At 38.9% G+C, this 832,824-nt stretch overlaps 5 protein-coding genes, 2 long non-coding RNA genes and 2 other non-coding genes across 54 annotated transcripts; 3 read left to right on the top strand and 6 right to left on the bottom strand.

Annotated features, from left to right (window-relative positions):
• Nucleotides 1–15,359: 15,359 nt before the first annotated feature.
• On the bottom strand, nucleotides 15,360–15,466 carry LOC145508023 (U6 spliceosomal RNA). Its single transcript, XR_014055293.1, has one exon. It is a non-coding gene; the product is annotated as a U6 spliceosomal RNA (small nuclear RNA).
• Nucleotides 15,467–22,245: 6,779 nt separating this feature from the next.
• Nucleotides 22,246–51,557, bottom strand: VAMP4 (vesicle associated membrane protein 4). 14 transcript variants are annotated; one of them, XR_014053423.1, is made up of 10 exons: nucleotides 51,401–51,557; nucleotides 48,519–48,635; nucleotides 42,439–42,485; nucleotides 39,106–39,156; nucleotides 33,121–33,221; nucleotides 31,458–31,537; nucleotides 28,440–28,491; nucleotides 26,182–26,328; nucleotides 22,938–23,005; nucleotides 22,246–22,842 (listed from the first exon to the last, which is right to left on the bottom strand). XR_014053423.1 is itself a non-coding variant. In XM_081489477.1 (9 exons), the coding sequence occupies exons 2-9, from the start codon at nucleotides 48,582–48,584 to the stop codon at nucleotides 22,813–22,815; spliced, it is 495 nt and encodes a 164-aa protein (XP_081345603.1). In that variant the 5' UTR covers nucleotides 48,585–48,635; nucleotides 51,401–51,557; the 3' UTR covers nucleotides 22,246–22,812. The 14 variants fall into 14 exon arrangements, 9 of the variants coding, with proteins under 9 accessions (XP_081345603.1, XP_081345604.1, XP_081345600.1 ...); XR_014053422.1 differs by having other exon boundaries at nucleotides 22,246–22,421; XR_014053424.1 differs by having other exon boundaries at nucleotides 39,106–39,153.
• A 17,408-nt stretch (nucleotides 51,558–68,965) lies between these two features.
• On the top strand, nucleotides 68,966–84,419 carry METTL13 (methyltransferase 13, eEF1A N-terminus and K55). Of its 3 annotated transcripts, none has more exons than XM_081489470.1 (9): nucleotides 68,966–69,353; nucleotides 72,505–72,804; nucleotides 74,556–74,747; nucleotides 76,125–76,320; nucleotides 78,453–78,620; nucleotides 79,910–80,125; nucleotides 81,407–81,418; nucleotides 82,342–82,473; nucleotides 83,950–84,419. In XM_081489470.1, the coding sequence occupies exons 1-9, from the start codon at nucleotides 69,201–69,203 to the stop codon at nucleotides 84,222–84,224; spliced, it is 1,644 nt and encodes a 547-aa protein (XP_081345596.1). In that variant the 5' UTR covers nucleotides 68,966–69,200; the 3' UTR covers nucleotides 84,225–84,419. The 3 variants fall into 3 exon arrangements, with proteins under 3 accessions (XP_081345596.1, XP_081345594.1, XP_081345593.1); XM_081489468.1 differs by having other exon boundaries at nucleotides 72,505–73,264; nucleotides 74,548–74,747; XM_081489467.1 differs by lacking the exon at nucleotides 81,407–81,418 and having other exon boundaries at nucleotides 72,505–73,264; nucleotides 74,548–74,747.
• A 7,719-nt stretch (nucleotides 84,420–92,138) lies between these two features.
• Nucleotides 92,139–746,026, top strand: DNM3 (dynamin 3). Of its 17 annotated transcripts, XM_081489455.1 has the most exons (22): nucleotides 136,213–136,543; nucleotides 238,867–238,940; nucleotides 313,186–313,335; nucleotides 314,790–314,993; nucleotides 351,064–351,162; nucleotides 351,747–351,907; nucleotides 357,453–357,595; nucleotides 360,879–361,014; nucleotides 363,297–363,364; nucleotides 366,815–366,953; nucleotides 389,138–389,224; nucleotides 396,165–396,235; nucleotides 410,799–410,850; nucleotides 411,680–411,709; nucleotides 463,091–463,204; nucleotides 580,784–580,893; nucleotides 634,705–634,816; nucleotides 706,695–706,859; nucleotides 715,707–715,933; nucleotides 716,503–716,739; nucleotides 744,695–744,739; nucleotides 745,840–746,026. In XM_081489455.1, exons 1-21 carry the CDS (start codon nucleotides 136,383–136,385, stop codon nucleotides 744,714–744,716), a joined length of 2,562 nt encoding a protein of 853 aa, XP_081345581.1. In that variant the 5' UTR covers nucleotides 136,213–136,382; the 3' UTR covers nucleotides 744,717–744,739; nucleotides 745,840–746,026. The 17 variants fall into 17 exon arrangements, with proteins under 17 accessions (XP_081345590.1, XP_081345581.1, XP_081345587.1 ...); XM_081489464.1 differs by lacking the exons at nucleotides 136,213–136,543; nucleotides 411,680–411,709 and adding an exon at nucleotides 92,139–92,320; XM_081489461.1 differs by lacking the exon at nucleotides 411,680–411,709.
• Nucleotides 111,670–111,742, bottom strand: TRNAY-GUA (transfer RNA tyrosine (anticodon GUA)). Its single transcript has one exon. It is a non-coding gene; the product is annotated as a tRNA-Tyr (tRNA).
• Nucleotides 474,570–478,477, bottom strand: LOC145505985 (uncharacterized). The gene is made up of 2 exons (XR_014053435.1): nucleotides 477,715–478,477; nucleotides 474,570–476,140 (listed from the first exon to the last, which is right to left on the bottom strand). It is a non-coding gene; the product is annotated as an uncharacterized LOC145505985 (long non-coding RNA).
• On the bottom strand, nucleotides 715,027–716,735 carry LOC145505987 (uncharacterized). Its single transcript, XR_014053437.1, has 2 exons — nucleotides 716,655–716,735; nucleotides 715,027–716,019 (listed from the first exon to the last, which is right to left on the bottom strand). It is a non-coding gene; the product is annotated as an uncharacterized LOC145505987 (long non-coding RNA).
• A 2,641-nt stretch (nucleotides 746,027–748,667) lies between the features above and the next one.
• C5H1orf105 (chromosome 5 C1orf105 homolog) lies at nucleotides 748,668–822,372 on the top strand. Of its 15 annotated transcripts, none has more exons than XR_014053430.1 (10): nucleotides 748,668–748,851; nucleotides 761,507–761,592; nucleotides 765,425–765,515; nucleotides 773,613–773,687; nucleotides 775,881–775,948; nucleotides 778,145–778,212; nucleotides 781,110–781,360; nucleotides 789,268–789,350; nucleotides 796,420–796,455; nucleotides 796,757–796,896. XR_014053430.1 is itself a non-coding variant. In XM_081489490.1 (8 exons), the coding sequence occupies exons 1-7, from the start codon at nucleotides 748,831–748,833 to the stop codon at nucleotides 796,449–796,451; spliced, it is 456 nt and encodes a 151-aa protein (XP_081345616.1). In that variant the 5' UTR covers nucleotides 748,668–748,830; the 3' UTR covers nucleotides 796,452–796,455; nucleotides 796,757–796,896. The 15 variants fall into 15 exon arrangements, 7 of the variants coding, with proteins under 7 accessions (XP_081345616.1, XP_081345610.1, XP_081345617.1 ...); XR_014053428.1 differs by lacking the exons at nucleotides 796,420–796,455; nucleotides 796,757–796,896 and adding exons at nucleotides 784,273–784,366; nucleotides 784,960–785,097 and having other exon boundaries at nucleotides 789,268–792,106; XR_014053429.1 differs by lacking the exons at nucleotides 796,420–796,455; nucleotides 796,757–796,896 and adding an exon at nucleotides 819,695–822,372.
• PIGC (phosphatidylinositol glycan anchor biosynthesis class C) lies at nucleotides 757,973–759,249 on the bottom strand. Its single transcript, XM_081489471.1, has one exon. It carries the CDS (start codon nucleotides 759,145–759,147, stop codon nucleotides 758,254–758,256), a length of 894 nt encoding a protein of 297 aa, XP_081345597.1. The 5' UTR covers nucleotides 759,148–759,249; the 3' UTR covers nucleotides 757,973–758,253.
• Nucleotides 822,373–832,824: the final 10,452 nt, after the last annotated feature.

Below are 832,824 nucleotides of genomic sequence, written 5' to 3'. Positions count from 1 at the left end.
TGTTTCCCAGACCACGTTCTTGAGAGATTTGACTGGTTGATCTGTTTCTCTCAAGCCAACCATACCAGTCAGAGGTTGTCCAGTAGCCTATTGAAGTTCTGCCCTTGAGACAGAAACTCAAATTTAATCCATTTAATTATGTTTTGTAGAGGGGAATGAGGGGACTATTGAGAATAGAAAAGCCTACTGGCAAAAAAGATTTCCTTAGAAGGAGATGAGAGTTAGCAAGAGATAGCTAGCAGTTCTTGTTCAGTAATACCTTTCACACTGTGTTTAGGCAATATTTATTACCATGGAAGTAATCTTGGAGAGACAGGGGGGTATGTCCCCACTTAGTATGGAAGTTTTGACCCCCAAAGAGCCTCCCTGCACATGTGCAGACAGGGAAGTTTTTCTTGACCTCAGGAGTGGTTATCTTATCTCTACTTCGGCAGAGCTTGGCTTCTGCCTCCAGCTTTGTCCTTAAAGTGTCTGAATGAGAACAGAGCTTTGATTTTACTCAGCATGACAAACAGCAGCTGGGGCCCATCTCCCTCCCACTTCAGGAGGAAAAATGGTGGGACATTCATCTAATAAATATTCCAGGGCCTTCTGTGTGCCCAGTACTGTGTTAGATGTGGGACAGATATTTCAAATTTAGGGGTTAAGAGGAAGACAGAGACAACTTCCTGATGACTTGGACTTTTCTTTTCACCCACAAAGAGGGGAAAAAAATCAGGTACCCAATAGCCAATAGAAAGAGCATTGGTAAAATAGACTTTTATGAGTTTCAGGGGACTCTACTTATTATTTACATTTTTCCATAGGGAAATGCCGAATTCTCCTGGCTCACATCAAAGAGAAAAACATGCTTCTTTTTTGCTTTACTTTTATTTTTTATTTTATTGAAGTATAGTTGATTTACAATGTTGTCTTAGTTTTAGGTGTATAACACAGTGATTCAGTTATATATGCTAAAAGTTTATAAACTACTAATGGTGCATAATCCACTTGTGACATTTAGGGTAGAGTCAAGGTGGTTCTTGGGGCTATTATTAATGGTACTCAGTGGAGGGAGGATGAGAGTCTCAGAGAGCCCCATGCTGCAAGAGCAACACATTGGACTGAGCTTGGTGTATAAAAACACATGAACCAAATCTGTGGGCTTTTGAGAACATTTACAAATAGATAAAATGTTGCCTTTTCTCTCTAAATAGTACCTTTGTACATAAACATAGTTTTACATGTACCAGTTCATTTTTGTCTTGAACCTTATGATCATCCTGATAAGTGCCATCAACCCCATCTTACAAAGGAGGAAACTGGAAATTGACTAGTCAATCCATGAATGGGTTACAGAGTCTAGCACCAGCCCCCCCACCCCGACCCCACTAGGGCATCTTCCATGCTCTTCTGTGTTACTGCTCACCCCTGTTCCACTTCATCAAAATCATATAAAAGTTAAACAATTTTAGCCCTGATCTATATTAAGTTTATACTGATTTTTCCTGACAGGTAATTAGTAAATATAAACTTTGTTTTCACAGAAAAGCAGAATATTTTCAATAGACAACGATAAAATGTTATTAAAATATTCCCATTATATTACTTTTAGTCCAAGAGTGGAAGATTAACCATCAACCCGAAATGGTTTTAAGTGATTATTAAGTAACTTAACATTTTATTTAGCTTCTTCCAATCTTTTTATTATTCCTTATATTTCTGCTCTTCAGAAGTCAGTGCGTGCATGCTCAGTTGTATCTGACTCTTTGTGACCCCATGGATTGTACTCCTCCAGGCTCTTCTGTTCATAGAATTTCCCAGGCAATAATACTGGAGTGGGTTGCCATTTCCTTCTCCAGGGAACCTTCCTGACCCAGAGGTCAAATCTGCGTCTCCAGCATCTCTGGCATTGGCAGGGAGATTCTTTACCACTGCACCACCAGGGAAGCCTTGGGAGTCAGTATATTATAGCAAAAGGAGGCTGGGACCTAGATATTTCCACACTGTCTGTTCACTCCTGTGTCTCTGGGGCAGTGGTGAACTGACTGTGCCTCAGTTTCTCCGGATTTAAAAGGCTTCAGAAAGTTCTTGTGAAGATCATATGCCAAATTAGACTGAAAGCCTTTAGAGCATATTATTAGGATCTTTAACGCTGGTTATTACTCATTCGTACCTCTAGTGGAGCAAGGAGACCCCATAAGGATGGAAGTTTCTCTTGAATTCTTTTCATGAGACGTTGCTGGATAATACAGGAGAAAAGAATCATTTCCTACTAAAATGGCCCTGATCACACACTAGTTACAATCGTCTTTCAACCACCCTATTAGATGCTTAGTAATTTCCCCACATGACTTTTGAATAAATCCAGTTTCTGAGTTTCAAAGAAAAACACATTTGGTGCAGAAGGGAACTGGTATATGCACCCAACTCTTCCCCAGAGTGGGCTCCCTGAGTGGCTGGTTTATTCCTCATATGAATGAAGTTAAGTAAATTTACCAGTCGATAATTCGTCAGTGTACTAACTGTACTAAAGAGTGGGATTTCATTACTGGAACATTTTCAGCCATTCGTTTCCTTTCTGAATTCTTTTAGTCCACAGAGAACAGAAAATCTCTTTCCTGCCCATCAGTTAAATCCATGGAACAGATTTCAGTAATGATTCAAAGGGTTTTTAATTAAGAAATTATTGCAATCTATTTTGTTTTTAAAGAAGGAACTATGATCTCCCACCAGCAAAACTGAGAGATGAGAGAATGCCACAGAGGCAGGCACCACATTCAGTTACAGTATGCAGTCTGGGTTTAAGTGAGAACAGTTTGTCCTTTAAAATCTCAGTGCTGGTAGGGTATATCCAAAGTTTGGATGGAGGGGGAGGGAGCGCAAAAGAAAGAGCTATCTTCTTTGTGGCTTTTTGTCCTTTGTGAAAGTGAACAAGCATCCAGTATGGAAAATTAGGAAATGACTTTATGTCAGTGACCCCTGAGCATTCTTCTGGGAATGCTGTGCCTTGCAGATTATCTGTGTATGTATTTCATATCCAGCGAGCTTCCTAAACAAACTCCCAATCTCTCGGGAGTCTTTTCCACAAAATCGAGCTAGCCCATGGTCAGGGAATTCAGAATGATTTTACTGTTAGTACCAGAAAGACTGAATAAAAAGGTAAATCTGCTAAAACAAAATTAACATTAAAACCAAGAACATAGCGCCATCCAAGTTAAATGTAACTTTGCTTTCTTTTTTTAAGAGTTTATAATCTTTTCTATCATTGCAGCATTTGATGTTGATTCTGCAATCTTTCTGAAATATTGCTTTACTCTTGTTGCACGAACACTGACCTTCCCTGGGTCTCCTATGACCCTCTGATTGTTCCTCGTCTGCCTTAGCTGGGTTCTTTCCTTCCTTTGCTCCAATCTGTGGATATGAACTGCAAGTTATAACGCACTTTACATTTTAGGTAATAACTATATCTCACCTGCATTGAGTTTCTGCAATGTTCCAGACATTGTGCTGTGTACCTTACGGGCATTGTCTATTTTAACCTCACTGATGTTATCCTGCAAGGCAGCTCTTCTCACCCCCAGTTTATTGGTGAGGAAGCTGAGGTTCAGAGATGACAAGAAATTTGCCCCAGGTAAACACAGGATTTGAAAAGATGATCCTCTGGCTCTTAACCTCCTGCCCATCCCCTGTGTCATGTGCTTGCCCTGCCCCTGGGCTGTGGTCGGGTGGGTGGGATTGACTCCATAGGCCATTGACCTAGGCTCTGTGTATGCAGCTATGGGCTTCCCAGGTGGTGTAGTGGTAAAGAATCTGCCTGCCAATGCAGGAGACACAGGAGACATGGGTTCAATCCCTGAACTGGGAAGAGCCCCTGGAAGAGGAAATGGCAACTCATTCCAGTATTCTTGCCTGGAGAATCCCAGAGACAGAGGAACCTGGTGGGCTACAGTCTGTGGGGTCACGAAGAGACTATTGAGCAACTGAGCACTGCACCCTGTGTGTGTGGCTAGGGGCAAGGTGGAGGGTATGAACATAGACTTAACAGGCGAGGTAATATCTAAGGTCTATTACTTTTTTTAAGATGGAAAAAAACTTGATGTGTTTATATGCTAACGGGAAAGCGCCAACAGAGCAGAAGGGCAAGTACTGATGATAATAACAGCTGGCAGTTATTAAGCACAGCGGTGTGCCAGGGGCCAGGTTAAACGCTTTAGCAGGATTACATCACTAATCTTTCATAACACACTTATAAAGTAGGTACTGTTATTATGATATTTTACAGATGAGAAGAGTGAGGCTTTGTCCAAGATCACCCAATGAGGGTGATTTAAACAGAGGGGATCTGATTCACGAGGCTCAGGAATGCAGAGGTAGATACCTTCCCTGGTATCGGAGCCAAGCTTCTGTTTAAGAAGCACCCAGTAAATGCCAAGACATTATTTACATTACTTTAACACTTAATGATACCCCTCAGGGTAGGTAGATAAATACTTCCATCCCAATCCTCATATTAAAGTGAGAAACTTGAGCCTCTGTGGCTAATGACTTTTTCCAAGTCTTCATCTCTTCTCTTTAAACACACTGTCATGAATGATGATAAATGTGGGGCTCTACATCTTCACTTCATTATCAGTATTTGTTTCCAACACTTCTCATCCAGGGAAGGGGAATGAGAATTCCTAGCTCAGGAACTGATGTTCTTGGAGCAATAGTTTAGGATAGTTTGGCTGCACTACCCTCTTAAGAAGGTTTGACTCAACTGTTGGAATTGAGATGCTCCTGGCAATTGTATCTTCACTTTTGACAGTGGAATTCTTTATTTGAAATTTATTTTATTGAGATAACAACGTTGTGTTAGTTTTTCCTATATAGCAAAGTGATTCAGTTATATATAGATATATATTCTTTTAATATTCTTTCTATGTGGTTTATCACAGGGTATTGAATATAGTTTGCTGTGCAATACAGTAGGACCTTGTTGTTTATCCATTCTCTATATAATAGTTTGCTTCTGCTAATCCCAAACTCCCACTCTACCCCTCCTCCTCTCACCTCTGGCAATCAGTCTGTTCTCTATGCCTGTAAGTCTGTTTCTGTTTCATAGATAAGTTCATTTGTGTCATATTTTAGATTCCACATATAAGTGATTCTAAGATATTTGTCTTTTTCTTTCTGACTTACTTTACTTAGTATGATAATCTCTATATCCACCCATCTAGGTTGCTGCAATACATTATTTCATTCTCTTCTATGTCTGAGTAATATTCCATTGTTTATATATACCACATCTTCTTTATCTATTCATCTGTAGATGGAATTCATAATCTACTTTTAATGATACAGGTATGGTACTGTTTATAGCACTCATTTCACTCAATAAGGCAACTGATTTTATTTATTTTCTAAAAATTGCAATGCACAGTATATTTCAGCTTAATCATAAAAAGTTTCTGGGAATAATCAATAAGTACTAAATAACCAAAAAAAATGTTGAAAGAGTATAAGAAATGTAATATAAACTTTTGATGAATGAGAAGCTTAGAGAAAGAAAAAGGATCTTGAGTAAAACAGCCTGCATGCTATTAATTTTATATTTAATTGACCAGCAACTAATATCTGAAATGTTTATATTGGTTCCCATTTTCCAAAGCACAGTTCCATATATACCTCATTTGGCCTTCACAACAACTGACCTGTCAGTTAGGAATACTTTCATCTATGAATAACAGGGAACTTGGCTTGAATAGATGGAGCTTGTTTTTCTCATTTAACAAGAATCTGGGAAGTGGCATTCTGGAACTGATGTGGAGCCCAGCGGTGTCATCAAGGATCCATGTTCCTTCTACCTCCCACTTTACCAGCCTGAAAAAAATGTTGGCCTCTCACCCTCACAATGTGACAGTCGTTCCAGGCATCACACAGTAGTTCAAGGCTGGAAGAAGGAGGAAGAAAAGGAGCAGGTACCAAGGGCATCTTTGCTTTCATTAGAAAAGCATAAACTTTCCCACTGGCCTTTCATTGGTCAGAACTGTATCACTCAGCCGTCCTAGCTGTAATGTGAAGGTGAAAGTCGCTCAGTTGTGTCTGACTTTTTGCAATCCCGTGGACTGTATAGTCCATGGAATTCTCCAGGCCAGAATACTGGAATGGGTAGCCTATCCCTTCTCCAGGGGATCTTCCTGACCCAGGAATCGAACCAGGGTGTCCAGCATTGCAGGCGGATTCTTTACCAACTGAGCTACTAGGGAAGCCCTAGCTGCAAAGGAGAGTGGGAAATCAATTATTTAGCTTTTCCAGCCCATCTCCAGTGAAGGTGAGCAAGAGTGAAGCATTTTGACAAAAAAGTCTGATTAACCAAATAGGGAAAAGAGTACGTCAAGGCTGTATATTGTTACCCTGCTTATTTAACTTATATGCAGAGTACATCATGAGAAACGCTGGGCTGGAGGAAGCACAGGCTGGAATCAAGATTGCCAGGAGAAATATCAATAACCTCAGATATGCAGATGACACCACCCTTATGGCAGAAAGTGAAGAAAAACTAAGGAGCTCTTGATGAATGTGAAAGAGGAGAGTGAAAAAATTGGCTTCAAGCTCAACATTCAGAAAATTAAGATCATGGCATTTGGTCCCATCACTTCATGGCAAATAGATGGGGAAACAGTGGAAACAGTGGCTGACTTTATTTTTCTGGGCTCCAAAATCACTGCAGATGGTGATTGCAGCTATGAAATTGAAAGACGCTTACTCCTTGGAAGGAAAGTTATGACCAACCTAGACAGCTTATTAAAAAGCAGAGACATTACTTTGTCAACAAAGATCCGTCTAGTCAAGGCTATGGTTTTTCCAGTGGTCATGTATGGATGTGAGAGTTGGACTATAAAGAAAGTTGAGTGCCAAAGAATTGATGCTTTTGAACTATGGTGTTGGGGAAGACTCTTGAGAGTCCCTTGGACTGCAAGGAGATCCAACCAGTCCATCCTAAAGGAGATCAGTCCTGGGTGTTCATTGGAAGGACTGATGTTGAAGCTGAAACTCCAATACTTTGGCCACCTCATGTGAAGAGTTGACTCTTTGGAAAAGACCCTGATGCTGGGAAGGACTGGGGGCAGGAGGAGAAGGGGACGACAGAGGATGAGATGGCTGGATGGTATCACCAACTCGATGGACATGGGTTTGGGTGGACTCTGGGAGTTGGTGATGGACAGGGAGGCCTTGAGTGCTGCGGTTCATGGGGTCGCAAAGAGTTGGACACAACTGAGTGACTGAACTGAAGTGTGGGCCGCATAGTATTCTGTACAGATGGGAAAGCTAGCATGCATGCTTATCACTCAAGCTGGGGCACAAACTTAGGTGGCCTGGTCTCAGCACCTAATTTCCACTGTTCTCCTCAGTCTCTCTAAATTCCTCTTAGGAAGAAGACAATACTTAAAAGTGTAGAGCAACAGGGATATATTCTAAACAGATCAAATTCAAACCAGTAGCTTTATATTAATATAGTATATGATACCTTTATCATTGTTGCTTAATAGACATCATTATTATTCTCTTTTTATAAATGTATGTAATAACTAAGGTTTGATATTGATTGAAGGATTGTTTATAATGGCAAAACACTGGGGGGAATTCCTTAATTTTCTTTTTAAAATTTTTTATTTAGTTATTTTTTTAAATTTTTAATTGGAGGATAATTACTTCACAGTGTTGTGTTGCTTTTTACCATACAACAATGCAAATGAGACATAACTATATGCATCCCTTCCCTCTTGAGCTTCCTTCCCACCTCCCCCATCCCCCCTCTAGGTCGTCACAGAGTGCCAGGCTGAGCTCCCTGTGTTATATAGCAGCTTCCCACTAGCTATCTACTTTGCACATGGTAGTGTATATATTGTCAATGTTATTCTCTCAATTTGTCCCACCTTCTCCTTCCCTCACAGTGTTCACAAGTCCATTCTCTATGTCTGCATCTTAATTTTCAACAAGGGGGTTGATTGAAAAAATCATATACCATAAAGTAGAACAGTCAGGAATAAAGTTTCAGAAGAATATTAATATTTACAATATTTTATTATATGAAAATTGAATTATAACATTGTATATATAATGTGATGCTAAGTTTATAAACCTATGTTTTATATATAAAAGCTAGACATATACCAAAATGTTCATAGTGATTATATTTAGGTGATGAGATTATATGATACTTTGGTTTTCATTTTTGTATTCTTTTGCAATATAATTTAATTTTTAATAGCCAGTCTATTGAATGTGAATCACTATGTTATACACCTGAAACTTATATAATATTGTAAATCAAGTATTCCTCAATTCTAAAAATATTCTAAACTTAAAAATTAGACTTAAGAAAAACAAAAGCCAGCCTATTGAAGTATAATTTACACACAGAAAAATTTACCCTTTTTATGTGCATGAGTTTTAACAAGTCAATTGGCATGAATGCTTTTGAGGTCATCCATGTTGCTTCATGTATCAGAAGTCCATTCCTTTTTATTATTGAGTAATATTCCACAGTACAGATGCACCATTATATGTTTAACCTTTTACCACCTGGTAGACACTTGGGTAGGAGAAGGCAATGGCAACCCACTCCAGTACTCTTGCCTGGAAAATCCCAGGGATGGAGGAGCCTGGTGGGCTGCCATCTATGGGGTCACACAAAGTTGGACAAGACTGATGTGACTTAGCAGCAGCAGCAGCAGACACTTGGGTTGTTTTCAATCTTGGACTGATAGTAACGTATTGATTTACAAAGACTGCCATAACAAAAGTACCACAGACTGTGTGGCTTAAACAACAAAAGTGTATTGTTTAATACTGAAAGAATGACAAAAGAAAAAGAAATTCACCAACTCAAGGAAATGAAAGGAAGCTTGAGTTTGTTTCCTGAGAAGACTTCTGAGGAATTGAAACTGTCTTTCATCTTGTACAGATTTGAGGGTTGCCTTGATAGTACCTGAGTGGTCCAGAAAACCCACAAGGTGAGAAATAATGTAAAAATGGATTCCTCATAATATTCTTAGAATGCTTGGCAGAAATATAAAACCAGAAAGCAATTTCTATGGGGTTCCCACAAGAAAAAATATCCCTCCTAAAGATAATTTACCAATCAGTTCTCAGTTCAGTTGCTCGGTTGTGTCCAACTATTTGCGATCTCATGGACTGCAGCACACTAGGCTTCCCTGTCCGTCACCAACTCCCGGAGGCTACTCAAACTCATGTAGGCAGAGCCCATTAGGTCCACTGCAGATGCTTGTCAGGTTGTGTGTTGCACACAGCAGGGGCACATGCGCAATGATGAGAACGAAGCTCCTGGAGCTGTGTGTTGTGGTGGCCCTAGAAATCATCTATCATCAGTAAGAACCAGCAGGCACGGCAACAGGGGGAGGAAAGCCCAAGAACTTCATACTATTGTTTTAACAAAATATGACTTAACTAAAACTATGTCTTAAAAAAACAAGTATTGTAAAAATAATTAAAAACTCAAAAGACTGGAGATCTTAAGAAAATACCAAGTTATTACTTTTTCAAAAAAGAATAGGCAGATTTGAAAAATAAACATAACCTCTAAAAAATGACAAATATGGTCAAACTAAAACCTGAAATATATAGGTTAAATAGCAATCAGATATAGATGAAGAGAAAGCTGATGAGCTGGAAAGCAAATTGGAAGATATTCCAAGGTGGGCACCACAGAGAAATAAAGAGATAGAAAATGAAAGGGAAAGTCTGTCAGTTGTGTCTGACTCTTTGTGACCCCATGGACTATACAGTCCATGGAATTCTCCAGACCAGAATATTGAAATGGGTAGTCTTTCCCTTTTCCAGGAGATCTTCCCAACCCAGGGATCAAACCCAGGTCTCCTGCATTACCGGCGGATTCTTTACCAGGAGCCACAAGGGAAGCCCAAAAATACTGGAGTGGATAGCCTATCCTTTCTCCAGTGGATCTTCCCAACCCAGAAATCGAACTGGAATCTCCAGATGTGGCTTCTTAGCAGTTTTTTCATGATATAATAGAGACTATTATAAGGCAATAATTTCCTTAGTTTTCTTTATTTGGGGAACTAAAAAAAGAAAATAACCTAGAGAAAATGTCTCCCAAAGAAATATGGACTAAGAATATCAGATTGCAACCCCATGAAAGGGCCTTTTATTAGAGAATTAGAATTAATAGCATGGTGATTTTTCTTTACATGTAGTTCCCGCATCTTAATTTTTTATTTATTAAACTTTTTATTTTGTATTGGAGCATAGCTGATGAATGGGTTTCCCAGGTAGCTGAGCTATAAAGAATCTGCCTGAAATGCAGGAGAGCTGGGTTGGGAAGATCCGTTGCAGGAGGGCATGGCAACCCACTCCAGTATTCTTCCCTAAAGAATCCCCATGGACAGAGAATCCCCATGGACTGAAGGCGGGCTTCAGTCCATGAGGTCGCAAAGAGTTGGACATGACTGAGCGATTAAGAACAGCACATAGCTGATGAACAATGTTGTGATGGTTTCAGGTGGACAGCAAAGGAACTCAGCCATAGATATACCGGTGATTAAATGAAGAATATAGTTGCTGTGAATATAGTTGCTATAATTAGGACAGACAGAATTTATATTTAGGCATTTGATATCCAAACTCTAAATGGAAAAAGTTAAAAAAAATTTTATGGGAGAATGGGAGAAATGGTAGTTAAGTGATGATCTTTAATGCTTGGGTTTAATGTGAGAAGAGAGCCTAACTTGTACCTTGGTGAATAAACTTTGTCTTACTCCAAATATTTATTTATATTAAGCAAAATAGTTACAGGGAAATGGGAAAGTTATGCTCATATTTGTACTTTTTGTTATTAAATCACTCTGATTATTACAGTCACATCTGGAGCAAGTTTACGATTAGGGACCCCTGCCAAACACTGGGATTCAATGTTTACTTGGCAATATCAACTATAATCACAAGCAGAATGCCAAGAAGGAAGTCATCAGTCTTTTCAGAACTGACTTGTATTTTCAGTTATTACAGTACAACAAGTATCACAATTTCCTTCATACATAATATAAACTACTGATGGTTGGACCAAGGCAGGAGATACTTAGGATGAAGGCTTTTAGTAAGAAACAACATATTTACAGACATAGGACTGGGCTGCTTTTGGAAGTCGTCAAGCAACAATGGCCTTCAACCAAGCTTTCTTGGAAACTAAGGAAGGAAGAAATCATTCCAAATCTTAAAAGTAGATTGGTAAAGATGTTAGCAACGTGCTTCTGGAAAAGCTATTTTCTCTCCCCATCACCTCCCCTCTTAAAGTAGGGCATACTGTTCAGAATTCGAATCTGCTGGCCAAGTTTCTAGGATAAACAAGACTTTGTGGTGCTAGAAGGAGCCCTGTCTCGAAAGCTGACTTAGTTTGGAAACAGGGGTAAAGGGAGAGAAAGAGGAGTTCTTAAATGAAAAGGGATATGGAATTTAAAATTAATAATACCTGGATTTCATTCCTGGCACCAGTATTTCTCCAGGCGATTTTAGACATGTGTTATAAAATCTGAGTCAAGTTGGCTAAGCCCAGACCTGGCTGTAGATCTGAAGAAATCTCAAGTTGAAAGCCATCAAGAAGTGGGACTAGGGCTGAGGGTATAGAGATGAGATTTAGACAAGAACATAAGCTTTTGGGGCAAGTAGGATAATATATACTTTGGGGAAAGCAGGATAATATATTCTTTTGGGGAAATGTAATCTCTTTAGGAAGGGCATAGGAAAACTTACACTACTTAAGATACAGAATAAGAAAAATGTTCCATTGAATAAATCAGATAGAAGAGTAGGAGGTTAAGTACCAGCAATGAAAGAGCAGAAAGAAAATAACTGGCATTTTTTTTGTTGTTGTTGGCTAATATTTGCTTGAAATAGAAGATTTTAAAACTTTTCTTTTAATTCTGCCTTTAAAATGATGAAAAGGCCCCTTGATTCAATGGAAGATAAGCAATAAGCATTTCATCTTAAAAAAAGTTAACAGGTTCAGTTTAGTGCTTGTCAGTAAAATTGAAGGTTAAAAGGAAAAAGTTAAAAAACTATGATATTTTCCCCAGCTTTTTATTTTTATTTATTTATTTTTTTTCAAGGGCAGTATTCTTTATTTTTTTTTTTCGCTTTTAAATTAGTTTATTTATCTATTTTTTAACTTTACAATATTGTATTTGTTTTGCCATACACTGACATGAATCCACCATGGGTGTACATGTTTTCCCCTCCCAGAACCCCCTTCCCACCTCCCTCCCCATCCCATCCCTCTGGGTCATCCCGGTGCACCAGCCCTGGGCACCCTGTATCGTGCACCGAACTCCCTAGCTTTTTAAAATAAAAGAAGCCATTATTCATTGAGCTACTGTTTTTTAATTAACAAAATTATATTTTTTATAATGCTGAAAAATCTACTTTTTGGCAACCTCTAGGTCCATCCATGATGCTACAAATGGCATTATTTCTCCTTTTTAATGGCTGAATAATGTTCCATTGTGTATATGTACCACAACTTCTATATCTATTCCTCTGTAGATGAACATTTAGTTTGCTTCCATATTTTGGTTGTTGTAAACAGTGCTACAATGAACATTGGGGAGCATGTATCCTTTTGGATCATGTTTTTTTCTGGATATATGCCCAGGAATGGGATTACAAGGTCATATGGTAGCTCCGTTTTTAGTTTCTTAAGGAACCTCCATACTGTTCTCCATAGTGACTACCAATTTAAATTCCCACCAACAGTGTAGGAAGGTTCCAGAAGGTGAAGTCTTAACCACTGGACAGTCAGGGAGGTCCTTAAGATTTCCCTTCTAACTACAGTAGAAATATAGGTAAGTTTTTTTTCTTAGTTGACATTCTCAAGAATAAAGTGTTTGTGACAAAGTGACAGGTATTGAGATGTTGTATATAAAGCACCTGGACTGTGCTTGGCATGGCTTGAGTACTTAAAAAATATTAGTGATGATAATGATGGCCCCGAAGATGACAGAAAGAGAGAAGGGATGGGAGGAGGGTAAGAGGGAAGGAAGGAGAAAAGAGAGAGTGAGAGGATGATGAAGACAGAGCATATGCTGTATTTCTCATGCTCAGAAATGTGTGACACTTGAGTGGCCCTGGGTCAGAGCCCGTGACCAGGAAGAAGACAGAGGAAAATAGGGCAGTCAGGTGGGCATAAAAGAATTTGATGGGGATTTCTTCAAAATATTGGTGTTCTTTGTTACAATCATGTCTAGGGTTTAATTCCTTTACACACAGGGCATTTTCTGGTCCTAATTAATATTGAATTGGCTTTGTAGGGGGAAAGAAAAACACCTATCAGACATGTTGGATTTATTTCCAGGGCAGATTGAAAGTAGATCTAGTTATTCACTGATTCAGTTAATGTTTTACACTGCCTCTTAGAATATTTAGATTCTCTTGATGTCCACACCCATTTTGCATATAGATTCAAAAAATATTTATTGGATGTAAGGCACTCAATAAATGTTAATTGCATGTATTTTTTAAAATTCCATTTTATTGATGAGGACACTGAGGCACAGAGAAGTTAAATAATTTGTAAAGATCACAAAATCAGATCTGTCTGCCTACAGAGCCAGTATATTGAGCCACCACGTTACAGTTTCTGCATAGGCTATCTTTCCATGTTATTATACTATTTTAGTATTCTTTCTTTGAAAATGCCAGTGATCATACAAAGTTTTTGATGACTGCAAAGTAAAACCAAATTCAGTTAGTATGACACATGTATGTCATGAATCAAATGCAGAATACATTCAGAAAGTTAACTAGAGTTTGCACTGGATGGTGTGTGTGCAGTTTAGCGGACTAAAGAAGGAGATTAAAAATGACAACATTTTGATGGCCTTACAGATAAAGCTATTTGTTTTACTTTGTTGCAAAGTAATAGACTTAACTGGCAACCCAGTTGGTTTCATAAATATATGGAAGACACAGGATTTGGGCGGAGAAAATGAATAACTCATAACAAATCTGTTGTTTTCTCTAAAAAGGAAAGCAAAGTTTATATACCACTGAGGAGGTAACAATAGTTGCATGCAATTTATGAACTTTACTGCAGTGAAGAGTCTTCTGATGCGAATGTTGTCCTGTGCATTTAAAGAAGAGATAGGAGACTCAGAAAATGTAAGCAAGTGAGTTAAGCTAGTTGGGCTTCCCTGGTGGCTCAGACAGTAAAGAATCTGCCTGGAATGCAGGATACCCGGGTTCAATCCCTAGGTTGGGAAGATCCCCTGGAGAAGGAAATGGAAACCCTTTCCAGTATTCTTGCCTGGGAAATCCCATGCACAGAGGAGCCTGGCTGGCTACAATCCATGGGGTTGCAAAGAATCGGACACGATTAAGCGACTGAGCACACACGCACAAGTTCAGCTAGTTAAATGAGTAGGCGAGGCCAGGATTATCCTCACATGTGAGCACAGGTCTTCCTTGTCACAGGCCCACAGCTCTTCCTGCCACCCCACAGCTGCTCCTTGTGAACTGTGTGCTTAAAACTCAGCACAGGTGAACCACAGCTCCTGAGAGATGGCAGACGGCAAAATTTCTCCTCACACCTCTCTGGTCTCTCTTTTCCTCTATCCCTCCTTTTCAGTCCCTGAAGCCTCTCAGTAGCATACTGCTGCTCGCTTATCAGAGGTCAAGAGTTCACGTGGACTTCCACTTGAGTCACCGAGGTTCTGAGGTACAACCCTTCAGAGAGGTCTAAGCAAGGTGACTCCATCTTGGTTTTGCATCCTCCAAAGAGAAGCAAATGGACTCACCACATGGCAGCAGGACCTTGCCCTCTTGCCAGGCTGTAGATGTGAGTACCACTCTATTGATTTGAAATTGTTGACATATTTTCTTCTCTTTGGTGAATAGCTGTTGGCCTGAAACTTTGAGGGTTCCACCCTGATCCTGGGCCCAATCCTCTCAAATATTTTAAAACAGTTTGAATTTTTAGAATATATTGCTCAGGCTAGTGTGTTTAATTCTTTTAGCTAATGACCAAGTTCTAATAAAATAAATTTCAATGAGCTTTGCAGGTCACACCAAGGTGAGTGGAATATTAAGACAAACTTGCCAGTCACATAGGATAAATGGCTAGTAACTAATGGGTATTGGTTTCAGAGGAGTGGGGTAGAAATATGGCAGTAAATTCTCTGCACTTTGACATTGATGATGATTGCCACTCCTCATCCGTGCTCCAAAGGGCAAGGTGAGTGGAAAAATGAGAAAGAGGAGAGTGCCTGGCTACACAGAGTCGTGTTCAATACATATCTGTGACTGAATACTGGACTGCATGACAAGTAGAAGAACTACCTCAGGATATTCGTTTGTTTTTTTTTTTAAATATGGAACGCTTCACGAATTTGTGTGTCATCCTTGCGCAGGGGCCATGCTAATCTTCTCTGTATCGTTCCAATTTTAGTATATGTGCTGCCAAAGTGAGCACGGATATTCGTTTTTATGAGGGTTAAACAAGATAATTAATCGATTGTCATGCAACAAATGTGAAGCAATTGCTCTATGTCAGAACTAAAATCAAACTGTAATTTTGGTGATTCTGCACACAAGAGAAAAGCTCTTATAATTTGCATTTAAAACTGGCACTGCCCATAGAGAAGAGATGTGGGGAGATAGTGGGGGAAAGAGAGGGAGGGACGAATTACAAGAGTAACATTGAAACATAGACATTACTATATGTAAAATGGATAGCCAGTGGTTTGTGAGTACCGCTCGATTGATTTGAAATTGTTGACATATTTTCTTGGCTGCACCAATTTACATTCCAACCAGCAAGGATTCTTTTTCTCCACATCCTTGCCAATATTTCTTACTTGTGGTCATTTTAATAGCCATTCTGACAGATGCAAGGTGATGTATCGTTTGGTTTTGATTTATGTATCTCTGATTAGAGATATCTTTTTATGTGCCTGTTGGTCATCTGTATGTCTTCTTTGGAAAAATGTCTGTTCAGGTCTTCTGCTCATTTTTTAGTCAGGTCGTTTGGCCTGCTATGCAAAATCTTTTAAATTTAATTAGGTCCTGCTTGCTTGTTTTGCTTCTGTTTTCTTTGCCTTAGCAGACAAATCTAAAAAAATGTTGCTATGATTTATCTAAAGAGTGTTCTGCTTATATTTTCTCCTAGAAGTTTTATGGTTTCTGGTATTACATTTAGGTCTTTAATTTATATTGAGTTTAGCTTTGTATATGGTGTGAGAAAATGTTCTAATTTCACTCTTTAACATGTAGCTGTCCAGTTTTCCCAGCACCACTTATTGAAGAAATGGTCTTTTCTCCATTGTAAACTCTTGCCTCCTTTGTCATAGATTAATTGGCCATAAGTGCATGGATTTATTTCTGGACTTTCTATGCTGTTGCACTGTTCTGTATCTGTTTTGATTACTGCAAATTTGTACTATAATCTGAAGTCAGGGAACATGATATCTCCCCTCCAGCTCTGTTCTTTCTCAGAATTGCTTTGGCTATTCAGAGTCTTTTGTGTTTCTGTACAAATTAAAAACTTTTGTTGTTGTTTTGTGAAAATGCCACCGGTATTTTGATAGGGATTTCACTGAATCTGTAGATTGCCTTGGGAAGTATGGTTATTTTAACAATATTAATTCTTCCAAAATAAGAACACAGTATATGTTTCCATATATTTATGTCATCTTCAATTTCTTTCATCAGTGTTTTATTGTTTTCCAAGGAGGTCTTTCACCTCTTTAGACTTATTCCTAGATAATTTACTCTTTCTGATGTGATGGTAAATGCCATTGTGTCCTTACTTTCTTCTTTCTGATAGTTTGTTGTTAGTGTATGGAAATGTGACAGATTTCTGTGCTTTAGTTTTGTATCCTGCAACTCTATCAAATTCATTGAACTCGAGTAGTTTTTTGGTGGCATCTTTAGGATTTTATGTGTATGCAAACAGTGATAGTTTTCCTTCTTCCTTTTTAATTTGGATTCCTTTTATTTGTTCTCTGCTGTGACTAGAATTTCCAGGACTATGTTGAATAAAAGTGGTAAGAGTGGGCATCCTTGTCTTTTTCCTGATCTTAGAGGAAGTCCTTTCAGCTTTTCACCACTGAGTATAATGTTAGCTCTGGGATTAACATATATGGCTTCTTATTATGTTGAGGTACATTCCCCTGTACCCACTTGTTAAGAGTTTTTATCATAAATGGATGTTGAATTTTGTCAAAAGTCTTTCTGCATCTGTTGAGATGACCGTATGGTTTTTATTCAGTTTGTCAGTGTGGTTTATCACATTGATTGATTTGTGAATATGAAAAAATCTTTTCATCCTTGGGATAAATCCCACTTGATTACGATTATGATCCTTTTAATATATTGTTGAATTTGACTTGCTGATATTATGTTCAGGATTCTTATGTCTATGTTCATCAGTGATACTGGCCTGTAATTTGTGTGTGTGTGTGTGTGTATGTGTGAGATGTTTGTCCCATTTTGGTATCAGGGTGATTCTGGCCTCATAGAGTGAGTATGGAAATATTCCTTCCTCTGCAACTTTTTGAAATGGTTTGAGAAGAACTGATATTGATGCCTCTCTAAACATTTCATAGAATTCAGCTGTGAAGCTCTCTGGCCCTGTACTTTGCTTGTTGGGAGAGTTTAAATTATTAATTTAGTTTTATTAATGGTAATTGGTTTGTTCGTATTATCTATTTCTTCTTGGCTCAGTCTTGGGAGCGGAGAAGGCAATGGCACATCACTCCAGTACTCTTGCCTAGAAAATCCCATGGATGGAGGAGCCTGGTAGGCTACAGTCCATGGGGTCGCTACGAGTCGGACACGACTGAGCAACTTCACTTTCACTTTTCCCTTTCATGCACTGGAGAAGGAAATGGCAACCCACTCCAGTATTCTTGCCTGGAGAATCCTAGGGACGGCGGAGCCTGGTGAGCTGCCGTCCATGGGGTCGCACAGAGTCGGACACGACTGAAGCGACTTAGCAGCAGCAGCAGTCTTGGGCGATTGTACCTTTCTAAGAATTTGCCCATTTCTTTCAGGTTGCTCATTTTACTGGCATATAATTGTTCATAGTAATCTTATGAGCCCTTGTATTTCTGAAGTATCTGTAACTTTTTAATTTCTGATTTTTTAAAAATTTTTATTTATATTTTCTGGCAGCGCTGGGTAGCTCTTCATTACTGCACACGGGGCTTTCTCTAACTGTGGTGAGGGGGGCCTCCTCTGTTGCGGTGTGCAGTCTTCTCATCGTGGTGGCTTCTCTCGTTGAAGAGCACGGGTCCTAGGCACACGGGCTCAGTAGCTGCAGTTCACGGGCTTTAAGTGCCGGCTCAGTAGTTGTGGTGCACAGGCTTAGTTGTTCCGCAGCATGTGAGATCTTTCTGGATCAGGGATCAAACCTGGGTTCCCTACATTGGCAGGCGGATTCTTAATCACTGGACCACCAAGAAAGTCCCTAGTTTCTAGTTTTATTGATTTGGGCCCCCTCACTTTTTTTCTTAATGAGTATGGCTAAAGGTTTATCAATTTTATCTTTTCAAAGAATCAGCTCTTAGTTTCATTGATCTTTTCTATTGCTTTTAAAAATTGCTAATTTATTTCTGCTCTGCTGTTTATGATTTCTTTCCTTCTACTAATTTTGGGTTTCATTCGTCCTTTTCCTAGTTCACTTAGGTGTAAGATTAGGTTGTTGTCTTCAGAATTTTGTTTACTGAAGTAGGAGTATATTATTACAAAATTCCCTGTTACAACTGCTTTTGCTGAGTCCCATAGGTTTTGGACCATTGTGTTAATTCTTTTTGTCTCTGGTATTTTTTGATTTGGTTTCTTCAGTGATCCATTGGTTGTTTGGTAGAATATTGTTTAGCCTACATGTATTTATGCTTTTGGCAGTCCTTTCCTTGTAGTTGATTTCTAGTCTCATTTTGTTGTGGTTGGTAAAGATGAATGATATGATTTCTATTTTCAGAAAGTTACTGAAACTTGCTTTGTGGCCTAACATAAGATTCATCCTGCAAAATGTTCCATGTGCTTTGAAAAGAATGTTTATTCTGCAGCTTTTGGATGCAATATTCTATATATATATATTAAGTCCATTTGGTGTAATGTGTCATTTAAGACCACTGTTTCCTTATTCTTTTATTTTTGTCTGGATGATCTAGTCATCCAGAGAGCTATACGAGCTATATGAGCTTTAGAGCTGTATGCTCTAAAGGTTCCCGCTATGTGGGCTACATGGATCCTTCTCTGGTGGCAGGCTGACTACTGTGGGTGACCAGTTGGTTGCAGGCCCTGCCTTGTGCAGAGGGTGCAGCTACTCACTGGCAGGGCCAGGACACAAGGTGGCTGGCTGTGGAATCTTGGGTGGGTGCAGGGCTAGTGCTGCCCTACTGGTGGAGAGAACTAGGTTCTCAAGTATGTAGGTGCAAGGCCAGTGTTCCTGGATCTAGTGTCATCCTGCTAGTGGTTGGGACTGGTTCCCGACATGGCTAGCTGTGGGTTTTGGGGTGTCTCAAAGCTGATGCTGGCCCACTAATGAGTAGGGCTGGATCCTGGGGCAGCTGGCTGAGGGATCCAAGGTGTCTTAGAGCTGTTGTGTTGACCTGATAGTGGGTGGCGCTACGGCCTGGGGAGCCCTCAAGTGGGTGCTGACCTGCTGGTGAGTGAGCTGGGTCCTGCCATGGCAGGCTACAGGGCTATGGTGGTCTTGGGGCTGGCGTTCACTTGTTGGTGGGTGGGGCTAGGGCCCAGGGTGTCTGGTTCCTGCCCACTGGTGTGTGATGTTGTTCCTGAGGCTAGTGCTGGCTCACTGGGCAGAGCCATGTCCTGTGGTCTCCTGCCAATGCATTTTGGGTGGGGGACTGGGTCCTGGGCCCTGTGCCCTCTGGTGGCCAGCGTTATGTCCTAGACAGGCTGTGGGCTCAGGGAGTCTTAAGGTAGCTTCCTGCTGGTAGGTGGGGTTGTGTCCCCACCTGGCTAATTGCTTGGCCTGAGGTCTCCCAGTACTGGTGCCAGCAGGCTGGTGGGCAAGGCCAGGTCCCAGTGCCAACAGGCTAGAGGGAAGATTCCAAAATGGTGCTTGCCAGCACTAGTGTCCACATGCTAGAGCAAGCTGCCCCAAATGGCTACTGCCAGTGCCTGTGTCCCCAAGGTGAGCTCCAGTAGTGTCTCCCACCTCTCCAGAAGGCTCTCCCAGATAAGCAGGGAGGTCTAACCCAGGTTCCTTTCAAACGACTTCTACCCCGGATCCCAAAGCATGTGCGATTTCTGTGTGTGCTCTTTAAGGGTGGAGACCTTATTTCCTACAGACCTCTGCTTCTTCCAAATGTCAACCCTACTGGCCTTCAAAGCCAAGCATCTGGAGGCTCATCTTCCTGGTGCAGAACTCATAGGCTGAGCACAATATGGGGCTCAGACCCATCACTCCTTGGGGGGAACCTCTGCGGTTGTAATTATCCTCTTGTTTGTGGGTTGCCTACCCAGGGGTGTGGGTCTCAACTTACTGCAATTCTTCCCCTCCTACCCATCTCATTGTGGGCCCTTCTTTATAACTTTTCTTGGAGATAGTCTTTTCTGCTAGATCAACAGTTACTCTGTAAATACTTGTGGTTTTGGTGTGCCTATGAGTGGAGATGAGCTCAGGGTTTTCCTACTCTGCCATCTTGGCTGAGGTCCTCTAGAATATTGGATAAAGTCTGTATTCAGAAGTCAAGCAGGAGACATAAACTTGGGATTCATCAGCACGTAAATGTTATCCAAATTATGAGATTAGATAAGATTACCAAAGGGCATATGTGTGGTTCAGACCAACAGTGAATCCTGGAGCAGTCCAATGTTAAAAGTTGGGAAGAAGAGGAGCAACCAGTGAGGTAAGAACAAACCAAGCCCAGGTAGCAACCATTAATGAGAAAAGAGCAATCAGCTGTACCATCAAACGCTGCTGGCATGCACGGAAGAAGGCTGAGAGTGGACCTTCAACTTTAGCAATGCAGAGGTCACTGGTGATCCTGACAAGAGCTTAAGTTAGGAAGCAAAAACTCTACTGAAGTATTTAAGAGAGTGAGTGAAAAAGAACTAGAAATCATAAGCATAGGTATTTTTTCAAGGACTATTGCTATAAAGAGGAGCAAAGATGGGTGGTGGAGGCTAACTGAGGAGAGGTGTTTTTGTATGTTACAGGGGATATATAGGCTTCATATGTATCTTTTTACACATCCTTAGACAAGATCCAGTCTTTTTACTCTATACACATGGTGAGTGCACTGTGCCTGGCCCTGCTCAGTTATGCATCTGGCTACTAGTCAAACCTCTTCTTACACCTGCAGCTGAAAAGCAAAGTGCTGCTCACTGCTCCACAGAAGTTTCCAGCATTGGATAGGTATTCATCAAGTGTGACTGTTGGATTAAGAGAGGATCTGACCTCTCTGCCTGGTTCTCTCATACAATGACTGGTTGGATTACATTAAATACCATCATTCTCAGAATGCACAAACCTGAGTCCTTCCCATCTCCATTCCTGACCACAGTCCTCTATTTGTAGAGACTATACATTTCTGGGTACAACGTGCCCCCAATATCACTCCCTCCCACACCTTTCTGGAGTATTAAAGAAACAAACTTTAGTTTCTGGGTGGAGGGAGGTTGAAGAGAATGAAGACTGCTCCAGTTGCCTCTAGAAGCAGCTCATGCAGCTGAGGGGTGGATGCCAGGTTTTCTGATTGGAATACCTAGGTGTAAATGCAAGAGAAATTTGTCCCCCCTTCCTCTCTTTCAAAAGCATGAGTATTCCAATTGTTTTTTCTGCAGTTGAGACTCTTAATTTTATACTGAGACATTCTTACCAGATTCTGTCAATAGATTGGGCACTGGGCATGGTTTTTGGTGACAGGATATCTTCTATTTATTTTTCATCCATGTACTTTATTGGAAAACTGGGATGGACTAAATCAGGGTGAAAGTGAAATCACTCAGTCATGTCTGACTCTTTGCGACCCCATGGACTATACAGTCCATGGAATTCTCCAGACCAGAATACTGGAGTGGGTAGCCATTCCCTTCTCCAGGGGATCTTCCCAACCCAAGGATCAAACCCAAACCTCCCGCATTGCAGGTAGATTATTTACCAGCTGAGCCACCAGGGAAGCCCAAATCAGGTTAGCCAGATGGTATTTCAAATAAGTTACGCTATGAAGTTAACACAACAGGTAACACATACTGAATAAGCCAAAAAGTGCTTAATTTTGTTTTCTATGAAATAGTTTATTTTACTGTTTACTATGGAGAGACTACAAATACATATCTGACAGCAACACCGAGGACTAAGATTTGCAACACTGGTGAAAATGGTTATGAAGACTTGAGAGTGTACAGCATAGGGTGCAGGCCATTTACATTGCTCATCTCCCACCATACATCTGAAAACATCAAAGGCACTTATCAAAATGATTAAATAAAGGAGTGTGGAATTTAAAACAATGACACATACCCCAGGCATAAGATCAAGTGCTTGAGTTCTCTTAGAGTTTGATTTCTGACATTTGACTGATTTATGCAATTTACTTTGTAGCCCTAAAATATTTAATAGATGGTCTGATTTCCAAGACCATTTCAAATGAAAAGAACCTCATGAAATAATGTAAAATCAAAATTTTTCTTTACTCATTATAAAAGAGCACTACTATCTCCTGGTAAAGGCAAAAGACCCACAGTTACGTCAGTCCCATCACCTCTGCAATGAGGACTGTAAACGTTGACGCTTTATGAACGAGCACACCGGTGTCTCTGTGATTTCCTAGGCACATGCCTCTAGCCAGGTGCACGGCACTGGGCTGGATGCTGTGGGGACAAGTACGATGTGATCTGTGTTTTCCCAAGCTTACATTTATCCTCTCAATTGGGTTGGCCATGCCTTCCCTTGAATTCCTACTGACCTGTTCCAAGCAGCTTCTTAAAACAGGAGCCAGAATAAAAAGATTGTGTCCCCTATGGTTCCATTTGTCTACAATATGGAAAAAACAGTGGATGGATTGAGAAGCAGGGCACCTTCCAGCTCCTTCAGACTCAGTATCTTTACACGGCCTTGTGGCAACTTCCTACACAAATATGAGTACTCTACTGCATTCTAAAACAAATGTATAAATGTTTTTCAACTGATTTATGTTCTAACTCCTCACTCACAGAAAAATAAAATTGACTTCAATGGCGCCAATCACATTTCCACATGAAAACACACAATCAGACTGAGAGTTGGTTTTCCTAGACTTAGGAATACTGACTCAATACAGTTAGCTTCTAATGGCACTCATTCTCAACATGAGAAAACAATTGCTAGCATATTTTTTAATCATAGTATGCATACATATAGGTGTATAGAGTATAGATAAAAATGCTGACAGGCCATCTAGCATGTTTAAGAGTATACTGATAAGAAATTTCAATTTTTTTCCTTCTCAGTTTGTACATGTATAATCATCTCCAGGATACCCACATGTCATACAAAATTGAAAGATGCCCAATTCTGCTATAAAAAGAAATGCTGAAGTTGTAATTTTTTAATGCAGAGTGACTGCACCTAAAGACTATATAGAAGCCATCCACAGGAGTGCTAACAGAAGGTATTTCTGAATTTGATGTGTACTATTACCCATCCTCCATTTTATAATGTTCCATTTTCAGTACTGAACTTTTCTTTAGTCAAGAAATCCCCAAGTTTATAAAAACCTGAGGGTGATTTCCAGGGAGCTTTATCAGGATAGAGAAGCAAAAGGACCACAGGTATTACTGGATCATATCTGTAGGAAAAACTAATTAATCAGCATTATCACAAAACTACTGTAGGGCAACAGGTTTCAGTAGTTGAACATAAATCACAAGGGTCTGTTTCCGGCATTATAAAAGGAGTGACCTGTTTTCACTGGGGTATCAACTAGTATTTACAAAGCTACTTGAATTTTTCTGTTGCTCTTCATTGTTGTTAAATACTGAGAGTTTTGATGATGGGGAAACTTCATTTTTCAAGTGTAGGATGATCTGAGCTGAATGAGAAAAAGAATGATTAAGGGAGGGAAGGCAGGCAGGCCTGGCATCAATTTGAACACATTTTTCTTTTTCCTAAGGCGCGTGTCTCCAAGGTTATGATAATAAAGTCATAAACATGTCAGTCACTTTAAGGGTCTTAGTACTAACGAAGACTAAGAAGGATGAAATGATAAACTGAGCCAGGCTACCACTAGTGCAAATCCCTAACAGAGTAACATATCCACCACCAGTATTCTGAGCAGCAATATATTTAAATACAAAGAGAACTACATATATGTGATATTATCATATAAATATTTCCTTTTATTTTTTCATTGTTAAAATTTTTATAAATTGTTTTTATTTCTTTAAAAGCACACTTTATTAAAGAAACGCTGGAAATGTGGATTCTTTTTGAGAAATAATCATCTTCATTGATAGATGATATGAAGAAACCAAATTTCTATACTAACCAATAGAAAACTAACCATTGGTGAGTCTAGTTCCAATCCCAAATGAAGGACACACAAAATAAACATGTTAGGATTGATTCTGTACACTCAGTTAAAACATTTCCATTCCTGAACTATATTAGCTACTGCAATTCTAAAAATGCTCATTTTCCTGGGTATCCTCTTTTGTCAAATGGTTTAGTATTTATTATGTTATTTACAGTAACTGACATTTACAAAGGATGGAGAAACCAGAGAACACACTCCGTAGTATGTAAGACCTTTACCTCTTTTTAAATGTTCTTAGTGGACTACAATGCTAAGCAAAAATATTTAGACCTTCATAATTTGCAGGTGTATTGAATATCTCTTAATCTGCTCTCTCCCTTCAAATGTCTTTTCACTCTAAAGAGAACATTTTTGTATCTTAGTACTAATCCTGTAGAATTAAAAAAAAAAGATCCTATGTTTCATACATTTTGAATGGAAACGACCAAAGAAATAAACCCTACATGGACTATTTTTTTTCCTATTTAAATATTGCTACTTTCTATTAACCCTATTTCAAATTTAGAGTTATATATACATTGTGAAGACGTCCATGTACACAAGTCTCTACAGAACCTCCAAGTGTATTATAAAACTTCCTCACACACACACCAGAGAACTGTATTTTCACTTTCACATGTTTAAACAACCCAAGAAGGTTGGCACATTTTAAAGTTAACACTTTATATCATTATAAAAACACACTGAGATTAATGGTAACCCTAGCATTTGGTTACCGACTGACTGATTAGCTAGGCTCCTGACTTCTTATACTCATTATTATTGGCTAATTACACATTTGATTGTATGTATAACATGCATTTCCCAGGAGATAATCAGGGAATGCAAAAATCAAAAATCCTAAGCAAGTGATCTTGCTACTTTAAGCATTTCTGGTAAAATAGCTAGTTGAAGTTAAAGAGGAAAGCTACTAATAAACAGAAAATTAGGGGGACAAGTTACCTGTGGATTTCGTTTACTCACATTAGGACTGGTCCTCCTTATTGGAGGCTAACTGAAAACAGACTGGACCATGACTTTTAGCTGTATATTCAGCATTTTCAAATACTCTGATGATGCTCTCCAATAATTTTATTACCTCCAGTTTATGACGCCATATTATGCTTTCACACTTTAAATTTCCCATTTCCATAATCCAAATGTCAAAAAATTACTACACATTCCCTTACACAATCAAAAATAGGTTTACTGGGATGTTTTTAGTTATAGCTGAAGGCAGCAACATTTACAACATTTAGCTTTTGTTACATCTATAAACATGTGAACACTGCTTGCAAAGCAATTGTTAATATGAGAAGAATCTTGCAAATATCGATGGAATGGTTACACACATCTTTCAGCATAACGATTTGGTACTCTGCAGAGGCTCCCTGACCACCAGCCTGATCCCCACCTCAATGCAATAAATTCAAGTCCTTATGCCATTAAAATAACAGTATGAAATATCCTCATCAGTGTTTAACTATATATACAATAGTGAGTTGGCAAGTATCTAGTTTCAAATTAGACCCTTGGAATATGGCAAAATCAAGGCTGGTTATCTTTGCCTCAAACATAATTATTAAAAGCAACATTTTGTTGGAAGGGAGGGAGATAATTGGACATTCTCAATGCTCCAATTTGAAGTGATACTTGCCTCTTAATTTCTTCAAAAAGAAGCTTTGAAAGTTATATACATGGGTTTCATTTAAATTATGCAGCAACCTTTTATTATTATTGTCCCAAATTTTGTTTAATGAAGATCTGTCATCAAATCAAGTATGGTATTTCACAACTATAAGAACTGCAAGAGAAAAAAATGGAAAAGAAACATCAAAATCAGATTCATATGCTATGTGAGAAACAATATTCCTGAACGTAGTTTCCATTGTGAAAAGAGGTAAGTAACGGGGACAATTTTTATCTGAAATGATAGATAATACATGGGAATGGAGAAGCAAAAATGGGACAACCTAAATGTCTAATATTAGCATTTTGATCAAACATATTAATACAAAATCATAGTATAAAGAGGCTAAAATATTTTTAAAATATTTAATAACATGGGAAAATATTTAGAAAATATTTATTAGAAAGTATACATATGATCTTAGTTTTTGAAAAACATGTTTATATACTATTAACAGGAAAAGACTTAAGGTATATACAATAGTTATATTAATAGTAGCTATCTCTATGTGCTAAGAGAACAGCTGGATTTTATTTTCTTCTTTATGCCATTCAGCATATCACTGGCTGATTCTTGGTACTGGCAGTAGTTATATTCTATAAAGTCACCACAAACACTGAAAGAGTGGATACTGAACCACTGCTCTGAGGGCAAACATAGGCTTAATTAAATTCCTGCCAGCCTCTGGCTACAACGTTTTTGACAACCAGTCAGTACAGAACCTTGTTTTATAAGTTTCTGGGTAGAGACACCTTATTTACTATACAGTGTTGACTCATTAGCCCTGAACTCATGGCCAACAGGACTGTGACTTATGCCTGAATGAAGCTTATCTAACACACATATTTCCTCCTCAAGGCACGTTACAGCCTTGTACTCTGCAACACTAGACAGCACTGGAGCACCACTACACCTGGGGGCCATTTGAAACAGCAAAACCATTAACAAGATTGACAGAAATGTGAGCAATGTAGCACTGAACCGACTCTGAAGGACACCTGTTTCCTTCATGAGGTGGGACTGAGGCAGAGCATGACATTAGACATCAGCTGGGAATATGCACATCAAGAGATCCAATGTTTTCACCTTTCTGACTGCATTGGCCAGTGACTCCAAAAGCACTGGGGTAAATGATCAATGCTAACTAGCAGATGAATTTACAAACACAGAATCCACAAATAATGAGGACTGACTCTGTCTTTGAAACAAAACTTTTTTTTTTCCTGTTTAAAAGTAGTATCACCATGGAATTTTTCAAACGGTTATTCTGAGATACTTTCCAGATCTTTATAAAATCCCTGTAAACACAGAGCAAGAATTTTGGGAGAAAAGGAGATATTAAAAATGATCTGACCAGAAAAGGACAAATATATGATATAACGTATATGTGGAATCTAAAAAGTAATACAAATGAATCTACATACAAAAAAGAACCAGACTAACAGTCATAGAAAACAAACTTCTGGTTACCAAAGGGGGAAGGGAGAGGGAAGGGATAGATTAGGAAATGAGATTAACAGATACAAACTACTATAAATAAAATAGATAAGCAACAAGGACCTACTATACAGCATAGGGAACTATGTTTAGTATCTTGTAATAACCTACAGGGGAAAATAATCTGAAAAAATATATAACTGAATCACTTTGTCATACACCCTAAATTGACACAGCGATGTAAACCAACTATACTAAAAAAATTTTTTTTTAATGATCTGACTTTAAAAAGGATATTAAGGGGAAAAAAAGGAAGGGTAGGAGTTATGCTTCAATGATGGAAATGAAGCTCAAATCCAAAACAAAAATTATCATCTAGAGAATTTATCTGGATTTTCTTCAAACACAGTATTATGAAAGGAAGTTGTCAAACCTAAAAGTTAATAGTAAATAGAAAATGAGTGTTATGGTCTTGAGTGTAACAGTAGCCATAAATGGCCTCAAACAAATCACGCAGCCCTGTCATTCTTGTTGAGAATCTGATGAAAGATAAAGACTCTCACTATAAAAACGTACATATGCATACTCAGGTAAAATTTTATATACAATTTATATGCATTTTCAGAGTTACAGATTCTAGGTTAAGAGTTCCTGTTTGGGGCCATAAATCATTACTCAATCCTGACATCAATCATACTAGGTCAACTGAAAATAAATTAAAAAGGAAATACTTCAAAACTTCAAATCAAATGATACTCCTCCAAATTAATAATCCAGTAAATACTTACTGATAATCACTAACAAAAGGATAACAGCAACCAAAGCCATGATGGCTTTTATCTACAACACACAAAAAAACAGAAGAGATTAATGTTTCACTTCTTAATAAAGAGTATCTGTCATTCTATTTACCACATTACACTATCACATCAACAGACAATCTCCTTCTATGAAGGGTTTCCAAAATTTTTTTTCATATAAACTTGACTATTTGCATCTTTCTGTAATAATCAGAGTTCCCCAAATTTGAAGGGTTATGCTTGTGTAGATTTTATTGTTCAAGGCTACAGAGTAAACAGTAATAATCAAAGCCTTCATGGGCCTGGTCTTTTTGTCTCTGATTTCACACATATTTCTAATGTAAGGCTAGGAAAAGAACAATCTTTTAGCAACTCTGTTAAAAAAGGTCAGGATATTATAAATACCATTGGCATCCAATACAGATATTTCAATATATATAATATAAATCAGCATTTCTTATAGAAATTATTCTCTGTATTAATATATTGGAATTCTGTTAATTTGTGCTCCCCTTGTTTTCTTCTTAGCATTTTTATCTCCATTTTGAGGAATATAATTTAAATTTTCATGAATAAACCCCATTTAATAAATAACTTGCCTAAGAGCATTCTGTGTGTCAGTTTCACAGATAGGAGAAATCTTAAGATTAGTCCTTAGCTACTTAATATTTTAGGTCCACATCAGCTCTCTCTATAAAACTGTCACATTCCTCATCTAATCCTAAAATGTATAAATTATAAATTGATTTGATTTGAATTCAAATGAAAGTGTTACCATCAACATTTTCACAGATAACTGATTAAAGATGGTTCATTCAGAAAAAAGGTACCCAGTTGTTATGAACACATGAAACATTCCAGTGGATATCACAAATAGCAACTAGAAGTAGCTAATGAAATGTTTCTAAGATAAAAATACTGCTGACATTTTAGTGGCATTACATTCATGACAAGAACAAAGTGACCAAGAGAATACATGGAAGCTTTGCAATTTGAATAGCAGGGACCTATCATATGATAACCAAAAAATGTAGACACAGACTCAGATCAAGTGAATATAGGTACATTTTCAATAGGTGTCTGGGTCCACATTACACTATAAAGTACTTTAGTGACAAAAGTGATCCAGAGAATATATGGAAGCTTGCTTTTTTAAACCTGAAAACATTTCTAAAGTAATTTGGAATTTTACAATAGCTTTTCAAATTTACCAAAAATACATATTAATTTGTGCTAGGCTTAACATTTAGAAGATTTAAATGGAAATATTAATAACAATTTAAAAACACCTAACTAAACAGTTTCTAACGCTGGCCAGGAAATGTTTACAACCAAAAATGGCAGTATTCATGCGTGTCCAAAGTGCACTTCTTCCAAACCGATATGGATATAAATCTGTTTCTCATTAAACATGTTCACTTATTTATGTTAAAAGTCAGGTTAATTGAGAGATACTTTACATACAATAAAACTCACCCTTTTAAAGTTCATTTTGATGCATTTTGACATCTATAGTTGTCAACCATCACCATCGCAGTTGAACGTAAGACACTTTCATCACTCAGAAAGTGCCCTCATGCCCTGCTGTAGTCAATCTCTACTCCTCGACCCTTAGCCAGTGGCAACCTCTAATCTGTTTTCCATTTCTATAGCCCTTTTCTTAGTCCTTCCTAAATAATAATTATGAAGTTAAACCAGAAAATGGCAGTGATGTAGAGACTATTAAAAAATATAAATTAAAAATATACTCTAATTTTTCCCCTTAAAGAATGCTATTTCTTTGATCTGGACCCCAGAAAGTACAAAATGAAAATCTTTAGCTATGGTTAAAAAAAGCTACACAAAATGTACATTACCATTTTTTTAGTGGCCATGTGAATAAGTCATATGTATGTATGGGGAGAGGAGGTTAATGGCTCATCGACTTTTTGTTCCACCAAACTAATTTGCAGAACAGAACATTTGTATAGAAATAGAAAATTTACTCATTAAAAAAAGCCAGAAAATTTAAATTATAGACAAGAGGAGCAATGAAACTTGTATCTTCCCCTAAGTTCTATTTCTGAAAATAAGAGGATTCAACGGGTACACAGACAAAAAGAAGTAAATCTAAGGAAACTCTTGGAATAAATCCTTAGCATATGTCAACATCATGTTTTGAAAGTTATTCCTAAACTGGAAAATGAGAGACTTTAAAATGATACAAAGTATCAGGAGGAAAAGATGAGATGTGCTCATATGACATGAAATTTTCTATAAAATCTTAAGAGAAACATTTTTCTGCTTGATAAACAGTAGCCATACTTGATTTAAGAAGTAAATTTATTTCCATAAAATGTTTTGCAGTAATATATCAGCATATAATAATTCCTAATTTTTTCCTTGTTAAAATGTTTTACTTCTTATTCCTCTTATCCAAGTACTAACCAGGCCTGACCTTGCCAAGCTTCTGAGATTAGGCAGATGGGTACAGGGTCATATGGCAGAAGACTCTCTAGAATAATGAGGGACAGTGGGATTTTTTTAAGCCCCCCATTTGCCATATGAATTCTGACACATTCAACTGCTTTTATTTTTTTCCTCCTTTCCAAGAGAAAATTATATTTCTCTCTAGCTTGTATTCTATCTTTTAAACATCTGTATGTAATGGTATAGGCTGCTCCAAAAAGGTACTAATAATAAATTATAAGCTAATATTTCTTACAAGAAAAGTCTAGAGGAAGCTAAATTATTAATAAAATGTGGGTTACTCTCTATGAAGAAACGTATGAAAACATTCTTTCAGGCACTGCTTGATTCCTTTAGTTATTTTTAACCCAAAAGATATTAACTTGACAAATATTCCAAGTTCCACTGTGTCTCAGGCTCAGAATATATAATAATGGGCAAGAGAGTTGTAGCCCCTGTCCTTACAGAGCTTATAATCTAGAGGCCCTTTTTCCTTCATGTCTTTGACTACCACTGGATATGCTGACCAACCTATCCAACATCTTCTGATTTACTTACTTTGCATCCACGCCACCACATTTGCCTTCGAAGTTGTTTGGATCTGTTGCTAAAAGCAGTTGCATTATCCGATAAGCTTTCTATATCACATAGAGGATGGAGAGAAGGATTAAACGACATAACAGGATTCTTTTATCTAGTTACACAAAGACAAGAAAATATTAATTCCTACTTCTGCAAATTTATTCCCCTTTAAGCATGAAAACAACATCTTTCCTTTCCTCTACCCACAAACTGTGGCATTCTGTATTCTTAAAAAAAAAAAAAAAAGGAAAAAGTGGCTGCAGGTCAGTTTGCTCAATCTACTTTTATGATAAGAATAAGAGAAGTCTTCTAGAGTCTCAATGCTTTCACTAAACTTATGAATTCTGTTAGAAAATATTCCTTAAAAACTCAAATACTTGGCAAAACTATAGCAAAAACCTACGAGTGGAGAAGGCTAGATTCTTAGATGGTATCAAAAAGCGATTCTGAAGCAAAACAGTACAAATTTTAAAAGTGGTTAAATAATTTGTTTTGTTAAACAAGTCTGTCAAGGATTAATCAGATAGTCAATCAGCTATTCATCATTTAAAGAATATGTGAGTGCCTAATAAGTGCCAGAAACTGTTGTAAGAACAGAGACTAACATCTGTCAGTAAAGAAAGGTTACTAAGTCACCAGACAAAGCATGAGATAAAAACACTGGATAAGTTTGAAATAAGTTTGAATAGAAGTGATTAGACCTATTTTCCATGAGATCAGGAGAGATACAAAGTACATCAACATAACAGGACAAAAGAAAAAAAATACTCTAATTCTTCAATAATGAATTTTTAATTTTTTCATTCTCAACCAATCAATTAAAGCAATAATACAACAATAAGATGTTTCAAAGTAAAGGGAGCTAATATATACAACTTAACAATGAAGTTTCAAATAACCCAATTGAAAAATGGATAGAAGACCTAAGTAGAAATCTAATTTGTGGTTGCCTAGGGTGGGCAGGCTATGGCACCCCACTCCAGTACTCTTGCCTGGAAAATCCCATGGACGGAGGAGCCTGGTAGGCTGCAGTCCATGGGGTTGCTAAGAGTCAGACACGACTGAGCGACTTCACTTTCACTTTTGTGCATTGGGGAAGGAAATGGCAACCCACTCCAGTGTTCTTGCCTGGAGAGTCCCAGGGACGGCGGAGCTTGGTGGGCTGCCGTCTATGGGGTCGCACAGAGTCGGACACATCTGAAGCGACTTAGCAGCAGCAGCAGCAGGGTGGGCAGGGGGTGGGAGGCATTGGGGAAGGATGGATTGGGAATTTGGGATTAGCAGATGCAAAACATTATGTATAAGATGAATAAACAACAAGGTCCTAGTGTGTAGCACAGGGAACTACAATCAATATCCTGGAATAAGCCATAATGGAAAAGAATATGAAAAAGTATATATATACATATGTGTATATATATGCTGTATATATGCTGTACAGTAGAAATTAACACATAAATCAACTATACTTGAATAAAATAATTTGTTTAAAAAGTAAAGGGAGCTAAAGTTAAAACATTAAAACCATAAATACCATTTTTCCTAAGACAAGATTCCTAAACTTTGGCTAGAAAAATGGGAGAAGTAAACTATCAAAATACTGATTAAGAATGTCAAGAAATATATGAGATATCTGTACCTGATTTGTCCTGTAGTTCATCTAGTCTCTCCCCTCTTTCTATTACCTTTGTAATATTTTCTTGCATGACATCAATGACTTCATCCACCTGATTCTGAACACTAGTTTAAAAAAAAAGATTAAAAAATAATGTATTCTTTTGAGAATTTTACAATTTTTGAAAATTTCATTAGACACTATAGAAAATAACAAGTTCTCAGAATCATTCAAGTCTAAAGTTTTTAAGTTTAAGGCTTGTAGCAACATTCCTTCCATTTGTGGGCTTGAGTACTCAGGAAATTAAAAGACAAAATAATATAAATAAAAGTAATATTTAACTTAAAGACAGTTTATTCTTAATCCTGTTTCTACAAATTAAATGCATTGTCAGAAAGCTCAGTAACTGCCTATTTGGTTCATTTTTGTAGCCCCAGTACCTGTTACACTGCTTGGGACAGAGTATGTACTTAAGGCTTAGTTCAGTAAGTGAACAATTTGGGTATAAGTCTTGCCAAGCACATTCAGCTACTTGAGAAAGAGATATAAGGCAGTGAATGTAGAGATCTGCATTTAACTATAATGGAAGCAGAGCTACTGTTCATCAAGGACCAATCTTGAAATTTCCAGGTAGTTGTCTTCCATCATATGCAAGAGACATACAGCCTAAATAAGGCACAGCAGGTGGAAATGGACAAAATGTATGGCAGCTCCTACACATGATCAGATTATAGCTATTCTTTATATCAATATACCCACACTATATGTGATTTTAAAACAAAACCAACGTAACTCAAGGAATCGTTATGATCCTAGAATCCCTATAAACAAAAGACTCCATGGATAAAGACAGATTAATTGGAATAGAACTCATAAAATTCCAGATTCTTACTAGATGATCATAAACCTAGGGATATTATCTCAACAGTATGATATACATGTAATCTCTATGGCTAATGGAAACTACCCAACATTTTAATTTTTCTACCAAGTGACAAATAAATTACTGTAATGCTCTCCTTCAGATAATACTATCCACTGGTATAACCTTCTTAATCTAGCTACTGTATAACTCTTATCCAATACATTCAATACAATACACATTCAATTAGGATAATGGAAAATCTCATGACTGTGCTTCTATATTTCAAGATATTTTCATGCTCAGAACACAACTTTTATAGAAAAAAATTATATACTTATTTACTTTAATAGAAAGGATTTAAAAAAATGTAAAAACATATTTCCCCATGATATTTTACATTTCGTAGCAGTTACAATACTTTGATTTCTATTTGTATTTTATGTTGGTCTTATCTTCATTATTATACCATCAGTTCAGTTCAGTCGCTCAGTCGTGTCCGACTCTTTGCAAACCCATGAACCGCAGCATGCCAGGCCTCCCTGTCCATCACCAACTCCCAGAGTCCACCCAAACCCATGTCCATTGAGTCAGTGATGCCATCCAACCATCTCATCCTCTGTTGTCCCCTTCTCCTCCTGCCCTCAATCTTTCCCAGAATCAGGGTCTTTTCCAATGAGTCAGCTCTTCGTATCAGGTGGCCAAAGTACTGGAGAGTTTCAGCTTCAACATCAGTCCTTCCAATGAACACCCAGGGCTGATCTCCTTGAGGATGGACTGGTTGGATCTCCTTGCAGTCCAAGGGACTCTCAAGAGTCTTCTCCAACACCACAGTTTAAAAGCATAAATGCAGTAAAAACAGAAATTGTCACACTCACTCATCTGTTTCCCAGGTCATGTGAAATGTGCCTGGTAGAAAATAGGCATTCAACAAATATTTTCTGATCTGAATTATGTATTTCATTTATTCAAAACTACTTACTAAGGAGTTATTGTCATGCTGTTCATTGTGGACACCCATGTGAATGTTTTGAGCCTGATCCTCAGCAAGATCACAGTCTAGCGGGGAACACTGGTAGCCAGGATTATACTACCATATGTTAAGTGCTATAATGGAAGGAAGTCCATGGAATCTGTCATGCAGCCTAGATCAATCCAGCCTGTACCAGAAATGCCATCCACATCCTGGTGCTAAGTTTTAAAGGGTTAAGAGTGAATTGGGCATAGTTAAAAAAAAAAAAAGGTGATAGATGATGGGAAATTTCTAGGCTAAAGGAATAAGATGAGGGGATATTTCAGGAACCAATGATTAACTGGATATGGGTGAAGGAGTTAGGGCAAGAAAAGGGTAGAGAACTTCTAGATTTATAAACTGAGCAACTGAGTAGATATAGATGATGGTCATTAACTGAAAAAGAAAATTAAGGACTCAAAGGAAAAGCAAGTTTTTAAAGGAAGGGGTGGAGATTTATCTCATTTCCAATTAAGGAGTCATGTGGTAGAAGAAAGGACACAAGAGAGAACCTACCCTGGAAAATATAAAGGCACACAGAGAGAAGATATTTTAACATTGTTTCAAATCTTCCTTAGAGTCTGACAGCACTTGTGCTCCTGAAATGTCTCTCATTATCACCACTACAGGGGAGCTGCATGGTGCAGGGTAGAGAGCCCAGGCTCTGGGTGCAGACGGATCTGGGTTTGCAATTCAGTATCACCACTTACTATGTATGTGGCTTTGCAAGTCATTTTGCAAGCCTCTTTGAGCCTCGTATTTTCTCACCTTTAAAATGAAGATGATAATCTTTCCCTTATGAGAATTATATGTAACAGTGTTTTTTAAACACTTAGCATGGTTCCTAAGGTTTAGTGTGTGTTTAATGTCAGTGTTCTTCCATTAAGAAAACAAAACTCATGCTCTGCTACACACATCCATCCCTTATTTTACAAAGAAAATATTTATTTGCATAGTTAACACCCCATCTTGTGGCCTCTTAAGGTACTGATGACAAAAGTTTTAAAGGTCTGTTGTATTTTTGCAGTTTTATATTTTTGCTGCTCATCATGGAACATTCCTTGGGGACCTTATAAAATTAAAACTGTTTAGACCAAGGCGATATATAGTTAGGAGATTTCCTACCCATGGAAGAGAATGTCTACAATTCACTAGAGTGGCATTTATAATGCTATTATTTAATTTAAAAGCAAAGGAAACATTCTAAAGCGAATCATAAATTTTTATATAGGCATGTGAATATTTAAGATCTTTCCCAAAAATCTTCCCTAAAAAGTGACACTGGAATACTAATAAACCCATTAGAAGGACCTACTGTATAGCACAAGGAACTATATGCAATATCTTGTAATAATTTATAGTGGAAAAGAATATGAAAAAGAATATGTATACTTTTTCAGATTCTTTATATATATATATATATATATAACTGAATCACTCTGCTGTACACCTGAAACTAAACACTGTAAAACAACTATACTTCAATAAAGGAAAAAAAGGGACACTGGGCATTTTTTGTGGAATTAATGTTATCAGTATGTCAACCAAATTTGAACAAAGCAACAATGCTGCTGATCCACACCTTGTATGGAAATGTTACATGTTAAGTGGTAATAACACACCTTAAAGAAACTCACCAGTGCTAGCAATTTTAGTTACTATTAATAAACAAATACCAGGTATTTGTCCTTGGGCAAGTGGTGTGGCATGCTGTGCTCCACCATTTTAGGCCATTTTGGACACACGTTTGAGTCATGCCCTGGTTAAATAAGTACACATGGGGTTGTGCCATAAGGTTTAAATTGTGTGTTTTGATGACTGATCACCTTCTAAGTAAATCTTATAAGCCTTCAGCTCTAGAGTAAGAACTCAACCGTCCCTTACTGTTCTAAAATTCTGTGATCAAAGTTATTGTGATAATTTACTATGCACATATCCATATTCACATGTATGTGTGCTTGGCACTTACTAATACAGACATAGTCTGCAAAGCCCACTATGTACAATCGACACTGGTTTAGGAGTTCAGTCGGAAAGTCATACTGAGAAGACTCACTGGGCCATACTCAGTACCAGGCTCACTCTGGGGAAAGATGTCAGACAGGAAATGAAGCACATTGGCAGGGAAAAAACATGTGTCATCAGTGGAGTCCTCTTCTCCAGTGGCATGTAAGGTATATATGTGGGTGGACAGAGAAATCACTCTGGCTCAGAGAAGGAAAACCTCTCTGCCGTGGTATCCTCACAAACTTGAATGTGTTGTGGTACTTCTGGAACACGAGAGGGTGAGTGACTTGTGAGGCCATCTCTTACTCACCTCTCCATCTCCCTCTGGAGACTGTCATGAGACAGTCTGATGACACATGAAGCTTTCTGCAGGCTACATCTGCAGACTGTAAACCCCTACAAACCTGGGCTAGAACTGGCTCCTTTGTAACAGGGTATCTCACAACTCAGACGGCAGCCACCTGAACCCTCCTATAATCATTTCTGGTGTATAGGACAAGAACGCAAGGAACTGGCACCTTTGGCTACTCTTCCTTTGACAACCTATGTGAGTAATAAACTGTTTGGATCTAAGTGGCTCATTGTATCTTGACTGTTGAAACAGACCCTTGAAGCAGCAGAGACTCTTTTCTGCTGGCCTCGAAGGAGCAAGCACTGTGGGTTCTACAGCTGCAAGGAAGTGAATCCTAGCAACACCTACCTGAAATTGGACAGGAACTTCAGATGAGATCAAAGCCCGGGCGACGCCCTGATTTCAGTCTTGTGAGACCCTGCACAGAGGGCCCAACTAAGCAGTGACTGAACCCCTGACCCATGGAAAATGTGGGTTGATGAATGTGTGCTGTTTCAGGCTGCTAGGTTCAGGGTAACTTGTTATGCAGCAAGAAAAAATGAAAAATCCCATTTAGTATACCAATTTGTTGGTACCTTGATTCTGTATTTCAGAATCCATCAACTAGGATTTGGCTAAGTGTGGGCCTATTTCTTCACTTCAATGGCTATGTGACTAAAACCCAAGTATCTCATCAATAACTTGACACCATATTATAGCACCCTTCTCACTATGTGCCATCTACATCCAGACTTAGGGGAGCAACCACCCCTCCTTAGATCTTGAACCGGGGCCATTCAGTTTATCTTTTATAGCTTGGTAAGTTTCCAGGGCTATTTCACTTCTCCAGTTATTCCTTCTCCCTTCTTGTCTGGACTCATGTACTTCCTACATTAAATACATTCACTATAGCATTACCCACCATCCACAACCAATAATATACATAGAAAAGCTTTAAACTGAAAATTAATGAGCCATAAAACTTAGATCAGGGCTTCCCTGGTGTCTTAGTGGTAAAGAATTCACCTGCCAATGCAGGAGACATGGGTTTTATCCCTGATCTGGGAAGATCCCACATGCCTTGGAGCAACTAAGGCCGTGTACCTCGAGAGAAGGCACCATGACGAGAAACCTGCCCAGCAAACTAGAGCAGCCCCCGCTCAGCACAACTAGAGAAAAGCCCGCGGAGCAACAAAGACCCAGCACAAACAAAAATAAATAAAATTATTAGAAAAAAACACCTTAGGTCAATAAATGGGTTAGGATAAGTAATAGATATGAATACATTCTGGCAGTATATAAAAAAGATACTGTACTTCAGAAAACAATCTATTATGTTGCTTTTATTATCATGCTGAAAATGGGAATCATGTTAGACTAGGTTTAAAACAAAAATAGACCTTGAGATTATGCTAAACAAATGAAATTTGATATATAGTAATCAAAATCAACAACCAGGAATTGCATTTCCTTAGCTATAATTAAGAGGTAGCTCTGTGAAAATAAAAAGAATGACTGGGTTTTTACAACCTAGAATATTAGTTTACATCAAGGCTCAGCAAATTTTTTCTGTAAAAGATAAGACAGAATAGTTTTTAGATTTTGTGGATCATAAAGTCTCTTGTCACTACTACTGAAATCTGTCATTATAGTTTGAAAGCAACTAAGATAACAGGAATGGCTGTTTGAATAAAACTTTATAAAAACTAGATTTGGCCCATAGGTTGTAGCCTGCCAACCCCTGGTCCAGGTATAAATATGATAATCATTTAAACAAATAGTATCTCACAAACTTACTGCTTAATTTTATCATTTCTAGGTCCAAATCTTGGTCCAGATGGTCCTCTTCTGAAAAAAAAAAAAAAAAAAAACACCAAATACAATTAATAAGGAAAGCATTAAAATAAACACCAAAGCAGAAAATGTTGAATTCTAAACATGGATCATTCATCATAAGGAACCAGATTTTACTAGTATTGATAGAACTTAACAATATAATCATGTCTGTACTTCATTGGTACTTAGTACAGGCTGTCACAACTCAATTCTTCTGAATGTTATTAGTTTCGATATAATTCTTAGTTACACACAGATATTCTAATCATTAAACTTTGAAATACAACAACCAAAGTGCCAGGGGTTATGAATAACTTTATGATCAATTACAAAATCCGCCTGCAATGCAGGAGACCCTGGTTCCATTCTTGGATCAGGAAGATCCCCTGGAGAAGGGATAGGCTACCCACTCCAGTATTGTTTGGCTTCCCTGGTGACTCAGACAGTAGAGAATCCGCCTGCAATGTGGGAGACTTGGGTTCGATTCCTGGGTAGGGAGGATCCCCTGGAGGAGGGCATGGCAACCCACTCCAGTATTTTTGTCTAGAGAATACCCATGAACAGAGGAGCCTGGCGGGCTACAGCCCATAGGGTTGCACAGAGTCGGACACGACTGAGCATCTAAGCACAGAGAACACTCTAAGTCCAATTACCTTGAATTTAGGCTCTAATGAAATGCTAATTTTCAGGGATGAATATAGAGAAAAATCTATTCAAAACACTAAATTTTTTCAAGTATGTGTTTTGATTACTCATCTTAAACTTAGCAACACAACTAAAGGGAAATGTAGGAGTCTATGAAAATATTAACATTTCTCAAATTATCTCTCCATTATAGTCAAGTGTTGTATCATTTAAACCAATCCATTTTAATACTCTGGAAATAAAAATTTTTGGATATTTTAAGTAATTTTCCTTCTTCTGATGATAGAAAATAAGGTATAAACCACAAAACTCAAAGAATAGGTTCTGACCAATTAAACATTAATTTACCATTTTCCCCTACTCCTAGCTCTTGGCTCTACTTTGTGTCTCTATGAATCTGACTACTCTAGGTGTCTCAGATAAGAAGAATCGTGTGAAATGTATCCTTTGTGACCAGCTTCCTTCACTTAGCATAATGTCTTCAAGGTTCATTCATTTGTAGCGAGTTTCAGAATTTCCTTTTTAAGACTGAGTACTACTCCATTGTATGTACATACCATATTTTATCCATCTAGCCATTGACAGACACTTGGGTTACTTATACCTTTTGGCAATTATGAATAATCCTGGTATGAAAGTAGTGTTGAATAATCTTTAAAAATTATTTCGGAATTTTATTTGCTTTGTCTCCCTTTCAACACACAGACAGAACCACAGTGTATGAGAGTTGATTTTAAATAAGTGTGCCGGTTTTGTCATCAGGGCCTTTGGAAGTTGTACAGAATAATTTGGGAGTACACCTCCAGTGTACAGAGTTGGCCTGAAAAGTTTGTTTCTCACTTACATTCAGGTAATCATTTATTTGGCCAAAGCATCTGACCTTCTTTTCAATAATGAGTCCTTTGTTCACAGGTAGCTATTGCTGTAGTCTAAGGCTTCTCAGTGTAATTGGCACTGTTAGCAATTAGCTTTGTGACTCTGGAAATTTTGTTACCTGTAGGAAATATTCTTCCCACTTCATCTGACCTTCCTGCCAAAACCGATACTATTTCTTCTTATTGGATTTGCTTTCCATCCTGTAGGCTCTTTTTGTCGATTGCCTTATGGCTGTCAATTACTTTTATAAAGTGTTTTTTATTGGGGAAAAAAAGCCTTTACAAAAAACTCCACAACATTATAGCAGAGGGAGGTAGATGCTTCCTCCCATGCTTACCCTGCTACATCAACCTTCAGAGAAAACTCCTGCAACAATATGTCATCCTTCCTGTCTTTGCAATTAAAACTCAGGCCCTTTCTAATTGTAACTGCAAAGGATAAATCAAGTTAATTAATTCTGACAGAGCATCAGGGCAATTCAATGGGGAAAACATAATCTTTTCATCAAATGGTGGTGGCACATATGCCCCTTGATCCCCCCCTAAAATTATCCTTCACCTTTACCTCAACCATATATAAAAAATTAATGTACAACATATTATAGACCTAAATGTAAAGCCAAAATGTTAAAACTTCTGGAAGAAATCAAAGAGGAAAATCTTAGAATCTTTGAGTTTGGCAAAGATTTCTTAAATAAGCAAAAACAATAAAATAAAAAATTTAATAAACTGATTAAATTAAAACTCTGCTCTTCAAAAGACAGTTATAAAAATGAAAATATTAAATTACAGACTAGGGGTAATATTTGTAAAAACATTTATCTGACAAAGAACTTGTAAAACATATTAAAAAAAACTCTTACAACTTAATAAGACAAACTTAGAACTGGGCAAAAGATTTTAACATATACATCATGAAAGAAAACATGAGAATGGTAAATATGCACAAAAGAAGTTGTTTAGCATAATCTGTAGTTAGGGAAATACAAATAAAAACCATTATGGGATACCACTATACACCAACAAGAGTGGCTAAAATTAAAAGACTGACCATATACAGTGGTGATGAGGATTTGGAATAACAAGAACTCCCGTACAATGCTGGTGGGAATGTAAAGTGGTACACACCACTTTGGGAAACAGCTGTAAACATATACCAGCCATTTAAACATAAATTTAATGTTATGTATGTTAAGTAAACATACTTACCATCCTAAGTATCTACCCAAGAGATATGAAAGCCTAAGTCCACACAAAACCTGTACACAAATGTTTACAACAGTTTTATTTATAATAGCTAAAAACTAGAAACACCCCAAAGATCCATCAATAAGTGAATGGGTAAATGTTCATACAATGGACAACTATCCAAAAATAAAAAGAGACAAACTATTGATACATGGGACAGCATGGGTGAAACTACTAATACATGTGACCGCAAGGGTGAATCTCAAAATAATTATGCAGAGTGAATGAAGCCAGTAAAAAAAAAAGAGAGGTATACTGTATGATTCCATTTATCAAAAAAAATCTAGACAATACAAACTACAGTGATAGAAAGCAGACCAGTGGCTGCCCGTGGACTGGAAAAGTGACAGATTACCAAGAGGTTTGCAGAAACTTTTGAGGTGATGGCAATGTTCATTATTTGATTTTTCTAATGATTTCACAGGCATAGAGTGGATATGTCAAAATGCATATTGTACACTTTGCGTATTTTACTGTATGTCAGTTATACCTCAATAAAGCTGTAAAACAAACAAAAATAACTTACAGAAAAAAGTCCTCTTCTTCATCTGAATCATCTTCTAAAAGATTTCTCTGTCAAAAAAAGAAAAAGACTTGAGTTTTCAGATTCCCAGGGCTTATAAATTGTCAGGGACAGTGCAGTGAAACAAGTTCTATCCTGGTGAAAATTCTTAACTCCAAGCTTTCAGACAGAGGGAAGAGTAATTACATGTGCTTCACCAGAAGCTAAAAGATATGGAACCGCAGTGCAGACTTTCTAAGAAAATGCTTATAACACTGAATCCTTTGACTGACTGACCGACCACAAGGTAGAGAGAGGTCACTGAAGCTGGCGTGGGAGTAAGGAATGCAGGCAATCAGGAAGGAGCAAGTCCTTTCTCCTCCCTCTCCCTTCAGTCTCTATTTACAGAACCTAAGGAGTCAGGAGGCAAAGGAGAAATGTACTGCAGTTGCAGAGTCCAACTCCAGCATCAGAGAGAGGAGTAGGAGCAGATAAGGTAGGTTTTGGAGCTCAGAGACAAGGCTAAACAACTGGCACAGTCCACCTAATAGCAACTCAGCCCATGAACAGCCCTCTACACATACTTGAACTTCCAAACAAAAACAACTTTATACTTTTACCTTGTAAGATACAACTGTTTTTCTTAAAATGAGGAATACCTCACCCAAAGGCGAAGATACAAAGTTCCAAAAGGAGGCTAAAGAAGAGCAAAAACGAAACCTTTTCAGCATACAAGACCTCCAACAGTATAGACCTTGTAGGGAGAATAGTGCCTCCCCAGAGATGTCGACATGCTAATCATGGCAGCCTTGACTATGTTCCCTTGCATGGTAAAACAGACTTTGTAGAAGTGATGAAACCAAGGATCCTGAGGTGGGAAGGTCAATACGGATTAATCATGTGGGCCAAAGTCATCAGAGAGTTCTTAAAAAAGAGAGAGGCAGGAACTTCCCTGGTGGCTCAGTGGTAAGGAACCCACTGGCCAATGCAGGAGACAAGGATTCGATCCCTGGTCTGGGAGGATTCCACATGCCCCCGAGCAACTAAGCCTGTGTGTCACAGTGATTGAACCCATGCTCTAGAGCCCATGAGCCCCAACTACTGAGCCCGCATGCTGCAACTACTGAAGCCCGTGCGTTCTATAGCCTGTGCTCCTCAAAAAAGAGAAGTCCCCACTTGCCGCAACTAGAGAAAGCTCACAGGCAGCAACGAAGACTCAGCACAGCTAAAAACAAATAAACAGATAAAAGTAAACAAACAAACTTTTAAAAAAAGAGACAGGGAGGCAGAAGTGAAAGAGAGGCAGGGGACACTGGAAGATATTACACAGCTGAATTTAAAGATATAGGAAGGGGCATGAGCCATGCAGGGCATGCAGCCTCTAAAAGCTGGGAAAAGGCAAGGAAACAGCCTCTTTCCTTGTCTCCTGAAGGAACACGGTCCTCTCAGTGCCTTGACTGTAGCCCAGGAAGATCCACTTTGGACTTCTGGTCACTAGAACTATAAGATAACAAGTTTGTGTTGTTCTAAATTTGTGGTAATTTATTACAGTAGCCATAGGAAGCAAACACACCACCCATGTACCTTTTCTGAGAAAATTACCCAAGGAATTACACTGGCTAAGAAGAAAATTCGATCAGAACAAAGATCTTAAGATGGAGATTGATATACTCAGTATGTCTAATAAAATGTGTGGTCAAATCTAAAGGGAAGATGATAATGTGATTGTGAACTATAATGCACAGCTATTAAAAAAGAAAACATGTAATATAAAGAAAAACTTTAAAAGAATCTCAAACTTTTCTAACAAAACCCCAAAGCAGGAAGTGGAGAGTAAAGTGAGAAGTAACAGCAAAGTGACATGCTCTTCTTGGTGGGGAGAGGACTGGAGCAAGGGGGAAGAGGCCTAGAATGAACAGTCCGGAGGGGCATAGTTCTCAGCATGTTGACAGAAAACACAAATTTAAACATTATTGCTAACATGTACGGGTTTCCCATGTGGTGCTATTGGTAAAGAGCCTGCCTGCCAATGCAGGAGAGATGGGTTCAATCTCTGGGATGGGAAGATCCCCTAGAGAAGGAAATGGCAATCCACTCCAGCATTCTTGCCTGGAAAATTCGATGGACAGAGGAGCCTGGTGGGCTAAAGTCCATGGGGTTGCAAAGAGTCGGATACAACTGAAGCAACTTAGCATGCACACATGTTAACATGTAAAGTTAGTAAAAGAGAGAGAAGGAAAAAGGGAGAAAGGGAAGAAATTTTTTAACTGTCTAGTGGTCCTGTGGGCAGGGGAAAAGTAAGGAAAAATAATCAACTTAGCAAAAGAAGTTAGCGAAACTTGGGAAAACCTAAGAAATATAATGAAGGACTTCCCTGGTGGTCCAGTGGTTAAGAATCTGCCTGCCAATGCAGGGGACGCAGGTTCTATCTCTGGTCCAGGTTAGATCCCACACGCTGTGGGGCAACTAAGTCCACGCACCTCAAGGAGAAGCCCTTGCTTCTTGAAGAGAAAGCCTGTGTGCCACAACAAAGAGACCATGAGCTTCAACAAAAACCCAGTACAGCCAAAAAATAAATAGATAAAAATCATATCATGAATATTATTATCTCTGTATATTATTATAAATAATACACAAAGAGCAAGAAAAATGAAAAGAGGATTGTTCAATATTCATTTAACAAATATGTTTGAGCATCTTCTGTGTACCAGGCACTGTTCTAAGGACCAAGCACCAGCTTTGAACAAGACAGACAAGATCTGAGCTCTTATAGAAAAACATCTGATGGTGATAAAAGTTATGCAGAGAATTAAAACAGTGATGGGATAAAAAGTGACAGGGTGACTAAATGAGATTAGGCTGTCAAGGAAAATCATTCTCAAAAGGTGAAATTTAGGCTGAGATCCAAACAATATCAAAGAGCCAACCAGAGATTAAGGTGCGCATTCACTGCCAGCAGAAGAACCAGCTAGTGTAGAAAATGTCCAAATAAATTAGTTATCACAATAAATATGAACGGTCTGAATGCTCCTATTAAAAGTAAAAACTATATGCAAAGTTCAAAAAAATTCCAGCCAGTATCTGTTTATAAGAAATTGACCTAAAATAAATGTCAAATAAAGAATGGAAAAAAGAGAGAGATGGAAAAGATATATTAGCAAATTCTAACAAAAAGTAACAGACTGGGAAAGAAATCTGCAACATACTTTCAGTCTAAAGGGTCTGATATCTCTATTACATAAAGATCTCTGACAAACCAATAAGAAAAAGACACATGACAGAAAAATCATCAAAGGAGAGAAACAGACAATTCCTAACAGAAAAGAAATGGCCAATGACCACATGAAAAGATGTTCAAAGTTAATAATATTTAGGAAGATATATTAGTGATTTCTTTCAACAAATATTTCTAGAATGCTATTGTAGCTAATAAGTAACAGACAATCATTACATTTATAACACAGCTTATTTGCTCTGTTTATTAAAGGGCAAATTTATTTATTTGTTTATTAAATTTATTTATTTTTTTATTAAATGGCAAAATTATTTGCCCTGTTTATTAAAGATACAGTGTTTATTATAGTTGCCCAATGAGAAACACAATGAAAACCAATGTCTTTACACTTATCCACTGAACAAACACAAGTGCTAAGTATACTTTATCACAAAAAGGGTAACGGGATACAATGAGATATCATTTCACACCCACTAGGCAGATAATAACAAGTGTTGGTGAGGAGAGATTGGTGGTGAGGAGAAATGCAGAGAAATTAGAACTCTTATACATTCCTGGGTGTATACATTCCTGGGTGGGAATGTAAAAACTGTGCAGCCATTCTGGAAAACAGTCTGGCAGTTCTTCAAAAGGCTGCACACAGAGTTACTATAATACCAAGTAATTCTACTCCTAGATATTTACCTAAGAGAAATGAAAATATATGTAATGAAATGAAAACAAAACTTGTATGTGAATGTTCATAGCAGTAGTATTCTTCATAATAGCCAAAAAAATGTAAATAAGCCCTAATGTTCATTAACTGATGAATGAATTAAGTGTGGGATATTCATATAATGGAATATTATTCAGCAATAAAAAAGAATGAAGTACTGATACATACTACAACATGGATGAACTTTGAAAACATCATGCTAAGAAGCCATTTACAAAAGACAACATAGTGTATGCTCCCATCTGTATAAAATGTCCGGAATAGACAAAGCTATAGATCTGTGGTTGCCTAGGGTTGAAGGGATGAGGAGAACAGGGGTTGATAGTTAAAAAGAACAGAGTTTCTTCTTGGAATGATGAAAGTGTCCTAAAATTGACTGTGGTGATGATTACATAACTCTGTACTAAATATTAATTACTAAAATCCACTGAATTGTATACTTTTAATGAGTGAATTGTATGGCATGTGAATTATGTCTCAATAAAGCTATTATCAAAAAAGTGTAATAGAAAAGAGGAACAAAAGTTAAAAAGTTTTATAAAAGTGATTTATAAATTCTTAGAAAGTTATCAAATGTCATGATCTGATAAATATTCAAAAGGAGGACTCTATTTAAATAGCCAATTTTGTTCAATTCTGGTATCTAATATCCTATTTTTACAGCAAATTGTGGTAGTAGTCAACCAACAATGTAGAAAGGAAGTACCATTCTTTGTAGTAGAACTGATTGAGACTATGCTAAGTCGCTTCAGTCGTGTCCGACTCTATGTGACCCCACAGACGGCAGCTCACCAGGCTCTGCCGTCCCTAGGATTCTCCAGGCAAGAATACTGGAGTGGGTTGCCATTTCTTTCTCCAGTGCATGAAAGGGAAAAGTGAAAGTGAAGTCGCTCAGTCGTGTCCGACTCTTAGCGACGCCATGGACTGTAGCCTACCAGGCTCCTCCGTCCATGGGATTTTCCAGGCAAGAGTACTGGAGTGGGGTGCCATTGCCTTCTCCGCTGATTGAGACTACATATCTTATATTGTTGAGTATACACATAAAGTTTATTTTAAAAAGTTTATTAGCAATTTGTCTACTGGTGGATTCTATCCCCCTTCAAGCAAAACAAAAACAAAAACTGCACAAAGAGTTAGAATAAAGGGATGACAAATGATTCCTATACTATACTTCAAGATACCTCTAAATCATAACATGCTGGACAGAAGTTCTTTGTGCGAAAAAGGAGTGTGTAAAACGAAGTCAAGTAGACTATCAGCTCTATAGAGGAGAGACCATGCCCACCAGTTTTTAGCACAATGCCTATCACATAATAGGTAGTCAATATTTATCTGTTGCATGAATCAGCAAATAAAGGAACGGCAGGAAGACAGGAAGCGAGGGAGGGCTTCAGGTGGATGAATTAAAAAGAACAGCTCTCATTCCTTCCCTCAATAAATCCTTATTGGTTACTTATTCTAAAAGAAAGCTATCTACAATATTCGTATCAATGTTGTCTTCCAAAATGCTGCATAATTTCTAGATTTATACAACTCTGCATAGAATATTCCAAAATAAACAAGAAATTGAACATTATATAAAAGCTACTGTGGCTCTGAGCCAACTGCAGGACCAGAATCCTTTATCTGCAATTCCAAAATCTAAAAAGTTTTGAAAACCAGGAGATTTTGTAAGTTTTGGAGTCAAAACTCACTTGGAGGAAAAGCTGACCTGAATTGATATTAGCTAATTTATTTATATACTTAGTTAGAATAACCAGACATTTCACTGAAAAACATTAGTATGTTTGGAGGTGCTGCTCTAGACTCCCCCAGAAGACTGTTGTAAAATGTGCACTAACTACCTTTGTAAAACTGGAAAAATTCTGAGGAACTCCAACCACATTTGGCTCCAAAGTCTGAAAGAAGATATTGTGTATTTATACGAAATTCCCTTTGAAAGACTAGAAAGAAGCTGGGAACAAAATGTGGTCACTAATAGAAATAGAATTTGGCTGATTCCCAATCTAACTAACATATACTTTTTAATGTTTACTATGAAGTAAACATATAGGATTCAAATATAGCCATAAACATTAGATTTTTCTAAAATTATTTACAAAGGAAAACAAATCTTGAATCTTTCCCTTTTAAAGATTAAGATTCTGAACTTACCCTTTCACTTTTCACAGAACCTGTGACATCATCATCATTTAGGTGGCGCTTGAACTTGGGAGGCATCTTTTTTAATGAGGTACTCTTCTACTTCCCAGCAGGATGAATCTTTACCACCTTAAAGAGAAAATAAATTTCATCATATTTGAAACTTTGGCGTGCAAGCTAAAGTAGTAAAAACAGCACACAAGGCCCAATGTGGTGGGGCCCCCTCCACTTCTCTGACTTCAGCTGCTCTCTCTCACAGGGTCTCCACACCAGTGACCCCAGCCTCCCTCCACGCAAGGCCTCAGTACACAAAAAATAGTTAAAACCCTGAGAAAAATGGAGGTAACTTTTAGAGAACATGTGGAGAAAATCAGTGACAACATTTTTATAAAATGAAACAGAAGACTGCACAGGAGAGGAGGGAAAAACAGGAGGTTGTCCAGACATCAGATGCTTAAAGATTTTAATTTGGAGTCAGAAGACAGCAAACACTTCAAATTCTCTCACTCACTTTTAGTGAGCTGCATCAACAATGATTCCATTTCCTCATCTGTAAAATAGTGATTTCTAGGCTTCTGCATGGAGTTGGGACGGTCATATCAGATTAATACATACATGCAAAAACATTCTGTAAATTATAATGCCCTGTTCCAATGCATAATACTAGGTGCTCCAAGGAAATGGATATGTTTGCTAAGTACTGGGTTAAACAAAGTCAGGTTTTGTTTGCTATAGAAAGTCTGTTTTTAAAACGCTAATTTGCATTGGGTTTTTCCAGCAAAATGCTTGAATATGCAACATATTCAAAATTTTCTTGAGGAAAAGCTGACATATGCAAATAGAAGTTTTCAGTATCTTGGACAAGAAGATGGATGATAATGAGAATAGCTAAGGTGTACTGAATATTTTACTATGTGTTAGGCACTGTGCTCAGTAACTTACACACATTTTTTATTCTTTACAACACTCCTTTGAAGTAAGCACCAAGAAACCAAGAGAAAACTAAGGCTTGGTAAAAGATAAGTAACAGCATTAGTCACTCTACTGATTGAAATAGCAGAAACATAGGCCTGAATTATTAATGACTGTGCATGATCAATTTTAGTATTTACTCAATAAGTTGTCTATCAGGTTACACAATTTTGTTCTATAAAGACCATTTCCCTGTAACAACCCAGCAGCCCTCTTTCCCTTTGCACAGAACAACCTCTAAGATCTTTAAGCATAATTAGACATCAGTTTGGTGGTTAATATCATTCACTTAAAAAAGAATAAACAAGCCCAGAGTTCAGTTTCATAAACCAGATAAAATAAAATTTTAAGTTGACTTCCCAACCAAACAGATTGATACAAACACTTTTCTTTGATAAGAAATAATTTTCCAAACCAGAAACTTAATCACTTGTAACAAAAACCAAGTACTTGCTACCAAAGTAACAACTCGAGAGTTCTTCATTCTACAATATTTCTGTCACGTACATCCGGCATCTGACCCATTTTATTCCTCATACTTCGATTTCAGAACAATTCATCATGCAGAAATGTTACAGAAAGTATGGAGAAATAGATGACAAAAGAAGCAACCAAAGGACTCGAGCTTTTAATTATACCTGTATTTTATTTATGTTTTAAACCCTACTAAAGGGCTGCTTCAACATCCAAAGGCAAACAGCAGGCAGACTTACATAACATCTTTGTGAAACGTACAGTAAAACTACAAGTTTAACGATGAACAAACCCAAATTCAGGGCGCATAATCCAAGAATCAGCTTCATGAAGGCAAGAAATCAGCGACTGACAAACATAAAAGCCATCAGCAAAGCAGCAGGCAGATTATTAACTGCATTTGATGAACGACAGGGCAAACGATGATATTTGCACCAAACGACTAGTAGAAATAAACCATGTTCAGAAATTAGACTTATACATATTCTTCCTAGATCTCTCCTGCCCAAAATACATATAAATTCAGGTGTTTGTGTCTAGGTATATATGTAAACAACAGAACATTCAGTGATGTATTTCAACATCACCAATACATTTTTATAATGTCACATCACCATAAGCTTCTTATGCCATCATTATACGTTCACAGTTTTCTTTATTTTTTGAAGAGGCAGTACGTAATATACTTCTAACCTGTTGTTTAGTAAATGTTGGCTTCTTTTTTGCTTTACGCAAACAACAAGCAAACCAAAACGCCTACTATTTCGTTTTACAAAAAGCTTGAAATCTGTATAGAGGGTTCCCTTTTCCCAGCCTCTGTTCCCTTCCTGATTCCTCTTCCTCAACTCTCATCAGCAATCTTGGTTGGTGCAGTTTCACGGAAATAAGTGACTCGGATGGACACAGCCTGGAGATGTTCTTTACAAAAGCTGTCAAAGTGTTAATGATTCACCTCACCCTTCCGGTCATTATAAACGCAACAGGATTGGCGCGCGCTCTCCCGTCTTTGAATAAAGAAACAAATCCATCCCTCCAGCAAGCAGCCCCGTTCACCCGCCCCCGCATCAGTCACACCAGGTCACGTCCCCCGGCATCTGCTCCCGACTCTACTCCTTTCTGTCCCAAGATACGCACTCACATTCCGGGCTGCCTCCCACTCTTCTCCCGTCTTCCCTATCCCCGCCGCTGTTGTCCTCCCATCTCCCCAGAGCACCCTAAACAATTCCTATTCTTCTCCCCCTTAACAGCCCCTTATCGCCCACCCAGGTCCTGATCGTTCTTCCTCAGGGAACCCGCCCGTCCGACCCCAGCCTTTTCCCACTAGGCGACCCCCGAGGCCGGCCCCTCAGCCCGACGCGGACGTTGGGGGCTGCGGGGCACGGACGTCGTCTCCTTTTCCTTCCTCCACACATCCGCCCCTCCCGTCGGGCCCAGGAGGACGGCCGTACCTGAGTCTCCCGGGGAGCTCCCGGCAGCTCTCCCGGGCGGGCGACGCTGGAGGGGCGGGGGAAGGAGTGGGAATCGGAAGAAGAGAGCGGGGAGGGGGAGACAGTGGGCGCGGACCCGGCGTCGGCCGCTTAGGCGCAGCTGCTCCCCCCGCTCATCGAGCCGATCGGCCCTCCGCAGCCTGGCTCCAGGCGGAGGGGGCGGGTCCAGGCCGCGGAGATCGTCGAGGGAATCGATTTCTCCCTCAGCTCTCCTGTTGGAGGCCGCGGCGGACTGCGAAGCTTAGGCCTGGATGCCCCAGGTGATTTTCTGTGTTCAGGGAAGACACACAGTCGCGGGTTCCCGGGTCCCAGCCGAGGTCGGGCGTTCCGGGGAGGTGGAGGAAGGTCTGAGAAGTCACCCAGCGGGGGGCGCTGAAGGCCTGCTCGAGACTGGGGTTGATGAGGCGTTAATAAGGCGGTGCTTTGTGGGAGGTCCATCCCCCGAACTAATGCCGATGTGCCGAAAAACCGGGACGGCTCGAAGCCTGAGGACTGTCCTTTTCTGAAGGAAGGAGATCTCTGTGATCCCTTGTTTGTAGCATCAGAGTTAGATGTGTAGATCTTCGGGGTTACTAATCCCGTCTCCTTATTTTAGACTTTAGGAATCTCTCGTACTAAGAGATTTCCTTGAGGTTGCCCAGCTCGTTGGACAGATTTGAGTCTAGGTAGGACTCAGTGTCCTCTCCCCAGTATGCTGTAGAGTTCTAATCTAAAATGCCTGGGTCCAGACACCACGCAGGCACCGGAGCCTTATAGTGGGAAATCAACCTTGCACATCCATTCTCCTGTTCTCTTGACTCGGCCCACCTGTTCGCCCCCCGAGTTAGTGGCTTATTTAAGCCGATAGTGCCTGGGCATAGTAATCCAAAACGGTTCCAGTATTGTTTTTGTTTTGTCTTGTTTATTATCTATTCCTCCCAGATACGGCCCAGCTGGATTGTTCTTAATCTTTTTTTCTATCAATTTTTTTTTCTACATGTCATTTTTACCAAATATTTTTAAGTTCTTTGTTGAATAGTGTTTTGATTTAGTGCATATTTAAGCCAAACAAACACTAAGTGAAAGATACCTTGGTTGTCACTGTGCACCGGGGGGCTGGGATCCCTGTGTTATATATAGCCGTTTCCCACTAGCTATCTATTTTACACATGGTAGTATGTACATGTTAATGCTACTCTCTCAGTTCATCCCACCCGCTCCTTCCCCTCTGTGAAAAGTTTTTTTTTTTTTCCCTTCATGTGTGCACAAACCTTTTGAGTCTGCACTAGATCTTAGGATTCCAGCACTGAGACGCGGCTCCAGAGATGCAACTGAGTCACGTCCTGAGCCAACGTCAGCATCTATGTGCACAGACGTAGTTCTACCTGCTCTTGATTTCCCAGACTGCTCTTGATTTCAGTGATTGTATTTTTTGGTTCCAGAATTTCCATTAAAAACAGATTCTGATCCCCTGGAGAAATTCTTTAATCTTTTTGTCATTTGGGGGAAAATTTTTAGGGGGGTGGCTGTACTGTGTAGCATGTGGGATCTTAGTTCTCCGACCATGGATTGAGCCCATACCCACCTGCATTACAAACATGGAGTCTTAACCCCTGGACCACCAGGGAAGTCCCATTTTTGAATATTTGAATCAAAGTCCTTGTCTGTTAATCTAATATATGAATTACCTGTGGGCCGGTTTCTATTGTGTATTTTTTTTCTTGGATTTTGGTGCTATGACTCTCATCTCTGCTGGGTAGGTAAAGATGCTAAGCAGAAAACTTCTGAAAAAACAGTGATTTTCTCATCCTAACCTCCTACACCAAGTATTACAGCTTCCTAATTCAGCAAAATTTTGAGGGGAAACCATCAGTGTCCCTCAGTTCTTCCTTCCTTCCTTCTTTCTGAAATCCTGGCTCTCCAAGATTTCAGTTTTGTCTCTTCAGTCTTGTGAGAACCCAAAATATAACTGCTTTTTTTTCTTTTGCGCCCCCCCCAATGATGACCCTTGACCCAGGCAAAGCCCAGGTGCTCAGCCTTCTACAGAGAATCAGTAAGCACCTCCAGCTGCTGCTGCTGCTGCTAAGTCGCTTCAGTCGTGTCCGACTCTCTGCGACCCCATAGACGGCAGCCCACCAGGCTCCACCGTCCCTGGGATTCTCCAGGCAAGAATACTGGAGTGGGTTGCCATTTCCTTCTCCAGTGCATGAAAGGGAAAAGTAAAAGTGAAGTTGCTCAGTCGTGTCCGACTCTTAGCTGGCCAAGGAAAAAGCTCACCATTTTGCAGTTCCCCCTCTGGAATCTTGGCCCTTCCAGCCTCAATGCTCTAGCAGCTCTTGGATTGCTTTATAGAGATGCTGTCTGTATTTATCTGGCTTTTCCATTTATTCTTAGAGAATTGGTGTGTCTCAGTTTACTCCATCAGACCTGAAAGTAGAATTATATCCAAGCCACTCTTACACTACTATAAAGAGATAAGCTTACTTGCCATGACTACACAAGAAAATGGGAAGGAGGGGTTTCCAAAAGGAAGAATTTCTTATGCCCTCTCACATACAGGCGGGTACTTAGAACTCATTACTTATTATAGACTCTGACTTGGGGAGGGGGAAGGGAGGATGAAGGGGGGTGAGCCAGAATGAGAAGATTCTGGTTTCTTTAGGCAGTGAAGGCACATTCAGTCAGCATAGTTTAATCAGAAATACTTGGGTCAGCTCCCCTTCTGCCACATACTACAGAGTTGGTAGAAAGACAAGTAGAGTTTCCTTTTACTTTACATTTTTCTCTCTCTATATATATGTATAGGGTGTATCTAAACCTTTTTGTGCATAATACATACACATTTATCATTCCTATTTTCCTTTATTAGACTTCTGAATGTTTTTGTTTTTCATTTTTAATCTTTTTTTTCAGCAAAGCAAATATCACGTACTTGGCTCATGCTCACTTCAAAGCCTGTAACACAATCCATGAAGTTGGTATCAGAGTCACAGTCACACTTCACTGACATCAGAAATCACAAGGGCTCCTTTATCATAGTTCCTTGCTCTAGGTGCTATTGTCACAAGTGGCATCTGAGCAGTTATTTAGAAGGAATGAAATTATGCCATCAAAATACCTCAAACAGATACATTTCAAACTTTCTTCAGAGGATGAAAAGTTAAAGTGAAAGAAATCTTTCCGTACCAATTTTTTTTTAAATATAGTCAAGTTTTCTCTATGGATCAAGTTGGCTTCTCTTGTTTATTCTTTACATAATTATAGATTTAAGGCAGTACCAAAAGGAAAAATTCTCATGACCATGAATCACTCAAGGCCCTCCTATTAAATGAAAGGCACTGTGGATACCAAAAACTTGGCAATCTTGTGAATAGGGACCCCTTATTATTAATAAAATATCCCTAAATGCCTCAGAATAAAATATACAGAATTACAAAGGAAGGAAATTTATAATGTTACAAAACATTTTAAAAGCAAAATTTGTGATATGCAAAGGTATATACTTCTTTATTAACTCAAATTTTAAAAAATCTAGTGTCAGGACTAACATCTACCATTATTTTGAATTAGTAATGAGCATAAACGGTGTTTCAGGATATCTGATTGTAATGTGATATGAAAATCTTAGTGATTTCTATTGGTGACACAGTCACTAGCACTACTGAGCGGTTTTGCTAAGCTGCTAAGTCGCTTCAGTCGTGTCCGACTCTGTGCGACCCCATAGACGGCAGCCCACCAGGCTCTGCCGTCTCTGGGATTCTCCAGGCAAGAATACTGGAGTGGGTTGCCATTTCCTTCTCCAGTACATAAAAGGGAAAAGTGAAAGTGAAGTCGCTCAGTCGTGTCCGACTCTTAGCGACCCCATGGACTGTAGCCTACCAGGCTCCTCTGTTCATGGGATTTTCCAGGCAAGAGTACTGGAGTGGGGTGCCATTGCCTTCTCCGGTTTTAAGGGGCTCCTTTTATAGTTGAAAGTGAAAGTGAAAATCAGTCGTGTCCAACTCTTTGCATCCCCATGGACTACACAGTCCATGGAATTCTCCAGGCCAGAATACTGGAGTGGGTAGCCTATCCCTTCTCCAGCGGATCTTCTTGACCCAGGAATTGAACCAGTGTCTCCTGCGTTGCAGCTGGATTCTTTACCAACTGAGCTATATAGTTGAAGGAATTAATAATTTCTGTTAAGAGATTACTGAAAATAAAGATGTAATTTCTTTCCCATCCAAATTCACAGACCCCTGAATTCTATCCATGGGTCATCAAGGGTCCCCCAGTTTGGAACTCATGCTTTAAGTATTTCATCCTCTCCTGCAGAGTGGATGGCACTGAGGGTACCTCAGTTTCTGAGCAAAGAATAAACAACTATTTCTGCTCTTATACACCCAGGCACAGAACGTTGACCCTCCTAATTAGAATACTTATCAACATGCTTATAGCTCTGCCTTGCCCAAAGTCCTTGCACCATTCCTGAGAATCTTGGAGTCTAGTATAATAAAAATATCCCGCCCTGAAAATACAGGCTGAGTTCTTATTAAGTATCAGGCCCCATGCCGTATACATTATGCACCAAATTATCATGCAACCCCATGAGGCAAATGTTATTATTCCCAGTTTACATAGACTCATTTGTAACTCATTTTTCATTCCGAAAAACTATATTGAACATCTGTTGTCTCTGTTGCTAAACTAGGTGCAGTGGTTTAAATACAGACACAGTTGCTGTCTTCAGACTTTATAATATAGCAGGAAAGACAGGCAGAAATAAATTACATAATTACTAACATGATGTAAAAGAACACTTGTTTTGAAAAGAATGAACAAGTGGCTGAGAATGAAGGGGACCTATTTTAAAAGTTAGGATTGTCACAAGAGTGGGTAACATTTAAACTGAAACCAGAAGTATGAGAGAAACCAGTCACGCATAAAGCAAGAGAAAGAGTATTCCAGACTGAGAGAATAGCAGGAGCAAAGCTTATTAGGCAGGAAAATTTGGCATTTTTAAAAACAGTTTTTAAATTGTGGTAGAAAATGCATGATACAAAATTCATCATCTTAACTGTTTTATACTGTATAGTTCTGTAGTGTTAACTGCATTTACTTTATCGTGCAGCAGATCTCTAGAAATTTTTCATGTAAAACTTAAACTCTGCACCCATTGAACAACTCCCCAGTTTCCCCTCTCCCAAACCTCTGGCAGTGAAAACTCAACTTTGTTTCTATGCATTTTGACTACTTTAGATAACTCATATAAGTGGAATAATATGATGTTTGTCTTTTTGTGACTAGCTTATTTCACTTAACACAATATCCTGAAAGTTCATCCATGTTGTAGCACATATTAGAGTTTCTTTTTTAAAAAACACTAATACTTTTTAAAAAAGTGTATATAATATATCACATTTTCTTTATCCACTCATCCATTAGTGGATGTTTGAGTTTCTCTACCTCTTGGCTACTGTGAATAGTGCCACTGTGAACATGAGTGTGCAAATATCAATTGGAGATCTTGCTCTCGGTTATTTTAAATATAAAACCAGAAGTGGGATAGCTGGATCATATGGTAATTCTATCTTTAATTTTTTTTTTTTTTGAGGAATTTCCATACTGTTTTCCATAGTGGCTGCACCAATTTACATTCCCACCAACAGTGCACAAGGGTTCCAAATTCTCCACCTCCTCAGCAATACTTGTGAGAGTCCAGGCTGCCCAAGCCCTGCTGAAGAGGTGCATATTGCACAGGTACATGAGGTGAAGCTCAAGGTGGCCAGGGATCTGGAAGAGGGCAAGGGTCTGGAGAGACAGGTCAGTGTGAGCAGCATCTTAGGGATCAAGGCATATACCTAATCCCAAGCCCTAATCTACCAATTGGGGTATTCCCTCAGAAGACAGATTTCCAGGTGACTACTGCTTTGGGAGGGAAGGACTGGGCAGACTGGCTAGAGTATCATTCAATCAAGAGACACCTGGGAGCTCTGGTTGCTAGAGAGGCCTGGAACCCATCAGGCACCAAGTCCAAATGGGGGCTGACTCTCACCAGTTTAAGGCTGCCACCTCATAATGATCTTTAGGGCGTGAGCTTCTTCCACCCTGGAGGCTATGCAGGTGGTGGGGATGATACTGTGCAGGGGCCCTGTGGGGCTCCTGGTCACAAGGCCTTTATGTGTCCCCTGTTTTTTGGATTACAGGAAACAGCCTTCATTCAGCCTCCCTGACCTTCTCTGAGTTCCAGTGGGCAGATTCAAGCAGTTGTTGATTAGGGAAGGAAGGGGATGAGAGACCAGGGACAAACTGTCAAGAACATCCTTGGGGCAAGGTCCTCTTTCCACATCAAGGGATATACACAATATCTTTGAGCTATACTGCAGATACTGAAAACCCCTCCAGTTGGGAGAAGTTAACAATTAATGATGGTATGCTGTCCACAAGCATGTAGACCCTAGGCCAGTTGGACCTGAAGGTTGATGATGCTCCTACTTAACTCACCACCAACCCATCAGAAGAATGTCTGTGAGCTGACCACACCCTCTTTGAGCAATTACTGTAAAACTTCTCACCGTTTTCTCCAAGTTGGGACTCAGAGTTTTGAGGGCATTAGTCTGCTGTGGCCCCCTTTGCCTGGCAAGGTAATAAAGCTATCCTTTTCTACTTCACTCAAAACCCTGTCTCAGAGATTCAATTTGACACTGGCGTACAGAGAAGCTCAACTTTCAGCATCTGGCACTGGCCAGATAGAGCACCACAGACCTGGAAGCCCTGAAAGAATCCACACAAGGACTAAAAAGGAATATTGTTCCAATTCTGAGCAAACCACACTCCTGTTCTCAGATGAGTCATGAATATTTCTCCCTCTCTTTACTCAATTCCCTCTCTTTTACCCTGACCCACCATAAATGTGGTGTCTCAACCCAAGTTGAGTTGAGAAGTTGATTTCTGAATTAGCTTCCCGCCTCTCCATTCTCTGGCCACTGAAAAAAGCTGTGCTGTTTCACTCTCACCATAGGTTTTGTTATTGGCTGTTCAAATCTAAATGGAAAGAGAACCTTTCAGGCAGGGTGCTTTGACTGAGCTATGGGCCAGGTGGAGTTCCATACAACCAACTCAGTGACAGCCAGGAATCTGGAACAAGGCAGGTGTTAGGAGACGCAGGTCAATGGAGTGGGCTCTTAAGGATACAAGTCATCTGCCTAATTCCAAGCTCTAACCTACACAAATACGCATATTCCCCCTGAAGGTAGAGCTAGAGGAATCTGGTCTTAGCAGGGTGTGGCTGGGCAGGCTAGCCAGAGTATCCTCCAATAGGACACACTGGGAACTATGTTTGCTGGAGAAGCCCAGGACCCCATAAGGCAGCAAGTCCAAATGAGGACTGAGTGTCACCAGTTTAAATCTGCCACCTTAGAAGGGTTTTCCGGTGGTGGCCTCCCTTTACCCTTGGGATTATGCAGGTGGTTGGGAACTGGCCTGAGCTTTATGGGCCTGGAGGGCTCTGGGTGCCTGAGGCCAGGTGAAAGGGTATGTACTGGGCATGATCATTCAGCAAGATCAGCTTGGCCAGGAACCTGGAACAGAGCAAGTGTTAGGAGTGGCCAGGATATTAACCCTCTATCAGACATATGACTTGCAAGTTCCCTGTCCCCCCAATAGGTTGCCTTTTCACTCTTGTTTCCTTTGATGCACAGAAGTCTGATGTAGTCCATTGTGTATATATCTGCTTTTGTTGCCTGTGTTTTTGGTGTCATATCCAAGAAGTCATTGCCAAATCCAATGTCATGAAATTTTCCTCCTATGTCTTCCTCTGGGAGCTTTGTAGTTTTAGGTCTTAACTCAAAATGGATTAAAGATGTAAATGTTATTTTTGTATATGGTGAGAATAGGGTCTGATTTCATTCTTTTGCATGTGCATATCCAGTTTTCCCAATACCAAGGAGTTTGGCATTTTTGTGGATGATGGAGCAGGCCAGTGTGTCTGAGTGAGTGAGTGAAAGTCACTCAGTCGTGTCCGACTCTTTGCGACCCCACAGACTGTAGCCTGCCAGGCTCTTCTGTCCATGGAATTCTCCAGGCAAGAATACTGGAGTGGGTTGCCATTCCCTTGGTAAACAGAGTGGTAGAAGAGGAGATTGGAGACGTAGGCAGGGTCTGGGCCATGAAAGAACTTTATAGAACATTCAAAGAGTTTAGATTTCAGTCTCAATGCATTGCGAATCTACTGGAGAGTAACATGAACAGGTTTATACTTTTAAATGATCATTGTTTTCCTCAAAAAGTTAAACATAGAGTTATCATATGACCAAGCAATTCTACTCTTAGATATATATCCAAGATAATTGAAAACATACATCCATACAAGAACTTGTACATGATTGTTCATAACAACATTATTCGTAATAGCCAAAATGTGTCAACAAACCAAATATTCATCTATGGATAAGTAGAAACACCACATTTTGTTTATCCATACAATGAAATATCATCCAGCCAATAAATGGAATAAAGTACTGTCACATGCTACAACATGGATGAACCTTGAAAACATTATACTAAGTGAAAGAAGCCAGTCACAAAAGACCACACACTATATGATTTCTTTTTAATGAAATATCCAGAATAGGAAATCTATAGAAAGGTTAGATTAATGATTGCAAGATGGTGGAAATATTTTGAAATTAGATGGTGATGGCTGCATAGCATTGTGAGTATACTACAACAAAAGTATACATTTTTAAATGGTGAATTTTATTATGTGAAATATATCTCACTGGGAAATTTGCTACATATTTTTTAAAAAATTACTGTGGCTGCTGGGTGGTAAATGGACTGAGGTCGGACAAGGGCAAAGAGGCAAAGGGGGCCATTAGGCAAAGGATCAGAAGGCTTGAGGTTTGACTGAATTTACGTACTGAGAGACTGCTAGATCTTTCTGATTCTAAATCCCATGTTCTTAACCTCTGTACTACCCAGTTTCCTATAATATGACAGGGGTTAAATTTAGCCAAGGGTCCCCTTTCCTGCCATCTCTCTCCAAAAATGCCCACACCATATTTCCTAAGAACATTTCTCTGTCGAGTTTTCAAAACTAGAACATCTGCTTGGATGAAATTTCCACATTCTGGGGAAAAATTTTCCCTTCTTAGTATCAGAACAATGAGCAGGTATACTGCTCAAAGATGAGATGGATTAAAGACAGTAAAAAGTTTTGGCACCATTGTTTGAGATGATTTTTAGGGGCAGACCTTCCTTGCATTCTCATGGTAAGAAAAGTATTTTAGAAAAAGATTACATATAACTTCTTTGTTGTACTAGAGGGAATTTTGTTCTCCTGGTTTTTTGGAAGTTCTCTGGATCTGAATGTTTTTTAAAAATACTTTAGGTGGAGCACTTAAGAAATCTTTATTTATTAGATGTTGTTTTAAAATCCTTTTCTTTGGTGGTGGAAAAGTATTTTGTTATGGGTTGAGAACAGAGAGCATCCAATAAAATGGGATACATGAGTTGCTCATGGTAGGGTAGGTGTGCTGAGTGCTAGTTTTATACAAAAATAACTTATTTTCCAAGGTTTTTTTCTTTTCCTGCAAAATAACTGAAATTTAGGAATAAAATTATAGAGAAAATATTAAAAAAGTTTTATTGGAGTACAGTTGATTTACAATGTTGTGTTAGTTTCAGGTGTACAGCATAGTGACTTAATTATACATACACATATATTCATTATTTTACCATATAGGTTATTACAGAATATTGAGTCGAGTTCCTTGTACAATATAGTAAGTCCTTGTTGGTTATCTATTTTATATATTTTAGTACTTGCTTGTTAAGTCACTCAGTCATGCCCAACTCTGCAACCCCATGGACTATAGCCCACCAGCCTCCACTGTCTATGGAATTCTCCAGGCCAGAACACTGGAGTGGGTAGCCACTGCCTTCTCCAATATATATTAGTGTGTGTATGTTAATCCCAAGCTCTTAATTTATCCACCCTCCCCTCCCCCTCACCCAGACACAAACCTTCCATTTGGTTACCACAGGTTTGTTTTCAAAATCTGTGAGTCTGAATGGAGAAAACATTTTAATGGTTTAACCTTGTAATCTTTCCCAGTATCCAGATTGCAAAACACAAAGGCAGTATCCAAAAGGAGGGCTTTATGAGCCTTCTCATGTAGGGGTCCAATGCACAGAGACAGGCCATTGTCTTTGGCATCATTCCCTCATCTTTCCTGGCTTTCTAGTTTCAAAATGTTATAGCCTGCTGGCCCTGAAGGTAAACAACTTGCCATGTACACTATGCCCTTTGCTTTCCCCCCATAAAAGTGGACATAAATACTTTGTAGTCCATGCATATCAGAAAACTACAACACAATGGATGTCTACAGTGACAGAGCAGGAAACTGTCAAACAAATAAAATCCTGGGAATCATGTATTGTACCCAGAGGCAGGCATGGCTGAATTTACTCAGTCACGTATAACTTTTTCATTTATTTTTAAACAATTGGAATTTTGCCTTAGTTATGTGTGTGTGTGTGGTCCCATCACTTCATGGGAAATAGATGGGGCAACAGTGGAAACAGTGTCAGACTTTATTTTTTTGGGCTCCAAAATCACTGCTGATGGTGATTGCAGCCATGAAATTAAAAGACGCTTACTCCTTGGAAGGAAGGTTATGGCCAACCTAGATAGTATATTTAAAAGCTGAGGCATTACTTTGCCAACAAAAGTCCGTCTAGTCAAGGCTATGGTTTTTCCAGTGGTCATGTATGGATGTGAGAGTTGGACGGTGAAGAAAGCTGAGCACCGCAGAATTGATGCTTTTGAACTGTGGTGTTGGAGAAGACTTTTGAGAGTCCCTTGGACTGCAAGGAGATCCAATCAATCCATCCTAAAAGAGATCAGTCCTGGGTGTTCATTGGAAGGACTGATGTTGAAGCTGAAACTCCAATACTTTGGCCACCTCATGCCAAGAGTTGACTCATTGGAAAAGACCCTAATGCTGGGTAGGATTGGGGGCAGGAGGAGAAGGGGACGACAGAGGATGAGATGGTTGAATGGCATCACCAACTCAATGGACATGGGTTTGGGTAGACTCCGGGAGTTGGTGATGGACAGAGAGGCCTGGTGTGCTGCAATTCATGGGGTCGCAAAGAGTCGAACATGACTGAGCGACTGAACTGAACTGAACTGAACTATGTGTGTGTGTGCATGTATGTATGTGTCCATGCCATGAATTCAAAGTAATAGATAAGAAAATTCTTGGTAAATTGCAAGTGATATTTAACCTAAAAAATACTGTTATGATCATCCCAATCTTAGGAATCCAGTGTCAGCTAAAGAATGACTTCTCAGGTCAACAATACCTTCAAAAATGGTTGATGCCAGCTAATAAATTGGTACCACGTTATCCTAAGATGTCATGTGTGCCTTTAATTGTTCAAAGACATAGGAAACCATTTATTTCTTAACTTCTCAAATGTGGAAAACAAACCCATTCACGAAGGAGATTTCTAGTGTAAAATAGTTTCCAGCATTATATGAGATACTCCCTGTACACCAAGGAGAAATTCCCTTTAAACAGTTTTATATCCCACTCATGAAGCCTTTTTACATTTTGGACTGCTAACTCCAATTGAATACCACTGACAGAATTTGAGAAGGGTATGAGCCCCAGGATAGGCATGCAGGGTGGGGAGACTGGCTTTTAGCTCTGGCTCTGGGTTTTACTAGTGTAGTGACCTCTAAATTCCTTGTAACAACAGTTCTACACATAGAAAGAAACACTCCGTTTCTATAGATGACTTCCCCAGTCATCCAGAGACCTAGGTGGAAGCCACTTTGAGTCCCTCAGTCTTGTATCAGTTCAGTTCAGTCGCTCAGTCATGTCCGACTCTTTGCGAACCCATGGACTGCAGCACACCCGACCTTCCTGTCCATCACCAACTCCTGGAGTTTACTCAAACTCATGTCCATTGAGTCAGTGATGCCATCCAACCATCTCATCCTCTGTCCTCCCCTTCTCCTCCCCACCTTCAATCTTTCCCAGCATTAGGGTCTTTTCCAGTGAGTCAGTTCTTTGCATCAGGTGGCCAAAGTATTGGAGTTTCAGCTTCAACATCAGTCCTTCCAATGAATATTCAGGACTGATTTCCTTTAGCATGGAGTGGCTGGATCTCCTTGCAGTCCAAGGGGCTCTCAAGAGTCTTCTCCAACACCACAGTTCAAAAGCATCAATTCTTTGGCGCTCAGCTTTCTTTATAGTCCAACTCTCACATCCATACATGACTACTGGAAAAACCATAGCCTTGACTAGACGGACCTTTGTTGGCAAAGTAATGTCTCTACTTTTTAATATGCTGTCTAGGTTGGTCATAGCTTTTCTTCGAAGGAGCAAGCATCTTTCAGTTTCATGGCTGCAGTCACCATCTGCAGTGATTCTGGAACCCCCCAAAATAAAGTCTGTCACTGTTTACACTGTTTCAACAGTCTTTTATAACCTATATATATAATTAGTCATCAAAATGCTTTCATTCTTCCTAAGAACATCTCTCATATTATCACTTCTTTTCAACTGTAACAAACCTGGTTCTCCATTGGCTTCTTGCTGCCAGATAAGTTCAGTCCAAATGCCTGGAACAGAAGAATTCTATTCTTCTCAAAACCTGACCTTCACTTTAGTTTCTAGCTTTATCTTCTGCTGCTCCCCTTCCACTGTTAACTTTCTGCCCAACCACACACTTCTCTCATGTTTATGCTCTGTTCTTTTCCTGTTGCTACTGTAGCAAATTACCAAAAACTTGGTAACTTAAACAATACAAATGTATTACCTTATAGTTCTGGAGGTCAGCATCTTGAAAGTATGGACTAAAATCAAGGTGTCCACAGGGCTGTGTTCCCTCAAAGACTCTAGAAAATAATCCTTTTCCTTGACTTCTGCAGCTTCTAGAGGCACTTACTTTGACTCATGGTCCTCCTCCCCCATCATCAAAGCTAGCCACACTAAGCCAGTCCTTCTCCTCATGCTACCCACCTATCTGGTTCTGCCTCCCTCTTCCACTTCTTCCACTTTTAAAGACTGTTGTGATTACACTGGGCCCATGTGGATAAACTAGACTAGTCTCTATTTTAATGTGAGCTGATCAGCTTACCCTTTGCCATGTAACCTACCATATTCACATTTGGGGAATTAGAACATGAACATCTTTGGAGGAACATTATTCTGCCTACCACAAGCTCTCTCCCATCGTCTGCCCCTTAAATCGTCAGAAGTGCTTTTAATTATCTATTCCTCATTTTGCAACAATCAATTAATTGAATGTTATTACCAAAAACCTTCTGTTTCAATTAAGTAAGACTAACTGCAAATTACACATTCAGAGGTCTGGATTTATATTTTTAGGGAAAAAAACTCACAATATTGAATGTCTCTATCTAAGCTCAGTTTACATTTAAAATCATACTGGTTTGAAAAGACATATGCACCCCAATGTTCATAGCAACATTATTTATAATTGCCAAGATATGGAAGCAACCTAAGTATCTATTAACAGATGAATGGATAAAGAAGATGTAGTGTGTGTATATATGTATATGTATATATATATATACGTATATATATATACACACACAATGGATGGAATACTAAGTCATAAAAAATGGCAGTGAAATGTTGCCATTTGAAGCAATGTAGATGGACTTGGAGGGTATTATGCTAACTGAAATAAATCAGAGAAAGACAAATGCTATATAGTATAACTTATATGTGAAATCTAAAAGGTACAACAAACTAAAGACTATAATAAAAAAGTAGACTCAGAGATGTAGAGAACTAGTGGTTACCAGTGGGGAGAGGGTGGGGAAAGGGAGGAGAGAGGGGAAAAATAGCAGTACAGGATTAAAAGGTACAAAATATTAGGTATAAAATAAGGTACCATGGATTTGCCTGGTAGTCCAGTGGTTAAGAATCTGCCTGCTAATGCAGGGGACACAGGTTCAATCCCTGCTCTGGGATGATGCCACTTGCCAAGGGGAACTAAGTCCGTGTACCACGACTATGGAGCCTGTGCCCTAGAGCCTGCAAGCTGCAACTACCAAAGCCCACAGGCGTTAGAGCCCACGCTCTGCAACGAGAAGCCACCACAAAAGGAAACTCGTGCATCACAACTAGAGAGTAGCCCCCACTCACTGCAACTAGAGAAAGCTGGTGCACAGCAATGAAGACTCAGGGCAGCCCAAATTAAAAACTAACTAATAAATAAGCTACAAGGATATATTGTACAATATAGTCAATATTTTACACTAACTATAAATGGAATATAACTTAAAAAAGCTGTGAATCACTGTATTTTATACCTGTAACATATAATGTTGTACATCTATACTTCAGTTTAAAAAAAAATCATACATACTGGTAACCACTTAGAGGATCCTAATAAAAAACAAAATGTTTTAATATCTAATTGGCTTAAATTAATTAATGATACCATGATAACACACCTACTAATTACATTTCATTGGCAAAACTTGAAAGAAACGTTTTACTTACAGGTATTTAAAAAGACAGTCTAGTGTTATATCTAAAGTATTTCTGCATTAGTCATTCAAATGCTTTTAGGAAACTTCCCTACATGTTTTAAAGTGCTTTGCTTGTTACTGCTTTCCTAAGCTTAAAGAAGGGGGCAGGCACACAGATGGAGATAGGTGAGTTACTTCCCCTCTTGGTCTTAGACACAGTGCAAAAATTAATTGTATTTTTAGGGCATTAAATAAGGGGCTGGAGCTTGGGCTGTGATCGAAATCACTTCCTACGACCTTTTCCAATATCATTTCCTTATAAGAAAGGACAATAGAGACAGAGGGAAAAGAAGCAGCCAAAGGTTCCTGAAGAGACTTCCAGCGGTTGAGACTACTTCTTGGTTCTTTCCTATATCATCCTGATACTACTGGAATAAGTTTAGGTGTGCAATATTTACCGAAGCAGTAAGATTACAAAATCTTTTAAAATCTTTTTGTCCCTTCCTTAGGAAAGCCTTCTCTAGTCACTCCCTAAATAAAGACATTTCGAAAGAGATCTACTTTCCTGGACACTTATACTTCTCCTTCACAGCACTTACCCTCAGATCCTCATTCAGTTCAGTTCAGTTCAGTCGCTCAGTCATGTCTGACTCTTTGCGACCCCATGAACCGTAGCACACCAGGCCTCCCTGTCCATCACCAACTCCTGGAGTTTACTCAAACTCATGTCCATTGAGTCGGTGATGCCATCCAACCATCTTATCCTCTGTTGTCCCCTTCTCCTCCCCACCTTCAATCTTTCCCAACATCAGGGTCTTTTCAAATGAGTCAGCTCTTTGCATCAGGTGGCTAAAATAGTGGAGTTTCAGCTTCAACATCAGTCCTTCCAATGAACATCCTGGACTGATTTCCTTTAGGATGGACTGGTTGGAACTCCTTGCAGTCCAAGGGACTCTCAAGAGTCTTCTCCAACACCACAGTTCAAAAGCATCAATTCTTTGGCACTCAGCTTTCTTTATAGTCCCAACTCTCACATCCATACATGACTACTGGAGAAACCATAGCCTTGACTAGATGGACCTTTGTTGACAAAGTAATGTCTCTGCTTTTTAATATGCTGTCTAGGTTGGTCATAACTTTCCTTCCAAGGAGTAAGCGTCTTTTAATTTCATAGCTGCAGTCACCATCTGCAGTGATTTTGGAGCCCCCAAAAATAAACTCAGCCACTGTTTCCCCATCTATTTGCCATGAAGTGATGGGACCAGATGCCATGATCGTAGTTTTCTGAATGTTGAGCTTTAAGCCAACTTGTTCACTCTCCTCTTTCACATTCATCAACAGGCTCTTTAGTTCTTCTTCACTTTCTGCCATAAGGGTGGTGTCATCTGCATATCTGAGGTTATTGATATTTCTTCTGCAATCTTGATTCCAGCTTGTGCTTCCTCCAGCCCAGCGTTTCTCATGATGTACTCTGCATATAAGTTAAATAAGCAGGGTGACAATATACAGCCTTGATGTATTCCTTTCCCTATTTGAAACCAGTCCGTTTTTCCATGTCCAGTTCTAACTGTTGCTTCCTGACCTGCATACAGGTTTCTCAAGAGGCAGGTCAGGTGGTCTGGTAGTCCCATCTCTTTCAGAATTTTCCACAGTTTATTGTGATCCACACAGTCAAAGGCTTTGGCATAGTTAATAAAGCAGAAATAGATGTTTTTCTGGAACTCTCTTGCTTTTTCGATGATCCAGCGAATGTTGGCAATTTGATCTCTGGTTCCTCTGCCTTTTCTAAAACCAGCTTGAACGTCTGGAAGTTCACAGTTCACGTTTTGCTGAAGCCTGGCTTGGAGAATTTGGGGCATTACTTTACTAGCGTGTGAGATGAGTGCAATTGTGCGGTAGTTTGAGCATTCTTTGGCATTGCCTCATTACAGATTCTTTTTTGTAACTGTTTGATGTGTTCTTCCATACTGTTGTCTTGCTTACTACTGCATCCTTAGCTTTCACCACAGAGATGGGCTCATATTACACCCTTAAAATGTTGAATCAGTACTCGAGGGGAGAAGGCAGAGGCTATGTTGTTTTGTTACTTCGGTATTGGGGAGCAATTCAAGCACAGTGTCCTCTGCTCTTAATAAGTGCTCTTTGAAAGAACTGACGTCACATCCATTAGGAACCCTGCATGCTGCCGTAGCTGAACCCTCTGAGGCTTACCTAAGACAAGCCTCCTTCCAGTTCACCTTATCTTAGGTAGAGAGGAAATAATGTGAACTCAGCAAGTGGTACATGAAAATACATGTTTTTTCAGATTCTCGTAGGGGGCTTTTAGATAGTCTCTTAAAATTGTGGAGTTGGAAACTTCCATTTTGCCTCATCTCTTAACAGCAGTTCTCAAAGTGTGGTCGCTGGGTATCACATCGTTGGTATCACCGGGGAACTGGTTAGAAATGCAAATCCTTGGAGAAGGAAAATGGCAACCCACTCCACTATTCTTGCCTGGGAAGTCCCATGGACAATGGAGCCTTAAGAAAGAAAAAAAAAAAAAAGAAATGCAAATCCTTGGGAAATACACCTGGTGAATCGGCACAAGCCCCTTCCTTCTAATCTACAGGATTTTCCTTTCGGAGGTCCCCTCCTTCAGCGTGCGCACCGCCAGCGGCGCTCAGCCCTTGGGTGGCTCTTGATTAGAAAGAGAGCTCAGAGAGGAAACACCGAGGTCAGGAACACCGAGCTCGGGCGGAGCTCTCTCCCAGAGCTGAGAAAGCTGCCCCCGCGCGGCGCTCACTGGGACAGCCCGGCTTCCGCCCCGCCTCCGGCCCGAGGCCCCGCCCCGTTCCGGCTCACGTAAATAAACGCGCGGAGCCAGCGACGAAGTCGCGGGTGTGAGGCGAGGTCGTTGCAGCCACTTAGGTGTCAGGAACGAAAATCACTGACCAATGAGCTGCTGGGATGGTCTGGACAACCGGCCAATCGCGAAGCCTCGCACCCGGATATGATAGCCGGTTCTGAAACCGAACTCTGAAAAAGTGTGGGGGCCTCCCACGTGGGTTGGGAGACTGGGCGTGGATCAAGGGGTGAACGTTTATTAGGGTCAGTGTCTCGCGGATGCGGTGAGCGTGTAAGGATCATCCCTTTGGATTTTGAGTTGGGGACAAGTAAATGAGGCTGTTTGTCCGTGGAAAGAATTCCCGCAGCTGTGTCCCAGAGCCAACGTGTGGGGAAGCGCCTCTGATGGTACCACACAGGGAGCAGGAATCTTGAAGACGCAGCTCGGGTAGTGGGAATATGAATCTCTTACCTAAAAGCTCTAAGGAGTTTGGCTCCGTTGACTACTGGGAGAAGTTCTTCCAGCAGCGAGGAAAGAAAGCTTTCGAGTGGTATGGAACCTACCTGGAACTGTGCGGGGTGCTGCACAAATACATCAAGCCCAGGGAAAAGGTAAGCGCGGCCTGGCAGCCCAGTGTGTGCTCTGGAAAGTAGGAACTGAAAACAGAAATCCTGCATTTGGTAGACCGTTACCGGCGTGGGGGCTCTAACTGGGCCGGTGTTTTCAGGATTTCATGCAACATTCAGGCTAAAACGTAATTACAAAATATCCTTTTACAGATTTTCAGATAACAGCTTCCACCCCCAGATCATTCTTGAATTAGTAATTTCGCAGGAAGAATGACTTATTAAGTAGTGCAACCTAGGTAGCTCCTCCTAGTGAAGGAAGTGTGCTTTTCTGTCACTGTGAATGCCCGGGGAACTGGTAGCATCTGTGGCTTTACTGATAAATTAATCTGTTATCAAATAGTTGTTGTGAGCCCACACTTTCAGGCGCTGTGCTCATCCCTTTAGCGGCAGATGCGTTGATATATAAACCCTGGGCACATTTCAGAAGTGATAAGTACAGTAATAGGTTGGACAGCGATGGGGTTGTACTGGAAGTAGGGAAGGAAAAGGATAGAAAACAAACATTCAAGGAGGAAACTCTAAGAGCCAGACTTTATGCTGGGTGCAGCGTGTGTCTGTGTGTGTTCAGTCACTGAGTTCTCATAATAAACTTCAAGGTGAGTGATAGTACACAAATTCTACAGATGAGGAAACTGAGTCTCTGAGAGTCAGTCTCTTGCCCAAGATCATAAATGTAGTAAATGGTCATGTGGGGATTTAGACTTAAGCCCACCTAGCTTAAAAGCTTATGCAGTTGTCACAGTACCATGCTTTTCCAGAGATGGGGCAGAATTTTGAAGGATCAATGGGAGATTGCTCTGTAGAGAGGGAGGCAACAACTTGTGTTTTAAGTTTGGCTTCAGGAAATAGCAGAATATCATGAGTTGGAACCCAAGGCATGAGTGGAATAGGATTATGCCAGACCTAGATTTTTATTTTTTTTTAACTTTTTGTATTGAGGTTCAGTTCAATTCAGTTCATTCGCTCAGTCATGTCCAACTTTTTGCAAAAAAGCATGCCAGGCTTCCCAGTTCATCACTAGCTCCCAGAACTTGCTCAAATTCGGGTCTGTCGAGTCGGTGATGCCATCCAACCATCTCATCCTCTGTCCTCCCTTTCTCCCCCTGCCTTCAATCTTTCCCAGCATCAGGGTCTTTTCCAATGAGTCATTTCTTTACATCAGGTGGCCATAGTATTGGAGTTTCAGCTTCAGCATCAGTCATTCCAATGAATATTCAGGACTGATTTCCTTTAGGATGGACTGGTTTGATCTCCTTGCAGTCCAAGGGACTCTCAAGAGTCTTCTCCAACACCACAGTTCAAAAGCATCAATTCTTCAGTGCTCAGCTTTCTTTATAGTCCAGCTCTCACATTCATACATGACTACTGGAAAAACCATAGCTTTGACTAGATGGACCTTTGTTGGTAAAGTAATGTCTATGCTTTTTAATACGCTTTCTAGGATGGTCATAGCTTTTCTTCCAAGGAGCAAGCATCTTTTAATTTCATGGCTGCAGTCATCATCTGCAGTGATTTTGGAGCCCAAAATAAAGTCTATCACTGTCTCCATTGTTTGCCCATCTATTTGCCATGAAGTGATGGGACTGGATGCCATGATCTTAGTTTTCTGAATGTTGAGCTTTAAGCCAACTTTTTCACTCTCCTCTTTCACTTTCATCGAGAGGCTCTTCAGTTCCTCTTTGCTTTCTGCCATGAGGGTGGTGTCATCTGCATATCTGGGGTTATTGATATTTCTCCCGGCAATCTTGATTCCAGCTTGTCCTTCATCCAGCCCGGCATTTCACATGATGTACTCTGCAGGGTGACAATGTACAACTTTGATGTACTCCTTTCCCAATTTGGAACCAGTCTGTTGTTCCATGTCCGATTCTAACTGTTGCTTCTTGACCTGCATACAGATTTCTCAGGAGGTAGGTAAGGTGGTCTGGTATTCCCATCTCTTGAAGAATTTTCCACAGTTTGTTGTGATCTACACTGTCAAAGGCTTTGGTGTAGTCAATAAGACTGAGGTAGATGTTTTTCTGGAATGCTCTTGCTTTTTCCTATGATCCAACGGATATGGGCAATTTGATCTCTGGTTCCTCTGCTTTTTCTAATCCAGCTTGAACATCTGGAAGTTCACGGTTCATGTACTGTTGAAGCTTGGCTTGGAGAATTTTGAGCATTACTTTGCTAATGTGTGAGATGAGTGCAATTGTGCAGTAGTCTGAACATTCTTTGGCATTGCCCTTCTTTGGGATTGGAATGAAAACTGACCTTTTTCAGTCCTGTGGCCACTACTTAGTTTTCCAAATTTGCTGGCATATTGAGTGCAACACTTTCACAGCATCATCTTTTAGGATTTGAAATAGCTCAACTGGAATTCCGTCACCTCCACTAGCTTTGTTCGTAGTGATGCTTCCTAAGGCTCACTTGACTTCACATTCCAGGGTGTCTGGCTCTAGCTGAGTGATCACACCATCATGGTTATCTGGGTCATGAAGATCTTTTTTGTATAGTTCTTCTGTGTATTCTTGCCACCTAGGCAATTAACAGTTTTGCAATAGTTTCAGGTGAGCAGCAAAGAGGACTCAGCCTTACATATACCTTATCCATTCTCCAAACTCCCCTGTCATCCAGGCTGTCACACAACATTGAGAAGAGTTCCATGTGCTATACAGTAGTTTCTTGTTGGTTATCCATTTTAAATATAGCAGTGTATACATGTTCATTGCAAACTCTCAAATTATCCCTTGTCCCCATCCTTCCCCTTTGCAACCATAAGTACCTTCTCTAAGTCTGTGAGTCTCTTTCTGTTTTGTAAGTTACATTTTCAACAGTAAAACAAATAGGAGATTTCAGTTGTAACTACTGTATTTGGATTCTGTGATTTTCTATCAATTCTTGAGTAGTAAATGTTTGATTCAGAGAAAAGAACAACCATGATTAGTTTGCTCCTGCACTTGATTAATAAAGGCTTGTTTCAGAGAAAAGAACAACCCTGGTTAGTCTGCTTCTGTGTAACTTGCATTGTTATAGCTAAATGTGATTTGTTACTAGTGAGTTCCGATAGAGCATAGAATCAACTCTGTAATGGTGTTCTCATTCCTTTGCCTTGATCACCTCCATCTTGTTTTTTTGTTTTTCTTCCTAGGTGCTAGTGGTTGGGTGTGGTAACTCAGAGCTAAGTGAGCAGCTGTATGATGTGGGCTATCAGGATATAGTGAACATTGACATTAGCGAGGTCGTCATCAAGCAAATGAAGGAGCGCAATGCCAGCCGACGGCCCAGGATGAGCTTCTTGAAGATGGACATGACACAGATGGAGTTCCCCGATGCCTCGTTCCAGGTGGTGTTAGACAAGGGCACCCTGGATGCAGTCCTGACAGATGAGGAGGAGAAGACCCTGCAGCAGGTGGACAGGATGCTGGCTGAGGTTGGCCGTGTCCTGCAGGTGGGCGGTCGCTACCTCTGCATCTCCCTGGCTCAGGCTCACGTCCTGAAGAAAGCAGTGGGTCACTTCTCTAGGGAGGGGTGGATGGTGAGGGTGCACCAGGTGGCCAGCAGCCAGGACCAGCTGTTGGAAGCAGAGCCTCGGTTCTCCCTGCCTGTCTTTGCCTTCATCATGACCAAGTTCAGGCCGGTCACTGGCTCTGCCCTTCAGATCTTTGAGCTGTGTGCTCAGGAGCAGGGCAAACCTGTGCGGCTGGAGAGTGCCGAGCGGCTGGCTGAGGCGGTGCGGGAGCGGCAGCAATATGCCTGGCTGTGCAGCCAGCTGTACCGCAAGGCCGGGCTGGGGAGTGTGTCCCTGGACTTGTGCAGTGGGGACACGGGGGAGCCACGCTACACCCTCCACGTGGTGGACAGCCCCACTGTGAAACCATCGCGGGACAATCATTTTGCCATTTTCATCAGTGAGTTGGGATTGCTCCCTCTCTTTCCTGAAGGGGGCTGGCTTACAGGGGCTGGATCTGGGGATTTGGTGGATGGGTATGCCTTGGCTGGCTTGATCTTGCAAGGGGGTGGTACTTTGAGAGGTTAGACTGGCCACTGCATAAGGAGAGGGGAGTTGCCTGCTTGAATCTGAGGTTTATGTCTTTCCATCTTCCATGGCAAAGGCCTGATGAAGTGTGAGAATGGGGTTGGTCGGGAGGAGGGAGAAGTAATACAGATAAATTTAGGCAGGTCCCGCTGTTGTAGAGATGTTACTTTGTAACAGTAGTAGAAGCAAGGAGCCTTGTAGCCTGTGAGCAGCATGACCCGGGGAAGTCTCTATGCTTCTCTGCTGAGTTTATGCAAATAGGACTGAGTGGCAGCTGAAAAAGACAGCTCTGGGACCAGGCTGGTTTCCATTCCTGGCTCAGTCCCTTCAGGATGCTACTGGACGAGTTAATGTTCTTTCCGTGCCTCAGTTTTCTCCTCTATAAAGTGAGGTCGTAACTGTCTTCTGTAGTTGTGAGAAGCGTAAAAGCTCTAATCATGCCTGGCACATGATAAGTTTTACAAATGTTAGTGTTATTATTGAAAGGGGTAAATGATACCAGGTTCACCTTAGTAATGATCAACAGATAGTATGAGGAAATGCTTTCAAAAGTGGAATATTCTAGACAAATGTGAAGTATTGATATGTCATGCTGGTAATTAGTTTCCTAACATGGAATCCATTTTTCCAAGTATTCCCTTATCCTAACTGTCCACCTGTGGGAACAAATAGCACAGTAGATGTGAGCATAGATTCTGGGGCTGGACTGCCTGGGTTTGAGTCCTAGCTTCGCCAGTTACTAGCTGTGTGAACTTGGGCAAATACAGTAACTTCTGTCTTAATTTTCTCACTTATAAAATGGAAATAGTAATGATGCTTCCTGCATCTTGGGCTGTTGTGAAGATTTGATTAGTTTCTGTTTGTAAACTGTTTGGAATCATGCCTGGCATGTAATAAATGTTACCATTATTACTCTTTTTCTTACACTTGGTACTTGCCTCCCTACCCTTACACGCCCACACTGTTTTTCCACACTGGGTCCTGCCTTGGGTCTGCTGGCAGTGGGCCTTGTGCACTAGGGAATTGATAGCCCCTCAGTAGGTCACAGTTGGAAGGGATGGCCTGGACAAGGGCTGGCTGTCTGCCACGTGGGGCATGTTGGTTGTGGGCTTGAACATTTCCCAGGACTCCCTGTCAACAAATGCCTCTTTCCAGTCCCCCAGGGTCGGGAGACCGAGTGGCTCTTTGGCATGGAGGAGGGCCGGAAGCAGCTGGCAGCCAGTGCAGGCTTCAGGAGGCTGATCACAGTGGCCCTTCACCGAGGTCAGCAGTATGAAGGCATGGACAGCATCCAGGCCGAGCTGTCGGCCAGAGTCATGGAGCTAGCCCCGGCCGGGATGCCCGCCCAGCTGCAGGTAAGAAGGCTTGGGTAGCAGCTTTCAGGGTCTCCAGAGAAGTTGAATTAACAGTCTGGAAGGCAGAGATTGTCTTGGAAGAAGCTAGGACTAGGGTCTGTGACCCTAGACTGTTCCCGGAGGGTATATTGACAGCTAAGAGTAAGTGGGTAGAAATTATGTCCTGGGCAGTGAGTGGAAGGTGATTGCCTTTATTGAGACCCATAGTAGCATCTCTCTGCAGGGCCTCTTAGATAGCATGAAGGAAGTCTCCACCTCCAGCTCCTCACACTGTGGATTACTCAGACAGTTCTCCTAATGCACTTTGCACAGGATTTCCTTGGCCATTTTGCTCCTTAGAACCATCATTGTATTAGGTAGAATGGGAAAGGGCCAAAAGAGCTCACCTTAATTTTCAGAATATTAACTCCATAGGTTTGATGTTTCACTAGGAAGGAAACTGAAGGTTTTTGCCAAAATGGTGATATGATATTATCAGTTGACACTGTCTGTCTTGTGCTGTCCTGGTCATAAGACAGGGTGATTGACTTTACTGCAAGGACTTTATAGAAAAAGTTTATCCTTATTGATAGATGGGAAAGACAACCTACCTGGAGTCTTGGTGAGTAACAGACCTGGAAAGAAGAAGCCAGTCTCCTGGGTTCTCAGCCTGTAGTTCTGCCCACAAGGCTGACTTGTGCCAGATTAGTAAGTCTGTGATGCTTCCTGAAGACTGGGGTTAGTGTCATTAGAGAGACCCAGAGCTTGTGGGAAGGTTCTTTTGTGAATTTTCTCTCAAAGTTTGGAGTCCCTCATGATAATTAAATACTCTTGTAAGTCTTTAAAAAGAATCAAGTGTGAAGATTGGGAAAGGAATGGAAAAGTTTAGGGGGAAATGTATTTTTTTCCTCATTTGTTTTTTTCCTGTTTAGTAAAATGCAGGAAAAAGATGAGAATTACTGGGAGAAAGGAGAGATTTCTTCAAATTTGGAGAGGTTGCTTTGCCCATGGATTTTTATCCCAGCTCACATTCCTTCTCTCATGATTCTGGTCCCTCTTCAGAGTTGCTTCTCACTTTCATTGTCTTGGACTGTTGAAAGTCCTTTTAGGAATTACTCTTGGGAAACTCCTGTTTTTCTTGTGGAGAACCAACTGCATTTCACTAATGGTTTGGGGACATCTTTATTCAGTTGGTTTTCAAAAAGATGGATTAAACTTTTTGAGATCTAGTCAAATGCCCCAGAAAAGTACTTTGACGGAGTGGCGAATCTTTGGAGTCGTTGCTACACAGGACCTTGGTGTGGGGATTCCTCACAGAGACACAAAGGCAAGGGATTAGACTTTCTCGTCTTTCTCAATGGAGCTGGCATTTCGACCACAGCTCTGCTGTTCCTTCAGGTGCCCTTCCTGTCTGTGGGTGGGGACATTGGGGTCCGGATTGTTCAGCACCAAGACTGCAGCCCCTTGAGCGGCGACTACGTCATCGAGGATGTGCAGGGAGATGACAAGCGCTACTTCCGGCGGCTCATCTTCCTCAGCAACAGGAATGTGGTGCAGTCAGAAGCCAGGCTGCTGCAGGATGTATCTCACAGAGGTGAGGCATCGTGGACGCGGTGGCGGTGTCCCTGTGGATGTGATATGGACAACGTGGGGTGGCCAGAGAGACTTGGGAGCTTGGTGAAGTGGTAGGACAGACCTGGATATCTGTGAACAGAGGCACATGGCTCTGTGGGTCATCCTTTTATCTTCTGGGCTCTTAGGGTGTGAGTGGTGATGAAGAGAAGGGAGGTCGATATTCTCTTCTTGAGCAAAGCCTGGCTCTAAAATGATAAGGAGGGGGTTGTGGTGGTTTACCAAATAAATGTGATCATCGCCTTAATGCCTGGAGTTCAGAGACCATCTATTTTATAAGTTGCTCCATATGTGTCTGTATATTAATTTATTAGGCCTGCTCTCCTCACAGCCACCTCCTAGTGCCTGTTTAGAGGATTGTAGAGTTGGTGGGTGCCCTGGACGTCACCTAGTCCAGTGCTGTCCAGTAGAACTTTTTGCAGTGAAGGAAATATTTAATACCCAGTGTGGATGCTGAGCATTAGGAACATGGCTGTTATGACTAAAAAGCTGCATCTTTAATCTTATTTATTTCCAATGAACTTATATTTCAATGTAAATGGACACAGGTAGCCAGGATTACAGGCTTGGACAGGGTAGATCCAGACCATGTTCTCTAGGATCCCTTTTAAGTGATCTCCCAGGTGCTGCTCAGAAACACCCCTTAAGGGGGAAAGCAATCATTTGTTTCACCTGCTATTTTCTCCGGTATATATATTTGTACTTCAAAAGCAATACTTGTTTATTGTAATCAGTTCACAAATCAGATGTATAGAGTAGAAGTGAATGCTCCTCCCCTCCACCTCTCCAGTATAACTTCCCTTTTGAGGCCCAGAGACTCAGGCTTGGAATCTGAAATTGGCTTTTCTGATTCTTAGAAGTTTCCTTCGCCTGAAAACCATGCTGTCCTGTTGGCAAGGCCATCTGGAAGGAGAGTGAAAAGAGAGAATTCAGAACCTCATGAGGTCCTGGGTTTGCCCAGGGCTCAGGGTCAGGTGACTCTCTGCAGGACAGTTTTCTCTTGAGGGGTGTCCCCTGGTCAAGTGCACCTGTGTTTGCTGGGTTCCCGAGCTGTCATTGGGTCACTTGGGGTGCAGGTTGGTTCAGCTTCATCTCACCACAAACTCAGTAAAATTGATTCAAAGAAGATATTCCCCTCCAATTTGGGTTTCATGTTTTTTTCCCCCACTGTTGTCAAGATCCTAGTCTTCTTACTATCACTTAATTCTCATGGGAAAGATTTTCCTAAGGGAGTATTGGTGAGAGGAGGGAAAATGTGTTAAAAAGTGATTGAACCTTTCTGATTGTTATGTTAAATCAGGTTGCCCCTCACACATCGCTGCCCAGTGCTGCTGTGGAGTGCAGCTGGTCCCTAGGAAAATGGCAAAACCAGCTGTTCACTCTATCCTGGTGCAGTTGAGAGAGTAGGGAGAGGAAATGTAAAGGGACCTTTTATAGAATTTTCCCCCTTCTGTGAACATTTGTGATATCCTTGTCCACTGGGGTGGTGTGCATTACCGTCTGTGTGATACAGTTGAAAGATGGTTGGTGTTGGAGACAGGCAGTCCCACATTCAAATCCTAGCTGCACTGCCAGATTTTCTATCTGCTGAGAATTGGAATAAGAGGATTGTCATAAAAGCTACAGGAGTAAGAGTCCTGGTACGGTAGTTGGCACAGAGGCAGTAATTAGTAACTTTAAGTTCTTTTCCGCTTAAAAAAACTCATGAATAAACTCCTCTTCTGTGAGCGGCTTTATGTTTCCTAAAGAAGTACTAGCACCCCTCTAGTATTCCCAGTGTTCTCAGTTTTTGGATGTTTTCTTTGCCACTTCCCTTTTCTGACACCCTGGCACATGTTAAATGTTGGACCACCAACTCTTTGGGGAAAAAAGCCACGAATTGTAGTATTTGCTAATTTCTGTGCATGAAAATGGCCACCACGGCCAGATTTCAAGCTACCAACATGTCAACCAGTTCACAGAATGCCTGCATATTTCACCATTGGTTCCCGAGTCTCAGTCAGCCAGCTGCAGCACACTGCTGCTTGTGTGCCTTACTTTCCAAGGAGCAGCATACCTCACACTCAGCCTCATTCGTCTCTGTCTCTGATCTAGCCCAGAAGAAACGGAAAAAGGACAGGAAGAAACATTGGCCTGCTGATACCCCAGAGGACCTCTCTGCAGCCCTGGGGCAGTCTATTGATAAGAGTTACCTGTGCTGCGAACACCACAAAGCCATGATCGCCGGCCTTGCACTGTTGAAAAACCCGGAGCTGCTTCTAGGTGAGGAGGTCGCCACAGCCTTCCACAGTAGGAAATGTGTAAGATTACAGATGTCATCAGGGTTGGCTGCCTTGCAGCTTAAGAACCATGATTACAGATCAACAGATACACATCTATTCATATCTTTCTTATTCCCAACTGTCTTCCGCATCATTCATGAACATCCAAGTAACTTTTCCCACAAACTTGAATTGTAATCTTGAAACAGACATATGTGCTGATATCTATATTTTTTCTTCTATTCATTTATTTAAAAATTAGTGTAAAATTAACTACAGTTTTAAAAATTAATGTATAAAATATCTTCAGTGAAATCTATAAAGTGGACGAATCTTAAGTTGTTCAGCTTGATGAATTTTTGCATATCCATATACCCCTGTAACCAGATGGAACATTTAAAAATCACATCTCCGGAGAAATACCTGTGTACTTTAGGAAAATTTCTGGCTTTTCAGTGATGCATTATATGAGTGCCAGATGTAATTCTTTCTTGAATTTCTGCTTTAAAAAAAATCCATAGTGTAGGTAGTACAGTCATAGCCTTACCACTGATAATAGGTTAGGATCTGACCACAGGAGCAAAAATACTTGTTTCTGTCCACTCTTGTAACTGTCTTCCCCCAAAGTCCCTGAGTATGTCCTGTTGAAATACCCTATACTTGTGATCTATCTTGGTGCTGATGTGTGTCCCCAGATTCTCAGTTGTTACATTTGATCCTCAGGGTTTCTCTCTTTTTGGTGATCCTTTCTTGTTTCATATCTTCTTTAATCCCCTGTTTCTCTGAACTTGAGGGTAGGATTTGGGCCTTTGTGTTCCTGTGGCTTCTGGAACTTGGATGGATTTCCTTCACTTGGTGGATGTGTCTTATTAAAGGTAGCTGTGGCCTTTGAGTTGGAAGCTGGGCAGAGGGCATCACATCTACACACCCTGTGATCATGGACAAGATGTTGCCCATTGTCCCTCCCATTTCCTAGAGGGGTTTAATGATGCTGATGGTAGGGATTATTGCTGTAATGTCAGCTGAGGGCTTTGTGATGTTTAAGGAACCATAATAATAACATACTGATTGCTCTTCTGGAACTGGTAAAGGAAGGATCATGAGACCAGGGTTGAGTTTACACATGTTAAATTGACTCCTGAATTTCTAGAAAGAGACAAGGGAGGCCAAGTCTCTAAATCTTGTATCTTCTGGCCAGAGCGAAAAATCTGTCTCTTTTGTTCTCCCTAAGGCTGGTGCAGAGCTTTAAGTGAGCAGATGGTAACATAATGCTTTTATTCTTTATTACAGAGACCCCACTGGCACTGTTGGTGGTAGGCCTGGGCGGGGGCAGCCTCCCTCTCTTTATCCACGATCATTTCCCAAAGTCCTGCATCCATGCTGTGGAGATCGACCCCTCTATGCTGGAAGTGGCCACCCAGTGGTTCGGCTTTTCCCAGAGTGACCGGATGAAGGTCCACATTGCAGATGGCCTGGACTTTATAACCAGCCTGGCAGAAGAAGAAGGTACTGCTGTTGGAGAATTTAGAGGGGTGTTGAGGAAAGATTGATCCAAGGTTGTCAGGCCTGCAAGGGCCTGTAGAATTTGTCTCTAAGAGATATGAGCATCATCCCAGTCTTTCACCTGTTCATTTGTTCCCTCATTTGTTGACATGTTTATTCAGTAAATATAGAGTGTCTATCATATGCTCAGCGCTGTTAGGGGTTAGGCTATGGCAACAAGTAGAACAGACTGTTTCCTGCCCTTATCGTGCTAAAAAATCAGCGCGCTCCTCTTCTGAATCTCTTCTGACCCTGTGACCTTGCCACCACCTCATCATCCCAAGAAAGTCAGTGTCTGGAGCTGAGTGAGGTAAAGGGGAAGAAATGTTGGGGGTTTGTGTTGGGAGATGTGTTCTGTAAATCTTTCAGCTCGAGGTGAAGCCAGAAATGGAGTAAAACATCATTCATGTAGATGAGTGGTTCTAAGCCCCAGGGGCGTTTGGCAATGTTGGCAGGCATTTTTTGGTTGTAAGAGCACAGCCTACCATTAGGTAGGGGTGCTTCTGGCATATAGTGGATGGAGACCAAGGATGCTCTGCTAAACATCCTACAATGCACAGGATAGCTGCTGATGATACAGAATGATCTGGTCCAAATGTCAACAGTACTGAGGTTAAACCCTGATGCAGGTGTTAGTGGGAATTCCAATAGCCCTGCTGCTGCTGGGATTAAGGCTCCATTTTTCTCTAATAATTTGTATCCCAGACTTGGACAAAAGGCATGTTAATGTGTTCTAATAGCTCTGCTGATGCTTTTGCAACTTAATGTACAGGCTCCTGGTGACTGATGTTTTGCAGAGTGTGAGCCCCTTAAGGAGAAGTTAGGTTGGTTCAGTCCTGTGTGAACCTGGGGAGTCCAGGCCACCCACCCTTCCTAGTCTGCTCATTCTGTAATAGTTGCTCTGGTTCTCACTGGGTTAGAGCATTTTCTAGGAAGGGTATGGCAAAACGGGATGCCTGGGGTAAGTATCTTGGTGCTGGGATAGACAGATGCTGCCTTAATTGCAGAGTGAGCTGAACTCCATCAGAGTTTCCCAGATTTGCTCTCTGAGGTTGGTGCCAGTGTGGGGGCCCAGACCCAGGATAGCTAATACATGTGAAAACACTTAAAACAGTGCCAGGCATGTGGTAGGTACTCAATCCAGGATGTGCTGCTATTGTTAGGACCTCTAAACCAGATCTGAACAGCCCTGGCCTTTGTCTCTAACAACAACATTTCAGGTTGTTGGAGGACTCAGTGCCACAGGTGGGGGCCATGGTTGTCCCTGAACTTTGATGAGCCAACATGTTCTGCTCTTGAAGAAACCAAAATCAAATCTGTGCTATGAACAGTGATGGGCATGCTGTAGTCCTAAGTAAATATATATTGATTATTGAATAATCATTAGCACTGTCTCAGTTTGCTAAAAACCAGTCGTTCATATTGTAGGCTTACCCCTTGCAAAAACTAATATTCTAGTAAGGAGTGGAACAGATTCATCATCAGTTCTTTCTCACCCGTTGAACAAATCCCTTCTTTCTTGAGCCAATAATTGTTCAAGTAACTAGAAAAGATTTGCTGACTTTAATTTGAGAACAGTTTTCTCCTAGGAGGCAACATATGCTGTTTCCAGAGTTAAGTTAAAGATACCATGTGCTGGGTCGGCCCTTACAGGCAGAGGCAGCTGCTGTGTCTAGACCAGTGGTTCTCATCTCTGTATTTCGAATCACCCGAGGAGCTTAAGAAAAGTACCAGGGGCATCTCACTTCCCAACCCATCTGTTCTTCTCCACTCCAGAAGTTTTTAACTCCGTTGTTCAGGAGTAGAGCCCAGGTTCTCTGAGTATTTAGAATTTTCCCATTTGACTCTAGTGTCCTGCCAGAGTTGAAAATCACTGGTATAGATGGACTCTGAGTAATGATCCTGCTGGAATGGACCCAGAAATCTGTGGAAAGGGCTTTAAAATGTAGAAGAAGATGAGATGATGGCCCCGTCTTAGACATGGGCACTCCCAGCAGAGCCCTGATGAGGTAACTGCTCTGGACTGTGACTTTGGTACCTTTAGGCACCACATCCTCCATGTCATTCCTGTTGACTTAGCCACCTGTGCCTACCACAGGTCGCAGAGGAAATGTGGAGGAATGTAAATGGTGTTATTTTATCCAGCAAAAACCAGAGACTTGTCTGCTTCTCTTTCCCAGCACGGCCTCACTACGACGTCATAATGTTCGATGTGGACAGTAAGGACCCAACCCTGGGGATGAGCTGTCCACCCCCAGCATTTGTGGCCCCGCTTTTCCTGCAGAAGGTCAAAAGCATCTTGACTCCTGAAGGTATGAAGAACAGAAGGTGGTGAGGGAGAAGGGATGGGCCCTTTAGGAAGATTTTCTTTTTAATGAAAAATGGACATAAGTGTGTAGCTTGATTGGGTTCCCCAGATTGAACTTACCCGTTTACCAGCACCCCTACAAGTCCTCTTACCTCCTTTCAGTAACTTGTCCTCCTCTCAAGGATAACCACCAGCCTCACTTCTTTTTTAATAATTTTATTTATCTGTTTTTGGCTGCTCTGGGTCTTCATTGCTGCGCTTGGGCTTTCTCTAGTTGCAGAGAATGGGGGCTGCTCTTTTTCGTGGTGCGTGGGCTTCTCGCTGTGGTGGCGTCTTGTGTTGTAGAGCACGGGCTCTAGAGCACAGGCTCAATAGTTGTGGCGCGTGGGCTTAGTTGCTCCACGGTGTGTGGGATCTTCATGGACCAGAGATCAAACCCACATCCCTTGCATTGGCAGGTAGATTCTTAATCTACTGAGCCACCAGCGAAGCCCACCATCCTCACTTCTATCAGCACAGCTTAGTTTTGTCCATATGGAATGTTCTCTCTTTTCTTTCACTCAACATGATGTTTGTGAGGTTCACTCATGGTGTCGTGTTGACATTGTTCCTTTTTATTGCTCTGGTGTATCACTGGGTGACTACTGCAATTAATTTATCCATTCTGCTGTTGGCATTGGGGTTTTTTCTTTTTCAAGGATTTAATAGGAAATACTGCCATTAACATTCTGGTAGATGCCTTTTGGTGAAGTGTGTGTGCAGGTCTATTGGGCATAGACGTGGGGTTTTAATTGTTGGATCACACATTATGCATTTATTCAGTTTGTAGATGCAATCACACAGTGTCACAAAGCAGTTGTATTAATAGCACTTTATATCGCTGCCAGCATGTGATGCTAGCAACCCCACATGTCCTGGACTGGGCAGTATGCTTTTTCATCTTCAGAGCCACCTGTTTTCAGGTTAGGAAACTGAGGTAGGGACTTGCCAAAGTGACACACGATTAGACTTAGGGCTCCAACCCAGGTCCTTATGACTTAAAAGCTGGAGCTGTTAATCTGTATGTTCACAACCTCCCAGGTGTTTTGATTTGGCTTGCAAACAGTTGATTTAGAACCTTTATTGTCACAAATAAAGGTATGTGTTATACATGTCAAGAATATAATTTCTCTCTGAAATTGGTATTAATTACTTGGGGGTATTAATTTCTTCTTTCTCAAAGCAATTCTTTGTGAAACAGAGGCGTGGTGAATGGTCATATTTGTTAGCAGCACAAGAGAGCAAGAAGTGAGCTTGAAGCCTTCTTATGGTTCACGCATTCCCTTACTGTTTCTCTTTCTTCATATGCTGTGCGTTCTCAGCACAGTCACGGTGTGTACCTTGCTCCACCTGGATCAGGAATGGCTGTATTCCTCAGAGCAGAACCTTGTCTCCTGTGTTCCCTGAACCATGGTCATTCTCTTCCTTTCTCACCTGGCAGGTGTCTTTATCCTCAACCTTGTGTGCCGAGATCTGGGGCTAAAGGACTCAGTGCTGGCTGGGCTCAAGGCGGTGTTCCCCCTCCTGTATGTCCGGCGAATTGAGGGTGAAGTCAACGAGATCTTGTTCTGTCAGCTGCACTCTGAGTGCAAACTCGCTACACCAGAGCTCCTGGAAATGGCCCGGGCCTTGGAGCAGACCCTGAGGAAGCCCGGAAAGGGCTGGGATGATACATATGTCCTGTCAGACATGCTCAACACTGTGAAGATTGTGTGAGTGTCCGGACCAGGCAGTCCTCTCAGCTTCCTGCCAGACTGACCTCAGGCTGCTGGCCTGCCAGAGACTGAAGAAATACAGTGTATTAAGCCTCGTATTTTTCTTAGTTTCATACTCATCTACGTGCGCCCTCCTGCTCGTGAGGTTGCCTCATGGTCTGGGAGAATAAAAGTCTTTGCTGTGCTGTCTTCTTCAGTACTGCTTAGGTTGATCTAAGCAGTGCCACGTCCTTGAGTAGATTCCCTGCTGGAGCTCCAGCAGGCGTGATGTCTTAACAAGTGTGTCCCAAGCTCCTTAGGACTGGAGACATCTCATGTGATTACCGGTTTGCTTTGCTTTTTCCCTCTCTTGGTCCTATAGGAACCATCTCAAATGAGATAGACAGTAGAGCATTTTGTACCAAAAGACTATAAATAGGGTAGCCTCCCTATAGATGTGAGACAGATTTAAGAGAGCATCTACTTTGTCTTCCTGGAGATGAAACTGCTGCTGACATGCTCCTACGATTTAAAAATCTGGTAACGTGCTCCTCTATTTTTTTCAATTTTTTATTAAACTTTTTATTTTATATTGGAGTATAGCCAGTTAACAATGTTGTGATAGTTTCAGGTGGACAGCAAAGGGACTCAGCCATATACATATAGGTATCCATTCTCCCCTAAACTCGCCTCCCCTCCAGGCTGCCACATAACATGAAGTAGAGTTCCCTGTGCCATACAGTAGGTCCTTGTTGGTTATCCATTTTAAATATAGCAGGTGGTACCTGTCCATCCCAGACTTCCTAACTATCCCTTCCCTCATCCTTCCTGCTGCAACTGTAAGTTCAACCCACTGTAACAACTTTTCTCATAGCCCAAGCCATCTATTCTGTTCCCCTCAGAGGGGGTGAATGTACCTGGCCCCATGACCTCGTGTGTCAGAGTCTTAGCAGTCTGAAGTCTCTGGTATTGGTTTACTCACATTTACTGAGTGGCAGCTACATACCAGACTCACTGTAAAAAGTTGTAGTGGAAGTAAAGATGTTTAAGAATGGCCAGAAAGCACAAATTAGTAATAAAAATGAACATGTTTCAGGAATATTTCTAAGTGAGTGATTCAATACACTGTCTCATGTAATTTCAGATAAAGGATAGTTAAACCAAAACTGCATCTAACCCAAATCTCACCTGAGCCAGTTGAAACTATTATGCCAATTCATCTCTTCTAAGTAAGCCAAGACTGACTTAATAGCAGTGCTATGGGAAATCCACCACCCCAGCTTCTCTCCCCACAGGCCCTTTAAATGGACTCTACCCTCTCAAGGCAAAGCATATATCAAAACTGTGTTGTCATCCTTACACAGTTTGCAGCCCGTTGAGAAGAAGTCAGTTTGTGCAGAATAATGTTTTTAGATCACATCCATTAGAAATACTAGGTCTTCTTCAGGAGAGGGTCTTCCCTGGCACCATGTAACGGGAAGGTTATCTCTTGGCTTGCCTTCTACCCCAAGGGACTCAGCTTTGGCATCCTCCATCGTTTTCTAGTTTGTAAACTCATCCGGTATTAGGATAGGTTATAGAGGGTCTGAGTTGGAGGGTCCCAACCACCCTCTAGTGCTGTGCAGACTTTCAACAGCACACTTGGTGGCATAGCCAAGCTAGAGAATTACGAGAATGATGATGAAGTCTCAACTATGTCTTAGGAAGAGTAGTCCAAGGAATTGGGCTCACTGGAGAGAAGCATTTGGAGGTGAGAAGAGGCACTCAGGGGCAATGATAATCGTTTTAAATTTTTGAAAGACTGGGTATGTAAGATGAGTAAGGTTCGTTACATGTGTCTCTCAAGGCTGAAGGCTTCCCTGGTGGCTCAGACGGTAAAGAGTCTGCCTGCAAAGTGAGGGACCTGGGTTCAGTCCCTGGTTGGGAAGATCCCCTGGAGAAGGAAATGGCAGCCCACTCCAGTATTCTTGCCTGGAAAATCCCGTGGATGGAGGAGCCTGGCAAACTACAGTCCATGGGGTCACAAAGAGTTGGACACAACTTAGCAACTAACACACTAAAGGCTGAAGAAAGACCAATGGGCAGAAATTATAGTTGGGCATCTTTCAGCTTAATTTCCTAGAAGATTTGTGCCGATAGAGACCATTGTGTTCACCAGGAGATGTGATTCAAGGTTTTCTCAAAATGTAGACTAACTTTGCTCAGTGTGGCTCGCTAAGTTGTGAGGAAAGGGTTTTGTGTGTACAAGGCAATGCCATTGGCTGTATACCATCTTTCTCTTTGGAGAGCTATTCACTTTTGTGTGGGTGTATGTGTTCGTCGGAGTGGTGTTTCATTTTATTACATATTTTTAAAAACTGAAGTGTAACTGACACAACATTATCCTACTTTCAGGTATACAGCACAATGATTCAATATTTGTATATATTGTGAAGTGATCATAGTATGCTATTCACTTTGGCATTGATGCAAATGGGTCTTTATAAGAATTTTGTCTAACTTAGGCATATGAAGGGCTTCCCAGGTGGCTCAGTAGTAAAGAATCCATCTGCCAAACAGGAGATAGGTGTGATCCCTGGGTCAGGAAGATCCCCTGGAGAAGGGAATGGCAACCCATCCCAGTATTCTTGCCTGGACAATCCCATGGACAGAGGAGTCTGGAAGGCTACAGTGCATGGGGTCACAAAGAGTTGGACACGACTGAGCGACTAAACAACAAAGGCATATGAACTCTGGAGGATAGGGAAGTTTGTAAAGTCAAATTCCTTTTAGATCAGGCAAGTAACAAATGTGTGAAGTGAGCCAGGTGTAAAACAGAAAGGCTCAGATAAAGCCTACTGTGAACCAGAGAATAAATGCCCCATCGAAAGGCGGCAGCTGTTCTTCCAGCTGAGCATTGTCTTGCAGGAGTGTTAGATCTTTTAAGAGACCCTAGAAATCCTGAGTGGATATGTGTGTGTGAATATTAAAGTGTTGGCCAATCAGAACCTGTCTTCAAGCCATATTCATCCAGTTGGCCGGTCACTTTCCACTGCACAGGACAGCCTGCGGAGCCAGTATACATACTGGCTGGTATACATACAGTGAGCATAAAACAAAGAACAAGCCGATAGCTACCAGTCTTAAACTTCTGGAAAAGTTGCATCCTGTGTTATGACCTACATTTTCTGTAACTGCTATTCTTCAGTGAGGCTGGTCCCCGTCACCTCTGGGATAGTATACAATTAAAGTTCCCAGTTTAAACCAGTCAGTCCTAAAGGAAATCAGTCCTGAATATTCATTGGAAGGACTAATGCTAAAGCTGAAGCTCCAATACTTTGGCCACCTGATACGAAGAACTGACTAATCAGAAAAGACCCTGATGCTGGGAAAGATTGAAGACAGGAGGAGAAGGGGACAACAGGATGAGATGGTCGGATGGCATCACTGACTATGGACATGAGTTTGAGCAAGTTCCAGGAGTTGGTGATGGACAGGGAAGCCTGGCGTGCTGCAGACCATTGGGTCGCAAAATGACTGAGCGACTGAACTGAATTGAAACTTCCCGGGACTATCAGAGAAGTGAATGTGAGTATATCACATGACACCACCACCACTTCCCCCACCAAGACACATTCTGCAACAATGTAAAGTTGCTGAGGCTGGCTGTAGCTACCCCCACCCTCACCCCAACATCAAGTTTTCAATTTGTGTCTCCAATCTGCCTTCATGGCTCAGCTTGGTGACCGCTACTTCTTGAGTTCCTCTTCTTATAGATTAACCAGTAGTTCTCAGCTTCATGTTGATGGCAGAACGCATGGTCAATCTCAAGGTTGTGTCTGGCTTTTTGTGACCCTCATAGCCTGAAGCCCTCCAGGCTCCTCTATCCATGGGGTTTTTCAGGCAAGAATACTGGAATGGGTTGCCTTTCTCTCCAAGGGATCTTCCTGACCCAGGGATAGAAACTGCATTTCCTGTGTCTCCTGCATTGCAGGTGGATTCTTTACCTCTGAGCCATCGGGGAAGCCCAGAAAAATGGTCCCCAAAGACGTCCTCGTCCTAATTCCAGTAACCCGGGAATATGTTACATTACTTGGCTAGGGGAATTAAGGCAGCAGATGGATTTGACGTTGCTAACCAGCTGACTCTAATATATGGAGATTATCCTAGATTATCCAGGTGGGCCTAACATAATCACAAGAGTATTTAAATGTGGGTGAGTGAGGCAGTAAAGCCAAATCAGTGTGATGTGAGCAATGCTTGGCTGGCTTTGAAGATGGAAGGAACTCAGAAAGCCTCTAGAAGCTGGAAAAGGTAAGAAAGCCATTTCTCCTCTAGAGCCTCCAGTAAGGAACGCAAATCAGCCAATAATTTAGTCCAGAGAAATTTATGACTTCTGCACTGTAGACCTATAAAGTAATAAGTTTGGGTTGTTTGAGCCACTAAGTTTGTGGTAGATGTTATAGCAACAATAGGAAACTAAGAGAAATGTGTGTGATATGAACTTTTAAAATCTACTCATTTGGCCACTTTCAAATATGCAATACAGTATTATTCCTGGAGAAGGAAATGGCAACCCACTCCAGTATTCTTGCCTGGAGAATTCCATGGACAGAGGAGCCTGGGAGGCTACAGTCCATGGGGTCACAGAGTTTGGACACGACTGAGCAACTAACACTAATACAGTATTATTAACTATGTTGTACATTACATGCCCATGACTTGCTTAATTTTTTTGACTTGCTTACTTTTTAACTGGAAGTTTGTCTTTTGACCCCCATTTTACCACCAATGCTGCCTCTTTTCCTCTGCCCCTCTGCCTCTGGCAAACACCAGTCTGTCCTCTGCATCTATGAGCTTGTTTTCCTGTTTTGAGATTGCATCTCTAAGTGAGACTACATGATAATTTATCTTTCTTTGCCTGACTTATTTCACTGAGCATAATGCCCTCAAATTCTGTCCTTGTTGCAAATGGCACTACTTCATTTTTTTTTTAATGACTGAATGATATTCCATTGTATGTGTGTGTGTATCTCGTGTCTTTATCCTTTCATTCATCAGTGGACACTTAGGTTGTTTCCATGGGTTGGTTACTGTTAAATAACACTGCAGTGGACATAGGAGTACAGCATCAGAATTTTAAAAAAGCTTTCTAGGTGATAATGTTGTACAGCTGAAGTTGAAGCCCACTGAGGGGAAGGTTCTATGAGTGGCTGTGTTCTGAGGTAAGGAGGAAAGTTAGTTGCTCAGTCGTGTCTGACTCTTTGTGACCCCATGGACTATAGCCCACAAGGCTCCTCTGTCCATGGAGAGTCTCCAGGCAAAAATACTGGGGTGGGTTGCCATTCCCTTCTCCAGGGTATCTTCCCAACCCAGGACTGAACGCAGGTTCCTGTGTTGCAGGTAGATTCTTTACCATCTGAGCCACCAGGGAAGCCCTAACTGATGGGACGTTATTCTCATCAGTGAATATAGCTTAGCTCTGAGATGCAAGCAGCAACTGTCACTTGGTAACTGGACTGTGGTCTCCCACCTTGTCTAGGAAAAACAACCTGTGGTTCACCTTTACTCACATTCACAATACTCTGATATCACGTGTGCATCCCCTCCCCCCCATACTTAATAGTTCTCCAACTCTGACACCAACTCTGTCATACAATTCAATTCAAATCTGATGCTGTCTTTCTGGGGTTAGTGCAGACCACACAAGACTGTCCCCTGACCCCGCTTCAGATCCCGTCTCCACATTGCAAGTCCAGGTTGTCACCTGTGCTTCTGATCAATTAATGGGCTTCCCCGATGGCTCAGCAGGAAACACAGGAGACTCAGGTTCAATCTCTGGATTGGGAAGATCCCCTGGAGAAGGAAATGGCAACCCGCTCCAGTATTCTTGCCTGGAAAACCCCTGGACAAAGGAGCCTGGCAGGCTATAGCCCAAAGGGTCACAAAGAGTTGGACATGACTAAGCACGCAGGTGTGGCAGTCTAATCAACTGGCTGTACATGGAGGTTCTTATGACCCTCTCCTCGGGTTTGACCATTGGTCAGAGTGCTTCACAGAACTCGGGAAAACAGTTTGCTTAGATAACCAGTTTATTATAAAAGAATACCACTCAATAGCTGGATAGAAGCGCTACACAGGGCAAGGTTTATGGGAAGGGGTGTGGGGCTCCACGCCCTCTCTGGGCAGCCCCCCTCCTTGTATCTCCATGTGTTCACCCACCCAAAGGCCCTCAGAGCCTTGTGCTCATGGGAGCTTTTGGAGCCCTCATCATGGAGGCACCCGAGATTACTAACCCTCCATTCCCCAGTGGGTGGGAGTGGGGCTGGGGCTGGGGATGAAAGCTCCTAGCTTCTATCATATCAAGGCTTTATTACTGACCCAGGTTCTTGGAGTCTTTAATCAACAGAAATGAGTAGGAGGCCTGACAAGAATTGCAGGCGAGTCTTGACTGGAACTCGTGCTGCAGCAGGAGGGAGCGAGGACAAGTAACAGGTGCCTGGATCACTCTCCAACAGGGCAAGCTGGCCTCTTGAAGAGGGTGAAGTTTGGGGCTGATGGCAGGTCAGGCTGGAGGGATGGCTTAGGTGGTCTGCCCACCCCTTGGTGGGGCTGTGTGCAGGAATCATCCCCCTGCTTCTGCTCCTGGCTCATCAGAAGTGGCCTGTTGGATTTTGGTCTTTTTGTATCTTGTTAATAATTTGCCCCAACTGCACATGTAGGCAGTTATTCTTAGTTTCTTATAGTTTCTTTGTATTCTGTTGCTCCAGGAGATGTGTGTCCAGGTGCAAGCACTGCAGTTAAGGATCCTGGGTCCCAGCCTGCCTCAGCTTGGTCTTTCTGATGTCTAGCTCTCATCCAGGTGCCTACCAAGAGTCACCCCTTAGATTGAAAAAATTATCCTATCACCCAGGAAATGGCAGAAGTTTTAGGAACTCTATGGCAGGTCACAGGCCGATATGAGTCTGTGTGTGCTCAGTCCTGTCTTAACTCTTGGATGCCCCATGAACTGTAGCCCACCAAGCTCCCCTGTCCTTTGAATTTTCCAGTATGAAGACGAGTGGCTTGCTATTTTCTTCTCCAGGGAATCTCCCCAACCCAGGGATCAAATCTCTCGAGTGTCTTGCATTGGCAGGCGGATTCTTTACCACTGTACCACCTGGAAGGAGGCTTATATTACTATTTCACACACCTGTACACTGGTGCACACCTCAGCTCTTTGCCCTTTGAGTAGAGGACAGTAGGATGAGAAGATTGGCTGTGCTGGGGGTGATTTCCTCCATGGGGCACAGTGGCCACTCTCTCAACTGTAATTGGGCCTCAGCGAGCATCCTAAGGACTGCTTAATAAAATCCAAAGGCTTGAGCAGAGTAAGTCACAGGTAATCCAGTTTTCTCTTGTGGTTTGTCTTACCATTTCGTTTTTTACAAATTTGTCCACTAGTAATGGTCAACAAGAAGTAGAATTCTTTTTTTTTTTTTAATTATTTATTTGTTTTTGGCTGTGCTGGGTCTCTGTTGGTGCATTCGGGCTACTCTCTAATGGCAGGTGTGCAGGCCTCTCATTGCAGTGGCTTGGCTTGTGGAGCATGGGCTTAGTTGCCGTGCAGCATGTAGAATCTTCCCAGACCTGGGATCCACTCGGTGTCTCCTGTATTTGCAGGAGGATTCTTAACCACTGGACCACCAGGGAAATCCAGAAGTAGAATTCTTTTTGTTACATTTATTTTTAATTGAAGTCAAATTGTGTTACAGTATTGTGTTAGTTTCTGCCAAACATCAACAAGAATCAGTCATAGGTACACATATGTCCTTGAATCTCCCTCCCACTTCCTTTCCTACCTTGAAACTCCCTCCCACCTTCCTTCCTTCCCACACCTGCTAAGAAGTAGAATTCTTAAGTTGGGATTTTCTTTTTTATACTCAATAGGCTTTTTTTTTTTTTTTTTTTTTGAGAGGCTGGTCTGTGCCAGACACCATGCTCTTGGTAAGGATCCGTGGAGGAAAGAGATACAACTCCTGTTGTTACAAGCCTCACTAACATTGCAACACCTGGATGAATTCTGGAACCAGCGCCCTGCCTCCCGTTCCCCCATGTACTTAAAGAGTGAGGAATGTACAGAAGACAGCCAGGTGTTTGGTAAGTCCTCTTCGATCCTTATTAGGACGGACAGGAGAGAATCAACTCTCGGTAAACGCGGCCCCCTTAAAATGACTGAAGGTGTGGCCAACTGTTTCGTTTTTTTCTAGCTCCCGTCTGAGCTGGTTCCTAAACTTCCCAGTAGATGGCGCTAGAAATCACATTTAAGTTCTAGGTGGCTACAAAATTTCCTTGGGAAAGGCAGATCTCTTTCAAGGACTTGTTCTACCCAAACCACATTTCCTGCTTTTTTTCTCTCGTGTCTGAGGACAGACTCCTCCGTTGCCTGCTTTTCTCTCTCTACCCAATATCCTACCCACTCTGCTCTTTCATCTTTTTTTTTTTTTTCCCTTCCCATGGATAAAGAGAGGCTGATTTTTCTCCAGTCAAGGAGGTCTGCAATGGTGGAGCATTGCATAGAGGGAGGAATCCCTCTGCCCAGCATCCCTGATTTTAGAAACAATGGTTGAAAGTGGAGCAATGGGATAATTCTAACAGCTTAAAGCTAGGAAACGTATAAGAAATAAAACTGTAACAATACTTACCTGGGCGTGTCAAATTTTCTGCCAGATGTCATTTCTATTATAGTAGTAAATTACTAGATAAGAAAAAGGTTGGTTTAAAAAAATCAAATTTGATTGAAATAATGGTTTGGATATTTTTTAATGTAAACCTGCCTGTAGTGGGTTGAACAGTGGCTCCCCAAAAGAAACTTCCAAGCCTTAACCCCTGGAACCTACACATGTAACTTTATTCAAAAAAGGGTCTTTGCAGCTGTAATTAAGAACCTGGAGATGAGATCATCCTGGATTGGGGCAATTCTAAATCCTATGACAAGGCCTTAGAATAGATGGGGAAACAGACAGAGAGGGGAGACACACAGGACTGAAGGCCATGTGAGGACAGAAGCAGTTTGGAGAAATGTATCTACAAGCCAAGGGATGTCAAGGATTATAAACAGCCACCAAAAGTGAGGAAAGAGGCATAAAGCCATTCTCCCTCAGCCTCCAGGAGGAACCAACTGTGTCAGCACCTTGACTGAGGACATCTGGTTCATAATTTGAGAGGATGAACTTCTGTAGTTTTAAGCCACCTAGTTGTGATAATTTGTTTTGGCAGCCTCAGTAAATGAATGTTGTTGTTGTTTAGTCACTAAGTTGTGTCTGACTCTTTTTGACCCTATAAACTGTAGCCTGCCAGGCTCCTCTGTCCATGGGATTTTCCAGGCAAGACGTACTGGAGTGGGAAGCCATTCCCTTCTCCAGAGGATCTTTCCGACCCAGGGATCAAACCTGGGTCTCCTACATTGGCAGGCTGCTGCTTTCCTGCTGAGCCACCAGTAAATTAATACAATGGTCTAACAGGGTTTTGTCCCTGCCACGCTACAGAACCAGAGATTGGTCTCTGGGCCACGTGTTACCCGCAGATGTGTTTAGTTTAGCCTTCACAGGACATTTTATGTGAAATGGATTTCTTTGGAAAATGTAGAAGCTCTGGTAATGCTATGCTCACATTGACCTTTGACTAGAGCTGGTAAATATCTGTCCCTTTTAGATCAGTCATACTTGCTGCTGTCCCCACTGTGCTCTATCTCCCCCTCATGTATCTATGCTACACACCTGGTCTTGCGGGGATGTGAGATTGTAGCTCCTATATATGCATCAGGCTTGGTGTGTTAAGAGATCCAGTCCTCTCCTTTAGAATAAGAGGAAAGAAGCCCCTGATTTTGCAGTCAGTGATTATGGAAGGTTTTTATAAAGCAACACAATGTAAAAGGCTGTTCTGAAATCTGGTTGCTCAATAAAACTACCTGGAGACCATTTTCCATATGCAGATTCTGGACTGAATCCCAGACCACCTACATCAGAATCTTGGCTATGTGTAAGGTGATAAGAGTAGGACAGGAGTAGAGACCAGGAATCTGCATTTTTCAAAGCTCTCAGGTGATTCTTGAAGTATGAATTTCCTATCCCACTGGAGATCTTTGAAGCTTGTTTTTTTTAAAAGGCTTTTCCCAATAAAATTGGAATGATTTGCAACATTTTGCAGAACTAAGGGTTTGAAATGTGTTAAATTATTTGTATTTAAGTATCTACAAGTGAAGAGTGGCCAAACAAAGTAATTCCTTTTAATAAGAGCAGAAGAACAACAGCTAATTAATATTAGTGATATATTTTATTTATCTAGACAGTATTTCATAAAACCTTTTTTCTCTGTTTTGGTGGTGAATGGGAACAAGCTGAGGTCCTTACTGAACTGCTGATGGGGCCTGTAGAATACCATATTCCAGGGATAATACTGGTTAAGTTGAGATGTAATTTACAATTCTGAAACAACTATTTCTAGCTTTTCTTCTTTACGATAAGGCCTGTATCTCTACCAGTCTCCTGGGGATGCTAGTAGACCCCCTTGAAGGGATGAATAAGGAAATGTGAAGGTATTTAAATAAAATTGTTACCACAATTTTGGTCAAGGAAATTTACATAACTTTGGCAATTCTCCAAAGCATTGCATACAAACTCAATTGACAAATACCTTGTTAAATGATTCTTTCATTCAATAAACATTTATTGAGTGTCTACTATATGCCAGGTACTGTTCTAGTTCCTGTTCTCATGAGCCTTATGTCTGAAGAAAAACAAGCATAGCTTCATTAATACGTGGCAGATGCTTTTCACAGGAAGCATGCTTATTATATGGATTATATTAACTTTTTTTTACATTTAAAAGTTTTATCATTATTTACATATTTTTATTGACATATAATTGACTTACAATATTGTATTAGTTTCAGGTGTACAACATAGTGATTTGATGTCCTTTTACATTACAAAATGATCACCATAATAAGTTTAGTTATCATCTATTACTTTCAATTCAGTTGCTCAGTTGCGTCTGACTTTGCAACCCCATGGACTTCACTCCAGGCTTCCCTGTCCATCACCAACTCCCGGAGCCTACTCAAACTCATGTCTATCTCCTTGGTGATGCCATCCAACCATCTCATCCTCTGTTGTCCCCTTCTCCTACTGCCTTCAATCTTTCCCAGCATTAGGGTCGTTTCCAATGAGTTGGTTCTTCACATCAGGTGGCCAAGATATTGGAGTTTCAGCTTCAGCATCAGTCCTTCCAACGAATATTCAGGACTGATTTCCTTTAGGATGGACTGGTTGGACCTCCTTGCAGTCCAAGGGACTCTCAAGAGTCTTCTCCAACACCACAGTTCAAAAGCATCAATTCTGCAGCGCTCAGCTTTCTTTATAGTCCAACTCTCACATCCATACATGACTACTGGAAAAACCATGGCTTTGACTAGATGGACTTTTGTTGGTAATGTCTCTGCTTTTTAATATGCTGTCTAGGTTGATCATAACTTTTCTTCCAAGGAGCAAGCGTCTTTTAATTTCATGGCTGCAGTCATCATCTGCAGTGATTTTGGAGCCCAAAAAAAGTCTGTCACTGTTTCTATTGTTTCCCCATCTATTTGCCATGAAGTGATGGGACCAGATGCCATGGTCTTAGTGTTCTGAATGTTGAGTTTTAAGCCAACTTTTTCACTCTCCTCTTTCACTTTCATCAAGAGCCTCTTTAGTTCTTCGCTTTCCGCCATAAGGGTGGTGTCATCTGCATATCTGAGGTTATTGGTATTTCTCCTGGCAATCTTGATTCCAGCTTGTGCTTCATCCAGCCCAGCGTATCTCCTGATGTACTCTGCCTGTAAGTTAAATAAGCAGGGTGACAATATCCAGCCTTGACGTACTCCTTTCCCAATTTGGAACCAGTCTATTACCATACAAAGTTATTAAAATAGTAATAACCATATTCCCTGTGTTGTACATTATATCCCCATGACTTATGTATTCTATAACTGGAAGTTTGTATGTCTTAATCCACCTATTTTGTCCTTCACCATGCTATTCCCCCTCTGGTGACCATATTTGTTCTTTGTATGAGTCTGTCCATGTTATGTTTATTAGCTTTATTTTTTAGATTTCACGTATAAGTGAAATCTTACAGTGTTTGTTCTTTTTTTAAAATTAAAAAAAATTTTTTCGATCGTACCACATGGCAAGTGGAATCTTAGTTCCCTGAGCAGGGATTGAGCCCATACTCCCTGCACTGGAAGTGTGGTGTCCAAACCACTCAACCACCTGGAAAGTCCCAGTATTTGTCCTGAAATCACTGCTTTAAGTATGGTTGACTATTGGTTATTTTTAGATACCTTTAAGTAAGTTAAAGACTATTTCTAGTTTCTAAATGTTTTCAAAAATAATAAATGGATATTGAATTTTATTAAATTCTTTTCTTATATCTGAAAGTGAAAAGTATTAGCCGCTCAGTTGTGTCCGACTCTTTGCAACCCCATGCACTATAGCATGCCAGGCTCCTCTGTCCATGGGATTCTCCAGGCAAGAATACTGGAGTGGGTTGCCATGCCCTTCTCCATGTATTAATTTAATTTTAAAGGCACCTATGTCAACATGTCCTGCAGAAAACCCAACTTGACCTCTCACTGAAAATTAGTTCACAAAAGCCATGAAGTGCAATTTTCAAGTTTAATTTCTCTCAGCCGTTTTATAATTTAGAATGCACAAGTATTGTACAGATTTCTCTCTAAAGACTTTATATTTTTAATGCCATTGTAAATGGATCCTGCATAGAAATGGGAAGGATTCTCTCTCCTGTACTCAGCGGTATTTCTTCATCTTCTAAAATAGTGCTGCCGGGGGCCAGGTCAGGCCTTTCAGAAATTCATCAGCTTCTGCCTGAAATGCCCTCGGGTGGCACCAACTTCTCTGCGTCAACTTTGCCCTCATAGACCTACTCTCTCCTCACATGCAAAGCCATGGCTGCAGCCTTGAGCGCTCCTCACCCATATCAGATGTACCTAGGATCTTCAGTCTCCTCTTTACTGAGGTTCTGCTGGGACCTATATTAGATGGAGGACCAGAGGTCACCGTGCAGGCACACAGGAACAGGGATAGAAACTTTGATATTTTCTTTAATATCTTCTCTCAGCATTTATCAAACACTAGCTAAATACCAGACACCATTCTGGGGCAGTAGGATATATAATCAAGACACTTGCATTTTGATAAGCCATCAAATTGGGTTAGGTTGTCAAAGACCATGGCTTTGGGAGGTGAGGGTGGCGAGAAGTGAAGCTGGGCTGGCCTCTCTTATTGCCTGGCTCTCTAGGGCATTGCTGATACAGAACTGCCAGCTTAGGAAAATGAAAGGAAAGATGACTGAGCAGTTTAGCTTTTCAGAAACTGTTTCTGCCCTTTTTCTGGTGAAAAAAGAGCTCCCCTAGCCAGGAATTAAGGTCTTATTTGTCCATAGTTGCAAAACATAATTGTTAAAAACTAACATTTATGGCCCACTATGTGGGGGGTTCCATACAAATATGTAATTTTTAAGAGGCAGCCTTTTGGAGGTATAATTGGCAAGCCACAAACTGCACATGTTTAAATCATACAATTTAATCTTTTATAACTTGTATATACCCATGAGACCATCACCACAATCAAGATAATGACCATAGCCATCACCCTCAAAATTATTCTTCTGTCTCTTCGTAATACTTTGGTTCTATTTCTTCCCACCCTAGGTCTTATCTTCAAGCAACCAAAGATCTGTTTTCTGTCACTATAGATTAATTTACATTTTCTGGAATTTTATATTAACAGAATCATACAGTATGTACTCTTTATTTGACTTTCACTCAACATAATTAAAGATTCATCATGTTGTGTGTGTCAGTAGTTAATTCACTTTCATTGCTGAGGAGTATTCCATTGTTTGGATACACCACAAGTTGTTTATATCCTTTCATCTATTGTTTATGTCATTTACAGTTTTGATGGTTAAAAATAAAGCTGCTATATTTTTGAATGGACACATGCTGTCATTTCTTTTGGATAAATACCTAAGAATGGAATGGGCTGTGTCCTATGGTCAGTGTATATTTCACTTTTTAAGAAACTACTAAACTGTTTTCCAAAATGATTGTATCATTTTACGTTTTTACCAGCAATGAGGAGAGCTCCAGTTGCTCCATATCTCTGCCAACACTTAAGTTTGGTCAGTCTTTTTCATTTCAGACATCGTTAATAGGTATGTAGTGGTAGTAGCTAATGTTGGTGAGTATCTTTTCATGTGTTTATCTACCATGTGTGTATCTTCTTTGGTGAAGTATCTCTTTGAATCTTTTGCCTGTTCAAATAGTTAAATTATTTTCTTATCATTCAGTTTTGAGAGTTCTTTAAGTATTCTATACTTGTGTCTTTTATCAGATGAGATATTTGCAAATTTTCTGTCTGTACCTTATCTTTTCATTTTCTTAACAGTATCTTTTAAAGAGCAGAGATTCTTTATTTTGATGAAGTCCAATTTATCAATTTACTCTTTTGTGGATTGTGTTTTTGATCCATATCTAAGGAATCTTTGGGCTTCCCTGGTGGCTCAGTAGGTAAAGAATCTGCCTGCAATGCAGGAGAGCTGGATTAAATCCCTGGGTCAAGAAGATCTGGAGAAGGGACCAGCAACACACTCCAGTATTCTTGCCTAAAGAATTCAATGTACAGAGGAGCCTGGTGGGCTACAGTTCATGGGGTCCCTGAATCAGACACGACTGAGTGATTAACAGACACACAAAGAATCTTTGGCTGTTAGCCCAAGGTCACAAAGATTATCTTCTCTTTTCTCTTCCTGAAGTTCTGTAGTTTTAGGTTTTATATATAGGTCTAGGATTTATTTTGAGTTAATATGATGTATGGTATGAAGTATAGATCCAGTTTGAAAAAAAAATATATCCTATTCCAGCACCATTTGCTGAAGACTGGCTTTTTCTTTCTAAATTGCCTTTGCACTTTTGTCAAAATCAATTGTCCAGATATGTGTGGGTCTATTTCTGGACTCTGTTCCATCAAACTATTTGTCTATCTCTATGCCAACATCACTCAGTCTTGATGAATATAATTTTATACTAAGTCATGAAGTCAAATAGTATAAGTTCTCCAAAGCTGTTCTTTTTTAAAGTGGCTTTGGCTTGTGTAGGTTTTTGCATGTCCAAATGAATTTTAGAATCAGATTGTCAATGTTCACACAAACAGGAAAGTCTGCTGGGATTGTGATTGGGTTTGCATGGAATCTATAGATCAACCTGAGGAGAGTTTATATAATTAGAAGTACTGAATCTTCTAATCCATGAACACAGGGTATGTATCTTTCCATTATTCACTTGTGCTTAAATTCCTCTTAGCAATGTTTTGTAAATTTTAATGCACAAGCATTATATACCTTTGTCATATTTCTCTCTAAATACTTTATATTTTCATGCTATTATAAATAGCATTTTAAAATTTCAATTTCTGATTATTTGTCATCAGCATAGGGAAATACATTGATTTTTGTATGTTGGTCTTATATTCTAAAACTTTGCTAAACTCATTTACTCTAGTAGCTTTTCCCCTCCAAATTCCATAGGATTTTCTTCATAGACAATCATGTCACTGGTGAGTAAAGAGCTTTACCTCTTCCTTTCCAATTTTAAACTTTTTGTGTTTTTATTGGCTTATTGGACTGACTAGAATCTCCAGTACAATACTGAACAGAAATGGTGAGAACAAACATCCTTACCTTGTTTCTGCTGAAGGGAAAGCATTCAGTCTTCCATCAAAAAGTGCCACTGGCTGTACGTTTTTCATAGATTTTCAGGTTGAGGAGTTTTCCTTCTACACAAGTTTACTGAGATTTTTAAAAAATCAGAAATGATGTTGAATTTTGTCAAATACTTCTTTAGATTTCTTGTCCTTTTTGTCTGTTAATATGGTGAATTATACTGGTTGATTAAAAATATCAGCCTTGCATTTCTGGGCTAAAGCCCACTTGATTGTGATGCATTATCCTCTTAAAATATTGCTTGATTAGTCAGTGAAAATCATTCGTGTCCGACTCTTTGTGACCCCATGGACTATACAGTCCATGGAATTCTCCAGGCCGGAATACTGAAGTGAGTAGCCTTTCTCTTCTCCAGGGGATCTTCCCAACCCAGGGATTGAAGCCAGGATCTCCTGCATTGCAGGTGGATTCTTCACCATCTGAGCAACCAGGGTAGCCTATTCCTTCTCCAGTGGATCTTCCCGACCCAAGAATTGAACTGGGGTCTCCTGCATTGCAGGCGGATTCTTTACCATCTGAGCAACCAGGGAAGCTCCTTGCTAAAGTTAATTTGTATATCAATGTTCATGAAAAATAGTCAATAATTTTCTTGAAATGTTTTCACTGGTTTTGATATCAGTGTAAGGCTCACTTTGTAGAATGAATTGGGAAATATTCCCTTATTTCTGGGCTTCCCTAGTGACTCAGATGGTTAAGAATCTGCCTGCAATTCAGGAGACCTGGGTTCGATCCCTGGATCAGGAAGATCCGCTGGAGAAGGTAATGGCTACCCACTTCAGTATTCTTGCCTGGAAAATTCCATGGACAGAGGAGCCTTTCAGGCTGCAGTCTGTGGGCTCACAAAGAGTCAGACACGACTTAGCTACTTTTTCACTCCCTTATTTCTAATTATGTGGAAGCATTTCTGCAGAATTGGAATTCTTTCTTCCTTTAGTGCAACTCATTGGTGGATTTTCTGGGTCTGGAATATCCTCTATGGAACTGTTTTAATATACATTAATTCCATTTCTTTGGTAGATATAGAGATATTCAGGCTTCACAAATTTTTTTGAGTGAGCTTTGGTAATTTCTGTCTTTAAAGAAATTTCTCTCCTGTATTTTGATGTCTCCAATTATGTATATGTCAGGATTCTTGAGGTTATTCTACAGCTCGATGATGCTTTGTTTTTTTCATTTTTTCTGTTTTACTTCTGATAATTTCTATTGTTCAGTCTTCAAATTCACTTATTATTTTCTGTAATTTTCAACCTGCCATTGATCCCATCCACTGTATTTTTTATCCCAGATATTATGGTTTTTTACCACTAGAAGTTTGGGTCTTTTTATATCCTAAAAGTCTCAAACATATTTAATCTTCCTGTAAGTTCTTAGTTGTGTGAAACACAATTATAATAATTATTTTAATGTCCTTGTCCACTAATTCTATCAGTTATGCTATTTTGTGGCTGATTTTTTTCCCTCCTCATTATGGGTTGCATTTTTCTGCTTCTTTAAATGCTTGTTGATATTTGATTGGATGCTTCACAGTGTGAATTTTGTGTTTTTGAGTGCTGGATATATATGTATACCTGTAAATATTCTAGAGCTTTTTTTCAGGACAAAGTTAAATTACTTGGAAACAATTTGACATTTTGGTCATGTTTTAAGCTTTGTTAGACAGAAACACAGAAGTGTTTCAGTGTAAGGTTGATTTTTGTCTTACTATTGAGGCAAAATCCTTCTGAATACTCTAATGCCCTATGAATTATGGAGTTCTCTACTCAGGATGAAAGAATTATTCCTGATTTTGTGTGAACTCTGGGTATTATTTTCCCTGATCTGTAAGTCCTTTACTACGTACTTAAAGTGACCCTCAACCTTGAAAATGCTAATTAATTGATCTCTGAAGTCTAATCTCTGTGTCTTCAGAGTTGAACAGGCTTCACGTTGACTCCATGGCCTGGGAACTCTCTGAAAACAGTAAGCTGGCTCAGTTGTGGGACTCACATCATTTATTTACCATCAATCTTGATCAGGTGCATCACTGGGCAGGCTGGCCCTGGCTGCAGCTGGAGTATTCCTTTGTCTTTAATTGCTTGATGTCCAATGTCTTAGAAACCATTTTGTTATATATTAATATTTTGTCTTGTATTTCAGTTGTTTCAAGTGGGAGGGAAAATTTGGTCCCTGTTACTCCATTTTATTGGAAATGTAAATCACAGTGTATTACTTAATCCTAACAACCTCATTTTACAATGAGTATTTTTTTATCCTTATTTTCACACAAGAAATATTTTGGTTCAGACAGGTATGCTGCTGCTACTGCTGCTGCTGCTGCTGCTAAGTCGCTTCAGTCGTGTCCGACTCTGTGCAACCCCATAGACGGCAGCCCACCAGGCTCCGCCGTCCCTGGGATTCTCCAGGCAAGAATACTGGAGTGGGTTGCCGTTTCCTTCTCCAGTGCATGAAAGGGAAAAGTGAAAGTGAAGTCGCTCAGTCGTCCGACTCTTAGCGACCCCATGGACTGTAGCCTACCAGGCTCCTCCGTCCATGGGATTTTCCAGGCAAGAGTACTGGAGTGGGGTGCCATTGCCTTCTCCGTCAGACAGGTCTAGCTAAGCTAATTAAAGGTAATCCCAGGGCTTAAATCCAGGTGTTTCTTTCCAAAGCCTGAATTCCTCTCACTGTGTTAGGCTCATGATGTTGTCAGAACGGCATTCAGGGCTTGGATTTAGGTCAGTCTCTGACTTCAATGATATCTATGATCTTAGTCAAGTCATGAATATTTTCTGTGTCAGGGAACCCAAGGGAAACTTTCAATTGCTCTGTTCCAAGGCTACGCTTTAGGCCATGACTAACTTCTCTTCCTATAGGCCACAGTTTTCGGCCTGATTTTCTGTCCCCTTTAACCCAACCTGTAAAGTTAGTTTCCTTTAAAACTCCTTTCTCTCTCAAATGCTTAGCGCAGGGACTGGCACACAAAAAAGTCCTCAATACATGCTTATTGAGTGAATAAATAAATGGGTGCATGTATGATTGACTAAAGAGAAGAGTACTGTCCACTTCCTTGTCTTCTCCCAGCAACCACAGCAGGAGGGTCCCTGGACACCAGTGGAATCACATTAATATCAGCGACCCCCAGAGTTTGGCTCCACTCAGTCAAGCAGGCCCTTTAGCTCTCTTGAAACTCTTCCCCCATCCAGTAACATTATTTCTGATTTTTTAAGAGTTCAGAAAGGAATATTATCCAGTATTTTGAACTGTTGGGGAAAAAAGGCACTAATTATAGTTACATAAATAGAAGGTGGTCATTTTTTTGTTTCATCAATTCATGAACCAAAGTCTGAAATTCTGATTGTACTAGTTTTGGACTGTAAATGTCACCTGTCAGCAAGAAAGTCATGAAATTCATAAAAGGACTTTTTCCCCTAAGATCCCTCTGGCTTAAATAGCTCCTGCTGACCAGGCAATGGGATGAGTCAAGGCCCCTGTCTGGCACACTTGGCCATTACCAAGAGCACTCACCTCCTTGGAGACAGCTGAGTGGGCTGTGGGATGAAGAGGAGGGGCCAGAATAGAAAGTTCTGCTCAACCCCCTGCACACCTCTCTGTCCTTCAGGCAAGGGACATCCCCATTTATTGCTGAATTCCACTGAACGGTTAGTCTTAGAGGCTGGCTTTTAGGATCCTTGAGAATCCAATGAAGTTTAACCACTGTCTATGGACCATATGCTGTGTGCTCAGCTTGGTGCTCTTCTTGAGGTGCTCTTTGGCTTTCTGTTTGGTAGATGGCTCACTCCTTAATTCTTCTTTCCGAGGAGAGAACACTGAGGGAAACACGCTGGGGCCTGGGAGGATCAGTTATGCAAAGGGACTGGTAGCTCCAATAACGTAAGGGCCTCTGATAGTTTGAGACATGCCCAGAAGGTTCTCTGCCCTTTCTGATCCCACCCTGCTCCCTACTCCCATCCCCCGAAAGGCCTGAAAATGCTACAGTGTTTGGAAATTAGTTGAAGTAAATCCAATGAAACACATACTGTAAGTGCTTTGATTTGTATCTTAATTGCTTATTAAAATTCACACTTAAAAGTGGATATTTTATATGTGTTACTCATATCTACATGTTTTTCATTTCATACTTACAGTAGTTATTTGAGATAGATACCAGAATTTTCTCCATTTTCTTCAAATGAGGAAACGGAAAAGGGTTAAGGCATTTACCAAATAGGTTAGAAACAGAAATGTAATTAAAATTCGGTCTGCTGATTCTAGCTCCAGTGTTCTTCTCACTATACCCTTTCCTCTCAGAGGGACCTCTTGATGGGCCAGTAACATTTGTTTTAGTTCTTGGATTTACCTGTTGATAGTGAGCAGCATAGGTAAAAAAAAAAAAAAGCCCACTAACATTAGCTTTAGATAAACCTTATTTTAAATCCTGGATCTATCACTTAAAAGCTTTGTGACTTTGGGCAAACTGTTTAACTTCTCTGACTCTGTTTCTTTAGAATGAAAGCACTTGCCTTCCCGGGTGATTATTTTGAATACTCTGAGACATTATGTATATAAATGCCTGCCACACGAAATACACTGGGAGTAACTATTACTAGACATACAGTTCCCATTTCTTTCATAGTGTATCCTCTCATCCCACTTGAAGCTTCAGTCCATCAAACCGTCCCTAATTATTTCAGACCTCGTGAATCTGTCTTTTCTGAGTTATTTCAGCATTTACAACCCCTGCGGAGAAGGTAATGGCACCCCACTCCAGTACTCTTGCCTGGAAAATCCCATGGACAGAGGAGCCTCGTAGGCTGCAGTCCATGGGGTCGCTAAGAGTCGGACACGACTGAGCGATTTCACTTTCACTTTTCACTTTCATGCATTGGAGAAGGAAATGGCAACCCACTCCAGTGTTCTTGCCTGGAGAATCCCAGGGATGGCGGAGCCTGGTGGGCTGCCGTCTATGGGGTTGCACAGAGTCGGACACGACTGAAGCGACTTAGCAGCAGCAGCAGCAGCTGTTCAATTTAACCATTAATTACTCCTTTATATTCTTAGTCTCTGTCCCTGACCAGTGTGGAAGCTCTGGGGAGCCACTGGACGATGTCTGAGCTCTCTGTTCTATGGTATTGAATACATTCTAGGTGTGCAATAAATACTTGATGGAGCGCAACGGCTTAGATTCTTTGGGTGGTTATGTCTTATAGTCACAGTAGAAGGAAGAAGGCAGATTATCCCAGTGCCACTGGCTTGTGCTAACACATCCAGCTCATATGGTAGAGGCTGAGAGGATAAAGACAACATTTATAGGTGCCAGTTCACCTGTCTGATAAGTGATTTTGGTTATGTATCATCTCTCCAGGTTGCCCAGCCCACAGTGACCTTTGCACTGAGTCAAACTGGCCGTGAGACCAAACCATGAGTTTCAGAGCATCAGATATTTATTCTTACATTCATTCTGACAATCTTTGGGTCCTTGGGCAAGTTTTATCAGCCCTCTGAATCTGTTTGCTCATGTTAAAAATGGGGATAATGGTTGTTTGCCAGGCTGTTATAAAGACAAGTGACGTGAAAGTCGCTCAGTCATATCCGACTCTTTGTGACCCCCATGGACTGTAGCCCGCCAGGCTCCTCTGTCCATGGGATTTTCCAGGCAAGATTACTGGAGTGGGTTGCCGTTTCCTATGAGCTTTACAAGTGCAAGTGTTGAGTAAATGGTAATGTGCTATAAAATCTTTTAAAAATTGTTTTTAGTAAGAAGGATTTGGATCCTTGTTTTTACTGTTTTACAAAGACAGAGAAGAATAAAATGAAGTAAATAAGAGAGCTAACTTGGAGGTACTCATTTGTGCTTATATAGAGTCAGGGAAAAAAGGTGAGCAAGACAATTTGGGGAAGGACACTTGAGGATACTAGCAAGTTTATGAGCCAAGTGCAGAGAAGGATCATAATCAGAAATAAAAAGGCTTGCTTTTTCAGAGGACTAGAATATTGAGAGAGTTAAGATGGTTTGGGATGTGGGGTGGAAGAGCAAGAAACAGGTATGATCTTGAGGGGTCAGAGATACAGAAAGCACCCAGTAGCAGGAGTAGAACCTGTGCTCATCCAAGGGGCCATGTGCCACCGATTAGCTATTTACCAAGCATATATACACCAGGAACCGTGGTAAGTATTTTCCAGTCTGTATCATTTGATTTTCACAGCAACCTCTGAGGTAGGCAGTACTGCTCTTCCTGCTTTACTGGTGAAGAAACAGAAGCATTGAGAAGTTAAATCATCACAAGATCAGCTCTTATTCTTTTTTAATTTTTATTTTATTTATTTTTGGTTGTGCTGTGTCTTCACTGCTGTGTGGGCTTTTCTCTAGTTGCAACAAGCAGGAGGCTACTCTCTAGTTGTGGTGCACAGGCCTCTCATTGTGGTGGCTCCTCTCGTTGTGGAGCATGGGCTCTAAGGCACATAGGCTTCGGTAGCCGCAGCACATGGGCTCTGTAGTTGTGGCTCCCCGGCTCTAGGGCACAGGCTCAACAGTTGGGGCCCATGGGCTTAGTTGCTCCACAGCATGTGGGATCTTCCTGGACCAGGGATCTAACCTGCATCTCCTATGTCGGCAGGTGGATTCGTTACCACTGAGCCACCGGGAAACCCTCAGATCTTGTTCTGCCCTGACTGCAGATCCTAACTCAGAAGCATTATATCCTACTCTCTAGAAATTGTGAGCTTATGTCTCCACTTAATTTGTTTTTCTCCAAATATTTCACTCTGGAATACAAACTCCTTCTGTAGGTGAACACACCAGGTGTGTGGTATTGTGGTCTGGGTTGAGAGCTTCTTGCCCTGGAGAAGAAGTGGAGAAAGTCCACAATCCTGGAGACACACACATACACACCTCATGTTCGTTGATTTCCTGGTCATTCCCTGGCAGCAAGAATTTTCCAAAGGCAATGTTGGAAACCCAGATGAGCAGAGAGGAAGGGTGGGTGGACTGGGAACTGCTCTGCAGGGGCCCCATTTCTTTTCAACAGTGTGGGTCACGATTGCAAGCTGTTCCCTAAAGCACATTCACCTCTTCCTGAAACAGTGCTTATTTCCAGGGCTCTGCAGGGCTTCTTCTACATCCTGACCATCTCCTGGGATGTGACCCTAATATTTCACTCTTCGTACTGCTTATTAACTGAACATGACAGCCTAGTTGAGCAGGATAGGCCTGGGAGAGAAAAGATTTTTTTAGTGGCTTAAAGAATCATTTAATCTCAATATGAAAAAGATGGCTCAGTTTATGCCTCAGATCTTTTCTTGAGTCACCTCTTTATGGCAATCAACAGTACCCGGTATAGAGATGAATAAGAAACAGCCCCTAGGTCTAATGTAAAATTGTAAATGTGACATATTGTGATTATTACTAGAATAAAAGTTTCAACAATTAAAACTTCCCTAATTTAGAATAGATTACAAAGTCAAATCAGAACTTTCCTGTCTCTGTAAGTTTCAAGCAGAAGCTGAATAACCATCTGGTCATGACTGGATTCTTGCATCAGATGGGGACTATATGACCAGGAAATAGTCTCTCGATGGAATGCTAAAGACTATTATTTCATGCAGCAGCTACAGTGTAGTGGTATTAAGGCAGAAATGACTCAGCAGATATTCCTGGTTGCCTCCCCCCAATTTATTCCCTTTCTTAACTAAGAGAAATCTAAGTTTGTCCCAATTATGCCCAGCTTTAGCTACTCAGCTTGCTACTAGGGGTGGCCTTGTTACATAGTTCTGACAGTGAGATGCAAAATCAAGTCACCAAGTGGGTCTTCTGAGACAGCTTGTTAAAGGAGGCCAAGGCATCTGATAAGTGCCTTTTTGGCTTTTACATTTTATCTTTTGTCCCCTCTCCAACTTTTATTTTACGCTAAGACCATGGCTGTGATGCCTGGAGGTAGAATAACCATTTTGTGACAAAAACCACTTTGCTAAAGATAGTGAGACAGAAAAAGAAAAACCTGTTGTATCTGGTGCCATTCTAGATACTCTTTACCACTCTTGATTCCATACATGGGAACTTTCTGTCCCAGGAAGAAATAAACCTCTATTTGGTTAAATCACTGTAATTGAATTTCTGTTACTTGTAGCGAGATATACTCTTAGCTGATATACACAATATAGTGAAAAACATTACCTGAGTTTAAATTCTCTTTTCATCATTTATTTAAGAGATATTAGGCAAGTTACATGGATCTCATGAAATGTCAATCTTTAAGATCAATGATACTTATCTTACAAGGCTTTTGAAAAGATTAAGTGAAATAATATGAATGAAATTGTCCAACACATTGCCTGGTACAGAGAAGGACCTCAATAGATGTTTCTTTGATTTTTTTTTTTTTTTGGTAGTTGGAGATCTTACATGTGGCCCTTGAGACCATTAGAAAAGATGCTCAGTTTATTGATAGGCAGATTCCATAGTAAGGATGCACAAGACAGTCCACTTATGTGTGAAAAGAAAATATTAGAAATTTAAATTCTATTTAGATCTGTTTGTATCTTAACTTTTTAACATTTCTCTTTTGAGTGCATTTTATCTATAAGTATAGAAATATATAATTTAAAAATAAGAAAATAAAATGCTTGTAGTGCATAATGAAAGGGGCTTCCCAGGTGGCACTAGCAGTAAAGAACCCGCCTGCGAGTGCAGGAGACACAAGAGGCAAAAACTCGTTCCCTACGTTGGGAAGATCCCCTGGAGGAAGGCATGGCAACCCACTCCAGTATTCTTGCCTGGAGAATCCCATGGACAGAGGAGCCTGGTAGACTACAGTCCATAGGGTCACAAGGAGTTGGACACAACTGAAGTGACTTAGCATGCATGTGGTGCATAATACAAAAAGGTTTGGAGACTACTGCAATCATTACTTGGGTTGCTTGTTTAGAAAAGGAAATTTCTGGTCCATTCATTGTGATGAGATGACTGCCTTAATGTGGTATGAACAAAAAGCAATTGGAGCACAGGGAGAATGTATCTAGGTCCGTCTGGGGGAGGCAAGGACAGCTTCCAGAAAAGCCATCACTTGAGCTGAAGGATGAGGAATTTGCTAAGAAAAAGAAGTGTGTTCTAGGCAGAGGATTCAGCTGGGCAAAACCCCAGAGCAGGAGAGCTGGCGGCCTCTAGAGACTTGAAGTACTTTGGTTTTTTTTCTGTATCATAAGGTATATGGTGGGATGGTCAGGAAACATGTCTGGGACCCAACCATGCCACACAAATGTTTAGGTTTCATGTTCTTAGCAATTAGGAGCATGGAAGTATTTGAGGCAGATAGACACCATTGGATTTGTGTGTTAGCTCACTCTAGGAGAAGGGAGAATAAATGGCAGGAAACATCAGCCTAGAGAGAAAAGGACCTGTGAAAAAGCCAGTGTTTTTGACCAGGTATGTTGGCATATCAAACAGATAATGATGAGGGTCATTGAGGGAGCTAGTATTGGGAATAGAGAGGAAAGGATAGGTTTGAAATATAATAAGAGGTTCATGCAAATAAGACTTGATATGCTTTGTGATTGACTGGATATGGGACTTTTTTTTTTTTTTTTGCTTAAGTAATTAAGGTGAATGCTTGGGCCATTTCCTCAAAATAGGATGCTGAAGGAGGAGGCATTCTCCTGGTTCTGCCACTAGCTGTCTGAAGTTGAAAAGTTACTTGATCTTTTCATTGTCATTTCTCTTCATCTATAAAATGAAATTGTTGTCAGCATTAGATATAATGGTATGTAGGAGGAACTCTATCCATGAAGGCTAACAATAACCTACGAAAATCATTCTTTCAGATGTTAAAATGCATAATATTATATTTTCCCAATTAATACATATGCTTTAGCATAGTAAAAAATGCATGCATCTTCAGGAAGTCTTGAAATGTGTGTGTTTGTATAGTTGTATTCACTTACTTGCATAAAGCAACAGAGAAAGGATATAAAATAGAGTTATAAATACTTACCTCAGGGATGGAGATGGGAGTATGGGATGTGGGAAGAGTAGATGGGACAATGAACAGAGACATGGGAACAAGATTTTAAAATGCATACCCTTTTATATTGTCCTAATTATGAATCTCACATGCTAGTAGAGTAATGCTCAAAATTCTCCAAGTCAGTCTTCAACAATATGTGAACCGTGAACTTCCAGGTGTTCAAGCTGGTTTTAGAAAAGGCAGAGGAACCAGAGATCAAATTGCCAACATCCAATGGATCATTGAAAAAGCAAGAGAGTTTCAGAAAAACATCTATTTCTGCTTTATTGACTATGTCAAAGCCTTTGACTGTGTGGATCACAATAAACTGTGGAAAATTCTTAAAGAGATGGGAATACCAGACCACCTGACCTGCCTCCTGAGAAACCTGTATGCAGGTCAGGAAATAACAGAACTGGACATGGAACAACAGACTGGTTCCAAATAGGAAAAAGAGTATGTCAAGGCTGTATATTGTCACCCTGCTTATTTAACTTACATGCAGAGTACATCATGAGATATGCTGGGCTGGATGAAGCACAAGCTGGAATCAAGATTGCCGGGAGAAATATCAATAACCTCAGATATGCAGAGGACACCACCTTTATGGCAGAAAGTGAAGAAGAACTAAAGAGCCTCTTGATGAAAGTGAAAGAGGAGAGTGAAAAAGTTGGCTTAAAGCTCAACATTCAGAAAACTAAGATCATGGCATCCGGTCCCATCACTTCATGGCAGATAGATGGGCAAACAGTAGAAACAGTGTCAGAGTTTATTTTTCTGGGCTCGAAAATCACTGCGGATGGTGATTGCAGCAATGAAGTTAAAAGATGCTTACTCCTTGGAAGGAAAGGTATGACCAAACTAGACAGCATATTAAAAAGAGCAGACATTACTTTGCCAACAAAGGTCCATCTAGTCAAGGCTATGGTTTTTCCAGTGGTCATGTATGGATGTGAGAGTTGGACTATAAAGAAAGCTGAGCGCCGCAGAATTGATGCTTTTGAACTGTGGTGTTGGAGGAGACTCTTGAGAGTCGCTTGGACTGCAAGGAGATCCAACCAGTCCATCCTAAGGGAGATCAGTCCTGGGTATTCATTGGATGGACTGATATTGAAGCTGAAACTCCAATACTTTGGCCACCTGATGCGAAGAGCTGACTCATTGGAAAAGACCCTGATGCTGGGAAAGATTGAGGGCAGGAGGAGAAGGGGACGACAGAGGATGAGATGGCTGGATGGCAACATCAACTTGATGGACATGGGTTTGGGTGGACTCTGGGAGTTGGTGATGGACAGAGAGGCCTGGCGTGCTGCGTTCATGGGGTCGCAAAGAGTTGGACACGACTGAGCAACTGAACCGAATTTTGAATCTTGACTGTGTTTTAAAAACATTAAAGTAAAACAATTAGAATGGATAAACAACAAGCTCCTAACGAATAGCACAGGCATCTATATTCACTATCCTCTGATAAACCATAATGGAAAAGAAAATAAAAAGAATGTATATATGTGTAAAACTGAGTCACTTTGTACAGCAGAGATTGGCAAAGTATTGTAAATAAGTGAAGTGAAGTCGCTCAGTCATGTCTGACTCTTTGTGATTCCATGGACTGTAGCCCACCAGGCTCCTCCATCCATGGAATTTTCAAGGCAAGAGTACTAGAGTGGGTTGCCATTTCCTTCTCCAGGGGATCTTCCTGACCCAGGGATTGAACCTGGGTCTCCTGCATTACAGGCAGATGCCTTACCATCTGAGCCACCAGGGAAGCCCGTTGTAAATAAACTGTACATCAATAAAAAAAAATCCTGGGTGACTTTCAGTTCAGTCAGTTCAGTTGCTCAGTTGTGTCCAACTCTTTGCCACCTCATGGACTGCAGCATGCCAGGCTACCCTGTCCGTCACCAACTCCCCGAGGATGCTCACACTCATGTCCATTGAGTCGATGATGACCTCCAACCATCTCATCCTCTGTCGACACCTTCGCCTCCTGCCTTCAATCTTTCCCAGCAGCAGGGTCTTTTCAAATGAGTCAGTCCTTTGCATCAGGGGGCCAAAGTATTGGAGTTTCAGCTTCAGCATCAGTCCTCCCAACGAATATTCAGGACTGATTTCCTTTAGGATGGACTGATTGGATCTCCTTGCAGTCCAAAGGACTCTCAAGAGTCTTCTCCAACACCATAGTTCAAAAGCATCAGTTCTTCGGTGCTCAGCTTTCTTTATAGTCCAACTCTCACATCCATACATGACTGCTGGAAAAACCATAGCTTTAACTAGATGGACCTTTGTTGGCAAAGTGATGTCTGTTCTTTTTACTATGCTGTCTAAGTTGGTCATAGCTTTTCTTCAAAGGAGCAAGTGTCTTTTAATTTCATGGCTGCAGTCACCATCTGTAGTGATTTTGGATCCCAAGAAAATAAAGTCTGTCACTGTTTCCATTGTTTCCCCATCTATTTGCCATGAAGTGGTGGGACCAGATGCCATGGTCTTAGTTTTCTGAATGTTGAGCTTTAAGCCAACTTTTTCACTCTCCTCTTTCACTTTCATCAAGAGGCTCTTTAGTTCTTCACTTTCTGCCATAAGGGTGGTATCATCCGCATATCTGAGGTTATTGAGATTTCTCCCGGCAGTCTTGATTCCAGCTTGTGCTTCATCCAGCCCAGCATTTCTCATGATGTACTCTGCATGTAAGTTAAATAAGCAGGGTGACAATATCCAGCCTAGATGTACTCATTTCACGATTTGGAACCAGTCTGTTGTTCCACGTCCAGTTCTAACTGTTGCTTCCTGACCGGCATACAGGTTTCTCAGGAGGCAGGTCAGGTGGTCTGGTATTCCCATCTCTTTCAGAATTTTCCACAGTTTGTTTTGATCCACACGGTCAAAGGCTTTGGCATAGTCAATAAAGCAGAAATAGATGTTTTTCTGGAACTCTCTTGCTTTTTCGATGATCCGTCGGATGTTGGCAATTTGATCTCTGGTTCCTCCGCCTTTTCTAAATCCAGCTTGAATATCTGGAAGTTCATGGTTCACATACTGGTGAAGCCTGGTTTGGAGAATTTTGAGCATTACTTTGCTAGTGTATGAGATGAATGCAATTGTGTGATAATTTGAGCATTCTTTGGCATTGCCTTTCTTTGGAATTGTAACGAAAACTGACCTTTTACAGTCCTGTGGCCACTGCTGAGTTTTCCAAATTTGCTGGCATATTGAGTACAGCACTTTTAACAGCATCATCTTTTAGGATTTGAAATAACTCAACTGAAATTCCATCACCTCCACTAGCTTTGCTCATAGTGATGCTTCTTAAGGCCCACTTGACTTCGCATTCCAGGATGTCTGGTTCTAGGTGAGTGATCAAGCCATTGTGATTATCTGGGTCATGAAGATCTTTTTTGTATAGTTCTTCTGTGTATTCTTGCCACCTCTTCTTAATATCTTCTGCTTCTGTTAGGTCCATACCATTTCTGTCCTTTATTGTGCCCATCTTTGCATGAAATGTTTCCTTGGTATCTCTAATTTTCTTGAAGAGATCTCTGATCCTTCCCATTCTATTGTTTTCCTCTATTTCTTTGAATTGATCTCTGAGGGAGGCTTTCTTATCTCTCCTTGCTATTCTTTGGAACTCTGCATTCAAACAGGTATATCTTTCCTTTTCTCCTTTGCCTTTCACTTCTCGTCTTTTCTCAGCTATTTGTAAGGCCTCCTCAGACAACCATTTTGCTGTTTTGCAATTCTTTTTCTTGGGGATGGTTTTGATCACTGCCTCCTGTACAATGTCACGAACCTTCATCCATAGTTCTTCAGGCACTCAATCAGATCTAATCCCTTGAATCTATTTGTTACTTCCACTGTATAATCCTAAGGGATTTGATTTAGGTCATACCTGAATGGTCTAGTGGTTTTCCCTACTTTCTTCAATTTACGTCTGAATTTGGCAATAAGGAGTTCAGGATCTGAGCCACAGTCTGCTCCCAGTCTTCTTTTTGCTGACGATACAGAGCTTCTCCATCTTTGGCTGCAAGGAATATAATCAGTCTGAGTTCAGTATTGACCATCTGGTGATGTCCATGTGTAGAGTCTTCTCTTTTATTGTTGGAAGAGGGTATTTGCTATGACCAGTGCATTATCTTGGCAAAAGTCTATTAGCCTTCGCCCTGCTTCATTTTATACTGCAAAACCAAATTTGCCTGTTACTCCAGGTAACTCTTGATTTCCTACTTTTGCATTTCTGTCCCCTATGATGAAAAGGACATCTTTTTTGGGTGTTAGTTCTAGTATGTCTTGTATGTCTTCGTAGAACCATTCAACTTCAGCTTCTTCAGCATTACTGGTTGGGGCATAGGCTTGGATTACTGTGATATTGAATGGTTTGCCTTGGAAATGAATAGAGATCCTTGTCATTTTTGAGATTTCATCCAAGTACTGAATTTTGGACTCTTGTTGACTATGAGGGCTACTCCATTTCTTCTAAGGGATTCTTGCCCACAGTAGTAGATATAATGGTCATCTGAGCTAAATTCACCCATTCCAGTCCATTTTAGTTCACTGATTCCTAAAATGTCAATGTTCACTCTTGCCATCTCCTGTTTGACCACTTGTAATTTGCCTTGATTGATGGACCTAACATTCCAGGTTCCTATGCAGTATTGCTCTTTACACATTGGAGTGTACTTCCATCACCAGTCACATCCACAACTGGGTGTGTTTTTGGTTTGGCTCAGTCTCTTCACTCTTTCTGGAGTTATTTCTCCACTGATCTCCCGTAGCATATTGAACACCTACCAACTTGGGGAGTTCATCTTTCAGTGTCCTTTTTGCCTTTTCATACTTTAATGGGTGAATATCAAGCATGTGTCCAATGGGTTCCAACAAAAGTCCTAGGGGTTCTTACACGTCTCTTTGGAAAACTCACCTCTTTTCTGGAATTTCCCTACTAATCACCCCCCCCCAACTTCCCTTCTACCTTGATTAACTTAGTTTTTCCTTCTTTTCCTTTCTTTCTATTAATACTTCTCTCTCAGCCTCCCTTCCTCCTTTCTTTTTCTCTAAAATATACACATATGTTATCACCTATTCTGTTATCTCAGTCATAGAGTAAGAAGTAGATATCCCTCAGCTATGAGACTGACATAAAAGGCAAAAACTCACTCATACATAATACCAGGGTCAAAGGGAAACCAGAAGGCTTAAAAAAAATTCAGAAGCTCTTCCTCATATTGTGAGCTCTTGGAAAGCAGAAACTGTCTTTTCTACCTTTGTGGCCCTAGTACCTTGCACAGTGGCTGGTACACAGTAGGTGCTCAATAAATGAGTATTAAACTTAACTGAAAAAAATCCAAAAGGGCATGTGCTTCCTTAAGAGTTTTTGTCTGGAGAAGAACTCTGACTTTTGAAAATTAAATGATGACATATACACAGAAATAGAAAAATGGTTAAGAGTAGGGAACTGAGGGACAGGTAGACCTGGGCTCAAATTCCTCTCTTTTTTTTTTTTTAACCAATAACTGTGTGACCTTCGCTAAATCACTTCTCTGAGCCAGTTTTTTAACCTGTAAAACATGTGTGCACACATGTATACACACACAGCAGTTTCAGATAGTTAGTAAGACAATTGAATGGGAAAACAAAGTAAAGGCCTTAGCACAATGCCTGGCACTGAATAATTACTCAGTGTTGCTTCACTGAACATGTTATTTCTGAACGTGATAACTACTTACTATAACAAAACTTCTGCAAGGTCAGATTAATGGTATAGGTCTCAAACTCATGAAACTTGAGAAAGCCTCAACTGAGAGAGGAACTGAGGTAGAAAGATTGGATGAGAAACCTGTCAGCAGAGGGTACTTGCCTCTTAAACCGAGTTCCTTGCTGAGGCTATAACCGGAAGACAAGAGAAAGTGACTTTGGAGCTGTGGATTCTGTGTGCCATAAAATGATTAGAGCAAAATGCAGTGTTGGCTGGTGGCCTTGTGCTTGTTATCTCAGAAGTGCAGCCCTTGTGTACCTCTATCTGATTCATTTTCAGCAATGTGCTTTTTTGTGTGCGTGGGTTGGAAAGAGGAGGGACGATAGAAGGACACTGAAGGACTGATGGGGGAGAATATTTGAGGACAGAACCAAATAGACTCAGATTTCTAGTGCTTTTTACCTCACTAATTGCCAGGAACCTGGATGAGGCAGAGCGTTGGTTTATTTAGCTTTTATGCAGCTCAGCGGACTGTTAACAAATGTGTCTGAGTCATGGGGGGTCAAGTGACTGCAGCTTTTCTGATGAGTCATTGTCTTGCTTCCACTAATGCTGATGGCCAGGGCTGACTTGTTTACTGAGAGCAAGCTACAGCTGTCTGCAGGTACAGGCTCCTATGCTCCAGCCCTCACCAGCAGAACCAGCAGGCTCCATTTGGGAGTGTTTGCATTCCTGGAAGGTCCTGATGTGGAACAGGTGGTAGGGGCAGCCCTATGTGATGTGATAATGCCCCACACTTTGATTTGATATTGCTGTGAGCAAGCGTTTAGACTGAGAACCCAAAGGATTGAGCAAGAGGTAGAAGGTGTGAATAGTACTAATTACATCGCTGAGGATCCTAGCAAGGAAGATGGAACATTCACACTGGGCAGTTGAGGAGCACTTGAAAGATTATTTACAAGGTGTGGCCTGGGTTCAGGGAAACAGCAAGGATGGTGTGGGGTCTCTTGGAAAGCAAAAGTGGGGAGCCATCATCAGGTTGAAGAACCAAGGAGAGGGAGTGGTTACTGGAGTTGTGAGGGAGGGAAAGAATGGAGAGGGCTACCTGAGAGGAGCTGTTGTCCTATTTAAGGGTCACAGCTGATTTCTGATCAACCAATAGGAAAGGAAAAAGAGAGATAAATACCCAACCTTGCTCTCCTTCTGCTCTCTCTCCTTAGATCCTTCCACTGGCCAACTTTAACTGGAAGCCAGTGAGCAAGGGGGCATTTGGGGTAGGTCAGCCTCCTGGGAAAGGGAGCAGGTGGAGAAAGGGGAGAGACGATCTGGAAGGGCAAACAAAATAGTACAACCTCCTAGCTAGACATACTAGTTTCTTCTCTGCTCTTGGTTTTGTTCATCAGTAAAATGGGGAAATCACACAACCTACTTTGTTGTGAGAATGAAATGAGATAATGTAGGTAAAAAGTTTTGAAAAGCCCCAAATGGTTTTGTGAAGGTTGACTATGAAATTGTTGAATAGCTGCTGTGTTTCAAGGAAGAAAATGTCAGTGAGCAGAGTAATTTCCTTACTTCCAGGTTGGTTTACCAGCCCTTAATTTTTTTTTTTCATTTTGCATGGGAGAATAGTTGATTAACAATATTGTGTTAGTTTGTGGTGTACAGGAAAGTGATTCAGTTATACATACACATGTATCTATTCTTTTTCAAATTCTTCCCCCATTTAGGTTATTACAGAATATTGAACAGAGTTCATTGTGGCATACAGTAGTAGGTCCCTGTTGGTTTTCTGTTTTAAATGTAGCAGTATGTACATGCTGGGTAGGATTGGGGGCAGGAGGAGAAGGGGACAACAGAGGATGAGATGGTTGGATGGCATCACCGACTTGATGGACACGGGTTTGGGTAGACTCCAGGAGTTGGCGATGGACAGAGGCCTGGCGTGCTGCAGTTCATGGGGTTGCAAAGAGTCAGACACGACTGAGCGACTGAACTGAACTGAATGTACACGTCAATCCCAAACTCCCAATCTATTCTATCTCTCCCCCAAATCCTTCCCCACGGGTAACCATAAGTTTGTTTTCTAAGTCTCTGAGTCCATTTTGTAGATGAGTTCATTTGTATATATTTTTTGATTCTGCATATAAGTGATACCATATGATATTGTCTTCCTCTTCACTTAGTATAATAGCACAAGGCTTCCCTGTTGGATCAGATGGTAAAGAATCTGCCTGCAATGCAGGAGACCCAGGTTTGACTCCTGGGTTGGGAAGATCCTTTGGAGAAATCAACCTACTTCAGTATTCTTGCCTGGAGAATTCCATAGACAGAGAAGCCTGGCGGGCTACAGACCATAGGGTCACAAAGAGTCGAACATGACTGAGCAACTAACACAGCCAAACACAGCATAATCTCTAGGACCATCAGTGTTGCTGCAAATGGCATTGTTTCATTCTTTTTAATGGCACCAGCCCCTCTTGAGACCCTACTAAGTATATATCCCACACCTGATGCTGAACATGGGAACAAAGATGGGTGGGCTATAAAAAAAAAGGTGATGACAGATACAAGGCATAGCCACTTCTCCCTCAAAAGCCTGTACTATAGTTAGAAAGATATGAAGGTGCCTGTGCATGTAGTCTTTTATCTATATATGGAGTGCATAGAAAGAGATGATGATATCCATGTCTATCATGTGAATACATACACGCACACAAAATAATACAGTCACATATACAAAATGAAGCAATACAGTTAGAGATGACTAGAGCTGGTTAGGGACAGTCAGAAAAGGGGTCCAGAAGAATGGAGTTTGAGTTGGAATCTGGATCCTGAGGTGCCAGCCTTTGACCTGTCCAGGTTGTTGACTTGTTCTTCCATGTTTAGAAATAGATCTTTTCAAAAAGAGAATGAAATATTTGAGTTCTTTGACTTGTCTCTTTTGTTTCTTTTATGTCCAGTGCCAAGGCATGGTATTCTGAAGGCCCTCAAGGAATGTTTATTAATTGAATCAATAAAGAAATATCTGGTATTTGTGCTATTTTATTAAGTAAGAGAATACATATGATAATAGTACTCTCTTCAGCTCTGGGCTCTGAGAGTTCTTCCAAGGGTGTTTCAAAAACCACTGCATGCAAAAGAGGAGCCACAGTGAATGAGTTTAGCATATGCTTTTGATAAGTGATTTGCATAAGATTAGTGTGTGCCTAGACTGCAATCTTAAAAAATTTCCAGACAGAAAATGATTGCTCTCAGGAAGATGTTTAGTTTATTAAGAGCCTTATGACATGTCAGACATGTTTCCTCTATTCTTTATTTCTGGGACTCAGTAGAAAGAGATAAGTAAGGGCAGTGATAGTCTTCTCAAATAGCTGTCACATTATTGAAAAGCTTAAAAGCAGTGTTTAGCCCTCAAGCACTTGTCCCATTTATGTTACTGGTCAAGAATTCAGGATGTAGGAATGAGAAGGAATGTTAAAGTAACGTTGTCCAAACTTGTTTGTGCAAATATCAGTGGAAATGATACTGATGTGGAACTGCTCAGAAACACTGCAATGAGTGCACAAAGCATTGGCACTGAGCTCTTGGGGACACAACCTGGACACCCTGGAGCCATGCCAAGGCTTCTTGGGCTTGGAGATGAGTCTGTAGCTGGTAGGAGCTCTTGAAACAGGCTGAAGGTTGTGGAATAAAAGCACAGCCTGCACTTCCTGTCATCTCTCTGAAGAAGAAAGAGGAGAACATCACCCACTCAGAAGATTGGGGGTCATAGAGGATGTTTGTTTCAACCCCAGCTCTCCCACAGGCTCAGGGCTGAGGTTGTGGGGGCGTTGACATCAGGCCTCTGGTGACCAGAGGATGATTTGTGCCACAGCTCCACCTAACATATGAGACTGCCAAACCCTGGTAAAGGACCACAAGTGACCAGATATATGTATATATGTGTGTGTGTGTGTATGCCTAAGTGGGCCCTGCCTGTTTAATTTTTTCCATTTATTTTTGTTACACATAAGATAGAATTAACTTTTATTTATTTTTTAAATTGGAGAATAATTGCTTTACAATGTTGTATTGGTTTCTGCTGTACAATGCAAATGAGCCATAGTTTTATATATATATATATATCCCCTCCTTCATACCCTTCCCCATCCCACCCCTCTAGGTCATCAGAGTGCTGGGCTGGACTCCCTGTGTTATACAGCAACTTCTTACTAGCTATCTATTTTACACATGGTGGTATTTAGTTCAGTGGCATTTAGTACACTCACAGTGTTGTATAACCATCACCATAATCTAGTTCCAAGACATTTTCATCATCCTAAAAAACACTCCACACCCATTAAGCCTTCACTCCCCATTTCCTGCTCTTCTCAGTCCCTGGTAACTGCCAATCTGGGTTTAGTCTCTATGGATTTATCTATTCTGGATATTTTATATAAATGGAACCTATAACATGTAGCATTTTATGTCTGGCTTCTTTTTCACTTAGCATAAAGTTTTCAAGGGTCATCCCTGGTGTGGCATATATCAGTACCTCATTCATTTTTATGGCTAAATAATGTGTTTATCCATTCATCAGTTGATGGAAATTTGGGTTGTTTCCACCTTTGGCTATTATGAATAATGCTGCTATGGAATTCATATACCAGGCATTTTTGAATACCTATTTTCAGTTTTGGGGGCTCCCTAGGAGTGGAATTGCTTACTGGGTAACATGATAATTCAGTGTTTAGCTTATTAAGGAAAATAGCAAACTGTTTTCCATAGCAATAGCACATTTTATATTCCCATCAGCAATATAGGAGGATTCTGGTTTCTCCACATCTTCACCAAGACTTATTTCCCATTAAAAATTTTTGGCCATCTTAGTGTGTGATTTTGATTTGCATTTCTGTAGTGACTAATAATACTGAGCATCTTTTCATTTTCTGTTAGATTTTAACTCAACAGAAATATTCTAGAGCTGTACATTTCTGCCCTTTGGTGGATCTGTACTATAATTTACATGATAAATTCTCTCATATAGATTTACTTAGCTCTCTTTAAGTCATATGGAGTAGGCTACTATTTGCAAATAGATCCTAATAAAAACTTCTGGATGGTGGTGTGGATATGGAAATAGATGAAGAAACTTTTTAAAAGCAATATTTATTAAAACTATGTAATTATGGTTTTCCCTGGTGACTCAGTGGTAAAGAATCCCCTTGCCAATGCAGCAGATGTGGGTTCCATCCCTGGGTTGCAAAGATTCCCTGGAAAAGGAAATGGCAACCCACTCCAGTATTCTTGCCTGGGAAATCCCATGGACAGAGAAATCTTGTGGGCTACAATCCATGGGGTCACAAAGGGTCAAACAGGACTTAGTGACTAAACAACAACAAATGCAATTAATAGAACATTAAATTTTTTGGCTCTGAAGTTTTATTTAAAATCTACTCTAGAAAACAAATGAGACAGATAGCAAATCTCCCACTTCATGGGCTTGAATGTCTCTTAAAATGGGGCAATTGAAACTCATGAGTTTCAATCTTGCCATTGTTGCTGAGCGACCTCTGGCATTTGACAGTACTTCTGACTTGTATTCTATATTAAGACAACCTTCTGTGCTTAATATAGAATTTCCCATTGGCTTTAGTGTGGGGGATAATGATGAGCTCCTATAAGTATTGGTAGGTCCCTTGAGAAATTTCAAAAAGAAACCCACAAGTGAACTCATTGTGAGTTGTAAGGATCTTCCCATGGAAGCCATCCATTTCCATACATCTGGCTTGGACTGGATTTCTCCTTCATTAGGGCCATTCCTTCTTTTCATGCCAACTTCTTGAGGCAAATGGATAGGGTAATGTGTATCCAATTAGAGAAAGAGGAAATTTAGCATCCCCAGAATAGTTTCATATCTAGTTTCATATCATCCCCAGAATAGTTTCACAGCTAGATTTGTTAGCTACAAAAATAGACCTACATTAAAACAATGTCGAAAATGATATGAAAATAGAAACCATACTGTGTGCTAGTTTTTTTGATAAGTAGGTTAAGTTTTTAGAATTCTTAGATTTAGAAGAGATTAAATAAGCTAAATAATATAGCATTAAGCTCCTCACTTGATTTGGTATTGGACCAGGTATTAGGGTCCTGTCTCCAATCAGACCCTGATTAGGTTTATCTTGACTGTAATTTTTTCTTTCGGCTAGAGCTCAACTTCTTATCCACAACATTTATCTTTTCCTCCAAAAATTGGGAATATTCTGAAATGTTTTTGAGAGCCAAGATTGAATTTTTAAAAGAATTATTATTTATTTTTTAAATTTTTGGTTGCACTGGGTCTTTGTTGCTGCATTCAGGCTTTTTCTAATTGTTGGCAAGCAGGGGCTACTCTCTAGTTGCAGAGTGCAGGCTTCCCATTGTGGTGACTTCTCTTGTTGTGGAGCACAGGCTCGAGGGCTCACAGACTTCATTAGTTGCAGCATCCGGGTTCAGCAGTTCCAGCTCTTGGGTCCTAGAGCATGCAGGCTTCAGAGTTGTGGCGATGGGCTTAGTTGCCCCATGGCATATGGGATCTTCCCAGATCAGGATCAACCCTGCCTTGGCAGATGGATTCTTACCACTGTATCACCAGGTCCAAGACTGGATCTTTATACAAATAGCATTTCAGTCTCACTCTCAAAAAGAATGATATTCTTCTCATTTTGTCTCCTAAACTCAGCTTTCTCTAAGTTAATCACCTAGTCGGTAGGGTCGTTGCTGGGGGCATCTTGTAGGCTGAACATGCCTGCCTGAATGGAAATTGTAAAAATAATCGTTTTTTTCTGGAGGCCAGATATGTCAAAATGATTATCTTAGTCAGGAGAGGAAATCAGATAAGGAGAACTGATTGTGTCCAGGTCATGAGAAGTTTCCTAAAATCTGTTGTCATTTCTCGGCTATTTTCTATCTCTTGTTAGCAACATATAAGGTCATTTTGCCAGAAAAATAAATCAGGTCGATAAATAGTTACTGGATGAATCTGCATTAGATGCTTAGATGATGATTTTCTATGGATGAGTTACAAGGTCTTTCCAGATATGATCATTATCTTGAGCAGAACTAGAGACTTCATTTCCATTTCTTTGTAGTTCCCTGCTTCTGTGTTTTTATAAGTGAATCTTACCATTCCTCTGAGTCCTCAAGTGCAATCTGCAATTGCACTGATTTTGAGTTGTTGTATCTGGTCTTAAGTATTCTGAGACTGGGACATGGCTTTTAAATTTTATATTGGAGCATAGTTGATTAACAGTGTTGTGTTAGTTTCAGGTGTACAGTAAAGTAATTCAGTTATACATTATCTATTCTTTTTCAAATTCTTTTCCCATTTAGATTATTATAGAATATTGAGCAGAGTTCCTTGTGATATACAATAGGTCCTTGTTGGTTATCTATTGATATTTTAAATATAGTAGTGTGTAGACATCTATCGAGACTGTGACATATTAAGAATATATAGTGAGATATCATTCCTGCTTCTCTTTTGGATACTATTTGTTCAACAGAAATGTTGTCTTCTCCTTGTAGGATTGCAGAGAAATACAGGATACACTGTTTTGTTTTATAGTTTACCTAAGACTGGCAACTCCACTTACTGGGCACTTAGCTGGGTTACACTTCCCAGTGTTCCTTACACTTGGGGCTGGCCATGGGACTGAGTCCTACCGGTGGAATGTTTGTAGAAAGTGGTGTGTAGGACTGGCCCATAAAAACCTCCCACATGTGCTCTTGCATGTTTGTTTCTTTTTGTAATTGGCTAAAATGGGGAAACCTTCTATGGTGACTTTGGAAACCACATATTGAATTTAGTGGGGCTACTATTAGACTGACTGCACAGAGGAAGACCACCCCATAACTTGCTCACTTTTCTATACAGTGTGAGCAAAAAATACATTTTTATTGTAATTGGATTATTATGTAGTTTGGGAATCTATCATATTTGATACATAAATAGTTTACTTGACCAATAAATATATGCAGGGGGTTAAATAATTTTATTGGTAACTTAATTGCTAGAGAAAGAACTTAGTATGGAATAGCTAATTTAAGATGGGAATTATTTGTGTCTTCCAAAAGTAATGTTGTAAAAGTGTGACAATAGGTTCTTGCTATATAATCACTGACTCTAAAACTTAGTGGATTAAGACAACAACAACGATCATTTTATTGTCTCTCTCAGGTTCTGTGGGTGAGAAATTTGGGAAGGGCCTGGCTGATCAGGATGTTATACATACTGAAGTTCTATTCAGTTAGTATTTAATGTGGAAACTCAGCTTGTGGAAGCCATGATTTGTGCTGTGGAGGGAAGTCAGAAAAGTAGATGGCATAATTCTGAACATTACGAAGCTTACAATACTATCAGACTTGCACACACAGATAGGTATAAAATAATATAGAACACCTAGTTAAGGTATTAAAATCATCCATTCAACAAATACTTAAATAACTACTCTGCTCCAAGCACTCTACTAGAACTGGATATATAACTGTGAACAAGATAGACACATTCCTTTCTTCATGGGGCTTACTTTCAGCTGTGTGTGTGTCTGTGTGTAACAGATAACAAAGAACTTAGAGTTAATTGTATAGGATATTAGAAGATAAAAATGTGATGGAGAAAGGGGAAAGGAAAGTAGAATTGTGTGTGAGGCAGTACGATTTTAAATGCAATGGTCAGGTAAAGTAATATTTGAACACAGGTGTAGAAGTGAGCGGATGAGCCTGTGACCATTTGAATTGAGTGTTTCAAGCAGAGGGAAGAGCAAGTGAAAAAGTCCGCATGCAGGAATGTGTTGGGTGTTTCCAAGGAGCGTCGAGAAACTCGGTGACTGTAGTAACAAAGCGAGTAAAGGGGAGAGTTGGAAATAAAGGCAGAGGGGAAGCAGGGCTGGGCTGGGGGATCAGAAGTGAAGGGCCTTGTAGGTCTTTCAGGCTGAGTAAGATGGGAAACCAGTTGAGAGCTTTTTGAGTAAGTGGGGCATGATGGGGTCTTTGTTTAAAAGGATCACTTTGGCTGTTGCATTGGGAATGGTTAGGAGGGTCAGGATAGAAGTAGGGAGGCCATACAGGAAGCTGTTATAATAATCTAGGTGCTAGATGGTGGTGGCTTAGATTAGAGTGTAATAGCAAAGATGGTGAAAAGTAGTCAGGTTCTAGATCTGTTTTGAAGGTAGAGCCAATAGGATGTCTTGATGGACTGAATATGTGGTGTGAGAGAAAGCCAGAATTCAAGAATGACCTTTTTTTTTTGCTTATTCAACTGGTGGAAGGAGGGAGTTTCCACCAACTGAAATAGGTAAGAAAAAGATAATTATATGCTGATAGAATGATCCAATAGAAAAATTAATCATGTGGTATAGAAAAGAGAATCGTTGTGATTGAATTAAGAAGAGAGTAGATCTAGTGTGTATGTGGAGATCCTGTCTTAGGATTTTCAGTAGTCCATCTATAAAAAACTAGGGAAGGCAGAATATATGGTCAAAAAATAGGATATAATTCCTCATTGGAGAATGAGGGTGGGGAAGAGATGGAGGTCAGAGGAGCCTGGCAGGCTACAGTCCATGGGGTCACAAGAGTTGGATACGACTTAGTGACTAAACTACCACCAAGGATAAAGGAGAAAATATGAAATTGGCATCTAGATGTGTGAGAGTGAATGGGCTATTGAAAGGCTGTAGTATTGCCAGGTCTATTTGAGGTTCAGCAATATTAACATAAAGTGGTTCCTTATCAACATGATGGTATGTTTGTTTGCTTGTTTTTCCTAGCCATTTTTCAGCTTCTTGAGTGCAGGCCCAGAGTAGCAGGAGAGTTGGATTTTCCCAGGGCTGGGTTTTGTTAAGTGTGATAAATTGAGAGAGAAGCAAGAGGATGGAGGGTATAAGTAAGAGAGTGTTTATAATGACAAATCATGGCATTTAAACAGGATAATAGAAGCAAAGACATGATGGAGGTGAGGAACAGTGAACAGATGGTAGAATTAATTGACTGTAGGTCCTAGTGGGGCTGATGGATTATTGCAGGTGGGCACTATAGATTCTACGGAATAGAGAGTGACCTGGAAAGAGAAGTGGATGGAGGTCTGAGTGTGGGATGTTTGAATCTGAGATTATGGTAATTGTAGATGTGGTAATGACAAGGGGAAATGGACTGAGATAGGGTAGAGGACAAAATAATCAGAGGAGAGAGGATGGAAGAGCAAAGAGGACAGTGTTGAAAGTATCCACAGCATGGAATTGGAATCACTAAGATTAAGACACGCATGTTGTTAGAGTGGCAGTGCTCTTGAAACATGAGAGAGAATGACCAAGAAGTGGGTAGATGTTTACAAAAGGGAGGGGAGGTGATAATAGATCAAGATACAGATTCAAAGCTGGAAAATTTTAGGGAAAGGGAAAGACAATGATTTAGAAATAGCAATGAGGAGCATTTAGTCCTAAGAATTTAGGTCACTTGAAGGAAACTACCACTAGAGACTACTGTGGGAGAAGGCGAGGGTGGGATGATCTGAGAGAATAGCATTGAAATGTGTATATTATCATATGTGAAACAGATCGCCAGTCCAAGTTCAATGCGTGAGACAGGGTGCTCAGGGCTGGTGCACTGGGATGACCCAGAGGGATGGGATGGGGGTTCAGGATGGGGAACCCATGGCTGATTCATGTCAATGTATGGCAAAAACCACTACAATATTGTAAAGTAATTAGCCTCCAATTAAATAAATTAAAAAATAGAGACTACTCCAGTAATCTGTAGACAGTGTCCTCAGGGCAGACTAAGGTTTCTATTAGTAACTTTGGAGAAAAGTTGAAGGTGAAAGAGAACTTACTGCTAATAGACTGCGGGGTGCAGAAGGCACAGTGGAGGGATTTCAGGAGCAGGGGGAGATGGAGGTAGAAGAGATGAGCAGACTTATGAAAATAATATAGGTTCCATATTTAACATAAAGATTATCGATGATAGCATGAGAAAGCTCTTTCCCTCATTTGTTTCTGACTATTTCTATGAAGTGGGCTCTGCCTGCAGCAGGTAGTAGATGTCCTAGTTCTCTCTTGTCTAAAATGGATCTAATTTTTGGAACAGGGAGAAGAAGCAGATAATACAAAAGCCCTCAGCCAACAAGACTAGACTTAACTGTCCATCAATTCTCTAACCAATTGCCCTACAAGAGACTTCTCTGATTTTCTTCTGTTTGGATCAAGACATCTGGATAGGAAAGAAAAATCTTTGAAAAGCCCATCTCAATTGCATGAAAGACTTGGCAATGGGAAACTTTTCCCATTTATGGCCATGTCTAGCCCCTTTGGATTGTGAGAGAAATGGTGTCAGTGGATGGAGGGCCACCACCAACACTACGGCCAGATCCTTCTCTAATGAGTCACTGTTGAAGACTGATTTTAAAAAGAAAAATAAGGAAAAAAGAAAAAATTTTATTAAGATAGATGATAAATGCCTCATCTGAAACATATGCACGCTCATTCACAGAAAACAATTGTTTTCTTGCTGCTTCCATGGCCTCCTTGGTGGAGCTGTCATTTTGCAGATGTCAATGGCCTGAAGGGTCTCAGTGTTTGTGTGTATGTGTGACAAATTCCTGTCCTGCAGCAGGATATAAGTAGAGCATGCCCTAATGGAATCAGAGGCATTGTACACTGAGGTTGGGATTCAGTTTTCCCAGTTGAAATTTTTTTTTCAGAACATATTTCTTCAGCAATAAGGTATTTTCTGAATTTTTCACCAATAGAAATAAATAAATTACATAAGATGGAGATGGGGTCCAAGCTGCCTATTACTTTTTATGTGATTTCTTTTCTTTCTATTCTCTCAGCACATAATAGGCAGCATTTATACTCCTAAAATTTATGTGAGAATGAAAGGAAAACAGAAAAAATTTTTTCTTCTAGCTACTCTAAAAGGAGAAGATTTTGAAGGTCATATAGGAAAGCACAGAGAAGATTTTATCAGAATGACTGGTGCATGGAATAGTGATGTGGTGGTAAAATCAAGGGTGTACTGTTTTGATTTTGTTTTTTCCAGGTTCAGAACTGATACCTTAAAGTATTGACTTCTCACAATGAATTGCTCTTTGGCAGCATGGATACAGGACTAATTCTTAGATCTGCAAATATTTTTTGAAGAGGTGAGGATGCTAGCTGGAGGAGGGTCTGCAGGCTGAGAGTAACAGAGTTGAGTGGAATTCCTTCTTGAATGGTCATTATGGAAACTATAAAAGAAGCCTCCACAGAGAGTGGGAATTTCTGCAGATCCTTGATTTCAGAGATACTGTGTTACTTTGCCTACTTTTGACTGAGAATCTGAAAATTCTCAATCTCACACAAAAATATCCTTGCGTCATTGCCTGTCTTGATTCTACTTTAAGCCCTTTTCAGCTATACCTGGAGAACAACAGAAGCTGTAAAGCAATTAACTTAGTTGTAATTTCTGCATTAAAGTCAATCTTGGCTCATTTTTGCCATCCAACTTGTTGCCTCCAGGATGTTCTTATCTGTGAAAACTCATCTTGGTTTCCATTACTTTGTCATGCTTGATACCTAGTAAATTGTTACTTTCCCATACACTTCCCATTTGGTTATTTCTGGGCTCTTCCTAAGAGTGAACTCTTCCACAATTCTTATTTACCAGATGAAAGAATCCTGAAATTGAGATCCATGAATAGTAAGATTCTTGAAGGTATTTTCTCATATAGATCTTTTTTTACATAAGTCATTTAAAAATTAGTTAATGAAAAACTTTTTGGTAATTAATAAAATATATATATAATCCGGAGAAGGCAATGGCACCCCACTCCAGTACTCTTGCCTGGAAAATCCCATGGACAGTGGAGCCTGGTAGGCTGCAGTCCATGGGGTCGCTGAGAGTTGGACATGACTGAGCGGCTTCACTTTCACTTTTCACTTTCATGCATTGGAGAAGAAAATGGCAACCCACTCCAGTGTTCTTGCCTGGAGAATCCCAGGGACGGAGGAGCCTGGTGGGCTTCCGTCTATGGGGTCGCACAGAGTTGGCCACGACTGAAGCGAATTAGCAGCAGCATATATAATCCCTGTGTAGGTTTGGATAATTATAAGTAAAACATCTAACAGTGATTTGGTACTGTGCAGTTTATAGAATATTTTAATGTTCATAATTTATTTGATATCACAATAGTTCTATGAATTAAAAGGAATGGACATTAATATACCCATTTTACACATGAAATTAAGGGCGAGGAGGGTGGATCACACAGGAAGTAGGAACTTGAACCCCAGTATGCTGACTTAAGTTTGTGGCGATTGAAATAATTTATGTAAAGATAAAAGCTGTTCTTGTTCACAGACAGTACTTTGCTGTGTATTCTTTAAAATTTATTTTAAAATTTTTTATGCAATTTTAAAGGGTATACTCTGTTTACAGTTATTGCAAAATATTGGCTATGTTCCCTGTGTTGTACATCCTTGTAGCCTATCTTATACCCAATAGCTTATGCCACCCACTCTCCTACCCCCTCTTATTGCCCCTGCCACCCTCCCCACTGGTAACCACTAGTTTGTTCTCTAGATCTGTGAGTCTGCTTACTTTTTGTTCACTAGTTTGTTGTATTTTTAGATTCTACATTTTTCAATCTCAATATTAGGTTGGCAAATTCAGGCACTAAATTTTCCCTGTTTCAAGGTTTTCACACAGGGATCCACGTATGGCCCCCCTGAAGCACACACAGGAAGCATCTCTGGTAGTTCTTAGCTGTGTAGCACTGGCCAAACCACCTAAGCTCTCCAGGGTCTCTGTTTCCTTAACAGAAGAGGGAATGGTGGTGCTATTTGACTGTTAGTTATTACTTCAAAGGCAGCTACGTTGGTCTAATGAAATATAATAACTGACATGAAAATGGTTTGAGGCTATAAAGCAGTACACAAAAGCTGTCAGTGTTGTTCATCACTACTGTCTTTGGCAAAAGGTCCCGGAGGGAGGGAACTGGGGTTCAGTTGGGCGTCGCGTGTGTGATCAGGGATGAACTTTTCTGAGGTTTACACTTCTGTAAAATAAGAGAGAGGAGATGTGGTAAACCAGGCAAAGCTGTCTTAGGGCACTCTCACTGTGGGGTGTTCGTGAGCCTCTCTCCAATCTTGTCCCCCTACCCCATTTCCAGACCCCCACTTCTGAGCTGGCACTACTGTAATATTTTCTGTGCTGTGTGTGCTCAGTCATGTCTGACTCTGTGACCCCATGGACTGTAGCCCACTAGGCTCCTTGGTTCATGGGGATTCTCCAGGCAAGAATACTGGAGTGGGTTGCCATGCCTTCTTCCAGGGGATCTTCCCAACCCAGGGCTTCTGCATTAAGGCAGATTCTTCCCTGTCTGAGCCACCAGGGAAACAGATAGCTAATAATGGCTTAAGGTATTTTTTTTCCCATTTACAAGTGATGTTTTCCCATTAACATGATACTCCAAAATCTCTTAAGAATGCCTCTACATTGGCAGAATTTTGGAGTCATTACAAGCTTTTGGGGAGAGGTAGGTATGTTTTTATTTTGGATTGTGGCTATCATTTGGGTTGTCCCCAGACTATCATGCTTTATAGTACCATTTCATAAATGCCAGAAGTTATTTTTTTTATTGCAGTATAATTTATATAAAACCAAATGCACCATTTTAAGCATACAGTTCAATGAGTATTAACAAACATACAACCAGGTGACCACTATCACAGTCAAGACATAATTTCCACATATCCACCCTCAGTTTCACACTGCTTTCTGTCAATGTAGATTAGTTCTGCTTTGTCTAGAATGTCATATAAATGTATTTATATAAAGTGTAGTATTTTATGTCTGGCTTGCTGATGCCATAGATTATGGCCTATGCTTTAAGCAAACCAAATTCAGTGCATGTAACTACTTTCCTACAGTTGTGAATACTCTGCACTTTTGTGTACGGAATGAACTCTTGGCTAGTGGTAGTCCATGGGATCATGGTGGCCTGGGCTTGTGACATTTTTTCTCTTTAAATCAGAGAGAAATGTTTCCCCTTTAAAAATTTTACAGTTAGCTGGTTATCTGCTGTCAGTGAATGGCAAAGTTTTGGGAATAGGGGGGCTTGCAGACTCTCCTGCTTCTATTTGCAAAGGTCTTTTAACCTTCCATTATGCCACTTCTGTTTTTGGTACAGTGGTATGTATATAAACCATTATGGTTCCATCAAATGGCATTTATTCAACTTTTTAAATTGTAAGAATATGCTCATTATAGAGATTTTGAGAAATAAATGGAAAAGGACAATAATTTTTTCCCATACTTTCTCATAGGGAATAACATTAAATTTCTGGGCATATTTCTTTCCAGTTTTCTTTTCTAGACATGGTCTTTTATGTAATATGATAATACATCATAGAAAAATTTGTACCCTGCTCTTTAAATTTAATATTTCAGTCATAGCATTTCTTTGTGTCATTAAAAAGTCTTCACAAACACCTTAAATGGCCATTTATAGCTTATGAAATATGTATTATTTTATTATAATTATATATATGCACATTTGTATGTAGAGAGAGAGATTTATAATTCAATACATGAGAATTTAAAAGCACTAGAGGGACCTTCACTTTTAAAAAGAATCCTATGTCCTAAAAAAAAAAAAAGGAATCCTATGTGATTCCTATTCTAACGTTAATATATAGGGATTATATTTGCAGGAGAACACAGTTATACCTACTTGATAGACGGACGCACAAACTGGCTACTAAATCAGACTTAATATAGAGAGTTCTCCTTAACCCTTCTCTTATACTTGCCTATTGGTATTTCTGCTCTGCATGTGTGTAGATTTAGCCATGCTTCTGTGAGATTACTGGTGAGTTTCCATCTGTCAGATCTCAAACTGACAGACGTTATAGGTATAGGAGATTGGAATGTGCTTCCAGAGTTATTTTGCTTCTTGATGACAGCTGATAAAAAATATGGACAATGAAACTGGGAGTCTTTGCCCTCTCATCACCCCCCAGGCTAGAGGAGAGAAACCCTGAGAGGCATAAATGTCAACTACGATGGCTACAGTAGTAAAAGTCTGTATACCTATATTGGATGTTCACTGGGTTTAGTAGAACTCAAAAGATGCCCTCAGACAGGCTGATATTGCAGTAAGATCTAAAATCCATCTATGAGATAATCTTTCGAAGGACCAGGATAGGTCTTAAATAGTACACAGATTAAGAATATTATTTATGCAATGATGCTTAAAATGGACAACATGACAAATGCTTAAGTTTTTATTCAGTTCTGCTTCATAAATATTTATTGGCCACCAAGCTAGGCACTGTGAGAAATATATGGAATATGATTTTGCAGAAATGTGACTGATTTAAAAAAATGAATTCCCGAATTCATATATTCAAGTGTGTGGTGTTCTTTGAGAGGTTAAACATTTTTCTTGGGATGTTTTTTATCATTTCAAAAATTTATAACTCCTCTCTTAGAGCTTGCCTTCAAGCTTATAGCATATTTTAAAAAATATGTGTATAATATGTGTATACAGATATATATTTAATTTTTAAAATTAGCCAAAAGTTATTTGGTGCTAAGTCCTATGAATGAGATAGTAGATAATTGTGGCTAACGTTCTGTTCATCTAAAATGATGAGTGACTGTGGAAAACTGAGTTTGATCTTTGGGGTAAGGTTTGTCAATTTCAAAAGAAGAGAAATGTGGTATTATTGTAGTAAGCTTGTTGCTTCTCAAAATGACCCTGAAGAAAAATATTCATTTAAATATAAGAGTTCTGAAGTGTTTATAAATAATTCTAATTTCTTAGCTAGAGAACCACACCTAGAGAAGGCTGTCAACTTTTGGAATGTTCTGCTTTGCCAAGAAGATGGCATGGAAGCAAGTGAAGAGTTAGAAAGTAGAAGTTGGCATTAATTACTTGTTGCTGAAACAGGGCTGAGATATCTTGTGATACAGTCAGGAAGCTGGGGTGCCTGACAGGGCTCCCCTTTCCAGCTTTGCACTCACCCTCAAAGGTGTAGGTTGTCCTCTGTCAAAATTTCCCCCTGCTTTTCAAGTTTTCCCTTGCTAGTTGTTTCATCCAGATTAATTTATGCAAAAACAATGTCGAGTGTGTCTGTATGTGTTTAATTTCTCTCAGTTGCAAGTTATTGTAGGATTGACTCTGGAAATAGGAAGTAAAGAAGGAAAGCAATTAGCAAGAGTAGTTCAGGATGGTTTCTTGAAGTAGATAGGTGGGGCTGACTTTTACTAAGTTCTGGAGCATAGAGATGGCATGCATCGCTTCACCATACATGAGATTCAAATGTATATGAGGACGATAGATGTTCTGTCTAGTGCATGTAACATTGTCTCCTATAGTGAAGTGCAAGATACTTGAAGCACAGATGAAGCAATCTTTTATACTCCTCACAGCATACAGAGTGCAGGATAGACTCATTAAAGCTCACCTCAACAGTCACCTCTTCACTGAAACTTCCATGATGCTCTCCAGATAGAATTACTGCTTTTCCTCTCGTGTTCCTTTAACCAAACCCTGTGTCTTAGCTTGGGCTGCCATAACAAATATAGACATGCTGCTGGCTTAAACAACAGAAATTTATTTTCTCAAAATTCTGGAGTTTGGAAGTCCAAGATTAAGGTGCTGATCAATTCAGTTGCTGGTGAGGATCCTCTTCCTGGCTTGTAGATATCTGTCTTCTCACTGTGTCCTAACATGGCACAGAGAGAAGACAAGCAAGCTCTCTAGTGTCTCCTCTTAGAAGGACACTAATCCTATTGGATCAAGGCTCTCCTCTTATGACCCTGCTTAATCCTGATTACTTCTTTACTCCAAATACAGCTACACTGGGGGGTAGGGCTTCAGTTATGGATTTTGAGTGTACAGTTTAGTCCACTTCACCCTTAGAACACTTAAAATATTGTGTTATAATAATTTGTCTGTCCCCAATAGACTGTGGTCTTTTTAGGTACGAAGCACTGTGTTAGGCATTGAGAATCACAAAGGTAAATCTTGCCCTCAAGGAGCTTGTCATTAGTTGTACTAGCTTTCTATGGCTGCTCTAACAAATTACCACGGACTTAGTGGTTCAAAACAACACAAATGTATTAGCTTACAGTTCTGTAGGTTGAAAGTCCAACGGTGGTCTCTCTGGGCTGAAATCAAGATATTGGCAGGGATGTGGTTCTTTAGGAGGCTCTGGGGGATAAAGATAATTTGTTTCCTTGCCTTTTCTAGCTTCTTGATGCTGCTTGCATTCCTTGGCTTGTGATCCCCCCTTTCTCCATCTTCAAAGCCAGCAAAGTTGCACCACTCTTCTGTGATCATAGAAGACATAGCCAGGAAAAGCTTTCTTTTCTTTAAGTGGGCCCATCTAGATAATCCAGCATAATCTCCCCATTCAAAGCTATTTGATTTAATCACATCTACGAAGTCCCACTTGGCCACGGCAGATAAGATGTTCACAGGTTTGTAGGGATTCGAATGTTCCAGGGGTTAGAATATTTTGGGGCCCATTATTCTGCCTACCAGGTTAGTGGAAGACAAAGATGTAAATTAGAGACTCAATGCAATGTGTCAAGTGCCATGTGAAGATCTATCTCTTTAGGGTACAGAGACTTGGGAAGCATAGAAGAAGGTGGCTGTTCAACCAATGACAATAAAAAATAAGGCACTGAGAGCAGAATTGAAGAGGAGAGAGGAGATGGATACCAGGGAGGTATTAGGTTGTTACTAAAGTAACTGTGCTTTTGGATCATGAATTTTAAATCATTATAACTAGGGTGAGACATTTTTATTAATCAAAATAGGAACCATTACAATCAACACATTTTTGCCAACAAGAAATAAGTTTGTTTATTCCTATAGCATAAAAATCTGTGTTTCGGGATTTGATGAACCCTTTGAAAGTATATTCTGCCTCCTGCTGGTTGTGGAAGTTATCCCTGCAAAAAGCTGTCAAGATGCTTGAAGAAGTGGTAGTCAGTTGGTGAGAGGTCAGGTGAATATGGTGGATGAGGCAAAACTTCGTAGCCCAATTTGTTCAACTTTTGAAGCGTTGGTTGTGCGATGTGTAGTCGAGCATTGTCGTGAAGAATTGGGCCCTTTCTGTTGACCAATGCTGGCTGCAGGTGTTACAGTTTTCAGTGCATCTCATCGATTTGCTGAGCATACTGAGAGATGTAATGGTTTCGCCAGGATTCAGAAAACTGTAGTGGATCAGACGGGTAGTAGACCACCAACCGGTGACCATGACCTTTCATTGGTGCAAGTTTTGCTTCGGGCAGTGCTTTAGAGCTTCTTCTCTGTCCAACCACTGAGCTGGTCATTGTTGGTTGTCGTATAAAATCTATCAATGTATGCATATATCACACTTGTTTTATTCATTCGCCTCTTGATGGACATCTGGGTTCTTAGTCTTTTGATTTTAATGGGCATTTTTATACAAGTATTTTTATGGTTAGAGGGAAATTTATAGCATTAAATGCTGAGACTAGAAAAAATGAGTTCAAATATGAATAAATTAAGCAGAAGTACTTGTGGGACACTCAGGCAGTGAGGTCTAGGACCAACTTGGAATACAATCTAAGGCTCAGAAGAGTTATTTAGACTAGTTTCTAGTCATTACGTGTAGTTAGTGCCATGGGGAAGTCCTCAGGTAGACTAAAATGTTCATGAATTAAATCCTGAGTAGTATGAGTATTTGAAAAGAGGATCTGTCCAAGGAGGCTGAGAGAAGCATGGCCATTTATCCTTCTGTGTCTCCAACACAAAGCACAAGATCCAACGCAGTCACTTAGTTCTCTAAATTTAAGAGAATGGGAGCAGAATACATGGTTATTGATAGAGCCCATAGGAGGTAGATTAGGAGGAGAAATGGAATGAAGATCCGCAAAGGACAGAAGGAACTTGGTAGACTGAAGAGGGCGAGTGGGGCCGGGTAAGCACATTAGACTCGACCTTTGCTTCTGCAGGGCCAGAGGAACCCAGCGGTTCAAGTTGTGTGATTAGGTAGGGTCAGAATACGCAGGGCCTGAAACGGATGTCAGATTGAAGAATTTCGACTCCAAAAGGCTGGTCACCCCAAGAAAAGCCAAGGTTCTGGAGTGGGCCGTGAGAACAAGAGATTTCCTTTCGGGAGGTGCACTCTGGAGGTATTGCACTGGTGGTGGCAGCTGAGCTGCTGCTGCTGCCGCCGCTGGCGACAGTGCTGAGCTGTAACCGGTGGAGTGCTTTCCAACTGGACTTTTGCTTACAGTAGCTACTGAAAGCCAACAGTGCTGTCAGCTGGTGCTGCTATTTCATGCCATTCCCTGACCAAGTGCTGTTAACTCTACCTCTGAACCTTGGCACCAGACGACAGAGGCGGTGGCATCTGGCCGCAGCTGGGAGGCAGTGCGTGCGCGCCGGGCGGGGATGTCTGGCTGCGAAGCCTAGCCTAGTGCACGGCAGCCGCCCTTCGCGGCGAGGGCGGGGCGGTCGTAGAGTCAGGCCACGCCCCCACTCGCCTGCGCAGGCGCGCTTCGGGGCCGTTGCTGTCAGGAGCGCACTAGAGGCCGGACCGTGGCGGGATCCGACGTCTGGCTGGACCCGGCTGACTGAACCCAGCGCAGCAGCGGCGGCGACCGCGGCGCGGCCCCGGCTCCCTGCCAGGTCGCAGAGACTAGCAGGGACTAGCGGGCAGCCGGCGGCGCAGGCACAATGGGGAATCGGGAGATGGAGGAGCTCATCCCTCTGGTGAACCGTCTGCAGGATGCCTTCTCCGCGCTGGGACAGAGCTGCCTGCTGGATCTGCCTCAGATTGCCGTGGTGGGCGGCCAGAGCGCCGGCAAGAGCTCGGTGCTCGAGAACTTCGTGGGCAGGTGAGCACGCGAGGGGGAGGGTGGGAGGCGGGGGCGACCCCACTTCAGGCCGCTGGAGTGACGACGGCAGGAGCCAGAGGCTGGACCAGGGGCTGCAGCGGATCGGAGGGAAGAGCGGCAGTGTCCGTGAGGGCGGGCGGGGTCGTCCCGGCTCCGGGCATCCTCTGTCCCTCCCCGCCTGGTGGCCCTCCTGTCTGCCTTTCATCCTGCGATACAAAGCCATTTCCTCTGCGTCCTCCGGTCTGGGAGTCGGGGAGGGGGTCCGCCCCAGGATTACTTCCCCCTCCCGCCCGGTGCGCGCCAGCCCGCGGACAGCCTGAATGCGTAGCGCTCCTGGGCGCTTCCCAGTCCGCTTTCTGTTTTCCCGGCTCAATATCCTCCTCCTTTTCCTGTCAGCCTCCCCAGCCTCTCCGCGAGGCTGTGGGATTCGTTTCCCCGCCCCTCCCCCCTTGGAGATGCTTTCCTTCTCGCCCTGGTTCTCGGCTCCTGTCAGCTGTCTACAGTTCGAGACAGTCGTCGCCTGCCCCTAGCAGGGGAGGCGGGGTTCGAGGAGAAAGAAATCGTTTGTTGTGTTGAGGCTTTAACCCGCGACGCTTCCCCACCGTTCTCCTCGCTAAGGAGTCCAAGAATAAAAGGTGTTTGTGTTTGCATGTGTACCTACTCACATCTCCAGGCATATGTGAGAGAAACCGAGGCAGAGACTCTGAGAGGGGGGTGCACGGGGACTTGTGTTGTCCAGGTGCCATGTCATTCCTGCATCATCTCGGAATGGACCAGCATCTTTCTCGCATTCTCTCTGCGCCCCATTCCCCAGCATCATCTTCGATTCCCTAAGCTTTTATTTGTCCTGCGAACCCTAAAGTTAACATCTGAATTGAAATTATGGTTCCAGGTTTCGTAGTTACTCATAATTCAGAAAAACCCAAAGAATTCATTTTTAAATTGGGAATGAGCACCCGTCCGCACCCCCCCCCCCAACTCAGCAGTGCATGAGAGATTAAGTTACCTTAACGGCCTTGCCTGAGGAGTGCAGACATTTGCTAAGAAAAGCCCATTGGAAAGCATTATGAAAGCTGAAATCTGTTTCCTAGTAATAAAGTAGATAGAAATGTACAACAGCTGAGGGAGGGGGCCAGCGACGTTCGTTACAATACAGACTGTACTTGACTCTTACTGTTTGACTGGTTAGTGATTTGGAATTCAGAAGGTTCGTGGTTGGTTGGTTGGTTTTTTCTTTTCTTTTTTGTTAGTGTTTGTGTAAAGTTTAAATATTCCCACATCTTTGGGAAAGGTAGTATCCATAAAGTGTGTATTCTTTTCTCTCAGATGATGCTCTGTCTCTCAGATGAGACTCTTAAGGATATTTTTTTCCTTCTTGTTTGAACTAGAAAGCTAAGAAACCTAATTTTAAAAAAAGTGAAATTGCTGACAGTTGGCTGTTATCTTTGACTAAGTCACTTAATCACTTTTCTCAGTTTTATCATTAATTTTAGTGGTGAGAAAAGTGATGGTAAAGCATTTTGCCTACGTCATCATAGACTTATGGTTAAGTAATGGCTGAATATGTGATTTCAAACGTGTACACAAAACAGTCACATACATAAGGGTTTTACTTTCTTTGATTTATTGTCAATGAAATTCAGTAAATTTAAAGTGGTATCTATAGTGAAAGTGAGGTTTGGTGAGGTTTTTTTGGGTTTACAAACTCCAGAGCATTTAACACGATGCCTTAATAATCATTTAACTACTTTTTTTTAACAAATACTTAAAGATTAAAATTGTAAGTAATTCAAATGCAATGACCATATTTTATGCATCTTTCATATATTTAGTTGGATGAATCTGTTTTATAAATGCACTTTTTGTGGCAAGAACTTTTGAACCTGATGTCGATTTTATGCACATATCTTAATTCTTCTGTTCTTCAGATTTTCAAATCCTGAACGTAGTTACTGATGCTCTAATAAAACTGTAAACATCTTTCCTCACTAGCTGTCCTCTTTCCAAATGAGAATTTAAAAAATCTGAAAGAGTAAAATACTTTAGCTTGAACAGTCTTTATGATAGAATGAAAAATAGGGACATTGTAAATATTATGTACACCAGAGCATTTATCAGAATACATTAGTAATTTATTATGCTCTTTAAAACTTTACCAACAATTAAATACTGTAAGAATGTCAAGTCAAAGGAAAGGATGGGCATAAAGGAAAAAACTAATTTAATAAATATAGCAAGGCTTTATTATCTGTAGAGATGGCACTTGCCAGCAGAACTTATATATTAGGTGAAAATTTAATTTAAAAAGTCATTTGATTTTAGTAAAGGTTTTAGTCATTGAATTATTGAGGAATCTAATTTCTAATTATAAACGAACCTTAGGGAAAAAGTAGTTCTCTATTTTGTTAGGAGATTCATTCTAGGTGGAAAAAACTGCTCATATTGTACTGTAACCTTTTATCTTTTTATTATCCAGAAAATTTTCAATAAAGATAAGATTTTGTAAGAATGAAACTTTCCTCTTTTACATAAAGCTGTTTTCATTTTAAGGCTCTGACCTCTATGCAGTTATTGAATGCAGTCATAAAACAAGGGCTCATTACTTGGGTAAATTAGTAGCATTTGTTCACCATTTAAGCTTGTCCTCTTAAATAATGATGCATTTTCTCCTTAACATTTAGCAAGCCATGTTTAGTGGACTGTCTCTTTCTCTCTTTGTTTATATTGATTTTTTTGACACCACTGAATGAATTTGGATGTGAATTTGTTTACTTCATTTAACTATAACTCTAAAATCCAATTTTGGATTGACAAGTTTTGAGACTGTTATGAATAAAATGAGTCATGAATGAACTACTTGTTTGTGATTTTCTTGTTAAAGTGATGAATTTACATATTAATGTAATGTAATATAGTGTGAGAAACCAGATTGTTCTTTTGGGTGTTCAAATGAGATATACACTCTCAGTGAGAGGCAGCTTAAGGTCTAATGTATAGAAGCTGAGACTCAGTGGTCTGAATATAGGGGTTCACTAGATGGCATGGGGTCTGTCCATTGGTCTGGCTTGTGTGTAGAAGAATTTATTCAACTACTTTTATACCCCCCCTTTTTTTTAACAGTGCAGTGAGATGATGGTAATGGTCATTGTTTATAGATTACTTGTAATGCATCAAGTGCTATTTTAGGTGCTTTTACATAGATAATCTCATTGAATCCTCCTAACCTCTCGCAGAAGGGGGTACTCTTAAGAGTTCCATTTCACAAACGAGGAAATTGAGATTTAGAGAGTTTGAGTAACTTGTGGAAGGTGATTTTTTTTTTTTTTTTAAATTTGGAGTATAATCGCTTTTGGAGAAGGAAATGGCAACTCACTCCATTATTCTTGCTTGGAAAATTTAAAGGACAGAGGAGCCTGGTGGGCTACAGTCAGTGGGGTTGCAGAAAGTTGGACAAGACTTATTGACTAAACAATAACATAATTGCTTTACAATATTGTGTTGGTTTCTGCTATACAACAACGTGAATCAACTATCTGTATACATATATCGCCTCCCTCCCGCTGCCCCCTGCCCCATCCTCTCTTTGTAGGTCATCACAGACCAGAGCTGAGCTCGCTGTGCTATACATCAGCTTCCCACTAGCTAGCTATTTACACATGGTATGTATATATGTCAGTGCTACTCTCTCAATTCATCCCACCCTCTCCCCCTGCTGTATCCACAACTCTGTTTTCTACCTCTACAATCTCTATTCCTACCCTGCAAATAGGTTCATCAGTACAATTTTTCTAGATTCTACATATATGTGTTCATACATGATAATTTGTTTTTCTCATTCTGACTTATTCGCTCTATATGACAGACAAGGTTCATCCGTATCACTGTGAATGACCCAATGTCATTCCTTTTTATGGCTGAGTAATGTACCATTGTGTATATGTACCACATCTTCTTCATCTGTGGGTGGGCACATCCATTCATCTGTGGGTGGGCATTTAGGTTGCTGCTGAAGTTGAATTTAATTTAACATAAAATCAATGGAGCTGGGATTCAGCTTGAGGTATCTGGGCTTTATTCTTGTGCTCTAAAACCTCTGGGCTATATTGAACTCCTCCATATTGAGATTTACCATTTTCTCTGATAAATACTTCTGACTTCTTTCTTTGATCACACTTCAAATCACCGCCTAAAATAATAAGAAACTGCTATATTAATAATTTCTTTTTTTTTAAATAAATTTATTTTAGTTGGGGGCTAATTACTTTACAATATTGTAGTGGTTTTTGACATACATTGACATGAATCAGCCATGGGTTTACATGTGTTTCCCATTCTGAACCCCCCTCCCACCTCCCTTCCCATCCCATCCCTCTGGGTCATCCCATTGCCCCAGCCCTGAGCATTTGTCTCATGCATCGAACATGGAATGGTGTTCTGTTTCACATATGATAATATACATGTTTCAATGCTATTGTCCCAGAACGTCCCACCCTCACCTTCTCCCTCAGAGTCCTTAAGACTGTTCTATGCATCTGTGTCTCTTATTCTGTCTCACATATAGGGTTATCATTACCATCTTTCAAATTCCATATATATGCATTAGTATACTGTATTGATGTTTTTCTTTCTGGCTTACTTCACTCTGTATAATGGGCTCCAGTTTCATCCATCTCAATAGAACCGATTCAAATGTATTTTTTTTAATGGCTGAGTAATATTCCATTGTGTATATGTACCACAGCTTCCTTATCCATTCGTCTGCTGATGGACATCTAGGTTGCTTCCATGTCCTGGCTATTGTAAACAGTGCTGCGATGAACATTGGGGTACACGCGTCTCTTTCAATTCTGGTTTCCTCGGTGTGTATGCCCAGCAGTGGGATTGCTGGGTCATATGGCAGTTCTATTCCCAGTTTTTTTAAGGAATCTCCACACTGTTCTCCATAGTGGCTGTACTAGTTTGCATTCCCACCAACAGTGTAAGAGGGTTCCCTTTTCTCCACACCCTCTCCAGCATTTATTGCTTGTAGACTTTTGGATAGCAGCCATTCTGACTGGTGTGAAATGATACCTCATTGTGGTTTTGATTTGCATTTCTCTGATAATGAGTGAGGTTGAGCATCTTTTCATGTGTTTGTTAGCCATCTGTATGTCTTCTTTGGAGAAATGTCTGCTTAGTTCTTTGGCCCATTTTTTGATTGGGTCGTTTATTTTTCTGGAATTGAGCTGCAGGAGTTGCTTGTGTATTTTTGAGATTAATTGTTTGTCTGTTGCTTCGTTTGCTATTATTTTCTCCCATTCTGAAGGCTGTCTTTTCACCTTGCTTATAGTTTCCTTTGTTGTGCAAAAGCTTTTAATTTTAATTAGGTCCCATTTGTTTATTTTTGCTTTTATTTCCAATATTCTGGGAGGTGGGTCATGGAGGATCCTGCTGTGATTTATGTCAGAGAATGTTTTGCCTATGTTTTCCTCTAGGAGTTTTATTGTTTCTGGTCTTACGTTTAGATCTTTAATCCATTTTGAGTTTGTTTTTGTGTATGGTGTTAGAAAGTGTTCTAGTTTCATTCTTTTACAAGTGGTTGACCAGTTTTCCCAGTACCACTTGTTAAAGAGATTGTCTTTTCTCCATTGTATATTCTTGCCTCCTTTGTCGAAGATAAGGTGTCCATAGGTGCGTGGGTTTATCTCTGGGCTTTCTATTTTGTTCCATGGATCTATATTTCTATCTTTGTGCCAGTACCATACTGTCTTGATGACCGGCCGTCAGGTCCTGGCTTTGTAGTAGAGCCTGAAGTCAGGCAGGTTGATTCCTCCAGTTCCATTCTTCTTCCTCAAGATTGCTTTGGCTATTCGAGGTTTCTTATATTTCCATACAAATTGTGAAATGATTTGTTCTAGTTCTGTGAAAAATACTGTTGGTAGCTTGATAGGGATTGCATTGAATCTATAGATTGCTTTGGGTAGTATACTCATTTTCACTATATTAATTCTTCCAATCCATGAACACGGTATATTTCTCCATCTGTTTGTGTCCTCTTTGATTTCTTTCATCAGTGTTTTATAGTTTTCTACATATAAGTCTTTTGTTTCTTTAGGTAGATATATTCCTAAGTATTTTATTCTTTTTGTTGCAATGGTGAATGGTATTGTTTCCTTAATTTCTCTTTCTGTTTTTTCATTATTGGAGTATAGGAATGCAAGGGATTTCTGTGTGTTAATTTTATATCCTGCAACTTTACTATATTCATTGATTAGCTCTAGTAGTTTTCTGGTAGAATCTTTAGGGTTTTCTATGTAGAGGATCATGTCATCTGCAAACAGTGAGAGTTTTACTTCTTCTTTTCCTATCTGTATTCCTTTTGTTTCTTTTTCAGCTCTGATTGCTGTGGCCAAAACTTCCAAAACTTTGTTGAATAGTAGTGGTGAAAGTGGGCATCCTTGCCTTGTTCCTGACTTTAGGGGAAATGCTTTCAATTTTTCACCATTGAGGATAATGTTTGCTGTGGGTTTGTCATATATAGCTTTTATTATGTTGAGGTATGTTCCTTCTATTCCTGCTTTCTGGAGGGTTTTTATCATAAATGGATGTTGAATTTTGTCAAAGGCTTTTTCTGCATCTATTGAGATAATCATATGGTTTTTATCTTTCAATTTGTTAATGTGGTGTATTACATTGATTGATTTGCGGATGTTAAAGAAACCTTGCATTCCTGGGATAAAGCCCACTTGGTCATGATGTATGGTCTTTTTAATATGATGTTGGATTCTGTTTGCTAGAATTTTATTAAGGATTTTTGCATCTATGTTCATCAGTGATATTGGCCTGTAGTTTTCTTTTTTTGTGGCATCTTTGTCAGGTTTTGGAATTAGGGTGATGGTGGCCTCATAGAATGAGTTTGGAAGTTTACCATCTTCTGCAATTTTCTGGAAGAGTTTGAGTAGGATATGTGTTAGCTCTTCTCTAAATTTTTGGTAGAATTCCGCTGTGAAGCCGTCTGGTCCTGGGCTTTTGTTTGCTGGAAGATTTCTGATTACAGTTTCAATTTCTGTGCTTGTGATGGGTCTGTTAAGATCTTCTATTTCTTCCTGGTTCAGTTTTGGAAAGTTATACTTTTCTAAGAATTTGTCCATTTCTTCCAAGTTGTCCATTTAATTGGCATATAGCTGTTGGTAGTAGTCTCTTATGATCCTTTGTATTTCTGTGTAGTCTGTTGTGATCTCTCCATTTTCATTTCTAATTTTGTTGATCTGATTCTTCTTCCTTTGTTTCTTGATAAGTCTGGCTAATGGCTTGTCAATTTTGTTTATCTTCTCGCAAAACCAGCTTTTAGTTTTGTTGATTTTTGCTATGGTCTCTTTGTTTCTTTTGCATTTATTTCTGCCCTAATTTTTAAGATTTCTTTCCTTCTACTGACCCTGGGGTTCTTCATTTCTTCCTTCTCTAGTTGCTTTAGGTGTAGAGTTAGGTTATTTATTTGATTTTTTTCTTGTTTCTTGAGGTACGCCTGTATTGCTATGAACCTTCCCCTTAGCATTGCTTTTACAGTGTCCCATAGGTTTTGGGTTGTTGTGTTTTCATTTTCATTTGTTTCTATGCATATTTTGGTTTCTTTTTTGATTTCTTCTGTGATTTGTTGGTTATTCAGAAGCGTGTTGTTTAGCCTCCATATGTTGGAATTTTTAATAGTTTTTTTCCTGTAGTTGAGGTCTAATCTTACTGCATTGTGGTCAGAGAAGATGGCTGGGATGATTTCAATTTTTTTGAATTTACCAAGGCTAGATTTATGGCCCAGGATGTGATCTATCCTGGAGAAAGTTCCGTGTGCACTTGAGAAAAAGGTGAAATTGATTGTTTTGGGGTGGAAAGTCCTGTAAATATCAATTAAATCTAATTTGTCTATTGTATCATTTAAAGTTTGTGTTTCCTTGCTAATTTTCTGTTTAGTTGATCTATCCATATGTGTGAGTGGAGTATTAAAGTCTCCCACTATTATTGGGTTATTGTTAATTTCCCCTTTCATACTTGTTAATATTTGCCTTATATATTGTGGTGCTCCTATGTTGGGTACATATATATTATATTAATAATTTCATTCATAGTTTATTATGTAGGTCTGTCTTGCCTCATTTCACAGAGGGTTTGAGGCAACCCCTTAAGTAGAAGCAACATGAGTTAAGAGATAAGTATTTTTCTTTACTATATTAGACTTTCTTGAAGGGAGCTCTAAGATATAATTGGATTATTTATTTAAGTATGTGTTGAGAGGGAGTATAACTTGTTTATAGAGGTGTTAAGTGAAAACTGTACTAGTTGCTAATGTGTAAATGCTTTTTAATGATATACTTGTTAGAAACATTAGTTCTTCAATGCTAATTATGTAGGCAGAGGATTCACATTATTTTATTCTAGCCTAAATGGTAAAATAGACTTTCAGTTGTGCACAAGTAGGTTTCTTGATGAGTGAGGGTCAAATAAAAGATAAAGTGAGTATGTTGAGGGGAGTTCATTTCAATGTGAAAATGTCATATAAGGTATATTTATTTAGTTGTAAAGCTTCTAAACATGGGTATGTTGATTTATCAAATTAGAGTTGTTTTGCTGGAGAACTTAAAAGTGAGCCATTTGATGCTGTTGTTGAATAGATATGACCAGATAATTTTTAAAAAATTCAAAGTCACTTATATGTCTTAGATACTAATTTATTCTTAAATCCTTTGATTTCAAGAGAGTTTTTAAAAATTGAAGCAGTAAGAGTTCTCTAATTGCAAATAAGATTAGGCACACAGCATGCATTTTAGTGAATTTATTAATTCAGAAATAGTTTTATTTAAAAAAACATCAAAGCACCTGAATTAGTGAATATTTTTCAACAAATGGCTTCCAAGTTTTAAAGTTATTAGATAAATGAATGCTAACAATTAAAATGTGATAATTGTTTAAAATCATACTTCTGGTTCCCAAGAGCCTATTTAAAGTGTCAGAAACATGAACTCTGTTTTATCCAACATTTAATTGCTAAAACCTGAAATTACGAAGATATTTTCATTGTATTCACATTGTGCAATATACTTTTAGGTTATCACAAATTCAGTTGGTAGGATTTAATTGTAACAATCAATTTTTAATAATTCCTGAGAAGCAATATACCTAGGTGAACTGGACTGGATAAGATATCTCTGATTTGAAATTTACTTATGATTAACAGATATCAAAAAATGCACTGGATTAACTTCTTTAGGAATGAAGTTGGGCAGATGTTGTCACCCAAAACTTTGAAGGAATGGGAACTTAATAATTAGCTATTCTAGAGAGTAGGTTCTTGGGTCCTTTACCAACGGGACATACATTTAATAAATTGTTTGTCTTAGGTAGTCAGTACTTTGTGCTGGGCCTAATAAGTAGAGTTAAATTATGATGTTTTGCTTAAATTATGATTAACTTTAAGAAAGGACTGCAAGCAGTTAAAAGAAATAAAAGAGTTTTTCTTTTCCTCTTCCACCAGAGCCACATCAAGAGAACTCTGTGCTACTGTACTGTATAGAACAATCCATTTATTTTCTAGATGGCCAAAGTTTTGTCTATGTCTGCTTTGCTTTTTTTTCACACTCAGCATTAATTTAAAAATTCTAAAAGATTATGTTATAGTAAAAATGAACATTATAAAGTGGAAGGAAGAAGGAGGCCAGTATTTGCTTCGCCTTACTTGTTGGCAGGCATGGATGCTGTTAGACATGTTTTATGCCTTCTGTACCTTGTTTTCACATCCCCATGTTAATAAGGAAAGAGATTCAGGGTTAGAGAGACAAGTAATTTGTGCAAGGTCACATGACTAGCAAGTGTCCAAGCAGGGATTTAGTCTTGGGTGTAATTCTTGTTGATACTCTTGAGAACTGTGGGCTAATAAAGTCAATGAGCAGGTATTATTGAGTTCTAGGTATCCTGGGTAAGAATGTAGAAGGAAGTATGAATGCACAGAAGCTGATGTATATATAAAAAGCGAATTGACAGCTTAAGATATGAGACCACAACTTTCAAAGATTTTGCAAAATGAAGATAGTTGGGTATAATGAAAACTAAATGGGACAAAATAATTTGTCAATTTATTCCTACAAAAAAGAAAAACTTCTGAAAAACTATAATTATGAAATTGAGTTGCGATATAGTGGAAAATAGACAGTATTGGAGATTTCAGTGTCATTTGGCAGACAGTGTCATTTTAGCTCAAGGCTGCATGTACTGAAGTATCAATGTCAAAGCAGGGAGGTGGTAATGTGTGTCTCAGTGTCTGACTTGACAACAAGGCATTGAATTTAGATTGTCAGTTTATCACAAAGAGACACTGTATGTTGCATAGGGCCTGTGAGAAGAGTAGCAGGAAAGAATTGAGGTTGGGGAGATTAAAAATATAACTGGATACATTGAGGGTGGGATGGATCAGATCAACTAAGGACCTTAAAGGCACTAATACTTAAGGGAGATGGAATTCTATTTTTTAAGAATAAGGCATTTAGTTAGTGGAGTAAGTGGAAGATAAAATGTTAGGGAAAATGTTCTAAGAGCAAACTTGAGAATAGAGTGTATTTACAAAGGAAGTTACAGGCAGAGGGAAGGTTGATACTAAGTGATTTGCATTACTGAGTTAAACACCATTCTAGAAAATTAGAAGGTTTATTAATACCAAATTGGTGTTTGGGTTTGGTTTTTTTGGGGGGGTCAGAGCTGGCTTAGCTTTTTTAAAATCAGTAGTGAAGATAGGCATTTCAGTAGGTTCTATAAGAAACTTTCTTCTGGCTTTACTTTTACTCACTTCTTGGAGCTACATTAGGATACAGAGAAATAAGAGATTTGCCCAAGGTCAGAGATAGAATCAGAGTTGAGTTTGGAACTTGGTGTTTAGAAGTGGGAGCCCTGTAGCAGTTCATCATCTTCTCTTTCTCCTCTTATCGTTTTAAAGTACCTCCCTCTCATCCTCACTACCTCCTTTTCTCATTCCTTTCCATTGGACCAATCTTTCCTCCTCCTTGTTACTCCTCTCCATTACTTTTCTTGATGGTAGACCAGCAATGAATTTTTTTTCCTCCATACATAATAAGGTCAAGAGACAGGGAACAGGATGTTTCTCAGGCTAATACACTGGTCCTAGTGGCAAAGAACCTGCCTGCCCATGCAGGAGATGCTGGAGACACAAGTTCGATCCCTGGGTTGGGAAGATCACCTGGAGGAGGAAATGGCAACCCACTCCAGTATTCTTGCTTGGAGAATTTCCTGGACAGAGGAGCCTGGTGGGCTGTAGTCCATGGGGTCGAAGGGTTGGACACTACTAAGCAACCAAACACAACACATACACTAGAATAAATTGTAACTTTTAGGAAACGGATGGGCCCAGGAAAAGACTATATGAAATAGTGGATATTTTCACACTTTATTAATATCTTCCTACCAGCTGTGCATATCTAGAAAGTCGTGCCTGGGTTGATCACTGATTGGCCTTGCTTAAACTGGGGAAAGCTTCTGAAATGTTGTGTGTAAGTTAAGTAATATAATGGAAAGGTTACTATTTAAGAAGTGGGTGAGATTTTTGAGAGAAAGAATGACTTATTTAATCCATGAATTATATGAATGATACAGTATTGCTTTCGATTTTGTCTTTCCTGTAAATATCCCTGCTGAAGATTCTCTATTTCCAGGAGTTTGCAGTGTGTGTCTCAATGCTTCTTTGTGATGGTGTCTTATTTTCATTTCCCACAGCTTAAAGGTCATGCTATCTCTGGGAATAATAACACATTCAGACCTATTAGAAGTGAGTAGGGCTTCTGCAGGACTTTACTGTCTGTTGTTTCTGTGGCTTGAAATTGGAAAGACTAATCCATTTAAATAATTTGATGGATGCTTTATCTTACTGAAGATATTTGTTTTCTTAGACCCTGAAAAAGCCAGAATTTGGAAAAAAGTCATCATATTCTGGTGATTGAGGGCAGGCTTTGCTGGTAAGCACATCAGTCCCACCTCTGACTCCATAATGGATACAAACATGGTTTCTCAGCAAGGCATTGAACTTCACTGAGATTTAATTTCCTCATTTGCAATATAGAGACAGTAATACAGACTTCATTGTTTTATGTGCTTTTGGGTTCCAGGTAAGATGCTGTAAAGTGTGTGACCCATAATAATCATTTAATAAATGATTTCTATGATATCGTGATTTATTAGAAAAACATGTATTTCATCATTCACATGACCAAAATATAATTCTCAAATATATTTTGTCTGTGTTCATAGTTTCTTGCTTATAGCTCCTCAAACCCTTGGAATTTCCTAAATTTTGAAAAATGATGTCTTCTGTTAGGTTAATGAGGTGACTTTTGGAAAGCACTCAAGCATGAGGGCCCTTTGCCAGTGGAACCAACCTTGTGATTAGAGGGTTGGAACTCTCAGTCTCATCCCCGTGCCCTCTCCTCCCCCCCCCCCCCACAATCTCTAGGGAGAGGAGAGGGGCTTGAAGTCAAATCAGTTACCAATGGCCAGTGACTTTTTAAAAAAATTTTTTTATTTATGGCTGTGCTGGGTCTTTATTGCTGCATGTTGGCTTTCTCTAGTTGTCGTGAGTGGAGACTGCTCTCTAGTTGCAGTGCATGGGCTTCTTATTGTGGAGTATGGCCTCTAGGGCATGCAGGCTTCAATAGTTGCTGCTTTTGGGCTTAGTTGCACCATGGCATGTGGTATCTTCCAGCACCAGGAGTCAAACCTGAGTCCCCTGCATTGCAAGGTAGATTCTTAATCACTGGATCATCAGGGAAGTCTGCCAGTGGCCAATGATTTAATAGATCACAACTATGTAATGAAGCCTCCATAAAAAAACCAAAAAGGGCAAAATTCAGAGAGCTTTTGGGCTGGCAAACACGTGGAGATTTGGGGAGAGTGGTGTACCTGGAGAAGGCATGGAAGTTCCTCGCCCTTTCCCCATACCTTGTACTATATGTCTCTTCCATATGGCTTCCTGAGATATATATATTTATAATAAAACAGTAGTAAAATAAGTAAAATGCTTCTCTGAGTTTTCTGAACTGCTCTAACAAGTTGTTTGGACCAAGGAGGAGGTCGTGGGAACATCTAATCTGTAGCTAGTTGGTTAGAAACATTTCTAACAACCTGGGCTTTAGATTGGTGCCTGAAGTTGCAGGAGAGGGCGGTCTTGTGGAACTGAGCTGTCAACCTGTGAAGTCTGAGGCTTTCTCCAGGTAGATTGTGTCAGAACTGAGTTGAATTGTAGGATACCCAGCTGTTGTCCAGAGCACTGCTTATTGTTGGTGTGGGAAACCACCTCCCCATGTTGGAATTAATACTGGAATCCATTTGTTTAATGGTTATTAGTTTTAGTCTTTTATCTAGAAATGGGCAATTTCTAACTATTTTTAAAACAAAAGTAAATCTAGGAGAGAGGATAGATAGTAGTGTTTAATGTGCATGGCCTGTAATAGTACATTCAATAAATGATTGCTATTAGTTTTAGTCTTTTATCTAGACTGGTCATTTTCTGAAACAAAAGCAAATTTAGGAAAGAAAATAGATAGTAATATCTTTTTACAATTTTTTTGTGCATGTTGGAAGATCACAGGTGCATCAAAATGCTAACTTTTAGATTTAACTTGAAGATTTAAAACTTACAAAGTTTAGTTTTAGATCTTAAAGTATATTTGGATCTTTTTAAAAGAAAGCATCACCCACATTTAGCATCACTCCAGTGTATATTTAAACAGATATACACAGGTCCAGTTTGTATACTCTTCCCTCCCAAGAGTTTCAAAGTACTTCTCATTTATTTTTATTAATCCTTATGGTATCCCTGAGAGTACAGTAAAGGCATGTTTTATTAACTTCAATTTAGAAATATGGAAGGTTGAACTGGAAAAAGTTAAGTAACATGCTAGTGAAGAAGAACTAAAGAGCCTATTGATGAAAGTGAAGGAGGAGAGTGAAAAAGTTGGCTTAAAGCTCAACGTTCAGAAAACTAAGATCATAGCATCTGGTCCCATCACTTCATGGGAAGTAGATGGGGAAACAGTGGAAACAGTGTCAGACTTTATTTTTTTGGGCTCTAAAATCACTGCTGATGGTGATTGCAGCCATGAAATTAAAAGATGCTTACTCCTTGGAAGGAAGGTTATAACCAACCTAGATAGCATATTTAAAAGCAGAGATATTACTTTGCCAAAAAAGGTCCGTCTAGTCAAAGCTATGGTTTTTCCAGTAGTCATGCATGGATGTGAGAGCTGGATGGTGAAGAAAGCTGAGCACCTAAGAATTGACGCTTTTGAACTGTGGTGTTGGAGAAGACTCTTGAGAGTCCCTTGGACTGCAAGGAGATCCAACCAGTCCATCCTAAAGGAAATCAGTCCTGGATGTTCATTGGAAGGACTGATGTTGAAGCTGAAACTCCAATACTTTGGCCACCTCATGCAAAGAGTTGACTCATTGGAAAAGATCCTGATGCTGGGAAGGATTGGGGGCAGGAGGAGAAGGGGACGACAGAGGATGAGATGGTTGGATGCCATCACCGACTCGATGGACATGGGTTTGGGTAAACTCCGGGAGTTGGTAATAGACAGGGAGGCCTGGCGTGCTGCGATTCATGGGGTGGTCGCAAAGAGTCAGACACGACTGAGCAACTGAACTGAACTGAGGATTTGAATGGCAAATACCAGAGATAATGAACATAGTAGAATTAATCACATAGAGATAATACAATTAAAAGAATTTTGCTGAAATTATTTTCAGATAACTCTCCTAGAGAATGAATTTTAAGCAAAGTATTTAATTCTGTGATATTGATAAGCCATTCTTAGCATATCTTTATCTTTTGGAAATGTTAGATGAAGTTGTAGGCAAAGATGGAGGTAAAAGTGGGAAAAACAACTGAGTCCGACTGATGAAGCAGGACTACTTAGCAAGAATGTTAGTGAAGGTCAAGGAAGAGAAATGACCTATAGCCAAGGCATCAGGAGGTAAGATAGAAAAATAGTAGTGTCAGGTGCTATTAGACCTTACAGAAGTATCAAACTTCTTGAAGTAGGTGTTGAAGTAATACCCAATGACTTTGTTTTCAGTGGAAAGATTCATATCTTGAGTTGATTGACATTTTCACAACTTGTTAACCTCCAGTTTTAGCTCTGAGCTAGTTAACTGGTTCCATTTGGAATTACATTTTCTTTGTGTTTCTAGGTATGCCTCAAGCTTTGTGTAAGAATAGTTCTGGATTATCCAGAGGAAAAATTAAAAAAAATTTTTTTTAAAAAATTGAAGTATAGTTGATTTACAGTGTTGCATTAGATTCATGTGTACAGTATAGTGAAGTGAAGTGAAAGTCTCTCAGTCATGTCCGACTCTTTGAGACCTCATGGACTATACAGTCCGTGGAATTCTCCAGGCCAGAATACTGGAGTGGGTAGCTGTTTCCTTCTCCAGGGGATCTTCCCAACCCAGGGATTGAACCCAGGTCTATTGCATTGCAGGCAGATTCTTTACCAGTTGAGCCACAAGGTACAGTGTAGAGATTCATTTTTTTCAGATTGTATTCTAAGTTATTATATGATATTGGATGTAATTCTCTTCCATTTTCTTAATGATAGAAATCTACTTATGATTCTCTATTTTGTCATCTCCCCTCTTTAGCTATGTTGGCTTAGCTCTTTCCTTCCCTATCTTTTCTTTTTTAAAACTTTTTGGCAGTGCCTTGTTGGCGTGTGGGATCTTAGTTCTGCGACCAGGGATTGAACCAGCACCCCTTGCAGTAGAAGTGTGGAGTCTTCACTGCTGGACCACCTGGGAAGTTCCCTATCTTTCCAGCCCTTGCTATCTGAACTCTTGCTGAGCCCAGGAACAAATATATTTGAATTGCAAGGGATGATTATATTTGAAAGGTTGGTCCATCTCAGCATTGCAAAAGCAAGTACATGTGTAAATATATGTGTATGGTTTACTTGAGGATTTTGTCAAAATATGGGTTCCTGGGTTCCACTCATGGAGACTGACTCATTGGGTATGGTGTTAAACCAGAGTAATCTGTGTTTTTCTAAAAGCTCCTTTAAAGTCTGGCCGCTTAGCACTTCGGCAATTTCTATTATTTCTGCAGCTGTGGATAAGGAATGAAATGTATCTTCATTTCTCATCAGTACACTGAAACTTCCCTTGCCAAGGTCCCCGACCTCCAAACAGCTTTACTTTCTAAGTATCTCTAAAATTCATCACCTGTGCTTCATTCTTACAACCAGTGATGCTTAATTCCTACAATCATTGACTGAGTTCAAGTTAGCATATTTTATCTTCTGGATTATAGGGATTTACTTAATGCTTTCCCCATTCATAACCCTTCAATCTAACTTCCACATAGCCATGGTGTGATTGATACAAAATTAAAATTAAAAAGGTATCATTATCTGGGTGAAAACTTTTCTTTTTTATAATTTATTTTTAATTGAGGATAATTTGGACCCCTATCTCAAATCATATACAAAAACTAAAAATGTATAGAAGACCTAAGTGTAAAAGTTTAAACTATAAGACTCCTAGAAGAAAACACAAGTGTATATCTTAATAATTGTAGATTTGGCAGTGGTTTTTAGCTGTGACAATTAAAATATAAGTGAACAAAAAAAAATTAAAAAATATAACTTGTGCTTGCTTCATCAAAATTAAAAACTTTTGTGCTTTGAAGGACACTAATAAGAGCATGAAAAGATAACTCAGAGAATGGGAAACTTTTTTTTTTTTGAAAAGTATATATCCAATTAAGGACTAGTAACCTAACAATAAGACAAATAATCCAATTTAAAAATGGACAAAGACTGTTTACAATAGCCAGGACATGGAAGCAACCTAGATGTCCATTGGCAAACGAATGGATAAGAAAGCTGTGGTACATATACACAATGGAATATTACTCAGCTATTAAAAAGAATGCATTTGAATCAGTTCCAATGAGGTGGATGAAACTGGAGCCTATCATACAGAGCGAAGTAAGTCAGAAAGAAAAACACCAATACAGTATATTAACGCATATATATTGAATTTAGAAAGATGGTAACGATGACCCTATATGCAAGACAGCAAAAGAGACACAGATGTAAAGAACAGACTGTTGGACTCTGTGGGAGAAGGCAAGGATGGGATGATTTGAGAGAATAGCATTGAAACATGTATACTACCATATGTGAAATAGAGCACCAGTCCGGATTTGATGCATGAGGCAGGGTGCTGAGGGCTGGTGCACTGGGATGACCCTGAGGGATGGTATGGGGAGGGAGGTGGGAGGGAGGGCCAGGATGGGGAACACATGTACACCCATGGCTGATTCATGTGAATGTATGGCAACACCCACCACAATATTGTAAAGTAATTAGCCTCCAATTAAAATTAAAAAAAATAAATTAAAAAAAATAAAAATGGGCAAAGGATTTGAATAGATATTTCTCTAATAAATATATACAAATGACCAATAAGCACATGAAAAGATGCTTAATATCACTAGTTATTAGGGAGATGCAAATTAAAACCATGATGAGAGGTCACTTCATGTATACTAGAATGGTTATTATTAAAAAAGAGATGAGCAATAACAAGTTTCAGTGAGGATATGGAGAAACTGGAATCCTCATACATTGTTGGTGGGAGTGTAAAATTATGAAGATACTTTGGATAACAGTTTGACAGGTTCTTAAAATTGAAGATAGTTATCATAATATCTAGCAATCCCACTCCTATGCGTTCACTGACAAGCATGAAAACCTAAGTATACACAATAACCTGTACATGAATGTTTATAGTAGCATTACTTGTAACAGCCAAAAAGAGGAAATACCCCCAATATCTATCAGTTGATGAACAGATAAGCAAAATGTGATATATACATAAACAAAATATGGTATATCCATAGATGAAACTTTATTCAGCCATAAAAAGAAATAGAGTACTGATACATTCTACAATGTGGATGAACCTTGAAACCATTATGCTAAGTGAAAGAGGCCAAACACAGAAGACCACATAGCATATTCCCTTTATATGAAATCTCTGGAATAGGCAAATGCATAGGGACAGAAAGCAGTTTAGTTGTTGGCAGGAGCTAAGGCAGGGTATGGAATGGAGAATGACTGCCAATGGATATGGGTTTCTTTTTGGGGTGATGAAAATGTTCTGGGATTATAGTGTTTGTTGGTGGTTGGTACAATATTGTGAATATATTGAAAATGACTGGGACTCCCCTGGAAGTCCATTGGTGAAAACTTTGCCTTTCAGTGCAAGGGATGTGGGTTCAATCCCTGGTCAGGGAGCTAAGATGCCTCACATTCCTGCCTCCCCCCTGCCAATACCCCAAAACATAAAATAGAGGAAATAGTGTAACAAATTCAATAAAAATTTTTTAAAAAGGTCCATGTTTTAAAAAGTGACTGAACTGTACACTCCCAAAGGGTGAATTTTATGGTATATAAATTGTATCTCAAGTAAAAGAAAACCTTCGGGACTAGATTAAATCACTTCAGGAGAGACTATGGGAAAGAAGGGGAAAAGAAGAAAAGCAGAAGAAAGACATTCTGCAAAGGGAGCCAAGAAGGAGACACCAAAGAGGTAGGAGGTAAATCAAGAGGCTGTTTAGAACTGAGAGTAGAGAGCAGTTTTACTGGAGTGGTAGGAATCTCAACTTGGAGCCTACTTGGAGTGAGTTGAGAAGAGAATGGGAAGTAAATGGGGATAATGTGTGTAGATAGCTCTTCTGAGAAGAAGCTGCAAGAAGGTCTGAGAAAGACCATAAAGAAGGCTGAGCGCTGAAGAATTGATGCTTTCAAATTGTGATGCTGGAAAAGACTCTTGAGAGTCCCTTGGACTGCAAGGAGATCAAACCAGTCAATCCTAAAGGAAATCAACCTTGAGTAGTCATTGGAAGGACTGATGGTGAAGCTGAAGCTCCAGTACTTAGGAACCTGATGAGAAGAGCCAATTCATTGAGAAACATCCTGATGTTGGGAAAGATTGAGGGCAAAAGAAGAAGGGGGAGGCAGAGAATGAGATGGTTAGATAGCATCACCGACTCAATGGGCATGAACTTGAGCAAACTCTGGGAGATAGTGGAAGACAGAGGAGCCTGGCTTGCTGCAGTCCATTGGGTCACAAAGAATCAGATACAACTTAGAGACTAAACAACAACAACAAAGGGCAGTTTTGTTTGCTGGTGGGAATGATCCAGGAAAAGACATAGATGATACAGGGAAGAAAGACAGGAGAGAGGGTCAGGAAAGTCTTGAGAAAATGCAGTGGGATGGAGTCCAGAGGTTCTGCTGTGGAAAGGCTCTTAAAGAGGAGGAGGGGCACCTCATCTATTGGGACTAAAACATAAAGAAGCTGGTGCAGGCATAAGAGGTGCATAGAGTTGAGAGGGGGAGGATAGGGAAGTTCAGTTTGTTAAGATGACAGCATTAGCTCATGATAGAGTGAGGAGGAGAGGGAGGAATAGAAAGAAGAAAATGTAGGCAAAGAATATCTGAGGGAATGGGAATGTGAGTTCAGTAGAGAAATATATTCAAAATGTATGTGAAATTGGCCTTTTCATAAGTCGAAAACAGTTAAGTGGATTCTCTAAAATGCAAGTTTTATCAAGTTACTCTACTGTTAAAATCTGTTACTCAACTTTTTAGTGCAATATACTGTTCCCTTCATGACCTGCCATCTGCCTCTGTCTATTCTCCTTTCTTGCAGCTCCTCTTATTCACTATGGTGTTTAGTCCCACTGCACTACTTGGAGTTCCTAGAATGTATCAAGCCCTTTCATGTCTCCATGGCTTAACACATGTTTCTATCTGCCTGGAAAGCTCTTTGGGTTCTCTTTTGTCTGCCTTACTTTTCAAGAGAGAGCTTTCATCTCTTCTAGGAAGCCTTTACTAAGCTCACAGCTAGAAGATATTCACTAAATGTATGTTGAAAGACTGGAGATGCTTAGAGCGCTGTTGAACTGATCATGAGCTTTTTGAACACAGAAGGATTATCCAGAAAGGCAGTGTTGTGTGCACCAAAAGCCAAGGGCTCTTGAAATTTTATGGCTTTCTAAGTTTGTTTCTTCATTTGCAAAGTCTATGAAGTGGGTTCTAAATGTCTAGGACAGAGACTCCTCAATAAATGAGAGTTTTAAAAATAGTGCTTAAGCAAAGAATTACATGTAGCCCAAGAGTGTTGCCATGCAATGATCACAAGGATACTTGCTTTATTTAAAATGCTACATTTTCTTGGCATGACATTTAAGACAGATTTTGAAAGACCTGTAACTGAAAGCTGTTTTTCCAAAAGGTAATATTTCTTCAGAATGACTTGTAGATTTCCTGGTTTGTACCTGTGGATGGGTGAATGGAGGAATACATTTGGTGTAGAAGAAAAATATGTATATTTGGACCTACCCTGTAAATTTTCCATTAAAGTTTCCAGCTGCTAGAGGATTAACAAGTTGTGCTAGTGAGGAGGACAGGACATGGTAAGTGGTTAAAAGAAGCTAACGGAGCTTATGCTGAGGCTTTGAGGACAAACTCTCAGTTGTCTATAGAACAGAAAGGACTTGTGGAAAATAGTGTTAAGTGGAGGCCCCCTGGGAAAAGGGACTTTTTCTATTAGGCTAGAACCAAGAAAAGCACAAAGAGGTCATAGTTTATATACATAAGATACATCCACAGAAACTCTTATTTGGAATTGGGTGCAACATTTATTATTGAAGAGTCATTGTGTGCCTTGATAATTCAGCATCTTTTCCCTTTAAAAATGGTATATAAATTGAATATTTGTAAATTGTTTTCTTAACACTTTGTATTATCATATTAGAGATGCTTTGATTTTCAGATTTTGCTCTGCAAAGGTTTCTAATTTTGCTTGAAAGGTTTTTCTTAGCATGTAGTTTGGAGTTTTAGAGTGAGAATCTTTGTGAGGCTAAGTTGTTTTATAATTGATCATTCCTTAATTTCTCTTTTATAACAGATGTTTAAAGTCTAGAAGGTTTTCTTAATTGGTGAGAAACATTCCTTATAAGAACTTAGCTATCATCACTGCAAATAAAACCATTTAAAATTTAGATTTATTTATATCCTGTTTTTCCACAGAGGATTTGAGGCATTAATAGCTTCCTATATTCATTCTTTTTTTTTTTTTTTACAAATAATGCCAATATTTATTGGAAAATTATCTAGCTTACTTCAGTATATTATCATTAAAAGAAAAGACTATCATTATTTTTTTTTAATATATTTTTCAATATACTATCGTTAAAAGGACTGATGCTGAAGCTGAAACTCCAATTCTTTGGCCACCTGATGTGAGGAACTGATTTCTTGGAAAAGACTCTGGTGTTGGGAAAGATTGAAAGCAGGAGAAGGGGACAACAGATGATTAGATGGTTGGATGGCATCACCAACTCGATGGATATGAGTTTGGGCAAACTCTGGGAGTTGGTGATGCTGGAATGTTGGGAAGTCTGGCGTGCTGCAGTCCATGGGGTTGCAGAGGGTTGGACCCAACTGAGTGAACTGAAAAGAAAAGAGAAATTGAAACAGCAGAGGATACATCACCAAATTGAGTTTTGACAAACATCCAGATTTAAACAGTGCTGGGAAGTCCTGTGTCACAGCACATCTGGGGTCCCAATTGGAAAAGGGTCCCAGGTAGTGGGTCTTCTCCAAGGGTGAGACTTCAAAATTTGCAGTTTGGGGTTCCTGCTTAAAATCCCAGGCCACAAACCGATGTCATCATTGGTGTTTGAGCTAATTGCAGCTCTGGCTTCACATTAATGTAGTTTGTTTTGTCTTGTAAAACTTAGAATGTTGTTAGGGCTGGGGATTGGTTGGCCAGTCCCTCTTCAGGGATTCAACAGTCTCAAGATCCATCCCCTATCTTATCTATGGTGCCCCGCAGCTTGCACTCACAGCAGGCAGATTCAGTCATGTCCAACTCTTTGTGACCCCATGGACTGCAGCACACCAGGCCTCGCTGTCCATCACCAGCTCCTTGAGTTTACTCAAACTCATGTCCATTGAGTCGGTGATGCCATCCAACTATCTCATCCTCTATCATCCCCTTCTTCTCCCGCCTTCAATCTTTCCCAGCATCAGGGTCTTTTCAAATGAGTCAGTTCTTCTCATCAGGTGGCCAAAATATTGGAGTGTCAGCTTCAGCATCAGTCCTTCCAATGAATATTCAGGACTGATTTCCTTTAGGATGGACTGGTTGGATCTCCTTGCAGTCCAAGGGACTCAAGAGTCTTCTCCAACACCACAGTTCAAAAGCATCAGTTCTTCGGTGCTCAGCTTTCTTTATGGTCCAACTCTCACATCCATACATGACTACTGGAAAAGCCATAGCTTTGACTAGACAGACCTTTGTTGACAAAGTAATGTCTCTGCTTTTTAATATGCTGTCTGGTTATACCATTTTATACCACATCATAATATAATATAATTTACTTCTGTTCCTTTTACAGTGTATCAGATCTTTTAGAGCATCATCAGAGAAAAGTTAGCATTCACCAAGCAAACTCACTTCAGAGGAAAAATATACCTATTTTATGCCATCAAGCTTAACATTAATTGTTCAAGGAAGCAGCACCATTAAGATGCACTCATGTAGAACTTTACTTGTCTATGTAATTATTGCCTGTCAATTATGTCCCATCATTAAGCTTTTTTTTCTTAATATATATATTTTATTGAAGCTTAGTTGACTTAGTGTTTCAGGTGCACAGCAAGGTGATTCACTTATACATATATGGTGTATTATTTTTGAAATTATTTTCCATCATAGGTTATTACAAGATATTGATATAGATATAGTTCTCTGTGCAACTCAGTAAACCTTTGTTGCTTGTTGCATATCTATTTTTTAATTAGCAATCTAGAATTCTATTCATAGTAAGTCAAACAAGTGGAATCAAAATGTCATAAATTTTTTGGTTAGGCAAAAGTTGATATAATGGTATTAAGTGAATAATAGTTACATAATCACAATAGTAATAGATGTTTATCAGTTTTCACAATCATTAGCCAGATAAAATATAAAAGATAATTACAAATGCAACCATAATGGAAACATGATTAACTTAACAATATAAAATAATTACACATAATTTGGGGGGGACATCAAGCAGAGTGAGGTGGTAAGTGGAAGTGCATACATGCACATGTGTTTACCCACCCAGACAGTCTATGTCTTGGTTGGTACATTTAATCCATTTATATTTAAAGTAGTTATCAGTATGTATGATCCTATTACCATTTCCTTAATTGTTTGGGGTTTTATTTTCTGTAGGTCTTTTCCTTCTCTTGTGTTTCCTGCCTAGAGAAGTTCCTTTAACATTTCTTGTAAAGCTGGTTTGGTGGTGCTGAATTCTCTTAACTTTTGCTTGTCTGGAAAGCTTTGGATTTCTCCATCAAATCTGAAGGAGAGTCATGCTGGGTAAAGTATTCTTGGTTGTAGGTTCTTTTCATTCATCCCTTTGAATATATCATGCCATTCCCTTCTGGCTTGTAGAGTTTCTGCTGAGAAATCAGCTGATAGCCTGATGGGAGTTCCCTTGCATGTTATTTGTCATTTTTCCCTTGTTGCTTTTACTATTTTACCTGCCTTTAATTTTTGTCAGTTTGATTACTGCGTGTCTCGGTGTGTTCCTCCTTGGGCTTATCCTTCTTGGGACTCTCTGTGCTTCCTGGACTTGGTTGACTATTTCCTTTCCCATGTTAGGGAAGTTTTCAGCTAATATCTCTTCAAATATTTTCTCAGGTCCTTTCTTGCTTCTCCTTCTGGGACCCCTATAATGTGAATGTTGGTGCATTTCATTCTGTCCCAGAGGTCTCTTAGGCTGTCTTCATATCTTCTCATTCTTTTTTCTATGTTCTGTTCTGTGGCAGTGATTTCCACCATTCTGTCCTCCAGGTCATTTATCTGTTCTTCTGTCTCAGTTATTCTGCTATTGATTCCTTCTAGTGTATTTTTTGGAGAAGGCAATGGAAACCCACTCCAGTACTCTTGCCTGGAAAATCCCACGGACAGAGGAGCCTGATAGGCTGCAGTCTATGGGGTTGTGAAGAGTCGGACAGGACTGAGCGGCTTCACTTTCACTTTTCACTTTCATGCATTGGAGAAGGAAATGGCAACCCACTCCTGTGTTCTTGCCTGGAGAATCCCGGGGATGGGGTAACCTGGTGGTCTGCTATCTATGGGCTCACACAGAGTCAACTGAAGTGACTTAGCAGCAGCAGCAGTGTATTCTTAATCTCTGTTTGTTTCTTCTTTAGTTCTTTTAGGTCTTTGGTAAATATTTCTTGCATCTTCTCAATCTTTGGCTCCATAGTTTTCCCCAAGATCCTGGCTCATCTTCACTATCATTATTCTGTATTCTCTTTCTGGAAGATTGCCTATCATCATTTCATTTATTTGTTTTTCTGGGGTTTTATCTTGTCCTTTCATCTGGGACATAACTTTCTCCTTTTTCATCATGAGTAACTTTCTGTAATATGGTTTTTATTTTAGCCACTGTGAGACTGTGCTTCTTCTTGCTTCTTCTGTCTTCACTCTGATGATGAGGCTAAGAGGCTTGTGTAAGCTTCTTGATGGGAGGGACTGGCAATGGGAAAAACGGGGTCTAGTTCTATGGGTTCTTTTATAGGGTTAATGGTGAACTCCAAGAGAGTTTATGCCAAGGAGGACCTTCCTGTCCTGCTGCTGCTAGTGCCCCCGTCCCTGTGGTGAGCTCTTCCTGACCCATGTCTCCACAGGAGGCACTCCAACACTAGCAGGTAGTTTTGGTTCATTCTCCTGTGGGGTCGCTGCTCCTTTGCTCTGGGTCTTGGTGTGAATAAGATTTTGTTTGTGTTCTCTAAGACTGGAGTCTCTTTGTTTCCCCCAGTCCTATGGAAGTCTTATAATCAAATCTCGTTGGCCTTCAAGGTCAGATTCCCTGGAAATTCCCAGTCCCTTTGTCAGATCTCCAGGCTGGGAAGCCTGTCATGGGGCTCAGAACCTTCACAACAGTGGGAAAACTTCTTTGATGGTATTGTTCTCCAGACCGTGGGTCACCCAACCCGCGGGTATTGATTTTGTCGTGAACTTGCTCCTCCTACCATTTTGCTATGGCTGCTTCTTTGTCTGTGGACATGGGGTATCTTTTTTTGGTGCATTCCATCATCCTCCTGTCAATGATTGTTCAACAGCTAGTTGCAATTTTGGTACTCTTGCAGGAGGAGATGAGTGCAAAAGCAAAATATGATCATTTAGTTTTATTATCAGAAAGGAGGAAGAAACATTCATATCTATACACTTTCCTCTCGAGCTAAGTCAAGAGTATTTTCTCATATTTTATAGCAACCAGTAGTAGATTCCTTTCTCTGTGATCTCATCCATTATCGGAGTTCAGCTTGGCAGGTGACTTTGGAATATTGAGCCTGGATCTCATTTCCATATTGCAGATGCCTGCTGAAATTTCCACTTAAATGCTCATACTTTCAGTAAGAGATTCATCATCTTCCCCAGATGGCTCATTTCCTATGTGTGTTAATGCATTTCTGTTCTCTTAATCAACAAACCTTAAAACTTCCATATTTTCTTCAACTCTCCACTCCCCATACCAGCTAAATGTGGGGCTTCTATTTCAGTGGTGCTTTTGCATTCTCTTGGTGTTTTTCCACTTTTGTGGCTCAGTTCCGAACTTATTTTCCTCTTGCCTGCTCCATTACAATAGCTTGTTTAATAGCCTCAGTTCTTCCAGTGTCAACCCCTCTCTAAATCATCTTAAATAATCTTGCCAGAGTTCTCTTAAAGTACAACTCTCATCATCATTAGCTCTTTTTTCCAACATAATAATATCCTAACTACTTGGCATGACATTTAAAGCTTTGATGACCTGGCCACCAACTGCTTTCCAGCAGAGTCTTCCATTCCTCTCACTCACACACTGTAGGTACCACTCTCTGGAATGTTCCTTTTACATGTTTCATTCCCTTGCATCATTACCCATACTGTTTGCTCCATCTAGAATGCTTTTGCTTTTCCTGTTCCTCCCATTTTAATTCAACTCATGAAAATTTTCCTGAGTCTTTGTCATAAACAATGGATTGTGCTAGCTATTGTGGATTCAGAGATAAGATGATTACTCTTTCCCTCGAAGACGTCACAACTGTTTACAGAGGAATCAGTAAGTTGAAGTTTACATGTTGCTTCCTCTATGAAGCCTTTCTAATTTCCTAGCTTTAATTAGCTTTACTTTCTTTCATGTTTTTAAAAGTCCTCTCTTTTTTATTTTTCAAACTTTTTATACAGCTTTAAGGGTTACTTTCCATTTACAGTTACTATAAAATATTGACAATATTCTCTGTGTTGTACAATATACCCTTGAGTCTACCTGTCTCATACAAAGTATACCTATCTTATACCCAGTAGTTTGTGCCTCTCACTTCCCTAACTCTGTTGCCTGCTCCTCATCCCACTTTGCACTGGTAACACTAACTTGTACTCTGTATCTCTCACTTATATTTTTTATATAGGCCTTATCTTATGGATATTCTAAATATTATTGTTTTATATGCTTCATTATGTTATAAGCTTCTATGCATCACATTACCTGCATCCTTAGGTCCCTATGCATAACACGCTATAACTTTCATATGGTAGGTGTTCAATAACGTTTTGCAGGGTTGCGTACGTGGTCAGTTGGCTGAGATGATGCATAGGGCCTGAAAAGTAGGTATCATTGTCTGTCAAAGTACCCACAGAGGGTATTCTTAGGATCCTGTTTGAAAACTTGCTTTTAGGTCTTATCTTAAAAGCTTAGGTGAGTGTAAGTTTCAACAAAGGCCAAACATTTAAAAAGTTTTCCACCATGTGTGTAACCACACATGGAGCTCAGGCTTTGAAGTCAGCAGGAACTCTACACAGCATGTGGAGAAGAGCCTGAAATAATTTGAACATGGAAAGGAGTCAGACTTTCAGAGAAGGCCTCCCAAAAGGACAAGTGAGCTGAAGATCAGGCTTGGAATGGGTTTGAACCAAACTTGTATTCACGTGAGAGATGATGGCTTTTCAAATTTGAATTAACTGACTAGTCTGTTGTGGAAATGGTTACTGGTTTAGTAACTGAAGAATCCCCCTCTTCCTATCCCTACTATGATTACTTTATTTCATTAAAAGAAACCTGTATTTTATTTTTTGAAATCATTTATTTTATTTCATTTTTTATTTTTGCCTGGGCTCCATGGCATGTAGGATCTTAGTTCCTTGACAAGGGTTTGAACTCCTGCCCCTTGCAGTGGAGGTGCGCAGTCCTAATCACTGGACTGCCATGGAATTCCCCTAAAAAAACTCAATATTTTAATATGGCTGTTCACATTTTGAGACTCCAATATTTGAAATATAGAGGTCAAATCTGTGTTAGGTTTTACTGGGTTGTATCCATGATTCATCCAGCCCAGGATTCTTCTGCTAATAGATACTGAAGTATTGTGCTCTGGGGAGATACTGGGCACATGGCCTCATTTTCATATGTTAATCCCAAACTAGGGTTAGATGTACCCAAAGTATTTTCCATATACTTTTCATATTGTACTTTTTCTGCGTTTTCTTTGAATTTGCTTTTATTTAAACCTAACTTCTTCGTGGAATAATGTATGCTTCATGTGTATAATTCACTTTGGAAATTATTATTTTTTCTCTTTCAATTGGAGGATAATTGGTTTATAATGTTGTGTTGGTTTCTGCCATAAAACAATGCAAATCAGCCATAATTATATATATATGTATATCCCCTCCTTCTTGAACCTCCCTCCCCACTCCCATCCCACCCTTCTAGGTTGTCACAGAGTGCCAGGCTGTGTCATATAGCAGCTTCCCACTAGCTGTCTGTTTTACACATGATTGATTATTTTTGGCTGCACTGGGTCTTTGTTGCTTTGAGAGAGCTTTCTCTAGTTGCGGCGAGTGGGGGCTGCTCTTTATTGCGGTACATGGGCTTCCCACTGTGGTGGCTTCTCTGGTTGTGGAACTCAGGCTCTAGGTGAGTGAGCTTCAGTAGTGATGGCTCGTGGGCTCTATAGGGTGGGTTCAGTGCTTGTGGCACACTGGCTTAGTTGCCCCAAAGCATGTGGAATCTTCCCGGACCAGGGATGAAACCCGTGTCTGGCCAGGTGGATTCTTATCCACTGTGCCACCAGGGAAGTCCCACTTTGGAAATTATTAACAGGCCCCAAATTTACATGCTTAAGTGTTGAAGGAATTCTTATCATCCCAGGGTTTGCCATTTTTGGATTCTTACTTCAGTGATTACCTTTGATCATATATGGCACGTTTATATAGCTCCTATATGCCGTCAAAGATACCACAATTTTAAGATGCACCACTATTTTACATACAGTTAAAAAAAAAAAAAACCACTGTTATTTAAACACATACTTTCCTGTGTTTTATACTTATTGGAAAAGCTCTCAGACTTTAGAAAAATAATTTTTATCATATGTCACTCATATGTATATGTAAGTTGTAAGAAGTTAATAAAATAAATTGGTTAATTATTCCCCAAACTTCATATTAGCTCTAACTTGTGAATTACTCTTCAGTGCATGACTGATGTTTGTGTTTTTCCACCCAGTATCATCCCCTGTACTGTTAAGAATGTTGGTGGTGAAGTATTTCTTTGAAAAGTGCTTCTTATACGATATTTGTATATATATGAAATCGATGGTACTGATGACCCTTTTTGCAGGGCAGAAATAGAGACACAGAAAACAGACTTGTGGACATACCGGGGAAGGAGAGGGTGGGATGAATTGAGAGTGTAGCATTGAAACGTGTACATTATCATGTATAAAAGAGATAGCTAGTGGGAAGTTGCTGTATAACATAGGGAGCTCGACCCGGTTCTCTATAACAACCTAGAGGGGTAGGATGGGGTGGGGCAGTGGGCAGAGATTCAGGAAGGAGGGGACATATGTATACTTTTGGCTGATTCACGTCATTGTATGTCAGAAACCAATACAACATTATAAAGCAATTATCATCCAATTAAAAATTTTTAAAAAGTGCTTCTTGGTTGAATAAATGTTGCTTCCTAAGATGCAGAAACTTTTAGAGCTAACGAGTTTTAGAATTCTTTGGTTCACTCCCTGGGGCCCACCCTCCATGGTGAGAGTGTGGAGTGGTGTCCTGAGCTCAGCTCATGGCATGCCAGGCATCCATCTTCTCTCTGGCTTGCCCAGGCCAAGGGGTAGAAACTGAAACACCCTGAAGTACTTGGTGCCAAGCCAAGTGATTTTTCCTGTTTTCAACCTTGACACTGTAGTCTCCGCATTGCGTGAATGAGTGGAAAATTTTGAGCAAGAAATAACTTCTTGCCAGATCTATTTGAAATGCTCAAATCCACCTCTTTAATGGCATCTTTGTATACATGCATAATTGAGTTAGAGATGTCATAATCTAGGCAATTTTTTCAGCCAGAAAGGAAAAAAGAATTAGCTCCCTTGTAAGTCAGTACTTATTGGCAACTATGGCTTGTTTTATTAAGCAAGGAGTAGCCTCTATCTTTTGAAAAATGTAATTTTTAATTTTGTCTTTCATTGATAGAGCAATTGCAGTATGAGAAAAGACAAAAGAACCTTCTTGGTGTCCTTTATATAATTTCTCAAACTACAGTTGCAGGGGCTAATTGTTACTACTTGAGCTTTTTTTTAGGCTGTGTATTTGAACATCATGTATTTGGTCTTATGGAAAAAAAAAATTTGTGAATGCTTTTAGCTACAAACTACCCCTTTCCCCTCACTGCTTGGCCACATAGGATCTTAGCAGAGTTCGAGTTTCCCAAGATCTCCCGTGTGTGAATTTCTCTCTTGCTTGAGTTTGTCTCTTCATAGGCATTTCCTCATAAGGGAAGCAGATAGTTGTAGCTGTCATTTGTAGTTAACTATTGAATTGCACCGCTTCATTCTGGAATCCCTTTTCTTTTGTTTATTCTAGCCATGTTTTTCCTGCACCCATATCTACAAAGAAACATAAGCTCTTGACCTGAAATTTTCTGGTTGTTTATTTTCTCTTTTTCCATTTACTTAATTATAAATGGATTCATGTCATAAATTATAATCATTAGTTCTCATGGTGATTTGATGCTGAGTTATTATCACTAAATATTTTACTGTCATACTTTATTTTTATTGTTTGAGGAATTAAATGGTTATAGGTGATAAATGTTTTCTGCTACCTCAGGATAGAAATCAACTTATTAACAATTACTTTCAGTTTAATTTAACCTTCAACTAGTTAAAGGTGGAAACATAACTTTACATAGGCTCAAGTTAATTTTTTTTAAATTGTAGTTGATTTACAATGTTGTTAGTTTCTGGTGTACAGCAAAGTGAATGCTATATATGTGTACATATATATTCTTTTTCATACTCTTTTCCGTGAGGGTTTATAACAGGATATTGAATATAGTTCCCTGTGCTATATGGTAGGACCTTCTTGTTTATCTATATTATATGTAGTAGTTTGTGTGTGTGTATGTGCTCAGTCACTCAGTCATGTCCAACTCTTTGTAGCCTGCTAGGCTCTTCTGTCATGGAATTTTCCAGGCAAGAATACTGGACTGTGTTGCCACTTCCTACTTCAGGGAATCTTCCTGACCCAGTGATTGAACCTGCATCTCTTGCATCTCCTGCATTGGCAGGCGGATTCTTTACCTCAGCCTCCATCTGGGAAGCCCATATAGTAGTTTATGTCTGCTAATACAAGTTAATTTTTTTAATATGGAAAGTCCTGACATTTTCTGTAATTTTAGGTACAGCAGCTCATATCTGATATCCAGCTTTCTTCACTATTCATTTTGATCATAAAGCCATAATTAGGCACCATTGGTGGGAGTTATTAGAAGTGAATATGTATTAATAGTATCTAGGAAGACATAAATGTGCTTTGAAGAACTATTTTTGCTATTGGTTCTGATGGCCAATAGCAAAATTTAAATACATGTATATTTGCTATCACTATGTTTTCCATTATTATGAAAATATTAAATAGGATCCGTTTGACATAAATTGCCCCCTGTATTCCTTACTGGTTTAAAGTAAAATTGGTGACATAAATATAATTTTTGTGTACTCTTACTATATCCTCATTAAGAAAACATGACTGAAAATGTTAGGTGGAACCAGTTGAAAACTAATGTGTTTATATTTTAATTGTGAACTAGCTGATGATCTGGGAATCTTTTTCTCATTTGGGACTTGTATACTTTTGAAGTCTCTTGTGCATTGTTCACTGTTCTACAGAAGGTTCATGCTAGTTGTCTGAAATAGAAAGTAAAGAGTTGAGCTTCAGTAAAATGGTTTCTATTATATACCAATTACTTTGCAAAGCAGATTATGTATCAAGAAGAGATATAGAATGGTTTCTGCACTCAAAATTATATGCTATTAATAAAAGTAAAAATATCCAGTTTGCAGTGGATATTGTCCTAAGTGGTGGAGCAGAGAGGGTTGTTTGGGATGGAGGTTTGGGGTGGAGGTCAGGGAGGAACTGGTACCCATTGTTTAGAAATGAGCAATACACAGTTGTGTATTGTATTCAGTTCAGTTCAGTCGCTCAGTTGTGTCCGACTCTTTGCGACCCCATGAACCACAGCACGCCAGGCCTCCCCGTCCATCACTAACTCCCGGAATTTACCCAAACTCATGTCCATTGCATCGGTCATGCCATCCAACCATCTCATTTTCTGTCGTCCCCATCACCTCCTGCCCTCAATCTTTCCCAGCACCAGGGTCTTTTCAAATGAGTCAACTCTTCGCATCAGGTGGCCAAGTATTGGAGTTTCAGCTTCAACATCAGTCCCTCCAATGAACACCCAGGACTGATCTCCTTTAGGATGGACTGGTTGGATCTCCTTGCAGTCCAAGGGACTCTCAAGAGTCTTCTCCAACACCACAGTTCAAAAGCATCAATTCTTCGGTGCTCAACTTTCTTTATAGTCCAACTCTCACATCCATACATGACTAATGGTTTTGCCATTAGTCATGATGCTATAATTTGTGAAGACACTTGACAAACTTTAACTCACATTTTATTTATAACTCATTTATTTATAACTCACATGTTGTACTGACTGGATGTGTTTGGATATTTAAAGATACAATGGAATACTCCTTTAAGAAATCAAGTTGAGTCATACTTCAAGGTGAAAATATCTTGAATGAGCTTTACTTGCTATGAAGTTACTTGATCTCTGTAGGTGACGTGTTTCTCATTAGTAAAATGGTATGCATTTCCCCAGCCTGTTAAAGAGTTTTTTAAATGGATATATGGCGCACAGCTTGAAGCCTGACCTGTAATAGGTTCCACATTTCCATACATGCTTGCCATAAAACATTACTTTTTTCTTTTTTCAAATAAATTTATTTATTTTAGTTGGGGGCTAATTACTTTACAGTATTGTAGTAGTTTTTGCCATACATTGACATGAATCAGCCATGGGTTTACATGTGTTCCCCTTCCTGGACCCCCCTCCCACCTCCCTTCCCATCCCATCCCTCTGGGCCATCCCATTGCCCCAGCCCTGAGCATTTGTCTCATGCATCGAACCTGGAATGGTGTTCTGTTTCACATATGATAATATACATGTTTCAATGCTATTCTCTCAGAACGTCCCACCCTCACCTTCTCCCTCAGAGTCCATAAGACTGTTCTATGCATCTGTGTCTCTTATTCTGTCTCGCATATAGGGTTATCGTTACCATCTTTCAAATTCCATATATATGCATTAGTATACTGTATTGATGTTTTTCTTTCTGGCTTACTTCACTCTGTATAATGGGCTCCAGTTTCATCCATCTCAATAGAACCGATTCAAAAGTATTTTTTTTAATGGCTGAGTAATATTCCATTGTGTATATGTACCACAGCTTCCTTATCCATTCGTCTGCTGATGGACATCTAGGTTGCTTCCATGTCCTGGCTATTGTAAACAGTGCTGCGATGAACATTGGGGTACACGCGTCTCTTTCAATTCTGGTTTCCTCGGTGTGTATGCCCAGTAGTGGGATTGCTGGGTCATATGGCAGTTCTATTCCCAGTCTTTTAAGGAATCTCCACACCGTTCTCCATAGTGGCTGTAGTATGCCACTATGGGAGTTTGCATTCCCACCAACAGTGTAAGAGGGTTCCCTTTTCTCCACACCCTCTCCAGCATTTATTGCTTGTAGACTTTTGGATAGCAGCCAAAACATTACTTTTAATGTTATTTAAAACCCCAATTCAACAGATATTTATTGAACACCTACTATGTAACAGACAATATTTTAAGAACTAGAGAACAAAGCCAATAAAGGGATCATAGATACTTATTTTCTAGGAACTCAGATTCTAACTGCAGAGATGAGTAAGCAATTGATGTAATAAATAAGTAAATTATATGATAGATTACAGGATGGTTAGGTCTATGGACCTAAGGAAAGGTGAAGCAGGGCAAGGGGGATCAGTAGTGTTCAGCGGGAAGAGACAAAGCCTTGGAGATGACAGCGTTAATTGTGTCTCTTGAATTGAGAATTGCCATTGCAAATAGCAACATAAATTACTTAAGTTGTGAGAAATTGGTCCCAAGCAAAGAACAGGTAGTTTTGGGAGTGAGAAGCCTACATCTGCTAAAGAAGTATTCAACCCTTTTGTTCTGAAGAGCAGTTGTTATGCTCTAGAAGCTGTAAAAATGCCAGATGTTCTTAACTATTAGGCTTAAAACATGTGAAAAGTTATACACTTTTCTTTTCTCCAGAAAATAAGAAAAAATAGTATTTTTTATCTTTTCAGTGACAGTAAAATAAGCATTCCTCATAGTATTATCAAATGTTTCATTTAGGAGCTATTTCATTTACTTCCTAATGGATTTTGCCCTAATCCAAGCCAGAGGCACATTTATGTTAAACCTCTCATTATATGACATTATTGCCGTGTTTTCAAAAGTAAGAATGTTTCTGTTTTTCTCCTGAGTGTCACTTGACTGCAGGAAAGGAATGTGAGAAGGCCTCTTATCACAGTTAAAGTAGTTATTTAAGTACATTATTCAGTACTTTATGGTAGACAGTTCTTTTTCTGGAACTCACTTTATTTTTTTATTTTTGACTTTATTTTTTTTTTTAATAAATTTATTTATTTTAGTTGGAGGCTAATTATTTTACAATATTGTAGTGGTTTTTGCCATACATTGACATGAATCAGCCATGGGTTTACATGTGTTCCCCATCATGAACCCCCCTCCCACATCCCTCCCCATCCCATCCCTCTGGGTCATCCCATTGCCCCAGCCCTGAGCATTTGTCTCGTGCATCGAACCTGGAATGGTGTTCTGTTTCACATATGATAATATACATGTTTCAATGCTATTCTCTCAGAACGTTCCATCCTCACCTTCTCCCTCAGAGTCCATAAGACTGTTCTATGCATCTGTGTCTCTTATTCTGTCTTGCATATAGTGTTATCGTTACCATCTTTCAAATTCTACATATATGCATTAGTATACTGTATTGATGTTTTTCTTTCTGGCTTACTTCACTCTGTATAATGGGCTCCAGTTTCATCCATCTCAATAGAACCGATTCAAATGTATTCTTTTTAATGGCTGAGTAATATTCCATTGTGTATATATGTACCACAGCTTCCTTATCCATTCGTCTACTGATGGACATCTAGGTTGCTTCCATGTCCTGGCTATTGTAAACAGTGCTGCGATGAACATTGGGGTACACGCGTCTCTTTCAATTCTGGTTTCCTCGGTGTGTATGCCCAGCAGTGGGATTGCTGGGTCGTATAGTAGTTCTATTCCCAGTCTTTTAAGGAATCTCCACATTGTTCTCCATAGCGGCTGTACTAGTTTGCATTCCCACCAACAGTGTAAGAGGGTTCCCTTTTCTACACACCCTCTCCAGCATTTATTGCTTGTAGACTTTTGGATAGCAGCCATTCTGACTGGTGTGAAATGGTACCTCATTGTGATTTTGATTTGCATTTCTCTAATAATGAGTGATGTTGAGCATCTTTTCATGTGTTTATTAGCCATCTGTATGTCTTCTTTGGAGAAATGTCTGTTTAGTTCTTTGGCCCATTTTTTGATTGGGTCGTTTATTTTTCTGGAATTGAGCTGCAGGAGTTGCTTGTATATTTTTGAGATTAATTGTTTGTCTGTTGCTTCATTTGCTATTATTTTCTCCCATTCTGAAGGCTGTCTTTTCACCTTGCTTATAGTTTCCTTTGTTGTGCAAAAGCTTTTAATTAGGTCCCGTTTGTTTATTTTGGAACTCACTTTAAAACAATGTAATGTGAACTCAGTTTTTTAAATTCTTAATCAGATATTAGTTTTTCTGTATTTTAAAATCATACATCACATCCATATACAGAGTATACAAACACTTATGTATTTTGCAGATACCTAGGTGCTCAGACATAAATTTGGATGCCATTTATATATTTGTATATATAGTGTATAGATATGTATATATACATATGTAAGCATATTTTAGTAATTAAGTTAATTCAGTTACTCTCTTGCTTGAAAGAATTGGGAAAACCACCAGATTCCTTAAAAGTAAATTAATTGTGGCATTTGTTCAAGTCAAAATAATGTTTCAGTAGTGTCTGAGAGTTCTTACATTTCTGTGTTGCAGTGAGAAGGTATACAGTGGTATAATCGATAAGGATGGATTTTCAAAAATAGTTTGAGAATTCCATGCTTTTGTCATCAAAATATGATGTTCAAATAGTTCATTACTTGTCAAATGCATATATATAATTAGTGAGTCTGAACGACTTGCTATTCTTGCATTTATTCAGCAATTTCTAGAGTTCATGATTGCTTTGTTTGAATTATATATATTATATATATATTTTCCTTTTTAGTACTAAAGCTACTAAAAAGGCCAGTGTTATTCCCTTGGAATAAGCAAGTAATTGTATATTTTCCTGCTTGGTGGAAGGACTAACTGTCTCTTTTTGAAGACAGGTTGGAACATAGGATGTAAAAATGATCCTTGCCTAAGTATGACTGGACTCTGAAGAAGTAAACCAAGTATTTACTGGCAGTATAGAGTTGTGCAATGTAGAAGAGCATTGATCTGAACTTGAACACTGGGTTCAAAATTTTGTCTTGCTACTTTCTAGCTGGCCAATCTTGGGCAAGTTGCTTAATCTTCTGGGCTTTAGTGTCCTCATCTGTGAAAAGATTGGAATAATAGTAACTACCTTCTAGGATCATTTTGAGGATTAAATGAATTGGTATCTGTAAAGCACTTAAGACAGCTTGTTAAATAAATATAAAAACATGTATCACAGTAAGTAAAAGAAAACGAGTCTTTATCTTTTAAAGAAATATACTGGAATCCTTACTGGTAAAATGATGTGGTATCTGGGATTTGCTTCAAAATAATCTCATAGGAGAGTGGAACATGGGAATGAGTGAGAAAAGGGATGAAACAAGGTTGTTCATGTGTTGGTAACTGTTGAAGTGGAATGTAGGTATGTGATTTATTACACTATTCTTTCTAATAAAAGCTTCAAATTTTCCAATAAAAAGTCAAAACAACAGAAGAGGGCACTTTGCCCCTTCCCATTTTCTTTTTCCTTCCTTCCTCCCTCCCTCCTTCTGTATCACTCCTTGTCTAAATCTGGTATACCAGTTCTGTCTTTTCTGTTTTGGTGTAGTTCAAATGCCACTTAATGTGAAGCCCTTCTTGGTAACCCCAGCCCCATCCCACCTCTTCTCTTCTGACTAATTTAACCCCCAGACCCCTCTTGGACCTGCCTGTGGCATGCTGTGTGGCTCTGGGATTGTTCCCATCTGGATGTTTTTCTCCTAGGCTTAAACTCCAAGGGGGCTAGGATAATCATGTAATTCCCATGGAAAACACCTCATATATCACATCTTTGTAGAACAAATGGCATTTGTTGACTATAACTGAGAAGGAATGTAAAAACTTGGTGCCACAGTTTTTACTAAGTACTGTGTTTCTGGATGAAAGATTATTATTAAGATTTTCTAACGGTAGTTCCAAATAGAGATACTTGTGACTTTAAAGTATTTTTGTCTTTGGAAGTATTTCCTTTTATCGTTTCAAAGATTTCATTTGGAAAGTTAATGTTTTCCCAGGTTATTAGCTAACTTACAGAAATATCCATCTAATTCTGGAATACAGGGATTCTGACATGTGTGATTTTTGTTTTCTGTTTTGTAGTTATGGAAAATAAGATTTTCTTTTCATCTGTGACCCACATTATTTTTTCTGCTTATAGGCTTGAATGATACAAAGAAGAGTCTGGTATGAAATTAGATAAAGTTAATGTTGAAAACCTAAATCATTGAACTTTGTTTTGCTTCTGGATAGGCCCTGCAACCATAGACATAAAATAACAATAATTTTAGTCATCTAGCTCCCCCCATGACACATGTAAGGTTTCCTTTAGGTATATTCTTGAAATATGTAAAACATACAAAATACATTTTGTTAAGTTAAAGTGTATTTTATTATTTTAAAAATTATTTATTGACTTATTTGACTGCACTGAGTCTTAGTTGCAGCACATGTGATCTCTGATCTCATTGCGGCATGCAGGATCTTTAGTTGTGGCATGCAGACACTTAGTTGCGGCATGTGGGATCTAGTTCCCTGACCAGGAATTGAACCTGTGCCCCCTGCACTGGGAGTATGGAGTCTTAGTTGCTGTACCACCAGGGAACTCCCTAAAGTATGCTTTAAACCCAAAGATTTTATGTCTGTTAAACAGTTGTAACTGGAATCTTTTTTATAAACCAGAGACTATTTTAAAGCAAAGAATTATAATTAACCTCTCATTTAAGTGTTTTAAGTTTGTTTGTTTTTAAGTTGAACTTAACCCAAGGTGACGATTCCATTCATCTTAGTCTTTTCTTTACAATAAATCTTTCTTGCTGAATTTATTGGCAGGTAGTGAAATTGGTCTACCTTGAATTTCAGTTCAATTTCTTTTTCATGTATTAATACATCCTCTATAGAGGTGCTAATCTCCAGTGAAATGGTTAAAAGAAGATGCTAACAGCAAAAAGAAGCGCTAAGGACACCAGCAATCTATAAAGTAAATAATCATGTTTCTAAAAAAATTTAAAAGTGAGATCGTATTGCCTAACAGCATTTTTACTGCTTTGACTTTCTCACTTGCAGTGGAGAGTAAAGAGTTTCTGCCTTTGATTTTCTCCACTCACTGCTGCATTGCCACCCCAGTGACATGTTCTCATTAACCCAATTCCTTGACCTTTTAGCTACTGCGCTAAAGAATTCAAGTTCACAAGAGTTGAATTGCCTCATTCATATGTGCAAGGTTCGAATCATGGTTAAGTTTTAGGCGGGTGTCTGATTATGAACAGGCTGCAAGTGAGAGTGGGTGTTCTATAGTGAGGATCTGTGCTTGCTAAGCTGTATCATTTCCATTCACTCCTTTGCTCATTTAGCTTTTCCTTAGCACTAAGGACAGTGATTCTCACTGTAGGCATTGTGAAACATTGTGCTATCTTTGGCTGACTAACGAGGTTCTGAGACAATTTTAAAAAAAGTTTTCATTTAAAAATGTCACATGAAGTTATTAAGAAGAATGAAAGAGTAAGTATTGAAGATAAGATGTCCAACAACTCCTCCAAATAAGGATTACTAACAGTTTGCAGAAGTGTTAATGATTTTTTTTTTTCTTTTTACGTAGGTGAAACAAAAGGGTGCGAGAGCTTTTCTCTCTCATGCTTTCTTCGGGATAGAGACCTTGTTCCCTATTCCGCTGAATCTTTACTTGGCAATTAATAAAGTGCTTTGCACAAATTGAACATTCAGGAAATTCACTTTCATTTGGGGCTTCCCCCATGGCTCATTGGTAAAGAATCTGCCTGCAGTATAGCAGCTGCATGAGACTTGGGTTCGATCTCTGGGTCAGGAAGATCCCTTGGAGGAGGGCATGGCAATCCACTCCACTATTCTCGCCTGGAGAATCCCCATGGACAGAGGAACCTGGCAGGCTATAGTCCATGGAGCTGCAAAGAGTCAGACATGACTGAAGTGATTTAGCACACACGGAGGCTAAAGGTACTGGTACTGTTGGGACCTTTCATCAAACAGATTCTACCTACCTCTGTCAGTGGATTTTTGACCTTAAAGATCAAGTTATTTTTTTAATGGAAAAAAACATAAATCTGTGAAAAACCAGAAATATCCTGAGGAAATTACCCATTGATGAGATCCTCTGTCATTCTGGGAAATTACGCTATAACAACTTTTGTAAAAATTTCCTAAAATTTTAACATAGAGCCCCCTATATTTTCTGTCAGATTGTTTCTAGTTGTAAAATAAATAGATTTCATGCTAATAATTTTATCTGTAATATTCCCACAATTTAATGTGCTGTCTCCAGATCAAAACTAATGTACTTTTGGCTTATCTACTAGTTTGAATCACCTGTATCATTCTGCCCAAAACTCAGTTGAAAGGCATTGTTCTAGTTGTTCAAGGAAGCAAGAGTTGGAAGTAGTTAGGATGTCCTTTCTTTACTACAATTTTCAAACATCAAATCATAGTGAGTTTGAATGAAAAAGTGACTCACTCTGTTGAGTAGCTGTGTTTTTAAAATCTAGGCTTTATTTTTGTTGTTACAGATCAGAGAAGAGAACAAAGAATTATATGATGTGTGCAATTAGTGCTATCCACTGAGAGTCTGTACCACTTTAGATTACTTTGGATATTTGAAAGCATGAAGGCTTTCAGACAGGTGTGTTGGAGTTGCAGATAATGGAAACCACTCTAGCTATATAAGCAAAAAAAAAAAAAAAAAATCTGCCAAGGGAACTGCTGAATTGCTACTTTATTAAGTTTAGGAAGCCGGGGCTCAGAATGTCTCTTTGCTAATTTCTGGTTTGACCACTTTAGTCACAACCAGTAGTCACGAAACAACTTTTGCCTTTTGGGATGGTCTACTTTTAGGCGTGATTCTCAATCACATTGCTGCCTGCACTGTTAGCTTCAAAGCTGTCTGCTGCTTTCTATTGGTTTAGCTAAAAAGTTTGTTTGGGTTTTCCTTACCATCATATGGAAAAACTCAAGGGAACTTTTTGGCCAACCCAATGGATCTAGAGCAGCAAACAAAACAAAACACAACCTTGAGTGCTGCTTCTCTCCTACTTAAATTGATTCTGAATTCAGGTGAAATTCAGAATGGTGAAACCTAAACTGCATTGGGAATGCTAATTACAAAGGAGTCTGGAAAACAAGGCTTTGGCATTCTAGCCTCTGCGGTATAGGAAGATAAATAAGTAGATTGGAATAGAAGTTGAGTTAGCTGGTTGCTTTCTCTACCACAAATGCTCTTACTATTCCCTGTGATTTCTAGAAAATAATCTTAAATTTAGAATTTGACTAAAGGAAATGATTTTCAGATATAGACCTGTATTGTGTATTTACATCTCTATGCAGATTTTTCATTATTTATTTTTCTGGAGAGTTTGGGTTTTTTTTTTAATATAAATTTCTTTATTTTAATTGGAGGCTAATTACAATATTGTAGTGGTTTTGCCATACATTGACATGAATCCACCACAGGTGTACATGTGTTCCCCATCTTGAACCCCCCTCCCACATGCCTCCCCATCCCATCCCTCTGGGTCATCCCAGTGCACCAGCCCCAAGCACCCTGTATCATCCATCGAACCTGGACTAGCGATTCATTTCACATATGATAATATACATGTTTCAATGCCATTCTCTCAAGTCATCCTACCTTCGTCCTCTCCCAAAAAGTCCAAAAGACTGTTCTATACATTTGTGTCTCTTTTGCTGTCTCGCATATAGGGTTGTCGTTACCATCTTTCTAAATTCCATATATATGCGTTAGTATACTGTATTGGTGTTTTTCTTTCTGGCTTATTTCACTCTGTATAATAGGCTCCAGTTTCATCCACCTCATTAGAATTGATTCAAATGCATTCTTTTTAATAGCTGAGTAATATTCCATTGTGTACATGTACCATAGCTTTCTTATCCATTCGTCTGCTGATGGACATCTAGGTTGCTTCCATGTCCTGGCTATCATAAACAGTGCTGTGATGAGCATTGGGGTACATGTGTCTCTTTCAATTCTGGTTTCCTCGGTGTGTATGCCCAGTAGTGGGATTGCTGGGTCATATGGCAGTTCTATTTCCAGTTTTTTAAGGAGTCTCCACACTGTTTTCCATAGTGGCTGTACTAGTTTGCATTCCCACCAACAGTGTAAGAATGTTCCCTTTTCTCCACACCCTCTCCAGCATTTATTTCTTCTACAAGAAATAATAGCAGCCATTTTGGATAGCAGCCATTCTGACGGGCGTGAAATGGTTACCTCGTGGTTTTGATTTGCATTTCTCTGATAATGAGTGATGTTGAGCATCTTTTCATGTGTTTGTTAGCCATCTGTATGTCTTCTTTGGAGAAATGTCTGTTTAGTTCTTTGTCTCATTTTTTGATTGGGTCGTTTATTTTTCTGGAATTGAACTGCAGGAATTGCTTGTATATTTTTGAGATTAATGCTTTGTCAGTTGCTTCGTTTGCTATTATTTTCTCCCATTCTGAAGGCTGTCTTTTCACCTTGCTTATAGTTTCCTTCGTTGTGAAAAAGCTTTTAATTTTAATTAGGTCCCATTTGTTTATTTTTGCTTTTATTTCCATTACTGTGGGAGGTGGGTCATAGAGGATCCTGCTGTGGTGTATGTCAGAGAGTGTTTTGCCTATGTTTTCCTGTAGGAGTTTTATAGTTTCTGGTCTTACATTTAGATCTTTAATCCATTTTGAGTTTATTTTTGTGTATGGTGTTAGAAAGTGTTCTAGTTTCATTCTTTTACAAGTGGTTGACCGGTTTTCCCAGTACCACTTGTTAAAGAGATTGTCTTTTCTCCATTGTATATTCTTGCCTCCTTTGTTGAAGATAAGATATCCATAGGTATGTGGATTTACCTCTGGGCTTTCTATTTTTTTCCATTGATCTATGTTTCTGTCTTTGTGCCAGTACCATAATGTCTTGATGACTGTGGCTTTGTAGTAGAGCCTGAAGTCAGGCAGGTTAATTCCTCCAGTTCCATTCTTCTTACTCAAGATTGCTTTGGCTATTCGAGGTTTTTGTATTTCCATACAAATTGTGAAATGATTTGTTCTAGTTCTGTGAAAAATACTGTTGGTAGCTTGATAGGGATTGCATTGAATCTATAGATTGCTTTGGGCAGTATACTCATTTTCACTATTTTGATTCTTCCAATCCATGAACATGGAATATTTCTCCATCTATTTGTGTTCTCTTTGATTTCTTTCATCAGTGTTTTATAGTTTTCTACATATAGGTCTTTTGTTTCTTTAGGTAGATATATTCCTAAGTATTTTATTCTTTTCATTGCGATGGTGAATGAAATTGTTTCCTTAATTTCTCTGTTTTCTCATTGTTAGTGTGTAGGAATGCAAGGGATTTCTGTGTGTTAATTTTATATCCTGCAACTTTACTATATTCATTAATTAGCTTTAGTAATTTTCTGGTGGAGTCTTTAGGGTTTTCTATGTAGAGGATCATGCCATCTGCAAACAGTGAGAGTTTTAGTTCTTCTTTTGCAATCTGGATTCCTTTTATTTCTTTTTCAGCTCTGATTGCTGTGGCCAAAACTTCCAAAACTATGTTGAATAGTAGTGGTGAGAGTGGGCCTCCTTGTCTTGTTCCTGACTTTAGGGGAAATTCTTTCAATTTTTCAGCATGCAGATTTTTTAAATAGATTTTTTTTTTTAAATAATCTAAGTCTTCAGAAGAGTATGTGGTAATCAGCAGTTACGTGGTCAGATGTGCCAGCTGGAATCATTGAAGTATCTATAGGTGTAGTCATAGTTTGTATGCAGTGTCTTCTCCTTAGAACTGGGCTATCTTTTGAAATTGAACTTTTCCCACTGATACTTATGCTAGTGAATTTAGTTAAAATTATTATTATTTTTTGCCATAGAGAGCATCAAATAGAGCATAAACAGTATTAGTTTACTAACCTCTTTAATTTTGTGATCTTGATATTGAATACACATTAAGTATAGTGTAGAATATTCGGCCCCAGGACACACAATGGCAGCGGAGAGTCTGGGTGCCTCTGTATTCTTAAGTAGAATATACTTAGAGCTCTTTCTTTCTGGAGGAACTTAACATTTAAGGAAACGGACAATATATAATGCTTTTTGATCTGAAAATTCTTCTATCCAGTATTATATTTTCATGTAGAACTGAGCAGAGAGGCTGAGGGGTGTGGTTTTCAGCTGTATTTTGGAATACTTATGTGACTGTGAAATTTTCAGATGAGGTAATACTAGATTCCAGGCAGAGGGCCAGGCCGAGCCATAAGTGGCACCATAGAACCAGGCTGGGCCTGAGAGAGCTGTGGAGTCAGCATGAAGGCCATGGGGGAACTATTGTTCTGTGTATGTCACTGAAATGGCAGCCTTTTTCATACAGTATATATGTGTAAATACCAGCACCCAGAGAGCCCTACTTTGATATGTTGCCAAGCACCTTTGGCCTTTAGTGGCTACTTAGTGGGGAGAAATTCCAGCCTCAGTCAAAGCATCTGTTAGTGAAAGAATTTGTCCATCTCCTACCTTAGTTTCTCCAAGGAGACAGTTTGTTATTTGACTTGAAAATGTTACATAATGTTTTAGGAACAAGATCTTAGAATTTCCTGGAAAATAATGAATTTGCAATACCCATCAAATGTTGGTATAATTCTAGAATTATAATTTTTTACTTTATTTTGAAATAATTTCAAAATAGAAAAGTTACAAGAATAGTATAGAAAAATTCTGTATACCATTCACCCAGATTAACCTTTTTTTAATGTTTTGCACACATATATTGGAGAAGGCAATGGCAACCCACTCCAGTACTCCTGCCTGGAAAAATCCCATGGACAGAGGAGCCTGGTAGGCTGCAGTCTGTGGGGTCGCACAGAGTTGGACATGACTGAGTAACTTCACTTTCACTTTTCACTTTCATGCATTGGAGAAGGAAATGGCAACCCACTCCAGTGTTCTTGCCTGGAGAATCCCAGGGACGGAGGAGCCTGGTGGGCTGCCGTCTATGGGGTCGCACAGAGTCGGACATGACTGAAGCGACTTAGCAACAGCAGCAGTGTAAAAACACTTCTGTGTGTATTTCCTAAGAACAAGGACATTCTCTTAATATAACCACAAGGGTATATAGTCCCTATTAAAAATTTGCCAGTTGTCCCAATAATATTCTTTACAGCATATTTCCCTGAGATCAAGGTTCTAAGTCAAGATCACATACTGCATTTAGTTTTCGTGTCTTTTTAACTGTCTAACCTGGAACATTTCCCTAGCTTTTCATTTTCTTTCATGACACTGATATTGCTGAGGAGTATAAGCCAGTTATCATTAATTTTGGCTTGTGTGATTCAATTTTTAACAAATAAATGCTTTTATATTTTAATTTGAAAAACAGAAATATATGAGAAAGAAAACATTCACCTATGATCCTGCTAATCCAAGAATATAATTGACATTGATGTATTTCCTTTCTTTCCCTATGAATATATTTTCTAAATTATTGAGATCATTCTGTATATGTAATTTTTTATATCTGATTTTATGAGAATTTCCCATCTTATTAAATGCTTTTTGAAAGCATATTTTAATGACTCCCTTATATTCCTTATTACAGTTATAGTAACATATTTAAATATTCTTATTGTTGAACATTTAAATTGCTTCAGAAGCTCAGGACATTCCCAGTCTGACTTTGGAGTAAGATTTGCTTATTCCCAATGTGCCAGTGTACCTGTCTGTTCAGAGTGCTTGTCACACAATCTGTAGTGATAGTGTATTATCATTTTCTCAGTTTGCCTGCTGGGAGATCACAGGGAGTTGAATATAGCTGAGTCAAACAGATGTTCAACTCGAATGCATCTTCAAAGTCTTATCTTCTTCCAGTCCTGAAAAAACTTCTTGGACTCTGAGAGAAAGAGAAAGCTTCTGGTTGAAAGAACACCCCATAGTTTTTCGGTGGAAATAGCAGCCCATGGATTCCAGTTTGCTTCTGGTGTTCCCTTTGAGGATTTGTATCAACGATGAAAGAAGCAGAGGTTGACTGAGTCTGTTGCCTCCTGAAGTGCTTTTTCCCCCTCCTTCAGAATAAAGAATATGCATCATGTTCTCTGTGATTTTTTTCTTGACACTCCTGTCCAACTCTCCACGCTGGACCCAGCAGGGTTAATCACCCTACTTCTGAGTTATCCGTGAATCCTGTCCTTAGGTCTCTTACTGTAAGCCCTCATACTGTATTATATACAAGTCTGGCTCCCCCATAAAGTTTTCAGTTTTCTATCAGTTAAACTTTGCCCTGTAATGAACTACCCTAAAAGTTCGTGGCTTAGAACAGTAGCCATTAAGGTAGCTCATGACTTTGTGGAATCAGCAGTTTGGACTGTGCTCAGCATGGCTCAGTTGATTTTTGCTAGGATTGACTCTTACAGATGGCCACTGGGTTAGCTGGGGGCTGGCTGATTGATGACTATCTGTTATTCTCTTGGGGTCTCTCATTCTTAAGCTACTTGGGCTTAGGAATCCTAATAACCTTTATCTTCTAGGTAAAACATATATACTTTTATAGTTATATTGTACCCTTGTTTTTCTTAAAAAGATGTCCATGATGTTTATTTTAACCTGATCTGTGAAACTATTAGGCTGTATTAGAGGCTATTAGGCTGTATTAGCTGTATTAGAGAGCATAGAGCTGTCTTTAGACCATATCCTATAGAGTCAAAGCCTCTGAAGAAGTCTTGAAATTTCAAATAGCTAGAAATTGTTCCTCCTTTAGATCTATGCATTGGGGGCCTCTGTTGTAGTCCTCAGACTTTAGCAGGTCTGACTCTGTGCTTCCTCTGGCTTCATGGCACTAGGAGTTGGAGGGGTCAAGGATGTCCCAGGGGTCACATTGCCACCTAGAGATTGTAGCCTTCCTCCTCCTAAATTATGTTCCAGTGACTCAGACTCCAAAATTTTCTGTTTTCTGTCTAAATGACCGTCAGTTGCTTTCAAGACCAGTGTGGACCTCTTTGCTTTTCTCCTAAAGGAAAATAGCGTCAAAGTATACTCCTGAGGCCCAAGAGATGGCCAAGGCATAGCATTTGCACAGTGAGGGGCTAGGGAGCAGATGGATCCTGGACTCTGGGTTGGGGTGCCCATAATCATGCTTTGGAGGCTCCTGAGGGTGTGGGTTGGAACTGGGTATATGATGAGATGTTGACAGGTCCTAGGCTAGGGGCACTTTGCTTTGAACTGCAAAGATTGTGGATGATCTGATCAGGAATCTTGAAAGGCTGTTTGTTGACAGTAGTTGAATATTCTAGAGTAGCAAGAGCTGGACTAGTCTCTTTGTTTTTGTTCGTTTTGTTTTAATTGAAGTATAGTTGATTTTGTTGTTGTTCAGCTGCTCAGTCACATCCAACTCTTTGTGACCCCTTGGTTTGTATCACCCTAGGCTTCCCTGTCCGTCCATTCACATGTCCATTGGCACCTGGGAGATAGTGACCATTGAGTGTCCACTCTCCCTCATGTCTATTGAGTTGATGATGCCATGCAATCATCTCATCCTCTGTTGCCTCCTTCCCCTCCTGTCCTAAATGTTTTTATATATTACTAGTATACAATATAGTGACTCATAATTTTTAAAGATTATATTCTACTTGTAGTTATTATAAAATATTAGTTATGCTCCCTGTGTTGTACAGTATATCCCTGCAGCTTATACCCAGTGGTTTGTACCTCTTAATCTGTTTCTCCTGTGCCCCCCTTCCCTCTCTACTCGGGTAACCACTAGTTTCTTCTCTATATCTGTTATTTGGCTTTTCTTTTATTTATTAATTTGTTGTAATTTTTAGATTCCACATACAAGTGATGTCATACAATATTTGCCTTTCTCTGTGTGCCTTATTTCATTTAGCATAAGGCCCTCCAAGTCCATCCACGTTTTATAAATGGCAAAATTTCATTGTGTTTTAAAGGGTGAGTAGTATTTCATTAGAGATGAGAGTACCAGACCACCTTACCTGTCTACTGAGAAACCTGTACGCATGTCAAGAAGCAGCAGTTAAAACCGGACATAAAACAACTAACTGGTTCAAAACTGGAAAGGAGGACAACAAGGTCATATATTGTCACCCTACTTATTTGACTTATATGCAGAGTACATCATGGGAAATGCTGTTCTGGAGGAATCACAAGCTGGAATCAAGATTGCTGGGAGAAATATCAACAATGTCAGATCTGCAGATGATACCACTCTAATGGCAGAAAGTGAGGAGGAACTAAAGAGCCTTTTGATGAGAGTGAAAGAGGACAGTGAAAAAGCTAGCTTAAAATTCAACATTCAAAAAACTAAGATCATGGCATCTGGTCCCATCACTTCACGGCAAATAGATGAGGGAAAAAATGGAAACAGTGACATACTTAATTTTCTTGGATTCCAAAATCACTGCAGATGGTGACTGCAGCCATGAAATTAAAAGACCCTTGCTCCTTGGAAGGAAAGCTATGACAAAGCTAGACAGCTTATTAAAAAGCAAAGACATCACTTTGTTGATTCATATAGTCAAAGCTATGGTTTTTCCAGTAGTCATGTACGGATGTGAGAGTTGGACCATAAAGCAGGTTGAGCATTGAAGAATTGATGCTTTTGAACTGTAGTGTTAGAGAAGACTTTTGAGAGTCCCTTGGACTGCAAGGAGATCCACCAGTCCATCCTAAAAGAGATCAATCCTGGGTGTTCATTGGAAGGGCTGATGCTGAAGCTGAAGCTCCAGTACTCTGATCACTTGATGCGAAGAGACAACTCATGGGAAAAGACCCTGATGCTGGGAAAGACTGAAGGCAGAAGAAGAAGGGCATGACAGAGGATGAGATGGTGGGATGTCTTCACTGACTCAATGGACATAAACTTGAGCAAACTGTGGGAGAGAGTAAAGGACAGAGGAGCCTGCCAGGCTACAGTCCACAGGGTTGCAAAGAGTTGGCCATGACTTAGCAACTGAACAACAACAAAAAGTATTTCATTTTGTGTGTGTGTGTGTGTGTGTATAATGAATATGGCTTCCCTGTGGCTTAGCTGATAAAGAATCTGCCTGCAATGAGGGAGACCTGGGTTCAATCCCTGGGTTGGGAAGATCCTCTGGAGAAGGGAAAGGCTACCCACTCCAGTAGTCTGGCCTGGAGAATTCCATAGACTGCAAAGAATTGGACATGACTGAGCAACTTTCATAATGAATATATATATATATATATATGTGTGTGTGTGTGTGTGTGTGTATGTATGTACACACACCATATCTTTATCCATTCATCTATTGATAGGCACTTAGGTTGCTTCCATATTTTGACAATTGTAAATAGGAGTACTATGACATTGGGCTGCATGTATCCTTTCAAATTAGTGGTTTTTTTTCTGGATATGTGTATAGAAGTGGAATTGCTGGGTCAAATTGCAGTTCAATTTTTAGTTTATTAAGAAACCTCTAGGGATCACCCTGTTGGCCCAGTGGTTAAGACTTTGCCTTCTAATGCAGGGGTTGCTGGTTCGATCCCTGGTTGGGAAGCAAGGATCTTGCATGCTTTACAGCCAAAAAATCAAAACGTAAAAGAGAAGCAGTATTATAACAAAATCAATAGACTTTAAACAACAATGGTCCACATCAACAAAAAAAAATATCTAAAAAGGAAAAGAAACTTCCATACTATTTTCCAAGTGACTGTATAGACTGGTCTGTTTTGAATTCTAAGAATTTTGCTAGAAATCAAAAGACTTCTGAGATATTATGACCTATACACTGCTAATAGATGCTTAACTTACTATACTTTAGGGCAGTAAGTAAATTTGTTTTTTCTTTTGTGAGATCATGAGCTGAAAGGTTGGTTACTGTTAATATGTATCAAAATTATGAGTTTGTATTCTCTTTTAGGAAAACTGTCAAGTTGTTAAGCTACTTTTCCTCAATCAATGGTAAAATCTTTTATTTGCGGTCCAAGTGATTAGTGTATGAAGACTGATAGATAATAATGCAGTAAGTACCAAGTACTTGAGACTTTAGTGTTTGTTTATAAGTCAGATGGTAATTTAATGGGTACATAATGGAGAGGTTCATCATAATGAGGCATTTAAAATAGTTTTAAGAAATAGAAAGCATTTTAAGGGCAAAGCAGATATAAGAAACAATTTAGGGAACTTGGGTGACTAAAATAAATTTTAGTGATGGCTTTTATGTGTCTCACCTGACCTGCCTCTTGAGAAACCTGTATGCAGGTCAGGAAGCAACGGTTAGAACTGGACATGGAACAACAGACTGGTTCCAAATAGGAAAAGGAGTACGTCAAGGCTGGATATTGTCACCCTGCTGATTTAACTTATATGCAGAGTACATCATGAGAAACGCTGGGCTGGAGGAAGCACAAGCTGGAATCAAGATTGCCGGGAGAAATATCAATAACCTCAGATATGCAGATGATACTACCCTTATGGCAGAAAGTGAAGAAGAACTAAAGAGCGTCTTGATGAAAGTGAAAGAGGAGAGTGAAAAAGTTGGCTTAAAGCTCAACATTCAGAAAACTAAGATCATGGCATCCGGTCCCATCACTTCATGGCAAATAGATAGGGAAACAGTGGAAACAGTGGCTGACTTTATTTTTCTGGGCTCCAAAATCACTGCAGATGGTGACTGCAGCCATGAAATTAAAAGACGCTTACTCCTTGGAAGGAAAGTTATGACCAACCTAGACATCATATTAAAAAGCAGAGACATTACTTTGTCAACAAAGGTCCGTCTAGTCAAGGCTGTGGTTTTTCCAGGGGTCATGTATGGATGTGAGAGTTGGACTATAAAGAAAGTTGAGAGCTGAAGAATTGATGCTTTTGAGCTGTGGTGTTGGATAAGACTCTTGAGAGTCTCTTGGACTGCAAGGAGATCCAACCAGTCCATCCTAAAGGAGATCAGTCCTGGGTGTTCATTGGAAGGACTGATGTTGAAGCTGAAACTCCAATACTTTGGCCACCTGATCCAAAGAGCTGACTCATTTGAAAAGACCATGATGCTGGGAAAGATTGAGGGCAGGAGGAGAAGAGGACGACAGAGGATGAGATGGTTGGATGGCATCACTGACTCAGTGGACATGGGTTTAGGTGGACTCCGGGAGTTGGTGATGGACAGGGAGGCCTGTTGTGCTGCGATTCATGGGGTTGCAAAGAGTCAGACACGACTGAGCGACTGAACTGAACTTTATGTGTCTGCCCCTCTCTTCTGCTCTTTTTTTTTCCCAAAATCCCCATGGTCAGTCACTTTGCCTTTGCTATTTTCCTTAGGATTTTCGGAATTTAGAATAGTGTAGGAATTCTTTATAGAAGAGCTGGAATCAAAGCTCATTGTTTCTGACTCTGGCTTGAATTTGAAATAAGAAAGGGCATACATAGAAGTCTTAGTCTTTAAAACATGAGTATTAGATTAAGTCATTAGTCGTGAACATATGTCTAGTAATTTCATTTACAAGGCATTTCATTAATGACTATAAGCATTTCTTCAGATTTACATAGCTCTCTTAAAGCTAAAAAATTTTTTGGAAGTTACCACAGAGTTATTATCTTTTCTGGTTTAATATTTGAGTCATTATACACCTTACTAGAAAGTTATTTCCTCTCAGTTATAGTAGAATTATATTTTAATGTGTTGTGGTTGAATAATGTATTATCGTCATATACAAGGGCAAGAGAAGGTAGATTTATCAGGCAATTGAAGTACTGGAGATGTAATTGCTGTGAGGGAAATCCTAATTGCCTGTGGGTTGTAGACAAAGTGCTTCCTATTTTCTACTGGAGATCTTAAAATTGATTAGATTCAGGTCAGCAGACTTCTGCTGTTACTTAAGGAATCACAGAATTATAGAGATAGAAGGATTTTAGAAATCATCTAATCCAACATCCTCATTTAAAAAGTAAAGATATTGAGGTGAAACTTCTCTTGTTCTAAGTTACACTGTAGTCAGAACCCAAGGACAGTAGTCCTGAGCTAATGATCGTTACTTCTAAGTACAGAGAGTGTTTGCTCTTTTTTGATATTAGATATAGATTCTAGTTCAGTTCAGTCGCTCAGTCGTGTCCGACTCTTTGTGAGAGGCAATGTCTTTTTCAAATGTTTATTTAAAAGGTTTTCTATAATTTTCACAGATGCATGATCAGTAAAGTCAGTTTTAGCCTGTTTTTACAAGTTCTTTGGCTTGCCTTTATTATCGCTAGGGTTTTTACAGAAGCATCCCGTTCTTTATGGATCCTTTCCCATTGATTTGTGGTACCTGTTAAAAAAGGTAAACCTTGTACTTATTTTTATTATGTTTTATTTACTTTACTAAATAGACAATTCTTTCACAAAATATCTGCTGTTTAAACATTTCTTTGATTATATATATATTTATGCAACCTACATATATGTATGCTGTTGCTGCTGCTGCTGCTAAGTCACTTCAATCGTGTCCAACTCTGTGCGACCCCATAGATGGCAGCCCACCAGGCTCCCCCATCCCTGGGATTCTCCAGGCAAGAACACTGGAGTGGGTTGCCATTTTCTTCTCCAATGCATGAAAGTGAAAAGTGAAAGTGAAATCGCTCAGTCGTGTCCAACTCTTAGCGACCCCATGGGCTGCAGCCTACCAGGCTCCTCCGTCCATGGGATTTTCCAGGCAAGAGTACTGGAGTGGGTCGCCAGTGCCTTCTCCGATATATGTATGCAGCCTGTTAATATCAGAAAAAATTTGGGGTTTATTTCATTCATTGTTAATTTATTATAGCTAGATTGCTAACTTATTTTAAAGCATCATCTGATATGTAGGTTTTTTTTTGCATTGTCTTTTATTTCACAATAGGAACACATGGAACCTTCAGGATTTATGTAAAACAATATTTATAATCTGATTTTTAGAAGTCAAAAAGGATTGTGATTCCATTATGCTCTCTGTAACCTGTCTTGTATTTTAATATCCATATGGTCAAGAAATTCTTGATTATCTGCCACTTAAAGTTTTTTCTTTATTTCTTAGTTTTCATTTTTTTTCTTATTCTATTTCTGTAGTTAGAGGTCAGCTAGTTAGTCTCATTATTTGCTAAGAATTTAGAGGAATTTTTGGTTCTCTTTATGATTAGAAATATCATTTGTTGGTTAAGTGTGAAGAAATAATAATTTTTTTTTTTTTTTGCAGTAGTCCTGAAGCCAGTTCCCAGGGCTCTATAGTGAAAAGATAGTGGAGCTGGGAATAAAACCAAGGTCATATGAAATTCATTTTTTTTTTTTTAGAGAAGAGGAAATATCATTTTCCCAGAGAGTGAATTCTCTAGCTATTAGAAACAATTAAGAGTTCTTAATATAGATTATGAAACTGGCATAGATGCAAGAAATAATAGTGATGGGAAACTTCTAGCATTCCTGATGTTGGCTGAAAGTCTAATTCTGCTAAAAGAAGAGGAAGGCAGCATAATGGAAAGAACCCTGAAATAGGTTCCAATATCTGTAATCATTAACTGTTTCCATCCATGGGGTGTTAACACCTTTCTTCCAAACTTCTAAGGTTATTGTGAAGATCAAATGTGGTAAGGCATGTGAAAGTACTGAAAACAGTACAGTGCAGATGTGAGTTAGTGTAGAGACAGAGCATCTGATGGATTCTTGTCTCATATTGCCAGCAGTGTCATCTCTTTGAAGGTGGAAGAAGCAGTGGAGGGAATTGTTATCCTGTATTTTTTAACGACTGACAAAGAATGTATTGGTGATATAGCTTTAAAAGAATTTGGGGAAAGGTGACCTTAGATTTTATAATGTCAAGGCAAGACACTACTGGATCAGTTCAGTTCAGTCGTTCAGTCGTGTCCAATTCTTTGCGACCCCATGGACTGCAGCACGCCAGGCTTCCCTGTCCATCACCAACTCCTGGAGCCTACTCAGACTCATGTCCATTGCGTCGGTGTTATTGTTGGATGGCAACACTACTGGATATCATTTTTTAAAAGTAGATTTTAAGAAGTTTAGAGAAAAAGTAGGTATTTTGGAAGGGACTGTGACTCATGAAGATGGTTGATAGTAAAAAAATGAAATTCTGATGATTTACTTGTAAATTATCTAAACAGGAGAGAAAGGTGTATGGGCAAGGTGGGTTATCTTAACAAAGCCAGTGATAGAGATAATTCTCTGCGCACAAAGTGTATAGAAAATATACCAAAGGGAGGAGCATGTAACTAAGGAAAATTACAAGCATAGAGTTTATTTAAAATGAAATTAGTTAGTTTCCTGTAGTAGAATTAGTTTTAAAATATGCATTTACAGAACATATTTCAAAGTTAAGACAATGGCTATTGCCTACTCCTTAACTCTGACTTTTTGGAAAAGAATTCGTAAGAAGAAGGTTTAGGCAGGATGGTGTCATATTGCCTTAAACTGAGAACTAGCTGAAGTTTATGAAAAGATTAGAGCAAACGAAAATAGGCTAAAGATAGGAGAAAGGGCTTTTGGCTTTTTAAAATTAAAGCTTCTTCTAGATGCTAGAGAAGGGGATAAGGCCACTTACTACGGAGGATGGAAAGCCTCAAAGTTATTCTTTACTGAAAATATATTAACAGAAACTGAGCATTTACCAGGGATAGCTGTAGAAGAAGGTGCAAGATTACTACTTAATGTATTAAGTGTAGCTGCTTTGCTTGCATGGATGTCTAGATGTGTTGTAAACGTCCTAATCTGAGTTTAAGCCTCAATTTGTCTTCTTCTAATTAGGTGCCATTTGTAGCAATTTGTAGTGATATTGAGCACACAGAACTAAGATGTATGGAAATATTAATGAGAAAAACTACAAGGGTACCAATTGTTATTCTCCAAACCATCCCTGATTATTTGCAGTAGGCTCAATGAATCAAAGAATGCTCTTGGGTTCAGTTCAGTTCAGTTGCTTAATGGCATCTCATTCCCCACAACACTATGGACTGCAGCATGCCAGGCCTCCCTGTCCATCACCAACTCTTGGAGCCTGCCCAAACCCATATCCATTGGGTCAGTGATGCCATCCAACCATCTCATCCTTTGTCGTCCCCCTTTCCTCCTGCCCGCAACCCCTCCAAGCATCAGGGTCTTTTCCAATGAGTCAGCACTTCAGATCAGGTGGCCAAAGTATTGGAGTTTCAGCTTCAGCATCAGTTCTTCCAATGAATATTCAGGACTGATTTCGTTCAGGACTGACTGGTCTGATTTCCCTGCAGTCCAAGGGATTCTCAGGAGTCTTCTCCAACACCACAGTTTAAAAGCATCAATTCTTCGACACTCAGCTTTCTTTATAGTCCAACCCTCACATCCATACATGACTACTGGAAAAGCCATAGCTTTTACTAGATGGACTTTTGTTGACAAAGCAATGTCTCTGCTTTTTAATATGCTGTCTAGGTTGGTCATAGATTTTAATGTCTTTTAATTTCATGACTGCAGTCACCATCTGCAGTGATTTTGGAGTTCAATAAAATAAAGTCAGACACTGTTTCCACTGTTTCCCCATCTATTTGCCATGAAGTGACGGGACTGGATGCCATGATCTTAGTTTTCTGAATGTTGAGTTTTAAGCCAACTTTTTCACTCTCCTCTTTCACTTTCATCAAAAGGCTCTTTAGTTCTTTGCTTTCTGCCATAAGGGTGGTGTCATCTGCATATCTGAGGTTATTGATATTTCTCCTAGCAGTCTCTATTCCAGCCTGTGCTTCATCCAGCCCGGCATTTCACAAGATGTACTCTGCATATGTACAATTCTTCAAATAACTCTTTTCAAACAGTGTGGGATGTGTTGAGGGCCAGAGAAAGAGAGGTATTTGAACATTAAGGATACCTTGTAGCTCTTGCCCAGGGATCCTTAATCAGACCTCTCTTCCAAAGCTGGTATGTAGTGCCTTAAAATGAGCTGTTTCCTTTGGCTGTGCTTTCTCATTTACATTTTATGTTCAAATTCTCTATAGTTCATGTCAGAAGAGAAGAATGGAGCCTGGGTAGCAACCCCTTTTGGATATATTGAAAGCTTAGTTTGATATTGTACTATAAGAAGGGTGCTAAAATAATGATCATAGTGAATCTGTTTTACAGTTTTAAGATTCGGCTTTTTAAAACTATCTTCGGTCTTAAATGGAAGTACTTAGTCTGTAAATTTGTATAGAAGTAGCATTCCTAGCCAAGTAGAAAAAAAAGACTGATTTGTTTCTTTTCCTAGAAAACTAACAGATGCTTTCCTAGAGATAAAATGTAATGAAATGTATTTAAAATTGAGTCGGTGACTTTCCTATAGTAAAATTGGCTTTAAAATATGCATTTAACAGAACGTATTTAAAAGTCAGAACAACGACTACAAGCTACTCTCTGAGCCTTTTATAGTAGAAAGAATTCATATGCAGTTTTAAATGTCAGTTGAATTAACTTATAAGCAACATGCAATGGGGAAAGAAATTGCTAAATTGACCCTTTTTTCTTTTGACTCTGCTCCTGCAAAATAAGTTTCAGAATTATAAAGGTGACATAGTTTATGCTAGAATAGTAACTTCCAATTCTGTAAGTGTGTATGTGGAGGGGATAGGCGAGTATAAATCTATCTAGAACATCGTTTTGGTCTTGATTGTTAGATACCCATCACATCAGCAAAAAATTGTCATGATTCTTGAAGGTAAAATAACAATGGATGTAGTTTCTAAGAGTCACTCCATGTGGTTATTGAAAAATCTAATTTTAAAAATATATTGATTTCTGAAAATTTTCCCATACAATTGAGTTTGTATGGTTTTGCAACCAAACTGTGCTGAGCTTGCCAACAGCCCACCCACAAGAGGAAGAGCATCAAAGTGAAAGGGCCAAAGTGGTTAAAACATCAGATCTAAGAGTTTCCCATTTAGAAAGCTGAAAGTGGCTGATGTCAACGGACAGTATTTAAGATGAGTCTAGATGCATGAATTTGGTAATCATATGCAGTAAATATCTTCTCTTGTCCCAAATTGTTTTTAAGTAAACTTTTAATTTTAGAATGGTTTTAGATTTACAGAAATATTGTAGATATAGTAAAGAGAATTCTAATATACCCCACACTTAGTTTCTGCTATTATTTAAATTTTATATTAGTATGGTATATTGATATACCAAACTGACACTGATATAATTTTTATTAAAGTCTATATTTTTTTCAGATTTCCTTGTTTTTTTTATCTCATGGTCTTTTCTATTCCAGGATCCCATCCAGGGTAGCATTCTGCATTTAGTCATTGTGTCTGTTTAGGTTATTCTTGACTTTGACAGTTTATCAGACTTTCCTTGTTCTTTTTTTTTTTTATCACATTGACAATTTTGAGCAGTACTGGTCAAGTATTTGGTAGAATGGCTTTTAATTGGGATTTGTTTGATGTTTTTATAATGGAGTTATGTGTTTTTTGGGGAAAGACCACAGAGGGAAATTGCCATTTTCATGACATCATGTCAAGGGCACAAGCTTTCAAAATAACTTATTACAATTTATGTTGTCCATTATTTCCTGACTGAAATACTGTTTGCCAGGTTTCTCCCTTTGCATACTATCCTCTTAGGAAAGACATCACCTTGTACCACCTACACTTAGGGGGTGTAAGTTTTGTCCCACTTCCCTGAGGGTGGATTCTTTACATAATTTATTAGGAATTCTTTTGAATGGCAGATTGGTTTGTGCTCCATTTATTTTGTCACTAAATCGTTTATATCAGTATGGACTCATGGATATTCATTTTATACTTTGAATTACAAACCAATACTCCTTCATTTTGTTGTTCAGTCTGTTCCCTTGGGAGCTCTTTCAGTTGGTTTCAGTGTCTCTTTGACCCATCGCTTGTTTCATCTTTGTGTGTGTATGCGTGTGTGTGTTCTGAGCATTCCATTACTTTCTGCCAGTGCAAAATGCTCCAGGATCAGCTTTTATATTTCTTGCCTTAGTCTCAAAGTCAGCTATTTCTCCAAGGAACCCTGGAGAATGGTATTAGAAACCAAGATATGGATGTTAGCTGTGCTCATTACTACTGGGATATAGTTGCTTCTTGACCTTCCCAGCTGACAGAACAAGGAGATATGTATACATATATACTAACCTATGTATAGTATAGACATATGCTGCAGTCCATGGGGTCGCAAAGAGTCAGACACAACTGAGTAACTGAACTGAACCTATGTATACACACATAAGTACCAATATAGATATTTTAGTGTGTGACCATCTGTACCTATGTTAAACTAAACATGGGTTCATACTGATGTCAGCTGTAATCTATTATTTTGTGGATAATTTACCCTCTTCCTCTTGCTTATTTGTAGCTTCCCCATTCCAACAATGAGAACCTTGGCTCCTGTTTCATTTATTTACTTATTTTAAGTTATCATAAATATATCCCATAATCTTAAATATATAGTTATATTTTACATACTTGGTGAACCTCCTTGGTGACAAAACTCTTCTAATTTTTGCAATAAATAAAAGTTGTGTTAAATAGTTGCATTCATTAATCCTCTTCAAATATTTGTATTTTCAAAGAAGAGTACATACTAATCCAAATATATCCTACCAAGTCTTAAACTTTTAGGCAGTGTTAACAATGACTTAAAAACTTGTAGGCAGGGTAGGGAAATCTTGCTCTCTAAGGCCAGCCTTCCTTAATGTATTATTTCTTACTTTGTTTTGAAACTTCTTAGAGTTAAACTTTTTAAAGTTATTCTCAAGCCACATCATCTTTAGGTAACAGGATTACATTTCTTCATTCAACAAATATGTTTTTGAGCATCTTCTGTAAGTGTGATACTTTGTTAGGGGCAGTGTTCCAAACTGTAGATCAGCCACATTCTGGGTGGCTAAAATGCTCTTGGAACCAGTGGCTCCAAGACTGCTAAATTTTAAGAGACAGTTAAAGAAAAAATGGCATGGATATACTTACCACTCTTTTATTTTGTCAAGTCTGACCGTTAAACACGAACAACCAAACAAGCAAGACTTTGATCAGGTAGGATTTGTTTTGCTCCTTCTGAAGGTCAAATTTAGATTTCATATTAGGTACTTCTCTCTAATTAATAAAAGCTTTTCATCCTAATCCACTTTTATTTGAAGGTTGTTTTCTAAAACAACTTCAGCTATTATCCTACTCTACAGATGTCAAGGGTAGACTTTTAATGAGTAGAATAGATGTCAGAAATTTGACAGTTGTGAATAATCATGTCTATCTCTTGTCAGTCTTTGGATTCTAAGGAAGGGAAATGCTTTGGAGAATTGCTTCTTTGATTGGAAACCTAGGTTAACACATGGTATTCCATAGTGAAAGCTTAGTATGAATGAAAAAATGAACCTTCTCAAATCATCCGGTTCATTAATATGGAGGTATAGAATCTAGCATCGGACAAGAACTTCCTTTATGTAACAATCTGGCATTTTCTACATTTTATAGATGAACATAATAAAAGCAAGATATTTGCCCTAATTGATGAGTGGTAGAATTTAACCTTGATTTTCTGACTTTGTCTTAACTTCTTTGTAATAAGACATTATTTTAAAGTTAGTACATTTTTCATTCTCATTTTGATTTTGAACTTAGTTTCACAAGTAAGCCTTTTATTGGACATGAGAAGGCACCATTTTGTGAACCTAGTGATCCTACAAATCTTGTGCCATCACCTCTGAGACCTAATAAAGCTAAAAGAAACAAGTTGTTTTAAGTCTTTAGGATATAAATAAAAATCAAATATATTTATGAAGATATATAGAGATTTATAGAATTTAATCAAGAGGTGAGCATTTCATTCTTTGAAACTAGTTTTTTTCTCCTAAGTATGCTCTTTGAAGAACATTTAGAAAACACATTAAATGATAAGAAAACAAAAATAACCAATAGTCAGCTGAAAGTTAACCATTTTTAACATTTTGGCATAGATTTAGCTTATAGTATACTGTTACACTATATGATTTAAAATGTAATTTATATGTTTTTATTCTATATAGAATTTTTTCATATTAACTATTTTGTTATACTATGAAAGTGAGAAGTATAAGAAGTGAAAGTGAAAGTGAAAGTTGCTCAGTCATGTTGGACTCTTTGCAACCCCATGGACTGTAGCCTGCCAGGCTCCTCTGTCCATGGGATTCTCCAGACAAGAGTTGAGTCAGTTGCCATGCCCTCCTCCAGGGTATCTTCTCAACCCAGGGATCAAACCCAGGTTTCCCACATTGCAGGTGAATTCTTTACTATCTGAGCCATTAGGGAAGCCCAAGAATACTGGAGTGGGTAGCTTATCACTTATCTAGGGTATCTTCTCAACCCAGGAATCAAACCAGGGCCACCTGTACTGCAGGTGGATTCTTTACCAGCTGATCTACCAAGGAAGCCTCTTAATAGTTACTAATATTCCATTATGTGATAAAGGGGCTTCCCTGTTGCCTCAGTGGTAAAGAATCCACCTGAAATGTGGGAGATATGGGTTCAATCCCTGGGTCAGGAAAATCCCCTGGAGAAGGAAATGGTAACTCACTCCAGTATTCTTGCCTGGGAAATTCCATTGAAACAGTGAAGCCTGGTGGGCTGTAGTCCATGGGGTCGCAAAAGACTTGAATACAATTGAGAGACTAAACAACAACAACAATTGTGTGCTAGGTCCCCCTTTTGCATGTTTGTATTATTTCCAATGACAATTTCACTTTAATTCTTGTTAATTCGGTAGGAGATTATGCTATTGAGTTTTTAAGAGAAAGGGAAGATGAGTTGTATTTTGTTGTTATTGTTGTAGGGCAGCAGTGCCCTTAAGTGCTTGAAATCACTGCTCTGGGATTTGTTCAGTCTGCTTGCTTCCCTAGTTGGGCTGCAGGCTGACCGAGGCCTGTTTGCTGTTAGCCCAGCTGAGAGAGCAGTGGCCTCAGTCGCGTCAGCAGGAACAGAGCGGACTTCATCTCTGCTCTTTGTCTTGGATTTGGTGCTGGTGTGTTGTCCCCGATGCTGCCATGTGATGGCTTGTAAGCAGCACTACACGCAGGATCTGTAACTCCTTTTGAAAGCTCTATTGTGAGATGCTGCTGAGTTTTAATGCAGAGGAAGTTTTTGCTAGCGTTTTGCTTTTGATTTCTTTCAAATGTGAATATGCCTTCCTCTAAAGAATCCTAAGTAAGGAAAGCATCTAAAAGATGAATTAAATTATCCTCTCCTTCAAGAGAAAAGTGAGTACTCAGATTTCTTTCTCTGTTTTGCATTGTAGTTAATCACTATGAAAGAGGTGAGAAACATGAGTGGGGGTGGGAACTAGGGAAGGTTTCATAAGTGAAATGATACTTAAATAGCCTGATAAAGAATGGGTAGGACTGTTGAGAGTAGAAACAGATGACAAGCACAGGAATTTGGACAGTGGAAGTTACTCAGAATTTTTTTTAATTCATTCATAAAATTTTGAGAGTCTGTGATGTTCCAGGAATTATACTAAATGTTGATTATACAAGGATTAATTAGATATGGTTTCTACTTTCTAGGAGTTAACAGTATGGTTGGGAAGGTAGAAAATAGATAAGCATATATAGATGGCTTTATAATGTAGTTCTCTGCAAATATAATAATATGGAGTTCAGAATAGGGATATCATAGCCCAGCTTAGGCAAAGTAACAAAAAGTCTTGGAGGGCTAATACCCGAACTGAGTCTTGAAGGATCTGTGGGCAGGGAGTGAGGATACTACAGGAAGAGAAAACTGCATGTGCAAAAGCAAGGATGCAATAAGATAGATGGAATCTTCAGAACACTACAAAAAGCCCAGTGTATAGCAAAAAAGGATACTGTGAGGTGGAGGAGAATTGGCAATAAGTAATTTATGAGGGGTTGAGTTAAGACAGATGGGGAGAAAATCAAGGATGATGTCTCATTCTTTTACTTGGTTGATTGGTTGGTGGTGCCATTCACTATTATAGGAGATAAAAAAGGAGAACTAGATTGGGACATCACTGTGTTTGGATTGGGACAGGATGAGTTTGGGGTGCTTGTGATACAAGTGGAAGTCTGAGCTCAGAAGATAGATCAAGATTGCAGAGACCTGATTGGGAACCATTAGCAAGGAGTGGACGGAACCATTAGCAAGGAGTGGACAAAACCATTGAAGGAGAACGTGTGGAGTGAGAGGAGGGCTGATAAAAACCCAGGAAGGACTAGACAATGGAAGACACTGAGAAGGAAGAGAGAGATTGGAGGCAAAGCAGAAGGGAATAGAGTGAGGGAAGTTAGCTGAGAAAGCATCAGGAAAGGAGATGTAAAACAAGGAGAGGATGAGAGGAGAAAAAAGGAGAGGAGTGAGAAGTCAGCAATATCAAGTGTTGCTGAACAAAGAAGGAAGGTAAATTCTGGGAGTCCCATCATTCTTAGACATAAGAAGATCATATCCATCCCCAATTCCCTAAGTAGCCCTACCCCCAGCAACCATGAGTCTGTTCTCTAAGTCTGTCTCTTTCTCTTTTGTAGGTTCATTGGTATCATTTCTTTTTAGATTCTACATGTAAGGGATGGACAAGTACACACTGCTATATTTAAAATGGATAGCCAACAAGGACCTCCTGTATAGTACATGGAACTTGGCTCAATGTTATGTGGCAGCCTGGATGGGAGGGGGTCTTGGGGGGTATGGATACACGTATATGTATGGCTGAGTCCCTTTGCTGTTCACCTGAAACTCTTACAACATTGTTAATCAGCTATATGCTCCAATACAAAATAAAAAGCTTTTTTTTTAAAAAAGGTCCTGGTGATCTTGGTGAGGGCAGTTTTCAGGGTGAAGTAGAAGATTGACTTGATTTATAGTGTTTGAGGCATGCATTAGAGGTCAACGAGGCATGGTTTTAGAATAATCTTTTTCAGTTTTTTTTTAAATAATTTATTTATTTTAGTTGGAGTTTAGTTACTTTACAGTATTGTGGTGGTTTTTTGCCAAACCCATCTGTAGAGAGAGTGGTGAGGGATAGAGCAGGTGGGAGGGGATGAGTGAAATAAGAATTGAGAGAGATGATGGTGTTAGTTTGCTTGTATTTTCCCTGAAAGGATGGCAAACTGGAATATTTTTTAAGAGCCAATTGAGAGGGAAGGTTGCAAATGTAGGAGAGAGTCTGAGAGGATGGAAATTGCTGGAGAGAGGTCTCAGAGGGAGGGAGGGGGATTATGAACACAGATCCATAATTGTACTGAGATCTTTTTTTCAAAAATGTCTAAGTCATGTTAAATATACACATACCAGTACACAGACTTTATTCTAAGTGGGATCTAACTCTGTCTGTGTGTTTTCCTATTTCTCCATCTCTACTATTTTGTGCACCCCCAAAAGTATGAGATCTGAGCCATTTAGTTTTTGCTGTTATCCAGACATTTGTCCTCTCTCTACTTTAACCTGTGATGTAAACAATTTCCCCCTAATATCTACTGGATAACCTTTGTAAAAAGTAAAGAATAACATTTCTTGACATATACTTCTTGACCTATTAGGGACATGCTTTCTCAAGTGGTGGAGAATCCCTGGTGAGAGAACTTCATGGGTAAGGCAACTTCTTTGGGAGACAGTAATTTTAGAAAAAGTAAAGGCCTGGAAGTTAGGCTCCAGCCCCAGCTCTGTCACTGGTCAGCTCCTGTGACATTTGTAAGTCCCTTAACCCCTCTTTGTCTCTTTCCTCACTTGTAACAGTTGAGTAGTAAGTGCCATTGTACTTACCATCTTCTCTGTTGAGAGAACTGAAGTAGATAATATATGTATATTATTAATGCTTTGAAATGCATAGAATGCAATACATATGAAAGATTATATTATCATAGTTGTTTCTTACCTGGATAGAATTCAGAAATCGAAAAATTCAATGATCCCTAGTATTGATAGTTTAAGAACTTTGTGCATTATGTGGTAGAAAGCATTTTCACATCCTTGGTTTTCCATGTAACCCTGAAAGAAGACAGCTGTAGAGAAACAAGAGGTGAATTAAATAGGCTCTGTGTAGCCATGGTGATGTAGCAGAGTTTTCTAGAGTCCCCTCAGGTGAGCAATGCGGACTGTTGCCCAGAACACACTCGCTTCCACACAACTCTCATAGGTTGGGTTTTTTGACATCTATACCCAATATGGAGTAGGAATTGCAGACTAGGAACTAAGAGGAAAGAATGGTTAAGAGCAGGCACACTTATGGCAGGGTGATGTGATACCCAATGTGTAATGCCTCCTAAGGGGACAATAATAATAATAAAAGCTCACAACTGTGCAGGATTATCAGGCCTTTTAAAGATCTGCTGTGGACATAGCTATGTTTTAGCTTAATATAATAGGTGATGTTTCAAATGAAGACTTTATAAAAGAAATATTTTAAAATTTAATATATTGTATGTTAAGAATGCCAGGACAAAATATCAACTTTATTTATAGTTATTCATTAAAATAAAATTTTGACAATTAAAGTGCCAGCTGGGGCCTTTCCCAAAGGGTCTCACTCTACTATTATTTGAAGAATGCCAAAGAGTTAGTGCTCCTTATATAAATTGCTGAGAGATAGATCTGGTTTCTATCTCTCATGTATGTGGTAGATGGTATACAAAACCTGGTGATTTTTAAAGGAAATATCAAGGAAGCTTCATATTGTCAGTTCAAGTTTATATTTCCATAGCACATTTTAAAAAACATCTGAAGTATATATTGCCCTATGGGGTCATAAAAAAGTTAGTAGTCAGGAGTTTTCAAGAATAAAACAACCATATCTCAGACTGTATTCTGGAGACCCTGGAGAATATATTATCAGCATTGGAGTAGCAATTATTCATCTCTCTAAATCTGAGATATAGTGTTCTTTCCATTTAATATCTTTAATTGAAATAGTGACCTATATTAGAAATTGTGAAAGTCAAATATGAAAAATTTAATTAGATTTGTTTTATCAGTTAAATGAGTATTTTTAATTATCCTTTGAGAATGGCCAGTGATCAAAATCAATCTTCTGTAAAATGAAAGTAAAAATGTTTATTATTGAATTGTGGTAGCCCTGTTGATGTTCAGGAAGGACAAGCCTTGAAACCTTGTAAGATCCCAAATTCTTGCCAAGAGAAATGTTTTTGTCTTTTATAAGCAAGAGTCTGAAATCTGGGCAATGGCTTAATATCAAAGTAATGACCTGAGTGTTGTTAAGTCAGAAGGAATGTGTTCAGGAGTGATATCTTTGTTAAAAAGGAGAGACTATTTTTTAAATTGAACAAAAACTTAAGTTTATCATTATTTTACTAGCAGTTGGTTTAGTGAATATTTGCTACTGTTGACTTGCTGAACATTCGGTAAGTTCGAGAAGTTGACTTGCTGAGCATTAGATAAGTTTGAAACAAAGTCGTTGTGTCAGAAGCAACATATTTTGGTGATTGACTTATCTGCTGATGGTGGCAGGTTGACAGGTGTTAGGGACTGGACATATAAAAGTACTTTTAGTGGTTAATAGCTACTTGTATTTTTCTGTTCTCTGAGTGGAAATATTCTACAAGTTATGTTAAGAAAAGTGTTTTTCTCAATACTTGTGATTTTACTGGAAAAAAATTTAAAAATCAGTAAATACAAAGAATTTTACAAGAAATGCGAATGTACTCATCACCTGGAATTAGTAAGTTGTTAATATTTTGGCTTTACAGATGTGAATGGCATTACGAATATGATAGATATTACGTATGGTGATGTCTTCTCTGTTTCTTTCTCCAGCCTCTTAGCCCACAACTAATCACCACCTTAAACAAATTTGTGTTTGTCCTTCCATGTTATTTTTATACTTTTACTTCATATATGTTAATAAACAAAATGCAGAATAGTTTTGTGTGCTTAAAAAATTTGCATAAAAAGCTATCAGTCTATACCTTTCTTTTTTCAACTGAACATTTCAACATTTGTTGAAAGTTATCCCTGTTGAGTCTTCCAAATCTTGTTTATTCATTTTAATTGCTGTGTATTGTATCCCACTGTATGACTAAACCATGACCTACTCTAAGAAAAGCCTTTTATCAGGTTGAACTGGGGTGAAAATGGGGTGATACTGTAGGAGAAGTACTAATTGAGAGACTAGAGATAAAATTTTTGTGGTATTGATTTATCCCTTGTACTTGGTGCTTTCTTTCTGAGTTTTATTTTTCTGGAGGTAATTTTTTCATTTAAATTTATGCTTCAAGGTGGATGTTGACAATAATACTGACTTAATTTTTTTTTCATTTCATGCTACAATTTTTAGAGAGCTTTCCGAAGCATTATTTTATTTGCTAATGCATGACATGAGTACTACATTGATGAAAGGCAAGTATACTGTTGCTATTTTACGAATGAGAGAACAGGTAAAAGGGGTTTAGTAACTTGTTTAAGGCCCTAGAACTAGTATCAGGACCAAGCCCTTTCCTCCTGGTAATTAATCCACTGTCCTTGATTTGTAGGACACTGTTAATGTGGGAATTGATGAGAGGTTGGAGATTTTTTGTCTTTCTTTTTTAAAATTGATTTATTTTTTAATTGAAAGATAATTGCTCTAGAGAATTTTGTTGCTTTCTGTCAAACCTCAACATGAATCAGCCATAGGTATACATATATCCCCTCCCTTTTGAGCCTCCCTCCCATCTATCTCCCCATCCCAACCCTCTAGGTTGATACAGAGGCCCTGTCTGAGTTCCCTGAGCCATACAGCAAATTCCTGTTGGCTATCTATTTTACATATGGTAATATAAGTTTTCATGTTACTGTTTCCATACATCTCACCCTTTCCTTCCCTCTCCCCATGTCCATAAGTCTGTTCTCTATGTCTGTTTCTCCATTGCTGCCCTGCAAAGAAATTCTTCAGTACCATTTTTTTTAGATTCTGTATATATGTGTTAGAATACAATATTTATCTTTTTCTTTCTGATTCACTTCACTCTGTATAATAGGCTCTAGGTTCATCCACCTCATTAGAACTAGCTCAAATATGTTCCTTTTTATGGCTGAGTAATATTCCATTGTGTATATGTACCACAACTTTTTTATCCATTCATCTGTTGACTGACATCTAGGTTGCTTCCATGTTCTAGCTATTGTAAATAATGCTGCAGTGAACAATGGGATACATGTGTCTTTTTCAATTTTGGTTTCCTCAGGGTATATGTCTAGGAGTGGGATTGCTGGGTCATATGGTGGTTTTATTCCTAGTTTTTAAAGGAATCTCCATACCTTCTTCCATAGTGGCTGTATCAATTTACATTCCCACCAACAGTACAAGAGCATTCCCTTTTCTCCACACCCTCTCCAGCATTTATTGTTTGTAGACTTTTTGGTGATGGCCATTCTGACCGATGTGAGGTGATATTATAGTTTTGATTTGCGTTTCTCTAATAATGAGTGATGTTGAGCATCTTTTCATGTGTTTGTTAGCCATCTGTTTGTCTTCTTTGGAGAAATGTACATTTAGGTCTTTTTCTCACTTTTTGATTGGGTTGTTTGTTTTTCTGGTATTGAGTTGTATGAGCTGCTTGTATATTTTGGAAATTAATCCTTTGTCAGTTGTTTCATTTGCTATTATTTTCTCCCATTCTGAGGGTTGTCTTTTCACCTTGCTTATAGTTTCCTTTGCTGTGCAAAAGCCTTTAAGTTTAATCAGATCCCACTTGTTTACTTTTGTTTTTGTTTCCATTACTCTAGGAGGTGGGTCATAGAGGATCTTGCTTTGATTTATGTCATGGAGTGTTCTGCCTATGTTTTCCTCTAAGAGTTTTAAATTTCTGGTCTTACATTTAGGTCTTTAATCCATTTTGAGTTTATCTTTGTGTATAGTGTTAAGAAGTGTTCATTGTCATTTGTTTCTAGAAATTTTTTGATTTCCCTTTTGATTTCTGCAGTGACCTGTTGGTTATTTAGCAATGTATTGTTTAATCTCCATGTGTTTGTGTCTTTTACAGTTTTTTCTTCTAATTGATACCTAGTCTCATAGTGTTGTGGTCAGAGAAGATGCTTGATATGATTTCAATTTTCTTAAATTTACTGAAGTTTAAATTTGTGACCCAAGATATGGTCTATTTTGGAGAATGTTCCATGTGCACTTGAGAAGAAGGTGTATTCTCCATTTGGATGGAATGTCCTGAAGATATCAATGAGGTCCATCTCATCAAATGCATCATTTAAGACTTGTGCTTCCTTATTAATTTTCTGTTTTGATGATCTGTGTGAGTGGGGTGTTAAAGTCTCCTACTATTATTGGGTTACTGTCAATTTCTCCTTTTATGTCTGTTAGTATTTGTCTTATGTATTGAGGTGCTCCTATGTTAGGTGCATAGATATTTACAATTGTTATGTCTTCCTCTTGGATTGATCCCTTGATCTTTATGTAGTGTCCTTCCTTGTCTCTTGTAATATTATTTATTTTAAGGTCTATTTTTTCTGATATGAGGATTGCTACTCCAGCTTTCTTTTGCTTCCCATCTACATGGAATATATTTTTCTATCCTCTCACTTTCAGTCTATATGTGTCTTTAAGTCTGAAGTGGGTTTCTTATGGACAGCATATATATGGGTCTTATTTTTGTATCCATTCAGCCAGTCTGTATCTTTTGGTTGGAGTATTTAATCTGTTTACATTTAAAGTAATTTTTGATATGTATGTTCCTATTGCCATTTTTTTAATTGTGGTTGATTTTGTAGATCTTTTTCTTCTCTTGTGTTTCTTGACTGTATAAGTCCTTTTAACATTTGTTGTAAAGCTCATTTGGTGGTACTGAGTTCTCTTAATTTTTGTTTGTCTGAGGAACTTTTTATTTCTCCATCAATTTTGAATGAGATTCTTGCTGGGTACTGTAATCTTGGTTGTAGATTTTTCCCTTTCACTACTTTAATCTATCTTGCCATTCCCTTCTAGCCTGCAGAGTTTCTGCTGAAAGATCAGCTGTTAAATGTATGGGATTACCCTTTTATGTTATGTGTTGCTATTCCCTTGCTGCTTTTAATATTCTTTCTTTGTGTTTAGTCTCTGATAGTTTGATTAGTATGTATCTTAGCATGTTTCTTCTTGGGTTTATCCTGTATGGGACTCTTTGTGCCTCTTGGGCTTGATTAACTATTTCCTTCTCCATGTTGGGGAAATTTTCAACTATAATCTCTTCAAAAATTTTCTCATACCCTTTCTTTTTCTCTTCTTCTTCTGGGACCCCTATAATTTGAATGTTGGTGCCTTTGATATTGTCCCAGATTTCTATGAGACTATCCTCAGTTCTTTTCATTCTTTTTACTTTATTCTGCTCTTCAGTAGTTGTTTTCACCATTTTATCTTCCAGCTCACTGTTTTGTTCTTCTGTTTCAGATATTCTGCTATTGATTCCTTCTAGAGTGTTTTTAACATCAGTAATTGTGTTGTTTGTCTCTATATGTGTATTCTTTAATTCTTCTAGTTCTTTGTTAATTGATCCTTGCATTTTTTCCTTTATGTTTTCAAAGTTTTTGATTATCTTTACTATCATTATTTTGAATTCTTTTTCAGATAGTTTGCCTATTTCCTTTTCATTTATTTGGACTTCTGTGTTTCTAATTTGTTCCTTCGTTTGTGTAGTATTTCTCTGCCTTTTCATTATTATTATTATTGTTGTTTTACTCACTTTTTTTGAGGTCTCCTTTTCCCAGGCTTCAAGGTTGAATTCTTTCTTCCTTTTGGTGTCTGCCCTCCTAAGGTTGGTCTAGTGGTTTATGAGATTTGTGCTGAGTTTTTTTGTTTGTTTGTTTATTTCTCCTCTGATGGGCAAGGCTGAGTGAGGTGGTAATCCTGTCTGCTGATGATTGGATTTGTATTTTTATTTTGTTTGTTGTTTAGATGAGGCTTCCTGCACAGGGTGCTACTGGTGGTTGGGTGATGCCAGGTCTTGTATTCAAGTGGTTTCCTTTGTATGAGTTCTCACTATTTGATACTCCCTGGAGTTAGTTCTCTGGTAGTCTTGGATCTTGGAGTCAATGCTTCCACTCCAAAGGCTCAGGGCTTGATCTCCGGTCAGGAACAAGGATTCCAGAAATGGTTTGTTAATGGCGTTAAGTGAGATTAAAACATATACCCAAAAATGAGAAACCAAAGATGAACCCCAGACAAATGGGAGTTACACAATCAGGCAAATAATCATTAAAATAATGGAATATACACACATGTATATATATACCCATAAGCAAAATCAAAACAGTCCAACAAAAATAAAGTACAGTAGACTGACCCAGCGAACAAAGGAAATCAAAAATTATACCTACCAGTTAAGAACAAAACTAACTAAAGCACAAACTGGAAAACAAAACTAAAGCAAGGTGCCAAGTGGGGAATAAAGCAATGAAAACAAAACTAAGAAATATGTTGAGAGGAAAGAAAAGAAAGAAAAGAAAGAAAGAATAGATATGCAGAGTTAAACAGAGGTAAATGAAGATTTATATACGTTAAAGATCAACTGAAAGGGGAAAAGAACAGTAGGAAAAACAAACAAAGGAATAAATGTAGAAAAAATAATAACAGGTTTAAAAAAATTAAAATTAAAAAAAGAGAGAAAAAAAGAAAACTCGACAGAACTGCAAAAGCCCAATGCAGAGGTAGAGGTTTATAACAATAAAAAATGTGACTGAGAAAAGAAAAGCTCAAAAGCTTAATCAGATTTCATAGAGCCAATCAAATCGACAACTAGAACAGAGGAGGGGAAAAAAAGAAAAGATAAGGAAAAAAGTGAAAAAAAAAATCCAAAAGAATTTACAAAACCAATCAAAACAGAAGAATAATAAATGTTTTTCTTGAGTCCCTGCTGTCAGAGTCCTTTCCGTTGCTGGGAGTCACAGTCCACCTCACCTCCCTAGGATGCCTTCCAACACTGTGCTGGTCTCTGGACCTGGTGTGGGGGCATGTCAGATTCTAATCTGGTCCTACTCCTGTGTGTTCTTGCCTCCAATGTCTGCAGCTATCAGAACTAGTGCATTTTCTTTTGTGGGAACTCTCAATGTCTTTTTATATTTTCCATAGACATAGAGTCTGCCTAGTTGATTGTATGGATTTAATCTGTATCTTGTACAGCTGGTGGGAAGGTTTTGGGTCTTCTTCCCTAGCCACACTGCCCCTGGGTTTCAATTGTGGTTTTATTTCCACCTCTGCATGTGGGTCATCCACTGGGGTTTGCTCCTGAGGCTGCCCTGGAGGACTTGAGTCTGCCCCAGTGAGGGCCAAGTGTGGAGGTGGTGCAGGTGCTTGGGTTGCAGGGATTTTAGCAGCACCAGGTACTCAGGGGAGTTGGTGGCTAAGGCAGCAGAAAATATAGTGCTCTAGAAGGGTATGGCAACCAGTATTGGCCAATACACTCCAGTATTCTTGCCTGGAGAAACCCCCTGACAGAGAAGCCTGGCAGGCCACAGTCCACAGGGTCACAAAGGGTTGGACACAACCAAAGTGACCCTGTGTGCATAGACTCGAGACATTTTTTGCCTGTAGCAGCTCTGCTCCATTGAGGGTTGAGTGTGAAGGTGGTGCAGCTGCTTGGCTTGTGGGGACCCTGGCAGCGCCAAGTGTGCAGGGACATGGCCTCCGCTGCAGGAGTTATGGCCCTTTCAGAATCTTTTTTCGAGCCTTTTGTAGCTGGTGATCAGAAGGCCTCTTTGCCCAGTCTTTTTCTGTAGCTCTGCCTGATTCAGGAACTTAGAGGGCTCCCTTGCCTGGGGTCCTTTTGTTTTGTTTGGCACATCATCATATATAGAGGGGGCCCGCTGGCTGGGGCCCTACTCTGTAGACTGGCGTGTCAGGCACTTCTAGGAGCACCCTGGGTGAGGTCCTACTCTGTAGTTCAGTGCATCAGGTGTTTGATGGGCCAGCCTCTCTATTGTTCAGCTGCTGATTCTGGCATGTGGGGAGAGAGGCTATGGTGATGGCTCCACCCTCTATGTGTGACTCAGCAATATCACCCTGCTTCCATGGCTGCCTGGCTTTCCTTCACAGACATTTTCCACCACAGTATCTTTCCTCATATCCCCTCGATCTGTCTCTCTGCAGTCAACAGCAGCCCTTGCCCAGGGATTGCTCCACAATCCCTAAACTCCAGCTCCCAGCCACTGTGGCTTCCAGGGAACCTGCGTCCCTGTCTGGGGTATGTATGGCTGCCCCAAGGACTGTGTGATTCTCATTCCATTTAGGCTGCCACAGATCAGCTATTTCATTCTCAGCCTTAAATGTTTCCCTCTGACTCAGACAATTGTCCCCATGTGGGGATTGGACCCCTACTTCAGTTCCCCCACCTGCTGAGGGCAGGTCCAGTCCTACTAACACTCCTGTTCTTCCCCCTAGTTCCTTTGTCCTACTGAGTTTTGCATGATTCTGTATATTCTTTTCTGCTGATCAGGTACTCCTGTTCACTTTCTGCATGCACTTCTGTATCTGAAGGTGTATTCCTGATGTATCCATGTCAAGAGATGTACTCCACGTCCACGTACTCCTCCGCCATCTTGTTCTTCCGATTTTCAAGGTTGGAGATCTTAACTGAGCTTGGAATTTGATTACTTACCTTATAGACTTGTCAGTTTTAGAAAGAGGGGCTACAGTTCAGTTCAGTCGCTCAGTCGTATCCGACTCTTTGAGACCCCATGAATCGCAGTACACCAGGCCTCCCTGTCCATCACCAACTCCCGGAGTTTACCCAAACTCGTGTCCATTGAGTCGGCGATGCCATCCAACCATGTCATCCTCTGTCGTCCCCTTGTCCTCCTGCCCCCAATCCTTCCCAGCATCAGGGTCTTTTCCAATGAGTCAACTCTTCGCATGAGGTGGCCAAAGTATTGGAGTTTCAGCTTCAACATCAGTCCTTCCAATGAACATCCAGGACTGATCTCCTTTAGGATGGACTAGTTGGATCTTCTTGCAGTCCGAGGGACTCTCAAGAGTCTTCTGCAACACCACAGTTCAAAAGCGTCAATTCTTTGGTGCTCAGCTTTCTTCACCGTCCAACTCTCACATGCATACATGACTACTGGAAAAACCATAGCCTTGACTAGACGGACCTTTGTTGGCAAAGTAATGTCTCTGATTTTAAATATGCTATCTAGGTTGGTCATAACCTTCCTTCCACGGAGTAAGCATCTTTTAATTTCATGGCTGCAATCACCATCTGCAGTGATTTTGGAGCCCCAAAAAATAAAGTCTGACACTGTTTCCACTGTTTCCCCATCTATTTCCCATGAAGTAATGGGACCAGATGCCATGATCTCAGTTTTAAGTGACCTTAAATTAAAAGGAGATAATAGCTGATATTTTACATAGGTCTTTAAACACTATAAAATTTTGCTTAAAATCTATTTAAAATGAACCTAAAAATAAAACTACCATGTGACCTGGCAGTTCCACTCCTGGGTATATAGTGAAAAAACCCCCAAACTCCCACTAGTTCGGAAAGATACATGCACTCAAATGTACATAGCAGCATTATTTGCAGTTGCCAAGATATGGAAGCAACCTTAGTTTCCATCAACAGATGAAAGGATAACACAGTGGAGTACTACTCAGCCATAAAAAATAACGAAATAATGCTATTTGCAGCAACGTGGATGGACTTGGAGGGTGTTATGGTCAGTAAAAGAAGCCAGAGAGAGAAAGACAAGTACTGTATGATATCACTTACATGTGAAATCTAAAAAAAAAAAACAACAAACAACTAGTGGATATAATAAAAAAAAAAAAAGCAGACTCACAGATATGGAGGACTAGTGGTTGCCAGTGGAGAGAGGGAAGAGGGAGGATTAAGAGGTACAAATTAGTATGTATGAAATAAGTTGCAAGGACATATTGTACAACATGGGAATTATAGCCAATATTTTATAATAACTATAAATGGAGTATAACTTTTAAAAATTGTGAATTACTATATCCTACACCTGTAGCTTATATAATATTGTACATCAACTATTCTCCAATAAAAAAAGTTTAAAATGGCCTATTAAAGGCAAAATCATCATAGAACTAGAATGCATTATCCATTAGATATGGGTTCATATGCCCTGTGTTTATTGTAACTAACTGGTGCTTAGTAGAGGGATAATTGTGGAGAATATTTTATTGACCAAGTTTAGAGTCTTTCAGAGAAACAGATTTGATTTACGCTTGTAGATAATGTGACTCTATTTTAATGCTGGAGTTAAAGGATAATCCTTATATCTATTCTATAAGCTTCGTAACATATATTGTACCTAGCTGTATTTTAAGGGACAGATTAACTTCTGATATGTCAAAAATAGGGGATTATGTAATGGTCAGCTAAAATATACCTAGAATATATATGAGTGCCAACCATGGCAATTATACTAGGTGCCTGTAGTCTAGTGGGAGGAAAAAAGACTTAGTTACTTATATATATGTAATAGAGCAACTTATCAAGAATTCACTAAGGCATGGTAGAAAAACACAACTTTGTTGTTTGTTCTGCATTGTTAAGAGACACATGCAGCCTGTCCTTAGGAATGGGAATGATACTCCATTCCTAAAGATGGAATTCATTTTTTAAAAAATTTACTTGTTTTCAATTGGAGGATTATTGCTTTACAGTGTTCTGTTGGTTTCTGCCATAACACAACTTTCATTAATCAGCCATAGGTATACATATGTCCCCTCTCTCTTGAACCTCTCTTCTCCCACCCCATTCCACCCCTTTATGTTGTCACAGAGCACCAGGTTGAACTTTCTGCATCATACAGCAAATTTCCACTGGCTATCTATTTTACATATGGTAATATCTATGTTTCAATTCCACCCCTCCTTCGCCTGCTGAGTCCACAAATCTGTTCTCTATGTCTGTATCTCTATGCCTGTTCTCTATGTCTGCCCTACATATAGGTTCATCAGTACTATTTTTTTAGATTTCATATATATGTATTAATATATTTGTTTTTCTCTTTCTGACTTCACTCTGTATAACAGGCTCTAGGTTCATCCACCTCACTAGAACTGACTCAAATTCTTTCCTTCTTATGGCTCAGTAATGGCAGAGGATGAAATGATTGGATATCATCATCTACTCAATGGACATGACGTTGGGCAAACTCTGGAAGAATAGTAAGGCTCAGGGAGGCCTGGCATGCTGCCGTCTATGGGGTCACAAAGAAACATACATGACTTAGCGACTGAGCAACAATAGCAGTAATATTCCATTGTATATATGTTCCACAACTTCTTGATCCATTCTTCTGTTGATGGATATCTAGGTTGTTCCCATGTCCTGGCCATTGTAAATAGAGCTGCATTGAACACTGGGGTACATGTGTCTTTTAGAATTGTGGTTTTCTTAGGGTATATACTCACTAGTGAAATTGCAGTTTCATACAGGGCTTCCCAGGTGGCACAGTAGTAAAGAATCAGCCTGCCAATGCAGGAGATGCACAATGTGTGGGTTCGATCTCTGAGTCAGGAGAATCCCCTGGAGAAGGAAATGGCAATCCATTCTAGTATTCTTGCCTGAAAAATTCTATGGACACAGGATCCTGGCGGGCTAAAGTCCCTGGGGTTGCGAAGAGTCAGACACAATTGAGCATGCATGCATATGTATAGTAGTTATATTCTTAGTTTTAAAAGAAAGCTCTGTACTGTTCTCCCTAGTGTCTGTATCAATTTACATTCCCACCAATAGTGCAAGAGGGTTCCCTTTTCTTTACATCCTCTCCAGCATTTATTGTTTGTAGATTTTTTGACCATGGCCATTCTGATCAGTGTGAGGTGATGGATACCTCATTGTAGTTTTGATTTGCATTTCTCTAATAATAATCTCAGATATGCAGATGATACCAACCTAATGGCAGAAAGTGAAGAAGAATTAAAGAACCTTTTGATGAAGGTGAAAGAGGAGAGTGAAAAAACTGACTTAAAAGTCAACATTCAAAAAACAAAGATCATGGCATCCAGTCCCATCACTTCATGGCAAATAGATGGGGAGACAATGAAAACAGTGAGAGACTTTATTTTCTTGGGCTCCAAAATCACTGTGTGTGGTGACTGCAGCCATGAAATTAAAAGACATTTGCTCCTTGGAAGAAAAGCTATGACAAACCTAGACAGTGTATTAAAAAGCAGAGACATTACTTTGCTGACAAAGGTCCATCTAGTCAAAGCTATGGTTCTTCAAGTAGTCATTTAGGTATGTGAGAATTGGACCTTAAAGAAGGCTGAGCGCCGAAGAATTGATGCTTTTGAATTGTGGTGCTGAGGAAGACTCTTCAGAGTCCCTTAGACAGCAAGGAGATCAAACCAGTCCATCCTAAAGGAAATCAGTCCTGAATATTCATTGGAAGGACTTATGCTGAAGCTGAAGCTCCAATATTTTGGCTCCTTGATGCGAAGAGCCGACTTTGGAAAAGACCCTGTTGCTGGGAAAGGTTGAAGGCAGCAGAAGAACTGGACGACAGAGGATGAGATGGTTGGATTGCATCATCTACTTAATGGACATGAGTTTGAGCAAACTCCAGGATATAGTTTGGACAGGAAAGCCTAGTGTGCTGTAGTCCATGGGGTTGCAAAGAGTCAGACAGGCCTGAGCCACTGAACAACAAATAATTAGCAGTGTTGAGCATTTTTTCATGTTTTATTAGCTAAAGATGGAATTCTTATTCCCAAGGAAGGTATCCATGCTCTTGGATGGTCCTAGAATTCATGGTGTAGGTTTTTAGGACCGTCTTGTGTCTAAAGTCTTTGAAAGAACAACTAAATCCCATTGTTGTTGAAAGAGATTGGGAAAGAAATGCCAGTTGTCTTCAGAAGATGGGCTGATACTCTTCCAGGGAAGAAAGACATTGAGTGGAAATCAGAGATAGTCCATTTTTGTGGGAAGCTGAAGCAAGTACCCTAGTTGAAGCAGTTCCTTGGAGGTTTCAAAGTGGGTATGGTTATGTAGGTACAAGGGAGGACGAGCTCTGAGACGACTTTGACATCTACAGTGAAGGTCCTCATGCCTAACTTGGTGCAGAATAAGCAATGGTTGCTACAAATGGTGCTAAAGTCACCTTCCACAAGGCTGTGAGGGTTTAGACAAGGAGCATCTCTGGGGCGGGGTTGGGGTGGGGTGGGTGAGTCATCATGGGTCACTGACTACAGTCCTTGCCTTCCTTTGTCTTCACTGCATCACCTTTACTGTCTTATGGCTTCACTGCTTGGCTTGTGGGACCTTAGTTCCCTTACCAGGGATCAAACCCTGGACCCTGGCAGTAAAAGTGCTCAGTCCTAACCACTGGACCACCAGGAAATTTCCAGCATCACCTTTAGGGTCTGATACAACTTAAGAGGTGAAGGAAGAAAGAGCCTTTAAACATGTGCCATGTTTTAGATCTCTCACTAACACAGCTGAATCATGGGCTTGAAATCAGAACTGACTTGAGTTTGAAAAAACCAAAAAGATGTAATTTTTCTTGCATCTCTTGTGTAGTAAAGCAGTTCATAGCTTTATATGCATGTGAATGTATATATGCATCTTTTTCATACCTCCTTAGCACTTATACATTTGTCTTGACATGTCTTCATCCCTTGTTCAACCACCTGGAAAATGCTTACTAATCATTCAAAATTCATGTCAAATATCATTTCTCTTTGAATAAGCAGAGAGTAGGGAGTCTAAAATAATTCTTGGCTTCCTAATTTGCAAGATAGAGATAATGCCTGCCTTGATTTAAATCACAGACTGGTTGTGAGAATTTTATAAAATGACTTAAAGAGACAGAAGGTATTAAAGATTGAGGGAAGCATACAAAAGCATGAGGAATTTGGTGTGCAGAGAGGCAGGGCTCTAGGGAGACCTGTCTCAATGGAGCTGAAGATTTATTTTTAATTTTTTTTTTTTAATTTCTGGGTGTATGTGGTTGGGAGGAGAATGAAAAAAATAGTGTGAAATTGGATTTAGGGGAGTATCTTGAAAATCAGGGAGAGGACTTTTAATAAAATGAAGCAGTTATCAGGAAACATTTTCTTAATAGATGAGGGAGCATTTCAAGTCAATTTAGTTTAACATAAAATTAAGTTTATTGAAGAAAGAAGAGACGGAAGAGATAGGAAAATCAATGTGGATACAAGTAGATTGTTAGGGTAAAAATCATAAGTTTAAAAGCACAGTCTCAATACTGAAAATATAATGGGCTGCTTTTGAAGTAGAGATTTTTAAATTCTAGGAGATGAGTCACCTTCTAAGTTTATAGGTAGTATATAATTTCAGGATATGAGGTTGATAAAGGATGGATGTACTAGATTGAATTTCCTGGCGAAGGGACTATTACTGGATTGTTTGATCTTTTCACAATTCTGGCAACAACGTAGCTTTCAAAGATTAGCCGAAGAAATGAATGAAGTAACTTGTCAAACATTAGTAAAATATTTTTAGGTGCAGTTCAGTTGTACTTTATAAAAAAGTACATTTAATTCCTTCTTATTTTATATTTTTTATTGGAATACAGTTGCTTTACAATATTGTGTTAGTTTCTCCTGTACAGCAAAGTGACTAGGCTATATGTATACATGAGTTTCTTTTTAAATAACTTTCTCCCATTTCAAAGATCAAGAAGCTGCTCTTCATGTTCCACCGTTAACCCAGTCTTAATGAAATGATGAACCAGACTGTCAAGAAACTTTTGTACAAAATCCAGGGTCTGACATAATTCTGAATCTACTATTTTTGTTTTTTAATAAAATGCACTGTGATATAATGATTTATAAGAAGTATACATTTGGTCATTCAGATAACCAAAATATATTCCTCTTACATGTTTGGTCTTCATCCACATTTTCTGGTTCACAGCTTCCAAAACCCTAGGAATTTCCTAAGTGATGAGAGCCTTAAAGATACCTTTTGTTAGGTTAATAAAGTGACATTTGGACCTCACCTAAGGATGGGGACTGATTGCTAGAGAAACCAACCAAGTCATCCTGGATTGGAACCTTTAGTCTCCCCCTCTCCCCAACCTCTGAGGATGAGAGGGGGTTGGAGATTGGAGCAATCACCAATGGCCAAAGATTAAATTGATCATGACTACACCAGGAAGCCTCCACAGAAACCCAAAAGGACAGGGTTCAGAGAACTTCAAGGTTGGTGAACACCTGGAGATTTGGGGAGGGTAGTGCACCTGGTGAGGGCATGGAAGCTCTGTGCCCTTTCTCCATACCTTGCCCTATGCATCTCTTCCATTCGGTTGTTCCTGAGTTATATCTTTTTATAACCTAGTAATCTAGTAAGTCTTCTCTGGCGGCTCAGTGGTAAAGAATCCAACTGCAATGCAGAAGACATGGATTCTATTGCTGGTCAGGAAGATCCCCTGGAGTAGGAAATGGCAACCCACTCCAGTATTCTTGCTTGGGAAATCCCCTGGACAGAGGAGCCTGGCGGGCTATAGTCCATGGGGTTGCAAAGAATCAGACACGACTGAAGCAACTGTGCAATCTAGTAAGTAAAATGTTTCTCTGAGTTCTGTGAGCCCCTTATAGAAAATTAATTGACCCCAAGGAGAAGGTTGGGCTTCCCTGGGCTCAGACAGTAAAGAATCCACCTGCAATGTGGGAGACCTGGGTTTGATCCCTGGGTTGGGAAGATCCCCTGGAGCAGGGCATGGCAACCCACTCCAGTATTCTTACCTGGAGAGTCCCCATGGACAGAGGAGCCTGTTGGGCTATAGTCCGTGGGGTTGCAAAGAGTTGGACATGACTGAGTAACTAAGCACAGCACAAGCAGAAGTTTGTGGGAAACTCTATTTTATAGCAAGTTAGTCAGAACTGGTAACAACCTGGACTTGTGACTGGCATCTGAAACCAAGGGAGAGGTTATTAGAACCCACAATCTCTAGTCCTGTAGGTCAGAAGCACTGATAATAATAACCTAGGCTTGCAATTGACATATAAAGTGGTAGGGAGGGGGTGGGAATCTTGTAGGACTCAACCCTTAACTTGGAATCTTATGTGATCTGTGGGTAGATAGTATCAGAATTCTGTTGAATTCTTGGGAACTCTGCTCATGTCAGAATTGTTTTTAGTGTGTGGACCCCCTAACCTACCCTGTACACATAGGAAATTGACTTTCAGAACACCAAAAGATGTACTAATCTTTTATATTTTATGGATATCCCCCTTTTTTGGGAAACTTATTTTGGTCAAAAATTCTTTCAGGAAATGTCCACCAGATGTGACTTCCTATGCTTTCTGTGTTTTATTTTATTATTTTATGTTTATTTTTATTTTTTTTTTTTAATTTATTTATTTTAGTTGGGGGCTAATTACTTTACAATCTTGTAGTGGTTTTTGCCATACACTGACATGAATATGTCTCTAGTAAGTAATAATAATAGCAAGAAAAGGAGCTCACGTTTATGGAAGCTCCTTATGTACTCTATGCATATTATTTAATCCTTTCAACAACCCTCTAGAGTATGTGATGCTATTTTTCTTATATAGACCTCCACCCTGAGACTTAGAGAGCTGCTAGCCAAGGTAATGAGCAGTAGAGCTGTTACTTGAAAGCAGGTCTTCTTGGAAACAAAGTCTGTCCATGTCCCACTACATTGTGCTACAAAGGCAGAAATAATTCCAGGCAGGCCTTAGGTTTTTAAACATACCTAGAATCTGACCCGGAGAAGGCAGTGGCACCCCACTCCAGTACTCTTGCCTGGAAAATCCCATGGACGGAGGAGCCTGGTAGGCTACAGTCCATGGGGTCGCTAAGAGTCAGACAAAACTGAGCGACTTCACTTTCACTTTTCCCTTTCATGCACTGGAGAAGGAAATGGCAACCCAGTCCAGTATTCTTGCCTGGAGAATCCCAGGGACGGCGGACCCTGGTGGGCTGCCGTCTATGGGGTCGCAAAGAGTCGCACAGGACTGAAGCGACTTAGCGGCAGCAGAATCTGACCAACTCTCACCACCTTCACTGCTACCACCATGTTTCGACTCTATTCATGTTTTGCCTATTTTACTTTAACATCTACTGCTTTCCATACTTCTCTCTGAACCCTGGTTTATTCTTAATAGCTGAAGGGATCCTTTAAAATATTAGATCAGTAGTTCTTGATTTCATATAGAGAAAGGACCCTTTCTCCCTCTGACCTAATCTCTGATTTCTTTCCTTTGCTTGTTCCTTTCTAGCAGGCCAGTCACACATCTCCCTAGGATCTGCACAGCTAATTCATTCCATCCCTTCAAGTCTTTTTCTCATTGCAGATGGACTACCCTGACGGACTATTTAAAACTGGAACCCCAATGGGACTTAATATATAAAAATATAGGGTATTCAAGCTCTTGATGACAGTCTTTAAAACTCTAAAATTCTTGACTTTAGTGTTAAACCATAACTCTTTTAATGTTGAAATGTGGAATTGGAATATATGTAAAATATCACAAACATACATAGTCTTAAGTGGAAGAATGAAGATGCACCTGGTATTTTTCAAACATTGACTGTATCTCTTTGTTAGAGATACATTTTACATTGTGACCCAGTGGATGTTTATAAAATTGGAACTGAAGTTTTATGAAATGCTTAACATTTGTACATGTGATGTACTGGGATATTTTCTATTGATTTCTATTCCTTTCCATTATAAAAAAATATGTCATGACCTATAAAATCGATTTCATCACCTACCTACTGGTCACATCCAATAGTTTAAAACATATTGACTTACTGCATCTCAAATCTCATTGACTCAGGAGAAAAGATGTGACTCTTGAGCATGGACTGAGAGTGACAACTGAAACTTCACTTTACTTTTGAGTTATTGGCATGTGACTAATAGTGAACATATATGATATTCACATTCATGTTAACAAAATAGATTTAGTAGCATAAATATGTAATTAAATAATTTAAAGTACTTCTGTTTTGTTAATATTGTGTTAATGTTGATATTGTTCTAATGTTAAAACTCTTGTGTTAGATGCTACTTTTATTCAATCAATCAAGAGATTTCATTCTGTCTCTCTTTTCTTCCCTCACTTTCATTTTCAATTGATTGACATTTACTTTTCTACTTATATTGATATTGCAGTGCGTGTGTGCTCAGTTGCATCTGACTCTTTGTGGCCCCATGGACAGTAGTCCACCAGGCTCCTCTGTCCATGGGATTTTCCTGGCATGAATACTAGAGTGGGTTGCTGTTTCTTTTTCCAGGGGATCTTCCCAACCTAGGGAATCAAACCTGTGTCTCCTGCATTGCAGGCAGGTTCTTTACCTCTGAACCACCTATTAAATACTAACAATGAGGGAAAGTATTTAATAATGAAAAAATAATTTATGCTTCATTAAAGTATCACAATAATAATTCATAAATACATAACCCTATATAGTCTATCACACGGTAAGTTTTTTAGTATCTTATTTCTGAGGACAGAAAATATTTAATACATATTATTTCTATAATATTTTCTGACATAGTATATTCTCTAAATTTAAAACTTCCTATTACGATCTTTCTTAAAAGTAAGAAATCCATATGCCAAGCTCTCTTTAATTTCCCCTTTATGCAACTCCCAGCCATAATAAATTATTCAACCGATCCCTTTCTCCCTCTCTTCCTCTCTTTCTGCCTGCCTTCCTCCCTTTTCTTCTTTCCTCTAATATTTTTGAGTACCTGCTATGTGCCATGCATGGTAGTAGGGAGAAAATAAAAGACATAATCCTTTGCCTTCACTGGATTTCAACTGAATACCAATATCCCCAGTTGTGGAAGTGAAAGCAGAAAGACTTAAGATTGCTTAGAAAGCCAAGGGTGGGATTAGATCCTGTGTATCTTGATTTACTTCTAACGTCAGAGACTGATAGAACATTGTAAGTAGCAGAGGCATTCAAAGACATTAGTTCAGTCCTCACATTTTAAAAATGTAGAAAACTGAGTCTCTTATAGATTAAATGATGTGTTGAATTCACAGCTGGAACCTAAGCTGTTTTTTTTTGACCAGTGCTCTTTTATACCACCTCCTCTCTCTTTTTTCTGTGATATTATTGCCTGTCCAGATCCCATGTTGTCATATATTTTTATATGTGGTTTGTGCTGTTAAAGACCACTTTTCACAATGCACACATTGAACTATAGGCTTTTACCATTACTGGTTTTGTTACTTGAAATTATAATTGGAACAATTAGAGATGTGTCAGTGGAAAGGCAATGAAAGAGGGCCATTAAGTGCTAATAAATGCCTCTCCTCATGGGAATGGAGGTCTTTTCTTTTCTAAGTATTTGAGCTCTTTTCACTGGTGCTTTTAAGTGGCTAGAAATAACACTTGCCACACGCTTGTGGAATACTCTAGATGCCAGGGGATTCATTTCATTCTGTATTTGAATTGAACACACTATAGTTGGAGAATGTTTGTTGGTTTAAGCTTTCATTCCATGTTTTACATTAACCTTTCTCATGGAAAGCAGTTGAACAATACTGAGAGCTCTTAGAGAATGAAGTCCTTAGATAGCTAATGACTTTTCAGGAAGCAGATGAAAAGGTTAAAGTTATAGGTGTTTATTTTGATATATTTCCTTTTCATATTACCCAGAACTTTCCATACAATGTGACAAACTGAATCTAGTTTACCCTAAAGTCACATGCCTGTGGCTAGCAAAAGATCATCACAGATACTTGTTGCTATGGAGATACATATTCTGAAACAAATTTGGGTAATTAATTACTAAATAGATTTCAGAATAACTACTGTTTTTGCCTAAAATAATGATAAAGATGATGGTGGTGTTAATGATAGCAGCTAACATTTTTTGACCACTTACCATGTGCGAGGTGCTAGTGTACTCATTTGTGTCTGACTCTTTGCGACCCCATGGACTGTAGCCCGCCAGGCTCCTCTGTCCATGGGATTCTCCAGGCAAGAATACTGGAGTGGGTTGCCACTTCCTTCCCCAGAGGATCATCCCAACCCAGGAATCAAACCCAGTCTCCCACGTCACCTACATTGCAGGCAGACACTTTACCTGCTGGGCTGTCGGGGAATGATACTATAAGTACTGCACTCTTCTGTGTACAATTTCGAATGCAGAATCCTCTGAAAAGGAAGTATTTTTGTAATTCATTTTGCAAAACTTATATTGACCTAAACTCATTTACTGGCGAACTTTACCTAAGTGATGTGAGGTTATTCATAGTTTGTCTTTATCTCTGTTAGTGTGAATATTCATTTGTTTTGCAACATATTTATTAGTACAAAATATAAATTTGATATATTAGTCCGTTTAATTTCAGGATGCTGTTTCAGATTTCATGATACGATATAAGTTTCATACATCATTTTACTGTTTTCACATCAGAAAAAAATTTTTTTTTAATTGAAGTATAGATTTACTTACTTTCTGGTGTACAGCAAAGTGATTCAGTTATAAATACAAATATATTTCATATTTCCCACTATGGTTTATTACAGGATATTGAATATAGTTCCCTGTGCTATACAGTAGGACCTTGTTGTTTACCTATTTTGTATACAGTAGTTCTTCCCCCACCCTCTTCCCCCTTTGGTAACTATAAATTTGTTTTCTGTGTCTGTGAGTCTGTTTCTCAAATTAGAAAAAAACTTGAGTTATGTCTCACGTATGGCCACCACAGATGAAAGATTGTATTATCTCCATCCCCACCCCAACTTACAGATGAGGAAACTGAGCCAGTTTGCAGTGGATTCTGAATTTAAACCCAGGCATTTTTAGTGCTAGAATGTGTGCTCTTAACCACTGTACTATACTGCCTTAAAAATAAGTACTTAAAGATATTTCACAGAAATAATTATTATATTATATATCTAATAAAACTCCAATAAAGATAAATTCATGTAGGAAATAAAACCCACTGACCCAAACCCTAAGAATGGACTTGGGAGAACCGAGATGCAGAGAGAAGCGCGATTTAATGAAGGCCTTGCAAGATCGAGTGTCCGGTGAACAGGCACACCCAGTGTCATTACAGCAAGCAGTTTATTCCCTAGCACGCAAGTCCCTCCCCCAGTTCCTCATTGGCTGACTACTGTGGGGCAAACCATCTTCTTGGACTTCGTCTTATTCTCTTCCTGTTTATGCACAGGCCCCTTCCTGACCTCTTGGTTTCCGCTTTCCTGGGCACTTAGTCCCATTCTTATGTTTCAAATTCACCAATGGAATGAGCCCGTGTGAAACCCTAGGCATCCTATCTTCCTTTGTTTGCCTGGACTTTGCAGTTTTGTAACCCTTAAGGTTGCTACATTAGCAACAAGTCATTATTAAAGCTAGCTATTGGTAGGTAGTTCCTCATTTTTAAGTTAGTATTTATTCTTAAAAATGGACCATTAAACATTAATGTTTCTTATATTCAGATTTGAAAAGAATTACTCCATTAATATCTCTCTGTTCTATTTCCTGTGTTAAATGCTGTCTTAAGCACTAATGGCCTTTGATTTTTTAGTAGATTCTGTCAGCTTTGATTGTTTTATCTTGAACCTAATGATCTGTTCTCCTTTGGACTGCTTAAATTTTCAAAAGCTTGTGTGCTTGTTTTTCAAGCATGCTGGGTCTTCAGTTCAGTTTAGCTCAGTCGCTCAGTCATGTCTGACTCTTTGCTACCCATGAATCACAGCACACCAGGCCTCCCTGTCCATCACCAACTCCCAGAGTCCACCCAAACCCATGTCCATCCAGTCGATGATGCCATCCAACCATCTCATCCTCTGTCGTCCCCTTCTCCTCCTGCCCTCAATCTTTCCCAGCATCAGGGTCTTTTCCAATGAGTCAGTTCTTCACATGAGGTGGCCAAAGTATTGGAGTTTAAACTTCAACATCAGTCCTTCCAATGAACACCCAGGATTGATCTCCTTTAGGATGGACTGGTTGGATCGCCTTGCAGTCCAAGGGACTCTCAAGAGTCTTCTCCAACACCACAGTTCAAAAGCATCAGTTCTTCGGTGCTCAGGTTTCTTTATAATCCAACTCTCACATCCATACATGACCACTGGAAAAACAATAGCCTTGACAAGATGGACCTTTGCTGGCAAAGTAATGTCTCTGCTTTTTAATATGCTATCTAGGTTGGTCATAACTTTCCTTCCAAGGAGTAAGCATCTTTTAATTTCATTGCTGCAGTCACCATCTGCAGTGATTTTGGAGCCCAGAAAAATAAAGTCAGCCACTGTTTCCACTGTTTCCCCATCTATTTCCCATGAAGTGATGGGACCAGATGCCATGATCTTAGTTTTCTGAATGTTGAGCTTTAAGCCAACTTTTTCACTCTCCTCTTTCACTTTCATCAAGACGCTCTTTAGTTCTTCTTCACTTTCTGCCATAAGGGTGGTGTCATCTGCATATCTGAGGTCATTGATATTTCTCCCAGCAATCTTGATTCCAGCTTGTGCTTCCTCCAGCCCAGCGTTTCTCATGATGGACTCTGCATATAAGTTGAATAAGCAGGGTGACAATATCCAGCCTTGACGTACTCCTTTTCCTATTTGGAACCAGTCTGTTATTCCATGTCCAGTTCTAACTGTTGCTTCCTGACCTGCATACCGGTTTCTCAAGAGTCAGGTCAGGTGGTCTGGTATTCCCATCTCTTTCAGAATTTTCCACTGTTTATTGTGATCCACACAGTCAAAGGCTTTGGCATAGTCAATAAAGCAGCTGATGCTGCTGCTAAGTCGCTTCAGTAGTGTCCAACTCTGTGCGACCCCATAGACGGCAGCCCACCAGGCTCCACCGTCCCTGGGATTCTCCAGGCAAGAATACTGGAGTGGGTTGCCATTTCCTTCTCCAGTGCATGAAAGGGAAAAGTGAAAGTGAAGTCGCTCCATCGTGTCCGACTCTCAGCGACCCCATGGACTGCAGCCCACCAGGCTTCTCCGTCCATGGAATTTTCCAGGCAAGAGTACTGGAGTGGGGTGCCATTGCCCTCTCCTCAATAAAGCAGAGGTAGATGTTTTTCTGGAACTCCCTTGCTTTTTCGATGATCCATCGGATATTGACAATTTGATCTCTGGTTCCTCTGCCTTTTCTAAAACCAGCTTGAACATCTAGAAGTTCACGGTTCATGTATTGCTGAAGCCTGCCTTGAAGTGCTGGGTCTTACAAGAACATAAACATTGTTGCTGAGACAAATGACACTTTGAGATACTATATACTCTAAACCAGAGTCCTCAACCTTTTTGGCACCAGGAACCAGTTTCATGGAAGACAATTTTTCCACTGACTGGGAGAAGGGAGATGTTTTCGAGGTGTTTCAAGCACATTACATTTATTGAACACTTTATTTCTATTATTGTTTTATCAACTCCACTTCATTTCATTAGGCATTAAATCCTGGAGTTGAGGACTCCTGGTCTAAATAGCCGAGGAAACCACAAAGCAGTTTAGTGTAGCAAATAATTTGTGCAGTAAAAAAAAAAAAGTCACCTTAGTCACACACTCAATTTGCTGATTGTTGGTGGATATGTTGGTTACATATTACTCTTGACATACACAAATAAGCAATATAATCTATGGGTGTACCCGGAGAATTGTATATAGAGAATATAATTCTTAAATTTACTCATTAATATGCCTTCTTCAGTCAGCAGAGTTTATTGAGTAGTAAGCAGGAGTTTATTGAATTCTGCTATGTGCTTCTAATGGCTATTTCTAGTACATCTCAGGACTTGGAGTATTAAAAGTATTTTTCCTAAACTTTCATTGGGAATATAGTTTCAAAGGTAACTTTTAAGAAAAGAAATAGCTAAATATTTATTACATGTATATATAAAATATATATGCATGTTTGTATATATAAAATCATCTCTTCAAGATTGAATCCTTTTTCTCTTTCCTTAGTTCTTTGATTTTTAAAGTTTTCATAGTCAATGTTATAGGATCACAGAAAAAAGTCAATTAAATAGACAAGAAAAAGCACATTTCAGGTAAGAAAATAAAGCGATAGATCACATATATGGTACCTTTATGGCTATATCTTTAATATGGCTATATCTTTAATATGGCTATATCTTTATAGCCAGAAAAAGATACAGCCATGGCTATATCTTTAATTATGAATGTGTGTTTTTTTAAAAAAATCACCCATTAAAATTGATCTTCCCAATAAATTCAGTTTTAATTCCTAGAATTGCTGACTTAATGTGTTTATGAAGTCACCACTGAGCACTTTCTTTATGCCAGGTGCTATGCTAAACACTGGCCTTACAGAAATGAGGTTCCTATACTAGGGAACTTGTCTAGGAGAGGGGATGTGACTAGAGTTCATGGTACTTTGGAATACAGAGGAAGAGCATCTCAAGATACAGTTATATGAGGAAATGGTTCCTGTACATAGGAAGCTGTGCCAACAGTGTATCCTTACAGGTGAGATGAGTGCAGAAAGGTGCATTGGGTAAGGGCTTCTGTGGTAAAGAAGTCAACACAGGGGTCTGAATTTAGGGTGAAGTCACTTGGGAACCATATGTTCTGCAAATAAAATGTTTATTAGGGGGAGTAGTGGATGAGGCTTCTAGAGTGTTGAACTGGGTTCAAGGATTCACTTAAAGCTGTCCTTAATGATTGGAAATCTGGTTCCTATTGGCAAAAAAAAAGAAAAAAAAATATGATGTGGCTGTGGCTCTCTGTTTTGTTCTATGTGAGAAAATGACCTATACTTTTTGACTATTTTCTTCTTCCAATATCTCAGAAAAAGTGAACACAGAAGAGTACAGTATTGGCTAGAGAAGCTTCTGCTCTTACTCATACTCTTTCCTTCCATCTCCCTGCCAAGGAACTGGTAATATGATACACATTCAGGACCAAGGACAGTAATTGGGCCACATTTCTCCAAGTTATTCCTTAGTAGAGAAGGGGTTGAAGTGAGCTGCCTAGACCAGCCTTACCCTAGTCATTGGGGAAGTGTTCTCTCATCCTTGTTTCTCACTGGATGTGGCCTTCCGCATGGGCCTTTCCCACTCATCCTGGTATTAAAGTTAAAAGGTCTAAGGTTCATAAATGGGTTTCATGGAGAAGGGGAACAGGATGCCTTTCAGTTTCTTTGATAGCCAAGTTTTAGGCCTGCCTCTTAACTTAGCCAAATGAAGGTTACATATGATCCAGCCCATGTCTCCAGGGTTGTGAAGGGAATGTACTGGGGTTTGAGGCAAAGGTTGTCTGACCTTGTTATTTCCACAGTGAAGGACAGAGAAGCCTGGCTACAGTCCATGGGGTTGCAAAGAGTCAGACATGACTTAGCGTCTGAATGAAAATAGCAGGAAAGGATGACCAACAGAAATGAATGTTTGTTTAGTTTCCTGAGTTCTCTTATTCTTCTTTGATCTGTAGTGAAAAGTGAAAGTGAAATCGCTCAGTCATGTCCGACTCTTTGCAACCCCATGAACTGTAGTCTACGAGGTTCCTCCATGGAATTTTCCAGGCAAGAGTACTACTAGAGTGGATTGCCATTTCCTACATGTTCTCAATGTGGGTAAGAGCACCCCAGATGGGTCAAAAATTGATTCTCACAGGTCAAAAAAGTCTTGTTATGTATAAAGTACACTCAGAGTATATCTGTGGTATTAAATTTAATAAAGGGAAAATTAATGGGGAAAATGGCTAATAAGGCCATTATTAGGCCTTATTAGGTACACAATAGTAAAAAAAAAAAAAAAAGTTGAGAAACACTTCTAAAGCATGGGGTCTCTCTCTTTTTTTAAAAAAAATTATTTTTTTAAACTGAAAGATAATTGCTTTACAGAACTTTGTTGTTTTCTGTCAAACAAACCTCAACATGAATCAGTCATAGGTATACATATATCCCCTCCCTCTTGAACCTACCTCCCATCTCTCTCCCCATCCCAGCCCTCTAGGTAGATTCAGAGCCCCTGTTTGAGTTCCCTGAAACATAACGGCCAGTTCCTATTGGCTATCTATTTTACATATGGTAATGTAAGTTTCCATGTTACTCTCTCCATACATCTCACCCTCTCCTCTCCTCTACCTGTGTTCATAAGTCTATTCTCTATGTCTGTGTCTCCAATGCTGCCCTGCAAATAAATTCTTTGGTACCATCTTTCTAGATTCCATATATATGTATGTTAGTATACGATATTTATCTTTCTCTTACTGACTTGCTTTACTCTGTATAATAGGCTCTAGGTTTGGTGTCTTTCTTTTTGTTTGTCATTCTCTTTGTTAGGCAGTACAGGGCTAGTTCAGTGACTCATAATAACACCACTATTCTTGAACCTTTGTCTTTTTTTGCTCTGCCATTCTTAGCACATAGCTTTCATCTTCAAGGTTGCCTTGTGCTGTGAGATGGTTGCAGGAGCTTTGCTATCATGTATAACTGACAGGGAGAAGAAGGAAGAGAGAAGGGCAAAAGCTACACCGCTGCTGAATTAGATCCTATAAAGGAACTGTCTGTGATGTCTCACAACCACCTCTAATTACATCTGACTAAAATTTAATTGTGTTGACACCTCATTTGTCAGGGAGGCTGGGAAGTGTAGGCTTATTTATTTACCTGTTTTAAGTTGGGCACATTGCCATTCACAACAAAATAGGGATTCTGTTAATAAGAAATAATGGGCAAATGAATATTGGGCAGGCAACTAATAGTCTGTTTAGTTGTTCCTTTGTCATCCACTTGCACAGCAGCTACCGAGGGTGAGGTATAATCTGTGATTTAAAACAGAATGACAACTAAGTGCCTCTGCTTGATGCTAAAACTCATTAATCTGGTGCTTTAAATTCTTGAACAAACTGCCTTTGTGAATAAGCAAATAAAATGGATTAAATATGAAGGCATTACGTTCTTAAGAGCATTTCCTAATGGGGCGAACACATGGTATTTTGAAGTGAGAACTGGCTTCTTCATTCAGTTTACAGATCTCTGGCTCAGAAACTTTTGCATTTTGAATATTGCAATGGGAACCATTAATTATTGGTTAACTATATTTAATGAAAACATATTGCTTCCCCTAGCAGAGGGCTTGGCAGCCTACTCTAGTATTCTTGCCTGGAGAACTCCATGGACAGTAGAGTCTGGTGGGCTACAGTCTGTGGGATTGCACAGTCGGACATGACTGAGCGACTAACACTATTGCTTAGAAATTTTGAGTTTTGTGAACAAAAGGTAAGTTTTGAAATTTCCTAGATGTTAGTAAAAAATAAAAAATAAAAACATTATGTTTCTTGCATTTGGATTTGCAACTGTTTTTTGAACAAAATGCTGGTGTTGTTTATTGAATACTACAAATTATAGAGTAAATGATAGCAGCAAAATGTGATCTTTTACAAATCTGTAAGTGCAAATATTCTTACTGTGTGCCAAGAATTTAGGGAAAAAGGAAACTGCAGTGGAAAATTTCCAATTAAATGTGTGGATTTTGGCATAATTACTTCCTTCAGCAATTAAAGTGGCATTGTAATGGCTGGCAAAGCTTCAAGATTAGGGCACGCAAACACAAAGCTGTTTTAACAGCGCCATTGTGTTCAGTGTGTGGAATACATGACCTCAGTGCTTCTTAGCATAGGGGCAGGCAGTATTTGGCAGTGACCTATCTCTATTTCTCTCTGTTTTTCTCTGTCCCTCTTTTCTCTTTTCCTTTTTTCTAAAATTGGGTTATCATTTTGAAGGACCATGAGATAATCTGACAGGGACTATTTTGGAGCACATGAAATTATATTTTGAGGATAATTTTTTGGAAGAGACTTCTCTGTTTTTAAGGAATGATTTAAAAAAGTATATTGGTTCTTGGATTAAAAAATTTTTTTTTCCTTCAAATTCTATTCTGTGTCTTCAGTTACTCAGTATTATTGATCTCTATGATGTGTATTTTGTACTTTGGTGAGTACTGTCAGATCTTAAACATTCATAATAAAGATATTAGTTTAAATGGTCTTAGGAAGTTACTGGTAAATTGAAAGCTATCTTGTCTGTTCTTTCTGTCCATGTAAAATGCCTGTTGTTTGCCTCTTTGGGGATTAGATATGGAAAAGTTTTCCTTTCATGTTTTGAATATATGGGCAATGAGAAAACATCCTCATTGAAAGCAAGATGTTAGAAAGTGTTAAAAAATAATACTTGGGCACTGAAGGAGGCGTTGGGAGGAACACAGGGATGAAGGAGCACGCGTGTAAACAGACCAGTATGACAAGTGTGTATTCAGAGCTTAAGTAGAGGCCATGCACAGGGGGATTTCGAAGACGGCTTCTCAGAGAAGGTGATGTGGACCTGAGTATTGAGGATTAAATAGGAGTTGGCTAGATGAAGAAGTGAGGAGAGAGCACCCATGAGGGAGCATGGAGTGTGCCAATGAAGGTTCCTGCGAGCCCAAGTGAATACGGAAACTTCCACTAGGAGTAAGGACCTTTTTTTCTGCTCTGTTTATAGGTTGGGTTTCATGCTAAATACAATGGGGAGACATTTAATGGTTTAGAGTCTGGGAGTGATGTAATGGGACTTATGTTCCTGTTGAGGTTGAACTGGAGGGTGCTCAAATTGGATGCAGGGGAATTAGTTGGGAAATTATTGTGGTTGTCTGTTTGAGACTTGGAGGCACCTGAAATAGTGGTTGAAATAGAGTAGAAAGGATGCTTTTAAGTCATATTAAGGAAGAACCAGCAGGACGTGGTGACCAATTTGAAGCGTGAAGATAGAGGAAGATGGTGGGTGGATGATTTCCAGGTGCTTGGTTTGGCTGACATGTATGGATGTCACATACATGTATCACATGTCACATGGATGTTTGGCTGACACATCATCAACATCATGTGGATTGTGATTGAGAATCAAGGAGGAGAAACATGTTGGATGGATGATAATGAGTTGAATTTTAGAGACTGATTTTGAGACATCTAAGTGGAGGTGTCTTAAAAGGCTAGTATGACTGTGGGGATACCTCTGACTTCCGATATTTAACTTATTGCTCTGTGCACTCTTTCTCAGTCTCTCAGTTTGCTTCTTTCATGTGCTCATTAAGTGTTGGTGTTTTCCAGAGTCCATATTAATCACTCTTCTCCACACCATTCCTACTCATCTGTTCTCTTGGCTTCAACAGCCTTCTCCATTGAAGACTCACAGATTTTTATCTCTAAACAGAACAATTATCCTGAGTTCCAGTTGCTCAGTCTAACCGTACTTGTTGTCTTAATCTAGATACTCTCTAGGTATCTAAAGATCAGCATGTCCTCATTTTCTCCCATTACTTTTATAGTGTAGCACAGTCGAATGCTCAAGAGCACAGATGCTAGAGTTGGACTTTCTAGGTTTGAGTCTTAGATCTGTCCTTTACTAGCTTTGTGACTTTGAGAAAATTATGTAGCTTTTCTGTGCCTCAGTGTCCTCCCTGGTGAAGTGAATATAACAATAATATCTAGCTCATAGGGTTGTTATGAGGATCAAATGAGAATGATGCCTGGTACATGGTAAACATATCATCAGCTATAACTAGATCTTTCTGTATTTTCTTTTCTGGTTAATGGCACCACTCTTCAATCAGGTCCCCAAACCAGAAATGTGAGATTTATCTTAACTCCTTCAAATCATTTCATTCCACATGAAAGCAATCATTAAGTCCTGTCAAGTGTCTGTTCTCTTTGTTGTCTTCTCTCTGTCTTCACTATCACTGCCTTAGACTTAACTTTTATTATCTTCTTCCCCAGTGACCTAGACTGGTTAATGACTAGTCTCCCTATCTTTTGTCATCCCCCTTTTCAACATTCTCTGTAGAGTCCCCCTTTCCAACTCTTTTCGACCCCATGGACTATAGCCCACCCGGCTCATCTGTCCATGGGATTCTCCAGACAAGCATACTGGAATGGGTTGCCATTTCCTACTCCAGAGAATCTTCCTGACACAGGGATTGAACCTGAGCCTTCTGCATTGTAGGTAAATTCTTTACCACTGTGCCACCTGGGAAGCCTGTGGCTTTTTTTTCCCCTTTGATACAATATGTAGTATTTTACAAATTAAACATCCAGCGTGCATACAAAATCAGCACACTGCTCTAAACATAGGATTGGTAGATTGATCAAAGCATGGCAAGTCAAATAAATAAAATGCATTATACTAGACCCTAAGGAAGTGTGTCCCACTGTTAGGTTATTTTTTAGCATAATTTTGTTCAGCAGAAGACTATGTTCTCTGGTGGCATTTATAGTTAATTTTTCAATCATGAAATTAAAATTTATCTGTAATTTGATCAATTAAAACTCTTCAGTGCCCTCTTGTTTTCATAGGAATTAAAAAAAAAAACAAAAAACTGAAGCCTCTAAGGTCTTTTCCAGACAGTTCTCACCTCATCCTGACCTTTCTTTAATACTTACAGTTCCATGATGTTCTGTGTTATGTAGATCTCTCTCCCATGTCTTTATACCTCCTGATCTCCTGTGAAGTCCTTCCTACCTCATGTGTTTCTGAAATAGTTTCTGACTAGTACCCCAAGAAGAATAGATTATTCCCTATGGTATGTTGGTACCTCACCTTATCAATCATAGAACTTAACCATAGAGCTTGTTATGCTTATTGTAGTTATTTGCATGTTATTTCCCACCTGCCACCTAAATATCTACTTCTGCTTCATTTACTATGCCAAAGCCTTTGACTGTGTAGATTACAACAAACTGGAAAATTCTTAAAGAGATGGGATTACCAGACCACCTTACCTGCCTACTGAGAAACCTGTATGCAGGTCAAGAAGCAACAGGTAGAACTGTACATGAAACAATGGACTGGTTCCAAATTGGGAAAGGAGTGCATCAAGGCTGTATATTATTACCCTGCTTACTTAACTTATATGCAGAGTACACCATGCGAAATGCTGAGCTGGATAAAGCACAGACCGGAATCAAGATTGCTGGGAGAAATATCAATAACCTCAGACATGCAGATGTCACTATGCTAATGGCAGAAAGCGAAGAGGAACTAAAGAGCCTCTTGATGAAGGTTTAAGAGGAGAGTGAAAAAGTTGGCTTAAAACTCAACATTCAAAAAATGAAGATCATGGCATCTGGTCCCATCACTTCATGGAAAATAGATGGGGAAACAATAGAAACAGTGACAGACTTAATTTTCTTGAACTCCAAAATCACTGCAGATGGTGACTGCAGCCATGAAATTAAAAGACACTTGCTCCTTGGAAGAAAAGCTATGACCAACTTATACAGCATATTAAAAAGCAGAGACCTTACTTTGCCAACAAATGTTCATATAGTCAAAGCTATAGTTTTTTCAGTAGTCATGTATGGATGTGAGAGTTGGACTGTAAAGAAAACTGAGCACCGAAGAATTGATGCTTTTGAACTGTGGTGTTGGAGAAGATTCTTGGGAGTCCTTTGGATTGCAAGGAGATCAAAACAGTCCACCCTAAAGGAAATTGGTCCTGAATATTCATTGGAAGGACAATGCTGAAGCTGAAGCTCCAATACTTTGGCCACGTGATGGGAAGAGCCGACTCATTAGAGAAGACCCTGATGCTGGGAAAGCTTGAAAGCAGGGGGAGAAGGGGATGATGGAGGATGAGATGGTTGGATGGCATCACCAACTCAATGGACATGAGTTTGAGCAAGCTCCAGGAGATGGTGAAGGACGGGGAAGCATGGCATGCTACAGTCCATGGGGTCACAAAGAGTCAGACATGACTGAACGACTGAACATCAACAGCCTCCCTCCGAGACTAAGACCATTTGAATGGATCAGTTACTTGAATTAACTTATTGGAGGTTAAGAGTTATACCTCTTAGCTTTAGTCAAGGGCAGATGTTAAACATCTATTTATTGAACAGACCATCTAGTTAGTCATCATTACATCTATATTGAACAAAAGCATGTTCATAATTTATTTGCTAAGAGGGAGAATTCTTTTAGCTTTTCTGATACAGCCATTGCTCTCTTTTTAGGTTTCTGAAGGTCACTCATTTTGTAATTGAACAATGATCATATTTCTTGGTAACTAAGTTTCTGGAAGAGCCAATAAGAAATGTTATCAAAGTGGTTCTTAGACCACAGCATGGAAACTGTTCTCCCCTTTTTGTTCAGGAATCAGGAAACCATGAAAGAGAATTGACTTATTGCCTGGAGTGTAGCTGTTAAGACTGCATAAATTAGTGTTTTGTTGAGATGGGCTGAGAGAGAAGAAAGCCATTTGGATTGTGGCTGCTATGTGGCATGGAGAGGGAGGCACTACTCCTGCCTTAAAATCTGTACAGTCCAATCATAGGTGAGGCATTCAGGCTAAAGAAGGGAGTCAATTTAATACTACATCTCTCCAGATTACTCTTCTCACTTTAGCTTGAAGGTCCATTTTTGAGGAAAATGGTACATAATTTATATCCACAGTAATAGTAAAGGCACAGTCATTTTTCCTGCATTAATTCAATGAAGTAATTTTTCCATTAGATCTGCTTTCAGGAGAGCCAACCACCTGAAATTCAAATGGATGGTTGTACTTAGTGGCTAATGAATTATTCATGATTCTTATATCAGTGACCTGGCTCCCTTTCGATTGAGGCTGGAATAAGGAACTGAGATTTCCAAACCAGTGCAGTTGGTCAACATCAAGGGGACCAATGGGGTGGGGTCTCAGGCACTTCAGCTCCACATTTCATTCATGAAATGTTAAAAATTGTCAAGGCTGTTTTTTGTAGATGAGAGAATGCTAAAATATAAGGGAAAACATCCCATAGCTGTATTGTAGCAATAATAATAGTACTACTTTTTTCTGTGGTGCTTTGGTTTTTAAAGATTTGCCATGTGTTGCATTTCATTTGATTTCATAGAATTATTTCAAATTAGTAGAAAAGGAAACTGAGGTTTAGAGAATTTTGCCCATTCCGTGGTAGAATTGGGGCTGTATGCGAGGTTCTCTGTGTTTCATTTCAGGGTTCACCCCCTCAGCTCTTCACAGCAGGAGTGTGCTGGGCATATGGTTTTCATGCTGCTGTATCACCAGAATGACATGAATCTTCAGGGAGCCAGATTAATCACTCTTCAGAAGAAATTTCTCTCTGGTGCTTTGTTGCGCTCAAATCCTGCTGTGAAGTCAGAAAAGACTTTGAAATGGCAGGATTTGGTTACCAAATCTTTTGACTTTTGGTGGGAATGTATGTGTTGCAGGTAGAACTGGTTAGAGCCATGAAGTGGGTACTTGAAACCACTTAATGAAAAGTTCTGTTTACTTAATACAAAAGTAGAGATAAGTGTAAGCTATATCTGTTGGCTTACTTTTTAGCCAAACATATGATAATTATTTGCTATTTAAAATGTATGATACATTCTCTTTTGCTTTAATAATGTTCAAAGGACTGTTACTACATCTACATTATAAACATATGGTCACAAGCATGAGTTGAAACAGATCCCAGCACAAAGGTATTAAGTAACTAAAACTCCTTTTTTCCTTCCTCATTTCATCCTTCTTTCCATCTTTCTTTCTACCTCTTTTTCTTAAAGAAAATACTTTATTGACTTGTTATACACCATCATTGAGACCTGTGTATTTTATTTTTGGCATCTATATATACTAAAACCTCATTCATGGTCCTAATAACTCAAACAGATGGCCTCTAGCTCTTTGCTCTGGAGTTTTGTTTTGTTCTCCCTTTATCCATTTTGATTCTCAAATTAATTTTCTCTTTTTAGGCCTTGGCACAGAGTAGGTCTGATTTTCTTAAAGTGATTACTGAAAACATCCAAAATAGCAAATATTCTATTAATAATATAGATCCTGGAGATTATTAAAAGAGTCTCTAATTGTATGTACTTAGATGTTTTTAAAAAGACAAAATGATTGTCTGAGGAGGCCTAACAAATAGCTGAGAAAATAAGAGAAGCTAAAGGCAAAGGAGAAAAAGAAAGATACACCCATTTGAATGCAGAGTTCCAAACAATAGCAAGGAGAGATAAGAAAGCCTTCCTCAATGATCAGTGCAAAGAAATAGACGAAAACAATAGAATGGGAAAGACTAGAGATCTCTTCAAGAAAATTAGAGAAAACAAAGGGAGCATTTCTTGCAAAGATGGGCACAATCAAGGACAGAAATGATATGGACCTAACTGAAGCAGAAGATGTTAAGAAGAGGTGGCAAGAATACACAGAAGAACTATACAAAAAATATTTTCATGACCCAGATAACCACGATGGTGTGATCACTCACCTAGAGTCAGACATCCTAGAATGCAAAGTTAAGTGGGCCTTAGGAAGGACCACTATGAATAAAGCTAGTAGAGGTGATGGAATTTCAGTTGAGCCATTTCAAATCCTAAAAGATGATGCTGTGGAAGTGCTGCACTCAATATGCCAGCAAATTTGGAAAACTCAGCAGTGGCCACAGGACTGGAAAAGGTCAGTTTTTATTCCAATCCTGAGGAAGGGCAATGCCAAAGAATGTTTAAACTACTGCACAATTGCATTCATCTCACATGCTAGTAAAGTAATGCTCAAAATTCTCCAAGGCAGGCTTGAGCAGTTCATGAACCGTGAGCTTCCAGATGTTCAAGATGGATTTAGAAACGGCAGAGGAACCAGAGATCAAATTGCCAACATCTGCTGGATCATCAGGAAAGCAACAGAGTTCCAGAAAAACATGTACTTTTGCTTTGTTGACTATGCCAAAGCCTTTGACTGTGTGGATCACAACAAATTGTAGAAAATTCTTAAAGAGATGGGAATACCAGACCACCTGACTTGCCTCCTGAGAAATCTGTATGCAGGTCAGGAAGCAACAGTTAGAACTGGACATGGAACAACAGACTGGTTCCAAATTGGGAAAGGAGTACGGCAAAGCTGTATATTGTCACCCTGCTTACTTAACTTATATGCAGAGTACATAATATGAAATGCCAGGATGGATGACCCACAAGCTGGAATCAAGATTGCTGGGAGAAATATCAATAACCTCAGATATGCAGATGACACCAGCCTTATAGCAGAAAGCGATGAAGAACTAAAGAGCCTCTTGATGAAAGTGAAAGAGGAGACTGAAAAAGTTGGCTTAAAACTCAACATTCAGCAAACTAAGATCATGGCATCTGGTCCCATCACTTCATGGCAAATAGACGGGGAAACAATGGAAACAGTGACAAACATTATTTTTTTGGGCTCCAAAATCACTGCAGATGGTGACTGCAGCCATGAAATTAAAAGACGTTTGCTCCTTGGAAGAAAAGCTATGACCAACCTAGACAGCATATTAAAAAGCAGAGACATTACTTTGCCAACAAAGGTCCATCTAGTCAAAGCTGTGCTTTTTCCAGTAGTCATGTATGGATGTGAGAGTTGGACTGTAAAGAAAGCTGAGGGCTGAAGAATTGATGCTTTTGAACTGTGGTGTTGGAGAAGACTCTTGAGAGTCCCTTGGACTTCAAGGAGACCGAACCAGTCCATCCTAAAGGAAATCAGTCCTGAATATTTGTTGGAAGGACTGATGTGGAAGCTGAAACCCCAATACTTTGGCTACCTGATGCGAAGAACTGACTTGTTGGAAAAGATCCTGATGCTGGGTAGGGCTGGGGGCAGGAGGAGAAGGGGAGGACAGAGGATGAGATAGTTGGATGGCATCATCGACTTGATGGACATGGGTTTGAGTAAGCTCCGGGAGTTGGTGATGGACAGGGAAGCCTGGTGTCCTGCAGTCTCTGGGGTGGCAGAGAGTTGGACACGACTGAGTGACTGAACTGAACAGACTGAGATGTTTTTAAAAGAATGTTAGTCTCTCTTTTCTGAACTATAATGTATTTTATCTGGTCCCTTCTAAATGGTTTTCTATGTGCATCCATGTCTCTTCGTGTTAGATTTCATACACTTAAGTGCAGGCCCATGGCCACAACATCTCTCTAGGATTTCTTAGTTTTTCAGTGAATTTTTTGATAAGTAAGTAATTTTATTTACTCCAGTAGAATTTTTTTAAGAGTAAAACAAATCTGTAATTTCACTATTCTCTTTTAGTCACATCAGTGACATTCCGAATGAAACAGCCTTTGGAGTCAAGGAGTAAATTCATTAACCTACCTAGGAGGCTGTTAGAATTTACACTAGCGCTTGCAAAGTAAATTAGTTAAAAGTGGAGGAAATTTTGCTCAGTTTTATCCCTGTAATGCCCTGTTTTAAAGTATCAGTGGAGCTAAAGCCTTGGGTTTTGCAGCCTTCTCACTGACCTTTACTGGTTGTATAAGCTGTTGTTTACTGAAATCCCATCTGTGTTGAAGCTGTGTTCTGCCAATTTTCCTACAAAACTGATAGTAGTTCTATGCCATTCAGTTCAGTTCAGTCACTCAATTGTGTCCAACTCTCTGTGACCCCCTCGACTGCAGCATGCCAGGCCTCCCTGTTCATCACCAACTCCTGGAGTTTACTCAAGCTCATGTCTGTCGAGTCAGTGATGCCATCCAACCATCTCATCCTCTGCTGTCGCCTTCTCCTCTCGCCTTCAGTCTTTCCCAGCTCAGGGTCTTTTCCAATGAGTCAGTTCTTTGCATCAGGTGGCCAGAGTATTGGAGCTTCAGCTTCAGCATCAGTCCTTCCAATGAGTATTCAGGACTGATTTCCTTTAGGATGGACTGGTTGGACCTCCTTGCAGTCTAAGAGATTCTCAGGAGTCTTCTCCCACACCACACTTCAAAAATATCAATTCTTCAGTGCTCGGCTTTCTTTATAGTCCAACTCTCACATCCATACATGACTACTGGAAAAAGCACAGCTTTGACTAGACGGACCTTTGTTGGCAAAGTAATGTCTCTGCTTTTTAATATGCTGTCTAGGTTGGTCATGGCTTTTCTTCCAAGGAGCAAACGTCTTTTAATTTCATGGCTGCAGTCACCATTTGCAGTAGTTTTGGAGCCCCCCAAAATAAAGTCTGACACTGTTTCCCCATCTATTTGCCACGAAGTGATGGGACCAGATTCCATGATCTTAGTTTGCTGAATGTTGAGTTTTAAGCCAATTTTTTCACTCTCCTCTTTCACTTTCATCAAGAGGCTCTTTAGTTCTTTGCTTTCTCCCATAAGGGTGGTGTTATCTGCATATCTGAGATTACTGATATTTCCCCTGGCAATCTTGATTCCAGTTTGTACTTCCTCCAGCCCAGCATTTTTCATGATGTACTGTGCATTTAAATTAAATAAACAGGGTCACAATGTACAGCCTTGATGTACTCCTTTCCTGATTTGGAACCAGTCTGTTGTTCCATGTTCAGTTCTAACTGTTGCTTCTTGATCTGCATACAGATTTCTCAGGAGGCAGGTCAGGTGGCCTGGTATTCCCATCTCTTTAAGAATTTTCCACAGTTTGTTGTGATCCACACAGTCAAAGGCTTTGGCATAGTCAACAAAGCAAGAGTAGACATTTTTCTGGAACTCTGTTGCTTTCCTGATGATCCAGCAGATGTTGGCAATTTGATCTCTGGTTCCTCTGCCTTTTCTAAATCCATCTTGAACATCTGGAAGCTCATGCTTCACGTACTGTTGAAGCCTGCCTTGGAAAATTTTGAGCATTACTCTACTAGCATGTGAGATGAGTGCAATTGTGTGGTAGTTTGAACATTTTTGGCATTGCCTTTCTTTGGGATTGGAATGAAAACTGATGTTTTCCAGTCCTGTGGCCACTGCTGAGTTTTCCAAATTTGCTGGCATATTGAGTGCAGCACTTGCACAGCATCATCTTTTAGGATTTGAAATAGCTCAACTGAAATTCCATCACCTCCTCTAGCTTTGCTCATAGTGATGCTTCCTAAGGCCCACTTGACTTCACATTCCAAGATGTCTGACTCTAGGTGAGTGATCACACCATTGTGGTTATCTGGCTCATGAAGATCTTTTTTGTATAGTTCTTCTGTGTATTCTTGCCACCTCTTCTTAATATCTTCTGCTTCAGTTAGGTCCATACCATTTTTGTCCTTTATTGTGCCCATCTTTGCATGAAATGTTCCCTTGTTATCTCTAATTTTCTTGCAGAGATCCCACGCTGTTATTACCCACTAAATCATTAAGGAACATTTCCTATGGTGAGGCCAGTGATTCTCCATCCATGGTGAACATCAGTCCCCTGGAGCTTGTTAAAGAGTCTAGATGCTGCATCTTCCCCAGATGGATCCTGGGTGTCTGTGGTCAAAATACTTGCTTGTGATCCTGGAGCTACTTTTTGGGAAACATTGCCATTGGGTCTGAAATTTATTTTGAATGGAATTTTGTGATTTTTAAAATTATGACCCTTCTAAAAGTTGTAAAGCATTCTAAGTGTGTTTAAAAGCAGTGTTACAGATATGTTTATGGATTTTCTTTAAAGTTGCAGAATCTCTACTGATTTATGTGGCATTGTAGATGTAATTATAAAATACTCTCTTTGCTGTAGTTTTATTGATCTAGTGCATATTAGCATGCCATTTTAAAGAAAATGTTTATTTGAAAAAAATCCATTCCATGTTCGATGCATGAGACAAGGGCTCAGGGCCGGGGCAATGGGATGGCCCAGAGGGATGGGATGGGGAGGGAGGTGGGTGGGGTGTCCAGGAAGGGGAACACATGTAAACCCATGGCTGATTCATGTCAATGTATGGCAAAAACTATTACAATATTGTAAAGTAATTAGCCCCCAACTAAAATAAATAAATTTATAAAAAAAAAAAATTAAAAAAATAAATAAAGAAAAAAATCTATTTAATAAGCTCCTGTCAGGAATGAAAACAAAAAAAATCAAGTTGCAGTATTTTTTCTGCTGTTACTTCTTACATAATGAACATTTATCTCCACTTAATCACATATTTTGTGTGACCGTATTGGAGAAAAATTTTAGGTATTTAGAAGATACAGTTTAATGTGCCTTTATTACCTCTTACAATGGGCAGTATTTGATGGTGTTAATATTAGTCTTGAAGCTGGATGAAGCGATGAATTTTTTAATTACCAAAGCATTTAAGGATTAACTTCCACATCAGATGTTTTTCTAAATGTATGTTCTCTGAAAACAAAAAATAATACACAGTAGTCTAAGGCAAATTTTTATTAGTTAATTCCAGCTAAATGAGTGAATCAAATATTCCAGTGAGGTCATTATAATAATGCATTGTAATAATGTGTTAATATTCAGTATAAGGACCCTTGCCCACTCCTCCTTTTTTATTTCGCAAATACCTCTTTTATCAGATGGGTCTTGCATTGAAAGGTTGAGAATTAGAATTACTATGGATATTGGTTTGTAAATTGATCAGTGATAAGAATTCCTTTAAATGCCCTAATCTAGTCTTTCTTTTTCTTTTTTTCTTAGGGACTTTCTCCCTCGAGGGTCAGGCATTGTAACTAGAAGGCCTCTAGTGCTGCAGCTGATTACTTCCAAAGCAGGTAACGGAAAAGGATGTTTGTCACATGGATGAATGTATCTGTGGTACCTGTTGTCTCATTGCTGGGTTTTGGGTTGTAGCAGCAGAAATATTTTGGTGATCATTAGCTGCCTATATGTCTCTCTAAAATACTCTCTTTCTCATTGCTTTTTAAATTCCTTTTATTACATTTAAATTCCTTTTATTACATTTATTCTCATTGTAATATACTGTAATTTTACAGTGTAGCATAACTTCTAATACCCCTTTGGTATGCTTTCTTCCTGCTTCTGTGTGTGTGTGTGTCTGGGAATGTTTTTAAAGTAATTTAACATCTATCTGAGGTTAAGAGATAGACAGGCTCCAGGTTGGACATTTACAGTCAGCCAGTCTGACTGGCTTTGCATTTTCTGAGGCAAGGGATAAGCGAGCTCCAGGTTGGAAATTCACAATTAGCCAGCTTCCCCTTTGCATTTCTTGAGACAAGAGATAGGTAGACTCCCGTTGAGGAATTTACACCAGCCTCCCGTTTGCTCTCGAAAATGGATATAACAGCAGAAACAAGGTAAATAGCCAGTCTTTGTCTCTTGTTAACACCTCAAGGGAATAATCATGGCAAGGACAAAGAGAGGCAAAGACCCTTCTGAGAAAAAAGATAAGGGAGTTCAGTTCAGTTCAGTCCCTCAGCTGCTCAGCCATGTCCGACTCTTTGCAACCCCATGGACTGCAGCACGCCAGGCTTCCCTGTCTGTCACCAGCTCCTGGAGTTTGCTCAAACTCATGTCCATCGAGTTGGCGATGCCATCCAACCATCTCATCCTCTGTCTCCCCTTCTTCTCCCGCCTTCAGTTTTCCAGCATCAGGGTCTTTTCCAATGAGTCAGTTCTTTGCATCAGGTGGCCCAAGTATTGGAGTTTCAGCTTCAGCATCACCCTTCCAATGAATATTCAGGACTGATTTCCTTTAGGATGGACTGGTCGGATCTACTTGCAGTCCAAGGGACTCTCAAGAGTCTTCTCCAATACCACAGTTCAAAAGCACCAATTCTGCGGCGCTCAGCTTTCTGTATAGTCCAACTTTCACATCCATACATGACTACTGGAAAAATCTTAGTTTTGACCAGATGGACCTTTGTTGGCAAAGTAATGTCTCTGTTTTTTAATGTGCTTTCTAGGATGGTCATAGCTTTTCTTCCAAGGAGCAAGCATCTTTTAATTTCATGGCTGCAGTCATCATCTGCAGTGATTTTGGAGCCCAAGAAAATAAAGGCTGTCACTGTTTCCACTGTTTTCCCATCTATTTTCCATGAAGTGATGGGGCCGTATGCCACGATCTTCGATTTTTGAATGTTGAGTTTTAAGCCAGCTTTTTCACTCTCCGGTTTCACTTTCATCAAGAGACTCTTTAGTTCCTTTACGCTTTTTCCCATAAGGGTGGTGTCATCTGCATATCTGAGATTATTGATATTTCTCCCAGCAATCTTGATTCCAGCTTGTGCTTCATCCAGCTCAACATTGTGCATGATGTACTCTGCATATAAGTTAAATAAGCAGGGTGACAAGATAAGGGAGACACTACACATTTGCACAAAATCTCCTTGAAATCAAAAGTCAGAGGATAATTCCAGGGCATAATGAGTCTTGCTTCTCTCAGAAACCTTCACTTCGAGGTTCATCTTGACTGAGGGGTGCATGCGCACCCTAAGGGAGGGTCCCAGGTTAGGTCAGGTGTGGTAAAAGAAACCAGATAACTGGCCTGAATGAAGACAAAGACCCAGAAAAACTGCCTTATAAAAATGACTAACAGCCTCTTTGCTGTGCTCCTCCTCACTAGGCGGGATGCCCACACCCTTTCTCCAGGTCTGCATCTCTGCCTTGCTTCTGTCTCCACTAAACAAGCTGTTTTTCTATGTGCTCTCCCACTTGTTGTGCTGTGTCTCTAATAATAAACATTTTACCTGCATTTACAGTTTATGCCTCTGTGATAAATGTATTTTTCACTGGGGCCAAAGATAAAGGGAAAAACAGCTTGTAGCCTCTAGCCCTTGCTGGTTTGATGGCTAGGATTCCTGGTTTTCATCCAGGCTACCCAGGTTCAGTTCCTGGGCAGGGAACTAAGATCTTGCTTCATGCCACTGTTCCAAAGAATAGCAAGGAGATATAAGAAAGCCTTCCTCAGTGATCAAGGCAAAGAAATAGAGGAAAACAATAGAATGGGAAAGACTAGAGATCTCTTCAAGAAAATTAGAGATACCAAGGGAATATTTCATGCAAAGATGGGCACAATAAAGGACAAAAACGATATGGACCTAACAGAAGCAGAAGATATTAAGAAGAGGTGGCAAGAATACACAGAAGAACTATACAAAAAAGATCTTCAAGAGCCAGATAACCACGATGGTGTGATCACTCACCTAGAGTCAGACATCCTAGAATGCGAAGTCAAGTGGACCTTAGGAAGCATCACTATGAACAAAGCAGGTGGAGGTGGTGGAATTCCAGTTGAGCTATTTCAAATCCTAAAAGATGATGCTGTGCAAGTGCTGCACTCAATATGCCAGCAAATTTGGAAAACTCAGCAGTGGCCACAGGACTGGAAAAGGTCAGTTTTCATTCCAGTCCCGAAGAAAGGAAATGCCAAAGAATGTTCAAATTACTGCACAATTGCATTCATCTCACACGCTAGTAAAGTAATGCTCAAAATTCTCCAAGGCAGGCTTCAGCAGTTCATGAACCGTGAGCTTCCAGATGTTCAAGATGGATTTAGAAAAGGCAGAGGAACCAGAGATCAAATTGCCAACATCTACCGGATCATTAGAAAAGCAACAGAGTTCCAGAAAAACATGTACTTTTGCTTTGTTGACTATGCCAAAGCCTTTGACTGTGTGGATCACAACAAATTGTGTACAATTCTCAAAGAGATGGGAATACCAGGCCACCTGACCTGCCTCCTGAGAAATTTGTATGCAGGTCAGGAAGCAACAGTTAGAACTGGACATGGAACAATAGACTGGTTCCAAATCAGGAAAGGAGTACATCAAGGCTGTACATTGTCACCCTGTTTATTTAATTTATATGCACAGTACATCGTGAGAAATGCTGGGCTGGATGACGCACAAGCTGGAATCAAGATTGCCAGGAGAAATATCAATAATCTCAGATATGCAGATGACACCACCCTTATGGCAGAAAGTGAAGAGGAACTAAAGAGCCTCTTGGTGAAAGTGCAAGAGGAGAGTGGAAAAATTGGCTTAAAATTCAACATTCAAAAAACGAAGATCATGGCATCCGGTCCCATCACTTCATGGAAAATAGATGTGGAAACAGTGACAGACTTTATTTCTTGGGGTTTCAAAATCACTGCAGATGGTGACTGCAGCCATGGAATTAAAAGGCGTTTGCTCCTTGGAAGAAAAGCTATGACCAACCTAGACAGCATGTTAAAAAGCAGAGACATTACTTTGCCAACAAAGGTCCGTCTAGTCAAAGCTGTGGTTTTTCCGGTAGTCATGTATGGATGTGACAGCTGGACTAAAAAGAAAGCTGAGCACCGAAGAATTGATGCTTTTAAACCGTGATGTTGGAGAAGACTCCTGAGAGTCCCTTGGACTGCAAGGTGATCCAAGCAGTCCATTCTAAAGAAATAGTCCTGAATATTCATTGAAAGGGTGATGCTGAAGCTGAAACTTCAATACTTTGGCCACTTGATGCAAAGAACTGACTCATTGAAAAAGACCTTGATGCTGAGAAAGGTTGAACCTGTGAGTAGAAAGGAATGACAGGGGATAAGATGATTGGATGGCATTACCTACTTGATAGACATGAGTTTGAGCAAGCTCTGGGAATTGGTGATGGACGGGGAGGCCTGGCAAGCTGCAGTCCATGGGGTCGCAGAGAGTAGGACACTACTGAGTCACTGAACTGAACTTACTCATGCCACTGTTCTCTGCTGCCTTGCCAAGATCACAGTGAATATCTGTATGCGTGTCGTTGACTGAAAAAACGAAAAAACACGCACATGCAACCTAACAGTTGAGTGTTGTCTTCGTGTGTGAGTTGGAAAAGAATTTCCAAACTTGAGGTAGAATGAGGGGAGAATAAAGTTTATTAGAACAGCAGGCCAGCTCAAGGGAGAGCTGACCCCTTTCATGGGGTAGTAGCCAATTTTTATAGCCCCAGGACAGAGAAAATTCCTACTGGAAGGGTAGCATTTGGTGATTGGTTAGATTGCTATAAGACAGGTGATAGGGTATTTTACCTAATATATAGGATCAGGTTAACTGGCTAGTTTAGATCCCGAGGCTCATGGCAACAGTTGCTATGGAGCTGGTGGTGCCAGAGATTTTTGTTTTGTGACCTTGGTACAGGGATCCACACATATGACCTTGGTGTAGAGCTCCACAAGTGTTATGTTTTTTTTTTTTTTTGCTGGGAATTTTTGCGATTTCAAGCTCAAGAGACAGCATTTCAAGTGTCCCTGAGATAACTGCTCCAACGAGGCAAGGGGGAAGCTATGACACATGGGAATTTTGCAACAAAGGGCAGGTAGAAGGAACAAAGACTACTGTTAATAAAAGAAAACTAGATACCTCAAGTGTAAGGAATTTAGGGCTTTTCTATGTATGGGAAGATGCAAGAGTCTGGGCTCAATGAAATCATTTCTTTGACATGCACCTCAGCTATCTGGGGCCAGTATCCTGTATTTTCACATCCTGAGTTTCCTCAGGGCTCATCTGTTCACCCTCTGGTGGTGGCTGCAATCACTGATGACTGTGACATCCTTTGTTTACTGATATGGCACACAATATTCCATTTATCAATATGCATAGTGTATGTGTTATTCAGTCCCTGGGTTGGGAAAATCCCCTGGAGGAGGGCATGGCAACTCACTCCAGTATTCTTCCCTGGAGAATGCCCATGGACAGAAGAGCCTGGGGGGCTGCAGTCCAGTGGGTCACAGAGTTGGACACGACTGAGTGACTAAGTACACACACACAACACAGATGTATTTGTATCTATATTTGTATCTATAGTTATATCTATGTATGAATTTATATCTAATGTACTGTTTTGGCCCTCTCAACACCGTAATAATTTGATAGGCAAATGAGCTTTGTTTTCATTTTTTTGTTTCTCTGTAAGCAATGATGTGGAATATTTTTTTGTGTGTATTTATTTGGTATTTGTATTTCTTCTTTTGTGAATTGGCTGTTTTTATTTTTCCCCATTTCTTTTTGAGGATTTTGCTACTTTTCCTAGCAATTTCTTTAAATGCTTAAGATTGAAGCACTTGTAGTGTTTATGTCTCATAATTAGTAAACACCAAGGTCATGGAGATTTACCCTTATGTTTTCTTCTAATAATTTTATAGTTTTGCTCTTACACTTAGGCCTTTGATCCATTTTGAGTTAATTTTTATAAATTGTACAAAGTAAGAACTCCACTTCATTTTCTGCAGGTGTAGTGTCTAAGCACCATTTGTTGAAAAGACTATTCTTTCTCCATTGTATGTTTTTTGGCACTTTTGTTGAAAATCAATTTGCCATAGATATATGGGTTTATTTCTGGACTTTCAAGTCTATTCAGTTGATCTATATCTCTCTATTTGTGCCTGTACCATATTCTCTCCTTTTTCAAAAAATTTATTTATTTATTTTCAGATGCTCTGGGTCTTTGTTGCTGCATTGCAAGCTATCTCTAGTTGTGGCAAGTGGGGGTTACTCTCTAGTTGCAGAGCATGGGCTCTAGAGTGTGCAGACTTCAGTAGTTGTGGCACATGGGCTAGTTTCCCCTCTGTAGATGGATTCTTCTCAGAGCAGAGATTGAACCATGTCCCCTGCTTTGGCAGGTGAGTTCTTAACCCCTGGACCACCAGGAAAGTCCTCATACTCTCTTAATTACCTTTACTTTGTACTAAGTTTTCAAGCTGAGAATGAGTTTTTCTACTTTGTTCTTTCTTTTCAAGGTTGTTTTGCTATCCTGAGTCTTTTAAAATTCTATGTGAATGTGAGAATTGGTTTGTTTTATCCCAGCAATGCAAGATTGATTTAATATCTGAAAATCAAGTAATGTATTGTATTACATCAATCAAATGAACACAGAAGTTAAAAGATCATCTCAATAACCTTAGAAAAAAAGCTTTTAAGGAAACCTACACCCTGTCATGAAACACGTGTCAAATTAGGAATACAAAGGAACTTCCTCAACTCAATAAAGGACATGTATGAAAAACTCACAGCTAATATCGTGCTTAATGGTGAAAGATTGAATGCTTTTCCTCTAAGACTGGGAACAAGACAAGGATATCCACTATTGTCACTTCTGTTTAGTGTTGTACTGGAAGTTCTAGCTAGGGCGGTTGGGCAAGAGAAAAAATAAAAGACATTTATATTGGAAAGGATAGAGTAAAATTATCTCTATTTGCAGATGATATAATGAAGTGCATAGAAATTCTTAAGGAAATCACTAAAAAACTATTGGAACTAATAAATTCGCTCTGCAAGGTTAGAGAACACAAGATAAAGATACAAAAATTAACTGTATTTTTACATACTTGCAATGCACAATCAAAAAATTAAAGTAAGAAAATAATTCTATGTACAATAGTATTAAAAAGGATACACTACTTAGGAATGTAGTTAACAAAAGAAGAGCAAAATTTATACTCTGAAAACTACAAACTATTGTTCAGATAATTTGAAAAACATCCCATGTTCACTGATTGAAAGACTTAATGATAAGATGGCAGTACTTTACAATTTGATCAGTAGATTGAATGCACTCCCTGTATCAATTCAGGGCTTCCCAGGGGGTGCAGTGGTAAAGAATTTGCCTGCCAATGCAGAAGACTCAAGCGATGCAGGTTTGATCCCTGGGTTGGGAAGATCCTGGAGTAGGAAATGACAACCCATTCCAGTATTCTTGCCTGGAAAATCCCATGAACAGAGGAGCCTGGCAGGCTACAGTCCATGGGGTCTCAAGCAGTTAGACATGACTCTTTGAGCAGGTAAATCATAATTCAGCTGACCTTTTGGTAGAAATTGTAGATATTTTAACACATTTTTTAATGTAAAAAAAGTCCAAGTTTCATCCAAAGGAATGGACTCAAGTAATGTCATTTGGAAAAAGTAAGTTGCTTGTAAATCTACAATGTACCAGATGCTATTTGAACTTCTGGAAATATAGCGGTGGCTGACCAAAGTCTCTGCCCCTCTGGGAATTTATAATCTGGTTATATCATTTTTAATGTATAGAAGGTTTACTCTTTTTGGTTATGAAATATAAACATTTATGTTTAACAAAAAGTAAATATTTAGCATAATTTTTTCCTTTCCATACTTAAATTTTTTTTTTAACATTTAGTTCTGAGATTTATTTTCACGTATGAAGAAATAATTTTTTCCCAGTCTCCTTTATCTTATATTCTATTCTTATTGCAATCTATTTCTGACTATCTTATTAGTTTCGATGTGCCAACACTACAATGTTGGACCACGCAGCATGTGGACTCTGTTCCCCGGCCTAGGTCCCCTATAGTGGAAATGCAGAGTCTTAACCACTGGACTGCCAGGGAAGTCCCTACAGTGTTTTATGTGTAACAGGTTTATAATTTGCTTTAATATCTATCAGGGATATAGTCCTCCCCCCATTATTTATGGGTTTTCTTCTGTTGTGTCAAAGTTTAGAATAACTTGATAAAGATAAAATTATTGCCACTATTATTATTTTAGCTTCAATAGATTCATTTAGAGAATAATTTTTTTAATTGAAGTATAATTGCATTGCAATGTTCTGTTAGTTTCGACTGTACAGCAATGTGAACCAGCTGTAAGTATACATATATCTCCTCCCTCTTGAGCCTCCCTCCCACCTGCCATGAGAATAATCAGTATCTTTAAAATATTCTTTATTTTTTCCAATACAGGGACCATGCCATATCATTTCATTTGCTCAAATTTTATTTTAGTAAAATTCTAAAAATTCTAATTCTAAAATAGCATCCATTCTTTTCTAGTTAGGATGTTCATATTTATTTTTGTTGTTCTTGCAGTTTGAATATGGTTTTATTCCATTATATTTTCTGATTCTTCATTGCTAATCTAAGTAAAGGATGTTATTTTTAATTTTAATTTTTAAATTAAGCATCTTACTCTACATTTGACAGATTAAAATATTTTTAATTGATTCTCTTAGGTATTTTAGTTATATAGTAATTTCATTTGCATTTCTTAATTTATTCAACAAGTACTTATCATGCAAATACTGGAATGGCTGAGAAAAGAGACTTATTGACCAGAATGTTAATAAGCTTTGTTGCAGTGGGCTTTTTGTTGAGTATTGACAGGGAAAGATGTTCTTACACGTTGGACTCTTTTCAGGAAGAACATCATGTGGTTCTTCCTTATAGCCTTTTGTCAACAGTCTCTCAATCTTGTCCCTTATAAGCCCCTGATCATTTGGTTCTTTTACTACTTCCCGTTAATCAGTGAGGATCATACCTCATTCCCCTCCTCTCTCTTCTTGTGAAGTAGACTAGAAATTCTCCCTTCATGGAAAACTTACTGTCCCCACAATCCTTTAGGAACCTCAAAATGAGACTTTTTCATTGCACTACTCTAGCTGATGCCAGCTGAGAACTGCCACCTCCTTTTTTTTTTTACCCTAAAGGCACACTGTTCATAGAGAAGTCTGGAGTATGACTATAGGCTTGGCTTGATGGAAGTCTAACGAAATGACAAAAAGAAAGAAGGGAGTATATATGTCACTGTTTATGGAATTTGCTTGTACCTTCATATCCTAACTGGGATAAGTTCCATAAATAGTATTTTGTCCTGTTAGATGCATTCATTCAACCAGTGTTTATTGAGTAGTTTCTGTATACCAGACGAATACCTTTGTCATCATGGAGTTTGTGTTCTTAGAGAGAGACCAGCAGCAAGTGCCAAAAAAGGCCAAACAAACAGAAGGTTAGGCAATGAAAAAAGTGAGCATTCAAGCCATGATGGTATTTGTGTAGGCATGCCAAAGCCTTTGACTGTGTGGATCACAATAAACTGTGGAAAATTCTGAAAGAGATGGGAATACCAGACCATCTGTCTCTTGAGAAACCTGTATGCAGGTCAGGAAGCAACAGTTAGAACTGGACATGGAACAACAGACTGGTTCCAAATAGGAAAAGGAGTGCGTCAAGGCTGTATATTGTCACCCTGCTGATTTAACTTATATGCAGAGTACATCATGAGAAACATTGGGCTGGAAGAAACACAAGCTGGAATCAAGATTGCCGGGAGAAATATCAATAACCTCAGATATGCGGATGACACCACCCTTATGGCAGAAAGTGAAGAAGAACTAAAGAGCGTCTTGATGAAAGTGAAAGAGGAGAGTGAAAAGGTTGGCTTAAAGCTCAACGTTCAGAAAACTAAGATCATGGCATCTGGTCCCATCACTTCATGGGAAATAGATGGGGAAACAGTGGAAACAGTGTCAGACTTTATTTTTTTGGGCTCCAAAATCACTGCAGATGGTGATTGCAGCCATGAAATTAAAAGACACTTACTCCTTGGAAAGAAGGTTATGGCCAACCTAGATAGCATATTAAAAAGCAGAAACATTACTTTGCCAACAAAGGTCCGTCTAGTCAAGGCTATGGTTTTTCCAGTGGTCATGTATGGATGTGAGAGTTGGACGGTGAAGAAAGCTGAGCACCGCAGAATTGATGCTTTTGAACTGTGGTGTTGGAGAAGACTCTTGAGAGTCCCTTGGACTGCAAGGAGATCCAATCAATCCATCCTAAAAGAGATCAGTCCTGGGTGTTCATTGGAAGGACTGATGTTGAAGCTGAAACTCCAATACTTTGGCTACCTCATGCCAAGAGTTGACTCATTGGAAGAGACCCTAATTCTGGGTAGGATTGGGGGTAGGAGGAGAAGGGGACGACAGAGGATGAGATGGTTGGATGGCATCACCAACTCGATGGACATGGGTTTGGGTAGACTCCGGGAGTTGGTGATGGACAGGGAGCCCTGGTGTGCTGCGATTCATGGGGTTGCAAAGAGTTGGACACGACTGAGCAACTGAACTGAAGGGAAGTTAGGGGAGAAGGCAATGGCAACCCACTCCAGTACTCTTGCCCAGAAAATCCCATGGACAGAGGAGCCTGGTGGGCTGCAGTCCATGGGGTCGCAAAGAGTCGGACATGACTGAACAACTTCCCTTTCAATTTTCACTTTCCACTTTCATGCATTGGAGAAGGAAATGGCAACCCACTCAGTGTTCTTGCCTGGAGAATCCCAGGGATGGGGGAGCCTGGTGGGCTGCTGTCTATGGGGTCGCACAGAGTCAGACACTACTGAAGAGACTTAGCAGCAGCAGCAGCAGCAGCAGGGAAGTAATTCTAAGGTAGGAGCTGTTTATTTGTTTGAAGTTTAACAGAGGCCAGTAGGAATGGAGGTGGAATGAATGAAGAAGGGTAGTAGGAGGTGGGGTAAGGAGAGACAGTGTTGCTGAAAAAGGAAGAAAGCTGATTGGGTAGTGTCCTGTGGGCTGGGACCTTGAAAGGGAACATGATAGGAAGATTAGAGCCTTAAAGTAGGTGCCATTGAAAGTAATAGAAAGAAATGATAGAGTGATTCTGGGACTGAAAACTAGGCAAGGATAATTCCTGTACTCTTGACAAGGATGAAGGAATACCTCTTCTATTCCTACCAAATGGAAAGTGGAAAATGTGAGGGAAACTGCAAGTAAGTCTGTACTTACTGAGGAGTCCTCCTTTGATGACTTCATTTTCTCTAGAAGTGGGAGACAAAGTATTTGCTGATAATGATTAGTTTATCTTTTTATTTCTACCAGTATATCTTTAATTTCTCTTTAATGCCCTATTACAGAACCAGGTTGTGCTCCTAGTTTGATGAAAATGCCTCTTGTTTTAAATCATGCATGTGCTGTTTGCTGTTTGTTTTTTCTTTTAATACTATCTAATAGTTCCTATTAAACTATCAAATAGTTCCTATTAAACTATTATTACTACTTAATGGTTCCTGGTAAGGAGCTATTTTATTCCTAAATTTTAAAAGATTTTAAAAAATAACAAATATATAATTTTATTGAGTTCATTTTGACATTTATTGAGATGACCTTTTAAAACACTCAGATATGTTCACCCTTGTGTGTGCTGTGTGAGCTCAGTTGCTCAGTCATGTCTGACTTTTTGTGACCCCAGGCACTATAGCCTGCCAGGTTCCTCTGTCCATGGAATTTTCCAGGCCAGAATCCTGGAGTGGGTTGCCATTTCCTACTTCAAGGGGTCTTACTTTTATAGATTTCTACGTTTATTTGATTATAGTAACTTAATTCTTTTACTGTACTGTTGAAGTATTTTCACTAATTTCCTTAGGTTGTTTACATTTATCTCTATACACATCTATCTTGTAGATGTTATAGTGTTATCAAGTGAAAGCTATACTAGTCAGAATAAAAAAATTGAGTAACATTCACTGTCTTTTGACTTCTATTAGCTAGTGGGGGAAGGAGAGGGTAGGATAAATTGAAAGAGTAACACTGAAACATATAAATTACCATATGTAAAATAGATAGCTAATAGGAAGTTGCTATATAACACAGAGAACTCAGCCAGGTACTCTGTGATGACCTAGAGGGATAGGATGGATTGGAGGGTGGGAGGGAGGTTCAAGAGGTAGGGGACATATGTACACCTATGGCTGATTCTTGTATGGCAGAAACCAACACAGCATTATAAAGCAATTATTGTCTAATTAAAAATAAATTTAAGAAAACTACCACTAGTGATGCATTTTGGTTTCTGTTTCCAAAAACCAGAGAGGCTGCTAATGTTGTTTATTGCAGAGGATTATGCCTTCGCCTCAGGGGTTTAGAGACAGCAGCCATGGGCAGTTAGAACCTGGGCAAGGTTAGACTTGAGACTGTGGTTGTGCTGGATACTGAGACCTGGGTGTCATGCACATGAGAAATATTAAAAACCATGAGGGTACTTAGTGTTCTGGTGCAGAGGTTTTCCTGCCATAACTATAAGCTTTTATAAAAGGATTGCTAGCCCAGGACAGTGACTGTGGAAAAACTAACAATTTGCTCCCATTTTTGAGTGTTAATTATGTATCAGCACTATACAGTTTGAAGATACTTTATTTAGTTTTTACAAGAATATTCTGAGATTGATATCATGATTCCTATTTTAGAAAAAGAGCCCCAACAAGGTTAAGCTATTTGTCCAAAGCTACACTGTTGGTAGGAGTGGGGATTGTTATTAGTATAATATCTTGCTGACACGGTTAATATTGCAGTTTTAAGATAAGAAACTTGACGTGCTTGAATTATATTTTCAGGACACACTTTATATTTTTATCAGGCATTTTTAATGTTAAGAAATATAAATATATGAATAATAAACATAGAAATTGTTTGGTTAATTATTGTCTAATTTCCAACATAATGCCCATATAGGGATATTTAACTGTTTGTTTCCACCGACTGTTGTGTTAGTTGCTAAACCAAGCCAAAAATTAGTTAAAGGCATTATGCCTTATTCTATGTGATTTGTTTTAGGACAATTAGTATTTAGCACAGAGGGCATTCCAAGAAATCACTAAGTGTTATGAGAAAGGGGAGGAAAATCACCATCTCTGTAAACATTTTTCAGTGATAAAGTTATGGTAGTTTGGGTTTCAGAGAAAAGTATACCTGAAGGCATGGCTTGGGAGGACAAGAGTTGGACAAAGCATCAGTAAGGTGTCAGATGAGGTCTGCAGTGTCAAGAGCAAGGCAGTAGGGAGCAGATCTTCGTAAGACAACACTGATTCTCTAGGCAAGACAACACTGTTTTCAGTGTCTGGGGCTTTCCTCCAGTGCCAAGCTGGATCTGGGTTATGCCAGCTCCCTAGATCAGGCTGTGTACCTGTCTTTCCATCTCTATCATCAGTGACATCATGGTGGTAACTTGAAGTTGATCATGGTGGGAATGTTTATGGTACTGTGCTGTGCTTAGTTGCTCAGTTGTGTCTGACTCTTTGCGACCCCATGGACTGTAGCCTGCCAGGCTCCTCTGTCAATGGGGATTCTCTAGGTAAGAATACTGGAATGGGTTGCCATGCCATCCTTGAGAGGATCTTCCCAATCCAGGGATCAAACCCAGGTTTCACACATTGCAGGCGGATTCTTTACTGTCTGAGGCAAGAAATGGGCAAATGCTACAAATCAGGACTTCCCACACCAGTGAGCCAACTGTTAAATATTTACCAGCATACCACTAGTTTCCTTCTTTTCAACACCTGATCTTACTATTTAGTGGTTAAATAGCATGTCAGACTGTCATTTATGTCTGAGTGTAATATTTTGATGAACTACTAAGTATACTGAAAGTGTCACTACTCTAAGAAGTGATCTATTTGGAGTTTAATATTCCCCCTGAAGGAGAGTTGTTTTTTTTTTAAGACATCAGACCCCAGATCATTCTCTGCATTAAAAGTCATTATTAAGGATGTATGTAAATAAAGTCTGTAGGTTATGGTTAAGGACAAGTGATTTTTGTCTCCTGAAGAACTTTTCTGTTAAATATTTCTCTAAATGTTATTATAGTCCTCCTTCTCTAAATGTTGTTATAATCCTTCACTCTCCTTTGTTTCAATAACATCAATGTGAGAAAGAAAGATATTAAAAATCAGAAATTTTCAAACTGGATTCATTAAAGTTAATTGTTTAAATTACTGAAGCATTCTTTCTTTTGTGGAAGATTTTCTTGCTGCTTCCATGTGTCAAATATAATAGTTCATCAAAGTTTGATTTAACACCCTTATAACATGCCTATGTTTTAAAACTGCCTAAGACTATTTACAATTTATCAGAGAATTATTATTGTTCAGTATTTTGGGTCCTTGATTAGAGTTTCTATAAACAACAGTTTTAATAAAGATGCTCAGTGACAGAAATCAAGTAATTTGTTTTCAAGGCACCAGACAACTAACAGGATGAGGTGGAGGGCACTTAGTTCAGGCAGCAGGCCTGAGAAGCAGCAGAAAGGCTTGCGAGGGTGGAGCATCACTGTGTTCTGAGTGATGGACTGCACACTGGGGTCCATCTTCGCATCAGCACGGAGAGCACTATGAGTCCTGGTGGAACTGAGCCAAAGGGCATTTGAGGAGACTGCTTCCTACTTCAACAGCCAGGGAATCATTAGCTCTAGAGAAAAATGTCAACTTTACACAGCTGAGATGTTTTAAAGAAGTTTGTACATTAGTTAGACTTTAAATCCTGATTTATATACAGTGGTCAGGACTTGTTTTCTAGTTTCATAAATTAGACTGACACATCCTTAATGGAAACATTCGAGTACCATTTTGAATAACAACTTGAAAATATTGTAAAAAATACCTCTTATTTTGTTTTGCATTTAAATATTTGAGGTTAATTAAACTTGATATTGTAGTATAAGATAGTCTGTTTTTGCAGAGGATGAAATGTTTATTGTTTTTCATCATAACAGGTTAACCACATGGAAAACACTTTCTTAACTATAGTTTTGAGCCTGTTCTGCTCCAGTGCTGGTTCCCCATTGCTTTCTGTATAATGTACAGGTTACCACATATAGTGCAGATTCATGGTTAACATCCCTTGAATATAGTTACTCTTAAATTTTAATGTCCATAAAATAGCATGTGGATTCCTGAGCATCACTCTCAGAGGTTTTGATTCAGTAGGTCTGGGGTACGGCTCAGGGCTCTGCATATTTTTTTTTTAATTGTTTATCTATCTATTTTTAAACTTTACAATATTGTATTTGTTTTGCCATACACCGCTATGAATCCACCATGGGTGTTAGGGTTCTGCATTTTAAAGAACTACTACAGAGTGCTTCTAAAGCTGTTGGTCTTTGAGTCACACTTTGAGGAACACTTATAACAGTTTCATCTAATTATTTTAACAGTTGTTATCATTTCTCTTTCTAGATACCTTTCCTTCATCCATATAGCAGGATCTTTTTGTTGAGGAATTGCCTATTGTTCTTTAAAAAGTTGTCCAAATTTTTGGTCATGGAGTCTTTCTGTAGGAATAAGCACCATGCTTTGAATGTAACAGGCATTCATTCCATGCTGAACTATAGCCTCCTCCTGATGCCTAGGCATCTAGCTCAGACACCAGCACACATGGCCCTGGTATTTTAAGAACTTCAGGATCTTCAAAGACCAGCAGAGGTTAAGCTTCTAAGATCTCCAAGTTTTGTTGTTAATATAACTGACTTTCCTTCCAGGTGTAAATGTAGAAATATAAAAACCATCCAGGTGAAATCTCCACTCATCCCTTGGAGCTGGGGTCTTCCTCCTTGATTTCCGATGAGCCCAGGAATTCCCATGGACCCCATAGAATGTCACATAGTTATCAAGCACATAATCTTAATTCTGGAAAATGTAACTATCAAAAATAAATTAGAAATATTTGGTGGGGGAGTTGGACAAGAGGGGATCTTAGGTTTTCCAAGAAGTTTGATCACTAGTATAGAAGGGATCAAAGGATTTCACTTTTCTGGAAGATACACTGGGTTATTATTCCATGGATATTGGACAGATTATAATAAATGAACTTCCAAAAGTCCTTGGTGGAAGAACATTCTTGTTAAATGGATAGAGATGTAGAGACTGCAAACATGTGTACAGTAGGGCTGTATTGAAATATCTCCAGATTTATAAACTACTTCATATTGAGGCCAAATGGTTCTCTTTCAGGGTCCTTATACACTTTGTGAGGGGGAAATAAGGTAGGTAGTACTGTTTAGGACTTTCAGCTAGACCTCCTTTAAATCTGGTTTGGTTGTTCTTTCAATATCCGTATAACTCAAGACATCAACCTTGTCCTTATGTATGGTTATTATAATCCCACTTTGAATTACTGGTTATGTTCATTTATTTATTTTTCTTTCTTTGCTGACAACACTGTGAAACTTATTTTCTACCAATTTCCGCATTACCCTTTTTTCTCAGTTTGCTGCTGCTGGGATGGAGGAGCCTGGTAGGCTGCAGTCCATGTAGTCGCTAGGAGTCAGAGACGACTGAGCGACTTCACTTTCACTTTTCACTTTCCACTTTCATGCATTGCAGAAGGAAATGGCAACCCACTCCAGTGTTCTTGCTTGGAGAATCCCAGGGACGGCGGAGCCTGGTGGGCTGCCGTCTATGGGGTCACGTAGAGTCGGACACAACTAAAGCAACTGCTGCTGCTAAGTCGCTTCAGTCATGTCCGACTCTGTGTGACCCCATAGACGGCAGCCCACCAGGCTCCCCTGTCCCTGGGATTCTCCAGGCAAGAACACTGGAGTGGGTTGCCATTTCCTTCTCCAATGCATGAAAGTGAAGAGTGAAGGTGAAGTCACTCAGTCGTGTCTAAATCTTCGAGACCCCATGGACTGCAGCCTACCAGGCTCCTCCATCCATGGGATTCTCCAGGCAAGAGTACTGGAGTGGGGTGCCATTGCCTTCTCCTTTTTCTCAGTTTAAATATTGGCTATATGTTTATTAATAGACTTAGAGTTTCTGGTAGCTCAGTTCTGTACCTTCCAAATACAAGTTCAGTTCAGTTCAGTCGTTCAGTCGTGTCCGACTCTTTGCGACCCCATGAATCGCAGCACGCCAGGCCTCCCTGTCCATCACCAGCTCCCAGAGTTTACCCAAACCCATGTCCATCAAGTCGGTGATGCCATCCAGCCATCTCATCCTCTGTGGTCCCCTTCTCCTCCCGCCCCCAATCCTTCCCAGCATTAGGGTCTTTTCCAATGAGTCAACTCTTTGCATGAAGTGGCCAAAGTATTGGAGTTTCAGCTTCAACATCAGTCCTTCCAATGAACACCCAGGACTTATCTCCTTTAGGATGGACTGGTTGGATCTCCTTGCAGTCCAAGGGACCCTCAAGAGTCTTCTCCAACACCACAGTTCAAAAGCATCAATTCTTCGGTGCTCAGCTTTCTTCACCATCCAACTCTTACATCCATACATGACCACTGGAAAAACCATAGACTTGACTAGATGGACCTTTGTTGGCAAAGTAATGTCTCTGCTTTTAAATATGCTATCTAGGTTACAAAGTCAAGAGCAATTTTTACTCAACTCTCAACATTTAGAGAAAAGTCAGCTATTCTAAGCAAACTTGACCCAAATTTTGTTACTTCTTGCTTAGATGACTGCCCTTTAACAACACATATATTTCCATTTAGGAAGAAAGGTAAATAAAAGTATATTTTTTTAATAAAAATAAATATATATTTCTTCTTAAAGGAAATGAAGAAATAATACATTTCAATAGGATTACCACTCCTAGTTGTGAGGTTAAGATGACTTTTAAGTTGACAATAATTGGTTGTTTTTCAGGTCTCTACTCTGTTAATATTTTAGGGAGACCGCATTGAGGCTTCTATCTACCTTGAGTTTTCAAACCAAAAATTATAGTCCTCTAACTTTAGACCCTTTTGGTTTATCTAATATTTACTCTAGGCTTATGTCTGCTTAAAGTGGTTAGACAGCAGAGAGACATCAAGTTCCATAATTTTGGGACTTTTCTTTCTTTTTATTCCCTTCCTTGCTCCCATTTTTTAAAAAATGAGTTTTCTTGAATTATTGATATTGAAGACCAAAATGATAAGCTGTGAAGTTGTGAATACCTGTTTAAATCTGAGAGGAGGAGGTATGAATTTTTTAATAGAAAAAAAGTGAATAGACTTGTTTTACATCATGCTCATGGCTATAGCCAATGAATGATTACTACTCAACTGCCCTTTCCTGCTCTCATTTTTTTTTTTTTTTTGCCTTGGGCTTCTAACAAAAAGAAATCTAAATCAAGGATGTCATGTTTGCATGACATTTGCATTTGTTAGATGAATCAAGTAGTTTAGAATGCATTTTCTCTGCCTACTCCTTCTCCGTGGGTCTTGTTTTACCCTTCCTAGTGCCACAGTCTGAAGCCTCCTCTCTGTGTAACATTGACTTCAGTAGTCACTTGACCCTGCTACTGTTGAATGGTATGGTCTCCAACTTGAAGAAACTGGTTGTTGTCTGAACAGCATAGGGAAGATCATAGTTGAGCCACCCTGCTGATTTGTAAGATGCTTTTGTACTAACTGAAGGTGTTTCCTTTGCAAAATGAATGAAATTAACATTTAGTACTTTTTACTTAATGGTGTTAGTTTAATTTTAACGATCTCCTGCAAATCTGTGAAATTTCTCTTCATTGTTTTCCCCAAAGTACATTTGTTTTGTACATTTTTATCTTCATGTTTTTGCAGTCATTCATTCATTCATTCATCTGTTCGTTAAACAGTGTGCCACACTGAGAAGTTGCCAGTTTGTGTCCTGCATACCATGGTTCTTCAGTTTTCCTATTATTTTCATCTTGACATATTTAAAGAAACTGATTTTTTAATCTCTGCATAAGTAACACAGTGGATGGAATTGTCTTTCTTATTTCAGTTTTTATTGTTCCGTTATGTAGGGATTTGGGGTTAGGCAATATGTTACAGATGTTATGAAAACGAAAAGTAAGACTGAAGCACATATCTATGTAAGGTGTGTTGAAAGCATTTTGAGTCTCTGTCCTTTGGAGAGTCATTAAGGCATGGCCAAATGATTTTCTGTTTTAAATATCCATGTGCACTTGTTACTCTCATTGCTCATCAAAACTCTTTTTCTTGACATGTATATGATATATCTAATGCTTCATCATTGTATTATTTTAATATTATTTTAACATATATTCTGCTGTATACATATCTACTAAAGTCTGTATTGTATTAGACTCTTTGTAGGCTTTTTATTGACCAGGTATTAGTGCATGATTCAGAATAAATACAAACATAATATAATACATGTATTTTGTTTATTTTGACTCACAAGGTAGGTATAATCTTGGGAAGTTGTCTAAATTGTTCCTGGCCTTTTAAATCTTTTAATTATATTGTATCTTTGCTAAATTATTTAAGTTGGGTATTCATAGTAAAAGTAAATGCATAAAGAACACCTATTCAGTTCAGTTTAATCATTCAGTTGTGTCCGACTCTTTGCGACCCCATGAACCGCAGCACGCCAGGCCTCCCTGTCCATCATTAACTCCCGGAGTCCACCCAAACCCATGTCCATTGAGTCGGTGATGCCATCCAACTATCTCATTTTCTGTTGTCCCCTTCTCCTCCTGCCCTCAATCTTTCCCAGCATCAGGGTCTTTTCAAATGAGTCAGCTCCAGTGGTCATGTATGGATGTGAGAGTTGGACTGTAAAGAAAGCTGAGCGCCAAAGAATTGATGTTTTTGAACTGTGGTGTTGGAGAAGACTCTTGAGAGTCCCTTGGACTGCAAAGAGATCCAACCAGTCCATCCTAAAGGAGATCAGTCCTGGATGTTCGTTGGAAGGTCTGATGTTGAAGCTGAAACTCCAATACTTTGGCCACCTGATGCGAAGAGCTAACTCACGTGAAAAGAACACCTATTAGACACGTGTTTAGTGAGCACTTTTTCTCTGTTCATGTGTGAGCTATTGGGCTTCCCTGACAGCTCAGCTGGTAAAGAATCCACCTGCAATGCAGGAGACCCTGGTTCAATTTCTTAAGATTACTGAGAGGTCTACAAAGAGATATTAACAGTGTGATTATTCTCACCTATCTCACAATTCTTTTAATGTAGGAACTGGGTTATATATATATAACCACCAGGTCTTAGCTACCAGGGAAGCCCACACTTTGTTTTATTTACATATTAATTAGAAAGGACATTTATTGATATTAATGTATTATCCTCATCAACTTGCACACATTTCTTGCACACATATATATATGCATGCTAAGTCACTTCAGCCATGTCTGGCTCTCTGCGATCCCATGGACTGTAGCCTGCCAGGCACCCCTGTCCATGGGATTCTCCAGGCAAGAATACTAGAGTAGGTTGCCATTTCCTTCTCCATACGTATATATATATAAAACTCAGTCCCTACACTAAAAGAATAGTGTGATGAGAATAATCACACTGTTAAATACTTGGTGGATAGTATAATAGCAGAGGGAAAACTATGGGCTAAGAAGAAATTATCTGACTGAAGAAGGTCTACATACTGCAACTACCAAGTGAGACAGAATAGTGGAAATGAATGTCTAGAGGCTGGACTTGGGGAACATTCTTCACAGGAAAAGTTGGCCAGTCCTTTCCTTGGGTTGCCCCATCTTCACATTTAGACTTCTGTCATGGAATTCATCATGATGTATCAATAACTGGTATAACTGTGTCCATCCTTCTATAATGTTTGTTCCTTAAAGGTAGAGACCAGTGCATGAAGCATGTCATTCTCATCTGTAGTAACCACACTTCATTTTATGTGCGTGCTTAGTCGCCTAGTCGTGTCCGACTGTTTGTGACCCCAGGGACTTTAGCCCGCTGGGCTCCTCTGTCCATGGGGATTCTCCAGGCAAGAATACTGAAGTGGGTTGCCATTCCCTCCTCCAGGGGATCTTCCCAACCCAGGGATCGAACCCAGGTCTCCTGCATTGCAGGTGGATTCCTTACCGTCTGAGCCACCAGGGAAGCCCACACTTTGTTTTACTCACATTCTAATTAGAAATGACATTTATTGATATTAATATATTATCCTTCATCAACTTGCACAGATTTCGTATTTCTATGTCAGTGCGGTTTTTTTTCTAGTTATCCCCAACAGTAGTGACTTCTAATATTTATATAATAAAACAGTTTCTTGTGGTCTTGTGGGCAGAAATGCATGCATTTATAATCATTTACATTTTGCATAAGAAGAATTTATGCTGAGGAATGCTTACTACAATTTGTATTTTGAATTTTTTTTTCTCTTTTTATTGGGGCTGATCTGTTTGTATTTTTGTTATACAGATATATTTGGATTTTTTTGCTCACTTACTTGAGTTGAGGATGCATAGGTTAAGGACTTACAAGAGAAATGCAGAGTAGATTTTGCACAGGTGGCTTGAGTTTTACTTGGTAAGCTCTTGGGGAAAGAGATTTGATGTCTTAGTCCAGAATGTTTTCTTTTTTTTTGTTTTTTAATAAATTTATTTATTTTAGTTGGGGGCTAATTACTTTACAATATTTTAGTGGTTTTTGCCATACATTGACATGAATCAGCCACAGAATGTTTTCAAATGCTGGTTGCTTGATTTTGTTTTAAATGGCATAATACACCTGACAGTATTTTTCTACTTGGAGCCTGGACCTTAGATGTGTGATCCAAGTTATTGTCCCCTGAATTCCTGGCATTGAGTTTAACCTCTTTTCAAGGAACCAAAAGTTCTAGTTGTTAAAGTAAAAATAGTAGAGATATATAGCAAACTTTTATGTAAAGAAATAAGTGAAATGCGAAACTAAAACACTTAAATAGTATAACCTTAAAGAAGTAAAATGACAAATGGTACAAGTTCAAGGGGAAATATTGGGTAAATATTAGATTAATTAAAATGTCATTCATTCATTCCACAAATATTTATTGAGAGCTTCTCTGTACTAGACATGTAGTGACAAGGTGGGTCACCCTGATCTTATGGGGAAAAAGGATGATGCATGATTGGAAAAAGCATTGAATTATTTGCATTTTTAGTTCATAAGGTTTTATTTAGGTAAGAATTTATTAGACAATATACAGCAGGGATATATGGGTAGATAAACAATTCAGAAATAGAATTAATCATTAGAAAAAGTTTGGTGAGATGACAAAATGTTTCTTAAAGGGGGTTTCAGAAAATGAATTTTTTCAACCCATACATTATTGTTAATGTCAATTTCTTAAAGATATTAGTAATTATAAGAGGCTATTTCAAAGATTTAAAGTTTGTGATGTATCTTTATTTAACAATGGAAGAGCACAGGAAGTTGACAGTAGAAGCAAAGAGATGAACTGGTAGATGTTAGATTTTTTGGTGGTCTAAGAGCTTTTTTTTAATGGTTTGAAAACTACTAAAAAGTACATTTCTAAATAATTTTTATTTATTTTTTGCTCTGAAACAAGGGGATAAGATTGGGAACAATGGGAGTTGGCAGTGCAATGGTATGCTATGGTGCGTGTGTGCTTGGACGAGTCTGACTCTATGACCCCATGGACTGTAACCCACCAAGCTCCTCTGTCCATGGGATTTTTCAGGCAAGAATACTGGAGTGGGTTGCCATTTCTTCCTCCAAGGAACCTTCCTGACCCAGGAATCTAACCTGAGTCTCCTGTGTCTCCTGCAGGTAGATTCTTTACCACTGAGCCACCTGGGAAGCCTGGCAGTGGAATAGTCTGCTGTTAAACTTTTCCAGTGTGGTTTTTGTTTGAGATACCATGTTTTTCTAAAGTTCATACTCGGTAATCTTAACTAGTTATTGGACATGGTGAATTTCATGTTGTACTGGATATTGTTTTAGTAATTTTGAGCTTTATTCTCATGTGCAGTTAACACGTGTCCATTTGATCTTCTTGAGGCTTACTTTTAAAATTTGTTAGTATGGGTTCAGAGAAGCCTTTAGTCAAAGGAAAACTTGACCTCATTATTGACTTTATTTGAAGATATTAGTAAGCATTTCCACTCTTGCACATTGGAACACGAACTACTCTATGCTTTTTGTGAGCTCTGGACATCATTCTCTCTGCTCCTCTCTGGTGTTTCTTTCCTCCAGCCTCAAAACTGTCCTTACATGTGTTCACTGATTGGTACTCAGGGGACTTCTCTCAGGGTCTTGGGAACATTCTCTCTGTGTAGCCCTGTTCTCATCAGTGTTTCACACCACAAAATTCTAGCTGCCTTTGCTTCCTTGAACTCTTGAGTTCTGTCTTTTTATCTTAGTGAGAGCATTGAGGTCGACCTGGTTCTCCTCTCTGTGCTGTTGCATTGACATTCTCTCCAGGCAGTGCGCTGGAGCAGTTGAAGCACTCACCTTGTTGATTTCTTTTGAGAAATTACTGTCTTGATTGGCTCTTGACCAGGGTCTGAACATTGTCCTTTCCTGTATTTGATCACATTTTCTAATTGTTTAAGGTGGGAGAGTAAATCTGATTACTGATACTCTGTCATGGTGGGAAGTGGAGGTGAGACTCAGTTAACCATTAAATCTGCTTATTAATGATCAACACTGAAATCACATTGGTTTGCACTGCTTATGAAAACATTGCCAGGGTTATTTTTAGGCATTGGTTTACGGCTCTGATGTGATGAAAAAACCTTACAATTATACATCTAGGTAAAAAGTTTACCTCAAACTATTTCTTTTACCTGTTCTCTTGTTTTTTGGTAATACATCTCTCAATTATTGAAACTACCAAAGAAATACAGAATATCAAATGGCAAAAGGCATTTTCTCCCAAGTTAAAAACACTAATTTTGCTATAGTCTTGATGCCTTCTGAGCTGCTATAAGGATGTAAAGTCCGGATATCTATATGTAACAGAGGCAATTTTTACCAGGGTACAAGGTAGATGTAAAAGAGATCAATCCTGGGTGTTCATTGGAAGGTCAGAGTTTGAAGCTGAAACTCCAATACTTTGGCCACCTCATGCGAAGGATTGACTCATTGGAAAAGACCCTAATGCTGGGTAGGATTGGGGGCGGGAGGAGAAGGGGACGACAGAGGATGAGATGGTGGGATGGCATCACCGACTCAATGAACATGGGTTTGGGTAGACTCCGGGAGTTGGTGATGGACAGAGAGGCCTGGCGTGCTGCAATTCATGGGGTCGCAAAGAGTCGGACACAACTGAGCAACTGAACTGAACTGAACTGAAGGTAGATGTGTTAGCAGGGGCTTTGAATTGAGAAAGGACTTGGATTTATGGTTGTCATTTTTAGAACCTCAGCTTAAAATTTGCCTCCGTTAGACTCTGCAGATGGTTACCACTGATATGGCCATGTTTTTCAGGGAAGAGGTCAATCTTAGAAAAATATTATCAGGACTATTTATTGGTACTTGCTTCATCAGCTCTTGGCTGTTAAAAAGACTGTTCCAAAGTTGGTCTTCTAAGGAATAATGGAATGTCTAGTAGGGAAAGCTAAATTAGTTCATGAGACCTCTCCTCACTCTAGGGATTATACATCTACCTGAAATAGGTGGCCTTGCTTCAATCCTTCTAACTAGAGTGGAAGTTAAAAGTTAGATGATACCAAGACTGAGAACCTCACAAGGGTTGTTGTTTAAAGGTGTAAACACATTACATAAATGTGTACTTCACATCTGTAATTTTAAGTTACAAATAAATTATTTTAACTAAATGCCTTTAGCTAATTAAACAAGAAAGGGATTATTAGAGAGATAGGAAAGGAAGTGAATAGCCCTTCAGACTTAAGCGCCATCTCATGTAGGCCACTGGTACCAGGAGTCCTCACTTGTGTATTTCCACAGACCTCAGGGATGTTAGAGGTGCTATGCTAAACTAATGCTGATTGATAAGCATCCTTTCCCTGCTGACTTGGCTAGATAATAGGGTAATTGTGAACTTGTGGTAAGTATGTCTGTGAATATGCTCAATACTATGCAGTTCAGTGAACTATCTCTTACCTGTCCATTTCACTTGGTGGCAGTGGTGTGATTATTGTGCAATGACATCTATTAAATGTGAGACAAGAGAACAGGGAGCAGATACATGTTACTCTAATGGCAGCATGGTGGTAGACAGCATGGTTGGTTTGCAGTTCTTGGGGTTTGTGGATCAGGGGCCTGCATTTGGACTGAGGCTTCATTTCTTCTCTTTATGCCTCCAACCTTATCCTCAGCTCGAGAGTTGTACTTAATAGGATTTTTGCATGTGTGTTTGAAAGGACTTAGGTTAATATCTTATGGCAAATTTTGTGTATATGTATATTGGGGAAGGAGGTGTGCATTATCTGTCAAGGCTTCTAATTTGACTGGGTCCAGGTATTTTAAAAAAGTACCCATAATTTAAGGGTTTTTAATTTCATTATAACAGGCTGAGAAATCAATTTTCTTAGCAAATACTGGAGTTTTTATTTGACTTTAAGAGGTTTATAAATAATAATTTAGGCATATTAATAATAATAACTTTCCTTAGTGTTTATGTATAATTTCAAAATATATCTAAGATACAGTAATAAAGTAGTTAAGCAAATTAAATTTATTTCCTTTGGCTCCAGTCTGCCATATCTACATTCATTTTTACTCCTTATGTTATCTCTCCCAGGTCCCTGAGTTTTCATATCTGTTTAGCACCTGGAAAGCCTTTCCAAGAGCATCTGATAAGTTCATTTACACTCAGATACAAGTAACAGATACAGTTTAAAGTATTTATATCCCAAAGGTCTGTGCATTTTAATAGAAAAAAGTGAGAATCCTTATGTTATAAAATTTAATCTCTACTAGTGAAGTTTTCTATTGGGAAGAGGGGAAGAGTTTCTGTTTGTTTTTAATCTGTAGGGGCTTTTTCAGGCTCTTAAAACCACACCAGCCAGGTGGCTACAGCTGTGCTTCTACCCAAGGTTAGCACCTTAAGGTAATTCCATCTTCAGTTAGTTCAGAGTGCTTTATAAATTATTTCTAATCTTTAAAACATTTCACTTGTAGTGAACAGACAATATTTTAATATGTTTGACAAGGGATGAAACAAATACACCGTTATAGAGAAGTAGGATAACATATTTGAAAATACTTAGAAAAGGGTTAACACATTTTATAGACATACATTTTTTGTTGGTAAATTGTTTCAGCCCTGACAATGTAAGCAGTCTCACTAAATTTTTAATCAAAGTACTAATTTATAATGGATAAGGAAAGTAGAAGTAAACACTGAGATGTTTTAAGGATGAGCTGTGTTAAGAACTCTTATTTCTTTGAGTGCCTAAATTAAACCATAAACCATCATTTTGGTTTTTAGGATTCTGGGTGTTTGAACAGGGAAGGGTAACATGATAGAATGTCAAATGGTCAATGTCAAGGTGAAAATGTCCACCATATGTATATATATATAAACTCACATCTGAATGAGCTACTCATTGATCTGATCACTTTTAGAAAAAGGAAAGCAGCTCTTCTCTGATAACATGGGAAACTGAAAGAAGTGCTGCCAAGGAAAACAGCTACTACATGTTACTGGTTCTGCTAGAACTCCTGTTAACATACTTCCTTAAAAAGATGCATTTCCTGAAGGAGCCAAACTCTTAAGTGGTAATCTGACCAAAACAGTGTAAGTCACTCTTGTGTGTAACACAGAATCCATATAGAGGAAGTACTAAGGTCAAGATTTGTAAACTACAACTAAATTATGAAAAGTATTCTATTTCCTAGTATTCATGCATTTAAGAGCTCTGAAAAATGCAGCATTATGTGACTTCCTCAATTATGTAATTTGTTTAAGCATATTGGGTAGGAAGTGAAAATATAGCTACCTCGCTTAGATTTTATCTGTTTTTTGTATTAAAGAGGATATTCTTATTTACTATGAAATTTTCAAAAGAGAAAAGCATCAAAGTTACTAAAAACTCAAATCATGTTATTTTTGTAATTAAAAGGAAATGAATTTACTATTTCATGAAATAAATGGCTGCTGCATTTATAAAGTGCTATTAATATGGAAATTATAGAATATATTTTTAAATATTGTAATATATTACTAATTGTACCAGTAATGGAAGCACATTATCCTACCAATATTTGCTCCTAATTTTAGCTAAATGAGTGAATAGAAATGTTGCTTGTGATTCTCCATGCAGGGACAAAGACTAGTAATTTACCAAGGGTGGGGTGGTGAGAGTAGAACTGTGGGTTAAGGAATAAGGAAGGATGGAAAATAAGTAAATGAAAAGATGCTCAACATCATTAGTCCCACTAGGGAAAGAGAAATTAAGATGGAAGTATCATTATATACCTATTAGAATGTCTAAAGTTAAAAAGACTGGTCATACAAAATGTTGACTAGCATGTAGAGGAATTAAAAAACTCTCATGCTCCATTGGTATCTAATGTAAAATGGTACAACCACTTTGGAAGACAATTGGCACTTTCTTTAAAAGTTAAACATATACCTGCCCATATGACCAGCCAGTCCACTCTTAGGTATTTACTCAAGAGAAACAGATCCTTTCATCTTTACAAAGACTTGTACACAAATAGCCAAAAAATGCAAACAACTCAAGTTGGCTTCATCAATAGGTGAATGGATAAACAAATTGTGGAATGATCGTACAATGGGGTACAACTCAGCAATAAAAGAGAATAAACAATGGATACACGCAGCAACATGGGTGACCTCAAAATAATTATATGGGGGGGAAGCCATATAAGATGAGTACATATTTTGTAATTCTAAAATTCTAGAAAATAGAGATTAATCTTAATCTATAATGACAGAAAGCAGCAGAGGTTTTGGGGGAGAAGATGGGCAGAAGGAAAGGATTACAATGGGGAAATCTGGGGGGAAATAGATATGTTCTTTATCTTGATTACAGTGATGGTTTCATAGATATATAATGTGTCAAAACATCAAATTGTATACTGTAAATACATGTGATTTATTGTTGTGGTGGTTAATTTTATGTCATCCTTCCTAGGCTAAGGGATGCCTAGATAGCTGGTAAAGCATAGTTTCTGAGTGTGTCCGTGAGAGTGTCTCCCAAAGAGAGAAGAGTAGTTTTGAACTGATGACTGAATAAAGAAAATCACCCTCACCAATGTGGATGGAATTCCCCATTTGCCCGTATTTCTCAGATCTTTGGGCTTGCACTGCAACTCAGCTACTAAACTGCCAGCTTTCCTGGCCTCCAGCTTGTGGACAGGTCTTTTGAGCCTAAATAACTGCGTGAGCCAATCCGTTCATAATAAATCTCTTTCTATGTATCTGTATCCTACTGGTTCTGTTCCTCTGGAGAACGTTGACTAATACAGTTGTGTATCAGTTATATTTCAGTAAAGCTGTTAAAAATATTATATGTCTATCTACCCAGTTGCTTTCCATTTGCAGTTTAATTGTATACAGTAACTGCCGTTTATATTGTGGGTGGGGGACGGAGGGTATGCCAGACCATCCTGCTCATGCTTTGGTTTCTGTGCTGTTTCCCCAAAATGTTAGGTAATAAATCCAATGTGACTAATCACATATGTACTTTCCTAAGGCTAAATCCTCTTTCAGATATTGTAAACTCTATTGCTCCCATGTTTGCTGAATCCTTCGTTCAAACAGTGAGACTTGGTGGTTGCTTTATTGGTTGTAAATGATCATGGTGATTCATCTTTCTTGGTTTTTTTTTTCCACTTGAAACATGAAGGCTATTTTGATAGAACTCACGTTTTGATCTCAAGGCTGGAAAATCTTGTATCTCTACCTATTTTGATGCATGTCGGACTTGGAGATTGCTTGGTTATAAATGGTACAGTATTAAAATAGAAACCAAACTTGGAAATATTTGACATGCAATGCTTTGTATTATATAAAGCCTTATCTGTCGTCTATTTGCCTTTCTCTTCCTGAAGTATGCTTATATTTGGTAAAAGCATTCTGATTCGCTGAAGTTTTATTTGTAAAGAAATGTTTCTGAATAATCAGATTTCTGAAGAGGCAGATTTTCTGCCTAGGCAGCAAAACTTGGTGTAAGAAAATGGTGTTGCTGATTTGTTGTGTGACCTTGGTCAATGCATAGCACTTTGTCTTAGTTTTCTGTTCTTTGAAATATATGTGGTTTCCAAAGCATAGTACTGTAAGCTGACATTGTGAATTTTTAAGCAGTAGTTTGCCAATGTCTTTTCTCTTTCATTACTCGGTTGTACATTCTTCACTCAGATAAGGCCTTTTGTTTTTCATATATTGTGTTGTACTGTATAGAGATGGCTTGGATGGTAATAGCAGTGATGCCTAACTAGAAAGAGGACATTAAAATAGTTAAAATTTTGATGTTCTCTGGAAGTTAGTATACAAAAATCAAGATTTCCACACTAATTTAAAAGATTAAAAAATATGTTTTCTGCTTCCCATGTCAACTAGAACTATTTGTTTGAAATATCACCAGATACTTCTTATACAGTTTTCCCAGTATTTGCAAGGCCTCATGGGCATATGGTTCAAGTAAAGGCTTAGCTTCTGTACTGGGGAGATACAGGGCAGAATTGGCATTTTAGTGATAAGCTGTGCTGTCATGACTCTCAACACAAAAGGAGTTCAACTTGGTTTGAGTCATCAGAGAAGGTGTTGTGATCTGATCTGGTGTATACTTCAGACAAATGGAGAGAAGCTGGGGAGAGGCAGAATTAAAATTAGGTCTTGAGGGTAGGATACATAGAAGTGAGTGAGGAGACCTCTCCTTTCACGTTGGTGATGAGCCTGATTTGGCCAAGTGAGGCCGGGTTGGGGATAACACGGAAAACTTAATAGAGAAGTTCGGAGTTTTGTGGTTAAAGACAGAAAGCCATTGTAGATTTCTGAGCAGTGAAATACAATGTGTGAAAAATTTAAGAATCTTGTCTTGAAGATTGCAGCAATACAAGTTCAAGTGATAGAGGTGTTGACAAGGCAGTGGACAGTTGTTTTACCTAAAATATAAATAGATTATTTAGGATTGCTTAGTTTCCTGGATATTGATATTTCTCCCCAAAGCCTTCAAGATTTGCTTCTATCTTTCCAGTCTCATTTTCTTTTGTGTTGTTCAGTCAGTCCTCTATTTTAGCAACAGTGAGCAGCACAGCATTTCTCAGGCTGTGCTTTCTGACTAGAATTCCTTCTGTCATCCTCTCTTTGTGATGTGCTTTTGTTTTCTGAGTCTCAGCTCTGATACCACCTCTTCTATCACCTTCTCCAACATCATTTTTCCTTTAATGATTTTTGCTTTTCTTTATATTCCATAACACATGTAGAGGCTTCTCTATTAATACTGATCACATCATTCTGTGACTTAATGTTTATTTGACTCTCTTATAATATCTAGTAATCAGTGAGCTTCTTGAGGGCTGAGGCCATTATACTTGTATACGAAGCACCTAAGTGTAGCTCCAGTAAAATGGTAAGCATTTTTGAAAGTGGTTCTTGAATGAATGAAAGAGTCTCTCTCTATCTCCACTGAATGTTGAATTTGAGGTCTTGTGAGATTCTACCTAGTATAAACTTTAGTGGGTGAAAATGCAGTAGAAGTTCATGTTCTGTGAAAGTTTAATGACATGAAATTTAGGACATGAAATTTAAATAGGTTGATTAGTAATTTTATTGGTTATTTTGAATAGAGTTATATTACAATGTAAATCATCAAATAACTTATTTAGTTACTACTTTGCTGCTGTAGGAAGCAAAAGGACTTTCTATGACTGAACTGTAATACACTTCTGTATCTTCAAATTATGATTCTTTTCTCTTAGGATATTATTCTTTCTATTTCTCATTGTTAACAGCACTGATTTTACTGCCAATGTATGAATAAAAACACTCTTCTTTTTACTCTTCTCTCATTCAGAGAGGTAGTTATTATGGCTTTTGGTAAGACATGGCTGATGATTCTAGCCATTTACATAATGGTTCTTTTTTTTTTGAGACAAGATTTTCAGAGCTTTAAAACAGTCAAGTTCCAATTAAGTAAAAATTGCCATATAAAATAAGAAATGGTCTGCTTATTTAATTTGTATTAGATGTGGATATCTGGAAGACTAACATATTTGTTCCTTTACACTCATATCTAGTTCCTGAAGATATATTTCTTTCATATATCATATCTGAGCTGACTGTTACTATTATCTACAGATTACAAACTTGAATGTTATTTTTTCCTTTGTAATTAATGTCATATTTACACCTTCAGTTATAATAATCACTTATGAGTTTATAAGTTTAGGTGAATTATCTTGCACTTTCAGTGATACCAGTTATCTGAGATTTAAATAGATGAAAACTTAGAGAAGCATTCAGTATATCCTATGCTCAATTCTTTATTTCTATGTACAGTACCTTTCTACTTCCTTATTTTTCCTAAATTTTAACTAGAGGAATGCTAGTAGCCAGGAATGATGCCAAGAAGATGTAGCTTGGAAATAAACATCTTCAGGATAAAAAGCATTGAATCCCCTTGAAGCTTTTGTTTTAATCTTCTTTAGGAAAGTATGGGATGTGGGGTTGGATTTCCTTGTTATTGTGGACAGCATTCTTTTTAATATATTCCAGTTTTTAAGAAAAGCTGATGAAGTATGACATGCATGCAGTACATGTGGGCTCTACGCAGCACATAACTCAGAGGGACAATTGTCCTCCATGTTCTGGACATTAACCTGCAATTGATATACTTTTAGATTACATTAGTTTTGGGGTAGGGATATTTTAATCCTGATTTATATGGAACTTGTGGTTCACTATAACTTCCAAATCTTTCCTTTTCATTGTACTTTGCTTGGCTCCTCTTCCTGTGTTATTGACTTAAGAACAGAACCTTTACATTTATTATGATAGTAAATTTCTTTCGTTAAATTTCAATGGTGATTCCAGCCTACTGAGATAATTTTGGGTCCTGATTCTCTTTTCCAGTTTGGTTACAGTTTTTACTTTGTGGTTGTAATAAGCTTACCATCTAATCATTCCCAAATCATTGTGGGGGAATCATGCTTGTCAGAACAGGCTGTAGGACCTTATGAAGTATTCAAAGACCTTGTTCCCCCTTACACATTTTTAAACCATCCTTGACTTCTGGATGCCTACTGATATTACTTGATGACAAAATGGAAAATAAAGTCCTTTTAGGATAGCAAAGTGGACTGTCAAGCCTAATGCTCTTAAATCACTTCACTGCTTAGTATTCTCACACTTGAAATGCAATTTCCCTTGGGGGCACTGACATTTTATATCTGATCACCTCTCATTTCAATTAGCATGCTTACTCATTCCCTCAAGAAGAGGTTTAGTCCTTAGTGATGAGTCCAGAAGATTCTAAATCATACCAGTGGAAAACACCAACAGTAGAAGGATGATTTTTAAAGAAAATGTCTTTTCGTATTGTGACTTTTCAAGTAGGACAACCAGAATTGAGGAAACTGGGGCAACACTTTGTTATGCAATTTTTCCTGAGATAGCTAAAAATATGTTCTCAGTAGAGAATTAATGAATTGTAGTGATTAGATGTCAAGCAATTCTGTTTTAATGAGGAGTATTTAGCTTACTAATAAATGCTACCACAATCTGAAGGTAGAGAAGGTCTGTTAGGACAGCTTAAATTGATATTCTTTTTTAAAACATTGGCTCAACATGTTAAGATAAAAATTTGAAGCAAGCTTTTCTATTCTAGTACTACTATGTAATATCAAATAGTTGCAGCTGAATGGACTCTTAGTTCTTACTCTCTTATGAGTCAATGACTTGTGAATAGTGTTATCTTTTAGCCAGGGAGAAGTTACCATAAATGTATTGTCTGCATGAATGAATGGCTTAATGTCATGAAAGTTATGAATAGCTGAAACTTTAGAAAATTTGACAAATATCCATTTAGATATAAAGCATGATAAGTCTGATCATTTCAAAAATAATATAATTTTCTAAAATAAGATCCTAACTTTCATACAGAAAATTATAAATCATTTTTTCAATAATGCTGAATGTATTGTATATTTCAGGCTCTATGGCAGATACAGAGGATGCAGAGATAAATATGAGATAGTCTTGGACCTTATAGGAGCTCAGAGACTTAGATGGCACAAAATGGCCAGTAAAATGATAAAGCTACTATCATAACCATAACAATAACCATAACTATATTTCATGTGACACCATGAAGATGTATCTCGTTTTATTACACTTCAGAGATGTTGTGTTTTTTCAAACTGAAGGTTTGTGGCAAACGTGGGTGTCGAGCAAGTCTATCAGCACCATTTTTCTAACAGCATTTGCTCACTTTGTGTCTCTGTGTAACATTTTGTAATTCTCACAATATTTCAAACTTTTTAATTATTATTGTATTTGTTATGATGATCTGTGATCAATAATCTCTGATGTTACTATTATAAATGTTTTGAGGCACCACAAACAGTGCCCAGAGATGGCAAACTTAATAGATTAAACTTGTGTGTGATCTGACTGCTCTGCTGATTGGCAGTCACCTCATCTCTTTCTTAGACCTCTGTATTGCCTGAGACACAAAAGTATTGAAGTTAGGCCAATTAATAGCCCTACAATGGCCTCTCAGTGTTCAAGTGAAGGAAGAATTACATGTCTTTCATTTTAAATCAAAAGCTAGAGATGATTACAGGCTTCCCTCATAGCTCATTTGGTAAAGAATCCGCCTACAATGCAGGAGACCCCCGTTTGATTCCTTGGTTGGGAAGATCCGGTGGAGAAGGCTACCCGCTCTAGTGTTCTTCAGTTTCCCTTGTGGCTTAGCTAGTAAAGAATCTGCCTGGAATGTGAGAGATCCTGGATTCAATCCCTGGGTTGGGAAGATCCCCTGGAGAAGGGAAAGGCTACCCTCTCCAGTATTCTGGCCTGGAGAATTCCATGAACTGTATGGTTCAGTTCAGTTCAGTTCAATCGCTCAGTCATGTCCGACTCTTTGCGACCCCATGAATTGCAGCACGCCAGGCCTCCCTGTCCATCACCAACTCCCGGAGTCTACCCAAACCCATGTCCATCGAGTCAGTGATGCCATCCAACCATCTCATCCTCTGTCGTCCCCTTCTCCTCCTGCCCCCAATCCTACCCATCATTAGGGTCTTTTCCAGTGAGTCAACTCTTCACATGAGGTGGCCAAAGTATTGGAGTTTCAGCTTCAACATCAGTCCTTCCAATGAACACCCAGGATTGATCTCTTTTAGGAGGGATTGACTGGATCTCCTTGTAGTCCAAGGGACTCTCAAGAGTCTTCTCCAACACCACAGTTCAAAAGCATCAATTCTGCCATGAACACCCAGGATTGATCTCTTTTAGGAGGGATTGATTGGATCTCCTTGTAGTCCAAGGGACTCTCAAGAGTCTTCTCCAACACCACAGTTCAAAAGCATCAATTCTGCGGCGCTCAGCTTTCTTCACTGTCCAACTCTCACATCCATACATGACCACTGGAAAAACCATAGCCTTGACTAGATGGACTTTTGTTGGCAAAGTAATGTCTCTGCTTTTAAATATGCTATCTAGGTTGGCCATAACCTTCCTTCCAAGAAGTAAGCATCTTTTAGTTTCATGGCTGCAATCACCATCAGCAGTGATTTTGGAGCCCAAAAAAATAAAGTCTGACACTGTTTCCACTGTTTCCCCATCTATTTCCCATGAAGTGATGGGACCAGATGCCATGATCTTAGTTTTCTGAACGTTGAGCTTTAAGCCAACTTTTTCACTCTCCTCTTTCTCTTTCATCAAGAGGCTCATTAGTTCTTCTTCACTTTCTGCCATAAGGGTGGTGTCATCCGCATATCTGAGGTTATTGATATTTCTCCTGGCAATCTTGATTCCAGCTTGTGTTTCTTCCAGCCCAGTGTTTCTCATGATGTACTCTGCATATAAGTTAAATCGGCAGGGTGACAATATACAGCCTTGACGTACTCCTTTTCCTATTTGGAACCAGTCTGTTGTTCCATGTCCAGTTCTAGCTGTTGCTTCCTGACCTGCATACAGGTTTCTCAAGAGACAGGTCAGACGGTCTGGTATTCCCATCTCTTTCAGAATTTTCCACAGTTCATTGTGATCTACACAATCAAAGGCTTTGGCATAGTCAATAAAGCAGAAATAGATGTTCTTCTGGAACTCTCTTGCTTTTTCGATGATCCAGCAGATATTGGCAATTTGATCTCTGGTTCCTCTGCCTTTTTGAAAACCAGCTTGAACATCTGGAAGTTCATGGTTCACGTATTGCTGAAGCCTGGCTTGGAGAATTTTGAGCATTTCTTTACTAGCATGTGAGATGAGTGCAATTGTGCGGTAGTTTGAGCATTCTTTGGCATTGCCTTTCTTTGGGATTGGAATGAAAACTGACCTTTTCCAGTCCTGTGGCCACTGCTGAGTTTTCCAAATTTGCTGGCATATCGAGTGCAGCACTTTCACAGCATCACCTTTGAGGATTTGAAATAGCTCAACTGGAATTTCATCACCTCCACTAGCTTTGTTCATAGTGATGCTTTCTAAGGCCCACTTGACTTCATATTCCAGGATGTCTGGCTCTAGGTGAGTGATCACACCATCGTGATTATCTGGGTCGTGAAGATCTTTTTTGTACAGTTCTTCTGTGTATTCTTGCCACCTCTTCTTAATATCTTCTGCTTCTGTTAGGTCCATACCATTTCTGTCCTTTATCGAGCCTATCTTTGCATGAAATGTTCCTTTGGTATCTCTAATTTTCTTGAAGAGATCTCTACTCTTTCCCAATCTGTTGTTTTCCTCTATTTCTTTGCACTGATCACTGAGGAAGGCTTTCTTATCTCTCCTTGTTATTCTTTGGAACTCTGCATTCAGATGGGTTCTGCATTCAGTATGGTTCAGGGGGTTGCAAATAGTTGGAGATGATTAAATTTAGTGAGGAACGTATATTAAAAGCCAAGAAAAGCTAAAAACTAGGCCTCTTGTGCCAAGCAGCAAAGTTGTAAATGCAAAGGAAATGTTCTGAAAGGAGATTAAAAATGTTACTCCACTGAACAGGAATGAAAAAGAGAAACAGCCTTATTGCTGATAAGTTTTAGTGGTCTGGATAGAAGATCAAATCAGCTACAACATTCCCTTAAGCCAAATCCTAATCCAGAGAAAGAATGTAACTTTAGCTCTCTTTGATTCTCTGAAGACTGAGAAAGATAAGGAAGCTGTAGAAGAAAAGTTTGAGGCTAGCAGAGGTTGGTTCATGAGGGTTAAGGAAAGAAGACATCTCCATGAAAATGAAAGGTGAAACAGTAAGTGCTAATGTAGAAGCTGCAGCAAGTTATTCATATTTGTTGAAGATAATCAATTGAGGTAGCTGCACTAAACAGATTTTAATGTAGATAAAATAGCCTTCTATTAGAAGGAGATGCCCTCTAGGAATTTCATAGCTATAGAGGAGAAGTCAATGCCTGGCTTCAAAGCTTCAAAGGGCAGACTGACTCTGTTGTTAGGGGCTAATGCATCTGGTGACTTTAAGTGGAAGCCCGTACTCATTTACCATTCTGAAAATTCTATAGCCATTAAGAGTTGTGCTAAATGTACTCTGCCTGACTCTAATAATGGAACAGCAAAACCTGTATGAAAGCTCATCTATTTACAACACAGTTTACTGAATATTTTAAGCCTACTGTTGAGATCTACTGCTCAGAAAGAAAGATTACTTTCAAAATATTACTGTTCATTGACAATACACCTGATCACCCTAGAACTCTGATGAAAATGTACAATGAGATACATGTTGTTCTCATGCCTGCTAACATAGCATTTATTCTGCAGTCCATGGATCAAGGAATAATTTCAACTTCCCAGACTTATTATAGAAAAACATTTTTAAAGGTTATAGCTACCCTATATAGTGATTCCTTTGATGGATCTTGGCAAAGTCAATTGAAAACCTTCTGGAAAGTATTCTGCATTCTAGATGCCATTAAGAGCATTTGTGATTCATGGGAAGAGGTCAGAATATCAACATTAATAGGAATTTGGAAGAAGCTGATTCCAACCCTCATGGATGACTTTGAAACAAGACTTCAGTGAAACAAGTAACTGCAGAGGTGGTAGAAATAATAAGAAAACTAGAACATGGAGCCTGAAGATGTGATTGAATGGCTGCAATCTCATGATAAAGCTTGAATGGGTGAGGAGTTGCTTCTTACAGATGGGCAAAGAAAATGATTTCTTGAGATGGAATCTTTGCCTGGTAAAGATGCTGTGAAGATTGTTGAAATGACAACAAAGCATTTGGAATATTACATAAACTTAGTTGGTAAAGCAGTGGCAAGTTTTAAGAAGACTGACTTTTGTGGGTAAAGTGCTCTCAAACACCATTTTTGATACAGAGAAGTGGTTTGTGAAAGGAAGTCAATTAATGCAGCAAACTTCATTGTTATCTTGCTTTAAAAAAATTGCCAATCCCACCACAACTTCAGCAACTACCTTGATCAATTGGCAGCCATCAACATTGAGGCAAGACCCTCTACCAGCAAAAAAGATTAGGACTCACTGAAGTCTCGGATGATGGTTAGTGTATTTCTTTAGCAATAAAGCATTTTTTTTAAAAAAATAAAGCATTTTTAAATTAAGGTTTGTACATTGTCTTTTTTTATTCATGATGCTATTGCACACTTAATACACTATAATATAGTGTAAGCATAACTTTCACATGCCTTGAGAAGCCAAAAAATTCATATGGCTTGCTCTATTGCAGTATTGGTTTTACTGCAGTGGCCTGGAACCAAACCTACAGTATTTCTGAGGTATGTCTATAGAGGAGAGATACCTGACCTAATAGCTAAGGAGCATGGGTAGCATCAAAGGAAAACTTTCTGTTGAAGAGAGGCGTAGGCTGACTCTTAATGAGTAGAAGCTCGCCAGGCGAATATTGTGTGTGTATGTTTAGAATAACACAGAAAAGGGGTGGAATATTCCTGAAAGTGCAACCCATTCCAGTATTCTTGCCTAGAGATTCCATGGACAGAGGAGCCTGGTGGGCTGCTGTCCATGGGGTTGCACAGAGTTGGAAATGACTGAAGTGACTTAGCATGCATGCATGCATGCATGCATTCATTGGAGAAGGAAATGGCAACCCACTCCGGTATTCTTGCCTGGAGAATCCCAGGGACACAGGAGCCTGGTGGGCTGCCATCTTTTGGGTTGCACAGAGTCGGACACGACTGAAGCGTCTTAGCAGCAGCAGCAGCATTCCTGAAAATGAGTTGGAAGAAAATCTTGGAGTTGAGGCATATAGTGAGGTTGCTCAACTATATAGTGTTCGTGTTCGTGTGAGATTGGGATACCATACCTGAAGAACCTGTGGACAGTGGAGAACCCCACACGTGTCAGAGTAAGGGGATAGTGTAATCAGCTTTACACACTAAATTGGTTGCTGTGATGAGGAGGAAGAGGGTGGATTGTACAGGACATGACTCAGAGCATGACTCTGGAGTGAGCCGTTCAGGTGACAAAACAAGAGCTTGGAACGGGGAAGGACATGGGATGAGGAAGTACATAGGTGGATGGAATGGTATTGGATAGTTCTAGCTCTTGTATTGGAGATGGTTTTAAGGATTCTGGTTTTATTACTATTAGTCATTATATGTATGTCATTAAGTACCTATGTGTTCTTGTGTATTATGAAACATTGTATTAGAGGGATGGGATGGAGTGGGAGATGGGAGAGGTTTTCAGGAAGGAGGGGACATATATATACCTGTGGCTGACTCATGTTGATGTAGGCAGAAACCAACACAATATTGTAAAGCAGTTATCCTCCAATAAAAAAGGATACCTAAAAAAAGAGATAAAACTAAAAAAAGATATAATATAGGAAAAAATATATAGACAGTTAGAAATAAGAGCAAGATAGCCAGATTTTTATCTTGGATTACTGAATCAATGGTGGTGAAGTCAAGTAAACTGAGAAAACTGAAGGTTTTTTCAGGAAAAGTGATAAGCTGAGGTGCTTGAAGCATACTCGAGCAGATGGATATTCAAGTCTGCAGTTTGGGGGAGAAATCTAGGCTAGAAATGTAGATTTGGAAGTCATACAGTTGTGTTTCAAACCAAAAGGTGAATACAATTGCCCAGGGGGAAATGCAAAAAATAGTAAAGGGGGCGTACTAGGGACCACCAGAATTTAAGTGTCAGGAGAAAAAGAAACCCATGGAAAGAAGGAATGGATTGAAAGATAGGAGGAAAACCTAGAGAGGGCATTATGGAGGAAGCCAGTGGGTAGAGTTCCATGGAAGATGAGTGATTATCAGTGTCAGGTGCACCTGGGCTGTTTACTTAAGTGAAGCCTGGAGTTGAGAGGCTCTGTTGACCTCAGTGAGTGCTGTCTCAGAGCGGTTAGGGGACACTGGGTACAGAGAGTGTAGAGGAATGTTTGCAAAAATGAGTGTACTGAGCTGAATTTTGCACCCCCCCCCAATTCATGTCAACCTCAGATTGTGACCATATTTCAAAATACATATGTGCGGATGTAAGCAAGTTAAGGTGGGGAATCAAGTAAAGACTAGATTATAATGGGTCCTAATCCAATAACTTGTGTCCTCACATGAGAAGAGAAATTTGGGTACAGACACACAGGGAGAATGTCATGTGACAGTGGTAGCAGAGATTGGGATGATGCATCCACAAGCTAAGAATGCCAAGGATTAGGCAAGAAATAGTACACCTGATTTAGATAGTAAATGTGTTTTTTCACCAGTTTACATGTCTATTTTCAAATGTTGTTGTTGGGACCTCATATATCACAATATTTAAGAAATATACTGTGTCTTGTAGTGTGTTTTTGTATAACACTGTTAATGAGCCATATGTACCTGTAAGAACCCAGAAAAATATATTTTTAGCTTTTAACAAAAAAAGAATGCCAAGGATTGCTGGCAGCCACCAGAAACTGAGAGAATGTTCTGGAACAGATTCTTCTCTCCAGCTTTTAGAGAGAGCATGGTTGTGCTGACTTTTGGACTTCTATACTACAGAACTGAAACAATAAAATTTCTTTTGTTCTAAGCCACCAAGTTTGAGATACTTTGTTACAGCAACCTTTGGAAATGAATACAGTAAGTGATAGCTAGAGTGCGATCTAGCTAAGGGAGTTCCGCTTTTTATAAGATGGATGAGACTTGCATATTTTCAGAACAAAAGGAGTCAGGAGAATAGGAAAGGATGAAGATAAAGGAGGGGTGGGAAATGCTTGATGGAGAACCCAGGAGGACAGGGGGTCAAGGATCCAGGCAAAGAATTGACTCTGCAGTGTAAACTGTACTATGTGACCAAAAGACTGAAGGCAGGCTTGAGTGAGGCAGTAGTTAAGTTTGTAAGTAAAAGAATAGGAACATACCATTTCACGCCTGTCAGAATGGCTGCTATCCAAAAGACTACAAGCGATAAATGCTGGAGAGGGTATGGAGAAAAGGGAACACTCTTACACTGTTGGTGGGAATGCAAACTAGTACAGCCACTATGGAGAACAGTGTGGAGATTCCTCAAAAAACTGGAAATAGAACTGCCATATGACCCAGCAATCCCACTGCTGAGCATACACACTGAGGAAACCAGAATTGAAAGAGACACGTGTACTCCAATGTTCATCGCAGCACTGTTTACAATAGCCAGGACATGGAAGCAACCTAGATGCCCATCAGCAGACAAATGGATAAGGAAGCTGTGGTACATATACACAATGGAATATTACTCAGCCATTAAAAAGAATGCATTCGAATCAGTTCTAATGAGGTGGATGAAACTGGAGCCTATTATACAGAGTGAAGTAAGCCAGAAAGAAAAACACCAATACAGTATACTAGCACATATATATGGTATTTAGTCAATCGGTAAAGATAACCCTGTATGCGAGACATCAAAAGAGACACAGATAAATAGAACAGTATTATGGACTCTATAGGAGAGGGCAAGGGTGGGATGATATGGGAGAATGGCATGGAAGCATGTAAATTGTCATATGTGAAATGGATCGCCAGTCCAGGTTCAATGCATGCTACAGGGTGCTCGGGGCTGGTGCACCAGGATGACCTGAGGGGATGGGATGGGGAGAGAGGTGGAAGGGGGGTTCTGGAGGGGGAAAACATGTATACCCATGGTGGATTCATGTCAGTGTATGGCAAAACAAATACAATATTGTAAAGTTAAAAAATAGAAAATCAACTAATTTAAAAAAAGAAAAAGAAAAAAAAATCTGGTAACCACAGAAGAGATAAAAAAAAAAAAAGAATAGGAAGATAAGAAAGAGTATCTTTGATGACCTCAGCTAACAGAAGCAGAAGATATTAAGAAGAGGTGGCAAGAATACACAGAAGAACTATACAAAAAAAGATCTTCATGACCCAGATAACCACGATGGTGTGATCACTCACCTAGAAGCAGACATCCTGGGATGTGAAGTCAAGCGGGCCTTAGGAAGCATCACTACAAACAAAGCTAGTGGACGTGATCAAATTCCAGTTGAGCTATTTCAAATCCTAAAAGATGATGCTGTGAAAGTGCTGCACTCAATATGCCAGCAAATTTGGAAAGCTCAGCAGTGGCCACAGTACTGGAAAAGGTCAGTTTTCATTCCAATCCCAAAGAAAGGCAATGCCAAAGAATGTTCAGACTACTTCACAATTGCACTCATCTCACACACTAGCCAATTAATGCTCAAAATTCTTCAAGGCAGGCTTCAACAGTACGTGAAGCATGAACTTCCGATGTTCAAGCTGGATTTAGAAAAGGCAAAGGAACCAGAGATCAAATTGTCATCTACTGGATCATCGAAAAAGCAAGAGAGTTGCAGAAAAACCTCTACTTTAGCTTTATTGACTATGCCAAAGCCTTTGACTGTCTGGATCACAACAAGCTGTGGAAAATTCTTCAAGAGAGGGGAATACCAGACCACCTGACCTGCCTCCTGAGAAATCTGTATGCAGGTCAAGAAGCAACAGTTAGAACTGGACATGGAACAACAGACTGGTTCGACTGGTTCCAAATCGGGAAAGTGAAAGTGAAGTCGCTCAGTCGTGTCCGACTCTTTGCGACCCCATGGATTGTAGCCTACCAGGCTCCTCCGTCCATGGGATTCTCCAGGCAAGAATACTGGAGTGGGTTGCCATTTCCTTCTCCAGGGGATCTTCCCGACCCAGGGATCGAACCCGGGTCTCCGGCATTGGAGGCAGACGCTTTAACCTCTGAGCCACCAGGGAAGTCCCAAATCGGGAAAGGAGTACGTCAAAGCTGTATATTGTCACCCTCCTTATTTAACTTATATTCAGAGTACATCATGCGAAATGCTAGGCTGGATGAGGCACAAGCTGAAATCAAGACTGCCAGGAGAAATATCAATAACTTCAAATATGCAGATGACACAACCCTTATGGCAGAAAGTGAAGAAGAACTAAAAAGCCTGTTGATGTAAGTGAAAGAGGAGAGTGAAAAAGTTGGCTTAAAGCTCAACACACTTAGAAAACTAAGATCATGGCATCCAGTCCCATAACTTCATGGCAAATAGATGAGGAAACAGTGGAAACAGTGACAGACATTATTTTTTTGGGCTCCAAAATCACTGCAGGTGGTGACTGCAGCCATGAAATTAAAAGAAGCTTGCTCCTTGGAAGAAAAGCTATGACCAACTTAGACAACATATTAAAAAGCAGAGACATTACTTTACCAACAATGGTCCATCTAGTCAAAGCTGTGATTTTTCCTGTAGTCATGTATGGATGTGAGAGTTGGAAGATAAAGAAAGCTGAGCATCGAAGAATTGATGCTTTGGAACTGTGGTGTTGGAGAAGACTCTTGAGAGTCCCTTGGACTGCAAAGAGATCCAACCAGGCCATCCTAAAGGAAATCAGTCCTGAATATTCATTGAAAGGACTGATATTGAAGCTGAAGCTACAGAACTTAGGCCACCTGATGCAAAGAGCTGACCCATTTGAAAGGACCTTGATGGGAAAGATTGAAAGCGGGAAGTGAAGGGGAAGACAGAGGATGAGATAGTTGGATGGCATCACCGACTTGATGGACATGAGTTTGAGTAAGCTCCGGGAGTTGGTGATGGACAGGGAGGCCTGGTATGCTGCAGTCCATGGGGTCGCAAAGTGTCGGACACGACTGAGCAATTTAACTAACTAGCTAAATTCTCCTGAACATGGGGATGTAGAGGGAGGTTAAGTTAAAAGAAGTAGTGGAGGTTTGTAGTCATTTTTACAGATGAGGTAGCTGATCAGAACAAACTTTGACAATGCCTAGGTCAGAGACCATTAATTTGTATCAGAGATGAACTATACTATTGTGAGATAGCTTCAGATTGTACTCAGACTCATGGTGTCACAGAGAGAAAACTCCTGGAGTTGGAGTTTTGTAAGACGAGTGCACTGGAGGGATAGCGTTGCAAGGGTGAAGAGAAGAGAATGTTGGTGAAAGGAAGGGTCACGTGACCAGCAGTGGACTCCCAGAGTGACTAGAAAGGAAGAGCTAGAGGATAGAAGGGAGTGAAGAGGCTTTAAAGAAAGAATATGGTATCAAGAGCTGTCATTGATGTTAGCTAAAAATACCTGCTTTTGATCCTTGCATTTTTGACAATGTATGGCTTTTGTCATCTGTGAATGTTTAACATCTCTTATACCGTACTCAAAACTATAGTAAAATGGAAAATAGTCAGTATTGGCAAGGGTGTGGAGCAACTGGAACTCTTGTGCATTACTGGTAAGAACGTCAAATGGTGCAGCTGCTGGAAAACAGTTTAGTACCTCAAAAAGTATTGGATACAGCAATTCCAGTTCTGGGTTATGTATTGAAAAGGATTGAAAGAGTGGACTCAAACAGATACTTGTACACTGTTATTCATTGCAGTTGCCAAAAAGTTGAGACAACTCAAGGATATGTCAACAGATTAATGGACAAACAAAATATTTTATATAGATACATTGGAATATTATTCAGCCATAAAAAGAATGTAGTCTGATACATGTCACAATATGGATAAACCTTTAAAATATTATGCTCAGTGCAGTAAGACACAGAGGGACAAATATTGTATAATTCCACTTGTATGAAGTACTTGGAACAGGCAAATTCATAGGCACAGAATGTAGAATAGAGGTTAGCAGGGCCTGGGGGAAGAGGGAAATGGGAAATTATTTAATGGGTACAGAGTTTCTGTTTAGAATGGTGAAAAAATTTTGGAAATAATGGTGATTGTTGCACAACATTGTGAATGTACTTAATGCCACTGAATTGTAAAAATGGTTAAAACTACACCAATTAGAATGGCAAAAATACACTGACATTACCAAATGTTGAAGAGGATGTGGGACAATAACTCTCATTCATTGCTGGTGGGAATACAGAATAGTACAGACACTTTGGAAGATGGTTTAGCAGTTTCTTACATAATTAAACATACTGTTACCATATGATCTAGCAATTGCAATCCTTGGTATTTACTCAAAGGAGGAGAAAACTTATGTTCACACAAAACCCTGTGCATGATATTACAACAAGTTTAATTGCTGAAACTTGAAAGCAACCAAGATAGGTGAATGGATGAATAAACCAAGGCACATCCAGATGATGGATTATTCAGTGCTAAAAGGAAATGAGCTATAAAACCATGAAAAGACATGGAGGAAGCTTAAATGCATGTTAATAAATGAATGAAGCCAATCTGAAAAGGTTTCATACTATACGAAACTATAACTATACTATATTTGACTATAAATACACTATATTTACTATAAACATGCTATATTTAACTATAACTTCTGGAAAAGGCAAAACTATGGAGAGAGTAAAAAGATTGGTGATTGCCAAGGGTTGTGGGGAGGGAAGGATGAATATGGGCAGAACACAGGATTTTTTGAGTAGTGAAACTATTCTGTGTGATACTGTTGTGATGAATACATGTCATCATACATTTGTCCAGATCCATAGAATGAACATAACCAAGAGTGATCCTAATGTAAACTACAGACTGAGTGATTGTGATGAGTCAGTGCAGATTCATTGATTGTAACAAATGTACCACTCTGGTTGGGGGGAAGTGTTGATATTGAAGGAAGTTGTGTGTTTGTGAGGACGGGAAGTATAGGGAAACACCTTGTATTTCCCTTAATTTTCTGTGAACCAATACTGCTCTAAAAAATAAAGTTTATTTCTGAAAAGTGATTCAAATGATAAATTTTATATTTCATGTATTTTATCACACATAAACCAAACCTCTAAAGTATAAAAGAGATTTTTTTCAAAGCTGTTTCTTTTATTAAGGATCCTTTGATTCATGGTATTGTATCACATAATTAGAAAGTATACTTTGTATTTTGGGGTATCTGCTATTTTAAGTGTAACCAGTGAGAGTTGAATAAGTGGGCAAAAGAGGGGCAGAAAGGCAGAAAGGCCTCCTCTCACTTGGTTCCCTCAATGATTTCTGTTCCTTGAGAACCTCCATCATAGTGCACTTTGGAAAAAGAAGTCACTTGTTTTTCTGGCCATCTGGTCCACCCGGACACTCTGTTGGAGTCCTTGCCCTCCCATTTGCTCTCCCAAGTGGCTCTCCTGAACAACACTAAAATGTCCCTGGGCTTGCTGCTTTCCCCATGTGGCCACAACTGGTCCATGGGAGATGTTCAGGCATCCTGTCCTTTGCTCTGTTGCTGTAGCTGTGCAGCCTGGATAGTCTACTGACCACAGGCTTGAAATCTCCCAAGCCTGGCCAGGTGCTAGGTTTTGCGAAGGTCCTTCACTAAGTGTGAGATATGGAAGACGCTATCTCCCCACGCTGCCCCTCATGGCAAGGAAGTGGGACCTGAGGGTTTGGTCACTAATTTCTTTAAAGAAATCTCTTTGCAAATGCTCAGTTAGTCTCATCATCTTATTATTATATTTAGGGGAGCATTGGAGGAGCCCAAGAGGTATCAAAAGTCATATCTGGAGCATATCTTATATCATTTCTTCCTATGGTATTGATCTCATACCTGAAGGTTTCCACTGTGATTGCAGTACTCTTCCATGAGCTTACAGCAACTTGGTATGGTGGAATGAACTAGAAGCCAGAGTGAAATAACCTCAGGTGTTGTAATTACACCATTTTTTTTTTTTGGTTTTGTGACTTTGTAAGGAAATCATTTAAGCTTTTTGATAATCACTTTCTATAAAATCGTTTTGAAGATTGAATGACAATGCACTCGAAGGTGCTTTGAACATTATACATATGCTTGTTGTTGTTCTTCAGTCGTTAAGTTGTGTCTGACTCTTTGCAACCCCATGGACTATAGCACGCCAGGCTTCTCTGTCCATATGCTAAACATGTGCAAAATATTCTGTTGTTAATTTAGAAGATTTTTTCTGCTATAGAGGCTTCTAATGAACATGATTCTGTGATCATGAAACTCAGAATGGTTTAATTTTTCTATTTAAACACATAAATGATTACTGTATCAAGGTAAATTTGAAGTACCAAATGCAAGATTATGTTATATTATCCAAGTGTGAACTTTGGTGGTTGCAGATGCTGCTATTAGGGACTTGTCTCAGATTTTGCTTGCATCTTGAGTCATACAGCTTTGATGGAAGAAAGTGTTATTTCTAGTTACACAGAAATAATAAGGACAATTATTATTATAATCATGATTTTACTGGCTACATTTATATGGCACTTAGCATGTACATGCTTAACACGTACTTGTCTAAGTGCTTTACATATATTGACTTATCTGCACACCAATCCTATGGGGTAGCTGGTGCTATTATTAATCCCATTTTATGTAGTAGAAATCGAAGTACAAAGAAGTTACAGTTCACTCAGGATACTACTACCTACTTTCAGGGTCGTTGTGGGCATTAACATGAGATAATGTGTCTGTCTGTGAATAAAAGCTTAATGTATGATTCTCAGCCATTTAATTTATTCCAAGGGTCAAAAGTTACAGTTTAACTGGGATAATAATACCTGTTTCCCAGGATCATTGTAGGTATTAACAGGAGTGAATGTGTGTTAATTTATGTCCTGACTTATGTAACAGATATGTCATAAAAATATGGGTGTAAGTTTTTGGATTAAAATTCTATTTTAAATGTGATAAGTGAAAAGATTTGGGGTAAGATGTATAATTACCCTCCAAATTCTCTTTGGGGGTAAGTATGAATTTTTGTTGGCATTGCATTTCTGTCTCACACAGGTACAGCATTCTAAATCAGCTTTTAAGACTAATGATGGGTTATAGTAAAAAATCACTATTAGGACTACAGAGTGCAATATATGTGTGTGTGTGTGTATACACACATATATACATCAGTTCAGTTCAGTCGATCAGTCGTGTCCGACTCTTGGCGACCCCATGAATTGCAGCACGCCAGGCCTCTCTGTCCATCACCAACTCCCGGAGTCTACCCAAACCCATGTCCATCAAGTCGGTGATGCCATCCAACCATCTCATCCTCTGTCGTCCCCTTCTCCTCCTGCCTCCAATCCTACCAAGCATTAGGGTCTTTTCCAATGAGTCAACCCTTCGCATGAGGTGGCCAAAGTATTGGAGTTTCAGCTTCAACATCAGTCCTTCCAATGAACACCCAGGATTGATCTCCTTTAGGATGGATTGATTGGATCTCCTTGCAGTTCAAGGGACTCTCAAGAGTCTTCTCCAACACCACAGTTCAAAAGCATCAATTCTGCGGCGCTCAGCTTTCTTCACTGTCCAACTCTCACATCCATACATGACCACTGGAAAAACGATAGCCTTGGCTAGATGGACTTTTGTTGGCAAAGTAATGTCTCTGCTTTTAAACATGTTATCTAGGTTGGCCATAACCTTCCTTCCAAGGAGTAAGCGCCTTTTAATTTCATGGCTGCAATCACCATCAGCAGTGATCTTGGAGCCCCCAAAAATAAAGTCTGACACTGTTTCCACTGTTTCCCCATCTATTTCCCATGAAGTGATGGGACCAGATGCCATGATCTTAGTTTTCTGAACATTGAGCTTTAAGCCAACTTTTTCACTCTCCTCTTTCACTTTCATCAAGAGGCTCTTTAGTTCTTCTTCACTTTCTGCCATAAGGGTGGTGTCATCCGCATATCTGAGGTTATTGATATTTCTCCCGGCAATCTTGATTCCAGCTTGTGTTTCTTCCAGCCCAGCGTTTCTCACGATGTACTCTGCATATAAGTTAAATCAGCAGGGTGACAATATCCAGCCTTGACGTACTCCTTTTCCTATTTGGAACCAGTCTGTTGTTCCATGTCCAGTTCTAACTGTTGCTTCCTGACCTGCATACAGGTTTCTCAAGAGACAGGTCTACACACACACACACACACACATATATATATATATATACACACATATATATATATATATATATGATGTTGTGTCCACAACTATCTTCTCTAACTTTTCACTGCTTAGTGCTTATCAGTGGCTCTCATTTGTTCTTTAATATCTTCTTTGAGGATGTAAACAAAGAACCCAATAGCTTTTACCAGAATTCAGTTTGTTTTCTGTGGAAACTTCTTTCCTCAACAGGTCATAAAAATCAAATGAAGAGCATGTCAAATTTCAGCCATTTTTTGACTTTATGTTGATCATAAATGAACAATAATCATAATAATAGCTGACAGTTTTTACATTTGTAGTATGGAATGGACACTGTGTCAAATGCTTTATGTGCATCATTTCATTTCGCATTTTCCCACAAAAAGGGATGCATTCTGTCTTCTACACTCCTTCATAAATGCTTTATGCTTTCATTCATTCATCCCCAAATATATTTTTATATTGGTTCGAACCCATGCCCTCTTCAGTGAAAGCTCAGAGTCTTAACTACTGGGCCGCCAGGGAAGTCCCTGAAATATATTTTTTAAATTGGATATTTGTTATTATTTTCTCAGCTGGTTTATCCCCAACTCCCTTTTGCTTTTTCACTTTGATGCTTTTGTTAGCATTTGTAGTTTTAAATGTTCTCTTTTCTCTTCTTGGCTTTCCCTCAATTCTACTTATTCTCCTTTTTTTGCACCCAACTCTTTCCATAAATCTACCACAGCCTAAAAAGACCCCCACCTTTTCTAAATCCACATGGCACTAAGGTGCACCATTTATTTGTCAATTACTCATGATAGTGTTTTCTATCCTGGAATCTTATTTAAATCTTGTGCAATTTTCAAAATTTGTCTTCTTTCTCCAGCTTGGGTAAGTTCTTCAAGATTGTGAATTATAGCTTATCACTTTTTGTTGTCTATAGTAGAAGTTGCTTAATAAGTGGATTTTTTTGCCAGAAACTCAACTGCCCGTTGAAAGGATATATTATATTACAGAATGGAAAACAGTCTCAGTTCTGTCACCCAGAAGCATAATGTGTAATCAAACGCTTGCTCACTAAGGAAATAAAAAACCTCATCACAAAAGCACAGGTTTTTGAAGGCTTAAAATATAATATTTTTGTGATATTAAATTTCTCACTAAAATGAAGTCCAGAGAGCAATAACATACTCTCAAGCATCTTATCCAGAGCTTGTCTCTATAACTGATTAGACCAAAAGCGGGAGGAGATGGCTCATAAATTGATTCTAAAGAGATCTGCTGAGAAAAAGATTTTGCTCCATACTGTTGATTCATACTGAATGAGAAAAAAATACTGGCGATTTTAAATGCTGAAAGAGACATTCTAGGCCTCATGTGTTTTTGAAAAATACTGAATAGTAATTCAGTTTTAACTTGGAATTATTCATTCATTCACTCATTTGTTTTTTAATCATTCCTGTATCTTTAAGGAAAGTTAAAGCACTTTCTTTAGCACTTTCTTAAACTTTCATTATAGCATTAGAGATGAAACATATGAACAAATAGTTCTATGCTGTAGAATGTGTAATACATATTATATGGATATTTTAAAACATGTTACTTTGGATTGAGAATCTTTAAGTTTCTTTCTACTGGTAAAATTGCATGAGTTGTATATTCACAGAGGAGAAAAACATTCTTCACAGTTAGTGGAGTGATCAAAGGAAGTTTTTGGTAGAAACAATCTTTGAGTAGGACCTTGTTAGATAGTATTTTGATAGGCATCTATTATAGTCATGGTCCAAACTGTCTGTTGAGTGTTTGCTATGCTGGAGTCAGTGTACTAGGTGCTTTAAACACATATTTCTGTGAGGAAGAGTGTACTGCTGAGTTATCTGTGAATACTTTGAGATTATACTGAAAATTTTGTGTATATATGTTTGTACTTTTTAGTGGGGAAAGGTTCCTAAGCTTCCAGAAACATGAACCATAATAGAGAGAGTAGCACGTTTACTTCCTGGACTTTGAGAAAGCACCCACATAGGTGGGTGGCAGGTGACAAGAAGGAACTCTTGAGAACAAAGAAGCTGTGAAAGGCTGAGTATTGGATGCTCTTAAGAGGGGAGAGCTTGAAGTAGTGAGAAGCGGTCAGTGTAGGATTTGGTTAACAGATTGTCCTCCAGGGTCAGAATGTCTGAATTTAAATTCTGGACTGCTGCCTCCTAGCTGTGTGACCTCAGGCAACCTATTTATCCTCTCTGAAACCAAGACCTTTGCTGTCTAAATTAGCTATTACATATTTGCCTAAAATTTCTCGGGTTATTTATTTATTTTTTGATTTACAGTGTTGTGTTACTTTTTGCTGTACAGCAAAGTGAATCAGTTATACCTATAAATATATCCACTCTTTTAAAAACTTTTTTCCCGTATAGTTCATCACAGGGTATTGAGGAGAATTACTTGTGCTATCAGTTTGGTCCTTATGATCTATTTTATATATAGTAGTGGATATATGTCAATCTCAATCTCCCAATTTATCCCTGCCTCCCTTTCCTCCAGTAACCATAAGATTATTTTCTTCATCTGTAACTCTTCTTCTATTTTGTAAATAAGTTCATTTGTACCATTTTTAAAGATTCCATATATAAGCAACATCATATATATTCTTCTCTGACTTACTTCATTCATTATGACAATCTCTAGATTCATCCATATTGCTGCAAATGACATTACTATATTCTTTTTTTATGACTGAGTGGTATTGCATTCTATAAATGTATCACATCCTCTTTATCCATACCTCTGTTGATGGACATTTAGGTTGCTCCCATCTTCTGGCTATTGTAAATAGTGCCACAGTGAACATTGGGTGCATGAATCTTTTCGAATTATGGTTTTCCCCGGGTTTCCCTGGTGGCTCAAATGATAAAGAATCTGCTTGCAATGCAAGAGACCTGGGTTCGATTCCTGGGTGGGGAAGACCCCCTGGAGAAGGGAAAAACTACCCACTCTAGTATTCTTGCCTGGAGAATTCCATGGACAAAGAAGCCTGGTGGACTACAGTCCATGGGGTCACAAAGAGCTGGACACAACTGAGTGACTAACACATACACACACACACACCAGGTACATACCCTGAAGTGGGATTGTAAGATCATGTGGTAGCTCTATTTTTAGTTTTTTAAGGAACTTCCATACTGTTCTCCATAGTGGCTGTACCAATTTACATTCCAAACAACAGTGCTGAAGGGTTCCCTTTTCTCCGCACCCTCTTTAGCATTTATGGTTTGTAGATTTTTTGATGATCTTTGGTTATTCTAAAATTAAGGGCTTACTATATATGTTAAATGCTTTCATTCATTTATTTTTGATACATATGTGTAAATGTATATGATATATTCTTTATGTAATATAAATTTGTTGAGACTATATAACTAGTCACTGGGAGAATTTTTATGAAACTTTTATGAAAGAAGCAGACATGGCCATGCCCTTGACCTCATAGCAACCTATGAATGAGGTACCATTTAGAGAGGAAGGAACTGGGGATCAGACAAGGTGAATGACTTTCCAAGGCATGAGATAAAGAAATGGAGAAGCTTTAAACTCAGGTCTGATTCCAGAGTCTTAAACACCCATGTTCTTGGCTACAGAATATTGTACAGCATGACTGACTCTGCAAGAACATTAACAAGGGGAAACCTACTTTAGCGATGATTTACATACAGATTTTGCTGTTGAAAGAGAAAGGATGCAGATACTTTGTGTGGACTCTGCTAATGTTATGAAATTACTAAAAAGAGTTATCAAATAATAGAGCATATTTTCAAATCAGGTTTTAGTATAATGGCACATTTGGATGATCGAGTAATTAATACATTGTTATTGAGATTATGCTCTTCATTGTGGTCCATGTGATACACTCATATCTGAGGACCCTCTAAATAAGTGCACTTGTTTTTCAAGCAAGGTGATTTTTTTCTTTCTTTTTTTTTTTTTTTTACTGATTATGCTTTTTCCAATCTTATAATTTCATCTATTTTTGCAAAAGTAATTACTTCCATGTGTTGAGATAATTGGTGAACATTAATTCATAGGCAAAATGAGTTGGAAAAGCCATAGCTGCTGAGTTTCAGGTGAAAACTTTGTTTTTCTTTATAGGTACCTTTCTTTTAGCATCGTTTAAACTGACCACATAATGCATTGACTTTTGCTAAATGCTGAGTGGTCTTATGGGAATCCTTTGGGATTAAGTAAAAAATTATTTAAGGGGACCTTTAAAATATTTTAAACTTATTTATCTCCATTTAGATAGTTCAAACACTAATTGACCAGTTCTACTGATTGAGTGTTCTTCTTTTCTTTTTTTTTTTAAATTAATTTGTTTATTTTAGTTGGAGGCTAATTACTTTATAATATTGTAGTGGTTTTTGCCATACATTGACACGAATTAGCCATGAGTTTACATGTGTTCCCCATCCTGAACCCCCCTCCCACCTCCCTCCCCATCCCATCCCTCTGGGTCATCCCATTGCACCAGCCCTGAACACTTGTCTCATGCATCGAACCTGGACTGGTGTTCTTTTACATATATGATAATATACATGTTTCAATGCTATTCTCTCAGATCGTCCCACCCTCACCTTCTCCCACAGAGTCCATAAGACTGTTCTATGCATCTGTGTCTCTGTGTCTCGCATATAGGGTTATCATTACCATCTTTCAAATTCCATATATATGCATTAGTATACTGTATTGGTGGTTTTCTTTCTGGCTTACTTCACTCTGTATAATGGGCTCCAGTTTCATCAATTTCAATAGAACTGATTCAAATGTATTCTTTTTAATGGCTGAGTAATATTCCATTGTGTATATGTACCACAGCTTCCTTATCCATTCGTCTGCTGATGGACATCTAGGTTGCTTCCATGTCATGGCTATTATAAACAGTGCTGTGATGAACATTGGGGTACACATGTCTCTTTCAGTTCTGGTTTCCTCAGTGTGTATGCCCAGCAGTGGGATTGCTGGGTCATATGGCAGTTCTATTACCAGTTTTTTAAGGAATCTCCACACTGTTCTCCATAATGGCTGTACTAGTTTGCATTCCCACCAACAGTGTAAGAGGGTCCCCTTTTCTCCACACCCTCTCCAGGATTTATTGCTTGTAGACTTTTGGATAGCAGCCATTCCGACTGGTGTGAAATGGTACCTCATTGTGGTTTTGATTTGCATTTCTCTAACAATGAATGATGTTGAGCATCTTTTCATGTGTTTGTTAGCCATCTGTATGTCTTCTTTGGAGAAATGTGTGTTTAATTCTTTGGCCCATTTTTTGATTTGGTCATTTATTTTTCTGGAATTGAACTGCAGGAATTGCTTGTATATTTTTGAGATTAATTCTTTGTCCGTTGCTTCATTTGCTATTATTTTCTCCCATTCTGAAGGCTGTCTTTTCACCTTGCTTGTAGTTTCCTTTGTTGTGCAAAAGCTTTTAATTTTAATTAGGTCCCATTTGTTTATTTTTGCTTTTATTTCCAATATTCTGGGAGGTTGATCATAGAGGATCCTGCTGTGGTTTATGTCGGAGAGTGTTTTGCCTATGTTTTCCTCTAGGAGTTTTATAGTGTCTGGTCTTACATTTAGATCTTTAATCCATTTTGAGTTTATTTTTGTGTATGGTGTTAAAAAAGCATTCTAGTTTCATTCTTTTGCAAGTGGTTGACCAGTTTTCCCAGCACCACTTGTTAAAGAGATTGTCTTTTCTCCATTGTATATTCTTGCCTCCTTTGTCGAAGATAATGTGTCCATAGGTGTGTGGATTTATCTCTGGGCTTTCTATTTTGTTCCATTGATCTATATTTCTGTCCTTGTGCCAGTACCATACTGTCTTGATGACTGTGGCTTTGTAATATAGCCTGAAGTCAGGCAGGTTAATTCCTCCGGTTCCATTCTTCTTTCTCAAGATTGCTTTGGCTATTCGAGGTTTTTTATATTTCCATACAAATTGTGAAATTGTTTGTTCTAGTTCAGTGAAAAATACCATTGGTAGCTTGATAGGGATTGCATTGAATCTATAGATTGCTTTGGGTAGTATACTCATTTTCACTATATTGATTCTTCCAATCCATGAACACGGTATATTTCTCCATCTATTTGTGTCCTCTTTGATTTCTTTCACCAGTGTTTTATAGTTTTCTATATATAGGTCTTTTGTTTCTTTAGGTAGATATATTCCTAAGTATTTTATTCTTTTTGTTGCAATGGTGAATGGTATTGTTTCCTTAATTTCTCTTTCTGTTTTCTCATTATTGGACTATAGGAATGCAAGGGATTTCTGTGTGTTAATTTTATATCCTGCAACTTCACTATGTTCGTTGATTAGCTCTAGTAATTTTCTAGTAGAATCTTTAGGGTTTCTATATAGAGAATCATGTCATCTGCAAACAGTGAGAGTTTTACTTCTTTTCCTATCTGTATTCCTTTTATTTCTTTTTCAGCTCTGATTGCTGTGGCCAAAACTTCCAAAACTATGTTGAATAGTAGTGGTGAGAGTGGGCACCCTTGCCTTGTTCCTGACATTTGGGGAAATGCTTTCAATTTTTCACCATTGAGGATAATGTTTGCTGTGAGTTTGTCATATATAGCTTTTATTATGTTGAGGTATGTTCCTTCTATTCCTGCTTTCTGGAGAGTTTTTATCATAAATGGATGTTGAATTTTGTCAAAGGCTTTTTCTGCATCTATTGAGATAATCATATGGTTTTTATCTTTCAATTTGTTAATGTGGTGTATTACATTCATTGATTTGCAGATATTAAAGAATCCTTGCATTCCTGGGATAAAGCCCACTTAGTCATGATGTGTGATCTTTTTAATATGTTGTTGGATTCTTTTTGCTAGAATTTTGTTAAGAATTTTTGCATGTATGTTCATCAGTGATATTGGCCTGTAGATTTCTTTTTCATGGCATCTTTGTCTGGTTTTGGAATTAGGGTGATGTTGGCCTCATAGAATGCCTTTGGAGTTTACCTTCTTCTGCAATTTTCTGGAAGAGTTTGAGTAAGATAGGTGTTAGCTCTTCTCTAAATTTTTGGTAAAATTCAGCTGTGAAGCCATCTGGTCCTGGGCTTTTGTTTGCTGGAAGATTTCTGATTACAGTTTCGATTTCCATGCTTGTGATGGGTCTGTTAAGATCTTCTATTTCTTCCTGGTTCAGTTTTGGAAAGTTATACTTTTCTAAGAATTTGTCCATTTCTTCCAAGTTGTCCATTTAATTGGCATATAGCTGTTGGTAGTAGTCTCTTATGATCCTTTGTATTTCTGTGTAGTCTGTTGTGATCTCTCCATTTTCATTTCTAATTTTGTTGATTTGATTTTTCTCCCTTTGTTTCTTGATGATTCTGACTAACAGTTTGTCAATTTTATTTATCTTCTCAGAAAACCAGCTTTAAGCTCTGTTGATTTTTGCTATGGTCTCTTTTGTTTCTTTTGCATTTATTTCTGCCCTAATTTTTAAGATTTCTTTCCTTCTGCTAACTCTGGGGTTCTTCATTTCTTCCTTCTCTAGTTGCTTTAGGTGTCGAGTTAGGTTATTTAGTTGACTTTTTTCTTGTTTCTTGAGGTACGCCTGTATTGCTGTGAACCTTCCCCTTAGCACTGCTTTTACAGTGTCCCATAGGTTTTGGGTTGTTGTGTTTTCATTGTTATTCATTTCTATGCATATTTTGATTTCTTTTTTGATTTCTTCTGTGATTTGTTGGTTATTCAGAAGCGTATTGTTTAGCCTCCATATTTTGGAATTTTTAATAGTTTTTTTTTCCTGTAATTGAGATCTAATCTTACTGCAGTGTGGTCAGAGAAGATGATTGGAATGATTTCAATTTTTTCGAATTTACCAAGGCAAAATTTATGGCCCAGGATGTGATCTCTCCTGGAGAAGGTTCCGTGTGCACTTGAGAAAAAGGTGAAATTCATTGTTTTGGAGTGAAATGTGCTATAGGTATCAATTAGATCTAATGGTCCATTGTATCATTTAAAGTTTGAGTTTCTTCGTTAATTTTCTGTTTAGTTGATCTATCCAGAGGTGTGAGTGGAATAGTAAAGTCTCCCACTGTTATTGTGTTATTGTTAATTTCCCCTTTCATACTTGTTAGCATTTGCCTTACATATTGTGGTGCTCCTATGTTGGGTGCATATATATTTATAATTGTTATATCTTCTTGGATTGATCCTTTGATCATTATATAGTGTCCTTCTTTGTCTCTTTTCACAGCCTTTATTTTAAAGTCTATTTTATCTGAAATGAGTATTGCGACTCCTGCTTTCTTTTGGTCTCCGTTTGCGTCTGTGTGAAATATTTTTTTCCAGCCCTTCACTTTCAGTCTGTATGTGTCCCTTGTTTTGAGGTGGGTCTCTTGTAGCCAGCATATATAGGGGTCTTGTTTTGTATCCATTCAGCCAGTCTTTGTCATTGGTTGGGGCATTCAACCCATTTACGTTTAAGGTAATTATTGATAAGTATGGTCCCATTGCCATTTACTTTGTTGTTTTGGGTTCAAGTTTATACACCCTTTCTGTATTTCCTGTCAAGAGAAGATCCTCTAGCATTTGTTGGAGAGCTGGTTTGGTGGTGCTGAATTCTCTCAGCTTTTGCTTGTCTGTAAAGCTTTTGAATTCTCCTTCATATTTGAATGAGATCCTTTCTGGGTACAGTAATCTGGGTTGTAGGCTATTCTCTTTCATTACTTTAAGTATGACCTGCCATTCCCTTCTGGCCTGAAGAGTTTCTATCGAAAGATCAGCTGTTATCCTTATGGGAATCCCCTTGTGTGTTATTTGTTGTTTTTCCCTTTCTGCTTTTAAGATTTGTTTTTTGTGTTTGATCTTTGTTAATTTGATTAATATGTGTCTTTGGGCGTTTTGCCTTGGGTTTATCCTGTTTGGGGCTCTCTGGGTTTCTTGGACTTCTGTGATTATTTCCTTCTTCATTTTAGGGAAATTTTCAACTATTATCTCCGAGTATTTTTTCATGGCCTTTCCTTTTGTCTTCTTCTGGGACTCCTATGATTTGAATGTTGGGGTGTTTTGTATTGTCCCAGAGGTCCCTGAGGTTTTCCACATTTCTTTTGATTCTTTTTTCTTTTTTCCTCTCTGCTTCATTTATTTCCACCATTCTATCTTCTACCTCACTTATCCTGTCTTCTGCCTCCGTTATTCTACTGTTGGTTCCCTCCAGAGTGTTTTTGATCTCATTTATTGCATTATTCATTATACATTGACTCTTTTTTATTTCTTCTAGGTCCTTGTTAAACATTTCTTGCATCTTCTCAATCCTTGTCTCCAGATTATTTACCTGTAACTCCATTTTGTTTTCAAGATTTTAGATCATTTTTATTATCATTATTCTAAATTCTTTTTCAGGTAGATTCCCCGTCTCCTCCTCTTTTGTTTGGTTTGGTGGGCATTTATCATTTTCCTTTGAGTTTTCTTCTTACTAGGGGCAATTTATAGTTCTCTCCCTCCCTCCTTCCTCCTCATTTTAAGTTTTCAAAATGGTTGGATTGGCTCTATTGTTTGAGTCATAGAATGATTTTTGCAATTTATGAAGCAAAGGCATCTTATCAGAGGGTTACTTTGCATTTTAGTTTTATGGAGTGAATTTTGAATATTATGCCCAAGAACTTTCATATATTCATAATTTTTCATTTGTTCTGACTTTTGTTGCAAAAATATGTGCTTTCATTACCAAGCTATCCCATACTGACTGACTGCTTAGTGCTTGGGCCATAGTTAACAATAAATATTTTTGTATGACTCTCTACAGCACTGAAGTAATTTGTTTTAATGAGACAGAGTTTAGAGGTGATGCACCTCTCATTTATAAGAATATGTACTTTTGTTAAAATTTAATATATCTGGCAGAACAGGCATTCATAGAAAAATACTTATGCTTTTAGCTAAACATGCTGTGTGTGTTTGTGTGTGTGTGTGTGTATATGCAAGTTTGGACCAGAGGAGAAAGTATTTTTTGTTAGTAATATTGTGAAAAATGCAGTAGATAAAGATTAAAAGATTAAATTGTTTTGTAGAGTTTGACAAACTGATTCTAAAATTCCTAGGAAATGCACAGGATCCAGTATTGCTAAAATAACTTTAAAATAAAACAAGTTTGGAGAATGAACACTACCTGATTTTAAGACTTGTTACAAAGCTACAATGATCAAGATAGTATTGTGTTATACATCCCAGCAATCCCCCTGCTGGGCATACACACTGAGGAAACCAGAATTGAAAGAGACATGTGTACCCCAGTGTTCATCGCAGCACTGTTTACAATAGCTAGGACATGGAAGCAACCTAGATGTCCATCGGCAAACAAATGGATAAGAAAGCCATGGTACATATACACGATGGAATATTACTCAGCTATTAAAAAGAATGCATTTGAATCAGTTCTAATAAGGTAGATGAAACTGGAGCCTATTATACAGAGTGAAGTAAGTCAGAAAGAAAAATACCAAATACAGTATATCAATGCATATATGTGGAATTTAGAAAGATGGTAATGATGACCCTATATGTGAGACAGTGAAAGAGACACAGATGTAAAGAATAGTCTTTTGGACTCTGTGGGAGAAGGTGAGGGTGGGATGATTTGAGAGAATAGCACTGAAACATGTATATTACCTTATGTGAAATAGATCGCCAGTCTAGGTTGATACATGAGACAGGGTGCTCAGGGCTGGTGCACTGGGATGACCCTGAGGGATGGGATGGGGAGGGGAGAGGGAGGGAGATTCAGGATGGGGAATACATGTACACCCATGGCTGATTCATGTCATTGTATGGCAAAAACCACTACAAAATTGTAAAGTAATTAGCCTCCAATTAAAATAAATTAATTAATTAAAAAAATACAGAATAAACACAGGAAGTAAATGCTCCACATGTCTATATTATCCACTGTGGAGCTATTTCCATGACATTTTCAGACAGTGAATACAGAATGTGAGGGGTACATGGTGTGTTGTGTGTGTTTCAACTTTCTATAGTTAGTATGTTACAGTAAAGGGACAATTTATATTTAACTACTTCATGAATGGAAAAAATAAATAGTAGACTTGTCATAGGAAAAAAAAGATAGTATGGCCTTGATATAAATATGGACAAATACACTAGTGGAACAGAGCAGAGGTAAAAAATAGACCTACAGATCTATAAAAAATTAATTTTTAATGAAAACAGAAAGGCAATTCAATAGCAAAAAGGTAGTATTTTCAACAGTTTTGGAAAAGTGGCATATTCATATATAAAAACTGAAATTCTATTTATACCTTTCACTATACAAAAGTTAGGTTGGCGTTGTTTCTAACAATGACCTTCAGAAATTTGTCATGAAGACATTTGAGGAACTTACCAAGTACACTAAGATATTGTTAAAATATCTAGATGGAATGATATTGCTGACAAATTGCATATAGAAGCTCACACTTAGAGAACATAAATTTTTGTCAAACTTCAAATATTTCCAGCAACATTTAATTTGATATTTTGAGAATTTTTTAGTTGCATATTTACATATGCACACGCACATTTATACACTTGTTCTTATATGATTACTACTTAAATTTTATTTATAAACTTCATTTCTGTGTTTAAGATTCTATGGGGAAATTTTTCATTTTGCAAATACTAGACTTTCTGTTGTACTTTTTTTTATATAGCAATCCGATTACTTGAACTTTCATGATAAAGTCTAGTGATATCACTTTTAATTATAGATTTTTACTTAGCAAATCACCTTGCTTTTTTTCTTCTTAAAACAAGAAATAATGTTGAAACATTTGCTGTTAGTGAAATTGTACGTTTAATTACTCTTTAATAATACTGTAATAACTCACTTATTTGGAAACCTCTTTTCAGTTTCTTAACTTAGCTGATTATCAGGAGGAAGCAAGAAGTGTCTTGGGCAGTCAAAATTAATATTAAAAAATCTATGATCTAAAGCTCATTTTTGCAGTGTGGCCTTACTCCGGGCATTTCCCGTCTCAGTGTAGACTCAGACCATATACACTAGGTTATTGGACTTCTCAGTCTAGAATAAAATATAAAGCTGCAAGTTAGAATGGGAATATGGCTTAAAAACAGATGTCAACAGTAAGGAGTGACAGCTGTAAACCTGATGTAAAGGAAGAGACAATAAAAAAACATACAAAAGAAAAAAATTTTTTAAACAGAATTAGTTCAGTTCAGTTGCTCAGTCGTGTCCGACTCTTTGTGACCCCATGAATCACAGCACACCAGGCCTCCCTGTCCATCACCAACTCCCAGAGTTTACCCAAACCCATGTCCATTGAGTCGGACAACCAACCATCTCATCCTCTGTCGTCCCCTTCTCCTCCTGCCCCCAATCCTTCCCAGCATTAGGGTCTTTTCCAATGAGTCAACTCTTCGCATGAGGTGGCCAAAGTATTGGAGTTTCAGCTTCAACATCAGCCCTTCCAATGAACACCCAGAACTGATCTCCTTTAGGATGGACTGGTTGGATCTTCTTGCAGTCCAAGGAACTCTCAAGAGTCTTCTCCAACACCACAGTTCAAAAGCATCAATTCTTTGGCGCTCAGCTTTCTTCACCATCCAACTCTCACATCCATAAATGACCACTGGAAAAACCATAGCCTTGACTAGATGGACCTTTATTGGCAAAGTAATGTCTCTGCTTTTAAATATGCTATCTAGGTTGGTCATAACTTCCCTTTTAAGGAGTAAGCGTCTTTTCATTTCTTGGCTGCAATCACCATCTGCAATGATTTTGGAGCCCCCAAAAATAATGTCTGTCACTGTTTCCCCATCTATTTTCCATGAAGTGATGGGACCAGATGCCGTGGTCTTAGTTTTCTGAACGTTGAGCTTTAAGCCAACCTTTTCACTCTCCTCTTTCACTTTCACCAAGATGCTCTTTAGTTCTTCTTCACTTTCTGCCATAAGGGTGGTGTCATCTGCATATCTGAGGTTATTGATATTTCTCCCGGCAATCTTGATTCCAGCTTGTGTTTCTTCCAGCCCAGTGTTTCTCACGATGTACTCTGCATATAAGTTAAATCAGCAGGGTGACAATATACAGCCTTGACGCACTCCTTTTCCTATTTGGAACCAGTCTGTTGTTCCATGTCCAGTTCTAACTGTTGCTTCCTGACCTGCATACAGGTTTCTCAAGAGACAGGTCAGGTGGTCTGGTATTCCCATCTCTTTCAGAATTTTCCACAGTTTATTGTGATCCACACAGTCAAAGGCTTTGGCATAGTCAATAAAGCACAAAAAGATGTTTTTCTGGAACTCTCTTGCTTTTTCGATGATCCAGCTGATATTGGCAATTTGATCTCTGGTTCCTCTGCCTTTTTGAAAACCAGCTTGAACATCTGGAAGTTCACAGTTCACGTATTGCTGAAGCCTGGCTTGGAGAATTTTGAGCATTATTTTACTAGCATGTGAGATGAGTGCAATTGTGCGGTAGTTTGAGCATTCTTTGACATTGCCTTTCTTTGGGATTGGAACAAAAACTGACCTTTTCCAGTCCTGTGGCCACTACTGAGTTTTCGGTTAAACAAAATAGCCTATAGCAAAACCCTTTGAAATAATAAGAAATATTTCAATTATGTATAGAAGATTGTTTAAGGATACAAGAAACTATAAGATATGTACTCAGTTTCTATAAATGCCATTAGTCACTTGCTATTATTTATTAATACCTTGCCCTTTCAATAGCTTTTTAACACTATTGCTTATTCTTTCCTTAAAACATCACTATCCTTTTGGTTTCCATAATGCCAGATACTCCTGGTTTTTGTTCTCTCTTTGGCCACTCTCTCTCTTTTGCTGACGCATTATCTTTTACCTGGTCTTTAAAGTTTGCATCTTCCCAAGGCTCCTTTCTCTGTCATTTTGTATTCTCCCTTAGGCAATCTCTTCTATCCCATGGCTTCAGTTACAACTCATGCACCTAGGACTCTCATATTTATAGCCTCCTGGGCTAAACAACAGACACATATTTCTAGCTGACTCTACTTGGATGTTTCAAAGATAGAAAACTTAGTATGTCAAAAGCCATATTTAATATCATTTTCTTCTCAATACCCACAAACCTCAAGTGTCCACCAGTGTTTATTTTTTGATTCATTCACTCATTTACTCATTTGTTCTTTAGTTAGAAAAAAAAAATATATATATATATTGAATGCCCAATAGATGCAATTCACTGTTTTAGGTACTAAGAGTACAGCAGATAATGTTTCTATTCTCATAGAACTTATATTCCAGTGGGTAAAGACAGGTAGTAAAAAAACAAAATCTTCAGGTGATGATTATGTGCACTGAAGAACATAAATTAGATGATATGATGGAGTGTGACTGAGCTGCTACTTTTCTTTGTCTGATCAAGGAAGGCTGTCTAAATTAGAGGTGGTATTTTAGATAAGAAGTAAATGACAGGATAGAGCTGCGCATGCCACGATGTGGGTGAAGGGCATACCAGAAGAAGAGCAGCTTGTAGAGAGGCCTCGGGGTGGAAACAGACCTGTTGTGCTTGCAGAGCTGAAGGAGGCTACTGAAGCTCAACTGTTTGTTTATTTTTGGTTTTGGCTGTGCAGAGTCTCCATTGATGCATGCAGGCTTTCTCTAGTTGCAGCAGATGGGGGCTACTCTCTAGTTGCAGTGTGCGGGCTTCTCATTGTGGTGGCTTCTCTTGTTGTGAAGCGCAGGCTCTAATGTGTGAGAGCTTCAGTCGTTGCAGCATGTAAACTCAGTAGTTGCAGTTCATGTGCTCTAGAGCATGGGGTCAGTAGTTGTGGCACTCCAGCTTAGTTACTCTGCATCAGGTGGGACCAGGGATTGAACGCATGTCCCCTCCATTGGCAGGCAGATTCTTAACTACTGGGTCACCAGGGAAGTCCTAGCAGCTCAAGTGTTTGGAGTAGAGAGAGTAGAAATAGTGTAATCAATAGAGGTAGACAGGGATCAGACTGTCTAGGACTTTGTAGGCTGGGGAGAGGAGTTTGGATATTTCTGACTTCTCTGGAAAACCAATAAAAAGTTTTAAAAAGGGAAGAGACATGATCTGACATATGTTTTAGAAAGATCTCTCTAGCTGCCATGTAGAGATGGATTCAGTGGAGCCAGAGTGGAATCAGGAAGGCCAGTTGGAGGCTTTTATGATAGTCCAGGTAAGAGCTGGCGTCAGCTTAGGAGGAGGATGGCCACAGTGGAGGCAGTGAGAAGATGTTTGGGAGAAAGGTGAGCAAGGGTAAAAAAAAAATACCTCTATTTTTTTGATTTGGTAACCTGATTCAATAGTAGTATCAATAATTGAGATGTGGAAGACAGGAGGAGATGGAGGGAATGTGGGTGTTAAAAGGGGAAGGCAATGTTTCAAGGAACAGGAGGAAAATCATGTCAGATGGTGCTGAGGTTTTTGCAGTTTTTGGCCAAGTGCTTGACACGCTTTCTATTTGGTTTCATGTTTTTCATTTTTTGGGCTTCGCTGATGTGTCAGATGGAAAAGAATCTGCTTGCTTTGCAGGAGACCCGGGTTTGATCCCTGGGTGGGGAAGATCCCCAGGAGAAAGAAATGGCTACCCATGCCAGTATTCTTGCCTGGAGAATTTCAAAGCCAGAGGAGCCTGGTGGGCTACAGCCATGGGATCACAAAGACTTGGACATGACTGAGTGACTAAAACATACACAATACTTATTAATCTCTCTTGGCCCTGAGGTCAATGTAAGTGACTTTGGCTTTGTATGCTATGAAAAAGACTCTACCTCTCATTTCATGATTGAATTCTCACCTTGGTTTTTTGATTGGACTATCTGGATCACTTGGATCTGGAGTTCTGTTTTGATCTTCTCTGCCTCAGGAGTACTAGAGCCCTGATCCTAAACCCTAGTCTCTGCAGCTGGTCTCTGAGACCTGCCTAGCACCTACCTTTAGTCTGCTATGAAATCTTGGCCCTTCTTGTTTCCACCCCATTATTCTTCACCCTCTAACTGAGACCTCTACCCTTCACCCACTATTGGACTTCCTCAGGTTAAATGTTTACTTCTTTAGATTTCCTTTTTTTTTGGATTACTAAAAGAAGGACACAACTGACTTCTGCTTTATATCTGGGTCTGTATAATTCATATGTAACTTGCCTTGTTTCTTACTTAACCACAGTTCTAGGCTCCTGGCTTCAATTTGGAATGACTTGAAGGCTTGCTGGAAGCATTTTTCCAAATTGCTTAATGGTATGCAAAGAGAATTTCTTTACAGAAGAAGGAAGAAATCTACAGGTGTTCTTTAAATATGATAGGCATTAGGGAAACAAAGATAACTCAAATGTAGCTTCTGCCTTTAAGGAACTATGTTTTTAAATGTACTCATACCAGGTGGTATTTATAGCCAGTGGATTCAGCTAGTTGCACTGAAAACCATTTCCTGTTTCTGTGTCCCATATGCTCCATTTTCACGGGAACCCCATGCTTAAAAACATTGCTATTAAAGCATTTTAGAAACAACTCCAGCGAAAGTATGGACAACCTCAGTTCTTAGAATAAAGATTGGCGAGAGGTTATAACCTTGTGCTCCATAATTATTCCTTTTTACTTAACCTTGATTAATTGAAACATATGCATGTTTTTCCCCATGAAAGGGGCATATTGGAAATATTTAAATTCTTATGGTCATGCTGTGCTTTTCACAGATGATTGGAATGCTGCCCAGGCACAAACCATGTCATCCTTCCCCCAAACAATTTGTCAGCTGTTTATCCTAGCATAATTTGTTTTTCATGGTCAGCAGAAATGACAGTACTAAAATGCTTTATAGGGAAATAAAAATAGAGTGATAGCTCTGATTTTTAAAAAAATATCCTCTTTTTCCTCCCAAATCACTCTGATATAAAAGGTATCTTACCCTTTGCTTCAAATGTAGGCTATTTTTAACACTGGGAAAACAGGAAAGATTTTTAAAACTGGAATCTTATTTTTTGAAACTGAAAACATGCTGTGAATTTCAGGAAGATAGGTTATACTGACACACAATAGAATTTCATGGATTCATTATAAGGACATAGGCTATATGCACATAACCTTCATCCTTTATAGGAGCTTGTGGCTAAGAAATTTAATCACTGTCCATTCAGGCTGAATTTGGGCTGAAGCTTGGAATTGTTTGAGAAAGAGATCATTCCATGTGCCCGATTACTAAGCATTTAGAATGAAAGGAACACTGAGGGCATGCCAAGAGAGCTTGTGCCATTGGAAATTACCTTTCTATGGGACAGAATTTATCTCAGGACCATAAGATGAAATTTGTTAGAACTTTAGACATATTAATTTTTGATAGTATGAAAGTCTCAGAAGATACATATTTACCAGCTCTTTAAAAGTCTAGCTGTTGATTGGCTAGCTTAGACTGTTCTGTAGAGTTTGGCTTGGGTGTTAGAATTTCCTTCATCTCATGTGAACATTCTTCTTTAGAGGTGAGTATAGTAAATGATTTATTGCTCTTGTGAAAATCCTTTCCAAGATTTTCATTTATAATTGTGCTTTAGACAGCAGGGAAGTAAAACTGTGGCCTTTAAATTCTGCATTGCTCATCAAGATTTATTTAGGACTTGTATGATGATAAGCTGATTGATGAGCCTCTTCAATAGCAATTATGGGCAATTGTTCAAAAACATACAATTCACCTCTGCTGTCCACCTATTTATAGCCTGCTTGCTAGAGGGCTGGGATTCCATAACAGGACTGGCTTACCCTGCTGCTATTAACTCAGCTTTTGACAGTACAATCCTGTAGCTGTGAATTGTGAATTGTAGTTATGGTTGTATGTTTTACTAATAAGAAAGTAGGATATGTGGTCTGACAATTATCACTGTACTATTAGAGATGAGGGGGACATAGACCTATGAGTCTCTGGACCTGGGTAGAGGATGGACTACAGGTAGCTCCCATCTGACAATTTAGGTTAGGTTTTCCCTGAGTTTTCCATCCTATTGGATGAATTATTTCCCAGGAAGCTCTTTGAGACACATAGAAATAGGAATTTTGTGATTTCTTCCCCTTTTGTCTTTTTGATATGCTGGACATGCCTGAATCCCTGTGATGGATGTAGTTGAGACCCAAGTTGACATTCCTGCTATGGTTACTATTAGGTCATTTAGGATCATTGTGTGTGTGTGTGTCTGTGTGTGTGTGTGTGGTATATTGTGGTAAAAATAATAGTATTTGTAGGGTTTAACCAGTGAGAATACATACAGAAATGGTTATTAAAGGTGCAAAATGACTCAACAAAATGATAAATCCCCACTCTCACCTGTTGAATTTCACATACTCCCACCACCATCATTTCTACCTGTTTGTGTCATCTATCAATACTCATTATTCTGTTTCCTTTTGATTCCTGTGGGATGAACTAGCATGTTCCTTTCTAGTGCTTCCTATCCCCTCTTCCTTAAGACATAGCTTCAGCACTTGTCCCTTCTTGCTTCTGCATCATCAGCTTTCCCTCAAGACTGGGTTAATAGCATCAGTCTAGGAACATGCTATTAGTTTGCCCACTTTTATAAAACTCTCCCTTCATAACCCTCTCCAGATGCCCTTTCACTTCTCTCCTCTCCTTTACAACACACAACTTCTTAAACGATTTGTCCACAACCACTCTCCACTTGCTCTCCTCCTAGTCATTCTAAAATCTATTCCAATCAGATTATCACCCAACCCACTCCGCTCCCAACAGTCCTTTTCAACATCCTGAAGGACCCTCAAATTGCCTGATTTTATGATTTGTTCTTAGTTCTCATCTTACCTGACATGCTGACAGTATTTGATGGAGTGAAAGGTCTCCTTTCATGAAATACTTTCTTTTTGTGGCTTTGGGTCACCTCTCTCTCAGGGTTTTCCTTTTTTTTTTTTTTTTTATCCCCCATCATGTTGACCACTCATGCTTATTCTCCATTTCCTGACCTCTAAATATTGCAACGTACAGGGCCCACTTCTCTGACCTGTTCCTTATCTGTCTCTCATTTAGTGACCTAGTGATCTTACACACTTGCCTAACTTTAATTCCAAATACATATATCTATATCTATCTTGGACTTATCTAGCTTAGACTTCTCCTTAGATGAAAGATTCACATATCCAGCCCCAAGGCATTTTTGTGCTGAATAAAAGAAGCCACCATTTCCTCAAGCCCTTGACTGCCATCTTATGGAAAAATTTCAGGATAGATACACACTTATCAGACGAAACAATAATTGTGTGTCTTTCAGCTGCATGGTTCTCAACCATTGGTGGTGGTTCTGTTTGTCCCACATGGGTGATGTGTAGTAGGCATCACAAGCTTAGTAGGTCCCCAACTGAACTTTTAAGTTTAATTTTATTGGATTATAGTTGATTAACAATGTTGTGTTAGTTTCAGGTGTTCAGCAAAGTGGTCTGGTTCAGTTCAGTTCAGTCTCTCAGACGTGTCCGACTCTTTGTGATCCCATGAATCACAGCACGCCAGGCCTCTCTGTCCATCACCAACTCCCGGAGTCCACCCAAACCCATGTCCATCGAGTTGGTGATGCCATCCAACCATCTCATCCTCTGTCGTCCCCTTCTCCTCCTGCCCCCAATCCTTCCCAGCATTAGGGTCTTCTTCAGTGAGTCAACTCTTCGCATGAGGTGGCCAAAGTATTGGAGTTTCAGCTTCAACATCAGTCCTTCCAATGAACACCCAGGACTGATCTCCTTTAGGATGGACTGGTTGGATCTTCTTGCAGTCCAAGGGACTCTCAAGAGTCTTCTCCAACACCACAGTTCAAAAGTGATCTGGTTAGACATATACATATATTCATTCTTTTTTAAGATTCTTTTCTGATATAGGTTATCACAGAATGCTGAGTAGAGTTCCCTGTGCTATATAGTAGTTTCTTGTTGATTATATATCTTATATATAGTAATATACAGTGGTGTGTGTATGTTCATCCCAAGTTTCTGATTTATTCCTCACCCCCCCGACTCCCATATTTCCCCTTTGGTAACCATAAGTTTGTTTTCAATATCTGTGGGTCTTTTTTTGTTTCGTAGCTAAGTCCATTTGTATCTTTTTAAAAGTCAGATTCCACATATGAACAATATATGATATTTGTTTTTCTCTGACTTACTTCCCTTAGTATAATAATCTCTAAGTCTGTCTGTGTTGCTGCAAATGGCATTATTTCTTTCTTTTTTATGGCTGAATAATATTCCATTGTATATATGTACCACATCTTTTTTTATCCATTCCTCTGTTGATGGACATTTACGTTACTTCCATGTCTCAGCTATTGTAAACAGTGCTGCTACAAACATTGGGGGCATGTATCTTTTCAAATTATGTTTTTTTCTGGATATATGCCCTACTACTAGGATTTCTGGATCATATGGCAACTATTTTTAGTTTTTTTAAGGCATCTCCATACTGTTCTTCTCCATAGTGGCTATACCAATTTACAGTCCCACCAACAGTGTAGGAGTGTTATTTTTTCTCCACACCCTGTCCATCTTTTATTGTTTGTAGATTTTTTGATGATGACCCTTCTGACTGGTGATGGACAGGAAAGTGGCGTGCTGCAGTCCATGGGGTTGCAAAGAGTTGGACATGACTGAGCGACTGAACTGACTGATTCTGACTGGTGTGAGGTGACACCTCATTGTAGTTTTGATTTGCATTTCTCTGATAATTAGTGATGTTGAGCATGTTTTCATGTGCTTTTTGACCATCTGGATATCTTCTTTGGAGAAATGTCTGTGAAAATCTTCCCATTTTTTGATTGAGTTGCCGAACTGAATTCTTGATTCCCAACCCCATCTTCCGTACATCTTCCTTTCTTTCAGTCTTGCTATTTCAAAATTCTTCCAATTGCTGAGGTCAGCCTCCTTAAAGTTATTCTTAACTTCTTTCTTTCTCTCATACCCCTCCTTTAATCCATCAGCAAATCCTTTTGGTTTTTCTTTCAAAATTCATTAGAATATAACCACTTCTCAGCACTCCCACTGCTCCCACCCAGGTCTCACCCCAAGGTGAGATAATAATCTCACCTTTATTATTCTAATAGCCAGCTACTTCTCTTATGCCTCATTGTCTGTTCTCAACACAGGAGTACAGTTCTTTATTTAAAACCTAGGTCACATCATGTTTCCCTTCTATCCAAAACACTTCAAGCACTTTCACATTCATTTAGAGTAAAATCAAAGTCCTTAAAACGGCCCACAGGTCCTACGTCGTCTGGGTCTGTACCACAGCTCTGACCTCATCTGCTGCCTCTCCCCCATGCTCTGTGCTCCAGGCATGTTGGCGTCCTTGCTTTTCCTCTGATATGCCAAGTGTAGTCTGTATCAGTCAGTCTCCTGGGATCCTCTTATGTAAAGCATGGCTTCTTGAGTCTTTGCTCAAATGTCACTTTATCATATCAGAGAAGTATTCCTTCATTGCACATAACAAAGCAACCTCCCTTCTCCAGTGTTTAACATCCCCCTTATTCAATTTTCTCCATAGCGCTTATCTGGCACACACACATTGTTTACTGTTTCACTTCACTAGAGTTTAAGCTTCATGAGGCTAGAGACTTTTTTTTTCACTTTACAATATGCCAGCTTTCTAAAATAGTGCCTGAGAAGTTGTAGGAGCTCAATAAATATTGGTTAAACAAATAAATACTGACATCCCTATATCTCTTTGTGGGACCCTATACCTAACAAGATACAGAGGTTGGAGATGGTACTGCACAATTCCAGTCTCTGAGTTCCAAGATAAAAGCATTTTCAGAAGTCCAGGAGTAAATTTAAATCTAATTTGAAAATTGCATTGATTTTACAACTTTCTGAAAGGGTCTTAGTTTCCTAAAGAGAAAGCAAGTAGGCGCCATCTAGTGGCAACAAGTGTGTTGGGCTTCCCTCGTGACTCAGCTGGGAACACATTTCTGTTACTTGAATTATTGAGTAGCAACGAAATTGAAAATGTAGCCCTTGATCCAGAAGCTTTTTTTTAAAAAATTATATAAACATAATAATTATGATAGCCAGAAGTTCTCAGATTTGAATTTTCCACAGGCTATGTTGAACTGATAAGTTCTTCTGTCTCCTTGCTATGAGAAAGTACCATTCTGTTTCTTCTAAATTATTTATGACTCATTTTTGCTTATTAAGTTTTGTTTTTCAGAATCTGGCATTCACTGTTCCTCTTTACTTTTCTTATTGTTCTATCCTCTATTTACCCTTAAACTCTTACATGGTACTGGCCTAGCCGTTGAATGAGTAAATAAAGTCTCTACTTCTAAGAATTTATAATCTTATAAAAACAGCACTTATGAGGGTAAACATGTAAAACAAGATGCCAAATGATGCGGTGATCTCTTCAGGCCAGTCTTCTGAAGCCTGCTGAAGCTTTATTGCTGTGTATACTTTCACTGTTGAGGCATAAACCACATCTTGTAGTTGTCTCCCTATTGGCCTTGCCATGTAGTAAGTAGGTGAAGGTTAAATATTTATGGTGGTAATGGTAGAAAGACTACCAATAACTGTCTCAGCTGAGCCCAAGATACTTTAGCCTTAGTCTACATTTGGTGGAGCATTTTTTCAGCTGGCTGTTAGAGAAATTAAACTGTTTTTTAAGACTTGTTCCCTTGTAAAATTATAACATTTTTAGGTCTACTAGTATCAGTTCCCTTTTTTTTTTTTTAAGTTGTATTGCTTATCATTTACTCCATATCTTTGGAAGCAGATACAGAAAGGGATAGTACAATAGTTTTAAGACGCTACTGAAATTTTAAAAAATAACCAATTTTCTGTTATATAGTTATTTTAGAGTTTTTCCTTCTGCCTACAGATATGATTTTTTTTAGATTGCAGATAGTTTCTTTGTAATATTCAGTCTTTTTTCTTGAGAAAATATCTTTTAATTGCAGAAATCAATGTGATATTTTGAATAGTATATTTTAAAGCTAAAATATTCCATATGTTATTTCCTTTTAAAGGATAAAACAAACATTGTTTCTAAACCTTCTTGCTTTCCAAGCAAGAGGAACAATGAATGCCAGATTCTGAAAAACAAAACTTAATAAGCAAATCTTCTTGCTTTTCCAAGTATTTACATAATTTAACACATGTTGTTGCTCTTTCACCAAGTCACATCCGACTCTTTGTGACCCCATGAACTGCAGCATGCCAGGGTTCCCTGTCCTTCACTGTCTCCTCGAGTTTGCTCAAACTCACATCCATTGAGTCGGTGATGGCATCCAACCATCTCATCCTTGGTCACTGCTTTTTTGTTCTGTCCTCAGTCTTTCCCAATGAGTCAGCTCTTTGCATCAGGTGACCAAAGTATTGGAGTTTCAGCCTAAGCATCTGTCCTTCCAGTGAATATTCAGGGTTGATTTCGTTTAGGATTGACTGGTTTGATCTGCTTCCAGTCCAAAGGACTCTCAAGAGTCTGCTCCAGCACCACAATTCAAAAGGATCAATTCTTTTGTGCTCAGCCTTCTTTATGGTCCAAGTCTCACATTTGTACATGACTTCTGGAAAAAGCATAGCTTGGACTATAAGAATCTTTGTTGGAAAAATGATGTCTCTGCTTTTTAATATCCTAATCTCTAGGTTTGCCATAGCTTTTCTTCCAAAGAGCAGACATCTTTTAATTTCATGCCTGCAGTCACCATCTGCAGTGATTTTGGAGCCCAAGAATATAAAATATGTCACTGTTTCCACTTTTCTCCCATCTATTCGCCATGACACAATGGGACTGGATGCCATGATCTTCATTTTTTGAATGTTGAGTTTTAACCCAGCTTTTTCTCTCTCCTCTTTCACCTTCACCAAGAGGCTCTTTAGTTTCTCTTCGCTTTCTGTCATTGAAGTGGTATCATCTGCATGTCTTAGGTTGTAGATATTTTATCCAGCAATCTTGATTCCAGCTTGTGAGTCATCCAGCCAGCATTTCACATGATGTACTCTACATAGAAGTTAAATAAGCAGGGTGACAATACACAGTCTTGATGTACTCCTTTCCCAATTTTGAACCAGTCAGTTGTTTCATGTGAAGTCCTAACTGTTGCTTCTTGACGTGCATACATATTTCTCAGGAGACAGGTAAGGTGGTCTGGTATTCCCATGTCTTTAAGAATTTTCCAGTTTGTTTTGGTTTAAACAAAGGCTTTAGCATAGTCAATGAAGCAGAAGTATATGTTTTTCTGGAATTCCCTTGCTTTCTCTGTGATCCAACAAATGTTGCCAATTTGATCTCTGGTTCCTCTGCCTTTTCTAAATCCAGCTTGAACATCTGGAATTTTTCACTTCACATGCTGCTGAAACCTAGGTTGAAGGATTTTGAGCATTACTTTGCTAGCATGTGAAATGAGTGCAATTGTACAGTAACTTGAACATTCTTTGGCATTGTCCTTCTTTGGGGTTGGAATGAAAACTGACCTTTTTCAATCCTGTGGCCACTGCTGAGTTTTCCAAATTTGCTAACATATTGAGTGCAGCACTTTCACAGCATCATCTTTTAGGATTTGAAATAGCTCAGCTGGAATTCCATCACCTCTACTAGTTTTGTTTGTAGTAATGTTTCCTAAGGTCCACTTGACTTCATACTCCGAGATGTCTGGCTCTAGGTGAGTGACCACACCATCATGGTTTTCCAGGTAATTAAGACCCTTCTTGTATATTCTTCTGTATAGTTCTATATAGAAGAACTTCTTGCCACCTCTTCTTAGTCTCTTCTGCTTCTGTTAGTTCCTTACTGTTTCTGTCCTTTATCGTCCCTATCCTTGCATGAAATATTCCCTTGATAGCTCCCAACTTTCTTGAAGAGATCTCTAGTCTTTCCCATTCTATTGTTTTCTTTCTTTCTTTCTTTTTTTTTTTTTTTACATTGTTCACTTAGGAAGTCTTCCTTATCTCACCTTGCTATTCTCAGGAACTCTGCATTCATTTGAATATATCTTTCCCTTTCTCCCTTGTCTTTCACTTCTCTTCTCCTCTCAGCCATTTCTAAGCCCTCCTCAGACAATCACTTGGCCTCCTTGCATTTCTCTTTCTTGGGAATGGTTTTGGTCACCACCTCCTTTACAGTGTTATGAATCTTTGTCCATAGTTCTTCAGGCATTCTGTCTACCAGATCTAATCCCTTAAATCTATTTGTCACCTCCACTGTATAATCATAAGGGATTTGATTTAGGTCATACCTGAATGGCCTAGTAGTTTTCACTCTTTTCTTCAAATTAAGCCTGAACTTTGCAATAAGTAGTGCATGATTGAAGCCACAGTCAGCTCCAGGTCTTGTTTTTGCTGACTGTATAGAGCTTCTCCGTCTCTGGCTGCAAAGAACATAATCAATTTGATTTTGGTATTGACCATCTGGTGATGTCCATGTGAACAGTTGTCTCCTGTGTTGTTGGAGAGGATGTTTGCTAGGACCAGTGTGTTTTCTTGACAAAATTCTATTATCCTTTGCCCTGCTTCATCTTATACTCCAAGGCCAATCTTGTCTGTTACTCCAGGTATCTCTTGACTTCCTACTTCTGCATTCCAATCCCCTGGATTGAAAAGGACATCTTTGTGTGTGTGTGTGTGTGTGTGTGTGTGTGCTAGTTCTAGAAGGTCTTGTAGAAGACCTTCATAAAATTGACTTCAGCTTCTTTGGCATTAGTGGTTGGGGCATAGACTTGGATTACTGTGATATTGAATGGTTTGCCTTGGAAACAAACCAAGATCATTCTGTTGTTTTTGAGACTGCACCCAAGTACCGCATTTCGGGCTGTTTTGTTGACTATAAGGGCTGCTCCATTTCTCCTAAGGGATTCTTTTCTACAGTAGTAGATATAATGGTAAACTGAATTAAATTCGCCTGTTTCCATCCATTTTAGTTCACTCATTCCTAAGATGTCAGTGTTCACTCTTGCCACCTCCTCTTTACCATGTCCAATTTACCTTGATTGATGGACCTAACATTCCAGGTTTAGCATCCATCATGATGAAGTGGTGATATTCAGAAAGGACATGCTAATAGGATTAGTAAGTAGGCTTTTTGTATATCCCAGCTCTAATATCTTTGACAATTGGTTGCTGTTATTTGTTGTATCATTTGGAGGGCCAAAATTCTCTTTATTTAATAGGCTTTGCAGTTTAAAGACTGCTTATAATACTTAATTGCTTATCTGAAAATCAGCAATTTTGCACAATTAGCATTTTTACTATGTTTAACATTTCTCAAGTGTTAACTGTGTTTTTTAGTTACTACCATGTTCTCTCATTATTATGGCTGAAGAGGCAATATTGGATACTTTGACTTGTAATTAAAGAAGCATCATTTCCCTATAATTACTGCAAGAGTACCTGAATTTTAGGTTGTATTAATTTGTCTTTTATAGAATATGCTGAATTTCTACACTGCAAAGGAAAAAAATTTACAGATTTTGATGAAGTTCGCCATGAGATTGAAGCTGAAACAGATCGAGTAACTGGAATGAATAAAGGCATTTCCTCCATACCCATTAATTTACGAGTCTATTCCCCACATGGTAAGTAAAATAACAAAATTCCAAATTCTTGTCCTCAAACATTTTTACTATGTATGTTAATTAACATACATTATTTATGTAAAACGGCTTTTTTTTCCCTCTCAAAAAATCTTTGTGTCTAAGATTGTGCTTAGGTACTTCAGTAAATGATATAATCCAAACAGCTCATAGAATTATTTATGGGAGTCAGGAGGAGATAATTGGTAAAAGACAATTGAGTACATTATTTTACAAAGTTTTCTTTATGTATATTTTAAACTTTTAGAATTCCAAAGAAGAATGCGTGAAAACTTCCGTTTTTAGTATCTTCATCTTTTGCAAAAATCTTAGAAGTGCGTGGTACTATGGTTGAGTTTTCTTTAATGAATTTTCTTTCTGTCCTATGTATTCCTATTTATTCTCTTCCTGAGGAATCAACTGTGACTCCCCCCCCCCCCAGACTGTCAGCAAAAGCTTATAAATTAGGTAACCAATTCTTGGTGTGTAATACAGAATAGCCTCCAGGATGACTAAGGTTTTGGTAGGACAGATTTTCATCTCTGCTCTTCTCCCCAGCTCTGTTGCTTTTAAATTGGACCATGAAATGCTCAATTATGACTTCCCAAGAGGACTTGGAGCCAAGTGTATAGAGAGAGTTGGAGCTTTTGTGTATAGAGAGAACGATGGCCAGGTCAGGGCTGGAGTCACTGACTTAGTAGTTTCCAGGGTTTCCAAAATGGTGCTCCATGAGTCTGAATGTAGAGGCTGCACACTAACTTCATGACTAACTGTTTTCCAATAAGCTAAGTGACTTGTTGCTGTTGTTTAGTCGCTAAATCGAGTCTGACCCTTTATGATCCCATAGACTGTAGCCTGCCAGACTCCTCTGTCCATGGGATTTTTTTAGACAAGAATACTGGAGTGAGTTGCTGTTTCCTTCTCCAGGGGATCTTCCCCACCCAGAGGTCAAACCCATGTCTTCCGCATTGGCAGGCATGTTCCTCACCATTTAGCCACCTGGGAAGCCAAGGTTAAGTGGCTAACACTTTTAAAATAATGCAAAATGCTTTTAAAAGGAAAGACAAACCTTACTCTGAGAATTTTTACACCATTTGAAGGGAAGTACAAGACAGATAGCATATTCGCTTATTGTTCCGTGTTTGAATTATAGGCCCCTAGTTACAAACATGGCAACTCTCTGCGAAAGCTATTAGATATGCAAATCAGTGCTTCTTAAATTATGTTAATATGATCATTTAGCCTAGCACAATCATATCATGAAAATAGAGAAAATTTGCAAAGCCATTTTGAATTCTATCCTGTTTTATTCTATGCACATGAGTTGGAGCTCTTCAGATACACATTATATAAAGCTCAGCTTGTTTCATTTCTGTGAAAATAACACACAATTCTGCCTTGTTGATATCTTTCAGCATTGATGGTACATGTAACACTTTTTTTTTTCCTTTCCACAGTATTAAACCTAACCCTGATCGACCTACCCGGAATTACTAAAGTGCCCGTGGGAGATCAGCCTCCAGATATTGAGTACCAGATCAGAGAAATGATTATGCAGTTCATCACACGGGAGAACTGTCTGATTCTGGCTGTTACCCCAGCCAACACCGATCTTGCAAACTCAGATGCATTGAAGCTAGCGAAAGAAGTTGATCCTCAAGGTGAGTGTGTGGCCCATTAGATGAAAGGGAATTAGTTTCAAATGTCAAGAGTTTGGGTATATTTCAAGATAATACAAAATCTCATGACTTGATTTCATTATCAGTTAAATTGTTATTATTTAGTTGCTAAGTTGTGTCCGACTCTTTTGCAACCCCATGTACTGTAGCCTGCCAGGCTCATCTGTCCATGGGATTCTCCAGGCAGGAATACTGGAGTGGGTTGCCATTTCCTTCTCTAGAGGATCTTCCTGACCCAGGGATTGAGTTCACATCTCCTGCTTTGCAGGAGAATTCTTTACCATTGGTCCCCATAGGAAGACCTTTACAGTAGCCATTATAGTCTAAACCTATATACCTGAGACTGGAGCTTGAAACAAAGCGGGTGAAAGTTCCAGGTGGCTAGATGGGGAAAATCACTGGAACTCCTTTTTCAGCATTAGTGGCTTGGGAGAGCCAGAATATGGATTGGGGCTGGAATCTAGTTATAAAAATGATACTAAAACCCCTGTCTCAGAAGCCTTCTTGTCCTGAAGAGACAAGATCAGGTTATCTGATTGGAACAGAGACAGCACTTCCATCAGTGGAATCTAGAGAGTGCAGCACAGTCATATCCTTGAGAAATCCACACTTACTTCAGCTGAAACTTCATCAGTTCAGTTCAGTCACTAAGTCGTGTCTGACTCTTTGCGACCCCATGAACTGCAGCACGCCAGGCCTCCCTGTCCATCACCAACTCCCGGAGTCCACCCAAACCCATGTCCATTGAGTCGGTGATGCCATCCAACGATCTCATCCTCTGTCATCCCTTCTCCTCCTGCCCTCAATCTTTCCCAGTATCAGGGTCTTTTCAAATGAGTCAGCTCTTTGTATCAGGTGGCCAAAATATTGGAGTTTCAGCTTCAACATCAGTCCTCCCAATGAACACCCAGGACTGATTTCCTTTAGGATAGGCTGGTTGGATCTCCTTGCAGTCTAAGAGACTTTCAAGAGTCTTCTCCAGCACCACAGTTCAAAAGCATCAATTCTTCAGCTCTCAGCTTTCTTCACCGTCCAACTCTCACATCCATACATGACTACTGGAAAAACCATAGCCTTGACTAGATGGGCGTTTGTTGACAAAGTAATGTCTTTGCTTTTTAATATGCTGTTTAGGTTGGTCATAATTTTCCTTCCAAGGAGTAAACGTCTTTTAATTTCATGGCTGCAGTCACCATCTGCAATGATTTTGGAGCCCCCAAAAATAAAGTCTCTCACTGTTTCCACTGTTTCCCAATCTATTTCCCATGAAGTGATGGGACTGAATGCCATGATCTTAGTTTTCTGAATGTTGAGCTTTAAGCCAACTTTTTCACTCTCCTCTTTCACTTTCATCAAGAGGCTCTTTAGTTCTTCTTCACTTTCTGCCATAAGGGTGGTATCATCTGCATATCTGAGGTTATCGATATTTTTCCCAGCAATCTTGATTTCAGCTTGTGCTTCCTCCAGCCCAGCGTTTCTCATTGATGTACTCTGCATATAAGTTAAATAAGCATGGTGACAATATACAGTCTTGATGTACTCCTTTTCCTATTTGGAACCAGTCTATTGTTCCAAGTCCAGCTGTAACTGTTGCTTCCTGACCTGCATACAGATTTCTTAGGAGGCAGGTCAGGTGGTCTGGTATTCCCATCTCTTGAATTTTCCACAGTTTATTGTGATCCACACAGTCAAAGGCTTTGGCATAGTCAATAAAGCAGAGATAGAAAGTGTAGAAGGTTCAAAAGCAACTTGGATATGGAGACAGAATGCAGACAGCTTTTGCAAGGTTCATTGTAGAGGGAAAGAGAAAAATGGAGCACTAGTCGTTTAAAATCAGAGAATGTTTTTGAAAGATGAGCAGTATTAATAGCGTGTTTGTGTGTTGATGAGAACTGACCAGAAGAGAGATAAAATTGGTAAATAAGAATATAAATAGAATAAGTGTAGGAGAAACAGGATAAAGACAGTGTAAATATATGAGAAAAATCCCAGAGGAGTGGAAATGTTTTATGCGCACCTGTGGGCATCCTTGCCAAAGATAGAAGAGAATTAGATTGTTCCCAATTTTAAGAGTAGGAAAGGCAGAGGATATGGATACAGATGACAATAGCTGGTTAGACTGATTCGTGGAGAGATAGCTTTCAACATATTGAGTTTATTTATGGTAATGTAGTACCCACCTCTCCTGATAGGTTCTAAGGGTCATAAAATGAAGACACCATGTTTACACCACTGTTCAACATGACCTGAGGTGACACTAACATCTGTGTGTTTTATCGATACTGCTATACCCTCACTGAGCAGTTCATCATAAAGAGGCACTCACATTTTCTGTATAAAAAGCAGAATAGTCAGTGCCAACAGTGATACTGATATATTACTTGAGCATGAGTTCATTACCCATGAAGACTCTCATTGTGCCTTTTATCTTCTGGGCACAGCAGTATTTAGGCATTACCCATCAAGCTTGTCATCTACAATAGAGGGCTGTTCAGAGGCCTTACTAGGGAGACAAATGTGTCTGGAAATTTTTTTGTGGCGATTTATTTCACAACAAATGAATTTTGTTTCTAGCATGACCAGAAGTCTTCTTGAAGGATAAAAAACACTTCTAAGAGGAATGTTAGACTTCTGGATGGGAAAGAGGGCACCATTTTCTCTTGAGATGAAATTTGTGAATTGGTCAGAATTTACCAGGAAGCTGGAGGCAGACTTCTTTATTTGTCCAGCCTACCTCCTCAAGGTTTTGCCTTTCCAAAAGTCTTCATAATCAGTCTGGAAAAAGTTAGTTCATAGGTGATATAAACTGATATTCACTGACCTTGGGCAACACTTAGCAATTGCCAACACAGTTTACTTTTCTATCTGGTTATGGAGGTGCTAGAGGTGCTGCTAAGTCAAACAGAAGCTTCAAGCATCCAGGCATTAAGTCAGCATTCAGAAAATGATGAATATGGTTATAAAATGCAAATGTAAGAGCAATTCATAGAGGAAACCTATTTTCCAGGAAGTGTCTCTTCCCTGAGGCTATTCTTTTTGCCTCATTGGATTCCTGTTTTACCTTGAAATTCTTAACTCTTGAAAATGGTCAGATATTTAAGCTAATACAGTTGTCCCTTAGTGCTCTTGGTGGATTGATTGCCAGGGGCTATGCAGATACCACAATCCACAGACATTCAAGTCCTTTATGTAAAATGGCATAATGCAATGAATACAGTTTGCCCTCCTCACCTTCAGATTTTGCATCCACAGACACTGAGAGTCAATTGTAGACATTAAATAATTAAATCAAGAGTACAAATCCTACCTGGTATTGATCAAATCAATGAATATTTGTGCATGTGCATGCTCAATTGTGTCTGACTGTTGGTGATCCCGTGGACTGTAGGCTGCCAGGCTCCTCTGTCCATGGAATTTTCCAGGCAAGAATACTGGAGTATGTTACCATTTCCTACTCCAGAGGATTTTCCTGACCCAGGGATCAAACCCTAGTCTCTTACATCTCCTGAATTGGCAGCTGGATTCTTTACCACTGTGCCACCTAGGAACCCAGCTGTCTTATTCTTTAAGAAGAAATAGCTGACTGTGTTGTGTTAGTTGCTCAGTCATGTCCAACTCTTTGTGACCCCATGCATTGGAGCCTGGTGGGCTTCTATGAGTGTTAGCTGTCCGTGGACTCACAACACTTTTATCAGTGTTAACTGTAGCCTGCCAGACTCCTCTGTCCATGGAGCCTGGTGGGTTTCTATGAGTGTTATCTCATAGAAGGCATGTTTTGACTTCTTAAGGGATATGTTTTTGAGCTTATTTTTAAAAATCAATTTGGTTAGCTTCCTCACTGCCCCGCCACCTCCCCCCCCCAAACGGAGAAAATGCTAGGAACAGAGACTAAAACGTTTATGGTCTTTGAAAAAGTTGTTTTATGTCATTTCTGTTTATTCTTAAACATCTACTATTACTAGTCTTAAATAAGGAATACATTAGATGTCTGCTGTAAAGAAAGCAGGGACCACAGATACACATGACTTTACAGTCCTATGTGTCAGAACTTTGATAGGAGGTGTATGAAATATATCATCATAATATTATAGTGTGAAGTCTGAAAATTACAGATATGTATTTCAAATTCATGTTGCTATTCTACATTTTTACTTGAATTTTAAGAGTTTGATGCATATACAATTCAAATAAGTTTGTTAAATCTTATGTTAGAAATTAGCCTCTTTGCAAAGAGAGTAGTTCATCCGCAATTTATAAATAGGCTTGCCCAGGTATAGAAAAAACTTCCATTTGAGCTTTAAAAATGTGTGTTGAGTCTTAGAATTACATCCAAGATTTTTATCTAGATTTATATGTCACATATAAAGCACATGACATGATTTATGTATATCATAGAAAAGTATATGGAATCTTAGAGTTGGAAACATGACAACAGTGGACCAGGGATCAAGCCTGAGGTCCTGTGGCAGGAGTGCTTAGTTTGAACTGCTGGACTAACAAAGAATGTCAGGCACCAGGGAATATTAATTGGCGTGAAGTATCACAGAGGTCCACATCTCAACACCAAGACCTGCCTCCCTCCAACTGCTTGCAAACACTACTGCTGGAAACCTCAGGCCAAACACCTAGTAAGGCAAGAACACAGTCCCACCCCTCAAAAAAAAAAAGACAGAAAATTGTTACAGATGAAGGAACAAGTAAATGAAAATAAATTAAAAGGAAATAGGTAACCTATCTGAAAAATAATTTAGAGTAATGATAGTAAAGAAGTTCTAAAATCTTTAAAATGGAGAAAATGCAAGAAACATTTAGTACTTTTAACACACAGACCTAGAAGAAATAAAGGATAAATAAACAGCAATGAAAAACACAATTACTGAAATTAAATATACTCTAGAAGGAATCAGTAGCAAAATAACTGAGGCAGAAGAATGGATCAGTGATCTGGAAGATAGATTGTTGGAAATAACTGCCTATCAGTGAAATAAAGAGTGAGAAGAATTGAGAACAGTCTCAGACACCTCTGGGACAATATTAAATGCACCAACATTTGAATTATAGGGTACCCAGAAGAGAAAGAGAAAGGATCTAAGAAATATTTGGAGAGATATATTCAAAAACTTCCCTAACATGGGAAAGGAAATAACCACCCAAGTACAGGAGGTGTAGAGAGTTCTATACAGGATAAACCCTAGGAGAAACACCCCAAGATACATATTAAACAAACCAATAAATACTAAATACAAAAATATTAAAAGGAGCAAAGGGGAAAGCAAAAAAATAACATACAAAGTAATCCCCATAAGGCTATCATCTAAATTTTCACCAGAAATTCTGCAGGTCAGAGGATAAACATTTAAAGTGATGAAAGGGAAAAACCTACAACCAAGATTACTCTACCCACCAAGGATCTCATTTAGTTTGCTGGAGAATTCAAAAGCTTTACAGACAAGCAAGAGCTAAAAGACAGCCTTACAACAAATACTAAAGGAACTTCTCTAGGCAAGAAATGTAAAAGAATAGAAAGACCCACAAAACAAACTCAAAACAGTAAAGAAAATGACAAGAGGAACATTCATATTGATAACTACCTTAAATGTAAGTGGATTAAGTACCCTAACCAAAAGACAGAGACTGGCTGAATGGATAAAGAAACAAGACTTGAGTACATACTGCCTACAAGATCCCCACTTCAGACCTGCTGCTGCTGCTGCTGCTGCTAAGTCGCTTCAGTCGTGTCCGACTCTGTGCGACCCCATAGATGGCAGCCCATCAGGCTCTGCCGTCCCTGGGATTCTCCAGGCAAGAATACTGGAGTGGGTTGCCATTTCCTTCTCCAGTGCATGAAAGGGAAAAGTGAAAGTGAAGTCGCTCAGTCGTGTCCAACTCTTAGCGACCCCATGGACTATAGCCTACCAGGCTTCTCCGTCCATGGGATTTTCCAGGCAAGAGTACTGGAGTGGGGTGCCATTGCCTTCTCCGACTTCAGACCTAAGGACACATATATACTGAAAGTGAGAGGATGGAAAAAGATACTCCATGCAAAAGCAAATCTGAAGAAACTAGGAGTAACAATACTCATATCAGACAAACAGATTTTAAAATAAGAACTGTTACAAAAGATAAGGAAGGATACTATATAATGATTAAGGGATCAATTCAAGAATAAATAACAATTGTAAGTATTTATGTACCCAACATAGGAGCATATCAATACATAAGGTAAATTCTAACAACTTTAAAAGGGGAAATTGACAGTAACACAATAATGCAAGCTCAGTCGCTTTAGTCATGTCCAACTCTTTGTGACCCCATGGACTGTAGTAAGGGACTTTAACACCCCATCTACACCAATGGACACATTATCCAGACAGAAAATTAATTAAGAAACAAAAGCCTTAAATGAGACATTAAGTCAGATGGACCTAATTGATATCTATAGAACATTTCATCCAAAAGCAGCACAATACACTTTTTTCTCCCAAGTGCACATGGAGCGTTCTCCAGGATAGATCACATCCTGGGTCACAAATCAAGTCTCAGTAAATTTAAATAAATAGAAATCATATCTAGCTCCTTTTCTGACCACAATGCTATGAGATTAGATATCAATAACAGGAAAAAAAACTTAAAAAAACACAAACACAGAGGCTAAACAGTATGCTTCTAAATAGCCAAAAGGTCACTGGAGAAATCAAAGAGGAAATTAAAAAATGTGCTGTGCTCTGCTTAGTCACTTCAGTTGTGTCTGACTCTTTGTGACCCCATGGACTACAGCCTGCCAGGCTCCCCTGTCCATGGGATTCTCCAGGCAAGAATACTGGAGTGGATTGCCATCCCTTCTCCACTGAAGAAATCAAAGAGGAAATAAAAAAATACCTAGAAACAAATGACAATGAAAACACAACGACCCAAAATCTATGGGATGCAGCAAAAGCAGTTCTGAGAGGGAAATTTATACCAATACAACTGTACCTCCAGAAATGAGAAAAACATCAAAAAAAAAACAACCTAAGCTTACACCTAAAGCAACTAGAAAAAGAACAAAAAAAATCTCAAAGTTAGTAGAAGGAGGGAAATCATAAAGATCAGAGCAGAAATAAATGAAAAAGAAATGAAGACAACAATAGCAAAAATCAATAAAATTGAAAAGTGGTTCTTTAAGAAGATAAACAAAATTGACAAACCATTAGCCAGACTCATTGAGAAAAAAAGAGAGAAGACTTAAGTCAATAAAATTAAAAATGAAAAAGAAGTTACAACAGACAGTGCAGAAATACAAATGATCATAAGAGACTACTGTGAGCAACTATATGCCAATAAAATGGACAACCTGGAAGAAAGGGACAAATTCTAAGAAATAGTACAGCCTTCCAAGACTGGACCAGGAAGAAATAAAAAATATGAACAGAATGGTTATAAGTACTGAAATAAAAACTGTGATCAAAAATCTTTCACTAAACAAAACCCCAGGGCCAGATGGCTTTGCATGCAAATTCTATCAAACATTTAGAGAAGAGCTAACACCTATTCTTCTCAAACCTTCAAAAAATTTGGGAGGAACACTCCCAAACTCATTCTATGAGGCCACCATCACCCTGATACCAAAACCAGACAAAGATATCACAAAAAAAGAAAACTACAGGTCAGTATCCTGATGAACATAGATGCAGAAATCCTTAACAAAATACTTGCAACCAGAATCCAACAACACAGTAAAAGGGATCATACACCATAATAAAATGGGGTTTATCCCAGGGATGGAAGGATTCTTTAATTTATGCAAATCAATCAATGTGATACACCATAGTAACACACTAAAAGCTAAAAAACATGATCATCTCAATAGATGCAGAGAAAGCTTTCAACAAAATTCAGCAGCCATTTGTGATAAAAACTCTCCAGAAAATGGGCATAAAAGGAAATTACCTCAACTTAATAAAGGCCATATATGACAAACTCACTGCAAACATTATTCTCAATGGTGAAAAACTGAAAGCATTTCCTCTAGGATCAGGAATAAGACAAGCATGCCTACTCTTTGCCACTATTATTCAGCATTGCTTTGGAAGACCTAGCCATAGCAGTCATGGAAGAAAAAGAAAAGGAATCCAGATTGGAAAAGCAGAAGCAAAACTGTTTGCAGACAACATGATAGAAAACCCTAAAGATGCCACTAGAAAATTACTAGAGCTAATCAATGAATTTAGTAATGTTGCAGGATACAAAATTAATACACAGAAATCCCTTGCATTCCTTTTCATTAACACCACTCATAATGAAAAATCAGAGAAATTAAGGAAGCAATTTCATTCACCATTACAACAAAAAGAATAAAATACCCAGGAATAAACCTTCCTAAGGAGACAAAAATCTGTATGCAGAAAACTGTAAGACCCTGATGGAAAGATATATCATGTACTTGGATTGGAGGAATCAATATTATGAAAATGACTAAAGCACCCATTCATCTACAGATTCAATGCAATCTCTAGCAAATTACCAATGGCATTTTTTCATAGAACTGGAACAAAAATTTTACAGTTTGTGTGGAAACACAAAAGATCCTGAATAGCCAAAGCAATCTTGAGAAAGAAAAATGAAGCTAGAGAAAACAATCTTCCTGAGTTCACACTGTACTACAAGGCTATGGTAATCAAGACAGTATAGTACTGGCACAAAAACAGAAATATAAATCAATGCAACAAGACAGAAAGCCCAGAGATAAACCCATAAATCTATGGGCACCTTATCTTTGACAAAGGAGGCAAGAATATACAATGAATAAAGGACAACCTCTTCAGTAAGTGGTGCTGGGAAAACTGGACAGCTATGTGTAAAGGAATGAAATTAGAACACTTCCTAACACCATACACAAAAATAAACTCAAAATGGATTAAAGACCTAAATGTAAGGCTAGAAACTATAAAACTCTTAGAGAAAAACATAGGCAGTGCACTCTGACATAAATCACAGCAAGATCTTCTTTGTCCCACTTCCTAGAGTAATGGAAATAAAAAAATAAACAAATGAGACCTGATTAAACATAAAAGATTTGTACAACAACAGAAACTATAAACCAGATGCAAACCCTCAGAATGGGAGAAAATAATTGTAAATGAAGCAACTGACAAAAGATTAATCTCCAAAATATACAAGCAGCTCATGAAACTCAATATCAAAAAAACAAACAACAAATCAAAAAATGGGTGGAAGACCTAAACAGCTATTTCTTCAAAGAAGACATACAAATGATCAACAAACACATGGAAGATGCTCAACATTGCTCATTATTAGAGAAATGCAAATCAAAACTACAATGAGGTATCACTTCACACTGATCAGAATGGCCATCATCAAAAAACTACAAACAATAAATGCTTGAGAGGATATGGAGAAAAGGGAAGCTTCTTGCATTGTTGATAGGAATGTAAATTGATGCAGCCACTGTGGAACCAGTATGGAGATTGCTTTAAAAACTAGGACTAAAGCTTCTATATGACCTAGCTATCCCACTATTGGGCATATACCCTGAGAAAACCATAATTCAAAGAGACACATACCTCAATGTTTATTGCAGCACTCTTTACAATAATCAGGACATGGAAGCAACCTAAATGTCAATTGACAGATGATTGGATAAAGAAGTTGTGGTACGTATATACAATGGAATATTACTCAGCCATAAAAAGGAATGAATTTGAGTCAGTTGAACTGATGTGGATGAACCTACAGCCTGTTACACAAATGAAGTAAGTCAGAGAAAAATATTGTATATTAACATATATATATATGCAATCTAGAAAAATGGTACTGGTGAATCTATGTGCAGGGCAGGAATAGAGATACATATATACTAAATGGATTTGTGAACTCAGCAGGGGAAGGAGAGGGTAGAGCGATTTGAGAAAATAGCATTGACATATATAAGACTACCATGAGTAAATAGATAGCTAGTGGGAAGTTGCTGAATAACACAGGGAGCCCAGCCTGGTGCTCTGTGATGACCTAGAGGGGTAGGATGGTGGGGGAGGGAGGCTCAAGATGGAGGGGATATTTGTATACTTATGGCTGATTCATGTTGTTGTACAACAGTTACCAACACAATGTTGTAAAACAATTATCCTCCAATTAAAAATAAAAATTCATCTTACAGGCTTTGAAAAGTTTTTTTTTTTTTTTTTTTTTACAAAAAATGTACTTCTTAATATGCTATTTTTGTTGGGAAAGAAAACATGCAACAAAAGCATGTTATTATTTTGATTGTGAAATTGATCATGAAATTGACTTGATTCTGAAGAATTGACTTGATTATGAAATTCATCATGAAAAATAGGAAGAATAGATTGAGAACTTGAATATGGATATAAATATATAAATAGCTAAGTAGAATTTTAATTATTTTAAAAAACTAGAATAAAGGAAAAAAATGTGAAGGCACTGGCAACAATTTTCTATTAAAATGGAACTTGTTGTCATCCAAATTTTATCAATGTGAAAGTCCACTAGATGTGTATTTCCAAAACCGGTACATTCATTTCTTTGCCACTGGGGGTCACCGTAAAGACGTTGCTTAAACAAGTCTAAAACTTCCCTTTGTGGCATTTGAATGTAGATATTTTAATGTGGAAAAGAAGTACTGTTTATTAGAAAGACTAAAAAATATATAAGAAAGGAAAGATTGTTCTCTTAATTGCCTATTACAGATATGAATCTTAAGAATTTTCTTTATATTGATATGTGGATATGTTGCTTTGCTATTCAAAGTGGAAGTATTTAATTAAAGTGACTTTAACATTATAGAAATATTGTATTCTCATGTCCTAGTTTTAAAATTCAAAGACAATTAAAACACAATAGTTACCTATGCGGTTTTATTCCTGAACTGTGATATGACCATAAGCTTCTAACATTCTTATTAACATAGTAGTTTTTTTAAAAGTTGCTATGGAAGCACATCCTATAAGCCATCTCCAGAGTATCTGTCCAAACCAGACCTATATATTTATCTTATTGATAGTATAAATAAAAATATGACCATTAAACAAATCAAAACTCTTCTGTATTTCTCTAAGACTCTCATTTTTCTCCCTGGCTTTCAGAATCTGTTTCTCCCAACTTCCTCCAGCTCTGTCTTCCTCTCCTTTTCCTTTTCTCTGTTCTTCCTCTCCAACATTTCTTAAGTGATTGTTGTAATCCTTGAGTAGAAGGAGAATTATTTCTTCCACAGAGACAAGAGTAAAGTAAGAACTTTAGTACATGCAGATAGAGCTTCATTTGTAGGTATCTGGAGAGGTGCATTTGAAGATTTTATTGCCTATGGGCATAGATTTTTTTTCTTAAGTAAGAAGCAAGACTATAGGCTGAGAAGGAACTTGGAGTCAGGATGAGGGTAGAGGGATGGTAAGGAGGGTAGGAGAGAAGGAAGTTGTGTAAGGTGTTCGAGGAGAAGGATATTTTGGACAACTGCTGTGGGGAAAGAGAAAAGGAGAAAGTGGACAACATTGAAGGACTCCATTGAGGACAGAGCCCATCTGCACCAAGCTTCTGGATCTCATGACACCCAGAAACAGTCAGCAGTTAGGGATTTTGAGAGGTAAATACTTGCATTGTTTTGGGTCTGAATTATGCAGAATTTATTGGGCGGAAGACAAGAGTTGAGGATATTTGAAAAATAATAGTTGGAAAGATGACCTGTAAAATCTTTGGAAGAAGAGAAGAAAGTGAAGCCAAAAGGACCTGTAAGTTTTGGGGAGAAAGAGATGGTTCAAGGATGAGGTTCTGGATAAGACTGAAGAATCTTAATGCATTATTCATAGTAGGTGAGTAAAGGAATTAGAAGAATGAGTTTGTGGTTATAAACAGGAATATTAGAGTTTTTAATTTACAGTTGGAGCAAGTCCAGATAAGATATATCTAGGATGTTGTCATAGAAAGAAATTGGTCAAATGACACAGGTGAAATCACTGACTATAAGAGCTGAGGAAACTAAATACATGAAGAGAAATGGGTACATCATCTTCACATACATTGATGTTGCCTGGATAATGATGGAATCTAAGGGTAGTGAAGACCATGATTCTAAAACCTACAATAAAGTGTATGTGTCTGAGTGTTGGAGATGGGTGTCTGGGGATTTGGTAGATGACAGCAACAAGGAAGAAAGGAAGGTGCTATAACCAAATGATAGAAGGCTTCAAAGCAATGTTTTATGTGAAGGTAGAAGTTGAACATAGATTTTGGTTTGAAACAGAACTGAGGAATAAGGAAACTTCATTAGTTTTCATCCTCTTTTCTTCCACTTGAGGGACATGAAGGAAAGAACTAGATTTAAATGAAGGCACAGAGGTGAGAGCTATTGTTTAGACCAGAGCATGAGTGTATTGGAGTAATATGGTGACAATAAAGACAGTTCCAGATGGCACAGTGAAAAGGATTGGCAGAAAGGCAGCAAGGGGAGGAAGTAGGCAGCATGCTGAAAGTACAAGCTGTTCTTCTGAGATAACTAAGAAGCATTCTTAAGAAACATTGCCTTAATAAATTACATTAACAAAAGCATAAGAGATATAAAAATTACATTTTAAAGCAGTACAGCCTAGTGGTTAATAGCACAAACTCTGGAGCCATACTGCCTGGGCTTGAATACTGGCTCCACCACTTAATAGCAGTGATCTTGGACAAATTTCTTAATCTTTACATACTTCAGTTTCCTCATCTGTAAAATGGGGATAATATACCTTCTTTATTAGATTGTTATGAAATTAAATGAGTTAATATCTGTATAATATTGAGGAATGTGTTTGATGCTTAATAAGCCCTATAAAAGTACTACAGAAAATTAATATGCTTCATTGGTTAAAAAGTAGGTTTGTGGCTGTTGAGTTTTAGACTAACAGTTATTTTTCCTTCAGGAATTTCTGTGATAAAAGCCAGTAGTTGTTGGATTTTCAGGAATTTTATAGCTATCAAACTGAAGTCTCACTCAGTGGAGTTAACCATTGCTTTCTGCTTCCTTCTTGCTAGTTTCTTCTTAGGGTTACCAACATTATCACTTGTCCAAGCCTCCTTACACATTCATGATGTACACCCATAATAATGTACAAAGCCAGAGCCAATTGGATTACCTGTACAGTGATGTGCATGGGATGTGTGTGTGTGTGTGTGTGTGTATGTGAAACAGTTTCTGGTAATGGTGCCTATAGTGATCTATATAATGCAAATCATGTTCCCTATTTAGTAGATTCCACCAGAGCTGATGGACTTAATAGAAACTTTTGCTGTTGGAGAAATTCCTATTCAGATGAAGGACAGAAGACCTGAGGAGCTTGGATCTGGTTTTGGAGTTAAGGGTGACATTAAAATAGATCTGGTGCTATCAACTAGTTTCAAGTTATCCAGCTGGACCTTTAGTTAAAAGAATTTCCATATAGTTGCCAACAAAGTCCCTGCATGGTGTTCTGAACCAGAATATTTTGTAGTCAGCAGTCTGAGCTATCTATTCAGGATTTCAAATAGTTTCCTGAGGGCTATGTGCAGCGTTATTAGTTATTTTCTGCAGTAAAAACCCCTGAATGAGAAAGGTAAAAGTGAGAAATATGTAATAGTCTTAGGTCCACAACAATGATGAATCCTACTGGGCAGGCATTGTGAAGACTTCTTAGCATGGCAATGAAAGAAGTTTGTTGATTAAATCCTTGTAAGAGGAACTCTCCTGTTTGCTATCCATTGTTCTCCCAGGGAATTTTTTCTTCTGGAAGTACCTTCTTGGAGTTTCTTCCTTTGTAAAGGTTCCCTTGTGTTCCTTTCTAGTCAGTCCCACCCTGTTTTCCTACTCCTGGCTCTCGGAAACCACTGATCTGCTTTTTGCTATATGTTAGATTTGTCTTTTGAGTTTTATGTAAAATGGAATCATACAGTAAGTACTCCTGGTGTCTGGCTTCTGCTCAGCATGATGTTTTTGAGATTCCTCCCTACTGCTGCATGTTTTAGGTCATTCTTTTAAATTGGTGAATAGTATTTCATTGTGTGGCTCTGCCATATTTTGTTGATTCATTTACCTGTTGATGGAACTTTACTTTTCTCCGATTTGGGGTGATAACAGGTAAAGCTGCCATAAATATTTATGTATGAGTTTTCTATGTTCATATGTTTTCATTTCACTTGGAAAAATACTTAAGAGTGGAATTGCTGGACTACTCATAGTAGCTGAGACATGGAAACAATCTAAATGTCCATCAACAGCTGAATGCATTAAGAAGATGTGGGACGTATATACTATGGAATACCACTCAGCCAAAATAAAGAATGAAATAATGACATTTTCAGCAACATGGATGGACCTAGAGAGTATCATACTAATTGAAGTAATTCAAAAATAGAAAGACAAATACCATATGATATCACTTATATGTGGAATCGAAATATGACACAAATGAACCTGTCTATGAAACAGAAATAGACTTAACGAACATAAAGAACAGACTTGTGGTTGCCAAGGGGGAGGAGTTGTGGGAGGGGTGGAGTGGGAAGTTGGGGTTAGTGGATATAAGCTATTACGTACAGGATGGATTATAACAAGGTCATATTATACAACACAGAAAGCTATATTCAGTATCCTATGATAAATCATAATGGAAAAGAATATTAAAGAAAAATGTATATATGTAAAACAGAATTACTTTGCTATGCAGCAGAAATTAACACAGCATTGTAAATCAGCTATAGTTCAACTTAATAAGAGTGGAATTACTGGGTAAATGTATGTTTAATATTTTTAAGAAACCACTAAGCTGTTCTGCAAAGTGGTTGTACAAATTTTATTCCCTGCAGCAATATGAGTGCTTTAGTTGCTCCGCATACTCATCAACACTTGGTATTGTTAGCTCTATTTTAATTGTAGTTATTGTAATGTCTATGCAGTGGTATTGATTTGCCTTTTTGCTGAGCATCATTTCATTTCCTGATAGGCTATTTGTAAATTTTCTTTTGTGAAATGTTTGCCTATTTTATTTTATTTTTTAAAATTAATTAATTTATTTTAATTGGAGGCTAATTACTTTACAATATTGTAGTGGTTTTTGCCATACATTGGCATGAATCAGCCATGGGTGTACATGTGTTCCCCATCCTGAATCCCCCTCTCACCTCCCTCCCCAGCCCATCCCTCAGGGTCATCCCAATGTACCAGCCCTGAGCATCCTGTCTCATGCATCAAACCTGGGCTGGTGATCTGTTTCACATATGATAATATACATGTTTCAATTCTATTCTCTGAAATCATCCCACCCTCACCTTCTCCTACAGAGTCCAAAAGACTGTTCTTTACATCTGTGTCTCTTTTGCTGTCTCACATATAGGGTCATTGTTACCATCTTTCTAAATTCCATATACATGGATTAGTATACTGTATTTGTGTTTTTCTTTCTGACTTACTTCACTCTGTATAATAGGCTCCAGTTTCATCTACCTCATTAGAACTGATTCAAATGCATTTTTTTTAATGAGTAATATTCCGTTGTGTATGTGTACTACAGCTTCCATTCGTCTGCTGATGGACACATAGGTTGCTTCCATGTCCTGGCTAATGTAAACAGTGCTGCAATGAACATTGGGGTACATGTGTCTCTTTTAATTCTGGTTTCCTTCGTGTGTATGCCCAGCAATGGGATTGCTGGGTTGTATGGCAGTTCTATTTCCAGTTTTTTTAAGGAACCTCCACACTGTTCTCCATAGTGGCTGTACTAGTTTGCATTTCCAGCAACAGTGTAAGAAGGCTCCCTTTTCTCTGCACCCTCTCCAGCATTTATTGTTTGTAGACTTTTTGATAGCAGCCATTTTGACTGGCGTGAAATGGTACCTCATTGTGGTTTTGATTTGCATTTCTCTGATAATGAGTGGTGTTGAACATCTTTTCATGTGTTTGTTAGCCATCTGTATGTCTTCTTTGGAGAAATGTCTGTTTAGTTCTTTGGCCCATTTTTTGATTGGGTCGTTTATTTTTCTGGAATTGAGCTGCAGGAGTTGTTTGTATATTTTTGAGATTAATTGTTTGTAAGTTGCTTCGTTTGCTATTATTTTCTCCCATTCTGAAGGCTGTCTTTCCACCTTGCTTATAGTTTCCTTTGTTGTGCAAAAGCTTCTGAGTTTAATTAGTTCCCATTTGTTTATTTTTGCTTTTATTTCCATTACTCTGGGAGGTGGGCCATAGAGGATCCTGCTGTGATTTATGTCAGAGAGCGTTTTGCCTGTTTTCCTCTAGGAGTTTTATAGTTTCTGATCTTACGTTTAGATCTTTAATCCATTTTGAGTTTATTTTTTGTATGGTGTTAGAAAGTGTTCTAGTTTCATTCTTTTACAAGTGGTTGACCAGTTTTCCCAGCACCACTTGTTAAAGAGATTGTCTTTTCTCCATTGTATATTCTTGCCTCCTTTGTCAAAGATAAGGTGTGCATAAGTGTGTGGATTTATCTCTGGGCCTTCTATTTTGTTCCATTGATCTATATTTCTGTCTTTGTGCCAGTACCACAGCTTCTTGATGACTGTAGCTTTGTAGTATAGCCTGAAGTCAGGCAGGTTAATTCCTCCAGTTCCATTCTTCTTTCTCAAGATTGCTCTGGCTATTTGAGGTTTTTTGTATTTCCATACAAATTGTCAGATTATTTGTTCTAGTTCAATGAAAAATACTGTTGGTAGCTTGATAAGGATTGCATTGAATCTATAGATTGCTTTGGGTAGTATACTCATTTTCACTATATTGATTCTTCCGATCCATGAACATGATATATTTCTCCATCTATTTGTGTCCTCTTTGACTTCTTTCATCAGTGTTTTATAGTTTTCTATATATACGTCTTATGTTTCTTTGGGTAGATTTATTCCTAAGTATTTTATTCTTTTCGTTGCAATAGTGAATAGAATTGTTTCCTTAATTTCTCTTTCTGTTTTCTCATTGTTAGCATGTAGGAATGAAAGGAATTTCTGTGTGTTAATTTTATATCCTGCAACTTTACTATATTCATTAATTAGCTCTAGTAATATTCTGGTGGAGTCTTTAGGGTTTCTATGTAGAGGATCATGTCATCTGTAAACAATGAGAGTTTTACTTCTTCTTTTCCAATCTGGATTCCTTTCATTTCTTTTTCTTCTCTGATTGCTGTGGCTAAAACTTCCAAAACTATGTTGAATAGTAGTGGTGAGAGTGGGCACCCTTGCCTTGTTCCTTGCATTAGGGGAAATGCTTTCAATTTTTCATTGAGGATAATGTTTGCTGTGGGTTTATCATATATGGCTTTTATTATTTCCATTTCTGCTTTCTGGAGGGTTTTTATCATAAATGGATGTTGAATTTTGTCAAAGGCTTTTTCTGCATCTATTGAGATAATCATATGGTTTTTATCTTTCAATTTGTTAATGTGGTGTATTACATTGATTGATTTGTGGATATTAAAGAAACCTTGCATTCCTGGGATAAAGCCCACTTGGTCATGATGTATGATCTTTTTAATATGTTGTTGGATTCTGTTTGCTAGAATTTTATTAAGGATTTTTGCATCTATGTTCATCAGTGGTATTGGCCTATAATTTACTTTTTTGTGGCATCTTTGTCTGGTTTTGGAATTAGGGTGATGGTGGCCTCATAGAATGAGTTTGGAAGTTTACCTTCCTTTGCAATTTTCTGGAAGAGTTTGAATAGGATAGGTGTTAGCTCATCTTTAAATTTTTGGTAGAATTCAGCTGTGAATCCATCTGATCCTGGGCTTTTGTTTGCAGGAAGATTTCTGATTACAGTTTCAATTTCCATGCTTGTGATGGGTATTTTAAGATTTTCTAATTCTTCCTGGTTAAATTTTGGAAAGTTATACTTTTCTAAGAATTTGTCCATTTCTTCCAAGTTGTCCATTTTATTGGTATATAGATGCTGATAGTAGTCTCTTATGATCCTTTGTATTTCTGTGTTGTCTGTTGTGATTTCTCCATTTTCATTTCTAATTTTGTTGATTTGATTCTTCTCCCTTTTTTTCTTGATGAGTCTGGCTAATGGTTTGTCTATTTTATTTATCTTCTCAAAGGACCAGGTTTTAGCTTTCTTGATTTTTGCTATGGTTTCGTTTGTTTCTTTTTCATTTATTTCTTCTCTAATTTTTGCAATTTCTTTCCTTCTACTATCCCTGGGGTTCTTCATTTCTTCTTTTTCTAGTTGCTTTAGGTGTAGAATTAGGTTATTTATTTGATTTTTCTCTTGTTTCTTGAGGTAAGCTTGTATTGCTATGAACCTTCCCCTTAGCACTTCTAGTTGCTTTAGGTGTAGAATTAGGTTATTTATTTGATTTTTCTCTTGTTTCTTGAGGTAAGCTTGTATTGCTATGAACCTTCCCCTTAGCACTGCTCTAACTGAATCCCATAGGTTTGGGGTTGTTGTGTTTTCATTTTCATTCGTTTCTATGCATATTTGATTTCTTCTGTGATTTGTTGGTTATGCAGAAACGTGTTGTTTAGCCTCCATATGTTTGTATTTTTAATAGTTTTTTTTTTTTGCTGTAGTTGACATCTAATCTTACTGCATTGTGATCAGAAAAGATACTTTGGAATTATTTCAATTTTTTTTGAATTTACAAAGGCTATATTTATGGCCCAGGATGTGATCTATCCTGGAGAAGGTTCCATGTGCACTTGAGAAAAAGGTGAAATTCATTGTTTGGGGTGAAATATCCTATAGATATCAATTAGGCCTAACTGGTCCATTGTATCATTTAAAGTTTGTGTTTCCTTGCTAATTTTCTGTTTAGTTGATCTATCCATAGGTGTGAGTGGGGTATTAAAGTCTCCCACTATTACCGTGTTACTGTTAATTTCCCCTTTCATACTTGTTAGCATTTGCCTTACATATTGCAGTACTCCTATGCTGGGTGCATATATATTTATAATTGTTTTATCTTCTTCTTGGATTGATCCTTTGATCATTATATAGTGTCCTTCTTTGTCTCTTTTCATGGCCTTTATTTCAAAGTCTATTTTATCTGAGTATTGCTACTCCTGCTTTCTTTTGGTCTCCATTTTCATGAAATATCTTTTTCCAGCCCTTCACGTTCAGTCTGTATGTGTCCCTTGTTTTAGGTGGGTCTCTTGTAGACAGCATATTTAGGGGTCTTGTTTTTGTATCCGTTCATCCAGTCTTTGTCTTTTGGTTGGGGCATTCAACCCATTTACATTTAAGGTAATTATTGATAAGCATGATCCCGTTGCCATTTACTTTGTTGTTTTGGGTTCGAGTTTATACACCTTTTCTGTGTTTCCTGTCTAGAGAAGCTCCAACATTTGTTGAACAGCTGGTTTGGTGGTGCTGAATTCTCTCAGCTTTTGCTTGTCTGTAAAACTTTTGATTTCTCCTTCATATTTGAATGAGATCTTTGCTGGGTACAGTAATCTGGGTTGTAGGTTTTTCTCTTTCATCACTTTAAGTATGTCCTGCCATTCCCTTCTGGCCTGAAGAGTTTCTATTGAAAGATCAGCTGTTATCCTTATGGGGATCCCCTTGTGAGTTATTTGTTGCTTTTCCCTTGCTGCTTTTAATATTTGTTTTTTGTGTTTGATCTTTGTTAATTTGATTAATATGTGTCTTTTGGTGTCTCGCCTTGGGTTTATCCTGTTTGGGACTCTCTGGGTTTCTTGGACTTTGGTGGCTATTTCCTTCCCCATTTTAGGGAAGTTTTCAACTATTATCTCCTCAAGTATTTTCTCATGGCCTTTGTTTTTATCTTCTTCTTCTGGGACTCCTATGATTCTAATGTTGGGGCATTTGACATTGTCCCAGAGGTCTCTGAGGTTGTCCTCATTTCTTTTAATTCTTTTTTCCTCTCTGCTTCATTTATTTCCACCATTCTATCTTCCACCTGACTTATCCTATCTTCTGCCTCAATTATTCTACTGTTGGTTCCCTCTAGAGTGTTTTTGATCTCAGTTATTGAATTATTCATTATTGATTGACTCTTTTTTTTTATTTCTTCTAGGTCCTTGTTAAACATTTCTTGCATCTTCTCAATCCTTGTCTGCAGGCTATTTATCTGTAACTCCATTTGGTTTTCAAGATTTTCAATCATTTTTACTATATTTATTCTGAATTCTTTTTTCAGGTAAACTCCCTGTCTCCTCCTCTTCTTTGGTTTGGTGGGCATTTATCATGTTCCTTTACCTGCTGAATATTTCTCTGCCTTTTCATCTTGTTTAGATTGCTATGTTTAGGGTGATCTTTCTATATGCTAGGAGTTTATGTTTTCTCTTTATTGTGGAGGTTCTTCCCTGTGGGTGGGGTTGGACAAGTTGCTTGTCAGCGTTTCCTGGTTAGGGAAGCTTGCGTTGGTGTTCTGGTGGGTGGAGCTGCATCTCCTCTCTAGAGTGCAATGAAGTGTCCAGTAGTGAGTTTTGAGGTGTCTATGGGTTTGGTGTGACTTTTGGCCACCTATATTTTAATGCTTAGGGTTATGTTCCTGTTTTGTTGGAGAATTAGCTTGGTATGTCTTGCTCTGCAACTTGTTGGCTCTTGGGTGGAGCTTGGTTTCAGTGTAGGTATGGAGGCTTTTGGATGATCTCTTGTTGATTAATGTTCCCTGGAGTCAGGAATTTTTCTGGTGTTCTCAAGTTTTGGATTTAAGCCTCCTGCCTCTGGTTTTCAGTCTTATTCTTACAGTAGCCTCGACTTCTCCATCCATACAGCACCGATGATAAAACATCTAGGTTAATGAAGAAAAGATTCTCCACAGTGAGGGACACCCAGAGAGGTTCGCAGAGTTACATGGAGAAGAGAAGAGGGAGGTGGGAGATAGAAATGGCCAGGAGGAGAAGAGGGGGAATCAAAAGGGGCGAGCGCAATCTAGCTAGTAATCAGTTCCCAATGTGCTCGCCACAGCCTGGAACACCCAGAGAGGTTCACAGAGTTACATAGAGAAAAGAAGAGGAAGGAAGGATATAGAGGTGACCAGGAGGAGAAGACGGGGAATCAAAAGCATAGAGACAGATCTAGCCAATAATCAGTTCCCTAAATGTTCTCCACAGCCTGGAATACCCAAAGAGATTCACAGATTTGGCTAGAAAAGGGAAGGGGGAGGGAGGAGACAGAGGTGACCTGGGGGAGAAAAGGAGAGTCAAAAGGGGGAGAGGGCAATCTAGCCAGTAATCACACTCCTAAGTAAAAATCAGTATTGAAGATTGGATTCTTAAAGGTACAAAATTGATAACAAATACCAAAAAGCCAAGATTAAAAATCTAGAGTAGACGTTAGACTCTCAAGAATACAATACTAAAAAAAAAAAAAAAAATCACAAAAATTATTAAAAAAAATATATATGAAATTTGCTTTAAAAATGGGGTCTTTTTCTTGCACAGTAATAGTAGGTTATAAAAATGAAAATTAAAGCAGTAATAAAGGGCTTAAAAATAAAAAAATTAAAAAAATAATAGTAAAATATATCTATGGATTTCTCTTTAGCTGTTGAGGGCAGTGTGGGGTCAGTTCAGTTTCAGATAGTTCCTTGTTCCAGCTTATACTTCTTCTCAAGGTCTATAGGCCCCTTCCAATGTAGTCAGTGCTAACGACAGGGTTTTAATCTGTTGCACCTGTCATTTCCAAAGCAGTTCCCCCTTCTTTGTTTATTTTGGCTTCCTCTGTTTGCAAGTCTTTTCAGTGTCTAATTTCTGCCCTTGACACAAGGGGGCAAAGGTCGTCACTTATTTAGGATTGCTTGTTCAGTTGTGCTGTGGGGAGGGAGGAACACTGCAAACAAATATCACTGGCATGTGTGGGGAGTGCTCGCAGTGTCTGGGTCACACTGGGTTTGACCCTACTCATGGCGTCTGTGCTTTCCCAGTCTCACTGTTCAGGCTCCAGCTTGCTCTTCAGGGGAGATGTCTAAAGCTGGCCCTGGATTGCATGCACTTCCCAGGTCTAAGCCACTCAGGTTCAGGTTCTTGGGTACTCCACAAAGGCACAGACTCGGTTGGGCCTGAGTTTTGTACCCTTCCCAGGTCCGAGCAGCTGAGGCAACCAGGTGCTTGGCGGGTGCACTCTCCCGAGGTGGGCGGTGTGTCTTATCACCTCCCTGGTCCCAGCTGCTCGGTTTCCTGATTGTGCAGCAGGAGCAGCATCTCAGGTCTCCTCTTGGGGGCTGATCTCTGGCTGTGGCCCTCTTGGTGGATGTCAACTGTCCAGGATCCCAGGAAGACTTGGTTAGCAACTGGGAGCCTGCTCGCAGTTTGGTAGAAGATGCTGTCTCTGGGGCCAAGATTGCCGCTCACCTGCCTCTCTGCCTCTGGCAGGGGATGGGTCAATACGCAGCTGGCTAGCTCTCCTCTGATATTCTCTCAGTCCTTTGTTCTGTGAGCGGGCCCGGCAGTGCCTTAGGTTAGATCTTTTTGTGGGAAAGTTCTCTCTCTCTCTCTCTCTTTCTCTCTTTTTTTTTTTTTTTTTTTCTCTCTCTCTCTGGCTTTCCCACAGTTTGGGTTGCTATCTCATGTTAGCTCCCTCAGATTGTCCTCAGGGCATTCAGGCTCAGTCCTTACCCTAAGCAATACAACCTGCACCTCCCTGTTCAGCCCCCGCTTGCTGATGGTGGACGTGAGCGTCTGGGCTACTTCTCTGCTGGGAGTTGTGGTTATGTGCATAATCTGTGGGTTTTTTTTTCCCCTCCCAGTTATGTTGCCCTCTGAGATTCCAAAACTCCCCAAGTACCTGCCAGTGAGAGGGTTCCCTGGTGTTTGGAAACTTCTCATCCTTCACGACTCCCTTCCTGGGACAGGTCTCCATCCCTAACTCTTTTGTCTCTCATTTTATCTTTTATATCTTGTCCTACCTCCTTTCGAAGACAATAGGCTGCCTTTCTGGGTGCCTGGTGTCCTCCGCCAGCATTCATAAGTTGTTTTGTGGAATTTGCTCAGTGTTCAAATGATCTTTCAATGAATTTGTAGGGGAGAAGGTGGTCTCCCCGTCCTATTCCTCCACCATCTTAGGGCCACCCCTGTGTCTGCCTATTTTAAACTGTCTTCTTAGTATTAAGTTGTGAAGTTTAAAAAAATGCTGATGCAAATATATTATCATTTAATGCAAATATTTTCTCTCAGCGTATAGCTTACTTTGAAAATATCCTTTCCATATCTTTTAAAGAACAAGTTTTAATTTTGATGATGTATTTGATAATATAATAATTTATTAATTTTTTAAATATTCACATTTTTTTATCCTCTCTAAGAAATCTTTGCCTAATCCAAGTTTGCAAAGGTTTTTCTCCTATGCTTTCTTCTAGAAGTTTTAGATTTAAATTAAGTTTAGGTCTGTAATTCTTTTTTTTTGTGTATATTGTGTAAAGTAAAGTAAAGGAGGGTCAGAATTCATTATTTTCCATGTGGATATGCAGTTGTTTCTGCACCATTTACTTTGAACAGGCTTTCCTTTTTCCATTGATTTACATTGGGATCTTTGTCTAAAACCAATTGCATGTTGTGCATAATCTATAACAATGGAGTCTATTCTGTCCCATGGATCTATTGTGTCTATCCCTATGCCAGTGCCATACTGTCTTAATTACTGTAACTTTATAATAAGCCTTGAGATCAGATAATGCAAGTTTTATTCATTATTGCTTTGGTCATGAACGATACCTCATCTTTTCATTTGAATTTTTTAATCTGCTTACCAGTTTCTCCAAAAAGCTTACTGGAATTTTGTTTGGAGTAGCGTTAAATTTAGTAGCTTGTTCTGTCTAAAATGCTAGCCATTAGCCACATGTGGTTATTAAAATTAAAGTTAAAATTAATTAAAACAGTATACATTTCTCAGTCACACTTTATTTCCAGTGCTCAATAACCACAAGTTGCTACTGGCTTCTATATTGAAAAGTTCACATATAGGACATTTCCATTATTGCAGTAAGCAATTGAACAGTGTTGCTTTAGACCAGTTTTCAAAAAATTGACTTAATAGTATCTAATGCTTCAGTCAATGAATATGGCTTTTTTTCATTTTTTTATGTCTGCTCTGCAGTATATTTTAGTTTTCAGCAGATATGTCTTGCGTATATTTTATCAAACTTATACTTATGCATTTTATGATTTGGGATACTATTATAAATTATGTTAAAACTTTTTGTTTTCCAATTTTTTATTGCCAGTATATAGATGTGTACAATTTATTTTTATATTTTGACCTTATGTTCTGTGATATCAATTAATCTACTTATTAGTTCTGATAGACTTTTGTGGATTCCTTAAAATATTTTACATATATCATCTTGTTCTCTGTGAATAAGGACAGTTTTATTCTTTTCTTTGTAACCTTATCTATTTGAATTACTATTCTTGCTTGGTTTCACTGGCTAAGACCTCCAGTATACTGTTGCATTAAAGAGTGAGAATAGATAATTGTATTGACCTTTTCAAAGAATCAGCATTTGGTTTAATTGATTATATCTGTTTTGTGTCTATCTTCAATTTCATTTATTTGTACTCTATTATTTTCTTACATCTGCTTACTTTGGATTTAATATAATATTCTCTCTGTAGTTTCTTAAGGTTGTAGCTTAGATCATTGATTTTAAAGCTTCCTTATTTGGTAATAGTAATATATTAAAGCTATAATTTTCTTATGAGTGCTGAATTGGCTGTGTACTATAAATCTTGATAAGTTATGTTTTTATTCAGTTTAAAATATTTTAAAACTGTCCTGTGACTTCCTTTTTGACCTATGGTACTTTAGAAATATGTCTTAATTTCCTAATATTTTGTCATTTTCCAGTTAACTGATACTAACTTAGGTATGATTTTATTCCTTGTAAGAATTGAGATTTGTTTGTTGGTACCACATGTGGTCCATTTTGATATATGACCATTGTACATTTGGGAAGATGATATGTTACAGTTATTGAATGTCTTATTCTATGGCTGGCATATAGATATCTTCATATATTCTTATTTGGTTATTACAAGCATATGTGTGTGTGTGTCTTAGTCCTTCAGTTGTGTCTGACTCTTTGCGGTCTCATGGACTGTAGCCCACCAGGCTCCTTTGTCCATGGAATTCTCCAGGCAAGAATACTGGATTGCCTGCCATTCTCTTCTCCAGGGGATATTCCCGACACAGGTATTGAACCCACATCTCCTGCATTGCAGGTGGATTCTTTACCATCTGAGCCACCAGGGAAGACCTATTATCGGCATACCTTGAGATATTGCAGATACTGTTTCAGATCACTGCATAAAAATGAATATTGCAATAAAGCAAGTCACACTTTTTTTTTGGTTTCCAAATAAAAGTTATGTTTACAGTGTACTACAGTCTATTAAATGTGCAGCAGCATGTGCAAAAAATGTGTATACCTTAATTTAAAAATTCTTTATTGATTTATCATACTAAATGAGGTAAGTTAGACAAAGACAAATACCATACGATATCACTTATAAGCAGAGTCTAAAAAAAGTATACAAATGATCTCATTTACAAAACAAACAGACTCACAGACTTCTTTTTCATAAGTTTGCTTTCAAAGAGGAAAGGTTGAGGGGTATAAATTAGGATTTTGGGATTAACATCTTGTCTGCTAAAAAATAGTCACAACCTCTTTGAGAGTTATGTTTTATTCAGTGGGAATTTTTAGGACTTCAAGCCCAGTAGACAGTATCTCAAGTGACCCTGAGAGACTACTCCAAGTTGGCAAGGGGAGGAGCCAGGTTATATAGAAGTTTAGCAACTAAGGGCAGGTGGTCTGAACATCAAAATTTATTGCTAAATGAAGAAAACCAGATATCCCAAGTTAAGGGATTTAGCACTTTTCTCTGTAGGGAGTGTTTTCTATGCATTTTTTCCTTTCTGTGTGTTGGGTTTCCCTTGTGGCTCAGCTGGTGAAGAAACTGCCTGCAGTGCAGGAGACCTGGGTTCGATCCCAGGGTTGGGAAGATCCACTGGAGAAGGGAAAGGCTACCCACTCCAGTTTTCTGGCCTGGAGAATTCCATGGACTGTATAGTCCATGGTGTCACAGAGTTGGGCACAACTGAGCAACTTTCACTTTTTATAGGGGAAGATGCAAGAGTCTGGGCTCACTGAAATCATTCCTTTCATGTGTACCTCAGCTATCCTGGGGCCAGGATCCTGTGTTTTTCACATCCTGAGCTCACTAGAGGGAGTGACTGCAGCCTGATGGCTGTCAGGTCATGCAAGTATTCTTCTTCCTGAGTGCCCTTAGGGCTCAGGAATTCACACTTGGAGGGCTGGAATCACAGACAACTGTGACATCCTTGTTTATTCATATGGCAGGAAATACTTCATTTCTCATATATACACTGCTATATAAAAATAGATCACTAATAAGGACCTACTGTATAGCACAAGGAACTCTACTCAATATTCCTATATTGGGAATAGAATATAGGGAAAAGACTATAGGGAAACTATATGGGAAAAGAATCTGAAGAAGAATAGATATATGTATCATAACTGAATCACTTTGCTTTATACCTGAAAATCACACAACATTGTAAGTCAACTATAAGATAAAAATTAAATTTAAAAATGCTTCATTGCTAAGAGTGACAACCATCATCTGATGATGCAGGGTTGCCACAAATTTTCAATTTGTAAAAAGGTGCAGCATCTGCAAGTTGCAATAAAGCAAAGCACAGTAAAACGAGGTATGCCTGTATTACCATGTTTTCTTTTATATCCTTAAACATTTTATGCATGTTTTTAATAGTTATTTTAACATTATCTGTGAATCCCAAGTTTCTAAGTGAGACACTGCTGACTGATTCCTATCTTCCCCAGCTCCCACATTGTGGTCACATTTTTCCTTCTTTGTGTATCTGGTGATTTTTGTTTGAATCCTGGATGTTTTGAACTTTGTTGAGTTCTGAGTTTTATTTTTTATTGTATTATTTTTAAATTTAATTAAAAATTATTAATTAATCGATTTTGGCTGTTCTGGGTCTTCGTTGCTGTGCATAAGCTTTCTCCAGTTGTGGTGCACGAATTTCTCATTGCATTGGCCCATCCTTTTTTGGAGCCTGGGCTTTAGGATGTGTGGGCTTCAGTAGCCATGGCACATGGGCTTAGTAGCCTTGTGGCATGTGGGATCCTCTCAGATAAAGGATTAAACCCAAGTTCCTTGCACTGGCATACAGATGCCTAACCACCGGACTACCAGAGAAGCCCCTATTTTTCATTTATTATTTTTGGACCATAGTTCACTGCAGATAACTGAAATCATAGAAAGTGAAACTGCAAATAAGAGGGACACTACAGTATGTGGATTCATTTTCTTTTGTTTCTTCATGCCTTACTATGTTTTGGAATACAGATTCTCAGTGAAAGAACCACTCTTTCCTAAGTATTCCAAATTATTCTTTGGAATAATTCTCCTTTCTCTCCTTTATCTTCTTTCTCCCTTTGCCTTCTCTCTCTTCTCTCCCTTTCTTTCATGAATATTAAATCTTTCAAATACTTTGCTAGATTCTGAGGATAAATTGGTGAACAAATGGAGTGTCTACTACTATAACAGCAGTAATTTTTATGTTTTCTGTTATTTAGTTAATATTTTACCTAGCATCACATGAAGTAATGTTACTAGATGACTTTGAAAATGAAGACTGTGTTATTTAGAATTGTTGGAAGTAACAAGAAAATAATGTTAATGGAAAACTTATAGGAAAAAAAGGTGAAACTGTTCCTATTCATCACTGATTGCTTTCAGAAGTAAAATATTTCATAATCCCTTGCCAAACAGAAAGAAGAGCATTTACTTCAACTCCCACCCTGAATACCACCAAAGCCCAAAGCAAACAAACAAAAAAATGTGTTAACTGAAGGACATCTAGTTTTCTAAGTCTGTTTTTAATTTACCTGTATACGTGTTTGCACTAACTCTTCATTGGTTTTGTTTTTCATTGCTATTGTTTCAGTGTACATAGTGTCCCAGATTAATTTTCTGGCAACTGCTAATGTGGTTCATGGCTTGGTTTTGTCCCATTTCTTAATTAGATGAAACAACATACTACTTATAATTTAGTTGCATATATAAACGGAAGAAATGGTAATGTTGTTATAGGAAAATCACTGTGTTCACAACAAACCTAGGTAACATAGTAGAATGGTATTCTATTTCTTTTTTGGAATTTGTATTCCAATCCTTGTCTAAATCTAAGAAAAATAAATATCCTTTTACTCATTTATTAATTTGATAGATAAACATTTATTGACTTCCCACTCTGTGTTTGGCACCTATAAGAATTGCTTATGAGTATGTATGAAATATGTAGATTAGACGTTGTCCTTATTCTTGAAGAGATCATGACTTAGGTGAGACAGGCAAATAAGCAGATTCCTAGTGTCATGTAAGAACTATGATTTCAGTGTACACAGAGAGTTTTGAAGGCACAGAGAAAAAGTTCCAAACTTACATGTGTAGGAGCCTGATTAAGAACCTGCAGGAGAGGGCTGTATAGTATTTTGAAGGATGAATAGGATATAACCAAAAAAAGAAGAAAAGGGAAGGATACTTGGAGCTGAGAGGGATAGCATTGTGAAGGTGAAGAGGCAAGAATTACTTGCCACCTATATATCTTTGATGAAGTTTCTGTTTAGGTCTTTCACCCATTTTTAAGTCGGGTTGTTTCTTTCTTCCCCTGCCTAAAGCACAAGGACATTTTTTTTTCTCAGATATTCACTGTGAGAACCTGGTTGAGCTCCTGGAGGCAAAAGTCAAAAAAGTATGGGTACCCTCTATGACTGGATCCTCCTGGAGTTTTTAACTATTAAGACTGCCCACACTGAACTTCCAGCAATTTATCAATTACAGTTTAGGTTTTACTGCCTGGGGCCTTGGTTCCTGCAGAGTTATCTGCTTATGGCTTTCTGCTGCAGTAAGCTGTGATTCTCTGTATTCACTTATCTGTCTATCCAAATTTGGGAGGTGGGCAATGGTTTTCTCTGTGGCCTCACTACTCTGATGAATCTAAGAAGGGTTGTTGACTTTTCACTTGTTAGGACACAGTGGAAACTTCCAAGCTCCTTATGTGGTGGACCAGAAATCAGAAGTCCTATTAAGTAATTTTAAAATCATAGCTTTGTGATTTCCTCATTTTATTGATGATTTAGAGTGAACATGTAACCTATTGTCCTCTATGAAGTCTTTTGAGAGTTAAAGGGGATGCTATTAATAATTATCCCAGACATCAGATATAAACTGTAATATGTGATTATCCTTTTGATGTGTTTACACCTGATGAGGAAATTAATGTCTTAGAACTAATAAGGGACAGCAGTGGGACTTGGATTTTAACAATCCAATACTTGACTTTAGATCTGTAATACATAAGAATCAGAGTATTGAAGTGCCTTTTATGTCTTTTCTAGGTCTTTGTCGGGGCTCATCAGTACCCATCATTGTGGCTATTCTTTACTGAAGAGAAATAGAATTGAAATACAATATCATACATTATTTGTTAGGTCTTAATTTATTATTTTTATTTTAGTTTGAGGGCAAGAATTTTACTAAATTACTTTTCACCTTATATGTTACTCTATGTAATCTCTTCTGAATCTGGAAGTTGTTCTCCTTCCCAGAATTCTGTACTTGAAAGAGACAGCTAGATAAACCTTTGATTCTATAGAAAAATAGGCCCAGATGATGTAAACAACTTGCCAGATGACACAGCTAATCACTTGTAAAATCTAGCTAAGAATTGAGAAGCTGAAAATATAGTGATTAAAAATGGAATAAGGTTGTCTGGCTTCCACACCCTACAGCCCACAAGCCTTTGGACAAATGTATTATTCTTTTCCAAGTCTCACTTTCCTCATCTATGTTATTGCGAAATAATAATATCTATTTCATAGAGTTGTTTCAAGTCTATGTCTGCCACACAATCAGAACTCAGCAAATGACTTTGTTATTACTTTTACCTACGTCTTTATATTCCCAGTGAAGTGCTTTTAAAACACTTTAAATGTTGCCTTTGAGTCTCTTCTGGCAATATCTTTTTGAGATCAGTATAGGTCTTGAGTCTGCCAGCAGGAGTTCATTGATTATTTAAATTGCCTACTTGTATAAGTAAATGTGAAAAAGGAAATAATTTCATCAGCAATTTCTGGGACATCACTAAGCATAGACTTTTCTGCCTTTTTGGATTTAGAGAGTAGTGAGGAAAATACTTAAAAATTTTTAACCCTTATTTTTTTATTAATGCTATAAATGTACATCACTTTAGAAAAATCAGTATCTTTTCCTAACTCTGGATTACTGATTTCTAGAGATTACCATTTTCAACCCTTTTAACTTTCTTTTGTTATTTACCTCCATATTTAAGGAGGTAAGACATGAGACAGCCTTATGTCTTATGTCTCCTGCTCATATGCACATATACTTACACACACATATATACACTTACCTCCCCAATTCTACTGTTATAGCTATATGATATTTTGCTAAATGAATATTTAGGATTCTGGAAATAGTATCCACAGCTGAACCATGTGTTGAATTATGATTAAATTTCCTCTCTTGGGTGATACTGCTGTCTTTGAGGTGGATAGTTGTTTCTTCTTTTGTTTGTTTGAACAGTCTATCACCAGTGCATTCCCAGCTTTTCCCACAGAAGTCTAAATCTCTAATACCTTCAAAAGCATTAAGCCTTAAGTAGTCTATCACTTTCATTTTTGTTTTAATTGGTTGGGGAAGTTATTTTTGTATCTTTGTTTTTGTCGTGGTCTGGGTGCGCATTGGAAAAGAATTTCCAGACATGAGACAGAATGAGAGGCAAATGAAGTTTATTAGAGTGGGAGACGCTGTTAGAACAGTGGGCCAGCTCAAGGGAGAACCAACGTTTAATAGGGGTCCTTACTCCACTTTTATACCCAGGGTACAAGGAGTGGGATAGGGTGGGGGAAGAGTAGGGCAAATACCTTCTCCCTATGGGGTAGGAGGGTAGACAGTTTATACTGTTCCATTAGTAGTTACAATATGGGGGAGGGAAGGACAATAAGGGTCTGGTTTTTCTGTTCCTGCATTCTAAGACCCTCCTTGGTTTTATCTGCTCTTTTGTCCTTGGGTTACCACAGTTTTCTTATTCTAATCAATATTAACTGCTCTCCTGGCCTTAAACCATCCTAAAATTTACACCATCCTGAAAATTTCCTTCTTTTTCTGGTTAGATTGGATTCCCTGCTTCTGGATTTCCTTCTGGATTTCTACTTCCTTGCTAGTTTGTTCCCATGTTTGGTGAAACACATCTTTTTAGTAGTCCCCCCCCCCTCCCCAGGCCAAAAGGAGAAAATGAGGTAAAATATTTTGAGATTTTGTGCATCTGAAAATAACCTTTTCTACTGTCACATTTAGTGATAGTTTAGAATTCTAGGCTAGAAATTAATCTTTCTCTTAGAATGTTGGAAACATTGCTCTGCTGGTTTTTATTATCCAGTTTGCTGCTGGGAAATCTGATGCTGTGATGATTCTCAAAACTCTTTTTATAGCTTTCTTCTCAACTTCTGTGGGAGCTTTTTAGGATATTTTGTTTTCTGTATTATGAAATCTTTTGCTGATATTCCATATTGTGTGTATGTGTGTTTGAGTGTGTTTTTCATATTTTGTTGGGCACTTGGTGAGTTCATTCAATCCCTAAATTCATCTTTCACTGATAGGACATTTTATGAATAGTATGTCCGCACAGCCCCGACTCTTTCTGTTTGATATTCTCTCTTATTGGAATGCCAGTTATTCAGATATTGGATCTTCTGGTTCATTTCTCTAGTTTAAAAAAAGTTTTTCCTTTCCTATTATCAACTTATTTTTGTTTTCTAAAGGAGTTCCTAATTTTGTACTCCAGCATTATTATTTTCTGCTCTCATACTTTTAATTTTTGAAAATTCTTTTTGTTTGCTTGAAAATTTCCTTTTATGACATTCTATTTTTATTCCATGAATGCAATGACTTCTCCTTTCTCTCTGAGGATTTTAATATAAATAATAGCTTTCTTCTGTATTTTGCATTATCTTTGTTTTCTTCAAGTTCAGTTTTTTTTTTTTAAATCCATGTGGCATGTGGGATCTTATTTCCCCAACAAGAAATCGAACCCATACCCCTGGCATTGGAAGTGCAGGATCCTTTTTTTTTTTTTATTGAAGGATAATTGCTTTACAAAATTTTGCTGTTTTCTGTCAAACCTCAACATGAATCAGCCATAGGTATACATATATCCCCTCCCTCTTGAAGCTCCCTCCCATCACCCTCCCCATCCCACCCCTCTAGGTTGATACAGAGCCCCTGTTTGAGTTTCCTGAGCCATACAGCAAATTCCTGTTGGCTATCTATTTTACATATGGTAATGTAAGTTTTCATGTTACTCTTTCCATACATCTCACCCTCTCCTCCCCTCTCTTCATGTCCATAAGTCTATTCTCAATGTCTCTTTCTCCATTGTTGCCCTGTAAGTAAATTCTTCAGTACCATTTTTCTAGATTCCATATATATGTGTTAGAATATGGTATTTATCTTTCTCTTTCTGACTCACTTCACTCTGTGTTAATAGGTTCTAGGTTCATCCACCTCATTAGAACTGACTCAATGCATTCCTTTTTATGGCTGAGTGTATATATACCATTGTGTATATATACCACAACTTCTTTATCCATTCATCTGTCGATGGACATCTAGGTTGCTTCCATGTTCTAGCTATTGTAAATAGTACTGCAATGAACGATGGGATGCATGTGTCTCTTTCAATTTTGGTTTCCTCAGGGTATATGTCTAGGAGTGGGATTGCTGGGTCATCTGCTGGTTTTATTCCTAGTTTTTTAAGGAATCTCCATACCCTCTTCCATAGTGGCTTTATCAATTTACATTCCCACCAACAGTGCAAGAATATTCCCTTTTCTCTGCACCCTTTCCAGCATTTATTGTTTGTAGACTTTTTGATGAGGGTCATTCTGACTGGTGTGAGGTGATATCTCATTGAAGTTTTGATTTGCACTTCTCTAATAATGAGTGATGTTGAGCATCTTTTCATGTGTTTGTTATCTATCTGTATGTCTTCTTTGCAGAAATGTCTGTTTAGATCTTTTTCCCACTTTTTGATTGGGTTGTTTGTTTTTCTGGTATTGAGCTGTATGAGCTGCTTGTATATTTTGGAAATTACTCCTTTGCCAGTTGTTTCATTTGCTATTAGTTTCTCTCATTCTGAGGGTTGTCTTTTCACCTTGCTTATAGTTTCCTTTGCTGTGCAAAAGCTTTTAAGTTTAATCAGGTACCACTTGTTTACTTTTGTTTTTATTTCCATTACTCTAGGAGGTAGGTCATAGAGGATCTTGCTTTGATTTATGTCATGGAGTGTTCTGCCTATGTTTTCCTCTAAGAGTTTTATAGTTCCTGGTCTTACATGTAGGTCTTTAATCCATTTTGAGTTTATCGTTGTGTATGGTGTTAGGAAGTGTCCTAATTTGATTCTTTTACATATATCTGTCCAGTTTTCCCAGCACCATTTATTGAAGAAGCTGTTGTTGCCCCATTGTATATTCTTGCCTCCTTTGCCAAAAATAAGGTACCCATAAGTGCATGGGTTTATTTCTGGGCTTTCTATCTTGTTCCATTAGTCTATATTTCTGTTTCTGTGCCAGTACCATACTGTCTTGATGACTGTAGCTTTGTAGTATAACCTGAAGTCAGGAAGCTTGATTCCTCCAACTCCATTCTTCTTTCTCAAGCTATTCAGGGTCTTTTGTGTTTCCATATGAATTCCATGTAGAATCTTAACTACTAGACTTCCAGGGAAGTCCTTCAAGTTCAGTTGTATAGTGTTTACTTGTTTTAGTTTTGTATTAGAGAATCTCCTTGGCTGTCCATTCATATTTAAATGTGAAATATTATCAGTTGGTGTTCCATGTGTGTTTATTTGAACTATGGAATAATAGACTTCACAATAATAGTCCAATGTTTTATTGGGCTATTTTAACTATTGTTCTTTTGAGTGTCAATATTTATTTTTTTCTGTTGGAATGGTTAGTATTCCCAGACCATTGTTCCAATCTGTTGCCTGTGGGTTAAAGTCTTTATTCAAGTCAGATTAAGGAACTGGAATGGGGAGGGTGGTCCTCCCATTCTCTATGTACAATTTTGGTTAATTATCCTCTTTTAATGCTATATCCCTCCAAACTGGGCCAGGTGCCCATGAGTTCAGTTTTTTTCTATGTTCATTCTTTCCGGATAGTGAACCTGCACTGTCCTGCCAGGATGGACCAGGGCAGCACCTAGCTATGTTATCCATGGAAATCTAACTGCTTCCATCCAGTGTTTCTATTTTCAGCTTCAGCTGCCACCACCGTTCTCCATAGTTTTCAGAGCTATTGCCCCCCCACCCCACCCCACCAGGTCTTGACTCTTACTGAGAGGCTATGATGTAAATTATTCAGCTTCTAGGCATCTCCTGTTGTTGACTTTCTTGGATGCAGTTTTCCTCTTTCTCTGATCTGTTGGGTTAGTTAGCAGGCATCCTGCTAAGTTTACAGTTTCAAAAATTATCTGCATTTCTCTTCCATTTTCTTTGATCTTCTTGGTTTAAGCCCTCTACATTTTAAGAAAATTATTTTACTGTGATAAGGAGTATATTGGTTAAAACATGAATTCTAGAACCAGACTGCCCAGATTCATTTCTTATATGACCTTGGGATGAGTGACTTAATCTCTCTCTGCCTTAGTTTCCTCATCTTAAAAAATTAGTAGTTAGAGTACTTGATAGGATTAAATGATTTAAGACATGTAAAGCATTTAAAACCATAGCTGTTTTAGAAAGTATTACACATTATTATTTGAGAGTGAACCTGTAAGTCACTCAGTCGTGTCTGACTCTTTGCGACCCCATGGACTATACAGTCCATGGAATTCTCTAGGCCAGAATACTGGAGTGGGTAGCCTTTCCCTTCTCCAGGGGATCTTCTCAACCCAGGGATCGAACCCAGGTCTCCCTCACTGCAGGCAGTTTCTTCACCAGCTGAACCACAAGGGAAACCCAAGAATACTGGAGTGGGTAACCTATCCCTTCTCCAGGGGATCTTCCCAACCCAGGAATTGAACTGGGGTCTCCTGCATTACAAGCAGATTCTTTACCAACTGAGCTATCAGGAAAGCCATTGAGAGTGGTTTCAGATAAAAAATAAAAACTTGTATTCAGTTAACCATGTTTAATTGGAAAGCCAAAGAAATACACTTAAAAAGATGAATCAGTAGGCAAATATTGTTCATTTTATCTAATGATGGGAACAAAGAATAAATACAGTATATCTGATATGCTGTATAAAATGTTTAGGTTTTTCCATTATTTTATTACTGAAAGGAAACTTTGATTCATGATTTCCAATTGTTTATTTTGTAGAAGAGGAAAATTGAGACTCAGAGTTAAGTGACTTATCTTGAGACTAGAATCCATGGCTCAGAATTCCTATTTCAGTCTTCTTTCCATTAAGTCATATTTCCTTTTCTAAGCAACAATGAATATGTGAGACTTATGAGTTTATTTTTGGTAATGATGGTATTACCTGTACCTAATTTTCTTCTCTTTATATTTTGATCTCAAGTGCTCAGACCTGGATCAATAATAAGCTTTGGTTTCTGACATACCCACATCACTGGTCCATGTGTAACATATTTTTTGTTTTTAATAATGTAATGCACAAAATGAAAGCATCCATACTGTGTGTAATCCCTGAGGGGATAATTTAAATATATAATTTCCATGTGCATGTAGTACAAAAATAAACTCATACATTTACAAGGATTTTGGTGAAACAGCTATTTGTTTTTTCTCTCCTGAATCAAGAGTTATCTTATGGATGGGTGGTTTTGCAGCTCTCTGCCTCATCCTGTTGACATTTACCAGATGGGATAGTTGTGGATTAGAAAACAAAATAAGATGGGGAGGAACAGGGAAAGAACCAGAAATATGAGTGCTTTGCAATTAACATTGAGACATATATGTCTCTGAAACTTGTTGGTCTCTGCAAATTGTGTAATGTGGGGTTTGTTTATGGTGCAGGTCTGAGAACCATTGGAGTCATCACCAAATTGGATCTCATGGATGAAGGAACAGATGCCAGGGATGTTCTAGAGAATAAGCTGCTGCCACTTCGCAGGGGTAATGTACTGTGTCCTATACAGGACTTTCTTTGATGGTATGGCAGAGAAACAACTGGGAAACCAATGGGAGGGTGAATTTTTATGCCTCCACATTGCGAAGAATGGATTTAAGCTTAGTTAAACATTTCATGGAATGACATGGTGTTCCCAAATGATGTAGTAAAATTGATCCAAAGAAAGAACTATTCCTTCAAACAATAGGAATAAAACAGGAAAAGGAAGGGGTTTGAAGGAAGGATGTAATTATTCATCATAGTCTGCATAAATGTATTCTGTTTAAGTCTGAATTATTTACTTGCTGCTGTCTGACAAAACTGCTTAGAGATTTACTCTATTTAAATGCACAGATCTTTTAAGGACAAAAGGACGTTATTTTGTTAATGCTAAAAAATCAACATTAGCCAAATCGTCCAGCCTTCATTAAATACTGATATCTCAAATTGAGTTTTGTAAGGGGATCTATTCTTCAGAGTCTTAAAATAATTTTGCTTTTCTTATTTGGCCTCTTCGAGAGCTTTAAAATTTCTCCAGAAGAAGAAACCAAAAATGTCCCCAACTCCATAGGTGTGTGTTTTGTTTTAGGTTACGTGGGGGTGGTAAACAGGAGCCAGAAGGACATAGATGGGAAGAAGGACATAAAGGCTGCCATGTTGGCAGAAAGGAAATTTTTTCTCTCACACCCGGCTTACAGACATATTGCTGATCGGATGGGGACCCCACACCTTCAGAAGGTCCTTAATCAGGTAAAAATGGTTTTTCAAGCAACAAGAACAATTATAAAATATGTGAATGACTATTGGAATCCATATTTCTTATTTTTATACTTTTTTCTGAACTATTTAGCATAACAGTATTAATAGAAATGTTAAAAGATGAATATGAATACTTATACCCATGCCATTAGTAATTCTGAATGACCAGAATCCACCTTAATATTACTGAAAGAACAATGTACTAGGCAGGAATACATATTTATTTAGAAACAGTGAACAGGGGAACACATTTTAGCACATGTTTGTTCATAATATATAATTGTCTTAAGGAGTTAAACTTGTATCTCTCTGAAAAGTTGGTCTCTTGGCATCTGTTTTTATTTTTTGAAATGCCAATCTGTGTTGGTTAAGTTAAAATTTCTTTATGATTTTGTTTAGGATTGGTTTGATCCTTAATTTCCAATCTTAAAAACACATAAGCAATCACTGATTTTCATTCATCTAAGAAACTTTTCCAGATAACCCCTTTCCCCATAACAGATAGAATTAGGCCCTTTGCCTCCCCTCACTCCATGCATGTATACATTTCTTCCATAAAAATTTAGTGTACTTTTTTTTTTTTTCACATAGTTTCTGGTCCCTAGTAGAATTGTGTCACTGTCATTGACTATAGAGCCTCCACCCCAAGTTTTGATTACATTGACTCACATGATGAGCAATTTTTCTCACAAAAAGTAAGCTTTAACTTTTATTTATGAACTTAAGTAAGTCAAGTAGTTAATAATTGTTCTGATTGTTCCCTCCTAGAAGGTATCAGTAGAGGCTAACACAACAGTAGGCTACTTGTAACATTATAGCTGAACCATTTAGGCAGCAATTGAAGCAGTTTTAGAAAATAAAAAAAACAGTAGTATACTTCTATTTTAAGTGATTGTAACAGACTAATATAAAATTTGTATTTTTAAATTAAGGGTAGATGAATATTTGGAAGCCATAAAGCAATAATATAGTTGTCATTTAAAAATTATGAATTTGTTTTAGAGAAGGAACTTTGGTTTGTCATGCAAGAATCATGATATTCTATCAATGAATTTAGCTCTGATAAAACTATTTTTTGATTTCTGCTTTCATACCTGAATTGGGCTAAGAAAAATACAAATAAACTGAAAAAAAAACTTAGAGAAAAGTCACTAAAATAATTAGAAATAATGAAGTTAGGAATATGAATACTGGAAAAGTAGAACAGGTATGATTGACGATTTGGTTATTACAGGTGACCCATAAATTATGGCATAACTGATTCTGGTTGACTGAAAATTGAATAAATATTATACTAAAGATTTTTCATTTCCTGTATAATCAGTTTCTCTGTTGCTTCAAGGATCTTCACACTGTGTTTGAAATTAGGATAATTTTTTTTTCCCATGCCATATGGCATGTGGGATCTTAGTTCCCCAGCAAGGGACTGAACCCTTGCATTGGAAGTACACAGTTTTAACCACTGGACTGCCAGGGAAGTCTCCTGAAATTAGGATAATTTTATTGCTGATCTTATGTGTACCAAAACATCTGACCCCTAGGGACTCTTACTATAGCAAAACTGAAAGAGGACAGGACATTTTTGAGGAATTGAAAAGAATATTATTATGGCTGGAGGTCAGAGAATGAGTTGTAAGAGATGAATGCAGTGGCTGAATCCTATAGAGTTTGTAAGCAAAGTTAAAGATTTTGGCTGTTATCCAAAGAGCCCTGGGGAGTCAGTTGTTTAAGGAATCTGAGAAGGGGAATAACAGTCACATCTGTGGGTTAAAATGATTATGGTGGTTGCAGATAGGAAGATCAAGAGTAGAAATGGGAGGGGAGGGGGAGAGAAATGAGAAGACCTCTCACTTATGGGTCAAAGTGAGAAATGATGGTAGCCTGGTCTTGGTTAGGGCCAGTGGAGATGGAAAAGAAAGCAGATTTGGGGCATATTTGGGAAAATTGAGAACTTGGCAGTGGATTAGCTCTGGTGGGTGATGGAGAGGGAAAGTCAAGGATAACTCCCAAGTTTCAGGTTATTATGAAATCACCAAGATGGAGAAACTTCTGAAGGGAATATTATGTACTTGATTTCAGTCATGTTGAGTTTGACACTTCCAAGAAGAGAAGTTAGGCAAGTCAGTCAAGTGGTTACTATTACTCTTAGACTTGGGGTTTGTTCTTGGGCATTGCTACTGGGAATGCAGTCTTCTCCATTCTTTTATTTTCTGCTTCAAAACCATAAAGGCAACACATACCAGGGGAATAACATGATAAGTCTGTTGAAGGAGTGTGGAATTTCCTCGGTTCTGTCTCTTCCCAACAAAAATTTGAAGTGACGGACCAGTGTTACAGCCCTCGGACAGACCGCGTCACAGCTCTCAGACAGATCGGTGTTACAGCTCCGTGTTACAGATCAGTTTTATTTAGAAGATAAAGGAAAATACATCCTTGAGGCATGAGGGCATGCCAATCCAAAAGACACAGAGAGAAGGGGGGAGAGATCCCCGACTCTTTGGCTCCTCTTTTTATATGGTTTTTTTCCTCCTCCCTCTGGGCTTGCCCTATGTAAATTGGGCTAGCCAGGAGTGCTGTTTGTTCTACCTGAGGCCCTCACTCTGGTGCTCAGACCTTCCTTTGTTCTATTTTCACAGACTTTTTCCTTCCTTGTATTTTAGCCACCAACATTCTGTACTCCTTTTTCCTATTCTTACTACCTAACAAGTTGTAACTATGGACAAGGTTATAGGATAGGTATGAACTATTGACAATTAAATAGCTTGATTTATTGAATAGATATATCCAGATAACCTTGAATCCACCTGCAGTGAGGGAGACCTGGGTTCGATCCCTGGGTTGGGAAGATACCCAGGAGAAGGGCATGGCAACCCACTCCAGTATTCTTGCCTGGAGAATCCCCATGGACAGAGCTATAGTCTATGGGGTTGCAAAGAGTTGGAAAGGACTGAGTAATTAAGCACACACATGGGTAAGCTCAGATAAAAATAAAAAATTTAAAATGGTTCTTCAGTTAGTTTGGGTCTATTTATTCCCCTTACTTTAAATTTAAAATACACAGAACTACACAAAAAATATCTTCAGGACACAGATAATCATGATGGTGTGATCACTCACCTAGAGTCAGGCATCCTGGAATGTGATTTCAAATGGGCCTTAGTAAGCATCACACGAACAAAGCTAGTGGAGGTGATGGAATTCCAGTTGAGCTATTTCAAATCCTTAAAAGATGTTGCTGTGAAAGTGCTGCACTCAATATGCCAGCAAATTTGGAAAACTCAGTAGTGGCCACAGGACTGGAAAAGGTCAGTTTTCGTTCCAATCCCAAAGAAAGGCAATGCCAGCCAAAGAATGCTCAAACTACCGGACAATTGCACTCATCTCACACACTAGTAAAATAATGCTCAAAATTCTCCAAGCCAGGCTTCAACAGTCTGTGAACCATGAACTTCCAGATGTTCAAGCTGGATTTAGAAAAGGCAGAGGAACCAGAGATCAAATTGCCAACACTCGTTGGATCATCGCAAAATCAAGAGAGCTCCAGAAAAACATCTACTTCTGCTTTATTGACTATGCCAAAGCCTTTGACTGTGTAGATCACAACAAACTGTGGAAAATTCTTTGAGAGAAGGGAATACCAGACCACCTGACTTGCCTCCTGAGAAATCTCCATGCAGGTCAGGAAGCAATAGCAAGAACTGGACATGGAACAACAGACTGGTTCCAGATCGGGAAAGGAGTACGTCAAGGTTGTATATTGTCACCCTGTTTATTTAACTTATATGCAGAGTACATCATGAGAAAAACTGGGCTGGATGATGCACAAGCTGGAATCAAGATTGCTGGGAGAAATATCAGTAACCTCAGATATGCAGATGACACCACCCTTATGGCAGAAAGTGAAGAAGAACTACAGAGCCTCTTGATGAAAGTGAAAGAGGAGAGTGAAAAAGTTGGCTTAAAGCTCAACATTCAGAAAACTAAGATCATGGCATCCAGTCCCATCACTTCATGGCAAATAGATGGGGAAACAGTGGAAATAGTGGATGATTTTATTTTGGGGGGCTCCAAAATCACTGCAGATGGTGACTGCAGCCATGAAATTAAAAGACACTTACTCCTTGAAAGGAAAGTTATGACCAACCTAGATAGCATATTAAAAAGCAGAGACATTACTTTGTCAACAAAGGTCCGTCTAGTCAAGGCTATCGTTTTTCCAGTGGTCATGTATGGATGTGAGAATTGGAGTATAAAGAAAGCTGAGCACCGAAGAATTGATGCTTTTGAACTGTGGTGTTGGAGAAGACTCTTGAGAGTCCCTTGGACTGTAAGGAGATGAAGCCAGTCAATCATAAAGGAAATAAGTCCTGAATATTCATTGGAAGGACTGATGTTGAAGCTGAAACTCCAATACTTTGGCCACCTGATGTGAAGAACTGACTCATTTGAAAAGACCCTGATGCTGGGAAAGATTGAAGGCAGGAGGATAAGGGGACGACAGAGGATGAGATGGTTGGATGGCATCGCCAACTCAGTGGACATGAATTTGGGTAAACTCTGGGAGTTAGTGATGGACAGGGAGGCCTGGCATGGTGCGGTCCATGGGATCACAAAGAGTTGGACACCACTAAGCGACTGAATTGACTGACTGACTTTAAATCTATTATTCTTTTTCCTGGATTTCTATAACATTTACATTTCTCTTCTCTTGATTCTGAGTTTATTTTTAAGCCATGCAAAAAGGTGATATTTTTCCCTGTTAATTCAGACTTAATTATATAGTAACAGAAAGAGCATTAGATGGAGGGCTAATCAATCTGGGTTTATATCTCACCTTTGTTCTCAATTAATTGTGTCCCTCTTAGAAAATCTCTTAGAGAATTTTCTTCACCCTAAGCTTGAGTTACCAGCAGCTGACTTCAGTGGGAATGCCAGAGCAGGTGGTTAGGTAGAGGTATCAATACCAGGGCTTTTTATATACAACCTGTTGAGGGTGTAAGTTAGGGACTAACCACAGTTGGACTGGGGCCTAAAGATGGAGGAAAGAGGAAACACCCACCTGAGCTATAGAATGGAAAGGAAGTTAACAACTGACAGGTACATGGGCATGAGCTCCACTGGTGGTGAGCCTTTTGGTTCTGAGAATTCAGGCAGCACCTGTCATTCTCTGCTTCCTTCATTTGTATCACATTCTAACTTAAGGTTCCTTTTGACAGGGTAGCTGATCTGAGAGATTAGTCCATACTAAGGTGTCATTTGGCAGCTTCATTAGTAACCTTAGCTGCCTTTTATCAGGGTATCCCAGATGTTAAGAGATAGTCTCAGTGAGTGACTTTAGCTGAGAGAATTTTGACCTTGAGTGTAGGCAGTGGAGGAGAGAGCTGGAACTTCTCACTGTCTACACAGTCAGACTCACATGTGTGTATGACTTTCTAAGGTTTTGAATGATCTGGAAAACAGTGAAGGCCAATTTTTATCTTCTGAGTTGAACTTCCGTCTCTTATATGTGTGCATGAATTTGTTTTGTCTTATTTAGCAACTTACCAACCACATTCGAGACACCCTGCCTAACTTCAGGAACAAACTACAGGGCCAGTTGCTGTCCATAGAACATGAAGTAGAAGCCTACAAAAACTTCAAGCCAGAGGACCCCACCCGGAAGACCAAAGCTTTGCTGCAGTGAGTCACCTTGCCCTTCCCTTGTTCAGCACTTGAAACTCATTTCTTCAGTTTGCTTTTTCCTTAGTCTGTTTGTCATGCTATTTTCTAGGTTTTTTTCCATAGAAGTAAAGTATATGAGGATTTGTATATGTCATAAAATAAGCCTTGAATCTTTGTTTTCTTGAAGAATAGTTGTCGATCTTAATTGTGTCATTATAAATTTAACCAATGCCCAATCCTCTGCCCAGTTTTATTGTGTTTTTCTAATTGGATTCAGTAAATGAGCAAAACCAACAGTGATAACTCAGTAGGGTTGTTTGCCCTTAGTCTTTAAAAGTGGGCTAGGTTCCTGTTGAAAATGTCATCTAGATTGTGCAACTGTTTCTCTTGGTGTCACATGTACTTATTATCTTTTTTATTTCAGTCATTTCATATCATCTCTCTGTGTGTATTTTTCAGTGCAGTGAGAACCAAAGATTTAATTAAAAAAAGTACAGACAGTAGGGCACATTTAAGTTTTTTTTTCCTAGCTGGTAATGATTTTAATGTAGACCTTTAAATACACAAATGTGAAAACTGCCAAGTGTCTTTTTACTCCTTCATGATCTTTTCTTCTTATCCTTGGGTTATTAGATTTATCCCTGAGGGTTCTTGGGTTAGGATAGCAGAGTTGTTGGAGAATTGCCATCCCCTTATGTCTTTTACCCTCATTCCTTCTTTCAGCTCCTTTCAGCCTCATCTATCCTTTTATCCCCGTGCTTCAAATTGCCCCAGGTCTCTCTCCGCCAGAAGACCCCCACTGACCAGCTTACATTCCTGGATATCTGAAGTCCATCTCTAAAGATGATGCTTGCCACTTCTTATGGCCCCTTTCTCTCTCTGCAGTCTTGTAATCAAATACCCCTAATCTGGCTTTTAAAATGAACAACATAATTTCTTTTATTTGCAGGAGGATTTCTAAATGTTCAAATTATTTATGCAACATATTCAATGCATTATCTTATATTCCTCCATGTAAAAAATAGTAAGATCATACAGAGGAAAAAAATTTTTTTCTTGGATTCAAATCTCTCATAGTTTATCTTTTCTTTTTCTTCTTGGCTTTGGTTAAGCTCCTGTTAAAAGTCTTCAAGTTACAGAGAAAGGAAAGCTATTTCTGTTTAGGCCCTAGGTCATCATCTTAATGTTCAACTGAAACTGTTGTCTTTGTAAAGACTAGGCCTTGCCTCTGTGATTCTATCGGACTCATTACAATTTTCCCCAGTTAGATTCCCCCCTTGTAGGGAGCTGATTCAGCTCCTTCTTTCCTTCCTGCCTCTCTCCCTCCCTTCCTTTCTTCATTACTTCCTCTTGCCTTGCTTGCATCTTTGTATTCTATTTGATGTCTGGCTCTGTGCTGCTATCTACTGAGGATTCAATAATGAATAAGATTTTTAACCCTCAAGAAGAAACCACAGTAAAGCAGAAGAAACATATAAACAACTAACTGTTAAAATCTGATAAATGCTACATTTCTGGTAAGTATTAAATGTTAAGGGAGCCCAGGTAAAGAGCAGATACATGCTAGGAAGGGTGTGAACTCACTTGAATGAGACCCTGAAGTGTGGGAAGAATTTGTCAGGTGGAAGAAGGAAGTCAAGAGAATAGTGTGAATTTCAGTACAACTTGTTCTAGTGAGCCAGGTGGCTGGGGTGTAGGGTATGGGAATAGAGTGGCTGGAGGTGAATTTTCAGGGATTTCCCAATGTTTCATACCTTTCCAGGTGTTTAAAAGTAGATTAATATTAGCATGTGCATGAACATAGCTATATCCAATTATATTCTAGATTTTTAGGCCTAAATATTTGAAGTTCTTTTTACTTCATCCATAATTTTAGTGAAAGAGAATAAAAGATTCTGATTTTAGGTGGTTTGAATTTTTTCCCAATCTAGTATATTTTGAATTTAAAAATTGTTTCAATGTGTCAAACTTGAGAGTTTCTAAACCTACTAGTCATAAATACAACTAGTCATTTTTCCTTTATAACATATTTTTTTGGTTTGTTTTTTACCAACTGCCTTGAGGTAATTCATTCCTTCACTGAACTTGCTGAGTACCTCTCATATGCCGAGCAGGGGATAATAAATCATATGCTTGGTCCATGCCCTTAGGAGAGAGACTGAGTGATGGTGATGCCCTCTGCTACATGCTCTGCTGAAAATATGCTGAGGAAGCTGGGAAGGGGTCCTTCTTCTGGGTGGCAGTGAGTGGTGGTGGTGGATAGAGTTGTGGATCATGGAAAGCTTCCTGAAAAAACTAATGTTTAAACTGAGTCTTGAAGGACAGATAATAATTAACCAAATAAAGAAGCATAAGGCAGAGCAGAAAGGAAAATGAGTGTAAAAGCACAGAGACATGGTACTCATTGGGACCTCCAAATAGCTTCTTTTTAGTTGGTTTGGAAGGTGAGTGGGGATGAGTAGTAAGAGATGGGGCATCCAGGGTCAGACCCTGGAGAATCTTAGGTGATGGGGTCAGGAGTTTTAATTTTATTAAATTCTAAGGAGTCATTGAAAAACAAGGCTAGAGCTAGTTGCAGAGGGGCAAGGGTGGAGGGCCAGAAATTTGCATTGTTCTGGCAGAATGAGGTCTGCGATGCTGAGGTCAGGGACGAAAGTAGCACATAATGTATGAGAGCACTCTACTGGAGCAGTTGGAACATGAGGTGATAGTGATGTCACAGAAGTCCTGGCTTATTTAACTATTTTACATGAAGTTTTATTGCTTAGATGATTTTTTTTTTAATTTAATTGGAGGATTATTGCTTTACAATGTTATGTTGGTTTCTGCTGTACAACAATGTGAAATAGCCGTAAGTATATACATATTCTCTGTCTCTCTTGAACCTCCTTCTACCCCACCCTCTATCCCACCCCTCTAGATTGTCACAGAGTGCTGGGCTGGGCTCTCTGTGTTATACAGCAGCTTCCCACTAGCTATCAATTTTACACTTGGTAGTGTATTTCTAATTTAAGTATTTTAAAATACATTTTATAGCTGCAGCTAAATGGCAGAATGTTTATTTAATGATGCAGATATTTAAAGTGTATATTTTAAATTAGATGTTTTAAATAAATCTTGATAATGTGTATTTCATACAGTTACATTTTGAGCACTGACTAGAGTGCATTGTTAATTCTGCCAGTAGGTGCCACTAAGAACACCAGGAAAAGAGTTCTGAGGGATAACCAGAGCAAATTCAGATGAAAAATGCGAAGCCTTGTAACTTTAACTTGAATTTATTTCTCTTTTGCAATTACAGGATGGTTCAACAATTTGCTGTGGATTTTGAGAAGAGAATTGAAGGATCAGGGGATCAAGTAGACACCCTGGAGCTCTCAGGGGGTGCTAAAATCAATCGTATATTCCATGAACGCTTTCCTTTTGAGATAGTAAAGGTTTGTACCAAATGTTATCCTTTCCTTTTGTTTCATTTCATTTCTATTTTCTGTTCTACATAACTGTTCATAAAATGTTATGTGAATGGTATGAGACTAAGATAATTCTTTAAACAAAACCCTCCATACTCAGGTAGTGAAATTCAGGAGGGAAGTTATTTTCTTACTGATGGTTCTGATTTTATTTAATGGAATCTAATGATATTTCAATAATTCAACAACTACTCACAGGTTCCTGTGATGCTTGTTTGTTGTCTAATTCATTTACAAATGTTTCTTGAGCATCTACTGTGTACCAGTGATCTTAGGTGCCAGGGATCAAGACAGAGATACTATCTAGTGGGAAAAGACAGAAAATTGACAAATAGACAAAGTAAAAAAAAAAAAAAAATCAAGTATTATTACATAATGAAATATGAGAGAGAATGGAATTAGATTAGCCACTTTTGATGGAATGTTCAGGCAAGGTCTCTCTGACTATGGGGCCCTTAAAGCATGACCAGAATGGCATGAAGAGGTCAGATATAAGGATCCGGAGGAAGAAGATTGTTTAAGGCAACATGCCACGGACAAGGCCCTAAAGCAAGCACCTGTGTAGCAGGTGAGGTACAACTGAGGCTGGTGCAGAGCTGATGAAGGGGAGGGGGGAGAAAATGAATTCAGAGGAAGGAAGTACTCTGTTTATGCAGAGCTTTCCAGGTTGTGATAAAGTGCTTACATTTAACAATGGGAAGTCTGGGGAGAGTTTTAAGAAAAAGTGTGACCTGATTTGGTTGGTGATTTTAAAAGACCACTCTCTGGGTTGGATTGTAAAGGGGCAAAAGTGAATTGAAGGAGACAAGATGGGTTAAATAGTAGGGCCGAAGCAGGGGTAAATCCACTTTGTGGGAGAACTGAAGCCTATACAGATTGGGACCCCTCTTGAAGAATGCAAAATTATAAACACACAGGCACAGGGTCTTGTAAGGAATTTATGCAAGAGGGAAGTTCTGAAACTTAAACTTCTTTAGCTTTATAGTAGAAATGCCTCAACAGAGAGGCTTGAGAGAAGTGGATGGATTCATGATTTTGAAGGAAGGGTCAATGGGGCTTGGATTATTATGGAAAATGCAAAAAAGAGAAGATTCAAGATGACTTCCAAGATTTTGTCTTGCACAACTGAGCAAATGTTAGTGTCCATCAGTTGAGGAAACTGAGAAAAAGTTCAGCGTGGAGGTATGAACCAAGAGTTTTGTTTCGGAGATGTTAAGTTTGAAATGCCCCATAGGCACCGAGGTAGTTTTAGGGGCTATGTTACTTGTCTCACATACAGAGGCATGTACTTGTGTCTTGGTGTGGGAGGCAGATGAGTAAATAGACAGTTTCGTTAATATGTGTTAAGAAAAGTGATAAACTTCAGCACAAGGTGCTATGGAAACACAATCCACAGAAATGAATCCCAGCCTGACTGTGTAAGGGAGCTTGGCTTCTGAGCTAAGGTTGAGCAGCTAGTTAAGCAGGAATAGGTGGGGTGGGGTTAAGGAAGAGATAGTTCCAGACAGAAAGGGAGGAGTGGTAAAGGCTGAGGTGTAGAACTAAAGCAGTTCATAGTTGTATGGCATAAAGTGTGAGGGGGGCGGGAAATGGACGGGCAATGAGGTTGGAGAGGCCAAATCTCAAAAGTTAGGGGCTGACCCAGATGTTCTCTTGATATCCCTTTCAGGTCTAAGCTCTATGACACTTTGATCCTACTTCCAATAAATTTAAGGTACCTAGAACTTCTGGGAAAATTTTAATACAGTAATCTATCCTGTGTAGGATTGGCAAAATATTATTAATTTCCTCTTTTAAATAAATTTTGAACTCAGGTGCTTAACATGGCCAGGGAGAAGAGACAGCCATTGTTAATTCTCAACACAGCTGGACTACTATTGTACATCAGGTGACGCTTATATATGCATTTGTCTGTGAATACATTTACTACATTCAGCAAAAGAATGAAGGATTATATATTTCAAATGAATGGCCAGATTTATGTACAGAAGACATCCTTTATGTATAGCACTCCTTATCTATAAAAGAGTTAAAATCTGCTGCACTAAAACTCCTAGAAATCCCTAACATTCTGTGTTGCCTTGAACTTTATATAAACAGATGTCTTGACCATCTGGATTTAGGTTAGGTAAGACATGAGTATCCATTTATTAATAACGGAGTCAAGTTATTCTCATTTTAAAATATTCAACAATATTATTATTCAGAGGAATTGAGTGTCATAACTGTGGCTCATTTTGCTTCCGCAGATGGAGTTCAATGAGAAAGAATTGCGAAGAGAAATAAGCTATGCAATCAAAAACATACATGGTATCAGGCAAGTGCTTCACGTTTTCCTTGTCTTCAGTTCAAGCTGCTAAAAAAAATTAGTGTTTATAAATGGCTAGTGAAGTAGCCTTTTCATCATCTGAGCAGAGTAGAATGTAGAGGTGGGAGTAAGAAATAAGAAATAGGAAATTCTTGCTTGAGTTCAATGATAATTTCTAGTATTGTCATATTGTCTTTTTCCACTGAAAAATCAAAAACCCTGTCTGCACTCACAGCACCATGATCTTGACAATTGGGGACTTACTGATGAACAAGACCTTGTTCTCCGGGGCTGTATATTTCAGAGGCAAAGGCCAGACTTACTCATAAGTGATTGTCACTTACACCAAGACTAGATGGATTAATTTTGACTGGATTTATGGAGAAAGATTGGGGAATATTAATGAAGGTGGTTGTTTTAGAGTCAAACCTTGCCTGTTTTGAGAACAAGAATGATTTCAACAAGGAAAGGTGTCTGTGTGTATACATGTGAATGTGTGTGTGTATGGGGTAGATGGTGATGCAAAGAGATGTGAGAGGCAAGAGATTTTTGAGGCTGGAGGAGATGAGAAGGGGCTTAGGGTGGAGGGAGTAGTGTGAGCAAAGGCACGGAGGTGGCAAAGAGCAGCATGTGTTCATGGAGCAGGGAGCCCTGCATTTGGACTGGAGTTAGAAATATAGAAGGAGAGCAGAGAGGAGGTTGGGAGGAGAACTTGTGCCTGAATTCCCCCTCATATAAAGTGGGATTATCCTCATTTACTTTCGTTAAAGAACTGGGATAAGAAAATAAATGAATTTAAAGCACATTTTGTGAGTTCGTGTTTAGAGGGCTAAATACAATGTAATGGAGCATATGCTAAATTGATTCAAGGTCAGAAGACTTAGGTTGCCTACTTCATGATGATCTTACATGAAGGAGGGGGTCCCCAGTCTACTGGTCGGTTGTATCTCAGCTTCTGCCTCAGGACCAGCTTGAGACTATTTGGGAAACAGAAGCTGAGGGAGCAAAACTTGACACTGAGTGTGCCCGTGATGGGTGATTTTCCAAAGGAGTTATAACATTTGAATTTATCCTTATGAAATTTGGAAAGTCTACAAGTCTCAAATAGTGTGGATAAATATGTAAATATGCATTCATAAAGTGAAAAGGAGAAAACATTTCTAATCACATCCAATGTGTTTTTCTTACCTCTCAACAGGATTTCTAAGTTCCCTATTAATTCCCTTCCCTCTCCCTCAACTCCAGAAGACATTTGGTATAGAAATGTCTTCTCTTTCTCTTTAGCTGGACAGAGCTAGTATTCACACATATTAGTCTGATAAATGCAATAGAACCAAATTGTGTTTTGGGAGAGGGATCAAAAAAGTATTTTTGCTTAACTAAATACAGTGTTTTTATTTGACTTTTAAAAGTTTTTACTGATTACGTTTTTATTGAATGTAACTGCAAAAATTCAGTAATTCAGGATTGTAGATTTCTGATTTACATGTCCACCAACAGAAGAGGTTGACTGTTACTATTTTTCTGGAGTTAATTTGCCTATAAGCTGGTTGGTGACTCAGTGGTAAAGAATCCACCTGCAATGCAGGAGCTGCGGGTTTGATCCCTGGGTGGGGAATATCCCCTGCAGAATGAAACGGTAACCCACTCCAGTATTCTTGCCTGGAGATTCACATAGACAGAGGAGCCTGGCAGGCTATAGCCCATGGGGTTGCAAAAGAGTTGGACATGACTTGGCGACTAAAACGCATGCACACACACACAAAATGATAAGAAGTGTACAATGTCCTGAGTATAACACATGTTAATAGTGCAATTATTTAGGCTTTTAAATACACTTAATATAAAATGTTTTGTTCTCAATTGATTCTATTAGATATTTGAATAATAGAAGCCACCTTTGCTCAGTGAGGATTTGATGGTCCTTCTTTGTTCTGCTAACACTGAGTGCCAATGATGAGCAAGAGATCCCTCCTTGTGGGGAAAACGAAGATAAATGCTCTAATGACTCTTCTTACTAAGATAGTCATAGGACCAAAACATGTGTTCAGGTCACTGTAGTGCAAAATAAGATGCTGGGGTTCAGAGAAGGAAGACCTAGTCAGTGGCAGGACTGCAGAAGGCGAGCTGTAGGAAGTGGTTGCTTTTGATTTGGCCTTTGAAGCACAGGTGGGATTTGGACAGGCTGAAATTGTGGGAAAAGTGAAATGAACATCTTAGATGAAGGAAAAGGCGTAAAATATTAGCATGAATATTTTTGTGGAAAGGAAAATGGTCTGGTTCAGCTGAAACCTCGTGTGCATGAGAGGACGGAGGAAAATAACCACAAGGAAGATTAGCAACAGACAGGGGAACAGTTTTAATGTCAGACTAAACAACATGTATTTTATTCTGTATCCAAAGTGGAGAAGTTACAATTAACAGTGAAGTATGACTACTACAGTGCAATTAGAAATAGAGGAGGGCACAAAGTGCTAAGTAAATGAGAGACATAGAATAAGGCTGCTAAAAGGAAAGTGTAGAGGAAACTCTCCAAAGAGATACCATAAAATTGAGTGTTGAAGGAAGAGAGGGTAATCAAATACGGGGAAGGGAGGAGTGTCTAGGATGGGGAGATCAGCCACCAGTGTCTGGAGCCTGCATATCTGTGGGCATAGTGTTTGTCAGGGTTCAAGATCCCTTTTACAGTGGATTTTTTCCATTGTCCTTTTGTTTAGATGTGAGTAATCATTTTTCATTTTTGTGAAACACACACACACACATATGTATATACCTGCTTTCCTGAGCTTCTGCACAGCGTTAGAAAAGCCCTGTTGTGACACCAGTTTGAATTGATTCCAGCCAGATGAAAAAGACTCTTGTTACTTTTGTTATCATTTGTTATTTTTGTAAATTCACAATTTAGGCATTCAGGGTCCCATGCTACTTCCACTTAACTGTCTTTTTTTTTTCTCCATCACCCCAGGATCTCAAACTGGGAACCTCTGAACTTACTATAATACAGCTCTCTTGGAAAGAATATGTTATATAGTTCAGGAATGCTACTGTTTTGGTGTTCAAAATATGAAGATCATTTCCTGCTCCATGAAGGACAAGAAGGGATTGTTTTTGGAATACTTTAGAAACAGAAATGTACATGTAGGACACCACTTCTATTGTAGCATTCCTTTGTCCTGCTGTGAAAGAGTGAGATGAGACAAATGACAGTTAAATATTGAAGGTCACATTATGGGCCTTGAAAACATTTGGGAAACTGTTTTTAGGTAGTGTTAATCATCTATAGAATGTATTAAAGATATTACAAATGATGCTGTGAATAGAATTAATCACTATGTACCTTTTTAATGGGGATTTTACATGCTTAGTTTAAGTAGCATGCCAATTAAAACATTGTTAAAAGAGTACTGAATATCATTCAACTTAAAATATCTAACAAGCTGTTTTCTTTCTTACATCTAGGACAGGGTTGTTTACTCCAGACATGGCATTTGAAGCAATAGTCAAAAAACAAATTGTAAAGCTGAAGGGGCCTTCCTTGAAGAGTGTAGATCTGGTAATACAAGAATTAATCAACACTGTCAAGAAGTGTACCAAAAAGGTAAGTTTGGATTGTGTAACCTTCCAACCAGTAACTACCTGGTTTACCCACTTTCCTACCCTGCTACATGTCTCTCTTTCACTGACCCTCCACTTTGGTATGAAGGTTTTGTGTTTGCTCAAGGGGAAGGATTGTAAAAAGTATTGAGTGGGAATCGCTTTCATGATAGATGGGTTTCACCCCATTTCAAATAGGGTTGTTGTCTTAATCAGGTAAACATCACTTTAGAATAATCAAGTGAATGCCCTAAGCCAATTTTTCCTGTGGTGCATGGTTGGGACTCATTGTTAGGGCAAGGGAATCAGTGAAATAGTATATATCAAAAGGTAATTCTTCTAAGTTTTAAATGAATTCCACTTGAACCTGGATGTCTGGGAAGGGGGCATTGTGGTGTAGTAGTATTCAAATCCTGGCTCTGCTGTTTACTTGCTGTGTGACCTTGAGCATCATACTTAATCCTTATATTTTTGTCAATTTCTCTGTGAAATGGGATGATGATGATAATAGTTATAATATCACCTCAGAGAAGATTAAACAAGATGATGTCAGAAACACAAGGCACACTTAACACATTGATTAAACATAGTAAGTGCTCAGTAAACGGTGGCTAATCTATAAATGGCCATTTTTCTTAGCACCCAATATTCTCCTCCTTGTAATATTTATTGATGGAGAATAGAAAGTAAGAGACTTCCCAATCTGGGGCCTCTTCACTGAGGAACATGGAGGAATTGTGTGGGACATGAAAGGGACACCCCAAATTGAAAAATGTAAGAAGGAAATCAGTGATCATGTTAAGATAGGGTAGGCCTAGCCCTATGACAGTTAATACTGTTACTTCATTTCTTGAAAGTATATTTACTTCTGATTTTGTTGGTTTTGTCACCTTTCCCTTTCTGTATGGTTACTGTGAGTAATGTTCCTAAAGAGCCAGTGGGAAGAACGAGAGAATGTGTGTGAGTATGGGTTCCTAGTTAACTGGTGGAAAACTCAGTAGAAAAAATATAAGTAGTGAAAGAGGAAAAGAGGCTAAACTTAGGAATTTACAATTGTCAATGCTAAAAGAACAGGAGTTCAATGGAACTAGCGTGGGGCCCAGAAGTGGCTCCAGAGCTTCAGAGCCCTTCTCTAGTTTTCTTACTATTCTTCTACCTTGTTCCTTAATGTTATTTTCTCTTCTTTAAAATGGGAAAAGCCCACACAAGGGGATCCCCATAAGGATAACAGCTGATCTTTCAATAGAAACCCTTCAGGCTAGAAGGGAATGGCAGGACATACTTAAAGTAATGAAAGAGAATAATCTACAACCCAGATTACTGTACCCAGCAAGGATCTCATTCAGATATGAAGGAGAATTCAAAAGCTTTACAGACAAGCAAGAGCTGAGGGAATTCAGCACCACCAAACCAGCTCTCCAGCAAATGCTAAAGGATCTTTTCTAAACAGGAAACACAGAAAGGATGTTTCAACACGAACTCAAAACAACAAAGTAAATGGCAACGGGATCATACTTATCAATAATTACCTTAAATGTAAATGGGTTGAATGCCCCAACCAAAAGACAAAGGCTTGCTGAATGGATACAAAAACAAGACCCCTATATATGCTGTCTACAAGAGACCCACCTCAAAACTAGGGACACACACAGGCTGAAAGTGAAAGGATGGAAAAACATATTCCATGCAAACGGAGACCAAAAGAAAGCAGGAGTCGCAATACTCATTTCAGATAAAATAGACTTTAAAATAAAGGATGTGAAAAGGGACAAAGAAGGACACTACATAAAGATCAAAGGATCAATTCAAGAAGAAGACGTAACAATCATAAATATATATGCACCCAACATAGGAGCACCACAATATATAAGGCAAATACTAACAAGTATGAAAGGGGAAATTAACAATAACACAATAATAGTGGGAGACTTTAATACTCCACTCACGCATATGGATAGATCAACTAAACAGAAAATTAACAAGGAAACACAAACTTTAAATGATACAATAGACAAATTAGATTTAATTGATATTTACAGGAGTTTCCACCCCAAAACAATCAATTTTACCTTTTTCTCAAGTGCACATGGAACTTTCTCCAGGATAGATCACATCCTGGGCCATAAATCTAGCCTTGGTAAATTCAAAAAAATTGAAATCATCCCAGCCATCTTCTCTGACCACAATGCAGTAAGATTAGACCTCAATTACAGGGAAAAAACTATTAAAAGTTCCAACATATGGAGGCTAAACAACACGCTTCTGAATAACCAACAAATCACAGAAGAAATCAAAAAAGAAATAAAATTATGCATAGAAACGAATGAAAATGAAAACACAACAACCCAAAACCTATGGGACACTGTAAAAGCAATACTAAGGGGAAGGTTCATAGCAATACAGGCGTACCTCAAGAAACAAGAAAAAAATCAAATAAATCAACTAACTCTACACCTAAAGCAACTAGAGAAGGAAGAAATGAAAAACCCCAGGGTCAGTAGAAGGAAAGAAATCTTAAAAATTAGGGCAGAAATAAATGCAAAAGAAACAAAAGAGACCATAGCAAAAATCAACAAAACTAAAAGCTGGTTTTTCGAGAAGATAAACAAAATTGATAAGCCATTAGCCAGACTCATCAAGAAACAAAGGGAGAAGAATCAGATCAACAAAATTAGAAATGAAAATGGAGAGATCACAACAGACTCCACAGAAATACAAAGGATCATAAGAGACTACTACCAACAGCTATATGCCAATAAAATGGACAACTTGGAAGAAATGGACAAATTCTTAGAAAAGTATAACTTTCCAAAACTGAACCAGGAAGAAATAGAAGATCTTAACAGACCCATCACAAGCACGGAAATCGAAACTGTAATCAGAAATCTTCCAGCAAACAAAAGCCCAGGACCAGACGGCTTCACAGCAGAATTCTACCAAAAATTTAGAGAAGAGCTAACACCTATCCTACTCAAACTCTTCCAGAAAATTGCAGAAGATGGTAAACTTCCAAACTCATTCTATGAGGCCACCATCACCCTAATTCCAAAACCAGACAAAGATGTCACAAAAAAGGAAAACTACAGGCCAATATCACTGATGAACATAGATGCAAAAATCCTTAATAAAATTCTAGCAAACAGAATCCAACATCATATTAAAAAGATCATACATCATGACCAAGTGGGCTTTATCCCAGGAATGCAAGGTTTTTTTAACATCCGCAAATCAATCAATGTAATACACCACATTAACAAATTGAAAGAAAAAAACCATATGGTTATCTCAATAGATGCAGAAAAAGCCTTTGACAAAATTCAACATCCATTTATGATTAAAACCCTCCAGAAAGCAGGAATAGAAGGAACATATCTCAACATAATAAAAGCTATATATGACAAACCCACAGCAAACATTATCCTCAATGGTGAAAAATTGAAAGCATTTCCCCTAAAGTCAGGAACAAGGCAAGGATGCCCACTTTCACCACTACTATTCAACATAGTTTTGGAAGTTTTGGCCACAGCAATCAGAGCTGAAAAAGAAATAAAAGGAATACAGATAGGAAAAGAAGAAGTAAAACTCTCACTGTTTGCAGATGACATGATCCTCTACATAGAAAACCCTAAAGACTCTACTAGAAAATTACTAGAGTTGATCAATGAATATAGTAAAGTTGCAGGATATAAAATTAACACACAGAAATCCCTTGCATTCCTATACTCCAATAATGAGAAAACAGAAAGAGAAATTAAGGAAACAATACCATTCACCATTGCATCAAAAAGAATAAAATACTTAGGAATATATCTACCTAAAGAAACAAAAGACTTATATAGAGAAAACTATAAAACACTGATGAAAGAAATCAAAGAGGACACAAACAGATGGAGAAATATACCGTGTTCATGGATTGGAAGAATTAATATAGTGAAAATGAGTATTCTACCCAAAGCAATCTACAGATTCAATGCAATCCCTATCAAGCTACCAATGGTATTTTTCACAGAACTAGAACAAATCATCTCACAATTTGTATGGAAATATAAGAAACCTCGAATAGCCAAAGCAATCTTGAGGAAGAAGAATGGAACTGGAGGAATCAACCTGCCTGACTTCAGGCTCTACTACAAAGCCACAGTCATCAAGACAGTATGGTACTGGCACAAAGATAGAAATATAGATCAATGGAACAAAATAGAAAGCCCAGAGATAAACCCACGCACATATGGACACCTTATCTTCGACAAAGGAGGCAAGAATATACAATGGAGAAAAGACAATCTCTTTAACAAGTGGTGCTGGGAAAACTGGTCAACCACTTGTAAAAGAATGAAACTAGAACACTTCCTAACACCGTACACAAAAATAAACTCAAAATGGATTAAAGATCTAAACGTAAGACCAGAAACTATAAAACTCCTAGAGGAAAACATAGGCAAAACACTCTCCGACATAAATCACAGCAGGATCCTCCATGACCCACCTCCCAGAATATTGGAAATAAAAGCAAAAATAAACAAATGGGACCTAATTAAAATTAAAAGCTTTTGCACAACAAAGGAAACTACAAACAAGGTGAAAAGACAGCCTTCAGAATGGGAGAAAATAATAGCAAATGAAGCAACAGACAAACAATTAATCTCAAAAATATACAAGCAACTTCTGCAGCTGAATTCCCGAAAAATAAACGACCCAATCAAAAAATGGGCCAAAGAACTAAACAGACATTTCTCCAAAGAAGACATACAGATGGCTAACAAACACATGAAAAGATGCTCAACATCACTCATTATTAGAGAAATGCAAATCAAAACCACAATGAGGTATCATTTCACACCAGTCAGAATGGCTGCTATCCAAACGTCTACAAGCAATAAATGCTGGAGAGGGTGTGGAGAAAAGGGAACCCTCTTACACTGTTGGTGGGAATGCAAACTAGTACAGCCACTATGGAGAACAGTGTGGAGATTCCTTAAAAAACTGGGAATAGAACTGCCATATGACCCAGCAATCCCACTGCTGGGCATATACACCGAGGAAACCAGAATTGAAAGAGACGCGTGTACCCCAATGTTCATCGCAGCACTGTTTACAATAGCCAGGACATGGAAGCAACCTAGATGTCCATCAGCAGACGAATGGATAAGGAAGCTGTGGTACATATACACAATGGAATATTACTCAGCCATTAAAAAAAATACATTTGAATCGGTTCTACTGAGATGGATGAAACTGGAGCCCATTATACGGAGTGAAGTAAGCCAGAAAGAAAAACAACAATACAGTATACTAATGCATATATATGGAATTTGAAGGATGGTAACTATAACCCTATATGCGAGACAGAATAAGAGACACAGATGCATGGAACAATTTTATGGACTCTGAGGGAGAAGGTGAGGGTGGGACGTTCTGGGAGAATAGCATTGAAACATGTATATTATCATATGTGAAACAGAACACCATTCCATGTTCGATGCATGTGACAAGGGCTCAGGGCCGGGGCAATGGGATGATCCAGAAGGATGGGATGGGGAGGGAGGTGGATGGGGGGTCCAGGAAGGGGAACACATGTAAACCCATGGCTGATTCATGTCAATGTATGGCAAAAACTATTACAATATTGTAAAGTAATTAGCCCCCAACTAAAATAAATAAATTTATAAAAAAAAAAAAAAAAATGGGAAAAGCCATAGGCATTAAGGGACCGAGGAAAAAGTAAATGGGGAACAACAAAACAGTCTTTATGTCAGCTCTTCACTCCAGCTCTTCGTTTGGAAACTTGAAGCCATTTAATAATACTTCATATCTCTGATATCCTTGCCTTTACCCCCAAATGCAGTCAGTCTTGTCACTTGTGCGGTATTGGTCTCCTCTTAACTGGCTTGTTGAAGTAACTGGTACCATGTTCTCTATTTAATCCCCTGGGTTGCTGCATACAGGTGTCTTCTTCAGCCAAGAGTTTCTCTTTAGGTTGCCTGTGCTTTCCTGCTCCCACCAGTAAGACTGTCTTCTTTTCAATGGCCAATTGTGCTGTTCGTCCTCAAACTTGTTTAGCCAGCTGTCCTTCTCATTTAAATAAATTGAGTAAATAAATTTATCAAATGCAAGAAAGACTTTTTGATTTTCTTTCCATAAAAACTCAGCTTTGGAATGACTTAAAGGTTAGCTACAAAAGCTCTGCTTTGGACTAGTTGTAGGTAGAATGAAGTTAAAAGGATGTGGAGGGACTTAAAAAACCTAGATGGGCTCTGCATTCAGATTATTTCCCAAGTGTCTTTAGGTTTCCTGTCCACTTTGAAGAAAGAAAAACTGGAAATCATAGACGGAGGATGTGGTTTATGTAAGACAGAAGACACATAACTCCAATCAGCAGATCCATATGCAGAGAACAGGCCTTGGCCTTACATCAAAAGATTGGCACATGTGTGTACATTTATGTTTTAAGTTATATAAAGTGTTTATGGTATGTATGAAACTTTTTTTTTTTTATCATTTCCCATTGTATCCAACTTACTGGAAAACCAACAGTCCCGATGGCATGGGATGAGACGGCTTGTTCTTGGACATTTTTTGGCTTTTATTCTTTGCTTCCCACCCTTTGAACCTCCCTTTTCATTAAGCTCTCTAGATCAGGCGTGGTTGTATATTTATACTGTCTTCTCAAAACATTTTATATGTTGCCTTAAGTAAAGCCTAGCTTTCTTCCTGAGATTCTTGTTTACCCTTCAGCTCCCTTCATTGAAGGATGTTTATTGGCCCAAACTCAAAAATCTAAAGGCCAGGATCAGGTATGACATGGCCTATTTCTCCATTCGTGGCTTCCAAACATTATTCCTTCACTTTCCTATAACAAGTCTTTCTTCAAGGCCCAGGTGTTACCAGCTCTACCAACCTTTTCCCTTCTCTTCATTGTCACCATCAAGTCCTGGTCACGCCCTTGCATGCATCAAGATATTTAGAACTTGGCTTACGTTTTCCCTCTCCATCCTAAACTCACCTTCGGCTCAAGTGACTTCAGTAGAGATCGTGTCCAACACCCAGTAGCTGCTGTTCTTAGAGATCTATGATTCCAGTGATCCTCCATTCATTCCACCCTAGAATCCCACTCCTGTGACCTCTTGCTGTCGTTGTCATGGTGGACAAATGTTCTACCAAAAGATTCTTCAGAAATCTCAAATTCTAAATGTAGGGTTTTCAAAACACTGATTACCCTTTTTTTTGGTTTTCAATTAGTTGGAAAATTAGTAGAAAACCTTAAAGGAGAATTGAAGTTTAGGATCCACTTTGCTGCTAATAAATCTAGCTTGGAAAGCATGGCTGGGATTTGCTGCTGCAGTGGGAGCCTTCTCTTCTGGCGGTAAACCTAAGAGCCCACAGCGGTGGAGAGAGATGTGCACCCAGAGATAGCACAACATGTTTCAGCTAACCTCACACCTATGGGCCTCTCCAGCGAGGGCCATGTTTGAGCAGTGACATAGTATACCTGCCCCATGCAGCAGAGAGCTGTGGGCTGACACAACTCAGGTGCTCACAGGTGGAGAAAATGACAAGGGCATCTCCCATAATACTTTCTCAAGAGGGAAGAAATGTTGGTGGGTTTCTACTTTATGAATGAGGTGTGAAGGGTGCTGGGGAGTAGGAAGAGGGGTTCTTTTCTACACCTAAAATTATGCTGCAGGCTCCCACCCTTTCTCTCACTCCTTTACTCTCCCTAGAAGCAGTCTTTAAGTTCAAAGAGACCTTCAGACCTCTGACTTCTGTTTGTTTTTTTTTAAGCTACCAGTCTCCTCCTGATTTTATTATATTTCCTGACCACTGTATCAGTCTACGTTCAATCAGGAGAGAGAAACCCCACAGCAGTTTGAACAGGAAACAGTTACTATAAAAAAAAAAGTATGAACTGTAACAGGGGCTTAAAGTAGTGAGGGATTGGCTAGTAAGAAGGTAAGAGAGGACTTCCCTGGTGGTCCAGTGGTTAAGAATCTGCCTGACAATGCAGGGGATATAGGTTCAATCCCTGGTCTGAGAAGATGCCATATGCTGTGGGGCAACTAAGCCCACAACTACTGAGGCCCATGTGCCTAGAGCCTGTGCTCCACAAGAGAAGCTACTGGAATGAGAAGCCTGTGCACCATAACAAAGAGTAGTCCCCACTCACCACCACTAGAGAAAGCCTGCACACAGCGAGGAAGACCTAGTGCAACAACCAAAAATAAATTAAGTAATTAATTTTCAAAAAAGAAGTTAAGAGAATGACTGAAGATAGGAGTAGAAGCTATAAGGAGCAGTTACTAAGGTGCTACCTTTAGGGGAACACCCAGCAAAGAGGGACCCTACCCAGAGCTAAGACTGGGACTTCTTGAAGAGGACCTAGATGTGGCTCATTGGATGGCAGAAAAGTAGTGTTATGCTGCAGAATTTGCTGGAAATCTGCCCTCTGGAACATGCTGGGAGGGAAAAGGTAACCGTGGGGAGGATTCTCCCTGGAGACACTCTTACAAAAACTGTTCAAGGTGAGGGTACCTCTACCAGGGGGGCTGTGACTGCCTTGCACTGAAGTAGGCTGCTTCAGCCTGTCTTTCCCTCCAACAGTGTCTCTCTAGGCTCTGCCTCTCCTAATAAAACCTCTCATGGTGCCAGCGAGCAATGAAAAAATACTTTAAGGGCCCAGGATTATTTTCACAGAGAGGGCAAGAAGCTTGAATTTGGAGCTGAGAGGCAATACATTAAGAAGCAGTACATTTACCTTTTGGGCCTCCCTGGTGGCTCAGATGGTAAAGCATCCTCCTGCCATGTGGGAGACCTGGGTTTGATGCCTGGGTTGGGAAGATCCCTTGGAGGAGGTCATGCGACCCACTCCAGTATTCTTGCCTGGAGAATTCCCATGGACAGAGGAGCCTGGTGGGCTACAGTCCATGGGGTTGCAAAGAGTCAGACATGACTGAGTGACTAAGCACACATTACTTTAATTCCTTTTGGATTAACTTTGCCATCTGCTGAAACACTAAGGGTGGTCAAATTTACTATTTGTCTTTTATTTCCCTTTTCCCCAGGTTGATGACAAGCTTGAAAATAGTTGTCCATCTGTGTGGATTAGTGCCACATAATATAGCCATGGTCTTCAGCATTTCATTTGTTAGTGACTTGCCGTGTTTGCCACAATAGTGATGTTAAACTTTTAGCACCCTTTTTAAGATGCTTTGCTCATCACTTTCAATAATGATTTCACAGAGAAAATAGAGGCTATACATGGGAACATTAATTTCTAGCCCCCAGTTCAGTTCAGTTCAGTCGCTCAGTCATGTCCAACTCCTTGCAACCCCATGAACCACAGCACGCCAGGCCTCCCTGTCCATCACCAACTCCCAGAGTCTACCCAAACTCATGTCCATTGAGTCAGTGGTGCCATTCAGCCATCTTATCCTCTGTCGTCCCCTTCTCCTCCTGCCCCCAATCCTTCCCAGCATTAGGGTCTTTTCCAATGAGTCAACTCTTTGCATGAGGTGGCCAAAGTATTGGAGTTTCAGCTTCAACATCAGTCCTTCCAATGAACACCCAGGACTGATCTAGTTTAGGATGGACTGGTTGGATCTCCTTGCAGTCCAAGGGACTCTCAAAGAGTCTTCTCCAGCACCACAGTTCAAAAGCATCAATTCTTCGGTGCTCAGCTTTCTTCACCGTCCAACTCTCACATCCATACATGACCACTGGAAAAACCATAGCCTTGACTAGACGGACCTTTGTTGACAAAGTAATGTCTCTGCTTTTTAATATGCTATCTAGGTTGGTCATAACTTTCCTTCCAAGGAATAAGCATCTTTTAATTTCATGGCTGCAATCACCATCTGCAGTGATTTTGGAGCTCCCAAAAATAAAGTCTGACACTGTTTCCACTGTTTTCTAGCCCCCAAACCTATGTCTATTCCCTATCATACCTCTTCTTCTCCTTTTCTCTGTCATGGTGTTAATCCTGACCAAGGCTGGGTTTTTACTTGTACTCTCACCTCCTTAAGGAATTTACTCTTTGGATTTCTCGGTTTCCTGAATCATCACCCTCTTCATCATATTTAAAAATAAGTCAATGTATAAATATATGTATGTCTCTTCTGACTTATAAGTAACAAAAGCCTGTCTTCTGCTCTATTTCTGTCCTTTTTTCATGGCCAATATTCTTGGTAAAAAAAAAAAAAATTTATGCTTCTATATCTTTCTCATCTTCACTTAACTCCTTAACACTCTGAACTTTGGCTTCAACCCACCATTTTACTGGAATAGTTATGATAAAAGTTAACCAGAGACTTGATTGCCAAATTGAATGGGCACTCTTATTCCCAGTTGTATTCTACTCTTTTTTTTGAAGATGACACCTCTCTTGGATTCTCTTTCATGTTTCTCATGATTCTTCCTCCATCTCCCTCAAGAGTTTACCCACTTTTGCCTGCCTCTAACCACCAGAGTCCCCAGCATTTGCTTCTGGTTTTCTTCTCTTCTCTTTTCCTTTCTCCAGATGATATCTCCCATAGTTCAGCTACCACTTAAAACATTGTTGATTCCCAAAGTTATACTGCTGATTCAAGCTTCTTAACCAAAATGGTCTACTCTATATTCTACTGCAATGCCTCCTTTTCTTACTTAAGGTCCTAAAAAGGTTCCCCCCACCCCCACCCCCTAAAAAAAAACCTAAATTACTCCAGTGACCTCCTAACTGATCTTATTACTTCTAATCTGGTCATCTTCAAATTCATTCTCCTCACTGTTATCAAAATGGCCTTTCTAAAATATGTGCACAAACAAAACAACAAAAAAGATCTCAAAACAGCTAAAAAAATATATGTGAACATACTTTTTGCCTGTTCCTTCAAAATTATTTAATGGCTCCTTATATCTTAAGAAAGTTCAAATCATTTATGGTTGTTTTTAGTTTCACCATTTGATCCCTGAATACTTCTCCAGCTACATCTGTTGTCACTTTTTGCTTGCTTCAGCCATTCTAAATGATTTTTTTAATTCACAAAAGTTTTTCCTGCCTTTAATATTTTCACATGTGATTTTGTTTGTTTAGAAAGTCTCCTTAAGATACAGCTCAATCATCATGTTTCCTGAAGAGCTTCTGTGAACCCTTTCTTGGTCTCCATCTCCACTCCCTTCTTGGTGCTTTAATTGTCACCCTGTGTTTACTTCTGTCATAGCAATTATGATACTGCATTGCAATCTGGAATTTATTCATTTAGGTGAATGCCTCCTGTTGCTGATAATAAGCTCCTTTTAAAAAGAGCTGTCTTTTGTCTTCTTATCCTTGACACCTAATACAATGATTAACCATACATAAGAGATATTCTATAAATTCTTATTAATAATTTAGATATTCTAAAGTTATCCTGATGCTAAAGAAATCTGTACTTAGTTTAAAAAGAATATTTTATTCAGGGTTAACTAAAATATTCTTTAAAAAATTTTTTTTAAAAAATTCACTCCTTTTAAAAACTTTTTTGTTTTATATTGGAGTATAGTTGATTAAAAATGTGTTAGTTTCAGGTGTACAGCAAAGTGATTGAGTTATACATATACATGTATCTATTCTTTTTCAAATTATTATCCCATTTTGATTATTACAGAACTTTGAGCAGAGTTCCCTGTGGTATACAGTAGGTCCTTGTTGGTTATCTATTTTAAATATAGCAGTGTGTAAATATTGATCCTAAACTCCCAATCTATCCCTCCCCCCATTCTTTTTCCCAGATCTTGGATCATCCTCACTATCATTATTCAGAATTATTTTTGCTATCTCCACTTCACTTAGTTGTTCTTCTGGGGTTTTATCTTGTTCCTTCATCTGGGACATATTCCTCTGCTGTCTTGTTTTGTATAACTTTCTGTGATTGTGGTTTCTGTTCCACAGGCTGCAAGATTGTAGTTCTTCTTGCTTCTCCTGTCTGCTCTCTGGTGGATGAGGCTATCTAAGAGGTTTGTTCAGGCTTCCTGCCAGTTGTGATTGGTTTCTGCCCACTAGTGGGTGGAACTGTGTCTTTTCCTTCTGATGGGCAGGGCTGTGTTCAGGAAGACTTTAAGCAGCCTATCTGCAGATGAGTGGGTCTGTGTTCCTGCCTGGTTGATTGTTGGGCCTGAGGCATCCCACCACTGGAGCCTACAGGCCATTGAGCAGAGCCAGGTCTTAGGGAGGAAATGGTGGCCTCCTGGAGGGCTCACGTCAGTGAGTACTCACCAGAACTCCTTCTGCCAGTGTCTTTATCCCTACAGTGAGCCAAACCCCCCTCACCTCCAGTAGGTCTGGCCCAGTCTCTTAAAAGGTCGCTGCTTTTTCTCTAGGTCCTTGTGCACACTTGTGTGTACCCTTTAAGGGTGAAGTTTATGTTTCCCCCAGTCCTGTGGAATTCCTGCGATCCAACCCTGCTGGCCTTCAAAGCCACTTTCTCTGGGGCCTCCTCCTGTTGCCAGATCTCCAGCCTGGGGATCCTTATGTGGGGCTTAGGACTTTCACTCCTATGGGAGAGCTTTTGTAGTGTAATTATTTTCCAGTTTGTGGGTCGCCTACCTGGTGGGTCTGGGATTTGATTTTATCATGATTGCACCCTTCTACCATCTCCTGTGGCTCCTTCTTTGTCTTTGGATGTAGGATATCTTTTTGATAGGTTCCAGCATTCTTTCTTTTTTTTGTGAATGGTTGTTCAGCAGTTAGTTGTGATTTTGGTGTTTTTGTAATAAGGAGTAAGTGCATGTCCCTCTACTTCACCATCTTGCAAGTTCCTCTAGCCAATCCTTTTCAAATGATAAAAATCTGGATGGGTTTTCTTTCAAGTATCTATTCTTTTCCTTACTCCTTGATTTAATGTTCTTGATTTTTGGCCTTATTATGTCTACCTTAAACTCTTTTTACTTTGAAACTGGTCTGATTAAAGTCGTTTGTAAAGCAAAATAATCCTAATTACAGTTGAGTATGCCACACCTTAATTTACTTGGCCCTTTTTGAGCACAACCCATAAATAAGATGGAGAAAGAAATGGCAACCCACTCCAGTACTCTTGCCTGGAGAATCCCAGGGACGGGGGAGCCTGGTGGGCGGCCGTCTCTGGGGTTGCACAGAGTCGGACACGACTAAGCGACTTAGCAGCAGCAGCAGCAGCATAAATAAGATGACCGTATAATTTATTGGCCAACATAGGACATCTTTGAGATTGAAAGGGGGAACTGTGAGTACTTTCACTTGAATAATATGAGTAAACCAAGACTGCTCCAGGCAATCTGAAATGCATAGTTACTCTCACTGTATTGTGGATATATATATTCTATAAGATGGTATGGAAAAACCCAAACAAACTTTTTGGCCAACCCATTGTACATACATGCATATATATTTATAATCTTAAAACAGTATTTTCATTTACAATGCCTCATGTTGAATTTCTTATGTGTAAAATATTTAACTTTATTTTTCTTAAGCCACATAAATAAACATCATTGAAAAACATGGAATTTATGCATGTTCACATAACAGAGCACAAAGCTAAACTGGGGGAGTGCAACTATTTCTTGGATATGTTCTCATTGCTGTCTCTGGGACACTGGAGGACAGGACAGGGACTTTGAGTTTTATGAGTAATTTGGCTTCACTCCAGGGACATCTCAACTTTGGAATTTCTCTGGTGGGCATCATCTTTCAGCTGCTTTTCTCTACCTCCTCTTCTCCAGTACATCGTCGCAGGGTCTTGAGCTTCTTTGCAGGAAGCACTGAGAGGAACAGCTTGTTTTTTTAACTACAGTTTAGCAACTGTGCCATTTATTGGCCTCTTGGGAAGCCACATTCTTGGATCACCATCATACCAATTAATTGATTTTTTTCCTCTGCTTAGAAAAAAGCTTTTCAGAGAAATAAAAAAGATATGCTAGCTGATTATTAGAAATACTGGGAAAGATTTTTCATTAAAAGGTTATGTGAGAAAAAAATGCTGAGTTTTGTGGAATATTAGGTAAGTAAATATCTGACTCTGAATACACATAACTAAGCCAGTGAATCTGAAGACCTTACCATGACTTTCAAGACCCTGCATGATCTTGCTCCTTCTCATTTCTAAACTCCTACTCATCTCCCTCCCCACAGTCCACTCTAGCTACACTGGTTTCCTTGTTTCTTCAACAGATCAAGGAGATGTGGTGGCAGGGCCTTTGCATTTCTCATTCCCAGTGTTGAAAATACTCTCCCTCAAGATTCCTGCATGGATCACATCCTCACTTCTTTCAGGTCTCTGCTCAAATGCCACGTGATCAAAGTCTTCCTCTGACTTTTCTACCTACAACTGCACATGCTTCTCTTTGAACACACACACACACACACACACACACACACACACACACACACACACACACACACACACTCTCTCATCTACTTAGCAAACTTTCTTCGCAGCACATATGATCACATGAATTACACTATATACGTCTTTTGTTTTTGTTATTGGACAGTAAAGGGACTTGGAGCTTGGAAAGTAGAGTGTAAGCTCCCTGAAAGTAGGGACTTGGTTTGTTAAGCTCATCACTCTAGTCATAACCCCTAAACAGCAGATTTTCAGTAATAATTATGGAATCAATAATTGAATACAGAATCATGTCTCATTGACTTGGTAGGCAATTATCATTTTGGCTAAAGTAGTCATTTGAGTACCTTTCATGAAAGCTTATAGGAGGAAGGAGAAGAGCTGCAAAGGATCATGCTTAAATAGGATTTTTTTTTTAGGTCTGGATGGATCTGCTCTGGTTTTCAATCTGTACATAATGACTTACATTTCACCTCTTCTAATGATTGGCTGTCCACTCAAACACTTGCTTTGCATACAGCCAGATGCCCTATTTAATGGACCATGGTACTAAGATTTTAAATCAGACTGTGCATTAAAGTTTGAGTAATGTATTGAGTTTTATTCAAAATTCAGTGTATCAGTGGTAAAGAATCCACTTGCCAATGCAGGAGACATAGATTGGATCCTTGGGCCAGGAACATTCCCTGGAGGAGGAAATGGCAATCCACTCCATATTCTTGCCTGGAATACCCCATGGACAGAGGAGCCTGGAGGGCTATAGTCCATAGTGTTGGATACAACCTGGCGACTGAGCATGCATGCACATATGAAATTCAGTCCTGGGACTTGGCTAAAAGTCAAGAGATAGGAATCTCACCTTTTAATTTCACAATTCATTAAAAGATTCGTGATCTTTGCAATTAATTCTTAATTTATAATTTACCCTGGCCCCTGCTTTTCCTCTTGCCTTCAGTATGATTTTTCTTGTTCCATTTTAACCACTCAATAATGTCTATAAGAAATAAATGTGAAGTGATGATGAAAATCCAATTATTGTCTTCAGATGTTTTTTGACCCAGCACCAACCCCACTCTGCAGTTCTGTTCAGATGTTTTCTGAATAACTTAATGAGACAATGGCTCCCCTGACTATCTTTCAGCTCTGTTTCACTCAAGGCTGGACTTTTTGTTTCAATTCCTTTGTTATTGTTTAGTTGCTAAGTTGTATCCGACTCTTTTGTGACCCCATGGACTGTAGTCCGCCAGGCTCCTCTGTCCATGGGATTTTCCAGGCAAGAATACTGGCGTGGATTGCCAATTTCTTCTCCAGGGCATCTTTCCAACCTAGGGATCGAACCCTTGTCTCTTGCATTGGCCAGCAGATTCTTTACCACTGAGCCACAAGGGAAGCTCTTTTAACTCCTTAGCATCTGCTAAATAACACTAGCATTCTCTTCATTCCTTTGTTTAGAAGAAATGATAAGGTCAGAAACATGAAGGAGAACATACCAACTTACTACATATGTTCTTCTTTCACAGACCCCACCATTTCTTCCATTATTTGTAGAAAATACTTGAGGTTTGGGATTTACCCACTTGGAGAGAGAAGGAGGGCTAACAGCATTTCTTTCTGACTGCTTTACCCAAGGCCACCTGGATGGACCCTGGCCCTTTCTCTTTTTACCAGCTTTACTTACATCTTCTTAGAGCTCTCACATGTCCACCCCTAAAATATCAAATCATCAATAAATTTACCCTTGTGCAGTTTCTTGACCCGTTTGTACTACAGTTTTTCCTCATCTTTGATCACTTTTGTAAATGTGAATACTTCTGTTTTTCCTTTTTTCATAACAAATGTGTTGTGCCCAAATAAGTATTCTCTCATCTCCTGAATAAAGCCAATATTATGCTACATACAAATTAAAAATCACTAAGGGTTTTGGGGGCAGATTTTAATTCACATAAATAGAATGAAACTATTGTATGCTTTTATGAGGCTGGCAGGCTACAGTCCATGGGGTTACAAAGAGTTGGACACGACTGAGTGACTAACACTTTTTCTCTTTCACTTTTCATAAGCAGTAAAATCATTATTGCTACTCAGTTTGTAGTACATGGCCAACACTGGATGGTTTATAGCATTTTGATCAAAACAGAGCCCATACTTTTAGGTCAGCCAAATCAACCAACTCAGATCATGCACATAAAAGAAATTTTATTCTATTTTTAGTTTATTTTCTCATTTATGTTTGGTATGCAACTGTGAACACATGGTTACCTGATAATCTGAGTCTTTGCTTAAGGCATTGAACTAGTCACTCTTGAAGGTATAGAAATCTTGCCTGACCTTGTATCTGTTCCAAGAGAAACCTAACAGCATGGCTCTCATGATCTGATTAATCAATGGTTAATACACTTTATAAGCTTATGATTTATTTTTATTGTATAGAAATGTCTTTCAAGTGATTTCTTTTTTCTTCTAGGGAAAAATGTGGTCCATGCTTAAAATTAAATTTTTATACTGACATTTCATCAAAATAATTAAACACTATCCTAAATAATACTTAAAACATTGGATTTTATTAAAATATGTTTTTGTATATAAAAAATGATGGTACTATAATACTTGTCTAAGAACATGTGCAGTTCACATAATTAAAATTAAAATGAAAGCAGAATTAAAATTTTCTCTTAGAATTATATATTTAAAATTTTGATTTCTAAATACATGTATGTTGTATTATTGATCCATTGAATCTTCATTATTATTTAAGAATATGCAACATAGTTTTAACATAAGCTATTTAAAAGTAATTTATCATTTAACAGTTGTTCAGCTTTGTCTGGAAGCTTTATTATCATTGTTTAAGCATCAAATCTTCTGAGGCCTTCTCAGAGCAGATTTAACTTACTACTTTGTGTTTCTCCTTGCTTTTTGTGAGATCTTTCTCTTGTATGACAATTATCTGTATAATCAATCTGCCACTCAAAACTGTGGTTTTTAAGATCAGGTGCTTTGACATAAACTGAGCATAGAGCTGCCTTTTGCATGTGCCCAGTGAATGTTTAAGTGAATGACTGTGAAATAAATTTAAGAATATAAAATCATTATATCCAATAGCAAAGTCTTAATTCCTTCATCCTGTATAAATCAATTTGCAGAATATTTAAGTAATTAATACAAGAATAAAAATCTAATGATGATTTCTAGATCAATATTATATTGGCATACGTGATTAGAATTTTGATGACTGACAAAATAAATGTGTTCTTACAGTGGTAAGCTTTTAATTCAACATCCTGAGCAAAAGAGATTGAAAATTTTAATGACAAGCATTTGAGAAAACTGATTGCATCTTCAGTAAGAGATATTGAAGAGCAGTGAGGGACTGAAATGAGTGATCAGTTGAGTATCTGTTGAAGCTAAGTAGAGAGCCAGGCAAACTGAGCAGTGAAAAGTGAAAGGGATCCTGTTAAATGAGCTAATGAAATGAGTGGGAGAAAGCCCACTCAGAAGTCATTTCGAATGTCAGTAGGACATTTTTTTTTGGCCTTCTTTCTGTATGTATCATGAAGAATCAGAACTGGACTATTACATTTGAGGGCCAGCAATTAAAATCATCGTTTTGATTTTTGTGCTCCTGCAACCTTTTTACACTCCTACAGACCTTTTAAGATCAAGCAGTGAGAAACCATACTAACTTCATTCCTGCCTTTCAGTAATGCCTAGATATTTCACTGATTACTGTCTCCCTCAATATTTCTCCTCCTTTGCCTCCATGAGGGCAGTTCTTCTACTGTGTTCTCTTTCCTTTTTGTTCCACTTAGAATTTAGGCTCATTTACTTCCAGTTATCTCAATTACTCAATTTAGACTTCCCTGTAGCTCAAATGGTAAAGAATCTGCCTGCAAGGCAGGAGACCAGGGTTCGATCCCTGAGTTGGGAAGTTCCTCCGAAGAAGGGAATAGCAATCCACTCTAGTATTCTTGCCTGGAGAATTCATGGACAGAGAAGCCTGGTGGATCACAAAGAGTCGGACATGACTGAGCGACTAACACACATAATACATCTCAATTATAGATATAAAAATATGGCTCTAGTGGGTTCCTTTCTTGGTGAAATTGAGCTTGGAAAGATCAGGAGACACACAAAAAAATCAGCCCCCTGCCAAGGGCAGTAGGTTGGAGGGTTCTTAGTTGTTTCTACTTCATGGGGTACTCTTGTCATTTTGGCCTTTCCTTGACATATTGATGTCTGCATATGAGCCTGGGATCCTTCATCTATCACGTATTTAGTTTCTGAATAAATATTTATATTGCCACTCCTTGGTGTTTTAGAAATAATCTGCTGTAATCCATTTTCCTAAATGTTGTTATAGGCATTCCTGCCCTACTCAGTAGACCACTATTGCTTTTGCAGTCACTTGTCTGCAGGAGCATGGTTCTCTGTTAGTGTGGCTGTCATTGAAAGCAAGTGTGCACTGATAGCTTGGGGTGATGTCTGAGTGAAGACAAGGAGCAGTTGCTCGGATGGTCTAGTGCAGGCTAGTGGTTACTCCTGAATGTATCACCTAGGTTCTCATTAGTCAAGGAGAAGGACAAACATTTATCAGCTATCCCTTCCATACTTAGAAACTTTTCATAGGTCACATAAAAATTAACTTGCAATGTTCTCAGAGTATAAAGGGTGATACTATGAGATGATGTTACTTTCCTCGAAGAATGTTTCCAGAACTCATAATGGAAGCTGCATTTGTATCTTGAAGTTATTCATGGAATAAGCCCTTAAATGAGCGCATATCTCAGGATTCAGCTAGAGTCTCAGTGAGGGGTAGTGGTTTCTGGTGATCTCATAAAAAGACACCGGGCTGTGAATTTTGATGTGAACGTGCCACCAGGTTTCTATGCTTAGGAAGCATCACCACATAGAAAGCTAATGGAGGTGTCACGATGGTGTGATCACTCACCTAGAGCCAGACATCCTGGAATGTGAAGTCAAGTGGGCCTTAGAAAGCATAACTATGAACAAAGCTAGTGGAGGTGATGGAATTCCAGTTGAGCTATTTCAAATCCTGAAAGATGATGCTGTGAAAGTGCTGCACTCAATATGCCAGCAAATCTGGAAAACTCAGCAGTGGCCACAGGACTGGAAAAGGTCAGTTTTCGTTCCAATCCCAAAGAAAGGCAATTCCAAAGAATGCTCAAACTACCGCACAATTGCACTTACCTCACACGCTAGTAAAGTAATGCTCAAACTTTTCCAAGCCAGGCTTCAGCAATACGTGAACAGTGAACTTCCAGATGTTCAAGCTGGTTTTAGAAAAGGCAGAGGAACCAGAGATCAAATTGCCAACACCCGCTGGATCATCGAAAAAGCAAGAGAGTTCCAGAAAAACATCTATTTCTGCTTTATTGACTATGCCAAAGCCTTTGACTGTGTGGATCACAATAAACTGTGGAAAATGCTGAAAGAGATGGGAATACCAGACCACTCTACCTGCCTCTTGAGAAACCTGTATGCAGGTCAGGAAGCAACAGTTAGAACTGGACATGGAACAACAGACTGGTTCCAAATCAGAAAAGGAGTATATCAAGGCTGTATATTGTCACCATGCTTATTTAACTTATATGCAGAGTACATCATGAGAAATGCAGAGCTGGAGGAAGCACAAGCTGGAATCAAAATTGCCACAAGAAATATCAATAACCTCAGATATGCAGATGACACCACCCTTATGGCAGAAAGCGAAGAAGAACTAAAGAGCCTCTTGATGAAAGTGAAAAAGTTAGCTTAAAGCTCAACATTCAGAAAACTAAGATCATGGCATCTGGTCCCGTCACTTCATGGGAAATAAATGGGGAAACAGTGGAAACAGTGGCTGACTTTATTTTTGGGGGCTCCAAAATCACTGCAGATGGTGATTTCAGCCATGAAATTAAAAAGATGCTTACTCCTTGGAAGGAAGTTTATGACCAACCTAGATAGCATATTAAAAAGCAGAGACATTACTTTGCCAACAAAGGTCCATCTAGTCAAGGCTATGGTTTTTCCAGTGGTCATGTTTGGATGTGAGAGTTGGATGGTGAAGAAAGCTGAGCATCAAAGAATTGATGCTTTTGAACTGTGGTGTTGGAGAAGACTCTTGAGAGTCCCTTTGAGTGCAAGAAGATCCAACCAGTCCATCCTAAAGATCAGTCCTGTGTGTTCTTTGGAAGGACTGATGTTGAAGCTGAAACTCCAATACTTTGGCCACCTCATGTGAAGAGTTGACTCATTGGAAAAGACCCTAATGCTGGGAAGGATTGGGGGCAGGAGGAGAAGGGGACGACAGAGGATGAGATGGTTGGATGGCATCACCGACTCAATGGACATGGGTTTGGGTAGACTCTGGGAGTTGGTGATGGACAGGGAGGCCTGGGAAGAAGGCAATGGCACCCCACTTCAGTACTCTTGCCTGGAAAATCTCATGGATGGAGGATCCTGGTTGGCTGCAGTCCATGGGGTTGCGAAGAGTCGGACACAACTGAGCGACTTCACTTTCACTTTTCACTTTCATACATTGGAGAAGGAAATGGCAACCCACTCCAGTGTTCTTGCCTGGAGAATCCCAGGGACAGGGGAGCCTGGTGGGCTGCTGTCTATGGGATCGCACAGAGTCGGACTCAACTGAGCGACTGAACTGAACTGAACTAATGTGAGGTGTTAGTGTTATCTTACTAATATGCAAGTGCTTTTTAATATAAATGGAATTAAAGTTTGCTTGTCATAAGCCATTTTCTCCATTTCTATTGCTGCTGTCCTGGTCCAAATCTCATGATTTCCCACCTGAAACCAAAATTCCTAACAAATCTGCAAGGATCTGCCTGATCTAGCCCCTGTTTACCTTTCTAGCTTTGCCTGAAGACCACACCCTTGCTCTCTGCACTGAACTTCCTTTACTTCTCTGACCACTCATTGTCCCTGTCCTCCAGCACCTTCACACAGGTTCCTGTGCTTGGCAAGCTCCAATCTTCCCACAACCACTCCCACACAACTTTACCTGACTGCATCCTCTTTTAGATTAGGCTTCCTTGAACATCCTTGTATCATCCTTTTCTTCTTCCTCCTTACACTGAGAACAACTATAATTCATTCATTCACTTTTGCAAACTAAATTTTGGACAATTACCTGAATAATTTATATGGGATAAGTGGTTGACATGTATTATTTCTACAGTTTTGCCAAAAATGTGTACATAAAAGCCCATATGTTAGGGAAGAATTTTTAAAAAATGATCTCTGTGGTTCATGGAATGAATCATCCTCAAAGAGTTATGGACATGACCATGAACTCTAAAGTCCTTGGGGTGGAATTCAGGACCCACTGATTTTGAACTGTAGAGTCTTGGGCAAGTTATTTAACCTCTCTGGGCTTTGCTTTCCTCCTCTATAAAACAAGGTTAATCATCAGATCTATCTTTTATGACTATTGTGCATTTTTAAATGAGGTAATTCATGCAGTGCTGGAACATGGTAAGCGCTCTATAAATGTTAGTCATTATCATCCTTTTCATCCTCATTTCTGTCTTCTTCTTTGAACTTTATTAAGTGCTAACTCTGTACAGCTGAGTGCTGGATGGTATCCGGGTTTCTGTTTTCTTTGTAGGGAATTGCTCTGCTGGTTTTGAAGTGTTTTATCTCAGATAATATAGTTACTTCTGTTTGTAGTGTGTGAAATCTCTTCTGTCACTCTGCCATTATTCTTTAGGATATTTCATTTCTACTTACAGAACGGTAATGCATGTCTTCTGGAATATAACATAACTTATCTCTCTTTTTTTGGCAGTATAAATATTTGAGTATTAACACTGAGATCTGTTTCTCTTGATAGCTGGCAAACTTCCCCAGACTCTGTGAGGAAACAGAAAGGATTGTTGCTAACCACATTCGTGAGCGAGAAGGGAAGACAAAGGACCAGGTGAGGAGAGACCTTCCCTGGTGGTCAGGGTCCTTGTGGAAAGTGGAAGCTCTCTTCAACGTTGTTTGGTGGTCTCCAAGAGTTGGCGTATCCCTGAATGGGAAAGAAAAAGAACTGAGAACACCACCACATATGTTTATTTTTATTTATTTATGAATATTATACATGTGTTGCTATACTAACATCTTATGTATGTTAAAAATATAAACATATATAAAGACTTTAGAAAGATAACATTTAAAAGACAGTAATAGGACTTCCATTATTTTTTCCTCAATGCTCTATGAATCATCATGTATACTCTGGACATGTATTAATACACACTCCACTTTGAAAACCACTAGTCCAGAAACATACCAGATTTTTTCTTTGAGATAGGATGTCTTAACTTTTAATGGTCACAGTTGGGCACCAAAATATTCATAAATTCCTAAAATGTTTTGTAAAATGTTTAGTGCTTTTATTTTTCTTTTCTTGAAGAGACTGGATAAAGCTATTCATCAGCTTATCCATGGAACCTATGACTAAAAATGTTTAAGATATTTAAATTATATACAAAAATTTAAAACAATTATTTAAATATTTAAATAATTTAAAACATTAAGGATATAATGTTTTAAGCATTTCTATTTTGTAACATTTATACATATGGTTGGTAAAGAGTGACCTTGAAATTGTCTTTGAATCTTGGCTAGCTCTATGAATGAAAGATTATTTTCAGGTGAGGATAATTCATTAAAAAGGACTACATGAAAATAATAGAAGCTTCTTAAATTTAGGTAGATGTTTTCTTAGTTACTTATAAAATTTTATAAAGGGAAGCAGAAAGGTTTTCAGCTGCTCTTCAATTCCAGGACACAGCTGCAAGTGTGACAGCATGGAGAGGACACTGGCCTCTAGCCATGTGTTCACCAGAGAATAACATGTTCTTGAACAAATCACTTCTTGGGACAGTTGTTTTCTCATGTACAGTGTTGAAATGTTGGTATATATGATCTCTGAAGTCCTCTGTAAGTTAGAATTCTGGGATTTTGTGGTTCTTGGGTAAGTTGGAAAGGAGGAGAGAAAGAACTGGGTAGAAGGAGGAAGGCAGAATAGAAGAGAGAGGTAGACACAAACCATGGGGAGAGAGACATATGCAACATGCATATCTCAAAAGTGGAAGAAATAGGCTTTGTGACTTAGTGGAGGTAAACAAATCAATATTAACTCATGAGTCAGTAAAAACTAGCCTGGGTCCTCAGAATATATGACCCCAAACCAGGAGTTCTCCTACATACCTGATGTCACGCCTACTGCTGAACCAGGAAACAAATTCTGGTATCAGCTGTACTCCTGACCTTAAGTAAATAAGATAACCACTTTAATTTGTATTTATTCAATGCAATTCAAATGATACTACATTCTACTTAACTCTTAGGGATCCTATGTAAGAAAAACATACCAAAGAAAAAGTAGTACAATTACTATCTTAATTATCTTTTGTCAGTTCAGTTCAGTTCAGTCGCTCAGTTGTGTCCGACTTTTGCGACCCCATGAATTGCAGCACGCCAGGCCTCCCTGTCCATCACCAACTCGCGGAGTTTACCCAAACCCATGTCCATTGAGTCGGTGATGCCATCCAACCATCTCATCCTCTGTTGTCCCCTTTTCCTCCCGCCCCCAATCCTACCCAGCATTAGGGTCTTTTCCAATGAGTCAACCCTTTGCATGAGATGGCCAAAGTATTGGAGTTTCAGCTTCAACATCAGACCTTCCAATGAACACCCAGGATTGATCTCTTTTAGGATGGATTGATTGGATCTCCTTGCAGTCCAAGGGACTCTCAAGAGTCTTCTCCAACACCACAGTTCAAAAGCATCAATTCTGCGGCGCTCAGCTTTCTTCACCGTCCAACTCTCACATCCATACATGACCACTGGAAAAACCATAGCCTTGACTAGATGGACTTTTGTTGGCAAAGTAATGTCTCTGCTTTTAAATATGCTATCTAGGTTGGCCATAACCTTCGTTCCAAGGAGTAAGCGTCTTTTAATTTCATGGCTGCAGTCACCATCAGCAGTGATTTTGGAGCCCCCAAAAATAAAGTCGGACACTGTTTCCACTGTTTCCCCATGTATTTCCCATGAAATGATGGGACCAGATGCCATGATCTTAGTTTTCTGAACGTTGAGCTTTAAGCCAACTTTTTCACTCTCCTCTTTCGCCTTCATCAAGAGGCTCTTTAGTTCTTCTTCACTTTCTGCCATAAGGTTGGTGTCATCCGCATATCTGAGGTTATTGATATTTCTCCCGGCAATCTTGATTCCAGCTTGTGTTTCTTCCAGCCCAGCATTTCTCATGATGTACTCTGCATATAAGTTAAATCAGCAGGGTGACAATATACAGCCTTGACGTACTCCTTTTCCTATTTGGAACCAGTCTGTTGTTCCATGTCCAGTTCTAACTGTTGCTTCCTGACCTGCATACAGGTTTCCCAAGAGACAGGTCAGGTGGTCTGGTATTCCCATCTCTTTCAGAGTTTTCCACAGTTTATTGTGATCCACACAGTCAAAGGCTTTGGCATAAGCAATAAAGCAGAAATAGATGTTTTTCTGGAACTCTCTTGCTTTTTCGATGATCCAGCGGATATTGGCAATTTGATCTCTGGTTCCTCTAAAACCAGATTGAACATCTGGAAGTTCACGGTTCATGTATTGCTGAAGCCTGGCTTGGAGAATTTTGAGCATTACTTTACTAGTATGAGAGATGAGTGCAATTGTGCAGTAGTTTGAGCATTCTTTGGCATTGCCTTTCTTTGGATTGGAACGAAAACTGACCTTTTCCAGTCCTGTGGCCACTGCTGAGTTTTCCAAATTTGCTGGCATATCGAGTGCAGCTCTTTCACAGCATCACCTTTGAGGATTTGAAATAGCTCAACTGGAATTCCATCACCTCCACTAGCTTTGTTCGTAGTGATGCTTTCTAAGGCCCACTTGACTTCACATTCCAGGATGTCTGGCTCTAGGTGAGTGATCACACCATTGTGATTATCTGGGTCATTAAGATCTTTTTTCTACAGTTCTTTTGTGTATTCTTGCCACCTCTTCTTAATATCTTCTGCTTCTGTTAGGTCCATACCATTTCTGTCCTTTATCGAGCCTATCTTTGCATGAAATGTTCCTTTGGTATCTCTAATTTTCTTGAAGAGATCTCTAGTCTTTCCCAATCTGTTGTTTTCCTCTATTTCTTTGCACTGATCGCTGAGGAAGGCTTTCTTATGTCTCCTTGCTATTCTTTGGAACTCTGCATTCAGGTGGGAATATCTTTCCTTTTCTCCTTTTCTTTTTGCTTCTTTTCTCTTCCCAGCTATCTGTAAGGCCTCCTCAGACAGCCATTTTGCTTTTTTGCATTTCTTTTCCATGGGGATTTTCTTAATCTCTGTCTCCTGTACAATGTCATGAACCTCTGTCCATAGTTCATCAGGCACTATGTCTATCAGGTCTAGTCCCTTAAATGTATTTGTCACTTCCACTGTATACTCATAAGGGATCTGATCTAGGTCATACCTGAATGGTCTAGTGGTTTTCCCTACTTTCTTCAATTTAAGTCTGAATTTGGCAATAAGCAGTTCATGATCTGAGCCACAGTCTGCTCCTAGTCTTGTTTTTGCTGACTGTATAGAGCTTCTCCATCTTTGGCTGCAAAGAATATAATCAATCTGATTTCGGTGTTGACCATCTGGTGATGTCCACGTGTAGAGTCTTCTCTTGTGTTGTTGGAATAGGATGTTTGCTATTACCAGTGTGTTCTCGTGGCAAAACTCTATTAGCCTTTGCCCTGCTTCATTCTGTACTCCAAGGCCAAATTTGCCTGTTACGCCAGGTGTTTCTTGACTTCCTACTTTTGCATTCCAGTCCCCTATAATGCTAAGGAGATCTTTTTTGGGTGTTAGTTCTAGAAGGTCTTACAGGTCTTCATAGAACCGTTCAACTTCAGCTTCTTCGGCGTTACTGGTCGGGGCATAGACTTGGATTACCGTGATATTGAATGGTTTGCCTTGGAAACGAACAGAGATCATTCTATCGTTTTTGAGATTGCATCCAAGTACTGCATTTTGGACTCTTTTGTTGACCATGATGGCTACTCCATTTCTTCTAAGGGATTCTTGCCCACAGTAGTAGATATAATGGTCATCTGAGTTAAATTCACCCATTCCAGTCCATCTTAGTTCGCTGATTCCTAGAATGTCGACGTTCACTCTTTTGTGCTTATCTTTTGTGCTTATATCTAAATCAGTTGTTAACTTCTTTATGTTTCATGTTTCAGAGATTTGTTTTACTGAAATGACAAACTTATTGTCATGAAGACTGTGGGCTCTAGGTTCAGACTGCCTGAGTTCAAATCCAAACTCTATCATTTTACTTTCTGTGTAAACGAACAAGTTATTTACACTTGAGTCTCCTCATCTGGAAGTGAATAATAATGGTAGTTAACTCATAGGCATTTTGTGAACATGAAATAAAGTAATCCAAATAAGGTTCTTAGTTCTTCATCAAGTTGTTTTTGTTGTTATTCTTCAAGTTGTTTTTGTTGTTATTCCTAAAGAGCTATGACACACAGGAGACATGAGAAGTCATTTTTTCTTCTGATTTTGAGATGGACTTTCGCCCATCTACCTCTGATGGAGTGACTAATTCATTCCCCAAATGGAGTTAAGGGAGGGAGCAAGCATCTCCCTCCTAAGTAACTGTCTCAGGTGGCCTGGTCTGACAGTTAACCACCTGAAGAAGCTGGTGTTTGCTACCAGTAATACAGACATCTGTGGTGTAGGAAAAATTGTATGTTTTTGGTAATGTGAACATGTCAGTTTGCACAGATTTCACATTTGAGTTCTGAATTCTATGCTGCTTGAGGCCATATGTTACTTCTGAAGTAGTTGGTCAGACAGTGACCCATTTCCTTAGGCCTCTGTACGAGAACTGCTCGGAGGTATTCTTGCAGTTTTTTCAAAAAATGGCATTATTACCAACTTCTGCTCTGGAAACTTCTTGGGGGAAAAATTCTTGAGAATTAAAATTATGAAAAACCATAAATCTGTGAACTTTTTTCTGAAACAGAGGGTTTTTTGGAACTTCGATGTGTGCCTGCTGTTATTCCAGGTGCTCCCATACATCTAAATGCATGTTGAAATGATTGACTTTGTGGGTGGTTACTGCTACCAGGAGTAGCTTTACTTTTCTTGAATTAAATATTCAATAGCTGTGGGTGAGAAAGGCAGTGAGAAACTCTGAGAGAGTGAAAAGAAGGAGGAAAAAAATGTCCTATTTTCCTTTCCATCCCCCATATGCGACCTGGCTCTTTTCCTAGGATGAACACAGACTCCCAGTTTCCAGGAATATGAATGAGAACAGCCATAGTTGTGATTTTTCTTCCACTTTTCCCCTGTGCTGCAATCCAAGTAAATGTGCGTGAACGGCCAAGATATTCATCACAGCCTTTGGCAATGCTGAGAATTATGTAGATATTTTTCTCTTGATGGTGACAACTATTTATTTGTGCTTAAATATTATGGTTTATTGATCTAGACTCCTGGCCAAATGGATTTAGGGATATAAAATTTAATAGAATCTGGCTTTATTGTAGAAAGAATAGTGGCAGTGTTACAGATAATCTCATAACTATCACTCCTCCTAACTCTTCAGTTTTCTTCATTAAGAGAAGAAACAAAACTATATGATGCTATGAAAATTTTCATACAATTATGATATTATTGACCCAATAGTACCTGGGTATTAACTTTATGTTGGTAGTGGGGATGGTTTAGGGTGATTCATTTACCCTTTTTTGGTAGACCCCTTGGGCTTCACCATAATATTTGGTCAGATGACCAACTGAGATTAGCCATAAAAGCAGAGACCAGAGCATAGGGTAATGAGTGAGAAACAAAAATATGTGGCCATGTATTAACTATATGGGAATAAATTGCTCCCTTTAAAGTAAACTGTTCTTCAAGGCTGGTAGATAGTTATGGAATTTACAGCCAAAACTATTTATCAGGCATGCGTTATGTGTATCATGCTAGATTCTGTGGATAAAGTGATGAACAAGATAAGTATAATCTCTGCCTCCATGGAGCTGACTGTCTTGTAGGGAAGAAAAACATCAAACAAAATACAAAGAAATAATTAATCCCATTTGTGGTAAACACCTCAAAGAAAAGTATAGGGTTTAATAAATAAAAATATAGCCATGATATATAGATTATATGAGAGTAAATAGCATGATCCAACTAGGTCTTGGGCAAGGATCAGAGAAGGCTATCCTGATGAAGCACCTACTGGGGAGCACTACATAGACTTTGCCAGTGAACTGTTATCATGGTGCTTTGATGCACTCGGAAGTCACCTTCAGTGAAGCCTATTGATCTCAAGGAGGCTTTCTGTTTATTTGGATATTGCCTGTTTGAGTTGGTTGATGGGATACTTCTGCTCGCCTAGAGGGAGCTTAAAGAGTTAGGAGAGGAGAGGAGAAACAAGAGATGATGTTGCTATTTTGTGGCTAATGTATAGTGTCTGCAGGAACAGAGTGCTCTGAGCAGCTCCCTGTGGCCTTTTTGCCACGTGTCTTTTTATACATATGTCCTTTTGAATGTTACGCCTACATTTTAGAGGCATAGAATAATTCTAGGTTCTGTGTTAAACTGGCAAAGAGTACATGCCTTTAAACTATAATGCTGTTGTCTTCAAGTATGACTCAGATGTTTCACATAGATTTTTTGTTTTTGAATTTAGAGTAAAAATTATGAGTGTAATGAAAAAAAATAGTGCAACTTTTCATTCTAACTGAAACATTCTTTTAAAATTGAATAAAGATAAATAATTTGTAGAAAATTACTGAATTTAGTGTTTGAGAATATTTAAGATGGGTTTTTACTGAAGTGATTTTCTTTGACTTATAGGTGCTGCTATTGATTGACATCCAAGTCTCCTACATCAACACCAACCATGAAGATTTCATTGGCTTTGCAAAGTACGTGAAAATCCTTGATTCTCATATGCATTTTTCCTGCTGATTTGTCTCAAATATACATTATGAATTTCTCCTACAACCTCATCATCTTTCGAGAGTACATTCTGTGTCAGGATTAACTCTGAGTCGACCTACTGAGGAGGTCCGAGCCTCATGGCCTTGAGGTCATGTTCTCTGGCTAAGGGAGCTGACATCTTTATTGTGCAGCATGTGAAATCATATATAGCTCAGATACTCCTTGTTTTTGGATGATGATCTGCAGTTTGTACTTGAGCCCCCATAGATAAGCAGTAACAGATGCACATTTAAAATCAGTTTGGGAATAATTTCTCACATAAATTTGAAATATCAAGCATTCACAGTATATATGCTATTTGGACATCCCTAAGTCAGAATATGGGACTTCCAAGGTGGCTCAGTGGTAAAAAATCTGCCTGCCAATGCAGGAGACTCAGGAGATGCAGGTTTGATTCCTGGGTTGAGAAGATCCCCTGGAGGAGGAAATGGCAATCTTCTCCTGTATTCTTGCCAGGAAAATCCTGTGGATGGAGGAGCCTGGCAGGCTACAATTCATGGGGTCACAAAGAGTTGGACACGACTGAGCAACAGAGCACATACACACACACACACAAATCAGAATATAGAGGCCTATTTTTAAACCTGTCTTCTGTGAACTTAGATGTAGTCTTTTGGATGAATGTTCTCTTATCTATGAAGTGTATATACTTTATATAAGCTTTTCTATTTATTGCCATTCTATTATACACGTATTCCATTATATGCCAATATTCTGTTGCTGTATTCACAGATATTGTCAGGTAAGCATTTTTCTTAATTATTCAAGGTTGGTTATTTATTGTGTGATATTTTCAAGACCCTAAATTTACCATTTTTTTCTGCACTTCAGTGGAATCAGGTTTCTAATTGCTTTTAAAGAATGTTGATTCAAACTCTAAAATATGCTAATGGCATGTGAGTGATTCCAACTATATAAAATATAATTTATATAAAAAACAAAGAGACTTATGTACTGTTACTTGTACTATGTATTCAAGAACAGGGACAAATGAAAAAATAAGACACAAGAAAATGTAAAGCTAGACTGACCTAGTTTTACATTTTGACTTTGAGGAAACAGATATTTAGGTCATGTGATCTGAACTAAACAGTGGCCTAAGGAATTTATAGACATGTTTTAGAAAGGAAGGGCACAATTATTCAACAGAAAATTGTTTCATTCTAGACTTGGCCTACCCAGTAGTGTACAGTTATTACTAGTGTGTGGTACACTAGTTTTTGTTTTTGGTACGTTAGTTTTTTAAAACTGTTTTCCATCTGTGACTTAGTGTCAAGTTGTTACAACACAGTGATTAATGTGTTCCTTTGGACAACTGTCTTTTTAGCCACACTGCCCACTCCAACTTCTAAATAGGTATTTATTCCACAGACATATCACACAGACCTGTTCCCCTGTCTTCTAGCCCTGCTGGCTCTCTCTCACCGTCTGAATTGCTCATTTCCTTCTGCAAAATGACCAGTGGGAAGAAACTTAGACTCTGATGTGCCTTCTTGTCTCTAGGCCTGGAAGGGGGACCCAAGAATTTCTACGTGATTTTCTGGGTAGTCAGTGAACTCCTTGTGGCCTGTGCCCAGGCTCTACTCTAATTGCTTCGGTGGTGGTGGGGAATAAGAGCAAAAGAAAAAAAATTGTCTTTTAGAGGTTGCTTAATAATTGAAAAATACAGAGAAATGCATGTAAAAATTTTAAATGACACATTCTCACTTGCTTCTTTGAGGAATTTCAAAGAAAAAGAAATCCTTGAGTCATTCGAAATAACAGGAATGCTGCCTTTCATGTTGATTTTTTATTGGTTACAAATGCCGGTTGGATTCTTATAAAAATGTAGCAGATGTAGATATAAACTCGACACCATAACTTAAAAGTGAAAAGGATATCGCAGTGCTGTTCTGTTGTGGTTATCCCAACTCAAGGACGAAAGATAGAAAAAAATCATAACCAGTTTGAAAAGATTCAAATTTTGAACACATTTTTGTAACCAGCGCAACAATTTAAATTTCACCCCTATGTTCTCCTTGAAATGTTTTCCTCTCTAGTACTTATTTTTAAAGATAAATGTTCAGTTTATGTTCTCCAGTAAATTTTAATATTTTCTACCTCAGAGGCTGTTGAACTAAATTATTACATTGGTTAGGTTTTCAAAGGTATGTAATTTTGCAAATGAAAATACTTCAAGCACAGCCTTTTGGTGCAGTCTTTCTCTAATCCAGTTAACAGCCTCATTTTTCCAGCAATGAGATAGATTATGAACTTTTATGATATTGGGGGACTAAAACGAAGCATTGTTCAAACTGCTTTAGAAACCCAGCAACTTTGCACACTTCTCATCTAATTTAAACTGAACACGTAAACTTCCGTTTGATGGGCCGGTCTGGGAGTCAGTGTTCTGAATTCTTTTTCCAGGATTTGCTGCTGCTGAGGTTTGGGTTTTGGCAAGTCACTGAGCCTCTCTGTATCTCAGTTTATTGCTCTATCAAATGGACTAATAATAAAAAACAATCCCTGTGTTATATACCTTTCAGGATTGTCAGAAATTACGTGAAAGTACTTTTGAAAACTATGGTGTAGTCTGAAAAATTGGGAAAGTGCCCTACATACATATTTATACACATATATATGCACACGGGGGAATTTTGTTCTACAAGATGCACAATTTTACTCCATTATGACATTTTAATGACTGGATTATGATTGCCACTAAAAGATTTTTTAGTTGCTGATGTTATCTCCAAATGTAATATTTTGCACTGGGACTCAGAGGTAAATGTTCTTTCCTTTTGAATGCCAAGTTGGAGTACATTTCAGTGTGACATGGGATGATTATGATGATGAAGAAATGCTCATTTCAAAATCACTTTGAGGGGTTGTGGTATTTTTTGTGTGTGTGCTTTTAAAAATTAAAAAAATACGGTTGTAGCTATAAATTTTAAAGTTGGCAGGAATGCTGTTTCCATCAAGGAAGAAAAGTCAAGCCATATTTGAAGACAATTATGTAAGTATTTTTAAGCTCTGAAGATAGAAAATTAACGTCTGGAGTTGAGGAAAATAAACATTAATTTCATGAGATTTTTAGAGATTTGCCAAAAGAGGAGGACCACTCCTCAAGATTTATAGGATGGTGATGTCCAGAGTATTTTACACATGCAGTTTTTTTTTTCAACTGGGATGACTTTTTGTTCTAAAAATTACCAAATAAAAGAGGAAAACAAATTGCTAAAATTAGATTAATGGAAAATTAAGTCTCAGAGTAGTGTTCAGGACATCTCAAGTCTTCTTTCTGCTATAGAATTTATTCTGCCATGTTGAATATATGGAACTTTTTTTTTTTCATCTCCCAGCTATTTGTTAAACATGGACCGTAAAATATGTACCATGTGTAACGCGTCCAAGTAAGCACTGCTGTAGACATACTTTGGAATTTCCTGATTTCTGAAGGCTTGATTTTTCAGTCGTGATATAGTTTCTGAACCTTAAAGTTTAGTATTCCAGAAGGAAATGTTAATTTTCCTCATGACTTAAGGATTTTAATCTGTCATTCTTCCTGGTTGGAAAAAAAAACTCCATATTCTATTTTTCTTAATACAACATAATTAGTTTTTGTTATTTAAGAGAATGAACTATTCTAATTATTCCTTTATTCACTTCCTCTCTTTCTCAGTAATCCTGTTGTCTGAATAGAAATCAGACTTGTTAGCTGAATGCCTTGGGGAGTGAACTTTCAAATTCTTCTGCTCTTCTCCATTTTCATGGGCACAGTTTGCCTTCTGAGTTACTAAGATTTATGCAGTCCAGTGGTTTAAGAAAAATGGGCTCCAGATACAGGACGTTAGAATAATATCTCTATGCCACAAGCAGCAGACTGAGGTCTGTTTTTCAATCTGCTGAGTAGGTCTCTCCACCTGTTTTCTCACAGTTGAAATGATAGTGTGCAGATTTCAGTTCTTGTTATGTGAGCACCATGAAAATTCTATGGGTGGTAACATTCATTATATCTCTTTCCTGATCCCCTGGAATGCCTCTGTTACCATTTTACAAAAGGAAGTATATGTGAACCTTGGCACCAAATTCCAGAACAATTGTGATCTTTCCCTTTATATTTTTTTCTGTGTCCCTAATAGATAATCTTCTTCCATTATTATGATGTCTCTAGTTCCTATTCTTATATGAGAGTGTTCTTTCACTTATGGAATTAAAACTTAGGTATTAGATTATAGCAAGATCCTTCATTTGATTCCTTTGCCAATTTAGGAATTTAATACTTGGTCACTTACTAGGGCTGTTATCAGGTAGAAATATAGGACTGAGCAACTTCAAGGATGTCATTAATATCATTATTTGTTTAAAGAAGACACAAATTCCAGTGTTTCAAGCACTATTTAAAAATAAGTGGACTTACACTTATCTCTTTCATTTTCAAATCTGTTATTTTAAACTTTTTCATCTTGAAAATGAGTCTTAGGAGGTAAGTTATCTTTCTTTTATAGGCCCCCTTTCTGTAGGGTTTTCTTGCGTAATAATTAGCCTGAGCCTTCACTAAAGATCCTTCAAGGACAGTCAATATCATGTAGTTTTCTTCTTCCGTTGGCTTCCATCTGATTGGATGGAGCCAAGCCTACTTGTGATAGGTTGCATTCCTGGGACTCTCAGCAACTGTTTATAATCTTCTTGCTTCAATAGTCCTCCACTGTCTCCTGACTTTCCCCTTTATGCTCTAGCCATTCCTTCTCATTTTTGTTTTGGAACTCTTTATCTTCTGATCATGGCTTAAGAACTGCTTTTATCAGTATTCTCCTGTAGACCCTTTTCTCACTCATTGTACTGTCCCTGTCTGTGTTACCCACTGCAGTGGTTTCAGTTACCAGCTTTATATGATTCCTCTAAATCTAGATCTCCATTCCAGAACTTTTTCTTGGACTGGTACCATATTTCACTACATACTGGGCATCTCTACTTGTATATCCTGTGGAAGCCTCAACTCAGTATTCCCAAATTAAACTCATCATTTGATATAATTTACTCTTCCTCCATTGTTCCCACTCTCTGTGGGTGGTAACTCCAGTTGCTCAAATCAGAAACCTGAGTGTCTTTCTTTATTTACTCTTTGTTCCCCTCATCTTTATTTCCTTCCATCTTAACCAGGTCCATATGATTCTACCCTATAATATTTTTTGAATTTGTCCATTTCTTCCCATCATTATTGCTACTACTAAAGTTAGTCTTCTTTTGGTTGGGTTACTATAACAGTCTTTTTGCCCTTTGTCATGTTCTTTCTTATTTCTTAGTCCTGCTTATAGAATACAGGCACAGACCCAGAGCTTGTGGAGATCATGGGAAGGAGAGGTAACTGGAGGTTCTGAGAACGCATAATCCAGAAATGGTACTGACTTTGATTTTGAAGGCTGGGCAGGATTCCAACAGTTATAGGGAGGGGTTAAGGCTGGCTGCTTCCTGTCTTCCCTGATTCAAAGTCGATACTGCCTATTTCAGGGAGGGATTATTTAATAAAACACTTCTTTGATCATGCCACTTTCTGGCTCAGAAATTTTAAATACTTTCTGCTGCCTTCAGTGTAATGACCAAATTCTCCATAATTGGCCCTAACATAGAGTTATTGTACTAGGTGGCTTTTAAGATCATTTACAAACCCGAGTCTATAGTCCTATAGTTTTTACCATAATAATTTTTCTTTGTACAGCTTCCCTACATGCCCCATCTTTCTACCTACTAGCTTTGCATATGCTACTGCATTCTCTTAGAATGCAGTTGATTTTCTTCCTCTATTAAAAATTTACGTCGTTTTCTATGAAAATCTCAAATCAGATTAGACCAAAATAATCTTTTTGGTCTCTGAACATTTAGAGAAATTATCGTGTGCAATTTATTTGATAAATGGTCACACATACCCCTTGGCACATTCTTATATTATTATAGTCTTTTATTGCATATGCACATGGACATGGATAGAAACAAATAATGCAAAAGAATCTTTCTGAGCTGAGGTAAAAGTGGATTACTTTTCTTTGCATGTCTTTCAGTGTGCTCTTATTTTTATACAATTTAAACATCTTGTTGTATACTTTCAAAATCATTATGTCTCAACATTAAACTAATTAACCTAATTTGCTCTCATGTATTTTACTGTTCTGGTGAAGGCTTCCACAGTGACTTGTGTGTAATAGGAATTTATATGATTATAACAAATATACACACAGATAATAAGTTATAGTGGTAGTTATACCCCATGTTTGAAACAGAGGCACTTTTATTGGCTTTCTATTGCAGCTTCACATATTTATTTTTTCACTTCAGTTCAGTTTAGTCGCTCAGTCGTGTCTGACTCTTTGCAACCCAAGAATCGCAGCATGCCAGGCCTCCCTGTCCATCACTAACTCCCGGAATTTACCCAAACTCATGTTCATCGAGTCCGTGATGCCATTCAACCATCTCATCCTCTGTCGTCCCCTTCTCCTCCTGCCCCCAATCCTACCCAGCATCAGGGTCTTTTGCAATGAGTCAACTCTTTGCATGAAGTGGCCAAAGTATTGGAGTTTCAGCTTCAACATCAGTCCTTCCAATGAACACCCAGGACTGATCTCCTCTAGGATGGACTGGTTGGATCTCCTTGTTGTCCAAGGGACTCTCAAGAGTCTACTTCAACACCACAGTTCAAAAGCATCAATTCTTCGGCATTCAGCTTTCTTCACCGTCCAACTCTCACATCCATACATGACTACTGGAAAAACCATAGCTTTGACTAGACAGACCTTTGTTGACAAAGTAATGTCTCTGCTTTTTAATATGCTGTCTAGATTGGTCATAACTTTCCTTCCAAGCAGTAAGTGTCTTTTAATTTCATGGCTACAGTCACCATCTGCAGTGATTTTGGAGGCCCCAAAAATAAAATCTCTCACTGTTTCCACTGTTTCCCCATCTATTTCCCATGAAGTGATGGGACCGGATGCCATGATCTCAGTTTTCTGAATGTTGAGCTTTAAGCCAACTTTTTCACTCTCCTCTTTCACTTTCATCAAGAGGCTCTTTAGTTCTTCTTCACTTTCTGTCATAAGGGTGGTGTCATCTGCATAACTGAAGTTATTGATATTTCTTCTGACAATCTTGATTCCAGCTTGTGCTTCTTCCAGCCCAGCATTTCTCATGATGTACTCTGCATATAAGTTAAAGAAGCAAGGTGACAATATACAGCCTTGACATACTCCTTTTCCTATTTGGAACCAGTCTGTTGTTCCATGTCCAGTTCTAACTGTTGCTTCCTGACCTGCATACAGGTTTCTCAAGAGACAGGTCAGATGGTCTGGTATTCCCATCTCTTTCAGAATTTTCCACAGTTTATTGTGATGCACACAGTCAAAGGCTTTGGCATAGTCAAGAAAGCAGAAATAGATGTTTTTCTGGAACTCTCCTGCTTTTTTGATGATCCAGCGGATGTTGGCAATTTGATGTCTGGTTCTTCTGCCTTTTCTAAAACCAGCTTGAACATCTGGAAGTTCACTGTTCATGTATTGCTGAAGCCTGGCTTGGAGAATTTTGAGCATTACTTTACTAGCATGTGAGATGAGTGCAATTGTGCGGTAGTTTGAGCATTCTCATTACCAGTGCGTTCTCGTGGCAAAACTCTATTAGCCTTTGCCCTGCTTCATTCTGTACTCCAAGGCCAAACTTGCCTGTTATGCCAGGTGTTTCTTGACTTCCTACTTTTGCATTCCAGTCCCCTATAATGAAAAGGACATCTTTTTTGGATGTTAGTTCTAAAAGGTCTTGTAGGTCTTCATAGAACCGTTCAACTTCAGCTTCTTCGGCATTACTGGTTGGGGCATAGACTTGGATTACCATGATATTGAATGGTTTGCCTTGGAAACGAACAGAGATCATTCTATCATTTTTGAGATTGCATCCAAGTACTGCATTTCGGACTCTTTTGTTGACCATGATGGCTATTCCATTTCTTCTAAGGGATTCTTGCCCACAGTAGTAGATATAATGGTCATCTGAGTTAAATTCACCCATTCCAGTCCATCTTAGTTCGCTGATTCCTAGAATGTCGACGTTCACTCTTGCCATCTCCTGTTTGACCACTTCCAATTTGCCTTGATTCATGGACCTAACATTCCAGGTTCCAATGCAATATTGCTCTTTACAGCATCGGACTTTGCGTCTGTCACCAGTCACATCCACAGTTGGGTATCGTTTTTGCTTTGGCTCCATCCCATCATTCTTTCTGGAGTTATTTCTCCACTGATCTCCATTAGTATATTGGGCACCTAATGACCTGGGGAGTTCATCTTTCAGTGTCCTATATTTTTGCCTTTTCATACTGTTCATGGGGTTCTCAAGGCAAGATATTAAAGTGGTTTGGCAAACACCCTATTCCAACAACACAAGAGAACACTCTACACGTGGACATCACCAGATGGTCAACACCGAAATCAGATTGATTATATTCTTTGCAGCCAAAGATGGAGAAGCTCTATACAGTCACCAAAAACAAGACTGGGAGCAGACTGTGGCTCGGATCATGAACTGCTTATTGCCAAATTCAGACTTATATTGAAGAAAGTAGGGAAAACCACTAGACCATTCAGGTATGACCTAGATCAAATCCCTTATGAGTATACTGTGGAAGTGACAAATAGATTTAAGGGTCTATACCTGATATACAGAGTGCCTGATGAACTATGGACAGAGGTTCGTGACATTGTACAGGAGACAGGGATCAAGAAAATCCCCATGGAAAAGAAATGCGAAAAAGCAAAATGGCTGTCTGAGGAGGCCTTACAGATAGCTGGGAAGAGAAGAGAAGCGAAAAGCAAAGGAGAAAAGGAAAGATATTCCCATCTGAATGCAGAGTTCCAAAGAATAGCAAGGAGAGATAAAAAAGCCTTCCCCAACAATCAGTGCAAAGAAATAGAGGAAAACAACAGATTGGGAAAGACGAGAGATCTCTTCAAGAAAATTAGAGATACCAAAGGAACATTTCATGCAAAGATAGGCTCGATAAAGGACAGAAATGGTATGGACCTAACAGAAGCAGAAGATATTAAGTAGAGGTGGCAAGAATACACAGAAGAACTGTACAAAAAAGATCTTCATGACCCAGATAATCACGATGGTGTGATCACTCACCTAGAGTCAGACATCCTGGAATGTGAAGTCAAGTGGGCCTTAGAAAGCATCATTACGAACAAAGCTAGTGGAGGTGATAGAATTCCGGTTGAGCTATTTCAAATCCTCAAAGGTGATGCGGTGAAAGTGCTGCACTCGATATGCCAGCAAATCTGGAAAACTTAGCAGTGGCCACAGGACTGGAAGAGGTCAGTCTTCGTTCCAATCCCAAAGAAAGGCAATGCCAAAGAATGCTCAAACTACCGCACAATTGCACTCATCTCACATGCTAGTAAAGTAATGCACAAAATTCTCCAGCCAGGCTTCAGCAATACGTGAACCGTGAACTTCCAGATGTTCAAGCTGGTTTTAGAAAAGGCAGAGGAACCAGAGATCAAATTGCCAATATCCGCTGGATCATTGAAAAAGCAAGAGAGTTCCAGAAAAACATCTATTTCTGCTTTCTTGACTATGCCAAAGCCTTTGACTGTGTGCATCACAATAAACTGTGGAAAATTCTGAAAGAGATGGGAATACCAGACCATCTGACCTGTCTCTTGAGAAACCTGTATGCAGGTCAGGAAGCAACAGTTAGAACTGGACATGGAACAACAGACTGGTTCCAAATAGGAAAAGGAGTATGTCAAGGCTGTATATTGTCACCTTGCTTCTTTAACTTATATGCAGAGTACATCATGAGAAATGCTGGGCTGGAAGAAACACAAGCTGGAATCAAGATTGCCAGGAGAAATATCAGTAACCTCAGATATGCAGATGACACCACCCTTATGGCAGAAAGTGAAGAAGAACTAAAGAGCCTCTTGATGAAAGTGAAAGAGGAGAGTGAAAAAGTTGGCTTAAAGCTCAACATTCAGAAAACTAAGATCATGGCATCTGGTCCCATCACTTCATGGGAAATAGATGGGGAAACAGTGGAAACAGTGTCAGACTTTATTTTTTTGGGCTCCAGAATCACTGCTGATGGTGACTGCAGCCATGACATTAAAAGACGCTTACTCCTTGGAAGGAAGGTTATGGCCAACCTAGATAGCATATTTAAAAGCAGAGACATTACTTTGCCAACAAAAGTACGTCTAGTCAAGGCTATGGTTTTTCCAGTGGTCATGTATGGATGTGAGAGTTGGACGGTGAAGAATGCTGAGCGCCGAAGAATTGATGCTTTTGAACTGTGGTGTTGGAGAAGACTCTTGAAAGTCCCTTGGACTGCAAGGAGATCCAATCAATCCATCCTAAAAGAGATCAATCCTGGGTGTTCATTGGAAGGTCTGATGTTGAAGCTGAAGCTCCAATACTTTGGGCACCTCATGCGAAGGGTTGACTCATTGGAAAAGACCCTAATGCTGGGTAGGATTAAGCGCGGGAGGAGAAGGGGACGACAGAGGATGAGATGGTTGGATGGCATCACCGACTCGATGGACATGGGTTTGGGTAGACTCTGGGAGTTGGTGATGGAGAGAGAGGCCTGGCGTGCTGCAATTCATGGGGTCGCAAAGAGTCGGACACGACTGAGCAACTGAACTGAACTGAACTTGAGCATTCTTTGGCATTGCCTTTCTTTGGGATTGGAACGAAAACTGACCTTTTCCAGTCCTGTCGCCACTGCTGAGTTTTCCAAATTTGCTGGCATATTGAGTGCAGCACTTTCACAGCATCATCTTTCAGGATTTGAAATAGCTCAACTGGAATTCTGTCACCTCCACTAGCTTTGTTCGTAGTGATGCTTTCTAAGGCCCACTTGACTTCACATTCCAGGATGTCTTGCTCTAGGTGAGTGATCACACCATTGTGATTATCTGGGTTGTGAAGATGTTTTGTGTATGTATCACTACCCGCACTAGATAAATTGTTGACTCTCATTACAAAGGCCCATACCTTATTTATGTTTATATGTTCCACAGAGTGCCTTTCAGATAATTGGTACCCTAAAGTTTTTCACTTATGTCAAATTAAAACATTATAGGTATGTGTATTGCACAATATTGCAGAGATAGCCAGTTAAAGACCTATAACCAAAGATATATCCAAAGACTTAAATGAACTTCCAAGTCCTTACATGGTTTTCTTTGAACACATTTTTTAAGTAAGTATTTTGAAATACTTTCAGTTATCATTGCATTCCTAAGGATTATGATAAAGGATGTTTTCTAACTAGGCAGCTTATTTTTTATTATTATGTTACTTAATGGAGTAACCTTAAGTACCTAAATACATTATTAATGGCAGTATCTTTGGATTCATGAGACCCAGTTACTGCAAAAAAGATTATTTTTTTAGGTGAAAAATAAGGTAATTTAGTATTTGTTCTAACCCTAATATCTGAGATTAGCTTATAAAATAAATGTCTTTCCCCCCTGAATATTGTTACAATTGATAGATCCTATACATGCATTATTTAGTAGCTGAATATTCTTTGTCAGCAGAACATCTCTTCTGGTAGATTTCATAAGCATCTGAGAGTGACTTTGCATCTCAAGGAATCTTGGATCTAAAAGGCACTTAAGAAGTGCCTAGTACAATCCCTCACTCCTTGTCTCTGTCTCCCTGTCTCTTAACACACACACACACACTCACACACACACACACACACACACACACACACACACACTTTATAGCCAAGAAAGCCAAGAAACTAAGGTCCATTTAGGTCATACTGTTTGCCTAAGTTAGCACAAGGAGTCATCCATAATCTATTTTTTGCTTTATATTCAGCTTATTTTATATGATTTTAAGGAGACCTACAGATAATTTGAGGGTCCCCAATAGTTCACCTACTCCAAAGTAAACGCCTGTAAGTCTGCCAGAGTTTGAAGTTACCACCTCCAGTCAGTGATTTATTTTAAAATAGTTCCCCTTAAAAGAACTCCAAAACACACGTAGATGCTTGGGAAAGATGGCCATATCCATGAAGAAGGCATGGTCACGTTGTAGTAGTAGTTTTCCCATTTCTTCCCAGAAGAGAGAGGAAAGCTTGGAGGATCCTGGAGAAAGAAAGCATGGGGTCTGAAGCCCCAGGAAGAGTAGTAGTTTAGACACATTCTGTGCCTCAGGGTACGGTGGACATTCAGAAGTCAGTGTGGGCCACAGACACAACCTTCACCTCGTTCACAACCTCACCACAAATACTTGAGTAATAAAGATGTGAATTATGAAGAGAAGGTTAGAGAGAGGTGAATCTCATAGTGATTAAGGAAATTACACATTTAACTAAAAACTAGAAAAATAAGAACTGAAGGAGAAAAGCTAAACTCTGAAATTAGCAAAGTGAAAAAGATGCACCCAAAATATCTTTAGTAATCAAATACAGTGTGGCCTTTCAGCACCTACCTCTTCCCCTCCCTTAGGTATATGTAGTATATAGTTTTTTTTATGAGTGTAAAGGGAAACAACTTAATTACATCATTGGAGATTATAAAAGATTGCCATTTTGAGCAACTGTTCTTAGTGTGGTGTTGATTTCTGTGTTACTGAACTATAATATCCCACTACTTTAAAGAGTTGACTGGTGACCTAAACCTACCTTTTCTCTGTTTTAGACTATTTCATTGACCTATGAAACAGCTTTTATAAACAGCTAAACAACTAGTCAGAGGGCTCAGTATTGCTAGTCTTCTCAAAATAACCAAAATGAGTTGTATTGTCTTATATTGATATGTGTTAACTCATGGACTCATTGAAAGAAAGCCTTTATTCTTTTGAGAGATAGAGTAACATAGTCTCTAATCATGAGAACTCCAGAGTTAAATGTTGGGGTCATATCTGGAATCTCATCTCCTCTGAGCTTATGTTATAATACCAGCCTCAATGGATTTCTCATTCAGCAGATATTTGTTGAAGCCAGCTATGCACCAGGTAGTTTCTAGGCACTGGGGTTATAGCAATGAATGAAACAAGCAAAATCCCCTACTCACAAGGAGCTTTCATTCTAATGGAGAGAGGCAGATAATAAACACAAACAAAAAAATCAGTGGAAACTCTATAGTGTGTTTTAAGGTGAAAAATTCCATAGAGTAAAATAGCATAACGAGAATGAGACTCTTGGAGGAAGGGAAGGATTCAATCTTAAACAGGGTGGTCATGATAGGTCTCACAGAAAAGATAAATTTGAATGAAGACTTGAAGGAGATGGTGTTGGGAGCTGTGCAGGTATATGGTGGGAGTGTATTTTTTAAGCTGGTGGAGGAGCTAGTGTAAAGTCTTTGAGGTGGGAGTGTGCCTGGTGGGGTTTAAAAAAAAAAAGAGATCAGTATGGCTGGACCTCTTTAATGAAAAAAGTGGAGAATAGAAGGAGATGAGTCAAAGAGGTAAGAGTGGGGTTCAGGGACTTCGCAGACCATTGTAAGAGTTTTGACTTTTACCTTGAGAATAATTGTGTTGCATAGCAGTAGAGGGTTTTAAGGAGAAGAATGACATGAACCCCCTTTTAAAAGTATCACTCTGGCTTCTGTGTTGAGACTAGACATCATGGGGACACATGAGTAAGCAGAGACCAAAGAGTAAGTGATTGTAGTGGTGCAAGTGAGAGATAATGGTGGCTTAGACCAAGGTGGTAGCAATGGAAGTGGTAAAAAGATGTTGAATTTTAAATACATTTTGAAAAGTAGAATCAATAGCATTTTTTTTTTTTGATGATTTGATGTGGAAGTAAGAGAAAGAGGAACCAAGGATTTGGCTTAAGCACTTGTTAATGTGGAATTGCCACTAATTAAGAAGGGGAAGAATATGGATAGAAAGGAATTTAGGGAGGATATCACAAGTTCAGTTTTGGTAGATTAAGTTTGAGATGCCCATCAGACATCCAGTTGGAAATGTTGAGTTGTTGAAAACATATGAATCTAGTATTGACAAGATGAGTCCAAGCTGCACTAGCACTTGTTAGCTGAGTAACTTTGGGAAAGACACTTAGCTTCCCTGTGACTCAGTCTCTCCATCTGTAAAATGAAAAGACTATTGGTAACTACCTCACAGGGTTAAAATTTAGTTAAAATCACTAATATATGTAAAGTGCTTAGAACACGGCATACACTCAAAAAGTGCTATCAATTTTTAGTGCAACCATTTTGTATACCTGTAGGACATCACAAATACTGTTATTAACATAGCAATACAACTTTTCTTCCTGTGGTGTATTATTTTTTTTATATTTTTGATTTCTGATTAACTGGTTGGTCCTAGAAGTTCCACTGAGTTGGTTTTGCTTTCAGAATTAAACTGACCTGGATTTTTTATATTAGCTCTGCCTCAGTTGATATATATTTAATGTCTGTATTTATTTTAGTATCTGTTACTTGCTCAGAAAAAAATCTTACAAGTTTCTTCAGTGATATTCTCCTTTGCTTTTCTCAGTGCTCAGCAGAGAAGCAGTCAGGTTCACAAGAAAAACACAATTGGAAATCAGGTAGGAATTGTTTAAAAGAATCAGTGCATGCATGCTCCAAAGAATTTGAACTAAATTGCTTGATTGACTTTTTTAACGCAAATTAATCATGTGCAAATTTTGCTGGAAATGCAGCTTTTTGTTTTGTTTTGCTTTTAAAGTTTTTGGAGTGAATTGCATTTTGGGGGGGTTTGTTTTGGCTATTTTATGCAGTTAACTCTATTGATTTATTTTAAATATTTTTTTTGCTATTTGCTCTGCTTTTCAAATTTGACTCCTTGTGTCCTACTTTGCTTGCTTATATTACCCCTAAATTTGATTTAACGTCAAACTTGTGAGTCAGTTCAAGGTTAAAATATGGTGAGTAGTTGCATGAGCTTTCTGGTGCTGCTGACTAGTTCACACATTTGCACAGCTTGGTAACAGTGAAGGGACAGCTCATAAAGAAGGCAGCTGTTGGATATAAGATTTAATCTCTGCCACACCAAATCATGTTGGTTAATGAAGATGTTAATTCCTAAGAAGATCTGATCTTTTGAGTTTTCCTGTTTTGGGCTGACCAGCTGTCTCCAACTAATAGCGCTCTGCAGAGACTGCATTAACTCTGACAGTTTGTTTCTTTTATGTTTTATGTGATAATGAATATTTGCATTGTTATTTCTTTTCAAGTCAAAACAATGATGATTTTATAGTTTTCTTTTATTTTAATTCAGAGGTACAATTATTGAACAAATTGAAACCTCTGCTCTAGAATTTTTTCCATTGTTTTGAAAGGAGAAGAGGTAATAATAGACTTTATTTTAAAAACTTTTTTTTCTGAACTAAAGCATATAATTCTTTGCTATTTCAGGGAACCAATCTTCCGCCTTCAAGGCAAATTGTACGAGCTAAGTTCTGTAAGCTTTACTGTTGCTTTTTCATTTAGCTTCCCAAGGGCACAGTTTGTCTTTAACTGATTAACTCAACTAGCGCTTGCTACTAATTTTTTTAAACTTAGATTGTCTTGTCCATAACATCCTATCATTGAAATAAAAATCCTCTTAAGAGGGTTCATCCCTTCACTGCTAATAACTTGCTGTGATTGAAAGGTATGAACTAGTGGATTCTAAAATGCTATAATAATAAACATTTAACACTGTGGGTGCTTTGATATTTCTCTAATTTTAATGGGCCTTAAAATAATTAAAATCATTAATGACCTTCATCTCTGTCCTTTTATGCTATGTTGTTATGAGATGTAAGCCTTTCTCTTCCCCTTGTATGATATTGCCAATAAATGTAGATGACACTTCCAAAAGGTGGGTAAATATTAAACATTTGATTTTGATGTACCTGTTGATAACCCTGCCCAATATCAATTATTTATATTTATTCTTTTAAAAATAATAAAACAAAAGGCAAAATTGCATTGACATTTTATATGGCTTAAAGTTTTAAAACCAGATGCTGTATCTTCACTTAATGGAAGTATTAAGATACTGTCAAATTAGTAGCATAGGCATTAGAAGAAAAAAGCAATTATACTCATTTATAGCATGGGTGAGGCAGCCCTGAAGTCTTTCTTCCAGCTATGCATAACTTGAGAATGAGATTGGAGGATGGGTAAATTATTTTCTTCATGATGTTTTGGAAGAAACAAACTTTGTAGCTAGGTATTCCTTGGTTCAAATTCTCCGCTGTCACTTAGTAGCCCTGTGGCCTTGGACAAGTTGAATCTGAGTTTTTTCAACTGTGTGATGGGAAGAATAGAAAATTTCTCTGCCAGGTGATTGTGAGAACCAGAAATAACCTCCATAATGAGGTTTGCAGCCTACTAGATATGTGCCCTATAAAGAGTAGAAACTTTGCTCCAAGCAAGTAGGTGGTGTTTCTTGAAACGTTGGGGAGAAAAAGAATATGAACTGTAAGAAAATTATGAGTTATAAAATGAGAAGAATGAAACATTTGGAAGATTAGAAGCTATAGCAATTATTTTGTAGATTACAATGCCCAGATTAAGTCTGGGTGTGGTATAATGGTTTTATCTGTAAAATTTTGTTCATGGTCAGAAGCTTTAGCTCATAGAAGTTTATGCTCATTGGAAAAGCATTAGTTCAGTTCAGTTCAGTCGCTCAGTCGTGTCCGACTCTCTGCGACCCCATGAATTGCAGCACGCCAGGCCTCCCTGTCCATCACCAACTCCCGGACTCTACCCAAACCCATGTTAATCGAGTCGGTGATGCCATCCAACCATCTCATCCTCTGTCGTCCCCTTCTCCTCCCGCCCCCAATCCTACCCAGCATTAGGGTCTTTTCCAATGAGTCAACCCTTCGCATGAGGTGGCCAAAGTATTGGAGCTTCAGCTTCAACATCAGACCTTCCAATGAACACCCAGGATTGATCTCTTTTAGGATGGATTGATTGGATCTCCTTGCAGTCCAAGGGACTCTCAAGAGTATTCTCTAACACCACAGTTCAAAAGCATCAATTCTGCGGCGCTCAGCTTTCTTCACCGTCCAACTCTCACATCCATACATGACCACTGAAAAAACCATAGCCTTGACTAGATGGACTTTTGTTGGCAAAGTAATGTCTCTGCTTTTAAATATGCTATCTAGGTTGGCCATAACCTTCCTTCCAAGGAGTAAGCGTCTTTTAATGTCATGGCTGCAGTCACCATCAGCAGTGATTCTGGAGCCCAAAAAAATAAAGTCTGACACTGTTTCCACTGTTTCCCCATCTATTTCCCATGGAGTGATGAGACCAGATGCCATGATCTTAGTTTTCTGAACGTTGAGCTTTAAGCCAGCTTTTTCACTCTCCTCCTTCACCTTCATCAAGAGGCTCTTTAGTTCTTCTTCACTCTCTGCCATAAGGGTGGTGTCATCCACATATCTGAGGTTATTGATATTTCTCCCGGCAATCTTGATTCCAGCTTGTGTTTCTTCCAGCCCAGCGTTTCTCATGATGTACTCTGCATATAAGTTAAAGAAGCAAGGTGACAATATACAGCCTTGACGTACTCCTTTTCCTATTTGGAACCAGTCTGTTGTTCCATGTCCAGTTCTGACTGTTGCTTCCTGACCTGCATACAGGTTTCTCAAGAGACTGGTCAGATGGTCTGGTATTCCCATCTCTTTCAGAATTTTCCACAGTTTATTGTGATCCACACAGTCAAAGGCTTTGGCATAGTCAAGAAAGCAGAAATAGATGTTTTTCTGGAACTCTCTTGCTTTTTTGATGATCCAGCGGATATTGGCAATTTGATCTCTGGTTCCTCTGCCTTTTCTAAAACCAGCTTGAACATCTGGAAGTTCACGGTTCACGTATTGCTGAAGCCTGGCTTGGAGAATTTTGAGCAATTCTTTACTAGCATGTGAGATGAGTGCAATTGTGCGGTAGTTTGAGCATTCTTTGGCATTGCCTTTCTTTGGGATTGGAACAAAAAGTGACCCTTTCCAGTCCTGTGGCCACTGCTGAGTTTTCCAAATTTGCTGGCATATCGAGTGCAGCACTTTCACAGCATCACCTATGAGGATTTGAAATAGCTCAACTGGAATTCCATCACCTCCACTAGCTTTGTTCCTAGTGATGGTTCTTAAGGCCCACTTGACTTCACATTCCAGGATGTCTGACTCTAGGTGAGTGATCACACCATCGTGATTATCTGGGTCATGAAGATCTTTTTTGTACAGTTCTTCTGTGTATTCTTGCCACCTCTTCTTAATATCTTCTGCTTCTGTTCGGTCCATACCATTTCTGTCCTTTATCGAGCCTATCTTTGCATGAAATGTTCCTTTGGTATCTCTAATTTTCTTGAAGAGGTCTCTAGTCTTTCCCAATCTGTTGTTTTCCTCTATTTCTTTGCACTGATCGCTGAGGAAGGCTTTCTTATCTCTCCTTGCTATTCTTTGGAACTCTGCATTCAGATGAGAATGTCTTTCCTTTTCTCCTTTGCTTTTCGCTTCTCTTCTCTTCCCAGCTATCTGTAAGGCCTCCTCAGACAGCCATTTTGCTTTTTTGCATTTCTTTTCCATGGGGATTTTCTTGATCCCTGTCTCCTGTACAATGTCACGAACCTCTGTCCATAGTTCATCAGGCATTCTGTCTATCAGGTCTAGTCCCTTAAATGTATTTGTCACTTCCACTGTATACTCATAAGGGATTTGCTCTAGGTCATACCTGAATGGTCTAGTGGTTTTCCCTACTTTCTTCAATTTAAGTCTGAATTTGGCAATAAGCAGTTCACGATCTGAGCCACAGTCTGCTCCTGGTCTTGTTTTTGCTGACTGTATAGAGCTTCTCCATCTTTGGCTGCAAAGAATATAATCAATCTGATTTCGGTGTTGACCATCTGGTGATGTCCACGTGTAGAGTCTTCTCTTGTGTTGTTGAAATAGGGTGTTTGCTATTACCAGTGCGTTCTCGTGGCAAAACTCTATTAGCCTTTGCCCTGCTTCATTCTGTACTCCAAGGCCAAACTTGCCTGTAGTGGCATAAATGCACATTTTAAATCAGATCTGAAAGGAAACTCTGAACATATTGCTTCCAAATGCTAAAATCATGCTAATTGTGTTTCTGTGCCTTTACTTTCATTGAGTACTTCAAAGTCCATGCATTATGAAAGTTTTATAACTCAAGATAATAGAATTGGGGTGAGTGTTATAATAGAATACAGATCGCATATCCAAAATCTTTGGGGCCAGATGTGCCTTGAAGGCCAGAACTTGCTGGATTTTAGAAAAATATTGTATACATCATATATTATTCAGTATTGCTGTGGGGTCAGAGGCAGTACTCTGTACTTAAACACATTGTATTTCTGCAGTGAAACAAATGATAATCACACTAAGCAGAGTAAATGAAAGACATAGACATAGAAGTTTTTACATCAATTTTTGCTGCCAAATTTGTTGCTGCTGTTGTTGTTTTAACCTTTCATTTTGCTAGTAAGAGGTTATAAACCTGAATATCTTCCTTTTCAGAATCAAATCCAATAGTTAAATACAATACAGTATATTTTAAAGAATCCTTTATTTTTTTCTGCTTCGTAGAAATGAACCGTCATGATTTGAAACCCTTTTTTTTATGAATCTGAGTAACTGAGGTTGATTTGGATTTATATAAAGATAATTTTTGTCAAATTTGAAATTGGAATTGCTTTTCTACACTTCCAACCTCCTTCCAGAAGCTCTGTTAAAATTTTTTTTTTCTTTTTTGCCTATCAAGAAGCCCCAAACTATGGAGCCTTGGAGCCCAACCTGCTAACTGATGTCAGCTTTTATGGTTGGTGGGACTAAATACTCTGTACTATCCTAGCAAATGCTTCATCCATTCTGATATCCACTTTGGGCTCCTGATTGTAAGAATCTGTATGCAGACTCTGTTCTGAAATATTTTAGAAGGATATAAAGAAAGAAAATTTCCTCCTTAAAGTCTAAATCCCCATTTGTTTCTGTCTGCCTAGAAATTTGCCTGCTTAGAAATTTGCCTAAAAGCTGGTATCAGCAAATGTATGAAAAAATAAATGTGAGCACACAATTAGCCGAAAGGTGCACTGCCCAGAAATTTCAGTGTAAACTTCATTCACCTCTTCACTCATCACATGTGTATTTGAAACCTATGAGTGTCAAAAACTATGGTAGACATTAGAATGATGAGTAAATCATGGGTCCTGCTGCCAGGGAGCTCACATCCCAGTGGGGATGATGGTAAGTAATTGAAGTCTGTCCCCCTTTTCAAGGTTAGCTCCTTGTGATACTTCATGCTTTACAGAAACATCACTTTAGTAAAAGGCTGGTCCTGAAGGTTGAATCTAATATCACCTTCCCTCCCCCAAATCTTGCCATTATTATCTTGTTTATTTATCATTTTTTATTTTCTTTCACTATCTTTTATTTTCTTTCTTACTGTCTTTCTGGACAGTAAGCTCCATTAAAGCTATTTTTGTGTGTATGTGACCATGAAAGCAGTGGAGTATTATTGTAAGGTTTTAAGTGCAATCATAATAATACTTTGGAAAGGTCATTCTGCTTATAGTGTGGAAGGAGGCTGTTGCAGACAAAAGATTATGATTATGTGGGCTAGCTAAGCTCTCTGTACTAGGTTTGAGAAGAAGCTGATGAATTCAAGAGATATTAGGTAGGAAGAAGAGAAAGGATTTGTGATGAATCAGATGTTGAAGAGAAGTCTGGGGATTGTCAGTAGTGCTGTCCAGACATGTGATAATAGGCACAGATAAGGTGGTGGTGCTCTTCATGGAGAAAGGAACATACTGAGGAAGGATGGTTATATTGAGTATGAGTCACTGTGCAAGACTGGAGTGAAAATGTCCAGTGGGAAATTGGATTAAACTGTCTAGACTTCAGAAGAGACAGAGAACTGTTTATTCCCAAAATAGGGGACCACTAAAGATTTCCAGTAGGGAATAGATATCATCTGACTTATATGTTGGAAAGAATTGTGTGTTAGCCATATGAAGTGATTTGGAGGAATAAAACTAAATATATGGAAATTGATGAAGACATTTTTGAAATAATTCAGATAAGAAAATACAAATGTCAGCAGCAGGAGGTACATAGGAGAAGGGTAGATTCAAAATATATTTAGAGGATGAAGAGAGTTATAAATAGTTGTGGAGTGGCGGGCGTTGTGAAGTCATTCTCCCAGGCTATGGCTAAGGAGGTCTGGTGACAAAGGGAGTACAGATGAGGAAGGAGCAGATTTCAGTGGAGATGAGAGAAGTGGTGATTTCAGTTTTCAGATACATTTTTTGTGCCTATTGGAGATGTCACTAGAGTTTGAGGTTCACGACTTGTCTAGGCTGGAGATATGTTTTACGGTTGTCAATGTGTACATCATAGGTGAAGCCATAGAAGTAGATGAGGTTACCTCAGAGAATGAGAACAGAAGGAAATGTGGGATTTAAAGGAGAATGGAGAAAGAAGAGTTGGGACAGATCGAGGAACTGAAAAGGAGCCTCAGAAGTGATTAAAGAGATAGGAAAACTTGGAGAATAGTAGAAGGAAAGTTCAGGGAAGAGAAAGTTTCAAAAAGGGAAAGGTCAAGTAGTATTAGGTACTTCCAAGGACTCAAGAAACATCGGGAAAGTTGTCAAATGAATGGACTGGTAGAAGATCCCGTGCATCGCATGGACAACCCAAGGTAGTACCGGTCCTCTTGGCCTTGTGAACTGCTTTTCTACTCCACAGCTGGGAGGTAGAACAAAGCTGAGAAAGCAGACAATGGAATACCCTGAACTGAAGTTTTTCCAGGTAGGCAGCTTGTAAGCTCAAGAGAGTAAATGAGTTAAAGTTTTGAAGAAAGACAGGCTGAAATAAAGGATTATATAATATGAATGGTTTTGATTAATGTACTAGTCAGGACATTAGGAAAAGTTAACTAACAAACAACACCAGAATTTCAGAAGCTTGTTATAACAAGTCAATAAAGCTCCTCTAGGTGGGGCTGGATTGAGGCACCATTGCTTCACATGATCAGTCATGGACTTTCAATTTCTTTTCATTCTTCTAACAGATAGGAAAGAAAGAAGCCTGAGTGAGGGAGGTTTATAAGGACCAGGCTGGGAGCGGCACACATCTTTTGCATTTCCATTCCATTGACCAGAACTCAGTCATGGCCTCACCTCACTGCAAAGGAAACAGGAAAATATAATCTGAGATTGGGCCCAGAAAAAAGAAAAGACAAAAGATGGTGTTTATTGAAGATTGAAAGAAAACCGGCAAACCAGGGCACTGGATTTTTTGGGTTTTTTGAAATTAGAGAAAATATGTACCAGGATTAAGGAGGGAAATGGTAGGGTTGGAGGTTGAAGTCAGTGAGCGGGATGCCATATCTCAAGGTTTAAAAGGGAAGAGAATGCCACCTTAAAGTCATAGATGTTATTGGAATAAGAAGCAATAGACATTGGAGGAGAGGAATGACAAATGATAGCTACAGATATTTGTGAAATGCTGTTTTCAGAAGGTCTGGGTAGTAAAGAGAAATAGCAATGAAATTTTCTGGAGTTGAATGTGTTAAAGGTCGGGATATATTGAGGCTAGGAGGATTGATGTGGCTTGTTACATGAGCAGGAAGACACGGCTGACATGCTCCTTGGCCCAAACTGCATCCACTTGCAATTGTATAACTAGGAAGACCTTTTCCTTTGGCAGGGAGCAGAGCAGGTTCTTAAAGGGTACTTCCTAATGCCTTGTTATTCATTTTATTTCCCACCAATGTGCCTTCTGCTTCTTTAACTTTAGAATCAAGTATGAAATTTGGTTTTCCCAAACTTATAAGTTTGCTAATAACTGGATTCTCAACCTTCTTGAATTGTAGGCTGAGTTAAAAAGAACTTTTTATCAACACTGGGTCTCTTCCCTCACTCCTTTATGAAAGCTAGTTTTAGTAGACAGTGATATCTTTTCCTTGGGACCCCTCTAAGTCTAAAATACCGCAACACACTCTAACATTCTAAAATTTTTCTATTAACATCCCTAGTTCTTCAATCTCTGTAAGTAATAGTTTGAGGCCACTGTTCAAAGAGGTGAGAGTTTAGTCAGCTATTTTACAGGTGGGTAACAAGGTTACCAACTTCCTAAGCTACAGAAGGGAGCTCCTCAAGCCCTCCTTCCTTCTTTGTTCCCTCAGCTAATTCTACCTTTCAGGTCCTGTCACTTTTAATGCTCACACTCACCTGACTTCTTGGTATCAATATCTACATCAGGATTCTTTCAGATATAAATTTCAGAAGAACTCAATTTAAATGACCTTGGAAACAAAGGTGAATTAATTAGTTTGCATGATTGAATAGTTCATAGACAGAGTTAAGTACTATTTAATCTACAATGTAAACAGTGATCAAGATGAACTGATTTGATAAACCATGATGAACTAGACAAACTCTGGATTTTGATTCTGCTTCTTTGCTGTTGGCTCCATTCTTCCGCTCCAGAAGATTACAGTATGGCAGCCAGGGTGTTTCCTTCCTAGTCTGAATTCCACAGAAATAGATGAGTCTTTCAGAATTCTCAGAAAAACTCCTTGAGGCTGACTCTGATTGAACAGGCTTGGATCATGTGCTCATTCTTAAACCAATCATGTCCCAGAGAAAGAGCTGCACTGATTAGCTTAGATCAGATCACATGGACTGGAAGTGGAGGTGATTTCCTCTCCACTTGAAGTCAGAATTATTGTTAGAAGAATAGAGAATATATCCCGGAGGAGGTGCATCAGAGATGATGTCTACAGGTACTTGTTGATCATTGTTTGTCTTTAGAACAATTCAATTTAGATAATGGGATTCTTGTGTATTTTGTCTTCTTAAAGCAATATAAGCCATCTGAGCCACCAGAGAAGCCCATAAGATTTTTAATACCACAGTGTTAAAACCTTGTTTTCATTTATTGGTTAAATTTAATAATTTTTCCAATTCATCCTCTGACTTTCTATCTCCTTCCTCCTTCTCTCTTTTTCAAAATAATTCTACTGACTATACAAAGTTGAGAAGTAATATGGTGCATTGATTCTTTAGAGCTGGAATTGTGAAGCCACTCTGTGACCACAAGCAAATTATTTAACCTCCCTATTCCTCAGACTTATAATTTATAGTATGTTGATAAGGATTGTAATTGCCTCATAAGGTTTTTGTAAGTATTAAATGAGATAATACAAGTTAGGTGCCTAGAACAGGGCCTGGCTGATAGTATGTGCTATGTAAAGTACTTCCTATTATTTTTGCTGCTGTTGCTCTATATTTGTATTATTCTGTTAGTCTTCAAAATAGGTAGTAAAATAATTGCTTGTGTATTCAAATTAAAACTTTTGTTCCTTGGAAGTGGGAAGACTGTTACAAAGCAACAATGTAATCTGGATATCCAGTAAGGGTTCATGGATTAATTTTTTTAATTGAAGTACAGTTGATATGCCTGGAGGAGGGAATGGCAACCCACTCCAGTATTCTTGCCTGGAAAATCCCATGGACAGAAGAGCCTGGCGGGCTACAGTCCACAGTGTAGCAAAGGGTTGGACATGACTGAAGCGAATGAGCACACATACAGTTGATATGCAATATAAGTTAAAGTGTGCACATAGTGATTCACAATTTTTAAAGGTTGTACTCCATTTATAGTTATAAAATATTGGCTATAGTCTGTGTATTGTACAATATATCCTTGAAGCTTATCTTATACATAGTAGTTAGTACCTCGTAATTTTCTACCCTTAGATTGCCTGTTTCGCCCATGGTATCCACTGCTGTGTTCTCTATATCTGTAAGTCTGTTTCTTTTTTGTTATATTCACTGGTTTGTTGTATTTTTCAGATTCTGCATATAAGTAATATCATACAGTAGTTGTTTTTCTTTGTCTGACTTTTTTCACTTATGAAAATACCCTCGAAGTCAATTCATGTTGTTGCAAATGGCCAAATTCTTTTTAATGGCTGAGTAGTATTCCATTTTGTATGTATACTACATCTCCTTTATTCATTCATCTATTGATGGGCATTCAGGTGACTTACAGATCTTGAAGATTGTTAACAATGCTGGTGTAACATTGGGGTACATGTATTTTTTCATATCAGTGCTTTTGTTTTTCTCAGATATATGCCCAAGAGTGGAATTGCTGGATCATTTAGTAGTTCTAATTTTTTGAGAAATCTCCATACTGATTTCCCATGTTGGTGGCTGCACCATATTACATTCCCACCAAAAGTGTACAAGTGTTCCCTTTGAATTTCTCTGGTGATCAGCCACATTGAGCATCTTTTAATGTGCCTGAGGCCATCTGTATTTCCTCTTTGGAAAAATGTCTTTTCAGGTCTTCTGTCCATTTCTTAATCAGGTTGTTTGTTTTTTCAGTGTTGAGGATCTGTCTATATAGTTCGGATATTAACCCCTTATTGGTCATATCATTTGCAAATATTTTCTCCCATTCAGTAGGTTGTCTTTTCATTTTGTCAATGATTTACTTTGCTGTACAAAAGTTTTTAAGTTTATTTAGGTCCCATGTGTTTATTTTTGCTTTTATTTCATTTGCTTTAGAAGATAGGTTCAAAAAATATTTCTATGATTTATATCAAAGAGTGTTCTACCTATATTTTCTCCCAGGAATTTTATGTTTTCTGGTCTTAAATTTAGGTCTTTAAGCCATTTTGAGTTTATTTTTGTATATGATGTTAGAGAATGTTCCAGTTTCATTCTTTTATGTGTAACTGTCCAATTTTCCCTGGAGTAGGAAATGGCAATCCACTCCAGTATTCTTGCCTGGGAAATCACATGGATAGAAGAGCCTGGTAGGCTGCAGTCCATAGGGTCACAAAGAGTCAGACATGACTGTGTGACTAAGCATGCACGTCAAATTTTCCCAACACCGCTTATTGAAGAGACTGTCTTTTCTCCATTGTATGTTCTTGCCTTCTTTGTCATAGATTAATTGACCATGCGTGTATGTTTATTTATGCACTCTCTATTCTATTCTGTTGAACTGTATATCTGTTTTTGTGCCAGTACCATACTGTTTTGATTACTGTATCTTTGTAGTATAGTCTGAAATCAGGGAGCAAGATTCCTCCAGCTCTGTTCTTCTCAAGATTGCTTTGGCTATTTGATATCTTTTGTCTTTCCATACACATTTTAGAATTATACTCATTCTGTGAAAAATGCCATTGGTATTTTGTGAGGAATTGCATTGAACCTGTAGATTTCCTTGACTAGTATGGCCATTTTAGCAATATTACTCTTCTAATCGAAGAACAGAGTATATCTATTTGTGTTGTCTTCAGTTTCTTTCTTCAGTGTCTTATAATTTTCAAGTACAGGTCTTTTACTTCGTTAGTTAGGTTTATTCCTAGGTATTTTATTCTTTTTTGACATGATGGTAAGTGGGATTACTTCCTTTTTTTTTTTTTTTTAATAATTTTATTTATTTTAGTTGGGGGCTAATTACTTTACAATATTGTAATAGTTTTTGCCATACATTGACATGAATCAGCCATGGGTTTACATGTGTTCCCCTTCCTGGACCCCCCACCCGCCTCCCTCCCCATCCCATCCCTCTGGGTCATCCTATTGCCCCGGCCCTTCCTTAATTTCTCTTTTTGCTAGTTCATTGTTGTGCTGTGATGTGCTAAGTTGCCTCAGTCATATTTGACTCTTTAAGATGCTATGGACTGGAGTCCACCAGGCTCCTCTGTCCATGGGATTCTCCAGGCAAGAATACTGCAGTGGGTTGCTATGCCCTTCTCCAGGGGATCTTCCCAACCCAGGGATCAAACCTACATCTCTTATGTCTCCTGAATTGGCAGACAAGTTCTTTACCACTAGCCTGGGAAGCCCATCATTTAGTGTAAATAAATGCAACAGATTTTTGTATATTAATTTTGTATCCTTTAACTGTACTTAATTCACTGATGAGCTCTAATATTGTTCTGATAGTATCTTTAGGATTTTCTATATATAGTATCATGCCATCTATAAATAGTGAGTTTTATTTCTTTCTTCCAATTTGGATTCCTCTTATTTCTTCTCTGATTTCTGTGGCTAAGACTTTCAATACTATGTTAAATTAAAGTGCTAAGAGTGGACATTCTTGTCTTGTTCTTGATCTTAGAGAAAATGCTTTCAGCTTTTCACCATTGAGTATGATGTTAGCAGTGGGTTTGTCATATATGGCCTTTATTATATTGAGTTATGTTCCTTCTGTGTCCACTTTCTGGAGAGTTTTTTGAAAGTTTTTCCCGCATCTACTGAGATGATTGACACGTTTTTTATTCTTCAGTCTGGTTAATATGGTTTATCACATTGATTGATTGCAGATATTTGAATCCTTGCAACTTTGGGATAAATCCCACTTGATCATGGTGTATGATCTTCTTAGTTTAGTGCTAGATTCAGTTTGCTAATACTTTGTTGAGGATTTTTGCATCTATGTTCACCAGTGATATTGCCTTGTGATTTTCATTTTCTTTTTTTGTGGTATCTTTGTCTAGTGATATCTTTGTTTTGCTAACAGAGTGATGCTGGCCTCGTAGAATGAGTTTGAAAATGTTCCTTCCTCTGCATCATGGATTGATTTTTGGGTGTAGCTTTCTGAGTACAGAACAATAAAAATGTCTTCACTCCAATATTCTTGTAAGCAGTTTATAACATGTATTTTAAAATAGATGTTATATATTTTTAGAACCAATCAGCAATTCTTTATCAAGTTCTTTTAATTAAAAATACTTTAAAACCACTTTTTTTGTAGGAAGAATTGAATAAATTTTTGCTCCAGCTCTGTTGCTTCAAGGCAGCCAATTTTAATGAAAAGTCTTTGAATGCTGTAACAGGTGTTTGTGCTTTTTTAAAAAGAAATAACTGAATATTTTAAAATTCTTGAAGATTTGTGGCAAGGTATTATATATACTTTTAGGAACATAGAATGATTATCTGTATTCCTTATACACTAAATAGATGTCCCTTATCAGCAAAGAAATATAAGTATAATATTTATTAGATGTATTGGATTGTATTTTAAGGAAAACATTTCTAAAATTATGCATTTCAAGTTCATGGGAATATAATTTGTCATGACAAATACATGCACGTATCACAACTGTTCTAGCATGTACTGTGTTTCTAAAATGAGATCTATTGTTCTTAGCTGTTCCTGTTAGGATAACATAGAGTTGTTTGTTGCTACTTGGTCTGACAGTTGAATCTTTAAGTTTGTAAACTAATTCTGAGACTGCCATTTTCCTTAGTGTATTAGTGTCCTAGGGCTGCTATAACAAAGTACCACAAATGGATGGCTTAACACAACAGAAGTTTATTCTCTCGGAGTTCTGGAGGCGAGAAGTATGAAATTAAGGTGTATTTGGGGTTATATTCCTTATGAAATCTCTAGGCAAGAAACTTCCCTTGCCTCTTCTGGCTTCTGATAGCTCCTGGCATTCCTTGACTTATGGCCACATGATTCTTATCTCTGCTTCCATCTTCACATGGCTTTCTCCCAATGCTTGTCTGCCCCTGTGTCCTCTCCTCTGCTTTAAGAACACCAGTCATTGGCTTTGGAGCTCACGCTAATGCAGTATAACCTTGTCTTAACTAATGACATCTACAAAGACCCTATTTCTAAGTAAAGTCACATTGTGAGTTTCCATGGACTTTTTGGGAGACACCCCCTACATTCAACTCCCTACACTTTGGCTACTTGCAGATTTTCTTTTTTCTTCTTTTTAAAATGGCTTGTTATAATAAAACATTACCTAAGATTTAGCTTTATGATATACTGCTGAACTCTAATTGTTTATTAAACTAAATTTATAATTCAGACCATTGGAACTTTAAAAGGTATTTTCTTTTTCTTTATTATTTTCACTTGAGGAAATACTAATACCTTCTGCTACTGGGATAAACCAAGGCTGTTCTCTCCTTCTTCAAGGTGCCATTATTAAAATATTATTTTTATTAGTGTTTTTGAGGGTTGCTTCCTGAGAATTTCTCTATTTTCTTTAAAATTTTATTGCTTACAGGTAATTTATCATGAGGAAAAAATGAAACAGTTATCATTTTTTAATGGTAATACCCAAACCGTCTTTTTCCTTAGTCATTTTCTATGTCATCTAGTCTTCTCTCCAGTTTCACCCCACCCTCAAGTGAGGGCAGGAGTGGAGTGGAAGAGGACGGCAGAGAGAAAGGACTGACATAAAGATGGACCCACGAAGTTCCGCAAGCATCATGTGGAACTATAAACCCATATTAATATCTGGGAATCTACATTTTCGAGATCTACCAAGAAGGAAAGTTTTACTTACTAAAAAAGATGTAACAGAGTGAATGTCTGTCTACTCCCATCAATTCTGTAAAAATCACAACAGCTAATGTTGATTACATCTGAGTGTTTCTGGTGTGGTTATAGGTACTTTACACACCTTAATTCAGTAACTCCTCCCAGCAGCCCTAAGAGGTAGGTATCATAATTATTTCAGTTTTACAGATAAGGAAACCGAGGCATGAAGAGGCCAAGTCATGTGTCCAGTCATACAAGTTATACCTGAAGCACCAAGATTAAAATTCAGGCAGTTTTATACTAGATCTTGTTCTCTTAATTACAGTGTTTAACTACTTTTTCTAACAGTGCATAAATTGCATCAACAATCTTACTTAATAGTCGTATCATTTCAGTCATTCACTATTATTTTTGTTTTTTACTTACATTTTTCTTCATCTAAAGTAAATTGATCCTGAATAGAATGAACTTGGGTTTGTATGAATAATCTTATTTAGTCATTGTGGGCTGCTATAACGGAGTAACATGGATCTGATGACATAAGCAAGAGACATTTATTTCTTGTGGTTCTGGAGGTTGGACATCTAAGATCAGGGTGCCAGCATGGTTGGGTTCTTAGTGAGGGACCTATTCTTGTTTATGTCCTCACATTGTCTTGCATGCTGTGTGAAGAGAGAAAGAGATTCCATGTCTCCTCTTTTTATAAGGGTATTAATTCCATAGTGGGGTCTCTGTCCTTATGATCTCACCTAACCCTCATTACCTCTCAAAGGCACTTCCTCTTAATACCATTCCGTTGTGGGTTAGGGCTTCAACATATACATTTTGGGGAATCACAAAACATTTACTCCACTGAGTGACAAACAATGGAAAACTACAATAGCTATTAGAATGTGTTTCCTTTTCATCCCTTAATTCTGTAAAGTCTTTCTAAAGGGGTCATTCAATAGCATATAAAATACAGCAATCTTTATCTTAATAAAATTGACAGAAGTTGGAGTCCATGAAAGCCACACTTACGTAATAAGCCACACTTATTGTTCTGCATCTTTTAAATCTAGACTTCTACTTGAAATAGTGCTTAATGTCGGTCTCATGATTTTTTTTTTCCAGAAAATACACAGATGTACTTACTGTATTTTTACAGCCAAGTTACCTCCAGTTGAGGGTTCGGGCTGAAAATCAGTGAGGAGAAAAATCCTATCTGTTCAAAACTACGTTGAAAAATCCCTTCAGTGGGCAGAATCTAGCCTTCCATTTCAGTGTGGTCTTTCCTTTGGGCAGCTGAGGCCTGGTTTTATTTCACCAGGGAACTGGGCACTTGGGCAAACTAAGGGTTTCCCTTCCTGCCTCTTGATATCTCATAGCTACCCTTCCTTTCCCCCTGCTTCCCTCTTTTCTTCCCTCTAGTTTTGTCTTCTTTGCCTGTCTCTCTGTCTCTTTGAACATGATGTATTTTATTCCAAATAAATTAAATGCCTATGTGATTTGAATTCCCTGGAATTTTTGTAACATGTAAAATTTTATTGTCTCCAACTATTATTTTACTAACCACTTTAATTTCAGACCTGAATGTTCCCCTGAATTATCAGATAAATGGCATCTTAGTGTCTTCCTGTTTATGACTATTTTCAGTATTTATGGGCATTGGAATTGTATCATTTCCTTGGTCCTGGATGCGCAGCTCTCACCCTTTTAATTCCCTCTTTTTTAGTCTCCATTTCACATCTCAGAGAAGAGGTTTCTGCTTTATTCCTAAATAGCCACCTAGGTCATGGAGGACCTCCACATGGATTGCTATTAATACTATTTGGCCCAATACCAAAAATTGCTAGTTTTCTCCCTCAGGCAGGTTTGGAAAAAAAAAGTGAAAGTGTCAGTTATTCAGTCGTGTCCAATTCTTTGTGACCCCATGGACTCCTGGCAGACTCCTCTGTCCATGGAATTATTCAGGCAATAATACGGGAGTGGATAGCCATTCCCTTCTCCAGGGCATCTTCATACCCAGGGATAGAACTTGGGTCTCCTACATTGCACGGAGATTCTTTACCACCTGAGCCACCAGGGAAACCCCAAGAATACTGGAGTGGGTAGTTATTCGCTTCTCCAGGGGATCTTCCCCACCCAGGGATTGAACCTGTGTCTCCCACATTCATTGCAGGCAGATTCTTTACCATCTGAGCCACCAGGGAAGCCTAGGCCAAACCCATGATAGTCCCATCCAGTCCTTCCCTTCCCCAACACTTCCCATTCCAACTTTCCTGCTCCTGATTGCTGGGCTAGGGAATGCCGGTGGTTAGCTCCTGGATGTCTCTCTTAAGTCTTCTATGACTTCATTGTAGTAGAGTTGCTCCCATTTCCTTCCCTTACCAGCTAGCTCATCATCTAATCCATCAGCCATAATGACTTTAAGTAGTTAGTTAAGGATAGAGTTGTTACTCCAAAAGAGCAGAAATCACTGTTCAAAATTTTATAGCTCTTGCCTCAGCCCTTCCCTTATGTGCACTGTATAGTTTATTTAGCACAGAGTTTCAGTGTAATATATGATTTTGAAGCTTAATTTTTGTTATACAAGAAATACATGAACACATTTTCACTGTGAAATAAATAAAGCAGATTAGGTAAATATACCCTTGACTCTTACCCAGTCTCACTCACCTCCATAGTTGTAACTCCTGTTATCATTTTGGAGCATATATATACATATACATGCACACCCAAACACGTGTACATACACACAAATGCACACACATAAATACACATGGATTGTGGTTTTAAAAATAAAAATGGTCACACATTGTACGTATTTTACACTATAGTTGTTTGCTCCTCAAAGGCGTTGGTTTATCTGTAACATCTTGAGATATATCATTGGTATATCTGTAACATCTTGAACCTGATGTATAGTAGGTACTCATTAAATATATTTGAAGATGAACTTACTTTATCCTCTTAGCAATATGTCTTGGAGATCTTTTTATGTAAGTACACAAGACAGAAGACAACAAAACTTCTTTTACTGGCACATAGTGTTATGATATATTCCATAGTGTAGATGTGCCAGAGTAAATTTAACCATTCCCCTAAGGATAGGTATTTGTGTTGTTTCCAATTTTCCCAAAACAGTGGAACCAGTTTATAGACCCAACAGCTATTTATGTGTGTACCTGAATCCTCAGTACTGGATAATTATGTTTTATACAATTTTGAATGTTCTTATGGGAAGAATAATACATTATTTTGCTTTGCATTTCACTTATTGCAAGTTTTGGGGCAGCCTTTCAAATATTTAATAGACATTTGTATTCTTTTTCCTATGAAATGTCTGATTATGTCCGTTGTCCATTTTAAAGTGACTGTCATTATTTTCTCACTGATTTTTTTTATAGTCTGGATATATGTATTATATATAGTACAAATATTTTCTGCTTATCTATCACTTGACTTTACTGTGTAATATAAAATTTATAATTTTGATTTAGACAAATTTTTAAATTTTGTGACATTTATATTTTATCTTTTATTTTCTTCTCATAGTTTTACAGATTGTTATATGTAGCCTTATGAAAAAGAAAATTATTTTCTTGTTGATCACATACATCTTTAAACCTAAGCCACTTATGTCTATAATTTACTAGTGAATTTTTTTCATGCTTATTGATCACTAGAGTTCTTTTCTGAATGAGCTGTTCACTCCTTTGCTTATATCCTCCTTGAAATTTTTCTTTTACTTTTTTGACTTATAACAGAATTTTTGTGTAATAACCATATTGCTCTTTTACCATATTTATTAAGGATTTTTCTCATTTTCTTGTGTATGTTTTAATTTTACTGACCAGGTATTTGAGGTAAAAGTTTTTGTAGTAATATCTGTTACTCTTTTTCGTGTCAATTTTTTCACTGCTTTTATGTTTAGAAAGGTAGTGTTCACCTCAAAAGCAATTAAATATTTACCCATGTACTTATAGCGTTTTTTATGAGGCTATTACTGACATTTGTCTCTGTAGTCTATTTGGGATTTATCATCGTGTGTGGTAGAAGTTAAGGCACTAGCTTGGGGAGCAGAGTAAAGGTGTTAAGAGCATGGATTCTGAAGCCTGACTGCCAGGCTTCAGCATCTGGTTCTGCAGCTCACCAGCTGTGGGCAAATTACTTAACATCTATGTTTCTTTATTTGCAAAAGGGTTGGAGCTATTGTATCTACCTGTTAGGGTTTATGTATTAAACCCATGGATTCATATAAAGCACTGAGAGCAGTACATTGTAACAACTCAATGATTATTCATAATGACAATAATAATTATTATTAAAATTTTGACAGTGGTGAATGTCTAATTATAATTTTTGAATGATCCATGCCATCATAAATGGTTTGCAATACTTCTATGATTATATAATAATGGCAACAATAGTAGTAATTGTTGCAGCTCACATTTCTTGAAAGTTTAGTCTATGGCTAGGTGATTTGCTAGGTGTGTTCCTTACATCAATGTATGCAGTTCTACAACTCGATGAAGTAAGTTCCATTATTTCTCCTATTTTGTAAATGGTGTAACTGAAGCTTAGGAAAATTAAATAGTTCACCATAGGTCATAGACTGGATGGGTGGCACAATTCAGTCCAGGCTGTGGATGAGCTCTTATCCTAGGACCAGGATCTGGATTATTTATCTCTCTCTGTTGATTTTTGTACAATGACACATTTTTAAATTATGGCAGATGTCTAATACCTTTTAATATTTTCTAGGTCATTTTCTTTCATTACTTTTTTAAAAAATGGATTCTGCTTTTGTAGATTATTCATTCTTTCATTTGAAGGTTAAAATCTTGTCATATTTCAACTACAATTCTATTTGAATATTGGTTAGATATTTGTAAAGCTTATAAACTAATATAGGAAAAAGTCACAATTTTCATACCCTTTTATCCCATCCAACCAGATGATGATTCCTTCTGTATACTATAATTTCCTGTTTTTTCCCCTAATATATACAAATTTACATTTCTTATTAAAATATAAAATAACTGGAATACTCTTACGTTATAATTTTAAATGGAATGTTTTTCAATTATATTTTCTAATTACTTAGTGCTATAAAATGAAAATTATTGATTTTTAAGCATTTATTTTGGTTCTGTGGAATTTACTGGGTTATCTAGTAGTTTTAATTTAATTATAATTTTTATCTCATTTGTGTAGTTGTAGCTTTTATTTCTACCTTCATATATTCTTTCAGAACATTATAAAATTACAGTAAATTTTCTTAGCTACTTTTTATCTTAATGGGAATGTTTATAACCATTTGATGTTGGCTTTTATTTTAAAATATACTGTGATAATGAACGGAGAAGGCAATGGCACCCCACTCCAGTATTCTTGCCTGGAAAATTCCATGGATGGAGGAGCCTGGTAGGCTGCAGCCCACGGGGTCACTAGGAGTCGGACACGACTGAGTGACTTCCCTTTCAGTTTTCACTTTCATGCACTGGAGAAGGAAATGGCAACCCACTCCAGTGTTCTTGCCTGGAGAATCCCAGGGACGGCGGAGCCTGGTGGGCTGCCGTCTATGGGGTCGCACAGAGTCGGACACAACTGAAGCGACTTAGCAGCAGCAGCAGTGATAATGAAATTTATCTATTTTTCTGCAGCTGATATTTCAGAAATGTGCCTTGAATTTCATTGAGATGATCATGATCTTACATACTGAACAAATTGTATTATTTGTTATATTGATAGATTTATTAACCATCCTTGCTTTCCTAGTATAAGCCCTATTTGGTCATTAGGCGGTGATTCTTTTGCCATTGAATTAATTTTCCCTATATTTATTTTAAGATTGATATATTTGCCTCAGAAATAGTTACTTTTTATAAATGAATGAATATATTCATAAATGAATGAATAAGTGAAAAATAAGTGAAATAAATGAAAATATAAAAAATTTTTTAGTAAATATTTTTCATTATGAATGAATGAAAAAAAGAATGACTATGAAATACTATTAAAATTCCTAGTGAAAGAGAAATGTCACAGTAACTGAAGAGAAAAGAATATTGCAATTCCTGGAAAATCCCATGGACGGAGGAACCTGGTAGGCTATAGTCCATGCGGTTGCAAAGAGTCGGACACGACTGAGTGACTTCACTTTCACTTTCACTTATTCCTGATTATCTCAACTGTTTGATAAATAGGAAACTGGGCTGTTTGTTAGGAGCTAGGGAAGTGGCAGTTACCTGTTACATGGGAGTTTTAAGAAGATGGTAAAACTCAGTGTAGGTACCACGTGGAATGTAAAGAGGAGCAAAAGGGCTTTGAGCTGTTGACCATGCTGGGATCTCACCACCAGTTCACATGCTGGGACTCTAGTGTATAGATGCTGATTTCTTTGTTATACTGAGAAAACCCTAGTCCTTTCAATTTAGCAAATTAAGAGATTAGCAAAGAGTAAATCATAAAACCTCATTGTCAGAAAAGGGCCATGGGATCTTTTGTCAGTGATGATGTCTATGTCCTATATCAGAAGGTTTTTTCAAAAGGTTGCCACTAATGCACCGTCACAGTGAAAATAGAAATAAACCAAAGCTGAGAAATTCTTGTACGCCTTTCCAGTAGAGCTCTTTTGTTTTTGTTTGTTTGTTGCTTCCCATATTCAAATCAAGTCCACCCAACCTAAGTATGTCTCTAATTCACCATGACCAAGGCAAATTGCAGTTTCTGCTCCTTGAGCACAAATCATTTCACATTCAGCGCAGTAACATTACAGAACTTTTCCTGAGTCACAGTGTTTAGCCCAGGATCCTCAAAATACAGAGACATCTTTACATTCTTAAGATATTTCATTGAGAGTCCTGAGATGTATGTTCATAGAAAAGAATGCTCATGCTGACCATATCAGTTAGACGGAGAAGGACCTGCTCATCAGCCTTATGGGCTCCATTCTCAGCATCACTCCCAATTCACTGCTTTATTTTGAGTTTCATTGTCAGGAATCTAAATGTCATAGCATTTATCCAGGTATTAGTGTAAATTACTGGGACATTTTATTGTAATTTTTAAAAAGTTTTGTAATGGGACAATTCCATTTAAGAATAATCTTTTCCCCTCAAAAATTTATGTTTTCTGATCTTGTAATTAGTCACTCAGTCAGTTTCGACTCTTTGCAACCCCATGGGCTGTAGCCCACCAGGCTCTTCTGTCCAAAGGATTTTCCAGGCAGGAATACTGGAGTGGTTTGCCATTTCTTCCTCCAGGTTTGCAATCTTAGGGTCTCAGATTTCCCAGACAGTAGCTCTGTGTGTCAGTTCACAATTTTATTTGCCCTAAGTCCTCCACTCGTTTGTGAAGTACCTCCTTTTCTTCCCTTTCCAAGCATTTCAATGGGCAGGTCTGTAAAAGCTTCGTGGAATCATTAACTTTTCCTCAGGAGTAGTTAGCATGGTGTGAGAAGACTGTGATTTAATCACAGTAGTCCCAGTAGATTGAAAGAGTTAATGCTGGTCTCAGACTTATCTGAAAAACCCTGGAAAGACAAATGTGGTTTATTTTCCTAGCCTATATTTCCTAATTATATATGCAGCAGCAGAAAATAAAACTTATCAGAGATGACCTCTTGAACAAAATGTAAAGAGAGCTTTGTAGAGCTTTAGCTAAGTTAGGGAATAAAATGTCTTGCCCCCAAAGGAACTATGAAATCTCTTTGACTCAGTAACCAATCCATTCCTACCTCAGGGGATTCCGTTAGGCTGAATTCAATGGGATGAATGTTCCCACTCCAGGAAATGAGTGTCTTGGTTTCATAATTGAGCCTAAGTTCCTTGAAGCTTTGTACTATACTCTTACCTCACTAAATGATTGGCTGACGTTTTTGCCCTGATTCTTGCTGAGGTTATTTTCACTCTCAGCCTGTGATGGATGGTCCCTGTGGGTAGATTGTGCTATGGGCTGCCATTTATACTGCCTGGTTGGAGCACTACTTGGGAATAGTGTACATAAATAAAAATGAGCTTTAGAAATACAAATAGGAATAGGAAATTCAGTCATCATCATCATTTGTTTCTAATGCTTGTGATTATTCTTTGTTTGCAGTATAATATGAATTGTTTATCTATGGCATTCTACCACCCCCAGCTCCTTTTCTGAGTTTTAATTCAAATCTCTATTGACTTTTTATAAATATCTTTTATGAGAAGGCACTGTCATAACTAAAACATGAGTTTAAGAGCAAGTCATTTGTTTCCTGCCCCAATCTACTAAATATAATCTTCTTAATTAAGGTAAGAAATCTTTAGTGCACATTTGTGTTTTTGTTTTGTTTTGTTTTTCTCTTCAAAAATCTCTTCCTTCTCTAGCAACCCTGTGTCTTCTTGTTGACCTGCTGTAAAGTGGGGGAGGGGGAAAGGAAAAGGAGGATTTGTTTTCGAGAACTCAACTATCTATAAATGACTTCCTCTTGTTTGGTACATCCATTTGCAGGGTTTCATTTTCAAATGCCTGGTTGCAGTATCCATGTCCTGGAGGAAGGAACCGTGTCATCCTTCACCCATCCTGTGCACATGGCTTGACCACTGCTCCCAATATTATCTCCTATCACTTCTGGCATTTTTTGTGCTTCTCCTCTTCCTGAAGTTCATAATTCATGTCACTGATTTCCGGTGCATACGGAGTCAGGTTTTAGAAATATGAGACAATTTTAAAATTACAGATGCAAAGCCTAGTGTTTGAGCCAACATCTGCAACTAGTTTACAGGATTAAGCTAAATAGCTGCTCTGGATGGCTGATATTTACCAGGGCCTCTTTATTTCCCATCAGAAATTAGAATGCCTGTTACTTATATGTTTGTAGGTTTGCAACAGAAATCAGGATTTCATCTGTTACATACCTCATTTTATTAAGTTTCCTTACCGAGTATCTTAAGTTACAGCCAATTTTCAATTAGCCGTGATTAAGGAAGTCAGGAAGAATATGAGTAATTAAAATCCACAAATAATTAAAAGTCTTACTTTAAGCAGAATTCAACACTCTCTCCTAAACATTTTTGCTGAAATGACAAGCTAGTAAAACATCTGATGAGATTTTCTTTTGTTTTGTTTTGGTGCAAACAAAAAGTCTGAGCACGCCACTCCCTTGCTTACAACCACTGGAAAGTACTTCTTTCCAAGTAGGATCAAGTCTAAACTTTAACATCGTTATCCATTCTCTGCCTGCTTCCAGTTCCTTCTCTTGCCACTGGCGCTGGTGAATTCTGTGCAGTAGTGACCTTCAGGCAGTGTGCCCTCAGTGATCTGAACTCTCTCTGCTGGAGCTTGTGACACACTCTTTCCTGTGCTTTAGAACAGCTTCTTTTCCATTTTTTTGCCTGAGTAACAGCTTCTCATTTTCCTTAGTCTATCACTTCCTTGGGAATATTTTCTCTATCTTCTCCAGTATTTTCAGTCCTCTGCTGTTATGTTCCCAGTGAGCCTGTCCTTTTCTCACTAAAGGCTTGTGTATTTTCTTGTTTCATATTATTCTCGTGTTTGCCTGTAAACTCTGTGATATTAGAGACAATTGTCTCTAATCGCCATGTTCAGTGCTTTGGTCTCTAACATACAGTCTACTCATGATAGGTGTCAGAACTGCTGAATGAAAGAAAGAATAACATATTTTAAAATCTGGAGGTAAATGACCAAGTATGTAAATGATCTCTAAAAATATTGTGAGGTTAACCTTCAGAAGGGAAAATCTAGAATATATTATAGCAGCTTATTAACTTTGAACTTTACTTTTTATCATCCAGAGTAAAATAATTGGGCCTTAATTTATGATTGTTACTCAGAGTTGCCATTTCAGGCTTGTTTCTGGTGACTATTTAAGCTTCCCATCTAAGTACACCACTCAAAAAATGATTACATATAGCTCTAAAATGTGATTCTGATTGTAATAAATTCCAGTCTTATAAAGAAACTGATTTGAACTTGAGTAACAGAGATAACCACAAAATTAGGCATTGTATTTGGATTCCAGCAGACGCTGTTGTCATTTTAGTTGGGAGAGTTCTTCATTTATCATCTTTGGTCTTTAACTAGTAGATGTCTCCTAGACACTGTGACAGTACAGTACAGTACACTACAGCCTGCTGCACGTTTACAAAAAGCGCCTGTTGTTGGTGTTCCCTCTGGTTTAGAACCATTATACCAATGATTTATAACTAACCCATGATCTAGGTAAAGTATAAGTACTTCAAAGGAGAATAAAGTACAGTTTTACTTTGATAAAATCTATTGTTTATTGAACATTTACCAGATGCCAGACATTCTACTGAGTACTTTATGTGCATTCACCTCACTTAATACTCACAGTGTCTATTTGAGATTGGGGCTATTAGCACTAATTCCCAGATCAAAATATGAGGCTTGGTTAGATTGAGTAACTTGTCCAAGTTCATACATCTATTAAATGGCAGAACTGACATGTACAAACCCCAGAAGTCCATGCTTTCAACTAAGCTATAATCTTACTGGGATAATGGGAGCAAAGCAAACACAATTGCTAGTAATTCAAAACAAGATGATGTAAGTGCTAAATTCAGATAATGAACAAAGTAAATGTTCCAAGAAGGAAGAGGTCCATATGGGCTACTGGAGCTTTTAAAATTATTTAATAAAATAGTATCGTGGATTAATTCTTTTTTTTTTTTCTTAAAGTGTTCTATCATCCAGAAATGGCTACATATATTTCTGTGTGTGTGTATGTGTGTTACTTGCTCAGTTGTGTTTGACTCTTTGCAACCTTTCGACTGTAGCCCTCCAGGCAGGAATACTGGAGTGGATAGCCATTCCCTTCTCCAGGGAATCTTCCCAACCCAGGGATCGAACCCAGGTCTCCTGCATTGTAGGCAGATTCTTTACTGTCTGAGCCATTATACTTCTACCGATTACTCTTTGGTATATTTGATTTTTAAATAATCATATCATAAAATTAGCTACCACTTTTTAATGGCTGTTTTGTATAAGGCAGTGTATTAAGTGCTTTCTTCTTCAAAACACTTTAACCTAAATTAAAAGACAACACATCATCTTGCTTCTTACTATGGGCCAAAACATCCAGGAACTTTTTAAAAACAGGGTCTCTGTTTGATATATATTTTCTTCATTGGCCAATTATTAACTTTTAAGACACTTTTTAAATTAAAAAGAATTTTTTTTGGCCATACCTTGCAATTTTTCAGATCTTAATTCCCCAACAAGGGCTTAGTTCCCTAAGCCTGTGTGCCCTGCAGTGGAAATATGGAGTCTGACCACTGACCATCAAGGAAGTATCTGGCCAATTATTAACTTAAAATTTTTTTTGGAAGAAATTGTTTCTACATCTAGAAGATGTTTTGAAGGTGTTGACTCATTATATGGAATCAGAGTTGCTTGGGATACTTTCAGCTCTGTTACCCATCCATTCTAATGTGGCTGCTTCCATTCTCCATCAAGCCTCAGAAACAATGCTTGGTAAGGTTGTACAGCCAGCTTGCATCAGTGGAGCCACAGTGGTTATTCAAATATTGAATGCTTTCACACTGGTTCTAACTGGCTGCTCCCCTAAGTGCCTGCCTTTCATTAGAGATGCTGGGATTCCTTTCTCAGAATCCCTACATCTTCCCTCTTATCCAGAAATTAAAGGCAAAGTTCTGGTACAGAATGGAACCTCCAGTACCTTACTCTAGTACTTTGACCCCCACCCTCCTTCAGATTGGTCATACTTGTGTGATGCCATTTTTTTCTTGGAAAGTGTCAGTCGCTAAGTCATGTCTGACTCTTTGTGACCCCATGGACTGTAGCCCACCAGGCTCCTCTGTCCATGGAATTCTCCAGGCAAGAATACTGGAGTGGGTAGTCATTCCCTTCTCCAGGGGATCTTCCTAGTTGCTAATTATTTTTAATATTTTCTCTTCAATAACCTCCCTGTTACCCAAACCAGGGAATAATTTTTTACTTTGAATCTTACTTTCCCTCATAGTATCACATGATCTTTTCAATCCTTTTGCCTTGTTAAAGCATTCTCTTTTACTGACCTGTGTTTTTTCTCCCATCCTTCCAGCCACCCCTCTTTCTCCTTTGTATGTTCATTCTTTCCTCCCAGCCATTATATATTGGCTTTCCTCAAGTTTCAGACTTTGGTCCTCTTTTCTTCTCACTTGGACTCTCACTTCATCTCATTTTTTCATACCTATGGTTTTAATCACACTGATAATCAACAATTCACAAATCTGTGTATTTGAGAATAGCTTCTCTATAGCCAGTGGTTTATTTCACATGTTCACATCTTTATATGTTCAGACTACACTCATGACTTATCCCTTAACTAAACATATTCCTCCTACTCTCTCTTAGAGAATTTACATCCACGCTTTGTTCATTTTCAGAACATAAACCTTGGGAGCTGTCCTTGAGACCTCATTCTCTCTCACTTTTCATCTTCAGTTTATCATTGTCATTTTAATTTTTCTTTCTAAACAATGGTCAAATCTGTCCACTGCTCTGTCCATTTCTACCTCGCTTGTCAAAGCTATCATTGTCTATGACATAGGTTTCCATCCTTAGAACTCTGTCTGATCTCCCTACATTCTCTCTCCTCCTCTCTCCTCTCTCTAACCTCCTTATCAGACCAGAGCTCGAAAAGGGAATGCTTCACAGTTTAAATCTTATGTTGTTGCCCTGCTTTAAACACTTCAAAGGCTTCCCATTCCTCTCAGGGTAAAAACCAAATTTCTTCTTATAAATTACATGGCCAAGCATGATTTGCCTCCTCTCCAGTCTGTCTTGCATAAGGCCCACTCTTGCTTTCTGTGCTATGACCATCCCATCCCCCACTCCAGGCTCACACCCTTCATGTTAGTGCGAGTGCTAAAATCTTCAAGGAGGCCTCTTCATGTACCCTATGCAGGTCAGAGTTCTATGAATGTATTGAACCACTTTTTGGTGGCATCACCAGCCACTGCTGTAATTTTACATTTATCTGAGTGAGTCTTTGCTTAGTATCTACTCCCTCATTTGTCTGTAGTCCATGAAGTTCAGGGACTGTGCCTTTTGTTGTTGTTATTGTTGATCCTTGTATTTTTACTGTGCTGACCAACATATATAATTAGGTACTCACTAATTTTCTAATAAATATTGACTAAGGTGCTTTTTCTTTCTCTCTTAAAGAAGCTCTTTGGATTATTTTTAGTAAAACATTAATATTCTATGAGACCTTGCTAATTATGTGATGTCTTTTCCTTTGTGTGTGTGTGTGTGTGTGTATTTTTGTCCTTGAATGAGAGAAATAAATGACAGGCTTAGTTCTCATTCTGTTTTGTATCATTTGGAATCTCTTCCACATGAAGGGTTCCCATTAACTTCAAAGGGTGCTCTACACATGGAAAAGATACACAGGGGAAAAAGTGAAAAAAGTAGAGCCCTGATTTTCATCATGGTTAATGGCCTGGATCTTATGGAGGTTTAGGTGAGTAAATTCTGAGAATAAACAGCTCACTCTTAGTGAATGCTTCAGAAATAACTGGGCATGTGGCAGAAATAATGCATAAACAGGCAGTTGGGAAAATTCTGGGAAACAATGAGGAGGGAAGAAATTCTTCAGGAATAAATTTTGAGAATCAAGATAATTTAACAGCCTGGTGAGCCACAGAGGCATGCAAAATGCACTCATTATGTGGGCATGAGCTGATGCTCTGGAAGGGAGACTCAAAGGAAAGGGTTTCAGGTGCTTTCATAGGGCAGAATGAATGGAAGCTGACGGAGGTGCCATAGAGGTAGTCCTTGTAGATTTGGGTGGTCGCTCCCCCAAGAAAAAGCCATGGGAAAGTCCTTAAGCTACCTGGTGAGGTTATTTTATGAAACAATAACTTGGAGTTCTGCTTCACCTACAAAGTTTTATTTAAGTGGTTATGATTTAAATTTATACTAATGTTTTTTAGGTAAAGGTTGATTTTTACAGACAAACCAGAAAGTTATTATCTTTTGGGGAGCTGTGTCTTCAAATAAAAAGAGGATTTGATATGAATATAAATGTCATTTTCTTATTTTCAGTCAGTTTTTATTGCATACTATTAATATGTTTTCAGTCAATCACATCAGCTCCTTATTTAAAATAGGCAAGCTTCTTTCATCATGACCAGTTCTCTTGTTACATTCCATAACTATTTCTTTTTCTGTTGTGCAGTGGAGTTATTTCACTACCTGGTTATTTGTAGTCTGCCTCAGTTTTCCAACATGCTGTGTTCATTAAACATTAAAGGGAATTGTAATAAATTGCTTCTTTAAAGCAAGCAATAATGTGATGGCAATTTACATTTTGAATAACATGAATATTGTAGGAAAGTGTGTATTTATAGAAAAATTGAAGGAGGAAATATAGCTCTCTATCTTGCCACTAATTTTCAATCACAGTAGACATTTTGGTACATGTTAGTATTTATCCTTACATTAATCAGTTTAATTCAGTTGCTCAGTTGTGTCCAACTCTTTGCAACCCTATGAACTGCAGCACCTCCCTGTCCATCACCAACTCTGGGAGTATGCTCAAACTCATGTCCTTTGAGTCAGTGATACCATCCAACTATCTCATCCTCTGTCATCCCCTTCTCCTCCTGCCTTCAATCTTTCCCAGGATCAGGGTCTTTGCAAATGAGTCGGTTCTTCGCATTAGGTGGCCAAAGTATTGGAATTCCAGCTTCAGCATCAGTCCTTCTAATGAATATTCAGGACTGATTTCCTTTAGGAAGGACTGGTTGGATCTCCTTGCAGTCCAAGGGACTCTCAAGAGTCGTCTCCAACACCATAGTTCAAAAGCATCAATTCTATGGTGTTCAGCTTTCTTTATACTTCAACACTTACATCCATACATGACTAAAGGAAAAACCATAGCTTTGACTAGATGGACATTTGTTGACAAAGTAATGTCTCTGCTTTTTATATGCTGCCTAGGTTGGTCATAACTTTTCTTCCAAGGAGTAAGCATCTTTTAATTTCATGGCTCCAGTCACCATCTGCAGTGATTTTGGAGCCCCCAAAAATAAAGTCTCTCACTGTTTCCACATCTATTTGTCATGAAATGATGGGGCCAGATGCCATGATCTTAGTTTTCTGAATGTTGAGTTTTAAGGCAACTTTTTCAGTCTTCTCTTTCACTTTCGTCAAGAGGCTCTTTAGTTCTTCTTCACTTTCTGCCATAAGTGTGGTGTCATTTGCATATCTGAGGTTATTGATATTTCTCCTGGCAATCTTGATTCCAGCTTGTGCTTCATCCAGCCCAGCTTTTCTTGTGACGTACTCTGCATATAAGTTAAATAAGCAGGTTGACAATATGCAGCTTTGTCGTACTCCTTTTCTTATTTGGAACCAGTCTATTGTTCCATGTCCAGTTCTAACTGTTGCTTCCTGACCTGCATACAGATTTCTCAAGAGACAGGTCAGGTGGTCTGGTATTCCCATCTCCTTAAGAAATTTCCACAGTTTGTTGTGATCCACACAGTCAGAGGCTTTGGCATAGTCAGTAAGGCAGAAGTAGATGTTTTTCTGGAACTCTCTTGCTTTTTGGATGACCAGTGGATGTTGGCAATTTGACCCTCTGGGTCCTCTGCCTTTTCTAAAACCAGCTTGAACATCTGGAAGTTCATGGTTCATGTGCTCTTGAAGCCAGGCTTGGAGAATTTTGAGCATTACTTTACTAGCGTGTGAGATGAGTGCAATTGTGTGGTAGTATGAGCATTCTTTGGCATTGCTTTTCTTTGGGATTGGAATGAAAACTGACCTTTTCCAGTCCTGTGGCCACTGCTGAGTTTTCCAAATTTGCTGATATATTGAGTGCAGCACTTTTACAGCATCATCTTTTAGAATTTGAAATAGCTCAACTGGAATTCCATCACCTCCTCTAGCTTTGTTCATAGTGATGCTTCCTAAGACCCACTTGACTTCACATTCCAGGATGTCTGGCTCTAGGTGAGTGATCACACCATCAGGATTATCTAGGTCATGAAGATCTTTTTTGTATAGTTCTTCTGTGTTTTCTTGCCACCTCTTCTTAATATCTTCTGCTTCTGTTAGGTCCATACCATTTCTGTCCTTTATCGAGCCCATCTTTGCATGAAATATTCCTTTGGTATCTCTGATTTTCTTGAAGAGATCTCTAGTCTTTCCCATTCTATTGTTTTCCTCTATTTCTTTTCATTGATCACTGAGGGAGGCTTTCTTATCTCTCCTTGCTATTCTTTGGTACTCTGCATTCAGATGGATATATGTTTCCTTTTCTCGTTTGTCTTTCACTTCTCTTCTTTTCTCAGGTATTTGTAAGGCCTCCTCAGAGAACCATTTTGCCTTTTTCATTTATTTTTCTTGGGAATAGTTTTGATTACCACCTCCTGTACAATGTCATGAACCTCCGTCCATAGTTCTTCAGGCACTCTGTCTATCAGATCTAATCCCTTGAATCTATTTGCCACTTCCACTGGATAATCGTAAGGGATTTGATTTAGGTCATACATGAATGGTCTAGTGGTTTTCCCTACTTTCTTAGATTTAAGTCTGAATTTGGCAATAAAGAGTTCATGATCTGAGCCACAGTCAGCTCCCGGTCTTGTTTTTTGCTGAGTGTATAGAACTTCTGCATCTTTTGCTGCAAAGAACATAACCAATCTGATTTTGGTATTGACCATCTGGTGATGTTCATGTGTAGAGTCTTCTCTTGTGTTGTTGGAAGAGGGTGTTGTTTATGACCAGTGTGTTCTCTTGGCAAAACTCTATTAGCCTTTGCCCTGCTCCATTCTTTACTCCAAAGCCAAAATTGCCTGTTACTCCAGGTATCTCTTGACTTCCTACTTTTGCATTCGAGTCCCCTATAATGAAAAGGACATCTTTTTTGGGTGTTAGTTCTAGTAGGTCTTGTAGGTCCTCATAGAACCATTCAACTTCAGCTTCTTCAGCAGTACCCGTTGGGGCATAGACTTGGATTACTGTGACATTGAATGGTTTGCCTTGGAAATGAGATCATTCTGTCGTTTTTGAGGTTGCTTCCAAGTACTGCATTTCAGACTCTTTTATTGATTATGATGGGTACTCCATTTCTTCTAAGGGATTCTTTCCCACAGTAGTAGATATAATGGTCATCTGAGTTAAATTCACTCATTCCAGTCCATTTTAGTTCACTGATTCCTAAAATGTCAACATTCACTCTTGCCATATCCTATTTGACCACTTCCAATTTGCCTTGGGTCATGGGCCTAACATTCCAGATTTCCTATGCAATATTGCTCTTTACAGCATCGGACTTACTTCCATCACCAGTCACATCCACAACTGGGTGTTGTTTTTGATTTAGCTCCATCTCTTCATTCTTTCTGGAGTTATTTCTCCACTGATCTCCAGTAGCATATTGGGCACCTACCAACCTGGGGAGTTCATCTTTCAGTGTCCTATCTTTTTGTTTTTGCATACTGTTCATGGGGTTCTCAAGGAAAGAATACTAAAGTGGTTTGCCATTCCCTTCTCCAGTGCACGTTTTGTCAGAACTCTCCACCATGACCCATCTGTCTTGGGTGGCCCTGCATGGCATGGCTCATAGTTTCATTTAATTAGACAAGGCTGTGGTCCAAGTGATCAGATTGGTTAGTTTTCTATGATTGTGTTTTTCATTCTATCTGCCCTCTGATGGAGAAGGGTAAGAGGCTTATGAAGGGCTTCCCTGGTGGCTCAGAAGTTAAAGCGTCTGCCTGCAATGCGGGAGACCTGGGTTCGATCCCTGGGTTGGGAAGATCCCCTGAAGAAGGAAATGGCAACCCACTCCAGTATTCTTGCCTGGAAAATCCCATGGACAGAGGAGCCTGGTGGGCTGCAGCCCACGGGGTCGCCAAGAGTCGGACACGACTGAGCGACTTCACTTTCACTTTCAAGAGGCTTATGGAAACTTCCTGATGGGAGAGACTGACTGAGGGGGAAACTGGGTCTCGTTCTGATGGGCAGGGCCATGCTCAGTAAATCTTTAATTCAATTTTCTGTTGATGGGTGGGGCTGTGTTCCCTCCCTGTTATTTACCTGGGGCTAAACTATGGTGGAGGTAATGAAGATAATGGCAACCTCCTTCAAAAGGTCCCATGCATGCACTGCTACACTCAGTGCCCCCAGCCCTGCAGCAGGCCAATCCCGACCCACACCTATGCCGGAGACTCCTGGACACTCACAAGCAAGTCTGGGTCAATGTCTTATGTGGTCACTGATCCTTTCTCCTGGGTCCTGGTTTGCACAAGGTTCTGTTTGTGCTCTCCAAGAGTCTGTTTCCCAGTCCTGTGTAAGTTCTGACAGCTCTGTGTTGGGGCTAACAGCGACCTCCTCCAAGAGGGCTTATGCCATATCCAGGTCTGTTGCACCCAGAGCCCCCGCCCCTGCAACAGTCCACTACTGACCCATACCTTCACAGGAAACACTCAAATGCAGTTCTGTCTCAGTCTCTGGGGTCACTGGGTCCTGGTGTGTACAAGGTTTGTTTGAGCTCTCTGAGCATCTCTGGTGGGTATGGGGTTTGATTTCTATATGCAACTTCACCCCTCCTACCGTCTTCCTGGGGCTTCTTTGCCCTTGGACGTGAGGTATCTCCTCAAAGTTTCTTCAGTGCCACACAGCCGCCGCTCCAGCACCTACCATCTTGCTGGGGCTTTTCTGCCCTTCGACGTGGGGTATCTTCCCACAGTCACTCCAGCGCCGCACAGCTCTCACATTATAGAGTAAGTGTTTGTTCTCAGCTTAGTATTGGATGATTATATCATAATCTATTAACCAGTTTCCAGTTAGGCAAATAGGTTGTTTCCCATTGCTTGCTCTTAGACACTGTACTGTTGCCAACATCTTTGTATGTGCTATGAATTAAGGACTATGTCTCTGAAATCAGACTACCATGGAGACTCTATTTTATTCACATACTAAGGTTCTGAATTCTCAGAGTGTGCTCTGCAAAGTGGAGCAAAATGGAAGAAAGCCTGTTGGCAGGAACAGGGGTTAGGAACCTGACTGTAGTTTTCTTATTTGTCACATAAGGAAAATAATCAGTTCAGTTCAGTTGCTTAGTCATGTCTGACTCTTAGTGACCCCGTGGTCTGCAGCACGCCAGGCTTCCCAGTCCTTCACCATCTCCCAGAGCTTGCTCAAACTCAAGTCCATCAAGTCGGTGATGCCATCCAACCATCTTGTCCTCTGTCGTCCACTTCTCCTCCTGCCTTCAATCTTTCCTAGGAAAATAATACCTCCCTCAAAGGATTACTGTGTGGATTAAAAGAAATAATACACACGGAGCTCTTAGCACAATTCCTGGCACAGAGCAGTGTTTAGTAAATGTTAGATATTATTTTTTTGAATTCCTAGAAATGGTGTCAAACTGTATGCTTTACTTATTTCAGACACTTACAAAAGTGTGTGCTCTGATTTCCTAGAAAGTTAAATCCATGGAAGTAACATCCAAACATAAAAATGTCAGTTAGTCAATTCATTCGTAGTAGTACTTTATAGAGTCTTAAGAACAAAACAATATTTCAACAAATATTTGATTATTTTGTATTTTAATTTGATTATTCTTTAAATTCCTTTATACATGCTTTGCTTTACTTGCTTTCACAGCTTCTTTATTCCAGTCATAAGTTCATGTTTTTCACATTCTGTCAGCCCACTGGTGAGACTCACCTGGGCATCATCACATTTGCTCTCATCTGTGGACAAAGGGGCAGAGCTCCTCACCCAGTTCTTGGTCCATCATAGGCATTCCATACTTGTTGGTTGACTGACTTATCAAGTGTCTTAGGTGAGAAAAACCTTTGAACACTTCCCTGAATTAAACTTATCTCTTAAAATTTCATGTGTGACTGTGACCAGTCAAAATGGCTGCTATCAAAAAGTCCACAAACAATAAATGCTGGAGAGGGTGTGGAGAAAAGGGAACCCCCTTACACTGTTGGTGGGAATGCAAACTAGTACAGCCACTATGGAGAATAGTGTGGAGATTCCTTAAAAAACTGGAAATAGAACTGCCTTACAATCCAGCAATCCCACTGCTGGGCATACACACCGAGGAAACCAGAATTGAAAGAGACACATGTACCCCATTGTTCATCACAGCACTGTTTACAATAGCCAGGACATGGAAGCAATCTAGATGTCCATCGGCAGATAAAATGGATAAGGAAGCTGTGGTACATATACACAATGGAATATTACTCAGCCATTAAAAAGAATGCATTTGAATCAGTTCTAATGAGGTGGATGAAACTGGAGCCCATTATACAGAGTGAAGTAAGTCAGAAAGAAAAACACCAATACAATACACTAACGCATGTATATGGAATTTCAAAAGATGGTAATGATGACCCTATATGTGAGACAGCAAAAGACACAGATGTAAAGAACAGTCTTTTGGACTCTGTGGGAGAATGCGAGGGTGGGATGATTTAAGATAATAACATTGAAACATGTATATTATCATATGTGAAACAGATCACCAGCCCAGGTTTGATGCATGAGACAGGGTGCCCAGGGCTGGTGCATTGGGATGACCCTGAGGGATGGGATGGAGAGGGAGGTGGGAGGGGGGGCTCAGGTTGGGGAACACATGTACACCCACGGCTGATTCATGTCAGTGTATGGCAAAAACCACTTATATTGTAAAACCACAATAAAACCAGCAAACCCCACAATATTGTAAAGTATTTAATAGCCTCCAATTAAAAGAAATAAATTAATTTTTTTAAAAAAGCAAAGTAACAGTCCAAAAAAAAAAAAAACGAGAGAGGGCTGGGAGGTGGCAATACCAAGGGGTTATGAACAGACTGTTGGGAATGATAAAAATGTTACCATCTTGATTTCTAGAGATGGTTTAAAAGATATAAACATTCTGTCAAAACTTAATTTGTACACTTTGAACAATGTAGTTTATAAAAAAAAAAAATTGCACATGTGAACCCCATTCTTTCTCAGGGTGCGCTTTCTGTGGGCAGGCTAGCTCCAAGTTGAATAGGGGAGAAAGTGGGGGAGGGAATGGCCCTGGGACTACACTTCTGTCTTTATTCGTCTAGATTTCCCAGTCTGAGAAGTCACCTTCCTCCTGCATGGCTGGAATGAGTGAGTAAACAACAGGTGTGCCTTCTTTATCCCCCCACCCCTTGACAGATTCCTCAGCCTCCCTCCACCTTTTATTCCATTGAGTTTAATCATTAAGTTAGTGGTTAACTAAGGGTGTGGCTAGCCTCCTTTGGGGAATGAGATCAACAGTCTATCAGCCCAGCTACAACTTTCTGGAAGCATCTCCTCCAAAGCTAACCATGGGTTGTCTGGACATCCTCCTCAGACCACTAGTGGATAGAGGGCTCTGAAATGGGTCTAGATGGTGCATGAATAAAGTTCACTCCAAGGCATGGTTTGTGCTCCAGGTCACATGTTTCCTCCCTATTTTATTTCCTATTTCAAATTACGTGCAGCCATATTTTTCCCCTAGCCTATCAAGGATTCTGCAGTGATCACGTGATATCGATAATATAAAGCATTACACCCAGTAATAAAATCTCAACAAAATAGACATGTCCTCCTTGTGATGATGAACCCCCTTGTACTATGAAATTCTCAGAAATTAAAGTCCAAAGATTACATTTCCAAAGGAATTTGCAAAATCTGAAATAGCTGTGGAACATCATATTAAAGTCCTCCTGCAATTCATCCTTTCTGGGTCTCTATTGCCTAGGTGGAGTTGGTGTTCTTTCAGCAGCTGTACCCTGATCTGGCCTCCATAAAATGGGTTTTGAAGTTGAAATAGTCTGTTGTGTTCCTTACTTCATAAATAAAGCAAAGAGGGCACAGAAAAGATAATCCCAGCACCAGCTCCACCACAACCAAATTTAATAAGACAAATAGACTCTTTAGACTTTAAAATTATCTCAGGTTATGTTATATTTCTAGGCCTTTTTCCTAGATATAGGCACTGATGATAGCAGACTTTCAGAGGTATGAATTAAGAGGGTAGACAGAGAAAATCTTGCTGGTTTTAGCCCTACCTTGCTGTCAATCAGTTTTTCTTCTAGTTTGTGAACCTATAAATGTATTGGGGAAAATCTCTCTGTAAGTTAAACATTACTGCTCTGTGCATAAAGAGGGAAAGCCATCCACATATTTAGTCTTGGAGAAGAAAGCTTGAAACATTGCTATTTCAAAGTTTAGGACTTTGCAGCCATGGCAGACCCAGTCACCGGGTCATATTTGAGTTACCTTTCTCTCCTGTGAAGCATATTTAAAACGTAATTTTTACTTCCCTTTGGCTTTTGTTTCTCTGTCGTTATATAATTTTATCTAGAAGCCTTAAGGAGACTTTCTTCTGCTTAGATGATGAATCCAGAGAAGTTTGAGAACATGTGCTGGGGTAGGGGTGTGAAATTGACTCTTGAGTCTAAATAAGCAACACAGTTAATAGCAGCTGTCCACAGTTCCCTTTTTGCCCTGGCCTGGGGTAAAGGATGGCACTGAGGGCAGCTAATCTAACCCTTCCTGCATGCATGTGTGCTAAGTTGCGCCAGTAGTGACTGACTCTGTGCGACCCTATGGACTGTAGCCTTCTAGGCTCCTCTGTCCATGGGATTCTCCAGGCAAGAATACTGGAGTGGGTTGCCTTGTCCTCCTCCAGGGGATCTTCCTCATCCAGGGATCAAACCCATGACTTTTATATCTCCTGCACTGGCAAGCTGGTTCTTTACCCTAGCGCCATGTGGGAAGCCTCTAACCCTTCCTACTCCTGCCCCTGCCCCTGAATATTGGACTGGCCCAAAAAGTTCATTCAGTTTTATGTAAAAAATAAAGACATTTTTCTTTTTCACCAAGAACTTAATTGAACAACACATTCACTATCTGAACTTCTTGGCCAACCCAATAAACTAAAGCTAGAACCTCGAGTTCTCTGTGATATGTTAATATATATGAACCTCAAATGCAGTACAGTTTAAACATAGCAAGTCTACTTCTCCCTCCTCTTATTTAGGAAGACTTTTCTCCCTAGAGTTGAATTCTTGCCCCAGGCACACCTGTTTAGGAAAATCCCTGTTGGCCAAATTCAAGGATAAGCAGCCTATGTCCTCAGGAGGCCTGTGCTGTCAAAGGTAGGTCCCTCCTAACCAGCCAGGTGACCTGCCTGGCCTGTGCCCTTGCTGGGCCTCTGCAGTTTTGTACATCCCCCAATGTCAGCCCCGGAGAAGGCAATGGCACCCCACTCCAGTACTCTTGCCTGGAAAATCCCATGGACGGAGGAACCTGGTAGGCTACAGTCCATGGGGTCGCTAAGAGTCGGACACGACTGAGCGACTTCACTTTCACTTTTCATTTTCACTCATTGGAGAAGGAAATGGCAACCCACTCCAGTGTTCTTGCCTGGAGAATCCCAGGGATGGCAGAGCCTTGGTGGGCTGCCGTCTATAGGATCGCACAGAGTCGGACACGACTGAAGCGACTTAGCAGCAGCAGCAGCAGCAGCAATGTCAGCCCTGCAGCGTGTGATCTACCTTTATAGAAGCAGCTACTCACCTATGGTTAAAGCCTTTTGTAATCTCCCAAGATCGAAAAATGAAAGTCTGTGGTTACAACCTCCACATACAGGCTGCAACAGTTAAAAGCCAGCTGCCAAGCTGAGAAAAACTTGTATGGTCTACCATAACTTAAGCCAAGGTCAGAATGCCCTGCTCACTACGTTCAAGGCCCAAAGCTTTTCCACATGTACTGTTTTCTTCCCTTAATTTTATTCCTTGTCTTGCATTTTAATTTTATGATCCAGTGTGCCAGCCAGATGTTGAAGTCTGAAGTTGTCCCTAACATACAGATTTTGCCAACCCTGACAGGGCCTGACTTCATGGCACGGAGGAACTAACTAGAACATACAGGCTCACCACTAAGGAGAGGGGTGGGCCACTCCACTCTCCCTCTTCCACTTTCTAAGTATCTGTATTTGGCAAAAGAAGCTTGGGTCATATTTATAGTGATAAATATTTAAAGATGGTTTGCCTCAAGCCTTACAAATAGGACATGCCCTTTCAGCTCTCAAGGTCCCTTCCAGTCATATATTGATGCTCTTGTTTACTTGGACACTCAAGACAGAATTTGATATTCAAACACGAAGAGGCTGTAAATGGTTATTGTACCAAATGTTGATGGATTTATTTTGGTAATCTTAAATTTGAATACCAAATTAATGTATTATATCTTTCTCTATGAAGAGACCACAGTCAGTCCCATTTGTCTTAATGTTCTTTTAAAATTTTATTAGTCTTTGCCTTTTCTTGCTCCTTCACTTTGTTTTGTTCTATTAATTTCCCTTTAGTATTCATATGTCTTGTGTTTTGACCAGTTTTCCTTAATACTTGTCTTTTCTTGTTTTATTCCAGTGCTTCTCCTTGATTTTGTGATTTTTCTCCCCCTCAATTCTTCTGTGGAAAAGTACATTAGGAATTTCTCTTTCTTAATTCTTACTTTGAGCTGTTTGTCATTGAGGGGGAAAGTTCATTTGTGACCAATATGCTTCCCCCCACCCCCTACCCTAGGAGGGGTTGGGATTGGACCAGAGCTTCTTAAACATTTTTATGACAACTGCTTGCTGACAGCATTCGTCACTGAACACACTTCTATAGGGTTCCTGTGAAGGGATGTGGGCCACGTGTCCTCACAGAATGGCAACTGTAATTATAATCCTCCTTTTCTTTCCAAGTGAGAAAGCCTATTGTAATTAAAATGACTAATGTCATAGAAAGTAAGAGACACTCATAATGTCACACATAGAGATGTGTGTATGATCACTGGATTGGGAAGATCCCCTGGAGGAGAAAATGGCAACCCACTGCAGTATTCTTGTCTGGAAATCCCGTGGAGCCTTTGCAAATTTAATTTTAGCTGTTATTAGTACCTCATAATTTCCAGAAAGTTCAGTTGACTATATCCACTGGACTAAATGATAGTTAATAAAATATCCATTTTGCTTGTAACGGTCAATACTTCTAGAAATAGTGCATCTTTGACAGGTGAATCCAGTGATGCCAATAAGATCAGACAATTCATTGCTTCACATCATCTTAAATTCTACAAACTCTATTTTTGCCTTTACCTACATCAGCAGTCTCCAACTTTTTTGGCACCAGGGACCGGTTTCATGGGAGACAATTTTTCCATGGACGTGGGAAGGGAGTGGATGGTTCCCGTGGTAATGGGAGCATTGGGGACCTGCAGATGAAGCCTCATTTGCTCGCTCACCACTCCCTTCCTGCTGTGCTACCTGGTTCCTAACAGGCCATAAACCATTATTGGCCCGTGACCTGAGGGTTGGGGACACCTGATCAATGTGGTACCTGCCTTTTTTGTTGTTGTTTATTTTCTGCCTCTCTATTAGCTCCCTCCTGGCCTCATTTCTCTGCCTGGCTTAGATTAAATGGATGATCACTTCAATTGCTCTCTTGCTGAAAACCTTCAACAACTTTACATCAATGAACTTTGGTCACTTGGGTCAAGAACACTGGATCAGTTCTCACTTAGGTTCACTTTTTCTACATCAGGTATGCAGAGCGCTTTTAGAGATGATAATGTAATTGCTGATTGTGGCCGTGCAGTTTATGGTCTTTATTCTGAGCTTTCAGCCATTATTTTTAAGACCTTATGTTTTTTAGAGAAGTTTTAGGTTTACAACAATATTGAGAAGCATGAATGGAGATTTTTTTTCATATTTCCCCTGTGCACGCACATACATAAACTCCCTCATTATCAACATCACTCACCAGAGTGGTACTTTTTTTGTTAAACCAAAGATGAACCTACACGGACACATCATAGTCACCCAAAGTCCATAGTTTACCTTCAGGTTCACTGTTGGTGTTGTACATTCTTTGAGTTTAGAGAAACATATAATGATATATACCCATATAGTATCAGAGTATATTCAATGCCCTAAAAATTCTATGTTTGTGTGTTAGTCGCCCAGTCGTGTCTGATCTTAGTGACCCCATGGACTGTAGCCTGCCAGGCTCCTCTGTCTGTGGGATTTCCCAGGCAAGAACACTGGAGTGGGTTGCCATTTCCTTCTCCAGGGGATCCTCCTATGTCTCCCACATTGCAGGCAGATTCTTTACCTCTGAGCCACCAGGGAAGTCCTAAAAATCCTGTATACTCTGTCTGTGTATCTCTCCCTTTTCCCACCCAACCCTTGACAGCTACTGATCTCATGGACTGTAGACTGTCAGTCTCCTCTGTCCGTGGGATTCTCCAGGCAAGAATACTGAAGTGGGTTGCTATGCCCTTCTCCGGGGGATCTCCCCAATCCAGGGGTTGAACCCATGTCTCTTATGTATCCTACATTGGCAGGCTGGTCCTTTACCACTAGTGCCATCTGGGAAGTCCATTGTCTCCATGGTTTTCCCTTTACCAGAATGTCATATAGTTGGAATTATACAGAATATAGGCTTTTCAAATTGACTTCTTTCACTTGGGAATATGCATTTAAGATTTCTCCATGTCTTTCTATGACTTGATAGCTAATTTCTTTTTAGTGTTGAATAATATTCCATTATCTGGATGTGCCATGGTTTATAAACCATTCATCTACTGAAGGACATCTCAGTTATTACCCAGTTTTGGCAATTATGAATAAAGCTGCTATTTTGTTGTTGTTTAGTTGCTCAGTCATGTTCGAGTCTTTGCGACCCCGTGGATTGCATCACGCCAGGCTTCCCTGTCCTTCACCATCTCCCAAAGCTTGTTCTAACTCATGTGCATTGAATTGGTGATGCCATCCAACCATCTCATCCTCTGTTGTCCCCTTCTCCTCCTGCCCTCAATCTTTCCCAGCATCAGGGTCTTTTCCATTGAGTCAGTTCTTTTCATCAGGTGGCCAAAATATTGGAGCTTCAGCTTCAGCATCTGTCCTTCCAATGAATATTCAGGGTTGATTTCCTTTAGGATTGCCTGGTTTGATCTCCTTGCAGTCCAAGGGACTCTCAAGAGTCTTTTCCAACACCACAGTTCAAAAACATCAATTCTTTGGCGCTCAGCCTTCTTTATGGTCCAACAGTCACATCCATAGGTGACTACAGGAAAAACCATAGCTTTGATTATATGGATCTTTTTCGGCAAAGTGATGTCTCATCTTTTTAAAACACTCACTAGATTTGTCATAGTTTTTCTTCCAAGGAGCAAGCATCTTTTAACTTCATTGCTGCAGTGACCATCTGTGGTGATTTTGGAGCCCAAGAAAATAGTCTGTCACTGTTTCCATTGTTTCCCCATCTATTTGCCATGAAATGATGGGACCAGATGCCATAGTCTTTGTTTTTTGAATGTTGAGTTTTAAGCCAGCCTTTTCACTCTCCTCTTTCACTTTTATCAAGAGGCTCTTTAGTTCCTGTTTGCTTTCTGTCATGAGAGTGGTGTCACCTGCATATCTGAGGTTATTGATATTTCTTTTAGCAATCTAGACTCCAGCTTGTGCTTCATCCTGCCTGGCATTTTGCATTATGTACTCTGCATATACATTAAAGAATCAGGGTGACAATATATAGCCTTGGTGTACTCCTTTCCCAGTTTGAAACCAGTCTGTTGTTCCATGTCCAGTTCTAACTATTGCTTCTTGACCTGAATATAGCAGGAGGCAGGTAAGGTGGTCTGGTATTCCCATCTCTTTAAGAACTTTCCATAGTTTGTTGTGATCTACACAGTCAAAGCTAGCAGAGGTGATAGAATTCCAATTGAGCTATTTCAAATCCTAAAAGATGATGCTGTTAAAGTGTTGCAGTCAATATGCCAACAAATTTGGAAAACTCAGCAGTGGGCACAGGACTGGAAAAGATCAGTTTTCATTCCAATCCCAAAGAAAGGTAGTGCCAAAGGCTGTTGAAACTACCTCACAACTGCACTTGTCCAACACGCTAGCAATATAAGGCTCAAAATTCTCCAAGCCAGACTTCAACAGTACGTGAACTGAGAACTTCCAGATGTTCAAGCTGGATTTAGAAGAGGGACCAGAGATCAAATTGCCAACATCTGTCAGATTATAGAAAAAGCAAGAGAATTCCAGAAAACATATGTATTTTTGCTTTATTCGCTATGCCAAAGCCTTTGACTGTGTGGATCACAACAAACTACGGAAAATTCTTCAAGAGATGAGAATACCAGAATACCTTACCTGCCTCCTAAGAAATCTGTATGCAGGCCAAGAAGCAACAGTTAGAACTGGGCATAGAACAATGGATTGGTTCCAAATTGGGAAAGGAATATGTCAAAGCTGTATATCGTCACCCTGCTTATTTAACTTACATGTAGAGTACATCATTTGAAATGCCGGGCTGAATGAAGCACAAGTGGAATCAAGATTGCCAGGAGAAATATCAATAACCTCAGATATGCAAATGATAGCACCCTTATGGCAGAAAGGGAAGAAGAACTAACGAGCCTCTTGATGAAAGTGAAAGAGGAGAGTGAAAAAGCTGTCTTAAAATTCAACATTGAGAAAACAAAGATCATGGCATCTGGTCCCATCACTTCATGGCAAATAGGTGGGGAAACAGTGACAGACTTTATTTCCTTGGGCTCCAAAATCATTGCAGATGGTGACTGGAGCCATGAAATTAAAAAACACTTGCTCCCTGGAAGAAAAGCTATGACCAACCTAGACAGCATATTAAAAAGCAGAGACATTACGTTGCCGACAAAGGTCTGTCTAGTCAAAACTATGGTTTTTCCAGTAGTCATGTATGGATGTGAGAGTTGGACCATAAAGAAAACTGAGCGCCAAAGAATTTATGCTTTTGAACTGTGGTGTGGGAGAAGACTTGAGAGTCACTTGAACTGAAAGGAGATCAAACCAGTCCATCCTAAAGGAAATCAGTTTTGAATATTCATTGGAAGGACTGATGTTGAAGCTGAAGCTCCAATACTTTGGCCACCTGATGCTAAAAGCTAATTCTTTAGAAAAGACCCTGATGCTGGGAAAGATTGAGGGCAGGAGGAGAATGGGATGACAGGGGATGAGATGGTTGGATGGTATCACCGACTCAACAGACATGAGTTTGAGCAAGCTCCGGGAGTTGATGAAGGACAGGGAAGCCTGACATTCTGCAGTCCATGGGTCTCAAGGAGTACAATACGACTGAGTGACTGAACTGAACTGAACTGACACTGTGAAATGTTTTAGCATAGTCAATGAAGCAGAAATAGATGTTTTTCTGGAATTCTTTTGCTTTTTCTATGATCCAGTGGATGTTGGCAATTTGATATCTGGTTCCTTTGCCTTTTTTAAATCCAGCTTGAACATCTGGGTGTTCTTGGTTCACATACTGTTGAAGCCTAGCTTGAAGGATTTTGAGCATTACTTTGCTAGCATGTGAAATGAGTGCAATTGTGCCATATTTTGAACATTCTTCCGCATTGCTCTTCTTTGGCATTGGAATGGAAACTGACCTTTTCCAGTCCTGTGGCCACTACTGAGTTTTCCAAATTTGCTAGCATATTGAGTGCGACACTTTCACAGCATCATCTTTTATGATATGAAATAACTCAGCTGGAATTTCTTTACCTCCACTAGCTTTGTTCTTCGTGATGCTTTCTAAGGCCCACTTGGCCTCCACAAGGTCTGACTCTAGTTGAGTGATCACACCACTGTGGTTTTCTGGGTCAAGATCTTTTTTTTTTTAGTTCTTCTGTATATTCTTGCCACCTCTTCTTAATATCTTCTGCTTCCATGAGATCTATACCGTTTCTGTCCTCTATGGATCTGATCTGACTGTGGCTCAAATCATGAACTTCTTTTTTTTTTTTTAATAAATTTATTTATTTTAGTTGGGGGCTAATTACTTTACAATATTGTAATAGTTTTTGCCATACATTGACATGAATCAGCCATGGGTTTACATGTGTTCCCCTTCCTGGACCCCTCACCCACCTCCCTCCCCATCCCATCCCTCTGGGTCATCCCATCGCCCCGGCCCTGAGCCCTTGTCTCATGCATCGAACATGGAATGGTGTTCTCTTTCACATATGATAATATACATGTTTCAATGCTATTCTCCCAGAACGTCCCACCCTCACCTTCTCCCTCAGAGTCCATAAAATTGTTCTATGCATCTGTGTCTCTTATTCTGTCTCGCATATAGGGTTATCGTTACCATCTTTCAAATTCCATATATATGCATTAGTATACTGTATTGGTGTTTTTCTTTCTGGCTTACTTCACTCTGTATAATGGGCTCCAGTTTCATCCATCTCAGTAGAACCGATTCAAATGTATTTTTTTTAATGGCTGAGTAATATTCCATTGTGTATATGTACCACAGCTTCCTTATCCATTCGTCTGCTGATGGACATCTAGGTTGCTTCCATGTCCTGGCTATTGTAAACAGTGCTGCGATGAACATTGGGGTACACGCGTCTCTTTCAATTCTGGTTTCCTCGGTGTGTATGCCCAGCAGTGGGATTGCTGGGTCATATGGCAGTTCTATTCCCAGTTTTTTAAGGAATCTCCACACTGTTCTCCATAGTGGCTGTACTAGTTTGCATTCCCACCAACAGCGTAAGAGGGTTCCCTTTTCTCCACACCCTCTCCAGCATTTATTGCTTGTAGACGTTTGGATAGCAGCCATTCTGACTGGTGTGAAATGATACCTCATGGTGGTTTTGATTTGCATTTCTCTAATAATGAGTGATGTTGAGCATCTTTTCATGTGTTTGTTAGCCATCTGTATGTCTTCTTTGGAGAAATGTCTGTTTAGTTCTTTGGCCCATTTTTTGATTGGGTCATTTATTTTTCTGGAATTCAGCTGCAAAATCATGAACTTCTTATTGCAAAATTCAGACTTAAATTAAAGAAAGTAGGGAAAACTACTTAGCCATTTAGATATGACCTAAATCAAATCCCTTATGATTTTACAGTGGAAGTGATAATAGATTCATAGGATTAGATCTGATAGACATAGTGCCTGAAGAACTATGGACAGAGGTTCATGACATTGTATAGGAGGTAGTAACTATCCCCAAGAAAAAGAAATGCAAGAAGGCAAAATGGTTGTGTGAGGAGGCCTTACAAATAGCTGATAAAAGAGAAGCTAAAGTCAAAGGAGAAAAGGAAAGATATATCCATCTGAATGCAGAGTTCCAAAGAATAGCAAGGAGAGATAAGAAAGCCTTCCTAAGTGAACAGTGCAAAGAAGTAGAGGAAAACAATAGAATAGAAAAGACTAGAGATGTATTCCAGAAAATTAGAGATACCAGGGAACATATCATGCAAAGATGGGCACAATAAAGGACAGAAATGATGACATGTGATAGTGAGCATGTTTTCATATGCCTATTTGCCATCTGCATATCTTTGTTGAGGTATGTTAATGTCTTTGGCCTATTTTTTATTGGGTCTTTTGTTTTCTTATTATCAAGTTTTAAGATTTGTTTGTATATTTTGGATAACAGTCCTTTATCAGATATGTCTTTTGCAAGCATTTCCCCCTGTTTGTGGCTTGTCTTCTAACACTCTTGATCCTGTCTTTTGCAGAGTAGGCATTTTTAATTTTAATGAAGTTCAGATTACCAACTTATTTCTTTCACAGATTATGTTTTTGGTGTTGTATCTTAAGAGGCATCATCTTACCCACGGTCATCTAGATTTTCTCCTATCTTATCTTCTAGGGGTTTTCAGTGTTGTGTTTTGTCAACCTTTTTTCTTTTCTGTTTTTTAAACTAATTTCAATTATGCTGTCTCTCATTCAATTACTGATTGTCCCAAAGCTTAACACTATGCTCAAACCTTCTTTCCAACTTCTCATCCTTACTTTCCTGCAGATAATTCAGTCTGTTCTCTTATCAAGAGAAATGGAAAGCTCAACTATAACCTTTCACAACCTTCTATGCTTTTCCACAGAGAACCTACATCTACCCTCACTCTTTCAGCCTCCCAGGCTCACAAGATCAGGCGGCTTCACTCCTGTTCAAAGACAGCCCCCTCCCTGTGCTCTTTATCTCATCCACTCCCATCTTCTTTGTCATTACATCATTTTTTCTGTATCTCTTACCCTGTCCTATTTTTTCTCCTCAAGCAATAAATGTACTCAATTTTTGCTCATATCAAAAAAGAAAAAAAATCCGCAAATCAAAAAAACAATAGCAACCACAGAAACAACAAAAGCACCTCCTTTGACCCTATGTCTATTCTGGTTTTAACTTGCTTTCCTCCTTCTCTAGAAAGAGCTCTCTCTAGCCATTGTCTCCATTTTTCACTTCCCATTCACTTTTCAACCCAGTGAACTCTGACTCATCCCACCACCTCACTGCAACTGGCATAGCTAAGACACTATGATGTCTGCATTGCACTTTACATGTCCCTTTCTGTGCTGAATCTGACACTCCCAGCCACATATTCCTTGAAATTCACCTTGCCTTTGGCTTCCTTAATGGTTTTGAACTCTGAATCCTGGATCTTTATAACTAAACTCACACACATCTTTATTAATCAAAATAGGAACCATTACAATGAACACATTTTTGACCATGAGAAATAAGTTTGTTTATTCCCATAGCATAAAAATCCATGCTTCGGGATTTGACGAACTCTTGAAAAGCATTTTCCGCGTCCTCCTGGTTGTAAAAACATTTTCCTGCAAAAAGTTGTTGAGATGCTTGAAGAAGTAGTGGTCAGTTAGAGACAGTTCAGGTGAATATGATGGATGAGGCAAAACTTTGTAGCCCAGTTTGTTCAACTTTTGAAGCATTGGTTGTGTGGTGTGTTATTGGGCCCTTTCTGTTGACCAATGCTGGCTGCAGGAGTGGCAATTTTTTGTGCATCTCATCAATTTGCTGAGTATACTTCTCAGGTGGACTGGTTTCACAGGGATTCAGAAAGCTGTAGTGGATCAGACAGGCAGGAAACCACCAAACAGTGACCATGACCATTTTTTGGTGCAAGTTTGGCTTTGGAAAGAGCTTTGGAGCTTCTTCTTGGTCCATTCACTGAGCTGGTCATCACTGGTTGTCATATCAAATCCATTTTGCATCACATATCCCAATCTGATCAGGATGTGGTTTATTGTTGTTGCAAAGAATAAGAAAAGACAACATTTCAAAGCACCGATTTTTTTGATTTGCAGTCAGCTGACGAGGCAGTCAGTCTTTTTTCACCTTTCCAATTTGCTTCAAGTGCCGAATGACCATAGAAAGGTCAACGTTGAGTTCTTGGGCAACTTCTCCTATAGTTGTAAGAGGATCAGCTTTGATGATCCTCTCAGCTGGCTGTTGTCAACTTCCGATGGCTGTCCACTATGTTTCTCGTCTTCAAGATTTGTCTCCTGTGTGAAACTTCTTGAACCACTACTGCACTGTACATTCATTAGCAGTTCCTGGGTCAAATGCGTTGTTGACATTGTGAGTTGTCTCCACTGTTTTATGACCCATTTTGAACTTGAATAAGAAAATTGTTCAAATTTGCTTTTTGTCTAACATTTCTTTAGGTGTAAAATACAGATAAAATAAACAGCAAGTAGTAATACATTAGCAAAAAAAACATAAAGCAATAAATAGTCATTAAAATGATGTACAACTTAACCACATTTATTCAAGAATATATTCCAATATCAAATGGCAAAGTTCAACAATGCAAAATTGAAATTACTTTTGCACCAACCTTATATTTTCCCCAGGATTCCACTGTGAACCACTACTATTTCCCACAGTTTTATCAATGCTTGTCACTTACGTATATATACTGATGACTCACAAGTCTAAATGTCCAGTCCTAACATTTCCATTTTGCATCAGAGGTCAGGTCACATCTATGTGTATTTCCCATGTGCATGCATGCTCAGTTGCTTCAGTCTTGTCCAACTCTTTGTGACTCCATGTACTGTAGCCTGCCAGGTTCCTCTGTCCATGAGATCCTCCAGGCAAGAATACTGGAGTAGGTTGCCATGCTTTCCTCCAGGGAATCTTCCCGGCCCAGGAATCAAACCCACATCTCCTGCATTGGCAGATGGATTCTTTATCACTAGTACCACCTGGGAAGCCTGTGTGTTTCCCACAGGTACCTCGTATTCAGCATGGCCTTGACTGAATTCACTGTCAACTCCCTCTCTTCTAAAACTTGGTTCCCTTCCTCTACTCCTTCTGATTTGGTAGCCCCATGAGTTTCAGAATCATTCTAGAATAGCACAATGTCCAGTAAAAATATAATGCAAGCCACATATGTAATATAAAAATTTTCTGGTAACCACATTAAAAATAAAATGAGGCAGGTGAAATGAATATTAAGAATAGATTTTATTTAACCCGGTATATCTTAAATATTATCATTTTCACATGTGATACATTTTAAAACATTTAGTGAAATATTTTACATTTCTTTTGTATTAAGTTTTCAAAATCCACTGTGCATTTTACACTTATCACACATCTGAGATTAAACTAGTCACTAAGGCTAGTGGTTAGTGGCTACTGTACAATGCAGCTCTAGAGTCTTTCCTCTCACCAATCCCCCTTTCATCCAGCCATAAGTCCTACTGATTTTGTCTCCTAGGTGTTTGTCCAGTAGGTTTATTTATTTTTATGCTTTCTTCATCATGACATTACTTCACACCTTGGTAATTTCTTACCTGGGTTATTTCAGCAGGTTACATAACCTAGTTTGTCTCAGGGAGCGTGGAAAATTCACTGGAATGCAGGAGGATATAATAGAACATCTAAATACATAGTTTTATCTAGAAAACAAGAAAATAGTTAAGATTTATTAGTATTTAAAATATATGTGTGTGTGTGTGTATATATATATATGTTGATGCCAGTACTGTCACTCTGTGACACAGAGAAGTCAATAACAAAGTTATAAAAGTAACAAATCGATTCCTCCCACAAATAAAAAATTAAAATATTTCTTTCATCTTTGTATCATACTTTCAAATTTCTTTGTGTGTTTCTGTGGATGTACAGTTTAGTAGTACAATGGTCATATATACTTAATAAATTTACATGTATACTTGAAATTTATTTTTATTTTGCCAATTTTATCTAGACTTTGGGGTCTGTTGAACTGGACTGACTGTGACTTTACCCCACTTACCTCTCCAGCCTCAATTTCTTCATCCCAACTCATATTTTCCAGAGAAGGCAATGGCAACCCACTCCAGTACTCTTGCCTGGAAAATCCCATGGACGGAGGAGCCTGGTAGGCTACAGTCCATGGGGTCGCTAAGAGTCGGACACGACTGAGTGACTTCACTTTCACTTTTCACTGTCATGCATTGGAGAAGGAAATGGCAACCCACTCCAGTGTTCTTGCCTAGAGAATCCCAGGGGTGGTGGAGCCTGGTGGGCTGCCGTCTATGGGGTCACACAGAGTCGGACACGACTGAAGCGACTTAGCAGCAGCAGCAACTCATATTTTCGGCATGAAGTGGCTCTTTCCTATTGTGTTCTTTTTTTGTCCTTCTTTATGGAGAACAAATAAACAGGCAGACAGGACTACTTCCTGCTCTAATTTGAATTCTGTTAGGCTCTTTTGAGCTACCATGTTTCCAAGGGAAGTCTGTTAACTATTAACATTTCTTAAGTTGTATCCAGTACTCCTTCTCTTAATTATCATTCATCTCTTATTACACTATTATGTTGAAATTATCTCTTTATGGATCTTCATTCCCTATAAAACTGTAAAATTCTTGAGGGCAGGGTGTAGCATCATGACCTGTCTCATATTGACATATGATAGGTTCTTACCAAATGTTTGTTGAACTGAATTCATGGTTCTTCTTAATGAAGCCAGCCTGTTCTATCAACAGGTGAAATGGTGATTTTCTTATTGCAGTTTGTAGAGTATCTGAAAGACTTCTTTATCCAAGATGCCTGATAAAATGAAATAGTGAATATACTTTCATTGAGTGGGCTATGTTGAGTGTGCTGTTTGTAAGCTGTGGTGGTGTGGGTAAATACTGGGAAATACTGGGAAATAACCAGTTCCTTCTTACTAAAAATTAAATGAGATTATTTGCTGTAAAGAAAATGAAATTTTGATTGTATATATACATGCAGTGGTTTGCAAACTTTAGTATGAAAAAGACTCACTTAGCAAAGTATTAATCAGTAGCTTCCTGGGTTTCATATGTATGTATTCTGATTCATGTGGATTTGTAGTTGTCCCAAGAATCTGTGTTTTTAGAGAGCATCACAATGGTTATTTACTGTAACCATTTTATTTTATTAGCTGGTATAAACCATACTTTAAGAGTATTGTTTCCTTCTTTCTGAAGCAGAGGATAAGAAGGAGTAATTTTAAACAGTCACACTGCCTTAGTGTGGGCCTGAATGGGGTTCTGTCTGGGGGTCTATAGAGTTAAAAAGGGAAAAAGAGCTGATGCTGGTAGGTACTGAAACAGGGTAACGGAGACTGGGAGTGAGGAATGAGTCTTGGAAGATCAATAACGACCTTGACTTATTTCACAGTTTTCCGTAGAATTGGCTTTCCTTCTTCAACCAGAAAACTTAAAAATAAAATGTAAAAAAATAAAATGTAAATGTAAAAATAAAATCTGATTATTAGGGTATTTCCATTTACCTTTAGGAAGTGACACTCATTAGTCATTCAGTAAGTAATTTTAAAACATATTTCAGGATGTCTAGCATAATGAACATGTAGGTATAGGGTGATTTTTTATATTTAGAATGATATTACAATTCCATGTAGTATTTAATTTCTGTGACAACAAAAGCTATCTAGCATAGAGGAAATGGCAAACTATGCCACATGGAAAACAGAATTTAACTTTGCAACAACCATGAGAAAAAAATAGATCTTCAGTTAAGTGCCATTTCTATCCAAGTTGTTAATGTTTGAAAAGTTAAACACTGTTTAAAGGTTTTATGATGATTCTGTATATTCTTTAGCTTAGCAAAAACAACCAGAAGTAGATGGATAAATCTGCACCATTAAAACCTTCAAACTTTTAATTTTAGCGTATTGTTTCAGCTTTTTCTCCCATTCAGCCTATTCAGAGCTGTTAACAAGGAACTAATTGGTTGGCTTGAGTGTTTTCTTTTCACCATTTGGTGGCCAGTCTCTGGTGGAAATTCTGAGATGCAAACCAAGCAAACAAATGGGCCAGTGGGCTGGACAGGGATAAGAGACAGTGGGCATGGAGAATCTATTGTTGTTCATCCAATCAACTAAATATATTTTAATTGTAGCAGCAGTGCCATAAATAGGCCAGGCACAAGCATTTAGTCTGCTGTATTTTATTCCTGTTTCAGTCTCTGTGCTTCCGCCATCCCTACGAATCTGCAATTTTTATTAGATTTTGTTCATTTGATGGGAGAGACTTCCCTCTGGTTATCTGGGCTTTTGGAAGATATATTATTTTGAATAGTTTAAGAGAAGTTGAGCTTTGAGGAAACAATGCTGTTCTTACTGTAACTTGCACATTGTTTTTAACTTAGGAGGCTCACGTTAAACTAAACATCTCTGGCGATCTGTGCTCTCTTGAAGGTGATTCGCAAGGGATGGCTAACCATCAGCAACATTGGCATCATGAAAGGAGGCTCTAAGGGATACTGGTTTGTGCTTACTGCTGAGAGTTTGTCCTGGTACAAAGATGATGAGGTAAGTCACAAAAGTGACAGAATTTTTTAAATTAAAATGCTTCTGTTTCAGATGAATTTATTTTATTGTGATATACAGTTTTGAGACACTGGTGGTTTTCGTTTAGTAAGACTTGGCTTGGGATGTTTGTTTGAAGAAACACTGTTTTTTTCCTCATAGATTTTAAATTTTACAGTAGTTCCCTCAAATATCTTTTATTTCTGTGATGTGCTCACATGTTTGTTTACCTAAAGGAATGGAGTTAGGGACCTGTAGCTGAAAACTTCCTTCTTTGTAAGAATGGCAAGTTACTGATATAGTGAAAGCTATAATGTTTTGAAAACACTCAAGGTAATAGACCATCATAGAAACAAAGTTAATAGCAGTGATGCAGAGTTAATGAAGCATTTTGGAATTGTTGCTGTGACATCTGTCTCAAATGACAGGCTTTTGAAAATGTCCAAATCACTAGTCTTCAAGTGAATCCCAGATAATTGTTTATACAAATTTTTTCTTTGAGAATTTGATATCTATGTAAAAGCATGAATTATGATAATTATGGTGTTCTGGTTCACGTTAAATGTTAATAATTTTGGTCCTGTGACTTATTACTCGTTTAAATCTGATAGTTAGAAAAGCATACACACATGAAAATCAGTCTTACAGAGCTATTAAAGTGCTATAAAATGATACTGGTAAACTTGGGAGGGCATGGATGGAAATTCAGCACTGTTTTGGAAATTTTAATAGCTCTGGTCTGAGGTGAGAAGTTTTTGGTGCTTATAACGCAGCATGCAAACATTGGTTAAGAATACTCTGTGATGGCAAAGGTATTTACAGGTGAGATTGTGTCAGTTGTGTTTGGCTGTAAATGGCAAGCATTTCAGAGTTAAAAGTCCTTCCACTCTTGGCTTGATAGCTTTTGAAAGCACTACAAGATACTTTCTCAGATTGTTGGAGGAAAGCTTTGTGTCCTGCCTAGTTCTCTCTGCCTCCTCAGTGCTTTGTGCACAATAGTGTGTGGAATAAGTATCAGATGACCCACTGAAGGCCACTACATTTTCTGCAGTAAAGGAAATCAAATCCTATAGAAAGATCCAAAGGAAATTTCTACTCAAAAGCTTTATTTCAAATGTTTATGTCATGTATTTTACTAACTTCAGTCAAATGTGACATTGGTTATGAGCCTGAGGATTAGCACTAGTTTCTTTCCTGGGCTGGCTACTTAGATAACCCTCTTAATTCGGTGGAAGCTCCAATGTTTAAAGAGCTTCCAGAGCTCTGAGATGCCTTCCTAGATATAAACATCAGGAAATAGAAAATCATCTTTTGTGTTCAGTTGCCCTACTAAATCTTCTCTTAGACATATTTTGCTTACAAGGATTTAGGTGATTATTTATGTACATTTAAATACAGATTGGCCTCTGAGTGTTTCTCAGTTATTCCAGGGAAAGCAAAAGACCTTGCTGAAGAAGCATGATAATTATAACTAGTTTTATTTTTATTTTTTTCTTTATATACTTATTTACTTTTGGCTGTGTCGGGTCTTAGGTGCAGCTTAACTGGCTTAGTTGGCCCACAGCATATGGAATCTTAATTCCCCAACTAGGGATTAAACCCACATTCTCTGCATTGGAAAGTGAATTCGTAACCACTGGACCACCAGGAAATTCCTAGTTTTATATTGATTAATGACTCATTTGCTTCCCTCATAGCTCAGTTGGTAAAGAATCCACCTGCAATGCAGGAGACCCCAGTCTGATTCCTGGGTTGGGAAGATCCACTGGAGAAGGGACAGGTTACCCACTCCAGTATTCTTGGGCTTCCCCTGTGGCTCAGCTGGTAAAGAATCTGCCTGCAATGCGGAAGACCTGGGTTCTATCCCTGGATTGGGAAGATCCCCTGAAGAAGGAAAAGGCTACCCACGCCCGTATTCTGACCTGGAGAATTCCATATACTGTATAGTCCACGGGGTTGCAAAGAGTCAGACACAACTGAGCAACTTTCACTAATGACTCATTTAATCCACATTATAATCCTAGGGATAAGTACTATAATTATCTTCATTTTTCAGGTAAGTAAATGAAGGAAAAAACATAACCTTTTGAAAAGTCATTTCTTTGGGTTCAGTTTTTCTTATGGAAGACACTTGGTGAGAATAACTCACTTGCCAAGGTCTCACAACTGCTTGATGACAAAGCAGAAATTTGAATATAAGCTGTCTGGCTCCAGAGTTTATGCCTTCAACCACAAATGGAGGCAAGAACCTCCAAGGTGTTGGAGTTTTCCTAGTCAACCTCATCCCACTGAGGATTTATTAAGATGCGCTCCAGGCATCCCAGCATTGACCTTTCCCTGAGTGCTAGTATCAGGGGCTCTGAAGACTCGGATTAGCCACTACTGTTGGAGTATGGCTTTAGGGGTATTGTTGTCGTTGTTTGCCTGTGTGGGTACTGAAACAAGCCAGTTGGAAGGCCCATGATGCTCTCTGCAGGGAAGGAGGAGGATTTGAGGGCTTGGTGAGCTCATGGTCACCCATCAGCCCCTCCTCTCTGCTGTAAACTCAGAATAGATTTTTACAAAATCTCAGCTGCTGAAGCTCTGTCATGAGCACTTGATTACAATAAATAGAAAATACATGTGTGCAGTTGTAATAGTAACTGGGTGCCAGAGAACATTTTTATTAAAGGTATATATGTGGAAGGTGGTTGTGTGTGTGTGTGTCTTGAGAGGCAGGGGTGGGTAACAATGACCCTGGAAACAAATTAGGTTGATTGAGGTGAAGAAAGTTAAGAAAAGGTTTGTTTTCCTAATTTAGAGTAATTGAAGAAAGAGAAAACAACAGGCAAGTTTGGTGCTCTATGGAGCTGACTACTAGACTAATAATACAATATCAGATATTAAATGCTCTGAAGAAAATTGGTCAGTGAGCTAGAAACCGATGGGAGGAGGAACCTTTAGATTGAGTGTTTGGAAGGAAGTAACACTGCAGCAAAGACTGGAATGATGAACTGTGTAGAAGATTGTATTGAAGAGCCCTCCAGGGTGGAATTGGGCAGGAAGCTTAGCACTAAGATGGAGGAGGGGTAAGACAGAGAAATAGGAAATAAAATCAGAGGTGTCCCATCAGGCCCCACCCATGATTTAGATTTTATTCTGAGGATAATTGAAAACCATCCACCTGTGTCAAGGTGTGACCTGATTGGATTTCTGTTTTAGAAAGATCACTCTGGCTGCTGGGTTGAGCATGATGTGTGGAATGGAATGTGTATGTGGATAGAGTGGGGTCGGCAAGACTAGAAGAAGGGAGACTAGCTAGAAGACTGTATCAGTGGTCGAAGCAAGAGCTTGTGCTGGATGGAGAGGAGAGCTCAAGTTCAGGGTCGCAACTTGATGGACCACATACAGCTACATTGTAGTCATTAGATACTGTTTCTCATTAAAAACTGTTCAAAAAAACAGGTAGGAAAATTTCCAAATATTAATGCCTGACTCATGACCCCTATCTTCAAAGTTTTTGTGTCAGTGGGCAGAGCCTTATTCCCCTGGAGCCATTCTCATTCATTCCCATCTTACTGCCTCTTGGCTGCCGTCACCCTGGTTCTCTATTCTGCTCAGTTTCTCTTACCAGCACTTCCTACCACCACAGCCCACCTTTGAGCCTGCTGGTGGGACAGAAGGGAGGCGTCAGCACTCTTCCTTGCTCTTCAGCGATATTCAATTAATAGTTATTAGCATCTGCTGGGAGACGAGGCTGGAAGAGAGGGTATGGGGAAAGGAGGTCAGGAGAAATGTGAGGAGGGTGGGGCTTAGAGGTAGTGATCAGTCTCTGGCCTCTTGAATTTGTTCCCTCAACACCCATCCTTTAGTAGCAGTTTTAAATGATGCTTAGATTTCATACTAGCCTTGCTGTCATAGCTTAACTATGCTTCTGGATATGGATTAAACATGTTTTTGCGGGCAACTTTGAAAACCCCAAATCTGGAATTTTCCTTTGTGAAAATAAGCACGAGTTCTTACTCAACTTTTGGAGTCAGTTTGTTGGTAAGTTGAGTGTTTGTATTTTGTTCCCCTCATATCTCTCACATCAGTACCTACACATTTTGGAAATCCTGTTCCATGGCAGCTTTTCTCTCTCAGTAAAGCAAATGTGACCCTGTAAATATTATTAAGTTACATGTTCGTCATTTATTTAATAACTTACATTCAAATTAGCATAGAGAATTATTGTTTGTTTCTATGTTCTGTCATATTTCTGCTTTCTTATGTAATCAGACTGATATGTTTTCATTATGATCTAGTTGGCTGTTGAATAAATAGCATATTATGTCATATAAATAGCTATGGTTTTATTTAACTTATGACAGGTTTGTGGTAAATGTAAATGGCTTATGAAGTATACTTGTGATTAAAGAATAATGGTTCAAACTCTTTACAGGGTGACATTAATGAACGAAAGACCCTATAGACAATGGTGCAGTGAAAAGGTTGAGATACTAGAGAATGTGAATTTTCTATGATTAACTGCCAGTGTTGGAACAAGTCAAACTTCTCTGAGCCTCTGTTTTAGCTTATCAAATAGGGACTGTTATTGACCAAATCACCTCAAAAGGAATTTGTACAACTCTAAGAAATCATATGTTAATAAGTGCATTTATAAACTTGTAGTTATCACATTTATATATTTATTCTTATCATTGCAAGTAATATTACACCCTCCTACAATAATGTAGATGCAAAGAGCTGACTCATTTGAAAAGGCCCTGATGCTGGGAAAGATTGAGGGCAGGAGGAGAAGGGGACAACAGAAGATGAGATGGTTGGATGGCATCACCAGCTCAATGGACATGAGTTTGGGTGGACTCTGGGAGTTGGTGATGGACAGGGAGGCCTGGCATGCTGCGGTTCATGGGGTCACAAAGAGTTGGACATGACTGAGCGACTGAACTGAACTGAACAATAATGTCATTCTTTAACTCACATAGCTTCTAATTTCCAATTTGATGTCATTTCCTATTGTGAGAAAAGATGTATGGGATCTGGAATTTTTCAGCAGAGAATGGTATGGTTCAGATAGTAAGAGGAAATTCAGACTCTTATCTCTTCAGTGGGACTTTTTCCTGCTGCCTCTCCTCCAGCCTGTGAATTAGAGATGGTGATATCAAACTATGTGATTTCCTATCCAAGATGGCAGAGGCAATAGTGTGATAACTCCACGTAATAATTTTAAGCTAGAGTTGGTTTGATGATAATAGTAGGTCCCCAGTGTTTTCCCCGCTTTCTCCCTATCCTTAAAGAACTATCTACCCTATCCTTAAGTTTTAGATGGATTCGTGAACACCCTCAAACATCTGTGGACTGCATGTTTTGAACCATTATTCTATGTTACAGTAATGATATTTGTAATGTTACTGGCAGATGATCTTAATAGAAAGGTTTCCAACCTGTGTCCTAGGCAACGTTATTTCCACTTGTTATCTTCAGAGAATATATATAATACAATGTGCTTATGGAAAACATAATCTATCTATTGGATGCTTGACTATATATTATGCTTGACTATATATTCTTTGTGCTGTGCTGTGCTTAGTTGCTCAGTTCTGTCTGACTCTTTGTGACCCCATGGACTACAGACCTTCAGGCTCCTCTGTCCATGGGGATTCTATAGGCAAGAATACTGGAGTGGGTTGCCACGCCCTCTTTCAGGGAATCTTCCCAACCCAGGGATTGAACCCAGGTCTCTTGCATTGCAGGCGGATTCTTTACTGTCTGAGCCACCAGAGAAACCCAAGAATACTGGAGTGGGTAGCCTATCCCTTCTCCATTGGGTCTCCCCGCCCTAGGAATCAAACTGGGATCTCCTGCATTGCAGGCGGATTCTTTACCAGCTGAGCTACCAGGGAAGCCCATATTATCCTTTAGCATTATTACATAAGTGGTCCTGCACACATTTTTAGGGGCTGTATAGGCCTCTTCTTGGGTTCATCCTCTCCAGGGCATTCTGTCATTGTGTATACCCCAAGTCAAGGAGGAGCTGTATATGGGGGTGAGGACAGAGCTTGGATTTGTGGCCTTGCCTGTCCTCATACATCCCTTGGGGTCTTGGGTGAATCCTACTCAGTTCTTTTGATTTCTCTCAAAATAATAACATAAAGATATTTGTAGTACTTATATTTACTAAGGGTTAGAAGAAGCAATACAGAAATTCAAACAACCTTAAGTATAACATTAGACAACCCTCTGCACAGCAGTTTTTAACCAATCGGTGACACCGTACTTAGCAGCTCTAGCCTTGTGCTGGCCCAGCCCAAGGAGAATACATTGGCCTCTTTCTCTTCCCCTTCCCATCACTCTACTTAGTGCTGTCAGTTTGGACTGCCCCAAACTCAAGGTGTTTCCATGTCTCCTCATTCTTTTATGTGCATCCATTCAGCTCTCCTTAGCATGTAGTCCAGCCCTCCCTTCAGGCTCAGTTTTGTATATCCAGATTAGTCAAAATGGTCAACCAAGCCAAATGGACTTCAGTTAACAAGTTGCTCCTTAGTTCTAAAGTAATTGTGGTTGTAAAAAAAATCTCTGCTATTCATTCTACCTGCTTAAACTCATGAAACCCAGGTTTCAATATAAATGGTGGTCTGGATGATGATCATCATGATAATGATTAACATTTGTAGTTTACCAGGCACTGAGCTAAGTTAATATTTCATGTACATTCTCCATTTTAAAAATGAAGATTGAGACTCAAAGAGAATGAGTAATTTAGCCAGCTACTAAGTGTCAGTGCTGTGCCCCTAATCACCTGACTATTTCCCAACAAATATATTCTGAGCATCTGTTATGTACCAGAAACTATCCTGGTCACTAAGGATAAAGTGGTTAACAAGTTTCCCACTCTTATAAAGGATGTGTGTGTGCGTACTAAATCACTTAAATTGTGTCTGACTCTTTTTGACCCTATGGACTGTGGCCTGCCAGTCCTCTGTCCATGGGATTCTCTAGGCAAAAATACTTTAGTGGGTTGCCATGCCCTTCTCCAGGGAATTTTCCCAACCCAGGGATCGAACCTGCATCTCTTGTGACTCTTGCATTGGCAGACAGGTTCTTTACCACTAGCGCCACCTGGGAAGCCCCTTATAAAGGATGCTTCTTGATAAAGAAAACATAATCAAGAACACCTATGAGATTCAGATTACAAACTATGAATAAAATAAATACAATGATGTGTTTGATTTAAGAAGTATCTGGGATGGGACTCACAGCATGGAGGGGGGCGACATTAAACTGAGTGGTCAGAGAAAGTTTGTATTAATGCCTAAGGCAAGATTGAGCCTGCTGAATATAAGAAATTGAATTTAGGCCACTGTGACTGGAACAGAGAAAAGGACTCTATAAATTTTGATCCTAAGAATGATGAGAAGTCTTTGAAGTTTTTAAGCTGGAGAGTCACATAATAGGATTTGAAATTTTTATAGATCTTTTTGATTGATTTGTAGAGAGTAGATTGGAGGGGGACAAAGCTGGATTGGTGGGTTGTTAGAAAGCTATTGCTGTGATATAGGTAAGAGATAATGGCAGCTTGGGCTAGGCAGTTTGAGGGAAACTGATAGAAATGGATGAATTTGAGGGATTTTTTTTTTCCGATGGTAAAATGACAAAAACTCATTACATGTGCTAAGTATTGGTTGATTGCTTAAGTTCCTGCTAAACTGTAAGCCTCCTGACAGAAGGAGCCGCTATCTTGTACCATGTTCTACCACCAGTAGATGGTACTGATAGGTGATGCTAAGTGAATATTGGTTGAGTGAAGACGTCGTTGAGCAAATAAATAAAACACAGTATAGTTATTCATCATATCTCAAGTGCCTAAACCAAATTATTGAGTTACAGGATAAAATTACCACTAGAGACAGACTGTCTTAAATTTTTCTTAATTTTCATCAATGGAGGTTAATGGGCTTTTTTTTTTCTTCTCATCATATAACTTCCTGGATTCAAGATAATTTATACAGAAAATAAATTTCCCAATGTCATTTTCATACATTATAAATATATTTTGCATGGTTCTTTGGAGGGATTGCTCTTAGAAAGGGAAAGGCATTGAAATAAAATAGAAACTATCATTTCAAAAGGATTTTGGATTCAGATAGTTTTACATTAACACTTAAAATCAGTTTTGGAAAAAAATATGATGGCTTTTATTTAAAATATTCCAAAAGAACCACATTAGAATAGGATATTCTGATTCAAGGAAAGAGAGTCTTATTTTTCTTGATATCAATAAGAAAAGTGTAAATGGTAGTTAAAATCTAGTTTATGAATAATGATAGTACATAGTCAATATTTTTTTCCATTTAATAGGCCAACATGAAGATTAAAATCATAATGGGAATACTCCTAGGGAAGTAGAGTAATTCAGCAGAAGTATTTCCAGTGGAAATGTACCAACCTTACAGTATTGAAGATAATCCAAAATTTGCATTGAAATAAGGACATTCTTTGGACTCTTCAAAAATTACAGGCCTCATTTTTGTGGGTTGATGTGTTTGGATAGCGTGATAAGGAGATTATATAATTCCCTTGTAGGGATATTTACTTAGTATTGTTTTATTATGTAGCTGTAACAGTTGACACATGTAACTTTGGGAATAGGAAACAAAGTGACAGCTATATCCCTGGATGGCAAAAGCTGTGAGAGGGAGAAGTTATAGGAATCTTCGGCTCTTTCCATTTGCACTTACACTTCAAGTTTCTGGCTGTTTCCTGCTAGATCTGTATGTTCCCTCTGAAGAGGTCAGGACTGACCCTGTGAACGCTAGTCACACTCCTTGCTCTGTTGTTTTAGTTAGCCAAAGCTTAGGTATTTTTACTTTAAAAAATTCTCAATAAATATGAAGCTTTAAAACATTTATGTTACTTTAAATTCTTCATGATCACAGTTATATGTGTGCTTTTTCATATACATAAGCTATCTTATGTTATGCTTTTTAATGCAGGATTATTTCATATAAACATTTCCAAGTTCTTGCATTATCCAAAGATTTATAATTTTGAAAAATAGATGGTATTATATTCAACAAACCATAATGGTAAATGCTATCTCAAATTTATTAAAAATACTTATAGACTTAAACCCATTCCCTCATATGTATTATTCGTTGTACTCAGAAGTTTATATTAGAAGAAAAATATTACCCTTTCTATTACTCTTTCCTGGAAGAGTAAAAATTTTAAATGTAACTCATTTAACAGATTTACATATCTATAAATATATACATATATATGAATGTGTATGTATATATATGACATTCTTTCAAGCTAAGATAAAAAAATATATAATACCAATATGTTAACCTCCTGTTTTAAGGGAAAATTATTTGAAACATCATCCTGGAGTGGCTTACTACCGGATGAATGTGCTGGTCTGACCTCCTTAGCTTTCCCTTGGGAGTTTGGTGGAATGGAAAGATCTCCTTTATGTTCTGACCGAGCTATTGTGTCAGCCAGAGGGCTATCAAGCACTACACTGGCACTGCCTTGCAGGGTCCACATGTGGACTTCTGTCAGATATGTTTGCTACAGGTTATATAAAGCATTTATAGTTGGGTGATTCTATGCAAATATTCTATAAGTCATTTTTATATTGTCTTCCTGTTTATATTTTACATTTTGTGAACTATTGTTTAGGACTTTATTTGCTAATCAGGGGACTCTTTCTTAAGGTAAAAACCTTCATTGCACGATGTGTTTTGCAGTTGCACATTTTAGCAGATTACATATTTCCTTAAGCCAGATTGTAAATGCAAGAATTTAGTTTTAGTCATATTTTTACATATTAGTTTTACCCAGTCACTGTTTTAATTGTTGTTATTTTTAAGAAACTATGGTGTCAGGTTGGTAAAATATCACATAATAATATAAATTTTGAACCTTGTGGTTTTTAGCCTTATGACTAAATCTTTCATTTTAAAAATGAAATATCTGAATAAAAATAGTTTGATGTAGTCCAAGATATACACTTGAAATGTTTAGATTTAAGAAAGCCCCCCAAATTTGGTAATCTTGTGCAACATTTTTTAAAGCTTGACCAGTATCTTTCTAAGAAAGAGGAATATTAGTTCTAAATACTGAAGTTAAAACATTTTAGTGACTCCAATCAAAGTTGACAAAATTTCTAAGTTTACCCATCTCCCTGCTTTTTACCCTTGAATGTTTGAAATATTCATATAAATGAATATTTATATGACCAGGCTGGCCCTGGTCATTTCAATCCAGTTCACAGGGTGTAAACTGAAGTTCTGATATTTCCCAAAAGATATGGCAGAATATATGCTGCGTATCCTTTAATGCCTTTCTTTGTTCTTTTTGAAAATAATTGAATTGCCTGAACATTTCAAGAGTTTGAAAGTTTACAGTGAATGGGAGCATGTATTCCAAGTGAATACATGTGCATTGGCCCCTTAAATACCACCTTAAGGAATGTAGTTCCTTCTTAATTAAACAATGACAGTAAAAAACTTACATACATCGTGACACTTGGAAATATCAGAGCTTCAATTTCAGCTTTCCATATATCAAAAGAAGCAACTGTTCTAATACATTTGAAAATTATGTTGGAAGTAAATACTCTTTTCACTGTATTTTACCCAGACCCAAGCTGGCAGAGTTTGTTAATTCAAAATACATGATCCCTGGAATATTATCTCATCACTCTTTTTCTTTTCTTCCTTTCTTTCTCTTGAAAAGTCATGATGTTTACTTTAGTTCCAAAACCAACTTAGTTTTGGGAATAGAATTATTAGAATTACTTATTCTTTGTCAAGCATCAGGCTGAAGTTATATTCATGTTGGGGGTGCTGCAAAGCTGTGTACAATCAATGTCAAGGGTAGTAATTTACTGACAACAATTAGGAAAAGAGAACTATAGAAAGCACAGTAATATTTTCAGAAATGGGTTTTATTATATTTCATAAGCACCACTCACTTTACTTTTGGTGGGTTTCAATATTTGAATAATAATAATAATAATACATACGAGTTAAGAAACCAACAAATTAAAACTCCAGGCCCCCGCGTCCCTCATTTTGGTTGTAGCTCTTGGTGTAGATGCTATGGTGTGAGGGCTGCTTTCTTTCAATGGCTGGTTGTCATTCAGGCTGGGTTGTCATGTGACTGCCTGTCTGTGCCTGCTGTACAGGTGAGCGGATGTTCTGCACAGCAAGTGTAGACAGGCAGACACATGACAACTCCGTCCAGCCAGGCCCTTGGTTCCTTCGGGTTTCCTTTGCTCATGGGCAGATACAATCAGTCTGTTTTCCAGATTTGGTGATTTTGGAAGGTCAGGGGAAAGGGAGAAAAACACACAATAGAATTAAACATTAAAACATTATGGAGCTATAAACAAGTTAGACTTTTGACTTTATTCAGAAAGTACACTGATACATTTGTTCCAAATGTGCTAACATGGATAATTGACATAAGAAAAACTCACACAGACATTTTCAGGAAAAAACAACAACAAAAAAGACTAAACACATGGTTTATTCTTAAATCCAATTCATATTACTACTGGCCCACATGCAGTCAGAGTTCAGAGTAATTGAACCAGATGTTTTTCCTCTTCATGAAAACTCTGCATATTTTAAAACTGAGGTTAAAGATAAAGACTGTGTTTATACATGTTTCTTGTAATGGATAAGTACCATAACCTTGCCCATGAAAAAGAAGCTTGTCATTTACATGGTAATGGAAGCCATATTCATAATAATTAATGAGCCTAGTGTATTTGACAGTTCAACCAGTGGACTTTGGTATCTGATGCTTTGACAGTGGGATTTTCACAAGGGAATGTATTTTCATCAATATTTTATTAAGCAACAGAAATTTATTTAAATTTCTCATGTTCTTTTTAATGCAAAGTTTTAGAGTATGGATGTGAAAACTAAATAAAAAGCAATTGTGAGCTTAAGTTCTCCTCCTCTTAATTAACTACAGGGCTGTGCCATGAATCAAGAGGGTATAATCTAAAAGGTTGTTGCTCATAGTGATGCTCACAGTGTGTTTTGGACATGTTAGTGCAGTGCAGTTACAAAATAGTACCTTAAGCGTAGAAAAGGAAATTTGATTTCATATCCAAAAAGGAAAATCAGACCCTTCAAAAAATTTCCTTAAAATTCATAAAAGAAAGAGTTAATAGTGGTAAACATACAGTTAGGAAATTTAATTCTGGTGACTTGAGCATAATTCTACTGGTTATTTTAATATAAATGATCAATTCACATCCTTAGAGATATTTAACAAATTCCTCTGCCCTTTAAAAAATAAAATATCTAGATAGTCAAAATTCCAATAAACGAATTTCTTAAAGAACAAAACAAAACCTTATTGTCCAAGGAGTGTGTAGTTAGGGAATTTTTTCCAAAGAATTTTTAGGAAGCAAATAGTTTGTTATTTCCCTTTAATTGTAAAATTCTGCGAAAATAGAGAAGAGAAAGTTTATGGAGAACAAATTAGATTTTAGAGACTGAAAAAATGACAGTATTCTACACATCTGAATTTTTATGCAGTGATTAGATATGGTACAGTTTTAACAAAAAGTTGGTAAGTGCAACTTTCCATTTATTTAATTTTGAAAAATAAATATCAGATTCTGTTTCTGGTCATCACTTCTGAGTAGAAGACTTATTATTTTTTCTTGACAGAATCAAAAACCATCACTAAAGTTGGCTGTTACTTAGATAATTACAAGGCCAGAGTATGCAAAAACAAATACCTTAAGGAACTATTTTGTTACTGTTGCTGCCTTCAGTGCAACAGAAAATATTTATGGAGTGATTCACTAACAAAGAGCATATTGGTGGAAATTTAAAATTACTGTAATTCTGTATAGCTTTCCCTCTCTCTCCCATAAATAATTTGATCCAGTTAACTCTGCTCAATTAAAGGAATGATGCATGCAACCTGAAAAAATAGAAAGAAATATTTGTGAGTTTATATTATCCTTTAATATGAAGCAATTCTATTAAAACAAGATATCCCAATATCTTTATGTCTGAAAAACCATAACTGTTTTTCAGGGGGAGAAAAATCTTGCTAAAAATGATTTTATTCTACTTATAAGACTTTCGGACAATTTATATTTCTAAAAAATTTTAAAAGCACAATTTTAGTAAGTATGTGGCATATGCACATTTTTGGTTATATCGAACCTGACTCTAAGCTTTTTTAAAAGATGGAAGACTAAAAACATATTGCAGACATCTTTTTGTTTTTTAAACTGTTCAGTGAGTATTAATTCATTATCACTCAAAATAGTAGGTAAAATATAAAAGAGCTATTTATATTTTATTGTACCTTCTATTTTATATATGGTCATATACCATTTTTTGGTCTTTTATTTATGACCTTAAGAAAGAAATGTAAAAAATGAATCCTATTCTGAGTCTTTTACAGCAAAATTAAACCAAAGCAACTCCAGGAAAATGGTTGTCACAAAAAGTCAGGAAATTCAAAACTAAGATTTAATTATTTTCCTTAATTTACTTTATTACCTCTATTTATTAAAACTGATAAAAATTCTTAATGAGAGAGCTTCAAACAATTGACAGATGTTTCTATCTACATAATTTGTAGCACACCAAGATTAAAAAGGTAGAAGAAAGCAAATAAGAAAGTTTCAATCTTTATGCAGGAATTTCCTGTCTTTTCTTAGGTTAAAGCCTGACTTCTAGTTATTTTAAGCGGTATTTATGAATGATGGTCTCTTAGTTATTATTTCGACATTGAGATGGGTGGGCTAGTCTCCGTAGAGAGAGGAAAGTGGGTTGTTTTTAAAAAACAAATCTCTTGTAGAGTAATCAAAAGGTTTGACTTCTCTTTAGTAAGGATGGATGCTGGTGGGTAAGTGAATATTTTTACATTACCAAATTGTATTTTCTTTTTATGTCCTGTAACAGCTTTAAGACTTCAACCAGAAAAAAAAAAAGGGGGTTGGGGAAGAAGATTCCTTCATTAGGAGTTTTGTGCCAGAACTCTTTCCCACAAAGTGAAAAACTTGGGTGGTCTGTAGGGTGAGAGGTGGGGGTAGATAGTATATTTTGGTTTTTAAAAAATATAAACACAGTATCTTGGCAGAAAGCTCAAATGCCAAGCAGGAAGGACATTAAACCTATCGACAACTGCAAGAAAGTGATCAGTGTGAAATTTTGTCCCATTGTAAATAAATTTTCTTTGGTTTTGAGATCTATGGCTTAAAAAAAAAACAAACAGTGGGAGTTGAAAATGTAAATAAACCGTTTTATATTGATCCTTTTCCAATTAAGAAATGATGTTGTTGAAGCTAAGGCTCTGAATTTCCTTTTCTTAGACAGCGGAAAAAATTCTTTTAACTCAGTAACTAGTCTAACTTATCAATCACCATGTGGTAAAATGCAAAATAAGTACTAAGTTTCTAAGAAGTACAGTTTGGATGGGCCTTGCAAACAATTTTATCTTTCTGAAGATGTACAATATTTAATTTTAATACTTACACTTACCATTATTTCCAGGGGTAGTTTTAGTAGAGGATGTTCATTGTTGGTTAGTTTCCTCTGGAATAGATCCCTTGATTCCTAAAATATTTGTATATTTCCTTACAAAGTAATATCAAAATAAAGTTAAACATTATCCTAATTGCCCTGGAAATAGGTAAGGTTATTTTACCATACGTATGTTTTTGCATATTGGTCTATATACCAGCGCATAAACTACCATCCTTCCTTTAGTTGGCAGTGGTTTATACAGTGAACTTTTACTTTTGATTTTTAATTTAGTCCATACAATTTAAAAATACATACTATTCCTTCCCATTTATTAAAAGCTTGCTTCAAAAATAGGTTGGCCGAACTCCACCGAGCACATGCAGGGTTTCCTCGGCTATGCTTTTTGCAAATTAGTAATGTTTCTGTTCTGTGCTTAGGCCACGGACACCATCGGGTCCCTCTGTCTCCAGACTAAAAGTCACCCTGAGGGAAAAAATAGGTGAGGAACCAGTGGTGATTTGTTTCTTTAGTGCAAAAAGGCCACTTAATATGAAAAAAGATATTTAATTAAACATACATGAAATGAAAGCAAGTTAGGAAACTCAATTATTCTATGGAGTAAAGACACAAGACAAAAAACCCTCAAATTTGAAAGTTCTTAAATATTGCCAAAGTACTTTATCTTCTTTGGTAACCCTATCGAATAGTAAAAATGTGTTTCTTGAAAAAATAAGCTCCTGTAAAGCTACCTAATAGATTTTTGTTTGTTTGTTTTCCTATGTTAAAAGAAAAAAAAACTATGCAGATTTAAAAAATCTTACTTGTTCTGTTAGAAATAATTAATATGGAAGCCTCCAAGATACAATAGAAAAAAAAAAAAGGATGACATTACTGAATCATTTAAATGGAAGCAATAGCTGTAATAAATCCTTGCTTTTTATATTTTAGCTAAAAACCATGAATAAAAGAGAGAATTTTCTACCAGTTTTGGAATGATCAAAGTGGTAACTTTTAAAATAAATTCTTTCAACAAAATATAACTGGGGGGAACCTTTGGTAATCAAATGTTTTGCCAGAGAACTTGTGACAATGTTTGAATTGTTGCAAAATGTATGATTTGGAAAAGGATTTGTTAAGGAATCACTTTAACATGACAGAATTTAAAGGAGGACAAAAGAGGGTACATTCACACAAAAGCCTAAAGAGCAGATGTTTTCATTATATGGAATTGTTTGGGGATAGATATAAATAGGGGTTAAGGCAGTAACATTTTTTTCCAGAATGTTCTTTAAGGGACCCATCTCTAAAGTTCAGCATGGATCGTATTGCACGTATTGCAATCCAGACTTTCTCCATTATTCTCTCTATTGGGATTTCATTCAGCTTGAGGGTTTTCCTCCCTCCCACCTTCCTCCCCCTCTCCCACCCTGCTTCACCCCCAGGACAGCTGGAAACTGACCAAAGAAAACTTTGCTTTCGTTTACAAATTCCTTTTTTATCAGTGGGTTTCTAGACAAAGTACCTTATCATTTTAAGTGCTCAGAGAAATAGAAGCATTGTAAAATATAGCCACGAGGGCTCAGCTGACCAGCAGTTATCAACCATTCTTAGATTTTTAAAAAATGTAATACAGAGATATATATTGGAATATCTGAATATAGAGGTTTTTATTCTCCGATTTATTTGGTTGCTGACTCAATAAGTTCTGGGTTGGTGCTCTTTTCTGGACCAGTCCTATCTGCATTGTCTGGTAGGCAAAAATCTTGGCAGCCTCTCCTTTTATTGTTAGATAATATTATTCCTGATATTTATATTATATAAAATTTAAGAAAAGCACTATTCAGATAGCATTTTAAAAATAGCAAGTATTCTTTACTTTGGGGCAAAATGGATTCAATCCTGGGATGCTAAATGTTATACTTCAGCTCTCATTCAAATACGTTTTTTAAGTCTCTGGATTATCAATTTCAACAATTCAAAACCAGCCTCATTAAATTATTCTTAAGTGTTTGGCATCTTTTCATATTTCATTTTGAAGTGGGAAAACCTTTAAATTTAAGAAAATACTTAAACTCTTCAGAAACTGAACAACATCTAGTAAATCGCAGTGTACCACACATCGTTGCTCTTTTAAAACTAAACGCAGACCTGTCTGTCACAATCCCGCCTCAGTTTCTCTCGCATGTGAAAGCAAATTGTTGGCTCCCCACCTGAGCTCTCCTGGTCACAGCCCAGGTGAGCAGTCAAGAAGGCCTTACCCACAGGTCTTCCCTTGAGCAGTCCTTTCTCGGCAGTGTTCCCGAGGGCTTCCCGGCCCCTACTGTGCAAAACCTGTGAAGAAAAACACTGGATATGAGATTCAAAAAAGGAGCAAACAAATGTCTTCCTCCTTGGAAACAGCCACTTTTGTCCCCAGCTGTCCATGGCGTTGCTCTCCCTTGCCCAGTCTAACCAATGTGCAGACTACTGTACAACGGCATTGTCCTGAACAGGTAGTCTGAACACTGGGGCGACGGAGCAGGATCTCCAGAAGCTTCCAACTATGCACTTAAAAATCCTCTCCCGGTGTTGGGGAAAAGCCTCCCTTCCTGCACCAGGGGTTGCCTTCGGCTTCCCCCCCTGAATTCTGCTGCCCCGACTGAGACTCAAGGGCTGTGATTTCCAGTCTTGACGTGGCACATTTGCTGCAGACTGGGGAACTGGCAATGAATTTAGGACCAGGAAAAGGGGGAGGGCTGGGCTGGAGAGTCCATATATGGGATGATGTCACCCTGGGGAGGTTTGGGTATGCGCTGTGCCGCTGGAGAGACCGCTGGAATCGCCTGCTCTCAGACATGGGTCTGTGCATAAAATGGTACCAGATGTTTTAGTGTAATGTTAAGCAGTCATTTCATCTTCAGGCCAGATTTTTTTCCTCAACTGGGCAGGAAGTGGGCCCCAGTATGGAAAAGCTGTAAAAAAAAAAAAGAGTCGAGATGTACAGTTCTGCTGTGGCCAACTGAAAGTGAGTTAGTGTAGAAGTACAAATTTGCTGTCCGATCCAGGCTAGAAAAGTAATTTGAAGATAGAGGGTAGATAAAAAAGTAAACAGAAAGTTGAACACTGGAAGCCAGGGCTCATTTGGAAACCTTTTTGAGCTTTCCTGTGGTACTTTATTTTCTGGTATTTCACTCGTCAGAAAGGGCAGATAAGTTCTTTTTTTTTTTTTTTCCCTCTCTCTCTCTGTTTCCCTCCTCCTCCTCCTGTCTGTTGGATCTGTCAGCGGCTTGCAGGCTGATCTAGACTTGAACAGTAATTATAGCAACTTCCTGAAAGTGAAGCCCCCATGAAAAGTCTGGAGAAATGTTCTTTGTCATGGCCTCTCCATGAGTAATTAGTTCCACATGTGGCCTTCCTCAGCGATTTTGGCTGGCTCTCCGAACACTCTGCTATAGCTTGACCTAAAGAAACTTAAAAGTTTTCATTTCAAGCCTCCACTATGAAATAACGACTCCGATCTCCTAACAAATTACCTCTGGTAGATCCATGCTATTAGGTACAGCACTGTTTTTTTCACTGGTAATTCCTGGTTCTGTGTTAATATTTTTGTTTGTTTTAATGGTATTCTACTGCTTAGTTTTATCGCTGGTTAATTAAATCTGTAGAAATTTGCCAAGTACCGCTTGACCAAAGGTTATAACATATCAGCCCACTGGCATCTACTTTTCTTCTCTTGGTGATGTTTTCAATTATATATTCTGTTGAATATTCTGATTGTCCAGTTCTCTGACTTCCCGTCCATAGTATTCTGATTGAAGTTCAAGTTGCCTCAAACAAGAGCTTGATTAATAGCCCTTCCAGAGATCAAAATGTGAGAAAATTTCTAGCTAGCTTCCAAATTTGAGTGGCCAACTAAGAAACTTAGAATTCTTTCAAGAAGTACAGCCAACGAAATTCATTTCTACTGACTGTCCGCAATACTTTTAAGAAGCAGAAAAATCTCTGTCTTTAAAATATGTTGGATTGAATATTTCAAAAGGCTTCAAGTGAGAATTCTCTCAAAGCATTTTCTTGTCATTAAATGTCTTCTCTTGAGTTAACATACTGTTAGAGGGTTCAAAAGTTATTACAAGCCCTGCTCACCTAGGGAGGGAGATTAAAATAGAATTATCCAGCAGTTTAGGATGGAACTAAGATATTAGCATTAGGTACATCATTCACAGAGAGATTTAAATCATCAGTGGAAATTTGGAAGGATTACTTCCTATCATTGTACTTCTGCTTCCACGCTTATGTTTGCAAGGCTTATTCCATAGTGACTGAGCAAGCCCAGTGTGCCTCAACTTCTTTTTCCCCTGTCATTACTTCACAGTATTACATAATGCTGGAAATATGCAAGTGTGACTGTGCTGTGCTTAGTTGCTCAGTTTGTGTCCAACTCTTTGCGACCCCATGGACTGTAGCCTGCCAGGCTCCTCTGTCCGTGGGATTTTCCTGGCAAGAATACTGGAGTGGGTTGCCATGCCCTCCTCCAGGGGATCTTCCCAACCCAGGGATCAAACCCAAGTCTCCCACATTGCAGGCGGATTCTTAACCGTCCGAGCCACCGTGAGAAGCCCAAAGTAATAGTCTCATTACATGTGGATACCAACTCTGTCTTTTTTGAGTATGTATATGTTTATTCACAAATCATCATAGAGGAGCCATGAGCCAGAAGGATAATAGTCAGCCAGGAATCTAGCACTCCAGGTATGGGCTTGTTCCTGTCGCAAAAAGTGAAAGCCTTTCCTCTGCCTTCTATTGAACATTTTTATTGATGAAACATGCCTTGGGAATTTTTGTAAGGCTGATGAAAGGTGATTCCAACTAGCCTGCTCCATGATTTCATCTTAGTTCACACATCTATGCTTTTTCAAATATAAGAGATATCTGTCTCTCAAATAGGGTTTTTTTTTTTATGACATTTTATTTAAGAAACTCACTTTTATACTTATCTTTACTGCTTTTGAAGCATTTTAAGTGATTTTCTACAAAAACAACTAGAAAGGTTATGTTCCACTTAGCATACGTGCCCATCTCATTGAGCCTCTGATTGAGGAAAACTTTCTTCCAAATAGTTCAACAAATATTTACTCTTGCCTACTCATGTGCTAGTCACAATGACAGGGACTGGAATTAAGATGAAAAAGATATGATTCCTGCCCTCAAAGAGCTCACACTTACTTCTAACATTAGGAATGCTAATCTGTGACCAAGTTCAGTTGGAAAAAGTCTGCCATGCCTTTATGGAAAGCCCTTGGCATTCACTTAGAAATGACCTGAGGACTTTTCTTAAAGTTATAAGTTAAATATCTAAAATGTGATGGGCTCTAAAAACCAAAGTTAAACATGATAAAGACTTGCCTTTGAGAGCTATTGTTATTTAACTCAGTTATTTCAGAAGGTATTGACCAAAGTGATAGTTTGAATTAATGGATGGTTTGGTTGACTACAGAATTTGCTCTTTTTGGAAATGTCATGGAAAGGAGGCACTGTTTCAGTTGGTTATAATTCCCAAGCCTAGCAAATTTTTATAATTTTAGAAATTCTCAAACTAAAACCAGGACTGAGTCTTGTTTCTATGCATTTATAAAGGAACAGTGTTATTAGTATTTACAGTTAGAATAGTCTGGGACATCTAGGTATGCACATTTCAGATAGCATTTATATAGCTTTAATTTTTTTGGTTGCAAGATTAGTACATGGGCATTATAAAAGTTCAAATAATAGAAAGTATGTAAGGAAAAAGTTAATAAACTTTCCCTCCAGCCCCTACCCTCTCTGCTTTTTTAAATTAATGGTAACAGTTTAATGTGAACCCTTTTACTACCTTCTGAATGGTCATTTTATAGCCTCTTTATAGATGACAAAATTCTTTCATATACAGTCTACCCATTTCTTATAGTAACTTTATGGGGTAAATATTATGATTCCCATTTTATTGGTGGTGAAATTGAGGCTCAGAGAGGTTAAGCATATTACTTCATGTAATTACAGTAAGTGGCAGAACTCAACTTTTTTCTGACTGAAAGGCTGTGCTGAGAAGCATATTATTAGCCCACATAGATAAATTTTTCCCTTATTGAATTTGAATAGCACTTAACATTTCCTGTTAATAATTTATCAGTTATCTGCTGTCTTCTTTTAGCTTTGTACTAAAATATTATTACTTCACGTGTTCGGATTTTTCCCCCAAGTAGAATATATTAATTAAAGGTAGAAATGGTGTCTGTACTCTCTTTAACTAGCCTAAAGTAGGCCAGTCAGTAAATTCTCAAAAATGAGTAAAAGCTACATAGTATATATGTGATTTCCATTCAAACTTTTAGCATGACAATAATTCAAAAATTAAAGGTTTACTATTTTTTATCTCAAATGGAAAATATGGTGTAATTTTTAAATGTATATGGGTTGCAGTTATGTATCAGGTTGCACTGTTCTTTTAGATAATTGTGAACCTTGGACCAGCCATATTTCCTTACTTATTTTTGGCCTTCTAATCTTCTGGAAGCATCCTGTGTAGCTATCAGTCATACAATCTTGTGTGAAAAGCAGGATCTAACCAAGATGTGGCGTTTCCTCTCTTGTTGTTGTCTCCTTCCCAGTTTGTATTTGAGATAAAAATCTAGTTGACCCCAGTTCATTGCAAATTAGGGAAGATAACCCCACTTAGTTTGGCTTTATGTTGTATGGATTAGCACTTTTTTTTCCTTTTTTTATTGGAGGCAATGCTGTCTTCTGGTCACCAGCATTTCCTACTTTTGTCAGGGCCCAAAAGGGCTGGGAGATTTGTTGTAGCAAAGCTTTCCCTTTTTCTCTCCTCTGACTATCAAACAAATGGCTGCCTTCAGGTCACTACAGTGAAGTGCCTTCTTAGCCAGAGATGTAACATCAGAGGCTATAAAAATAGGAGAAATAGTCCAGAAGAGTGAATAGATTTTCTTTCAACAACTGAAAAAGAAGTTAAATTAGAACACCTGTAAATCATAAGCTTAGTGCAACTGATTTTACAATCTTCACAAAGCTTGCAAAAGGCAAAGATTGTGAGAGAGTTGATTTTAAAACGTACATTTACTAACGCGTGTTTTGTTTTGCCCGACTCTAGAATTTCCATTGCTGAGTCTGTTTATTTAGAAATCAGCCCCTAACCAAAATCAGTAAATATTTTATGAGCATTCTTTCCTCGAATCAGTTGAGAAAGATAGTGTTACGTCTTTGAGTCTTACTAACCGCTGGCGTGCACAGCAGCCATTTCTGTATTTAGGAAACATAACATATCCGCAGACCAACCTTACTCACTCTGGCTCCTTGAAAACCAGTCGCATGAAGGTAAATACATGATTTATGACTCTAGTAAAATTTGAAGCAGTGTCTTGAAATCTTTAGGGGGAGGTAAAAAAAAAAAAGGATTGGAAAATTGGTGCTGGCCTTTTGAGGCAGATTTTAAGTGAGAGCGTACTAGGAATGCAGTCTGCTGCCTGCTTCAACCCTCAAACGCTGATGAGCATCATCTGAATGCTATGTACTATGAACTCTCATTGAATTCCACATAACAATCAGACTTTAAAGTGAGTATTGGCTCACGTGGACAAGAGAAATATGGTGTCCTCAGGTCACTGACAATTTTAGAATATTGACTCCTGATGTCTTTTGACATCACCAATAGTTTATTTCCTGACGACTCAGAAACAAGCATGCATGGTATCAAAAAGGGGAAAAGAAATCTGTGTATGCATCACATAAAGGCTCGGAAAGCACATTTTTCAGGGGTAGAAAAAATATCCTTTTTTGGTTGGGAGTGCAAGTGAAGCATACTGGCTCTAAGGAAATATGTGTGTGAAGAGAGCTTTCTGCTTATTCCAGAATACCTGCAATGATGCAGTATTTCGTTATAGAAGCTCCAAGTCTTTGTGATGATAGGCATACCTGCATAATACATGGCACAGTATCTTTATTATAGGATGTATAATCTTTTGGTATATTCAGAAGGGAAATACAAATTATATGAATTGCTAGAAGGGTTAAATCCAACATAAATCTGTTTAATTGAGAATATTAAGGTTACCTTAACTGGCTTCCCAATTCTGTTCATTCTCCAGAGAATTTATTTAAGGGATATATGAGACCATATTAAAATACTTCTTTTCATGAGAAGAGAAGAGAATTTACTTTTATAGACATACAAAAGCACTTGGTGTATAAATTAGTTCATGTTGAAAGGTTATTTCCATGTTGTAAATGAATATGAATCATATGTCTTTATAAAATCACTTATTTGCATATTAAGGAAAAATTGCTTCAATTTGCCATGCAGAATCAGATTATGTAACTTCATTGACACTCAGAACTACAATATAAATGTTGTATAAAAAGGGAAGTGTACTGCTTTCCATTTTTAAAGGTTTGTTTTGTTTCTTTTTAATACTTTTTTATGTGACTGATTTTAGACCAGGCCCTTCATGCTAGTTTTTCACATATGATATAATTTAATTCAACAACCCTTAAAGGTGAGATTTCTCCAAGGTTGTAGTTGAAGTGGAAGCCCCAAGAGACAGTGGAGAATAAGAGTTTTGGAACTGGAGGGTGTGGGTTTGAATCCTGACTTCACAGTTTACTATTTGGAGACCTTGTCAATTGTTTAACTGTAGTATTATGAGCTCTCGTTTCCTCATCTGTAAAATAGGGTTTCTCTGAGGCCTAAACGGGTAATGTGTGAGAAAAGCTTGAATCAGGGCTTGACCCAGACAAAGGCCTCATGAAGATTAGATGCTGCTGTGAGGGCACAACCAGGCCTCTATCTTGAATTCAGTTGTTGTTGTTTAATGTCTCAGTTGTGTCCGACTCTGTGACCCCATGGATAGTAGCCCTCCAAGTTCCTCTGACCATGGGATTTCCCAGGCAAGAATCCTGGAGAGGGTTGCCATTTCCTTCTCCAGGGGATCTTCCTGACCCAAGGATTGAACCCGCATCTCCTGCATTGGCAGGTGGATTCTTCACCACTGAGCCACCAGGGAAGCCCTTTGATTCAGTTACTGACCCTCTATTCAAAACCTGGTCCTGTGACTCCAAAGTGCAACCAACATCAGGTACTGTTCAGGAAGAAAGTGTTTTTTTCCTCAAGATATTTATAATCTCATTGGGTAAATAAATCATCTGTGTGTAAAATAGGTAAAAATAGAAGAAAATACTTGATTCTGAAAGGAAGACAACAGGTTTTTTAAAAACACACTGTAGTGGGAGGGGGTCCTTAAGACAACCTTTTGGAGAATCTCTTTGAAAAATCAGTAATGACCTTCCTCTCTTTTATCTGCTTTCATTATAGTTTTGCATGTATATATTAAAACACATGTGTATAAATGTGCAAGCATGTGTAAGTGCATGTATGTGTGTGTGTATATTTATACATTTTGTAAATATTTGTGTAATTTATAAATATTTTTGTATATCTATATCTCTATATGCTTTTAAACTAAACCAGATTTCTGTATGAGAATTACCAGCTTCAAAATCAGTTCTTTTCCATTTTAAAAGCTAAAGCATGTGAATGTTTTGTGTAATCTTAGACGTTCGTTTTAGTGCGTGCACATTTCTTTTTTTTTTTTGAAAACTCTGCCTACCAGAGCTTTATAGCACCAGTTGAAGGTTAATAAGTGAAAATCAGGTAGAAAATGCCTTTGTCATTTTGCAAATGTACTGTCTTAAGGGGATTGATTTCTCTGCAGGTGGAGCTATAGCTGATTACATTTAAAAACTGCACACACACTTTGTGTATGATTGGTTTGGCTTGGGAAGTTTACTCCCAACCTTCTGCCTTGTAGCAAAACGTTTTCCTCTAGTGCAGTGGAACTTTGTTTCTGTTTCACCTTAGCCTTTTCAAGGAAGAACTAGTCTTGAATTTTATTGGCCAGGATGGATTATGATTCCTTTTGAAATATTGGCTTGCTTTGTTGGGGGAACTTGTTTGTTTTCTTTAAGGGGTCTAGACCCCACTGAAAATGTTTGGGGGTGGCCTGAGGTGCTGTCTGGCCCAGTGTGTGCATCAGCTCTCTGGAGCCCAGGCTTAGAGTTCAGTTTGCATTTTCAGGGCCTCATGAAATTATTACTGAGAAGCTCATTAAAGAACTAAAAGAACTTAAAGCTCTTTTTTCCAAGTTTTATAACAGAGAAAACAAGAACCAGAATAAGCTGTATAAGAGAAATCTTTTGATTTTTCTAAAAGTAACTGCCTTCTTCCAGTAGTGAAGCCAGTGTAAAGATAACTTACTTACCTCCCCTTTTTTAATGATTCCAGTCCCTGAAATTTTCAGTACTACATTTCAAGTGATTAGTTTTTGTAAAGTTGAGTCCCTCATTTTTTTTTTTAAACCATTAAAAAGAACAAGAAAGTCAATGAGAGTTTATTTTCCAGCCAATTTTGTCCAGCCTATTTTCTAAGTCAATTTCAGTTACACCTCTGCCTTCAGACCATAAAATAATTGCTTTTAGTCTCCCATTAATGCTCACTCTGGTTAGGTTGAATCCAATTTGTTAATGTCCATTCTTACTTCATTTTATTATTTTTTAATTTTATTTTGCTTTAACAATACTTCGTATATTCAGACTCGTTTAGTTGCCTATCACTTCTGTTGCATTCCTATACAGTGTCATTTTCAGTGCATTTGTCTATTTTATGTATATGCAGGGTTTCCTGAATGTATCAACTGCCCCAGTTTTTGGCTTTTTTTGTTTGTTTTTTTTGGTCACTCGGCTCAGCTTACAAGATCTTAGTTCAAGACCAGGGATCAAATCCATGTCCCCTACAGTAGAGAAGCAAGGAGTCCTAACCACTGGACTGCCAGAGAATTCCCCACTTATACCTGTGGGGAGTTAAAAATAAAAAATGAATTTAATTAAAAATTCCCACAGTGTATATTTCCTTCATATTCAGTATAGGAGAGTTTAGTGCGTTTTTGTGTATGCTGGTGGAAACTGTTTGGTAAGACCCTGTTAAAGACTCTTCTTTGTAAGATTATTTCTATAATACCTAATATTCCAAATTCCCTTTGCTTACCTACATCAGTAGAAGTTTCAAATTAACCTTTGTAGTGAAACCACTAAAGCCAATTTGCTCCGTGCCTACAGCGGAAGATGTTTGGTGATTTAGTATTTGTACAGAGTAAAAAAAATTAATTGTATTTGATTTCAAATTTTCATCTTTCCTGTACAAATTCCAATTCTTTGAAGATAAATGAAACCTTTGCTTTCTTGGATACACCTGAAGTATAAGAGAAGAGCACCAGAATTGATTGGTTCTAGTTCAGCTCTGCCATTTTCTCATTTGTGAAATGAGAGGTGGTTGGGAGGAGGTGGTTGAGAGAAGGTCTGATTTAGATGATAATGTTAAACTAAACTGGGATGTTTTTGAAGACATTCTTCAACAATTCATACAGCATCGGTTTGGAGTATTGTGACAGCATTGCCTTGGGGCCAGGGGTTATGGCGCTGCAGCAAATACCATTTCTACCCTTGGTAACTTTTCTGGTGCTGCTGAATGTTTAAAGAGAGGAAGATCTGAAAATATTAATTAAACTAGTCTACTGTGTCAGAAGGCAGTGGAATGTACTATTGTACCATATTATATCTCTACCAAAGTGATCAAAAGGCATTCAGGAGAATAGACTTATTATTAACTTTTGTTCCTTTCTTCTCCTCCTTTTTCCTACTGTTCTGTCTTCCCCCTCTGCCTCTCTTCTGAGACTTTCTGTAGCTCTCTCCTCTGCTCTCCAGCCCCAGTTCTTCCTGTTTTTTTCTTTAGGAAGCAAAGTTGGAATTGAGCTACCAATGAAAATGTGTATTAGATGGTTTAATGAGATTTTGTTTTTTCTCCTTGAATTTCCAATCAGATTAATTTATCCTTTGTATGCATTGCTTTAAAAAAAAAAAAAAAGGCTCCAAATCTAAATTAAATTCTTTTTATACCTCCTGTGCCCTTTAAAATAGTCCTCCACAGAAGCAGTGACTTTGGAATCTTTTTTAATATTAGCTATCTTTAGAAACAGGAAGAGAGATCAGTGGAGTTTTAGGTTGATTATACTGTTTTACTTTTTTTTTTTTTTTTGGTGGCAGCACCGTGTGGCTTATGGGGTTTCAATTCCCTGACCAGGGATTGAACCTGGGACATGGCAGTGAAAGCGCTGAGTCCTAATCATTAAACTACCAGGGAATTCCCCATACCATTTTTCTTTAAATTGGCTTTCTCAGTTCCAGAGACTATTGCACATCAGATATTTCCTGATAACTTTATAGACCATTTCATTCACTTATCCATTGTTGTTTGTGCTCTGCTGTTACATCTCAAATTGTTGCTTGACTTGTTCTGGGGTTTATGTCTCATCGTTTTCACTTGATTATAAACTTCTTGAAGGCAGGCGGCCACAGCTGTAGTTGCTATGTATGCTGCACAGTGGCTTTCCAAATGTAATCAGGTTAATAAAGACATATTGATCAGTCTGAGATTTTCCTGAATGTGAAGAGTCAAAGAAAGGAGATTCCTTCTTAAGTAGGAATCAAGGCCATGCCAAATCACCTTACTAGATTACATTTTTAACATCTTTATTTACCTTTACAAAGACTTTCAATGTAAGCTGCAATGTAGACTGCTGTAATGCGCAGGCCATTTGTAATGCATTTGAGACTGTGCTTAGAACGTGCCACAAATGCTACAGATGCCATCTTACTTAAGAATCACTCATGGAAGAATATTTTAGATGATTTTCTGCTGGGAAATGACTGCCTAGAGAAATGTGGAAACCACATGAAATTCACTACGTAAAGAAATCTGGTTTCCATTTCTGCACCGAATTTTGTGCTAGCAGGAAGAAGATAAGCAAGCTGTTTAAAACTAAAGTGAATGGCAAAGGGATTCAATTTTAAAATCCCATATGTAAATGTATTCTGGAATTTGTGAAATTTAATCCCGTCACGTAGACTCCTTTAAGAAGGGAGAAAATATGTTGAGTCTTCTAGTCTTAGATATCTCAGTGGAATGGATGAGTAATTTTGCTTCCTGTTGATGAGTAGTAATACTCTAACATTTGTCTCGTTGAAATTCAAACAAAAGCCTCATTCTGGCTTTTGGTAAGCAAACATGCTTTTGAGAGTGCGAAAGGAAAGAAAACAGAAAAACCCTCTTTTTCACTTAGTTTTAGATCACTCCTTCTAGGGATGGGAGAATTTTACTGTAGTGTTTTACTTTAGCTATGTAAAACTCGATATGAGTAGGTATTTGGCTGGACTAGATGGGAATAGGAGGATTGAAACTATTTCAATGTTCAGAAAAAGTATTCTGGAGGTTTGTTTTTTAGTTTTCTATTTAGTAGCTCTTATACAATTTAAATGTATTATAAAGTTTGTTGGAAAGGGAGGCTCAGTTGTTTGAGGTTGATTTCATATACTGTTATTTAACATGGTGTTTTTTGGATTTTATTTTGTTTTGCTTTTTACTATTTTAACTTGCAATCTAAAAACTTTTAGCGGGCTATACTTAATATCTAATACATAATTTGTCTTAGCCTACATTTATAGCTAAGGTGTCTTGTGTCCTTTGAAAGTGCCATTTTTTAGATAAGATGTAAAAATAAACTTCCAGTCACTTCATTCATTTATTTTCTCATTCATTCATTTATTCTATAAGCATTTATCAGACTCCTACCATATTACAGATACTGTGTTGGAGATGGAAAGATAAGTAATACAAAACTCATGCCTTCCAGGAGTTTGAGATGACTTAAAGGGCAAAAACAGTTGTTAAGAAGAAAGGATGATTTCAATCTTTTGGATAAATATGTATTTACAAAAATGTTCAGGTTTATCTAACAACATGCTGTTATCTGTTTAAACACTGCAGAGGGTTGTTTTTTGTTGTTGTTGTTGTTCTGGAGTAAGCAGTAGAATAGTGGCTGAGTGTACAGACTATGGAGCTAGACAGCCATACTCTGGAGCTGGTTGTGTATCCAGCTCTACCACTTACTTCGCTATGTGTTGTTGGGAATATTTACTTGTCATTCTTGTTATTTGTTGTGATCCACACAGACTAGGCTTTAGCGTAGTCAGTGAAGCAGAAGTAGATGTTTTTCTGGAATTCTCTTGCTTTTTCTATGATCTAACAGGTGTTCACAATTTGATCTCTGATTTCTCTGCCTTTTCTAAATCCAGCTTGTACATCTGTAAGTTCTCAGTTCACATACTGTTTAAGCCTAGCTTGAAGAATTTTGAGCATTACCTTGATAGCATGTGAAATGAGTGCAATTGTGCTATAGTTTGAACATTCTTTGGCATTGCCCATCTTTGGGATTGGAGTGAAAACTGAACTTTTCCAGTTCTGTGGCCACTGCTGAGTTTTCCAAATTTGTTGGGATATAGTGTGCAGCACTTTCACAGCATCATCTTTTAGGATTTGAAATAGCTCAACTGGAATTCCATCACCTCCACTAGCTTTGTTCATAAGTGATGCTTTGTAAGGCCCACTTGACTGCACACTCTAGTATGTCTGGCTGTAAGTGAGTGATCACACCATCATGGTTATATAGGTCAGGAAGATCTTTTTTGTATAGTTCTTCTGTGTATTCTTGCCACTTCTTAATATCTTCCGCTTCTGTTAGATCCATATGGTTTCTGTCCTTTATTGTGCCCATCTTTACATGAAATGTTCCCTTGGTATCTCTGATTTTTTGAAGAGATCTCTAGTCTTTCCCATTCTATTGTTTTCCTCAATTTTTTTTTCATTGTTCACTTAGGAAGGCTTTCTTATCTCTCCTTGCTATTCTTTGGAACTCTGCATTCAGATGAGTATATCTTTCCTTTTTTCCTTTGCCTTTTGCTTCTCTTCTTTTCTCAGCTATTTGTAAAGCCTCCTCAGACAACCATTTGGCCTTTTTGCATTTTTTTTTCCCTTGTGGATAGTTTTGATCACTGCCTTCTGTACTTTGTTACCAACCTTCATCCATAGTTCTTCAGGTACTCTGTCTATCAGATCTAATCCCTTGAATCTATTTGTCACTCCACTGGATAATCGTAAGGGATTTGATTTAGGTCATACCTGAATATCCTAGTGGTTTTCCCTACTTTCTTCAATTTAAGTCTGAATTTGGCAATAAGGAGTTCATGATCTGAGCCACAGTCAGCTTCCGGTCTTGTTTTTGCTGACTATATAGAGCTTCTCCATCTTTGGCTACAAAAATATCAGTCTGATTTTGGTATTGACCATCTGGTGATGTCCATGTGTAAAATTATCTCTTGTGTTGTTGGAAGAGGGTGTTTGCTATGACCAGTGCATTCTCTTGGCAAAACTCTGTTAGCCTTTGCTCTGCTTTGTTTTGTACTCCAAGGCCAAACTTGCCTGTTACACCAGGTATCTCTTGACTTTCTACTTTTGCATTCCAGTCCCCTCACCTGCCTCCTGAGAAACCTGTATTCAGGTCAAGAAACAACAGTTAGAACCAGACATGGAACAAAGGACTGGTTCCAAATAGGGGAAGGAGTATGTCAAGGCTGTATATTGTCACCCTGCTTATTTAACTTATATGCAGAGTACATCATGCAAAATGCCAAGCTTGATGAAGCACAAGCTGGAATCAAGATTGCTGGGAGAAATACCAATAAATTCAGATATGCAGATGACACCACCTTAATGGCAGAAGCAAAGAGGAATTAAAGAGCCTCTTGATGAAGGTGAAAGAGGAAAGTGGAAAAGCTGGCTTAAAATTCAACATTCAGAAAACTAAGATCATGGCATCTGGTTCCATCACTTCATGGAAAATAGATGGAGAATCAATGGAAACAGTGACAAACTTTATCTTCTTGGGCTCCAAAATCACCCCGGACAATGACTGCAGCCATGAAATTAAAAGATGCTTGCTCCTTGGAAGAAAAGCTATGACAAACCTGGACAGCGTATAAAAAAGCAAAGTCATTATGTTGCAAAGGTTCATATAGTCAAAGGTATGATTTTTCTAGTAGTCATGTATGGATGTGAGAGCTGAACAATAAAAAAGGCTGAGCACCGAAGAATTGATGCTTTTAAACTGTTATTGGAGAAGACTCTTGAGAGTGCCTTGGACTGCAAGGAGATCAAACCAGTAATTCTAAAGGGCATCAGTCCTGAATATTCACTGGAAGGACTGATGCTGAAGCTGAAGCTCCAATACTTTGGCCACTTGATGCGAAGAACTGATTCATTGGAAAAGACCCTGATGCTTGGAAAGAATGAATGCAGGAGAAGAAGGGAACAACAGAGGATCATATGATTGGATGGCATCACTGACTCAATGGATGTGAATTTTAGCAAACTCCAGGAGATAGTGAAAGACAGGGAAGCCTGGTGTGCTGCTGTCCATGGGGTCACAAAGAGTTTGACACTGCTGAGTTACTGAACAACAACTTGTGATTTGGGGATAAAAGCTCTCGGCATATTGCCTGGTGTTTATTAAGCATTTTAATAAGTGTTAGCTTCAGGGGTGATTCTCAAAGTATTGAACAAGCAGTATAGTAGGGGCACCAAACACTTAGAACTGCTCTTTGCTGTAAAACCTGATATGACCAGACCAGTGTATATGGTCCAGATCAGCCCAGTTAGCCTCTATTGTTATTATTGTTTCTATTTACTTCTGAACCAGGCTTGCTGCCTCACCCTCATCTCATTCTTTGGATCATGACCTGGGACCAGACTCTGTGGAGCTCACAGTCCTGGAGTTTCTAGGTGCCTGCAAGTCATATTTTTAAAATCTTTTTAAGTAACTAGACTTAGTATAGATTTATTTTTGTATTCCAGAAAATTCAGGATATTTTTCTTAGCTAATAATTTCTAGAAAGATGTCAGAGCCAAGCCTTGAAGTCTCTTTTTCTTTCCCCTAATGTTGATTGGTAATTGTAATAATGTAGGTTTTATTCTTTTGGGTTTTTTTCTCTTCTTTTTTCACTTCTTTCCATTCCTTCTTTCCTCTTCCTCATGTTCTTCCTCTCCTCCCCCTCCTTCTTATTATAATGAGAAAATAATGTCTAAAGCTAGTTGCCTTGCATTCTGTTTTAGAAAGAGATGTATACTATAAGGAAGTCTACTCTTTGCAGTAATTGGTCAATAGTTTGTGATAAGGGTAGAATGGTTATAAAAGCATTTGGGGAAAATTAAAAGACACATGCAGTGCGAATGACTTTGTTGTTTTGTAGTCTAATTCAGATCTGTCATTTTCTCATTTGTCAAAGAAAAGGTGGTTGGGAGAAGGTCTGACTTAGATGATAATGACAAAATAAATTTGGATGTGTTTGAAGATGTTCTTCAACAATTTATACAGCACCTGTTGGGAAAACTGTAGTTGTAGTTTCAACTGAGACTTGCTAGTTGCTTTGTCGTTGTTGTTGTTGTTTAGTCACTAAGTTGTGTTGAAGCCTTCTAGGCTTCTCTGTCCATGGGATCCTGCAGGCGAGAATACTGGAGTGGGTTGCCATTTCCTCCTCCAAGGGATCTTCCCAACCCAGGGATCAAACCCAGATCTGCCGCATTGGTAGGCGGATTGTTTACCACTGAGCCGCTGGGAAGCACTACTAGTTGCTTGTGTGCTTAGTCGCTTCAGTTGTGTCCAACTTTTTGTGACCCTATGGACTGTAGCCCACCAGGCTCCTCAGTCCAGGGGGATTTTCCAGGCAAGAATACTGAAGTAGGTTGTCATGCCCTCCTCCAGGGGATCATCCAGACTCAGGGATTGTAGCTGTGTCTCTTATGTCTCCTGCGCTGGTCAGTGAGTTCTTTGCCACTAGCACCACCATTGCTTAACTGTAGTTAATTCACTTGATCTCTCTGTTGCATTTTCTCCATCTATTAAATTGAGATGATGATGATAATAGAACCTTTTTCATTGGATGATGTGAGGATTAAATAAGGCAATATTTGTCAGGCACTTAGAACATAAGTTTCAATATAGTCATTTAATGTATTATGCTTATCAAGCATTTAGGATAGAGCTAGCATTCAATAATTTTGCTTAATTTATTCAGCTAGAGTACTTACTATGTGCCAGATACTTTTCTAGGCACTGGAAATACAACAGAAAAAATCCCTGCCCTCCTGACTATCCAGAGCAATTGGAGAAAAAAATTAAAGCAGAAACAGAGCAGAGAATCTAGGAAATGCATTGCAGTATCAAATAGAGTGGTTAGGAAACAAGGCATTGGAGAGGCTGTGTGCAAGTGGTGAGGATAGGAACACACAGGCCATTGGGGAAAGAGCCTTGAAGGTGGAGGGGAGAACATGTCTGGAGGTCAGTGAGCCTGGAAGAGAATGAGAGAAGGGGTAGAAGGAGGTGAAGCTGATCCTGGAGGCCTGTTTAAGATCTGAGTGATATGATGACTGGCATAAAGAAGAGGAATCAGGAACATACCAGAGGGATTGTAGAGGGGAAGGTAGGCCTTGACAATGAATAAACTATAAGGAAGTACATGGAAAAAGGCAAACATTCCTGTTAAAGGAAAGAACGAGAACATAAACTAGGGTGCAGACAGTGGAGGAGGTAGGCTTGGATTGCATCCAAGATAGCCCTTGTGAATAGAAGGTATGCCTTGGAGAAAGGAAAGACACAAGATTGAATAAATAGAATGTATTGGATGATGGAGCATGATGGAGCACCCTGAAAGCTAAACAGAGGACTTTTAGTTTCTGATGATTAAAAAAATATATTTCTAGTCAAAGAAGCAAATCACTGATAAAATCTTAAAGCCCAAATTTAAAATCTATGTATACACTACACTCATAAAGTTTGATGAGCTTTGTTTTCAGAGACAAAAAAATATACAATTAAAATAATAGTTTTGACATATAATATCAAAAAATTGTTTTTTTTTAAAAATATACTTACTCTATTAAATAAAAGATTCCCTGACACTCTTCAATGTCAATGACAGTTGAACACATCATGGCTTGATAAACTGGATATTGCTTTAGATCTGAAAGTCATAATCCTTTGTATGTATGTATCTTGGTGTTCTACTGGTTCTCTTCTTTATGCCCGTGATCAAGCTTTAAACAAGAGTGTTGTTTTGCTGGCTAATGTGTCTACCTGATTTCATACTTGTGAATAATGGTACATATGAGAGAAGCGCATGAGTAAACTCATTTAAATGGTCACATGCTTCCTTTGGAGAAGTATCTTGCAATTTGAGACTCATTGGCACTATTAATTAATTTCTATCTCTTTTAGCTTCGTATTCAATACCAAGTTATGCTAAAAGGTGGTAAGATGAATAAAAGGGGCATTTCTAGGTGGGAAAGAACAAACACCTTGTTAAGTTCATCAGACTTTCACATGTCCTCATTGGCTCATGTACTCATGCGTTTTTCCATGTGATCTCTTTAGAAAAACAATGTGTACTTGAGAATAAGATTCCATCATCAAATAACCTCTGCTATTGTATTTCAGCTACAATAAGTTCATCTCACAGAATGAATTACAGTCCAAGACCGCCATGGTGAATACACCCTGACTCACGTAGAACTAAACTTGTATTTTACATACACTGGTCTTCCTTACAAATTTAGCATTGTGTATAAACATGGTACTTGATCTTCCAAGATTGAATTAGATTCAATTCTAAGCTGATTTTCCTGAAATGTATTTTAAGAAATGATGTGATGATGATGTGCTCACCAGTTGTGTGATACAACATAGAATATTGAGACTTTTGATTCTGTTCCTGAATTCACTGTGATCCTATGGCAAGGAATTTGGCTGTGTGTGTGCTCATTAATGAGTTAATGAATGTCCTGAGTATCTGAGAAATAGATGCAAAATATCAGCTAATACCCTTAATAGATTTTCACTGAGGGACTCTACATATGTATCAATCTGCTACTCGCTGTAAAATGTGAATTGTTTTAAAAAATCATGACAATTACTCTATTCGTAGGTCAGCAGGATCCATTAACTTTGGTTGGGGGACTGAATTTTTTGCTCTTTTCATCAGTGATTTTGATGACAGAGCTCAGAATAAGTTTTGGATGACACTTACTTAGGCAGTGATGTTAACCTCCTGTATGATCTAAATACAAAGTGGCACTTGCTATTCAAACAGTGAATAAAAGGTGCAGATGAGGAAAAACAATGACACAGGGCTAAAGAGAAAAACCAAGACCTCTTCGTTGTCATGGCCCATTTCTTAGCTAAACTTCAGCATTACAAGACTCTTGTTAAAAATTTTTAAGAAGTTTACTGTAACATTAGAATGAAATAATTGGGTTGGCCAAACAAGTTCATTTGGGTTTTTCTATTACATTTTATGGGAAAAAATTCAAACAAACTTTTTGGTCAACCCAATAATAGGGATGTGAACTGAATCAATAAAAGTATTTGTTAGAATGGAAATATATCAAGAATGATATTTCCCTGCTGCTTGGCATTGGTCATATTTATGTGATACATCCCATTTAATGCCCATATTCTACAAGAGGTATAAAAAATTTGAGCAAAGTACCATAGATGAGCAACTAAAGTGATTCAGGGTTGGAATCTGGCAAGATGGAGGGAGGGGTCCAGGGGTGTAAGTTTAAGAAAGAAGGTGTTGTTTTGACTGGGGAAGAAGCTGAAAATTGACTTAAGCAGCTTAAAATTGACTTAACTGCCTTTAATAAATTAGATTTCAGTGTAAGAATGATGTTCACCCACATTTCATCTTCCAAGGGAAAGTAAACAAAATAAATTAGTGTAAATTGCTACCAGAGACTTAGATTGAACAAAAGAAAGAACCCCATTGGAACTGACTGCTGTTAAATTCTAGGAGGTACTACCATGATAAGTTATGGATTTTCTCTCTGCGATTATCTTTTACAATGAAATTTATCCATCTTGCTTTGCTGATTGCAAACTCTGTTTCCTAAAAACATGATTCTCTAAGGCAATGTTTTACTGAAGTGTATTAGCAAAGGAATTGAAAAATTATTTCTGTCTCCATTGTTTTGTTTAATTTCTTGCTGTTCATGTGCTGCTGCTTAGTAGCTTCAGTCATGTCGATTCTGTGCGACCCTTGGGCTACAGCCTGCCAGGCTCCTCTGTCCTTAGGATTCTCTAGGCAAGAGTACTGAGGCAGGTTGCCATGTAATCCTCCATGGATCTTCCTAACCCAGGGATCGAACCCAGGTCTCCTGCATTGCAGGCAGATTATTTACGGCTAAGCTGTTCATGTAGGCATGGACTTATGTTTGTAAATATTTTTATAGTGGTAGGAAACAGCAATATATACAATTATTGTCACTGAAAAACAGTACATAATAGCTTGCCTAAACTCTGCTTCTAATTATTTATATGGAATTTTATGTAAAGAAAATACTTCAAACCTATGACCTATCTATTGCTGCTTGATTATCAGCTTTCAGATTTCCCTAAGAGAATCCATGATTTGTAAATTCAAAACATATGACTTGGGGTCACATAATAGACATAAGGACTGCTTTCCAATTTATTTGGCAATAAATTCTCACCTTCTGATTACTGTTAGGTAGCTTAATGTACAGAGAAGGCAATGGCACCCCACTCCAGTACTCTTGCCTGGGAAACCCCATGGACAGAGGAGCCTGGTAGGCTGCAGCCCATGGGGTCGCGAAGAGTCGGACACGACTGAGTGACTTCACTTTCACTTTTCACTTTCATGCACTGGAGGAGGAAATGGCAACCCACTCCAGTATTCTTGCCTGGAGAATCCCAGGGACGGAGGAGCCTGGTGGGCTGCCGTCTATGGGGTCGCACAGAGTCGGACACGACTGACGCGACTTAGCAGCAGCAGCAGTAGCAGCAGCAGCTTAATGTAAGATGTTATAGTAACAATTACTCAGAAACACAAACAAACATGCCAAACATAAAAAAGATGGCTTTCTAATATATTTCTTTTACTTAAAAATACTCCAGTCAGGAGTGAGAAAGATACTTTTTAAAAAATGTGCTTCTGCTCAGTTGCTTCAGTCGTGTCTGGCTCTTTGTGACCCTGTGGACTGTAGTTCGCCAGGCTCCTCTGTCCGTGGGATTCTCCAGGCAAGAACACTGGAGTGAGTTGCTATGCCCTTCTCCAGGGGATCTTCCTGATCTAGGATTGAACCTGCGTCTCCTACATTTCCTGCATTGTAGGCAGATTCTTTACTGCTGACCCACTGAAGAATCCCTTTTATAAAAAATACTTTTGTATATTTTTTGAACTTTGAACTATATGAATATCTTGCTCATTTAAAATGTTACCTTATAATATTAAAAAAATTTAAAAATACTTCAGTATTTAAAAAAACTACTGGTTCCCCCAAATAATTTACTTTTTTTAACCTATACATAGATCATTGCATTAGAGTATTACTCTTCATTGTTTTCAGGGCTTCAAGTAAGGTGGCCTGAATAATAGATGCAGAGGACATTTTGAGAATGAATACCTGTCAAATCTTTTAAATATTACTCTGATAGAGAAGCATGTATCTTTTTTAAGGCACTTAACATAAGCAAGCATCTGGTATGATTCTGCTTCTTCATGTAAACAGATGTCCTTGAGACTTTATATTGAATTAACCATTTTTTCAAATATGAAAAGAAAATATAGCTAAAAACAATTGAACAGTAGCTCTACTTTCTCTTATGATAAAGGGACAAGGAAGAAACTAGCATTCTTTATTCTTTTCTTTCTTTCTTTTTTTTTTTTTTTTGAGACCTGAGATAATAAAATACAAGCTAAAGCAACAGGCAGTGTTCAGGGCTGTGTTCAGCTTAGGGTGCTATCACTTGGTATTATGACCAAGAAACCCTCAGCAACCCTGAGGACCAGAAATACCCAGATCCTCTGGAGACCACAGCAACCACTCCCCTCGTGTTTTCTACAGCAAGAATGGCAAGAAAAGCAAAATAGAACCTCATTATTTCTGGGGATTTGGCCCCAAACCCCAGCACAAAGAACTCTGGCCAGATGGGCCAGACCACCTATCTGGAGCAGCCACTTCTGATGTGGTGAAGCCTAGTACCTTCAAACTAAAGGAAGCCTCTTCTTCCTAAAGACCATACTGCATTTTTGCCTCTTATGACACTCCATTCCCATGTAAGAAAGAATCAAGGGAGAGTGATGTGTTTGTGCTTGGGGCAAGTGAACCTTAGCCCTAAAGATCCCAGCTATGGGGAGGATTTAAACTAGAGGGAGAGCCAGGAATCTGTGTGCTGCTGAGATCTCTCTTCACCCTTCAGCAAAGGTAGCTCAGTCTATCAAACTACAGCAACTCCTCCTCCTGGGGTGGTTGAGGGGCAAGTGGTATGTGAGGAAGGTGGTGGGGAGGGTGGTCTTAAAGGGCATGTTCTCCAAAGGGCAACAGGCTTAGGGACGCTGATGGTGGTGAAAAGTAAATGAGCCACACTGCTGCTTTTGTTTCGAAGTCCAAGGCACACATCCCTCATGTGCATATGTAACTCTTTGTCCTGAGGCTGAAGTCTTGGTGCAAATGCAACCTTGTCATTTCAATCAAGTTTACAACTATGCTCATGATCCTCTTTCAGCGATTGGCTGTTTCAGTCTTTCCAAAGAAGCAATCTTATTAAGTCTCGTTACATGTAGGTATGTGTTAAAGACCCAACTGGTCTTTAACCAGATTAATCTTTCAAAAATACAGCTTTATTGGATGAATGGTGGACGGGAACTTTCTGTACTGTTTTTCCAGCTCTTAGGTAAGTCTAAAATTATCTCAAAATAAAAGAAGTTTTTAAAAAGTAGAAAACAAAAGGCCAAGACAATAAATGTATTTCAAGGAGAAAAAAAGGTGAAAGTATATGTCCTTAAGGGAATAAAGATAATCCTACATGTTTAATATATAAAAAAAAAAAAAGCTTTTATGTTGCCACACTGCTCAGAAACTTTTAGTAACTTTCTACAGTTTATAGAATGCAATTCAAATACTTCAGGCTTGGAATTCAAATCTCTCAACTTACGCCCCAATCTACCTTCCCTGGTAAAATAAACTTAGGGTAAAATAAATTGCCATCACCTACCCTGCTCTAAATTTCTAGCCAAACTGGTCTTCTCACTGACCATGGGGATTTCCCTATAGGATGCCCCTCTATCCTTCTATCTTATGAAATCTACAGCAACCCTGAAACACACCTAAATTCTTATTTCTTCCAGGAAACCTTCCCTAAACATCCCCAGTCCCAAAATAATAACTCGTTCTTCTGTACTTTTGAAGTGAACAGTGCTTTTATACTTTTAGTGCTTCTATTTATTAAAACTCCATATTTTATTTTTAATTGGAGGGTAATTGCTTTAAAATGTTGTGTTGGTTTCTGCTGTACAGCAACGTGAATCAGCCATAAAAATACATGTATCCCCTCCCTCTTGAACTTTTATCAGTGACCTTTTATGTGCCATGTACTGTGTTGAGCACTGGGAATATGAAGCAAAATTAAAATATATTTTAAGGAAGCATTTCTTATTTCCCCATGGCCAGGTTAGTCACAGGGGTCTCTCTTTTGGACTCCATTGCGTCTTGCCTTTACTACTCTCTTACTTAGAGGTATCATGCAATGTTATTTGTCAGATGGGGTGTCTGTCTCCTTCTCTAGACTGCAAGTACTTCAGGGATAGGCATCCAGCCTTTTTTCATTGTGTCTCTCATACTCAGAATAGTGCTTGTAGTAGTGATCAATGTATGTGCACTGAGTGAGACACTTGCAAAGAAATTACAAGCTTGAAGGTTGTGGTTAATCATTAGGATAATTATGACTGAGGCCCTCACTTAAATAGGTCTTTAGATTTTAAGCAAGCCTCTGAGAATTACATTCTTATGATATTTTTATCCTTTTTTCAATGTATAATTTTAGTCATGATATATATATATCATTATTAACCTGCCTTATGACCTAGTATTTACATATGTAGTGATATGGATACATTAGTCAGCATAAAGGTCACTTTACAAATCCACAGATATAGAGACTTTTTGAATTCTGAGAATGTGCCCTACCAACTCTATAATAATCTCTAGTAACAGGTATCAAGTCAGTATTAGAGCTGAATCCCTTGAAGGCAAGGAATCCAATTTGGATTTTAATCCATCTTTCCCAAATATCTAGCACAGTCTAGGTGCCTAGAATAGAATGTGTGCTTAATAAATATTTGCAGAATTAATAATTTGAATGATTACAGTTCTTCTCTCTACCCACATTATTTTTTCACAAGCCATTTTAATTTCTTATGGTTTTAACAGCGCTGCTGAAAATGGAACTTATTGACTTGAATCTCCTTCTACCCTCCCTACTTTTGTCCTCTAAAATCCTGAAGTGACTAGAAGTGGGAGCTCTGAGAATGAAAAGGGTGAAAAAGACTTTTCATACAGAGATTCATTTTCAGATCTATATGAATTGTCAAAGTCTTGAGTTTTTAATTGCATTTTAAACTGAAAATTTCTCATTACTTACTAACAAAGAAAACCTCATGGTTCTTTTACATAATTGAGGCTCTCACTTATTTCTAGGAATAAATAGACACACAGTTTACAAGAGTTTATCAAAATCAATGTACTGAAAATTTAAATCCAGCTAGTTATTTAGCTTACATTGCTCCAAAATGTCTCAAAAGAAGCTGGAGTTGAGAGACTCTAAGTTTTAAAACTTGTCTCAATAACTCATATTACCACAGTAAGATTTTTTTAAGTGCCATTTCCTACAAAGTGGAGATTAATTCCTGATGCTTTGAGGGTTTAAGTTCTCTAGATAAAAGACTACAAAGGAAAGTAGGAACATACCATCTCCGGGAATAATTATAGTTGTTAGATTTCATGGATGTTATACTGTTCTCCTGAACATAAGCACAGCTTTGCTCTATTTCAGTATAAAACAAACATTTCCTTATGGTTTTAACCTCCTATATGTTATAATTCACTCTGCAGTATCTGGCAGTGAGTGCTAGGGGAATACTTATTAAATATATGAATGTCTTTTCTGATTGTTAGTTGTTCAGATAGGTCTCCCGATCATTTTTCCCCAGTCTTTTCTTTAAAGGTTAACTATACTGCAAAGGAAAAAAGAAGGAAGCACACTTTCTGTTTCCTCATGATGGTCCATTGCAGCTTCCTATATGTGTTAACACAGAGGATAGAAGGAACCTTGCAGATTTTTAACAAAAGGTTCAGTGATCATGGCAGGATGGGTGCTTTAAACAGGGCTGAGGATACAGTTGTTCTATTATCAAGACAATTGCCTGATTGAGAAGAGCTCTCTGGAAGAACTCCAAGTATGTGTCTGGATTACCACAGGGTGCTGGAGTGATTAGAATTGCTCATGAGCAACCAGTGCCCTGGCTGGTCTTCACAAAGCAATTGAAGTATGTGGGATCCCTGAGAGACATGACTTGGATGAAAGTGTTCTCTTCCTGTTGTAGCCTTCCTTGCTTCATTAGAAGTATTAAATGCATAGAAGATCTCTGCACAGGAAGCCCTAATGCAGACCTTACGTTTGTAAGATGTCCCCAGCCAACTCTGTATTGGACAGGCCCCTCCCACAAGTCTTAACTGCTTGTAGAGACCTGCATTGATGACCACTTATAGACATTTAAAAATCAGGTTCATTTATCAAGTTCTACAAGCCAAACTGCAATAAATGCAGGTGGATGAATCCACAAGTAAGGGGTTTATGCTACTGCTCCAAGAGATATAATTAGGCATACATTTTGGGATGAATATGGTTCTTTTACATTTGAATTTCAAGTCTAGTGGCTCAGATGTTTATAAGAGACTAACAAAAAGTCAGGGGTGGTGAAACTAGAAGTGGCCTTTGACTCTTTTTCTTTTAAATGATTATTCCCATCGTTCAGGATTCACCTAACTGACAAAGTTTTACCACAATATGTCTCACTCGGTTATGGTCACCATGCAACATCTGTTGTAAGACAGAAGTTCCCTTTTCTGCACTTTATCTGGGGTGAAATTCTGTATCAGGTGATATTTCCCTCACTCCAAATACTTCTAAGAAAAAGAGTCTCAATTCTCCATCAACCTGAGTGGACTGAGGTTAGGCACTCCCAGCATTGAATGGGTCAAACACCCCTTTATTTGGCCCTTGGGCCCTTGGTTACTCAAATCCTATCTTCCTAGCTACATTTCCGTGACTGCTGTTTCTAAGGAGAAAAATACTCCTATGTAATTTTCAGTAAATCATGGAGAATCATATAATCTTTTCATTCTCTCATCTGAGCTTAAATCTCAGGGAAAACAACTTTTTGCCTAAGGCTATTTAGTTTTCAAGTGGTTTAACTGTTGTCACTATAGTGACTTTTTTGGCTTGTAAACTCTCTAAATGACTACTAATGCCAATAAGCCTTGTCCAATCTGTCCTTTAAAATAGTCTAGTTAACTTGAGTGTTGAAGGTAGAAAGTTGAGGTTAAGAAGAAACTTTAGAAAGATCTGACGTGACTTGAGAGAAAACTTCACGAATAAGTCTGACTTTGTAGAAAAAGTGAGTTTGTAGCTATGGACATTATTCCATTTGCTAACTGGGTGCCATTGGACTAGTTATTATTTAATATGAACTTCAATTTCCATAACTATGAAATTACTTGCTGTGATATTTAAATAAAATACCTATAATTTTTTTTCTCCTTTTAAAGAAATTTGACAAAGTTTTTATAGCATCAAAGAACTTAGAGCAAAACCCAGTAATATGTTGTTTTGTACTATGAGAAGAAAAATCTCTTGCAACTATGTTTATAAACTTAGTTGCATTTTTTTTCTAAGTATGTTTAGGAAGCAGGTTTGGAAGGAGCTAGAAGTCCATGTACTGCAAAGCAAATTAGCTTCTACATAAATGTTTTCAGAGGGGAAGAATTAAGCAGTAGAAAAATATCACATGAAGAGAAACTAGAGAGATTTTTGGTTTTGTTTTATTTATGTTTAAGTTCATGTACATTAAGCATTTGATATAGTTAAATGCATTATTTTTTATGTTTCCCAATAACTGTCTCAAGAGGAGATACCATTAATATTCTCACTTGATACATGAGGAAACAGACTTGGGAGGTCAGGTACCTTGCTTCATGTCTCACAGCTAATAAAACAGCAAAGCTGCTGTTTGAACACAGGTGTGTTGGACTTGAGCTTTTAACAGCTAATGGGGAAGGTAGAGGTGAGTGGGCCTGACTCTGGAGCTAGACTGACACTTACTAACTGTGAAACCTGGGGCCTTAATCTCTCTGCAGGTCCTCAGTTTCATGTCTATAACGTGAATGAGTTAATATATGTAAACTCATAACACAGTACCTGGAATATAAGGACTTCATTGTTAATTGATGGTGTCATTGTTATTATGTTATTGTTGTTGTTTAGTTGCTAAGTCTTGTCTGACAGTTTTTGCAACCCCATGAACTGTAGCCCACCAGGCTTCACTGTCCATGGGATTTCCCAGGCAAGAATACTGGAGTAGGTTGCCATTTCCTTTTCGGGGGGATCTTCCTGACCCCAGGGATTGAACCTGTGTCTCCCGCATTGCAGGCAGATTCTTTACCTCTGAGACACCAGAAAGCCCAGCAGTGTTATTGTAACTATTTTCTAAAGATGATCACATTGGGGTGATTTATTTAGAATTCATTAATAAAACATCATAAAGTTCTTGTTTGCCTTGGTTTTCTTGCAGAAAGAGCTAGGGGACATTGGAATCTGGCCACCTACCCTCACATGAATGAATTCTGAGAGTCCACATTTGAAGAAAGCTGGTACACTGTACCTTTTTGTAACAAGTCATAAAGAAGGAAAATTGAATTTCTGGCTTACTAGGGATCATGTCAGCTCTGTCTTCATTTTATGCTAAACTAAAATTAGAAAAAGGTGTAACAGGTGATATTTCTACACTGTTGGGAGTATAGTCGTATTATTTTTCATCTGGATTCTTAACTTCTGCCCATCCTTGAATTCATAATCTCTTTCTATATCCTATATCTATATAGGATATATATATATCTATCATTCTATATCCTATATCTCTTTCTATATCCTTTCTATATCCTGTGTCCTGGTCAACATATCTTCTGGGAATAGAAGTTGATTAGTTTTGTGCCTCAAAGAACATGCCTCCAATTGCTCTAATCAGTCCAAAGGAAGCTGTGAGGAATAGCACATAATTTCAAAGAGAAGAGAGTTTATAACTGGTAATAATTAACTAGTGATATTGCTTCTCTCCCTTCATCCTTATTCTGTATTATCTTCTTTATTCAAGTTAGGCTGCTTTGACTTTCTGTAAATATATAAACAGTAGAAAAATTTTTTTTTCTATTCAGTATGATCATGTTGACTTCCCTGGTGGCTCAGAGGCTAAAGCGTCTGCCTGCAATGCGGGAGACCTGGGTTAGATTCCTGGGTCAGGAAGATCCCCTGGAGAAGGAAATGGCAACCCACTCCAGTACCCTTGCCTGGAAAATCCCATGGATGGAGAAGCCTGGTAGGCTACAGTCCATGGGGTCGCAAAGAGTCGGACACGACTGAGAGACTTCACTTTCATTTTATGATCAAGTTAGTGAATAATTTATTATTTTTTATTTAAACATAGAATTTAATATTGTAAAGGTATATGAGTAGAATATAAGAATGAGGTTACCTGAGTCAAAATTTACCACTTATGGTCAGGGGGTGACTATGTAGGAGGAAGAGAAATAAATTGGATATGTATTTTTTCTGCAGTTCTTTTTCTTTTAGATTTTTTTGATTTATTTTTATTTGGAGAATAATTGCTTTACAGTGTTGTGTTGGTTTCTGCCATTCAGCAATGTGAATTAGCCATAATATACATATATCCCCTCCTTCTTGAACTTCCCTCCTACCCCAGGTCCCACCCCTCTAGGTCATCACAGAGCATGGGGCTGGTCTCCCTGTGTCATACAGCAACTTCCCATGAGCTATCTGTTTTACACATGGTAGTGTATATATTTCAGTGGTAGTCTCTCAGTTCGTCCCACCTTCTCCTTCCCCTGCTGTGTCCACAAGTCTGTTCTCTACAGCTGTGTCTCTGTTCCTGCCCTACAAATAGGTTCATCTGCAGTTCTTATTTATATGCCATTCTCTATTTATAATGGTTGAGCGTTGGAGGAGCTGTGAACTGTACCAGTGCGCTGCCAAGCCTCAGCTTTTCCTTGGTGGTGAGTGAGGAGATACAAGCATACTTTGGAAGATGTGCTCATTTCAACTCTACACAGAAGAGTTAGGCTGATGACAATATTGAACAGTGTTTGTTAAACTGACTTAACCAATATTTATTGTAGTCATCTTGAGTTGTGCTGATTTCTGTATCCAGATGACTGATATAAATAGAGTATTGCCAAAAAATAATCCTGTAAAAAGACATTTTTCTCTCTGTTGTAGAGATGTGTGGAATTGTATGCCAGACACAAGAAATACTCTCAAGTGTAGATGCTTAGGAGCATGAAAGAGTGTGTTCATGGAACTTTACACAGACTAGAGAACAGCACCTGGAGCCTGGCAAATAAGAGGTGCCTGCTATTTATGAATGAATAAATATTTGTTGAAGAAATAAACAGGGTGCCTTGAGAAGAATGATGGGAAACTTGTGTGGAATGTAAAGGGGAGCAGGGTAGGGAGCCTGCTAAAGAGCTGAAACTTATTCCTTCTGGTAAGTGGTTCATAGCTTGTGTGCTCCTGCTGCTCAGTGAGGAAGACCACCTTCAGAGGTCGGCTTCTAAGGCTTCACTTTTTCATTTTTGCTACATCTGTGAATACATGTTATTCTGCTGACGTCTGTCTGCTTTAAGCTGAGTTGTGGATTGTGTGATGCGATAGAGAGAAGGATACAGTGATGCATGTAAAATGATGATAAGCCATGGTTATAGGTGGAGGAGAACTCTTGAAGGGGTTGAGCAAGGAAACAAAGTGATCAGGCTTGTGTGTCAGAGACATTCTTCTCGTAGGTGTGTGAAAGATGGATTGCAGTGAGGGGAAAACTGAACATAAGGAGAATGTTTAAGAAGTGAATGCTATTTGTGTGAAAGATGGTGGATGCCCGAACTACGGCACTGACAGTGACAGCAGAAAGGGAAGGAAGAGAGGTGTTAAAGTTGTAGAACTGACAAACTTTTGTTGCCGTTGGATGAAGGAGCTGAGAGAGAGAAGCCTCAGGGCTGGTTCCAAGGTTTTTGCTTCAGCAAAGGGGCAGAATGGCAGTATCGGTGACCAACCAGAGAATCCAGGAAGTGGTAGGAATGTGAGGGGTAATAATTAGTTTAGGATAAGTTGAGATTATTCACATGTGTGTGAATCATCCAGGGAAAGATGGCCAATTCGAAATGCAGAATTTCGTCTCAAAAGAGGGCTTTTAGTCCTGAAGCTAATCAGGGAGAGGGTTTTATACCAAGGAATGATTTCAGGGTAATTAAAAAGGAATAAAACTATGGTTAGATTTACTTGTGATTAAAAGCATTAAAGTTGAGAGTTTATAGTTAATAGCATTCATGTTTCATTCAAGGGTTTAATATTGATTACATTTGCTAGGCCTTCACTTTTATATTTACAAAGTAAATATAGAAAATATACTCATCCTTATGGAGAAGGAAATGGCAACCCACTCCAGTATTCTTGCCTGGAAAATCCCATGGACAGAGGAGTCTGAAAGGCTACAGTCCATGGGGTCGCAAGAGTCAGACACGACTTAGCGACTCAACCCCCCCCACCACCACTCATCCTTAAATGGAGATAGCTGCAGTTCAAGTTTTCTGGATCATATGGCTAGGACCAAGCTAGCATGGTGATATTTAGAGTCCACATACCTCAGAGGAGATTACCGTCTTAAATGCTGAACTTGAAATCATGCTGAGGCAACAGTGGTGCCATAACCTTACATTCTAAGAAGAACTAGGTTGAAATATTTGAAATGATTCAATTCTTTATAACTTATTTTGTATAGAGAATGAAGGGAAACTATTGTGCTTTCAAATATTAGAGAATATTTTCTTACAAATACTATAGTCGAACCTTAAACAAATTTGATGATTGAGTATAGAATGTGTTTTTTTTTTCTTTTTTCCTGGGCTTGAGTCCATTAACTCAGGAAGGAAATATAAATTAATGGAGCATACGTTTAAGTTTTAAATACAAGGTTTTGAGACCTCTCCTGCTTAACTGTAGGTCCATTGTTAAATGAATATGCTCTATTTTGAAATAAATGTGTCCATAAGTGGATGGAGAAGATTTGAGACTGAAAACACTTTTTTTTTTCCCTTGGCAGCATCTGAGATTTGGATACCAACTCTTGATTTTCACTGTTTGCATTAGAAGGGACTGACAGGTTACACCTTGGTGATTTATCTTCCTTGGCTGACATTTTTGAACAAACTTCTTAGTGTGTTATGCTTAAAATTGGTGTTGTGCTTAATGTTTTCTTTTCTTACTGTTTAATATTACTTGTTAATTTACCTTGTATCAGAGAAAGAATGCTAAAATATCCAGAAAAAGCAATGACTAATGCTGAAGGGTATAGACTGCAAATAGATAATTTTGTTTTTATTTTGTTTTGTGTTTTCATAAATGGGTGAAAGCTATTGCTGTGTTCCAGGTTTATTCTCTAAAAGTAAAGGTACTTATGATAAGTATTCATTATGGATATTAACAAGCATTTGCTCAATGAGATATCCCTGCAAGGCTCAAAAAGGTGCTATTTATCTAAGTTGCTTTCTTTCAGGAAAAGATACTTGAACATAGTGAGATCATCATTAATTTGTTAGAAGTATGGATTTTTAAACAATTATTATCTTTTCTATAAATAAGTTAAAACTTAGTTCAGTATATTCATGTATTATTTATAGCCCATATAAATAATATACCATATAATATATATTCATTCAAACAAATGAATATGTAAAGAGCTATAGAACTAGAACATAGTCCTATCAAGCAAAAAAATTATTATCTTTTTCTATATGGAGTAAATGCAATTCATAAAGTGTGCTGCGTTCTAATGAAACTACTGCCAGGGAATTATGTTCATAATAACAATCTCTCCGTTCCAATACCATACACTCTTTACTGACTGCTCAGACATCTTCCAAGTTGCTGTAATTTCTCACACAGGAGACATAGTAAAGAGTATGACTGGATCAGCACATATGTATTCCCATTTTTGGAAAAGTAGTAGTATTCTGACTGTGGATCAGTCCTTATCTCCTAAAGAACTAACGGTATCATACAGAAGTATCCGTTCATACATTTAATATCAGTGATGTTAGAAAAGACATGTTATTTGAAACCAAGTGAGTAGTATACATAATAAGTACAAATAAGAGACTGGAGGAAAAAAAATCCTCTGAGAACTAATAGTAAGAAAGAAGACTGCATGAATGAGATGGGAACTGAGGTATACTTTTCTCCTATTTTATTATGAAAACTTAAACATTCAAAAGGTAAAAAATGTTACAGTGAGTACCAGTATGCCCTTTACTACTCCCATTGATTTTTGTTAATGTCTGCTTTCTCATATGTAAGATATATTTTAATGCTAGATAAAGCTTAGATCTAGCTGAAAAGATCAAAGTATGTTTAAGATCGAAGATTGAGAAAAAGTAGATTAGAAGATAGGTTTTGTGGTACAGTCTCCTGTGATCTCACTACACACCCTTGTATAATCCCCTCCCATATAGTAGCAGGCTTGATCTGTATGGACTATGGTGGGTCCAATAAGCCCCCTCCTCCACCAGCACTGCCCAAAGATGTGCATGCCCTAATCTCCAGAACCTGCATATATGTTATCTTATATGACAGAAGGGACTTTGTATATGTGATTTGTGAATGAGTTAAGGATTTTGAGATGGGGAATATCTGGATGCTGCTACTGCTAAGTCGCTTCAGTCGTGTCCGACTCTGTGTGACCCCACAGACGGCAGCTCACCAGGCTCCGCCGTCCCTAGGATTCTCCAGGCAAGAATACTGGAGTGGGTTGCCATTTCCTTCTCCAGTGCATGAAAGGGAAAAGTGAAAGTGAAGTCGCTCAGTCGTGTCTGACTCTTAGTGACCCCATGGACTGTAGCCTACCAGGCTCCTCCGTCCATGGGATTCTCCAGGCAAGAGTACTGGAGTGAAGCCACCGTAATTACAGGGCCCTATAAGAGTGAGGCAGTAGACTCAGTGTTTCAAAGATGATACATGGATGGAAACAGAGGTCAGAGAGGAGAGAGGATGCTACCTTACTTACTGGCTTGGGAGGAAGATGCAAAGACCACAAGCCAAGGAATGTGGGTGGCCTCTAGAAGCTGGAAAAAGAAATGGACTCTCCTCTAGTGCCTTCAAAAGGAATGCAGTCCTGCCAACTCATTTTATTCAGTACATAATGTGTGTTAGGGTCTGTGTGAAATTCTGAGAGTACAACAGTACCTTTATATACATATAAACATACTACTAGTGAAGATGGCAAGAGAGAGAAGAGCAAGAGGTTAATCAGTAAGTTGTGGAGAATTCACAAGGACTGGGAATGAAAAAGATGAAGAGAGGTGAAGCAGTTGGAGAAGTAAGACAGTGAAAAGTGCCAGTCATGATGGTGGCAAGAGAGAAAGAAAGAGACAGAGAAAGACAGAGACATAGAAAGAAACAATCCTGGTTTACTATAGCACCAAATCAGTGTTAAGGATGTAAAAATAAGAATAAGTTACTGGGATTGGTCATAATTGCTCATTGGTGAAGTTTAGGATTTTGTTGTCAGTATGATGATAGGGATAGAAGCCAGTTTACTGGGGGTTAAGGGGTGACCTTCTGGAGATGAAATGGAATCAGCAGACTCTGTCGTTCTTCCAACTGCCTAGGCATGGCTACATCATTTTACGTCACAGTTCATAAAACAGAGCAAAAATTGGAATCTCCTTCTAGCCCAAGATATAAGGAGTACTTCGAACTATAGGGTGATATACGGTAAATACCGGAGTAATCAGTGTGTACTTTGAATAGAGCTAGGTTTGAGGATTGATTGCTGAAATAGTTGGTTTGTGAAGTCTACTTTCACATTGTCACCTCTAATTTTGCATTAATATAAAGCATCCTCCATCTGGACTAGAATTTGGTATTTCTGTCTATTACTACTGGTGCCTGATTGTCATCTGTGACCTTTGGTTCATGTGTTATGAGATGGAATTTGGTAATTGGTGGTCTTGCAAAGCTTTTCTGACTAGTCCTGCTGGGTCTCAGTTTTGACAGGTTGTTGCTCCCACTAGGTTTTAATCAAATGGAGAATTCAGTGTGATGTTAGTATTCACACAGTGCCATTCAGGAAACCAAAATAAAACTGTAGATATGACCATGCTTTGAAAAGTTAAAAGATGCAAGTATTAATTATGTTTACCATCATTATTAAAATGATCAGAAGTATTATTCTGTTAAAATAATATTACAATTGCTGAAGTTAAAATGTCATTGAAAAGAGATAAAGTTTTTTGCTGTGGTTTATTTCATCTTCTGTATAACATATATGAACTTTCTAAGAAAAATATGTGTATGGGTGATATTTATATATATGTTTTAATGATGCTATATTTAATCATTTGCATTTAATTTGTTTGTGGCTTTATTTAATTCTGGACTTATTTTCCCAACATAGTTTTGGAAAAAGGGATTCGATCATTTTCTAGATAAAGCTAATAAGTACTGGGTTACTATGTGAGAAATTCTTCTTCATATCTCACCTCTAAATCTTCGCAGTGACCTTTTCAGGAAGACTTATTATCTTTTTATATGTAAGGAAACTAGACTCTGAGAGATTAATTAGCTTTTCACCTGTGTATATGGAGAAGAGATGTGAATCTACAACTGGAGCACCACAGTTAGTTAGATATAAACTTAGTGAAAATCATTTTGCTTAGTTAACACATAATCATATCTGCAAATACTGCATCAATATCATATCGTGTCTCTGAGTCAAATTTGCATTGTTTTTGAAGCAGCATTGTCTCTTTTACCAGCTCTCTCTCACCTTCAGCATAACACTTGACAGTTTGCCATGTAGGAATTTTATATATGTAAACTTGTTACTGATTAGTCTATGTGAACTAATCCCAGTTACTCTAGAGATTAGTAATCTAATATACATAAAGGATAAGCTATTATGTATTTGGGGATTTTAAATAGAGAGCCGTGAGTAGAGGAAAAGATAATTAATGATGTTTTGTGGAATCCAACATCTGTTTATACTTCATGGTTTACTGATTTTCTTGCCATCCTTTATCTTGGGCTACCCAACCTCTAGGATCTAATGCCTAATGATCTGAGGTGGAGCTTATGTAATAGTAATAGAAATAAAGTGCACAATAAATGTAATGTGATTGAGTTATCCTGAAACCATCCCTCCTCCCAGTCCATGGGAAAGTTATCTTTCATGAAACTGGTCTCTAGTGCTGAAAAGTTTGGGGACTTTGCTTTATCTCATTCATTTGATCCTCACCATCACCCTGTGAAGAAGATAGGCCTGATTTTTTCACCTCATTTTACTACAGAGGAAATGGAGGGCAAAGGAGGGGTGTGATTTTCTCAGGAACTTCAAATACATCTACATAAAAAGGATTTTGTTAGGTAAATAGTCTAAGGACAACTGGATCCAGTGCAATAACTGCAGTACATTTTGTTGCTTATATATCTGAATTTATTATGGATATAGTTTGGTTTCGGCAAGACTTCTCTTCATATAGTATAACTGAGGAAAACAGGAGAGTATAAAAAGTTTCCTTCCTTTTCCTGCAGGGAAATCATACCACTTATTTGAGCCCTAATTATTATCCAGAGGAAGGCTGCATATTTCTCTAGTGGTTGTATTTTTTTGTGGAGCACTGAAAGAGAAGCTGCCCATATGCTTCCCATAGTGATATTACCAATTGTAGAACTGTGACCCAGAATACTCTGCTGAGTGATGCACACGCATAGAAATTTGTCCACCTGTGGCATGTGTTGTTTACTTGTGAGAAGGTCACTATGTCTGATAAGTTTGTTTCCTAGTCATGTACGTAACGTAAGATTACATCAAAAAGGGATGCATTGTCTAGTTACCAACATTTAAAAATCATTTTTTCATTGTCAAGCAGCATTTACTGAGTATTTACCAAGTACAGATGTAGTGCCAGGCTCTGAGGAACACAGACCTTCCTTCATTTGACTCATTATCTAGACTGTGAAGTCCAAGCATCATGCAAGTGGTTTCAAGTTTCACTTTATGTACAGTAGTTGTTATAGTGTGTTTGGTCTGCTATAACAAAACCAAAGCCTTGGTGGCTTGTACATAACAGTAATTTATTTCTCGAGTTCTTCGGGCTAGAAGTCCAAGATCAAGAGACAGAAAATTCAGTGTCTGGTAAGGCCTATTTCCTGATTCAAAGACAGCTGTCTTCTCTCTGTGTCCTTATGTGGCAGAAGTGGTGAAGGAATTCTCTGGGATCTCTTTTATAAGGGCACTAATCCCAATGAGTCAGGTTCTACCCTCATGACCTAATCACCTTGCAAAGGCCCCACCTCCTGGTATCATCACATTGGGGATTAGATTTCAATTATATGAATTCTGGGGGACATTAATATTTTAGTCTCTAAAAATAGTTTTGAAAACATATGAAATTTCTCAAAATATATTTTTTAGGAAAGATGCCATTCCACCATTTCTAAGATAAATTTGCTTTTTCGCAAAGGTAATTTTAATTGTTGGCACATTCCCAAGATAAGGAACACACTCTGTTGATACTCCTTTCAAAATGATCAGATGAAAACAAGGCACACAATGCCAAGCCACAGACTCTCCTTTGTACTCTTGATGAATCCTTTCTTATGCTTTAAAACAGTTGAGTTTATACATACATCTTGCTAGTAAGGCAATTCTCTGAAAGATTACACTACTTTCTTTATGTACAATGTCAGTGCCACGATATTAAACAGAAATGAAATATGTGTCTGTGCTTTCCTTCTTAAAAATGTGAATGTATTTCTCTATAGAGTTGTTTTGTAACTGTCTTGCTCTTAAAGTAATGCCCAACTCCAGGCCTGCAGACTGCTGACACACAATTAATCTCGCAAATTTATGAATGCCAAAGCATGAAGCAAAATGAAAACAACTGGGAGAATGTTTAAGGGAAATAATTGGACTGTATCCAGATGTGCATGTGTAAAACATCACCCCTTAACTCCTCCCCCATATCCTGTCTGAAGATAGGATTTTTTTTTTTTTTTTTCAAAAATAAACTGAGATTATTTGAAAGAAGTCGTGATCTCTGACCAAATCTAAGTAGGCAAAGTTAGGCTGAACATAATCATGTATGTCCTTGGTGTCTTTGTTTTTTTTAATTAACTCATTGAATGCTGATGAATCAATTTGCCTTATGGCTGTTCTTCCTGATTGTGGCCACAGTTTCATGCACTCCATCTAAGGGTAATATGTACGAGTTTTCAGGGATGGGCAGTGAAGTCTGGTTACAAAGGAAAAGAAGTGTGAGAACATATATGTAGTTTTCATTTGTTTGTTTTATTAGTCTAAGACCAACCAGAGAAGCTATAAAGCAAAAATAAATAAATAAGTAAAAGAATTTGCGTCTAAGATGGTTTGGTCACTAGATAAAACACAAAAATGGAGGTAATAGTGACCTTGCAGACATGAAATTAATTTAGGCCTCGCATCGCTGGGATATAGGCAACTAAAGAACAGGGGTGCTCTGAGTAAGAACCTTCACATGTTGGTATCTGACCGTCCTATGTATCTTAAATGTACCAGAGGTGAAGCAGTAAGATACACTTTTAACTTAAATGTCAAGAAATAGTTCCTTGAAAGTATAACCAAATCCACTAATAAATCCAACTAACTTCAATAAAGGAGTTTTCTCCAGAGGCTTGCTTTTCTCTTGTTCTGCATAAGAATGAAAATGAAATTAAATTGTCATGGACTTGTTTAGTACTCATTAAGGTAGAGCATATAAAGACCTCCTGCCTGCATGCCCCTCTCTCTCCCTTCCCAGAGACTATCCCTGGGGATTAGAATTCCCAGCCTCATGAGGCAGAATCTTGAGATAGGATTTCTGTTTTATTCAGAAAGAGGAAACAAAGTAGAGAAATTTTAAATACCCAATCTTTTACCCTATTTTAGAAAGGATTAAAGATCCCAGTTCTCAATGTTTCTGCTGAGGGTGGCAGATTTCTATCCTAAAGCTTCAATATTAGAATAGTATCAACACTTCATTTTGAGGATAGAAAAGAAAAGAAAAGAAAGAAAGAAAGTGAAGTCGCTCAGTCGTGTCTGACTTTTTGCGACACCATGGACTGTAGCCTACCAGCTTCTCCATCCATGGGATTTTCCAGGCAAGGGTACTGGACTGGGTTGCCATTTCCTTCTCCAGGGGATCTTCCTGACCCAGGAATCGAACCCAGGTCTCCTGCATTGCAGGCAGACTCTTTACCCTCTGAGCCACTAGGAAAGCCCCATTTCGAGGATAAGCATTGATTATCTAATATCATTCCAATTGTACAATTATCCAATTAGAAGCCTAATTTTAATATCATTATTACTAGGTGTAGTTTCCATAAAAAGGCATTAGTCCATCTTCCTAGCTGTTTTACCAGAGGAACTGGATGGCAAAGGCATTGCCTTGTGCCAGATGCCAGGATTTTAGTGGGAAGTAATGGACCCAGTGTATGCAGGTCAGGAAGCAACAGTTAGAACTGGACATGGAACAACAGACTGGTTCCAAATAGGAAAAGGAGTACGTCAAGGCTGTATATTGTCACCCTGCTTATTTAACTTATATGCAGAGTACATCATGAGAAACGCTGGGCTGGAAGAAACACAAGCTGGAATCAAGATTGCCGGGAGAAATATCAATAACCTCATATGCAGATGACACCACCCTTATGGCAGAAAGTGAAGAAGAACTAAAGAGCCTCTTGATGAAAGTGAAAGAGGATAGTGAAAAAGTTGGCTTAAAGCTCAACGTTCAGAAAACTAAGATGATGGCATCTGGTGCCATCACTTCATGGGAAATAGAAAGAGAAACAGTGCAAACAGTGTCAGACTTTATTTTTGGGGGCTCCAAATTCACTGCAGATGGTGATTGCAGCCATGAAATTAAAAGACGCTTACTCCTTGGAAGGAAGGTTATGACCAACCTAGATAGCATATTGAAAAGCAGAGACATTACTTTGCCAACAAAGGTCTGTCTAGTCAAGGCTATGGTTTTTCCAGTAGTCATGTATGGATGTGGGAGTTGGACAGTGAAGAAAGCTGAGCACCGCAGAATTGATGCTTTTGAACTGTGGTGTTGGAGAAGACTCTTGAGAGTCTCTTGGACTGTAAGAAGATCCAACCAGTCCATCCTAAAGGAGATCAGTCCTGGATGTTCATTGGAAGGACTGATGTTGAAGCTGAAACTCCAATACTTTGGCCACCTCATGTGAAGAGTTGACTCACTAAAAAAGACCCTAATGCTGGGAAGGATTGGAGGCAGGAGGAGAAGGGGACGCCAGAGGATGAGATGGCTGGATGGCATCACTGACTCGATGGACATGGGTTTGGGTAGACTCCGGGAGTTGGTGATGGACAGGGAGGCCTGGCGTGCTGCGATTCATGGGGTTGCAAAGCGCCGGACATGACTGAGCGACTGAACTGAACTGACTGAATGGACCCAGAGAGGGAAAGTGGAGGAGAAGATCACTTGTTTAGTAATTATATATGCACATACAGTACTGTGTCTATACAATACCTATTATTCCCCTCCAGATCATTTCCACATACTACTTGATAGTGATATATTTCAGTTAGCCAGTTTGGATTTCAAAAGCAAATACTTTCTGGGAAAGTTAGATTTATTGATTTTATATATGGCTTATCAATAGATAATTTCATGATGCTGAAAATATACAATATTATCCAAAGGTTTTTCAAAACAGTTAAACTAGCATAAAGTTTGGTGTCTTAAGTGAGAACTTGGTGAGTAAATACTCTAGAACTATTTCTGTGACAGTTTAAGGAAAAAACAATGATTCTGGGTTTCAAATATAGTAAACATTATGAATTTATTTAGTAAGAGTTGTGCTTGGTCCAGCATATGATAAAATCTTCAATTACTAGAATGGTGAAACACATCAGTTGCTTGAAATCATTGACTATTTGGTAATGCATTCAAACATTTTTCTTGTTAGAGAAGCCAAGAGCAGTGTAGTAGGAATGATGAGATTAGTGCTCAAAACAAGAACCACCACAAAAAGAGCGAAATTTGGGTTCTTGACTCAGTGGTACCACTTAGTATAGTAATAGTTTAATCTTGAATCAGTTGCTTGACTTCTATGCACCTATATTTTCTCTGTATAATGAGATTAGGATCTCTGTCCTGTTCACGGCACACGTTGTGAAGGTCATTACTTTTATTGTTACATCCTTGCAAAAGTCCCTACCCTTCCCAGCCACCCTCACCTAAATTAGCTCCTGCTCTAGTCTTCATCTGGAAAATACCATCTGTATCTGTGTTTTGTTTAAACCAAAAAGTTAGGAGTAATCTTCTATCCTCCCCCTCATTCCATCCTTTGTAATTCATCCCTAAGTCCTGATTTTATCTCAAAATACATCACAAATCCACTTCCTTCTTTTTAGCCATATTGCCACTAGCGTGGCCCAGGCCGTGGTCATTGCTCATTCAGAGGGCCACAGTGCACTGGCAGTGTCTCCCTCTGCTCTTTCCCTCTGCACCTCATCACACCCCAGAGTAATCTTTTTTTTTTTTTTAATAAATTTATTTATTTTAGTTGGGGGGCTAATTACTTTACAATATTGTAATAGTTTTTGCCATACATTGACATGAATCAGCCATGGGTTTACATGTGTTCCCCTTCCTGGACCCCTCACCCACCTCACTCCCCATCCCATCCCTCTGGGTCATCCCATTGCCCCGGCCCTGAGCCCTTGTCTCATGCATCAAACAAGGAATGGTGTTCTGTTTCACATATGATAATATACATGTTTCAATGCTACTCTCCCAGAACGTCCCACCCTCACCTTCTCCCTCAGAGTCCATAAAATTGTTCTATGCATCTGTGTCTCTTATTCTGTCTCGCATATAGGGTCAGCGTTACCATCTTTCAAATTCCATATATATGCATTAGTATACTGTATTGGTGTTTTTCTTTCTGGCTTACTTCACTCTGTATAATGGGCTCTAGTTTCATCTATCTCAGTAGAACCGATTCAAATGTATTTTTTTTAATGGCTGGGTAATATTCCATTGTGTATATGTACCACAGCTTCCTTATCCATTCATCTGATGATGGACATCTAGGTTGCTTCCATGTCCTGGCTATTGTAAACAGTGCTGCGATGAACATTGGGGTACACGCGTCTCTTTCAATTCTGGTTTCCTCGGTGTATATGCCCAGCAGTGGGATTGCTGGGTCTTATGGCAGTTCTATTCCCAGTTTTTTAAGGAATCTCCACACTGTTCTCCATAGTGGCTGTACTAGTTTGCATTCCCACCAACAGTGTAAGAGGGTTCCCTTTTCTCCACACCCTCTCCAGCATTTATTGCTTGTAGACTTTTGGATAGCAGCCATTCTGACTGGTGTGAAATGATACCTCATTGTGGTTTTGATTTGCATTTCTCTAATAATGAGTGATGTTGAGCATCTTTTCATGTGTTTGTTAGCCATCTGTATGTCTTCTTTGGAGAAATGTCTGTTTAGTTCTTTGGCCCATTTTTTGATTGGGTCGTTTATTTTTCTGGAATTCAGCTGCAGAGTAATCTTTTAAAAGCAAAAACCAGATCCTTTTACTTTTTGGCTTGAAACATTCCAGTGGCCCCAGTCATCCTTAGGACACCATAGAAAATTTTTAATTTGAGCCTCACACCCTGGTCCCTTCCTGCCTCTTTGCTTTCGTGAGCACTTCCTTACCCCTCTCTCTCCCCACATTAAGGAACTTTTGCACTTTTGCTACACCCACCCCCTTTCAGTCTTTTCTTTGAATAGTGCTCCTTCTCATTCTAGGGCCTATATCCTTTCAAGCTTTAAGGTTCCACATAAGTGTGGCCTTTCTCAGAGAAGCTCTCTCTGACTTCTTCCAATCTAAATTAGATTTCCCTTGTCATACTCTCTCATGACACCTTTCCCCCCCTTGGAGCACTATTCCAATATACAATTACATATTTATTTGTGTATTTATTCTCTGGTGCTAAACCCAGGGCATCAGGAGCCTTATCTTTATTGTTCACTGCTGAGCTGGAAGGCAGACATACTGTCTGTGTGCAGAAGGCTTTTGAATGGCATTTTGCCATGTGCTAGGAATGCAGGGTTAATTTTGCCACAGTCCCTGACATCAGGAAACTCACCATCATTTCATGAAAAAGGAAGATGAGCATGAATTACTTGTAATCCTTTTGTAGCTCAGATTTTTAAAAATTACTTTTGAGATCAGAGAAAGGTTTATTTCAAGCACTCATACAGAAACATTCTCGTAACTTAAGAGAAGTCTGTTCTTATATGGGGCCTCCCTGGTGACTCAGTGGTAAAGCGTCCGCCTGCTAAAGCAGGAGACATGGGTTCGATCCCTGGGTCAGAAAGATCCCCTAGAGAAGGAAATGGCAACCCACTCCAGGATTCTTGCCTGGGAAATCCCATGGGCAGAGGAACCTGGCGGGCTGCAGTCCATGGGGTCACAAAGAGTCAGACACTACTGAGCAACTAAACGAAAACAACAACTTCTCAACTGAAAGGGCCATTAACAGTTCAGGCCATTAATCGGTTACTACTGGCTTAGACAGGAGTGTCATTATATATTTAGAGTGGAATCTACCACCAAACCAGAAAATTTGCTGCCTTGTGTTAAGTATTTCTTGCTGTTTATTCTCGTCTGTGTGCATCTGTGTGTAAATGTGTATGTGTATCCATGTGTGTATGAACTTTTTATCCATAAGGTTCTGTTCTGTGAAAAGGAAAACATCCTTTTTGGTGACTGTTGCTCTGGCTTTCAGAATGCCTGCAAAGGACAAAAGGAGAATGCAGAGGGAGATGTTGTAATCTAGTATGGTTATAGAAATAGGTATAAAGAATATGTTGAAAGAATCATCGTCTTCCAATATAGATTATATATAAAATGAGCTGGTGAACATATACAATTCCGTGAAATCTTTTAAAATCCTTCCATTATTAAAGGATGTTAAAAATGCCTAAGATGGGCTTTCCTGGTGGCTCAGTAGTAAAGAATCTGCCTGCTAATGCTGGAGACACAGGTTTGATCCCTGGTCTGGGAAGATGCCACAGGACAACAAAGCCCGTGTGCCACAACTGCTGAGCCTAAGTTCTAGAGCCTGTGAGTCACAACTACTCAGCTCACATGCCATAGTTACTGAAGCCTGAGCACCCTAGAGTCTATGCTCTGCAAAAGAGAAGTCACTGCAGTGAGAAGCCCGTGCACTGCAGCTGGAGAGTAACCCCTACTGGCTGCAACTAGAGAAAAAGTCTGCACAGCAATAAAGACCCAGCACAGCCAAAAGCAAATAAAATTAAAAATTTTAAAAATGCCTGAGATGATCTTAAGCACACTGAAGCAGGATTTAGATGTGAAGTCCAAATTTAGCATCAGATAACCTGAATTATTAAATGAAGAAAGTGGTCACAAAATAAATATGAAAGTTATTACATTTATAACAGTTTGTACAGTTTTTCTAAAACCTACTTATTGCATAAAATAAAACCCATCTGCAGAGGTATAGCTGTTTTATTTTTTTCATGATTGGGAAGCTGGTTATTGAAAAATAGAAATTTAGAATTAATTTGTTTAGTAATTGAAAACTTTGGGAATTGTTTCTTCTTCCTTGTGAACATCGCCCTCAGCACAGTATCGAGTAGCATGATGGGGAGAGCATGGCTATAGCCCAGAATATCTCCCCAGGCTAGATGCTGAGGGCCAAACCCCTCATTTGGAAATCCTTTGTTTCTAGTTAAACCTTGCTCTCTTCACATTGTCTACTTTATATGTCACATCCTTCTGGGAGGTATAAGTCTGGATGTAGGGAAGGAGGAGAACATCATAGAATTTATTGAGTCCTGAATCTGGTCCATACTCTTGGCATGTGCATTTTGCTTGCCATCTTGTGTTTCCCCCCGTTTTACAAATGTAGAATCCACATTTCAGGGAGGTTGAGTTACCCTCCTGAGTACTACTTTCCTTGAATGAACTGTAGAGCTGAGAGCTGACCCCCTAGTTGGTCTGCCTATAAACCTGTGTTCTCTCCTTTGGACGCTCCACATCTCCTCGTAAATTAATTCATGAGATGCTTTTCTCAACAGATGAAAATTACAACAGCAAGAGCACGCTAAACATCTGGAATAGAAGCACTTGTGGTAAAAGAGGGAACAAGAGAGCAGGAAGAGGAGGCTGGAGAGTCTTGTTACCCTGTCCATAAGGAGCAGCTCCTCTGGGCTCTGCCTATCAATGGGTCCTGCTATGTGCCTCAGAGAACTCAGACAGACTCTGGAAACCAAAGCTAAAATGATATTAAAGGAAGCTCCTGATGTGCCCTTCTTTACTTACATCAGCAATGAGATTGAAAGGCCCCCTTGGTATATGAATACCTGGAGTTAAAAGACTGCAGAAAGGCATTTAGGCTGTTTACTTTATTTAGGTTTCCTGTTTACATTTGTTCCAACTTGATTCCCTCACTGGGAAGTAAAATTGGACTGAAAGGAAAAAAGGCAGGTTGACTCAAAAGGGAAGGGAAACTCGAGTTTGAAAGCAGAACCATTTTTACATTAAAGTTAAACTGTGGGTTTAAAACATGCAGCTCTCTATTGGAAACCATTGTGGGTGGAGCGCATTTGTAACAAACTTTCACCTAATTCATTCTATATGCTTGGCAGAAGAAAAGCAGAAATAAGAGCCAAATTCCAAAGGGTCTCTAAGGGAAGCAAGGTCACACTGTATTCAGAATTCAGAATATAGCAACCTGGCCTGAACAGAGGATTTTTAATGTGTTTGTGCTCTGAGGAATCATTCTTCTAGAATATTGTAATTGTTTAGCCATTTTGTGAAAGTTCTCTTATATTGCAAACACTGCTTCAGAGTAGATTAAAAAAAGACTACTAAATAATTTAATCAAGTTTAACTCAGCTGATTTTATAACTGATTTTGAAACTAAGAATAAGATAATGTGGAAGCATTGATTGATTAGTTTCACTGTCATAATAAACTTGTAAAAATATCTTAGAAGTCACTTTTTTTTTTTTTTGAGTCTGAGGAATTTGGCCCATCCTCAAATAAAAACTGTGCTTTAATTCCAAGTGGTCTTATTATGAACAGTTGTTGAATTTTACATTGTTTTATAGTTGGCTGTGGTGCTTAATAAAACTCATTTGCAAGGTAAAAGAACAAAGATGTGAGAAGCAAAGAAACCAAATTTGTTAATCAGTAACTACAGTGAAAATGGGAATAAACAAAAATGTCACTTGAACTAAGTTTCTGGGAAGATGTTCCAGAGTTTGGGGGATGACAGAACATCTTTTGGGTGCTCAGGGTCCAAAAGGGAGTAAGGACTTTTGAAGTTGTTTTTGCTTACAACCGAATTTACCTCAAAGTGCAGAGTCCATAAGAATTAATTTAAATGTCGGTTACAAATTCCAAGAAATGTGGAGATATAAACCAGAAAGACAGCATAACCTAGAGAGCTGAACAGGGGTTTGGGAATGTGGACTCTGATGTTGCCCTTGTGTCTGCTGGGTTTTTTTTTTTCTTTCTTTTTTTTTTTAACTTTGAAGTGTTGAAATATAACTTCTTTTCTTTTGACCCCCTTAACGTAGTACCAAATGCAGATAAAATGGAGCATGCTTATTTCTGTTTTTCTGGGGAATAATGTGGAGGGGCAATACCTCCTGTTTATTTTTTATTTTTTTTGAAGACGATACCCTAAATATTCATTGGAAAGACTGTTGTTGAAGTGGAAGCTCCAATACTTTGGCTACCTGATGCGAAGAGCTGACTCATTGGAAAAGACCCTGATGCTGGGAAAGATTGAGGGCAAATGGAGAAGGGGGTGGCAGAGGATGAGATGGTTAGATAGCAGCACCGACTCAGTGGGCATGAATTTGACCAATCTCTGGGAAACAGTGAAGGACAGAAGAGCCTGGCATGCTGCACCACGGAAATGCGAAGAGTCAGTCACAACGTAGGGACTGAACAACAACAACGAAGTCTGTGGACTAGGACTTCCCCGGTGGTCCAGTGGTAGAGTATCTACCTCCCAGTGCAGGGGACACAGGAAGATCCCACATGGTCGGGGAATTAATTAAGCTATGTGCCACAACTACTGAGCCCGTGCTTTAGAGCCCATGCTTCACAACAAGAGAAGTCATCTGCAACTAGAGCCCCCACTCATTGCAATTAGAGAAAGCTGGTGCAGCAATGAAGACACAGTGCAGCGAAAAGTAAATAAATAGATAGTGATTTTTTTTTTTAAGTTACCTTCATGGAGAGAGCAAACATCTCCGCATTGTAATCTGTTCTCCTCATATTCTTTCCATTTCTGCCTCTCCACTGAAGTATCAAAAGACCTCCCCAGAGGGACCTAGCAGTTTTATGTCATTATATTTTCTGAGGTCTAGTCTTAGTTTTGAGCAGGTCTTCTTTTCGTCCTCCTTTCTTTGCATCAGAACCCTACCCTTCTTCTGACCTGTCCTATTCTCTTCTCCCAGCTGCTTTCCCTCACCAGCAGCCCAGAGCGACGACTCTCCCAGTGATTTCTAATACCATTCACTCAGTACCAGCCATAAGATGTTCTTTATTATCTCTTTACTTATTTTTAAAGTAATTTTATTGTGTATAATTTTACTAAACACACACACATATACATACCCACACACATATTTCTTCCCTGGTGGCTCAGATTGTAAAGAATCTGCCTACCATGCAGGAGACCTGGGTTCGATCCCTGGGTTGGGAAGATCCCCTAGAGAATGAAACGGCTCCCCACTCCAGTATTCTGACTTGGAGAATCCCATGGACTGTATAGTCCATGGGGTTGCAAAGAGTCAGACACAACTGAGCGACTTTCACTCACTCACTCATACATACGTTTAGAATGGAGAGTAGAAATGCTACCTGTTTTAATAAAATCTTAGCATTATGACATATTGCATCAGATCCTTACAAGTAATAATTACAGTTATCATGAAAATCTCCTACATCACCCTTGGAAATCCTTCTTTTTCCCTCCCCTGCAGTAACCGCTGTCATTTCCAGGCATGGTTCATCCTTTACTCTTCCAAATTTTTTTTTCCTGTGTATATATCTGATCTCTCCAATGAGACTATAATTCCTGAGAACAGATAATAGCCTTATTCTTCTTTTGGTTTGTCCCACAATGTTTGGCTCAGTACTCACAGTCCTTAATAAATGACCATAAATGCATGCATGTCAGATTACTTGGCTTAACTTTAAGGTTCTCTTCCATATTCTTGGCCCTCGAAGACAGTTTGCATCTTTTTATCAGAAATTTCAGAAGACTACTTTCTGTTCTTTCCTATTTTTTTTCCTCTTCTTTCCAGAGAAGAAAACTCATACTAAATTTTATATTTCTTTTGGTATTCTGTTGCTCTTTACTTTTTCCATTTCCTTGTAACAGGTATGATTCTTATCCTTGTGTCTCAGTTTGTTTCTTTGTAGGTGTGGGGGAAGTACTCTTGCTTTAAATTACCTTGAACTTTATTCAGATATAATAAAATATATATATGATTAGGTATACAAATTCATTTTACTTCTCCAAATATTTTTGCTTTACCTTCTGTGTTTATACACTTCTAAAATACATCAGTTTGTCCCTCTTAGTAGAGTATTAGCTTATTAAATGAGTTAATATTGTTTGGGGCAATTTATACCTTAAGCAAGATGGTTTATCATCCTCGGTTGCAGTTGTATAAATTGAGGCTCAAAAAGGTGAAAGGAATTGCTTTAAGACATAGCTAGCAATTAGTACTAGTAATATTGAATGCTAACAGCTCATACCTTTGTAGCACTTACCACATGCCAAGCACTGATCTATGCTGTTACTGCTGCTGCTAAGTCACTTCAGTCATGTCCGACTGTGCGACCCCATAGATGGCAGCCCACCAGGCTCCCCCATCCCTGGGATTCTCCAGGCAAGAACACTGGAGTGGGTTGCCATTTCCTTCTCCAATGCATGAAAGTGAAAAGTGAAAGTGAAGTCTCTCAGTCGTGTCCGACTATTAGCGACCCCATGGACTGCAGCCCAAGAGGCTTCTCCATCCATGTGATTTTCCAGGCAAGAGTACTGGAGTGGGGTGCCATTGCCTTCTCCGACTGTCTATGGGCTTTATGTAAATTAAAAATCACATTTTAAGGCACAAACTAGTATCTTCACTTCATAGATGAGGAAAATGAGACAAAGAGGCTAAGTGACTTGCCTGCAATCACTCAGCTAGTAAATGTTGGGTGGAACTTAAAATCCCAGTAGCCTGGTACCAGACAGCCTTGTGTTACCTCCTACTGGCAGAAACAGAATCCTAATCTCAAAAGTGAGTGTGCTTGTCATTATGCCTCCAGATACTTCTGCAGTATAATTCTTTTCCTAATTTGTTGTAAATATATAAATATTTACTCATCTCTAGCGTTTTGTTCTAGTTCTCATTCTTTTGGCCTGGAACATCCTTTACCAAATGAACAGCAAATTCTGATTAACCCAACAAGATCCTATTCACAATCTCTGTTACTGTCCTTGTGTTCTGGAGTTCTTTCCTTCCTCTTCCTAAAATTAATCAGGCTGTTAAATATTCTACTTTTGAACCATAAAATTACATTAAAAAATTAATGGACTTTTTAGAATACTTTGAAGTCTACAGAAAAACTGAAGAGAGAGCACAGAGTTCCCATGTATCCACTTTCCTCACTCACAGTTTTCCATATTTTTAACATCTTTCATTAGTGTGGAACATTTGTTACAATTGAACTAATATTGGTTAATTATCAACTGTATTGTTAACTATTATTATTAACTAATGCTTATAGTTTACATTATGGTTCACTCCTGTATTGTACATTCTATGGGTTTTGACAAATGGATAATATCATGTATCGACCCTTACAGTTCCAGTGTTATAAAAATCCCCTTTGTTTCACCAATTTATCTTTCCTCCACTTCCCTCCTCCAAGCCCCTGGCAACCGCTGATCTTTCTTCTGTCTTTATAGTTTTCCTTTTCAGAATTTCATATAGTTAAATCATATGGTCTGTAGCCTTTCAGAGATGCTTCTTTCACTTAACAATATGCAGTTAAGTTTCCACCATGTCTTTTTGTGGCTTGTTGTTGTTCAGTTGCTCAGTCGTGTCCGACTCTTTGCGACCCCATGGACTGTAGCCTACCAGTCTCCTCCGTCCATTGGATTTTCCAGGCAAGAATGCTGGAGTGGGTTGCCATTTCCTTCTCCAGGAAATCTTTCCGACCCAGGGGCTGAACCCAGGTCTCCCGCATTGTAGGCAGATGCTTTACCGTCTGAGCCACCAGGGAAGTCCTGACTTCTGGGCCACCCAGGAAGTCAACTCATTTGAGTACATGTCAAAGAGCAAGATTGCTGGATCATATGGTAAGAGTATGTTTACTTTTATAAGAAATTGCCAAACTGTCCTCTAAAGTGTCTGTACCATTTTGCATTCACACCAGCAATGAATGTGAGTTCCTGTTGCTTCACATCCTCACCATTGTTTTATATGGTCAGTTTTGTTTTCTTTTTTTGGTAGGGGGATGGATTTTAACCATTCTAAAAGGTGTGTAGTAGTATCTCATTGTCTTAACATGCAGTTTCCTAATAACATATGATGTTGAGCTCTTTTCATATGCCTATTTTCCATCTGTATTATCTTCTTTGGTGAGACTCTTTAGATCTTTCACCTACTTTTATTTATATGTATTTATTTAACTTCTGCAATTGCTGTGCCTGAATCATTTTATTTTCTTGATTGCACTCATTTTATTTTCTTAATTGTTGCTACTTAGGCCAGGTCAACCCCAAATTCTCCCTAAACTATAGTTGACGATAATTCTATTTTGGTTTCTGCCTCCATATAAGTTGATATGGAAAATTAGCTTTTGAAGCCTATTCTCAAAATGTTTCACCTATTTTTAAATTGAGCTATTTGTTTTCTTGTTAAGTTTTAAGAATTATTTATATATTTTGGATACCAGTCCTTTATCAGATTTGTTGTTTTGCAAATATTTTCTCCCAGTCTGTGCCTTGACCTTCTCTTAACAGTGTCTTTCACATAGAAAACAATTTTTTTAATTTTATGAAGTCCAATTTAGCATCTTTTTCTTTCATAGATTGTGTTCTGGGTGTTGTATCCAAAAACTTATAACTCAATCCAAAGTCACCTAGATTTTTTCCCAAGTTATTTTATGAATGTTTTATACTTTTGTGTCTTTCATTTAATTCTGTGATCTATTTTGAGTTAACTTGCGTGAAAAATGTAAGATTAGTGTATAGATGTAGATTTTTTTTTTTTATGTGTATGTTTAATCATTTCAGCACCATTTGTTAAAAAGATCATCCATCCCCCATTGAATTGCCTTTGCTCTTTTGTCAAAGGTCAGTTAAATGTATTTGTGTGAGTCCTTTTCTGGGCTTTCTATCTGTTCCACTGATCTGTTTTTCTATTCTTTCACTAATACCGCACTCTCTTGATTACCATAGCATTATGGTAAGTCTTAAAGTCAAGTAGTGTTAGCTCTCTGACGTTGTTCTTCTTCAGTATCATGTTGGCTATTCTGGGTTTTTTGCTTTTCTACACAGATTTTAGAATTAGTCAGTCAATATCTACGTAATAAGTTGGTGAGATTTTGATTGGAATTGCATTAAGCATATAGATCAAATTGGGAGGAACTAATACTTTAATAATTTTGTTTTCCTGTCTATGAACGTGGAACATCTTTACCTTTATTTATATGTTATTAAATTTATTCCATCATAGTTTCATCTGTGTGTGTGTTCAGTTGCTTAGTTGTGCCCAACTCTTGCAACTCCATGGACTGTAGCCCACCAGGCTCCTCTGTCCATGGAGTTCTCCAGGCAAGAATACTGGAGTAGGTTGCCATTTCTTTCTCCATAGTTTTCTTCTTATAGATCTTGTATATATTTTGTTAAACTTATGCCTAAGTATTTCTTTCTTTTCTTGGTATTAATGTTGTCATAGTTCAGTTGCTAAATCTTGTCCGATTCTTTGTGACCTCATGGACTGCAGCACACCAGCCTTCCCTGGTGTTAATGTAAATAATGTGATTTTAATTTCAAACTCCATTTATTCATTCCTGGTGTGTGGGAAGGCAATTGACTTTTGCATATTAATCTTATATCTTGCAAACTTGCTCTTATCACTTATCAGTTCCAGGAGTTTTTTTGGGCAGTTCATTGGGTTTTTCTACATAGACAATCATGTTACCTGCAAACAAAGATAGTTTTATTTCTTTCTTTACAATAAATATACTTTTTTATTCCCTTTTCTTGTCTTATTGCATTACCTAGGAATTCCAGCATGATATAGAATAGGTAATTTATGGAAGGGAATATTTTTGTCTGGTCCAGATCTTAGGAGGAGGCATCTAGTTTCTCATCACTAAGTATGATGGTAGCTCTGTGTTTTTGTAGATGTTTCTTGTCAAGTTGGGGCTTTCCTGGTGGCTCAGTGGGTAAAGTGTCTGCCTGCCATGTGGGAGATCCAGGTTCAATCCCCTGGTTGGGAAGTTCACCTGGAGAAGGAAATGGCAACCCACTCCAGGACTCTTGCCTGGAAAATTCCATGGATGGAGGAGCCTGGTAAGCTACAGTCCATGGGATTGCAAAGAGTCACACACGACTGAGCAACTTCACTTCACTTGTCAAGTTGAAGAAGTCCCCCCTATTCCTAATTTGCTGAGAGTTTTGATCATAAATGAGTATTGGATTTTGTCAAATGCTTTTTTCTGCATTTATTGATATGATAATAGGATATTTTTTTTTCTTTAACCTATTGATGCAAGGGGTTATGTTAATTGATTTTTGAATGTTGAACCAAATTTGCATACCTGGAATGAATCCCAGTTTGTCATGGTGCATAATTCTTTTTAAACGTGGTTGGATTTGATTTGCTAATATTGTGTTGAGGGTATTTGTATCCATGTTAGTGAGTGACATTAGGCTTTAGTTTTCCTTTCTTATAGCGGCTTTGTTTGGTTTTGATTTTAGAGTAATGCTGTCCTCATAGAATAAGTTAGGAAGTGTTCCCTCTCTATATGTTTAGCAAAAGACTATAGGGAACAGATATCATTTCTTCCTTAAATGTTTGGTAGAATTCACCAGAAAAACCATCCTTGCCTAATGCTTTAATTTTTGGAGGAAGATATTAATTATTGATTGAATGTATTTCACAGATATATGCTATATAGATTGTCTAATTCTCTTTGTGTAAGTTTTGGTAGGCTTTATCATTCAAGGAATTCACTAATCACTCAAATATTCTATTTAAAAACCATGTATCTACTTTTTAATATGGTATATTTTATACTGTATTAGTTTTTATATGTGTTTTCTTCTGCTAAAGTGTGGGGTTCTTGAGAATACAGATCATGTTTTTGAATTTTGCATCTCTAAGACTTGGTACAGTGACTGGACCATTTCACTAATGGTTGAATGAGATTACCTGAAATTCTCCAAGATATTAAATGGATATAAGAAATACATACAAGAACACCTAATTGTAAGAAGAAGAACAGGAGACTGTTATAGAAATGTTATAAACATTTTCACTTTACAAAAGACTATCAGGTCCTTTTTCCTAATTTGGTTCTGTGGTAAATTTTAATGTTAAACTATAGCCAATTTACTGTTTGAGAAAAGGCTGTCCAATAGTGAGTCAGAGAAATCTAAAGTTAAAGGAGTTTAATCTAAAATGATGACATTTGTCTTTGGAGGAAGTATTAGTAGAATTATAACAATGTGATTCACCCCTTTCTCTATTTCTAGAAATTATCTGTTGCATAAAACACAACACATCTGAATAGACACAATAACCATATAACCTGAGCCCCACTGAGGAGAACTGATGATTAAAAATTACAAAACAGGAAGTTAGACTTATAATTTAAACTTCTGCTTAGTCTTTGGCGATGATTAAATATTATGTTTGGGACAAAAAATGAGCTGGAGAGTAGCTTTAATCTCTGCTCTGATCTGCTAACTGCTATTGTGTAACTTAGGTACCTTGTGTTCCTCAAAGGGTGAGCCACAGGCTGCTTTCTCCAGGCCCCCATGTTTAGATTGGTTGCAAACCCTCAAGTGCTACATCCGTGGAGACTCGGTGTTGCATTTCATTCCTGTGTTCAGGCTCTTTTGGTCAGAGAAACCAAAGCATAAACATAGTGCTGACAAGTCCAGGTCATGGAGTGGTTTTTGGTCACTGAACTGCCCATGAAGGTTATTAGAGAACAACATTTTAGCAGTAGCAGCAAGTTGTTTATATGATATCTGATCCCAGGCATTTTGCGTGTGTTTAACACTATATGACTATTTTTGAGACTTGGTGATGATTATGGTAAACAACCAGATTTACTGGTGAAGTTGACTCTTGTGTTATTTCTCATAGAATTTATCCTAGTATTTATATGTAGTTCTTTATAGCCTTTTGTATAACAGGTTTTTGCTTTTGTATAACAAAAGTTTGCTTTTGTATAACAGGTTTTTAAAAAATAATCCATGTGTGTTAAAAAAAATGTTTAGTCCCAGCATTTTATTAAATAATAATTTTGGTACCAGAATAGAATATATTCAGTCCCTCAGTTGCAAAACTTTGTGATATAATGGATAATTTTTGATATGTTTGATTACTGAATTGGCTGTTGATATAGTGTATGATGTTTGCAAGGCTGCTTAACCATTTTGACCCTTAACTTCCATAACTATAAACTGGATCAAACTGTGTGCCACATTTTTAATGATCATAAAAATCTTGGATACTTTTCAAGTCAAGTGCCTTGCACCAGGATTTTGTTGCCATTAAACACATATTTAGTAATAGTAAGTAAGCTTGACATGAGGCATTTAAAAAGAAACTAATTGAATTAGAGTTTTTGCCCTAAATTTTAAATGCTTATGAATTTAACATTTCTCCACTCTTATGATATTTGTGTTCTTCCTCTTTAGATCTCTACAAAAAAAAAATGAGTTGTAGTACTGTCTACAGTTGGCCCATAAAGTGTTTATATCTTTCTGCATACTGAGGTTTTATTGTCATGAAAAAGATTTTCTTAGCAGTATGTAGTATCTCCCAGTGTTATGGTACATTTTGACAAGGACCGTATGTGCTGCCTTTTATATAAATGAGCCATGTTGAGGAAACTTCACAATATAATGGCCTTTGCAGATTTATTTTGAAACTTGAAACTGGTATATGTTTTTTGTTTTATTGTTTTTAGTGACACTGGGTCTTCTAGGACCATAGTTACTTTGTATAAACTGTACAAACAGTGTGTTAATTATGCTGAAAAAGAATATACCTAATAGTGTTTATACAAGACCAAGGGGACTAATATAGTGTTCCTAAAATGACAGTATGGAGACCCAAGTCCAATTATTTCAGACTTGAATTCTTTCCACTTCAATATAATCAAATTTTTATTCCCTCCTTGGGCATTGTTGCTTGAATGACTTGCAGGCATCTGAAATCCAGTCCATCCAAAACTCAATTTGTTTATTTCCACCTTTACTTCCATGCCTTGTGAACCTGTTGCTCTCCTGCATGTTCTGTCTTATTTAATAGCCTCAGCAGCTACACAGTTCTCTGAAATTACAAAGTTTCTCAGGGTTATCACAGCTATCTCTCTTCTATAGAATCTACACTAATGTCTTCAAATCCTGACAGTCCTTTCTATCTCAAATACTGCCCCTCCTTCTAGTCCTGTGGCTCAGGTCATATTCTTGCCATAACTCCCCTGGACAAACAGAACAGTCTCCTGAATGTTCCATCTTCCACACCATGTTGTGATTCTTAAAACACAAATGTGATCATGTCACTTCTCAGGGTAAAACCTCTGTTGCTCCTTGGTTCTCCATCAAAAAGAATAGTGTTTTACAAATTAGAGGTGGCAAGATATTAATGACTAGTGAATTAATGTTAGTGACTTATATTGAACTTTTTAAAATGCCATAAAGAAAATAGCAGAGTGCATCATATTTTGTAATGATACTGTTTTTTGAAACTCTGCCCTAGTTGTACTTATCTATATAAACATGAGGTGTTTGGGTACTGTTTTAAGATGTAAAATGTACACCTGATTGTTGGTTACAGTCATGAAAGTTTGAAAGCCAGTATAGAGAATAAAGTTCAAAACTTTTTTCAAGGTTTATAGTTACTTTTATAATCTGTGCAGTTTACCTTCCTCCTATCAACTTCATCCAACTCTTCAGGGAAACCTGTTTCTACTTAGGAACTCACCATATTTTCTTTGCATTAGCTTTGTCATTATACAAACTAGTTTCTTTAAATTAAGTAGCGGTTCTAAAAGGTTTCAGTCTCAGCATCCTTTTAAATTCTGAACTATTCCCAAAGAACCTTCGTTTTTGTGGATTATAGACTATGTCTATTGATATGTAACACACTAGAAATTAAAATGGAGAATGAAAAAATTTTATTTATTTAAAATACTCTAAACCCATTATGTGTTGTCCTAAGTAATATATTTTTGTAAAAAAAAAAAAAAAAAAAAAAAAGCTTTATTTTCCAAAATGGATACAATTAGAAGAATGACATTGTTTTGCAATATTGAAAATCTCTTTAATGTTTGGCTTAATAGAAAACAGATGGATTCCCATATCTGCTTCTGCATTCAATCTGTGTTGCTGTGTGTTATTTAGTTTGAGGATATGAAGAAAATTCAGACTTTAAAAGATAAGTAGTTGGAAAAGTTTTGAGTATTTTAATAATCTTTTCACATAATTGTGTAGATATTCTTCTTTAATACTACACTCAAACTCAGTGAGTGGTAACTTCTTAAGGTTGGTTGCAATGTAGATTTGAAATCATTCCAATTAACTTTTCATCATCTATGACATTAAAATGTATTGCTCTGTCTCATTTTCACTTTGAATAAATCTTTTACTCATGCATGATTTTGCAATATTATACACTGGCCATTTGGGAAATATTGGTTCTTTGATTGATGTGTAGGTCTTCCAAATGTTCACCTACTTTATTATACAGTGTCAAAAAATCACAGTGGTTAATATCACCATGGAGTGCATCAAATAAGTCTTTAAATATTAGGGAGCTAGCAAACTCACAGTTTTAATTTTCACATAAAAGCACTAATTTAATGATTGGCAACTTATATTATTACTTGTTTTTCTTGAAATGTCATATAGCTGAATCAAAGTTTCATAGAACAGTAATCTTAGACCCTGTGATTCACTTGAATTTCTGTAGTTGGTCTATCAGTGATTCTTTAAAGTAAAAATGGTGTTCCATGAAAAGAGCACGACTCCAGCATCACACATGTGCTTTTCCTTGAAACACCCATTGAACTGCAGAATGAAGAAGTGTTTTATGTATCTTTCCCCATTTCATCACATAGGACATTAAAAAGCCACATACTGAATGGTCAGAATTTTACAAATAATTTTTATTGCCTTACCAAGGATGTTCCTAAGTAAATCTGGCTCTTGTTTTAACTGCAAGTGCCTGGAATTGAAGAAGATGACTTCACCAAGCTAGTGAAGTTTGTTGTCCCAGCCTTGATTTGTTCTCCCAGGGAACTCTGGTCCACACTTTGAGAGCTGTTGAGTCAAAATTTTCCCTGAGCTCATTATTTGTTTGGAAGATATGTCTTAAAATCTTAAGGTTCAAAAGTCATGTTGTTGGTGAACCCTCCTGAAGCACCCCAAGCTAATCTGTCACTTCTTCTGAGTTCCTGTGGTAGCCCTTACTCCATTTCCCTTTGTCCATGAAGTACTTCTGGTAGGGGCTGAGTCTTATTCCTTTACCACTCTACAATGACTGGTATATGCTCAGGATTTATTAATGAGCAGTAAGTCTGCTCACCCTGTTACACAGACTGGTTTTTGTTATTCTTCCTCAAGTCTGGCATCAAGTCAGAAGGGGACTAATTACCTGCCTTCCATTTTCTGAGGCAAGCAGGAACATTTTGCCAACATATCCTTAGTGCCACTCCCATAGGCATTAGGAAATACTGATGAAATGCTTAGGGTTCCAGGGCCATGTTATAGTATTGATATCGTGGCACTGATGTAGTTAACTAACACCAAAATCATTTCTCTTGGATAACTGCATGAATGAGTTCCTTGTATCCTTTGGTCCAAACCTTGATATAGGTCAAGGGGTAATTTTGAGTAACTCAACCCTAACTTAAGCTATCTTTGAATCTATTAGTGCCCTATCAGATCATTTTGATGGGTCTTTATTTGAATATTTTCTTAAACTTCTATTGCTTACATTTATTCAGGAAACATTTATTCAGCATCTACTATGTACCAGGCACTGTGCTGGGTGCTCAGGATATAAAGATAAGCCCGACATGACCTTCCTCTCAAGCGATATAGTAGGGGGATGAGAGAAATGCATCTAGATTTGGTTCTCAGATTATAGTGCTTTTATTTTCTATAATTTAAAATCTGAGTATTAAGGGATTTTTTAAGTATGTTTTGTGAATAAAAGCTAAATTGTAAAAGTTGTCTTAGATGTTTCAGTGTAAATGCCCTCTCCTTGTATTTAAAATAGTTTTAATTTGTTATTCAGAAATTCGAAGTTCAGGATAAGGCTTCTAGAATAAAGAAAATCACATTCTTAACATATCACTTACAAAGATGTATCACAGTATCTGAGCACTAAATTTAAATCTTGTATTGAATTCAGGCTTTTTAACAGCACAGAGAAAGTATATTCTTCTTTATCTGTAATATCCCTTTAATAAAAACCCACATTTATTTTCATTAAGAATTATATAAAAGGAGCTTCCCTGGTGGCTCAGTGGTAAAGAATCTGCCTGCCAATGCAGGAGACATGGATTTGATCCCTGATCCAGGAAGACTGACATGCCACAGAGCAACTAAACCATATGCCACAACTACTGAGCCTGTGCTCTAGAGCCCGGGAGGTGCAACTACTAAGCCCACATGCCCTAGAGCCTGTGCTCCACAACAAGATAGCACAAGGCACCTGTGCTGGTGCCTGTGCACCACAATGAAGTGTACCCCCTGCTCTCCACAACTAGAGAAAAGCCCATGCAGCAATGAAGACCCAGCACAGCCAAAAATAATAAATAAATAAATTTAAAAAGAATTATATAGTAATATCGCTCAGTTATTGTTCAGTCGCTCAGTTGTGTCCAACTCTTTGCCACCCCATGGACTGCAGCACACCTGGCTTCCCTGTCCTTCACCATCTCCCGGAGTTTGCTCAAACTCATGTCCATTGAGTCAGTGATGCCGTCTAACCATCTGATCCTCTGTCATCTCCTTCTCCTCCTGCCTTCAATCTTTCCCAGCATTGGGGTCTTTTCCAATGAATCAGATCTTCATATCAGGTGGCCAAAGTATTGGAGCTTCAGCATCAGTCCTTCCAATGAATATTCAGGACTGATTTCCTTTAGGATTGACTGGTTGGATCTCCTTGCAGTCCAAGGGACTTTCAAGAATCTTCTCCAACACCACAGTTCAAAAGCATAAATTCTTTGGTGCTCAGTTTTCTTTATGGTCCAACTCTCACATCCATACATGACTAATGGAAAAACCATAGCTTTGACTAGACGGATCTTTGTCAGCAAAGTAATGACTCTGCTTTTTGATACGCCATCCAGGTTTGTCATATTTTTTCTTCCAAAGAGCAAGCGTCTTTTAATTTCATGGCTGCAGTCACCATCTGCAGTGATTTGGAGTCCAATACAGCTTTATGCAAAAAGTAGAAAGAAACAATCCTAGTGTGCCCAAAGAGCTTACTATTTATTTAATGAGGGAATAGACCAAAAAAAAAAAGTTTGTACAAGATCAAGTAAGAATTAGGATTGAGAGTAGCTCAACTACAAATTGCAGTTCTTCCTCAAGTTTGGGAAGAGAGGAAACCAAAAGTAGTAGAGGCTACAAAGTAGACAGCATAGTTTCTGGCTTTCCTCTTTGAGTTTAAGAAGTGGATTCCAAAGTTAGTCCCTATGTTTTATCTAGATCATGTTCTGCTGATGTGATGCCTCGCATCACTTGGCTGTGTTCACTTGGCTGGGCCACAGTACTCAGATATTTGCCTAAACACCAGTATAATGTTGTACTGAAGGTATTTTTTAGAGGTTAACCGTTAAATCAGTAGATCAGAAAAGCAGATTATCTACCAGAAAGTGGGTAGGCCCCACCTGAATAGTTGAAGTACTTAAAAAAAAGACTGACTTTCCCTCAGGAGGAGGGAATTCAGCTTCCAGACTACCTTTGGACTTGAGTTGCAATATAAACCTGTCTGTGGGCCTCCAGCCCAACACCCTGCTCTGCAGGTTTTGGACTTCCCAGGCTTCACAACAGTGTGGACCAGTTCCTTAAAATAAGTCTCTCTTTCTGTGTTTCTGTCTGTCTCAGTCTCCCTCTCTCCACACACGCATGTGCACACACACACATACTCAGAGCCTATTAGTTCTGTCTATCTAGAGAACCCTAACCAAAGCAGATGGCTTGTCCACATTTTTGGTCTTATGTTAGTCCACAGAAGTCTTTGACACTGCAAAGCCAAGGCTTAGAAATATTAAGTAACATTTCATATCACAGTATAGATTTCAAAGAACTTGAACATTTGTGCATAGTAAACTATTTCTATAGAAGATTTCAGGCTTTCCTGGTGGCTCAGATGGTAAAGAATCTTCCTGTAGTGTGGAGGACCTGGGTTCCCTGCCTTGGTTGGGAAGATCCTCTGGAGAAGGGAGTGGCAACCCACTCCAGTATTCTGGCCTGGAGAATTCTATGGACAGAGGAGCCTGGCAGGCTACAGTCCATGGGATTGCAACGAGTCGGATATAACTGAGAGACTAACACACACACATAGAAGTATTCAGAAGTGATGAGCGCTAGAGATCTGTGGGGAAAAGAAAATGTATTGAACTACATGGACCATGGTAGAAAGGATGTACTGGTGGGAAAAGTAATAGGAGGAAAGGACTTATTATAAGATGGATTGTGTCCCCTCCCCCTAAACTCATGTTGAAGCTCTAACCCTCAGTACCTCAGAATATGACTATATCTGGAGATAGGGCCTTTAAAGATATGATTAAGTTAAAATAAGGTCATTAGGGTGGACTCTAATCCAATATGAGTAGTGTGCTTATAAGAAGAAGAAATTTGGACAGAAATATATACCAGCCAGAGGAAAGATCATATGAGGCTATAGCAAGAAGGCTGTGACATACAGTTTGAGGAGAGCCTAGAAGAAATCAGTCCTGCTAACACCTTGATCTTGTCCTTACAGCCTCCAGAACCATGAGAAAATAAATTTCTGTTGTTTAAGTCACCCAGTTTGTGGTGTTTTGTTATGGTAGCCCCAGCATAGGAATGCAGGCCCCAGAGGTGAACAATAATGGCTTTTCAAATTTGTCTAGGATGGGGCATGATTCTGGTGTGTTAGACATTTCTGTCATGCACAAGCCAAGTCAGTGGATCTCAAGAACTGCCTTGGCTGGACTGGACTTGCTAGTCTCTGACTGGCTTAAGAGAATCAGGCTGATTGTTGTTGTTTGCATTGAAGCAGGGAGGACACTGGGCTTCCCAGGTAGCTCAGCTATAAAGAATACACCTGCATTGCAGGAGACCTGGGCTCAATCCCTGGGTTGGGTAGATCCCCTGGAGGAGGGCATGGCAACCCACTCCAGTATTCTTGCCAGGAGAATCCCCATGGACAGAGGAGCCTGGTGGGCTACAGTCCATGGGGTCACAGAGTCGGACACCACTGAGCGGCTAAGCACAGCCCAGCACAGGGAGGGCACTCCAACACCTTTCCTAGAAACCTTACAGCAATAGTCCTGAGTCTGCAGTGCTCTTGCCTCGGTCCTTATCCATCTGTAACTGGAGCTCCAGAAAACTCTTGTCAGTTCAGGCCACGGGCGTCTCCAACAGCCCAGGGAGTTTTTCAGCTTAATATTTCTGAGTCGTTTTTCATCACCTCACACAGAACATGTATTTATTGAAGTCTGGGTTTAAAGAGATAGATTTATAAAATTATTATTTTTAAATTTTTACTTATTTTTGATTATGCTAGAGCTTTGTTACGGCACACAGATTTTCTCTAGTTGCAGTGAGTGGGGGCTCCTCCTCGTTGCAGTGGGCAGGCTTCTCATTGTGGTGACTTCTCTTGTTGTGGAGCAGAGGCTCTAGGCACATGGGCTTCAGTGGTTGTAGCTCGTGTGCTCAGTAGTTACGGCGCATGGTTTAGTTCCTTGCCAGCATGTGTAATCTACCTGCTAGGACACTAGCAGGTGGATTCTTATCTGCTATACCCCACCAGGGTACTGGTATTCCCACCAGGGAAATCCTAAAATTATTTTCTGAAGTGTTACTAATTATGATATGGTATCATATAATCATCAAAAGTGCACTAGTCAGTGATTACTTATTTGATGCTTCGCAGTTTTAATAATAATTATATAATAATGTTATTATCATAGCTAACACTTACAATATCAGTCGTGTCCGACTCTGTGCATCCCTATAGATGGCAGCCCACCAGGCTCCCCTGTCCCTGGGATTCTCCAGGCAAGAACACTGGAGTGGGTTGCCATTTCCTTCTCCAATGCAGGAAAGTGAAAAGTGAAAGTGAAGTCGCTCAGTCGTGTCTGACTCTTCGAGACCCTATGAGAGACTGCAGCCTACCAGGCTCCTCCGTCCATGGGATTTTCCAGGCAAGAGTACTGGAGTGGGCTGCCATTGCCTTCTCCGACAATATGTTTACCATGTACCAAAGACCAGTCTGAGCTCTTTACAGATGTTAACTTAGCAGTATTTTGATATAGACTCTCTCATTTGATCCTTGTAATAAAGCTGTAAATGAGACAAGGCAGGTATTATTCCCATTTTGTAGATGAGAGAATTGAGACTCAGAGAAGTTCAGTGATTTCCTCAAAGTCACCCAGCTAGTAAATGGCAAAGCTTGAAGCATAATGCAGTTCTTGAGATTACTATTAGTGCTTTTTCTAAACCACTTCTCTGTAAATAGTCTCAAATATTTCATAAACATAATCAAGAGCTTGCAAGCATGCCTTTCTTTGCCTTCTTAGGTTCTGAACAGAGAAATATGAGAATCAGTAGGATAGGAAAAATGACATTTGCATCCCCAAAGGACTACTAAATTTGAGGCCTTGTAGGAAGGATTGGGAGTCAAGAACAGAGTCCAAGAAGCACACTGCCTTGCACACCAGAAGCTGTAAGGATTGGAGAAAAGAATGAAACTAAGCTGGAACTAAAGCAAAAGGGAATAGTAAACCAGTACAAGAATAATATATTATAAAGTTACTTCTGAACATATAAGAAAAACTATAAAGGGAACCAATATAACATGAAATAAAAAGACTTGGAAAACTTTATTTCACTGATTTATTTCATTGGTAAGATGAATTTGATTTACAGGAGGCAAAATTCATCCCTTCAAAAGTTATGCCTTTATGAGAGAGAAGAAAGAGGATAACATATGTCTGTGCAAAATCTGAGTCTCTAACATACATCAGTATGTTCTTAACAGTATTAAGTATGTCAGTTTCTATACTCAAGTTTCATTCATAGCTATAGCGAAAGACCCTCGTGAGGGAAGAGTTTAAAGCTAGAGTAGACAGAGCAAGAAATGGTTAAAGAGCACTTGTTAAATCCAGTTGACTTCATCTGCCCTCCCTTAAGTCATAACTCCTGAGCAAATTCAAGATTGCTATTGCAGTCAAAGGGCAGTTGAATAATCAGAACTACATCTTACTGTTTTCAAAAATTAAAAAATATTATCATAACACCTTTTGGTGATTTCAGTATCTGGGGTAGGATAGACTTTACCCTTCCCATAAAGATACTTAGGAAGCAAACTAGCATTACTGCTACTTGATTAAGTAATTAAGGCTTGAGACGAAAAAAAACAAAGACAGGGAGAAACTTTTCTGATTATCGTCACTTGATAATTACTAGTATTTTCCATAATCTAGGCAACTCGGCTGTCTAAGAAACAAAATCCAGCTGAAACTGAACCTTCAAAAGTTTTCCTTCTACATTTTTTAAGACCCAGAGCAGGATCTCTGTCATACTCAAGTCCCTCCTGGATGTCTGGAAAAAATCTTAGAGTCCGGGAGACATTCCAAAATATGCGCAGTGACCATTGCCACAGGCGTGAACTTCTTAATGCATTTTGCAGAAATCTCCGCCACGATGAAATTGATTACTGTCTGAAAGGGTTTTTTTTTTTTTTTTCCTTTTTTAAAATAGCAAGCAGTGAGAGTATGCCTTTTAATATTTTATTACATCCTTAAGTATCTCATGTGGACTGAATATGACTGGAGAAAGCTGCTGCTCTGAGTTTGATATACAGTATCCAGTGTAAATGCTTTTTCTTTTTTAATTGATAGGTTTAGGTGAATGGAAAAAGGAAAAACTCTAGGATTTGTGAAGACTACACAACCCAAGTTGTATATTGATTGCTAAAACTTGAGTTTCTGTCCAGCTCTTCTGCTGCAGATAAAGAAATAAGGTCAGAGAATAAATGTGAAGAAATGGCTTTTCAAGGAACAGGTGGAAATTGAAAAGAAAATGGAACCTGGAGTTTTGTGAGTCTGTCTTGTAAGGATAGTATTTATGAGGATGGAGGAGGGAGTGGGAAGGCTTATTGTAATGTCTTTTACATAATCAGGATCGAATGGTTCAAGTTCTTTAATGCTATCTATTCAATGCAGTGAAGCAGAAGAGTGAATTTGTAGCTGACAGGCAGTAATTTGGGTTTCCTTCACCTGATGAAAATAATGGCAGCAGAACTGTCGTACGGCTTCTTCTACCATCATGTAGACAATGTCTGATGAATCAAGAGAAGGGAAAGTGCAGGGAAGATACTGGAATCATAATAAAGAATGGACAAAAGGCACATCAGTTATGAGATTTCTAATTCTTTGTTTTCATGGCAGTTTCCATATGCTTGTGAGAAACTGTGAGGTTGCTCTTTCTCTGATATCAGTCATAGCTTAGCCAGACAGCAAACTAGGGCTAGTCACTGCTGCTGGAAGATTTCCTCTTGACAATGATTCATGTGAGCCAGTTGTCAGAAGTTTTGAAGTTCTTAAATAGAAGGTGATGTATGTCTTTTACTGTTGTGCAGTCACTGAAGATATTTCACATAATACAAAATAGCTTAGCAGAAAGATTAATCTACTCCCTATCTGTGAACAAGGCTTTACTCAGAATTTATCTGGTCGTTCATGGGCGTCACATTTTCTGAGTGTTTCATGTGTATGTGTGATGAAATTCTTATTTTTATGGACACAGTTTACCATAAGAGGAGGTGTGAGATGCTGTTTAAGAAGCCCAAATTTTATTTTATATTGTCAGGAGAGAATAAAAAGGCAGCGAAAAATTACACATTTAACTTGTTGTCTTAGAATTTATTTATTAACATCACAGACTGATTTTAGTACATAAGAAGGGCAAATAATTCTAATCCAGGCTGAATACATGATTCCAGAAATAGGAAAGATAAAGAGTGGAAGGCCTTTAGATCAGTACTGAAGAGGAAAGAATTTACTTCTTTACACCTTACCTGTATCGTTCCATATGAAATCATAACCTTTTAGCCTTGGAACAAACCTTGAAGATCATATAGTCAAGCATCTTTTTTGATAGATCAAGGAAATTAAGGCCTAGAAAGGTTAATTAGCTTAGCTGCCTCAGGTCAAATATCCACTTGAAGAAAGAAAATCTGAATTTCAAGAAATGTGTTTGCAGCCTGACAAGTCCAGGATTTGTTCTTCTCTTCCCACACACTGTCTCCTGCACCCAACTTTTCCCCCTGAATGACAAGAGAGCAGCAGCAGTATCTCCATCATCATCGTCATCCAGGCAGGGCAGTGTCAACTTTTAGAGGAAGCCCCTTGCATACGAACTGACTATACTTTAGGCCAACAGGCTAGCCTTGCTTCACTTTTTATCTGCCTCAGAAATTACTTTTGGAGAAAACACTTTGACATGGTGAATTCAAAAGCATTATTAGAGGAGGTTACATTTGAAGTGCTGATAAGGTTGTTTCCTGATCTGGTGCTGGTTATATGGGAACATTCAATTTGTGAAAATTCTGTGAGTTATGCATTTCTGGATACTTCAACAAAAAGTTTAAAAATTTTGTGGGACAACTAAAATTCATTGTTAAGGAAAGCATGTTGGCATCAAAGAAATTAAATATCAGTGGAAATTATTATATACATATTTTAAAAATTTTAAATAAAAATTTCGACAAATATAGTCATCATTGTTTGGAATGACCAGTGTTATTATCGTAAAACACATTTATTTTTTCAGGTACAAACTTTCTTTGGATGCTGGATCTTTCCTTCATAATGTATAAGTGCTTTAAAAAAGTCATTTAAAAATAAAAATCTATTTGATGCTTACCATATCTTCTCACTATTGGAATTATTCTAAGTTATAGCTAAAATATTATTCTAGTAATTTTACTACTGGTCATTAACAAAGAAATGTTTATATACATATACAGACATATATGTGTACACACACACACAACACGAATAATTGAAATGTGGTAAATATACCACTAAAGCTGCACTGGACGTAATTGAATCTTATAGCATTTTAATTACTGTATACTATAGTTAATATCCTACAGATACGAAAAGTGGCCAGGGACATGCTGGAAGGTAAATTTTAAAGTCAATGCATGACAGTGTAGATGTAGAGAAATTTCTGAGTAAATTAGAACTTATTAATTATTGAAATTCAGCAATATAAAAGAGAAAATGAAAAAATACCTGAAATCAGTACATTTAGTCTTCTTTTCTGTTTCCAACTTCCAGTGGAGGGAATATTAATCAGAAAAAGGACCAAATAGATAAAAATGCAGAAAGGAGATCTATGGCATAAAGTGCCAGAGTAATCAGTTCCTACCTAATAAAGATTCACCTATGTTGAAAGGAATGAAATGCTATTAAGAAATCGATACCAATTTCATAAACAATATGCAAATACTTTTATGTTTAAAATGTAGCTACTTTGCAGATATCAAGTAATTAGTACATATAAAATTGATCCTATGTGCTGGTGATATGAGTAGGCTCTTTAGTTGTTAATTCTTTCCAAGCTGATTAGGCAGGGGCAATTCTATCCCAGTTTTGAGTGGCAGCTTGAATCCTGTTGGCTTTTGTGCTCAGCCACTGTCATGTCCGACTCTCCGTGACCCCGTGGACTGCAGTGCGCCAGGCTCCCCTGTCCGTGGAATCTTCCAGGCAAGAATACTAGAGTGGGGTTCCATTTCCTTCTGGCTTTTAGAACATGTTAAAGAGCAATGCTCTCTGGAAATGCTGGCATCTGGTAACTTTTCTTTTAAGTACAAACTTAAATTCTTGGTTACGGTGATTTGTTCATTTGCCCCCGTGTCTATATGCACAGGAGAAGGCAATGGCAACCCACTCCACTACTCTTGCCTGGAAAATCCCATGGACGGAGGAGCCTGGTAGGCTGCAGTCCACGGGGTCACGAAGAGTTGGACACGACTGAGCGGCTTCACTTTCACTTTTCACTTTCCTGCATTGGAGAAGGAAATGGCAACCCACTCCAATGTTCTTGCCTGGAGAATTCCAGGGTCAGCGGAGCCTGGTGGGCTGCCGTCTATGGGGTCGCACAGAGTCGGACATGACTGAAGCGACTTAGCAGCAGCAGCAGCAGCTGTATACACAGGTCTCTATGTGCATCAGATAAATCATACTTACTGGAAAATAGAATGATTTCTGAATGTACATGAACCAAAGGGGAAGACATAGAGAATTTTCTGAGCTCCATTCTTTATTAAGTATGTGTGTTTTAGATTAAGAAGCAACCTGAAAGTTAAAAATCTGGAACACTTAAGTTTACCAGAGCAAGGAATTCCCTAGTGGTCCAGTGGTTAGGACTTTGCACTTCTTACTGCCGAGGGCACAGGTTCAATCCCTAGTCGGAGAACTAAATTCCCTCAAGTTGCACGGCATGGCCTATATATATATGGGATTCTAGAGTTCTTCCAAAGTATTTATTTACAGAGGTAGTCCTTATATTATCTGCCACAGAAGTATATAGAGTATGTAATATGTAATACAAGCACAGATGAGTGTATTGGTTTGCTTGTTTAGTGAGGATTGTAAGAGTTTCAAATGTAAATATATCTGGAGGAAAAATGTTCACTCTACTTATCAAAGGATATTAAAATGAGGCAGTGAGCAAAATTTGGAAGATTGACAAATGAACTGGGCTTCCCAGGTGGCGCTAGTGGTAAAGAACCCACCTGCCAGTGCAATAGAGAATTCTTGCCCGGAGAATCCCATTGACTGACCACCTGGTGGGCTACAGTCCATGGGGTCGCAAAAGTCGTACATGACTAGCAACTAAACCACCACCAACAAATGAACTAAATAAAACCAAATGGGGTAGAATAATTGCTAAAATAATAGAATGCTTTAAGAAGGATAAAATTGAATATTTGCCCCTTCAAATTGTATATATCCACCAGTGGGACTTGATAGTCGGTCATCTTTTCTTAATGGAAACTAGAGCTTAATCCTTATGACTTTTTGTGACACAGGGCCTGGGTGACTGTCTCATCAGAAACCTAGCCATAGAACCACTGTGAGAATTGTTATGCCTATGACTTAACTCTTGGCTGTTGTAAATCCCAAAGAGTTATAAAACCTTGAGCCTGTTTTTTTCCCCTAAAATACCTGATAATTCAATTGGTAATTTACACTTAATACTATAGAAAAAAAAAAGAAGGAACAAGATTAGCACATAAAATTGCAAACGTAAATATACTTTGCAAACTCTGTGTTAAAGAAATCAAAGAATCATAGGAGGCCCTAAGAAAAATTAAAAAATTTAGCCATTTAGTTGTAAAATAAGATTCAGAATTCTAGACCTCATCCAAATATAATCTCTTGAGTATCAACATGTTGGGAAATCATATTCCAGAATGGCTTCTCCATTCAAAGACATAATTCCCTGGGAAGATTCATGTGTATCTTATGTGATTTGGCCCTAAAAATGTTTTTTTAGAGCTTTTAGAGTCAACTACATGATAGAATTTGATGTACTTTGATGCCCTTATCAGTATTTATCTCAGATATGTTCTGTTGTAGCAGTGATTATGTAGCAGTATTTATCTGAGGCATTGATCTGCTTATTCCTGAAAAATCCCAATCTTCTTCCCACCCCAGTTTTAAAAAGCAAGGCAAAAACCTGGCTTCCTCATTGGTAATAGATGCTTGAGTCATGATCAGACAAAAGACGTCAACTCATCAGATTACATCTGGAGCCACAAATTTATCTTGTTTGTCTCCAAGTTTGAAAGGTTAAAATGATTCATAGATACTCTAAGCCAAATTAGAGAAAAATTATTAATTCCTTTCAAATATTTCTTTCTTATAAATGTGATTTAACTCTTTCGGCAAATGTAACATACTTTTCACCTCTGTGATCACCAAAGTTTCTTTAGAGAAGAAATAAGGGAAACAATATATATATATGTACAGAACACATATTTGTGTGTGTGTGTGTGTGTGTATTTTTCTTTTTTTAATTTCATGCTCCAACCATACAAAACAATTGTTGAATATTCCTGTGAACTTGGTTTATGCTCAGATTTCAAGTCCAGAATAAGCTAAGTTTTTCACTTAACTATTTCGCTCTGCAGTTAGATGTTCCTAGATATCACCCTAAAAATGGATTCTTAACATTAATATTTCATTTCACTATTAGAAAATCATAATTTAATTTTTTCACTAAATCCTTTCCAAGCTTCACAAGAATATCACTTTATTAATTGAAGTGACACACCTATGATTATTTGTTCCAATGAAAATAGTGTCTTTCCTAGAAAAAAAAGTTCTGGTTAAAATTACAGCCAACAAGCAGCGCCACCCATGCAGTGATGCTCATATACATTCTGACTTTGTCTTGTATCTATCCTTGTAACGTCTGATTGGCTGCTGCCACCCTTTCTTATAGGAACTGCAGTGCTAGGGGGCTATTTTCAGAAGTCCAAAGCCAATATGGTGGTTAGGAAGCCGTGTGTTAGGTGTACTTAGGACCTGTCAACCAACTATGCTCTGTTTGGTGTAGAAGTGAGTGAAGATTCAACAGGACAAAGTTTTAAATGTGCTGGAGGCCTCTTTTCCATTAGAGGTGTGTTGCCTGGTTGAATTTTGGCTTCACACTTTCCTCCTTCTCACTGCCTCTTATTACATCACTTACTTATTTTGTTTTGATTCATTTATTCTTCTTCTTCTCCTGACTAACTTTGTTTCTGAAAATTCAACTCTTATTTTAGAATATGCTATATGCCAGGCAGTGTTCTATTTCCTCCATGGTTTTTTCCCGACAACCTATTAACCAAACTTTATTCTGTACTTGACTTCTCCTTGGGAAAAAGACTGAAAGAGACAAAACTTTTTGAAGAAATGTATGAGGTGGTAGTGCGGGAATCACATTTGGAAACATACACAGACTTTATGTCTTCATATTTTTTTATCATGTTTTAAACTAGAATGGTCAACAACTGTGTATTTCCTGAATTATTATAAGCTAGTCTAATAGTGATAATATTTTGTTTCAGAATATTTTTGATAATCAAGTAGGGAAAATTTCTAGAGTATTTTTATTATGAACAGATTATGGACTATAATGATAACATCTGGTCATCTGAAATGATTCCTGTATGTTTGAGACATCAGAGGTACCCTTTAACTTGTAAAATTTTTTTCTTTTCTAGAGACATAGTCACTGTGGCATACCATTACAGAGAGATACTTTAGTGAGCAATCAAGTAGGAGAGTAAAAGGATAGTAGCATATTAAATCAGACTCTTAAGAAAAGCAATTAATAAGAAAATAGCTGTGTAGCTCAATCAGATAAATGGAGAGACTGATCAAAATTAGTTAATTGGATGGTTTGCGTTTGTATTAAGTATGTGATGAATTATTTTTAATGTTAGAGAACTATGCATCTTGTTACTCTAGGAAGACTAAAATTAATCTGAGTAAAGGTAAGTAGAATTGAGCAATTGATGTAACATGTGGGTTCATTGTAATAAGCTAAAGAAGATAAATTTTGGCATATTTTTGTTGAGAAAACCTGATTTGCACCTAATGTGAAGTTATTTATAATCTTTATATATCCCACTTCTTATGACTGTTCATATATTTTACTGTGGAAACACTTAAGTGTGGGTTTTGCAACATATGATATATACACAATATCACCTTTGTAAGTTTTGGAAAAAATCTGAATTCTGAAACATGTGGTTCCAAGAACTTTAGGTAAGGAATCTTAAAATTTTGTATAATTATCAATCACTGCGGAATTATCAACTGAAAGAAGAAATGTGCCTGAGCCAAAAGCTCCTCTCTGACAAGCAGAGTCAGTAGCTTATGTGTAAAATGGTTAAATCAAGAAGTAAAAAACATGCATATTATGCAGGGTTATGAACCAGATGATTTAGATGGAAATTCAGAGAAATTTCCCTTTGAAGTGGAGGGAGTTGGAATGGGAGACTTGCTTCTCATCACATGCTCTTTAGTATTCTTTGAACTGTTAGCACATGCATACATTATTTAGGTTTTAACAAGTTAATCATTTGAACAAGCTTGCTCTGAGTTTGTACAACTTGTTAGGCACTGTGTCTCAAAATGTAAAAATTAAATTCTTCAAGAGTTCTAATATGCAAAATAGAATATAAACAATGAAACATAATACAAAAAAGGAAGTGATAATGTAACTATACAGAGAAGAGAGTGACTACAGTTTCTAGAAGTATGAGAGACTGTAAATAGACATAAATGACTGTGTGCGTCTATGAGTGTATGAAGGTAATGGGCCTGGTGAACTGTGGGTAAGGGAAGAGGGAAATCAGACAGAGAGTTATCACAGTGAAGGCTTGTTAGAACCCAAAGTTCTCAATTGAAGAGACGTAAAAGAGAGATGGAGATGGGGTAGAAGATATGGAAAAATGTACAATGGAGAGTACTTTTCCATGCTTCCCTGTCACCAGGATAGACCAACCTGCCCTTAATTTAGATCTCTCCTCCCTAGCAAAGAGGAAACTGGTTCAGATAGTTTGTTGTTGTTGTTTTTGTTTTCCTGGGCGGGGAGGGGGGGTGAAAGTCGAGGAGAGAAAGGTGTATTTTATGTGGGGAAATCTATGTCCTAATTTTACTCTCAAAATAGAAAGACCCAAAGATATAAGCAAGGAAAATTTTCAAGAAACTCAGTATAAAGTCAACTTTTTCTAGATTGCAAATTAAATGGATGATGTAAGTGAAGCATGGCTCATCTGAACAGGATCCTAAAGTAGGCTATCTAACTAAATCTCACAGGTGGTCTTTAAAGGCAGCCCTAAACTCCGAATTCATTGCACTAATCCAGCTTAAACATTTTAAGGGTGTGAACAAATAAGATGAAGTCACTGATGAGAAATAGTTGCTTCCGTACCCATATTGGTAGCTGTAACAGGTGTGATATCTCTTCAAACACCCAGATTATAGGTTAAATCCTCAAGTTGAGCCTTTGAGTTTTAGAACTAAATAGAAATTTCTTGAAATATCAGGCTTTTGATACAGCAGAAATGATGGCAAAGGAGTTGTATGCAAAATGATTGCAATGGGGAGTGATCGGATAGTTGTCAGTAAATACAATACACAAAGACTTAATTTAAAAATAGAAGAATGAGGGCAACTCTCCAAAGAGAGCTCAACAAAAAATACTTCAGGTCCATACAGAGTTAAGAGTGCACACGGGAATGGCAGTGAGGCCTCTGACAGGTGGCGGGGGATGTAAGCTGACAGATGAGCTTTACATTTCTTGAAAACTTTCTTTATCAGAGTTCACAGAGGCGGATGGGAAGGGAACAGATGTCAGAAACAGCAGTGCTTCTCAGGGAAGATTAAATGGTAGAGGAAATGGAGATCACATTACCAAATAAGACGAGAAGGGAAAGCAGTGTTTCTAAAGGGCACTGGATAGAATGACCAGGTGGAATGTGAATCTGAAATCCGAGGAGATATTCGATTATCATAGTAAGTGTCAGGCTATCACAGGGTATACCATGATCACAAGGTTGGCATTCCATTAATTGATGATGGTTATGGGTGGTTCCTTCATTTGTTAATAAAATAGAGCCATAAGGGATAAGAAAACTAAATTATTTCTTTTCATTGAAATATAATTGATTTATAATGTGTGTTAGTTTTTGGTTTACAGCAAAGTAATTCAGTGATATATTTATTTTTTCTCATGTTCTTTTCCATTATGATTTATTATAGGATACTGATTGTAGATTCCTGTGCTGTCCAGTAGGACTTTGTTGTTTATTTATTTCATACATAGTTGTTTACATCTGCTAATCTAAAACTCCTAGTTTATCCTTTCCCATCCCCTTTTCCCCTTTAGTAACCCCCCATACCATAGAAAAGTTTGTTTTCTATGTCTGTAATTCTGTTTCTATTTTGTAAATAAGTTCATTTCTATCATACTTATTTTAAATTCCACATATAAGTGCCATCATATATTTTTCTTTCTCTTTTGGGCTTACTTCACTTAGTATTGTAATCTCTAGGTCCATCCATGTTGCTGCAAATGGCATTAAGGAAAAATTTTAATTTATATACATATAAATTAAAATTTTGAAATGGATATATATATATATATATCTCCATTTCAGAATTGGTGGGAAATTGAAAGAATTGTTGCAATGTGTTGGAAAGAACTAGAGTTTAGGAACATTTGGGATTGAGAGTGGATTGGATCACAACATATTACTTTTCAGTCATTTTTTCCCCTTCTCAATGCACTCCTTTCTCTCCCTTTATTTCTTCCTCTTTCTCCTACGGGGACATGTGGAAATGAGAACTACCATATGGGAAGTCACAAGTGGTATTCAAAGAGAGAAAATTTATTATTAAGGAAATTGCCTACATTGTTATTATATGAGTATATATTCACTAAGAAGACATTTATATATGAAATGTAATTAGATTTCTGGCCCACATATTGAAGATCTTTTCAACTAAAGGAACTTGAGACTGGAATTTAAAATACTGACCTCTAGTTCTAGCTTACTCCTATTTAGCACTGTGACTTCAGGCAAGTCACATGACCTCTTTGGCTGTTGGTTTCTCCATCTGTAGAGAGAAACCTGAGATAATGTCAGTTATGAATGTTCTTGATGGATTGAATACCAGAGTCTAAGTGGTGATTCTAGTTAAAGCAAATGGCATTCACTGTAATAACAGCAAGGGAAAGGGTGGCTGCAAGAAACAGAAAATTACCTTGATGAAGGAGTTCCTACATTTTTTATCCATTCATTCTACTATTGCTAATTAAACATTACTGTGGTTTTTCTATGCCTGGATATATTTTCTTCAAGATATTCCTCATTCTCTTGCCTCCTTTAGGTCTTCACTTAATGGAGTTTATCATCTCATGAGGCTTTCCTTCTTCCCTATTTAAAATTGTGCGTGCACATACAAACATGCATACACTACACAAACACACACACACACACACTTTCTTTGGAATTCCCTATTTCACATTTTATGCTTTATTTTTCTTCCTAACACTACTCATATTCCAATATTCTAAAAATGTTCTTGTTTATTTTATTTATATACCCACTGGAAAGTAAGATAAAGACAAGGAATCTGTTTTGTTCAATGCTGTGTATTTAACATGTAAAACAGAGCTTTCCACTTCAGACCTTCACTAATGTTAAATTCTTGATTATCAAGTGCTGAGGGATTCTAGAATGGTTGTGAGTATATTGTTGAAATAGGAATGGATAGGTAGACTAGGAAAGTCAAGAGTGGTATTGGATCCATGACTGTAATTTTCATTGTGTTTTGAGCAGTAGGATCTTTGCTTCAGATGAAAAGTTATGTAAGGGCTCTTATTAAAAAAAAGTTAAAAAGTAAACACAGACCTAGTCTGAGTGAAGCAGGTGGAAGGAATATGGCTTAGCCTGCTTTTCTCCTGCAATCTCAAGGTGGTCCCTGAAGAGTCTCTGCACAGCTTTTCTCAAATTTACCTAATTTCAAAGATCACTTGGGTTACTTTTTAAAAATAAGAAGGAATGCGAATATAGCAAGAAGTTGATAAAGGGGAAGAAGTTTATATCAATGAAGTAACAATTGGTAACAGAGAAGTGCAAGGATTTAAGAGGCTGAGCAAAGAGACAGGTTAACGAAAAGTCAGTGGGGTCTAGTGAGTGAAGTAATTTTAATGGTGGTCAGTCACTTATACTTGTCTCCCACATGAGAAAGAAAAATTGGATCTTGGTTTGGGTTGAGAATCAGATATGTTTAAAAAGAGAAAAACAAAGCCATATTTAGGAGGTTGTTTTGTTGAATTTTATTATTGACAGTGACGCCAAAGAACCAACATACAACCACTTGAACTAAATAGAATACTAACAGAGAGTTCTAAACATTCAACATGTAATGAAAAAAAAAAAAAATCCATTGGTCAAAAGTCTCAGAAGAGACATAACTCACTCATTCATTAAACCAGTAAACAAACAAAATCTAGAAAAAGATGTATTCATATTCCTTGTTTTTTCATGTTAGGTATAAATTTCCTTTTCTATCAGTAGATCATAATCAAATTATCAAAGTTGTACAACCTCTCCAGACACACCTGCAAGTTTCACTGTATACTCATTCTTTTGTGAAAGAAAAAGCCTTGTGGACACATGAAGAGAGGGAGATGAATTGAGAGAGTAAATATCAAAACATATACATTACCATATGTAAAATTAGATAGGCAGTGGAAATTTGCTGTATGACACAGGGAACTCAACTTCAGTGCTCTGTGTTAACCTAGAAGGGTGGGATGGGGTGGGAGGTGGGAGGCAGGGGACATATGTATACCTATGGCTGATTTGTGGCTTCCCTGGTAGCTCAGGCAGTAAAGAATCCACCTGCAATATGAGAGACCCAGGTTCAATCCCTGGGTCAGGAAGAACTCCAGGAGAAGGGAATGGCAACCCACTCCAGTATTCTTGCCTGGAAAATTCTATGGACAGAGAAGCCTGGCGGGCTACAGTCCATGGGGTTGCAAAGAGTTGCACAGGACTGAGAGACTAACACTTTGACTTTGACCTGATGACTGATTTATGTTGATATATGACAGAAACCAACACAATATTGTAAAGCAGTTATCCTCCAATTAAAAATAAATAAATTTTTAAAATTCCTGTATATGCTTTAACTTTTTATCCATTAATCCTTACAGTTCTTTGCATTCATTAAAATCTAAATTTCTGCTGAGAACATCACATCCTCAAAACTGTATCAAATAGAGAATTCTCTTTTTCCCATTGTTCCAGCTCTTCTTGCATGTCTCAGACTATTCAGCATCAAAATATCCAAAATGAAACTCATGACGCCACTGAACCCATGACTTATCTCCATTTATTATTCCCTATCTAGTGACATCACTTCCATGTTCAGTCTTTTGCTCAATCCCTCTTAGTCTTCTAAATAGTTTTTCAAATATACATGTACTTCCTTCTACTCTCCAACTTTAGTCCAAGCTAATGTTGTCTTCTTCCTTGACTCTTGTAATAGCTTCTAACCTGTTCTACTGTCTATTTCTTGTAGACATTCTCTAAATTCTTGGGAGTCTGCTCTAGGTGTCGCTTCATCCATCACCTCTTCGCTGTTTTCACTGCCATTATATCATTCCATCACCTTTTTATCTGGGCCATTGGAGCATCTAGCATCCCAGTTGCTGTCTCAACTTTTAGTGTCTGTCTTCTTCTGTTTACACTATATTCTAAAACAGTGCAGTCTTCATAGAGCATGCATGTTTCCCAACTGCCCTATTGCTTGTTGAATTAGTGTGTGTGAGTGTTAAGTCACTCCCGTCATGGCCAACTCTTTGCAACTTTATGGAGTGTAGCCCGCCAGGCTCCTCTGTCTATGGCATTCTCCAGGCAAGAATACTGGAATGGGTTGCCATTCCCTCCTCCAGGGAATCTTCCAACCCTATTACTTTAGCATTCTTTTCACCAGAAATGCCCTTTTCTTATACTTAATGTCTGTCAAAATCCTGTCCCCCCTCAAGACTCTTGAAGCTTTTTCTGACCTCCCTTTAGCCTGATGAGGCAGATCTGTCCTTTGAACTCACATAGACATGATGTCCTCTCTTACCATAGATCATAGACTTTCCTGAGAGCAGTTCTACATTTATAGCCCCAGTCTTGTACTGTCTCTTACAAATGGTAAGTGCTCAATAAATTTAGTTAATTTTAGCACATTTTGAGTAGATTTTAGACTTTGAATCTGAGAAAACAGCTAAATTACTTTATTCATTTTAGTATTCTGGAGTTCCACAGTAATCAAATGGAAGCCTTTTTGCATATGAAAGCATGGCTTCACTCTATTTGTTTCATTTCAAAGTGAGCCAGGTCCTTTTACCACCAGAGAGGAAAAAACGGGGATTAAGCTGAAATTAATGTTTTGATGAGGATGAGGCAGATGGTAAATTGACCTGAGGGAAGCAAAAATAAAAATCAACTTGCCACATGTTAGCAACAGAAACTCTTCATGATTGATGTTCAGTGACTTGGAAATTCTCTTCAGGGCAAAATGCATTTTCATTGCTTACTCACATACATTCTGAAGCATAGATTAATTTCAAAACAAGAACTTAAAGCTATAAGGAAACTCAGACATCAGCTTAGTTTGTGGTTTTCAAACTTTTCTCTCTCCTTTCTTGTTTTCAAGCATTGGAACCCTTTATTCAATCAAAATCTTCTGTGAAATCCCATTATATGAAATAAATAAAAATAGAGTTGTTTTGGTTAAAGCAGGGTTGGAGACCAGGATCCAGCCCTCCAATTGGGTCTCTCCAATTTCCATGGTGGCTCCCGAAGCACATCCAAAGAAGTCCAGGAATTCTGGAGATCTAAATTTAAAAACGAAGGAACTGGTCTCACCTTTCATTCCTTACTAGAGGAAACAGGTTCTGAGAGATTATATGACATGGCCAGAATTACAGTATTGGGCTATGGTGGAACCAGGACTAGAACTTGGTTTCTTGCCATCCAATCCAGTATTCTTCTCCTATTTCACCATGCTATTTTCTTTAGTAGCACATACCTCCATTGAGTCATCTCAATTTAGTCTTTATTTTTCTGAGTGGCAGCACATTTGAACAAAAAGTTCTGAAGTTTTGCTTTGAGGGTTTTGATAACTTCTACTCAACACGTTAACTAGCAACTATTATCAGATGGCCATGTTATCATATTTTCCTATAAAAATGCATTAATAAGTTGGTAGCACGTTGACAGGCAATTCTAAGTATTCTGTCACATCCCAGCCTTCAGGGGAACTTGGGATAAGAAAGGTAAATAGGGTAAAGAACTAATAATTCAATTTTGAGGCCAGAATAGAAGGATTAAAAAGAGGGGAATATATAGGGCTTTTAAAATAGGAGAACCAAAGGGAACTTAGAAAAGGCTTTATTAACTCCACATTTCCCAAAATGAAAAATACTTCATTAAAAAATTTGGTTTTATTGTAGTAAGAACATCTAACATGAAATCTGCCCTTTTAATAAATTTTAAGTGTATAGCAATATTGTAAACACACAGTGTTGTACAGCAGATCTCTAGCACTTATCTTGCATAATTAGAACTTCATGCCTGTTCATTAGCAATTTCCCTTGTCTCCCACCCACTAGCCCCTGGCAGCTACCATTCTATTCTCCCATTTTTTGAGTATGACTATTTTCCATACTTTATATAAGTGGATCCAGCAATCCCAATTCTGGATATTATCCAAAAGAACTGAAGTCAAGATTTGAAAGAGATCATTGCAGCACTATTCACAATAGCCAAGATGTGGAAACAACCTGAGTACCCATCAATAGATGAATGGATAAAAATTGGGGTATATGCATACAATAGAATATTGTTCAGCCTTAAAAAGAAGGAAATTTTGCAATGTGCAGCAACATGGATGAACAGGGAAGACATTATCCTAATTGAAATAAGCCAGATGCAGAAGGATAGGTGTGGTATGATTCCACTTACATGGTCAAAATAAGAACTTTGCATTGACAAAGTTTAAGCATAGAGAGTTTTAAAAATTTAACGCCCCATCTTCCAGGAAAAAACTGCTATTAATCCTTCCTTTAGATACCTCTGTTTTGAATGTAAATGCATGAATTTATAGAATTTAATATAAATATACTATGTTTATTTAGCTCTCTCAGTCAAGAAAAATCTTGGTGCTCTTTCTACTGAATATAGATATGTCAATTTATTTCATAGTCATGCAGTGTTCTTTTGTGTGGATTTATCAACCATACTCTGCTCACTTTTAAAGTGTAATGATAATAGTACCTACTTTATGATATTGTTGGATGGATTAAATTACTAAATATATGATAAAATGCTTAGAACAATAAGCACACAATAACTGTTAGCTGTTATTAGTATGTACCATAATTTTTTACTAGTCCCCAGTTGAAGGACATCTCAGTTTTTCAACAATAACAAAGCAAATAGCATTTCATATATGTGCACTGTGCAAGTACTTTTTAGGCTTGATTCCAAAAATAGAGTTACTGGGTCACAGGCGAGATACATTTAAAATTTTGGCATTTTCACATCTCATTAATCATTCCAACCAAGAGTGTTTAAAATATCTGTTTCAGAAAGGGATATTATCAGTCTGATATGCAAATATTTACACACATGTAGTTTTAATGTACATTTCTTTGATCAGTAGTGGAGTTTGGTGTCTTATATTTTATTGACCACTTGTCTTTTATCATCCGAGAACTGCCAAAACTATCCTTGACCACTTTTCTATTAGTGTTGATTTTTTCTTTTAAACAGTGTTTTAAAACTCTCTGAATATTAATTTTTAGTCATATATGTTCCCAGTACCTTTTCTCAAATTGTCATATGTTTTTCAGTTTTGTTCATTATTTTGTCATGAAGAAGTATTTCATATCCATGAGACATTTTATAGTTTCAAGTTTTATGTTACATATCAAAAGTTGGGTGTTTTTGTTTTTCACTCCAATCTTACCAGAATTATCTGTACTCTTGAACTTTAAGTTTTGGGAGGGAGGGTGGAAGTCAATTCTTCTAAAGTTGTTTATTCGAAAGTCTGATTTGTAATGTCACCTTTATCACAAAGTAAATTCTCAGATATATTTCACCCTTCTATGTTCTTTTCTTTTCAGCTAATCTGGTGATAGACTTTTATAACAGTCATATGATGTTTATCACTAATTTTTATATTAAATTTTAATGTTTGAAGGGTGGTTACTTCTGTTACATTTGTTATGTTTTAGAAATTTCCTGGCTACTCTCAACTGTTTATTCTGCCAAATGAAATTTAGAATCATTTTGTCAAGTTAACTCTCAAAAAATTATATTGAAAAATTTCTCTTAAGATTATATTATAGGTATTTAATTTTAAGAGAATTTGCAACTTTAAATATTAGAGTTTTCTATTCAAGATCTGTTTCTCATTTTATGCACTGCACATTACCTGTTAGGTTTATTCTCAGATTTTCCTAGTGAATACCCTAGGTAGGTATAATTCATTTAATTATTGATTTCCAGTGCCTTCTGACACACTGAGTCTGCAGTGTGAATATAAATTTTAAAAAAACTTTCATCAAACTTTTAATGTTTGAAAATCCTGTGTTATAGGATAAAGAGAAGAAGTTTGTTAATGCTAGTAGAAACAGTATTATTTTGTGAATAAAAATATAAACATAAAAAATTTCTATTGACAGTTGTCATGAAGGACCACTCCTTTTGCCATTTCCAGTACAGGGGACAATTTTTCCAGGCAGCTCAAACATCTGTCACCTACATACAGTTTCCATTTAAAAAAACAAACAAACAAGCAACAACAAAACTTGTTTGGCCAAGATTTCACTATAAATTATTTGAAGAGTTAGGTTTTCATTATTTTTCTAGTCTTTCTAAAGAAGAAACACAACTCAAGTCCTTGAATATGCAGACTCACTATGGTTAAAAAATAAATACTCTAAATTCAGCCAAACAATCATTATGCTTAATTCCCATCCATCTAACTAACAATTATTGAGACCTATTATGTACAAAATTAGAAGTAGAAACATTTCTCTACTCCACAAAGACTCATTATCTAGTAGGAATGACAGGGATGAAACAAGTAATTGAAATACATGTTCTGAACAATTAAATCTGATAAAGTCAGTAACATCAAATGACAATTAAACAACTAATGAATACTGTATATGTGTGTGTGCGTGCGTGCATGCACTAGTAGCACTTATTTGTAATGAATAGCACACTTAGGCTGAAATATGGCTGACTAAGGCAGGTTTCTGTAAGGTGTAACTGTTAAGTCTTTCTCTCACTCTACATACAAAATGTTGTCAATAACAATCAGATTAGGCCCACCCTATTTTTAAGTTCTAATTCTAGCAATAACTTTTCAAATTTTAAAACTCAGATGTTTAATTAAAAAATATGCGGAGAATGATTGAGTTCATGGTACAAAATAAGAACTATATCCTTTTTATTACAAACATATAGATAGATATCTATATATGTGTGTTACCATGAAGTAGAGTATAATAAAATAGACACACTCACACACACAGATTGGGGTTCTCATGTAAACTTCCAGCATCTCCTCGCTAAGAAACTGGTTAGGAGAATGCTGCTTTCATTGTCCAAGTTGTGCTGATTCTTCTCTGTATGTGCCAGTGTTCTCATCCTGTGCTGATCTGTGCTAGGACATCACATACTTGTATAAGTTCACTACCTATGTACAGGAAACTCTCATCTCTTGCTTTTGTACATGTTTAAAGCTCCATCTCAAGTATTTCTAGAATTTTGTTTCATTCTTTACTTCCTTCTCTGGTGTAGTCAAAGCTATGAGCCTGTTTAACCGGTCACCCTGGTGATTGCTATGCCATGTTGTGATGTTTCATGCTTGGCTTCCGTTCTGAGAACAGCATGTCTGCTAAGCTCTGCCCACTGTGATAATGAGCTGGAGTTTTTGCTTTTTAGCTTGGATGCTCTTGCTTGGCATCCAAGCTAAAAAATTGCCTTTTATCCATTAGACAAGATTGTGCATGTGATAACACGCCTATGGAATTCCATTGAATTATAGACCTCTTCTCCTCACCACAGCAGGAGTTCGTGGTATTACTGTCTAAAGCTATGTTCCTTCCACCTCCTCCCCACAATATATGTGCATTTACAAAAGTTTGCATAGTGTTTCAGGGAATTGATCACCTTGTAGGGAATCGCCAGCATTCTAGTGCTCTCTTGTTTCCAAGAAAGGACACTTTGTTTAATGACTTCACATCCACAATCATGTAGGACACATGATATTTGAAAAATAGAAAAAAACATACGTACTAATAGAATGCTTTAATAAAGTTAGAATGTTCCTTCAAGTGAATGGTATTTTCTTATGTGCCATTTCTTATTTTTTATAACAACTTGAAGGTTAAATATCCATGGGAATATCTCTCCTAGACTTTAATGTTTGTAATATTTCTATAAAATGTCTGTAATGTTTTCTCTGTTTCTTCATTCTCTCTTTAACTCATGTCAACACAGTTTAGGCAGGTTCTGTTCCCATCTTCCCCCAAAACAGCTCTTCTCATGGTTGTCAATTTCCTATTATCTGGACACATGTAAGAACTCGAGATTAAAATATCTACCTACCTTTTGAAAAAAAAAAAATATATATATATATTTGAATGAGTAATCAGCATTTTAAATTTAACTTTCCGAGACAGAATTCAACCTACATGTCCCATAGTCTTCTTTGTTTTAGTAACGAGCAAACATACAAGTCCACCTTTGATTCCTTTATTTTTCTCACCACTCTCCTTACACCTAATCCAGATGCCCAGATTGTCATTCTAATACCTGGATTTTCTTTCTTATTTTTTATTTTTCATTATACTCTGTCATGCAATTTTTGTTTCATCCTATTTTTCTTTTTCTAGTCATTCCTTTCAAAGTGATAGCTTTTAATTCACATTAAAGGATGCTTATACTTCCTAGAATTTTAAATGTAAGTAAATAAACATAAAATATAATGTTTTATGGAGTAGGGAGAACTCTTCATTGAGGCCTATTGTAATATCAATGTATAAAATTGTAATAAGGAACAGAGAGGTTGCAAAAATGCTATAGAAACTCTTATACACTAAGAAAATCAATTGAGGTTTTTTTATTCATTAAGACATTGATGTTATTACTAGCACTACTGAAAATGAATTTAATGTATCAGTTCAATTATATTCAGTAGTTATGGCGCATGGGTCTTATACAGAGCTGGGTGCTGTAAATACTGAGAAAAAATAGTTACTTAAATAAGTCACTGCCAAGGAGGGGAGGCAGACATATAAGTAAATAAATATGACAGTGAAAGAAGTCCAACAACAAAGACATGTAAAGGATAAAATGGAGGCAGCAAGAGGATTGATTTGCTGCAGTGGAGAGGGTGTGTTCATCACCCACCTGCTCAATTTAAAAGCAGGGGCCCTTTCCTTCATTCCCGTCTATCCATCATTCCTCCCTCCACCTGATTTGAGTTTGTGATTTGCTGACTCTATTCCAAGGTTTGTCAGATCTTTTCTGTAAGAGACAGATAGTAAATATTGTAGGCTTTGTAGGCCACATGTGGTTTCTGTCACATTTTTTTTTAATAACCATTTATGAAAATGGTTTTCTCTTTTTTTTTCATAACCATTTAACATGGCAAAAATCATTCTTAACCATTAGGGCCATATGAAAATAAGCTAAGGCCAGATTTAGCCCTCTGGGCTGTGGTTTGCCAACAACTGCTCTCCTCCAAAACCTTTCCCCAAACCCAGTCACTTCCTCTTCAACTGCTATCCTAGTTGGAAAGACCCGTTTCTTTCCTGCACTACTGCATTTCGTCTCCTGTTTGGTTTCCTCTTCCTACTCTTGGCCCTCCCTGATTCACACTCTGAAAAAAGTGGTCAAATGATCTTTTAAACTGTATGTGTCACTTCTCATGTCAAGGAAGGCTTCCCTGATGAACCTATAAAAATTAGAGTTGCTTAAGTAACTTGCAACATTTCTGTTGTGTGTGCTGTGCACGCTCAGTTTCTTCAGTAGTGTCCAACTCTTTGTGACCCCATGGATTATATAGTTCACCAGGCTCCTCTGTCCATGGGATTCTCCAGGCAAGAATACTGGAGTGGGCTGCCATGCCCTCCTTCGGGGGATCTTCCTGACCCAGGGATTAAACCCGTATCTCTTGCACTGTAGGCAGATTCTTTACGCTGAGCCACCAGGAAGCCCAGCATTTTTGTTATACTTAAAAACTGAGGTCTGTTTGTTTGTTTGAAGAGGGTGGATCTTGCTGTTTCTATTATAGGAAAGCAGTATAGTTCTCACCACTCTTATTTTAAGTGTGTAATACTATTTGTTAACACAGTTAAAATAAGAAGGGATCAAAAAAAAAAAAAATAAGAAGGGATCTGAGATCTTTTTATATATTGAAATTTAATTATTCTGAATAACGAAAGAGTAATTAAATTTAATTGTAAGTAACCATTAAATCTAATTAGAAATAACTCAGTGTTTAAGTTTAGCGTGAGTAAGGAAAGGAGGAGGAGTTGGGGGGGAGGGGAGATGGGGCAGGGGAAAGGAGAGTATACACTCTGTCATCTAAAGCGGGATAAAACTCAATATTGTATTTATGCTGTTTATCTCTCTTTGGGTTGCTCTGGGTCTTTATTGGTCTGGTCCTCTCTGTGTTAACCTTTTTCTGTGTGATTAATGAGTTCTAGATGTGGAAATTTCTATAACCTCCAGTTCCTTCTCTTGCTTTCTACCCGCTTCTTGATGAGGTCTTTTCTTATCCTGAGCAGCACTTTTTTCTGCTGTGTTTTCCCTTCCTCTTTCTTTGATTCACCCATTCTTCTTTTGTTAAGGGCCCAACCTTATTGTGTGTTTTCCCAGGTAGCCCTAATTCTTCCACTGCTCTATTTTTGAACCATACAGCTCAGCATTTTACCAACCCAGCTTCTTAAAGGAAGCAGATAATTTGCAGCAAACATTAAACATAGGTTCAATTACACATGTCAGCATGAATTAGACACATATTGTTGAGATATTTTCAAGAGTTACTCTTTTAAATAGTACCTTCTTTTTCTCAAAAAATGAAAATGCCTTTTTCATCTATTGCCCCTTTGTTCCCATAAAGTTAAGTTTATTTATTTTCATTTTTCAATTTAAGGATTGAGTTTGTGTATTATTATTCCTGCTTTACTTATAGTGAAACTGAAACACAGAGCAGAAAAACAGTCCCCACAAGGACCCTCAATATATGTTCCAGCCAAAGCTGGGCCTCCCAGATTCTGAGGGCCAGAACTGTGTTTTTTCTCCCAGTCCTGCTGAGGGCAAGTAGAAATTAAAGCAATCCCTAAGCTATGCTCCAAGATATTTATAAGTCAAGGTCATTCATTTGTACCTATTTTGACCATGTTACCCCTTTTAAGAGAATTCCAAATATGCTTTCCCTAAACCAGTGTTTCTCAAACTTGGGTAACATGCAAACACCCTTTAAAGAAAAAAAGCCTCATCAGTTATGAACATAGACAAACTTTTTATTCATAATATTACTAATGTATGAGTACAAAATTGTTTTATTTTAAATATCTACAAATATATAAATACCTTATGCTTATCAGTTCAGTTCAGCTCAGTCGCTCAGTCGTGTCTGACTCTTTGCGACCCCATGAATTGCAGCATGCCAGGCCTCTCTGTCCATCACCAACTCCCGGAGTCTACGCTTATCATTCTACTTTAAAAAAGCAAAGCCAATCAAGTTCAAACAAAACTTTATTACCAAGAAACTCTGATTGATAAACAACATTTACATGAGATATGATGACCTTTTGGGAAACCTCATTAGCTAGTCAACAGGAATGTGCTCTGACTGCCAGGCATAGGGTATTTTGAGATCAGTATACCCTGCGCTATATGACCCCACCATCCTCCTGCAAGTTTTATCCTACTGGAATGAAGCCTCCATCCACCCAGGGCACTGTGATGCCATGGAAGGAATGTACATAACTGATATGCTGACATGTGTCTCTGCTCTTTTTTTTTCCATTAGTATTCCATAAAGTACTATTAGTGCATACGCAAACACAGGCACTAAAACTGAGTGCTACTGTTCACTTATAAAGTGACAATTCAGAAAATTTTTACTAATTTTATTAAATTTGTTGTTGTTGTTCAGTAGCTTAGGCATACCCAACTCTTTGCAACCCCATGGACTGCAGCACACCAGATTACCTATGTTTCACCATCTCCCAGAGTTTGCTCAAACTCATGTCCATTGAGCCAGTGATGCCATCCAACCATCTCATCCTCTGTCATCCCCTTCTCCTCCTGCCTTCGATCTTCCCCAGCATTGGGGTCTTTTCCGGTAAGTCAGCTCTTCCCATCAGGTGGCCAAAGTATTGGAGCTTCAGCTTCAGCATCAGTCTTTCCAATGAATATTCAGGGTTGATTTCCTTTAGGATTGACTGGTTTGATCTCCTTGCAATCCAAGGGACTCTCAAGAGTCTTCTCCAATGCCATAGTTTGAAGGCATCAATTCTTCAGTGCTCAGCCTTTCTTATTGTCCAGCTCTCACATCTATACATGACTACTGGAAAAACCATAGCTTGACTATACATACCTTTGTAGGCAAAGTAATGTCTGCTTTTTAATACAATGTCTAGGTTTGTCATAGCTTTTCTTCCAAGGAGCAAGCGTCTTTTAATTTCATGGCTGCAGTCACCATCCACAGTAATTTTGGAGCCCAAGAAAATAAAGTCTGTCACTGTTTCCATTGTTTCCCCATCAATTTGCCATGATGTGATGGGACCGGATGCCATGATCTTTGTTTTTTATTAAATACCAGCACCACATGTTATTTTTATTTCTCACAAGACCTCACAGACTCTGGGGGTCAGGAGACTAATTGGAGAAAATTACCCTAAATATACTGCTTTAAATTATGGAGAAGCATCCAGAGTTTTCTGGTGCAGCCCTGGACTAGGCAGCTCCCTACTAGGATGATTTAAGGGGAGCTGAAGGACCTCAAGCCTACCAAGTAACTAAAGCACTTGAATGACTCAGTCCTTTCAGGTAGAAGAATTGAAGTACCCAGTTTAATCCAGTATTCTTCGCCCTGACTGTTTGGATATTAAAGCTCCTTTATGTTTTCTATTAAAAAATGCAAAGGGAGCTTCCCTGGTGTCCCAGTGCTTAAGAATGTCCCCTTTGCAATGCAGGGGACATGAGTTTGATCCTTCAGAGCAACTAAGCCCCATGCCACAACTAGAGAGTTAATGCCCCAAGTGCCACAACTAAGACCCCACACAGCCAAAGAAATGAATATTTAAAATAAGTAAATGAATACAAATATATTATCTGGGAAGAATTAATAATAATTGATTTTCTAGCTGACATTAATTTATCATGAATGTAATCATGCATGAAACAAAGTCTAGCATAACAAGACATAGTAGAGGTGAGTTTGATATCATCATAAATCAGCATGTGTTAAGTATTAACATCTACTTGCATCAGCAATCTACAGTGGTAAACAGAATCCCCACTCTTGGTTTTTAAAATCTAGTTGGTAATATACAGGACAAATGGAGTGAGAGGGAGAGCTTTCTTGGAATGTAGCAGAGGGGGAAATTTACAAACTAGGCAGCAATAAAGCAGTCAACCCAGGCCATTTTGGTGTGGAACCCATAGAGAAACTACCTAAATAGAAGATGTTTGGGGAAAGAAAACAAACCTTTCCTAATTTTTAGTTTCCTAGCTTGTCTTGCTACTCTTGCTTATATTTTTTAAAGTATAAGAGTTTATCTGTATTACAAATAGATGGTTCTTTAATTATGGAATTTCATTTTTGTATTTCTTTCAGAACTTGTACTCCCTCCAAGTCATTTCCTTGATCTATTCGGTGTAAACCATTGTGGGAGTGAGGGAGAGGAATTAGTATCACCCTTAGCCTGTAGTCACATTTCCTCTCTCGGGATATGGACATAGTTGGACAGTTCTGGATTTCTTACAAGCCTTCATTGAGTAAGAAAGGAGAGTTTAAAGTTGTTGATATTGTTTCACTGTTTGACATTCTCCCGGCTCAATCTTATTCATGTGATAAACACACTGTTTAATGTGTGTTTAGCTCCTGAGCATGTAATTAACTTATTTCCCTCACAGTTCCATAGCTTACAAGTGTCAATGCTTCCTGTTGTAAATATGTTGATACCCACCTTACTATGTTTATTGGTGGGAAGATGATGGCTAATAAGCTGATCCCCAAGGAAAGGTAAACAAATATTAGGAATCTCTGAATGCACAGACTTCTACAAGATCTCATTTAATCATCACACCCACTGTGAAGCATGAATTATCATCAACATACAGAGATGAAATAAGCCTGCAGATATCCGGTTATTTGCCTAGGTTCACATGGGTAGTGCTATAGCTCAGATGTAAAACCCTGTGTCTTAATTCCAAACTATGTGTGTCTTTTCCCTTGATGCACTGGCTGTTGTTTGTCAGAGTCTGGGGGTAGAGCCTTCTCTGCATGCAGCAAAAGCAGAGAATACTCTTTTGGTTTCTTCTAAAAGTCACTTCACCCTCTCTGTCTTTCCTCCTCCTGCTCCTTTCTCCTTCTCCATGCTAACTACTTTTTTCTTCATCACCCTTCCCCCAGAGACCAGACTAGGAGTCATGATTAGGATTAATGGATAAGAACTATTCCAGTTCTCTTTCCCTTGTCAAAAGCCTGTTTCTGGATGGACATGCATTTGAGCTAATAGCAGTACACAGACCACCAGCTGTGCTCAGAGCAATGCAGCCAAATGTCATCTTAAGTCCAAGGCTGCATCTCAGAAGGAGTGTGGAAGGGGCCCCTCTTTCCCTGTTCCCATCTTGAGTCCACACTCCCTAGGACGCAAGGAGAAGGACTCTCACTAAAGTACAGAGGACATGGTACTCCAGTCTGCTCTCCTTCATTTCCCTCAGAAGGAACCTCACTGAATCATATTAATGTCAGTGGGAAGCAGTGGGGGGACTTAATGCAAAGGACTTCAGAAAAGCTTACTAATTCGGTTGACTGCTCAGACTTCTTGTTTTTTTTCTTAGTGTTGCCTGTATTTGAATGTTTCTTTGCTTAGATGATAGGGGAGAGAGGGCAAAATAAAGCTTTGATTTTTGTTTGTTGCTTAGTGACAAATGTTGGGAGTAAAATTTAAACCATTGAGTTCTGGGAATCGTCAGAGGATTTTATTTGTACATGCCTTCTTGACCTCCATTTTTCTCAGATAAGTAAAAATTATGCAGCATTTGTAAACAAGGTACTTTTATTGAGTTGAACTTTTACACATGTATAGTATACTTAGCCAAAATAACACTTTTATTTAATACAATTATACTCCAAGGGTTATGCATGTAGAGTTCTGTGTGATTAATATGCACTTGAAAGTATTACAAAGTAAGCATAATTTCATAGTTTGCGGGGTTTCTTAAATTCACTTTGTAATTTAATATGCAGCCACAGAAGTCAAAATTGAGGGATATTACTACCAGGAATTCATATCATATCACATACCTTTTCATGTAAACTAGTCACTACTCCAAACTTGCAACTTTCTCTTTAAAAAAAATAGTGAATTGTGTTACCTTGGCACAGAGAAAAAAGTGAGGAAATGAGACCATTAAGCATTTGAAATATGCTAGTTTTAAAGTGCTTGCAACATGTTTTGCCTTGCTAGTACATTTTTTCCTTCCTAGTAACTGAAAAGATATAAAATACAAAGTCCCTGTACTTAGCTTACTAGTAGAGAAAATTGAACCTATGTGGTTCACTGCAGTTAGTTATAGAGGTAGTTGTAATAGTTTATGAGCATTCACACTGCCAGGAAATTTTCTTTCTGTTTTACTCACATTGGTTGCCTTATTTTATTTCTTACGAAGGTGCTCAAATGCTCTCACCTACCCCTTGAATTTTCAATTTAAAATTTCTCATACATGTTATTTCTTATATATATATCATATATATGATATATATATGGTTAAAGACTCTTTCCTTGAGTGAAAAGTCCTAGAAATTCATAGCCCTCCCCTTTCTCACACACACATACTCTCACACTCACACTCATATACATGCTAATAATCAGTTCGTGTAGTTTTTCTTTTTTTAATGACTATTAAAATGAGAAATGCTATTGTTATGCTTTACTGGGTATTCATTTTTGCTAAGACATAATAAGGCATGATGACTAGATATTCCTACTGTATTTTCAGAGTTCTTAATTATCAACAATAGAATGTACTCTAGCTACTTTAAGCAGAAAAATGTTAATTAAATGGGATATACTGCTCAAAGAAACTTTGGCAGGGAAAATTCCAGAAATAGTCTGAGTTTCCAGGAATGGTTCTCCAAATTAAATTTCAGAACTGAGGTTGCCACGGAGCTGTTGCCCCCACCAGTGTGGAGGCCTCACAGTCAGGAAGCTACCCTGTATCATATAGCCTCTGGCTCCAGAGCCATGCCACTTCTGCCATGATCCAGGCCAACAAAACCCGTGCCACAGACTCTGCCTCTTTCCTGTGTGACTCACTTCTGAATCAAAGTCTGGCATGAGCGCATCAGATGGGTTGACACTGTCTTATCTGGAGCCCCCACTGTAATAGCAAGGTTGGGAAGGGAAGGAGAGTTTTGAATTGAACTCAAATGTTATAAGGGAATTGGAGTAGGTATCGAGATAATCCATCCTCAGAACCCAGTTCAGTTAATAGCTGTGATATATATAATCTCTGATGCTTTTGTACCAACCAGTTACTTGGAAATTCTATGTGTGAGTGAGGCTTACGGAATACAGGATCTCCCTATAAAGTGATCAAGTAGCAAGCTGGCTTTTTCCTTGAAACGTTACAATACAAGGCATTTTCTCTGAATCTTATTTAGCTTCCCAGAAAAGAACAGTCAGTATCCTGCCTGACAGAGGCATAGACATCCATCTGGTTGCTGGCATTCTGGGAGAGGGCAGGAAAGGGAACTGAGGAATAACATTTCAGTATAAAGACTTTCATTAAGTTCCCTTGTTTTTATCCCATATTATTTGCTGTCCCCTGGGTCCAGAACTTCTTTTGTATTATTTTTTTCTCTAGGGAAAAGCCTCTGGTCTCCTGCTGGGGTTAAGGAATGGGCTGTCGTACTGAGAGGGAGGGGCCCCATGTCATCAGTTGTTCTGGATAGGGCTCTATCTGATCCTGTCCTGTCAGCCCCATAACTGTATCCCCTTGTGTGGGGTACCAGTGCCTCCAAGGGCAAGACGGGATCCAAGTGGGTTGGCTTCTCCATTCTCTTCCTGTCTAGGTGTTAGGATGAGATAACTCCTTTCTGTGAAAGTGAAAGTTGCTCAGTCCTGTCCAACTCTTTGTGACCCCATGGACTATACAGTCCATGAAATTCTCCAGGCCAGAACACTAGAGTGGGTAGCCATTCCCTTCTCCAGGGGATCTTCCCAAACCAGGGATCAAACCTGGGTCTCCCGCGTTGCAGGCGGATTCTTCATTAGCTGAGCCACCGGGGAAGCCTGAAAGTTAATGAATACTCCTCTGTCTGCTTTCTCTCTTCCAAAACCTTTGGGAAATCTCTTGTCCACTGTTTTTTCCCCTTCCATTTTTTTGGTCTTTGTGGATCCTTATATTTTTATTGTTTTACTGGTATCATAGAAGGTTCAGAGAAGGGAGAGGCTGTATATGTATGCAATCAGTCTGCTATGCTTAACCGTAAGTCCATGAAATTTATTCTCTAGTGCACTTATTATAATCCGTCTTTTACACTGTCAATCTGTTATGTACAAATACTCATGAATATTGCTTTAAATATAAGGATTACTATAGAAATTAAATATAAACATTTAATAATAAAATCATTAATTTTCTCACTTTCAAATTGTGAAAGTACTTGTTTAGTCAGGGGTAAAGGGAGTCCACATTTTAAGGGTACTAGATGTACTTGAATTATATATACCAAGTGCAAAAAACAAATAAAAAAGTGGTATTGCCCAAGAATGCCATGAGAATGGAGGAGGGAGCCCTCCAGTGGGCTTTTATGGCCAGACAGGCTTCCTGGAGGAGGTGAAGACTTAATTGGACTCTAAAGAAAGAGAAGGAACTAGGAAAAGAGCAGAGAGTCCAGTTGGGTAATGGCAAGTATACTGTATTTCCCTTACCCAATAGAGATATTCCAGTGTGTAGTCCCATTTAAGGATCTGAGTGCATGCAAAGGGGCAGCCATGAGGCTGATACATATAACTGTGGAGTTTGGGGGGGCCTCCAAGAAGCCCATCAAAGGCATACATGGACAGTTTTTTCAGTGCCCAAGAGAAAAATCTAAAGAAGTACTATTTACTAGCAGCATGCTGGCTCACAAATGCTGTTTACTACTCAAAATTTAATTTAGATTAAAGAAGAATATTAAAGCCCAACGAAAAATATGGGTAGTTTATGAGTTTCATACTTTGTACATCTCTGTAGTTATAACTTTTTAATAGCAATAAACACCAGATTTTAGTTTTCAACAGCATGTGGAACTAGTATTATGATATTCTCAATATTTTATAGCTTTTTCTTTGATATGTTGATTATTTTATAAGTCAGTCATCGTCTCTTGAGTCTTTAATCTAAGCAGAACACCATGCCAGCCTATGAGGGGACTCAGGCATATGTGCGCTCAGCACTTTGTAGAATGTCAATCATGCAACCAAAAATAAGGAGGAAACAGTTGCTTCCTTCAAGGGCTTGATGCTTTGGTAGGAAGTCAGGACATAGTTGCAAAGTAGCAGAGGAGCAAGCTGCATAAAATGATTAACAAAAGTAATAATGAAGGTAATAATAGTAATGGATTTGCTCTTTCCCTTAGGAGTTTACCTTGCAGTTAGAAAGGCAGAGCATGCCCACACTTAGGTGAAACATTTGGACACTTAAACAATGAGACAAAAGTACAAAGTCATATCGTACAAACCAAGCACATGAGTTCTGTCAAGGGATCAGACTTGGGTGTAAGGAATGCCAGCAATGGTAGAGGAGGCCTGAGTGCTGTGCCTGGCCATAGCAGGGGCTTTCACTCTTTCAGGAGCACTGCATGCTTACGTGAGTTTCTGGTAGACACATCAAAGTGCCCAATCAGGCAAGCCAGGCATGGCATGAGTGGTTTGAACTGGAAGGACTTACTAGATTGTATCCATGATTCTGAGAGATAAGTTTGTCCAGTTAGAAGTCACAGGGATCTGGATGGAGCTACTTGGTATAGGGGACTTAAAGGAGTGAGGCGACTCAAATTCTAGGCTGGAAGTGAGAGCAGATCCCTGGCACTATGGGAACATCTGGAGAATAAGGCTGGCAGGTGGACCAGATTCTGAAAGTAGGATCTGAAGATCCAGGCCTGTGTTGTTGTTGTTGTTGTTCAGTTGCTAAGTTGTTTCTGACTCTTTGTGACCCCCATGGACTGCAGCACACCAGGCCTCTTTGTCCCTCATCATCTCCCAGAGTTTTCCCAAGTTCATGTCCATTGAATTGGTGATGCTATCCAACCATCTCATCCTCTGTTGCCCTCTTTTCCTTCTGCCTTCAATCTTTCCCAGCATCAGGGTCTTTTCCAGTGAGTTGGCTGTTCATATCAGGTGAGCAGAGTACTGGGGCTTCAGCATCAGTCCTTCCAAAGAGTATTCAGGGTTGATTTCCCATAAGATTGACTGGTTTGATCTCCTTGCTGTCCAAGGGACTGTCAAGTATCTTCTCCACAATTTGAAAACATCAATCCTTCGGTGCTCAGCCTTCTTTATGGTCCAACTCTCACATCTGTACAGGACCTCTGGAAAGACCATAGATTTGACTATACGGACCTTTGTCCTTGGTCACTGCAACTACATTTCTTAGCAGCAGTGTCAGGGTGAGACAATGATTCTTAATGGGCAGGTTTTCTCATAGCCCCACTTTTATGAGAAAAGAGCTACACTTTTTAATCTACTTAATATAGTGGGCTTTGGTGTCAGAATTTTTTAAAGAATACCACTGACTTGAGAATAAGTCTACAAATAGGATGGGAAAGGAAAAGAAGATAGAAAAATGAGACCTATAATACTTGAAGAAAAAATGTACATTGAGGTAGATAGAGTAATATTTGCAGGAATTTTGAGGGAAGAGGAGCAAGAGTGGCAGATAGGCAGCAGTATTTCTAGTGGAGGAAAGAGTTTAGATGAAGACAAGAGGATATGACTGGATGTGTTCCATGTGGAAAGTGAAAATGCATTGACTTTCCTGAAAAGCAGGAGTACCATGGTTGGTGCAGTGGGTGTGTTGAGAATTTGAATTTACTCTGAAGGGCAATGTAGTGTCATCTTGGAAAATGAGATGAGGTGAGAGTAGGAAGCATGATGAATATGTGTGCTTTCATAACTCTTGTGTCAGTTACTCAGAGCATTAAAGGCTTGCATTAATTTATGGGGGCATCACATTTTTTTAACCCTGGTCCCCACCCAGAAATCCAGGATAATGTCTCCAGTTGCCTTGTTTGCAAACCTTCTGGCCACAGTGTGCCAGGGAAAAAAGAAAACATTGTCAGGGAAAGAATATTGATCAACATTATTGTCTCTTGAGCAGCAAGCAAATTATAATAATTGAATGTTCCACAGTATCTCATAAGTTTTCAGGATTCTGGAAAAACATTTAGAACCTCTGGATGAGGGATCTTTTCAACTTGAACTGATCTGTGGGCTACCACCCTGTTTTCGGACAAGCTTCTTGGTTGCCCCATCATTCTGTCTCCTCCTTTAGCTGGCACCACAATACCCCCTCTGTGGCCTACACATTGTCAGTGTAGTTGTGTCACAGGAATGTTCCATTTGTTGCTAGCAGAATGGTACAACACTGAGAAATGACAAATAAATGTCAATTTCCAAGTAGGATAAGAGGCATTTAATAAATTAGGAGTATACAATATGACAAATGTGTTATAGAGAATGCACATGATATATTAGAGGAGTGGTCAGAACTGAGAATCTTTCCTCTAGTGAAACACAGCTATCCTCCGCAGCATGAAATATTATGCTAGTCTATTGTGGAATCTTTTTCTAATCAGATTATTTATTAGCCTGAGAAATTGCCATGATGTTTTAAAATGTTAGAGCAATCCAGTGAAGAATTATAACAAAACTCACATATTTAAAAAATAGATTAGGAACCATTATTACCTATTTCAAAGATATACTTGGTGCCATTACTGTCTTTTAAATGTATTTTTCTCTAGTCTTTTATAATCTAGTCTCTTTTATGGTCTGTCATTTTTTTTTAAACTTTGCATCAGTTTGTACCTCTAAGAGCAGCATAGCTGATGCATTTTGTTTTTATATTGTTTTGAAGTGTATTGGATTGTCACAGTATATTTATATGTTTAGGCCACAAGATTTTTTATTAATCAAATCATGTATATTGTTCCAGGTTAGTAAAACTTTACCTAATAAACTGTATGATACTAAGCAAAATGCTGTAAATTAATTCAAAATCATTTTTGAGAAATTAAAAATAAGTTTTCATATTGTATCTTTCTGCATCATTTTTAACATAAGAGTATAGGCAGACATGGGGCTTCCCAGGTGGCTCAGTGGTAAAGAATCTGCCTGCCAATGCAGGAGACACAGAAGACACAGGTTTGATCCCAAGACACAGGTTTGATCCCTGGGTTGGGAAGATCCCCTGGGGAAGGATATGACAACCTGCTCCACTGTTCTTGCCTAGAAAATTCCTTGGCCAGAGGAGCTTGGCGGGCTCTAGTCCATGGGGTCACAAAGAGCTGGACATGACTGAGCACGTGCACACACACACACACACACACACACACACACACACACAGGTAGACATAATAGTAAAAATAGTATGGATACAACATAATAGTAAAATTCCATCATGTTGGTGTTTTATTTGTAATGTATCATCAACAATCAAAGTTTTGCTAACCAGTATCCATATATGCAACAGTATAATAGCTGTTAAATGTAAATGAGTTATAACACAGTCCTTACCCTCAAGAAGCTTCCAATCTACTTGAAGAGGTAAGCTGAACATAAATAGGCAGTTTTATTCTGCATGTGTGTGTGTGCTCAGTCGTTCAGTCGTGTTTGACTCTTTGTGACCATGGACTGTAGCTCGCCAGTCTCCTCTGTCCATGGGATTCTCCAGGCAAGAATACTAGAGTGTGTTTCCATTCCCTTCTCCAGGGTTATTCTATATAGCCTATGACAAAAATTATGGAAAATTTGAAAACTATATAGAGGTCTATGACTTGCTATAATCAAAGTAGGCTTCATGGAGGGGGTAGCACTTCACACAAATTTGAAGGTCACTAGTATTTGCCTTCTTGCAGAAAAGAGACATTCCTAGCAAGTAGAAGCAATACAAACAAAGGCAGAGGTAAAAATAAACATGGCAGTCAGTCTAAACTTTATAAAGCTTTAATGATCAAAAGCAATGACAGTTAAGCATCTTATACAGGGTTTTTTTTCCATAGAATTTTAATTTGATTCTCAAAATATATATAACTATCAAATATTTTACTCAACATTTGACTTTAATTACTAGACATTCTCAAATTAATTCAACAAATGTTTATAATTTATGCTACATAAATTTCAGTGATCACTATGCTAGGCATTATAATATATAGAAAGGAGGAAGGATTCACAATCTTATCCTTGAAGATTTTGGTGCCTTATCATGCAGGAGACCCAGGTTTGGTTCCTGGGTCGGAAAGATCCCCTGGAGAAGGAAATGACAACCCATTCCAGTATTCTTACCTGGAGAATCACATGGACAGAGGGGTCTGGTGGGCTATAGTCCACGGGGTCACAAGAGTTGGACACGACTTAGCAACTAAACCACCATTAGTGAAAAAGATGCACAAGTAAAATGATTCAATGTAGTTATCAAACCAAGGCCACTTGAATATTCCCCAAGTTATAAAATTCTGTACATATGAGTCACCAAGTATATAGACTTTCCAATCCTTTGCATATTCAGGAACTATTCCTCCACACACTGAACACTTTCCTCATACTCACTATAGCTTCTTCCAGCAACCAAGTTATGTTGATGGTGCTCTGCAAGCTAGAGGTTATCAGTGGATACTTGCTTGGGCCCCACATCTGTCCCATATTGATCCTTTCGTTTCCTTTCAAGGTCAGTGAACATATACTGTAAGTCTATATCTTAATTCCTACCTTCCTCAATATTGAGCCTCTGCTTATGTCACTCATTGTTTAATTACCTCCACCTCAGACTGCACTCTTTCACACATTAAAATCTCCTTTTTTTGGCCTATTCTATCAATATTTCTCCCCTTTCTTCTAACGTTTGGCAAGTTATTGCAAGGAATACCCACACACACTCTCTCTCTCATATTCCCTCTCTCTTTGAACAAAGAATCCCTGTCATCTTTGATGCCTTCCATACAAATAGTACTGGTTGTTGTTGTTCAGTTCCCCAGTCACATCCGACTCTTTGCAACCCCATGGACTGCAGCATGCCGGGACTCCCTGTCCCTGTCCATCTCCCAAAGTTGCCCAAATTCATATCTGTTGCATCGGTGATGCCATCCAACCATCTCATTCTCTGATGCCCCCTTCTCCTGCCCTCAATCTTTCCCAACATCAGGGACTTTTCCAGTGACTTAATTGTTCGTATCAGATGACCAAAATACTGGAGCTTCAGCTCCAGCATCAGTCCTTCCAATGAGAATTCAGGGTTGATTTCCCTTAAGATTGACTGATTTGATCTTCTGGCTGTCTAAGGGACTTTCAGGAGTCTTCTCCAGCACCACAGTTCAAAGACATCAATTCTTCAGCCTTCTGCCTTCTTTACAGTCCAGCTCTCACAACCATACGTGACCACTGGGAAGACCATAGCCTTGACTATATGGGCCTTTGTCAGCAGAGTAATGTCTCTGCTTTTCAACGCACTGTCTAGGTTTGTCATAGCTTTCCTGCTAAGAAGCGATCATCTACTGATTTCATGGCTGTAGTCCCCATCTGCAGTGATCTTCAAACCCAAGAAGAAGAAATCTGTCACTGCTTCCACCTTTTCCTCTTCTATTTGCCATGAAATAATGGGCCTGGATGCCATGATCTTAGTTTTTTTAATATTTAGTTTTAAGCCGGCTCTTTCACTCTCCTCCTTCACCCTTACAAGAGGCTCTTTAGTTCGTCTTTGCTTTCTGCCATTAGAGTGGTATCATCTGCATATCTGAGGTTGTTGATGTTTCCCTGCCTGTCTTGATTCCAGCTTGTAACTCATCTAGTCTGGCATTTCTCATGATGTGCTCAGCATATAGGCTAAACAAACAGGGTGACAGGAGACAGCCCTGTCATACTCCTTTCTCAATCTTGAACCAGTAGTACTGGTAACCATCTTATATTGAGAAAAGGAAAGGTATTATGTTTTAAAATGAAGAAAAGAATGGTGCTGAATGAGTAACATCAGCTTTTGAAGCTTTTGAAACTTATACAGAAAATTTTTTTCTTTATCTCCATTTAAAAACTCTTCCTCTAGAATTTTGCAAATGCTTCCTCCAAAATGTCTGTTAGAGATAAAATGTTTAAAATATCAAATTCTATTCCTTGTTTACTTACCAAAAAAAGAAACATTCTCTACTTTTTTGCTTTTCTTTGCCAGTGTAACCTACTTGAACAGTAAAATTAACTGAACAATCTAAATTCCAAATGAACCATCTTGGCAGAAATTTTTACATTAATGCATTTGCAAGATGAAGATGTCTCATATAAGGTATACACACATACCTCATTTTATTGTGCTTCACTTTATTGCACTTCTCAGATAATGTGTTTTTTTTTTTTAAATTGAATGTTCATAACAACCTTGCGTTGTCAGATGATGATTAGCATATTTAAGGAATAAAGTACTTTTAAATTAAGGTAAGTGCATTGTTTTTTTTTTTTTTTGACATAATGCTATTCCACACTTAATAGACTACCGTTTAGTATAAACATAACTTTTATATGTACTGGGAAACCAAAAAAATATCTTTTGACTTGCTTTATTATGATATTGGCTCTATTGTGGAGGTCTGGAACTAAACCTGTAATATCTCCAAGGTACACCTATAATTTAAAGTGAATAGAATAAACCATACCTGTTGTATGAATTGAAAGGAGAGAGGGGGTATTAATACAGACAGACATAGAATTAAAACTCTAGGAAGACTCTTTGCACAGAAGATAGAACTTGAACTGGACTCTAAATAGTACACTGTATATAGGAAGAAGTTGAAAGAGTATATCAGGCTGGGAAAGGACTGTTGGCAAATGTGTATTTGGTTGAAACAGTGACTTCCTGCTAAAGAGTAAAGGAGATATTGACAAGTCAGGATCAGACCAATTTGTAGGTGTTTTTCGATTGCACGTTAAGAAGTTTCATGGAACTTCTTCCATAAATAATGGAGAGCTATGAATCTTTTGAAGGTCTATAATGAATTTGACAGAGTAGTTTAAGAAAATCACCCTCTCTGGTGATGTTAGAGGAAGTATAAGACTAAAAGACTTGACAGGAGGCTATTTATAACTGCAGGCTTGTGAGATGCCAGGGACCTGAATTAATATAGTGGCAATGTCAAACAATGGGAGCTATGACAAATGCTTCAAACACAGTGTAGTATAGTCTTGATGTAATAAAGGAGGCGATGGAAGACAATATGTCAGAAATGATAGTGAGGTTTCAGACTGGGTGACTGGAAGAAGGATAAATATACCTGATGGCAGAAATGGGGAGGTCAGAAGAGGAAAACTGGATGGGTGAGGGGAAGGAATGTGATGATAGGTACATGGGCTCATCACTGTCAATAGAAAGTTAGCGTGAGCTGCATATGTCATTTAAAATTGTCTAACAGCTGCATTCAAAACAGTACAGATGAAATTATGTTTAATAATACTTTACCTCAATATATTCAAAGTATTATCATTTGAACATATAATTGATCTAGAAGTATTAATGATATAGTTTTCATTCTTTTTCTCATAATAAATCTTTGAAATCTGGTATGTATTTAACACTTAAAGCACATCCCAATTTGACTAGCTACATTTCAAGAACTTGGTAGTCACCTTAGCTGGAGGCTACCATATTGAACAGTGAATTATTAGAAAGTTTATAGAGTTAACAAAGAATATGTAACAAATGTCTCAATTAAGGTGGTAAGATTCACTATATTTTAGAAATTATAATTGTTTACCCTTTCTCCTTCTCTGTTTCTTTTATTTCAACTATTTCATATTCAAGATGTTATTTTAGTACAACATCATACTTTCCCAGAAGCACTGAAAATTTTAGAGATATCCATGCTATATAGCTTCATGATTCTCCCATTTAATTCTCCATCTGACTAACAACTTTAAACAAATTAGTCTGAATCTTCTTTTTCTTCTTTTTTTGTCAGTCTTAAAACTCTTGAATAGGAAATAATTTCGCAATATATCCTCAAAAATCTTGGATAAATGACATTTTGTTCTTTGGAAATGAAACTACATTTTTATATTTCTCTGTCTGCACATGTGTGTATTTCTCCATTGTTTAATATCTGACGTAAATTTGCTGAAGTTTTGGTCTCCACTATATGCTAAAGAATGTAGTACAAAAGAGAGCCTACTTCTATAGAAAACATGCCAAGGACATTGTGTTCCATCTTTACAATGAAATGCAGATTTCCCATTAGAAGGCAAATCCATCATTTCAAAAGGTTGAATAGGATGTGCATTAAAAAAATCCAGCTGCTTAAATTTAGGGCATTGAAAAGCATCCAATACAAAAATGTTCCCTGGGTCTCAAGCATTTTCATTTGATTATGTGTTGGGTAGCTTTTTGTTCAGTCTACAATCTTGCCTCTTAGAATTGTGTCCTAAAATAGTCTACAAGTCTTTCAAACAAGTTAGGCCCAACTCTGATGCTTCATTTGCATAAATTATGTATTTTGTTATTTAGAATATCCTTGTATTTGCTATTGTTAATTTCTGTAAAAGAAATATTGGAATCTTCTTACAGTGCTTTGCTTTTTTATATTTATTCTTGGGCTTCTCTCACTGCCATTCAGTTTATGTTTTGGGTCTATTTTGTTATCTTCTTTGAAGACCTTGCCTTCTAGGACAGCCATTTTGTCCTCCAACCAGCTTCCTTTAGCTTCCCATGTCACCTGTTCCTCTGTGCCTCACTATTCTAATGTGCTCTGCCCAACTTTCCCCTGACTAATTTAGGAGTAAGAAGAGGCAAAGGCAGTGATAGTTCTTGCAATAACATTTTCTGATGTCTGCAGACAGCATGGCCACCGCAAGCTGGCTAGGGAGCATGGAAGAATTCTGCCCCACAATACTGAGCATAGAAATATTCTCAAGGAAGAACTGTAGGAGCTGAAGGAACAATAAAGTTTATGTCAAACATATCTGTACGGTGCATGTATTTCTCATAAGCATTAATACTTGTTTATTAAGTCATGGCTAAATCTCTATGCTCTTCTCTGAAATCTAGGCCTGGTGTTTCTCAGGACTGTCACCCAAGGTATACAGAGGACTACTGTTTAACAAGGGCTGTGTTAAAATGCCCCAAATATTGACCAGGTTTCCTAAACTTGAATATTAGGCTGTCTCCTATTATACTGATTGTTAGGTATTTATGCATGAGATAATATTGTCCCTGAGCCAGTCCATGAAGGTAAATGTTCTAATAATTCTTTGGCATCCAATATTTTAACCCAGATTGGTTTGGTTCCATTTGAAGACCTCCCCTCTAAATGTCCATTTTCTTCCTAAAGACTTGTTAATTTTAGAAGAGAATTTGTTCTAGTTAATATCAATTCACTTCTAATGGGTGTTTTTTCTCCCCAAAGAGTTTGACAATTTAATGGAATCATTTTTTTTCCTGGACCCACATTTTATTCTAGACTTGAATGAAAAAAATATTTTTCTGTGCTTTATCATAGTTTATAAGGAATATTTCATACTAGGGTCCTTGTGCTTCCAGTCTCCTGCCAGTTCTGGCTATCAAAACTGCTTAAGCTGCATATAAAATATGAAATGAAATCCATCTGGCATTTCTCATTGAATTAGGACCAGAACATTTTTGTTAAATATTAACAGATGGCTAAATTTTTAATATCAAACTAACATTTTAAAACATCTAAGGGGACCCACATGAGGAAGAAAGGATAGAATACCATATGTTTTCTCCATCCCTGAGCCCTTTCTTCCTCTGCACTTTCCCTCCCCTCTTTCTTCTGACCCATGTATTGAGAACCATTGGCGTCTCCTGTCTCCAATGATTTTTCTTCCTTGGTGTGGTTTGGTGATGGTTTGATGGCTTAGTTGCAAAGTTATGTCCAACTCTTTGCAACCCCGTGGACCGTAGCCCACCAGGCTCCTCTGTCCATGGGATTTCCCAGGGAAGAAAACTGGAATGAGCTGCCATGTCCTCCTCCAGGAGATCTTCCTGACCTAGGGATCAAACCTGCATCTTCTGCTTGGCAGGAGGTTTCTTTACCACTTAGCCCCCTGGGAAGCCCTTGTTTCTTGGTAGCTGGTGTCAAAGTAGTGTATGATGGTATCAAAATATTGTAATCAAATGCTGACCAGCTCAGGTGATATGTGGCTGTGGGCATGCTTCAGGATCTTTTATTAAAGCCAGTTCTCTCTCTCTCTCAATAGGAAAAAGAAAAGAAGTATATGCTTCCCTTGGACAACCTGAAAGTTCGGGATGTGGAAAAAAGCTTTATGTCTAGCAAGCACATCTTTGCACTCTTTAATACAGAACAAAGGTAAGAAAATAAAGCAGCTTATGTCTTCGCATTTTTTTTACTTTGAATTTCTATGTGATCCAGAGACCATATTTGCAAGATTTCTTTTGGTCCTACCTTAAAATTTGTTAACTCTTGAGTTTTCCTTTCATTTGTTTTGTATTTTCAGCTTTTACCATAGGTTGTGGATTCAAAAGATTTAAACTTAGAACAAGGAAGATCTTCAAGTATTAATCTCCTGCTTTTAAGCAGGCACCCATCTCATTCTTAAACGTTTTGTTACTTTAAAGTCTTCCTTGTTCTGCATTTATTGTTCTGCACTTATAAATAAATTACTCAGTTATAATTTTTAGTAGTATCTAATGGATTAGTATCACTTAAGATCCAATCAGGTATTATGACTAAATTCTTGCATCAGTGAATAGAATTATTCATTTAAGATGACTACAAATACATTGTTCTTTACAGTTTTTCAAAGCACTGCCCACACTCATTGTCTGTTGTAGCAATTGTGAGGGAAAGGATAGAGTACTGTGATTACCATTTCATAAATTAGAAATGTATCTCAGAGACTTTCTTAAGATTACAAAATTATCCCTGAATTTGGGGCTAATTATTGTGGAGTGCCATGGTTATTCACTGAAACTAAGTAAACAAATGGAGAGGTAACAGAGAATTGGATAGAGAAACATAAAAAGACTATGACTAGGCAAAAATAATAAAGACCTTTTCCAAATGAAATTGTTACAGGAAGAAGCTAATTAATTTCTGCCAGTCAGTTATTAAGAAACTGAGTCATTAGGTGGCAGGATCTAATTTTAACCCATCTCTCCAGGCTTTTTATCTTTATTTTGCAATGAATGAAGTTCCTTGATTAGGTTCAGTGACTGGCCCAGGGTCAATCACACAGTCAATCAAAATGGTGGTGGGGGGGAGCCTTTTTTCTACATTCCCAGTCAGTTGCTCAGAGTGACTCACTGTATAAAAATACTTAGAAAAACCACAAGAGCAGAACGTTTAAAGAATCAAGAGGAAAGAAAATTAAATAAAACTACCCTACCAAATACTGAGAATGAGATTTTATTCAAGTATTTTAATTTAAATACTAATTTGTCGTTAGTATTATTTGAGAGCAGCTGGTGAAAAGACACTGAAAATGATAAATAAAAAGGTTTCCTGTAGAGAGAAGTAGCGTGTCCGCAGGGGCAAAGTTCAGTTCTGTTTACATACCTTCCTCAGAGCAGTGGGGAGTCGGAAAGTCCTAAAGCAGTCTTCAGGGATGTGCTCAGCCTTCCTGCTTGGATGCAGAGTGGGAAGTATAATTGCCACACAGGAGGTCAAATAAATTTGAATCTTTGATCAACCTAGAAAGTTAAGGTTATAAAACGGCTGAGTACAAAAAAAAAAATTCAAGTAATGATAGAGCATCTTTTTAGACAAAATACAGTTATGGATTAATTTTTTTCTATTTTATTGGAATATAATTGCTTTACAGTGTTATGTTAGTTTTTGCTGTACGGTGAGGTGAATTAGCTATATGTATACATATATCCCCTCCCTCTTAGAACTCTCTCCACTCCCATCCCCACCCCAATCCCACCCATCCCAGAGCACAAAGCTGAGCTCCCTGTGCTTTATAAAAGCAGCTTCCCTCTAGCTATCTAATTACATGTGGTAGTGTATATACATCAGTCCTAATCTTTCAATTTGTCCCACTCTTCCCTCCCCTACCCCCACCCTGGGTCCACATGTCCATTATCTACATCCACATCTCTATCCCTGTTTTGGAAATAAGTTTATCTGTACCAGTTTTCTATATTCCACATGTATTCATGAAAATACGATATTTGTTTTTCTGACTTATTTCACTTAGTATGACAGACTCTAGGTGCATCCACGTCTCTACAAATGACCCTTTTTTGTTTGTTTTAGTGGCTGAGAAATACTCCATTGTGTGTGTGTGTATACATATATATATACATATATATATATATATATATGTATATATATATACACCACATCTTTATCCATTCATCTGTCATTGGACATTTAGCTTGTTTCTATGTCCTGGCTATTGTAAATAGTGCTGCAGGGAACATCAGGATACATGTGACCTTTTGAATTATAGTTTTCTCAGGGTATATACCCAGGAGTGTGATTGCTGGGTCATATGGTAGTTCTGCATTTAGTTGTTTAAGGAACCTCCATACTGTTCTCCACAGTGGCTATATCAATTTACATTCCCACCAAGAGTGCAAGAGGGTTCCCTTTTCTCCACATCCTCTCCAGCAAGACAGCAAAAGACATGAATATAAGAAATCTCTGGGCTTCTAAAAATCTAGGTATCCTGGAATCCTAGACTTGTCAGAAAGTGTTGAACTCTTCAACCACTTCGCTTGACCTCTATGTGTGCAAGCATATACAGGCATTTTTGCCATTTATCTTTTCCTCTGAAATCTTGATTATTTTCAATTATTTTGGTACTGGCTAGGCCCTCTAGTAGTACAATATTAAGTACTACTACTACTATTGGGGCATCTTTGTTTTGTTCATGGTTTAAAGGGAAATTATTTCACACTTTTATAGTTAAGTGCTTTCTGACAGGTGCCTATTATCAAGTAAAGAAGATTCCCTGAGTTCCTAGTTGCTGAAGTTTCTGTTTTAATCATGAGTGGGTGTTTAACTTTGTCATGGATGAGTGGTTGTTTTTTTTTTTTTATTTCCTCTATGACTTTCTTCTTTAATCTATTCATGTGGTGAAATATATTAATAGACCTTCTTACTGTAAACCATCCTTGATCTCCTGGGATTAAACCTAAATAAATTGTGATGTATTATTGTCTATTATGTGTCCCTGACTTAAGTTTGCCATCATTTTATTTAGCTTTTTGCATCTATATTCATAAGTGAAATTGGCTCATAAATGTTCTTTTTTGTGTTGCCCCTGCCTAGTTTTCATATCAAGATTCTGTTAGCTTCATAACTGAAGTGGAAATAAGTTCTTATTGTTCTTTGGAACACTTTGTATAAGGTGGGGATTGACTGTTAACTGAGTGGTGGAATTCACCTGTAAAATCATCTAGAACTTATGGACAGTTTTGATAAGTAGACTTTTGGCTAGTGATTTTGTATATTTAATAAGTATAGATTTGTTCAGATTTTCTGTTTTTTCTATGAATTTAAACAAATTATATTTCTTTCTGGGAAATTACCCATTCTGTTTTTTTTTTAACATATTTTAATATTAGCATCAATTATTTCTTAGTTTTCTATTTTTAAAAATCTCTGCTGTGCCTGAAATTTGATCCTTTTTTTATTTCTCATGTTAAACCTTACCTTTTTTCACTTGGTCACTCTTTCCAGAGTTGTATCTTTTTCCAGAGAACCAACTTTTGATCCTCAGTTGTATATGTTTTATCTATTTCAGGAATTTCTGCTCTCTTCTTCCTTTCCTAACTTGTATTTACTGTGTTTTCTTTGTAGCCCATTTTTTCTAACTTCTTTTTTAGATGTGTAGCTCATTAATTTTTATCTTATTTTTTCTCATGTATACATATAACTGTATAGATTTCCTTCTATGTATTTTTAGCTGCTCACCACAAACTTTGTAACATAATACCTTGGTTACCATTAAGTTCTGTTTCCTCTGATCTTCTGTTTCCATAATCTTCATTATCATTTTTTCTTTGAGTTGTTTAGAACTGTGTTTTATATTTTATAATGCATGGAATTTTATTGTTTTGTTGTTGCTGATTTCTAACTTAATTGTATTGTGGTCAGAGCATATGATCTAGCACACATGGTAAATTTTCATAAATATTTCATGTATGCTTAAGAAGAATGTATTGATTTAGGAGTACAGGGTTACATGAGAGTTCTATGAATCATGTTTGTTAATAATATTATCCAGTCTAGAGTAATTATAAAAATATAGTTACCATATTTTTAAATCTTGATTGATAAAAAAACTCAACAAGTATATACTAGGAATCTGTCATTATAATTTGTGTAAGAAAATGTTTTGCCTATATTGTCTTCCAGGAATTTTATGGTGTCCTAACAGATATTTAAGTCCTTAAGCCATTTTAAGCTTAATTTTTGTGTGCAGTGTAAGGGACTATTCTAACTTCATTGATGTACAAGTCACTGTCCAGCTTTCCCAACACCACCTGCTAAAGAGAATGTCTTTTCTCCATTCTTTTCTCTCATTCTTTTCTCCAGTCTCATTCTGTATATTCTTGCCTCCTTTGCCAAAGATTAATTGACCATATGTGTGTAGGTTTATTTCTGGGCTTTCTGCTTTTTTTCCATTGATCTCTATGTCTGTTCCTGTGCTGATGTCACACTTTTGATTACTGTAGCTTTGTGTATTGTGTGCAGCCAGGAAGAGTTATGCTTCGAGCTTTGTTCTTTTTCCTTAGGATTGCTTTGGCACTTCTGGATCTTTTGTAGTTCCATATAAATTTTAGGATTGTTTGTTTTAGTTCTCTGAAAAATATCATGGGGAAGTTGATAGGGGTTGCATTAAATCTGTAGCTTGCTTTTTGTAGTATGGCCATTTAAACAATATTAGTTTTCTAATCCAAGAGTATAGGATATCTTTCCATTTTCTTGAATCATATTTGATTTCCTTTATCATTGTTTTGTAGTCTCAGCATATAACTCTCACCTCATTGGTTAGATTTATTCGTAGGTTTTTTCTGATGTGATTTTTAAATAAAGTTTTTTTTTAACTTCGTCTTTCTGATATTTCATTGTTAGTGTACAGAAATGCAGCAGATTTCTGTATATTAATCTTGTTTTCTGATACTTTGCTGAGTTTATTTATCAGTTCTAATAGTTTTGTGTGGAGTCCTTAGGGTTTTCTGTATATAGTATCATGTCATCTGCATATATTGACAATTTTATGCTTTCCCTTCTGATTTGGATACCTTTTATTTCTTTCCTTGTTTAATTGCTATGGCTAGGACTTCTAGTACTATATTGAATAGAAATGATGAGAGTGAACATTCTTGTCTTATTCCAAATTTTATTTGAAAGGGAAGATTTTCATTATGCTGGCTGTGGGTTTGTCATAAATGGCTTTTGTTATGTTGAGATATATTCCTTCTGTACCCCCTTTTATTAGAGTTTTATCATGAATGGATGATGAATTTCATCAAATGCTTTTTCTTCATCCTTGAGATGATGGTGTGGTGTTTGATTTTCTTGATGTTGTGTATTGTATTGATTGATTTGGATATGGTGACCCATCCTTGTGACACTGGGGTGAATCCACTTTGATCATGATGTATGATACTTCTTATGTGTTACTGGATTCGATTTGCTAAGATTTTGTTGAGGATTTTTGCATCTGTATTCATCAAAGATATTAACCTATAATTTTCTTTTTTGGTAGTGTCTTTGTCTGGTTCTGGTATCAGGGTGGTGGTGGCTTCATAGAAGGACTTTTGGAGTGTTTTCTCCTCTTCAATCTTTTGGAAGAGTTTGAGAAGGATTGATATAAGTTCTTCTTGGTATATTTGGTTGAACTCACCAGTGAAGCCTTTCTGGACTATTGTTTTCAGTTTTGTTTTTTTTTTTTTCTTTATTACAAATTCTGTTTCCTTCTGGGCTTCCCTGGTAGCTCAAATGGTAAAGAATCCACCTGCAATGCAGGAGATCCCAGTTCAATCCCTGGGTCAGGAAAACCCCCTGGAGAAGGGATAGACTCACTCCAGAATTCTTGGGCTTCCCTGGTGGCTCAGACAGTAAACAATGTGCCTGTAATATGGGAGACCTGGGTTCCATCCCTGGGTTGGGAAGATCCTCTGGAGAAGAGAACAGCTACCCACTCCAGTATTCTTGCCTGGAGAATTCCATGGACAGAGGAGCCTGGCTGACTACAGTCCATGGGGTCACAAAGAGTCGGACACGACTGAGCGCCTTTCACTCTTTCCTTCTAGTGTTTTGTCTGTTCAAATTATCTATTTCTTCTTGATTCCGTTTTGGTGGGCATTATGTTTCTAGAAACTTTTCCATTTCTTCTAGGTTGTCTGATTTGTTTCCATGTAACTGTTCATAGTATTTTCCTGTGATTTTTGTTTGTGGGAGTGCTTGTCATTTTTTTTCTCTTTCCTTTCTTATTTTGTTTATTTGGATTCTTTCTCTTTTCTTCTTAGTGAGCCTGACCAGAGATTTGTTCATTTTGTTTATCCTTTCAAAAAACCATCTCTAGGTTTTATTGGGGTTTTTTTTTTTTCTCTATTTTTAATCGTTTTTCACTATTTCCTCTCTGATCTTTGTTGTTGTTTTTCCTTCTGATGACTTTATATTTTGTTTGTTCTTTTGCTCATTCTCTTAGGTGATAGGTTAATCTCTTAAGTTGTTTATCTGACATTTTCTTGTTTTTTGAGGAAGGCATGTATCACTATATAAAGTTTCCTCTAATTACTGCTTTTGCTGCATCCTTTAGATTTTTTAAAGTTGTGTTTTCATTGTCATTTGTCTCCATGTAGTCATCTCTTTCTGTGGTTGATTTCTATTTTTATGCCATTGTGGTCAGAAAAGATGCTTGAAATAATTTCTATCCTCTTAAATTAATTGAGGCTTGTTTTGTGTCCTAAAGTGTGGTCTGTTCTAGAGAATGTTCCTTAAGCACTTGAAAACAATGTATATTTTGGTGGTTTTTGGATATAATGTCTTGTAGATATCAATTACATCTAACTCTTGTGTCATTTAGGATCTCTGTTGCCTTATTGATTTTATGTATGGAAGATCTGCCCATTGATATCAGTGGGGTTTAAGTTTCCTACTATTATTGTATTCCTATCAATTTCTCCTTTTATTTATGGTAGTATTTGTTTTTTTGTATTTAGATGTGCCTATATTGGACGCATATGTTAAGGAGTGTAATATTCTCTTCTTGTATTGATCCTTTTATCACTATATAGTGCCTTGTTTATCTTTCTTTATGAACTTTGTTTTAAAGTCAATTTTGTCTGATGTGAATATTGCTACCCCTGCTTTCTTGTCATTTCCATTTGCATGAAATAACTTTTTCCATAGCCTGTTACTTTTAATCTATGTGTATCCTTCACCCTAAATTGGGTCTCTTGTAGGCAGCATATTGTAGGCTCTTATTTTATTGTTCAGTCTGTTACTTTATATCTTTTGATCTGCTGATCCATTTATTTATTCCACTGGCATTTGTTTATTATTGATAGATATGTGTTTATTGCAGTTTTATGCCTTGTTTTCAGTTGACTTTGTATTTCTTCTTTGTTCCTTTCTTTTCTTTTTTGTTTTTCCATTTACCATTTGATGATTTTCTTTTGTATTAAGCTTGAGTTCTCTTCTTTTTAGTTTTTGTGACTCTGTTGTATGTTTTTGATTTGTGGTTATCTTGGGTTTCAAGTATGTTAACCTATTGCTAGATCTACTTGCTTTATACTAGTAATCATATAAGTTCAAAGACATTCTACAAAAAACCTATATTTTCTAACTCTACTCCCCCACATCTTATGATTTTGATGTTCTCTTTTACATCTTTGTATTTATTCTTTTGCTGTTCATTATAGTTACCATTGCTTTCACAAATCTTTTAAAATTTATCTACTGGTTTATTAAAGTTATTTACTTTCCTGTTGTAAGTTTCTCTTTCCTATACATTCTTGCTTTTTTTATTTAGAGAAGAACTTTCAGTATTTCTTTTTTAGATAGATTTAGTATCGCTGTATTCTTTTAGTTTCTGCTGTCTGAGAAATTCATTATCTCTGCTTCTATTCTAAATGATACCCTTGCTGAACAGAGTATCCTATGTTGCAAATTTTTCTTCTTTTTCAAGACTTTGAATATGGTTTGCCATTCCAATCTTGCTTGCAGCATTTGTATAGAGAAATCAACTGATAGACCTATGGCATTCCCTTGTAATTAATCCTTTGTTTTTCTTTTGCTGCCTTAAGAATCCTCTCTTTATCTTTAATTTTTGTCATTTTTATTGTAATATGTATTGGTGTAATATGTAATATGTATTGTTTGGGTTCATCCTCTTTGGGACCCTCTATGCTTCCTGTACTTGAACATCTGTTTCCTTCTTTAAGTTTGGGGAGTTTACAGCCATAATTTCTTCAAATACATATTTTATCCTCTTTTCTTTCTTTCCTTTCTGGGATTCCTGCTATGCATAGATTGGTATGCTCTCTATTATACCATAGATCTTGTGTGTTGCTTTCCCGTCTCATTTGTTTTTCTGTCTGCTGTTATGATTTCCATTAATTTACCTTCCAGTTCATGTATTTGTTTTTCTGCATTATTTACTTTGCTATTTGTTACATGTAGCTTGGTTTTTATCTCTGCAGTTGAGTTGTCTAATCTTGATTGGCACTTCTTGATAGTTTCTGGTTCCTTGTTACAGTGATCTGCATTTCTTTTGGCATATTTCTTAATTCTTTCCTCAGTCTTATTACCTTCTTTTTGAACTCAGAGTCTGATAGAACAGAGAGGTCTGTTTCCTTGTTTGTTATTTCAGGTAATTTCTCTTACTTGGGAGCAGCTCATCTGCTTCTTCAATTTACTTTTATTTCTATGACCCTATGAATTTAAGAGAAACAGTTATCTACTGTGGTCTTGAAGGGCTCTTTTCATGGGGGAGTGACCTTATGTAAACAAAAAAGATCTTAATGACCCAGATAACCATGATAGTGTGGTCACTCACCTAAAGCCAGACATCCTGGAGTGTGAAGTCAAATGGATCTTATGAAGCATCACTATGAACAAGCTAGTGGAAGTGATGGAATTCCAGCTGAGCTATTTCAAGTCCTGAAAGATAATGCTGTTAAAGTGCTGCACTCAATATGCCAGCAAATTTGGAAAACTCAGCAGTGGCCACAGGGCTGGAAAAGGTCAGTTTTCATTCCAATCTCAAAGAAAGGCAATGCCAGAGAATGTTCAAACTACCGCATAATTGCACTTGTCTCACATGCTAGCAAAATAATGCTCAAAATTCTCCAAGCCAGGCTTCACCAGTACATGAACCAAGAACTTCCAGATGGTCAAGCTGGATTTAGAAAAGGCAGAGGAACCAGAGATCAAATTGCCAACATCTGTTAGATCATTGAAAAAGCAAGAGAGTTCCAGAAAAACATCTGCTTCATTGACTATGCCAAAGCCTTTGACTGTGTGGATCACAATAAAATGCGGAAAATTCTTTAATAGATAGAAGTACCAGATCATCTTACTTGCCTCCTGAGAAATCTGTATACAGGTCAATAAGCAACAGTTAGAACTAGACATGTAACAACAGACTGGTTCCAAATCGTGAAAGGAGTATATCAAGGCTATATATTGTCACCCTGCTTATTTAACTTACATGCAAGGTACATCATGAGAAATGCTGGACTGGATGAAGCACAAGCTGGAATCAAGACTGCAGGGAGAAATATCAATAATCTCAGATATGCAGATGACACCACCCTTATGGCAGAAAACGAAGAGGAACTGAAGAGCCTTTTGATGAAAGTGAAAGAGGAGAGTGAAACATTTGGCTTAAAACTCAGCATTCAGAAAACTGATATCATAGCATCTGGTCCCATCACTTCATGGCAAATAGATGGGGAAACAATGGAAACAGTGACAGACTTTATTTTCTTGGGCTCCAAAATCACTGCAAATGGTGACTGTAGCCATGAAATTAAAAGATGCTTGCTCCTTGGAAGAAAAGCTATGACCAACCTAGACAGCATACTAAAAAGCAGAGACACTACTTTGCCAACAAAGGTCCATCCAGTCAAAGCTATGGTTTTTCCAGTAGTCATGTATGGATGTGAGAGTTGGACCATAAAGAAAGCTGAGCACCGAAGAACTGATGCTTTCGAACTGTGGTGTTGGAGAAGACTCTTGAGAGTCCCTTGGACTGCAAGGAGATCCAACCAGTGAATCATAAAGGAAATCAGTCCTGAATATTCATTAGAAAGACTGATGCTGAAGTTTCAGCATACTTTCAGCATATTTTAGCCACCTGATAACTGACTAATTGGAAAAGACCCTGATGCTAGGAAAGATTTAAGGCAGGAGGAAAAGGGGACGATAGAGGATGAGATGGTTGGATGGCATCACGGACTCAATAGACATGAGTTTGAGCAAGCTCCAGGAGTTGGTGATGGACAGGGATTCCTGGCGTGCCATCGTCCATGGGGTCCCAAAGAGTCGGGCACGACTGAGTGACTGAACTGAGGTGAAATGAAATATGTGATCTTGTTTTGCATGATATTTGTAATCAGTGACTGTGTACAACATTTGTTTTCCTTGATTTTAAGGTATTAAATTTAATAAATCAATGAAGGGATTAAAAAGGAAGAGAAGGTAATCTAGTTGAGGGAATATTATATATGAAAAAATGGGTTATAGTGTATAAGGTAACATTTAAACAGACCGCATGATAGTGTATTCAATTCCAATACTTAAGTGCTGGGGGAGCATAGGATTTAGCCAGAAGCAATAGTTAACATAATAGAAGATGTCTCTCATTAGTTTTGGCACAAATTGTTGGAGAGGAAATAGAAAAGAATATCCCAAAAAGAGAATAGTATTAGTCAAAACAAATGGGTGGAAAATGTTGCTTAATCTGTTGCCAGCTTTTTCTAGATGTGAATTTAGTTTCGAAGGCAAGATGGCCCTAGTTTAAAAAAAAAAAAAAGGAAAACATTCCATTGTCTTTCATAGGGTTTAATGAACTGTACTTTCCCATGTAAGTTTATGTATTTACTATTTCATGTAAAGGGAAAATCATGCATCTATCAAGAGCTCATATACTTAGCTTTATTTTTTTAACACCGCGTGAATGATATTCTTTTCATTGATTCCAAGATTATGTTCCTATTTTTCTTTTCTTTCTTCTGAGACAGATATTAAAAGATGTGTTCTGTTTCATTGCCTTTAGATGAATTTATCATTGATTAATTTAGAAGAGATTTTAGAAGTGCTTCTGTTGTTTTGCGTTCCCCGTTGCTGTTTTCTGCTGCAGTGTTTTAGCTCAATTCATTTAGCCATTCAGCTGACCCATGTAAGACACATTGACCTAGGACTTAGTTTCTGTGTGAACACCAGGATTGGTGCTAACATGGGTGTAAAATATGGCTTTTTAGGGTTCTCTGAGACCTTAAAGATAATCTTGTCTTCCCTTTTCACTTTATAGGTTAAGGAGTTGACACCTCTAACAGTTTGACACTTTTCTCATGTCAAAAAAAGCAGTTAATGACAGGGCCAGAACTGGAACCCAGGTCTAATGTCTCCTTGATCCATGGCTCTTTCTGATCTGTAGTTTTGATATTAACTATGCAACAGAAATTCCGCCTGATATTTTCATTGGAATTGTTCCTAAAACAGCAACAGTGAAAATATTTTTACCTTTTTGTGAAGGTATTTCAGTTTGCTGTTAGGTCTTACAAATTTCCATGCAACACTTTTGAGTCTTTATTTGCAAAGCCTTACGTGAACTGACCAGTATCCTTGCTACAGTTCCTGAAAAACTATATTAGCCATTACTACTTGTATCACAGCATTATTCCTAAGAGCTCTTTAAGTTGCTATCTAAACTTTCCACCAGAAAATTTAAAACAGTTACTCTATAGTTCCCAATCATCAGGTGTGTCAGAATTGATACATTTAACATCCTTGTTTTAAAAGCCTTCAATGTCCTGGTCCTGGTGAATTAATATGATCTTTATTACTCTAGTGACCAGATTTTTGAGCCATTCTAAATAGTGTTTTAATGCTAATATTTTTGTAAATGGAAGGAATTGTTACTGGTTGCAGTAACTTCCATGGTGGAAGAGAGTGAGTTTCACACCTAGACTGATTTAGCCTACAAAAACTCCAGGTAAGAATATGCACCCCCAGCCATCCTCTGAGCCTTTCAAAGAGGGCATCTCAGATACCTGGAGAGACTGATAAGTTAAAAATATTTAGATCTCACATTCATTGTATCACCGTATCATTTACAAAGTCTAAGTTAAAAGATTCCTGAACTTCTTTGTGGCAAGATTGAAATCGAAGATTGGAATGTGCCCCCAGATTTTTGTTTCATTTAATTTTGTTAGAAATGCCATGTTTTCTTAGGTACAAGCACGTCTAGATAATGGTTTCACTGTGCTGGTCTTTACACTCCCAGGCAAGCACTGGTTTTTAAGGTCATGTTAAGGCCCATTTGGTCCCAGGTATGTCAGCTCTGGTAGCCAGCAGAGATCTGTGTCTGTCCAAGGGGTTCATCGAGCAGCCACATGGTATTTTCAGAGCACCCCTTGGGGTTGTCCAGCTCTGTTTCTTTTAAATTAAGGCATTCTTTCTTTGATACTGTTTTGTAGCTTCAATTCAGGATATGGTTTATCAACATTACCAAGTGTTCCAATTCACCCCTCCCCGCTTTTTCCTACAGAGAGTGATTTTAGGATGTTTCACTACTCCACTCAGTCCCTAGCACATTGCCAACACTCAATAAATGTCAAATAATGCTGCACTATAGCAAGTGTGGGCTTTTTAGGCGTTCGGAAAAGAATGGCTCTTTCTTCTCATTGTTGAGTGGTATATTTTTCCAATTGTTAGCTGGAAAAGAATTGGAGTCAGGTTTTCCATTTATATACCTTTATGGCTGTTTCTATATTCAAATGTGCTTTGAGTTTAAGTTGTTTGGAAAAGTGCTTAATTAAACAAATATGCTGGGCAAGAGGCGGTATGCAATGCCTTGTCTGAAAGCTTATGTCTCACTTGGATATGGTGAAATGTCAAATCTATATTAAAAGGGAATTAATTACTCTTCCATACATAGGGATGGTAGAGGATCATATTTATTGGAAATTCAATAGAGTAAAAACATATAGTGCATGTTACTAGGAAATGAAATATTGTGTATAGGATGCAATGCAATTAAGCTTGTATTTGGAACACAAACAGGACAGCTGGAAAAGTTATTTTATTTCATTTTACTGTCTGCTGTTGTCAAAAGAATATTTAAGATGTTTCTTCTTGCTTCATAAAATACTAATAATACATATTATCTTCTGAATATTCTGGTTCAAGATTTTTCTTCATCAGATGAAGATTCAGCTAGTAACCAGTCTTTCAGTCCAAACTGAGTAATGAAGTGTGTGTCATCTTTCACTTTCTCACAGAGTATAGGTGGGTTGTCTTTCCATGCATTGGGTGTATATAACACCCTCTGAGCACCTGGTGGAGGAAAGCAGTTTGAAAGTAAAAACTCTTTATCTGTCTCAATTGACGTATCCAGTTCATTGTACCCTTTTTGCAACTTCCGTAAAGCATGAAAAGAAAGTGTGGTTTTTCCCACTTCCCTCATAGCTCAGTTGGTAAAGAATCCACCTGCAATGCGGGAGATTGATTGATTGATTGAAAGTCACTCAGTCCTGTCCGACTCTTTGTGACCCCATGAACTATACAGTGCATGGAATTCTCCAGTCCAGAATACTGGAGTGGGTAGCCTTTCTCTTCTTCAGAGGATCTTCCCAACCCAGGGATTGAACCCAAGTCTCCCACATTGCAGGCAGATTCTTTACCAGCTGAGCCACAAGGGAAACGCAATGCAGGAGACCCCGGTTCAATTCCTCGGTCGGGAAGATCCATTGGAGAAGGGATAGTACCCACTCCAGTATTCCTGGGCTTCCCTTGTTGCTCAGCTGGTAAAGAATCCGTCCTCATTGTGGGAAACCTAGGTTTGATCCCTGGGTTGGGAGGATCCCCTGGAGAAGGGAAAGGCTACCCACTCCAGTATTCTGGCCTGTAGAATTCCATGGACTATACAGTCCATGGGGTAGCAAAGAGTTGGACAGGACTGAGCAACTTTCACTTTTCTTTCTGTTCTTAGTATGAAAAATATTTTGCTAGATATGAGATCAACTGGAGTCCGATGCATTGTTCTAAGGAACGCATAAGTAAACTGGTATTAATCAGATGTCAGTGATATTGCTATGAGAAACACTTAAACAACATGATTAAGTAGCAGAATGTGTTAAGTCAACATTTTAATACCTTGTACTTGTTTCTAGTTTTAATACAATGGTAAATTAATTAATTAAAAATATAATCATACCATGAGTATTTATCTCCACTGCTAGATTACATTCCATAAGGCAGAGGCTTTTTTTTTAATTGAAATAAATCTGGTTTACAATGTTATGTTAGTTTCAGATATACAGCAAAGTGAATCAGTTATACATATACATATATCCACTTTTTTTTAGATTCTTTTCCCATATAGATCATTACAGAGTATTGAGTAGAGCTCCCTGTGCTATACAGCAGGTCCTTATTAGTTATCTATTTTATATATAGTAGTGTGTACATGTCAACCTCAGTCTCCCAATTTATCCCTCCCCTTGACTGCTTCCTGGTAACCATAAGTTAGGCTGTGTTTGTCTGGCTCTTTGCTTTTATCCCTAGGGCCTAACACAGCATCTGGTGATTGTGAGAGCTCAGAACATGAGTAAATGAAAACATGGATGGATACTAAACTTTACCCCTCTGTTATGTAGAAAAAATATAAATAATGCTAATTGTCAATAAATAGCATTCTGTAGGTAAGCTCTAGAGAGGCCTATAGCCTCAGATCCGAGGGAGATGAAAATGGAGATAAAGATGAAAACTCTTAGAGGAATTAGTTTTAGTACAAAAAAAGAAATCTCCTATTTAAAAGTAAGAACCTGAGAATTTTAAGTTATAAACAAACTGTATCAACAGGCTTTGTTTGAATTTAATGTAACAGAATTCATGACAGTTTAAGGGGAAAACATACATGTTTTATTGTAAATTGTCTCAACTTTGTTCCATAATCTTAATAATATTTTTCAAAAATGTTTTGTAGATAGCTATACTCAGCTTTCTAAATCTTCATTTCTTTAGCTCTAGCAAAGTATTAACACATTTCAGGTTTTCTGTTATATACTGAACTTCTGAAAGTTAGGGAGGTGGAGAACCAGAAAACAGGATTTTAGTTTTCTGTTCATAAGTTTTTGGTCCTTCTTGTTTCTGCTAGAACTATTAAGTTCAAGTGGGTCAGACAGATTTGAGGACTTTTGCAGAATTATTGATTGTGAATTCACAATATGACAGTAATGTTTATTTCCCTCTATAAATCTGAAAAGATAAACCCCGTGCTTTCCTTGCCAAGGAGATGGATAGGCATATATGTTTATTAAGTCAATAAAAGGGCACTTTATATCTTGAAAGCTGTTAAAGCTAGATCTTTGAATCAGAGAACTCTTTTTTTTGTGTCCACTCTCTTCCTTTGTTCAAGTCTCTCACTGCAAAGATATTTGTTGACATATGGTTCTGATCTTGCATATTTTTCAGTGGTTTCTCAGTTCTCACTACTGCATCTTTTCCCTTTAAGGGTGTCTCTCTAGTTGTGAAATAGCAATGTTAGGAAATCCTAGGTACATCAAAGAGGAGGGGCAAAAATATTTTCAAAGGAGAGCCTGGAGAGAGACAGATTGGAGAACCAAAACTGTCTTCCCATTTGATTTATTTGGTTCACCAACCACACCAGGACAGAAATCAAATATGATTTGGTAATATTTCTATGAACTAAGTCTGTGACAATTGATTTCACAGCTAAGGTAAATTCTCATGAAAGCCAACATAATTGCTTGGGTATGAAATGTCTGTGGCTTGAAGCAATCAATTTAAATTTTTCTCTTACTGGTTTTCAACTTAAACTCTGAAATGAAATAGGAGTCTGATGCCCTACTTGGATGACTGTTTCTGCCTTTTCTGAGGGAGAAAAATAGCAAGTTAGTGCTTTTCAGCTCTTTCAAATGTCATTAACAGGCTTTGGAGAAATTCTTCATGCTTAAAACTCCTGGTGTAGTCTGTATCCATTTTTCTAGGGGAATTAAGTATTGTGCTCCCTAGGAGCCCTGGCTGATTTTAAACAAAGGGACTGATAGGATAGACTCAGCAACTTAGATTCAGTTCCTTTCACTACAATTTCAACTGTAGTTTGTCTTAAGCCATTGGTAGCGCCAGCAGAGATTTTGGTCAGTTTTTGAGGCATTCATATTCAGGAGGTTTCCGTAGAAGGGCTGTCTTGATGAATGAGCCCAACACGGCTGTGTAAAGTTCAAGAACAAAAAGAAATTATGTCCTTCACAGCAAGTTTACTTTTCTTCTAGGATTTCAGAACAAACACATTGCCTGCTTCCCACCTACTTCCTGGAACAACTATTTGCTGATGGTCAGTCCCCTCCCCCTACCACCCCCTTGAGACAAACTCTGTGGCTTGGGATGGACGTGTGCCTCCATTTGGGGGCCATAAAATGGCCCCAGCTGTGCTCATTAATGATGGGGGAGCAACTGCTAGCTGCAGGCATACTATAGAAAAATATATGCTTGGTTCTAAGATACAGTCTCTAAAAGAGAAGCTACAATGGTTAAGTTGCAAGTGAAAGTGACAGATCATCATTACACGAGACGGGTACCAATGACCGATTTAAATATGTGATTGTTTATAAATAAGATTGTATTGCTAGTTTTCCTTAAAAAACTAATTTTCCCTTTTGAAAGCTGGTCATGCTAAGGAACTGGATTCAGGAAATTAACTGACTTGTCTCAGGCTTTTACTTCAAGGAATGAGTTTACCTTCTGGTTATTTCTGATAAGGATAGAAATAGTGAGTTGGGTGCCAAAGCTCATACAGTGTGGCAGTGACTTTGTGGCAGCAGGGCCCCCCCAGGCTGAAGCCAGCAGGGGGATAGCCAAGCTTGCAGGTATTTCAGTCAGCAACCTGCGGGGAGAGCTCTTAAGAAATGAATAAGCAAGGGTGTGAAAATTTCCCTAACAGAGTCTAGCCTGAAGGAAATCTCTAAACACTTATATTTCTTTGGCAGTCTTAGAGGCCTCCCAAGAGCAAAAATGAAGAAAACTATGGGCTTGTTTTACTATTGGAATGGTCAGGTTTTTAGATGACCTGAAGAATATTATGTAACAACCTACATGTTGAAAAAGAAACATCAAATAGAAGAATAAATAGAAAAAGTCCAAAGAAGGGTTATTATTGAAATCTGTTGTTGTTGAAATCCAGTTACACTGAACAATGTATCCACGGTGCTCCTGGAGGACACACTGTTTTCTGTTATTACCAGTGTTGCTGTATACTATCCTGATTATTAAAACAGTTACTAAAGCAGTAACACCAGGCCTAGAAGTTATTTTGTTTAAAGAGGGGGGGAAACCTTTAAATAAAAGTAACACACATACACATATATAAAGCTCTATAAAGATCACTGAGCACCCTCAAATCATGCATTTAAGAATATTCATTATAAGCCTGTTTTTATAATATCAACTTATAAATCAGAAATCTTTTTGTGACCTACTGTATGTGTAATATATTTTTACTTTTCCTCGGTTGATTTACTATGAAACCGACTTACCCATAAAGAATGTACCCATAAAAATGTCCTTAGTGACTATACCTGCTGAGAGAAAATACTGTGAAGGTTTTAATTCCATACCTTGCATATAAATTATATTATTCTGCTTCAGTTTGCTGCATTCAGAAGGAAACTATTTACTGGCATGTGTAATTAATTTTAATTAACACACATAGCCTTAGTAAAGGAAACTGACATGGCACAAGCCTTGGTAGAAAATGTTAGTCACACTCTGCAACTAACTCTGAGCAGATGGATGGTTTCATAAAGAAAATATTTGCAAAGCCTAACTGGAGTGAGTTTTTTCCTTTTCTTTTCTTTTTCTAATTTGAAACTGCCTATGTTTATTTCTTAGAACCTGAGGAAAATACTACTCACTTAAAGGAACTGTCTCAAAAAATACAATTGCATAGAGTAGTTTTGACTGTTCAAACACAGAATCTGCTTTTTCTATCAGTGTGTTTGTTAAATCCATACCTCATTCCATACTTTTAAATCTCTAGCAGGCCAAAGCATGAGATACTACTACTAGATATCAGCCCAAATTTGTTTTATTATAGAATGATTTTTGCATTAGAAAAAAGATAAATGCTTGAAACTTGGTTACTCTGTCAGTGCACTAAGGTAGTTAAAACATTTCTGTATTTTGATGACTACATCGTGGTCTTTAAAATAAATTGGCCATATAAGATCTATACCAATGGCTCTCAAAATTTTTGGTCGATTGACCCCTTTAGAGCTTTTATTTAGATGGGTTTTGTGGATTAGTATATTGGGAATTCTGGGAGCAAGTTGACTTCACATTATCACTTAAATTTGGTATTTTTAAGAGAGTACTTATACCACAGAAATTGGCAGTGCTACAAACCACCGTTTTCTGGAAAGCTGGTTGTTAAACATTTATTAACACACTGCCAATTATACCCATTGTTAGAAATTAAAAATGAAACATCAGAAAAGATTAACTTACTAAATAGATTAAAAATAATAGTAATGAATCAACTTCATGACATAAATTGAAAGTTTTTATGGAAAATATTTTTAAAAAATCAGTGGGAAGTTGCTTTTTTTTTTTTTTTTGCAGTTTTGCAAATTTCTTCAACGTATAGCTTAGTGGAAGACAACTGGATTCTCATATCTAATTCTGCTTTCAATCTGTTGCAATATATTGTTTTGGTTGAAGTATATGAAGAAAATCTGGCCTCACACAGATCTGTAGTTACAAAGAGAGGAGTATTTTAACCTTATCAAAACACAAGTGATAATTTTCAAAAAGTTAGTTGCAGTGTGAATTCTGAAATCATGTCAATGAGCTTTTCATATCCTGTTACATTAATCCATTGGTTTGTCGTGCACTTTAAATGGATCTTTTACTAATGAGTGATTTTGTAACATAATACATTTTGTCATTCGAAAAATATTGGCTCGTTGATTTACACAGATCTTCTCAGTTCAGTTCAGTTCGGTCGCTCAGTCATGTCCGACTCTTTGTGACCCCATGAACCACAGCACACCAGGCCTCCCTGTCTATCACCAACTCCCGGAGTCCACCCAAACCCATGTCCATTGAGTTGATGATGCCATCCAACCATCTCATCCTCTGGCGTCCGCTTCTCCTCCTGCCCTCAATCTTTCCCAGCATCAGGGTCTTTTCAAATGAGTCAGCTCTTCGCATCAGGTGGCCAAAGTATTAGAGTTTCAGCTTCAACATCAGTCCTTCCAATGAACAACCAGGACTGATCTCCTTTAGGATGGACTGGTTGGATCTCCTTGCAGTCCAAGGGACTCTCAAGAGTCTTCTCCAACACCACAGTTCAAAAGCATCAATTCTGCAGCGCTCAGCTTTCTTTATAGTCCAACTCTCACATCCATACATGACCACTGGAAAAACCATAGCCTTGACTAGACGGACCTTTGTTGACAAAGTAATGTCTCTGCTTTTTAATATGCTGTCTAGGTTGTGTGGATCACAATAAACTGTGGAAAATTCTGAAAGAGATGGGAATACCAGATCACCTGACCTGCCTCTTGAGAAACCTGTATGCAGGTCAGGAAGCAACAGTTAAAACTGGACATAGAACAACAGACTGGTTCCAAATAGGAAAAGGAGTACGTCAAGGCTGTATATTGTCACCCTGCTTATTTAACTTATATGCAGAACACATCATTAGAAATGCTGGGCTGGAGGAAGCACAAGCTGGAATCAAGATTGCTGGGAGAAATATCAATAACCTCAGATATCCAGATGACACCACCCTTATAGCAGAAAGTGAAGAAGAACTAAAGAGTTTCTTGATGAAAGTGAAAGAGGAGAGTGAAAAAGTTGGCTTAAAGCTCAACATTCAGAAAACTAAGATCATGGCATCCAGTCCCATCACTTCATGGCAAATAGATGGGCAAACGGTGGAAACAGTGGCTGACTTTATTTTTCTGGGCTCCAAAATCACTGCAGATGGTGATTGAAGCCATGAAATTAAGAGACACTTACTTCTTGGAAGGAAAGTTATGACCAACCTAGACAGCATACAGATCTTCTGTGTTTCGTAAATCATTATACAGTGTTTTCATTATATTCATTAATATCATTACTAATCTCATCAGAGATGGAGGAGCTGTCAAACCCATGGTAGGAGGTACAAATTTCAAAAACTGTAAGGCTCAATTTTATTATTGATTACAAATACTGTCAGTTGTCTTCCTCTAAGGGTTAGACTCATTTTGTTCATTTTTAAGAAAATTTCTGCTTAAAACTCAGATTTTCTTAACCATAGATTAATTATTGGACTTCCAAGTAAAAACGGCATCTCATGAAAGAAGTAGGTACTTCAACTTACAGTTTAATTGCAGAAGTGCCTTTGCTTGAGAAAACCACTTCAGTATGCAGCAGAAGTGCTGTGCAAACTTCCTGTTTTTGACATAGAATATTGGAAAGATGTAAAAGCTGTAAAGCTCAGTGGTAAGGAATTCACCTGCCATTGCAGGAGACATAAGAGATGTGGGTTAGATACCTAGGTTGAGAAGATCCCCTGGAGGAAGAAATGGCAATCCACTCCTGTACTCTTTCCTGGAAAACCCCATGGACAGAGGAGCCTGGTGGGCTGCAGTCCATGGGGTTGCAGAGTCAGCCACAACTGAGCAACTGGGTACACATACATATTCAGGGTCTAGATTTTTTTTTTAATTAATAGTTTTACTACTTCATCAGATTATCCTTAGGTGAAATGGGCTTTTTCTAAAGCTGTAACATCTTGGCAATGAAGACTACAATGATTGTCAGTGCAGCTTCATGACGTTGTCTTGATGGGTGCTAAGTCACTCATCCTTGCTCTTGTACCATCAGTGCAAATTTATCTTGTTGTGAGATAAATCATGACATTCAAAAAAATTAGTCTGTACTTTAACTATTTCAACCACACTTATTAATTATTTGTATAAAAATGAAGGTCTTTGAGGGTTAGTTGGTACTGATACTGGACAAATATAGTGAAAACAATTGTAGTCATTCTTGAGATTTGTCCATTTTAAGACTAAAGTATAATTCTGCAGATGAGATTTTTAATTCATGCTGAGTGTTAGCAACCAAATCTTCAATTGGACAAGTTACTCTATCACTGGAAGATGACAGTAATTTCTTTTTACTGACTTTTAACTCAGGAGGTATTCACCAATATCAAGTGCAAAATTTTTAATTATTAGCCTCTCAGCGACAGTGTGCACTTCTCTACCTGTTGCAGTACAGTAACTTATCTCCTAAGACACTTTAAGGGCTTTTTCATTTCTACTTTGAAAAGCTCTAGCAAATACTATTTGGATTTCAAAGCACATGGCATATCTCTGTTTAAAATATGTAACTTCTGTTTTTTAGTGTCCAATGATTGGTCTCAAAACAATGCTATAACTTAAGTGGCATTATAAAGCTATTCAAAAGTGTTCAATTGTGTAAGAGAGTAAGGTAAATTATAAATATTTATAAAGCCACAGGAAAGAAATAGCTTTCATTCAATTTTTATTTCATATTTATACAAGACAAAAAATATATACATATATGTTTGTATGTCTCCACATAGGCATGAGAGAAACTTTAGAATTTTAAAATAAGAATGTACTGGATCATAATGAGGTCATGGGGCTTCCCTGGTGGCTCAGATGATAATCTGTCTGTAATGCAGGAAGCCCATGTTTGATCCCTGGATTGGAAAGATCCTCTGGAGAAGGGCAAGGCAACCCACTCCAGTATTCTTTTTTTTTTTTTTTTAATCTAATTTATTTATTTTAGTTGGGTATTCTTGCCTGGGAATCCAATGGACAGAGGAGCCTGGCAGGCTACAGTCCATGTAGCCACGAAGAGTCGGACACGACTAAGTGACTAATACTTCCACTTTCAATGAGGTCACAAAGATAACAGGTATAAATGAGAACAGCTGTTAAGAGAACAGTAGAAATATTGAGAACAAATGAGTTAATATCTGAAAAAGCACATACTTCCTTTGAAAGTTCTAGATAACATGAGTGCACAAGCTCATCCTCCATTAACTGCTCAAGTGATAACATCATCACATGTCCTCACAGCTTCAGGCAAACTCCTCTGTTCATTCATAAAAATGAAAGTGAAAAAATAAACTAATATATTATAAAAATTGTTTTTACTTTAAGAACCCCCTGGAAGAGTCTTGGGGACCCCAGAAGTCCCCAGGCAATAATTTGGGAGCTTTGGCATTTAGGCAATACATGATATAATGATTTTGTGCTATGACATCAATTTAAGGTTTATTTTCATGCTATGATGGTGGCACTTACTGCATAAGTATATGTGTTAGTTGCTTCGAAACTAAGAGTTTTGAAGAACCAAGAATCCACTGACTACCAGACTAAATTAATTTTTTTTTTGACCATGTCATATAGCCTGTGAGATTTTAGTTCCCTGATGAGGGATCAAATCCATCCCCCTGCAGTGGGAGCATGGGGTTTTACATGTCCATTCTACACTGTCTTAAAACAGGATGAAAACACAGCACGTATGGAAAGTCAAGCTGATTTCAGGTTAAGTGGATAAACAGATTTATTCTAGCAATCAAAATCATGCCATTCAGTCTCCTCCCACTCACCTGCTGAATTAAATTCAAAACAGTTGCAGGATTTCCAGAACATTTGTTTACTCCCCATATCTATCATTGCTCTTTTACCAGTGATGATGCTGAGGAAGGTGGATGCCAGAGAGAGAAATCATCAAATAGCTTTGGGTTAACAAGGAGATAAAGATGTTGGAAATGTGATGATCTTCAAGAAGCATGTGTGGAAATGCAGATGTGACTAAAGAGAGTAGCCATATCACCAAGAACACAGACATTTACCCTGCTCTCTTATTCTGTCCAAAAGTGAAAGTGTCTGGGGCCTCAGTCTCAAATGAGAGGACTTCTCTGAAATCTGGGGAAAGATATAAAATATATCCCTATTCCTTCCCTTCCACTATGTTAGGTTTGAGAAGTGATGAAAGACAGGGAATATTGAGCTACTATTTTTTTTTTTTTTTTAACTAAATGCTGTATATGTAAAGGGTTATCTGGTCAATATCCTTCACCTTGAATCAAAACAGAAATTTTAAAAAGGGAAAGTCGCTCAGTCGTGTCCGATTCTGTGACCCCATGGACTATACAGTCCATGGAATTCTCCAGGCCAGAATACGGGAGTGGGTAGCCTTTCCCTTCTCCAGGGGATCTTCCCAACCCAGGGATCGAACCCAGGTCTCCCTCATTGCAGGATTCTTTACCAGCTGAGCCACAAGGGAAGCCCAAGAATACTGGAGTGGGTAGCCTATCCCTTCTCCAGTGGATCTTCCCGACCCAGGAATCGAACTGGGGTCTCCTGCATTACAGGTGGACTCTTTACGAACTGAGCTATCAGGGAGGTACATACAAGGGGGCACTCAGATTCACCTTGAATCAAATTCAACCTGGATTCACCTCAAATCAAAACAGTAAGAAATTTAAAGGAGAGAATTTTCTCCTAAAGCACAGCTTTTCAAGCTTTCTATGATAAAGAACCTTTTATTTAAAAAATTGTTTTTAAATATCTTCAGACCAATACATAGCCCCACTGTACAATGAATATTCAGCTTAAGCTGCATGTGACTATCTCTTGAGTCTAACAACACCTAAACTGGCCTAAACCCTGTTCAGTAAGGCTCATCCACTGATAATGGCTTGGATTCCATGCAGTGTCAGATGACCACAAAAGCTCCCAGCTGCTGCATCTCAGGTTCCATACTTTAAATGTATCGTAGACCAGTAACAAGTAGTTCTCAGACCTCAAGTACTGCTCTGCTGTTGGCCATCACAAATACAGGGTTGAATTTGCCAAACACACTCCCTCACAGAGGTTAATTATTTCTAGACAGTTATGGCCTGTCATTTGTGTAGCTGTTGTTAGATGCACGGTGAAACCAGTTACAGTAATGTGGGCTCAACAGGAAGAATCATTTAAAGGACATGTTATTTACATCTTAGATTAGCTCCCATGGGCCAAATACTGATTTTGGCTTTCCCTATAAAACACAAAATGATGTTAAAGTACTGGATAGATCAAAGGCATGACGATGAACTCATCTCTGTTTTTAAATAATTTTAAAAATTTTATTTATTTTTTAATTGAGGATAATTGCTTTACAGAATTTTGCTGTTTTCTGTCAAACCTCAACATGAATCAGCCATAGGTATACATATATCCCCTTCCTTTTGAACCTCCTTCCCATCTCCCTCCCCATCCCACCCCTCTAGGTTGATACAGAGCCCCTGTTTGAGTTTCCTGAGCCATACAGCAAATTCCTGTTGGCTATCTGTTTTACATATGGTAATGTAAGTTTCTATGTTACTCTTCCATACATCTCACCCTCTCCTCCCCTCTCCCCATGTCCATAAGTCTGTTCTCTCTGTTTCTCCATTGCTGCCCTGCAAAGAAATTCTTCAGCACCATTTTTCTAGATTCCATATGTATGTGTTAGAATACAATATTTATGTTTCTCTTTCTGACTGACTTCACTCTGTATAATAGGCTCTAGGTTCATCCACCTCATCAGAACTGACTCAAATGTGTTCCTTTTTATGGTTGAGTAATATTCCATTGTGTATATGTACAACAGCTTCTTTATCCATTCATCTGTCGATGGACATCTAGGTTGCTTCCATGTTCTAGCTATTGTAAATAGTGCTTCAATGAACAATGGGATATATGTGTCTTTTTCCATTTTGGTTTCCTCAGGGTATATGCCTAGGAGTGGGATTGTTTTTAAATATATTTTAATGAAATATAGTTGATGTACAACATTATATAAGTTACAATATAGTGATTCACAATTTTTAAAGCTTATCTCCATTTATAATTATTCTAGAATATTGGTTATAGTCCCTGTTTTGTACAATATATAGTTGTAGCTTATTTTATACATAATAGTTTATACCTCTTAATTCTCTACCTCTATATTGCCCCTTTCCCCTCCCTTCTCCCTGCTGGTAACCACTGTTTTGTTCTCACATGGCTCCTTCTTATACCTAAATTTTTAATGAGGAGAAAACAACCTGAGAAAAATGTATTTATTAATACTTCAGCTTTCCTGTTCTTTTTAAAACTACTCTGCTTGCTGACTTCTTTTGCCTCTCTCTATGGAACAGTTTTGTTTTTCTTTTCCTTCCACATAACTTGAGTGGTGTAAAACTCAATCGAACTCAATTTGAGAATAAATACTGGTTTCCAGTTTTGAAAATCCAGATAGTGTACTCGAGTCAGAGATCTGAGAGGGAAAACTATCTGCTGCAGTTAGTCCTTTAGAGCTCCTGGCTCCATGGGAACATGTGTAGTATAGTTCCTTGAAAATCATCAGTCAGTTCAGTTCAGTTGCTCAGTCATATCCAACTCTTTGCGACTCCATGGACTGCAGCACACCAGGCTTCCCTGTCCATCACCAACTCCTGGAGCTTGCTCAGAATCATGTCTGTTGAGTCAGTGATATCATCCAACCATCTCATCCACCATTGTCCCCTTCTCCTCCTGCCTTCAATCTTTCCCAGCACCAGGGTCTTTTTCAATGAGTCAGTTCTTCACATCAGATGGCCAAAGTATTGGAGCTTCAGCTTCAGCATCAGTCCTTTCAATGAATATTCAGGACTGATTTCCTTTAGGATTGGCTGGATTGATCTCCTTGCAGTCCAAGGGACTCTCAAGAGTCTTCTCCAGCACCACAATTCACAGTATGAATGATAGTTCCTGTTAGTTGTATTTTTCCAGTCTCAAAAGTGATATTTATTATTGATGCTTTCAACTGGGATTCTTATAAATTAGAGGATCAGAGTATTTCCAGAATCAGGAATGTAGATTCTCACTTTCACATTAGGTAAACTGGTGTAAATTATAATAAACAGTGTGAGAACTCAAAGTTAGACAAAAGACAAGATACTTGGAGAGGAAAGCACAGCTAACTATTCTATGTGCTCTTTAGGACGTTAAATATATGACAATAAAGAATAATCAATAACTGTACAACATAGGGAGTATAGCCAATATTTTATAATAACTGAGTGAAGTGTAACCTTTAAAATTGTATAAAAAATAAAAGAATAAAAGAACTTAAAAAGAATAATCAGTGAATACTACATTTAAGGTTCCAAATAGCCATTAGCAAAGTTTTGCTATACAGTTTATGAAATTGAGTTTTTTTTTTTTTTAAATGTGGCTGGAAAACTCTTAAGAACGTCAGTTGAGGGGGGAAGTTAACCAACTTATAAGCACTTTATTGAACATTTATAACATGACTGGTCTGTGGTAGGGGCTGGGAGAAACAAAAATGGTCCTTGTTCTTTGCATTCATGAATTTCATAGTGTATTGGGACAAGATGGGTATTTCTGTCAATTTGATAGTATAGTAAATGAGATTTCTCATCATCCTAATTCCCTACATTTCGATGCACAAACTAGTCTTCACATCTGTGTAAATAATCTGAAAAACATTACAAAAAACTTAAATTCTATAGATCCGTCTCCCTTGGCCAGTGAACTAACAATCTTTAGAAGACCTCAGAGGCTTTTAGTAGTGAGTAGGAAAATGGCAACTAATTGCAGTATGGGAAAACATGAGGTGTCATGTGTTAGAGGAAAATGATCCAAATTCTGTCTAAGCCTCTTAAAATTTGGTTAAGTGCAGTGAGTGGAAAGAACCTAAGAGTGTCTGTAGACTTACACTGAAAGTACCTAGCAACATGTTGATGTGGTCAGGTGGACATCATCAAGAATGGAAAATGTCCTGCTTTTATAACATTACTTTAAATATTTCTCAGTCAATTGCAAGAAAAGGTGTCATATAAAAAATTAGATCCTGTGGGTGAAAATTTAAATAATTGATCTGAGATTAGTAGAATTATCTTGCATATCATAGCAAAAGGATTAGAGTTCTTTAATTCTGTAAAAACAAGAGATGTTTTTAAAGTGGTGAAGTCATTAGATTATGTTACTATGATTTCCCTCCATGAAATTTTTTAACTGTTAGAATTAAGAGTGATATTTGGATTAAAATATGGCCTGCACTTCAGTCCTGTCAATTATAGATCTTAATAGATTATGTTAGCCCCAAAAGGTAGTGCAGGTACATCTCAAGCAATTTATATAAAATTATGGCTGCATCAAAAATTAGCTGGTTCCTAAGGGAAAGCATCTCTGAGCTCAGAGACTGATTGCAAGGGAGACCCCCTTGCCTCTTCTGATACATGTCCTATTTTCTCTCTCACATATGGAATATTCTTATAGTGAATCCTATATTTGACCCAGTTATGCTTTTCTTGTACTCTGTTCAAGTACAGTAGACTTAAAATGACGAAGTGCTTATAAAAAAGTACTCTGTGATCTGTTTTCCTTAGATACATAAATGGCTCTTTTCCTTGTCCAGGGTCACTATTTCCTAATTTTTTATCACAATTTATAATTTATGACCACTTTGCAGGAATACATGTTACAATTACTGTTTCATAATAAGTAACAAATACAGTTTAACTTCAGGGAAACATTCACTACTCATTCTTTGACATGCTGTGAAGGAGAAGGCAAGTTTCTGTGATTCATTAGGCCTTTTCTTTATAAACACCCTACTTTATTCTGTCTTCAGTTACAAAATCAGGAGCATCAGCATGTGAGATATTGCGTAAGTTTACAAACTTAGCCTGTGTCACATTGCACCATTGGCTTCACTGCCTTTCTCACTCTGCTGTGTTTCCATAGTGAACCCTAGCACATGCTGACTAGGGAAGAACCCCAGCAACTTGGAGTGCTTGGTTTCCTTTGGAGGTTAAAATGTTCTTTCTCTGGTAGTTTGTATTATCACCGTGACTTTTCCTGGGCTATGAGGTCAGTCTCCCCTTGTTTCACCTGGGGAGGTAGGCCAGTTTTCTCATTGCTGAAATTTGCTTTGCTTATTTTAACTCACAATCTGGTTTTATAAACACAGTCCTGCCAGACTGTGGGTCATTTTTCTCCTCTCAGTGTAGGAAATGAATGAGCATACATGTTGAGAAAAGGGTTGATGCTTCATCACCTTTGGAGGGTACAATTCATTTATAAGAAATCTTGAGAATAATAATTTTCCACTGGATTGAAAACTAGCATGGGGCATTTTAAATTCCTTTTAATACACTGATGTTGATAGTCAGAGCTTATTTTGAAATACACAAGTTTTTAAAAATGTTTAATGGATTAACTGTGGGCAGTAGACTAGTGTAATACTCAGTACAGGGGCTTTTATACCTCTGCCTAGGCACAGGATAGCATGTGAGTATTTGCACTTGAAATTTTCTCATTGGAAAAGACCCTGATGCTGGGAAAGATTGAGGGCAGGAGAAGATGGCATTAGAGGCTGAGATGGTTGGATGGCATCACTGACTCAATGGACGTGAGCTTGAGCACACTCTAGGAGATAGTGAAGGACAGGGAAGCCTGGTGTGGTACACTTCATGAGGTTGTAAAGAGTCGGACATGACTTAGTGACTGAACAACAGAAATTTACACTTGAATAATTTCTAAATCAACACAAAACCATTAGCAAACTTATGACCTTGGTCTGTTTGCTTGGCTGCTCACAAATCAGTCTTGATCTTCAGTGAGATCCTGAATGTTTCAGTCATCAATGTCACCAGTATAGATAATTGGACCACTTCTTAGTGCCTTCACCTCCCCAACATAGTCATTGGTGTTCTGGACTTTTGCAGAAGCCTCCTCCTTGGTCTCTTTCTGTTCTTGCTATACCACAGTTAGCATGTTCATTGCACAGCAACCAGAGAGAGATTTCAGGAGTAAATCAGATCCTACTACACACCTCTGCCTAAATTCCTTCAGTGCCTTTCTCTTAGGCTTTGGAAAAAAAACTAAACTTGTTATCATGGACCTACAAGGACCTCCTTGATCTGGTTTCTGTCTACTTTTCTGAATTCATTTCTGAGTACCCTCCACTGTTGATCATGCTCCGGTGATATTGGCATCTTTCTTGTTTCTTGAGTTTGTTGAGCTTGATCCTATCTGAGGCTTTTTGCATTCGTCTGGAATGTTCTTCCCCCAGAAATTCTCATGAGTCATGCTCCCTCTGTAATTCTTGATTCTTTTCAAATGTTATCATTTCATTTTCTGACTACTCTCTCTAAAAAGGCACTTTTATCATTCTGTCTCCTTCTCCTGCCCTGGTTTTTTGGGGTTTTTTTTTTTTGACTTTTTAATATTTTAATACTTTTAAATATTTTTACTCACTTCTTTGTTTTCTGTCTTTCCCATTTGAGTGTAAGTTCTGTGAAAGCAAGAATTTAATCTCATTTGTTCACTGGTAGGGCTTCCCTGGTGGCTCAGACAGTAAGGAATCCGCCTGCTATGTGGGAGACCCGGGTTTGATCCCTGGGTCAGGAAGATCCCCTGGAGGAGGGGATGGCTACCCACTCCAGTATTCTTGCCTGGAGAATTCCATGGACAGAGGAGCCTGGTGGGCCATAGACCATGGGGTCGCAAAGAGTCAGACATGACTGAACGATTAACACAGTTCATTCCTATATCCTCAATGCCCAATGCAGTGCCTGACATAGGGTATTTATTCTGTGGTGAATGAGTGAGTAAGTGGATAAGTGACTGAATGGACTCTGGTATTGCTTATTATCCTTGAGCTTGCTGTTTGCTGGATTTTTTTCCTCAGTCTTAAACTTTAGTCAGTATTTATTTAGTGGTAACTGCATGTTCTGTGAGGATATTAACTATATAGAACTTTATAATTCATTTTAGCATGTACTCCTTTGTCTTCATCCAAAAGAGATTCCAGACAAATAATCAGAGGAAATAAAACATTCATGAAAAGTTTGTAAGGAGAGGCAACAAAACACAAAATTATTGAAATTAGTAGTATCCAAGTTTTACACACACATATACACAGTGAGATGTGAAAGGAATAGTTCAAGCCAAGCATTATTAATTTTCATGAAATACTGTTGTGAATGAGGTAAAAGGACTAGTTGGAAATAGAATTCCATATACAAAGACTGGAATATGGGAAGTCTTGATCAAAGGTAGAAGATTGTGTTCAAGGAACAGCAAGTTTTGCTTTGATAAGAAGAGACTATGTATAACTGGCTGTTGTGAAACTGAGTATGATAAGAACTTCTGTGTATGTGCTGATGGGGAGGAAATATGTGTTAGCAGAATTAAATTATAGGAACTTTTGAAGCTGGTCTGAAATTTTTGAAGCTAGTGAACAAGGAACTCCTCCAGATTTTTAGAAGGGAGTTGACAATGTGGAGAGGAATAACTTTCTAATGAACTATACAGTGCAGGCTGAAAAGAGGTGAGTTGAATTACATAGAAAGGGGCCTGGGATGTTGTTGGACTGTTAAATTGACAGAGTTCCAGATGAGCTGTCCACTTGGAATTGGTTTCTTTTTCTCCAAGGTCCATAAATTAATCATCACAATGGCAGTTTCTCAAGGGGAAAGTTACCAGGAAAATGGTACCACAAACACAGACTAGGTAATATGTAGGCCAACATCCCCATTTTCCTCAATGTAACTATGCTTAAAACAAGCTGACTTAGAAGACAGTACATTCCCTGGGCCAGCTCTTTGCTTTCACAAAGTGTTTTAGAGTCCAAAGTGTTGATGCCAATTGTTTAGCACTGTAAATTACTTTGTAAATTGTTTAGCACTGTAAATTAACTATTACAATCCATATAAATAATTATTGTGCTAAGTTGCCTCAGTCATGTCCAACTCTTTGCAACCCTATGGACTGTAGCCCACCAGGCTCCTCTGTCCATGGCAGATTTTCTGTCATGGATTTCTCCTCTGTCCATGGGATTCTCCAGGCAAGAATACTGGAGTGGGTTGCCATGCTCTCCTCCAGGAGATCTTCCCAACCAGGGATTGAACCTGTGTCTCTTACATCTTCTACATTGACAGGTGGGTTCTTTACCACTAGTGCTACCTGGGAAGCCCTAAGTAATTATTGGTAATTTTTAAAGAATATTAACAAACTTGATCTTAATATTTTCTTTGTGAGTCAAGCTGATTTGCAGACCTAATTCTGTAGTTTACTGATTCTGTTCCTGAACATTAGCTTCTTTGTTTGACAGTATTGTACTGGTTTCTTCCTCAGTGATACTTTGAAAAATATAATATACTTTTGTTCATCTCACTTCTTTACTCTGAATTTTTAGAATTATAAAACGTTGAGATTGAAGGGGACCAAGAGATGTCATATTTCATCTCAGTCAAGATCATGTCTAAAATATATTAGCAAGATGAAAATCTATTATACTTGTCTGTGACTGTTTAGCCCAGTGTTTTTACCAAGCTCAGGACAGAGAGCTATGGAGGAACGGGAGTTTGTGATTTATCTTGTCCATTGCTCATCCTCACTGCTCATTCTGTCTACCTTCTTCTTCACTCTTCCTTTCTGAGTTAGTTACACCATTTCGACATTGCCTTGTGAGCTAATAACTTTCACCAGGAACATTTGCATTTTAATGATAATTCTACCAGGTACCATGCTAAATGCTTGCATACATTATTTCAAATCCTTAAAAACCCTCTTAGATAGTACTATCCTCTGTTATCAACAAGGAAATCAAGACTTTGAGAACTTGAATAATTTGCCCAAAGTTACAAAACCAACATACGATTAACAAGTTCCAGAGTTTGAATTTCTCTGATTCCAAAGTCTATGCTCTTTCTGTCACATCATACATTGATTCTTACAGAAATCTAAAGCTCTCAAGACTCAAAAGAAGGCAACTGTCAGAAACATAACTGGCTGGTGAAAGTTTTGATATGGGATAAGGATATTCTAGGTAGGATAAAACTGTTTAACTATCCCACAGAGTGAACATTCACTTTATTTGCTTCTATTAGGAAGCATCGTTTGTTCAACCACTGGAATGTTAGACTTAAGTCTACTTGGAAGTAGTCTCCGATTCCTTATTTGCAGATACAGTTCATCATTCTTGTCTGGTAACTGTTGCAGCCGGTAGGAACCCACATGTGCTCTTCATACAGAGGGAGAAGGAAAGGACAGTCCTTCAGCCCAGGTACCTAGACAACTTATGGGGCGTCTCAGGTGGTTGCAGTTGGGTCAGACCTGTTTTTATACCCACACAGCTGCAGCCACATGGCATCAACTTGCACCTGTTTACTCCAGATCTTCTTCCTTCCCAGGAACCTAATTTCCTTACTAGCTACTGAGGGAGACATCATCAGAGGTTCACTTGAATTACTGGAAGATTCTTCTTCATATCTCTGTGCCACTTTCTCTCTGATTTTCTATGAGTGGCGATGGCTAATTAAATGCAAGGGGCTTCAGAGTGCTGCTAACAGCGCTTTTCCTGCTAGTTTCGTCTTGAAAACATCTTCCCCTGGCTTTTCAACCTCATCCGTCTTCTTTCAGTCACCTTTCAGGCTCTCTTAGTTCCCCCATAGATGGACTCCATTACTTTAGTTGGATTCCAAAACTGGGCACTGTGGTTGGCGGGACTTGACCAATGAAGTATAAAGCAGCAATTATTTATATTCTTTGTGACTGATTCTCCTTTGCTGCTTCCTGAAGTTGTTTTAATTATTCCTTTCTATTCTTATAGAAAACCAACTTAACCTTTATTTTATTGAGATGTAGAGGGGTCATTTTCTAAGTTTAGCAAGGAAAGAGGTGAATTTCACCAGGAAAGGGCCATGTTTTCTTCTTCCTCAGCTAAAAAAGAGATTTGGGGTTGCCTTTGTGTTTTCCTTGTGGTTAAAAATGCGCAATTGCTTGTTTTGCAATAGGTTTTGTTCTGTGTTGTATGCAATTTTCTTTTATATCTTTTTTCCCCTTAAAATTAAATCCAGTAAAATATGAAAGAAAGAGAAGTGAAATAATCTCCACAGCTGCTGAGTTTTCCTGGAAGGCACAGACATCTCAATTTTAAAGTTGGTCTTAAAACATGAAATCATTGTTCTTTCAAACAGCTGTCTGGTCAAAAACTCTTTTGTAGTGTACATTTTTAAACAGCAATTTTTAAAAACCACTAGGAGCTTTGTAAAGATTTCCTTTATCTGGGTTATGAATTATTATTTTCAGTCTTTTGAGTAATTGTTAAAATGATGAAACTTACTGGAATAAAACAGATGTCTGTTTTTTCTTTTGTTGTTTAGGAGGAAGAAGGAAATGTCATTGGGATATTGGGACTTACTTGGTACCTTGACAGTGAAGTCTAAATAAATGGTTTTTAGTGTCTTAGAATTCCATTGACTATCAATTTTTTTACGTACTTAAGCTTCATGAGAATAGGGACCTTGTCTGTCTTAATCACCATGTGTCCCACGGGGCCTCGCACAATACCTGACACATAGCTTCTCAACCAATGTTTATTAAACAAATCAGTAAATGAATGCCACAAGAACCATTATATGGAATGATGTGTCATATAACCAGATATATAATGTATCCATCTTTCTGTTATATTTTATGGAGATACCTGGCATGAACGTCTTCCTTAATGGAAACTTGGAAGTTGAAGATATATCTCACAGCCTCTACTGTTTTTAAATTAGTCCATTATGGATATTTTAATTGTGATTTTATGTAAATCAGCTGACATTATTTATATTTCTACCACCTCTAGAAGTAATAAACTCCTTAAACAGAAGGTGTAGTTCAGTTCAAATGATGCATAAGTAAGGCTTTAGGCAAACACAAAGAAGAGGAAAATTTATGTAATTAATGCTACCTAGGGAAGATCCAGGGGAAGGATTATTTGGGTTGAGGCTCTAAGGCTGAGTAGAAGTTTGCCAGGTGGTTGAGAAGGCAGAAGGACATAAGTAACATTGAATGGAAAGGCTGAAAGTTGTACCATGAGACCCTGGTCATAGAACCACCATTATTATCATTATTAGCTTCTACATAAATATAGACGTAGGTTGCCATTGAATTGCTTGATTTTTTTCCTTCACACAAGACATAGGTTGCCGCTGAATTGCTTGATTTTTTTTCCTTTTCTTTTTTTAATGAAATGCTTGATTTTTTTTTCAGCCTGATTTATTTTCTTTGAAGAGTCATTTACATCCATTATGCTAGAAACTGTAAGTGCACCTAAAGTGGCTTCCCAACACAAGTCACTAAATAGTCAGGCTTCCTGCAGATGAGGTTTTGACAAACTTTTTGCAGCAAGGGAATTAATGTGTGTATATACAGATTTTGTGCCTTAAGCAATTTTGTGCATCTGGTTGTATGCTGCTCACCCCAATCCTGGTATCTCTTAAGGGAACCAATGAGAAGCTACAGAGCGAGGATAGGAGCGGTGCTGGTTACCTGAGCGGAGTTCCCAGTCACAAAGCATCCCAAACTTCCCAGGTGCACTCAGGACATCTTTTTGTACCTACAAACAGAAGAGTGGCATGAAAACCTATCTTTCCAGTGATAAAGACACATACAAAATGTTCAAAAATGAGTTCAAGGAACTGACTTTGATATAATTTGGCATGATAATATCAATAGATAATAATTTTAAATAACTTGAAAGACATATTTTGTGGGGAGCCATTGTGTAAAACCATTGATACCACGTACATGCCAGTCTCTCTCAATTCTTCTAAAATTTTCATCTACCCTATTCCTACCCTATTCTCTTTAACAGTAGCTCATTAGTGATAAACTTGTAAATATCCTCACCCCAATCCCAGGCTCTGAGAATTCTCAGCAAACTCTCTCTAAGTGTTTGGGGGGCTATGAATCTGTAACTCCACTATATCACATGGTTGTTTTTTGGCTTCTTAATCAGTACTATGCCTTCTAGGAATAGATGTTGCTTCTTCTATGTTGATAGGTACTCATAAATATTATTTTTTACAACTTTTTAAATGTCTTTTAAAATTTATATACTAATTATTATTAGCTAGTCATTAACTAAAATAAGAGAGCCCACATATGGTGATTCTCAAACAATACATGCCAGGCTAGTGCAAACTGGGCAGCAGTTCATAACAAGGCATCACACTGCAGGATCAATGGCTGCTCTATATTTATCCCTCAGATTTTAGAAATGCTGAGCTTGAGCTTAAGCAGATTATTATCCCAACCTCTTCTGACCTATTAAATGAGACTGACTAAGAATAATTGTGGTTCCCTCTCTGCTTTCTTCACCAGTTGCCTTTTATTCCCTTCTGAAGTCTTTCATTGCTTTGGGCTAAATGAAGTTTGGATTGCAACAACATTTTTTTTTAACAATATTGTAATATTGGCTAATTTGCTATTGGTTATGCCCGAGTAGACACATGACCTGTAGTTGTTTGGCTTGTCCTCCTATGGGAAAATACTTAACGAGGCTGATAAGCTGTATTAAAATAAAATAAACAAATTCACATGGCACCTCGCATCACAGCCACATGTGGTATGGTTATTATTAATTGTCCTGAGACACCAGTCCCACATCTTCAGCTGCCTTCTGGGCATTTTCACTCAGAAAATGTCACTTCCTGTTTAACCTACCTGGAACCAAAACCATTATCCTCTCTTCAAAGCTGCTTCTCACTGTTGGAGTTTTCGGGGGCCAATAAATCACACCCATTTCTCCTCTTCTCCAGTTCAGATTTGTTGTTACTGTTTTTAGAAGCACAGTAAGCAAACAGATAAGGCATGAAACAGACGGATCTAGATCTGTGGCCAAATGCCTTGTTAATACTTCAGCCCTCAGTAATCATAGACAAAGCTGAGCAGCCACAGGCCTCTCCCACAGGGCAGAACTCACCAGAGCATCTTGGAATGGGAGAGAAATGCATGTGTCCTACAGGCACAAGCTTGCTCAATTTCGCTTTTATAATCCACCAATCAAATCAGTCAGTCTGTCTCCTCTTTTGGAGGAGAAACAGTAAAGTCTGGAGAAAAGGATCCGGGAGCAGAAAATCCTTCAGGAAGCCAGATCAAGTTCCTACTAAGGAATCCAGACTTTCTATTTTTATTTAGATTACCTTCTTGAATTGTGTGACATAAGATTATTTTAGCATTTGGATATGAGGAAGAATATTTAGATATTAAATATGTTATATTGCAAGAATTTTTACCTCTTAAATTGTCATCTGCCTTCTTTATGATCTTTTTCATCAAAAATAAGACCCCACAGTTATAACCCAAACTCATGCTTTCAACTCTTTTATCGTGACTGTGATTAACGCTGACATGGACCTGGCAGCATAGCCGTTGGCAGCAAGAGAAAGTCAGAAGTGGTGGTGACTCAGCTGATTCTGCAGCTGCACTTACAGTAAATGTGTTTTGCAATGCTCTTATATTTTAAAATATTTTTTATAAAAATTAAAACTTTTTTCTTTTAAAATTTTTGTTTCTTCACTGGGTCAAGAAAAAGGAAATATCAAAGCTTGATATCAAAGATCAGTGACCGTTATCCTAAAACAGTGGGGAACTCTTGATGGGGTTGAGTTTGGCTGCAGAATGGAGAGTAGAGGAATAGAACAAGTAGAAGAGTTAGTTTTGGGTAGTAGTCCAGGTTAAAGACGACAGTGTCCTGGACTAAAACGGAGGCGGCGAAGATGAAAAAATGGGAGATTGCTTAGAGGGCTGTATTGACGGAAAGGACTGATTAAAGTGTGAGAAAAGAGACATCTAGAATGATGTCTACCGCAAGCAACTAGGTGGAAGGCAGCACCATTTACTAATACGAGGAAACTTTGGAGGAAGAGATTTTGAGAGTAAATCAAGATTTTGAAAGTGGAAACATCCAGAATTTAATGGTAGCTTGGAGAAGAAGTCTGGGACTTGAGAGTGGCCAGCTTATACGTGGTACTGAATGCAAATGGTTTCTTTCCAGTACTCCTCATAGAAAATTCTCTTAGGAAAAACCCTACTTGGTAATGGTGGCTGGATATTTTTTCTATTATTGAGGTATAATTGACATATAACATTTATATTAGTTTCAGGTATACAAGATAATGATTCAATATCTATATATATTATGAAATGATCTCTGAAAGTGTAGTTAAGATCCATCAGCATACATGGTCACAAATTGTTTTTCTTGTAGTGAGAACACATAAGACTTGCTCTTTAATCGATTTTCACATACGCAGTACAATATATTATTAACTGTGATCACCATGCTGTACTTGTCCATGACTTATTTCTTTTCTAATGGAAGTTTGTATCTCTTGCCCACTACCCTACCCACTGCTTTTGACAACCATCTTTTCTCTATATCTATGAGGTTGGTTTTTTGTTTTGTGTTTTATAGGATTCAACATAAAAGACAGATCATACAATATTTTCTTTGTGAGACTTATTTTACCTAGCATAATAGGTATATATAAACAAAAATAACATTTTCTTTATCCATTCATCCTTGATGGGCACTTAGGTTTTTTTCCATGTCTTTGGAGTTAATGTCTTAATTTACTTTGAATAAACCCAGGAGTGAATTGCTGGATCTTATTATAGTTATATTTTTAATTTTTGGTGGAACCTCCATACTCTTTCCCGCAGTTAGTGCTCTAATATACCTTCCCACCAACTGTGTATAACAGTTCCCTTTTCTCCATGTTCTCACCAATACTTACTTCTTGTCTTTTTTTTTTTTTTTTTGCTTTTTAAAAAAAAATTATTTATTTTTTAATTGAAGGATAATTGCATTACAGAATTTTGTTATTTTCTGTCAAACCTCAACATGAATCAGCCATAGGTATACATATATCCCCTCCCTTTTGAACCTCCGTCCCATCTCCCTCCCTATCCCACCCCTCTGGGTTGATACAGAGCCCTTGTTTGAGTTTCCTCAGCCATACAGCAAATTCCCGTTGGCTGTCTATTTTACATATGGTAGTGTAAGTTTCCATGTTACTCTCTCCATACATCTCACCCTTTCCTCCCATCTCCCCATGTCCACAAGTCTGTTCTCTATGTCTGTTTCTCTATTGCTGCCCTGCAAAGAAGTTCTTCAGTACCATTTTTCTAGATTCCATGTATATGCGTTAGTATATGATATTTATCTTTCTCTTTCTGACTTACTTCACTCTGTATAATAGGCTGTAGGTTCATCCACTTCATTAGAACTGACTCGAATGTGTTCCTTTTTATGCCTGAGTAATTTTCCATTGTGTGTTTGTACCACAACTTCTTTATCCATTCATCTGTCGATGGGCATCTAGGTTGCTTCCATGTTCTAGCTATTGTAAATAGTGCTGCAGTGAACAGTGGAATACATGTGTCTTTTTCAGTTTTGGTTTCCTCAGGGTATAGGTCTAGGAGTGGGATTGCTGAGTCATATGGTGGTTTTATTCCCAGTTTTTTAAGGAATCTCCATACCCTCTTCCATAGTGGCTGTATCAATTTACATTCCCACCAACAGTGCAAGAGCATTCCCTTTTCTCCACACCCTCTCCAGCATTTATTGTTTGCGACTTTTTGATGGTGGCCATTCTGACAGGTGTGAAGTGATATCTCATTATAGTTTTGATTTAAATTTCTCTAATAATGAGCGATGTTGAGCATCTTTTCATGTGTTTGTTAGCCATCTGTATGTCTTCTTTGGAGAAATGTACATTTAGGTCTTTTTTCAACTTTTTGATTGGGTTGTTTGTTTTTCTGTTGTTGAGTTGTATGAGCTGCTTGTATATTTTCGAAATTAATCCTTTGTCCGTTGTTTCATTTGCTATTATTTTCTCCCATCCTGAGGGTTGTCTTTTCACCTTGCTTATAATTTCCTTTGCTGTGCAAAAGCTTTTAGGTTTAATTAGGTCCCACTTGTTTACTTTTGTTTTTATTTCCATTACTCTAGGAGGTGGGTCATAGAGGTTCTTGCTTTGATTTATGTCATGGAGTGTTCTGCCTATGTTTTCCTCTAAGAGTTTTATACTTTCTGGTCTTACATTTAGGTCTTTAATCCATTTTGAGTTTATCTTTGTGTAAGGTGTTAGGTAGTGTTCTAATTTGATTCTTTTACATGTATCTGTCCAGTTTTCCCAGCACCATTTATTGAAGAGGCTGTCTTTGCCCCATTGTATATTCTTGCTTCCTTTGTCAAAAACAAGTTACCCATAGGTGCATGGCTTTGTTTCTGGACTTTATATCTTGTTCCATTGGTCTGTATTTCTGTTTTTGTACCAGTACCATACTATCTTGATGACTGTAGTATCGTAGTATAATCTGAAGTCAGGAAGGTTGATTCCTACAGCTCCATTCTTCTTTCTGAAGACTGCTTTGGCTATTTGGAGTCTTTTTTGTTTCCATATGAATTATGAAATCTTTTGTTCTAGTTCTGTGAAAAATTCCATTGATGATTTGCTAGGGATCACATTCAATCTGTAGATTGCGTTTGGTAGTATAGTCATTTTCACAAAATTGATTCTGCCTACCCTGGAACATGGAATATCTCTCCATCTGTTTATGTCATCTTTGATTTCTTTCATCAGTGTCTTATAATTTTCTGTGTTCAGTTCTTTTTTCTCCTTAGGTAAGTTTATTCCTAGATATTTAATTCTTTTTGTTGCAATGGAGAATGGGATTGATTCCTTAATTTCTCTTTTGGATTTTTTTTATTGTTAATATATAGAAATGAAAGTGATTTCTGTTATTGATTTTGCATCCTGCAACTTTGCTAAATTCAATGATTAGCTCTAATAATTTTCTCATACTATCTTTAGGGTTTTCTATGTACAGTATCATGTCATTTGCAAACAGAGCTTTACTTCTTCTTTTCCAACCTGGATTCTTTTTATTTCTTTTTCTTCTCTGATTGCTGTAGCTAGCTAGGACTTCCAGAACTATGTTGAATAATAGTGGTGAAAGTGGACACCCTTGTCTTGTTCTTGATCTTAGGGGGAATGCTTTCAGTTTTTCACCATTGAGAATAACGTTTGCTGTAGGCTTATCATATATGGCCTTTACTATGTTGATATGGCCTTTACTATATTGAGGTAGGTTCCTTCTATGCCCATTTTTGAAGAGTTTTCATCATAAATGGGTGCTGAATTTTGTCAAAGGCTTTTTCTGCATCTATTGAAATGATCATATGGTTTTTCTCTTTCAATTTGTTAATATGGTGTATCACATTGATTGATTTGTGTATATTGAAGAATCCTTGTATCCCTGGAATAAACCCAACTTGATCATGGTATATGAGCTTTTTGATGTGTTGCTGAATTCTGTTTGCTAATGTTTTGTTGAGGATCTTTGCATCTATGTTCATCGGTGATATTGGCCTGTAGTTTTCTTTTTTTGTGTTGTCTTTGGTTTTGGTATCAGGGTGATGGTGTCCTCATAGAATGAGTTTGCAAGTGTTCCTTCCTCTGCAATTTTTTGAAAGACTTGTAAAGGGATAGGTATTAGATCTTCTCTAAATTTTTGATAGAATTCTCCTGTGAAGCCATCTGGTCCTGGGCTTTTGTTTTTTGGGAGATTTTTGATCACAGCTTCAATTTCAGTGCTTGTAATTGGGTTGTTTGTAATTTCTATTTCTTCCTGGTTCAGTCTGAACTTTTATAAGAATCTGTCCATTTCCTCCAGGTTACCCATTTTATTGCCATATAGCTGTTCATAATAGTCTCTTATAATCCTTTGTATTTCTGCATTGTCTGTTGTAACCTCTCCTTTTTCATTTCTAATTCTGTTGATTTGATTATTCTCTCTTTTTTTCTTGATGAATCTGGCTAAAGATTTGTCAATATTGTTTATCTTCTCAAAGAACCAGCTTTTAGTTTTATTAATCTTTACTGTTGTTTCTTTCCTTTCTTTTTCATTTACTTTTGCTCTGATCTTTATGACTTATTTCCTTCAGCTAATTTTGGGGGTTTTGTTCTTTTTCCAGTTGTTTTAGGTGTAAAGTTAGGTTGTCTATTGAATATTTTTCCTGTTTCTTGAGTTAGGATTGTGTTGCTATAAACTTCCCTCTTAGAACTGCTTTTGCTGCATCTTCCCTCTTAGAACTGCTTTTGTTGCATCCTATAGGTTTTTAGTTGTCATGTTTTCATTGTCATTTGTTTCTAGAAATTTTTTATTTCTCTTTTGATTTCTTCAGTAACCTGTTGGCTATTTAGAAACATTGTTTAATCTCCATGTGTTTGTGTTTTTTAGTTTTTTCATGTAATTGATATCTAATCTCATAGGGTTGTGGTTGGAAAAGATGCTCAATACAATTTAAATTTTCTTAAATTTACTGAGGTTTGATTTGTAACCCAAGACGTGGTCTATCCTGGAGAACATTCCATGTGCACTTGAGAAGAAGGTGTATTCTTCTGCATTTGGATGGAATATCTAAAGATATCAATGAGATCCATCTCATCTAATATATCATTTAAGACTTGTGTTTCCTTATTAATTTTCTGTTTTGATGTCTGTCCATTGGTGTAAGTGGGGTGTTAAAGTCTCCTACTATTATTGTGTTACTGTCAATTTCTCCTTTTATGTCTGTTAGTGTTTGTCTTATGTATTGAGGTGCTCCTATGTTGGGTACATAGATATTTACAATTGTTATGTTTTCCTCTTGGATTGATCCCTTGATCATTATGTAGTGTCCTGCCTTATCTCTTGTAATTTTCTTTATTTTAGGTCTATTTTGTCTGATATGAGGCTTGCTACTCCAGCTTTCTTTTGCTTCTCATTTGAATGGAATATGTTTTTCCATCCTCTCACTTTCAGTATATATGTGTCTTTAGGTCTGAAGTGGGTTTCTTGTAGACAGCATATATATGGGTCTTGTTTTTGTATCCATTCAGCCAGTCTGTGTCTTTTGGTTAAGCATTGAATCCATTTACATTTAAAGTAACTATTGATATATATTCTCCTATTGTGATTTTCTTAATTGTTTGGGCTTTGATTTTGTAGATCTTTTTCTTCTATTGAATTTCTTGACTATATAATCCCTTTAATATTTGTTGTAAAGCTAGTTTGGTGGTACTGAATTTTCTTAACTTTTGCTTGTCTGAAAAGCTTTTGATTTCTCCATCAATTTTGAATGAGATCCTTGCTAGGTACAATAATCTTGGTTGTAGGTTTTTCCGTTTTCCCTTTCAGTACTTTAAATCTATCCTGCCATTCCATTCTGGCCTGCAGAGGATCTGCTTAAACATATGGGGTTTCCCTTGTATGTTACTTGTAGCTTTTCCCTTGCTGCTTTTAATAGTCTTTGTGTTTAGTCTTTGTTAGTTTGATTAGTATGTGTCTTGGCATGTTTCTCCTTGGGTTTATCCTCTATGGGACTCTTTGCACCTATTGGACTTAATTGACTATTTCCTTTTCCATGTTGGGGAAATTTTCAACTATAATCTCTTCAAAAATTTTCTCATACTCTTTCTTTTTCTCTTCTTCTGGGACCCCTATAATTCAAATGTTGGTGTGTTTGATATTGTCCCAGAAGTCTCTGAGACTATCCTCAGTTCTTTTCATTCTTTTTGCTTTATTCTGCTCTTTAGAACGGAGAAGGCAATGGCACCCCACTCCAGTACTCTTGCCTGGAAAATCCCATGGACGGAGGAGCCTGGTAGGCTACAGTCCATGGGGTCACTGAGAGTCGGACACGACTGAGCGACTTCACTTTCACTCTTCCCTTTCATGCACTGGAGAAGAAAATGGCAACCCACTCCAGTATTCTTGCCTGGAGAATCCCAGGGACGGCAGAGCCTGGTGAGCTGCCGTCTATGGGGTCGCACAGAGTCGGACACGACTGAAGTGACTTAGCAGCAGTAGCAGCTCTTTAGAAGTTACTTTCACCATTTTATTTTCCAGCTCACTGATTCGTTCTTCTGTTTCAGATATTCTGCTATTGATTCCTTCTAGAGTATTTTTAATTTCATTAATTGTGTTGTTTGTCTCTTCTTTAATTTTTCTAGGTCTTTGTTAATTGATTCTTGCATTTTCTCCATTCTGTTTTCGAGGTTTTTGATCATTTTTACTATCATTATTCTGAATTCTTTTTTCGGTAGTTTGCCTATTTCCTCTTCATTTATTTGGACTTCTGTGTTTCTAGTTTGTTCCTCCATTTGTGTAGTATTTCTCTCCTGTTTCTCTCTCTCTTTTTTTTTTTTTTTAAATTATTGTCTTTGAGGTCTCCTTTTCCCAGGGTCAAGGTTGAATTCTTTCTTTTGGTTTCTGCCCTCCTAAGGGTGGTCCAGTGGTTTGCGTAAGCTTTGTATAGGGTGAGATTTGTGCTGAGTTTTTTGTTGCTGTTGTCGTTTGTTTTTCCTCTGATGGGCAAGGCTTACTGAGGTGGTAAACCTGTCTGCTGATGATTGGGTTTGTATTTTTGTTTTGTTTGTTGTTTAGACAAGGCATCCTACACAGGGTGCTACTGGTGGTTGAGTGATCCTGTGTCTTATAGTCAAGTGGTTTCCTTTGTGTGAGTTCTCACTATTTGATACTCCCGAGGGTAGGATCTTGGAGTCAGTGTTCCCACTCCAAAAGCTCAGGGCTTGATCTCTTGTCCTAAAAAGAAATTCAGATGCTCTCAAGTCCTGCTGAAGCTGGAGCCTGGAGATCAAGTGAAGCCAGCACTCTTTACCGTTACCTTAAGTTTGTCTCTGGGCAAGTGTGTGTGCATGTGTGAGTGTGCGTGTATGTGTGTGTGTGTGTGCCTACTTCTTGTCTTTTTGATAACAGCCATTCTCACAAGTGTGCAGTGATGATACCTCATCATGATTTTGACTTGCATTTCCCTGATGATTAGTGATGTTGAGCATCTTTTCCTGTACCTGTTGGCCATCTGTATCTCTTCTATGGAAAACATCTATTCAGTTCCTCTGGCCGTTTTAAAAATCAACTTGTTTTGTTGTTGGTTTTGAGTTATATGTGTTCTTTTTATATTTGGATAATATTTTCTCCCATTATGTATGTTGCCTTTTCATTCTGTTGGTGGTTTCCTTTGCTGTGCAAAGGAATTTTTAGTTTAATGTAATTTTGTGGCCTTTGCATTTGGTGTCAAATCTAAAAAATCATCACCAAGACCTGTGTTAAGGAGCTCAATGCTGATGTTTTTTTCTAGGAGTTTTATGGTTTCAGGTCTTAAATTCAAATTGCTAATCCATTGTATATTTATTTGTGTGTATGGTATAGGATAGTGTCTGGTTTTATTGTTTTGCATGTGACTGCCTAGTTTCCTCAACAGAATTTATTGAAGGGTCTGTCCTTTCCCCAGTGTATATTCTTGGTTCCTCTGTTGGAAATTAATTGACCATGTAGGTACAGGCTTATTTCTGGGCTTTTTATTCTGTTATATTGATCTATGGGTCTTTTTTTATGTCAATACTGTACTATTTTGATTATTCTAGGTTTGTGCTATAATTTGAAATCGGGGAGTATGATGCCTTCACCTTTATTCTTCTTCCTCAAGATTTCTTTGACTATTCAGGGTCATACTTTTAAACATTTTATTGCATTCAATTTTCTAACTTACTTTTTAGCAGTTTTACATATTTATTCATAGGTGAGATTGGTTTATAGAGACATAGCCCAAAGTTTGGTCCTTAAAATACACACTGGGTTTGTGAGAAATTCAAGGAGAAAAGTTTATAAGGTCAAATAAACTTGGGGGATTCTACTTAGCATGTTCTTTTCCTGATTTCCAATGTATATTGGGCTATTAATATTTCTGAGATGTCCTGCATAGAAGAATCTTTCCCTTAAATTTTGGAAAGACCTATAAACTCTCTGAGATCAGAACTATTTTGATAAAAAAAGTTTTAATTGTTTTCTAGTTTATCCTGTGGATATTGGTCAGTTGAAATTTTATGATTCTTATTTCATTTCCTAGAAATTGTCTCCAACATTGATACTTATAAATTTACTGTCATAAAAGTCTACATGCAAGTGTGTGCATGCTAACTCACTTCAGTAGTGTCCACTTTTGAGACGCTATGGACTGTAGTCCACCAGGCGCCTCTGTCCTTGGGATTCTCCAGGCAAGAATAGTAGAGTAGGTTGCCATGCCTTCCTCCAGGGCATCTTCCCAATCCAAGGATTGAACCCATGTCTCTTGCATCTCCTGCATTGGCAGATGGGTTCTTTACCGCTGGTGCTACCTGGGACGCCAAAAGTATACTTAAAATATCTTAAAATAATTCAGTCTGCTCCCTGTTAAAGTGTAAGTCCCATTCCTGATTTTGATTGTTTTTCTCATCTTTTATTTACTAGATATTACAGAGCTGTTTCTTTATTTGATTCATCAAAGAACAAACTGTTAAATTTTACCAATGATAATTCAGTTTTCCATAATTAGTTCCTAACTTTAGTATATCCTGCATTTTGCTCTGTCTAGTTTTATAATTTCCCAACTTGTTAAATGCTGACAATGCATTTTTGTTTCTTTTTTAAAACCATAACTTTGACTATATGGACCTTTGTCAGCGAAGTGATGTCTTTGCATTTTAATAGGCTACCTAGGTTTGTCATAACTTTTCTTCCAACGATCAAGCATCTTTTAACTTCATGACTGCAGTCACCATCAGCAGTGATTTTGGAACCCAATGTCTTATAAGATAATAAATGTCACAGCCTGGATTTTAATAGGTGTTTATGGTCTTTATCCTACTATGTTTTAATTAAACTTACATTAGTAAAAGTTTACTGTCCATAATGCAGGTAAAAATTCTGCCAGATTTCTTCCTTATGTCTGAATAATATTGCATCTGGAGATTTATAATCAGTTGCTGGCATCTCATTTTCAGAAAATCCATTTAAAATAGAGCAAATTCACAAGAATGCAAGAAGGATGCAGTGTTATCTAGAATCCTCTTCATATGAGAAATACTTGGAAAAGTGTAAAAAGGTTGGCTTAGGGACTAGAAGACTTGTGGGACACATAATATCTGGTCTCAGATGTTTGAAGAGCTGTCATAGGCAAGGAAATTAAACTTCACATTTTCAAGGTAATATGAATGTCTTCAAAGACATTCTTATGATGTGAATGAAAGTGGGTTCATGAAATATCAAATATGGGCTCATGTAGTCATGTTCTCAATAGTGTAACACTTAAAAGCGTTTTACCTATGGGATACATTTTCTTATGATTATTTTTAGTATTGAGATGAATTTTGTTTTTTCAAACTGCAAAACACATAGTTAAGATTGATTTCATGGTGAAATCATTCAGAAGCTCATATCTGTGTGATTGCAGCTGAAATAGACTAAACAAACAAAAAAAAAAATGCAGTCAGTACAAATTGCTGTGTGTTATCTATATAGCTACAGCATGTGGTGAGACCCTGGAAGCTGCATCCACAGAATTTATGAGACTTCCAGTAAATCAGCTCAATTCAGTGTTTTAGACCTGTATCCAACTCTCTTTGGATGTCTAGACACAGCCTAAGATGAGGCTTCAAAAATGGGTAAAAATGAGGCAGCCAAAGCCACCAGAAGCCTTTGACCCTCTTCTAATGTTTCAACCAGATAATTATTTTCCCTCTCAAGAATTTGGCTATCCTTAGAAGGAAAAAAAAAAATCAAAATTTTCCATGTGAAGAGCCCCTGAAAGAAAATACTCCGGAGAAAGGTCAGTAAGAATGGGCCAAAGCTGAATTCTTCAGATCTGCTTAGAGAGTGTGGAAAGTCTCTACTTTTCCTGCTCTTCAGCTGGCCAAGCGCTCCCATGACATTTGTCCAACTTTGCCTTCCCCATACCTTTACATCTTAAAGTAACTCATACTGTGCAGTGGAAGTGCCTCAGATAGAAACCTAAGTGGTAACTAAAAGCTATTGTATAGAAATAATTAGAAAATTAAAAGCTGATGAATTTTGATTCCACCAAGATAATCCATTACCCTTTCTGCTCTGAAGCAAAGATATGACCTTTCAGATTTTCCAACAATTAACTGTCATGCTTGGAAGATATATTTCCTTTAAATATACCCCAATTTACTTAAATTCTTCATTCTGCTTATTGTAGTTTGCCTCTTCAAACTTTTTAAATTTTAGGTTTTCTGTAGAAAGTTAAGAATCCAGTCAAAAGTGAAAAAAGTGGTTTTAAAAATATGCCCAGTCCAAGTTCATTCCATAGTTCATTTATTCATTGATACATTTGTTCATTCATTGGACTAATATTTGTTTTACAAAGGCTGTATGCCAAGGAATGTGGTAGGCCCAGGTGGTGCCAGATCTTAGCTATGTGATTTGGGGAAAGTCACCTAATCTCTCTCAATCTCATTTTGCTTAACTGTAAAACAGCTTTGTGATCAATTTTGCAGAGTTGCTATGGATATTAAAGGAGATGATTTCTCTTATAAGAAGGTAAAAACTTAGAAGTTTCTCTTTTACCCTTCTCCATCCATCACTCTATCCAAAAAAAGTCATACACAGCAGAGTTGGAAAGTCTCAAAAGCACTCGAGTGGAAATGACAATCAACTATTTGCAAGACTCATAGAGTGAACTAGATTGAAATCCTTTGAGTGACTAGTGCATGCTTTACCCTGATTAAGAAAAATTGGACTACACAGTTAAAAAAAAGAAAGAAATTTCTTCGCTTACTCACTGAATCAATGTGAAAAATATGGAGACTGCCCCAACCAAAAATTCAGATATCCAGCTCTACTTTGAACCAACTCATAAAATGAACCCAAGTGAGAATTTACAAATAGAGAAGTCCAGGTGGAAAATGCCTGATGATATATTTATTAAAGTTGAACTTGTACAATTCCATCTAAATAATTGCTTAAGTGTAACAAAATTGAATACAAAAGGAAAGAAAGAGAAAAGGAGCCTCAAAGATGTGAAAACAATAATGCAGAAATAATTTCTAGGTTTGTATTTCTAGACAGATTTGTGTATGTCATGAGATACTATGGAAAGTAAAAGCTTCTAAATCCCTCAAGAAATCAAGAATTATGATTTTATTCCTAAATGTTATATATAAAAATGAATTCAAGAATGATTTGGAAAACTTTTTAAGATAGTCATATACCTGTAGAACTGAAAACCACTAGAAAAAAAAAAATAGGAAACAACAAAGGTGAGAAATAAACATGATTGAAATTTTCCTGATTGTAGAAGGTGATTTTCAAACTGGGATGAAAAATAAAAGCCTACTCTAAGGTTAGCATTTATAACAGATATTTATTTTAAAAACTAAAATAGATAAAAGCAAAAATGTAAAAGAGACAAAGATATGTCAGGCAAATGCAAGTTAAAAAAAGAGAAATTATTACAGTAATATACAAAAAGCATATAATGAAATCAGAGCAAAGAACCACCATTTCCATAAATATATAAAAATGCTCAACCTCCTTGACATGCTTCATCACTCAATCTTGTCTGGCTCTTTGTGACCCCATGGACTGTAGCCTGCCAGGCTCTTCTGTCCATGGGATTCTCCAGGCAAGAATACTGGAGTGGGTAGCTATTCCCATCTCCAGGGGATCTTCCCAACCCAGGAACTGAACCTGGGTCTCCAGCAATGCAGGCAGATTCTTTACCATCTGAGCCATTAGCAAAAGTATTAGAACTTTGATGGAAAATAACTTTTCAATTATAAAATTATTTGCAGAGGTATTCTAAAGATGATAGTCAATATTTTTAATGGTATGATGGTAGTCATTATTCAATAAGTATTTATTGAATACTCATGAGCACTAGTCACTTAGTAAGAACTAGGATGATAGTGTAATCAAATCAACCCATCCAAAATGCCTTCCTATTTATGAAGATCTCATATTTGTTTTAATTTAAGAAAATTTATTTTTGTGTATTTTATAGGCTTTCTCCTAATATGACTGGAGAATTTTTTCCATTTCAAAGTTATTGGGAGTATTGAGAAGTCATTGATTTTTGTAATTTGTCCTACAGTCAATATTAGTCTTTTTAGCAAGAATCTTATTAATTCTAGTGGTGTTTTGTAAAAACCACTTGGATTTTCCAACTCTTCTTGAGTTAATTTTGTTGATTTATATTTTTTAGTATATTATTAATTATCTCTAGGTTCTTTGTTTTGACATAGGATCGCATAAAGTATTTGACTCTAATTTTCTCAATCTCCTATATATTTGTGGGTATATATTCTATCCTTTCTCATTTTTGATCTTGTATTACTTTTGTTTTCTCCTCTAGTTAAGACCATAAATTTATTATCTATTACTAAAAGGAAAATACTCATGGATGTTTTTATCCTTTATGTTATCTTAATATTTCCTATTTTATTAATTTTGGCTTTAATCTGTGTTAATTTCCTTTCTTTCTATAGATGAATATTAACATTTTTTCTTTTTTCTCTAAATGATGAGTATATTTAAAGCCATAAATTTTCCAAAGCACAGCCTTTGTTGTACTTCATTGGTTGGGTATGATGTATCTATATTTTTTAATTGATTTCTAAATATTTATAATTTTGTTTTTGTTTCTTTTGTAATGCAAGGATTATCTAAGATGTGCTTTTTTTTCTTTTTGAGTCGTTTTTTTAGGAATTCATTTTTTCTTTTTTTTTGCTTTATGACCAAAAAATGTGATTCATAAAATTTCTATTTTTTAAAATTTCTTAAAGTTGATATTGCATATATGTACAAATCCAAGTATATGACAGACTTTTATAAATGATTTGTTGATGATGAAACAGTCTTTATCTTCTATTTAAGTAACAAAGGAATCTATTAAATTTTCTTTATCATTTGTATTATTTATTTCTTTTGTGCATTTACTTATCTTTTGTCCACTATGTTTAATTTGAAAAAGCCACATTAAAAGCTTTCCATATTTATACTTTAATTAATTATATGCAATAGTTATATCAAGTTTTTCTTACACTTTTAAGTAACATTTTCTTCATTTAGTTGTCTACTATGTTATTTGGTGCAAACAGGTTTAAGAGTATTTTCCAGTCTTCATAAATTGTACTTTATATCATTATATAATATTTCTGTTTATCCCGTTCAGTACTTTTAAATTCTATCTCGCCTATATTAATATTGCTGTTCAATGCAGATTTTTTTCTTTGTTTTCTGTTTGCCTGATATCTCTTTACCTCTTCCTTTATTTTTGCAAATAACGTAAAATTGGGCTTTATTTTTTTAACCTACATTAACTGTTTAGCTGACAGAATTCAGTTTACTTTTATTAATTTGGTAATTAATATATTTGATTTTATTGCTGTCATTAAATTTTCTTATTCTACTGTATCTTTTCTTAATTTTCTATTGATTTTATCAAGAGGCTATTAATTTTCCTTGTATTTCTTTTTTAAATTGGGGAGTTCTACTGTACTTTTTATTGTATTAATATTTAAACTCATCAGTACATAGCCCTATTATTCCATGAGGCAAATTATCAAATATTTCTCTCCCAAAACACTTTCTTCTCCTACTTCTCTTCTTACCCACTTCTTCCAACAATATAAGAACTCTGGGATCTTTTGCTTCTCCACTATTCACCCCTACATCCATCAGAGGAGAACTTGGGAGTATCTTTATTTCCTTTCACTCTCCCTCAAGTTTTAAACTATTTGAATTTCTGTTGCAGAACTCTTCTACTTAAGAGTTCGTATTGAGTCCTTATATTGCAGTTCTTAGATGATCTCTCATTATTTATTTTGATTTGATTCTGTGAATATGACAAGTTTTGTTGCTCACCAGTGTTTTCTCTTCTCTTAGTTTTTCTTCACCTTGAACATTCTCTGCAGGTTCATTGAGTGTTGTTGTAATCCTAATACTGCCTTAGGATCACCCTCAAGTTTGGGTATGTGGTTCTAACCTGGCTGGATGTGGGACTCTGAGTTTGCAGTCCTCTTAAGAATCCTTGAATATTATTTCATTGCCTTCTTCTTTTTGAATGTTCAGTCCAGTGCCAGTCTAATTCTTTTTCCTTTGTAAGCAACTTGCTGTTTCTTTCTAGAAGATTTTTCTTTATCTGAAAACCTAAGATTTATTTTAGCACATGACTGTGTCATATCTTTTCTCACCAATTCTACCTGAAACAGTGTTTTCAATGTACAGATTTCAGTCTTTCTAAAAATCAGGCTGGATTTCCTTTTTAAAAAATAGTTTCTGTTTTATAATTATTTTTCTCCTCCCATCTTCCTTTTCTTTTTCTGGATCTCCTCTTATTTACAGGTTAGTTGTTCTGGTTCTTTCCTCCACACTTCTCTTTCTTTATATTTTGTTAACTCTCCTACTGAATCTTAAAATCTACTAATTCTGTTCTCAAGATCCTTCATCTTCTCCTTCAACTTACCTACTCAACATCTTAACTTAAAAATCTTTCTTTCTTAGTCCTATGTCTTTTTTAATGCTCTCTTGTACCTCTTCAAATACTTATTATTCTTTTATAACCCCCAACGATTCTCCGTTGTTGATAGACTGCTCTGATTGCCTTCTTTATTCTTTGTTTCCTCTGGCTGTTAGACCTCAGTGCATGTCCTTTTATTTTCCTTTGCTCATTGTGGCACAGATCCGACTGATGGATACTTTAAGTGGACTGGTCCCGTAAGTGTGAGAAGAAACAAACATTGAAGTCTTCACAGCCAGAAGTGGGCAATTTATCAGTTTCCTTTTGAAACACCTGGAGAGAGCTTTTATTCTTCACTAGATTAGAAAAAATTCAGTCCTTCCATATTTCGTTACAGCCAGAGGATTGAGAACACTCAGCAGTCCTATGATTATTGAAGGTCAGCTCTACTAAGGGGCTGCTACATGCTGGTCCTTGTCTTAAAGTTCTCCTGCTGTGGTCCCAAAGCTTTTTTCATCCCAGAGCAAGAAAGTACCACAGCAGTTACCTAGCTTACACCCTCTACCTGACTACCAGTCCTAATGTCTTCTTGACTTAAGAGGATGTATTTGACCTGAGTTGAAAGTAGAGAGAAAACAAAGCACACTGAAGCCACCATCCTTCTGAAACCTCTGCAAATATAATGATGAGCATAAAAATGATACATTCTATACACCACTTAATACTGTTTATAGGCTGGTTGGGAAGATAGGTGTTATCAAAATTAAATAGAAAAGAGAAAAAGAAACCCACATGTAATACTGAAATCACAGCTATGGTTATTACTATGAAGGAAAGGTGAATAAAAATATGAAAAATGTATGAAAGAGGAACGACTTCTGTGGAGGAATCAGGGAAGTAATGTCTGAAGAAGCCATGGTTAAGCTGAGATCCCAAGAAACAGTAGGAGTTAACTGTGTAGTGAGGGGAAGGACAGAGAGCTGCAGACAGAGATAGCAGTTTATTCAAAGACTTTAGGGGTAAGCATGCCATATTTGAGGAGGTAAATGGTAAGCATGGCAGAAAAAGCAAAGGAGAACAGAGTATGAAAAGAAGCTAGAGAGGAAGGTCATGGTGGGCCAGACTGTGAAGGGCTTTGTAGGCTATCATAGCAAGTGGTCTTTTCCTAAAAGCAAGTAGTATTGGGGTGCTTTATAACAGGGGTAAAAATACCTGATTCACATTTTCAGAAGATAATAAGGATTCCCAGGAGAGAGCAAATTTAAAGTGTCCAAGTGATGTTGGGAGACCAGTGAGAAGGCTATTGAAATAGCCCCAAAGAGAGAGGGTAATAGGATGATAGTCACTGTACATACAGGTAGTACACTTTTAGGTAGTAAAATGTAAGGAGGTAAATGAGAGTGTGGAAGATGTCCAAGGTGCCTCCAAATTATAGGCATTGCGCTGATGTTGCATGAAATGGGAGCATCAAGTTGGAAACCACCAGTTCAGTCATTCACGTCAAGATGCCTTTGAGATATCAAAGTGGAGAAGTCAATGAACAGTATGAGTCTGGGGCAGGTCTAGACAAGAGATGTAAATATGTAATTCATCTGGATTAGGTGTAAATTGAGACTCTTAGGCATGAATGAGAACACCTTGGGAGAGAGAAGAGAAAAGGATTGTTAACCTTGTACCTGCTAGTATCTGTCTAAATTGGATTATCTTCTCTGGAAAGATGGCTAGATTTATCTTTATGTATCATTGTCTTGAAAAATAATTCTGTAACTCCATTTATAGGAATCTATCCTCAGAAAATAATGATAATAAGGTAGAAAGACAAAGACTTATGGATGAAAATATGTAGTTAAGTATTATTTATGATTGCAAATAAAGGAAGTTACTTATCTATTATTAGGAGGAAGTCAAGAAAATTGTCATATATTTATGTTAATGAATATTATACCATTATAATTTGATATTTATGAAGATGTAATAGCATAAGTATGTGACCATGATATGCTAGTAAGTGAAAAGGACACAAAATTGAGAGAACAGCAACTGAATGAAAAATGCATAGAACAAAAGAATATAAAGAAATAAGTTTATCTGTCAATAGTAGAAAATGGATGATTGTATCCAGTTTTATACTTTTATCTAGTTTCCAAATTATTCAAGTTCTACATCTTGTGTATTATTTTATTTTTAGGAAAGGACATATAAAATTATAATATTGTCCCAGTTATAAATATGAACTTCATAGGCAATTTACTCTGTTAAATACTGGTTAATGTTCTTTCCTTTTCACAATACTGATGAGCATTTCTGATTTGAATCCAGCATAATATTTTAGCTTTTGAGATTATTGCCATCATTTTAAAATTTTATGAGCCATTTAGACTTGTAAAATTAACTTTGAAAACTTACATAATTACTAGACAATGGCAAGTCCCTTCCCCTCAGAACAATTCCCCATCAGCTGGCACTCGGCGTGTCATACTGAGAGCATTTCTAGTTCCTTCTCTTTTTATTGCTTAGCAGTACAGATGACTCTCAATTCTTTTTGTGAGGGTGTTTTAATTGTATAATACATACATATAGGAACTTGTTAATTATTTTAAATGCAATAGATTGTTTTTGTTTTTCAACAATGACTGTTAGATAACTCTCCATTTGGACTGTCATTTGTATCATCATTGTCGTAGGGATATGAAATCATATTGATTTTGGTTCAAAACTAAAAAGCTTGATTTTTTTTTTTTTTTACTCCAGGAATGTATACAAAGACTACCGCTTCCTTGAGCTGGCATGTGATTCGCAGGAGGATGTAGACAGCTGGAAGGCATCTCTACTGAGAGCTGGAGTTTATCCTGATAAATCTTTAGTAAGTGGATCTATCTCTTATTTTTAAATTAGTAACCTGTTTGAGAAAGCATAATTCAACATACTTTTTGCTGAAGGAACTAGTTCTCAGTTGACTTAATTAATTTGGCATAGTTTTAACTTTTTACTTTGCCTATATTTCTTTTTATCCATTAGACTTCTATTTTAAGAAGTTTACCAGTATATTTGTTAAAGAAAATGCCCAACTTTGCCATAAAACCTAATGTATGTATGTAATCTCAAAGCATGAGAGAGTTTCTCTGTTTTAATTTAAAATTTTATTTTCCTTTTTATGTTATTCTACAGTATACTATTCTATAGTATTCATTTAAGCAGTTTATAACATTCTTTATGTAATCATAGTATATATATTATTAGTCAGAACACTTTTTCATATTCTTCAAAATATAATTTTTTAATGAAAATCTACCTCCTTTCATTATGTCTGTAGTACCGATATCCAAAATTAAACTCTGGTTAATGTCACTGTAAGTGAAAAAAGAACAAAAAATATTATATTGATAGTCCCACTTATCTTTATTAATATACTTCAAGTGTCTTGGAGACACTTCTCTCATTCAAGTTAATAAACAGATCTTCTATTTGTGTTCTTGGGAAAATGTAATATTACACAGACTAGCCTGGATTTAAACTTCAGAATTCCCACCCAACATATGTACACTCAGCATTAAACAGACTCTGCAGATGTGTGGTTCTCACTGCTTCCTAGCTACCCCTGAGATATTATACTCTCCAGGTTTCCCCTAGAAGTTAAGCACTGAGACTGAGCTTTGGGGGGTCTACTTCATCTTGACCTTTGTGGTGCTTCGATTGGCTGTAGATTAGTTTATACGACTGCCCATGCACAAGCTGGGTTATTTCTCAACCCCAAATAGGTATACAGTCTTCTTAAGGGAAAGTCTGAGATGTGAGCACATTGTGCGACAACTGAAGCATCTGGAGGAGATTTCAGACCTGACCATATCCCTGAGGTTACACTGGAATTTAACAAAGTTCCAGAGGTAAAGGATAGAGGATTTGTGCCAAAACATTCTCTTCTTTGCTGTTATTTTAGTTTTCATGTAGACCTCTTAACCCCATCTCTACCTCCACTTGTCTGGTTAGTACCTAAAACAGTGAATCCCCATGACACATCCTGTGCCCTCCAAATGGGGTGAAACCAGACCCTTTCCAGGTGATATGTAGGTACAAAGGTATCTTCTGTACCACTTTGATTTTTGTTGTTAGTTCTAATAGTTACTTATTACTCTGTCCTATCCATTGATGGTTGTGTGTTTAATGTTACAAATGTTCTCTATTAAAAAATGCACATATACTTAATGCTTTATTCATTCATTCTGCAAAAGTCTGCTGAGCATGTGCTTTTCGCCAGCTATCTTTCTATAAACTAGTGATGCTGAAGTAAACAGTGAGGTCCTGTCCCTCAAGGAACAGACATTAGAGTAGATGAATAACTGTGTAACTGTAAACTGTTATTTGTTAGAATGATAAGTTCTGTAAAAAATTAAAGGGACAGACTGTGAGAATGAAGGTCAACTGAGTTTTATTTTAGTAAAGGTAATTAGGGAAAGCCCCTTTGATTGGAGTAGGCTCCTGAAAGAAGTGGGAAAGTAAATGATGTGAATGTCTGATGGAGAGTGCTCATGGCAGAGGGCTAGCAAGGACAAAGCCAGCTCAGTGTCTTAGAGCATCAAAGAGTTACAGTGTGTCTGGACAAGTGAAGGTAGTTGATGATTTCCAGAAGTGGTCAGTGGCCAGATTATATAGACCTTGAAGGAAGTGGCAAGCATTTGTGCTTTATTCTAGGTGAGATGGGAAGCCATTGGAGGGTTTCAAGCCAGTTAGTAACATGATCAGATTTACATTTTTAGAAGATTGCTATGGCTGAGTGTTATGAAAAGCAGCACAGCGTGTGGGGTTAAAGCACAGGCTTTAGCATCAAACTGTGTAAACTGAAATTTCTGATGCTCACCTACAAGCTGTGTAGCCCTTTTATCTTTCAAGATTCCAATGTCTAAAATGGAAATAACAAGAATCATCTGCAGCATCGTTGACAGGGTTAAGTGAGATAATGTAGGGAAAGCACTGGACAGGGTAAACATAAGTTAGCACTCCATTTTTATTTATGATTATTATTATTTTCATTGTAGATTACTTATGTAGGTAAGTACAAGAGAGTTAAAACATTGTGGATATTTGTAATACAGTCCCAGTGTGATTGTGAATACTTTATGGCATTTTCTATCTTCTAAATGTGGTTGGTTATATAAAATGTCTGAATGTGTATATGTGTGTGTGTGTGTCTTCCTTCCAAGAAACTGTAATGTTTGTGAAAATGTTTTCTTAGGTCATGATTTTGTCAACTAAATTTATTTTAAATGTACTAGACAAGTTTGCTATTAAAAACAATTATGCAATGCCTCTCTCGTGAGGAAAATACTGTCTTGGGAAAGCAAAATTAACCTTCCCTCTGTGAACTGTTTTTATAAACCTGAATTTTCATGTATTCATAGCTCTACACAAAAGAAGATGCTCAATAAAATATTTGATATTTTTTATTAGAATGCTCAATTTTAAGCAAATCTAGAATTGTCCTACACAAACTGTTTTGATTCACATCATTTTTATTTGCTGATCAACATACATTTGGTACTATTGCTTGGAAAATTGAGACAAAGGGGCTTTTTACCACATGCCAAAGACATGACAGGAAATTAAACTTGGCAGTATGCCATGAATATGGCTTTTCTCAGCTTTCATCATAAACAATATTTGCATTTCTTCTGCACCATGTAGTTCTGTAGGTTATACTACACAATTGCTTGACTTTCAAAGGTTTCAGTGGCAGCTAACTACTGAAAGCAATCTAAGTAGGATGCTTATCTAAACATTGCATTTGAGAACAATCTTAGGTTTGGGGGAAGTGATACTTCTAGGTACAGTTATTCTTAATTTATAAGGATTTGACAAAGAAGTCAGAGTAACCTAATACCAGATGTCTCTTTCTAAGTAAATTTTTAGAATTTCTGGTGTTTCTGTTTTTGTATCACCAAACTATTGAGTCAACAGCAAACCAGTCAGTCCCTACCCTAATAATGAAACGTTCATGTGTCATACATCGATATGAGTCAAGACCAAAAAAATTCTGCTTTTTACATGAGACATCTCTATTCTAACTGGAAAAAATTCTACATGGATCATTTTTCTAAATTGTATAAGTTTGGATTCATTTAGATAAATATCCATCACCCAAATCTGGATGAACTGATGTTTAGAATAATTTTTTTTGTCCAAACTAAGGTTGCATGCTTTTTTATAACAAGCAATTCCTCATCATATCTTTTTCCATCATGTCCACATGGTGAAATGTTTTTTATGTCACTCATAATGTTCTGCTACTCTATTCCTTCTGTCTCTTAGGTCATTTCTCTTGGGGTTTTCTACAAATTTTTCTTCTTTCCTTTCCTTTCCTTCCACCATCTCCCACTTCCTTCCTTCCCTTCATCCATCACTGTTATGTGGACTGTGAAGATTCAAAGATAGAAAAAAAAAAAGGAGGCAGTTTTTACTTTACAGGAGTTCCAAGTCTAGTGGAAGAGAGAGATGCAAATAAATAGCTACTGTAAAATGTGAATAAAAAACTGGTGGGTATCTATATAAAGCACAACAGCCCAACTATATTCCCATGTACATTTTCTAATTGCATTCTGTTTTCTAATCATTGATATATTCTATTTTACCATGTTCATTTTCTAATTACTTTCCAGTCTCTTAAACTTTCTGGACCTAAAGCTAAATGTAGACTTCTTATCTGAGCATCGTGGTATGTGACCCTAAAATGTAAATGAGTCCCGAGTTTAGTTCCCCACTATGCCACTGACTTGCTCTGTGAATGTAGACATAACATCTCTGACCCAGAACTCTGGCATTCTACCATCACCTGAGCTTTCTGAGCAGCAAGAATACTTTTTAAATATATTTAAACCTGAATTTGAATTTAACAGAATTTTATTTTTTATTTCTATTTCCTTTGGCCACTAAATTGAAATTGTACTCAGTATGAAATTTAAAAGTATGAATTTACATAGTTTCAAAGTGAAGTTGTTTCTAAAAGGATTAGTGGTTATTTTGTTTTTGTTTTTCACTGATGAGATATTCCCTCAAAGATTTGGGGAAAGTTAAAACAGGAGTAGGGACTGAAAATGAGTTCCTCTGCTAAGATTATGACTAACCTCTCTATCCAAAACTTTATTCCCTTTCTTGTTCTGCACCATTTTCCCATCAAGATTAAGCAGCATCAAAAAGTGTGTGTGTGTGTGTATCAATAGCTGCAGGTCACAATTTCATAATTTTAAAACTTGAACAATAATATGATCCATGTACATAAATTTTTCCTCTAAGTGTAAATAGAAATAAGTGTGAATTTAATTAAATACCTAAAGAATGACATATAACAAATGACTGATTTTCCTGGCACAATTTTGTTGGCTCACAATATGACTTTATATATAAACATGAAGGAATTCCAGATTCTTCTGTGCATTGAAGTTAGGTAGGCTTGAAGTCAAATCCACTTGTGTTGGAATACCTACCCTTCCATTTATGTGCCAGGTGGCTTAGGCAACTTATTTCACTCTCTAGTTTTTTATTTCTTTTTAAACTCAAAATAATAATTTCTTCCTCTGAGTGATTTTGTAGGACTAAATGAATACTATTGCACACCACATCTAGCTTGGTGCCTACACCTGAAGGAAAGTACTCAGTGTCATGTAGACTTTAATGTTGATATTGACTATCATTAATGTGTCCATGGGCTGGATGAAGCACAAGCTGGAATCAAGATTGCCAGGAGAAATATCGATAACCTCAGATATGCAGATGACACCACCCTTATGGCAGAAAGTGAAGAGGAACTAAAAAGCCTCTTGATGAAAGTGAGAGAGGAGAGTGAAAAAGTTGGCTTAAAGCTCAACATTCAGAAAACTAAGATCATGGCATCTGGTCCCGTCACTTCATGGGAGATAGATGGGGAAACAGTGGAAACAGTGGCTGACTTTATTTTTGGGGGCTCCAAAATCACTGCAGATGGTGATTGCAGCCATGAAATTAAAAGACGCTTACTCCTTGGAAGGAAAGTTATGACCAACCTAGACAACATATTAAAAAGCAGAGACATTTCTTTGTCAACAAAGGTCCGTCTAGTCAAGGCTATGGTTTTTCCAGTGGTCATGTATGGATGTGAGAGTTGGACTATAAAGAAAGCTGAGCACCGAAGAATTGATGCTTTTGAACTGTGGTGTTGGATAAGACTCTTGAGAGTCCCTTGGACTGCAAGGAGATCTAACCAGTCCATCCTAAAGGAGAGCAGTCCTGGGTATTCATTGGAAGGACTGACGTTGAAGCTGAAACTCTAGTACTTTGGCCACCTGATGCAAAGAGCTGACTCATTTGAAAAGACCCTGATCCTGGGAAAGATTGAGGGCAGGAGGAGAAGGGGATGACAGGGAAAGAGATGGTTGGATGGCATCACCGACTCAATGGACTTGAGTTTGGGTAGGCTCCGGGAGTTGGTGTTGGACATGGAGGCCTGGCATGCTGCAGTTCATGGGGTTGCAAAGAGTCGGACACGACTGAGCGACTGAACTGAACCGAACTGAATGTGTCCATGAAGCTGTACTTCTCAGATTAGTAGTTCCCTTTTCTTTGCAAACTATCAGTGAAATTTGGGAAGAATCTCCCCAACTGTTGGCTGAGAATACCAAACTGTTTAGGAGAGACTTGAGATTATGCTGCCCTGTGGACAGACTGGCCTCAAAGTCTCTATCATTTAGTCAGGAGTGAGCCATAGAGGCTGTCAGGGAAATGAGAGTCCACAAACCTCCTCCCCTCAGATTCTGGCCATCTGAAAGGTGCAGCTGCAAATCTGTGCATAGCCTAGAAACAGATGTGGTGCAAATTCAGTTTTGTGTATCTGTGAAGACATACACCTCAGAACTTTTTACAAGAGTTAATTTTTTTCACTATATAGATAGATGGTCCTCCTGTCTAGTATATGATTTCTGTTTTAATTTATTAATTTTTAATTGGAGGACAATTGTTTTACAATATTGTGTTGGTTTCTGCCATACATCAACATGAATCAGCCAGAGGTATATGACCCTCCGTCTTGAACCTTCCTCCCACCTCTCACCCCATCCCACCCTTCTAGGTTGTCACAGAGCAACTGTCATTTTTCATCTCTTAAGAAATCATAGACCATCTAGACAGTAGAAATGGAAGCACCCTGGAACTTCACTATACCTCTGAAGTCAGGACTCTCCCAGTCATAATTCATGCTTTTAAGGACTGCCTTGGAGGTTGAAACCATCCCGTAATGTAGTCTCTGAGGGAAATGAGAAAGTCCTTTTGGATAGACTTTACACCGAATTTTTCTCAGTGGCAAATAACAAATCAGGGAGAAGGTGTCTGTTTCACTCTAGGGGGAAGAGAGGAATGGACACAGAGCCCCATAAGTATTTATTAATATGGTGATGACCACTCCCATGTATTTACTCAGCAGTCTTGTTTACAAGATAGAAAACACCTATATTCGTCCCACTGTACATAACTTTATTCTTAGCTTATTCAACAGTGCTTCCCACAGAAATTAGAGCAGCTCCATGACCAATAGTTTAGTTTTTTTTCAATGAAGGAACTTTCTAAATATAAATGCTGCCATACAGAGTAGTGGAGGAATTATAGAGAATTTACAATTCACTAGCCATGACTGCTATGCCTCTCTCAGAATAGACAGCTGGGGAAATGATTGAAGGAAATAAGAAATGGCAAAGCCACACCACGTCTTTCACTTGTATGTTTCTCGTATTTAAGGATTAAGGCCCCCTACTCGGTGACATCACTGTTGCCACTACAAACAGAACCATCTGCCACCGAGCAGGGAAGCCAGCCATTCCCTAATGTGCAAAAATACTTGGTTGAACTCCTGAAACTTATTTGGTAGATCAAAAGCTGCACTGCTGTGGAATGCAATAAACCCCATCTGTTTGAGGTATTTTCAGCACTATTGCACTTCTTTGGAGAACCAAGGTCCCATTATTCTCTAAAATAGTATTCTACTCCTGATAAAATTCTCTCTGGGGATCTTTATTGCCTTATTGAACCATTGGCATAGTCTTTACAAAAGAATCCTTTTCCCCTGATTTCATTCATTCTGGTACCATTATTTATGTCTCACATAAACCAGGGATGTTAATGGTTATATCATGGCCACTCACAATGTCGGGAAACTTCTCTATGCTGTTTTATTAGTGTCTTTAAATTTATGTTTTTATTCAGTATGATGGCCCTGATGGTCCTTGAATTAGACATTCCCCTCAGAGTCACCAGCTGGCATTGTTTTCCAGAAAATACACTCTCCCACAATCATTCCTTTACTGTTCTCCAGAAAATGTTTGTATGTATTACTTCCCCACACACATCCTCTCTTAAAACTAACCGCCAGATCTCCAGCCCAACCTGTTACTCCACACCCTGTGCTCAGGCTTCTCCACACAGGCACACACTCCACTCACAGCTCTCTTCCACTCTGCAACTCAGTGGAGAGAAACATTCTTTCTGGGCCCCTTGTGAGGCGAGTTCAGATCTGTTCCCTGCCCATATCGCATCACGTCTCCCCCACAGGATCTGACCTTGCGAGGACTCAGGCTGCCCTGGGAGTAATGAATCACCATTTTATTTTTTTAAGCCATATGTGGGTTAAATTGTTTGATATAAATCATACTCCCGCCGCTCCAGTTTGAAACAAGACAGCCATTTGCCTGCTGCCTGCTGCTGGCTGCTCTCTGTGTCTATCCAAAACGGCCCTTTTAGAAATGACTACATTTTTGTGACTAACCTTTCCAGACCCATTTTCTTGAATGTGGACCAGTGTTTATTTTGGCTGCCTCCCCACTATACAGTTTTCACTTCCCATGCCAGCCCAAGACCAAACTCATAATTTACGAAATAAAGGAATGGTACAGATGGAGGTCGTAACGTGGTCTGCTTGCTCTGTCTCCCCAGGATCACTCACTCCTTTCCTCTGCTCTTTTTCTTTTTTTTTTTTCCCACCTTCTTTGAAACCAAGGATGCAGTGTTTGTTTAAAAATGCATTGGCTGATGAAATTTTCCACTGCTTGGCATGTTGGAGGAGGGGCTGTCAGGAAAGGGCAAGCCGACATACTAAATACTTTGCCTTTCATGCTAACAGCTCACTTATTACCAATTCAAACCAATGCTTTTTGGCCAGGTTCCCAGTACTTCAAGTATTTCAAGTAGAAAGAAAGGGGGAAATCTCTGTCATAATTTTCTAGTGTTATAAATGTATGATTTCCTTTAATATAAGTAGAATCTTTGACTCGTCCGTGAGCTTTGGGTGCTGCATGTATGAATGGGATGTCAGTGAAGAGTTACTTATTTTGATTTTGATCTAGCATGAAAAACCTCATGATTTTAAAATAAATTTGTTTAACATATTTCTTTTTTTTTTCCTTGCGGCTACGTGTACAGGGGAACAACAAAGTAAGTTCTTTGTCCTCCTGCAGCTCCTCTGTCTCTTCAGTCCCCACTCCCCTCCTGCATGTGCCCTTGGTGAGAGTGTTTCTGTGCTTTGAGATGACTGTCTGTGACAGTACACAAATGATAGAGGGTGTGCAAATGTCAGGGAAAACAGAGCTTGGACTACCATCGTGGCGGTTCATTTTTGACCTTTCGGAAAGGAAATATTACGTTCCTCGGGGCTGGTTATTGGATGGTTCAGAAAGGTTGTTTTTATAAGGAAAGAGCAACACTGAGAGCAAAGATGATGATTTAATAATGAGGACTCTTCTGCAGAAAGGGTACGACCGTCTGATGAAACTCAGTGCAGCTGACGTTTTTGACCAAAAATCAAAGCTCTCATGTTAATGTGCAGTTATAAAAACCCCAAACTGGAGTCTTAAATAGCAGGATGGCTGGCTTTGTTGGGGAAACCGAACTAGATCAGTGCTCTGGCTTTGAAGGTGCCTTAAAATGGACGGAGGAGGGTGGGGTCAACATTTGCCTTGGCTTCTGCGCGCTTGATGTATTCCAGCTGGATGGAGGCAGGAGGGTGTGGGGAATGGAGGGGGAGACTGAAATGTGTATGATTTGTGAAACCAGGCAACACACACACATGGTGGAAACTATTTTAATGTTGTTGTTGTAACAGATAAATGAGTAATTCAGTAGTTCATAGGGTGGCTTGCTTGTTAAAATTTTAATTTACCTATTCCAGAAGATTAGAACTACTTCTCACTTATATTAGGTATGTAAGAGTAATGTAGTTAGGGAAGATGGTCTTAAGTTTAGCAGGGCGATTTGTTTTTCATATTTTTTTTCCTATGGAGAATTATTAGTGCTTTATCCTACCAGGTGGCCCACTTAAAATAGGCCTCATTGAATACAATAAGAATTGAAAAGAATCTGTTTTATAAGGGTCTGCCTGCATATTTAAGCCAGCTGGAATTCATCAAAATTGCTATTCATAAGCCATACATATAGAATTTAAAACAAATGTGGGAAATCTTGCAGTTTAGTTTGACGGACTGTGCTATTATGGAATAAGTTGATAGAGAGAGTTGGTATTGAAAATGTGTCACTTTATAAATTTATACCTTGCTATAATTGCTTATGATCCAAGTAATAATATTTAATGAAGTTAAAAATAATATAAAATTACAAGATAGGCATTTGTGAGGGAGCCAGGGGGGTGAACTTAGCCCATTAAAAGTTTACTTTTTAAAACAGAAGGTAACTTATAAAATTGATTAAAGATTTCTTCTATAAGTAAAGGATAATATTTCTAACTAATATTGTCACTATTGAAAAAAAAACCGTTTGGACAAAATTTTAGTTCTCACACCATATGCTGTATTTTGATTCTTGAATAGTAAGTCTCTTTGGTCCTGGTCACACATTACACTGAATTGCTGTCTAGAATTTCATGTGCTGCATCTCTTAATTGTTTAAATTGTCTGAGCTATATGAGTGCATTAATAGCAAGCCTGTGCATGCTGAGGATCAGGCAATCAGCTGCTGACATTTTAGGGAGGTGCTAACCCTTAGATCATTCAAGAAGCATTTTTTGATTTTTTTTTTAATTGGAGGATAATTGCCTTACAAAGTTGTTGGTTTCTGCTATACAACAACATGAATCAGCCATAAGTATGTGTGTATATATACATACATAATGTGTGTGTATATGTATATATATGTATGTGTGTGTATATATATGTATGTGTGTGTATATATATGTATGTGTGTGTGTATATATATATATATATATACACATATACGTTGTCTGCTTGGTCACTCAGTTGTGTCTGACTCTTTGCAACCCCATGGACTGTAGCCCACCAGGCTCCTCTGTCCGTGAGGATTCTGTCCAGGCAAGAATACTGGAGTGGGTTGCCAAGCCCTCCTCCAGGGGATCTTCCCAACCCAGGGATTGAATCCAGGTCTCCCGCACTGCAGGCAGATTCTTTACTGTCTGAGCCACCACGGAAGCCCATAGATACATACATACATACATACATACATACATATATCCCCTCCCTCTTGAACCTCCCTCTCACCCAGCCCCATACCCTCCTCTAGGTCATCCCAGAGTATTGGGCTGGGCTTCCTGTGTTATATAGCAATCAAGAAGCATTTATGATTTGCCTCTTTCACGAGTGATTCACCGATAACTTAAAGGCATTGTTAAAACTCCCCAGAGAAAACACTTTGCTATAGCAGGAGTCATCCATTTGTGTTGTCCTTCTTGGTCAAGTTCTTCTGAGTAATAGAATGTTCAGTTTAATAGAATTTACTGATTCTTTTCAAATAATTATACAATGAACAATAAAACTCAGATGTTCTAAGCTGCTGCTCCTTAAGGCTACTTGTCATCGGATGATGCAGAAGGCCCTCCAGAGTCTCCCAGTGCCTGGAGCCCCCATCTGCACTGTGAACACTTGGTACAGTGCTATGGGGGATCTTTGGGTGCCAGTTAGAGTGTCAGCTGAAGCATGCCAAAGATGCAAACACTTACTGTTTTGATTTTTAACTGATGAGCAGCTACTTTGGAGGGGCTGGTGTGTATTGCCCTTATGCCTTAATTCTTGGTTGCTTATGTTATGAATAAGTAATAGTTTGTGAAAAAAATATAAGGCTAATACTTTTAAAATATGATCATTGTACTGACCATGGACTCTGGCACAAAAGAGGCCCCTCAAATCACAGACGGCACATCTGCATACTATTTTCCTTTCGTTTAGAATTTCAGTATAAATGGACAACACTGGAATACAAGCTGTGCTGTCTCCAGAGTATAGATCTGGAATCTTCAAAAGGAGAATATGAGATTCTTTTTTCCCTCTCATGCTAGAATGCTTGTTCTGCGTTGTCCCAAAGGCAACACACCTGTTTGTTGCCTGCCATATACGTGAGCCAGCTATAAAAGGTGACTCATTTCAGACTCGCAAAGGCTAATTGTTTATTTTGTGAATAGCATTTCATTATTTGTGATACTAACCAGATACTAGAGAGAATGAAGCTTGCTCAGTTAATGTTTCTTTAGATGAGCAGGATGCATGGATTCATCTTCCTTCATACATGCACACATATACATACATACACGTATATTATAAGGTGTATGGAGCAACTCTACTATTCATTTTCTCAATGCCAGCTAAAGTGTTCTGCTTCATCCACCTTTGTTGTTGTTGTTCAGTCACTCAGTCGTGTCTGACTCTTTGCGAGCCCATGGACTGCAACACGCCAGGCTTCCCTGTCCTTCACTATCTCCCGGAGTTTGCTCAAACTCGTGTCCATAGAGTCGGTGATGCCATCCAACCATCTCATCCTCTGTCACCCCCTTCTCCTCTCGCCCTTAGTCTTTCACAGCATCAGGGTCTTTTTCAATGAGTCGACTTTTTGCATCAAGTGGCCAAAGTATTGGAGCTTCAAGCATTAGTCCTTCCAATGAATATTCAGGGTTGATTTCCTTTACTTAGAGTTTGGAAGCTACTTCTCTAAACTCTCAGAAAAAAACATCTACAAGAGACACAGAGATTTATATTATAAATGCATTATGGAGCAAAACACCAATGGTCATGTTCTTCCTTGAGCACTTATATGCATTTTGTTATTTCTCCTTAAAAAGCACATTTTCCTTTTGTGAGGAGATCATAGTTGCTCAGGAAAAATTTTCCTTCCAGACCTATTACTGATTTTTCCTTTGGAAATGTTTCTCTACTGGCATAGTGATATCTTAAATTTCTTCAAGTAGAAGAAATTTAACATGTTTTTGCATGTTTAAGTTCTATTTTTCCTTTTCAAACCCTCCTTCTCTTCAATCAAGGCAGTCCATTTCATATTTCCACATGGGGGAAATATGTCTCCTCCTTCAAGGGGTTTCCCTCGACCATGAATTCCAAGTCAATGTCTTCCAAAGTAAGACCGTAATCTAGGACTCCGAATCAGTTTGGGGAATGTGAACAAATATGTTATAGTAACAGGGAAGTTTGGACTATTTTTGTTTGTTTGTTTGGTTGCTTTGTTTGTTTGTTGAGTACAAATGTAAATCAGAATATCATTTTCAAAACTGAGGCTTCAGGTAAAAAGTAATCTCCATGTTTTGTCCTAGATAGAAGAGGTTTAATTTCTTTCATTAACTTGATACCCTTGCTTGGTGGACATTTCTAGGAATTTAATAAGCATTTAGTTTTATTTTTTTGTTACTTTGAGTTTTGGTTAAGTATCTTTGATGTTAAATTAGGCAAATTAAAGGTAGAAAAAGCCCTTAAAATATAAAGAATAAAATACTATAATAAAAACTCTCCAAATTTATTAATTATGTTGATACACAAATACAAATGAAAACTAAAAGGAATCCTAGGTTCAGAAATGAATGCTTCAAAAAATTTTAACTTATAGACAAACACTACAGCTACTCTCCTCTTTTATGAATCTTTTATTATGTTTAAAAGAGAAATTAACAAGCACCCTACTTAACATCAGTCTTCTTAAACTAAAGAATTCTTTTATGTCCCCCATGTGGAAATATGAAATGGACTGCCTTGATTGAAGAGAAGGAGGATTTGAAAAGGAAAAATAGAACTGAAACATGCAAAAACATGTTAAAAACATGTCATGTTAAAAATAAGTTTTTACTAAGTTCTAGAGGAAATGGCAACTCACTGCAGTATTCTTGCCGGGAGAATCCCATGGACGGGGGGCCTGGCGGGCTGCAGTCCATGGGGTTGCAAAGAGTCGGACACGACTGAAGCAACTTAGCACAGCACAGCACAGTTACATTAAATGCAATAATTTTATACATAGTAGAGGGCTTTAATATTTAAGAAAAGAAAAAGGAAAGAAAATCCAATTTGAACACCTGTTTTAACATTTTAAAAATGCTTTGTCTAGTAATTTTCCAACACATTTAGCTAGACAAGGGACATTGGCAGTCTCATTAGTGGGAAAAGTAGTTATCACCTAGCGTACTGATTTTGGTCAGCCATTGGATTCTAGTCATCATTTGCAAAGATAGAGTGTGCCAAGTCAAATGTCACCAAAATATATTACACTGAAAAACACAGATAGTAAATCCATGTTAATTTGTTTTGCCTCTTGTGCAAATCTTCAATTCCTAAATTCCGGCTCTTGGTCATATGTGAGAGAATATAGGTAGGAACTGAAAATCCATCATGAAATCTGGAAATGTCTTATTAATGATGAATGTTATAATCTTGGTAGATGAAGGAGCAGACAGTACATTGTCAGAAGATATATTTCCTCTCTAATATTTAAAATGACTGAAAGAACATTCTTTTTATAATATTTATTTATTTATTTATTTATTTATTTTTGGCTGTGCTGGGTCTTCGTTGTGGCTCATGGGCTCTAGAGAGGGGGCTCAGTAGTTGTGGTGTGTGGGCTTAGTTGCCCCACAGCATGTGGGATATTCTAGGACAGGGATCAAACCTGTGTCCCCTGAATTGGCAGGTAGATTCTTAATCATGGGACCACCAGGGAAGCCCCTGAAAGAACATTCTAAGTAGTTTAGGTATAGTCAGCTCAATTGGGTTATTTATTTTCTTTGAATAATGTATATTCTTTCCTTGATTTTCTTGAATAAGTTTAGCAAATGTATTTCCCTAGGATTTATGGAGAGCCCCTCTCGTTCACTTAATTTATGCATAACCCAATGAGAATATCATTAAAGTTAAGAGAAAGGAGAAAAACTCACTGGCCTCAAAGTGTTATTTTAGCTCTATGCACCTATAAAAACTGTATGTCTCAATCACTGCAGCACCAATAAACCTTTGGTTCTTTTTTGGCAAATCGGTCTTAAAAGAGCATTGCAAAAAATCCCTACTTTTTGAACCCCCAACTTTAATCTTAAGCAGTTGGGAAAAAAGGACAGTTCATTTGAAAGCAAAAAACTTTGATAAGGGAGGTGGAATCTATATTGTATTCTCAAATTTATTAACTTTGCCACATAGACTCTATAAGGAAGCAAGAATTAATCTGCTGTTTAGAAAACTCACAATGGGTGATAAGACAGGGAACTCGGAAAGATTTTTTGTGCTAATTTTATATTTTTATTTTCCCTATCTTTTATAAAACATGACTCATCTCTAGTTAATGAGAAATACGAGAATAATGATGTCTTACATCATAGTTTTTTAAATATATTTTTCTCATAGTATTTTAGACATCTTCTTTTAGTATGCCTTATGATATTTTTCAAAGGAATTGGTTTAAAATTGCTCCAAAATTAAAGGGATTCTTTATGTTTTTGTTCGGAAAACCCATTGTCATCGAGTATGATTTTAGAAGTTTCACTGTGATAAGTTTTATTTTGAAATTTAACCCTTTACAGAGGCAATTTTAATCAAAATGTAGAAATTTATTTCTTTTGCTAGTTTAACTTAATGTGGTTATCATATCATACAGTGATATCATACAGATTTGTAGTTATGAGAGTTTAAAATCCTTCTCCCTGTGTTTTTTTTTTAATTAGTTTATTTTCTATTTTTTAACTTTACAATATTGTATTTGTTTTGCCATACATTGACATGAATCCACCATGGGTGTACACTTTCTGCCTGTTTTAAGCAGATCATCTGGACAAAAACTAAAATGAAAAAGGATATGATTTGTATTAGAAATAAGGGTAATTCAAAAGATACATATGTATATAGTAATATTTAAAAGATATATAAATATTAGATATCTAATAAGCTTTAAAAAGCTAGAGATATAGAGCAAACTTTAAATGTGAAAACCTGTCTACTTAGAATGAAAAAAATACACTCTAGAAAATGCACTCTAGATCCAAGTGAAAATCAATGCTTAATTTACAGACTATTTGAAATATAATAATAATAAAAATACTATACAGGAAATACTATAAAATATACCTACTGATATACACAGAGAAAAATTAATAACTTTTAAAAGAATTATTATTTAAATAGAAGTAAATAAATCTAAGAGGTTGGAGGAGAGCAACAAAAAAATCTAAGGAAAGAAATTAATGACTAAAGTAAAAATTATTGAATTAGAAAATAGTGAAAAAAATGTGACCTTAGTTCAGTTCAGTTGCTCAGTCGTGTCTGACTCTTTGTGACCCCATGAACCGCAGCACGCCAGGCCTCCCTGTCCATCACCAACTCCCGGAGTTTACCCAAACCCATGTCCATTGATTCGGTGATGCCATCCAACCATCTCATCCTCTGTCGTCCCCTTCTCCTCCCACCCCCAATCCTTCCCAGTGTTAGGGTCTTTTCCAATGAGTCAACTCTTCGCATGAGGTGGCCAAAGTATTAGAGTTTCAGCTTCAACATCAGTCCTTCCAATGAACACCCAGGACTGATCTCCTTTAGGATGGACTGGTTGGATCTCCTTGTTTAATACTTTTGTATGGTCCAAAAGACAGTAAACAGTTAAAAAGCAAATGACAAATTCATAAAGTATTTGCAGCATATATGACATACAAAATATTAAATGTCCTCAGGATAGAATTGTTTCTATTCAGTTCATTTAAGACATAACAAAACCTAGCCAATCAATCATTTAAAACCAAAAAATAAAAAGTAAAAAGACTGACAACCAGATGAAAAAAAGGGTTCAGTTCACTAGCAATTCACTCCAGGAAGTGTAAATTAAAATAACTGTCCCTACATCATTTTTGAGCTTTCAGATCACAAGAAATGAGAAAGGATGGTCATGATAGGTGGTAATGAGGAAACTGTCCTTCTCATATGTTACGTGTGGCTGAGTATTCATATAGCCTTGATGCAGGGTGGCCAGTTTGGCATGCATCAGATACCTTGATTATGTGCCAACGTTTTGGCCAAACCATTCCACTTCTAAAAATTTATTTTTATCAAATAATTCGATAGTTGTGCAAAGGTATTTGTTCAAAAATTATTTGGGAACAGTTTTTATAGCTACTGATGTTTAAAAAATGCATCAGTATCCATCATAGATAATTGATTAAATAGAATATGGTACATCAATGAAATGCTATAAAGCAAAATTTAAAAAATAAAGACATATTTATGTATACATATATAAAGATATAAATATATCAATTGCAATGGAAATTTTCATGATAAATTAACTGAAAAAAAACACCATGGATAGCGTAATGCCATTTTTGCTTTAAAATTTTGTAGGAGATGGTGTTTATATGTAAATATTTGTACATAGAAATTTTGAGAAGATATACACTAAAATGTTAATTGTATGGGCAATTTAAAATTTTTTTCCTGTGTCATTTTCTCATTTTCTTGATATCTGTATTTTGTGCGATTTTCAAAAAAATATTTTAAAATACATAGTAAAACAAAAAGAGGAAGATACTTAAATGAAGTATGATGAGAAAAAAATAAAATATAAGATGATGAAAATAATATTTAGAAGGAGAGATAAATTATTATACATAAATGGATTAAACTTCAAAGAAAAATAAAAGAAAATATTAAATAAATAGTGGAAATTGATCATCTGAGACTAGAAACTTAGCATAATAATATAATCTTGTTTATAATTTTTTAAATGAATACACAGATTTTTGTTAACACCTTTCCCTCTACCCTGCCTGTGCAAATATGCTGTTTTCCTCACCAAATTACATATTGTTGAAGAACCATATTATGAGTGTCTGAATGCTCACCTCACCTTGTTGCCTAAGTCTCAATAGTGTCTTTGTTTCAAATGCTCAGATTGCCAGGTATCCAGCTTCCCCATCTTCCTGGACCAATCATTCTTCCTTAAGTTCCAGTTTTGTGCCTGTCAGCACTATCATCCTCTATGACTATGTTGTGCATAATGTACAAATAATGTATATTGTCTAAGGGTTATCAGGGAGCCATTCCATGGCCTAATTTCTTCTGCTATTTAAAAAATCTAAATGAGGTTTAAAGAAGAATTCTGTCAGATTTAAATTTAAAAGTTGATTCATTTGCCTTGAATCCATTCATTTATGTAACAAAATGTATATTCTGAAAATGAAAAGGCAGACAATTGAAGAACTAGGATCAGAATTAGAGTCCCTACTAAGAAATCTCCCCTTCACGGGGAGGGGGGCGGGGAATCATCCTTTAGATTTCAGAGAGTCATGTTGGCATTTGAATGCTCACTCTGTGTTTGCTTGGCTCCCTATCAGACACCTCCAGTTTGAAAAAGAACTGAAAGGCTTAGAGATATAAAGTATCTGATTTCTCTGTACCATATTTAAGCACAGAGATTAAAGGTGATGACAATGAAAGCCAGTGACTTAATCTGACTCTAAAGAATAAACAGAGTTTAAAAAAAAGTTAAAATTTTGAGAAAACATTTACAACACATATGGCAAGCAAAGAATTAATATTTTATTTTTACCCAAATTAAAGAGCTTCTTAGAAATCAATAAGACAGTAATAAAGATGAAAGAGAGGAGTGGTGTTTAGAGGGGAAGTGGAGAGCCTACTGAGGCAGTGCAAAGGAGAGATGGTGATAGCTTCGGCTAGGAACAGTAGTGTGATAGTGAAAAGCAGTTAGTTTTAGGATATATTTTGGTGGGAGAGCCACACCTTTAAGATTTATGATGGATTGGATCTGAAAAGTGAGAGAGTAAAATAAAAAAAGATTATTGGATCGTGAATGATGAGTATGGGTTCAGTTCAGTTCTGTTGCTCAGTCATGTCCAACTCTTTGCGACCCCATGAACCACAGCACACCAGGCCTCCCTGTCCAACACCATCTCCCAGTGTCTACCCAAACTCATGTCCATCGAGTCGGTGATGCCATCCAGCCATCTCATCCTCTGTCGTCCCCTTCTCCTCCTGCCCCCAATCCTTCCCAGCATCAGGGTCTTTTCCAATGAGTCAGCTCTTCGCATGAGGTGGCCAAAGTATTAGAGTTTCAGCTTCAACATTAGTCCTTCCAATGAACACCCAGTACTGATTTCCTTTAGGATGGACTGGTTGGATCTCCTTGCAGTCCAAGGGACTCTCAAGAGTCTTCTCCAACACCACAGTTCAAAAGCATCAATTCTTCGGCACTCAGCTTTGTTCACAGTCCAACTCTCACATCCATACATGACCACTGGAAAAACCATTGCCTTGACTAGACGGACCTTTGTAGGCAAAGTAATATCTCTGCTTTTTAATATGCTATCTAGGTTGGTCATAACTTTCCTTCCAAGGAGTAAGCGTCTTTTAATTTCATGGCTGCAATCACCATCTGCGGTGATTTTGGAGCCCCAAAAAATAAAGTCTGACACTCTTTCCACTGTTTCCCCATCTATTTCCCATGAAGTGATGGGACCAGATACCATGATCTTAGTTTTCTGAACGTTGAGCTTTAAGCCAACTTTTTCACTCTCCTCTTTCACTTTCATCCAGTGGCTTTTTAATTCCTCTTCACTTTCTGCCATAAGGGTGGTGTCATCTGCGTATCTGAGGTTATCGATATTTCTCCCGGCAATCTTGATTCCAGCTTGTGCTTCTTCCAGCCCAGCATTTCTCATGATGTACTCTGCATATAAGTTAAATAAGCAGGGTGACAATATACAGCCTTGACGTACTCCTTTTCCTGTTTGGAATCAGTGTGTTGTTCCATGTCCAGTTCTAACTGTTGCTTCCTGACCTGCATAGAGGTTTCTCAAGAGGCAGGTCAGATGGTCTGGTATTCCCATCTCTTTCAGAATTTTCCACAGTTTATTGTGATCCACACAGTCAAAGGCTTTGTTATAGTCAATAAAGCAGAAATAGATGTTAAATATGTAAATCTAAGTTCAGAGGAGAGGCCTTCAGACAGAGATTTAGAAGTTGTTAGATATTGTATTTAAAATCTTGGCACTTAAGGAGAAAGTATAGAAACAAAAGGAAGAGAACTGAGGACCTAATTATGTATTCTTTAGAAATACAATTAGAATAAACCAATAAAAGTGACTGAGAAAGAACATTTGTGTGTGTGTATGTATGTTTTATATATGTTTATAAGAGCGTTGAGAAAGGTGTAGGAAATGAGTTTGAAGAAAAGTTAAGAATTATTTTTAACTTCTTTAGCCAGCTATGTGTTAGTTTGCTATTGTACTCATTATTACCTTTATAAACTTAGAAATATAGTGACAAAAAATTTTATACAGAAGTGTATGGGGGGAAGTCAGGGAGTGAGCATTAACTTTTAAGAAGAGTGAGCAGATGAGTATGAGGCAGTTAGTAGGAAGCTAGAAGAAGGCCATGTGGGCATATGCATGAACCCAGTTGGTAATGATAATTACTACATTGAAGCCATATGCCCCATTAAAAATTAAGTGTTCTGAGTGGACAGAGCAGTTTGGCAAGTATCTCAGAACAAAACCTAAAATAAGTCACTCAGGATTCTTGATTTTTTTAAGAAATGATAAAAAGGACTATCATATTTTAACTTAAAATTGTGTTCTTTTTCTTAAGTATTTGCATTTTGTTTGCCTTAACTTGATACATGTTATTTTAGTCCAGAATTAGGAATGCACTTCCCTTAATTATTGGAATATGCAGAATCAAGTAAAAGTTCTAAAATGAAAAGAATATTTTTAAATAAGGATTTAGAAGATATATTCCATTATATGCCAGCAAATAGAATCAGCCCTAAAATAGAAAAGGCTAGTGTTATTTGGGGATATAGCACAAAATGAAACACTAAAGACCAACTTCACAAAATGACAACACACATTCTTCAGCAAAAATTATTACTATTGACCACCTTTTAACTGAAGAAAGAATCTAATTTGGACATTTTCATTTTCCTCTTTGAAATAATTCACCGTTAGTTCCATAAATTTTCTCATTTTATGTCATGGCTTCAAAGAAAAGAATTAGTGACACTTCAAGGAATTGGGGAAAAGATAACGATTTGATACAAAGAACAAAATGCAACTTTTAAAAAAGGATCAGCTTGTCGATATCTTTATATCAATGTAATTTTTACCTCAAGTTAGAAATTGAAAGTAAGTATTGTTTCCACTTAGATCAGTCATTCTCAACTAGGGGTGATTTTGCGGGGACATTTGTTAAATATCCTCAACTAGGGACATTTAACAATGTCTGGAGACATTTGGACTGGGGAGATACTACTGAAATTTAGTGTGTGGAAGCCAACATCCTATTATTTACAAGACAATCTCTACAATGAGGGCTTCTCTGGTGGTTCAGTGGTAAAGAATCTGCCTGCCAGTGAAGGAGACACGGATTTGGTCCCTGGGTTGAGAAGATCCCCTGGAGAAGGAAATGGCAACCCACCCTAGTATTCTTGCCTGGAAAATCCCATAGCCAGCTGCAGTCCATGGGGTCTCAAAGAGTCTGACACGACTTAGTGACTAAACAACAACTCCACAATAAAGAATTAGTCATATGTGTTGATAGTATTGAAGTTGATAAACTGTGACCTGCCTTGAAATAAGTATGTAAGATCCTCTCATACCCAATTTAACCTATGAAGATTTGGACCTATGACCTTCATTAATCAAGCCAAATTCACGTAAAATTGGTTAAAGAACTGGAATCTGTTCAACTACAAACTCTAGTATACAAGCAGTTTACACCTACCGTTACACTTCAGCAGTATCTGCTTAATTTGAAAAATATTCCCTGCCCTTTGAATTGCTGAATTGCCTTTAAAAGTATGACAATACTGTAAAGATTTTCAAATTTGGGTTTGTATACTTGGACAAGTGGTTCGAGGTCAAGAACTGTGAGTATTACAAAGAATTGCCTTCACCAACACTTTTTTGTGAACATATGTCTTTCATTAAATAAGAAAAGCCCACTTTTTATAAATTTGGGAAGCTTTTATGTGCTTGCACTAAAAGCCTATTTCAAAACTGGAATTCCATGAAAACAGAAAAAAAAAGTTAACATCTTTCTATATTTGAGCATTAGAATGAGACATAAAAAGAGACTCAGTAAAATACAGTTAAAACCTGAGCCTTTATCAAGAAAAACTTTTCTAATGTTCCATCTTAAGCTTATTCTTTCCTTTCCATGTGGTCCAACAATTCAACTCATGGATTGTCAAGCAGAAACTTTTTTTGAGTAAGGTATGAAATGTATTGTCTGCCAATAAAGTTATTTTTAAGTCACTGTAAGATGGCCAAGACAACAAGACCCAAAGATAAAGCCACCCACATCAGTTTGCTCAGCCCATATAAAGACTGAGTTTGTCAAGCATTGAAGCATAACTTTGATGCCTTGATTTTCTTAAAATGTGACAAAATTACTGAAATCAGTTATAGAAGCCATGTTTTACGAAGGCTATTAAAATTTTACATTTCCAATTCATGTGAAGTGTGGCGAAGGGTTATAGTTATGATGAATTACAGAAGTATAAGATTTATGGAATTATGGATTTGTAGAATGCAAATATCACATCAGAGAGTGGAAAACATCTAAATTTCAACTTGGATTCTATAAAATGGCGTGGTGGTTGTGGCCCAGGAATAGGTCTTTAACGAAGACAGTATATTATTACAACTGCTTAACAAATAGAAAGGCCTCCCAAATAGTGAAAAAGCAGTATTTAAATTTTAAAGTACCAGACAGGGAACATTAAGCACAAATTTAGCAGAATAGCATTTTGTACATTGGTTAATTTGTGTGATATTCTGCTATGTGTTATTGGTTTATTATTTGTTTATTGTCTGTCTTCTTAACTGTACTTTAGACTCTGTGAAGACACAATCCTCTCTGAGGTTTTGTTAACTTATACCGCTAGAACTTGGGACATAATAGGTAGTGAGTAAATATTGGTGTAACGATTCAATGAATGAATATAAATGATGGAAGAAACAAGTGACAAAACTGTGACCTTAGACATAGGTTTGAGGGAAGAAGTGGATGAACTGTGAAGACCAAGATGGGTGGGATAGGGGAGGAGGTCCAAGAAGGAGGGGATATATTTATACCTAAAGCTGAGTCACTTCGTTTTATAGCAGAAACTAGTTCAACACTGTAAAGCAATTATATGCCAATTAAAAGAATTTTTTTAAAAAGTAGGTAAAAATGCAGTGGAAGGAAAAAGACTAGATAGGAAAGGTATTGACACTGAGACAGAGTAGCTTCCAAAACTTTTAGCCATTAGGTTGTTCACCATGATTCATTCACCTAAAGTTACTATAACCAATTCTCCCTTGTACATTAAAATTTTTACATTGCCAGGATATTTACACACCTCATTCTTCAGGGCTAGGCATAATAAAATGATAATGAAATAAATTTTAGGTTTTTTTCCCCAGTATATATCAGTTAAATCTGATTGTGCTTTATTCCCAATTCTATTAACATATTTTGTTCCCTGGGAAAAAAAAACTTTTTATATCTTAATTTTTCTCAAAATAGGGATCACAGCATTACTATAGAAAGGAAAACCCTCAGAATCATTTCATTTTTTCAGCCATTCTTTCTACACTCTCAGGTCAGAGGATGGTCCTCCTTTTTGGCAAGGGCATCTCTTCTACTTATATTTAGGGCTTTGCTTTATCAGTTATCTCCATATCTTGGACTTTGATTCTCTATCCTACTGGATTTTTCATAGATAGGTGTATAGATATTAATAGATAGAGATATCTATGTCTTTGTCTACTGATGTATAGACTTTTCTTTCTTCTACTTGGTTTCCCATTCCAAAACTGTATATTTCCCTCTTTCTCTTCACCCATATGTATCTTTAAATTAGCTCATTTTATCCTCACAATTCTGTAACACAGTGATTCTCAGCTGGGGGCATTTGGCAATGTCTGGAGACATTTGTGACTATCACAACTGGGTTGAGGGGTGCTACTGGCATCTAGTGGGTGGAGGCCAGTGTTTCTACTAAACATCCTATAAGGCACAGGACAGCCCTCTAGAACAAAGAATTATTGTGCTTAAAATGTCAATTGTACTGCTGTTGAGAATCCCTTCTGTAAAGAAAACACTGTCTTCTCCATTCTAAAGATGAAGATCATGAGGCTTAGTCAAGTTTGCTAACTAGCCAAAGATCACATATCTAATAAGTGAAGGAGTCAGGATTTAACTCAAACTCAGTTTTGAATTTAAAGTTCATAAACTTTCTAATGTACATACTCAATATCAATGTAATTTCAATTATTGTATGTAAATTTAGAATAAACATCTTAGTGCACAATTCCTCATATTCATATCTGATTATTTCCTTAGGGTAGATTTGTGGAAGTAGAATTGGTGTTGAAGGAAATGAATAGTAATTTTTTATTACTTTCCTCAAAGCTAGAGTAATTCACATTCCTAACAACTCACCTAACTAACCTGCAATGAATATTACCATTTTCTTTTACCTTCATATTTAATTCATGCCAGTTTGATCATCCTCCTTTCCCTTAAAAAAAAAAAATCCCATCTGCTCAAATAATTTCCTTTAACTGCAAACTTATTGAACCTCCTGATTAGAAGAACAAAGACATGCAGAATTTTAAGCTCCAGTGTGGGCTGAAATCCAGCTCTGCCACTTAATAGCAGGGTGACTTTGTGTAAGTTTGCTCAGAGCCTGTCTCATTTGTAAAATGGAGCTCAATGACATTCTCCAGCTCACAATGACCAAATGAGATAATAATATTTGTGGTATATGTAGAACAGTACCAGGAACAAAGTCAATTCTCAAAAGGTCTTGCCTGTCTTCAGTATTGTTTTTTGTGCTCACATGGTCTTTTCAGCTTTGTTAAGGTGCTGTGACCCTGAACCCAGTGGTTGCACTGACTCTCAATATCATCCTCTTTCTCCAAATATTACCCCTTTTCTGAGATTGCTGTTGTTCAGTCACTCAGTTTTGTCCCACTCTTTGTGACTCTATGGACTGCAGCACACCAGATTTCCCTGTCTTTCACCATCTCCTGGAGCTTGCTCAAACTCATGTCCATTGAATCAGGGATGCCATCCAATCATCTCATCCTCTGGCGCTCCCTTCTCCTCTTGCCTTCAGTCTTTTCCAGCATCAGGGTCTTTTCTAATAACTCTGCTCTTCACAGCAGGTGGCCAAAGAACTGAAGCTTCAACTTCAACATCAGTCCTCCCAATAAATATTCATTGATTTCCTTTAGAATTGTCTGGTTTGATCTCCTTGTAGTACAAAGGACTCTCAAGAGTCTTCAGCACCACAGTTTGAAAGCATCAATTCTTCAGCGCTCAGTCTTCTTTATGGTCCAACTCTCGCATCCATACCTGATTGCTGGAAAAACCATAGCTTCAACTATATGGATCTTTGTCGGCAAAGAGATGTCTCTGCTTTTTAATAAGCTATTAGGTTTGTCATAGCTTTTCTTCCAAGGAGCAAGCGTCTTTTCATTTAATGACTAAAGTCACCATCCACAGTGATCTTGGAGCCCAAGAAAATAAACTCTGTCACTGCTTCCATTTTTTCTCGCATATATTTTCCGTGAAGTGATGAGGCTGTATGCCATGATCTTAGTTTTTTGAATGTTCCATTTTAAGCCAGCTTTTTCACTCTCCTCATTCACCTTCACCAAGAGGCTCTTTAGTTCCTCTTCATTTTCTACCCTGAGGGTGTTGTCATCTGCATATCTGAGATTATTGATATTTCTCCCTGCAGTCCTGATTTTCTGATATTACTATTTACCAAAGGCTTAATGTTTGCTAACTCCCTGAAAAGCATCAATTGAGCTACCTGTTGATGAGCTAGTGCTTGGCTTTTACCTTCAGAATTTGTTCATAGCCACATCTTTGCCCCGGGTATTCTCATATGCTCAACTATAAACCATCTCCATCTAGGTATTATAGATTATCCTTCAGTAGTTCTCTCCTTTTATATTTTCTTACATGAAAGTTCTCAGTTCAGTTCAGTTCAGTTGCTCAGTCGTGTCCGACTCTTTGCGACCCCATGAATTGCAGCACGCCAGGCCTCTCTGTCCATTACCAACTCCCGGAGTCTACCCAAACCCATGTCCATTGAGTCGGTGATGCCATCCAACCATCCAACCATGAAAGTTCTATGTAGCAGTATTTCCCAAAGTATGTTCAGCCTATTTAAAGGAAAAGAAAGTGTTTTGATGATCAAAAAATGTTTGAATTACTTTATATTCTTTATTTCTCTCGTGAAACACAAAGTATATTAGCTTTTTTTAAAAAAAAGTTGAGTCTTGGAATAAAGAAATATGTGAATATCTTTGGCTGTAATTCTTGAACTTGTTTTTATCAAATACTCGCCACCCATTTTTAAAAACACTTGCCATCATCTTGTAGCATCAGTGTTTGATGGGGAACCCACTTGCCGAACAGGCAGCAGGACTAGGAGCAGCCTCTAACTTAGGGTTTCTCAGCATGATCCATCTGACCTACTCAGACATACTCAGTTCAGTTCAGTCTCTGTCGTGTCCAACTCTTTGCGACCCCATGGACTGCAGCACACCAGGCGTCCCTGTCCATCACCAACTCCCAGAGCTTGCTCAAACTCATCCATCGAGTCGGTGATGCCATCCAACTCTCTCTTCCTCGGTCGCCCCCTTCTCCTCCTGCCTTCAGTGTTTCCCAGAATCAGGGTCTTTTCTAATGAGTCAGTTCTTCGCATCAGGTGGCCAAAATATTGGAGTTTCAGCTTCAGCATCAGTCCTTCTAATGAATATTCAGGACTGATTTCCTTTAGGATTGACTGGTTCGATCTCCTTGCAGTCCAAGGGACTCTCAAGAATCTTCTCCAAGACCACAGTTCAAAAGTATCAGTTCTTCAGCGCTTAGCTTTCTTTATGGTCCAGCTCTCACATCCATACATTTCTACTGGAAAAACCATAGCTTGGACTAGATGGACCTTTGTCAGCAAAGTAATGTCTCTGCTTTTTAATATGCTGTCTAGGTTGGTCATAGCTTTTTTTCCAAGGAGCAAGCACCTTTTAATTTCATGGCTGCAGTCACCATCTGCAGTGATTTTGGAGCCCTAGAAAATCAAGTCCCTTTGCCATATTCCCACGTTGTGAAATCTGTTATGAGTCCTTGAACTTTCATAACAGTGCAAGAACTTCTTTGGTATAATTGTTCTCCAATTTGTGAGTAGTCTGCTTGGTGGATCTATGGTGGGGCTAATGGCGACCTCCTCCAAGAGAACTCATGCCACACGCTGCACCACCCAGGTCTGTCCCCAGAGCCCCTGTCCCCACGGCAGGACACTGCTGACCCGTGCCTCCACAGGAGACCCTCAAACCACAAAGGCAGGTCTGACTCAGTCTCTGTGGGGTCTCTGGGTCCTGATGCACACAAGGTTTTATTTGAGCCTTCCAAGCATCTCTGGTGGGTATGGGGTTTGATTCTAAATGCGACTCTGCTCCTCCTACCATCTTATTGGGGCTTCCCCTTTGCCCTTGGATGTGGGCTATATTTTTTGGTGGGATCCAACATTCCCCTGTCGATGGTTGTTCAGCAACTAGTTGCAATTTTGGAGTTCTTGCAGGAGAAGGTAAGTGCACATCCTTCTATTCTGCCATCTTTATTTTCAGACATACTCAGGTTTCTTCTTGGAGAAGGCAATGGCACCCCACTCCAGTACTCTTGCCTGGAAAATCCCATGGACGGAGGAGCCTGGTAGGCTACAGTCCATGGGGTCGCTAAGAGTCGGACACGACTGAGCGACTTCACTTTCACTTTTCCCTTTCATGCACTGGAGAAGGAAATGGCAACCCACTCCAGTGTTCTTGCCTGGAGAATCCCAGGGACAGCTGAGCCTGATGGAGTGCCGTCTATGGGGTCACACAGAGTCGGACACGACTGAAGCGACTTAGCTGCAGCAGCAGCAGCAGCAGGTTTCTTCTTAAAAATGCAAACTCCTGAGTCACTTCTAGGTCTTCTCAATTTTAATATTTGAAGATGGCACCTGGGAATACACTTTTTAAATAAAGCTACCAGAATAATTTTACAACCCCTTACAGCTGTAGGTACTAAGAGCAGCCATAGTGTAAGATGCAAACACTATTAATATTTCCCTTCTATCATATTAAGGAAGATTTTTACACCCATAACCTTTGATTTTGTCATGAGATACATTGACAAAATGTTAAGAAGTATCCCCTAAACTCAGATTTACCAGAAATTCAGCTTTCTCGTCACACACCATCCCAATTCCCTGTCAGCTGTGAGCAATAGCAAATCATTTGTCCAGTAGCTATGGAGGCTGTGAATGGACTCTGTTCACAGCTCTGACACTGATGGTGAGGAATCATTATTTTTCCTCATTGAAAATGAGTGTTGGCTGTTCCCAGGCTGGAAGGAAGATCTTGAGAAGGCCCAATACATTTCTCCATGGCACAGGATCAGAACAGCCACAAGGTATGCCCTGCGAGCTCAAACCAGCTCACTCACTTCTGTATATTTGTTTGTTCAGGGAGGTCATTACCATATCTCTTTGTACTTTTGTGCTAAGAAGCTCTGAAAATTTCCAGGGAGTTTTCCAGATGAGCCAAAGTGTATCACTAGTAACTTCATTTTCATTTTAAATGCAGAATGAAAATGAATCTGAACTTGACACACCTAGTAGTAGAAAATTTGTTTGTATAGCTTTTTAGTTTTAGTTTTTTCTTTCTTTTACCTTTTGCTTTTTAGAACTTTTCTGCTAAATGATATTAACTCATTAAAAAGTGTGTTCACATTTTCCTTCTTTTGTGATTTCCATACTTTGTACTCTGCCAAATTTGCCCATCATGTTCGTTGACACTAGTTTTTATAAATAGAAAATACAATTTAATTGATTTCAAACGAAAGTTGAAAGTAACCCCTGGCTATGAAATGTTTTGGTATGTTAAGTAGTTCCTTTCCAATGTGTGAAAGACTATTCCATTCTTGGGATCACTTTGAAGTCTACCTTTAACTTAAATTTCCTTCCTGACTTCTGACAGTATTGTAAGTTTGCACTCGCTGCCCTTGGAAGACAAGGACAGGGTGATGCTGTCCCTTTAAGATATTAACTCAAACTGTATTATCTATTAGTATTTCCATCTATGTTTCTGCTAGTCTGTTTCTACACATTTGCACTGGCTTACATTACCTTAGAAACCTCACCTCTGTCACTCTTGCCCATGCCCTATTGTTAGGCTTAGGTAGTCATCTACTGAGAAATCAATGAGGCCCTGGCCTGGTAGGTTATCTGCTCCATCAAAATACTGCAGTTTTAAATAGTCTTTGTGTGCTATGCCTATGGGTCAAAGCACCCAGACGTGCAGCTAACACTTAGTGTTCAGCCATATTTCAGGGTAACAGCTTCTTGCATCTTCCTCCCAACTTTAAGGAGCCAGTATACTTGTCTCAATTTCCTCAGCTAACTTCCTCGTCTCCAATAGGCGAGGGCAGCCTGAGAGCCAGCCTTCTTTTATACATCATTCCTGCTTGTCCAGTCTGTTGGAGTTTGATGTCATTTATTGTTTCTCTCATTTCACATAAAGGTTCAATGAACCTTTATGGAGCATTTGCCAGGTGCCAAGCATACAAAAATTTCTAGGTCCATGACTTCTGTCCTTAAGGAGCTCACTATCTGACAGAAACTTACAGTACAGTGTGAGAAAAGGTATGTTCAGCGTTTGGTTCCTAAGGAGCACCCAGCATGGATGGGTGGGGAAGGTAACCTAATGGGCAGCACCTGACTGTTGAGGTCAGGCATGGTGGGACTGATGCCTACACAGTGGGCAGAGTATCAAGGCACCAAGGATGGGGTACTTCATCCTGTGCCACCGAGAAGCTAGGAAAGGTCAGAGTGGTGTTTTAGACTATTTAGTCTAGCTGCAGTGTGAAAGATAAATTTAATGGGAGCCAGGAGACTTGTCAGGAGATTCTCAAGTAGCCAAGGAGAGAGGTTGTGAGGGCCTGAACCAAGAAGAGTTTTAAAGAATAGATGATGATGTAAATGAAAAATATGCCCCTTCCCAATCTTTCGGCTTAGATTTATTCTGGGAATTTAGTATGTCATCAGAATCAGTTGTGGGTTGACACATTTCCTTATAAGTTGTGGTTGGACAGCCTCCTCTTCTCAGGGGAAGAATCACTGTGTCTCCATTACTGATCCCAACTTCTGTTTGTTTGTTGCCATCTCCCAGACAGGTCCCCTGCCCAGCTCCCACTGGGCTGCTCTGCAGCTGTGACCATTTAGGTTTATGCTGACCCCTCTTACAAGCTTTTCCTCCCTTCCAAGTATTCACCAGACCCGACCCTGCTTAGATTCCAAGATCAGACAAGATCGGGCACTTTCAGGGCAGTAGGACTGTAGACGAGCTTTTCCTAACCACAGTGTCAGACAAACACTGAGCACTCACCATGAATTTTATCATCTGTGTGACACAAAGTGAAAAGTAAATTAGAATAAATTGTAGTAAGCACTTCTCAATGATTTGGGGAGTGTAGGGTTTCCTCTCATTCAGTCAATGCATTGCAACATTTCTCTGGTTAAAAAAAGCAAGCATGTTGTGAAAGTTGTGATCTATTGCAGTCTTGTTCTGTGCTTTATTTGTGGCCTTGCAGTAATCTGTAGAGCTGTTTATTGTGTTTTTTTTTTTTTTTCCTGATATGAACCAATTTCTTTGTTCTTTTCCTTTTACGTTTCTTCTTTTCCGCCCCCTTACCTCTTTTGGGATCCTGAGAGAGTGGTTTCAAGGGAAATTCTTTAAGAGACCTGCAAAATGTATTTTCTCCATTGAGTTAAAAAAAAACTCCATAGCAATAAACTTGGTTTAATGTGGTCAGTTTTATCACAGATCAGGCCTGCCCAAGGCAAGGGAGCTCAGCCAGTAATTTGGGAAGCCTTTGAAGCCACATGCACATGTATATATTAACCTCCGAAACTAACCATAATTTTAATTAACATAAAATAATCTAAAGACATGCTGATTAGACACCGTGTGGCTTGAACAAAGCATTCTGGGCAGGGGGTTGGGAAATAGAGAACTTTGACCATTCCTATCCCCTACAGACAGGGTTTTCTTTAATCATTTAGAAGCACATTTTATTTTTTTCAACCTTTTTTTTTTTTTTGCATGATGTTCTTAGAGACCAAAAACAACAAAATTCCAAAAGCTTTTGCTAATTAGGAAGAGAGGAACTGAAACTGTTGCAGATTATGTCAGTTAAACCTCACTTAGGAAAAAAAAAGTAGAACTCCAGATCTCTTTTAAAGCATATGATTTACACCCTATTCCAGTAAATTGAAGCAGGCCGAGAATTTTTCATTCATTTCTCTTGTGTGTCATTTGGGCCACACTTCGAGCTATTGGTTCTCCCAGAGACAAAGCAGGAAGAATTAACTGGAGCCAGTGTTGCTTTTTATGATATGTGGTTTTGAGTTTCGGAGCAGTGGAGTGCAGTGTGAATCATGGAAGCAACCAACTGAAAAATCCTCAACCCTCTAACAAAAAGCAGATTTTTTTCCACATTTCTTCCAAGTTTTTATTTCACATGTGAGTCTAAGATAGAAAATACTCGGTAAAACTGTAAGGAAGCCGCAGTAGTTCTTGCTGTTTGGGGGTTTCCTGGAGAGAATCGTGTTCAGAATGTTCCTTTTTTTGCCAAAAGGTTTATTATGTGGACTGAAAGGCCCAACAAGACAGACTACACCATCTCCATTTTATTATACATGTTATTTACTGGGGTTTCCCTGAAGAAAGCTCAAGAATTCTTTCCCCATGAGTCACTGACCAAGTGATTGTTTTTTTAAAATATAAACTCTCCTTCAGCTGGTCAATTTGGAACACGGTCTTCTCATCTTCTGTTCACTTTGGGGCCGCTTCTCCTTCATCTGTAAATAATCACGTCTATAGCCAAATCGAGCAGCTTGAATGTAGCCAATTTCTTTCTGTTTTAACACTCAGGTCTAAGAAATCAACAGCCTGGTCAGGCAAGATTCAGAGGACTCCATCCTCTGAATGTGACCGACATAATTATATTTTCATTGCTTTGGCAAAAGGCCTCTCCTTGGTTTAATTTCTGCTGGAATTAATGAGATGGGGAAGTTCACCCTTTTTCACTGAGAATTGGTGGTGGTTGCTATGCCCAGATCCCATTCCATTTTTACCTTTGTGAGTGGGTGAAATAATGTTGCCTTCTGCTCTCATCCTCTTATTGAGCAAGACACTGTAATGATTGTCCTTGGTAGTAGCTGAACTTTCTAATTAAATTTTGACACCTTAACAAATGTGTCAATATGAACATTAATCAAAGTTAACTTTTTCTCCATAAAAACAGCTCTATAATTGCAGTCATCTATTGTATGGTAACAATGTTATTTTAGAGAATATTTCTGAACCCCTCCCCTGCCACTTTCCCAGTGGCTGTAAGTCTGCTGATGCCAGCTGAGTGGTCTAGAGAGCCGGCTAATTACCTCCTTCCACAGCTTTTGATTTGGAGCCCAACTGATGGCGCCAGAGGCTGAACCACAGTCACATCTACAGGCCCCGGATTTGCCAAATGGAATCCATGCAGTTTGTTTCCTTTCTCACAGTGTTTTTATGATGGACTCAGCTCAAACTAGAAACAGACTAGGAATTACTTCAAAATATTAATGGATGATGGTTTAAATTTTGAGAAAATAAATTTATGTGTGTGTTCACAAAAGGACACATGTAAACATATGACAAAATTTATTAGACATTTTAAAAATTATTTTCCACTAACTACAAGAATCAGTTCAGTTCAGTTCAGTCGCTCAGTCGTGTCCGACTCTTTGCGACCCCATGAATTGCAGCACGCCAGGCCTCCCTGTCCATCACCAACTCCCGGAGTTTACCCAAACCCATGTCCATCGAGTCGGTGATGCCATCCAGCCATCTCATCCTCTGGCGTCCCCTTCTCCCCCTGCCCCCAATCCTTCCCAGCATTAGGGTCTTTTCCAATGAGTCAACTCTTCGCATGAGGTGGCCAAAGTATTGGAGTTTCAGCTTCAACATCAGTCCTTCCAATGAACACCCAGGACTGATCTCCTTTAGGATGGATTGATTGGATCTCCTTGCAGTCCAAGGGACTCTCAAGAGTCTTCTCCAGCACCACAGTTCAAAAGCATCAATTCTTCAGCGCTCAGCTTTCTTCACCGTCCAACTCTCACATCCATACATGACCACTGGAAAAACCATAGCCTTGACTAGATGGACTTTTGTCAGCAAAGTAATGTCTCTGCTTTTAAATATGCTATCTAGGTTGGCCATAACCTTCCTTCCAAGGAGTAAGCGTCTTTTAATTTCATGGCTGCAATCGGGTTTTTCGGGAGACTTCACATTTTATAGTGCAATAAAGTTCTTAATCCATTGTCTTTTAATGACTAATGTGTAAGGACTCATGTCCAAATCAGACGTGCCTAGAATTCTTGCTAAACTGACATTCTTTTAAAATATACCTTAGAAAAGAAAACATTATTGTATGCACAGAGGGGTCTTCCCAGGTGGCTCAATGATAAAGAATTTGCCTGTAATGCAGGAGACCTGGGTTCGATCCTTGGGTCAAGAAGATCACCTGGAGGAGGAAATGACAACCAACTCCAATGTTCTTGCCTGGAGAATCCCATGGACATGCCAGGCTGTAGTCCATGGGGTCCCAAAAAGTCAGACAAGACTGAGTGACTGATCACACACACACATGCATAGAGGGAATAAGAACTCCCTTTCCAGGAATTTCAGAGGAGTTAGCCTGAGACCATAACGGTTGTCCCTCTGTTTCATAGGAAAAATTAAACACAAAAGCTTTAGTTTCATAACTTTAAAAATGTTTGTTTCTCCAAAAGTACTTTTTCAGCTGTATATTGCTTTCTTATTTGAGGTTCCTTTGGAAAGAGAAATTAATTATTCTAAAGAAAATAATGTTAGAAAGCAAAACAGTTCTCAGACACTTGCAAGTTAAAGATTTTGTAAATGAACGGGTGGCTTTTCTCCTTATTGATTTGGCTCCAAACACATTTGGAGCACAATGGCAGTAAGTATTTCAAACTCTATAGGGTAGAGTGAACAGAACGTTAGCGCTCAGTTTTCTTTATTGATGAGAAGTTGGGAAATTATGCATAATTTTAAAGAGCCAATAATCTAAACCATACAATAAGCACATGTGTGCTCTCTCTCTCTGTCTCTCTCTCTCTCTCACACACACACACAACACAAACTGTTATCCATTAGAATAAATCTTCCTCATCTCATTTTCCAAACTTTTAAGTGTAGCTGTGCCCACTTGATTCACTGATTCATCCCACAGACATTTAATGAGCACCTTGCATGTGTCCAGCTGTTTGGTGCTGGGTATAAAACATGAAGGAATTCCTGTTCTCAAAGAACTCTCTGCCTCGTAGAAGGGGAGGCTGATAAGAAAATCATTTATTCTCACCTTTTATGGTCATTGCTGTAATATTTCTGTTAGCATAGATGTGAGGTACCTGATTATGTTTTCCTGACAAGCAAGGGTGTGGATCAGAAAATACTTTGAAAAGAAAGTGATTTTTGAGATAAATTTTGAAGGGTACAAGTAAGACTCTGGGAGAAGGCTGGGGAAAGGGGATTAGATCCTGGACAGAGGAGCAGTGTAATTAAAAATTCAGAGAAATGAGAGTGTAGTGGGAGAACTGGAGGTAGATGGCTATGAGTGCTTGAGGTTGGAATGATGATATGCAGAGGAGGCTGAGAGGCAGGAGAAGTAGACAGAGGACAAACCTCACTGGGCTCTGTATGCATGGGCAGGAGTTTAGAGTTTATCCTAAGAGCACTATGGAGTCATTAAAGAAATTTAAACATGTGACCATCTTTAAATTTAATAAGAGTGTTACACTAGGCTAAATGAGTATTAGTGTATCTAATCTATTAAGATCTAGGACTGGAGACGAAAACACTGTTGCAATAGAAAATGAATGTTGAAATGGGGACAGATAGACTTCTATTTTAAAAGGAATAAACAATTGGGGCTTCCCTGTCATCTAGTGGTTAAGAATCCACACTTCTGTTTTAAAAGGAATCACCCATAGGGACTTCTCTGGTCATCTGGTGGTTAAGATTCTGCCTTGCAACACCCAGGACACGGATTTGATCCCTTGATGCCTGGATCCCACATGCTGTGAACCAACTAAGCCTGAGCACTGCAACTACTGAGTCCTCAGGCTGCAACTACTGAAGCCTGTGCACCCAGAGCCTGTGTGCCACAACAAGAGAAGCCACCACAATAAGACTTGTTTGTTGCATGTTGCAACAAAGAGTAGCCCCCACTCACCACAACTACAGAAAGCCTGTGTGCAGCAACAAAGATCCACCACAGCCAAATAAATAAATAAATCTTAAAAAAATAATAATGGCAAATAGACCAGATACCCTGATGGATACCCACAACACCATTATAGTTAAAATGCTGCATGTGATACATAACATTTGTTTTTCATGGATTGCCAAATGGATTGAAGGAAAGAATTTACAGAGGCCATAAAATAAAGTGAAACCAAGAAACCTGGCAGGTGAGCAAATGCTAAAACTGATTTTCATTCTCAGGGTTTCACCCAGACTCTAGAGATCTTGAACCTTCATCATGGTGGCCCAAGAAGGCCTGGGGGAATAGGTGTAAAGCTTAGGACATTACTGTTTCTAGGGAGTCTAACAAGGAGACTGGCATACAGGCTGGCATTACAAAAAATAACAGCAACCTTAATATAAAGGCATAACTAGAAATAGACCCAGTGTTCAGAAGGATGAAGCAAAGGAATGATCCTTTATTGACCTTGGCACTAAATGGAAGGACAATGGAGCTGGTGATCTGACCCCAGAGTCCGTCGTTTGAGTGTAAGGTCTGAATTGATGTGATGTGCATTGTGAAAAACTTCAAGTACAGAATTTAGTTTTCCTGGGAAACTAGTATAAGCAAATATAAATCATTTCTGGAAAAATACAAGTTTAACCCAGGTCTTAACTCCCTCAGATAGAGTTCTAAGGAAAAATGAACAATTCACAAGGAACAAGGAAAGGAATGACATAAGGAAACAAGCTATAACTGAGAACCAAGAGGAACAACAGACAGGGAAATCAGACCATTAGGGAAAGATATTGGAGTTATTAGGCACAGAAATAAATTTAAATGTTTTACATGTTTAAGAAGTAAAAGAGAAACTTGTAAGTATGAGTAAGAAAGATCCAGGAGATTTGTGTGGTGAAAAGAATAACTTCTAGAAATGAAATTCAATCATTGAAATGAAAAATTCAATGAAAAGATTCCAAGAAACAAATTAGACTTAACTGAATGAAGAATTAGTGAACTGGAAAATCTGTAGTGACATGAATACACTGACCAAAATAAAGTTCAGGCCAGAATAAAGCCTGCAAAGAAAAAAATTGAGATCATAGACTGAGAAGGTCTATCTAACATATGTCTAATCAGAGTTCTTGAAGGAAACAGAGAATGGAGAAAGGTAATAGTCAAAAAAGGACTAGCAGAATGTTCGAAGTAACATTGTTTATAATAATGAAAATCTGGAAACAATCTAAATGGCCATCAGTGGAAGATGAGATAAATATTGTAGTATATTTTCACAGTGGAGTTATTGTACAGGATCCCAAACAAGTAGACTATAGTACATTTAACAGTATACATGAATTAGCAATATAAGTTAAAAAGATTGTACTACATAATTTTTTATGAAATTAAAATAATAAAAACAACTCTTTAAGGGTACATATAGATGCAATGAAACAATAAGAAAAGGAAAGTAAGGGAATGATGGTTGTTTTCACAGATGGTTAACTCGGGTAACAGAAACAGAGATGAGTTGGTAGAAAGCACTCTCTGAGTAGATGCAGTTATTTAAAGTACTAGCTTTTGTTTTGGATAATGAATTCACAGGGGCTTATTACATTATAAAAATAAGTAATTTAAAATCTAAGTAAATAAAATTGATTCATACATTGACCAATGATGGAATTGTGCCATGAACCAAGAATTATGAATAATCCAACTTTATATACTAGAAGTATATTGAGGAAGATGGGAAGAGAGAGAGAAAAAAAGAAAAGAGAACAAGAGAGGAAGACAGAATTTCATAAAATTGCTTTTTTAATATTTACTTTTATTTGATTGTGCAGGTGTTAGCTGTGGTACTTGGGATCTTCCTTGTGGCACACAGAATCTTTAATTGTGGCAAGTGAATTCTTAGTTGCAGCACACCAACTCTTAGTTGTGTCATGCAAACTCTTAGTTATGGCATGTAGGATCTAGTTCCCTCACCAGGGATTGAACCCAGGTCCCCTGCATTGGAAGCTTGGAGTCTTAGCCACTGAACCACCAGAGAAGTCCTCCTAAAATTGTTGAAGTCTGCCAATTCTCAGAAAGCACATAAGTCCTAATAGAATTAAATAATGATAATAAACACACACTTAGGCAAATGATAATGAAACTATAAGACAAAAGAAAGTGGGGAAAACCACTAGACCATTCAGGTATGACCTAAATCAAATCCCTTATGATTATACTGTGGAAGTGAGAAATAGATTTAAGGGACTAGATCTGATAGACAGAGTGCCTGATGAACTATGGATGGAGGTTCGTGACATTGTACAGGAGAGAGGGATCAAGACCATCTCCAAGAAAAAGAAATGCAAAAAGTTGGCTTAAAGCTCAACATTCAGAAGACTAAGATTATGGCATCTGGTCCCATCACTTCATGGCAAATAGATGGGCAAACAGTGGCTGACTTTATTTTTCTGGGCTCCAAAATCACTGCAGATGGTGATTGCAGCAATGAAATTAAAAGATGCTTACTCCTTGGAAAGAAAGTTATGTCCAACCTAGACAGCATATTAAAAAGCAGAGACATTTCTTTGCCAGCAAAGGTCTGTCTAGTCAAGGCTATGGTTTTTCCACTGGTCATGTATGGATGTGAGAGTTGGATGGTGAAGAAAGCTGAGCACCGAAGAATTGATGCTTTTGAACTGTGGTGTTGGAGAAGACTCTTGAGAGTCCCTTGGACTACAAGGAGATCCAACCAGTCCATCCTAAAGGAGATCGGTCCTGGGTGTTCATTGGAAGGACTGATGTTGAAGCTGAAACTCCAATAATTTGGCCACCTGTTGTGAAGAGCTGACTCATTTGAAAAGACCCTGATGCTGGGAAAAATTGAGGGCAGGAGGAGAAGGGGACAACAGAGGATGAGATGGCTGGACTCATGTCAATGGACATGAGTTTGGGTAAACTCCGGGAGTTGGTTATGGACAGGGATGCCTGATGTGCTATAGTCCATGGGATCGCAAAGAGTCGGACACGACTGAGTGACTGAACTGAAGACTCAAGCCCACACTCTACAAAAATTTATCACACATCTATATATAGAGTATTTTGTTCTCCATAATGAATTCAGACCAGAAAAATAACAGAATATAGGAACCCCCAAATTTGAAAAGTTGGAAAAAGCTTAATAATAATCTGTTTAATGTATGAACATTTCTATAAAATGTATATAAATACAAGAAAGAAGAGGAAAGTAACATTTGTATAATGCCTTAGATATGTATCAGGCATTGTGCTGGTGCTTAGAAAATCTCATTCAGTTCTCACAACAAATATTTATTGAGTTGCAGTTCTTATTTCCATTTTGTGGTAGAAGAGAGCATGACTTGGAGAGATTAAATAACTTACCCAACTTCACAGAGCTGACAAATGGTAAATTCAAATTCTGGAGAGGTGCCAAATAGCCCTGTCCAACCTCCCCATCTTCCCAGCAGCATTTTCAATAAATGAATAATATAATATGTATTAGCCAAGATGTCACCCAACAGAACACTTTCTGGGTAACCTTCCAATACACCCATTTCCAATACCAAGGGTTTCTGACCCCAGAGATGTGCCTGGGAAGATCAGTTCTCCCTTCTCACTTCTCTAGACATTTTTCCCACTTGGATACTCTGCCAATGCCTCCACCACCTGCTTGGTCATCCGTTTAAAAGTACAGTCACTATTTTCTAATGGTGCAAAGGTTTTGAATCCTGATTCTTATACATAAACAAACCATTGAATCCGTGTGAGCCTCAATTTCCTCATATGCAAATTGGGAAATAACACATACCCCCCAAGGATATTGTAATGATTAAATGAGATTAAATAAAGGCCTTAATCCACGTCCTGGCACTAAGAATTTCTCAGTAAGTGATTGCTGTTGCTATTGTTAGGTCCTATACAGGTACAGAAAGGGCTTTCATAGTCAGTGGTACTCATTTTCCTTTCCTAGTTTGCCTCAGATTAAGTGCTCCATCTTTAGCCTATTGGTTGTGGTCTGATATCATCTTAGTTGTCATTAATTATAGATTATTTTAATAAGAAAATAGATATGAAATATTCTGTTCTGAATTTCACATTGAGGTAATATGGATACAGTGATATATTACAAATATCCATTTTCTAAATTAAGGTTTTTAAAAATCCCCCTCGGTTCATCCCCTGAGTTGAATACACTAGAATGGAATAAATGAAGCCAATGTTCACTAAGTTTCTAAAGAATGTATGTGAAAGTTGCTCAGTTGTGTCTGACTCTTTGTGACCCCATGGACTATACAGTCCGTGGAATTCTCTAGGCCAGAATACTGGAGTGGGCAGCCTTTCCGTTCTCCAGGGGATCTTCCCAACCCAGGGATTGAACCCAGGTCTCCCGCATTGCAGGTGAATTCTTTACCAGCTGGGCCACTATCGTACATTACAGAAAGTGAAATAACTATTGACTATGATAAACTGTAGGCATATTTAGGTTAGTCTGGACAAAGAGTACTTTTGCCTCCAGGATTTATTTTTCTGAATTAAGTGGTTATGCACAATCATGTTAATGATACAGTGATTTATGAAGGGGATTGCTATACTGTTGGGAGTTAGAAACAGAGAAACACCAAATCCCCATGTATATACACGACTCATTCTGAGGCCAGAAGAGGGAGGAGAAGAGGCAGGAAAAAACATCAGACTGAATCATTAAACATGTACATTGTGTGGTTCGTGTCCATGTACATACAAACTGGTGTTGGTTTCTGGAAATAAAAATGCCTATTGTATTTTCAAATTGTGCAAATTTGATACATCTAATAGGCAGAGAGTTTTATATTTTGCCTTTCAACTAATTACTGTATCATTTTTTTCAAACAAAGAAGATAAGTACTAAGTGCTATTATAGAATATCTTCTTTCTACTTGATTAGTGGCAGTTAACCTGACATTTCTGTTCTTCTTTATGACTTTTTGATATAGTAATAACATCATAAAGTTGCTTACATTTTTCATACCCTTCCATTTTATCTCATTAGTATATTTCTAGTAGATGCACTCCCCTGGTGGCTCACACAGTAAAGCGTCTGCCTACAATGCAGGAGACCTGGGTTCAATCCCTGGGTTGGGAAGATCTCCTGGAGAAGGAAATGTCAACCCACTCCAGTATTCTTGTCTGGAAAATCCCACAGACGGAGGGGCCTGATAGGCTACCGTCCATGGGGTCGCGAGGAGTCGGACGCGACTTCACTTTCACTTTCACTTTCAGTAGGTGTACTCTTCCTCCTGCTAATGACTTAATATGTCCATGAATCCAGAGAAATGGATTTCATTTTCCTTTGCAAATCAACATTCTGTGCCACTTGATGTAGTGTTCAGACTTTTAGAAGATTGCTTAGCTATCATGGTATAACTAGAGAGGAAGAAAGAAGTACTTTACTTGGATAAAAATTAAGGTAAAAGCAGTTCTCCAAGGAGCACAGCAATACAGTGAAGTCTAGATTATCTATTAGGCTCTCAGAGACCAGGGTGTGCTAGAGGACAAATAGGAGAAGAAAAAAGCTTCGGTTCTCGCTCATGTTATACTTACTTTTTAAAAAGAATTTCGTTCTCTTTTACACAAGAGACAATTCATGAGACCCTTTTATATCAGCAGGAAATTCATCTGTCTGCATAGATGGAACCTGATGGCTGTTAACAGCATGACAAAACACTGCTGAACAGTTCAGGATACAGGGATAAGGAGTATCATTCTATCATTCCCAACTGAAACAACATCAGAAAATGTAGGCAGGCTAAATAGAATTATCCAAAATGGAGCCGGTCTGAAATTCCAAGTCTCTTGGAGACAAAAGTGCTATTCACCTCTTCTTCCTTCCTACGACTGAAATTCATTTGCATCCACTGACATCCTTTAAATTATTACCCTCCTGGGAAAGTCAGAACCCCCTGTAGAACACTTATAAACATTCAGTTGTTTCTGATCAGACCTACTTTGTTTGTAGTTCCCCTGACTCTTATTTTAGTATCCCAGGAAAGAAATATCACTGCCAGAAATATAGCAAATGTTGACCATCTAGGTTCTCTGGGTTTTAGGGACTTCCTGCAGCAATTTTAAATTTTGGGATATCTACTTAATGCTTTAAAGGTCATAATTCCAGAAGTCTGGCTTTTATCTGACCCTTGAGAATGATAAATCTAATAGAATTTCTTGTGCCCAGGGAAAATGCAAAATGGGAACTAGCAGATTCCAAAATTTCAGCTACAGAGTAATGGATGGCTTTCTCCAAATATCTGTTAAAATCTTACTATAAGAAATTCTAGGATTTTTTAAGTAAAATTGTTTGTTTGGCAACAAGAATTTAGCACTTTCAAAGCAGCCACATGGTCTGTTCCCCAGGACTCCCTTAAAGACTGCTTTGCTGAGGCTGTTCAACATCTGTCAGCATTTTCAGCATAAACCATCGGCTCAAAAAAAATTCTTCAGTCTGAAACTGGATATATCAGATCCCAGCTCAGGAGTTTTTATGTGTATTCAGGAAAATAAGTTCAGCTGTTTTTAAGCTAGAGCTATAGAAAAAAAAATCTAATATACCATTTCAAGACATACTTGTAGCTTATACATAGGTGAAAGGAAAACAGACTTCTACCCAACTAAAATGAATGGGAAACATCTAAACGATTTGATAGTTGTGACTTTTTCTTCACACTGTCTTGCTGAAACAGGATGTCTTCATTGGAGCTGGGTGACCACATTCTTACTAGGATGGTATATGGAACTCTGCCCAGCATTAATCCGGAGGTCAGAACGTGCCCACCTCTTGGCAGCTGAGGATGAATGGCCTAAGTGACAAATTCCATTTCTTCAGCTTCCCAGATCATTGTACAGCCAGAGACTAATACAATACACAGCAGTTTGCCAAAAGGGATCGTGATCCACTGGTGGATTGTGGTTTTGCACAGCTTCGACATACATTATCTTGACATCTAAAATTACTTCTCAGAGTACAGCTGTGCGTGTGATACTGGCCTTCATTCCACTGAATGATCCCATGCAGTCCACTTACAACAGGAATGCACTTTTGAACCAAAAACTGTCACTACAAATCTCACCGTGAGTACAAGAATTCATGAAGAGTTCCAGTTTATTGGTTCGCAAGGATTTGCTTATGAAGTTAAAGAGATCATGTCTTAAAATTGTTATCTCATACAAGATGGAAAAACCATTTCAGTGAATAAGCTCCGGATATTGATTTTTTTCAGTTAACTATTTTTAATGTGAACATTTTTTTTTCCTTTATATATAAATGTTAATTGGAAATAGAAAGGTAAGAAATGAGTAGCTCTTTAACATAACAGTCCTCTGTACCAGGTTCTATGTTGTGGAACTTTTTGAACTGCAACTTCCTTAAATCATTACAGCATAACCCTCAGGAAAAATAAATACAAAAACTCAAAACATAAACAATTTAAAAACATGCTAAAATTGAGCCACTGTTTTATATACATAAATCCCTCCGCCCTGATCACGGAGTCTTCTATTCCAATAGGAGTTTCTTCCCCATGGCAGTGAGAAAATGTCCCGGTTTTTCTGATGAATTTGTGCTTATTGAATACTGAACTTAGAGCTTCTAAAGCTGAATTTCAATTCTAACTCTTCAACTTATATTGTATAGCCTTGGAAAAATTATGCATCTCATGACTTGTAGTTTTTGAAAAAGGAGGTAACTCTACCTATGGTACAGCTTTGATCAAAATCTCTAAACAAATTATGTGAGCAAAACAATTTCAAAATTGTATCCCTCACATTTATACAAAGTACATATTCATATTTCTACAAATAGTACATAGAATTCTTACTAACATCAAAGAAAAAGAGAAGTTTATAAACTACATGAATCCCAAATAAAATTTGACAAACAAATGGTGGTTAGGATGTAAATTGCTTTTAGTATAAATCTTTGTTTCACTTATTCACAGTTTACAAAATGCTTTGTAAGAATTAATAGCTATTCTGAAATACCTAATAATAGTCAACACATAAGTAGTAACACTTAATGTGTTAATGGATGCATCTGTGTGTCTGTAGTATATAAAACATTTTTTGCTATAGAATATTCTGAAGAAAAAGAGAAAACTTAGCACCAGTCAGAGCTCTCAAATGGTTATTATTTTAAACTATACTTTAAAATATCTTTTAAAGGATCTTTTTGAAAGACTTGTGGACTTTGATTTCCAGCAGATTTGTAGACTAGTTATCTTGACTTCAAAACATCCAGAGATATTGAGGACCGTATGAGAAGTGCTCTTTTTATCCCTGACTGAGCTCTCAAGAAAAATGAGAAATCCTTGGGGTACAGAAATACGGAGGCTGGAGAGCAGAGGGTTAAGCCTGTGTTGAAGCTACAGCTGTTCATGGGGTATTTGCCTTCACTATACCCAAGAGCTTTGGGTTTACATAGTCATTTGAGGATAGGAGAAAAGACTTCAGCGAGAACAAATTGGAAAATTGGAACAAAGACCCTGGCAAGAAGCAGGGTCCTCAAAGAGATACACCTTCAATGAAATGATAGATCAAGAAAAATCTACCGGCGAATAATGGGAGAAAACAAGGAAAATTATTTGTCTCAACCTGGGTTCTGGGTAGAAGAAAAGTCTTCCTTGAGAATCTGTGTTATCACTGTCATGTGATTTGAGGTTCAATTTGTACCACTTGCATGGTCAAGCAGATCGAAAGCTGAGAAATTAAAAATGGTCCCTGGTTGGAAACAGTTCTGGGAGCATATAGAAAAATAAATATTCTCTGGAGGAATGCACCCTCATATCAGACCTAATAGGATTCACACGAATAAAAATATACAAATACACAATCCAACATTTAAAAGGAAGCCATCATGACTCAGTAAAGAGAATAACAAACATAGAAAAGATGTTGGACTATGTTTAAAATGTTTGAAGAAATAAAAAAGTAAACCACAAACTTGAGAAAGAAATACTTTTTCTTTAAAGACAATGCATATTTTTAAAAAGAATCAAATAAAACTTTTAGAATAAAAAGTGCAGTTTTGAAATTAAAACCTTACAAGTGAATTAAAGACTAAGTAATATAGCAAACACCCTCTTCCAACAACACAAGAGAAGACTCTACACATGGACATCACCAGATGGTCGACACCGAAATCAGATTGATTATATTCTTTGCAGCCAAAGATGAAGAAGCTCTATACAGTCAGCAAAAACAAGACCGGGAGCAGACTGTGGCTCGGATCATGAACTCCTTATTGCCAAATTCAGACTGAAATTGAAGAAAGTGGAGAAAACCACTAGACCATTCAGATATGACCTAAATCAAATCCCTTATGACTACACAGTGGAAGTGAGAAATAGATTTAAGGGCCTAGATCTGTTAGAAAGAGTGCCTGATGAACTATGGATGGAGGTTCATGACACTGTACAGGAGACAGGAATCAAGACCATCCCCAAGGAAAAAGAAATGCAAAAAAGCAAAATGGCTGTCTGAGGAGGCCTTAAAAATAGCTGTGAAAAGACAGGAAGCAAAAGCAAAGGAGAAAAGGAAAGATATACCCATTTGAATGCAGATTTCCAAAGAATAGCAAGGAGAAATAAGAAAGCCTTCCTCAGCAATCAATGCAAAGAAATAGAAGAAAACAATAGAATGGGAAAGACTAGAGATCTCTTCAAGAAAATTAGAGATACCAAGGGAACATTTCATGCAAAGATGGGCTCGATAAAGGACAGAAATGGTATGGACCTAACAGAAGCAGAAGATTTTAAGAAAAGGTGGCAAGAGTACACAAAATAACTGTACAAAAAAGATCTTCATGACCTAGATAATCATGATGATGTGGTCACTCACCTAGAGCCAGACATCCTGGAATGTGAAGTCAAGTGGGCCTTAGGAAGGATCACTACAAACAAAGCTAGTGGAGGTGATGGAATTCCAGTTGAGCTATTTCAAATCCTGAAAGATGATGCTGTGAAAGTGCTGCACTCAATATGCCAGCAAATTTGGAAAACTCAGCAGTGGCCACAGGACTGGAAAAGGTCAGTTTTCATTCCAATCCCAAAGAAAGGCATTGAAAAGAAGCTCAAACTACCACACAATTGCACTCATCTCACATGCTAGTAAAGTAATGCTCAAAATTCTCCAAGCCAGGCTTCAGCAATACGTGAACCGTGAACTTCCAGATGTTCAAGCTGGTTTTAGAAAAGGCAGAGGAACCAGAGATCAAATTGCCAATATCCGCTGGACCATTGAAAAAGCAAGAGAGTTCCAGAAAAACATCTATTTCTGCTTTATTGACTCTATCAAAGCCTTTGACTGTGTGGATCACAATAAACTGTGGAAAATTCTGAAAGAGATGGGAATACCAGACCACCTGACCTGCCTCTTGAGAAACCTGTATGCAGGTCAGGAAGCAACAGTTAGAACTGGACGTGGAACAACAGACTGGTTCGAAATAGGAAAAGAAGTACGTCAAGGCTGTATATTGTCACCCCGCTTATTCAACTTATATGCAGAGTACATCATGAGAAACGCTGGGCTGGAGGAAGCACAAGCTGGAATCAAGATTGCCAGGAGAAATACCAATAACCTCAGATATGCAGATGACACCATCCTTATGGCAGAAAGTGAGGAAGAACTAAAGAGCCTCTTGATGAAAGTGAAAGAGGAGAGTGAAAAAGTTGGCTTAAAGCTCAACGTTCAGAAAACTAAGATCATGGCTTCCGGTCCCATTACTTCATTGCAAATAGATGGGCAAATGGTGGAAACAGTGGCTGACTTTATTTTTCTGGGCTCCAAAATTACTGAAGATGGTGATTGCAGCAATGAAATTAAAAGATGTTTACTCCTTGGAAGGAAGGTTATGACCAACGTAGACAGCATATTAAAAAGCAGAGACATTACTTTGCCTACAAAGGTCCGTCTAGTCAAGGCTATGGTTTTTCCAGTGGTCATGTATGGATGTGAGAGGTGGACTATAAAGAAAGCTGAGTGCCGAAGAATTTATGCTTTTGAACTATGGTGTTGGAGAAGACTCTTGAGAGTCCCTTGGACTGCAAGGTGATCCAACCAGTCCATCCTTAAGGAGATCAGTCCTGGTTGTTCGCTGGAAGGACTGATGTTGAAGCTGAAACTCCAATACTCTGGCCACCTGATGCAAAGAGCTGACTCATGAAAAGACCCTGTTTTTGGGAAAGATTGAGGGCAGGAGGAGAAGGGGAAGGCAGAGGATGAGATGGTTGGATGGCATCATTGACTCGATGGACATGGGTTTGGGTGGACTCCGGGAGTTGGTGATGGACAGAGAGGCCTGGCGTGCTGCAGTTCATGGGGTCGCAAAGAGTCGGACATGACTGTGCTCCTGAACTGAACTGAAGCTGAAGAAAAACTAAGTAAAACAGATTGTATGCAGTGGTTCACTGATAAATGTTTTAAAAGTGGTTCTCCAGAGGTTGGGGAGAAAACCCTTTCATGTAGTATTTGCCAGTTTTCATGGTGTACCTACCCCCACCATAGCCCATTTTAAGCTTCCAATGTGATGACAGTGAATGCGGATTAGGGAGGGGATATGCCCATTTGGCTATTGTAAGCTGACACAAGCCTGTTCCTACACACAACTGGATGTATAACTAAGTTACCCAGAATGCAACACAGAAAGGCACAGTGATAGGAAACGTGTATGAGACATAAAGGATAGCATGAGAAAGTCTGACGTAAGTTTAATCATTAATGTCAGTCATGAATTCTAAGATCTAGGAGCACCACAGATAACATGCAGAAACACATGGTAATGAAATTGCACAACACCAAAGGCAATCTCAAAAGTATTCAGAAAAAAAGAGAGAGATCAGATTCCAAGGAACAAAAATTAATACTTCTTGAGAACAATAGTGGAAATAAGAAGTAATGGAATAATTTTCAAAGTACAGACAGAAACATTGTTAAACTAGAACTAGTTAACCTAATTATGTTAAATATTATTATTATTATTAAAGTGAAGGTATATTAAAGGCATTTCAAACAATAAAAGCAGAGAGTTTATCATCAATGGATGACACAAAAGGAACTTTTTTTTTTTCAAAAGGAACTTTTTGTAAAAGTACTTTGGGAATATTGGAAAGGAATAAGGACAAAGAAGTAAACATTTAGGTAAATTGAAGATGGGAGGAGAAGGAGACAACAGAGGATGAGATGGTTGGATGGCATCACTGACTCAATGGACATGAGTTTGAGTAAGCTCTAGGAGTTGGTGATGGACAGGGAAGCCTGGTATGCTGCAGTCCATGGGGTCGCAAAGAGTCAGACACAACTAAGCAACTGAACTGAACTGAACTGAAGCTGACTTAAAAATAACAGTAATAATTAAAGGCTATATGAACGGTTTTATTTTCCCACAAATAATAAACAGCTTTTTATGCACTTAACTTATTATATTACCACTTAGAAGTTTTAATTATCTTTTGTTCACTTTTGACTTATTAAGAAAAAATCAGGAAGAAAATGTTAAACATTGTGGTAAAAGATTTACTTGCTTTAGTCCAAGTTACATTTTGCTGACCATACTAACTATTTAGGTAGGTTTTTTAATACATTTTTTAAAGATTTATTTATTTTATGTTTGGCTGTGCTGAGTCTTTGTAGTTGCACACAGGTTTTCTTTAGTTGTAGGGAGCGAGAGCTACTTACTGTCTAGTTGCGGTTTGCAGGCGTCTCATTGAGGTGGCTTCAGTAGTTGCAGTTCCCAGGCTCTAGGTGCATGGGCTCAGTAGTTGTGGTGCTCAGGCTTAGTTGCTCCATGGCATGTGGGATCTTCCTGGACCAGGGATTGAACCCGTGTCCCCTGCATTGGCAGGTGGATTCTTAACCACTAGACCACCAAGGAAGTGCTCGGTAGGTTTTTAATTTGTAATGAAAGATCCATATGTATTGGTAGGAAGAGAACACTCTCTTTTGTGTGTTTCTTGAACTACTCTCACACTACTCTGCAGATGGTCCTCAACTTACCATGGTTCACATATGATTTCTCTACTTCAGGATGGCGGGAAAAAGTTTCATATTCAGTAGAAACCATACATTGAATCTTGATCTTTTCCTTGGCTAGCAGTCTGCTTTATGATCCTCTCTCATGATGCCAGGGCAGCGGCAGGATCATGCCGGTAAACTTCCAACACCCTTGCAGCCATACTGTACCCACACAGCTATTCTGTTTTTCACTTTCAGTATGGTAGTCAATAAATTACATGAGATATTCAACACTTTATTGCATAAAATAGGCTTTGTGTTAGGTGGTTCTGCCCAACTTCAGGTTAATGTAAGTGTTCTGAGCACACTTAAGGTAGGCTAGGATAATATGTGATGTTTGGTAAGTTAGATGTATTAAGTGCATTTTTTACTTAGGATATTTTCAACTTACAATGGGTTTGGGGGAAGTAACCCCACTGTAAGTCTAGGAAGATCTGTACTTTACTTCTGACACCAGATGTGTGTGTTTTCCACACATTAAGCAATTCTGTAACACCAGCTGGGTAGTCTACAATTTAACTCAATTCTGACATTATCTGGAAATGGCATCAGATCGTACATGTTAAGGGCTGAGTTCCACAAGACTCTTCCTCCACCTCCCACCTTCAGATGCCAATCAAAAGTCACTTGCTGTGTAAATCAGACGTTCCCACAAACCCATACTCCAATTAGATAATATGCTAGAGCAGCTCCAGAACTCAGGAAAATCTTACTTACTAGATTACTGGTTTATTATAAAAGGATACAACAGGAACCATCAGATGGAAGAGATGCATAGGGCAAGGTTTGGGGGAAAGGATTCAGAGCTTCCATACCCTCTCTGGGTGAGTTACATGGTTGTCGCCACTGGCAACTAGCCTCAACCTTAGGAGCTTTTCAAAAGTCCCCTCATTAGTATAAACTCAGGTGTGATTGAGAGGATTCTGTTGTGAATAACAAAAGGGATCTTTATGGCTCTTATCACATAGGAAATTCCAGGGCTTTTAGGAGCTCTGTGCCTAAAACAGGACCAAGATCAAATGAGTATTTCTTATTATAAATCCTAATATCACAATACTTCAGATTAAAATATATTTATTTATACCTTGCTGATCTTTGAAAGTGAAAGTCACTCAGTCATGTCCGACTCTTTGCAACCCCATGGACTGTACAGTCCATGGAATTCTCCAGGCCAGAATACTGGAGTGGGTAGCCATTTGCTTCTCTAGGATCTTCCCAACCCAGGAATCGAACCCAGGTCTCCCGCATTGCGGGCGGATTCTTTACCAGCTGAGCCACAAGGGAAGCCCAAGAATACTGGAGTGGGTAGCCTATCCCTTCTCCAGGGGATCTTCCCAACCCAGGAATCAAACCAGGGTCTCCTGCATTGCAGGCAGATTCTTAACTGAGCTATCAGTGAAGCCCAGCTAATTTTGTGAGGCTTATGTCATTATCTAGCAAGGATTTCCAACTTAAGGTGAACTGGGAAAGACATTATATTTTATTGAAGTTTATGGTTATAAAAAAGCTTATCCCCAAAACACTGAGAGTTCAGAGCATTTGTTTCTTCTTGCCCACATGCTGGTGACTTTTTACCACTAGGAGAGTTATGTACTCACTCTGACTCACCAAAAAAAAAAAAGTTATTTTATCTAGTCTCTAATAAAAGAACTAGGACTCCTTGGAGAAATTCTAGGACTAGAGCAGAGAAAGTACAAAATGAGCATGGAATATGTATGGTGCCGGAAAGTAAGTACTCCAAATATGATGGAGAACAGCTTATGGATATAGGAGGCAACTTAAAGGAGGCTTCCAATTACAAAATTTGGGACAATTTCAGCAAAAGAGTAATGAAAGGAATGGACTATATCCTGTAGAAACCATACTTAAATAATTGACTAAATAATTAAATGAAGGGGAAGGGAAAGCTCTTCCTTACAATATAATTCCAATTAATACATTTAGAAGAGAAAATAGGGACTTCCCCAGTAGTCCGGTGGCTAAGACTGCACCCCGCAATGCAGGGGGGCCAGATTCAGTCCTTGGTCAGGGAACTAGATCCTCCATGCCACAACTAAAGATCCTACATGGCCCAACTATAGAGCCCACTGCAACGAAGACTGAAGATCCCAAGTGCCACAAATAAGACCCAGCACAGCCAAAATAAATAAATAAACATATTTTCAAAAGGAGAAAGAGAAAATCACCATTTACAAAACACCACTGTAATAATTGTTTCTCTCAGGAATCATCAATGGATGCTAAAGTTAGTAGGCAAAAATATGATGAGAAGCAGGATATTTACATGCCCTCAACATATCACCCATAAGATACTTACTAATTCCAAAAAGGCAAAACTGTTAGAAACATTATAGCGGAGGAACCTGGCAGACACCATCTTAACCAAGTGCTCAAAGTTGAACCTCAATAGTTAATGGGATAGATCGAGAGCACACGTCTCCTGATAGAATGCACTGCGGAGGACATCTCATCCATGTGGCTTTCTTGACAAAAACATACAACCTGGATTAATAATGAAGAAACATCAGATAAACTCAAATTGAGAGACCAAATAACTGGTCAGTACTCTTCAAAATTTCCTGACAGACCATGGTTGTGTGCTTTTATAAGATGTTAACATTTGAGGAATCTAAGGGAAGAGTATACAGGAATTCTATTAAATTTGCAAGCTTTTTGTAAGACCTAATTACTTCAAGATGAAAATGTATTTAAAAATCAGAGATAGGGTTATGATAGTTTCTCCAAACCTTTCCAACCTCCCTTATTCTCAGAAAGGCCATTTATTAGAGCCCTCCCCTCCCAGCTCTATCTAGAGACATCAATGCAGGGCTTCAGTAGAAGGTGGCCAAGTGTAAGGTTGGAAGGAAACAGTTTGGGTCTGAAACACAAGGTCCCTACTGTGTTGAATCAGCATGGCAGGGGCTATTAAAATGCCATCTTTTTCACCCTCCCACTCCTCTCTCTTTTCCTCTAGCTCCATATTCCACGTCCCAGACTGCTTTTAATCCTATTGGGAGGATATGCAGCAAGAAAGAAAGAAAAAATAATGAATGGCTGTATTCCTTGGCACATGAACAACAGTTTCCCTTTTGGGGCTTCAAGAATAAAAAATGAGAGGCTTTTAATCTTGCAAACTTGTGCAAATGTGTGTGTGTGTAGATAAAAATGTAAACTACCACTGTGGTAAGAATAATGCTGATTTTTAAAGTCTGCTAAGGCGAAAGGAAGCATTTTTCCTGAATAAGATATGTTAGAGGACAGTGGGAAAAGGAACAGCAGATGATTGTGTTTAGAGCTGGGTGAATTAGGAAATACCCTTTTCATAGTTAACTCTAAAGAGATGAGCTGTTGTTGCCAAGATGTGTTTATCAAATGTCTAGGCCATCTCACAGGATGTGAAATCTGGTTTAGCAGTGTAAAATAGCTCTGTATTTTTATTTTAGCCCAAACTCGGCAAGACTCATAGTCAGTTCCCTCCCCAATAGAGTAAAACAGCAACAAGGACAACAAGCAAACACACTGTAACAGCCGAGTACATGTTGGCAGGAAGCCTTCTGTGATCCAGCCTTGTTTTGTAGAAGGAATCTCTCTCAGTTTGATGCATTGCTTCTCCCAAGTGAACTCCAGAGAGCTTTACTTAAGATAAAATAAATTGAAGTGAAAATAGAATCTTGCTGTTGGTCATTCCTTCTACTTAAAAAAAAAAGGCAGGCAAAATTTCCATGCTCTCGTTGACTCTCTCGTGACCCTCTCATGGGTTGACTCTCATGGCTGTGGACATGGTGCAAGACAAAGCCACAGAGAGAATAGTCCGGTGTGAATACAGACCACATGCCTCGTTACTCGTGCTTCTTTCTGGAGTAATCTGTCTTCAGAGAGCCGGCCTCCCTCGCTTGGCCAGGTGAGATTCTACCAGGTTGCCTCTCTGGTGACTCAGACAAGGCCTGGGGCATCACTGAATTTACATTAAAAATCCTATGGGCATCTGGACACCCCCCTCCCCTCCCACACACACACACTTAATAAGCATAAAGTTGTGCACTTCCCACTATAGGGATGGCGCTGCTGGCTGTTTTTGTTGTTTTTGGCTTTGAGGTCTTACAGACCAGCCAGCCGTTGTGTAAGCATGGTTTGTCTGAATTGCTTTGGGACTAACTGCCTTCTTAGAAGTCCTCTTGCTGTTCAGGATCTTGCCAGCAAGCCATTACTATTGTTAATTTAAAATTCCTCACTCTGCCTTTTCTGTGCTATAAGATGGTAAAGTTTAGTAGTCCTTTAAACCCTCAAGATTTTGAGGAGTCTTCAATTTCTGTAATTTGGGGTAGGGGTTTTAAGCCAGTGTAGAACTTGTAAATTTGCTAAGTTTAATCAGAATTGGGAGGGGTTAGTGATTAATACTAAACTATTCTGCTCATGCTATTTTAAAAACTTCTGGTGTGTGTGCCTTTTGATTTTTTGCTCATCATACAGTCTATTCAGAAAAATTTTTTAAAAAATTAAGTAGCTCTTGGCAAAAGGTCAAAACCAGCATTGCAGGGAAGGTATTTAAAAGTCTTTTAAGTGTGGCTATTTGTATAAGCAATAACCGAACATTTCTTATGACCAGGGAGGACTATTTTCACAGTCTTTCATGGAAATATTTCTAGACGATCTCTGTGGCTCTTTTCCTTGAGCTCATTTATTTGCTTTTGCTTTAGAACAGAGCATTTTAATGAGCAGTTTTATGAGCTTAACCTGAGTTCTGCAAGCTCCACATGACTGGATTCCTGTTACATATAACCTTTGCCCTATTTTCCATTAAAACACAAGACTTTCCTATAATCAACTCTGTACTAAGTAAGATCTTAAAGGAAAGAATGCAACAGATACTTTGGTCTACTATTCAGGCCACTCAATATGTTTTCAAACTATTTGTTTCCTTGTTATTTTAAAAATTATACATATGAATATTTTAATCATAAATTCCTTTCTTTTCTAAAATACTTATATCCTCATGGGTTTCATACCTTTACCCAATCCAATATTACCACCTCCCTCTGAGTGAATACCTCTGTGTTTATCATCCACTGAGGCAGGGACAAAGGCAGCATGAACCCCAAATCATTTTCGAAATAGGAACTTGTAAGAAAAACAAATCACATAGTTTTTTTTCATCTTATATGTATGCAAATGCTAGGGCCTGAAAGTTCCTGCTTATGACAAAGTTAGATAACCATTCAATGCCCCTTGACTCCTTCTCTTTGTCTTATAATTGGACATTAAAATAACTATTTTCTATTCTATACATAGTATCCCAGATGTTTTTGCATAGAATGACTTTTTTTCCTCTAACCTAAAACCATCCAAGTTTGTTTAATTTTTCTTCCAGGTTCACTTTCCGTGTTTAAATCAGTTTTATTGAGGTCTGCTAGACATTCAAGTTCTCCCTTTCATTTGAGCAGGCTGTAGAACCCCTGGAAGGGTCTAACCATCCTGGGAACAATGGAGACATTGTTGTTTGTCCCAGTCAGCTCCCTTCTCGTCACGCATTCCAGCCATGTTTGCCTTTTAAAACTATACTACGGATTTAAGATAGTCTGCGGTTCCTTGTAACACCTAGCTCTTTTTCTACCCTGCTTACTTCAGCCAATCTGTCCTCATCTTATAATCTTGTTTACTTTTTCTTTTTAGAACAAGGAGGGCACTCTTTAAAACAGAGTGAAGTAAGTTTAGGGTAAATGAAAGGAAATCTAGTTCACATCATGAGTTAGAAACTTATGGAACTCATTAGTTCGCTAAGGTGGTGCTGGCAGGAAATGTAAATGAATTAAAAAACCTCTTAGCCAAATTTATGAATGAGAGCCACAAATGGCTACTAAGAAAACCAGAACTCTGCCTGATTTTTACAACTGAAGACAGAGAGTTGCTCCAAGCCCTCCCGCAGGAGGTCTCTTGAGATCTGTAGAGTCGACTGACCTTGGGTCTGGCCCCTGATGGGTATCCTCTCAGCACTTGTCTCTCCCTGGTCTCACGGAGGTTCAGAAAGACCCTGCAGGCCGATTCTGGAATAGGCAACTTTCTTTTTGAAATAACTTTTTTTTTTTTGGTAACTGTTCCTCTACTGTTCAACCATCTGCCTACCACAGTGCCAATTATGACTGTCAGTTAGGGAATGGTGACGTCTGTCCAGTGGAAACTAGCTGAGATCACATTTGGATCTTAAAACATCGATACTTTTTTTTATGTAAAGTCAGACCTTTCTTTTTCCTGGGACTTTTCAGGCTTCAGACTGTAAACAGCTTTCTTACTTCATCCAGTACTCTATCCTTGGTAGAATCTTCGATCCCCTCACCTCTTTGACTTTTCCCAGATCTGTATCTGCAGGGGTTCTCAACCAAGGACACTGAAAAAAATCACAGATGCTCCAGGCCTCATCCCAGACCAAGTAAGTCAGTCTCAGTGGGTGGGGCCCAGTCATGAATATTCTTCAAAATCCTCCCAGGCTGTTCTCAGCAGCCAGATTGAGAGCCTGGACTGGCAGGTTGCTATAGGATTTCTCCTCCCCGTCAACTCCCTGCTCATCATCAGTGCCACCTGAGGCATCAGTCTGCCTTACCCCCACCTTCCCACCCCCTCAACTCCCCTGCCGCCCTCCCATGTTAGATATTCATTAATGATATTGGTGGAGCTCCCTGCACCAGTCAACAATGCTGGATCTTTATGCTGTCTGCTTTCAACCGTGAACTCCCAGGAAAAGAGAACTTGCTGCAAAAATGTGCTCCCTTGCTGGGGACTTCCCTGGTGGTCTAGTAGTTAAGACATCACCTTCAAATCAGGAGATATGGGTTTGATCCCTGGTTGGGGAGCTAAAATTCCACAGGCCCCATGGCCAAAAACCCAAAATATACAACAGAAGCAATATTGTAAATTCAAGAAAGACTTTAAATATGGTCGTATCAAATATATATATATGTAAATGGTCCCTTACAACTTTATGATACCCAACACTTGAAGGACCTTCACCTCCTTTTACTCATCTTTTTGTTGAGCGGTACCTGCTCCAAATATGATCTTTCTTCACATCAGTCACTCACTTTCCCTCTAGGCAGGCGCAGGTCCTTTTTCTTTAGGAGAACATTGAGGCCAACTAGAGAAAGCTGCCCAATGCCATTATTTCATCCTTCCTCTGTTGTCTTCTTACCCTTCCCTTCCGTCTTCAGGAAGAAAAATTCCACTTGCATTTATTAAACACTGGAGTAACAACCGTGTGCAATGAATTACATTACAGTTTAAAAGACCTACTAGAAAGCAATTAACAAGAATTCATAGGAGAGATGTAAATTCTTAACATGAATAAATTTAAATAGGCGATAAGTACTTAGGACAGAGAGATCAATTCTGATGGCCGAGGGAAGGTTATCACATAGATGGTGACATTTGGGCCAGGTCTCGAATAGTGCAGGGATTTTAGCAGTCGTGTATTAGGCAGAAAGCACTTCAAATTCAAGAGGACAGGGTGGCCAAAGGCACCAGGTTGTGATGTGTATGATTTGATCTGGAAATAGTGAACAGCTGGATATAGCTGGAATATAGCACAGAAGGTACCATATTCTTTCTAAGTATTTCTTTCAAAATATTTAATCTTTCTAAATATTTCACCTTTACCAGCATTCTGAATCTTGTTCATTTTAACATCATCTGACATTTAATATGCACAACTACCTTTGCAGGTATTTTTGGCCTTTTGTCTGCTGGCTCCTTTTTTAAACTTTATATATACATATGTCTTCCCTTTCCTACAAGAAATCATTTTGACCCCGATTGTCTTGATACATACCATACCATTTCCTTTATTCCTCTGCCAAACTCTCAGAGCATGACTTATACTTTATTTTACTCCCCTTTGCATGGTCTTCACCTTACCCTCCTATTCTAGCTTCCAGACTCCTCCCACTTTCCTCATCCCCTGCCTCCCTCCTCACCCCTGCAGAAAGGCTCTGTCACGGATTCTCAGATCATTCAGACAAAAGATCATTGGTCAGTCTTCATTCTCTTTAGCCTCTTAGCAATAGCTGGCATTATTGGTAACAGCATCTTGAAAGTATTCTTATCTAAAGTAGCTGGGAGGGTGCTTGTTCTTTGAACTCCTCCCCCTTCTTCCACACCTTGGTGGTCTTTGCTAGTATTTCTTCCCCTTCTTAACTGTGGATATCCTAAAATACTTTTCTCCGTCCCTTACTTGTTTCATTCCTTTATTCATTCTTTCACTCTAAGACCATTTATTGAGCACAGGCATGAGGCCAGGCATGTTGCAAAACACAAAGGTAAATCTGGATTTCTCTGTGCACACACGGATTTTAACATGTTTTCTGTTTTTATGGTCCCAGTTTCTACCTCTGCATGAGAAGTTTCTAAATCTACATTTTCTACTGTGAGTTCTCACCTGGACACTCATTCTCTGATTCAGGTTATCCATATATATATATATCTTTTGCATCTACTCAAACATAATTTGCTCAAAAATAAATTCATTTCCTCAATGAAAATCAATTTCCCTGCTTCAGATTACTTACATCAGTCAGTGAAGTCATCATTTTAGTCTTCTATGCTGGAAATTTGACTATGATATTTCACACTTATCTCTCAGTCAATTTTGTATCCAATCTGTCACTATATTCTTATTGTTCTTTCTTAAGGATGTCTTTAAGAGCCACTCTTACTCTCTATTTTTATAGCCACCCACTTGATCCAGGCTTTCATCACCTCATATATACTACTACCACAGACAATAATTGGTCTCTCTATTTCCAGTCTCACCTTCCTTAAATACATTCATCTTATGAACAGCTGCCATAATAATCTTCCTAAAACACCATTTGATCACATTTTTCTGGTGACACTGCACGCCCACCACATCACAGCTCATCTCTTGAGTCTAACTCGAGACTAAATGAGTGGTCTGACTCATTTCACAACTCAGCCACTCTCCTTCCACTCAATGTGTCTGTCCCCATGACCTCTCAATATTTCCCCAGACATATCAGGCTAATTTCCACCTCTTTCCTTTGTTCCCCTTGCCTACCTACCTTCCTGATGTCTCCACACCCTAGTATAACCAGGTGAAGTCTCAAATACTTTCTTACTAGAGCTTTATCTGGCTCCTGAAAACTCCAGGAATCTCTTCTCTCTTCAAAAGCCAGTGATCCTTAGAGGCTTTTTACCATACAGCTTAGCACTTTTTACATGCTGTTAGTGTGGCACATTGTTTCCTGCCTTTTATTCAGCTCCTTCCCAAATAGATGGTAGACTTCTCAGGAGCACAACTTGTGTTGTGTTATTCCCTTCATCCTGCCAGGGCACCTAGCAGATTTCTTATCCTATGTTCTATGCTTAATATATAGTATGAATTAATTGTTGTAATTATCTATCCTTCAATAAACTGGTTTAGACCAAGAGAAAGACTCTACAAAGACAATAGGAAACAGTATTTACACTGTATATAAAAGGGTTCATTTTCCACTCTATAATATTAGTATCTAATCTGCATATCAGTTTCGATGTAGATGTCTCTTTCTGACTCAAAAAGAGTCAGTTAAAAAGGTAGTCATAGAGCTCTAAATCTAAATATTAAATTATATGAAATACAGGGGTTATAATAACTCATTAAATGATATCAAGGTAGGACTTCCCTGGTGATCCAGTGGTTAAGACTTTGCCTTCCAACGCAGGGGATGTGGGTTCAATCCCTGATTGGGGAGCTAAGATCCCACATGCCTTATGGTCAAAAAACCAAAACATAAAACAGAAGCAATATTGTACTAGATTCAATGAATACTTTAAAAATAGTCCATATCCCCAAAAAATGACATCCAGGTGAATTCAGTCTACCAAATTCAGATTGGGGAGTGGGATGGAACCCACAGGACAGATGACCCTATATTTTTTAAAAAAGACAACAGATAGCAAAGGAACTAGAGCGAGAGAGAGGAGAAGTCTATAGATTGAGATGAACCTAAGAGACATATCCACCAATCACAGTGTACAGACTTATAGGATTCCAATTCAAGCACATAAAGTGACGAAAGACTTTTTCAAAGACGGTTGGGGAAATGTAATATGAACACTGAATATTTATAATGTTGAGAAATTATTACTATTTTTAGAAGTGATAATAGTACTGGTTACGTTGGTTAAGGGTCCTTTTCTTTTCGGAATACATACTAAAATACATACAGGTAAAATTATATGATGTTGGAGTTTGCCTCAAAATAGTTGAGGAAGAGAGATAGAACAAGGATAGCCATGTGGTAAATTATTGAAGCTGAATAATGAGTACCCCCAGGTGAATTATATTATTCTCTCTACTCTCTCTACTTTTATATGTTTTTAAAATTTCCCCAGTAAAAATATTTTTAAATAGTTACTGATGTTAAGCAATTCTTATTAAATATTTTTGGGGTGACAATGGTAATATGGTTATGGTTTTTGAAAAGGAGTCCTAATCTTTTAGAAATTAAAAGTCAGACACGACTTAGCGACTAACAGCAACAACAACAACACACTGTGTCTACACTGTCCAGTGAGGTAACCACCATCGTTACTCAACACTTGAGCTGTGGCTAGTCCAAATTGAAATATGCCTTAAGAGTAAAATACACACTGGATTTTGAAGACTTCATACAAAAAAAAAAAAAGGAAAGAAAGTAAACTATCTAATGATGTTTACATGTTGTGTTAGTTTACTGGGGCTGTCATAGCAAAGTCCCACATACCAGGTGACTTAAACAACAGGCATTTATTTTCTCACAATTCTGGAAGATAGAAATCTGAGTTCAGTGTGTCAGCAGGATGGTCCCATCTGAGGCCTTTCTTGCTGGCTTGTAGACAGATAGCCATCTTCTCTCTGTTATCACCTGGTCTTCCTTCTGTGTGTGCCCGTGTCCTCATTTTCCCTCCTTAGACAAACAACAGTCACATCAGTTTAAGGCATGCCCTAAAAAGTCTTATTTTAACCTAAGTGCCTTTTTAAAGACACTATCTCCAAATGCAGTCGCATTCTGAGATACAGTACTGCGAGTTAGGACTTCAAAAAAGGAATTTGGGGCAAATACAACTTAGCCCATAAACATATGTCAAAATGATAATATTTTGGATATGGTTCATTAAAGCATTATTCAAATGCACTTCACTTGTTTTGCTTTAGTGTTTTTTAATGTGGCTACAGAAATGTGGCTTGCATTTTATCTCTATAGGATGACATATTTTATTTCTTTGGACTGTTAGGACACTGTATCCATCACCTGTTGGAGGAGTAAGAATAAGTCTTAATTCTGAATAAATTTCTCAGTTCCAATTTAATTTCACTTTTAGTATTTAGTTTAACTGAGATATTGTTAATGAGCAAAAGCAGTGAGATGGTACATGAAAAATGAAAGTGAAAGTCACTCAGTCGTGTCCAGCTCTTTGCAACCCCATGGACTATACAGTCCATGAAATTCTCCAGGTCAGAATATTGGCATGGGTAACCATTCTTTCTCCAGGGAATCTTCCCAACCCAGGGATCGAACCCAGGTCTCTCGCATTGCCCACAGATTCTTTACGATATGAGCCACCAAGGAAGCCTACATAAAGAGCATGGAATGTATGCAAGGAATATTAGGTCAGAGTTCTGTTTGGATCTTCCTCTCTTACTGATCTCAGGCACACATTTTCCCTCTCTGTGCTTTAATTTCTTCTTCCCTAGCAAATAATAATGGCTGAAATTTATTGAGGATTTATTATGTGCCAGGTAGTCTTCTGAATTCTACCCTAGTAATTTATTTGATTCACACAACAACCCTTTGAAGGGTTATAATGATAATAGGTACAATTATTACCCTATTTCACAGAAAACTGAAGCACACAGAGATTAATTAACCTGCCCAAGGTTACAGAGTTTATAAATCTAGAACCAAGTGGTCTAACTTGATCACATCCTTTATTCCTTGCTATACTTCTCTCTCATAAGATTGTTTGAAAATCAACTGAGATGGTATCTGTGAATGCATTTAAAAATTATTAACGGTGCATTTTTTGGTCTGTTTTCCTAGAAATAATGCAGATAAAACTATTGTTTTTCTCTTTTGATTAGTGAATCTATGTATCTTCCCTGACTGCCTGATCATTTCAGAGCTAAAAGAAGTGACCGTGACTATGTGTTTATTATTGAACCACAGCTCTTTAATTCAGAAATCATATCTGTTTTACTTTGAAAGTATTTATGTGGTTCAAGTAGTCATAAATAATTGGCAGAGGGACTATCATAGTTCTCACTCATAATAACATTTCTATGAATTTTGAAGCTATGGTTAAGGAAAATAGGAAATTTGGGAAAAGTTGTGCATACATGCATAATACATTTTCTTAGCAATATTTACACCTCTAATCCAAAGTTACCTTGTTATTCTGTAAAGGAACAACTTGATCTGGTCATAAAAACATTATTCAGAATTATAGATTTATCAGTGTTTGTTAGTGGTTGTAGTCTGATTTCTGCTCCTAATCTGTTTTTTAAAAACATTTATTTATTTATTTGGCTGTGCTGCGTCTTAGTTGTGGCACATGAGATCTTTAGTTGCAGCATGTGAGAAAATTTTTAACAAATCACATCAATTTCTCTTTTATACCTCAAGTTATATTTACAAATTTTATTAACACAGCTCTCAGTACAATCACATGTATACAAACTTTAAAACACTACAGCATTTTTCTAATAATAATTATACCTTTTAATTAAATTTACCTTAGAATAGTTTTAATTTTCATTATAAATGAAGCTTTAAGTTACTGATCTTTAAGCAGTCTTACCTCTAAACTTTTACCATTTTGTGAAAAGTAGATGGAATTGGATAGCCAAAGCAAACATCAGGATTAAGGTGAAGCTAAGGAAGTTTCTTTTTTTTTCCTTGTGTGGCAGAAGTTTTATTACAGTGAAAAGGGACAGAGCAAACTTCTGTCATAGACATCAGAAGGGGGTGGAGAGTGCCCCAGAAGTTTTGTATAAGCATATATGTTCCATCCTCCATATTGTTAAGCAGGCAGCACACACACACAATTTCAGAAGAGGAGTGGAGAGAAGTAACAAAAGAAAATAAACTCCAAACTCACTGGTTATAACTTCCAGTATATAGATCTTTGTCCAATCAATCTTATTTTCAATACCAGTAGCTTCAGTATCTACAGTATATTTTATTTTTATCACCTTTATGAATTTCTGTTTTCTACAAACTGAAATTTTGCCTAAATTGAGACAACTTCTTTACATTTTTAATTGGGAATGAGTACTTACAGAGTTCTATTTTTGGTCACTTTGGTAGTACCTTTCCAATTCCAACATATGTGCTTCTGTTTTATGATCCAGAGAGATGCAGTCCAGTAGTGTCACCAGAAATTTTCTACCTTTGAATGTTGGAAACACATCTCTAACAGCTCAACCTGGCATATTTCTTCGGGTTTTACTTCTGTCTCTCATATTAACAGAAAAGAATCTAAATTTCCTAAAACATCTTTCAGATATTTTATCTGGATCATCTGGTAAGGCTGTTGGGGACCCTAGAATGTTGGCAAGGTGTATTCACTAAACCATCCGTAGGGATGGCTGAAAAAGTTATCTTGAGACCTTTGAGAATTCTTCAGTAGAATCCCGTTGACAACTTTATCAGCTACAGTGTTCAGTGGACCTTGAAGAAATGTAAAACTCTTGGCTATAGCTGCTTCTTTAAAGGCTTCATTTTTTTTTCAACACTCTTGAAAGACATAATGATTCTACCCAAAGAATTCTACCATTGTTTCTAACCCATTGCATTCTTTTATGTTTATTTTTACATATTTTTGCATGTAAAGCAAGTACTCTGTTTACACTGAACTTTTAAGATAAGAAAGAGCTAAATTAAAGCCACTGTGTACCATGCTGTTATTTTACTATGTAGTTACTCTCTTATGACCTCCCATGCTGTTTTCATAATACTTGAATTTTATCACCCCTGCTCTCCCTAGGACTTAATTAACTTTACTATAATGCATCAGTAGTCATCCATGTAAACATTTTTGAAGGCCTGAACAACAAACAAATTCTGTTTTATAATAGTTATGATTTTTCTTTCATATTTTTGTCCATCATCTAATCTGTATAAGAGCCAGTGTTTCATCGCATAGACCTTATAACCCCTTAATACCCCGATTCTAATGAGAATATCTGTTAAACAAATTGTATGATAGAAGTAATAATTTGAAATTTCCATGCAGTTATGCATTTTTAGATGAGAATAATAGAATTCCAAAAGCATAGATTGCTCTTGTGAAATGGTCACTTTTGTTCCTAGTCTTCAGGTATTATCTTCTTATAAATGATACCACTAGGATGTGATCATAACATTTGGTTACTTGAGTATGAAACATTTGTGATGATAGTGATCTTAGAGAATTAGCAGCAGCAAAAGCATCACTCTGAATCAAAGAAGAGCCTTCATCATGATCAACATCATGAAGAATTTATACATATCTATACGTGAACCGTGAACTTCCAGATGTTCAAGCTGGTTTTAGAAAAGGCAGAGGAACCAGAGATCAAATTGCCAATATCCGCTGGATCATCGAAAAAGCAAGAGAGTTCCAGAAAAACATCTATTTCTGCTTTCTTGACTATGCCAAAGCCTTTGACTGTGTGGATCACAATAAACTGTGGAAAATTCTGAAAGAGATGGGAATACCAGACCATCTGACCTGTCTCTTGAGAAACCTGTATGCAGGTCAGGAAGCAACAGTTAGAACTGGACATGGAACAACGGACTGGTTCCAAATAGGAAAAGGAGCACATCAAGGCTGTATATTGTCACCCCGCTTATTTAACTTCTATGCAGAGTACATCATGAGAAACGCTGGGCTGGAAGAAACACAAGCTGGAATCAAGATTGCCGGGAGAAATATCAATAACCTCAGATATGCGGATGACACCACCCTTATGGCAGAAAGTGAAGAAAAACTAAAGAGCCTCTTGATGAAAGTGAAAGAGGAGAGTGAAAAAGTTGGCTTAAAGCTCAACGTTCAGAAAACTAAGATCATGGCATCTGGTCCCATCACTTCATGGGAAATAGATGGGGAAACAATGGAAACAGTGTCAGACTTTATTTTTTTGGGCTCCAAAATCACTGCTGATGGTGATTGCAGCCATGAAATTAAAAGACGCTTACTCCTTGGAAGGAAGGTTATGGCCAACCTAGATAGCATATTTAAAAGCAGAGACATTACTTTGCCAACAAAAGTCCATCTAGTCAAGGCTATGGTTTTTCCAGTAGTCATGTATGGATGTGAGAGTTGGACGGTGAAGAAAGCTGAGCGCCACAGAATTGATGCTTTTGAGCTGTGGTGTTGGAGAAGACTCTTGAGAGTCCCTTGGACTGCAAGGAGATCCAATCAATCCATCCTAAAAGAGATCAATGCTGGGTGTTCATTGGAAGGACTGATGTTGAAGCTGAAACTCCAATACTTTGGCCACCTCATGCAAAGAGTTGACTCATTGGAAAAGACCCTAATGCTGGGTGGGATATTGGGGGCAGGAGGAGAAGGGGACGACAGAGGATGAGATGGTTGGATGGCATCACTGACTCGATGGACATGGGTTTGGGTAGACTCCGGGAGTTGGTGATGGACAGAGAGGCCTGGTGTGCTGCGGTTCATGGGGTCGCAAAGAGTAGGACGTGACTGAGCGACTGAACTGAACTGATATGTCTCTCTCTGTATATCTGTATCTGTCTATCTCTGAGATTTTTAATAAGGAATTGGCTCACATGATTAACAAGGCTGGCAAGTCTAAAATCTACAGGGTGGATTGGCAGGCTGGAGACCCTGAAGAGTCAGTGATCCAATTCGAGTCTGAAGGCAGTCTGTTGTAGAAGCAGCAAAAGCCAGTGTTGCAGATGAAGTCTACAGAGAGTCTGCTGGAGAATTCTGTGCTGAGGGAGGCCAGTCTTTTTGTCCTATTCAAGCCTTCAACTGATTATATAAGGCCCACCCGTATCACAGAGGACAATCTGCTTTACTGAAAGTCCACCAATTTAGATGTTAATCTCATCCAAAAACATTCTCACAGAAACATTCAGAATGTATGTATCAAATATCTGGGTATTCTAGTCCATGGTCCAGCCAAGTTGTCAAACAAAATTAATCATCACAGATTGTTTTTATGTTTACCTTCATGTTATCTGTTCCTGTGTTTTGGTGGTTTTTCTCTTTGGAAATATTCTAGTTCTTGTTCTGCTATTCCAAACATATGTAGTTACTTTTTAATCAAAAAGGAAATTTGTATCAGTTGATTGTAATTTCAGTTCTTTTAGTAAAAGAGTTTTATTATGACAAAGTTAAATTTTAAACAGTTAATATTGTTAGTTAGTTAATCCTAATAGTTAATATTGAAAAATAACTTTGTCCCTTTTGAAATTACTAATATTATCTAAAACCAGAAATGATGGTGAGGGGAGTGTTTATTTTTGAAGAAACCTTTTAAATTGTTCTGTTTAGACTGTTTATTGTTTGGATGAAAGGTTGCTATTCATGGCAAGCAAACTCAGTATATAAAGATTGGAATTTTCCAAAACTAAATATTACCAATTGTAGAAAGAATTCTTAGTAATACTGTTTAGTAATATTTGATATATTTAAAATATCTGATGTATTTGTACATGTAATATATTTTATATATCTGTATTTTTCATATTTATAAACTTATCTGTTATATAAAGTAATACAGGCCTTTAGATTAAAAACTAGATTGGAATTATTATAACTTCTAGGAGGACCTCAACACAGAGCTTGTAAATTTTTAGGTGTCTCTAAGAATCCTCATGGGCTTCCCTGGTAGCTCAGATAGTAAAGAATCTACCTGCAATTCAAGAGACCCAGGTTAGATTCCTGGGTTGGGAAGATCCACTGGAAAAGGGAGAGGCTACCCATCCCAGTATTCTTGGGCTTCCCTGTGGCTCAGCTGGTAAAGAACCTGCCTGCAATGCGGGAGACCTAGGTTTGATCCCTGGGTTGGGAAGATCCCCTGGACAAGGGAATGGCTACCCACTCCAGTATTCTGGCCTGGAGAGTTCATGGACTTTATAGTCCATGGCGTCACAAAGAGTCAGACATGACTGAGCGACTTTCACTTTCACTTTCACCAACTCCAGTATTCTTGGGCTTCCCTGGTGGCTCAGCTGATAAAGAATCCTGATGCCTGCAATGCAGGAGACCTGGGTTCGATCCCTGGGTTGGGAAGATCCCCTGGAGAAGGAAAAGGCTACCCACTCCAGTATTCTGGCCTAGAGAATTCCATGGACTATACAGTCCATGGGGTCACAAAAGTGACCCCATGAGTCGGACAGGACTGAGCGACTTTCACTTTCAGACATATGGGGCACCACACGAAAATATACTGTTAGGCAGCTGTTGGGCTAAATGAGAGTTAAAAAAAAAAAAGAGATATATAGCTACATCAGAATTAAGATAGGTTTGTTGTTGTTGTTAATCAAATAATTATCTTGAAAATCCTAAAGGTTTTTTCAATATCTTTTTAATTTCACATTAATCTTACATAAATTTATAATGTTTATCATGATGTTATATAAGATGAAGAGATACAAAGCTATAGAGAGAATAAAAAAGTAACAGTAGGTAAAGGAGAAGAGACAAGGAAGAAAAATAATAGAATCAGAAACAGTTGGGTCCTGCCTGCAAATATAGTGGTTATCCCCTATACACCCTAGATCAGGTGAGGCTAGTGTTTTCTCCTGTATTAGGGCTATTTCTGACAGATTGGAGGTGCAAATAGATGCCCCTTTGCTTCCCAGTGTTCTGACTACAAATACCGCTCACATCTGTAGACATCTTCAGACTGTTAAAATCTTTATATGAATTGAAATACAATTCTCAATGCAGATAGCTGTTTACCCTTCCCGGGCAAATAAGAGGCTGAACTCATTTGTAGGAATCTAAGAGGTCATGCTGTGTAACAATACCCCAGTTATCTGGAGCTCAGTCGCTCAGGTTCCTTCAGAAACAGAAATCTAATCCCTCAGGAAATGGCCTGGGTTGGTTAGTTTTTTCCGTCATTTATTCCACAATATTTACGAAGCTCTTGTTATATGTAGGGCTCTGTGCTAAGTACTAGGGAAAAGTAATGAGCATGTTCTCTCAGCCTGTCTTTGAAATCTTACCCAACTCTGAAGGTCCATCTTGAATGTTGCCATCAGTAAAGACTCCCCAGAAGCCCACCGTGCTTGAGCTCGCCTTTGACTCACTAATTCGTCTGACACTGTGTTGCCCTGCTGCAAGCAAGGTGTGTGGTTTTAGGCTTCATTTATGTCTCTCACTGTCCACATTAGACACTACGTAAACATTTGTATTGACTTTATAGTGAAATACCTGTCCCAAAATACCAAACCACAGCCTCGACTATCCTCAAAGGCTTCCTAGAACATGTTTCTCCCACAGTCTTTTTTTATAAGTTTGGTTGCCTGCCTTTCTGGCCTCTGCAAATTAGAAGTAAATGGGAGTAGGGAAAGGTTTTTACTGAACCAGTCTCCATAGCGTGGAGCTGGAAGATTCAAAGCAGCATTACTATGGCAACATATCTTCATAATAATGACCTGCTTCACTAAGAAAAGTTAAATGATATTTTTTACCCTTTGTTTGAGAAGGAAATGGCAGCCCGCTCCAGTATTCTTGCCTGGAGAATCCCATGGACAGAGGAGCCTGGTGGGCTAGAGTCCATAGGGTTGCAAAGAGTCAGACACGACTGAGCAGCTAACACACACACACTCTTTGTTTACAGTAGTGGAGAACTGTATAACAATAATAAGATGCTGCTTATGTGAAAAAATCAATTGTGTAAATCTAGAGGTTATCTCCCCAAGTTCTCCACTGGTGAGAAGAGACACAGCAAAGCCCCCCTTGAGCTCTGTAGTATGTTTATGTGCATATTCCTGCCAGGACACTTTGTATTTCTGTTATTTCACTTTGAAAGAGTGCAGTCCTGTGCATGTGTGCTAAGTCGCTTCACTCATGTCCAGCTCTTTGAGGCTCTGTGGATTGTAGCCAATCAGGCTCCTCTGTCATGGAGATTCTCCAGGCAAGAATACTGGAGTGGGTTGCTATGCCCTCCTCCAGGGGATCTTTCTGACCCAGGGATTGAACCCACATCTCTTATGTCTCCTGCATTGGCAGGTGAGTTCTTTACCACTAGCGCCACCTGGGAAGCCCCCAAAGAGTGCGGTCACCAGCCTTATTTAGATGGCTTCAAGATCCTCAAAGAAGCCTATGACATAAGTAAGAGCTTTAAGGAAAGGAAGGAGACAAAGACAAAACATGAAAAATAGACATCCTGGTCAAGCCCAGAGTTTTTCTGTAGTGGATTCTTTGAGGTATGGCAGGAATTATTTCTGATCTGGCTCCTTCATTCTTTGACTTATTGAAGTTTCAGGTCTTTGTGTGTTAGCTCAGTCGTATCCGACTCTTTGTGACCCCATGAACTATAGCCCACCAGGTTTCTCTGTGGAATTCTCCAGGAAAGAATACTGGAGTGCATTGCCATTCCCTTCTCCATTCAAGTCTTTAGGAGAAAGCTTTTAAATTAAAATTTTGTAAAGCAGCCTGTTTCTTGAATACTGTGTAAATAATATTAATTTTTACAAGCAATTCTAAGTTGTTATTTTTGATCATTTACATTGTATTAGATTTCTCAAAAGCTATTTAGAAAAAAAATTACAATAGGAAGGCCTGTCCATTGTTATTTTTCAAAGGAAAACTGGTTTTCACAATATTATTCGCATTTTGTAAACAGCATCAATGAACCTGCACATAAAAGGTTAAATGTTTGCAGACCATTCTTTTTTTGCCTCAAAGATCAGAGACAAATTACTATTTTTATTTTACATTCCCTTGATGAGGATAATGACAAACAGCTGTCACTTCAGTGCTTAGACTGCAAAGAATCCTATCGCAATCCTGTAATTTAAACAAAGAAAAAATACAGTCATACACAGTATTCATACAGAAAAAAGAACGATAGAGAATTTGCTTAAGGGAGCATTTGCTCACTGCAGTTACTCAGTTAAAAGAAAAAATTCTACATATGTACATTTTCCCCATTCATCTTAGACATATTAGAAGGGACAATTACTCCTTTCTTTCTAAAATCATAACTTGAATTCTTTGACTCCCCATCATGCCCATGGTCTTATCAGAGTAGTTAAGATTTGCATGTAACTACACATCTACTAGGATTTCCAAAACCTAAAGAGAATTTCTAATTATTTTACTGGTTATTCTGAAATATTTCTTCTTTTTTTTACTGTTGAGAATTGAACTGTTCAGTGTTCTTTATTCACTCCAATTTTTTGCTTATTACTTGCATCTGGTTTCAAAAAGTGAAAGTCAATGTCTTTTGCATATTTTGATATGCAAAAATTAAAGCAAGGCTAAAAGTTCAGTATAGGGTAAAGTGGGAAAATGTAGTGTTTCTATATGAAAATAGAAATGGTGGTATAATTTTCCTGGTGTTTCATTTTCCTAGAGGTTCTTTTAATAAATACTGTTTACTCTGGTTTTCTCTTTTGGCTCAATCATATTTTTTATTTTTACAAATATAAGTATTTAAATGTCATCATTTCCTAGAAACTCTTTTTACATTTATTATTTTATCTGTGAAACTTATTTGACAAATTATGGGTTTTTCCCCTTTTCATAATAGTTCGTGTTTTTTTTATACCTAGGAAAAAACAGAAATTGGCTTCACGTTGTATCCAGGGGTCAAACCCAGATCTCCCACATTGCAGGCAGATTCTTTACCGACTGAGCCACCAGGAAAGCCCAAGAATACTGGAGTGGGTAGCCTATCCCTTCTCCAGGGAATCGTCCTGACCCAGGAATCGAACCAGGGTCTCCTGCATTGCAGGCAGATTCTTTATTAACTGAGCTACTATCATAGCCCCTCACATTATATTCACCTTATATTTATTGAACATTTCAGCTCTCAGAGCCTCAGCATGCTCTTAGGTTGACAATAACAGTGGTACCCAACTCCTAAGGTTGTGGTGTGAATCTTCTATGTAAAATGTTCAGCACAGTACCTAGAACACAGTAAGTGCTCAAAAATGTTCCTGGCAGAGAAAGTATGTTGATGCTAAAATGCCATCATCCCCTTTTGTTAAATATGACAGCAAAATCCCAAAATGTTTCAGGTCAGAGAGACGAACTAAAATGCATTTTATCTGTTATGGAGATACATATTGCTTTCTGTAAAAGATGTTTTCCTCACAAAGCTGTAGGTCATGTATTTTCACTTGATATATATACATAATTTCATTGTCATTTTATCATCCTCACTATAATCAGGGCTTCCCTGGTGACTCAGATGGTAAAGAATCTGCCTGCAATGCAGGAGACCTGGGTTTGATCCCTGGGTCAGGAAGATCCCCTGGAGAAGGGAATGAGAACCTTCTCCAGTATTCTTGCCTAGAGAATCCCATAAGCGGAGGAGCCTGGTGGGCTAGAGTCCATTGGGTCGCAAAGAGTCTGAGGCAACTCAGCAACTAATACTTTCACTTTCACTATGATTAAGTAGTAGTGGATCCTAATTCATCAATTTGGGGTTTCTCTCATCTCCAATTTTGTAACAAATAGGCACTCTTAGAGATCTTGAAATGTACTGAGGCAGCTTCCTTGATTTAGGCAAAGCCTTTTTAGTGTCAACTCCTCCTCCTTCCTCTCTTTGTCTGGTGCATCAAGCTTTGTGCTAGCTACTGAGAAGGGAGAAATAAACAAGACCCTGGAGTCTAACAGTGGGAGAAGCATAACTAGGCTGGATATAGATCATAGATGGTAGTACAAGACACAGATGAAGTACTGTGCAGGGAGTGATGGTGGGTCTGAGGGCCTTTGGGAGTTTGTCTAGAAGAAGTGATGGTGAAGCTGACTTTTGAAAGATAAAAGGTCTTCACAGATGGGAGGAGGGGATTCCAGGGAAAGAGACTAGCTTGTAGAAAACACGGCGATTTAAAAATAGTAGTTTGCTATTTTTATATCATTTGGATTGAAAATGTCTTGTGCTCAAATTTTTCAACTTAAATTTTCATAATGTGTGTTGAGAACCAAGCGGCTCTCTAACTCATTCCATGAATATTCAGAAAGGAAAGAAAGAAACTAACATCACTGAGAACCCACAAGGCCCTTGGCCAGGTTGCTTCATATGCATTATCTCATTTAACTTACACAAAGTTTTCCAGAGAAAACTTGTGTATCCCCATTTTAAAGATGGGGAAGCTGAGTCTCAGTTACATTAAATAAGTGAGGTACCTGATAAAGCCTGAGTTTAAACCTAAATTTTTACTTTCAAATATGATACCCTTAAGACAACATTGCAGTTACCACTGATTCTTAGAATTTAGGCTTAGTGTGGCACGCAATCTGCAGTAAGTAGTTTTTCTGCCCTGGGAAGAAGTTTTTTTCACTGCCTTTGCTGACCTTCCCTCTATCACTTTACCACTTTATCACTTTAGCTTTTTACCTATTTATCCCAAATCCTATTGTGTTTATATTACAAATTAATAATAAAAGTAAGGAACTACCTGATTTACTTCTTTCAGTGACCAAAGACCATTTAAAAAGAAATGGTATAGGGATAGGGAAACATCTGTCATTATTGAGACTTCTAATCCCCTCTCTTGCTGCAGTAGCAGTAAGATGCCTCAGAAATGTCCTCCAGTTGTCATCATGAAGTACGCGATTCAACTCTTAAGTTTGGAAAGTAACTGTTGTGTTTTAGAGTGAGCACATATTAATATTTTTAAGGTGTTAGAAAAGCAACAGGAGCCTATATAAATGTTTAGAACTAATTTCTATCTTTGTTATTGTTGATCTTGTGGCCTACAAATATGCCTTTCACACATACGTATTGATCCAAAGTTAACACTTATTTATAGATCCATTTAAGCAATTCAGCACAGTGCTTTGCCGAGAACTGATTGGATGATTAAAAACCTGGCAGATCAAAGTAGGTAAATTTCCAAAAAAAAATTACTTCATGTCCACATTGGAAGCAATAAATTATATCCCCCTCTTTTTTTGCATCAGTAATTAAATCTTTCCAAATGCTAGAAAGCAGCCAGACCACTAACAATATTTGTATCATGTTCTGGGGCTTACATGGTTCAACCTGACTTGAAATGGAGACCATTTACTCTAAATTGATTTCAATGCCAAGCCAACAGGTCAGCCCTTAACGATGAAGATGCCCAGCCCAGCCTCTGGTGGATAAGCCAAAATTAATTAACTCAAGTTGCAGAGTATAGAAAACAGATGCTTCTCTCATGTTGCACAAATAAATGCTTTGTGTTTGGATGTATTCTGTTTTATTCAAAGAATAACAAGTTAGAAGTTAAAACTGTACATTTTTCACAGTGGAGCCAGCCTTAGTAGTGATGACAGAAGCATGAATTTATAGAACAAATTCCAGCAAGTGCATGGAAAAATGCATTATCCCCTATATCTCTTATTTTGGCTCCAGGCCAGGCATAGGAGATTTAGTTTTAAATCTGGACTGATCCAAGTGCTGATCCATTCCAGAGCAGACCTAGGAGTTCCAGAACAACACCAAGGTTATTTCTAATCTATAGAATCCCTGGAGACCCCTCCCAGAGGTTTACATCTGCATCAGATGTTTGGATTCAGTTCTTTGGCCAACTTGCAAACGGCTTAAGATTACATTGTTCTCTAGAGGTATGTTGTTAGGTGCATTGTTTATCTGATTGTCTGTCTAAACATTCATTCAGAATCCCAGTATTTTGCTTTTCCTTGATTGTGGCAGGCTAAAGGTAGAATAATAACTGCATGGTTCTGATCTCTTTTCAGAATAAATGGCTGTTTGATAAGATAAAGATGGTACCATCTGGTAGTACAACTTCAAATTCAGTAAACAGAAGTCAATCATATGATAATGTCTGGCATTTTTTCTTCTTCTGAATCAATGTGAAATAATCCATGTTTTTCTTTCCTTTCTGTTAGACTGAAAACGATGAGAATGGCCAAGCAGAAAACTTTTCTATGGACCCACAGTTGGAGAGACAAGTGGAGACCATTCGCAACCTTGTAGACTCCTATATGTCTATTATCAACAAATGTATCCGAGACCTAATTCCAAAAACAATAATGCACCTTATGATCAATAATGTAAGTGTTTATCAGCTGTCTCATTTTTAACTTCTAATCCCATACTAGCATGGAAATTGCTCACACTCTCTTCAGCGTCTTTGTGATATTTTCTGGATGGTCTAAACACCTATTACCCAGGCTTATCATTTTCCATTACAAGTAGTAATTGACTGAGTGGAAGGGAACTTAGGAAAGAAAACATAAAACTTCTAGCTACAGTAAAGTGGTATTTCCTATTGGCTGTTTCCTCTAGAAGGGTGTGAATTTGCTCACGATAAAGCAGAGCAAAAATACTATAGTCAAGGAAAAAAATAAGTTGCAAAGCCAGGAAAAAAACCAGATACCCTGGCTCCTAGACTTTGAAATTAAAGGCAAAAGATATGTATTCTTTTCTACATATTCATACAGAATATGGTAATGCAGTTATTCTCACCTTCTAAAAATTATAGAATACTATTTTAACCTAGGAAAGGTTTTGCCCTATCTCCATGGATACAAAATCAGTTTCTTTTTCTTTTCTAAGGTAAGATGATAGAACCAAGGATCTCAAAGTAATTGATCTATATTTCATAGAATCTTTCCCTTTTCATGGTTATTTTTACAGCAGTCAGGAAATGATACTTAAATTACATGGTCTGGTTTGGTTCTTTTGGTAGCTACTTTGCTAAACTATAAATAATATCGCAATTTTTTGGAGAACTTATCTTTTAGATAAGATAGGCTATAATGGGGTGTTTTACAGCAGGCTTTTCTGATTCTTGAAAAGTGAAACACCAATTTTATTCCTTGTTATCTTCTAAGGACACATTTTTATTTAAATCAATAATATATTATTAGCATTTGCTTGTAACAAATAAAAATTAGATGGTAAAGTAGAAAAGAGCCCCACCCTAGAATTCAAGAGAAACCTGGATTCTATACTTGGTTCTGCTACAAACTCTGTTGTTATTGTTGTTCAGTCACTCAGTCATGTCCTACTGTTTGTGACCCCATGGACTACAGCACACCAGGCTTCCCTGTCCTTCACTGTCTCCCTGAGTTTGCTTACTCATGTCTATTGAATCGATGATACCATCCAACTGTCTCAACCTCTGTTGCCCCCTTCTCTTTCTGCCCTCAATCTTTCCCATCATCAGAGTCTTTTTCAATGACTCGGCTGTTCATATCAGGTGGCCAAAGTATTGGAGCTTCAGCTTCAGCATCAGTCCTTCCAATGAATATTCAGAGTTAATATCCTTTAGGATTGACTGGTTTGATCTCCTTGCTATCCAAGGAACCCTCAAGAGTCTTTTCCAGCTCCACAGTTCGAAAGCATCAATTCTTCAGCACTCACCCGTCTTTATGGTCCAACTCTCACATCAGTACGTGACTACTGGAAAAACCATAGCTTTGACTATATGGACCTTTGTCAGAAAGTGATATCTCTGCTTTTTAATACACTGTCTAGGTTTAACCTAAGACAATCCTTCGTGTCTATCTATTTCCTCCATATAAAAAATATGAATCATAAAAAGGTATCTGGCTTAGGTATTTGTTCCCTAAGATATATATATGGAAATATCAATATAATGAAAAGTATAGTTGTAAGAAACTAATATGGCTGCCTACTAAAGAACTGAAATAACCATTATCCATATATTAAGATTCCTTTCAAAATTCTAAGTTTGACAGTTTGTCGTTCATGATGTATGAGCTCCTTGACTTGAAGACCCCAGTCACATAAGCAATCTTGTTTTTAACTCATTTTATTTTCATACACATTTCATTTATTCAAACAAGGTGAGTAAAATGCTTTGAAGTAGCAGCAGCAGGTAAGCAATGTATTGGGAATATATTGGAAACTATAAATTATATACTTAAGCTTAGTCAATGACCTGCTGTTCGACCTGAAGCAAATCATTTGGCCCCTCTAGGCTGAAGTAAGTCACTTCTAAAACTACACTTGGAACCCTGAGCTGCCCCCCAGAATTGTCAGAGAACATAATAAATGTGACTCTATGCCATTTTGAAAAATATAAAGTACTAAACAAATAGTCTGTGTATTTTTCAAATTACCCTCTTAACTTCACTTAAATGAGTTCAGGTTGTTTTGCTGTGGAATCAAGGCACTTGCTTATTTAAACATTTTCCTGATTAAGAATCATTTATCTTTTCACTGTTTTACCGAGAGTCATTAGTGCTGCCATCAGTTCAAACGCTGCTCTGCTCTGCACTATATTAAATCATGAGCACAGGAAATAGCACTTCCTGTCTATAGCTGTGAGGAGTGGCTTGACATAAATTAGTCAAAAGGGGAAAAAAAAAACTGATTGCAGATCTATCCTACTTTCACCTTCTCAAGAAACACACACACACAAAGAAACATGAGGATAATTGCCCTCACCCCTCACCACTCACTTGCTTTATGAAATGGCAAAACCCCTACCTAAGGGTATTATCCATGGAAGTGAAGTTCTGCTAATTGTCCTCAGGGAGACCTCACATAAGAGTCACGAGAAAGAAGACTTCAATTAAGACTTGATCTCCAAGGTCAAACCTTGAAGTAGAGATTGATAGGAATGTGGAGAAAGTAAAAACATTATGTAATGCTGGATTCTTATGACATTATGGCTATCTTTGTTTGAATATAATTTTTCATATCTACCAGAAAATAGTTTTGTACATCTAGGATGATTGCTTTCCTTTGGATATTATTTTATCCACATTTTTACCGTATATGTAAAAGTATATAGAGCTTCCCTGGTGGCTCAGCAGTAAAGAATCTGCATGCCAATGCAGGAAATGCAGGTTCAATCCCTGGTCTGGGAAGATCCCCCGGAGAAGGAAATGGCAACCCACTCCAATATTCTTGCCTGAGAGCCCAGTGGAGCCTGGTGTGCTACAGTCCATGGGGTTGCAAAGAGTTGGACATGACTTAGTGACTCAACAACAAAAACAAAAGTATATAGTTTTATATATGTGTGTGTGTATAATATAAATTTATATGTATAATTATGTATATGTAAAAATACAAATCCCTTTTTAAAAAAAAATATATTCTCATGACATCTTATGGTGCAGAACATCTGATCCCTTTTTGTTCATTCTAAAAACACCCTTTTGAGTGCAAGGAACAGAAACACACTGAACACCCAGCACTGTGTCATACATATGTGTTGATTTTTTTATTTTAACTTAAAGTGAAGAGATCTTCAAGTGAGAGAATTAATCATAGAATCATAACAAGAAAAACAAATACTTTGACTCCTCATTCTGAATTCCATCTACTTAACCCTGCTGTTTCTATAAATGGTTGCGGGTGAAAAAGCTAGTTGTTCCTGCAGAGCCCATAAATGCCTAAAACCAGGTCCTCTATTTGTTAACCATCACTATTGAAAGCCAGGCTGTGGCCTTTCCTCTATGAAATGGGAATGGCTACTCTGCCTTCTGAAAACGAATATGTTTCAGCCAACTTTCATAAAGTTCAGAATTTGGTGGGCAGTTTCCTTTGAAAGTTTACATTAAGTGTTCTGCCACTCAAGTCTCCATATGGAATTGTTTAAGAAGTTTAAAGCCAGCAATAAATGCCTCGCCTCAGACATACTGTAAGCCTTTGTCTATTGAAATGCAGCAGCTGTTTCATTGCTTAAACATACCAGGTAACAGCGGCACAAAGAAATAGCAAGTTTATGACAGGCGGTTTTTCCGGACAGGCTACGGGCAAAGCGACAGAGTTTTGTTTGAGATTTTAAAGAAAACACACATATAACACCGCATAGCAAGCACATCTTGATGGCCTCTTCTTCTAGCTCACACTACCAGAAGTTCTCGATCAGAGAATCAAGAAAGTGAATCCAGCTTTATTTGAAAAGTGTTAGTGGCAAAGTGGCACATAAGTCTGTGTTTGAACCCATAAGACAGCCACCTGTTGGGTACTCATGATTTTGGCCAGTTTCAAATGAAGAAGTTGAGGCCCCAAGAGGCTAAGTGACTTGCCCAAGATCACACACCTGGCAGTGGCAGGATCATGACTAAAATCTACCTCCACGTCTTCTCGGTCTGATATCATGGTCTGATATTCTCTCCAGTCCACCACCAGAGAGTGCATATGGCAGGGTTCAGACCATTCTAAGTCAGTCTTCTCAAACTAGGGGGGTGGGCTCTGATCCCCATAGCATATACATAGGCTGTCTTCCCAGAGGGTTCATTTTACTTGAAAATTTGATTAGGGTTTGTTTGAATACGAGAGACAATGTTTTGAATCTTAACTAGTAAGTAATTTAAAACATTGTTCCTCATATTCAAACAAACCCAGCTAATATGAAATAGAATGTAAAGTTTTATGAAACATTTTAAGAACCAAATATGAAACCTAGAGGCATTTCACACTTGGAGCCTGTCCCCTTGGACCCCTGGAGGTCCACATTCACTCTCCTTGGCCATTGGCCCTTTGGTGGAAAATTAGTAACATGTGTCCTAGTTTCACAACTTACTGTAACTTTAATGTGTATGAAGTAGAGTGTTATTTTAAACGTTCATTATTTGAAGGGAAAGTACATCTTAAATACCAGAGCACTGATTTGTTTCCACCAGTCAAGAATTCTGTATCCCGCTCAAGAAACAGATCCCAAATAAGACCCAGAAGCCCCACAAGCCCCACTTTTGCTCCCCTCCACCCCTCTACCCCCACCATCACTCACCACCAAGGGTAACTCTCCTGCTTTCTTACATCATAGATTAGTTCTGCCTATACTTGAACTTTGGAATCATACAGTAGGTACTTTTTTCTGCCCATCTTCTTTGCTCAACCTTTGTGAGTCAAAGGATATTCTTTTTCAAAGAAGGAAAACTTGGTTGGTCTTTACCAAAATGAAATCCCTAGGAAACAGAAAGCAGTCTTAAGTGAGAGAATTGTGAGATCCCGAAGAATCTATAAATTCTAACCAAGCCCCTCTCTAAAACTGAACACAACTAAACTTCTTAATTAAGTTTTTATAAGTGTATTCATGTGAATGAAACTTATCACTGTGCCATTCTGTGGCCCCTCCTGTCTCGAAACAAAGAGGTTTTAAGGAAATGGTCTTCTAAGTAACTGAACTGTATGAAAACTCCATAAATATCTCTTCTATTTGTGAAGGCTTTAAATGGTGTTAGTAATAAAGACAAAGAAGAAAGTTAAAGATTCAAAAATACTGCAGGCTGCTAGAGAAGGGTTAAAGTCAAAAAGAGAGGAAAACATGTGGAACGTTTTTAATGACCTCACATTCCTTTACACTGAGCAGAACGACATGGCGCAGTAATGCCTGTTTATCTAGCCTGTGGAGTTTGAAATGGAATGAGGCTTTGTGTGTGAGAATTTTTTGGTGAACCTCACAAAGATGGATAGGTTATAAGGTGTTATAATTCAAGACGTAAAGATTCTTTCAAATCTCACATCCAGGTATAATTAGTTTAGGTCATGTTCTGTGAGGTATTTTCTCAATGCTATCATCTAAAAGGGATCCACTTGGCCTCCAATTGTGCAGAATCCTTGATTTAAATATTTGTACCATTGACATATAAACTGCTCAGAAAGTCCCTGAAGTGTCTGGAAACTCCCCAAAGTCCCCCCTACCTTTGTTCCAGTTGTAGCATTACAGCAGGAGGAGAAGAGTTTTAAATTTTCTTACGTGCAAAATAAATGTTAACTTTGCTCTACATGAACTATGTCACTTGATGCTGGCACTATTGCCCTAGCTGCCTACCTCTACATACTTAATCCCAATTTAGACCTTACACTATAAAAAGAATAGCTTTTGTTGATGGAGCACTGCCTAAATGCTAGGCATCAACCCTACCAGGCTCCTCTGTCCATGGAATTCTCCAGGCAAGAATACTTGAGTGGGTAGCCATTCCCTTCTCCAGGGGATCTTCCCGACCAAGGGATTGAACCCAGGTATCCCTCATTGTAGGTGGATTCTTTACCATCTGGGCCACCAGGGAAGCCCTGGCATCATGCTAGGCAATATATATTCACTGTTTCACTGAATCCTTGCACCAACTTTTTTTTTTTTTCTTATACCAACTCTTGAGGCAGCTCCTACCCTTAACCTCATTTTGCAGATCAGGAATCTGAAACTCAAAAAGGTTAAGTTTTTTGTCCAAGAACAGTAAATATTAGAGCTAGGACTCAAATTCATTTTTGGACTGTGACACGTGGCTTGTGGGATCTTAGTTCCCCAACCAGTGATCGAACCTGTACCCCTACATTGGAAGCATGGAGTCTTAACCACTGGACCAGCAGGGAAGTCCTGTACGACTCAGATTCTGAGCTGTCTCATTCCAAAGAATATGCCCTTAACCACTGTGCTATATAGCCACTTTCTCTTATACTAAAATCATTCATATTATTTCAGGACATTGCCAAATCTATTGGATAGTAGGCAGGTTTTAATGTGTAACATTTTGATGTGGAAGAGTTGATTCAAGGCAGATCTTTGATCAGAATGCCGAAGCAGGCTCTTATTATTTTATTTTGTGGTTTGTTTGACAGTTGCTTCTTAATTCAGATCTGCTTTAAATCTATTCTTGGAAGGACCTTCTTTTAAATTGTGTTTAATAGATTCTAAGTGATACTCCAGGAAGATGTAAAGCTTCAAAAGAGCTTAACCCAACTGATGGTCAATGCCAGGAAACTTGTCTGGTTTTGAGTTTGGAGTTGCACCATCTCTCCAAGTACTTACACACCTCACAGTGGAAGATTTGTGCAAACCTGCATGACTCCTTGGGTACCTGCAAGTGTGTTTAGCAGTAAATAAATCTTCAAGGAGGAGAACAGTCCTTAAGCCAAATTTACTGTCTTTTCTCTAAACCTGACTTTCCTTGACTTCCACTCACCTGAACCTCAATGCTTGAAGGGTCTTGCCCCTCGTATCCAAACAGCACCAGGTCCAGCTGGTTTTTCCTTTATAATGTCATTTATCTGTGCCCATATTTTCTATTTCATGGCAACTTTGCTAAATTAAACCCTTATCATTCCATAAATCTGCAGTGGTCTTCTGACAGAATTCTTTATCTCTACTACCACTCTTGCAAATTCTTTTCCAATCACAGCCAGATTGACTTTCCTAAAACTCTCTTTTATTATTTCATTTATTTGTTTTAAAAGCCTTCCCTGGCTCCCCATTGCCAAGTGGATAAAGTTCAAATACTTTTCCTTGGCTTTCAAGGCCTTCACATCTGGCCCCAGGTTACCTGGCCAAATTTACCTTCTACAGCTATCACACATAAACTTCCCCTTCCACCAGACAGTTGCCTGGATACATCTTATGTATTAGATTACTTCCACATTTAAATCACTCCTGGTTTACAGAATATGTACAGAGAACAGTTTTTATTTATTTCACAGCAGGGCTGTGATTTAGCTGAATTCTCTGATTAGTAGAATTATTTACATGGTTTGATACCTTTAAAAAATAGTGAAGTTATGTGTTTTAGAGTCTTGTCATTTCTGAGTTACAAATTTAACTACAACCCAGGAATCTTGAGCATCTGACAGGTGTTCTGTTGTCTGCTTGAATTTGTAACAATTAAATATACTCGCTTTTGGCCTTTCTTAGATCCAGTGACTCTAGATAAGTGTTAACTTTCTCTTAACAGAGGCACTGAAAAATCCAAGTTGGTTTATTTTTCTAGGCTTAAGTTAAGTGGCATACTTGTGTACCATACTATAATCATGATGCTTAATGTAAATTATCTTTTCTAGTCACTCAAAGTGAGGCAAGGGGGTCATGGAAAGAGCACTAGACAAGTTCAAAGATGTGGGGTTCAACTTAATGTTGTGTGACTTTGGGCAAGTTACTTAACCTCTCTGAGCTTCACTCAGTTCCTTCACCTGTAAAATTGGGATAATAATACATGCTTCATACATATGCAGTGAGAAGACACATTGGATTTCATTGATTCTCACATTCACTTTTTTCCACTTTTAACATTTCTGACACGAAGATGCATGTGACACTCAGTGATACCTTGGCATTGTGTTCTAGTTTAGTTGACGGTGGTTTTCCTTTCTTAGTGGCACATAAAAGAGTGGCTTGTCTGAAAATCAGGGGTGTCTTAGACTTGATGAAATGCAGTTATTGATTCTCTCTCCCCCAAAGCTGTGTGACAACGCATCCTTTCCATTCTCATCCTGCCACAAAATGCCCCTCCCCAAAGACTCACATGAATTATTCAGATTTTAATTTGTTTTCTTATACGAAACTTTATGTCATACAAGCTTAACTGTGGAACCTTATGCCAGTCTTCATCACTGTTAACCTCTGGAAACCAGAAAATGTATCACTTTTTTTTGTAAATGAACTTGTATAATTATATATGATTCTATATTTAATAAATATTCACTTACTGGTACTAATTCCACTTTTGAGACAACATGGAAACCTGGGGTCTTAATAGTATTCCAGAGATTTTTGGTAAAAGGTAGGTAAAGGGCTGAAATACCAAGGAATACATAGCTTGTGTTACTACCTTAGTTTCCCTACATCATTGTTTCCTATTGAAAATACCACCACTTACCTCCTGGTACTTTCCCTTGTCTATAAACCAAGCAGCCACAGACAACATTGCAGAAATGCTTGTACAACCGATAGGCCTTGTTCTGACGATGGTGAGGTTTGGCCCTCTTTTCAACTACCTGTTTTTCTTTAGTATCAACAGCAGTAAGACAGAGAAGAAAACTGTTACTGGCATTGGGAGACTAATGAAGAAAGAAGAGTAAACACACATGATGTGTCCCCTTTCCCAGAGTGAACTTTTGTGGACTTTGTCCACAGGCTCTGACCCAGTTTATCATTTAGTCACTCATTCATTTCCATTTTTCACTTTTCTGCGGTGACTCAACAGGTTAAAGATTTCATAAATTCTGAGCTCCTAGCACAGTTATATTCTTCAGAGGACCAAAGTACCCTGATGGAGGAATCTGCGGAGCAGGCTCAGCGCCGGGATGAGATGCTTCGAATGTACCAGGCCCTTAAAGAAGCCCTCGTGGTCATCGGCGATATCAACACGGCCACGACATTCACACCTGCACCCCCACCCGTGGACGACTCCTGGATCCAGCATTCCCGCAGGTGGGAAGACGGTGCCCCCAATGCCAGAGGCCTCCCAGCTTGTCCAGAGTCGTTTTCCGAATGTGCTACCCTAAACCAATATGAACCTAAAGCAAAAAGAGGAAAAGGAATATTTAAGTTCAAGAGGGAGAGAGAGAGTCAGATAGTCTCAGTTCCTTTCAAAAACAAGCACAATATACCTGGACAATGGCATGTTATACAGCCATTAAAAAGAATAAGTACTGAAGTGAAAAGACAGTCCAGTTAATGTGAAGCTTAAAAAAAATGTAAGTTGTAGAACGTTGTGTACAAAAAAGCAATTTATACACATATATATATATATATGAGAGAGAAGATATTATAGAATATAGATAAAAAGGATACCCAGGAAAAGATACTGGTTGTCTCCACAGAGGAAGGGGTGGGGAAGGAAACTTCCTTTCACCTTTTACCCTTTTATCATATCCCTAACGTGTATCTGAGTTAGTCAGACAATACTTTTTTAAACGTAGTCAATTATAACATATTTTTTAAGGATGACTTCTGATGGAAAGGAGGATGGGCAAACTGCTGTCTCTCTCTGTCCCCAGGTCGCCCCCTCCAAGCCCCACCACCCAGAGGAGGCCGACGCTGAGCACGCCCCTCCCGCGACCCACGTCTGGCCGGGGACCCGCACCCGCCATCCCCTCCCCGGGACCCCACTCAGGGGCACCGCCAGTGCCATTCCGGCCAGGCCCTTTACCTCCTTTCCCCAACAGCAGTGACTCGTTCGGGGCGCCTCCGCAGGTTCCGTCTCGGCCCACCAGGGCCCCTCCCAGCGTCCCGAGGTGAGTGTTTTGCACGCGGCCGAAGTAGGGGGGTCGGGGTTGGGATGCTCATGGGTTCTCTTCTCATAGCGTGACAGACAAAATTGATTGGGGGAAGAAAATGGCAAAGATACTGTCGTATACATTTGCGGTGCCCCCTCCCCCTAGAGGGGAATCACAGGAAGATTGCTGAGCCCATGACTCCACTTAGAATCCAATATATGGACTACACTCTCCTTTCTCTACTGGCACAAACTAAATGAACCACAGAAACTTAGGTCCAGATGAATGACGTTTTGGCGGTTGTTTGTAGAATTTGACAAAGAACTTTGAAATGAAAGAGCCAGTGGCTGGTTTGCTGTAAGCTGTGTGCTCCCTAGGTCACCAGAGCATCACAAGCTAAGGCCTAGCCTCTTCTATTACCAGAGGAATTCTATAAAACCACTGACTTCAAGGAATATTATCCAGCTGCCCTCTGAACTTTGACCCTTAAACCCAATGTTACTAACTTTAATGTAGGCTGAATAAAAATCTGGCTGATTCACCTACAATTGTTTTTTATTTTAACATAGACATATGACTGCTGTGTGCAGGCACTGACAATAAATAAGACAGAACATTGTACATTTGAATAATACATCTTGGCATTTATAAGCAGATTTTCAGGCTTAATTGTGAAACAAAATAGCTAATAAATAACAGAAACTTGAAACATATACCACATATAGTTGAAACTATAGTCTCACCTTCATACATTTACAGTCAATATATTAATTAGAGATTTTGAAAATAGAGGGAATTAGGTGTTTTTTTTTCAACATCAGAAATTTGAAAAGGAAAGAAAATAGCCTATAGAGAAAGCTAATTTTTTAGAAGTTCAATTCAGAAGATTAAAATATTTGTATACTCCATGAAGGAAAACCTTACTATGCATGTACTGTCAAAAGAGAAGTGATTTCTGTCCACCCATGAAGTCTGAGTCACCTCACCCTCTGATTACAGTGCTTACGTTTATTTCAGTCTTCAGGGCTGTTGGGTGTAATGAAGAGAAAAAGGGGCATCTTAAACCACTAAACAAAGGGAAGTGTAGAGGAATAGAAGGGAATGTGAAATCAGAAGATTTGATTTGCCACAGGTCTTGGGCAACTCAGACTGAGTCACAAGTTCCTCGTCTATGAAATAAAGACTCCAAGGTTGTTGCCCAAATCATATGAGATGGGGTATTTGAAAGAGTCTGATCAACTGTAAATCATGGTGGTTGTTATTGCCATCACCATTTTGGTCCCCATCAGAGTGGATATATGTACTCTCAAACCAGTTTTTTTTTTCCTCTAACCTCAGTAAATTTGATTTATAATTTACTTGGAACTGAGCTAAATTCTAGTAATAATAATAAAAATGATAATATTTATTGAGCTCTCAATGTTTGCTTTGCGTGCGTGCGTGCTCAGTCGCTTTAGTCATGTCTGACTTTGGTGGCTCAGTCAGTAAAGAATATGCCTGCAATGCAGGAGACCCAGGTTCGATCCCTGGGTTGAGAAGACCCACTGGAGAAGGAAATGGCAACCCATTCCAGTATTCTTGCCTGGGAAATCCCATGGATGGAGGGGCCCAGTGGGTTACCATCCATAAGGTCACAAAAGAGTCAGACACAACTTAGTGACTAAACCACCACCACCACAATGTATGCTAGGCACTGTCCTGAGAGCTTTGCAGGTACATTTTTGTTTAATGCTCACAACAACCCCACGAGTTAGGTGATTGTCCATTTTACAGACTAGATGCAGAGGTTAAGCTGTTTGCCCAAGGTACTCAACCAGGCCCTAACAGAGCTGGGCTTCAACACCAAGCAGTCTGACTCCAGAGCCGAGTCTTCTAACCATATGTCAGGATTTCTCCACCTCAGCGCTACTGACGTTTTTGTTGTGCAGGCCATGCTGTGCATTTTAGGATGTTTAGCAGCATCCTGGCCTCTACCCACTGGATGTCAGTTGCACTCACCGAGTTGTGACTACTGAAAATGTTTCCAGACATTGTCACTGGTTTGGGGGAGTTAATCTCCCTCCCCTTGAGAACTTCTGCACTGCAGCATTCAAAAGACTGTCCCTTCCATGTAATCAAGCATAAAGGTCAGCGCTGAGCCTCACTTATAAGCAAAATTAAATTGTTGTTTTAGGAAACTTAAAATTGACTGGGAAAAGGTCTGCCATTGTGCCAAGAATGGATGGAGGCCATTGGGGGAGGGCTGTTAGAGTCCCACACAGGAGCCTTGAAGTCAGCTATTTTGTCTGTTTAGCTACAAGAAGGAACCAGAGCAACCTGGGGATGCCTGTCTTCAGGAATGAAAGTGCATGTCTTTGCCTGCTCGCTTGGCTGCTTCGCCTCTTGGTTTCAGATAAGCTGGCTTGCCAATACCCTTCAGAGATACTGCTGAATGCTAAATTGATTTGTTAAGCCAGGTGGAGTTGCCCTTGATATTTCTGAGCTCGCTCACAGAGGGTAGCCGGCAGGAATCGGCCTCCGGAGCCTGAGCTGGAGAGGGAAACCTCCAGGTTTCAGTCGTCTGCACTTGGGAATTTATAGGACAACAGTTGTGTTACTCAAAATTTTTAGAGTATTCTAAAGCTAGAGTCAGACTTAATTTGATCTGGCCTTGCAAAGAGTCTCAAATGTAAAACAGAAATGAGAGTTCTGAGTAAAAGAGGAAAGTTGGTTGTTTTCTGCTGAGCCTTCGAGTTTCAGCGCCAGTTCTGCGCATTGGGAGGGAAATCCCTGGAGGGGCAGGGGGGTGGTCACCTGAGAGAGAGCAAGAAAGACTCTGTCAGGATCCTTATGCCTATTAAAGTTTAGCTTTAGATGGAGAATTCTGACCACATAAAGTCTGTTTTTAATAAAAGCCAGAGCAGGAATCCTACCAAATGCAAGCCAGAAATGAGGTTTAAGATTTCAAAAAAAGAAAGAGAGAGGAAAGGAAAGAGAGACAGAGATAGAAAGAAAGAAAGAAAAAGTTGAGGGAATTCTTGTGGAGACTTCACCTTGTTCTATTTATTTATGTATTCTCTTTTCCCTCCATGACTTGCCTCCATTTTTGCTATTAAAATGTAAAAAATTTGAAATGCCATTATCCATCATCTTCAGAAAACCAACCCTTAGCTTTCCGAGAAGGAAATTTAATTTTTTTCCCCAGTCCTTTGCTTTCTTAAGAGCCCTTTCGCCCCTTTTATCTGAAAGCAGAAACTCATAATATGACAAGACAGCACAAGGGGTATCCCACCAGCTCCCTGTTGGGCTTTAATATTACAAAGGCTGTACAATAGTACAAAAACTGAACTTTTAGCAGCAAAAAATTCTGCCATTCACTGTGTGCCCGTGCATAGTTTTCTTCTGGATAATTCACAATTTCATTAGCAGGTTGTGATCTTCACTTTTAAGAGCATTTATTTATTATGACCCTATTCAGACATAATGAAAGTGCTTACAGTTGTACAGAAACCATGAGTATTCTGGGTGTGTTTTTTTTTAAGTGATTATTATTGTATCTTTCCATTCCAATGTAAAGGAAGAGGAAGGAGAGAGGCTGATGGAGTCATTTTTGGCCCAGGTTTTCTCAGCTGCTCAAGCTGTTCTGGTTTATGTGCATGGAGCATTTCAGTGAGGGAGCTAGAAATATTACAAACTACATGCCTGCTTTAATTAATTCCTCCTGAACTAGGGAAGCATTTCTGTCCCAAAGAGGCTTACCAACAGGAATGATTCTGCCATTAGAAAGTTGACTGTACACAAATCTGACTTGGGGAACATTTTCTGTTACTAGAATGTTTGGTGTGTCCCCCTCCTCTCTCACCTCCATCAGCTTCTCTGGAGGCACTGAAACTCAGTTGGAAAACCCCATTTAGTCATGTCCTTGTTTAGCAAGATATTCTTAAACAGACCTCAGTACCTCTTTAGGGGCCCTGTTCTCTTACTTGAAGATCCTAATGTTTGACCAAACACTAACTTTAGGGCTGATGTAGCTATTTTCAGTTAGAGCTTCTTAAAATTAGCTAATTGGGAATCACAGCCTTTGACATTAACAGAACAAATTAACTGAATCAGAGTGTGTTTTTCCTGGCAACGGTGACTCTGGCATTATTTTATTCATTTGTCTTCTCCCCTTTCCTTGCACTAAGCTATTTTGCAACGGTCAAAAGGGGATAAGAGTGGGAGGAAGGGTCTCTATCCAAGGAAAAGCAGACTTCACTTACCTCATCACCCTGTCTTCTATTTTTTTTTAAAAAACTTTTTTTAAAAATAGAAGTCCTTTCTTTTAACCACCCCCTGTCACCAAGTCTGATGGTGTCTTTTAAAAACGACACGAATCAGAGGAAAGGGTTAGCTTTTACTCCAGCTCATTCACATGACAGAAACACAGCACGGATATCAAGAGTGCTGCACAGAAAGAGTCTCTGGGGAGCCCCATGGTGACACTGGGGTCCCTGCCTTGCAGGGACAGCCCTGGAATAGCATTAAGATTACCCCAGGGCCTCCCACTTGCCCTCCTTTCATGACTTGGTTTCCCTGACTTTACGTGGAGCACCTTGAGAGTCTCCTCATGGCCCCACATTCTCAGTAATTCACGGTTCAACTAACATAGCAAAAGATACATCAGTTCTTTATGTGAAGAGACAGTCCATGCACGCATGTTCTTTTCTTTACAGAGGTAAAAGCCCTTTGATTCTCTTTAATCTTGTTTTAAATGGTTGACCTTTATGTTTTCTGTACCGTGTCTCTTTTATGCATACATATTTTATGCATTGCTTTAACTGACAGGTAACACAGAATCCCTTTCAACTAGGGATAAGGCTCCCCTGTTTCGTTTTGTTTTTAGCCAGTCTCCTAAATTTTGAATAAGAGAAAACCTGTGATTCTTATGAGTGTGTCTTTGCATTCCTAATATCAAGGTTTGGTGCCATGAAGGACGAAGCTGCCGAGCCTTGAAGTCGTGGGCTCAGGGTTCACGGACAGTTAAGCGACTTGTCGGACTAGCCTGTGTCTGACTCCTCAGCAGTCATGTTCTGGAAACATCCTGATTTACTCCCTCCTCAACAGCCCTCTAAAAGCATGCCTTCTTTTAGCAGCTGAGTGTCTTTGGACGAATGATGAATTCATCTTGTGATTTCTGATTTCAGCCATGAGCTTTCTATTTTCCTCACCATCTTTCTCCTTTAAAGAACAAACAGATAAATTTATGATTAGGTATTCTGATTTTTCAGGAAACAGTTTTTACATTTAGAAACTGGATTTAAAAGTCAAGCAAGGATTCTTGCAAAGTATAATTGCTGAGACTAGAAACAACTTCAAAGCATTCTTTCTGATTCTTAATATTTGAGGCATATCATGAGGCTACCATGTCACAGAATTTCTTACTGAAACCCCAAATGTAATTAATAATTTGTTGTAGGTTTACCATGAGTTGTCATGACGCTTAATATATTTTCATGAACATAGGAATTTGGCCACAAGATGTTCACTAAAGAAAATGTCCAATTTAATTTGAGCCTCCCTATTAAATATTTCATCAAAATCATTCAAATACCACAGTGATTCTGGTTGTAACATAATCATTCACTAAAGTGGATCAATGGTTAATGTCAAAGGTTTGCTTTCTTCAGGGTCTTGGTTTCATTCTAGTTCGAGTGGAAGTAAGTTAGTCTGGTGGTTTCCTTCTTGGGTCTAGCAAACTTGAGTTACTTTACACAAACATCTCCATCCCACCACAGTCCAGACTGACAGGCAGTCTGTTTAGGCCAGGCTCAGGAATGTGGGAGCTTTACAGCTGTGTCAAGGTAGATTTCAGATTGCCTTTAAGTTTTCAATGTGCCCCTTATCTTACTTTTCCAAACATCTGATATTGCAGGAGGGTACAAGAAAAAGGAAAATAAGAAAGGATCTACATGAGACAGTGCAAACAACAGAAATGCAGACAGAAAGCAGGGCAATAAATATAACAATAGACCATATACCATCTCAGCCCCATGGTAACTGGCACCGAGTTAACAAAACAACTTCTTCCACGTCCCACAACAAATAATAACAAATAGCTCTGTCACTGTTCTTGTTTGGGGCTCTACATTGCTAAGCTTCAACAATGAAGGGAAAGCCTTTCTGAGTTTCAGGGTAGCCCATCCACCCCTGATTTCACCTGATCGAGGAAAACAGCCAAGACTGGAGTCTGGCACAAGAGCCACTGTCCAGTGAAAAACGCACAGTCAATAGTTATTATTTGTCCTGTAGCCAGTCAGCAGCCAACTGTCACCAGCTGGAATCTGCTGAATGTTCCTACATACAAGTTGATGTCAGCTGAAAGAAAAGAAAACAATTCTACCCAGTGTAAGCAGACCCACAGTCTTGTAGACGCACACAAGCTAGTACCTCTGTTTCATCACTGCCCTCTTTTGTCTCCCTCGCTGTAAGAAAAGAATGGTTTTACGGGGAACGATTTTTCATTTTCAGGCAGTTATGGTCAGATGGCATGTTTTTCAGTGACTTCAGAGATTCATGGCACAGCATGATCCATGGCTTTTTCACCTCTAAATTTTCTGTAAGCAGCCAGCTCCAAGAATGAGCTGCTGGACGCTTCTTCTTCCCTCTGATTTATCAGTTACGAGGGAAAAATCAGAAGTGAAATTTAGCTTACTAGAGCCACTTCAGCCAATAAATAGCCAGGAAATTAAACATGAAAATGTAAATGCTGCATTTTTCACTCAGAATATGCATTATATGCCTCCCTCCAGTTGTATGAGAGAGGAACTGAGGATTTAACTGAGGGTTTGATGGCTGTTGTCTACTTGTCATAATTTTATTGCTGCTTAAATATAGAATTTTTAAATGCCCGACGTTGAAACCCTCAGCTTACTGTAGCCAACATCTTGTAACGATTGTCTAGGGGAACCTCTGAATCTAAACACATATTTACACCCTTTCGTTGCCAAATGAAATCCATCTGGCTTACCCAATGCTGTTTCCAAAAGAATATTACACTTTTAGTCTGGCCAGTATTTTTAAATGTAGGAGAGGGGGTGGGGGGTGGGGGGCGTGTTGGAAAGGCACTGGTTTGTAAGAATCTGCCTGTGTACTGATGCCACATTACCAGTGTTTAGATGAAGTTTAAGCTCCTGTGGCAACTCTGACCAGAAATAGAATTCCTACAGAGGGCAGTGTCGAAAGCCACAAAGAACTGAGGCAGGCTCTCCATGGCACAATACTTTCTTTTCTTTCTGGCTACTTTTCAGGCATCAGAGCCACAGGGTAGGCAAATCCACAAACAACAAGTGCTCTAATTTCTGCAATTATTTTTTAACCATTACCATAAACACCAGGAACTGTCCACTCCTGTTTTCCAGCCAAAATTATCAGCTCACATGAATTGTAGAAAGAACACATTCCATCCACGGACCAGGGGGAAAAATACTTAATCAAAATGGTAAATGGCAAAATTCTCAATTGTTCATGGTCAATGACAAGGCCAGGCCTTCTTGATTTTAATTGCTCAGACACATGGAGAATTCCAAATCTTCATAAAGTCAGCATTTTCCCCCATTGGGATTAAACACTGAAAAACGGGATAATACTGTTCTTGCTGCTATTATGGGAACCCACTAAATGTGTAAGTTAATATAAAATTTAGAGGTAAACTTTATCCTTTTTCTGTTTTTTTGTTTGTTTGTTTTTGAGAAAGAGAGAATAAGGTAAAGACTAGATAACCATCAGCTAGATATACTACCACAAGTGAATCCCCAAGAGTCAATGGCAATTTTTAAACCCAAGAGAAAGGAGACCTCAGGTGACTCTGAATATGATTTGGAAAATAATCTTATTTTACAATCAAATATACCAGTTGCCTCCACCATGTAAATAGATACTTGTATTAGGTTTCAGATTTTCATGAGCAGCTTTGTCTACATTTCAGTATATTTTACATTCATCTAGCATGAGACTTTTTATGATACAAGGAGATGGGAAAGCCTTTTTTAAAGATATTTTGCAGCCCAGAGAATCTAAAATGGAATTATTCCACTTAGAAATGGATAATTATGTAAGGTATATTCTATACCATGTGCATTTTTAAACTTTATATTAGGATTGCTTTCGAAGCCAATTTTAAGAGTGAATGCAGTTTTTCCCTCAAATAAATCTCCTCCTAGTCTCGTGCTCAAGTATTTTCGCCAGAAAGTCTGCACTCTGCTTTGCCTTTTAGACCACCATTCATGGAGTAAAGCTATAAAAATGAGGAAAACGTCTACTTATTTTTAAAACAACTAGAATTTCTTTTTACTTCTTAGCAGTATTGGAAAATATTTTAATAACTAAAATAATAAAACTTCATGTGAGGCCAGTGCTACCTTAATTATTGCCTCTTGGGGTGGAAAATTAAGGAAACATTAGTAAATGTGTTAACTAGAGAAACCACTGCAGTAATTTCCCTCCACGTAACTGGGTCTAAAGTCACAATAAATCCAAGCTGTACATATTCTTTGAAAGAAAGAAAAGTTATAGTTTTAGCTGTAATAGTAGTATCAGAACTCTCAGGACTGAAATTAATGGACCATAAAAATCCCTGCAATTCATCAGTGGACTTTGATTAACCTACTTAAATGCTCTCCAGTTCAGTTTAGGGATCTGTAATGAGGGTTGTTGATATGATTGCTTGATTTGTTTTAATATTTCAAACACTCTAAACTACCCCATTACCATCTTAATACTCGAAAACTAATAAGTATTTGGAAATTCATTTTGAAGCACCGTATCTTTGAATAAACATGTTGAAATCGTGTTTCTCGCTTTTGCTTAAAACTTCGGTGTGTGATTGATGACATCTTGTAGATTTCCCTCTTTTTTACTATACTCGCCTCCTTCAACCCAGAACCCTTTCCATTTGATATATAGTGTTTATTCAGTCTTGTGACTGAACAGCACATGGGGCATTCATACCAATAACCACTGTTACTGTGTTGTTCCCTTCCCTGTAGAGCAAGAAGTCTCAGCAAAATATTCTTGAGGGTCACAGGGAATCTTTGCAACTTACAAATACTTTCCCAGTCTCTGTAGACTGTTCAGGTTTCTGTCAATATGTTGTTATTTTTATCATTAAAGTTAACTTTTACATTTTTGTCTGTGGATTTCATACCACTTATTAAAGTGCATTCTGAGGTACAAAAATATGGAGCTAGAATAACGAAGGTAGTGCTGACCACTGTCTCCAGTCCAGAAAGCAGTGTTAAAGCAGAAAGGCAAGGTTTTAGGACATTTGTCTTTACTGCATTCTCATTGCATTCCTGCTTTGCTACCCCCGTCCCTCTAATCCCTTTGTCTCTAAGTTAGACCCTACACCCAATTATATAGGACGGTCTTCCGTTGGATACTTCTCTCGGACACCTGCCTTCTAGCTGTGTTTGGCAGGCCTGCCGGATGAGGTAATAATCAGAAGAAAATGTTCTGGTTTTTTGGCCCCATCCACGTACAAGATTATTCAAAACAGTTTTCTGTGAGTGAGAACAGAGATGCTTTGAGATCCCTTGGTCTAACATTCTGTGAGGGTTTGGAGGAACAAAACTGTAAACTTTTTTGATCCCTTCTAGAATAGTGGAAATATAAATTACATCTGCCTTTGCCCATCCTCTCAGTGATGGTTACAGACAGATATATGTAGAAATGAGAGCCTCTCATTTGTAAACATTCTAGCTTGACTCTCTCCAGCCATCTTCTTGAGCACAGCTCCCATGGTCATTACAGCAGTGTTTTCCTAAAAGCATATTTTGTGAACTATTTCTCCAAAATGATGGCAGATTTTTGTAAGACAGATGCCTATAAGACATATGGTTTTCATAGATTTTTCCGTCTAGACTTAGCTTTATTTAGTGACTTTTGGCCTGAATTGGTCTAGTTAAGGTTTCTGTAGGAGCTTGTATAAAATTTTTAAATGTGGGCATACCATTAAGGTGTAAAACAAAAAGTTTGACTTCTTATTGGCGAACGATTAGAAGGGATTGGTTGAAAAATTTCCTTCAGGTTAAGTAATTGTGATCATACTGTGCACCCACTCTTCCATCCCTCTCCCACAACACTGTCCAGAATGGAAAGGCTTACCCCCAAAATCCGGTAACTGTTAAATTCATATACTTCTCACTGTTTTCCTGAGTAAATTCTTTGTATTCCAGTTGATGTGTGTGAGTGTGTTAGAAAGCTGTAATTCTTTCTGCAGACTCTTTACATGGCCCAGGGGACTTATGATTCCTTGCCCTTTTAGCACCAGTTTTTACAAACACAGCATTTCTCTCATTTTAAAAAAAGCATCCAGCAAGCCGCTGAGTAAAGGAGAAGAACATTCAGGAGTTTTTGTAGAGCCTTCAAACACCGATGAAGATTTCATTTTAAAATGGCAGTGTTTGAGCCAGCGTCAGAAGACTCATTTAGAAACAATATGATACCTCAAGAGGAAAAGAATAATTTCTAGATTTGCCCAGAAATCAACCTTTTGCTCTCTGACACCACAGACCCGTGCCCAGTTTAACTGCATCAGAACACGGAGACTTGTGGAAGGGAGAAAATGTGGGCCGTTCTGTCTTCGCACTGAGCATTTAACTGGACTCGGTCACATATTTGTTCACTGACATGGCAGCTTGCAAAGCACACCACCTCTCTGTTTTTCTGTTTGCTTTCAGTGTTTTTGTTTTTCAAGTTTGAACTCTAAGGCATGTTAGAGCTCCTCCTGCTGGAATTTTTTTTAATCTCTAGGATTCTAATTAGTAAACGGTACCTCGTCTCCATTTTTTCTTCTCGGACTGATACATGACCAGAAAAATACCATGTGGTGCATTTAAAACTGGCTTTTTAATTCACTAGTGTCACAGGTCAGGCAGAAATGAAACCTTGGTATAACATAAATCTTCTTTAAATCTTCAGATTCCTCAAGCTCAGTTTTTGTTGTTGTTACAAAAATCAGAGGAATTGGAAAGTTAATTTTTGCATCTATATTTCTAAGTACACACTCACGCCCTTTGAGGTCAGGCCGCAAGTCGGATACTCATGCCCAGAAGGTTCTTGCTGTCTGTCAGAAAGGAGAAAAGGTCTTCCCCACCTTTCCAATGCAGAAGTGAATTTTACAGTTTCATAGAGACATCCAGTGTTGCCTCTTTCCTCCCCACCCTTGCTTCTTTTCATTTCTTCTCCCTGACTTGAGATGACAAAGCAATGTACATCTCAGAAGTGAAAGTTCGCCTCTCCCAGTAGCTGGTCCTTAGCACCTCCTTCCCAACCTCTCCTCCTTCCCCCAAATGTCTGAACTGGCCAACCCCCTCCCCTGGTGCCTGGTGTGGGAGTGAGGGGAAGGGCAGGGAGAAGAGGACAGAAGACCATGAAGAGGGTTAGAAATAGCTTTGCCCCAGCTACCATCAGTGGGACTAGGTTTCTGCATACATGCATGTAAGTTCTTAGATCTCTTTGGGGATTTCTTGAAAAAGAGACAGAGGAAGAGAGGGAGACAGAAGGAAGGGAAAGAGGAGGAGAAAGAGACAAAGAGAGAAAACAATCCTCAGAGGGGACACTGCCTAACTTCATTCAATAACCATCTGCGTGTGAATCTCTTTAAAAACCACCTCCTTTCTCTCTGTGTAGTTTTCTCATCACTCTATTCCTCTGACCTTCTGTTTCTTTGCATGCCCTTTAGTCTTTTTCTCTACCCAGCTTCTCTGTTGTCAGTGATATAGTACAGAAACTAAAATATAAAAATTTCAGAAGTAATGCTTCTTAGGAATCATATTTTAAAACAAAAAACCCTCAAAATCTTTGCTTTGTGAATTAGGACTTGAATTAAAACAAGTAGTTTTGCCACTTGTGATAAAAAATGAGACATTTGATTTCTCAAGCTAACAGTACTTTTCCTAGCTTTTTTACCCCCTTCATACATACTATCTCCTATCCCTGGAATGCCGGTACCCTCAACTTTTTCTGTTTTCTTTAAGCCCTTTTAATGCCCCAACCTCTTTCCATCTCCAGTCTAAGATTCCAGGTGTCCCAGAAATGCTTGAGGCATAATCCTGTCATTGCACTTACCCAGCTGTGGACACTGTTTACTTGTCTCTCTTCCCAGCTCAACTAGAAATTCCTGGGCAGTGACTGTTTGTATTTCTGTACCCCTAACGCTTTATACAGTATCTAGCACATAAACAAGGCTTATTGAGTGAATGAAAGAAAACAAAATGAGTTGATATACAATGTTTAATCAAAGTTTATTTTTAGAATTAGCCCAATATTTAGTGTATTTTAAGAAATACTTTTTTTTCTTGTTCTTGTGCTATTCCTTCTGTGCTAAAACCTTGCCTGGCTAATTGTTTTTACAAATCATAAACTGAGCGGAGTTCATGTAGGCATATCATCCCTTAAGCTGCCTTTCTGCTGCAACCACAGAAGTGGGTTTATCTGTACCATCCTTATTGGTGGAACCTGAGTCAGACGTTTAAAATAAAGTGAAAGAAGTGTGCCAAGGTGGATTATATGACCAGTTATCTCAGAGACTAATTTATACAGTATATTATATGTTTGCATCTTCAAATAAAAATTACAGACTGTTTTTCCCCTTATGTTCTTATTTCAAAGTTCATCAGTTGATTCATACTTTCCCAGTGACATACATTTAAAAATCATGGGTTTATTTTCACAGGGGAAATGCTGGCTCTAAAATGTAGCAAGAGTCATATTAGAGAATTTCTCTTGAATCCTTTAAATGTGCTCCAACTTCTCTGTTGTTTCCAACATCTACTGTAAACTATTCTTGGACAGTACTGGCTCACTCGGTACCAAAGCAAAAAGGGCCAAAAATATGCTGGATAGCATCCTATAGTGTTTTTGACAATTACAAAATATTATCTTCCATGTGGACAAAATCATGACTGTTCATAGCACTTTTCTGAACTTCGCCTTGGACTTTTTAGATATGCAAAACCTGTTTTTTTAATAAATGCTCAAATTAAGAAGCAAAGCACAATGTTGTGCTGAAATTTAAAAATACTGTGTTCCGCAATCTGTTCTCTTAGAGCAGACATTAGCAAGAGGAAGTCCTGGGTCATAGTTAGCTGCCTTTCCATTTCACCTGGAGGTGTGCTCCTGTCTGATTTATTCCTGGGCATGTTCACTTATTCCTGTCCTTGAATTCCTGCTTGAGACACTGCCCCCTACAGGTGCTGTGAAAGGCTGCAGGCAGGATAAGGAGTAATCTCAGGTCATGGGAAGTTTATAATGTTGTTCAGATGATAAACTATGGATACATGCCTTAAACTTTGAAAAATTATGCAAGGATTAAGTTATTCAAGAAGGTCATGGAGAAGTAAGGCATTTCAGTTCCTGGGAAGGAGATACTATGGGCATCCCCCATTTAGCTGATGCGGTTGCCACCAGAGCCATTTTTGCCTGAAGCCGCTTGGGAACCAAGCCCAGCAGAGTCCATTGTGGGAGGCACGCATCACGATGTTAGAAAATTCAGAAGCGGTTTTTGCTTTTGTTCTCTAAGAAATTCATCCTTTGTAACCCTCAAAAAGGAGATATACTTTACTTCTTGTGCTTAGGTAGACAAAACCCTTCTTTTTTATCTTTTCATCAATAAGATCAAATGACCCTAAATGCAATTACATGTAACTTAAATTTTGAAACAGTTATATTTTAAAGCTTTACCTATATCTAATAAGTAGAACTTATGGTATAAATTGCATATCCTTTTTATACAAATAACTGTCCTCGTAGGCAAATATAATTCCCCTAAAAGTATCAGTCTTTGATTTTTTGAGGGTTTATATTTTTAAACTTGGGTCCACCTAACTAATTAGGCTGGGCTTCAGTCGTACCCTTCTCAAAGATGAGAATTTGGAATGCATGGTTAGATGTGCTTAGTGTCTGCACCTATTGCCATGTTCGTGAGCAAGCTTCTCTAAACAAGTAGTTATTCTTCTGGTGATGACTAACAAGAAAAACTACTGTAGTATAATATCTCAGTCTTTACAAAATAAACCTAAAACCAATCTGACCCATGCTTGAATCTGATTTCCAAAAGTATCAAAGAATTTCTACAACCATTTCTTCATCTTTCTTAAGATATTTTTTCCCAGCACTTTCTCTTTTTTGCTCTGACTTTATCTGACAAGTGAGATGAATTGCTAAGAAAGCAAGGACAAAATCATTTATTATGTCTTCAGACAGTTTTCAAAGCATGGGACCAGCAGCATTAGCATAATCTGGGAACTTACTAGAAATGTCTCACCCCTATAGAAAGTCTGTGTGGGACCTAGAAACCTCTGTTTTAGCAAATCCTCCAGGGAGTTCTGATGTACAGTCTAGTTTGAGAGACATACCCTTAGAACATGCCCATGTGACTGCCCTATAGAAAGAATCCTGGCCTGGGAGTCCTGATACTTTTTGGTTTAAGTAAGGAAAGGATGGAGCCAGAGCTACATAGGCCTAGTCTGCCTCACAAACTTATCAGATAGATAAATTTCACTTTCCATCCTGAAGAGAAATACGAGCAGGGGCAGAAAGACCAAGCCATGTCAGTAATTGTTGTTACGATGCAGCCCTGTTAAGATTGGTCACCCATTGTGAATACTCAGAACCAGCTAACCCAGAGAAGAGCAAATGAAGATTTAGTCCTCCCATTCTTAGAATCAAATGAGACAATAAGAGAACTGATTCATTCTTCTCTCTTATCAGTGTAGCCAGTTTCTCCCCCACCATGTCACCCACCCTGTATGAACATTCGACTCTTACAAAATTTGTCATTGTCCAAAATACTGCACCCAGCCCATCCCTGCAGCTACAAATGCAACTTTAAGTATTACATCTTTCCCTTTGATTTGGAAGCAGAAACATGGCTCTTCTATCGTAACCATAAACCGCCCACACACCACACAGTGTTTCAATAAACACTAAGTGATGCAAGATGCTCCATTTCAATATAATGGGTAATTTAATGAAGCCCATCTCTGTAAAGTAATGGAGGAAAATATGGTACAAAACAAATAACTCTGCTTGGCCCAAAACAAACTGTCTTATGAGGTGAGCGTCTTTGGAAACTCTTTGAATGGTTAGGAACTGGACCAATGAAATGAACCTTAACAGTAAACCTTAAATGTTTTTCTGGTGTTGAAATTGGCAAACATCTTAGCATTACTTATTAAGAAAACTCACACTGAACAACTTGATGCTCCTCTTGGATTGTTTCCTTTACAGATTATCAAGGAGTTATTGTTTAGAAATAAAATGGTGTTTATTTCTTCCAGAAGGGTTGACCAGCTCTTTAGGATTTTTAATTACTACGTACATGTATGAGTTACTTTAACTTGAAACTAGGCATATTTTAAAGATGTCATAATTATTTTAAGAGACCATGATGGAAATTTGATCTTTCTTCTTTTTCAATCAGTAATTCACCACACAGGGTGCAGTGCCTATTCAGTGCCCTAGGGACTCCCTTAAAGTGCTCATAATGGATAGGTTCTCCTGATTTATTTATTTGAAAAAAAAATATCATGAGCCAAAGACAAAGCTGAGTTCTGGGACATAGTGGTGAACAAGACAAACAAAAGACCTGGCACGTAACAGAAAGTTGTACTTTTTTGGTTTCCTTCCTTGCCTTCTTTCTGCAATTGCCCATTATCGCTGACTTTGTCTCGTCGCATCAACATGGTCCAAAGATTGCAGGGGAGATTAAGGAGAAGTTACTGTGCCATCAGAGTATTTTGATCTTTCTATTCTCTGTCCCTATCATTGAGTCCATCCCTTCTACCTGCCCAATTAATTTCTAGTTTCTTTAACCCCGTTATAGACCTACATTCTCCTGTGACTTTCAAATTTTATACGCCACAATTAAAATCATATTTGCCCCTGCTTTAACCACATTATTGTATTTTCAAGCTCTGAGCCTGAGTTACAAAATTTTGCCTCATTTTTTCCACTTAAAATGGGGTGCTATAGTAAAACCACTTTCATGCTTGTCTTAGCCCATTTGTATTCCACTATGAATAGATTTGAGTTTTTAAAAATTATGGAGCATAATACAGACCACATAGTACATGCTCAATAAATTATACATGCAATGCATAACTGGAAAGCATGTTACAGATCATCTAGTCTGAGTCTCCTGTGTCACAGATGAGAACACTGAGGCTTAGAGAAGTTTAGTGACTAATGATTATACAAATTGGCAGTTGGAGCTAAAATCCACATCTTTCAACTTCTGTGTAAACTTGCTGTCTCAAATATAAACCTCTGACAAATGCTTCAAAAAAAGTTGCATTTCTGGCCTCATTGGACCCACTCTCCTTGAGCTAGTCTATACTCTAGCCTGTCTGAATATCTTTGTGTAGGTACTTTTCAGTCATTCACTTGTTTGTCTGCTATTTAATAAATATTTATTCACTGTATTCTAATCACATTATACTGAATACTGAATATATGTAATAAATACAGAATATGTGGTCTCTGCACTCAAGAAATTTGCAGTCTACTGGAGGACACAGGCCATAAGCTAGTAAATACATAACAGCAAATAGTTAAGTGCTATGAAATGCCTAAAACCATGAAGTGGTGAGGAGTGGTGGTTGGAAATTATCAGATGGTCAGGAAGTGCTGGGGTATGACATTTAAGCCAAGAATCAAAGAATCAGAAGAGAACTCAGTTGCATTCCTTTTTCTCTTGGCGACAATACTTAGTCAAAGCTATCACATATGCATGGAATGGTTTCTAGCCCACCATGCTACTTAATCCCCTAATTAAGTCCATCCCATTATTGAGCCTTCTGGTAGAGTTTTGCTTTTTCAAGTTCAAATTCTGGCCAACTCTCTCGCTCCTCCTATAACTGCTAAAATACTAAGAATATATTTCTATAGGTTATGTGACTATCAAACTCCCCGAGAAATGGCCTATAATTTAGTATTTATTCCAAACATCTACTGAACAGTTAAGCGGTCAAATATCCTGTAGGTAGAGTTTCTAAGAATCTAAATCCTACATGCCATTGTAGCTGGGTTTTTGTTTTTTGGGTTTTTTTTTGCTAGAACAGTGATTAATTTTTTACAACTACCTTAATATAATGTAAAGATCTGTGGCTATCATAAGTATTCATAAGTTGTTTCTTACTTCTAGGAGTAACTTTCACTTATTCATTTCTCAAATATTCAATGGCCGAATGACAATCTCTGAGCTAGACACCAGAAGAAACTGAAGATAACTAAGACACAGTCCATTTCTGATCAGTGGCAATAAACATATAAACCTAATTCTAGAAATATGTTGGGATGCTAGAGAAGCATCAAGATAGGAAAAGGTAGGTCAGAGAAGACTTCACCAAGGTGGGTATTGAGGGAGGAATACAGTTCCAGCAGAAAAATAAAAGAACATTGAGGACATCATTGACAGCAGCACCATGCTAAACACTGTAAGAAACAACTCAACTGGATGTGACCTCTGACCTCTGGAAAGTTCACATCAAAGGAGAAAGTGGCTGGGTTCAAAGCCAGGACATAAGTTAAACATATAACCATTTCAAATGAAAATGAGCAGTATGCTAGTGAAAGGGCAGGTGTTTTTGCATTGTCGTAAGCGAAAAGGAAATAATGGGAGGATTTTTCCCGGCAGGAAATTGCCAAAACATTTCTGGTGGTCACACTAGCTGGTAGCCTTTCTGCGGAAAAGAACTTACTTGTTTACCCAAAGTAAAGAGCTAGTAGGGATTGGTTTAGTTTTGTACTGTGTGTATAAAGTATCTGTAGTTACACTTTGAAAAACTGAGTGCTGCTTAAGTGATAAGACTTAGTGTAAGAGGTTAAAATGGCATGCACCTTCCCAAGAAAAAACATTGCCTCCACAGTTCCTTAGATATTTTTCAAGCACCGGAGGCAAAAGAAACTCCACTAAGATCTATGAGTTTGTGCTTAAGCGGTCGGTACTTTTACCATTAACCAATGATACCTCTTTCGTTTTGATTTTTCCTTGACCATCTAATTTTATCTTAAAGCTCTGTAATTTTTAACATTGCATAACCATTTTCTGTAGCTTTTCCAACTTCACTCCTTCATCCTGAGAAAGAGTATTTGATTGGATCAATTTTGTGTGTCCAATAAAGAAGAAAATTTCATGACATGACAGTAATCCCAGAAAGGGGGCAGGAGGGCTCTTTCTGAAAAATATCAATGGGAGAGTTTTATCAAGAAGAAAAGTTTCAGTTTGCAGAATTTGTTGAATCTTATTGGCTATAAACATTACTCTCTGAGATATGACGTATAAAGTCAAGTACACACATAAAAAGCTTATTAATGCATTTAGGAAATAAATGTATGGGTTCAAGGAATAAAGAGTGTTAGTTGGTATAAAGCTGAAGATTCTCAGATACAGTAATATTTCATTATATGGAGTTTGTTTATTTAGAAACCTCAGCTGTTAGAAACACCATTACCAATCAGAAAGTGAGCAATACTGTTACTAAAAATAAAACTTTTAGGACCCAAAATAGGAGCCAGAGCTCATGCAATTTACTCAGGGACTCACCCTGAGCCTGTTTATGCTTATTGTAGAGAACTCTAGAAACCTTGATTTTCTGATTTTCTAGTACCCAGTAAATTAGAAGTAAAATATAGAATATATTGGAGAAAGCTACTGCTAAGGGGAATGAGAAGTGATAATTAACATCCTGACAGGGAAAAAAAAAAGAGGAAGAACATTACATAAAGGGAAAAAAAATTCAAACCCCTTTAGTCTCTGAGGCCTAAATATCTTACTAGTTTCTGGAGTGGGCATACTCTACTGGCTGAGAAATATGCAGTGTATTTCTGATGGCTTTTATTTTTTTTCTGATGGCTTTTAAATGATTTAATATTTTTATTAGTATTGGGAGGGAGGACTTCAGTTTTTAGAAAGATTTGCATATGAAAAATATCTCATTTTCATTAAAAAATGCTGGGTGAATGAAAAGTGACAGTATTAAGTTATTACAGATGGCAACCATTCCTGCTAGCCTGTTTGTGCATGAGCATGTGCGTGATGGCTCTTTCTCAGCGTCTTTGGATTAACCTTCTAGTAGTTACTCTACTTGTTTCTTTACCTTTCTCTTTCTCTCTTTCTAGCCGGAGACCACCCCCATCACCAACTCGTCCCACTATAATCCGTCCACTAGAATCCTCCCTGTTAGACTAAACGAAGTGTCTGGCATGGCAGTTAATTACTAATGAATTTTACGAAAGCAAAATATTTGATAACTGTTGCAGTAAATCATGAGTAGCCGCATGTATGGACATCAGTAGGCAAGTAACCAGTTTGACTAATGCATTCCCCACTCACCTTCATTGCCCATGGTATGTCAAACTTTTGGGGTTTGACTCTTGAAAACTGCTGACACTTTAAGGCTTTGTATGTTGTATCAACCAAAGTAGATTGTATAGCATCCCTCTACTTTGTGGACCATTGGCCTACCCTGGCATATATTTGAAATTGCTTTGACAGGTTTCCCACATTGCCTACCAGAGAGCCCATTCAATGTAATTCTTAAGAGATAAAAGATGGTGGGCTTTGACCTAAATGCTATATACTTATTTTCCTGCATTCTGTTTTGACTGATGGAAATTATATTGTCTATTATAAATGTTTCTGCCTACTCCAGGATTACATGTTTAGAGCTTCTCTCCTTCCTCTTTATTTCATAAAACTGCTAGGGAGTAATTTTTAAAATTAAGATTCCTTAAAAATAAAACTTTTCCAGAAGCACGAAGTTGTTTGCAAAGGAAAAGTTAATGTGTTGCTTGCTCTAGAGGGCTTCTCATGCCAGTGTGTTTTTGCTTCGTGCTAGAAGCATATTCAGCAGTGAATCAAAGCTTGCTTTTTGGTAGTCAGTCAGTAAATTTGGCTAGTTAGTTTCAGAGTTTAAGGAGGAAGTAAAATATCACATCTCAAGAAGTATCTGGACAAATGTAATTTCTTTATTCATCTGTGTACTTACCTCCTCACAGGTTACAGTGAAGGCTAACATAGAAAATATTTAATTTTTTATATTGATCTGATTTTAGGCATGACTGACTACACTTTGACACTAATTCCATTCGGTTTATTTAGTTAGAGCAAAAATATATCTTTTTCCATGTTAATATGTAATTCCCTAATGTAAAAATTTAGCTTACCTTTGAAACAGTTTAATGTAACTTTTTATCCATTCTAGGCTTCCTTAAAAAATCCTGGGCCTTATTATAGGATAGCCATATTTAAAAAATGGGACCTGGCATGGAAAAAAAAGATGCCCCGGTTTAAGAGCAGAGCTCATGCTCGTGCAGTCAAACAACTTCAGGGTCTCTTTCCAGGTCCTTCCAGAAAATAGTTAAGACATCGAGATTTAAAGCAAATTGGCAAATTCTAACATTTCTAAAATTTACAAGTGCAGCTTAGCCTGGGGGTTAATAGTTCAGTCTCAGGGCTGACTTTTGGACTACCTAGGAGTAGATGATTAGCATGTAGGAAACGGCCAGAAGCCAACTGGAATTTTGTCTGCTAACTGTCCCCAGACAGCAAACCAAATATTCACTGCATATTTGTGTCCCATGACACCATTTCATGTTCTGCAGAAGTAAATCAGGTTAGCCAACTGAAATGTGTCCCTTTGAAAGCAGCAAACATGATTTGTACGTTACCTTAACTTTAATTTCCTGTGTAGTTTATACCCAAAGCAGACACCCGTAAAGTATGAAGTAAAAACTTTTAACTGTTATTAAAAAGAGAACTTGCCAAGTTGAATGGCGTTGTTTTGAACTTATTCTAAAGGGTTAAAACTAGGCCTCTCAGGCAAAAACCAGAGAATACAATATTTACAAAAAGAGCCCTTCAACTTTTAAATTACAAGTGATTGTATAAAGAACTCCACCCTAAATCGCCACCCTAAATCTTCTCATATCTTATGTTTTCTCCTGGAAAAAAGTTAACTCTTTGTGAATGGAACAGAGGTGCAAGATACATACCGTATTTTTAAAACAGCATTGCAGCTGAGTGGAAATATGTTAAGTAAAAGCAATAGTCTACAGTGAGATCTTTTCAGAAAATGTCCTCTTTTTAGGATTCCCTTTGCTTCTTCCTTTAAATTCTCTAAAATAGGCATCTAATAGATTATATACTTCAGGGTTTGGCTTTGTGCTATATGTGGTTTTGCGTTTTGCTATATTTCAAAAATTTCCTTTGGTTAAAGGAAAATATTGTGGATAACCACTGGTGTGTTCTTAGATCAGCACAAACCATGTCAAAGAAAATTGGAGATTTGTTTTCCAAGTTTCTTTGCACTGGTTTTATGCAGTCATAAACAATGGCATTTGTCACCTTTGGCTTTTGCCCTAGGTTTATAACCCCACAGTTTCCCTGTCTCAGTTGTCTCATCTTGTGTGTACATTTTTGTTTTATTTTATTTCTAAGCTATTTCTAATAGAACCCAGCCTCTCTCCTGGAATTTCAGCATCATGTTGGAAAATATTTTCACTTTACTGCAGTACTATGTCATGTGATCAGTATTAATCCCATTTGCCAAAGGGTTTGCATCCTGTTAAAAGGAGATGTCAATGTAAGTGAAGTCACAAGCTCTAGGATGTGCAGAGTTTGGAGGACAGCGTTCATATCAGGCCTTTAGATAGGAATGTCACTTAGTGAGCTTTCTAAGTGTTTCCCATACACTTCAGATCTTTCGTGTAACTTGCCCCTGATTCCTCCAATGTTGCCTGCACAACAGATATAGCTCCATCATGTCTAGTATAATAAAACATAGAGTGATCTTAGGATTTTGAAAAATAAACTGTATGTTTATTTGATGGGTAAGTCTATTTTATTGTCACATGCTAAATCTTGCATGCTTATTGACTACTTGGACCTGCCATCAACTCAGTTGTGGACAGATGATTGAAATAGTATTGATTTAGAACAGATAAATTACATTTTCAAAAGTCATCTACCAAAATGACTCCTCTGAATATTGCTTCTAGCTGTAGTCTGCAACATAGAAGAGCAAGGGTCTGTTTAATTAGCAAATTGCCTGCTTGTTCAGATACGAACACTATTCCAAAACATGATAATAAAACCAAGTTCCTGTGATATAACTATAAGCCTTCTGACCTTAGAATTAAAGAGTAGTCATATATATTCATTTTATGACTTTTTAGTATAGACTGTAGCCATAATTCTCAAGTATGAAATGGGACCTAATACCAGTATGTGACAAATGTTGATGTTTTCTGTGTACACACACACTTTCTATGCATGTGTCTCTATACAGACTATGTGTATAGTATATACATAGTAAATTTGTGTAAGTACATGTATTTTGTGCCCTTTTGGGCAAGTAGGTTTAAAATTACTTGTTAAAATGCCACGAGCATGAATGTGATTGTATGTGTATCGTGTATATATGTATATGTATGGGTGTAAATATGTATACATGTGCCTTGTATGTGTGAGTATGAATTATTTTTTAAACTATGCTAATACAAGAGTTAGCCTTTTAGAGTATCTGCCATAATACGTGATAACAGTGGTTCATTTGCCAAATATACATGAGGTGTACAAAATTTTTTTGTATTGTATTCATTCTGAGAGGCACAAGGCTCAGAATTTCCATGACAACATGGTAGAATAACATCTGCAGGCAAAAAAAATAATCTACAGACATTTACATCTAAATTCACAACATTGCTCTTAAAGAAGAAATTATCTTTGCCGATATAGCTAGCTCATAGTAAGTGTCAGATCTGTAAACCTACCTTTAAGATCTCTGATTAGAATTATAAAAATTATTCTTAGATTGCTGAGCTGAATTTTTTAAAGCCAAGTTGGTCTATATAGTCGTTTTTTTCTCTATGGTAAATGGTAAATATCAAAATTTTAGAGGGATCTAGCAGTATAATACAAGTAGTGGATTTTTCTGAGTAAATTGCTTAAAATGCAGGGAAGAAGTTATATAATACCTCAATGGCAAGTCATCTATTCACTTTTTCAGGTAGACATTTTTCATTTGTCAGACAGTATAATTATTTGAAATTGACAGGAATCTCCTTAACATTGAGAATAAAGCTTAAACAGTAGGTCTTTGAACTATGGAATTCGATGAAAGAAGATAATATTTGAGACTCAAGCCATGAGTTTTATATCACTTCACCAAGAGGACTGAACACTATGAACTCAGAGTTTAATGTGAATGAGGCTGTTCATAGTTTCCAAGAAACAGTTATTGGTTCACTAGATCGCTGATTCCTTTCTCAAAAGCTCAAGTGTGTCTTTTAGATAATCTTCAGTCATCCTGTCTAGTTGGTATGTTTAACATTACGTGGTGTTCTGTATTGTGAAATTTTAAGATATTGAAGCATATGTTGTATATGCATTGCTATCTGTATATATGTGTAAGAATGTCGGTATATATGAGAACAAACAAGAGGGAACTCAAGGAAGAATCTCCTGTTTGTCTTAAGACCTGTTCATACTGGTATATTGGTGAGACTTTCTCACCTGTCTGGGCTTCCCCGGTGGCTCAGACGGTAAAGAATTGACTGCAATATGGGAGACCTAGGTTGGGAAGATCCCCTGGAGAAGGGAATGGCAACCCACTCCAGTATTCTTGCCTGGAGAATTCCATGGACAGAGAAATCTGGCAGGCTTCAGTCCATGGGATTGCAAAGAGTTGGACACGACTGAGCGACTTTCACACACATACACACACACACACACACACACACACTCACCTCTCTGGTCTGAGGTTTTACACATGGCTCAGCTCAAGGCTTCATTTCTTTTTTATTTTTACTCTCTGATTTCTTAATGTAATGTTTTTTAAGTTACTATAAAATTATTCTGTCTAATCTACTGCATTGTCTGTTGTCAATTTGATAAAAATGATCCCTCCCAATCAGAAATTCCACCATTACTTGATTTCTGTTTAATTTCATATGTATAGCCTTTGTTTTGTTTTGCTTGCCTATGTTTCTTTTCTCTCCCTTTTCAAAATCAAACTCCTTTTTTTGCTTTTTTATATTAAGAAGGAGTGTACAGAAGCAAAATCTTGCCTTTTGTGTCAATTCTTCAATTAATTTGAGCCAGAATACTTTCCACTGTCTTCTTGGCACTTTCAGGATTTCTTAATGCTGACACGTATGGATGGACTCTGTGAATGGACATTTTGAAGCAACTTCCTTTAAATCCTGTATCATTCTAGAAGGTCATGTGTACCCATTGTGAAAATGTGAAGCTGTACTACTGAACCTGAAATAAATGATAACATTTGAAGGACTCTCCCTTCCTCATTCTTGTATATATTTGAGTCATGTCAATGCTTATCAGTAAGATCTGACTTGTAAATACTTAGAATTCTTTTTAATCCAATTGTCCCAGAATTACCAATATGGAGAATGATAGCATTTGACATTACTGTCATTAGTTTGGGGAAGAATGAGATTTTTAAAGGGAGCAAATTGGACAAATCAAAGGCAGGAGAGTGGGAAACATTTTACTACTGACTTGAAGTCATTGTTTTACTAAGTTAAAGAAGGACACAAACCTTAGGCTGCTGGAGTGTGCAAAGTGACACTTGCCAAGAAGCACCATGACGCTTAGCTGTTGAAAAGGAAGTGATTCTGAAAATCTAGGTCTACAGAAGGCATTTCTTAAAGAAAGTAATTGAGCTTCTGACTCAACAGTTGACCTCCATTGTTTACTCATGGGGAGTTGATGGGAGAAGTTACCCCTTTTTATTTCCCCAGTATTAAGAGAATGGAAGAGTGTTCAGTAGTTACACATGTCCTTATCCTACCTGAATTTCCAGAGAATAGAGAAAGACTCTTTGTTACTAGAGTTTTGATGACACATCCCTTACCATCTAAAAGCAGAAGACAAGAAGGGAATGGGAGGGGGGAAGTTTTGATTTACTTTCCCTTTGTGTTCAGGATAGACTCCTTGTGGAAAGATGAATTGGAAAGACTGTTGGGTTAATTCACACTTTGCTGTTGTAATCTCTTTCTCATGTCTATATATGCCCTGTGAGAGAATCCATCAGTGTCTTCAGAGGAAGCCTCTTAATGGAAGAAGAGTCAGGATGCGAATCCTGCTGTGCCCTTGTGTTATTTGTGTCTTACTGCATGATTCTTTATTCAGAATTGTTCCTGATAGAAATACCAAAACCAAAGGACCTTATTGTAACTGTTTGGCAGATTTCCATTTGTATTTTAAAAATAGTTCTGACATCAATGTAAATATCTGCCCAATTAGTTTTCAAGATTCTTATTTTTCTGCTGGAATCTTTAAATCTCATACTGAGAAGTACTCATTTCATCACACACCTGACATCGCCCCTTTTAAGACCATTTCTTGGAGTTCTTTCACACTGAGGCAGCCTGATACTTAGAGTGCATGCAAGAGATGTTGGCCAAAACTACAACTTTAATTTGGCGTTTCCCAAAGCCCACTCCATGAGATTTTAATGTTTTACGCATACATACACCAAGGCCCTCTCGATTAAATATACTTGGGAAAAGATGACTAAAAATTAAAGGTTTCTTTACTAGAAGACTCTACAGAAGCTTTCATATCAGATTACAGGGCTAGTGTCTCCATGTTTCTCGGATTTATTTTAACATCAATGCTTTGTTCATAGAGCATCTCACAGGACAAGAGTTCTGAGGTACATGCCTTAGGAAACACTGCTTTAGTGGCTTTAGGCCAAGAGGCAAATGCATTGAGTGAGATTATCCCAGTACAGACCATCACTAACACAAAGTTGGGTGATAAACTACAATGTCATCGTAATCAGAGCTCCCAATTTAGGACCATCCTTCAGGTATTCTGGTGCTTTGTCACAGTGGGGTCTGAGACCCAACCAGGTAGGTCACGTAGGAGCAGGAGGCCTGAAAGCAGATAGCGACAGACATGCCGTGAGTCCTAGGGAGCCTTGTGGAGAACTCAGATCATTTTCAATATGACTTTGACTCTCTCACTCCAAAGTGAAAGAAAATACTGAAGGCTTGGGAAAGTGAGATAAGAAAGGCAATAAGAGCAGGCGTTTTTCTCAATGCTTCTCTGATGATCTCCACTTTTAAGTCAACTTAGATCTCTCCCTTCACAAGAATACATTGGGGGTCATGTAATTACCTGAGAGAAGTATACTGAGTGAGTCCAAGTATTTTCGGCAAATGCCTTCAAGCACTTCAGCATTGGGTTAAGTAACACGGAGCAGCAGTCCCCAGCCTTTTTGGTTTCAGGGATTGGTTTCGTGGAAGACAATTTTTCCACTCTTTTGAATGAATTATATTACCCCTAATGTATTCTTGTGAAGGGAGAGATCTAAGTTGACTTAAAAGTGGAGATCATCAGAGAAACTTTGAGAAGAGCACCTGTTCTTACTGCCTTCCTTGTCTCACTTTCCCAAGCCGTCAGGCTCACCCACTTCTCTGGGATGTGAAGTTATCTAAGTGATGGGCAAAGCAAACAAGCAGAGCATGTTTTGTGAGACTGTAACAGAAGAGAACAAAATTATAAGGAAGGGCTCTTGCCAGAGGAATGTCACCATAAGAACAGATTGCAGCATTGAGGTAGAATGTGGTAATTCATCATTCTTACGAATAATGGCGTCTTTTATGTATATATGAATTATGCCCGTGTTCCACACACAGTTTTTCCTGCTCCTTTACTTCCTGTTTTGGCCAAACAATTCTCTGAAGTTATTTTTCAGAAAACTTAAGGAGGTGCAACCTGAAATGATCATCTTGACTAGGGAGAATTTGCTTGTACAGTGAATGCTGGCATGATGAGCTTCAAATGTGTTAGCAACTCAGTATCCCCACTCAGTAGTCCAAACTCAATAAAGTTTCAATTGTTAGAAGTGGCAACAATAGAAAGTTCCTCTGTTGCCCTTCATATAAAAAGCCCCAATATTTTCAGCAAATGCCATCAAGCATTTCAGCATTGTGTTAAGTAACACAGAGCAGCAGTCCCCAGCCTTTTTGGCTCCAGGGATCCGTTTCATGGAAGACAATTTTTCCACTGACCAGGCCAGAGGTTCAGGGAGTGGGGATGATTTCAGGATGATTCAAATGCATTACATTTATTGTGCACTTTATTTCTAATTATTATTACATCAGCTCAATCTCAGATCATCAGTCATTATATCCCCAGAGGTTGGGGACCGCTGATATAGAAGATTCTGGAAAAGAAATAGTAAAAAAAAATTGCCAAGATCTGTAATAGAAGTAGCTCTGAGCCAATGTATGGTGTCATCACCAAGGATGCCTTTTTGGCAATGAGTGGAAAGTTAGATACAAGATGAGTGAAGAGGAAAGAAAAGAGCTAAGGGGATAAACGTACACACATTTCTCTGATGGCTGAAGCAAACATTCTAGCTGTTCATGAAATATATTCCAAGACATAAAGCTTCTGACCCTGTTTCTGGACTAGAACACCAAACTCAAACAGGAAAGTGCTTTGGCATATGCTGACAAAATGTCCCTTCAGCACTGTGGACTTGCTGTTCAGTTTAATGGCTCACCTTCCCACCCTGCTGAGGTCATTAAAGTGTTCTAAAGCCCCTTCAGAACTCAAAAATAGTCTCTGTTTGCTGGGCAGGTGATAAATCTCACCAAGCCTGACAGGAATTTAATTACACTTTCTTCACAAAAACACTAGGGATACCCATTACCTGGATCTCTAAAGCTAAAGGCTTGCAGACCCCCCACAGTTGAAAGGTTAGGGACCCATAATAAGTTCTTCATCATATAAATGGATGGGAGGCCTCCTTAAGTGCAGCCAGCTTAAATTGAACCAAAGAAAAATTGGTCTTGGACTTTAGGAAAGGTAAGATCATTTTTCACTGCTGCTAAGAAATACCCTGGTCAGCTTGGCTCCATTAACATCTTATAGAAGATGAAAAAGAAGTTTGTTTTTGTTTTTGTTTTTTTGTAGACCTCCTTGCTCCACTCACTGAAGTGTTACAGAAGTAAGATGGAAGTGAGTATGTTGTTGAACACCTGGATGAGTAGCCAAAAAGAAGTCCCGCAGGGAGCGGGGTACTGAACTAACCTCACAGTTCTATGGCTTGCTGTAATGTTGAGCTCATTACCAGTTGGGTTAGAAAGAGGAAATTAAATGTAGACTTTTGCAGGAAACCCATGGGAAAGCTTCATTGGCCTGCTGTTTTCCTACTTACAGAGCTGTGCATTGCTGCACAGCCTTTACTGTATCTTCTCTACCAGCCCATCATCCAGAGATGTCAAAACTAACCACATCTCTGGACCCTTCTTTCACAACCAGTGAACCTGACAAGATGCAAGCCAGACTAGGGATACAGAGAAAGAGCCAGCAAACCAAATTTCACTTACTCTGGACCCAGTTCAAAATAAATCAGAGCTTCAGTTGCACCTAACTCAGAGTCAAAGAGAAATTTTACAAAATCCTCACATCACCATGAACCAGATGTAGCCTCCGAGTTTGCCTGGGCCTAGAAAGGCTATCACATCAGGATTTTCACCTGGAGAAAATTCTCATTTACAAATCGTTTTCTTCAAGATCAACCCCTGATATTTTCCCCTTGTGATTACATTGCTCATCTGATCTCTTGCTGCTTTCTACTGTCCCTCATCTTAAAAAACATTTCCCCTGTCATATTGCTATATCAACTCCCTCTCCCCCTATGGAGATTTCACAACATTTATTGAAATCTTTGAAAATAACTGAATGTCACAAAATCAGGGTTGGGAAACAAATACTCAAGTTATAAAGGTATGTGGCTCTGGTACTGTTCCCAGTTCTCCTGAATATGACTGCATGAATATCATTCCATGGTACAAAGTAATACGGGTTTGGAGTAGGCTCAAATGGCTCATACCTAGCACATGACTGGTAGCCAGGAAACATCCCAGGAGCTGCTTACTATGCCATGTGATCTCTCATTTCCCTTGCATGTCTGCATGTTTTTTGTCTGATTTAAATTTGATTTTTGTGGGATTATTTTTGCATGCTCTTATTTGGATTTGTTTTCTGGTTTAAACATTGTTTTCTTCCTCCACATCTGTGTTTTGCTTTTTATTATTTTGTTTTGTTTTTACTAGGCGACCCCCTCCTGCAGTTCCTGGACGACCATCCTAACCCCCATCATTCATCTCCTTTTGTGCCCCACAACATGTCTATCTGTGGTATTTAAAAGCCTTTCATTTGCACTGTATGTCATATGTACATAAAAACTTTTATTTTTGATCCATGTCTATAATAAAAACAAAGTTTATTCTATATAAAAAATGAAATGTGTTCTGTTTCTTTTTCTAAAGAAGATCCAAGTTAAAATAGGAGTTTGTTTCAACTAAAACCAGGTAAGGTGAAAAATACATAATTTGACCTGTAAAGGAGCTTCAATTGAAAAGGACTGATTTTAAGTTCTTAAAGAATTGTGATTTAGGATGATATTTGGTGGAGAATAGTAATCGATCTTCAGTTGAAATGTCTGTCCAATAGAAGCGTGAAAGATGAAGCAAAAATCCTGGGTGTCTAGAAAAGACAGAAGAGAACCGAATAAATTCAGTCTGCTCCCAGGAATCTCATTAATAATTATTATTGCACCAAGACATTTTGTACCAAGACATTTTGGAGGAGGAGAAGGGGACGACAGAGGATGAGATGGTTGGATGGCATCACCGACTCAATGGACATGAGTTTGAGCAAGCTCTGGGAGTTGGTGATGGACAGGGAAGCCTGGTGTGCTGCAGCCCACGGGGTCACAAAGAGTTGGCACGACTAAGCTACTGAACTGAACTGAAGACATTTTTTCCTGTTGTATTGTTTTTTAGGTGATAAAGTACATAAGATTATGGAGATAAAATATGTTACATTATGGGAGAAATTTTTGGTCTGAAACATGTAAACCTCATATATTCTATTTGGCAAGTTCAGGGGAAAAAACACATCATTTGAGTAAAAGTACAAGGCAAAGAATTGTTGCCACATTGAGAGGATTCCTAATGATGTCAGTAAAGTACTGGAAGAACAAAAATCTTTATGAGTTTTCAGGAAGAGAACTTTTTTTATACCTTAATCCTCGAATGATAATTTCAATACTGAAATTTTAAGCTATCATTAAAAACAAATCCCAAAGACTTATCCAAATAAAATGATTATTATTAACACACTATTGACCGGGGGATTTTTGTAGAAACTAATGTCTGTGGCTGGTGATTTGTTGTATAAATGACTGTTGAAACACTCAGGACAATAATGCTTGGGTGACAAAAGATGAAGTAATACGTCTGTGGTCAATAAGTTGTTAAGATAATATAGTTTATCCTGCCAAATATGTGATCTGAAGCCTTCCACTAAATGCTTGAAATTTAATTCAGAGTTTTCTTTTTGAATATTTATTTGGTCTACATTAGAATTTTAAAGGATCTCCTCTTGGATCACTTGTCCTTGTGCCTTGCTTTAGCACATGAAGAAAGAAACTACAGGATGGGAAAGTAAAACACCATTGATCAGGACTCAGTGTCCACTCACTTCCTGGCTGATCTAGACAAGCACTGGCAGGAGAGGCAGCTCAGAAGATGTGGGCAAGAACCACCTCAGTACAGTAATGAGGACTCTCACTACCAATGTCCTTTCTCTGGGCCATAAAAATCTTTTTCAAGGAATACATGCTCCTCCCCAAGATGCAAAACCAGCTTATCTCTCAGGTGAAAATTTTCATCTTGCATGTTAATACATCAGTGTGTACTTGCATCCCAGGTCCAGTGACTGAGAGTTAGAAGCGCTGGTGACTAAGGAAATTCAAAGACACCAAAGCAGAGGGTCAACCAAAGCTTAACTTTACCTCAAAGTGACTGAATTGATGCAGACTACCACACAGCTTGCAGTCTGTTGCCCTTCCTTTCACCTTTAGTCCAGACATTTAACTTTTAAAATCAGTATTCTTATCGTGTAACATTCTCATTTGATAGCATTCTCATCCCAACAGACCCAGAGTTCCTGGGTTATATCACACCACCTCCCCAAATACAAACAGAGGTTGTCAACAGGAAGGTTTTTATCAATTCATTTCTTTTTTTGAGTGTTTGGTGTTTTTCCACTGTCTTAAATTTGAGGTTGTTTCTATGTGCAGTGTTACATCATTTAGATGTTTAAAACTTAGATTGACCTGATGACCATGAGAACGTAAAGTTCAAGTCATAGTTCAATGAAACGATTCCCTGGCAATCCTAGCCTGTCTCCTCAATCAACAGGTATGGTCCTATCCTCACATTAGACTGGTGAGAAGAAAGGGGACTAACCAGATGGGGCGGTGGGGTTGGGAAGAAGCCTGGAGTAAAATTAAACTATTCAGAGGTTGGTTAATGTTTCTTTATTGTTCATACTGTTTCTGTGTTTTATAGTGTACCCTTCCTCAGCTCTCCCACCCTCCTCACCCCTCAATATTGGATAGAGAGCTGAAGAAATACAGTTATTCAGAGTTGATTCAGGATCTTTGGGAGAAATAAACTATTATATCTTTAATAAATATTCTTAAGTATTCCCATCCCTTTATTTATGTATCAAACATTTCTTGAATTCATAAGAATGTCCTAGTTACTGGGAATACCAGAGAAGTTAATAGGATGAAAGTAGCTGACAAAATAGGTAAATAAGAAATTCCAATATAAGCTGTGACAGGAGAAATTTTTGGACCTTTTTCCAGGGAGAACTGTTACTGACTTCCATGCTAAAGCAACTATTTGAGTCCTAGAACCAAATTATCCACTTGACCCAAAGCCTGCTAGCATTCTAGAATGTGGTGATTTTGACCTCTGACGAAGAAATAACAGAACTCATTTCAGCCAATCAGAAACCAAACTTTTCATTTCTCATGTAACAGTGTCATAGAAGACTCTAAATCACATAAGTGTGGGTTGAGAAAGACATAGTGGGATTGAAACTGAAGCAGTCGGTTGTTAATTTTGCCTTGGCTTCTAACAAGAAGGCTTTAGATTCAGAAGGTGTCCTGCATTGGTCTTCCACTGGACGCAGTGAGAGGAGTGAGAGTCCTCCAGCCTCTAGCTAGAAACTCCCAGGACACGCAAGAGATGGAAAAAAGAGAACTAAAGGTAGGAAAAAGTAAAAAAAAAAAAAAAAAAAAAAAAAAACTTGCCGTACTCTCCTTAGAGATTTCCACTGGTAAATATATGTCTGTAAGCCTTGCGAGCCACATATACACTGAAGCATTTTTCAGCAAACATTTTTCAGTTGAGAGCCAAGAGGAGATGAGATAACCTCAGCTGTTCACATACAAACATGGACACCTTCAGTGGGTTTGGAGCTTGGACCCTTCAGTCCCCTTCATCCCTGAGTTTGAAAAATACTGTACTTGCCAACAGCTGTTTCATAACTCAGCACTAAGTATGATTTTTTTAAAAAAACTCAGAAAATTGATATTAGAATCTTTAGTCCAGTTCCATAAGATTCTGAAATAGATCTTTGTAACTGTGAATCCATTTCAAAGACATGAACCTCATTCACAGAGAGAAAAGATTGCTAAAAAAGAAGAAAACCTCTATAGCCCTTTATAATCCTACAGAATCTATATCTGAATAAATCAGATGGAGCTCAAATGCCACCACACCCTTGTAATGTCCCTCATTTAAAGGGACACAGTAGCTGCCTCCATTACTGTAATATACACCTGTTATTTTTTTTATTTTTATTTTTTTTAATAAATTTATTTATTTTAGTTGGGGGCTAATTACTTTACAATATTGTAGTAGTTTTTGCCATACATTGACATGAATCAGCCATGGGTTTACATGTGTTCCCCATCCTGGACCCCCCTCCCACCTCCCTCCCCATCCCATCCCTCTGGGTCATCCCATTGCCCCAGTCCTGAGCATTTGTCTCATGCATTGAACATGGAATGGTGTTCTGTTTCACATATGATAATATACATGTTTCAATGCTATTCTCCCAGAACGTCCCACCCTCACCTTCTCCCTCAGAGTCCATAAGACTGTTCTATGTGTCTCTTATTCTGTCTCACATATAGGGTTATCGTTACCATCTTTCAAATTCCATATATATGCATTAGTATACTATATTGGTGTTTTTATTTCTGGCTTACTTCACTCTGTATAATGGGCTCCAGTTTCATCCATCTCAATAGAACCGATTCAAATGTTTTTTTTTTTTAATGGCTGAGTAATATTCCATTGTGTATATGTACCACAGCTTCCTTATCCATTCATCTGATGATGGACATCTAGGTTGCTTCCATGTCCTGGCTATTGTAAACAGTGCTGCGATGAACATTGGGGTACACACGTCTCTCTCAATTCTGGTTTCCTCGCTGTGTATGCCCAGCAGTGGGATTGCTGGGTCATATGGCAGTTCTATTCCCAGTTTTTTAAGGAATCTCCACACTGTTCTCCATAGTGGCTGTACTAGTTTGCATTCCCACCAACAGTGTAAGAGGGTTCCCTTTTCTCCACACCCTCTCCAGCATTTATTGCTTGTAGACTTTTGGATAGCAGCCATTCTGACTGGTATACACCTGTTTTTTAAAAAATAATTTATTTTGTATTGGGGTATAACCAATTAACAATGTTGTGATAGTAACAGGTGACCAGCAAAGGGACTCAGTCATGCATATACATGTATCCATTCTCCCCCAAACTTCCGTCCCATCCAGGCTACCACATAACATTGAGCAGAGTTCCTTGTGCTATACGGTAGGTCCTTGTTGGCTATCCATTTTAAATAAAGCAGTGTGTACATGTCCATCCCAAACTTCTTAATTATCCCTTCCTCCCATCCTTCCCCCCCAGTAAGTTCATTCTCTAAGTCTTTGAGTCTCTTTTCTGTTTTGTAAGTAAGTTCATTTGAATATACACCTGTATTTTGTTTTTTGGTTTTTTAATACTATAAATTACTATTAGATCACAGTACTGTCAACATTTAAGATCAGATTAGGTGTTAGATTGTTGGATGAGTCAAGGCTATAAACTGCTATTCATTGTGTTTTTAATCAGATCACATTTTACAGGTCCTGACTCTCACCACAGTTCACATCTTCAGTGATCCTCTTGAGCGGGCACAGAGTGAAAACAGTCTTAGCAAGCGCCAGGGTCCAAAGAGACTTACGGATCCTCAAGATAGTAACACTGAAGTGGGTCCTCCCTCTCAAAACAGCTGCTAACAAAGGATATTTTGAAGCTCCATATAACACAATGGAAAAACAAGTCTGTCAGATTCTTAAGGGCTCACTTTTCATCCTCCTCTCTGTGACTGTATTTTAGAGACAGCAAAGAGAATTTAGCGCCAAGGAGACTGTTCCTCCTGCTGCTTTTTCCTCTTTTAAAGACAGAAACACATTTAGCCGCAAATACGAAAGCTGCCTGGGGCCTAAAGATCTGTTTATTTTGCAATTTAGAAAGAGCAGGAGACCTGCAGTGTTCTCACTGACCAGAGTCCAAGTGTTCTTGGGCTCTGCAAAAGGCCCTGGGGCCATCCTGTAAGTGAGCTGGGGAAAGCAGAAGCAGCCCCCCTTAGCTGGGGAAAGCTAGCTTTTCAGGAGCCTGAGGGGACAGTACCCCTCGACCTCAGCTCTGGTAAATGTGCTCCACCACCCCTGCAAAAGTACAGTCAAGGGACTGGAGAGCTAGTCTGTTAGGGCACAAGACCTCACTCAGGCTGATCCTGAAACCCCTGTGCCAACCACTGCTGGATGATGACGGAAAAGGCCATGGAGATGGCACCTGTACTGTGGTGTTGCCGGACCCCTGGTGCCCAGCAGATGTTGGCCTGTGAGGAAGCAGAGCCTCCCTTATCTCTGGGGAGTCTTCCTGTTAATCACAGTAACAGACCTGGAAAGAAAAGGGCTTTTTGATTTGGCTGGTGATTGCTATTGTTCCCCAAGTAAATGAGTCAAAGTTAATTGCACCTGTGAGCTGTAAAAGCCTATGCCAAAAGCAGTGGGCTGGTAAGCTAGCTCATTCCTACAGAACCTCAGCCATTTCTCCTCCGCCTCTGGCTGCGGCTAAGATGGCCAGAGCCCTGTCAGTGGTCAGAGGAGCCACCCTCCTCAGTCCTGATGGTTCCCAGGACCTTGGCCAAACCCTGGCTCTCACATCAGCCCTGAACATTTTCCCCAAAATCAAACTTTCTCTAGAAATGGCATGGCCCCACTGTTGGAAGTTTGCATGGTTCTCAGGAAGTTAATCATTAGCTCCCCACAAGGCTCTTGTCCGTATGTTCATTTATCTACCAACCTTCAGTTCTTTCTCCCTTATCTCCTGATGATTTTAGCTCCTGTTTCACTGTCATTCTCCTGTCTTAATTCTTGGAGATTTCCACCTACCTGTAGGTCCTCCTTCCAACACCCCACTCCCATCTCACTTCTCATTTCCTTGGACTTCACTCCTCCAATGTCGTTGCCCTCCCCTCACCTCAGCTATTCTCTTCCAAAGTCACAGCCTTGTCTTTATCTTTTCTCTGGCCTTTACTTCCTGGCTTTCAAACCCCTTGAACCTCCAATCCATAGAACTTTACCCTGTCCTTCATCTCCCTGTTTTTCACCCTTCTTGAGGTTCATTCTCCTCCTTACCCAATTTAAATTCCATGGCCAGTCATTATAATCATGCCCTTGTATAATTACTGTTCTCCCTTGCTCTTTTCTCAATCTGATTAATCACCATCCTGGGTAAATTCAACTCCTCGTCTGCTCTAGTTTGCACTCATGTAGCTGTACAAGGTCAGCAAAACACACACACACTTTAAATTCATGACTACCAGCCTCAAGCGAGCCCTTCCTTACCACTGCTGGGCATTTATACTCAGCATCCCTAGTTCATCCACTCCCCCAGTGTCCCAGACTGTTTCATATCCCCTCATTCCATCACTTCCCCTCACTCTCACATCTCAGCTGATTCTTTGCCTCCTACTTCCCTGAGAAAATTGAAGCAATCAGAAAAGAACATCCACAGATTCCCATCACCTCATCTATCCACTAGCCATCTACCCACTTACCTGCATCTGTATCTACACATTGTGCCTTCCCACTTGTTCCCAGAGACCAACTCTTCCTTCTCTTCCTAAAGCCAGTCCCTCCCCTGTGCAGTAGATCCCATCACCTCTCACTTGCTCAAGAACATGACCTCAGCAGTTAATTCTCCCCTTTCTCACATCAACTATTACTTTCTACTGTTTCATTTCCATCAGTATACAAACATTCTCCCATCTTAAAAAATTTTCCTTGCCCTCACCTCCCCTTTCAGTTTCTATCCTATTTCCTGGCTCCCTTTTGATGCAAAACTTCCAGAGAGTTGCCTGTACTTGCTGGTCCAATTTCTCTTCTCTTGTTCTCTTAAACTTACTTCAAATAGATTTCTATTCTCACCACTCCACAAATATATATATATATACTATTTTAAGGGATATTAATCACCTCCTCCTTGCTAAATCCAATGATCAATGTTCAGTCCTTGCTTTCTTGATTTTTCAGATTTTAATCTAATCACAGTTGACCTCTTCCTGAATCATTTGCACTTGGTTTCCAGGATTCTAAACTCTTGATCTTCCTCCTGCCTCAGTGGTTGTGCTTTCCAAATCTTTTTGTTTATTCTTCTCTCCAACATTTTACTTTGGATTTCTTAGTCCTCTTCTATATAAAATTCCTTCCTAGTGATGTCATCCAGTCACATAGCATTAAATGCCATTTATATACCAGCAAATCTTAAATTTATATCTCCATCCCATACATTGCTCCTGAAATTCAAACTCATATCCCCAACTCCTTACTCAGAATTTCATCTTGGGTGTCTACATTTCATACATGTCTGCTACTGCTACTGCTAAGTCACCTCAGTCGTGTCTGACTCTGTGCGAACCCATAGATGGCAGCCCACCAGGCTCCGCCATCCCTGGGATTCTCCAGGCAAGAACACTGGAGTGGGTTGCCATTTCCTTCTCCAATGCATGAAAGTGAAAGTGAAGTCACTCAGTCGTGTCCGACTCTTAGCGACCCCATGGACTGCAGCCTACCAGGCTCCTCCATCCATGGGATTTTCCAGGCAAGAGTACTGGAGTGGGGTGTCATTGCCTTCTCCATCATACATGTCTACATGCCCCAAACTGAACTCCTGACCCTCCTCCCCAAATCTTTACCCATATCTCCTGGGCCCCCATCTCATTGGATGCCGTCTCCATCTTTCAATTTGCTTAGGCCGAAAACCTCGAATCATTTATGATTCTTCTCTCGTGTTCATGCCCTCCATCTAATATATTACAAAGCTCTTGACTCTACTTGCAAACTCGATCCAGAAGGCGACTGTTTTCCACCACTTCCTCTGCTATCACTGTGGTCTGCGGCACCATCATATCCCCTGCGTGGATTAACATCAGAGCCTCCTCCAATGCTTTCTGCTTCTACTCTTGCCCCGCAGCATCCAGAATGAGCCTAGCCTCCCACGTTCCCTCTCTGGCCTCCTCCTCTGCTCTCCTTGTTCACTTCATTTCGGCCACTCCTGGCTATTAAAACACATCATGCCTTCTTCTGCCTCTGCAGCAGCTCCTCCCTCTGCCTGGAATGCTCTTCCCCTGAGAACCTGATTAATTCCCTCACTTCCTTCCAAACCTTTGGTTAAATGTTACCTTTTCTGTGAGACCTACCCTGACCCTCTTATTGAATTCCATTGCTACTTTTTCCTTTTTTTGTTCAACAGCATATATTACCTTCTGCTTATGTTTATCATCTGTCTCCTCTTGCTAGAATGTATGCTCCACTAGGTCAAGGAACTTTGTCTGTTTTACTCCTATGTAGGTGTATCTCAAGCAGACAGAACAAGCAGTATCTGTCATATAGTTAGTGTTCAGTATTGATTGAATGAATACATTTCTAAGGTTAAACATCATAAAATGTGAATGGTAGAAAGTGAGTAGAGGTGGGCCTAGGTGGACAATAAATGTTTTAATAAATAGATATTGGGGGAAGAGAATAAGGGATCAAGAGGGACTTGATAAAGCATTAAAAGCAACAGCCTACCAGTTAGCCCTGGATGCATTTCAAGACTTACATTGAATTTCATTATAAAAAGGAGTATCAATAACTTCCACAAGATGGCACTATGTCCCAGGCCTGTTTTGCTGCATTCAAAGAGTTTGAAATATTGTAAAATTGTGTGATTGGTGCCCTCTGCTGGCTTGCTTTTGTTTCTGTTTTGTTTTTGTTGTTTGACCTTGCTGCTGCTGCCGCTAAGTCGCTTCAGTCGTGTCCGACTCTGTGCAACCCCATAGACGGCGGCCCACCAGGCTCCCCCATCCTTGGGCTTCTCCAGGCAAGAACACTGGAGTGGGTTGCCATTTCCTTCTCCTTTTGACCTTGAGCCTTTGGTTTAAAGATGTAAGCGATGGGCTCCATATACTTCCTTGAACATGCTGTGTGAATTCTTAAATCTATAATTTAAGCCAGCTGCCCAAAAGCACACTCCAAAGTTTATAGTACTGGCACAGCATACAGGCATAACGCTGGTACCAGTTTGATTGCCACACAGAACCACTGTGGTGTGGGGACACTCAGATCCATGCACAACATTCTAGCTACATACCAGTCATGCATCACACCACAAAATCCAGCACACCTGCTGCCCCGTGGTCTGTCCATCTGTCCATCTGTCCTTGGTCTGTCCATCTTGGCTACAATCCCTGGTACCATTTTGGAAGGATGGGCAAAACTGCCTTCCCATCCCTCTACCCTTGCTCTAGCTTGCCACCCTCCTGCCTTACTTATAATTTAGGGTAACAAGAAACAGAGCTGAGAGAAAGGAGTACAGCTTCTTATATAAATATTTGACAGGTTGGGATTTTTTTCTTTAATTGGAGGATAATTACAAGGATTTTTATTCCAGTGTTACTCTTCCCTTCCTCCCCACCCACCCCCCACCTACATGCACACACCATAATTAATATTCCCTGGAAATTTAGATCATCAATATGCTACTTGGACCCTTTCAGTGTGGTATAAATTTAGAAGGCTGATTAGACTACATACTTAAGTGATGAGTAACTTTCTCAGGAATTGTCACATTAGGGCCTATCGGTCATTAAGCAGGCCTGCACCCCTGTGCCAGCAGCAGCCCAAAGAAGCTGCCATACATGAGCTCATCACCCTTCAGGTGACAGTGCCTAAGGGCTTGGAATTTCTGTACATGTCCTTACAAGACATTTATGGCTTTTTATTTGCGTTTCCCCCCGCCTCCAATTTTTAGATCCCATCTGTATCCCTGGCTTGTGAAACTTTTTGGACTTACATGTAGAAAGTTTATAAAATTTTTTGTCTTAAATTTTTTGTTCAAAGTTCAAAGGTGTCTCTCCTATAAGGGCTCCCCCAGTGGCTCTGGAGCAAAGACTCCACCTAACAATGCAGGAGACATGGCAGGAGACGCAGGGTCAGGAAGCTCCCCTGAAGGAAATGGCAACCCACTCCAGTATTCTCACCTGGAAAATCCCATGGACAGAGAGGAGCCTGGTGGGCTACACTCCACAGAGTCGCAAAAGAGTTGGACACGACTTAAGAGACTAAACAAACAAAAACCCTCCTATATGAGGCATGACTTGGTGAGCAAATAACACTCACTTTCGTCACTAACAGTTTTATAGGCAATGACTGGATCTCTTTTGAGCCTTCCTTGCAGGCTGTGGTGGTTCTAGTCTCTAATCTGGTTTCATAGGCCAGCCTCCTTTCCCTCAGATTCCTACCATTTTGGTTATTCCAGTTATCCTTCTGTGATCTTTTTCTAATTCCACTACAGCCTGGTTGTGAGGCAACCAATTTGTACAAAGAATTCCAAACACAAAAGTGCTAGATTCTGTTTATATCTCAATAACCTTCTTAATCATGCCCAGAATTCTGAGCCAGTGTCCTTGCTTGGGTGTATCACCTCAGGCACCTCGAACTTAAAATGTCCCGTTCTTAACTACTTTATTTCCAAACCTGTTCTCACTTCTGTTTTCTCATGGTATAGTTATTAGAAACACAAAATCCACTCAAGGCAGAAGCCCTCCCAGTCATCCTCTTCCTCTTCTACCTTCCAACATGAATTTACCAAGTTCTAAAAATCTCTCCAATCAGAACCCTCACCTCCTTTGCCCACTGTCACCACCCTTAGTCCAGACTCTCATTTTTCACTATTGCCACAAAAGCTCCCCAAGCTCAGCCTCTCTAGTTCAACAGGAACACTGCTATTAGAATTTCACACACCATGGAAGTGTTAGGTGCGAATCCTAGATCCCTTTTGTTTAAACAAAAAACTTATTTTCATTGGAGAATAACTGCTTTACAATATTGTGTTGGTTTCTACCATACATCAGCATTAATCAGCCGTAGATATACATATGTCCCCTCCCTCTTGAATCTCCCTCCCACCTCAGGTGGAAATCCTATATTCCTTTCCAAAAGCTCCTTCACTTGCTATTGACTCCAGGATCCAATAATTCAACGTACTCACCACTCTCAGACCTCAGCCCTTCTGGCTGCAGCCCATCTATTCTGTGTTCTCCTCCACTGCCAAGATGTATCAGGCCCTGTGCACCTGGACATACATCCATCCTTCTACCCACAGATACCTCTTTTCTATCTGAATTGAATCTGCTGCCCCACCCTGTACCCTAATAGCCAACCCACGACACCCCATCCCCTGCCACCTCCCCTCTGAACTACAACCATGAGACTGAATAGGATCAGGCCTTGGGTAATTCCAAATATTAGATAGTATGACAGTGCTGAACATGACAGCACAGGCACGTTAATTCATCCCACTGAGGAAGTATTCTTCAGAGTGATTCAAATCTGTGGAACTTTCTGCTCACCAACATGGATGCAGTTGCTATGTGAGTTCCCTAAAGTTGATCATCAGAAACCCATTCAGATAAGGAAAATATATTAACACATTAAAAAACAAAAACAATTTTACTTGATGTTTGGCAGAAACCAACACGATATTGTAAAGCAATTATCAAAAGTAAACTTAAAAACAATTTATACAACTCTTATTACATTCCACCACTAATCCCTATCTTGTTTCTGATGTGGACTATATAATAATCACGAGCCAATTCTGGTCAGTCAAGGCATGCAGAGTAGTGTAGTGGTTACCTTGTTTGGACAGGGCATACACAAATTCTTACTCTCCATGTCCCTACTGTCTGCATTCTGCTTACAGAAAAATCATGAGACAGCTTGGATGTGTTGTTATTTTTTTAATAAATAGAAACCACACCACTTCATTTGTTACAGAGAAGAATGAAAGGCAATAATTCGAGGGCTCCAGGAAGCTTTTTCATCCATAAGATAACAGAAAGGATAATCACCTTCACCACCCAAGCCTTTTGTTAACATTTTCTTTTGATCTCTGATCTCCCATCCACATCAGCGTGCCACTTCCAGAATGGAACTCTGCCTTCAATTCTACTAGTTGGAAGGCTGGTCTATCAGCTTGTCTTAGTAATGGAATGGAGGTCCCAACTCAGCTGAGGAACCTGGACAAATCTTCTTTGATTTCTGCCTCATCCCAAGGTCCATGAATGTTTTCTTTAAAAAGCTGCAGGCGAATGAGGTAGAAAGGACAGAGACATGAGATGGAAACCAGCAGAAGGGCAAAGAGTATGGCTCCCACAGCACTGATGGACAGCAGGCCTCCTAAGGCTGAGAATGCAAAGAGCAGTGTGACCCCCACATAGCTGCGGGGCGTACATGCCTTCAGCTTCTTCTGTAACATGGGCCACAGGGCAAAAATCTGGATGGCAAATGTCACCATGATGAAGGCATGGAGGGATCGGGGCAGGCGGGAGGCAAGGCAGACAGAAGCAAAGATGGCCATATTCAAGGACAGTGTGCTGGATACAATGGCAGCATTGGCGCCATAGTCAAAGAAGATGAGGTGACCTAAGAGCATGAACACTGACATGGCATAGATGGTGTCAGTGCTGACAGACTCTGTCAGGGTTTTCAGCACCGGCGAAAAGCCATATGTGAACGTAATGAAGACTAGGGCACTCTTCAGGTCAGCCCACCGGGTCCGCCCACTCTTCTTCCGTCCTTCACCTCCGTCAATGAGATCAAACAAAACATAGCCAATCAGTGAAGAAGCCAGGCCGGTCCCAAAAAGCCACTGAGGGGCCAGAAGACCCTCATCCATATACCACCAGATAACCACAAAAACACAGACGCTGCACAGCTGCTGTATCACCACACTGGACTCAAACACCACAGCCCAATATTGGTATTTCCGGGCATAGATGTTTTTCCGGAGCTCTTCAAGGAATCTCCGATCCACGTAGTTATCAGGAAAGGGCTGTCGCTCATACAAGACCTTCTGCCACCTGACTTCTTTGGTGTTAGCTGCGGGCTGGGCACACATTATCCTTGGGCTCAAACTCTGGCAACTTCAATCTCCCTTGCAGAAGTCCATGTGGTTCTCGTTCTTTATAAAGTTTTGAAGTAAGACTTCTCTGGAAATTCCATGCTGAGTTGTGGTTGATATTATGCTGACCTTCCCTTGCTTTCAAAGGCAGCAACCCAGGCTAGGTCTACAGTAGATGAGTTTGTTCTCTGAGGCAGGACAATGCAGCCAAGTTCCTACAAAAAGAGAGACTATGAGTCTATGAAAGGTCAAGCGCAGGACTGAGCTCAAATCAAATCAACTTGGTTTGTTAGAAGCCTGAACAAAGTATACATGGTGGCCATCTTATACTATAGATATTAAAATTTCATTTCAGATTTTACATTGTAATTCCTTTTCAGCTGTCACTTATCCAGTGCCTACTATGTCCTGAGCCTTTGAAGCTTCTTCCATTTAATCTCCACAACCTTACAAGTTAGTATCAGCCCCACTGTATCTAGTAAAAAAGCTGAGATTCAAAGTGCTTAGTTTACTTCAGTTCAAGCTAACAGTGGTAAATAGTGGAGCCAGATTCAAACCAAAGTTCTGCCCAAAAGCCTGTACCTCTAAACCAGTTCTTAACTCAGGGGTTCACACACCCCTGAGGTCTATCGATGGTCTTCAAGACCGTTCAAAAACCCTCCCTGTTAATGCATATTTGTTGCTGTGATTTATGTAAATTTCTAGGACTAGAATCCAAGTAAGTGTTTATTGGCTTCTCAAAGGCATCTGTTAACTTAAAAATGTAGAAAAGAAAGTTACCGGTCTAAAGAGAAAGGTAAACCTCACAATACGGAAAGATACGAGCTCTATGGTTTGTTTAACCAAAAGCAAAGATTCAAGATTCTTAATCCCTTAACTGAGCTTAACATCCTTTAAAGAGCTATCATCCTACTCATTAACGGCGAAACTCGGGAGGATCGAAGATAATGATCCCCTTTCCACAAAGGGAAAACTAAGAGTCAGAAATACCAAGGTCATCCAGCAAGTCTGAGAAGAAAATTCTTATTGCCCGACCTTATTTCTTCCAAGGAGACCACGGTGTGGTCCTAGGCGCCGAAAAGGGCAACGCCCACCCAAAGGGTGGGGGACGGGGCGGGTAGGGTGCCCCCGGGGGCGCCCCACTCCCCGTCCTGGGCCTTCCCCGCCCGCCGCCGCCGCCGCCCTTCACCCAGCATCGAGCCTGCGGGAGATGGAGGAGGAGGCCCGGAAACACTGACTCCCAATCGGAACCCACCTGCCCACGAGTTCCTAGGGGTGCGCGGCCGGGGAAGGGCGGCCGCCCGCCTCCTTCCCCATCCGGGGCGCCGGGGTCGCGTCGGTGGCTGAGCACTTCCGGGGCCGCCACAACCTCCGCGGCTAGAGCGCCCTTTCTCAGCCGGTGAGGCCGCGATGTCGCTGCTGCCTCCTCCTGGCCACTTAAGAGGAACTTCGAGTTCCTCTCCCAGGAGGAATGCTGAGCCAGGAAAGCTGATCTTCAACAGCGAGACCCGGGATGTGGCATCGGAAGGGCAAGGGAGAGAAGCCAGGCTGGAAGAAGAAAGGTTATAAGGGCGGCTTGATTGAGCTCCTACTGTGAAGTCAAGCCCTCAGCCAGGGACGTCCCATGCATCCGTGCATCCACTGGACACATACTCAATAAATATCTACAGGTATCATGCACTGTTTCAGGTGCTAGTGATACAGCAGTGAACAGAAGAGACAAGAATTCCTCCCCTTGTGGAGATTTCTGTCTTGTGCATTGAGCTGTAAAGTGACGATGTCCTCCTCCTTTCATGGAAGACAAAACTGAGGCTCAGAGAGGTTGTGATTTGTCCAAGGCCACACAGTTGGGAAGTGGATTAACCTAGATTAACATCCAATTGTCTGTCGCTTGGAAGTGCAGTTCTTTCCTCTGCCTCCTGGAAAGGGTGAGGGTGGAGGGCCCTGTGACTCAAAACAGCCAGACACTTTGAAGGGGAGGCTGCTAACATTCAGCTGAAGTTGTGGAAATATGAGAGGATGCATAAACAGATGGGAGTAATGAAGAAGCAAAGGGAGATAGTAGGACACAAGATGTAGTCGACACAAAAGTCAGAAAACCTAAATCCACTTACTAGCTGTGTGACTCAGCAAATCACATTGACTAAGCTTTGATTTCTTCATCTGTAAATGGAAATAACACTATTTCCTCTTGGCTACTTAATGGGAGAGTCAATGGGGTCAAATATGAAACATAAAAAATGTGAAGTGCTGACTGATGTATAGCTGCTATTAGCTTACTTTCATCATCCTAATGATGGAAATGGCCAAGTGAAATACATTCTGCAAAATGATCTCTTTCCATTTTTCCCTCCAGGTTTCTGTTCCAAGATTTGACAAGATTCCCTGGTTTAGTGAGGCCAGCTTCATGAACAAGCCATTAGTGCTCAGCCTCCCCAAAAGGTAACAGCCCAACCACTGAGGGCAAAGATTTCAAGCAAGGTCTCATGCAAGATGATTTCTTAAGGATTAGGGACAATCATCTGACGGGCATAGCTGGTCGGTTAAGAGGCTAAGTCAAGTGCTTAAAAACCAGGAAGGAGGACTTGCCCAGCAATCCAGTGGTTAAGACTATGCCTTCCAATGAAGGGGGTGCATGTTGGATCCCTGGTTGGGGAACTGAGATCTCACATGCCCTGGGGTGCCACCAAATTTTTTAAAAAAAAACTTACAACAACAAAATGGAAAAGGCCGTGGTTTCTAACACAAAAGTGAGCCCTGAGAATTGGCCTGGCTGGAGGAGATAAGACCTCAATTAACTTCCTTCTGTTCAACTGCCACTTAGCAATACAAGAAAATTTTGCCCATGGTCACTACCTTTCAAAACACTTCCATCCTTCTCATCATCTTACCTTGTCTCCCTGCTTTAATTTGAACTTTTTAAATTTTAACCATCAAAAGTCTAGAATCATAAATTCCTATCTTCATAGAGTAGCAACTTCCTATATTTTAACTTTGAGACAATCTTCTCCAATCTCACCAGTCCTGCCCTTTCAAACAAATGCCTGTGGAACACGTGTCTATCTTTTAAAATTGGGAGATTTCATGTGTAGGGAGTTGTCACTTGAAATAACTGAGTTTACTCACTCCTCCCCCATATCTGATCCCCGGGTATGATTCCCAGGTGTTATACTCTCCTCTGAAAGGGGAAATAAAAGGAAGGGTGAGTGTGAGGTTAATGTCAGGGTGAATGAGAAAAACCAGGGAAGACTGGGAGAGGATAGGCCAGGAGCTAAGTTTACAGGTACATCATAGGTGAGAAGTTGGCTCCCTGGCATGTAAGGTCATTTGCTGGAAAGATAATACTCTCTGTAAAGAGCCTTTCCTCCTTTTGGTAACTGTCATGTACCCTCCTGCCCATGGATAAATGACTCTGCATGAGAAATATTCCCTCCACATCCCCATTTCAATAACATACACCTTTGCTTCGTCTGCTGCCCTTCTTAGAAACCATATTCTCAGTAAGCAGCTAGACAGTTTTGTATATTCTCAGAAGCACCTATAAAGTGCTTGTTGTTCAGTTTTTTTTTCTCATAACTTGGAATATATCTAAACTCTAGCTAATGTCTTAATATAAAGCAGGCAGTCTGAGGTGGAATAAACCCAAAGGCTTGTTGACTAAATAAAAACACCAATGACTTAGGTCTTATTAAGAGTTGTTAGCAGTTCAAGGATCAGCATGAGTAATGACAATTTAGCACCTTTGAATTGGGGACAGGGTACAAACTCACATGACAGTGGTAGTCAGATGGTCAGCATACATGAGTGGAGCTGGCCGAAGGGAACTATAATGAAGGGGAGATCACCTCCCTTCAGGAGAGGAACAGTCAGCCTCTACCCTGGTCAATGCTGCCTGCAGGTATGTGACCCCGTCTGTATTTCCAATGGTAGCAGAAATGTGGATTTCCATGTGAAATGGGTAGTGTCTGACATCTAACTAGGGTAACATCCCGCTATCCCATCCCACCCCACACCCCTTGGACCTACCCCTGCAGCCTGTACATGGCTCTCTCACCCCCACCTCCCTTTTGCTTTGATTGTACAAGCCTTTGGTGGGAGGTAAGGAGGGAGCACTGGAGCAGGAAATGGCAACCCACTCCAGTATTCTTGCCTGGAAAATCCCATGGACAGAGGAGCCTGGCAGGCTACAGTCCATGAGCTCACAAAGAGTTGGACATGACTGAGTGACTGAGCATGCACGCAGGGAGTGGGGATGTGAAAAAGGCAGACCAAGAACACAACTGGGCACTCTCACACCCTGTTCAGTTTCACAGACGGGTCCTGGAGTGTCCGAGGGGCCAGCCAGCTGGGGAGAGAAAGAGTAGGTTTTCCATGCAGCCAGTCATGCTTGAGCCAGTTGCAAAGAGAAACAAGTTGACATGGTATGGAGCTCTACCCATGTCTGTTCTGGGAGGATTTCTCAACACCTCTGAAGAGAAATGGTGCTTACCTCCTTCACAAGAACTCTAAGATGACTGGACAGCACCTGTGAGGTGCCCTGACCTTCAGAAGGACAAAATAGGGATGGAAAGTCTTTTGAAAGGATTCTCCAAGTCTCAACAGTTCCTAAGGATTGGAAACCCCTTCTCTGGCCATAGCTTGGAGTTCCAAGCTGTTTATTTCTGGAAAAACCCTTTTCTAGGAACTTGGTTGGGAAGTTCTGAATGTGCTTTAAGTATTACTGAGCTTTGGACAAGCAGTTCCAACATAGAACAGTCTGAAAAAGAGAAAGGAAACTTCAGTGAAATGCACTCAGAGAACCCCTAACTGCGAGTTCTGGACATACACCTGCAGGCTTGGAGGAGGTGAGACCTGGTTCTGAGGATCACTGCCCACAGACCCCTTCCTTCCAGGAGGTCTCTCTCAGGTCAGCTTGACTGTGCTGAAGCCACATCCATCGTTCATCTCAAAAGCCCTCACGTCACACTGTGGTCCTGTTTGTTTAACATTCTTGGGTGCCAAAGCAGTTCTAAAGGGGCCTCTGATCTCTCCTGGTCAGCACTTGGGTATCAAGTTCAAGGCCAGCTGTTCACATATCAAAGACAGAGGTGGTGAAGGAGCTGGATCAGACCCACTTCCCCACTCTCCCAGAGCAATGGTGGGAGAAATGAAACAATAAGTGCCTCATGAGCACCATGTGCATGACTTTGTTATAAATGAACAATAGACAATGAAATCTTTCCTTATAAAAGAGAGGTTCTTGGCAGAACTACCAGCATTCCACACAAGTTTCCATTTCTCAGAGGCCAGGGAAGGCCCAGGGCTTCACACACAGGCTGCTTACAAGGCCCAGGCCCCCTGCACACCTTGGCTCCTTACAGTGTAATTGAATGACCCACAGGGGCCAGCAGGGTCGGTCACCCTGGGAAGAGACCTCTTGTTATTGCTGTAGCATCTCTGCCTCATCTTCTGCCTGGAGCGAAGGAATATTCCAGAGGAAGAATATAGTTGGAGGGAGATGTTCCATGGCAGGAAATGGGTGGATCATTTTAGGATACAGGGACAGAAACTCCAAGAAAGCAGGCCAGGCAGGAAAGGACTGCTCTTGTTAAATATCAGTGGCTTGTGTGCAGGCCTTGCCAAGAAGGAGCTCTGGGCTACATTTCACCCAGTATCTTTCTGCTTTTCTGAACAATTTTTTTCTTGGCTTTGTTTGCACACTGTCCACTTTTTCTGACAGCCTACAACTGGCATTGGTTAGTTCGAAAAAAAGCGATGAACTTCTCTGGTAGTGCAGTGGTAAGAATCTGCCTGTCAATAGAGGTGTTCGATCCCTGGTCTGGGAAGATTCTACATGCCACAGGGCAAACTAAAGTCTGTATGTCACAACTACTGAGCTCACATGCTGCAGCTGCTGAAACCCATATGCCTAGAGCCTGTGCTCCAAAACAAGAGAAGCCACCGCGATGAGAAGCCCTCGCAGCACAAGGAGGAGTAGCCCCCACTCGCCACCACTAGAGAAGGCTGGCACAAAAGCAACGAAGATTCAGTGCAGCCAAAAATAAACAAAACAATTTTTTTAAGATTAAAAAAAAGAAAAACCTAAAGGGTCAGAGAAGCCAGAGTGACTAAAGAGGAGAAATCTTATGGCAGCCCCAAAATGGCCAGGGCCCTCCAGGTTCAGGGTGAGGAGCAACAACTTGGGTGTCCCCCAGGTTCTCTCTGAAGTGCCCAAGGGCCTGGCACTTCACATGGGGAACCTCGGTTCTAACTTGCTCTTGGTTTGCCTTCTCAGATATCCTCATTCCTCTGCCACGTTTCTGGTTGCATCCAAGAAGGATATGAATTTGCCAATTTTGTTCCAAGTTCCAGATGTCTTATCTAAGGTACTCAATTATTTTTTAATTGAAAAGAAACACGAGGCTATGAATAGTTTCAGGATGACAGAAAATGAATACAAAGGGTATCTTATCTCCCTAACACAGCCCTGAGTCTGGGACATCCTCAGTGTTCAGCAGAGGTAAGCTGAAGTGAGTGAACACTGCGTGCCCCCTGCCCCATCCTGTCCTGAGTATCTTAAGGCTCCTAAGCACTAGAACTAAGAATAAAGGTATCAGGTTACAATCATCAAAAAGGGAAACCACCCACCCCACACACCAAAAAAAAAAAAAAAAAATTCATATTGAAGGGTCTTCCCTGAGACCTTCAGGGACTGCTTCTCAGCCTGTGCCCAGAAACAGTCCGCCTTTCTGGAGCCTCTAACCCCTTCCCCCCACCACCACGAAGCCCTCTGTCTCCCACCTAAGACCCCCTAAACCCAGGGAATTTCACATTAAGAACTCCACACGTCTCCTTCACCTCGCGGAAACCTGCCACGACTGGCTGCTGGGGGACCCTCCGGGACACTGTGCTGGGGGGTGGGTTCCCATATGCGGGGTGCTGGTGCAGCGAGCGCCCGCCCCAGATGGAGAAACGCAGAGCACTCCGGGGGATGTGAACAGTGTCTCCACCTGAAAAATCCCAAGTCACACTCCCAGGGCTGCTGAAGGCGGCACGCGAAGCGCTGGGCACGGTGCCCTCGGGTCAGGGGATGAACGCTTCCGGGGCCCTCGCGTTATGTGGTTGAAAGAGATGAGTGAGTCAGATGCCACCCACACAAATGAGTGGGCGGACGGGCCAGGTACCCAACCGCGGACTCAGAGAAAGAGCACAGTCCTGGAGAGGAGGTGGGGGGAAAAGGTCACCTGCGGCCTGGGGGAGGGGCGAGGGAAGGATGCGAGAAGCAGTGGCAGCTGCGCTGGATCTGGAAGATACTATTTCCACCTGAGGAGGAAGGGCTGGGGGTGGGGGTAGGGGGCATGGGGGCGTGGCCAAGACTTGGAGCCTGGGCTTGCGGCCGGAGCATCCAGGAATCCGGCCGCCGGGAGCGCGGGCCCGGGTGGGAAGGACCCAAGGAGGCGGGTGGAGCCCGCCAGGACACGAAGGGGACGTTCCAGGTCTACAAGCACGGGAGTGGCGGGGTCAGGGCTGTGCTTGAGAGTCAAGCACGAATCTCCCGAACACCTTAGGCTGGACTTAGGTAAGAAAGTCACGGAGGGGCCTGAGCGGAGACGGCGTTGACCCCTTGGTTGCTGCAGGGCCAGCAAGAAGCATTCCAGTCGCTCAGTCTCTGCAGTTCTTCCTGAGACAGGCTCTCCGCTACCGCCGAGCGCTTCCTCTTCGCGGGTTTGCCCTGGGTCTCAGCGCACCGTGCAGTCCTAGGCGCTAAGGCTCTAAGGAGGGGGAGGAAAGCATCAGAAGTGAGAGGCCAGGTTTAGGATTTCACGGCTGCAATACTCCAATGTGGCCACTAGATGGAAGCCAAGAGCAACAGCGCCCGCTGAGCCGGGGAGGCTGGTCTCGGCAGACCCGGGAGGTCACAAGTCCATCGCTCCTGCTGCGACAGGAGACTCAGGTACTTCACCCACACCCTCACCTCCACCTTGTCAGAGACTGACCCTCCACCAGTGAGCGTGTGCATGTGTGTGCGCGGGTGTGTAGGCCAAACAGGTGTAGGGGAGGCAAAATTTTACCTTTGCCGACTTAGGGTTTGGGGCTGAACTAGAGATTTAAAGCGACATATTAACGGGAGGAAAATTTACTTACTATAAGTTTTACGTGAAACAGGAGCCTTCAGAAGGAAATGAAGACCCAAAGTAGCAAAATCTGAATGTTTTTATAGTAGGTGTCAAAAAAGGCAGTTGTGCAAGAGTAACTAAACTCTGAGGAGGCTGAAGGAGAACAATTGTTTTGAAAAGGTCTGTACAGAATTCTCTTGGCTTCACTTCTTGTCCTTGAAGATAAGAACGTTACTTTTCTTCTGGTATTAGGACATCTTGTATATGCGGTCTTATCTCCTTTTAGGAAGAACAGGAGGAGGTTAGAACACTTTTCTTGCATGTGCTGTTTTTACAGAGCATCTTAGCTCAAAACAAGGCTTAGGCCAACATGGCAGGTTTGGGGGAAGCATAGTCTGCCACCCTTCTTAGGACTCTGGGATCCCTGTTCTATTGGGGCACCCGGCGGGTACCTCATGTCAGATGTGAATCCAGTGTCCAGAGTCAGTGGCGAGCCTGAGGCCTGCATGTGTGTGCTGTGCCTTTCTAGAGAGAAGCTGTGATCTCTCTCATGGGAGTAGAATGTACTGTCTCTCTCTTCCTTCCTCCTCCACACCAGGGACTTGTCAGGAGGCTGTGGTAGCCCTGAGATCCTGTCCCCAGGGCATAGGTGCAAAGGTCCTGCCACCTGGCTCCCTTCCTCCTCATCATCACGGGTCAGAAGGCATCGCTTTGAACATCCACATTCCAAGTGGCCTTTGCTGCCCAGGAGCGGTCCCGGGCAGAGGCGAGTGTGTGTGTGTCTGGAGCAGGACGCCTGAGTGCATCACGAGAGAGACAAAGAACCAGAGGCTCAGAGACAGAAAGACAGGGAGAGGGAGACAAACAGCAAGAGAGCAGAAGCCAGACACACAGAAGGGTCAGGGGACAACACACACCCAAAAGGAAACAGAAGAGGAGAGATGGAGCTCACAGAGAAGAAAAACAGAAAATGAAGACCAAGAAATGAGGCCTGAACAGGTCCCCATTAAACACCTGTGGAGCAGCTCTCTACCAGGCAGGGCTTTCACTGGCCTGTTCCAGGCATGCACTCGACTCCTCCGGATTCCGTGAGAGAAGAAAGTGACCACGGTAACTGGATAATTGAGGCCAGGAGGTGACTTACTCAGAGCTCACAGCCCAGCAGAGCGAACATGGAGGCGCTCAGGGAGCCATGGTGGGAACCCCTGGAGCCTTTTGCCTGCTTCCTGGGTGGGCTGTGACCGAGTCCCCCCCGCACCCTGCACCATGGAGTGTAAAGTACCCCCCACTCCCTCCATTCCTGCCCCATCCCCGTCTGCTTTCCTTGACTGGCTTTGTTGTTCCAGTCTAACGAGTCAGAGGGAAGAGGAGAGCATTATTCATGTTGCTTTTGGCAGACTTGTGACAAAAAGTCCTCATTGACAACCACTGTCCAGCAGCAGAGATGTGGCTGGGAACACTATAGGAGGCAACTTCCCATTTTCTAAGAACTCTTATTTCTGTGCCATCGACTCTCAGTTTTTGCAAATTCATGACCCCTCACATACGCCTCATTCCTTCTCCTGTTTGTGTTGATCAAACACATATAACCACAAATCCAAGCTTTAAAGGGAAGAACTGACCTGAAATAATGATCTAGATATAAATAATGATCTAAATAATGAAATGAAAACCAAGTTTAATAAGTCTAGATGATAGTTACATGGCTGTTGATCATTTCGTGTATGTTTGAAATTTTTCCTAGTAAGCAGTAAGAGTATTTCTTAAACTATGTTCACTTTTGTCCTTTGAGATGGTTGGTGTTGTCCGAGAGCAGGGAAATGTGTAATTATGATGGGGGCTTTTTGTTTGAATATTGAACATAGCTCTCCTACTGTTACTTTTGGGCTTCGAAGGGCTGCAGGAATCATCATGTCCTGATATGGATACTAAGAGTTCTCTCTTCCCCTGGGAAAGGTAGTCTTTCTTTGACCCTTTATCCAAAGAACTTTCTGGATGACAGAAACTACATGTATGGACAAATCTCTTAACCTCTCTGAGCCACAGTTTCCTCACTGTGTCCACTGAAAGGGTGGCAGTAGGTGACGGTTGATGAGGTGTCTCAGTTAAGGCAGTAGTGGGCAGGAGGAAAGGAAGACAGGTGTGGGGCGAGAAGATAGGCAGGCCTGTCAGTGCCCCTCGAGTCATGTTCGTGATGGATATTTTTAAAATCGCCATCTGGTGCTTACATTTTTCAGTTTTTGTTAGGTGGACAGGTGTGTGTCTGAAAGAGAGAGGAAGAGAGAAGGAGAGGGAGAAAAAAAATTCTTTTTTTTCCCTCTAAGATTCAAGGAGGCCTAGCACCTTGGCCACAAGCCAGAGTTCAGGGGCCTCAGCAGACACTAACCTTAGATAAGAAGCTGTTTCCAGGTATGAGATGTGAAGCACAGGCTTTGGCCCTGGGGGTCAGCTGAGCTCTGCATCACCTTGGCTGGGCTCTCCTGTCACCCTGCCGACTGCTCTCCTGAGGACAGCTGCTCGGGAGATGAGAACTCTATGGACATTTCAGAGCCTCTTTCCCTGACGGCTCTGACTCTGCAGATGACACAGCCGGGGGGCCTGTGCTCAGAACCACCGGCCTGTTGATGCTCCATTCCTGCTAGTGTGCCGAGTGGGCATGAAGGAAATCAGGAATAAGAAAGAGAGGCTGTGGAAGGAAAGGGCCTTGGTTTCAAGGCTGAGGCCCAGAAAGAACACAGAATCCCAAAGAGTCTGTGTTGGTGGCTTTATAGACTGGCCAGGCAGGATTGCTCATCACAGCCGCCTCCCACACTGCACAGACACCCCCCTACCCCCCAGCCCCCCACCTCCAGGCCCTCGCCTGCCTCTCCAGGTGAGGAGGGACGCAGTGGCTCTTCTGGGGGTGAGGACTGGCTGACAGTGAGTCTCAGGTGGGAATACCGCCACTTTCCTGGCAGAGTGACTGAAGCCACACGTCAAAAACTGGTTCTTTCTGTCCCTAGAAAGCGTGGGCAGGATGAGAGTTGGCCTCTGGCCTTTTGGCCACAGAGACCAACACAGCAGCAGCAGCAGGGGGTTGGGAGGCCCAGAGCATTTCAGTGATCTCCCAGTCAAGCCTCGCAGAGCCAGGTCTGGAACTGAGCAATCTGCCTTCCAGCCTTGGCTTTTCTAAGAACTTTGTGTCCATGAATTGGTTGCACACAAATGTCCTGTAATGTTTCCCTGAAGAAAGTGCTATTACAATAATGATCTTTGCACATGTCTGTCTTGTGTTTTAGAGATTTATGGACATACATGTATGCTAGTCATGTCTATATACCTGATAGTTTAAAATGCTTACACTGACTCATTCGTTCAGCCAACATGAGTTGAATGCCTGTTGTGTGCCACACAGTAGGTTCTAGATTCCTGTACTACTTTGGGTCAGTGGTGATTATCAGTACTTCCCTCTGAAACTTGTATTTGTCGCCATATGTGTTTGATTAACATGAAACAGGAGGAGGACTTAGGAGATGCGGGGTAGTTGCTCTCGTGATCACAAGCTGTCAAAACTTGGGAGTCAATGAGAAGGAAATAATAAAAAGAGTTCTCTGTGGTGAGAAGATTGGAAGTCAGCCTCTTATATATCCAAAGATGTGTGAGGTACATTCTTGCTCTTAGGAGGAAACAAAAAGAAAACAGAATAACAGCACAAATTGCAACGAGAGTTATACTAAACCTCTGATGCAATCTGAGAGGTAGACACCCAGGTAAGGGAGTCAGGAGAAAGACTTTCTGAGAAAGAAACATCTAAGATTGTACAGGATAAGGAGTTGCCAAAGCCAGATCAAACAATATACATGATGTGTTTTCCCCTCAAATTCCCAAGGATGACAGTCCTCACAGTGTGGGTCCAGCTGTCATTAAACTAGGTAAGCTCCTGCCAGGCACCTGGTATGCTTGTTGCTTGATCTGGAATGAATCCTGTGACTCCAATCCCTGCAGGCTGTAGTGTTTTCTTCTGCAGACACCAGAAGTCTGTAAGAGGGGCAGAATCAACTGCAGGAAACACAAGCATCTGCTTCTAACTCTACTGAAAACAAACCTGCCGAGGACCCTCCCACCCCACCTCTGCCCATCCAGATCTTCCTCGTCCTTTCAGACCAAGCACAGATGCCACTTTCAGAAGCCCCTGCTGAGTCCTCCAAGGGGACACAGTCCCTCTCTTTGCTGAAGGCCCAGAAGTACTCTCGCTTCTTCAGTGATGCCTAGCACATCCAGCCTTGAATTGTAGTTTCAGAGAAGTGTCTTAACTCAGAACTCAAAGACATGAGGGACAGGTGAAGAAGCCTGGGCTCCAGGAGGTCCCACACCCAGGCTATCTAGGAAGAGAAGGCAGAAGCTTGAATGGGCCCAGAAGAGCAGAGGAGTCAGCCCAGGGTCAGGGTGAGGGTTTACGGGGGGTCCTCTCCAGCCTCTCTTCTCACCGCTCCCTCCTCCCACACACAACTGGCCGTTCCAGGCTGTCCTCACTTACCTGAAGTAGATTTGCCAGGTCTTTCTTCCAAGTCACTGCGCAGTATTCCTAGGTTGGAACACCGCCCCCTCTCCTTGCTCACCACCTCCAGCACCTACCCAAGCACTGCCTGTTCTTTCAGCCCGCCTCAGAGCTTTCTCATGCCGCCTCACCCCCAGCAGGTGAGCTCAGGCCTCCTTTTCGCTCCTGGTGGCCTCAGTGTCCTTCTGCTGTCAACAGTGGCATGCTTCTTGGTACCCAAACACTGGGTGCTGAGCAGGCTGCTGTCCGAAACGGTTTCTTCTTTATGTCCACATCCTCAGTACCTGTAGTTCCCTGGTGGCTCAGATGGGAAAGCATTTGCCTGTAATTCAGGAGACCAGGTTCGATCCCTGGGTCGGGAAGATCCCCTGGAGGAGGGAATGGCATCCCACTCCAGCATTAATCAAAGGACAAATACATGAGTCTCTATTCTTCCCTGGTCTTCCTTTGGGCCAGAAACCTCTTATTCATCTTTGTGACCCCATCTCAGCGCCCTCCACGTGGTGGCGTCACAATGAAGGTTTGTGGCTGAATGAATGGATTAAGCCGTTCCCACTCTTACTTTTACATGCCAACCCACAGTGTGGGAATACTGATTCTTTGAGCTGGTTCTTTGAAAATGGACTATAAACATGAAATGTATTTTAAATATTTGTCAGAAGAATCCAACATGGTGCATACTTTACAGTGTATCCCATGGAACAATCCGGCAAAGGTCACCTTAGGAGCACGCCACAGGCACTCCCCATGCCATACAGGTATATTCCCCATCTTTCTGTTCTGCACACCTGGCTGAACAGCAAGAATGGGTTAAGGCACAGGTGGGCACACCTGTGGTGACAGATCACCAGGTCAATCAAATGAAAGAAAAGCCTTCAGTTTGCAGTAACTGTCTGCTTGTCTCTGTGGTCTTCCTCTCCCCTGTATCTACGCTTCCCAAGAATCTTATCTCAGGACTCTGGTGTCAGTGTGAACAAGAAAGGGTAAGAGAGAATCCCCACACGGGGTGCTAACCTCAAGTTGCCATCTGTTCCCTAACCAAGCTTTCACCAGCTATGCAAATGAGAAGCCTGCGTTTCAGGTGGAAATGCGCCGAAGCCCACCCTTTCCCCTTTTGGTGGAAGTGGAGTCCGAAAGAAAGCAGTGTTTACAGTGAGCAGACGGGCTGCCCCACTCCCCCTCGGCTGGTGGTTTCTTTGCCTCCCTCCTCTGGGGAAGCAGGGGGCTCAGGACCCACACACCGGCTCCAGTTCGGCCCAGGTCTTGATCCGCAGCGGCTCTTGGGTGGTGCAGAAGGGCCGCGTGGTAGCAGACAGTATACGCTTGAGAGCTGACATCACCCCAGAGTGAAGGCCTGACAAGAGAGGATAGGATTTCAAAGGGACTAGAAAAAGCAGGTTTGTAGCAGAGAAGTCTTCTATTTGTTTTTCTCAGGCCATCAGAGGTCTTCAACTAGTCAAGATGGTGGGACTTGTGTATGAAATATGGAAAGCGTCACCTATGAGAAAGGAAAGCTGCTCACACTGGAAAGAGGGACCTCACTGGATTTCTGCCCCCAGGCCCACCCTGCCCCACCCCACCTCCTGCCAGCTGTTTTATGCCTGTGCCACTGTATGCGGGCTCGCCAGGCCACTGTTTAGTCTGTGGCTCACCCCCTTCTGTCTAAACCCTGTCTGAGTCTAACATCCATCCTGGACATGGCTGGGACCAGAGTGTTCATCTCTGTTTTGTGGCAGAAGTAACTGTTATTCCTCCCACCCCTCCACCCCTTCCCCACTTCTTTGCCACCCCAGTTCTTCACCTCTCTCTGTCTCTCTCTCTCCCTGCAGGCTGGGTGGAACCAGAATGACCCCACGCTGATCAGAAACAAGCAGCTGTGCTCCACATGTCGAGATGTGAAAATGGTAGGTGAGGGCATGGCAGGTGTGGGCATGGGTGTCCCCAGGGCACAGCACTACACCTTCCGCACCAAAGCCCAGCAGAGAGACCAGGACAGAGCCTGGCAGGAAGGGCCGCAGATGAGCAGCTGCTAACCTGGGAGCATCGTCACCTTACATGATACACCTCCCCATTTGCAACAAACCACAGATGAACCGAGGCAGGTTGAACCAGAGGGGAAGAGAGGAGTGGAGCCGCTTTGCTTGGACTCAGGTGACTACCTACAGAGGTGCCGGAGGTTATGGAGCCTCTTCTCTGGGCCTTAACGTGTCTCCAACACAACACTCCAGCATCACAGCCATGAAAAAAGCAGCTTCATCCTGGGCTTTGTCATACATTCAGTCATCGCCTCAGTGGTGGTGGAGCTGGGGAGAGAATCTCTGGTACTTCCTGGCTGCAGGTGGTTGTTTGTTACTGGTGGTGGGGAATGGTGGGTGGGGGGAGTTTTAGGAAAGGAAAGGCTATCAAGGGGATGTGGGCGCCTCAAGAACAAAGCTCTGGCATCTGAGTTGCTAAAGAAAGAGGTGTGTTTCAGGAGGGAGGCTGTACGTGTTGGAGTTAAGACTTGGGTCAGTGTAGGAAGCAGGGTTAGGGGTCTTCAGAGAATGCATCGGGCTTGGATTGAAGGTTGATTTAGTTGAATGGTTAGGTTTGGGTTTGGGAAACATCTCTTCAATTCTGATCCTCCTTTGACTCAGGGAGGAAGGTGAGGCTAGTTGTGCAGAAACAGGAAAGGGGCAAAGAGTAGAAGACAAACAGGAGGCACGAGAGAGGCCCCTTTGATGAGTTCACAGTGAAAATGCTTCCTACAAGCAAGTGTTCCTCTGGGTTTGTGAGTTTGTCGTGTGGGATTTGGAAATGTCACTGAAGCTACCAACAAAGGTGTACCTGGATGTTACGACCTCCGTTCACATTCTGCATAATTAGGATCGCAGTGTTCAATATCAGTATTGGCTAGGGTCTGGGAAATTGGGATTGGAATTTCTCCTGGTCTTATTTCTGGAATCACTTGTGTCTACGTTTAGAAGGCCCTGACCTCAGGCCTAAGTGGGCCCTGGCCAGTTGCTCCCTGGGGACCCCAGCAGCTGTTCTCTCTCTCAAGACCTCTTTTCTGACCTTTGCTTTTGCCCAAACCAGCCCCGAGTGGAAGCACACAGCATGGTTTTATCATTCGTTGGGATGCCCAAAGGAAGGGCCTCAGCCTCCGATACAAAAGTGCCCAAGGGCCCTTCTCTCTAGTGCTGTCAGAACCGGGGCTTGCAGAGCCTAGGGGAAATGAAAAGAGGTTAGAAAATAAGTGCAAAATACTCTTGGCTCATTGTGTGCAGTAGCAGCTCCACTTCCTTCTTGGCGGGGACCGGGGTGGGGACTGCTTTGCCACTGAAACCCCTCCATTCATGGGGTGGAGCAGAGATGCTGAGAAGGTATAAAAAGACTCCTAGGAAATTCCCTGGTGGGCCAGTGCTTCCACCACAGGAGGCGTGGGTTCAATCACTGGTCAGGGAACTGAGATCCTGCATGCCATGGAGAATGGCCAAAAAAGGTGACTCATAAAAACAGAAGGCACTTCCTCAACTTGATGTAGGGTGTCTACAAACACCCACAGCTAACATCAGACTTAGTGAGGAAAGACTGGGTATTTTCCCCTGAGATCAGAGACAGACCCAGTTATGTACTCTTGCCTCTTCTGTTCACCATTGAGTGTTCGTTCCAGTCAGGAAAATTAAGGCAAGAAAAAGAAACTGAAATTAGAAAAAAGGAAACTGAAATTAGAATAAAAGAAATTCAAATAATGAAAATATAAAACCATATTTCAAATGATGTGATTTTATATGTAGAAAACCCTAAGGGATCCACAAAACATTTACTAGAACTAATAAATGAGTACAGCAAAGTTATGGGACACAAGATCTGTGTACAAAAAATAATTTTATTTCTAGGTATTAGCAATGAACAATCCAAAAATGAAATAAAGAGAACTATTCCACTTAAAATAGCAGCAAAAAATTAAAATAGGAATAAATTCAATAAGAGAAAGGAGAAAATGATATATGAATGACTCATATTAAATGCAACTTGAGTTTGCTAAGATGGTATGTTATTTCTGTAACTTAGAGTGCAGTTTTGGGCATTGTTCTAGATGAAACTTTCTTCCACAGGTACAACCAAAAACTCTGACAATCCCAGATGATCTGAAACTATCCTTTGCAAATATTATGAATCATAGGTAAGTTAAAGATTTAAATCAGGACACAGATTTATATCTGATTATATTCATTTGGGGACATAGAATAGTAGGTTGAGAAATGTAATAAGTAAAATGTTTAGGGAATGCTTAAGCAATGAGTTTCTTGAGTGGTTTCATTTTCTGGTTAAGCTATTAATACACAGACCAAAAAAAAGTTGTTTTTACCTTTTTCCCTAAACAGCTGTTGAAACTACTGTACAAACTATAATCTTCCTTTCTACCTTCATAAGACCTGTACAAGGCATAGAATAGATTTGTTTGATAACTCAGAACTAAACACAAATTTTCCATGTAGATGACATACCTAATTCATAAGATATGAGAGATTACACATCATTTCTCTTGGGACTGGGACAGCCTCTGATACGTTGCAGTGACTAAAATTACTGTTATCCATTCCTTTTGTTGTCATTTGGTGCTTTCTTACCAAGATCAAATATATCACAAATAAAGTCCAGTCAAAGTTTGATTAGTTGGATTTCGGGGGTTTTTTTCCTGCATGTTACTACCAGACAGGGAAGAAGAACTCAGTTTTCATTTTATTAAAAAACTCAAAACATGGAGTCACCCTGGATAAGGCACCAAGAAACATTACCTACACCAACTCTATACTTAATAAGTGCTCTTAGATCACAACAAATATAACTCTCATAAACATTCTTTACAGACTTTAAATGGAAAATTGAACTATTTAAACTCAGGAATTTCTGAGCTAAAGTTCATTCTTCTATGAAAGAGACTTTTGAAAAGTTTTGACCCAATTTATTTATCTTGTATATTTGGTACTTTAAAGAAAGTCTCAAATCCTGAGTCATTAATTTTTTTAAAAAACAGGCTCATCCTTCTTTAAAGCTTAGAGTGAAGGCTGAACCAATCCTAAAATCATGTCAATCCCAGTATTATTAGATTGGTCATTTTTAGTTTTTATTTTTTAGTAAAATGAAGGAAAACATCCTACTCTGTTTGAGATTTAGCTTGTGTGACTATAAAGTAAGATCCTGGTTCTTAGTATCTAAGAACAGTCTCTAAGTATCACTGCACATATAGGCAGATGGAATTGTCTTCATTGAAATACTTTTTAAGAGACTTTAATTATAGTCATTGTGGGAATTAAATGATGTTTTTTGATTGGAAGGAATAAAGGAAATAGGGAAGGGAGAAAGGAAAAGACAGAGGAAATAAGTATAAGCAGATAGATATATATTTGTTGTATTGTAGTGTGGACAGTTCTTAAACTATTGTCTTACAAATACCACCTTCTTGTTTGCCAAAAATGGACAGTTAAAGGTATTTTTCTTTTTCTTAGTCCCAGTGAGTCCTCCAATGGCAATTTAATAAAATTAACTGGCTGGATTGGCCATATTTTTAGTAGCAAAGTTAAAATAATCTTGGAAAATCTTTGTTGAAATAGATACCAGGAAATGAATGTAGAGATGTAGCTTGCCCATCCAAGTTTACAGATTGGTCAATCTTTAGAAATAAAACAACTTAAAATAATTTAGAAATGGTGTGGGGCTTTCCTGATGGGTCAGTGCGTAAAGAATCTGCCTGCCAATGCAGGAGATGCCAGAGACATGGGTTCGATCTGTGGGTCAAGAAGATCACCTGGAGAAGGAAATGGGAACCCACTCCGGTATTCAGCCTGGAAAATTCCATGGACAGAGGAGCTGGTATCTACAGTCCATGGGGTTGCAAAGAGTTGGACACAACTGAGCAATTGAGCACCTTTAGGTTGAGAGTCACTTCCAGTCTTAGCTTCTGGGAAAACAGACAGTGGTCAAGACATTTTCTCCAAAATTGGAAGATTGTAATAAAACTATGCTCAATTTTGCACTTGAAAGGTAGATTCGAAGTGTTACTTTTTTTCTTGAGAACTGGAGGATTCTCTCCTTAATCCCTTCTATTTTCAGACTGTGCACGTTCTGACAGTGAAATAAAATACTTTTTTAAATGCAGCTTTTATCAAAATCCATGAAAATATCACTTAAGTAAAAAGAGCTTCTGAAGTAGTGGTCTTTGACCAGTCATCTCACACTGCAGCCAAGTGATCCGAACACCAAGTTAGCAGGTACTGGGTTCGAGAGCCCATCTGTGTTTTAAAATTTATAAAGACACATTCCTTTCTGCCAAGCCCTAGCCAAATCACTAATGTGTATTCTCGCTTCTTCCCATCAGAATGATGAGTCTCCATCCACCAAAAGCCCAGACTGTACCCAAACGTTCTCGTGATGATAGCCTAACAGGTTTGCCTTCTTTTGGAGTACTTGTAGGGGGAAACACACCACCCTCATGGTAATAGAATGAAAAGTTTACTGCCTAAGATAATTTCTGAATTTTTTGAACAAATTCCCATTCTCCATCCCTTCTCTTTCACATGCTGCTTGTTGAGCTGCTTTGGTGGTCACAGCCCTCCCTTCACTCCAGCCCTCCCTGTCCCCTCTTCAGCCCTCATGTGGCCTTATCCATGGTGTGTTCCTTGCCAGGTCCTCTCCATGCCACATGGCTCTGCCCCATTTAAAGAGCCCCATAATCCGCTTGCTGAAGAATGTCTATAGATAATTCCCTTCTCAGGCAGTCCTAATATCCCCAATTAAGGGGAGAAAGGATGTATATCCCCACACCGCTGGAATGGCCTCACCAAGCCCTGAGCCCTCCCTCCCACAGGCTCCTTGAAACACCTGCCTTCTCCTGGCAGCTGCCAGTGCTGTTCTTACATTCACTCGCTGGTATTAGAATAAAAGGATAGCAACTCTATCTCTGGCTTCAGCATTGACCTAAGTCTTATCTTTTCGAGAAGCCAATACAGGGCTGGCGAAGGAGGGGTGGGTCAGTCTTTGGAGTGATGTAATTTAAGGGTTTGATGCAGCAGAGCCTGTCACTTTATGTCCATATTTTCATCTGCTCCCAGATTAAGTGAAGCCACTTTCAGTTTTTCTTTTGACACACACAGTGAGGAAAATCAAGATCACTTTTTTTCACATCATGCTTATGGGAAAGTCCTGGGAGGTTACAGGGGAGTTAGAGCCAGAATTGAACTGAGAAGACATCAGAAAGGAAATTTGAAGACAGAAGGGGTATCTTGAAGGGGTGTCAAAAGGGAGGACCAGAGACTAAGGGGACAGCTGAGGTTAGGAGATTTCCACTCTAGTGGATCTCCAATCCCTTCTTATGTATACAGAAATATTGGCCTCTCTCCCGCCTGTCATTTAGCCAAAGTAGACTGAAGATCCAAGAGCTAAGAGCATCCTTCATGAAAGTTCCCCCGTCTGCCTGCAACCACCTCATTCTCTTGAAGCATAGGGAACACGGGGTAAACAAACACATGTGAGGCTGGTTTCAGGGTTCTCTCTTACCAGCCGCACGTTCATTCTGAGTTTCCCTTAAGCCTGGATTTTTTCAGGTCTGCCTCACAAAGGATGAAACCTACATGTGCACACACACTCACACATAATTACATGCCCTTCCCTAAGCAAAAATGTTTATTTTCTGATTTTACAGCACAATGTGATAAGATGCTTCTCATGAATTTATTAACCCTGGGGATATATTTTCAACTACCAATATAAGAGCTAGACTCGATGAATGTAGGTCACATTAAGTTCTCAATAGACATGGTTCTTGCCCCTAGTGTTCATCCAAGGACCACAGTCTTGGAGGTAGGACTTCAGGGAGTGCTTTTGGAGCTGAGGCTTGGTAGATTGACTGTTGATTCCAGTTGCGATCCTTCTGAGCTGAGCTTTGCTCTTGTGTATGCTTTCTGCGGTTAAAAAAAAAAAAAAAAAAAAAAGATGCCTAGGAGCAGAGGGACCTCAGTTTAGATCCTAGCCTTGCTAGACAGGTTTAGCTATCCTGTTGAAACTCTCTGGGTCTCTATGTTCCCACCTTTAAAACCAGAGAAGCATTTTTCCCACTCCCACCCCTGAGAGCCAGACACTCAGTACCAGCAGCCTTCCCTTTTGATCGACCCAGAAAAGCTGCTGACACTGCCCTAGCCCCACTGGTTTATACAGCTTAGACGTGTCCCTATGTTGCATAGCCTGTGGACATGCTGCAAATATCAAATGGCTGAGTCATCCCAGTAAACATCACTGCCAATGACTGCCCAACTCATTTTGTTGATCACGACAGTAATCCCTAGTGTTTTTCTGGATTCAGCTAAATTTCATAGATACTCAATAATTACTAGTGAGAACTAAGTAAATGGAAAGAGCCAATCTTTATTAAGTGATGGGGTTTCTTCATCTTGACTTTGGCCTTGAGTCCAGAGTTCCATAACACTCACAAGCTCTTGTCCATAAACATTGGTACAGCTGCTAACCACCTGACTTAAGTCTACCACCTGGCCTGGTCTACCACTCCACCAGGGCTAAGATGTGACACGAAGGGTTAGGATTAAGGAGATCTGGCTTCTGATCCTTAGTTCATCATGACCCTGTACCTCGGTTTCCTCTTCATTACAGTAATGACACTGAACTGGTTTGTGATCTTCTGACGTTTCTTAGCTCTCATTCACCTGGACCAAGGAGCTTTTCCAGAGAATTCAGGACACCAGTTCCCTTAGTCATTCAGTGACTTCCAATGAGAATATGCTATTTTAGGCACTGATATACTTTCCTTCACAATGAGTATTCACAAAAATGTTGAATCAACCAACTATCCGTAAATAAACTGATAACCAAAGAAGAGGTCAGGATGGTAAGAGTTTTAAGGAGCCCTAAAATAAATTATTTCATAAAATGAAGGTTCCTTTTGAAATACAAGTGCATTTCTCCTACTGTAGGCTTTCATAAGATCACATTTATTTGAAAAGCAGAACCACACATGTGTCCCCAAAAATTCTTCTGAGGATTGTATCCTCTTTCCCCTTTAACTCATGTTACAACTCCATTCGCACTTTATCTTCATTTATAATTTAATTGGCAGTCTCTGAGTTTTGTTTCTAAACACTCTTTTCTGGCCCCTTTGACCAATATATGTAAAAGCTTAAGTGAAAGCTTAAGTGTGTTAGAGAGGATTTTCCTGTGAGTCTTGAAGCTATTTTGTAAGGTTGAGAAGTCTTTGGTGACACTGGTTATTTTGAGTGTATTTTAAAAATAGACTCTAAGGAGCCCTTCTCCTTCCTTCTTGCTCTGTTCTCCAGAGAACGTTCACTACAGACTGCCCATTCTGGGCCCCAGGACAGCTGTCTTCCACGGACTGCTGTCAGATGCCTACGAAACCCTGCAGGAGACACAACTCTCTTCCTTGCCCAGAAAAGAACCAGTGGGCAAAGCAGTGAGCCAGTGAGTGGTGGGAACTCATCACCTTCCAGATGCTCAGAGAGAAAGCCACCTCACCCAGCAAGTTTCTGACACTAGTGCGTTCACATCACTTCCTCTTAGTATGAAAAAGGTGACTCAATTTTGCCTTCCTAACCATTGCTGAAATTCTAGCTCTCACCATTATCTTCTCATTTCTCCTAGAGATAAAATAGTTTAATGGACATGATTATAAACATGTGATGATTAAAATGGAGCATTTTGAGTGTCACTCATTTTATTTTGCTAAAGAGTCTCTATAAGAGGCAACAGTTTTCTAAGACATGAATTTTCTGTGAAAATCATTTCTTCTTTCAGGACAGAGGGCCAGAGATGGTTCCAGGAGGTCATCATAGTAAGAATAAAAGAGAAATGGTGGTCACCCTTCTGTCCTTATCTCTGTCAGTTAACTCTGATAGATGACAGAGTTTACTGGATTGTAGTAACTGGTAAATGGTAGGTGAAGGTTGTGTGTTCATGTCACGTTAGGCTCATGGCTACCCAGGGCTTCCCTGGTGGCTCAGATGGTAAAGAATGGGCCTGCAATGTGGGAGACCAGTGTTTGATCCCTGGGTTGGGAAGATCCCCTGGAGAAGGGAATGGCTACCCACTCCAGTGTTCTTGCCTGGAAAAATTCCATGGACAGAGGAGCCTGGTAGGCTCAGTCCATGGGATCATAAAGAGTTGGATATAGGTGAGTGACTAACACTTTCACTTTTTTCACTTTTACTCTTGAGGACAGAAAAAGTAATTGTCTTGCCTTCCTCATGTAACCTCCATTGGTGTCTGGAATATAACGGATGTTAATCTCATCTGTGTTCAGTCAAATTCAAACCAAATGCTTCTATTCTGTAGTTTGATTACTTTGGTTTGAGGATGTATATCCAGCTCTGTCACAGTCCATGTGTGTGAGACAAAGGAAAATTCTAGGCTTGTAATATTATATTTGTGGGCACATATGCTCCATACCCAGCTTCAGGAAGGCTCACGTAAAAAAAGATCCCTTCCATTGCTTAGGAGGCAGTGGCCTTATGGAATCCCAAGATCCTCTCTAAATGGGCACTGGGCCAACCTGTGGGAATGAATCTCTGTGCTGTGTTTGAAGAATGTAATTCAGAAGTCTCTAACAGATGGCCTGGTGACCAAACTGACCTCATTTCTTGCACACGCGTGCATGCACAGAGACACTCACACAAACCCCAAAGCCGGAAAAGCTTGCTTGATTGCATTATATCCCTGGTAGGCTATGGATTCTTGGTTTCAGTTCATTTAGAGTTCAAGAATTCCAAAAATAGAATGTACTTCCTTTCAAATGAAGTCTGTATGCATGAATTATGATCCCATTTCAGATAGTTGTCGGAGGACAGATGAAAATGTTTCCTTATCTTTTTTCTTTGCAAATTAACATATCCAGTAAAAGGATCTGGGGCACCCATACCCGTATGTTAGAGGAGGGTGCATGCCTGCAGCACAGTTATTTAGAGCTTTTGAGGTAATCTAAATATTATCTACTTAGATAGAATACTTTCTAAATCTCCTTAAGAAGTCTTCACCTAGAATACTTGGGTGTTCCCCAAATCTCATTGAAAAGAATAACATGATGGTATTTGTTAGTGTTCTAGCATGGTGACTGACAATGATGGTCTATATCGTGGTTCTTAAAATTTTTGATCTAGGAACATTTTGCACTCCTAAATGTTGAGTGGGTTATATTCATTGACAGTTATTGTGTTGTAAGTTAAGATGGAGAAATTTTAAAGCACAACAGTACACAAGTACACCTTCCAGTTTCTGTCAGAGTGATAACATTGTCACATGTCATGCAGCCTCTGGGAAACTCCACTGTACCACTGGGAGACAAGAAAGACAAGTAACATCTCAGTGTTATGAAAATAATTTTGACCTCACAGAAATCCCAAAAAAGGATTTCAGAAACTCCAAGGGTCCCCAGACCATGCTTTGAGAACTAGTAATGTATAGGGTGTATGTACCCTTGCATCTTCAGCCTTCCAGGAAAAGGAATGCTAAGATGCTTGCACTCATCTACCTGAGAAATCTGGTCCCTTGGGAGAGATTAGAGAGAAGGCAACAGCAGGTTTGCAAAGTTTGGAGATATTAACTTTTTGAACATCTTTTACCTCTCTTTCCTCATATCATCTGTTTAACAACCTTAACTTGGTTTCTCAAATAGTGTCCTGGTGAGAAGAGGGTGGGTTGACCAGTTGGCACAAGAACTCAAGTTCCCTTTGAATTCTCATTTTTCTATATCAATGCTTGTTAGCTTATTTGCTTTTGGTTACTATGAAATCATTTCTCAGAATCTGAGGTCCAAGCCTTGACCCAAGGTGGCCTGAGCCCACTCGTGATGTCCCATCAGCAGCTTTGTTGAACAATTAGCCAGCTGGTGAGTTTCCTTCACATTTCACTCCTGCAACTATATCCTGTAATGGCACTGAGGGCAGCTTGTCCTAGGCTGGGAAGTCCAACCTTTGACCACTTCGCCATACAACCTACCCAATGCAACAATTTCAGTTTAAACTCACAAATACATCTGTATGGGTACCGCCTGATTTTTTCTACTGGTGATAATGTTTATAAGAAATCATCTTAAATGTGCTTCTCTTTGTACCATGGGGGTTAAATGGTTGAGTCTACCATCTTCCTTGGTGCAATCTCTTCCTTACCTAGTTGAATCCTTGGAGGTAATAATTTGGACTTGTCAGTTATTCTTTTATCTACTGCATGTTCCTAAGCTTCATCCACAAACCTCTCATAAATCGACCAGGATAATTTCTTCATGGTAAAAATCTAGTCATAATGTTATTCCTGATTCAAAGTCATGTACTCTTCAGGTTAATTTTTTAACATGGATAATCTTGGCTAGATTTGTTTCAAGGCTAAAGCCTGATTTTTCTGTTTTAAAAATAAATGACTCTTGTTATAATAAAAATCCACAAACATGAGTCAGACTCACTCCTACTCTTTTATCTTCTTTCACCCCAATAGAGAACTTAAAAACCAATCAATCAGCATAGCTGTTGCCTTACTGCCAGGATTGGAGAGAAATGCTATATTTAGGAGAATCTGTGCAAAAAATCAAGTATGTAACCCAAAGCCATTGTCGTCTCCAGTCCCCAGTTTAACCTTGGGAAATTCCACAGGCCTTTACTGCCTTGCACCCTCCTCAGGGTCGCTCGTCTTTTCCCTGGCCCCTGACTGTCAAAGTTAATGGGAGGCCAGTCGGGGGCCTGTTGGCTCCTGGGCCCTGCGATATTAACACTAGAGCTGCCCATCTTCCTAAAAATGTCCAAGAATCATGTAACTCCAAAGAGTAGATATGAAACAGGGTTTGGCAGAATGGCTTTGTCTCCTCTAAGGAAGCCCTGTTGGAGTATCCTGCGTGGGTGTAGTCCCTAGGTTGGGAGAGTCTGAGGATGAGGACGACCATGCCCAATAGAATACAGAAAATTTCCCAGAAGATGAGGAAGCACAGAGTTGTTTCTGTTACTCAATCTATGAACTACAGTCTTAAGAATCAATATTAAATTAGAATGTCTAGAAATAGATAAACTTAATCTCTAGAGAAGACTAAGACAGTCAATCCCATTTCAGCCACGTCCCCCTCAAACTCACCTCAATTTAGCACCTTAGTAAGCACTGCCACTGTTTCATATGTGTAATTCTTTTTTCTAGAAAAATGTGTCACTTCATGAGGATGAGAATATCTCATGCTCCCACCATATCCCCATCGGAACTACTCACATTCTAGAGATACTAAGAAGGAAGAAAAGTTCATTTCTCAGTTGCTAAGCAAAATGAAAGAAATAGGAGGTGAGATCCTAGTATTTAGGGCCCTGAGGATACGAAAGGTTTAGGTACTAGGACACTGCCTTTGAGTAACTTATTATTTCATTTGGATAAATAACAAACATATACACAAACGAAGAGCATGTGTGCAGGCCAGTATGGAAACAAGTGTGAGTTACTCTCTACTCTAACTGAACCCTGGTGATTGCAGCAATAGTGCTCTCCTAGCCCAACCGTCCAGCTCTCTGGGTAGGAACAAAGATGCAATTGTGTGACTGTGTCAGGAAAGTTGGTCAGAGGAGAGATAGCCATATCCACCCACACAGGATGTTATCTCGCGTTCTTTGCAGAGTCTTTGGCAAGACGTTTAACTGCCTGGCCAGTGGAGTGCAGAATAGTAAAATTTGGCATTGACAAATGTTTGCAGTTTTGAGGAAGACTTGTTCCTAAACTTCTTGGGATTGGCCTCTGCTCAGTCCTGTGTCGCAGTGCCCATCCTATGGGATGTCATATGGCTAGAGTCAAGAAACCCTTAAAACCCAGATTCTCACATGGAGAAAATTGTGTAAAGAACAAAATGTGTCTAAACAGCAAGAGAGATACTGGTTCCCATTAGTTGGCTCTCAGGAGTGGAACTGAATGGCTAGAGAAAAGACATTAGCAAAAGGAGAGTTTTCATTTTTCTTTACTCTTTGAATTTTAAACCACGTGAATGGTTTCATTGACTCAAAAACAAAATAAGAGGAAATGAACAGCAACAGCAAAAAAGCTCTGCAAAAGTTGCCAGGGGGCTTTCTAGCTTTAGAATTGGAAACCTAATAAACCTGATTAATGATCAACATAATTGTCTTGCTAACAAACAAGACAACAGAGTCTTTGAATACCACAAAGTTCAGGCAAGCATCCAGGTCAAAGGTAAATTTTATCTCTGGCCTTTGGAAGTTTTGCTACTGAAATGCTAGTTCTGGCAAATAGTAACTGATGTCTCATGCTTATGGAGCATTTTAAAGTTTTCAAAGCACTTGTCTCTTATTTTTCCTCTCTCTTTACATTTAAGTTCACCAGTGTTCTCCTTCCATTAAACAGGAATGGTGACATTCCACACAGTGCTATCCGCTTAAGAAACACAGTCCTTGCCTGGGCACCTCTGCAAAACTGCTCATTCTGTTGTAACAAGTGCATCTGCGGCTTTTTTTATGGCACTGCCTGCATGAGACTAGTCTCTTGCACAAAACCCTTGAAATATTTGATTAAATGACCATGTTCTCCTTTGTCTTATTATTTACTTGTTTATTTATATTGATGTATAGTTGATTTACACTGTTTGGTTAGTTTCAGGTAGCCAGCAAAGTGATTCAGTTATATATACACTTTTCCAATTCTTTTCCATTATAGGTTATTACTATGCTATATAGTAGGACCTTGTTGTTCACCTTTTTTATGTATAGTAGTGTGTATCTTAATCCCATACTCCTAATTTATCTCCTCCCCTACCTTCCCTCTGGTGACCGTAGATTTGTTTTCTATGTCTATGAATCTGTTTCTGTTTTGAAAATAAGTTAATTTCTATCATTGTTTTAGATTCCACGTATGAGTGATATATTTGTCTTTGCCTGAGTTACTTCATTTAATGTGATAATCTAGGTCCATCCATGTTGCTGCAAATGGTGCCCACTTCTCGTTCAACACAATATACCTAAGATTTCCTAGCAGTCAATCACCTCAACCTTGTTAGAGTTAAGTCTAAAGTAGCAATTCCTCTGTGGAATCCTATACCTTCTGAGGGATGAAACTGGCTGCAAACCAAGCCATGCCAAGCCTCATCCTGGGTTTTCCTGGCTGAGGAATGCCACATGCTTGCTTCAGGCACAGGCCTCTGTTCTCTCAACCTGTTAGATATTCAGGGTCATTAGCATGGGTCATATCTTTGGACTGGGAAGCCAGGGTGGGGCCATAACGAGCCGAGCTCGGGCATGAAACTTGCCTACCAGGATAGACAAGGCTTGGACAGGGAATGGTAGAAGGTAGGAAGGCAGACTAGACCCAAGAGTGTGGCAAGGTCAGTGGACGAGTCTTCCAGCAGTCAGCCTGGATGTTCTGGTCTGCAGTCAGAGCCCAAAGTGGAGGAGAGCAGCAGCGACCAGAGAGGTGGAGAAGGATATATGAAGGACGAAGGGCTCACTTGTAAATGTCAAGGGCAGGAGTTCATAATCTTGGAAGTCTGATTGTGGGAAAGCCCCATCACAGAACCAGGTTCAAAGGACTGCCCATGGAAGGGAGTCTGGTCAGAGCAAAACTAGAGGAAGCCCAAGGGATTCCCACAAAAGCATATCATGATCTGTGGGGGAGGAGTAAGAAAGTGCATGCGATATTTTAATAGTTTGCATACATACATGCTTATTTAAAATATTCTTGTGTTAAAATAGAACATAATGAAAGCAAATCTGAACAAAGTCATCTTAGCTGGTGAGGATGTACAAAAACTAAACTCTAGCTCAAAACTATTCTCTTTTGCATATTAGTGACTTTCGAGGGAGTTGTGAAGTTTTTATGTTAAATAAAACAGAGGGCATCAGTTTCAGTATTGAGAAACCCTTGGAAAGTAGAAGAGAAATAAAGAGTCCAGTTCTGGGGGTAGGCTTTGTTGCCCCTACAGGCAATAAGTTAGCCTAGGACTTTCTTCCATTTGTTTGTTTTGCTTTAATTATTTATGTATTATTATTTTTTATTTTATTTACTTTTTGGTGCAGCTGTAATTTCTTCTCATATCCATTACAAAGTAGAACCAAAGAAATATGTGTGTCTGTGGCAAAATAATCTGAATATTCAAGCCTGATCTTTAGAATCTTGTTATTATAATTAAACCTCTAGGTCTAGGATCCAGTGGGAATGGACAATGCTGTGTTTTGAAGCCCTTTGTGAAGTTTCTGGAACACAAGTTCTACCTTGTATTCTCTGACTTGGCTGAGAACTAAACAAAAGAAAATAAACTTCTACTTCAGCAGGGACCTTTCAGTTATAAGAAATGTAAAAATAATTTTTCTTGCTCAGGAAAGAAAGATAATTTTCTTCACTCAGTGGAATATTGGGTTTTAAAATCTTATTCCCGAGATTTGAGAATCTGGTAGCCAGATGTGGGCTCTCCCATTAGTTCAGGGGGGACCAGATGATCTTTGGTGACAGAGGAGAGTTGGGGTCACTCTTCAGTCTTTGGGTTCCATGCTGAAATGAAGATTCACCAGGACTATTCCTAGATTATTTAAATTTAATAGTATGTAAATTAAATGTCATTTATAGCAACAGGGATGAACCTAGAGATTGTCATACTGAGTTAAGTCAGAGTAGAAGTATTATATGACATTCCTTAATGCAGACTCTGAAAAGAAATGATACAAATGAAGTTACTTATAAAGCAGAAAGAGACTCATAGACCTAGAGAATGAACTCACGGTTATCAGTTGCGGGGTAATGATAGTTAGGGAGTTTGAGATAGACATGTATACATTCCTATATTTAAAATGGATAACCACCAAGGACCTACTTACTGTATAGCTCAGGGAACTCTGCTCAATACTATGCAGCAGCATGGAGGGAAGAGGAGTTTGGAGGAGAATGGATACATGTATATGTATGGTTGAACCTGGAACTATCACAACATTGTTAATCAACTATACTCCAATACAAAATAAAAAGAAAAAATAACATGTAAATTATCATAAAATATAAATAAAACTCATGAAAGTAAATTTGTACCATTTTGAGCATTTTATATTACTAAGACTTTGCTGCTTAAAGAATTTTACATAAGATAAAAGGGGAATTTTTTTCCCTTAGATTTAAAGAAAAAGGAAAAAGAGAGAAAGGGATGAGGAAATGGAAGAAGCAAAGAAGTGAGGGGTTCTGGGCTTATAGAGATGCACAAAGGACAGGAGAAATTTTTCCATTGATTTAAAACATTTCTTTTTGATCTTGTTGGTTCTAGCAGCCATTACTGTTTATGAAGATAACGCAAGTGAATGAGTTTGTAACCAGTTCATAGATATGGTCATTTAAAATTTTTTGAATCCAATTTATTTAAGCTAAAAAAAATAATCATCCATTTCTTCTACTCCCCATCACCCCTTGCCTCTTATAACCATTAATCTGTTCTCTGTATCTATGAGCTTCAGTTTTGTTTTATTTTTTTTTTTTCAGATTTCACTTTAAAAAAGAAGAAATCAACCCACTCCAGTACTCCAGTACTCTTGCCTGGAAAATCCCATGGATGGAGGAGCCTGGTAGGCTGCAGTCCATGGGGTCGCTAAGAGTCAGACACGACTGAGCGAATTCACTTTCACTTTTCATTTTCATGCTTTGGAGAAGGAAATGGCAACCCACTCCAGTGTTCTTGCCTGGAGAATCCCAGGGACGGCAGAGCCTGGTGGGCTGCCATCTATGGGGTCGCACAGAGTCGGACACGACTAAAGCAACTTAGCAGCAGCAGCACACTTAGCATAATTCCCTTGTGGTCCATTTATGTTGTTGCAAATGGCAAGGTTTCGTTCTCTTTATGGCTGAATAATGTTCCATTGTGTGTGTGTGTGTGTGTGTGTGTGTGTGTGTGTGTGTGTGTGTGTGTGTGTGTGTGTGTGATTTCTTTATCCATTCATCTATTGGTGGACATTTAGGTTGTTTCCATATCTTGGCTATTGTAAATAATGCTGCAATGAACATGGCCATGCAGATATCTTTTCAAGTTAGTGTTTTTATTTTCTTCAGATAAATACCCAGAAGTGGAACTGCTGGATCATATAGTTCTATTTTCAGTTTTTTAAGGAAACTCCATTTCTACTAACAGTGTACAGGAGTACCCTTTTGTCCACATCTTTGCAAGCATTTGTTACTTCTTGTTTATTTTTAAATGTTTATTTATTTATCTGTTGTTCTGGATCTTCACTGCTGTGCAGTCTCTTCTCTAGTTCCAGCAAGTGGGGACTCCTCTCTAGTTGCAGTACTCAGGCTGCTCATTGCACTAGCTTCTCTTGTTTTGGAGCACGGGCTCTAGGGCACGTGGGTTCAGTAGTTGTGATTCTCGGGCTCAGTAGTTGTGACTCCCGGCTCAATAGTTGTGGTGCATGGGCGTAGTTGCTTTGTGGCATGTGGGATCCTCCCAGACCAGGGATTGAACCCATATCTCCCTTTATTGGCAGGTGGATTCTTTACCACTTAGCCATCAGGGAAGCCCTCTTGTTTTTCTGACAATAGCCATTCTGACAGGTGTCAGGCGATATCTTATTGAGGTTTCAATTTTCATTTCTCTGATGATTAATGATGTTGAGCATCTTTTCATATACCTGTTAGCCATCTGTATGGAAACATGTCTTTTCAGGTGAAGATTTTTAAATTTTTAAATTTAATTTTTAAATGTTTTAATTGGATTGTCTGCAGTTTTTTTCTGTTGAGTTGTATGAGTTTTTAAAAAAGTATTTTGGATATTAGATCTTTATCTAGTATATTATTTGCAATTATTTCCTTCCATTCAGTAGGTTGTCTTTTCATTTTGTTGATGGTTTCCTTTGCTGTGCAGAAACTTTTTAGTTTGATTTAGTCCTACTTGTTTATTTTTACTTTTGTAACTTTTGCTTTTGGTGGATGTCAGATTCAAAAAATCATCACCAAGACTGGGTGTCAAGGAGCTCTTTGCCTGTGTTTTCTTCTGGGAATTTTATGGCTAAAACCATAAAGGCCTAAAGGCCTTACGTTCAAGTCTTTAGTCCATGTTGAGTTAATGTTTGTTATGGTGTAAGATTGTGGTCCAGTTTCATTCTTTTGCGCTACCCGTTTTCTCAATACCATTTCTCAAAGAGACTGTCCTGTTGCCATTGTATGTTCTTGGTTCCTTTGTTGTAAATCAATTGACTGAGCATGCGTGGACTTTTTTCCTGGGCTCCTTGTTCTCTTCCATTGACCTGTGTCATTTGCTTTACTTTAATTCAATGAACATTCTGTGAAAACTTACTAAGCAACAGGTATTGTGTTGGGTGCTATAGATCCAAGAGTGAAATACCATTGTTTTCTGCTCCTAAAAAGTTTGTAATCTAATTGGGCAATAGAGGTAGGTTGAAAGATAATCACAATGAAATGTTAGAAGTGCTTTGATAAAAGTCTGCCCGGGGTACTAGGAGGGGAGTGGGAGGGCAGAGGGGTTTTCCTAGTTTTAGGGAATAGAAGATTATCGATAGTTCTGAATGTCATAGGGAAGTCAAGCAGGAAAGGAATGAAAATAAGTCACCAGAGTCCATAATTAAGATGTTGAGGATAACCTTAGTTCATGTATTAGTTGTTAAACTGCATTGCAGTGAGTTAAAGAAAGGAGTTTGGTGATGAGGATGAGAGGAGAGTATGAAGAGACTGTCTCTTTAACGTGGGAGAGTCTGAAGCATATTTGGAGCCAAGCCCATGAGCACCTAAACATTCCGCTGCTTTGTTTCTGTGAGTTGCTTTGTTAAAAAAAGAAAAAAATTCTTTATTTTTGGCTGTGCTGGATTTTCACTGCTGCGAGGGCTTTTTCTCTAGTGGCAAGAGGAGGCTATTCTAGTTGTGGTGTACAGGCTTCTCACTGCAGTGGTTTCTCTCGCTGTGGAGCACAGGCTCTAGGGCACACGGGCTTCAGGAGTTGCAGCATATGGGCTCAGTAGTTGCAGCTCACAGGCTCTAGAGCACGGGCTCAATAGTTCTGGTGCACGGTCTCAGTTGCTCTACAGCATGTGGGATCTTCCTGGATCACGGATCAAACCTGTGTCTCCTGCATAGGCAGGCAGATTCTTTGCCACTGAGACACTAGGGAAGCCCTCCGTGATTTGCTTTTAAGACAAGAAATTTTGTAAAATATTGTTATGGTTAGGAATCTCATTGCTAGCATTTTTTTTTTTTTTCTTGTTCTCATTTCTAGGTTTATATGAAGTGAATAGGGCACATAAAACCCAATTAAGCCTTAGCTTTATGGGCTTTTTCATATATATGTTAATCAAAATAAAACAATGTTCTTAAAGCATTTTTTAAAACGTACCTCTTAGTGTTATCTGAACCCTCTGGGTGCACTCCAGGCGGGCTCTGCTCCTAGTCCTCAGCATGCCCACGCCAGAAGCCCAGGACTACAAAGAGAAATGAATGGAGCCTGCTCCCCAGCTCAGGGCCCTCTACCAGCATCCTGCTCTCTGCCTGCTTTCAGACACCCCCTCATACATCAGCTCCCCTCCTCCCTAACCCACTTGGCTTCACACTTTGGCTCCCACCTCTAGTGCCTCTGAACTTAGACTGTCTGCTTTGGGTCTGGTAACTGGTCTTCCTCAGTGCTGCAAACTCAGGCCTGAGCCCTGAGAATACCCCTAGCAGTGCCGAGAGTGATCCATCACCTATTCATTCATTGAATGTATGTTTATGAAGCCCATAGCTGGAATACTCCTCCCACTCATTAGCCTATGAAATTACCCACCCTGATAAAAACTGACAACCCCTTACCCTGGTGCTGCTCTTGCCTTTTGAGCTGGCCCACACTCTGTCTGTGGAGTGTGTTTCTCTCTTTGTCTCTCACTGAATTCTTTCTGCAATGAGACATCAAGAACCTGAGCTTCATTAAGTCCTGAGATCAGGTGTGTGAATTACATGGTTTCAGAAGTAAAAGTAAATCCTCATAATCAAGGTTCTCAATGCTCATGTGATAGACCCACCAACTCTAATAATAATCAGAGTCAGTACGTTCTAATGCAACCAAAGGACACTAGACATCTGGGAGACTTCTTTGTGTAAGGATTTGGACTATAGTTTCTTTACTATGAGTTTAAATTATGAAGGTAATATTTTATCTATTGCAACCACTCCATAATTATAGATGGAGAAACCAAGGTTTCTTAACCATGGCACTGGGTGCTCATTTAGTGCTCCCCAAAGCCACTTCTTTTTCTCTGAAAGATCAGAACTTGTCTGTGTCTGGCAACTTAGGCTCTTCCTAAAATGAGGGAAAGCTACATGGTAGGTTTTATTATGCTGGCATCTAAAGGTACAAATATAAGTTGCTGAAGCCATGAGATGTAATGTTGACAGACCCTCAACAGAAACTAATTCTGGGCTCCTTATCTGGAAATTACAGATGCTGGTAAAGGTTTTGAAAGTGAAAGTTGCTCAGTTGTGTCCAACTCTTTGTGACCCCGTGGACTATATAGTCCATGGAATTCTCCAGGCCAGAATACTGGAGTGGGTAGCCATTCCCTTCTCCAGGGGATCTTCCCAACCCAAGGATCGAACCCAGGTCTCCTGCATTGCAGGCAGATTCTTTACCAGCTGAGCCACCAGGGAAGCCCAAGAATACTGGAGTGGGTAGCCTGTCCCTTTGCCAGGGGATCTTCCCGATCTAGGAATTGAACCAGGGTCTCCTGCATTGCAGGTGGATTCTCTACCAACTGAGCTATCAGGAAAGGAACCATAAAAACTATTGTGAAACAGAAACTAGGTCAGAAGGGTAAAATTCTGGGCTTTTTTAATTTTTTTACCAGAAGGAATTCCAGAGACTATCTGTCTATTTCCTCAGGCCATCTGGCAGGGCTGCTAACAGATCAGATTTTTGCATGGCTCAACCTTTTGCATAAACTCTATTTAAATGTCACGTTTTCAGAGAAAACCCTCTTGATTATCTCAACTATAATAGCCTGCCTACAATCCAGGACATTTAATCCTTTATTCTGGTTTTTAAAATCACAGCAATTATCACTATCCAATACTGTCTAAAATGATTAGTTAATTGTTAAAACTTGCTTTTTTTCTATCTTCTCCCACCAGAAAGCAGAGACCTGGTTCAATCAACTCCATAAACCCAGAACAATACCCCTAAAATAGAAACTTAAAAATATTTGTTGAATGACTGAACAGTGAATGAATCAATGAAGAAAATAACAGGAGCTGTAATTATTTCCATTTCAGACAGATCAAATTCCATGTCAGGTTTAGAGCAGGTTTTAAGTGGTTCACTTTCTCTCAGGAACTAGCTGTAATGTTTCTGTATCACTGATCTTAACTTAGTGCCTACCATGTACAAGGCTCTCAGTAAATCTTTGCTGGATAAAAGAACATGTATCATATACTCCTTAATGATGAGCTGCTGTAAGTATCAAGAAAAGTAATCAGGGAGCAACATATAATCTTAATAATCAAAAAAATACTGGAAAATGCAAATAGATTTTATATGATATGAAAATTGAAAGAGATGAAAAATTTGTAGATTAAAAATAACATTTTAAAAATAAGAACTGGAAAATCATGAAGGCAGGAGACTTTTAAGGAAGAAGGAGAAATTCAAGTTGTCATGGTTGTCCGTGTTCCTCTCAGCTCCTTTGTTAAGTAACCCAGGGAAGTTATAAAATCTGCTTCCAGGAGAGCTTTAAAAATAAGAGCACTTTCTCCTTGACTGGATGCCTGTGAATTTGCCCCCAGAATGAAGGAAAACCAAGTGGCCTTTCCAAACATCTTCCATCCTCATGATAATTCTTAATTTGGACACTGACAAACTACTCACTTGTCATTCAGCTGACATTTACAAAGAACCTTCTATGTGCCAGAGAAAAGCCAGAATCTTTTGGTTGCAAGTGACAGAAACTCAGTTCATACAATTAAAAAAAAAGAAAGGAAATGTGCTTGAAGGATCCTGACTTTTCTCCCAGAGCAACTAGGCCACAAAAAAGGCAGGGATACAGCAGACCCCAGCAACTGCTGGAGCCAGGGACCTAACATGGTGGGGATTCTGTCTCTACCTTTTCCCTTCTTTCTGGAGTTATCTTTTTTCCTTCCCCTGCTGCAGACTGCCTATTTCCACATGGTGGAAAGCCTGAAGACTGACAAGAAGTATCTTCTAAGATTTATGCCGCATAGCCTTTGGCCGGAGAAGGCAATGGCACCCCACTCCAATATTCTTGCCTGGAGAATCCCAGGGATGGGGAAGCCTGGTGGGCTGCCATCTGTGGGGTTGCACAGAGTCGGACACGACTGAAGCGACTTAGCAGCAGCAGCAGCAGCCTTTGGCCACTGTAGTTCCAAGCTGAAAACTCGAAAAGAAGGCACCTAGCCCAACTTGGAAAGGCACCCTATCAAATCAAGCAATCAATTATGACCATTGCAATGGGATGCAATAAGTCCAAAAAGATAAAATGGTAGGGAGAGACAGTTTTCAAAGAAAGTGGGTGCGGCTGAGCAGGCAATACTCATTATGGCCTGGCACTGTGTTGGAAACTGGTCAAAGATGATTAAGCCCTCATACCTGTAAAACCAATGTGTCATCAGCTACCGAACTGCACAAAAATGCTGGCAGTAATATCCCCGGGAAGTCTGAATGAGGTGCTGTGTATGGGAGCAGCTGAGTTTGGCATCTCTCTGAGAAGAATGCCTCCACTTTTTTTCATAAGTCCTTTCCCCAGTTCAGAAGGTTGACTGTCCCTTGGAGCTAGTGATGACTGTGGAGGCAGAGGTGATCGTTAAGGAACTGGTTTGTCAACTCTTCAGAATCTGAGAAGAGAGGTCACTATGACCCTCTTGGAGATGAGCCTGATCAAGTACAGTAGATGTAGATAAAGGGAGAAAACAGGAGAAGAAGAATGTTGTTAATGGAGTTAATATAAAATTAACTCCAAACCTCGCTTGCTCGTAGCTCCATGTCTTCTTCCATTGAGCAAGGAGAAAGCTAGGGTTTCCTGGAAAACACGGAGAGGGCAAAGCCTTCTGATACGTGAATCTCTGATCACAGACTGCTGTCCTTTCTACTCTGTGGTTGTGTCTGCTCCGCACTGCCCCGCCCCCACCCCCAGCAATGCCTGGTAAGAAAGAGGGTATGAGACTGAATGAGCTATTTATGTCCTAGTTTTGTTTCCATGACAACTGAGCTTCGAGCATTGCATTTAGGCCTTTAGAATTCACACCTTTCTGAGGAGGACTCTGTAGGTTTGGGGAAGGGATGGAGTTGGCTTCTGGTTACATAGTTGGGCTTTTCAGAGATTCTCCAAAGAGCTGACTTTCTTCTAGAGATATTTCTGCTTTCAGTGCTTGTGTATGTGTGTGTAAGTCGCTCAGTTGTGTCCGACTCTGCAACCCCACAGACTGTAGCCCACCAGGCTCCTCTGTCCACGGAATTCTCCAGGCAAGCATACTGGAGTGGGTTGCCATTCCCTTGCCCAGGAGATCTTCCCTACCCAGGGATCAAACCTGAGTCTTCCACGTTGCAGGCAGATTCTTTACCGTCTAAGCCACCAGGGAACTTCAATGCTTAGAATAATCATATTCTTTCCCAAATGACTTGAAATAACAATTCTTCACTTTTCCCTTTAGACAATGTCTGCAGCCCAGTAACTCCCAAATAGGCTGGTAAGAACCCAGAGGGGTGGGAAGGGGTGGGGGTTGGGAGGAAGGTTCAAGAGCAAGGGGACATATGTATACCTATGACTGATTCGTGTTTTGATGTATGCCAAAAGCCAACACAACATTGTTAAACAATTATCCTTCAATTAAAAAAAGAAGAAGAAGGAGAAGAAGAAGAACAGCAATGAGTAGAGAATCCCAGTCATTTGTTAGTCATATGGGAAAGTAGGAGGAAGTAATGCATTGGTGGCAACTAGCTCAGCCAGTCAGCCCTCATCAGGAACCATCTCTCCTTTTCCTGAACTAGAGTGAGCATCCAGAACTGGGTCCTTTCCAGGGGAAGAAGTGTCTTAAGATTTCCTGCAAGTGAAGAGACGCATGTGGCAAGAGTCCCAGGGGAACCTGAAACTATCACAACTTTGTTTGCTAACTGGCTATACCCCGATACAAAATAAAAAGTTAAAAAAAAAAAAAAGTCACGAAGGAGATGGAAGTGTTCAGGCAGATAAAGATGATAAATGTCCATACTGTAAGAATTTCAGTGATCGACTCTGAGTTCTTCCTTTCGGCTTGAAGCAAGAAACCATGACTTAAACATTTCCCTATATCTAGGCAGCATGGTGCCTGGCACAGAGCAGGTGCTCAGTAAGTTTTGATTGATTGACTACTTAAAAGTAATGTTTGATATTTGCAAGCGTATCTCAGGAGCTGTGCACAGTCTGGGGCTTCCTGAGAGCATCAAACTTGCTCTCTACAAATGAAAAACATTCTTTAAAAAATTTTAAATTATCCTTCATTTAACTCTGATTGATTTTTCTTAATTATGCTCCACGTTAACTAGGAATTTGATTCCCCAAAACTGGTTCCCAATGAAATAGAGGATATTAGTTTTGTCTCTCATAGCCCTCTAAAGGAGGAGCAACTCATTCTGATATACAGAAACGGAGCTGAGGATGGGAAGTCCTGTGGATTCCCAGCAAAACTCAGGATCAAAATACAGTGACAGGACTTGCAGAGGTATCTTCACTGAGGGACGATGAAACCACCACAGAAAGGGAGAAACAGAATCCAGTCAGCGGGGAATTCTCTTTGCTTTCCTTTCAATTTGTAAACCCCTTCAGTTCAGTTAAGTCGCTCAGTCGTGTCCGATTCTTTGCAACACCATGAACTGCAACACCATGAACTGCAGCACGCCAGACCTCCCTGTCCATCACCAGTTCCCAGAGTCCACCCAAACTCATGTCCATTGAGTCGGTGATGCCATCCAACTATCTCATCCTCTGTCGTCCCCTTCTCCTCCTGCCCTCAGTCTTTCCCAGCATCAGGGTCTTTTCCAGTGAGTCAGCTCTTCGCATCAGGTGGCTAAAGTAGACCTTATATAATTGAAATCTGGAGTTTCTATCTCTTATTTGTGCATGAGAATTACTGAAGTAAATTAGCTTAAAACTGAAAAACAACAAGGAAAAGATAAGCAATGAGAATTGACATTTGTAAATGAAGAAGGACAACCTCAGACATGCTTATATATTAGTGGTCGAAAGCAAGGGTGCGGCCGGCAGCCTGTCTAGGGTTTGTGTCCTGACACTGCACCTTCCTGCTGCCATATGACTTTGGGCAAGAGTGTTGTGAGACTGAAATGCATTATGTGAAGAAAAGTGCTCAAAAATGCCTGGCACATAACAAGTGCTCAATAAATATCAGTAAATCTTACTATTAGAATGTTTTTAAAAGTTTTCTGGGACTTCCCTGGCAGTCTAATGGTTAAGATTCTGTGTTTCCTTCCAATACAGGGGGCATGGGTTCCATCCCTGGTCAGGGAAGTAAGATCCCAAGTGCTGCACGACATACCCCCAAAAAAAAAAAAATTGCTTTCTAAGCCACAATTTTAATCAGGCCATTTTCCTGCTTAAAATACTACTTAAAATGATATTTTGGTAGCTGGTTGTTTTCCCCCTGGATAAACTGCAAGTTCTTTAGCATGGCCTGAGGTTTATTCCAGGGCTTCCACCCACTTACTCATTCCCGGCCTCTCTTCACTGATCAAATCCTAAGCTCTAGCTTTACTTCGAACCCTTGAAGTGCCTTGTGTTCTTTATACATGTTCTTTTTCTTCTGCTTGAAACATCCCTTCCCTACCACTTTTCTGGCTTATATCTATGTGTCCTTAAACTAGCCCAGGTGTCTCCTCTTCCAGGAAGCTCCCCCTAACACAGCTAGCTTGATTTGGGGACCCCCCCACCATACACAAGCTTTTCTAGCCCTTTGTTCTACTGAGTGCATCCCCTAACATACTCTGCTCACATCTTTCCTTTTCTTTCTCTCTCACGTGCTCCTTTGTGAAAAGAAATGGCATCTTGTTGTCCAGTGTATTCTCAGCATGTATCACCGAGCAGGTGTTCCAAAAAATGCTTACTATCTTAAGAACAGAGGAGGGTTACAAATGAAATATTCCAGAACAATCAGCAAAAGTAAAGAACGGAAGCCCGCAAGAAAGAGAAATAATTAGTGAAAATCTGTAATTCCTTCGCCTCTCAACTCACTTGTACACCCTCATCTGTGCAGGCCTGGGATTTGCTCCTTTATTAACTTCTGTTCTCAAGTTCCTCTGAAGAGAATACCAGGAGTGACGTTCTCTGCTAACCCAGGTCTTTGAGGGTTACCTGATCCTGCTTTATTTCCTGTGAGTCACCACAACACCACGTCTTAATCCTCAATGGAAAATCCAAGCAGTTAGGGTGTCAAGTCGTTCTAAGCGGATTATAGTTCTTAGAGGTAAGGAATCCAGGCTTTGCATCATCTAGACAATGCAGAGCCTGTCTTGTGGACTAGCCAGCACTGGATAAATAGTAACTGATTGCTTGTCCCTTTTCTAAGAATCCTAGAAGGCCACAGTTAATCCTTTAAATGTTCCTGTGGGTGGAAACACCATTCTGTTGCATATTGATTAGAAACACGATAGCTCAAGGTCATCCAGCAGATGAGTGGCAGAACTAGGAAGTACCAGGGCCATATAAGTTTGAGGTCATGAGTTTGAGCAAACTCTCTCAGTCATGTCCAATTCTTTGTGACCCCATGGGCTGTAGCCCACCAGGCTCCTCTGTGCATGGGGATTCTCCAGGCAGTAATACTGGTGTGCATAGCCTATACCTTCTCCAGGGTATCTTCCCAACCCAGGAATTGAACCAGGGTCTCCTGCACTGCAGGCAGATTCTTTACCAGCTGAGCTATCAGGGAGATAGTGAAGGACAGGGAAGCCTGGTGTGCTGCAGTCCATGGGGTCGCAAAGAGTCAAACACGACTTAGTGACGGGACAACAACAAAGGCTCATATAATGCAAATCAATCTCTTTTTCCCTTTGGCATTTTAAATTCTGGACACAGAGCTATGGAATAAAAACCAGAGCAGAGGGGCAAGCTAATGAGAAAATTATATGTTTGAACAAGACTTAAAAATAAATGGTAAATAGAATTTATGGAATCCTATGAACCTATTCCCAGCAATCTGGAAAGCATTAGCAAAAGCAAATACCCAAGTTATCCAAGTGAATTACCCTACTATCTTCGGTTTTTTTGGCATGAAAAAAGCCCCAAGGATCCAGGGTAAGGGTTAGGAGAAAGAAAGAGGAAGAAAAAGGTTTCTAAAGAATCAGGGGCTTGATTTTTCTGCCATTTAGTAGACATTTGATTTTTAGATGAATTGGTTACAAGCTTCTGAAATCTCTTTCTTAGGATGTTTGATCCTGGAAAGTAGAATAGACTTCACAATATTTCAGTCTCAAGTGTGAATAGACCCAAGGCTTTTCACCGGTCTCTACAATAGACAGACAAATGATCAAGAAGCTTGTCAAAGTTAATGAAGTCTTTTCTGGTCCAGAGATTGTATATTACCTATCATTATAACTCTTATTCTACTATGAAAAGTGAAAGCGGAAGTCACTAAGTCATGTCCAACTCTTTGCAACCCCATAAACTGTAGCCCGCCAGGTTCCTCTGTCCATGGAATTCTCCAGGCCAGATTACTGAAGTGCGTAGCCGTTCCCTTCTCCTGGAGATCTTCCCAACCCAGGGATCAAATCCAGGTCTCCCATGTTGTAGGCAGATTCTTTACCATCTGAGCCACCAGGGAAGATCAATTAGCTGAAGCTCAGCAAATTTTGCTGGAAAAAAAACAAAGTTGTGAATGCATAGCATGTTTGGTTAAGGAATTGTGTCTCTTATATTTAGTTCTCAAAGGAAAAAAACCTGATTTGTAGCATTTGCCACTTTCTGTGGTGTAAATACTCTCAGGCCACTGGCAAGTTGCCAATGGTGTAACAGTCAGTCAGTCAGTTCAGTCGCTCAGTTGTGTCCGACTCTTTGCGACCCCATGGACTGCAACATGCCAGGCCTCCCTGTCCATCACCAATTCCTGGAGTTTACTCAAACTCATGTACATTGAGTCGGTGATGCCATCCAACCATCTCGTCCTCTGTTATCCCCTTCCCCTCCCAACCAGCTTGCAAAGTTTCCAGAAATTTATCAGCTGGCTCTTGTGACTGGCAGGAGTCAAGTCCAGCAGACCTGTGCAGGACACAAAACAGAGCGAGACCGAATGTTTTCATATATTTAGCCCTCAGAGGGAAAGGGGATTCTAGATAAAGCTGGAGGTGGCTTGGAAACAGAAATTCTGCAGTATGCTGAGGTCTCCCACGTAGAAAAGCACATCAGTAGTGTCCTGGGGGAACTGCCAAGGACCAGAATACTTCTCCGTCTCTAGCCTACTATGCAAAATTGAAGAAGTGCTTATTAAACTCTCCTCTGCATTCTGCATGCCTCTTCCTCTAAACAAAAAAGAAAAAACTGCTCAGAATTCACAACCCTCTTTTATAGGGCTGAAGTTTGTATGAACAATTAAAAAACAGTAATCCAGGTCTAAGTGTGTTCAATCACAGTTACCAATGTAAGCTGCCTTTGTAATGTGGAGATTCAACCAAAGAGGGTTATTTCTTTATATGTGTGTGTGGGGGGGGCATGGGCGGGGAGGCGCGCTTCCCATGTGGCACAATTGGTTCGAACCCACCTGCCAATGCAGGAGACGTAAGATTGGTGAATTCGATCCCTGGGTCAGGAAGATCCCCTGGAGGTCAACATGGCAACTCACTCCAGTATTTTTGCCTGGAGAATTCTGTGAACTGAAGAGCCTGGTGGGCTTCAGTCCATGGAGTCGCAGAGAGTCAGACAACTGAAACAATTTAGCATGCATGTACCTACGCATATATATGTATATATTTATTTGGCTGCATGAGGTCTTAGTTGCAACATGTGGGATCTAGTTCCTCAACCAGGGATCAAACCTGGACCCTCTGCATTGGGAGCATGGAGTCTTAGCCACTGGAACACCAGGGAAGTCCCCAAAGAGGGCTATTTCTAATTACCTGAATACTTTTATCAAAACCAAGACTACTTTTTGTGTGTGATTGACAGTAAGCATTCTTCATCAAGATGAATAGATTATTATTTCCATTCTCCCACCATTTCCATCATTCATAGGGTTTTTGTTCAGAGTTTCTCCGTTTGTCATGCTGCTGTATTAATAGGGTTTCCTGCTCCTGAGTGCTTAGGGAGAGTGCTTGTTGACAGGTATTTCTTAGGGACACGTGTATGTAGCCAGCATGACTTCTTTCAGCCAGTTCATCCTGTCCACTGGATGCTCTGGACAGGTCAAGAGAGGCTCTGGTTATGGATCACAGGAACATACCTGGGACTAGGTCCCACCTGAAGCACACGTCCCTCCTCCCCAAGTCCTGCCCTGTCAGAGAGGTGCGGGCTTTGAGTGGAGGGGGGAAGGTGAGAGCCAGGCCAGCAGGGCTCTTTCATTGCACACACCAACCCTACCACACAAATAGACATCATGTAAAAGACAGGCTTCAGCCTGTTCTGTTCACAGAGTTAGTTCGACATCACTCACTGCAGTCTATTGGATTGGCCAAAATTTTTGTTTGGGTTTTACTGTGAGATGCTATGGAAAATGCTGAATGAAATTTTTGAAATCCAATACTTTTTACTAGTCCCTTCGTCCTGTGCCTGGTCTTCCTCGCATTCCCGGTGCTATTCTTTTCTTCTTACTTTCCCAAGATCATTCTTTGGAATTACCCTGCATGTTTGGGTCAGTTCCACTCATTTTGGTGTAAGAAATAACACAGAATCTGAGGTCAAGTGGTCTGGGTTTGTGCCTTGGCCCCTTCGCTTGCTGGCGGTATGACCTTGGAAAAGTGGCTTGGCCTCTTTAAGCTTCAGCTTCCTCCTCTGCAAAACCAGGTTACTACACATCCCTATTTTATGAGTGTTGTGAGGCAAAAATCAGGTCACATGTGCCAAATTCCCGGCAGATATCTCGGTGGTAGACGCTTGAATATGTTAGCTCTTGTTAGCATTACTTTTGTCCTTGTTATGGTCGTCGTCATCAGCAGAAGTGAAGTTTCCATAAGACAGCACTGGAAAAAGCCTTGGAAAAGTCCACACTCCAGCCCCCACTCACCCTTATCTCCAGAGGGTCCCACGGCCAAGGTCCCTGAGCGAAGTCTTGATAAATGCTTAATGTAAAGAGATGCTTCTGAAACCAATGCCAAACCTGTCTTCAAGCATAGAACCCTGTAATAATCTGTCCCTTGACATGTCCTGCTAATTTGTCTTGGATAGGAAAATCTTTAATGACTTTTTGATTTTGTTTGCCACATGCTTTGTTACTGCTGACACAAAAGCAGGTCTAGAAAACATATGTCTTTTTAAAAGTTTACATTTGGTAAATGCTGATTTCTTGGCCTCTAAAAATGACAAATGACCATTGTAGCAATGTTGGGAATGAAGTGGTTTTATTTTTTATTTCCCCTCTAAGAAGCTGAACCAGCGATGCTCCAGAGGGCCTCTTGTACCTCTTGTAATTAACAATCAGTCTGGAGTCCTGCTGGAAAGCCCTACCTTTTTTCACTTCCCTCCATTTATTCTGGGGAAACAGCCAAGCTCCTGAAATAGGGCAGATGCTGCCTGGACTTGACAGGTCTGGATGCCCTTGAAACTGTGGCTGGACTCATCTGTCAGGATCAGGGTTTGGAGCTTACCTTCCAGGTCCAAAGTGTCTCTGAATTTTTCAAGATGCATAAAAAGAGATTCCATGTATGTAGTCATGTGCTACCTTCTATAGCATTCAAACTGTGCCTTCTAGATATGCTGACAGCAGACATTATAGGCATCTGAGGTATCTGGAGAAGACAGGAGATGGCCAAGAATAAAGGCCAAGAGGACCACTTAGGGTTTTCCAATGGGCAGGAAAGGTTACTTCCAGGGTTGGCAGTGTTAGGACTCCCAGCATTTCTTGATAGCACCATGACCATTGCATTTTACTCTATCTGAAGCCAATCTCTGCCCTCCTTCCCAAACCTCTTCCTCTAATTCTTGGCCTCCTCTCCACCACCCTGCAATCCTGTTCAAATCTTCAATTTCAAAATGGTAGGCAGAGGGGGCCTACATTTAACAAAAAGGTTCTTGTGAGCTTTGCAAAGTAATCTACATTCCACAAAACGTGGTCCACTGGAGAAGGGAATGGCAAACCAATTCAATACTCTTGCCTTGAGAACCCCATGAACAGTATGAAAAGGCAAAAAGATAGTACACTAAAAGATGAACTCCCCAGGTCAGTACCTACTGACCCAATATGTTACTGGAGAACAGTGGAGAAATAACTCCAGAAAGAGTGAAGAGATGGAGCCAAAACAAAAACTAACACCCAGTTGTGGATGTGACTGGGGATGGAAGTAAAGTCCGATACTATAAAGAAAAATATTGCATAGGCACCTGGAATGTTAGGTCCATGAATCAAGGTAAATTGGAAGTGGTCAGACAGGAGATGGCAAGAGTGAACATCAACATTTCAGGAATCAGCAAACTAAAATGGACTGGAATGGGTGAATTTAACTCAGATGACCATTATATCTACTACTGTGGACAAGAATCCCTTAGAAGAAATGGAGTAGTCATCATAGTCAACAAAAGAGTCTGAAATGCAGTACTTGGATGCAATCTCAAAAATGACAGAATGATCTCTGTTCCTTTCCAAGGCAAACCATTCAATGTCACAGTAATCCAAGTCTGTGCCCCAACCAGTAATGCTGAAGAAGCTGAAGTTGAATGGTTCTATGAAGACATACAAGACCTTCTAGAACTAACACCCAAAAAAGATGTCCTTTTCATTATAGGGGACTGGAATGCAAAAGTAGAGAGTCAAGAAACACCTGGAGTAACAGGCAAATTTGGCCTTGGAGTACAAAAAGAAGCCAGGCAAAGGCTAAGAGAGTTTCACCAAGAGAATGCACTGGTCATAGCAAACACCCTCTTCCAACAACACAAGAGAAGACTCTACACATGGACATCACCAGATGGTCAATACCGAAATCAGCTTGATTATATTCTTTGCAGCCAAAGATGGAGAAACTCTATACAGTCAGCAAAAACAAGACCAGGAGCTGACTGCAGCTCAGATCATGAACTCCTAAATGCAAAATTCAGTCTTAAAGAAAGTAGGGAAAACCACTAGATCATTATATAATCTAAATCAAATCCTTTACGATTATACAGTGGAAGTGGGAAATAGATTCAAGGGATTAGATCTCATAGACAGAGTGCCTGAAGAACTATGGATGGAGATTTGTGACATTGTACAGGAGGCAGGGATCAAGACCATCTCCAAGAAAAAGAAATGCAAAAAGGCAAAATGGTGGTCTGAGGAGGCCTTACAAATAGCTGAGAAAAGAAGAGAAGAGAAAGGCAAAAGAGAAAAGGAAAGATATACCCATTTGAATGCAGAGTTCCAAAGAATAGCAAAGAGAAAGAAGAAAGCCTTCCTCAGTGATCAATGCAGAGAAATAGAGGAAGACAATAGAATGGGAAAGACTAGAGATGTCTTCAAGAAAATTAGAGATACCAAGGGAACATTTCATGCAAAGATGGGCTCAATAAAGGACAGAGAAAAAGTATGGAGCTAACAGAAGCAGAAGATATTAGGAAGAGGTGGCAAGAATACACAGAAGAACTGTACAAAAAAGATCTTCATTACCCGGATAACCACAATGGTGTGATCACTTACCTAGAGTCAGACTTCCTGGAAAGCAAAGTCAAGAGGGCCTTAGGAAGCACCACTATGAACAAAGCTAGTGGAGGTGTTGGAATTCCAGTTGAGTTATTTCAGATCCTAAAAGATTATGCTGTAAAAGTGCTGCACTCAATATGGCAGCAAATCTGGAAAACTCAGCATCACCACAAGACTAGAAAAGATCAGTTTTCATTCCAATCCAAAAGAAAGGCAATACCAAAGAATGTCCAAACTACTGCACAATTGTACTCATCTCACATGCTAGCAAAATAATGCTGAAAATTCTCCAAGCCAGGCTTCAACAGTACGTGAACTGTGATCTTCCAGATGTTCAAGCTGGATTTAGAAAAGGCAGAGAATCAGAGATCAAATTGCCAACATCCGATGGATCATCAAAAAAGCAAGAGAGTTCCAGAAAAACATCTATTTTTGCTTTATTGACTACGCCAAAGCCTTTGACTGTGTGGATCACAACAAACTGTGGAAAATTCTTCAAGAGATGGGAATACCAGACCTCCTGAGGAATCTGTATGCAGGTCAAGAAGCAACAGAACTGGGCATGGAACAATGGACTGGTTCCAAATTGGGAAAGGAGTACATCAAGGCTGTATATTCTTACCCTGTTTATTTAACTTATATGCAGACTACATCATATGAAATGCCAGGCTGGAAGAAGCACAAACTGTAATCAAGAATGCTGGGAGAAATATCAATAACCTCAGATACGCAGATGACACCACCCTTATGGCAGAAAGTGAAGAGGAACTAAAGAGCCTCTTGATGGAAGTGAAAGAGGAGAGTGAAAAAGCTGGCTTAAAACTCAACATTCAGAAAACAAAGATCATGGCTTCTGGTCCCATCACTTCATGGCAAATAGATCGGGAAACAACGGAAACAGTGAGAGACTTTATTTTGGGGGCTCCAAAATCACTGCAGATGGTGACGGCAGCCGTGAAATTAAAAGACGCTTGCTCCTTGGAAGAAAAGCTATGACAAACCTAGACAGCATATTAAAAAGCAGAGGCATTACTTTCCCAACAAAGGTCTGTCTAGTCAAAGATATGGTTTTTCCAGTAGTCATGTATGGATGTGAGATTTGGACTATAAAGAAAGCTGAGCGCTGAAGAATTGATGCTTTTCAACTGTGGTGTTGGAGAAGACTCTTAACAGTCCCTTGGACTGCAAAGAGATGAAACAGATATCCTAAAGGAAATCAGTCCTGAATATTCATTGGAAGGACTGATGCTGAAGCTGAAACTCCAATCCTTTGGCCACCTGATATGAAGAACCGAGTCATTGGGAAAGACTCTGATGCTGGGAAAGATTGAAGGTGGGAGGAGAAGGTGACAACAGAGGTGAGATGGTTGGATGGTATCACCAACTCGATGCACATGAGTTTGAGTAACCTCCAGGAGTTGGTGATGGACAGGGAAGCCTGGTGTGCTGCAGTCCATGGGGTCACAAAGAGTCAGACACGACTGAGCAATTGTACTGAACTACATTCTACTGGGACTTCCCAGGTGGTGCTAGTGGTAAGGAACCCACTAGCACCCACTAAAGAACCCACTGGAGACGTAAGAGACTTGGGTTCGATCCCTGGGTCGGGAAGATCCCCTGGAGGTTGGAATGGCATCCCACTCCAGTATTCTTGCCTGGAGAATACCATGGGCAGAGGAACCTGGTGGGCTACAGCCCATAGAGTTGCTAAAATTTGGACACAACCAAACAACTGAGCACACACTATGTTCCATTTCCCTCAGATAGTTCTTTTGTCACATACTGTGGCCATAGGAGTGCTCACAGCCCATCCAGTACTCCCACTGTCAAGTCAAAAGTCCTCGGTGCTGTCCTTGAGCAATGAATTTGTATTTTACAAAATCCATTTCAATTTTCTGAAGAACCTTAAGAATTATGAGCTGCAAAATCCAAGAGATGGAAGGTCATCAGAGGTCATCTTGCCCAGTGCCAGGAACCACGGCGCATTTATACAGTGTTCCTCACCAAGAGGTCTGGCCTTTGATTAAACACCAGATGATGAAGTTTGCCTCTTCAGAAGAAGAAGGAATATTTGAGAAACAGGAGTGTGGAGGGGACAAACATCTCGTATTTTTGTTTCTTTTAAATTTCATCCTGTTGCATTGATTGCCTATTCAAAAAAAGTTAACTAGATATTTTGAAAATGCCTTCAGCATGAAGAAACCCATTACCCCACAAAGCAGATTATTCCATTTCAGGTGGCTGGAATGGGTAGACAGCTGTTTCTCTTGCTGAGTTGAAATCAGTTTTCGTGTGGCTTCTACTTGTCTCCCCATCCCTCATAGTAAGTGGTAGAGAACTAGCCCACCCCTCTTTAGCATCAAAAAAAGAAAAAGATCAAACCATCATTCCACCTGGTTTTAGTCATTCCTTCTTGAAGGACAGAAAGGTCACCCACGTTGCTACATCAGGTCTCTGATCTAGGAAGACTGGAGGAAAAGCTAATTTTAGTATTTATGGGGGAAAAAAGAAAAAGAAACTGGTCCAGGGATGTGCTGTCTTGTTGAATCTGGCCTCCACTGCTCACTGAAGGGTGAGGATGGGTAGAGCCAAATTTTCCTACAAAATAAAGAGGCAGCTCTGGCCTTAACCTTACAGCCTACGGGGACGGAAGGAGAGGCTCCTCGCAACAATGGACACTTCCTAGCAGCCTCGGAGAAGTTCATGAGCTTCTGTAATAGATTGTAAAGCATTTAGGGGCAGGAGAACACACTGTTCGCTATCACAGGAGACTTGCACAGACTTTCATCCAGAAGTTTATAAAGTTAATAAAATCAAGGGTCTGATTTTAAGGGCATGTTCTTGGACTGGAAAGACAGTGGATAGGCTTAGAGTTTTGTATCCAATGCCTTTCTTAATTTTTATTATCATGTCAACAAGTTTTGCCTCTCATCCTCCTCCACCCTGAGTCCCTAGATCTGTGCTAAAATACAAAGGAAGCACCAGGATACTTACCCTGACCTCCAAGAGCATATATTCATCCAAGAAGGCTATATATAGTGATGTAAGAATAGAAGACCAATTAGACCTGACCAGGGAACAGTCACCAGGGGCAGTGCTCAGCCCATGGTGTCCCTCTATAGCAGGTGCCCCCACGCCACACACACAGACCATGTCCCTTCCTAGAACTGAATAGTGTCCTCATTTCCCCTCTCCTACAGAAAAACAACCCTACTGACCTATTAGGAAATAGCCTTAGAGGTGTCTGTCCAATTGCCGAAGAGGTACCCCCCCAAAAACCTTTCCAGATACCTTTCCAACTTGGTTTCCCTTATGGCCACGGGTATGCACTGGGGACCAACTGACTGGAGGAGAAGAGAAAGACTGTAATTATGAGGTTTGAGAAGCAGTCACAGAGAGATTTGGCTGCCGGAGGGATATCTTTAAGGTTCAGATTCAGGCCAGAATAGCATGCCCCCCTACAGGATGGCACGTTGACAATGCCTTGTTCAGCCTGTTTGTGGCACTCCTGGTCCCCATCAGCATGGTAAAGCCTCTCCGGAGAGCTGGTCTTCCGGGCCCCTGCTTACCTTATCAGAGTTGTAACCACAGGAGGAACAAGATATCTAGAACATGGGCAAACGGACAGCGAGTCCTTCTGTTTAAGCCTGTGTTGTTTTGTCTCAGCTCAGGCACACCTCTCATTCATATATCTCCTCTGGACCAGTTCACACGCTGGCAGGCACCTCTTGTTTGCCCAACTCAATCAATTTACCCCCGATTTAAGCTGCAGCACGTCAAACATGTTCTCACCCCAGTGTTTACTACTAACCAAGCCAAATGACTCAGTGTGTGTTTCCTGCCTTTATGTTCTCTTTGAGTTTAGGAAACAGGCCTTCCACCGGTGGAAGGCCCAGGACACTGAGTGTGGCTAGGAGAGGGTGGGCATGCATGAAACTCACTCTGTAAATATTCAGTGATTACCTCCTAACAGCCTGGTGTTCTGCTTGGCTCTGGGAGACCAAGGATGAATGACATGCTTGTGCCTTCATGTGGAGGGGGGAGGCAGAAAAGTCAGCGAGCCATGGTGCAAAATCAAGCTAAGAACAGGAGCTGAGAAGGCACTGAGGGTGGGGACCTAATCCAGCCTTGGTGAGGGATGAGGCTGGGAAAGGGAGTCAAGGAACCGTCAAGGGGAGGTGACATCCCACCAGTTGAATAGGCATTTGCTGATCAAAAGACAGGGCCAGGTGTCAGGTCAGAGAGGAGGTTCAATGGCCAGGGGAGCCACTGGGAGGTGAGAGAGAACTGGGTTAGAACCAAGTGATGAGTCTTTGTATCTCAGAATTTGTTGTTCAGTCACTAAGTCATGTCTGATTCTTTGTGACCCCCAAGGTCCGCAGTACACCAGGCTGATTCACTGTCACTATCACTGTCCCTCACCATCTGCTCAAACTCATGACCACTGAGTTGGTGTTGCCACCCAACCATCTCATCATGTGTTGCCCCCTTCTCCTTCTGCCCTCAATCTTGCCCAGCATCAGGCTCTTTTCCAGCGATTCAGCTCTTCTCATTAGCTTTTCACTCGGGTTAATGATGGTGATTGATACCAATTTATATTTATACTCAGCCTAGGTTTAGTGAAAGCTCTCTGTCCTGATCTGTGAAAAGATGGCTTAAAATGTGTGGAGGTCAGGAAAAGCGAAGGTCCAGTTTCTATGGCCCCTCCTCCAGCTCTGGTAGAAAAACAAAGGCCCACTAGCCAGTGTCTGTCATGCTGGAATGTGCTGGCGCAGCTCAGGGGCTTGGGGCGCTCTTTCTCCTCCCTCTTTCTCTCCTCTTTTGGTCTGGTGAGCTTGCAAACAGTCTGCATTCTCAGAGCTTCCCCCGTCAGGTCTCATACAGGACTCCCTGCTTAACCAGGCATGCATACCACACAGCTTTCTGCAGACATCCTCCAGAGCCCCGACCTCCACCCCAGGCCCCCCTCCCCACCCCACGTGCCCTGGGCCCTCAGAACTATGATAGCTCTCTGGAGACAGCAGGTCTGCAAGAGGGGAGTCACATATCTGTGGGAGGACAGAAGCCCAGGAGATGATGTGGAATATGATTTGTCGATCTTTTCCTTAGGACCCAGAAGGAAGCAAGATGGTTCATCCTCTCAGGAAGAGCCTTAAAAATCTCAAGAGAAGGGAAAGGACCTTCAGATCTTTGTGTCCACAGTAAAAGTAGTTAATATTCTTAGATATTCAAATGCAACTTTAACATGGATTATCTTACTCAATCCAAATGATACTCTTTCAAGGTGCTTGCTATTATCATCTCTCTCTGTGCCTCACTGTCCTCTTTAGGGGTATAATGGCACCCACCTCATAGTCTTCAAAGGATTTAACACAGATAATAATAAATACATTAGAACTGCACCTGGCATATAGTAAGCTCTCATAAAATGTGAGGACTGGGACTTCTTTGGTGGTCCAGTGGCTAAGACTCCGTGCTCTCAATGCAAGGGGTCCAGGTTCAACCCCTGGTCAGAGAACTAGATCCCATATGCTGCGACTAAGGCTCGGTGCAGGCAGGTAAAATAAATAAAAGTATTAAATATTAAAATATGAAAAAAATAAAATGTGAGTATTTATTATTGTGAGGAATCTAGGGCACAGAGGCTAAGTAATTTGGCCACAGATGATTAAATGAGGCCAAGATTCAAACCCAGGCTGTCTGACCCCTGAGCCGACCTCCTAATGGCAGCACTATGTACCCTGTGGCTCAGCTCCAAAGAAGAATGAAGGATGACAAGGGACCAGTGACTTTGGGTTGCTAGAGAGAAGCTGGAAGACCCCTTTGGTTGGGTAAATCAGTGGCCCTCAGACTGCTTCCCAAGCAGCATCCTCAGAATTTCCTAGGGACTTGTTGGAGATGCCCGTTCTCAGGCCCCATCCCAGCTACTAAATCTGAAGCTGTGGGGGGAGCCCAGCACACTCTGCTTTCAGGAGCCCTCCCAGTGGGGACTCTAACTCTTAGTTATCTCATACCTCCCATGTGCCTAGGCTCCTTGGATAGATTCGGCTCTCAACCACTCTGTGATGAACCATCCTTTTCCAGGAGGAGGTCTAGAAAAGGCTTAGCTGCAGGCTGGCCACCCAGGACTCATGGAAGCCTCATCTGCCCTGAGCATTTTGTCAGAGAGCAGATGGCAGTGGCACTTTCTCACCTCCTCTGATATTCCCTCCAGTAGTTAAACAATCCTCTGAAGAAACAGGCCTCTAAAGCATGGAGAAGGAAATGGCAACCCACTCCAGTATTCTTGCCTGGAAAAGTCCATGGACAGAGGAGCCTGGTGGGCTGCAGTCCATGGGGTTACATGACTGAGCACGCGTGCATGAGGGTGGAGGGAAATGGGTTGGTAGCAATAAACTGGTAGAACTAAATAAATAAATAAAAATAAAAACATGCATTAAATTGGCCTCATGGCCACAACACATAGAGACCTCAGTTTTCAGGAACACTAGATCACACTGGAGAAAACAGACTTGATACCCAGCTTTTGGTGGTGGTTATTGATTTTCCCCCCAAAATTGACTGAAAGAGTTTAAGGGCCAGAAAAGCTAAAAAGTAACCAAATGAATTCTGCCCCTTGGGAAGTATATCTATCAGGTGTGGAGGTGGGCAAAGGTATAACCAAGGCTACTGTAGCTTTGAAATTTGGGTAGGATTTCATATAGGTGGTTACAGAAGTAACACAATTTCCCCCAAGGATTAGGGCGGGAGAAGGGCTGGCCCATGGGGGCAGGCATAGGGAATGGGCTAAATCATGTTCTTTAACAACTTAATATTCTTGAGTGCCTTCAACCTGGCTCAGTTTGCCGCAGCAACTTTGAGAGGATTTTAATGAGCATTATTGTAGTGACTTTATACTGTCCTTTCTGAGCACATACCCTGTGGCAGGCAATATTCATTTTGCATCTGTTAAGTCTTTTAATTCTCGTTAAGTGTGGAAGTAGGGATCATTTCTTCATCCTCTTCTTACAGATGGATTTAAAATAGTGACGCACAGAGAAGTTAAGCAATTTACCTAGGGACAAGCAGCTACCCAGTGGTGGAGCTCGGGTTAGAACCCAGGTATTATAGCAGGAATGTAGCAGGTCCCACGGTGTGATTGCTCCTCTCCAGGCAAGTTAGTGCCCACACCTGGGGAGGGTGGGGAGGAGAACAGAACAGAAACACAAGGCTCTCAGCTGATTTCAGAGCCAGATTCCCTCCCCAGTAGTGCCTCAGCCAAACTCTGCCACATCAGTCCTCTGGCCTGGAGTTTGACACCCACAGCCATTCATTAGAGTCATGTGACAATGACACATGCAGGCCTTGGCCAGCAAGCATCCTGAGATAGGTAACAAAGTCCAGCCGCCAGCACTGTGCTGCATCTACTCAGAATGAGATAAGAGCTCGGGAGGGCGCGTGACAGAGCTTCCCTGGCCGCAGGGAGTTGTGCCCAGGCCCTGCCTGCCTCTCTACCCAATAGGAGGGGATAGGGCTCCATGCAGGATGTCCTGGCCCGAGGTGGGGCGCCTGTCACTCCGGGGCAGCTATGTCAGGTGAGGAGGCCAGGTTGACGAGTGTAACCACGTGTGCTACCACCTGCCCACCCTTCCTAGCAGACAATTAGAGGTTTCTCACTCTGAGTCTTTCTTCCTTGGTGGACTGGGAAGGAGGACTGCCTTCGGGTTTTCTCCCACAGATGGGAATTCAAAGTCAACAGGCCTCTCCCTGGAAGACTGCAGACCCAGGCCAAGGTTCCCAGGAAATGGCCAGCTCACCCTGTCTGACAAGTGACCGCTCCTGACAAGTGGCCAATTGAGTTTCAAAACAACAGTGCCACTGACTAAAAGAAAATTGCCTCTTTTTTAAAAAAAATAATTGTATTTATTTATTCTTGGCTGTGCTGGGTCTTTGTTGCTGCGCGGGCTTTTCTCTAGTTGTTACAAGTGAGGGCTACTCTTTAACTGTCATACGCAGGCTTCTTATGGCAGCGGCTTCTCCTGTTGTGGAGCATGGGCTCTAGGGCATGGGGGCTTCAGTAGTTGCCTCTCCCGGGCTTTAGAGCCCAGACTTAATAGTTGTGGTGCATGGGCTCATGGTGTTAGTTGCTCCGGGGCATGTGGAATCATCGGTATCAGAGGTCAAACCCATGTCTCCTGCATTGGCAGGCATACTTTTCACCACTGAACCACCAGGGAAGGCCAAAATTCCCTCTTCTTAAGGAACACAAGGTGGTTCATAGGTGGGTCGGAGCTCCACTCTTCAGATGCAGGAATATGGGGGACACTCATACTCATTCCACAGAACAGAATATCTGGGTCACCCCTTCCCAGAGGAGCTGACGCATGTGTACGTTCTGCTTACGCTCGAGGGAATTGGTAGCTGGAGGCAGTGCAGGACCCGTCATACTGGGCATGCTTTCTGAACACAGGAGTGCCTGCCATGGATGCACTCCACCGCTCGGTAATGAGGGCTCAGACTGGTAACTCCTGGCCTCTGCACAGTGTGTGTTTTGTTTCCTTGTTTAAAGGCAATTTTAAGCTTAAATGTATATGGGGGGAAAACATGTTTTTCTATTGGACAGTCTAAAACAACTGGCAAAGCTACAAGGAGCCCTTGTTACCTGGACCAGGATCTGAGGAAATGCTCCTTACCCAGAAGAGGACTCTGGAATAAACTGTTCCTTTCACCAGGCTGGCTCAGGCCCCAGTGATTGCTGAGGGAACAGATGAATAAAGCCTGAGGGCTGGGAGAGCCACTGGGGCCTCCCAAAGTCTGCACGTCTCAACAGGGCCCCATCCTCCTCCCTAAACCACTCTGGATCACTTAGCTTAAAACCCATCAGTCCTTAAACACCTTCTCCCACCTGCTCAGGGAAGATGTCATCCTTGGTGCCCAGTTTCTGCCTTTCATTTTTAAGAGTTTGCTTTTTGCCTGGAGTTAAAGATCGTCCATTCGAGAAACAGGCTGGGCAGGCGTTCCTCCACAGTCCAGCTGTGAGCCCAGGGATTCCTTAGCCTCCATGGGAAGCCTCCCAGGTTAGCCCTGTAACTGCTGGTGGACTCATTCATGGAGCACATCTTTAGAGGGCACCTTCTACATGCCAGGCTTGACCAAAGCCCTGGAGACAGACACATGAACCAGATCTGCTCTCACAAAGCCTGTGCTGTGCTGTGCTTAGTCACTCAGTCGTGTCTGTCTCTTGGCGACTCCATGGACTATAGCCCACCAGGCTCCTCTGTCCACAGAATTCTCTAGGCAATAATACTGGAGTGGGTTGCCATGCCCTCCTCCAGGGGATCTTCCCAACCCAGGGATCGAACCCAGGTCTCCCACATTGCAGGAGAATTCTGTACTGTCTGAGCCACCAGGGAAGTCCAAGAATACTGGAGTGGGTAACCTATCCCTTTGCCAGGGGATCTTCCTGACCCGGGAATCAAACCAGGGTCTCCTGCGTTGCCGGCGGATTCTTCACCAGCTGAGCTACCAAGAAAGCCTGCTCACAGAGCCTACATTCTAGTAAATATTTGTTTTTTCAGTCACTAATTCATGTTCGACTCTTTGTGACCCCACGGACTGCAGCATGCCAGGCTTCTCTGTCCATCACTATCTCCCTGAGTTTGCTCAAACTCTTGTCCATTGAGTCAGTGATGCCATCCAACCATCCCTTCCTCTGTCGCCCCCTTCTCCTCCTGTCCTCAATTTTTCTCAGCATCAGGGTCTTTTCCAATGGGTCAGCTCTTCGCATCAGGTAGCCAAAGTATTGGAGCTTCAGTTTCAGCGTCAGTCCTTCCAATAAATATTAGGGGTTGATTTCCTTTAGGATTGACTTGTTTGATCTCTTTGCTGTCCCAGGGACTCTGAATAATATTACTCTGTTAATATGATATATTAGGAGGTGATGATTGCTATGGGAAAAAAGTGTAACAGGAGTGGGGGACTGATAGAAACCTGAGGACCCAAGGGAACCCAAATCAGGAGTAAATCATTGGATGGGGATGTCTTTTGGCCTGAATATCACTGCTCCCCTCACCCCAGGACCTTCACTTTTACCAAGAGCTCCTTCTAATGCCCACCTCTCTTCTTTTGAGCTTTTTGTTCCTATCCCTTCCTCCACCACCAAATACTAGGCCTCTTCCTCTCTGTTACTAATCCTCCTTATTTTCAAGGTCCAACTCGAGCCCAGCCTTAATGCAGCTCCTCAGAAGTGTACAGATGTGTCCTCTCTCTGAGCTCTGTAAAAACATTAAGCCGAGCAAGTGCTCCTGAATCTTATCTTGTCTCCTGTTGTCCTGTCAGTGTCTTGTCAGTAGCATTCTCAACTCGTGCTAAGCTATTAAAGAAGACTGCTGAGCTCTCAGCATATGGCCTTGAATAGAAGATGCCTTTAGTCAGCATACTAAGTGGCTCCAGTGCACTTTGCTTGGAGAGGACTCCTCACTCCCAGGAAGCTGCAGCTTTTTCTACTCAATCGCTAACCGCTCCCTCAAGCTCTCTCAGTTGACTCCCCATTTCATGAGAATTTGCTCAGTTTTCCCTCTCCTCAAACTGAAAGTGTTAGTTGCTCAGTATGTCCACCTCTTTGCAGTCTCATGGACTGTAGCCCGCCAGGCTCTTCTGTCCATGGAATTTTCCAGGCAAGAATACTGGAGTGGGTAGCCATTCCCTTCTCCATAGGCTCTTCCTGACCCAGGGATTGAACACAGGTCTCCTGCATTGCAGGCAGATTCTTTACCATCTGAGCCACCAGGGAAGCCCAAAGCACACATCTGGCAAAGGCAAGATTTGAACCATGCATGCAGAGAACAATGGATTAGCAGTCCACTGCCTTAACCGTTCGGCCACCTCATCCTCATCTCTCCTCAAAACATAATCTGTATCTTCACCATCTCCTTCTTATCTAAGGAGAATTAGTGCTGATTGTGGCCAAGACTAACTGCTTCATCTACACTTTCCCACCATAGCTGCTCATGACTCTGGCAACCTTGTTCTTTTCATTATCCAAAAATTCTTGTTCATTCTCTTAAAGTACTGACTCCTTCTTCTAAGCATCCCAATGAGTTGAAGTCTTCCCAATTAAAAATAAGAAAAAATCCTTGTACTTCTTCCTCAAATTACTACCAAATCATTTCAGAAGGAAAAGTGAGTTAGAACATGGACTCTTGAACCAAATTGCCCATAGTTTAAATAGCACTTCTACTGTTGCTAACTGTGGGTTTGGGCAATTTACTTAACCACTTGATTCCTCAGTCTCTTCATCTGTAACAATGAGGATAATCATAATAACAACTTTCTCATCATGTGGAGGTGAGAATGAAGCAAATTAATTGTTTGTAAACCACTTAGAAACAATGTCTGACACCTTAAAATAAACAATGGCTAAGCATTAGCTATTATTGTTTCTTTCATTTCTTTGGTCTTATTTCTTCTTAAAGCTACCAACCATCCAATCCCTCTCTTGCCTTGCATCACTAAATTTCTCAAAAGGATGGCTTACGTTGCAGATTCTCCACTAATTGCCTCCAGTTCCTCATGTCTTTCGTTCCTCAAGCCACTATAATACTGAAACCACCTTCTTCAAAGATGCCGATGGCCTTCTTGACCTGTGACTCCACAAAGTCTCCTTGCCTTTCATTTGCCTTCTAGTATCTTAGATCCTCTTCCTCCCGTTGGAGAACCCAATCCAGCGCCTTGTCAGCCATCCTCTCTCCACATACTCCATCCCTTAACACAGACTTCCCAAAGGTTCTCCTTGCCTTCTTATGCTCTTCCCTCTCCCTGGTAATGTCATCCTTACTCCTGTCTTCAGTTATTGCCCACATGCCATTGATTCTCACACCTACGAGGCCTGACATTTTCCCCCTGAGCACTAGCCCAAAAGCCTGACTTTCCAGGCAGATAAGGTATCCTACCAAATATCCAGTTACAACATGTAAATCTTCTCCCTCTCATTTGTTGCTACAAGTCTCTGTTTCTGGCGTTTAGCCTCCAAAGTTTGAAATCTTAGTCTTTGTTGTTCTATACCCGTACATGCCTTTGCATTTTGCAAGTAAGTTTTCACCTCCCTTAGTGCAGTTGTTCCCCATGACGACCTTAAGAGCATTATTTGATGAGTGATTTAGCAAGTCTCAATTTGGATGAGTCTTCTTTCCCCAGACTGACAAAATGAGTATATTTGTCGATTCTTTTAAGAAAGACTGGTATAACTGCTTACAAAGGAAGAAAACAAGGCTCATGAAAGTTAGGTAGCTTGTCAAGGTGTTGGAAGGGTCAAATACAATAGTAAGTGTAATGGAAGCGTCATGGACCATAAAACATGATGAAAATATAAGGTTTTAATAATTACTAATAAAATATTAAATTATTGCTGAAACAACACATTTGGTAAATGTCATAAGAGAAGTACTATGTGTGTATGCTCATTCAGTCATATCCAATCCCATGGACTGTAGCCTACGAGGCTCCTCTGTTATGGGATTTCCCAGGCAAGAATACTGTTGAGAATTACTAGGTGCATAAAACACAGAGGGGAGAGAAAGATTTCAATTTGATGACCTTCTAAATGACTAGAGGCAAAGTCTAGCAGTTGCCAACCTAGCTGGGCCTGGATGATGCATTCAGAGACTTTATCCTCACCTCCCCAATATTCCAGGTGCTACACTGTCACTAAGGATGGCCCACCATTATTTGACTAAGTGACTGAGACACAGTCCTCTGGAATGTACCAGAGGAAGCCACCAAAAGCTTGTATCTCATTATTTCTTGTATTTTTTTAAGTTATTTAAGAAAAATTAATCTTGTTTATTTTTATTGGAATAGGTTGACTTATAAAATTGTGTTTGTTGGTGGTGTAAAGACTCTTTTCCACTTGTACCCATATTACTGCTTTTCAGCTGTGCTTGTTTTTCACATGTAAGTTATTATAGAGTGTTTAGTATACCATTCTTGCTAAAGTAGGTCCATGTTGATTATGTATTTGCAATATTCCTTTCCCCAGACTGGAAAAATGAACATATTGCCAATGCTTTTAAAGGACTGTTGTGAGAGTTACTGAGATTATGCTTCTACAGGGCTTGAATTCCTACTAAGAAGAATGCTGAACAAATACTGAACATGTGTGCATATATCCTGTTGCTTCAGTCATGTCCAACTCTGTGCAACCCCATGGACTGTAGCCCACCAGGCTCCTCTGTCCATGAGATTCTCCAGGCAAGAATACTGGAGTGGGTTGCCATGCCCTCCTCCAGGGGGAAGAGCATAGTCATTATTTAATCCAGTTGCCATTTATTTTAATAGTTACCCATGAATAGTGATATCTTGAGAACTAGGCCTAAAACTTGGAACAACTGTGAGCTGTCCAGTCACAGAAGTCAATGGGTACACTTTTACCTAGAAATGGAGTCACAGAATGAGATATAGTCAGTTCTCTCCGACAGCTGAAAATAAGTTATGTCACATTTAGGTTCAGATCACTAAGAGGTCCTGTTGCTGGTGGGCTGGGGAGATGCCACCTTCTCTGCCTGAGTGGTCATCAGATGATGTCCAAGGAGTGCCCCAGCCTGGGCCCCTTTGTCTCAAGAAAGGGGACAAAAAACTAGAAAGAATAGAGCTTGTCTCAGCTTCCCAACAAATTCACGATCTGTTGATGATGTAAGAAAGCTTCATTTCACAAATTGCTGTATCTGAATTTAAAAGTAAGGAGAAACCTCTCCTAGGTCCCCAAAATCTGCCCTGTGGGTTGCAGTGGATGTAAAGGACAGAGAGGTGGAGGAATAGAACTGAGTCACTAACCAGGGAAGAATTCATTTAAGTCTCTGGGTTTGGGGATCCAGACTCTTTGTGCAGGACTCACTGGGGCCAGCAGCTTTTCTCAAGTGTTTTCTGTTACCTATTTCCTTGAGCACCCCACCCCTAAGGAACACTAACCTGGAACAACAGGATTGAAAGAAATTCCTATAGTCCAGAGCAGGACAGCTAGATGGTGGGAGGGCCAGCTGGAGAGAGGGTCTCATCTCTAACATCAAAGGGGCTGTGGGGAAAGAATCTACAATAAGGTGCAGCTGAAAAGTGACATGCTTACCTGGAATTCTTTACCACTTGCTTCCAGTTGGAAAGGAAAATCTAGTTTGTCACTGACAAACCCAGGTGCTCCTGTGGATCCTCCGCCATGGTCCTGCCGAGGCCACGCTGCCTACAAGCTGCTCCCAGCCACTGACAGAGCACACAGGACACCGTGAGGCAGGCCTGTTCCTGCAAGACTTGGGACTCTTCCAATAGTTGACTTTGGCTCAAGGACATCCTGTCAGCTTGACCAAGCCTTTCTTGGAACATGACTCTTCCTACCCATCTCTCCTTCCTTCCTTCTTCTTTCCCTTCACAGTTGTCAGACCTGCATCATGGTCTGAAAGCTCTCCCCAGCATCTGTTCCTCCTCCCGTTATCCTTCACAGGCACCAACTCTGTGCATTTCTATCATGTCTAATCCTCTCTTGGATCTGCTAAGAGGACCTGAACTCACACAATCATTAACACTAATATATCTATTGCATTCTCTGGGGAAGGTGCTATACCAAGACTAAGGGATAGTGGGAGCATACAGAGATACAGGCCACAGTCCCTTGCTCTTTGGAAGCCTTTCATTGAATAGCTAAAATGATTCCTACCGATAGAATCAATTCAGTTCAGTTCAGTTCAGTCACTCAGTCATGTCGGACTCTTTGCGACCCCGTGGACGGCAGCCCGCCGGGCTTCCCTGTCCAGCACCAACTCCTGGAGCCTACTCAAACTCATCTCCATCGCATCAGTGATGCCATCCAACCATCTCATCCTCTGTCATTCCCTTCTCCTCCCACCTTCAATCTTTCCCAGCATCAGGGTCTTTTCCAATGACTTGGTTCTTCGCAGCAAGTGGCCAAAGTATTAGAGTTTCAGCTTCAGCATCAGTCCTTCCAATGAATATTCAGGACTGATTTCCTTTAGGATTGACTGGTTGGATCTCCTTGCAGTCCAAGGGACTCTCAAGAGTCTTCTCCAACACCACAGTTGAAAAGCATCAATTCTTCAGTGCTCAGCCTTCTTTATAGTTCAACTCTCACATACATACATGACTACTGGAAAAACCATAGCTTTGACTAGACAGACCTTTGTTGGGAAAGTAATGTCTCTGCTTTTTAATATGCTATCTAGGTTTGTCGTAGCTTTTCTTCCAAGGAGCAAGCATCCTTTAATATCATGGCTGCAGTCATCATCTGCAATGATTTTGGAGCCCAAAAAATAAAGTCTGCCACTGTTTCCATTGTTTCCCCATCTATTTGCCATGAAATGATAGGACTGGATGCCATGATCTTAGTTTTCTGAATGTTGAGCTTCAAGCCAACTTTTTCACTCTCCTCTTTCACTTCCATCAAGAGGCTCTTTAGTTCTTCTTCGCTTTCTGCCACGAGGGTGGTGTCATCTGCATATCTGAAGTTATTGATATTTCTCCCGGCAATCTTGATTCCAACTTGCGCTTCATCCAGCCTGGCATTTCACATGATGTACTCTGCATAAAAGTTAAATAAACAGGGTGGCAATATATAGCCTTGATGTACTCCTTTCCCAATTTGGAAACAGTGCATTGTTCCACGCCCAGTTCTAACTGTTGCTTCTTGACCTGCATACAGATTTCTCGGGAGGTAGGTCAGGTGGTCTGGTATTCCTATCTTTTTCAGAATTTTCCAGTTTGTTGTGATCAAACATTCAAAGGCTTTGGCGTAGTCAATAAAGCAAAAGTAGATGTTTTTCTGGAACTCTCTTGCTTTTTCTATGATCCAGCAGATGTTGGCAATTTGATCTCTGATTCTCTGCCTTTTCTAAATCCAGCTTGAACATCGGGAGGTTCACGGTTCACGTACTGTTGAAGCCTTGCTTAGAGAATTTTGAGCATTAATTTTTGCTAGTGTGTGACATGAGTGCAGTTGTATGGTAGTTTGAACATTCTTTGGCTTTGCCTTTCTTTGGGATTGGAATAAAAACTGACATTTTCCAGTCCTGTGGCCACTGCTGAATTTTCCAAATTTGCTGGCCTATTAAGTACAGCACTTTCACAGAATCATCTTGTAGGATTTGAAATAGCTTAACTGGAATTCCATCACCTCCACTAGCTTTGTTTGTAGTGATGCTTCCTAAGGCCTTCTTGACTTCACATTCCAGGGTGTCTGGCTCTAGGTGAGTGATCACACCATCGTGGTTATCTGGGTCATGAAGATCTTTTTTGTATAGTTCGTCTGTGTATTCTTGCCACCTCTTCTTAATATCTTCTGCTTCTGTTAGGTCCATACCATTTCTGTCCTTTGTTGTGCTCATCTTTGCATAAAATATTCCCTTGGTATCTCTGATTTTCTTGAAAAGATCTCTAGTCTTTCCCATTCTGTTGGTTTCCTCTATTTCTTTGCATTGATCACCGAGAAAGGCTTTCTTATCTCTCCTTACTATTCTCTGGAACTCTGCGTTCAAATAGGAATATCTTTCCTTTTCTCTATTGCCTTTCACTTCTCTTCTTTTCTCAGCTATTTGTAAGGCCTCCTCAGACCACCATTTTGCCTTTTTGCATTTCTTTTTCTTGGGGATGGTCTTGATCCCTGCTTTCTGTACAATGTCACGAACCTCTGTCCATAGTTCTTTAAGCACTCTGTCTATGAGATCTAATCCCTTGAATCTATTTCCCACTTCCACTGTATAATCGTAAGGGATTTGATTTACAGATAGAATGGTGAACAATAAAAGGAAGTATATGCTTTTAACACAATATTGGTGTCATCTATTTACACGACTGTTTGCCTGTCTCTATCTCAGTGGGATCAGTGTTTTTTTAAGCTGTAAATCAAGACTCGTTAGGGAGCTGTAAAATGCTAACAGTGGGTCACAACCAGCATCATTTAAAACAAAATAGAGGAAAGCAGAAGGTAGCATACATAATAAACATTGTATGTGACACTCTTGCATCTATATATACATGTGTACACACAAATGTATGTGTACAATGGACTTTAAAGTAAAATAAAATATAATATTCCTTACTGGAACACCATTAAGAAATTCTGAAGGTGAGTAAACTTAACCATAAACTTCCTGAGGACAAGAACAGTGTCCTTATTCAGGGCTATAGTCCCAGGATCTAGAGTAGTACCTAATTACATGCAGGCACTCCATAAATGTTTGTTGACTATGTGTGCTTTTGATGGCTAACTTTAGAAGGCCACTTGACTGGGCTTAGTGATGCCCAGATAGCTAGAAAAACATTATCTCTCTGGATGGGTCTGTGAGGGTGTTTCTGGAAGAGATTAGCATTTGACTCGGTAAGGCTGAGTAAGGGAGATCACCCTCACCAATGCAAGTGGGCATCATCCCATTCTTTGAGGGTTTGAATAGAACAAAAAGGTAGAGGAAGGGTGAATTTGATTTCTCCTTGAGCGAGGATATCCATTTTCTCCTGCCTTCAGACTTCAGTACTGCTGGTTTGTGGGCCTTTGGACTTGGAATTACACCAGTAGCTCCCCCGGTTCACAGGCCTTTGGCTGTGACTCCACTACTGGCTTTTCTGAGCCTCCAACTGTAGATGATAGATTGTGGGACTTCTCAGCATCTATAATCACATGAGCCAATCACTTGTACTAAATCTCTTTTAAATTATCTGTATATCTCCTATTGGTTCTTTTTCTCTGAAGAAGCCTGCCTAATATGGTAGTGAATAAGAAAAAAAGAGTCAGTTTACAAAGGAGAGAAACCTTAGTTAGAACTTGAAAAAAAGGACTGGGTTTAGAAAAATGGAGAGGGAAAGGACGAAGATGCAGGGGGCATGATCTGAGGTGAGAACTAAAGGTCAAGATGCTCCTGATATATTAGGGAGATTGAGTAGACCAGCTTTTCTGGTTTAATGACTATCAGTGTGGAAAGAGAGTAGAGAGGAAGAAGACGTTGCCCAGATATTTATGTCAAAATGGCCAACACAGTTCTCCCAGCATGTGCTTTTGCAATGATAAGGTAATAAGGTAATAATGATAATGGCAAAATCATACCCAGAACTTACACAAGGCATTTTTCAGAGGTCTCCGAGCACATTACCATGCTGCATGACTCATCTTCTTGAGGATTCTGTGAGACAGGTTCAGGGAAGTTTTCAATCATCTCTATTATTCAGGGAAGGAAACCCGAATAGAGGCAGTGAGACTGTCTTAATTCCACATCCCTATTGTGAGCTGGCTGGAGTTCTTTGTCTCTCCATTTCAGCTACCTCTTCAAGAGCCAGTCTTCATTGTTAAGGTATGTCCCAGATCCCTTGTAGATGGAATCCCTTGTAGATGTAGATCCCCTGTAAGTCTCTAGATGTGTATCTCGTTCAGGCAACTAACTGGATTTAAAGCCTTGGGAAAGAAGAAGGGTTGCATCTTCTCTTTTAGTGATATACAGATATTTCTCATTGACACCTAAAATGAAGTCTGTGTGTCTAAAAGTAAGAGAGTCAAATGACACATGGGTTTTTAAGTGCATTTCCAGTCTAATATGGGTTCATTCTTTTAGCCTACTGGAGTCTTCTGCCTTTGAAATCCATCAGTTTCTCTCTCTTTAGACTATTCCTTTGCCCTCTTCCCTCTTTCACCACCAATAAGACATGATACATAACTCCAGATACTGGTTACCAAATCTAGTGAAAAACTTGAATGGTTCACCAACCTCCTCAGCCTCCATTTATGGCCTTTTATTCTTCATAGCTCACCGTACAGATTGGATCTCCAACCCAAAAGTTCCTTAAAGACCTTTGTACTTACCTTAGTGCCGGTGCAGGGTCAGTAATGGCTTCTAGTTTTCCCAGAGCTCAGTTGAATAGCAGCCTATTGACCTCATAAAGATCATCTGAGCTTGCCAAGAGTTTTCTAGAAGTATTTTACCTCTTTCTGCTTTACTAAACCAATCAATATTCCTCCCATGGTTTAAATGTAGACCACTCTTGTGTCAGGTTCATTCAGGTTAAATCAACAAAATGTGCAATGACATGATTGGCCATGGCTTGTACTTTATTTCCTAGCTGTCCCCAAGCAAAACTGACCATGCTTAATGCCAAAAAGGGCAGCACAATGTATCAGGAAGAATGTGAACTCTGGAGTCCTGCTGGGTTTCTGGTTTTGCGGCATCTACTGGCTTCTCACCATGGACTTGGCTTTTAGATGACCCTCTTTGAATCTCAGTACACTGCTTTAGTCTTTCCCTTCAGTGCCTAGCAGAAACTTACACTCAAAGTACATCCACGGTGAGTTCTGGTCCACTTGATGTAACTGACCTGCCTGTATGACATTGCAGTAAGCTTAAAGCTTCTCCTTCTCCCAAGCTGTAGCTCAGTCAAAGTCATCAAGGAGCAAAAGAGACACTGGCCATAGGAATGGTTTCTGCAGCAGCTGAACACTAGTTGAGCACTTCTTTCCTCTTCCTTCTCCCAGGACTTCTTCCTACCTGTTGGAGCACTCTCTGGTCTGGTATTGGAGGGTGGATCACACTCTCAGGGAAACTCCTAAAGTTTATACCAGAGGCTGACTCCTTCCTATGACCTCAACAGCAACTGGAGTAGGAAGAAATGGAAAACTGAAAGAAGCACCATTATCTCTAAAGCTAAGGCCAAGTGAGAATGCCCCTAAGGGACATGGTACCATTAGGTACTTACATGGAAGCAACGATGGAAGAGCAGCAAGAATGCTGTAAGGATGATGACATGCCCCCCTGCCCAACCTCACTAGCTCTCCCACAACTTCCCCACATATGTGCCAAGATCCAGACATACTGGACTACTTGAAACTTCCTGAAAGTGCCTGCTTTTTTTTTTTGGCCTCTAGGCTTTTCTTTATGTTATTATTCTGTCTTCCTAGATGCTCTTCCCAGTCCTTCCCATAAGGAGGACTTCCTCCTACTTATCCTTCTGGGTGTGACTAGGTATTAGTTTCCCTCCTCTTGTTCACCTTCTGCCTCATCACTATCCCAGACTATGCTCTTATAAGACTTTCTCCCTGTCTCCATACATCACAAATGATATTGTAATTGTTGATTTATAATCACCATTCACCGTTTCCAGAATGATGACGGCAATGGAATCATAGATGCTATGTGTTGAGCACTGCCTATGTTCCGAGTACTATATTTTATGCCATTAATTCTCACATCAACCTCATGTGTAGGACTGTTATTCCCACTTTGTTGTTGCTGTTGTTTAGTTGCTAAGTCGAGTCCAACTCTTTTATGACGCTATGGACTATAACCCACTCCTCTGTCCACGGGATTTTCCAGGCAAGAATACCTGAGTGGGTTGCCATTTCCTTCTCCAGGGCATCTTCCCAACCCAGGGATCCAACCCTAGTCTCCTGCATTGGCAGGTGGATTCTTTACAACCAAGCCACCAGGGGAGCCTTATTTCTACATTAGAGATGGGAAAAATGAAGCTTTTAAGCTTTATCGACACTTAACACAGTTAATAAGAAGCAGGGTCAGGATGAGAACAGAGGTCTAGTTTTTACCCATTGGGCTGTGCACAACCTCAAGGCAGAGCCACATCTTTCATGTCTGTAGCCTCAGCGTCTAGCACAGTGCCTGAAATGAAGAGCAGATGAGTTGCTCAATAATGTGTCTGATAAATCAGTAAATGAATGGTGATGAATTACTGTCACAGTCAGCCTTGATAATTTCAATATATATTTCCTGGTCCTGGATAACCATTTTAGAGAAACAGTTAAGTCTAAAATAAAAAGATACTTCAAGGACAGCAGCAAGAGAGTATTCTGTAACTTGACTTTGAGTACATTAGACATGATTGAACTGGACTGAGCTAACTGGGATAGATTGCTATACAAAACAGGTCAAGGGACTTCCCTGGTGGCACAGTGAATAGGAATCCACCTGCCAAAGCAGGGGACACATGTTTGATTCCTGGTCCTGGAAGCTTCCACATGCCTAGGAGCACCCAGGCCTGTGCACCACAACTACTGAACCTGTGCTCTGGCGGCCAGGATCTGCAACTACTGAGCCTGCATGCTGCAACTACTGAAGCCCACATGTCTAGAGTCTGTGCTCCGCAACAGAGTAGCCCCATTCACTGTAACTAGAGAAAGACTGCTTGCAGCAAAGAAGACCCAGTGTAACTAAAAATAAATAAATAAAAATAGATTAAGTATCCAATGAGGAAATGGATATAGATAAATTGTATTTACTCCCAGGAGCTACTACAAAGGGTTTAACAGAGTCTAACATTCTGCTGAGGCAGGGCCTTGGGCAAATAGCTAGGCTTTATTTGCACAATAAACAAGTGGTCCCCAGTATGAGCTAAATTTCTCAGCCAGGAAGGCTGCTTGAAAAAGCAGATCTGGGCTTAGAACAAGTCTGAAGCAGTTTTCTCTGTTGTAGGAGAATGAAACAACAGATCATTTTTGGTGGAAATAATAAACCTGAAGAGAAGAGGCTTAGAAAGGCTTTGTCCTTAAACAAGTTCTCCCAGACTTGTAACCAGTAGGTAATTCCTGGAGATCTAACGCACAGTCATTATAGACAATACTGTATTTTAAACTTCAAAGTTGCTAAAAGGCTAGATCCCACTTGTTCCCACCTCAAAAGAAGTGATAATTATGTGACACAATAGAGATGATAACTGCTGCTAAGGTGGTGATCATACTGTAATATATAGCTGTATCAAATCAACACATTGCACACTTTAAATTCTTACAGTGGTATATGTCAGTCATATTTCAACTTTTAAAAAAGCCCTTTGGTTTCATTTCAAATTAGAATACATTCCACCACTGAGGTTGCCTACTTAGAGGATCAAATTGCTGCTATGGAGTTTAGATTTGAATATATTTATTCTAATTTTTAAAATCTTCTAAAACTTTAGGAAATTATAAAACAGTTACTGAGATGCAGAATGAATACATCAGGTAAGCATGTCTACTTACTAGGAAAATCAATTTCTGAGCGATAGAGCTGGTGGCAAGGAATCATGATAATTTATTCCAGTTTTGACAGTTGATAATATATATGAAAGCACTTTTACATTTGTAAAGGGAAAACATAGCTGTTGTAGTTACACAGTACTCTAAAAATCCATGACAATGGAATTTTATGTGATTGGATGTGAGTCTGGAAACCTGACCAATCAGCCACTAAGAATAGTATTATAAGATTTTTTAAAATACCTTTTTAAGCTTTAGACTTCTTTGCTTATGAAATGTGGTTATGTCTAATTACCTACCTCACTAGGTGGAATGTACGATCAAATGAGATCATGAGGACTGAAAATGTAGACACCGTCTTTTCCCCTTAACCAACAATCAATGTCTCAAGTTCACTTCCAAGGGAGGAAAGTAAAGTAAAGGGTACTGCTTATCTTCCTGTGAATCCCTGCGAAGAGAGAGGAGAAGTAGATAATTGGTGTCTTGGCTCACCATCCCCCTCCATCCTCAGTATGAGTCTCAGTGAATCACTAGCCTTTGATACAATAGAAGCAGGTTTTTCAGAAACCTTGTAGCATATTTCCCTGCTTCTGCCTGCTGCTGCTGCCACTGCTAAATCACTTCAGTCCTGTCTGACTGTGCGACCCCATAGACGGCCTCCCACACCAGACTCCTCAGTCCCTGGGATTCTGCAAGCAAGAATACTGGAGTGGGTTGCCATTTCCATTTCCAATGTATTCATGCATGCTAAGTCGATTCAGTCGTGTCCGACTCTATGTGACCCTATGGACAGCAGCTCACCAGGCTCCTCTGTCCACAGGATTCTCCAGGCAAGAATACTGGAGTGGGTTGCCATTTTCTCCTCCTTTCTGCCTAGAATATCAAACATTTATTGTATCTACCTCATGAAAGACAGTGGGCTTTAAAGGTGAAGAATCACAGTCCCTGCTCAAGAGTAAAATTGCACTAGGAAGTGACCCCTAGCCGTTTCAGACAAGAACAGTTCACAAGACAGGCAATGGGAAGGAAGATCTTTCCAAGCTAACTGTATCAGGGTCAAGATTAACTCAGAAACTTTAGAAGATATGTTTAAACTAAAGTTGAATGATTGTTCTCATCACTGGACAAGACGCATTCAGATCTCATTTTTCATGAAGTAAAACAACAGATCCCCCAGAATGATGGAGCATCTTGCTTGCTTTGGAGATAACTTGGATTTCATTCCCAAGCTTTCTCAGATGTGAGGTTTCAATAATAAAGGTTGCAGTAAGACACAGTGCTCACACTCAGTCGCTCAGCTCGTGTCCAAGTCTTTGTGACACCATGGACTGTAGCTCGCCAGACTCCTCTGTCCATGGAATTTTCTATGCAAGAATACTGGAATGGGTTGCCATTTCCTACTCCAGGGGACCCTCCCAACCCAGGGATCAAAACCGAGTCTCCTACAACTCCTTCATTGGCAGACAGATTCTTTAACACGGTGTCATGTGGGAAGCCCCACTAAGACACAGAAAAGCAACAAAATGATAGAACACTGGAAAATGACAGAAATGGGTAGGCAACTTCAGGGGAATTGTAATGGAAAAAGGATGGCAGATCATGGCATTAAATCAGCAAATAAACTATGTATTCACTTTGCAGCAGTTACCTTACTAATTACTGTGAAGGTAATCTAAATGAAAGATTTTTAAAAGTTAATGTCTAGATTCAAGTTTTTTATTAATGTGCTATTTAGTTTGCTTAAATCTTCTTTTATAGTGTCTAACTGAAACGTGGGCCAAGACTTAAGTCTGGTAGCATTGAATATTGAATGGATGAAGATTTGTTCTTGATCTTCTTCTTTTAATCCTTTACTTTGGGCACCAAACAAAACCTGCCTATGTTGGTGAGAAACCTGTGGTCCAGACCTCTCCCTGACCTGTATACTCCATCAGTTTGGGTTCTGAATCGAATTTCAACATGACCCTGCTCTCCACTGAGAAACAGAACCAGTGAATCAACAGCAGTAGAACCTCCATTAAAGGAGAAAATAGAACTGGTTAAGAGAGATGATTTAGGGAGCTAAGAGGAGAAGCAGAGAAGCCAAAGGAGAAATGAGGTTAAAAAAGGAGATGGTGAAGAGTGGTCTTGGACAACTGAGAAGAATTGGATTTAATGATTAGAGTTGCTGAACTGAGTAAAATGAGAGGAGAAAAGAGAGAATGCAACATGTTAAGGAAAACAATCAGTCCATGAAGAAGTGGAGACAAAGTTATGATAATGATGATAACCGCTGTTTATTGGGGAGCTTAGCTGTGTGTCTAGTATTCCACTAAACGCTTGGCACATATTATCTCCTTACAGAGACCCTATTAAGTAGGTACTATCATTATCCTCATTTTAGATGAATATTGCAATACTGAGTAAACAGTAATTTATGTAAGTCGGCTTCCTTGATAACTCAGTGGGTAGAATATCTGCCTGCAGTGCAGGAGACATAGGAGACGCAGGTTTAATCCCTGGGTTGGGAAAAACCTCTGGAGAAGGAAATGGCAAGCCACTCCAGTATTCTTGCCTGAAGAATCCCACGGACAGAGGAGCCTGGTGGACTACAGTCTAAAGAGTCGGACACAACTGAGTGACTTAGCACACATGAATTTGCTACATTGTGTTGCTGATAATCTGGAGCTGATGAAGCTCAGATTCAAACTCAGAACTGTTCAACTCTTGACTGCCAGGCTATTGTGCCTCTCACTCTAGGTTTGCTTGATTCAAAGGAAAGAAATAATTTTATCTGTATCTCATGAGGAGAATGTGGTTTAGGGGAACTTTTTGTCAAGATAAGGAGGATACAAGGATCTATGCGAGCAGATGGGAAAGGAGCCATGGAGATGGAGGTCGAAGATACAAAGAGATGAGTCTACTAGATGGAAACATGCAATTGATGAGATAAAATTTCCCAAGGATGGAAAGGGCTCTGATTACAAACACAGCTAGATGAATTAAGACATGAGAAAAGGAAGAAAATGCTTACTGGGTTTGATGATTAGGAAATAATTTTGTTTGAAATAGCTTTAAAACTCAGATTTCACAGAGGAAGTCAGTTGTTAAGAAATATTCAGTTATTTCTCAGATGAGTTATGCACCCTGTCAAGTAGAGTCAACAACAGCACTGCTTATCCTTTCTAATTATTTTCTAGACACTGATGATAATGATGAAAAACAGTTTATCCTTACTCTGCCACGTAAAATATTTATGCTGCTCCATTCATCTGAGAAATTGTATTCTTCAGGTAATCTCTGGATAGATAGGGCATGTCAATTAGAATTCTTTTGATTCTAAGGATCAGGAACACAACTGGAGCTAGCTTAGGTAAGAGGATCGCTGTGTCTCACACAGCCAGACCCAGGAAGGCCAGGGTTGTAGCCAGCCTTGGGAGACCTGGAACTGGGACTTGGTTATCAGCAGGATTCTCTCTTATCTCTGTTTCTCTCTGCTGCTGACTTCATGTGCTCCTACTCCAGGCTACAGTCTCCATTCCTTCCCTACTAGAAAGAAAGGCATTTCTCCCAAACTCCAGTATGAAAATCTCAGGGGAAGCCTTAGAGTGCACTAACCCAGGTCACATGCCCAATGATGGGCCGGTGACTAACCAGGCGAGTGAAGTCAGCTCCCAACCAAACCAGGTGGGGCCAGGTGCAAGGTGAGGAAGTTCAGTTCTTCTCAAATAAGGAGATGCTGTTCCCAGAAGAAAGAAAGGGTGATGGTCAGAAACAAATAAAACAAATCCACTGCCTGAGTGTGGTCAGCTCTTTTACTGATGGGGAAGGGGAAGCACAGAGGCATTAGAAAATCAACTCAAAGTCCTCTTGAGTCAGAGCTGACAATAGATGTGGTTCTTTTTTAAAAAAAATTAATTTGTTTTTTTATTTAAGGATAATTGCTTTACAGAATTTTGTTGTTTTCTGTCAAATCTCAACATGAATCAGCCATAGGTAAACATACATCCCCTCCCTTTTGAACCTTCCTCCCATCTCCCTCCCCAATCCCACCCCTCTAGGTTGATCTACTCATCTTCCTGCTAAATTATTCTGGCTATTGTGCTAAATGTTGGGTTCGGTTTTGGTCATAGTTATTTTGCCCTCCAGTTGTATTCTTTGTGAGCAGATAGAAACATGTGGCTAAGAGTACATATTTCTGGATATATCCTCAAGTGTCAGCTTCCCTCTTCTCCATAGAAAATAGTAGGAAAAGATTCATAACAAATTTCCCCTGGGTCAGCAAGACCCGGCTTGCTTCAGGCCTGACTTCACCTGGCTTATTCACAGTGATCTCAGAGAGAGCCCCACCTGCAGAGTCATAATGAGTGAGCTAAGAAGTAGGCAACTTCAGCTCCACCTGGTCTGCTGACACAAGCCTTTGAGCTCCCATTTCATCTTTCACAGTTCATTTAGAGTGAGGATGTTCCCTTCCCGGTCCTGAGAATATAGATATTTAGGCCCTCTAGAGCATGGTTGTCATATGTCCAATTTGTGCCTCTTAACTTGAAATATTCTTAAGGAATTGGCATATTTTCAGAGCTTTAGGATATTTTTTTCTCCTCATTAATGAAAGGAATTTGCAAAAGTTAATGATTGGATACTCAGAAGTAAAGCAGAACACAAGGATTATCATTGTAGGCAGGGCTCTTGGAAATATACATACATGAAAAGAAGGCAACGTGGGCTTGAATAATGCTTATATCTCCTTTATGGTGTGCAAATCTTAGACTGGAATGCTGAAAAGATTCATTGAGAAAAAACCAATTCATTGCTTCGTTGTTGAGAAAATAAAAGGAACTTTTCTATTAACCTCCAGATTAGTAAGTACAGGCTTCCCAGGTGGTGCAGTGGTAAAAAAATCTATCTGCCAATGCAGGAGATGCAAGAGACCTGAGTTCGATCCCTGGGTTGGGCAGATCCCCTGGAGGAGGAGGAAAGGGCAACCCACTACAGTATTCTTGCCTGGAGAATTCCATGGACAGAGGAGCCTGGCAGGCTACAGTCCATAGGGACACTACTGAGTGATTAGTAAATACAACACAGAAAACGTGGTCCTTGACTAGCAGAACAGCTTTTAAGACTAAAAATAGTCCCAATGGGTATTTTTCAAGTATTTGGTATTCTCTGCCGCCACTGATTCAGACTCAGCTGATATTTGTGACTGACTGCTCTGTTCTGGCACTTTGCTGCTTGCCTGTGTTACCTCATTTGATTCTTGCTTCAACTTCAGAGGAGTCTCAGCATTCTCATTATAC

Source organism: Giraffa tippelskirchi, chromosome 5, assembly GCF_054371585.1.
Source record: "Giraffa tippelskirchi isolate mGirTip1 chromosome 5, T2T-mGirTip1v1.2.pri, whole genome shotgun sequence".
NCBI lineage: Eukaryota > Metazoa > Chordata > Mammalia > Artiodactyla > Giraffidae > Giraffa > Giraffa tippelskirchi.
This window is presented reverse-complemented; position numbering and strand designations above follow the sequence as displayed.

Bases quoted from the DNA above. Each gene is read 5' to 3' on its own strand.
- DNM3 (XM_081489449.1), top strand. From the start codon at position 136,383: ATGGGGAATCGGGAGATGGAGGAGCTCATCCCTCTGGTGAACCGTCTG. The intron at 136,544-238,866 runs GTGAGCACGCGA...TTTTTTTCTTAG, and splicing joins CTCGAGAACTTCGTGGGCAG to GGACTTTCTCCCTCGAGGGT. The intron at 716,740-717,098 runs GTGAGTGTTTTG...TGTGCTCCCTAG, and splicing joins GCCCCTCCCAGCGTCCCGAG to GTCACCAGAGCATCACAAGC.
- METTL13 (XM_081489468.1), top strand. From the start codon at position 69,201: ATGAATCTCTTACCTAAAAGCTCTAAGGAGTTTGGCTCCGTTGACTAC. The intron at 73,265-74,547 runs GTGAGTTGGGAT...GCCTCTTTCCAG, and splicing joins TCATTTTGCCATTTTCATCA to TCCCCCAGGGTCGGGAGACC. The intron at 82,474-83,949 runs GTATGAAGAACA...CTCACCTGGCAG, and splicing joins AAGCATCTTGACTCCTGAAG to GTGTCTTTATCCTCAACCTT.
- C5H1orf105 (XM_081489484.1), top strand. From the start codon at position 748,831: ATGGAAAAAAGAGAACTAAAG. The intron at 761,593-765,424 runs GTAACAGCCCAA...TTGCCTTCTCAG, and splicing joins GTGCTCAGCCTCCCCAAAAG to ATATCCTCATTCCTCTGCCA. The intron at 765,516-773,612 runs GTACTCAATTAT...CTCTCCCTGCAG, and splicing joins TTCCAGATGTCTTATCTAAG to GCTGGGTGGAACCAGAATGA.
- PIGC (XM_081489471.1), bottom strand. From the start codon at position 759,147: ATGTGTGCCCAGCCCGCAGCTAACACCAAAGAAGTCAGGTGGCAGAAG.
- VAMP4 (XM_081489474.1), bottom strand. From the start codon at position 48,584: ATGCCTCCCAAGTTCAAGCGCCACCTAAATGATGATGATGTCACAGGT. The intron at 39,157-42,438 runs GTAAGTTATTTT...TTTTTTTTTCAG, and splicing joins GAAGAAGAGGACTTTTTTCT to AAGAGGACCATCTGGACCAA. The intron at 28,492-31,457 runs GTAAGTAAATCA...TGTGTGTTGTAG, and splicing joins TGTGGTGGCGTGGATGCAAA to ATAAAAGCCATCATGGCTTT.